At 40.7% G+C, this 1,153,433-nt stretch overlaps 15 protein-coding genes, 1 long non-coding RNA gene and 4 pseudogenes across 26 annotated transcripts; 10 read left to right on the forward strand and 10 right to left on the reverse strand.

Moving 5' to 3' along the window:
- Nucleotides 1–16,584: 16,584 nt before the first annotated feature.
- Nucleotides 16,585–487,106, forward strand: RYR3 (ryanodine receptor 3). Its single transcript, XM_044925248.2, has 104 exons — nt 16,585–16,838; nt 21,763–21,844; nt 111,862–111,981; nt 143,776–143,883; nt 174,319–174,393; nt 176,269–176,347; nt 182,283–182,395; nt 183,522–183,621; nt 186,550–186,643; nt 191,718–191,792; nt 194,524–194,680; nt 206,187–206,360; nt 210,263–210,384; nt 222,459–222,627; nt 223,979–224,114; nt 227,578–227,673; nt 229,026–229,144; nt 238,381–238,514; nt 240,644–240,885; nt 253,154–253,346; nt 266,990–267,206; nt 272,738–272,842; nt 274,510–274,613; nt 276,066–276,149; nt 277,941–278,100; nt 279,435–279,582; nt 280,452–280,657; nt 281,216–281,390; nt 291,556–291,764; nt 293,330–293,505; nt 294,399–294,435; nt 296,212–296,375; nt 299,349–299,514; nt 306,417–306,503; nt 306,917–307,143; nt 309,865–310,660; nt 313,064–313,264; nt 320,756–320,858; nt 321,654–321,791; nt 338,265–338,538; nt 340,720–340,834; nt 342,257–342,386; nt 343,609–343,712; nt 345,517–345,652; nt 356,966–357,146; nt 358,584–358,689; nt 361,317–361,437; nt 366,791–366,960; nt 369,847–370,067; nt 374,303–374,393; nt 376,394–376,534; nt 377,975–378,138; nt 380,380–380,458; nt 384,540–384,629; nt 385,706–385,852; nt 386,037–386,099; nt 387,271–387,346; nt 387,458–387,581; nt 390,005–390,120; nt 390,659–390,726; nt 391,703–391,824; nt 395,148–395,197; nt 395,575–395,635; nt 398,019–398,257; nt 399,623–399,704; nt 410,346–410,476; nt 417,611–417,931; nt 420,196–420,436; nt 428,984–429,071; nt 429,172–429,264; nt 436,543–436,713; nt 437,005–437,064; nt 439,651–439,782; nt 440,262–440,374; nt 443,460–443,556; nt 445,446–445,552; nt 445,948–445,999; nt 446,978–447,034; nt 448,272–448,371; nt 448,520–448,599; nt 450,028–450,104; nt 452,594–452,667; nt 452,923–452,940; nt 453,361–453,441; nt 453,898–453,986; nt 454,937–455,065; nt 458,213–458,317; nt 460,066–460,147; nt 460,806–462,139; nt 464,213–464,271; nt 465,396–465,567; nt 466,800–466,886; nt 468,110–468,310; nt 469,960–470,090; nt 474,402–474,444; nt 474,897–475,024; nt 475,437–475,497; nt 475,780–475,926; nt 479,979–480,113; nt 481,375–481,531; nt 482,587–482,651; nt 483,065–483,165; nt 485,150–485,201; nt 486,155–487,106. Exons 2-104 carry the CDS (start codon nt 21,773–21,775, stop codon nt 486,248–486,250), a joined length of 14,619 nt encoding a protein of 4,872 aa, XP_044781183.2. The 5' UTR covers nt 16,585–16,838; nt 21,763–21,772; the 3' UTR covers nt 486,251–487,106.
- A 126-nt stretch (nt 487,107–487,232) lies between these two features.
- Nucleotides 487,233–680,625, reverse strand: AVEN (apoptosis and caspase activation inhibitor). Of its 2 annotated transcripts, none has more exons than XM_025295977.3 (6): nt 680,195–680,625; nt 641,040–641,217; nt 498,180–498,250; nt 491,688–491,783; nt 488,547–488,907; nt 487,233–487,740 (listed from the first exon to the last, which is right to left on the reverse strand). In XM_025295977.3, exons 1-6 carry the CDS (start codon nt 680,438–680,440, stop codon nt 487,625–487,627), a joined length of 1,068 nt encoding a protein of 355 aa, XP_025151762.1. In that variant the 5' UTR covers nt 680,441–680,625; the 3' UTR covers nt 487,233–487,624. The 2 variants fall into 2 exon arrangements, with proteins under 2 accessions (XP_025151762.1, XP_044781182.1); XM_044925247.2 differs by lacking the exon at nt 680,195–680,625 and adding an exon at nt 655,177–655,291.
- Nucleotides 539,650–633,502, forward strand: LOC112587950 (annotated as a pseudogene).
- CHRM5 (cholinergic receptor muscarinic 5) lies at nt 614,131–700,447 on the forward strand. Of its 2 annotated transcripts, none has more exons than XR_006542925.2 (2): nt 614,131–614,271; nt 622,423–622,548. XR_006542925.2 is itself a non-coding variant. In XM_025295976.3 (2 exons), the coding sequence occupies exon 2, from the start codon at nt 698,849–698,851 to the stop codon at nt 700,445–700,447; it is 1,599 nt and encodes a 532-aa protein (XP_025151761.2). In that variant the 5' UTR covers nt 614,149–614,271; nt 698,772–698,848. The 2 variants fall into 2 exon arrangements, 1 of the variants encoding a protein (XP_025151761.2); XM_025295976.3 differs by lacking the exon at nt 622,423–622,548 and adding an exon at nt 698,772–700,447 and having other exon boundaries at nt 614,149–614,271.
- Nucleotides 700,448–712,874: 12,427 nt separating this feature from the next.
- EMC7 (ER membrane protein complex subunit 7) lies at nt 712,875–728,406 on the reverse strand. The gene is made up of 5 exons (XM_006056011.4): nt 728,110–728,406; nt 724,163–724,282; nt 717,102–717,240; nt 715,488–715,568; nt 712,875–713,340 (listed from the first exon to the last, which is right to left on the reverse strand). The coding sequence occupies exons 1-5, from the start codon at nt 728,340–728,342 to the stop codon at nt 713,188–713,190; spliced, it is 726 nt and encodes a 241-aa protein (XP_006056073.1). The 5' UTR covers nt 728,343–728,406; the 3' UTR covers nt 712,875–713,187.
- Nucleotides 728,407–728,455: 49 nt separating this feature from the next.
- LOC123328122 lies at nt 728,456–737,757 on the forward strand. The gene is made up of 2 exons (XR_006542928.1): nt 728,456–728,596; nt 737,338–737,757. It is a non-coding gene; the product is annotated as an uncharacterized LOC123328122 (long non-coding RNA).
- Nucleotides 737,758–767,465: 29,708 nt separating this feature from the next.
- KATNBL1 (katanin regulatory subunit B1 like 1) lies at nt 767,466–817,401 on the reverse strand. 2 transcript variants are annotated; one of them, XM_044925249.2, is made up of 10 exons: nt 817,237–817,401; nt 782,799–782,929; nt 781,842–781,882; nt 780,178–780,457; nt 773,221–773,354; nt 772,491–772,541; nt 772,308–772,397; nt 771,888–771,977; nt 769,844–769,937; nt 767,466–768,132 (listed from the first exon to the last, which is right to left on the reverse strand). In XM_044925249.2, the coding sequence occupies exons 2-10, from the start codon at nt 782,913–782,915 to the stop codon at nt 768,100–768,102; spliced, it is 930 nt and encodes a 309-aa protein (XP_044781184.1). In that variant the 5' UTR covers nt 782,916–782,929; nt 817,237–817,401; the 3' UTR covers nt 767,466–768,099. The 2 variants fall into 2 exon arrangements, with proteins under 2 accessions (XP_044781184.1, XP_006056074.1); XM_006056012.4 differs by having other exon boundaries at nt 773,221–773,339; nt 817,237–817,399.
- A 14,087-nt stretch (nt 817,402–831,488) lies between these two features.
- EMC4 (ER membrane protein complex subunit 4) lies at nt 831,489–834,948 on the forward strand. Of its 3 annotated transcripts, XM_006056017.3 has the most exons (5): nt 831,492–831,691; nt 832,012–832,126; nt 833,768–833,921; nt 834,243–834,403; nt 834,652–834,948. In XM_006056017.3, the coding sequence occupies exons 1-5, from the start codon at nt 831,606–831,608 to the stop codon at nt 834,685–834,687; spliced, it is 552 nt and encodes a 183-aa protein (XP_006056079.1). In that variant the 5' UTR covers nt 831,492–831,605; the 3' UTR covers nt 834,688–834,948. The 3 variants fall into 3 exon arrangements, with proteins under 3 accessions (XP_025151765.1, XP_006056079.1, XP_025151764.1); XM_025295980.2 differs by lacking the exon at nt 834,243–834,403 and having other exon boundaries at nt 831,489–831,691; XM_025295979.2 differs by lacking the exon at nt 832,012–832,126 and having other exon boundaries at nt 831,559–831,691.
- Nucleotides 834,864–922,853, reverse strand: SLC12A6 (solute carrier family 12 member 6). 4 transcript variants are annotated; one of them, XM_044925250.2, is made up of 26 exons: nt 899,426–899,538; nt 897,627–897,661; nt 872,062–872,106; nt 860,388–860,482; nt 858,788–858,919; nt 857,955–858,101; nt 856,556–856,610; nt 855,945–856,075; nt 855,047–855,288; nt 852,691–852,905; nt 851,759–851,917; nt 851,483–851,581; nt 850,959–851,016; nt 850,261–850,435; nt 849,840–849,958; nt 848,237–848,335; nt 845,640–845,759; nt 844,617–844,721; nt 844,073–844,241; nt 842,352–842,547; nt 841,394–841,563; nt 840,502–840,633; nt 839,787–839,894; nt 839,404–839,588; nt 838,883–839,016; nt 834,864–837,940 (listed from the first exon to the last, which is right to left on the reverse strand). In XM_044925250.2, the coding sequence occupies exons 5-26, from the start codon at nt 858,911–858,913 to the stop codon at nt 837,849–837,851; spliced, it is 3,036 nt and encodes a 1,011-aa protein (XP_044781185.1). In that variant the 5' UTR covers nt 858,914–858,919; nt 860,388–860,482; nt 872,062–872,106; nt 897,627–897,661; nt 899,426–899,538; the 3' UTR covers nt 834,864–837,848. The 4 variants fall into 4 exon arrangements, with proteins under 4 accessions (XP_044781185.1, XP_006056076.1, XP_006056078.2 ...); XM_006056014.4 differs by lacking the exons at nt 897,627–897,661; nt 899,426–899,538 and adding an exon at nt 921,211–922,852; XM_006056016.4 differs by lacking the exon at nt 897,627–897,661 and having other exon boundaries at nt 899,426–900,492.
- Nucleotides 922,854–925,666: 2,813 nt separating this feature from the next.
- NOP10 (NOP10 ribonucleoprotein) lies at nt 925,667–926,778 on the reverse strand. Its single transcript, XM_006056018.4, has 2 exons — nt 926,620–926,778; nt 925,667–926,051 (listed from the first exon to the last, which is right to left on the reverse strand). Exons 1-2 carry the CDS (start codon nt 926,671–926,673, stop codon nt 925,911–925,913), a joined length of 195 nt encoding a protein of 64 aa, XP_006056080.3. The 5' UTR covers nt 926,674–926,778; the 3' UTR covers nt 925,667–925,910.
- Nucleotides 926,779–926,907: 129 nt separating this feature from the next.
- Nucleotides 926,908–938,588, forward strand: NUTM1 (NUT midline carcinoma family member 1). The gene is made up of 7 exons (XM_044925251.2): nt 926,908–928,553; nt 930,164–930,872; nt 933,684–933,812; nt 934,934–935,073; nt 935,549–935,832; nt 936,075–936,191; nt 936,540–938,588. The coding sequence occupies exons 1-7, from the start codon at nt 928,538–928,540 to the stop codon at nt 938,547–938,549; spliced, it is 3,405 nt and encodes a 1,134-aa protein (XP_044781186.1). The 5' UTR covers nt 926,908–928,537; the 3' UTR covers nt 938,550–938,588.
- Nucleotides 938,589–939,301: 713 nt separating this feature from the next.
- On the reverse strand, nt 939,302–947,343 carry LPCAT4 (lysophosphatidylcholine acyltransferase 4). 2 transcript variants are annotated; one of them, XM_044925252.1, is made up of 14 exons: nt 946,623–947,343; nt 945,233–945,375; nt 944,679–944,899; nt 944,295–944,407; nt 944,116–944,176; nt 943,773–943,831; nt 943,542–943,576; nt 942,955–943,009; nt 942,744–942,826; nt 942,345–942,470; nt 941,852–941,984; nt 940,617–940,715; nt 940,160–940,337; nt 939,302–939,949 (listed from the first exon to the last, which is right to left on the reverse strand). In XM_044925252.1, the coding sequence occupies exons 1-14, from the start codon at nt 946,734–946,736 to the stop codon at nt 939,795–939,797; spliced, it is 1,575 nt and encodes a 524-aa protein (XP_044781187.1). In that variant the 5' UTR covers nt 946,737–947,343; the 3' UTR covers nt 939,302–939,794. The 2 variants fall into 2 exon arrangements, with proteins under 2 accessions (XP_044781187.1, XP_044781188.1); XM_044925253.1 differs by lacking the exon at nt 946,623–947,343 and adding an exon at nt 945,597–946,491.
- A 4,954-nt stretch (nt 947,344–952,297) lies between these two features.
- Nucleotides 952,298–952,771, reverse strand: LOC102397508 (annotated as a pseudogene).
- A 17,877-nt stretch (nt 952,772–970,648) lies between these two features.
- On the reverse strand, nt 970,649–970,835 carry LOC102397834 (annotated as a pseudogene).
- A 24,981-nt stretch (nt 970,836–995,816) lies between these two features.
- Nucleotides 995,817–1,002,667, forward strand: LOC102404354 (olfactory receptor 4F3/4F16/4F29-like). Of its 2 annotated transcripts, XM_044925525.1 has the most exons (2): nt 995,817–995,826; nt 1,001,739–1,002,667. In XM_044925525.1, exons 1-2 carry the CDS (start codon nt 995,817–995,819, stop codon nt 1,002,665–1,002,667), a joined length of 939 nt encoding a protein of 312 aa, XP_044781460.1. The 2 variants fall into 2 exon arrangements, with proteins under 2 accessions (XP_044781460.1, XP_006045151.3); XM_006045089.3 differs by lacking the exon at nt 995,817–995,826 and having other exon boundaries at nt 1,001,723–1,002,667.
- Nucleotides 1,002,668–1,029,901: 27,234 nt separating this feature from the next.
- On the forward strand, nt 1,029,902–1,030,899 carry LOC102404033 (olfactory receptor 4F21-like). Its single transcript, XM_044925542.1, has 2 exons — nt 1,029,902–1,030,045; nt 1,030,148–1,030,899. Exons 1-2 carry the CDS (start codon nt 1,029,925–1,029,927, stop codon nt 1,030,897–1,030,899), a joined length of 873 nt encoding a protein of 290 aa, XP_044781477.1. The 5' UTR covers nt 1,029,902–1,029,924.
- A 15,512-nt stretch (nt 1,030,900–1,046,411) lies between these two features.
- Nucleotides 1,046,412–1,070,303, forward strand: LOC102402727 (olfactory receptor 4F15-like). Its single transcript, XM_044925254.1, has 4 exons — nt 1,046,412–1,046,514; nt 1,055,321–1,055,465; nt 1,055,568–1,055,718; nt 1,068,249–1,070,303. The coding sequence occupies exons 3-4, from the start codon at nt 1,055,712–1,055,714 to the stop codon at nt 1,069,214–1,069,216; spliced, it is 975 nt and encodes a 324-aa protein (XP_044781189.1). The 5' UTR covers nt 1,046,412–1,046,514; nt 1,055,321–1,055,465; nt 1,055,568–1,055,711; the 3' UTR covers nt 1,069,217–1,070,303.
- An 8,207-nt stretch (nt 1,070,304–1,078,510) lies between these two features.
- On the reverse strand, nt 1,078,511–1,079,566 carry LOC102403376 (annotated as a pseudogene).
- A 33,368-nt stretch (nt 1,079,567–1,112,934) lies between these two features.
- Nucleotides 1,112,935–1,113,879, reverse strand: LOC102403054 (olfactory receptor 4F3/4F16/4F29-like). The gene has a single exon (XM_006045086.3). The coding sequence runs from the start codon at nt 1,113,874–1,113,876 to the stop codon at nt 1,112,935–1,112,937; it is 942 nt and encodes a 313-aa protein (XP_006045148.3). The 5' UTR covers nt 1,113,877–1,113,879.
- A 35,376-nt stretch (nt 1,113,880–1,149,255) lies between these two features.
- Nucleotides 1,149,256–1,150,197, forward strand: LOC102394689 (olfactory receptor 4F3/4F16/4F29-like). Its single transcript, XM_006062415.2, has one exon. The coding sequence runs from the start codon at nt 1,149,256–1,149,258 to the stop codon at nt 1,150,195–1,150,197; it is 942 nt and encodes a 313-aa protein (XP_006062477.1).
- Nucleotides 1,150,198–1,153,433: the final 3,236 nt, after the last annotated feature.

Genomic DNA, 1,153,433 nt, shown 5'->3' on the forward strand with positions numbered 1-1,153,433 from the left:
TAAAACTTCAGGTTTTTGAGTGAAAATTTTCAATTTAGACTTGCCTATCCAGCAAAATTATCAGGCAAATGTGAGAGTAGAGTACAGATATTTTCAGATATTCCTTGAGAGGGAGAAAGAACAAAAGAGGAAGGTGGAGTTCTGAAAATAATTTCAGCCCAGGAGTATGAAGAAGGAGAGTACCAGGATAACAGCTAGGTTGTACTGACTGGTAGCAATTAGTCTTGATTAGAACAGGAGAAAAGATTGATTTAGGAAGAAGTTATCAGAGTAGGTGTAGGTGACGGAAAGACATTCCCATATAATATATCACTCCCTTTGATTCTCTAGATAATATGAGAAGGTGATACAGATAAACATTATAAGAAGGAAAACAAAAGAACTAGAAACTCAAGGAAAAGTAAAGAACCATCAGTTCAGTTCAGTTGCTCAGTAGTATCCGAATCTTTGCGACCCCATGGACTGCAGCATGCCAGGTTTCCCTGTCCATCACCAACTCCTGGAGCTTGCTTAAACTCATGTCCATCGAGTCAGTGATGCCATCCAAACATCTCATCCTCTGTTGTTCCCTTCTCCTCCTGCCTTCAGTCTTGCCCAGCATTAGAGTCTTTTCCAGTGAATCACTTCTTTGCATCAGGTAGCCAAAGTATTGGAGCTTCAGCTTCAGCATCAGTCCTCCCAATGAATATTCAGGACTGATTTCCTTTAGGATGGACTGGTTTGATCTCCTTGCTGTCCAAGGGACTCTCAAGAGTCTTCTCTAACACCACAGTTCAAAAGCATCAATTCTTTGACACTCAGCTTTCTTTATGGTCCAACTCTCACAGCCATACATGACTACTGGAAAAACCATAGCTTTGACTAGACAGACCTTTGTCTATAAATGTCTCTGCAAAGTAATGTCTCTGCTTTTTAATATGCTGTCTAGGTTGGTCATAGCTTTTCTTCCAAGGAGCAAGCATCTTTTAATTTCATGGCTGCAGTCACCATCTGCAGTGATTTTGGAACCCAAGAAAGTAAAGTCTCTCACTGTTTCCATTGTTTCCCTATCTATTTGCCATGAAGTAATGGGACTGGATGCCATGATCTTCATTTTTTGAATGCTGAGTTTACACCAGCTTAATATAACCATACTGTACCATTTAGCTGTCAGAGTGAACAATATTTATGGAGTCATCATTATATAGATACTGTTTAGCCTAATTCTAAAAGTTGAAATCAATATGGACAAAGTGTGAAAGACAGTCACTGACTACAAAACAGTATGTAAACGATATCATTCTTACACTTTAAAATTAACAAGGAAACACAAACTTTAAACGATACAATAGACCAGTTAGACCTAATTGATATCTATAGGACATTTCATCCCAAAACAATGAATTTCACCTTCTTCTCAAGCGCACATGGAACCTTCTCCAGGCTAGATCACATCCTGGGCCATAAAGCTAGCCTTGGTAAATTCAAAAAAATAGAAATCATTCCAAGCATCTTTTCTGACCACAATGCAGTAAGATTAGATCTCAATTACAGGAGAAAAACTATTAAAAAATCCAACATATGGAGGCTGAACAACACGCTGCTGAATAACCAACAAATCACAGAAGAAATCAAAAAAGAAATCAAAATTTGCATAGAAATGAATGAAAATGAAAACACAACAACCCAAAACCTGTGGGACACTGTAAAAGCAGTCCTAAGGGGAAAGTTCATAGCAATACAGGCACACCTCAAGAAACAAGAAAAAAGTCAAATAAATAACCTAACTCTACATCTAAAGCAATTAGAAAAGGAAGAAATGAAGAACCCTGGGGTTAGTAGAAGGAAAGAAATCTTAAAAATTAGAGCAGAAATAAATGCAAAAGAAACAAAAGAGACCATAGCAAAAATCAACAAAACCAAAAGCTGGTTCTTTGAAAGGATAAATAAAATTGACAAACCATTAGCCAGACTCATCAAGAAACAAAGAGAGAAAAATCAAATCAATAAAATTAGAAATGAAAATGGAGAGATCACAACAGACAACACAGAAATACAAAGGATCATAAGAGACTACTATCAACAATTATATGCCAATAAAATGGACAACGAGGAAGAAATGGACAAATTCTTAGAAAAGTACAACTTTCCAAAACTCGACCAGGAAGAAATAGAAAATCAGTTAAGACCCATCACAAGCACGGAAATTGAAACTGTAATAAAAAATCTTCCAGCAAACAAAAGCCCAGGTCCAGATGGCTTCACAGCTGAATTCTACCAAAAATTTAGAGAAGAGCTAACACCTATCCTGCTCAAACTCTTCCAGAAAATTTCGGAGGATGGTAAACTTCCAAACTCATTCTATGAGGCCACCATCACCCTAATACCAAAACCTGACAAAGATCCCACAAAAAAAGAAAACTACAGGCCAATATCACTGATGAACATAGATGCAAAAATCCTTAACAAAATTCTAGCAAACAGAATCCAACAACACATTAAAAAGATCATACACCATGACCAAGTGGGCTTTATCCCAGGGATGCAAGGATTCTTCAATATCCGCAAATCAATGTAATACACCACATTAACAAATTGAAAAACAAAAACCATATGATTATCTCAATAGATGCAGAGAAAGCCTTTGACAAAATTCAACATCCATTTATGATAAAAACTCTCCAGAAAGCAGGAATAGAAGGAACATACCTCAACATAATCAAAGCTATATATGACAAACCCACAGCAAACATTATCCTCAATGGTGAAAAATTGAAAGCATTTCCTCTAAAGTCAGGAACAAGACAAGGGTGCCCACTTTCACCATTACTATTCAACATAGTTTTGGAAGTTTTGGCCACAGCAATCAGAACAGAAAAAGAAATAAAAGGAATCCAAATTGGAAAAGAAGAAGTAAAGCTCTCACTGTTTGCAGATGACATGATCCTCTACATAGAAAACCCTAAAGACTCCACCAGAAAATTACTAGAACTAATCAATGACTATAGTAAAGTTGCAGGATATAAAATCAATACCCAGAAATCACTTGCATTCCTATACACTAATAATGAGAAAACAGAAAGAGAAATTAAGGAAACAATTCCATTCACCATTGCAACGGAAAGAATAAAATACTTAGGAATATATCTACCTAAAGAAACTAAAGACCTATATATAGAAAACTATAAAACACTGGTGAAAGAAATCAAAGAGGACACTAACAGATGGAGAAATATACCATGTTCATGGATTGGAAGAATCAATATAGTGAAAATGAGTATACTACCCAAAGCAATCTATAGATTCAATGCAATCCCTATCAAGCTACCAACAGCATTCTTCACAGAGCTAGAACAAATAATTTCACAATTTGTATGGAAATACAAAAAACCTCGAATAGCCAAAGCGATCTTGAGAAAGAAGAATGGAACTGGAGGAATCAACCTACCTGACTTCAGGCTCTACTACAAAGCCACAGTTATCAAGACAGTATGGTACTGGCACAAAGACAGAAATATAGATCAATGGAACAAAATAGAAAGCCCAGAGATAAATCCACGCACATATGGACACCTTATCTTTGACAAAGGAGGCAAGAATATACAATGGATTAAAGACAATCTCTTTAACAAGTGGTGCTGGGAACTCTGGTCAACCACTTGTAAAAGAATGAAACTAGAACACTTTCTAACACCATACACAAAAATAAACTCAAAATGGATTAAAGATCTCAACGTAAGACCAGAAACTATAAAACTCCTAGAGGAGAACATAGGCAAAACACTCTCTGACATACATCACAGCAGGATCCTCTATGACCCACCTCCCAGAATATTGGAAATAAAAGCAAAAATAAACAAATGGGACCTAATTAACCTTAAAAGCTTCTGCACATCAAAGGAAACTATTAGCAAGGTGAAAAGACAGCCTTCAGAATGGGAGAAGATAATAGCAAATGAAGCAACTGACAAACAACTAATCTCGAGAATATACAATCAACTCCTACAGCTCAACTCCAGAAAAATAAATGACCCAATCAAAAAATGGGCCAAAGAACTAAATAGACATTTCTCCAAAGAAGACATACAGATGGCTAACAAACACATGAAAAGATGCTCAACATCACTCATTATCAGAGAAATGCAAATCAAAACCACTATGAGGTACCATTTCATGCCAGTCAGAATGGCTGCTATCCAAAAGTCTACAAGTAATAAATGCTGGAGAGGGTGTGGAGAAAAGGGAACCCTCTTGCACTGTTGGTGGGAATGCAAACTAGTACAGCCACTATGGAGAACAGTGTGAAGATTCCTTAAAAAACTGGAAATAGACCTGCCTTATGATCCAGCAATCCCACTGCTGGGCATACACACTGAGGAAACCAGAAGGGAAAGAGACACGTGTACCCCAATGTTCATCGCAGCACTGTTTATAATAGCCAGGACATGGAAGCAACCTAGATGTCCATCAGCAGATGAATGGATAAGCAAGCTGTGGTACATATACACAATGGAGTATTACTCAGCCATTAAAAAGAATACATTTGAATCAGTTCTAATGAGGTGGATGAAACTGGAGCCTATTATACAGAGTGAAGTAAGCCAGAAAGAAAAACACCAATACAGTATACTAACGCATATATATGGAATTTAGAAAGATGATAACAATAACCCTGTGTACAAGACAGCAAAAGATACACTGATGTATAGAACAGTCTTATGGACTCTGTGAGAGAGGGAGAGGGTGGGAACATTTGGGAGAATGACATTGAAACATGTAAAATATCATGTATGAAACGAGTTGCCAGTCCAGGTTCGATGCACGATACTGGATGCTTGGGGCTGGTGCACTGGGACGACCCAGAGGGATGGAATGGGGAGGGAGGAGGGAGGAGGGTTCAGGATGGGGAACACATGTATACCTGTGGCAGATTCATTTTGATATTGGGCAAAACTAATACAGTTATGTAAAGTTTAAAAATAAAATTAAATAAAAAAAAAAAAGAAACACAGAGGAAAAAAAAAGTGTAAATATGAGGAACAGAAGTTCAAAATTGGAAATTGAATGGAGAAATGAAGGGTATTCATAACCCTTCATTCCCAGAGTGGGAAATCAAGAAAATCATTACTTATAGCAGATGGAAGAAGAGATAATTTGTTGTTGCTTATTCACTAAGTTGTATACTACTCTTTCATGACCCCATGGACTGTAGCCCATCAGGCAAGAATACTGGAGTGGGTTACCATTTCCTTTTCTAGGGTACCTTCCCAATCCAGGGGTCAAACCTGCATCTCCTGCATTGCAGGCAGATTCTTTACCACTGAGCCACCAGGGAAGCCAAAAAGATAAATATAGTATCTGGGTTTCCCAGGTGGTGCTAGTGGTAAAGAATTCGCCTGCCAATGCAGGAGACACAAGTGGTGTGGGTTTGATCCCTGGGTTAGGAAGATCCCCTGGAGGAGGAAATGGCAACGCACACCAAGAAAATCTCAAGGACAGAGGGGAATGACAGCAGCTGAGATGTAGTAAGGCTGTTGTGATATTTTATTTTAACTCATTTTTTGACCATTTGATTTTAAACAATATGTATAGGTTACATTGATTAAATGAGAATTTTTAATAACATTAAAAGTAAACCTATAGCAAATAATGGAATGTAATAATAGCACATGACATCTATAGAGAAACACAGAAAATATTTGTTGTACCTTGAACAATCTGAAAGTAGAAATACAATGTAATCATAACTTCATCAAATATATATGCATGAGAGCAGAAATTAAAATGTAATATTCTGATAAAGTAGGTATTGTATGAAATTGTGAATGATTCTTTCTTTGCAAAATTTAATATTTTTATATTACTTTTTCAAGGATGCAGTTTAGTATTTATTATTATTATTATATGCAGCTGTTTTACCTTTCAGAAATATTTACGAAAATGTAATGTGACAGTGAATTACATGAGAAAATAGCATCCTATAAATATGCTGCTTTGGCACTAAGAAAGGTCACTTTGGCTATAAAAGAGTTACAATGAAGAGGACCATTTATAAGGCTATGCTGATCAGTTTCCAATTTCTCTCATTTCAAACATATAAATTATTGCTGAAAACATGGTTTATGTTTGTCATAAATGGATTTTATGTCACTAGATGAGTTGGCTTCATTGCTGGAAATCTATGCTTTTATTCCAAGCAGTGTCTTATTGTTGGGAGACAGGACAAGAGATGGGCTTAGTTTCTAATGTGCTTTGCAAATGAAAGTGATCATCAAGCATAGCTCATTTGTGTTGTCAATTGGAGATTTATAAAATCTGGGGTTGGTATATTCTTTGGGCTGGGCCAAGACTGGCTTCAATACCTGTATACTTGGAGGCATCAGGCACTATGCCTGAGCCACTTAATACTGATGTTTTCCAAACTACTCAGGACTATAGAACTTCCTACTAATTTACTTTTCTTTCTCTATTGATCTTATGATGTTGAAAATAGGGGGAAATGTGTTCTATTGGTTTTCACAAATTCTTATTTACAGGAATGGTAGATGTGCAGAAAAGAGTTAATATAACAGGCCTGAGGCCTTTTTTTTAAGGCTCTGCTTACAAGGCTGGCCCTTGGCTAGCATTTGTGAAAATTTGGCACTTGACTCCTTCCCTTTAGAGATAAGGGCAGTCCACTGTGCCTAGACTGTTCGCACAATGTGATCATGCCAAACACCTGCTCGCTTCTGGGAAGCTAGCGTGGTGGTATGTGGTAGGCAGAGGGTGCCTGTGTGACCGTACCCCAGTACAAACCTTGTGTGCTGACGCTCTGATGGGATCCTTAGACAGAAACATTGTACATCATTGCATTTTTAGTTGCTAGAGAAAGGAGAATACACAAATGTACACTTCCACAGGAAGGAGAGGGCAGAAGGAAGCCTGACATTGATTTTTCTGCCTGTCTTTTTCTATTATGATCCAGCTGTGTGTTTTTACTATGTGGCTGTGACATATCCTAGCTAAGAATACAGTTATATGCTGAGTTCCATGAATCCTAGTAAATTTCCGAAAGAGGAGGTGACTTTTTTGGGACCCATAAAATAGTAAGAAATAGATTAATCATGACCCCTTTCTCTCATTTCTCCAAACCACCCCTTATCACCACCAAGTCAAAGATTTAAGAGTAATTTTCAAACACATTTTCTAACAAAGTACTTGAAGTCCAACCAGTCTGAACCAGTATGTCTCCACTGAGGTTATACTTTCCACTTTACTTTTAAATAACTTCAAGATTTCATGTTTTTAAATGGAGTTGTTGTTGAGCTGCTAAGTGGTATTTGACTCTGACTCTGCGATTCCATGGACTGTAGCCTGCCAGGCTTCTCTCTCCATGGAATTTCAAACAATTGACTGGTTTGATCTCTTTGCAGTCCAAGGGATTCTCAAGAGTATTTTGCAACTCCACAGTTCAAAAGTATCAAGTCTTTGGCGCTCAGCTTTCTTTATGGTCCAACTCTCATATCCATACATGACTACTGGAAAAACCATAGCTTTGACTAGACAGACCTTTTTCAGCAAAGTAATGTCTCTGCTTTTTAATATCCTGTCTAGGTTGGTCATAACTTTTCTTCCAAGGAGTAAGCGTCTTTGAATTTCATGGCTGCAGTCACCATCTGCAGAGATTTTGGAGCCCAAGAAAGTAAAGTCTGCTACTGTTTCCATTGTTTCCCCATCTATTGTGCCATGAAGTGATAGGACCAGAAGCCATGATCTTTGTATTTTGAATGTTGAGTTTTAAGCCAGCTTTTTTACTCTCCTCTTTAACTTTCATTAAGAGGCTCTTTTGTTCCTCTTCACTTTCTGCCATAAGGGTGGTGTCATCTGCATATCTGAGGTTGTTGATATTTCTCCCCATATTCTTGATTCCAGCTTGTGCTTCATCTGGCCTGGCATTTCACATGATGTACTCTGCATATAAGTTAAATAAGCAGGGTGACAATATATAGCCTTGACGTACTCCTTTTGCAATTAGGAGCCAGTCCATTGCTCCATGTCCGGTTCTAACTGTTGCTTCTTGACCTGCATACAGATTTCTCAGGAGGCAGGTCAGGAGGTCTGGTATTCCATCTCTTTGAGAATTTTAAGGGGTTAAAAGAGGGTATAGGTTTTTCTAGGTGCTCCAGCCACATTTGCCTTCACTCTGAAACACTGTCTCCTTAAGCCTCAAGGCTTTTATAAGTGTTGTCTCTCTGCCTGGGGCACTATTCCACCTACTCTATACAATGCTCACTCCATACCCTTACATTAGTCTTTGGCTAAAAGCTGCTTCTTAAGGGAACTCTTATCCCCACATGTAGATAGGTGTTTTGTTTTTTGTTTTTTTTTTTAATACTCTTGGTTGTGTTCTGTACTTTGTCTTCATAGCATCCATCAATTAAACCCTTTTTTGATGTCTTTCTCTTTTGCTAGGGGCTACCTTAGTGGCTCATACGGTAAAAAATCTGCCTGCAATGTGGGAGACCTGGGTTCGATCCCTGGGTTGGGAAGATCCCCTTGAGAAGGGAATGGCTACCTACTCCAGTGTTCTTGCCTGCAGAATTCCATGGACAGATGAGCCTGGTAGGCTACAGTCCTATAAATTTAATGAGAAAAAGATGGTGTCTGTCTTGTTAACTGTTGCAGCCCTAAAACCCAGGACAGTGCCTAGCAAACCCTCAAAAAATTTTATGTTGAATAAAGGCATGAAGAAACTCTGTTTGGTTACAGTAGTAAAGGTTTTGGTCTCATTGCACGTGTCTGTTTCTTAGGTTGGACTGAGCCACAAGGATATCTTAAGATAAGGTTGGAGTACCAGTAGTTTATTTAGAAAGTGATTTCAAGAAGCATTGTTAGGGGAGCTGGGAAGCAAGGCAGGGAAGGGAAGCCAACCCAGGGTGAATAGCAGGTTATCTCTGTGGGCGCAGTGACTCAGTCCTCCTCAGAGCCTCCAAGACTGTGTAGAACATGCCTCAGAGTTATTCTGATGGGTGAGAAATTGGGTATCTAGTCACTAATTCCCTTTTCTATCTTGTCTGAAGGCTGCTTCCAGCCTATTCCATTTGAGGGCCTAGCAGGCTCCTGCAGTGAGGGATGCCTCCTGGGCAAAGAGGAGAAAATGCTTATAATAGCAGGACCTCAGCCTTTAGTGGAATGCTGTTGAGGGGATACCATGGTGGGTCACCAACAGCTTCTGGGACAGTCAGAAATGCAACTGGATGAAACTGAAGCAAAGAGTATCTATAATTGTGTCCTGTGGCAAAATTCAAGGAAAAATAAAAATGTTGCATGTGCTCAGTTGCGTCTGATTCTTTGCTACCCTTTGGACTATAGCCCACCGGGCTCTTCTGTCCATGGAATTCCCCAGGTAGGAATACTGGAATGGGTTGCCATTTCCTTCTCCAAGGGATCTTCCCAACCCAGGGATCAAACCAACGTCTTCTGCACTGGGAGTTGGATTCTTTACCGCTAGTGCCATCTGCAAAGTCCCCAAACTTTGTATATGCAGTTGTTACTGTTGCTCAAGTATATTTGGGAAGTGTGTGGGCCAGTGAATTTGCACAAAAAGCTAGCACATGATGTATGTATAGCTGTAATCACAGGAAAGCTCATATTGGCTTAAAGTTGGAGATGTTGAAAAAGGTTCTTTCAAAGTCCCTGAATGAGGGGTTGAGACCATCTCACCTCTGTCCCATGGAGTCATCCCTACCAAGAGGGATGTGGTCAACAGTGTGTTTTGTAATTGCTCAAACATTTTTAGGAAACAATCCTTCTAGCTAGAATCTAATAACTGACCTGACTTTAACAAGGAACTGAAAGATCCCAGGACTGAGTATTGGACCATAATCATTGCTTGCTTTCAAAACATCAGCAAAAATATCAACTTTCTATGTACCTACTGACTTTCCTCTCAGTGGAGTGGTTTTATTGCTTAGAGTGAGGCTATTGTGAAGACCACAAGAATCATGCTGAGAGCCTATGTAGCATGAGTGAAAATGCAACATTTTCTATGTCATTTCTGGGACTCAGGGGAGAAAGAACCACATATTACAAAATAAGGGGTGGAAAAGGAATCAAAATAGTAAAAGTTGATTATTTGTTGGGAAGGAAGCAATTACTTGTTTTAGATTGAAATTGATCACGAGCCCACTCTAACCCATTATACTTGAGAAGCAAGATGGGAAAAATTCAACAACATGAGGTGATTGTTGGGTTGGACCCCAAATTAGGAACTCTCTGTTCTGTTTTAGGCCTGGCATATTGCCAGTTTGGTGGCTCTCGGAACCTCTGATGGACGCTGGTGCCTAATGATAAGCTTGAATTCCAGTCTTGAATCCTTGCATCACCCCATGGCATCTTCTGTTGGCTTTCCTGACTGATCCCAGGGAAAGAGAACAAGCACCACTGAGCAAGGACCATGTGCCTGACCCAGCAGTAGGTGTTCTGTCGTATAGTATCTCATTTAACGCTTCTAGCAGCCACATAAGCTAGATGTTGCAATCTCCTTTTCAGATGAGGAACCTGAAACACAAAGAAATTAAGCATTTTTTCCCAAGGCCAGACATCTAGTAAGTGGCAGGGCCAGACTCACATGTGTCTGGCTCCAAAGTTTGTGCCACCTGTGTGGCACAGGTGACCTCTCCATTTTCCCATGACCTTGGGAAATCAGTTGAAGTGTTATTACCCTTGTTTCCCCATGTTGGGGAATGTAAGGCCATACATTTAACACTGCTCAGCAGTGTCTCCTTCCCAGAGCAAAATAGCCCTTTATATTAGTGTGGTGGCCACCCTATAATGGGCTGAGATGGTGGGCAAGGAAGTAAGGCATTACAGGATAACAAAGCTCTCACTAGGGTTCAACAGTGTTTCAAATATTTTCTGCGGAACCCAAAAGAGAGTTGGGAGAATCAGAATATCAGAGCATGTGGTAATCTGAATCCAGTGGTCAGAAAGAAAGAATTTATGTTTCATGATCTAACTTTCCACGTGGTTTTGATTGGCCCAGATTTCAGATCTTTTGTTTTTTAGACCTCAGGGCACGGAGGTGGGTGGGTGTGAGACACCTTAGTTTTTTCCATCACTTTGAGTCACAAGTTGTCACTTTGTCTGCTGAACTGATTTTATCTCTTTGGGGTGTTATCCTGTGAAGAGAACTGTAATATCAGTGGAAGAATTCTTTCCTTCATTGCATAAGATTCTTGGCTGAGGCCACAAACTAATTTGATTCTGAAATGATGCTATATAGAAAACCTCATCTTTGAATCTCTGGGGCTTCCTCCAACTGAAATGTGCCGACTCTGTTTTTCACAAGTCATGCTAATTTCCACATAATGTAGCGATGGCTCAGGCAATAACAAGGGGGAGGGAAATTGATTTTGAAAGCCAATTCTGAGAAATGAATGGAGAAAAAATTGGAATTTGAAAGGTAGGGAGAACTGGTATATGGTACACCATGAGTCATGACGAGTTTTAAAAATGCTGATGCCTGGGTCCCAGAGGTTCCGGTTTCATTTGAATGGTATGGAGTGAAGCTTTGGCACTGGGATTTTACAAAGCCAAAATTTGAGAACCACCAGGTTAGAAAGTAATGTGTATTCTTCCCCGAGTTGTGATGTCAAGGTAAGTTTTAGAGAAAAAACAAAATTTACTGAGATGTACCAGAAGGCTTCCCTGGTGGCTTAGTTGGTAAAGAATCTGCCTGCCATGGAGAAGCGAAGGGCTACCCACTCCAGTATTCTTGCCTGGAGAATTCCATGGACAGAGGAGCCTGGCAGCCTACAGTCTACAGGGTCACAAAGAGTCAGACACAACTGAGCAGCTGACACTAGACGAAGAAGGTGGTTGTAAGGTCTGATTGCGAGAAACTAGTCCCTGCCGTCTTCGTGTGCACACATCAAAGTGTCACTTTCCATATTAGTCACAAACCCAGGGGGCTAGCTAGAGCTGGTACCTCAAGCAGCGGACTAATGGGAAAGCATTTCTTTGGAGATGATGTTTTTAGGTTTCATATTTCTTTACCCAGAGCTCCAGGAGCACTGCTGTGTTTGTAATAGTTTGAAATTTAAAAGTGGAAGCCATCCAGGGCCCTTTTATCTCTACCATGGGCTGCATAATGCCCTGCGCAGAAGTAGTTTGGCACCGGGCATTTCTAAATGTCAGACTAGGCTCTCGGATGACTGACAGCAAACCAGAGAGACAGGCAGAACATAAAATTTGAGCTGGTGATAGAATCCGTGCCGGACCCACTGACTGACAGGCTGGCTGCCAGTGACCCAGGCAGGAGCTCTACTGAGACTTTCCTCTGGAGCTGGAGCCCCACATTTGTCATACATCCTAGAAATCATATCTGGCTGCTCTCTGCAGTGACGAACGTGGACTTGCTTCAGTCTGGGGCTCCTGCCTGTTAAGTCTTCTCTGGTTAGCGGAGTGATTTATTTTGGGGACCACTGGCCTCGGAATTGAGTGTTTTGGTCTGCCCTGCCTGTCCCTGGGGACATCTGGCTCACGCGAGTGGGTGTCAGACTCCACCCACCTGTGTTGTCATTCAGGGACACAGACGTTTTGGAGTCATGACTTTTCCTTGGATTCTGAAGAAATGTGGGTGTTTTCTGAAGTGATCTTGTATTCAGTTGTTGGCCTGCTTGGGTAATTCTGAAAAGTTGGATGTATTCTAACCCAAAGTGGCTCACCTCACTGAAAGAGCCCAGCACAGGCTTTGTCGGGACTGCCCTCGTTTAGATTAGAAATTGGAAAATATACTCAGTCTGTGTGGATGGGAGTGGAGCGCCCCCCATCATACCCTTGTGGTTAATGCCGTGGGTGGCACAGCTGACCCCTGCCCCATGGGGACAGTCATGGCTTTCACCTCAGTGGTCTTCTCCTGGCCTCTGCCCACCTGAGAGCCGTATCGCCTGCTCTTTGAAATAATGGGACTTTATCACAAGCTCTCCAACTCCTGTCTCCTCGACTCCACTCTCTAGATCAGAGATCTCATGCCCTTATGATCCCATGGCTAGACAGCTGACGCAGGGGCGTGGCAGGTCAGGGTAAAGGACACTGGGGGTTCTAGGGGCTGTGGCAAACTGGAGAACAGGGGGCCCATCTGCTGAGAACACCTGCTACTGAACTTCAGCCAGTTGTTGCCAAGAAGGGACTCAAGCCCCCAGAGTCTCAAGACAAACGGTAAATACAGAATAGTGTGAAATCTCTTGATTGTATATGTTGACAGCAAGTTAATATTTTAAAGAGAATGAGACAGACAAAAACTTCTATGTGTCATATATGGTCTATGGCTGCCACTTCTGGTCACTCTCAGAAGCAACCTCTTTCAGCAGTAAAAAGAATGAATTGTTCCGTGGTATGATTTACAAACAGTTCATCTGTTCCCTTGTTGATGAAAATTTGGATTGTTCTCAGCTTGGAGATATTATGAATAAAGATGTTATAAAGACTCTTGGTTAAAAAAAAAAAAAAAAGGAAAAGAAGCAAGCTCTTTCTACGCCTCTGGATCTCTCTATCCCTCTACTGCCGCCCCTGCATCTTACTGCCTCTCAAAACTATACATGAGCATGTAGGAGGGGCCAGTCCAATATCAGGGCTTACTGTTACCAATGAGAGAACAGATGACGTGGGTGTGGAGCCCTTTCACCCGTAGAAACCTCATCCCACAGGACGGAAGTCTTGAGCATCTTCCTCCTTCAACACCCTTTATAATCTTTGAAACCCAACCAACTTCTTTATTTCCTTGGTCAAGAAACTAAGCCAGATGTATTTTGTTAATACTGCTAACATAAATCAAAGAATAATGTTTGCAGAAGAATTGGAGCTTGTATATTCCCTGAGAAGGAAACAGAATACATTTGATTTTTGTGATCTGTCAAAAACCTACTATTGCCATGCCCTTCTCCAGGGATCTTCCCAATACAGGGATCAAACCCAGATCTCCTGCATTGCAGTTGGATTCTTTACTGTCTGAGCCACCAGAGAAGCTATCTGATTTAATATTGATAATAATAATATAATTTATTTAAACTCTTTCTCTAGTGTCCCATTCAACTCAGGATTCCTTAAAGAATGATCCTTTATAAATTTAAGGTACCCTTAAATAAAATGTGTGACAAACACACAATGCTTCCAGAAACTATTCAGGAACTTTCTTTGTTTCTAAGTTTTGTTTTATTTTTTCAGAGTGTATAGATCGTGAAATGCCAGTGGTCAAAGCAAAGCTGATAGGTTTTGTTATTAGAAACTGTCAAGGTGGCTGTTCATCCATAGCCTTTGTGAATATCAGGTGTGCTAGACTTTGGTGTAGCAGCAGTAAGAGGAATTTGTGGCTTTGTAATATCTTTACTGCCAAGAACATAAGTAGTAGACTCAGGGAATAGTGTCTGGCAACCTCAGAGTCAGAAAATTGGGGATCTGAGTCAAAATTAGGTCACTGAAGAATTGTGTTGTACTGAAGTGTACTGTGGGGTCTTCCCTGGTGGCTCAGATGGTAAAGAATCTGCCTGCAGTGTGGGAGATCCAGGTTCAATCCCTGGGTCAGAAAGATCCCCTGGAGGAGGACATGGCAGTCTACTCCAGTATTCTTGCCTGGAGTATTCTGTGGACAGAGGAGACTGGCAGGCTACATACAGTCCATGGGGTCACAAAGAGTTGGACACAACTGAGCAACTTTCACTCACTCACTCAAAATGTACTATGCTTGATAGAATGCTGTCCAATGGCAAATGAATCTATACTGGTTTCACTATGTGTAAAACAAGTGTATGGGGTTTCAGGGGGAGAGACTGTCCCATGCTTTCCTTGCCCAGGCAGGGCAGGCTTTGGTTTCCTCCTGAGGGAATGAGGTTGTGTGGGGGCCACCATGAAGTGCAAAGGTGGCAGGGACCTTACATGAGGGGTGATATGTGGTGCAGAACCCCGGGGTAGAGCTGAGCCATGCATCTGGCTCAGAGGATAGTGAGGCCCCAACCTGGAGGGGTTCCCTCACCCTGGAGGATGTGGGGATCTCCAGTGGTCAAGGTACCTGAGTGCCGATGGGCACTATAAGCTGTCACCTGCCCACAGCATGCTAAGAATGGACCTTTCAGATTGTGCTGATATTTCTTGATTTTCTGCCTTGACTGTTAGGTTTCTCCAAATTGTAGCATTAGACATAAATCCAGAATCCTGCACTGGGGTTGGGATTTAGTTGAGTAGTAATTGAGTCCTGAAATCACAGAGACCTCATGGTTAAGAACACAGGCTTAGCACCTATGACACCTGGAGCCAGATCCTGGTATCACGTTTGACAGGGGACCTCCTCTGTCTAAGTCTCTATTTCTTTACCTGTGAAATAGAGTTGTGTTGTGGCGAGACTTTGATGACATAATTTGTATTTGCCTGTTACCAGTTTAAGGACAACATTTATAGTACTTGTTAAGGTCTGCATTGTTACAATATAATAAATCAATTGACCCAGAACCGAGCTCTCTTTCCCTATATTTAAAAAATATAACCTTGAATTGTTCATGGGTCACAGCTCTTTCAGAGAAGGCAATGGCACCCCACTCCAGTACTCTTGCCTGGAAAATCCCATGGATGGAGGAGCCTGGTGGGTTGCAGTCCATGGGGTCGCAAAGAGTCAGACACGACTGAGCGACTTCACTTTCACTTTTCACTTTCCTGCATTGGAGAAGGAAATGGCAACCCACTCCAGTGTTCTTGCCTGGAGAATCCCAGGGACGGGGGAGCCTGGTGGGCTGCCGTCTATGGGGTCGCACAGGGTCAGACACGACTGAAGCAACTTAGCAGCAGAAGCAGCAGCAGCACAGCTCTTTACCTGTACCCTCCCACCCACAGGCAGACAAAAAGTGATATGACAGCTGATACTAACGTAAACCTAAAAGAAAGGTGCATTTTTAGTTACAGCTGTAGCTATAAAGATATCCATATAAATATATATGCATACATATAAAGATATATGTGTGTATATGTGTATACATATGTACAAACAATCAAATCCTAAAGCTATATTTTTAATGAACTTCTAAAATTGAAGTATTTTTGCCTGGGAAATTCTATGGGGTCACAAGGAGTTGGGCATGACTTAGCAACTAAACCACCACCAAACTTGAAGTAGAACAAATAGAGAAGTCCCTATATCATAACAATGCAGCTCAGTGAGTTATTACAAAATCTATATAACCCTAGATCAGGAAATAGAATGGATTATTAGAAGAATCCCCAAAGCTCCTCCCATGTCCCGCCCCTCTCCTTCCCTCTTCCCCCAAGGAACACTGTGACCTGACCGGCTTTGTAACCCTGTGGCTACCTTTTGCTTGTTTTGGAACTTCAGATGGAATTGTGAATGTATTCTTCTCTGTCTGAATAATTCCACTTAAGAGTTACACTTGTGAAACTCAAACATATTAATGTAAAAGACAAAAGAAAGTATGTCCTAATACTAGGTAAATATAAGTTAACTGGGACCATCCTGGTTTATATTGTCTTATAATTATCGATGGCATATTTTTTCACTCTTGAAAGTGTCCTAATTTGGATAACAAATTGGATGACCAGCCCTGCCTACCACCAAGGTAAAGAGTTGAAATCCTTCCTCGCACATACCCTATAGGCTCCCCCTTTGTCACTCGTCTTTCTTTAAAAGCCACTCGCTCAATGATGAAGATAATTGATTGAACCTGTTGCCCGTTGTGTTCACGGGGTGGGAGCGCGCATGCCACCCTGGGCCATTTCCCGGCTTAGAACTTGGTGAAGCTGCAGAGGGCTGAGCTCCATCGTTAACCTGAACTTCCTTTACCGAGACCATCTTCCTTCACGGGAGCTGTGAGAACAAGGTAAGAGAAAGGGGTACTTTCCTGAGGTGTGGAAGGAAGGGGTAAGGTGTCTTGATTCTTTTGGAGTTGGAAAGAAAAAAAGTAGCTCCCCTCGTGAGGTGCCTGAGTTGGTGTCCATTGGGGAGCAGTATTGCTAAAATTATCACTGATTTCTTTCTTGCCCCAATTCACAGTTTAACACTATGAAGCTATAACCTGAATGAAAAACAGCAGCCCATGAACCCACTTTTACAAGGGTTTTGTGTGTGTGTGTGTGTGTGTGTGTATTTTTCTTGCCTTTTATCTCTGAGTGACTGTTTGGATCAGTTATACTCACTTAGAACCAAGGCAATATGGCCAGGTTCATCTTAGAGAAACAACTTGCCAGGCTAGCTGCCTGCCTTTACCACCCATAGTGACCTGGTCACCCTGAAATAGCTTTAGTCACCATAAGAAATATGTTCTGGTTACCAGGACACGTTAAAGGCATTACCAACCCTGGGCCAGATGTGAAGCAAGACTCTCTTTTAAAAAATTATTTACTTGGCTGGGTCACGTAGGTCTTAGTTGTGGCATGATGCGTCATGCAGGTTTGTAGCACAGACTTCCTAGTTGTGGCTCGTGGGCTCAATGGTTGTGGTGCCCGGGCTTAGTTAGTTTCCCAAAAAGGGATCGAATCCCTGTGTCTTGCATTGCAAGGCAAATTATTCACCACTGGTCCATCAGGGAAGTCCCAGAACTACGGCTCTTATTATTCGCGCCCGGTGAAGTGTGTCTCTTGAGTATCTCATTTAGTGTTATCTTCTGCTCAGCTATTATGAGATCTTACAAATTGCATGGCCTTGTTGGGACAACCATCCTGAAGGAGAATAGAGTCAAGAAACCCCAGGATGCTTTCCTTCAGATGACAGAAGTTCTGCCTTATGTTTCTAGAGTGCTTTTAACTTCTCAAAGCTCATTCAAAAAGTTAATATTTTTATCCTTAAAGTAATAGCCCTGATCAGGATAGATATAACTTTCTTGTTGATTTCACAAGCACTCTGTATTGTATGAATTTAAGCCACCTGGTAAAACCCTGTAACATGCCATCCAATTATTACATTCAGCTGTCCCCCTCCCCAGCTGAATACTATGTAGCCATTAAAATGATGCTGTAAAGACAGAAATATAGATCAATGGAACAAAATAGAAAGCCCAGAGATAAATCCGCGTACCTATGGACACCTTATCTTTGATAAAGTAGGCAAAAATATACAATGGAGAAAAGACAATCTTTAACAAGTGGTGCTGGGAAAACTGGTCAACCACTTGTAAAAGAATGAAACTAGAACACTTTCTAACACCATACACAAAAATAAACTCAAAATGGATTAAAGATCTAAATGTAAGACCAGAAACCATAAAACTCCTAGAGGAAAACAGAGGCAAAACACTCTCTGACATAAATCACAGCAGGATCCTCTATGACCCACCTCTCAGAGTAATGGAAATAAAAGCAAAAATAAACATATGGGACCTAATTAAACTTAAAAGCTTTTGCACAACGAAGGAAACTATAAGCAATGTGAAAAGACAGGCTTCAGAATGGGAGAAAATAATAGCAAATGAAGCAACAGACAAACAACTAATCTCAAAAATATACAAGCAGCTCCTCCAGCTCAATTCCAGAAAAATAAACGACCCAATAAAAAATGGGCCAAAGAACTAAACAGACATTTCTCCAAAGGAGACATACAGATGGCTAACAAACACATGAAAAGATGCTCAACATCACTCATTATCAGAGAAAGGCAAATCAAAACCACAATGAGGTACCATCTCACACCGGTCAGAATGGCTGTGATCCAAAAGTCTACAAACAAACAAATGCTGGAGAGGGTGTGGAGAAAAGGGAACCCTCTTACACTGTTGGTGGGAATGCAAACTAGTACAGCCACTATGGAGAACAGTGTGGAGATTCCTTAAAAAACTGGAAAGAGAACTGCCTTATGACCCAGCAATCCCACTTCAGGGCATACACACTGAGGAAACCAGAATTGAAAGAGACACGTGTACCCCAGTGTTCATTGCAGCACTGTTTACAATAGCCAGGACATGGAAGCAACCTAGATGTCCATCAGCAGACGAATGGATAAGAAAGCTGTGGTACATATACACAATGGAGTATTACTCAGCCATTAAGAAGAATGCATTTAAATCAGTTTTAATGAGGTGGATGAAACTGGAGCCTATTGTACAGAGTGAAATAAGTCAGAAAGAAAAACACCAATACAGTATACTAATGCATATATATGGAATTTAGAAAGATGGTAATGATGACCCTAAATGTGAGACAGCAAAAGAGACACAGATGTAAAGAACAGTCTTTTGGACTCTGTGGGAGAAGGCGAGAGTGGGATGATTTGAGAGAATAGCATTGAAACATGTATATTATCATATCTGAAACAGATCGCCAGTCCAGGTTCGATGCATGAGACAGGATGCTCGGGGCTGGTGCACTGGAATGACCCTAAAGGATGGTGTAGGGAGGGAGGTGGGAGTGGGGTTCAGGATGGGGAATACGTGTACACCTGTGGTGGATTCATGTCTATGGCAAAACCAGTACAATATTGTAAAGTAATTAGCCTCCAATTAAATTATTTTTTTTTAAATGGCACTGTAGAAATTCTAGAATTTCTGATATGTAGAATACTTTTTACAGGGACAAATGTTCACGGTATTTTATTGGAAAAATTAGGTGATGAACAGTATGTTCAGTGTGAGGCCATGTGGGAAAATATATTTAAGACTGGACAAATCGTTTTCTGTTTAACATTTTTGAATTAAGGATACATTTTACAATGTATGTGTCCCACTCTTACAGGGTTCTTATTAAAAGAAGGGTAAATTTTATATTTGATAGCATTGGGGATCAATTATGATCTCTCCCCTTCTCTAATCCATATCCATATAAATAATTGAGCAAGGATATCTACCAAGATGTTACCAGTGATTTTCTCTGGGAAAAGACTGTGGGTGACTTAATTTTCCTTTTTCTTTCTTTTGTGTTTTCCAAATCTTCTGAGTGAATATTTATTCATTTCAGCAATGACTTTTGTTGAACTATTGATAATGTTGTGTTAGTTTCATGTATATAGCACATTCAGTTACGCATATTTAATATATATATTCTTTTTAAAATTATTTTCCCTTTTAGTTGATAACAAAATATTGCGTATAGTTCCCTGTGCTATATAGTAGGTAATTGTTGGTTATCTATTTTGTATATAGCAGATATACTCCTAGTTTATCCGTCCCCCAGCCCTTTCCACTTTGCTAACCAGAAGTTTGTTTTTAAAGAGTCTGCAGATGCTTACGGCTCCAAGATCCCTTAATCCAGGGTAGTAGTCCCTAACACGGAGAAGGCAATGGCACCCCACTCCAGTACTCTTGCCTGGAAAATCCCATGGATGGAGGAGCCTGGTAGGCTGCAGTCCATGGGGTTATGAAAAGTCAGACACGACTGAGCGACTTCACTTTCACTTTTCACTTTCATGCATTGGAGAAGGAAATGGCAACCCGCTCCAGTGTTCTTGCTTGGAGAATCTCAGGGACGGTGGAGCCTGATGGGCTGCCGTCTATGGGGTCACACAGAGTCGGACATGACTGAAGCGACTTAGCAGCAGCAGCAGCCCCTAACAGAAAGATGAGATTCTTTCCCCGTTATTATTATGAAGTAGCAGATAGAGAAGCAAAACGTCTACAAATATGTCCTGCAGAAATGATGAAACGTATTTAGAGAGAGGTTGCTTTGGGGGAAAGGGGATAGAAATCAGTGTAAATCTTGTGTTTTAAGAGTGCTTTCTTGGTCATAGATATTTCTGTACAATGTAAGAATATCATATGGGAATGACATTATAAGACACTAATACCTTCAGAGTTATTTTTGTGGTTGATTCATTCACAAATGCCTTCCTCATAGACCAGAGAGAATTTCCAAGAATGGTAAATCTTATATTTGATAGCATTTTGGGATCAATTATGATCTCTCCCCCTCTCTCAAATCTGTATCCATATGAATAATTGAGCAAGAATATCGACCAAGATGTTAACGGTGATTATCTCTGGGGTAGAACTGTGGGTGACTTAATTTTCCATTTTAGTGGTCAGTGAGTTTTCCACATCTGTTTCCATTTTATAGGTGAAGAGGGGCAATGAATAGCACTGCTGAAGTGGTATGATCAGTAAATACCAGTGGACTTTAGATTTTCTGATTTGATTTTCACTCCCCAAATACTGAAGGTGCAGAGGAGGCTTGCATACACCTGTTGCATCTGATATGTGAAAAGGTATTCACCAGGTGCTGGGTATTAACTGTCATACTTGTGCCGATTCCCTATCTACCTTGGATAAATATCTTTTATTCATTGTCTTAACCCAGACCTCTACTTGAGAACCTGATATATGGAAATACAGACAGTTAGGCTAGTGTTGTTTTTGTTAATACTAGGTTGAACTTAACATATTAAGCAGCTTTGCTAGACTTAGGCCACCGGCTCTGGAGATGATCCATTCAGCATAAATCCTGCACAGACTAAGAGCATGTCTCTCAGGACTTGTCCAAAGCATAAGGTGCCCAAGGACTACTACTCAAGGACTCAGAAGACTTGCTGCTGTGGGATATCAAGTTTGTGTTTTTAGACTTGGTGCTATTTGTTGTTATGAAATCCTATGCCCAGTAGGGCCGAGACTAATGAGGCTGACCATGGTGTCAGCTGCAGAGATGTTAATGGCCAGTGAGTTTCCTACAGATGGTCAGTGGGCAGTGCCAGCCCCTTGGGCTCAGCCATGACCCTATTGTGTGTGACTACATCTACCATCACATGAATAGAGACAGGGTTATTTAAATGAGCAATTATTGGCATTTCACTCTGGTACTTTGTGTCTTTTTTATGGGACGGCAAAGACATGAATGAATGGCTGGGACAGCTGATTGGGACATCAAGAATTGTAAAGACTTCGCTTCTGAACCAGGACTCTATAAAGAGGTTTGAAATCCAGTAACTGATGAAAGATCCCATTAGCCAGCTAACTATATTGGTATTTGCTTTTTAACCATGTATGGCAGCAAATTAAACCTGTGAGAATGCTTTTTCTTTTTAAAAAATTCTGAACCAATATCTTTATAAGATACTTGGGTTTGTGAAGATAAGCAAATATAAACTCTAAGATATGTACTTATAGCCATAAATCTAATACTGAAGACTATGCTGAGAAATGCTGAGATTCGTCTTGATTTTTACTGTTAGTGGGTATTAGATGCTTTTAGTAATCAAAGAGGAAATACTTTATATGTCAATGGTGAGTGACTGAACTGGACAATATATGCCTGATATATTTTAAATATAAACATTCTTAGTACATAAATATATATATATATACATACACAAGAAATGAAGATGTCTTTCAATATTAATAGGTTTGATGAAGTCTCTGAATATTCTTCCAGGTCAAATTTCACTATAGAATAATAATTCTGTAAGAAAACTTTTAGTAAACATGTATGATACATTGATATAAATATAATTTTAGAAAACATAAAATGAATCATTTTTCTTTTTTCATTGAAGTAAATAACCATGATATTGTCTCCCATCAGCTTCTTGGCCAATAATTATATTCAAGTATTTCTGTGTATGCTTGATATCCAATGCTGAACTTAAACAGTTAAAAGGAATCTGTTCATAATCAAGTCTATTGTTTTCTCCAGTTTCTTCAAAACATCATCACTCTTAGTTGGATTTGGCTGAGTTCTTTAAATAAATCCTGGATGGTTTCCAAATTAAAGCCAGAAGAGAGATTCTTAGCCAGCCATAGTTTTAGATGAGTTGTAAAAAAATAAATGGCATTGCCAAAAAGCATATGGAATATCTTGTCAACCTAGAGATAAACAGTTGTTTTGCATGGATATTTCTCACTTGTAATAGCAGGCCACATGTTCCTGTTCTGTCAGAAGTGTTTTGCCTCTCCCTTTCAAGGGTGATGTGGTAGTAAAAAAACAGTTAGCTTGCATCTGGGATGGTGCCTTTTATTAGAAGAAATGATGACAGTATATAAAATCAAAATATTGCTTGTGCTGTTGTTTTTTAGCTTATACTGGTGACTATAAATGACAGACATATTGGTGATCTTTAAAGGGAAGAAATTCTTTTATTGAACTTTTATGTGTCTGTTTCAAGGCATCTGGTTCCATCACTTCATGGCAAATAGATGGGGAAACAGTGTCAGACTTTATTTTTTTTGGGCTCCAAAATCACTGCAGATGGTGATTGCAGCCATAAAATTAGAAGACGCTTACTCCTTGGAAGGAAAATTATGACCAACCTAGATAGCATATTCAAAAGCAGAGCCATTACTTTGCCAACAAAGGTCTGTCTAGTCAAGGCTATGGTTTTTCCAGGGGTCATGTATGGATGTGAGAGTTGGACTGTGAAGAAAGCTGAACGCCAAAGAATTGATGCTTTTGAACTGTGGTGTTGGAGAAGACTCTTGAGAGTCCCGTGGACTGCAAGGAGATCCAACCAGTCCATTCTAAAGGAGATCAGTCCTGGGTGTTCTTTGGAAGGAATGATGCTAAAGCTGAAACTCCAATACTTTGGCCACCTCATGCTAGGTGTTGACTCATTGGAAAAGACTCTGATGCTGGGAGGGATTGGGGGCAGGAGGAGAAGGGGACGACAGAGGATGAGATGGCTGGATGGCATCACCGACTCGATGGACATGAGTTTGGGTGAACTCCGGGAGTTGGTGATGGACAGGGAGGCCTGGCATGCTGCAGTTCATGGGGTCGCAAAGAGTCGGACACGACTGAGCAACTGAACTGAACTGACTATGTGTCTGTTTGCTCATTTAATCCTCAAAATGATTCTAAATAGTAAACAATCATCCCTTCTTAACCAATTTAAAAATTGGGCTTCAGAGCTGCTAACTAATTTGGCCAAGGTCACGTAGATGGGGGTGGCTGTGATCTGAATCGAAGTTTATGTGATACCAAAGCTCAAATTTGTTGGGCTAGACCATCCTCATTAGCCTGCTGGTTCATCCACACACAGTGACTCTCATTGAAATGGATAATTCAATCAGCACAATGACTTAGCACAATAAACATAATACAAAATAGGGACCACTTTTAAATGAAGAATATCTGCTTACTACTGTTGTTACCTTCAACTGTCAAATTTGGAAAATACTAAGCTTGAGTCATTGTGAAAAGCATATAAACCAAGCAAATTATTTAAAAACCAAAAAACGTTACTGGTATAGCAAAGTCTTAACGCAAATGGAAAATAGTTGAGTTCATAATACATTCATAATAAAAGTACAAATAGGACTGACACCAGATTTTTGAAAGCTGTAGACTAGTTTTTGTTTTTTTCTTTCTAGACAGTTATAGATTAGTTGCCAAGTCATATCTGACTCTTTTGTGACCCCATGGATCCTACGTAGCCCGCCAGACTCCTCTGTCCACGGGATTTCCCAGGCAAGAATACTGGAGTGAGTTGCCATTTCCTTCTATTCTTTCTAGACAGACTATGTACTTTTAACCTATACACATAATCTTTGCTTAAAGTCCTCCCCCACCCTCCACACCCATTATCAGATATCAAGTGTCCTAGAGGCCATCTCTTGGGGAAACTTGGAAGCAGAATTAAAATAGCATGAGTCAAATGGTCCAAATTTAAGTCCTAGTTGTGGCACTGACTAGTTTGGTGACCTTGGACACATGGAAAACCTTGGTTGTCACATTTGGAAAGTAGAACCCTAGTACTTCCTAGGTTGCTGTGAAAGCTCCAGCGAAATAATGTTTATGGAAATACTGTAAATACATAGAGTTCTCTGAGTCAAGAATGATGATATTTTCTATCAAACATAAAAAGAAAGCTTCAATCTTCTTGGGTGGGTATTTTTAGTGTGAGCTGTGGATTAGTGATCTGAGCGAGCAGCCATGGCTGGTTTTCATTTTCTACAGCCATAGTCCTGGTGCCAGGGACAGGCTGTAAACAACACTCTTGACACATTAGGTTAAGTATGTGAGTTGGAGTTTAACTGGGTAAGATGTGCTCTTTAAACTGTCTTCTGTCCACTCTCTAGGGATATTCCCAGGGACTTTTCACTGAGTTATTTGGCCAAGATTCGAGGCCAAAAGACAAGATTCTGGGACCATGGGAGGTTTATCTTGCCTTCCATAGTGAAAAGAAATATGGTTGAACAAATCTGGAGAACCATGAAATCTCTCTCTGGTGTGCTGACATAGTCTTTTAGCCCATACATATTATGTGTTCAATAAATAGTTTCTCCAGTAGAAAACAGCGGTCAACTCTGGATAGATCCTTCTCTGATACAAGCAGGTAATGCCTGTAGGTAGTAATGATGTGTATTAAAGATATTTCAAGTACAAAAATCCAACTCAAATGAGCTTGCAAAAATGCGAAAGTTATTTGCTAATGTAATTGGATAGTGACGGTGTTGGCTTCAGACCCAGCTGAACTGAGGATTTAGGTGATGTCATCAGGATTCTACTCTGTGTCTCCTGGGCTCTGCTTTATTTTCAAGCAAGTTCTGTCTATGGGGACAAAGAGGCCCACAGTGGCTTCAGGTTCTTAGCATCCTCACCACTGTAGATCCTGGAGAAGAGAGTATGTTCCTTTCTTCTCTGCCATCTCTATTCTAAAAAGGACTTTCAATGGCCATGCTTAGGTCATGTGCCTACACTTGAACTAAGCAGTGTACCTCGAAGGATGTGTTGCTCTGGTCATCAGCCTGAGTTGCCTGCTCATCCCAGTGGCTAGGAAGGGTATTCAGTTGTAGTCAGGGGTTAGGATGGGAAGAGCATTGCGGTGTGTGCTTCAGGGGCATGCGTGGACACAGCAGTGTGCCTGAATGTGCCTTTGTGTGCTCAGTCGTGTCCGACTCTTTGCAACCCCATGGACTGCAGCCTGCCAGGCTTCTCTGTCCATGGAATTTTCCAGGCAGGAATACTGGAATGGGTTGCCGTTTCCTTCTCCAGGGGATCTTCCTGACCTAGGGATTGAACCCATATCTCTTGTGTCTCCTGTATTGGCAGGCTGATTCTTACCACTGCGCCACATGGGAAGCCCAGCAATGTGAATGGATGCCAAAGAAATGCTTTCTTCCCTTACGATCTTCTCTGATTAGAGAGGTGATTAGGGAGGAGGGAGTCTCAAGCAGTAGATAACTGATGACAGATAACTAACGCCCTTTGGCCAGATGGCTGGACCTCTGAGTATTTTAGTGCCCCTCGCAGGAATCCTCCAATGGTTTTCCCCTCACCTACGGCCTCACCCTACCTCCATAAAACATCTATCTGTGATCTGTTCCCATCAATCTCTGACAGTAAAAGGGTTGACCAAATGAGATTTAATTGCCTCTCAAGAACACTTACCCTGGAGCTTTTCATTTTAAGGATAAGCTTTTAAGAGTCAAGGAGTCAAACAGTGGACAGAGGGTCTCTAAATGGGGGTCAGACAGCACTGCCCTTCAAATGCTCAAGTACATGCTATGCAGGCAGGCCCCCAGTCTGCTGTGGGCTGCAGTTTCTGGCCCTGTGTTCTGAAGAATCAGTTTGGACGTGGCTGAAATTTAGCCAGCTGATGAGGACCCTCCTGCTGAAGAGAGGAGAAAGGTGTCAGGCCAGACTATGGATTCCTTCCACAGATGTTTACTGAATTCCTGATACCTGCCAGGTTTGAGTCTGGGTTTTAAGGATATATCAAGGAACAAAAGCAAAGCTCCTGCCCTCATGGAGTGTTCATTCTGGAACAGAGAGAACAACAATAAATAAAAAAGCAAATAAATATGTATGTCAGCAGAGAAGTGAAACGGAGCAGTGGGAGTAGGCTGTGTATGGTGGAGGGGAGGAGCCTCACTGGACAAAGGCCTGATGGCCGAATGACAGTGAGCCTTAGGGGGACCTGTGGAGAGAGTTCCAGGAAGAAGGGACAGCAGGTACCTGTGCCTGAAACAGGCCTTGCTTGACATGACAGAGGAGCAGCAGGTGAGGTAGCTGGAGCCAGAGGGCTGGGGGCTTCAGAGGCCACTGTGAGGACATTGACTTGTGCTGTGAGAGAGATGGGAAGGTTCTGGAGAGGTGACATGCCCCTGTAACCCAGCAAAGACCTGAGAGCTGGGTAACTCATTTTGTGTCATTGGATGGAGTAGGATGGTGTTCATGTAACTTCATACCAGCCAAGTGGAACCCTTGCTCCTTGGCAGTGGGAGAGAGTGAGTAAAGAGAAAATGGTGGTGTCTGCAGAAAACCAGAGTGTATAAAGAAAGGCATTTACTCCTAATAAGGCTTCTGGCTTCCAGATTAACCGTGAGTTGTATAGTTACCATCTGAGTGGTTCCTGCAGCACGTGTATTCTTACCTTCCCTTTTTCCCTCGCTCGAGAGTCAAATCTAGTAGGGTTCTCCTATACACCATTGCTTGGGAGTAAGGGTCCCAGATTTAGAAAAGAAAAAGAGCACCCTACTAAACCTGAATTTCAGATAAACAAGTAACTTTCCTATATGTCCTAAATGCTATATGCCATCTAGTATTTTTATCTGGCAGCCCTCCTGGGCAGAACATCAGTATTTTTAGTCTGAACCTCAACTGCTGCCCTCGTTGAATGGAAAAATGAATCTTTAAGATTTATAGCCATTTACTTAAAGTGATTGATACCTGGAAAATATTCTTCACAAATTTGACAGAAATATACGCTTGTGCATATGTATCTAGATGAGAGTTTAAAAAACCCTTAAATATTTATTTTCCATAATGCAGCAGGGGGTCCACTTTTAAAATGCTAACCTGTGGCCTTTCTGTCTGCAAGTACAGACAGGAGAATTTCCAGTTATTCAGTTGGTTTGGCCAAAATCCTAGGTGACTCCATTCTCCTTAGAAATACAGGACACGGTCCAGGGCCTTCCTCTCTGTGTGCAGCTCTCGCCTCTCTGGTCCTCTGTTCTTAACTAGCTGTCGCAGTCTTTCCAGATTCTCAGCTTCATCTCTTTCACTCAGGCTCCCCCTGGGGGGCCCCTCCCCAGGCCATAGCTTGGAACCCCCAGAGGCAGAAAGCAGGGCCGGCTGTAGGGCTTACCATGCTGCTTTGCCTGATCGCCACTGTCTTCAAAACTGTTGTTTCATATGGATTATCTTGTCCTAGATTTCTTCTTCTTTTTTTTGTTGGCATTTTAAGTGGGAGGGTAAATCTGGTCCTTTTGTCTCATCTTGGCTAGAAGTGGGTATACAAGAGACAGTATCTTAGGAGTTTCTCACTCCTGGAGTTCTAGCTATGCTTGCAAAATAGCTAAGTTAAAACCCACCTCTTAGAGGGAATCAATTTATAGTCTAAAAAGTTACAAGGGAATCAGGCAGTGCTTATTCCCATTGCCTTTTTCCTTTGGACCTGGAATGGAGGAGCATTTCAACCCAAGAGACTCTGAAAAGTACCAGGGTCTGGTGGTCCTAGGATTCAAATCATGTTTATAGCTTGAAGCCGTGCAAAGCAGGGATAAATCCCAGAGAATGTAGAAGTCAAGTTCAAATAGATTCTGTTTCCTTTCTTTCATTGTTCGGTTTTGAACTTGGGAAAATTGTGCATCTTCACTGCATAAACAGGACCTGGGGCTCTGCGTATAGTAGTAAATGAGAGTGAGAGGAACTATGTAACTGGCCCATAAAATGCAGCTGCTTGGGGGAGACATGTCACAGCACCGATAAAGCAGATATTTGGGCCCAAGCTGTTAGCCCATCAGACTCAGGGGCACTGTTGCTCCTTATGTATTTTTAAATAGCTGAACATGACACTTTACTTCTTCAGAGCACTTGACAAGCCCAAGGCTCCCTAAATTGGAATCATCTGAGAAGAACTGAACAGGCAGGTAGCCGCTACAGTGGAAATTAATTATTCACCACATGTCAAGATGTTGGGAATGATTTGTTACAAGTTTAGACAAACTTTTTGTCACTCAAGTTCATCCTCATTATTCAAACACAGGACCAGCCATCCATAATGGATTCAAGAAGAAAAGCTTGTCAGGCGAAGAAAGTTGACTGCTCAGAGGCACTGAGCAGTCTGTGTGCTTCATTGCCTTATTTTCATCTAATTGTCAGAGAGACTTGGAATTGAGTTGTAAACATCTCTTGGAGATGTTGTTCTCCAATGTAAATTGTTTCATCTCCAGAGTGATGGGAAGGGTAGGAGCCTTCAGACAGCATAGCAGTGGGTAGAGAGTCCAACTGGGTACGCTTGCCACATCCATCCCTGGCTTAGAAGCTCACTGCTGGTACCCTGCTTCTTAGGCCCCTCTGCATGGATTTCTCTTGCTCTGACTATTTAAAAGTTGCTTCCCCACTTCTGAAATTGTCTTGCTGAACCCCTGGGAAAAGTTATGAGATATCTAGATTCAGTGTAAACAATAGATCGTTGTCTCTACACAACGCTCAGCCATCACCTTGACATCTTTGAGGTATTAAGTGACACAGGTAAGTGTGCTTCCTGCCTTGAGAAGTATGGGGCAGACATTTGTCATCAAAGCAAACAAATCCTGGCACATGCTATTCAAATGCACATCATAGGAGGAGTTTGTGTGGCCACATATAGACATGAGAAGGAATAAGGTATAAGACTGGGTAGGTAGGATACTTGTGGGGTGATTAGGCAGCATCACCTGTTCCTTGGTCATGTTCTGTTTTTAAAAAACTATTTTTTTAAAATTTACAGATTGAATGAAGCTGCCAAAATCTGAATCACAGAACTTACCACAGCATCAAATTTACCTTGAGTTAATTTCCCTGACTGCTCATATACAATAGATCATGAGGGCTACAGAAGTTTCTCACTTTCTGGGAGGTTTCTGTGCAGGTCTCTGTCCTTTATTAATGGCTATCCTATCATTAATGGCTTCTCATGGACCTCGCTGGTGGCCATCACCTTGGCAGTAAGCCCCAAGACATAGGGAGAAAACTATCAGACCTCTTGCAAATGTCTGGTCTGTCTCTCCTGTCTTGTGGAGGTTTTCAGTAGTCATCAGCTCCATGAAGATGTTTTCGGGCCAAATTAACCTCCAACAAAGAATTTGTCACAGTTGTCCGCCAAGGGGTCTCCTGTTACCGTGAATGTAGTATCAAATGTATGTTTCTTGTGTGTCAGTTACACCTGTTGATGCCACTCACTAGGCTCCTTAGTGAAGAGTTTCTAAGTTATTGAGGATATTTACTTAGGAAAATAGATATAAATACAGCCACTGAAATGAACTAGACATCCCCCTCTTGGACACAGTTTTGGGCTCACAGAGTAGCCAGTAGTTTCTGGCAAAAGAATGCATCTAATGACCCCTTTGGCCCCCAGTTGGGAAGGGCAGCTGGCACTGGTCCCTGACTTGCTGCTGACCTCTTCCATGTGCCAGAGGTATGTTCCCAAGCTGGATCTGGGTTTGGATGCCACTCCACCCCGAGGGGCAAGCTGACAGTGGAAACTCCAACGCTTGTTAAGCCCTTAGGAGAATCAGCAGCTGGTAGTGTGTGCGTTTCCATCAAGTAAGTTGACTGTCACCATTAGGATCACTTTGCAGCCATCCCTACCAACAGACCATGTGTATTGGCAGAGGTCTCCTGCCCTCTGGGGAAAGAAGAGGAAAGCCCTATGGCTTCCCCTCAGGGCCTAGCCTTTGCCACCAAGGCTCAAGAGGACGGGACTCAGGCCTTTTCCTGCCCCACTGGGGATGGACGGGGTTTGGTTGTAGCTCCGAAGCTGAGCAGAGTGGCTAAATTGAGCTCCTGCTCTGCTGGTGCATTTTCAGAACTGTCCTCCGGTTTGTCTGTTTCACACCCTCCCACTTCGGCAGCTTCCTGTTTGCAAACAGATTGGCTTGTTAAATGGAGAAAACCAAGTTTGTATGCATTTGTGTCAGGGGAAGGAGGAGGAAAGCCAGTCTTCCTGGAGGAAGGCGGCTGGGGTTGAGTCTTGATAGGAAAAAATATTCTGTTCAAGAAAATAAGGTTCCATAGGATGGTCTCTTATCTTTTCTGTTGTTTTCTTTTTGAGGATGGGAATGGAGTGCCCATCTCTGAGCCTGAAAGCAAATATACCATCTTGATAGTCATGATTTTTTAATACCAAGGTTTTTTCATGTATAAAATGACTACTTCTGGAGAAGAAAAATGAGGTGTTCTTGCAACCTCTTGAATTCTGGCATTTGTGCTTCTAGAAGGGGCCTGGCTCTGCTTTTTAATAAAGGAAAGTAACTAGTATTTTCAACGAAACATGGTAAAAACACACTTGTATTGTCAAAACACTTTTTTTTTTTTTTTTTTTCTGATTTAGAGGATTCTCAAAAGATTTATGTCTTGGGTAAGAATTCATCCTACTTTAGCAAACTTCTGAAAACATGAACATTAGAGATTCTATAACAAGTGTGATTTCCAGAAGACTTAAAATAACTCTGAATCTTCTTTTAAAAGCAGTCATTACAGTGCAGTATGTTAAGTGCTATGACAGAAAAATGTCCCAGTGCCATAGGGGCCCTGAGGACAGCAAGACAAGGGAGTGATCACTGCCAGCTAGGGAGTGGGGAGCTTCAGAGAGGAGTTGACACTTGAACTAGACTTTAAAGGAAAATTAGAAATAGATGGAGAAAAAAGAACAGACTCTAGCCAGAAAGAAAAGCATAAATGAAGACAGCAGGATATGAAAGGCCTGGACAAAGTGGGTTGTAACAAGAGTTCAATTTGGCCAGAAAAGGAATCATGCAGAGGAAAGTGATGCAGAGAAGGCAATGGCAACCCACTCCAGTGTTCTTGCCTGGAGAATCCTAGGGACGGAGGAGCTGGTGGGCTGCTGTCTATGGGGTAGCACAGAGTCGGACACGACTAGAGCGACTTAGCAGCAGAGGAAAGAGATGCAGGGCTGATAGCTGGGGAAACTGGACTTTAGCCTATAGAAAACATCCTATAGAATAAGCTACCCTGTAAGGGATGTGTAACTGAAAGTTTTTGAATAGGAAATGACTTCAGGTTTGTATTTTAAGACAACTAGGTCTGGAGGTAGTGTAATTGAATAACTAGGAAAGGCAAAGATAGAAGCCCCGCCAAGACCAAGCATAAACTTGTTGTCCAGAGACATGAGGGCCTTGACTTCAGACACTGGGAACAAGAATGAGACAAGGTGACGCATTCATAAGATATTTAGATGGTGTAGAGAACAGGATCTGTAAAGTTGAGTTGCTTCAGGGAGTCAAGGCAGTCTGCTGGCTGGAGGGCAGAAGCCAAAATATAGTTCTGAGTTTTAATGGAATGAATGGAGGTAAAGAACAGGCAGCTGTGAGGACAGATGACTATTTCCAGAAGCTTGAAAGTGTAGGAAAAGCAGAAAGTGATCAGACTTTGGTGGGAGGGCATGGGGGCAGTACACAGCCATCCTGCTCTGTGTTTCAAGATGAGGGAAGTTTAAGCTCTTGGTGGCAGTGAGTCGGGGATAGGACCAAGTAGAAAGAGAACAAGTAGAATTATAAGAGCAAGGGGATAGTCAGTGGGCAAAAGTTTCTGAGGAGACGTGGGCAGGGGCTGGGAATCAAGAACTAAGTAAAGGAGAGAAGTCAAATTTGAAAAAGCCACCATGACGAATTGAGGTTCCTGAAACCCTCAATTCTCTCAGTAACAGTGGCATCGTAGACTTGAAATTCTTCAACTTGCAACAAGCATCTTAGAGGTATCTGTCCTGTTTATGCCTGCTGTTGACCTCTCTAGAAGGGGTGGGGAGTCCTTTTCAAGTCAGGAGGTTGGGACAGGCTATTGGAGGTGGCCTATGCCAGGAAGCAATCAGTCTGATGTTGGACTCTAATCACAAACATTGAGTTTCTGCTCTCTTCACCTTTTTGTTCCCTTTTTAAAAATCTATATGCTTTTCTTTGGACTTCAGTTTGAAAAGACATAAGGAAATAGTGTCTTGTAAAGTGTTCTTTGACACTTAATGGTGATAGTACCTTTGCCTGATAATTTGACCAAATAAAGTACGTTTTGTGTGCTTCATTTTCTTTATCTCAGTAACTTGGGCATTAGGTTTGATTACTGCTAAGAATCCTGTTTGTAGCTCTAAAATTCTGTGGTGGTGGCTCTAAGTTGAATTGGTGCCCATTTATAAGACATGAAACAGAAGGAAAAAGTGATACAGCGTGTGCTCATCAGTGAGGGAGCCAGTGTCGATGGGCCACATATGTCTAAAGTCCCCGTGTCGCCTTTCCAGGCATCTGCGGAGCAAGGACATTCTGCCTGAGTAAGCAGCGTATGCTTCAGCTCAGAATATATGCCAAGCACACTTGAGAACTTTCATATTTTGCAGCTGAAGTACAACACAGCTGGCCTCCTAAATGATGTAAAGTCTTCCTCTCCACCAGCAGAATTAAAACTAAGAGACTGTTATGGTGCCTCTAAGAGAGCAGAGATGCAACCTATAATTATGAATTTATCAGACAATAGGTGACTTCCCGCAAGCAATCCTTAACGTGTTACCCTAATCACACTTTTTCCTTTGGAGAATCCAGCCTTGTTTTCACAAAATTGAGTTGTGTGGAAGGAAAAGAAGATGGAATAGGGGAAATGGATGTGTTGCTCATCCATCAAGGGTACAAAAAGAAAATTGATGGGTTTTCTCCTTAAGGGGAAGGGGGCGACAGAGGATGACTTGGTTAGACGGCATCATCGACTCAATGGACATGAATTTGAGCAAACTCCGGGAAACAGTGGAGGACAGAGGAGCCTGACGCGCTACAGTCCATGGGGGTCACAAAGAGTCAGACTTGACTTAGCAGCAAACAACATCCTTACCTGCCTCTGAGCAAACTGAAAGATAGAGGAATCAGAGTGTCAGGGAGATGGGTGTTCAGTAGGTGGCCTGGGTGTCTCAAGCCTAGGGTCCTCTGTATGTCTCTCCACAGAGCTTAATCCAGGCCTGTGTGTCATGTTACTTGTGTTGGTATTTAAGTTTAGCCACTATTTGGTGAAATTCGTTGCCTTTCTTGCTATGAGAGAACCGGAAGGCTTGTGCCATGTAAGGGAAGGAGAAAGGGAGAAGTGTGCACAGAGGAGACTGCAGAGGAGCATCAGGAGCGGTCACAAAAGGACAAATAGTGTATGATGCCTGCCACTTACGTGAAATGGCCAGGATAGGAAAATCCATAGAGACAGAAGACAGCCAAGTGATTGCCAGGGCTGGGGAGAAGGTTAAATGAGGAGTGACTACCAGTGGGTACAGCATTTCTTTTTGAGGTAATGAAAATGTTTGAACATTAGGTGCTAGTGAAAGCTGTGAATTATATCTTAATAAAACTGTCCTGTATAAAGGCAGCTTCAGTAAACCAAGCACCTTAATTGCGGAAGAGGTAGGGCTAGTGCAGGGTTAGGGGGGCAGAGGAATATTGTAAATTGGTGCCAACTTTCACCTACTTTTCTCCAAATCCTTCAGTAATCAGGCTGAGCCCAGCCAAGTCAGGGAATTGCATGTGCCTAGAAGTTTATGCTTACAATTCAATACATCAAAAACAAGAGACCAACGTGAGAGGGACAGCTCATTTCAAAATCACAAGGCTGAAAAACGTTTTCCTTGGTGTGATAAGCACAAAGCAGCCACAGTGTAAAAGGACTTGGAGGCATCCAAGGCTTTGAATTACCATCATTTTTCACATCACTCCTGACAGTGTTTTCTTTTTTCTTTTTATTTAACCCCAGAATAAACAGAAGCTATTCTTGCAAGAATGGCAATTTAAAAACTTTTGACTTGAGTATGTTTTCCATTATTACTTCTGTGGGCTTACCCTCAGCCTTCCATCTGCTTGGGATCCTGCTGAGTTGCTGTTGCTTTAATTCTCCAGAGATACCCAGGGAGTTAAAATGGACAAGTTAAAATGAAAAGGATGTGAGGAAATCCAACCCAGCCACTAGTCAGAGCAGGCACATGGGCAGCAGATCTGGGAGGGCCAGGTTCACGAATCAGTCTTAGGAATTAGTCAAATTCCAGTTTCTAGCTCTTAGGTTTGTAACGATCAGTTCTTAGTAGAACAGTTTGGGGGGACCAACTTCTCAAATATAAAGGATGTGTACACATGCATTAAAACTGGAAATTCAGAGGCTCAGAGGAGTGACTGACAATCCCAGCTCCACATGTGGGATGCAGTCAGGAAGCCAGAGTTGAAACCTAGGGCTTCCACCCTCTTCTGCTCATCATCTCTTCTTCCTGCAGCATCAGCTGCCATATGGGTCCATCTGAGTGAAGACTTATGAACTGGATGTGCTAAAGGGCATATGTGAACCTTCTCTGGGCTTGGACACTCAAGACTAAGCCAAGCCACATCCTTTTGAATTGAGCCTGTTGAAAGCCTCTATGAGGTTCTGATGAAATGTGGCATGACCTTCAGGTAAACTTCTCAGCTAGGCCTTTGGGACTCAATCACACAGCATCCAGCATGTTTCTTTTGGAATTCCCCCTAAGACCAGCATGACGCCTGACATGGTGTCAGATGGGGGCTCCAGGAGAGAAGACTCAGACACACAGGTCATTTATTTCCAAGTGGTGGTCGGGGGCCCAGGATGCCTTGGAGGGGACACTGGCTCTGGCTTACTGATGATAAAACAAGTCTGGAGAAGCAAGATTTTGATATTCCATTCTAATTCTGTTCTTTAGTGGATCCAACATTCTGGTAAAAATAGGATCTTATTAGCATGATCAGAGTGGCACAGGGGAGGTGGAAATTTAGTGGTGATTCCTATCGAGTCAGGCCAGGGGAACTAAATAGACTCCAGCTGAAAAGTAGTAAAAAGTTTACTTTAAAGTTAAATGTGAATGATATGGAATAAGTTTTCCTAATGAAATAGTGGTGTAAATGTGGGTTGTAGGTAATAAAAATTGAGCAGAGCTGGAATTAGCTAACTGAGAAAAGGGGGAAAATCTAAGGAGTGTAATAGCCAGGTAACCTCTTGAAAGAGAGGAAGAAAGGAGGTGATCAGGGAAAGATCTTTCTTAATATAACCCCCTCCCATTTCAGTCATAAAGAAGTTCTGTAAACCCCAGATGACATCATTCCTACCTAATGTTGGAATTCTCAGTCCTAAAGAACTAAATTTTCATTTTAAATTATGCTCGTATAGGGCTGATTAGACCCTAATCATGCTGACCAAACTCACGGGAGTTTATCAATTAGAACATCAGTTTGTTAATTATTATCTAGAAACCTATCTTTCTGATGACTGGAAAGCCACATATTTATATCAACTGCATCTGCTAGGTAGTGCTTTGGAACAATAGCCCAATTATCTTATGTATGTAGAAGCAGAACAACAACAAAAAAAGGTTGGATTTTAAAGGAGGTTTATTTAGTCACATAAAATGTGGAAGGTCTTCTACTGAGGAACAGACATATTTAGTGGCAAAAATAATAAAGTTACCAGTTTGGTAGTATTGGATGATTATTAACATTTTTATTTTTCACCTTCAGATTTGATTTCTTTGCAGTGCAACTCAGTGCCTCTTTATAGTTGACCGATTATACTTCACTGGGAGCACTTTCAATAAACTGCTTCCCATTTGCCTTCTTAGGGAATTTCTAAGTTTCAAAGTGTGTGGATTTCTTAGTAGTCCCATGAAAGTGAAAGTGAACTCACTCAGTCGTGTCCGACTCTTTGTGACCCCGTGGACTGTAGCCCACCAGGCTTCTCCGTCCATGGGATTCTCCAGGCAAGAATACTGGAGTGGGTTGTCATTCCCTTCTCCAGGGGATCTTCCCAACCCAGGGATCAAACCCAGGGCTCCCCCATTGCAGGCAGAGGCTTTAACCTCTGAGCCACCAGGGAAGCCATAGGTATGGGTGATTCTTTGCAGCTTTTCTAACTTGGAGGTGTTTTACTTCTTACCTTGTATTCATGCTGAAATTTAGTATCCATTGAGGAAGGGCATTGAGGTGCATTGAGGAAGTACCAATGTATTGGTAGAAGTACCAAGTCTGGTAGACTACAGACATACAAATAATCAATTGTTATATTACAATTGCTATTATAGAGTGATCAATAAATAAAGGCAATGGGCCATGGGTAAGGAGGCTCAGAAGTCCAGGCAAGGCTTCATGAAACTGAAATTGGATGATAGATAAGGCGTTTGCTAGATCATAAAGGGATGGGTGCATAGAGAGCCCTTCCTAAGCACATGGAACAAAATGGGCAAACCATGGTATGAGGGAGCCCCATGTTTCATGGGGCATGTCAGTATCCCTGAAGCATAGAATTAGCAAAAATGATGTGACAGATGAGCCTAGACTTGGACAGATAAGTAGGAACCAGATCAGGAAAGGCCTTGCATCTCCTGTAAAATAGTTTCCATTGTAGCCTGTAGGTTGTAGAAAGCCACTGAATTCTTTTGAATAGCATATTTTGAAGGTTCCAGGCTTGTTTGCATATATTATAATTCTTATCCAGCATGGGGGCCAAGTTCTACACGGTTCTTTAAAGGAAGGTTGCATTTATTTTCTCTGGCAATGGTTGAGGCAACTGCACATTAGCTTTTTGTTTTCTTTGAGGAAATTTTTTTACTGTGTTTATATATATATATACACACACACACATATATATGTATACACACACATTCATACATACATACATACATACATACATACACCAGAGAGCTTCCCTGGTGGCTCAGTGGTAAAGAATTTACCTGCCAACTCAGGAGATGTTGATTCCATCCCTTGGTTGGGAAGATCCCCTGGAGAAGGAAATGGCAACTCACTACAGTTTTATTGCCTGGGAAATCCCATAGATGGAGGAGCCTGGCAGGCGGTCACAAAGAGTTGGACATGACTTAGCAACTAAGTAAAAACAACAAAACAAATACATTTAAGTACAATCTAGTGGCATTTAGTATTTTCAAAATATTTGTAATCATCTCTACTGTCTATTTCTAAAACTTTTCCATCACCCAAAATAGAGACTCTAACCAATAAGCAAAAGCTCCCTGTACCCCTCCCTCAGTCCCCTGGTAACCTCTAGTCTTTGAGTATCTGTGAATTTGCCTATTCTAGACAATTGAATTGTTTCTGCCTTTTGGCCAGTGTGAATAATGGTGCAATGAACATTGGCCTACATATATCTATTTCAGTCTCTGCTTTTAGTTCTTTTGGGTATAAACCTCGAATTGGAATTGCTAGGTCATATGATAATCCTATGTTTAACTTTTTAAGAACTGCCGAAATGTTTTCCACAACAGCTGCACCATTTCACATTCCCACTGGCCTTGTAGCAGGGCTCTAATTTCCTTACATCCTTGCCAACATTTATTTTTCCTTTTTGATGTTGTTTTATTTTATTATTATGGCCATCCTAGTGGGTGTGAAGCGCAACCTCATTGTGGGTTCATGCCCACTATGTGGGTTCTGAGATATGCAAAGACATTTTCTAGTAAGTAATATCAAGCTCTGAAGTCATTTTTGTCCCTGAGGCTTCGTGTTTCTGTTTTTTGCCATGAAAAATGTTTGTAGATTTTTATTTCCAAATGAATGGTTGTGGTTGGAGCATTCTTTCAAAAAAAAAAAATTGTTTTATAAAGTAAGACAACTCTATGCTCTGAAATGCCCTCTATTGCATTTGGGATCATTTTGCTAAAACAGCAGCTACTGGCTATAGCAATGTGCTAGCGGTACAAGTCCTACTTCCTTTGCCCTGGTTCAGATGCTCCACAGCTCTGGGATGGACTAGGGCACTGGCCTGCTTTCTGCCCTTCCTGCCTGTGATCTCTTCTAGTTCTAAGAGCATAAGCGTTGGAATCAGCCCCTCATCAGAGATCCTCAGAGCTGTCACTAGCTGTGACACCTTGGGCAAATCACTTAATCTCACTAAGCCCTGTGTCCTTACCTATAGAAAGGGGAAGCAGAAGTGTCTATTTGACTGGTCTGCTGGGAGGACAGTACCTGCAGAGCCCTTGGTATCTGGCTTAGTATGTTGGGCACACTCAATAATTGTTAATTTGGGGCCCATTTTGCAGCCAGCAGACTTACCTTTCTAATAATCTGATTATAGACCTCTTCTATTTGAACTACGTTGGATTTCTACTTTCTCAAAACAAACTGCAAACTATTTGGCAGTGCACACAGGGCCCTTCACGCCCTGGGTGGCTAGCCTTGTGGACTGTCTCACCCTCTTTCCTCAGCCTCGTAAGCCCCCGGCTGGTATAGCCCAGACACATTCGTGTCACCAGAGCTTAGTGTTTGCTCTTCCCTCTGCCTGACTGAGCCTTGCATATGGAATTTATCCTCGATTCTGGAAGTCCGTAAGACGCCCTTCTCTGTGAAGCCCCGTCTGGCTTGCTGAGCTGGGTCTTGGCTCACTTCTCTATATTACAGTGATTGTCTGTTATCACATGAGTGTTTTTGCGTTGAACTCCTCTGTCTTACTCATCTCATTTATTTTACGCATCCAGTAGGGGTTTCATCAAGATGTGAATATGGTAATTAATTACCTCCATAAGTCCTTTATAGAAAGCAGCTCTACACCCTTTTTCTCTAGCTTGACATGGTTTGGGCAGGATTATGGGTAGAATTTCCTTATCTTAAAGCTCACCTGTCTTTCCTAGTAGCCGTATAATCATCAAAACAGACTCCTTAACAGTGAATCTTATTTGCTTCTGTTGATCTTGACCACAGTTTTTTTTGTGTGTGTGTGTTTTTGTATGTGGGTTTTTTTTTTTCTGTACATTATTTTACTCTTTTTTTAAACTTTTAATTTTATATTGGAATAACAACATTGTGATAGTTTCAGGTGGACAGCAAATGTACTCAGCTCTATGTGTACAGGTATCCATTCTCCCCCGAACTTCCCTCCCATCCAGACTGCCATATAACACTGAGCAGAGTTCCTGGTGATACACAGTAGGTCCTTGCTGGTTATCCATTTTAAATACAGCAGTGTGTACATGTTGATCCCAAACTCCATAATTATCTCTCCCCCAATCCTTCTTCCCCACAGCCATAAGTTCATTCTGTAAGTCTTGTGAAGAACCATGTTTTATTTATTCAGCAACTTTATTGAATACCTGGTTTGTGTAAGTCACTAGAAAGCCCTCCTAAGGTAGACAAAGAATTGCATAAGAAGTTTCTGTTAATGAGGCTTCTCAAAATAAATAGTCTTGCTTACCTGTGGCTTTGAAAAATGTAAAATCTAGCAGGAGAACTTGTAGTCTTTATCATTTCCTTCAGAGGCCTTGGGAATTCTGAGTCCTCATGGCATCACTGTATTTCCAAAACAGCTCATCCTTCTTGGTCGGCAGATGGGGCCACTTGTAGTCCTGACTCAGCTCCTGAATTTCTGGTGAAATCTGAAGCTAGAGAGATGAGAGGAATCCTGCTGTTTGCAAAGACGTCAAGAGGAAGCTCACAATAGGTAGCAAGCAATTCAGCAGTAAACACTCAACAAAATAATCCTGTGTCATCTAGAGTCTACAGTGAGTTTTCTTATGGCGGCTATTTAGTCTGAAACTATACTAGGTTGAGACTCACAATTTTGTCAATTTTTGTCCTTTAAAAAATGTTCCTTCATTGTTTATAACCTGACTCCCTCATCTTAACAAAAACTACAAATTTAGTAGCATTCTTTTGAAAAGACATTAATGAAAGGGGGAGGAGGTGAGTCAGGAGAAAAGTGCTAGCAAAAAGCACAGTTTTGAAAACTAGACATAAAACTGAGTTCTAAGCTTCTTGACAGTTAAGGCACAAGAAAGTAAAAGAAAGAAAGAAAGAATAAAATAAATAAAGACCAAGCACTGAATTAACACTTTGAAATATTATGATTTCAAAAACTTTGAAATTGCTTAGCTGAAAGTTTTTCTTAGTTTTTGAGAAAATATGATTATAGGTTTCCTCTCTGGTACTTCACATCTTGAGATGATGTTGGATCCACACTTGGAGTGAGAATGGGCTTTTGTTCCTAAGTTTGAAAGATAGCCAGCTACGGGGACTCACTATTATTCCATGTTTTTCAGCTGGTCATTAAAAATGTCACCCCTAGAAGTGGTACCTTGCCATCCTTTTAGTGGTCAAAGTGTAGTATTTTGGTACTAAAGGCAGTTTAGTAGGTACAAAATAACACAAGAGTTACATAGTTTATTAACTGCATCTAATTGGATTCAGCCATCCAATAACTCTCTCATTGTTTATCATCATCCACATTTAACATGGGTAAAACTGAAAGTCATAAAGGTTGAGTAAGTTAACTGTTGATTTGTGGCAGAACCAGGATGGAAATCAGGTCTGGGGATTCTCTGGCCTCATTTTCTCCATTCCACCACACTCAACAAGTATTTGCTGGGTCCCAGGCAATGGCACCCCACTCCAGTACTCTTGCCTGGAAAACCCCATGGACTGAGGAGCCTGGTAGGGTGCAGTCCATGGGGTCACTAAGAGTCGGACACAACTGAGTGACTTCACTTTTACTTTTCACTTTCATGCATTGGAGGAGGAAATGGCAACCCATTCCAGTGTTCTTGCCTGGAGAATCCCAGGGATAGGGGAGCCTGGTGGGCTGCCATCTATGGAGTCGCACAGAGTTGGACACGACTGAAGCGACGCAGCAGCAGCATAGTTACTAGCTAATTAGTGCTTCTGATGGATGCGAGGTTCACAGCAGAATGTGCATCGAAGCACTGAACTGAGTGTGTATGGATAGGTGAGTCAGTGGGTGTTCATTTTTTTTTTAATTTTATTTTTAAATTTTACATAATTGTATTAGTTTTGCCAAATATCAAAATGAATCCGCCACAGGTATGTTCATTAAAAAGATACAGTGGTATCAAAATTTAATGTTCTACTCTTGAATTTAGCCCCAATTTCATTAAGAGAGCTGGTGTCAGAACATATTTCAGACTAAGGATCAAAAAAAGATTCAAACTGTGATGATTGGTAATTAGTAATAGAGAACTCTGCTCATAACTATAATTTTGTGTGTTTATGAGTGTTCTCTTCAATAAATGTTTATAACTAGTATTCTTTCTTCTTTGAAAAATACATTTTGGGATGATGACTTAAAAAAGATATAAACTTTCATTTTCTGAAACTGGCTATTGTATGGTAGCCCATCTGTGGAAGTTTATTCATGACTGTCTTGGAAATGAATTTTTATGCATCTGTGCAAAGCTTGCCTCACGTTTCCAAGTGGGACCAGTCACCAATCAGTGGCATCACAGTGAAAGCCAGAGATGGAAAGGGAGCAAGTCCAGATCCACTAATATAACATAGGATACTGGAGTCAGACATTAAAGAAGTGTTATGGCTGCATATCCTTTCCCCTATTCCTGTTCAGAAGTCTTTCTCTAGATAGGAGCTCTGATTCAAAGAAAATAGCAAAGGTCAGGTCTTGAGTAACCTAGAAATGTTGGTTCAGGAAATACTGTCTTGATGAATTCTTCTCTTTTCTCTCCTTCCATCCTAAGGCATCTCCGTGACCTCACCTCTTCCCCTTCATCTATCTCAACCATCGTGTATAATAATCTACCATGTATGTCCAGTATGTGTGTATAGTAAGCTCCCTGAAGAAAAGGTTGACATCTTTGTCTTGTTGTAGAAGGCCTCCTCTTGCCTGGAGAATCCCAGGGATGGCAGAGCCTGGCGGGCTGCCATCTATGGGGTTGCACAGAGTTGGACACGACTGAAGCGACTTAGCAGCAGCAGCAGCAGCAGAAGGCCTCCTGATATTCTTCAACAACAAGGAATTCCTAGATAAGCCTCATGTTTGTCATACAGGGAGAATGATGTTACATTTCTTTCTTTCTCCACATCTCTCTCCATCTCTTGTATTACAATGTGCTACTTCTGTGTCAATGACACAGTGATGCTTGACAAATGAGCACTTAGTAATTAATAGCAATGGGCACTATCTCAGGTTTAACAAACTCGGCTCCATGAAGGATATCACTTTCTCTCCCTTTATTTCCTTTATGAAAATTATCTGTATGGGTACAGATATTAAGATCTATACTTTGAAGATTTTAATAATTCTTACCCAAATATTTTGATAAAATCCTCTATATTGTTGAACAAACAACAAAAACACAATACCTCAGTCCCTTGTTTCTAGGTCTTCCCATATCTACTTAAGGGAAAATAAATCTCCCATGTGGAAGTATAACCAACTTGAATCTAATTTTATTAAGGATTTTTTTTTCTCTCCTGTCTTTTAAAAGGAAGATGTGTGACAAAAATTCTCAGATTCATTCCAATTCTAAGATTACTTGATTCCTTAGTCTTTTCTACCATTCATATAGTCAGGGCCAATTCAAACTTTTTTTTCTGCAACTTGATTTTTAAGAGTGAATAGTACAATGAAATTTTATTTTAGAGGAAATATTTTAATGAAAAAAAAGAGTTATTAACATGACTCTCTAGGGTACTACATTTGGCTTTTCACTGAAGTGGTTTTTGAGAGATAATTGGCATATTAGTTTCAGGCATACAACATGATGATTATATGTATGCATATGTTGTGAAATGATTCCACGATTAGTTAACATCTATCACTACACAAAGTTACAAATTTTTCCTCTTGTGATGAGAACTTTTAATATCTACTCCCTTTCAGTTCAGTTCAGTCACTCAGTTGTGTCCAACTCTTTGCAACCCCATGGACTGTAGTACACCAGGCTTCCCTGTCCATCACCAACTCCTGGAGCTTGCTCAAACTCATGACCATTGAGTCGATGATGCCATCCAACCATCTCATCCTCTGTCATCCCCTTCTCCTCCTGCCTTCAATCTCTTCCAGTATCAGGGTCTTTTCAAATGAGTCATCAGGTGGCCAAAGTATTGGAATTTAAGTTTCAGCATCAGTTCTTCCAATGAATATTCAGGACTGATTTCCTTTAGGATGGACTGGTTGGATCTCCTTGCAGTCCAAGGGACTCTCAAGAGTCTTCTGCAACACCACAGTTCAAAATCATCAATTCTTCGGCACTCAGCTTTCTTTACAGTCCAACTCTCACAGTCATACATGACTACTGGAAAAACCATATCTTTGACTAGATGGACCTTTGTTGGCAAAGTGATGTCTCTGCTGATGTCATTAAAAATATGCTGTCACGGTTGGTCATAGTTTTTCTTCCAAGGAGCAAGCGTCTTTGAATTTCATGGCCTCAGTCACCATCTGCAGTGATTTTGGAGCCCAAGAAAAGAAAGTCTATCTCTGTTTCCATTGTTTCCCCATCTATTTGCCATGAAGTTATGGGACCAGATGCCATAATCTTCATTTTTCGAATGTTGAGTTTTAAGCCAGCTTTTTCACTCTCTTCTTTCACTTTCATCAAGAGGCTCTTCAGTTCTTCTTTGCTTTCTGCCATAAGGGTGATGTCTTCTGGGTATCTGAGGTTATTGATATTTCTTCCAGCAATCTTGATTCCAGCTTGTGCTTCATCCAGCCTGGCATTTGCATGATGTACTTTGCATATAAGTTAAATAAGCAGGGTGGCAATATACAGCCTTGATGTACTCCTTTTCCAATTTGGAACCAGTCTGTTGTTCCATGTCCAGTTCTAACTATTGCTTCCTGACCTGCATATAGATTTCTCAGGAGGCAGATAAGGTGGTCTGGTATTCCCATCTCTCTAAGAATTTTTCACAGTTTGTTGTGAGCTACACCGTCAAAGGCTTTGGTATAATCAATAAAGCAGAAATAGATGTTTTTCTGGAATTCTCTTGTTTTCTCTATGGCCTAACGGATGTTGGCAATTTAATCTCTGGTTCCTCTGCCTTTTCTAACTCCTGTGTGAACATCTGGAAGTTCATGGTTCACGTACTGTTTAATCCTGGTTTAGAGAATTTTGAGCATTACTTTGCTAGCATGTGAGATGAGTGCAATTGTGTGGTAGTTTGAACATTCTTTGCAATTGCCCTTCTTTGAGACTGGAATGAAAACGGACCTTTTCCAGTCCTGTGGCCACTGCTGAGTTGTCCAAATTTGCTGGCATATTGAGTGCAGCACTTTCACAGCATCATCTTTTAGGATTTGAAATAGCTCAACTGGAATTCCATCCCCTCCACTAGCTTTGTTCGTAGTGGCCCACTTGACTTCACATTCCAGGATGTCTGGCTCTAGGTGAGTGATCACACCATTGTGGTTATCTTGGTCATGAAGATCTTTTTTGTATAGCTCTTCTGTGTATTCTTGCTACCTCTTAATATCTTCTGCTTCTGCTAGGTCCATACCATTTCTGTCCTTTATTGTGCCCATCTTTGCATTAAATGTTCCCTTGCTATCTCTAATTTTCTTGAAGAGATCTCTAGACTTTCCCATTCTATTGTTTTCCTCTATTTCTTTGCATTGATCACTGAGGAAGGCTTTCTTATCTCTCCTTGCTATTCTTTGGAACTCTGCATTCAAACGATTATATCTTTACTTTTCTCCTTTGCCTTTAGCTTCTCTTCTCTTCTCAACTATTTGTAAGGCTCCTCAGACAGCAATTTTGCCTTTTTGCATTTCTTTTTCTTGGGGGTGGTGTTGCTCCCTGTCTCCTGTACAGTGTCACCAACCTCCGTCCACAGTTCTTCAGGCACTCTATCACTTCTAATCCTTTGAATCTATTTGTCATTTCCTCTGTGTCATCATAAGGGAATCCAATTAGGTCATACCTGAATGGTCTAGTGATTTTCCCTACTTTCTTCAATTTCGGTCTGAATTTGGCAATAAGGAGTTCATGATCTGAGCCACAGTCAGCTCCTGGTCTTGTTTTTGCTGACTGTATAGAGCTTCTTCATTTTTGGCTGCAAAGAATATAATCAATCTGATTTCAGTGTTGACCATCTGGTGATGTCCAGTGTAGAGTCTTCTGTTGTGTTGTTGGATGAGAGTTTGCTATGACCAGTGCATTCTCTTGGCAAAACTCTATTAGCCTTTGCCCTGCTTCATTTTGCATTCCAAGGTCAAATTTGCCTGTTACTCCAGGTATCTCTTGACTCCCTACTTTTGCATTCCAGTCTCCTATGATGAAAAGAACATCTTTTTTAGGTGTTGGTTCTAGAAGGTCTTGTAGGTCTTCATAGAACTATTCAGCTTCAGCTACTTCAGCATTACTGGTTGGGGTATAGACTTGGTTTACTCTGATATTGAATGGTTTGCCTTGAAAACAGAGATCAGTCATTTTTGAGATTGTACCCAAGTACTGCATTTTGGACTCTTCTGTTGACTATGATGGCTACTCCATTTCTTCTAAGGAATTCTTGCCCACAGTAGTAGAAATAATGGTAATCTGAATTAAATTCACCCCTTCCAGCCCATTTTAGTTCAGTGATTCCTAAAATGTCAATGTTCACTCTTACCGTCTCCTGTTTGACCACTTCTAATTTACCTTGATTCATGGACCTAACATTCCAGGTTCCTATGCAGTATTGCTCTTTACAACATTGGACTTTACTTCTATCATCAGTCACATCCACAACTGGGCATTGATTTTGCTTTGGCTCTGTCTCTTCATTCTTTCTGGGGTTATTTCTCTACTCTTTTCCAGTAGCATATTGGGCACCTACTGACTTGGAGAGTTTATATTTCAGTGTCATATCTTTTTGCCTTTTCATACTGTTTATGTGGTTCTCAAGGCAAGAATACTGAATCTACTACCTTAGCAACTTCCAAATATAGAATACAATATTATTAATTGTAGTCACCATGCTTTCATTATATCCCCTTGACTTACTCATTTTATAATTGGAAATTTATACCCATGCCTGTCTTTACACATTCCACCCACCAGCTACTTCTCACCTCTGGCAACCACCGGTCTGTTCTCTAAATCTGAATTTGGCTTATTTTTAGACTCCATATATAAGTGAAATCATACAGGTTTTGTCTTTCTCTGACTCATTTCACTTAACATAATGCCCTCAAGGTCCATCCATGTTGTCACAAATGGCAAGTTTATTCTTTTTTATGGATGAATAATAGTCCATTGTGTGTGTGTCTGTGTGTGTATCACACAATTTCTTTATCCATTCATCCACTGATCAACACTTAGATTGTTTCTTTGTCTTGACTATTATAATACTGCAGTGAATATAGGGGTACAGATATTGTTTCAAATTAATGTTTTCATTTCTTTTGGGTAAATATGCAAAACTGTAATTGATGGATCATATTTTTATTTATAGTTCTAATTTAATTTTTTTGAGGAACCTCCATACTGTTTTCCATGATGGCAGAACCAATTTACATTCCTACCAACAGTACACAAGAGTTCCCTTTTTCCCTCCATCCTTGCACTTCTTATCCTCTTCTTTTTTTTTTTTTTTTAAATAATAACCATTCTGACAAGTGTGGGGTGATATCTCATTGTGAGTTTGATTTGCTTTTCCCTGTGATTTCTGAGGTTGGGCATCTTGTCATGTACTTGTTGGTCATCTCTCTGTGTTCACTGGTAAAATGTCTGTACAGATCCTCTGCCTATTTTTAAATCAAACTGGTTTTTGTTTTTTTGCTATTATATGAGTTCTTTACGTATTTTGGATATTTACTATATGATTTGCAAATGCTTTCTCACATTATGTAGGCTGCCATTTCATTTTGTTGATGGGTTTTTTTGCTGTTTAGAAACTTGAATTTGATGTAGTTCTCACCTGATTATTTTTGCTTTAGTTGCCTTTGCTTTTAGTGTCAAGTCTAAAAACTTGTCAAGACAAGTCAGAGTTTACTTCCTATGTTTTCTTCTAGGAATTTTATAGTTTCTGTTTGTTATTTTAATCCAGTTAGACTACGTTTTTTATGATGTAGCATAGTGATCCAGTTTCCTCCTTTTTTATGGGGTTGTCCATTTTTCTTGACTTCCTAGGTGGCTCAGTGGTAAAGAATCCACCTACCAATGCAGGAAACACAGATCGATCCTTGGGCTAGGAAGATCCACTGGAGAAGGAAATGGCAACCCACTCCAGTATTCTTGTCTGGAAAATCCCATGGACAGAGGAGCCTTGTGGTCTACAGTCCATGGGGTTGCAAAAGAGTCCAACATGACTTAGTAACTAAAGAACAACTGCTTTTCTCAGCACCATTTACTGAAGAGACTGCCCTTTATCATTGTATATTTTTGACTTGTCATAAATTAATTGACAATATATGCTTAGGTTTTTTCTGGGCCCTCTATTCTGTTCCACTGATGTGTCTGTTTTTATGACAATATCATTCTGATTTTGATTACATTTTAATTCTATATTTATGATAGAGTTTGAAATCAGATAGTGTGATTCATCTAGCTTTATTCGTCTTTCTCAAGTTTGCTTTGGTTATTCAGAATCCTTGTGGTTCCATACACATTTCAGGATTGTCTTTAAGCTCTGTGAAAAATACCATTGGAATTTTGGTATTGCACTAAATCTTTAGATAGCTTTGAGTAGTATGGACATTTTAACAATATTAATTTTTTCTAATCCATGACCACAGAATACCTCTCTATTTGTGTCACCCACAATTTCTTTCATCAATGTCTAGTCATCAATGTCCAGGTTTTTTATCTCCTTGGTGAAATCTATGTCTGTGTATTTTTATTATTCTTTGTAATTTGCAAATGCGATTGTTTTATAGTTTCTCTTTCTCATATTTCACTATTAGTATATAGATATACTAAAGATTTTGGTATATTGATTTTGTATCCTACAACTTTCTGAATTTATTAGTTCTAGTAGTTTTTTGGTCATGTCTTTGGATTTTCTATATGGATCATAGCATCTACAAACAAAGCAATTTTACTTCTTCCTTTCTGATTTTATGTCTTTTCTTTTTCTTGCCTCATTCCTCTGTCTAAGACTTCTAATACTATGTTGAATAAAAGTGGTGAGAGTGGGAATTCTTGTCTTGATCCTGAACTTAGAAGAAAAGTTTTTCAGTTTTTCACCATTGAGTGTGATGTTAGCTGTGGGCTTTTCATTTATGGCCTTTGTTATGTTGAAGTGCATTCTCTGTGTTCACTTTATTGACAGGGTTTTTTTTTTTTTTTTAATCATAAATGGATGTTGAATTTTTTCAAATGCTCTTTCTGAATCTATTGAGATAGCCATGATTTTCATCCTTCATTTTGGTTAATGTTGTATATCACATAGATTGAAATGCAGATATTGAACCATCCTTGCACCCTTGGAATAAATCCCACTTGATCGTGGTGTACTGTCAGGGAATGTTTAATAGGAGGATTTTACGTGCTGTTTCTCACAAGTCCTTTGTTTCTTTTTAAGCGGAACAACATGCTGCTCTCAGGAACTGAGGTCATTGTGCGAGACAGGCTTCAGATCAGATCAGATCAGTCACTCAGTCGTGTCTGACTCTTTGTGACCCCATGAATCGCAGCACGCCAGGCCTCCCTGTCCATCACCAACTTCCAGAGTTCACTCAGATTCACATCCATCGAGTCAGTGATGCCATCCAGCCATCTCATCCTCTGCCGTCCCCTTCTCCTCTTGCTCCCAATCCCTCCCAGCATCAGAGTCTTTTCCAATGAGTCAACTCTTCACATGAGGTGGCCAAAGTACTGGAGTTTCACCTTTAGCATTCCTTCCAAAGAAATCCCAGGGCTGACCTCCTTCAGAATGGACTGGTTGGATCTCCATGCAGTCCAAGGGACTCTCAAGAGTCTTCTCCAGCACCACAGTTCAAAGGCATCAATTCTTCAGCGCTCAGCCTTCTTCACAGTCCAACTCTCACATCCATACATGACCACAGGAAAAACCACGGCCTTGACTAGACGAACCTTTGTTGGCAAAGTAATGTCTCTGCTTTTGAATATGCTATCTAGGTTGGTCATAACTTTCCTTCCAAGGAGTAAGCGTCTTTTAATTTCATGGCTGCAGTCACCATCTGCAGTGATTTTGGAGCCCAGAAAAATAAAGTCTGACACTGTTTCCACTGTTTCCCCATCTATTGGCCATGAAGTGATGGGATCAGATGCCATGATCTTCATTTTCTGAATGTTGAGCTTTAAGCCAACTTTTTCACTCTCCACTTTCACTTTCATCAAGAGGCTTTTGAGTTCCTCTTCACTTTCTGCCATAAGGATGGTGTCATCTGCATATCTGAGGTTATTGAGATTTCTCCCAGCAATCTTGATTCCAGCTTGTGTTTCTTCCAGTCCAGCGTTTCTCATGATATACTCAGCATATAAGTTAAATAAACAGGGTGACAATATACAACCTTGACGTACTCCCTTTCCTATTTGGAACCAGTCTGTTGTTCCATGTCCAGTTCTAACTGTTGCTTCCTGACCTGCATAAGAATCTCCTTTAATAAACGTTCTCTTTATGACACAACTGCTTAGTCTTGATCCCCTTTCTTGAGATATGGATTGTCTCCTGACCTTGTGACCATTATTAATCCCTTGTTCCCTTGGTGAAAGTTGCTGTACATTTGGCTTTCTGATTTTTATCATTGTTGAAAGAAACTTCTTGTACCACAGCCTTTATATACTCCCAGAGAAATCATTAAAGCACCTTTGCTCCTTCAGAGCTTGGGTTCCCCGTGTCTTTCTTTCTGTCTGTCTGTCTGTCTCTCTCTCTCTCTCTGGCTCTCTCTTTCACTTTCTTATTATTGACTCTGGACCGCCAGGAGTCTGTACAATCCTTTTTAATGTATTTTTGAATTCAGTTGTTACTTTGCTGAAAATTTTTGCATTGATGCTCATCAGGGATATTGGCCTGTAATTTTATTTTCTTGTAGTATCCTTGTTTAGTTTTTATATCAGAGTGATGCTGGCCTCACAAAATGAGTTTGAAGTGTTCCCTTCTCTTCTATTTTTTGGAAGAGTTTGAGAAGGATTGGTATTAATTCTCTCTGAATGTTTGGTAGACTCCATCAGTGAAGCCATCTAGTACTGGGCTAAAGGTTTTTGTTGTTGTTGTTATTGTTTTATTTTGGCTACATGGGTCTTCACTGTGGGGCACAGGCTTTCTCTAGCTTCAGCACACATGGACTTCTCTTGTGGCGCACGGCTCTGGAGCATGCGTGCTCTATGTCTGTGTCTCTTGTTGTGGTGCACGGCTCTGGAGCATGCGTGCTCTATGGCTGTGTCTTTTGTTGTGGCGCACGGCTCTGGAGCATGCGTGCTCTATAGCTGTGTCTCTTGTGGCGCACGGCTCTGGAGCATGCGTGCTCTATAGCTGTGTCTTTTGTTGTGGCGCACGGCTCTGGAGCATGCGTGCTCTATAGCTGTGGCACGCAGCCTCAGTAGCTGCAGCCTGTGGGCTCAGTAATTGCGGTGTGCAGCCTCCCTAATTTGCATCATGAGAGCTTAGTTGCCCTGTGACATGTGAAATCTGATCTCCCCAACTAGAGATTGAACCCACATCCTCTGCAATGCAAGGTGGATTCTTAACCACTGGACCACCAGGGAAGTCCCTCGATTAACGTTTTACAAATACCTGTCATTTGAGACAGAGTATGATTTGAGTGTCTGGTGACTTCTGTTCCTTTATGCTATTGAAATTCTCTGCCAGTGAAACCTGAGAATTTTAAGAATAGCGCCTACACAGGAACCTCGTTTCCCAGCCATCAAAATGGCCAGTCACTCCAGAATCTTGGGAAAGAAATAATACTTTATGTTTAGGGATGGGATACTGCAGGAATTTATTTCTCCTTTTTTTCAACCCTGATCCTTTGTATTTTCAAATATTCCTTTAGAACAGTTGTTGAAATAGATGATGCAGGAGGCCAATGAAGCTAGTTTTTCAAAGTATCTAAGTGTTTTTAAGAGTCAAACCACCAGGGACCCCAGAAAATTTATAATTTTATTTCCTATCAGTTATTATGGGTTGATGTGGAGATCTGTGAGAAAGCAAGGAAACATTTTTTAGCCCAATTAGTACCCTACAGTAGTGAAGTATAGGAGTCACCAAGGGTTGTCATGTAGCTCAAAGAGATTTAATGTTTTTCTTATAAACTACCTTCCTTGCAACAATAAAAGCAGCTCCTTCTGAGAAAGGTTAAAAAAAATCTGAGGTGATAAATTATAAGTATGTAGTACTGTAGGATTCCTCTCTTTTTCTTCCACTTAGCCTCTGGGAGGCTAAGCTTTTAATGGTGATTATCAGATTTGAGCTAATAATGGGGTTCTAATTTACTGGTTAAAAAGTGCCATTGATGACACTCATGTTTTTATTGTGCTTTTAATAAAGCTCTTTGAAGAGAAGAAATGCTCCTCAGAATTCTGAATACTTCCCTAACACTCCTCTACATCCCTTTTTGAAACACTATTTTGAGGAACTTCTTCCTTTGTACATTTTGCTTAAATAGATTTATTGAGAACCTTTTGAACATGTATAGGAAAATCACAAAAATCCAATGAATAAGAATCTTTTTAAAGTGACTGGGTACCTCTGACAGTTGGCTTTTGGAAAGGCCAAAATATCATTTTAATATTATGTTTATATTATATGACACAAATAAAATTTCTTTGCAGAAGATAGGTTATTATTAGTGTTTCTTTAGGAAATGGAAATCGCAATGGGATATGGGCTTCCCTGGTGGCTCAGTGGTAAAGCATCTGCCTGCAGTGCAGGAGACACGGGAGATGCGAGTTTGATCCCTGGGTCAGGAACATCCCCTGGAGAAGGAAATGGCAACCCACTCCAGTATTCTTGCCTGGAGAATCAATCCCATGGACAGCGCGGCCTGGCAGGCCGCAATCCATAGGGTCCCAAAGAGTCGGACACGACCGAAGCAACTTAACACTGGCACACAGACAGCGATGGGATTAAGACATTTCTTTGGTTTTCTACGATTCCTTCAGCCCGAAGTTCTCCAGAATACATCGGGCCCTCTGGCTGGGTATGCCTGGGATTGATCTAATCCAAAAGGGGCGTTCATTTGACTAAAAGAATGCATGAGATTTCCAGCCAACATCAGAAAAAACTAGGAAAGAGGAAGTGTGTATTGTTTGAGAGAGGTGATTCTGAGTAAGCTCATCAAATATCAGCAGCCTCAGAAACGTTTAAATTGCTTTCTTACTACCCTATTTTATTTTTATCCACCTTCTCTATCCCTGGTCAGAAAATGAACTCAGGGGTCCAAAAAAGAGTGGATCAAAGTGAACTGCCCCAGATAAAAATGGTGACAGTATCAACACGAGCTGAGAATGCAGGGTGCCTGGAACTCTCCCTCATTACTAATGGCACTAGAAATTGGTACCACTACCCTAGAAGGTGAATCGCAAGTTTCTAACTCAGTGTGGCCGCTTCAGTATATCTAGCAGGAGATAAGCATGAGTGTATCTTTTACCAAATGACAGCGTATCTACATACCATGGTAAACTATGAAGCAGTGAAAAGGAATATGCTAGATCTGTTCCAGCTCAGCACGGAGGAATTTCCAATATGCATTGAGTGGTGGGAATAAAAGTTAAGAGATTACACACACACACACACACACACACACACACACACACTTATGCCTGGAGAAACAAGAGCATTGTCTTTTTTTTGTGGGGGTTAGGGGTGAATCGGGGAAATTTACGGGGTTAGAGGAAGTTTTTGCATAATCAGTGATCTGCTGACATATTTTAGAGAGCAAACAACTGGACTGATTGGAGATAAGAATTGTTTCTACTGCTGAGTCAATGGGCTACCCCCATGCTTAGTGCTTTCCCTTGTCTTACTTCTGATTTGGCTACTGGTGGCTCAGACAGTAAAGAATCTGCCTGCAATGCAGGAGACCTAGGTTCAATCCCCTGGTCAGGAAGATACCCTGGAGCAGGGAATGGCTATTTTTTGCCTCCAGTATTTTTTGCCTAGAGAATTCTAGGAACAGAGGAGCCTGGTGGGCTACAGTCCATAGGATTGAAAAGAGTTGGACATGACTGAGTGACTAACACTTTCACTTTCAAAATGTGAATGTAACAGCTGGCTCTCATTTATCCCGAAATTGCCTCACAGATATTAATTATTCAGTTTCACATGAGAGTAAGTTGATGTTCTCTTCATGGCTGAATGAGTTTTTTAGAGAAAGCCAAGATGAATGTTACGGTAGGAGCTTGTGAGGATTATAAAAATCGTTGGTACCAATGCACAAAGTTGACTAGGACAGCAAGAAAAAAGCCATGTCTGCTTTAAGCCAAAAGGAAGAACAGCTTGGTCTCTAGGGAGAAGAGGGGATGTTATTGAACTGCATAGATGTTGTCTTGAAAACAACACACCTACATTTAACCTGCCAGCACTCATCCCGTAGCTCTATCATCTGAGAAAAATCACTGTTTCAAGATTTTTCCTCCACTCTGGGCTGTGAAACATCCTGTCACTTGAAGAGTCCTGCTCCAAAGATTTGGGACAAGACTTCACTTGAGTAAGGTTTTCAAACAACTGTGGAACTAGTCCTGAGATAGAGTCAAATGTTTTACCCATCAACTTTTGACTGTGGGAAGCACTTATATTCCACTAGATGCAAAGCTATTATTGCTAGTTCCACTAATTCCACACTGAATTAGTTTGTGTGGAACTATGAAGTCAGGATAGAAAAATCAATAGACTCCAAGTCTTTGGCCTAATTTAATCTTACAACCTTGGAAATAATGCCCATCATATTGGCTGCATTAAATTAGTTTATTGATTAACCCTTTCACTTGATTTGTCCATTGTCCTAAACTGTATTTGGAGAAGGAAAGGGCAACCCACTCCAGTGTTCTTGCTTGGAGAATTCCACGTACAGAGGAGCCTGTCGGGCTATAGTCCATAATATTGCAAAGAATCGGCCATGACTGAGTGGCTGAACACACTAAACTGTGTTAACCTTTACTTTTATCAGGTTTTGACTCAGGCTAACATTCTGGAGGAAGATGAAATGGGATCTTCCAGTTCATTGCTATCTCCTGTATAGAGATGCATTTTAAGTTGTATATAGTCAGATATGTGTTTTCTGTTAGTGTGTATGAAGCATGAAACTGCCACCTGGGCTTGGACCCAGGCGTCCCCACACTGCTCAGCTTACTATCTCCCACAGGAAATCCATTGTTACAGAAGAGCATCCTGGTGTGACTTCTTTTACAGCATTAATATCAAAGGTTAGGCCCTCAAGCCCTTTATTCCATTATTAGACCCTGAGTGTACCTTTGAATTCATCTAAAGCTATTTTGGACATTCATCATTTCATTTGGTAAGTATGTGCTAAGTGTTCAAAACTTGTTCTGTATGCTGGACATCAAAGATGAAAAACAAGTAAGGACGTATTCTCAAAGAATTTAAAGGGTATTTGGAAAAACTAATGTGTAAATAAATGCAGTGTTCAGTTCAGTTCAGTCGCTCAGTCCTGTCCGAGTCTTTGCGACCCCATGAATCGCAGCACTCCAGGCCTCCCTGTCCATCACCAGCTCCCAGAGTTCACCCAGACTCACGTCCATCGAGTCAGTGATGCCATCCAGCCATCTCATCCTCTGTCATCCCCTTCTCCTCCTGCCCCCAATCCCTCCCAGCATCAGAGTCTTTTCCAATGAGTCAGCTCTTCACAAGAGGTGGCCAAAGTACTGGAGTTTCACCTTTAGCATCATTCTTTCCAAAGAAATCCCAGGGCTGATCTCCTTCAGGATGGACTGGTTGGATCTCCTTGCAGTCCAAGGGACTCTCAAGAGTCTTCTCCAACACCACAGTTCAAAAGCATCAATTCTTCGGTGCTCAGCCTTCTTCACAGTCCAACTCTCACATCCATACATGACCACAGGAAAAACCATAGCCTTGACTAGACGAACCTTTGTTGGCAAAGGAATGTCTCTGCTTTTGAATATGCTATCTAGGTTGGTCATAACTTTCCTTCCAAGGAGTAAGCGTCTTTTAATTTCATGGCTGCAGTCACCATCTGCAATGATTTGGGAGCCCAAAAAAGTAAAGTCTGACACTGTTTCCACTGTTTCCCCATCTATTTCCCATGAAGTGATGGGACCGGATGCCATGATCTTCGTTTTCTGAATGTCGAGCTTTAAGCCAAGTTTTTCACTCTCACTTTCACTTTCATCAAGAGGCTTTTTAGTTCCTCTTCACTTTCTGCCATAAGGGTGTTGTCATCTGCATATCTGAGGTTATTGATATTTCTCCCGGCAATCTTGATTCCAGCTTATGTTTCTTCCAGTCCAGCGTTTCTCATGATGTACTCTGCATAGAAGTTAAATAAGCGGGGTGACAATATACAGCCTTGACGAACTCCTTTTCCTATTTGGAACCAGTCTGTTGTTCCATGTCCAGTTCTAACTGTTACTTCCTGACCTGCATAAAAATTTCTCAAGAGGAGTATGAATAAGAGTAAGAAAACGTAAAACATGAGAAGTAGCCCATTTATTTCTTGATTATGTAGCATCTTTTGGAGTAATGAGTTTCACATAATTCTATATAAAAATTACTTTTAGTGTTTTTAAAATAAAGTGAATATGTGTGAGAAAGCACCTAACTTAGTAGCTAGTACATTTCAGATTTTCAGTATATGTTGACTTCTCCTTCCTTTCTCAAGCTTTGAGATGCCTAGTCTATAAATTGATACATTCCAGTTACATCCCTTTTCAAATCTCATCTTTTAGATTGGCAAACTCTTGTATTTTAGTGTGACTTATAACTTTATCCCCTTGATCATTATACTTAATTTTTTTGAATCTTCTCCAGATCCATTACATTTTTCTTTAAGAATAACAATTTGAACTGCACACAATGTACCAAATACATAAGCACCCTTGTTCTCCAGAATTATAGGATAATATTTTGTACCTTTTCTAATGATAGTTGACATTTTGTTGGCCATTTTTCTGGGCAATAACACACTGGATCAGTGTCATTAAAAATAGTCTGTGATATCATCAAGGCTTCTTTTTTAAGTTGTGCCAGGGAGAAAGCTCTTTAGGCAGCTGGGAAAATATGAGTTAATCTTTTTTAGTAAAAATACTGTGTTCTGCTCACCTGGGATGAATTTTTTTAAATTAATTATTTTCTTTTTAATTTATTCTTTTATTGAAGGAAAATTGCTTTACAGAATTTTGTTGTTTTCTGTCAAACCTCACCCATGGTGAAATTTACTAGTTGTTTGTTTTGTTGGTTGTTTGCCAGTCACAGCTTCACAAGCTTGCTCTGCACATCACCTCTAGTGCCATGGTGGCTATGGTACTTACTGTTTATATTGCTGCAGAAGCTCTGTGTCATCTGCACATTTAAAGATTTCAAAGTCTATTAGCTCCAGGAGGTGTTAGAACTCAGTTGAATCCATTCATTCCTTCCCATATTTCCAGTGTGTCTAAAACTATCTCCTCTCCATTATACAGAACAGCACTGACGAATTTCATGGCGATGTTTTTGAAAATAGAATTTGGTATGGAACCTTGGCAGTTTTATGACATGTTTCATACATATAAAAATACATAGTACCTCTATGTAAGGTACAAAGACTAAAATGAACATACGTACTTATTATTCAGCTTAGCCAACATTATCAATAACTGTATGTGTCTCTAACTGTATTTCTTTCCCTCCTCCCTAGAGGTAACTCCTGGCCAAAATTTTGTATTTGTTATTCTCTTGCTTTTCTTTAAGATTGGCTACATTTCTCTAAGCACTAATAAACAATGTTTGTATTTTTTTTAAATTTTTATATAAATGGTGTCATATTCTTCTGGAACTTGTTACTTAATAATGTGAGCTTCATTTATGTTGACATATATAGTTCTCATCAGTTAATCTTCAATTGTCCTATGGTATTCCGATGCACACATTTATCACAGTGTATTTATTCTGTCAGTGGAGAGTTTAGGATTTTGTGTGTGTGCGCGTGCGCTCTATGCCATGAATATTCTTGTACTTGTGTGAGAACTTCTGCAGGATATAGACCTATAAGGGAAATTGATGAGCTGTGTGCATCTTCATTCATATTGTATCATGTATTCCAGAGTGGTGCTAGATTACATTCCCACCATCATTGTCTGAATCTGCTTTGTTCTGTGTTCTTGCTGTACTGGTTTTTGTTGGACTTGTATATTTTTTGCAGATCTGACAGAGTGAAACGGTGTCACGTGTTTTTAATTCTTATTACTTTTGCAATTGGGCGTCTTTTTCATGTACTTACCAGACATCTGTGTTTTTTCCCTTAATCTCCGCTTGTGACTTTCCTATCTTTATACCGAGTTACTTTCTTTTCTAAATAATTTGTAAGAGTTCTTAGATCTTATAATGTACATTATACAGTAAATTTTAGCTGTTAAGCTGTGGGCTATATGTTTCAAACCTCCCAATTTTGGGCCTATACTTTTATATTGTGTTTTAATAAAACTGTATTTTTAGTTTTAATGCAGTCAGGTGTATTAGATTTGCAAGATATGTGACATTGTTTGTTTCCTGTTATGTGATCTTTATTTATCACAATGCCTAAAGTATTCTTATCTTCTAAAATTTTAAAAGTTTTTCGTTTTACATTGAAATACTTAATCCACTGGAATTGATGTTATATGTGTGGTGAAGTGAGGATCTACTTTTATTTTTCAGGTAGCTAACCAGTTGTCTAGATGTCACTTACTGTAATGATTTATACTTTTACCTCTATCAATATCAAGATTGTGTACATGTCTACATGCAAGTTAATACTCTCTTTGATTATAAGCAATAGAAAATATCACTAAAGTGGCCTGTTAAGCTAATATGAAACTTATGTGTCTCATGCAATAACTACCTGGGGAAAGGCAGTTCAGGCAGACAAAGCAGTTCAAAAGCATCATCAAGAGCTTGAACTTATTTTACATTACAACTCTGCCATCCTTCTCATCAACATTTTCTTCATGGTTACAAGGTAGCTGCTGCACCTCCAGGGATCATATCTATGTTCATGTCTGGAAGAAGAGGGAGAATTGTAAAGGGCAAAGATCCAGTCTTTATGATGCTTTTCCTTGTATTTTTTAGGAAGAGAAATTTTTCCTGAGGAAATCTTATTGTATACAACTGTTAAAAAAAAATGCTAGCCTTAGCTTAACGGAGATTAGGAATTTAAATAGACTGTTTAATTGGGCAGCCTCTGATGCAGAAGAGAGCAAGATGGAGTGAGGCAGAAATAGGTGTTGAGTGAGCTAGCTTAACAGGATCTGCTACAGTGGCCTGTTTCTGAGTTTTCCATTGGTAATACTTACACTTTTCCATTGGTATATGCTTATGTTGAGCGCAACACCACATTATCTTACTATAATTTTAAAAGAGTGTTGTGGTAGGGCATGTTCTCCTTTCTTATTCCCTGTTCTTCTTTCAAGCATCTTAGCTATTCTTTTTTTTTTTTTTTTTAAGAACTTTTTATTTTGGATTGGGGTACAGCCGATTAACAATGTGGTGATAGCTTCAGGTGAACAGCCAAGGGACTCAGCCATACGTATACATGTATCCATTCTCCTCCAAACCCCTCTTTCATCCATGCTGGCACATAACATTGAGCAGAGTTCCATGTGCTATACCGTAGGTCCTTGTTGGTTATAAATATAGCACTGTGTACATGACCTTCCCAAAGTCCCTAACTATCCCATCTTATCTAGTCTTACTTCTTTTATACTCCATGTAATTTTTAGAATTATCAAGTTAAGCACATGTGCACACACACACACACTGGTTATTTTTTGTGTGTGTTTACTGAATTGATATATTAATTTGAAGGTAATTGACATCTTTATATCTTTGTTCTCTTTGATCATGGTCCATTTATTCAGGTCTTCTTTAATCTCTTTCAGTAATGGTTATGAGTTTCTGCTGAAATTGATAGATTTGAAAACATAATGATAACTACAAGAAAGTGTGGAATCAATGACACATTACCTTGTATGTCAGATAAATATACAGGCACATAAAACAGTAATCAGCACTTTACAAGGACTTGTACAAACAAGGATACAAATCAAACACATTAGGATGTTTTTCTATGGGTGCTCTGGAATTGAAGTAGAAATCAAAGTGAATGGGCCAGTGTTGATTTTCCGGGCCAAGAGGTAAAGAGTGTTATCAGCTCAATGTTAAAAAAGTTAAAAAATTGTAAGTCCTATAATCCTTTGTTAATACATTTTTTCCTGGTTTATTTGTTGTTATTTAAATCTTGTTATATTTTTAAATTTTGTTTTGTTGGTTTTCATGCTTTTGGTTTTTTGGATGATGATCTTAGAACCAGCCATTTAAAAAATTTCTTAATATTTCTGTTTGTCTTTGGATTCTTTGGGCTTTCTGTACATGAAAGTATATACATTGCACACAATGAAAGGGTTTTTCTTTTGTGATATTGCATAGTACAGTGCTATATAGGACTAGTAATAGTGGATATACTTGTTTTAATTTTTAAAGGGACTGTTGCCAGTGTTTTAATCACTGAAGATGACTTGGCAAGCTCCCTCCACTTCTTGGTTTGCTGGAGCAGGGAAAAGAGGGTGGGGGTATTGGTTGTTTTTTAAAATTCTTTGTGAATTAATATTCCAGTGCTTTTTCTTTAGTAAGATCATCATGCCATTTTTCTACCTTATTCCATTAATGTGATTGGTGCAACATCAGAAAGTATATTTATGTACTCAATCTTAGTATCCCTGGATTGTGCTCAATTAGATTATGACATATCTTCTACTCTGTTGGATTCAGTTTGCCATTATTTTGTTGTTGTTTTAATTTATACTCATGAATGAAGCAGTCTTTGTCTTTTCTGCTATTCTCCTTAAGTGGTTTTAATTTCATAAAATAGGGAATATTTCCTATGTCTTACCTCTAATGAAGTGTTTTAAGACTAAATTAACTACGGCCATAAAATGGTTGTATGACTGTGGACCAGTTACTCAAATCTCATTAAGTTTCACTCTCCACATGAATAAATGGGGACGATAATAGTACCAGTGCAATGAAATTATTGAGAGGATTCATTGAAATAACCTTATGAAGCTTTTAGCTCATCGACTGACATTGCAGGAAGCAAGTTTACAAAAAAATGATACATAGAGTTGTATTATCCTTCATTAGTCCCTTTTCAACCGTAAACATATGGACGTGCTCTTTTCTTATGGAAAACAGGTTGCCTTTTATGTGCTGTAATTACACAGGCATGGATATTTGAAGCCACTGAACGCACCAGGATTGATTCCTCTGGAGCACAGTTAGAATAACCAAGCATCAGAGGGCAGGTCAATGGGGGCAGAAGTTTGTTCCTTGGCTTAAAACTCACTCCTAATTTGACATCTGCAACTAGCAATGGCTAGTGCAAAACAAATTCCCGCAGTTTCTTGAATTATAACTTGTCTTTTAACAAATTAAGTTCAACCTTATGCAAGCTGTTATGGGAAATACGAAGAGAATTGAGACTGGGATGCAGAGTACCGTCTTGAACCGAAGTCAACAAGGAAGCCCCTAGGTGAATGCTTGAGCCCCATAGCTTCACTGAGGCAGTCTGCTGAGCCTTGATCCCATATGACTTTAAAGACAAAATAGCTCAGTTTTTCAACCGGGGCGATTTTGTCTAGTAGAGGGTGTTTAGTGGTGTCCAGAGATGTTTTTGATTGTTATCCACTGGAGTGTTGGTGGCACTCCTGGCATCAGGTGGGTAGAAGCAGGAGATGCAACTGAACATCATACCATGCACAGGGTAGCCCTGATAACAGAGATCCAAAATAGCAATAATGCTAACTCTAAAACCTATTATGTTTTTAAGGGACTCTGAGTCATAGTATCTCTAGTATCTTTTGGGTTTCTTGTTCAAAATTGTAAAAATTGTAGGCTCCATCCCTAGAAAGATTCCTTTCTTCCTCCTTGTTTTATTTATTTATTTTTAAACTTTTTATTTTGTATTGGAGCATAGCCAATTAACAATGTTGTGATAGTTTCAAATGGACAGCAAAGGGAGTCTGCAATACATATATGTGTATCCATTCTCCCCTCAAGCTCTCCTTCCGTTCAGGCTGCCACATAACGTTGAGCAGAGTTCCTGGTGCTGTACAGTAGGTCTTTTTGATACAGTAATGTGTACATGTCCCTCCCAGCTCCGTAACAGTCCTTTTCCCCGGCAATCATAAGTTCATTTTCTAGGTCTGTGAGTCTGTTTCTGTTCTGTCCATAAGTTCATTTGGATCACTTCTAGTTAGATTCTGCATAGAGGGGACTATCCCTAGAGATGCTGTTTCAACTTGTCAGAACCTTAAAACATGGATCTTTAAATATGCAGATGAATCTGATGTAGGTGATGCAGGAAGTTTACCTTAGGAAGTACTGAAACAGATCCAGTGTGAGCATTTTAATCAATGCATTGACCAAGTACACAGTACAAGAAGTACACAAGTACAAGAAGAGTAGAACAGAAGCAAGAATATTAGTGATTCATCGTCAGGAGCCAGGAGCAGCCAGGCTCTCATTGGCTTGTTCTCAAGGCACTCGCGTTTGTGAGGTGGTGGCTTCTTAGCCCAGTGACAGGCAGAGCACAGCTGAACGATTTCTGTCATTATCGAGCACTTTGTGCTCAGCCAGCCACATCTTCAGGGTCACTTCAGTGGTGAGGATCTGCCATTATTCTAGGCAGGCTACAAACAAGGCTGAGTGCTATGGATTAAATTTATAGTACTCTTCACAGAAATGTATTTATTGCAATCCTGGTTACCATTAGGGACAAGAATATCTAGAGGAAATTGCAAATCAGGCTTTATTCTCTGTTTGCCAGATTGTTCATTCTGGCTTTTGAATCATCTGTTTCTGCAGCAGTGTTAACTAATGTCACTTTGACCAAAAGTCCCTTTGTAGGATTCATCTTTGTATAATAGGTGCTTCTTTAGCTAATACTTACATAGCACTTAAATTTTCCAGGAGTTTTTCTAAGTAGTTGACACTGATGTTTTAATTTTTGAAACAGCCTTGATGAGTAGGTGCTATTATTATTCTCATTTTTAAGATAAGAAAATTGAGGAAGATAAGTGATTTCCCCCATAGTCACACAGAGAGTGCAAAAGGAGACCGAAGTCATTGCTTTGTTCCAGAGCCCATGCTCTCAGCCACTTGACCAAACCAACTCTCTCATTTTCTGTGATTATCGAATTAAATTTACAAAATGCTCATGCCCTAAAAGTTCATTGTTTAAAGATCTCTGCTTTTAAGTGGATGCTCTGCTTTATACATTTGGATCTTTAATTCCATGTTATTTCTCCAGATGTCCTAAATACCTTACTGCTGTTGACTGTGAAATACCTGTTGCAGGTCCTTAAACATGGTCACCGTAACAGATTCCATGCGGAACCTCTTGCTGGAGACTGAATCATTTCCTTGAGAATAGGAGAGAGAAGAGAAAAGGTATTACTTGTACAGAAAGGAAGTGGTTTTCAGGCATATCACTGGAATGAAGTGAAATGAAAGTCACTCAGTCATGTACCACTCTTTGTGACCCCATGGACTGTAACCTGCCAGGCTCCTCTGTCCATGGAATTCTCCAGCCAAGAATACTAGAGTGGGTTGACATTCCCTTCTCCAGGGGATCTTCCCCTACCCAGGAATCGAACCCAGGTCTCCTGCATTGCAGGCAGATTCTTCACCATCTGAGCCACTAGGGAAGCCCCATCACTGGAATATCAATTAGCAAATTACTTCTCAGTTACCACTTGGGGATTATTCATAGGTATTTCCAAATTTCATTTTCTCTACCACTCAGGTGAGCCATAGGCAATTGACTAGAGTGAAACCAGAGAGAAGGCAAAGCTAGAAACTGATGTTAGTGTTAGGAAGTCACTTTTGAGTGAAAAAAAAAATATTTTTTAACTTCTCAACTTGGTATTTGTCCCCAGTATTTAAAAGTTGACTATAATGATAAAGTAATATAATAAATTCCCCTTTTTTCCATCCAAGAGTGGAAATGTAGCCAGAGCATGGTTGTGAAAACAGTATTCAGCCAGGCAGTTGGCATTTACGTCATGAATTAATTATATAATTTCATTCCATTTCATTTTTATATTCTCCCAGAACCAAGTTAGCTGTTGAATACAACTTACCTTTGAGCATTTGTGTTCAATTTTTTTATTTTCTTAATATTAGGTAGTTAAAAAACTTAAATATATTTAATGCCCTCATATTTTGCTCCTAAAATTCTTTTCACAGTTTCAAAGAAGAATTCGATTTAAGGATTTCAGTGTGAAATGGTTTTCTGTGATGCTTCTGGCCAAACTAAATGGGAAAGCAGTTTGCAAAGAAGTGACATTCAAAACTGGCAATGCTGATAACAAAGACAATTAGCACTACAGGTTATAACTACCTGACTGTATCAGCAGATTGCACATGGCTTGGAAATGTCACCTTTTATTTCCTTTCCTCAAGCCAATAAGTTTTAGACAGAAATTTCCATAAAGACAGTACTTCCTTTATCTGGAGGTCACTTATCCAGTATTTGAACATTTAAAATATAATTTGCGATCTAATAAGCAGAGGCCTCCAAACAACCGAAATGAATGTCACAAAGCCAAGACACTAAGTGCGTGTATTCACTCACCCCAAAGGGCCATAACCAAAGGGCATTTCTTCTTAAGTTAGGTAGTTCTAATTGTTTTGCTCATTAGGATTTCCAGACCACTGCACAGTAGAAGATGGGAGAAAGGAAGGAATGACAAACTGCATAGGCAAAAGCACAACATTTCTGGTTGATAGCTAGAAAATGAACCAAACCCTGGAAGTCAAAAACAAGCGAAGAGAAGTGCCCTGGGGCTGTTCAGATGGGCTGCCTAGCACAGTAAGGCCACAGAATCATTGTCTAACTTGATTAAATGAGTGTATTACATTCAGTAGAGGCAGTTTAATAAAGCAAAAGTTTAGAATCCATTTTAAAAGAGATTAATCCATTATTTTGCCCTGAGAAATTAGTGAACAGTCCCTAATAACAGGACAATATCATATCAGAAGTGCCGCTACAGGGAGCCCAGTCTGGCCTCTGCGATGGCCTGGAGGGGTAGAATGGGGAGAGGGGTGGCTTGGGAGGGAGAGGATGTATGTGTCATTGTGGCTGATTCACGTTCTTGTGCCGCGGAAACCAACACAGTGTTGTAAAAATTTAAAAAAAACACTGGGGAAAAAAAAAAAGTGCTGCTAACTTCAGATGGTAGAAACAAGTTGTGATGTTGTCCAGAGTAGTAATTGTCAGGTTGTGGAGCCCCTTTTCGTTTTACATGACACGGGGACCCCAGAGTCTGGAAGTGATGGAGCGGACACACGGTTAACGTGCCCATCTTGCGAGTGCATTTGGGAATTCATGGGCTGTGCCGCAGCCACCTGCACGCAGCGGCGGGTGCTCTTTGTCACATTTTCCCTTTAATTCCCCCTTGTGTTCTGCCTTCGTCGAGCTCCTGCTATCTTTGGTGACTTCAGCCTACGTGTTGACAGTTCATCTGGGGTTTCATGTAAGACAGCCTGAAAATCTGTTCCATCCCCACACAGCACAGTTCCTGGGGGAGGCAGCCTAAGTCTGAAGTCAACTTCTCTCACACCATGCAGGTTACGTTGGGATGATCGTTGCAGGGTGCCTCATGTGCCTGAAATGAATTTGAGGGCTTTATGGTTAGCCGTTTTTTGTTTTTGTTTTTTTTTTTGGTATTAAAAAATTTTTTTTAGTCTGGAAAACCAAGCTGGGACCCACAGTAATACAAGTTGGGTGGTGGTGGGTAGGGGCAGATTTTTTTCTATGTCATGGCCTGTGAAGAGTCCATACTCAAAGCTATGACCAGGAGGCTATCACAGATTTGGTCAAGATAGGTAAGTGACACTAATTATTTAGCTCCATGAACGGAAGCTTGTTAGAGCCTGGTTTTCCTAGCAGCAGCTTCTCTAATTAAGCCGATTTGCATTTTAATTTCCTTTCTGAAGAAGAGAAGGTTTAAAAGTATTTCATATTTTGCTAATTTCAACCACAGAGCAATAAGGAAAAAATGCCTCCCAATGCTGGGTTCAGCATTAGATAGACAGAGTCCTATTTAGAAATCTCCTTTATTTGGTGGCTGTTTATTAGGACTTGCTGCTGCTGCTGCTGCTAAGTCGCTTCAGTCGTGTCCGACTCTGTGCGACCCCATAGACGGCAGCCCACCAGGCTCCCCCGTCCCTGGGATTCTCCAGGCAAGAACACTGGAGTGGGTTGCCATTTCCTTCCCCAGTGCATGAAAGTGAAAGGTGAAAGTGAAGTCGCTCAGTCATGTCTGACTCTTAGCGACCTTCTAATAAGTCCTAATTAGGTGGCTCAGATGGTAAAATAATGTGGGAGACCTGGGTTCGATCCCTAGGTCAGGAAGATCGCCTGGAGAAGGAAATGACAACCCACTCCACTACTCTTGCTTGGTGAATCCCATGGATGGAGGAGCCTGGTGGGCTACAGTCCATGGGGTCGTAAAGAGTTGGACATGACTGAGTGACTTCACTTTCACTTTTCAGCCAGTCATGGGACACAGTGTTAGAGGCCCTCCCTGCCCTCAAGGTGCTTACATTCTGGTGGGCAAGAGACAAAGAGAAAGCATATGAATAAATACAGATTGTGACAGGACCCTGATATATTAACAGTGGTGTGTGAGAGAGGGTAGGGGTTGAGGAGCTCAGCATCGGGTTCCAGACTTAGACCTGAATGGAGTGGTGAAAGGGAAAGTCACTCAGTCATGTCTGACTCTTTGCAACCCCATGGACTATACAGTCCATGGAATTCTCCAGACCAGAATACTGGAGTGGGTAGCCTTTCCCTTCTCCAGGAGATCTTCCCAACCCAGGGATCAAACCCAGGTCTGCTTCATTGCAGGCAGATTCTTTATCAGCTGAGCCGCAAGGAAGCTCAAGAATACTGGAGTGGGTAGCCTATCCCTCCTCCAGGGGATCTCCAGACCCAGGGATTGAACCAGGGTCTCCTGCATTGCAGGCAGATTCTTTACCAACTGAGCTATCAGGGTAGTGAGTGAGCCACCATACACGGAAACTAGCAGAACAGCATGGCAGGCAGAGAGAATGGCAAGGTCAGAAGCCCTGAAAGGGAAAGGGCTTTACACATTCAGGGACTGAAATGAGACTGGAGTGGGTGGGTCCCAGTGACCCAGAGGGACACTGATGACAGTCAAGGTAGAGATGAAGGCAAAGGGGAGGTTTCGCTGGACCTTAGAGGGCACAGTAAGGCATTTGGATTTGTCCTGAGGAAAATTAGATACCACCGAAGGTTTGTAGCCAAGGAGTGCTTTGATTGCTTAAGTTCTATAAAGATTGCGTTTGACTGCTAAGATGGCCAAGGAAAATGAAGCAGGAAGTTTGAGTTCAGCACTGGCCAGAGCAGAGGTGGTTTGAGCTTGGGCTGAAGAGTCAGCCGTGAGGATGCTGTGAAGTGGCAAGATCGAATGTGGTTTGGAAGTGGTGCTGGTGGGAGCTGCCAAGGAACTTGGAGGAAGATAAGGGAGAGGATGGAATTGAAAGTGAAGATTTGAGTTTTGGACAACTGGATGAATGGTGGCATATTTGCAGTATTGAGGATGACACAAGAGGAGATTAAAAGATCGATCTGGGGCATAGTAACACTGAAATGCCTATTAGCCATCTAAGTGAAGAAATACATCTTACTTTTCTTGATTTGAGGTCCCCCTCTGGGGAATGTGGCAGACGCATGGTAGGCCTTACATCTGGTAAATATCATTAAATTGCAGAGAAGCTGCCTCTCAGTTTTTCAGTCTCAGATGTGAATGTCAATTCCCATCTCTCCTTATTTCATTTTGCCACAAGAATAAGTACATACATACGATACAAACATGAAAACCCTTTTGAGACTCGAAGAGATTCAAGGGAAGAATTGATTTTGATTGAAGAGTTTAAAAATCACATTGACAAAGTGATTTTTTTTTTTTTTTGGTGGTTAAAAAATCAACATCAGATCAGTCACTCAGTCGTGTCCGACTCTTTGCGACCCCATGAATCACAGCATGCCAGGCCTCCCTGTGCATCACCAACTCCCGGAGTTCACTCAGACTCACGTCCATCGAGTCGGTGATGCCATCCAGCCATCTCATCCTCTGTCATCCCTTCTCCTCCTGTCCCCAATCCCTCCCGGCATCAGAGTCTTTTCCAATGAGTCAACTCTTCACATGAGGTGGCCAAACTACTGGAGTTTCACCTTTAGCATCATTCCTTCCAAAGAAATCCCAGGGCTGGTCTCCTTCAGAATGGACTGGTTGGATCTCCATGCAGTCCACGGGACTCTCAAGAGTCTTCTCCAACACCACAGTTCAAAAGCATCAATTCTTCGGCACTCAGCCTTCTTCACAGTCCAACTCTCACATCCATACATGACCACAGGAGAAACCATAGCCTTGACTAGACGAACCTTTGTTGGCAAAGTAATGTCTCTGCTTTTGAATATGCTATCTAGGTTGGTCATATCTTTCCTTCCAAGGAGTAAGCGTCTTTTAATTTCATGGCTGCAGTCACCATCTGCAGTGATTTTGGAGCCCAGAAAAATAAAGTCTGACACTGTTTCCACTGTTTCCCCATCTATTTCCCATGAAGTGATGGGACCGGATGCCATGATCTTTGTTTTCTGAATGTTGAGCTTTAAGCCAACTTTTTCACTCTCCACTTTCACTTTCATCAAGAGGCTTTTGAGTTCCTCTTCACTTTGTGCCATAAGGGTGGTGTCATCTGCATATCTGAGGTTATTAATATTTCTCCTGGCAGTCTTGATTCCAGCCTGTGTTTCTTCCAGTCCAGCGTTTCTCATGATGTACTCTGCATATAAGTTAAATAAACAGGGTGACAGTATACAGCCTTGACGTAATTGATCCTTATTTTGTACTGGGATACTGGATTGTACATTTTATAACCAAAGAGGAAGATTGGTGTAAGTTTTTGTACCATCATAAATAACAGTAGAAGTGCTTTAAGTCAGACAGTTAAGACTCTGAAGGTTCTGAGATGCTGAAGCACTTTAGTAGGAGACTTGCTTCCCTTAAGCCTGTACATGAACTCTCAGGAGTGGCTTCAGTGTCTATATTCCTGAGGACAGTGGAGGCAATTTCTTAAGATATTCCCACCCCCACACCCCTGTATTTATTTTTTGCATGATAAAGTTTGAGAATGGGAACTCAAAACATATCTTTTTCCCGTATCTGGAGAAAATGCCTTTTATTACTATTGGTCTAATTTCCCTTTTACTCTTCTCTTGCTCAAAGTAGTGTTCTCATGAGAACCAGGCAAAAGAGATTAAGGTAAAAGGTATAAATTGAAGACATAGGAAAACTGAGCTTTTCCCTCCCAGGTATAGAAACTTTAGAATAAACACCAACATCTCTTAATGTGGGTGGAAATTGTTATAGATATAGACTGAATATACTTGTATTAGTTTGCTAGGTCTGCTTTAACAAAATACCATATACAAAGCTATGGTTTAAAGAAATAAATATATTTGCTCACAATTCTGGAGTTGAAGTTGGAGATCAAGGTGTCAGCAGGGCCAGGTTCTTCTGAGGCCTCTCCCTTTGGCTCATGGATGGCTCTCTCCCTATCCAGTGTCTTCATGGCCTTCCCTCTGTGCCTGTGTCTGAATCTCCTCTCCTGTTCAGGAGACCAGTCATATTGGATTGGGGACCAGCCTAATGACTGAGTTTAACCTTAATCACTCCTTAAAGGTTAAGGATTTATTAAGATGGTCATTAAGCTTATTAGTTGAATTCTGAGGTGCTGGGGTTAGGAGGTCAACATGTGAATTTGGAGGAACACAATTATGCCTGTAACAGTATTTGCATCTTGTAAAGCTCCTCCTCTCCACCCCCCACCCTCATAAAACTCACTCTGGTGTGGAAGCTTCCAGCCTTCTCTTTTATAAAAAGACCAATTGTTAACTGTCGTGGATTCCCATCTCTACTCTGTCTCCTTGCACACCCTCCCCTTTCTCCTGCTCAAGTCCAGTTTTTTGCTGTTGTTCAGTTGCCCAGTCGTGTATGATTCTTTGTGGCCCCATGGACTGTAGCACGCCAGGCTTCCCTGTCCTTCACTGTCTCTTAGAGCTTGCTCAAACTCATGTCCATTGAGTCAGTGATGCCATCCAAACCATCTCATCCTCTGTCGCCCCCTTCTCCTCCTTTTCTCAATCTTTCCCAGCATCAGGGTCTTTTCCAATGAGTCGGCTCTTCCCATCAGGTGGCCAGAGCTTTGGAGCTTTATCATCAGCCCTTCCAATGAATTTTCAGGGTTAATTTCCTTTAGGATTGACTGGTTTGATCTCCTTGCTGTGGAAGGGACTCTTAAGGGTCTTCTCCAGCACCACAGTTTGAAAGCGTCAGTTCTTCAATACTCAATCTTCTTTATGATCCAACACTCCCATCTGTACAAGTGCAGTTAGAATCTAACTGATCCCCATGCCCTCCCTCCAGTTTGTTTCCCACACAATGTTCAGAGTGATCTGATACACAAATCCTGTTACTATCCTGTTTGATTTCCTTCAGTGGTTTCCCATCTTCTAACAGAAAATCTAAACTCCTTAGTATAGCTTCTCATAGTCTATCCCCACTTCCTTTCCTATATTCCTCCCAGAGTTGCCCCTTCAGTGTTGATCATGAACTGCTGATGCTTGTCAAAGGTGCTGGGCTCTGCCCATGCTTCTTCTCTGCCAGGAGCATCCTCCCTTCCCTTACACACGTTGATGAAGGCAAGTTCTGTGATGCCTTCACAGCCTCGATCAGCTGCCTCCTGCTCTTTTCCCAATATCTGCGGTTGATTATAGACTCTTTATGATGCCATATTGTACTTCTCATCCTACACCACAGTTCTTTACTTGCTTCTCTAATTTTGTATAGAGTGAGAGAAACGAGGTCAAGATCTGTGTTCAATGTATTTTAGTGTTTAGCCTGACATTTAAGTGCTTAATCAATAAGAAGGTAAAATATGTGCAAATGTTAGATTTAGCTTGAAGGTGGCATGTCAACCCCCTCTAGTATTCTTTCATGGAGAATCCCATGGACAGAGGAGCCTGGCAGCCTGCAGCCCATAGGATTGCACAGAGTCAGACATGACTGAAGCAATTTAGCATGTACAGGCATAGCTTATATTTCACGTAGTGTGAATGAAGGTGATTTATTGTTCATTGCTTAAGACCTGGTATAAATTACTTTAAATTCTCATGCTCTCATTAACCTCACACAGAGAACCCCCTGACTTCATCCAGCCAGTAGTCATTAAGGTGACTAGATAATAATGATGATAATTGGGTGCAAAGTGACAAGTATCCTTCAGAACAAGTAGAACTGAATATCCTGTTAGTAGTAGGTCAGATGCACTCTCTTTGGCTGAAAGGGCTTCCCTCTCCATCCCATACCCATTCACAAAGTGCTTTCCTCTGAACAGCACTGCACCCGTGGACTCCTTAGGTCAAGGTGATATTGTGCAGTGCTCTTTGGTCACTGCAGGCAATCTACTTGTGCTCCCTGTGGGAAGGATGTGAGAATGGCAGCCTGATTTGGAAATGTGATAAGATATACATCTAAAGCTGCAATGTCCGACATGGTAGCCACTAGCCATATGGCCATTTATTCATATTTAAATTTTAAAAACTAAAATAAAATTTAAAATGTAATTCCTCAATTATGCTAACCATATTTCAAGTATTCAATAGCCACCTGTGGCTAGTGGTTACCATATTGAATAGCACAGATTGTAGAACATTTCCATCGTCACAGAAAGTTCTGTTGTTCAACGTGGCTCTGAACCTTAGATCATAACTTTTTGCTGGCCATTTACTTCAGTATACGACAATGGTAGTCACATCTAGTGTGCACTCATCGTGTGTTAGACTCCATAAAATCTCAAGTTGAGCATGTGGAAGTGGAGGCTCAGTGAATTAAGTAAACTGCCCAAGATCCCTAAATTAGAAAGTAAAGATTGAAGGCAGGAGGAAAAGGGAACAACCAGAGGACAAGATGGTTGGATAGCATCACCAACTCAATGAACACAAGTTTGAGCAAGCTCTGAGAGATGGTGAAGGACAGGGAATCCTGGTGTGCTGTAGTCCATGAGGTTGCAATGAGTTGGACACGACTGAGAGACTGAACAAGTGCTAGAATAATAATAATAATAAATTAGTCTTAAGAATTACTTATTTAATAAGTATAAAATGGTCTTTCACAATAACTTCAACGTGCATTCAGCCACAGTGAAATTAAATAGTTCAAAGCTGATCCTGGAGAGAGAGTCTTATGCTCAGCTGATCTCAGGTTGCCACTACTCACTTCAACTGGGTCCCCAGTGCCTTGAGGCAGCTGAGTCTTCCACTGAGGGGCTCCCAACCATGAGCAGCTCTTCTTGGAGAAGCAGAAGTCTGTCCAGCTGCCAGACTCAAGAGAATGTGAAGGCAATCCCCATCCTGACATATCTTATTTAGAAGGAAAGTTTTGAGCTTTTTGTTTCTCCTCCTTTTCTAAATCCAAATCATGTTTAATTGGGGCTAAGAGTAGGTAGGACTCTGAGAGAGCCTAGTCTACCAAAGAAAAGATGCTCTGGTTGAACAAGAAAAGAACCTTGAAGGTCTTAAGGATGTCAGTTCTTCATTCATTTTTCTATGTGACTTACAGCACTCCCCAATCCCCGATCAGGGGGGATAATTGTAGCCCTCTTAGAGAAATGGACAAATATTTCTAAAGAAGGGAACAAAGAAAATGCCTTGACATTGAGATTTGAAGGTGACTAAACACTAATGAAATAAGGAAATGTACATAAAATACCAATCATAGAACAGCAGTTTTCATAGAGGGTGTCAAAATAATGAGAGGCCTTTAGCTGATGAAGCAAAGGTGAGATTTATCTGAAAATCAATTCTGTTTCAGCATAGTTGGGCTCCTAAAGAAAATCAAAATCAGACTGAGGAAATGGAGGCCGTAAGAAGTGGATTCTGGGCCTCATAGGTGACAGAGGGTGACAGGTGATGGCACTCTTCTCACACTGTCAGATCCTGAGGACAAATGGCTTTGTCTTGGTGGTCCATTCCAATTGATTGAAAGGGACTGCCCAGAGAGTGGGGAGAGAATGTGGTATCCACAGATTCCAAAAAGGAAGCAGAGTACACATGTCAGATACAGAGTAGTTAGTTATCTGCTGCTGTGTAACAAGTTACCCCCAAACTTAGCAGCTTCAAACAGCAAATATTTATGATCTCTGTTACTCTGGATCAAGAATCTGGATGTGGCTTAGCTGGGTCCTCTGTCTCAAGGTGTCTCACAGGTCACAGTCACCTCAAAGTTCTAATAGGGAGGAGATACTTCCAAGGTGACTCACCCTGCTGTCAGTAGCTTCTGATCCTTGCTGGCTTTTGACCAGTGAGGACCACCCCACCCTCACCGTGGGGCTGCGGGCATCCACCAAAGAGAGCAAGAGAGAACACGGAACAGGAAAGCCTCAGTCTCTTTGTAACCTAGCCTTGGAAGTGACATCACACCATTTTGCCACATTCTTTTCATCAGAAGGATGTCCCCTGGTCTAGCCACACTCAAGGGCCATGGAATCCACAGGAGTGGGGGTACCCCGGGAGGCCATCTGAGAGCCTGTCTGAGGCATATTGTGGTGTGGGAGGGCAGGATATTGAGCACGTTACAGAAATACATTTGTGTTCCTGGTAATAAATTTTAAAATGTAACAGTGCCATGTGTAGTCCCATACTGCCTATAAAAATAACACAAATGCCATAATGAAACTCGGAAAAACCCCGACAGTTCCCTAAGGTTTAATCAGATTGCTTTTTGTGATGATATCATGAGCCTAGAAGTTTTGACAAAGTGTGTAGGAGGTCAGTAACTTTGACGCATGGATCTCTTTGCTCCAAAGAACAAGAGCCCATGCTGGCATGAAAGGAAGGTATTCAGCCAGAGGGAAGCATTGAATACAAGGACATTTTGGAAGGGAGGAGACAAAGAGCAGTCAGGGAAATGGGATCAAGTCTAAATGAGGTGGGAGAGTACACCAAAGACAATGGAAACCTGTTTTGAATTTTCACTTAGGGTCGGTCCTATCCTTCCCTATTAGAAAAGATCCAGGTGTTCTTTCTCCTCTCTCGTTCCTTTTTCCCTGCCGCCTTGTGGCTGAAGCACTGAAACCTAGAGAGGAGATAGGGCAGCAGCATGGGGCTAGTTCTGTTGACACCTTCACAGGAACACCCCTTTAATGGAAGAATGATTGAGTATCACTCACCTGTGTGACCTCACCCAACAGGCATGAACAAGAATCTGAGATTCTCCAGTGCCCTTCTATACACACACACACCCCCACACCCACCCACCCACCCACCTACCCTGCCAACTAATTAGCTGTTGAGTCTGTTGGCTACACTTGATTTGGAAAAGCAAGAGCCTGATGGAGAGTTTCTAACACAATAATTGATTCCTCAGGCTGGGAGGAGAGGGGAGGGACTGGGTGCTGCCAAGCCCCAAGTTACGTGCTATAGCTTAGTGCGCTGCAAAGCCACATCTCCTGCCTTCGTCTCGGGCCTCCCCAAGTCAGATGTTTCTGCACCACCATTTACAGAGCCCTGAGTGCTGAGGTGAAACCCTTTGGATCAGAGTGACATTGTCTGTTGCCAGACAGAGCTCTAGCACTCCCTGGTCATTTTTGTTCACTTGTTTAAACACAGTGTCAGCCTATGGACAATATACATAGCCTTTGTTTAGACTACAGAGTCTGCAGGGTCCTTATCTTTGCAGAAGTGTCAGCCCCAGCTCCCTGATCTTCATATCCAGTCAACAGATTTTGGTCATGTCCCATCTGCATGCACCTGTAGGGGGCCAGGACAGAAAAGCCTTCCAGAACACGTGCTCTGGACCACAGGAAAGACAGCAATGTGTCTCTTACCCCGGGTGCTCCTCACCACCCTGCTCTGAGGTGGGAGGCATACTCAGTGGCTTTCAGCTCACATGTTCCAGTACCTATTTCCAGCTTTGCCGTGATCTCTGAAAGAAGCAGAGATGAGATGTGCTTTGGCCCTTCGAGGCTCATTGAGGGGGCTGGAGAAACCCGTTGCTGGCAGAGGCAATGTAAAGATGAGGTGACTTTTCCCCTGAGCCCCCTCCAGCAGACCTGGATTCTTTTTTTCTTAATTCTCCAAACTGTACATTTCATATACATGACTTATTTTGCAACTGGAAGTTTGTATCTCTTAATCTCCCTCGCCTATTTCTCTCCTTCCCCCAACCCCCTGGATTCTCATTTCATCTCTTACACTGTGTGGCTTTGGGTAAATGACATGCACTCGGAACCTTATTACTTTTCTGTGAAATGTGTACAAGGTTATCGTCAGTGTTGATGAAGGACTGTTTACAAAGTGCCCCGCACAGAACCAGTGCATAACAGGTGCTCAGTTAACAGTTGCCGCCTTCTTCTTTTCCCCAGCAGATAGCAAGACTCTCAGTCATTTGTGGATTCAATCCTGTATCCTAATCTTTTTTCTCTCTCTTTTTCACCATTATGCACCTTTCAGGATAGTAGCAGTTCCCATTTACCTGGAAGAGCTCTTGTATATTGTCGTCGTTGTTTAGTCACTAAGTAGTGTCCAAGTCTTTGTGACCCCGTGAACTGTAGCATGCCAGGCTTTGCTGCCCTTCACTATCTTCCAGAGCTGGCTCAAACTCATGTCCATTGAGTCCATGATGCCATCCAACCATCCCATCCTCTGTCACTCCCTTCTCCTCCTGCCCTCAATCTTTCCCAGCATCAGGGTCTTTTCCAATAAGTTGGCTTTTTGCCTCAGGTGGCCAAAGTATTGGATCTTCAGCATCACTCCTTCCAGTGAATATTCAGGGTTGATTCAGGATTGAATTTTTAGAATTGATATAAACTGGATGAAGAAAAGTACCCACTGGCTGTGTAACTGTTAGAAGTTGTCAGGACTGTAAAGAAAGAGGAGCTCAAGTTTAAAAAACCAAACACTGGAAAGGATTGTACCATCATATTAGTGAGGCAAACAAGGAGGTTCCATTAACTCCTGGGTTGTTAATGGCAGTGGCCTCCCAGAATTTAACTGAATGGAAGAGAACCCAGAAGATCAAGAGGCCAGAGATCAAGTCCAGAGAGGAGCTTGGGGATTCCCTAGCAAGGATGGTAGAGCCCCAGGCAAAATGGGAGACTAAAAATAAAGCTGAAGACTAAAAGAATCTTGGTCACTAATATTTGTTGTGATCAGATTGTTGCCCTGCCTGCATGGTTATGTTACTTCTTACAGTTGTCTCTGACTTGGGCATTATTAATTTCATTTTGTAAATAAGGCTCATAGAAGTGAGGACTTATGCAGAGCTATGCAGCCAGTGACTCAACCTGGGAACTTGGAAATTTCGTTTTGGTGCTTCTGCTGTTAAATCCACTGTCATAAACTTAATCAGACTGTCTAGGACACTGTAAATCTGGTTGAAAGACTTAGAAATGCCTCCATACTCTAGCAACCAACTAGAACTAGAGAGTGGAGTCATACTTTGTGGTCCAGAGTATGTTTATTTGTCTCTTTCCCAGAATTATAACTGGTTGCAACGAATGGGAAGGATCCAAGATATATTGTAATGAATATATAAAACCTTGGTCTTGGGGTCTAGAGCAGGTGGTTACTTGCTGTCTGGTCAGTGCTGGTGATACCAAGAGTGTCCATTGCAGAACAGAAGCAGGATGTTTATCGTTTAACTGACAACATCCCAAAGCAGGACTGATACCGCAGGTGAGGGATTTTATGTTGTTTAGGTTTAAAGTAGCATCTCAGTTGTTATAAAATCAACCAGAAAATCAAAATCAGCCTAATTTCTCTTTCTAAAACATGGTTGTAACTCTGAAGATCAGTCTTTTCTATTGTTATAAGGAGACATAGGCCATTAAATGTTGCTTATTCTTAAAGGCTTCTTAAATTAAGTATGGTCGTAATAGTAACAAAGTACCATTATCTATTGAATGCTTGTTATGTGGAAGAACAGTTCCAGGGTTTTATATTCACTAATTTATTCTCAAATGATGCCTGAAGAAATTATTTCACCACCGAAAAATATTGAGAACAGAAAGTGATACACTTTGCCAAAGGCCACAAGGCTAGATTCAGAGATAAGATCCCAACCTAGCCAGTCTGATTTCAGAGCCTGGTGCTCTTCACCACTCTGCTGTAATGGATTTTATATGAAAATTGAAGCAGCAAAATCAATCAATGTGCAAGACAGACTCGAGAAACATCTTAATGCTTTAACCATAATTACATGAAAACCTACAGCAATATGTTACTGCCAGTGGAGGTTTTCTCTCTCTGAATGTGAAACTTGTCAGATAAAATTTCCAGAGCGGCAAGGCCCCCAGCATTCTGGCTCTATCTGTTTCTGTCTCTTCAAAAACTCCAGGGGGGTTTGCTGCTATTGAAACTAGGATTTTCTTCTTAGGGGCTGCAACTGGAATTGTAGCTTGGAGCTTCAGAAAGGAGTCTAGTGAAGCAACAAGTTGTATCTCTAAGCTCTAAATAAACTAAGACCTTTATTAAAACATCCATTTGTCCAGTGAAATGGAAGAAAGTTGAGAAGGCTAAGTACCATCTTAAAGCAAGATTCATGGACAAATAAACCTTAACCACTACTATTTAGAAGGCTTTTCAGCACTTTGTATCCATTTTGCTCTCATCCTGGCTCAGATGCAATGAATTCCACCAGCTTTTTCCAACTCTGTTAGGGGTTACCTTTAACTGTTTGGGAATTTTGAATATATTCCTCCTCTAGAGCCATCTCCCCATAAAAATCTGGCATTACATGTGTAGAAAGCAAGAACATCTGTTTCCATGATTGCCTGGGTGAGAAAGTCCTGTATATCGATTACTTGTCCATGAAAAAGCAGAAATCTAAAGAGGGACATATGACAATTCTGTAGGTTTAATGCAAAAGTTTGTAGCTTTAATGGTACTGTATTGAGTGACAATTTAGCTTCCCTAAGAGTGTACATCTGTATGCAAATGTTGATGATGCCATTATACTGCAAAGTTGTTATATCCATACTTGGAAAATGAGCAGGTGGCATTGCATTATCTTTGTGTTTCTGCAATAGTCAACACACAGATTTCAGTTTGGCTTTTTTTTTTTTTTAATCAAAAGACAATGCAACAAGGATTTTAAAAAATGTAATATTTCTGTACTTGGCTGTGCCAGGTCTTCTTTGTGGCACGTGAACTCTTAGCTGTGGCATGTGGGATCTAATTCCCTGACCAGGGGTCGAACCCAGGCCCCCTGCTTTGGGAGTGCAGAGTCTTAGCCACTGGACCACCAGGAAAATCCCAAGGATGTTTTTAAGGGAAGTATTGGCTTCAGAGGGGCAAACATGAAATTAATGCTCACACACACAAAGCAGCTGAGATGCACAGCACTGAGCAACCCTTGGACTCAGCTGAAGAGGCACAGCACATTAGACGTGGGCTTTCTTTTGCCATGGGTTCTTTCTGAGGCTCCATAGGTAGACATGGACTTGTGTTGAACTAGGAGTTGCTGAGTTCTTGTCAGGCTTGGGGGATGAAACTGCCCTTGAAAATTGGCAGCTGCTCAAAACCTGAACAGGCATAGTGGGAGTTCAAGTAAGGCTGGAGGACATCCCGCTGGTCTGTCCCTTTAGTTCTTTCTAAGGTGGGGGCTCACTTGGCAAAGTCTTGTGATAAGAATGGAGGAGAGAAAACCATGGCTCCTGACATCAATGAGATACCAGTGAAGAGAAGACTTGAAGGCTAAGAAACAAGGAGCAACACAGTTGTTAAGCACTTTTAAACCAGAGTAACCAGACATCTTTCCTGTCTCATTCTGACCTCAGTGGATAACAGATGGTCACCATCTTCCATATATCAATCCTTCCCATACTTGCAGATGGATAATAAATTTCCTTTCTGTTTGGAATTCCCAAGGCTAAATAACTCTAATAAAAACCCGAAGAATTGATCTCACAGAATGCCAAGAGAATTAACTAGTTAACATGCCCTGGCATTGGGTAGACAGAGCAGGCTAGCACATAACAGAGGAGGTTTTTAATTTGTAAAGAGATGACAGTTGAGGCGCCCGCTCCTAAGAATGTTGAAACCAGCCTGCTGCTCCATTGCATGTCACACTGGCCTTTTCTTTCCACTGACTTTCCCATCCAGTGGCCTGGCTGAACAAATAAAAACTAGAAATTAGACAATGAACTCTATTTTATAACAGGCTAAGTTGAAGACCCTGGGCCAACAAGCTCATCATTCATTCATGAGGCATTTCTGGGGCACCTTCTCTGTGCACAGTCTTTTTTTTTTTTTTTTTTTTTGGGACTTGAATCCACTATCTTTTTATTGAAATCACACACCTAGTCTCAGGACTTATTGAAGTTCAGGTTCTTTTTTTTTTTTTTTTTTTTTTTTTTTTTAAATATTAATTTTATTTTATTTATTTATTTATTTTTTTTTAATTTTATTTTATTTTTAAACTTTACATAACTGTATTAGATTTGCCCAATATCAAAATGAATCCGCCACAGGTATACATGTGTTCCCCATCCTGAACCCTCCTCCCTCCTCCCTCCCCATTCCATCCCTCTGGGTCGTCCCAGTGCACCAGCCCCAAGCATCCAGTATCGTGCATCGAACCTGGACTGGCATCTCATTTCATACATGATATTTTACATGTTTCAATGCCATTCTCCCAAATCTTCCCACCCTCTCCCTCTCCCACAGAGTCCATAAGACTGTTCTATACATCAGTGTCTCTTTTGCTGTCTCGTACACAGGGTTATTGTTACCATCTTTCTAAATTCCATATATATGCGTTAGTATACTGTATTGGTGTTTTTCTTTCTGGCTTACTTCACTCTGTATAATAGGCTCCAGTTTCATCCACCTCATTAGAACTGATTCAAATGTATTCTTTTTAATGGCTGAATAATACTCCATTGTGTATATGTACCACAGCTTTCTTATCCATTCATCTGCTGATGGACATCTAGGTTGCTTCCAGGTCCTGGCTATTATAAACAGTGCTGCGATGAACATTGGGGTACTCGTGTCTCTTTCCCTTCTGGTTTTCTCAGTGTGTATGCCCAGCAGTGGGATTGCTGGATCATAAGGCATGTCTATTTCCAGTTTTTTAAGGAATCTCCACACTGTTCTCCATAGTGGCTGTACTAGTTTGCATTCCCACCAACAGTGTAAGAGGGTTCCCTTTTCTCCACACCCTCTCCAGCATTTATTACTTGTAGACTTTTGGATTGCAGCCATTCTGACTGGTGTGAAATGGTACCTCATAGTGGTTTTGATTTGCATTTCTCTGATAATGAGTGATGTTGAGCATCTTTTCATGTGTTTGTTAGCCATCTGTATGTCTTCTTTGGAGAAATGTCTATTTAGTTCTTTGGCCCATTTTTTGATTGGGTCATTTATTTTTCTGGAGTTGAGCTGTAGGAGTTGCTTGTATATTCTCGAGATTAGTTGTTTGTCAGTTGCTTCATTTGCTATTATCTTCTCCCATTCTGAAGGCTGTCTTTTCACCTTGCTAATAGTTTCCTTTGATGTGCAGAAGCTTTTAAGGTTAATTAGGTCCCATTTGTTTATTTTTGCTTTATTTCCAATATTCTGGGAGGTGGGTCATAGAGGATCCTGCTGTGATGTATGTCAGAGAGTGTTTTGCCTATGTTCTCCTCTAGGAGTTTTATAGTTTCTGGTCTTACGTTGAGATCTTTAATCCATTTTGAGTTTATTTTTGTGTATGGTGTTAGAAAGTGTTCTAGTTTCATTCTTTTACAAGTGGTTGACCAGAGTTCCCAGCACCACTTGTTAAAGAGATTGTCTTTAATCCATTGTATATTCTTGCCTCCTTTGTCGAAGATAAGGTGTCCATATGTGCGTGGATTTATCTCTGGGCTTTCTATTTTGTTCCATTGATCTATATTTCTGTCTTTGTGCCAGTACCATACTGTCTTGATAACTGTGGCTTTGTAGTAGAGCCTGAAGTCAGGTAGGTTGATTCCTCCAGTTCCATTCTTCTTTCTCAAGATCGCTTTGGCTATTCGAGGTTTTTTGTTTTTCCATACAAATTGTGAAATTATTTGTTCTAGCTCTGTGAAGAATGCTGTTGGTAGCTTGATAGGGATTGCATTGAATCTATAGATTGCTTTGGGTAGTATACTCATTTTCACTATATTGATTCTTCCAATCCATGAACATGGTATATTTCTCCATCTGTTAGTGTCCTCTTTGATTTCTTTCACCAGTGTTTTATAGTTTTCTATATATAGGTCTTTAGATTCTTTAGGTAGATATATTCCTAAGTATTTTATTCTTTCCGTTGCAATGGTGAATGGAATTGTTTCCTTAATTTCTCTTTCTGTTTTCTCATTAGTAGTGTACAGGAATGCAAGGGATTTCTGTGTGTTGATTTTATATCCTGCAACTTTACTATAGTCATTGATTAGTTCTAGTAATTTTCTGGTGGAGTCTTTAGGGTTTTCTATGTAGAGGATCATGTCATCTGCAAACAGTGAGAGCTTTACTTCTTCTTTTCCAATTTGGATTCCTTTTATTTCTTTTTCTGCTCTGATTGCTGTGGCCAAAACTTCCAAAACTATGTTGAATAGTAATGGTGAAAGTGGGCACCCTTGTCTTGTTCCTGACTTTAGAGGAAATGCTTTCAATTTTTCACCATTGAGGATAATGTTTGCTGTGGGTTTGTCATATATAGCTTTGATTATGTTGAGGTATGTTCCTTCTATTCCTGCTTTCTGGAGAGTTTTGATCATAAATGGATGTTGAATTTTGTCAAAGGCTTTCTCTGCATCTATTGAGATAATCATATGGTTTTTATTTTTCAATTTGTTGATGTGGTGTATTACATTGATTGATTTGCGGATATTGAAGAATCCTTGCATCCCTGGGATAAAGCCCACTTGGTCATGGTGTATGATCTTTTTAATGTGTTGTTGGATTCTGATTGCTAGAATTTTGTTAAGGATTTTTGCATCTATGTTCATCAGTGATATTGGCCTGTAGTTTTCTTTTTTTGTGGGATCTTTGTCAGGTTTTGGTATTAGGGTGATGGTGGCCTCATAGAATGAGTTTGGAAGTTTACCATCCTCTGCAATTTTCTGGAAGAGTTTGAGCAGGATAGGTGTTAGCTCTTCTCTAAATTTTTGGTAGAATTCAGGTGTGAAGCCGTCTGGACCTGGGCTTTTGTTGGCTGGAAGATTTTTGATTACAGTTTCAATTTCCGTGCTTGTGATGGGTCTGTTAAGATTTTCTATTTCTTCCTGATCGAGTTTTGGAAAGTTGTACTTTTCTAAGAATTTGTCCATTTCTTCCTCGTTGTCCATTTTATTGGCATATAATTGTTGATAGTAGTCTCTTATGATCCTTTGTATTTCTGTGTTGTCTGTTGTGATCTCTCCATTTTCATTTCTAATTTTATTGATTTGATTTTTCTCCCTTTGTTTCTTGATGAGTCTGGCTAATGGTTTGTCAATTTTATTTATCCTTTCAAAGAACCAGCTTTTGGTTTTGTTGATTTTTGCTATGGTCTCTTTTGTTTCTTTTGCATTTATTTCTGCTCTAATTTTTAAGATTTCTTTCCTTCTACTAACCCTGGGGTTCTTCATTTCTTCCTTTTCTAGTTGCTTTAGGTGTAGAGTTAGGTTATTTATTTGACTTTTTTCTTGTTTCTTGAGGTGTGCCTGTATTGCTATGAACTTTCCCCTTAGGACTGCTTTTACCGTGTCCCACAGGTTTTGGGTTGTTGTGTTTTCATTTTCATTCGTTTCTATGCAAATTTTGATTTCTTTTTTGATTTCTTCTGTGATTTGTTGGTTATTCAGCAGTGTGTTGTTTAGCCTCCATATGTTGGATTTTTTAATAGTTTTTCTCCTGTAATTGAGATCTAATCTTACTGCATTGTGGTCAGAAAAGATGCTTGGAATGATTTCTATTTTTTTGAATTTACCAAGGCTAGCTTTATGGCCCAGGATGTGATCTATCCTGGAGAAGGTTCCATGTGCACTTGAGAAGAAGGTGAAATTCATTGTTTTGGGATGAAATGTCCTATAGATATCAATTAGGTCTAACTGGTCTATTGTATCATTTAAAGTTTGTGTTTCCTTGTTAATTTTCTGTTTAGTTGATCTATCCATAGGTGTGAGTGGGGTATTAAAGTCTCCCACTATTATTGTGTTATTGTTAATTTCTTCTTTCATACTTGTTAGCATTTGTCTTACATACTGCGGTGCTCCCGTGTTGGGTGCATATATATTTATAATTGTTATATCTTCTTCTTGGATTGATCCTTTGATCATTATGTAGTGACCATCTTTGTCTCTTTTCACAGTCTTTGTTTTAAAGTCTATTTTATCTGATATGAGTATTGCTACTCCTGCTTTCTTTTGGTCCCTATTTGCATGGAAAATCTTTTTCCAGCCCTTCACTTTCAGTCTGTATGTGTCCCCTGTTTTGAGGTGGGTCTCTTGTAGACAACATATGCAGGGGTCTTGTTTTTGTATCCATTCAGCCAGTCTTTGTCTTTTGGTTGGGGCATTCAACCCATTTACGTTTAAGGTAATTACTGATAAGTATGACCCCGTTGCCATTTACTTTATTGTTTTGGGTTCGAATTTATACACAATTTTTGTGTTTCCTGTCTAGAGAATATCCTTTAGTATTTGTTGGAGAGCTGGTTTGGTGGTGCAGAATTCTCTCAGCTTTTGCTTGTCTGAAAAGCTTTTGATTTCTCCTTCATACTTGAATGAGATCCTTGCTGGGTACAATAATCTGGGCTGTAGGTTATTTTCTTTCATCATTTTAAGTATGTCTTGCCATTCCCTCCTGGCTTGAAGAGTTTCTATTGAAAGATCAGCTGTTATCCTTATGGGAATTCCCTTGTGTGTTATTTGTTGTTTTTCCCTTGCTGCTTTTAATATTTGTTCTTTGTGTTTGATCTTTGTTAATTTGATTACTATGTGTCTTGGGGTGTTTCGCCTTGGGTTTATCCTGTTTGGGACTCTCTGGGTTTCTTGGACTTGGGTGATTATTTCCTTCCCCATTTTAGGGAAGTTTTCAACTATTATCTCCTCAAGTATTTTCTCATGGTCTTTCTTTTTGTCTTCTTCTTCTGGGATCCCTATGATTCGAATGTTGTAGCGTTTAATATTGTCCTGGAGGTCTCTGAGATTGTCCTCATTTCTTTTAATTCGTTTTTCTTTTATCCTCTCTGATTCATTTATTTCTACCATTCTATCTTCTAATTCACTAATCCTATCTTCTGCCTCTGTTATTCTACTATTTGTTGCCTCCAGAGTGTTTTTAATTTCACTTATTGCATTATTCATTATATATTGACTCTTTTTTATTTCTTCTAAGTCCTTGTTAAACCTTTCTTGCATCTTCTCAATCCTTGCCTCCAGGCTATTTATCTGTGATTCCATTTTAATTTCAAGATTTTGGATCAATTTCACTATCATTATTCGGAATTCTTTATCAGGTAGATTCCCTATCTCTTCCTCTTTTGTTTGGTTTGGTGGGCATTTATCCTGTTCCTTTATCTGCTGGCTATTCCTCTGTCTCTTCATCTTGTTTAAATTGCTGAGTTTGGGGTGTCCTTTCTGTATTCTGGCAGTTTGTGGAGTTCTCTTTATTGTGGCGTTTCCTCGCTGTGTGTGGGTTTGTACAGGTGGCTTGTCAAGGTTTCCTGGTTAGGGAAGCTTGTGTCGATGTTCTGGTGGATGGAGCTGTATTTCTTCTCTCTGGAGTGTAATGAAATGTCCAGTAATGAGTTATGAGATGTCTATGGTTTTGGGGTGACTTTGGGCAGCCTGTATCTTGAAGCTCAGGGCTGTGTTCCTTTGTTGCTGGAGAATTTGCTTGTTATGTCTTTCCCTGGAACTTGTTGGCCCTTGTGTGGTGCTTGGTTTCAGTGTCGGTATGGAGGCGTTTGATGAGCTCCTGTCAATTAATGTTCCTTGGAGTCAGGAGTTCCCTGGAGTCAGGGTTTGGACTTAAGCCTCCTACTTCCAGTTATCGGTCTTAATTTTACAGTAGTTTCAAAACTTCTCCTTCTATACAGCACCACTGATAAAACATCTGCGTTAAAGATGAAAAGTTTCTCTACTGTGAGGGTCACTCAGAGAGGTTCACAGCGTTACATGGAGAAGAGAAGTGGGAGGAGGGAGTTAGAGGTGACCCAAATGAGATGAGGTGGAATCAATAGTGGAGAGAGTGGGCTATCCAGTAGTCACCTCCTTATGTGCACTCCACAACTGGACCACTCAGAGATGTTCACGGAGTTATACAGGGAAGAGAAGAAGGAGGCAGGAGACAGAGGTGGCCAGAAGGATAAAAGGGGGAAATGAAAAGGAGGGAGACAGATCCAGCCAGTAATCAGTTCCTTAAGTGTTCTCCACCGTCTGGAACACACAGAAATTCACAGAGTTGGGTAGAGTAGAGAGGGGTTAGGGAGGAGATACAGGTGACCTGGTGGAGAAAATGGAGAGTCCAAAGGGAGAGAGAGCAGTCAAGCCAGTAATCTCGTACACTAGTGAAAAATGGGTCCTGAAGATTGGGTTCTTAAAGGTACAAAATTGGTAACAAATACATAAAACAAAAATTAGAAATCTAGAGTAGAGTTTGGAATTTCAAAAATGCGATGTTAATGAAAAGAAGAAGGAAAAGAAAGAGAGAAAAAACGAACAAAGAAAAACAAACAAGGTCGTGAAAGTAATAAAGAAACTACAGGTACAAAATTGATAACTAATACCAAAAAGCAAAAATTAAAAATCTAGAGTAGAGTTTGGAATTTCAAAAATACAATGTTAAAAAAAAAAAAAAAGAAGAAGAAGAAGAAGAAAAATAAAGAGAGAAAACAAACAAACCAACAAAAACAATGTCGCAAAAATTATAAAGAAAATACAGGTACAAAATTGATATCAAATACCAAAAAGCATAAATTAAAAATCTTGAGTAGAGTTTGGAATTGCAGATATATGATGTTATATAAAAGAAGAAGAGAAAGAAACAGAGGAAAAAAAAAGTCACAGAAATTATGAAAAAAACTATAGGTACAAAATTGATAGCATATATCAAAAGGCTAAAATTATAAATCTAGAGTACAGTTTGGAATTTCAAAAATACAATGTTACAGAAAAGAAGAAAAAGAAAAAAGGAAAAAAAAAAAAAAAAACCACGGTCAAAAAATTATAAAATATATATATGAAGTTTGCTGAAGAAGAAAAAAAAAATAGGGTCTTTTTTTTTTTTTTTTTTTTTGCAAAGTAATAGTTATAAAAGTGAAAATTAAAGGACAATAGAGGACTTAAAAATTTTTTTTCTTTTTTAATTAAAAAAAAAAAAGAAAGAAAGATTGATCGTAAAAATAGTAAAAATATATCTAGGTCTTTCTCTGGTTTTGTTGTGAGTATTTTGGGTTCAGTTCATTTTTGGCAGTTCCTTAGTCCGACTTATATTTCTCAAGATCTATAGGCCCCTTCCTATGTAATCCGTAGTAACCACAGGGTTTTAATCAATGGCCTGTAGCTTCCAAGGCGTTTCCCTCTGTTACAGCTTCTTCTGTTTGCTGGTCTCTTCAGTGTCTGGTTCCCGCCCTGACACAAAGGGGATGGTTGAGGACACTATTTTTTTTTTTTTTTTTTTTTAATTTAGGCTCACTTGTTCAGCCGCGCTGTGGGGAGGGAGGGAGGGAGGGATGCTGCAAACAGATAACACTGGCGTGCTCTCGCAGTGCCTCAGCCACACTGGGTCTGCCCCCGCTCACGGCGTGTGTAGCCTCCGTGCCCACACTGCTCGGGCTCTAGGTTGTTCCGCAGGGAACAATCAGAGGCCGGCCCTGGGCTGAGCTCCCAGGTCCAAGCTGCTCAGGTTCAGGCACTCGGGTAGTCCTCAGAGGCGCAGACTCGGTTGGGCCTGCGTTTTGTGCTCTTCCCAGATCCAAGCAGCTCAGGTGATGTGTTTGGCGGGCGCCAATGCTGCGACTTATCGCCTCCCCGCCACTCGGTTATCTGGGTGTAAAACCGGCGCACCTTCTCAGGCAGATGTTGACCGTCCAGACCCCCAAGAAGTTTTAGTTAGCAAAGAAGCCTGCTTACAGTTTTATAGATAGTGTCTCTCTGGGGCTGCGATTGCCCCCTTCCAGCTCTGGCTGCCTGTCACCGGAGGGGGAAGGTCTGCAGCCGGCTATCTCTGCTCAATCCTTTGTTCCGTGCGCGGGCCTGGCGGTGTCTTAGGTTAGGGCTGGCTTTTCGCGTGGTAGATATCCCACAGTCTGGTTTGCTAGCCCAAATTATTTCGCTCAGATAGCGCTCAGGACATTCGGGCGGATTCTTACTCTAAGGGACACAGCCCGCGCCGCGCTTCCCTGCCCAGCCCCCGCTTGCTAATGCCGTGTGCTGGCGTCTGCGCTGCTTCTCCGCTGGGGGAGTTACCGTAGGGCTCACAATCCGCGATTTTTAATTGTTTATTTTTTTTCCCCTCCCTTTTATGTTGCCCTCTGTGCTTCCAAAGCTCGGCACAGATTCGGCAGTGAGAGGGTTTCCTGGTGTTTGGAAACTTCTCTCTTTTTAAGACTCCCTTCCCGGGACGGAACTCCGTCCCTCCCTCTTTTGTCTCTTTTTTTGTCTTTTATATTTTTTCCTACCTCCTTTCGAAGAGTTGGGCTCCTTTTCTGGGTGCCTGATGTCCTCTGCCGGCATTCAGAAGTTGTTTTGTGGAATTTACTCGACGTTTAAATGCTCTTTTGATGAATTTGTGGGGGAGAAAGTGTTCTCCCCGTCCTACTCCTCCGCCATCTTGGCTCCTCCTCCCTGTGCACAGTCTTGTTCTCAGCATACAGATGAATCAGAGAATCAGACATAGTCCACATCTTTAGGGATCTTATAGCCAGCAGAGGGAGGCAGACAAAGCTGCAGTTAGGGTACAAGGTAATAAATATGCAACGAGTACTATGGAAACAGAATGGTGGTCCTTTCCAGATTGGAAGATGTGTCTCCCAAGTCTTAGAAAATGGGCAGTGTCTTGGGGATAGGTGTTCTAGACTGAAAGAACAGTGTGTGCAGAGACTCAAAGGTAAGAGGAGAGCATGGCACTTCAGTAGTAGCTCCAGAGGACTGAAGTTTAGCATTGAGGGAGGGACAGAGGGGGCAAGGATAGGAACTGAAGCTGTGGAGAAGAGGGAGGAGCCAGATGAGGAGGAGTGAAGCTGTAGAGAAGAGGGAGGAACCAGATGAGGAGGAGGAGTCTAAAAGTTATAGGGAAACCACTGGAGAGATGTAACTAATGGAGTGAACTTCTCAGATAGGCTTTCTGGGGATGTTGCTCTGTCAGGAGCACGGAGGGTTAGGGGAGAGCAGTGAAACAGAAGGCCAGGCTTGGTAAGGAAGCTATTGTGATCCTCAGGACCTAAAACAAGGTAGGAGCAGTGGGAATGGAGAAGAGATGAGGAAGAAAGGATATGTGAGAAGGAGAAGCTATGGATGACTTCCAGTTTCCTGCCATGGGCATGTGGATGCATGCATGGTCCCTGCACGCCCATACAGGGAGTGCAGAAGGAGCAAGGTTGGGGGGTGGGGGGGGAAGGAAGGGTAATGAGAGGCTTTGGATGAATTGACTTGTTCATCAGGGACATCCAAATGGAGATGATCATTTTGCTGATTCTAACATAGGGGCCTGGGCACAGATAGGAGAGATTGAGGAGTTGTAAGTGAAGGAGTTGTGAGTTGAAACCAGTGACTTGAATGGAGTCATTTGGTAAATAGCATGAGCAGACAGAAGCCTGAGGAACCCCCACCTCTCTAGGCATGAGTGAGGCTGAATGAGAGGTGAGATGATGGGAATGCACTGGGAGGGTCATGTGGTGCCTTAGAAGCCAAAAGAGAAAACATTTCAAGAAAAATGTAGAGATTTGCAGTGCCCATGGCCTCATCAGTCACTCAGTTCAGTCGCTCAGTTGTGCCGACTCTTTGCGACCCCATGAATCACAGCACGCCAGGCCTCCCTGTCCATCACCAACTCCTGGAGTTCACCCAAACTCATGTGCATCGAGTCGGTGATGCCATCCAGCCATCTCATCCTCTGTCGTCCCCTTCTCCTCCTGCCCCTAATCCCTCCCAGCATCAGGGTCTTTTCCAATGAGTTAACTCTTCTCATGAGGTGGCCAAAGGATTGGAGTTTCAGCCTCAGCATCAGTCCTTCCAATGAATACCCAGGACTGATCTCCTTTAGGATGGACTGGTTGGATCTCCTTGCAGTCCAATGGCCTCATAGGTTAAAAAAAAAAAAAAAAGACAATCAGAAAAGATCCTGCAGATATGACAAACTGGAGCTTACTGGAGACCTGCAGTGAAAGCAGCTGGCCATAGGAGCAGAGAGAATATCACACATCATGAAGTAAATGGATGAAGCTTTGTCACATTGTCACATTTGTCACAAGGGACAGACTCCAGGAATCCTGGTCTTTTGATGCTGACTCTAGACAAAAGTATTAGGCACAACTGTCTACCTTGTTAAAGAGCAGCAAAAATACTTTATTGCCTATTTATTTGCACATAATGCCATGTTAAACAAAGGAAAGGGAGAATTAAGCACAGTTTATGCTTTCATGGAGCTCACATCCTCTAATGCATGAGTATCAAGATGCTAAAATTGGGTAAATCGACCAAAAATAATCTTCTTTTAATGGCTATTTCTGTAGTTGTGTTTCTACTGAATTTCCAATCACAAGATACTTTAAACACTGCCAGGGGAGACAGTTCTGTATTCTATTTGTAAATAACTGTAATCCAATCTTGATAATTTATGGTCGCGTTTAACCCTCACTTTCAGTAAGACCTTCCTCATATCTCATTTTAGTCTTTTCTTCCATATCTTCAGAGCTTTCTTGTCTCATTCTGACCTCAGTGGATAACAGATGGTCACCATCTTCCATATATCAATCCTTCCCATACTTGCAGATGGATAATAAATTTCCTTTCTGTTTGGAATTCCCAAGGCTAAATAACTCTAATAAAACCTTAAGAATTGATCTCACAGAATGCCAAGAGAATTAACTAGTTAACAGGCCCTGGCAGTGGGTAGACAGAGCAGGCTAGCACATAACAGAGGAAGTTTTTAATTTGGAAAGAGAAGTGTGAAAATTAGTATTACATCTTTCAGTGGGTTTTTATCTTCTCTTTTGATACTGCACCTGTGATTTTTCTCCCTCATTTGTGTGAATGAGCTCCCGAGAAATTTAGATTCAATGACTGATGAGATGCTACTCCTTCAAACATACTATGGTTCCACGTAGATGGTTTTTACTCCCTGTATCTTGGTTTGGAGGGATATTTGCACAGAGAACCTGACCTTCCATGTGGGGAAGAGGGAGGTCAAGAGCACTCTCTTAGCATTTTGCTGGTAGAGAGGGATACTTCTTTGGGCTGTTGCTGGTATGGTCTGCTCTCAACCGTTTGAGTCAGTCAAATCATCAGAGCTACAGTTAGTTGTAACCATGACGTAGTAGGTAAATCCTGCAGTACAAGAGATGCAAGAGACACGAGTTCAGTCTTTGGGTGGGGAAGATCCCCTGGAGAAGGAAATGATAGCCCACTCCAGTATTCTTGCTGGGATAATCTCATTGACAGAGGAGCCTGGCAGGCTGTAGTCCATGAGGTTGCAGAGTCGGACACAACTGAGCATGAGATTGTCTTGACTTGTAGGATAAAATAGGGGCCTTTCTGTATCATTGATCTGCTTAATAAAAAAGAAAGCTAATACAATAATTATATATATAATACTTTAAATCACCTATATTTCCATTTTTCTTCAGAAATATACTTAATCCCTTCTAATATCTTTTATTCATTCATTCATTTGTTATTTTTAATTGACATATAGTTGATTTATAATGTCATGTTAATTTCAGATGGACAGCACAGTTATGTATAAATATATATGCACATTCCTCTTCTGATTCTTTTCCCATATAGGTCATTGCAAAATATTGAGTAGCACTCCCTTTGCTATACAGGAAGTCCTTATTGGTTAACTGTTCAATGTGTGGTAGTGTGTATATATTAATTCCAATTTCCTGATTTCCCAACCACCTATACTTCAATTTTTAAAAAGTTAAAAACAAATAAATGAATAAAAGCAATGCATAGTGCTACTTAACTCTAAGTCAACTCAGGGATATACAATCTAAAATTATTAAAGAAAAGGTTCTTATCCCTAGGACCATAGATATTACAGTGACTAGAATTCTGCTTATGTTCAACACATGCATGGCCACCTATAGATGAGCTGTGATTTCAGAAGTTTGTTTGAAATACATTTACTTCTAAGTCACTCAAATTATGCAACATTGTGTGATCCCAAACATAAACATACCCCACCTCTAGGAAAGAAGAGTAACATTGCTTTCTCTATTTCCAGGTAGAAAATACAAGGCAAAGAAACAGATGGATAACTGTTAGCTTTGGGACATCATTTAGCTATTCTGCCTCTCTTCCCAAATCAGCCACTGGGCGACTCTGAACAGTTCCCTCATCCATTTTGAGGCTTGTTTGTCCCTAGCTACAAAACTCTTCAGTTTCTTTAGGGAATGTAAAGAGCATTATTAATTCAGAATGGTTTTACTTACTCTTCTCTCAAGTTATCAGAAATTCATTCCTACTTGTCCAGGAGGGGTTTGGGAGTGTATTGGGAAAAAAAGAGGAAGGATCCGCAGGTTTCATGCATAGATAATTTCAGGTTCATTGAAAACAGTCAATAAATAGTCGCTGGCTGGTTGGCTAGCTTTCTGTTTTAAACTTCTCAGCCCATTGTTACTTTATGATTCACTGGTTTTGGAGGTGTCTGCAAGATGTTAGTTTCTCCTGGTGACTCACTTATAGCTGACAGATCATCTTCCTATCGCCTGTACTTAGGAAAAGGAGTCTCATGAGGCAGTATTATAAATGTCTAGCAAAAAAAGAGAAAAAGGGCGTCAGGCTGTGTTCTAGAGAAACATACCTGATGAGGTATGCTCTTAAGAGTCCCTTGGACTACAAGGAGATCAAACCCGTCAATCCTAAAGGAAATCAGTCCTGAATATTCATTGGAAGGACTGATGCTGAAACGGAAACTCCAGTACTTTGGCCACCCAATGTGAAGAACTGACTCATTGGAAAAGACCCTGATGCTGGGAAATATTGAAGGCAGGAGGAGAAGGGAATGACAGAGGATGAGATGGTTGGATGGCATCATGGACTCGATGGACATGGGTTTGAGCAAACTCTGGGTGTTGGTGATGGACAGGGAGGCCTGGGGTGCTGCAGTCCATGGGGTCACAAAGAGTCGGACATGACTGAGCAACTGAACTGAACCTGATAAGGGGCCTGCATCATGACAAATGACTGGAGGGCCTCAGATCAACTGTGGCCTAGCTTTTGTATCCTTGATTAAAAGGAAATGAGGATACTTGCTTTCCCCCAGAATTTTCCTTTTATTGCATTCAGAGCTCACTCATTTTCCCCTGAGATTCCATATCTGTATCAGGGTACCTGCCAGTCTTCTCTGACTTCCCCAGTTGTCACCTCTGACCTGAGTCTGGAAAGGAGTTCTCCATTCTAACTGTGCGTGGGTTACCTGGTGAGACCACACCCAGCATTGCTCCCCAGAGATTGCCATTATTTGGCTCAGGATGGGGCCCTGGTGTCAGCATATTTTAAAAGTGCTCCAGGTGATTCTCATGTCTCCATGGTTGAGCACCACTGCTTTGCAGCAGAGACAGGTTTGGTTGTTTCCTGTTGACTCATCGAAATGAGAGAAATTGGAGAAAAAATAATATAGAATAAAAATGAGTTACTTCTTTTCATTCTCATCCAGACAGGCTAGGCTTTGAGTCCTGGATACCTGGGACTTCCTTTTGTCCTGAGGACTTTTATTTTCCAGAGTCTCTTCGAGGTGAAAATTGGAGTGGTCCTGATAGGGGATGGGTCCTGAGGCTTGGACAGGGGAGGCAAAGTTGCCAGACCTGGCAAAGCCTTGCTTTTGGAGGCTGGGGGAAAGAGCATGGCAGGGGCTTCATAGGAGCACCTCCAGCCCTGCCCATGTACTACCCAGGAGATGGTAAGATGATGGGACTCAAGATGCTGATCCTGAAGCATCAAGACTTGGGGACCACAGTCTCTAAGAAGGGCAAAGAACTACTGGATTCCTGCCAGCAAATGGACCACACAGGCTTGGAAAATGGGTATCTTGACAGCAATTTGATGGACCAAGGACCAGCTGCTTTGCTCCAAATTTTATGGACTGTATAAATCTCCTGAGATTGTTATATAGCTCTGGGGAAGGGAAAGTTTCCCTGAACATGACTGAGATTGAAATCATTGCAAGTTAAGATCTGGAGCCAGATGTTACTATATTTAGGAAAAAAGGCAATATGGCATTATTTTTCACGTGAGATATGGAGTAAATTCTAGTCTGTATAACAAAAAGAATCAAGCAATCAAATAGCCCTATTTCATATGCTTTTAATTTTATTGGGTTTTCATTAGATTTTGGCTTGGCTAAGATTTCTGAGGACTTTTGCTAATTCTGACATCACTTGCATTTTCTAAGCCTGTTCATAGAATGCAGTACACTCTGAAACTTAAAAAAAAAAAAAAATTCTTAGGTTCAGGCAGGATCTACGGCAGCAGTGTGATAGTGATGTAGTAAACAGAGTGCCTGAAGAACCGTGGACAGAGGCTCATAACGTTGTACAGGAGGCAGCAAACAGAGCCATCCCAAGGAAAAATAAATGCAAGAAGGCAAAGTAGTTGTCTGCATAGGCTCTACAAATAGCCGAGGAAAGAAGAGGAGCAAAAAGCAAGGGAGAAAGGGAAAGGTACACTCAACTAAATGCAAAGTTTCAGAGAATAGCAAGGAGGAGCAAGAAGACCTTCTTCAATGGACAATGTAAAGAAACAGAGGAAAACAGCAGAAGGGGAAAGACTAGAGATCTCAAGAAAATTGGAAATATCAAAGGAACATTTCGTCCAAAGATGGGTACAAACAAGGACAGAAATGGTAAAGACCTAATAGAAATAGAAGAGATCGAGAACAGATGGCAAGCATACACAGAGTAACTGTGCAAAAAACATCTTAATGACCCAGATAATCACAGTGATGTGGTCACTCACCCAGAACCAGACATTCTGAAGTGTGAAATCAAGTGGGTCTTAGGAAACATTGCTGCCAATAAAGCTAGTGGAGGTGATGGAATTCCAGCAGAGCTATTTAAAATCCTAAAAGGTGAGGCTATTAAAGTGTTGCACTCCATAGATCAGTGAATTTGGAAAACTGAGCAGTGGCCACAAGACTGGAAAAGGTCAATCTTCATCCCAGTTCCCAAGAAGGACAGTACTAAAGAATGCTCAAGCTACCAACTGTTGAATTCATCTCCCATACTAGTAAGGTTATGCTCAAAATTATGCATGCTAGGCTTCAGCAGTACATGAACTGCCAGATGTATAAGCTGGGTTTAGAAAAGACAAGGGAACCAGAGATCAAATTGCCAACATTCGCTGGATCATAGAGAAAGCAAGGGAATTCCAGAAAATCATCTACCTCTGTTTCATTGACTACACTAAAACCTTTGACTATGTGGATCATAACAAACTGTGGAAAACTCTTAGAGATGGGAATAGCAGACCACCTTACCTGTCTCCTGAGAAACCTGTATGCAGGTCAAGAAGCAACAGTTAGAACCTTGTGTGGAAAAACTGACTGGCTCAAAATTGAGAAAGGAGTATGACAACACCTTTTATTGTCACCCTATTTAACTTATAAGCAGAGCACATCATGCAAAATGCTGGGCTGCATGAGTTACAAGCTAGAATCAAGATTGCTGGGAGAAATATCAACAACTTCAGATATGCATATGATATCACTTTAATGGCAGAAAGTTAAGAGGAGGTAAAGAGCCTCTTGATGACGGTGAATGAAGAGAGTGAAAAAGCCAGCTTAAATCTCAACATTCAAAAAACTAAGAACCTGGCTTCTGGTCTAATCCGTGGTAGATAGAAGGGGAATAGAAGGAAGAGGTGACAGATATCCTCTTCTTGGGCTCTAAAGTCGCTGAGGATGATGGCTGCAGCCATGAAATTAGAAGACAGCTGCTTCTTGGCAGGAAAGCCATGACAAAACTAGACAGTGAATTAAAAAGTGTATTAAAAAGCAAAGACATCACTTTGCCGACAAAGATCCGTATAGTCAAGGCTATGGTTTTTCCAGTAGTCATGTACAGATGTGAGAGCTGGACCATAAAGAAGGTAGACCACCAAAGAATTGATGCTTTCAAACTGTGGTGCTGGAGAAGACTCTTGAAAGTCCCTTGGACTGCAAGGAGATCAAACCAGTCAATTTTAAAAGAAATCAACCTGAATATTCACTGGAAGGACTGGTGCTTAAGCTCCAGAACTTTGGCCATCTGATGCAAAGAACCAACTCATTGGAAAAGACCCTGATTCTTAGAAAGCTTGAGGGCAGGAGGAGAAGGGGGTGACAGAGGAGCAGATGGTTGGATGGCATAGCCAACTCAATGGACATGAATTTGAGCAAACTCTGGGAGTGAAAGGCAGGGAAGCCTGGCATGCTGCAGTCCATGGGGTCACAAAGAGTCTGACACAACTTGGCTACTGATCAACAGTATGGTAGTGAATGGCAGGGATGGGTTGTAGCCAAAAAGAATGACCCTGGGGCTTGAAGTTCTATTTGCACTTGATTAAGATAAAGAAACATTTGGGTGTTTATATATTATTTAGGAAAGAGGAAACTACTCCTTGAATTAAAATCTTCCAGCTATACCACTACCAGCCCTAGTACGGTGAGAAATTGAACAACAGCATGACAAGATGGGAGCGGTGTCAGTTATGAAATTACTGAACTGCTTTCTTCACCAGGAGGCCTTGGTACAGTAGGAAGGATGTGGGTTTGGAATCACACTGAACAAGATTTAAATCCCTACTCACTAACTCAGATGCATTTTTGTCTTCTCAGGACCTAGTAGTGCATGGCATATAATAGACATTAATGAATACTTCATAAATTAATGAATAATGGATGAACAAAAGCAATAACGTCTGACTCTAGGCCATTACTTACCACTTCTGAGCCTATGCCCAAGTGGCTCTGCCTGTACGATGTGCATACTGATGACTAACGTGATGAGGTTCTTGAAATGTTACAAAATATGAAGTTTTTAAACCTGCACTTGGTGGGTTCTCCTTGTATTTAATTTGCCTACTAGCACATACCTTTCCTCAGTGCTGTGTATTCACTGATTGGTGATAGCAAGTTCCTCACTGAATTGAAAGCATCAAGTATGAGAAATTTTTGCACACAGTAGTCACCTTTTAACCCCAGATTAGACTCTGAGAATGAAACACTGAGTTCTGCTCCAGGAGGATGTGTCCAGGTGAATCCCTGTTAATAGAAACAGGCTTGTCTTGGCTCTCATGAGTCCCCTGCTTTTTCGTGAAGTGTGTCTTATGATCCCGGACAATGTCTGGTTTTGGTGCTCTTGGTCCACAGCTGTTTACTCAGCTCTGACCATTCTGATCCACCCTTTCTCCCCACCTTCATGATTTTCATTTAACAAGCATATATGGCATGTTGGCCATATGGTTATTAATGTGGAATGTGAAAGTGTTAGCTGCTCAGTCATGTCTGACTCCGACCCCATGAACTGTAGCTCACCAGGCTCCTCTGTCTATGAAATTCTCCGGCCAAGAATACTAGAGTGGGTAGCCATGCCCTTCTCCGAGGGGTCTTCCCAACCCAAGGATCGAACCCAGGTTCCCCACATTGCAGGCAGATTCTTTACCATCTGAGCCACCAGGGAATACCATACAAACAAGATGCAGATGAGCAGGATATTATCCTTGCCTGCCGAGCAGAAAAAGATCTGGTAAGGGAGATTTTAACAAGAAATCCAAGAGTTACAATATGGAGGAGTCAGTTCTCTGATAGAAACACATACAGGAGTTCAATCAGGAGAGAGAAAATGTCAGGAAGGAGAGAGAAGTATCTCAACCATTCCTGTGTTCTTCTGTCTTACTCAGATTCCTCTGATTCTGAATTATATCATCTTATATCATTGTCTCTGCAAACCACTGCCACCTAAAGCCTAGTTGAGCTGATCTGTATGACCACATTGTCATCCACTTGGATTGGGGGCCCCAGGAGGGCAGACGCCTCACCTTTGTATATACCACTTCACCCCAGGCCATGAAACAGAATCCGGCGCAGCAGTAGGCACACAAGTAAGACTGAATGTAAGCTGGATGAAATGGATATTATTTTTTTTAAAGAAACTACCCCTGGACAGTTGATAGGGTTTTATGCACCATTAAATGATGAGAACACTTCTTTTGCCTTTAAGTGACCTAATTTCAAAGACTTTCCTTCTCAATGTCAGTCCATAAATTTCATTATAGTCTACTAACTTCATCAAGCATCTTTTTTGAGAGAGGAACAGTGTTCCCTAGCTATTAGATTGTGTATGAAAATTGCTAGATGCTTTGTTCTTGCTTTCAGATGCAACCTCTGTCAGTAAGTTGGTATGCACACAGAGTATATACTACATGTAGGGTATTTTAGTTCAGTGTGCTTTTTCTACAAATCTTAAAGGGGAAAATTTCAGAAAGTTCACCATCTGAGGCGCTACCTTATGCCAGTAGAGAGAAACTCAATGCTTAGTTTACATCTAAGAAACAGAAGCAGATGGTACTGTGGCCTACTCCCCCAAGCATAGGGATTGTTAGAAGATCTGATTTAAAATGGGTGAACTGCCACAGGTGAATTACATAGCCCAGGGAGGTGTTATACTTCAAGTCAGAAACCAAAGATCCCAGAATCAATGGCAAAATTAAAGGAAACTGACTTAAAGACTAGATCTAATGTAAAAATGTAGGTCTCACTGCACAGTTCATCAGGGTCTCCCAGTAGTGTCCTTGGTAGAGTCAGAATTGGATACTCTTTGTCCCTTTCTAGGGTTTCAAGAAGCTCATGGTTTCTCAAGATGAAGGTGGCTTGCAAATGCATCAGCAGTTATAATACAAACATGGGAAATTAAAAAGTGTGCTGTTTAAACTCCCTATTTATTTTTTTAAAGCTTAAAATTTTTTTTATTTTATATTGTAGTATAATTGATTTACAATATTTTGATGGTTTCAGGTGTACAACAAAGTGATTTAGCTACATCTGTACATATATCTCCAGTACTCTTGCCTGGAAAATCCCATGGATGGAGGAGTCTGGTGGGCTGCAGTCCATGGGGTCACTAAGAGTCAGACACGACTGAGCGACTTCACTTTCACTTTTCACTTTTGTGCATTGGAGAAGGCACTGGCAACCCACTCCAGTGTTCTTGCCTGGAGAATTCCAGGGACGGCGGAGCCTGGTGGGCTGCCGTCTATGGGGTCGCACAGAGTCGGACACGACTGAAGCGACTTAGCAGCAGCAGCAGTACATATATCTATTCTTTTTCAGATTCTTTTTCATTATAGGTTATTACAGGATATTGAGTGCTACACAGTAGGTCCTTATTGATTATCTATTTTGCCTAGAAAATCCCATCGACGGAGGAGCCTGGTAGGCTGCAGTCCATGGGGTCGCGAAGAGTCGGACATGACTGAGCGAATTCACTTTCACTTTTCACTTTCATGCATTGGAGAAGCAAATGGCAACCCACTCCAGTGTTCTTGCCTGGAGAATCCCAGGGACGGGGGAGCCTGGTGGGCTGCTGTCTGTGGGGTCACACAGAGTCGGACACAACTGAAGCAAATTAGCAGCAGCAGCAACTCTAATCTTAGTTCTTTGTAGGTTTTTTTTTTTTTTAGCTTTATTATGGAAAATTTTAAACATACAGAAGTAGAGAAAATAGTATAAGAAATCTCATGAACCCATTGCCTATCTTCCAGCTATTTTTAACTCATGGCCAATATTTTTTGTGCCCTTTCCATGTCTCCTTGCCACTTATTATTAGGATATACTCAGGCATTATATCAGAGAAGGAAATGGCAACCCACTCCAGTACTCTTGCCTAGAGAATTCCGTGGACAGAGCAGCCTGGTGGGCTGCTGTACATGGGATCGCCCAGAGTCAGACACGACTGAAGCGACTTAGCATGCATGCATGCATTGGAGAAGGAAATGGCAACCCACTCCAGTATTCTTGCCTGGAGAATCCTAGGGACAGGGGAGCCTGGTGGGCTGCCATCTATGGGGTCGCACAGAGTCGGACACAACTGAAGCAATTTAGCAGCAGCAGCAGCAGCAGCAGTGGGTGTATGTTAATCCCAATCTCCTAATTTATCCCTTCCCCTCTTTCCTCTTTGGTAACTGTAAATTTGTTTTCTAAGTTTGTGAGTCTGTTTCTGTTTTGTAAATAAGTTCATTTGTATCATTTGAGCGGGGGAGGGGGGGATTCCACACATAAGTGGTAGCATATGATATTTATCTTTTTCTCTCTGACTTAAGATAATTTCTAGGTCCATCCATATTGCTGCAAATGGCAAGATTTCATTCTTTTATGGCTAATATTCCATTCTGTGTGTATATACACACACACACAGACACCCACAAATATCTATATGTATGTATGTATACACATGCCATATCTTCTATATCCATTCCTCTGTCGGTGGACATTTAAGTTGCTTCCATGTCTTGGCTATTGTATCAGTGCCATAGTGAACTAGGGGCGAACGTATAGTTTCAAATATGGTTTTCTCTGGACACCTCATGCGAAGAGCTGCCTCATTGGAAAAGACCCTGATGCTGGGAGGGATTGGGGGCAGGAGGAGAAGGGGACAACAGAGGATGAGGTGGCTGGATAGCAACACCGACTCGATGGATGTGAGTCTGAGTGAACTCCGGGAGTTGGTGATGGACAGGGAGGCCTGGCATGCTGTGATGCATGGGGTCGCAAAGAGTCGGACACGACTGAGTGACTGAACTGAACTGAACTCAACTGGATATATGCTCAGGAGTGGGATTGCAGAGTCATATGATAATTCTATTTTTAGTTTTTTAAGGACCCTTCCTACTGTTCTCTATGGTGGCTGCACCAATTTACATACCCATCTTTTTCAAATTAGGTTCAGAGCAATGTTAGATCCACAGACCTACCTTTCCCTGTCATGACTATTATCAACCCTTGCTCCCTCTTATACATCAAACATCATGATTGCTTTAGTAGTCTAGCTTTTTCTGCTCACTGTTTACCCCGGCTGATGTGTCTGAAGAAGAAAGAAACCAAAGGGGTATGTGTATGCTCCTGGGTATGGTCACTCACTTGCTTTGGGGGAGAATATTCAAAATATCAAGTTATGTACAATTTTATTGGGGAAAAAAAAAAAGCAAACCTTCCTGTGGAGCCTGAAATTGCCTGGTACCAACTCGATCTTTATTTTTCTACCCTGTGAGGATCGGAAATTTAAATACATTGAGCATTATTTCTTGGAGAAGATGTTACGGGTCACTGCATTCTTCCATGTCGGCTAGCAGCCTAGTGTACCTGACAGGGAGTGAACTGCGCATGGGAACCCTAGTGCCTGCAGATCTCCCTAATCAACTCAGGGAAGGCTTTCTCCCTTTGCCTTCTTCTCTGCAAGTTCCAAAAGGACCAAGCCATGGGGGAGGCTGCGGCAACTGTATCATCAGACTTCAAATTCAGTCTTCTTGGCAGTGGGAAAAGTTATCAAGAGAAAACAGGACACTCTTTCCAGGTCCCTGCCTGCAGGCTGTGGGTTGCTTCTTTTGTTTGTCAGCCTTTAACATAAACCCTTAATCCCAGACGAGTCTGAGGAATGATTGTACAATTCCTGCAAAGGAATAAACCACTAGTCTTTTTCTCGGGGCTGAGTACCTATCTTGTGGGGTTTCCCAGATGGCTGAATGGTAAAAAGAAGCCACCTGCCAACACAGAAGACTCAGGAGATGCAGGTTTAGTCCCTGGGTTGGGAAGATCCCCTGGAGAAGGAAATGGCAGCCCACTCCAGTATTCCTGCCTGGATAATCCCATGGACAGAGGAGCCTGACAGGCTACAGTCTGTGGGGTCGCAGAGAGTCAGAGAAGACAGAGTGGCTGAGCACATACTCATGTACCTTGTACCAGGCACTGTTGTGCACACACTGGAGATACAGTGGTGCCAAAACACTATCAATGGAGGTTACGTTCTAATGAGGAGGGAATAGATAAGAAACAAACAAGTACATGTTCTTAGGTGGTAAGTGCTAGTGGGGAAGGAAGGCAGATGAAGCAAGATGGAAAGTGCGGAGTGGGAATGGGGGTGTAATTTTATAGAGGGAGGGCCTCTCTGATAAACTGACACTGAGCAGACACCTAAGGGAAGTGAGGAAGGAGCCCTGCGGGGAACTGGAGAGGAGCATCCTTGGCAAAGAAAGAGCCAGGGCAAAGGATGGGAGGGTGGAGCATGCTTCAAAAATCTAAGCTCCTAGAACCAGGCCAGTACAGCTGAGACTAAGCAAGCAAAAGAAGAGAGATCACAGGCAAGTGGGGCTGTTTTTAGGACCACAGTAAGAATCCTGCCATTTTGCTGAGTAAGACAGAAAGCCACTGAAGAGTTTTGAGTAGTGGGGAGATAGGATCTCAGTAAAAACCTTCCTCTAGCTAGTGTGTAGGGAAGAGAGATGAGGGGGAAATAAGTTCAGAGGTGCTTGCAGTAATCATGTCAAGAGGTGATGGTGTGACCAGGTGGTGTGGTGAGGAGGATGCAAGCTGGTCCAGTCACATAGATTTTGAAGATAGATTTGGTAGGATTTGTTGCTGGTGTGGAAGTGAGGTGAGAAAAAAGGGAATTAATTCAAGATTTTTCTTTTGCCTGAGTGCCTGAAGAATGGAGTTGCCATGTCCTGAGATAGACCATCAGGAGGAACATACAAGGGACATGATTATGAGTTGAACCTGTTAAGCAATTGGAGATAAAAGAAGTTTAAGCAGGTTATACAAATTTGAGAGTCATTAAGTATTAATGACTGGAGCTTCCTTGGCAGCTTCAGTGTTAAAGAACCCGCCTGCCAATGCAATACACCAGGGTTTGATCCCTGGGTCAGGAGGATCCCCTGGAGAAGGAAATGGCTACCCACTCTAGTATTTCTTGCCTGGAAAATCCCATGGACAGAGGAGCCTGGCAGGCTACATACAGTCTATGGGCTTGCATAGTGTTTAGACACAACTTAGTGACTAAACAACAACAATATTAATGACTACACGTGATTTTTAAAGCCATGAAACCAAATGATATCACCAGAGAGGAGAGTTCAGGTAAGGAAAAGAACTCTGAAGAATAATGTGGGGGCACAGCTCCCACATTACAGAGGAGAAGATGGGGCGTGGCCAACCAAGGAACCTGAGGAGGAGATGCTCTCAAATAGGCGCAACATGCAAGAGAAAGTCTACCCTATGAGCCAAATGATGACTGTATTTTACAAAGGAAGGAATTATCAACTCTATCAATTTTGTCTCTTGGATCCTGGCATTTCCATTTTATTGCATTGTGCAACAAGCAATGAGTAGTAAGGAACCAGAGATAGTAGCTTAATAATTTTTAAAATGGGATTAAGAATATCTGTAGGTCTCATTGAGCCATTGTAGAAGTGAACAGGATATTACAGAGCCTTATATAACATTCCAACTGTTTCCATGTTGACATTCTAGACTATACAAGGAAGGAAATGCAGAAATATCTTCATGATGCAATTTTTAATATGTAAGTATTTTGTTAATATTACTAGTTTTCAATGTATATGGTTCTTTCATTAAATTCACAAGTATCTGTGCTTTCCTACTCAGTGCCAGACACTGAGGATTCACAGGGAAATGAGAGGTTCCTGCCCCTGAGGAGCTTAGAATCTGAGGAAGCAAATAGTTAAAATGATTGATACCTAGGGCACAGTAGACCGCCAGTACTGTTAATCCTTATGAAACAGTCTGTAGATGGTCCTGTCATCCCAATAACCCACTTATTTTTCATTTAAGAGATGCTTTTGGGTAAAGCCTTGGAATAAGCTCTCTCACCCATGTCTGTATATATATTTAGCAGGTAGCTCTAACTGTATCAGTTCCCAAAATAGTGCCTGCTGTTCAAGAAGAGTGGCGAGGCCACATATTCCTTTTTAAAGCAATAAATGGTTATGGATTGTCCTCTGCAGTCCTGTCTGCACTTAAAGGTAGACCATGCAATCTGCTGGACTGCGCCCTGTCCCACGTGCCCCCGCTCACGAGCTGCTCAGCACCAGTGATGTGCACAGCTAACTATAGGGCTGTCGTCAACTGCCTAATGCTCGACCTTAAATAGGGCTCTCAGCCATTTTGTTTTGTCCCAAAGAGTCCTCTACAAATGACCCAGAGAGAAGAGAGGGAGCCAGGGTGCCCCCGTCCATCAACTCCAAGATGGCAAACACAGACCTTCTCTGGACCTGGTGCTGGGAGTCAGGGTGTAAGAAAGAAGCAGCAGGAATAGAACAGGCAAGCTCCATTCATTTTCAAGTTCAAAGTTCTCTAGCGGGGTATGGGAAGAACGTTGTCAGAGGCAACCTGTGATAATAGGACATCTCAGCCAAGAGAGCCAAAGTCTGTATATTCTTGTTCAGGGACAATCACTCAGCACCACCCAGGCTGGAGCTATGACAGGAATAACCAGCGCTTGTGAACCACATGGCTTGAGGGGATGCTGATATACGATATACCTTGGATTTTAATCATCCCCACCCCCCTGCACTGCTACAAGTTTAGGGATGATGTTCACTCCTTCCATTGTTATAGTCATGGGACACTGAGAAATGTGATTTTATTTGATTTTAAGGTCTCTGGCTGTTCTCTCTGGCATCATGCTCTCTGGTTTGGTTACTTTTTGAAGTTGGATCACCATGTGAGAGGGCCAGGATATATTTATTTTTATCAACACCATCACCATGGGCCTTAGAATCAGGAAGACATATTTCAAATCTATTGCTAAGGTCAGTCTCTTGGAGTCAAGAGCTGTTTTGGCATCATGATCAGGAGGACAGGCTCCTGATTCATGTAATCCCAGGTTCAAGGTTGGAAACTGTTACTTACATGTGGTGTGGTGCTAGGCAAGTTAATTAAGCTCTCTATGCTTCAGCCTCTCTATCTATGAATAGAGAGAATATTAGGGAAGTTGTAAGGACTAAACTGAGGTGCTGGAACATGATGACACATAGTGACTGTTCATTAAATGTTTATTCATTAAAATTAGCTAAATCCTCAGAGCTTTGGTTTCCTCATTCTTAGAATGGTTGTGTTGTTATGAGTGTTACATCATCTAGGAGGGGAGGCTAGATTTCAGCAGAGTGTCTGGTATAGAATGAATGGTTATTATTATCAGCAATAATAATTAAGCGACAGAAACTAAGAAATTTTGAAATGGGCTCCAAAGCCTCATTATGGCTTCTTCCCCATTCCTTCTTTATGTCAATATCTATTCTCTTTTTATAACTTTACTCAGTTCTGACTTATCAGTGAAGCAGTGACCCCTTCTACAAAAACCATTGTTCCATGAGAGTAATCTCTTCTTTTAATCAGATTTTGTATTCCAATCAGCCAATATGATTTTACCAAACACATTACATTCCCAGCTTGGATGGGGAAGCTGTTTTCTGCTCTAACAGAGTTTGTAATTAACTGGGGTTGCAAGGTGGAAACACGGCCACTTAATAAGTTACAATTGGGTGCATGATGTGTTTAAAGCACCATGCTTGTGAGTATCCCAATAGGTGTAAAGGTGAACCAGATGGGGACCCTGCCTTCAAGGGGTAAATGGCCAACTGAGAGAAGTTGGGAAAGAGAATATGGATAGTCTGTCCAGACTGGATACCAGGCTCCACCCCTTGCCACCAGGAGACCTTAGGCAAGTTACTTAACTGCTCTGCACAGGGGCTTCTCATCTGTCACATGGAGATTACAATAGTACCTACATCACAGCATTGACATGAAGTTTAAATGGGTTATTGTCCATAAGACACAGTGCCTGTTACACAGTCAGAGATCAGCAAATGTGAGCCATTTCCAAATATATAACTGGGGATACGGCATATTGTGAATAATCATTATGCAAGAGGACAGTAATAATTGCTATGGAAGTTTGGCAGGAGAGGCATAGTGACCTGGACTTCATAAAGAATATAGTATTTAAGCTGAGCTTGGGAGGCCAGCAAATCTGTGATCACAGGAAAACAGGGCAAATCAAGGCATAGAGGTAGAGATAGCAAAGACGTCTGTAGGGAAGAAGTTGGAACGTGGAGGTCCTTATATATTGGTTTAAGAAATTTATATTTGTTTTGTGGACAGTGTAGAGTCATTGTGGATTTTCAGCAGGAAAATGATGAAGTCAGGGCTGTGCCTCCAGTAAAAGACCAAAGGAAGACTGCTTTGGGTATTGTTATAGCCTTGTTCTGAGCTCTAGAGATCCAGTGTCTGCTTCCTCTGGTCCATATATTGCAGAAGAGGGGAGAGAGAAGACTCAGATAGGAGGTGATGGTGTTTGAGCCTGGGCTGCAGAGGGGTTGGATATGTCATTGACAAATACAGGAATCATAATAAAAAGATGAATACATGGAAAAGGAAGCCTTTTGATACAATGGAACATATTGGTTTGAGGTGTTGAGAAGTCCATGGATCAATAGGTGGAGATTTGGAACTATAGAATGCCATCAGGTTGGAGGTGTGTGTGAGTGTGTGTGCTAAGTTGCTTCAATTGTGTCTGACTCTTTACAACCCTATGGACTGTAGCCCACCAGGCTCCACTGTCCATGGGATTCTGCAGGCAAGGATACTGGATACTGGGTTGCTATGCCCTTGTCCAGGGGATCTTCCCAACCCAGGGATCAAACCCTCATCTCTTATGTCTCCTGCATTGGCAAGCAGGTTCTTTACCACTAGATCTACTGGAGGTACAGATGGCATAATGACTCTCAGAATAAACCTGGAAGCCTGAAGAATGAGTGAGATTTCTAAGGGAAAATGACAAAGGCCCATCCTTGAGTGATCCCTATATTTAGGGGTGGCAGGAGAAAGAGAACATGGGAAGGATCCATTGGAAAGGGAGGAGAACTAGGAGAATATGGAGTTGAATGAAGGAAGGAGGGATTTCAAGAGTTGAACGAAGGAAGGAGGGATTTCAAGGAGGAGCATTCCATGAACTCTGAGCAAGACTTATTTGAGAGATGGGAGGCAATAGGAATGAAGGAAGATAAGACGAGAGGTGGAGGGGAGAACTCAGTGGTGGAGACATTTTCAAAGCCAGGCAGAGACCTTTTGACTTATTTGGTAGAAGAAGGAAAACCTTCTGTGGTCTTATGCAGATTATTTCCTGGGGTCCCAGGAGATTCATAACACCCACCCAAGGACAGAGGTTGGGTCTGAAAGGTCTTACTGTTTCTGATTATTATGCCCTCCAAACTAGTGCTTTCTTCCCTTTAGTTTGCCTCTCTTTCTATTATAGATGGAAGCTATTATTATTTGATATTGACTGAGTTAAGTCTGCTATAAGTCCTATGAAAAAGGAAAAAATTTATGATTGTGTTTCAGTGAAGCAAGGTTCAAACAAGTTGAGAATGTTACCAAAAATAACCCTCATAAATTTATTTATTGTTTGTTTTGATTTTTATTGGAGTATGGTTGCTTTATACTGCTGTGTCAGTTTCTGCAGTACAGCAACATGAATCAGCTGTACTGATTCATATATATTCATGTACACATATATCCCCTCTGAAAGGAATTTCCTTCCCATTTAGGTCACTGCAGAGCATCGAGTAGAGTTCTCTATGCCATATAGTTAGGTTCTCATTAGGTGTCTATTTTGTACATAGTATCAACAGTATGTATATATGTCAATCCTGATCTCCTAATTCATCCCACTCCCCTTTTCCCCCTTGATATCCATATGTTTGTTCCCTATGTCTTGATTTCTACTTTGTAAATCATCTATACCATTTTTCTAGATTCTACTTATATGATTTAGTACACAATATTTTTAAAACTCCCCACACTTCAAAGTTGTGGTGTTTTATCTTTCCAAAAAATCAATCATTTTCTTCGCTCAGGTGGAGAAAATAATGATGATGGCAGTGTGCCCTCTTGGAACTGGCCAATTTGCTGAGGGGGAAAGCAAGAATAGTGCAATGAGAAAGCAAGAGAGAGAGAAGAATGCATCTGTAGAGTAAAAGCCCAGTTTTGGATTTTAGAACTGGATTCATTCTAGGTCATGACAAGGAAGTTTCATTAGAGTGTGTTACCAAAACAGAGGGGCAATCATTAGGTCAAGGTATTCATTTCGAATTTGGAAAACTCAGCAGTGGCCACAGGACTGAAAAAGGTCAGTTTTCATTCCAATCCCAAAGAAAGGCAATGCCAAAGAATGCTCAAACTACTGCATAATTGCACTCATCTCACACGCTAGTACAGTAATGCTCAAAATTCTCCAAGCCAGGCTTCAGCAATATGTGAACTGTGAACTTCCTGATGTTCAAGCTGGTTTTAGAAAAGGCAGAGGAACCAGAGATCAAATTGCCAACATCCACTGGATCATGAGAAAAGCAAGAGAGTTCCAGAAAAACATCTATTTCTGCTTTATTGACTATGCCAAAGCCTTTGACTGTGTGGATCACAATAAACTGGAAAATTCTGAAAGAGATGGGAATACCAGACCACCTGACCTGCCTCTTGAGAAACCTATATGCAGGTCAGGAAGCAACAGTTAGAACTGGACATGGAACAACAGACAGTTTCCAAATAGGAAAAGCAGTATGTCAAGGCTGTATACTGTCACCCTGCTTATTTAACTTACATGCAGAGTACATCATGAGAAACATTGGGCTGGAGGAAGCACAAGCTGGAATTAATATTGCTGGGAAAATATCAATAACCTCAGATATGCAGATGACACCACCCTTATGGCAGAAAATGAAGAAGAACTAAAAAGCCTCCTGATGAAAGTGAAAGAGGAGAGTGAAAAAGTTGGCTTAAAGCTCAACTTTCAGAAAACAAAGATCATGGCATCTGGTCCCATCACTTCATGGCAAATAGAAAGGGAAACAGTGGCAGGCTTTATTTTTTGGGACTCCAAAATCACTGCAGATGGTGACTGCAGCCATGAAATTAAAAGACTCTTACTCCTTGGAAGAAAAGTTATGACCATCCTAGACAGCATATTCGGAGAAGGCAATGGCACCCCACTCCAGTACTCTTGCCTGGAAAATCCCATGGACGGAGGAGCCTGGAAGGCTGCAGTCTATGGGGTCACTGAGGGTCGGACACCACTGAGCGACTTCACTTTCACTTTTCACTTTCATGCATTGGAGAAGGAAATGGCAACCCACTCCAGTGTTCTTGCCTGGAGAATCCCAGGGACGGGGGAGCCTGGTGGGCTGCCGTCTATGGGGTCGCACAGAGTCAGACACGACTGAAGCGACTTAGTAGTAGTAGTAGTAGACAGCATATTAAAAGGCAGAGATATTACTTTGCCAACAAAGGTCTGTCTAGTCAAGGCTATGGTTTTCCCAGTAGTCATGTACGGATGTGAGAGTTGACTATAAAGAAAGCTGAGCATTGAAGAATCGATGCTCTTGAGCTATGGTGTTGGAGAAGACTCTTGAGAGGCCCTTGGACTGCAAGGAGATCCAACCATTCCATGTTAAAGGAGATCAGTCCTGGTTGTTCACTGGAAGGACCAATGTTGAAGCTGAAACTCCAATCCTTTGGCCACCTGATGCAACCTGACTCATTTGAAAAGACCCTGATGCTGGGAAAGATTGAAGGCAGGAGGAGAAGGGGACGACAGAGGGTGAGATGGTTCAATGGCATCACCAACTCAATGGACATGAGTTTGAGTAAACTCCGGGAGTTGGTGATGGATATGGAGGCCTGGGATGCTGCAGTCCATGGGGTTGCAAGGAGTTGGACACGACTGGGCAACTGAACTAAACTGATTCATTTTGAATAGATTGTCCACAAGAACCTTGAAATTACTTGAGATGATGATTAAAGCAGAGTGGAGAAAGGCTGTGGGCTGGCCTGTCAGGTGTCAGCTCCATTATTACAATATTAACATATCACCTCTTACAAAACCTGGTGTACTTCATGATACCCTGGAAGAATTCTTTGCCCTTGGAAGGCACTCAATAAATGTAAGTTGAATTCACACAAAAATGTTTATCAAATTCCCCAATTGTCATTAAGAGTCAGATAAAGGATGGGAGAAGTAACTAGTCTGTTGATAGATTGCCAAAGAAGATGTGGAGATTGGCTATCATGTGTCTCAAAATAGAAGATTTTTGGCACCTGAGTTGAAGAGTAATCATCTGAGTTGGCACTGAGGATTGTGAGGGGAGCTAGAGTTTCTGGAAGAAAAGATAACAAAAGTGGGAGAATTTGCAGCCTTCAGTTAACGGGGCTTCCTCAGAAATAGCGTTATCTGGAAATTCCCAGATTTGCTTTAAAGCAAAGGGATAAAGGAAGAGAGATAGCAAGAGGGGAGAAAGCATACATCAGTATAGGGATGAGTAAACTAAATAGAGTTGGTAATGGCCTAGAAGGGGTTGTGTTCTGTGTTCCACTAGGGAGTGAGAGAATTAATGAAATGAGTTAAATTAACTCATCTCATGATTCCAAATGGTGCAAAGATCTCCGCGTCAAGCACTCTTTGGCTCCAGATGTCTGTCTGTTGAAGGTTTGTGGTGCTAATAGCTGCTGTCTGGAGGGAAGGCAGGTACAGGCTGCCATGCCAGGTGGTGTCTACAGCCAGGTCAGTCCAAGCTGTACAGTTCCAGGCAGCAGGTGGAAAAAAGTGAACGTGTTTGGAGAAGGGTAAGTTGGCCCAGAGCCGCACAGTCACGTGTATCCCCCAGAGTGCTGACTTGGACAGTGCCTGTATGTGAGTGCTCTTCAGGAAGTCGTTACTGAGCCAGGCAATTCCTCTATTTCATGAGTTGATTGGTAGCCTAGGTTATGAGGATGTGAATTACAGCACAGGTCAATTTCAGAAGACAAATAGATCCCTGAGGCAGCTAGTGCAAGATGGTTTGGGCACTTTAGGGTGGGAAGAACATGGGAAAGGTGATTATGGAAAGAGATTCTCTAAGACACATATTATAAAGAAAACTTTGTTGACTTTCCCTTTGTGAGAAATCTGGTCCATAGATCCAGTTCTGTGATTTCCAAATGCCTGTTTCCACTGGTGAATGGTACGTGGGTAGGAGATACTTAAAGTATTTCTCAACGGGGGGTCTTCTTGGCATTTTGGATGGAAAAATTATGTGTTTTGAAGACTGCCTCTTGCAGTACAGACCTTTGAACTGCAACGCCCATTTCGTGGCACCTTTCTGAAGTTTTGACAGCTCAGAATCCTCCCCCATTCCCTGTGCCCCCCAGGGGGATGGTATTGGGCCTGGGATCTGGGGGATACTCTGCCTGGGGAAAAACTTCATTTTTTTCAGAGATCCCCCTGAGCCCACATTTCGAGAGAAGTGATATTCTGGAGTTTTCTTCTGTCTCAACTCAAATGAAGACTGAATTCTGAAGCAGAGGCTTGAATTTATTACTGACTCAATTTAGTGATGAACAGTGACATTTCAGGGCTAGTGAAAGGATGGAGCCTTTTTTATTCCCTCAATGTTCACCTCATATGTCTGTGATTTGTGATGTCTAAAATTTCCCTGTCGCCCCTGGCCAATCCCTGGGCATTGCAGACCTCTTTGTGGGGGTTGGTCCTACTGAATCTCTTCATGTTCCCACCACACATAGGATTTCATTTTTCTATGTGACTAGATCTGTTGTAGGCACAGTGGAGGAAAAAGCATGTCTATTTAGTGTGCCTTTCCAGTACTGTAGGATAGGATTGACACTAAGACAAGGGGATCTGGGACTGAGATGGGAAACAGGAGAGCAAGCGCTGAGAAGAAGCACTTCCACCTGGCGTGCCTCTGGTTCCCCCTTTAATTCAACCATGCCTGGAAGTCTTCTTTGATGTTTGAAACCCGAGGTCAAGTGGCGGTGGAGAGAGAGCATGTGGACTGACAGTTTGGAGGAGCAAGGATGGAGGGATGGGGAAGGAAGAGGTTTGCCGCTCATCATCAGGCAGGGTTGTGCCGGGGGTGATCATGTTCCTGTAAATGGAGGTCAGCCTCATTTCTGGACCATCAAGCAGAGGAATGCCACTCAAACAAGGTGTCTGCAACTGGAGGAGGACTGCTTTTGAGGCTGCCGCCTAGGAGGAAGGTCCTCTCCTTGGCTCTTCTATTTGACCACTCCTCCTTCCAGCCTGGATCCTCAAGGCTTCTCTCAGTCTTCCTTTCCTTTTAATCTTCCTTAGATGCATATCTAAAATGCATCTCCTTTCCCATATAGATTATTACAGAGTATTGAGTAGAGTTCCCTGTGCTATATATGTTTGTATTTATCTGAATCACTTTGCTGTGCACCTGAAACTAACACCACATTCTCAGTCAGCTATAACTCAATATAAAAGATAATTTAAAATTAAAGGCATCTGCTGGTACCCTCCACAGCCTCCTCTGTCATCTCTGGCGAATGCGTTTCACTGCATATATCCCTCTCCTCCAACAAAACATGTCTCTTTCCAGCCTGTCATAGAATGGACCTTCCCTCCACAGATCCTGCCTCCCTCTGATCTCTGCTGCCATCTCAGTTTCCCTCATTGTTTAATTGTTTATTTGGAGAAATTGCTTAGGTTTAGTTTGAGGTTCCCTCAAGGGTTGAAATCCTCTGCTTACCTAGATGGTGTGCAGTTTGTACATTTCAGAAGTGAGGCTCACTCTGTGAACTTAAGTAGTACCTCTCTTCCAAGACCTTGCTACCCCACTCCCCAGAGATGAGTAGAATCCTGACTCAGGGGAGAAGCTCAGGTATGCCATGCGAGGAACAAACTCTCCTTTATCTAATATTCAAAGGCATGTGCCCTTCAGCGGACCTGATGAAGATGCAGCAGGGTGCCCTAGGGGCTTGGCTCTGCATTGGGAGGTAGTCCCTTGGTCCTCACATGGGTCTCTGTTCCCCTGGCAGGAAGATGAAGTGGTCCTCCAGTGCATCGCCAACATTCACAAGGAGCAAAGGAAGTTCTGCCTGGCAGCCGAGGGACTTGGGAATCGCCTGTGCTTCTTGGAACCCACTTCAGAAGCCAAGGTGAGATTGACCGTCTGCTCTGCACCTTCCCTCTTGGCCTCCCAAGCAGTCGTCCGGGGATGGGACTGCTGGGAAGTGATGATGAGGGTGAGGAGGGTGGTGAGGAAGAAATTCGAAAGATATACTTATTTTTGAAATGGGAAGCAGATCCCATAACTCTCCCCAGCTTAGAAAGTTATACAGTGGAAGCCCAGAGGAATGCAAAGAATTAATAGTACCTATCTTTAAGTGTTCAGCAGCACATGGGGGAGACGCCTTGGGGTCACTGTCAGTCTTCAGGGAGAAGATGCTTTTATTACGCCCCAAACACCTTCCTTGTTGTTAATTCCTAGAAATCTGAGTGTGTTTTCTTTACTCCCAGCTATTGTTTTATTGCCTCAGAGATTCGTGGGTCCCTGGGCCTGTGTCTCACAACAAGCTCATCACTTTCAGTTGCGCCTGTGCTGAAGTGGTTGTAACTGCCTGCTGTGACCCAGGGGCAGAGATGAATGTTTGCTCTGGTCCCTGCCTGTGTGGGGGCATGTAGTGTTATCCCTCCTCAGTGAAACTTTGCTTCCTCCATTTTCATTTGCTTTCTACTTTTCACAAACTGTATGTCAGGTGGATCTGTGTGCCCATATTCTCACAGTACTTTGCAGTCCTGGAAAGACCTTTATATCAGTCAGGGTTTTCTAGAGAAACAGAAGAAATAGGATCTCTTCCTTTTTCTGGACAGGTGGATGGATGGGTGGATGGATGGATACAGATTTATTTTAAGGAATTGACTTATGCAGTTTTGAGGTCTGGGAAATCTGAAATCCATAGGTCAGATCAACTAGAAACTCAAGAGTTGAATCTGTCTTAAGGCAGACAATTTTTTCCTCCAAGAAACCACAGGTTTTATTCATAAGGCCTTTGAATGATTGAGGAAAGCCCACCCACATTATCAAGGGTAATAATCCCTTTTAAAGCCAACTGATTGTAGATGTTAATTATATGTACAAAGTATCTTCACATCAAAACCTTGATTGGTGTTTGATTAAATAACTGAATGCTATAGTCTAACCAAGTTGGCACACAATTATCCATCACCACACCCCCATACTCAGTTTTTCCTATAGCATGTTTTAAATCAGAAAATGGTGATATTTTCCAGCAAAGCCACCTGATTAGTATTTCATTTCTCCATGTTAACATATACAGCACAGAGACATATAGTTTGGCTAAATCCTAGCACATCAAGTGTGCCCCATGGTGGCCATGCCTCCCTGAAGCCCCTCTGCTCTTCATCACTTGCCTCTCTCCCATGTAGGGAGGTCCCTGGTCCATGAGCACAGGCATCTGTCAGTAGCATGAAGGACAGAGTCACATTCAAATAAATGGCAGAGCAAAGAGACAAAGAAGATTTTTATCTTTTAGCAGTCTTAGGTTTGATTTCCCTGAGGTCTTTCCTCATTTACTTTTGCTCTTAGCTAGGTATTTTTCTCTTCATTCCCAGCAGTCTGGGATAATAGGAAAATCATTAGATTATAAGTCAAGAAGTTGATTCTCAGCCATTAGCTCATCATGTGACCATGAGCAAGTCACTCAGTTTTGTTTCCAGCTTTTTCATCTTCCAGATAAGATGAAGTCTGGTGTAATGAAAAGAACATTGGTCTGAATTAGAAACCCATGGTACCATTTGCTAGTCATCCATTGAGTAAGGTATAGGACATCGGTTTAGGGCATTGCTCTGGAGCCAGACTCTGAGTCTGAATCCTGTGTTCACCACTCACCAGCTAAGCTAGGGCCTTGAGCAATGTACCTCACCATTCTGAACTTAGTTTTCTTCATCTGCTTAATGGAAATTTAGTAGTAACAACTTAAGAATGTTGTTATTAAGATTTAAATTAGTTAATATTTGTTTAGCAGTCCATGGGGTCGCACAGAGTCGGACACGACTGAAGTGACTTAGCAGCAGCAGCAAACTCTATTTCAGTTCAATTCAGTCGCTCAGTCGTGTCCGACTCTTTGCGACCCCATGAATCACAGCATGCCAGGCCACCCTGTCCATCACCAACTCCCAGAGTTCACTCAAAATCATGTCCATCGTGTGAGTGATGCCATCCAACCATCTCATCCTCTGTCATCCCCTTTTCCTCCTGCCCCCAATCCCTCCCAGCATCAGAGTCTTTTCCAATGAGTCAATTATTTGCATGAGGTGGCCAAAGTATTGGAGTTTCAGCTTTAGCATCAGTCCTTCCAATGAACACCCAGGACTGATTTCTTTTAGAATGGACTTGTTGGATCTCCTTGCAGTCCAAGGGACTCTCAAAAGTTTTCTCCAGCCCCACAGTTCAAAAGCATTAATTCTTTGGCACTCAGCTTTCTTCACAGTCCAAATCTCACATCCATACATGACCACTGGAAAAAACCATAGCCTTGACTAGAAGGACCTTTGTTGGCAAAGTAATGTCTTTGCTTTTCAACATGCTATCTAGGTTGGTCATAACTTTCCTTCCAAGGAGTAAGCAGTCTTTTAATTTCATGGCTGCAATCACCATCTGCAGTGATTTGGGAGCCCCCAAAAATAAAGTCTGACACTGTTTCCACTGTTTGCCATCTATTTCCCATGAAGTGATGGGACCAGATGCCATGATCTTCGTTTTCTGAATGTTGAGCTTTAAGCCAACTTTTTCACTCTCCTTTTTCACTTTCATCAAGAGGCTTTTTAGTTCCTCTTCACTTTCTGCCATAAGGGTGGTGTCATCTGCATATCTGAGGTTATTGATATTTCTCCCGGCAGTCTTGATTCCAGCTTGTGCTTCTTCCAGCCCAGCGTTTTTCATGATGTACTCTGCATATAAGTTAAATAAGCAGGGTGACAATATACAGCCTTGACGTACTCCTTTTCCTATTTGGAACCAGTCTGTTGTTCCATGTCCAGTTCTAACTGTTGTTTCCTGACCTACGTACAGATTTCTCAAGAGGCAGGTCAGGTGGTCTGGTATTCCCGTCTCTTTCAGAATTTTCCAGAGTTTATTGTGATCCACACAGTCAAAGGCTTTGGCATAGTCAACAAAGCAGAAATAGATGTTTTTCTGGAACTCTCTTGCTTTTTCGATGATCCAGCAGATGTTTAACCATTGGCGATTGTGATTTACTAGTACCTAGGCCAGATTACCTAAAACAAATTAAAGAGAACTATATATCATAACCTAAGAATTCTTTGCATCCCTCAGATGTAAAATAATAACCCATACCACTCAGAAGTGCATCAGGGATGAGTAAAACCCTTGCTAACACCCATTTGACTGATTGTTCTTATTTTGGTTTTTCATTTTAAATTTAAAACAAGATAACACAACTGAAGAAGTTTTGTAAGAAATGTGTCATCTATGACTGTATTCCCTGTCCCAACTATTTTCATTTTTGTTTTCACTCTGGCCTTTGTCCACATGTACCCGTATATTTTCAAAGTCACACTCATCATGGATATTCAGACCTTCTGCCTTTTTTCTTTCACATTTCATCCAGTTCCATATTGCTATGTAATCTTAATGGTTAATAAAGAAAAATTCATGTACGTGGTTTTTGTTGGTTTACTCTTGCTTCCTGGATTATTGTCCAGGAGAAGAATTAATGGCAACAGAGTATAAACAACATTAAATTGGTTTTCCAAAAGGATAAACCAGTTGTTAGAGTTGGCACCCATGCTATCATTGCATGAGTGTGTGTCTCTTCTGTATTAGTATGAAGAAAGTGCGCCATGAGGGCTTCTCACAGAAAAACAGGATAAGTTCATGGAAAGGATAGATAGGTCTTCAGTATTCCCTGTCACCACTCCTGGGAGAAGCCTGCTAGATTAACCCATTTTATGTGGCTCCAGGCTTTCCTATAGTCGGCTCCAGCTGTGCACACCCCTCTTCTGTCCTGTTCCCTCCCTTTTCACTAGCTATTTCTCCTAACTCTCTACCATCAGATTTCACAACCAATGGTGCCATTCTTATGCTCTTGGAAACTAATGTTAACTATGCGATGAAATGAGAAGGTGTGTTTTTTCCCGAGCCTGGCAAACTGGTATAAGGTGCAGACCTCAAACGTCACTCTTATCAACTGGCTACAGAGCCAGCTGGTGACCTTGGGCCATCCCAGTCAAGGGTATTTCAACTTAGTCGAGACTCAGAGAGGTAAAATTGAGATGAACTCTAGGGAGAAGAAAGACCTCAGAGAAAGAAGACATGAGATAAGGTACTTAAAAGATATTCTCTGTGTACAAGTCCTGAGAAAAAAAGAGGTCATATTGAAGCAGGGAGCAAGAGGGTAGAAATACAGAAAGCAAAAGTTTTAGAATATCAACACCTGCTATAGACCAGGAACTGCTGAGCACTTGGGAGAGTTCTTGTGACTTTGAGTCTTGTTTGTCATGGCTTTTTCTGAAGGCCCCTGAAATTGCAGATATTAATTCCCAGAAGCACCCTTATTCAGCTTTCTGTTCAAATGAGCACAGTGTGAGGAGTTAAAAGGTATTTTGTTTTGTAGGGAAGATTCAGTGTTTAAACCAGGGAGCAGGCAACATTGAAGGGAAATGTTGCTTCTCTGTTTTTATCAATAGCAGCAAATGCTTATGGATGGTCATTTTGTAAAATTATTTATTTTTAATTGGTGGGTAATTGCTTTACAGAATTATGTTGGTTTCTGCCAAGCATCAACATGAATGAGCTATAGGTATATGTCCCCTCCCTCTTGAACATCCCTCCCACCTCCCTCCCCATTCCACCCCTCTAGGTTGTTACAGAGTCCTGGTTTGAGATCCCTGAGTCATACAGCCGATTCCCAGTGGCAATTTATTTTATATATTGACAGTCATTTTTAAGTGGAAAATGTATTCCCAGGAATCAGAAATTGACTATTTTTCCTTTAGTTCTTAATATTGTGTCTCATCTATGTTGTATCTGCAGTGTCCACCAAGAGGTTGCCTTTGGTTCAACTTAACATCCAGACTCATAAGATGCTGGTAGACCCCAGTCTGCTTAGTAGGACAAGAGCCACAGCTTGCCTGCTGGGAAGTGTCAGGCACTTCTGCAGAAATCCTTGCAGCCTCCAGGGTCTGCCTTCTGAATCCCCACCCCAAATGACAGCTCAGGTTCAAAGAGACAAGGTCCACATCAGGCAAGTGTCGAGTCGCCATGGCTTAAAAGGCTCTGTACCACAGGATCTGATGTATCTTGTAACAACTCCACATGCATAGCTTTTGAAGGACCACCCCTGATACAAGGGTCATCACACTTGGAGAATCACAAATAGAGGGCTTTCTATGAAGTACTGGTGATCTTTCCAATCCAGATGCAGGCTACAAATTAGGGATCATTTTCACCCTAAGCAATATTCTCTAGTAACATAATTAGCATATCAGTTTTATCAGGTTGTCCCAAGAACAAAACTGGACAATTAACTGAAGGTCAAATTCTCAGGCAAAAAGAGGAGAGTTTCATATGCCTTACCCCACAGGAATCTAGGTAGTTATTTACGATTATAAGCCAACACCTTTCCAAATCCTGACTTCTACCTTCCTTAATTGTAGAGCACCAAAAACGAAGAAAAATATGGGAACTTTTTGTTGAAAATCAGTTGCAACAGACCAAGGTTTGTTTGTTTCACCAATTTTAGTAATGAAACTGATGTTGATGAAGTGAAACAGTTTACCCTGGTGCCCTTGAAAAGTCAGTGTCACATCTGAACTCTTTGGGCTCTCTCAGAAAAATGTCCCGCCTTTCTGTCAGGGAGCACCGTGTCTTGCTGACCATGGTTTACTCAAAATGGAAAATCCAGTTCAAATCTAATTTTCAAATTGAACATTTTCCAGGAAAATTTTATTCCTATTGTTTTCACCTCCTCTTTTGAAAACTGAAAAAAAATAGTCTCCTGTGGTTTCTGAAAACTTGTATAGGTGCTGAACACCCAGAATTAAACATCTGTGTTTGTGCAAACATCATTGTCAATGACATAAATTAGAACAGAATTCTTAGCTAAAAAAAAAAAAAAACAACAAAACCTTATTTTCTGTTGCTTTTATTATCTTCAGCTCAGAAAGATTTACTGTTTACTCCTAAAAAACTAAGTCTGTGCAAATTTATGGAAACAGAGGCTCAGCCTGAAGTTGTATACCTTTTTTTGAACTTCTCAATATAATTTTAGTGTGTAGTCTTCTCTATGGGCTTGAGATCTTATAAAAGCCAAACTATGATAAAACTGTAAAAATCCCATGTCTTTTAATATAGAGATTTAAACATTGAAATTCTGATCTTTTTTTTTTTTTAACATTTATCAAGCATTATAGTCTGTGTGTTGTGTACTGCTGTGGGTGCTTACACACTCTCATTTAGTCTTTACAACCCCATGAAGCAAATATTGTTCTCATTGAATAAAAAAAAAAAGATAAAACAATTTAGACAAAGTTAAGTGACTTCCTGAAAATGGTTCATTCCAAACTCAAATCACTGTCTAATTTCTATAATACTCAGGAATAGAGAGTATTATGATTCTTATTTAATGATAAAGAAGCCATATTTCTTCAAGTGGCTAGATTTTTAAGAATACCCAGGGAGATCTCCATACGCCCTCCCACAACCTTGTCGCATCTGTCCTCTGAACGCCTGACACTCCAAAGTTAGAAATATGTATTTGCTTAAATCAAACAGAATCCATTAAAATGCAAATGCTCTCAGTACATGAAGCAATATTGAAATTTTTATAGCTAACTTTTTTTTATAGATATAAAGATTATCATATTTTTTTCTAGAAAGTACGTTTTTAAAAGAGTGATAAGGCAGATGTATTGTGCCTCTGTATTGGGATATAAGGCACAGAAGCACTGTAAATGGGAGGGGTGTGTCAAAACATCCATTGCTCGCCAGTCCAGGTTCGATGTGCAATACTGGATGCTTGGGGCTGGTGCACTGGGATGACCCAGAGGGAGGGTATGGGGAGGGAGGAGGGAGGAGGGTTCAGGATGGGGAGCACGGGTACACCTGTGGCAGATTCATTTCAATGTTTGGCAAACTAATACAATATTGTAAAGTTTAAAAATAAAATTAAATTAAAAAGAAAATAAATGGAACAAAAAAAATTAAATTAAATTAAATTAAAAAAAAAACATCCATTGCATTGATTTATGATGGTTTACCTGTCTTTTCTCCTGCACTCCACCACTCTGTGATCCCCAAAGTTAAAGATGATGTGGGTATACCTTAGAGATATTGCAGGCTTGGATGCAGACCACCACAATAAAGCAAATATCCCAATAAAGTGAGTCACACAATTTTTTTTTTTTGGTTTTCAAGTGCATATAAAAGTTATATTTACATTGTAATGTTGTCTATTAAGTGTACAATAGCATTATGTCCAAAAATGTACATACCTTAATTTAAAAGTACTTTATTGCTAAAAAATGTTAACCATCATTTGAGCCATCAGTCAGCTGTAGTAGTAACATCAAAGATCACAGCTCACTGTTACAAATATAATAATTTTAAAGAAGTTTGAAATATTGTGGGAAGTATCAAAACATGACACAGAAACACAAAGTGAGCGAATGTGGTTCACAAATGGTGCCAAGAGACTTGCTTAACATAGGGTGGCCACAAGCCTTCAATTTGCAAAAAAAGGAGGGTGTAATATCTGCCCAATTTGGAACATACTGAATTCAAATGCCTGGAAAACATTCAAGAGGAAATTTTGATAGGCATCTGGATATATGGAGCAGAGAGGTTGAAATGGAGATAATATTTAAGAGATATTGGCTTAAGGTTAGAGAATTATGCTTGGAGAGAGTGAGTGGAAAAATTATGGATTAAGAAGGGAAGAGAAGAGGGCTTGGAAAGTATAGATATTTAAAGATGAGTAGAAGAAGAGAAACAGAATGAGGAGGAGAATCCTAAGAAATCAGAGGGCAAGTAGGCATTTGCAATGTCATAGAAGCCACAGAAACCAAGAGAAGACTGTCAAGGAGTATGGTCCACGTGGTAGAATATCACTTGGAGGCAAAGTAATGTGAGGTTGGGATGTCCATTAGATGTAGTAACATCGAGGCCAATGGCAGTCTTGGTGAGACCTTACTCAACAGGCTGACAAGCGCAGAACCAATTTAGCAGAGGTGAAGTCTAAGTGGAAAATGAGAAAGACAGCCAGTGCAGAAATCTCTGAAAGAGAGAGTGATGGCTGGAGAGGGTCGGAGGATGGAAAGATTTTTATAATAGAAGAGACTTAAATGTGCTTAAGACTTAAGCATGTTCCCATGCTGATGGAAAGGTACAAGTCGAGAAAGAGAAAAAAAGTGATGCAAAAGAGGGAATGGATGATTTAGTGTGCAAATTGCTGATATAGTGGGGAAAGCTGGTATTAAGAACAGAGGTGAGGAACTGGCCTTCAAACAAAAGAAGAGCTTTTATATCATTGAAGAGGAAGAAGGCAAGGATAGGACTAACCCTATAGGCTTTGTGCAGAAAGTTTTGGAGAGTGAGCCAAAACACTTGGCAGGGGTCCCAAACCCTATGCCATGGACTGGAACCAGGCCACACTGCAGGAGGTGAGTAGCTGGCAAGCAAGGGGAGGTTCATCTGTGTTTACAACTGCTCCCCATTGCTCACATTATCTTATAATCACAATGCACAATGTAATAATAATAAAGTACACAATAAATGTAGTACACTTGAATCATCCTGAAACCATTCCCCCATCCCTGTCCTTGGAATAATTGTCTTCCACGAAACCAGTCCCTGGTACCAAAAAGGTTGGGGACCACTGGCCTAGAGGAGACTAGTGCAATTGCTGAGCAGTGTGAGGGCTCAGCCGGAAGAGCCACTTGAGGTTGGTAACCATAACTTTTCAGTGCTACCAGTTTTCCAAATTGTGTCATCTTGTGCAGCAGCCCACCAGAGGCATGAAGAAAATGGATAGTTTAATTCTGCCAGGGTCAAAGTGTTGCTGGGTAAGTGTGATAAATGTCAAAAGGACAAGAGAGTTTAGGAGACTAGACCATGGTATCTTGGAATTTAAGCTGAATTGGGAAAGAACTGGGAGTGAAAAAGATTAAGGGGTATCAGTAGTGATGAAAGTAATTGAGTGAGCAAGCCAACTGGAAGGTGGCTGCATGGTTAGACAGTGGGGTGTGTCCCTGAGAGGCTTCATAGGAGACCAGTTTGGCTGAAACTAGGGCCCAGGTGTATGACCATGATAGACGGTGGCTGAACTGAAGTGTAGAATATCATTGATGAAGAGGAAGAAAAATAGCTGAGAAACTGTAATATATAATAGATTATTCATATAGTCCATTAGTTGCCTAGGGCTACTGTGACAAATTAGCATAAGTTTAAGTGACTTCAAATAGAAATTTATTCCCTTACAGTTATGGAGGCTAGAAGTCTGAAATCAAGGTGTTAACAGAGCTACTCTCCCTCCGAAGCCTCTGTGGGAGGATCCTTCTTGCCTACTCTGGTTTCTGGTGGTCCCGAGTATTCCTTGCTTATGACAGCATAACCCCAGTCTCGGTCTCCATCTTTATATGGCCCTTCTCTCTGTGTGTCTCTGACTTCACATGGTGTTTTCTCCTTCTTATGAGGACATCAGTCTTGTTGGATAAGGCCTCACCCTAATGACTTCCTCTTTTTTTTTTAAATTTAAATTTATTTATTTTAATTGGAGGCTAATTACTTTACAATATTGTATTGGTTTTGCCATACATCAACATGAATCTGGCATGGGTGTACACGTGTTCCCCATCCTGAACCCCCCTCCCACCTCCCTCCTAGTACCACCCTCTGGGTCATCCCAGTGCACAGGTCCAAGCATCCTGTATCCTGCATCGAACCTGGACTGGCGATTTGTTTCTTATATGATATTATACCTGTTTCAATGCCATTCTCCCAAATCATCCCACCCTCTCCCTCTCCCAGAGTCCAAAACACTGTTCTATATACATCTGTGTCTTTTTTGCTCTCTCACATACAGGGTTATCGTTACCATCTTTCTAAATTCCATATATATGCATTAGTATACTGTATTGGTGTTTTTCTTTCTGGCTTCACTCTGTATAATAGGCTCCAGTTTCATCCACTTCATTAGAACTGATTCAAATGTATTCTTTTTAATGTCTGAGTAATACTTCATTGTGTATATGTACCACAGCTTTCTTATCCATTCATCTGCTGATGGACATCTAGGTTGCTTCCATGTCCTGGCTATTATAAACAGTGCTGCGATGAACACTGGGGTACACGTGTCTCTTTCAATTCTGGTTTCCTCAGTGTGTATGCCCAGCAGTGGGATTGCTGGATCATAAGGCAGTTCTATTTCCAGTTTTTTTAAGGAATCTCCACACTGTTCTCCATAGTGGCTGTACTAGTTTGCATTCCCACCAACAGTGTAAGAGGGTTCCCTTTTCTCCACACCCTCTCCAGCATTTATCGCTTGTAGACTTTTGGATCGCAGCCATTCTGACTGGCATGAAATGGTACCTCATAGTGGTTTTGATTTGCATTTCTCTGATAATGAGTGATGTTGAGAATCTTTTCATGTGTTTGTTAGCCATCTGTATGTCTTCTTTGGAGAAATGTCTGTTTAGTTCTTTGGCCCATTTTTTGATTGGGTCATTTATTTTTCTGGAATTGAGCTGCAGGAGTTGCTTGTATATTTTTGAGATTAGTTGTTTGTCAGTTGCTTCATTTGCTATTATTTTCTCCCTTTCTGAAAGCTGTCTTTTCACCTTGCTTATAGTTTTCTTTGTTGTGCAGAAGCTTTTAATTTTAATTAGGTCCCGTTTGTTGATTTTTGCTGTTATTTCCAACATTCTGGGAGGTGGGTCATAGAGGATCCTGCTGTTGTTTATGTTGGAGAGTGTTTTGCCTATGTTCTCCTCTAGGAGTTTTCTGGTCTTACGTTGAGATCTTTAATCCATTTTGAGTTTATTTTTGTGTATGGTGTTAGAAAGTGTTCTAGTTTCCTTCTTTTACAAGTGGTTGACCAGTTTTCCCAGCACCACTTGTTAAAGAGATTGTCTTTTCTCCATTGTATATTCTTGCCTCCTTTGTCAAAGATAAGGTGTCCATAGGTACGTGGATTTATCTCTGGGCTTTCTATTTTGTTCCATTGATCTATATTTCTGTCTTTGTGCAAGTACCATACTGTCTTGATGACTGTGGCTTTGTAGCAGTGCCTGAAGTCAGGCAGGTTGATTCCTTCAGTTCCATTCTTCTTTCTCAAGATTGCTTTGGCTATTCGAGGTTTTTTGTATTTCCATACAAATTGTGAAATTATTTGTTCTAGTTCTGTGAAAAATACCGTTGGTAGCTTGATAGGGATTGCATTGAATCTATAGATTGCTTTGGGTAGTATACTCATTTTCACTATATTGATTCTTCCAATCCATGAACATGGTATATTTCTCCATCTATTAGTCCCCTCTTTGATTTATTTCACCAGTGTTTTATAGTTTTCTATAGGTCTTTCGGAGAAGGCAATGGCACCCCACTCCAGTACTCTTGCCTGGAAAATCCCATGGACGGAGGAGCCTGGAAGGCTGCAGTCCATGGGGTCGCTGAGGGTCGGACATGACAGAACGACTTCACTTTCACTTTTCACTTTCATGCATTGGAGAAGGAAATGGCAACCCACTCCAGTGTTCTTGCCTGGAGAACCCCAGGGATGGGGGAGCCTGGTGGGCTGCCGTCTGTGGGATCGCACAGAGTCGGACACAACTGAAGTGACTTAGCAGCATATATAGGTCTTTAGTTTCTTTAGGTAGGTATATTCCTAAGTTTTATTCTTTTCATTGCAATGGCAAATGGAATTTTTCCTTAATTTCTATTTTCTCATTATTAGTGTATAGGAATGCAAGGGATTTCTGTGTGTTGATTGTATATCCTGCAACTTTACTATATTCATTGATTAGCTCTAGTAATTTTCTGGTGGAGTCTTTAGGGTTTTCTATGTAGAGGATCATGTCATCTGCAAACAGTGAGAGTTTTACTTCTTCTTTTCCAATTTGGATTCCTTTTATTTCTTTATTTGCTCTGATTGATGTGGCCAAAACTTCCAAAACTATGTTGAATAGTAATGGTGAAAGTGGGCACCCTTGTCTTGTTCCTGACTTTAGGGGAAATGCTTTCAATTTTTCACCATTGAGGATAATGTTTGCTGTGGGTTTGTCATATATAGCTTTTATTATGTTGAGGTATGTTCCTTCTATTCCTGCTTTCTGGAGAGTTTCTATCATAAATAGATGTTGAATCTTGTCAAAGGCTTTCTCTGCATCTATTGAGATAATCATATGGCTTTTATTTTTCAATTTGTTAATGTGGTGTATTTGATTTGCAGATATTGAAGAATCCTTGCATCCCTGGGATAAAGCCCACTTGGTCATGGTGTATGATCTTTTTAATCTTTAATGTGTTGTTGGATTCTGATTGCTAGAATTTTGTTAATGATTTTTGCATCTGTGTTCATCAGTGATATTGGCCTGTAGTTTTCTTTTTTTGTGGCATCTCTGTCAAGTTTTGGTATTAGGGTGATGGTGGCCTCATAGAATGAGTTTGGAAGTTTACCTTCCTCTGCAATTTTCTTAGAAAAGTACAAGTTTCCAAAACTGAACCAGGAAGAAATAGAAAATCTTAACAGACCCATCACAAGCACGGAAATTGAAACTGTAGTCAGAAATCTTCCAGCAAACAAAAGCGCAGGTCCAGACAGCTTCACAGCTGAATTCTACCAAAAATTTAGAGAAGAGCTAACACCTATCATACTCAAACTCTTCCACAAAATGACTTCCTCTTAACTTAGTTACATCTGTAAAGACCCTGTGTCCAAATCAGGTCATATTAATAGTTGCCAGGGGTCAATTGCTGGGGGTCATACATTTGAAGGGAGCACACAGTCCAACAAATACTGATGTGAGTGTTCTAATCACCAGGAATGGGAACAAAAAGGGGCCTGAGATTTCAGTGGAGATGGGGAAGGTGAAAGAAATACACAAATTGCAAAAAGGGAGGGAGCAAGGGGTGATGTCACCAGGCATAGGAAGCTTAAAGGAGGAGTTAACTTGTGGAAGAGCAATGGTCTAGAAACACTCCTGGGAAGGAGGAGGACGCAGACCCTACTTCCTAACCCTGAGTTATCTGAAGAATGAGAGAAAGAACATCTGGAATTGAGAGAACCCCAAGGGAAGATTGTTCACATTGGGCCAGGGACTTATGTTGTTTTGCGTAGGCGGGACAAAGGACTCATTTCCTATTGGTCTATATGTAATTCATCAAGTTGAAGGGCTGGAGTCCAATCCTAGGGATGCTCAGATTCTGCAAATCATGGCCGCATGGGGCAATTCTTCCCATTCAGCAGCTAACCGGTTTCCTGTCCAGAAATTTTCTTTCCATTTCTACATCCATGTTGAGTCTCATGCCCTGCTGTTTTTAACAGTTAAGAGATAAGGGAAACAGATATTCAAACGAATAGCATAAAAGTTAAGAGCAATGCATATCAAGTTTATTAATGCATTTGTCGTTTGCCAGATATCTTCTCTAGTGAAAAAAAAAAGGGAGGGGGGAGTTAACCCTGAGAATTTGTCTCATCTATATTGTTCTCCTTCTTATTTGAGTTAATAATACTGTCTTGATAACATACCTGCTTAAGGCATTACCGTCCCTTCTTTTTATTTAAAGACAGTCTGTACCTTTAGAGGTGGGAATCTTCACAGAGAATTTATTCAGTGTAAAGTGGCACCATAGCTCGGCTGCTCATTTGTCATTCACTTGTTCACAGCAGGCAAATGGCCCCAGGTGAATTATGAGTAGGTATTATTCATACCCGGGCTCCTCTGCAGCTCTTAGTGCTTTGCTCTTCAGACCTAATAGCTGCTATTTTGGTCTCGATTAGCAGTATTTTTTCTTCTTCCACCAACTCCTCAACTTATTAATTAGATTACAAAGACTTGCCTTTTTTCTCCTGTGATTAGAAGAACATCTCTTTTCCAGTTGTTACTTTTACATGGAATTAAAATGATGCATTGCATTTATGTTAGAATTTGTCAAGAACCCCAGGCATGTGACACCCACCATTTTTATTCCTCATGGGTGTTTTAAAACCTGGGGATAAAACCTAAATCATGCTTATGACCTTTTATGTGAGCTTTTGAAATGATGTGCATATTCATAGTTCACAGTTGAAATAATTGTTTACAAAGAACATTGGATAGTGATTCAAGAGATCTAGTTTTGCTCTCATTCCAACATGCTTTAAAATGTTACACAAAATAACCTCTCAAATCTGATTTGCCTGGCCATCAAATGAAAAGAGTCTTGTAAAGGAAATGTTTAAATTGTTTTAGAAGTTAAGATTTTCAGTTTAGTTGACAACTTTATTTCTCCTTTTCAGTAGTTTTCAGTGGTTTCATTGGTTTGTAAATAGTGACCTGAAACAACTACATGAACTGAAATATTTTTGAGTCATTTGGAAACAGTATCTTGTTGGTTCTTAAATCCCTGTTGTTGTTTAGTCACTAATTCATGTTCAACTCTTTGCAACCCCATGAACTGAAGCATGCCAGGCTCCTCTGTCCTCCACTATCTTCCAAACTCATGTCCATTGAGTCTGTGATGCCATCCAATCATCTCATCCTCTGCCACCCCCTTCTCCTCCTCTGCCACCCACTTCTCCTCCTGCCCCCAATCTTTCCCAGTGTCAGGGTCTTTTCCAATGAGTCGGCTTTGCATCAAGTGGCCAAAGTATTGGAGCTTCAGCATCAATCCTTCCAATGAATATTCAGGGTTGATTTCATTTAGGATCAACTGGTTTGATTTCCTTGCAGTCCAAGGAACTCTCAAGAGTATTCTCCAGCACCACAATTCGAAAGCATCTTAAATTCCCGATGTATAGCAAGCAGTTGATTTTAAATAATTGAAAATGCTATGGAGAATGAGTTTTTCTTCATCCAAATTATTTCAGGGGATGATTACAAATTGTTCTTAAGACAGTCATTTCAGGATTTAGCTGCTTTCTCTGTTAGGATGTTTTCCAATCATTTTTCTTTTTTAAAAAAATTATTTTATTTTATTTTTAACTTTACAATATTGTATTGGTTTTGCCATATATCAACATGAATCCGCCACAGGTATACACATGTTCCCCATCCTGAACCCTCCTCCCTCCTTCCTCCCCATACCATCCCTCTGGGTCTTCCCAGTGCACCAGCCCCAAGCATCCAGTATCATGCATCAAACCTGGACTGGCTAACAAACACATGAAAAGATGCTCAACATCACTCATTATCAGAGAAATGCAAATCAAACCACTATGAGGTACCATTTCATGCCAGTCAGAATGGCTGCAATCCAAAAGTCTACAAGCAATAAATGCTGGAGAGGGTGTGGAGAAAAAGGAACCCTCTTACACTGTTGGTGGGAATGCAAACTAGTACAGCCACTATGGAGAACAGTGTGGAGATTCCTTTAAAAACTGGAAATAGAACTGCCTTATGATCCAGCAATCCCACTGCTGGGCATACACACTGAGGAAACCAGAATTGAAAGAGACACATGTACCCCAGTGTTCATCGCAGCACTGATTATAATAGCCAGTCATTTTTCTTCCATTCCACATACACTCAGTTGAACTTTATGCAAGGCCTTTAGATGAGAGCAACTGGTACAAGAAAGTTTTTTGTAAGCCTCTGTCAGATAGCTGTTTTTGAGCTATTGAGTGGTTGACAGAATTTAAAAACCCTTGACCCTAATGATCTATTTCTTATTAGAGCACTTTCATCAAAGACTTTAGCCATAAGCCCCACTTGAGCAGTTCACTATACATCCCAACATATTTCTGCTTCAAAACAGACGAAATTATCTTCTCTTTGGGCTGATTCAGGTACAGTACTGCCTCAGAACACCAAGGGTGGAATAATTGATTGCCACCCCACCTCTTCCATCCCAAGAGCAGTCACCTGAGACTTGAAATTTGAATTATTATCCTGATAAGTTGTAGCATCTAGGTTCAAACAGCTCTTTTGCCTAAAGATGAGAGGTTTTAGAATGTAATGTCAGCTCTGAGACTGAATGAACACAGGAAGGCTTACTGTTATCATTCAGCAAAACATAGTGGTACACGGCTAAAAAGAATTACTTTTTTTGGTGAAGAATATAACCAAGAAAAACGAGGACTTTATGATGTCCATGAGGAAGTTTCCACAACCTACTCTGATCACTTTTCAAGTTGAAAAATGAGCACTGTGGTTTTGCTCACTACCTGGTTTCCCAGATAAATTATGTCATGAATGCTTTGTCTTTAAAGATGGTGATCTTAGCCAGCATCTGCAGGATTTGGCACCAAGCTCACCCAGAAGGCCTGTGGTTCTCAAACTTGAATGAGCACATCCTTATCTTGGGCCGGGCCAGAAATCTGCTTTTATTTTTTTAAACAAACTTCTGCTTGGCTCTTAGGCAGTTGGTCTGCAGACCTCACTTTTGGAAATTGTGGCAGGTCTGAATTTGCAGTCATCAGCCTTATACATCTGTTTCCCTGTTTGATTAAGTAATGACAAAGTAGCTAGATGGCATCACAAAATGAGGCAAAGCTACCACCAACCTTGACTTCATTAGCATCATGTTCACACTTAACTGCAGCCTGCCATGGAAAGTTTCCAATTGCTAAAGTGATGAATGAACTTGCTTCTTTCCCAAATGTGCAAGTTTACTAGAAAGCCAGACATGGCACTCAGCTTCATCTTGTTCATGGAGAACTTTAGGACAGATGGTGCTGGAGGGCAGCTGATTTGAGACATTTATCTTCATGCGGTCTGACAAACATCTTGGGTCACCATGGGCAAGGACTTTACATTTTGAGGTGTGGCATTGGTCTGTTGGTTTCTATCAATGTGTTGATTCTCATGGTACCGAGCTGATACAACCATTGTGTCCTGGAGGTGAGTCCTGATGATGGCTTTTCCTTTCCCCTTCCCTCCCTGATAATCTTCTCCCTCCTCATTGTTGATGGAAAACCTCAGTCACCTGGGTTAGCTACCTAGCAGAGCTAAGGAAGGAAACTCAAGTTAAGGCTCTGTCATATGAACTTGGATGGGTGGACAGGAGCAGTATTCGACATGGTTATTTCCTGGGCACCTTCATCAGATGCTGAGTGATGGGTTGGGTTCAAGTTAGAAGAGACTGAGTCTCCTAATGATTTCCCTGTGATTATCAAATCTGGCACATGAGCTGAGTGAAAGGTATTGGTGACTTCAGCAAGAGGAGGTTTGGAGAGAATGGCATCCAACAGATCTCCATAGTTCAATGATCTTGTGGATGTTTGTTTGTCCTTCATACTTGGAATGCTTCCGGGTAAGGAAGGCACTAGTGAAATAGACACAGACCACTCCACTGTGAGAGTGCTTATTATTAAGTGAGCATTTTTAACTCCTGCAGCTACTTCCCGAGGAGCAGTGCTAAATCTCTCTCCAGTGTACATGTTTTAAAATATCTGTGTTGAGTACTATATTCTCCCTTGCAAATGGGGCCTGTGGTGCTAATCCTTGCAAATATGAACATCTCCTGGTAGTAGTTTAGATCAGATACTATGAGGCAGTTGAAGGAGATGGAATACTGGAGGACTTGTACGTATTGGAGAAAAGTTTTATAAAAATTTAAACTATTAACATTTATAACTATTGTTTATTTCCACAAAGGTTTTTAAAATTGCAACTTTTATGAACACATACCCATATACCCCTACTGAAAAAAAATATTTTTGAATCCAGAAATGACATTTTAGGGATATTTACCAAAATGAAAATTCCACAGAGGGGACAAAAAATAAAAACTGCATTTCCATTAGGAATTTGGATTCAGTTTGAGAGTAGGAAGGAGATGTTGGAAGAAAAATTCAAACCATTTGGAAACCAGGCTGTTGTCCTTGGCCTTTGGTGCCCTGAGCTTTGTGTTCACTTCAGACCCTGAGTCCAAGAGCCTCGTGGAGCTGATGCTGCAGTCAAGCAGGACTCAGTACACAGGAGGTTCTCCCTGTTAATAATTGTGGCGATCATTGCCCCTAAGGGGGACAGCACTGCTGTTGGGTACCCAGTGTCTCTGTTCCATCAGCCTTTAGTTGAGCTTGGCATTTTCTCTGCTCTGTGGGCGCCTCAGAATGCTTCCCCCAATCTTCTCCTTCCTGTTATGCAATGAGAGGCCAAGAGAAACACATTGTCCTCTCCTGCAGCTGCTGGATACCACTTCTGGGTAATGGAGAAAAGCTTCGCCATGGTTTCTAAATTCTCTAACAACCACGTCATTTCACAAAAGGGAGGCAAGAGCAAGTGAAATTGCTAAGGAATATGGGGGCGGTGCCCTGCTGGTCATGTTCCTCCCACCAAAGCTAAAGGAAAACAAGCTCGAGACTAAAACACAAATATTAGGTTGAGACTAGGCTTTCCTGCCAGCCTGCCCCCCTCAGCTTTGATCTCATCACTTGACGTTTCTATCAATCGCGCTTCATTCTTGCTCTACCATCCTGTGCCCTCTGCTGCTCTGCTTGCTGATGCTGACACCCCTAATTTATTCACAGCACATGGAACACACATGCTGGTTTCATCTCCTTGCTGACACGCTGCCTTTCCTCTTTCCTGAGCTCTGCTGTTTTTCCAGCATGTAAGCTCTTTGGAATAATAACTTCAGTTTCTTGTAGTAGATCCCACTGAAAACTAGGAATTTAGGGTCCCATTTCTTACTACAGAGCTTGTTGGATTGCCTGTGCTACTCATTAAGTTAGAGTTTTATTTATGGCCATATTTTTTAGGACCATATAAAGAGTCATTGTTTCCACCCTGTCTATAAACAGTAGGTATTATTTGCTGCTCCTCCGCACAGCTTGTTTTTTCCAGGTGCAAGTGTTCCGCATTTCCACCTTTTGGCACCTTTGTTATTTAACACGTCAGCCATGCCAGGCAGGAAGAACTTGGCTCAATCAAGAACCACATCAACCATCCAGCCTGTCAGTTATGCATTTTCCCAGCAGGCAGCTTTACAAGCCAGCTGCCCAGCATTTTGACTCTCATTCTTTGGCTGCCCCTTCTTCCTCGTTTTAAAGAACACAAGCTTCGCAGCACTGATTTTTGCCAGGCTCTTGGTGGACATTCTTCCTAACTGTGCCAGAAGCAACTGATGCTTGGCAGAATATTGGTGTCCAGGGTACCTCAGTGTTACTTTTGGTTGGGGCCATAAGGCAAGATCATAAAAACAACAATTATGTGTATTTCAAATTATTGGGTTATTCGTTTGAAAGAAATTCTTATATTTTAATGAATTGAGCTCTTTAACAAAAGATCTAGAGTAAAAAATCAGTTACTGTCCAGGGACCTGAATTTACTTGTTTAGTTCAGTTGCTCTGTAGTGTCTTTCAAATTAAGGTTAGAGGCATCCTGCTTCAGAGTCACCTGGGATATTCTTTTAAAGTACCACCTGAAGAGTCTCAGGAATCATAAGTGTCAGCAGTCTTGCCCTGAAGATTCTTGGGCCAACTGTGTTTCTACATTCACAATTCCAGAACAAGCTTATTTGTGCTGCCACTTGTGAGAAATCTCTGGGCATCATCAAAAGGATAGGTGATGTTGCCAGTGTGGCTCATATTTGATTAATAAATATTCTCCCTGTGAGAGGCTAGACTGTAAAAGATCTGTTGATCAGTGTCAATTAAACAGCCAATATCTGGGCATTTGAGGGATGAAGGAAGGAAACAGGGACTGAGTGTTTTTAGTTCTTTATCACTTTCGGCTGGTATTTCCGGGCAGGATGTCTCTCGAAGGATATTTGGCCTGCAATTTGGATTTCCTGCTTCTAAGTGGCAGTGGCTCCTTGCTCGCATAGGAAGTGTTTCAGCAAATGTTCTACTCAAGTAAATTTTTAACTCCCTAGTAGAAGCTTTCTATTTGATTTTTAAATATCAACACCTTTCTGTAACCTGATAATATTCTTCCTTTCTCTTGTGAGTGATCAACCTACTCCATCCCTTTCCTTCTGAATAATCTTTCTTTCTTGAAGTAAACCTCAGGCCAGCATGGCATCAGACGCTGAAGTCACTCTGCTCCGGACCATGATTTTGCCTAGTAAGTCTCCTTGCGCTGGCGGTAGTGATTTTCCACAGCTGTCAGTCCTCCCACGGATGCTCACGGTTCCTTAGAATAAACAGCCACCAGGAGACTGGTGGATGCTGAGAGCATTGCCTTCCTGTGGTTGATTCCTTGGGCATCAGAAGGCACTTTCTTTACTCCATTCCTTTAAAACATAGTAACATCTTTGTCCTCTCCTCCCCAAGAGAATGTTTTCCATCTCTGAGTTTAAATTCTGTGTGCCTTGCTGTTCACATACATGGTTTTTGTTAGCAAAGTCCAGGCAAAAGTTGAACTCAAATGTTGTGAACAGTTTCTGAGTATAATATTTTCAGAAAGACCGTCTATCCTTTTCCATGGCAAAATAAATTTTTTTAAAACGTATACAAGGTTTTATACATTTTAAACTTGTTTCACACTGACTCTTAACACAGGCAAAGTCTCTTCCCTCAATATGTGTAAAATCTGGATGTATACATGATTAAAATCTACATATGTATTGTGTCCTTAGTAGAAACTTGTCTGGTCATGCCCAGAGTTGACTTGCTTTTTGGAAGAGAGCACTTACGTGGTAATAAGTCAGTGTCAGATTTCAGAACTGTATAATGATGGAAATAAGCTTGCCTGCCAGGAGTCTCAACTTGAGAGAGTTCTTGAGCCCAAATAGTCCCACCAACTGCAGTCATAATCTTTGCATTCCCAGTGGCCATTCCAGACCCACCCTTCCTGAGATAGTCAAGAACCTAATATGAAGTCCTTAAATTATTAAAGTACAAGAATTGGGAGGGGACTTCCAGCCCAGTGGTTAAAATTCTGTGCTTCTACTGCGTAGGGCTGATACCTGCTGGGGAAACTAGGATCCCTGCGTGCCACATGGTGTGGCCAAAAAATAAAAATTGGGAGGGGGTAGCCTTGTAGAGTTAGAGTCCCACAACATTGGTGTAGAGATGAGAACCTTCTCTTCAGGAATATTGACACAGTATCAGAAAGAGTTGAGTTTGGAATTCCCGACTTGAATGCTATTCTCAGATGTGGTTATGGGAAAGCCTTTCAGCCTTTCTGACTTACAAACAATCTATAATTTTTTTGTTAAAGAGTTGATGTTAGAGTTAAATGAGATAAAATTTAGTACAATACCTGCTATGATTATATATATATATATAGGTAAATAGATACATTGTAAATGTATATATGAATTCTGTTCTTATTTCTCCACTTGCCCATATTAAGTTTTACCTAATTCTTGTGTATCTCAGTTGAGCCAACTCTAAAATAGTTGTAACTGCTGGTCTTAGTTGCTCAGTCGTGTCTGACTCTTTGAGACCCCATGGAGTGTAGCCCTCCAGGCTCCTCTCTCCATGGGATTCTCCAGGCAAGAATACAGGAGTGGGTTACTGTTTCCTCCTCCAGGGGGTCTGCCTAACCCAGGGATTGAACCCAAAGCCACCAACTATTTTTGTAGAAACACAGAGACTGAGCAACAACCTCAGATTTAAATATTCACTGTTAAAAATAAATAAATAAATATTCACTGTTATAACTTTCCTCATTATATTCTATCAAATATTTTGCAGAAGTGACAAAGGTAAATGTAAAAGACACTTAACTGCATAAATACTTAAACCTGGCTGGGACAAGATATAGGTGCTAGTCTGGTTAATGATTGGCTCTGCCTTTAAAGTATAAATACAATGCAAATAATTATGTATTATCAATGATAGAGAAGCAGTCCACAAATGAGCTCATGTCTGCTGTAGATGGATGAGATCATGTCTATGAAGTGCTTAAAACTCCTGAAATACAAGCTGTATGTCCTGTCTCTAGCCATCCTGATGTTCTCCCATGGAAAGTTGGTCTTATCCAATGACTTCTGTACCCAGTGGGGCCAGATTGACCTGGAACATTTTCTGGAGGAGAGAATAATTTTCTGCCCTCAAGGGCTTGGGAAATCTTCTCATCCACAGTCTTTGAGTAGGACTCCATTAAGCCTCATGGAATGAACCCAGGTTGCCTGCATTGCAAGCAGATTCTTTACTGTCTGAGCCACCAGGGAAGATTCCTTGGAGCAGGGAATGGCTACTCACTCTGGTATTCTTGCCTGGAAAATTCCATGGACAGAGGAGCCTGGCAGGCTACAGTCCATGGAGTCACAATGAGTCGGACATGACTGAACAACTAATACTTTCATTCTTTTCACACTGAGCCTCATAGGGAGATTTTATCAATCCTGTTTGAGGCACTGTGGTGAAATGGAACAAACGAGTCATGTAGAAGCCAGGACACTGGGGACAGAGTCCAGCTCTGCCCGTCACTAGCAGACATGGTGCCCATGGAGATGAGTTGGAGGTGTGGCTGAATTAGGTGAAAAAGCAAAGGGAAGTAAGGACAGAGGTCCTGCAAAGCCTATAACTTAAATATTCAGCTTCAACTAGTGGAATTTTAAACAGAAAGAAAGAATCCACACAAGAAAATGGAAAAAGAACTCTCCCATCTTGTTCATTCATTAAATACAAATTCAGGTTCTGGCTCTGTGCCAGGAACTGCTTGCTCTTGTAACCCCTCTTCAGACCACACTCCAGCCTGGGCTGACCTTTTCCATCACAACATCATTTCTGGGTCCAGCAAAACATAAAACTCAAACTGCTCAATTTAGCATTGAATATCAACTTTTATATTGTTTCATAAAGTCTCATGTATGGTAGATCTGTCTCTCCAAATAGCTTAAAAATTCTTTAAGGTTAGAAACCATGTCTTTCTCTTTTTATTCCCCACAGCAGGTGACACAGTTGTTGTTCAGTCACTAAGTCATGTCCAACTCTTTGCGACCCCATGGACTACAGCACGCCAGGCTCCCCTGTCCTTCACTATCTCCCGGAGTTTGCTCAAACTCATGTCCATTGAGTTGGAGCTGTCATCCAACCATTTCATCCTCTGTTGCCCTCTTCTCCTCTTGCCCTCAATCTTTCCCAGAATCAGGGTCTTTTCCTGTGAGTTGGCTCTTCACATCAGGTGGCCAAAGCATTGGCGCTTCAGTATCAGTCCTTCCAATGAATATTCTGGGTTGATTTCCTTTGGGATTGACAGGTTTGATCTCCTTGCCATCCAAAGGACTCTCAAGAGTTTCTCCAGCACCACAATTTGAAAGCATCACTTCTTTGGTGCTCAGCCTTCTTTATGGTCCAACTCTCACATCCATACATGACTATTGGAAAAACCATAGCTTTGACTAGATGGATCTTTGTCAGCAAAGTGATGTCTCTTGTTTTTAATATGCTGTCTAGGTTGGTCATAGCTTTTCTTCCAAGGAGCAAGCGTCTTTGAATTTCATGGCTGCAGTCATCATCTGCAGTGATTTTGAGATATTTTTTTATTAAGAAAATAAAGTCTGTAACTGTTTCCATTTTTTCCCCATCTATTTGTCATGAAGTGATGGGACCAGATGCCATGATCTTAGATTTTTGAATGTTGAGTTTTAAGCCAGTTTTTCACTCTCCTCTTTCACTTTCATTAAGAGGCTCTTTATTCCTCTTTACTTTTTGCCATTAAGGTGGTGTCATCTGCACATCTGAGGTTGTTATTTCTCCTGGCAATCTTGATTCCAACTTGTGAGTCTTCCAGCCTAGCATTTTGCCTGATGTACTCTGCATATAAGTTAAATAAGCAGAGTGATAGTATACAGCCTTAAGGTACTCCTTTCCCAATTTTGAACCAGTCTGTTATTCCATGTCTGGTTCTAACTGTTGCTTCTTGACCTGCATACAGGTTTCTCAGGAGACAGGTAAGGTGGTCTGGTATTCACGTCTCTGTAAGAATTTCCCACAATTTGTTGTCATCCACACAAAGTCTTTAGCTTAGTCAATGTAACCAAAGTAGTTGTTTATTTTTTAATTCCCTTGCTTTTTTCTGATCCAATGGGCTTTTTCAATTTGATCTTTGGTTCCCTCTGCCTTTTGTAAATCCAGCTTGTACATCTGGAAAGTTCACATACTGTTGAAGCCTAGCTTGAAGGATTTTGAGCATTACCTTGCTAGCTTGGCACAGTACTTCATGCATATTGTTCAGTTCAGTTCAGTTGCTCAGTCATGTCCGACTGTTTGTGACCCCATGAACCGCAGCACGCCAGGCCTCCCTGTCCATCACCAACTCCCAGAGTTTACCCAAACTCATGTCTATTGAATCTGTGATGCCATCCAATCATCTCATCCTCTGTCATCCCCTTCTCCTCCAGCCCTCAATCTTTTCCAGTATCAGGGTCTTTTCAAATGAGTCAGCTCTTCGCATTAGGTGGCCAAAGGATTGGAGTTTCAGCTTTAACATCAGTCCTTCCAATGAACACCCAGGACTGATCTCCTTTAGGATGGACTGGTTGGATCTCCTTGCAGTCCAAGGGACTCTCAAGAGTCTTCTCCAACACCACAGTTCAAAAGCATCAATTCTTCGGTGCTCACCTTTCTTTATAGTCCAACTTTCACATCTATACATGACTACTGGGAAAACCATAGCCTTGACTAGACAGACCTTTGTTGGCAAAGTAATGTCTCTGCCTTTTAATATGCTGCCTAGGTTGGTCATAACTTTCCTTCCAATGAGTAAGCGTCTTTTAATTTCATTGCTACAATTACCATCTGCAGTGATTTTGGAGCCCAGAAGAATAAAGTCAGCCACTGTTTCCACTGTTTCCCCATCTATTTGCCATGAATTGTTGGGACCAGATGCCATGATCTTAGTTTTCTGAATGTTGAGCTTTACGCCAATTTTTTCACTCTCCTCTTTCACTTTCATCAAGAGGCTCTTTTGTTCCTCTTCACTTTCTGCCATAAGGGTGGTGTCATCTGCATATCTGAGCTATTGATATTTCTCCCGGCAATCTTGATTCCAGCTTGTACTTCCTCCAGCCCAGCGTTTCTCATGATGTACTCTGCATATAAGTTAAATAAGCAGGGTGACAGTATATAGCCTTGACGTACTCCTTTTCCTATTTGGAACCAGTCTGTTGTTCCATGTTCAGTTCTAACTGTTGCTTCCTGACCTGAATACAGGTTTCTCAAGAGGCAGGTCAGGTGGTCTGGTATTCCCATCTCTTTCAGAATTTTCCACAGTTTATTGTGATCCACACAGTCAAAGCATATTGTTAGGTTCTCTAAATACTGGCTGACCACCTGATGGGAATGGGAAATGAAACGGAGGATACTTGGGCTGATTTTGGCTGCTGGGCCTCTAGGAATTCTCCTTTTGTGAAGAACAGGTGTCATTCTCTCCAATTCCTTATGTTTTCCCAGATGAGCCTCCCTCTGCTGACACCCTCAGGGCTACCGCTATATCACCTTAGAGCCTTTATTCTCCTATCATCATTCTGTTGCCCAAATGGAGATCCAGGGAAAATTTGTTAAATGTAATTGCTATGTGTGTGGTTCTTCTAACCCTTGGGGTGGCTTATTCTTCCTGAAAAATTTTTTTTTTTTTTGCTCTCTTTTGCCATCCGATAGAAACACTGACCATCTTCCACTCCTCTCCTACATCCAATTTGTCACCAGATCTTCTTTCTCTCAACTTCTGCAGATTTTTCTAATTCACTACTTTATCTCCATGTCTACCACCATTACTTTACTTTATGTCATTGTTATCTTGTAAGCAGTTTATTGCAGCAACCTCCTAACTTGTTTCTCTGCCTTGGTTCTAGCCCCTTCACACTGGAACTGCAGTGACTTTTCAGAGATGCACATTTGATCCTATCACTTCCTTTGATGTCACCTATTGCCCTGAAGATGAAGTTCAAAATCCTTGGCAAGGGACTCATGACTCTCAGTCTAATGCCTGCTTCTTCCCCAACCTCACTTCTCACCTTCTTTCCTTGTTCCTCTCCCCTACTTCAGCCCTGCTCAGCTCCGTGTGCTTCCTCACACACTTCCTTCTCCCTCTGTGGGCCTTTTGAATCATACTTTAAAAGCTGTCCATTTGTTTTCCCCATACACCACGAGACCACACAGCCTTAAAGGGCAGGGATTATCCTTACACAAAATAAGAACTTGAAAAATTATATACATGAACATTTAAGTGAGTTATGGATGTTTGGACTTCACTGCCCTCTGTGGATAACATTTGACATTTATTTAGTACTTACTATGTGCCAGACTCTATATATAAGACTCTGTTTAAGTTCTTTAAACATAAAAACTGAGTTTATTCTGAGGGGTAGGTACCATTAGATCTCTACTTTACAGACGAGGAAACTAAGGCACAAAGAGACAAAGCTACCCACCTAATATCATTCAGCTAATAAGTGGTTGAACATAGATGGGACCTCAGGAAGTCCTGTACTACAACGTTCGCTCTTAACCAATAACCCATTAATGTGCTCACAGAGTGTATCATTGAGTCTTGGCTGTGTGAGGGCCAGATGGATCAACAGTAAATGGGAGCAGACCCATGACAATGAGAGAAGAAAAGTCCCTTGAATCTTAAGCTGGAGACTTGGGGAAGGGGCTCAGCCGGGCGGGTGTGTGCTCAGTGCAATATGTCTGCAACCACAGGCACCATCAGTCACGTGCTCTCAGATAGTCTAGGACACCGAGTCCATTCAAGAAGGTTTGAGTTGAGCTCTTGCTGTTCTGTGTACTTTAAGAAACCAAAAGTAGAATCAGACACATATTTTGCAAGATACCCACAATTTAGTGAAACAGACTGCACCATGTGAAGAACTATGTAAGCCACAGAAGACTTATAGTTAACAGTGTAATGGAGAGAGGACAGCCCCACTTCTGTTAACTAATTCTTGTCTTCATTTCCCTGAAGGCTTGCCTCATACCAACTAGTACCCTTGTGAGCATACAATGTGGGGTTGCTAGGTAGAAAAAATGCTACGTGAAGCCAATAATAGAAATGTTAAATTCCCACCATCTTGGACTTAGTAAGCCTCAGAAAAATACTTGGAGTACCTAGATTAAGGGAACATGGAGGGTCCATAGGCCTTTTCTTTTGTTTTTTCTATGTATTGGGGCTAAATGAATACCTAGTTCCTGGCTTAAACAGAGCCCTGGCATCTCAAGGTTTTCTGTAGGACATTTGGAAGTCATGCTTCTCTAGGCTGAGGACTGGGCTGCAGAGAGTGATGAGGAGCTATTTCAGAACAGATGTCAACAGAGCCTTCTCTCCATGCTGAGAATCATCAAACACATGCCCCACGCCTGCCAGGCAGTGACTGAGGCTCAGCCTCCAGACACGGAGACAATGAGCCGGCCTCCTGGGGGCTCTTCTGCTGCAAACAAATTAGCTCTGATGGACCAGTGGCCTCTGCTCATTCTTGGGAAATGTGGAGGTGGGATCTCTGGCTGGTGTGGAGTTTAATTAAGGATGGCAGCTGGTGGAGCAGGTCAGATGGCTCTGTGCTCTGCACTTCATGTCACGAGTTGTTAGCTGCTTTTTGTTTTTCTCCACATATTCCTGTTGCCTTCTTCCTTCCCTTGCTACTGCCCACATGTCATTCTCCGTGCTCTTGGAGTGGTGTGTGACCTTATCCCTGAGTATGGAGAGTCCAGGCAGGACCACACTGTAGAGGTGGAAAAACTAAACTTTGAGGAAATGATGTAAACCTATGGGAGACACAGTGCCCCCACAGGAGATGCTTCCTCTCCATGCTCACTGTCTCTCTGTAAATGTACCCATTGGTACCAGTAATTAAATCATAACCGTCTTGGGACTTTTACCTATTTTTAAACTTTAAACTTTTTATTTTGTATTGGGGTATATATAGCCAATCCACCTTGGGACTTTTAATATCTGGGGGGGAAAAGAAAAGTTTAACTGGAGGCTGCTAGTGTCTGGTATCAGGTTGGAGGATGGTGGTGCCCAAGGAGAATTCCTATCTTTGTCCAAGTAAGCCAGACCAGGAGGGAAGAGAGCTGAGTCAGAATCACACAATCTTGTATAAGGACAGAATCTCTAGCACTTGGAGCTGTGAAAGTTTGTGTCTTAAAGAGACTGGACTACACGGGGTTCTTGTCAAAGTGAGCATGAATATCGGGGTTATTCAGTTGATTAGCCCAAAATGCACCCCTTAAAGTACATTACACCCCTTTAAGTACAACTACACCTGCTGACGTTCCTGAATAGAAAAAATTCCAAATCACATGCTCTAGTGAAGTGAAGGAGGAAGGAAAAACACTCAAACCCTGGCTTTTTTGGCCTCCTATTCTGGGGACTTGAGATCCAGATAGACCAAGAAGTGGTAGGAGGAAAAACCTCTGTAAAATCTTGTGAGATGGCATCCTCTTTGGGAAGACTGAGTCAGACAATATATGTTTATGGCATACGATCTTTATGGAAATGCTTTATCATGTTATTGTCTGCCACTTGTGATGATGTGATATGTGCTCTAAAAACACTCCCTGAATGCAAAGCCTTGCCCTGCATCACCAGCTGTCTGCTTGCTCAAGTCCCATACAAATGAGTTAATTACCTGCAGCAGGAACAAACCTTGAAAACAAAGCAAGAAGTGTGTGAAATAAAGGCTGTTGTCTCCTGGTGGTACAATTTCTCCTTGGTTATATCATGTTCATAAAGAGAACTGGGCAGTTTCCTGTAATACCAGAATTCTAGGAAGTCTGGGTTTTTAGAATTTCTGACTGCAGAAACCCTGAATAGAAAAGCATTGAAGCAGCAAGTACTCAAAAGGTGAAGTTGCCCATGGGCCAGTAGCCTTTGGGATAGGATCACCGATACTTGGATCAACCTATACTTGGTTGTTGTTTAGTCGCTCAGTTGTTTCTGACTCTTCATGACTTGTGGCCAGTACCCCTCCAGGCTCCTCTGTCTGTGGGATGTTCTGGGCAAGATTACTGGAAGGAGTTGCCATTTCCTTCTCCAGGGGATCTTCCCAATCCAGAGATTGAACCCGATTCTCCACATGTTCTGCAGCGCCTGCAGATTCTTTACTGCTGAGCCACTGGGGAAGCCCACTCTTGGCTTCAGATCAGATCAGATCAGTCGCTCAGTCGTGTCCGACTCTTTGCGACCCCATGAATCGCAGCACGCCAGGCCTCCCTGTCCATCACCAACTCCCGGAGCTCACTCAGACTCACGTCCATCGAGTCAATGATACCATCTAGCCATCTCATCCTCTGTCGTCCCCTTCTCCTCCTGCTCCCAATCCCTCCCAGCATCAAGTCTTTTCCAATGAGTCAACTCTTCGTATGAGATGGCCAAAGTACTGGAGTTTCAGCTTTAGCATCATTCCTTCCAAAGAAATCCCAGGGCTGATCTCCTTCAGAATGGACTGGTTGGATCTCCTCGCAGTCCAAGGGACTCTCAAGACTCTTCTCCAACACCACAGTTCAAAAGCATCAATTCTTTGGCACTCAGCCTTCTTCACAGTCCAACTCTCACATCCATACATGACCACAGGAGAAACCATAGCCTTGACTAGACGAACCTTTGTTGGCAAAGTAATGTCTCTGCTTTTGAATATGCTATCTAGGTTGGTCATAACTTTCCTTCCAAGGAGTAAGCGTCTTTTAATTTCATGGCTGCAATCACCATCTGCAGTGATTTTGGAGCCCAGAAAAATAAAGTCTGACACTGTTTCCACTGTTTCCCCATCTATTTCCCATGAAGTGATGGGACCGGATGCCATGATCTTCGTTTTCTGAATGTTGAGCTTTAAGCCAACTTTTTCACTCTCCACTTTCACTTTCATCAAGAGGCTTTTTATTCCTCTTCACTTTCTGTCATAAAGGTGGTGTCATCTGCATATCTGAGGTTATTGATATTTCTCCCAGCAATCTTGATTCCTGCTTGTGTTTCTTCCAGCCCAGCGTTTCTCATGATGTACTCTGCATGTAAGTTAAATAAACAGGGTGACAATATACAGCCTTGACGTACTCCTTTTCCTATTTGGAACCACTCTGTTGTTCCATGTCCAGTTCTAACTGTTTCTTCCTGACCTGCATACAAATTTCTCAAGAGGCAGATCAGGTGGTCTGGTATTCCCATCTCTTTCAGAATTTTCCACAGTTTATTGTGATCCACACAGTCAAAGGCTTTGGCATAGTCAATAAAGCAGAAATGGATGCTTTTCTGGAACTCTCTTGCTTTTTCCATGATCCAGCAGATGTTGGCAATTTGATCTCTGGTTCCTCTGCCTTTTCTAAAACCAGCTTGAACATCAGGAAGTTCACAGTTCACATATTGCTGAAGCCTGGCTTGGAGAATTTTGAGCATTACTTTACTAGCGTGTGAGATGAGTGTAAATGTGCGGTAGTTTGAGCATTCTTTGACAGTGCCTTTCTTTTGCTTAGGGGATGTTAAAACTTTACTAAAGGGAAAGAGTGAGCAAGTCCAACAAGAGGGATGTCATTTTTTTTTTTTTTTGAGGGCATTGAGGTTGAGGAGGAGGAAGAAGGTAAAAACACTTGGAAAGTGAGGAAAATATAAAGATTTCTCATCTCATAATATTTATTTTATAAATTAAAATGTTGAAAAGCAGAGGGCTTGTCTCTGCTTTAGCAACAGGTTTGCTTTAGCTTTTAAGTTGAAGGTTCATGAAAGCAACATTACCTGTCTCTGAGTGTTAGACATAGCTGTGGGTGACTTCTGGCCCTCATTCCTCATTCCTGGTACTATCATGGTGCCAATATTACAGGGGAAACAAAGGCTTGATGTGAAAGGTGAATGTAAGCGGTATTCCCAAGGGAAATGGTGCTTCGTAGAACCAGGTTGTCAACTCCTAAAGAGTAGTGATTTTTGTTTGCATGTCTTTGTATCTTTCTAAATACAAGCGCTGTGTCTTACAGAAATATAATACTTAAATATTTGCTGACTGAAAATATTCTAATTGTGGAAAAAATCTGCAGTGTTGTCAGCAGCAGGAATAGAGTTAGATGTATGGATCTGAATCCAGCTCATCCAAGTGTAAGCCATCACCTTGGACAGATGACCTGCCTTCTCTGTGTCTTACTTTCCTCTGCTGTAAGCTGAAATACTAATAATATCTATACATGCAATAGTTGTGTGGGTTAAAGGAAATCACTCAAAGCAAAGCACTTAATATCTGGCGTAGAAAAGTACTCAATGAGCATTAGCTGTTACTACAGTCTACAGAGAAGGCTATCTTTGTTTTTGAGAAATGTTTGAGAATGTCATGGTATTACCTGAGCAATGATGTAGAATGATTGCTGTAGGGGCATCAGTTCTTATAGTTCTGGACATTTGTTTGTTCAGAATTAAATGTATGGAGCTCCATTTAAACTGTGGTATCCAGATTTTCTGACCAAGTATATGGATTCCCTATTTTGGTCACTGTTGTTGAAAGCCACAGTGTGGTCTTGTCTGCTTACAAATTATTATGGATAAGATCCCAGTGACTTTCTTCCTTTGGCCCCAGCCAGATGTCAATCAGCCTTCCCGGCTTCAATAAGGCTGTATGTGTAGTGTTCTCCCATGGGTGCCCCCAGCCCTCACTCAAGTTGATCCTGACATCCTGGTCACTGTTCCCTTGAGACTTGGGGATTTTCTTCTCTTCCTACTTTAGAATCCAGCTTGAAACTCATCTTACCATGAACAAGAAAAATCTGCCTTTTGTACTCATCCATCCATCCATCCATCAAATGTTACTTTGATTCATAGGCTCTTTGCCCTTGAGATGTTACTGCATGACGGATCCCCAACCGACATGAGTAGGCATCCTCATTCTGGTTTTATTTCCACAGTATGTTCCTCCAGATCTCTGCGTCTGCAACTTTGTGCTGGAACAGTCCCTCTCTGTCAGAGCCCTGCAGGAAATGCTTGCCAACACAGGTGAAAATGGCGGTGAAGGGGTGAGTACCTGAATTATGTCCTGGGAAGGGAGGGATTGGGACACACCATAGCCCAAGAGTACACACTTCATTTCATTCCTCCAGTTTTGAACTAGAAAACCTTGGTTTTCCAGTTTCCTTGAATCCATCCTCATATTCCTCTTATTCAGCAGCCCTACATCCCTTTGGGTTAACCAGCTTCCACCAGAAAATAGACTAGATCACCTTAATGCTGCCTGAGCGGGACATAGGTCATTGAACCCATAATCCACCAGGATATATGGAGAGGCTGAAAGAGCCTTGGAAAGGGGAGAGGGGGTTATCTGTTAGGCTGATTCTTTTTTCTTGGAAAAGTCTCATCAGAGATTTATGACTATGCCAATGAAGGACAGCCAGGTTACAGCCATTTGGAGAGGATTTCCTATAGAATTCAAAGTCATTGACATGTACCCAGATCTTCATGGTTTCACTCAGGATGAGCAAATACAGAGCTGTATTAAGTTTCTTTTGTCAGTAAAATTGTTTCCAAGTCTTTAACTAAGGGATAATGGCCTCCCGAAGGTCTCCCAGGCAAGACATTGACCAGAGGCTTCAGAATAATTTTTGACCCTTTCCCTAATGACTCACCTAGTTATATTCATTTATCATTTCAAATATTCTAACTCTATGGACTGAATATCTCACATGCAGACACCACTCTCCTATGCCCCTTAGATACTATGTTAGAGGACTATCCTTTATCTTCTGGGTTATTACATCAGACTCACCACTCTGATTCCTTCTGTGCTTACCTCACCTACTATTTTATTTTCCTAAAGCTGACATAATGCTCTTTACAAAATATAGACCTAATCATCACACTTTACCATTTAAAAATTGTCTTTCTGCCCATTACCATGAATGAAATCCCATATTCCTTAACTGGGCATAAAGAACTTCAGGATTTGGTGAGTCCTGCTCACCTTGCCTGTCCTGTTTCTCACCACATCTTCCCAAACACCCAGTGATCCAACCACATTGAATTCTTTTCAGTTCCTCAAACATAACCATTCTCTTTGCCTCAGATCATAAGTGTCAGTTCTTCCCTCCATTTAGAACAGCTTTCTCCTCCTCTCTCTCTCCCCTTATATGATCTTTACTTCTCTTTCAAGGAACAAGTCTAAATATTAGGTCAACAGAGAAGCCTATAAGTTGACCCTGAAAGTCTAGGATGGGTACCCTTGCTTGAGCAATGGCCAGTGAAGAGTTCTTACTACTGTGTACTATAATTACAAGTCTAATTCTTTACACTCTGTAGTGTGTGTAGGTAGGCATATTTACAGGACCTAGCACAGTGTATTATTTGACTTGAATGAACTCATATATAATGAAGTGTCTCATTGGTGGTAGAAGAGACAATATCTGTAGCCCCAAGAGAACCAATATTTACATTTAGGTCATCTTTCAGGTCTTAATGTGATCTTACATAAATCTTTTAATCTCTTGGGATCATAGTGTTCTTATCTATAAAATTAGGAAGTATAATTAATTTGCTAGGGTCCTTAACACCAACATTTGTGATTCTTCACTCTTTTGGCTTAGAATAATAGGCTTTCATCAACCACCTGAAATTAGCTTTGCTTTGTTCCTTAGAGCATAAACACAGGTGAGATTTTGTTCTTTTCAAGTTTATCTCTCCCTGACATTGACCTCAGTACCCCCAACCTTTCGACCTTAGGCACACACCCGCAAACATTTCCAACTCAGTGAAATAAATTACTTTTTAATTGCTCACTTTTCCTCCAAGATAATTAACTCATGATTTATAGACATCTTAGGTGAGGAAGACCTGGTTGATTTGGAATATCACCACTTTCAGTGTCAACCAAGATCAGCTAGACCCTGCCAACATATGGCCCCAGGATAGAAATTGGGAAGATAGAAGCTATGCTAACTGGATAATTATCTCATGGGCATTCTCTTGTCTTGTTTGTTCACAAATTGCATTTCAAAGAACTTCTTTTTCTTTGCCATCTAATTTGTGTAGTTCAGGGAATCCTGCAGGTGTCAAAGTCGACTGAAAAGTTCTGGTTATAATCCATGCTCTTCTTTGTTGCCAGGAACTTAAATAATAGTCTTATCCTGGTTTGTCTTTTGAAAAAGAATAACTAATTCATTTTCCATATAGAATAGAATGCCAGTCTAATAAGATTGAATGCATAGTTTTGGAATATATGTCTAATACATACCTATAATTACCATCCATGTTCTAGCAGAGGTTTACTCCATGTAGTTATATATTTCAAGGACCATCTTTAATTTAAAATATTTAAAGACCAATAGGTTAAGTCTTATTGGAGGATCCAGTCTCTTTGAAAACTCCAGTCTAAGATAAACAATCCATGACATTTTTATGGTTAAATAGTCATTGGATAACAATCACCATATCGAGTCAGACTCTCAAATTTCCCATGTGCTGTATTGCCATTTTGTGCTATTTTACCAAAGAAAAGAGTAAGCTAATAGTTATTTCCCATCCTGATATATTACTTCTATTGTTATTAATAACTGGAGATCTTAGAGCTAGAAAGAAGAGACTTGAAAAGAGAGCTGGGGCACAGATAGGGGAGGGTGCTGTCTTTAAATGATTTAGATTTTATTATTTGTTGGTGGCTCCACTCGTTACCCAAATAGCAGCTTCAGTTGCTAGAACCCTCTTGGAACTCTCTCACAATTCCATCTGGGCTCTCAATCTTCATTATGAGGAATAATATTTTTCATACAACCTCTTGAGTCTGAATGTTTTGCTTTTCTGAAGTGATTGCTGTGTGCACTTATTATTAGTACTTAATTTGATTTGAAATGATAATATTCAGCAGGGGAGAAAAAGAAAAAAAGAAGAAAAATCAAGAAGGAAGTAAGTTAACACAACAGACCATAATGATTCTCTGGGGAGCCGAGGGATGTTTGAGTGGGTTGACACCTCCTCTGCATGCCAGTCCATTCTGTTTGGAAAGAGACATTTACTGCTTTTAAATGGATATTACTTATACTAATGATCATCACTACCACCAGACGGGATGCTTTGAAGAGTGTCATTTTTCCTCCTGGGAATAAATTGGTCTTTGTGTGTCTGTTCACTCCTGCACAGCAGTTGGACTTTTTAAAAATGATATTTGTTTATTCATATCATGAGCATACAGAAGTCTTTCTGCAGGGATTGGTGGTTCTGCAGCAATTCCTTTCAGTAACAAAGAAAACAGAGGTGTCCACCTTGGTTTAACAACAGAGGGTTTATTATTGAAACATCCTTAGCTATAGCCAGTAGCACCTGGGAGTCAGCTTTATGTTGAAAAGGAAACTGAATGATGAGAAGGCCCCGGGGGGCAGAGGATGTCGGTGCCCCTCAGAGCCCACCTTCACTAAGCTCATCCTTGGGTCACTTTACCTCTGGTTAAATCCTGTCTGATGTTATTCTGGGCAATATTACCAAGAGATGGATGCTTGGCACTGTGGCCAATTAAATAGCTGGACTTTGATGTAAAATCCCTGCATACAAATATAATATATTTTTACATTAATGGAACCTACAGTGTATGAGGTCCCCAGCTACCTTCAGCAGGACAGGGAACTAAAAAGGATGTCTCATCTCCCTCTGAGTCCTCAGTCTTCATCATCCTATAACAATGACTGAACACAAAACTAGCAACATGTGCAGTGAGAGAAGCTCCATTTTTGCAGTCAGGTAGATGTGTTTTCAGTCCAGGCTATAGAGGAGCAAGTGACTTCTAGGACAAATTGCTTCCCCTTTCCGTACCTGACTTTCCACACCTTCAAAATGCAACCTCCCTCCTAGGATCAGGTGAGAATTACATAAGTGTTGACAAGTGCCTATGGGTGTGGAAATGAATATTGGTTCCTCTTTTCATCTCTGGTCTGCTTTCTCCTGTCACAGATCCTTCAGGCATACTCAAATGCCTCAAAGGAAGGAGATTCCCATGCTATATGACCATACCGTATAACTACAAATGAATTTTGGCATGAATGAATATAATGCTTCTAAAAATGAAAGACCTTGGTTGACACAGTTACCAGCTGCACTCCTGATAAGGGCTCAGGTTTTCTCTAAAAGTTGACTTAATCACTGGCAGACTTTTACTACTTAAAAAAGGGAGATGCAATATATGTAAAAAGAATGGATGTTATGGTTGTATAAGATCATGCTTGACTTCAGATTCTAAAATCTCTAGAATGCAAATATACAATCAGCCTTTTAAACTTGATTGGGAGATGTGACCTGGAGAGATACTGTTTCTGTAAGAACTTCTCTCACAGATAAACTCACTGTGAAGGGGTCTTTTAATTCCCCGTATTACTTATGAGGGAAATCAACACTGAATATTCATTGGAAGGACTGAGGCTGAAGCTGAAGCTCCAATTCTTTGGCCACATGATGCAAGGAGCTGACTCATTGGAAAAGACCCTGATGCTGGGAAAGACTGAGGGATGGAGGAGAGGGGCCAACAAGGGTGAGATGATTGGATGGCATCCTTGACTGAATGGATGCAAGTTTGAGCAAACTCCAGGAGTTAGTGAAGGATAGGGAAGCTGGTGTGCTGCAGTTCATGGGATCACAAAGAGTCGGATACGATTTAGCAACTGAGCAACACTTAATTATGAGATGGTCCCTTTAACACTAAGAGGAGCTTCAGACTCCTTTCACTTTCCCCTGTCTTTGAGCAGGGAGTACTATACACAGCACAGTTGCTCAAGAAATACACACATGTGGTGGCACATTTGTCATGCTCAGGAATGATGTGTTCATGCTTTCTGAGAAGCTAGAGGTTGCCTCCTGGCATTGTGTGACCTTCTAAACAGCCAAGGAGGCATAATCTTACACATTGCTGTATTCCCGTAGATTTTATTTAAAGTATGTGTCATGCGATACATTGTAGCCAAGTTCAAAGCATTCATCCTTCTTATAAAGTCACAGAAAATCTAGTCACAGAAAGGTGATAGCATCATTAAAAAAAGAATCTGCCCAAGATGCACCTCCCCTGACATGGTTAGGTAATGAACAAATCAAAACAGATGCTGAGGAGGGCAATTAGAAGCCTGTTGTCTAAAGTTTGAATTCTGGCTGTTCCCAGATTTAAGACATCTTGTGGGAACTTCCAGAATGAAGAAGACCAATCAGAGCCTTACCTCTTTATTCCTGGGGCCCTGAGATCCCCCCGTCATCTGTATATTACAGAAGAGAAGGGACAACGCCCATCAACCAGAGGTCTCGTCTCAGTTTTCTGAGGTTTTTGTCTTCCCACTGTAATTGTCAGAAAACAGCCGGAGTGAGAACTTACTTTGGTATGTGTGTGGGGAAGGGAACAAGACTGAGGGAGGAACTATGTACACCATTCTAAATAAACTTCATCCCCATTGCCATTGTTTAAAAGAAAGAAATCATTTGATGAGTCAAATCTAACAGGAGGTGTTAGTTGCACCTTTAAAATAGGACACATCAGATTTTCTTTGGAGAAAAAATACAAAGACACCTCTGCCTGTTTTGGGATGTCAGTCCCAGGACTTGCCCGTATATGCCTTACAGCAGGGGTAGTCAGAATGTGCCAGAATCACCACACTAGGTTTCCAAGTCTGGACTTCCTTTGTTTTTTTTGTTTTGTTTTGGTTTTTTTGTTTTTTTAAATTTTATTTTATTTTTAAACTTTACATAACTGTATTAGTTTTGCCAAATATCAAAATGAATCCGCCACAGGTATACATGTGTTCCCCATCCTGAACCCTCCTCCCTCCTCCCTCCCCATTCCATCCCTCTGGGTCGTCCCAGTGCACCAGCCCCAAGCATCCAGTATCGTGCATCGAACCTGTACTAGGTGGTGAGAAGCCACTGCGTCAAGCTCTGCAAGTGCCTCCTCGGTGCTCCCACTCAGGACCTCCCCTCGCCAGTGGCAGTGCCTGTCAGGTTGCTCGTCCTGGGGATGTTACCCATGCCTGCCTGCTGCCGGACTGGGAAGATCCAGATACCACAGTGTTAAATTCTTGTGTAACTTCATCCTGCTTTTTGTTTTGAAAGGGAGAAAAATAGCATGCTGATTTCAGATGCTTCCACTTCTTTTTTTAACCTATGGCTGGTCATCCACACCCATTATTAAAAAAAAAAAAAAAAAAAACCACTACTTTTGTATTAATAGAATCATCAAACCTGTTTGGTGAAATCGCTCTTATATGCAAAAGCTTGAGTTTATATATCAAAACCTCCTCTTGACAGTCTGCTCCATGTTAGAGTTTGTTCACATTTGCGAATGGCAGCCTGTTTTGGTGACAAAGCTGTGTCAGGTGGTTTAGCCCTAGAACTGCCACCTACTGGAGTTTTGCATGTTAAGTTGCTTCAGTCTTGTCCAACTCTGCGACCTATGGACTGTAACCTGCCAGGCCACTCTCTGCATGCGATTCTCCAGGCAAGAATACTGAAGTGGGTTGTCATGCCCTCCTCCAGGGATCTCCCCTACCCAGGGATCAAACCTGTGTCTCTTATGCCTCTTGCATTGACAGGCAGATGCTTTACCACCAGCACCGCCTGGGAAGCCCTCCAGTGGCAATAGCCCATCACTAATTGTGGAAACATTAACTTGTTTGTATTAGTCGTTATTCTAGAGACCCTGGTTCCCATAATATTAGGTGGATGGATAAATGGCTTTATTCTCTTTCTGCCTTGGTGTGAACAGAGAGAATTTTTCAAATTCCATCCATAACAGCAACCCTAGAGCTCTAAGTGATGACAACATGGTTTTAATTTTTTTGGAGACATGAATAGCCTATAAATCTTCTTATGGAAGAATATGAGAGGTATTTTATAGTTTTGACAGAATTTCTTTCTTCAAGAGGCAGATATCATTTTCAGAAATCATACAATAATGAAACATCTCCAAACTAAGGTTTTTAATGTATTTTTTTCACAGATCAAATTGTCATCAAACTATGCCCGTTCTCTTCTTTCTTTCCCCTCCTTACTGTTCTCTCATTATGCTATTTTATAATTTCATGCTGATATAATGAATTTAAATGTTTCTCTGATAAGCTAATACTAATGAAAATGTGCACAAGTAACTCATATTGTTGAGCTGGCCTTTCAATAACATGATATCATTAAAATTTGCCATCTGGGAGATTTTACTTCATGGTAAGAAAACTCCTCTTTGGTAAAAGAAAAAGTCTAATTGGTTGCTTGCAATATTTCTAAGAAAAAGAAATTCCAAATCTTCTGATGTAGGTACTGACCATTGTCCTTGGGTGGATTTTTTTGCATAAATATAATTACAAAAAAAAACAAAGTGCTACAGACAAATTTAGGCTACAGCGTGTAGTTTGTTTGCCAGTTTCTTGATGACATCAGCATGGTACTGGAAAAGTAAAAACAAACTTTTACATCTAATGCTGCTGCTTAGTCCTAGCTAACATCACAAAATATTCACTAGGTAAGAATTTTATTCCCATTGGGGTTTTTGCTCTTCTAAGTATCAGCAGATTCTTCAGATGACTTGAACGCTTTCAGCAGGACTGGTCCACACTCAAATATACATTGACTGTTTTGTGTTTGATTTGCTAGCTCAGTGGCCTCTTGGAATGGGTATGTTATTCACTCCTTTACTGTATGTGTCTTTGCATGGACAGCTGACTCTAGCTGCCTTTGTAATGAGCTAGGCTTTTCACTTGTGAGTGTTCAAGGCCGTTTCCATCCTCTGTGCCTCTACAATTTAAAAAAGCACCACTGCACCACACACCTCAATCTGGTAGAATTAGAGGTGCCTGCACACTTAGAAATTTGTTGCTAAGAAACCTGTTAAACTGCTGCTCTGAAATTACAAGAATGGCTTGCCTGTGGACTCATTTTTTCCTTTTCCTTCAACATATTGAAGTTCAGTTTAGTCGCTCAGTCGACCCCATGAATTGTAGCATGCCAGGCCTCCCTGTCCATCACCAACTCCCGAAAATTGTTTCTCAAGTCTTTTTCCCTCTGACTATGGTCTAGATGGCCTGTGGCCATACGGTTCAAGTTGGTAAGGTGATAGAAGTGTGCAGTCTTGCCTTACTCCAAGCTTCTCGGTGCTTCAGACTCACCTAGTCTATTATGCAAGTCCAGCTCTGCTCCTCTGGAAAGCTGGAATTCACAATAAAAATGGAAAAAGCTAGTTGGATATTTCCCATTTTTCATGCAGCATCCCCAAAATGAACCAGCAGAAGAATCAAATGTTAATTTCAACAGTTAAGAATAACCATTAAAGTTAACTAGCTTTTTACATTTATTCATATCCTGAGTAGAAGCCTTTTAAAGTGAAGAGGCCACAGAATTAATTTTTAAAGCTCCAGACTCTATCAAATCTACTTCTTTCTGAATATAATGTTTCATCTTTATTGGAATAGCCTTTTCTTCAGTGGATTTTTTTTTTCATTCTGAAGTCAGTACCTCCTGCTTAGAGTAAATATGCCTGTGTCATCCTGGGGTTATTTTGCTAATGTTACATCAGCTTGGCTGATGTTATATAAACCCTGAAATTCCTCTTATTGTTGCTGTGGACATTCAAATGCTCTGGGAGTATAGTCATGTCATAATGACCTAAGTTGTCTTAGAAAGCTTGAGCTTCTTCCCCAGGGCTAGACTAGATGTAGTTTTCAATGGCTGTGTATGTTTGTGAGTGTGTGTGCTCTTAACATTTTAATTGCAAAAAATTAAACATCTTCATTAAAATTTCTTAGAGGAGTGAGGAAGGATTGAAGTACTTAAACTTTCTCTGGAACATACTAAGAGGTAAATAGTTGTATTCTTACATGAGATATTTTGAAGATAAATTTGCTGAACTTAAAAAAAATAACTAGTTGAAGGGTCAGAGATGAATTTCAGCTACATTTTTAGGAATTTGATTTAATCCTAAATTGTGGAATAGTTGAATTAGGGGAAATCTTTCAAGAGACTTGCTTACCTTTTAAAAATGAAGCACATTTGGAAATTCAAGAAATCCTGGGAGAATCGGAACCTTTCAGGTGATTTATTAGACTTCCCTTTGATTGTGAAATTTACTTTAATAACTAGCAGGGTTTAAATTATATTTTTGTAGGGAAAATTGAATGAACTAGAAGAAAAGACCTCTTATTTATTTTCATTTCATGAAAGCTTAATGTAAGCACCTATTTGGAAATTCTAGTAAAGAAAAATTTACTTGGTACCAGAGAAACCCTGATCTCAACTGGTGCTTTAATCTTCACTGGAGAAAAAACCATGTAGCCAGTGTCCCAGTGCTATGATTACTAATATTTGGTTTTCAAATGGAAGGATCTGGAATGACTAAATGGAATCAATGGAAAGAAAGCAAGAATAAGAACAAGGTTTCGGGAGTTTGTGCGATAAAAGTATTCCTGCTCTGTAGAAGAAGAGGAGGAAAGCTAAAGGAAGGATGTATCTTTTAATCTGGCATCTACTGTAGCTGAGACTTAGGCTGGTACTGAGAGGGAGAAGGGAGTGGCTGAGCCTTGTTCCTCAGTCTGGAGATATTGCTCTGGTGGGAGGGAGGAAAGTGCAGGACTAGAAGAGGCTGGGCATTCTGGCCTGGGCATTGCTGCTCTCTGGGCCTTGTTCTGCCCCTTTGCAAAATGGGGCTTCCAAACTACATTATTGACTCCTGAGCATCTTTAGACTCTCTTCCAAGACAAATGTCTATCCATGAGGAAGAATTTGCAAGTCATCAGGGAAATTTGGAAATAAAGACAATGTATGAATTGTTTCCTTAAGCAAAGTTTATAAATGGAAAGGTCTGCCTTTCTTATTTTCTGTGATTGTGGCATTTTTAAAAAATGTTTTACTTTTTATACCATTTTAACTGTTATATTCCATTTACAGCTACAATAGAAAACGTTGGCTATATTCCCCATACTGTACCACACATCCTACACCCAGTGGTTTGTACCTCCCACCCAACTGGGGACCACTAGTTTGTTCTCTGTTTCTGTGAGTCTGCCTCTTTTTTGTTATATTCACCAGTTAGTTGTGTTCTTTAGATTCTATGTATAAGCGATATCATACAGTATTTGTCTTTATCTGACATATTTCATTTAACATAATGATTATGTCCTTCTTAGTATTTTATAACATAATTGTAATAAAGCTAGTGTATTTTCTTTTTGAAAATTGTAGTGATAATAGGTGACAGCTTTCTTTTTCAAAATGCAAAATGTATTGGGCCAAATATAAGGTGGGCAACCACGGATGATCCGTTTTGGTCCTATTGTTGAAATTGCACCAGATCTTGAACTTGTGAACCTCTCAGAACTGTCTTCATGTACAGCTTGTGGACTTTATATTCTAAGTAATTCCAGCCAAACACCAGACATGTGTTTTGACTTATTTCCAAAAACTGTTTTGATGAAATCCAGAGGGTCAATGCCCTCGTTGGTAGTAGGCACTCACATCTTCCTTGGTGGATTACTCTGGGTCTTAGCTCCATGATGGAAGGAAGGGGGCTCTGAGTTCCTGGGCACCAGTTGCCTGTGTTTTTGGTATAAAGAGACAAGTGAAGACAGCACATTATTAAGAATCACCTGCTGCTATTAGTGATATGGAGCTAGAGGCTGGGTTCCCTGCCTGCATTTCTCTGCTGCTCATCTGCTTTTATAAGGTGGAGGGCAGTGGGCAGGAGAACCAGGATGTTGCTCCTGAGAATGAATTCAAAACTGTGTCTGGGTCAATGTGGCCAGCCCTATGCAGGCTTCTGCAAAGAAGAGCCTTTGGGAATTTGCTTGAGGAGGTGTTTCTTCTTCCTGAGCCCCCTGAGTCCTACTCTCTGGGTGGGGCTGGGCAGTGATGAAAACTTATGGCTTGATCACTACCGAAAAATACCTGTTTTCATGTCTCTGGTGAAATATTAGAAAGGTAAGATGAATGCATGACTTTTTTTTCTTTAAACTATGTGTTTATCTTTAAATAGTTGTCCCTTTTCTGAAGCTTATGACTTGGTATCAGAAGTTTTCAAAATTACAGCTGGAGTACAAAAATCTCTAGATTTTATCTTATTAGTGGATACAGGTGAGTGAATTATCATTCTTGAGGCACCTTTAGTTAGTCAAGCAGGTGGAGCTATCCGTGGTGCTGATTCTGCAGGTTAACGCAGCTCGCCTCGTGTTCATTCAGTTCAGGACACAGCTCCAGGGGCGAGAGGACCAGGCATTTTGCCCCAATAATTTGTAGGACTGTTTCTCCATGTTACAACCCCAGCAACTTTACCTTATACCCTACCCTTGTGGGAATATTTCCATGTCAGCTTGCTAAAGGGACTGTTGGGAAACCCTGATCCAATTTTAGGATTTACACAAATTTTGGAAAAAAATAACCTCATGTATTACAGTATCTCAAATTTACCGTTCTTTCTCTCAGCCTTTAACAGGGTCCAGTAACATGTTTCTATACCAATTTCATCCATTTTCAATAATGGGAAAAATGGAGGGTGTATATTTAAAAAGATGCTAGCATTTTCAAACCTCTTCCTCCTCTCAGGGTTGTAAAATTTGTGGTGAATTCAACTCCTTATTCTACTCCTGCATTGTACCCAGGCAGGCCTCAGCCCTAGGTGATGCTAAGGGCCAGGGGGTGGTCTGAGCAGCAGGAGTCACAATTCTCTTACCCAAAGTGATTGGCCTGCATCACCAGAAGAATGAGCAACTGCTGTTTCCAGTTCATTGTTCCCTCTGGGCAGCCGCTTCAGTGTATAGGGCAACAGGGATACACAAATCCATGATTTATTGGCTACACTCATTTCAGTCAGTGTCGATGGGAGAAACAATAGGACTGTGGTACTCCCAGGCTCTCTCAAGGATGCAGTCTCTTACAGACATAGAAAACAAACTTATGGTTACCAGAAAAGGGAGGGGGAGGAAAGAGAAGTTAGGAGTTTTGGATTAACAGATACACACTACTATATATGAAACAGACAAACAACAAGGATCTACTATACAGCACAGGGAACACTACTCAATATTTTGTGTTAATAACTTAAGGGGAAAGAATCTGAAAAAGAATGGATACACACACACACACACACACAAAACCAAATTACTTTGCAACACACCTGAAACCAACCACAACATTGTAAATCAACTATATTTCATTTTTTAAAACATCAATGTTCTAATCATAAAGAAAGAAAACTGAAAAAAAGAATGCACTGCCAAGTTAACCTGTTTATATAAAACTCCAATTCCTTGTCTCAAAACCTCAGTCTTTTCCTAGAGCACAAATCCCTCTTAAAATTTTTACTGTATCTCTCCTACAAATGGAGCTACCCAGGCCATAGTTGCTTCACCTCTAATGCTATTGACTTAGTTGGTAATTTTTTATTAGATTTTATTAGATTGAGCTGTTCCCAGGGCAACCAGGAATAAGCTCACTTGCTGAATCCCAGAGCTAACAGGTCAACTGGCAACTGATTTCTTGTTTCACTTAGTTTTTGTGTGTGTGTGTGCTTGCAGGAATATAAAATGCTCCTGGGTTCTGCCAGTCCTTTTCCCCCATTTTTCTGCCTGTCCATAAGGACTCACTGACTTGTATACTTTTTTCAAAAATGCATTCACTTCATTTTAATCCTGTTAATGAACCTTGAGATTTTTCTTTCTTGTGAATAATAAAAGATCGATCAACATTCACAACATTCCTTCACATTTACACTTGTCTTTCCAAACTTATCCTCCTATATAAAAGGAATCTATTTGTGTCTGTCCTTTTTATTTCATTTATTTATCCACTGTAATACTCTGCTACTAAACTATAGTTTAATAGAAGAAAAAAGCCTCCATTTAGTTTCTTGCATTAAATTATGGTGAAAACTTGCTTAAATCTCTCCTCTAAAAGGCGATGTCCTGATTGTTGTTTACTGTGAAACATCCCAAATGAATTAAGAGATTACCATACTAGACATTCACTCTTCTTTCATCCAGTAAGGGCTACTTTAGCTTATACTCAGGCCTAGCACAAAACATAGGCACAGCCATCCCCAGATGATCTTGTCTTTAGCGTATATACCTATGTGTATTCCTCCAAAACAAAAGACATCCAAATCTGTAAGATCTATTTTAAATATATGATCTAGGACAGGAGTCTCAGGTTGAAGCCAATTTTTTCCTTCAAGTCCCAGGGTCCTCAAGAGCAGGGAAGGCTCAGATTCTACCTCCTACACATGGTCCCCAACCTCCTTGAAGCTGGGACCTCCTGACTCCAAAAGGTCCTGTTTGTGGTTCATGAGGCCTTGTGCACCATTCTTCATAACAGATTTTTTTTTTTGAAAAGTGATCCCTATGGTAGTTCACCAATAAGGGACAACTTGGGTCACCATGTTATTATAATCAGTGCAAGAACCAAACACACGACTCCAATGTTCTCCCACTTTCTAAACAGACTTTCTACTTTCTACTTTTGTTTAATAATCTAGTGAATGAAAAATAACATCGATATAGGGCTATCATAATTTGAGCTTAGAATCCCTGCTGTAAGGCTGGTAGGAGCTCATGTGTGTTATGGCGACACTTTCATATACTGTGTCATTGCATTCCTGCTTTAGTATCATCTTAGACTCACACCTCTCTTCAGGTACCTGACATGTCCCAAGATGCAGCCTTCACGTTCTCTGTGATGCTCAGACCCCGTCTGTGTGGCCCAAGGGGGTGCTCGTGAGCCCTTTTAGCTCCTGCTGAGGTCTTTGACGGCAGCCTTGTTTCCTTGCAGGTGTACGGTAACCCAGGCCCATCTTAAATTTTTTTCTTTTTGGTCACAGACATGAAATTGCATGACTCTTTAAATTCATAGCGAATATTAGAGATTAGATTCTGTGGTGAGAGCTGTGTGTTAGATTGACCCCCCCCATGACTGGTAGGAAGGAAGCATTCGTATGATACCGAAAGGAAATATTACTTATAGCACATGGTGATCAAGACTTCATTTTTATGAAGAACATGAATTTAAAGTTCACAATGATAACTCTAGTGTAATTTCAGCCTTACTTAATTTTTCTGCCTTATTAAAACATGAGCACTTATGAAACTATTTTTGCTCTCTGAGGTGACAGTTTTCCTGTTACACTGAATTGGGCTGTCCTTTCTCCGTTTATTTAAAAAGCACTTAGGGGATCCCTTCAGTATATCCTTTCCCTCCTCTGGTTTCATGGCATGATTTTCTAGTGTATTAAGGAAGATCTTGAAAGTGCATAAACAGGTATATATAGAAGCATATTGATTATTAGACAGTGATAAATTACCAGGAATTTCTTAACTGCTTTCAATCGAGACTCTGTGTTCCTCTGAGTTTCCCTCTCACTGCAGACTCTGCAGATAACATAGTTACTTCTTTAGGTTTCTGAGGCTCTTTCATAGTCAAGCAGTGATCCCTCTCAGTGTAAAGAGGAGAAATCCACTGCAATATTCTTTTTGTTGCTGTTGTTGTTTAATAGGGATACAATTGATATACAACAGTGGTATACACTGGGACAACTTGGCCTACTTGTATTGGAAAACAATTACCATAGTAAGTTTAGTTGATATCCATCACCTCTTATCCACATTATTATAATTTTTTTTTCCTTGTGACAAGAACTTTTAGGATTTACTCTCTCAGCAACTGTCAAACATACCATACAGTAGCATTGCCTATAGTCATTGTGTTATACATTGTATCCCCAATGCTTATTTATCCTAAAACCAGAAGTTTATACCTTTTAACCAACTTCACCCAATTCCACCATTCCCAATCCCTTGTCGTGGTAACCACAAATCTGATACCATTTGCTATGAGTTTGAGTTTTAGCTTCCACATGTAATTGAGATTATACAGTATTTGTCTTATTTTACTTAGCATAATGCCCTCAAGGTCCATCCATGTTGTTGCAAATGGCAGGATTTCCTTCGTTTATGGCTGAGCGGTAGTCCATTCCACCACATTTTCTTTATCTATTCACTTCTGTTGATGGACTTAGGTTGTCTCCATGTCTTGGCAACTGTAAATTGCTGCACTGGACCTGGAGAGTGCGAATATCTCTTTGACATAGTCTTTTCATTTCCTTCAGATAATTACTCAGAAGTGGACTGCTGAATCATATGTTAGTTCTATTTTAAATTTTTTGAATTTAAAATACTATTTTCCATAGGAGCTGCACTTCTTTACATTTCCATCAACTCTGCACAAGGGTTCTCTTTTCTCTGTGTCTTTGCTAGCATTTATTATCTCTCGTCTTTTTGATAATAGCCATTCTAACAGCATAAAGTGATATCATAACATTTCCCTAATGATTAGTGACAATGAGCACCTTTTCATGTACTTGGCCATTTGTATGTCTTTTTTGGGGAAAAAAATGTCACTTCAAGTCCTTTGCCCAGTTTTTAATGAAGTACTTGGAGTTTTGGAGGTTGTTTTTTTTTTTTTTCTTGCTATTGAGTTGTCTAAGTGTTTTATATGTTTTGGAGAGTAACCTCTTATCAGATTCATAATTTCAAATTTTCCTCCATTTCCATTTTGTTGATTATTTGCTTTGTTGTGAAGACATTTTTATGTTTGATATAGTCCCACTTGTTTATTTTTAATTTTGTTGCATTTGCTTTGGGTGTCATATCCAAAAACAAATCAAAAAAAGCATTGCCAAGAATTGTGCCAAGAGGCTTTTCTCTAGGTTTCCTTCCAGGACTTTTGTGGTTTCAGGTCATACATTCAAGTTTTTAATCCATTTTGAGTTAATTTTTGAGTGGTGTAAGATCATTCTTTTACATGTGAATATACAGTTTTCCCAGCACTGTATTGAAGAGGCTATATTTTCTCCATTGAGTATTCTTGGCTCTCTTGTCAAGTATTGGTTGGTCATATATGCAGGAGTTTATTTCTGGGCTCTTAAATCTGTTCCATTAGTCTACATGTCTGTTTTTTTGTCTATACTATACTGTTTTGATAAAAGTTGTAATATAGCTTGACTCCATACAAATTTCAATATTATTTTTTCTATTTCTATGAAAAATGCTATTGGAATCTTGGTTGGGAATGCACTGAGTCCATGGGTGACCTTGGGTAGTATATATATTTTATCATCTAATCCATGAACACAGGACATATTTCCATTTATCTGTGTCTTTTTTACTTTCTTGCATTATTGGTCTTGTATTTTTTCAGTGTAAAATTTTTTTACCCCCTTGGCTAAAAATTTTTCCTAAGGATGTTGTTGTTTGATGTTATCATAAATGGGATCGTTTTATTTCTTTTTCAGCTAGATCATTGTTTGCAGTGTTCTTTTCTGTACCAAATCATCACATCACACTCCCACTGGGAAATGATTGATTGATGTTTCTCCAACCATTGAAGGAGTCAAATATTAGCACAACTGAGATTTAGTTTTGCTTATTTTGGTGTAAGTTGTTTCAAATTGTAAACCATGCTTGACATTTCTGAGCCAGTCACTGTCTTCCTCCTCCTCTTCTCACAGGTTCAGTTCAGTTCAGTTCAGTTCAGTCACTCAGTCGTGTCTGACTCTGCAACCCCACGAACTACAGCATGCCAGGCCTCCCTGTCCATCACCAACTCCCAGTGCCTACCAAAACTTATGTCCATTGAGTTGGTGATGCCATCCAACCATCTCATCCTCTGTTGTCCCCTTCTCCTCCTGCCTTCAATCTTTGGGTGGTCATAACTATCCTTCCAAGGAGTAAGCGTCTTTTAATTTCATGGCTGCAATCACCATCTGCAGCGATTTTGGAGCCCAGACAAATAAAGTCAGCCACTGTTTCCACTGTTTCCTGATCTATTTGCCATGAAGTGATGGGATCGGATGCCATGATCTTCGTTTTCTGAATGTTGAGGTTTAAGCCAACTTTTTCACTCTCCTCTTTCACTTTCATCAAGAGGCTCTTTAGTTCTTCTTCACTTTCTGCCATAAGGGTGGTGTCATCTGCATATATGAGGTTATTGGTATTTCTTCCTGCAACCTTTATTCCAGCCTGTGCTTCTCCCAGCCCAGCGTTTCTCATGATGTACACTGCACATAAGTTAAATAAGCAGGGTGACATACTTGATGTACTCCTTTTCCTATTTGGAACCAGTCTGTTGCTCCATGTCCATTTCTAACTGTTGCTCCTGACCTGCATACAGGTTTCTCAAGAGGTAGGTCATGTGGTCTGGTATTCCTATCTCTTTCAGAATTTTCCAGAGTTAATTGTGATCCACACAGTCAAAGGCTTTGGCATAGTCAAGAAAGCAGAAATAGATGTTTTTCTGGAACTCTCTTGCTTTTTTGATGATCCAGTGGATGTTGGCAATTTGATCTCTGGTTCCTCTGCCTTTTCTAAAACCAGCTTGAACATCAGAAAGTTCATGGTTCACATATTGCTGAAGCCTGGCTTGGAGAATTTTGAGCATTACTTTACTAGCATGTGAGATGAGTGCAATTGTGCGGTAGTTTGAGCATTCTTTGGCATTGCCTTCCTTTGGGATTGGAATGAAAACTGACCTTTTCCAGTCTTGTGGCCACTGCTGAGTTTCCCAAATTTGCTGACATATTGAGTGCAGCACTTTCACAGCATCATCTTTCAGGATTTGAAATAGGTCAACTGGAATTCCTTCACCTCCACTAGCTTTGTTCGTAGTAATGCTTTCTAAGGCCCACTTGACTTCACATTCCAGGATGTCTGGCTCTAGGTGAGTGATCACACCATCGTGATTATCTGGATCATGAAGATTTTTTTCATACACTTCTTCTGTGTATTCTTGCCACCTCTAATATCTTCTGCTTCTGTCAGGTCCATACCATTTCTGTCCTTTATAGAGCCCATCTTTGCATGAAATGTTCCCTTGGTATCTCTTATTTTCTTGAAAAGATCTCTAGTCTTTTCCACTTCTTACAGGTAGAATGTACTAATTTTAATGTGCCCTTCTCATCTTGCCTGGAAAGCTTTGCTGTGGTTTCTTACGGCTCTAGTTGGTTTTACTGTCAGTCCCAATCGGTTATCCTATCAATGTCCATGTGATGAATTTACTCTCTGTACAAAGGGGAGAAAATAGATCAGGTAGTGCTTCCTCTATCCAGGGCCTGGCTTCTATTCAGAGACCAGAAGAAGAGACTTTTTCCCTCAAAAAAAAATTTTTATTGTTCTTTTTGACAGAAGAATTAGTTGGTAGCAAGAACACTTAGACTTAAGCTAGGCTTTTGAAAGCAGCCATGTGAATCACACTGCCCAAGTGTTAGATGATTCAGAACAACTCTAAGAGACATTATAGATGTAGGGAGGAAAGTGGATGTTATCAGTGAGAATGCAGAAGGGCCAGAAACACAGAAACCAGAGTGAGAATAGACAATTGGAAGTGACTGAGTAGGGATGGGGTGACCAAGTAGTGAGAGAAGAAAAGTAAAAGTCCCTCCCCCTCATCTGTTCTGTTTTTTTGCCCTTAACTTCATCTCTTCCCAGGCCTTATAAAATCCAGACTGGTGGGAGAGAGAAGGCCAGATTGCAGGTAACACAGCTCAGGAAGGGTCTAGCTGGTCTTAGATCCATGAAGATGGGTGTAGAGACCTAGAAGTCATGGGCCTGGACTCTTTTTAAACCAAGTCTGAATTGTCTAGAGCCCTCTCCACACAGGTTTTGCAGCAGTTAGCTGTGTCTTTCCACCTGTCACAAACATGGCAGCAGAGCTAAGAGACCGAGAGTTTTAGCTGAACATGAATCCTAGAGCTTTCAGGGACCAGGGGCAGCAGCCATGTTTGTTCTTTGCTTTGGTAGGATTCTGGAGAAATGCTAAAAGAAAAATCAGCTGCTGGTCCAGAATGAGGCTTCTGAGAACAGGGAGGTACTTGCTGACTGTAAGCATCATATAGAGTACTTATATGAAGGGCCCACTGTGGCTGGGAAGGTCTCAGAAGGGTAGTGGCTCTTAAGCCTGGCTATGTCTTAGAATTATCTAGGATTCCTAGGACTCATCAAAGAGCTATCAAATAAGAGTTTTAGGGAAATAGCCCTGCCTTTGGGGTATTTTTTTTTTCCTTGCTTTTTTTTTCATTTTGAAAGCCCTACTAATGATTCTGATGGATATCTGGGATTGAGGTGCAATTCTGTATGATCAACCCATGAGAGGTTCTGAAGACCCATTGCCTCTGAACAGTGTGTGGTCCACAGACACATAGGAAGTACAAGGAGCACCTGTTCTATCCATCCACTGGCTTGAACATACACACAGAACTCTGAGAATCAGCTCCTCTACCTAAGGCCACTTCATATCCTTCAAGGAAAGATCAGGCTTTTGTGTGTTGTTTTTCTTGGAAGTGTAAAGTTGGCCCTAGGCTTATTTTGTGGATGTAGAGAGAACAGGATGGAGAAGGCAATGGCACCCCACTCCAGTACTCTTGCCTGGAAAACCCCATGGATGGAGGAGCCTGGTGGCTGCAGTCCATGCAGTCGCTAAGAGTCGGATATGACTGAGTGACTTCACTTTCACTTTTCACTTTCATGCATTGGAGAAGGAAATGGCAACCCACTCCAGTGTTCTTGCCTGGAGAATCCCAGGGACAGGGGAGCCTGGTGGGCTGCCGTCTGTGGGGTCGCAGAGAGTCGGACATGACTGCAGCGACTTAGCAGCAGCAGCAGCAGCAGAGAGAACAGGATACATTTATCTCTATGCAGCAAGAACATGATTGGGAATAGTGCAAGGGAGTTGGAGGCATAAAGGAAAAAGAAGTGGTGTTGATAAAGAGAGAGAGAGAGAGAACTAGGTTAAAGAGTGCAGGGGAGAAGGAGGACCAAATAACAGAATATACTTAAGTTCATTTTCTTCCTCATAGCCCATATGAATAGAGGTATTTGCACACAGTAGGACTCAATAGTGGTTTTGTAATAAAAACTGACCCCTATTTTGTTAATTCCCAGGGTGAATGGTGATTTTTCTTTCCCCTAGAGACATAGTAGATTAAAGATAGTATTTGATTTTTCATGTCAAGGTAATCTGACCTTTTAGATTTTTGTTGGAAATATTTGTTATTCATTACCTTGGGTGAAAGGAAATGGTTGAGCAGAGTTTTTGGTGCCACTGGTCTATCATTTCATCAGAGGCCTGATGGATGATGAGGATGTGTGGTTCATATAAAAACTAGAGCAGTGAGTGGAAAACAGATCTGGCTGACAGGGGCCTTTCACATAAAGAATGGACTTGGCAATGTCAGGTTCTTACAAATCTGTTAGTGAGCTATAGGAGAAAGGGGGGAAGTTAATTCAGAGAAGAAAATAATTGCTTCACCTCTTTCAAGGTATACTTGTCATCAGCCTAAATGTCATCAATATCCTGACAAATATCTCCTGTCAATTTGCTCCTTTAAAAGATACCATAATAGGAAATAAGTTCAAGCTGCCACCCTGGCTGTCTGGTGTCTACCTTGTAAGAAAAGCACAGATACATCTAGAATGACCCCATGCTCAATTTGGAGGCAATCGCATGGCCACCTTTGTTCCCGCTCAATGAAGAATGCATTTGTAAAATCGCAGCCCAAGTGGGAATCTCCAAAAGTCATTTAAGTATTTCCGCACATGTCATGAGTCGGGAAAGAGAGGAGAGAACACGATTGCATGTGTCCACCAGTCTCAAAGAGCCAGGACCCTTATTTTTAAAGCCTTGAAAGCAGAAGTTTCCTCAGTTGCCTTTACTCATGAGTACAGGGCCCGAATCTGCACCGTCCACGGCTCTTCCTTCTCATGACTTGAAGTGCTCACAGGAAATTTTGAACTCGGGGTCATCACAGAAGCTGCTCTGCGATCCCTAAGTCATCTGAGCCATCTCTCAGATTTTCCTTACCCCTTCAGCCAGATCTGTGCAAAAGAGGCCCTGTAAGCACTTGCCGGAAAGAAAACACCTTCTTGCTGTGCAGGTTCTTGTGAATGATGCTTAAGACCCAGAACTTACACTTCCACACATCAGGTTCTGGCCTTTCATCCTTTTGTCCTGAACTGTTCCCATGTGGCAATGAGATTAATGACTTGAACAAAAATGAGTGTCAAAATCCTCCTCACTGAGGAAGAATAATTCCAGGTGCATCCATGAGGGAAGGTTGGCTGAATTCAGTGAATTGTAAAATATAATTTGGCATTTTTGGTACAAACTATGGTATATTTGGCATTCAGTGCTCAGTCGGGGGATGGATTATTGAGGTTTTGCTTGTGTTTTCTCTATTTAAGAAGTGAAAGAAATTAATGATGCTAACCTGTCTTTGTGCACAGCTTTTGGAGCATCCTTTCCTTGGGCTCTGGGATATGCAGTGGTGGAGAGGAGGCAGCCCTGAGGGGGTGGGAGGTGGGGCTCCCTGGAGTCACAGTTCCCCCACTGACCTTGCAGGGAGAGCACGGCCACAGACAGAGCAAAGGCTGCCATAGGCCCTCTGCAAACCAATTTCAGCCTTTTCTCTTTGGAATCGTGTTGTGCCTGCAGCCTGTGAACCGTGGGCCTGTCTTGTCATTAAGGCAACTGGGGAGATGATCATTGAACTTGGGAAAGAGGGAGATGCTGCACGTCCTCCTCTTTTCTGAACTTCATCAAAATTCTGTTTCATGATTTCAGTTTTTAACAATATCCCTAGAGGCCCATGAAGGATGCCAAGAATGTGGCCTCCCTTCATGTGTTTTTATCTTAAGGGCCTGCACTTTCCTGGTTGAGTTGGCCCAGACTCACTTGGACGGTTTCTTATGGGGAAACCTCATTAGGGGACTCTGTCCTGGTGCTGTTGCTTTCTCAATGGCCAATGTCTCAGAAATCTTTGACTAAGAGTTTTAGATCCAGGTTAATTATCTTTTTACAAGTGGAAAATCAAGCTGCCAAATTAAGAGAATGATACCTTAGACTTTTTAGAATGTCTTTGTATCGTGAAGTAGGGACCCAAAAGCTGGACTTGGCAATTACCTAGCTGAAGAATAGAGTATCGGATCCGGAAAAAGTGGTGAAGAAAAGGGTTTAGTGTCCTGCGTTGGGTTTTTCAGGGTATCACATATAGTGAGGGAATTAGGATGGCTAGGATGTGCTTATAGAATTGCTCTTGGCATATTCCCTGGCTCTGACTCCAAATCACAAGTCCAACTAATCTGACCTTCTGACCTCGGCACTTTCTAAAGTCCAGTATACTACTTTGCTGCTGCTGCTAAGTCACTTCAGTCGTGTCCGACTCTGTGCGACCCCATAGACGGCAGCCCACCAGGCTCCCTAACTGTCATTAAAAATGGAAAGCTGTCTCTGTTACCAGCAGTTTCCAGTCTAAGACCTGTTTGGAAAATGCCCCATTAGTTCCTTTGGTGCCATTTGAGCTGGCAGTTCCCATCTGTCCCACTGATTATGCAGTTCTGTCAACCTCTCCTAGAAAAGTAGGGTGCTTAAGTGGAGTCTTGGGAATTTAGCCAGAGGGGCATGATGGCTTGTAGCAGTTGGGGAAGGTGGTCCTAGAATCTTATGGCTGGTTGAGGCAGTGTTGGAAGCATAGAATAGTATAGAAACCAAGTCTCTAGGAGCAAGGATGGAGAAAGAAATGGCAACCCGCTCCAGCATTCTTGCCTGGGAAATCCAGTGGGCAGAGGCACCTACAGTCCGTGGTGAGCTATAGTCCATGGGGTCGCAGAGTCAGACACAACTTAGCAACTAAAGAGCAAAAGGAACAAGGATGGAATCCAAGGTGAAGGGTCCACTAAGGGCTGTCAGAAGAGCCAGTGTGTTAGAGGTCCAAGCAAGAGTGACTCCCTGGGCAAGAAATGTCCCCTGTGGAGTCTGGGCTAAGCCTGAGGGAACTCAGAGGAGAACAGAGGTGTCTGGGATAAAGCCTGCCTTTCTGGTCTTTCCATCCAACACCAGGGTAGGGCTAGATCATGGAATCGGTGCCTAATTGCTAGCATGCTAAGTATGTTTTGCCAGCCACCTTTCAGGCAGGTAAAGTCATTTACAGAGAATCCTGGCAAATTAATCAGACCTCAAGGAACTGAAGTTTTAAGAAAGAACACTTTTGTAGCCCTCTTTTCCTTAAAAACACATGCAATACAGTGCTGCCCTCCATGCACACACACTCATTACTGAAATGACCTTTTAGTAGCAGTGCTAAAGAAAAATTTGGAAAAGCAAAGTCCAGTGGTTCTGCACCCAGTCAGATGGCTGTTTCATTTTTATAGGTTTCCTTATCATTCTTGCATATATACTAATAGTGGAAGGCATTTTGCACTCTGCCTTTTCCACAGTGGTCTATCAGAACCATCTTCTGTGTTTCTAGGCACCTCTGTAAATTGTCTTCTTTAATGGTTGCAGGATAGAACAGCCTGAAGAAGCCCGGTGTTTTACTCGACAATATTTTTCGTCTGGATATTCAGGTCTTTCCAGGTTTTTTGCTTGTCCCACGATGATGCTTTTTTCACAACAGTTACCCATACTGTTTGGTTTTTTAAAAAAATTACTCCCAGAAGTAGGATTACTACAGCAAAGGTTATTCATTTCTTTATGCCTCTTTTTTTATATTACCAGATTGCTTTGCAAAAGAGTTGTACTTGGTGCCACCTTGTACGGAGTAGCACCAGCTAAATTATAGCTCTGATGGCATTCACACTTTTTCTCCATTTTTGAAAATATAGTTGATAAAACATGATACATCAAAGTTGCTTTAATTGTCTTTCCTTTCATTACTAGGAGGAAGAAAATCTCTGCCATATGTTTTAATTTTATGCCTGATATGAATCATTTATTCATATCCTTTGCCCGTTTCTTTATTTGATGTTTTCCCCCTACATTTCAATGAGATGTTCATCCTTTTGTCAATGTGATAACAAAGAGTTTCTCTAGTGTATTAAATGTTGATACTTCCATTGTTCTGAAGTTTAGTAATCTTGGTAAAATCCTGTCTTTTATTTCCTGTGAGTTTATCTGTTGCTTTAGAGCATGGAGAAGTATTAGGTCTATAAAAGAATGTGGACTGTTTATTACATGCTAGTTGTCATAGAATTTAATTTTAAAATGAATTATTTAACTGTTACCCATCCAGAATCTATCTTTTATATTTCCTGTGGATCTTACTGAACACTTTTCTGTTTTGCTATCCACATATCAAAGGGACATTTACTTAATAATCGTGTCTTCCCCTCATTGTACTAAAAAATCTGCTTTATCATGTGCTGCATTTCAGATTTGTTTATGGGCTATCTGTATTGTATTACATTCTTCTTTTGAACCATTACCAGAATCAATGAATTAATTTTGCTTCTTGACATTTCCTAAAACGTGGTTCCTTTTTAGAATAAAACTTTCTTACTGTTTATGTTTGCAGATTAATTTTATAGTGATTTTGTTGAATTCCAAAATACCCTACCTGAATTTTCATTAAAACTACATTGAATCTGTAAGTTCAGTTTAGGAGACTGAGCATTAGCAAACACTAGTATTCTCATTCTATGGGCACTCCACTGCAGTACTCTTGCCTAGAAAATCTCATGCATGGAGGAGCCTGGTGGGCTGCAGTCCATGGGGTCGCTAAGAGTCGGACACGACTGAGCGACTTCACTTTCACTTTTCACTTTCATGCATTGGAGAAAGAAATGGCAACCCACTCCAGTGTTCTTGCCTGGAGAATCCCAGGGATGGCGGAGCCTGGTGGGCTGCCGCCTATGGGGTTTCACAGAGTCAGACACGACTGACGCGACTTGGCAGCAGCAGCAGCAACAAAGTACACCTTTGCATTTCACCAAATCAAGTTTTATTTTATAGAGCAAAAGTTTGTGGTTTCATTTTGAGTGTTTAACTCAACATTTAGGTAAATTCCTTAAAATTTTAATGTTTTGTACCAATGGTGAATATAAACTTTTGCTGTGTTTTCTAACTGAACATATTAGGTTCCTTTTTCTTCTGCTGCTAGGTGGTTACTAGTTTTTTGGGTTTGGGTTTTTTTTTTGTTTTTTTTTCACTTGTATGGCATCATGGTTACTTAGTTGTCACCTGTGTCAAAGGAAACCTCCTGGGTGATGTAAAAGGCCCCCATGTGTTCAGGAAATGTTGCTCTGTGACCTTCTAGCAAGGCCTCTTTCTTTCTTTGATGGCCTAAAAGAATGGGGGTGGGTAGGGGGAGGAAGGAAGATGGAAGTACATACATCCCTACCCAGAAAGTAATGTCATGCCTTACCAGCCCTCCAGGAAGTATGTCCCAAAGCTTTCACAGCTTATGTTGGATCAAGGAGTCTCTCCAAATCCTGGGAACCCCTAAAGTGGAGTCTGGGGTTCCGGATTATAAAAGAAGGTGGTTTAGAGATCTGATAGTCTTGAAACATGTATGGCTGGAGAGAAACAGAGTTACCCTCCCCTTTATTGCCATATCAGATTTATCTCACTGGGTGACAGTGTCCTCTGGGAACCGCCAAAAGAAATGTCAGTGGCAGAATCACTTTTGCAATTACAGATGAGATGATTGAATTAATGATCTAATGGAACATTTTACCGCAGGACATGGCATCAGGGCACTTTTGCTGGCTTCTCCCCTTACTCCACTCCAGTCCAATGAGATGGTACCACTTCTTCTCATTCTGCCAATGATGACAGCCAAGGTCACTTCCAGCAGAGACAGAACTGCCATCCCAATAAAGTCTCACTAACTTGAGGTCTGGATCCCCCTTATGAACAGACCTAAGAAGTCCTCTGTGTGACACACCATTGCTTTCCTGGGATGTTATCCAGAATTAGTGTCAAATAATGAAAAGAGTTGGTAGAATTTGTAGTTAGACTCAAGTTCAAATCCAAATTCATTGCTCACAAGCTGACCATAAGAGAGTTTCTCTTTTCCCATCTGTGTAAAGGAGGCTAAAGGACCACTTCATCCAGTTATTATTCATTCGTTCAGGAAATATGAATATGAAAATGATATTAAGTGCTTGTTTGTCAGGCACTTATAAGTCATATAGATGTGACAGAGAACATACAAAAGACTCATGGAGCTTATGTCCTCGGGGGAGAGAGGGGAGAGAGATACATATCAAAAATAATATATAAGCTAATAAATGCCTTGAGAAATAATAAAGAAAAAAAATGTTGTCCAGTAAGGGGGATTGTCTTTTAGGAAGGATGAACAGAGAAGGCTTCACTAATGAGATATCTGAGCACAGAGATGGATCAGAATGGGAATGAGCCATGAGAATGTTGAAGGAAGAGCATTTCAGACAGAGGGAAGCGCATGTGCAAAGGCCCTGCAGGAGGCATTTGCGAGTCTGAAGAATAGAGTAAGGGTCACGTGGCTGGAGCAGAGTGGGTGGTGGAGACCCTCCTCCTGGCAGGTGACGAGGTCAGATAGGTGGAGGGGACCACATCACGTGGGGCAGGGATCACAACAGCAGGTCAGGTCTAGCCTATGCTTGTTTATATACAGCCCTCTAGGTAAGAAGAGCTTTTAATTCACGAAAAAGTTGTTTAAAAAAGAAGACTATATATTACATGTGTCCTGCAACGTTCCAGTTACTTACTGTCTCATCTTTTATAGAGAATATTTTGACAGTTCCTGATGCACAGCCTTAGAAGCCACAGTGTGAAAGGAAATCATGAGGGGAGGGTTGAGTAAGAAAGTAATGTGAGGTGATTGACAGTCTTAAAAAGACAGCTGTGTTAGCTCAGACTATAACCAGAGAGGGTGCAGCGGGGAACGCAGTTAAGAGGCCATCGTCATGGCCGGGCTGAGACGGAGCAGTAGGAGGGACCAGACTGAAAGCAGAGGGGTGCTGGGTAGTAGGTGGAGAGGGAATATATTTTGAAGGTGGCACTGAAGGTGCTTTGGATGGACTGTGGCATGTGAGAGAAAGGCAGAAGTAAGGGATGATTCTACGATTTTTCAGCCTATATCCTCTCTTTAGGTTGTCTTGGAAACTGAACGAGAGAGTCATCTTTTCTGTCCTTAGGGTTTGATGCCTCCAGTTCTTTTACCATTTTGCAGTCAGGGTTACCTTTCTAAGGTACAGTTTTTATTGTTCTCCATTCCAAAGTCTCCCCCAGTGTCCCATGAGCTGTTGAACCATCAGATGTGGCTCTCCATAGTCCAACAGCCCCAAGTCATTGCCAGCTATTCCCTTTCTTCCAACCCTAACCAGTGAATTGTCTACCAGTCCACCCATGAACCTCATAGTCTCAACCTCCAACCCTTTGCCTGTATGGGGTCCTTATTTTCTTTGTTTGTTTGTTACATTGTTAGATGTCAAGGATCCTACCAGAATATTATGGCCTACGTTTTTGATAAAGCAGCTCCTTAACACCCTCATCACCTTCCTGGTCTATTCCTATTCCAATGATGTTTGGCTTCCCCTCTTTTAACAGGGATGTTTCTCTGTAACATGGGTTTTTATGCACAAGCCTTGTCTCCTGCCGGAATACAGACAAGAAAATATTGTAATAGAGCACACGGTTAAATCCTCCCCTATATTAAATCCCAGCTTTGCCCTTGGAACCTATATGACTTTGAGCAAGTTACTTTACTTCTCAAAGCCTCGGTTTGCGCTTCTGTAAAAGGGAGGTAATTCCATTGTCACTTTGCAACACTAATCAAGAAGTAAAATGAGATGACTTGCTTACTATATTTCTGTGCCTGCCATATGATCAGAGCTCACTTAATTGACACAGTTGTGTCAGTTCTCCTTCACGAAGCTGAGGAGCTGAGACAGTATCTTTCTATTCTTCCTGGTGCCGTGTTCTCTGATTTTGTACACTGTAGGCAAATGAATATATTATTTAAAAAATTGGGTGAAATGAGTCAGGTTTTAGACTTAACTCTGAGTTCAGTTCCCCTCACCACCACATCGAGCTGTGTGACATCTAGCTAAGGCAAGAGCTTACCTCTGAGTTTCAAATTCTTCACATTCTGAGATTATGAAATCACCCCTACCTTGAAAAGTTAGGAGAAAAAGCTATGATGGTTGTAAAGCAACCAATGTTTGTAAAGTGTGGTTTGTGCCAAGGGTAGTGTTCTCTGGAATGATGATTACCAGAGCTTCTGCAGAAAAAGCTCCTTTGCTGTACTGCCACTGACAGCTGATCATTCCTTAAAGCAGTGGTCCTCAAAAGGTGGCTTCTGGACCAGCGGCATCAGTCAATGCCATTTTCCCCAGAACCCTTTAGAAACGCACGTTCTCAGGCTCACCCCAGGCCTAATAAAGCAGACACTGTGGAATGGAGTCCAGCAGTATGTGTATTAACAAGCTGATATTCTCAGGCACCTAAGACCCACTGCCTTAGCAGAGGGAGGAAGTGGCTTGTGATGTCCCATACAAGCCCAGTGGGGTAGTTAAGTCACTCTGCTTTTCTGTTGGCATCAAAATAGAGGACATGAGGGCCAAGAATGTTGCCAGCATTGCCAGAGAAGGGGAGCACAAGCCCCTTAGTGCTGCTCTGGGGGGTCAGCAACTCCTGATTCTTTACTTAACGAGTCCTTGAATTGGAGGAAAGTGTAACCCATGATAAACAATAGGAAGTATAGTTCAGTTTGAGACACAAGACTAATCTGAGAGCATAAACCCACACCATAAACCATCACAAGCTATCAATTCACTTGCAGTAGTACAACTATATAGGAAGAATACCAGTGAGACTGACGAGATATGAAAACTCTTTTAGTATGACTAATTCTAAAGTAAGCTGTTGACACATTTGTAAATACAGCAACTAAAGTTAGTTCAGATGGTTTCAAGAAATCCTAAAACATTGCAAAGAACATTTAATCTTTTCATAGTATTAAAGTCTAGAGAGCATTTAAATATCTCTACAGCTATGGAAAAAGCACAGCCACATTTATATATAGTTCCTGGCTTCTTTTTAACAAGATACCACATTTATTTTTTTCCTTTTCTTTAGGCTCATGATATGACATGAAAAATCATCTCTTTGACAGGGCGATTCTGTTAATCCAAATTTAATCTGAATAGAGTTGAAATAGAAGTACTCTGCCTTCTTTCCCCCTTATTGTCTGTGGCCCTGAAGGAGGGTCAACACAGGAGAGGAGCAGACCCTGAAACCAGCCTTTGGGCTGCTGCTCTGAAGCGCTGGCTAAAATACCATGCATAGGGGGTGCCCTTGGCTTATGGAAAGAAAACGTTAGAATTTCTCTGTATGATTACTTTTTTTTATTCTACCTTGGCTAGCCAACATTTTTTTTTATTTTTTGTCACTTTAGTTTTTTAACTGAAGGATAATTGCTTCACAGAATTTTGTGATTTTCTTTCAAATGTCAACAAGAATCAGCCATAGGTACACCCATGTCCCCTCCCTCCCAAACCTCCCTTCCATCTCCCTCTCCATGCCACCCTTCTAGATTATCACAGAGCCCCTGTGTAAGTTCCCTGAATCGTACAGCAAATTCCCATTGGCTATCTATTTTATATATGGTATTGTAGGTTTCCATGTTACTCTCTCCGTATTAATTTTTAATCTCAGGCTTTGAACTTTCTTTTTGTGTATATTTGGGGATGGGAACCTACACTCACATATTTTTTCCTAAATGGAGTGTGTGATCAAAAAAGTGTGACTGCCTCTGAGGGTAAGTTCACATGACAGGGAGAGACTTGGGTTAAAGGTTGAAAATGATGGGAAAAAAATTTAGAATCTTCTATAGATTTCAGTTTTCCATGTTACCAGGTCACCTGTCACTGGAATACATAATGGTTTTGTCTCCTATCATGTCAATACTATTCAGATCATGGTTGTGCAAATCAAATAAAAGGAAAAGCAAGAGGCAGACACCATGGCTTTATGTGGGGCTGTCTCTTCTTTTTGAGCCTGTCCCATTGCTAAGATGGCCACTGAGTGGACAACCAGAGTGGTGCTGCCTGGTGGGGCAGAGAGAGGGCACCTAAATGGCCCCTTAAGTAGAGGAGATATCTATTCCCCATCACTGGTTACCCTTTTAAAGACCCGGATATCAGAGCCATCACTCACTGGTGAAACGAGGGTAACTTAGACCCCTTTAAGTGAGCAAGTAGAAGGCCCAGGTGCCTTAAAAAGTCCACAAGGCACAGACTGAGTATATGATATGCCTTGTCCTGCCCAACCCCGTATGCTGCCTTTCTGTCACTGGGCTGTAGTTACATCACATTTGTTTCTCTCTCTCACTGAACGCTTCTGAGAAGTTTCAAAGGAAGGTAAGCAGTACCTATCTCATCCACGTGCTTTTCTGATAGAACAGCTCTGGGTTTCTGCTGATCCCGGGCAGGGGCCATTCTGGAGAAGAGGTTTGGCCCCACTCACCCTCTCCCAAGGATGTTGCATGGCTGCGGTCGACCAGTCGCACCCCCCGCCTGTAGGCTGGCCACTCGCTTCTAGAATGAATTCCTTGGGAGCTTCGCCATGGGTCCTTCCTCTGTAGTGTGTCCTCCAAGAATGCTTTGCCCTCAGAGTGGCCACGCCTGGCCTGCGCTGACACTTCTTGCCCTCTTTCCCCACAGGCAGCACAAGGGGGTGGCCACAGGACCCTGCTGTATGGCCACGCAATTCTCCTGCGGCACTCCTTCAGTGGCATGGTAAGCTCACCTGGATCACTATCACCACTCAAGAAGGAGGCTGAGGAGGAGGGAAAGGGTGGGAAGCCAGCGAGTGTCTCAATCAGGTTAAGAAATCAGCGGGAGTCACTCGGAATGGAAATTATAGTACATTACTGTCTTAGTAACTTACCTCACTTAGCAGTTGTACATCTGTGTTTGCTTAACGTCTGACCACCTTCCTTCCCACTCCATAAGGAAAAGGATTATGTCTTTTTAAAAAAAATTTGTGTAACTAAACCTAACTTGACCAAGTGTGGTGCTCTGATATACTAAATGCTTAGAAAATATTTGTTGAATGCATGATCAGATAAACCTGGAATAACTGATGACTCGCATGTATAAGGATAACCAGCATAGGTGGAAAATCAATCAAACAGGATTTTTGTGAAATTTCTCTTTTACTAGCTAAGGGAAATGGATGCTATCTGGTCCTTCATTCCTGAATTTGAAGGTTTTATGTTAATCCAGAGGCAGGAGGCAGATAAAGAGAAGAGCAGTCACAGAAAGCAGATCAAGCTATAACTATTCAGGGATCTAGAACTAGAATTAACCGAAATGAGATAACTCAGTATAACTTGAATTTTTTTTCAAGTTTTAATAAATGTAATTTTTAAAATTCACATATTCCAGTTCTTTTGCAGGGAGTGTTAAGAGGAATATCATGACCTCAGTCAAGTATAATATGAGGCAATTCTAAGGATATTTACCCCCAGTTCCTACATGTATCATTCTCCCTTACTATCAGTGTAAGGAGCATTTCTTTCTCTAATCCCAGTGGAAAACTGTTACGTTAACTCAGGACTTTATTTTCACACATTTTACACCTGCAGTGAACACTGCAAAATTCATCTCAAAGTTTGAACTGTCAAATTGGCAGGGAGAACAGCAGCTGCTTCTTAAATAATTTATTTATTGCAGCATTTTTTTTTTCCTGGGCACTGGTAAGAAGTTGACCTTTTCAGCCTGAACATTCATCTGTGATAGTCCCTTGTGGCAAAGGACAAACAAAAATGACCAAATGGAAGGTTATCTGAGCAGGAGATGGGGACCATTTGAGAGTAGGGAAATTTTGCACCCTGGCAATCTCTAGAACTGAGAGGTGATCATTTATCTTTAGGAATCTGGTGCTTATCCATAGGGTAAATAAAACCCTAGCATCTCTCTTTTTCTCCCTAAATAGAATAAATAAAAGCTCAAACAGTATACTTCTCTTGGCTTTAAAAACTCAGGCTAGCATTGTGCTCCAAAGAGAAAGGTTTACATTATTCATCGTTAGGTTGGTTGCCCTCTGCTCCCAAGAAATCCCACTCCCAGTTAACATGAACTCTATACTAGCCAGTTCCTTTTAGGAGTAGCTCTGAGAATAAAGCCCGTGTGAGATGTCTATACCATACAATGATTCTGTTTTCCTGTTGCAGAGAACTGTTTTGTTTATATTCCATACTGTTCTACACTCTTGATAAATATTGTCCATGGTAACATAATATTCCATAAAATGAAGTACCAGAGTTTATCAACCTTTCCATTATTGTTGGTCATTTATATTCTATTCATATTCTCAGTTTAAAAGTTTCAGAGTATCTTTGAACTAAAGCATATTTCATATTTCAAACTTTTTCTATTTAAACTTATTTCTCATAGTCCTATGAGTCAAATCACTGGGTCATCAGATAAGAACATCTTTGAGGTTTTAAATACATTATGAAAATATATCCCAGAAGCACTGTAGCCATTAACAATAAAGAAGCCCTTTTCATAGTAGCTCAGTGTTGAAACTGAGAAGCCAGCTAATGGTGAGATGCCAAGATCCGAGAGAAGAGCATGACTTCACTAGCATCTGCTCTTTTTCCACAGTATCTAACATGTTTGACCACATCAAGATCCCAGACGGATAAACTTGCCTTTGATGTAGGTCTACGGGAACATGCCACAGGTAAGTCAACGCACCCTAGATCTGTTGATCAGTGGGGTCTTGGGCTGGGGGGTCTTGAGAAGGAGGCTGGATGCAAATCATTTGGGATCCCAAACCAACCTGGTCAAGAAATAGGTCTGATAGAACTCTGGAGAAGAAGAATAATAAAGAATATTATTGGAATGCAGAATGAAAACATAGGAATGCAAAATGAAGGTGAGCATGAGGCTTTAACCACAGTCTGCCAGAGTCTCAAAGAAAAACAATTTTTAGGGTTAGATACTGAAAATAAGTAGAGAAGTTATTCCTGATAAAAACCAATGGTAATGAATAACCACTTTAAAAAACAAAGCATAATGAAGGTTTACATAATAAAGTATAGTCTAGATTTTTAAAAAAGTAGTCCCATTTTATTCTGCAGTGAATCAATTATTTTTAAAGCAGTGTGTCCCAGATGTTAGTCAATGATATCCACCTTCATAGATTTGCCATTCCTGTGCATCAACTTTATTATTAATTTATATTTTCCCTTAAATTTACTTTCGTATTTAAAATTTTATAGACAAAACTAACATCATTGCTGTAAGTAGAAAACTGGTATTGCATGCTGTAAAAAAAGAATATAATGTAAAGAAAACCGTGTCACTCAATAATTGAAGAATGTTGGCAAATATTAGAAAAGTGTTCGTGGTATACAAGCTCCAAACTGAAAACTTTCTGTTAGAATCAAAAGGTTTGAAAGTAGTAAAGGAAATTTCTCACTATATGACTCAGTGTTGTTTAATCACCCTCCACCACTAGCACCTATACATCATATACTATGCGAAACACTGGCTATTTTTTTTTAGTTCAATTAAAAATGACAGTCAAGTGGTGAATCCTAAAAAAGATGGTAACCAGGATGATGCAGGTTTAAATGAAAAACGGAAGACTAAGATAACTATCAACAAATGTTTCTAGTTAATCAAAGAAGGGGCTGACTTGCTGTAGGTCATTCCAAAGACCAGTGGAACAATGGATAGAAGTAGAAAACAGGCCCGTTTCATTTCAGTGAAGGAAATCACTTTGTAATATCTGCAGTATCCAGCAAAGGAACAGCTGGCCTCAAGATGGAAGATGTTTCCTGTGGCTGGAAATATTCATGAGCAATCTGTCTGCCAAGGGCATTACGTATGTAATTTCTGCTCCATTTAGAGGTTGGGCTTAGGGACCAATCAGGATTCTTGGTTGCACACAGCAGAAACTGACTCCATTAACTCAAGCAGAAAGAGAGTTTACTGGAAGGATGTTACATAGACCTGCTCTGAAGCTGAGCCCCAGGCTTAGAAATTGGACTGGAAGAAAGGCCAGGGAAGAGCAAACAGCCTAGGTCACATGGCAGGAAGAGTCTCATTGGAGACAGTCTTTAATATTATGACATTTTCCCCCAAATAGGAGGGGAGTTCCATTGTTGGAGCCAAAGAAAGACAGTTCAGTTCAGTTCAGTCGCTCAGTCGTGTCCGTGTAATTATTCTAAAACTACAGCAGTTCATAAGGAGATTATCCAAGATTATCTGATTTTACATATGATTTAGGAAAAAAAAATGTAGTTTAACCTGTTTTAAAATTAGCCTCCAATTAAAATAAATAAATTTATAACAAAAAAATAAAAAATCTAGAGATTAACCTAGATTTAATCTGGCAGGAAGGAATCTAGAGTTTACCCTGGATCTGTTATTTCTGGATCATACACAGTCATGTCCAAGAACACCTGACGTAAGCCCCCTACCTCTCCTCCTCTTCCCCTTTTTATACAGAGCAGAAGAGTGGGCCTGCCTCAGCCCACTAGGTTTGGTTTTTTGTTTGTTTGTTTTACTAAAGCCAGATTATATTTGAATATGATTTGAGGTTGCTTTGTTTTCCGCTAAAGCGTGTTATTCTTAAAATATAATTTCCTCTAAGGTGTTGTCAACCTTTGCTGAAAATTACAAAATGAGTGTAGTGACATATTCTGAGTGTAAGGTGACCTCTAAATATAAACCGTCTGTCTGTCTTGGAGCACATAATCAGAAAAGTCATATATGGTCATACTATTTATACCAGTAAAATGACTTTATACTTTTTGAGACTTGGGAAGAAATTTGAGAAATAACCACTTTCTAGTCATGTGTTCAGGAAACCTGTTTTTTGTTTTTAGTTACTAGAGGCTTCAATAAAAATATAGGGAAATAGCAGAGAATATTACTCATTCTACCACTTTTTTTACCCCAAATTCTTAAAATCAAACTTGGTATGAATTCTGCTAACAGATGAGGGAAACACATGCATCAACCCAGGTTCAAGCTGGCTTTTCAGAAGCTGACGTTGGCAGAAAGACAGGGGGTCAGGGTTGACCAGGTGTTCGTGAAAACCTAGAGCCTAAAATAATTTATTTTACCTCCCTCATCCCCAACCCATATCATATTCTCCTTGAAGAGAGTCAGCTTGGTATATGTGGGAGAGGGGAAGAACTTCTGGCAGCTCAGATACAGTTCAGTATGGCCTGGGGTGAATCTTCTCTCTTTAAGAGGAGGGTTGCTCAGGAACTGACAGAATAGCATTGCTTCATTTACCCAGGTCATCCTGGGAATGCACTTATGACTCCGAAGCCACTTCTGAATTGAAAACAAATAGTTGAGTTGAATCTCTAGGAGAAAGTGAGGAGAAGTTTGGAAGCAGTTTCTTGAATATTTCTGGAAGTGTTTCCCCTACACAGTGAAATGATTTGACTGACTTAACAGAACTGATGACCATTTTGCCCTTGGTTTTGCTTCTTACTTTTTTCCCTTTGGAAAGTTTTGTTGTTGTTTTCTAGACATAGATTTAGGATTAGTTTAGAATTGGGGGAAAAAAAACACCGAAAGTACTGTTAGGTATTTTAGGACCCCCACCTGGCCCTCACATACCCTGCTGACTTGGGGATTGGCCCATTCCTGGCCTCCAGACCACTGCCCTGTCCCTAGGAGAGGGCGAGAGAGCAACGGTGCTCTTCTGCTATGCATCTCTTTAGGACCCCTTCATCCTGACCCCCCTCAGTGGTCCAGTGCACATGATGGATACACCTGTCATTTTCCTCTTCGAATGTAGAGACCAGCCTCTTCTGTTACAAAATTTTAAGTCTAATTAAAGTGTAATCAATGTCATCATATGTATTTATTTGGCAAAACTAATACAATTATGTCAAGTTTAAAAATAAAATAAAATTTAAAAAAATAAAAAAAATAAAAAAAAAAAAACAAAGTGAATCAAAGTAATACCTGTACATAAAGAGAGACACAGTGCTCTTCTGTGTACCGAAAGCATCTACCTCTTGCCCCGCCCCTCCCTGCTCTGGACCCCACCTCTCTCAGGCATCCCCGTTCAGCTCCTTTAGTACGCTTCCCACTGTGCATAGTTATATGGTTTGCTGATCTTTAGTTATTCTTTCCAGATTGGGCATGATATATTGATGTCCTAAATGAATAATAAAAACGTACCTCTTGTGGTCCTCTCTTCTCTATTTTCTCCTTCCACCTGCCTAGTATATTTGCACCTATTTTTTATATAACTATCAAGTCAATATTAACTACTTACATTGGCGTAACTGTAACTTTTATTTGCAAATGAGACTCATGATATACTATGGTCAGTTCACTTTATGGTATTACTTTTGTGCTTTCCACTACTTAATAATTGCCTTGTTTGTTGCTTTACTTTCCGTGACCTAGTCATTTATTTCCAAACTGCCCCACAAAACAGTAACTGTCCCTGATTAGATTCAGTCACAATAGCTATTCTGTTGGTTACATCTTCTTAGAAACATACACCATCATGAGGGAAATTCCTGCTTCGTCTCTCCAAGATTCTGTATTTCCCAGATCTCATGTTTTCCTCCCTTATTGGTTGATCTCACCATTTTGGGGGAGCCCGTTTCCAGTAACTTTTACAGAAAATATCCATGGGAGACAAACTGTTGTCTGAAAGTTTCTTAATTTCAGCTTCATAAGTAATTCATAGAAGCATTCTACATGGGAAATATTCTTTTCTCAGCATCCTGAAGGTTTTTTGTTTTCTTCTAGCTTTTGGTCTGGCTGTTGATATGTCTGTCCACATTATGCTTCCTGATCCTTTGTGTGTGACCTGTTTATATTTTCTGAGATATCTGGATCTTCTCTTTGGCCCTGATGTCTACAGTTCCACAGTGCTGTCTTGTCCTGGATCTTTATTGTTCTTTTTTCTTTCTTTCTTTCTTGTTCTTAGTCTCACAGGAGTGGACCCTGGGGGGGGGTGTGTGTGTGTGTGTCCATTCTCCACTGTGCTAGGGACTCTGTGGGCCCCTTCACTATAAAAATGTTTGTCTTTCAGCCTTGGGAAAAGTTAAATATCTCTTAGTTAATGTTCTCCCTTTATGTTCTCTTACTGCTTTCTGAAACTCCTCTAGGTCGGTTTTCTAATTTTCTTTGCAGTCTTGTTTCTAATCTGCTTTTCTTCATTCTTCATTGTGGGAAAAAATTTCAACTTTATCCTATAACCTTCCTGTTTCTTTTTCAGGATCAAAGAGATTTCTTTTTCTTTGAAGGGACCCTTCATGGATACTCTCCTAGCTGCTTCATGAATGTTACTTTTTCTTATGCCTCTGAGATGATTAATTCTAAGATTTGTTTGAAGTTATCTTTAGCTCTCTGTAATCTTCATTTTTCCCCTTTCCTCACTTTTTGGTTTGTTCCTGTTCATGTTAGAGACTTTCCTTACATGTCAGCTTATCCCTGGTCCCAGTTGATGTTTAGATCGAGGCAGTAAAAACCAACAGGAAGCCCCAACTGTGTGAGTGGCTTGCCGTGTCTTAAGTTTCACTTTGGGATAATCTAGCAGGGACCTGGACATTGCACTGGATGTGCCCAAACAGCAGTATGGTTTTTGTTGGGTAGTTTTGCTTCCAAACTAAACAGTAATCTTCATTTGGATCGGGGATGGTTCAGCATCACGGCTGGCATTCTGGAAGCTGAGGAATGGAAGTAGAGGAAAGGGAGCTGAGATTTTACTGACCAGAGCACAGAATTCTAATTACTCTCCATTTTCAGCAATACTCTTTAGTTCCACGTCTGACAGTGGAGTGGTTTGTCATTCCACGGATATCACTTCTATTCTGTAGACTGGAGGAGGAAGAGTCGCCTGGCATGCAGGATAGAGAAAAAGATCAAATGTTCCCTTAAAGCTTTCAGCCACTCCTCCTGTTTTCAACCCCATCTTCTATGGTTGCCTTCATAAGGAACTGTTATCTCCAATTCCACAGAATTTCTGGAGAATATGTAGCAGGAATGGCCTTACTTCTTAAGATCAACTTCTCAATCCATTTTCTTACCCAGACACTGCAGTTGTAGCTTTGTCTTGGCTAAAAGCATCTTTCAACATTCCTTTTCCCAAAATATCAATTTTTCTCCTTTGCTATTTATTTCTCACCTGCTGTATTAGACCTTATAGATTTAGACCTTTTGAAAACTTCTGATTTTTTTTTCTAGTGAAATTACTGATGATTTAGTAGAATTTCATGGGGAAGGGGTGAGGCAAAGATAACGGTCTGTAAGTGGTCAGTAGACCAATGAAGTTATTTCTGAAATATTTGTAGGTGCATATGAAAAAAATATCATTTTTCTGTATGTATTAAAAATACTCAAAGGCCTCTATAGCTTTTGGGCTCCAGTATTCTTCTCCAAACACTGTCTTTCTGTTTGTAAAGAAAATGAAAATGATAAACATACTCAAGAGCAGACGTGGGGGTAACTGGAATGCTTATAGATAAATAGAAATTGAGGTCTGGAGGGTGCGTGCATGTGTGTGTGTGTGTGTGTGTGTGTGTGTATGTTTCAGGGATTCTGAACAGGAGGAAGGAGGATGAGGGGCAGAGTTAGGGACACTGACTTCTGTGATGCAGTCACTAACTCAAGGAGCCTTTGTGCAGGAGAAGCCTGTTGGTGGACCATTCATCCCGCTTCCAAGCAGAGATCTGAGGGAGAAAAGGTTCGAATTGGTGATGACCTCATCCTCGTCAGCGTGTCCTCTGAGAGATACCTTGTAAGTACCTCCTAACACAAGCCTCTTTCATTTCCAGAATTGCTTCTTTTAGGAATGGATGGCCAGGGAAAACAGAACCACATCAGATTGGGTAGGATAAGATTGCCTTTACACAGTATACTTGAGACATGATTAAATTGTCTCTCCTGCCATATTGTCATGGGGCCTGGAATGTAACTTTTTTTTTTTTTTTTTTTTTTTTTTAGATTAAAGCACTGTTCCCAGTTTAAATGCCCCCAGGCACTTCCTAAAAAGCCAACAATTGACACATTAGTTACCTTTAATAGTAGTGTTAGTTGTTCAGTCTTCCAACTCTTTATGACCCCATGGAATGTAGCCTGCCAGGCTCCTCTGTGCACGGAATTTTCCAGGCAAGTATACTGGAGTGGATAGCCACTCCCTTCTCCAGGGGATCTTCTGACCCAGGGATCAAACCTGGATCTCCTGCATTGCAGGCAGATTCTTTACCATCTGAGCCACCAGGGACTCAGTTTATCACTTTGGTTAGCTCTTGTCTAATTAGGAACAAGCCAGAAAGTGTTGGATATAAAAACATAATTGGAGGGAGAAAGAGAATTGGACATGTTTCAGAGTGTGGGATGTCACAGTGGTTGGAAAAGACAGGTGAAATTTTGCCCCTGGTAGTGGTACTTGCATACCATACAAGATGTCAAGCAGCATTGACATCAGGCCCCTAAGGGATGGGGGCAATTCCTTATAGATCAGAGAAATGTCAGAGATAAGTTTTTAAGCTTCTCAGCACCAGCTCTGCCCGCAGATTTTACTTTGTCTAGACCAAAGGCTGGATTAATTTTTCCCATTTGTAAATCCCCTTTTCCTGCCAAGGATAGATATTTTGTAACTTCCTGTTGAATTTGAGATCCAGCTGAGGGGATGAAGTCAGCATGTCTGCCACCTCTGTAGCTGAATACTTCCTCTTCCCTGAATAAAGTGTCCCACTTTGAAGCTGCTTGGAGATGGGGTGGAGCACTCTCCCACAGTCTAGGTAGAAAAAGCCTGATGAGAGTAAGGCTGTTTAATTCAATCCTTGAAATTCTAGGTGAGCTGCTTCTGTCAGGACTGGCCTGGTGATTTAAAGGATGTCTCATTTCTGTTTCTGCTGCAGCATCTCTCAATATCAAATGGTAACATACAAGTGGATGCCTCCTTTATGCAGACACTCTGGAATGTACATCCTACGTGCTCAGGAAGTAGCATCGAAGAAGGTGTGCTTCTTTCTGTGCGTTCAGCTCTCAGCCCGCCTGTTTGTCTTAAGCTATGTATATTGACATATTTTGCGACTTTCCAGTTCTGGCACGGTGTCTCAGTACCCACTTAGTGTGATTTTCGGTTCACCTGAATTCCTTTCTCTCATGTTAATATGGATTATTTCCTGCCCTGATTTCTGATTTCATGAGCACTTCTGACATGATTTTTCAATTCTTGCAATGTACCATTGTTTTGGCACTGTGTGCGTTCAGGACCTTGGAGACAAACCTTTCTTCTCCCACTGACTTTTCAGTTTTATTTATGGTTATAAGTATACAGACCTTAGCAGGTTCAATTTTAGAAGACATTATTTGCCAAGAAGGTGATATTTTTTATATTTCTCCCCAATGCATCTCTCTCTACAGGTGGGAGGAGGACCTATAATAAAAGGATGTTTGGCCATTTGTTTTTACTTATATTTATGGAAGACCATTTAAAAATAACAAATGGCATTTTCTCCATATTTTATTTTTCCCTTAGAAGTAAGATCATCAAAGTTTGTCCAGCATATTCTATTTTTTGGAGCTAGGCAAAGTCAATAACACCTTTCAAATTATATAATAAATACACTGGCCTTATTTTACTCGTGGGTAATATCACTGCTGAGCAGGATAATCAGTTGCCAGTGACCTAAGGGTTATCACATCACATTCTAGGACTTTATAGCAACATCAGAATTTTTTAAAATACTCATATCACAGGTTCTAACCCTATTTTAAATCTTGAGTCTGTGAAACCTCTTTCTATTAGATGATGTTTGAAAATGGAAAATTGAGAGTTGTCAAGGTGATACCCCAGTTTCAGGAGGCATCGCAGCTAACTTGAAAAATGAGGAAGCAGCAAATGTTTAACTCTTTTGGCAACTGAAGGAAGGCTTTTCAAAGGCAGGATGTGTTCAGCTCTCTCACACCAGAATTCACCCACTGCTCTAAATGTTTTGTCAATCATTCCCTTTCTCTCAGGAACCAAGGAATCCCAGGTTAAAATATTCCCTGAGGAAGTTTTGACCGAATCTTCTCTGTGTTAATTTTGTTCATTTCCACTATAGGGATAATATTAATGCCCAGTCCCACAAGAGGGTTTGTGGAGATTAATTAATTGCAAATCATTTCACAACAATGCTTTTAAAAGTTTTGAGTGCCCTCGTGGTAGAGCTTGGGCAGCTGATCACTTGCGTTATCTGACTCTGCAAAATGTTCTCTCAGCATCTGCTGGTGAGAAACCCACTTCAGCCCTTGAGAAAAGGAGTGCTCCTCCTCGTGACCCTTCTCTCCTGATTATTGCCCTGGTATATTTCAATTAAGAAATGTTGTGATGCTCCAGCATTTGGCAGCTTCCTCTGTGCCATAGAATATTGATTGGAGAAGCCTGGGGACTGTAAATGATGGGCTGCAAATGGAGCATGGCTGTGCCGTTGTAAGATGATAGACCATTTAATCAAGAACGTGATCATGGAAGGGGTTAACTTTCTAAATAAGTTGACTGTTAACAGTGCCCCTACAGTATATCATGAATTATTTTAATGCAAAAAAGTATACAATTGTAAATATTTGTACAGTAAAAGAGAGGAAGATGAGAAAATGACTTATAAACATTTGAGGAAAGCTTAAGAAGAACTTGCCTTACCTGGACAGACGGAGAAAATGAACTAGGGAATATCAAGACTATCCCTGTATAAGATGTATTGATAACACCCTTTTCTCCCCTGGCATGACTTTTCCTTCTTACTGTTATAATCCAACACTCAAAATAGTTTCACAGGCCCTGCTGCTGCTGCCGCTGCTAAGTCGCTTCAGTTGTGTCCGACTCTGTGCGACCCCATAGACAGCAGCCCACCAGGCTCCCCCATCCCTGGGGTTCTCCAGGCAAGAACACTGCCATTTACTTCTCCAATCACAGGCCCTAGAGTGATCTAATTATGTGATTTTCTCAAAATCCTGATACAGACATTGAACATATTAAGTCCATATGTCTCCTGAGAACAGATTAGTTGGGAGAAATTTTTATTTCAAAAGGATAACAAATTCCACTTCTTCATGTAAAGTAAAGTTCATACTGGGACCCTTTCCCTGCTACCATGTTTTTTAAATGGATACTTGCCATTTATTTGAAGACTATTTGGCCATCATGTCCTTGAAGTTCATTGTTTCCTATCCATCTCTGAACTCCATGGCTATTGAGATTCCTTTCCTTATTGTAAAAGCTAAGGGCTAGGTGATAGCTGCCTCTCTGCTTGGCCACTCTGGGATTCTGGAATGTCATTCTGCCTTCTCTTGGTGTTGGAATAGCATTCAGGTTTGATCTGTGTTTATTTAACATGTTTGAAAACTAGCTACTCCTAAGAAAGCTCAGAATAAGTTTGCTTCTCCTTTCCCAGTATCATCGTACTTTCTCATAACTGCAATTTGACTTGAAACTTACCACAAAACATACACATCAACATTGTAAGAGCTTATCCAGGAACTTGGTGTTGGGTGTATTTATGTCTTCAACAATTGGAAAACCCTTTTCTTCCTAAGAGTAGCAAGTCAAATTTCCTTTTATTTGTGTGTGTATGTGTATTTTTTAAATGTATTATTTTATTGAGGCATAGCTGATATACATTGTATTAGTTACAGGTGATCTTTTGGCTTTTAATGACATGAATTGACATTGTTTTCACCTTCCCTTTTGATACTGGGCTTGTTCATGTCTGAAACCCTATTTAACTTTCAGTGTTAGAATTGGTTTGACTTTCTTGTCAATTTTCTACCTGAGGCCTGAACTCGTGGAATCTGTCATTTCTCAAATGCTTCTCTCTTTGTGTTTTCTAAAATAACTGACTCAAATATGTTCTCATTATTCAGCTTCCTGTCAGCTCATGGTAGGGTATAATTCTGTTACAGGATACCTACTTGGTGGGCATGTAGTACGTCTTTTCCATGGTCATGATGAGTGTTTGACGATACCATCTACAGACCAGAATGATTCCCAGCACAGGTAAGCCAATAGCGTCCTCCTTCTCTTGTCTCCTGTCTCCAGTGACTCAGACTAAAAATTTTGCATTTGGATATGTCCACCAATGAATTCTGTAAGTGTTGGTTAACTGACAGACTTCTGTCCAGTCGTGAGTTGCAGTTGTAAAACAGGAAAGGCAGTATGCTCAAGTTTGCTCACAGGAATAGCTATATGCACATGCTGCTTCTTAGGCAAGAAATTCCATCATGCTTTTCAATCCCATTGTTTTCTTTGGTTACTCTGGAATCTAAGGAGTTTCTGGTAGCTTTAATTGCAGACCGAAGCCCCCATTTTGGTGATGGAAATCAGGGTAATCATTCTAGTGAGTCTGTGCACTTATATACATTATTCACCAGGTTCTTCAAAGGCAGATCATCTCTGTTACTCCCCCTTTTATGTGCTATGAAGGTGGAGTTCAGTGGTGTCATTCTGCTTATCACCAAATAGGATTGGAGAAACCAAATGTCAGTATCCAGACAGAGCTGGATTTAGCAGAGGACAGTGCTGAAGGGAGTGTGTAGAGGGAGCTGCTGAGGATGGTGCTTTCTCTGGTCCTCTAGTTATCCTCTCGGTGGATGCGTTTCCAGAATTCAAAGTCAGGAGATGGAAGATGTTAATCTAGATCTTAACTTCATGCTGAAGCATCCTTTTGTATTCTGTTTATATACAGAGGAACAGAGTATAAAAACTTGGCCCCTGTAATTGTGAAACCCTTATATATTTTAAAAACTCAAGTATCAGATCCAAGTTAAACTGAACTTGATATAGCAAAGAATCCCCCTGCAATGCCGGAGACCCTAGTTCAATTCCTGGGTCGAGAAAATCCGCCATAGGCAGATAGGCCACCTACTCCAGTATTCTTGGCCTTCCCTTGTGACTCAGCTGGTAAAGAATCCACCTGCAATGTGGGAGACCTGGGTTCAATCCCTGGGTTGGGAAGATCCCCTGAGAAGGGAGAGGCTACCCACTCCTGTGTCCTGGCTTGGAGAATTCCATGGACTGTATAGTCCATAGGGTCACAGAGCCAGACATGACTGAGCAACTTTCACTTTCACTTTTTCACTTGAGACAACAGTGAGTCCGATCTCCCGGTTGTCTAATACATCCTTTGTTTTTGCATGACACCTGTGGGAACCTCATTAACTGCATTTCTTTACTTTGTTAGAAACACAGGTTCACATCATGTTAGAAACCGTCTAACTCAGGCTCCTGCCAAAGGTCACACACTGGGTGATTTCAGTTGGGACCCTGAAAACCAGAGATGCTAACTCTCTAGCCAGGGCTCCTTCCTTATTTCATGTCCTAAATGACACTCAGGAGCACTGTGCTTGAGTGTGTTATTGTACATCTTAGAAACTATCCCTTGGCAATGCTGTGCTGTGCTTAGTTGCTTAGTCATGTCTGACTTTTTGCCAACCCCAGGCTCCTCTGTCCATGTGGATTCTCCAGGCAAGAATACTGGAATGGGTTGCCAGGCCCTCCTCTAGGGGATCTTTCCAACCCAGGGATCGAACCCTGGTCTCCTGCATCGCAGGCGAATACTTTACCATCTGAGCTACCAGGGAAGCCCATCCATCAGCAATGTCTATTGTTCTGAGCTTCTCCCTACTCACTCTATCCTCTGTGTGTCCCTTTGTGGGAACCAGATGTGACCCAGAATGGTGTCTAGGACACATAAAGCACAGACCTCTGGCAAGTGCCTGATCAATTCTCGTCCCATGGCTTACGGTTATCTCTGAGTAGAAAAGAGGCTGAGTTGATATCTGTTGGAATTAAAGATTCCCTATGCTAAATGACGTTATATGATCCTATTCAGGTGTGATTTTCTTTTCCTTATTTTTAAACTGTAAGATTGTGCAGTAGCCCAAGTGCTGTCTCTGTAATATCTTATTCGGTTGCATTAAGGGGAAGGCTTGCAGAACTGAAATTTTGTGAGTAGGTTGTTCAGAGTTGTCTACATCTAAGATGGAACACATTGGAACTCACTAGTTCTTTCCATTCCTATTCTTTTTTTTTTTCATTCCTATTCTTTTTTAAGGAAAGAAATTTGGAAAAAATTAAAATAACCTGTACATGGCCCTTTATCCCACTCCCTCACCTCCACATGCACACATGCGTGCGCGCGCGCGCACACACACACACACACTTACGTGCCATTACATTTAGAATGAAATTAGAAGCAGCCCAGGCAGAAACTGTGCTGCTTGGAGAAGCTTATCATTTTCTGGGCATTCCTGCTGAGTGGTTCAACAAGATCCTGACCCAAAAGAAAGTTTGGACAAGAATTTGAAAGAAGATGCTGGGGAGAGGAATTCCCAGAATGGGCCCCTGAACCAGGCTTGCATGCCATCATTGAGTTAAGAGTAAAAGTAGCTTTCCTTTGAGGATTTCATGTGAGCTAATTTGCAATTTGGAATAAAAGAAATAGATAAAAAATCTAGATAAAAAAGAAATAGATAAAAAAAATAAAAAATTTGTAAGGAAGCATGAAAGGGTTGAGACTGGGTTGTCAGCAGTGGCTCCTTGTACTGGAACTTGGATCTTTGTAGTCACTGGTCTCTCATTCAACACAGGATGCTTTAGCATTATTTGATGTCTTTGTGAGGTGAGTGATAAGCCTCATCATTGTCATGAGTCATCAGATAAACCCCTAGAATGGGCCAGGATGGCCAGGAGTACCAAAATGTGGGAGAGCGCAAAGAAATAGGAAATTTAGAATATTCTAGGAGGTCCCCACAGCCAAGAAATCATGCAAGTGATTCCACTGTAATGGGGCTGGCTTTCCAGAGGAAATCGCTTGTATTCCTTGTAAAACCTGAGAGCAGCCAGACCCGTGAGAGGCTGACCCTCCCAGGGTGCAAAGCCAAAAGGATAATCTAGCATTCTGAGCTCTGATCCTTGGCTCTGCCTCGGGCTTGTCAAGCATCCTGGGGTAAGTCACTTACTGAAGCCAAGGCTGAGCTGTCAGCCACGCTTTCAGAGCGCCTCAGTTCCCCACCCACTCACCTCCTCTCCTGGGGTTATTGTTTTAGAGAATGGGAACAGGTTGTTTCAACCCCTGTAACCTTACAAGATTCACTGGAGCAAGCCGCCTCCTTTTCCTAGATGGGAAGAACTAACCTTCTAGAATTCTTTAGATGTCAGAGGGAGAGAGTCCTCAAATCATGTGACCTAAGGTGACCTGCTCCACCCTCTCTACCTGAGAGACCCTTTTGCTCTCACTGAGGTTGGAGACGCATCCGTGAAAATCTCAACTAATTTTCCTGTAGAGCTAGGTCAGAGCAGCCTCATTACTACTCTGGGCCTGGCACAGAGACACCTGGGATGCTAGAGCTCCCTTTTAAATACTTACTACATATTTCCTGATAGTATGTACATTTGCAAAAAGTTTAGAATGTCTTCTATAATCCTACGAACCAAAGTTAACTATGGTTGATGTAGTGTTTTATTATATTTTTGTGCCATGTAATGTAGCTTTCCATGCATGTTTATAAGTGTCTATAAACAAAATTTGGATAAATCAACAGTGCACAATATTTTGTACATCCATGAACATCTTTGTATATGTTCATTACTTTAAAGAAACCACATTAAATGCTCACAACCATTCTGTGACCTAAATACCCTATTAGGTTCATTTTACAGACAAGGAAGCTGATGCACAGAGATTTGAAAGGACTTGGCAAAGTCACACAGCTAATAGCTTCAAATTCAGGTCTACCTGACACCCAAAATTAATATTTGTAAGCAACTCATAATTATATTACTTCCTGGGAGAAAGAAATAATTACTGCACTTTCCCTCTTCCCTTCTGTTAATTAACTGTTGTCTCAAGACGTAGGTCAAGATTCTCCTGGGGTTTGAGTAATTCAGTAGTGATACATCCAAACCTTCTACAGTAGAGGTATCTTTTTAAATTAGTGAATTAAACAAAGTTAAATGATCAGTCTTGATCTAAAGTCACAGGATTCTCAGAAAGTATCTGGATTCAGTATGCCCGGTAATCAGGGACCACTATTCATGAGACATACCTTTAAATGCGGATAGTTCATTTAATTTCTCATAATCTGATAGAGATAAGTTGGCCCCTATTGTGCAGATTTTTAAAAGATAGACTTTGCTAATCATCAGATAGACATTAGGCAAACCCATTTTTACAAAAAGCCTGACCTGTACTCTTCAAACCTGGCAAAGGCATGAAAAACAAGAAAATACTAAGAAACTCTAACAGACCAAAAGAAACAGGGAAAACATAACAACTAAATGCAACGTGACATCCAGGATATAACTCTGGAACAGGAAACAAAATTAATAGAAAAACTGGAAAAATCGAAATAAAGTCTTGCGTTTAATTAGCAGTGATGAGTCAATGTTGGTTTCTTAGTTCTGACAACTCTACTTCGTATCATAAGATGATAACTATCAAGGAACCTGAGTGAGACTACAGAAGCTTTCTGGACTATCTTTGCAACATTTTTATAAATCTACAGTTATTCCAAAATAAAACTTTTAGTTAAAAACACTTTAAAAGATGATGATTAATGCAGGAAAGGGGAGAACAGTGTAGTAATAAAACCCTGAACACCACAGTAGCTAAGCATAGAGCTTTGTCCCCAGCTTCCTAGAACAATGGAAATGAGTTCACCCTGTACTGCATGTGTTTTACAAGTACAAATACATTTTCTAAAGATGTGAAAGTGCATCAGGGAGCTGAACGTGAAAGAAGCGGAGCATTCAGTACTTAATCTGATGATATGTGTCTGGACTGTTCTGACTCCTGATGTAGAGATGGAGACAGTCCTTTCCCTGTACGCCTGACAGTCCATGAGTGTCCACGACGTGTATGTGGTGAGCATTGCCCTCGCCTTTAGCACCTTTTTTCCCTTTTAAGAGAGAATAGGAAATGGTGTCTTTCTTTGAGGTTTGTTTCTCATTTTGCTTACTATGAGTCCTGAGAAATACAGCGTGTTCTGAGCAGCCTCTGCAGGGAACTGTCCCCTGCCCAGTGCTGATCAACATCACACACGAAGGATCTAATCTCCACCTCTGTTCACAGGAGGATATACTATGAAGCCGGGGGAGCTGGCACGAGAGCTAGATCGCTATGGAGAGTGGAACCCCTTCGGATAAGGTAATGGAGCTTCAGGGTTGCATTCTTTTCAAGATTGGTTTTTTGTTTGTTTGTTTGTTTGTTTTCCCGGACAACCTATTGTCTTAAATGTTACATTTGTTCTACATTAGCTGGCAAATTCTCAGAAGTTACTTGGCAGAGGTAAATTCTGAAATGTCTGTGACTTTTGTTTTTGTTTTTAAAGCACAGCACGCACACACACACACACACACACATGATTTCCAAGACTTCTGCTTTGACTCTGAAGTTAGCAGGCTCTATTGCTTGACCCAAGCCCCCAGCTCCTGCTACCCTTGCAGGGGCTGTTATAAAAGGCAAGCATAGACATGTCCACTGAAAGCCATCAAAGCTCTTCTCCCATGTATTTTCTTAAATAGATTCTCTGGAACCCAGGTGAGTCTTCCTCCTCCCGGTAGCCTTGTTGGCTCCAAAGCCAAGCTAGCTTTAATTGACAGAGTGGTGTCTGTGATGGCATGAGGTAGGGAAGACTAAAATATCCCTGGACGTGCAGCTCTGAAGGAAACCACATGTACCAGAACTTGTCAGAAACAATTGGCTGGAAGGAACAGGACACCAAGACTTTGGAGACAGGTACTTGAGTAAAACCATGGCATCTCTACTACAGAGGAGTTCAGTTAAGCTCTGGACCTTTATTTTGCTGAGCGGGATCACAAGTTAGGCTCAAGCTAAACTGCTCAGGGTAAGAGCAGAGGGTCAGTGTGGCCATTTTTTGTTTTCTTTCTCTGCCTTTCCCTCTAGCTCTCTGTTCCATCTCTGCCTGAACACATGTTCAAAATAAAATCTCTAGTGGGTGGGGGTGTATGTGCCTCCAGGGAGTCCTCAAGATAATCCATTGGTGATCAGGAGAAAATATTAGAATTTCTCTTACACACACATACAGGTACATTCAATTTTTTTTATTGAGGAACTCTAGAAGAGGCTGACTGAAAGAGTATGGTGTCCTAAGGAGTACCCACTTGTTAGCTGGCTTGTGGCATTTATATTCTCTTTCAAGCCTGTTGAAGTTTTTATAGCAACATACTCTGTTTTTTTTAGGATATTAGGGCTTGGTTCTTGTTTAATGAAATTTTTAAAAAATAAAAATAAGTATGTATATATAGTTTCAGTTATGGTTCTTTATTTCCCCAGAGTCTTAAACATGAAGAATTTAAGGTTTCTATTAATGTAATTTGATTCTTTGGTACTCCAAAGAATTAGATCAAGGGGAGAGTCATTTTAAAAATTGATACATGTATTTCTGAAACATTTTGTTCTAACTGAAAAGATAATTAGATACAGATTATTCAGTGAATAATTTCTGCCCTAGCACTTACCATGACTTTTATTGAATGCCAGCCTTTTGATGTAGGACCATATGGTTCTACAACCCATTCAGCATGGACTCTCACTTATCGCAATCATCTTATTCTGCTTTACTTTTTCCCATGGAATTTAATATCTTGTAACATTCCACAATATTTACTTATTTATGTTTGTTTATTATTTGTCTCTCCCTGCTGAGTGTAAACTGCATAAATATTCTTATTTCTCTTAAAGAGAGGATTATTTTCATTATTAAAGTAGGATTGACATACAGTATTATATTAGTTTTATGTGTACAGTATAATGGTTTGACATTTGTTTACATTGCAAAATGATTACTGAAGTAAGTTTAGTTATTATATGTCACCATTACAGAATTGCAATTTTTCTAGCAATAAGAGCTCTTAAGACTTACTTTCTTAGCAACTTTCAAATTGTGATGATAGTCAATAATCTATATATATTACTATTACTATATATAATATATATTATATAATATATATTACTACCATGCTGTACTTTACATACATCCCCATGACTTAGTTATTTTATAACTAGAAGTTTGTACCTCTTGATCCCCTTTAACCATTTCTCCCACCTCCCCAACCTCCCTTCTCTCTGACAACCACCAATCTATTCTGTTTCTGTGAATTTTGTGTTGTTTTGTTTGCTCATTTGTTTTGTTTTTCAGATGCCATATATGAGTGAAATTATATGGCATTTGTCTTACTCTGTCTGATTTATTTTACTTAGATAGTACCCTCAAGATCCATCCATGTTATCACAAATGGAACAATTTCATTCTTTTTTATGACTGAATACTATTCCATTGTGTATGCATATATGCCACATTTTTTTATTGTTGAACACTTAGGTTGCTCCCATATCTTGACTATTATAAATAATGCTGCAATGAACGTAAGGGTGCGTATGTCTTTTCAAATTAGTGGTGGTAGTAAAATACTTGAGTGGAGACCGTGCATTTGGAAATGCCTCACTTTCCCAGAAACAAGTTTCTCTTCAAAAGAGGGCTTCTAATTTTTGTGTGTGATTTTTGGCATCAAGACATTTCAGTGAAATGAAGGAAAAATTGGAAGCTTGGAACTTCCAGTTACATTAAACCATGGACCTGCCCAGAGGGCGATGTTCCTTGTTGGTGATCTTAAATGTTAGAAGAGAGCTCACAAGAGAATGCCATGCTGAGTTGTAGACAGACACTTGATCTTAGCCAGAAGACTGAGAAGTGCTGAGTTGGAGGCAGATACACAGTCCTAGAGCAAGCCAGGAGTCAGGGGATGTACCGTAGAAGGGTACTGAGTCAGAACATATGTAAAAATGCACAGGGTAAATATTGAAAAAGACCTATTTTTTGTGTAAATGCAATTTCTTCTCTCTTTCATCTGTCCAGCTGGAGTGGCAGTAACATCAGATGGGGACAGGCTTTCCGACTCCGGCATCTCACCACAGGCCACTACCTGGCCTTGACAGAAGACCAAGGCCTTATACTGCAAGACCGGGGAAAGTCAGACACCAAGTCCACGGCCTTCTCTTTTCGAGCATCCAAGGTGAGGTGGATTTTGACTTTATTCTCAAAGTGAAAGCTCTGAAACCTCCAGGTAGAACTATGACTGCAAAGAAAATAGGCTGGAACAAAACGGAATTGGAAATTAGACCAATGATAAATACTTTGTTCTTTTATCTTTTAAATTGAATTCATAGAGGAATGTGTACCCTGGATGAAGACTGAAGTCTTAAGAGAGAAAGGCTTGAATGGAAAGTGGAAAGCCCTAAAAAACAAAAAGGATCACAAGAATGGACAGTGTTGCTCTGAGGCTACTGGAAAATGTTATTCTTGCTTAATACGTTCTGAATTGTTTTTACTACTTTTAAGTCTTATTAGGGCTTCCCTGGTGGCTCAGATGGTAAAGCGTCTGCCTGCAATGCGGGAGACCCGGGTTAAATCCCTGGGTCAGGAAGATCCCCTGGAGAAGGAAATGGCAACCCACTCCAGTACTCTTTCCTGGAAAATCCCATGGACAGAGGAGCCTAGCAGGCTACAGTCCATGGAGTTGCAAAGAGTCAGACACGACTGAGCCAACTAACACTTTCACTGAAGTCTTATTGCTTCACTCCCATACAGCAAAGATAACGTGGAGGCATGAGTTTCAATGTTATGTTTATTTAAATCAAAGAAGTAATTTCTCTCAGAGAAGTGCAGAGAAGGCTTAATTCTGGACATGGAATCGTCTTGCAGTTATTCGTATTATACAGAATTACTAGTTCCTTTTCCTTGTCATGTGTTTTCTGCAGATCTCTTAGCTCCACTGTGCCTCACCTGCCTCCACGAAGAGCACATTCTGTAGTAGCTAGGTTAACCTCAAACATGTAGATTTGCCATTTGATGTGTAGAGAGAAAAATATTTTTTTAAACTTCTGTCTTTAACGGTCAGCCAAGTTTTGACTCTGTGTCACTCAGAGTCTGATCTAGCTGGATGGTCAGAATCACATGCTGAGCTAGCTCCTGATGTACAGTTTGGTGTTCTGCCACTTTATGATTGTTCTGGAAAGAGCACCCAAGCATGAGACAGGCTCTGCACAGTGTATCCATAGTTATAGCAGCCCACACTTTCTAAGAGGCTCAGCATCTCCGTCGGGAGCTTCATCTCTAGCTTCACTCTTCTTTGCTCCTTTCCAGACACAGATCTTGATTTGTGTTCTCAACACGATTTCCATAAAGGGTTATTGATGATTCCGTTCATGTAGGACTTGGTGTCAGGCTTACAGCTGAATTTCCATGGGGACATCTCTGTTTCATAATGAATCAGAAGAGGCCAGTGTTTCAGCACCACCTTCATTGAAGCAGGGGGTCAGACTCCTTTTCCCCTCTTTTACAGTCCTAAAGTATTTGAAGCAGTGAATCTCTTTGGCTTAGAGGTTTTTCTCCCCTAGTTACCCTGTATCAGATTTAGGCTTTCCTGCACCCATCATTCAAAGACTAAGAAATGAGAGCTCCCTGGTAGTGCAGTGGTTAAGACTCCAAGCTTCCAGCACAAAGGCAAGGGTTTGATGCCTGATCAGGGGAAAAGATCCCATATGCTGTGTAGTGTGGCCAAAAAAAAAGAAAAGAGAGCTTTCTGCCCTAAATTTCCTTCAAGCATCTCCTTCTCTTTGCTTCTCTCTAATGGCGCGTTAGCTCTTTGACTCCATTCAGGTTCTCAGAACACATCTCCATATGTTACTGTCACTTTTATTTTTTTAAGATTCCCCACACAAGGATTTTAAATTCAATTTTATGACCATGGAGTAAAAGATTTTTACCTCCAGGAAATGAGTTAGGGCATTGCAATTGGCTAAAAGGAGCAGCGAAAGAAAACAACAGGAAAGTTCTAAGAGCAGAGAGGAGTCTTCCCATTCTTCCCTGAGAGACACCTCGGATGTGGGATGTGGAGGGAGGGCAGGCAGGGAAAGCCAGGAAGGGGCGGAAGATAAGAAGTGACTCATCGTGGCCTCTGACCAAGGAAATGCCTTTCTAAGAATGCCAACTTGGCTTGTCCCCTCTTCGAGCATTCCCTCCTGGTCTTCTCAGCCCTGGACAAACCCCAACTTGGAGACCTTTACCACTGCAGAAAGAGGCTTCTCTTGTGACAGCAGAAAAGTGAGATGGCCTTCCAGGCAGCTGGCAGGATCCTGTTCCAAGGGGACTCTTCCCTTCCATTCCTTTCTTGGCTCAGCCTCACGGAGCATGGCTCGGCGCTGTGCTGTGGCCTCTGTGGGAAGCCAGAAAGGCTCAGAGCACCACAGAGAGTCTCCATAACACTCCTTTCACTTGGCACCACTTCCGGCCTATAAGCACAATTTACCCTCAAAAGGCTCGTTGCATATCTCCCCCCGATGCCCACGCACAGGGAGGCCAGCAGCGGATGGCTGAAAGCCGTCGTGGTACCAGGGGCCTGCCCACATGGCAGGGCTGGACAGAAAGCCGCCCGTGAGTCACATTGTCCTGCGCCCTCGGCGGTGCACTTGCATTTCATTGGCGTCACGATGTTAGAGGTTTAAATAACTCTCAGTGCAGTGGTATTCAGCCCAGTTACCTTTATTTTAATTGGAAAGAAACTGAAATTAAAATGTCCTAGTCTCCATGCCTGATCAAGATAAGGCTGCTTCCCCCAGGAGATCCGGGATTCCTTGGGATATTGTGTGGGCAGGGCATTAGGCATCTTAGCCACGAAGCTGCACAGGAAGGAAGAACATGCGGGAGCCCATAGCTCTGTCACCAGCAATCTGAAGAGCTCCTGGGGAAGAACTCTAGAGGTGCCTTGATTTCTCTGGGCCTGCAGATTCCTCCTCAGTAAATGTCTTTTTTTAATTTCTTTTATTTTTGGCTGCAGTGGGCCATCACAGCTATGTGCTGGCTTTCTCTAGTTGCCATGAGCAGAGGGCTACTCTCTAGTTGCCTTGCGGGAGCTTCTCTTGTTGAGGAGCGTGGGCTCGAGGGCTTCAGTAGTCGCAGTGCACTGCTTAGTTGGCCCATGACATGTGAAATCTTCCCGGACCAGGAATCGAACCATGTCCCCTACGTTGGCAGGTGGATTCTTATCTACCAGACCACCAGGGAAGTCCTAGTAAATGTCTTTTTACCATTCTTGGCACAGGGCCTCTGCCTTAAATACACTCTCCACTGTGCTTCCCCTCACTTGGGAATAGTGATGTTCCCCAACAGAGGGATTAGTTGGCTTTGGTTTTCAACAGCCGGAAGGTGTTGCACTGTCTTTCTAGCTCTCGGCTGTACCAGGTGTTAGGTGATGGAGCAGACAGCAGAAAGTTGTCTGAAATAGTGGCCCAGGTTCTGAAAGGTGGCACAGGGGTTGGGGAGACTCACTGGGAAGGCTGAGAGGAAGAGATAGTGTGTTCTTTGTGCCTCTGTGAACGAGATTGAGTGGGGGATTATCTGATTATCTGATCTTCTCTGTATGCTGGAGAATCTGAAAAACAAGAGAAGAGACTCCTGGAAGGAGTGTCGTTTAGGCTCCTACATTTCTAGGAGGACATTGGGGAAGCTGGGCTGTGAGTCATTGGCAGTGATGGGCTTCTTACCCCATGTTTCCTGTCAAGTTGCGTTAACCCATGACAGCTATGACTATAAGATCAGGGGCCTGGGGACAGCTGCAGGTGTGTGTTCACATCCTCAGCAAGATGCCCTTACAAGGAGGATGGCAGGTATCCATGTGAATCTTGTACCCACAGGACAGGACAGGGATATGACTGGAGGGGTCAAGGTCAAGCATGGGCTGCAGTGTTGCTTGGTTCAAATGGAATCAAACTGTGGTCTCTGAGCAAACTGTGTGACTGAGCAGAAAGGGATCTTGGTCAGAGCTCGCATTCCTCTCCTTCACCAGGAGATCCAAATCAAAGTGGAGGTCTGGGAGGTGTTGAGGGCTCTGAATTACAGCCTTGTACCTGTCCCCTCAATCTGGAAGGAGTAGGGTGTCAGATAGAGCATGGCTTCCAAGTCACCTAGATCTGGCCTTGACTCCCATCTACCCTCTGTGGAACCTTGAACACAATTCTTATTCTAGCTGCACCTCATTTGAAGTCTGTCGTGAAAGATGCTCTGAGAGCCGGCCCCTGGGGACTGCCCTGGCAGTCCCGTGGTTCACTTTCCAGTGTAGAGGGTACGGGATCGATCTCTAGTCAGGGAGCTAAGATCTCACATGCCTCCAAGCCAAAAACCCAAAAACATTAAACAGAAACAATATTGTAACAAATTCAGTGAAGACTTTGAAGAACCAACCCCTGCCTACCCTTCCGTAATATCTCTGGCCACCAGCTCATATTTGCCTTGAGCTCTAACATACTAAGTACATACTGTGTTTGAACATGGTATCTTTTCTCACAGCTAAACGTGTAGCTAGAATACCTTTTAACCCTCCATGTACCATAATCAGCAAACTCCTCCTCATTCTTCAGACAAGTGTCAAGTGCCCCTCATGGGAAGAAGGCCTTTCCCCATAGGGCCCTTTTCATGACTCCATTATAGCCATCACTCACTTGACTGGGAGCTCCTAAATGACAAGGAGCACACATCCCTCCACCCACCTTTTCTGCACCTCTGCACCCCACACAGTGTGGAGCGTGTAGTAAGTTTGAATATCACTCACTGAAAGGTTATGTAAGTGTGGTCGTACAGCAAAATCCTTTCCATTTTAACCTCCATCCTCTTCACAGAATTTTATAGTCATTGTGTAATCATCTTCAATCACAACACAACCCCGCAAACATTCAAGGAGAGAGATTCATTAATTGGAACATCAAAGTCAAATTTCTGTGAACTTGATTTCGCATCATTTTCCCATGGTCTTGACATTGCAAGGCCATTCCCCAAGGATCGTCGGGTAATGTGATTTAATATTTACTCTGGCGCAGCAATGCTGTCTATTTAGATGTCACGTCTCCGAGTCGGTTTATAACACTCACTTCCTTTCAGGGAGGGATGAATTAATAATGTTAAAGCAAGCCTTATTATATGAAGCCATTCACTTTTTAGCTATTTTTTTAATGACTCTACCATAAGTCCGGAATGATTGAGATAGAATCTCAAATTTTGCCTCCTTTATTACAGAAAGGCAGAGAGCTATCACTGTTCTCAATTAAAGGAAATTTTTTCTCAGTGTGTAAAAGCAATTCAATTCAGTCAACATTTGTCAAATGTTGCCTGCTATATCCTGAGATCTGTGTTCTTGGCCAAAAATGATGTTTCCTTTAAAAACTGCCCACTGCTCTCTCTGCTGTGTGCAGAAAGCATGCTTGTAGACCGGATCCTCTTCTACTCTTTAACCTCAGCGGTCCTGCCGGAAACAAGAGGGCAGCTGGGTTCACAGCGTATCCCTCTGTGAAATCATGGGCACTGATGTAGTGTTGTTTGTGCATGTCCCCTTGCTTGCTCTGCAGGTTCTCAGTTGGGGAAAGAGAGGGTATGGAGGGAAGGGGAAAGAGCAAAACATGGACCTTGAGATTCAGTCGTCCCCAGACCCCACCACTTCCGGGCAGTTTCAGTTGTTTTTTTTTAAGTATTTATTTTTGGTTGTGCTGGGTCTTCATTGCCGCACATGGTCTTCCCATTGTGGTGGCTTCTCTTCTTGCAGAGTACAGGCTCTAGGCACACGGGCTTCAGTAGTTGCAGCACTTGGGCTCAGTGGTTGCGGTTCCCGGGCTCTAGAGCACAGACTCAGTAGTTGTGGCACACGGGCTTAGTTGGTCCATGGCATGTGGGATCTTCCCAGATCAGGGATCAAACTCATGTTCCCTGCATTGGCAGGTGAATTCTTAACCACTGGACTGCCAGGGAAGTCCCTGCAGTTTCATTTTAAATAAAATCTACAAAGCATTTAAAAAATTTAAACTGACAATTTCCCAAGTCTTAATTGTTTCAAGTAGGCCAGACAGAGAGGTAGTCAAGAAGAGCCTTGAGCTTTGGAGTAGAAGAAACCTGGGTTTGAATCCTGGCTCTGCCTTTGCTGTTTAGCCTTCCTGTCCCTGATTGTAAAAGCAAAACAAACAAACAAAAAACAGGAGTGAAGAAGTGTGTCTTGAAGGACTCTTGTGAGACCAGGAAGATGACCTAAGAGACTGTTTCCTTATCCATGAAATGGCAGGAGTGCTGCTTACCTGAAGGTGATTGTGTAGAGAGGGACTGACGAGAAAGATGGAGGAAAGAGCCCAGCACAGTGACCTGCTCAGGACATGCACCTTCCCTGATGAGATAGACAAGCCCACTCCCCTAGCATGCTGGAAACAGCGGAGGGCTGCCCTTGGCCTCCCACCAGCAGAGGCTCTGCAGCCAGCCTTGGGGCCAGTCAGGCTCCTAGCAGTGTCCTGCAGTGTGCGATTTTTTTAAGGCCATTCTAAGACCTCCCACTTGAAATCAGAAGTTCAAAGGGGGACTGTATTGGTGGGAAAGTGAATCTAAAGGTAATTTCTGAAAGTTAGTCCTGGGAGTTTTAGGAAGCACTGTATTGGTGGCCGACCCCAGCATCCATGAATGAGGCCCATCTTCCCATGTTTCCTTTTTCTCTGAATCTTTTTTGGTTGCTTCCTGTCTGTGGAAAGCTACTTTCTTGTCCTCTGTGGACATAGGCAGCTTAAATATGTCAAGTTCAACAAATTCCTATCTAAGTAATAACCATGAATTAGAACCTGCTGCTGCTAAGTCACTTCAGTCGTGTCTGACTCTGTGCGACCCCACAGACGGCAGCCCACCAGGCTCCTCCATCCCTGAGATTCTCCAGGCAAGAACACTGGAGTGGGTTGCCATTTCCTTCTCCAATGCATGAAGAAAAGTGCATTGTGAAGTCGCTCAGTCATGTCCGACTCTTTGCGACCCCATGGACTGCAGCCTACCAGGCTCCTCCGTCCATGGGATTTTCCAGGCAAGAGTACTGGAGTGGGGTGCCATCACCTTCTCGGGAATTAGGACCTACTCTGTTCCAAATATCATGCTCGATTTCTATTACCATGGCAAAAACTGGTCTGTCTCTGTGTCTTCATTTCTTTTCAACCCATCATTCACCTTGTGGCTGGAACAATTGTTCTAAGATACAACCCTTGTGTTTTCCCCGCTTAAAATTCTTGGTGGATTCCCATTACCTGCAATAGCTTTTCCCAAGAGGTGTTCCAAACAATGATTTATGAAAAAGATTTAAAATGCTTATGTTAAACAGTTAAATAGGTTGTTTTGGTTCCTTTTGTTCTTCTTTGTTTTTTACTGTAAGACTCATAACAATCTAGTTTATACTATCCTAACATTCCCTTTACCTCCTGAAAGAAAATACAGTACTGTCGGAAGTCCTCTTTTCCCACAGAAAGTCTGTAAACAGCGTGAGTTTGGGAAACATGCACCTGTAGGATAAAGTCAGTCGTTGTTCAGGTCTTTTCTGGACTTCGTCACTCTTCCTGCCACACTACTCCTATCTTCCTACAGTGTTGTCCCCTTCCATATTCCTCATCTCTCCTTTTTCCCCTAGCCATGCTCACATCAAGCAGAAATTGGTATAAAGGCATCCTGAAGTCCCCAGGCATGGTGAATTTTTCTCTCTTCCAAATTCCAGTTGCACCTTCAGTATGAACTCTATCGCTTTGTTGTCATTAGTGGTTGGTGTGTGTGACTCCTAAAGCTTATACGTTAGAACCCAGAGTTATTTTTCATAAAATAATAACATATATTTTCAACTTCTTTGTAACAGCATCCTAATACCTAAAACATTAATATAACCAATGCTTAACTGTGCTGATGGTTACCATTCCAAAAATTATGTTCACGTGACCAACAGGCTTTGGATTTACACTTGGTTTTGCATTCCCTTTCATTACTTACAAGCTATAGGGCTTTGAACGAATTGCTCCAACTCTACAAGCCTCAGTTTTATCATCTATAAAGTAGGAGAAATAAAAACAGCAGGTCCAGTGAAAGGTTTAGAGAAAATGTTTTTAAAATGTCATGTATAACACATATCACTGTGTAGGCCCTTGGTAAATTCATGATGGTGTTGTCATTATAAAGTACTTGGCAAAAATGCTTTGCTTAAAGTAGGCATTAAATAACTACTCATTCCAGTTACCTTTCTTGTCCCAGAAATTTTAAATCAATCTGTAGAGCAGTAACTTATCATCTAAACTAAATACATGTTTATGTGACAATTATTATGTGGTCACAACCATTTCCTTATAAACTCTCAGTGGAGACAAGGGATCATGATGATTATTCCTCTTCAAAACTTTGTTAGGGCCAAGTAACTTATTCCTTCTCAGAATCCACTCATCATCTAAGATATGAAAGGTTGGTGCAGATACACAGATAAATTGATGCCCACTGACCAATAAAACAAAAACAAATTATTTGCAGCCTAGTAGAGCTTAGTGTGAAATGTAAAGACCAACAAACCTCAGTCTTGCCCTTGGAGGATTTCCAACCAGGCAGAGGACAGGAAGTCTACCAGCAAAAGATTCCTATCACAGAAGATGGGAAAGAGCCTTGAGAGAGAGTAAGGGAGGTGCCATGAAATCAGAGGACATGCACAGTTGGATCTGGGAAAGGCTGATGGATAAGATGTAAAAATTCAGAGATAAAGTAGAGGCCTTCCAAGCAAGGAGTGTAATGTCAGTAGAACCCTGAGGGAGGGAATACTTGGTATAGCACACAAACATAATCCAGTTTGGTTAAAGCATGTGGCATATAAGAACTTTAGAGGTGAGAAGTGTATTCTGTAGGAATTGGGGAGTTACTGAAGGGAGTGATCAAAAGACCCCTATCATATGGGAAGGTTCCCATAGGAAGATTCCATAGAGGAAGGTTCCAGCCATAGAGTAAATACATCTGGGCCATGTTCAAATGAAGACAGAGGGTAGAACATTAGTTCATGACTTGAGTCAGAAGCTCACACGCCTGGGACCAGCCAAGTCCAGCTTCTCTGTCTCAGGACGCTCTCATTTCTTTAAGCTGTGTCATTGTTGTGTAGTTTTGGGTAGAGTTGGCTTCAGTGTTGGGTTGTTTATATGTTTTGGTTCTCATTTTTGTTGCTCTTGTTTTTCTTTAAATTAGAAGCAGTCCCAAAAATGCTGGCCATAGAACTTTGGGAGTTGATGCTGTTTTGCAAAAGCAAAGACACAGAGAGACAGTCCATTCTATTATCAATAATGATCCATTTATTTTAGAGACTCTAAAAAAACAAATCTTAGTATTTATTTTATTTTGGCAAAGTCATATTTAAATTAATGACAAGTGATAAAACAAGTGAAATTATAGTCACTCATCATTGGGGAATATGTGCTATTTTAACTAAGAGCTCTTGGTAATCATCATAATTATTCATATTTAACAGTTGTAGTGTATAATATGTTTACTTTGCTGCATTGTCTTTGGTTAGGGAATAAGCTAGAGATGAAACCTTTGGCATATTTTAATTACATCTATTGGTTTGAGTGTCTGTACCGCTATGGATATTTTTGAAATGAAAATGAAGTATCCAGTATTTTATAGAATAAATGCATTCTTGACCACTTGCCTGTGGATAAATCCTTAAATATCAAATTCTGTTTTCCCATTGACTATGTTATAAAATCAGAAATATTTTCCTTTGGAAATGTTCTTTTTGAGAAATGTCGTTTTGAACAATCCAACCAGTGCTTCAACATATGCTTAAAATAAGAATGTTCTTGTAGTGTATTAATATTGCTCAAAATGATCCTATAAATGTGTGCAAAATAACTAATTTTGCTTTTTAGAGGGTTTGAAGGAAAGAAATAAGAGCCGAAATGAAAAAATATACATTTGAAAGAAAAATGACTCAGTTGTATACATTTGTTCCTTCAACATATGTTTGTTTAATAATTGATAGGTGCTGGGTTCTCTGCATTGTTGTTCCATCGCTAAGTCGTGTCTGACTCTTTGTGACCCCATGGACTGCAGCTCTGCATTAGGAATCCAAAACTAACAATCATCTGGCCCAAACCCTTCATTCTCATAGCCTGGCAAAAGGAAACATCATATAAACAAGCATATTTACATTATGGTCTGTTAAGTCCCCAATAGAGGGATGAGACTCTGCTGGAGAAATACAGCAGGAGAAACTAACTCTGCCTTCACAAAGAAGGTGACACCTGAGCAGGGTATTGAGGGTGAGTAGGAGTTGGGGCCATGGGACCGGCATGGTCTCTGGAATCAGACTTCCTGGTTTGACTCTTCCTCTTTCACTACTTCTTGAGTGACTGTGGACAAGCTGTTTGTTTCTTTGTTCCTTCATTTGCTCCTCTGTAAAACTGGAATATTTGTAGCTACATCAGAGGCCATTATGAAGAGCTGGCATATGTAACAAACTTAGAGCACTGCCTTGCACATGGAAAGAGCTCAATGCCTATGTTCCTGTTATTCCATCATTAAGAATGAGAGTCAGGTTGCACAAGCAGAGCAAACAGCATACTGCATTTTTATTCCATGAAAATTTTAAAATATGCCCAGCAATTTAACACAAGATGTAGAGAAGAAATGGAAATAGGGCCATTCAGAGGCCCTGATTAATGAGGAGGGGGACAGAGTTACCAGACTACTTCTTGACTCACTTTGACAGGCACCTTAGGTTGTGCCCTAGATTTCTCCATAGGGAGATGTTCGACGAGCATTTATTCTATGAAACAATGGATACTTGATACACAAAGGGAGGATACATACCTGGTACACAGAAATTCCCTCTTCCATACTAGCAATGAGTTTTGTGAAACAGTGGCAATTGAAGAATGAAATCCACTGACTGCAACATACAACTAAGGAGGCCATAACAAACTAGTATCAGGCTTCCCTGGTGGGTCAGTGGCTAAGACTCCGTGCTCCCAATGCAGGATGCCCCAGGTTCAATTCCTAGTCAGGGAACTAGATCCCATATGCCCCAACGAAGATCAAAGGTCCCACCTGTGGAACTAAGACCCAGCACAGCCAAATAAATATTTTTTAAAAAACTAAAAAATATAAAAGAAACTAATACAACAATTACTGCATTAGACTTAAGGCACAGTAGCCCCCTATCTGCTGCAAGAGTCTGTTTCCTCTGCTGATTTCTATAAAAGATATTTATATGATTTTAACAGATATATTTAAAGCCCCAAATGAAGGCTTTTATATAACTATTAAAATTATAGAAGGTACAACTTGCTGAAAATAAGTTATTTGGCTATTAAGGGTGAGTTATTAAGGTATCTAAGTCAGGATGAGGAAAAGTAAAAAAAAAAAAAACATAATGGGGAATTTTATAAAACCAGAACCAAAGAGAGACACTATAGGCTGCCTCCATTTCCCATGCATATAAATAATCACTAAAGTAGCCAAAACATGAAATCCATTGATTTTACAATTACCAGCAGATAAGGGAAGCAAGCCTTTCTAAAATCCTGGCTTGGACAGGCATATCATGATTATCCTGGTAATCGGTTCCTTGGCTTACAAATTCTGCACCAGTGACCTGTTTTATACATTGCATTTCTATTTAATCAGACATGCCTACGTTTGTTTCATTTTCTGTGAAATAGGAAATCAAGGAGAAATTGGATTCCAGTCACAAGCGAGATATAGAAGGCATGGGAGTCCCAGAAATCAAGTATGGAGACTCTGTCTGCTTTGTCCAACATATAGCCAGTGGTCTGTGGGTGACCTACAAAGCACAAGATGCCAAGACATCCCGCCTGGGACCTCTGAAAAGAAAGGTGAGGGGTCAGAAAGGCTGGAAGCAACTAGGCATGAGAAGTGATTGTGGAAATAAGGTGGGCATGATGGATTTTACTTCTTAGCTTCCCAGATGGCTCAGTGGCAAAGAATCAGCCTGCCAATGCAGGTGTGGGTTGGATCCCTAGGTCAGGAAGATCCCCTGGAGAAGGAAATGACAACCCACTCCAGTATTTTTGCCTCTAAAATTCCATGGACAGAAGAGACTGGCAGGCTACAAGTCCAAGGGGTCGCAAAAGAGTTGGACACAGCAACTAAGCAAAAATTCTTACTATTCTGAAGAATTATTTCTGTAACAGAGTGTGTAGCCTAGTGTGGTTACTTTGACTTCATATTCAGTGTGAAAAAGAAAAAGTTAAATAGATGACAAATCTGTGAAGAGGGGATAGAATACGATCCTTGTGCTCTAAAGCCTGTACTAAATGACTTTTGGTAGAATGCTGTTTGGGGATTATCCACATCATTTCTTCTTTCATTTAAGTGGATAATTGAGTTACTATGCAGTATTCATAATATACAGACTAAACAGAATCCCTACAGAGAGATGCAGATTGCATGATAACAAGCACACAGGAACCAACATGCAGAAAGATGAGATACTGTTGAATGATACTGTATCCACAGAGAATGGATCCAGGTCTCAGAGATCTGTTACAGCCTGTGACAGTGGGAAATCCAGCTTGAATACACAGAACATCTTTTTTTTTTTCCAGAAAAGCAACTGCCATAGTAGGGTTTCTTTTGATAGGAATCAGGAAACAGATGCTCAAGTCATGCTTTAAAAAAAAAAAAAAAAAAAAAAAAAAGCCCTTACAAAGCACAGATTTGGATAGGCAAGGAGGCCCATGATAAGGTTCTAGGAAACATTGTACCGTGTAGTTTGTGTAGGTCAGCCTAATATGGAGGCGATGAAAATTTTCCCAGAATGCTGGTTATTGTAAGAAAGGAGGTTGGGGGGAACCCATAAGGTAATAGCTTATTTTTGTGCAAAGTAAAATTTACAAGGAAAGGGGAAAATTATGAAAAGGAGATAGAAAATAGAACACGAGGCCACAGAGACTCACTTGTAGAAAACAGAATATGAGGCCACAAAGACTGCTTGTAGGAGCCCAGAGCTTCCTCTGCCAACAATTGTAAAGGCTGGACTAAACATGGAAACATTGGAAGACTTCAACAGCAAGACACCCAGGACATGAGTGCTGAAGATCCCACTAGAATGAAAGTGCACTAAAGTGAGTTCCTCCTGTATCACCACTTTGCCCTCAGTGTCTGGCTGAGATACTGCACAAGAAATGGGATTGCCTGTTAGTTCTGTGGGTTGGAGAGCCATAATTGTGGTAAGGTCAGCCGAGGTTTCTGAGACTTAAGGGACCATATTCCAGAGTGGAGGAAGCCACAGAAGCATGAACTTGAAATTCCAAATGCGGTTTCTCCTAGTATCTTAAGCAGACCAGGAATAGGGTATAAAGCTAAGATGGCAAACAGAAAATGATATTTCTCTATGTTGGAGAAGAGCAAAGCAGAGATGTGAACAGCATGACAGTGCTAGGGAGACAGAGGCTGGAGTACAAAGTCCCTCGGGCTGGAATGGCCTTAAAAATACAGTGGACTTTCAGTTGAATTCCAAATAAGGGCTGTACCTCAGGAGTAAGGGCAAATGGAAAATAGATGCCAAAACCTGATCATCTACCCTAACAGCCTATCAGGAGAAAATGCAATCCTCTGAAGAATATGAGTTTCCACAATTTTTCACACCTACTAAGATAAAGATGATATTGAAAGAGAGTAGAATTTGTGGATCTGGGCTCTAACTCTGGGTAGGTGGGGACGCACTTGAAGGACCCTGTCAACTAGGGGAGACCCCAGTTTATGATGTTGGTTTATTGTGCCTCTCCCTGCCTTTTTCTTCTGGGACCATAGTCCGTAGGTCCATCTAACTGCTGGAATGTGGATTTGGGAGATGCTTTCAGAAACTCTCTCTAAATGATGCCCTAATGCTAAGCCTTTGTCAGGGCTTCCCAGCTCCATTTCCTGAAGAACAAGTTAAGTTCTCCTCTAAAAATACAAAGGATGTCCAATCTTGTTAATTGTTTTATGAAACAAAATAGGAATTTAGAAAAACCAGTGGGAAATAGACATAGTGAGAAACCTGATGAATAGTAGCTCACCTTTAAGGAAGCACCCTCTTTCCATTACCATCTTGGGCTTCTGCTTTCTGCTGTCAGTTATGGAATTCCTCCAGGAAAGAAAAAAGGACCTTAGGACCTGAGCTGCAGCGATCAATAGAACACATAATAACAACGTTCTAACAGCTGCATTTCCCCCATTTCTCATTACATTCTTGTTTGACTGGCCGGTTTGAATGTGTTATCTGAACAAGCAAAACATAAGGAGGTGGGTCTTTAGGGACCCAAAAGCTGGGACTAAGGCCAGAGTAAACCTAGGGAGATGTATTGCCAAATCTAAGTGCAACATTGATAAGCAGTTGCTGGGAATCTCAAAGTAATGTTTTGAAAGAGTTGGTGAATCCAATAGTAAGGGCATCCTTTGCTAATGCTTAAGCTACGGTATATAGATGAGATGCAGGTCTCTTCAAAAATGAACATAAATTTATGCAAGCCAGCATGCTTCTTCCTGGGTGAATTCATTAAATGAGGGTGCATTTTCAGAAGAATACAAATGAGAGATTTTGACCTGGAAATGAGGAAATAGGTTGTTTATTTGTGCTAAAAATGAGAGATACCAAAAACCCTTATTCTAAAGATATTTTTTGGAGCCACATGTTTTGTTTAATTGACATATAAACTGACTGATTCCCACCCCACTTCCCTAGGACCTACAGATGGTCTCACTTCACTTACTCACATCAAGAGGAAACCATGCCAGGAAGTTGAATCATAATTTGACCCTGACCTGAATCAGGGTCAAACCATCCCAGTTAATAACCACACGTATTTGGCTGGCCCTTTCAAGAGAAAAAAAATCACTGACCTCCACACCAAAAGCTGCTAGTCCCATCTAAAAAAAAAAAAAAAAAATGTATCGTGATGTCATTGGTGAGCAATAAGTATACTTAACTTCCTAACTGATCTGAGATCAGTAATATGCTGTCCCTTATAACAAATATTCATTGAATACCTTTTATATTGTAGGTAACATGCTAAATGACTGACATGTAAATCGTCTAGTCTTCCAAACAAACCACTAAAATAAGTCCACCTGCAGATGGCGAAGTCAGAGCAGAGAGAGGTTAAATAATTTGCTGAAAGTCACACTGCTGAGAAGTGACCTAGAGGGATTAGAAGTCAGGTTGGCTGGTACCTAAGCCCATGCTTTCAAACCCCCTCTCTAGCTCCAAGAGAAGCAAACCACTGTCTCAAGCTGCTTCCCTGGTTCCAGTCAACTAACCCAGTGTGGCCATCCTTCAGGAGAGAAAGCCACACCTCATCCCAGTAGAAAGTTTTAGAGGATTTTACTTTAACTTGTCTTTCTAATTCCTTGGTTTATCTCTGGAGAAAAAGGCTCTGAATGTAGTGATTTTTCTCATTTCCAGAGATAAGTTTTTGTGTTCATTTTAAGAGAAAAATCTGTCATAAAACTTGTTTTCACCCATTCAAATTGGCCATACCAGCCCAAGGAATTTATCATAACTCAAACCATAGTGGCACATAAAATTTCATTTTCATCAAAGCACTGTGTCTCAGAAATGAATCATATATCAGTAATAGGGTGCATGGATAAAATAACTTTGTTAATGTCCCACTTTCAAAATGAACGCAGGGGAACTTGGTCCATTGAAGGAATACAAGGGATGAGGAAAATACTGCAAAAAACATTGACTGTCCAATGTAACCTGGCCCTGGTGTCCTTGGCCCTGGGATAGGTCATACTCCATCAGGAAGGTCACATGGATGATGGGTTAACTCTGCAGAGATGCCAGCGTGAGGAGTCCCAGGCTGCTCGGATCATCCGGAACACGACCGCCTTATTCAGCCAGTTTGTAAGGTACGTGAGCTCCTTCCTTTTCTCTACTTGTTGGTTTCTATTTTGCAGCCATCCGATCCCACCGACCACCCCCTTTTAATACTATGAATTTTCAGGAAATAATTATGTACCAGCAAAGAGTTCTACCAGAAAGAGCTTGGGATTGAAATTTATTTCCCACTAGGTGAGCTCCTACCAGCTACACTCTTGGCCCAACAAATGCCCAAGGCTCTTCAGTTGGTGTCATTAGTTGACATTCAGGTTGGCGCCATAAACAGCCAAGGTCTTCTTATGAAAATTAAGTGGAAAGAAATGGAGCGCTGTAAGTCCCCTTTGTATTAGCACATGAACAGGGGAGGAGAGAGAAAAAAAAATGGATCTACAACCTCTGTGCTATTTAGAAAGGTTTTCTACATCTTTCAAAATTGTTGCTATGGTTTGGACACGAGAAGATTTGCATGGAATGCTTAGGTCACCCACCTACGACGGGGACTTAAATAGGGAAAATAACTTAACTACCTACTTGATCATAATCCTTCCAGTCTCAACAGTGCTGCCAAAATAGAATTCTGGATTGTACTCACCAATTACCACAAAAAAAAAAAAAAAAAACAGATTCTGTTGTAAACAGTGCAGTGTTGCAAGCCATCCTTCTCTCATAGGAAAATCTCTCTAAAGCCTAGAGGATTTCAATTGTATATGTGGATCTGCATGAAATGAGAAAAACCTTTGTTAATGTCCCACTATACCTTTATTTTCCTTCCTGTTGAGTCACTGTGATCCAAGGGATATGTATTAGTTAGGATACAGGCTAAGCTGCTATTGTGGTTCAGAATAAACTTATTTCTTTTTCAAGTAATAGTATAGGGGAGGCAAGTGGTTTAGGGAAAACAGACCATCCTGCTACTGGGACAGTTTCCTTCTGTCTTGCTGCTTTGAAATCTCTATAGGTTCTTAAAGTATGACTAGTCCAGCAGCATCACCTGGGAACTTGTCAAAAATACAAATTCTTGGGGTTTATCCCAGATAGACCTAATCAGACACCTAAGAGTGGTGCCTCGGAAAAATTGAGTTTTGATGGGTCCTCCAGTTGATGCCGATGCATGCTAAAGTTTACAAACTACTGGCCTGGAATAAAGGTACCTGCCCTTGGCCAGGTATTAGATTCATCTGGGAAGCTTTTAACATCCTGATGCCAAGGTAGCATCTTCAATCAATTACATCAGAATCTCTGGAAAGTGAAAGTGAAGTCATTCAGTCGTATCCGACTCTTTGCGACCCCATGGACTGTAGCCTCCCACGCTCCTCCGTCCATGGGATTTTCCAGGCAGGAATACTAGAGTGGGTTGCCATTTCCTTCTCCAGAAGATCTTCCTGACCCAGGGGTTGAACCCAGGTCTCCTGCCTTGTAGGCAAATGCTTTACCGTCTGAGCCTCAGAATCTCTGGGGTGGGGTCCAAACACAAGAGCCCCCTGGATAATTCTAATACTCAGTCACAGTTGAGAACCAACTGTCCTGGTATGTATTCTTCAACCATGTGATTAAAAATAGTGTACTAGCACCATGTCTGAGGTCTGACCTGAAAAGATGAGAAGAGAGAGGAAATAGAGGGCAAGCCATTTCTTTTTTTTTAAATATAACCCAGAAGTAGATCACCTTATCTTATACTCTGTTAGCTAACACTAGTCACATGGCCACACCTAGCTGAAGGAAGGCTGAGAAATATCTCTGGTGGGTTACAACTAGAGGGTCTTGATACTAATTGAAGGAAGAAAAGCAGACGGTAGGGGCATTCTTGCCACAATGTGGGACTGAGGCCTGAAAATCAATTATCTTTGCCTGATTTTGACTCCGCCACTGGTTTCCCATGATTCTTGAGCAAAATATATCCTCCTTTCCATTCTGCGTTACATCCGAACTGCGCCCCTTCTTCACAGAAAGAGTGTAAGATTGAATGGCTTGGTATAGGTAGAAAAAATTAGCTACATGAATTTTTCATGTAGTCTCGACTAGATCACAACCATTACTATAGGGAGTGGATAGTTTTATCTGATTCTCAATTCTCTCAACTTCTGCCCTTATATCTTTCTTAAGTCAAGGCTCCTAATCCACACACTTACAAAAACTAATTCAAAATGGATTAAAGACATTATTGTAAAACTTAAAATTATAAAACCTGGATGAGAAAACATAGGCTCGAATCATCATGACCTTGAGTTCAACAATCTTTTATTGAATATCATACCAAAAACAAAACCTACAGAAGAAAAATTAGGTAAATTGGACTTCATCAAAATCAAAATCTTTTTTACTGTGAAGGGCACCATGGAGAAAGTGAAAAAACAATTCATGAATATTTGCAAATCATAGATCTGATAAGGGAATTGTATCTAGAATAAAGAAATCTCACATCCCAACATTTTAAAAAGACAAATAGACCAACTGAAAAATGGATGAAGGATCTAAACAGACATTTTTCCAAAGATGATATACAAATGGCCATAAGCATATGAAAAGATATTCAATACTATCAGCCATCAGAAAAAATTAAATCAGAACCACAATGAGATAATGCTTCATTCTCACTGGGATGGCTATAATAAAAAAGGCTATCAATTAGAAAGTGGGAGAGGATGTGCAGAAACTGAACCTACACTGCTGGGGGAATGTAAAATGTTGTAGTCACTATGGAATACAGTCTGGGAATTCCTCAAAATTTTAAGCATAGTGTTACCAGATGACTCAGCAATTTCATTCCTCAGTATGTGCCCAAGAGATGTTAAATATTGATCAGTTGCTCAATCATGTCCAGCATCATGCCAGGTTTCCCTGTCCTTTACCATCTCCCAGAGCTTGCTCAAACTCATGTCCATTGAGTTAGTGGTGCCATCCAACGACTTCATCCACTGTCATTCCCTTCTCCTCCTGCCTTTAATCCTTCCCAGCATCAGGGTCTTTTCCAATGAGTCTGTTCTTCTCATCGGGTGGCCAAAGTACTGGAACTTTAGTTTTAGCATTAGTCCTTCCAATGAATATTTAGAACTGATTTCCTTTAGGACTGACTGGTTTGAACTCCTTGCAGTCCAAGGGACTCTCAAGAATCTTCTCCAGCATCACAGTTCAAAAGCATCAGTTCTCCAGTGCTCAGCCTTCTTTATGGTCCAACTCTCACATCCATACATGACTACTGGAAAAACCATAGCTTTGACTAGATGGACCTTTGTCAGCAAAGTAATATCTCTGCATTTTAATATACTGTCTAGGTTTGTCATAGCTTTTCTTCCAAGGAGCACGTGTCTTTTAATTTCATGGCTGCAGTCGCCATCTGCAGTGGTTTTGGAGCCCAAGAAAATAAAGTCTCTTACTGTTTCCATTGTTTCCCCATCTATTTGCCATGAAGTAGTCAGACCAGATGCCATGATCTTCATTTTCTGAATGTTGAGTTTAAGCCAGCTTTTTCACTTTCTTCTTTCACCTTCATCAAGAGGCTCTTTAGTTCCTCTTCATTTTCTGCCATAAGGGTGGTGTCATCTGCATATCTGAGGTTATTGATATTTCTCCCCATGATCTTGATTCCAGCTTGTGATTCATCCAGCCCAACATTTCTCATGATGTACTCTGCATATAAGTTAAATAAGCAGGGGGACAATATACAGTCTTGACATACTCATTTCCCAATTTTGAAACAGTGCATTGTTTCATGTCCAGTTCTAACTGTTGCTTCCTGACCTGCATACAGGTTTCTCAGAAGGCAGGTAAGGTAGTCTGGTATTCCCATCTCCTTAAGAATTTTCCATGGTTTGTTGTGATCCTCACAGTCAAATGAACATAGTCAATGAAGCAGAAGTAGATGATTTTCTGGAATTCTCTTGCTTTTTTGATTATTTTGGATGTTGGCAATTTGATCTCTGGTTCCTCTGCCTTTTCTAAATCCAGCTTGAACATCTGGAACCTCTTGGTTCATGTACTGTTGAAGCCTGGCTTGGAGAATTTTCAGCATTACTTGGCATGTGCGATGAGTGCAATTGTGCAGTAGTTTGAACATTCTTTGACACTGCCTTTCTTTGGGATTGGAGTGAAAACCGACCTTTTCCAGTCCTGTGGCCACTGCTGAGTTTTCCAAATTTGCTGGCATAGTGAGTGCAAGAGTTTAACAGCATCATCTTTTAGGACTTGAAATAACTCAGCTGGAATTCTGTCACCTCCACTAGCTTTGTTCATAGTGATGCTTCCAAGGCCCACTTGACTTCAAACTCCAGGATGTCTGGCTCTAGGTGAGTGATCACACCATCATGGTTATCTTTAAGATCTTTTTTGTTTAGTCCTTCTGTGTATTCTTGCCACCTCTTCTTAATATCTTCTGCTTCTGTTAGGTCCATACCATTTCTTCCCTTTATTATGCCCATCTTTGTATGAAATATTCCCTTGGTATCTCTATCTTTCTTGAAGAGCTCTCTAGTCGTTCTCATTCTATTGTTTTCCTCTATTTCCTAGCATTGATCACTTAGAAAGGCTTTCTTATCTCTCCTTGCTGTCCTTTGGAATTCTGCATTCAGATGTGTATATTTTTCCTTTTCTCCTTTGCCTTTCGCTTCTCTTCTTTTCTCAGCTATTTGTAAGGCTTCCTCAGATAACCAAACAAAAACTTGTACACAAATGTTCAAAGCAGCATTACTCATAAGACAAAAAGTGATAGCAGTGTCTATCAACTGACGAATGAATAAATTAAAGGTGCTATACCCCTATACCAGAATATTATATGTCTGTAAAAAGGTATGAAGTTCTAACATACACTACAACATAAATGAACCTTGTAAACATGCTCAGTGAAAAAAAGCCAGTCGCAAAAGACTACATATTGTATTACTGCATTTATATGAAATATCTGAAATAGACAAATCTGTAGAAACAGAAAGTAGATCTCGGAATGGTGTGATAAGGGGGAGTGACTACTAATGGGTATGGGATTTGAGGGAAAGCTGATGAAAAATTCTAAAATTGACTTAGGCCATGGTTGCACAACTCTGTAAATATGCTAAAAACTATTGTACCCTTTGAATAGATTATGGTATCATACATGAACTATATTTCAACAAAGCTGTTATTTTTAAAAATTCAGTGGGAGTTACATGCCTAATAATGGGAAAATTATTTTTAAACAGCTTTATTGGGTTATAATTTGCATATCATAAAATCCATCCCTTTAAGTGTACAACTCAGTGAATTTTAATAAATGTATGCAGCTCTACAGCCATTGTTACTATTCAGTTTTAGAACATTTTCATCACCCCAAAAGGATTCCTTATGCCTATTGCAGTTTATACTAGTCACCACTCCCAGCACCAGGCAACCAATCATCTGCTGCTCTCACATTTTAATGCATTAAATTGATAAACCATACAATATGTGGTCTGTCAAATCTGGCCTTTACATTTAGCATTACATTTTTGAGGTTCATCCCTATTGCAATATGTAATGGTGTTCTGTTCCTTCTTATTGCTAAAAAGTATTTCTGTGAGTATGTTTTAAATACGTATTACATATATAAATTGTACACACATACATACACAAAAAGGTATGCTGCTGCTGCTGCTAAGTCGCTTCAGTCGTGTCCGACTCTGTGTGACCCCAGAGACGGCAGCCCAGTAGGCTCCCCCGTCCCCGGGATTCTCCAGGCAATAACACTGGAGTGGGTTGCCATTTCCCTCTCCAATGCATGAAAGTGAAAAGTGAAAGTGAAGTCGCTCAGTCATGTCCAACCCTCAGCGACCCCATGGACTGCAGCCTTCCAGGCTCCTCCATCCATGGGATTTTCCAGGCAAGCGTACTGGAGTGGGGTGCCATCGCCGTCTCTGACAAAAACGTATACATGTATGTATATATATATGATTGTGTGTGTGTGTTTGTGTGTATATATATATATGGAGAGAGAGAGATACACAAGTATACTCATCTCACATACTAAAACATGTTTATAGTAAAATAGCACTATCTTGATTAATATACCTTTATAATAAGTATTAAAATCAGATAGAGTGAGTCCTCCTACAATGTTGTACTTTTTTTGATATTATTTTAATCCTTTGCATTCCCATATAAATTTAAGGGTGAATTTATCAATTTTTGTAAGAAAGCCTGCAGGGATTTTGATAGATATTGCAAAGGATCTACACATCAATTTTGGGAAACGTTTATCTTAATAAATCTTTCAGTCCATAAACACAGAATATCTGTCCATTCATTTATTCTTCTTGGATTCCTTTCAACAAGATATTAGAATTTCCAGTATATAAATCTTACACTTTTTTTATGAAACCTATACAGTATTTATTTTTGATGCAACTACAAATGGAGGTGTTTTCTTAATTTCATTCATTTTTTCTTAATTTCATTTCAGATTGTTCACTGCTGGTGTCTATAAATACTGACATGGAGAAACTGAGTTTTTAAAATGTCAGCCATGTATCCTATGAACTAGATGAAATTTTTTATTATAGTGAGGGTATTTTTTGGTGTGGATTCTTTAGAATTTTCTACATACAGGATCGTGTCATCTGTGAATAAAAGGAGTGGTTTTTTCCTTTCCAATAAGAACGAATGCCCTTCATTTCTATTTTATTTTGCATGATTGCCCTGGATAGAACATCTACTACAATATAAAATAAAGTAGAGAGAACAGACATCCTTGTCTTGTTCTTGATCTTAGTGGGAAAACATTTGGTCTTTGACTATTAAATTTGGTACTTACTTGCAGAGTTTTCATAGATGTCTTTTGTCAAGTTGAGGAAGTTCTCTTCTACTTCTAGCTTGATGAGAGCTTTTTATATTGAATGAATGTTAGTTAGATTTTGTCAAATTCTTTCTGTCTATTGAGTTGATGGTGTGGTTTTATCCTTTATTTATATAGTTTATTACATTATCTGCTTGAGAATGTGATTGAAATCAGTATTATTGTTGAATTGTCTATTTCTCCCTCAATTCTGTCAATTTTTACTGCACATATTTTGGTCTCTGTTACTGGGTGCTTTGAAAGTGAAAGTATTAGTCACTCAGTCACATCCGACTCTGCAGTCCCATGGAGTGTAGCCCATCAGGCTCCTCTGTTAGTGAAATTTTCCAGGCAAGAATACTAGCGTGGGTAGCCTTTCCCTTCTCCAGGGGATCTTCTCAATGCAGGGATCAGGCCTAGATTTCTCACACTGCATGCAGATTCTTTACCATCTGAGCCACCAAGGAGTTTATAATAAATATATCTTCCTACCAAACTCATTCTTATAAAATATCGCCCTCTTTTCTTTTTTTTTTAAATTATCCCCAAGTGTTTCTTTTCTTTGAAATTGAAATAGTTGATTTACAATATTATATTAGTTTCAGATGTACACTGTGATGACTCACTATTTCTGCAGATCACATTTCATTATAAGTTATTACAGGATAATGGCTATAACTTCCTGTGCTATGCAATATATCTTTGTTGCTTATGTATTTTATACATAATAGTTTGTATCTGATAATCCCATACCCCTATTTTGTCCCTCCCCATGTCCTTTTCCCTCTTGTTAACTACAAATTTGTTTTCTGTGTCTGTGAGTCTGTTTTATATATACATTGATTTGTATTATTTTTTTAGGTTCCACATATAAGCGATATTATATAGTATTTGTGTTTTCCTGTGTGACTTGTTTCACCCTGAATAATGTTCTCTAGGTCCATCTGTATTGCTGTAAATGGCGGAAGGTTATTCTTTTTTATGGCTGAGTCCCTTTTTATATGAATATTTTTTGTCTCAATTTATTTTGTTGAGCCGCTCCAGCTGTCTCACTTGCTAGTTACAGTTACTGTTTGCGTGGTGTATCTCAGGCCTTTCACTCTCAACTTATTTGCGTCTTTGAATTGGAAATGTGTCTTGTGGATAGCATACTGTGAACCTTTTTTCCCCCAAAATGCCGTCTGACTGTCTCTTCCTTTTACTGGTGTGTGTAATCAATTTATAGATAGTGTAATTATTCAGATGATTGGTTTCATATGTGCCATTTTGCTATTTGATTTTTATATGTCTTTTTGTTCCTCTATTCTCCCTTTACTGCTTTCTTTAGTGTTAAATTGACATTTTCTACTACTATTTTAATTCCTTTGAGGGTTTTTAACTGCTTTTTTAAGTTACATTCTTAGTTGCTCTAGGGAACTTAGTATGTCTTTGATACGAAATAATCTACTTCACATTAATATGAACTTAACAAGTAAATCAACTTTGCTCCAATATTGTTCTCTTTTCTCTCAACTCCTTTATGACAATACTGATATATGTATTATAGCTTCATGTGGTATAAGCCCAGCAATACAGTTTTATAATTATTGTTTTATGCATTTTTAATTAGTTATAAGAACAAAAAAGAGAAACATTGGTACATATTCATATTGTTTTACATTGAACTGCATAGTAACCTTTACTACTGCTCTTTATTTCTCAGGATGGGTTCTAGTTAGTGTCTGGTGTCATTGGCTTTCAGCTTGGAGTACTTATTTCTTGTCAGGCAAGCCTCCTACCCTTTGCTGATAGACCTGTGTGTGGGTTGGATAATATGTCCAAAGGTCAGGCAGTTTTAAGTTCATCCTGAATTTTACTTTCTGCTTGCACAGGGCCTCATCATATTCAGCCAGAGATGAATAATAGCTGGGGCCCCCTCTGGTTCTTCCTGAGTGTGTCTCTCTGGGACCTTGCACATGGCCTGCCTCACCCTGTTAGACCTTCTTTTCCTTGGAGCTAGGGGAGAGGACCAGAGAAGGCCATGGCACCCCACTCCAGTACTCTTACCTGGAAAATCCCATGGATGGAGGAGCCTGGTGGGCTGTGGTCCATGGGGTTGCTAAGAGTCAGACACGACTGAGCAACTTCACTTTCACTTTTCACGTTCATGCATTGGAGAAGGAAATGACAACCCACTCCAGTGTTCTTGCCTGGAGAATCCCGGGGACGGGGGAGCCTAATGGGCTGCCGTCTATGGGGTCGCACAGATTCGGACACGACTGAAGCGACTTAACAGCAGCAGGGGAGAGGATGGGAACTATCTCAGGTTGAAATATAGATTCCCACTGTTCTTACCAAGATTCATTATTAAAAAAAAAAAAAATACTTCTCAATTTCCTGTATACCTTTGGTCAATTTCCAGAATCCTAAAACAGTTTGTTTTTTGATGATTTTGTCCAATTTTGTCACTTTTATTGGGAGAAAGAACTCACTGAGCTCCTCATTTCTGGAAGCCCCACCTTCAATGGAAGAGATTCTTGATTCTCCCTGACACAGGATGTTTTACAAGAAAGGAGGGCTGCTGCTGCTGCTGCTAAGCTGCTTTAGTCGTGTCCGACTCTGTGCGACCCCATAGACGGCAGCCCACCAGGCTCCCCTGTCCCTGGGATTCTCCAGGCAAGAACACTGGAGTGGGTTGCCATTTCCTTCTCCAATGCATGAAAGTGAAAAGTGAAAGTGAAGACGCTCAGTCGTGTCTGACTCCTAGAGATCCCATGGACTGCAGCCCACCAGGCTCCTCCATCCATGACATTTTCCAGGCAAGAGTACTGGAGTGGGGTGCCATTGCCTTCTCTGGAAAGGAGGGCTAATGAATAGCAAACCAGTACAGCAGAGGTGAGGGCTACAAAGGCCACAGTGCTTACATTTTGCAAGAGCTGGAAAGTGAAGGATGACAGCATAATTTGGAAATAGATTCTCCTCTCCCATCCCTTTTGAGAAACCAACAGTGCATGTGATGTACAAATGGAAACCAGAGAGATTGACCTTCTGCAAGAACAAGTTAAAGTTAAAGGAATAAAGAATGAAGAAGAAAGAACAATGAAGGAGATAATGTTTAAGTTTCCTGTACTGTCTCATCATCCCCTGTGTGGTTGTTGGGAAATGTCCCGTAGGACAAATGAACAGTGTCATGGACCAAGGAGTCTCAGATGTCCTGCTGGAGAGAGAAGATGCTATCCAGCTGTCCTCTGAGTTTAGCTTTTGGAGGGGAATGATATATAAATAATTATGGTAACTGTATGGTAAATACTCAGAATCACCTGAGCTTTTACTTAAGAAAAGAAGTCCTTGTCAAAGATCTGAGAACATAATGGGACAGTGGCTGTAGGGGCTGGAGGAAGGCTGAGCTGAGATGGGGGCCAGTTGTAATTAGTTCTGAACTGCGGCATCCTCTTGTCCCTGCCTGTCTAGATCCATCTGGGTCTCCTCCCCCAAGGTTCTAGAGTAGACTGCAAGCATCATGAAGCCATTCAGAGGATGGGTCCTCAATGCCAAGCATGTATTATGTGTTCTCCTTTGAAGGAAGGAGGCATTTTCCCTGGAGGACTGTCAGGTTGATGTTTCTTCAAGAGGCAAAATGAAGTGATCCAGCACTGAGAACCCACAAGAAAAAAAAAATTAGCCCCAGAAGGATCCTGGCAAACATAGAGTCTACCTTCCTATGTTTCAGTTGTGAAATTGAAGCACAGGAGTCTTAGCGGCACTCCAAGGACCTCACAGTTAAGTGGCAGTGACTGTAACCTGGGCTTTCCCACCCTCTGTATACTGATGTGCTGCCCCATCAAGCCACAGAAATGCCTACAGACCTCTTCTCTCATCCTCATGTCTCATCACATGAGGACATACTCTTCACTTGACTGGCCTGAGTGTCTCTGGTATATGGAAAATATTAAATTTTTAAAAAGAGAGAGAGGGGGAGGAAAAAAAACCGCTGCAACTAGATCAGAAATATTGAGGAAAACGTATTCATTCTTACTGAACGTGGAACTGGGGGGTCATTTCTGATTGAGTTCTCTTTCCCAAACCTTCACCTCATATCCATGTGGGATTCTCTTCCTCACTGTCTCTGAATCCAATAATATCCCAGAGAATGTTTAATAATCACTTCTTAAGCACCTGCAATGGGCAGAGAAGTACCCTGCTGAGAAGTACCTCCTGCCTGCAATTCACTCTTCTCTCATTGTGTGCACTTGGCATTTTTATACACAAGTGTAATTATTGTCATCTCATAACATGAATATTTTCAGGACTTGTTTATAAGCTTTGTCTGAGGCCTAGCTCACAATCTTTCTTTAGCTTGTGTCCAGACAGATATGTAAGCACATCTTCAGTAAATGTAAAGGACGGCTCATTAGAAATTGACCACAGAGGAAAACCCCTGATGTTATTTACTCACAAAATAAGTTCCCATTCCACTAGGGTCTCGACAGTGGGGTCTCAGATTCAGTTTCATGGACTGCATCCACTCCCCCTTCCTCTTCTTAGCCTTGGCCTCTGAAAAGCTCACCAGAGTACCTCTCAAGGAGACGGGAAAACAAAGGGTCATTTTGTCGTCTGTGGAGGTTTGTGGCCTCTCTGTGTTGGAAGGACTCAGTTATAAGATTCGTTTGGAAAATTATGACAGAGGGAGTCAGACCCACATACGTATAGGATGGGAGGAACACAACAGAGGGAGATGGTGGGGGTGTTGAAGCAGAGAAGAAGAATGTTGAGAGATGGGACACTGGTGGGGGGTGGAAAAACAGAGACAGGCCACACAGAGGAAGTTGAAAGGAGAGACAGAGCAGGGAAGACATCAACACATCAACAAATAGGGCACCTGCAAACATACAAACATTAAGAGGAAAACACCCACAGAGATATCACAAAGACACATGGGGGGAGACAGAAGACAAAGATGTAGATGGAGGAAGAGACCAGTGATGAAACCCCTTCCAGCTGATGCTTAACCTGTCTCAGGAATGTGTGGTAGTCTAAAAGAACTATGGGTTAATAATTATCTATAAAAGTACTTCTACCTAAAAAGGAAGACCTGGCAGACAGCCAGGGATCCTTTCCATTGATTTATAAAATGGTTTGAAAATTGAATCAGAGATTCCTTCCCATTACGCTGTTTGTCAGCAAACTTCAATTTGAGGTTATCTGTACAGCGACTGTCCCAGGTGCCCAATAGCCATGCCAGTCCCTGTGCCCGGTTCAGGGCAGGGAGGAGCTAGGACATAGTGGATGCTCGTCAGGGTCCTGCTAGAGACCCGCTGCCTAAGCCATGTCCATCTGTGGTTTCAGTGGAAACAGTCGCACAGCTGCCCCGGTCACCCTGCCAATAGAAGAGGTCCTGCAGACCTTACATGACCTGATTGCCTACTTCCAGCCCCCGGAGGAGGGGATGCAGCATGAAGGCAAGCAGAACAAGCTCCGCTCACTCAAAAACAGACAGAATCTTTTCAAGGAAGAGGTAAGTCCAAAACATTAAAAAGTGAGACATTCTTTGTGTCCAGAGCTAAAAGTACCCTGATGCCTGCAATTTAGAGTCTCCATGCAGTCTCTGTCTCCATGCATGCATGTGTTCAAGAAAGAGAGAAGAGCAAAGAGAGAAAGTTGGAAAGAAAAAGATTCACTGGAAGTTACCCTTTCCTGTCAGCACCTGGATCACATTAGCAGCAAACACTGTCATGCTTGTATTTTGGTACATTCAAACCAGATTAATTTAAAGCTTCAGTGTCACCTATGTATCCAAAATTCGTCTTTCATAAAATCTCAACTATGAGAGTATGGCATTAGCTGTGATTCCCAAATTTTGGAAGGTATGAGAATTATCTTAGAACTTTGTTGGAAAAATATGAATTCCCAGGTTCCACCACATCAGAAATGCCTGGGGAGCTGGTTTAAGAGATACAGATGCTACTATGTCTCAAGGTGAACTTGAGCATCTGAGTCATGAGGGATGGGCGTAGATATGAGGAAAATACTAACTTGGGCCTCAAGGAGTCCTGGCCCTAGTTCTGGCTTCATCCCTGGCTGTGTGTGATCTTAGATCACATGGCTTTTCTGAGCTTGGACATGATGATTTGGCATTAATTTTAAGGCCATGGTCATATTCCTGCGGCCTTGCATTCCTGTGGACAGGGCTTGTCCTTTGGGCATTTCTAAAGTTGGCAGTGTGGGAAGTAGACCTGTCCCTACTGAGCCTTCTGATGTGAGCAGACTTTGGCTGGGGGAACTTTCTGTGTGCCTTTATAGGCTGCTGAAACTACACTTAACATTTCCCTCCTGCTCTTTAAGAACAGCTGGGCACAGATGTTTTTACTGGGTGGCATAGTACTGTAAATTAGATGGAAAGGTCGTTTTAGAAAATCCTCTTTTAGCCTTATTGTCTCTAAATTCTCTTTTTGGAGCAGATGGGGAGATGCACAAGTTTGCATCTTAAAGAAAAATAGATCCTATATCCAAGGGCTGTTTCTAGGTGAGTCAGAATCATTTCACACCAGACAGAGCAGGCTTCTGTGAGACTCATTCGTGTTCCCTCTTCCTCACTACGTCCTTGGTTTAAGTTAAACACGTGGGGGCAAGCCTGTCAGAGGAGACTGCTGACTCACTTCCAAAATGGATGCTATTTAGGTCTCTGAGGCATAGAAATGCATATTTTGTTTTGGGGAGGAAAAAACAAAACCCAAATTGGCACCGTGAAGGTCTGTTTGCACATTAGCATCACCAGCTTTGAAAGGTGAATGATATGGGAGAGGAAAGAACAAAAGGGATCCTGAGATCTTACGTATTTTTACTTTTTTCCCAACTCGCCTTCACAGGGAATGTTAGCCCTTGTGTTAAACTGCATTGATCGCTTAAATATCTACAATAGCATAGCACACTTTGCAGGGATCGCCAGGGAGGAGAGTGGGATGGCCTGGAAAGAAATTCTGAACCTTCTCTACAAATTGCTCGGTAAGTACATGCCCAGAGCTCTCTCCCTGGGCAGGTGGCTGTGGAGGTCTATAGGCATTTTTGTTGCAGGAAGGGGGAGCCCAAAAGGGGACTCTTATCTAACATTCAGAAATGAGTGGTCTAGATATATGTGCTAACAAAACAAGAGAATTGTTGGGAAGGGGCACCTGGACAGAGAGAGGAGAGTTAGGGAACCCGGGAGGACTGCTCTGTCATGTGGCTCACAGTCTAGGGTCTTATGGTAATGGGATTAGTTTCCAGGTTGTCTCTGGCCAATCACTCTTACTCTGGTCCTCCCTGTGGTGCATGCATTGCTCAGCCAAGATGGATTCCAGCAAGGAGGATTCTGGGAGGTCAGTAGGATATGTGATGTCTCCTTTTGACCTTTCCAAAATTCTTCCTGTTGGTGGTGCTTTGTTAGTTCTATGTTCCTTACCAGGATCTCCTATCGTAAAATAACTCATGCAACTGATTACTGTGTTGCCTGGCCAGGGTGGGTGGTTTCAGCCAATGTTTCCCTTAACATTTTCATGGAACAAACTGCTATTGTCATCCAGCCTCGTTCCTTGGAAGATTGTGTTAACCACTTGATTCTAACCCAGTGGATTATCAAATCAACCCTGAATGTTCATTGGAAGGACATGCTGAAGCTGATGCTCCAATACTTTGGCCACCTGATGCGAAGAGCCAATTCACTGGAAAGACCCTGATGCTGGAAAAGATGGAGCACAAGAAGAGTAGGGGGAGACAGAGGATGAGATGGTTGGATGGCATCACTGACTCAATGGACATGAGTTTGAGCAAGCTCCGGGAGATAGTGAAGGACAGGGAAGCCTGGTGTGCTGCAGTTGATGGGGTTACAGAGAGTCAGACATGAGTTGGCGACTGAACAACAACTAACCCAGCCATTCATTGTGTTAACTGGTAACTTATTTTACTTTCCAAAATGACAGCAACTGGAAGCAAATGGTGATTGGTTTTATCAAACTACCTGTGAAGCACTTGGCAGTTTCTTACACTCCCTGAACCTCATCATTAAAATGAGAGAACAAGGCAAAAATATGTTTAAGATACCCTCCAGTTCCAGACTTCTGACACCTGCAGTCAGAGGATGTCTACTCTCTTCAAAAGTGTACCCTTTCACTGTCCACTTGTTGGGCAGTCATGATTCCTGCTGTTTTGGCCTGTTTTTATTTCATTTTGGTGGAAAGAAAAAGGAAATCGAGTAGAGATGTTCCAGCATCCAATCTTTCTTCTCACAACTCTGAATGCATGGTGACCTTCCAGTGCCTGCTGTAAGAATGCCACATGGGCCCAGGCTGCCAGCCTGTGGGAAGAAGACAGTGCAAGATAGTATTGGCCTCTGCAAGAAGGTGGCCACCGATAATGATTTGGCCATGGTAACAGGGCAGCATTTTAGGGCTTTTCTCTGATGTAAATGTTCCATTGAGAGGAAGTCCATGGAAAGTTGAGCAGGTCAGAGGGGAGCCTGGAGAAATCAGGTCAGATTCATTCAAGTTGTCAAGGGTCAAGCTGATTAGATTGTGACTCTACTGAGTGACCTCATAAAGTTTCTTCCAACTCGTAACATTTTATGATATGGCTTAAACTCAGTAGTAATTATTATAACAATAGTAGCTAACATTTTTTGATGCCAGGCAGTAGGATATCTCTTTTTGACCCTCAGAGCAACACTATGAGGTGTAGGTACTCTGACCATTTTATTGAAGAATCTGATGCTCAGAGATGTTCATAACTCATCCAGGGTCATACATGTTATAAGAGTGATGGAACTATGGCTTGAGTCCAGACAGCCTGACTGCAGAGCCTCAAGGTCAACCCCTTGTTGTTGTTCATTCACTAAGTCATGTCTGACTCTTTGCAACCCCATAGGTTACCACATGCCAGGCTTCCCTGTCTCTCACTATCTCCCAGAGTTTGCTCAAACTCATACCCATTGAATCAATGATGCCATCCAGCCATCGCATCCTCTGTCACCCCCTTCTCCTCCTGCCCTCTTTCTTTCCCAGCATCAGGGTCTTTTCCAGTGAGTCTGTTCTTCACATCAGGTGGCCAAAGTATAGGAGCTTCAGCTTCAGCATCAGTCTTTCCAATGAATATTCAGGGTTGATTTCCTTTGGGATTGACTGGTTTGATCTTGTTATGGCTGACCTGAGAAGCAGGATAGGAGATCAGACTGAATTCTGCCCTTTAATGACTGTGGAGGTAGGAAGCAGAGGTCCTGAGGAAGAATTTCCTTATCCAAATACCTTACAAATGTCTGTGAATACCACAGTCTTTGAAAACCAGCAGCATGACGAGAAAGCCTCAGGGCCAGTCAGTTTACATGGACTTATTCCAGAGTCCCATCCATAGTACTGGCCTATGGAGGGAAGGCTACTTGGTCTTATAGTGAAAATCTAGTGACAGCATATTCTCTGTCTACCTTTTCAGTATCATCTACCAGTGGCCCTCAAAGATGAACAGGCCTCAGAATTAGCTGGAGGGCTGGTTAGAACACAGATACTGGGCCCATTCCTGGAGTTTCTGGTTCAGTAGACATAGGACAAGGCCACGAATGTGTGTTTTTTAACACGTTCTCAGGTGATACTGACATTCCTATCCGGGGATCACACTTTGAGAACCACTGATGCATTTTAGATATTTTAGAGTTTCATGTTTTGTTATTACTTGCCTATTAGTTTAACCAACCCTTTCAGTTGTACTCATTTGGATGCCTTATTTTAGCAGTAAAGAATAGCAAGTATTTAGCTAGATTTATGGAGAAGGCAATGGCAACCCACTCCAGTACTCTTGCCTGGAAAATCCCATGGGTGGAGGAGCCTGGCAGGCTGCAGTCCATGGGGTTACGAAGAGTCGGACACGACTGAGCGACTTCACTTTCACTTTTCACTTTCATGCGTTGGAGAAGGAAATGGCAACCCTCTCCAGTGTTCTTGCCGGAAGAATCCCAGGGACGGGGGAGCCTGGTGGGCTGCCGTCTATGGGGTTGCACAGAGTCGGACAGAACTAAGTGACAGCAGCAGCAGCAGCGGCTAGATTTAAGAAAACTTTAGAGGAAATTGAGTTCTGAAGCCAGCAACCAAGCAGATATTGTTTTCTTGCTTATCACTGTCTAAAATAAATTTTTTTTTAATCTGTGTATATTTTATCTCTCTCCCCCATTTCACAAAGGCAGGGAATCTGTTGTTGTGTTCCCACTGACTTTTCCCAGCAAGTAGACAGATGCCTCATACACAGTGGAATCTCTGGAAGTATTTGAATGAATGGTAGATTTTTTTTGCTCTTTGAAATGTAGAGACAGGAATGTATCAAAAGGCTTGGGAGGGGAAGGGGACTATTTCATTCTTTCTAATTGCTAAGCAGATGGAGTATTCAACAGCATCCCATTCCCATCACTGTGCCCTTTAACCTACATGATCAAACATGTTCTCATTCACAGCTGCTCTTATTCGTGGAAACAGAAACAACTGTGCTCAATTCTCCAATAACCTTGATTGGCTGATCAGCAAATTGGACAGACTAGAATCTTCCTCAGGTAGGATTTGACAGGAAACACAACGGGAGAAGGTGGGGTTTTTTTTGTTTGTTTCTGTTTAAAAGAGAGAGAGAGTTTAATCTCTGAACAATTCTGCCCCACCCCACCCCACCCCCAACACACACACACTGGATTGCAAGCAATCCTCAGTAATTACTTCAACAAAAGAAACACAACCCTAAATCTTCCTGGCACTTGTGGCAGGTCCTTGAATCATTCCCCATCCAGTCTGAACGTGGTCCTCTCAACTATTTAGAAGCAGGACTGAAAGATGACCAAGAACTTAGAGGAAATGATGCGCCTTGTGCCCCTGAGTCACCCTCAACACCATATCTAGAGCCCTTCTTGATGACTCACAGAGAACTTGAGCCAAGAAAAGTGGTCATCGTTACTAAGTGACCATGCCAAGAGGCTCTGCAGTTTGCTTCCTCAGAGATGAGAGAACGTGACAGGTGTGGGTCCCCCTCTGGGAAGCTGAAAGGTTTCAGTGCTCTTTTCATCATTTAGAGATGACAGAAGCTTGAACAGACAAGCCAAGGGAAAGCTCCTCTAAGGATCGTCCGCCTCCACATATATCTTCTTCCTAAGCCTCTGTTTCCTTCAGTACCTCCTTTCAGGGCCAGACCACATTTTAGGGTAATTTATGAAAACCTTGGGGAAAAAAGAGAATCAAGAGGACTCTTCTCAACAAAACCTATAAAGATATTAGCCAACAAATTTCTGTGCATTTCCACCCCAGTGTTACATGCAGGTGCCAGGCTGCAGGGTCACCTGATCATTTTTCTTACACCTTCACTTAATACAGAAAACCATCCACTGTGCCCAGAAAAGGGGACAAAGCCCAGTAATCTTTATTTAGTGAGCTTACAGATTACTCATATACCATACCAGTGCATCTAAAAATATTCTGGAGTAATTCCTAGAAAAATTCTTTTTCAAGGAACGTTCAAAGCATTTTCTAAACTATTTGAATGACCTTTAGAATTTTTAGTAAACTAGGTATCCCTTTTTCTGTTTTTAAATAAAGTATTGCTTGGTTTTATTGGGTTAAAAATTCTGTTCTAAAGCTGCTTCTCTATATTTTGACCCAGAAGGATCATGTCTTCGTCCAGGAAGAGGGAGGAGGGGTTAGTAATAAATAAACTCACCTCTAAATTACAGAGTGTTGCCCCAGGGGCTCCTGAAGTCTATCCGAGATGGCCGCATCTTTCTTCTGGCTGGAAATATTTAATAGATCCAAAGAATGATGGTATTCTGTCCCCTTAGGAGGATCATTTCTCTCTCAGGTTTCTAGTTATAATTAGCTCTGCCGGTTATTTAATGTCCAAATGATTTTTGTGGCATACATGCAGGTATCTTGGAAGTTTTGCACTGCATCCTCATTGAAAGCCCAGAAGCCTTAAACCTGATAGCAGAGGGCCACATCAAGTCCATCATCTCCCTGTTGGATAAGCACGGACGGAATCACAAGGTAGGTGTGGAAGGAATTCAGAACAGGGATTGACTTTACCTGCCTTTTCCTTCCCTGCTGCTTAGTAACCCTTGTGTGTTATGGAGAGAGTACTGACTACTCTCTTTCTTGGCTTTGATTTTTTTTGAAACAAATTAAAAAAAAAAAAACCTCTGGAAACTGAGGTCCTGAAAGAGAGAGAGTAATGACTACTCTCTTTCTTGGCTTTGATTTAAAAAAAAAAAAAAAAAAATCTCTGGAAACTGAAGTCCTGAAAGACCTTTCCTTCTTAGGAGCACACTCTGAGCCAGTCACACAGGCCCTTGGGTGGTCCCCTCAGTTTCCACCAGCTTCCCAAGCCTGGCTCATCATTACTCCCTTAACTCCCAGCTGGTTTGTGAGGCATTCAGCTCTATACAGGGTCGGCTGCAGGAACTGATCCCACCCTCAAGTCTAGGAGCTTAGAAATGAAACAGCTAGTGCCAACTTTATAAAGAAGCTACACAGAAATCAGATTTAGGATAATGTAGAAAGTCTTGGCAACATGGCATGTTCTTAAATGAAATCAGAGTTGCCATGAGTCAAAGCAGTGGAAAAAAAAAAATGGGGTTTTCATGAACAAGCCAGAGGGGACAAGCAGTAGGGCTCTCCCCTGAGAGAAAACAGTTGCATGACCTTGAGCCCCCACCATTTCAGCTGTAAATTGAAGACAACACCACCTCACTTACGAAGGCAGAATTCTGGGTCAAGTTTTTTTTTTTTTTTTAAGTTCTCTTAAAGTTCTAATTTCTCTATGTGTATGGAATTATATTTCCAAGACACCATGATCTCTGGGGATTAGTGTTAGCTGCTCAGTTGTGTCCAACTCTTTCTGACCCTATGGACTGTACCCCTCCAGGCTCCTCTGTCCATGGAATTTTCCAGGTGAGAATACTGGAGTGGGTTGCCATTCCCATCTCCAGGGGATCTTCCCAACCCAGGGATCGAACCTGGGTCTCCCACATTGCAGGCAGATTCTTAACCATCTGAGCTACCATGGAAGCATGATCTTGGGAAAGTCTATTAAAATATGTCTTATCCTGATCCATTGATATCTGCCCCATACATGGAAGGCGATATCTTACCGACTCATTAGTGAGCAGGCAGGTACTACAAGGCTGAACAAGAGCATTTCAAGATCAGGTGGCATATTTGGATGTGAGGGACAGCAGCTGGGCTCAGGCAGAGTGGAGAGAACCCAGCTTGGTCACTGGCCCTCTCTGCTCAACCTCAGCTGGGGGCACTGCACATCAGAGACACGTCTTGGAGTGGGGGGTCCAGGAGAACAAGCCTCTGCAGCACTGCTCAGATGCTATGTATCATCCTTAGGAAACAAACAAGCCATGGGCCTTAGCATCTATGAAATTGCTTGGTGAAAAACAGAAAGAAATATGTGGGGTTGGTAATTGCTTTCCCAAATGTGGTAAATCAAAAGCAGGCATGAGGCTCCTGCTTCAGCCCAGCTGCGCTATGTCCGAACATGCCCCTTCCCATCTGCGAAGTGTAATAAGAGTAATTGATAAGCACCAGAGTAACCCGTGGCCTGAGTCGGGAGGCATGGGCACATGTCAAGAGGAGCTCTTAGAAAGCAAAGCTGCTCTCCTTTCATTGCTCCTGGGGCTGCTTTGTGATCACACTGCAGAACACACTTAGTAGATGACGAACTTTGTGATGGCTTCTTTCAGCCAAAAGCCACAAGCCCTTACTGGATTGTCGCTCAGTAATGGCAGCTGATTACTGTTCTGACCACGGTATGAGTATTCCACGGTTGAGAATATTGAAACCTTTTGTTGTTGTTGTTGTTGTTCAGTCGCTTAGTTGTATCTGACTCTTTGTGACCCCATGGGCTGCAGCACGCCAGGCTTCCCTGTCCTTCACTATCTCCTGGGGTATGCTCAAACTCACGTCCATTGAGTCGATGATGCTATCCAACCATCATATCCTCTGTCACCTCTTCTTCTCCTGACTTCAATCTTTCCCAGCATCAGGGTCTTTTCCAATGAATTGACTCTTCGCATCAGGTGGCTAAAGTGTTGGAGCTTCAGCTTCAACACCAGACCTTCCACTGAATATTCAGAGTTGATTTCCTTTAGGACTGACTAGTTTGATCTCCTTGCTGTCCAAGGAACTCTCAATGCCTAGGGACTGAGGGCTAGGGAGCTTTATTACTCTGCTAGGAATCCATGCCTGGCTTGATATGTTACCTGAGTGTAGTAGCATAGTACTCTTATATCTTCCAGACTGAGAAGTTCTGGGCAATGATGTCAAAGCTGAGGCAATGTGATCGTGGTACAAAAAGAATCTTCTAGAATGTCCCATTTTTTTGTTTTCTGGTGGATTTTTTGGATGGGGGCTGGCTTGTCATGAATTCAGTTCCCCCATTAGAGTTATTCATGTACATGACTTTTATTTTCAAGGGAAACCTAGTCTCAGATCATTACCGGGGATATTTGTGGTAGCTTGGCAAAGAATGTGCTGGGTGCAGACTAGACTTCCATTGCAGCATTGTATCTTAACTTGGAAAATGCCAAAGCAATGTTTTCCTATCCAGGCTGCTCTGTTTTCCATAGTCCCAGGTGTCCAGACACCTCTGACCTATTCACTTAGGTTTCTGTGAAGAGAGTGATTAAAAATACATAGAATTTTAGAGCCCAGAGCACCTCACAACGCCTCCCAGGGCACCTCACAACACCTCCAAAAACAGTGATGGTGATGATAATGATAGTGTACATTTATTTTGCGTCTGACAAATACCAGGTGCTGTGCTCAGTGTTCACATGCATTTTCTTTCTTCCTTGTTATTATTCCATGAAGTATGATTTCCACTTGAGGCGAAAACAAGGCCAGTGTATATGACACCTTAAAATATTAACTAAGGTTGCCAGACAAACCAGGACCATAATTTAGGTCTCCAACACTAAGTTCAATATTCTTTCCAGTGTTTCTCAAGCTGTAATCTGGCATGTTCTATGAGACTGTGTTTAATTTTGTGTTCCAGTTTTTTTTTTTTATTATTATATAAATATAAAACTCTTCACAGTAAAAAAAAATTCACAATCAGAAACCATTTTCGTATAGTAAGTTAGTGTTTCTCAGACGGGAATTTGAGAGTTCCTGTGGGTCCATGAAGGTGGTCTTCAGGACCATGACATTTTTTGTTAAAGGTTTATAGATATGGTGGGTTTGAGAAACCCCTTACTGTACCGCGCCTCCTCCATTCATATAAACATATGCTTCCGTTCTGAGCTGCCTCGGGGCTCACCATTCCAGCAGCTATACTGTGATGGCTGTGGCATCCTTTGTTTACTGATATGGCAGGAAATATTTTAGTTCTCAGCTCTATACTGGCTGTGAAAAGTGTTGCCAGTCATCTAAAGCATGATCAAATTTAGGTCAAAAAGTTAGAGAGAAAGCACAATCTTTGGAGTAAAAAGGACAGAAGTGGGGTGTGCTGCCCCAGTTTCTGAATGGACTCTACCCCCATGACTTCACAAGTGACGAGGCTTACTCATCCTCAGCATCTCCTCACTTTCTACTTTTCCAGATCCCATCAAAATTCTCTTTGCCTTCAGAACAGTTCAGATGCCACCCTCTCCATGAATCTTACTCTGAATCCCAGCTGGATGTGATCTCCTCGCCTCCCCTGTACACCATGCACTTTGTCCCATGGTGTTTCCACTCTGCCTTTCCTTGCAGATATATTACGTGTATATTTCTCTCAGAGACTAAGGACCTTGTGATCCCCATAGTGCCCAGCTCACATGTTACACACAGCAGGCATCTAATACATGTTTTTGAGGGTGTGATTAAAAAAAAAGAGGAATGGATGAGTAGACCCACCATCTCCTCCTGTCTCATCTTGAATGGATGGAAGCTCACAAATGCACCCAAGTCTCATCTCATCCAACAGATGGCTGTTGGTAGTAAGAGACACACTTACTATGTTGGTGGCACCAATTTTATAGAGTAAAAAGGACAACTGTTGAATATTCTAACAGCAACCCTCTAATTTTTCCATGAAGTAAGTATCTAATAATAAAAATAATGTATGCCCTTTTCCCTTGTCCCTGCAACCTAACGTAGTTCACACCTGCTCAATGTTATCACAGATGAATATTTTTTTTATTCTTTGTTTCACAAGGATTTGGAGCCACCTGTGAGAAAAAAAAAAAATATATATATATATAGTAAAATAGTCATATCATTGGTCCTGAGAAAGTATAAATCAGAACTGAGATGTTAGCCCTAACAGGTAGGTGGGGTGGGCACGGCACAGAAGAGTACCAAGGTAAGGAAACCATTAACTCCCACAGACTTGCTGTAATAGCTCCACAAAATCACCTCTGAGTTCCCAGGCAGTCAAGGCAAGATAGAAGTGCTCCCAACCACTCAGTTCACACCACAGGGAGAACAGAATCTGTTCTGCAGAGAGAAAGCACTCGTTTATCCAATAGAGAACATGACATAAAATTCACCACATTAAGTACCTTTTGTATTTTAAAAAATAAAGCTATTTGAATAGAAAGCTGAGGACAAAATGCAAGAGCCAAATGCTATTTCCATGGATATGCAATGCCTCTTTCTTACCTTTAAATCAGAATTCCCACATGAGCCTGTGTTTGGGGTGGTGACTAATGGAGATTAAATGTGCAAGGAAAGATCTTGGATGAAATGTGGTGTCAGTGGTGAAAATGGTTTTACAATTAAGCAGCAAATGAATTTCACAGAGTGGGCCAGGGAAATTCTCAAGTTGGACCAGTGTATAGATTCAGTACAGTTCAGTTCAGTTGCTCAGTCGTGTCTGACTCTGCAACCCCATGAATCACAGCACTCCAGGCCTCCCTGTCCATCACCAACTCCCGGAGTTCATTCAAACTCACATCCATCGAGTCAGTGATGCCATCCAGCCATCTCATCCTCTGTCGTCCCCTTCTCCTCCTGCCCCAAACCCTCCCAGAATCAGGGTCTTTTCCAATGGGTCAAATCTTCACATGAGGTGGCCAAAGTATTGGAGTTTCAGCTTTAGCATCAGTCTTTCCAATGAACACCCAGGACTGGTCTCCTTTAGGATTGACTGGTTGGATCTCCTTGCAGTCCAAGGGACTCTCAAGAGTCTTCTCCAACACCGCAGCTCAAAAGCCTCAATTCTTTGGTGCTCAGCTTTCTTCACAGTCCAACTCTCACATCCACACATGACCAGTGGAAAAAACATATCCTTGACTAGATGGACCTTTGTTGGTAAAGTAATATCTCTGCTTTTTAACATACTGTCTAGGTTGGTCATAATTTTCCTTCCAAGGAGTAAGCGTCTTTTAATTTCATGGCTGCAGTCACCATCTGCAGTGATTTTGGAGCCTCAAAAAATAAAGTCTGACACTCTTTCCACTGTTTCCCCATCTATTTCCCATGAAGTGATAGAACCAGATGCCATGATCTTAGTTTTCTGAGTGTTGAGCTTTAAGTCAACTTTTTCATTCTCCTTTTTCACTTTTATCAAGAGGCTTTTTAGTTCCTCTTCACTTTCTGCCATAAGGGTGGTATCATCTGCATATCTGAGGTTATTGATATTTCTCCCGGCAATCTTGATTCCAGCTTGTGCTTCTTCCAGCCCAGCGTTTCTCATGATGTACTCTGCATATAAGTTAAATAAGCAGGGTGACAATACACAGCCTTGACGTACTCCTTTTCCTATTTGGAACCAGTGTGTTGTTCCATGTTCAGTTCTAACTGTTGCTTCCTGACCTGCATACAGGTTTCTCAAGAGGCAGGTCAGGTGGCCTAGTATTCCCATCTCTTTCAGAATTTTCCACAGTTTATTGTGATCCACACAGTCAAAGGCTTTGGCATAGTCAATAAAGCAGAAATAGATGTTTTTCTGGAACTGTCTTCCTTTTTTGATCATCCAGCGGATGTTGGCAATTTGATCTCTGGTTCCTCTGCCTTTTCTAAAACCAGCTTAAACACCTGGAAGTTCACGGTTCACATATTGCTGAAGCCTGACTTGGAGAATTTTGAGCATTACTTTACTAGCATGTGAGATGAGTGCAATTGTGCCGTAGTTTGAGCATTCTTTGGCATTGCCTTTCTTTGGGATTGGAATGAAAACTGACCTTTTCCAGTCCTGTGGCCACTGCTGAGTTTTCCAAATTTGCTGGCATATTGAGTGCAGCACTTTCATAGCATCATCTGTCAGGATTTGAAATACCTCAACTGGAATTCCATCACCTCCACTAACTTTGTTCATAGTGATGCTTTCTAAGGCCCACTTGACTTCACATTCTAGGATGTCTGGCTCTAGGTGAATGATCACACCATTGTGATTATCTGGGTCGTGAAGCTCTTTTTTGTATAGTTCTTCTGTGTATTCTTGCCACCTCTTCTTAATATCTTCTGCTTCTGTTAGATTAGAGAAGCCTAATTCCAAGACAGATAACCCCAGATTCTCACGGTGAAGTCCCTGTCTGAGGCCGGCCAGTGGGAGGGCTCCATGCTGTGTGGTCATTCAGAGACACACTTTTCTTCCATCTAGCAGCCTCAGTGTCCCCTAGGACAGGACTTCACAGATTTTATGTGCTTGTGAATCTCTTGAGAATTGTGTCAAACTGAAGGCTCTAATCTGATAGGTTTCTGGGGGTAAGTCTGAGCATCTGTATTTCTGGCAAGTTCCTACGTGATTCCAGTGCTGCGGGATCTCACTTGGAGCAAGGAGACCCTTGGGATTTGTAATCCTTCCTTGGATCTCCACATCCCGCCAAAGGGAGAGTAGAGGGGCCAGCCCTGAAAGCAGTGCATATCACATCCACCCACTTTCCGCTGGCCGGAACTCAGTCACATGACTCCATAACACTGCGAGTGTGTCTGGGAAGTGTAGGCTCTGTGCATAGGATGAGAAGGAGGCAGAGTCTGGTGACCACTGGGAAGTACCCACCACAGCCAACAAGCACCCCAGAGGTCACTGAGATGCTTCCTCTCCATCAGGAAGTACAGATGACCCCTAAGGACTGTGTTTGCATTTCCCCAGGGTGGACTGACCCATCTACATGCCCTTCACTTTTCAAGAAAAATTTATTGGGATATAGTTGATTTACAATGTTGTGTTAGTTTCAGGTGTACAGCTAAAGTGATTCAGTTATACATGTATTAGTTCTTTTTCAAATTCTTTTCACACATAGCTTGTTACAGAATATTGAGTAGAGTTCCCTGTGCTATACAGTAGGTCCATGTTGGTTGTCTGTTTTATATACAATACTGTACCTGTGTTAATCCCCAGCTTCAAATTTATCCCCCCATACAACGTTTCCCCTTTGGTAACGATGTTTGTTTTTGAAATCTGAGTCTATTTCTCGTTTGTAAATAAGTTCATTTATATCATTTTTAAAATTAGGTTCCACGTATGAGTGATATCATATGATATTTGTCTTTCTCTGTCTGACTTCACTCAGTATGACAGTCTCTAAGTCCATTGCAAATGGCAATGTTTTGTTCTTTTTATGGCTCAATAGTATTCCATTGTGTGTGTGTGTGTGTGTGTGTATGCATGCCACATCTTCTTTATCCGTTCATCTGTGGATGGACACCTAGGTTGCTTCCACATCCTGGCTGTTGTAAACAGCGCTGCAGTGAATGTTGGGGTGCATGACCCCAAGAAACGCCTGGTAAAATAAAGCCTGAACACTGTCAGCACATTCTTGATGGCATCGTTTATTTGTAGGTGATGTACTGTCCCATTAGGCTGTGTGCTTTTCAGAGCCTTTTTTCTCCTCACTGATCCTATTGTATGTGGATTAAGCTCTACTTTCCTTCCGGCTGTGACAGCAAGGCTCCTACAGCCGTCACTTCAAGGCAAAACAGATGAAAACGTGCGCTAGGCTGGATGATAAGTATTTAATTTCCTGGCCATCTATAGGCTCTTTTCTTAGAGGGACAAATTATCCTCTGGATTTCCAGTGCCACGGTCATATGTTTCATGGAGTGGTAATGGTGAGAGTCCTCCATAAAACCGCCTTTGCAGTTCTTTTCTGCCTGTCCCGTTAATGTGCTCTGTATTTATTTGGAATGAAGTTGACATTCAGTGAGCCAGGTAGAAAACTGATTTGTGAGAATTATGGATACAAATCCCATCAACAACGTGAAGCTATCCAACCCCACTAAGCATGGAGTCTTCGGTGGCCACTTAGTAAGACTGAACTGGAGCTGCCGCCTCCTTGTCAGCGTAGCCTGCCACAGTCCTGGCTGTTATTCATCCACTGCCGTTTGCACACTCCTCCCCATGGGGGAGACAGGGAGGAGCAGTGCTTGGCCCAGCATGTTTGCTCTGCCACGTTAGGAACATGAAATACGGATGAAGGAGGATTCAGCACAAGGAGACTGGGCGGGCAGGCCAGTGCATGGGAGAGGTGGCCAGGGGCTGTTTTCACCTCCCTGGCAGCTGGCATATGAGGTGGTTTAGGCACAGGATCTGGTAGATTCAGGGTCTGCCTGGTTTGCTCACTCATGGTTTACTCTCACTCTTTGGGGGGAAAAAAGCAGGTGGAAACGTTTCTGAATAGGGATTTCTAGGAAGATAGGGATATCTTAGTGAGCTTTCATGGTATCATAGGAGAAGACCAGCACTCAGAATCTGCCCTGTCGTCCCCTCTACCCCACCCATGTGAAGATCCCAAGCCTGCCACAAGCAAGGGACCTTAGCCAGATGGGAATCTGAGTGTCCTTCAGGAAGCCCTGTGTGAGTGCCTGCTGACCTTGTGCAGAGGGCCCCCAAGGCCAGGCAGGAGCACGTGCTTCAGCCTGAGGTCCATGGGGGCCCTTCCAGCACCTACCCTGAGAGGAAGTTGTTGCCTCACCTCACCCTAGTCCTGGACCTGGCTGGAAAAGAAACCTAGATAGGCTATCTTCAGAGCTCAGACTCTTACTCACTTTAACAGAACAGTGACCACAGGTGGTGTGCCTAGTTTGGAGGGATGGGTCACAAGACTAGGGCAGAGTAGCTAGAAAGGAACCCAACCTCATTTCCCCAAGGGGCAGCAGGCACCTGGGCATCACTCACTCATGTCTGGTGAGGCAGGTGTGGCTTTCTTGACTCTGAACAGGTGCTCATACCTGTCACCTGGCCCTCACCTTTGTGAGGCGGGCTTCCTTCCTGTGCTGTGGCCATCAGGTCCTGCCCACTATGCACCCCCCTCGGGTCCTAAGGTCGGCTGGGGTGTGTCCTGCTGCAGGTTCTGGATGTGCTGTGTTCCCTCTGTCTCTGCGATGGGGTCGCAGTGAGAGCCAACCAGAATCTCATCTGTGACAACTTGCTGCCCCGGAGAAACCTGCTCCTGCAGACGCGGCTGATTAATGACGTAACAAGGTAAGGCCACCACCGTCATTGCGAATGCCCATCTTGTCCCCAGAAAGGAAAGGAAGGGTGCTGATCTCAACTCCAAAGCCACCTACCCATCATCTCCATTCTGATGTGACCACATAAGATAAGACCAGCAAATATGCACATCTTTTAGGGCCTTGTACTCCAACCCCTTCAGCTGAATTTCTCAAACTTCTCCCCATGGAGTAAATATACCACCTGAGGACTAAAGAATTTGGCCTACGGGAGTGATCTACCATGTTTTATTTTAAACATGAATGCATATCTTATGCGTTCTTCATAACATATTTTATTTTGATATACCAACATTTTTTTTTAATCTTTTGATAGCGTGGATGTCCCATGTTGAGACCATGGTTTCTTTTATCCTCTGGCACTTGGCCATTTACCCCCAGGGCCATCTGTGAAGGCCAGAATGGGCTCATGAAGAACCCTGGGAGTCATGAATTCACTGGACCTGGACTAGGGAGCAACTTCAGCAGCTCTCCACCTGGGCTCCCTCCCTACTCTGCAACGTGAGAAAATAACGTCCCCTCCAAAGTGCAGAGCAGGTTCGGGTCTGTGGACATCACACAGGCTTTCTTCTGGGTATCAGTCTTGTTCTTCCCTTGCCCACCCAAAATGGACACAGTCTTATCCCAGGACAGTGGACCTCTAAGAGAAGGATTCCAAGAAGAACAACTCCAAGTGGTTTGTCCCAAGCTTTTAACCATTTTTTTCTGGATACATTAGAATTTCTGTTTCTTAACAAGGTTGCCTAATACTGATGTATCTGCCCCCCATCTTTTTTGTCATAGAGGTTGAATTTTTTTCAGCTTTATTGAGGTATAATTGACAAACAAAAGTGTGAGATATGTAAAGTTTACAATGTGATAATTCAACACATATAAACATTATGAAAGGATTCTCTCTCCCCATGAAGTTAATTAACACTTCCATCACTTCACACATTTACCATTTTTAAATGAGAACATGTGAGTCCTACTCACTTAGTGAATTTCAGTTTTATAATACAGTGTTATCAACTGTGCGTGCATGCATGCTCAGTCATTCACTTCAGTCATGTCCCCATGCGACCCCATGGACTTTAGCCCACCAGTCTCCTCTGTCCATGAGGATTTTCCAGGCAAGAATACTGGAGTAGGTTGCTGTGCCCTCTTCCAGGGGATCTTCCCAACCCAGGGGTTGAACCTGCATCTCCTGCATTGCAGGAGGATTTTTTTACCCACTAAGCCACGATGGGAAGCCCATTATCAACAAAGTCACCATGTTATATCCTCAGGCTTTACTTGTTTGATAAGTGAAAGTTTGTGCCCTTTTATCAACTTCTTGCTATCCTCCTGCCCCTTCTCTCCAGAACTGCTTTTCATTTCTCTCCTTCTAGGAGTCAGACTATTTTTTTTAGATTCCATGTGTAAGTGATACCATGCAGTATTTGTCTGGATTATTTCTAATAGTGACTTCTTAATGCTTTTAAGAGGCCATTATTATTAATAATGCCTATGGGGAAAAGCTTAAATCAATTTACCAGAAGATGGAACCTGAGTAAGTCATTTCTTACACTTAAAGAAAGAGGAGTTTGCAATCATACAACTATACATGATGTTTTCAGCATCTTTACCTATGGTTGGCACTCAGTAAATGTGTGTTGCCTTGAATATTGGAAGATATATCTTTTATATTTTATAACAGAATTAATGTTGTCCTGACATCTCCCACTAAGAACTTGATCAAGTGTTGGAGGCTTGAAGATTATTCTGCTTTAGAACAAGACAAAAATCATGAAATTGCCCTTGCTCTCAGTTTAATTGGGCTTTCCTGGTGGCTCAGACCATAAAGAATCCACCTGCAATGCAGGAGACCCTGGATTGTGAATATGCCCTGGAGAAGAGAATGGCAACCCACTCCAATATTCTTGCCTGGAGAATCCCATGGACAGAGGATCCTGGTGGGCTTTGAGGATCCCATAGGGTCGCAAAGAGTCAGACATGACTGAGCGACTGTCACTTTCACTTTTTGGTTTAATTGGGCCCATGCCTCCTATGGTCTGGTTCAGTTTGCTTTCCTATTTCTTAAGAGTCTGTAGGTGCCACCTGTCTCATGTTTAATTTCAGTATTCGGCCAAACATCTTCCTGGGAGTTGCTGAAGGCTCAGCACAGTACAAGAAGTGGTACTTCGAGCTTATCATCGACCAGGTGGACCCCTTCCTCACAGCAGAGCCCACGCATCTGCGGGTGGGCTGGGCCTCTTCCTCTGGCTACGCTCCTTACCCTGGAGGTGGAGAAGGATGGGGAGGCAATGGTGTTGGTGATGACCTATACTCCTACGGCTTTGATGGACTTCACCTTTGGTCAGGTGAGCACCTTGCCGGGGCTTCGGCCCCTGATTGTTCAAATGGAAATGGTTACTTCTTGTTGAAATGATACAGACTCAAGTCTCAACTAAGTAGATGGTTAAGTAGGAAGAGCATCACATCTGAAATGAGACTGCCCTGCTTTTTTGTATATATGATTTTATGTGTTTGTTGGCTGTGCTGGGTCTATTGTATATATGATTTTATGTGTTTGTTGGCTGTGTAGGGTTGCTGCATGGGGTTTTCTCCAGTTGTGTGACAAGTGGGGGCTACTCTTTAGTTGTGGTGCACATGCTTCTCATTGTGGTGGCTTGTCTTCTGCAGATCACAGGCTGTAGGGTGCATGGGATTCAGTAGCTTAGTTGTGGCACTAAGGCTCAGTAGCTGCAGTTCCCAGGCTCTAGAGCACAGCCTCAGTAGTTGTGGCAGCTACTGAGTTGAGTAGTGGCAACTACTCAGTAGTTGAGGCTAAGTTGCTCCAAGGCCTATGGGGTCTTCCCGGACCAGTGATCGTACCCACGTCTCCTGCACTGACAGGTGGATTCTTTACCACTGAGCCACCAGAGAAGCCTGAGACTGTCCTCTCTTAAACCACGAGTCTGTACTTCAGTTACATCATCTAGTACAGATCCCTTAACTTTTCTCAAGCTCAGTGTCTGCTTCTTTACAATCCTAATTGCATGGATTTGTTAAGGTTACATGGGCCAACAGGAAAGGAGAAAAAGACTGAGCATTTATTGACTTTGCAGTAAGATGCATATCTTTTGTACTTTTTTCCTCTCATTTTATCCTTACAATGACCCCCTACAGTGGATAATATTGATCTCATACTACAGACATGGAAACCGAACACAAAGATGTTTAGTTAACTTATTCGCAGTCACGCAGAGAAGGCTCCATATCTGACTACAAGTCTGTCATCTGGTGGTTGTAACATGCCGCTTTGTCATACACCTTATAAGGTGTCTGGATCTGTACCTGACACACGGTAGTTGCTAATCTCTTAAAAGATTTCAAAGCTTCCTTTTTAGATATACACTTACGCTTTCCCCAGAAATGTCCGTGGTGGTTGCCTGTGGAGTGAGTTGGCTTCTGAATGGGTGGAAATGTAAGACTAACCCTCATACTTTTACCCACAGCAGAGGCTCTACCCCTCCCCTCTCCTAACTACAGCTTGTCTTATCTGTATCTTTTGCAAAACTAGAACTGGAGATATTGTGTCCCTTATAGAAATTCCTTAGGTAAGCATTGTGCTGTGTGCCTCTTGCATAAGGAACCAGGACATACAATCCTCCTCAAATCCAGTACCAGGGGAAAGTTTGTATGTACAAGGTAGACCTATGTATTTTCATTTGTAACCGAGAACTACAAAATCCATCACATTTTCCTCCTCCTCTTAGCTTTCAGCTAAAACCAATAGCTCAGGTCCTAATGACATGTTTCTTACAGTTGATCTTTACTTTCAACTGATCAATATTTTTTAATATTTGTGCTATTTTATATTCAGTATAAACATTTTTTTTACCTCTTAGGAATGATGCAAATATGTTTGTTTATATATGTATCTGGGATCATTTATAAGAAGAAATTGCCTGATTCTGTGTTTTGTGTATCCCAGGGGACAGTGTGTTGCAGACAAAAGTGGGTACAAAATGGCAGGATGATAGAGTAAAGTGAATGTCTTGTTCTCTTATCCTCATGGTTTAACTTTCCCTGGTTCCATTTCATGAGGGGTGAAGGTGGGTCTTCTCTGGATTCACAGAGCCCCACTGTAGAGGCATTGTTTCTGTGGTCATACAGTTGTAGTAACCTTTAGCTTAGGTTATCATCAGATGGCATAAGGATCTCAGAAAGGTATCTCTGGGGAAGTGATTTGAAAACAAAGAATCACTATTCTCATATACTTCCAGCTCCTGAGTTTAATAAAATTGAACCTGTAGGGGGACGAGTGGGGCTGATGAGAGAAAAGCATTGCCCACTGCCTGCTGGTTGCTGCTCAGTTCCTGCCCTCTCTTCACCATGACCCAAGCATTTCTCTGGATCCCAGGTGCATGCGCTCAGTCGTGTCCAACTCTTTGCAGTCACATGGGCTGTAGCCCATCAGGCTCCTCTGTCCATGGACTTCTTCAGGCAAAAATACTGGAGTGGGTTGCCATTTCCTACTCCAGGGGATCTTCCCAACCCAGGGGTCTAATTTGCATCTCTTGCACCTCCTGCATTGGCAGATGGATTCACTACCCCTGCACCACCTGGGAAGCCCTCCCTGGATCCCAGGCTGGACTTATGGAGAACTCTGGATTGACTGAGGCAATATGAAGTCTACCAAGACCCTTAGATGGAGCAGATTGGCCCCTAGTTTCAAAGAAAAACCAACCATTCTCAAAAAAAAAACACATTTATTCCATATTTTCCAGATTTCACAGCACTCCATGGGGCACTTGACATATCCCTTTATAAAAGTTTGCAAAATAAATGCAACAGTGAGTCAGGAGGCAGAGAACCCACTCATTGCACGTCCAGAAAGTGCTGCTCTCAGTGCATTTCAGGACCTGGACATCCATCCTATTGTAGGATCAATCCATCCTACTGTGTGTCATTCCAGGAATGTACAATGTTCCCTTTTTTCTTCTTATCCACTCAAGACCAGAAAGCCAGGTGAATATTACCCACCTAGTAATATAACTTCACCTAGGAGTATTTTGGGGGTCTTCATCACTCAATCTTCAGCATCTGGTGAGATGTCAAGAAACCAGCATCCACAAAATTGGCATCTTTTATGCTCACTAAAATGCAAAGCTTCCTTGGGTCTGGGCATCATTCTGAATTCTCCAACTTGCGCCCAGGTAACATTTATCTTGCAGAAGGCAAAACAGGTAAATATGTCAGCGTGTGCACCAGTGGAAGAAATAAGGTTTCTGTTAATGACTCCCACCAGGACAGCAGTGAATTTTGGACTGTCTGATGAAAAGGTCTAATAGTTGATGGAGAAATGAAATGGAAGTGATGCTCCAACTTACTACAGGAGAGAATACAGGGTGGCTAGGGAGAGAGGGTGGATACTGGTCTGACCGTTTTTCTTCCTTTCTTGAGATGTAAATGCCCGGGTCCACTGCCTGTGTTTCTTATTGGAGTATAGTTGATTTACAGTGTCAAGTTCGTTTCAAGGGCACAGTGAAGTGAATCAGTTATACATATATTCACTTGGGTTTTTTTAGAGTCTTTTTCCATATAAACTATTACAGAGTACTGAGTAGAGTTCTCTGTGCTACACAGCGTATTCTTATTAGTTATCTATTTTGTATATAGTAATGTATACATATCAATCCCAATCTCCCAATTTATCTCTCCGCCCCCCAATCCCCTGGTAACCATAAGTTTGTTTCCTATATCTGTGCCTCCACTTCTGCTTTGTAAACAAGTTCATTGGTACCCTTTTTTTTAGATTCCACTTATAAGTGACATCATGTATTTGTCTTTCTCTGTCTGACTTACTTCGCTCAGTGTGACAATCTCTAGGAACGGGAAAATGTTTGCAAGTGAAGCAACCAACAAGGGATTAATCTCCAAAATATACAAACAGCTTATTCAGCTCAATATCAAAAGAATGAATAATCCAATCGAAAGATGAGTGGAATATCTAAATTGACATTTCTCCAAAGAAGACAAACAAATGGCCAAAGGCAAATGAAAAGATATTCAACATCACAGTTATTAGGGAAAAGCAAGTCAAAACTGCAATGAGGTATCACCTCACACCAGTCAGAGTAGCCATCCTCAAAAAACCCACAAACAAATACTGAAAAGGGTGTGAAGAAAGGGAACCCTCTTATACTATTGATGGGAATGTAAATTGGTGCTGTCACTAGGGAGAACAGTATGGAGGTTCCTTAAAAAAACTAAAATTAGAACTACCATATGACCCAGTGATCCCACTACTGGGCATATTCCCAGAGAAAACCATAATTCAAAAAGGTACATGCACCCCACTGTTCATAGTAACATATTTTACAATATCCAGGGCATAGAAGCAACTTAAATATCCATTGCCAGATAAATGAATAAAGAAGATGTAGTACATATATACAATGGAATATTACTTGGCCATAAAAAGAACAAAATAATGCTATTTGCTGCAGCATGGATGGTCTATTACCTTTAAACTTATCTATATGCATAAATTCATTGGAGAAGGAAATGGCAGCCCACTCCAGTGTTCTTGCCTGGAGAATCCCAGGGACGGGGGAGCCTGGTGGGCTGCCATCTATGGGGTTGCACAGAGTCGGACATGACTGAAGTGACTTAGCATAGCATAGCATAGCATATGCATAAATTAAGCCACAGCCTTGAGCTGGACTTTACTACTTATTAAAGCACAAAGGATGTTGCTGAAGTTGGAAAGGATGGCAGAGCCCTTAATACTTTCGTCAATAGAGAAATTTAAGAAGCAGCAGCATGACTTTGGAGTTATGCCTGGGTTTGAATCCCAGATCTTCACTTACTTAGTTTTTTTGACACCAGGCAAATTACTTGACCTCCCAGATACTTGGTTTCCTCAGATAAAATGAAGATGATATAAGACTTTTAGGAAATGTAAATGAGATGAAGGATGTGAAGTTCTTGACACACACTAAATGCAAAATAAATATATCTTCCCTACTTTCATTGTCTATGAAGTCAACTATCATAGAGACCAAGTGCAGAGTTCTGGGTACCTCCCTTGAGATCATGAGATTAGCTCCATCCTGAGAGGAAACAGAGCCCAGGTTCCATGCTGAATGGGGAAGAAGGTTTCAAAGTGACATCCTGGGAAATATGAATGAGTTTTTCCTCTGTGTAGGAGGAGGGCAGCCTTCATAGGTCTTCACCAAAGCCTATGAAGTTTCTTTCAATCATCAGCTGTACAAATATCCCCCATCTGAACTCTGCCCAGCCCTCCCTACAGGCTCCTGAGTCAGCCCAGCCACTGTGAATATCCTTGCAAAGGAATGGCTCCTTTCTTGTCCTGGCATCACTTTCCCTCTCCTGATACAGCCTTTACATATGTAGCCTTTCAGAACTGCAGGTGGGGGTGAATTTGGCTCAGAGTAGCCTATATAGGAGGGCTTTCTAGGTGGTGCAGTGGTAAAGAATTTGTCTGCCAATGCAGGAGATGCAAGAGATGGGGATTCAACCCCTGGGTTAGGAAGATCCCTTGGAGTAGGAAATGGCAACCCAATCCAGTATTCTTGCCTGGGAAATTCCATGGACAGAGGGGCCTGGCGGGCTACAGTCCATGGGGGTCACAAAAAGTTGGACATGACTGAGCATGCACACACACACACACACACACACACACACACACACACAAAGCCATATAGTACATCACTGGTTAGGGAGCCATTTCATAGGAGGAAATCACACCCCCTCTTCCCTTGTTGTAAATTTTCTCCTTGAAAATTTTGAATAAGCAAAGGAATTCACCTTCTCAAGAGATAAAGTGATACAGAAAGTAAATGAATGGAATAAAATTCTTTGCTGATTCCTTAGCACTTCTGACTCATCAGGACAATTTGATGAGAGGGCTCCTGCCTCCCTACTAGGACGAGCTCCAGGGTATTGGTTCATCTATCAAAACACAGCCCACTGTGACTTGGACTTTTCCAACCACAGTGCTATATGTAGAGGATTCAAGAAGTAGCTGTAGGACACCACAGTTTTGATGTATCTGGATCTTCTCTGTTTCCAAATGCCTGAGTATTTGTGTTTACGTTGTAACACCAAACTCTGCGGTGCCTGGGGCAATGGAAATGCTGAGCGTCAGTGTTTCCAATTGTCTACATGACTCATCAGAAGCAATAAAAGTGTGCAGTAACACATCCTTAGGTTCATTTGAAGATGTGTGGCATGTGATTAAGTGGCTTTTTCCTTCATCTTAAAAATGCTAGGCTTGGAATGGCCTTTCCAAGCCCTCTGGGACCTTCCAACGGTCCTGAGCCTGTAAGTCAGGGGTTTTCTTCAGACTTACAGAAGCCACAAGGCTTCCCAGACTGTCCCAATAGGTGGTCTCTAGGATTATTCAGAGTTCCTAATATCTAGCAAAGCAGTTAAAGCGATTTAGAAAAACTCTCCATGTCATATTTGCTTCTCCTTTCTACAGCATCACATGCCTGTTGTGCCAAAAGCATCCAGTACATTTTAAATGTATTTGAAAGTGCCTGTTTAGAGCATGGTCTTTCAATAGAGATTTACTGATTTTTCAGTAACTCGATTTTCAAGTCACTTTCCTGGACTCAGTCCTCAATGCTATGATTCTCTGTACTGTTGTTTTTACCTAATATTATAAAGGACATAACATCCCAACAATATGCTAGTAAGCTTATCTCCTATTAACCTAGTAATGGAAGTGTCTGGAGTTACACGAGCAATAGAAATAGCATTTATTGTAAGTTGCACTGTGTCAGGCTCTTCCAGTTACTCTTATGGAATAATTCATTCAAAACTCACAGTAAACCCAGGACATTATTATTTTCATTAGATAGATGAGGAACCTGAGTCCACAAAGGTAAGTGGCTTGCCCAAGCTCACACAGTAAGTGGCAGAACCAGGACTCAAGCGCAGGGAGCCTGGTTCTAGAAACACCCTTTAACTGCTACATGCAACTGCCTCTCGAGAGGTACACAGGACATAAGTCATTGTCTTGTCAAAATCATGGGAATAATAATTTGCTGTGCTTAGTCACTCAGTCATGTCTGATTCTTTGCAACCCCATGGACTGTAACCCATCAAGCTCCACTGTCCGTGGGATTATCCCGGCAAGGTTACTGGAGTGAGTTGCCATTTCTTTCTCTAGGGAATAATAACCATACCTTAAAAACCTCTTGACAGTGTCACTGGGAGCATTACTGTCCCCATTTTGTGGACATAGAAGCTGACTTTTTAATGAAATCACAGCAGGTAAAGACTGGGTATTTGAACTCAGCCCTTTCTGTGGCTCTGAGACCGCTCTCGCCCCTACCCAACCCCCATGCCACCTCATTACAGGCAGTTGGAAAAACAAGCATATTGTTTAAATGTGGATGTAGAACCCTTCAGAATCATCTGGAGTCATGAAAACCCTCCTCAGGTAGAGATTGCTTCTTCCAGATGGGAACGGTTTTATGAAACAGAATGTACAAAAGCAGTCTCACAATTCCAATTTTCTAGTTTCAAATCTTTACTCACGTTTTAGAGCTGATGTACTTTATCAAATGACCTTTTACAACATGAATGTTACATGAAATGGACTCTCTTATTCAAATAGATTTCTCATTACATTGCCCTAAGCACTTGCTAAGCACATGCTTTATATCCAGTGATTAACCACAGTCTCCCTTCAGTTTCTGGATAATATTGATCCCAACTCTATAGTCTCTATATGTTTTAAATATAGGCTCAGACTATGATTTCAGCTTGCCCACAGATGCTCTTAACAACTGTTCCAATGGCAACTTCTCCTAGGCTCGCAGCCTCTTAAAATAAGGGAGATAAAAGACAATGTCCTTCAGCACAAGGACACAGTTGCTCATCCTGGTGGTGGTTTTCAACCGAGGGAGCACACTGGACAGATACTCATCACAGCCCCGGTGCTGTGGTGTAAATAAAGCTTGGAAGCTTGGTTTCTGATGGCATCAAAGCACTGCTGTGTGAAGAACATCCACCATGAAGGCTACTCTTCATCTTTTACTGGCTGAGTCTCAGACTGGCACAGAAGCCAGAAGTAAATTCTGAGAGGGTGGGATGAGGGCACCAGAGTCATAATTCAACACGGTCAGTTTTGTCCCAGTTAATGTGGATCTCAGAAAGGTGAGATCTGTTAGTATCTTTGTTTTCTCAGCTGTATCAGGCCTTAGTTGTGGCACATGGGATCTTTTCATTGCAGCACACGGGCTCTCTCTAGTGTGGCATGCGGGCTTAGTTGCTTCTCAGCAAGTGGGATCTTAGTTCGCTGACCAAGGATTGAACCCACGTCCCCTGCACTGAAAGGCAGATTCTTAACCCCTGGGCCACCAGGGAAGTCCCTTCATTTGTATCTTTATCCAGTAAGGATATGGATACTTTTGAAGTTAGTTGTCTAACTCAGCATTTCAATTAATTCCTGGTTTTCACAAATCCATAGAAATCTCTTGGGATTTATTCAAATGACTGCAGTGATATTTTCCAGAAGTTAAACTAATTGAAAAAGAAATAGTTAAAGCAGGAAAGATTGGTTTTTAATGGAAAAACAATAGCTCTTAAGAATGAGAAAATTATGGCAAGGTTTGCTGAGGCCTCTTGAGAAACCTGTATGCAGGTCAGGAAGCAACAGTTAGAACTGGACATGGAATAACAGACTGGTTCCAAATAGGAAAGGGAGTACGTCACGGCTGTATATTGTCACCCTGCTTATTTAACTTATATGCAGAGTACATCATGAGAAACGCTGGGCTGGAAGAAGCACAAGCTGGAATCAAGATTGCTGGGAGAAATATCAATAACCTCCGATATGCAGATGACACCACCCTTATGGCAGAAAGTGAAGAGGAACTCAAAAGCCTCTTGATGAAAGTGAAAGAGGAGAGTGAAAAAGTTGGCTTAAAGCTCAACATTCAGAAAATGAAGATCATGGCATCTGGTCCCATCACTTCATGGGAAGTAGATGAGGAAACAGTGGGAACAGTGTCAGACTTCATCTTTATGGGCTCCAAAATCACTGCAGATGGTGACTGCAGCCATGAAATTAAAAGATGCTTACTCCTTGGAAGGAAAGTTATGACCAACCTAGATAGCATATTCAAAAGCAGAGACATTACCTTGCAAACAAAGGTCCGTTTAGTCAAGGCTATGGTTTTTCCACTGGTCATGTATGGATGTGAGAGTTGGACTGTGAAGAAAGCTGAACACTGAAGAATTGATGCTTTGAACTGTGGTGTTGGAGAAGACTCTTGAGAGTCCCTTGGACTGCAAGGAGATCCAGCCAGTCCATTCTGAAGGAGATCAGCCCTGGGTGTTCTTTGGAAGGAATGATGCTAAAGCTGAAACTCCAGTCCTTTGGCCACCTCATGTGAAGAGTTGACTCATTGGAAAAGACTCTGATGCTGGGAGGGATTGGGGGCAGGAGGAGAAGGGGATGACAGAGGATGAGATGGCTGGATGGCATCACTGACTCGATGGACGTGAGTCTGAGTGAACTCTGGGAGTTGGTGATGGACAAGGAGGCCTGGCGTGCTGCGATTCATGGGGTCGCAAAGGGTCAGACACGACTGAGTGACTGAACTGAACTGAATACCATAGGTTCCTTTCATAACAGAGTTAATATGATAAGGAAGGAAAGATTCTGGGACCCTGGGGTATCTTCACTCCTTAACAGGAGCTGAGAGGTCTCAGTCTTGTCAAATGGAGACAGGAAAAGTATCAAACCTACATACTCATCAAGTTTGCTAAGATTTTTTTGTTTTAAATAGTGTTGATTGTAGGTCCTACAGGCTTCCCAGGTGGCCCGAGTGGTAAAAAGCCTGCCTGCCAATGCGGGAGACATAAGAGACGCAATTTGATCCCTGAGTCAGGAAGATCCCCTGGAGGACGGCACAGATCCCACCCCAGTATTCTTGCCCAGAGAATTCCATGGACAGAGGAGACCTGGTGGGCTACAGTCCGTAGGGTCACAAATAGTCAGACACAACTCAAGTAACTTAGCATACATGTAAGTCCTACAGTGAGGAAATTATTCTTCATTCTCAGTGATGCAACAAGGTGTAAAGTTACAAAAACAGAGAAAGTGAAAGTGGAGAGTGAAAAAGTTGGCCTAAAGCTCAACATTCAGAAACGAAGATCATGGCATCTGGTCCCATCACTTCATGGGAAGTAGATGAGGAAACAGTGGGAACAGTGTCAGACTTCATCTTTATGGCTCTAAAATCACTGCAGATGGTGACTGCAGCCATGAAATTAAAAGATGCTTACTTCTTAAAAGGAAAGTTATGACCAACCTAGATAGCATATTCAAAAGCAGAGATATTACTTTGCAAACAAAGGTCCATCTAGTCAAGACTATGGTTTTTCCTGTGGTCATGTATGGATATGAGAGTTGGACTGTGAAGAAGGCTGAGTGCCAAAAAATTGATGCTTTTGAACTGTGGTGTTGGAGAAGACTCTTGAGAGTCCCTTGGACTGCAAGGAGATCCAACCAGTCCATTCTGAAGGAGATCAGCCCTGGGTGTTCTTGGAAGGACTGATGCTAAAGCTGAAACTCCAGTACTTTGGCCACCTCATGCGAAGAGTTGACTCATTGGAAAAGACTCTGATGCTGGGAGGGATTGGGGGCAGGAGGAGAAGGGGATGACAGAGGATGAGATGGCTGGATGGCATCACTGACTCGATGGACGTGAGTCTGAGTGAACTCTGGGAGTTGGTGATGGTCAGGGAGGCCTGGCGTGCTGCGATTCATGGGGTCGCAAAGAGTTGGACAGGACTAAGCGACTGAACTGAACTGAGGCCATCCCAGCCTAATGTGCCAGTGTGCACTGAATGTTTCAGATGCTGTTGTGCTGTTACTGTGCTGGTGGTCCAGGTTCTTTATTCCCCGACCACCGTCGTCAAGCCCAGCCTCTCCTAACTCGAGCCATTCTGCAGATATGTCATACACTCATATACTCCTTTTGCACAAGCTGTTCCTTCTGTCTGGAATGCTCATTTCTTTCTCATTTATCTAGTGAACCTTTCTTCATTTTGAACTTGTTGCACACTCCCAGGCTGACTTAGCATCTTCTGCCTCTAAAGACATCTCATTATGTACACCTTCACTCAAACTGTTACACTGAACTGTAGTTCTTTATTTGAACTACGAATTTCTTCGGGACTGGAACTGGTCCTCTGTCTTTGATCCCCAGCCCCAAGTACAATATCTGCCTCATTACTGTTTGTGGAAGGGTGGGAGGGAATATAGTATGGTTTTGTCAATTACCCAAAATAACCAGAAGTGAGTACCTAATTTTTCATTAAGGAGAATGTAGTAGTTTCACTCTTTTAAAATCCACTGCTTGGTTTGGAATCTATTACTAGAATAGCAATAACCACTGAAAACATTAAAGAGTTCTAAACAGAGATTAGAAATATTACATAGCATAGATGTATGTACAAGATTTATGAACAACTCATATACTCATCATGAAGGGATTTTTAAATTACCTTTTAACAGTGTGTTATTGTCATTAAACTCTATTTTCTGATGAATATTCCATTATAAAATCAAATATTTGCAATGTGATAAATGGAAAAAACAAGTTACAAAGCCTATAATATCCCAGTTTGTAAATTAATATATATATGAAAAAGTTAAAATTTTTTATTTTACATTTTTCCCTTATTTATATTTTTCTATATATACGGTTAACATTTATAATGAATGTGTACTGCTTCCATGATCAAGAAACACGATATACACTTCTAAGAGCTTTGCTCGAAACCCTGTTCAAGGGTTTTTGACGAAACCTTTTGCCCCTTCATTGCCCCCAACTGAACTGAAAAGTTGGTAGGGGGATGGGCAGAGTGGTTCCGATAATTTACTTCTAAACCTTCCAGAATTCGATGGTATAACATAGAAAACGTAAGAGATGATTTTCCTACTACTTCACGTTAGGTCAGGAAATGGTAAATCATCTTACAAAAGATAAGCAACAATAAAAGAAATCAGCAGTACAGCAAATGACTGACAATGGGTTTCCCTGCCTCAGTAAAGTCATAAAATTCTTTAGAACTAGCAAGTAAACTGTTCATGACTAGATAGTCTTGCCCTACTCACTTGGACAGCTCCTTCATCCAGTGCTGAAGCAGCCATGTCTTTTAGAGGACAGGGAAGAGAGGAAGGTCTTTAAGTATCTATGAATACACACACACACACACACACACACACACACACGCTTGCTCGCTCGCTCACGCTCGCTCGCTCTCTCTCTCTCTCTCTCTCAGCCATCCCTAGCAATGCAGTTTGCCTGTTACCTTAGACACCATGCCAGAATCTGAGCACACATTGAATGGGTTGAATTCTCATTTGTTCTCATTCCTGGCAGCCTGAGCGTTTCCTCTGGGACTCATCTCATCATGGCTGTCCATTCGTAGAGCTTAGGAAACCACTTCTCATTGCTCACCTCACACAGGAAAGGCAAAGTCGCATTTAAATGCAGTGTATCCAGACCTCTGTCCCTCCTCCCCGCCAGGGTGGCCTGTGAATGTTTCCCCAGAGTCCCACATGCCTTCCTCCTGTTCTTTGCTCACCAGGTCGCATACCCAGAGCCGTGGCCTCCATCAACCAGCACCTCCTAAAGTCAGACGACGTGGTAAGCTGTTGCCTGGACCTGGGGGCACCCAGCATCTCTTTCCGCATCAACGGGCAGCCTGTGCAGGGGATGTTTGAGAACTTCAACACAGATGGGCTCTTCTTCCCTGTGGTGAGCTTTTCAGCAGGTGTCAAGTAAGTTATGGCTGTGATTTTATGGAGAGTAGTTGTTTCCCCACCTCCCCATCGTTCTTATGAGCTGGCGAGCATGGTAATCTTCAGGGTTTCAGCACCATGAGCCAAACTCCCCCAAGAAAGCAATGGAGAAAGGGGAGGAGCAATTTAGAGTCACGTGTATATACTTTTTGGACACATACCTCCTGCCTGGATTTATATATAATGTCCTCTGATAAATAGTAAGATGAATAAGATAAATCTTACATAGAAAATGACCTTCATAATTATAGCAAGTATTTTATGCTCTTTATAAAAAAATTTAAAAGATACCATTATAAATAAGACAATAAATACCACCCATAATCCCAGTGTTTACTTATAATCTCTATTACTATTTTGGTGTATTTTCATCAAGATTTTTATATTATAGATACATGTATTTTTAAATTAACATCATACTAAGTAGGAAGTTTTATGTCTTGATTATTTTTCATTCAATAATAAGTAGTAAGTATTTTCCTGAGTTATTAAGTATCTTCCTCAAAATGATTTTTATGGCCAATAATACCCTTTTATTTGGCCATCCATAATATAACCATTACTTTGTGTTAGACTTTCATGCTGATTTCATTTTTATTGTCACAAATGAAATTATTATCAACATCCTTGAGGATAACTCATTGTCTGCATTTCTGTTTAGTTCCTCCCAGAACCAGATTAAAAGGTATAATATTTTTAAAGTCTAACCTCATAGTTGCTTGGCTGAAGAGACTTTCAGGAAGATTGTATGAATATTCAGAATTCATGATCAACAATTCTAAAAATCTAAAAAGCTCTGAAAAGCATCCATTTGTTCTTTAACTAATTTCACTGCAAAATCTGACCTGAACTCATTTTATGGCAAAAACCATCATCAACAGAAATCAGACTGTTTTCAATTTTTCATGTATTCTATTTCTTGTGAATATTTACGTTTAACTGCAAAAATATCAGTGTGTTTAATTATGGAGTACAGCCGCTCCCCTAGCTGGAGGTTCGGTTTAATATATACTACATCTCATCTTTGTCCTTTTTTATTTATTATTATCATTTGAATTGGCTGCTCCAGGTCTTATTTGTGGTACATGGGATCTTCGATCTTCCCTGCAGTATGCAGAATCTTCTTGGCTGCAGCATGCGGGATCTTTAGCTTTGGTAGGAGAACTTTTAGCTGTGGCATGTGAGATCTAGTTCCCTGACCAAGGGTGGAACCTGGCCCTGGCATTGGGATCAGAGAGTATTAGCCACTGGACCGCCTGGGAAGTCCCTGTCTTTTTTTAAAATCTAAAGTCCCAAGTCTGAAGAACAGCTGCAAAAATTTCAGAAAAAGGATTTGTGCCTGTGGTATCATTTAAAGTAACCCAACTGATTGGCTTCTCGTTAACTTTTACTGATATTGGTTATTTTTAATCTTTGCCAATTTGAAGAAATTGTATCTTAAAGTTTTAGCTTCCTATTTCTTTGATTACTGATGTGGTTAAACATCTTTTATGCTTACTACTCTTACATACTATTTCAGCCCAGTATTTTTTTAAATTTTGTCTTCCCTGCCTTTCTGGTATTAATTTTATGAGCAATTTTTATATATTAAGGTTATTAAACTATTATTGCTTTCATATATTTTCCTAGTTTGTGATTTATCTTTTTAACACTGTTTTTTTTTCCTATTTTTTTTCCCTTTTACAAAAGTAATGCAAGTCCAAAGAACATAAATACCAAGAACCCATAATTGTACCATCCAGAGATAATCATATTACTTTTTATTTATACATCTCAATAAATTTACATTACATTGGGCTTGTACTATGCCTACTGTTGTCCTTCATACTTTAACAACGCCAACCATCATGTTCATTGTTCTGTCCCTTTCCTTGTACCAGTTGGATGCTGTATTATTTTAGTCTGAGAATACACTTTAACATTTTTAAGGCAAGACTTCATTATAACGCTCTTGTTGCAAAATTTTCTTATCCATTCTTGATCCCTGCTTGCTAAAGAGCTCATAATTGAGTGGGAAACTAGAGTAAATACATTTAAAATCATGTTGATTTCCATTTAAAAAGGGTCATGAAAAGAGGAGAGTTGTGGAGAAGGCAATGGTACCCCACTCCAGTACTCTTGCCTGGAAAATCCCATGGACGGAGGAGCCTGGTAGGCTGCAGTCCATGCGGTCGCGAAGAGTCGGACACGACTGAGCGACTTCACTTTCACTTCTCACTTTCATGCGTTGGAGGAGGAAATGGCAACCCACTCCAGTGTTCTTGCCTGGAGAATCCCAGGGATGGGGCAGCCTGGTGAGCTGCCATCTATGGGGTTGCACAGAGTCGGACACGACTGAAGTGACTTAGCAGCAGCAGCAGCAGTGGAGAGCATACATTTAGAGCTGGGACCACAAAAAAATCCATCTGAGAACTTCTAGTACCCTAGTGATGGGACTTCCAGAGTGATACCACTGTGACAGATCTTAGTACCTCCCGAAGGTTGATAAACCAAGGCATATGCAAGTATTCCCCCCCCAAAAATGGATATAACTTTCTGTTTCAGTTAAATAAACTATTTAGGAGTAAAGAGTTATCCTTTGGATATAATATTTAGCCTTTGGAATTTGCCACCGATATGCAAACATATATCATATATAGGGCTTCCCAGGTGGCACTACTGGTAAAGAACCTGCCTGCCAATGCAGGAGATTTAAGAGATGCAAGTTCAATCCTTGGGTCATGAAGATTCCCTGAAAGAGGACATGGCAACCCACTCCAGTATTCTTGCCTGGGGAATCCCATGGACAGAGGAGCCTGGCAGGCTGCAGTCCATAGGGTTGCAAAAAGTTGGAAATGATCGAAGCAACTTAGCACACATGCACGCATGCATAGTAGGCAGTACAGTTGTACCTTGTTTTATTGCCCTTCACTTTATTGCAGTTTTTACAATTTGTAGGTTTGTGGCAACCCTGCATGAAGCAAGTCTATTTTACCAACAGCATTATTTTTTAATTAATGTATGTACATTGTTTTTCAAGACAGAATGCTATAGTGCATAACAGACTGTTGCTGCTGCTGCTAAGTCACTTCAGTCGTGTCCGACTCTGTGTGACCCCATAGACGGCAGGCCACCAGGCTCCCCCATCCCTGGGATTCTCCAGGCAAGAACACTGGAGTGGGTTGCCATTTCTTTCTCCAATGCATGAAAGTGAAAAGTGAAAGTGAAGTCACTTAGTCGTGTCCGACCCTCAGCGACCCCGTAGACTGCAGCCTACCAGGCTCCTCTGTCCATGGGATTTTCCAGGCAGGAGTACTGGAGTGGGGTGCCATTGCCTTCTCCAATAACAGACTGCAATATAGTGTAAATGTAACTTTTATATGTACTTGGAAGCCAAAGTATTTGTGTGACTCACTTTATTGTGATACTTGATTTTGTGATGTCTAGAACCAAACTCATAATATCTCCAAGGTATGCCTGTAATGTATGTTTGCAACACACGTAACAGCACACGTGTGCGTACACATGTACAGGCATATTTATAAACATAGCCATGTAGATGTATATAATATATTGAAATTAAGCATTTTCATTGTTTGAGGTTCTTGTAACAAAAGAAGAACAAGTATAGTAAAACCTTGCTCTAGTTGCTAAAGCATGTCCTACTCTTTTGCTACCCCATGGACTGTAGCCCATGAGACTACTCTGTCCATAGAATTTTCCAAGTAAGAATACTGGAGTGGGTAGTCATTTCATTCTCCAGGGGATCTTCCTGATCCAGGGATCAAACCCATATCTCCTGCTTAGCAGGTGGTTCTTTGGTCCTGAGCCACCTGGTCAGTGACTAGGGTTGTAAATCTGCCCATCACAGGTTCAAGCCAGAGACACTAACATCAGCATTAAAAACTATATTCTAAAGAGTTAAGAGTCACAATATTGTAAAGTAATTAGCCTCCAATTAAAATAAATAAATTTAAATTAAAAAAACAAAAAGAGTTCTTTACCTGTGTTTCTCTGTGCTGAGAATATTTCCTTGAGAATGCCACCCCAGTTCTTCCTTTTGAAGTGTGACAGAATGTATCGTTTCTATTGCAATCCATAAGGAGCATGTAGAAAACATTATTGAAAGACACAGCCACTATAAACACAAAGATTGATTGGGCAAGATTCTCTGGCAATCAGGGAAAACCAGTACAAGCCCCACTGTACACCTTTCCCACTCCATTCCCCGGGAATGGAGAGAATGTGCTGAAATCTAAATCCAACATAACAGCATTTGGATCATCCACCTGTTGGCTCAGTGTCCTCTCTGGAGAAGCAAGGTCACTGATCAGTCAGTTCTCAGGACCATGTTTGCCTGAGTAGTTAATGGCCTTGGTCACCCAGCATCAGTGCCATCCCTGTTTTGTTTGACCACATCCAACTCTCTGGGTTTTGCAAATTTTCAAAGAAAGCCCACCTACTTCCCAAGAATCTCATGTGAGAAAAGTGCTTAGCTTGTAGTCACATCTCTGGAGAAGATATCTTTTCCAATCTGCTGGCTAATGGATTTTTCTGTGCATTCTGTGTTTAGCTAACAATACATCTGATCCCACATGTTGCATGATTTTTAGTTATTAACCCATCCATCCAGTATCCCTCAGAGCAATGAGGCAGGATTTTTGAGTATGTACATTTTTGTTGTTTGCGATCTTTTTTTTTTTTTTAATCTTCTCTTGGTAAAGTTCCTGGCGGCTCAGATGGTAAAGCATCTGCCTACAATGCGGGAGACCTGAGTTCAATCCCTGGGTTGGAAACATCTCCTGGAGAAGGAAATGGCAACCCACTCCAGTATTCTTGCCTGGAAAATCCCATGGACAGATAAACCTGGTAGGTTACAGTCCATGGGGTGGTAAAGAGTTGGACACAACTTCACTTTCACTTTCACTTTCTCTTGGTAAAGATCATGGCTAGCAGGGAAAGAGATAGGGGGCTGAAAGGTATGCATATGGAGAAGATGTTTCTAGTATCTTGTGACTAGGTCAGTGGGTCATGCATCCTTCTCAGTGCACAGGAGAAAGAGAAGCAAAGTTCCAAGATAAGAATGATGAGACATCTAACCCATTTAGAAGGCATAATTAATTGCTGAGAAATTTGAGAGAGGGGAGTCCAGATACATGGACTTTAAAAGTTAACACCTTCAACATAAGAACTTCTTGCTTACAGAAATTGAAGGAGCGTAAACTGAAGAGTGAAACTCAGGAACTTGATGTCTCTTAAGTCTCCTTGCTATCAGGAAAAATATTCCCTGTGACATATTCCTATCTTTGGTTCTCAGAATACGATATGGTCTGAGCAGAGGTGGAATCACAGTGGGTTGCATACGTGGGAAATACAGTTTACTGAAATACATCCAGTCTGTCACATGATGTCTTTACTCACGGTCAGTACTAGTCCTCTGTTGAAGTAACCAATTTATTTTCACTTTTGAGCTAGTGGGATCAACATACCAGTACTTACTCTTTCACATCAACTGGTAAAATATCATTTGGTACTGAAATCCAGCCCTTCCCCTCTATATTACTTTGGTTCAGTTCTGCAAAAAGCTAGAAAAAGAAAGCAAGATATTAATTCCAAGTTAAAGTATCTTATTGAAAATAAATGTGTTTAATAACAAAATTGAAAAGAAATTAGTGTTTTCACCCAATATAGTAGAATACTTGCATAGTTTTATAATGTCGTTCTCAGCAAGATGCAAAGTTATTCCTATATAGACAGAGATTTTTCTTCCATCATACAAGAACTCAGAATTGTTTCTCATATTTAACTTCTCTCATTTCCTCCTCTTTATTGGTCTTTACTGAGGTCGTAGTCTTGAATTTGTGATCCCACAATTATTTTTATAATTACAAACTATGTTGTTAACAGTACCTGATCAGGATGTCCCTGCCAGAGGCATCAGAGAGCAAAAATCTTTTTCAATTAGATTTACCCACAGTGAAGTCAAAAGCAGTATGAGTAATTACTAACAAAATCCACAAATCAATATGTGCTCTCTTTTCTAACCATTATCAATATGCCTCCTTAGTGTCTTTCCCACACTAGTTTGTTTGTGGAGGGTATTATGAGTGTAAATGACCCTCAATGTAACAACCCTGTTTGTTCTAGGACAGAATTTGGGATGAAGCATGTGTACCTTGGAGCCCACCCAAAAGGTTGAATTACTTAGATATCAGAAAGCTCTTATTAAAAGGTAATCTCACCCTGCCAAATGGCATGATGGTGTGTGCCACACAGAGAACATTGCACTAAAGCCACAGTATATAGTGAAACTTGGGTGCTTAGTTTTGCAAAAAATTGATGAGTTAAGTTGCTATAGTAGAGTATATTTTATAGCTATGGTAAATTCCCCTTGCGTGTGTGCTGAGTCACTTGAGTCATGTCCAACTCTTCGTGACCCTATGGACCATAGCCCACCAGGCTCCTCTATCCTTGGGATTCTCCAGGCAAGAATACTGGAGTGGGTTGTCATGCCCTTCTCCAGGGGATCTTCCTGACCCAGGGATTGAACCCAAGTCTCTTAGTCTCCTGCATTGGCAGGTGAGTTCTTTACCACTGGCGCCACCTGAGAATCCCAAATTCCCCATCGATTAATCTTCATATGTAAGTCTTTTACCAGCCTTTCTAATTTATAAAAACAACACTCTCCAAAGATGGTTGGTATTTGCGGTTGCTGTTTGTTTTCTGCACCAGGCTTGGCTAAAATTCAGGTAACCAACAGCTTAGCTATTTCCAGCTTGCTGTGGTCAATGCTGTGGAAATTATTGCTGAGATAAATATACTTCTGCGGAGAACATGATGAGCACTGGCTGAATTGCCCTGGGCTTTCATCAAACACTGGCCAGAAAGAAATATGAATGTAGGAATATACATAACTCAAATTGTTCTCCTGTCTTAGCAATGTGCACTAAAGATGCAATTATGAATCATGACTTATGAGTTGAATTCAGGTCAACAAAAGCTTGCCATTTCTTTCTGCTGCTAACCACAGCCTGTATCCTTTTCTTCTTTGGAACACTGTCCCAACTCCTGGGAGGGATTCAATAAGAATAATGAGACATCTAGTAAGACTAAAATGATTTCACACTTTGCTAGTACAGGATGAATAAGGAAACTTAGTCATCTTTTTTGAGTATGGCAAAGGTTTGTCTTGATTTTTACTCTATTTTTTATTCATGGGTCAGTCTTTCAAACTTTGGGATTTATGATAGGTTTTCTCATCTCTTCTGCAAATTGGTAAGTAAAAATGCACAAATCTTAAAAGATGAAATTGCAAATGCTAGTGGGGATTTTTTCAATGCCGTTTTCTCTGTTTATAAAATTAGCTTAGTAAATAAAAAATTCCTCTATGCATCCTCAAACTTCACTACTCCCAGGTGACTCTTACTGAATCTATTGCTCATCTTTAAAGTAGAGAAATCTAAGGAACCTTCCCTTATCATAATCACTTTAGGAAGAAAAAAAAACCTGGGAGAGCTGATGGTGTGTCTGAGTTATAGGAAGAAACTTAGAAGATGATACAAGTGCTTTAGTGGAAGAGATTAAATTGATTAATGAAATTGATTTTTAAAATCTATTAATATAGAGAAAAATCAGAGGATTAAGAACTAATTTTAATGACCTCTTAAATAATCTTTTTATTTTCAATTTAATATTTTTTTGTGATACTGAGAGATTCAGTGGAACCCAAGAAGCAGGGAAGAATACACCAAGAGAAGAGAGGTTTATATTCTAATTGAAAATTTCTCATTGATGAATGAGGCCAAAGGATTTAAAATATTAACAGTAAGTGCCAGATAACAGATTTATTAGAAAAAGTAGACTAGATAGGTGTGACTGTTGTCTCTCTCTCCATGCCTTTAAATCCTTTCTCTGGACTCCTGGATAAGTTCTTGGGCAGGTTCTGTAGCCCTTATTACTCCTTTTAAGACCAGGAACCATCTTGCCAATACTTAAAAATTCCATCTTTTGAAAAGTATAAAAACTCTAGATTTGTATCCAGTTATCATTTGAGCCCTCCCCTACTCCCCCTGCAGTTTGAAGTCAGGCTCCTCCTCAGCCACCAGCTCCTGTCTCAGGCCCCTCCAGGGCCTAGAGTCCACCCCAGACTCAAGATGATGGAAGGGTGAGCACATTCCATGGAGTTGGTTCAGCTGCCTTGTGACATGAAGCCTTTTTGTAGCTGCTACATAATTGCTGCATCTTTCTCTTCTGAGGCTCTTTGGTAGGTCTCTTGGAGAGCCCCAGGCTGGGAGCATCCAACTTCAAATCTCTTGACTTGGCTTCCCCACCTGTGCTGGCCACTCCCTTCTGGCTGACCCCAAGCCTCCTCCATTCCCCTTCCCCCTCCAGGTTTGTGGGCCTCCTGCCTCCCCCAAGCCCTGGGTTTCTGATCTCTGCTTAGTCATTTGCCTTTCCAGGCAGGATTCCTTTCTGATGGCTAGCAGCTGGCTCATCTGTCCCTCTGCTCTGCGCCATCACTAGGCAAACATGTCCCTTGCTACATTCCAGGGACACTCACAAGCCTCTGAGTAGTTCCTTAAAGCCCTCATTTGACTCCACATGGGAAAGGACTCCCATCCCCTTCTTCCTGACAACTTTCTCCAAATGAATTCTTTACCTTTCTTATCAGTGTGGAGGTAAGGGGTGGGCTAAAGCTGCACTGATTTCACAGTTTTTTCATGGATCCTCATCGTTGGTCCAGCACCTCATTTCAGGATGAGAAAACATTGGCATCCTCTGAATTATTTACATCTGGGACCTCTGCTAAACCAGAGACAAAGGGGGATCCCATTTTATTTTTTTATTTTTTTTTAATTTTTTTAATTTTATTTTATTTTTAAACTTTACATAATTGTATTAGTTTTGCCAAATATCAAAATGAATCCGCCACAGGTATACATGTGTTCCCCATCCTGAACCCTCCTCCCTCCTCCCTCCCCATACCATCCCTCTGGGTCGTCCCAGTGCACCAGCCCCAAGCATCCAGTATCATGCATCGAACCTGGACTGGCAACTTGTTTCATACATGATATTTTACATGTTTCAATGCCATTCTCCCAAATCTTCCCACCCTCTCCCTCTCCCACAGAGTCCATAAGACTGTTCTATACATCAGTGTCTCTTTTGCCTATTATACAGAGTGAAGTAAGCCAGAAAGAAAAACACCAATACAGTATACTAAAGCATATATATGGAATTTAGAAAGATGGTAACAATAACCTTTGTACAGGATCCCATTTTAATATCCTCACATCATTAAATTGGGCTTCAGGTTTTTTCTTCCTTGCTTTTCATTGTTCCCTTTACACCTATATTTTATCCCTAATTATTCCCTTTGACCTGGTTGCTGTGGGTCTCCGGGAGACGGTTTATGAGGACCACCAGCCTTCGCGGTAGTTTGTTGGAGCCCTTCCCGCAGACTCTGGGCAGCGAGGGGAGGAGCCACAGATGGCGGTGTGCCCGCACCGGCTCCTGTCCAGTCCTGCCTGCTGGGGAGCAGGGCTCCCATCTGACAGGGCTTGGGAAGCCACCCAGAACCCTTCTTTCCTCCCACCGAAGCACAGCATAATGACACTGGAAGATGAATGCTTCAGTAAGCAGTAAACATGTTAATTTTTATTTTACTATCTTTGTGGCCATTCAAGGTGATAAGATTAAAATTTACAACCAAATTATCATTCTCCTTTTAATAACTGAATATAAAAGCAGCATTGTTCTCCCTAAGTGCTACATGGATTTCTACCTTTATTGATTTGTTCTCTATCCAGAGGACAAGAGCAGATTTTAAAGCACAAGAGAAATGTTAAAACTATATGTAACTGGCAATAGGGCTTATGAATAATTAAGTCCATCTAGACGTCCTGGTAAGAGATCATTTAGTTGGTCTTAGAATCCATACCGGAGAAGGCAATGGCACCCCACTCCAGTACTCTTGCCTGGAAAATCCCATGGACGGAGGAGCCTGGTAGGCTGCAGTCCATGGGGTCTCTAAGAGTCAGACATGACTGAACGACTTCACTTTCACTTTTCACTTTCCACTTTCATGCATTGGAGAAGGAAATGGCAACCCACTCCAGTGTTCTTGCCTGGAGAATCCCAGGGACAGCAGAGCCTGGTGGGCTGCCGTCTCTGGGGTCGCACAGAGTCGGACACAACTGAAGCGACTTAGCAGCAGCAGCAGCAGAATCCATACACTAGTGAGTAACAAGAAATACACCAGTTGTACAAGCTCCTCTTGGGCGTTCAGCTCTTCACCAAAAGAATGCTCAGAAGGGAAAAGCAGAAAACTTCCCACACAAATGCTTTGCTCAGAATGATTTAGTTTTGTCCCATAGTTCCAGCATGTTCCAGCATGTCCATAACGCAGTCTGTTCTATGGCAACTGAATTTTGGAAAGTTGACAAATATTAAGGCCTAATTATTATTTCCTGAAGGTTTACTAAATTAGTAACATTGCAAGCTAATGACTCAATTTTGTTCTAATATCATTGTTCATATTCTTAATACACATAGATTGTGTCCTGTTATGTAACAGTTAATGTAGAAGCACTCACAGGGAATAATTGTGGTTCTAATTCTCTATTATTGTTGTTTAGTACTTTAAAATGGGAAAGTGGGAGGCTTCATATGATTTCTGTAATTAATTTTAAAACAGAATTTTATAAAATGCTATTTGGATAAAGAATTTGTTTATGTTGGGAAGGGGGGAAGAAACTTAATGTCTTTTACTTGGAAAGCCTTTTCTTTTCCAGTTTTACCATTAGCTGCTCATAATCACAGTTATTCAGCCAACACTGAGACTCTGCTGCAAGGCTTCCCCCCACTAGAATATTCCAGTTAAAGGAAGTGAGACCTAGTGGAGAGTATTGCTCTGAGAGCTTTGCTAGATCATAACGTTCCCACATATCCCTCCACACACACAGGCCCACTCCATCACTAAATCCTAACTAGCCAAATTCCAAAACAGAATTGGAATCTAACCACTGCTTTCCAGCTTGGTCTTCATCATCTTGTTTCAACCCACCCTCATCTCTCAATGGGACTAGATTGATGTCAGGTGCCTCCTAACTGGCCCCAGACCTGTCTACATGAAACGGTGAAAAGAAGCCTGTGTTTCTTCTCCTTAAATCCCTCAGAAGCTCCTCACCTGAAAGAAACAGACCCTGCCTCATTTACCCCTGCCACCTTGTCTCTTACCCCTCGGGCTCCCCATGTTCTCACTCACACCGCCCTCCACCCACATCTTCCCTACCTCAGGGCCTTTGCACATGTTGTTCCTTTCACCCAGAATGCCCTTCCTCCAGATTCTGAACTCATTGGCTTCTCCTTTTCCTTTAGGGTTAACAGAAATATCTCCCCCTCAGAGAAGCCTTTCTAGACCCCAGTCTAGCACCCTCCTCCTTCCCTGAGTTGTTTCAGTCTCCCTCTGAGGGAGGGAATCCTTCAGATTCCCTCATCAAATGTCTCCCCATCAGTTGTTATGACTGTTTGCCTCCTTGGATGTCTGCTCTGTGACACGAGGGACAGGGTATTCTCTATTTATTGCTGGATCCACAGTGTGGAGAACAGTGCAGTTCATGTGGGCTCAGTAAATATCATAGTTGGTTATGCTGAGGTGAAGTGGGAGGGAGTGAATACGTGTAGCTGCTATGTATGTGGATGGGTTTTTCCTGCGTAAGATTATTGGTGACCCTGCAGGACTGTGTATCTTGTCATGTCCTAATTACTTGAGGTTAGTGTCATATTTTCTCATCAGTTTAATATGGTTTACAGATGATTTGCAAAAGCTATATTTCTAGTCTCAAACCTAAAAGGCTATGAAGTGTCATGTTTAAATACTTCACTTTCACTCTCTTCTTGCAGAGGAACTTTGTGCTCTAACCCTAACCTAACAATATATATGAGGCTGATAGTCAGCCAGAATGCAAAATTAAAATATTTTAAAGATTTCAGCTTATTGGTAAGCAGTGCCAGCCGTGACTGTGGCCCCAAAAGGATTCTTCTTTCTTCCTTGGGAGGTCCCTGTAGGCACTGCTGGAGTGGGCCAGGGCATTAGGCCTGGGTGCCAACAAGGCAATGGTGCCCCCTAGAAGGCTCTGGAACCCTAGGGAGCAAACACTGGAGGCCCGTTTGGCCCCGCATGGCTGTAACCACCTGCTGATACTTTCTCACAGTCTCCCTCATATGGCTACTTTGGGAACTGCAGCCTCTTCAGTGTCTCTTTTCTATTAACATCTCCTGCCATGTGTACCATTTCTGTTTAATATTCTCTTGTTACTTGATCTTTTTGCACCTTAAACTAGGAATTTCCTATTTTCCCCAAATATTTATAGCATGTTTTCTTTCATTGTTGTGTGAGTAATCCCTCTCAAGTAAAAAGACTTGAAGTTCTCATGCTGTTGTTTCAATGTGATCTTTCCAGAATCTGGCATTATCACTGTTACTCTTTTCAAACCATAGTAATAATATCTATATTAATGATATCTATAGTAATGATTCTCCAACTAGGGTAAGGATGAACTTGATTTTTTAAAATCGAGTGATTTTAAATATGTGATAATTTTTTTTTCTTTTTGACTTACTTCACTCTGACAGATTCTAGGTCCATCCACATCTCTACAAACAACACAGTTTCATTCCTTTTTATGGCTGAGTAATATTCCATTGTATATAAGTGCCACATCTTCTTTATCCATTTATCTGGCAATAGGCCTTTAGGTTGCTTCTATGTCTTGGCTATTGTAAATAGAGCTGCAATGAACATGGAGTGTATGTCTTTTTGAATTATGGTTTACTGAAGTGATTTAGCAGCAGCAAGGTATATATGCCCAGGAGTGGGATTTCTGGGTCATATGATACTTCTATTTTTACTTTTTTAAGTGCCTCCATACTCTTCTCCATAGTGACTGTATCAATTTACATTCCCACCAACAGTGTGGGAGGGTTCCCTTTTCTCCACATCCTCTCCAGCGTTTATTGTTTGTAGACTTTTTTGATGATGGCTATTTTGATGAGTGTGAGGTGGTACCTCATGGTAGTTTTGATTTGTATTTCTCCAATAACTGGCGGTGATGAGCATCTTTTCCTGTGCCTCTTGGCCATCTACATGTCTTCTTTGGAGAACTGTCCATTTAGATCTTCCACCCATGTTTTGACTGGGTTGTTTTCAGTGCTCTGTGATGACCTGGGTGGGTGGGATAGGAGTGGGTGGGAGGGAGGCCCAAGAGAAAGGGGATATATGTATACATGTAGCGGATTCACTTCACTGTGCAGCAGAAACTAGCACACCATTGTAAAGCAATTATACTCTAATTAAGCAAAAGGAAAAAATCTAGTAGTTTTAATGTATCTTCATTTTTAAGAACTTAGCTGACGTGGTCAATTGAGAATTGTGGGCAGTATGAACTGATACTTGGCTTTATCTCCAATTTAGGGTGTTCACTATGATGTGTACTTTAGGGTGTTCACTGTGATGAATCTGACATCATTCACTTCTCAAAAAAATAATTTGGATGGGGGGAGCTGATCTTTAACTTTCACTTATTTAGGCTGGCATATTATTTTTTTAACCTCTCTCTTCCTGGTCTCTCCAAATAACACAGAGTCCGTTTCCTGCTGGGTGGACGTCATGGAGAATTTAAGTTCCTGCCTCCCTCTGGCTATGCCCCTTGCTATGAAGCCTTACTTCCAAAAGAAAAGATGAGATTGGAGCCTGTCAAAGAGTATAAACGTGATGCTGAAGGAATTCGAGATCTGTTGGGTACCACCCAGTTCCTCTCCCAAGCATCTTTCATCCCATGCCCTATAGATACCAGTCAGGTAGGTTCAGGCTGCCAACAGGAGGCATCCCATGGAGATAATGTAATAGGGTTAAATCCTCCTTGCTTCTTCACCATTGAACTATTCTTACCATACATTTTGTAGCATTGTCATGATATGTGAACGACCATTATTCTTTACATTTCCACCGTATACGACAATTGAAGTCTAAGGATTTTGCAATCCATAAACAAGTTGAGCACTTGCTACACACCAGGCATTGTACCAGGCTCTGTGAGACAAAGGCAGAAATGTCTCAAGATTCTCTGGGAATTCGCAACCAAGTTGAAGAGATAAGCAAAAAAAAAGCACAAGTGTAATTTTTTTTTTTAAGTCTGACTTTCAGGCTGTGATTGACTAAGGAGCACTTAATTTAAACAGATTATCTTATTTAACCAGTAAAACCCAAATGCAGTAGTCATGTTTGCTAATAGTTTTCCCAATTTTGTTCCTTATCAAAACATCATGGCACTTAAGTTTGACTTTTCAATAATAAGTCGGTTTTTTAAAAGACTGTCTTTAGTCGAAAGTCAAATAGTGCCTTTCATACATAGCTTAAATATTTTATTGCTACTTTTCTCTGTAGTCTCCTTGTATAGCACTGACTTGGTATACTTTTTCTAAAAAAAAAAAAATTCTCTATGAGCTCCCCTCCTCAAACATAAATGGGATTTCTGTAAATAATGGAAACACTAATAATCATACTAGAGCCAGGGAGGTGACACAAAAGGGAAGCAGGTCAAGGGTGCAGGCCCTCCTGAAGCAGGTAGCGATTTCTTAGCCCTGGCTTATAATTGCCAAGTAAAAGTGTCAAGCCAAAGTTAGAGTCTTCCAACTGGTCAGGAGATATTAGAAATCTGGATTTTTATATGAACATTCGCACTTCTTATGAACTATCAACTAATAAATGAAAATGGTAATAATTGTTTATTGTTGTTACTATCGTAGTAGTCAGTTAGAGAAAATAAGGGAGAGAAAAGAGAACTTGAGTCCCCAGGTTGTGACCTCTGTGGGAGAGGAGCAAAGTGCCAGGAAAACCTAGAGAAACTTTCCCTGAAGGTCCTGGGGAAGACACTGAGACACTGAGCTAACAACAGAAGGATAAATATTGGGGGAGTTTGTATTAAAACCTTTAGCTTCTCTTCTTTTCACAGCTATTTGTAAGGCCTCCTCAGACAACCATTTCACCTTTTTGTATTTCTTTTTTCTGGGGCTGGTCTTGATCGCTGCCTCCTGTACAGTGCCACGAACCTCCATCCATAGTTCTTCAGGCACTCTGTCTATCAAATCTAATCTCTTGAATCTATTCTCACTTCCCGTGTATAATCATAAGGGATTTGATGTAGGTCATACCTGAATGGTCTAGTGGTTTTCCCTACTTTCTTCAATTTAAGTCTGAATTTGCCAATAAGGCATTCATGATCTGAGCCACAATCAGCTTCTGGTCTTGTTTTTGATGACTGTATAGAGTTTCTCCATTTTGGGCTGCAAAGAATATAATCACTCTGATTTTGGTATTGACCATCTGGTGATATCCATGTGTAGAGTCTTCTCTTGTGTTGTTGGAAGAGGGTGTTTGCTATGACGAGTGAGTTCTCTTGGCAAAACTCTATTAACCTTACAAATAGCTGTGAAAAGAAGAGAAGTGAAAGGCAAAGGAGAAAAGGAAAGATATACTCATTTGAATGCAGAGTTCCAAAGAATAGCAAAGAAAGATAAGAAAGCCTTCCTCAGTAATCAGTGCAGAGAAATAGAGGAAAACAATAGAATGGGAAAGACTAGAGATCTCTTCAAGACAATTATAGATACCAAGGGAATATTTCATGCAAAGATGGGCACAATAAAGGACAGAAATGGTATGGACCTAACAGAAGCAGAAGATATTAAGAAGAGATGGCAAGAATACACAGAAGAACTATACAAAAAAGATCTTCATGACCTAGATAGTCACGATGGTATGATCACTCACCTAGAGCCAGACATCCTGGAATGTGAAGTCAAGTGGGCCTTAGGAAGCATCACTATGAACAAAGCTAGTGGAGGTGATGAAATTCCAATTGAGCTATTTCAAATCTTAAAAGATGATGCTGTGAAAGTGCTGCACTCAATATGCCAACAAATGTGGAAAACTCAGGAGTGGCCACAGGACTGGAAAAGGTCAGTTTTCATTCCAATCCCAAAGAAAGGCAATGCCAAAGAATGCTCAAACTACCACACAATTGCACTCATCTCACACGCTAGTAAAGTAATGCTCAAAATTCTCCAAGCCAGGCTTCAAAAATACGTCAACCATGAACTTCCAAATGTTCAGGCTGGATTTAGAAAAGGCAGAGGAACCAGAGATCAAATTGCTAACATCTGCTGGATCCCCGAAAAAGCAAGAGAGCTCCAGAAAAACATCTACTTCTGCTTTATTGATACACCAAAGCCTTTGACTGTGTAGATCACAACAAACTGTGGAAAATTCTTCAAGAGATGGGAATACCAGACCACCTGACCTGCCTCTTGAGAAATCTGTATGCAGGTCAAGAAGCAACAGTTAGAACTGGACATGGAAAAACAGACTGGTTCAAAATCAGGAAAGGAGTACATCAAGACTGTATATTGTCCCCCTGCTTATTTAACTTACATGCAGAGTACATCATGAGAAATGCTGGACTAGATGAAGAACAAGCTGGAATCAAGATTGCCAGGAGAAATATCAATAACCTCAGATATGCAGATGATACCACCCTTATGGCAGAAAGTGAAGAATAACTAAAAAGCCTCTTGATGAAAGTGAAAGAGGAGAGTGGAAAAGTTGGGTTAAAACTCAACATTCAGAAAACGAAGATCATGGCATCTGGTCCCATCACTTCATGGCAAATAGATGGGGAAACAGTGACAGACTTTATTTTTGGGGCTCCAAAATCACTGCAGATGGTGACTGCAGCCATGAAATTAAAAGTCGCTTGCTTCTTGGAAGAAAAGTTATGACCAACCTAGACAGCATATTAAAAAGAAGAGACATTACTTTGCCAACCTATGTCCATCTAGTCAAAGCTATGGTTTTTCCAGTAGTCATGTATGGATGTGAGAGTTGATCTATTAAGAAAGCTGAGTGCTGAAGAATTGATGCTTTTGAACTGTGGTGTTGGAGAAGACTCTTGAGAGTCCGTAGGACTGCAAAAAGATCCAACCAGTCCATCCTAAAGGAGACCAGTCCTGAGTATTCATTGGAAGGACTGATGTTGAAGCTGAAACTCCAGTCCTTTGGCCACCTGTTGTGAAGAGCTGACTTATTTGAAAAGACCCTGATGCTGGCAAAGATTGAAGGTGGGAGGAGAAGGGGACAACAGAGGACAAGATAGTTGGATGGCATCACCAACTCAACGGACATGCGTTTGGGTAAACTCCGGGAGTCGGTGATGGACAGGGAAGCCTGGCGTGCTGCAGTCCATGGGATTGCAAAGAGTCAGACATGACTGAGTGACTAAACTGAACTGAAGTTGTATTAAAACCAGAGCTGGGTAGCAGTTAAAGAGGTATAAACAGATCTTACTTAGCTGCTGCTGCTGCTGCTAAGTCACGTCAGTCATGTCCGACTCTGTGCGACCCCGTAGACGGCAGCCCACCAGGCTCCCCCATCCCTGGGATTCTCCAGTTTTAGCAAGAATCTTGCTAAAATCCAGCCACTGGAGTGGGTTGCCATTTCCTTCTCCAAGGCATGAAAGTGAAAAGTGAAAGCGAAGTTGCTCAGTCGTGTCCGACTCCTAGTTACCCCATGGACTGCAGCACACCAGGCTCCTCCTTCTATGGGATTTTCCAGGCAAGAGTACTGGAGTGGGGTGCCATTGCCTTCTCCCAATCTTACTTAGAACCTCTTGCAATAGAGGAAATGGAACTCCATTATAGAGCTGGGGTCAGTTCTGAATACAACACAGACAAGTGGAGATTTACAGCCAAGGAACAAGGTGGGGGTGGGGGTGGGGGTGGGCATGTCAGTGATGCAAAAGTAGTTAGTAGAACATTGGGGTTGGGATGGATTCTTACTAAACTGACCTAACAATTCTCTCACTGAAGGCAGGTCTGAGTGATCTGATATCACCTGGGGAAGGATTGGGGATGAATAAATTTGTTCAGATGTGGTGGGTGATCAGATATCAAGGGTGTGGGTCAGTAAATTGAATTAGCAAGATTCTTGCTAAAACTGGAATCCTGAAGACAAGGCCCAGGATTGAGCCTAGAGAAAAATAGCTCAGAAGCACTCATCTAGAGATTGGGCCAAGGAGAGAGTCTTTGTCATTTGTCATATGGCATGGAGGCAGGGAGAGTATACATATTATGTGTATTACAGGGAGTACTAATAAGAGTAAAGGTTGTATATTTAAGGACACAGAACTGTGAGACAGTGTGACCTTTTGGGGAGAATTTCAGGAGATTTGGAAAGGATGTGTTTTGGGAGGACTGTGATGAGAGGGCTGAAGAATAGCACTATATTCTTGATTAATACATCTAGTCTGTGTCTTAGGAGAGTCAAGGCATACTTGGGGATGCTCAAGAGGAGAGTGTTTTGATGTAGTTGTATTATTGTCAGCTCATCACTCTGTTCACAGTGTGAAAAATGTATTGGTGGGAGTTGGCAAGACCAGTTGTGAATGGTCTTGTAATGGTCCAGGTAGAAAATATCAAGGTTGAGTGATGTGAAGGAGGGGAACCTTCAAAAATATGTTTAGGAAATAAGCATGTTGGATTTTGTGACTGATTAGTTGTGGTTGGTGGGGGGATGAAAGTGGGAGTATAATGCCAAGACAAAAGACACTAAGATGACTTTCAGGTTTAAGGCAATTGTGGACACATTCGTTCAACAAAAAAAGAGAAGCTAAAAATAAGAAACAAGTTTTAAAGGGAAAATAATGAATTCCACTTTGAGCAACATACTGAATTCACTTTGGTGGAAAAATCCTGCAGGCAGTTGGAATAGTGTATCTGAACTGCAAGAGAGACCATGAATGGAGGCTGGATGGTCAGGCGTGACCACCTGCGGATGGATGAGATCTCTCAAGAAGAGAGCATAGGGAGAGATGGAAAGGGAGAGATGGTCCAGAGGAAGCCAAGAGAGGAAGGAGTCTATAGAAACAGCCCCTCTTGACTGACATGTTGTTCAGTTGCTAAGTTGTGTCCAACTCTGTGACCCCATGAACTGCAGCACACCAGGCTTCCCTGACCTTCACCATCTCCCAGTCTCTGCTTGAACTCATGTCCACTGAGTCGGGAATGCCATCCAACCATCTCATCCTCTGTCACCACCTTCTTCTCTTTCCCTCATCTTTCCCAGGTATTTTCCAATGAGTTGACGCTTCACATCAAGTGGCCAAAGTACTGGAACTTCAGCTTCAGCATCAGTCCTTGCAATGAATATTCAGGGTTGATTTCCTTTAGTGACATGTAGTGAATTCAACTGGGGTATCTGATCTGCCTAGACTTAATGATGAGATCTTAATAAAATTGATTCTCGTAGTTCTGACTTCTCATTTGTTGTTTCCTTTTAGGTTGTTTTACCACCTCATCTAGAGAAAATACGAGACAGGCTGGCTGAAAACATCCACGAGCTTTGGGGAATGAATAAAATAGAGCTTGGCTGGACTTTTGGCAAGGTATGTGTTTGAGTGACCTGGCTAGAGTGGAGGGTTGGGTAGCCTTTTACCTGGAAGACTTCTTCAAAGACTCAAATGATAAAAAACAAAAACCTCACAAGCCCAAACCTACTTCTTACTGAGTCCCATCCAGCTCTCACTGTGTCCAGCAGCCTTGCTCAGAAGTTTGTTGAACTGTGGTTAGGTGTGCCAGGGAGACAGGCTCTGCACAGGCTGACCGTGCAGTTGGCCTCCTCCTTACTCCCAAATGCTAGGTGTTTTATTCAGGGAATATCGAGTGTGGTCATCCCTCATCTCCTCCTTGAGCGCCCTCACATCTTATTTCTCTTCAGAAAAAGCTGTCCTCTCTGCATGGCTGGTGAAAAGAGGCTGATTCATTGTTGTGAATCAGAATTTGTTTATTGTGGTTTTCAGATGTATCACTAAGATTCACGGACACTCGGAGGAGGTTAAGAAATCTCTTTCACTAGAGAACCTTGTTCAAAGAGGATGTAAATGGACTTTCTTCTGTGATTTGTGTAAGGTCATGTCCAAAGGCAGAAGGATCCATGATTCTAAAGCTTCCTATGACCCTGACACTCTCAAATTATGTACCATCCAGCTTAGTTACTGAAAGGGTCCCTGCACCCCAGCAGTTATATATTGATACAGCTCATAATATTCTCTTTATATGTGACCCCCTCTCTGCTAAATGCTCTTGTAATCACAGTTGCAATTCAACACTTACTTCTTTGATTATTGTATTACTGCCCATAAGACTATATCCTATCCCAGCTCACCATTGAAATCCTAAGGTCTAGCCTACAGCCCACCACCTAGTCGACATTCAGCAAGTGTTTGTGAAATAAACGAACGAATGAATGAGTGAGTTACTGTCTGGATCTGCACTGTTCAATACAATAGCTGTGGGCCACATGTGGCTCCTAAGCACTTAAAATGTGACTAGCCTGAGTTGACGTGCTGTAAATAGAAAGTACATGGTGGCTTTTTAAGACTTTCTATGAAAAGCCAATATAAAATGGCTTGAAATAATTTCTTAATTATTTGTTAAAATGGTAACGTTTTGAGTGTATTAGGTTAAGTAAAATACATTATTAGAATTTGTTTCACCTGGTTTTGGCTTTGGCTTTCGGGGTTTTTTTTTGTTTGGTTTGGTTTGGGGTTTTTTTGTTTTGGTTTGGTTTGGGGTGGGGGCGGGTCCTGTTGTTGTTTTGCTTTTCTCATGTGGTTACTAGGAAATTAGAAATTGCAAATGTAGTTCCCATCGGTGGCTGATTCTGTGTTTCCATCAGACAGTGCCGGTCCAGAGTCTGTAGTCCTTTATGTTCTGAAGAATGCTACCCTGCAGTGGCACCAGGGTTCTGCACATCTGGGACAGGCAGGAGCATGGTTGCCATGAATAAAAGTGCTTCTCTGGGAAAGTATGTTCTGAATGCAAACACTTGACTAGAAGCAGTGCACAGGACGCAAGCCGCCAGCAGCCCGGGGACCGCATGTGTCACTTACTAGAGAGAAGACCGTCTATTTGTCTATCAGCAAATAGCTGTCGTTGTCCTGCCCGACATGAATTGCCTGGGCCATGTTTCAAAGTGCGTCCTTTTCTGTTTCCCCAGGCAGTGCTGGTGGTGAAAACTTAAAATTATATTCTTTCTTATGTTGTCACCTAGATACGGGATGACAATAAAAGACAACACCCCTGCCTTGTTGAGTTTTCAAAGCTGCCTGAAACTGAGAAGAATTATAACCTACAAATGTCAACTGAAACCTTAAAGTGAGTGTTTAATTGAATCTGGATTAAACAGTGAGCAGATGATTTAATGCCTTATAACTAAACTACAAACCTGTTGTCTCTTGCCTCGAAAACATGATGCAGTCTGACAAATTAGCAGGAATGGGGATTATTCATGCCACAAAAGGGTTTAGCATAGTGAATAATACATCCACTGTTGTTATTTAGCATATATAGTTCTTTAGAGACCATTTGCTACTTGCCAGGGACAAGGAAAATGTAGGCAAAAAAGAGAAAAAGAGAAACTTGCAAAAGACTGATTGCTTCTTTTGTTGTTTAGTTGCTAAGTCATGGACCATAGCCTGCCACGCTCCTCTGTCCATGGGATTTCCCAGACAAGAATACTGGAGTGGGCTGCCTTTCCTTCTCCAGGGGAGTTGCCTCTTTTAGTTCATGTATCATTAAGAAAAGAAGATAAGATATACAGTAGATTCTAGGTCATATTGAAATTGGACAACTTAACCTAAGTCTCTGTTCTCTCATCTACAAAGTGAGGATATAATAGTTCTTATCTTTTCATAATTGTTGTAAGGGTTAAATGAGATGCTGAACATTAAAAAATAAGGATACAGCATTTCTAAAAAATCAATGGGAAAACATAGTTTAATTAACTAACATCCAACCTAAAAATAACTTTTAGCTTCTCTATGATCTCACCCACAGTTTCAACATTGATTCAGATCTCCATTATTTTTTTTAGCCCGAGTCTATATCTCCCTTCTTCAATCCCTTTGTACTTGTTACCTGTGAGCTCTGCCTAGCATTTCTCTGTTCGCTCCTTGTCAGTACAGAACTTTTTAACTTCAGGTTTGCTGGCATAGTGATGCCTTGTCTCACAGGAACCCATGTGAAATGTCTTCCATCACAGCGACCCTCCTCAAGGGTGAGGCTTTGGTACCTCGTGGTGTCCAGCACAGCTCAAGGCACTGTGTGCAGGGAGCACCCAGGAAATGCTTGCTGACTTCTGGGTTTGCTATTAGGGTCCCATCCGTCTTCTGGAATCAGAGAATCAGGATACAATCCTAATGCAGAGTCATAAACTAGAAAAGGTCTCCCAGAATGAACAAACTTTTTGTTGCATTCTTATGCTATACATTCAGGAGTTGGCAAACTACGATCCACAAGCTTATCTAACCAGCCACCTATTTTGGTTAAAAAAAAAATGTTTACTGTAACACAGGCAGGCTCTTCATATTGTCTTGCATATCGTCTATGACTATTTCCCCTCTGCAGTGGCAGAGGTGAGTAACTGTAACAGAGACCTAAGGACCACAAAGCCTACAACATTTCCTATCTCACCTCTAAGAAAAGTTTGGCAACCTGTGGTCTAATGAGTGACTGTAGTCTGTTTTTATCACTTCTGATGGAGGTGGGGGCTCTCACTGAACTCTGCCTTGCCGTTGACCTTTGTTTTCTCTGTCCACTACATCACAGAACTCTCCTGGCCCTGGGGTGCCACATTGCTCATGTTAACCCAGCTGCTGAGGACGATCTCAAGAAGGTCAAATTACCCAAAAAGTAGGTGATCTTTTAATGGTTGGCAACTTAAATGCTTCGGTCTTAATGTTTAAACTGGGAGGACAGGAGGTCCACGCACAGAGGCAGGGAACCGCCCCAGATACTTCCAGCACCAGGTCAGGCAGTTCCTCCAGGTGCCTAGACTGCACTCAAACCCCAAGCAGAAACCAGCTGAAGTACAGGCTTTCCAGGCTTCCTCTCTTTTTATTCCTTCTGCCTGGATCCACACTACTATCTACTATTGTTAGTTTTGAGCCAGAAGATGCGGCACTCAGAAGGATAAGCTGTCATGGTCTATAAGAATAGCAATTGGCAAGACAACTTGAATATGGTCGGTAGCCACAGCAAAGATTCACTCCTCTGGCATTGGGCCAGACTTGTAAATCTTGCAGAAATGGGTGTCTCTGCCAAGATTTAATTTGGCCCCTAAATCTGCACGTATCCTTCTCTCCCTCTCATCCGTACATTCACTCGTCATGTGTTCTCACAGTCTCAGATATGGGCTTGCTGGCACATCCCCTGGCTCGCTTGCTCACTCACACATGTGCCAGCCTTGGGGGCACATGCATTCACACCCAGTTGTCGTCATGACTTAAGAGCCAAGGCATTGCCAGCTCTAATCGAATGCTTATCTTCCCCTTCCTCCCTGTGAAACCCCAGGCTGCCAAGCTCCACTCTCAGAGGCAGCTCCTGGGGCCAGGAGCCACACGTGTGAGAGGCAGCAGCTGGAGGGGTGGCTGGGCTCAGGGCTCAGTGATCAGCACATGGTGGCCTTGCCCAAGGTCAGGCATCCCTAGAAGGTGGGTGAGGGACAGCATCATGCCTACAGTACACCTCGCATCTCCTACTGCTCTGAGGTTCTTGGGTAGAGTAACACTGGTCTGCAAGTCGTCAGGTTTAGGTTCTGGCCCTGATCTGAGCAGTCAGTGGCCTTGGGGTTGTGAGTGCCTTTGGACTCACGTTCCCACATGACTATGGTCAGTTGCTCTCCTGTGAGTCACTCCACATGGACCCCTGCTTCTCTCCGTTTACACAGTGCATCTCCCTGGGCTCCTGCTGAACTTTTCCCATCCTCACATTATCTAGCAAATTACAGACAACTGTGGCTGTGATTCCTGGACTGGACAGCAAACCATGAAGGTCATTTCACAAACTCTCTAATGCTATGATTTTTTTTTTTAATTCTCAAAGTGAAGGTTTAGTTTTCTAAAACTGAGCAATCATATTCTGCTGCTGTATAAGAAATCATTTGGCTTAAGGTTGCGTCCTTGCCCCGTGTATCATAACCTTTGTGTTTGTGAAGTGAGGCAAAGGAGCTTTGGTGATGCTGAATTATACTGAGTGTGCCCATGGTTTGCACCCTGAGAAATAAGGATGGGTTCAGGATGATGAATTAGGGGCCGCATCTGAAGACTTGAAATCAAACTGAGCTATCCATTCTGCCAAGGGGAGAACCTGTGCTTGCATGCTCAGTTGCTCAGTCATGTCCAATTCTTTGTGATCCCATGGACTGTAGCCCACCAAGTTCCTCTGTCCACAGGATTCTCCAGGTAAGAATACTGGAGTGGGTTGCCATTTCCTCCTTCAGAGGATCTTCCTGACCCAAGGACTGAACCCTTGTCTCCTGCATTGCAGGTGGATTCTTTGCCACTGAGCCATCTGGAAAACACATAGAACCTGTGACTATAGCCTTATCTTTCTAGTATTCCGACCCTGTGCTATTGGTCAAAAATCCGAAATGGGGGAGATTTACAGTTCTGTTCAAAATATATATTTTGCATTTACTTGTAGCTACATGATGTCCAATGGCTATAAGCCAGCCCCTTTGGATTTGTCTGATGTGAAGCTGTTACCGCCTCAAGAAGTTTTAGTGGATAAGCTTGCAGAAAATGCACACAATGTCTGGGCAAAAGACAGAATAAAACAAGGATGGACCTATGGCATTCAACAGGTGAGAGGTGCTGGGTCAGGCCTGATGGAGAAGCCAGGAGATGTGATCATCTATCAAAAAGGCATTTTGCTTTGGTGGGTATTAGATTGGAAGATGGAGGTTGCCTTTGCAGTCTGTGGCTCATCCCTCAGAACATTCATTATTAATAGAATCATGGGGCTGAATGGAATTCACGATGGTCATGTTGACATTAACTCCAGCAGTGCATAGGCTTACATTTCATTTGTTAGTCCGTTACACTTGTGATCAGGTTGCCTTGTGTATATGGCCTCTGGCTGCATCTTCTCTTATTCCCTGTCTTGCTGCTTGTCCCATGGCAAGCTGAGCTTTCACTCACTCTCCAAGGCCAATGTAAGGTTCACATGAATCAACATCACAGCTCAGCAGTATTTTTGGAGTGGTCCCAAGTATGTACCACTGAAGGGGAAACCAGCCCAGGAGAGGGGCAAACCAGCCCAGGAGAGGGGCAGACCAGCCCAACGATATGCCTGTGTCCCCTTACTTCAGTCCACGGGGCCAGAATTCCCAGGCAGAGTTCTTGGCTCATCCAAAGGCAGCATGAGAGCCCAGCAAGAAGTTAGGTGGTGTTCAGAACCATGATTCAGCGCTAACCCACCTGCTGCACCTCTCACTCTGAAATAACCCCCTCATCTCAGGAAGGCTCAGGATCAGGGAAGTTCACAGATAGCTGTGTGCACACGTGCTCATTCATTCCTGAGCCTCTCAACCTGCGCATGTCTGGAACCAAGAAGATGACAACTAGGAAACGTGGCAGGGAAGGGAGTGGGGAATTCAAAGCAGCATGTCCGATTATGACGACTTATCACTGCCATTGTCATGGTCGTCGTCTTAGTCCCCACTAAGGACCGGAGAAGGACTCATCCAAATATGTGCTATTACAGGGCAACAGCCCCACCGTGGCTCTGCCATCTCTTCAAATGTTTCTCTGTGAAGGATCTGTTGTGAGGAGGCCATAGCAGTTTAAATCATGCATGATCTTTCATCGGGGAATAGTTACGCAAACCCCCATCTGCCTCGCCTTGGGACTGGAGGAGTCTAACTAATTTCATGACACTTCATTTTATTCAAGGGCTGGCATTATTAAAATGTGATTTTTACTGCTGGCTTTGAATGTTAGTACAAATTTTCCATTTGTACTCATTTAATCCTGAAGTGGCAAATATGTTCATTGGTGAATATCAAGGCACTGGGAGAAGAGCTGGCAGATTCACATGAGGAAACCAGGACTGTTGCTGGGGATATGTGAGTGGGACGAGCTCTTGGTAAAGATGAAATGCATTTTCTCAGATTCTCTTTTCTCTGGCTTCACGTAGGATTTAAAGAACAAAAGAAATCCACGTTTGGTGCCATATTCATTGCTGGATGAGCGTACCAAGAAGTCAAACAGGGACAGCCTTCGTGAAGCTGTCCGGACGTTTGTTGGTTATGGCTATAACATTGAGCCATCAGACCAAGAGCTAGGTAATGAGTGCAGATGGTTCATTCTGGCTCCAGTTTGCGAAACACTTCTTCTGGAGGAATACTGATGTTCAATAGGTCTAACTTGCACTGTTAGAAATACTGTTGGTGCTAAAGAACATTAAAAACAATGGTGAATTTTAGGAAGTACGGGGGGTGGATGGGGAACCATGTTGATCATAGAGTTGTGTTCCATTGACCAGATAGTTCTGTAATGAACACATCTATGACCCAGCCCCACAAGGAATAAGTTATCCTCCAGCATAGCTGAGCTTTTCAGGATAGTTGGTCCCAAAACCAAGTTAACCATTATTTCTCTTATTTTCCAAACATGAATATCATCTCACTTTGGGGCAGGTAATGTCATCTCTCAACTGAAATCTATCACTGATTAAAATCACCACCTTATGAGTATTTAACATGTCACTGCCACCTCATACCCCAGGGGATACCATAGGCACGTGGGACAGTAAAAAGTGGTTTAAGGGGATTGGAGTAAGACAGACCTCAGTTCAGGTCTTGGCTCTCCTCGGTTTATTGGCTCTATGACCTTGAACAAGTGAACCCCTCTGAGCCTGTTTCTTCATTGGTAAAATGAAGACAATAACACAGATTTCATAGGATTATTGGGAGGAAACACTGAGATTTCGTTTCTACTGCAGAGCACTCACACAGGTGAATGGTAGTTTGTGTTTTTATGACATGATGATGATGGCGATGATTCTTTTATGAACATTATGTTATATTGACTAGCAGGAGATCTGCCATCAGCCTTTGTTGTTGAACATCCTTCGAGGAGTCCTCCCTAAATATTAAAAGCCTGTGTTCTCTCTCCTTCTCTGGCAATCTCTCCTCCCTTTCCTTCTTGATAGCTGACCCAGCTGTGGAGAAAGTCAGCATAGACAAGATCCGCTTTTTCCGGGTAGAGCGCTCTTATGCCGTGAGATCTGGAAAGTGGTATTTCGAGTTCGAGGTGGTGACCGGAGGCGACATGCGTGTTGGCTGGGCACGGCCAGGCTGCCGACCCGACATTGAGCTGGGGGCGGATGACCAAGCCTTTGTGTTTGAAGGCAGCAGGGTGAGTCTGGCTGGTGCTCGCCACTCCTCAGTCCAGGTTTTTCTGCTCCAAACATTTCTCCAGAAGTGAGAAGTTCTGAGTATCTGGACCTCTGGCTTCAAAAGGGAGGAGCCACCAGATGGACTAATTTAGACTACAGCACACTCATCACCTAGTGTTTGTCCCTTTGTTCTAGGGCAAAGGGGAGGGTTTGTACACTCTAGTCCTTTCTGTAATCGCCTCCATATTGCCTTGCCCCTGAACCCACAGAACACTGTGCAGCCAAGCATGCGGGGCAATCTTACCACTTTGTCTTCAGGGGGGTCCAGCTCATTTACATAGCTGACTATGTATTGGGAGACTTGGCCACCTTTTCTGATGAGCCTTGTGTACCTTGGTTGCCCACATCTGTAGATAGACCACTTCTCCCTGAGCACTGTCCTTGGTAGAAAGGAAAGTATCGTTTGGAAACCAGGCACCACTGCCCATTAGGAGAAACTACTCATGGGGTCACTTCTCCAGCAGCACAGGGGCCTCTAGGACCTCCATTTCTCTAATCCCTGGGCTCTTGTCTTCTAGGGCCAGCGTTGGCATCAAGGGAGTGGGTATTTTGGACGGACCTGGCAGCCAGGAGATGTGGTTGGATGTATGATTAACCTGGATGATGCTTCAATGATCTTCACGCTGAATGGGGAGCTGCTGATCACCAACAAAGGCTCTGAACTTGCCTTCGCTGACTACGAGATTGACAATGGTAAATCCACCAACCTCCCCACCCCTTTCCATGTCCACAAGGTGAAGGGAACTCCAGGGAATGGGATGAGATCTTCTGCCTCCTCACTCATGGCACACTGACCTTTGCAGATCTAAAGCCCTGGGGTAAAGACAGCTCTTATACTATCATTTTTGAAGAATCAAAACAAATAATAGAGATAGTTGATATATGCAGCATAAATGTAAGTCTGAACTTCCAGAGAGATTGACCAAGGAAAGTGTTAGTTGCTCAGTCATGTCCATCTCTTTGCAACCCCATGGACTGTAGCCCACCAGGCTCCTCTGTCCATGGGGTTCTCTGGGCAGGAATATTGGAGTGGGTTGCCATTTCCTTCTCCAGGGGATATTCCTGACCCAGGGATTGAACCCCGGTTTCCTGCATTGCAGAAACTCTTTACCATCTGGGCCAGATATAAGCATAGAATGACCAAGGCGCTCCCTCTAATTCCCTGCTTGTGCCTTGGCATGGTAATGTTCCCCAGGTTTCTCAGGATCACAAAGGAAGCGCTAACTGCCTGTATGCTGATGTCCCTGGCAGGAGAGAAAAGTCAATGAATTAGAATTATCCTCTTATTCTGATTTGAATTGTCATTGTGAATGTTGGTATAATTGAACTTAATGTTTTGATGAGAATCACTGAAACATGGAAGTTGACTTAGCTGTTCCTTGAATGAAATAGAATTTCAGAATAGAAACTCAAACATGCTGTGAAACCCAAGCACAGTTGCACTTGTTAATGGCCGGAAATAGACTACAGTCAGGTTGGTGCTTCCAGCTACACAAAGGGGCAATAGGTGCTTCTTATTTCTTGTCTACAGAACTCCCTTATGTACACAAGGCTGCTGGCACCAGGACTAGGAACACTGGAGTGTGAGTCAGCTGGCTTGCTCCTAACAAGCTGTGGGCTCCCAGCAAGGCTTGGTTTCACTCCTCTGGGCTTTGCCTCCTTCATCTGTACCAGAAAACAGGATGATAGACCATATAAATGCCAACATCCTCCTCAGATGTAATATTCTGTGGCAGTGACTTAATACCCGCTGTGATCACACCTCTGGTCTTGGTTCCGTGCCACTCTCTGCTCCTGCAGTACAAAGGAGGAGGAGGCAGGGAGGCTGAGAGGGGAAGAGGCTGCTCCAGAGCAGAAGACCTGGGTTCTAAATGGCAGAAGACATCTCGGGTTGACTTTATTTAACCTCTTTGTGCCTCTTTTCCCCATCTGTAAATGATTAGGGTTCTGGATAGCTCTAAATTTCTGGCGCTTTACAAAAAGAGACAGTCTCCTCTTCCTGCATCAAATGTTAAAAAAGATAAAATTGCAGAGGCAAGAGCAGCAGAAATAAATGAGCATATAATTGAGGCTTCCCAGGTGGTGATAGTGGTAAAGAACCCACTTGTGAGTGCAGGAGACATAAGAGACACAGGTTCAATTCCTGGGTTGGGAAGATCCCCTGGAGTAGGACATGGCAACCCATTCCTGTATTCTTGCCTGGAGAACTCCATGGAGAGAAGAGCCTGGCTGGCTATGGACCATAGGGTTGCAAAGAGTCGGACACAATGGAAGCGACTTAGTGTGCATGCATATTTTTAATACATATAAAATATTCTTTATTTACAATGTGTTTTGGCTTTATAAATCATTTTCATACTTTGTACAGACACCTATTATCTGCAACATGCATATCAACTGGACCTTAAAAGAGCTTTAAAGATTTTTCTAAGAGCCATATATTTGGGATAATAGAAAAGCTGCAAGTCAGTGTATTTTCTTAGAAAGACAGGATGACTGAAGCAATATGGGGTCGTGCTTTAATGCCTTCTGAAAAGGTTTAAAATATGAGTTTTAAAGAATATATTTTTGGAAACAACTGGGAAAGAAGTTGCTAGCAGAAAGAATGGCCCACGTACTGGTTCTGAGGCAAAGAGGGAGGAAACATTGATGACATGAGGGGGTTGGGGACGAGCCATCCTCTGTCACTGCTCTTTGGAAACAGATATTCACTAAGTACCCGGCACAAGCAGTGCTCTCTTCATGTTGTTGTTGAGTCACTAAGTCGTGTCCAACTCTTTGGGGCCTCATGGACTGCAGCACGCCAGACTCCTCTCTCCTCCACTATCTCCCAGAGTTTGCTTAAACTCACGCCCATTGAATCGGTGATACCATCCAACCATCTCATCCTCTCCTGCCTCAATCTTCCCCAGCATCAGGGTCTTTTCCACTGAGTCAGCTCTTTACATCAGGTGGCTAAAGTATTGGAGCTCCAGCTTCAGCATCAGTCCTTCCAGTGAATAGCCAGGGTTTATTTCTTTTAGGATCAACTGCTTTGATCTCCTTGCAGTCCAAGGGACTCTCAAGAGTCTTCTCCAGCCCTACAATTTGAAAACATCAATTCTTCAGCACTCACTCTTCTTTATGGTCCAACTCACACATCCGTACATGACTACTGGAAAAACCATAGCTTTGACTATTTGGATCTTTTTAGAATCATCAAAGTGATGTCTCTGCTTTTTAATATGCTGTCTAGGTTTGTCATAGCTTCCTTTTAAAAAGCAAGTGTCTTTTAATTTCATGGTTGCAGTCACCGTTTGCAGTGATTTTGGAGTCCAAGAAAATAAAATCTTTCACTGCTTCCACTTTTTCCTCTTCTATTTGCCAGAAGTGATGGGACCAGATGCCATGATTTTAATTTTTTTAATGTTGAGCTAGTTTTTTTCACTCTCCTCTTTCACCGTCATTAAGAGGCTCTTTAGTTCCTCTTCACTTTCTGCCATTAGACTGGTATCATCTTCATGTATGAGGCTATCTTCAATGAGGCTGGAGAAAAACAAAGAACTAGGTAATTTAGGCTCATCCCCAAGGAAAGGAGCTTCCTGGAGTAGGCAGAGTCCAAAGTCCAGTGACCCTGTGGACTCGGGGAGCTTAGTTATCTATAAGACTTTGGCTCAACATAAGGAAGAGAAAAAGATCTCGTCAGTTTTCAGAGTTGTAAGAACTCCATGAGGTCTAAAGCCTTGATAATCAAAAGTGTGAGCTGCTTGTTATAAATGCAGGGTCTCAGACCCCACGCTAGTCCTACTGATTCAGAAACTGCATTCAGACAAGATACCCCAACAGCTCCCATGCACTTTGAAGTATGAGAAGCAGTGGTCTAAAGTATACACAAATGTAAATAGTAGCAAAATGAAGGAGTTAATTTTCTAGTTCAAAAAATAAATTAAATGAAAATACAGAAAGCTAACTACCAATACAAAGCAATAGGTCAGAAATGGCAGTTGACCAATACAGGATGAAAATTCTAGAAGACTGGAATTGGAACTGAAAGTTAAATGAAAACTGTGAGCTGTCTCAGCAACTACAGATGAGCTTTTTACCTCTAAGAAGGGTCTTCTTCTCGGGGGAGGGGGTTGTAAGTAGAGTAATAGAGAGGAATCAGGAAACTGCAGAAAAGAGTGATGATAGCATTTGGATGATTGTGTATGGAATTTATAGAAGACAAAGCTGGAAAGAATGAGAAGTTACAGATTATAGCCTTGAATACCAAGACTTGGTCTTTTTATTCAGGAAACTGTATTGTCTAATCTGGGCCCACTCTTCTTGGACTCCACTCTCTGTGACATGGGGGGCTGTCCTAGGGTTTGAGCAGAAGAATACTATAAAGAAAGGGGATGCTGTAGGAGAACTCTGCTTTTAGAGATCGTCTGTGCTGTAATGAAAGAGATGCCTCATCGACCCTTTGTATAGAGAGACATGATTTGACCTTCAGAATAACAAAGTCTATTATTAGGACTCTGTTTTATAAGAGAATTGTACTGTATTATGTGCACACATTGTACTGTAGCATTGCACTGCACTTTAATAACATGGAGACAAGATAATTGGGAGGCCTTTCCAGTTCTGTGATGGCTCAGGAGTCAGAGGAAGGGCAATTGAAAGGGAGTCTGCATGCAATTATTTGACGACAATAACCCAGAGGCTTAGAATAACCATAGAGCAGCTCTTTAACCATAGAGCAGCTCTGCATAAAGTGGAAAGAGCCAGCAATTCTTGCCTTGAGCTGTTAGGAAAACCATCTGTTGAATATAAAACATTGTGTGCATTACAGCCCCTCAGAAAGCAAAATCCCATTTGTGTGTGTGTTCTGGCCACCAATATCCCAGCCTTGATTCAGGCTGTTTACCCTGCTGGGGTAAGTATTTTTAGTCCTTTGGGGGAAGGAATGGGAGCAGGCACTATGATTCGTGGCTGATTTTTTTTCTTTGGGTGATTTATAAGCTGTCATCCCCATCCTCGTCTGCATCATAGGTGACATACTCTTATCAGCTTCGTTTTCCTAATCATTGTTCTCTACTGTGTTCCCTGGACTGCACCCTCACAGCTCTCAATGTTGTCACTGAAAGGCATCTGGAAGCTCAGAAGCTCTCACAGAGAAACCTTTGCTGTTAGTCTTCCCTTTGATCCCATTTAAAGGAAAGGAAGATAAAATTCTGAACATCATTCTGGACCTCAGAACATGAGGTCTGAAAGAGTTTAATTTAGAGCTGGTTTGCCTTGCTGCTGCTGCCAGACACCCCTGGGTACACCCTGCTTTGCTACAGCTTCAGTGTCTGCAGGGACAGCCTCCCAAGCTCTTCCTCTATCGGCGTGTCAGTGCTTAACAGATGCCCTGGCTCTGGCTCTACCAGCAGCCCTTCCACAGGCAGCAGATGAAACTTCCTTGCAGGCAGAGTCGCTGTCGTCTGTGCACAAACACGCTGGCACCCAGAGCCCCCCGTCATTCTCTCCCCAAGTGGGTGCTGTGCTTCAGGGAACAGCTGTGGCAGGGGAGCGCAGCCTCCTGTTCCCTGCGTTTTCTACAGAGCTTGTGACGATCTCGGTGCTGTCCCTGAACTCCCTCTTTGTGAGGCTTAGGAAATTAAAATTAATGGATAAAACATGAACTGCTGGATGGAGACTCTGAGAAACACCCCAGGAATGGTCTGGGCAGCCATCTCACCACTTCTCCCAATGATCTCAGTTTTTCCGCTACTGGGAAGTGATTGGCTCTCAGTAAATTACTTCAGTTTGACATGGATTTTAAAAAGGATCCATGGTTGGTGTGGTCTAGAGAACTGGTTTCTTTCCAAGCTCCTGAATTATAAAAAGATGACCTCCTGGGGGTCCCTCTTCCTAATCACACAACCCTATGAGGCCTTGTGATACAAAGTTTATCAGAACCTGGGGTCCTCTGCAGCATTTAAATGAATATGTTCTTGACATTCCTTTCCTCAAACAGGGATTCTATGTACATCTAGGTTCCAAATAATGCCATTTGCAAATTTCCTCCTCAGACCTCTTCAATGACGTCAGCATAATTGCATCTACTAGTTTGCATGTTGGGATGGAGTATTGTTTTTCACCTTTATTTTTCCATCTTGTTACATCTCCTGTCTCATTTGAGCTGGGGGTTATAGTTGAATTGTGTACAAAGTGTGGATCCTTGTGTGTAGGTGACATTGTTCACGGTGATGCCACGTGGCCTTCCCAAGTGGCTCTGTCCATCCAGGTAAGACCAAACCAACTCCAGGGAGCCATGTGGCCACTTGTGACAGGCAGCCCTTCTCCTCCTGGGGGCCTGGAGTGCTTTGTGGTCGAAGGTCTCCCGCTGCCTGACCTAGAGGCAAACTAGTCAACTAGATGACACGTAGGAAAATCATCCGAAAACTGAAGGAAGAGTTCATCACAAAGCCAGTCACCGGAAGTGAGAGTTAGAAAGCAGGCATCTGGGCCTCAGTCCCCACTGCTCACTCTGGACCGCTCCTCTGGCAGTCTTGTTCACATGCTGGCCCTGCATTCACTCCAGGAGACAGTCCTTTGAGCAAGTTACTCAACTTGGTAGGCCTCAGTTTCCTCACTGTAAGACAGTCACAGTAATATATCCATAGAGTGCCCAGGGCCTGACACCTAGAGGTACTTGATAAATATTAGCTGGTGTGGTTTATCATCGTTGTCCCTCCCTCCTCTGTCTGTCAAGCAGAGTTCCTGAGTTGCATGAAGTTGTAATGTCTCAAGTAAGGAAGTTGTGGAGGAGTGATCCTTAGCTGGAGCCTCTCTACCAGGTGGAGGGAGCTGATCCAGTTTTAAAGTATTCCTCCTCAGGAGAAAATGCTGGTGCCTTTGAGGATGTCGCTTTGTCTCACTCCTTTCTGGGGTTTTGCTCTTTTGATGCAAGCCTGGGATTTAGGCTCTTGTCTGCCACTGTACAGAGTTGCCCCACTGTGCCCACTTAGCCCCCAAGAGGTCCCTGACACTCCCTCCCGTTGCTTTGACATACCTGACTTTTGCTGCTGCTGAGGAGCCTGTTTTCAGGCAATGTTCAGCTGGCCCCTGTAGAGATGGCTTCTGCCCCAGAGGGCCAGTGCTCTGCTCTGTAATGAGGGCAGCCCTCCGCCCCCAGGACATGACTGCTGTTTAAATCTGGGGTATTCATCCCCTGTAACCTTCCCCCCTTCTCTTGCCCACTGACTGGCAGCTGGTCTGTGACTCAGAGGGACAGCAAAGTACTGTCCCTTCTGCTGATGTCTTAGGAACAATGAGGAGCCCAAGTTCCTTAGAAAAAGGGCTTTGTGCAAATATGACCTTTTTTCCTTTCTGTGTGCATCTTACATTTTCAGAGTGTCTATAATTAGGAAGTCACTGATGTGACCTGAAGTTATTCAGAAGTCCTCATGTTTTGAATCTGCTGCTTACTTATCCTATCATTCATGTTAATGGAGAAGAAAGGGAAAGAGTGGCTTTCTTTTTTTAATTGATTTTATTGAAGTACACTTGATTTACAATATTGTGTTAATTTCTTTTGCACAGCAAAGTGGTTCAGTTTTATATCTATACACACACACACACACATATATACATACTATATGTGTATGTATATATATATATGTATTTTTAAATTCTTTCCCATTATCATTCATAACAGGATATCAAATATAGTTCCCTGTGTTATACAGTAGGACCTTGTTGTCTATCCATTCTGTATATAATAGTCTGCATTTGCTAACCCCAAGCTTCAAACATCCCTCCTCAACCCACATCTCCCTTGGCAACCACGTCTGTTCTGTATGTCTATGAATCTGTTTCTGTTTCATAGATAAGTTCATTTATGTCATATTTTAGATTCCATTTATAAGTGATATCCTATGGTATTTGTCTTTCTCTGACTTACTTCACTCAGTATGATAATCTCTGGGTCCATCCATGTTGCTGCAAATGGCAGTATTTCGTCCTTTTTATAGCTGAGTAGTATTCCATTGTATATATGTACTGCGTCTTCTTTATCCATTCGTCAATGGACATTTAGGTTGCTTCTAAGTCTTGGCTATTGTCAAGAGTGCTGCTTTGAGTATAGGGGCACAAAAATCTTTCTAAATTATAATTTTGTCCAGATATATGCCTGGGATTGGGATTGCTGGATCATATGGAACTCTACTTTTAGTTTTTTGAGAAACCTCCATACTGTTCTCCATAATAGCTGCACCAACTTACATTCCCCACCAACAGTGTCAGAGAGTTCCTTTTTCTCCACTTCCAAGAGACTTTCTTAAGATGTCATGTCTCTGCTCACATCAGGGATGGAATGCTTCAAAATCAGGACTTCCAGATAAAGCTACTCGAGTGGTACTTGTCCAGGTTGGAAAGAAAAGTACTGTCTTGCAAGTGGGGATGTCTTAGCACACACCATTCACTCTCCCACTTTCCACTTGTCATCCTCATTTCTCTAAGCCCCTGGCAACTGGGATGATTTCTTTTCCTTCCTTCACATCTCACAGCATAAAGCAGAGCCCTCTGTCCCAGTAGGCTCCCCAAAATTGTGCCAACAAGTAGTCCTTATTCCATATTAGAGTCATATCTTCAAAGCTTCCTTACTTATAAAAATCTCTGTCTATAGAAGGGGGTAGTTTCATCTCTTATAGTCTCAGAGGCTATGAAACATAGTGTCAGAAGCAAAACAATACTCAGGAAGGTCCATGAATCTGATCGACCAGACCTTCCATCTTCCCGAGGGATGGGGCCACCACCAGCGGTCCTGGGTGGAGGCTCTTTGTACAGACATCACCTGCATTGCTAGGATTTCATTGTAGCTCTCTTACTTAGAAATAGTATTAAACAGTATCACATAGTATCTTAAATAAATTCAGTTTCTGAAAACAACCAACTCAGCTTGGGAGGGATTTGTCTTTCACTTATATGACTTATTTACATAGAAACTTTGTGATTTAGGTAATAGTATATACACACTGACTTTAGGAAGAGTGAATTTTGGCCTGGATCTCTATGAGTGACTTACTGTTGAACATAAATTCTCCCAAAATTGACCTTTAAATGTCCCTCACATAAACACTCCTTCCTTAGGAGTGACACGATTTTCTTTATGGGGGTGCTCCAAGCCCTGGTTTAGCCTCCAGCCTCTGAGCCCTTCGTCCTTTTCCAAGCAGTCTGCAGCCTCAGCTGCCCTCCAGCTGCCTGCCTCATGTCTTCCCAGGTCTGGGATAATTAGTGCTTTCCCAACTCCGCTGATTTGTTGGTCCACAATTATGATTCATAAATAGCCCACAAACAAGAACACCAAGCGATCTGAACTTCTGCTTTGGGTCTGTTCTGCATGGCAATGCTTTCTTTATTATGATGAGGACACAGAAAAGAGCTTGGAGAGACAGTAACTGTAGGAGCGAACAGTTTTCTACAGCTCCTGCTTGAAAATCTCACTTTCCTACTTAGGAGGGAACTGTATCAGTAGACTTGGAGGATGGGGTTTGTAAGATATATTTTGTAAACAAGCAGTCATAGTATAGCATCCAGAACTTCTTAGCATACTCTCAAATGACAAGAGCCACTGTACCTCTCATTTCACTGGAGAATATGCGGGGACCTAGAGAAATTTGGCAATTTACATCAAGTCATTCTTTGGGCTTCTTGCATTGTTTTATTTGGGGCAAAATCTAAAATCACACAGGGTTTAAGATATGGAAGCACTCTAAGTGTCTATAAACAGATGAATGGTTAAAAGATGATGTGTCTGTATATGTATATACATATGTGTGTATATACCTATATCCACACACGTACACACACACACACGAATATTAGCCATAAAAAAAAGAATGAAATTCTGCTATTTGCAGCACCATGGGTGGATCCAGAGAGTATTATGTTTAATGAAATAAGTCTGACAAAGGCAAATGCTGTATGTTATCACTTATATGTGAAATTAAAAAATAAAACAACTGAATATATATAACAAAGCAGAAAGAGACTCAGTGATACAGAGAACAAACTCGTGATAAACAGTGGGGAGAAGGTAGAGGGAAGGAGCAAGACAGGGGTATGAGATTAAGAGACACAAACTACTGTGTATCAAAGAGATAAACAACAAGAATATACTGTACAGCACAGGGAAATATAGCCATTGTTTTGTAATAACTTCAAATGGAATACAATCTATTTAAATATTGATTCACTATGTTGTATACCTGAAACTAATATAATATTGTAAATCAACTATAACTCAATTTAAAAGAAAGTATATCTCCAGACATAAATAACATAAAATTACCCAGGGCCTAATTGGTGCCTGTGATAAAGAACTTGCCTGCCAATGCAGGAGACATAAGAGATGCGGATTCAATCCCTGGGTTGGGAAGATCCCCTGCAGGAGGGCATGGCAACCCACTCCAGTATTCTTGCTTGGAGAATCCCATGGGCAGAGGAGCCTGGTGGGCTACAGTCCATGGGGTCACAAAGAGTCGGGCATGACTGAAGTGACTTAGCACACAAGTAATATCAGTTTTAACTAAGACATAAATAAAGAATTTCACTTTTTCTCTTACTGGTTTTACTTTTCCAGATGACTTTTATTTACATCTTGGCTGGATGATTATTTTTTCTGCCAGTCATTTTGAACCAGACTCGCTTGTCTTTCCCATATACCAAGGGCAGCTGTCAGCTCCACATGGTCTCCTGTTGTTGAGTATATGGGCCAGGAAGAAAGAAAAGGATGCTGTCCTATCTTTTCTACTGGGACTCAAAGCTGTGAGGGAAGCAAGGGTTCTGCTTCCTCCCAGCCTCCCGGGACAGTCCTGCAGGCTGACTGAGCTCTCTCACCACTCTGCAGGCTTTGTGCCCATCTGCTCTCTGGGGCTGTCTCAGATCGGCCGCATGAATCTCGGGATGGACGCCAGCACCTTCAAGTTTTATACCATGTGCGGCCTCCAAGAGGGCTTTGAGCCTTTTGCTGTCAACATGAATCGCGACGTGGCCATGTGGTTCAGCAAACGCCTCCCAACATTTGTCAACGTGCCCAAGGATCATCCGCAGATAGAGGTATGCTACACGTACACATCGTGGGGGACGCTGACAGGGCAGGGGGACCCAGGCACTGAGCTCCCACTAATGCTCCTGTCACAGCTGGTGCTTGCCCAAGTGCACGCCCTGGCTGTCCCCAGTCACCTCCTTGCCAGACTCCAGAGCTGTCATTACAGACACCTTAGTTGTGGCAGCTGAGTGGCATCTTACAAGGGATAACCAACCACCTTGCAGATCCGTATCCCCAAATCTTTGGGCCACTACATATTCTCCAGATGTTGCTATAGTAGTATTAGAGCAAAATAGTATCTAGAGTCCTTAAATGTCATTTTCCTAAAATAGTTCAATACCTGCACTTAAGATGATATGTCCCGGACATTGTTCTCCTCTGCTCAGGACTTAATGTCTTTTAGGCTGTGTTTAATTCCTGCAGAACCATCTCCAGCTTTTTAGGTGGAGGTGCAATAGTTGATTATGATGCTTGTACCTTGTGTGGGAAGCAGAGACGCAGAGAAGCCAAAGATTGTAAGGATCCTGATTTGGGTTCTGGTTCTACATCTCCTTGCCCTGCGTCGCCCACACACACCACGATTTTTTCATGGTGTCAGGGTGAGATGGGAGCTGATGGGATGTCAGACAGATCAACTCCACTGAAGCGTTAGATTCAAGGGCTCACTTCCACCAGAGTGTAAGTCTCCTTCACTCACCTCCCAATCTGAATTCAGCAAGCATCAGCTCTTCATCTCCCCTTTCCCCCAAACCCTTAAATAGTAGACTTGAATTTCTCCAATTTCTACCTGATAGTTACTTTAGAAAGCTGGCTCATAAACTTTTTTGGAAGTCATGAGCCCCTTTGACAAACTGAAAATATGCAGACCCCACAAACCTAGGTAAGCATGCTTATGGACCGCAGGGTGGAAACTGGCTCTAGAATGCAGGGAGAAGTGCTCAGATCATAAAAAAATCATCATTGTAAGTCCGCTCACTTTCTCTGCTCCCCATCCCACCCCCGCACATACACTTCAAACATCCAGTTGTGATCTTTCCTCCTCTACTGCACTCCTCCAAGTGCTCATGCCCTGGAGCTGGGAATTTCCTCCTTTGTCAGGAGCCTCTGTTTGACTCAGGCTGCAGGTAAAGGCAGGAAGTCCACCAGGTGGGAGACAGGGTCCTCTGAGGAAACTCTAATGTCACTTCTGGAGTCTTGCGCTTTCTGGCACCTTCTCCCTTAGATATTCTTATGCCTAATGACATGGGAAACCTGTGGAAAGTTTCTTCTTTAGCCACTCCCCACCTTCCTAAAAGGTCAGCATCAGCAAGCACACTGCAACACCCCTGCTGCCTGGCGCCCCTGACCTCGCAGAAAACCCAGCAGTCATGTTTTCAAATCCCTAATCTCCCCAGCCAGAAGTGGGTCTATGATATTTTATTGGGCAGGATCCACATTACGATAAGTGTAACGGTTGGGTTACCACTCATGACAACCTTTGCCTTTCGCAGAAAGCCTTACCTAGGTAGTCAGTGAGGGAAGAGAGGGTGGGCGGGAGTCAGGCTGTGTCAGGTGAGGATGGTGGCATTTCCAGGTCGTGAGGATCGACGGCACCATGGATGCCCCTCCGTGCCTCAAGGTGACCCACAAGACATTCGGCACCCAGAACAGCAGTGCCACCATGATCTACTGCCGCCTGAGCGTGCCCGTCGAGTGCCACTCCTCCTTCAGTCACAGCCCCTGTATGGACAGTGATGCTTTCCAGAAAAGGTGAGGGAGAGGGGGCTCCAGCTCTCAGAGGTGCTCAGCGTGTCTGCTGCAAAACTGACTTTGTCTACTTCTCACTGCACCATGGCACAGCTGGAGCCCGGTCTGTAGGGTTCCCTCTGCTTTCAGTCAGGAAGGAAATAAGGATGTGTGCTCATACGTGTGTGTGCCCATGTGTGTGTGTGTATGCGCACAGTGTATAATTAGGGGGCCAATCAAGCTTAATCACGTCACATCCAGTGGACACGTTTCTGCGCTTCTCAAGTTCTCTGAGTCCCTAGCCTCCTTGCAACCTGTAATTCCTATGTTTTGGAGTAGAAAAGAATGTAAGTGCATGAGAGGATGCAATTGTTGTTGCCATTGTGTGAAATTAGAAGCTTCTGTAGGCAAATTCTACCTTCTTTGCATAACTATGGCCAGTGTCCAACCCAGTAGCTGTGTGATTCATGAGTAATGTGACTTCCTTCTGCCTGATAAGAAATATATTCCTTGCTATCTTTCTTCCCTTTCATGTCTATTTTTAATCGCTGATATAAGGCTGGTGCAGGTTTCCTCAAGAGTTTTACTGTCTACCAAGCTTTAAAGAAACAAAGCTGTTTGAGAGAACAGGATAATGTATCCCAGGGTATCCCTGCCTATATTATTAACATCTCCCCAGCCTCCCCCTTGCCCTACCTTACATCTGGGCTGAGAGACAAGAGTTAGAAGGCATAGTCCTGCCTGCTGGTAGCAGGTTGCTGATGAAAAGTTCCAAGATCAGTTGGGATCACTCATATGTGGGAAACATCCAGCTTCCTAAACTTGTCTTCGTCATTAAAGGTAGATCAATTGCCTGTCAGACTTGTTGGCTTCTTTATAGAGCTGAAGAACTAAAACATGGATTATCTTCCCCACAGGAAACAGATGCAAGAAATACTCTCTCACACAACAACAGTAAGTAAATGTGCTCAATTATGGTTTTAATTATTTGATTCTTTGCCATGCCTGGTAATATGCCCCTTACAGCAAAGATCTGTCTAGAGATCCTCTTTAATTGCCAATTACTCTGCCTTTTAATATCCATCTTAATGCTTCCAGAACATATCTATGGCATCTCTCAAGTGGGGGAAAGAAAAACAGTTATTCAGTGCAAAACAGAACTCTACCTAGAGCATCTAATTGGGCATCATTGTGTATTTGGTGCCTATTTGCCACCAGGGACCCAGCACTGCCTTTCTGATTGAAAGGAACACCAGTTGAGGGGGAAAGGGGGGCTGTTAATTTAATCCTTTTGTTTGCTCTTTTATGTAAACTTCTGTGAATCAACTCTCCCATCTCTCTGAGCAGCGCCAGGAATGATGTTGAAAGCAGTCAAATGAAAAAAAAGGAGCAGGGAGCCAGCCCAGAAGATGCAGGCTGCTTTTGATTCTTTTCTATAAACAGTGGTCAGAAAGCAATGCTTCCTAATTTCTTTCTTCCTTTTGAGCTTTCCTGGTAGTTTAGTGGTAAAGAATCTGCCTCCCAATGCAGGAAATGCAGATCTGATCCCTGGGTCAGGAAGATCCCCTGGAGAAGGAAAAGGCTACTCACTCCCATATTCTTGCCTAGGAAATCCCATGGACAGAGGAGCCTGGTGGGCTACAGGACATGGGGTTGCAAAGAACCAGACACGACTTAGCAACTAAACAACAACAACGCATCTTTCTTTAGCACCTGACCAAAAAAAAACAAAACCAACTCTTTGTAAGAAATGCATGTCACCCCTTCGATAAAGTTACCCTGCAACCCGGTAATCATAGGTTAATTGTCTGGCATAAGATTCTTAACTTGGCGTGTCACACACCTGCTGTGTGCAGAGCACTGCACGGAGCACACCGTGTCACCTTCCCCCTTAATTTCCACTGCAGCCCTGGGAGATGAACAATCTCTTGCACTCCAAGGCACAGAAGACAAATGACTTGTCTAAGGTCACACGATTAATAGCTGCCAGCCCCAGGATTCCAGCACAGGTTGTGTCTGGCTGACTCTTTTCTCTTCCAATCAAAAAATTGGCGATAACAACAAATACGAGGACTTCATTTAGAATAAATGTGTTCAGTTTTATAAAGAAAATGATGACGCAGTCACTTAACTCAGTGCTTCAGTTGCTATTACAATGTAGTGATAAACTTCACAAATTGTTAGTGCCTACCTAAGAATGGCTGTAGTTTTCAGCCCTGCCTGTCACTGAGCCTAATGGCCATATGAAGCACCTTTGGCCACAATGTGGGCTTTTTCTTTTGTAGCCTCCTCCTTAAGACTTAAAAAAATATATCCCTGGACTTCCCTGCAGAAGTGGCAAGTGGCCTTGTTCTCTGAACCTTGACTGTTCTCTCCGAAGGTAGGCAGTGCCCAGCTCCCCGCAGCAGCCCGAGGAGCCAGAAGAGAGTGAGGGTTCTATGTTGACCGTTGAGTGGCTGCCCCTGATCTCTGCAGCAGCAGCATCTTCTGGGCAGAGGGTGACAGATTAGGTGCCTGATTGTCTAGGTGCTAAAGCACAACAGAAAGCGGGAAAACAAGGAAGCCAAGTTCTCGCGTCAGCCCTGCCCCTAGGCCAGAGAGCAGGGCACACCTCCAGTACCGAGTGTGCTTTCTAAGAAAAGGGGACAAGTGGGCTGCTGTGTAATGTCTACCTCTCGAGCCCATTGCCCCCAGCTGGGGACACTCACTCCATCTGTGGTCTCTCCTCAGCAGTGCTACTATGCGATCCGCATCTTTGCCGGACAGGACCCCTCCTGCGTGTGGGTCGGATGGGTGACTCCGGATTATCACTTGTACAGTGAAAAGTTTGACCTGAATAAAAACTGTACTGTGACTGTTACTCTGGGGGATGAAAGAGGCCGAGTCCACGAAAGGTAAGAGCACTTCCAAGGGGCAGGTTTGGCCATCAGGTTCCTCCCTCCCTCATCCAGCAGTCTTTTTCCTCTCTCTGTTCACAACTCAAAGAAAGAAACATCCCAACTTCTATTATAAAGAGGGGGAAAAAGCACAGGCTTAAAATCCTTGAGTGAATGAGCTTGGGGTGGGGCGGTGGAGAGGGTATTATGGTAGGAGAAGTTATTATCAGCCAGAATAAAGGGCAGTTTCATTATGTATATAAAACATGACCCAGGAATGGGAAATACAGATGGACAATTGAGAGGTCTAAGCTCCCTCTAAGTCTTTTCTCTGTGATTTCTGGACAAGTCCCAATTTCTGCAACATTAGAAAAAGGCAGAGAAAAATCCTCAGGTGCTTAAGGGAAATCAGTTCCAAAGAAATAAAAAGATGTACCACATCACACACAGCAGCTGATCAACTCAGAACTCCCCATCCTAAAAGTTGGTAATGGCTGAAAGAATAAAAACCATCAAAGAGACATGATGAATTCAGGAATAATTACCGCTGAGTAGAAATTAGGGATCTTAAAGAAAAACATGCCTTAGGTACACGCATATCCTCCCACCAGTCCACTAGAACTGCCATCAGAAAAAAGATCTTTGGCCACCATTGCCCCAGAGATGAACCAGCAGACTTTATTTCCACCTCAGTGAGATTTCCTAGAGTCCTTGCCCATACAGACTTATATAGAAATGTAAGAAGTTGGTCCTCATGCTGACCTTTATCCCTAAAAAGTCAGGATGTTTTGCAATTAATACTCTTTAGATGCTACTTGCTCATCAAAGACTAGGGGCTGAGGTCAGGCAGGATTGCTGTGTCCTGGGAGACCATTGTGGTGGGTAGTTAAGAGGACAGAGGAAGCAAAGAGGACAATGGAAGCAAATTGCCCCCATTTTAAACTGGGTTCCAGTGCTTTCTAGAGGTGTGACTTTGGGCCTGTTACTTAACCACCCTGGGTCTGAACCTCCTCATCTATAAAAGAATAATAGTTCTAATCTAACAGAGTGTTATGAGGATTGAGATAAAACATAGATAAGTGCCTGCAACAGTGCCTTGACCCAAGTACTCAATAAACATTGCTCTTATTACCATTACTGAGTGTCCATCATGTTATGAGACCCAGAGGAGATGCTGTAACCAAATGCAACATCTGGTTTGGTTACAAAGAAAAGTATGTGAAAGCCCTTGTCCAGTCCAGACTTCACTCTTCAGCCAAAAGAACAAAAAGCCAGACGGTCTCCTCCCAGCTGGGTCTCTTGCTCCAGTTTTCTGGCTGTGCCACACCAGACTGATAATTTTATTTATCTGAGCCTCAGACCACATTCACTGAGAAAAGTATGTGGCACATTGGCACCTAGAATAAGATGCAGGAAATAGTAGGTGCCCAATAACTTCACTTCACTTCAATAACTCTTGGTTCTTTGTCTTGTATAATAAGAAATAAACACGGGATCGATTTTCAGATGCTTTCGGGCATTTCAAACTTGAGCCCTTTAAAATAGGACCAAAGTGTAGCACTTCACACTCCCATGACTTTCATACATTATTAACTGGATTCTGTAGTCATCCATGTACTTAGTACTCTGATCACTGAAAAGTAGTAGTAACACAGCTGCAGTTTAACCTTAATGAAAATCTATCAATGGCTATAACTCACTGGAAAGGAGCCATTTGCACCGGCTCTGCCTGAGGGCATTTACACTGCGAAACCAGCCCCACTGGTGCCCTAGAGAAGAGGCAGGCAGAGGAGGTGAAGGCATGCTTACCAAGGGGATTTCTAGTTGTTGCGGAAAGGGACAGACTTCAAGAATCAGAAAGAACCTGGAAGAATTCTAATCAAACTCTTGGCTTTCCAAGGCAAAATCAGATCAACCTTAGGAAGTTTAAAGGGCTGATGTAGTGTCCCATATAGAGTCACTTTCTCCTTTGTGCGTGCTTAGTCCCTCAGGTGTGTCCCACTCTTTGCAACCCCATGGACTATAGCCCGCCAGACTCCTCTGTCCATGGAGAGAATACCAGAATGGGTTGCTATGCCCTCCTCCAGGGAATCTTCCCAACCCAGGGATTGAACCCAGGTCTCCTGCATTGCAGGCAGATTCTTTACCATCTGAGCCACCAGGGAAGTCCTTTAGCCTGAGACAAGTCATTTGATGCAACTTTAAGTTCTCAGGTCCCTCAGATGGACACACCAGGGCTGGGCTTGCCCTCAGCCCTCATAAGCGGCTATGGGAACTCATCTACTGCTTCTCGAGAGCCCATCCAGTGGTTGAAATCTTACCATTCAGAAATTGGGCTTTGGGGGTTCAAAATCTTTTGGTTATTATAGTTGGCATTTTCATCAAAATGCCTATGATGGAGTTTTCTTTGTGGGAGTGGTAGCCAGCTAGCTGAAAAAGGTACCCAAGTGCATAGGTGTGGAAGGGTGAGGGTGCGGAAGGCAGGACTCCAAACAGCTGGGAGGGCAGGTAGTACAGGTCAAGAGGCGAGAGGACATCAGAGATTAACTTTATCTACTTTGCAAGTCTTCCGTGGCCCAGGCCTGCCGTCCTAAGGAACGTGGGCCTGCATCTCAAGTGTCCAGTGGCCTTTTGCCCTGGCACTGGGCTAGGACTCAGGACACAGACCTTTTTGTTCCCACTCTTATACCAAACCTCTCTCTAAGTCCACATGCACCTTTAGTTCTCCCCTCTAATATTGTGGTCCCTGATATCTGTTTCAGAAATGCAAACTGACAGTGAGCCAGGAAACAGATTACCTGAATACTCTGTTCTTTGAAGTAGATAGATTGCCACATTCCTAAACTCAGTGAATTCACTTAAGAAAAACAATTATTGGGGGCTGATTGGAAAGCTTCCCTGGAGGCTTTGGGGGCATTTCAGTCCTGAGTCTTGACTGCAAACTGCCCCAGTCCAGGTTATTCTTTGTCTTTTGCTCTCTTTGGCTCCTAGCGTGAAACGCAGCAATTGCTACATGGTCTGGGGTGGGGACATCGTGGCTACATCCCAAAGAGCGAGTCGCAGCAACGTGGACCTGGAGATCGGCTGCCTCGTGGATCTGGCGATGGGCATGTTGTCCTTTTCAGCCAACGGGAGGGAACTTGGCACCTGCTACCAGGTAGGAGTAGCATCGGGGACCATGACAGTGGCATCCCAGGCCTGGGTGCTCAGGGCTCTGCTTCTCAGTCTTCTGTGTGGCTGGCATCTTCACCATAACACATGGAGTTGATGTACCTACATGGTCCAAAGCCATCTAGGAAGACAAACAAGAACAAAGTGACTTCATTTTGTTCAGAGAGGGAAAGATCTTATTTATTGGTTGATTAGAAATGCTGGTCATCTTTCTAGCAGATAAGAAGGCTTTTCTGTGGCATTGGGCTCTGAAAGGCTGTTCATTAATTCCATCAGTATTTCCTGTGCAACTTTCACATTACCTACACTGTGTAAGATGCAAAGTCTAAAAGGTCAGCAGAGATACTCCTCACTTTAAGAAACTTCTGTGCTCAAAATATAGACCTATAAAAACTGATTAATTTGCCAGGGAGTATTCCCTTTGCGAAAAAGGTTATTCTCATTCACTATGGCTTCTTTGCAGGGTCCTTAAAAAACGGCATTTATGTAAATAATGTATCTCCCTCTTTCACTGACTATAAACGGACAGAACTCCTTGGGGAAACTATCACCTATATACATGTAGGTTTACCTGTCATTAACCACAAGAAAACTAATCTGCTTTAAGTCGGATTTTTCACCTTTGATGGCCAAGTAAGCTTGGGAAAAGCCACAAATTATATCTTCCTTTGAAAGTTTTGCAGTAAGTGTTAGTACAGGAAAACTTTAAAAAATGGTTCAGAAAGAAACCTAGCCAACCATTTCTTATTTAATCAAGAAAAGCTTTTTTAAAAAAATTTAACAATTAGTAATATTCTATCAGCCCAGAGTTCTACAGAGCATACTATGAGAAAGGCTAAGTTAAGGAATTAAATATCTGTATTAAACCTTCTTGACACTTCAAAGGTAGAATGGAAAGCTTCCTGTATGTATGGATAGAGTGTTATCCAAGTTCAGAGAAGGAGTCTGCTTCCATGGAAAGTAGTCAAGAAAAATTTATTACAGAGAAATCTTGATTATGAAACAGAATACTTCCAGGTAGAGAGAGAGAGGTATGTACTTGGTTGAAAGAAGGGCACAAAAGCATAATGGAGATGAAGGCGTAAGCGATGTTTATGTTTGAGGAATGATGGACAGACTAGAATGGGTAATGGTTGGTGGTAACAAATTTGGAAAGGTAGGGAGGAATTAGGAAGCAATGAGGAACTCCAAAAGTGTTCTCAGGACAGTGGCAAACAGTGTTGAGGGGAGCTCAGCCAACTGCTGCTGCTGATGCTGCTAAGTCACTTCAGTCATGTCCAACTCTGCGACCCCATAGACAGCAGCCCACCAGGCTCCTCCGTCCCTTGGATTCTCCAGGCAAGAATACTGGAGTGGGTTGCCATTTCCTTCTCCAATACATGCATGCATGCTAAGTCACTTCAGTCGTGTCCGACTCTATGCCACCCTATGGACAACAGCCCACCAGGCTCCTCTGTCCACAGGATTCTCTAAGCAAGAATACTGGAATGGGCTGCCATGTCCTTCTCCAGCTCAGCCAAATACAGGAGATAAAAAGCTCTGCTGTAAATGGCCCCTGTGTCAATGGCTAAAGCCCCAGATTCCAGAATCAGCCCCAGGTTACAGCCTGCAGGCTGAAAAGCCCCTTGGCAGCCATTTGTCTGGCTTGTGGTTGGAGAGCAGGGGTCTGTAGCTGCCCCAAATCTGAAATGTTAAGTGACTGAAAACACAGGCAGAGCCCTTTCTGAGGGCCAGGGACAGCCTGCCAGTGTGGCGGTCTTCCACAGGACCTCCTGAGTGGGTAGCCCCCTGCACACTACGCTGGAGCTCTTACTCCTCCTGGAAAGAGTGGAATCATCACCACTACCCAGCAGCTGGGACCCCACCAGCTGCTCCCAGAAAGCGGCCTTTGCAAATTCAGACTTTGAAGCAGAAAATAACATACTATTCTTCCAGTACTTTCTCATGATTCCACCTTCCCCTCCCCTCTTAAGTCCCCTGAGAGGAGGCTTATATACATTACTACCATCCTTCAGAATCCATTAGCTTTTTTCCATTAACTTTTGAAATGAGTTTGACTAAAGGGTCCTCCCTGAGCTGCTGAGAGTGCCAAGGCATCTAATCACATTTAAGGTCCCTAAATAAATAAATAAAACCCAACCCAGGGCATTTGCAGCAGCAATGACTTGCCTGCTTCAGGAAAGAGCCTATGATGATAAGAAGATGTTACAGCAAAGAGCAGATCCTGTGCCATTTGTGTCCTGTCTTCCGCCGCAGTTCCTGGATGATGTGAAGTTGGTCAGTTTTCTGAGCTGCCTATTGGTATCTGCATCCCAGGGTGGATGGTGTGACTCCATGTGTGTAAATCCTCATGACTCTGCTCAGGGCTTCCAACCAGCTCCCACCCTGGGGTGGGAATGGGGAGGAGGTCAGGGCTCTGAGCAGGAACCCTCCGGAAACTCCCACCCACCCAGCCCCCTTCTCATTCCCGGCGAGACAGTTAACGTGTCCAGCCATGTGTCTGGTCTCCCAGCCCTGGGATAATTGTTATTCTGCCGTTGTAGCCATTTTCATTTTTCAATTATCTTGAGCAGAGCAGGGTAGCAATATTTATACACTGGCTTTCCATTCAGAAAGGACCAGTAACCAAAATAATAAGAGAAGGATTCTCTCCAAGGTTTCCAGACCTCCCCATTAAATACTGCTACACAATCTGAAAAGCTTTTTCTGTCTCACTTAATGTAATCATGGGAGAAATGAGAGATAAAATGTATGTTCAAGAGATTGTCCTCAGTTACTGCCATCCCAGCCGTACAGCTCTGCGAGCAGAGGCCAGCTGTAAGATTCAGATTTACGAGAGGGGTTACCTTTCAATTCAGGCTGTTTCCTACGCCCTGACCTTCACACATGATTAGAGATAGAATGTCCATCATTGCAAAGACAAAGCAGATCAGCCAGCGATAAAAAGTGCCTTAAACACAAAGGGAAGAAAGTCCATGGCACTTCGTGGCAGCCTCAAACCTGGACTCGCTGCTTATTCCGTCAGGCTGCAGTACCCACTTCCAGAATATAAGCTCCTTGAGGGCAGGGCTGCCTCCCCTCGCGGGTTCACTCCCATATCCTAGAACATGAGACTGGTACCTGGCGCCCAGGGAGTGCTTGCTAAGGATTTGTTGTCAAACCGACCAACTTGGCTGGGAAGCCACTAGATTTTAGTTGCTGCCTAACACATTACCACAGAATTAGCAGCTTCAAGCAGCATCCGTTTATCATTTCATGGTTTTGTAGATTTGACTGGGTTCTCTGCCCAGGTCCACACAAGGCCAAAATCAAGGTGTCAGCTGGACTGAGCTGGCTCTGTCCTGAGGCTCTGGGCAGCCTCCCTTGCAAGCTCCTTCATGTTGTCAGCAGGATGCAGTTGTGGTTCTGGGCAGAGGTTCCGAGGTCCCCACTTCCTTGGTGGCTGACCCCTCTCTGCTCCCAGAGGTGCCCACATTCCCTCTCACGTGGTCCCTTCCACCCTTAAAGCCAACAGGGCACACCTGGTTCTTCTCATGCTTTGACTCTGATTTCCCTTCTGCCCCCAGCAAGAGAAAACACTTGTTTTTAAGAATTTGTGCAATTGGATTAGGCCCACAAGGATACTGTCTCTATCTTAAGGTCAGCTTGTTGGTAGCCTTGCTGACAGAATCAGTTTTGCCCCGTGACATCCAGGATCACAGGACTAACCGAAGGGTCAGGAGGGCCATCTAGGATATTCCACTTACCGCACCATCAGTTGCAGTTTCTTTCCTTATGGACACCCATCAGGTGCTCACACTTGTGTGTTCTTGTTATTTTAGTGATTGAAGAAAAGTTTCCATTGTTCGTTGTGGTGGGAATGTACTCTGAGGGTAGAAATAAACCAATCCCAGAGCATCCTACATGCTTTCAAGGACCTCCTCTCTGCGGGGAAGTTTGAGGAGGACCCTGCCATTTGACTGGGTAGCTTATGACATTTGCAGGGATCATTCCTGAGGGACCTAAAAACGTGCCACCTTCTTTAGCCTGTCACTCCCCGTGATGGTACAATTTAGTTCAGCATCAGAAATCTCTGAGTGAGTGCATTTCTCTCTCTTCCACCTGGCTGATTCAGGCAAAGTTTTCTCACCCACCAGACCTCTGCTTGCTTCAAGCTGCAATGACTTGAGAGGCACACATTGTTCTAGAATGTTACCTGTGAGAGTATTTGAGAAATCTGGGGCCAGCCTAAAGATGACTCTTGCTTTGTGACCAAAGTCACACAGCAGCAAATCAGAATTTCCCATTTGTGTCTCTCATCCATAAATCCAGATCCTGGCACAAAGCAGGTATGTGATAGGCACTAAATAACTGTCGAATGTCCTCAGCAAAGCTTATTTTAGACATAGCCTAGGAAGTTCTCGGAGAAGGCAATGGCACCCCACTCCAGTACTCTTGCCTGGAAAATCCCATGGACGGAGGAGCCTACAGTCCATGGGGTCACTGAGGGTCGGACACGACTGAGCGACTTCACTTTCACTTTTCACTTTCATGCATTGGAGAAGGAAATGGCAACCCACTCCAGTGTTCTTGCCTGGAGAATCCCAGGGATGGGGGAGCCTGGTGGGCTGCCGTCTATGGGGTCACACAGAGTCGGACACGACTGAAGTGATTTAGCAGCAGCAGCAGCAGGCAGTTCTAGCAGCTCCGTCCCTACCTATTAGTTTTACTAGCATCATCCTTTCATAATTATCCAGAGGTACCTGAAGCATCAGGTATAAAGCAACTGTCTTATCTGAAATGTGAGCCCACTGCAGTGTGCTTGAATGCCATATGCTGGGAACAAGCCTGGTGTTTAACCAGTCTGGCCTCTTCATCATAAGCCAACAGCTCTGAACCAGACAATCCTTTAAGTCACTTCTAGTCTTAAAAATGTGTTTATAAATATTATGTCTAAATGCATTGAGGAAGTTTATTATTTACAGGAAGCCTGTAACAAATATCCTGGCAGAAAGGAAAATCGCTATATTCATTTTCTATTGCCTCATAACAAATTACCACACACTCAGTGACTTAAAGGGCCTCCCAGGTGACTCAGATGGTAAAGAATCTGCCTGCAATACAGGAGACCCAGGTTCAATCCCTGGGTCAGGAACATCCCCCTGGAGAAAGGAATGGCAACCCTCTCTAATATTCTTGTCTGAAGAATTCCATGGACAGAGGAGCCTAGCGTGCTACAGTCCATGGGGTCGCAAAGAGTCAGACACAACTGAGCAACTAAAACTTTCACTTTACTTTCAGTGACTCAGAAGCATTCATTCATTGTCCCATGGTGTCCATGGGTCAGGAGTCAGGACACGATTTATCTGGCTCAGCATCTCCCAAGGCTGCAGTCAAGTTGTCAGCCAGGCTGCATTCTTTTCTGGAGCTTGGGGTCCTTTTCTAAGTTCATGTGGTTGTTGGCAGAAATTCAGTTGCTTGCATTTGTAAAACTCAGGCTCCATTTCTTGCTGGCTGAAGCCAGGAGCTTACCCCTTTCAGCCCCATGAAACCCCCTAGAACTCCTTGCCACATGGCCTTCTCAAAACATGGCAGTTTACTTCTCTGAGGCTATCTGGAGCAACTTCTTCTCCAGTCTGCTGAAATGGAATCTTCTATATAATACAACCAATCAAGGGAATGGCAGGCCTTTAGCTTTTGCCATATCCTGTTTGCTGGAAACAAGACACAGATTCTAGAAGAGGCGATTGTACAAGGGAGTAACTCACTAGGGGACACTTTTCAGGTATGTCCAAAGCACCCAGAAGCCCGTAATTTGATGGGTCAGGAGAGTTGTAAGCATGTCCTAATGTCTGAATTTGCTTGGGCTCCCGTCTGTGGGGTTGCACAGAGTCAGACACGACTGAAGCGACTTAGCAGCAGCAGCAGCAAAGGACTTTCGTTGGTGGGATTAAAGTCGCATTTCTTCTTCTGTGGTCCTCCAAGTCTGATCAAAAGCTCCACATCGAAGTAAATAAGTGATAAATGAAGCCCCTGATGGTCATAAACATATCACATGCCTCATTTAAGCAGCAGCTAAAAGGCAGTTGGTGAATCTCACACTATTTAATGTAAGAAGTAAAATCATAGAGTGAAGAAGGGGTGGAGAGAAGTCTACAGGAACCAAGTGAGGAGGAGAGGTTTTGAGGGAGGAGACAGGCTCTGGGGGCAGCTTCTTCATGGAAGTACCATGTGATCCTTGCCTGCAAAGTTAGCTCTCGAGTGGGGGGACTTCTCCCTTCAGGGACATCGGGCCATCTCTGGAGACATTTTGGGTTGTCATGACCGTGGTGGGGTGGAGAGTACTACTGACACGTTAGTACATAGAGGCCAGGGATGCTGGTAACTACTCTACAATGCCCAGGACAGCCCTCACACAGAGACTTACCCAGCCCAAACCATCAGTAGGACCGAGGTTGGGACATTCTGCTATAATTCCACCAGGCTTGCCTGACCAGTGCCACGTGCCTTCAGAAAGAATACTGAAGTCACCTCACTGCCCTCACTCGTCACCTCCCATGACCAGAGCACGCACTGCCTCTGGTGGGCAGATGGTAGCTCCCGCCTGTGACTGCCCTCCTGCATGCTGGAGAAAGCTGCTGGCTTCTCAGTTACCTGAGAGGGAAAATGAAAGGATGTGAGACCGTTCAGCCCTGAGTGGAGAGAGGAGTACTGAAGTTAGGAACAGTGACAGTAGCTACCAGTAGGCCCCGGGTCTCTGGGAATTTCTGGACAGTTCCCAGTGAGCAGCCAGTCACCTGTCCTCTTCCCCCTCAAGTTAGAATGAGGGCGTTGATTGAAACACTCATGACTTAGCCCCCTAGGATTTTATAATTCTGGGCAAACCTCTGGATTTGTTTTGGTTTCCAGGTGGAGCCCAATACCAAAGTGTTTCCAGCCGTCTTCCTGCTGCCCACAAGCACCTCTCTGTTTCAATTTGAACTTGGGAAGCTGAAGGTATTTATCTGTCCCTTGTCTAATGGCTATACATAAGATGCACAGGCCATTATGGGGAGAAGCTCAGGCATGAGGAAACCAGGAAATCTGTGACCTCCTGCTTCTCAAATGCCCCCCCTCCACCTCTACACGTCCATGTGAAATTCATGCAGCAGAACATAGGTTCCCATTTTCCCCTTCTCCCACTTCTTTTGGGTTCCAAAAGGATTAATGGATGCTCATATAACCCATTATGTCAGGTCTTTATTAGTGCTGGAAAAGCCCTCATTGGTCCCTGGATGCACTTGTCTCTCTTTAATGCACAGCTCACTTTAAGGTATGACTCACTGTTGCTTATTGTGGGCCGACTGGACTGTGCAGTCACTGAGCATCTCTGAATTGCATGTGTCTGATGCCTTTCTGCCTTGCCCCAGAATGCCATGCCCCTGTCGGCAGCCATATTTAAGAGTGAAGAGAAGAACCCTGTCCCGCAATGCCCACCACGGCTGGATGTCCAAACCATCCAGCCTGTGCTCTGGAGCCGCATGCCCAGCAGCTTCCTGAAGGTGGAGACAGAGAGGGTGAGCGAGCGCCATGGCTGGGTGGTGCAGTGCCTGGAGCCCCTGCAGATGATGGCACTCCACATCCCGGAAGAGAACAGGTAGTAGAGGGGCCCATGGCGGAAGGGGAGGGGCCAGGAGATGGGGAGGTGGAGGCAGGACCCAGCAAGCCCGGGAGGGAAGGGGGAACATCCTCACTTGGCCAAGGTCCAGGGTGGTTGCTGATTGCCCCGAAGCATGGGTTTCTCTTTTCTTTCCCTTCCCCACTTTAACTATTCACTCAGAAACAGGAGCAGGATGTTCACGATGATGTGCCAGCCGTGGGGCTTTCACTGTAGCTCTGAGTTCTGCACTCAGGGACATTTCCGTGCCTTAAATTAAAAAAGGCATGGTCCAGAAATCTGTTATGATGGCAATACTGGAAAGAATGAGGCAAGCCTAGATTGCTCGGAGAACCAAGAATCAGGCTCCTGGCCCCCCTCCTCATTAACAGATTCTCCTGTTTTATGGCCTGGGTTCAGTTCCAGTGCTGCCACTTGCTGTTTGCGGCTCTTGAGTGATCTACTGATACACCCCAGGCTTCAGTCTCCTCATCAATACAGTGAGATCAATGCTCAGTCAATGGATTGCTGGGAGGGAAGAAAGAAAGTTGTGTAGGTAAAATCGAGTTCAGTTTCAGTTCAGTTCAGTCACTCAGTTGTGTCCAACTCTGCGACCCCATGGACTGCAGCACACCAGGCCTCCCTATCCATCACCAATTCCCAGGGCTTACTCAAACTCATGTCCATTGAGTCCATGATGCCATCCAACCATCTCATCCTCTGTCATTCCCTTCTCCTCCCCTCTTCAATCTTTCCCAGCATCAAGGTCTTTTCAAATGAGTTAGCTCTTCGTACCAGGTGGCTAAAGTATTGGAGTTTCAGCTTCAGCATCAGTCCTTCCAATGAATATTCAGGACTGATTTCCTTTAGGATGGACTGGTTGGATCTCCTTGCAGTCCAAGGGACTCTCACAAGTATTCCCCAACACCACAGTTCAAAAGCATCAATTTTTCAGTGCTCAGCTTTCTTTATAGTCCAACTCTCACATCCATACATGACTACTGGAAGAACCATAGTCTTGACTAGATGGACCTTTGTTGGCCAAGTAATGTCTCTGCTTTTTAATGCTGTCTAGGTTGGTCATAACTTTCCTTCCAAGGAGTAAGCATCTTTTAATTTCATGGCTGCAGTCACCATCTGCAGTGTTTTTGGAGCCCAAAAAAAAAATCTGCCACTGTTTCCACTGTTTCCCCATCTTTTTGCCATGAAGTGGTGGGACCAGATGCCATGATCTTAATATTCTGAATGTGGAGCTTTAAGCCAACTTTTTCACTCTCCTCTTTCACTTTCATCAAGAGGCTCTTTAGTTCTTCTTCACTTTCTGCCGTAAGGGTGGTGTCATCTGCATATCTGAGGTTATTGATATTTCTCCTGGCACTCTTGATTCCAGCCTGTGCTTCATCTAAGCCCAGCGTTTCTCATTATGTACTCTGCATGTAAGTTAAATAAGCAGGGTGACAATATACAGCCTTGACATACTCCTTTCCCTATTTCGAACCAGTCTGTTGTTCCATGTCTAGTTCTGTTGCTTCCTGACCTGCATACAGATTTCTTAAGAGGCAGGTCAGGTGGTCTGATATTCCCATCTCTTTCAGAATTTTCCACAGTTTATTGTGATCCACACAGTCAAAGGCTTTGGCATAGTCAATAAAGCAGAAATAGATGTTTTTCTGGAACTCTCTTGCTTTTTCCATAATCCAGTGGATGTTGGCAATTTGATCTCTGGTTCCTCTGCCTTTTCTAAAACCAGCTTGAACATCTGGAAGTTCATGGTTCACGTATTGTTGAAGCCTGGCTTGAAGAATTTTGAGCATTACTTTACTAGCGTGTTAGATAAGTGAGTTCAATTTATGGACATAGAATTAAGTAAGTTTTATTTTGTAAATGTTATTACCCCTTGATCACTTGGACGGGAAAAAAAATGGAGGGCAGAGCTACATTGACATCCATGTAGCTCCCACTTAGGTATTCCACTGGGTCATGGACAGCAGCAGCAGCACAGGTACTTGTAAGGAAGGAGCAGAAAGGAGTCCTGCCAAGTAAGCTAATTGCAAAGGGTCCTCAGATTCTCAGTGAGAAGACAAAATGGAAAAATCTAAGCAGAGATCAGAGCCTGTGCCCTGGACCCCCACACCTATACACACCTAAAGATTGCTACAGTCAGGATGGAGAAAGTGAATTGACACCAACTCACCTCAGGTTGGAAAGTGTTTCCTCTCTGGACAAGAGTGCAGGCATGTGTTTGTTTTCAGGAAAGGGAAAGCTGATGGTAAATTAGAGATCATGTAGATGAGGCAGATAGTAGATTGATGGAGAGCTTTAACTACATCTTCTTCAAGGGCAGAGAATGTCCTTGAGCCTACAAATAAGAAGACAGAGTCACCTGGCATGGACCTGATGAATGTTTTCAGTATTGAGGTTTGGACATTTCCCTAATGATGAGGACTTGGATATTTGGTAAGCTAGTGTCTTCTTTTAGTCTTTCAGACTTTTGAGACCCTTATAGTTAGAAATAGTGGATTATCAGGAGCTGGGATATGGACCAGAGCTGCAAGAGGAGTAATAACCTGTAAGCCCTCTATCTGCTCTGCCTTCCTTGGGCTGCATGAAATCTGGGGATTCCCAGAGTGAGCACTCTGCTGAATCCTGGTACATGGATTCACATGGAGGAAATTCACATTTCCTCCACATGGAGCAGTTGATTGCTTGTCTCTTCCACAGGTGTGTGGATATCCTGGAGCTCTGTGAGCAGGAGGACCTCATGCGGTTCCATTACCATACACTGAGACTCTACAGCGCCTTGTGCGCCCTGGGAAACAGCCGCGTGGCCTACGCCCTGTGCAGCCATGTGGACCTCTCCCAACTCTTCTATGCCATTGACAACAAGTACCTCCCTGGCCTCCTACGCTCAGGCTTCTATGACCTGCTCATCAGCATCCACCTGGCCAGCGCTAAAGAGAGGAAGCTGATGATGAAGAATGAGTACATCATCCCCATCACCTGCACCACCAGGAAAATCCGCCTGTACCCGGATGAGTCCAAGAGGCACGGGCTCCCTGGAGTGGGCCCGAGAACGTGCCTCAAGCCAGGGTTCAGGTTCTCCACCCCCTGCTTCATCACCACCAACGAGGAGCACCAGAAGCAGAGCCCCGAGATTCCCTTGGAACTTCTCAAGACGAAGGCGCTGGGCATGCTGACGGAGGCAGTGCAGTGCAGCGGCGCTCACATCCGGGACCCTGTCGGGGGGTCCGTGGAGTTCCAGTTTGTGCCTGTGCTGAAGCTCATCGGAACCCTGCTGATCATGGGGGTGTTTGATGATGATGACGTTCGGCAGATCCTCCTCCTCATCGACCCCTCTGTGTTTGGGGAGCACAGTGGGGAGACGGAGGAGGGAGCAGAGAAGGAGGAGGGGATGCAGGTGGAGGAGAAGGCTGTGGAGGCTGGGGAAAAGGCCAGCAGGGAGGCTCCCATCAAAGGCTTGTTGCAGACCCGATTACCGGAGTCCGTCAAGCTGCAGGTAACCCGGGGCAGCGAGCATCCTGCCCTTGGAAAGAACTAGGGAGGGAGACAGGGCAGCCTGGTGATGCGTCTGGACTGTGGACACGGGCCTGAATGTGGAGTGGAGCAGAGATGCTGAGGGAGAGCACCCCCTGGTCCTGCTTGTTTCTGAGCTGGAACCTACTCTCTAGTGAAAGTGAAAGTGTTAGTTGCTCAGTCATGTCCAACTCTATGCGACCCTATGAACTGTAGCCCACCAGGCTCCTTTCTCCATGGGATTTCCCAGGCAAGAATAGTGGAGTGGGTTGCCATTCCCTTCCCCAGGGGTTCTTTCTGACCCAGGGATTAAACCCAGGTCTTCTGCATTGCATGCAGATTCTTTACTGTCTGAGCTACCAAGTCTCCCTAAACCAAAATGAGAATACCAGCCCTCATCAATAAGGTACCTGTTTTAGAATTGGTTTTTTTGGTACCAGTGATAGATTTTCTCTGATCTTATCTCCTATTCCTTGGGACTAAAGGGCTTATTGGTGAGATCTTGTCTAGAGACAGAGAGGAACCTTTGACTGTGCAATTGACCAAAGGAACTGGCTTATAGGATGACCACACTCATCACCTACTCTCATACATTGCCATACCCTGATCACCAGGCTGATGTGGGCCTGTTATACTGGCATTCAAAGAAAATGCCATCTGAGCTAAGAGTCCTACTCACTTAGAGTTGCCCCCTTGGCATCACCTGAGGAACCTCAGTATTTCTTAAGACATAGTCTTACTAGACATGAGCTAGCATCGTGATGTACTGGGGATGATGGTGACTTTGTCTTTTCAGCATTGAGAAAAGAGAAATGAAAAGAAATAGAGGAGAAATTAACATAGTGCTGTAAATCAATTGTACTTCAATAACATTTTTTAATGAATAAAAAAAAAAGAAAAAAGAATAATAGAGGAGAGGAGTTTGTCTTAGTGGAGTGAGCCTAGTCCAGGAATCTCTGGATTTTAATTCCTGCTCCTTGGCCACTTACTAGCTGAATAAATTTGCCAAGTTAGTAGCCCATCAGTCTTAGCTTTATGATTTGTAAAATGTGGATGATGATATAATAAAACAATGTTAAAATGTGTTTTTATAAAATATAATTTGAAATATATTTAGTATAAAATATAAAAAGTAATCTGCAATTAAGTTCTCTTATCCAGTGTGATGGTGTTCATTTCATCAAAGCCTTAAATATAGAGCAGAAGCATAACAAATTTCATGTATGTACCTTAAACATTTTATTAAAACATATAAATGTGCTATTCTGATGGAGGGCCAAGACCTTTTCTTTAATGTGAGTCCCTGACTGGCACATAGAGTTCTCTCCTCCATGGATGTTACCTGTCATGTACCATCTATGATTGCCAGTCTGGGGTCTTTAAGGTACCCTGAGATCTAGAGGTAATCATAAGCAAGCTGAGTGCAAAATGCTTCTGGATTTTCATGATTTTCCCAATTTTTTATACTTGTCTAACACTCAATCTTAGCATTTTGTTTTTTTAAAAAAACTTGCCTTTCTCAGATGCTCCCTAGTCACTCAGCTTCATTTTCCTATTGTATTGACCCACATGACTTTAAATGGTAATTATAATCACAAGTAGAATGGGTGTAAGAGATGGGTCCCAGTTTACCTGGTGGGAGCAGAGGCTGTCCTGCTGGGTGAACAGCACCCCACCACCAGGGGCCTTGTCTATGCCCAGACACGCTAGAGGGTGCTCCTTAGTCATGTGTGTGGTGTTAAGTGGAGATGAGTGAACAGAACTTCTGCTTTAGTAAAAATATGCAAAAAACACATAAAGTATGGCAAGTGCCTGGCACAGTGTCTGGCAAATAGCTGGTGCTCAGTAAGCTACAGCTGTTGTTTTTTTATTAGTATAAATTCTAATATGATAAAATTAGCTATAACAATCCCAATAAATTGATCAAACAGTGCCGATAAGCAAAAGCAATGAAAGATTCAGAGAGAAACCAAAGACTCACTTACCCATCATCTAGAACCAGAAGACGTCAGGGAAGAGACTCAGTCCTCAGATGTGCGATTTGGTGATGGTCTCTGTACTGAGCTTTGAGCCCTGGGAGAACACCCTCCTACATGCTGTTCTCTGTCTCCACAGGTAGATGTGCTCTATGTCTAATGAGCCCACTTCCCTGTTGTAGTTCTGGTCTCAGCAGTGAAGAACTGGGCTCTAGGTTCAAATACTATTCCAGAGTCATCCAGTAATAGCCAACTTGGACTCCAGTAATAGCTCTGTGGTTACTGTGTGACACTGGGCAAGTTCCTCAAATTGTCTAAGCCTCAGTGTTACCGTCTGTAGATTGGGAATGATAATTGCATCACCAGGGAACATGAAGCGTTATTATATTCTCACGTGTGTACACTTACAGATGTGTGAGCTGCTCAGCTACCTCTGTGACTGTGAGCTGCAGCACCGGGTGGAGGCCATTGTGGCCTTTGGTGACATCTATGTCTCCAAGCTCCAGGAAAATCAGAAGTTCCGCTACAACGAGCTCATGCAGGCCCTGAACATGTCTGCGGCCCTGACCGCCCGGAAGACCAGGGAGTTCCGCTCGCCCCCACAGGAACAGGTGAGAACCTTCCAGCCTGTTCCTAGGGAAGAACGGCACCCTCTGGAGCAGGGTACACACAGCCTTTATGTGAAAGGGCAGCCATGAGAGCTAAGGGAGATGGAAAGACCCCAGCCAGCACCAGCAGACAGGCTAGTCCTGGGCTGAGCTGATAAGCATCTGCCAGGCATCTTGGGTGGGAAGATAACCTTCTGAAACCGCATGGGGAGGGGGCCAGGCTTTCTCCCATCCTGCCATCCCACATGCCAGGGCCTCTGTCAGTAAGGCAAAGGCCAGGTCACATCACATCACTAGACCAGCATCCTGCTTCACCCTTTAGAAGAATTTTTGTCTAGTCCATCCAAAAGCCACTCCTCTCCATCAGAGAGCAACAGAATATGGTCAGCATTTCCTGATTCATGAGGGCAGGTGCACATTCTTTCTTATCTGAGGGCCCAAACCTCTCACCCAGTTATGGAGACCCCTCTGGAATCCACCCCCCAACTCCAGCTCCAGGAAGCCTGGAGAGCAGAAGTTGGGTGAGGAAGTCCCTCCTGTGATGTTCTGTCTCCATTCTCTGTGGTCCCCGCCTTGGCCTCACTCAGATGGAAAGACTGCTTGGAAAAGAATGAAAATCCTGAGAAACTTGCAGATAACAGAGGGACATCTTGTAAAATAATAGTTTCCAGTCGTTCCTGCTGCCCAGCTGTTCACATATATCCTGTAAGCCATTCAGCAAGGCTCCCTTAGCATTCAAGGGAGAAGATAGATCTTTCAGGGAAGAAATTCATTTTCTGTCTCCAAAACCAAATCTTTGGATCTTATACATATTTGATAAGCAGCCTATCCATAAATTGTTGTCAGTGTGATTACCACCACTTTATATTAATGACTCCACCACAACTTGGTCCAATTACTTTCCTAAAACCTGTTTAAAGCCTGTTTTATAGGCTACAGATATTTATACTGGCCTAAAAAGGAACTGCCTCTCTGGGTTTTTTAAGATTCCTTTGAATGATACTGGCCTTGATAAAGAGCAGATCCACCTGCTTCACAACCCTTTGCTAGACGCAAAATGAGAGGCCCTGTGGATGGATGGGAGCAGATAGTTTGTGCTGTGCTAAGGAAAACGGAGTGAGTGCAGTGAGCAAAGTGCAGTGAATTATTCTTGAAGGCTTTACAAATGTTGTCAGGCTGCTTTTAGACTGGCAACAGGTGTGAACATTCCCTATTTCGGCTGGGCAGATGCTGACTCACATTTGTGAAAAATGGGATGGCAGATAATGTGGTGATTAAAACACTGGCGTTGGCTTCAGAGCCTGGCTGCCATTCCGGCTCTGCCATCACTCACGGTATACTTATTACTTCTCTCTGTCTCAATGTCTTCAGGCTGCAAAATGCAGATAATGTTTGTGAAAATCCCACGAGATAATTCACTTAGTTTGCTTGGCAGGAACTCAGCCACACAGTAAACATTCTATAAGTAGGAAGGGCTCTCATCAGTTTTCGTGTCAGAGGTATTTGCCTTTGCCTCATATGCCATGTTAGCTCAGTTGGTAAAGAATCTGCCTGCAATGCAGGAGGCCCAGGTTCAATCCCTGGGTGGGGAAGATCCCCTGGAGAAGGAAATGACAACCCACTCCAGTATTCTTGCCTGAAAAATCCCATGGATAGAGGAGCCTGGCAGGCTACAGTCCATGGGGTTGCAAAGACTCAGACACGACCTAGCAACTAAACCATGTTCTATGACCTTCTGTCAGTGAGTCAGTGACTAGAGTTTACTCATGTTTTCTGGCATGTCCTCAGCTCAACCAGGACTGCATTGTCCATCTGACATTATCTTTATCGACACAGCTCATGATCCTGGCTCCTGGAAGAACCCTTTCACTCTTGCTGCATTCTGCCTCCTTACCTTCTCTTCTGCCATCCTCTGAGCTCACCATCACTTCCTCCTTTAACCTTGTAGGCAGTCCTCTGAACAATCATTTCAGACCCCTTTCAGAAGTCTCAAGAACTTCTTTCCTTATGTGTTAGACCAATGATTCGTGAGCAGACATCAGAATCCCTGGAAGACTTAATAAAACACAGATTGCTGGTCCCACCTCTAGGGTTTCTAATTCAGTAGGTCTTGGGTAAGTCCTGAGAATTTGTATGTTTAGTAAGTTTTCAGGTGATGCTGAGGTGTCCAGAAATGAAATAAAAGAAGGGACACTCTTACCAAACTCAGTAGTCTCCTTTGCCGCCCCTCCCAGAGTATTCATTTCGAGAAGAATCTGCCAATAGAACTTTCTAAATAATCAAGAATTTAATAAAGGATTTGGAGGATTTCAGTCAATTTCAGGGCATAGGAATGCAAGATCACTTGGAAAATAAGATACATAGGAATTAGAATTTTAAAACAGTGATATGATTACCTCACTCTTCTGTAACTTTTGAGAATAAAAAAGAGGTTTTCAGCCCTATATTCATTCACTGTTTAAAAAGATGAAATAGAAACATACATGGGGGATGTAACTAAGTATAAAGGTAGTAAAGCTAGGATTAGTCCAGTGATTGTTGGCAAGTTATTCAAGCATAGTCAGTAAGCCTTTCACTTTGAAAAGGACTTCATTTAGAGGGTATGACCTGTAGCAGAAAATTCAGCTCACTCCCATTTTTAGTTATGCCCTGAGGGCTCCCACTTGCTTCCTAAATGTTCTACCAAAAGGAAAATCTTTCAGTAAAGAAATTAACTTTTTGATTCTTGGAACCGGATCTTCAGATCTTACTTTAATGAACAACTCATTGATATATGTTGCTGATACAGTTAGCATAATTCAACCAATTTTACCATCATGAAACAACTACAAAAATAACATTTCCAACCTGTTTCATGCATATTATACAAACAATACTTTCAAAAAAGTATTTGCAGTAGAAGCTTTGAATAAGGATCTTCCTAACAATATTAAATAAGGTTCATAGTTTAATAAAAGATATTATAACTGTTTTCACCTAGAAATCCCAAACAAAAGGAGAAAATACCCCTTTGCCTGGTGTTGGGTTACCCTATATGATAGAGTAAAATGGACAAGATTGCCTCTGGTTATTTTTATTTACTTACTTATGGCTACGGTGGTCCTTTGTTGCTGTGCGTGGGCTTTCTCTCTAGCTGTGGCGAGCAGGGGCTACTCTCTCGTTGTGGTACGCAGACTTCTCATTGCAGTGGCTTCTCGTGTGGAATACAGACTCTCAGCACGTGGGCATCAGTAGATGCGGGTTCAGTTGCATCTCACGGGCTTAGTTGCTTCGCAGCATGTGGAATCTTCCCAGCCAGGAACTGAACCTGTGTCTTCTGTATTGGCAGGTGGATTCTTAACCTCTGGACCACCAGGGAAGTCCTACCTCTAGTTATTACTTCAGTGCCTTTACTAACCAGGGTCATGGGTCTGTGGAAGAATTTAGACATCAAGGAATCTGAGTGTTAGCTTTTTTTTTTTTACCAAATTTTCATTAATTTCTAATAGCCGTTCTTTCAATTATTGAAGTAGGCAGCAAAGCAAATACTTGACTTTGTCACCCACAGAGATTGTATATTTTTTCATATGGTATCACAGTGGTTCTAATACTTGGTAATATCATTTACATTCATCACTGCTTCAAGGTCGCAGTGGGTATGAGGGCTGCCCCAAGATCTTTTGTCTAATGAATTAATAAATAAGTATATATGTTGCTGCTGCTGCTGCTAAGTCACTTCAGTCATGTCCTACTCTGTGCGACCCCATAGACAGCAGCCCACCAGGCTTCCCCATCCCTGGGATTCTCCAGGCAAGAACACTGGAGTGGGTTGCCATTTCCTTCTCCAATGCATGAAAGTGAACAGTGAAAGTGAAGTTGCTCAGCTGTGTCTGACTCTTCATGACCCCATGGACTGCAGCCTACCAGGCTCCTCTGTCTATGGGATTTTCCAGGCAAGAGTACTGGAGTGGGGTGCCATTGCCTTCTCCAAGTATATATGTTACTATATCACAAATATGTTTTTTATGATCTTGATAATTAGATTTCATTGTAACTGTTTCTCTTTGTAATCCCTTATATTTTATTTTAGGTATTTAAAATATTAATTTGAGAAAAACATCCATGAGTTTCACCACACTGCCCAAGTAGGACATGCATGCTCACTAACCCAATTGTGTCTGACTTTTGCAACCCCACAAACTATAGCCTGCCAGGCTCCTCTGTCCATGAAATTTTCCATGCAAGAATACTGGAGTGGGTTGCCATTTTCTATTACAAGGGATCTTCCCAACACAGGAATAGAACCTGTGTCTCTTGCATCTCTTGAATTGGCAGGCAGATTCTTTTCCAATGAATCACTGGGGAAGTCAGGGTAATCCATGGCACAGAAACAGTGAAGCATCTCTGACATAAATTGTAAAGGAAAGGATGATAGGCTGGCTTCAAAACATAAAACTGACATGTCAAGAAAAATTCTATAAAGAAAATTAAAAGCTCACTAAAAACTAGGAAATGTATTTGGAATTGCAACCCCATGGACTGTAGCCTACCAGACTCCTCCATCCATGGGATTTTCCAGGCAAGAGTACTAGAGTGGATTGCCGTTTCCTTCTCCAGGAATATATATTACCAAGAGAAAATAGTCTATAGAGATGTGCAAAACACTTGCCAATTAATTTTTAAAAGATAATCACACAACAGAAAAATGGAGGAAGAAAGTGGATGGGAAATTTATAAATGATGAGATAAAAATAGTCCTTCTGTGAGAAAAAACAGTTCAACCTTACCAATTAAATGCAAATTAAAGCAACAGGGATATGACATTTTTTACTCATTAGATTGGAAAATATTTGAAAATATGTTAACTCTCATTACTGTAATGGCGTTGGCAAAGTAATACACACTCTTGTATAAAGTTGGTAATAATGCAAACTGTTGTGAGCTTTCTGGAGAGCAATCTGGCAATTCATATCAAAAGCCATTAAAATGTACAAACCTTTTGATCCAGGCATTTTGCTTCTATGAGTTTATCCTAAGAAAAAGAACAGAGATGTGAACAAAAATTCCATAAAAGGAAATTCAAACTGACTTTATTTACAGGGATAAAAAATGAAAGCAACTGAGATATTTCAGAGCGGATCATTAATTTTACATACATTTTATATAAATCGCTGTTCATCCTTGTGATGAAATGCAGTGCACCTGTAAGAGATCGAGTTAAGAACATTTTAAAATTCTTAAGATAAATGCCTTATGATCCAGCAATCCCACTGCTGGGCATACACACTGAAAAAACCAGAAGGGAAAGAGACACGAGTACCCCAATGTTCATCGCAGCACTGTTTATAATAGCCAGGACATGGAAGCAACCTAGATGTCCATCAGCAGATGAATGGATAAGAAAGCTGTGGTACATATACACAATGGAGTATTATTCAGCCATTAAAAAGAATACATTTGAATCAGTTCTAATGAGGTGGATGAAACTGGAGCCTATTATACAGAGTGAAGTAAGCCAGAAAGAAAAACACCAATACAGTATACTAACGCATATATATGGAATTTAGAAAGATGGTAACAATAACCCTGTGTACGAGACAGCAAAAGAGACACTGATGTATAGAACAGTCTTATGGACTCTGTGGGAGAGGGAGAGGGTGGGAAGATTTGGGAGAATGGCATTGAAACATGTAAAATATCATGTATGAAATCAGTTGCCAGTCCAGGTTCGATGCACGATACTGGATGCTTGGGGCTGGTGCACTGGGACGACCCAGAGGGATGGAATGGGGAGGGAGGAGGGAGGAGGGTTCAGGATTGGGGAACACATGTAAACCTGTGGCGGATTCATTTTGATATATGGCAAATCTAATACACTTATGTAAAGTTTAAAAATAAAATAAAATTAAAAAAAAAAAAAAAAATTAAGTTGAAAAATTGAGTTTCAAAAAAGTCGAGTTGGATTGTAATCTCAATCTGCCTATATAAAGATATTAACTAAAATATTAATGGCAGCTATCTCAGTGGGGAGATGTCAGTAAATTTTCTTCTTTAGCCAATCAAGTTCTGTATTACCTTTATAATCAGAAAAAAGGAAAAGCTACTTTTATTTTTTTAGCAACTCAGTTTATGGCTTTATTTCACTAGTGTATTATTTACGTCTTTGTATTCTCATGACCCATCTCTCCAAAGATCATTTAAAATGCATGCCCTGAATGCATGACTTTCTTCTCAGAATCATGCATTCCTTCTTAAAGGCAGGAATTAGAGCCATAGTCACCAAAATAGTTATTCCAAAGAAGGAGGGTAGAGACAGTATTTTGGTGATGTAAAGCAATATTGCTAGAATATTTTCTTTTCCTTTTTTTGCATTTGTAGTTGGGTCCCCTCCCAGTTGTTGAGGTTTGGTTAACACAGAACATTGTAGAGCTTAAGGTGTACAACCATAATCACTTGATATCTGTCTATATTGTGGAAGGACCATCACAGTGATTTTAGTTAACATCTGTCACCTCACATAGTTATGAATTATTTTTCTTATGATGAAAACTTTTAAGATCTAGTCTCCCAGAGGGGGAAGGAGAGAGCAGGACAAATTGAGAAAGTTGCACTGAAAGTCACACTAGTACATGTAAACTAGGTAAGGATGAGGTGGTCAGATGGCATCACCGATGCAATGGACATGAGTGTGAGCAAACTCCACGAGATAGTAAAGGACAGGGAAGCCTGGCGTGCTGCAGTCCATGGGGTCACAAAGAGTCAGACACGACCGAGCAACTGAACAAGGAAGCAGTGTGAGAGAAAAACCTTGTGCTGAATATATTTTGTACTTATTTTTTATTTATGTGTATGTTGCCTAATATGGCAAAACCAATACAATATTGTAAAGTAATTAACCTCCAACTAAAATAAATAAATTTATATTAAAAAAATAAAATAGATTTAAAAAATTAAAAAATTAATAAGAATTAATAGGAAAAAATAAAATAGATAGCTAGTGGGAAGCTGCTGTGTAACACAGGGAGCTCAGCTCAGTGCCCTGTGATGACCAAGAGGGGTGGGATGGGGGGTGGGGGTGAGGTGGGAAGAAGGCTCAGGAGAGGGGGGACATATGTGTACTTATGGCTGATTCTTCTTGTTGTGCAGCAGAAACCAACACAACATTGTAAAATAATTATACTCCAATTATAAATTTAGAAAAGATCTATCTTAGCAGTTTTCATGCACAGTGTTGTTACATTACTACCCCAGACTTACTCATCTCATAACTTGAAGTTTGTGCACTTTTAAAAAATATTTTTAGTTTTTTTTATTGAAATATGGTTGATTTATAATGTTTCAGGTGTACAGCAAAGTGATTCAGTTATAAAAAGCTATTTTTAAATGTTGGCTGTCTTTACACACACACAAAATCGAGTTAAAAGTTTGCAAAGAATGTTAGGTATCTAAGGTTGGATCTGAGTTCTTTAGACAGACATTGAGAACCAACTAGCCAATCTTTTTTGCCCTTCCAAGATCAACATGCTTCTTAACTTTCAACTGGGGGAGAACTGCCCATGCCCAGAAGAGATCCGGGAAGAGCTGTACGACTTCCATGAGGACCTTCTCCTTCACTGCGGTGAGCTTCCAGATAAAAGCTTTATCCAAGACAAGGCTGTTCATGGTTCCTTGGTTAGAAGTTCATGGGAGGTTGTAAAGTTAGTTTCTGTTTAAAATTATAGTGCTAATTGTCCAAGAAATAATTCTTTCCAAACTGTTTGGGTCAGAGAAGATATAGGACATAATCCTGGGATAATACATGACTGAAACTCCTTCTGTCTACAAGAAATGTTGCTGAGATCTAAGAGGGGATTGGGTCTCTGAAGAAGGAAGAAAAGAAAAGATCTTTATATAAACCTCACCCAATTTATCTCAAGTTAGATATCTGGGACACTCTTCCCAAATGAACCAAGATTCTGATCACCTTTGCTTTTTAGCTTCTGCAATGATAGGAGTATGACCATGTCTGCCCTTAAGGACTCTAAACCAGCCATTTCTACTTTGATATGTATCTGTTGGTTTTAAGTGCCCATCAACAATTGCACTGCTTTTGAAAACTATGTGGATAACAGATGACTTTTTCATTTGAAGTAACAGATTGTTAACTGTTTCTTTCTAGATACTCTGGAGCCCATTTGGAGTATGGGTTAGAAAAACTTAAGTCTTGGGGTTGAAATTACTTTATGTTTTTGCATACAAGAAATTATCATTTAAAAAGCTTGCCAAAAGACATGTAGATAAATATTTATAGGAGGCTGCCTATAGTATATTTAGAAAGTTCCAAAGGATGGAAAGCAGTGTTTCTATGTTCTTTCAATTATCTGGTGGCTTTGTGTACTGTTTGAGGTCGTCCCTCTTTCTGTGGCTTGCTTAGGGGTTCCCCTGGAAGAAGAGGAAGAGGAGGAAGAGGATTCCTCCTGGACTGGAAAATTCTGTGCCTTGGTGCAGAGAATCAAAGGCGCTCCCAAGCCAGAGAAGGAGCAACCAACAGAGGAAGGAGAGAGATGCCCTAGTAAGTTCCCGTGCCTTTCCATCATGGTGCTCCCAACCCAGGGCTCTTCTAAGGCATAATTAAAGTAAAGTGAAAGTGTTAGTTGCTCAGTCGTGTCCACCTCTTTGTGGCCCCATGGACTGTAGCCTGCCATGGATTCTCCAGGCAAGAATACTGGAGTGGCTTGCCATTCCCTTCTTCAGGGGATCTTCCTGACCCAGGGATCAAACTCAGGTCTCCTGAATTGCAGGGAGATTCTATACCATCTGAGCCACCAGGGAAGCCCCTAATTAAGGTAATGAACTTCCTAAACATATATTGTGGGGTGGAGAAGGGCTGCTTAGCTTCCAGGAAGCATCTGGGCATTCTGTTATAATTGATGCTCTTAATGCTCTATATCTGGGGCTCTGCTTTCCTTCTGACTTAAGGAGCTTACTTTCAGAGTCTTCTGAAAGGGATAGATTGCTTGGTAGGTCTGCTCTTGTCTGTCTACTTTTAAATGCCTGATACCTGTACACAGATTTCTGTTTTTCTTTCTTTTATGTTTTCATAGTCTTCCTCTTGTAACCCTCATTGTTCTTGTCATTTTTGTTTGTGGTTCCTTTGCATTGAAAATCGCCCCATACTGTCTGAGCTACCAGGGAAGCCCCTTAGCAATCAAAGGGAATAGGTTGTGGAGTTTGGAGCAGGGGAGTTTGTTTTCATTTGGGGGCTATGATTTTCCTAATACAACACCCTAGAGGACTTGGACCTTCTATCTTTCAACTTTCCTGAACCTTGTTCAAATCATTTTTCTAATCCTTATAGTACAGATAATTCCTACCATTGAACTATTCCCATTTTGAAACAAGATCATTGTTTGTAGTGCAAGACAGTTTACTGTCCATAAACTATCTATACTTCAAGAAGAAGATTGTCTGCATATTATAATCAGTCTTCTCTGTACTATGAAATTATGCAAAGATTTTACTTGTCTAAAGAAGAAGGAATTTTCCAGGTTTAATATAGTTGTCTTATTCCCTGTTCCTATCCATCTTAGAACATGCTTTCAAACTATAGACTAGAGCAATAGACTGTCAAGATATGATCAGTTTTTCTGAAAACACTGCTTTGGGGTTCATACATCTTACTGCCCTTTCTATTGACCTTCCATCTTTGTCATACTATCTCTGAAAGGAAAGAATCGTCCCCATTTATCAGCAGAAGTGTTGAAGCCTCAAAAGAGTGTCTGGGGTGCTTGGCAGCAGTTGCACTGGCAACCCTTGATCGGTCCTATTTCTCACCATGGAGGGGGGAGGTCTTTGGTGAAAACATGCCAGCATGATTCAAAGGTTCAGAAAAGTGAGTTTAGAGTTCCTTTGTGGTTACTGCCAAAGCAGAACTAAAAATAGACTGAACTGACCCACATTACCTGCGGAGAGTCTGTTTTTAAAACAGATGCTTCTTTCTAAGACAATATGTCACGACCAGGGGTCCTCCAAGGCGACCACTTCATGTTAGGTAAATAGAGTCAGTTAGATGAGCCCACCTGGTTCTAAAGTCTCCCTGACTCTAAGAATGGTTTTCAAGCTCCAAGGACTACAGTGGTTAGCATTTGCTACCCCGGGGTTCAGGCAGAAAGATTATGTTGTATCTGTTCTGGCAGGACATGCAGAACAACCTGAAAGGCCACTCCAGCAGTGGGTGTATCTGAGGTGCTCAGGCAGTGTTTCTAAGCCTCCTTAGATTCTCTCCAATCAGCTTCTCCCTGAGACATACACACACAGATACGTCCTCCAGGAAGTCTTTTTTTTCCACCTCATCTTCCATCTCCCTACCCCTGCCACATTATCACAAAATTTCTAACAGGGCATGTCATCCAGGGCATGACACCAATTTCTAACATTGCCATGTGTCTTACAAGGCAATGTCAGGAAAGTCATGCCACCTTAGGCAAAGTATTTTTTACTGGGACTTAGTACAGAGACCACATCTTACTCGTTTCTACATTCGCCTCATCAGCACACATCTTTTTGACCTCTAATACGTGTTAATCATTTGAGACTCACAAAGATGAAGAAAATGTGGCCCTAACAGACAAAGGAGGAAATGGGTGTGGACAGTCAAACTCCATATAGCATGAGGTCAGGTGTGCTATAGTACAGATAAAAGTACAGATAAGGGACAGCAGGTGGCCAAAGGAGGGGAGTGAAAACTCCATAAAGGTTATAAATTGGTAGATGTAAGAGGGAAAAGTATTTTTGATGAAAGGAGCTACTTCAATAAAGCCCAGAGGCAAAAAAAAAAAAAATCATATTCCAAGAATGGCAGTGAATTGAGATTGGCTGAATTGTAAAAGGAATAGAATGAGGAAGTGTAGGAAAGGCGGGGTGTCTTAGAGCAGCGTGTCCTGAAAACTCCAGTGGTTCACAGTCTCAGAGTGTGACATGTGGCTGTTACCGTGCATTTTATACTTCTTGGCCTTACAGCTGCCAGGAGGGAGGGGCTGGCACGTGGTGTACCCACTGTGTCCTGAGTGTTGTCCTGGCACTTCTTTGAGTATTACCTCATTTAACTCTCCCAACAAAAATATGCAGTCAACAATGTTATTCCTATTTTACAATTGAAGAAACGGATGTAAAGACAGGTTAAATAACTTGCCAGGGTCACACGGAGAGTAGCATAAAAATTCAAATCTTTGTTTATCCCACAGCAAACAACCAGATATAGTGGCAGCCAGGTCCCCGTTTTGTATGCTAGGCAGCTAAGCCTGAGAGAAGTGAAGTAATGTGGACAAGGTTCTGGCAACAAGTGAAAAAGAGGCCAAGATGAGAATCACGCTCCATATCCAGGGCCCCTGATCTTTGAGAACTGTGCAGGGATGCTGTGGAGGGGGCGGGGGTGGGAGAGGGTAGGGGAGGATGGAGAAGCTCAGAGATCAAGGATGCTTGACTAGGAGCTTGCCTCAGCATCAGTTTATTCTGCACACTGAATACACATAGACACTAAAATAAAAGCAATTTGATTACCTTCCCAACAAGGTAAAGACAGAGACCCCAGGTCCCTGAGTCTTTTGCTGTCCCATCTGTGTCCCGTCTTCGTTCCAGGGCTTTCAGGGGCTTCCCTCCCTAGCACATCAGCAAACATCACCTGTTCTCTCTGTGCTCTCTTCCCCGTTGTCATCATCGGTCATTTAATCGCCTGAATGTTTTCGAGAAAGTGATTATGAGGCTGGTTGACTGATTTCAAAAACAACAGGCTAATTATCTCCATATGATGGATGAGACCCCAGGAGGCTGCGGAGATGGGCTGGCAGAAGTGCAGTCTCACGGATGCTTTGTGAGGCTGCCTCTGATAGGAAGGGGTGTCCGGCCAGCTGGGGAAATGGTCCTGGGGGTGACGCACTTGCTTCACAAGTGGGGAGGCTCTAGCCAAGGTAGCAAACCACTGAGAGAGGGAAACAGATTTAGCAGAAATACTCAGCCACCAGGAGACTGTCCACGCACAACCAGCCCTGAGAGCCAAGGTCAAGGGCAGCCAGACCAGGGGGACTGGGAGTTTTGTGGGGTCCAGTTGTGCAGAGACAGGAGAGGCTCATCTCTTGTACAGCCCTAACTCCTATGCTGCCTCAGCCTATAGACCATCTATAGACAGGAACCATGATTTGTTTATTAAATTGTAGTGTTTCTTTGCTTAAATAAAAAGTAAAGCGAGGATTAGTCTAACAACAGCCATCAGTGTTGGGGAAACTTAATTCCTACCACATCTGTCTTTTCTGTTCTTACCTGATGATCTGGAGAGTTAAGTGATGATTCAGGTACCGCATTTAGCACAGAGTCAGACTCACAAGAAGTTCTTAGCAAATATTGGCTACTACTGTTTTGATGAGAAATAGAGTGTTCTAGCAAGCTGCCTAAACTTTTACCCTTATTTCCCAGACAGGGAAGCCAAAAGAGAAGGAAACAAGTATGCATGTCTACAAATTAAATATAGAGCTGAGATGAAGGAGAGCGGGGTGCTTTCTTAGATGTTCAGCTGCTTGCCATGGAGCCCAGGGAGGCGGGGCAGCAGGGGAGTTGGCACATGATGTGCCTCTCGGGGTCTGACAGCCAGTGCCTGTTCACTGGGCCCTGATGACACAACATAAACAGAGCGGTTCTTTCTTGTCAGTGGGGAACAATGTCCAGTTGTCTTTGCAGGCTTTGCCTTTCAGGTTTTCAGAGCCTTGCAGCCTTGCTCTCAGGGATCTCTATAGAATCCTTGTTCTACTGAAATGAGGTGAAAGCAGTACCAAGTGCACAGCCCAAGCCAGAGAGGCACCAGGAAAGCTCAGAGAAATTGTTTCATTACTAAGTTGCGTCTGACTCTTTTGCAACCCCATGGACTGTAGCCCGCCATGGACTGTAGGCTCCACTGTCCATGGGATTTCCCAGGCAGGAATACTGGGCTGGGTTGCCATTTCCTTCTCCAGGGGATCTTCCTGACCCAGGGATCAAACCTGCATCTCCTACAATGGCAGGCAGATTCTTTACTGATGAGCCACCTGGGAAGCTCCAGAGATATTAGCATGATGAATTTTCCAAATATCCTTGAAATGTATGGATTTAACTTTCTCCCTAACCTTTTCTGCTAAGAAGTCGTAGGTATTTGGCCACTTTATAACACAGAGCAGACTTTCAGCCCAGAGGAAGCTCTGGAGCATGGAGCACAGAGGGCATGACACTCTCCCTAGTAAATCTTCCCAACTAAATCTAGCGGGTGTTATTGTGCCATCTGACCCCTGACACAAGAAGGGCTCTTTCTCCACCAGCAATCAGGACAGTCATCAGAAAGGCCATCAAGTTGCCACAGCTCATCTTCTCGATGTAAGTGATTAGCGATGTGCAGTGATGCTTTGATAATGGCCACTTCTTCTCCAGGGTCAGTAACCACTGGCATTTAAAGATTTTATTTCCTCAGTCTCAGATTTTACTATTAGCAAGTGCAAGCTGGGTAACATGGTGATAAGGCTGGTTAGCATTAAAATTCAGTGGTAAAATTCTTAGTGCTTATCAGTTTAACCCAATGAAGACATAGGTGTTCATTTCACCATTTTAATAAATAAGGACAACCCTTTCAAGAACTCAGTGGGTCGGATAGACACAGAATTGTAGAATATTAAGCCACAAGTGACTTGACTTCATACAAGTGAACAGAGCCACAGAGAGATTAAGCATCTTGACCAAGGTCTCACAGGCGAAGCAGGAACCAAGTACCCAGCACTCTTGTCACTAGATGACACACTCATTCATTTTCTTCAACATGAATTTTATATTGTTCACTTCATTTTATTGGTGAAGAATCTGAGCCTCTTGGGAAAGTGACTAATCTGCCCAGCTCAGAGTCAGTTAGAAAAAGAGCTAAAGCTTTATAATCTTCAGGATTTATTTCTGAATCCATTTTGGAGTTTATGAAGAGCGCTTCTAAGCAGTATAATATAAATTTAAAGCATTAATAAAGATAACTATTTTTCTGAATTTTACAAAGCTATTGAGAGTAAGCAGTGCTAAGATGGTAACATAGATGGGTTTAGACTCCAGCAGGCAAGGTTTGATTCCCAGCTCTGTCACTTACTGCTTATGATATTAAGCCAATTTCTGAAACTTTTCTGTTTTAGTTTTCTTGTCTGTAAAAAGAGAATAATAATAGTTCCAGTCTCACAGGGTAGGAGAAGGGAATATAAGAATTCAGTAAAGCAGTGCTCAGTTTAGTGTTCTGGTACTTAGAAGTTGGTGTACCTTTCAGCTCCTGACGTGAATTTAAAAGGTATAGTTCATACATAAGAACTTCACTTCCATGTTTATCATTTCGGGTGCTTTCAGTAAAAAAAAGAACAGAAAACCCAATTCAGATGGAGTAGCTGATAAAGGAATTTATGACTGGTGTATCTGGAGGTGATGGCCGCAGTCCCTTTGTTGAATTAATTCCTTGGCTCTCCTCACCTCCACAGCCAACATGGTGACTGCATTTCTGGGCCTCATCCATGAACAACAGTGTTCAAGGGAATGGTGAGAAGGTTTCTTCTACTCTGGTATTCAAGGCAAGAATCCTGCGATCACTTTTGACTGGAGAACTTGATCAGGGGTCAACTGTTGACCCAATGGGTGTGACCTAGAAAATAACGTGCTGCTGACTTCGTCGCCAGAGCCACCTTTGGAGGAGGGTTGGGTCCTTTCACAGAGGAACATGGCCATGAGGTACAGAGGCAGGTATCTGTACAAAAGCAGGGTTCTGTTAAGAAGGAAGAAGGGTCAAATAGATGCTGACTCGGTGGTCAGGAATATTCAATATGCCATGACGGTCATCACCTCCAGCATCTTTCATTTATTCCGTGGGTAGTGTTGAGATGTATGCAGTTCTGCGCTTGATGTTCAGAAAGGGAGTAGAGGCCAAAACGCTGTGTTATAGGAACTAGACAATGTGCTGTCTATAACATGTATGCGTTATCTAATGGGCCATCGCGGTTCTGTGGTGAGTACTTTCTGCGTTTACTGTCATTCGCGTTTGACACAAGCCCTGGGCCAGATCCAGACAGTCTTGGCTTGTGTCACCCACGCTGTCATTTATCTACTCCAGTTGCCTCAGCAAAAACTTCAAAAACTAGCTCGCTCTCAGGTCTGATGTCTATAGCGCTTGCTCACTGAAATGCTCCTGTCTGATTCGAATCTTCAGAAAAGGAGTCAAGTATCCTCAACCCAGGACTTTCTATCCATGAGACTATGTCAGTTTCCTGCCCTGCTGTAACAAATCACCACAAATTTGGCGGCTTAAGGGCTTTCCTTGTGGCTCAGCTGGTAAAGAATTCGCCTGCAATACAGGAGACCTGGGTTCAATCCCTGGGTTGGGAAGATCCCCTGGAGAAGGGAAAGGCTACCCACTCCAGTATTCTGGCCTGGAGAATTCCATGGACTGTATAGTCCATGGGGTTGCTAAGAGTCGGACACGACTGAGTGACTTTCAGTTTCACTTTTGGTAGCTTAAAGCAGCACAAATTCATTACCACCCAGCTCTAGAGGTCGTAAGTTTAAAATGAATTAGTAGCATTACAGTTCTTCTGGGGAGAATCCATTTATTGCCTTTCCCAACTTTGAAAGGCTGCCTGTATTTTTAACTAGTGGCCCTCCAGCAGAGGTGCCAGTCCAACCTCTGCTTCTGTCATCACAGGTCCTTCTCTGACTCTTAACCTTCCTGCCTCCCTCTTATAAAGACCCTTGTGATTACATTGAGCCCACTCAGATAACCCAGGATAGTCTTCCCATCTCAAGATCCTTAATGTAGTCACATCTACAAAGCATCTTTGACATGTCAGGCAACATGGTCACAGGTTCTGAGAATTCAGAGTTGAACATCTTGGCGGTGGGGTGGAGGGGCCTTATTCAGCGTACCTCAGGGAGGAAGAAAGCAGAGGTTGAAATACACTTGTTCTTCCTACTTGAAATTGATCTACCACCTGTTATGCCTCCAGAGCATTTACGGCATACCACAAGCTGACTTTTAATCACCCAGAATTTAAAAATAAGTCTACGTAATTAAGAGGCGCATAATTATTTTTCTTTCCCCATTGTAAGTGTGAGCATTATAAATTGCTTTCTAAGTTTAAGTACAGTGCAGTTTTGTTCGCTCCTTCTCCACAATGTAATCAGAATACTTTTTCTTCCAAACTGACCCAGATTTAGGAGCACACTCAAAGAAATGTCACAGCAGCCTAGGCTTGGGAATCTGTAAGATGTTGGGATTTGCTTTGCCAGTGACCAACATCTGCTCTTTGATATTAAGCATGCACCTCATTGCTTGATGGCCAGTTGGACTGTGGTCTAAATTTAGGGATGAAAAGATTCTTTCCAGACCTCTGAAGCCTAAAAATTTAAACCTGTACCTTGAGAATAAATGACCTTTCTCTTATTGTAGTTGGTACTGCAAAGCTGGTAATTTGACCATTTAGGAAAGAGTTATACCAAGAATGATGGGTGACTCCCTAGAGAATTTTCTTGCAAGTTTCACAGAATAATGGACTTGAGATTCTGAGGTTCAATAGCTAGTTATAAAGTGACAAGTGGAAGGAAATAAGAAACCTACAAATAAATACTGGGCTCCAAAACTAATATATTAAACCTAGGTCTAATTTGAAGACACTCTAATCCTTTCTTCTTATATGGAGTATCTATCTGACCAGTCAAGAAATCGAGTAGTGAAGTCGCTGTTTCTCTTTTAGACTATCTTTCAGTCATCAAGTCTCCCTAAATAATACAGTGCCTTAGAAATATTTCCACTCTGAGTTAACCTGAGCAATCATTTAAAATGTGGCTTCTAGATCATATACTTGATATAATTGCCTGAATGTGACTATCCCTAATTACACTAATTACAACAGTGGAGTGTGAGTCCGAAAGTTAATAATTTCATAAACGAAGCCATTTATAATCATCAAGGAAACCACGCGTATACATCTAGCTTCCCAAAGGCATTCTGTTTCATAGGAGCTGATTTTATTTCCCATCAGAAAAACAAGAGCTTGGTTCCATATCTTTCTTTCTTTTTCCTTTTTGAAAAAAAGCACTATAGCTTTTTTAAAATCCCATGAGCTGAACCATTCAGTGCACTTGACAAGGCCTTCTTGGAACAGGTAAATCGGTGGATAAAAATCCTACACTTGCAACCAAGACTGTGGAAGCAACTTCATCACATGGGCGGGGGGGGGAGTCTAAGTAGAGCAGCTGGACGTCTGCGTACATGTGGGAGACAGAAAGAGGGGCCAATCATGAAGGCAAATGGCAGATTGACCTCTTCGCCTCACTTTTATGTTTTGCCTAGAGCCTCATCCCCTTCAGGAGGTGTGTTTCTTTTCTCTCTCTCTCTCTCTTTTTTTTTTTTTTTGTAGTTTAAACAATTTTATCTTCAATTGATTAACCATGTTATGTTAGTTTCAACTGTACAGAAAAAATAATTCAGTCATACATACACAAGTATCTATTCTTTTCAGACTCTTATCCCATGTAAGTTTTTACAGAATATTGAGCAGAGTTCCCTGAGCTATACAGTAGGTGTTTGTTTATCTATTTTAAATATAGCAGTGTATATACTTGTCAATCCCAAACAGGCTATCCCTTCTCCAACCCTTCCCCTCCGGTAACCCTAAGCTCATTCTCTAAGTACAGAAACAGACTCCCAGACTTAGAGATGTTTTTCTTGTGAACACCAAAGTGTTCTCAGTCATGAAAGGGCAGCGTTTCCAAAGATGAACTTAGAAAAACAGCAGAAATGAAATCAGTATTTAGTTGTATCTGTCTCTGCGTAAGAAAGAGATTTAAGTATTCTTGAGAATCATCTCCATTGGCTTTTCTGAAAATCCTTCGAAAATTGTCAGCACTTTGCATTGATACCAGAACAACAACAAACAATAAGTATTTACTACATGAACTACTTGTGTAAATTATCTTTTGAAAGGAAATGGCATTGCAAACCATCGGAATGTGTTTTCTCTCAGATCATTTCATATCTTCCTTGGAAGATAAATTCATGATAGAATTTTTTCCTCCTTGCTTCTTTAGTCTCCATGCAGTATGGACCTACAGCTTCCCCTGTGGCTCAGTGGTAAAGAATCCACCTGCCAAGCAGGAAAGGCAGGTTCAATCCCTGGGTCAGGAAGATCCCCTGGAGAAAGGAATGGCTCCCTATTCCAGTATTCTTGCCTGGGAAATCCCATGGATAGAAGAGCCTGGCGAGCTACAGACCCTGGGGTCACAAAAGTCAGACAGGACTTAGTGACTAAACAGCATCAGCAATATGGACTTATTCTAGAAATATAAAGAACTTCAGATAAAGGACTCATCATTAAGGGGAAAAGTAAGAGAGGAAGATCTGATCATTTCTCTTCTCTGATTTCTTTTGGGCATGTGTATTATAATGGAAGTTGTACCTTCTTATAAATGGTCTCATTTCTAAATGTCCTGGGCAAATACAGTTTTACCCATTATTTTACACTTTATTTACATATTTAGTTTTCTCAGCTAGGCTGCTGTGGGTAGTAACTGTGTCTTGAAATAGTTTCATATAGAGTACTTTATTCAGTATTGGGCATGTAACAGAAAATGTCATTCAATTGATAAGCTAACTTAGGGGTGACATAACTGGAGGTAATTCACCTACTAAGATGAGGACAGAAATGGATGAGTGAGGTGTGTCCTGAGGCGTGGTTACACATGGCCTCCAGAGCAAACCCTTCTAGAGCAGAGCACCCTGGTTTCAGGTGTTACTGAGAATAAAGTCTTTGCTGAAGGGTCACCAAATGTCAGGGGCAGAAAATTAGTGCTTCCCTCTACAGCCTGCAGCCCTCCTTTTCTCTGTGCCTCACTGTACTGGCTGCAAAGCAGGCTGCAGAAGGCCTGGCTGCCTCAGTGTCAAAGATACCTGGCTCCCTCCTTGCTCCCAAGGTGACTCATCTTCAACCCAAAGGAAAGAGGGAAGCTTAGGGCCCTTCAGGCTGGTGGGAACCCTTTGGTAATGAATGAATAATGGCCAGGATTCAATTTTCAAAATAATGATTCTTTAATCTTCACTTTATTTCTCACGTGAGCTGTCTTACTCTCTTTATGCTCATTTAATTTACCTCTCATCCAGAAACAGAGAAAGCTTCCTAAGGCACAGTTTTCAAGGTTCTGGTCTCAACCACTTGATTAGAATCACAATCTAACGGAACAGGGTTTATCTTAGCCAAAGGGAATGATTTGCCTTCCAGTAACAGCCATCCCCTAAGGTAGACCCTTTTATAGAGACAGTGATCCTCTAAATTTCAGCCTTGAGGCCCCTTTATGCTCTTAAAACTTCCCAAGGATCCCAATATGCCTTAGTTTATGAGGGTTGTATCTATTATATTACACAAGTGAAACTAAAATAGAATTTAAAACTGAGATTTTTTTAAATATTTGTTAATTCATTGAAAAATAAAAAACCCACTTATGCTTAATGAAATAAGTCAGAGAAAGACAAACACAGTGTATTTATCACCTATGTGTGGAATCTAAAAAATAAACAAATGAATATAGCAAAACTGAAACAAACTCACCGATTTAGAGAACAAAGTAGTGATTAGCATTGGGCACAGTGGGGAGAGAAAAGAGGGGAGGGGCAAGATTGGACAGGGGAGGAAGAGATACAAACTATTATGAATGAAATAAACTGGTGGATTCATGTTGATGTATGGCAAATCCAATACAATATTGTAAAGTAATTAGCCTCCAATTAAAATAAATAAATTTATATTTAAAAAAAAGAAATAAACTGTGGTGATATCATGTACAGCACAGAAATATAGCCACTATATTATAACTTTAAATCAAATATAATCTATAAAAATATCAAATAAGTCTATTGGACACCTGAAAATACTATAATATTATAAATTAACTGTACTTAAATACATAATAATAGAGTAAACCCATTACATGTTACATAAATAATTTCTATGAAAAACAACTAAATGTTTAATAATTCAAAAAAGGATTCGTGATATTTTGCATTTTTATAAATCTCTTATGTCTGACTTAGAAGATAGCTGAATTTTTTTTTTATTCTTATGTCTGGTTAAAGAATTGGCCTCAAACAGATATATAGCTGGAAAGAGAAGGAGTACTATTGGTAGCCTTTTCAGATAATTGTGGATATTCTTTTGATACTATGTTAAGTCTCAGCAAGTAATAGTTCCTCAAAAGTTATTTGCTATGTGAAATTTGAAATAATAGTAAAGACTTTTCTTTATTGGGTTATATAACAATCCATTGGTCTATCTCATTTGTTAATGGATTCTTTTATCCATGATGTTTTTTGTAACATTACACATTGATCATTGGGAAATGACTGGTTCACTGAGTTATACAGGGCTTTCAAATGTCGACACAGTTTATTATAAACTGTTTCTTAAATTACATTCATTAATATCAACAACTTAATCAAAAAAGTCTTTAAATGTTGGGAAGCTGTCAAACTCACAGTGGCAGGAAAACATTTTTCCAAAATTCTAGTTTTCTCTTGAAAGCTTGAATTTTAAACTTGGCAACAAGTCCTAAGAGTTGTTTTCCTTGAAGTGACAGGCTTGTTTCATTTTTAAGAAAATATCTGTCAGTTACTCAAGTGTGATTAACCATAGTTTGTCTGTTGTTCTCTTAATTAAGGTGGCATTCCAAGAAAGAAGCAGCTGGTTTAGCTAGCAACAATCATGACAATCACACAGGTGTTTTTCCTCAGGAAAACCACTGGTCTTTGTACAACAGAAGTGCTTTAGAAATATGTATACTCAGGAATCTGTTGTTCAGTTCAGTCACTCAGTCATGTCCAACTTTTTGCCACCCCATGGACTGCAGCACCCCATGGACTCCCTGTCCATCACCAAGTCCCGGAGTTTACTCAAACTCATGTCCATTGAGTTGGTGATGCCATCCAACCATCTCATCCTCTGTTGTCCCCTTCTCCTCCTGCCTTCAATCTTTCCCAGCATCAGGGTCTTTTCCAGTGAGTCCGTTCTTCACATCAGGTGGCCAAGGTATTAGAGTTTCAACTTCAGCATCAGTTATTCATTGTTAATAAAATTAATAATCTTTCTATGCCACTCAGAGCATTCTAATGCAAGCAGTACTGGTCGTTGGTCTGGTAATGCAGCAGGAAAGCATAGAGTTTGGTGCCGCTGTCTTGAGTTTGTGCTAAGGACCCAGCTGTTGTTTTTGTTTGTTTTTGCCCCACTAGTTTTACCCACTATTTTTTGCACCATTAATGCAGCTGATCACACAATGAAAAAGGCAAATAGCATCTTAGAATTATTATGAAAGTACAACAGGCCTTGCAAACTGCCTGAAGGGTCTTGGAGACCCCAGGGGTCTGTGAACCAAACTTTTATAGTTACTGGCACAGATAGCATAAGAGTTACCTTTTTATTAAGCCCATGGTTTGTGCCAGAGATGGTTATGTGCATTAATTATTTTAATCCCCAGATATGCAGTTACATGAAGAACCTATCACATTCTAGAAAATGTGTTCTTTTTAACCTCTCTACCCTGGTTCATTTATGCTGCTCCGTTGCTAGTTCGTGGGAACTAATTAAAGTCTGAGCAATTTTCAACAGCATTGCTTCCAGGGGTATAAAGCTCCATTTTCCCAGTCCCAGAGGTGTTTAGACCTTTAAAAATTCATAATTCAGCCTAGGTTTGCTTGGTGGGTGCTAGGTCTCCAGCATATGTCAGGCCGCAAAGTACACCGTGCTTCTCAGGGCTCTTAAGAATGTTTCTCCCCCGTCCCCAGTTTGTTTTCTTCTCATAGTTATACTTTCTCTCACTTTCCAAACCTTGGTCTCACAATCTGAAACCTTATCCAACAAGAATGGTCTTAAATGCTGTGCCTTCTGCTGAGTTACATCTGCCTATCGATACACAATGATGAGGTGCTTTTTCTGTCAGGAGCTTGAGGGCCACAATTTTTTAACTGAACATTAACTTGGTCACACATAGATAATTGTTTATCCCATTGCCTCACATATACGTTAAAGGCTGACCTGGACAAAGAACCCATGGGGCACTTCCTGTTCTGCCCTTTCAGGCTAAAGAGCTGTTTGCCAGAAATGGACTCAGGGCCACAATTTTTTAACTGAACATTAACTTGGTCACACATAGATAATTGTTTATCCCATTGCCTCACATATACGTTAAAGGCTGACCTGGACAAAGAACCCATGGGGCACTTCCTGTTCTGCCCTTTCAGGCTAAAGAGCTGTTTGCCAGAAATGGACTCACAGACATAGGGGACAGACTTGTGGTTATCTATGAGGAGGGGTTGGGGGAGAAGGATTGGGAGTTTGGGATTAGCAGATCCAAAGCTATTACATACACATTGGATAACAAGGTCCCCTGTATAGCACAGGAAACTGTATTCAATATTCTGTGATAAACCACAATGGAAATGAAAATTTTTTAAAAGACTGTGTATATATAATATATATACACACACATATACATAACTGAATCACTTTGCTATACAGCAGAAATTAACACAATATTGTAAATCAACTATACAAAAATAAAATCTTGCCCTTTCCAAAAAAAAAAAAAATAGCTATTTCCTTTCCCATTTGCCCTCTCATGAGGTGTTGCGCTGAAATGAACCATTCTCTAGGCTATAAATGTTGATTTGGATTGATAAGTCAGTGTGTGGCTAAGAGCTCACCCGAATCTTGAACCAATCTGAAAGACAGGTTAAGGGAATATTTACATGGTTTCATTGTGACTCTGTAGAACTCCCTGTTGAAAAGAGGATGGTCCTTGAGCTGATTAATACTTCTGGTTGCTTTTCATGTGTGGCAGGGACTGTGGTCATGTGTATTATCTCTGCAATGAATTTGGTTTTAAGTATTGAGAACTGTAATTCTTTCAGTCCAAAGTCAGGCTTAAGAGGAAACTGTACATACAGGACCGGGTAAGCTTATGTTGCATACAAGAACATCTATGGTTTTCTCCTGCTTTTATTCATTAGTGTGACTATTAAGTAGGAGAAACAGAAACTTTTACATTTGACTGCAGAGGAAACAAGTTCCTGAGAGGAGACCAGGCTTAGATGGTAAATAACTTTTCTCCCCCAGAAAGTTCAGGTATTATCTAACCTAACAAATGTTAGTCAGCAATCCCTGCCTAGTGAGTTCTCTTAGGAACATCTTTTAACTGTGCTTCTCTCTGCCTTGGGTATCCTTTTTTTTTTTTTTTTTTTTTAAAGTTTTTTAGCTTATGTCTCCTGTCTAAACCTAAAATATCCCCAGGGTTGATAGACACAGAAGTAAATTGAATTAATCCTTTACATCTAGATCTCTTCTGGAGCTTTGGTAACAAAGTTCAGTTTTCATATCCTTATGATGAGCTGTTATCGTATGTAGAGAAGACACCTGCCATATTTAGTGTCACAGAGGTAGAAAACAATATAAGATGGGGCACAGGCTACTGAAAGCATCTGAGTTTATTCCCAGTGCTTTCAGTGAAGGACTGCTCAACCCTCATCAGCCCCTGAGCTCTGCCTTTATCACTGGTCTGAATTAAGGGCCTTGGTGCCATCCATACCTTGCAGGAATGTGCGAGGCAGAGCTGGACTTGGAAGCAGTTATAAGAGCAGCGTGTCTCACCTGTGTTACAGCATCTTCTGGAAATGTGCATGACATGGAGGGGGGTGAGAAGTGCCTCCCAGACGTTCTGGCAGGATCCCCTATCACACTGTCCTCCTGCTCAGATTTGCATCTCCCTTTTGGTCATCTTCCCACACCAGTGCCCATCAGCACTTTGCGGGGGCCATTCAGCTCAACCTGTGAAGGTCGCAGTGCTGGTTTGCTTCCCACTTGAGCCATCTTTCCTTTACTTGTGCAGCCAGTGGTGTTTCTGTGCAACCAGCATGAGCCCTGATATATTCTGAATTCACTCATACTGGATTCTCCCTTGATGCTTGTGAAGCATCTGACACAGTGTCAGCGGACTCCTGCCAAAGATCCAGGACAACACAGTCAGTTCAGCGGGTGATGGTCAGATGTCTGGTTGCAAAGTCTTTGGACCTAATAGAAGGTTCTCAGTCTACTTCTCTCCATCCCCTAGTGTATTTTTATGTTTGTGTCATCTCAAATATAGTTTAGAGTTCTTGAATCAGTGGTATGGCTTACTCAGTTCATGGTGGATAGTATCTTTAGAATACTTGGAGGATAGTATTTATGGTAGCAGAGAAGGCAATGGCACCCCACTCCAGTACTCTTGCCTGGAAAATCCCATGGGTCGAGGAGCCTGGTGGGCTGCCGTCCATGGGGTCACTAAGAGTCGGACACGACTGAGCGACTTCACTTTCACTTTTCACTTTCATGCATTGGAGAAGGAAATGGCAACCCACTCCAGTGTTCTTGCCTGGAGAATCCCAGGGACAGGGGAGCCTGGTGGGCTGCCGTCTATGGTAGAGAAATCCTAGCACTTAATAGTGCTTTACTCCTAAGAGGCAGTGCCCAACGTCTTCTTATGTTTTCGTCCATCCAGAATCACTCCCCACTCTATCCTGTGACACTTATACACAACCGCATCTTGGTGTGTATTGCATTGTATTACAAAATAAGGATAAAATGTAGCTTTTAAGTCAAAATGAAAATGTGAAGAACCAAGTTGTGAGCACCCTGATGGCAAGAAGGCATCTTATTTTGTCTTCTATGTCCAGCATCATTCAAGCATCACTGAATGCCATTTAATCCAAATAGAACATTTAGCTTTCTCAGTTCAAATTGAAGATATTCATTTATTATAATATGGCTCATGCACCTACCTTTCAGTATGCATTCTACTCTGTGTGCCATAATCCACCTTTAAGAATTTTTTTAACCCTACCCAGCTGATGTTGTACGTTACGACTGAGTGAAGTGACAGAGTGCACAGTGCTCCTGAGCCTCGACAGCCACAGTACTGGTGCTTCCCCTTGTCCTTCCAGCAACCCTGAAGGAGCTCATCTCACAGACCATGATCCGCTGGGCCCAGGAGGACCAGATCCAGGATGCAGAGCTGGTCCGGATGATGTTCAACCTTCTGCGGCGGCAGTACGACAGCATCGGGGAGCTGCTGCAGGCGCTGCGCAAGACCTATACCATCAGCCAGACCTCCGTGAGCGACACCATCAGCCTGCTAGCTGCCCTGGGCCAAATTCGCTGCCTGCTCAGCGTCAGGATGGGCAAGGAGGAGGAGCTACTCATGATCAACGGGCTGGGGTGGGTCATTCCCATCAAGGGCAAGCTTGCAGAGGAGGCAGTTCTGAAATCAAGTCACATAAAAACCTCTGGGTTCCCCATCCTGATTTCACTCGTTTTCAGATTATATGCTCATTAAATCAGTCCCCTTCAATAACCTCAAAGACCAGACAGTGGGCTACTTGGGGTGAAGGGCCGTGGCCAGAAGGAAGAGGAAGGAATCTTGGAAAAAAGCAGATATTTAGTTTGAATCTGATGAAAATAGTCCCAGGGAAGCAATGAAAAAATTCAAAGGAGGGGACAGTGTGTTCAACCCAACAAGAGAGAGACTTTGAGCACCTAAGGTTTTGACTGGAAATCTTCTGCGACTTCCCTTTGAATAATTACAGCCCTTTTCCTCCCTTTTCTTGGGAGTAGAGTCATTGTCATCAATTCTTCAAAATGTGTTTCCTCGTGACAGTAGCTTATAGATCTTCCTTAGAAGCCACATCACTAGAAAGATTGAATTTTATTATTTGCTTGTTTTTGTTTTCATAATTTAAATTTTTTAAGTTTTAAACAATTTTAAAGGTTGCTTCCCTTTTACAGTTATTACAGAATATTGGTTATATTCGCTGTGTTGTACAATATATGCGTGAGCCTATCTTACACCCAACAGTTTGCACCTCCCACTCCCCTACCCCTGTATTGCCCCAGCCTCTCCTCCCCACTGATAACCCCTAGTTTGCTGTCTGTATCTGTGAGTCTACTTCTGTTTTGTTATATTCACTAGTTTCTTATATTTTTTAGATTTCACTTATAAGTGATATCATACAGTGTTTGTCTTTATCTGTCTTATTTCACTTAGCAAAATGCCCTCCAAGTCCATTCATGTTGCTGCAAATGGCAAAATTTTCATTCTTTTTTATGGCTGAGTAGTATTCCATTGTATATGTATACCACAAGAAAGAATGCACTTTAGATATCAAAAAGATTTCCTTTAATTAGGTAACATAGTTCTATATTGCAGATGAGAAACATAAAGCCCCCCCAAAAAAATTCACTGACTAACCCACAGTTTTACCTGAATAAAATCGAGCACTAGAACCATAGTCTCCCTGCTGCTGGAACCGTCATCCTACCACCCTCAAACCAGCAAAGTAAAGGAGCGTCACTGAGACCAAGAACAGGGATGCTGGCAGTTGAGGCAGGATGAGGGGATGCATGCATTCCTTAAATTCATTTCCAAAGAGGACTCTTACAACAGAGGTGAAGAGACTTTTATGGAAAGAGGAAGCAGCTGCAGAATTAGCCTTTCTCCCAGCCCTTGTGGTAGACATAGCTCCACTAAAACCTCGTGGTGTCTCCTTTTAACAGCTGCAGCCCTCTGGAGAAAGGGATATGCGCTGAGAGTAACCACGTGCAAGGAATTACACAGCCAGGCCGCAGGCTGCCTCTGTATTTTGATTTGCCTGCAGCTTTATTATGTGAATTTATGTTGAATGACTTAAAAACGTAATTCTTTTTATGTTTCATTTTGATCATTTTATTGAGTGTTACTGTCCCAAAATATTGTTGGCACCTAATACACAATTGCCTTAAGAAGAGGGTACAACCCTGCCCTACCATTTGGATAACTAAAGTACATAGAGACATAGATATAAGGACAGGAGAACAAAAAACAGAAGACCCTTAATACACAGAGGAAGAGAATTCAGTGGTTTGGGCTATCTCAAAACTATCACAAGCAAAAAAAAAAAAAAAAAAAAAAAAAACAACAACTGAGGGGCAGCTACTTAATGTCATCAGAAGGAAATATTTAAAAGAAAAAAAGTAGAAATAAATGATCATAAGATATTCCTATCAGCTAAAAATGGCCCTCTACATATATTCCACCAACCTAGTACCTTCTGACCATCTTTCCAGCAGATGGCATGTACATTAGAAGTGAAAATTTTAGTCCCTCGATCATGTCCGACTCTTTGTGACCCTATGGACTGTAGCCTTCCAGACTCCTCAGCTCCTCTGTACATGGAATTTTCCAGCCAAAAATACTGGAGGGGGTAGCCATTCCCTTCTCTAGAGGATCTTCCCAACTCAGGGATCAAACTCATATATTAGTTCACCCCGAATGTGTGTGCATGTGCATTTGTGTATTCTCAACCCTGCATTGCTGTAGCATTGAAATAAGCAAGTGCTGACTTCTCTCTCCGATTACCCTAGAGACATAATGAACAACAAGGTGTTTTACCAGCACCCCAACCTCATGAGAGTCCTCGGCATGCATGAGACTGTCATGGAGGTGATGGTGAACGTGCTGGGTGCAGAAAAGTCACAGGTAATGCTCCAAGGAGAATTTGTCTCGAATTTGACCCCTGCACATGGCTGGTGCCCACTACCTAGTGATTCTTCCCGGGGAGGGCATGGGGAGGAGCAAGGAGATGGGACCCAGCCAGTGTTAACAGTTCTCACTCATTTCACTGGGCTGCTTAGTCTCCTTCCCATCCTCTTCTGCAGTCCTGCTCCTTCCAAGATGGAATTCCTCCGGGTTCCACTTAGGAGCCTGGTGTGTTTGGTGCTGTGTCAGAAGGCAGTTCTAAAGGAGAACAGGATTTTAATAACAATCCTGGCACTGTTGTCACTGGAGGGTACATGTTTTCTGTCTGAGCCAAGCTCCTGACGATGTCGATTTCCTAGCCAGCACCGCCATAAGGGGCTGGGGAGCTCCTGCTGCCAAGGGACAGGGAGTGCCAATAGGGCCCACCTGGGCAGGTAGTGCACCTTGTCCAGGTCCTTCTCAGAGTCAGAGAGGTTCTAAGGCAACAGAGAGGGGATGTTTGCCACCAATATTGACAGGTGAGCGTTGTGAAGGAAGAACACAGGAGCCCCATTCGCCTTGCTCCTCATTTGCTTCCTTCTGATCTCTCAGGAAAGTGGACTCTCCCCAGAAGACCTCTGAACAAACATCTGTGTGCCTCAGCAAGCAGACAGACTAACTTTTAGAATCCTACTTCCTAGAGCACGTTCCATGATTCTAAAAGTGGAAATCAAGGGCTTTCTTGGATCCTGAGCCAAGGTTAACACTGACACCATTTATTGAGCATGATTGATCAAACAGAAGATGCGGCCAGACCCTGGAGATGCTAATTACTTTGTTAAGCAGAGAAGCCAACCACTTTTGATGGTAATAGAAGTTGGCACTTTGGTGCTAAATTGTAAGAATCATGTTATGAATGCTCTAGGAGCACATAGGAGAGTGGTGATCAAGGACAGAAGTAATTGGGGGAGGCTCATGTTCTGAAAGGGTGGTGCTGTTGAGGCTTCTACAGCAGTAGAGGCCAATCTTTACCCAGAAGACTCAGGTTTGATACAGTGCTAGGTCTTATTTTCTGTGATCACCCATCTCCTTTTCTGTCCCCTCCCTTCCTACTCAGAAACAGTGGTCTGATGTAGGGTTGAACAATTTCACATAACATCTGAGGATGACTAGAATTCTGGCTTGACATCTATTTTTTTTTGAAAGAAAGATACTTCAGGAGTTATAATTAGCTCTCGATATTTTTAGAAGCCTCTTCTTAGGTGTCTATTCTCTGTCCCTCCTATGAAAAAGTCTTGGAAACAACCGGAAGCAAGGAGAAAAAATTTTTTCCCAACTGTTCACAGCTTGCAAGGCTCCCATCTAAGACTCTTTGAAGTCAGCCTTTTCAGAAAGGCTTCATGATAGATTCTTCCCCGTGAATCTTTCTACTTCTCCCTACAGATTGCCTTTCCAAAGATGGTTGCTAGCTGTTGCCGCTTCCTGTGCTATTTCTGTCGAATCAGCCGACAAAATCAGAAGGCCATGTTTGAGCATCTAAGTTACCTGTTGGAGAACAGCAGTGTCGGCCTAGGTAGGTCATGTTATAACTTCTGCAGTTGGCTCAGGGGTTACCCTTCCCCTGCTGGCCACTTAGGCAGTAAAACGAAAGAAGTCACATGTGTGCTATCGTATTTTTAAATAGAAGAAGGAATCCTGCCTGGTCTCAAAACATGTGAGATAATAATAATATGTTTCTGCTCTCCAACCTAAGGAGAGAAGTCGCTGCCAACCAGCCGTGGTGACGGTAATGATGACGGATTTGTTTTGGCTTAGGCACACAGTTTATAGTCACACAGTTTTGCCTCCTCTCTCTGGGCACCCGGGGTTCATGAAATGCTACCTGAGATTATGGATGCAGTCTGGAGATCCAGCACCTCCCAGCCCATTCAGCGGACCAGGGAGCAGTGCTAATAAGACCAAGGTCATGGATCCAATCCCTTATTGGCAGGCTGGCTGCAGGCTATATGCCTGTCCCATCAGCTAACCAGCCAGGGCTTTCATAGCTGCAAGGCAGACAGGCCAGGAGCAACTATGGACAAACAGTGTAAATCCAACACCACCGCTAGAAAACCAGTGCACGCACTTGCCTTACTCACTCTTCTGTATGTAAACTAAATGAATTTGTGGAAGACGCAAATACATTATATGCACGTGAAATCTGAAATCTCAGGTTTCCTGTTTATCAGATGCAACCTCATGGGGTTGCAAAAAGGGTTGGACACGACTTAGGGACTAAGCAACAACAAGCTTAGACTACCCAACCTTTTTATAAAATGCCACCTAAAGTTTTTCTATTTTAGCCTAAGAACCAAACAAAGGGAAATGAAAGACAATGTTCGTGACCTGATATAATTCTAAGAGTTGAGGTTATTTTTAAATTCTAGGTATTGACCCCAGCAATGACCAAGTTATGTGAGCTTGGTTATCAAGTGACATCTGAGACTTTTGAATGGTCACCAAACGAGGGCCCAAGAACTTCCATGTTAGAAAAGCATTTGAAAATACACGGTCCCAGTTGCTCCTATGAACTGATTTTCTAACTTAAGCTATATTCACGGTCAATAATGAGTGTGGGGAGGAAGGATAGAAAACAAAGCTGCTCTTGAATTGAGCGGGCAGCCCCCCTTTGAGGACAGCGATGTGTCCAGGTTTTGCGTTTGCTGACCTCTCCTGGCCATTACTGTGCACTGCAACCTCAGCTCAGCGCCGGGTGGCCTCTTTCTCCCTCTCTCTCCCCTTCTCTCCTTCCTCAGCTTCCCCCTCCATGAGAGGATCCACCCCGCTGGATGTGGCCGCTTCCTCCGTGATGGACAACAATGAGTTAGCGCTGGGCTTAGAGGAGCCAGACCTCGAGAAGGTAATTGGCCTTGGGGAGGTGCTATGCTTGCTGTCCCCTGCTTATAGCGCAGCCAAGCCAAGGAAAAGCAGACCAAAGGCTGAACCTCCATCAGAACCTCTTCAGTGTGTAAGGAAAGCATGGCGGGATGTGAGTCCTGGGAGCCATGTGATAATTAGGACCAGAGCATCTCCTGTGGACAGGACTTGCCAGCTCCACAGACATCTTCACCTTCCTATCCTGTCTTCACTGTTTCCTTGACTGCACAGCTGACGAGACGGACAATGCACTTTCTCAGCTTGAAGGGGAACCATCTAGTCAGGAGGAGGGGGACAAGGAAAGGGCTGTTCACTGTGTGGTGGGTTTGGGAGCAGCTAGGAGCGGGCATCTGACCCCAACAAGGGGATCGGGAAGGGCTCTCAGCAAAGAGGTGACCCCGAGGGTGGGCAGAAGCTACTCAGTCATGTTGAAGACAGACATGTGCCAGGAATGTTTGAATTTCAGAGAAGAGAGCATGGTGTGCTTGAACTTGAGAAAGCTGGCTGTGACCAGAGCCCTGAAGCTTGTGGGGAGTGCTGAGAAGGGAGGAGAAACAGAAATGAATGGGCCCTATGCTGCCATTGCTGCAAACCGCAGAGGTCCATACATCTGTGGAATCACTGTGTGCCAGGCCCCACTCAGAACTAAGTCACGTGATCCTCAGGACAAGCCTTTTTATCATTGCCCCAGTTATAGGAGAGGAAACTGAGGCATAGAGAGATGAGGTAACATCCTCAGAGTCATCGGGTTCGAGTGTCAGAGCCAGGGTCGAAAGCTCTGGGCTCTAGAGGCCGTTCTGTTACCTGTGATGTTGTGGGACCTCACTGTAGAGCCTCGAGCCACAGAAACCGCTGGAGGGCTTCAAGCAGCGGAGAAATACGACACAGGTTTTTATGTTCTGGAACACGTCCTGGTTTTAGTAAGAAGAAGTGATTGGACCAGAAGCAAGACAGACCCCACCCCACCCCACACACACATGAACTCAGGAGCTGTGCACCCAGCAGCGAGTTACGTGATTGCTGTTCTGTGAATGCCCTGGGCATTCCTGGCCTCTGCCTCTGAGGGGACAGAGTTTAGTCAGACTTGGCTATTCATCCATTTAAATGGCAATAAATAGCTCAGCTTTCATTTAGGTGATATGATGCTAACTGACACCTGTATTTAAAGTTAGGTAATGATTCTCACACGATAAGACAGTGCCCCAGGGTGCTGTGCTCAGCAGCCCACCCTCAGCCACATTCACCTGTTCACATGATAACTGCTTATCCGGGACCCTGAGTCTCCCTTGGAAGGGAGACCAGGAGGCAGGGAGAGGAGAGAGAGGGTACCCGGGGAAGTCTGTAGAGGAGAAGGAGGGCCCACCCAGTCAACCAGTGACTGAACATTTTGGTTTTGAAATCCCATGGTCAAATGAACAGGGCCAGCCTGCATCCACCATTGTCTCCCCTGTGGCACCTTAGTTAGGCCTACGTTTAAATGCCATGTCCCTCTTGCCAGAACTTTTAAATGGTATGTCCCTCTTGCCAGAACCGGGAAATCATAGCATATGGCTTATATCTACATAGCAGTGATCATCAGTCTTGTCAATTGCTTGGAAACAAAAATGAGTAGAAGGTTCCAATTTCAAATCTGCTCAATTATTTACTTGGAAAGTAGTGGGCTGTCTCCAGCTTCTAGAGAAATGAAAGCCCTTCAGTTCCCAGAATTGTGCATGCCTTACCAGCTATATAAAAAACTTACATTAAAAAAAAACCTAGGCACTTAACTTTTGTTTTGTTCTTGGCAGGTGGTGACCTACTTGGCAGGCTGTGGCCTACAGAGCTGCCCCATGCTTCTAGCCAAAGGATACCCTGATGTCGGCTGGAACCCCATTGAAGGAGAGCGCTACCTGTCCTTCCTGAGGTTTGCCGTCTTCGTGAACAGTGAGTCTCAGTTTCCCATGCCTCTCAGACCTAGGATGGCACAATCACAGAGCGTACTAGGAAAAGGAAATTCTTTGCACTGCTTCCTATCCATAAACACGGTAGATTGTATAGGTAGGTGGCAGCTGATAGAAAAACCTCTGGGACAATCAGGCTAGACAAGGATCAAGAGTGGAATCCAGTGGAGAGAGTCCTGAATGCTAGGACCAGAGCCTACAAGGAGCTCACTACATCGGCCTGGGCTTGTCACCTCTTCGTATCTCTTCTTCTAAAAGAGGGCGCTTGTTAATATCCTTGTTTCCCAGAATTAAATGCAAGTGTGTATCTAGATTCTTAGAGTTTTGAATGGATGGATGAATGGTTGGATGGATGAGCGGATGATTGAATGGATGGATGAATGAATAAAAACATGGAAGAGCTGATAGCTGTTAAAGGTAACTAAACTCCAAGTAGGGAAAAAAAAAAAATAAAGAATTGCAAAAGAAACCCTAAATATTCTTCTTCTTAATGCAAACCACATCTCATTTCTACTGAATTCCAAGTTGACACAAATTTTGCATTTCCACTAGTTTAATATGCTGAATTGATCACTGAGGAAGGCTTTCTTATCTCTCCTTGCTATTCTTTGAAACTCTGCATTCAGATGCTTATATCTTTCCTTTTCTCCTTTGCTTTTCGCTTCTCTTCTCTTCACAGATATTTGTAAGGCCTCCCCAGACAGCCATTTTGCTTTTTTGCATTTCTTTTCCATGGGGATGGTCTTGATCCCTGTCTCCTATACAACGACACGAACCTCTGTCCATAGTTCATCAGGCATTCAGAGTGAAAAAGTTGGCTTAAAGCTCAACATTCAGAAAACAAAGATCATGGCATCTGTTCCCATCACTTCATGGGAAATAGATGGGCAAACAGTGGAAACAGTGTCAGACTTTATTTTTCTGGGCTCCAAAATCACTGCAGATGGTGATTGCAGCCATGAAATTGAAAGACGCTTACTCCTTGGAAGTTATGACCAACCTCGATAGCATGTTCAAAAGCCAGAGACATTACTTTGCCAACAAAGGTCTGTCTAGTCAAGGCTATGGTTTTTCCAGTGGTCATGTATGGATGTGAGATTTGGACTATAATGAAAGCTGAGCACCAAAGAATTGATGCTTTTGAACTGTGGTGTTGGAGAAGACTCTTGAGAGTCCCTTGGACTGCAAGGAGATCCAACCAGTCCATTCTGAAGGAGATCAGCCCTGGGATTTCTTTGGAAGGAATGATGCTGAAGCTGAAACTCCAGTCCTTTGGCCACCTCATGCGAAGAGTTGACTCATTGGAAAAGACTCTGATGCTGGGAGGGATTGGGGGCAGGAGGAGAAGGGGAATGACAGAGGATGAGATGGCTGGATGGCATCACCGACTCGATGGACATGAGTTTGGGTGAACTCTGGGAGTTGGTGATGGACAGGGAGGCCTGGCGTGCTGTAATTCATGGGGTCGCAAAGAGTCAGACACGACTGAGCGACTGAACTGAACTGAACTGAATATGCTGAATATTGCATAAAATGAGTAGTTTCTTAAAACTGTTGTACCTTGTCTCCAAAATTGTGTTATGATATTAATACTAGCTTACTTGTATTTACATTATAGTTACAGTCTCTCCCTTTTCCCATTTTGGAGTTTCTGGCTAACAAACCTAGCTGCGCTAGTTGAATGATTGCAGAGACGGATTTCAGCTAATAAGCAGTCATGCCGATTGTCCTGTGAGAATTCACCTAAAAATGTATTGGTATCACGCGGTCATTGTCTTGCCATGTGCTCTTCTTGTCTCCTTCTCCCCAACCTCCTGCTTATTTTCCTACATCATAATGCACTCTGTTCTTAATATTTGAATGGTTTCCAGTGTCCCGGTTTTTTTCCTTTCTTGACTTGGTCACAGACCTTGAGATGTTTGTCTTTTGTCCCCCTAGGGCTTGTCCAGCCAAGTTTTCAGGGATTTGTGTTTTCTGCTTCCCTCTGCATGTTCCATACCTACTATCTGTTCATCATCAGCATTGCTAAACTCTCATTTTCTTCCTCTGCGGCCAGTTTCAGAGTATCCTCTGATAGCCTGTCTTACTTCTAGTCCAGATGATTGCATATCCCGAATTAATGCAGAGTTATTGTGGTAATAAGGGGGATTTTGTGTCGATTTTAAAGATTCATCAGTTCAGTTCAGTTTAGTTCAGTCCCTCAGTCACGTCCGACTCTTTGCAACCCCATGCATTGCAGCACACCAGGCCTCCCTGTCCATCACCAACTCCTGGAGTTCACTCAGACTCACGTCCATCGAGTCAGTGATGCCATCCAGCCATCTCATCCTCTGTCGTCCCCTTCTCCTCCTGCCCCCAATCCCTCCCAGCATCAGAGTCTTTTCCAATGAGTCAACTCTTTGCATGAGGTGGCCAAAGGACTGGAGTTTCAGCTTCAGCATCATTCCTTCCAAAGAAATCCCAGGGCTGATCTCCTTCAGAATGGACTGGTTGGATCTCCTTGCAGTCCAAGGGACTCTCAAGAGTCTTCTCCAACACCACAGTTCAAAAGCATCAATTCTTTGGTGCTCAGTTTTCTTCACAGTCCAACTCTCACATCCATACATGACCACTGGAAAAACCATAGCCTTGACTAGACGGACCTTTGTTGACAAAGTAATGTCTCTGCTTTTGAATATGCTATCTAGGTTGGTCATAACTTTCCTTCCAAGGAGTAAACGTCTTTTAATTTCATGGCTGCAGTCACCATCTGCAGTGATTTTGGAGCCCCAAAAAATAAAGTCTGACACTGTTTCCACTGTTTGCCCATCTATTTCCCATGAAGTGATGGGAGAAGATGCCATGATCTTCATTTTCTGAATGTTGAGCTTTAAGCCAACTTTTTCACTCTCCTCTTTCACTTTCATCAAGAGGCTTTTGAGTTCCTCTTCACTTTCTGCCATAAGGGTGGTGTCATCTGCATATCTGAGGTTATTGATATTTCTCCCGGCAATCTTGATTCCAGCCTGTGTTTCTTCCAGTCCAGTGTTTCTCATGATGTACTCTGCATGTAAGTTAAATAAGCAGGCTGACAATATACAGCCTTGATGTACTCCTTTTCCTATTTGGAACCAGTTTGTTGTTCCATGTCCAGTTCTAACAGTTGCTTCCTGACCTGCATACAGATTTCTCAAGAGGCAGGTCAGATGATCTGGTATTCCCTTCTCTTTCAGAATTTCCCACAGTTTATTGTGATCCACACAGTCAAAGGCTTTGGCACAGTCAATAAAACAGAAATAGATGTTTTTCTGGAACTGTCTTCCTTTTTTGATCATCCATCGGATGTTGGCAATTTCATCTCTGGTTCTTCTGCCTTTTCTAAAACCAGCTTGAACATCAGGAAGTTCACGGTTCATGTATTGCTGAAGCCTGGCTTGGAGAATTTTGAGGATTACGTTACTAGCATGTGCAATTGTGTGGGGCCACCAAATTCTATAAATAGACTGTATGATACATACCAGATCCAGGAAAGACCCATTTATTCATCTTGGCCAACTTCACAGGAAGATCAAGGGTTTTATGAGTCAGTTAGTGGGACTGTCTACTTGGGTTATGAAGGTTGAGGAATCCACTGGCTGTTTTCTTACCTGGATGGCCGAATTCCAACACTTGCTTTTGCTTACGTGGCACAACCATATTCAACTAAACTCTGAATCAATATGTTCAGTCCACCCTCTTTGCTTTCAGATTGTTTTATGCCTTTTTAATATACTCTACAGTACAATTTCATAATGCAGTAAACTCCTGCAAATCTATTAGACCATCAGTAGGAAGCTATGTGCACTTTAACCTTTATTGTGTCTCTTATCAGGTGAAGGTCACATTTGGTTTTGGCAAAGATTATTGGCTTCTGCTTTGAAAGAATTGACAGTCTACTAAGGGAAACAGACATGGACAGAGGTCACTATGATAAGGAGTGGAGTAAGGTAGGGACAGAGTACTAGTGGGTTTCATGAGGGGACACTCACATCCTGTTGAGATCAGAAAAGGCCTCTTGGGGAGGTAATATTAGTGATGAGCTTTGAAGGGTCAGATTTCCAGATGCTAAGATACAGGAGAGGAGCCAGTTGAGCAGTGGCCTGAGGGCTAAAGCTCATGTGCTCAGGAAACACAGTGATCAGCTGGTCTTGGAGGATAGATGCACGGATGACAGTGCTAAGAGACAAGGTGTAAAAGGTAGGCAGGCAGTTCTGATGGGGAGAATTGAAATGCCAAGCTGAAGAGTCTAGTCTTGATTCAGTGTGCAGAGAACTGGGAAACCTTTTCATCAGAAGAAAGACTGGCAACCACTGGGAACTTCTGTGCCCAGATTAGGATAATGAGTTTCTGAATTGTAATGGCAGTGATGGGAATGGGCTAGAGGAGATCCATGTGAAATAAATAATAGAGACAGAATTTATAGGACTCGCTGGTGGTGAGGATTATAATGGCTGGGTCCTGGGTATGTTGACATAAGGAAAAAAACAGGTCACTTTAGAGCTTAGAGATCTAAGGGAGAAAAGAAGTAAGGGTGGTCAGAAGGACAAAGTGGTTGGAGATGAAGGGTCATGGGCTTGTGTGTCTTGGGGAATAATTTTGCAGTGTGTGACCCCTCAGATGGAGATGCCCCAAATTGAGGCTATAGAATAGAGATCAGTCAGGCAACAGATTGGGACCAATTGGGCTTGCAGGTCACCCACAGTTGAAATGGTAAGAACAGACTGTCCAGGGGAGAACATAGAAGAGAGCAGGATTCATATGTGCAAACTGGTTCATTTCTATAACAACCCAGTGAGTTAGATATAGTTATTGTCATCATTTTATGGATAAACACCTTGATGCTTAGAGCCATTAATAAGTACCTTTGCCAGAATCACACAGCTAGTAGATGTTTGTGAGGATTTGAACCAGAACAGTTTGGCTCCAGAGGCCAAACTTTACTCAAACCATTATATAGCATTGCCTTGTAAACACTGTCTCCCTAATGAACAAGGAGAAACAGCATTTTCTCCTTTGAGTTGATCAAAAATTGTGGAATTGTTTAATTTCTGTTTGGTGCTAGTGTTTGTTTAAAAAAAAAAAAATTTAAAGCCAGATCAAAAGCCCTTGCTATATCAAAATAATAGAATTAGAAATTTCTTTTCTAACATTATTTTAGTAGTTTCTCTTAATGTTGGTGTTAAATCTTCTTAAACAAGATTTGTTTTTAAGAGAACTTCTTAAGGCACATAATTTTCTCCTCTTTATTTTTATTAGCTTGCTGGAAAACCTTGGGTTGTGTTTAACTCTGGGAGGATTAAAGTTGAGAGGTTTCTATTAACCCGGCAATTACAAACTTTATAGCCTGTCTAGACACAGATGTGTCTGGGTGTGTGATTAATCCCTTTCTAAGGTAGATACCAAGTAGGAAAAGATTCCTTACAGAGCCACAAGAGGAAGGGGAATTCCCTGGCAGCCCAGTGGTTGGGACTTAGTGCCTTCATTGCTGAGGGTCCAGGCGCAGTCCTTGGTCAGGAAACTAAGATCCCACAGACCATGTGGCACAGTCCAAAACAAAGAAGAAAAAGAAGGGGAAAGGAAATCTGTGCCTCCGTAGAGTCCTTGGAGCATTTTAGTGTGTCTTCCTCAGGCTGCAAACTTATCTGAAGAACACAGCGTGTCCAGCTTCACTGAATCTGTTTCCCTAGGCAGCTTGACCATAACTCGGACGTCCATCATGTGACATGTGAAGAGGGCATGAGGGGCTGTGAGAAGTGACAGGAGACATGCACGAGAAGCTCTACCCTGAAGTCACTGAAAGTCAAAGCAGCAAACAGAGCAAACCTAAGTAAAATGATCAAAATCATTATATACATACTAAAAAACTCAACTGCACCCACCTCCATAGTGACACACGTGGCTGTTGGCAGGCCAAAAATGATGGTGCTTATTGGAATCTTGGAATATAGGAATGCCTGGGGAAGAAGGCAGATGTTGAACAACATCCTGAGGAAAGAAACGGATCTAGTTTAACAGAGTAGTCAGGGGAGAGCATACTGAGAGGTGTTGAGCTGGGAGCCAGAAGCCTTTTAGGGTATGACATTTATATCTCAATAATGCTGAAAAAAGGTCTTTTAGGATCAAGAATACAAATTTAGCATGTTAGCTTTGAAGGGCATAGTAGGTACAGATGCTTAAAAGAATCAGCTGGTTCTGTATTCATGTCTTTAGAGTCATAAAAAATGTAATAACCACTCTTCATTGTGATTGGTATTGATGACTGGGGATGGTTAAGATTAAAATGTCTAAGATTTTGTTCTTTTTTTTTTTTATTGTATTAGTTTTGCCATTGTCAAATTTATAATCCTAGGAAACGGACAGCCTCAGTTCTTGCAAACAACAGCTGATAATTGCGTTGGTAATGCAGTGATGGATAATCACCCTCAGCATTCCATTTGATCCTTTCAAGCCTCTAAAAGATACTAACAAGAGGCTTGAGCATACAGGGTTAGATAATTCAGACATGGACCGTGTTCTCATTAAATACACAGTCTAGTATGAAAAATACAGATACCAAAACATTCATTAATTACACTTGTGTACAATGCTTTAAGAAAGAAGATGCAGTGTTTTGGAGGATTAGATCCTCTGGAACTTTCAAGTTTAAGCCGATCCTCAAGGGCAAAATGGAATTGCATAGGTCAAGATTTTATGTCAAAGGAATGGAAAGGAAGAGAGCATTCCAAGCAAAAGAACTTAAAACAGGGATTGTGGTTAGAATACAGACAGTAAGAAAAGCAATGGGCAATCATGACATTCTTATTAATCATTCCTGTGATGAGAATGACTGCTTAGGATTAAAATGGGGAGAATCATTCCGTTTCCATCTAACTTCTCAGGAACATTGAAAATAAGGTGGTAAAACGAAGAAAGTGTTGAGAGACTTTGAAGAGAAGCTCTGTGAACATGCACAGTTATTAAGCTTATTATTCATTTGGAACTCCAGCAAAAACACTGTTGTAAGCCCTTGGGCAAAACTAGTTTACCTCAGATCTCTCTCTCCCTTGAAAAATGCCTTTAAGATCAGTATTCCCCTTCCCCCTGGGGATTTGCTTGGCAGCCCAGCTTACTGAGCTACAGGTAATTAGAAGAGACTGTTCTCTTCTCTTCTAATCAGACCAACCTTTCTACCTTGTGAAACCTTCAGAAATCCTTTTCCTTGGTTCCCTCTCCAATTAGCATCAATGGTTGCACTTCAGTTCCTTCCTCTTGCAGGGTACTCTCTGCATCCCCCACAGATGACCAATATCCAGTGATCAAGCTATAGCTTCCTGGATCCATTGTACCAGCCAACCTAATTAGCTTAGATCTGGCATCTGGTCCCATCACTTCATGGCAAATCGATGAGGAAATAATGGAAACAGTGAGAGACTTTATTTTGGGGTTAGGGTTAGGGAAGCTCCAAAATCAGGGTTTGGGGAGCTCCAAAATCAGTGCAGATGGTGACTGAAGCCATGAAATTAAAATATGCTTGCTCCTTGGAAGAAAAGCTATGACCAACCTAGACAGTATATTAAGAAGCAGAGATATTACTTTGTCAACAAAAGTCCATCTAGTTTTTCCAGTAGTCATTTATAGATATAAGAGTTGATTTATAAAGAAAGCTGAGCGTTGAAGAATTGATGCTTTTTAAGTGTGGTGTTGGAGAAGACTCTTGAGAGTCCCTTGGACTGCAAGGAGATCCAACCAGTCCATCCTAAAGGAAATCAGTCCTGAATATTCATTGGAAGGACTGATGCTGAAGCTGAAGCTCCAATACTTTGGCCACCTGATGCAAAGAACTGACTTATCAGAAAAGACCCTGATGCTGGGAAAGATTGAAGGTGGGAGGAGAAGTGCACGACAGAGGATGAGATGGTTGGATGGCATCACTGACTTGACGGGCATGAGTATGAGCAAGCTCCAGGAGTTGGTGGCGGACAGGGAAGCCTGGCGTGCTGCAGTCCATGGGGTCGCAAAGAGTCGGACACAACTGAGCAACTGAACTGAAGATATAAGATTCAGATAAAATAAGGCTACCTTGGCAAATGAATTTCAATAGCAAACTCAATACAGAACTCACAGTCTTAATTCTTCAAATCCTTTTGGACATTGTGGTCCACGTTCCATCAAGCTTCATGACACTGATCACTTTGGAAAGAACAAAGTTAATTTTAGCATACTGGTTAAGACAAGGGTTGACCCATAAGTGTTTCCATTCTGAGAACTGAAAGAATCTGAGCACAGTGTTTAAATAAGCTTGACTAATAGGGTTGAATTTTTTCCTCCATTTTTGACACTTAAAATGTCAAAGTTTTAGCTTCATTATTCTTGTAATAGGAAATGACAACTGGGAGTGTAGATATATGTGCTACCTGATAGGTGTTGAAGGCCAACAATATTTTATTTTTTTTTTTAATTTTATTTTATTTTTAAACTTAACATAACTGTATTAGATTTGCCAAATATCAAAATGAATCCGCCACAGGTACATCTATAACTAAAAATACTTGCTTTCAAGTATTTTTCTTGAGTATACTGATTCTCCTGGTGCTTTTCTTTAAGTATCCCTCTGTGAATAATCTCTATCGTGTATAAATGCTAGGTTGACCTCATGGTAAAACATGTCCTCAGAACTAGCATCACTTCTTTATCTGAACTCCTCTGTAAACAGTACAATGTCAACCTCCCCTTGGGTTCCTTTCCTTCCTGATTCTTTCCACCATATCATTATTGTGACTATTTTACCCTTTCAGCATCTCCTGAGAATTTTCTTCACGTGGATTCTGGTTTAGTTAAAAACAAATTCTGTTTTGATACTATATTAGATGAAACTTGAAGAAAAACTTCTTTACAAAAAAATTTAGTCTCTTCTTGAAGGATTGAGCTATAAAATAGTGAATGCATGCTGTTGGGCTGTATAAATTCAGTTTAATGAAACTCTATTCTGAATCTAATTACACGGTTCTAAAACTTATGTTGGTGTATACTTAACAATCTTAAATTTTACCTGTAGTATAGAAGGTCAAGTGATAAGAAAGGATGTCAGCAGGCCACGCTTAGACCAGGAATACTGGTAGACTGTCCAGGACTGTGAGACACAGCAGTGTGTTCACATGTGAGTTTGAGTGGGCACAAGTTAATTTCAAGTATTTGGAAGCAAGCTCAGCCCTTCTAATGCTGTGGACATGATGGAAGAAATCTCTGCACATGAGTAAGACTAATGGACTCACCCTAAAACTAGAAGAGGCACAAGTATCTCAACAGGACAAATGAGACTTGGTGAGCTGGTGCAGTATGCCTGCTCACACAGGGATTTGCTAAAAATCTGGAGGAGAAGCCACGCTTTATACGTTTCCATTCTAGTGCGCCGTTATAAGTTGATTCATAAAAATGTTCATAGCACAGAACTTAAACTCTTGTGATAGTTTTAAAATACAGCTATAAATTCTTCCTTGTACCTCCCTCCAAAAGACGGAGCCTAGTTCTTCTGCCTTTGAGTGCGAGCTGGATTCAGTGAACCACTTCTCATGAATAGGATATAGCAGAAGAGACAGCATGTGACAAGGTTGTAAAAGGTATCTCGGCTTCTCCCTGACGCTCTCTCTTGGATCCTTTGTTCTGTGGGAAGCCAGCTGGCATGTCATGAGAACACTCAAGCAGCCCTATGAAGAGGTCTCATGGTGAGGAGCTGAAGCCTCCTGCTCACAGCCATGTGAGTAAACATGGAAGCTGATATTCCACGTCCAGTCAAGCCTTCAGAAGACGGCAGCCCTGGCTGACATTTTTACTGCAGCCTCATGGGAGATCCCGAGCCAGGGCCGCCTCGCTTAGTCACTCCCAAATTCCTGAACTACAAAAACTATGAGATAATAGTTAGTCTTAGCCTGTTAAGATTGAAGATAATTTTTAATGCAAGGATAAATAATTAATACAACAGGGCATCAAGATGAAATCTCTATTATAGAATTGAATCCTCCAATAATATCTAGTAATTTTATAAAAATATTTTTCTTCAGGTTTCATCCAGTACACAGTGTCAAAAAGCCTTGTCTTTGAGGTTTGGCCCAGGGGTGAATTCTCAGACGCAAGTTAAGGTTTTGTGTGAGACACTGAGACAGAAAGTATGTCTCATGAAATTGTTTGAACAAGCTGTAAAACTACTTTGGACTGTAAAACTGACTCTGAGAAGCATTGGCGATCCCTGTCCACATGTGGCGGTTCACTGCTTAATCACTTCCTTGGGAAGTGATACCCTGTCTTGGTTATCTACGGTTTCTTCCAAAGAGAAATACCAGCAAACAGTCATCCAGGCTTTAGCTCCCCACAGAGCAATTCTAAGAATAACCAAGACAACTTTACCAAGTAGATTCTTACCCAGATAAATGATTTCAGAAATGCCCTGAGGTCCATCCCCGAGAGTTTCCCTGGTGGCCCAGACAGTTAAGAATCTGTCTGCAATGCAGGAGACTCGGGTTGGATCCCTGGGTTGGGGAGATCCCCTGGAGAAGGAAATGACAACCCACTCCAGTATTCGTGCCTGGAGGATTCCATGATACAGAGGAACCTGGCGAGCTACAGGCCATGGGGTCACAAAGAATCAGACACGACTGAGCAACTAACACTGTCATCCCCAAGAGAGACATACCCCAGAGAGAACAGCTGAGGCATGTCACCTCTCCAGATGCTAACTGAAACATACCAGCTTGAGTTACCTTATTACCTCATCTCAAGGAAGCAAGGCAATACCTAGTAAGCACCCCAAGGGAGTTAATAAAGACATAAAGGTCCTCTATTCTCTAAGTCACTTGTGAATTAATCAGTAATCCATGGTAGATGCAGTAGTCTATTTCTTGCCCTCTGAGGACCTAAATATACTGAAATAATGTGAACGGCATAAAATCCTGAACTGAGAAGCAAGACTCTGTTCTAATACTGGTTAATTGTACTACTTCAGATAAATAGATTCTGACCTAATTTATCAAAGCTTTCTCTGCATCAGTATTACCTACTAATCTTAAGAGTATGTGACAAGCTAAATCAAAACTGTCCTTCCAGCCTTATCAATTAGAAATCAATTCTGGGCAACTTCATCAGCAGTCCAGTGGTTAGGACTCCACGCTTTCACTGCAGGGAACACAGGTTCAATTCTTGGTCGGGAAGCTAAGGTCCTGTAAGTCACATGGCATGGCCAAAAAAATGAAATCAGTTCTGAGGTTGTCCCCTCCAGTGAGATGGTAAAAATGCCTCTTTCCCTTAGGTGAAAGTGTGGAAGAAAATGCTAGTGTCGTGGTCAAGCTGCTCATCAGACGCCCCGAGTGCTTCGGCCCCGCGCTGCGGGGTGAAGGAGGAAACGGTCTGTTGGCGGCCATGCAAGGCGCCATTAAGATCTCTGAGAACCCAGCCCTCGACCTCCCCTCGCAGGGCTACAAGAGGGAAGTGTAAGTGAATAGAATTGCCTTCTGGCCTCCGTATGGTTGGCGAGCTCCCCAATATTCTCAGTACACGGGTGATAAGGCAAGTGTCAATAACCTCTCCTTGGTAGAAGAAGCACAGGCTCCTTACAGCTGTTGCTCAAACAGCTTAGATCACTTTGTGAGCTTGTTATCTTGATTCTCCCAGTAAGCCTCATGATCAGTCTTATCTTCCCTGCCTTCCCTTTCCCCTGCTCCAGTCAGGTCAGTTGGCAAATCCAGAAGTCACAAGCTCAACCCCCACCACACCCCACCCCCATGCCTCCCTGTGGCATCCCCACCAGAGGAAACTGTATCTAGGCTAAGAGGCCTGGACCAACGGGCTCCAGTCACTGTCTAACTCGAGCCCGTCCCCTTCAGTGTTTTGAATCCAACTGTTTCACCTCATACCTCTCATACTTTTAAAAAGGAGGAGCAACCTCCACTTCCTCTTCTGAAAGTGTCTGATATTATTCCTGAGGTAAAAAGAAAGCTGCAGAATGTGAAGAAATCACAGCTCTACTAATCTTGGAATTTAACAGTTAAAGATATAGTTAGTACATTATCGGCCTTGTGACCTTCCTTTCACTATGTCTTGTGACCATTTCCCTTTTATCACGGCCTCTAGATTAGACCCCAGAATCTAGAAAAGGGATATAACTCAGCCTAGCTTGGGATATAACTCCAGCCAGGGGCTCTTTTTTCTTTTTTTTTTTTTTCTGGTCGTCATTTCTGGTAGGTGATCTGGTAGAGTTAGAACCCAAAACATAAGCTGTCCCAACTTCCTCATGTAACCTGAGAAAAACTGAGGCCCAGAGTCATATAGCTTCTTAGCATCAGAGCCAGGGCCTGAACTTGGCCTTCCTGACTCCTGTCCAACGTGCTTTCCATGTCTGCCTAGCAGGAAAATGATGGAACGGTTGGTAGATGTTTTGGACTTCCCTGATGGCTCAGACAGTAAAGCGTCTGCCTACAATATGGGAGACCCGGTTTCAATCCCTGGGTGGGGAAGATCCCCTGGAGAAGGAAATGGCAACCCACTCCAATATTTTTGCCTGGAAAATCCCATGGACAGAGGAGCCTGGTAGGCTACAGTCCATGGGGTCGCAAAGAGTCAGGACACGACTGAGCGATTTCACTTTCACTTTTCACTTTCTTTCACTTTGAGGGTCACAGTGCTGCTCCATGAGTGAGTGTAGTCTGCATGATCCACGCATGTCAGTTAAGTTCATGGGAATATATTTGGGTCATCTTAGCTTGCTGAGTTAAACCACCTCATTGACATCTGGGGGGAGAGAAAGAGTCCAGTGGAAAGGATGCATGATGCCCAGGGTGAGCAGAGAAAGTATTTCCATATCGTGTCTCGAGCATGGTGCCACCTGCATGACTTCCTTACAGCTCCTTGTGTGGCTTCTGTCTCAGCAGCACAGAGGACGATGAAGATGAAGAGATCGTGCACATGGGCAACGCAATCATGTCATTTTATTCAGCTCTTATAGACCTGCTGGGCCGCTGTGCTCCTGAGATGCACGTAAGTGATGAGTGCCCAGAGAGCAGCTTTGAGGGACTTGAATCAGGAACATGGTAGATGTCATGAAGGTCATTTCTTCTTCTGTCCCTGGCATGTGTGAACATGCCTTTCTCTCTATTCCTTCTAGCCAAAATCAAAAGTAGTTTCTGCCTCTGGTACCTGATTCTACAGCTTTCTGAGGAATGACTCCTGGGAAAATCTCTGTGTTGTATGATTTCTCTGTGACCCTAGTAGGGCATATCTGCTACATATTCTTGTTTCAGAAGCCTCCAAAAATTACATTTCCTTGCACCTCAGCCTGGTCACAGTGTGACCAACTTGATTTCATGGTTGTCTCTGTCAGGACACTCCACATGGAAAATCTTTTCTTGATGACCATGGTGTTAGGCATCAGGAAGATAGTCACGATTCATGTTTGATTATTTCCCAGCAGTAAGCTTTGCAGATATACTGGAAAAGATGATTCTATTTTTATGAGATGTCTTCTCAAACATTCAGTTGCAAACTGAATTTGTGTGTTCAAAGTTGTGTTTTCACCTTCCCTTTTTCATCTCTGCTGGGGGTGGAGACACATACTGGCCTTATTTCTCATCAAGTCTCACATTATTAAGTGAGAGAGGAAATAATTGCTGCTTGTAGGAAAACAGAAAAGATAGTTCCTTATATTTTAAAAGTACTTGGTAACTGTTTAATAGAACTTTGTTCATTCAGGGCTCAGGTGCTCTCTCCACAGTGTTCACTGCATTTGGATTATGCCAGTGTCTCCTAAAAGTACTTGCAATGCAGACTAGGGTGATATAAATACTGGTTTCTGGTATTGATGAGGTTATATATTTGGTCACAGCCAAGATAACAGTAGGTATGTTGTATTTAATGCTAATGACAAGATAGCATTGATTTAAGTAGTGGCTTTCAAATTCTTTTGACCAAAAAAATTATTATAACCATAGTAAGAAATTTGGGGTGGGCTAACAAGATCACTTGGGTTTTTCTGTAACAATTTGTTCCAAACAAACTTGTTGAGCAAATTAATATCATTTACATTGTAACCTAGTATACATATGTCCAGAAACAAAACTTATCCTTGCTATGGATACTGCATTCTAATAGTTTCTACTCTATTCTAATATATTTCATGCTTTTTAATGCTGGTGACAATCCACTAACTGATTTTACGACCCACTCGTTGGTCAAGACTACAATTTGAAAGATACTGCATTAAAACATAAACTCTTATCTTTCTTCCTGTATGTCATGTATTATCTACTTAACAATGTAGCCTGTTTGGAAATCCATCTACAAGCGTTTAGGGGAACTGTTCCAGTATGGAAGAATCTAGGGTAAAAGTACTGTGTGCTTTTGTGACCCCATAAACTGTAGCCCACCAGGCTCCTCTGTCCATAAGATTTTCTAGGCAAGAATACTGGAGTGGGTTGCCATTTCCTTCTCCAAAAACGTACTGTAGAGAAAAGAAAATCTAAATCTTCAAAGGGGAGGCTGATCAGAATTCTTAACTTGTAATAGTTTCTAGTTCCTACTGTGGAACTAGCACCTTACCCACATGGGCCCATCTTTCCATTTCTGTGCTGTTAAATAAAGGAAAATGAAAGGGAGCTAGGGAAATTCTCAGGTGTCCTTCTGTCTTAGGGTGGGGGTCAGTTCCCTTGATCACCTGTCATCTCTTCACAAAGCAGGTTACACAGTTTGCCTAGTCCCAGGAAGACTGGCCACCTGGGATAGCTAAACCCTCAGAGCCCCACCTGGGAGAGAGCTTCTTCCTTGCTTACTGCCCCTCAGATTCAACCTCATAAACACATACACATACTTCTCCCATGGCCCTTCCTGTGTGAATAAGGGGAAGGGATGATGCAGTCATCACTCACAGCTGCCCCTGTGCTCACAGCTAGGGTCACACATAGGTGTCCCCCTGTCTCTGATTCTGCAAGCATTGTGTCCCAGCATGTCACCCAGCTACCTCCTAGGTCGGCTCAGTCCTGAGCTCATGACACTTCCATTGCCAGCTAAGAGCCTGTGCCCAGAAGTGTGCCTGCTGCCCCCACATCCAGGAGGATATGGCTGTGTACATGCCCACCGTGGCCGTAAGAATCAGGTTATCCATTCCCATATAACTCTCTTGAGATGTTGAAGTTCTCTCTGACATCATCTATATCCCTCTTGTTGCCCTATTCTCAGCATTAATCAAACGTTTTTAGGAAAGCAAAACACCTAAGTCATGCCTACATTTAGCAGAATTCCAGGGTCTGGAATCATGGCCACATTGTCCCCACACTTGTCACAGCTACCTAGAGCTCCCAGGACTGCAGTCACACTGAGGCTCAACAGGCTGCCGTCACTGCTGAGACTACACGACTGTTGCTATCACAGCAGAGGAATCCACTTGCCCTGCTTGGCCAGTTATTCCCTCAGTAGCACCTCTTCTAGAAAATCAAGAGAAAGTGCTTCTTTTTTCCTGTGGCCACCCATGTCTAGAACAATTAGGAAGACACAGAAGTGTACCCATCCCATCCCCCAGCAAGGAGAATGATTTTACTGCTCAAGGTTTGAAGGTGGGGTGGAGTGGGCGTATGGGAACCTCATTTATCTTACTCTCCAACCCTACCTTGCAGCTTATCCAGACAGGGAAGGGAGAAGCCATCCGGATCAGGTCCATCCTGCGCTCCCTGGTTCCCACTGAGGACTTGGTTGGAATCATCAGCATCCCCTTGAAACTGCCTTCCCTGAACAAAGGTAAGGGAATGGCTGAAGACTGAGTCCTGCCAGCCTCGCCAGGGCCACCCGCTCTCAGCAGGACCCTGTGTGCAGTGCAGGGGTCCTCCCTGCCTCCTACTGCAGGGCAGGCTTCACAGGGACAGGATCTTGCTCTTTTTCTGGTGGTGAGGAGCTCTCTCCTCCCGGCTCCAGCTGCCTGCTTTTCTCCTCTGCTCCTTTGGGTTGAGACTTCCCTACTCCGTGTCCTGTAAATATGGCTAGCCCAGACCTCACTGTCTTCTGAACTCCAGTCGTCTGGAGGGAGGCTGGTGGACTGGGACCAACGAGAGCTCTCTCCAAACCTCCCATCTCCTTTGCCTCTGTTTCCCCAAACTGTGCAGCCAGCTGGGGCAATGGGAGGATAGGGTCTGACCCAGGCTCCTTTGGCCACAGTGCTCTGCGCCTCACGGCTGTGGACCATGAAGGGTCTTCTCCCACTGCCTCTCCTGACATTGGGCATCAGTCTGTGTTAACCTTACAAAACTTATACTATCCCCAAAACACAGAGGCTCTCCATGTCACTCCACCTACTATCCAGTTAGTTTCCTCCTGGCTGGTGGAAAAGGTGGAAAGATAGCATGCCACTGCTGCAGTGTTTCGCAAGCTGGTGTTCCGCGAGACATTTTGGTAAAGGATGCTAATTGCTGTACATGTTAACAAGGGGTTTGGAGTCAAATAAGTTTGGGAAATCTTGGGATATACCACATTTTTCTGTCTTTACTGAGATATAATGGACATATAATGTTGTATAAGTTTAAGGTATACAGTGTGATGATTTGATATGTTTATCAAAATAAAGTAAGTAAATGCATGCTTCACCTTGCATAGTTATCATTTGTTGTTGTTATGGTGAGAACATTTAAGTTCTACTCTCATAGTAACTCTCAAGTATACAATACAATATTGTTAACTATGGTCACCATGCTATACATTAGATTCCCCCAAACTTACTCATCTTATAACTGAAAGTTTGTACCCTTTGGCCAATACCTTCCATTTCCCTCCCTTCCCCCAACATGTAGTAACCATCAATCTACTCTCACTTTCTATGAGTTCAATATATAAGGGAGCTCCCACAATACTTGTCTTCCTCTAACTTATTTCACTTAGCATTATATCCTCAAGGTGCATCCATGTTGCTACACACGGCAGGATTTCCTTCTTTTATAGCTAAATAGTGTTACTCTCTGTGTGTCTGTGTGTGTCCTTATGTATGTATAGACCACATTGTCTCTATCCATCTATCTGTGGACACTTAGATTGTTTTTTTCTATGTGTTGGCTATTGTGAGTAATGCCGCAATCAACCTAAGGATGCAGACACCTCTTGAAGATACTGATTTTGTTTCCTTTGGCTATATATCCAGAAGTGGGATTGCTGGATCATTTGGTTGTTCTGTTTGTGATTTTGAGGAAACTCGGCACTTTTTCCATAGTGGCTGCACAATGTGTATTCCCACCAACAGCAAGGGTTCCCTTTTCTCCTTATCCTTGCCAACACTTTTTATCGCTTGTTTTTTTTTTTTTTTAATAATCATTGTGATGGGTGTGAGGTGATATGTCCTTGTGGTTTTGATTTGCATTTCCCTGATGGTGAGTCATGTTAAGCATCTCTTCATGTATTTCTTGGCCATTTGTATGTCTTCAGAAAATATCTGTTTGGGTCCTTTGCCCATTTTAAATCAGATCATTTGTTTTTGCTGTTGAGTTTTTTAGTTCCTTATATATTTTGGATATTAACTCCTTATTAGATATATGATTTGCAAATATTTTATTGCATTCTGTAAGTTGCCTTCTCATATTGTTGATGGTTTCTTTTGCTATGCAAAAACTCATTAGCTTAATTTGTCCCACTTGTTGATTTTTACTTTTGGTGCCATATATCCAGAAAAATCATTGCCAAGACCCTACCAAGGAGCTTACCCACTGTGTTTCCTTCTAGGAATTTCAAGTTTTTAACTATTTCTAGTCAACTTTTGTGATAAACTTTTGTGTAAGATAGGAACCCAAATTCTCTTCATCTCTGATTTTAGACAATTTTATTATAATGTGTCTTTGAGAAGATGGTTTGGGATTGAAATTTGAGGGTGACTTATTCACTTTATAAACTTGGATGTCCAAATATCTTCTCAGGTTTGGGAAATTCTCAGTCATTATGTCTTTAAAATAAGCTTTCTGCTTCTTTCTTCCTCTTTTCTCCTGGACTCCAGTGATAGGTAAATTGTTTCTCTTAATGGTGTCCCTTAAACCCTGTAGACCTTCTTCATTCTTTTTTTCTGTTTGCTGAATAATTTCAGATGATTTGTCTCTGAGTTCACTGATTCTTCTGCTTGGTCCAAAAGATGCTCTTTATTGAATTTTTCCATTTAGTCATTATATTCTTCAGCCCTAATATTTCTTTTCTGTTCTTTTTTTTTATGTTTTGTTCTATCACTTTGTTGAACTTATATTTTTGTTCTTGCATTCTCTATATCATTAATTTGTTTATCTGGATTCTCTTGTAGCTCTCTAAGCATCTTTAGAATAACTATTTAAAATCTTTGTCAGGCAATTCATGCATCGCTGTTTGTTTGGTTTCAGTTACTAGGTATTTACTGTATTCTTTTCGTGGAACGTATTTCTCTTGTTCTTCATGAGCCCTGTAGCCTTGCATAGGTATTGTGCATTTGAGGAAACAGTCACCTCTTCCAGATTCTATGGACTGACTTTGGTAAAGAAAGACCTTCGCCTTCAGGTGGGGCTCTTCTGGTATAGGAATGTAAGGCAACTTCAGGTCCAGACACACAGTGTCTTGTTGACTTGGGCCCCTGGGGTCAACAATATTGACAACTGCATGGTCCTTGGCCAGTGCTGCCTGGGGTCCTCCGTGACCGACGGGGCTGTCAGGTCCCTAGGCAGTGCTTCGGTCTAGCAGCTAGGGACCAGGGCAGGCAGTGGTGGGGGTGGCCAGGGCCAGTGGCACACACACTTGCAGGGACCAGCTGCAGATTCACAGGTAGTGGCAAGGGTGGGGCCAGCAGCAAAGACCAGAGCCAGCTGTGGGTACACTGGCACATGGGGAGACCCTGCTGGGTCTCACCTGGTGCATGTACAGCAGTGAAGGCCCAGAATCGGAGCTGGGCAGGCAGTGTGCGGGTGCACAGCTGGGGCGGTAACCCTGCAGCTGAAGGAGTCTAGATGGTGTCTCATGCTTGCACAATCACAGAGGCCGGGGCTGGCTGCTGGTGCAGATTTGGGGTTCTGGCTGTTGCTGGGGAGCAATGGGGAGAGAGTCAGGTGAGGGCACCTGTGAACACACAAACCCATGGGACAGAATCCTGTGAAATCTGGGTTTTGTGGTGGCTGTGCTGCTTTTGGTTTCTTCAGTGGCGAAAGCTGCTGGGTCCTCCGCAAGCAGGTCACTGGGAAACACCGGATCTCCTGCTGTGTGGCTGATACTGGTCACCCCTGCCCTTCTTTCCTGTTCCTAGGTGTCTCTAGGCATCTCAGCTTTGCCAGTCTCTGGGTGGAGTGAAACCAAAGCTGGCCCTTCATGCAGTGCCCCAGAAGGCTCTGGAAACCAATCACACACCCTACTCTCACTAACTGGCAAAAGAAACTCTTTCTAGTTGAGTTTCCTTCTTGGCACTGAGCAGAGCCAGCCTGAAGAATGCGGGCAACATGAAGCCACCCTTTCCTCCCTTTTTGTGCACTTACTCTCAGATGTTTTATTCCACTATATTCATTGCAAGGACTGATGCTGAAGCTGAAACTCCAATACATTGGCCACCTGATGCAAAGAGCCAGTTCACTGGAAAAGACCCTGATGATGTGAAAGATTGAGGGCAGGAGGAGACGTGGGCAACAGAGGACGAGATGGTTGGATGGCATCACCAACTCAATGGCATGAGTTTGAGGAAACTCCTGGGGATAGTGAAGGACAGGGAAGCCCGGTGTGCCTCAGTCCATGGAGTCACAAAGAGTCGGACACGACTGAGTGACTGAACAGCAAGTGTTGCAGCAGTTTATTTGGTGGGGCCCTCCCTAAGCCCTCCAAAGCCGTCCCAAAGCTGGTGTTGCCCATGGATAGCTGATCTTTGGGGGAGATCAAGCTTGTGGTCTCCTACTCCCCCCATCTTGGTGACGTCACTCTTGAACGCATCACATTTTATAACTTCATGAAGCCTCTGAGAAACCATGTGGTAAAGAAGATAAATGTTGAACTCAGTGTTTCCCAAACTTTTTGAACACAGAACGCTCATTAGTATCCCGTAAAAGTACTGTCTTTTAGACAGTATACCGGATATTTGAGATACTAATTCAGCCTCCCCTCTTCATAAACAGCTCCCACTAGTGCTCAGGGAAGGAGACGCAGGCAGCGTCCTGTCTGGAAGGAGTCCTCTCCTTGCTCTCCCAGAGTCCTGCATAGATGCCTGGGCTGAATTAGGTTTGGGACTGGATAGCACCAAATGTTTGCAACTCTCAGGGTGCCCTATGAAGTACAGAATTTATATAAGATGTGACTTTAGCTTGATCATTCTGGAGCTCTCTTTTCTAGTTTTTGGTCTTAACTAAACTGTGGGAGGAAGACTTTTTCTTTTTTATCCCCTTTAGAGATCCTTTTTGTTCTCCACGTCAAGAAATTTTTTTTTTTTTTTTTTGCTTCATGGCATTTTCCTCACTTTATCTTTGACCCTTTTTATTAAAATAAGGTTACAATTCTTGGATGATTTCCTGATCTAAATTTCACCTAAACCAGATAATACTCACTAAATACGGAAAGAGTATGTCCTCAGTGTTGTGCTATTTAGGTTGCAATGCTTATAAGCATGACATACTTTTCAATTTAATCTGCCTTACATTTTTCTCCCTCCCTTTTTTATGCCATCATTGAACAAAGCAGTAAATCAAGCCCCGACTCCTGGCATTTGCTCACCAACCTCAAGCTCCCAATGCGATATCGCTGAGCATAGAGTTGGACAGAGAATTCACATAGCACCCTGCTGTACTGAATTTCCAACATACAAATACAATAGATGTAAATAAAATCAAATGTATATTATAGGACAGTAATTGGGAAGTGATAAGCTTTGAATATTTGTCATGTTTTAAAATATACTTAATTACAAAGTATAATTTTAATAATGGACATATCTAATATCGGGCTCACTAAACTCCTGAAATTTTAGCTATCAACTCTTCCAAGCCAGTATAAACTGACTCTAGCACATTTTATTATTTCAAAAATTCCTATTTCTTGTCAGGAGAACAAGCCATAGACAGACAAGCTCCATGTTCCATTTGAGACTGTGGAGACAGAAAAGAGAATATGACATTCTCTGTGTTTCTTTCAGATGGGTCGGTCAGTGAGCCAGATATGGCAGCCAACTTCTGCCCTGACCACAAGGCGCCCATGGTACTGTTCTTGGACCGTGTGTATGGCATCAAGGATCAAACTTTTCTGCTCCACTTGCTGGAAGTTGGATTTTTACCTGACTTAAGAGCCTCTGCCTCTCTAGATACAGTAAGTGGTTAAAATGAGAAAATTATTATTGGAATTAGAAGTGAAGTTTCTATCCACTCCCTGATCACATATTAGTAGCTTGCTTTAAAGGGTGAGAAAATAGAGAAACAAGAAACGGAGGATCTGAATTTCCTGGTCCAGAGACTTAAATGTAGGTGAACTGGACCTGAGATATTCAATCGAGCTCCGTCCAGCGCAGTGTCCTTTCCTCGGCACTGTGGTGGTGGTGGCAGGGAGTGGTGCTATCCTGTGTATTGCAGGGTGCTTAGCATCATTCCTGCCCTCTGCTGGTACTACACACCAGTAGCACACCCCCCAAAGCAATTCACCAGGTGTACCCTGGGAGACACTCACCCTCACATGAGAACCATGGCTCTATCACTTAAGAAGAAGGATGGCTGGTAAGCATGATAGGCTGGAAATACTCTTCCTACTCTGACTCCTTACATTATATGCACTGACCATCAGGAAGGATAGTGTGAAGATCAGGGCATGACAAGGTCAATATAACAGGCCAAGTACAAATCCAAATTTGGCAGTCAAGTGTGAGGTAGGGTGATCCATCATCGACAGACATCAAAACAGGAGGCCCAGGAGTTAGAAAACAAGAATGCCAGGTGCTCCAGGTCAGGACGAAGCAGAGAGATAGAACACTAGAAGTTCTGGGTTTAAGGAGGAAAGACCAATGAGATCAGCTTAAGTTTTAAAACAAATATTGACCAGCTTAGGGTTGTTTTTAAATTGTATTATTATTTATTTATTTATCTAGCTGCGTTGGGTCTTTGTTGCCGCATGGGGGTGACTCTCTAGTTGTGGCACCCGGGCTTCTTGTTGCCGTGACTTCTCTTGTTGCCGAGCACAGGCTCTAGGTGCACGTGGGCTCAGCAGCTGTGGCTTGAGGGCGTTGGAGCACAGGCTCAGCAGCTGTGGCACATGGTCTCAGCTGCTCCGCTGCATGTGAGATCTTCTGTACCAGGGATCGAGCCAGTGTCCTCTGCATTGCAAGGTGGATTCTTAACCACTGGACCCTCAGGGTTGTTTTTAAAGAGCCAGTGGCATATCTTCTTGATCAGTTGTAAAGTTTCTCAAAGGCACCACCTGGTGTCCAAAAGCAGTAGAAGTCTGAGCTCCGGTGAGGGGTGATCAGCTAGCCAGTACCTTAACTGGGGTGAAGAACGAGTTACTCAGAAATGGATGGAGTCACCCAGAAGTGGAAAGCAGTATAAGCCCCAATCTGAATGGGCATTCCATCCCTATCTGCGGCATGGAGGTAAGAAATGGTATATCCATGAAGGCATTAGGGGCATATGGCTGTTTTGTAAAATTAAAACAGGTAAAAGCTTCCACTGCCTTTTTTTTTTTAATCTTTCTTATAAGTTCTTTGATTTAAAAAATAAAAAAAGATTAACCTGTGGGACATTTCCAGGTTTCCTGATCAAAGTGTTCACCTTGTTTATAAATCAGATAAGCAGCAAATAATCTTCCAGAATTTGGTGTTCAAATCATAGGCTTATCTACACACTAACTCCACAAAAGAAGCTTTGTATTCAGTTTCTCAGCACATGCATTTTCATGCATTCTCTTTTGAAAACTTTTAAGCCACTGGCATCAAAGCTCTTCTTCATTTTAATAACTCTGACTTTTAAAGAGATAAATGTGGAAGATTAGCTATTTCTTTCCATATGATTACTGCAGCTCCTAGAAGGCAAACTTTTGATAATTAATAGAAACACCCAGAAATATGTACCATTCAAAGAAAACAGTTTAGCAAATCATGTTATAGGAAATGTGTTATAGATATAATGGCTGTGATCATCACAGGAAATAAGGATATTTCATCTCTGTGGGCCGCAAGGTTTCTTTAGAAGTTCTTCCCTTAAACAAACAAAAAATGACAGTTAACCATTCTTTGGCTATATTTAGTGTCACTAAGTGGGCCTTCCTTAAATCCAGCCTGTCTAAATGAGCAAGAGAGAACGCTGTGAGTGATGATTACAGCTGAGTTTTAGAGAAGGCCATAGGTTTCTATTCCATGTACACGTTTTCCCGTGAAGAAGTGGGTTCCCTTTAGCGATGTCTTACCCTCATGCCAATGATCAGATTTCAGATTGCTCACAGTGCTCGTAAACTAGGTGATGGGGTCAGAGCTCCACTTTCTCCCTGTGAAACTGTCACAAAATCAGTGTTTGAGTGCTTGCTGAGCCCGTGGTGGTGGTAGTTTAGTTGCTAAGTCATGTCCAACTCTTGCAACCCCATGGACTGTAGCCCGCCAGGCTCCTCTGTCCATGGGATTCTCCAGACAAGAAAACTGAAGTGGATTGCCATTCCTTTCTCCAGGGGATATTCCCTACCCAGGAATCGAACCCACATCTGCATTGCAGGCAGATTCTTTACCGCTGAGTCACCAAGGAGCCTGTAACCATTTGGTAATCTCGAAATCACAAGAGACAGCTTGTGAGTCTCCATAATGTGAGAAAAGAGATGGAGAACCAGAATAATATTATAAGTAATAATACAGCAACTTGGAAATTGGACTTTGCAGACAACAAGGGTGTTGGGTTAGACTGGTCATCAGCTCATTTTAACAAGGGTTTGGGATTCTTCTTGAAGGAAACAGGTGTTTGTGGGCCATTTGGAATGAGTTAGCACGAGTCAGCCTTTGCTTTTCTTTTGTTTATTATTTCTTTTAACCTGATTCTTTTTTCCCTTTAAGATGCAAAAGAGAAACAGGTCTCTTTAGACAGAGTAGGCAGTTGTTCAGTCTGTCACTGTGAAACACACATATGAGTACACCTCCCTACCCTGCTGGTGGTGAGCTCAGCACAGGGGAAGCCTGGCCCTGTCCTTCCCAGGAGACTGACCAGCATCTCAATCCCCTTTTCGTAGGTTTCCCTAAGCACCACCGAGGCTGCACTGGCACTGAACAGGTACATATGTTCTGCTGTGCTCCCGCTCCTCACAAGATGCGCCCCTCTCTTTGCCGGGACAGAGCACTACACTTCTTTGATTGACTCTACACTGCAGACAATATACAGGCTTTCCAAGGGGCGATCCCTCACCAAAGCTCAGAGGGACACCATAGAGGAGTGTTTGCTGGCCATTTGCAAGTAAGTGCACACTCCCATGTGTTTCACTTCTGTGTATGTATCTGTGTCAGCTGCATTTAATTGTGTAAGCCTAGACCTGGCAAATCTAGTCTGAGGATACGCTCAAACTCTAAGATTGTGCTGGGTCCCCTACCTGCAACAGGCTCTTTGTTTTTAATGTTCTGTTGAAATATAGTTGATTTACATTGCTGTGTTAAGTTTCAGCTGTAGAGAAAAGTGATTCAGTTATATATATATATTCTTCTTTAGATTTTTTCCACTGTAGATTATTAAAAGATATCTTTCCCTGTGTCATACAGTAGGTCCTTGTTTATATATATATATATATATATATATATATATATATTACACAAACACACACACACACACATGGGCTTCCCAGGAGGCGCAGTTGTAAAGAATCTATCTACCATCTCCTATGTAGGAGATATGGATTCGATTCATGGGTGGAGAAGATCCCCTGGAGGAGGAAATGAAAACCCACTCCAGTATTCTTGCCTGGAAAACTCCATGGACAGAGGAGCCTGGAGGGCCACAGTCCATGGGGTCACAAAGAGTCGGACATGACTGATTGAGTATGCACATGTGCATGCATGGGTACACACACACACACTATGTAATAAACTCCTAATTTATCTGCAGGCTCCACAGGCTCTTTCTGATGAAGCTCGTCTCTTGCTCTGGGGCAGTGATGGGACTGACATCTCAGGCTCTAGCCCTGAGGATCGGTAGGCCAGGAGATGAGACTGTCTCTCAGGCCTGAAGTATTCAGATTAAGAAGTGGTAAATTAGGCGGTTAGGATTACACAGTACTATATGTAAAATATATAGCTAACAAAGACCTACTGTATAGCATACAGAACTCTACTCAATATTCTGTAATAATAGATGTAATACATGGGGAAAGAAGCTGAAAAAGAATGTGTGTGTGTGTATATATAACTGATTCACTTTGCTGTAGACCTGAAACTAACACAACATCGTAAATCAATATAGCACTAGCAGCAATGTTAGTCACTTAGTTGTGTGCAATTCTTTGCAACCCCATGGACTGTAGCCTGCCAGGCTCCTCTGTTAATGGAATTCTCCAGGCAAGAATACTGGAGTGGATAGCCATTCCCTTCTCCAGGGGATCTTCCCAACCCAGGGATCAAACCCAGGCCTCCTTCATTGCAAGCAGATTCTTTACCTTCTGAGCCACCAGGGAAGCCTAAAATCAACTATACTCCAATATAAATTAAAAAAAAAAAAAAAAAAGAACTAATGCTTTAGTTCCTAAACTAGAGCTAGAAGCAGGTTTTCCCTTCTGGGTAAGTAGACCTTCACACAAAGGCCAGACTATAAAAGCATGAGTCAAAGCAGCCCACCTCTAGGCCACATAAGACCTGAAACAAAGAAAAGACAGGATCTCCAGTCCCCGTGGGGAATCAAGGCAGGAGTGCTCACTGCCACAGATGGGCAACCAGGGACAGAGTGTCAAGCCACCCTGAGACCCAGAATTGTCAGAAAACTACATCAGATCTCGTGGGGTCAAAGGAAGAAGGGCTCTTCCAAATGGCAAGCCTCAGCCACACAGTCCAGGACCAGGCTCTGCTGTTTAAGCCAGTGGTTTTCCAGCTCAGCTATGCATTAGAATCACCTGGATGTCCAGGCCACATCTCAGTCCCTAAAAGTGAAATCTTTAGGGATGGGAGCCAGGCCCCTAGCTTGGGAAGCTCGTCAGACAACTCCATGATGCAGCCAAGACTGCGAGTCACTGCTGTGGGTTGTCCTGGAGTCGAGCCCAGCAGTTTTCCCTTTAGTGGCCAGCTGGGTCTGGCCCTGATTCTTGTTGAGTGGGTTGTTTCCTAGTCACGCTAGAGATGACTGTGCAGTGGTGGGACTGGGGCTGCCTAGAAAAAAGCAACTGGTCAGTCCGTTTAGGACATCAAATTAAAAGGCCATCTCACATTTATGTTTCAAATGTAACGTGGTCCTTCTATTTTAAATGCTTTATTGAAATTAACCTTTACATGCCATCTCGTACGGGGAGGGAGGAGGGAGGAGGGTTCAGGATGGGGAACACGTGTATACCTGTGACGGATTCATGTTGATATATGGCAAAACCAATACAATATTGTAAAGTTAAAAAATAAAATAAAATTTTAAAAAAAGTTAAAATGATATAAAGAATCAAAAAAATAAATAAATAAATGCCATCTATCATCTAAGGCCTATAGACCTCAACTATTGAGTTGCCTGAAAAGTTTGTTCGGGTTTTCCTGCTAGACATTACAGAAAAACTCAAACATTTTGGCCAACCCAATACTTTTATGGGTTAAGCTATGTCATGCACAGTGCTATTTGCCTAGGATGTGGAGTGCAGGGTGTGGGCCATCCACCCAGGCCCCATAAAAGGGGTTTCTCTCTGAGATCCTCTACCAAAATCAGGCTCTTATACTCTGATAGCACTTCATTCATTCCAGTATCATTAGAACTGGCAGAAAAGTAAGCTTATTTGAATGCTGTTGGTCCTGGAAGGGAAACCAAGCTTGGTAAACACACTACAGGCCTCTAGGAATGAATAGGGTGACTAAGGTTTCCATGCCACCACTTCAAAGGAGGAGCAGGAGCCCCTTGACTAGTGGATATGGTTGGGCATCTACTTTTCTCCTGAGTAGTGGCCAAGGGAATAAACAGTGAGTCTGCACAGAAACCCTTCCTGTCAGCATTGGTTCTACAATTGACTGGTGGCTATCCATCACAGCTGTAGGTCTTGTTCGACCTTTTCCTAGGTCTGAACTCACCAGGTATCTTGGGAACCAAACCAAAAGTCCTATCTCCCCTCATAAGCTGCTTCCTAGTTTTTTTTTTTTCCTTTTTTTTTAAGTAATGCCAAGACTGATGTTAGCATATATGTCTTTAAAGAATCAGACTAGATGTTGGGAAAATTAGAATTTTGTATCAAACCAAAATTAGAGCTCACAGCCCTATTCCTATGTTCCTAGGAGCTTCTCCACTCCTCTTCTTGGCCATCTGAGCTCTAGAAACAGCAGACAAACTGATACTTAACTAGCTTTATTATTTATTAAGTCAGTAGTTAATTGAGTTTGAGATTTATTTTACTCCTTGATTTTATTTGTTAGTCTAAGGTGATACTGCTAATTAGGTAAACAGTGTAAAAAAAACAATGTTATATGTTTATGATTATTACATTTAGAGACAAGCTTTTACTTGCTATACATCATGATTGACATTTTCACTCCAGGGATTTTTATCGCAAGGCCAGTTCTAGCAAAATTTGTGAAACAGACGAGCTTTGTTGTCCATCTCCAGTCACATCTAGCCTCCTTGTTCTAGATGCCTCTGAGGCTCTTTGTGGCATTTTAACATTCAAGATCAGAGTTATTAACTTTGCCTCCTTGTCTCTAAGGCATCTCTGGAAAGGGGCCTGTGAGCTGAACTTATGTGCCAAATTGTGTCTAAGTGTGTATTTATCTGGGAAGAATCCACAGGTTCCACAGGGTTTTAAAAGGTTTGGCAATCTAAAAATAATGGCTAAGTCAACCTGGTTTATCGCTTTTCTCTCAGAATTTACTTGTACCAATACCAAGGCCATGAATGCTTTGATAATTTGATATACTGTTCTCTAATTATTCAATTTGCTTTTTAAAGAAGTTTTGTGTGTGTGTTTTTGTTTTTGTTTTTGTTTTTTTTTGAGGACAAACCCTTAATCCCAAAACATGATTTCAATAATGAGAATTTCAGGTTCAGCAACTCAGAGCACCCTTCAAATCACCAGTAGGTGTCCTCAGATTCCACCTGTACAGCTGGTCACCTCTTGCTTCTTCCTTGGCAGAGTTCAGGAGCATGGTCAGTCTGTAGAGAGTTCTAAAACCACCTGGACTTTCTTTCTGTTGTATTTCTGTTATATATATTTCTTTGCCCATAGTCAGTGGCTGTATTTTGATTGAGTGTCATAGACCCTAGAACTTCCTGTCACATGGTGATTAGAATTTAACCTTAAGGGTCTCAAGCCATGAGCCCCACTCTCTCTTTCTGCATTTAAACTACACTTGATTTTTAAAGTCTTTTACCATCGACTGTGCTTTTATCCATGATCTTGTGATTTAGGAGCTAAGTATTTGAAGCTTAGTTCTAATATACGGTTATCGCTGCTGAGTATTTCTTTCATTCTCTTTCCCTTTTTTTTTTTTTTCATTATATCCTTTTGTTTTTCTTATTCTGTATTGCAGTCACTTGAGGCCTTCCATGTTACAGCAACTCCTGCGACGTCTAGTTTTTGATGTGCCCCAACTCAATGAATACTGCAAAATGCCTCTTAAGGTAAACCTCTCTGTTACAGAAATAGTCTATGGCACAGGAAACATGCCTTGTAAAACATTATCTTCACAACGGGGTGAGCAAAATACATCTGAAATGGGTTTTACCCCTTTGAATTGATAGCAAACTAAATACAACCTCCAAAATCAAGCCCTTTCTTTTTTATGATTTATTTATTTCTAATTGGAGGATAATTGCTTTACAAGATTGTGTTGGTTTCTGCCATACATCAATTACATGAATTAGTCACAGGTATACATATGTCCCCTCACTCTTAAACCTCCCACCCCACCCCCACTCCTCCAAGTTGCCCTCGAGCACTGTGGAGGGCTGTGGAATCTCTGACAACATACAAGCTGTTGTCAACATACAACATACAAGCTTCTCGAGTGTAGAGGTTGGAAAGAATAATTCTGCTGGATTCATTAACTGCTCCAATTTGCCTTAATCGATTTCCACCAATTACTTGTTATTTAGCAGAGGTTAGTGAGGGGACCTGAGAAGGCAATGGCAACCCACTCCAGTGTTCTTGCCTGGAGAATCTCAGGGATGGAGGAGCCTGGAAGGCTGCCGTCTATGGGGTCTCACAGGGTCAGACACGACTGAAGTGACTTAGCAGCAGTGAGGGGACTTAGATCTTTGTACTTTCCTGCCTTAATTAGGTTTTCAGAAGGTTTTTAATCTCAGAAAGCTTTGAAGTCCTGTGATTCTTCATTTAGGTATAGAAAGTAAAATGTCCCTTTTCTTTTCCATACTATGTTACGCTTTTTTTTCCTTTTATAACAGATCTTTAAATTTTTTTCACTTCTTTTCTCATATTAGTAAAAAGTAAGGCCGCAGAGCCCTGTTTTCATCATCTGGTTTCTAATTTTCTCACAAATTACCAACATTTTATTGCTGGTATGGCGAGCATTCCGGCCTGGGCGAGAAGACACCAGAATCAGTCACCCACAAGGGCAGTGTTTTTCGTCTTTTACCTCTGAGGCACCTGCTCTGGTTGTATATTCAAAAGGGTCAGCAGTTTCCAGCCACACCTGGAAATTCTGCCTAGTGATTTCAACAGAACTTTCCTTCTTTTCAGAAATAATCTAAGCAAAGATTTCAGGAAGTGTTTTACTGGGATAAACAGAATTCCAAGAGGCCCTTAGTCCATCCTCTTGTTCCATGCCAGGTAGAAGACAGCTTGTATGTTGTCAGAGATTCCACAGCCCTCCACAGACTTATTCTTCGGTCTAACCCTAAAACTCTTGGTTTTCTTCTCAAAAAGTCCTTTAGATAAAAAACACAGTTTTTACAGTCAGCTTGGCATTGCTTCCTTGGAATGCCTGTGCCATCAGCTGAATTCTGGCTCCCAAAGAGACATCATCACTAGCACTCAGCAAGCTCACTTTTACCCCTTAGATCAGCGGGATTTTTCCTGGAGGATGTGGATTGCCGCCTGCTGGGATGGGACCTTTGGCAGTGTACGTGTGCCCTCTACTGGCCACATGGGGAACTGCTGTAACATGGCTAGACCATCAAAAGGCTCAAGGGAACAGCAGGGAAGCCAGGGGCAGGAATCAATGTGGAGAAATCTGTGGACCCACAGCCTGCTCCCTGCCCACCCCTCCTCATATCAGCATTACCAGATTTACAAGCAAAGATCTCAGAAGAAATTTTCCTCAGGCCTTACTGGCTGGAACACAAACACTTCCAGAGGGTAGCATCTTCCCATTTGGAGTAGGAACAGTCCCTCTCCCATTTTATAGCAGCCTCTGGGGGTGATTGAGGAGGCATGAGAGTTAATGGGGCAGATTCCATTTGGGCTGAAGCTCGTGAGGCACAAGAGCAGACCATTCCCAGTGGTGTCCAGGGGCTTCTCTGTAGACAGCCTAACTATTTGCATTGTTGGTTTTCACTCTCCTGGTGGGTCTGTGCTGTTTTATTCTTCCCTGTGTGCTGTCGATGCCTGCGGATCTTCTCTGCCCCACCCTGCTGGTGCACACTTGTTCTCAACCTGCCAGCTTCTGACGAATCACTACGAACAGTGCTGGAAGTACTATTGTCTGCCTTCCGGCTGGGGGAGCTACGGTCTGGCCGTGGAGGAAGAGCTACATCTGACAGAGAAGCTCTTCTGGGGGATTTTTGACTCCCTCTCCCATAAGGTAATGGCAGTGCTCCTGGAACAAAGAGGGGGATAAGGGTGGCCGGACCTCGGTGATACAAGCTGATTCCCAGTCACCCTCTGCCATGTGCCCGAAACTCTGCCAAGCACTTTGCAAGTGGATCACATGCATTATCCCAGCTACCCTGACCCTCATTTGACAGGTGGGAGATCTGTTGGTAACTTGCCAGACTCACAAAGTTAACACGTGGAGAGCTACTTTCAGAGTAAATTAATGACTTACTTCATCCCCTTCCTTCTCTCCCTGCCCACCCCCACCCCCCACCCCTGCCAATGTTATATGGCCCTTGTTAGCCTGCCTTCACCAAGTTCAAGCCTAGAGAAGTCCTAGCATCTGCCCTGAGGTGGGGATGTGGGATTCCCAGGAGACCTTTCAGGGGAGGAGCTGTCCAGCCCCTGGGGAGGAGAAGCTTAGGAGAGGACTAAGGGCCTCTGCATCCCCAGCCTTCCTGTGCGGTCTGATTGGAACACAGCCCCGATCTCACACGTGCTCCCCTTCGCTTAACATATATTTAGATTTGTGATGTGACCAGCTTTAAACGAAGTCAGTAACATTCAGGATGGTATGGCCGTAGATAGGTCACCAGCTTTAAAGTTTTTCAGGTTTTCATACAGAAGTCGAAAGCAGGTATACAGCTGCAGTCTGGTGTTGGTTGTGTGTATGTGCTCAGTCATGCCCGACTCTTTGAAACCCCATGAACTATACCCACCAGGTTCCCCAGTCCATGAAATTTTCTCCAGGCAAGAATACTGGAGTGAGTTGCCATTCCCTTCTCTGGGGGATCTTCCCAATCCAGGGACCAAACCCCCATTTCTTGCATCTGCTGCATGGCAGGTGGATTCTTTACCACTGCGCCACCCACACTTAAATGATCTTCACGCCTGTCTTCCTTTGGTCTAGTACAAGCAGATCAAAGGTTGTCCCTCACCCCACGTGTTTTAGCTGAGATTCCTTCCTGGTGTGATTTAGGAGAGAATGGTGAAACCGAGCAATCTGCCGACACTATCAGCCTGTGACTGGCATTGGCTACTGGGGGGCCCAGCCAAGCTGCTGTCTCCTCTCCAGGCACAGGCTGGGTCAGTGTCTATAACCATCTATGGCCAACAAGTTTGTAGACTTTTCTGGCCTAGTAAGAACCACTTTAACCTTTAGATATTCCTGCAAGTAGCTAATTATGAGATACTGATTTAAACAGCAAATGGTGACTTAAAGGCTTTACAGATTGTCGCTTTTCTGTGACAAGGATACCTCAGTTTCCACCAGAATGCATTATAGGTCTTACATGTTCCCCATTTTGGTTAACCTGGGAAAATGCATGTGTGGTTTTTGTTTTTTTTTCCCCAGCCAATCGGTGAGTGGTTCTGCCGGTGGCTGTGGTTCTGGGGTCTGTGCTAACGTGGTCTTTGTCTTTTCTCACAGAGGTATGACCCAGATCTTTTCCGGATGGCCCTGCCCTGTCTCAGTGCAATAGCGGGGGCCCTGCCACCAGATTATTTAGATACCAGAATCTCAGCCACATTGGAGAAACAGGTCTCAGTGGACGCAGATGGCAACTTTGACCCCAAACCCATCAACACCGTGAAGTGAGTCTAGAGTCATCTCTAAGCTGGTCCTTGATTTTACCCCATGGCCAGTGTTTCTCTTTCAAAAGAAAGCCAGAAATTTAAACTTCCTTCCCTTCTCTCCCTTCCCTTCCAACGCTGTTCGTCATGTCCCTTGACACTACAAGTCACATCAGGTGCTGGATTTTTACCTCAACTCCTGAAGGTTTAATCCATCCATATCTGATTATATGTTATATTATTCTATTCTGCACTTCTCTTTGGAGGGTGGAGTGGTTTATTTATTATAAAAAATGGATGTTCTCCACATATGTCTCCCGAGGCATTTGTAAGTATTCTGACAAATGATGCAATTAATTTATTAATTAGTTTTTTGACAAAATCTTTGCTGTTTGTGAATTAGGCCTGTACAGTACTAATAGCATCATACATCAAAGCCCCTCCTTAAATAACACTCAGCTGAGCTCCCACAAGACTTCAGGATGTGAGGGCAGAACAGCACGGGGAGGGGGGGGGGGGTCCTTATTTGAGAGAATGGACCTGCTCTTTACCAATGGATGCTGGATCTTTGGAATGACTCTACAATAACTCCTTTTAATTCCTCCCACTGATTCTCCAGCATGCCTCACTGGTGGTGATTAGGCCATGGACAAAGTATTAGACAAGATCTACTCGATTTTGCCTTTGGCAGTTCTGCCCCAATTATGATTATGGGTCATGGGGCATACAGGCTTCATCTCCAGCTGCATTTTCAGTGAAAAGCTCCAGACCTACTGTGGTATGAGCAGGGAGAAGCAGGCATCCTGTTATGGACCCCTTGGACTTCTGTTTTACGGCAGTAGTTCTCAGATGAGAGCCATAGTCTGAGCCCTTCTCTGGAGCTGTCAGCTTTGATAACATATACAGTTCATCTTTGGGGAAATTAAATACACATTCCATCAGCAGAATCTTGAGCTGAGTGAATGGTGGGAAATAGAATTGAACCTGCTGTAAGAGAGAGGTAAGGGATGTGGTATACCTTCAGGCTGGCCAAAGGGAAGGCAGATATTGATTTTGGAGAACTCGGCCCCATGAAAACATCAGTGGGCCAAAGGATGCCGAAAGGTGTGACAACATGGACACTTTTATAAACATTATAAGACAGTGTGAAACTCTAGCAATTGTGTGCCAATGATGACTTGTTCCACGCTAATTTGAGAACTCTGATTTCTTCAGATAGATTTCTGACATCAGAGGTTCTTTGAGTAAAATGAATAATGAAGACTAACTCTGACCAAAACTTAAACAGAAAAGGACCTTATTGTAAAAAGATACGGGGTCATTATTAAAATCTAGGCAAAGGCTGACTAAGCAGGCCTCAGCAAGGACAGGAACTAAAGCAGAGTGACCACATGGACATTCTCCAGGTGTCCCCACTGGATGCGTCACCGTGAAGAGTTGCTGTCCTGGTCTCACTCAACTCAAGATTCAAATTACAAGTTCTCTGGTAGTCTAGGACTTTCTGCACTTTCACTGCTGTGGCCTGGGTTTAGCACCTGGTCAGGGAACTGAGATCCTACAAGCTGCCCAGCAAGCACAGCCCTCCCCACCAAAAAGATTCAAATTCCAGAGAGAATGAGTCCAGTTGGCCTCATCGGAGCCAATCCTCAATGACGGTTCACATAAGCCTACACATGATGCAGGAAGACTTGCTCCTTAAAGGGAAGCAAAGGTGTATTAGCAACAGAAGGGGTAAAAGCTGTGGGGATTTCTAACGGAAATGACAGATGTCCACTGGACTGTCGTGATTCTAGCATTTAAGCATGAATCACTAGACCTCAAAAGGTAGACAGGCACTACTTTGGATCACTAGGTACTCTAGCTACCCACTCCTACCATCCCCCGATTGGAGTTGTGAGATGGCAGGGCAGTGTCTTTGATGAATGCATTCTCACAATCTGGCCAGGAAAGGTCTGGCCCAGGAGCCGAAGTGGTTCTTAGGGGCCGAGGGAAGCCGGGGCAGCTGGAGGGAGGCTGCCTGAGAAGCAGAGGCTGCTGCAGAGCCGCCCTCTGATTAGCCGTGGGTGTGTCTGTGACCTGGTCCTGAATATGCCACACCTGGAGCTCAGGAAGGTCACTGAGTCTGGTGTTCAGCTTCAAATCTGGAGTCAGCTGGTTGATCACATCCAACTTCTGTTGGTTGATTGTTAGTTCTATCTTTTTGGCACATCTGGCTGAAGTGCTTGGGGAGGTAGTAATTTTATTTTTCCCCTCCTTTCACAGTTTCTCCTTGCCTGAAAAATTGGAATACATCGTCACCAAGTATGCTGAGCACTCCCATGATAAATGGGCCTGTGACAAGGTAGGGATTATCATCCAGCCGACAGTTGTCACGGGGGGTAAAAATAACCAGCCCAAGAACATTAAAGTGTTCAGTCCAGGAAATCTGCCTGACGCGTCTAAGTGACAGACTTGCCATGCCAAGAGCATTCATTATTTTTGAGTGGCCATTTCCCAGGGATGGTGGAGGTCGGAGAAATACGTGGTGGCAGCTGCTGGTGCAGCTTTTCTTGTCTCTCAAGAAAATGATTGATTCTGGGAGGGCTGCTGTCTCTCTTCCCATTGCATTTCCTGGAGTTGGTGCTCAAGCACATGCTTATGTATGTTTGACATAAATGCTTAATGTGGGGCCAGAAGCTTTTATTCAATTTTATTTTTTTAATGTACCATTAGGAAAGGGAAAATTGAATGGAAAGTTTTACTCTCACGTTTTGCCAGCAAGCTGAATTTTGGTCTAGGGAAGACACCCGTCTTCCCGTGACAGGCAGTGCTGGAACTTCCAGACTCTCCCTTATTAATAAGCCCGTCCATCTGGTGTTTAAAATTCTTCACCACATGAGGTCAGGCTGCTTAATAAGTTTAATTGCTCTGTCAGCCCTTTAATGCTGGCAGGCAAAAGGAGAGGAATATGCCAAAGCCATCCCGGAGTCCTGTAGGCAGCCCGTTAAGCACCGGGGCCATTGCTCAGCTGCAGTTTACAGCCCGAAACGGTGGACCCACCTCCGCAGCACGGCCGCAGAAACCACCTCCCTGGTTGCACGCTGGATGAGATACAGCTTGAAGCCCTGGCTCAGCCTCTGTCATGAGCTGGGCTCAGCTCTGATTCTTTCCTGAGCTACTGTTTGGGGCTCATGACAACAACGATCATTGTATCTGTAGAATGGGCTCATGATTCTAGAACAGAGGTTGGCATGCTTTTTCTATGAAGGGCCAGATAATAACCATTTTAGGATTTGTGGGCCAGACAGTCTCCATTGCCACTACTCATCTCTGTTGTGGTGGTGCAAAAGCAGCCATAGACAACATGTAAATGAAGGAGTGTGCCTATGTAATATAGTAAAAACTGTATTTCTAAAACAGGGACTCAGCTGGATTTGGCCCAAGGGCTGTCTGTAGCTTGCTGACTGTCGCACTAGAGCATCTGTGTTTTCTCAGCACTCCTTCATGCCCATCTGGGCAGCTTTGACTTAGGGACAGGGACACCTCCATGAATCATCCAGTGCATCCCTAGGTCACATGCATTCTACCTTTTTAGTCACTCCTGAATTTGTATAGTTCTCTCTGTCCAAGCCATGGTTTTAGACCAGGTTGCACTCATCTTTTGCCCAGACAATGTGATGACCTTTCAACTAGTCTGTCCATGTGTATTTTCTCCAGTCTGCTCTTCATGCGACTGACAAGCAATGGTTGCAATATGCAGGTTTGGTCAGATTCCCCCAAACGGATCATGTTCTCCAGGCCAGTCCCTTTTCCTTGTTAAAACCCCTTAATAGCTTCTATTTTAATGTAAAAGTGAAAATCCTTTTTGTGGTCTGAGAGACCCTACCACCATCTCTAGCCTCATATCTCTCCCCTCATCCTCTACCTTCCAACCACATGCCTTTTATTTAGACTCATTCCTTCCCTCCCTTCCCCACCCCATCTCTCTCTCTCTCTCTCTCTCTCTCTCTCTCTCTCACACACACACACGCACACACACATACTCTCTCGCTCTCGCTGTCTCTGTCTCTGTCTCTTTCTCTTTCTTTCACTCTCACTCTACATAAGCCTGGATCCACCCTGTCTGAGCCAGGTACCCATCTGTATTCATGTGAAAACACCATTCATCAATTCCTTCTTCAAAATCTGTCCAAGTGTGAATTCTAGGATGCCTCTTTCCCAGATTTCTCAAATATAGGCCCTCTTAGCACCTTGCTGTTTTCCTTCCCAGTATTTTTAGAGCAGTCTGATATGATTCTATTCATAACAGTTATCCATTTATATACACCAGTTATGAGCTATGCATTTACTAGTGTGGTATTTGATGAATCTCTCTTTTCCACTATCCTGGAAGCTTCACATTTGCTCACTGTTGCCAGGGGGGCATTGATAATCTGACAAGGAGAAGAGTATTTCCCCTGCCGTCAACGACCCCCATCTGTGGGTCCTTGAACTAAATGAACCAGCCATGGTACAGGTTGTGCTGTGCTGTAATGGGCACTGGGTGAGAGCATGTGGAGGAGACCCCAGCCCAGTAGCAGGGGGTCCAGGAATGCTTCCTCGAGCTGATGACATGTACAGTATGTGATAGAAAACACTGTTCAGACACAGGGGAGCAAGCATGTGAACAGGTACAGAGTGAAGGCTGTGGAAGCAATGGACGCAGGCCCTGAGAGGCAAGAGTGTGTGGTGGCTTTCAAGGAAGTTTGTTTCAACATGATGGGGTCACAAGAGTAGGGCAGGGGCAGAAAGGCAGGACACGAACCTAAAGGGGCCAACAAGCTCTTTGCTGCAGCCATAGAGGCCAGAAAGAGCTTGGATTTTTACCGTGATGGCAGTTGTGAATCAGAAAATTTTAAAGCAGCAGAGTGCCCTGATCAGAGTATTTCATAAAAATCACCTGACAGTGGTATTGAAACTGGAATCCATTAGAGATGGCAAGACTGGAGGCAGGGAGACCACATAGGACCAGCTGCAGTAATCCAGGTGACAGCTGATGGTTGTTTAGCTGCTAAGTCATGTCTGACTTTTCGAGATTCCGTGGACTCGAGCCCACCAGGCTCCTCTGTCCATGGGATTTCCCAGGCAAGAATACTAGAGTGGGTTGCCATTTCCTTCTCCAGGGGATCTTCTCAGTCCAGTCATCACAGCCACAACTCCTGCATGGCAGGCGGATTCTTTACCACTGAGCCACCTGAGAATGCCCAAAGATGGCTCCTTATTGTTGAGTTGCTAAGTCATGTCTGACTCTTTGTGACCCCATGGACTGTAGCCCACCAGGCTCCTCTGTTCATGGGGTTTCCCAGGCAAGAATACTGGAGTGGGTTGCCATTTCCTCCTCCAGGGGAGAGAGGTGGCAGCCTGGGCCAATGCACTGGCAGGAAAGTGAGGGCAAGGCAGACGATAGGTCTGGGAGGTTGAACACATGTGAACAGGTACAGAGTGAAGGGGATGTTGAGGAAGGCTCAAGGATGTTGAGGAAGGTTTCTGGCTTGGAAAGTGAGTATAAGCTGATGCTGTTCATGGAGATACAGGAAACCCAAGAACAAGAGCCATTTAGAGAAATGCAATGCTGGGTTCTCTTTCTGACCTGTTGAGAGGTACCTGCAGACATCCAAGCAGAGCTCAGATAGGTGTGGAAGTTATGGATCTGGACTGCAGATACTGATTTGGTATTCATTTACTTATGGACCGGGGCCTAGATTACATACCCCTGGGAATAGTGTGCCCTGAGAAGGGACACAAGCTTGAAAAACTCCACATTAACAAGTGGGAAGAAGCAGAGACTGAGAAAGAGCAGCCAGAAGTCTCTGGGGGATGAGGTTCTGAAAAACAGACTCTGACTTATCTCTGTACCCACAGTGCCTGGGACAGAGTCTACAACCTACTGTCCTAGACACTCAACCAATGTTTGTTGAATGACTTTTGAAATTCGTCAACTTCTGTGATTCTAGGAAACATGTTTTGCTACAGTTTTGCTCTGGGCTTGGCGGGCAAAGGGAGCAAACCAAATCAGTTCCCTCCATGCCATGGCCAGTAGTCCATTTATCACAAGCTCAGCCTTCACACCTGTCCTTGCCTGTGATTGTAACACATTGACCTGAAAAGCATTGTTTTCGGGTCTTTTAAAGCATCCTTTCTGTCTGTAGAGGGCCTGAAACACAAGCAAGTAAGTGGAGGGGACAGCCACTAAAACAGGAAGAAATAAAGGAGCAGGGTTCACAACTCAGGGGGCAGAGAGCCTGACAGCCTTAAAAGATCAATTAGATATTTTGGGGGGAAATTTCCAAGCTCTGTCACATTCCATTATTCTATTTGTTCAGTGAAAATAGAAGCTGGGCTGTGGGTCACATAGCAGGGCTCTCAGGATGCCAAGGATATTTGAACTGAGAACATTTCTACAGAGTCAGAATGGATGGAAATACGGAATTTCGCTGGATGAAAATGTGAAGACCCATCCATTGATCCGGCCTTTCAAGACATTAACCGAGAAGGTAAGGACCACTGAGTGGCCATGCTGGTTTCCCTTCCCGGGGAATTATATCCCAGCAGAGGAGCTGAGGGCACATTCACGGTCCAGCTCCTTAGAGACTTTTCAGGACTGGAGAAGCTCCTCAGGAGCTGGCCTATGACCCACGGCCCCAGGACCAGCTTCAAAGAGCCTGTTGGAGAAAGAAACACTGGTCCGCACTCAGAAGCTGGACCAAAATACATTTTGTGGTTCACTTGGCAACTGAAATAGGAAGGGCTTTTGTTAGATTATTGGGGGGATTATTTTGTTAAATTTTGGGGGGGGGGGGGGGAGACATGAATTCAGATGGAAAGGACTTCCAATCAGGAAGGATGAAAGGAACAGAGAAGAGAATCCCCAGGGAAATATGAACAGGTCTCATAGTTTGGTTTGCTTTGTTAATTATGAGATTTGGTTCAGCTTAACTCTGAATTCCTATCTTGCCATCAGTAAGAGTTCTCTGTAGGCTTTAGATTTACCATCACAGGTAAAGGATGATATGTATATCTTTATATGCATATTCACTGGCTATAAAATTGTGTAGGACTCAAAACAGAATAGCAAATCTAAGGAAATCTATTTCCCAAGCTCAGAGGAGAGCTTTGTGCAGACGCATTTTGACGTGCGCCATCTTGAACACCTACCAGACAACAGAAGTCACTCTTGAGAGAAAGGGGCGGGGCCCAAGCAGGTGACGCTTGCGCAGTAAGCGCTGCCTGGAGGAGGCCGAGGTGGCAGTGCTGGAGGGAGTGGGGTGGGGAGAGGGGAAGGGAAGAGTTCATTGTCCTCTTCTTGCTTCTCTTTAACCACAAACTGTGGGTAATGTCTGGCACATTCCCCTTAAAAGCCGGAGACTGTAGCGTCTTTTACTTAAAAACCTCCAAAAGGCTGAGGACGTGTTTCAGATGGGATGCTGCAGAGAGTATTTTGACCCGGTGAGAGGAAGCTTGAGCCAGTTAGCCCTCTCCGCTGTGGGCTCCAACGTCTTTTCCAGGAGACAGGCCAGCCGGAGTGCTGGAGCCTGCCCTACACAGCTCTTCTGCTCCAATGTTCTTCCAGGAGAAGGAAATTTATCGCTGGCCTGCCAGAGAGTCCCTGAAAACCATGCTGGCTGTGGGCTGGACTGTAGAGAGGGCCAAAGAGGGAGAAGCTCTGGTTCAACAGCGGGAAAATGAGAAGCTTCGAAGCGTGTCCCAGGCCAGCCAGGTATGACCATCACGCCCAAAGGCCAGTGCTCGGCCAGTAGAACCCGTGGAGAACCTGGGAATGCCCTCCCCAGGTAGCAGCGATGAGGCTCACCATCCATGAGCCCTGGGAATCTTTTGGGACATACCTTTGGCCACTGACGTTGGGGATGCTGATAAGAATGATTCTGCCTTTACTTCCCTAGGGCAACAGCTACAGCCCTGCCCCTCTGGATCTCTCCAATGTCGTGCTCTCCAGAGAGCTCCAGGTCAGTCTTGATGCCTTCAGAGCCAGCGTAACTTACTTTCTAAAACCCCTCAAGTACAGGGAATGTCAAACTCCAAAGAGTTACAGAAAAAAACAGAAAGGAGAGAATGCCTGAAATATCACCACTGAAATATCAAAATTAGGAAGGGCTACACGGAGCAGAGGCCACTCATCCAAGACAGTCTCAGCAGAATTGACCAATGGTCAGAGGAGGTGAGGCTTTGCACTTCTTCTTGGGACATCGAAACAGGTCATAACTCACTAAGAGGAAGAACAAACAGCAAATTCCTGTATCAAAACCCAAAACAGAACTGATAAGAGCCAGGAGAAATAACTAGTAACAAAACTAATAACAACTAGGAGAAAACCTATGAGCCACCCCTGGGTGGGGGTGCTGGCCTGGTCACAGTAGGTTTCCCCAGCCTTGAGGACAACTGTGTATTCCGTGGTGGATTCACGCAAGTTGCCCGTGGTGGTGCAGATGAGTCATCGTTGCAGGGTTTCAGGACATAAAGCCAAGAGGATGAGATTAAAAGCCCTAAGTGGCCTCCTCCCACTCCTCCCTTGTGCACACATCGGTGACTTTGATGGAGGCAGCTACTCCTCAGAGCGTCCATCAGACCAATGCTTTGTACCTTAGAGAAAGTTCCTTTCCAAAGTACACCCTTCATTCCAGGTCACTAACTTATGAGCCTTATAAAGATGAGTTCTATTTGAGAAGTCTCATTTTTGCCGCAGTTTTCTCCAACATGGGGCCATTTTTTAGTTTGCTAAGCTAAAAGCTTTTGGGGATTCTAGATTTTTGCTTGACTTCCCACTTACAGCTCACTTTCTCAGGTCAGGAGTAAGACACTCAACTCCTGTGACAAATGAAGTACCACCAGCATGCACTTTGCAATGGAAATGTGTTCTCTCAGAAAGGCATCAAAGTGCCAAGATAATAAGTTACCAGGGAAGGCCCGAATTAGAAATTGTTTTCTGTGTGTATGGGAAGATAGAAAACTAATGAGGTGCATAAGCGCAGACTAATTAATGACAGGAGACACTCAGCAATGTGCAGTTTGCATTTGGTGGTGCTTTGTTTCCAAGGCTGCCTGAAATAGCCTGGCAGATATGAACCCATTTTTCTTGCTTGCTTTCTCTCTGACCGTCGTCTCCCTGGTGGGACCCAGGGGATGGTGGAGGTGGTAGCTGAGAACTATCACAATATCTGGGCCAAGAAGAAGAAGCTGGAGCTGGAGAGCAAAGGTGAGCTAGGTCCACAGTGTCCCCCACAGAAGGTGAGCTGGGGGGCAGGTGTGTTTTCCCAAAAGTGCAAAGAGCCAAATATTTTGTCATCTCTCACTTTACTGACCCCAGGTGGTGGCAGTCACCCTCTTTTGGTACCCTATGATACCTTGACTGCCAAGGAAAAGTTCAGAGACCGAGAGAAGGCCCAGGACCTGTTTAAATTCCTCCAAGTGAATGGCATTGTGGTTTCCAGGTAAGCCATCTTCCAGGTGATGTTAGTGGGACAGGGACAGGCTGGTGTGGTCTCTCCTGCTCTAGATCTTTAATCACCTGCCTAGGACAGCAGTTGGGTCTTTTGAAGTAGGTAAGTGTTTTGAAGCATGAAGTCCTCTCTTCTGTCATAAATAAGACTGGTCGATGTCAATTTCTAAAAAAAATCAAAGATGCATGCAAAGAATCTAGCAAAGAATCATAACAAATTATACATACATACCTTAAACATTTAATTTTAACTTAAAACATACAAATATGCATTCATTCACAAATCTTGTACTGTAAGCCCCAGACCTTATTTTACTTTGTTGTTTTATTGATTGGAATTATAAAGCACATCCATAATGCATCCTCAAACATCTGAAACTTGGGCTTCCCTAAAGAGCGGTGAGGATTAAGACACATACAAAACACTGTAAGCGCAGCATTCTAGGGTGTTTTTTGTTTTTTTACAATTTCCTCTCTATGTTTTACAGTTTTCTTACATCTAGTTCAAAAACTCTGTATGTGGAAACTTACAATTGCAGGTCTTTGTAAAACATGCAACCTAATTCTCACAGAATCACCAGTTCTCTTCACACTTGTATTTTAATGTTTTCTATGGTATTTAATAAAATGCCATAATAACAGTAGAGACCATGACTGACATCAACAACCCTGGAAAAAAGACTCAGTTCCTGGAGAGACTGAATGAACCGTGATTTCTGAAGACTTTATCTCCAGCTTATGTTGATCAGAACCATCTAGATGAAGGTTTTAGATGAGGATGGTCTGGGCTGCTTAAGTCTTAAAGTTAGAATCTGTTTTCCTGCTGGTCAGGTATCAGCAGTGGGCTTTGCTTGCCAAGTCCTTTGTAGAATGAAAAACAAGCAAGTGTCCCATCCTGATAAGCCATTTCTTCTGAAAGAAATGTCTGCTGAGCCAGCTGCTGTTTCTTCTTTTGGTTTCCTACAGAATTTTTGCCACTGAATGGCAGAAACCCCAATAAAATTCTATACAAATATTTCTATTGTAGATCATATGAAAGAATAACAAAACTTATTTGCCGTATTGTTGAGTGAGAAAGGTCAGGCAACGGGGGATACCCCCTGGGGAAGCCTTTGAGAAAAACTCCCATCATCATTTTAATCCTGTTCTTAATGCTGCGATGCATGCAGACTGTGGTTTGCCAATAAATAACTCGCTCACAGAAATGAAAAATTCCTCTTTATGATAAGAAGGAAATCTAGGAAACAGGGAGGAAAAGGAAAAAGATCACTGAGTTCAGCAGACATATCCCTTAGTGGCTTACCCTGTGCCAGAACCTATGATGGGCACTTGACTATACCAATGAGGAGGCAACATCCTGTCACCAAGGAGAACCCCTTGGTTCCTGCTGCCCCTACCTCAAATCTGCCCCATCCTCAGCTTCCCCATCACTTGATGACAGCCCTTTCTTCCGAGTGCTCAAACCAGAAACCTTGTCTCTTCTCTTTTTCCTTCAACTCGCCTCCACTTCTTTAGGAAATCCTGGTGGTTCTCCCTATAAGATACCCAGAATCTAGCCACTTCTCACCTTCATGCTCTCACTATCATTGCTGAAAGGGCTTCCTTCCCATGCTCCCTATTTCAACCTTTGGCCTCAACAGAGTACTCCTGTTAGAATATAGATCATATCATGTCATTCCTCTATTCAAAACTTTCAATAGCTTCCCATCTCAAAGCAAAAGCAAACTGCTAAGGACAACCCATGGCATCCTAATGATTGAGCCCATTGTCCACCCCATGCCCCTCTGAACTACTCACTTTCATTCCATCTACACTGGCTTCACTCAGCATGCTTGCTCCCACCTCAGGACCTTTGCACCCTTGCTCCCAATGCCTTGAAAGCTCTCTCCCCTGATGTCTCTATGTCTTCACCTTCCCATGTCATCCTTCCAATAAGCCCAGCACTGATTTAACACAACAGTCTGCTCACCCACCCCTTCAGGCACTCTTGGACCCTTTCATCCTTTAACTTTAGTTTTTCTTTTATTCACAAAGCTTATTAACCTCTAACACTCCATACACTTTATGTTTTGTTTTATGTAGTGTTCATGCCTGTTCATAGCTGACATGTAAGTTCGGTGAACACAGGGGATTCTTGTTTGCATCTCTGCTTTAGTTCCATCTCAGCATTTATTGAATGAATGATGCAGATCTTTCTGAAAAGTCTTTTCAGAAATTATTGTAGCTCAGATGTTGCATGCTCATGGAGGCAAGTTCCAAATTCAAGGGGAAATGAGTCAGATGGTGAGTCAGATCCCTAAGCCAGAAAAACCATTAACATTTGGAAAACAGAGTTGACGCAGGGAAAATTGCTGGTGCACTGAAGTCACAAAGCTGTCTCTGTTGCCCCCTGGGGTTTACCTGTTTCCAACCTAGAGGTATGAAGGATATGGAGCTGGATGCCTCCTCCATGGAAAAGAGGTTTGCCTATAAGTTTTTGAAGAAGGTTCTGAAATATGTTGATTCGGCTCAAGAGTTTATTGCCCATTTGGGTAAGTATCATTGTGAAATATCACAAAAATGTGTGCTTCTCCTAATATCAAAAAGAATTCGATATTCATTTTTCAAGGAATGATGTTTTCATGCCATAATTGTTCATGAAGCTTTTAGGCATATGGTTTGGGGAAGGACACAATGACTGAGATATTCCCCCCCACACACCCCACTTTAAAAAAAATCAGCTGTGTCTTTGGTTTTCCTTCTGGATTTGATTGAATCATTTGTCATTTTTAATATAACTCATCCTATTCTAAGTGTTCCATCTTTTTGCTTCATGGCTCTGAGATTATGACTCAAGCTCTCGGAAGCTGCCTTCTCATCACTAAGATGGTGAAATGGGTGGTGATACTCTAGAGAATTGACACAAAAAATAACCAGCTCTCACAATTGCCAAGTACTTTGTAAAATATTAGATATTTTGTAAAAATCAAATGGCCTTTTCATGATGAAAAGCTTCTCTGTCTCTAAAATCCTGTGACTGTTTTTGTTTTCTTTGCTCTGGCCAACTTTGTGTCACTTTTGTCTTCGTAGAAGCCATTGTCAGCAGTGGGAAAAATGAAAAGTCTCCCCATGACCAGGAGATCAAATTCTTTGCCAAAGTAAGTGACCCTGTGCATTTAACTAGATTACTTTTTCCTTGGCAGCCACACAAATCAGGGTACAAGTTAACGCAGATTCAACAAAGATACTCAAAACTCCAGTAATGGCTTTGATCATACAGAACTGTTTGTTGTGGAACAGTCCTGAGGCAGGTTGGTGGTCTGAGGAGGTGGGCAGCCTGCTTTGCTCCATGCCATCACCCAGGGACTCAGGTTCTTCCTCTCATGATGTTCTTCCATCTCCTAGAATGTAATCCCTGACAGTTTGGTCCAAACAGACACAACTGTACCATATCTGTTAGAAAGAGGGAAAGGAGAGGGGAAGGAAAGCTTCTGTTTTATTAAAGTTCTATCCCAGTGTCTAGAACAGAATCATTTTAGCCTCAGCTAGCTGCAAGGGAGGCAGGTAATGCATTTTCTAGCTGGGTGACCCCATTCCCAGCTAAATTACAGGGGTTTGTACAGCTAAGAGAAAGAAGGGGAGAGTGCACATGGAGGCCAGTGAGCTCTCTCAGCCACATAACCCTAGGCAAAGGACTAAATACAAGTGAGGACTTGAGGTAGCCATGCTCTGAGAAGCAGAGCCAGGATGCTCCAGGCTAGTGGTGCTAGCCCATTCCTCAAGTATACTGTTGAATGCCATGCCCAAGAAGCCACATCTGAGCGCAGGCTAAGTACAGGACACCCCTGAAAGTGTTGACTCAGGGCCCCATGTGCACTTCTTTGGGTGCTTAGTATCTTGCTCTATCCCTTTACATGTACCCAAGGCCTCTGGTTACAGGACTAGGAAAAGAAAATGTGTTGGAAACTGAGATCTGCAGGATAGTGTTTCCTGGAAATTCCAGGACCAGTGTTCAGAGGCTTTTTGCTCACTGAGAGGGAACTTTTTCAAAGGAACCAGAGGAAGGACTTTTGCCAGCTTCCTAGAAGTTTATCTCTAGTGGATCTTTCAGTTCATTTCTGGTGGATCTTTCAGGTTCTCCTCCCACTGGTTGACCAGTACTTCACCAATCATCGCCTGTACTTCCTGTCCTCCCCTCTGAAGCCCCTTAGCAGCAGCGGGTATGCCTCCCATAAGGAGAAAGAAATGGTGGCCAGGTGAGTCTACAGAAGAGAAGGTCATGGTGCTGATGTGATTTCCATGAAACCCCAGATTCCTGGAACTTAAATGGTGAATCTTTTGGAGAAATGAGCTGTGGCCTGACAATTGGCAGCTCAGAGGTTTTTGTTATCATCTTTTTTCTGAAAATGACTTTATTTACACTTACCAGTGTATTATTTTGGCAACCAAGAGAAGTGTACTGTTTGTGGGTATCAGTAGGATTAGGGGGTAGATTTATATACTCAGGTCAATTTCCATCCTGAAATATATTTAGAAAAAGGTGAAGGTAATTCTGAAGCTTGGGAAAAGCAAACACACAACATTAAGAAGAAACAGATTAACACTGCTTTCAACCGCATTCTTATCAGGTTTTTAAAGATTAAATTGCTTTTAAAGAATCAGATTTTACAAGTCTTGGTATGGATGACCTGAGATTTGAAATCTATGCTGGCATAGTTCAATTTAAATTTCTAACAGGAAACAAATTTTAATCAAAAGTGTCAGCTTGCCTTCTCATTCCACTAGGTGAGACATGGGGATGTCTCAGCAGAACTGAGAACAAAGTGGGGTGCTTCATGATCAGGCTATGAGGTGGATCCCACCATGCCTCAGGTTCTCTCTGTATTTGACTTATGAGTGACAAAAGCATGGGTTAGATTTCTAAAGGGCAGAGAGTTGAGGACCGCAATCAGAGTAGTCTATTCACCCTCTCCCTAGCATCCATTGGTGGTGAAGAGTGTACTTTATATTTTATAAGGACCTAGCCTTTGACAATCTTGGGAGGATTGTCTCAGCAGTGAGCTTAATTTTTCATATGCACAAATAATTGCCCACCTGCGGAAGTATCATTGTGAAACACCACAGTGCTTTAATTTCTAAGAACCACCTGGGGATTATGATCTCCATTTTGCAGAAGAGGAAACTGAGGTTTGAGCAGGTTCCTTCCAGTGCCTAAAGTGACCCCAGATAATGAGAGCAAGAATGAAAGCCCACCCCTCTTTATCCAGACCGAGGGGCATTTTCTCTATACTGAAATTACTTCATTTACTGATATTTGTTAAACAGGGAGAAGCCCATGCTGTCAAAATGAGATGTACTTATAACCAGTTACTGACCTAACATTTCCTAGATATTTCCACGATGCACTAGTGTATTTTGTAAGAAGGAAAATGAGGTGCCAAGTGAGATATTCAGATAAGCCAACAGAGGGCAGGTGTGTCTGTTCTCTTCATCTATTTTTCTTAGATTATTAATTCATGGAAATGTAACATTTGTTCAGCCAGGAACCATTTGTCATGGCTGGAATACAACCTGGAGCTGATCAGCCTTGCAAATAGCTCTCAGATCCGTCAGCATGCCTGCCGCCCTCCCACAGCCGTGGTCATCTCAGCCCTGAACACGCTCCCACTTACAGGCCCCTCTGGTCCGCAGCCTTCATCCACGCCCCGCCTCTCCTGCATCTGCTGCCATGTGTCACTGCTTTCCAGAGTCTCTCCCCGGGGACCTCTTTATCACCTTCTAACTCTGAGAGGAGACTGAGGTGCCGCGGGATGCTGGACCTCATAACTCTGGCAAAGAACAGTGCTTCTACTTAAATGGTGGGCCCCAAAGGTGACCCAAAAAAAAGGGCCTTGGCAAATTTCAGGCCCTGGCCTTGGCGTGCCTGAGAGCACTTCTGACAGCAAGGGGAGCCACATTTTTATCAGAATCAAAAACCCAAGGATCTGCTTTAGCTCTGAAAAATGTTGTTTGTACAGAGTGGGTCCACTTGGAAGCATTTTGCCAGAAATAACTGAGTTTATTAGCCCCTAATTCTGCAGACTAAGAGGGTCATGTGATGAGTCTCTGCCTACAGACGAGAAAGCTAAAGCACAGAGGAGTGAGCTGGCTTCATCATGACAGCCAGCTAGTTCTGGCAGATGCACAGGATTCATATTCCTCCAGGATCCGCGCCAACTCCATGAGTTTTCATCACATACATAACTCAAAAAAAAAAAAAAAAAAAAAACACCCTGGGAAGAGAGAAAAGGCCCCATTTCACACTTGCTGGCTGCCAAGTTTCTGTTAACTTATTCTGAGCTCTCCTAAGCTCGAGGCCAGGGTTTCCAACTTATTTCCACTGCAAAAACAAATGACTAACCAGGAGAGACTTTGGCTCTCATTTCCAGTAGACACCCCAGAAAGGCTCAGGGCATTCACTGAAAACCGTTTAGAAGTGAATAAGTTTTCATCCCCACCAACACGTAGATGGATTTCTTCTTCATTTGGCCTTCCCACAAAGACTTCTGCCCTGTGTTAGAGTATGAGTTCTAAGACCATGGGAAGGACTTCACCTGGATCTCATCTGAGAATCCCACAGTCTGTGCTAAGCGATTTTATTCTACATTCCCTCTTCCTGTTCCTCCAGGAAGGACTGCTCCCTGAAAGGGTTGCTAAGTTCTTGTCTAGCTGTGCCAGTGTCAAATAATGTCAGCATTCTCAGCAATCTCCTCCAGGAACACAGGTCAAATGATGGCCATAGTGCCCTAGAGGGGGGGCCATCAGGAGAGTGTTCAGAAGCACCTATGGGCTCTTTGCTGACTGCACAGGGCACTCTATTAGGCACTGTGAAAAGTAAGAGTAAGACACAACTGGACTCCAGCAGGTTCCATAGTAGAAAATATGGGTAAAAGCACGGAATAGGGTCAAAAAAACACAAAAGGATGACAGGTGGGATTTCCTAGCTTCAAAGACATGGATCAGACAGCAGTTAAGCCTGTAGGCTAATGGAGATGACAGAGAGAAGCCATTCCTTGAAATGTTTCTGGTGCAAAACAGTATTGCCCATACCTGAATCTTTATTCCAATCCCACCATCTTGCCCACCTCCCAACTAAGGCCTCACACCCCTCACCCAGTGAAGACAATAAAAATGGCTTGCAATCCATTGCAACAATGGAAAAATCCTTCCAGAACCCTTTTTTACCCAAATGTGGGTGTTATCTAAATGAATGTTTTTAGTACTCTATAACAAGAGATGGTTTACAACAGCTGGCTCATTGCAAAATATTGTAGCTGTAGCAGAAGGATTGTTTTCTGTAACATTGTAGATGCCTGCAAGGTATCTTTCATGATTCTCCAATGAGAAAGGGGGAACCGCATGTTCTCCTAGTGTGGTCCAGAGGACCCTTTGAGGGGAACGCAGTCTGTCTTCCTGGGGGGTGGGGGGGGGGGCCATTCTGTGCACTTTGTTTTGCCTTATGGGCGGCTGAGGGATAAGGTTTAAGTGGGTCTGCCTTGAATCTCTGTCCCTTTCCCACTTGCATTTTTTTCTGCTTTAGCCTGTTCTGCAAACTCGCTGCTCTGGTTCGACACAGGATTTCCCTCTTCGGTAAGAGAAGTATTGCTAAAGGTTGCACGTCCTGTGATTACCCTCAACTCATGTCCCACAGACAACCTGAGCCTTAGGACTAAGGTGTCACCTAAATTTGCCATAGAAAATTGGACTGAAGCATGATAAATGACCTCTGTACCCCTCAAACAGCTTAGATTTTCCATGCCAATGAATGTTTTAAGCTTTGCCTCTAACATCCATCACAAAGCCATGTGTCAGGCTGGAGATAAATGCCTTGGCCCCAAACAGAGCCCTGGCACTTTGCGTGTTGGTGGTTAATTATGCTGGGCTGTGGTTTGTGCTTATTGAGAAGATTGGGTTTAAATGACAGGCTGAATGGCTTGGGGAGTCACAGGTGATATTTTTTATTTTAGGGAGCGATTCTACGACAATGGTGAGCTGTCTTCACATCTTAGCTCAGACACTTGACACAAGGTAAGTGTGCCCGGCATTTTCCAGTATTTTCTCAGGACTCCCCCTCTGACTCTTTCTCTTCACTTATTATTGTACGGAAGAAGAGACGTGCCACCCCTCTGCAGGAGCCAGGGAGAGAAGGGAGGACAGGGAAAAGATGGAAATCACCCTGATGTCAGCACACTTTTTCTCAGCTCATGATGGAGAGCCACTGTCGTGACAGATACTGAATGCTGAAAGCGGAGCATTTGATCAATTCTTGTCTTCTCTGACTGAGAAGTTCATCTTTCAGAAGATAAAACAGACAACGTGGCAAAGTACCACTTTGTACCTAATTCTCCACAAAAAAAGTTAAAGCTATCTGATGGGTGGTGAGGCTGTAAGGATCCTGGGAGAGGGACTCACAGCACTCTGAGTTCAAAATGGCCAAGGAAGGGACGTGATTACCAAAAGATCAAAGACAAAGATAGATTCCAGCCTGAAGGTGGCTTGAGGGTCTGTAGGAAAGATGGCTGAACAAGAAAGGAAGTCTTCCTTCCTTTCACGCATTGGATTGACCAAAAAGTTTGAGTTTTTTAAATAAGATGTTATGGATAACATCTATGTATATAACATCAGATATATGTGTGTGTGTGTGTACATATATTATGGTAGTATCAAGTATTTGATGAGGCAAAGAACTGAAGGGAGCTTTTATAAGCAGACTTGTTAAGCAGGGCTGTTCACAAAGTCGGGAGAACACGCTTCCCAAAACCCAAGGCAGAAGAGAGGCAACAGCCTAAAAGAGTGGCCAGATGATAAAAACCTCTATAAACTAAAAATGGTTAAAAAAAAAAAAAAAAAGTTAAGGGCAATTAAAGGGGATTTTCAGGTTTCTGAGAGAAATATGTTGTGGAGGTACTAAACCCCTTAAAACTCTTGTACACATTCAGTTGTGTCCAACTCTTTGTGACCCCATGGACTGTAGCCTGCCAGGCTTCTCTGTCCGTGGGATTTCTCAAGCAAGAATAATAGAGCGGGTTGCCAATTCTTACTTCAGGGGGATCTTCCCAACCGAATCTACATCTCTTGCATCTCTGGCACTGGCAGATGGGTTCTTTACCAGTGTACCACCTCGGAGGCCCATAAGTACTAACAGCACAAAATTTGCAGGATCAGACCAAAGCATTCCCAGGGTGCAGTTGGGATGAGGAATCTTTATTCCCAAAATTTTCAAAATGCCTTAAGAGCGGGTTTTCTTCCTTCAAAACTAAACAGAACACAAGTCAGTGTGTTTCATAGTCATTCCTGAGAAAATCTGAGGAAGATGGTTTATAAATACTTACAGGATAGGAACAAGCCTCACTGACTTTATTTCCTTGTTTTTATGTTTCTGATTGGCTGGATAATAATCATGAAAATGCTGTAGATAAAAAGCATCTGGCCTTGTAGCAAGCCTGTCATAATCTTGTGAATAAGATGTAGAAATATGGAAAATAAAAGATAACTGATAGGCTTTGTTCCAGTGCTGAGTTTTATAAGATAGTTTTGAGGGAAAGCCCCAGATACCCATAGCTAATCTCTATTCCCACATGGTTTCTTCAGTGGTCTGAGTAAGCTGTTTTAAAAGGGGGTGACCCTTCTTCCCTCCCCTTCTCCAAGCCGGAACATCCCTGCAAAGTGATAGAAACATAAGCTTCAGTTGATTTAATTCTTTGTCCTCTTTTTCTAAGAGGTCCTGCATCACAGGAGAGCTAGTATTTCTAACTAGTCCTTATAAAAGTTGCTGAGCCCATGGGGAGCTGAAGAAAAGTTCTCTCTCTGTCCTTTTAATTAGATATTTGCAGAAGAATGTAGCCAGCTGCAATATTATATAGATAGCAGGTGACCAATATCAGTTTCTCTCTAGGTCGTCCTGTCCATTCTCTAAGAATTGAGCAGTGTGTCAATGTAAAGTGTAGACAGCAACCCAGAGCAGTACTACCAGTATATGTGTGCGTACTCAGTCATTTCCAACTCTTTGTGACCCTGCGGACTGTAGCCCGCCAGGCTCCTATGTCCATAGGATTTTCAAGGCAAGAAGACTAGAGTGGTTACCATTTCCTCCTCCTGAGGATCTTCCCAACGCAGGGATTGACCCTGCATCTCTTGCATCTCCTGCATTGGCAGGTGGATTCTTTACCACCGTGCCACGTGGGAGTCCCAAGAGTTGAGCAGTCATGCCCTCAAATCAAGCCTGCCTTCCAGTTGCTGGCCCATTCTTCAGGATTCTGTGATCCCAGCTTCTTTTTAGATGCTAATAATTACTGCAGTGACAGGGGTGTCAAATGTCTGCCCGGGTTGCACTGAAAGTCCCCAGACTCAAGAAGGGAGTTGGCCAAAGGTTCGGGTTATGCTTCTGGTTTTGAACATTGTTTGCTTACAGGACGGTCATGAAGTCAGGCTCAGAGCTGGTGAAAGCCGGGTTACGGGCGTTCTTTGAAAATGCAGCAGAAGACTTAGAGAAGACTTTGGAAAACCTGAAGCTCGGCAAGTTTACCCATTCCAGAACACAGATCAAAGGCGTCTCTCAAAATATTAACTACACCACGGTGGCTCTGCTCCCCATCTTGACATCCATCTTTGAGCATGTGGCTCAGCATCAGTTCGGGGTGGACTTACTCTGTGAGTTGACCTGCCATCTGTCGTGGATTCATGTGTACCCAGCTGCAGATCCTTAGGAAGTGTGTGGTTTATTCCCTTAGGCTGACCTTCAGGGCAGAGTAGAGACAACCATTCCACACTTTTTCCTTCTTATTTAAAAAAAAAAGGAGTAGACTCTTGGAGGGGAAGAGATCCCCAAATATCAGTTTATAAATATTTCACCTTTTCCCACTGTACCCAGGACCAGAGTCTTCCACCCACTGGTTTCACTCTCAGCCATTGTGTTCTCTCTTAATTTGAAAAGGTTATCTGTGAAATCTGTCAAGAGATACAGGTTTGCTCCCAGACACCAATTTTCCTATTAAGAAGCTTTAATTTATTCACTGTATATCAGGAGCAAAGGAAAGCTGCTAACATCCCAGTATCTGAGCCGCCAGAAGAAAGACCATAGTTGGTTGGTTTTACTTTGCGTTTAGTACCATGTTCAGCCTTCTTATTCTGCCACCAAGCTTCAATTTCACACTGTAAATGGTGGCACATGATTGAATTAGTTTAACCAATGGCCAATAGCTAAGGCTGTGTCTTCCATAGCCCTCAGTAGTGAAAATCAGTTGTTTCCATGGGCTTTGGGGGAGAAGTAGGGGAACATCCAAACTCATTATTCTGTGTCATGGAAACAACACACTTTCTTGTTGAAAAATAAGAAATTAAACTAGTTCTTTGTGTTAAATTAGTTCCAGCCTTATTGTGAGTTCCATACATTAATAGAGGCACGTAGCCTGCCCATTAAATTCTGAGTACCTAAGTGAATGATGCCCTTCCCTTGAGAAACATGGCAAAATCATAATACAATTGAATTACCTTTTGTAAAACATCTATCAGAGAAGCTGGGACAGGTGGACATGAGGTATTTTGCTCTGTCTTGTAAGAAGTAGGGACATTGTACACGTCTCCCTGGAAAAGGAACAAAAAGCTCACTCAAGCTTCAGATTCCTTTCATTCTTCCTTTCAAAAAAAGGAAATAGTGCTCTGGATAAAATTTGACTGCAGTGTCTCCCTCTTTTGGAGGGGAAAAAAATACCACATAGAAGGACTCACTGGTCAAATGATTCCTTTCCCTGAGAAGCTATGTGATCTGTATCCGGGGTTCCACAAAGGACCTGGGGTGGCACAATGGTGGGTGTTTTCCTTTTGGTGTTTTCTCTTCCAGCTCAGCAACTGGCATTTGAAAAGAGAGGGGCTCTATTTGTTAAAAAGAAAAAAAGTGAGATCTTTGGCTCTTGGGTGAAGCCAGCGTGTTTTCTGTTTGCAGACCCTTGCTGTGTGCAGGAGGTGGACCTCTGGGGTTGATGCACGAGAATGACAGTTCTTGTTTGTTCTTTCCAGTGGGTGATGTGCAGCTTTCATGCTACCATATACTGTGCAGCCTCTACTCCCTCGGGACAGGAAAGAACATCTATGTTGAAAGGTAATGAGTGAACAAAAGAGGCTAACACGTTCGGGCTGAATGTGTTACTGAAGTCTTTAAACACTTAACAGTAGCATCTTTCCAATCCAGCAGAAGCAAAATGCTCACTGAAATGGCTTAGTGATTTTGAGCCTCGCTTATGAAATGTTTATGGCAGTATTTAGAAGTGTTAATGAGGCTTCTAAGATGTATGACTTCCATAGAGATCGCTGGAGAATGTATGTGGCTGGAGGAGCAATATAGCCAAACTAAATCATGTGCTGTTGGCCAAAAAATGTTGAAGAAACATCTCTTTCTTTATAATCACAGCTTTCAGAGAGCTTCCAGAGTTCCTGTGGTTAAAGCTTGCTGAGAAGCTCAAGGGAAGTGAGGCGGTTGCTTTAGTGTTTAATGAGTTTCTATGTGATACGGCCCTGGACCTTTACCATTCTTGGCTGTCAGATTAACTATAATTTTTAAAAAGTCCACACTTCGGGAACAGAAATGCTATTCAGTGGTCTTGAATCTGAACAGGCTGACTTTCCAAGGTGTTTGAGTTCCCACTCTGCTCTCTAATCTGCCTGGAGCAATGGAGGCCTTCGGTCACCCCTTGCTTTTCAGAATCAAATGTCATGTGTTGTGTGATTCTGTTTAAATCCATGGAGAAGATCAGAAGGATAAACACAGTGTTAGCCAAACTCTAGATGTAGACTTATCCTTGGAAGATTTTTTTTTTTTCCTTTTTTGCCTTTTCAAATAAGGAAACTGGAAAGAATTTGATCTGTGCTTAAAATTGCTTAATCTAAACATCCTGTTGATATCCACGATCTCTAGACCTCCTCAATTTATGATCCTTTATCAAACAAACCAACAATAAATCCCTGTTTCATATCTAAACTTACATAAATTCTAATTGCAGTTTCTCAGTAAAGCAAAAAAAAAGACTTTGGCTCCTTCAAGAACTCAGGATCTGATGACTTGAAATCATGTGCTAATAACCAAAGCATGTTGAAGAAATGTCTATGTCTTCATAATTACAACTGTTAAGTAGCTTCTAGAGTTCAAGAAATTAATTGAAGAACTAACAGCTAATTTATTTTGATTATGAGTTTAATTCCTTAGAGTTACATAGCTTTCCTTATTGTTTTACATGAAATATAGATAAATAGTCTTGTCCTTTAATAGGAACTGGGCAGACAAAAGTTATAAACATATTTTATACCAAATCAACAAGAGAATTAAAATTTTTAATATTTAATACAGAATTTCACTTAGGGAAGGTGTCTTTACTTTCATTAAGCATTTGTGAATATTTTCTCAACATCTTTTCTTATTCTCTTGGTTTATATGCTGACTTACTTTGGTAGTGTCCAACTCTTTGCTACCCCGTGGACTGTAACCTACCAGGCTCCTCTCTCCCTAGGATTCTCCAGGCAAGAGTACTGGAGTGGATTGCCATGCCCTCCTCCAGGGGATCTTCCCAACGCAGGGACTGAACTTGTGTCTCTTATGTCTCGTGCATTGGCAGGCAGGTTCTTTGCCACTAATGCCACCTGGGAAGATCCTTGTATGTATGTACATGCGTCTATATGTATAGGTGTTTTTTTGGTACAATTTTTTGAAAGCTTATGCATTACTCTCTCTTGTTTAAAAAAAAAAAAAAGTCAAAGAAAGGTCAACTCTGAAATGTCAGACCAGAAAAGAGACCATGCTTCATATGACTTTTAATACTTTATTCATACACTCATAGCGCTGGGAATATCGGTGCCTGTGTTTTATATTCCACGCAGGTAGAAAGCCAGGCTTGAAGAAGCACCTCGGTCAAGTCTGCGCCTGTTGTCTGTCTGTTAGTTAATGAAGCAACTAGGATATAAAGATTTAAAGTCCTCAAGTTGTGTTGCTGCCACCATTAGTGACTTTTATTTATTTTCTATTGTACTCTGAAAGTAAGACATACTTATTTTTTTTAAAAATCAAACAGCACAGACCTATTTAAAGTTAAAAGTCTGCTGCTTTCTTCACCCCAGATCACCCCACCTAGTAACAGTTTGTGTATACCATTCTAGATGTTTTCTCCATGAGTACATTTTTACACATGTTAGGATCATAATATTGCTTTATAACTTTGTCTTGTTGGATGAAGCTAAAAACTGAATTTCTTTAACATACAACTCATATATTTTTAATTTATCATTAATTAAAATAATGTCTACTTTTAAAAAGATTACCAAGTTTAGTACATTTGCATTTCTGGCACTTCCTATCCTTTCTACCTTTCATTTTTTGCTGTGTAATTCCTTATAACACATACATTTTACCCTGGAATATTTTAGGACTAATATTCCTTGAGTTGTTTACCTTGGTTTATATTTAAATGACTCAGTGTGTAGCCAATCCTTCTAAATTGTGATTTGCCCATCCTAAAACTTTTATTTTGATTTACCGCTTGGGTGGCCAGATTCATCTTATGTTGTTGTTTCTGTAAGAGTGCTTACTCTTGAGTGTTGGCATATTTTGTAATAGCATCTGCTGACTTTACATGTGAACAGTTTCCATGGTATAAAATCCTTGGGTCATAATTTTCCTCCCTCAGAAGTGTACAGACTTCGCTCCTCTGTGGTCTGACAGCGTGCATTCCCGGGACCCGGTGGTTTGTTCCCTGCACGCTTGACTTTGCTGCTGCTCACTGGGCTCCTTCTTTGGCCCTGAAGCTCTTTCACTTCCCTGCACCATGTCCCAGGGCTGTCCTTTCCATATCAACCCCTGCACTTCTCAGAACTTAATACACCCCCTCAGGTTCCAGAATTGGGTCTTACTTTATTTAATGAATCTTCAATTTTATTATATTGTTGCTAAGGTTTTTGATCCTAGCTGTTGTTCAAGGAGGGAAATTATTTGTATCTATTGACTTTTTCCTTAACTTTCCTCTCTCATTTTCTCTGTAGTAACTTTTAGCTAACTGTTCTTTTCTGAAACTTCTTTGATTTGGTATGTATTTTTCAGTGTGACGTTAACACACATTTTCTAATTTCAGCATAGGTCTAAATTTCTCCTCAATTTTCCCCCAGCTCTTGTGGGTTTTAGAGGGGAGAAAATATAGTGAAGCCTACCATTACCATTTCTCTGCCATGTTTTACTGAAGTTTCTTGGCTAGCATATGTCTTATAGGGTTGCAAAGGAACCACTCAATATTTGGTTTCCAACTATAGTATGAATGCATTGTAAATAGAAAAGATTCCAGACACCTCCATGATAGGGTTGACTGTGAGGAGGAAAAAAGTCATTGAAACAGATTAGAGACCTTTTGGGGGGAATATTTTCTAATTGAGGCTAGACTGAGACAGTCACTGACAGGTAAATTTTCAGGTACAAAATTTCAGAGTAGGATAAAGGCTCTTACATGTGTATTTAAATGTGGAGAATGCTTAACATTCTTTAACCTGAATATACTTTGATTGATTTTATTACTATTTATTCATTTGGTTGCATTGGGTCTTCATTGCTGCATGCAGGCTTTCTCTAGTTGCAGTGAGTGGGGGGCTACTCTCTAGTTGCCGTATGTGGGCTTCTCATTGAAGTGGCTTCTCTTGTTGAGCAAGGGCTCTAGAGTGCAGGCTCAATAGTTGTGGCACATGGGCTTAGTTGCCCAAGGCATGTGGTATCTTAGTTCCTGGACCAGGGATCAAACCTGTGTCTCCTGCTTTGGCAGGTGGATTCATAACCACTGGACCACCAGGCAAGTCCCTACTTTGATTAATTGATAGAGCATTTGATGGGGATAGATCAAGAAGACTAAGTTTGGTACTTGACTACATTAAGCATTGAATCTCCATTTTATTTCAAATTAAAACTTTGTTTTTGCCTTCACACTTTAGAGATATTTATATCTGCCTTCCTGCTCTGCCCGCTTTGACTAGTTCTTTCCTGATCAAACATTGCTCTCCCCAAACTGCTGAGATCACTGGTATTGCTGTCTAGAACCTTGCCGTGCCTCCACTTTCTGCCCCTCTGCTACCTGTTACTTACTCTCTTTTGCATCCTCTGGAATTTACACAAAGGAACTTTCAAAATTGCAAAGCACCAGATACGTGCAGGCATAATTATTATTAGAATGACTTTGTCTCGGCCTATATCCCTGATGATACACTGTTGAGAAGCAGGTCCCAATTCGTGGGGAAAAAGTTGAGAGACTGACTTAGGAATTAACAAAACCTGAAATACAAATTGAACTGAAAGAGAATGAGGAGAGGGAGGGATAAATTAGGAATTTGGAATTAAAAGATACACAGTACTATGTATAACATAGGTAAACAAGGACCTACTGTATAGCACAGGGAACTATTAATATATTCAGTATCTTGTAATAACTTATAATGGAAAAGAATCTGGAAAAAAATACACACACACACACACACAAGATCACTTTGCATTGTAAATCAACTGTGAAAGTGAAAGTCGCTCAGTCGTGTCCAGCTGTTTGTGACCCCATGGACTGTAGCCTGCCAGGCTCCTCTGTCCATGGAATTCTCCAGGCCAGAATGCTGAAGTGGGTAGCCATTCCCTTCTACAGGGAATCTTCCCAGCCCAGGGATCAAACCCAGGTCTCCCGCATTGCAGCCGGATTCTTTATCATCTGAGCCATACTTCAATTTAATGGGGAAAAAAAAATTGAAGTCTCTTCAGCCTGTCAGCATTGACCAAGTACTGTTATATGAAAAATACTGTTCTTAACAGTAATAACTGAGGGGGCGTGCAGGGAGAGTGCATTTCTCTTTCCAGTGGTAAACTCTTACAGTATACCCTTTGGTTGCTATGGAGCTGTTTCTGTAGCCCTTGCTCTGCTTGGTCCACACCCACAATGCCCCCTGGGAGGTGCTAATAACCGCCAGTATTTTAGCAGCAAGTTTTGTCTAGCTCAGTTGGTCTTGGACCTGGAGGCGAAGGTCATCCCTCTGGTATTTCACAGCCAGGAAGGAGCATCAACTGGCAGACTTGTGGGCTTTTACAGAAAGAACTTTTCTCAGTGAGGCCAGAACTGTTGTTTCTCCCTCCAGCTTATTAGCATCGTTGTGTGCTCCAGACTAGAAAATGGCTGTGGTGAGCTGGCAGAGACTCAGTTTTTCAGCAAATAAATATCATGCTTGTCCCTCTCCCTCAAGTCAGGGAGTCAGCATAACACCAGAGAACTGTCCATTGCCCCCAGGGATTGCCTTTCATCAGACTAACTGTAGAAATCCACTTTTGGGAGATCATAACTTTAATTTTGGCGAGTCAAAGAGAAGAGAAGTAGTATGAATCAGTTAAAGCAAAGAGTCCCTTGGACTGCAAGGAGAGCAAACCAGTTAATCCTAAAGGAAATCACTCCTGAATGTTCACTGGAAGGACTGATGCTGAAGCCGAAGTTCCAATACTTTGGCCACCTAATGTGAAGAACTGACTCATTGAAAAAGACCCTGATGCTGCGAAAGATTGAAGGCAGGAGGAGAAGGGATGACAGAGGATGAGATGGTTGGATGGCATCACTGACTCAATGGACATGACTTTGAGCAAGCCCCAGGAGTTGGTGATGGACAGGGAAGTCTGGCATGCTGCAGTGCATGGGGTTGCAAAGAGTTGGACATGACTGAGCAACTGAACTGAATAGGTCGATTTAGTACCAAGACAGCCCAAGACCAGCTGTATCCTAGATTCCTCTCCCTGCCCCAACTAAAAATTTGCTCTCAGATTTGATATCACCCCTTGTCACATGAAGACATGTGGCTCTTCATGTTCAATGTGCAGAGGCCCTCACTCCAGTCATCTGTCCTAAGGGTTGGCCTTTCCACCACCACCATGAGCTTAGAAAGAAGCAAAGGAGTGGGAGAATGCCGGGGTCCAGCCCCAGCAGGATCCAGGGGTACCCTCAGGATGACGGCTTAGGCAATAAGGATAGCAAAGAGAAAACAGGGCTTGATCTTCCTTGATTTACACAGAAAGCCAATAAAGCTCCTGTGTTCCAAGGAGTCATCTTGAAAGAAGAACAAAGAGAGAAAAGGAGGGAAAAGGAAAAAAAGAATGACACGGGGAGACCAAGCTTTGGTGAGCGAGGCCCATAACTTTATTTTCAAAAGGAACTTTTATACCTTGACTTGTACATAGAGGGAAATGAAAGATGCAGAGTCATACAGAGTCAGCCCAAACATTACATCTGTTTTGTCTTTATCGAAACCAGGACTTTTTCTGCATACCTTTCCCATAAACAATGTTGTGTACATTATCTTCTGGCCTTGGAGGCCTGTGGACATTTTATGACCGTTTTTTGATAAAGGCTGCTCAACCAGAAAACTTATTTTCCCTTGAAGTGTTTTTTCTTTATATTTCTCCCAGCCTCAGAAAGTACTAAACAGAGTTACATTCTCACAGAGCAAAGGTGTAGTGGGTCACAACAAAGAAAGAACCAATTAGCTCAAAGGTCTGATGTGGTTAATGCCAAGGCTGCTACTTGTTTTTCTTACATTCCACCTATGTTAACCAATGCACTCCCAGGTGCCCAATGGATAAGGGATATGGGAACTTGGCAGCAAGCACTGGCCCAATAATGAAGCCCTTTACGAGTACTATCTATTTTAATAATTTTTCATCCCTTAAAGGACTCTATGCTCATTAGGACTTTTAGAATGTTTTGGCTTCCCGTGCCTTTCAAGGTCGGGGAGTTGTGAACAATCATGTGTGTTAATTGCAAGAGTATGGATAAACCTGTCAGGCAAGCTAGAATGCCAACAGAGGGGTTTGAATTGAAACACTCCTATCATGCCCATTAACTAAAGCCCTAAGTTGATTTTTTCCAGAGAAAGGTGGCTGGGGATAGCCCCCTGTTAATGTCAAAAGAGTTGGTAAAAGGCACAAAGTAGTAAGACAGACAGATTTTGGTTTTGGGGTAGATGCTCAAGCAGATTCAGGGTGGTCCCTTGAGTTCTGATCAGCCTTGCTTGTCAGATCTCTTCCACGTGACCTTGTCATGGGTGGGATCTCCCGTGGTGGCTCCCAGCAGGAGAAGAAGTGTTGAGGAGGAGAGAAGGGGAACAAGACTGGCCACGGCCTGTTCAGAAGTGAAGCAGCTTTGCAGAGCCCCCTGGAGAGACCCTTGGGCTCTGCAGTCTCCCCAGCCCCGCCCCCTGTGATCTTTTAATTACTTTGAAAGACAACTGATACATGTGATTTTATCCCTTCTTTTCTATCTTCTTCTTGAGCTCAGCTTTTAGGGGATTAGCTGACAACTTCCTCCACCACTGATGTGCCATGGACTCAGTCGTGTCTGACTGTGATGCTGCCAGGCTTCCCTGTCCATGGGACTTCCCAGGCAAGAATATAGGAATGGGTTGCAATTTCCTACTCCAGATGATCCCAACTCAGGGATCGAACCTACGTCTCCTGCCTTGCAGGTGGTTTACCTGCTGGGCCAGCAGGGAACCCCTTCTACCACTGATGCAGCTCCCAAATAAACCTTCCAGAGCAGACCTGGATGGGATGATTTAACAGTCAGATCTTTCACAGAAGGACAAGGCTGTGCTGTTAGCTAACAAGTGCTTATCTGGCTGAGGGCATTCTTGCTTCCTGGAGGCTGATTTGAAAATGATTTGGAAGCTCAAATACTTCAGGCCAAATAAGTTGTCAGCTAATCCCCTAAAAGCTGAGCTCAAGAAGAAGATAGAAAAGAAGGGATAAAATCACATGTATTAGTGGTCTTTTAAAGTAATTAAAAGATCACATTTGTCTTAGGTTTGATAACTTGGCTAAGGAGTGTATGGAAGTTCCAAGGGGTACACAGCTTTCTATCAAGACTCACCCACCCTCTCCCTCCTCCCTCTCTCTGGTCCAGCAGACTCCTCTGGCATCTCAAGCAGAACAGTTCTGTGGACCCCCAGGCTAGCCCCCAACACATTCTGACTCTACCCTAGATAGTCTTGTCAAGGCATTTTTTTTTTTCAGGACCAGTTAAGACCACATTTCTAACCCAACTCAAATGTGTATCCTTTCTCTCTGCATAATGAAGTTGCAAGTTGATTCTAATCTTTATAATGAGACCATAAAGACATGCTATTTTGTCACACTTCAGCCTGCCAGGCTCCTCTGTCCATGGAATTCTATAGGGAAGAATACTGGAGTGGGTAGCCATTCTCTTCTTCAGGGGATCTTCCCAACCCAGGGATCGAACCCAGGTCTCCTGCATTGCAGGTGGATTCTTTACTACCTGGCTTACTTCTCAGACAACAATGGCTCCCCTAGCTACCTCCCTGCCCTGTCCCCTAGTAAATGCTTGTTATCCTATTCAGAGACTCTATAGCTTTGACAGTCTGGTGTCTTGGTACTACTGGAGTTATTGGCTGTTGTCATAGTGAAGGACAATTAATGGGATGCTGCGTATGGGTTTCTTTTTCCTTTTCATAGCACTTTTATTTAACTTTTTATTTTATATTGGAGTATAGCAGATTAACAATGTTGTGATGGTTTCAGGTAGATAGCAAAGGGACTCAGATATATATATATATCTGAGTTATATATATATATACATATATATACACACACATATATATACGTATATATACACACACATATATATATACATATATATGTGTGTGTATATATATATATATAACTCAGATATATATATATATATCTGAGTCCCTTTGCTATCTACCTGAAACCATCACAACATTGTTAATCTGCTATACTCCAATATAAAATAAAAAGTTATGTGTGTATATATATATATGTATATATATGTGTACATATATATGTGTGTGTGTGTGTATATGTATGTATATCGGAGAAGGCAGTAGCACCCCCACTCCAGTACTCTTGCCTGGAAAATCCCATGGACAGAGGAGCCTGGAAGGCTGCAGTCCATGGGGTCGCTGAGGGTTGGACACAACTGATCAACTTCACTTTCACTTTTCACTTTCATGCATTGGAGAAGGAAATGGCAACCCACTCCAGTGTTCTTGCCTGGAGAATCCCAGGGACGGAGAGCCTGGTGGGCTGCCGTCTATGGGGTCACACAGAGTCGGACACGACTGAAGTGACTTAGCAGCAGCAGCAGCAGCATATATATAGTATTGCTTCTCCCCCAAACTCCCCTCCCATCCAGGCTGCCACATAACAACCTGGTATGCCTCAGTGAGCAGAGTTCCCTGTGCTGTACAGTAGGTCCTTGTTGATTATCCATTTTAAATATGGCAGAGTGTACATGTTGTTGGGCATGGGTTTTGGTGGGAACTGAAGGTAACTGTGAGAACTGAATGCCTTCCTGTCTCTGCAGAACTGCAATAGTGGGGTACACGTTTGCTCTTGGCTCCAAGCATGCCCCCTCTAGCTGACAGTTTTCTCCACAATGGCTCTGTAATATCCCCCAATGTGCAGCCTGACATCCTCTGCCCCCAGGGCTTCTCCTGGTGGGCTTCATGCACAGTATCCACATTCATACTGATGAGTTTAAGCTCATCAGTCACAGAGGAAGGCAAACAAGATGGACTTGAACCCTGTAATCCCTTTCATCTCTTAATTATTTACCTAATGTGTGCCTTTTCTCCTAGTTACCTTTGTATCACGGTCTAAAAAAGGACTCACATTATTGCTTTATTTGAAGAAATTTTCCTTGTATTTGGAAACTGGCATCACGTATGTAACTCACAAGGCAGGTGTGTGTAGTCTGTCTGTGATAGAATGCCAGAGGGTGGCAGGGAAAAGATACTGATGGAAAACAGATGGCTCTGGTCTCCCATTCATCAGGAAGCAACAGATGTCAGCCCCCTAATGGGGCCCTTTGAGCCAGCGCTACGACTGTATATCATCTCAGTAGCAGAAAGAACCTGCTGGATTAGATAATACAAATCCAGAGCTAAGCCCAGGTCTGAGAGGGGAAGCACTCTTTCAGTACTAGCTCTGCTTTGACCAGCTGGCGGCTTGTAGTCCATCACTTACTCTTGCAGCCTTGGTTATCCTGCAGGTAAGCATAAGTCCTCTTAGCCGGAGAACTAAAAATCTGAACTAGGAATCCCAAGCATTTTGATTTTGATTGATTGCGTCTTTCTCAGAAAGACTTAAAAACGAAAGTTTAGTGCATGGTGGACACTCAAGTGTTTGTGGAAGAAAGAGAAGTAATAGGTGTTAGAGCTCTTTTGTCTACATCAAGCAATTTGTTTTGGACATGTCAGTTATCTTGCAAGGCAGAACTTTAATTTGGTGTCTTATTGGTGTTTTGGGCCCATTGTCTACGGTTCCAATTGGTCGACACAAGCTCTACTCATAACAGGGAATAGACAAAGAAATTCCATGAAAGATTTTAAAACATTTTAAGAACTGGGAGGATCCGATTCAATTTGGATGCCAGCCAAACTTGCTCTCAGAGATGCTGGGAGAGAACAAAGCTACATAGTATATATCACCTTAGTTATTTAAGAACTAGGTAGCAGGGAATGAGACCATTGTAAACCATTGGTTAGTGTCCAGAAACAGGGAGGGAGGGGAAGAACATGCAGTCCAGCTGAGCTCAAGGCCCAGGATGTCCAGTGGAGCCAGCTGTGGGGAAGTGGCCTGAGACATCCTGGAAAGAGGCGTGGTCCACCAGTGCATGGGGCCAGCACGGAGGTGGAATCACTTCTAAATGGACTTCTTTGTTTCCAGGCAGCGTCCTGCCCTTGGAGAATGCCTGGCCTCACTGGCAGCCGCCATACCAGTGGCATTCCTGGAGCCCACCCTTAACCGCTACAACCCGCTCTCCGTCTTCAACACCAAAACCCCCAGGGAGAGGTCTAGTAAGTACCATCCGTCAGAGGTCATCACTGATGTGCTTAGAGGAAAGCAGTGGGAGAGAAAGCCAGAAAGGCAAGGCCAGCAGCCCCCAGCCCTGTCAGTCACGTGGTCTGCGAGGGGCCAGGAGGTCAGAACTGGCGCCCTGTGACAGGTCTCCGTCTTGCTGGAAAAGTGGACACAAGCAAGTTCTTTGTTATCTTTAGACTTTGGTCTCCTCTTCTGTGAAAAGAGGAGACAGTGCAGTTGGTTTCAACATCCCTTGCATCCTAAAAGCTCAGGTTCTCCTGTCTGCCTGGATCTCTGTTCTCTTCCTGCACCTGGGGATGTGACTGTTCTTCTCTGTTCCTCTCCAGAGAGTGGGAGCAAGGGGGGTAGCACAGAGCTGCACTGATAACCTTGGTATACTCTTCAAGTCCACAGCGAGGCTGTGCTTCCAAGGATGATGACCATGCATTCTTCATCTTCATGAAGGATGGATAGAAAAACACAAGAAGGAATTGAAATTCCACACAACAGAGAATTTGACAGGAGTGTTGACATACTGAGTTCTAGAACAGTGCTAGGCTGTGGTCCAGATCTGGCCTGCTGCTGATTTTTATAAATGGTGTTTTATTGGAACATGGTCTATCCATTCATTTACATGTTGTCTGTGGCTGCTTTAGCACTGTGTTGTTGTTGTATAGTTTGATCACTAAGTCGTGTCCAACGCGTTTGTGACTCCATGGACTGTAGCCCACCAGCCTCCTCTGTCCATGGGGTTTCCCAGGCAAGAATACTGGAGTGGGTTGCCATTTCCTTCTGCAGGGGGATCTTCCCCACCTAGGGGTTCAGCCCACCTCTCCTGCATTGGCAGAGCACTCTTCACCACTGAGCCACCAGGGCAGCCCTTAGCACTGTGTAGGGAAGGAAAAATAACTTTCCCTTTACCCTTCATTGTTCTTGCCTGAGACCTCCCCTCTGAAAAAGATAGATTGATGGGAGGGAAAAAAAAAACTTAATTATGGACATATGTGTACATAAGGGAGCCCCCAAAAGATGTGAGACTCAAAAGCCAGCCCAACATTTGAGACTTATATACCATCCTGAGGAAAAGGTTAGGGGTCTAGGGCTTCGGACGGGGTAGGCATCCATGGAAAAGTGAGAAGGGGAAGGGCTTGGTAAGCAGTGTGCCTCACCAGGCTCGTGAATCTCTCAGATGAAAAAGTGATCTTTGGTAAGAGCTCTCTTCTGGTACAAGCTCCCGTAACTAAGGTAAACTTTGTTTACAAAGGTAGATTTCCCTTACAAAAGGGTAACTCTGTTTTCAGACATTCTCCTGGATCTTCAGTTTCCTAAAAATAATCAGCTCAAAGTAATCCCTCTGCCAAAGGGGCATATTTGGGGGTGGTCCATTCTGTTTCCCTTCAACTGCAGTGACAGAGTTGAGTACTGGCAGCAAAGACTGTTGGCCCTGCAATGGCTAAAATGTTGACTGTCTGGCCCCTTTATAGGAAAAGTTTTCCCACCCCCCTCTTCCAGAATAACCTGGAACTGGAATCCAAGGCAGGTGGTAAACCTGCTTCTGGGGGATGGAAGAGAAGAGTCCCCATGTATGGATAAGTGTGATCCTGCTGAAGGACCATGGAGTAGATCAGAGGCCCTTCCAACAGGAACCCTGAATGAAACTCGGCCTCCAACTGGAAAGAACTACCTTGACTTGATGTAACATGAAGCAAAAGCTACCACACAATGGGTTAGATTAATGTTAAGAAAAGCAGACACCCCCCCAAAAAAATCATAGCAAACCATTTCAAACCAGAATATATCCTGTTCAGAACCAGTATTTTCTTAAAATATTGGCACACAGTACCAGCAGATGACTAGACTGTTTCTCAGTTCCATTTGGTTCAAGCCCCCTTTTCAAACTGTTGTGGGTCCTAAGAGTCCTAAGAGAAGAAGGGTTCTTGCTACATTTTTCTCTGTCACTCTTCTTTCCATCTAAGAATCCAGAGTGCTAAGCTTTGGCAGCTTTGTTCCCACTTCAGATAAAAGCAGCACCTGGTCCCTAGTAAACATGACCAGGACATTTGAGACAAAATTGCTTTTAAAACTTCTCTTCTTGAGCTAAAATACTGCAGAGACCAGTGTTCTCAGAGCTCATCGAGAGAGAGAGATTGCCAAGATGCCTCCATGTTCCAAAGTCTCACATGGCATCTCTCAGTTAATTCCCCAATCCCCTCAGCCTCATCTCACCCTTTCTCCCCTTTCATAGACTAGGAAATTTATAGTCCCAATCTTGTTTTTCTCTGCTGTCTTATGATTCCACATGAGTTATGTCTTGCAGCTAAAGTAAGAGTTAAACGACAGAGCAGGCTTTGGTAATGATGAGGAAGGGCTCTGGCATCTGTAGACAGAAGCCAGCTAAAATATTGCTCCCCAGCCTCATGACAGTGCTGGATACTGATGTATTTATTTAGCTCCAGCTGTGATTCAAGAAAAAGAGTCTCTCTGTGTCACCAGTGTGTAGAGCTTGCACCTTGGGAAAGAGAGAGATCTACTTTGCTCTTGAACTTATAGAGGTAGTTGTTGTTCAGTCGCTCAGTCGTGTCCGACTCTTTGTGACCCATGGACTGCGGCATGCCAGCCTTCTCTGTCCTTCACCATTTCCCGGAGCTTGCTCAAACTCATGTCCATCTAGTCAGTGATGCCATCCAACCATCTCATCCTCTGTCGTCCCCTTCTTCTCCCGCCTTCAATCTTTCTCAGCATCAGGGTCTTTTCTAATGAGTCAGCTCTTCGCATCAGGTGGCCAAAGTATTGGAGCTTCAGCTTCAACATCAGTCCTTTTAATGAATATTCAGGGTTGATTTCCTTTAGGATTGACTGGTTGGATCTCCTTGCAGTCTAAGGGACTCTCAAGAGTCTTCTCCAACACCACAGTTCAAAAGCATCAATTCTTCGGCACTCAGCTTTCTTTATGGTCCAACGCTCACATTCATACATGACTACTGGAAAAACCATAGCTTTGACTAGATAGACCTTTGTTGGCAAAGTAATATCTCTGGTTTTTAATATGCTGCCTAGGTTGGTCATAGCTTTTCTTCCAAGGAGTAAGAGTCTTTTAATTTCATGGCTGTGGTCACCCTCTGCAGTGATTTTGGAGTCCAAGAAAATAAAGTCTGTCTCTGTTTCCATTGTTTCCCCATTGCCATGAACCAATGGGACATAGACGTAGAGTAGCAGGCAAATTTGAAATTGACCCAGATGGAGGAAACCCTAGACTGGCTTTGGAGGGAAGGAAATGACTGTGTCCCATTGTTCTCAAGGGCTATTAGAAATACGTTTCTTCTTATCTTATATACCTTTACATTGATTTAGTAAGATATATTCATAAATTAAAAATAAGTATCTGTCGTTGCATACTCCATAAGGAAGAAGGGACAAGGTTATGATTAGTGATGACACTGTTGTTCATCCATCAGTCACACACTGTGGACTCGGCCCAAGTCCTCTGAGCCCGTATTTTTCATCTTTCAGTTAACAAAGAGTGAATTCTGACGATGTGTACGGCTCTTGAAAAGCAGAATGTACATAAATATGTATTCTGGGATAGCCATGTTTGCCTGGAGCCAGACAATGACTGATAGCTTGATGGACTCTGAAAAGGTAGATTTCATTTACTACACACAGTAGGTGGCCTGAGGGACTGAAGAAGGAGGGAAAGGAATGTGACAGATGGTGTGAGTCTTTGGTTGAGAAATACAATATGAACTGATTTATCAAGCCTTCAGTCAATTGGGCATCTCAATTAATGGAGTTTCCCTGGTAGCTCAGATGGTAAAGAATCTACCCACAAGGCAGGATACCCAGGTTCAATCCCTAGAGAAGGGAATGGCTGCTCACTGCAGTATTCTTTCCTGGAGAATCCCATGGACATAGGAGCCTGGTGGGCTGTAGTCCATTTTGCCAGCAGAGTTACTCTTATTAGGGCCTCTTCTATCCTGTAACATCCTGGAGCATTTTTTAACTCATCCAAAATTGTTAAGATATGTCTAGAAAAGGTTTATCTAGCTGTGTGCTAGATAAAATCTTTGGTTACATGTGGCAGTGGTCTATTAGTCAGAATCTTGTTGTTGACACCATTCGTGAGTAGAATTAGATCTGTGTGCATGTATACTCAGTCCCTAAGGTGTCCAACTCTTTGTGACCCCATGGACTATAACCCACCAGGCTCCTCTGTCTATGGGATTTCCAGGCAAGAATACCAGAGTGGGTTGCCATTTCCTTCTCCAGGGGATCTTCCCAACCCAGGGATCAAATCTGCGTCTCCTGCAGTGGCAGGTGGATTCTTTACCACTAAGCCACCAGGAAAGGCCAGTCAGGATAATAGATTAACCAAAACATCCTACTCACCAGCCAAGTTTACTTTTCAAATCCTTACTGGAAAAAAATCAACCAGAGAGGAAGGAGGTCCAGTTTCCACATAGGTTTCCATGAACAGAAGTGGTGCTCTCTAGAGCTGCCTGGTGAAAAAAATACAGCTGTGGACTTGAACTCAGTCTTTCCCAATGGTTCTCTCTTGATAGCATGTATGAGGATCACTCAAAAGGCTTGTTGAAGAACGCCAAGTCCTACCCCTGGAGTTTCTAATTCAGTAAGTCGAGATTCCAGGTCCTAACAAGTTTCCAGGTGATGCTGCCATTGCTGGCAGGACAGTCTCACTTTGAGAGCCATTGATGTGGAAGATGAAAGGACAGTGTGTTCTAATGGTTCCCCCTTACAGTCTTGAGTCTGATTCTAACAGGACCCAACTGAGCTGTTTTTCAGGTAGATAACTCAGCAGCATTCATTCTGCCGGTTTATTATGTGGCATTTGAAGTACAAAACACCACCGGAATCACAAATGTTTCTTCCCCTCGAGGACCAATTACATATAAATAACTTTTAAAGGTCATTATAATGACTCCAATGAAGCAACCTCAAGCAACTCTGTGTTAGGTAGGAGGAAAAAAAAAGTGTCTATGATGATGGATTATCTGTGTGACATTTAAACACACACATGCTCCTAGCCTTCTCATGTATAATTTTATAGCCAACAGTTGTAAACTTCAGTTGCATCTGTGGCCATTGGCACTGCTCTGTGTGCAGAGCCCGAAGGTAGAATGTTTGACTTCACTATTTGTACCTATTTATCTGACACCGTACGTGTCAAATGATTTTGTTTGTGAGAGTCTCCCCAGACCCCCACATTGATGTCACCCCTGATTCTTATTGCTCTGCAGCAAGATACAGGCCAGACTTGTTCTCTGCAAATGACCAGCGTTGGCAATGGATTGTGTCTGACCTGTATAATTCCCTTCGCTGTAAATCACAGAAGTTCGATGTTCTTTGGCTTTCATGCTGCTAGTCCTTTTGAATTGTCTGGATTTAAAGGACATTGCTTTACTCCTAACTTTCAAGAAAGAGTGATCAGCCTTCTACTTACCAAAGGCCATACCAATAGCAAGAGAAAAACATAATTAGGGCAAGTGTTAGGACACCCCCAGCAGGGCCTCCTCCATAGCAGGGAGGCTCTTCCGAATCCATTGATTTGCAGCTGCACACCATGCTGTAGAACCGATTGTATCAGCTACAGATTCATTGACTCCTGGATGAAGGTACCACAAATGCCTTTCCTCCCCACCCCAGCCCAGGAACCAAGATGCCTGTACTCTCTTTTCATCTCTTAGTCTATCTTCACAGGATTATTCTGTATCTTTGCTCCAGGCAGTACAGTCATGAAGGAAACCAAGACAGACTCTTCAATTGACTGATATTCCTAAAAGCCAAAGCCTTTGCTGTGGCCTTTTCTTCATTAACCCTTCCATTCCTATGGACTTAAAATCTAGAAAAGAGATTTCACACCAGCAGTAACTCCATGGCACAGGGCCTAAAGGTAGAACCCAACTCACTAAATGTCACATTTTATTTGAAGTTTCCTGCTTTTTCCTTTGAAATTCCTGAGGACTTTGTGCTTTACTTTTAATATCAAAAATAATTTCCTCAAATCTAGCGGATCTAATGTGCTCCACTAGTGGATCTAAACGGCACCACATTTTCCTGTTGCTTCTCTGACTCCCTAGGTTCCGTGGTGCCTGATGCTTTGGCCCCACTCTAAGAAGTTTAGCTTGTGGGTGGAGTCTGCACATGAGCTGCCAACCAGGATGCTCTGCAGAGCTTCCAATTCTTGTTTCTTTCTCAACTGGGCCATGGCTTGCCACACAGAGCCCTTATTTGCATCTCACCCATCAGCAACCCCAGGTTGCTTCTGGTCTCTCCTCCTGTCTTGGAGGAAAAGAGTGTCCTTTGCCTTAAGAAGAACAGGACAGATATCCCCTTGGCTTTTTCCATTTACCATTCTTGTACCTGACAACATTTCATGTTGAACTCTGTAGTCATCTCATCCTGTCTGTCCTTGTTCAGTGAAGTGACCTCAGTCATTCACTGTGAGGAAAAGACAGGGCTAACTCACTATTCCTTGCCTATAAGCCTTCAAAAACAAAAAGGTCTAAGTGATGGACGAGAGCTCTTGGCAAAGGTTACTTCAGATCATCAATCTTCTTTTGTAAATGCAGAAATCAGTGGATGTGCAATGTTTCCCACCCTCCGCCCCACACAGGTTTCAACTGGATGGAAAGCGTTGTCTCTGGTCCAGCTAAAAGAATATTTGATGCAAGAGATCTTTCTTTTTCCTTTTCAAAACAGTACAGACATGATCTAGGTGACTGAACCACAAATTGGCAGCTCAATATCTATGGGTTGCTTTTCTGCTTTGGGTCCTGCCTTTCCTGCAGTGCATGCACTGAGGCCAGGAGAGAGAAGCCAAGAGACTGACTTTTTCACAGAGAAGTCTTATGAAATGTCCCTGAGCTGTGTCTCTGTTATGTTCCTTTAAGATTCAGTTTAAGTGTTTTGACCTGAATAGAACATCTAGAAGATAACCCAGCCTCTGGAAGCTGCAGCCTTTACAATAGCTCCTACGTATCCAGTGCTTACTTGTTTAAGGTTCTGGGGTGGGAAATTATGTCTCAAGATCAAAGGAGGGGTGGACAGAAAGAGAAGGTTGCACTCTGTTTTGAATCACTGTCCCTTTATTATTCCTGTACCCTCTCGGTCAGTTCTGGGGATGCCAGACACAGTGGAGGACATGTGCCCCGACATCCCCCAGCTGGAAGGCCTGATGAAGGAAATCAACGACCTGGCTGAGTCAGGGGCCCGGTACACAGAGATGCCCCATGTCATTGAGGTCATTTTGCCCATGCTCTGCAACTACCTGTCCTACTGGTGGGAGCGGGGGCCCGAGCACCTGCCCCCCAGTGCAGGGCCCTGGTGCACCAAGGTCACGTCTGAACACCTCAGTGTCATCCTGGGCAACATTCTGAAAATCATCAACAACAACCTGGGCATCGACGAGGCCTCTTGGATGAAGCGCATTGCAGGTACCACGCATGTCTTTCAGCCCTGGCATCGAGATGCCTAGACTCTTTTTCTTCTCTTAGTCTATCATTACGCTATCCCCGCTCCCCACCTTAGATATTTAACAGTAAAAAGAACTGACTTATTCCCCTATAGGGCTTCCTGGAGCAAATGCTCCTGCCTGACTCCCCAACTAATCCAGCCCCTCAAATCTCCAGGAAGCCCTTCTTAATAAACTCTGCAAGATTCTGATGATCATTGCTCATTGGCTTTTGGTACTTAAGAATCCCATTTGCTCTTACAGTAATAATTGTTCATATTTTCTGGGTAAGTGACCCTGTGTGTTTTCCACATGTACGAAACTCACTCCCACCTGGGCTGTACTGTAAGTTTCTAGCATTTGTGTTTCACTTTATGCTTTGTAAAACACTCTCTGATTTAGGCTCATAGTAGCATCACTTTGATTTTGGGTTTGTTTTGTATTCCTCTAGAACTCCTTGCATGCAGTAGGCTCTTAGTGAGTGTTACTTGCTGATTTTCTGTTCTCAAAAAAGGAGAGGCTTGGAAAATTAATAACCACACTTTCCACAGTCAAGAAACCATGAAGATTTTAGGGTCCTCTGTCACAGTAAAGTCAGAGGAGACAGAAGCTAAAGTCATTGCCTTTGATAGACCTGCAGTTTAGATACACAGTTCCACCATAGCTATTTCACCCCTACACTTTCCTGGACCATGAAACACAGCCATTGGGTCAGTAGGAGCTATTAGCTTCCTGGACAAATAAGTAGATACCCCTCCACAAGACCAAGGAAGAAAACTTCCTACCCTCTTTCTGTCTCTGAAATGAACTGAGATTCAAATTATATTAATAAATACTTTGGTTACTGATGGCTCCTGGATAGTATAAGACCCCTGGGAACATGTGAATAGGTAAATTGGTGTTCCTTTCTTACCTTTTAGCCCAAGAATATTGTTAACCCTAAATAATTTGTTGAGGGCTCTACATGTGTAAATCTGGATTAAGGGAAGGAAGGAAATCAAAGAATGAACTCCCTTAGATTCCCCAGGGGTACGAAGGAACGAAGTCACAACACACTGATGAGAACTGAACTTGGCCTGTAATTTCACAAGGGTGTCCAGATCTCATTCAGTCAGGTCACTTCGCTCCTGGTGTGTAAACAAAGTCAGTTTTCGAGCAACCTCAAATCCCCCATATCTGGAAGAACCTCTCTGATTCCAGGTCCAAAGCAGAGGTGCACCCAGGTTGAGGACCCGGGTATGAAATGTGAGCCATCATAGTGCGAAGTTTCGACTTCTGATTAACACATTGCAACAGAGAACTGCCTTCACCTTCTCTTTCTAAAAAAGTCTTTTTTATGAAAGCAAAAAATAAGGCACAGTGAGATTTAAAAATGCTGGAATATAGGCTGTTTCCAACTGAAAAGCCCTACATTAAAGAACTTTGAAATACACAAAATACATATTGTACTTTGTGAATGGTTCATGACTCTTGAGAATTTTTTTTCACATATCTAAATAATTACTCTGATTCTGACCTTTATTATGAATTAGACCAATAGGATATTGCATTTGAAAAGTCAGTGAGACATGTAGGTTTTATCTTTCTCTTTAAGAGGGCCAGAATCATAGTCCCAAGTCCTACTGACGGCTTGTTTCTGCTCATTGACTTTTAGTGGCCACCCTAGCCTGCCTCTTCATTATAGATGGTAGTAGTTTGTCTGCTTTTCTCAGGGCCTAGAGGAGCCCCAAGATAATAGGCTGGCAGTTCTCAAGTCTTGGGGGCTGAGAACTATGGTTGGGTTTGTGTATTTTTAAGAGATTTCTCTATAAAATAACCAGAAAGCATAGTGTTAAGTGTATACTCTTGACTCAACACAGTGCTGTTTATATAAATAAAAGACTTCCTTCAAGGAGTTTATAACATAGCTAGTGAGCCAAAGTCACTCTTCTAAAATGAAACAAGACGGTCTGTTATGAAGAGCTCAGAGATATAGCAAAGGCCATGCCTGAAGAGTCAGGGTGGCTCTTCTCATAACTTGAAGAAGCAAAACAGGAATAGGGACCTTCTCCTGTAGCTCCATCCGTGCCTACTCCCACCCCAGCAACTGTGACTTCATGAGACAGACATGCCAAGAGGAAGATGAAGGAAGGGTGCCAGTCTGAGTCAAGGGCTTTCCATAGCCTCACCTTTGAGTGTCCCTCCTTTCCTTTTCTCGACTGTCATAACCTCTGGAATGAGGGGGAGGCCCTTTGTTTGCAAACACAGTGTACGCCCAACCGATCATCAGCAAAGCCAGGCCAGACCTGCTGAGAAGCCACTTCATCCCGACCCTGGAGAAGCTGAAGAAGAAGGCCATCAAGACCGTGCAGGAGGAGGAGCAGCTGAGAGCTGACAGCAAGGGCGACACGCAGGAGGCCGAGCTGCTCATCCTGGACGAGTTTGCTGTCCTCTGCAGAGACCTCTATGCCTTCTACCCCATGCTCATCCGCTACGTGGACAACAACAGGTACAGAGGCGCCTGGGCAGGGCCGGCCCCCGATGGAGGGGTGGTACTGGGTTTTGTTACAGGCGAGAGAGGGAGGTCACGGCTGCCACCACCAGTGCCCCCACCCACCCCCTGCCTCCATCCCTGCTGTGGGACCTCTGCGCAGCACTTTCCTTGCCCAGTGGTTCTGTATGATCAGTGGCATGGCCACTGAAGAAGGGTGGCAGCAACCCCTTCCGCCCCTCTGCTCTTCTGTCACACACTCAATTCAAGAGATATTACTGACTGTGTGCCAGGCACTGTTCGAGAGAACAGGCAAGAACTCTACAGAAAAAAAGATGTTGGCTCAGGGAGCTTTCACTCTGGCAAGAGAGTGGGGTGAGCAAACGATAAACAAAGCGCTTAGACATTTACAATATACTTCCCTATGTACCTACATATTTACCTATACACTGTACTTACCTGAGTAAACTATACAAGCAAAGTAAATGGAATCAGGAGTGCCGGGTGGCAGTTTTAAAAGAATGTTACTGAGAAGGTGACATCTGAACACAGACCTGCAGGAGGTGAGGTCAGAAACCATGTGGATCTGGGGAAGAGGTCTGTTCCTGGGAAGAAGGAATATCCGGTGCAAGCCCTGAGGGAGGGACGGGTGAGGATGTTCAGGGAGTCACAGGGAGGCCAGAGAGAGAGGAGTTGAGGGGTGGGGAGAGCAGCAGGAGACGTCAGAGAGGCCAGTTTCTCTCCACGGGGCCGAGAGTACAGGGCTTTTCCTCTGAGTGAGATGAGAGGTTGGCACAGCGTTGAAGCTAAGCTGTGATGTGATCTGACTCAGTCTTCAAGCACAGTGGTGATGGATCAGGGCAAATAAAGGAGGTGAGGAGGCTGGCTGGGAGGCTCACAGTGGCCCAGTCAAGGGCTGAGGGTGATTTGGAGTTGACAGAGCAAACCAACCCTAACCCTAACCCTAATCCTGGTGCCCTAACCCTAATCCTGGGCCCTAACCCTAGTCCTGGTGCCAGGCCTGGGGCAGAGAGGGATGGGGCCACTGCTTAGTGGGACTGGGGTCTCCTTTCAGAGTCCTGAAAATGTTCTGCAATTAGATAGTCATAGTGGTGGTCCAATATTGTGAATGTACTGAATGTTGCTAATGAGTAATTTCACATGTATGTTACTATAATTTAAAAGAAAAAAAAAAAAAAAAAAAAAAGAGTTGGTGGTGGCTGGGGCCCAGTTGGTAGCAATGAAGGTTGACAGAATATGTCAGATTCTGGACCCAGCATCTTAAAGGTAGAGCCTTTGGGACATGCAGACTGGAAATAAGAGGAAAGAGATGAGTCAAAGATGATTCTGAGCAAATGGAAGGAGGGAGTTCCCAACAATTAATTTGGAGGGGATTGTGGGTATGGAAGATTTTTTAGGGGAAGATGAAGAGATCCCTTTCAGACATGTTAATTTGAGTTGCTGCTTCAATATAAAAATGAAAATGTCAAGTGGGCAGTTATGTGAGTCCAGAGTTCATAAGAGAGGTCTGGTGGGGACCTAAGAATTTGAGAGTCGCCTACATATTGGTATGTGGTCTTTGAGAGCCATGAGACTGAATGAGATAAATAAAGGCTTGAGAGGGACAGAGAAGCGTCCCAAGGACTGAGCCCTTGTACACGGGTCGGGTGGGAGAGAAGGAACCACGAGTGAGACTGAGAGGAAGCCACCAGTGAGACAGGAGGAAACCAACAGCGTGTTGTGTCCTAGGTACCAATTTCACAAAGGATTTCCAGGAGGAAAGAATAATGAATAAATGATTGGTGACCTTGATAAGAGCAGTATCAATAAAGTGATGGAGTTGAAGGCCTCTTTGGAGTAGGTTGGAAGAGAATAGAAAAGGACTTGGAGATAGCACTACAGACAACTTGTTCAGGGAGGGTTTTTTTTGTTTTTTTTTTTGTTTTTTTGGCTGCTCTGGGTCTTCTTTGCAGCATGCTGGCTTTCTCTAGTTGCACTGCTTGGGCTTTATTTGTTGGGACACAAGGCCATCTTATTGCAGTGCGTGGGCTTCTCTAGTTGTGGTATGTGGGCTTAGTTGCCCCACAGCATATGGGATCTCAGTTCCCCGACCAGGAATCAAACCCATGTAGCCTGCATTGGAAGGCAGATTCTTAACCACTGGAACATTATGGAAGTCCCACAGGGAGTTTCACTATAAAGGGGAAGAGAGAAATGGGCTGCTAGCTAGATGCAGAATAGGTTCAAAAGGAGAGTTTTTAAGATGGGAGATTTTCAACCTGTTTCTTTATGAATGGGAATGAGCCACTGGAGAGAAGAGAAATTGCTGATGTAAGAGGGAGAGAGAATTTCTAAAGCAATGCATTCAAACAGGCAGAGGATCATCTACAGTGATGGGCAGGAGGGCAAGATGCATGGGTGCTGCTGCTAGCAGACAGACAGACACACACACACGCATGCATGCACACACACGCACGCATGCACACACGCCCATATGTATTATGGCTGGCAGTCTGTAGGAGTCCTTTTCTGGTTGCTTCCATCCTCAGTGAAGTAGGAAGCAAGAACATCAACTGAGAGGGAGGGTGGGGAGAATATACTTGGAGGGTTGAGGAGGAAGCAGACGATCTAGGGCAATGTCTTTGGCAATTAGGGGGAGTGGATGGACCAGGGGAGTGCAGTATGGTTGCAAGGCAGCATCAGTAGCCCCACTTGAGATCCGTGGTCATGGATTTAAAGTGGGACCATCAGCAAGTTGTGTTTTTCTCCAGCCAACTTGGCTGCCACATACAGGCTGAAACTAGGTAGAGAGTTGGATTTAACCAGGGTTGGGGTTTTACAAAATGAGTATGATGAAGAAAAATGGGCTAGGGCATGAAGGTGTATATAATAGGCTAATTATAAACATTGATCATGGAATTTAAGCTGAATAAGGATAGTTAGATCATCACTGACTCAAGGGACGTGATTTTGAGCAAACTCTGGGAAATAGTAGAGAACAGAGGAGCCTGGTGTGCTGCAGTCCATAGGGTCGCAAAGACTTCTCCACTGAACAACAACAAGGAGGAAATGAAAGCATAGGAACCTTATGTCTACGAGCAGGCCAAGGAACAAAGAACAGCTGGTCCCAGTGGAAGGCAAAGACCAAATAGATATTTTATTAAACCACACCTTCCCAGAGCTTCGAGCCCTCAAATGGAAGTTTGGAGTGGTTTAATTTTAAAATACCCCATCGTAGATACAGAAAGGACTTAGAGACATTTGGGGGAACACTGCTAATTTTTGAGTGGTATGCCATTCTGTCATGGGCAGGGAATAGGTCTGGATATGCCTATTTTAACATTTATTTCATAAGGTAAATTATACTTCCTATTTAAAATATCTACTTAAGATTACTTACGTTTAGCTTTGCAGAATAAACATATGCACACTATATATAAGTATATGTGTGTATATAGTTCCTTAACTATCTATGGGCAATTTTACTCACTTTTTCAAAAGAAATCCTGCTCTCAGGGTCATCATTTTAGTCATTTCTGATAACATAATTATGTTAGCAGGTTAGCAAAGAAATTTGTCAGTCTGAGGTGAAAGCAAGAATGAGAGTACAGTAAGACTGCTCCTGAAATAGCTCTCTCATTGCATCTGCCACTATTGACAATCAAGACTCAAGATAGAGTGTGTTCCACTTACGTAGTATTTGAAAGTTGCTAAAAATGACAATGTCAGAGAGTCTTTGAGATCATCATTAATTCATTCATCCCCACTTTTCAACCCGTTCTTCCCTGAGCACCAGGGAGCATTAAGGCTATCTGAGCCTCACTTATAAATACTTCCTTCCTATGTGTGTGCCTTTGCCTTCCTCGAGTCCTTTATTCACCCTAAAGAATTGGCTGGCTTGGACGTACAGGACTGTGGAGTTGGCAGGAATATGAGAGGTCGGCTCATCTAACTGGACAAATAAACACCCCCTTCCTTTTTCCTAGCGTTGCCTTTCCCTCCTCTCATTATCCACCACGGTTATGGACAACAGACAAAGCTGGACCCATGTGTGCCTTTCCCTTCTAGTGTCAGACATTTCAAGTCATTTTTTTCAACTCCTTCTCATTCATTTTTTTCCTCTGATTTTATTGAGACATGATTGACACAAAGCCCTCTGTAAGGTATACAACAGAATGATTTAACTTACATACATCAAGAAAGGCTTACCACAGTAAGCGGAGGGAACATCCATCATCTCACACAGGTACAAAATAAAAGACAAAAAAGTCTTTATTCCTTGTAATGAGAAAACTTTGGATTTACTCTCAACAACTTTCATGTAACATACAGTGTTGATCAGATGAGTCATGTTTAACCTTACATCCCTAGGACTTATTTATAACTGGATGTTTATACTTTGATCTGCCTTCATCCAATTCCCCCAACTTTGAACCATTTTGAGTTCAGATCTGTAACTCCTATCAGCTCTGCTTTTGCTCTTTAGAACCACAAAACTACTCCAGTCTCTCCCTAAGCAGCTCTTTAAATATTGAAGAGAGCCATCTTGCCCTGTCTTCCCCTGTTTTCTCTTGTTGTATTAAATCTTTGTACTTCCTTCAGCCTTGTCACAGCAGTGTGTCAGGTCTCCTTGACATCTGAATAGAAGCTTTGGCGGGTCAGTGATCAGCCTGAAAATGACCCAAAAGGAGTGAGAGTTCCAGGCATGCTGTGGTCATAGCCTGGTAACTCAGGGCTCCATCTCCTCAGGCTGGGAGGTTATAAATCAACATAGGTTCAACAAACCTCTCTACACAAATCAGCTTTTCAGCTTCGTTTCTGGAAATCAGAGACCTTGAACAGAGACGAACAGCTTTTGTGCGATTTGGAGTGAAAACTCATCTCTCAAACTGTTGAAGGGAATCCAGGTAAATCCTGTGCGGTGACTGCCTCAGGCTGAATCCTCTACAAAAGGCTCAGGAACAAGGCAGAGATAAGCTCTTACCGCTTAGTCAAACAACCTAACCGTGAATACAGGAGCAAGGCTTTACTTTCTTTCAAAAGCCTGATAACTGGCTTTACTTTCTTCAAAAACCTGATGACTTGTCATTTTGAAAATAGCAGTCTAACTCTTCTCACTCTTGCCTTTCTCCAAGATTTTATTCTCCTGCTTTTTGTTTCTGTTTTACCTCTAAATCCAACCTTCTTCCGCACCTACAGCCTTGCATTTCCCAGCTGCCTTTTGGCAGCACAGAGAGCAGATGATAAAAGAAACCCACATATCAGTTAAGTACCTCCAAAAGGATGAATTGTCTGAATGTTGAGAGAGATCTTGAATTCTGTGGAAGGCTGGGAGCAGCAGGGACAGAGTCTGGTTACTTCATTTGTGGGTAGGAAAAGATTCGGACAAAATGGAGAGGCAAGGTTGGAATCTTCTGCCCTCCTGCAAATATTGTCTTAGTCTGGTTTGAGAGGAGCAGAGAATTTATGTGCCTGGGAGAAAGCATTTAATGGTGGGTTCATGTGACCCACCATTGTGAACCCGAAGAAGGACCCTCACTAAAAACAAAGAGTAAAAAATCTGTCTCTTGCAAGAAGGATGTTCAAAACAAAATTCACTGAGCTGAAAGCCAAGATATCCAAAGCTGCTGCTTTCTCCTGTGAGCAGATGTTCACCTGATATTTTGTTTTCAGCGTTCCTGCAGGTCACATTCCCTGTGGCTGGACTTTTCTTCGGCAGGGTAGGATGTGTGCCCTTGTCTCTTCCCACTAGAGGCATAGGGCAAGCCTTTAAAGCTCATTTAAGCCAGAACTCGGCAGAAGGAACAGCTGGTACTTCTGATAAAACTTGACACTTGACTCTGAAAAGGCGCTCCTGAAAAATCAATATGAAAGAAACCAAAAAGCATTACCAATCTCAAGCCTCAAGTTTGGATTGCATTTGGCCCCTAGTGATGGATACCTTATAGAGTAGCTTAAAGTAGAAGTTAAATCTCACACATAAAAGAAGTGCAGAGATATCCAACCCATGGCCAGTGTTGTTGCTCCTCACCCCTCTCTCTTCCTGTCCTTAACATTGACTTCCATCTTCAAAGTTACTTTATGATGCAACATGCCAATTAGAGTTTAAGCTGTCATATTTTCATCCCAGAGAGGAAGTAGAAAGGCAGGAGGGCACCTTCAGCTATCTGATGCTTTTTAGACAGCTTTTCCAGGAGGCTCATCCAACAACTTCCTCTTCCAGCTCATCAGAGTGTAGTTCCACAGGTGTCCCTCAGAGGAGGCTGGGTAATGTGATCTTAGCAGCACGCAGTGCCACCCAGGGTACAATGGGGTTTTCTTCCTAAGGAAGAGGAGGAGAATAAATGTGGCAGATCACCTGTAGTATCTACCTATAAAACAGAGGCTAGTTGAAGGACAAAACAAGAAAGATTAAACAGAAACATCCATGAAGCTAGAACTCAAGCAGTAAGGAACTAAGGAGATGAGAGAGGCGTCCACAGGTGGTCTTGACCTTTCGAGTCTTTACTTTCTTCCTTAGCCTAGTAATGGGCAGAATGGGCAGAAGGTACAGGCAGTTCAGGACAACTCAGGCTGATATCCCAGGTATAAGGAACTGGCTTTTGATAGCTATTCCCCTGCAGGCACCAAGGGACATGGAGTTTTTTAAACCATTCATGAGAGCCACAGTTTTCTTTAAGAAAGATGATACACAATTTAACTCCTAGTGCATTACTTTACACAGATATTTGAAAGTGGCAAATCATCCACCCCTTTCAAAATATAATTTAATTCAAATGTGCAAGATGATTAGAGGCAAGACAACTTTTCAGTTCAGTTCAGTTGCTCAGTCGTGTCCAATTCTTTGCGACCCCATTAACTGCAGTACGCCAGGCCTTCCTGTCCATCACCAACTCCCGGAGTTCAATCTAACTCATGTCCATCGAGTCAGTGATGCCATCCAGCCATCTCATCTTCTGTCGTCCCCTTCTCCTCCTGCCCCCAATCCCTCCCAGCATCAGAGTCTCTTCCAATGAGTCAACTCTTCACATGAGGTGGCCAAAGTATTGGAGTTTCAGCCTCAGCATCATTCCTTCCAAAGAACACCCAGGACTGATCTCCTTTAGAATGGACTAGTTGGATCTCCTTGCAGTCCAAGGGACTCTCAAGAGTCTTCTCCAACACCACAGTTCAAAAGCCTCAATTCTTTGGTGCTCAGCTTTCTTCACAGTCCAACTCTCACATCCATACATGACCACTGGAAAAACCATAGCCTTGACTAGACGGACCTTTGTTGGCAAAGTAATGTCTCTGCTTTTGAATATGCTATCTAGGTTGGCCATAACTTTCCTTCCAAGGAGTAAGCGTCTTTTAATTTCCTGGCTGCAGTCACCATCTGCAGTGATTTTGGAGCCCCAAAAAATAAAGTCTGACACCGTTTCCACTGTTTCCCTGTCTATTTGCCATGAAGTGATGGGACCAGATGCCATGATCTTTGTTTTCTGAATGTTGAGCTTTAAGCCAACTTTTTCACGCTCCTCTTTCACTTTCATCAAGAGGCTTTTTAGTTCCTCTTCACTTTCTGCCATAAGGGTGGTGTCATCTGCATATCTGAGGTTATTGATGTTTACCCCGACAATCTTGATTCCAGCTTGTGCTTCTTCCAGCCCAGTGTTGCTTATGAGGTACTCTGCATATAAGTTAAATAAGCAGGGTGACAATATACAGCCTTGGCATACTCCTTTTCCTATTTGGAACCAGTCTGTTGTTCCATGTCCAGTTCTAACTGTTGCTTCCTGACCTGCATATAGGTTTCTCAACAGGCAGGTCAGGTGGTCTGGTATTCCCATCTCTTTCAGAATTTTCAACAGTTTATTGTGATCCACACAGTCAAAGAAAGTGACTAAATTCTGTTGTAGCTTAGCCTTCTTGCCACCACTGCAAAATTTCTTAACTTAGGCTAGTATTTTAGATAGGGAATTTCCAAACCATTTCAGAGAGCAAAGGAGTATTGGTCTCTGCATGTACACTTCAAATATCAGTGAAAAACATTCTTACAGATTTCATTCATAAAAGTGGCTTTGAAAGGAAAATAGGCGAGGCCTGAACTGTTTATAGAGTACTCACAATTTCAGACAGTTGACAGTAACAGATGTCCACAATAAGATTATATGTCACAGTGACCAAGACTTTCCTGATCTTGCTAACCTTATGGATTAAAGGAGGCTAGTCACAAAACTTAGAGTGTAACTCTAATCATCTCTTCAGTTCAAAGGACAAAAAAACCCCTACTTTTGACTATTTTGAAATGTTGATTTCTAATGTCTGTTTGCTAAGATAATCCTGGCATCTTTTAGTAAAATGGAAATGAGTATTGTAGGTCCTTCAAACAACCTACAACAATTGCATGTCTGTATCTAAGCATGTGAGGAGTATACTGATATTTAGCCTGTCTGAAGAATGCTTTTGGTGGGGATGCAGTTTTATCTGGATAAATGTGTGCATCTGGTGTTGGTATAATTTTTAGAGTGACTGTCTCAATCACTGATGCATTCCACATGCGTACTCATTTGTCTTTCGCCTCAGATCTAACTGGCTCAAAAGCCCTGATGCAGACTCTGACCAGCTCTTCCGCATGGTGGCAGAGATCTTCATCCTGTGGTGTAAATCTCACGTAAGCACACACGGGGGCCCTGGACTTGGAGTCAGTGGTGAAAGGTACACACCTCGGAAGACTTTCTTGTAATGTTTGTTTTTCTGTTCCCCCCACTCAGAACTTCAAGAGGGAAGAGCAAAATTTTGTGATTCAGAACGAAATTAATAATTTGGCATTTTTAACTGGAGACAGCAAAAGCAAGATGTCAAAAGTAAGTCCATAGAAATCAATTCCGAAGGCTCTCCAGCCTTGAACCAAGCTACATGTCCTGGGTGTGTGAAAGGATAAGCTCCTACTGCGTTCAGGTCAAACCACACAAAACCAACAGTCTCCACTGTTGTTTCTTTGAGAGTGAGCGAGAAGAAACTGCTCTCAAATAAGCATGGGCATCACATTTGATGAACAAGTAGCTGCTTTGTGTGTCAAAAAGTTTGTTTCGAGACTTGCCTAAGGCACTTGAGAGGTCTGCAAAACCAAAGCTGTGCTTACCTGTTTTAAAGTAGAAGTACTTCCTGTGTGGAAAAGCTACAAAAATACACGTGCCTAGAGCCACCTTTTAATTAGCTGTAAGGACATTACTTTGAAGATGTTGTTGGCACATATTCTTACAATGCACTGATTTTCCTCCTATCTGGAACATCTAATAACTACTTTATTTCAGCTGTGCTGACCTCTTAATGCCTTCTATTTATTTTCCATACAAGTTGCACTCAGAAACCCAAACATTTATCCATCCCATTATAGGAAATGTTTGAAAGAGGGCATTCCAAACATCTGTCTGAAAACAAAGTCACCTACAGGGCGGGGTACAGCAAAAATAGAGCAGGGGGAGCTGGCCCCCCTGCTCCTCCTGAGTCAGTTCTGTACAATGAGGCTTCGCCATTTTATGGGGGAGAATTCTCAGACACACTCCTTCAGGGGTATACACAAAAGCAAGGCTTACTTAAATGTGCTGTTTCATTCCCAGCTGTTCTGGCTTACCTGGACTCTCTTCCCCTGAGAAGTGTCCCTTGACGAGGGTTGACTGTATTGTCAACTGGATGTGACATGTGACACCTGAGATGTCCATCTCTCATGGCTGGGACAGTGCTGCCTTTGAAAACCAGGAAGGTGGAGGTTGCATGGGGACCTCTCAGAAGCGAGAGTCAGTTCTGGAAAGATGACAGTCATGGGTTGATAGTGAAGCCCTTGGTACATCTTTCCAAATAACCATTTGTGATAGAAGATCTTTGTATGCACAGTTGCACACCAGGGACTGGTATGACACCAAAAGTGAAAACTTCAGCACCCAAAACTTCATGAAGCGTGTCTAGCTCTGGTCAGCTGCAGTCTGAACTTTCTGTCCCTTCCATCTTTAAGCTATATTGACATTAACACTTCTTCCAGCATCCAAAAATTTATTCTCAGAGTTTCAAATCTGATGTGTGCTGGTTAGTAAGTTTGATAAATAAAATTGTGCACTTACAATGCAGAGAGATTAGGTATATATATATTCACAGTCAAGAGGATTCTTTGCTGCAAAGGGATCTTACTTAAGATGTATCCTTTTGTGCTTTAGATAATTTTTATTTGATTTTCCAGAGTTTATTTTGCATTCAACTTCTGGCAAACAGCTACTTGTGTGAGGTACAGGAGAAAGGATATTTTCAGACTCCTGATCTCTGGACATCTGTCCTTCAGTTCCTCTGAAGACTTTTCTTACAGTCATTGCAAGCTCTCCTTTGACCCTGCTCACCTACAGAAAGTCACTGATGCTCAGATTCCTTGCTTCCTTCAACCTGGGGGTAGATCTTTTGGCCTTTGGTGGATCCAGGTAGCATCCATTGTTATTGTCAGCGGATGACAACAAAGCAAAGGAAATGACTCTGATACAGGGATTTCGATCCCAGATGAGCAGAAATGGCAAAGATACCTTAACCCTCTGGTGATGCGTAGATACTTAGGGTCCTTGGGTTTACGCCTGGAAAGAGATGAGGTGACAAAGAATGATGTTCTAAAACTAACCTACTAACAAACTAACCTGAAATTGTTCATTCACATCATTGAATGAGGAAAAGAGTACATTAGCCTTGTCAGAAGATAGTAAGAATCAGAACTCAGGTGGAAAGAAGAAAGAAAAGCAGGGTCTTTGGGTGCATCTTCCCTGCTGGTAAGGTTAGTCCACAGGAGCAAAGGCTTTTGTTTGGTTTCCATTGACACTGTATGCCAGTTTTTTTTCTGAGTGATGTTGGAAAGGGTAAAAGTTAGTGTAATGGATGGAAGGACACTCCCTAGATGTTAAATAACATTTTCTGTACTCCTCAGGGTAATAAATATTCATATTGTTCCAGTTGCCTTAGCTGAGACACAAAGTGTAGTAGTAAACGGAACTAGATCCCAAAGGAAACAAAAGTCCCACGCTTGGCTTTATGATGAGTATAACGATGGCCTTGCAACATTCACTTAACTTCTCTGGATCCCAGTTTACTAGTTTGTAGAATGGGCTTGAGCTTACTGCCTGACTTCTCCCAACTCTACTAGTATGCCCTGTTAAAAAGTAAAATTTAAATGCATCTCTTGAATTGAATAATATGACATAAATGCAGCACATTATTTCAGATAGGGAGATACCATGCCTCCAAAAAACAGTAACCCATAGCTGTGTCTGGTACTTTTTGGATGTAAAAGTACTGATTGAGAGGATGGGGAGGGAGTGTTCTCTTTAGCATCAGCTGAATCCCCACTGCCACCCTGAATTAGATGCTCTCTCTTCTACCTGATCTGAATAGTCACCTGTGCTTGCTTTCGTCTCCTCTCTTAATTGAATTCTGGTGTTGTATAAATGATCTCAGCCTCAGTGCTTATGGCTGAGAGATGTGTGCCGGAAAGCTGCATGCCCACACACACCACACATGCATGCCATTGCAGACAAAAAGGAAGTGGAAAAAATATACAGTGGGCCACACTGTTCACACTTGATTAATGGAAGGTCAGTTCAAAGATATGTCCTTTTTCCAGCAGCAAAAGCACATTTTGAGGAGAGCTCATGGTATATTTTGTTTATATAACACCGGTTTGCGGATATGTCAAGCTGTACATAACTGAGCTGAGCATGTGTTTTTTTGTTTTGTTTTTAAACTTGTTTTGTTTTCTGGAAAAATGGCAACAGCTTCTTTGGAGGGGAATGGTAAGTTAGAACACGTTTAGCCCAAGAAATGTCAGTTCCTTGACCAAGATTGTAAACAAAAGAGTTGTGATGCAGGAAATGTTAGGGTGCCTCATTGTTTAAAGCCACTCCACCCTGTGAGTGTGATTTCAGTGTATTGAGAAAGGACAGGGACATGCTGAAAAGACACCTTTATGCTCCTCAAAGGTATGCAGAATGACATGTGTGAGCCTGCTTCTTCCTCCTCAGTGACTCCTCAGTTGGCCACTCACCTGTCTCTCTTATTCCCCCCTCCACCTTTTCTCATTTGTATTCCCTTTGTTCTTGCACTTGTACAGTTCAAGTGCTGTTTGTCCCTCTGCCCGCCTTCCCTCTCCCACTTCCTATTCTCCCTTTCTTTTTCTCCAGCCTTTCCCCCTGCTACCCACCCCTCACCCTCCACCCCCAACCCCCACCCCGCCTCCCTCCTCACTTCCTCTCTCTATCCTCCCTGCCCCCTCCATTCACTCTTCTATCCTTCTCTCTTCTCTTACTACCCTCCCTCCTTTGTTCTCTCTCTCTCTCTCTCTCTCTCACACACACACACACACACACACTTTCTCATTCTCAGACTGGCTTCTGGAAATTCATCTTTCTCTCTACTATCCAATGTAGACTTGACTGGTCTCTACCTCCCTTACCCTCTCCCTGGGAATAAGCACTTCAGATCGCACACCTCTGCCCTAGTTCTACAGCCTCCCTCCACTCCTCCAACTGCCTCCCTTAAGAGTCTCTGTTTTTTCCTTAATTTCACACATAAATTGGCTATTTGATCATAAACTATTAGTGGTTAAGTGTGCCAAAATGAAGTGATTTTTAATGTATAGGAATTTCTAGATTTGTTTGTAAAATGAAAAGTTTCAGCTAACATTTAAAAATAGATTAAAATATACAGAGAGAGCATGCACAAGAGAGAGAGCATTTCAAGCATTAGGGAAATGCACTGAGTTAACTAATCTTAGCAATATGTGAGGAAAAGAATAAAATTAGAACTTATAGCATGTAGGAGGAGCCTTTGACCTAAGGTATATTTGAAGGTCACAGCACAAGAAGGGAGATGCCCCATCCTTTGGGTCATGAGATGATCCTGAACCACCTTGGATATTCCTAGAGTATGGTTTTTAGCAAACCTTTATTTAGGGGAAGCACATACATAGCCCCTTAGCTCAGTTCTCCTCACTCTTTTTGTAACCACAGATCTTCTGGTGGTGATAATGTAGTGGGTGGAAGAAAGAAAGAAAATCAGGGTCTTTGGTTATGTTACAGATTGTTTGCAGCCCACCCAGGTGACAGGACGGAGGGGGGAGGAGAGAAGGCGTGAAATCTAAAGTCACTTGGGTGGCCAGATCTGAAGACCATCTGGGTCTGCATACTCTGGAATGTGTGCAGAGTGTCACACACTCTGGAATGCTGGTCTCTGAGATGATGTACTGCATGGTCTGGGTGTAAGTCCTTTCAATCCAATTAACCTCCATCCTAACTTCCCGCCCCCTCTTCATGCCATGGTCAACTGGCTTCCAGAGTGGTTGGTTTTCTGTCATGTTGGCTAAGGAATGGGGGTGGAAGAGCTGTGACTAACATGCTTATGCTTTGGACCCCTGCTTTCACTGACTGACTTCTCCTTGTTTCTTTTCTCTTATCTTTCCACACAGGCCATGCAAGTAAAGGTACAGGTCAAATGCATGACGTGTCTTTTCTGTCCTAGTATTAGAGGGGCCAGACTCTGGCCACCTTCTGCACTGTGATCACCATGGGGGTGGTCCAGAATGGATTTTCCCACTTGGAGGTCCCCCAGGCCTGCTCCAGGGAAGACAACTGCCTGTCAAAGAGTGAATGTAGGCCTACCCACCCTTGGAAAGGGGAAGCCGGGGAAGCCAGCCAAGCCTCGCCCTATCCGAGGTCTCCTTGCCATCTCTGCTCCCTTCCCAGCTGCCCACTCTGCAGACAGCACACTAACAGAGATAGGGACGCTGACCAGGGCACTGAGAGCCCAGGAGACTCCCTCCTCTTACCTACCGTTAGTGGTCCCAGCCTTTCCCCACTATACATGTCTGGCTCTTGTGCAGGACTCCAAAGAGTCAGAGAGTTTTCCAAAGACTAAAGTCAAGGATTTGAAATCAGCAAGGATTTGAAATAGCCGTGTTTGCATAAAATGTGCACCCAGTGGAATAAACCCTGGGACAATTTTCTAGTATCTTATCCAGGTTATTGCTTGGAAGTATTTCTTTTTCTCTCCATTAACATATGTCTGCTGCCACTGTCCCAAGACCTTTGCACCAATTCTGTAGCAGAGACACGGAGATGTGCAGGAACCAGGTCACATGCAGCTCTTAGTAAAGAAAAATGGAGCCATGGCCAGGCAGATGTCAGTCTGGATGTTGGCCCGGACTCATAACTGCTGTGTGTCCTTAGAAAAACATCACTTAACTTCCCTGAGCATCATGTTCCCCTTTATATAACTGACTTCTTGTTATCTTAGCATTGTTGGGAAGATTACAAATGCTTTATCTAAGTACCAGGCACGTTGGAGCCACATCATATATGCAGCATTTATAGTTAGAACAACATGAGATTGGCCAAAGAAAATAGCAAACAAGAAATTAAACTGTGTATCACATCCACAATTTTGCATATTTATTGTATATGCATGTTACTATTTACCTCTTATATAATGTCCATGTAACTATACCTTATTTTATATATATATATAAATAACTGGGTTCTATCCTTTATGGATAATTTGAGGTATTTTCAAGGGTAATTTAGACTTAAGAGTTTTGCCTTAGGCACAACCTGTAGAATTTTATACCTGATACTACAACATCTAAGGAATCCAGCAGGTTCTCAGTAAAGGTAGGAATTTCTGTAGGAATCAGCTTTCCAGCTGTGTGTCTAGAATACAAGACACTCTGTATCCTGCCTCAACCCCACCCTCCTCCACTGCCCCCTCCCACTGCTGTCTGGGTCTGACCTGTTGTTCTGGAACACCAGACACAAGTAGAGTTGTCTGGCAGCATTTGGTCAGACTGGGTTTTGCCTGCCAGGGATTTCACTGTGGTTTCTGCGGTGTAGCCACTTGAAAGCTTAGCCACCACAAGCTGGGTAAAAGAAGTCACCTCCGTTTTGAGAATATCCATTCATAATACTCCTCCATCACACTTTGAATGTAAACAGATCGGCGCTAAGGTGGTGTGATTCTGACCCTACTTGGTCTTCTCTCAGAAAACCAATCCTCCATAAAGCAAATTCTATTCCAGCTGGGGGTCCCAGGTCTTACATGCCATTTTCAGAGGAGGGGTTTGGCCTCTCAGCAGCTCCCAGAGCGCGGAGTGTGTGTGTCATTGGAAGCCACTGTGCATCACAAGGAGGCTGCAAACACTCACGGGCACCTCATAAAGCAAAAGCTTTAATAAGCCCCAATTCTCCCCCATCATGGACCCTGACTTCAGTCTCTGCCTCTGGCCTCCCAGCCCTTCCTTACTTCCAGCAGGAGCCCACTCAGCTGGGGCAGAGTCCAGCAAGTGAGGTACCACGTGGGCAGGGCAGAGCCTTGTTTTCTTGGGCCCACCCATATCCACCTTCTGTTGTGGGTGCAGAGGGTCCACAGTTTGTTGCCTGGGGCTGCCACACACCAGTGCCACAACCCACTGCAACTCTTCTTGCAAACCTCCCACTTCACTGGATAAACCCCCTGAGAAAGGGTCCAGAAAGTGTAACCAAAGGAGGGTGGACTCTCCCAGACTTGGGGCGGTTCCTCTTCACCCGTCTGCACTGTTTCTCCTAACTTTGCCCCAGCCAGATCCCAAAGCAGCCCTACCAACCTGGGCGGTCCCGTTTTCCTGCGGACCTTAGGATGCCTGTGCCCCAAAATGCTCGCTCCAGCCCTGGGCAGGAGCTAGTATTCTAGGGCAGATGCTCTCTCACCTGTTTACTGCTGCCCACCATCAGGATTCTTAGTTCTTTTCTGCAGTCATTTTGTCAGTTAGCAAATCACTCTTTTTGTAAGAACACCACTTGTTCATTCCATCCAGATGCAAGCGAGCAGAGACCGTGGGTGTCGGTGCTATGTGTCTGGTCATGTGGTTCCGTGAGCATGCACACAAGGAGAAGGCTTAGCATCAGGGCTGGCCTTGAATGGCCCCTTGGTTGGCTTTGTGTATATCACAATCCTTTACTGGCCTCTGAAATGTAGAAAGGCCCGACCTATACAAGGAAGGACCTATACAGGAGGCAGGCTGCCTCCAAGGTGAGGCAATACCTTTCAGAGTCATTGAGCCCTCTCTTTGTTTGAACTTCATCTCCTAGTCTGGAGGACAGGACCAGGAGCGGAAGAAGACAAAGCGAAGGGGAGACTTTTATTCCATCCAGACCTCCCTCATCGTGGCTGCGCTCAAGAAAATGCTGCCCATTGGTCTGAATATGTGCACCCCAGGCGATCAGGAGCTGATCTCCCTCGCAAAATCACGGTACAGCTATGTAAGTCACCCATCTGCTTTGGTGGAGCATTTAATACAGGTGGTGGTGATCTGTGCTCAGCTCTCTGTCCCTGGGGATCAATGAACAGAAGCCAAGCTGCACAGAAGCAACACGCCATCATCTTTACAGCTGACTTGGGAGTCAGCACATGCTCTTTCGGATAAGTCTCTGTCTGTTCTCTCCTTTTGTCTTGTAGTAAAGATCCCAGCAAAACTCTTAGTACATCCCTGCACCCCACTTTATATTTCCATAGTAACCTATAGGAATAAAATTTCACATCTCTTTCCACAGAAGGACACAGATGAAGAGGTGAAGGAACATCTGCGGAATAACTTGCACTTGCAGGAAAAGGTGATGTAGCAGGAAGACAATGGGAACTCACACAGGCTTCTTTCTGGCTGCAGGGTGCCCTGCACCCACTTAGTTTACTCATATTTTTCTTAACATGTCCTAAAAACAGTCTCAGAATACTTGTGCTTAATTGGTAGAACTCTCTGCCTGTAATTTTTCATTTTTTGGTCCTTGATTTTTGTTTTTTTCTTTGCCAGTTGCAAGGAGGTCCAGTAAAACATGTCTCCCCACCTCCCACTGCGTGACATCAAACCATGGCAGGGGGGTTAGATTAGGTCTCAGAATTTACTGACTGTGAGGTGTGTTAGAATGTGATAGAAACCTGGGGGAAGTTATAGCACTTTCAGCTTTAGAGATTTGTGAACAAAGTAACTTTATGTCTTGAGTTTGTATAACCCCCACCCCAAAATCAAAATCAAGACCAATTTTGATTTTAAGGCTATTTAAAATTTTTCCAGGTCTGCAAATCTGAACAGCTTTCCCCCCAAATATGTTATGCCCTAAGATAGAAGACTAAAATGATACAAATAGCTTCTCCTTTCTACCCCAACTATATAGGAATGGTGGGTAAAGTATACTATAAAAAAGGCAGTAAAAAGAAATTCTAAGTGCCAGAAAAAAGAAGGCATTCTAAATCTTAGTAATGAAGAGAAGATGATGAAGTGAGAAAAACTCATAGAGCTTTCCTGACCAGATACATATCATAGGGGATGAAGGTTTTAGTAATCTGGAAGAGGAGTGTAGACCAAATTTCCCATGCTTAGCATAAATTTAGAGCAAATCTGGATGACACCAAACTATGGAAAATTCTTAAAGAGATGAGAATACCAGACCAGCTTACCTGTCTCCTGAGAAACCTGTATGCACGTCAAGAAGCAACACTTACAACCTTACATAGAACAACTGATTGGTTCAGAGTTGGGAAAGAGTACGTAAAGGCTCTGTGTTTTCACCCTGCTTGTTTAACTTATATGCAGAGTACATCATGTGCAATGCCAGGCTGGAGAAGTGACAAGCTGGAATCAAGACTGCCAGGAGAAATACCAACAACCTCAGGTATGCAAATGATACCTCTCTAGTGGCAGAAAGTGAAGAGGAATAAAAGAGCCTCTTGATGAAGGTGAAAGAAGAGAGTGGAAAAGCTGGTTTAAAACTCACCGTTCAAAAAACTGAGGTCATGACATCCAGTCCCATCACTTCATGGCAAATAGAAGGGGAAGAAGTGAAAGTGGTGACAGATTTTAATTTCTTGGGCTCCAAAATTACTGCAGATGGTGACTGCAGCGACGAAATTAAAAGGAAGGAAGGCAAGCTATGACAATCTAGACAGCATATTAAAAAACAAAGACATCACTTTGCCAATGAAGATCGGTATAGTCAAAGCTACAGTTTTTCCACTAGTCGTTTTCAGATGTGAGAGTTGGACCATAAAGAAGCCTGAGCACCAAAGAATCGATGCTTTCAAATTGTGGTGCTGAAGAAGACTCTTGAGAGTCCCTTGGACTACAAGGAGATCAAACCAGTCAATCCTAAAGGAAATCAACTGTGAATATTTAATGGAAGAATTGATGCTGAAGCTGAAGCTCCAATACCTTGGCCAAATGATGCCAAGAGCTGATTGATTGGGAAAGACCCTGATGGTCAGAAAGATTGAGGCCAAGAGAAGGGAGCAACAGAGGCTAAGATGTTTGGAAAACATCCCCGACTCAATGGACATGAGTTCAAGCAGACTCCCAGAGATAGTGAAGGACAAGGAAGCCTGGAGTGCTGCAGCCCATGGGATCCCAAACAGTCTGACATGACTTAGCGACTGAACAACAACAACAGAGCAAGGAACTTCTGCAAAATAAGCCTTGATGCAGGGACACCCATGAATTGCCATAAAAACAGCGGTGAAACCACTTAGACTCTACCTGCTAGAATATGGGCCAGTCAACAAAACTCCTGAATACAAGTTCCTATTTTTAAAAAACACACAGTGTGAAAAGAAATCCATGACCTTTAGACAGAAAATCAACAAAAGGAAGAATTCAAGCCTAAGGAACTACAGAAAGGAATTTTTTTAAGTATTACAGAAATATTTAAAGAGATAAAGGCAGCCATATAAGCTATAAATCAAGACTTGGACATTATTTTGTAAAGAAAGGAGAGGTGATGTAGAATTGAAAAAGACCTCACAGTGATTTACAAAGTTAAAAATAATCATTGAAATTAAAAATCCCATCTGTATACGGTATGGAGATTCCTTAAAAAACTAGGAATAAAAACTCCGTATATAGGTTAAAAAATGTAGTAGATACAGCTGAAAAGAGAACTTATGAATTGGGCGGTTGATTTAAGGAAATCATAATGCAGCACAGAAAGAAAGGGATGGAAAATATGACAGAAGGGTTGAGACATATAGACTATAATGAGAAGTTCCTATGAAGCATCTACCCTGTTCCAGAAAAATATGATAGAGAAAATGAGAGAGGAATTCATAGAAAAGACTCTTGAATGCTATGGAACCCTTCTAGGAGACAAAGGCCTTTTCTATATAAGAGGTATAAGAGATTGCTCATCTCATGTATGTGCTTCAATCTGCAGTCTGATGATCCAGCTGTAAAGTGGCAACTGAACCTATACAAAGATGTTTTAAAGAGTGAAGAACCTTCCAACCCAGAAAAGACAGTGGAGCGTGTGCAGAGAATTTCAGCAGCTGTCTTCCACCTAGAGCAGGTAAGTAGCATCTACCCTAAGGCTTGAGGAAGCAAGACCGCCTTGCAGAATACAAAATTTATCTTGACACTCAGCTTTTAGTTTCGGACACCCTGTAAGCACCCTTGTAAGAAACCAAGAAGTAAGGATCATCCTGGGTCATCCCAAAGTGTCATCTTGGTGCCTTGTGGTAGCAAGACTCCTTAATGCTTAACCCTTCCAGTGTTTTACACATTTTTGCCATTAGTTCAAATAACCTATCTAAGTTCCTTGCTCATTTGTAAAGCTACTATTAAGCAGTAAGCAACCAAAAGCCTTTGGGAGAAGAAAGAAAACCTAAGACTTTTACAAAGTGAATCATTTAGTGCTGAGTACCTTTGACCACAGTTGAGAAATCATATTTCTTCCAGGGTTGAGAAGTGTGGGCTGTAGGTGACTATTGGTATTTTCTGCCCCCGAGATCAGCTTAGTGTATACCTAGCCATGTGATTTCTACTTAGGTGGAACAGCCTTTGAGGTCCAAGAAGGCGGTCTGGCACAAACTGCTATCAAAGCAGCGGAAACGGGCAGTGGTGGCCTGTTTCAGGATGGCCCCTCTCTACAACTTGCCCAGGCAAGTATTCTATCTTTTTCTCCTGGCATGTGAGTCAGAGATAAGAATTAAGGTATCTTCCTATAGCTATGCTCTCTTCTGGCTCTGACACTCACGATCCCAGGGGTAGAGATTGGAGTCCTTCACCTGCGGAGCCATTGCAGTCTGCAGTATAGTATACTGGCCTACAAAGGTAAGTATAAAAACTGAAAGCAGATGAGATTTCCTAGTGCCCCCAAGCCTGCCTCACTTCACCTTTTTGCACTGTAAAGCCAGCCGTGTAAGCATATGGAAGCTCTCTAGTTTTACCTAGGTAAGATTCTTTGTGCAGCTGTAAAGGCATACTAGAAAAAGGAAACTTTTCTAAAAGACTTTACCCCAAATTCCATCCATTGATCAAGCAATATTTCCATGTTCAAGCTCTTGATTGACACCAAAATTATGTTTCCTCAGCAAGTACAGAAATGTAACCCGAGAATCCTTCAGCCTAATGTACTTGGCCTTCAAGATGAAACTAGGGAACTGTTTAGAGATGCCCCAAGAGGCCAGTCATGAACATAAGGCATTACCTGGATGTTTAGTCTGTACTCTGAAGTCAAAAATATGTGAAGGCTTTTCTGGAACGTGTGTGGACATGTGCTGTGCCAGTAAAGGGCAGAGTATCGGTATAGACTGGGCCATTGTTGACCACTGAGGCCAACTCAGTGTCTCTGGTGGTGTGGCGGCATTCCCATCCTCAGACTAATTGCACAGTCAGTAAGTCTGGGCCTATGATCAATAAACAAAGCTGGTAGTTGAAGAGCTACTGCTTGATCAACTTCCAGTCAATCGGAATATCCTCACCTGGTCAGGAAGAAGAAACTGATGTGGCCAAGTAAATTCTGCATCGCATGTAAATACATGTGTTTCTTTGGAATCTCAGATGAAAGACTATTCTATGTTTGACATTTTGCTTTCATCAAATTGTGTATGTTGGCTGTCATTTGCCCAGAGTGTCCCATATCCCTGTCCTGAGCCAGCTGGCCAACTGAGCTCTCTGAATTAAGGTCTTTGAAGATGGTGCAGAATCATGGCTTCTGAGACACACACCTGCTCCTACAGGTCTCTTGAGAAAATAGACTAGTGTCTCTGGAAAGGTTGAGGCATCACAAATCAAATAGAATTCATTAATTTAAGAAAACTGAAAAATTAAGTCAGGCAGTCATGGGCATGAAGGTTGCTGAAGTCTTGGCAGACAAATGAAATTTATAGCCCAGTAAAAGAAGCAAAACTGCCTAGGATTTTTGTCTGTTTTCTAAAAGTGGTAAAACATCAGAAGGCATTTGCTTCCCCTTCTGGTAGAGAGCCACACCCGATGTGCTTTACCATGACCTCCAGAGGGCTCAGCTTTAAGCTCGTATCTCCGAGGCCAGCTCGACAGCAATTACATCTCTCAAAAACAAGCATTTTTTTTCTAAATCCACTGAAAATGATAGTACCATCCTTTAGTATTTTGGTTGCTCCTTCAAGAACTCTGCCACTGAATGGATAATAGTAAGTCCAAGAATCCACTGTCTCCTTGATGAAACATGGCCACCCCGACTCCTAACCCAGCTGTTTTTAAAACAAAAACAAAAACACTTCATTTTGCATTGGAGTATTGCTGATTAACAGTATTATAGTTTCAGGTGGACAGCAAAGGGATTCAGCCATTCATATACATATATCCATTCTCCTCCAAACTCCCCTCCCGTCCAGGATGCCACAAAACAATGAGCAGAGTTCCCTGTACTTTGCAGTGGTTCTTGTTAGTTATCCATTTTTAATGTCGCAGTGTCTAACACAGCTGTTTTAGAGAGGCTGCCCTGGAGTTCTGCCTAGAAGTTATACATAGGAGAATTATATCCCTGGGAGGATTATACATAGATTTCATAACAACAACAATAAAAATGAACAATAGGCTAGTGGTCAGTACCATGCCTTTTCTCCATCTTATGAGAATCTAAACTGCATGGAGTCTTCCAAACTAAAGGGCTAAAGGGATTTATTTGTATCATGTGGAAACTTTCTCTGCTGTGCGTTTTTAAAAGAAAACCTGTATGCTTTTCCCCAGACACAAAATTAACAATTTCTTCCTGAGCACCTTTCAACGGGTTTGGCTGGAAAAGGTTAATGAAAAAACTCAGTATGACAGGCTTATACTCATTTTAATGGTAATGTAACCTGTGGAGAGACCCGCTCATTCTCTGCACACTTCTCCTTTCTTGACCATGATTTAACATGACCATGAAAACACAAATTTGTACAATTTTTTTAAAAAAAAAAACACCTCTGATTGGTCAGATTTTGAAGAAAGATGGTAAGGGCTATATTCTACCAGAAATTATGACCAAGGCTTGATGAGTCTGGTCTTGACCTTCCTTTTCTCTTTGGTCCTCCTCACATTTTGGTAACCACTTACTTGCTCTTCAGTGGTTAATATTCCCAGAAGTCCGTCATGTCCTGTAAAGAGGGAGTGGCTTGTGCCAGTTTATTCAGTGTTCTCAGATGCCAGGGCCAGCACTGGAACCCGTGAAGCATGCAGAAGTTTTGCTGATGAGTACAACACGCCCAAGCTTCATTTCCTGAGTACAGACTGCAGCCCTTGCAGCTGCGGTTCCTCAGAGGCCCTGGAAAGAAGGACACTCTGCTGCTTTGAGTATATCTGAAACTACACAGCTCACCATCAGCATAATTTAGATTGGATTACCTGGACAGTTGATCAGTCAAAAGGAATCACCAAATTGCCATATTCACAGATAACTCAAGGTTGTTCCTCGACCTAATGAATTCTCATTAGAGGGGAGACATGATAAAGACCCAGTGAGACCAGAGCAGGGTTAATGTGACCTCCAGGTCTTGAACTAACCATTGTTAGTTCATTCAGAAGGCTGTCTAAATATTCAGGATCTGCCATGTTAGCAGGTTCTGGTTTCTTTGAAATACATGCTTACAGTGTGCTCCTGGCTACCCTGACCAATCAGAAGATAAGAATTGTACAAAACTGCTTACTAACCGTTAACCGCCCAGACTAAAACAAGGTGTCCCGTGGACCCCTCTTGACCTCATTCTCACCCCTTCCGCTCAGGCACCGCTCTATTAACCTCTTCCTCCATGGCTATCAGAGATTTTGGATAGAAACAGAGGAGTATTCCTTTGAAGAGAAACTAGTACAGGATTTGGCTGTAAGTACTGACTCAACTGGGAGCAGATATGGGTACGAATGAGTTTGATTTTTGTATTCATGTGTGTGCATTATAACTTTGAAAGATTCACAAAGAATCGGGTGTATAAATTCTCAGAGGAAGCCCCGCTAATAATAGTCCTAAGAGCCAGAGGATGAATTTCACTTGGAGCTGCTGGTCCTGTGATCATTCTCCTCCTTATTATTAACAACTAATATTTCTTGGGATGCACAGCCGTGCCTTGGAAAGCTCATGCCAAGTTAAGTTTTGAGCATTCTTGGTTGCAGGAGGCCAGCCCGCCTTAGCCAAGGCCCTGCATTTCTGGTGGGTAGCTCCCCTTTGGGGAAGGCACATCTAAACGCCCTTCCTGCATCTCACATTTCTGTGTTTGGCCTTTCTGAAGATTTGCCATGCCCCATCTCTCACAGGCTTCATGTGCTTAAACTACTTGAAACAACACGCAAGGGGTAAAGCTTACTGCAGCAGTATCACTGAGCTTCATCCTGGTTCAGAAAGAAAATACACCGTCCTCTCCTTTGGCCAAGCCCTAGTTCTATTCCTCTTTCTCCTTATTTCTCCCATTCATCTTTTTATTATTATCATTTATTTTATTCATTTATTATCATTTATTTTATTCATCATTTTATTATTATCTCCCATTCTCATCTCTACTCTCTCCATTAGTCTTACCCTGTGTATCTCACGTTTATACTTTCCATGTGACTTTTTCTGTATTTCCTCATCTCCCTGGTGACTCAGATGGTAAAGCATCTGTCTGCAATGCGGGAGACCCGGGTTCGATCCCTGGGTCAGGAAGATACCCTGGAGAAGGAAATGACAACCCACTCCAGTACTCTTGTCTGGAAAATCCCATGGATGGAGGAGCCTGGAGGGCTACAGTCCATGGGGTCACCGAGTCAGACACGACTGAGCGACTTCACTTTCGCTTTTCTTTACATCTCCCTCAGTTTCTTTTCCTCTTCCTGTCTTTTGTCCTTTAATCCTTTCTCGCTCATTCTCTTTCCATTTCTCTTTATGCCCATCAATCTTTTCATACGTTCCTATGAGCGAGAAAGACATTTGCTTGATTTCCCCAGTTTCTTGATTAGTGTAAAGTTGACAATGAGCATCATTTCAACCTTCCCCTTCTTCTGAACCATTCACACAACCTATGTAGTTCTCACCAATTTACTGAGTATGGTCCACCCTGCTGGTTCTACCACTGCTGGGAAATCAACTTATTCGTCTGGCATCAGCTGCTATTTCTGTAAAAGGAGACAGAGAAAAGACTTTCTCAGAGGAGGAACTGCAGGGCTCACAGCTCCAGGATAGCATGTCTCAGGGACAGCAAGATTTTCAGGATAAAGGTTGAGTTCAGGAAAGAGAAGCATTTCGCTGGGTTCAGTCTAGGATAGTAGTAGACGCCCAGATGGCCCCAGTGCTTTGTAGCTCTTGCCCCACCCCCATTCCCAGCCCAGCTCTCCAAGAGAAATATCAGGTGTTGGTGGAGAGATACAGCCTCTTCGGTACTCTCCAGGGCTTCCCTCCTGAATGCGGGCGCCCAGAGCTTGCATGAGAGTTCTGCTGACTGGAGTCTGGAGCGCCTCCCCTGCAGTCAAGCTTTTGCTTTTCCTTCCATTTTGTTTTAACCCAAAATTGCAATGTTTATTTAATTGGCTGAAAAATATATTTTGATATATATATATATATTTCATTCCCAGACCTTGCATCCTTAGGGCTTCTGTCCTGAAATAAACATGTGACGTCGTGGTTCTATTTGTGCTTTGAGTTGATGCGCTCTGTGCCTGGTGCTTCACCTTTGTTCGCGTGCGGTGGTATGCCACGTGCTGAAATTCATGCCTGAAACCTATCTGCCTCGGTTTGTGTAGAAATCTCCCAAGGTGGAAGAGGAGGAGGAGGAAGAGGTGGAAAAGCAGCCAGACCCGCTTCATCAGATCATCCTCCACTTTAGCCGCAATGCTCTCACAGAGAGGAGGTCAGCACCCTGGAGCGCCCTGCTCACATCCCAGGCACGGCTGGGTCCTCCCCAAGTGGCAGAGTGCACAGAGCGGGTGCCAGATTTGAACAGCCCTCCTTGCTGTCTTATTCTTGGCCATCAAGAAACCTCTAGGGGAAAATACAGAAACCGTAGCCCTTTCATCATAATGCCTGACACTGAGTCTGAAGATGAAGCAGCCTGAAACTGGAACTTTATCCCTGAATTCCGTGTCAAGCCAATAATGATTCAGATTTTCAGAGTAGTTTCTAAGAACTGGGGTGAGGGAGGAGGGCTTCTAATTAATTCAGTGGTATATTAGGATTTATATGCCGCCCAGTCTTTTCTACTGTGTCCAAAGTCGGTCTGCTAAATATTTCCTCCATTCTTTCCAGCAAACTGGAAGACGACCCTTTGTACACCTCCTATGCCAGCATGATGGCCAAGGTACACTTGGTTTACTTCCTGTCATTGCAGTCTTCCTGCTTCCCTTTGACCTCTTCAGGCACATGGAACCTGTCACATTGAGCAGCTAGCCTGGGACTTGGGTCATGGCGTGGGCTCCAGGCTTTGCACAATTCACGTGCTCTGCAGGCAACATTAGTAAACTATTCTACCATCATCCTATGAAAACAATGCTTTACAGAAACAGTGGGGTCTGGTGCCTGGGTTCACATGACGCTTCTCAGCCAGCTTCACAGGGTTGACATCTAGATCATCCTCGAATTTTCACTTGATGCTCAGAACACGTCCAAAGTTCAACCATGTCCCTAGGTGATGGAAATCCAGTACATTTGAAAACAGGCTTAGAAACTAGAGGAAGTAACTAGTGTTCTAGAAGAGATGAAGTGACCAGAGATGATGTTTCTAGGTCACATGGGGTCAGTGGCCTCTGGAATGCCGAGTGATTGAGCAAAACTACTGCTCCTCCGGTGGGAGCGCTTCCTGTCGGGCAGAGATGGGGGTGTGTGGGGGGGTACGGGAGCACCCATTTTTCTGGCAGGTGCTCCGTGGGGTCACTTTGGGATTCACATCCTGGCTTTCCCTAATCTTATGGCCAAGCCTCTGACTCATGTTGAGAATGGGCCGGTTCTTTGCACTCCTATCTCTTGATTTACACCAGAACTTTACAGAACTCTTAAGTAGGAGAGTTCGGGTCTGTGGTTAAACCAGGGACATCTCCTTTGACTCGGTGTTCCCATTTCTCTTTTCTGAACTCCTTGGTAACCACAAAGGTGGTATTTAGAGTAGAATGTTGCCTGCTGGGATCCGAATGTTCTCAGTTTTACAGAGTGCCGAGGTCCTGAGGCGCCTGTGAGTTACAGCCCGTCCCCTGCCCTCACACAGTAGAGCAGAGTCCTGATTACTAGTCCCACCTTTAACCTTACTGTTTGCCTCTTCCTCTCCCGGCTGCGTGGAATCCAGAGTTGTCAGAGTGGGGAAGACGAAGACGAGGAGGAAGACAAGGAGAAAACATTTGAAGTGAGTTCTCACTAAGCTTGAAGCCAGCCAGGAGGGCCTTCAGGGATGGATGCTGGCATCAGCCATGCAGCTCGCCCACCATGTGTGTCAGGCAGCAAGTACGCCGGTCGGCCTGGATGAGCACACGGGCTGTGGTTGCGTCTGTTGGCCTAATGAAAGGTAGCAGGCAGCCAGTAAGCAGATGGTCCTTCAAGTTTGCTCTTGTAGGAAATGTCCTACATCAACCCAAGTATGGTAGCAACAGGGGCCATGGAAGGGCACATTCAAACATTCAAAAGTGAAAACTCACAGCAGGGGATACACTGGATGGTTTTTGCACTATTATTCTATAAATGTACTTAATGGCGATCTTGATTTGGGGCAGTGTGGGACCCTGAGTCTCTCAAAATAAAACTCCATTAGTTTACTTGTACTATTTTATAGACGAAATATTCAAGAGCAGAAGTAAATGAATACAGGGATTTCTCTGGTGGTCCAGTGGCTAAGACTCTGCACTCCCAATGCAGGGGGTCTGGGTTCAGTCCCTGGTCATAGAGCTAGATCCTATATGGTGCAACTAAGACCCAGGGCAGCCAAATAAATACATATATTTTTTAAAGTAAATGGATACAGTTCTGGAAATTTTTGGCTTCTAGCATCTAACATTTGTTAAGTGTGGTCTGAGCTTTCTGGATAAGTAGGCGTATGCTGTGCTCAGATGAATTCCAGCTGAGCCCTCAGCAAGTTTTCCTTTATAACATTGAAAACAAACCATTTTAGTCTGAGGTCACTATTTTTTTTTTTTTTTTTTTTTTGCCTATGCTGGTTCTTCACTGGGGCATGCAGGTTTCTCTAGTTGTGGTACATGGGCTTAGTTGCCCCATGACATGTGGGATCTTCGTTCCCAACCAGGGATTGAACCTGTGTCCCCTGTTTTGGAAGGTGGATTCTTAAACACTGGATCACCAGGGAAGTCCCTGAAGTCTCTTTCTATAATCATAGTGTCACTGGAGAATGGACTGTGTTTTGTACTTATCAGTACAGAAAGTAGAAATTTCAGCATCAAAATGTGAGTAAATTATAGATGGACAGTTTTGGAAAAGTGGGTCGCATCTAAAAATAAACTTCCAAGATCTGTTTTGTTCAAAATTACATGTGTTGCCTTCCTGGGTGAGTAGAGTCTCTCTCTCAACTCATCTGACTACAGTGAATTCTCTGGGGGTAAACAAATCCCCTCCCGCCCTGCTATTTTTTCCAGGAGAAAGAAATGGAAAAGCAGAAAACCCTCTATCAGCAAGCCCGGCTGCATGAGCGTGGAGCCGCCGAGATGGTCCTTCAGATGATCAGTGCCAGCAAAGGTGATTTCAGAGACTTGTGCGTGGGTCCCTTAACTAACACTGACGTGTCACCCTGTGACATGAAGTCATTATTAAGGAATCTGGATAAAGCCCAGTAGATGTGATTTACCGTTTCCTTGGTGATTCCACCGAATCTTTACTTCGACAGGTGAGATGAGCCCCATGGTGGTGGAGACTCTGAAGTTGGGGATCGCCATTCTGAATGGGGGCAATGCCGGTGTGCAGCAGGTAATGGGGGCTCACAGGAGGTGGTGCAGACTTCCTGGGGTGTTTCCAGTTAACAGCTGTCACACTTTGGGGAAGAGAGGTTGACTCTGCTGCATGGATGGCCACCGAGAATCACCTTTGCTGGAGTTCTGTCCTCAGTGGCCAATTACGTTGAGTGGCTGAGAACAGATAAAACCAGGACTGGGAGTTTGCAGACAAACATGTGCTTACTAAAGAGGGGTTATCTAGGGTTCAAAAAGAAAAACATTACGTTTGTTTTATCATTAGGTGATTTTCTGCAAATTTTACTCTAGAGGAAATTTTCTCAGCCTTTGGTTTTTATTTCAACACTTTCATTTATTAGTTGCCTTACTGTGAGCAAGAAGCTTGATCAGTTAAGTGACATTCATAACCCCACACACTTGTTTGTTCAGTCATTCATATTAACAGCTGCTTAGTGATCACTGACTATGTACTAGGACCAGGCTCTCTTCTATGGGTAGAGGATGTAGCAGTGGATCATGAAAATAAAACTCCCTGCCATCATGCATTAAAAGAGAGAACACACAGAGATATACAGTGGAGTGCCTGGCACATGGAATTCATTGAACCATCTGACCTGGAACTGGCTACAGATGATAGACATGCAGTAGTGTCTCCTGAGCACTCCAGGCTCTAGCTAAAAATAAAAGCATCTGTGTGCACAGGAACATGAAATTTCAGACTGTTGGCATTCCCAGGGCCTTTGAGAATTTCCAAATCCATAACTACCACTATTGCATATAATTTTTCCCAGGCTTTAATTCGTCGCAAACCAAATTTCTCATTAAGAACTACAATTTCAAAGGCACCCCTCACTTTCTGTTCTCTTCCTTCACCACCCCATCAGTTGACTTTCTCACAGAGCCCTTTAAAAAAGCTAAGAAGATTCTTACTATGCCAGACCAAGTTCCTAGCTTGCCAGTAACAGAACAGAGGAAACAGTCTCTTTGTGAGAGATACTGTGCTCTCAACTAGCCTCATTACTAGCTAAGCTCCTTCCTCCAATGCATTAAACATTGCATGAGCTGTTCAGATTTTACCTCAGTAACCATAAACATTACTAGAGCCTAGTCCTAGAACCTGTTCCAAAGAGAAGAGGCTTCAAACAGTAGATCTTTGAAGTCAAAGATCTATCGTACCATCAACACCAGTGGACCTTTATAAAATAAAACATCTGCCCTAAGAGATTCTGGTCTTTAAGTAGAGAGTGGGGCTCAGGCACATGAAAGGCTTAAGTCCACAGGTGGAATATTTTCATGCATACCCAGGGTTACAAAACCACCTCCTGAAGCGCACTTGGTGTGCCTGAATGATTGGGAACTGCCATCTGCCCATCGCAATAAGGAGGGTTGATATTTGTGCCAGAGTTTTCATTGTTTTTCCTTTTCAAATGTGTCTCCCTTACAGAAAATGCTAGATTACCTAAAGGAGAAAAAGGATGCTGGGTTCTTTCAAAGTCTTTCTGGTCTTATGCAGTCTTGCAGGTAAATATGGGAAAATCACCCATAGCAGTTTTTAAAAATTATTTACTGTTCAAGGAAAGGGACATGGGATGGGAGAGTACCACATAAATAAACTGGCTTATCGTGGAATTACTGAGAAAAGAATACCTACTTCAGAAGAGGATGGGTATTATTTCTCCAACCTTCAGGATTACCTTCAAATAGCATTCAGAAGGGAAAATGTAACACACACACACACACACACACACACACAGAGGGGAACATGTAACAGACACACACACACACACACACACACACACACAGAGCTTACCTGTCTACATCTGTTTAGTGTTTGAATTGCCCTTACCTCCTTTTTTGTTATGTTGTTTTCTTTGGAGCTGAGTGTGAGTTTCTCTTATTAAACATGTGTACTCCTAAGTCAAACTAGCAGAGAGTGGAAAAGAGGAATACTCAGTGTGACTCAGGGCTCTGTGTTCATGAGATCGATTAGGTACTTTGTTCATCTCTATCCGTAACAATTCTTTGAAGAGATATTTAGTGGGTACATATTTTGACAGACGTACATCCTGATGTGGGAACATTTTGACATTGTCTGAAAAACGAAGCATTAAACTTTCCATTTATATTACCCAGTTGTGTAAGCCTCCCCTCTGACAGATGAACAATAGGTAACCAAAAGTCATAAGGTTACCATACTCGCTTGTTTCAGAAACAAGCCAGCAGTCCTTCTAAGAAAAGTGTCAGCTTATTCAAGATTCATATATATATTGAATCATCTGCAACTCATTCCAAAAGAAGTCAAAGTTATAATTACCTAGCTCATTTGCCTCCAAATAATAATTCTTAAAATTGGAACATTGGTCCAGTTGAAAATTTGGGGGATGGACTTTTTACTTGGTGAACTTCATAATATTGCTAGTCATATTGGATTGGGTAAATATTGTACCCCGGGGTTGTAGGGAACATATCTGAGCTTCAGTACAATCCCTTGTGTTCAGCTCCGTTTTTCCCTCACCAACAGCCAATTCGTTTATTTCAGGAAAAGAAAATGTAATATTGCCAGACCCGACTCACTGAGGATAAAATAGTACATGTGGACTCAAAGATGGCAAAAATCAAGGCAGTTCAGTCCCATATTGTTCATGAAATTCTCAGTTAAATTTCTGAGTTCCCTTAGTAGTCTGTAGCACTTAATATTGCTAAGCTAATTTATAATGATGTCTTAGAGGGATAGGTGACATACTCTTAGAGGCCAACTGAGTCCTACTAGAAGTTTTAAGATATTTTAATGGCTTTTTGCTGATTATAAAAATAATACATATTTGTAAAATAGTGAGCCATTCAAGAAATTAAAATTTGAAATGGGTATTTTGGGATGGAATAAAGGTCAGAAATGTCTGCTACACAGATTGTCTCCTGAATCAGCAATGATGCTTCAAAGCAGCTATGTCCAAATGTCCTGTGTCCATATTCTCCTCCCAAAATTGAAGGATGGTGTTGTATTATTTTTTACAGACCCTTTTTACAGCAGGATCTGGGAAAAACCAACATAAGGGCAATAGGAATTTTCACTTTCTCTGTAAAATTTATCTAAATTCCAGAACATATGTGACTGCCTAAAAGGGGGAGAGGGGTGCTGGATTTTTCCCTAGAGTCTTTTCAAGCCAACAGTCATTTTCTTTGCCCTGTGGTTAAAGAAAGAGAGGAGTTTACAGAATCTTACTGGACTCTGCCATAGGCTTCCCTAAGGTCTGTATTCTTGTGAAACTTTGTGGTCTTAAGTTCTAGGAAATCATTCATACTGTGGAAAGAGATAGACTCTATTAGAGAAACAGAGTGAGCCTCAGTTGGAAATCATACGGTCCTTATCCTCATGACCACAGCTTTGTGGTTGACCTAGGGGTTCCTGGCTAAGCAGGATTTGGTGGTGGTTGTGACTGGGAAGGTTATGGAAGGTGAGGACCCCATGGCCTCTCAAAAGCATTATCTTGGCTATTATTGGCTCCCGAAGCATAGAGTAAAGGAGGTGGCCCTTCAGAATCTGAAACTGTTGCTCTCTCCATGGATATTTATCCTAAGCACTAAAAGCCACAATTCCTTGTGTTTCTCAGGAAAAAAAAAAAAAAAAGTAGATGAATGTGGGAAGAACATGAATTAGTGCAGGTTAAAGTAATCTTTCCCTTAAGAAATCTTAGATACAGGTTATTCCTTCTTTACTTGGAAAGCCTTTCTAAATCTTAAACCATAAGAAAGGACTCCAACTGGACAAACAATGACAGTCACTCTAAGTGTGTCTGACCCCTGTCCTTGCATGTGTCAAGAGCTGTGAGCTCCAGGCACTGCTTGTCACAAACCCGGAGAACCGTTAGACTCAACTGCACTGTAATGTGCAATGTAATTTATGGTAATACAAGCACAGGATATTCTTAGTTGATGGCTACATTGACGTTAAAAACCCATTTTCCCAGTGTGCATAGCCCTGAACCTTGTTTTCTTTCATCTGTTACAAGTGTCCTTGATTTGAATGCATTTGAGAGGCAGAATAAAGCTGAAGGCCTGGGGATGGTTACTGAGGAAGGAACACGTAAGTAACTGACGAAGGTGAAGGCTGCTCTCTTTCCGATTAAAATCCTGGTTAACTATTTATGGTTAGAGTTCCTGCTCACTGCTACTTAACCTCCAAGGACTTGCTCCATTTTAGCAAGATGTTTCCATCCGTAGTTTTGATAAAACACATCCAGGCTGATGTGTTCACAGAACCAGTCTTAGCTAAAGACACTCTATCTTGACATTTGTGGTTTTCTTACTCTGTGTTCTTCTGTTTTTCTCTTTTCACCAGTCATTGTTCGTGAGCGTGGTAAGTTTGAATCTCTGGCCTGAGTTCCTGCCCTGTGTGTGAGTCCTAAGGGATCTTATTTAATTGGCCCAGCACAGACACATTTTCGGCTTGGTGGTTGCATGTTGAGTTTAAGTCAGCAGTCTGTTGTTTAATTAAAGAAGTGTCTTCCATCTTCTAAAGCATGGGTTATGGACTGTGAACCGTTACTGCCAGCAGCCTAGTTGTTTTCCTTCCAAATGCATCCTGGGGCTGACAATCCTAGCTTTGTTGGGCATTGCCTCAGTTCCAATTTAAATTGGCTTTGTCACCATTCATCCAAAGTTCCCTTTCCACACAGCTCTGACACAGTTCCTTTAGCATTTTTGCAGTCATGTGTATCCAAAGGTATTCTGTGTTGAAAAAGCAAACAAATGCTTGCCCATATTCTGTGTTTTCAAGGTGAAAAAGTACTTCAGAATGACGAGTTTACACGAGATCTCTTTAGATTCCTGCAGTTACTTTGTGAAGGACACAACAGTGGTAAGTGGAACACATTGATTCGTCAAGGGGAAAACAACATTCAGGTGCAAAATTATGATTCATTCCGTGTTGCCACCCTTAACACAACCAATTGCTAATTCAAGGACGACAGTTAATCCATTCCTCAATTAAAAAACGCTATGTAACATGAGCTTTAAACTTCACGGCTAGTGTTATTTAGTGCCATCCAGGCTAAGTTGCTTCCAGAACCTTCAGATGTTGAAGTTAAATGCCCGCCCCTTGCTGTCAAGTTCCTCAGAGCTCACGATGTCCAGTTTCTGGTGTCACTGGGATGGGTGGGCTCAGGGTGGTGCTCTGACCACCTGCCAGGACCCAAACAGGGTGCCCTCGTCAGCCTTTCCACATAGTGTGTCTCTTCGGAGCTTAGCTGAGAGGGTAAGACTTGCTCCTCAGGCATGACAGAGATGAGCCCTGACCCAGCCCTGGTGTGCTCAGATTTCCAGAACTTCCTGAGGACTCAGATGGGCAACACCACCACTGTGAACGTCATCATCAGTACCGTGGACTACCTTCTGCGTCTGCAGGTGAGTGGGTGCTGGACGGTGGCACGCCTCGTGTACACTTCTAGAAGCTAAAGACAGTTACAGAAGGCCAGGGACGACTGAGGATACGGTCCAGCCTGAGTGCAGAAGATGCTGTAAGCCATGTGCACACACTCATGGGAAATCAAATACCTAAATGTGAGTTTGAAGACTGACATGATAAGAAGGAGCGGTTAAATACGAAATCTATTATAACCTGCTGGTTACTTTATTTTAGCTGGTGTAAACTTAGCCACAGTGCTCCAGAGCTATAAAACAGCCTGTGAGTGAAAACAGACCTTCACGAGGAAAAAGAGATACAAAAAGTGATGGGAAATGAGTTTACAAGTTTTTAGTGTTCAGACATCACTTGGTTTAATTGTTTGAAGGAAAATCCAAATAATTTCAAGAAGATCTACACAAACATAAAAAAGGATTCTCTTTTCTCTTTGCTAATTTCTCAGCCTGGTTCTGCCACTTGCCAGTTCATGACCTGGAGCAGTCTATGGAGCCTCCTTGTGTTGCATTCTCCTCATCTATAAAACGAGGAGTGTACTGTCTCATTGGGTGGTAGTAAAGATGAAGAGGTTTAATACATGTAATGTGCTCAGAGCAGTGCCTAGGACTGACAGTGCCAGCTAGTATGTTGCTGAGTATTTGGGCGATCATATTTATCTTTAATGTAACATTTTGCATTGTGAATAAATTGTCCTATAACATGGTCACCCAGCTCCGGCTGAACACTGTCCTCTCTTTCACCTGTTCTTTCCTGCGGAGGGGAGGTATCTGTACTTGGGATCAGATGTCTCTGTGCTTTTTCATCGAGTCCCAGGCTCCTCTCATAACAAAGTGGTCACGGAAATGTAGGATGCTCTTGTTCTCTCCCTGAACACGAGATTAAGCTTCACTTACTGATATGTGAGACATACTAAACTCTCCTTGTTTGTTCTTAGGAATCAATCAGTGATTTCTACTGGTATTACTCAGGGAAGGACATCATTGATGAATCTGGACAGCACAATTTTTCCAAAGCCCTGGCGGTCACCAAGCAGATCTTCAATTCTCTTACAGAATACATCCAGGTATGTGCTACGAAATGTTTGCTTGCAATTGAAGGGAACATTTTTAACATTCCCATGTTCTGTATTCCCTGCACATGTGGACTGTGGATCCAGCTCTAGCACTGACAGTATTTCTTATCTATAAACAGGAACCAATAGTACCTACACTCTATGAAAAGCTGTAGTTTATGGACCCCACTATGACTTGTATATAGCATTGTCACACTTGATTTGCATTGATCTAGTTAACATTTTGGAGAAGGCAATGGCACCCCACTCCAGTACACTTGCCTGGAAAATCCCATGGACGGAGGAGCCTGGTAGGCTGCAGTCCATGGGGTCGCAAAGAGTCGGACACGACTGAGTGACTTCACTTTCACTTTTCACCTTCATGCATTGGAGAAGGAAATGGCAACCCACTCCAGTGTTCTTGCCTGGAGAATCCCAGGGACGGGGGAGCCTGGTGGGCTGCCGTCTATGGGGTCGCACAGAGTCGGACACGACTGAAGTGACTTAGCAGCAGTAGCAGTTAACATTTTGCTTTCCCTCCTAGACTGAAATTTTTTTGCAGACAGAACATTTCTTAGGTGTTTTAAAATTCTTCATTTCTGGCATGTGTGGCACATCATAGGTATTCAGTTAAGCATGGAAAGTGAAGCGGAGAAATAATTGATAGTATGGAGGAATAAAGGGACAAATGATCTTATCTTGAGCCTTGATGATAAAAACAGAATTCATGAGAGCCTACTCATTTGTCAGAAATCAGCTCTATGGAAAAGGAACTTCAGAAGCACATAAACTAAGTACAATGAAAGGCAAATCAACAAGTGAATTTCAGGGTGAATGTCTACACCTTACAGCATTTTCTATTACATCTTACAGCATTATGTATTCATTGCCTGCAGTGGTCTCATGAAAGGTACTCTCTCTCTACTGAGGACGTCCTCAGGCAGAATTTACTGTAAAATCAGTAATTATATCATGGTCCTCTCTGATGGAATCTAAGATTTTTTTTAAGATCTATATGATGAGCCAACTGGCACACTCAGATCATATCTGCTTACTGAAATAAACACAAGACTAAGACCTGAAAAGAAGGAGGAGTTCTGGAAGAGATTGATCGGTCTTTACTCAAGGATTGTAAAAACATAGGGAGATATAGCTAGGAACATGTGACCAATCTGAAGTTTCACAGCATGTGAACTACTTGTGAAGATCATTGAGCAGATTGACAAGCATCTGATTTGCTCTCTGCAGAACCTATCCTAAGCTCCAGAAAATTCCATGGAGCACTTAGCCCAAAAGTAAAAGAGATTCACCCTTATTTGGGGTGAATCTGAGATTCTTTAGCAATCCGTTTTATTTCAAAAAAGAATCCAGAGGCGTATTGGGATCACATACCACATGTACATGAACAGTGAATTTTAAACATGCTTACTTGATTTTCAGGCAAAATTTCTCCTGCTCACCTCTTCCCTGGGAATTCAGCCAAGCCTTTTCTAGAACTTGATACTAGAACACTAGTATCAGTGTTCCTTTTGAATATTGATTGCATGATTTGGAGAGTGATTAAAGGGTAGAAAAATACAGGAAAAAGCATAAGGAACATAGGCAGAATGTGACAGAAGACTCAACATATAAAAAATACATAAAATAGTCTCATTGAAGAGGTAGAGAGTAAGATGCTGGCCTAAGAAACTTTGGAAATGAGAATAGTCTGAAAGACCAAAGGCAAGAAGAACTTTACATAAGCAGTTTAGTTGATGAAGTTTTTCCCATGTGGGTATGTGTTAATAATTCTGAAACTGTACATACAGTGGGTTGGCCAAAAAGTTCGTTTGGATTTTTCCATATAATTGTATAGAAAGCCCTGAATGAACTTTTTGGCCAACCCAATATAATGGAAATGAGCCAGGTTTCTCACTGATGAGCAAGCAGAGGAGACTAGAAGATCCCTCTGGGAATGAAGGGGAGTTAGAGATACCCATATGCTAAACTCATGTTCATCTTAACATAGATATAAATGGTTACATATGGAAATATTTATGGATATGTGTACATATCTATTTCTGCTGCTCTGTCAGCCAGGAGGACCTAAAAAAATGATACCCCAGTAGCAGCAAATATAACTAAAGCCCAGTTCTTGGTTCCTAATACCACTCTCCATTGGAAAGAAATAAGGCTCCTTAGAGAAATGGCTGAATCTAGAACTAGAGCAAGAAACATACAAGATGAGCCTGGAAAATCCTATAGTGCAAGAAAATGCTAAAAAATAATGGTGGAGGTATGTCAAAGGGATACAGGAGCCAACTGAAAGAGATCCCAATGGCCAAAATTAGAAAACTTAGAGCTACAAAATAATGTAAATAAAGTAATATTGAATTATAACCCATAGCATAAAATGAATATGTGAAGCCCATACTGATGTAAATAAATGCTAAATAAATAAGAACAGACAACTCTCCATTCAGAAGAATTCCAAATGATTTATTTTTAAAAAGAAAAGAAACAGTGGTTCAATAATGATCTTCAAAAGTAGGGAAGGTTATTAACAGAAAATGCAGAGTGGTCATCAAGTCATCCCTGTTTGGCTTTCAGAAAAGATAGAAATGATATACCTGACATATAGGTTAATGATACGAAAATCCTAAAAGTAGTTTAACATTCATAATTCAGATTTTTTTTTTTACTTGAGTAGATAGCCATGTGGCCATCACATTTAATGAGTAGCTTTGCCTGCAGACAATGGAAACACATGGGCCTCGTTTTCAAATTGTGCTCCTTGGAACCCTGGAGCTCCTCAGAACCCCTCCTAGGCCAAGGCTGGGGGCTGGAGTTGGCAGGAGTACCCTTCAGCCCTTTTTCAACCAGAGCATTTACTTTTAAAATAATGTTCTTTAACATAAGAACAAACGCTAAAGAAAATCTCTGAAAATCACCACACTGTGAAATTCCTAGTGACTTTTCCTAGAAATAGGCTCTTAGGATGGGTTGGGGGGTGGGATGCACACAGTAGAGTTGGGGGAGAAATAATAAGTAACCTGGGAAAATATTGAGCTACAAGATATGTGACATTTGGAAAGAGCTGATGTCAGATGCCCTTACTAAGGCAAATTTCAGAGCAGCTTGTGATGCTTCAGTGAGACAAGAATGTCCTCCTCTCCCCAGGGCCCCTGCATTGGGAACCAGCAGAGCCTGGCTCACAGCAGGCTGTGGGACGCGGTGGTCGGCTTCCTCCATGTGTTTGCTAACATGCAGATGAAACTCTCCCAGGTACTGTGGCCTGTTCCCCGTTCCCCATGTGTCATTGATGTGAAATGCTTAGTCGGTCCCCACCCCCTGGTCTTCCCACTGTGGATGTGGCTGCTTGACCACATGCCTGGAAAAGCCAAGCAGATCAGATCTCATTTGTAAAACGAGGGCCTCAATGGGAAATGGGAATGAACACCTCCTGGGGGGTTCCAGACAGGCTTTTGCATGAACACAGCTTCCTCCTTTGTGTTCCTCCCACCTACCCTTTCCATCATTGCCTCAACAGTTGCTTTTTATGGTGCTGATCCCCTTTGCTTCCTTGTCACTGTTTCACAGTTTATGAACATGATCCACCACCTTGTCTGATCTGTCCAATGTCTGCATGTCTCTAATTCACATCTCCCTTCTCTCTCAACCTTTGCTGCCCCTCTTCCCCATCTCTGCCTTTCCTTCTCACTCCCCATCTCTCTGGCAAGATGAATTGGAATCACTCAGAGCATTGATTACGAACAAATACATGTAGTGTCTGTAGTAGTTGATCACCTCTCTCCATGGCAACACATGCGGGAGAGCTTTAGGATATGTTTCAGGCTGATTAGAGTCACATCGGCAGCATTCATGTAAATAATGTGTATCTAAAATTGTCAAGGCTGTCACATCTGCCTCTCCTTTTGGAATGTGCTATTTACCCCTTTCGTTTTTCCCCTTTTGACTCTGGCCTTATGGGAAGATAGAGTTCTTGGGAGGGCTGCCGGTTTGGCAGTCATACATCCACTGCTGTGTCAACCCCGCAGGGCAGTTGTGGTGCAGAGTCCCTAGAGACAAAATCCTGATCCTGCCACCTCCTCTTGGCTGTCTTCCAGGAAGTCACTTCCCCTTTCTGGTTTTTACTTTCATCATCTAGAAAATATTGGGAGTTAGAATAGATGATGACCTCAGAGGGCTCTTCTAGCTCTAAAGGTCTACACTTCTGTGATGTTTTGTGGATATCTGTGACACCCTCCAAAGGTGGGAGAAAAGCCTTCTGAAATCTGAAGGGCTAGCTAAAGAACTGTGTCCTGGTGAGAGAGCATCTGTAAAAGAAGTGTGGCCCAGAATCCATATTTTTAATCTCACCCTCACATTCCCCACCTCAGACCTTCCAAGGGTTGTTTCCCTTCTGTGACACAGGTATCAAACCCAGAGCCCACTTGGCAATGCCCTTGTCTCCCATGCTGAAATGAAAACCAAACAGACTGGTATCAAAACCATCCGGAGGAATAGCCTCAATAATACAACATTTTAAGGGACGAGTGGTACCCAGATCACCACCGATTAGAATTAGGAGAACCTAAATTAAGAAAAAAAAAAGGAGAACCCATTTGGTGATTGGAACCTTGATAATTTAATTGGATTGCAATAGTATTCCCCAAAAGCTCACTGGTAATTCTTCAGCATGAAAAATGGCAACCTAAGCTACTAGAGATACCTAACGGGTCTTTGGTGGATTGGGTTGTTCAATAGTTTTGGACAATTGGTGTATCTGACATGTTGTGCTAATAAAAGGAAAATTGTAAAGGAACTCTTCTGGATGAGCCCTGTTACAGCGAGCCTCCTGATGCTACAAAGAGAGGATGCTAAGATGTCCGCTTCCACCATGAGAAGGGAGCTCATTCTGGAGATGGACACAGCCTTCACCTGACCTTCCCAGAGCAGGCTCTCCTTGCTCGCTGCCCTGTATTTTGCTGAGGGATCAGATAGCTCAGGGGTATCTCCTGTTTCTGTTCTAGGATTCCAGTCAGATCGAGCTGCTGAAGGAACTCTTGGATCTCCTTCAGGACATGGTGGTGATGCTTCTGTCCCTCCTGGAAGGTTGGGCTGTTTGGTATAACTAGGCATTCACACGACTGTCATTGGTCCGAGCACTAACCGTACTAATCATGCAGAGTATCCTTCTGGCAGGTCATTGATGCCAGATGACATTGGTTAGAAAACCAAATTTTCAGAAACAAACAAAAGAAAATGAGTGAGGGGCACATGGCCTGAAGGACAAAGCCTGAAACCAACTCATTTTGTATCAATAGGAAGCCAGAATGAACTGGGGAAAACCTCCAAGCTTTGCTCTTCCCTATCCTCTCCTCTCCCCATTGCTTTTCAATACATCTGGCTGCCAGTGTGTATGCCAGCCATCTAGTTGGGCACCCTCCTAGGTCTAAGGGGATTAGAGGGGCACCACTTATCCCTATGTGTCCCTGATAATCTGATAACAAAGCCACTGTCCAGGCCCCAGGCCAGGTAAAAGGCACTGGCGTGGCCACCTCCTCCTTCCCTGTGTTTCTTTCCCCCTTGGCTCCTAGTGGTGTAGTCTTTATGGCTTGCTGCTCCCTCCTACCCATTTCCAGATCATCATGGTCAGAAAAAGAGCTGACCAATTTGGGATAGAAGTCTTCTAAAAATATCTGCCTAACCAGTTCCATGATGACTTGGGTTTATTTATGTATCTGTGTGTCTTTTTGAACCTGCCTCACAGGGAATGTGGTAAATGGAACCATTGGCAAGCAGATGGTTGACACACTGGTAGAGTCATCTACCAATGTAGAAATGATCTTGAAATTCTTTGACATGTTCTTGAAACTTAAAGACTTAACCAGCTCAGACACCTTCAAAGAATATGACCCCGATGGGAAAGGAATCATTTCCAAAAAGGAATTCCAAAAGGCCATGGAAGGGCAAAAGCAGTACACACAGTCGGAGATAGACTTTCTCCTTTCGTGCGCAGAAGCTGATGAAAATGACATGTTTAATTACATCGATTTTGTTGACCGGTTCCATGAGCCAGCCAAGGACATAGGGTTTAATGTGGCAGTGTTATTGACAAACCTCTCTGAGCACATGCCAAACGATTCTCGCCTTAAGTGTCTGTTGGACCCAGCAGAAAGTGTACTCAATTACTTCGAACCATACCTGGGACGCATTGAGATCATGGGTGGGGCCAAGAAAATTGAGCGTGTTTATTTTGAGATCAGCGAGTCCAGTCGAACTCAGTGGGAGAAGCCCCAGGTGAAGGAGTCTAAGCGACAGTTCATCTTTGACGTTGTCAATGAAGGCGGGGAGCAAGAGAAGATGGAGCTGTTCGTGAACTTCTGTGAGGACACCATCTTTGAGATGCAGTTAGCATCGCAGATCTCAGAATCTGACTCAGCCGACAGGCCAGACGAGGAGGAGGAAGAAGATGGAAATTCTTCTTATGTGTTAGAAGTGGAGGGTGAGGAGGAGGAGGAAGAGAAGTCTTTTGAGTGCGCCTCTGCATTTGCCATGGCTTGTGCCTCAGTGAAGAGAAACGTGGCCAACTTTCTGAAGAGGGCCACCCTGAAGAACCTCAGGAAGCAGTACAGGAAGGTGAAGAAGATGACCTTCAAGGACCTGGTGAAGGTGTTCTTCTCTTTCTTCTGGACGTTGTTCGTGGGGCTCTTCCACTTGCTCTTCACTATAGTGGGAGGAATCATTCAGGTCCTCTGGAGCACAGTGTTCGGAGGGGGACTCATAGAAGGGGCAAAGAACATAAGAGTCACCAAGATCCTGGGTGACATGCCTGACCCAACCCAGTTTGGTATCCACGACGATGCTCTGGAAGCTGAGAGGGCAGAAGTGCCTGAGCCAGGCATCGCCACGGAACTCGTGCACTTCGTAAAGGGGGAGAAGGGAGATGCAGACATCATGTCAAATCTCTTTGGACTCCACCCAAAGAAAGAAGGTGGCTTAAAGCATGGGCCCGAAGTGGGTTTGGGTGACCTCTCTGAGATTATTGGCAAAGACGAACCCCCTACCTTAGAGAGTACTGTCCGGAAGAAAAGGAAAGCGCAGGTAAGCACATGACTTGTTTCTATCACCTTTCTTTATCCCCAGAAAAAGACTAGCCACTCTACCTTGCAGTCAATACTGATACCAGTTCTCTAGAAGCAGACACTGTATTAGACACCAGCTCTTCCATGATGACCCTAATCTGATAATTCCAGCTTTGTCGTGTCTGAAGAGATGAGACTTAGATGGTTGTCTCAATGTCTAGTTGCTGAATGGTCTTCCAGTTTACATTGTAAGAGTTCAAACAGGGAGATCCATGACCTGCCACTTGCTTCCACACCTTTTCTTAGGTTAGTTTCAAGGCACACAGGTTCATTCAGTAACTGAAAGAGTAGAAAACCAGGTATACCATAAAAGGAGACCTTTCTGATAAGGTCATGTGTCTGCTGTGTCCTGGAAGATCCAGGTATTAGCATACAGTTTAGCACAGTGCCCGGTAGTTTTGTCATGCTGGGGACATTTTCATCCTTGTGCTGCCCCCACTATCCAATTTGGAGAGTCAGTGGACTAGATTGAGTGAATAAGATAGCAAGAATTCAGAGCCCTTTGGCCATCAAAAGTTCTGGATGTTGCAGCATCCAACTCACAGCATCATCCTAGCAGTAGAGTATGGAGTGAAGTGTGAAGAGATCAGAGCCCAAAGACAACCTTTATTCATGAATTACATTACTGTTTACCAAATAGTTGATGTACACTTATCACTCTTTTAGGCTCTGGGAATACAATGGTGAAGGAGAAATGCATTGTTCCTGTAATTTAGTGAAAAAGGTTGACATTGGACAAGTCAGTACAAGTATGGAGAATATGAGGAAGGAGGATCATCAGTGCTATGGAAATGTGTAGAAGAGGTGTGGAGAGTCAAGAAAGGACGCTTCAGAATCCTAAACATTCTGACAGTATTACTTGATTTACTCTCTTTTGCTCTCGGGTGTAACCCAGGGACTAGAGCAGAGTTTGAATCATAACAGGGACTCATTCGAGGCCTGCTATATGCCAGGCTGTATTCCTGGGATATGGGAACACACTGGTTAATAAGAGAGACAACATTTTTGCTTTCATGGAGCTTAACTTCTAGTGGAAGAAGACATCAAATAAATAATTATCATTTGGAGCACATGATGAAATGAATGAACAAGATTGTGTGTTACAGAGTGATTATGGGCCCTACTATAAATAGGATGCTCAAGGCGCATCTGAAAATGTGTCCTCTGAACCAAGTCCTGAAGAATGGCAGGCACATCAAAAATCAGGACAGTCATATTCCAGGCAGAGGATATGGCTTGTGCTACGGTTCTGGTACAGGGAAGCATGTCTCAGGAAAGAAAAGGAGGTCTAGATGTTTGTGTTGGAAATGAGTCAGATGGTCCAAGATGAAGATGGAGAGAAAGGCCATAGTCATAATGGCTTTAAAGGCCTTAGTGTGGAACTTGAGAGCTTCCCTGACGGCTCAGCAGTAAGGAATCTGCCTGCAATGCAGGAGCCATGGGTTCGATCCCTGGGTCGGGAAGATCCCCCGGAGGAAGACATGGCAACCCGCTCCAGTATTCTTGCCTGGAGAATCCTATGGACACAGGAGCCTGGTGGGCTACAGTCCATAGGGTCACAGAGTCGAACATGACTGAAACAGCTTAGCACATGAAGGAGCTTGAATTTTATTTGCAGTGCCATGGTCATCCATCAGAGAGGGTAGGGTAGTGGAAGAGGATTGAAGACGGGGCAGGGATGCTGTCTGATGGAAGCGGGTTCTGGATTAGACCTACCATGACTTGTGTTCCATCTCTCCCTGACCCCGTGGAGCAGTGGGACCACTGCCACAGGGCTCAGGCAATGTCCTAGCACAAATTTTCTCTTTAGATTGAATAATAGCAGGGAGATTTTCAAGCCTGAAATCTTTGATCTCTCCAGAGCCATGTAATGTATAGCAGGACACTTATGTTCTGTGATCCTGAGAACTGCCAAAGCATAAAGAGAGAGAGCCGTTGGGATTTCTGACCATGCACAGTGGCTAGTGATATGGTTCATCATCATGAACGTATTTATTTGAGGAAAGTTTAACTGATTGTTATTTTTGTCTAGGCAGCAGAAATGAAAGCAGCTCATGAAGCAGAAGGAAAAATAGAGTCTGAGAAGGCAGAGTAAGTTCTTGGTAGCTATTCTTATTGCTATGATTGATAGTTCTCAATATTATCTACTATTCTGTGGCTATGGTAAATAGAAAGCTTGAGTTCTGTTAACAAAGGGAACAGATATTGTGCAAGCTTTGGATACATTTCTTTTTTCCTTTTGTATGACTGAGTAATATTCCATTGTGTGTGTGTGTGTGTGTGTGTGTGTGTGTGTGTGTGTGTGTTCATTCCTCTACTTATCACTTCAGTTGCTTCCATATCTTGGCTATTGTAAATAGTGCTGCAATGAACATTGGGATGCATGTATCTTTTAGAATTATTGTTTTTGTTTTCTTTGGATATATACCCAGGAGTGGGATCGCTGGATCATCTGGTGGCTCTCTTTTTAGTGTTTTGAGGAACCTCCATACTGTTTTCCATAGTGGCTGCACCAATTTACATTCCCACCAACAATGCACAGGGGTTCCCTTTTCTCCACATCCTCAGCAGCATTTATTTCTGTTCTTTTTGATGATAGCCATTCTGACAGGTGTGAGACGATAGCTCATTGTGGTTTTGATTTGTATTTCCCTGATGATTAATGATGTTGATCATCTTTTCATGGGTGGATACATTTCTTTTTACCCCAGCTAGACAATAAACACATTGTAATAATTGTGTTCACTTCACAGTCCAAATAGTAGATCAGGGTTTCACCATCTGACCAAGCAAATGATCAAACTCTCACACTTAGCAACTTCATATAATGTTGATGATGGTGCTATCTATTGATAGTGATTACTGAATAACTGCTACACACCAGGCCTTTTGCTAAGTTCTTTTATGTGATACTTCATTTAATTCCTAACACAGACTTGAAATAGGTACTATTGGCAATTCTCATGAAAGCTTAGAAAATAAAGGACAACATTTCTGAAGGGGAAAAATTCGATAAGGCAAATTTCAGAAAGCTACTAAATTGTATATGTACACCTGTGACCATGACTCATCAAAGCAGGAAATCAAGACCTGAGATTCCCGGGCTCAGGGAATGATATGTCTCCCTCCCCTCAGCCCAGATTTCTCTTTAGTCTCCCTGTCAAGGTCAGGCCTCCCTCTGCCCTCTGTGCTGAGGGGCTTTCTCATTCCTGCAGCATGGAAGATGGGGAGAAAGAGGACACAGCCAAAGAAGAAGAGCAGGCCGAGGCCCTGTGGGCGGACGTGACCAAAAGGAAGAAGCGACGGTGTGGCCAGAAGGTTGAGAAGCCTGAAGCCTTCATGGCCAATTTCTTTAAAGGGCTGGAAATCTATCAGACCAAGTTGCTGGTAAGCACTCTGGCGCTGGTCCCACTCGGGTGCAGGCGTTGGCACGGGCAGACCTCAGAGAGGTGGCCACTGACTGTCATTGTTTCACCATTCAATTAGTTGTGCTTCCTCATCTTTCTCATCCCTCTTCCTTGCTGTTGATTACCTGCTTGTCCCTTCTGTGTTGGAGGGAAGCGAAAGCGAAAGTGTTAGCCACTCAGTCATGTCTGACTCTTTGTGACCCCATGGACTGTAGCCCGCCAGGCTCCTCTGTCTATGGAATTCAGCAAGAATACTAGATTGGGTAGCCTTTCCCTCCTCCAGGGCATCTTCCCAACCCAGGGATCAAACCCAGGTCTCCTGCATTGCAGGCAGATTCGTTACCGTCTGAGCCACCAGTTAGAGGGAAAGGAAAAGGGGAAATGCAAGCGCTCCAGCTCCTCTGCCCTGCACTTTCTCCAGGAGGGAGAGCGTTATGTGTGCCCTTGGGGACTTGACCCATGCCAGTCAGAAACTTCAGAAGTAGTGAGATCATTCGGATACAGAAAGAACATTCCTGTCATGTGGTAGGTTGTCATACTAGTTCTCAAAAGCTCTGTTACTCCACAGGTCCTCAGCCCAGCTTGTAGTATCCTTTCTCTGGCGAATTGCCCACTGAGGCCAGTTGTTAAAGGCCGGGACCACAGCCTCCCAGCACCACTGGTGGGAGCCTTTTCCATGGAGAGTGAGCACTCCGCAAGCAGCTACCATTCCTGTCCTCAAGCGCTGGTGTTTCCACTGGGCACAGGAATGGGGAGAGGCAGGGGAGCTCGGGCTGTGACTTTCAAAGGACAAGGACTCTCGGCCATAGTCTGGCTCCAGTTGGGGTGGGAGCTGCAGGGTTCTTCTGTGGGCCTAGATCACTCATAATTTCCAAATTGACTACTTCCTTTGTGGAGTATACACACACACACACAGACACCCTTCATAGCAGCATTTGAGACCTGTGCTAAGGGTATGTTTAGGCATTTGGTTTTCTGAGCTTTAAACTAAGCAGGGTTCCATTGAGCATCATTTTAAGCAGTTTTTAAAAAATCATCATTTTTGATCCCCCACCAAATAAGTCGTAAGGAGGCCAGGATTGTCCTGGATAAGTGGTTACGGAAGAGCAGGACTAGCCTTGTGTAGACCTCCTCTGAGACCCTCTGTGTGAGAGAGGGAAGCTGCCTCCCCTGCCAGCACTCTCCTACTTCTGCTTGTCCTTTTCTTTTCAGCACTACCTGGCCAGGAATTTCTACAACCTGAGGTTCCTTGCTCTGTTTGTAGCCTTCGCTATCAACTTCATCCTGCTCTTTTACAAGGTGATACTTCATTTGGGGGCTATTTGCTGAATAGATTATATACTATTTTTTTTTTTAAGTAAAAGGAGTTATGCTCTTAATTTAAGCAAAAATTCTAGTATCTAAGGAAATTTCTAAGACACTAGCTTCTAAAAAAGGATACTGTCTTTAGCAACGGGGGGAATGGAGAGACAGGTTGCAAGGGAAGCCAGTTAGGGCACCGTTTCAGTCATTCAGGATTGTTCTAGTTGTTACTTAATTCTTAAGATATTTGTTGGATGTCTGCAATGTGCTACACCCTATACTAGGAGCTATAAGGTATTTCAAACTGAATAATAAATACAGTTATTTCTGTGAGGGATAAAAGTAACAGTCAGCCATGATGGCTGACCCATATGTTAGAACTATTACGAAGAAAGAATGAATAGAAGTTGGTTTCTGGATGTGGAGGAGAGGGACTCATTAAGATAAATGGAGATTTTAAACATTGGTAAGTGAGTCTTGTCACTGTAGGTGCATAATAAATGTTAGTAGAATGAATTAATGAATGTCATAGGTCCTGGATTCTTGACATAGTCTTTAACTGGCTGTTGTCACTTGCCTCTCCCCCTTCCTATTTAAAAACCACAGATCTAATTTGTATAAAACATGCTCTTACCCACATCAGTCTTGCATTTGACAAATAAATGGCTTGCTCTTGCCCATGGTAGAAAAATGGAACTGTGTCGAAGGGCATGGTGAAGCCTGGCTTTAAACACATTGAGACTGAAGTGATTCAGACAGGCAGGCAGGTGCAGAGAGCCAGCGGGCAGCGGGACCCGCAGGGTGGCAGCTTCAAAGGCGCTGATCTGGGAGTCCCTGCGTGAGGATGGCTGTGACGTTAACAGCCCCTAAGAAAGAACAGAAATATTTTGTGTGTGTTATGTGTGCACTTGTGCACACGTGTTTGTCTTAAGTCTCCTCCCAGGCCATAGCATTTCAAAGATTACCTCCTGCAGCAAAGGGATTGTAGAATATGTAGTAAGACATTCCTAACTTTTAAATTTGGGGCTTATTTTCAAGAGCGAGGATTTGTCTCTTAAAAATATTGTAGGAATAAAATACTTAAAAACCTTATTCACTCCTCAGGTAATATAGACTCACTACTATTTGTACAGCAAATGGCAGCAATATAAAATATATGGGGAGAGCCTAGTGGCAGAGGTCTTTCTGGTGTTTCTAAGAGGGTGTGTATCTTGGACCAGGTCACCGAAGAACCTTTAGAAGAAGAGACAGAGGATGTTGCAAACCTGTGGAATTCCTTTAATGACGAGGAAGAGGAAGAGGCGGTGGTGTTCTTTGTCCTGCAGGAGAGCACTGGGTACATGGCGCCAGCCCTGCGGGCGCTGGCCGTCATCCACACCGTCATCTCTTTGGTCTGCGTGGTGGGCTACTACTGCCTAAAGGTAGGGCTGCCAGGCACTCGGGGGCTGGTCAGAGCCCCTGGGGACACGTGTGTCAGTTTCTGGTGTACAACAAAGTCATGCATTCATGTGTGTGTGTGTGTGTGTATAATTCATTCATATGTTCAATCATATATATGAATATATTCATATTCATTCATTCATATATATGTATATATACACACATACACAGGCACACATACATACACACGTTTTTTCATATTCTTTTCCATTATGGTTTATCACAGGGTACTGAATGTAGTTCTTGGCTTTCTCTGCTTCTCCTCCCACATCATCTGTGAAGCAGCAGCAGTCACTGATTTGGCACTGTGCAGTGCTCACGATCAGCCTTTGCCACCTTCCTATCCTGAGTCTTTTATTTCCTCAGTGTTGTTTCCTTGTTTTAATAAAAGGGTAAGCAGCAGCTGTATTTAATATCCTGTGATAAAGCATAATAGAAAAGAATATGAAAAAGAATGTGTGTATGTATATATATGTATATGTATATATACATATATATATCTGAATCACTTTGCTATATATCAGAAATTAACATTGTAAATCAACTATACTTCAATAAAATAAATTTTAAAAATAAAGGAGAGGAAAAGGGTAAGTAAGCAGTAACTCTTTACAAATCATTATCAAAAATTTGCCTTTTTGTCTTGGAAATAAAGGAGCAGTGTGAAGGGTAGAGATATCATGAGATTTGAGAAAGCATTATTGGGAGAAACAGTTTGGAGACCAAGGTCTCAGGGACGTTGCCAAGTAACTAGTAGCTTCCCAGCTGATGAGAAGCCCTGGCTCTATCTGAATTAAGCTTTTGTGGCTTGTGGAGCTCTGACTATCCTGCCTTCTTATATCCTGAGATTCCAGTGGTATCCTCTGACCTTACTAACTGAAGTTTGTGTGTCTGCTGATGGTTGGGACAAGTGGGTTGTTTTCCCAGTATTTCCTGTGTGTGTACCTCCTTTGCGGTAGGTCTTTGTAAATATGTCACCATTTCTAGGCTAGAAGCAAAGTCATAATTTTAAGAGAATGGGAAGCAATGGTAGAGAACAAGTAAGTGTGCCGGGCAGGAGGTCTTCTCAGAAGGTACATCAGGAAGAAAACTTCAGTAGCAAAAGACTGTATACAGAGCCCAGTGGATCCTCTCATTCTAACTATTAAACCATATTTCATTAACCAAGTTTCAAAGACATGAGAATATGACCCTAGCCGTTGAAGGAAGTTGGAACTTTTACCATATTATTCCAGCTGTTCAATATAGTTGATTGAACTAGAATAGTTTATTGTCCTTTCTAAATCTTGGTCAACCTCCAGCCTGACAGTTTTAGGAGACCTAACTCATTCAGCCCTGTGATTCATCTACATGTGGCCTTCTCAGCAGCACAAGCCAGAAAGTCCAGTTTGTAGTACTGTCAGCTGTTTGAAGGCTGGCCCAAATCAGATCAGCTCTGGAGAGGGAGGTATATGAGCCAAAGGAGTGAGAGGTGCTTTATTTAGCCTTGGACCCACAACTAGGCACCCTAAGAATCCCACTGCAAAGAGATTGCTGCCCTGACACTGGAAGGCCCATTTGTGAGATATGCATGGGAGAGGATGCCGTCATTAGAAAGCCTGCTCTGAGTACAGTGTCTTCCTGCTCCTAGGTCCCTTTGGTCGTGTTCAAAAGAGAAAAAGAAATCGCCAGGAAGCTGGAGTTTGATGGCCTGTATATCACTGAACAGCCTTCTGAAGATGACATCAAGGGGCAGTGGGATCGCTTGGTAATCAACACGCCGTAAGTTTTGCCCCCACCCCAAAAAGGAAAAAGGAGTTTCTACCATAAATAAAATAATACCTTTTCAGCAGCCCTGGAGACTGATTAATATAAGCCTTCCTTTGATTTCTGGGACTTGTTTTCTCCCCTGCCTTTTCACAAAGTAGCATCTTGTTCCTCCAACAGTTGTATGTATGCTATGCATTTAATGGCAGACAGAGGATATTATCAGAAAGTGCTTAGCATATTTAATTAAGACCAGACAGTCCAGCACAATATTACTTAATCTAGTTCTCCATGTTTGAGTCATAGTGTTTCCTTGGCCCAGGAGTTTGGAGATGAAGCTGATCAGCTTCTTCAGAGTCCCTAAATGGCACAGCAGTTCTGTGACAGCAGTCTCAGAAGTCTTCTCCTAAAACAGATAGCCTAGTGGATACCAGAACTCCTCCCAATAGAATTTAATAAGCATCTCCATGGGCAGCTGAAATAGGATCGTCTGGGTGATGATGTTAAGACCTGTGGTGTTAAGCCTGCCTTCTTGGTAGGCATGTGTATAATTGCTAATGTGGTAGGAAAAGGCATTGATTCTGGAGGCAGAGAGGTAGAGTACTGAGTCAGCTCTGTCACGTAGGTTCTGTGACCTAGGGCAAGGGAATCAAGTTCCATAAACCTCAGTTTCCTCTTTGTTAAACAGACTGATGAGAATACTATCTCCTACAGTCCTGGGATGTCACGTGGCTGTGAGTTTCCTTTCACTGTTAAACAAAAAAATGGCCATCACCAATAAGTCAGACAGAGAAAGATAAATACTGTATGATATCACTTATATGTGGGAATCTAAAAAATACAACAAACTAGTGAATATAACAAAAAAGAAGCAGACTCACTGATAGAAGGACCAAGTAGTGATTTCCAATGGGGAGAGGGGAGGGGGGAGGGGTAATTTAGGGGTAAGAAAGTAAGAAGTAAAAATGTTTAGGTGTGAAATAAGCTATAAGAACATATTGTACAACGCAGGAAATATAGTCAAATGATTAAGATTGTAAAGTTATACATATTTTAACCACAGTACAAATTTAGAAAAGAAACGACCCTCACCATTAGCAAAGGTGATGCTCTAATGCCAGTGTATTCACAATAGGGAAAACAAGAGCTGTAAGATAATGCGCTGAAAGAGGAAAGCAGCAGCGCTGACTATATAAACAAAGGGAACTTTTGAAACACGGCTGCACCAATAAAATATGCACATCTAGAAGCAGCAGCCCTGACTCTTGGGGGAAGAAAATGCTGCTTATCCCAAGTTAGTTAAGCAAATTGAGAGATGCAGCTTTGCAAAGGCACCACTGAGCTTTGTAAAATAGCCCCTAGTAAGGGAAGGCTCAACCATTACAGGAAAAAAGGTGAGAGCCTGCCAATAAAAGCATGTTTCTGCCTGCAGGTCACTGCCAATCTCCCCACTTAAAACTAAGGGACACTACTAAGACTAATTTCTGAGCCCTCGTTATTATAGTACAAAAATTTTGAGTATTAATTACAGAAAGCTTACCAAAGACAGATCATGTATCAGTTAACGCTTGTGTCTGTGGCACAGGATGATATGGCCTTAGAGTCCCAGTAAAAAGACAGTGCAGTTTCTAGAAATTTATCCTCGAGAGATAATGAGACACGCACACTAAACTGTTTTGACAAGGATGGTTACTAACATTTATTTGGAGTGGCTGAAATACCCGTGAATAGGGAAATGCATGTATAAGGAGAACAGCTGTTTTAAAACATTTCAATCAATGAACCTTTTTCTTCACAATAATGGTATCATTGTAAATGTAGTACTTTGTAACCTGCTTTTTTAAAGTTAACTGTTATGTCATAGAGAGCTTTCATATTTTTATGTTGTTAAATACATATAGAAGAAGCTATAGAATGCGTGTCTATTTTAAAGTATAGTAATAAAATGAACTACAAATCTTTAAAATTGGAACATCAGTGAAAACTTTGAAGTTTTAGATATTCTCCTCTCTGTCCTCCCCAGGCCCCAGCGAACCACTCTCCTGATTTTACTGATACTTTGTTTTGCTTTAGTGTATAGTGTTACCACTTAGGTATGTGTCCCTAAACATGTGGTTTCAGATTAACTAGTTTTGAACTTTATATAAATGGAATCAAACTGTACAAGTTGTACTGTCACTTGAATCGTTTGTTCAGCACCCCATTCAAGAACTCAACTAGGTTGATGTGTGTGGCTGTAACTGATCATTTTCAAAACTGTGGCACTTTCCATTCGGTGAGTATATTATTGTATATTTAGCTGTTTTCCTGACAGTGGATACTTCAGCTGTTTTCAACTAGTGGCTGTTACAAACAGTGCTCTAAAGAATATTTTTATACCTGGTGCCCAAGTAAAAGAGTTTCTCTAGACTAGAGGCCAGGAGACGAATTTGCTGAATAGTAGGATCTGCAGATATTTATCCTGATTTACATTAAGCCAGCGCCCTGTGAGAGTTCCTGCTTCTCTGTCTCCTTGTCAGCACTTGTTGTCCTCAGATAACTTTGCTAATCTGGTAGGTGTATAATAGCATCTTCTTGTGCATTTTCCTAATTTCTAAGAGATTGAGCCTCTTATGTTACTTTTCTTGACCATTGGTATATAGATGTATCACTTATTTATGCATTTCCCTTCTGAAGGTTCTTTGCCTACCCCTCACTTAAAGGAATATTGCCAAGTGGAATTGTGCTTTCTACCTTGTAGGAGTTTACATGCCTAGTCAGGGGACAAGAATATTCAGATCAAAGTAAGATCACATCTGTGAAAGGGGCTTGACCAAAGCCTTCCGTCACTGGCCCTTCCACATCACTTGTGGAATCCTCCACTTATGCCAAAATGCGGCCAAGGCTCAGTTGTGTGTTACAGACAATTTGTATAAGATTTAAGAGAAAGGAGGTATCAGTGTGGATAGAGGAAGGGTGGCTTATTTTTGTTTTATTTATTTTAGGTTCTAAATATAGGACATGAAAAATACCAAGTAGCAGAAAAATGGACAAAGAAGAAAATCAAAATAACTATTTCCATCTTCCGTAGATAAAATCTATTAGCAGTTTACTTTGTAAGCCCAGCATTTGTTTTTTGCTTTTAAGAATCATTTGGACATTTAAGAGTGAGACTGTTTCAAATATACAAAAAAAATTTTTTTTAAGATTGCCACCCTGTTGTGGGAGAGGTGGCATTTGCTCAGGGTTGTTCTTCTGAAGGGTCCGTGGACAGAGGGTGGCCCCCCTTCCTCATCACCAACTTGGGTGGCCTCTCTAGAATAGGGGACTGTTGTGTTCCAGAGCTAACAAGAATGACTTAAATGAAGGAAGACATAAGTAAGAATGTTTGCATCAAGGGCAGAGGTTCCTTGGCTGCAAACTAGACTCAAATGGAACCTCTCTGGTAGGATTTAATCTTTCTAGATAGGAGCAAAATATTTTAAATGGTTTCTGCCAACACACCTGAAAGTAACAGTTCTTTCTTGACTCGAACAATAAGAAGCTATTTGCAGTGGAGCTGGTACAAGCTGCCTAGCAGAAGAAAGAAGTTCCCTCATGGGCTTAAGGTTTGGATGGTGTAGGGACCATCTCTGAAGGAGAGAGGGATCTGATGCCTGGAGAAGGGGGAAGCTGTACCCCACAGGAATTATGCTGGAATGGAGAAGAGAGGAGAACACGCCATTAGGAAAACCCCTATGTAATTAGCTAGTGGGGATTTCCAGACTGGAAATTTCAGAGTTAGGGACTTTGTCCACGCTTCCCACCACCGTGACTGCAGCACCTACCCCAATTACTGCTGTAAAGTAGGCACTTGAAGTGCAAGTAAAAGTCACTCAGTCGTGTCCGACCCTTTGCGGCCCCATGGTCTATACAGTTCATGGAATTCGCTGGGCTAGAATACTGGAGTGGAGAGCCCTTCCCTTCTCCAGGGGGTCTTTCCAACCCAGGAATCGAATCCAGTTGTCCCGCATTGCAGGTGGATTCTTTCCCAACTGAGCCACAAGGGAAGCCCAAAGAGGGCACTTGATGAAGCTTTATTGCATGTGTTTCCTGGCTCTTAACCATAATTTCGAAGTAGAAAATGCAAAGTAGCTTTTCAGGTGTTTCAGATGAGAACTCACCACAAAGTGAGATCAGAAATCTGGTAGACCTGTGGTGACTCTGAACTTCAATCAAGTCCTGAATTCTTCAATGAACAGGACAAAACCCAAAAAGATCATAGGTCCAGACACTCGAAAACTGCCAAGTTTCTTGATGTGCTTGCCTTGATGTTAAGAAAATCTCCTTTTTCATTTTCTTTTTCAGATCTTTCCCTAATAACTACTGGGACAAGTTTGTAAAGAGAAAGGTATGTCTTGTCAGGGTAGCAGGGGAATTCCATGGCCTCCAAAGAAATGTAAATTTCTTCAAGATCTCCATTAACAAACATGGATAAATTTAATGCTGCTTTTATGATGGTATCACAGGAGAGTAAGTCAACAGAAAGGGTTTTATATGAACTTATGTCATTTGGGGGCTTAGTTCCTATACTCATGCTTTAAACAGCTTAACACAATCACTTTTCTATGTACTAGGTTTCTTCCTCCCTTCCAAAATGATAGCCAGAAAAGCAGCTTTCACTTAATTGTCTTTATTGCTTCTGTTTTCTGTGGGGGTTACTCATTTTCCTTTTGCATTTTGATTCATATCAACCCCTTGGAAGAGCCCAGAGTGTGACACAGCTCTGGAGACATCGGGGCTGGAGAAAACACTGATGGTGGTGTGTGACCTGAGCGCACCCTGTCCTCTTCTCTGCTTCAGGTGATCAACAAATATGGAGATCTCTACGGAGCAGAACGCATTGCTGAACTCCTGGGTTTGGACAAAAATGCCCTTGACTTTAGCCCAGTGGAAGAGACCAAAGCAGAGGCGGCCTCCCTGGTGTCATGGTACAGAGCTTAGGAGTTAAATCTGAGTCTGGCTGCCTAGACCCTTTGTCTTTCCAGTTGTCCTCCCTGTGCTGGAGGCAAAACTCATAATCAGGTCTTTGTTGTCTCGGGCTCTGGTTTAGCCTGTTTCTTCTAGGTTCTAATATATTGGGGCAGCAGGGGGATACTGCTTTAAAAAAATGTGAAGACAGCCTTCATGCCTGATAGAGCTGAAGGAGAAAGACATTAAAATTTCAGGATGTGTGATTCAGCCACTCTCATTCTCATGGTAACACATACAACTTCATAAAGCTCAGAGCTATATTTATAGATTTATTAAACCCCAAGAGAGGGAAAAAAAAAACTTTTTTTCCCTTATTAAACACTTAAATCTTGACATTTATAAGCTTTGAAATGACTTGTTCCCCTTTAGGCTAAGTTCCATCGACATGAAGTACCATGTCTGGAAGCTGGGAGTTGTTTTTACTGACAATGTAAGTATGGCATCTGGGAAAGTGAAATCCTGTGCCCCCAAGTCTAGGGATGTCATTAGATGCCACAAAGAAACAAGCTATGGAGGCAGCCCAGGAAGGTTCAGGGAGTTCTCGTGGAAGACAGACAGCCTTAGGGTGTGGGGGGACACTTCTCTCTCATGCAATAGTATAAGGCAGGGGGGGGGATCACTTGGCAATTCTTGGGTCAGTTCACAGCCCAAGATGAGAAAAAGTGGGTTTCATGAATGCCTGAAAAGCTGCTCAATTTCTTCCACTCCCCAGTCCTTTCTCTACCTCGCCTGGTACACGACCATGTCAGTCCTGGGCCACTACAACAACTTTTTCTTCGCTGCTCATCTTCTGGATATCGCGATGGGCTTCAAGACTCTGAGGACTATTCTGTCCTCTGTCACTCACAATGGCAAACAGGTATGGGGTTTATACTGGTGCAGAATGGGAGGGACCAAGATACGGATAGGAAAAATCATCACCAATAACAGGTAGTACACTAGTGTATGACAGGAAGATATGTGTTGTAGTGTATAACGCGCCTTTCGTGGTCAAACGCTTGAATGAATAGGGATTGGTTTTGCAAAATCGCAGCCAATTAAAAGGAAGAAGACTTTGATTCAGAGACCTTTAACATTTAGATCAATGTATGTACTTAGAAAAGTCACTAGGTACTTCTGATGGAAGTATGGAAGTGAAGTCGCTCAGTCATGTCTGACTCTTTGTGACCACATGACTGTAGCCTACTTCCAATTAAGAACCAGTGACAGGTATCTATGAAAGTGAAAGTGTTAGTTGCTCAGTTGTGTCCGACTCGGCAACTCCATGGACTGTAGCCCGACAGGCTCCTCTGTCCATAGAATTCTCCAGGCAAGAATACTGGAGTGAGCTGCCATTGTTTTGATCTTCCTGACCCAGGGATCAAACCCGGGTCTCTGGCATTGCAGGCAGATTCTTTACTGTCTGAGCACCAGGGAAGCACCATAGATATTTATCTACACGCATATATACAGCTATAGGCAGACATACATAGCTATATATACATGTATGTGTGTATGTCTATATATATCTGTATAGTCATTGCTCTATATCCAGTCTCATCAGTATCCAGTCTGTCTACTACAGAACTGTCAGGGTCAATCCCTTCATTAAAATTCACAAATGGCTCCTCCTGTCAACAAACTCCGTAGCATTTTACTCCTCATTAAGTGCAAATCCACGACTGAGACATATTCCCTCACATCTCTAAATCTTTCTAGGAGAAAGGAGAAAAGAAGGTGAAGTTAATTACAGCCATTATAGGAAATAGTATGACAAGTCCTCAAAAAATTAAGTATAGAACTGCCATATTATCCAGCAGTTCCACTTCTGGGTATATATTTCTGTCTCAAGGAAATGAAATCAGTATCTTGAAGAGATATCTATATTCCCATGCTCATAGCAGCATTATTCCCAACAGCAAAGATATGAAAACAACCTATATCCATCCCGGATAAACAAAATTTGTTCTGGACATAGAGCAGAATATCAGTCAGCTGTAAAAAAGAAGCTTTGTCATTTGCAGCAACATAGATGAACCTATAGGGCATTATGCTTAGTGAAATAAGCCAGACACAGGAAGACAAATACAATATGGTGTCATTTTATGTGAAATAATAAACAAGTCAAACTTCTAGAACCAGAGAGTAGGGCAGTAGTTACCAGGGGTGTTGGGGGAAATGGCAGTATTGGTCAAAAAGTACAAACTTTTACTTATTAAATAAATTATCTATTTAGTTATTAAATAAATAAATTGGGGGTCTAAAGTAAAGTATGGTGATTACAGTTAAAGCTACTGAATTGTATACTTGAAATCTGCTTAGAAAGTAGCTCTTCAGTGTTTTCAACACACACATACAGGAAATTTGTGAGATGATGGACGTCTTCATTAACTTGAGCACGGTGATCATTTTATAATGTATGCATATATTGTCATCACATTGCACACCTTAAAAAAATGAAAATTCCAACCAGAAAAAAAAGTTAAATTAACTTTTAAGTGTTCTAAAATGAAAGGGTGCTAGATCATCAGATATGATGATGGTTTATTTCTTCTAGGCTTCTGGTAGCTGCAACAGTTTCTTGGTTGTTTCTTGGTTGACACTAAAAAGAATGGAGGGAAGGTAGAGACAGACATTTGCGGCCACAAAAGCTAAAAGTTTGGGGAGGTGATAACAGAACCGGTGATACAGATGTTTGCTTAGAGCGGTAAATTCTTCCTTATAGGATCTGGAGAGAAATAGCATTGTGTATTATTTTTCCATGTGTGTCTTGGGAAGTTTTATCCTATAAAAGTGGCCTCTCCCAAAATGTGATTTATGGAATGTCAGTTCTCCAATATGTGTTTTTTGTTTTGTTTTGTTTTGTTTTTTTATGAAGAGAATTATTTTCTTCCCCTTTACTCAGATATTGAAAGCTTACATTTTGTTGATTTGGCTTAGTGGCATTATACAGCAAAAGTACACCTTAAATGAAAAGTATAAACAATCATTTTTTTTATATGGGCTTGCTGACTAAACTCTGACAAGATGGTTTTTAAAAAATGTGCCTAGCTTGTACCATGTGCCAAGTGTTGCAACAGGCTCACAACCAAAGTAGATGTTATACTCACTTAAGAGAATTGAGACTCAAGAGAGGCTAAGTATTTCACCCAAGAGCATTTTAGCACTTCTGTCTGTGAAGTCTGCTATTTAAGATATGTTACTAAATCCATTGTTCAAGAAGTCACTGAATACGTCAGTTCTGGTACTTATTCTTGCCCGCTTCCTTCTGTGTAGCAACTTAAGGGCAAAGATTTTATCTTGTTGATCTTCACCAAATGCAGCCCAACACCTATTCCCTGGCGTAGGCCAGATGAGCAGGTCTTCTGTAGTCCTCATTTATGGTGCTTCCTAAAAGCCAGGAAACAAACAGGCCCTATGACTCCAGCAAAGGTCCAAGGTAGGTTTCTTCATTATGAAAGATGTCACTCTGAAGTTACTGTAAGAATTTTTATGGTTGAGCAAAGCTGTGACAGTTACCCAGTTCATGGTTCGTTATGAAATACTGTGATGTGGGGATAGATACTCACCAGCCCAAGGAATCTGTAGTTTCCATTTTTTACAAATGTTATTGAAGTATAGCTGATTTATAGTGTCATGTTAATTTCTTCTGTACAGCAGTGTGACTCAGTTATTCTTTTTATTGAAGTATAGTTGATTTACAAATGTGTTAATTTCATGCAGTTTCTTTAGAAGCAGCATTAGAACTTAGTTACCAATGGGGGTAGGGAAGGATAAATTAGAAGTTTGGAATTAACAGATACACACAACTACATATAAAATATAAACAAGGACTCACTTTATAGCACAGGGAACTATACTCACTATTTTGTAATAACCTATAGGGAGAATATGAAAAAGGATATGTATGGGGGTATGTGTATAACTGAATCATTGTGCTGTACACCCGAAACTAACCAACATTGTCAACTACAAATAAATAAAAAGCAGCTACATCATGAAGCTTCAGGTCATTGCTCTCTCTGTAAAAAACCAAAGGCTCTTCTCATCCTTCCGTCCCACGTGGTTTACACGTGCCCCTGTGCAGCACCCCAGGCGTTAGTCTGCCCAGGCCGTTGTTGCAATATACAGCAAGTCCCCTACATACGGTGTGCCCTGTGTGCCAGCTGTTGTCCACTGTACTTTTCAAGGTGCTGTAAAATTGAAAATGTCTTATTTTTTGTGTTTGTTATGTATTATTTATGTGAAAAGTATTCTAAACCTGTTACAGTACAGTACTATATAGCCAGTTGTGTTAGTTGGCTATCTAGGCGAACTTCGTTGGACTTATAAATACCCTCATGGAATAGAACTCATTCGTACCTAGGGGGCTTACTGTACTCAAGACTGGAAGCTTAGACAACAGACATCAATTTCCTCTCGGTTCTGGAGGCTGGAAGTCCAAGATCAGGATGTGGGGGCTTGGTTTCCCTGAGGCCCCTCTCCGTGGCCTGCAGCTTTTTCACTTTATTATGCTTCAGTGCATACCTGGTATCTCTCTTGAGTCCTAACCTTCTCTTCTTGTTAAAAAAAACCGAGTCAGATTAGAGCAGTGCTCACCCTAAGAGCCTCATTTTAACTTAATCACCCCTTTAAAGGCCCTAAATCATCTCTTTAAAGGCCCTGTCTCCAAATGCAGTCACATTCAGAGGTGCTGAGGATTAGGGCTTCAACATATGAATCTCAGGGACCCAATTTAGTGCGTGAGAGCTCATCATTACTCTTCTCCCGACAAGCCTGTTTTTCTTCTCTGGTCTCATCTCTCAGCATCTGGAGCGTCACAGCCTCTGTTCCCGTCCCCTCATCATTCCACTTTCCTGGTTTCTTGGAGTCTCCCACCAGCCTTTTAAAGTGAAGACCCACTTCCTCTTCCCTCTCTCTCTTTGCTCCCAGTTGGTCCTGACCGTTGGTCTCCTGGCTGTGGTGGTTTATCTCTATACTGTGGTGGCATTCAACTTCTTCCGCAAGTTCTACAACAAAAGTGAAGACGATGACGAGCCCGACATGAAGTGTGATGACATGATGACGGTGAGTTCCCTGCAGGGTCACCCAGCCTGGCAGGGGGAGAAGGGCTGTGGGCAGAGTGGCAGCGTGGAGACAGAGCATGACAGAGATGAGAACAGAATACCGATGTCTGGTCCAAAAGCGAGGCGGGCCCTGGAAAGACAGAAGTGCTGGAATATGCCACTTGTCTGGGTCCAGGTGGAAGGAGAAGCACACAGGTAGGTGGGTCATCTATCCACATTTGTGTGTGGTGAAGATGTGAGTTAACCTATGTCTGTATCTCACGGAAGTCAAGTTTGGATTCTTTGCCTTTGAGAGCTGGGAGCAAAGAATCCCATGAACCTGGTGCTCAGTGTATTTCAGCAAGCCAGTGGGCCTTCTTTCAGAACACATGTCATCTGAAAAATGTCACAGCAGTGGGATCAGGTCAGGGCAGCAGGGTCCTTTCAGGGCAGCCTCTGCGGGGCTAGAAGGGCCTAGCTGCAGCAGCATCTCTAGACATTTATAGGGACCAGATTTCAGGAAAAGAATGTGTGTATTAGAGACCAGTGACAGTACACTGCTCCTCTGCCCCCACTGTGATCATTTCTCCAGAAAACAGAGGCACTTTTTGGCTAAAAACCCTCCATATACCTTCTCAGGGCAAGCACCCATGACACTGCAACACTACAGTTGCTGAAGCCCCAGTGTGGCCCGCCCAGGCTCTGTGCTGCCCCTGGTTTTTTATTTACCAGCCCGAAGATTGCCTCCCACACTTGCATCCTGAACCCATCACAGCCAGTCAGGAGGAGGGACAGGAGGCAGCCTGGTCTATGAGCCCTACCTGGTGCATGCATGCAGCTTGGGAGGAGATGCTCTGGGGAGCCCTGTGCTCCTAGGTGTGTGGAGAACGCAGGAGGAGAGCAACCTTTTCCTGGAGGCTAGGACTTTAAAATTAAATGAGATAAAATTCATATCTGCCCTATGCCATCCTCCTCAAAGCCTAAAGTCCTTTTATACATGCCTAGAGTGAATTCTCACGTGTGTGTCCAGTAGTTCAAAACTGTTTTTTAGAAAAGGAGCAAAAAATATCTTTTAAAGGCTACATGGAACAGCAATCTTTCCATCTTTATAGACACCAGAGGGTGCAAGCCCAGAGTTGGTGGTATGAATATTATTGTGAAGCGTACCCTTCTCCTGCCTCAGGGCTGTCATATTTTTAATTACATGAATGATCAGACCATCTCCATAACAACAAATGAAACTCTGCAGCTTTTACTCAAATTGCCATGATTTTCTTCTCTAGTGTTACCTGTTCCACATGTACGTGGGAGTGAGAGCTGGAGGTGGCATTGGTGATGAAATTGAAGACCCTGCTGGGGACCCGTATGAAATGTATCGCATCGTTTTTGACATTACCTTCTTCTTTTTCGTCATTGTCATCCTGCTAGCCATCATCCAAGGTATGCTTACCAGTTATGTTGTATGCACGGGGCTCAGTCTAGTTCTCTTTACCTTTCTGCATCTGTCACTTAATTGTTTTATGTAAAGAGGTTTGTGCATTCACTTGTTAATTCAAACAAGACATTTCTAGACATCTACTATATAGAAGGCCAAAGATATATCCAGGCAGCGATACCAGAAACTTGAACATCCTTGCAGAGGACCACCCTCCTTCACTGCCAAATCTGAACTGATCATTTCCATCTTATTCTGCTTCCTAAATATCTCCTGTGGTTAGTATGGGCCCTCATGATTTCTGTCCTGATCATTTACCTCCCAGGCAGTAGGGTGGGGAAGGAGCAGAAAGAGGAGCTGTGAGTGTGTGACATGTTTTTTCCTTCTTGGCAGGGAGAGGTACTGGTATGTTAGTAGCTTGTCAGGAATTAGAGAACGATAGTGATAGATTTAGTTTAAGTCATGACAAGTCGAGAGACCTATGAGCCATAGAGGTATTGAGGACCAACAAGCAGTTAACTCTAATAGGTCTTTTAGGAGACAAATCAGGAATGGTATGAGGTAAAAATATTACATAAAGACATAAAATAAGTATTAATGAATGCAAAAATAAAAGAAATGGGATCCATTAGTGGTGGTGGTTGAAGATGTGGGTGTAGAGATTTCCCAAAAACAAAAGCAAAAAAGCTGAGGAGGAACCCCGATTGATACACATCAGTGCCTAAGGGGCTAGAAGAGGAAGAGCCAATAAGGAAGACAGAAAAGGAACAGCCCAGCAAACAGCAAGACAAGGGAGGAAGGATGAGAAGAAAGAGTCAAGGAGGAGTGAGTAGTTAGCATCATATATTGCAGAGAGGTAGAGTAAGAGGAACCATGAAAAATGATTAACCAGGATGCAGCATCTGAAAACACAAGTGGGTTTTGTTATTTTTCTGATTTTGGTTTAATTGTATCATTCAGCTTCATAATTCCCCTTTTTATTTTTTAAACAAAGTGGCCTCTACTCTGAACTACTAGACAGGTTATGCAAAGCATTCTGTTTTCATATTTAAAATTCCAGGTCTTATTATTGATGCTTTTGGGGAGCTGAGAGACCAGCAGGAACAAGTACGAGAGGATATGGAGGTACCTACTGTTCTACTAATCCCAACTCCATATTTGTATCTAACAGCAAATGGATTGTTTAAACAATAGGTTCTGCTATTCCTCAGCCCTAGGCAAAACTACTACCCAACTTTGTTTTCCATGCCTGTCCTTTTATCTGTGCCCATCCACCAGCTCTGGGCATTTCTTCTGCTCCACCCTCTCTGCCCTACCCTCCTCCCACCTGCCACCTCTGTCATGCCCCAGGCTTGGGAGAGAGCAGGTACCCTCCGCTAGCCAGAAGCTAGGTACGTGACACTGTGGAGTAGGTGACTAATAGCCTGAAGCACAAAAGGGAAATATTTTTCAGCATCTCTCAATTCAGAGATCATCACCCTTTTTCCAACTGCCTGTAATGTCACGCCTACTCACGCCTTTTCTGTTATTTTTCTCAGACTAAATGTTTCATCTGTGGGATTGGCAATGACTACTTTGACACGACGCCTCATGGTTTTGAAACACACACCCTGCAAGAGCACAACTTAGCCAACTACCTGTGAGTATCCTTGGTCAGCAGAGGTGACAGGGTTGGGGGGAAGAGCAGTGAGTTAAATGCAGTTTACGTCTTACAGTTCACGCTCTGCTAATGTCTTTTCCTCCTTGGTCTCTGGAAAGTAGGAGCAATCAGGAAAGAACTTGCAAGAGTCCCCATGAGCCGTATCTTTGCCATATACCCTGCCTCTCCTGTTTTCCTAGATGTGTGCAGACTGTTTCTCCACCTGGAATTAGATCCTATCCCTTCCCAAGGTCCTGTTAGCTCCAGCAGGTTGTCTCTTGGGGATTTTTCCTAGCACCTTATAATATTTTTTAATCCTAAACAAAGAAAAAAGGCTATGGCCCCACTCTTCCTTCTCTTCCAGAAAAAATGGAAAAGTGTGCCTGTTCACAGTCTCCAATTTCTCTCTCTCCCCCACTCTCCTTAGAACTCACTCACTCTCCCCTGCAGTTGGCCGTCCTCCCCACCAATTCCTATTTGCTCTTGTCAAGGCGGCCCCTGACGTGCACGATGCTGGATTCCAGGGTTAATTTCTAGGCTGGGTTTCTTTACGATGTGTGTGTGTTCACATTGCTGTATCCCAGCACCCGAGGCCTGGCACCCAGTAGGTAAATAATAAATATCTCATTCGGGCAGAAGGTATTCAGTCTGTTGTGTGCCACAAACTGCCTAGGAAACTTACAGAATTTGTAGGGAATATACATCCCCTGACAATTCAGATTCTGTAAGTGATCATCATTTTCAAGAAAAGAAACTCCTGGGCTCTGCTAACTGGCCTGGCCCTTCCCCTCTGTGTCTACCCTTTATTGTTTAGAAAACCCTAATCTTTCTTTAGGATAGAATGGGCCTCGCCACTGAGGGAGGTTATTGTCAAAGAGAAGTAATGATACCTTTCTGCTAAAATGAGTTTAAGACAGAAACACAGGTTTAAAAAAAAAAAATCACTTGGGCATACCTTTCCTCAAACCATGAGTGTTCACTGTTGTCTGCATCTTCATGGAGGTGATCAGGATGGATGTACTTCTAGAAAAGGTGAGCCTGTGGCTCATCTCAGGCCCGTGGAGAGAGAACAGTTGGGACTCCTGAAGGTACTTCCCATGGCACTCTGTACATAATAGTGTATTTTCTCTGTGCCCCACCGCTAGCAAGCTTGAGGGGAGAGAACCAGTCTTACTCATGTTTAAAACTTTGCCCCGCCCCTGAAAATTGTGCTTTGTGAATTAAATGTGCTAGGAAAGCAATAATGTCCTATATGACAAGATACTGGTCACGTTTCCTTTCTTAATCTGATAAAAGGATGGAAAGTAGTTATTGCTTCACTGTGGGCCACAATCTGAGTCTATAAACCTAAGAATATCCTGGGAGAACTCAAAATCTGGGGCTCACGCTCTCCTCACCCTCCCAAGGATGCTATTTATGCTTTCTCTTCCTTTCACCAGCCTCACGGTCATTTTCCTGAAGGGCACAGGCCGATTTCCTCGGATGCTGTCTCTGAGATTGCATAATGTGAGCGAAGAGGCCAGCCCCAGCCTCCCATGATTCTGTGTTCCAGACATACTCAAACCTTAGACACAAGCCTCCTGGTTAGAGCAAGTGAAACTACACTGGCCAACTAAAAATTATATGGTTAGAGTTTTGGCTACCATTTTATTGTTCATATTAGGATTTTTTAAAAAAACAGTGAAATGGTAGCTACAAATGCTTCCTCAGAAGTGATCTTAGCTCAAGGTTTGGTGATAGTAAAAAGGACCTCTTTTCACAGAAAGGCTCATTTTGAGATTTATGTATATTATTATTAGAAAATAATGGTGTATGTTGTCACGCCACAGTTCCCCAATTCCGAAAGGTACAGTGGTCAACACGATGCTAAACAACATGCTTGATCCTCTCTCCAGTTCACTTGAGTAAGTGAACTTTAGTTTTCTAACCAAAGTATCTAATACTGTCTTTCCCTCGGTCGTTCAAGCTTTTTTCCTCGTTCCAGGTTCTTCCTCATGTATTTGATTAACAAAGATGAGACAGAGCACACGGGACAGGTGAGAAATATCCAACAGAATCACACCCCTGTGTTAGGGTTTCCCCTTCCTAAAAGTCAAAACTCAGTAGAGAAATGACCCCATCCGTCTCTTCTGTGCATTTCCCCACTGCTTCCTGCATGGTTATACCATCTCTTTGTGAATTTCAAAGACAAATTTTAAGGCAACTCCCATCTGTTTCAAAAGGCCCCCTGGTTATCCTTCCCAGCACACACTGGGGTTTGCTAAGCCCTTAGGGTTGCTGCTTCTGAGTCGAATAACTGGAGGTGGGGAGAATGTTAACAGAGAAAAAGACAATGTGAAGCGGAGTGGGCAGTGCAGCAAAGAGCAGGCGCCTCAGAGTAAAACGGTGGGAGAGACAGCACGAGGAAGACAACGACCTCCTATGTGGGTGACTCAGGGATGCGAAGGGGTGGGTGTGACAGAGTGTGCATCAGAGGGATTCTGTGGCTAAGTATGAACAAGAAACATAAAGGCAGAGAATGGGAGGAAAAGGTAGGTTACCGAGTATTCAAACATTACTGGCGTTGTAGGAAAACGTCATGGCTCAGATACTTAAAGGCAACTGGCACCCATATCTAGCCTCGGCTCTCCCGGCCCCGGCCTCAGTGGGCACTCAGCGTGCGCTCATCATACATTCTGCCTCCTCCCAGTTACAAATGATGTGGAATCAACTCAGTGCTAAATCTTTAAGTATTTTTAGTGGCAATCATTGAGTTGGTTTCACTGGGGGTTTTTTGTTTGGGATGGTGGGGGGGAGGTGGTGGTCAGGAGGGAGAAATGACTTCTTGCTCCCAAAATAGCCTGGGGGTGGGGGGTTGGCTGGGAATAGAGCAAGAAAGAATGTGCCAGTTGGGCCTCATACTTATCCACATCAGTATTCCCAAAGGGAGACACAGAGACGGAAAATAAATTGGGTTTCAGCTTACTGTGGTTGGTTCTCACTATTTCAGGAATCTTATGTCTGGAAGATGTACCAAGAAAGGTGCTGGGATTTCTTCCCAGCTGGTGACTGCTTCCGGAAGCAATATGAAGATCAGCTTGGATAAACGGGAAATGAAAGAAGCCTCCACCATAATAAAATCCTTCTCTTACAATTCTGCAACACACTGGAAAAGTGACATTTCCTAAAGGCCTCCCGTACAAGGAAGAGTTCATTACACATTTGTGATATTTTGGAATTGACTTGGCTTTTTGTACCTAATGGACTTACTTACACTGTGGGAGATGACCTGTCAAAATGTTAAAAGGATGGCACAGCATCAAGGAAGCTCTAGTGGACAGTCTTCATGTATGCTGGGATGACACCACGGAGGGAAGGGCTGGAGATGTAGGGTTTTAGATGCATAATACCTGGAATTTTAAACACTTGAATGCCATGTGACAGTAGCCCACTAGTGATTCATGGTCTGAGCTACAAAAAAAAAAAATCATTTTAACTGCAGTCTAATTTTTCCCATGGTACTTGCTAGTGAATGTATCCAGAATCAGCTTGAAAAGCTTTAAGCAGTTAAAGAAATAGAAAAAAAAAAACAAACAAGAAACCACCACTTTGTCGACACTGAAATATCGATTAAGTGCCTTAAAAACCTCTTTAGATATAGCTATGCAAGTTTTTTATGTTTATGTTCAAGATGGACAGTTCCATTAATCAGTTGTGTTGATCTTCTCTTACTTTATGAAACTGCACTTGAAAAGTTATTCATTTTTTTTTTTCAGTAACAGCTTACCAATTGCTGTTATTAGAAGTACTGTACTGAAAATTCAAAAAAAAAAAATCTCAACCTTAAGCCAAATTGAGCAACGCTTTATGGTCCCTTGTAAGTAGTGGAGCTGCTCTATTTAGGTGAATCTCCTTAAGTAACATGAAGTGCCCACTGCAATAAAGTCATACACACCACTCCACGGCTTGGCCTCTTGTAATGAACCGCCTTCTGGATGATTCCCAACCACCCTGTGACTGCAGGGAAAGGGACATGGGAGTAACAAATAGCACACAGCTCCCCACACAAGAAAGAAAGAAAAAGAAAATCTACAGACCAGTGTTTATTTTGGCCAAATGCATGCCTGGTTGCTTAGCTCTCTTCTCCTCATCAGCAGCACCTGCTATGCTGTAAACACACAGAGGAAGAAATTGGAAACAAGGGCCGAAACATCTCTTGCCCTTAAGACATCTATTCAGTTACTAAAGCCAGAGAACAAATGTAGCGAGCCTCTTAAATGTCCACTTCAGGTGTTGTTGAACATGGAGGAAGGCATCTACTGTGCTAAGCGTGATGGCCACATGGGCTTGGGGCCCTGCTTGTAAACCAGCTGTTGTAGGACAGCCTTGGGCCTGCACACCCTTACAAGGCAACCAAAATTGACTTCAGGCAGTTTTCATTTTCTTTTCCCTCTCTCTTTTTCCCTTTCTTTCCTTGTCATTAGGAAATCATGCTGTCCAACCAGTCTTCAAGCTCTTCCTCGGTAACATTTCTGGATATACTTGGTTGCCCCGAGGTCACGTTCTTTTCCTCCAACACAGATGGGTTTGCAGGTCCTAAGAAAATAAACGCAACGTTAACAACTTCACGTTAGTCTCAGAATTGAGGGTTAATGCTTCCCTGGGGTTTGATCCATGCTAGAAATCAACCAAGTTGTTACTTTGCTCCCGGTAAGAGAAAACATTCTGTCATTGTGCCTACTCCCTAAGAAGATCCAACAATACCTAAACACATTCATAAATGGGGTAGATTTGCTCTTCTATTGATTTGAATGGTGAATCTCACAGTTCATGAGGTTTTTTTTTTTTCTTTTTAAAGACCAATAGCTCTGTTTCCTTTTTACTAAGCAGCGATCCTGACAAGCCATCAGAGGGTCCTAAGGGCAGTGTATGGATGGGGCAGTCACTAGGCCTCTCCCTGTCAGATGGGCCACCGTCTCACAGAACGGGCATGTGAGGAACTCTCCTCCTTTTTAAACAAAAGCGGAATAGCAAGCGAGAAGCACACCGACTTGGTCCATAGGCCTGTTCAGACAGTCGATTAAAAGGTCTGCGGCTGCACAGCTGAGGCCACAAGGCTGTAAATGCCTTTTATAGCATGAGTTCAATTTGTAGCCCCAGGTTTAAGATTGCAATCAGGCAGGTAGCAGCTTTGGAAGGCCAGTATTATCGAGTGAGAACAATGTCAGAAAGGTCAGCTCAGGGGGAAGCGGAGATGTGAGCACAGAAATAGATGTCAGTGAACGAGGCCAGATCGATGGCAGACACCGATGAAGATGTGTGGGGATGTGACGGAGGTGAAGCTATGCTCAGAAAAACACCAGAATCAAGAAGATGGGTGGGGAATAAAATAAAAACCATACCTGCTGCTTCTTGGACCACCTCCCCACTTTTCTCGGATTCCAGGTCCTGAGCTGTCTGGTCTGATAAGATGTTGCCTCCCTCTTTCACAGGCGCGTCTAAATTAAGCAGCAGATCTAGCTCTTCTTCCAAATGATCTGCTGCCAACTGCAGCAGGGAAGTGGGGTTCTGAGAACCCTTGGAAGAACCCGATCCTGGGCCGTCTTTACCCGGGTACACGGGGAAGCCAGCGGTGGTGGATTTCATCTCAGAGAGGGACCCCTTTCCTCCAGGCCCCAAGGGCCCCTTTAGCTGCATCCCTAGTCCCTTGCCATCGTTATTTCTCTTTGGTTTCACCTGAGGGAGCTCTAAAGGAAGAGCAGTCTGAAAGAGAAGCACAATATCTGAGTTAAAACTGTGAGTCCTGCCCTATTTGCTTAAGCAAGAACTAAAGCAGAGGAAGCCATCAGACTTTGTGGAGTAGGAAATTCAGTTCAGACAGGCAGGTCACGAAGTGTCTCCATCCAGGTTTGCCCCAGCACCCCTTCTAATTAATAGGGGTAAATATGGGACACCTCCCCACCACGTCCACCTCAGCCTTGTGCTAACCAGATTAGAGCCGAAATCAAAAGGCCCGTGCGTTCCCATCACTGGCCTGAGATCAGACAGAACCACAGGTCTATGTGAATACACTCTTACGCCTGTGACGAGGCAGACGTCTGTAAAAGGCATGGAGGAGTAATAAGTAAATCAGATCTGTTCATCGTACTAAAATGCACAAATACAGAGGTGAAGGGACACATTCACTAAGAAGAAAAATAATGTTACTAGCGGTCATTCGTGAGAAAAATTGCCAGACACTAAAGAAAACATTCTATCTGATTACATTTGTAAAAACTCCCCAAACAGGCAAAACTAACTCTTGTCAGAATCGTGGTTTTAGGAAAGTACTGCCTTGGGTCAGGGCTGGGTGCGGTGGGGGTGGTTCTGGGCGGGGGCAATATTCTGTTTCTTGATCTAGATGGTGATTCCATGGTTATAAAGATTTACATGTGCACTTTTCTACATGTTGTAATTTAATAGAGTTAGACCCTCCCCCCAGGTGACTGTAATGTAGAAGAAGACTGAGAACCACAGTTCTGGAGGGAAGACTGGGGTGACCAGCCTGGCAGCCGTCGGGTAGGTTCAAAAGGAGGTTCAGCTGCTCTTGGAGCCACTGTCCCCTTACTTGTACATTTAAGCATCCTGAGCAGATCCAGTTTGCTAATAACTCCTCAGGGCTTTTGAGACAGTACAGCCTCCCACGTGAACTTGAACACTCACCCAGCACTGTCAGTATGCAGGCTGAAGCTGGGCTGTGGGCCCCGGTTCTAATCTTGTGATCACTCAGATGGTCTGGACTGGCTGTCCAGCATGGTTTTTGTCTGTTCACTCCCCAGGTGAGTAAGGTACAGACACAGTTGAGAATAACTGTTCTGCATAACGGGGGAGGGATGGTATTTTAATTTCAAAGTTCCTGTAATTACTTTATATCTTTCCTCTTCAGGGGTGCCATCCTTCACTTTGGATTTCTCATAACACTTCACCCCGTTTCTCTCCTCAGTCCTGGGGTCCCCATCACCTTCACCCCAATGAGGTCCTGTTAACCATTCCTCATTGTATGGGACCAAACCAAGTATGTCCAAACTCTAACCACCTCTGGACACCCAGAGGGAAAGTGACACTTGGCCTGTCAGTAAGACAAGCCCACACGTTCCTAAAGAAGCCCCAGGGTGATTCCCCATCAGAGGCAAATGCCAGCCTTTCGACTTCTCAGCCCTGAACTGTCCCCCCAGCCCTGAATTCTACTTGCCCTAAATTTGAGGCAAGTTAAGTGCCATAGAAACAGCAATTGGATGGGTAACCAGTTTATGGTGATGTTTAAGCTTGGCATCATGTTCATCTGTAGAACAAAACTGATCATTTTAGTTGCTTGCATTCTATTTAGTACTGCCCAGGGTTTCACTTAAAAAAAAAAAAAAAATCCAGTCAAATCTGAAAGAAATTTCAAAGTTCCTTCTGGTTTAACTGTTGGACCCTTCCTCTCTTATCCCCTTCAGTGGCTCTTACCTACCTTACACTGGTTGTAACCCCCAAATTTACATTTCTAGCCCTTAATTCTGAATTATAAATTTCTACATTCAAATTACTATTATGTTCACTTTGAAATCTCAGAACAAACTCATACTCTGTCCAAGCCTCACTGATACTAGCCACCACTGGGTCGCACAAGCTGGAACACCCAGAAGAATTCTCTGCTTGCTCCTGCTCCATCACCAGCATTTCACCAAGTCCTATTAATTTTACTTTTGTAGTTCAGTTCTTGGTCAAGTCCAGTTCCCCACCATTGCTGGTCCAGGCTACAGTATTACTCACCTGAACCATGCAACAGCCACTTAATTTGCCTCTCCTCATCTATTCTACTCTTGCATGGGTGTGCATATGCAGACTTCCCCATACACACACTCACCCCAATCCCACGTCTTCTCTCCATTCTGTGGCCAGAATGTTCTTTGTTATTGTTGTCATTATTCCTAGCACTGCTATTACAGATCTGATTGGGTTACCCTTCTTTAAATCTCAACTCAAATGTTCCTGTACTTTGGCTCTCAGTTTGTAACTTCTTCAGAAAAGTCATTCCTACACCCTACCAAAGTAGATCAGGTTCATTATTACAAACTCCCATAGCACATGGTGCTTATCCTTCACAGGACTTAGTGCAGTTTGATAACTGGATTAATGCCCATCTTTCCCAACAGATTAAGCTCCATGAGGGCAAGAACCATGTCTGTCTATCCACCACTGTAACCTGAGTGCCTAACACAGAGCCTGGCACATAAACATTTTGGGTACAACACAAGCCAGACTCTGTACTTTGACATTTCATTCGATTCCATTACATTTTATCCTTTAAAATGTTCCAAATATATCAATAAAACAGGATAAAAACTTTGAAAAGTATTTCATTCTCCCTCAAAACTTTACAAAATTCTATCTGATACAAAACCCTCAGCCTGTTGAAAGGAAAAGCTGATTCCAAGACATCCTGCAGGGAGATATTTTTCAGTTTGCTTCTTCTCCTGCCCTAATTTACACCAGCCTCAACATGTCATCAGGGTTCTTACCTGAACCAATTCAGCAGCAACATTGAGCCGGAGTGAGAGAGGCAATTCTTGAAGGGCTCGAACCAATGACTCACAGTCCACATAAAATGCTGAATTCTATAGAAAACAGAGAAATTGATCAATCAAGATGATTACATATGACCTTTCAGAAATAAAAGGGCACAAGACGATAGTAGTAACTGTAAATAAATCATCCATTACTTTTAGCTGGGAGTAATACAATCATAAATCACACCTGATATGGTTCTAATTTCTATCATCTCTGCATGAAGATAAGCAAAACCAAAACCACCTTCTTAAGCCACAGCTCAGGCGGTCAGAGTAGCAGCAGGGTAGCAATCACTCGAATCAAGACTGTATGGTATGGGAATTCCCCAGGGGTCCAATAGTTAGGACTCTGTGCTTCCACTGGGCGGGGGACGGCATGGGTTCGATCCCTGGTCAGGGAACTAAGATCCTACAGGCTGCGCTGCGTGGCCAAAGGGGAAAAAAAAAAAAAAAAGACTGCATGGTAATCTGGAAACTGTAGACGTTCTTGGAATTACAGAGAAAATTCAAAGCATTTAATGAAACAACTGGACACCTCCTCCATATTCAGATGGCTGGACTTTGGGAGAGCAGTGGAGAGCTATCTCGACAGTGACTTGGGGCTGACAGGCATAGCCAAAGGAGTCCATGTGCATACACTTCTCTTCCAACCAGAAATCAGGGGATGGAAACTTACCCTCCAGCTGGCAGCTCTATGTGTGAGGACAACACTAAAACTCCCTGGGACTCCATTCCCATTCACAGGCGCAAAGTCCCTTCCAGGCAATGCCTTCACAGATTGACTGTATTTGAGAAGGCATTCCAGATTATCTCATGACCCCTAACAGCTGCTTCTAGGTACCCTGGCCATCCAAGTGGAGGGAAAAACTAAAAGGTGGGTGAAATCACCACATTAGAGTCAGATACCACCAACCACCTCATCCACCAAGGACTGTCACAGGTCTAGGTAGAACTGTGCCTTCTGCTGTGATCACAGACTTCAAGTCAAAGAAGAAAACCCAGGGGTCATGGAGTCTCAAATCCACTATAAGGATGTCTTGGGTAGATGCGTTCATGATGACTGGAGGTAGGGAGTCATTCCTGGTGTTCTCAAGTAGAGCCCCAGCACTAAATCCAGACCCACTCAAACTCCTGAGCCTCACAACAGAAGTACACAGCAATCGAAAAATGCAATATGGCTTTTCAGCTGCCCTTTTGAAACTTTCTGAAGATGGCTAGCTCTTAGGGGAGCAATGCCGGCAGCAGCAGATGTGGCCCCTTGCCCTGGAAAAAAACAAAAAAACTTACATCTAAAAATAGAGAGAGTATTTAGGGAACAGGATGGAGGAAAACAAAGCTCTGGCAGGAGAGCAGGAAATTCAGTACACACATGCCCTGCCTCGGTCCTGCACTCAGCACACCCAGGGCTTCATGAGGGCCAGCACGGCCAGCCTTTGTTTTGAAGTTTGAAGAAAATCTCTCAGACCACTAGAAAAATGTGATCCTGAATGTGTAACACACGAGTAAATCGCCTCATTACAAAACGGAAATCTCACCCTTCCTACTGCATAGACCCCCTGCTCCCTCCCCCATGCCTGCCAACCACTCAGAGCTGCCAACCACTCTCAGGTCTCCAGAGAAGGGCCACTGAGACGTGCTGCGGTCCAGCTACAAGTGCTCAAACTTCCTCCCCACTTTCACATCAAGTGCAACACACTATGAGGTATACTGTTAACAAGGAAGTCTGTGAGATGTGAGGAACGGCCAGGCTGTGCTTGTCTGTTGAGTCCTGAATGATGGACCTTTGGCTGCTCTGACCCCTATGTCTTTAATTCCCACCCGCCATCCAAGGCCCAGGTGACAAGGTGCCGTCACCATAAGGCCCTCACGACACTTCAGCCCAGCACAGTGGTTTCTCCTGGTCTCCCTGTAGAAGTCCCAGAGCCTGGAACCTGCCCTCATCATACACCACTGTATAAGAAGACTTTCCCTTTTTTGGTCATGTTTGCCCCCTAAAGAGCTAAAGCTGAATGCCTTCAACATAAAGGGAGCTGTAGTGAATTCCTTGTAATAGTAAAGTGTGAATTTGAAAACAGGTTTGACTGGAATAACCACCATGAGTTAGCTTTTTTTTGCTCCATGTTGTAAAGTAATTGGTGGGTTAACTGTGCCTGGAGTGCCCGGCTTCCACACCTACCTGGCCAACTCTATACCCACTCACAGTTGGAGCGTGTGTGACGCCTGGCCACCTGGTGCCTCCTCTTCTGCAGACCTGGACGCTGGGAGGGCACAGCGAGCCTTGACTATTAGAACAAGGTCCCTCCGCCCCACTTCTCTGCCATCAGTGTGCACAGAACTCGGTCTGGATGGTGAGAATCTATTCCTGAAGGTTCCTTCCTGTCTAGGAACTCGATCAGACTCCTAGTCTCAGTGTCTGTGTAAAGGTATACCATCTGGTGAGGAAAGAACCTGCTAAAACTCCATTTACAGCCTCTAATCAGACCATTATACCTTCCCTCAGTAGCTACAGAACTCATTGTCCACATGTGGGGACTCAAGGCCACTTTACAGCGGAAGTGCCCAAATCAAGCAATACTTAGGAGTAAGCTGGGGTGCCTTCCACGTACAGAGTCCCATCCAGAACTGCACTCTTGGGGGGAAGTGAGGGAGGGCATATACGCCGTTAGGAGCCACGTGTTCAGGAACCACCACCTGTCACCCAGTGCTTGCTGGTGCTTGAGGAAGCTCTATGGAATAAACAAGTCACTAGTCAACAGAACTGAAAAGTAAAATGAAAAAAAAAAGCCTCAGATGATTTTTTAAAAATAATGGGCCTATTTTTTCACCCTACAAAGTTCTCCTCCCACCTAACATTCCCTCCTCCCATGTTCCCACACTGTCCAAAGAACAGGTCTGAAAATGTCAGGGATCGAAGGGACCAACTCCCCTGAAGAAGTGGGGCCAACATGGCTGAAGCAGGGACCCTGACTGCCAGGCCGCATCCCCTTCACCCTGCACGTGAGCCACAGACTTATGAAGGCCAGTCACAGCCACGGTGCTGGGCGCTCTCACCAGGGGCTTCACCAGGACCCTCTGTCAGCTCTACTTCCTCATGTCACCAGCTGCACTGGGGACAGGGAAGTACATGAGGAATAGACAGACAGAGACAGGTAGGTAGACAGACAGACAGACAGATATCAGATAGACAGGTAAGTAGGTAGACAGATATCGGGTAGACAGACAGACAGGTAGGTAGGTAGACGGACAGATAGGTAGAAGACAGATATATAGACAGATTCTCCTCTTCTTTTTCTCTCTCAAGTAAGCAAAAATAAAGAGAACCCAATGAGGAGTGAAGTGGGACACATAGCAGTTCTGATGGCAAAGTGATGAATTCAGTTTGGGACGTGTCCTACTAATACTTCAACTCAACACACTCATGGTCAAGACTGCCTTCTTCTGCTCCATCAGCTGTCACTGCTCACCTCGTCATCGTGCTCAGAGCCTCAGAGTCCCTGCAAATCTTTCTTGTCCTTATGTCTCCTGTCTGGCCTGTGACATATTCTCCTTCGTCCTCCGTGCAGTCTCATCCAGCAGGGAACTGTCTTCCCTGCCATGGCCCCACGCTGTCAGCCCACATCCCCTCCCATTACCCAGCACAATATCCTCCCACTGCTTTTCCTCCTCCAACCTCTGACCTCTTCAGTCCCTCCTTCCCAAAACTGTGGAGGTCCAATCTAGCCATTTCCATTTTCTTGCTAAACAATACTCTTGTGAACAAGTAACAGTAGGAATAAAGGCTAATTTTGAGTGTTTCCCATGTGTCAGGAACTGCACAGAAGAACTTTTATTTATAACCCAATCTAATCCTCATGACAACTCTGAGTTATACTTAATGATTAGCTCCATTTTACAGATAAGAACTAGGATTTACACTCAGGATTGTGTCTCTGAAGGCTATGCTCTTACCCACACGCTAAACTGCCCCCAGATGAAAATGAAAACCAAACTGCTGGTACTAAGTGGCCTAGACCTACCCTGGAAGCCTCCTCTTCTGAGAATACCACAGTCCAGCTATGCTCCCAACTCTGACCACAGCCTGGTCTTTCAGATCTCATCATTCTCCTGTTGTTCCCCAGAGAGGACCCACCAGAACCATACTCATCCACCAAGGCCCATTCAAATGGTCTTCATCCCATGCTCCTACTCTTAATCACTACCAGTCCAAAGCAGATTTCTCCCACCAAGGCAATGGCACTCCACTCCAGTACTCTTGCCTGGAAAATCCCATGGATGGAGGAGCCTGGAAGGCTGCAGTCCATGGGGTCGCTAAGAGTCGGACATGACTGAGCGACTTCACTTTCACTTTTCACTTTCATGCATTGGAGAAGGAAATGGCAACCCACTTCAGTGTTCTTGCCTGGAGGATCCCAGGGATGGGGGAGCCTGGTGGGCTGCTGTCTATAGGGTCACACAGAGTCGGACACAACTGAAGCAACTTAGCAGCAGCAGCAGCATTATACCAATTATCTTATGTTGCATTCTTTTTCATTTATCATCTAAATATTTACTGATCATCTACCACATGTCATCTACCACTATGTTATAAGGCAAGGGGCCTAGGGTGGTGAACAAGCATGAGCTTTGTCTCATTCATCTTTGAAAAAGGGGCATCTAATAAAACATATAATAAATAACAAGTGCTCAGTGTTTTGATGAATGAAGAACCTTAGAATCATCTGAAAATCTTAAGATAACTAAAATGTTCTCTTTTAGCCAACATGGTTCAAAGGAGTTGAAATGAGAACCATTTGGCTTTCACTAAATTCTTCCGTTAATCTGTTTTTAACTTGTCCTACAACTCTAAACCATACTCAGTTCAGTTCAGTTCAGTTGCTCCATTGTGTCTGACTCTTTGCAATCCCATGAATCACAGCACGCCAGGCCTCCCTGTCCATCATCAACTCCCAGAGTTCACCCAAACCCATGTCCATCGAGTCCATGATGCCATCCAACCATCTCATCCTCTGTTGTCCCCTTCTCCTCCTGCCCTCAATCTTTCCCAGCATCAGGGTCTTTTCAAATGAGTCAGCTCTTCGCATCAGGTGGCCAAAGTATTGGAGTTTCAGCTTCAACATCAGTCCTTCCAATGAACACCCAGGACTGATCTCCTTTAGGATGGACTGGTTGGATCTCCTTGCAGTCCAAGGGACTCTCAAGGGTCTTCTCCAACACCACAGTTCAAAAGCATCAATTCTTCAGCGCTCAGCTTTCTTTATAGCCCAACTCTTGCATCCATACATGATCACTGGAAAAACCATAGCCTTGACTAGATGGACCTTTGTTGACAAAGTAATGTCTCTGCTCAGGTACATCCCAAACAGACTCAAGAAAAACAAATATTTCTAATTTCCAACTTTTTTCTATGTTGTAATACATACTCTTTGTAAAGTGACAGGCAGTTATTTTACAAGTCACTTCCCTCGCTTCTGTCTTTCTGAAAAGTCAATGTCCATCCCAAACAACTGAACATAACACCAGTCCACCTGGGAGTGCAAGCCACCTACTGTGTGTGTGCTGAGCTGACAGCAGAATGGGGAGGAAGGGACCACACCTTACCCAGCAGGTCTGCGGCTCAGTCTCTTGTCTGAAACTGTGGGCGGACTGTCTGATCACTGTATCAGACAGTATGCTCTAGCCCTGGGGTTGGGCAGCATATGCCAAACCAGCACTCATTCATTCTTTGTGCATTTTTACAGGGTGAGAATACCTGTCATCTCTCATATGAAAAGAATCAGTGAAATTCTGCTTGGAGAATCATCAAAACTCCTTAGGGAAGAAAATAAGGCAGGAATACAAAGAAAATAAAGAGTGTGGGGTTTATGGATTCATTGAAAGACTATGATACTTGTTGTTATTTTATAGTTTTCTGCTCCTAATTATAGATAAAAGAGTTATTTAAAACTACGAAGTTAAGGATTCTCTTCAGTTCAGTTGCTCAGTCGTGTCCGACTCTTTGCGATCCCATGAATTGCAGCACACCAAGCCTCCCTGTCCATAATACCAAAAACAGTGTGGGAGAAAAAAACTGAATTCTCAACTAATTCTAAGAGGAATTTTCACAGAAAGGGAAAAAGTGGAAGGCCATACAGCAAGGTAATCCACTCAAAATCATAACCATAATCTTCGGCCCTGCAACCCAGTCTGTATGAACTATAGTCACAGATGAACTGTATGAGGAGTTCACACAGTGGCCTGGTATGAAGGTCAACTCCAGCTCCAAGAACTTGTAAAATTTAAGCTCCCTGAAAACTTTCTGAGCAATTTAGGTAACTGAGACTGAACTGTACACGAAGTACTAGACTCTCCTCTATGTGAAGACTCCGTCTAAACAACAGTGCGGAAGGTGCTGGTCTTTATCCTTGAGAAGAGCCAACCCCCATTCGACACAAAGCTTCGCCTTACCTGCTTGGGGCATGAAGCTTCACCATCCCACTCTTTCTCCTCGGCAAACCGGAACTGTGAGAAGGAGTCCCCTGGGAACAGAAAAAAGCACACAACTTTATATCAAAGCCAAAGGCGAACACTCAGTCCTCTAAATTTCCCTTTGGAAGGAAAAGTGCTGTTTCTGAAGAGCTGACCATCCCAAACTTGGTGATACCATTTGATAGAAGGTCCCGGTCCACATCTTTCCACAGCAACCTGTGTGTAGGGGGCACTTGAAAATATTGTTGACAGTTGTATTCATTGTTTTATTCAACTCTCAATAAGCCACCATCCTATACACTTGAGAAACAGCTAAACAGTCCAGGCCTGCAGACATGGCCATCTACCCATTTTAAGCATATTTTCATCTCTCTATAATGTATGCAAGGAAACTGATATGTATAATTTTGGGTGTAGGCAAGTAGAAAAGGAAGGAGAAAACCAGAACTGAAGGAAAGCAATTCTCCATTGACCCATAATATGACGACTTAAAATATCTCTTTGAAGTGAGGTTACCAACCTCAACCATCACTCCAAAAATCACCTGGTAAGAATGTCAGATGCAAAATAAAACCCAAAGGATGTGCCTTAGATTAGTCAATGTGAATCATGACGCATGGCTGGCATGAGCATGAGCTCCCGGAATAAAGGAAAATGAATCAAGATAAACAAGCTTGACAGATGATTCTGCACAAGGAGCCTGACACAAGGCTTATTTTGTAAATGTGTACTTACCTGATTATTGCGTTAGGGATAGCCAATTTATAAGCAAAGAATTATTTCTCTACCTAGCTTTCAGGATCCTCCAAAATGTGGTCCTACCTCATTAATGAACATTTACTTCCTATTTCTTCAGACTTTCTGCTCCAGAGTCAGCTTCTTTTCACATTTTGAACATACTTCATTTTCTATCCTATCCTCATTTTTCTTTTAATCCTTCTTCCTTGTCTGAAGACCCACACACTTCTACCCATTCATATCCTATTTATATTTCAAGATTCAGGTACAGGCCCACTTCCTCCTCCTATGATATCTCTCAGGTTATTTAGCCATAGAATCCATTCTTTACTTCTAACTTAAAAGAGGGGAAAAAGAAGGGAAGAATTCCAAATTAAAGAGACAAAGATAAAACTTCCAGCATCTAACACTTGACAAGATCAAGTTCAAGGTAAAACAGACCAAGAACATCAGTCTTTATCATGAGGAAGGGTAAAATCACAATCATTAGTCACTAGCAAATCAATGTGATCTCCCAAAAGTATGATATAAAGGATCTGAATTAATAAGGTCTTGTCTGTGTATGTGGATATTTAAGTGCATGTGTACATATATGTATTGTGATTATATGTGGATACTTCATAAATATTTGTGCAATATCAGTATTTTAAAAGGATTATAGAAAGATTACCAAAAAAAAAACCTTTAAAAATACCCTATAATGTAGCAGTCATACAAACCATATTTGCCGGTGATAAACATTTGTAGCACATATAGGCAAAGAGCCTATCTCTCACATACAAAGAACTTCTGCAAATTAACCAGAACAAAACCACCTAGCAGGAAAACAGGAAAGGGGGTGAGAATAAGAAATGCAAGTGGCTAATATGTATATATGAAATGAATCATGAATAAATAAAAAATCAATCTGCTAGATTTTTTTAAACTTGGTCAAACAGCTGACTATTTTATGAAATAGTGTTACTTTTGATATTTGTGAACTTCTATATTAAAAATGATCCTATGACTGCATGGATCCTATACTATGTAATCAGTAATAGATATCATCAGTCATCAGTTCAGTCACTCAGTCCTGCCTGACTCTTTGCAACCCCATGGACTGCAGCACACCAGGCTTCCCTGTCCATCACCAAGTCCTGGAGCTTGCTCAAACTCATGTCCATCAAGTCGGTGATGCCAGCCAACCATCTCATCCACTGTCATCCTAGATAACAGTAATGCAAACGAGGCATGCTCTATGTATTTTTAATATCTAAATATTCAACTTCAAATACAGGTAAGTTTCCAACAGTGGCAAATAGCTTGTTTGAAATCAATGCTCCTACAGAAAACAACTAGGAACATTCCCCCACCACCATCCCAAAAAATCTACCTGAAGACATTAGACAGTTACCAAGGCAGTGAGGATGTGAGGGACAAAGTTCCCAGATTGAAGAAAAGCACAAAAAGGTGAGTCTAACATTTAGAACTGCTTTTCCCTTTGAGTTTAGTTTCCAAAGTGATACAGAGAGACTGAAAAATTAAGCATCAAGTAATAACCAGGAGATTGTAAAACTACCGAGAACTTCCACTAGTTTTATGGCACTGGGTGGACAAAAATGGGAGTTCAGGGCCCATGGGTGAAGAAGAGTCCTGGAAAATCAAAACTTTTAGATGAAACCCTTAAGAACTACATCTTAGAAGTAGGGATGAAGGAGAAGAGGCCAGCCTCACAAAGTCTGGCAAAGGAGTGAATCAACTCAATCTCTGATTCTGACTAAAAGAAGCAAAAGTAAATCCTTTTTGGAGAAAAATGACATTATCAATAGCCTAGAATTACCTCTACTATATATTATATACAGTATTCAAAATTCATTAAAAACCATCAGGTATATCAGGAGATGACACCAAGATAACAGAAAGCTAGAGAGAGGATTAAACCAACCAACCAACAAAATCCAATCAAAAAATGGGCAGAAGACCTAAATAGACATTTCTCCAAAGAAGACATATAAAGACAGACAAAAAGCACATGAAAAGATGCTCAACCATGCTAATTATTTAGTTTGGTTCAGTTGCTCAGTGGTGTCCGACTCTGAGACCCCATGGACTACAGTATGCCAGGCTTCCCTGTCTATCACCAACTCCTGGAGCTTGCTCAAAATAATGTCCATTTCATCGATGATGCCATCCAACAATCTCATCCTCTGTTGTCCCCTTCTCCTCCTGCCTTCAATCTTTTCCAGCATCAGAGTCTTTTCCAATGAGTCAGTTCTTTGCATCACATGGCCAAAGTATTAGAGGTTCAGCTTCAGCATCAGTCTTTCCAATGAGTATTCTGGACTGATTTCCTTTAAGATTGACTGGTTTGATCTCCTTGCAGTCCAAGGGACTCTCAAGAGTCTTCCCCAACACCACAGTTCAAAAGTTTCAATTCTTCGGGGTACAACTTTCTTTATAGTCCAACTCTCACATCCATACATGACTATTGGAAAAACCATAGCTTTGACTAGATGGACAAAGCAATGCCTCTGCTTTTTAACATGCTGTCTAGGTCTGTCATAGCTTTTCTTCCAAGGAGCAAGTGTCATTTAATTTCATGGCTGCAGTCACTATCTGCAGTGATTTTGGAGCCCAAGAAAATAAAGTCTGTGACTGTTTCCATTGTGTCCCCATCTATTTGCCATGAAGTGATGGGACCAGAGGCCATGATCTTCATTTTTTGAATGTTGAGTTTTAAGCCAGCTTTTTTCACTCTCTTTCACGTTCATCAAGAGGATCTTTAGTTCTTCACTTTCTGCCATAAGGGTGGTATCATCTGCATATCTGAGGTCACTGATATTTTTCCTGGCAATCTTGATTCCAGCTTGGGCTTCATCCAACCTGGAATTTCACGTGATGTATGCTGCATAGAAGTTAAATAAGCAGGGTGACAATATACAGCCTTGACATACTCCTTTCCCAATTTGGAACCAGTCTGTTGTTCCATGTCTGGTTCTAACTGTTGCTTCTTGACCTACATACAGATTTCTCAGGATGCAGGTAAAGTGGTCTGGTATTCCCATCTCTTGAAGAATTTTCCAGAGTCTGTTGTGATCCACACAGTCAAAGGCTTTGGCATAGTCAATAAAACAGAAGTAGATGTTTTTCTGGAACTCTCTTGCTTTTTCTATAATCCAAAGAATGTTGGCAATTTGATCTCTGGTTCCTCTGCTTTTTCTAAATTCAGCTTGAACAGTTCTCGGTTCATGTACTGTTGAAGCCTGGCTTGGAGAATTTTGAGCTTAAAAATTTTAAGAGCCATTAAAAAAAAAATCCAGTTATCAGACACTAATCTTGTGATTTTTGCAATGTAAAAATTTCAAAAATAGGAAAAACTATAAAAAATCACAATGACCTTCATAAAGTCATTTTTTTTTCTGTTCCATTATGGTTTATTACAGGATAGTGAATATATTAATAGTTCCCTGTGCTATAGAGTAGGATCTTGTTGTTGTCTATTTTGTATATAATAGTTTGCAACTGCCAATCCCAAACTATTAATTTATCCCTTCCCAAACCTCTTTCCCCTCTCGTAACTGTAAGTTTGATTTCTATGTCTGTGATTCTGCTTCTGTTTTGTAACAGAAGTTCATTTGTATCATGTTTTAGATTCCACATACAAGTGATACCGTATTGTAATTGTCTTTCTGTCTAAGAAGTCATTCTTGATTGATACCAAATACTCACATAAAAAATATAAAGAAAAGAAAGTGAGAAAAATAAGATATTTAAGCCCTTTTTGTTTACAGTAATCAAACTTCAAAACAACACAATTTTAAAATCCTAATGAAGCACATAGAGGCTAATCTTAAAAAAAAAGCTGGTTAAATGACTACTAAAGAATGTCTTACATGGAACCTAAAAGACCCCAAATTACTAAAGCAATCCCGATGGAAGTAAAGCAGGAGGCACAGTGCTCTTAGACTTCAGACAATACAGTAATACAAAGTTACAGTAATCAAAACAGTATGGTATTGGTATTATACAAAAACAGACATATGGATCAATGGAACAAAACAGAGTGCCAAGAAATAAACCCACATACCTACAGTCAATTAATCTTCAACAAAGAATGCCAACCTCTCTAATTCTCTCACTAAAGATGAAAGTGTGTCCATATTTGTCAAAATTACAACTCCTAGAATCAAGAGTACTTCTAGAAAACATGTTACCAAAACTCTTCTTATGTCGAGACGTACAAAACAATGGTGATATTAGTAAATGTGTTACTCCTATATCTTGTACATCAGACATTTGGATTTCTTTCAATAAAAAAGCATGATGTATTCACAATGCCTTCAATTCTGCTCCTGCTTTACTCTCTGGTTGAGAGAGTTCCTGTCTCTCACACTAACAATATGAATCAGAATGAAGCAGTACAGAATGGAACCCAGTGAAGAACAGGGAAAGCCAACTGTTGTTGACATGGAATAAACATGGTGAAATGTGTCTTAGGAGTCATAAGCATTCAAAGTTTTAGACACTCACCAGCTGAGTGTTCAGAAAGTAATTAAAGCAGAGCATAATGAACAGAACCAGAAGCATAAAATGAGTATAGCACTTTCTTCCTTCTCTTTCTTCAAAGACTAATTTTATGATGTATAAAAAGTTGTGGAACTGCCTTGCTGTTTACTTACACCATATTCTCAAACAAGATGGAGACAAGCTAGTGTTTATTACATAAGGTGCTTGAATAACAGCAACAAAATTCCATAATACTCTACTTTGAAGCTAGTGTTTATTATATAGGCTGCTTGAACAACAGTAACAAAATCCCATAATATTCTACTTTGCAGATAACAATAGCAAAATAGAAGGCCTGCTAAATCCAATGATTATTTATTATGAAGTAATTTATTCACTAGAATCTGCTGAAAATGGGGGAAGGGGGAAAAGAGGGATTTAAGCAAAACTGATGCACCCTGAGAGTTCACATTTTTCCTGTGTTATACAAGTCCCATTCTATTGCAACAAAGCTGAAGTTGGTGTAATGCAATAAAAGCTAAGATACAGGTGATACGGAAACAATTCTGTGTCTCTTGAGGTTCAACAACATCGCTCTACTGCCACATTTCTGGAGCCAAAATTAATGACGGATTTTTTTTTCTAATCAATCAATTGCAAAAAGCAGCAAAAAAAAAAATGTTAGAAAGTTAGGTATATGTGATCTTAGGTATCCGAAAGAATATTTCAAGCAGTGCACAATGCACATGAAAAGATATTCAACATCACTAATTATTAGAGAAATGCAAATCAAAACCACAATGAGATATCACCTCATACCAGTCAGAATGGCCATCATGAAAAAGTCCACAGCCTTTCAGCCTGTGGACACTGTCAAGTAAGCATCACTGAAGTCTCTCCCTGCTCCACGGTCATCATGTCTAAGTCAGGGTCTCTCAAAGAGCCTGAACAGCTATGGAAGCTTTTCCTTCGTGGACTGGGCTTTGAAACAACTGATGAGAGTCTGAGGAGCCATTTTGAGCAATGGGGAACGCTCACAGACTGTATGGTATTGAGGGATCCAAACACCACGTGTTCCAGAGGCTTCGAGTTTGTCACATGTGCCAATATGGAGGAGGTGGATGTGGCCAAGAAGGCAAGGCCACACAAGGTGGACAGAAGAGTTCTGGAACCGAAGAGGGCCGTCTCAAGAGAAGATACTCAGAGACCTGCTGCTCACTTAACTGTGAAAAAGACTTTTGTTGGTGGCATTAAAGAAGACACTAAAGAACATAATGCAAGAGATTGTTTTGAATAATATGGGAAAATTGAAGTGATTGAAATCATGACTAAGTGGCAAAAAGAGAGGCTTTACTTTTGTGACCTTTGATGCCCATGATTCCGTAGACAAGACTGTCATTCAGAAATACCACACTGTGAATGGCTACAACTGTGAAGCAAGGAAAACCCTATCCAGGTAAGAGATGGCTAGTGCTTCATCCAGCCAAAGAGGTCTAAGTGGTTTGCAGACTTTGGTGGTGGTTGTGAAGGTGGTCTTGGTGGGAATGACAACTTTGGTCGTGGAGGAAACTTCAGTGGTCGAGGTGGCTTCGGTGGCAGGTGTGGCGGTGGTGGATATGGTGGCAGTGGGGATGGCTACAACTGATCTGGTACTGATGGAAGCGATTCTGGAGGTGGCAGAAGCTACAGTGACTTTGGCAATTATAATCAATCTTCAAATTTTGGACATAAAAGGAGAAAACTGTAAGCAGAAGTTCTGGCCCTTATAGTGGTGGAGGCCAATACTTTGCCAAACCAACGAAACCAAGGTGGCTACGGTGGTTCCAGCAGCAGCAGCTATGGCAGCAGCAGAAGGCTTTAGTTACTGCCAGGAAACAAAGCTTAGCGGGAGAGGAGAGGGAGAGAAGTGACAGGGAAGCTACCGATTTGTGAACTCAGCCAAGCACAGTGGTGGCAGGGCCTCGCTGCTAAAGAAGACATGGTTTAGACAATACTCATGTGTATGGGCAAAAAACTTGAGGACTGTACTTGAGATTAATTGCATAACAGGTTATTTTAGTTTCTGTTCTATGGAAAGTGTAAAGCATTCCAACAAAGAGTTTTAATGTAGATTTTCTTTTTGTGCCAATGCTGTTGATTGTTATATATAACAGTCTGATCACAATGCTGAATTAATATGTCTTAAAAAATTATAAATATTAAATTCTGGAAAAGGGGTGGAGAAAAGGGAACCTTCCTACACTGTTGGTGGGAATGTAAGTTGGTATAGCCACTTTGGAAAACAGTATGGAGGTTCCTTAAAAAACTAAAATTACCTCCTAGAGTAATCCATGGACTGCAGCCCACCAGGCTCTTCCATCCATGGGATTTCCCAGGCAAGAGTACTGGAGTGGGGTGCCATTGTCTTCTCCAATGGAAATAAAAACAAAAGTAAACAAGTGGGACCTGATTAAACTTAAAAGCTTTTGCACAGCAAAGGATACTATAAGCAAGGTGAAAAGACAACCCTCAGAATGGGAGAAAATAATAGCAAATGAAAGAAGTAACAAAGGATTAATTTCCAAAATATATAAGCAGCTCATACAATTCAATACCAGAAAAACAAACAACACAATCAGAAAAAAGACCTAAATAGACATTTCTCCAAAGAACATACAGATGGCTAACAAACACTTGAACAGATGCTCAACATTGCTCATTATTAGAGAAATGTGAATCAAAACTACAACAAGATATCACCTCAAATGACCATCATCAAAATGTCTACAAAAAATGCTGGAGAGGGTGTGGAGAAAAGGGAACACTCTTGCACTGTTGATGGGAATGTAAATTGATACAGCCACTATGGAAAACGGTATGGAGGTTCCTTAAAAAACTAGGAACAAAACCACCATATGACACAGCAATCCCACTCCTAGGCATATAACATGAGGAAACCAAAATTGAAAAAGACACATTGTTCACTGCAGCACTATTAACAATAGCTAGAACATGGAAGTCACCTAGATGTCCATCAACAGATGAATGGATAAAGAAGTTGTGGTACATATACACAATGGAATATTACCCAGCCATAAAAAGGAATGCCTTTGAGTCAGTTCTAATGAGGTGGATAAACCTAGAACCCATTACACAGAGTGAAGTCAGTCAGAAAGAGAAAGATAAATATCATATTCTAATGCACATATATGGAATCTAGAAAAATGGTACTTGAGAATTTACTTGCAGAGAGAAACAGACATAGAGAATAGACTTGTGGCCATGGGGAGATGGGGGAGAGGGTGAGATATATGGAAAGAGTAACATGTAAACTTACATTGTTATATGTAAAATAGATAGCCAACAGGAATTTGCTATATGGCTTAGAGACTCAAACAGGGGCTCTGTATCAACCTGGAGGGATGGGATGGGGAGGGAGATGGGAGGGAGGTTCAAAAGGGAGGGGATATATGTATACCTATGGCTGATTCAGAGGTTTGACAGAAAACAACAAAATTCTGTAAAGCAATTATCCTTCAATAAAAAAATAAATTAAAAAAAAAAAAAACTAAAAGTAGATCTACCATATGATCCAGCAATCCCACTCCAGGAAATATATCTGGAGAAAACTCTAATTCAAAAAGATACATAAACCTCAACGCTCACAGCAGCACTGTTTTCAACAGCCAAGACCTGGAAGCAACCTAAATGTCCATTGACAGATGAATGGATTGAGAAGACATGGTGTATGCATGTATTATATATTACTGAGCCATAAAAAGAATGAAATAATGCCATTTGCAGCCACATGGATGGACCTAGAGATTATCATACTAAGTGAAGTATACTAAGTGAAGAGAAAGACAAATACCATATCATATCACTTACATGTGGGCTCTTTAAAAAGATAATACAAATAAACTTATTTACAGAAACAGACTCAGACAGAGAACAGACTTGTAGTTATCAAAGAGGAAAGGGCTGGGGGAGCATACATTAGGAGCTTGGGGTCAGCAGATACAAACTACTATATGCAAAATAAACAACAAATTCCTACTCTATAGCACTGAGAACCATATTCAACATTGTGTAATAAGTCATAAGGGAAAAGAATATGGGGGAAAGGGCAGTGCACAATGCTTTAATTTGGAGGATTCCATCAATGAAACTCATGATCAAACAAATCTCCACATCTAGCAGTTAATGAGGAGATAAATCTTCATCTAGTCTATTATCTAGTTTTTATCCAGTTACTCTTAGAAAGTACAATTGTGCAAAGTACCATTACCCTCAACGGTATTCTATTCTGGTAGAACTAACCAAATAATATTGTGCTCCTACCTCAGCCAAGCTAACATCTGTTGAGCATCACAAATGTGTAGGATGTGGTACAGTGACTATAGGAACAATCTAACAGCAGACAGTGGTGAGAAATAAGAATGCCTCTCTATGGTCAAAATTAAATCTGGCCACTAAAAACCTTCATAATCAAGTTTTAGTTTTATTTGAAATTTCAGATTTTTTTCAGGTATTTCAGTACATCCATTCTATAACAGTGATATCTAGCTTTAGCTGCAGCTGAATATGATTCAACACTTGACATTTTGGCCAGAATACATATTTAATGTGTATACAATAGTCAATTAGTGACATTTTATATGGTAATTTTTAAAAAATACAGTAGTTTATACAATATATGTACATCATGGTGACTACAGGTAATACTGTATTGCATAACTGAAACCTGCTAAGAGAGTAGATCTAAAAGTTCTCATCACAAGAAAAATAAAACTGTAACTATGTACGGTGATGGATGTTAACTAGACTTATTGTGGTGATCACTTTGCAGTATATACAAATACTGAGTCATGATATTATACGGTTGAAACTAATGTTACATATTATACTTCAATTAAAAAAATAATACAGCTTTGTATGTACTGCCATGGAAAGATGCCCATCATATCAATTGTTTCATGAAAAAAATCAAGTTTTAGTACAGTATGAATAATACACACACATATATGTACATGCTATATATGCACATACATATGTGTACATATCACAAAAATACTAATACATGCATAGAAATAAGTCAAGATGATTCTATTTTAAGAATGATTCTCTCTCAGAGGGCAGGGTTGAAGGAGACTTATCCTTTCTGTATAATACATATTCCAGTTGAATTTTCCTTTGTAAACAATAAGCATGTGTTACTTTTGGAACTGAGCCAAACAAAAGAAGGAAAGCTAGAAAAAAGCTGAAACTTCTTAAGGGCAAAGACCTTCTCAGAATGCATTTAAGACAAAACATCCATAGACTTTAAGAGCTGCAATACTAGGTGTCATTCATTCTAATGCTCACTTTCTAGAACAATAAAGAAACTTAGGCTCAATGGCCTGACTAGCCAGTTAATGACTGGACACTAAGACCTTGACTCTTAACATTCATTATTATACCTATAATTAATAACAAAGCTCTTTCCATTATTTCTACTAGTCTTCTCAGTCATCTGAGTTCCCTAGGAAAAAAACATACTCAATAAATATTTCATTTACTGAGTAGTGACATTTGATACACTACTATTGATATGTTAACAATATTTGAAGATAGGAAAATCCAAACTCAAAAACAGAATTCCTCGCTTTAGGAAACATTTCAGGGGTTCCTGTAAATAAGTACTTTAAAAAATAAGAGTATTTTTATAGACCTCTAAGTATTCTAAGAGCAGTAGCATCAGAGAAATAAAGGTGATACACCAACCATCACTGTATGGTTGTATACCCAGTATACTCACTCTGCCTGACTTCCCAAACTAGTCTAACACAAATTTTAGGATCAGTGACAAAGTGGACACCAAACTTGCTAGACTTCTACAATACCAACATGCTATCAAAAAATGTACCCTTTAGTCATAGATAAGACAGCTTTGAATGTTAGGTTTTACCCTTGCAGCTATATCAGCATAAAAGAGCTTTCACTCAAGTAAAATAACATAACCAGTAAAAGTTCAGGCACAATCTTTATCTGGGCAAAGAAACCTACAAGACTTTCAGTTTCAAAAATACAGGTCAGATGTATATAAAGAGCAAATGTGGAAGATGGACAATGTACCCAATGGAGTGGCAATTCCCATAACAGACATCTATCCTAGGTATTTGGATATTTTCCTTATCAAACTGGCCCAGACCCTTGTTGTATGTCTATTTGGAAACCAACTGTAGAAAGCAAGAGGAATGTAGCACTACTTCTGGATGAGTATTTCATTTTAGGGCTTCCCTATTGGCTCAGACGGTAGAGAATCTGCCTGCAATGCTAGAGACCTGGGTTCAATCACCAGGTTGGGAAGATCCCCTGGAGGAGGGCATGGCAATTCACTCCAGTATTCTTTTTTTTTTTTTTTAATTTTATTTTTAAACTTTACATAATTGTATTAGTTTTGCCAAATATCAAAATGAATCCACCACAGGTATACATGTGTTCTCCATCCTGAACCCTCCTCCCTCCTCCCTCCCCATTCCATCCCTCTGGGTCATCCCAGTGCACCAGCCCCAAGCATCCAGTATCGTGCATCGAACCTGGACTGGCAACTCGTTTCATACATGATATTTTACATGTTTCAATGCCATTCTCCCAAATCTTCCCACCCTCTCCCTCTCTCACAGAGTCCATAAGACTGTTCTATACAACAGTGTCTCTTTTGCTGTCTCGTACACAGGGTTATTGTTACCATCTTTCTAAATTCCATATATATGCGTTAGTATACTGTATTGGTGTTTTTCTTTCTGGCTTACTTCATTCTGTATAATAGGCTCCAGTTTCATCCACCTCATTAGAACTGATTCAAATGTATTCTTTTTAATGGCTGAGTAATACTCCATTGTGTATATGTACCACCGCTTTCTTATCCATTCATCTGCTGATGGACATCTAGGTTGCTTCCATGTCCTGGCTATTATAAACAGTGCTGCGATGAACATTGGGGTACACGTGTCTCTTTCCCTTCTGGTTTCCTCAGTGTGTATGCCCAGCAGTGGGATTGCTGGATCATAAGGCAGTTCTATTTCCAGTTTTTTAAGGAATCTCCACACTGTTCTCCATAGTGGCTGTATATTCTTGCCTGGAGAATCCCCGTGAACAGAGGAGCCTGGAGGGCTGCAGTCCAAGGTGTTGCAAAGAGCTGGACACAACTGAGCACCTAGGCATGCACACACTTCATGTTAAGCTCCATTTTCCTGGCTCTTCTTTATTGTGATCACCTTCCTTACATCCTCCACAGCCCTCAGAATATTCCCTCAATCAGGACACCATGTCTATGGGAAATCACAAACAACTTTATAGGCTGACATCTTCATAGAAAGACACTATGTCCCAATGGTCAACATCATGGCTGCTATAGAAAATGGAACATACCCTTATACTCTCTGAATTTCTCTAGCTCATCTATGAGACATAACATATTTGGAAAGGCAAGGTAGATCCCAAATCCACACAGATCAATCCAGAGATGATCCACAGTTCAGTCTATAAGGATGTAAAAAAGTCCTTGCCACCCCCAATTTCTAGCTCCCACTGATGAGTCTTTCTATTAATAGATTCACAGGTCAAGCACTTCGGTATTTATCCTGAAACAAAGCAACAGCTAACACTTTGGTCTTTGTGAGAAAGACTATAAAAGCCACAACAGTGATGAATTTTAGAAGTTAGGTTGTTGCAAAAGAACGAGAAAGTTAGAAAACTCTCTCCTCTAGTTCAACAGTGACCTATAATTAGCTTTCTCACCAGGTATGGGGCCCCAAAGGCCCTTGAGCATCAAATATCCACATTGAGCGCTACATAATAGGATGTGCCTATCTTCCCAATGCCCCTAAAAAGGTGCTTCCCCATCTACATGGATACATTGAAGGAAACGTCAAATATACTCAGGTACCACAGAAGGGTTCTAGGCTTTATGAGCAAAGGATGATGCTGACATTCTGGAACTTAGAATCTAGCTTGTTTTCCCCAAAACAGTTGGCAAATATTCCATATTAACCCTGTTCCACAGTAGACAATTTAGTAAAATTTCTCACATCAACTGTTTTCAGAAACCAGGCCAACACCAAACTCTGGTAGATGAGAGTAGAACTCAAAGATGAGAGTAAATGTTCAGACAAGGCTGAATACATCAAATAATATGAAGACTATTCCTCAGATGGACAATGAAGTCGTAAGATCCTAGAACTGATCTGTAGTAAAAAGCGTGTCAGTGAGGATGATGTCTGGCTGCATGTACTGAAACCCAAAAAATTGTGGCTTTAATAAGATAAAGCCCCCAGTGTTGCTACAAAGAGAGGGGCTTGGAAAGACCACGAAGATCAGATGCAATTGCTCCTAATCCCTTGAGTCCCTTGAGGTCTTGCCCTGCCAGTGCCTTCCTGGAGGCCAGACCAGTATCCTACTGCCTTCTATACTGGGACTTTTGTGTCCCAGCTGAGCTGTTATGGGATGAACTTCCTAACATCTTCAGTTGACCAACCTAAAAGTGCTGGAGACTTGACGTCCCATAGGGTCATCCCTGACCATCCACCGGCTCCCAGCTCCCACCAAATACTTTCTTCCAAACAGAGTGTAGGGAGACAGCAGCTTCAGACAGCCTTTCTGAAGATACCAAGAAGAGAGGGAGCTGACTTGTTATAAACCTATGGTAATTCAGAATGCACAGCTGCATTTATTTTGCTCCTCCCCTGCCTCTGCAGATGGCATTAGTGGTAAAGAGACTGCTTGCCAATGAAGGAGATGCCTAAGACAAGGGTTCAACCATTTCTGGATGAGTACTTCATTTTAGGGTTTCCCTGGTGGCTCAGATGGTAAAGAATCTGCCCGCAATGCGAGAGACCTGGGTTCAATCCCCAGGTTGGGAAGATTCCCCTGGAGGAGGGCATGGCAACCCACTCCAGTATTCTTGCCTGGAGAATCCCACGGACAGAGAAGCTTGGTGGGCTACTATCCATGGGGCTGCAGAGTTGGGCACAACTAAAGCAACTTAGCAAGCAGAGCAACATGCAGCAAACAAGAAAAAAGGTTCTATTTCTGTCAACTAAATGAAGTTGAAATTTAGGTGGTCAAAAGCTGGGATGATGGCCCAGGCTCCCTCCAGCTCATTGCTCTGCTATTCCTACAGAAGCACTTCTTGCCACGATCCCAGATGATGACCAGAATGCCTGCTGCTGCTGCCAGAGCTGACACCAGATCCTCACTCAAAACCTGTCAGTTTGGTTCAGTCGCTCAGTTATGTCCGACTCTTTGTGACCCCATGGACTGAAGCATGCCAGGCTTCCCTGTCCATCACCAACTTCCAGAGCTTGATCAAACTCATGTCCATTGAGTCAGTGATGCCATCCAACCATCTCATCCTCTGTAGTCCCCTTCTCCTCCCACCTTCGGTTTCCTGGCATCAGAGTCTTTTTAGGTGGCCAAAGTATAGGAGTTTCAGCTTCAGCATCAGTCCTTCCAATAAGTATTCAGGACTGATTTCCTTTAAGATGGACTGTTTGGATCTCCTTGCAGTCCAAGGGACTCTCAAGAGTCTTCTCCAACACCACAGTTCAAAAGCATCAATTATTCAGCGCTCAGCTTTCTTTATAGTCCAACTCTCACATTCATACATGACTACTGGAAAAACCACAGCTTTGACTAGATGGACCTTTGTTGGCAAAGTAATGTCTCTGCTTTTTCATACGCTGTCTAGGTTGATCATAGCTTTTCTTCCAAGGAGCAAGTGTCTTTGAATTTCGTGGCTGCAGTCACCATCTGCAGTGATTTTGAAGCCCCCAAAAATAAAGTCTGTCACCCTTTCCATTATTTCCCCATCTATTTGCCATGAAGTGATGGGACCAGATGCCAGAACTTATACAGGACTGGGGAAACAGACTCTTGGAGGGCACAAACAAAACCTTGTGCACACAGTTTCATTGAGTTAGACAAGGCTGTGGTCCATGTGACCAGTTTGATGAGTTTTCTATGATTGTGGTTTTCATTCTGTCTGCCTTCTGATGGATATGGATAAGTGGCTTATGGAAACTTCCTCATGGGAAGAGACTGACTGAGGGGGAATGTGAAAAGAAAAGTGAAGGTGAAGTCACTCAGTTGTGTCTGACTCTTTGCGACCCCATGGACTGGAGTCTACCAGAATCCTCCATCCATGGGATTTTCCAGGCAAGAATACTCGAGTGGGTTGCCATTTCCTTCTTCAGGAGATCTTCCCACCCCAGGGATTGAACCCTGGTCTCCCACATTGCAGGCAGACGCTTTACCGTCTGAGCCACCAGGGAAGTCAACTGAGGGGAAACTGGGTCTTATTCTGATGGGCAGGGCCATGCTCAGTAAATCTTTAATCCAATTTTCTGTTCCCTCCCTGTTGTTTGACCTGAAGCCAAACTATGGTGGAGGTAATGAAGATAATGGTAACCTTCTTCAAAAGGTCCTGTGCACGTACTGCCCCACTCAATGCCCCTGACGCTGCAGCAGGCCACCACCGACCCACACCCCTGCTGGAGACTCTTGGACACTCATGGGCAAGTCTGGGTCTATCTCTTGTGGAGTCACTGCTCCTTTCACCATGTAGGGCCACCCAAGATGGACAGGTCATGGTGGTGAGTTCTGACAAAACATGGTCCACTGAAGAAGAGAATGGCAAACCACTTCAGTATTCTTGCCTTGAGAACCCCAAGAACAGTATGAAAGGCAAAACCTGTCAACCCCCACCTTTAACAGGCATTAACGTAAATGTTTAAGTCACAGGGTCCAGAGATATGAAAGAAAGCTACAAGGAAAACAAAAACCAGACAGAACCAGCTGGAACCATGATGGCAATGAATCTGACCTCCAAAAGACTCCGAGTCTCATTATATGCAGATTTTACTACATTAGCATATTAAATAACATACCTACCACAGCCAGGACTGTAAATCAAGGACAAAAATGGATAAAAAGGGAGAGGCATCCCACTTCCCCTAAAGCCCTGCCCCTTCCCTTTGAAAGTGAAAGTGAAGTCACTCAGTCGTGCCGGACTCTTTGCGACCCCATGGACAGTAGCCTGCACCAAGCTCCTCCGTCCATGGGATTTTCCAGGCAAGAGTACTGGAGTGGGTTGCCATTTCCTTCTCCAGGGAATCTTCCTGACCCAGGGATAGAACCCAGGTCTCCCGCATTGTACACAGACGCTTTACTTCCCCATCATTAGCCACCCCCCTCCCCTCTTTGTCTTTAACTCTTTAAATCAAGTGCCTCTCATCACCTGGCCAAGAATTTCATCTGTGAATGAAGCTGCTGCTTCTCTGTTCTTTGGCCACTGAACAAAGCTTGTGCTGCAATAATCTCAACCTTTGGTTTTGTTATTTGGCTACAGAAACCCAAACAGAAAAAGAACCTTTTACCACCAAGGCAGAGGAACGGCCTCGGCCAGGTTGGGGTCTGAGCAGAGTCCACACACTTAGTTCAGTAACACTATCCCAGCAAAATTCTACACAGCAAGATGGACGAGGAGTTAGGGAAAAAGAGGCAAAAGACATGCAGCAGCTATCTGTTAGGTTTTCCCAGAAGCTACCACAGAACATTTCCACTCTCTCTTTCGGCTAGAACTGTATCTATCCCTTTATCAAGCCACAAGGAAGGCTGGATAATTAATTTCTTCCCCACTGGCTATGTGTTCAGATAACAATCAGGGGTTTGAGTTAAAAAGGAAAAATGCAAAAAAAAAAAAAAAAAAGGAAGAATGCATATGAGGTAGGGAAGAAACTGCAATCTGTGACAAACTATGAGAGGGTCCTACTCAAGAGGTCATTAATAAGAGTCAGCTGCCAGTTAGTGATCGTGTGCACCAAAGTATGAGTTGCCTCCAATGATTTCAGAGAAATTCATGTAATTTTCAAACTTCTCAAACTACAGTTAACATTAATTTTAGACAAAATGTGCCTTTCAACTTTTTTTCCCAATTCTGTTATGAAGAAAGTGAAAAGTGAAAGTATCAGTCGCTCAGTCATGTCTGACTCTTTGCGATCCCGTGGACTATAGCCTGTCAGGCTCCTCTGTCCATGGAATTCTCCAGGCAAAAATACTGGAGTGGGTAGCCATTCCCTTCTCCAGGTTATGTTAAACAACTATGACTTTAAGAGGAAAAATTCATTCATTAAATTTATTGATTTTTTTCGTTCTTTCATACATTTTTCAGCACAACTGTGTCAAACACAACTGGATGCAAACAGTATAGAGAAGACTTACTCCCTGGTTTACTTGCTCTCAAATCCTGAGCTGAACAAGACAAGAGGAAACTACAGAAAAATCAACAAACAAAAGAAAAGGAAATTTAAATTGCTTTTCCAAAGCTTTAGTACGGTTTGTACTCTCCCTTTGTTTTAAACATACATTCACATAAAATAACTCACTCGTGGTGCTTATTTCCTCAAAAAAGATTTGGTCCACCTAAATCTTTGCTTAGGCTTTTTTATTTATCTGACACCCAAAATGTTGACTCTGTTGGTTATCACAGCTAATGAAACCATCATACATATAATCTAAGGTTCCAGGTCTAATCACTCAAGGAGTAGACTGCCCCCTAATCTCACTAGCAATCTTGCAATGACATACAATTCACTTCCAGAGGAAGTAGAGGAGAAAGAAAAGCCAGATCAATGCCAAATCATCATCATCTAGAAAGCAGCCTGTATTTGTAGGATACCACTCAGATTCAAGCACATGCCCGCACCCACTTCAGTGCAGGACAGAAAAAAAGCACAGTCCCACAAGGACAATGACACTCTCCTTTCCAAAGGTCACTGCAAAACTCCCAGCAACCTGGTCCCACAGTGGAGTCAAACCTTCCCTGAATTTCCTGGCCAATCATCCATTCCTCTCTACTATTGAATTTTCTTTTACTATATTGAGTACTTTTTTTGAAAGTCAATCTATCCCTATTACCACTTACACCTCTCAAACATAGCATTTTCTACCTTAATCTGCCCAAGTTTTCCTCTTGCAATTAAAAGCTATGTTAAATAATTAAAATCCCCAAACACTGTAATCCCGTGATGAAGCAGACACTGGATGATGCCCTCAGAGAAAACTGAGCATTTGTGAAAGAAAATGTCTGAACCGCTTTCTATCAGGAATATGAGATGACTTTCAATTTGTGGTTTACTAGCTAAATGTAGGCCAGACTCTTATATATTAAAGGATAAAGAAGTCTTATCTATTAGCTTTGATTGGTTTCACCATTTTCTTCCTATATATCAGCTCAATTCATCTTTCTGAAACTAATTCACATCTTCATAGTATAAAATCCAAATTCACATCCATATCTTTAGCTACTGACTGGTCTTTTCTCTCCTTCTAGCTTCTACTTTCATTTAAGATTCTGTAAAGTCTTAAATCATATAAGAATTCACTGCTCACCAGCACAATACTCTTCATAAAATCTCCAACTGGCCAGCTCTAGTAAGCACGAACAATGCCAAGCTGAAGACAGAAGACCATTAGTCAATATGCTGTTTTCTTTTTTTAATTGGAGGATAACTGCTTTATGGGCTTCCCTTGTGGCTCAGCTGGTAAAGAATCCGCCTGCAATGCGGGAGACCTGGGTTCGATCCCTGGGTTGGGAAGATCCCCTGGAGAAAGGAAAGGCTTCCCACTCCAGTATTCTGGCCTGGAGAATTCCATGAACTATATAGTCCATGGGGTCGAAAATTGTCGGACACGACTTAGCAACTTTCACTAATCCACTCACTCACTGCTTTATAATATTGTGTTAGTTTCTGCTGTACAACATGAATCAGTTATATATATATATTTTCACATATATCCCCTCCCCATGCACACACACACATAAACACAAGCACATGCACACCTGCCCCCTACTCGACCCCCACCCCCACACTCTAGGTCAGCGAGCACTGGGCTGAGCTCCCCATGCCACACAGCAGTTTCCCACTATCTATCTCACACATGGCAGTGTAGACATGTCAATGCTACTCTCTTAATTTGTACCAACTTCTCCTGCCCCTCCTCCCCAGTGCCCACAGTCCATTCTCTACTTCTGTGCCTCTATTCCTGCCTTCCAAATAGGTCCATCTATACCATTTTTCTATATTCCATATATATGTGCTAATATATTTGTTTTTCTCTTTATGACAGACCCTAGGTTCATCCACATCACTACAAATGACCCAATTTCACTCCTTTTAGGGCTGAGTAATATTCCATTGTATACATGTACCTCCCCATTCCTCTGTCAATGGACATTTAGGTTGCTTCCTCAATATACTTTTTTTTGAGGTCAACTCATGCAGGCAATGTAGAACCTGTGCAAGTTAGTTCTGATTAACTTCATGTCTCAGATCCTTGCTTTTCTTTTAAAAATTCTCTTATTTCTAGCTCTTGGGTACCAGGAATGAGTTCAGTAAGGCAACATCTCCCCAGAGACCCATGGGCAGAGGCCTCAAGACAGAATTTTGGCCACTGGAGCAGCAGAAGGCAGGCCAGTGTGGCTCAAGCATGGTGAGGGGTAGAGAGGCAAGGCAAGGCTGAAGACAGGCTGGGTCATATTCTTTATGTGACTCAACACTGTCCAACCAGGTATTAGGTTCCAGCGTTTAACACTATATTCCAATAATAACCAGGCTTAGTGAAATCCAGCTCATCCTAGTTCTTACCTGTTAAACACATTTTACATGAGTATCCACCCTAATTCTCATACTATTTCTCAAGGACAATTACGCTTACCATTTACAGATTAATAAGACAACACAAAAGAGTAAAAACAATTTTTTAAATAAAATAGCAGGGTCTGTCAAATTGTCACCTTCAAAACAAAGAAGGTGGAAGATAGAAAAGTTCTCTTTGCATAGAATAATAATTGTCCTCATTAACGTTACCATGGCTACACGTCATCTCCCCCAGCCATGTCTGAGAAGCAGAAATGTAACTATGATGCTAAGGAATTTGGCAAGCTATCCTAACTAGTAATTAGCTCGGGGAAAAATCTGGTGGGACCTCTACGAAGTCTGGGCACAGAAAAATCTCCATGCTTAAGAACATGGCAGTTTCCTATTTAATATCCAGAGTCACTAATCTGGAAGGCAGACCTTCACGTTGTCAGTAACAGGAGGGAGAGGAAATGTGAGAGAATGAAACTGGGGAGTACACACCTCATAACCTGATACATCCCTACTGCCTGTTCCAGACTGGCAGAGAGGCAGCGGTTAGCCTTCCGGTTCTCTCTTCCTCTTACTCACAGATTCCAGCCCCGGTGTTGCCTGGCGTGGGCTTCTGAACCCTGTCTCCCAGACTTCAGCTATTTAAGACCAGTTGTTTTGCTCAGCACCTTTCCTGATGCAACTCTTAAATATGAATCTCAGCCTATGTTTTGATGACATTTAACTTCTAGCCTCTGCCAGTCCATCATTTTACTGTGGAATCCATTTCATGGCTGTTTTGTTCTTCACATAGATGGCCTCTACATATTTTGACGATAGCTGGCAAGTGTTCAACTTTTAAGTGCAGAACTATGAAGCCAGAAAAGCAAATGGCATACTTGGAAGCCTTAGTATTTCTTTTCACTGAACAAATTTTGATGGGTACTTTTGGGGTCCTGGCATTATTTATGTGTTGCTTGTCGTCTAGTCAAGGCTGTGGTTTTTCCTGTGGTCATGTATGGATGTGAGAGTTGGACTGTGAAGAAGGCTGAGCGCCGAAGAATTGATGCCTTTGAACTGTGGTGTTGGAGAAGACTCTTGAGAGTCCCTTGGACTGCAAGGAGATCCAACCAGTCCATTCTGAAGGAGATCAGCCCTGGGTGTTCTTTGGAAGGAATGATGCTAAAGCTGAAACTCCAGTACTTTGGCCACCTCATGCGAAGAGTTGACTCATTGGAAAAGACTCTGATGCTGCGGGGGATCGAGGGCAGGAGGAGAAGGGGACGACAGAGGATGAGATGGCTGGATGGCATCATTGACTCGATGGATGTGAGTCTGAGTGAACTCCAGGAGTTGGTGATGGACAGGGAGGCCTGGCGTGCTGCAATTCACGGGGTCGCAAAGAGTCGGACACGACTGAGCGACTGAACTGAACTGTATTGGAAAGTCACAAACTACCTGGTATTGCGTGGATCTGTTTAAGAAGGTCAGTAGTGTCAATGTTGATTCTCATTATTTACGGCTGCCTTAGAGTATACTTGGCTTGCTTTTATCTAAAGTTTCCATTCCACGCCTAAAAGACAGAGTGCTGAGTTTTAAGAAAATCTGATATACAAAAAGTCAAAGTTATAAGAAAGTAACTTGGTAAGCTGGACTATTATTTATTGACTTTTACCAAAGGATTTACCAAATATATTTACCAAAGGATTCATGAATGGATTCAGAGATACTAAGATTCCTTGACATATTTAAAATGTGACTGAATTTCCAAAAGCTTTACTTAAAACTTTTCAGAATATGTTTATTGTTCAATGGTAGGAACATCGGTGGATTATCTATAAAGAAACATCTGTTGTTTGGATGCTAACTCTAAAGTGGTCCTGATTTGATGATCATGTTTGTGTTTTATTATATACTCAGAATACATACTTTGATTTTCATGGCTACTGTCAAAAGTAGCAATGTCTTTTCAAGGCTTCAAAGCTCAAAATGGAACCTGCATAAATGAACTATTAGTCTCTCTAAATCATTAATATGTCTCTCAGATTTTAAAAGTAGGGGAAGCGTAGTAAATGTTGGGTTTGTGTTTTTGCTTTTTTAAAGCAAGAACTATCTTATAAATCTTTTTAACACAAAACTATATAAGAAACTTTAGACAAGGTGCCAGTGGAATAAATCTGTTTACTAAATTCCATTTGACAAGTTTTAGGAATTACTTTTGACATAATTAACCAACTTTGCCCCATTTCATGTTTGCTGTATTTCCAGGAGATGCCACTGGGCAGAATTCAGCAAGTTAAAGGCCTATATGCTTTCAGCACTTGTATCTGCAAACATAGTCCCACCTGGGGCTTTCCGGGGGTATTAACCAAACAGCATGCTTTTTAAAAAAAACTTTTATATATGCCTCTAAAGTATAAGGTCTCTTTTTTAATAACATAGGAATAATATCATATGTAAAACAGCAGTAGTTAAAGAATAATATTATCAAACACGTAGATATATTTAAGTACACCCATAAAATGTTTTGGGTTTCTCTTAGGAGGAGGAGAGGTGGAAGAATTTTTTTTATAGTTAATGCATTCAAACCATAATCCAAATAAATTCCCCACAAGGCATTCAGTTGATTTGTCTCTTAAATCTTTTTAGTATTCATAGCTTTTTTGTTGAGGAAAACTGAGCATCTGACCTCTTGGTCTTTTCACCTCCTATACTTTGCCGGTTGGTACTCTCATATTATTGTCTAATCTATTCTTTTATTCCTTGTATCTCCTATAAACTGGTAGCTAGAACTAGAAGCTTGATCAGACTGAAATTCAATTTTTTGGAAGGATGCTTTTAAATCAGAGAAAATTAATTGAAATGTATAAGGACAGAATCCAATTTCAGATAAAGGCATAATGTTGGGCTTTTGGAGTTATCTGGACTGAAGGTAAGTATCCCTATGTTTGCCAGAAATTTTTAGGAAAGGAGCATATCCTAAAATTGCTCATCAGTAATATCATTAGTAGTGAAATTAAGATAAGCTTCCATTAGGAGGGGAAAGTTTTATAAAAACTGAAGTGACTGATAATAATGCACAACTATATGGCCATGAATAATAACATCACATAAAATCTAGGTGTCATTGACAGTGAACTTTTATTCAGATGAGAGCAGATTAGATCATGAGCAGCCAGGGAAATGACTGTAGACAGTCCCCAACTTATGATGGTTCAACTTAGATGACTTTTTTACTTTCTGATGATGCTAAAGCAATGTAAATTAAGTAGGGACCATACTTTGAATTTTTATCTTTTCCACTAGGCTAGCAATATGCTGCTAGGAGAAGGCAATGGCAACCCACTCCAGTACTCTTGCCTGGAAAATCCCATGGATGGAGGAGCCTGGTGGGCTGCAGTCCATGGGGTCGCTAAGAGTCAGACATGACTGAGCGACTTCACTTTCACTTTTCACTTTCATGCATTGGAGAAGGAAATGGCAACCCACTCCAGTGTTCTTGCCTGGAGGATCCCAGGGATGGGGGAGCCTGGTGGGCTGCCGTCTATGGGGTCGCACAGAGTCGGACACAACTGAAGTGACTTAGCAGCAGCAGTGATATGCTGATACTCTTTGGTGATGCTGGGCAGTGGCAATGAGCCACAGCTCCCAATCTACCACATAATCATGTGAGTAAATGACAAAAACACTTACATCCATTCTGTACCCACACAATCATTCTGCTTTCCACTTCCAGTACAGTATTCAATAAATTACATCAGACATTCAACACTTTATTTACAAAACAGGCTTTGTGTTAGATGACTTTGCCCAACCGTGGGCTAATGTTAAGTGTTCTGAGCATGTTTAAGGTAGATGAGGCTAAGGTATGATGATCAATAGGTTAGTGTATTCAGTGCATTTTCCACTTAATAATACTTTAAGCTTATGTAACCTCATTGTAAGTCAAGGAAGGCCTGTATTTGTGACCAGTTTTGAACTCATCTTGTTTTCCAAAGAGAAGAGGTAGCAAAAGGAGAAAAGACAAGTGCCAGCTTCCATGCCATTCTCCCACCCTGGTTATTTAGACATGGAATACAAAGAGAAACAGATGCATGCCCAGGGCAAATTCAGAAGAATACTGTCCAAGGAAATTTCAAAAACTGGTGCAAAATTAAACTGAGATTTCTAAAGGTTCTTTGGTCCATGCTCCAGGCTGGCTGCTTTGTGGGCTCACAGAATGGCATGACTTGCTCCTGCAGAAAGGGTGTGTGCACCCACCACATATGGGCCCCGTATTCCAATACACACACCACCTTAGGGTTCACAAGTCTGATCCTTTCATCTCCTTGCCTAAACATGATGTATGGACTGCCTTCTTTTCTCACACTAATCCAGGGATTCTGACACTGAAGGAGAACCTAAACCTCTCCCTACTCCACGTAGCTGTTTCCAATAAACTGTACTAAGCATCCTTTATGTGCTCTCAAATTTTAGTGAATGATACCTATTAAGTGCATGTATTTACAACTGTCATTGTGAAGCTATAATCCCACTAAAAGTCTTTATGTCAGAATTGAAATTTAATTGCAAGGTGGTATTTTGCTACAAATAAAATTTCAATTTCTATCACTTCCCCCCCCTTCAGGAGAAGATGTTAAGGTTTTCTCTTTTATGGTGGAGAATAAGGGAAAAACTTATTTGAAACATCAATGTTTCTAAATCCAATATATATTTTACACTATTTAAATGTAATAAATTCTGGCATTGCTTTCCTTTGGCTGCTTTTTTAGAGAGGTCCATCTTCCTGCCAGATAAGAAGTAGATTTTTTTTAATACTGTGACATTTAAAAGCCAATAATTCCATTTATAGATGTAAAGCCCTTCAAGTAAATTCCTGTCTCTAGACAAAGACTGGATTATGTATTTTACCTATGTTTTGTTATTTTAACTAAAATTTCTCTGAGAACTTGGTTAATTAACATGGTTAATTTTTGCTTTTCTTGGGTTGGTTGCTGGGCCTGTGATCCCCAAATGGCATTAAGACCACAGGAGGCTGGCTTCACAGTGGTGCACTTAAGTAATGAATACTCATAAACTACATCAAAATATACACTAGCCATCAACGTGAAGAAAAAAATAGCCATGCCACAGATCCCAAAATAAAATGGCAGAGAGCAGCATTATACAGAAGGCCATCAACATAAAAGGAGGACTCTCCTATGAAGACTTTCCAACGTCCTCAAAGCAGGTCTGCTCATCAAGGACTATGAAGCACAACGTGTGTAGCAGACAAGGCCACATGTTCTTGTACAAGCAAGATCCAAGATGATGTGTTTGCTCTGACGCTAAGAACCAGCACTAAGAACACATCCTCAACTGCTCCTGCTACCCAGAACCTGGGCAAGAATCCACAGAGGAACCGTCAGCCTGAGAGAGGTCTTTCATCAACGCTGCCAGCACCAGGTAACTGATAACATGGAAGAGTCTTATCTGACTCCAGAGTGTCAGATCCAAAGATCACGTAACACCAACACTGCTGACAAGGGATATGGTAACTGGATGTTGTGAATACAACAGGAAATTCACTAAGCATACATTTGAAAGTTTAAGATCAATTTTTTTAAAAATTTCATAATGTTTTAAAGAAATAAAGGTTTACCTGACAGATTCAGTGACACCATACTATATCATGAAGAAGTCAATGATACTTTTAAAGGTAAAGGACTGGGTGCTAAGGGGAAAAATGAAATCAACCTTAAGGATACCAAGTCAAATTCTTGTAATTTTCAAGGAAGAGGAAAAAGATAGAAAGATATCAAAGAATTAAAGTGAGCAAAATTGGGGGTGTTAATTTAGAGAAAATTATTTTGGTAAATCAAAGTATAAGTAACACATATATGCCTTTCTGGTTGTTAAGTAATTAGTCTCTGCAGTCAGACTGTCTTGAGTTTGAACCCTGGCCCCACTATTTAGTGGCTGCATGTCTTTAAGGGAGTTGCTGATCCTTTCTGTGCCTCTGCTGCTGCTGCTGCTAAGTCGCTTCAGTCGTGTCTGACTCTGTGCGACCCCATAGACGGCAGTCCACCAGGCTCCCCCGTCCCTGGGATTCTCCAGGAAAGAACACTGGAGTGGGTTGCCATTTCCTTCTCCAATGCATGAAAGTGAAAAGTGAAAGTGAAGTCACTCAGTCGTGTCCAACTCTTAGCGGCCCCGTGGACTGCAGCCCACCAGGCTCCTCCGTCCATGGGATTTTCCAGGCAAGAGTACTGGAGTGGGGTGCCATTGCCTTCGCCTCTACTTCCTGTCAAATGAGGATAATCATAGTCCCCAGTTTAGCAGGATTAGGAGGATTAAATGACCTATGCACAGTCACCACTGGCAGACAACAAATGCTTCATAATTTTGGTTCATGTCAACATAATCACTGAGCAGTAAGCAGATATTATGATGCTGCTCCATCCTGAGATATTTGTGCCTCCTTAAAGGCAAGCACTACCAGGGCTCTCCCAAAAATGTCACTCAAGCTAAATTTCCTGTACCAATTTTGGAAAGATAAACAACAAAGAGAGAAATCTTTTGCCATGGGACCATAGGAGTTAAATAAAATTGAAAGAGTAATAGCCAGTATGGGGATTGTTTGAAAGCTCACATTTGCTTTCTACTGTAATGAATTTCTTGAATGAGAGTGAATAAAAAAGTAAAGGTTAGAAATTCCACCTGAATAAGTAATTGCCTTCAAAGACCAACCATCTACTTCCAGATATCAAATGTTGAGCCTAAATTATGAGACCTGTAGAAAGAACTGGCATTGTTCCAAGGCATTCAAAGTACTTTTCAGTACACTGATTTAAAAAAAAAAAAAAACGGTAAATTATTCATGTATCACAATAAAAAGAAAAATATAAATACAAAATATTAAAATTCTTTTTTTATTTACCTAGAAATAGCTCTACATCAAATTTCAGTATATAATTTATCATCATGCCAGGAAATTATTCTGGAATAAGAGGGAAAGATAATCTCAAAATTCACCCACCAATTATGATTCCAATGATGAAATCAGCCTCATATTCACCTTGCTCATCTGCATAACTCAGTTACAGTAATATAACCAAATTTGCTCACAATTATACACACACATACATTTTAATGGTACTTAACCATTTAACTCGGATGACCATTATATCTACTACTGTGGGCAGGAATCTCTTAGAAGAAATGGAGTAGCCATCATAATCAACAAAAGAGACTGAAATGCAGTACTTGGATGCAATCTCAAAAACAGAATGATCTCTGCTCGTTTCCGAGGCAAACCATTCAATATCACAGTAATCCAAGATTATGCCCTGACCAGTAACTCTGAAGAAACTGAAGTTGAACACTTCTATGAAGACCTACAAGACCTTTTAGAACTAAAATCCAAAAATGATGTGCATTTCATTATAGGGGACTGGAATGCAAAAGTAGAAAGTCAAGAAACACCTGGAGTAACAGGCAAATTTGGCCTTGGAGTACAGAATGAAGCAGGGCAAAGGCTAATAGAGTTTGGCCAAGAGAACACATTGGTCATAGCAAACACTCTCTTCCAACAACACAAGAGAAGATTCTCCATATGGACATCACCAGATGGCCAACACTGAAAACAGACTGATTATATTCTTTGCAGCCAAAGACAGAGAAGCTCTATACAGTCAGCAAAAACAAGACCAGGAGCTGACTGTGGCTCAGATCATGAACTCCTTATTGCCAAATTCAGACTTAAATTGAAGAAAGTAGGGAAAACCACTAGACCATTCAGGTATGACCTAAATCAAATTCCTTATGATTATATAGTGGAAGTGAGAAATAGATTTAAGGGACTAGATCTGATAGACAAGAGTGCCTGATGAACTATGGATGGAGGTTCATGATGTTGTACAGGAGACAGGATCAAGACCATCCCCAAGAAAAAGAAATGCAAAAAAGCAAAATGGTTGTATGAGGAGGCCTTACAAATAGCTGTGAAAAGAAGAGAAGCAAAAGGCAAAGGAGAAAAGGAAAGATATATCCATTTGAATGCAGAGTTCCAAAGAATAGCAAGGAGACATAAGAAAGCCTTCCCCAGTGATCAGTGCAAAGAAATAGAGGAAAACAATACAATGGGAAAGACTAGAGATCTCTTCAAGAAAATTAGAGCTACCAAGGGAACATTTCATGCAAAGATGGGCTCGATAAAGGACAGAAATGGTATGGGACCTAACAGAAGCAGAAGATATCAAGAAGAGGTGGCAAGAATACACAGAAGAACTATACAAAAAAGATCTTCATGACCAAGATAATCATGATGGTGAGATCACTCACCTGGAGCCAGATATCCTGGAATGTGAAGTCAAGTGGGCCTCAGGCAGCATCACTACGAACAAAGCTAGTGGAGGTGATGGAATTCCAGTTGAGCTATTTCAAATCCTGGAAGATGATGATGTGAAAGTGCCGCACTCAATATGCCAGCAAATTTGGAAAACTCACCAGTGGCCACGGGACTGGAAAAGGTCAGTTTTCATTCCAGTCCCAAAGAAAGGAAATGACAAAGAATGCTCAAACTACCGCACAATTGCCCTCATCTCACACGCTAGTAAAGTAATGCTCAAAATTCTCCAAGCCAGGCTTCAGCAATACGTGAACTGTGAACTTCCAGATGTTCAAGCTGGTTTCAGAAAAGGCAGAGGAACCAGAGATCAAATTGCCAACATCTGCTGGATCATGGGAAAAGCAAGAGAGTTCCAGAAAAACATCTATTTCTGCTTTATTGACTATGCCAAAGCCTTTGACTGTGTGGATCACAATAAACTGTGGAAAGTTCTGAAAGAGATGGGAATACCAGACCACCTGACTTGCCTCTTAAGAAACCTATATGCAGGTCAGGAAGCAACAGTAAGAACTGGACATGGAACAACAGACTGGTTCCAAATAGGAAAAGGAGTACTTCAAAGCTGTATCCTGTCACGGTGCTTATTTAACTTATATTCAGAGTATATCATGAGAAACGCTGGGCTGGAGGAGGCACAAGCTGGAATCAAGATTGCTGGGAGAAATATGATTAACCTCAGATATGCAGATGACACCACCCTTATGGCAGAAAGTGAAGAAGAACTAAAGAGCCTCTTGATGAAAGTGAAAGTGGAGAGTGAAAAAGTTGGCTTAAAGCTCAACATTCAGAAAACTAAAATCATGGCATCTGGTCCCATCACTTCATGGCAAATAGATGGGGAAACAGTGGAAACAGTGGCTGACTTTATTTTTTTTAGCTCCAAAATCACTGCAGATGGTGATTGCAGCCATGAAACTAAAAGACGCTTACTCCTTGGAAGGAAAGTTATGACCAACCTAGATAGCATATTCAAAAGCAGAGACGTTACTTTGCCAACAAAGGTCCGTCTAGTCAAGGCTATGGTTTTTCCAGTAGTCATGTATGGATATGAGAGTTGGACTATAAAGAAAGCTGAGCGCTGAATAATTGATGCTTTTGAACTGTGGTGTTGGAGAATACTCTTGAGAGTCCCTTAGACTGCAAGGAGATCCAACCAGTCCATTCTGAAGGAGGTCAGTCCTGGGTGTTTTGGAAGGACTGATGCTAAAGCTGAAACTCCAATACTTTGGCCACCTCATGCGAAGAGTTGACTTATTGGAAAAGACTCTGATGCTGGGAGGGATTGGGGCCAGGAGGAGAAGGGGACGACAGAGGATGAGATGGCTGGATGGCATCACTGACTCGATGGACATGAGCTCCGGGAGTTGGTGATGGACAGGGAGGCCTGGCGTGCTGCAATTCATGGGGTTGCAAAGAGTCAGACACGACTGAGCGACTGAACTGAACTGAGGCTGTGTTAAGAGTCAAAAGTATAACACTACATAGGACATTGCCCCCTTGAATTCATGGTTATTTAAATAAGCAATCACCATATTTTGTGAAAGACACAATATCCTATAGTAGTATTGGGAGGTGGGGAAATGGGGGATAATTAATTCACGTTGGGGCAGTGTTAGGACTCCTAGAATAGATGATGCCTGATCTGAAAGATGGCAAAGTTTTGTCAAAATCAGAGAATGAAAAAATTAAGATATTGTGGGTTTCCACAGGCAGTTTGGTGTTACTGGAGCATACAATTTGAGGAAGGAGTAATGAAAGATAAAAAGGTATAAATGGAAAAATAACATTACTAAATAAAATCTTACAATTGTAAAAATGTCAGTTACTCTCCAGTATTTATACTCAATGCAATTCCAATAAAAAATCCCAACTTTGAGTAGAGGGAGAATTTGTCAACTCTTCTGTTTCATTTGCGACAGTAAAATGTTAAGGACAGTCAAGACTTCTCTGAAATTTTTTAAATAAAAAGAAAGAATAAGCCCTACCTATCAAATCTAAATAGCAGACTGTAAAGTTATAGTCATTAGACAGTACAGTCCTGGCAGAGGAATAGGAAAATAAAATGCACACTTCAGAAAGAAACACAGACATACAACTTTGTATGTGATCAAGATGGCATTTCAAATCAGTGGGGAAAGAACATAATAGCCAATGAGTGGTACAATTTCCTTATCCACATATAAAAGGCCAATATCATTAATATACTGAGAGCACTAACACACCAATTCAGAAAACACACTGAAAAAAATACAACACTCAGAAAAGAACCGAAGACAAAAGAATAGACGAATTAAACACAGGAAAAGATGCTCAAGCTTACTAGTTGCCAAAAAATTCAAATTTAAAAATCATAAGAGAACACTCCAGTTTTTGAGCATGAGACACAAAAATTTTAAGAACTGATAAATCCAGGATTAGTTAAGAATGTGGAGAGATGGGGCATTGTATATTGCTAGTAGAAATATACCTTGGAACAAGTTTTTTGAAAAGTAACTCGGCAGTACCTTAAAACTGACCAAAGAAAATCTACTTTTAGAATTCAGTGTATATATGCAAGCATTGCTTATAAAAATGAGAAACTTGAAGCATCCTCAATATTCATTAATAGGAGAATGGTTAAATAACTAATGGCATATTCCTAACATAGAATACCAATCAAGTCATTAAAGAGAATGAGATAGGTCTGTATAATTAACACAGAACTGGACGTTTGCAGGGCACAGATGCATCAAAAGAGCAAGCTAAGGAACACCATTATATCAGGGGTCCCTGAGACCACTGTCAGGTTCAATGAAGGACTCATAGGACTCAACATACAGTTGTACCCATAGCTTTATTATACCAAAAGAACACAAAGCAAAATCAGTCAAGGGAAAAGGGGCATGGATGAAGTCCAGAGGCACAAGCTCCGACAGTGTTCTCCCAGTGGAATTACCTGGATCTAATTCCTCCAGCTACGAAATATGACAATACATGTAAAATATTGTCCACCAGGGAAATTCATTAGGAACTTGATGCCCAGGGAACCTACTGGCAGCTGATCACAAAGGCACTCACTGCCTAGGCCTGTTCCAATATTCCAGATATCCAGAGGATAGCGGGTGTCTATCATAAACTATATTGTTTGTACAAAAAACTTAGCTACGGTAAGCCACTCTGATCAGTTCTGGAAAAGGTGAGAATCCTCCCAAATTCCAAGTTCCCAGAAATCAGCCAATGGTCAACCTGGCAGGCAGGCCCTCCTAAAGGTAAGCGATCCCGGGCCTACTTTATTAACACTGTACAACCATGAAGCGTAAAAGCAAACCACATGTTGGGAAAAAGATGCATTTAGAGTTGGGACAACCAGGTTCTAGTTCCATCTTCACTAACTCCATTGTCTCATCTGTAAACTTCATTCTTTCTTATATATTGGTTCAAAGTTTATTGAGCACCTATTTTACACTGCCCTAGATGGGGGTGGGGGGGTGATACAGAGGTGAATCAAACAAAGGCCTTGCTGTCTTGGAGCTGACATTCTATCTACACATGTAGTCTGTCCAGCAGCTGTCAGTGCTGTGCAGAAAAACAAGCAGGGTATGAAAAGCTGGGACCAGGGAGGGAGGGTGGAGCTAAGTCATTAGGGAGAGGCCAGGAAAGGCCTCTCTGATGGTTGGCACTCTGCTGCCTCCTCAAGGGAGCAAGGATGGGAGTGTGCAGATTTCTGGAGGAAGAGCATTCCAAGAGGAAGGGAAACCGGCAGAGCCTCAGGAGGATGCTTCACACATGTGAGGAGCAGCTGAGCCCAGAGCAACTAAAGCTATGGGTCATTGCCTTTCGTCACAGGATTGTGAGAGGACCCGAAACAATGTGTAAATGTACTTTATAAACCAAATTGGCAGTTTTATTCAATAGCTTTAGCCTTGGGGGATTTAAGGTATCATTTATAGGAAATACAATGGGAATTCTGCTTTTTGCCTATTTTGGTACTCAGGTTAAGATGTACTCTTACAGATATTTATAAGAGATTATTCTTTTAATTTACAAGTACAAGAAAATTTACCATTCAGAAAATATTTAATTATCATATTTTACATTTTGAACATTTGCCATTTAGAAAAAGTAAAAACATCAAGAATCTATTCTATTAATAAAGCTATTAAAATGAGCCTCTTTACCTACTGCACTACAAAAACTTCGAATGACAGATATATTACATTCAACAATGTCAATACCCCATTATCCTATAGTGAGAGGCTTCTGTGGTGATTTAGACAGTAAAGTATCCACCTGCAATGTGGGAGAGCCAGGTTCAATCCCTGGGTCGGGAAGAGCCCCTGGAGAAGGGAATGGTTACCTACTCCAGTATTCAGCCCAGAGAATTCCATGGACAGAAGAGCCTAGCAGGCTATACAGTGTATGGGGTCGCAAAAAGTTAGACATGACTGAGCAACTTTTTTTTTATCCTGTAATGATGACCCTTTAATCTAAATCAGTGTAATGAACCATTTCCAACCAATACTAAAATAACTTCTTTTAGTATCCAGCAGACTTCTGGTTTTTCTGCCCTCTCCACTGTTGGCTTATGAAGTCTGCTTTGTTGCTTATTTTTCCACACACTATGAGGTCAGCTGAACACTCAAGAAAATTATTAGGCTCATTAAGAAGTTCATGTTGTGGGGCTCCCTTGGTGGCTCAGTTCTAAAGAATCCTTCTGCCAATGCAGGAGACATGGGTTTGATCCCTGGTTCAGGAAGATCCCACATGCTCTGCAACAAATAAGCCCACGCCGTAACTACTGAGCCTATACGCTAGAGCCTGGAGCCACAACTGCTGAGTGCACATGCCGCCACTATTGAAGCTCGAGTGCCCTACAGCCTATGCTCCATAACAAGAGAAGCCACCGCCATGAGAAGCTGCTGCTGCTGCTGCTGCTGAGTCGCTTCCGTCGTGTTCGACTCTGTGCGACCCCATAGACGGCAGCCCGCCAGGCTCCTCCGTCCATGGGATTTTCCAGGCAAGAGTACTGGAGTGGGGTGCCATTGCCTTCTCCGGCCATGAGAAGCTAGCGTGCTGCAACTGGAGAGCAGCCTCCACTCTCGGCAACCAGAGAAAAGCCCACGCAGCAACAAAGACCCAATGAAGCCAAAAATAAATGAATATGATTAAAAAAAAAAAAAAGAAGTTCACATTGACCCCTGGATTCGCCCTCTCACATGCCAATATAAGTCATAACTGTCTGTTTTTCTGCCTCACCCTATTCGAACCAATGCAAATGAAATACATTTCTGTGTGGAAAGAACCATCAGTATCCAGCTTGTATTCTCATCCGATTACATTTTCTTTACTTCTATTTTTATTTTTGAAAAACACTAAGTGAACTGTTAGTCGCTTAGTCGTGTCTGTTTGTGACCCTGTGGGCTGCAGCCCACCAAGCTCTCTGTCCATGGAATTCTTCAGGCAATAATACTGGAGTGGGCTGCTATTCCCTTCTCCTGGGGATCTTCCTGACTCAGGGATCAAATCTGGGTCCCCTACATTGCAGGTAGATTCTTTACCATCTGAGCCACCAGGGAAGCCCTGAAGTATTATTCTATAGAGCTATGATTTAATGGTGAAATAATATGCAGAGTAATTTGAATCTTTAAAGTTTTTATTTTGCCTCCCTGTCAAAAAAATAAAGCAAATCATGTTAAGAACTGTGATTTTCTGTGGGTCGAGTCTTTCCAGACTTATAAAGCAGCTATGGTTCCTTTCCCTTACCTACATGGAGAGAAAGTCTGGTGTACAATTTGACCATAGGAGTGGGTTGAGAAGTGGTAATCACAAAGCCTGGTTGTGAAAATTACATGCAAACAAATGTACTTCCCAACATTGGAGTAGGGGCACAGCAAGGTAGCTGCAAGCTACCTTTAGTGTTGCAATGTTCTGCAAAACTAAACTTCACCCCAAACCAATCTACCATAAGGTATTAACCCAAGTTCCCTTCCTCGTGAATCACACTGACCTCACTGGTAGCGTCAACGCATCACTGATAGTGCCTCAGTTTTTATTCCTTGATAATGAGAATTTTTTTTCCTGTTCCTTGAGAGGAAAGGGGTGAGGCAAATGATCTGATCTTTGTGGGGGATCCACCTCATTTTGCTCCATGCAAAGCCAAGGTCATTTCTGCATCTTACACACACCTTCTCTAAAGCAATCATCTCAAGTACAGTCACGGTCAGGGCTTATTGTTTTCATTATCACGTGCTCCTGCGACTAGTGCAGTTTCTGGCACAACAGTAGGCAGTTAGTAAATGCGTATTTACTATATGAATAATGCATAAATCTGTGCATGCAAGAGTGAATAAGCAAATGAGTAACATACAAATCAAAGAACAAGTCAGCAAATGATACAAGTAATCTATGTGACATAAGAAGGTAAAGGATAGAGAAATGAGAAAAATAGTAAACATTTTATTTTCATAAAACTTGCCAGAATTTAAGGCACAAACATAAAATGCAGAATTATATTGGCAGTCAGAACCTTCTGTTAAATCAAGGACCTCAACTGAGAACAAGTGGGAAGGAGGAAAAGCTACAGAGATTTTCAATTGGAAATTCTCTTATACTGCCCTCTCAAAATGAAAAATATCGTAACACCACCGTCCAAGGTAACTGAATGGTACAAATTTATGAATATGATCATTGCAGGAAAAAGTCCTACAGCCCAACTAATTTTTGACAAGGACAGTGAGAAAACACAAAGGAAAAGGACAGTCTCATTAATAAACGGTGCTGGGAAAACTGGACAGCCACATGCAAAAAAGTGAAACTGGACCCCTGTCTTACACCAGTCAAAAAATTACCTAGAAAATATATTAAAGACTGTAATTTAAGACCAGCAGCCAGAAAATTCCTTGAAGAAAACTTAGGAGAAAAGGTCCTTGACTTTGGTCTTGGCAAAGATTTCTTGGGTAAGACATCAAAAGCACAGGCAATGAAAGCCAGTGGGACTACATCAAACTAAAGAGCTTCTTCATACAAAGGAAGTCATCCACAAAATGAAAAGGCAGCCTACGGAACGGGAGAAGATATCTGCAAACCGTGATCTGTTAAGGGATATATATATATATAATAAAAAAGCAAATAACCCATTTGAAAATGGGCGAAAGACCTGAACTGACATTTTCCTAAAGACAACATACAAATGGCCAACGGTACATGAAAAAGTGTTCAAATCACTAATTATCAGGGAAATGCAAATCAAAATCACAATGGGATCACCTTGCACCTAGTAGGATGGCTATTATCAAAAAGACAAGAGGTAACCAATGTTGGTGAGGATTTGGAGAAAAGGAAACTCTTGTACTCGTTGGTGGGAATGTAAATTAGTGCAGCCCCCTACAGAAAACAATACAGTGGTTCCTCAAAAAGTTTCACATAGAACTATGATATGATCCAGCAAACCCATTCTGGGGTATTGGTACAGCCAAAGGAAATGAAATCAGAATCTCAAAGAGATACATGCACATCATATTCACTGCAGCTTTATTCACAATAGCCAAGATACAGAAACAACCTAAACATCTTCAAACAGATGAATAAATAAAGAAAATGTGGTGTTTGGAATACTGAAATATTAATCCATTAAAAAAAAAAAGGAAATCCTGCCATTGGCAACAACATAGATGAACCTAGAGGTCAGTATGCTAAGTGAAATAAACCAGACAGACAAATACAAATACTACATGTGGAACCTAAAATGGAAAACTTATAGAAGCAGAGCAGAATGGTAGTTGCCAGGGGCTGGGGGAAATGGAAATGGGGAGCTATAAATCAAAGGATACAAATTCTCAAATTAAAGAATAAGTTCTAAGGATCTAATGTGCAGCATGGTAACCATAGTCAACAGTACTGTATTGCATACTTGATAGCTGTTGAGAGTAGTCTTAAGCGTTCTCACCATTAGGGGGGGAAAAAACAGCAAACTATGCGAGGTGATAGATATGTTAATCATCTTGATGTCATTTCACAATGCTTATGCACAGCAAAATCAATACATTTCACACTTTAAATATATACAATTATATTCACAAGAAAGCTGTGGAGGAAAATCATTAAAATAAAAAGGAAAAACACTAAAATATTAGAAAACACAGCTTTAAAATATTCCACTTGCAAACTAATCCCGTATGCCACAACTATTGAGCCTGTGCCCTAGAGCCCAAGAGCCACAAGGACTGAAACCTGTGCCTGCCTAGAGTCCTTACTCAACAAGAGAAGCCACCACAATGGGAAGCCCACACAGCACAACTAGAGAGGGGCCCCCATTCGCAGCAAACTAGAAAAAGCTCGCGTGCCGCAGTGAAGACCCAGCACAGCCAAAAATAAACAAACACAATTTTTTAAAAATAAAATGGCATTGAAACATGTGTAATATCATGTATGAAACGAGTTGCCAGTCCAGGTTCAATGCACGATACTGGATGCTTGGGGCTGGTGCACTGGGACGACCCAGAGGGATGGTGTGGGGAGGGAGGAGGGAGGAGGGTTCAGGATGGGGAGCGTATGTATACCTGTGGCGGATTCGTTTTGATGTTTGGCAAAACTAATACAGTGTTTCAGGTTTAAAAATAAAATAATAAAAAAAAAAATATTCCACTTGTACAAGGACCTACTGTGCAATATCTTGTTATATCTTGTTATATCAATATCTTGTTATATTGATATATTGACTTGATATATATACAATATCAATATCTTGTTATAACCTATAATGGAAAATAATCTGAAGAATAATATATATGTATGTATGTAGGAATGTATAACTGAATCACTTTGCTTACACAGGAAACATACAGTTCCTGTGAATCAACTATAGTTCAACAAATAAAATATTCTACTTGTTATTAATAAGCAAGTTTTAGAAACCTTAATATACAGGAGAAGATTCATGCAAATACCAGTCCTACTTGTATGATTAAGCACTATTTTCTGGAAGATTTTCTACTTCTAAACTATTTTTGCAATACATAATGAGCTAATATAAATTCTTTAGAAACTTCCTTTTGTCCTTTTTGCACTTTATTTTTCCTGAATAAAAACTGTGGTCACCACTACTAGGAAAATGAAAATGGTCTGAGATGTCTCCGAGCTGATGGGAGGAACTGCAGCAGTGGGCAGGCACCCCTTAGGTTATATGCTCAGCAGCATCTCTGGGCAGCTACTTCTGATTTCCATCAAATGTAAAATAAATGGTAGCAGCAGTTGGGAGAAAGCATGGTGACAGGGTTTCATCAATGATACCAAGTTCCTTCTTAAGGTTTCTCCCACAGAAAAGAGTGAAAAGGAGGAACAATCACAATGCCAAGAATTTTAAATAGCTCTTCACCAGCTCCTAAGAATAGAGAACTGGGAAGAAGCTGTTGGATCCTATCACATTTCCAGAAGGATCCTGCTCTGTTAGAGAACACTGGTTACAGAACACTGAGGCACTCACAGACCTTTCTCGGAATCTCAGTTTCCAGGGCAGGAGCACAAAATGGGTGGCTTAACAGAAATGTATTCTTTCAGAGAGGCTATATAGCCACACTCTCTCTGAAGGCTCTAGAGGAAGATGCTTGCCTGCCTCTTCCTAGCTTCTGAAGTTACTGGCAGTCCTTGGCATTCCTTGGCTTGTAGCTGCACCACTCCAACATCTGCATCTGTGGTCACTGCCCTCCTTTCTTGGGTCTCCCTTCTCCGTGTCCAAATTCCCCTCTTCTTTTAAGCTCATTAGATTAGGGCTGAACCTAAAGCGATATGACCTTATCTTAACTCAACTATATTTGCAAAGACCTTATTCCCAAATAAGGTCCTATTCACCAGTACTGGGTGTGTGTGTGGGGGCGGGGGGAAGCTGTCAGGACTTGAACATATCTTCCGAGGGGACACAATTCAATTCTTAACACTCACAAGTAGTTATGAAACAAGGCAGAATACGACAAATAATACAATAAGAAATATAAAGTACTTTCATTCAGAAGCTCTAGTGGAGTTAAGAGAGGGCTTTACAGTATATGAAATATAGTATTTGAGACAGTCTTGGAACAGAAGAGTATGATTTGTGTCAGCAGATATGCAGCAGAAAGGTGGGACATTGTAAGTTAAGGGAAGAAATGCTATGTTTTAAACCAGAGGCAAGAAAGGGTGGATAAGCAGAGAGGAAGCCAGTTTGGTGAAGCATTAGCTCTAAGTGTGACACACATTGAAAAGGTATGTGGGAACCAGGTAGCAAGTGGTCAAATATCTAAAAGAGGAGCCTGGGGACTTCCCTGGTGCTCCAGTGTTTAAGAATCTGCCTTCCAATACAAGGCATGCAGGTGCGATCCCTGGTTGGGGAACCAAGATCCCACACACCACGGAGCAACTGAGCCTGTGCTCCACAACAAGCAAACCCTGACAGCCTCAACGAAGAGTCAATGAAGCCTAAATAAATAAATACACAAATAAAATGGGGAGTCTTACTACATTCAGGAGATGCCTGGGGGCCACCAAAGGACTAAAAAATGGTAGAAAGAGCCCTCTTTTATCATCTCTGCCTGGTTATCACATGGAAGAAGTTCAAGTAACATTGACAGGAGACTTTCCCAAGTAATTCACTGGACTGTTCATATCATGCTCAGGTAGTATGTGTTAGTCACTCAGTCATGTCCAGCTCTTTGCAACCCCACGGCCTCTAGCCCACCAGGCTCCTCTAGCCCACTAGGCTCCCTCTGTCCATGGAATTTTCCAGGCAGTAGTACTCGAGTGGGTTGCCATCTCCTCCTCCAGGGGATCTTCCAACCCAAGAATCAAACCCACGTCTCCTGCATTGGTAGGCACATTCTTTACCATCCAGTAGTTATTGGACTGTTCATATCACACAGGTAGCGCTTACTGATCCCAGGCTAAGAATTATCCCTACTTATTCGGCTATCATCTAATAGAATTAGAAACAGCTGTAGGGCCCCAAACATTGTGACTACGTGTAGTCTATTTCACTCATCTGCTGAAATGTTTCAAGTTTCCTCTTGAAAATACAACATTCATTCAAAAGTGTTTACACTATTTGCTTCAGTAAAAGCCTTCTCTAGTATTAACTTGCAAGCTAGCAAACAAAATTTAGTAAGGTTTTTAACTCACAGGAGAACAATTTTTGTAGGTAATTCCTCTCTCCAAAGGAGTATTTCTGGAGTGTAAACCAACTCATTCTTTTGAGTTACAAAGCTGAGGATCCTCAAACCATAACTATGTTATTTTTTACAAACAAGGAGAAAGTCACGTGCAAACAAGTACACAGAGTAGAGGATCTAGTTGACAATAATTCTGCTGAAATTCACAGGGGGAATGCCAAGGTCACAACTATTGCATGTACTCTTGTCTAGCATCCTATATCTGTATTTAAGAACCTTCTCCCCGCCAACCCCCATTTCTTCTAAGCCCTCTTCCAGGATTATGTAATTGCAATTGCTCTATAGAAAAGAGTCCTTGAAACCCTCTGGATTTAGAAGGTCACCTCTCCCACAAAGCTACATTGTGTAGCTTTCAAATGTTTTCAATTCTCTGAGATCAGAGCAACTCTAGTACAGCAAAGTAGATGGAGAAACATTTTTATTTATTTTAAATACAAAAAATCTGATTATATAGCTGAATAAGTTACTGAAAATATCATTTCATTTTGGTGTCCTATTTCTCTTCCACCACAACATAATTTTCTTAAGGACTAAAATGACATTCAGCTACAAGTGATAGAGATCTTTTATAAAGTAAAAGAATGATAAAAATATAAACTTTTAAATAAAAAAGTTTAAATCAAAATTCTTTTTCTAACTCCTAATCGATCAACTTCATAAATGGCAGCATCAGTCAATTGCATTACCAGTGACTAGCTTACTGTCTCTCCCTCAGTAGGAACTGGAAGACGTCTTTCTCCCTTTCTCACACAGATGGCCCAGGCTGGGGCTAGGGAGAAGGAAGTGGTGAGCCAAAAGAGGCCGAGTATGTCCCTCTCACTGGATTTCAAAAGCAAATACAAATCATGTAAGGATAAGCCACTGATTCACATTTTTTGTGCCTTTCCTATAATGGAAATCATGTAGGGATAAGCCATTGATTCATATTTTTCATGACTTTTCTGCCCTCAATTAACTGAGAGCCTTGTTTTCTAAATTTTCCCACTTGACTTCATTTTCAACAACAGCTTTGAGATACAATTCATATACAATTCACCTATTTAATAAGCGCATTTCATTTTTTTTAAGAATATTCACGCAGTTGTGCAACCATCATGATAATCAATTTTGGGACATTTCATCATTGCAAAAGGAAACCTGTACCCATAAGTGGTCACATCCATTTCGTCCCTATACCCCAAACCCTAGACAACTACTACATTTTCTCTCAATGCATCTGTCTAATCTGGAGATTCCATATAAAAGGTTCGATGCACGATACTGGATGCTTGGGGCTGGTGCACTGGGATGACCCAGAGGGATGGTATGGGGAAGGAGGAGGGAGGAGGGTTCAGGATGGGGAACACATGTATACCTGTGGCGGATTCATTTTGATATTTGGCAAAACTAATACAATTATGTAAAGTTTAAAAATAAAAAAAAAAAAAAAGGAATCAATACGTGGTCTCTTGTGACTGGCTGCTGTCACTCAGCACAATGTTTCCAAGGCTCATCCAAATTGTAATACATATCAGTGCTTCACTTCTTTTTAATGCCAAATATTCCCCTGCGTGAACATAACATTTTATTTATTCAGTGAACAGTTAATACTGCTTTGTTTTCTCTGGACCCAGATTGTGCTTGCTTTTACATTTCAAGTAAAATAATTTCTGCCTTAATCCTATGTCCTTATCTTTAGCTGTCTCTCCTATCGTTTGATGATATTTGCCCCCAACAACCTCCCAGAATTGCTAAAGCACTGCCACCTATTCGAAGTTACCAGATCTGAATCCCCTTCCTTATAAACTGTCTTCTTCCTACAATCAAAGCAGAAAATGCCAGCTATTCCATTTTTACTTCTCCAAAACATAGGCACGTAAACAAGGCCACATTGATCACAAATATTCATCCCAATAGTTGAATCAAAAGCTAATGACAAGGAGAAGGGACCATTATTCAGAATCCATTATTAGCGTTGGGTGGTCACAACTATAAGCAGGCCCCAGAAGGACAGAGCAGTGCCTGGTGTGGGCAACATGGTGTCGGTGGTGCAAGTCGCAGAGCCCCGCAGCGTGGTGGCAGCAGCTCCTTCAGTTCTGCAGGGTAATTTAAGGCCCGATCCCAGCCCTCTAGCCCTGGGCCTGGTTATCAGCCCCTTCCAGAGAGTCTGGGAGCTGCCAGTGCATTTCTAATAAACTCCTTTTCTGCTTTAAATTAGCCTAAGTCAGTTACTATTACTTACAACTAAGACCCGGATTGATATAGTATCTTGATCTACTTAATTTTGCATATTTTGGGCATTATACAATCTCACTAACTATAAACTTCCTATCAGTTCAGTTCAGTCGCTCAGTCGTGTCCAACTCTTTGCGACCCCATGAATCACAGCACGCCAGGCCTCCCTGTCCATCACCAACTCCCGGAGTTCACCCAGACTCAAGTCCATCGAGTCAGTGATGCCATCCAGCCATCTCATCCTCTGTCGTCCCCTTCTCCTCCTGCCCCCAGTCCCTCCCAGCATCAGAGTCTTTTCCAATGAGTCAACTCTTCGCATGAGGTGGCCAAAGTACTGGAGTTTCAGCTTTAGCATCATTCCTTCCAAAGAAATCCCAGGGCTGATCCTTCGGAATGGATCTCCTTGCAGTCCAATAAACTTCCTATAGATAACTATAAACTATAACAACACAGATATCGTTTATAAATATAAACCACAGGCAAGATCCTATGTAAGGAGATAGATTCAGGGTGAATATATATAATATTAACTCTTTGCAGTGAATAGATGCTCATTTGTTCTAAAAGAATGACTGTCAAGGAAAAACTCAGCTGTTTTCCTTTCTATGTAGGGAAAAACCCCATTCTCTTTTGCATCTCGCTTTACCTTTAGAAAAAACACTTTACTGCTAGTCACCAAATATGTGGAGGTTTTTCCCCACAACAAGTAATTCTCTGCATCACCAGCTGGGTGTCCTACCATTCAACATAATTCTGACACTGTGTACCCAGAGACAGCATCAGATCCCACAGGTAAGGGCTCAGCCCACCAGACTGTCCCCTCAGCCGCACACATACACACACACATACACAGACACCAGTCCAGCTGCAAGCCCAGGTTGTCACCTGTGCTTCCAAGCAACCCACTATAGACTGGAAATTCTGATGACCTCCCCCCGCCCTACTCCACTGGATTCAATTAATTTGCTAGTACAGTTCCCAGAATTCAGGGAAACATAACTTTCATTTACCAGCTTATTATAAAAGGATATGATACAGGATACAGATCAAAGCAGATGGAAGAGATGGTATGGAGAAAGGCTTGGAGTTTCCAGGCTCTCTCTGGGAGCACCATACTCCCAGCACCTCCAAGTGTTCACCAACCTGGAAGCTCCCTGAATCCCGTTTTGGTGGAGCTTAGGGAGGCTTTATTACATAGGCACAGTTGATTAAATCACTGGGCATTGGCAACAGACCCGACCATCCCTACCTCTTCCCTCCCCAAAGGTCAGGAGGTGGGGACTGAAAGTTCCAACCCTCTAACCACAGGGTTGGTACTCCTAGCAACCAGCCACCATCTTTAGGTGGGGTCCGAAAGTCATCTCATTGATATAAACAAAAGAAAACCTTTGGCTCTCAGTTGCTTAGGAAATTCCAGGAGTTTTAGGAGCTCTGTGCCAGGAACAGGGAGGAAAATCAAATATATGTATTTTTAATTACAAATCACATAGTATATAAAAAATAATATGAACTTTAATGTCAGAGAGAACTACTTTTCATTGCTTATTTGCTGTGACATCTTGAAGTTATTTACATCTCTGGGTCTTAGTTTTCTCACTGGAAAAAAATGAGGATGATCACACTCATCCTGTAGGGCTATTTCCAGGAGAGGTCTTGAGCATCCCTTGGACTACAAGGAGATCCAATCAGTCCATTCTGAAGGAGATCAGCCCTGGGATTTCTTTGGAAGGAATGATGCTAAAGCTGAAACTCCATTACTTTGGCCACCTCATGCGAAGAGTTGACTCATTGGAAAAGACTCTGATGCTGGGAGGGATTGGGGGCAGGAGGAGAAGGGGACGACAGAGGATGAGATGGCTGATGGCATCACTGACTCGATGGACCTGAGTCTGAGTGAACTCTGGGAGTTGGTGATGGACAGGGAGGCCTGGCGTGCTGCGATTCATGGGGTCGCAAAGAGTCAGACACGACTGAGCGACTGAACTGAACTGAACTGAATATAGCTAACACACCTACTCTAGGATCTGACATGTATCCATGCTAAATAAACTTTCACAGTTCTACCGTCATGATCTGCCCATCCTGCCAATGTCAAATCCAAACTCATCTCCAGTTCTTTCTTTCCAGCTAGAGGAAAGTAAAACTCACCCCTGGACCCAATCTAACCAAAGCAGCGACCCCAGTGAAACAACATCCTTTTTGTTTAGGACACTAGTAAGCACACTGTCCGCCCCACATTTCTAATTTCTAGATTCTCTGAGTATCTCCTATACATGAATCACTGTCCTTATGTCCACAAAGGCATGTTTATATTAAGTTGTTAAATTTGACTTTTGTAACGTAGCTGTCCTAACAAAAAGAAAATGATTAAGGCCGAGTTCAAAGCCACTCAGTTATCTAAGAGTAGGTGCTTGCTTCCTTCAAGTTCTTGATCGGACCTGCAGTCAAGGGCACGTGTGTCTGTCCTCCTGCTTTGTCAGGTGGGCGGGGTGGGCAACGGGCAGGGAAGACAAACACTGAGGAGGAAATGGAACATTCAGCCACAGAAAGGAGAAGCCTTCCACGCCGATGCATTCCAGAGAGTATCAGAGACACCCGAGGTTTTCACAATCCTCTGATGTTCAACTGCTTCACTTTACAGACATAAAATATGAGGTCCACACTGGTTAACTGACTTTCCAAACTCAAGCAACCGTTAATGACAGAGCTAAGGACCAAGTTCTTGCGGATAGTTCACAGCTTTCCCCACCAAACCATGCATGATGAGAAAAATGATGAGGGCCTTGGAGTGTCTTCCCCATAAGCATCTGGACCACAGAGTCGTGTATTACAGCATTCCAGGAATCAGCAGGATGTACCCCTGCTCGCCCAACGCCAATTCCCTGCTGACACCTACGAGGCACCAGGTTAGCTGGTCTCTCCTTACAACTGAGCCTTCAGATGATGGAACTGGAGGCCATCTGCCTCTCTCCCCATTCAGACACTGCAAGTCTCAAGGGTAGACACCTAAGGTCATGATCATGACAGGCTCTGGGGATGTTAAGGGGTATCTCATAGGAAAGCTTGGGGATTATGGTTTTTAAATGGTACATTGGTTCTTAAGGGACAAGGCCAATCCTCTGCCCCTTTTTATGCTAAGTCGGTCCATCTGGAACGAAGGAAATGCAGCTGTGCTTTAGGCTAGCATGCTGTGAGCATCCTCATCATTTATCCCACCCTGTAAGCACAGGTTTTGTATTGCCCTGTGGTTTCCACTCCCCTCACAGTGCCATATTGACAAGGGTATACAAGTCTAAATTCAGCTGTTTGTAAGAATCGGAGAGCAGAGGTTGTTCCCCTCAGGTCCTGATAATCCTTGAAAGTAATGAGGCACTTGCTGTACTCCCCTAAACCTCTCAATTCCCAACATTAAAAGATTTTTTAAAAGGTGAAAGTGCTAGAAGAAAACATGGGTAAAACTTATTTTTATAACCTCGGGGGTGAAGATGACCTTTGTAAACATGATACAAAATGCCTATGACTCCACAGCATGCAAAGCATCTGTATAGCCAAAAGCCATGAAGTCAAAAGACAAATGACAAAGGAAGAGCAACGTCTGCAACTCAACAGATAAAAAGACTGCTCACCTTCTACAATGTAAACCTTATAAATCAACGTTTTAGAAACATTAGTGGTAAAATAGATACAACACAAAATACACCATTTTGATCATCTTTAACTGCACAGTGGTATTAAGTACATTCACACTGTTATACAACCATCACATCATCCGTCTCCAGAACTTTTTTCTCCTCCCACACTGAAATTCTGTACCCATTAAACAATAAGCCCCACTCCCACCTTCCCCAGCCCCTGGCAACCCCCATTCTACTTTCTGTCTCTATGAATTTGACTACTCAAAGGACCTCATACAAGCATGAGGTCCTTTTTAGTGACTTATTTCATTCAGTATGTTTTCGGGGTTCATTTATGTTGTAGTATGTGTCAAAATTTCCTTCCTTTTAAAGGCTGAATAACATTTCATTCTATGTATAAACCACATGGTTTTTGGTTTTTTTAAGAATTTTATTATTTTTATTTATTTGGCTATGGTGGGTCTTCATTGAGGCAAGCCATATCTTTGTTGCCATGTGTGGGCTCTTAGCCATGGCATGTGGGATCTAGTTTCCTGAACAGAGATTGAACCTGAGCCCCCTAAAGTTCGGAGAGTGGACTCTTAGTCACTGGACCACCAGGGAAGTCCCTACACCATGTTTTATCCATTCATTCAAGGGTCATTTACTCGGTTTCCATATACCGGCTATTGTATACAAGTCAATGTTTTTAAAAGACAAAGAATCCAGTTAATGGACAAAACTCAGGAGGTTAAGGGCCCAGCTCCTGCAGAGGGCTATTGCTGGGGAAGAAAAACCAGCTGAGACAGGAGCAGTCCTGTACGTTTGGAGTGACAAAGCTGGAGATCTGAAACGTGACTCGTGTCCCTCACACAATGCTTGCTGAGTTCTGAAGACGCTGCAGGGACTAATGTGCTTTCATATATTTTTACTATCCTCTCCAACAGCCTGCCACCACTCTGAGTTGCCTCCTGGGCTGTCCCTCAAATGACCTCCCCAAGCAGTACTTATTTTTTTGGTGCTTGAGGCAGTTAGTTATCTGGTTACAAACCTGCCTAAGTTCTGAGTGGCCAGCTCCTACACCTGTTTTTCCCTTAAGCCTTATTATTTTAGTGTGTGATTTTGCAAAATTCCAGGTTCCTCAAGAAGGCATACAGTAGAAACAGCTTCACTTCCCTACCCAGGAACAAAGGAGACATTTCATACCTTCTACTTTAGAGAGAGGGAGAAAGCTAGGCAACAGGCAGGCAATTCAGAGAAAAATACAAAAGTAAAATACTCAGGGGGCACGGGAAGGGAAGTAAGAGCTCTCACGTAAATAAACTATTTGCCCATTTGTTATTATAAGATGATTTTACACTAAATTAATACACTAACAGTAACATGAATGAATAATGATATGTTACTAGTTCAGGGTTTGAACCAGAAAGCAAGAATCTTTTCTTCCCATTAACAGTAACACTTGCTGGAAGACACAAAATCGTCATCTACAAAGGTGGGAGCTTCTTAATTGCAGGTGCTGTCAGCCACTGTTCCTTGGAATTAGCAATTTAGCTTCAGAAGTGAAAGAATTTTGGCTAGATACTAAAAAGTGTCAGTTATAGTCTTACCCCTGTCAAGTTACCAGTTAAAAATCATCTAAGTATTTTTTTAATGTTTAAAATCAATACACTTTTAGAACGACCAAATTACTATAATCTAAAAGGTATATAAAATTATAAACACAACTTTACATTTAGGACTCCTTTTTTTAAGCATTAAAAGCCTATGCTTAGTAAGCAAGGTGTGCATGTATGCTCAGTTACTTCAGTCGTGTCCAACTCTTTATGACCCCATGGACTACAGCCCACCAGGCTCCTCTGTCCATGGGATTATCCCTGCAAGAATACTGGAGTGGGTGGCCACTTCCTACTCCCGGGGATCTTCCCGACCCAGGGATCAAACCTGCATCTTCTGTGGCTCTTGCACTGGCAGGTAGATTCTTTACCACTTGAGCCACTTGGGAAGCCCTAGTAAGCAAGGTACTGCCTGTTAAAATGAGTCTCTTTCAGGGGTCCCCTTGCCTCTATGGGAGGCACACCTTCCTTCTTATTCTCTGAGATCTGTTAATGGGGAGCTCCAGAGTTAAGAACAGAGGAAGTGGGAAGTTGTGAGTTGTCTGGGAACTTTGTTGGAAGACTACTGAGTTGTCTATTTAGAAATCAGCCCCAGGAAAGATCAGAAGAGAAACAAAAAAATAATACAAAGCAAACCCATTTACCACATATCCAATATCTGCAAAGTTTGGGCCTGGTGCTCTAAGAATCAGGAGAAAAGCGGATGGACGTTAGTTATCGGGGCCTGAAGATCATGCTCCCAGTACTGGTGCCTATTTACCTGTCCCATGGCTAAAGTGACGCCAGCAGAGGCTTCCTTTCTCACAGACACTAGAATTTCTGCTCCAGGATTTTAGAAAGTGACTGATTGCCTCACCTCATAAATGCCCAACTCACCAAAAGGAGCCTTACTCATCTGCCAGAAGGAGATCTGTATCAGGGACACAGTGGTGAGGCTGGAATAAAAGGAGCATTCTACAGTGCACTGAGGCATTTACTGCTACAGGGACAGACCTGAAAAGAAATCAGAGCTGTCCAAAGTCCAGCCAAGAGGAGGCAGCTCTGACGAAGACGGAGGGGACACACGAGTTCCACCACTGCCAACTACTCACCGTTTCAACTCTCTGTTTGCCTACTTCTGGGCAGATATCAAGATCGTGAACATCCACTATTAAAGTGCCTTGAGCTCTTTGGAAGGAAAGCAACCTTACACGAATGAATCATGACTCAGCACTGAATTAGGGGAGAGAAGCTAAAGCAGTAAGAACAATTTCACAAACTAAACTGCACTACTGAATCCAATTCATTAAAACCCTTCTACCAATACTTACAGATATTAAATCAATGTTCCTTATTCCTCTGGGGACCAGCTCCAGCACTCCCACTTTTCTTTAGCATTCTCAGCATCAAAACCCGGTCTGTGCCCACACTATGTTAGGGGTCAAGCAAAACACATGGGTAAAGCTTGCTCCACAGAGCAGATGTCACCATGAAGGCAGCAGATAAAAACCAGCGCTGGACACCCTGTGAGAAACAAGAGGACCACAGGCACGACACGCTCAGCAAAATCAACAGTGTCACATGCTGTCACTCTCATCTGTGACACTGTAATCTGTGTTTCCCTTATTTTGATGAGATACATTTAAACGACCAAATATTTTACATAGCCTTTCACAGGGCACTGCACATCTTTCATTCAAAATGACTCAGAAATAATGCAATGCCTGGAAAAAGAGGCATTTTATCCAGTATGCCAAGACCAAATGGGAATAACTCTGTTAAAAGCATATGTGACACTTGAAATCTAAGGCACTCCTGGGGCCAGGGTCTTAAAATAAGAAGCTCTGCATCATAAACTGAGACAGTTAAAGAGCTAAACACAATGGTTAATATCACAGAGCTTGCAAAGCTAAAGCATATATTATTTAAACATTGAGAAGCCATTGTGTATTTGTCTAATAGGCAATATGAGAAGATTAAACTCTAACTTTTTCTAAATTACACAGAAAAGTGGGATGGCAATTAAGAATCATCTTAGCAAACTTCCCAATCCTTAGAGGCTGACAACTAGCTGGTGACTTACATAGTTTCCTTGAATATTCTCAGTTATATATTGAGAGAGAGAGAGAGATGAAACCCAAGTCGGTTTACTCTTTTTAGAGTGGATCTTCCAATAACTAGAGTTGAAGAAAGTAAAGGGAAGGAACTCTAGGCTTCAAGAAGGATCTGTGATGCCTGTACGTTCCCTGTGTGGTGTAAGTTACCCGTGGGTCTTTGGAAGCTGAAACTGTACAAGGGAAAGGAAATGAGAGAGATGTGTGCCTGAAATGCAGTTCCACAACTCATCAGCTCTGTGACCTCAGTAAGGTTAACTAACCTCTTAACCTTCTCATCTGTAAAATAAGAGTTAAGCCTATCTACTTCATAGAATGAGTCCAGTAGAAGCAAAAGAACATAGAATGTCTTTCAGAAGAGCACAATCATTAGTGCTCACTACATGCTCTCCCTGTTCACCACTCACCAAAGGAACAGACCACAGCTGGAAGGCATCCTATGCAATTTGGTAGTTTTTACTTACTATTTTAAAATGATCAGTTATGGGACAGTAGTTATTAAAATTTGGTTTATGAAAAAAAATTTTAAATACAAGAAATGGAAAACATTCATAGCAAAAGTTATTTAAATATAGGCATCTGAATGAGAGGCCTCACAAAATTATTATTTATAATTATATATAATAATTATATATATTATTTATAAAATATAAAATATGTTATTTATTATTCATAATTAAATGTTAGGGACGATTCTTGGTAAAAGGGCAAAACTACAATATGACACATTACAAGTATGGATTTCCCCCAACACGTAACCTAATTCCTCTCAAAGAGGGCACCTTAGCTGCCGTTCTGCCCATGTGGAATGCTTAGCTGTTCTAATCTTAGCTCTTTCATGTTCTCTTTGAAGGAAGAAGCTTGTCTTTCCCTGCTAATTGGCCAAATCCATCATCACACTCAGACTGATGACACACGTGTACTATGCTGATGGACTGATGTCCTGACGGCACAGGGAAAAACCTGAGTGCTAGGGGTCAGTGACTAGACTCCATATTTGGCAAGATCCTTCTAAAATTCATTAGTAAAAATAAAATACTCATTTATAGTCTGAACATATTATTTAGATATTGTTGCATAAAAGCTATAAAAGGGAAAAAATAATATAAAGGGGCTTTAACTTAAACATAGCAGCCATGTCTACTTTAAAACAAAGGTAAAAGTGAAGTCGCTCAGTCTTGTCCAACTCTTTGCGACCCCATGGACTGTAGCCTACCAGGCTTCTCTGTCCATGGGATTTTCCAGGCAAGAGTACTGGAGTGGGTTGCCATTTCCTTCTCCAGGGCATCTTCCCAACCCAGGGATCAAATCCAGGTCTCCCACACTGCAGGCAGATGCTTTAACTCTGAGCCTTTTAAACAAAGGATGAAACCAAATGTTCAACTTTTGAACTGACTGGTTTTAAAGAGAGTAGAAATATACATATAGATGCCAAATAACACTGATTACTAAACAGTCAGCATTACAATTGTTCAATTAATGAAGAAGGTAATAGAGACAATCAAAACAACATTAATTTGGGACTGTACAGCACATTATAGAACATAAGGGGCTCTGAGCAGATTTGCATTCCTAATTATGTTTTGCTTAATCTAATATTAAAATTGCCTTGCAGTATTTCCTCAGCCTCGTGGTGGGATGACTAGCAATACTTTAAGTGGCAAGTGCAGTGAGCCTGGGAGGAGATCTAACACAGTAAGTCTCTCATACACAAATCAGCCGAAGTCATTAAAGTTTACATGTTTATACTCAGCCCACTGAGTCATAATAAAATGACCAATAATATAATTAGTCTTGGCATCTTGAGTGCTTTTCCCATAAAATCAGAAACAGGGCAAGAATGCCCTCTCCCATCACTTTGAGGACACAAAAGGAGACGTGAGTGCGTGAAAAGCTGCCCCCTGCTCTTGCTAAGGACATCTCAGCATCATCAAAGGGTACCAGAATGGAAAATGGGGCCCACAGACAATGTAAATAGGTGAGGAGACATAAAAGACCATTCTTCCTCTCTCAATTTTGAAAAGACAACTGATGCTTAAAGCAAAAGTAACAACATTTTAAGGAGGAGTTCATTACTGTATGTGGAAGTATACAATAGCACCAACAGTGAGGAGGAGGTGAACGGGGTTAAATTTACACTTGAGGACTCTGAAGAGTAAAATGTCAGTTCTTCTTACGTTAATGTATCAATTTCAGGAAACTCCCCAAGATGGCAATGAACTCTTTTACAGTAGGTTTTTTTTTTTTTTTACAGTAGTTTTATAGCTGTTCTTTATTTAAAAAAATGTTTGAATGTGAAAATAAAGATACAAGCACAGCTAGGAGGACATCAAGAAGAAAGAGTCATGAAAAAATATTAAAACACATTAAAAAGCCTCTCTGGGGGCTTCCCTGGTGGCAAAAGTGGATAAGAATCCACCTGCCAGCGCAGAGAACATGGGTTCGATCCCTAGTCCAGGAGGATTCCACAAGCCACGGGGCAACTAAGTCAGTTTGCCACAATTACTGAGCCCGCGCCCTAGAGCCCAAAACTGCAACTACTGAAGCCCGTGTGCCGAGGGCCCAGGCTCCACAATAATGAGAAGCCCAAGCACTGCGACAAAAAGTAGCCCCTGCTTGCTGCAAGTAGAGAGAGCCCAAGCAAAGTAACAAAGACCCAGCACAGCCAAAAATAAAGAAAAATTTAAAAGAAAAAGCCTCTTTCATTAAAAGGGTATGTAGTACACAAATACACAGAGATGCCCCTGGAAAGTCCAAAATAAACCCATCTCTGCCATAGGAGGGAGATGTATCTCAAACAACTGAGGCAGACAGCTGTTTAAACAAACAGGACTGGTACAAATGGATAGTTATTAGAAAAAAGATAAAATGAGACCCATTCCTCAAACCGTACAGGAGAATAAACTCTAAATGCACCAGAAACCTAAATGTAAAATATGAACCTCAACAACTACTAGAAGAGACTATAGGTGGATTCCTCTTTAACGGGAGTATAGAGAAAGGCTTTTTAGAGAGGATTTAAAATCCAGATGCAAGGAAAAAAAGACTGATACTTTGTCTACATAAAAACTTTTACATAAGCAAAATTGAAAGACAAAGTGGGGGGAAAATATTTGCAACATACTACAGAGATAAAGGGTTAATACTGAGCCCAGCACAGCACAGCTGTGACAAACCTAGACAGTGTATTAAAAAGCACAGACATTATTTTGCCAACAAAGGTCCGTAGAGTCAAAGCTACAGTTCTTCCAGTAGTCAAGCATGGATGTGAGAGTTGGACCATAAGGAAGGCTGAGCACCGAAGAATTGATGCTTTTGAATTGTGGTATTGGAGAAGACTTGAGAGTTCTTTGGACTCCAAGGAAATCAACCCTGAATATTTATTGGTAGGACTGATGCTGAAGCTCCAATACTTTGGCCACCTGATGTGAAGAGCCAACTCATTGGAAAAGACCTTGATGCTGGGAAAGACAGAAGGCAGGAGGAGAAGGGGATGCTAGAGTATGAGATGGTTAGGTGGCATCACTGACTCAATGGACATGAGTTTGAGTAAGCTCTGGGAAATGGTGAAGGACAGGGAAGCCTGGCATGCAAATCCACCTAAGTCCATGGGATTGCAAAGAGTCGGACAAGACTGATCAACTGAACATCATCATCCTCCTCTAATATAAAAGGGTTAGTATCTTTTAATTTTTCAAATTTTATTGAAATATAGTTGACTTAAAACAAAGAGGTTTTTAAAACAGAGGAAGAACATGAATACAAATCCTACAGAAAAACAGGAAAAGACAATTCACAAGAAGATATAAAATGTCCCTCAAAATATGAAAAGATATTCAACTTGACCCATGATGAGAGAAGTGCAAATTTGAACAATCGTAAGATTCTATTTTCCAGCCACCATATTTGCAAAGTACTTCATTGGTAAAATTATGGGGAGACAGACACTTGCTCATTGCTGGTGAGAATGCAAAATAGAGGAGAACTGCATTATAATATAGCTGTATATGCGTTTTCCCTTTGATCCTGTAATCCCACTTCAAGGAGGGTACCCTGAAGATAATCCTCAACAGTGTGAGGGTATATGTGCACATGGTTGTTCACTGCAGGACCATTTATAACTGAAACAGATTTAAAACCACCTGAATGTTCAAGAACAGGAGAACAGCTGAGTGAACTCTTTTCGATACACACAACAGAGTACTAAGTAGCTAGTTAAAAAAGCAAAGATCTCTATGAACTGACATGAAGTAATTTCCAGGAAATACAGTTGAATGCAAAATAAGCCAAGTGCAAAAAGAGTACATATAACTTGCTACTTAAAAAAATCTTTATTGAGATATAACTCACACCGCCATACAACTCACTTATTTAAAATGCATAATTCAACGGCTTTTAGTACCTTTCGAGTTGCGCAGCCACTATTACGATTTCAGAACACTCTCATCATCCCAGGAAGAAATTCTGTACCCATTAGCAGTCACTTCTCATTCACCCCCAGAGTCTACTCTAGCCCTAGGCAAACACGTATTTACTACTTTCAGCCTCTTAGATGTGCCTATTCTGAACATAGTGTGTGAGAAGGAAGGGGAAATGAAGAAGGCCTAATATTCCCATCCTTATGAAATGAAACATGAGAAAGATAAGCAAGAAATTATCCACAAGGGGTGGGAGAAGCAGGGTAGGAGAGATACTGAAGGCAGTGAGGCTTCTTTGGATATACCTCGTACACCACAGTCTTAACCTTTGGAAGCTTTAGCAATGTTATAGATACAACTGAATTGGTATGGGTGGGCAGAAGAGGAAACATCTAAAACAGAGAAAAAAAAAACTTTGTATTATATTTCAAATAAATATCATAACCACACTGAAGGAGCAGGGAAGACTGACTCAAGATATTCATTTTAAAATAAAAAAGAAATTTATAAACACCATATTTGACTGTACGTTCTTAATTATGGGGGGGAACAGCAAGTAAATACCCATCTCCTTCTGGTGGCTTTGATTTTTGTAGTGGAAAAGGAGAGAAGAGGTTTGGAAATTAGTATACCAGACGAAATATAGGACTAAGCAAATAAAAAAAAGGGTTAATACTGCTGAGTGCCAGAGTTTTCACTGTGAAAGAAGGAACATACAAATATGAAGGAAAAGGCAAGAAGGAGCTTTGGGGATAGGCTGGAACTGGAAGTTCTAGTATGAATTTATGACCATGAAAGATAAAAGGTATCTGTAGAGATATACACGTGCATATGTGTGTACTGCTGTATGTTTATATACACACATTCATGTATGCCCTACCTCTAACCACCTAGGCAGGGCACCCCGGGAGCAAGGCACACACCTAGCACCATATCTTGGTCTTTGAAACCATCAGCACTGAAAGGAACTAGAGCCCCTGAGACAAACAGCCACTTCCAGGATGGGGACAGGGCAGGTTCAAGATGAGTTTGGAATATCCTGAATGATGGAAAGGAAGTACTTCCCAAAATTAGGAGGCATATCATAAGCATACAGCAGCTAGCTAAAAGGGGCTTCCAAATGACCAAATTCAAGATAATTTGAAGTGTGCTGCAGCCATGAAATTAAAAGACGCTTACTCCTTGGAAGGAAAGTTATGACCAGCCTAGAGAGCATATTCAAAAGCAGAGACATTACTTTGCCAACAAAAGTCCGTCTAGTCAAGGCTATGGTTTTTCCTGTGGTCATGTATGGATGTGAGAGTTGGACTGTGAAAAAGGCTGAGCGCCGAAGAATTGATGCTTTTGAACTGTGGTGTTGGAGAAGACTCTTGAGAGTCCCTTGGACTGCAAGGAGATCCAACCAGTCCATTCTGAAGGAGATCAGCCCTGGGATTTCTTTGGAAGGAATGATGCTAAAGCTGAAACGCCAGTTCTTTGGCCACCTCATGCAAAGAGTTGACTCACTGGAAAGACTCTGATGCTGGGAGGGATTGGGGGCAGGAGGAGAAGGGGACGACAGAGGATGAGATGGCTGGATGGCATCACTGAGTCGATGGACGTGAGTCTCAGAGAACTCTGGGAGTTGGTGATGGACAGGGAGGCCTGGCGTGCTGCGATTCATGGGGTCACAAAGAGTCGGACATGACTGAGCGACGGATCTCTGATCTCTCTCTGATATATAAAAAAACAGATTTCAAACGTTTAGTACTCTCCTACCAAAATATATATGTGTATAATACCTCAGTTATTTTTACATTGGTTAAATGCTGAAATGATAACATTTTGGATATAGCTAATTAAAATATATTATTAACATTAATTGCAGTTTTCTTTCTATTTTTTATAATTTGGCTACTAAAAACCTTAAAATTGCAAATGGCTCCTATTATTGAACAGTATTGTTATCCATTAAGAGATTAAAATGGAGAAGGCAATGGCGACCCACTCCAGTACTCTTGCCTGGAAAATCCCATGGACGGAGGAGCCTGGTAGGCTGCAGTCCGTGGGGTCGTGAAGAGTCGGACATGACTGAGAGACTTCACTTCCACTTTTCAATTTCATGCACTGGAGAAGGAAATGGCAACCCACTCCAGTGTTCTTGCCTGGAGAATCCCAGGGACGGCGGAGCCTGATGGGCTGCCGTCTATGGGGTCGCACAGAGTCGGATACGACTGAAGTGACTTAGCAGCAGCAAGAGATTAAAAAAGAAGATTAATTTTTTTTAAATGAGCTAAACTATAATGTCTGGTTTATAGACACTATATGTCTGGGGCTTCCCAAGTGGCACTAGTGGTAAAGAACCTGCCTACCAATGCCAGAGACTTAAGAGACAAAGGTTCAATCCCTGGGTGAGGAAAATCCACAACAGGAGGACATGGCAACCCACTCCAGCATTCTTGCTTGGAGAATCCCATGGACAGAGGAGCCTGGTGGGCTACTGTCCATTGGGTCCCAAAGAGTTGGACACAACTGAAGTGACTTCACACACAATGTCTAGAGCTACATTTGGGTAAAAAAAAGAAAAAACTTTTTTTTTTTAATTTTATTTTAAAACTTTACAAAATTGTATTAGTTTTGCCAAATATCAAAATGAATCTGCCACAGGTATACATGTGTTCCCCATCCTGAACCCTCCTCCCTCCCCATACCATCCCTCTGGGTCGTCCCAGTGCACCAGCCCCAAGCATCCAGTATCGTGCATCGAACCTGGACTGGCAACTCGTTTCATACATGATATTTTACATGTTTCAATGCCATTCTCCCAAATCTTCCCACCCTCTCCCTCTCCCACAGAGTCCATAAGACTGTTCTATACATCAGTGTCTCTTTTGCTGTCTCGTACACAGGGTTATTGTTACCATCTTTCTAAATTCCATATATATGCGTTAGTATACTGTATTGGTGTTTTTCTTTCTGGCTTACTTCACTCTGTATAATAGGCTCCAGTTTCATCCATCTCATTAAAACTGATTCAAATGTATTCTTTTTAATGGCTGAGTAATACTCCATTGTGTATATGTACCACTGCTTTCTTATCCATTCATCTGCTGATGGACATCTAGGTTGCTTCCATGTCCTGGCTATTATAAACAGTGCTGCGATGAACATTGGGGTACACGTGTCTCTTTCCCTTCTGGTTTCCTCAGTGTGTATGTCCAGCAGTGGGACTGCCGGATCGTAAGGCAGTTCTATTTCCAGTTTTTTAAGGAATCTCCACACTGTTCTCCATAGTGGCTGTACTAGTTTGCATTCCCACCAACAGTGTAAGAGGGTTCCCTTTTCTCCACATCCTCTCCAGCATTTATTACTTGTAGACTTTTGGATTGCAGCCATTCTGACTGGTGTGAAATGGTACCTCATAGTAGTTCTGATTTGCATTTCTCTGATAATGAGTGATGTTGAGCATCTTTTCATGTGTTTGTTAGCCATCTGGATGTCTTCTTTGGAGAAATGTCTATTTAGTTCTTTGGCCCTTTTTTTGATTGGGTCATTTATTTTCTGGAGTTGAGCTGTAGGAGTTGCTTGCATATTTTTGAGATTAGTTGTTTGTCAGTTGCTTCATTTGCTATTATTTTCTCCATTCTGAAGGCTGTCTTTTCACCTTGCTAATAGTTTCCTTTGATGTGCAGAAGCTTTTAAGGTTAATTAGGTCCCATTTGTTTATTTTTGTTTTTATTTCCAATATTCTGGGAGGTGGGTCATAGAGGATCCTGCTGTGATGTATGTCAGAGAGTGTTCTGCCTATGTTCTCCTCTAGGAGTTTTATAGTTTCTGGTCTTACGTTGAGATCTTTAATCCATTTTGAGTTTATTTTTGTGTATGGTGTTAGAAAGTGTTCTAGTTTCATTCTTTTACAAGTGGTTGACCAGATTCCCAGCACCACTTGTTAAAGAGATTGTCTTTAATCCATTGTATATTCTTGCCTCCTTTGTCAAAGATAAGGTGTCCATATGTGCGTGGATTTATCTCTGGGCTTTCTATTTTGTTCCATTGATCTATATTCCTGTCTTTGTGCCAGTACCATACTGTCTTGATAACTGTGGCTTTGTAGTAGAGCCTGAAGTCAGGCAGCTTGATTCCTCCAGTTCCATTCTTCTTTCTCAAGATTGCTTTGGCTATTCGAGGTTTTTTGTATTTCCATACAAATTGTGAAATTATTTGTTCTAGCTCTGTGTAGAATACTGTTGGTAGCTTGATAGGGATTGCATTGAATCTATAAATTGCTTTGGGTAGTATACTCATTTCACTATATTGATTCTTCCAATCCACGAACATGGTATATTTCTCCATCTATTAGTGTCCTCTTTGATTTCTTTCACCAGTGTTTTATAGTTTTCTATATATAGGTCTTTAGTTTCTTTAGGTAGATATATTCCTAAGTATTTTATTCTTTCCGTTGCAATGGTGAATGGAATTGTTTCCTTAATTTCTCTTTCTGTTTTCTCATTATTAGTGTATAGGAATAGAAAAAACTTTTTGAAAACACAGGAAGTTATTACTACAAATCGGTACAGTGGTTACAAACAGAGAAGGACTAGGCTATGATGAGGCTGGTGTGCAAGGAGGAACCGTGGGGTATGAAGTTTTATTTCTTGACCTAGTTGGTGATCACAAGGGTATCTGCCTTGTGCTTAAGCTATAAATTTATTCTGTGCAGTTTTCTGTACCTGTTTTATTCTAGAATTAAATTATGCAACAAAAAAACAAAATAAGATATTTCACTTTAAACTTTCTTATGTAAAAGCAGATTCATATACGTATCTAAGAAAAGCAACGCAGAAACAATTGGCAGACCTGGAAAAGAGTAATCACCTTTTAAAATTTTCTTGAGGCTTCTTTAAAATGACCATAAAGTTTAAGCTCATTTAGCCCCTCCTCAGTACTTTCAAAATCAAATCAATGTTTTAAATCCAGCAACCTTCTTCTAAATCTTGTTCGTTAGACAACACATGTTGAACACTGCTATAATCTGTGTTGCAGAAAGACAGAGCATTTTATAAAATTTAATGAAGCATGTTATGGCTTCCCAGTTTTTTTAATTAAAGCATTTTTTAAATAATTAAGTTTCTTATAAATTATATCATTTCAAATGACTAAACAATTCTTCAACAGGGAGAAAATTAAACTTTCTTTAAACAGAGGTTAATGCTGTTGACTTCTCAAATATGAATAGCATATGCCTCTGCTTTTGTCTGTGTTTTTAAGAAAAAGATCCATATTAGTATCCTGCTGACAAATTTTCTAAGAAAGAAGAAAATAAATTCCAGACACTACTTCAAACTTCAATAAAGTCTGAAAACATTGGATAATGGTCATACTATACAGCAAAGGCAAATACAGTAAGGTAATTCTAACCTTAGAAAGATTAAGTATTTCTCAAAAAGTAAGTGTGTAACTTTCATCCATTTCAGAATCATCAAAAGAGCTTGTTTAAAATAGAAATGCTCAGGTCCTCTCCAAAAGTGACTAAATCAGAATTTACAGGGTAGAATCAACATATATAAGATTATCCCCAAATCTCAGTGGAATATTAATTCCCCTTAGACAGAAAACAAGAAGGGTATGGGAATGGACCATATGAAGGCTGAGCCCTACTCGGCTAACACCTCAGCAATCTGCGGCTCAGAATAAGACCACATAAGGAAAAGATGGGCAAGCAAAAGGCATTTTCTATGTGTGGGATGCTCCTTCCAGATACGTGAGACTCAATATATACATATTCTTCAACTGATCATTTTATGGAGCACATTTAATCTCATTCCCTCAAGCATTACAAAGTACCATTAAGAACAATATCAAGCTACCTATAAGCAGCTTTCCACCTAACAGCAGGATTGAATTTATAAGGAATGTAGGTTAAATATCACTTCCGCAGAATACATATAAACTTCCGTCACCTATTCTTGCATTACAGACTACTGTCTCTTTGGCATCTTCTCAGTATATGCGCTCTTTAGGAGCTCTTACTAATCTCTTATTTATTCCTCATCCATCCCCTTCCCCGGAGCTAAGTGACTACGTGCGTTTACTCTCATCAGTTCAGTTCAGTCGCTCAGTAGTGTCCAACTCTTTGCGACCCCATGAATTGCAGCATGCCAGGCCTCCCTGTCCATCACCAAATCCCGGAGTTTACTCAAACTCATGTCCATGGAGTCGGTGTTACTCTCATCAGCACCCCTTATTCCCTTCTATGCTGGTCCAGCAAAACCCTAACCTTGGATTCAAGACACATCTGCTTCTCTAGGCAACAGGGCACTAGCGATTAACTATGGCATGAGGATTTGTCCTAATTATTGTGATAAAATATACATAAAATTTACCACATTAATCATTTTTAAGTGTACAGCTCAGCAGTGTTAATTATGTTAATACTGTTGCACAACCAATCTTCAGAACTTTCTCATTTTGTGAAACTGAAACTCTATACTCATTAAACAACTCCCCATTTCTCCCCTCATCCAAGCCCCGGAACCATTTCTACTTACCACCTCTATGGGTTTGAATACTCATCTAAGTGGGATCACACAATATGTGTCTCTTTGTGACTGGTTTACTTCACTTGGTACTATTATTTTCTTGTCAATACTCTATAGTATTCCTTTTTATAGCAGTCTCATTCCTAATTTTGACTGCTCTCTTAGTCCCAGTATTCTCTTTCATCTTTCTCCTACTACTTTTAAAAGGACAGGCCTTTATTTCTGATTATAAAAGTAATCCATGTTCAAAGCAAAATACTTGCAAAAAAAACAAAAAAGACATTGTTTCCTGAATTCCTAGTACCTAAAAAGAATCACTATTAACATTAATGATATTATAGTATTAATAAGGTCCTTAGAGTCATTATTTTCTGTGTCTTGTTTCTGTACACATATGGATGCAGAAAAAAATTTTTAACAAACTGGTATTATAACATACACACTGGATTTTTCTTTCCTGTTGCCCTGTTGTGTTCTTCTCATGTTCTAGGTCCACTCCTGCAAAGACCATTAACCAGGTGATCTTTCTGCCTTTAGTCTTGTACTTTTAAACCACATGCCATATATTTCACCAGAGAATCTTATTAATTTGCAAATTTCATTGTTACTCTTCTCTTAAACCCCTGAGGAACTAGTATGTAGAAGACAAAGTCTAAGACCTTTAGGACTCCCAAGAGGGCACTGTTACCTGCTCCCTGCCTGCCTCATCAGTCTGACCTCTAACCACTCCCTACTGCCTCCTTACCATTCAGTAACAGGCACACACATCCTTCCACTCTGCAATATACTGAGATGGATCTCTCCATGCCCTGGCTTTTGTTTTTCTTTCTCTCTGGAATGCCTGTCCCTCTTTCTCCTTTATCCAGCTCACTCCTATGTATTTTAAAAGCAATCATCGTCAACCTTCATTGTCCCTTTCCAGAAGGGTTCCCTTTGCCCACTCCCGCCTGCATTAGCGCCCTCTCCTGCTCACTGCAACAGCCAGGACTTCCCTCTTCTACTAGACATACCACATTGTGCCCTATTGACTCTGTGTATGTCTGTCTCACCACTGGACTGTGAGCTTGAGGGCTAGGGCCACATCATCTTTGGATTTCTAGCACAGTGGCAAGTACATAAAAGACTCAAAAAAATGCTTGATGATTAATTTTCTCAATACACTTCCTCATTTTTTCAATAGCTAAATTTTTATCTGCCCCTGATAATTTTCAATGCTTTTCTACAAAGTCTAGCTTTAACCACTTATTGTGACCAAATTCCTTCCACTGAATTTCAGCTTTAAAAAAAGTGACACTCTCTACAATTAAGATTCTCATTCCTTTAGGCTGCCAAGAGAGAGAGGCAAAGTAATGAGGTCCAACCTCCCTAGAGATTAATTTCAAATCAAGAAATATTTACAGGACACCTGTTCTGTACCAGGCTATACTTACTTCTGGGGAAACAGTGTGTTTATAAGGAGACATTGACACACGCCGTTAGAGAGCTCAGACTGCAGGAGAGTACAGCCATTTGTTTTTTTAATAACATTTTACTAATTATAAAAGTAAAAACAAGGTCTTTACAACTTCAATAAAGTATACTGAAATTATACATAAAACTAAAATTACCTGTTATTCCACCATAGTTAGACAACCCATCATTGCATTTTCATCTGGTCATGCTCTGTGTTTATAATTTTATATAAATTGTACATATTCTAAGTATACCATTTAAAGTCAATATTAAATCACAAATGTGTCCAAAGTTACATATATCCTTCTGTAGCCCAAACTTAATGGCTGTATGATGCTCCCTTTTATAGTTATCACACAATTTAACCATTCCAACATTTGGAAATTTAGATGGGTTTTCACTTTTCATCATAAATGATGATTCAATTAACTTTATTATGCATAAATCTTTATCTGATGCTCTATTTCTTATGATAGGATCAGAATAGTAAAGTTTTTAAAAGGAAGAACTTTTTATATCTAGAAATGTATTAATACTTTAACTAAAGGATCTATCAATTACATTGCCAATAATATGAGAGTGCCTCTCACACTATACCTTCATCAACAGTGAATATTATCATCTCATTTATACTGATTTGATATGAAATATTTTACTTTTAACCATTTTAATCTGTATTACATTGATAAGTATATCAAAATAACATCTAATCTCACTAGTTAATAACCCCCTCTGTCCTTAACAGCCATAGTTTTAAAATCTGCCTCTTAATCTCACTGAGTTGATTGATTTGATAGACCGAACCTTCTCTTACCCTCCTTACCATGTTCTGTACTTACACAGTCATTATTACTGAATACCTAAAAGCTTAGAGAATAATACCCACATTTTATAAGCTTTGAGACAGCCCCCCCTCCTTACCAATTCTTGTCTTAGTGAACATGGCTTCCATTTCCACATGTCTATTTCCTTCTTCTATTTATCACTTTCTATACCAAGTCTTTTTCCAAATTTTTTTTTAAAGGGCATCTTACTTTGTACATATACTTCTTTTCAAGTTGCTAGTTATATAGCAAGAAATGGGCTAATGTCCGCACTCTCCTTGTGGCTACCTCATTAAGCCTTTGGGGATCTCACAGTTTATTGAAGGGAAAACTTGGCCAGTCAGGAAAGATCTCCATTATAGAAAACCTGGCTTAGGAAATCAGTGTGCTCGGAGAATGTTTCTTGTGTTTAGGTAGCATGAATTCCTCAGGCATCAGAATTCATCTCAAATACAGTCAAAATCTCTTGAAGGCATAACCAGCTTCCCTGAGTAACTTAACCTCTTAACCAGCAATGAATTCCTGACTTATTTTAGGACATTTAAAAGAAAAACTGTTGGCTCTTACATATCTCAACAACGACAGAAACTAAGTGGCAGAAGTTCTCCTGCGTGCCAGACCCTGTTCTACACTCTTCACACATCACTCACTCAACTTTCACAGCCACCACATGCAACAAGTACTATTACTGCCCCATTTACAGATGGGGAAACTCAGGAATATACAACCCACAAAAAGGTCAGAAATGAGCAATCCTGGTGGCCCAGGGATTTGTACTGTCTAGTCAGCTTTCATTCCAATCCCAAAGAGAGGCAATGCCAAAGAATGCTCAAACTACTGCACAATTGCACTCATTTCACACGCTAGTAAAGTAATGCTCAAAATTCTCCAGCCAGGCTTCAGCAATACGTGAACTGTGAACTTCCAGATGTTCAAACTGGTTTCAGAAAAGGCAGAAGAACCAGAGATCAAATTGCCAACATCCACTGGATCATGGGAAAAGCAAGAGAGTTCCAGAAAAACATCTATTTCTGCTTTATTGACTATGCCAAAGCCTTTGACTGTGTGGATCACAATAAACTGTGGAAAATTATGAAAGAGATAGGAATACCAGACCACCTGACCTGCCTCTTGAGAAACCTGTATGCAGGTCAGGAAGCAACAGTTAGAACTGGACATGGAACAACAGACTGGTTCCAAATAGGAAAAGGAGTGCGTCAAGGCTGTATATTGTCACCCTGCTTATTTAATTTATATGCAGAGTACATCACAAGAAACGCTGGGCTGGAAGAAGCACAAGCTGGAATCAAGATTGCCAGGAAAAATATCAATAACCTCGGATATGCAGATGACACCACCCTTATGGCAGAAAGTGAGGAGGAACTAAAAAGCCTCTTGATGAAAATGAAAGTGGAGAGTGAAAAAGTTGGCTTAAAGCTCAACATTCAGAAAACGAAGATCATGGCATCTGGTCCCATCACTTCATGGAAAATAGATGGGGAGACAGTGGAAACAGTGTCAGACTTTATTTTCTTGGGCTCCCAAATCACTGCAGATGGTGACTGCAGCCATGAAATTAAAAGACGCTTACTCCTTAGAAGGAAAGTTATGACCAACCTAGATAGCATATTCAAAAGCAGAGACATTACTTTGCCAACAAAGGTCCGTCTAGTCAAGGCTATGGTTTTTCCAGTGGTCATGTATGGATGTGAGAGTTGGACTGTGAAGAAAGCTGAGTGCTGAAGAATTGATGCTTTTGAACTGTGGTGTTGGAGAAGACTCTTGAGAGTCCCTTGGACTGCAAGGAGATCCAACCAGTCCATTCTAAAGAAGATCAGTCCTGGGTGTTCTTTGGAAAGAATGATGCTAAAGCTGAAACTCCAATACTTTGGCCACCTCATGTGAAGATTTGACTCATTGGAAAAGACTCGGATGCTGGGAGGGATTGGGGGCAGGAGGAGAAGGGGACGACAGAGGATGAGATGGCTGGATGGCATCACCGACTCGATGGACATGAGTTTGGGTGAACTCTGGGAGTTGGTGATGGACAGGGAGGCCTGGCGTGCTGCGATTCATGGGGTCACAAAGAGTCGGACACGACTGAGCAACTGAACTGAACTGAGAGTCCTCTACCCTTACCCACCCTGAGCCTCTGCAGTGCTAGCCTCTTGCACAATTGACATGTCTGGTTTTTAAAGATAAACACAAAACATAGGAATACAAAGAAAACAAGTATGTCATCAACCTGAAAAATATGGCCTTGACCATATTTTATTATATTATTATTATTCAAGTACTCTGAACACCTGGACCAACTCCCAATAAAGAATAACCTCTGCCATACAGTACCCATGTACCTAATGCACACACAACAGTGTCCATCCTTCAGGAGCCCACAAAATAATTAGGGAGAAAAACAGTCATGTTCCAGGTGACTTATGCAAACAATGACTGAGCATTATATTTCAGAAAAGAGCCTCCTGTAAACTGGCTGGCAGAACAGGTGAGATTTCATCCAGAATTGAGAGAGGACTGGAGCTCAGGCTTGAGTGAGAAGAGAGAGTGAGAGGGGGCATCCATGGCAGAAGGAACTTTCCAAAAGTCACAGGCATAATGGAGCCACGTGGGAGGGACACGTGGTTCTCTCTTGTTGGAAAGGAGGATTTTTTAGGAAAATGGAAACCAAGAGAGTTGGAAAGGTAAGCTGGGACCAGACTGCATTGCCTTGATATGGTGGAAGAAGATACTTCAAACCACACCCCACAGAGTGGCGGCAGAAATGGTGAGAAAGCAACAACCCAGTAAGGACTGAGAGTCAGAAAGATTCATCTGGATACTTGACTTCCTATTCTGAAAATATAAGAATCACACTCAAAATTTAAGCATATCCACAAATTTCCATAAATGTTAAGAAAAAAGAACAAAAGAAAAACTCAGGGCACATGCTATAATTGACATGGCTTTACTGTCCTGCCTCCATCTCCCACAGCACACATGTTTGTATGTGAGCAGGGGTGGCAAGGAGGGAGGGGGACATGACTAGGGAGAGAGATGGGGAAGTGGTTAGTAGCAAGCCTTCAATTCATTTTCTCCCTTTTTGGGGTTAGACAGACTGGGGTATGGAAATGCTCTAGAAGAGAAAGAGGGCAATTAACCTGGTCAAGTCTTCTTGTGAACAACTAGTGTTAGAGCTCTTGACAAAAAAAAAAAAAAAATCAACTTACGTTTATTAGCAGGAGAGTCTTTATCTATGGAATCCTTTTAGCAAGATGTACCTGATTCATCTGGGCTTCCCCAGTGGCTCAGAAGGTAAAGAATCTGTCTGCAATGCAGGAGACCTGGGTTCAATCTCTGGATCAGGAAGATCCCCTGGAGAAGGAAATGGCTACCCACTCCAATATTCTTGCCTGGAAAATCCCATGGACAGAGGAGCCTGGCAGGTGCAGTCTGTAGGGTCACAAAGAGTCAGACACAGCAGAGCAACTAACTTTCACTTTTTTTTCCCCCCACCTAATCTGTCTAGCATGGATCACTTATCATTAACAAATCTGGAATCTCTGGATTTATGAAGGATAATCCCTTGGAAAATATGTCATATAAGTTTTGTCACCATCAGAGCACAAAATGGAAATGCCTCCCAATGGAAATGCTGTCCTAACACATCACAGGCATTGCTTAGGGATGTGGTAACTGTAAGGCCAACCAGAGGATCCTTTTGCAGCCAGAGAGGACCTGGGGAGTAGACAGGGCACTCCTGGTCCTCATAATGCTTTGTGGAGCCTCAGGACCATCTGTGTCCTTTAAACATTGTTAGTAAAGACTAATGGGAGGTACGATCTGATTCTTGTGAGTCTGATTTGACAATCAAATATTTAGTGTTATCTTAGAGACCTTCTCTTCTAAACAGATATTTCATGAAATACTGTTTTCTGCTTTACTTTTGATACATAAATGTTCCTCCCTACCCTCTTTTTTTTTGGGGGGGGGGGTGGTCCTGTGACCATATCCTAAAGACATTCACAGTTCCCTGTACAAAGCTCAAAGTTTTGTTAGGAATAAACAAGTGAATGAATGAATATTAAATTTATATCTGCTTTACAGGTATTGTAATTAGTATCATGTGTACATTTAATAAATATTAATTTAAAAGAAATCTTATGCTTTCTGAGTTAACTTAAGAACACATATTTTACAGATACAAGTTTTATATAATAATTAGCAAGCTTTCACAAGATTAAAGCAAACTACATTAAAAAAGGATACACTGAAAAGACGGGTATATAATCTTGGTCATTACCATGCTTTTGTTCCACTTCAATGAAATATCTTCATTAGGCAGAAAAAAGAATTAGTAATGTAAGATTTAGTCAAACATTGTTTTACCCACTAAAGGAATGAGTATTAATACTTGGGATCTCATGCTCTCTCTGAAATATGTATTCACTTCCAAAATGTTGATGGTAATTATATGTAACCTTACAATAGTAGTCAAGCAGATGCATTAATGAGGAGTAATCAGTTACTTCACCTAGGCATACTAATTGATTTATTCTGTGACTACTAAATTGTAAGAGCCTGCAATATCACAGATGTGGAGTGAAGATTAGAAAACTTTTTTTGGCAAAGGGATAAACACTATTCCAGGCTTTATGGGTTACACAGTCTCTGCCACAACTACTACCTCACTATGATAGTGCAAAATCACTCATAAGCAATAAGCAAATAAATGAGTGACTGTGTTCCAATAAAACTTTATTTACAAAAGTCCGCAATGGACCAGATTTGGCCCTCCGATTGCAATTTGTGCACCTGTGATGCAGAGCATCTTCATCTCCACCAACCACGTACTGAATGCAGAGGACAGGGATATAGCCTGGCCCCTGTCCTCCAAAAAGTAACGAAACTGGCCAATAACAAAAGCAGCACATACTGAGCATAAAAAACTTGAAATTTTAGGATTTCACAAGCAAATAAGAAAACAGCTGAGTGAATTCTATGTGGAAAAGTTTAAAAGTGATCATGAAAGTGTGACACAAATTCTGAGAGGAATGCAGGGCAGGTCAAAGTGTTCAGGTGAGATGGGCAGCTCTACATAAAGTAGGAGGCAAGGTCACTTTCAAACCCCAAGAGACCTGTATGTGACTCCTAGGTCAACAATGAGAGGCTGTCAGATTTAACACAACTCTCAAGAGTAGCACTGTCCAGAAGACCTTTCTGAAATGATGGAAGCATTTTATATCTGCTCTGCCCAGGAACCAGTCAGCAGAATCTGGTGGATTTCCTGAGAATCTTTCATTACATTAAATCATACCTCATATTATGCTTTTTATAGTACATCATTTTAAGGTTTACTGTGACTGCTGGAATTCCAGTTGAGCTATTTCAAATCCTAAAAGAGGATGATGTGAAAGTTCTGCACTCAATATGCCAGCAAATTTAGAAAATCAGCAGTGGTCATAGGACTGGAAAAGGGGTTTTTATTCCAATCCCAAAGAAAGGCAATGACGAAGAATGTTCAAACTACCACACAATTATACTCATCTCACATGCTAGCAAAGTAATGCTCAAAATTCTCCACGCCAGGCTTCAATGGTACATGAACCGAGAATATCCAGATTCTCAAGCTGGATTTAGAAAAGGCAGAGGAACCAGAGATTAAATTGCCAACATCTGCTGGATCATAGAAAAAACAAGAGAGTTCCAGAAAAGCATCTATTTCTGCTTTATTGACCATGCCAAAGCCTTTGACTGTGTGGATCACAACAAACTGTGGAAAATTCTTCAAGAGATGGGAATACCAGACCACCTGACCTGCCTCCTCAGAAATCTGTATGCAGGTCAGGAAGCAACAGTTAGAACAAGACATGGAACAACAAGACTGGCTCCAAATTGGGAAAGGAGTACATCAAGGCTGTATATTGTCACCCTGCTTATTTAACTTATATGCAGAGTACATCATGAGAAATGCCAGGCTGGATGAAGCACAAGCCGGAATCAAGATTGCTGGAAGAAATATCAATAACCTCAGATATGTAGGTGACACCACCCTTATGGTAGAAAGCAAAGAAGAACTGAAGAGCCTCTTGATGAAAGTGAAAGAAGAGAGTGAAAAAGTTGGCTTAAAGCTCAACATTCAGAAAACTAAGATCATGGCATCTGGTACCATCACTTCACTGCAAATAGATGGGGAAACATTGGAAACTGTGGATGACTTTATTTTGGGGGGCTCTAAAATCACTGCAGATGGTGACTGCAGCCACGAAATTAAAAGACACTTGCTCTTTGGAAGAAAAGCCATGACCAACCTGGACAGCATGTTAAAAAGCAGAGACATTACTTTGCCAACAAAGGTCTGTCTAGTCAAAGCTATGGTTTTTCCAATAGTCATGTATGGATATGGGAGTTGGACTATAAAGAAAGCTGAGCATCGAAAAATTGATGCTGTTGAACTGTGGTGTTGGAGAAGACTTGAGAGTCCCTCGGGCTGCGAGGAGATCAAACCAGTCAATCCTCAAAGAAATCAACCCTGAATACTCATTGGAAGGACTAATTCTGAAGCTGAAACTCCAATACTTTGGCCACCTGATGCAAAGAACTGACCCACTGGAAAGGACCTGATGCTGGCAAAGACTGAAGGCAGAAGAAGAAGGGGACGACAGAGGATGAGATGGTTGGATGGCATCACCGACTCAATGGACATGAGTTTGAATGAGCAAGCTCTGGGAGTTGGTGATGGGCAGGGAAGCCTGGCGTGCTGCAGTCCACAGCGTCACAAAGAGTCGGACACGACTGAGTGACTGAACTGAACTGATGACTGTGTTCTACTACTTTAACGGATATGCTCTAGGAATTTCTTCAAAGCATTCTGAAGCAGTGTAAGGATTCAGAACACACTCCTGCTTCTCTTTGTAGAGTATTCCACTGTTTTCATGGATCCAGAATTACTGGCATTATTTGAAGAAGGAGAATGGATCCATCTATATGTATGGTTGAGTCCCTTTGCTGTGCACTGGAAACCATCACAACATTGTTAATCAGCTATACTCCAATAAAAATTAAGTCTTTTTAAAAAAGAATGAAGCTATTTTATATGTACTAATATTGGACAATTCTGATATATAATGTTAGAAGAGTAAAGAATATGGTATATATTTTTAAGAAAGGAAGTCCTCTCTGTTCGGTAACACACTGGTACTACTATTAAAACACATTGCATGAAACCCCATGATCAACCACTGCAACAAAGACCAGAGCAAACTGTTCACCGAGTGCTGTCAATTCAAAGATGAGTCTGCATGAGAAAACTTGAAAGCTCTGTAATCTTAACGCTCATGTCATGAAAGAAACCTAAGAGAAGTGTTCCCAAATGTGACTGAAGCAGGGCCAGCAGGGTGAAAGCAGATCAACCAAGGCAAGCAAGGCATAGGGCTGGCAGCAAAGGTGGCCATGAAAAAATTCGAAAAAGTGGTGGGGAATGACTCAGCCAGCAAGCACTGAAGAATGCATTTTCAGGACTAACAGTACAGGTGTTTGAAGCTGAGTACGGGCAACAGTAAGACAGGCAGAGTGCTCTCCAAGAAGTAGCTGATTGGTGGGGAGAGAAAACTTGCTCTCGGTGGACCTTCAGAATCCTGGACGCGGAGAATGGGATGCTTGACCCAGAATAAGCAATTATGCCCAGCACATAAAGTGTATTGTTCTATCAGTCTTAGTACCTGAGTCTTACTTGCTCTCTGCTGCATTCTGCCTCCCACACTTTTCTTTATTCCCTCCCGGGTCTGTATGTTGACTGTCAGTAATGCTGGTCTTAGTCACCCAGGAAATGTAAAGTTACACGTCCAGCGTCCTGATTTCCTATTTTGAGTGATGATTTCAAGCAAGCTGCCCACACCACATAGCTCTAAGTACTCTTTCAACAGAAAGGATTGAGATCAACCTCTGGGTCAAGGGAAAAAGGAAAAACACTAGCGCGGGTGCTGGTGCTAGCCTTGTGGGCAACCAAAGAGGAGGAGGCTAGTTTTCAAGGCTGCTGAATTGACAAATGCTTCAAGGATCATTGGATTTTTAATTGTTTAAACCAACCATGAAGCCAAAGCAAGAATTCTCTACCACCATTGCAAAATACGAATTTGTTCCAGCAAGCAATTTAAATTTGCACACAAAATGGGGAAGGGGAGCCATTACCATGACTAATCACTCTTTACTACCCTTTTCAAAGATAGATCAAAACAGCCTTTAACAAATGTCAATTTAATTTTACTGCTGAAGATTAGCAGCAGGTGATAAATGGGAAACAGTGTCCCTAAATACACAGTGAAGCAGATCAGTCTAGTCTTCACATATCTCAGAAGCGAAATTTATTCAGAACAAATAGGAACATAAGGCATTAAACTACTAACAAACCAAATAAAAAAGTATATGATAACAGACTGATGAATAAAGTATGCTCGGTTAAAACTGGCACAACTGCTGCTAAAAAAGAAAAAAAAAAAAAAAAAAGAATCCATCCAGTCCTTTCTTCATAAATGCTGCTGCAAATCAAGCATCTGCTTGAGACACACCAAAGGAGTCCTATAAAGGCACCAGCATCTTGATGAGCAGACTAAGGAACTGCCCCAGTATGACACGGTCAGTCCCCAGGACAACAGGAAAAAATTTAAAACGTCTTCCATCATATTACAAATAACCTTCTGCTATCTTTCTTTGTCCCTCTGTCTGTGGTTTCCTAACCATTTAGGAGTAAACAGAACCGTGGTCCAAAGTTGAGCAGATTTTATTAGGGGGATAAAATCTGATTCAGGATAGCATCTTGACACCTAGTAACTTCAGACAAGGAAGTAAACCATGATACAAGAACTATTTTGAGGCTATCTGTGACAAAGAACCACTGGAGTAATCCTTAGTGACAGTTTATTAGCCAAATACTAATTTCAAGTCCAGTTTAAGCCAAGAAAAAGTATGGTCCTAGACATAAAGAGACTTTCCACAAAAGAATGCTAGCAAGAATAAAACGCATAAATTATAGTCCACAACCCTTTAAGCAAAATATTCCCTCTTTCTTTCACATGAAATGGCCTATAAATACTTTTTTTGCTAAATATAAAATGCTGTGGAAATAGTCACTTAGGCCCAAAATTGAAATTATCACTCTGAATACAAAGCAATCTGTAATAATTTAAGAAATACTAAAGGCAGATTGCATGGTAATCACAATAACCATGATGTCATGAATTTTAAACTTCCCCTTTTCTTCCCTGGACAGATCATATACTTTACTTGCATATACCAACCATTCCTTAGAAAATTAGAAGTTACAAAGAGGTGCTTTTCTTTCAGAATGACTACAATGAAAAGTATGGTGTAAGCAATGAATAAGTTATCTATAGCCTGAATTGTAAACCATTATCCCTCTTCACTTAAAGAAAGGAGGCTAAATTTCAGCTTTCAAAAACTGAAATTTAAATATTTCATTCGATTTATAGGATCTTTGTATGGATTTATTTTGAAGTTATTTCAGTCAGCATATAACCATCAAATTAAGAGACATTTTTAAACCTATTTGCCAAAAACAAACTATGCTGAATATTTTCATTAAAATTAGGATAAACAGTATGACAGCAAAATCAAGTATTTAAATTTAAATATTTCATCTCTTTTTCTTAAGAGATTGGTCATTAGAATCAAGGAGTAAGCAGAACACATTATCTAACTGCTTAGAGTGATTCCTTTCTCATATCTAGAAGTATAGCTAATTTACAACAGACAAAGCTCATCATAGTCAAAATAATCCCTTTAACAGAAGTGAGGGCTCAGAGAAAGAATAAAATATGAAGTTCACACTCAAATAAGCCTGATTCTGAGATGACATTGATCTCCAGGGAAATAAATTACAATGAGAAGTAGTATCTAGCATCCTATGAAGTCAGTTTGAACAGACTCCTAGTCTGTGAGTATATCTTTCCAGGTCAGCATGCAGGCCAGTAAGGCCATTAATGGTACAAACAAGTTACATCTGACTGGCAAGAATGAGCTAAAATCTAAAGAATAAAAACATATTCTAAAAACCTTTGGTCTTCTTTGTAATACATACTACATTAATATATACTCAATTTGGCAAGTTCGTAACCACTATTTCTAAACCAACAAAACAATTTGGAGTCTCAATTTCCAACCAGTGGACACACATGTTTAAAAGTCACATGGTAAACTTCTCAGTTACATTCGCACACACAGAAGAGAGTTTCAAAACCACAGTGTGTTATGTATACTACAAAGTACATTGGTAAACTGTCTCCTTAAGTCAATACTGTTTTTAAACTCCAAGTCTTGGCATATTAGTGTTTTGTTAAACCAACACAGTAGGCATCTTCAAATTAAATAAATAGAACATATCAAAGACATTGCATGTGGTACATACAAGATTTCACGAGTCTTATTTCTGACGGGTGAGGGGAAGGGATGGCAATATAAGCTGCATGTCTTACAGTTTGAAAGCCAATGGCTCAAGCACTGCCTCTAAAAACCAGAACACGAATAACCAGTGCCTGACATGAAGGGAACCCTGAGAGAATCCTGCTCCTTCCCAGAGCCTGCAGCCCCAGAACCACAAAGGTTATTCTAAGCAGGTCACAATCACTGTGCTGTCGGAGGAGTCGGACGTATTCCCAAGACGGCTCTTGTCCACACACTGCTGGAGTAGAACGGTCTTTCAAAAGCAGAAACAAGGCTGTGAAGCTCTGAGAGAACATGGTCAGCTAAGTGATCAGTCCAGCTCCATGCAGAGAAACCCTAGGCCAGGACAGGCAACTATATAATGGCCAGTAACAGAAGCTTTCGTATTTCAGTAATCATTACAGGATGAGAAGCTACAAGAGAGGAAGCTGGGTTATCATCACCATGATACAAAAAAAATCCTGTCCGTATCTTTATCAAATGACTGTGAACCTGACAAGTCTAAAATACAGACTAAAAAATGTTTTCACCTGTAAGGTTCAATCTGTTAAAATGACCATTGTTTTCCCATAGACTCACCCTAGTTCCCATTTACCTTTACAATACTTATGAGATGGACTTTCCTGATGTTTCCAGCAGCTAGGTCTTAGTGCTTCCAATGCAGGGGACGTAGGTTCAAACCCTGCTCAGGGAACTAGATCCCACATGCCACAACTAAGTCCTCCCCCTGCCGCCCATCCACCACAGCCAAAATAATTAAAAAAAAAAAAAAATACTGATGATATGTGGCCTATGATTCAATCACTTTCTAACATCACTAGTCACATTATTAACAGTAGCTGGGATGAAGGTCTCAGTGAGAAGCTATTTTTTCTTTTTTTTTAAAGCTAAAAGTGAAAAATCAAAAGGAAGTTCAGGACAACTAAATTGCAGAGTCAAGACATTACATCTTTCAAAATTAAGGCATCTAAGAAAGGGAAAATCTTTGTTCTAAAGGAATCAAATGACTCTGCCTTCAAAATAAGCTCAAAGACCCAAAGATACTATGAGAGATTATTTCTCTCGAAAAAAACTAATCATAAAGTAAACTAAATAAAATAGTAATAAATTGTGCAAATCTGTTAAATGTGTGCTGCCAACATGCTTTTTATGGCTACACAAAACTTTAAATAGGTACCCTCTCAGTGTCAGAAAAAGTTCTAAAAACATTTGAAGGAGAACGTAGTGAAGTCTCATTCAAAATGTTATTTGAATTAAAAAAAAGAAAATCACCAAGTCAGTAGTGAGTTCTGCTTGCAATGAAGATTTGGATCACAAGATATGAACACAGTTTACCCAGCTTAGATTCTATTTATCAAACAAGTCTAAAATTAAAAATTAGCATCAGCAAAAAGAGGTACCCGTAATGGTAAAAAACTGGTTTAAGAAAAGGAATTTTCACTGCTAAAGAAATCCCTCTATGTCCATTTCTGAGCTCAATTATTTAGCAAAAGTACCTAATAAAATTAAGATAACATGATCAAACAGATCTTTGGGAGCTAGATTACAAGCAGTTTTTCTAGGAACCCAAAGAAAAGAATTGGTAGTGGTGGGGGCGGGGGGACAAAAATCAAACAGTGTCACCTATACCCAGTTTGGGTTTATTTTGTTTTTTATATTGATCTATCTCAAAATAATCTTGGAAGGCTATTCTTAGCAATATAAATGCCAGCTGGCTCCCTTCACAGCAACCTCTCTGTTTAACTCTCTCTGCAGAATATTAGCATCCTGACTAAAGAAGATAACCAACTGGTGAACAATGAATGTATTCAACTCCTTGCATCTTGAAATCAATATGCTACAGACACAACCTGAATATAATGTATTTACCTAGTGTCCTGGTTACAAGGCCTCTCAAAAAGGAAGTAACTTAATGAAAACAACACAGGTTCTATTATCAGAAAGATGTGGTTTCAAACACCATTTCTACCACCTTCTGATTGTGTAACTCAGGAAGTTATCCACCCAAATCCTAAACCTCAGCTTTCTCAACTGTAAAGAGTAAATAAGAATATGTACTTCATATGGCTGAGTGAAAATCAAATGAAATCATGTATGTAAAGCAAATAGTGTACTGCCTGGCAAAGTATAGGTCTCAAATACTCTTTACTTTGAAAATAATCATGCCCATCTCAAATCCCAGAAATAATTTAATTTTCAGGTTGTTCATCTATAAAATAGGAAACTGAAACAGATGTCTCTAAGGCTCTCTTCAGAAGTGGTGTGATTCAAAGTGCTATGGTTCCATGGTAATAACGGGCAGATATGGTGCATGTATTCTGATGGCTGTATTTTCTTTTGTTTTAAATCACAAATGCACAAACTGAAAACTTAGAGACATTTCATATAAAATTGCTTTGTCATAGTTGCCATGAAAACAATGTTTCAAGGCATGGAAAGTCAGGCATAGCAGTCCTTTCTCTAGGAATCTATCACATAAGTATAATCTTCTGTGATAAATCTATCACTAGAGTAAGTGAAGATGTGTGTACATGAGTGTTCATAGTCTCTTAGTCAAAAACCGGGAAGAACTTTAATAGAGAAATGTTTGAATTACAATGTATTCGTAGAAGGAAGTTCTAAGTAGCATTTTTTTAAAGTCTTATATTGTTGCATTAGAAAAGTTGCCAGATATATATAGCATGATATTAAAAAATGTATAACTAGGAACTACTATTTAGTACATGGAACTCTGCTCAATGTTATGTGGCAGCCTGGATGGGAGGGAGGTTTGGCGGAGAATGGATACAGGTATATGCATGGCTGAGTCCCTTCCCTGTTCACCTGAAACTATCACAACATTGTTAATTGGCTCTACCCCAATACAAAATAAAAAGTTCAAAAAAAGATATATATAGCATGTTCCCTATTGGCAATTTTTTTACAGTTGTGTATGTGTATATATGCAAATGATCATAAATATTTATAATATATATATAAATAATTAGTCTACTTCATTTCTGCATGCGGACAAAAAAGGAACAATATATACGAATCTGTGGTCACCAAGCAGGAAGCAGAGATGGATGGAAGCAGGATACCTTGACTTCATAAAATATGAACAGAATGAAGTGTTTAGAGAGGTTATGACTAATGTTTACTTCCTTTAATGTGTTTCAGTATTTTTCAAATTTTCTATAATGTACCATGAATGTTTGATTGTTTAGAGATTCTTTATTATTTTACTTTTTTAAAAAAGTTATTCTTATTGAGTCAAGATATGGTCACACATTAAGTTCTGTAGGACTTCCCTGGTGGCTTAGATGATAAAGCGTCTGTCTACAATGTGGGAGACCTGGGTTCGATCCCTGGGTCGGGAAGATCCCCTGGAGAAGGAAATGGCAATCCACTCCAGTACTACTGCCTGGAAAATCCCATGGACAGAGGAGCCTGGTAGGCTACTGTCCATGGGGTCGCAAAGAGTCGGACACGACTGAGCGACTTCACGACTTCGCTAAGTTCTGTAATACCACTGGCAAGAAATGCGTCTAAGAGTAATCATTTAATTTCCTGAAGACACAATCATAAAATGAACCACTTTCAAAAATTTTTTAAATCAAAAACAATATTCGGAATAGGAGGGAACTTCCTTAAACTGATAAAAGTTATACAAAATCTTCAACATACATACATAATGCTGAAACTTTAGAATCATTTCTAATCAAGTAAAAAACAAAACAAGGATGCCCTACATCACTGCATCCGTTCAACCTGTGCAAAAACTAGTGTGATAAGAAAAAGAAATCAGTGGTATAAGAAGTGGAAAGGAAGAAACAAAACTGGTTTTGTACTCAGACAACCTGGCCAGCTACATGAAAAATGCAAAAGTATCTGCAGACAACCTGCAAGAATTAATGAGAGTTTACTAAGGTTACTGAATCAAATGTGTTCCACTGATAACTAGAAAATATAATTGATAAAAAGTCCTATGCATCATTACAACCAAATTATCAGAATAAATGCATTAAAATATATCAGACTCCTGTGGGGAAAAAGTTACAGTATCTTATTCAAAAATAGAAAAGAGCTAAATAAATGCAGTCTGTGCCATGATCATGAATGAGGAATCTCAATATCAGTTCAGCCCAAATCTTCTATAAATTCAAAGCAAATCCAAACATAATTCTTAAGTTTGGGGTTTTAAAAAATGTTTTGTTTTATATTGGAGTACAGTTGATTAATAATATTGTGATCGTTTCAGGTGGACAGCAAAGGAACTCAGTCATACATAAATGAGGATCCATTCTCCAAGTTTGGGGCTATTTTTCAGTTTGTGTGTGAAAACTAACTAAATTTCACATAGAAGGGCCAAGAATGGCCTAGAAAAGTTAAAAGCATAACAAAGTGGAACCTTGCCTTCTCAGATATTGAGACTTATTATATAACTATAATAATTATGACAGTGTGGGAATGTTACAGGGAAGAGCCAGTTTTGACTCCATGTTGGATCTGGTTTCTTTCTCTTTAACCTTTGCTTTGCATTGTCTTTGTTCACTAAAAGGATACTGTCCATACAAAATGGCCTACCTAGGGGAACCCTGCCCCTCTGCCTGAATTTTAAACCAAAATATCTTTGTTCAGGACCCTGTCCACCTGTGGATAAGCTACAGGAAGGAAAAAATTAACACCTTCTCTCCCTGAGACTGGCTATTCCAGGAGACATAAATAAGACTAATAGGCTTTTTACTGGAGAAGGAAACGGCAACCCACTCCAGTGTTCTTGCCTGGAGAATCCCAGGGACAGAGGAGCCTGATGGGCTGCCGTCTCTGGGGTCACACAGAATCGGACACGACTAAAGTGACGCAGAAGCAGCAGGCTTTTTACTTTACTTCCTCACTTCCCCACTTACAGCCTGGCATCCAGACCCCATAAGTGGTTATTTTGAAACATCAGTCTGCCATCTTCTCGGTTTGCCTTCTTTCTGAATACAGTTGTATTCCTTGTCTCAGCACCTCATCTGCAGACTTATTGCCACACAATGGCAACCCACTCCAGTACTCTTGCCTGGAAAGTCCCATGGACAGAGGAGCCTGGTAGGCTGCAGTCCATGGGGTTGCAAAGAGTCAGACACAACTGAGTGACTTCACTTTAACTTTTCACTTTCATGCACTGGAGAAGGAAATGGCAACCCACTCCAGTGTTCTTGCCTGGAGAATCCCAGGGACGGTGGAGCCTGGTGGGCTGCTGTCTATGGGGTCGCACAGAGTTGGACACGACTGAAGCGACTTAGCAGCAGCAGCAGAGCAAAGTGAGCTTGGACCCATAGGAGTGATACAATTGAACAGGAGTGATACAATTAAAGATAAAACAGTGATTAAAAATTAAGACTTCAAAAATGGACCTCTATGTCATTATAAATCAGTGGGGAAAGAAAGGCTGATGCAATGAATGATGCCAGGACAACTAATGAGCTGTATAGGAAAAAAATAAAACAAAATTCTGCTAAGGATTGAACAGTGTCTCTCTAAAATTCCCCCAATGTGATGATATTAGATACAGCCTTTGGATGGCAATCAGATTTACAAGATCATGGGAATGAGGTCCCCTTGATAGGATTAGTGCATTCCCTTTTAAGAAAAAAGAACAAGAGCTTGTATACTTTCTACCCAACCCCACCACTACTGTGTGAAGACACATAAAAGGTGACTGTCTGCAACCCAAGGAAAGAGCAGCTGTGCCAGGATCTTGACCTTGTACTTCAAGTCTCCAGAATTGTGAGAAAATTAATTTCTGTTGTTTAAGCCACCCAGTCTATGGTATTTTAAGGCAGACCGAGATGATTAATATAAGTGTTTACTTCACACAAAAAAGCTATGACAAACCTAGACAGCATATTAAAAAGCAGAGATATCTCTTTGCCAACAGAGATCCATATAGTCAAAGCTATGGTTTTTCCAGTAGTCACGTATGGAGCTGAGAGTTGGACCATAAAGAAGGCTGAGTGCAGAAGAATTGATGCTTTTGAACTGTGGTGCTGGCAAAGACTCTTGAGAGCCCCCTGGACTGCAAGGAGATAAAACCAGTCAATCCTCAAGGAAATCAACCCTGAATATTCATTGGAAGGACTGATGCTGAAGCTCCAATACTCTGACCACCTGGTGCGAAGAATTGACTCATTGGAAAAGACTCTGAGGCTGGGAAAGATTGAAGGCAGGAGGAGAAGGGGACGACAGAGAATGAGATAGTTGGATGCCATCACTGACTCAATCAACATGAGTTTGAGCAAACTCTGGGAGACAGTGAAGAGCAGGGAAGCCTGGTGTGCTGTAGTCCATGGGGTCACAAAGAGTCAGACACGACTTAAATGACTAAACAACAACTTCACACACACACACACAATCACATAAGAAATAAAGTACTAACTTTGAAAATTAATGAATTAAAAAGAAAGAAAAGAAAGCAAATATATAAGATAGATTAGGGGAGAAAAGAAAGATTTCTTGAAGTAATAGACCTGAAACAATAAAGCGAAATGCTGATAATTTAGTTACTATAAAATATAAATGTTACATTCAGCAAAGGATGCCATAAACCAAAGTGAAAACCAAGCCACTCTCTTTGCATCATGTGAGAACACAATGAGAAGTCAACAGCCTAGAAGAAGGCTCTCACCAGAACCAACCACACCAGCACCTTGACCTTGGACTCCCCAGCATCCACAACTGTGAGAAACTTCTGTTGTTAAAAGCCACCAAGTTCATGGTGGTGCTTTGTTATAGCAACCCAATCAGACTAAGACAGGTGAAGACAAACTCATTAATTTTTCTCTTTTATAATCTGTTTAATATGAGTCCCATCTGAAAAACACTCGCCTAACTCACAATCTCAAAGTTTTTCTGATTGTTTTTTTAATTTGTAGTTTTTAAATTTTTTAAATTGTAGTTCTTATTTTTCTAGTTTATGATAGATTTTGCTTTATTAAATTGTACAAGGTTTAAAAAAAAAAGGTTTCAGCAGGCCATTTCTTGGGAGAAAATATTTAACTCATACAGCTAATCAAAAATTAACATCTAGTTCTAGAGTATACAAAGAACTCCTACAAATCTAAACTACTTGCTGGACGTTTACATGGAACCTCTTAGCAGCACCTTATTAATCAAATTGAGAATGCACTGACTATATAATCAGAGTGAATGATACAGTTACTTTTTCAATGAACTCTAAATGTCTTACTGAAAGCATCAAGTGTCCTGCCAAACCCCCGGGGTCAGATATGCCTGTTTCCTTTCATGGCACCATCACTGCCCAGGCCACGAAAGCCTTGAAACCTCCCAGCAGTCTTTTACTCTTCCCTCTGAAGTTACCACTAAATCTCCAATGCAGTCACCAGAATTTAGTTAAATTTTAATAATCAGTTATAATTCATGAATTGCCAATGTGTAAAATGGCACCATTTTAGGAGATATGATGAGAGGCTAGAAATCAGTATCAATCTTTTTTTTATGGAGTAATATGTACAACTGAATAAAAGATGCAAAAGATAAAGCCCTCTACAGAGGTAAGCTCTAAAGGGACAGGGAGGGAGAGGAGGGAGAGCTCACAGCACACTAAGAACTTGAGAATGCGCTGGAAAGGATTTTAAACTAGGGAATCAGGAGACCCAAATTCTAGTCTAAAGCCTACCATAAATTAGCTGTGAATAAAGCAAGTGACATAAAAACCCTTAGTCCTCAGCTTTCTCATTCTTAAAAACAGGGTGAAAAAATTGTTAAAAGTTCTAAAAGCTCTAAAATTCTATGATTCTAAACTCTTCTCCATGGATGGGGAAAACGTGGCACAGTGAGCTAAAAATACAATTTGGACTGACGGGTAATGTAAATTATTATACCATCTCAGTTTCCTTTAAACAATCGTGGAAAACTATTAATAAAAGAGATAGTAAATATCTTATGCAAAATTCAAAAGAGTGTAAAATCAAATAAAATAACACCAAACATTTCAAGAAAACAAGATTCCTTTTCTTTTTCCTCTCAAACACTTTCACTTCATGCCTGTGTTCTGAAGTACAAATAAGAACAATGTTCAGATCAGATCAGATCAATCGCTCAGTCATGTCCAACTCTTTGCGACCCCATGAATCGCAGCACGCCACGCCTCCCTGTCCATCACCAACTCCTGGAGTTCACTCAGACTCACCTCCATCGAGTCAGTGATGCCATCCAGCCATCTCATCCTCTGTCGTCCCCTTCTCCTCTTGCCCCCAATCCCTCCCAGCAACAGAGTCTTTTCCAATGAGTCAACTCTTGGCATGAGGTGGCCAAAGTACTGGAGTTTCAGCTTTAGCATCAGTCCTTCCAAAGAAATCCCAGGGCTGATCTCCTTCAGAATGGACTGGTTGGATCTCCTTGCAGTCCAAGGGACTCTCAAGAGTCTTCTCCAACACCACAGTTCAAAAGCATCAATTCTTTGGCGCTCAGCCTTCTTCACAGTCCAACTCTCACATCCATACATGACCACAGGAAAAACCATAGCCTTGACTAGACGAACCTTTGTTGGCAAAGATATGTCTCTGCTTTTGAATATGCTATCTGGGTTGGTCATAACTTTCCTTCCTCGTCCAAGGTAAGGAGCAATGGCTGTGCTTTGCTGGAGCAGCCATGAAGAGATACCCCACGCCCAAGGTAAGAGAAACCCAAGTAAGACGGTAGGTGTTGCAAGAGGGCATCAGAGGGCAAACACACTGAAACCATACTCACAGGAAACTAGTCAATCTAATCACACTAGGACCACAGCCTTGTCTAACTCAATGAAACTAAGCCATGCCCATGGGGCAACCCAAGATGGGCAGGTCATGGTGGAGAGATCTGACAGAATTTGGTCCGCTGGAGAAGGGAATGGCAAACCACTTCAGTATTCTTGCCTTGAGAACCCCATGAACAGTATGAAAGGGCAAAATGATAGGATACTGAAAGAGGAACTCCCCAGGTCAGTAGGTGCCCAATATGCTACTGGAGATCAGTGGAGAAATAACTCCAGAAAGAATGAAGGGATGGAGCCAAAGCAAAAACAATACCCAGTTGTGGGTGTGACTGGTGATAGAAGCAAGGTCCGATGCTGTAAAGAACAATGTTAGGGGCTACCGATTGGCAGGATCTCTCCTCTCCATTGCTTTCAGTCCCCAAAGCAGATTTCAGTCATACCTATGAGACTGGACAGCAGAATGCCAATGTAGAATCTAGCTGAAGTGTCTATGTGATCTGTGAAATTCTTATCTGTTAAGCTGACCATCAGGGATGCAATTTTATTTGGACCACACACCCATCTTGTAACCTACAACAAAACTCTGGCTCTAGTCACGCCTAGTCCATCTTTCTACTGTTTGTCCTACTGCATATTAGTCTGGCAGGATGCCGTACGAAAAAAAAAAAAAAAAAAGCTCTGTTTCAGAAACGCTGCACACTATACCTCATTCTTGAGCAATTAAAAATGAACATGCAAATATTAAAGGCTCTAAGAAGTCCCAAAGATGTATATTGATCTGATTTATACTTTTTAACATTTTAGGGATCACTGAACTAAAATGGACTGGAATGAGTGAATTTAACTCAGATGACCATTATATCTACTACTGTGGGCAAGAATCCCTTAGAAGAAATGGAGTAGCCATCATAGTCAAAAAAAAAAAGAGTCCAATATGCAGTACCTGGGTGCAATCTCAAAAATGACAGAATGATCTCTGCTCGTTTTCAAGGCAAACCATTCAATATCACAGTAATCCAAGTCTAGGCCCCGACCAGTAATGCTGAAGAAGCTGAAGTTGAACAGACTATGAAGACGTACAAGACCTTCTAGAACTAACCTGCAAAAAGATGTCTTTTTCATCGTAGGTGACTGAAATGCAAAAGTGGGAAGTCAAGAGACACCTAGAGTAACAGGCAAATTTGGCCTTGAAGTACAAAATGAAGGAGGGCAAAAGGTAACAGAGTTTTGCCAAGAAAACAAACTGGTCATAGCAAAAACCCTTTTCCAACAACACAAGAGACAACTCTATACATGGACATCACCAGATGGTCAATACAGAAATGAGATTGATTATATTCTTTGCAGCCAAAGATGGAGAAGCTCTATATAGTAAGCAAAAACAAGAGTGGGAGTGGACCGTGGCTCAGATCATGAACTCCTTATTGCCAAATTCAAACCTAAATTGAAGAAAGGGAAAACCACTAGACCATTCAGGTATGACCTAAATCAAACTCCTTAAATTATACAGTGAAAGTGACAGATTCAAGGGATTAGATCTGATAGACAAGAGTGCCATGGACAGAGGTTCGTAACATTGTGCAAGAGGCGGTGATGAAAACCTTCTGCAAGACAAAGAAATGCAAAAAGGAAAATGGTTGTCTGAGGAGGCCTTACAAATAGCTGAGAAAAAAAAAAACAATTCATCCATCTGAATGCAGAGTTCCAAAAAATAGCAAGGAGAGATAAGAAAGTCGTCCTAAGTGAACAATGCAAAGAAATATAGGGAAAAAAAGAATGGGAAAGACCAGAGATCTCTTAAAGAAAATTAGAGATACCAAAGGAACATTTCATGCAAAGATGGGCACAATAAAGGACAGAAACAGTTATGGACCTAACAGAAGCAGAAGATATTAAGAAAAGGTGGCAAGGATACAAAGAAGAACTATACAAAAAAATCTTAATGACCCAGATAACCATGACTGTGTGATCACTCACTTAGAGCCAGACATCCTGGAGTCCAAAGTCAAGTGCTCCTTAGGAAGCATCACTGTGAACAAAGCTAGTGGAGGTGACAGAATTCCAGTTGAGCCATTCAAACTCTAAAAGATGATGCCATTAAAGTACTGCACTCAATATGCCAGCAAATTGGGAAAACTCAGCAGTGGCCACAGGACTGGAAAAGGTCAGTTTTCATTACAGCCCCAAAAAAGGGCAATGACAAAGATGTTCAAACTACCGCACAATTGCACTCATTTTACATGCTAGCAAAATAATGCTCAAAATTCTCCAAGCTAGGCTTCAATAGTACATGAACCCTGAACTTCCAAATGTTCAAGCTGGATTTTATTTTATTTTATTTTTTTTTAAGGCTGAGGAACCAGAGATCAAATTGCCAACATCCACTGGATCATCAAAAAAGCAACAGAGTTGCAGAAAAACATCCGCTTCTGCTTCACTGACCATGCTAAACTAAAGCCTTTGACTGTGCGGATCATAACACACTGTGGAAAATTCTTTAACTGATGGGAATATCAGACCACATTACCTGCCTCCTGAGAAACCTGTATGCAAGTCAAGAAGCAACAGTTAGAACCAGACATGGAACAATGGACTGGTTCCAAATTGGGAAAGGAGTATGTCAAGGCTGTATATTGTCACCCTGCTTATTTAGTTATATGCAGAGTACATCATGCGAAATGCCGGGCTGGATGTAACACAAGCTGGAATCAAGATTGCCGGGAGAAGTATCAATAACCTTAGATATGCAGATGACACCACCCTTATGGCAAAAGGGAAGAAGAACTAAAGAGCCTTTTGATGAAAATGAAAGAGGAAAAACTGGCTTAAAACTCAACATTCAAAAAATGAAGATCATGGCATCTGGTCCCATCACTCCATGGCAAATAGATGGGAAACAACGAAAACAGTCACAGACTTTATCTTCTTGGGTCCAAAATCACTCCAGATGGTGACTGTAAGCCATGAAATTAAAAGACACTTGCTCCTTGGAAGAAAAGCTATGAGAAACCTAGACAGCGTATGAAAAAGCAGAGCCATTACTTTGCCAGCAAGGGTCCATCTAATCAAAGCTATGGTTTTTCCAGAAGTCAGGTATGAATGTGAGAGTTGGACCATAAAGAAGGTTGAGCGCTGAAGAATTGATGCTTTTGCACTGTGGTGTTGGAGAAGACTCTTGAGAATCCCTTGGACCGCAAGGAGATAAAACCAGTCCATCCTGAAGGAAATCAGACCTGAATATTCATTGGAAGACTGATGCTAAACTTGAAGCTCCAATACTTTGGCCACCTGATGCAAAGAAATGACTCATTGGAAAAGACCCTGATGTTGGAAAAGATTGAAGGCAAGAGAAGAAGGGAACGACAGAGGACAAGATGGTTGGATGGCATCACCGACTTGATGGACATGAGTTTGAGCAAGCTCCGAGAGATGGTGAAGGATCGGGAAGCCTGTGTGTTAAAGTCCATGGAGTCGTCAAAAGTCACATAAACTGAGCAACTGAACAACAACATACTATTTAATCTAAGGTTCCTCAACCCCAGGAACCACAAAAGTCTTTCTGCACAGAATATCTATTAACACCTTATAAAATCAGTGCTCCAGGGAAGCCACTTTAGAAACTGCTTGCTTAAACATAATTTGCTCAAAATGTGATGATATTTAATTCACACATTGCTAAACAGAAACTGATTCATTTTCTGCAGCTAGTATTTTACATCAAAGAGTCATTTACTCATTTCTTGATATGAAATTAATTCTTCAACATCTAGTTGTTTAAGGTTGAGTAAACAGTAAGGCTGTCCCCTGACACAGGCACCTGAAACCTACCAACCAAAGAATATAGCCAAGTGTGACAGGAATCATCACCAGCTGATCCAAGTACTCAAATTACTATTACCCCACCAGAGTGTAACATATCCACTCTAGTCTGGTAGCTTTAGTATTAGTTTTGGTAACTGCACAGTTCAGTTCAGTCGCTCAGTCATGTCCGACTCTTTGCGACCCCATGAATCGCAGCACGCCAGGCCTCCCTGTCCATCACCAATTCCCAGAGCTCACCCAGACTCACATCCATCGAGTGGGTGATGCCATCCAGCCATCTCATCCTCTGTCGTCCCCTTCTCCTCCTGCCCCCAATCCCTCCCAGCATCAGAGTCTTTTCCAATGAGTCAACACTTCTCATGAGGTGGCCAAAGTACTGGAGTTTCAGCTTCAGCATTATTCCCTCCAAAGAAATCCCAGGGCTGATCTCCTTCAGAATGGACTGGTTGGATCTCCTTGCAGTCCAAGGGACTCTCAAGAGTCTTCTCTAATACCACAGTTCAAAAGCAGCAATTCTTCGGTGCTCAGCCTTCTTCACAGTCCAACTCTCACATCCATACATGACCACTGGAAAAACCACAGCCTTGACTAGATGGACCTTTGTTGGCAAAATAATGTCTCTGCTTTTGAATATGCTATCTAGGTTGGTCATAACTTTCCTTCCAAGGAGAAAGCATCTTTTAATTTCATGGCTGCAGTCACCATCTGCAGTGATTTTGGAGCCCAGAAAAATAAAGTCTGACACTGTTTCCACTGTTTCCCCATCTATTTTCCATGAAGTGATGGGACCGGATGCCATGATCTTCATTTTCTGTTGTTGAGCTTTAAGCCAACTTTTTCACTCTCCACTTTCACTGCACAGTTGACACTTAAAAAATGAAATAGAGCTTTGAAGCAAAAGGTAATTAAAATACAGCCAAAGAAAGTCACCAGCAGAGGAAGGGTGACTTAAAACCTGAAAATGGACAGATCTTAGGATACATTGATATACCACACCAAAGAAGAAAAATTTATATGTGAATAAAAAAACATAAGACTTATGGAATGACAATCTTACAGTCACACATTGAAAACATAAGTCATCACTTGAATTAAGATTGACTTAGATCCACACAAGATGGGACAATACTTGCAAAAAGTAGAACACTTTGTTAGCTGCCTATACACTTCAGTTTTTCACCATTTTCTCTCTTGACAGTAACTGCTCTTTCTCCCTTCAAGCCATGGCAAAGAAAAAGAAAACAAAGGCAAAGCCTACCCTAAATCACAATCATCAAAAACACTTGGTCCTAAGGGATTAGCTAACAAAATGCTGTTCATCAAGTAGTTGTTTAAATCCACTCTATACAAATTTAGTGACACAAATCATCATGGCATTTGAAGACCTTGTCAGATCCTGAAAAAAATAAAAATGTTCAACCTGTCCTCATTAAATAAATTCACAGTTACTACATCCAATTACAACTACGGCTAAATACAGAGAAGAAAAAGCACTGAGTATTAGTTGCCAATGTCAACTTCTACGATTGAGTCATCGTGTCACCGTTTTCTTTAGAGGAATGCATATTCTTCCTGCTGTCAATTCACATTTACCATCCTCCTTCCAGCTCCTTTTCAAAAATAATCACTTCCAGGGAATCTTGTGTTGCTGACATAATTAGACTTCACTTCCCTACTAAATGCCTGTGGTCCTAAGTGTTAAAAGATGAAGTTGTTCTTTGTGACATGCTGCTTTGAGAAGATGTTTTTCTATCTTCACATACATGCATGGATTCTTCTCAACTAGATTTATCCTGAGGATTTCTTTTGCAGTTCAGGGCTTCTGAAATTTTTTTTTTTTTTGTTTTTTACCAAAGTGCTCCTTTTGTTAAAGGATCTACTACAGAATCAAAATTTATTTGAAGGCTTCTGTTTTACCTTTCAAAGTTATTCAAAATGTAAGAGTCAATACCATAGTACATTTGTTTTAACATAAAAATAAAAACATGTTAATGTTGGTGAGGATGTGAAGAGAGTGGAACACTTTTACACTACTGGGAGTTTGTAAAATGTGACTGCTATGGAAAACAGCTATAGAGGTTCCTTCAAAAAATTTACAATAGATGATCTACCACATGATCCAGAAATTCCACCTCTGGAATATATGTATCTATACACACACATATACATACTGGAATATATACAACCAAAGGATTGAAACGAGTCTAAAGGACGTAATTGCACACCTACATTCACAGCAGCACTATTCATAGTAGCCAAGCAGACGCAACCCACATGCCCACTGACAGGTAAGGTAATATATGAAATATGATATATACGTACATTTTACATGTATATTATATGTAAAGTAATATACATATTATTACTTATAATGTACTTATAATATATTAAGGCAGAACATTATTCAGCCTTAAGAAAGCTGCCTTACTGAGTGACTTAGCACACACACACAGTTTGCTTCTACTAATCCCCAATTCTTCCCTCCCCAGACCCTCCCCTCTTGGCAACCACAAATTTGTCCCCTGTCTGTGAGTCTGTTTCAAGGGTAAGCTCGTCTGTGTCGTATTTTAGATTCTACAAGGATAAATTCTTTTTCCTATTCTTACAGTATTTCTACTGTATCAACTATGCAGCCCTGAATGTGGCTCATAGAACAAAATCTGCTTCTCTCACATTTCCTGCTCAATTCACCAGATATCAAGCAAGCAATAAGCATGTGGTAAGTCAAAGAGAATATGAAGATTAATTAGGCCATGATCCCTGCCCCGGGGCAGATAGGAGAAACCAACTGTACCTAGCTCAATACTGGTAACCTATTATCTGTGCAATGAATGGACCAGGTCTACAGTTCTCAATTATCTCCTAAATTGTAGGAGGAAAGTGGGATTTCTCTGGACTGATGTTTCTCTGGGCAAAGTTCCCCTATAATAAGCACAAAGAACAATACCCACATGTGAGACAGAAGTCAATATAAATTTTAAAACATTCAACAAACCAAAAGCTCTTTTGTTAACAGAAAAACTTGAAGTATAAATGACAGAAATGACCTTCCACTAAAGCGGATATATAAAGAATCCTTAAGGCATTTAATAGCCTACCGCAGCAGGGATGGACTCTCCATAGCAACAAGACACTGCTCAACAGAATAGAAATACACAACTGGATAAAACACAGAATTTATGGCAGCAACAGCAATAAAGAAATGTATTAGCACAAATTCCCACATTTTATCCATCAGACCAGTTGAATTCAGTTCTGGGCAGCGTCTCATAATGACAGCACCTGGAGCTGTCCCCTAACAGTAATAACCCATGTTATTCTCATGTGGGTCTCTTTGTGTATGGCAGTATCAACTTTGTCATAAATCCTAGTATTTCCATTCTGGGTACAACCACAAGAGACAGTCTCTAAAACCAAGCTTACCTTCCTTAATAATGGTATATGGCAGACTGTATTACCACAGAAACGGCGCTTAACCTCCAAGGGAATCTGATAACATGGGCATTATGGGAAAAGTGGCTTTGCTCCATCCTCAGGGTCTCATCTTAGGCCTTCATCATTTCTGGATTATTATAAAAGCCTCCTACCTGCTCTCCCCTCCTCCAGTCTTGCACGCCTCAAACCCATCCCAGTTTATACTCGAGTCAATCTTTCTAAATCCAAAACTTATCACAGCACTCCCCTGCTTAAGATCCTCCATGGTTCACAAAGCCTTTAGGGCCTCTGACATGGCATAGGAGACTCTTAATGATTTAGTCCCTGTGTGACACATTAAAAAAAAAACAACACTTTATTTTCAAATAATTTCACACTTTTTGAGATACTGTAAGAATAGTAAAAAGAATTTATCCTTGTAGAATCTAAAATATGACACAGATGAGCTTATCTTTGAAACAAACAGACTCACAGAGAACAAACTTGTGGTTGCCAAGAGAGCAGGGGTCTGGGGAGGGAAGAATTGGGAGTTTGGGATTAGTAGATGCAAACTATGTGTATGCTAAGTCGCTCAGTCTTGTCCAACCCTGTGAGACCCTATGGACTGTAGCCCACCAGGCTCCTCTGTCCACAGGATTCTCAAGGCAAGAACACTGAAGTGGGTACTGCAGTGGTTATGCCATGGCCTCCTCCAGGGGATTTTCCCGATCCAGGGATTGAACCTTCATTTCTTATGTCTCCTGCATTAGCAGGCAGGTTCTTTACCACTAGCGCCACCTGGGAAGCCCAGATGCAAACTACTACATATAAAATAGATCAAAAACAAGATCCTATTGTATTGCTTAGGAAACTATATTCAATATCCTGTGATAAACTATCATGGAAAAGAACATCAAAAAGAATGTATAGGCAACTGAATCACTTCGCTATACAATAGAAATGAGCACATTTCTACTGTATCACCTATACTGATTCTTTCATCCAAATTCACCACTCACGAACCCCAGGAAACAAGCTCAGTGAGAGCAGAACTGTGCATTTTATTCACAGCGTCTGGCACAGAGTTGATATTCAATAAACTCATGGAAGAAATTAATCTGTAAGTGGATTGACGGAGGAGCTGATGAAGGGCAACTTCTGGTTAAAGAGTGGACCGAACACAAAGTTACCTCCACTCTTTCCTGAATATTCACTTAAATAACTGTTAATCCTAAAGACAAAGAGATGGCAGCAGCCAAATGTGGGAAGGCGACTGACCTGGCAGCCCAGTCATGTGTGCCTCAGAAGAGCAGCTCAGAAGAAAGGCTTAGGAATGGAGGCACAAGTGTCTGTGACACTCGGGCAGAAGAAGGGCTGCAAAGGGAAAGGCGGGCTGAAAAAATCTGGGAGCGACTAGTCTCCCCAGAGCTCCTGCCCAATATGACACAAACATGTAACCAACTCTCCCTTCAAGGTCAGCAGGAAAACTTCTCTAGAGAAATGTGTTCAGTTGATGGATAGTGAGCAACTACTCTGTGCCAGGCTCAGTCCTGGATGCCCAGAAATCTCCATGGCAACACAGCCAAGGCCTGTCCCCATGGAGCTTCTGCCTTGTGGGGGAGGCACAAGCCAGTGGACTGTGATAACTGCTCTGGAGCAAGTGGCAGTGGGGCAGGGAGGGTGCCGTGCTTCTCGCTGGAGAGCAGGAAGCTGAAAGGAGAAGTGAGCCGTGCAGACACCCAAGGGAAGAGCACCTCAGACAGACACAGTGGGCTGGATGCACAGACCTCAACAGGGAAGCACGCTCAGTGAGCGAACAACGTGGAACCTGACGTGGTGGGGGCGGTGATGGGGGAAGTGAAGGTGAAGGGGACAAAGGGGGCCTTAGATGGCGTGAGGGGTCAGATCACAGAAGGATCCACTGATTTCCCCAGCTGGCTGCATTCTGGAATCACCTGGAGAACTTAAAAAAGTGTGAGTCCCACCCTAGAGTTTCTGATTTGAATTTTTGATAGGTAGAGAGTGTGGCTGGTTATCAGTAGTTTCAAAATCTCCAAGAGGAGTTTCAATGTGAAGATGAGGTTAGGACCATGGAGTCAGAGGAGTTCTGGGCTCAAGGACACCAGGCATAGCTGTGGGAAGAAGTGGGGGGCTCCACTGAAAACAGGGAGATTAAGAAAAAGGTGACAAACCCCTAGCCGCTCCCACCCCCTTTCCCACCTAACTCCAAGAAACTACTGACGGAAAATCCTGGCAGCCAGACTCTTACGCATCCATTGGAGACTGATTTGGCAGCAGTGAATGCCCAGCACGAGGCAGGGAGAGCCAAACAGGGCACACCTGGTGCTTTAATTTCTTGAAAGCCAAGAGGCACACACACCCCAACTAACAGAACAGGAGAAACGAACAACTGCCATACCGCTGAGGAAAAATGATGAGGAAAACAGAAATATCTGTAATATAGATGTACCGGAGGACTGTGTAATTAAGTAAGTAATTTAACCATGAAGTATGACTGCTTAGACACCCTTGAACACAATCATTTGGAACAAAACTGAGAGCCAGACTCTGTAATAGATGGAAACACTGCAATAGTTTTTACTAGGTAGAAAATACATGAACAATTCCAACAGTTTTAAAGCCTTTTCTTTTTCCAGAATGATATAAAATCTCTTAAAACTATATGTATAACATACTCAAGAATATATACAATTAGATATAAACATGAGACCAGATGGTATTTCTAAAAATATCTAATACATTTATGAGAATATCAAATATCTCTTAATTGCCTGTATCAGCTGTCTCACTGTACAGAAGCAAGCATCATTAAACTAATTTATCTTGTATACTTTAAAAGTAAAATTTAAATACCTAAATGTCTAAAGATCAATATTTTAAAGATGCCAATGAGGCAGAAGGCATAAAGTAACAATATTTTAAAGTAATACTTCTACTATCTTTTAATAAATATCTAAAAATGTAAAAAAAAAAAAAAAAACCCTCTCTGTACTCATGGATATTATGGCAGGAGTTTGAGATCTTAAGAATACATCTAAAATAAAGTATAATTTTGGAGGGTTGTTTAAGCATGACGATTCAACTCATTTCCACAAACATTTATTTATTGATGTCCTACTATAAGCCAAGTATTCCATCAGGTGCCGACACCTCAAAGACGAAAAGTATTGCCTCTGTCTTCAAGGAACTTAAAAGTCATGAGGAAGAGAGACACCCAAACACTTCAAGTTGTCATGACAGGTCATTACCAGGGTTGTGAGAATGCGGGTCCAGGGGACAGAGCCAACACAGAAAAAGGAAGGAAGGCCTGACCGCGCTGGGCTATCAGGGAAAATCCCAAGAAGGAAACAAGCATGAGTGAGAGTCTTTGAAGAAAAGGGAAAAGTTGGTTAAGGGAATAATCAGACGAAACACCTGGTTAAAAGGTAGAGAGTCTGGTATGTTCCGGAAACTGTAAGCAGTTGCTGCTGTTAAAAGAATCGTGAACTGGAGAGAGGAGGTAGGGCCTCGGCCGAGGCCAGATCTAGAGAAGTCTCGTGTGGTGCTCCTGTCTGCATTCCCAGAACCAAAACCTGCATGAAGGCCTCCTTGAGGAAAGAGGCAAACTGTTCAAGGAGCAGCTTGCTTCACAGTATTCCTGAAACAAAACAGTTAACACTTCGACCATGCTGATGTAATACAATACTTAGGTTGTCAATGTAACACATTATTCCCTGAACAAAAATTAAAGACTAAACAAGCCTTCAAATCCCTTCATTCATTTCCCTTTCCTTCCTTGTAGAATTTCATCTCATTATTCTGGAGCCCACGCTCTTCCATTCTCATCAAACCTGTCTCCTTGAAGGCAACAGACATTTTACCCAAATGATTCCAAATACATAAGAAGCAAATTTCCTTCCCAATCTATGTCAACAGACACAAATTCTCAAATTGAAGTTCTGCATTCACGCCCTTCAGCACATTTTCTCTACAACCTCAGTAATTCTATAACCTCTACGTCCATTTTCTAATTCACATTCTTTCTGAATTCACTTAGTTCACACTAAACATAACACTAGATCCTTGTCAGGAATTATGCTACTGATTTTATGTCTACTGTATTTCCAGTTTATGTGAGTGTAGCCTTGCTCTTTGGGGTTCCAGGAGAATAAAGAGTGGAGATAAACAAAAAATGACCTATGGCATCATTGATACAATATATCCTCTCCTGCTGCTGCTACTGCTGCTAAGTCGCTTCAGCTGTGTCTGACTCTGTGCGACCTCATAGACGGCAGCCCACCAGGCTCCCCCATCCCTGGGATTCTCCAGGCAAGAACACTGGAGTGGGTTGCCATTTCCTTCACCAATGCATGAAAGTAAAAAGCGAAAGTGAAGTCGCTCAGTCGTGTCCAACTCTTAACGACCCCATGGACTGCAGCCTACCAGGCTCCTCCGTCCATGGGATTTGCCAAGCAAGAGTACTGGAGTGGGGTGCCATTGCCTTCTCTAACATCCTCTCCTACATCCTCGCAAACTTTGATCTACTGATTATTACTCCCTTTTCTTTCATTTCAATGTCATCCTTTATGGGCTGCTTCTTCACAACCCACGTACAAGCTTAAGTTTCCTATACTTGAAAACGTTTGAAATATTCTGCAATCCACGCACGTCCTTTCCTTGGATTGTCCATCCCTCGACCTCTGCCTCTTCTCCAACAAACTTCTTAATGTGAGCTAAACCTACTCTCCATTTTCTTCTCATTCATCCTTCAGATCCCAACACACTGGCTTCTGTACTCACTGCCCCACTGAATTGCCCTCACCACGGCGACTCTCAAGCCACAACTATTTATTATAAATCCTCATCCTGCTTTACTGTTATATGGCATTTAATATCATTTCTCCTTGAAACCTTTGCCTTTTTCATTTCCATCCGAAACTCTTTCCTATCTTTACCCCTCTCTCAAGTCCAAATTCCTCTTCTGTACATCCCTCAAATATTGATGCTCCAGAAGGCAATGGCACCCCACTCCAGTACTCTTGCCTGGAAAATCCCATGGACGGAGGAGCCTGGTAGGCTGAAGTCCATGCGGTCGTTGAGAGTCGGACACAACTGAGTGGCTTCACTTTCACTTTCCACTTTCATGCATTGGAGAAGGAAATGGCAACCCACTCCAGTGTTCTTGCCTGGAGAATCCCAGGGATGGGGGAGCCTGGTGGGCTGCCATCTATGAGGTCGCACAGGGTCAGACACAACTGAAGCGACACAGCAGCAGCAGCAGCAGCAGGAGTACCTCTCAGTAAAGCTTTCCAAGGAGAATAATCACTTCTTCTTTTGTGCTCATACCCTTTCTGTGTACCAGATGCTGGTCACATATTTGCATACTTATCCACTCCGCCAGTCTGAAAGCTCCTCCAAGGCAGGAACCAAGTCTTGTTCCTGTTTGTGCCCCTACCAACCTCCCCAGGGCCCTAGCACAGTACCCAAACACACGGTGTTGTTCAACAGATGTTTCTGGAATGAAGAACAAATCAGTAATCAAGTTAACAAGACTATTTGTATTTTTAAAATATATGTGCATGTAATACTGAGATAATTCAGCTTATAGTTCCTACAAATAATCCTTCTTACAGTTCCCACAAATGAAATTTATTTTAAATATTTAACCAAATAATATAGTTACAGTGTCTATAGTTTATCATTTTAATTACCTCTACAGCATCCAGTTCATCTGTCCTCAAAGGCCATAAAAAGTTACAAGGTACCTTCAGCCAAATAAGCCAGCACGGCCTCAAAAGCCAAATTCACGTTATGCCAAATGGCTAGTATCTCTAGCATCCATAATAAGGGATGAAGAGGGAGGAGGGGGAGCAGGGACAATGTTGGGCCATGAAGGTGGCAAGAAAAAGCCCCTAAAGCAACCAAGAAGCATACTGAGACGGATAAGGAGGATAAGGCATTCAGGCAGAAAAAGAACTAGAAGCAAAAGAAACTGAAGGAGCTAAAAGCGAAGGCAAGGAATTCCCTGGTGGTCCAGCGTTTAGGACTTGGTGCTTTCACTGCCGAGGGCCCAAGTTCAATCCTGGTTGGGAAAATAAGATCCCACAAGCCAGAAGGAGAGGCCAAAAACAAAATAATATAAAATAAAAGCAAAAGCCAGGGGAAAAGGCCCCCTGGCCACAGGTGGAATTAAGAAATCTGGCAAAAAGTACACTGCTCCTTGTGCCTGAGGCAATGATGATTCTTAATTCCATTCCTGTTTAAATTTAATTCCATTTAAACATCTGGATTCCCTGCCATAACATCTGTTGCCACATATAGTTAGAATGAAGTACTGTCTTGGAACCTACTGTACACTTAAGAATAAATTTTTGTTAAAAAAAAGAAACTAGGGAAAATTTTATTATTTAGCTACTCCCAACTATGAGGGAAAAGGTACTTACCAACCCAATTAGGGTCACCCTAAAACAAGCCAAGCAAACCAATAAGCAGAAAAAGATGGAGGTGGGGGCTACTTCCAAAGTTCAAGGACCACATCCACTATTGAAGTATCACATATACAGTGAATATAAAATAAAGAAGAAATTATTTAGGAAAGACCATGGCAGCAGAGGAGGAAAGTCTGATAGCTAGACTTCAAAGTTAAACTGTATCTTAACTAAGAAGGATGTTTCTATTCTTTAGGGAAATCACTCTTATCTCCATCGATAAGGCCAGATAAGACCAATGCCAAACACTAATTTCCTAAATACCTACCACACACAATTCACTCTTCTCCATTCATGTAAGTACAGCTCTAGAGCGCAAAAATCCATTCCATTTCAATAGCAAGGTCTCCAGATCACCAAGGGTTTATGTGACTATAATAACAGAAGACATGTTTTAGGACCAAATTCTCCTTATCTGGCTTAGTTTTTAGCAATGAGTCTATGCCGAGGTGGGTACATATTCAACAGATAACAGCAGCTCCCAAATGAAGGTGGAGGGAGTGGGGATGAGTAATATTATCTTCAATTAGAAAAATCCCAGTTCTGTTTTCCACATCAAAGAGGAAAGAAAAATTCGCTCTAATTTTCAAGGGTGCAGATGGAGGGACTTGGAAGAGGCAAAGCACCGAGCAGACAGCAAAACACCTTGCAACCTATTTCCTGAACTATTAGAAGACGACTCCTAAATGTACCCGACTTGTCTGTGTAGATGTTTGCCCGTAAGTGGTAGCACCTGTAGTATTTGTTGGTTAGAGGCAAGTATGAAACTAAATCTCATTTACTGCAATTTCAGTATTTCTCCTTTTTCTGAGTCAGACATCAGCACGCTCAATGGCAAAAATTACAATGAATCTCCGAAAAGAGATGAAATGGCATAAATAATGAAATAGAGTTACTTTTTTAAAATGGCTCCCAAACAGCATAAATAGAAAAATAGAGTAAATATGCATTTGATTTTTGTATAACAACTCAAATTTACCTAATTTTCTGAGACAGCTGAACTGGGTATGGGATGAAACTGAGGAAAATATAGACAAAATGTCAATCAATAACTACATTTGAGTGTCTAACATAGCACTATAAGAAGACAGCCACATACACACAAGAATGCCAAGTCTGACCTGACCTTTGTCCATAGAATCTAAAAAGGGAAATAAACAAAACATTTCAAGGAGTACCCCAGTATTAGTAAATAAGATTTTTTCATTTACTTTTAGTGTCACAAACTCAATTCTTCTTAATTGAGATGAATAACACCTGAGTTATCAATGTCACCATTTCTCAATCGTTAGTTTCTACCTAGACAAGTCTCTGAAAGGACCACTGACAAGTATCAGATGCTTATCTTCCTACAACTTTGCACTGAAAAGGGTACAAAACATCTTGCTTAGTGACTACCTATTCAAGAATTCAATACAAAATGATACGCTTACCTTTCAGATACCATAGAGGATACATGGCTGCCTTTTTGTTTCCTAACAGCACCTACAGCCTTGCCCATCAGAAAATCCTATAGGATCTGTGCTCATCGGCATTCAAAGTACCCTCTTAACGTTTATCTTTTCGCTAAAGCTTTTGCCTTAGTGACTCAAAGAAACTATTGAAATATATTTGGGAAAAGGATTAAGTTTTTTAAAAAATCTAGACAGCGACCAGAATGTGAGTAAGAAGGAAAATGTAAATTAAGCTAATGTTCTGGGTTGAGCAGATAATGACAGTCTTTGATAGGAATGCAAGCAGACAAAAATCTCATTAAATATTTGGTGCCCTATTTGCCCCTAATACTTATAAAATCTGAAGGCATAATCCACAATGTATAATATTTAAACCATGGAGACTGCAGAGAATGATAACATCCTAGACCAAAAGGCATCTCAAGTAGCCATCTGATCTCACCTGCTGCCTTCAACACTAAACTAGTCATGACAAGTGACAACAACCTCATTTTAAAGAGGATCATGAATTTTGGAATTCTGAGAATAAAATGAACAATGAAGCAGAAGTAATAAACGGAGGATAAGAAAAATGAGGGGAGGGGAGGGAATGGAAATTAAAAATAAAAGTGTGTGTGCACATGCTCAGTTGCGTCTAACTCTGCAACCCTATGAATTGCAGCCCTGCATGCTTCTCTGTCCATGGGATTCTCCAGGTCAGAATACAAGAGTGGGTTGCCATTTCCTACTCCAGGGGATATTCCTGACCCAGGAATCGAACCTGAGTCTCCTGCATTGGCAGTCAGATTCTTTACCACTGAACCACCAAGGAAGCCTAGATTATTATATACCTAATAGTTTGTATCTCTTACTCTCCCCTACCACTACATTGCCTCTCACCGCTTCCCTCTCCCCTTGGTAGTTCAGTTCAGTTCATTTCAGTTGCTCAGTCATGTCCGACTCTTTGTGATCCTATGAATCGCAGCACGCCAGGCCTCCCTGTCCATCACCAACTCCTGGAGTCCACCCAAACCCATGTCCATTGAGTCAGTGATGCCACCCAATCATCTCATCTTCTGTCGTCTCCTTCTCCTCCTGCCTTCAATCTTTCCCAGAATCAGGATCTTTTCAAATGAGTCAGCTCTTTGCATCAGGTGGCCAAAGTATTGGAGCTGCAGCTTCAACATCAGTCCTTCCAATGAACATTCAGGACTGATTTCCTTTAGGATGGACTGGTTGGATCTCCTTACAGTCCAAGGGACTCTCAAGAGTCTTCTCCAACACCACAGTTCAAAAACATCAATTCTTCGGTGCTCAGCTTTCTTTATAGCACCGTGTAGGTCCCAAAACTCTTTTTTTTTTTTTTTTTGGTCTGTGCTGGGTCTTAACTTCTGCATGTGGCATCTTCATCTGTGGCATGTGTGATCTAGTTCCCCAACCAGGGATCAAAATCGGGCCCCATGCATTGGGAGTGTGGAGTCTTAACCACTGGACTACCAGTGAAGTCCCTCAGAACTCTATCTTAATGCTTTCCTTAAATAAAAACATGTTGGGTATAACGCACCCTTCTGCGGTTACCCTGATCAGTATTATAAAGTGACCCTTTTAAGACTATGATACCTCAGGGCTGTTTGCCTCCACCATAATGAACACTGAGTTTTGGCTTCTGATGTCTGCTGCTGCTGCTGCTGCTAAGTCGCTTCAGTCATGTCCGACTCTGTGCGACCCCACAGACGGCAGCCCACCAGGCTCCCCCGTCCCTGGGATTCTCCAGGCAAGAACACTGGAGTGGGTTGCCATTTCCTTCTCCAGTGCATGAAAGTGAAAAGTGAAAGTGAAGTTGCTCAGTCGCATCCGACTCTTAGCGACCCCATGGACCGCAGCCCACCAGGCTCCTCCGTCCCTGGGATTGTCCAGGCAAGAGTACTGGAGTGGGGTGCCATTGCCTTCTCCTAGTTTCCCCATCTTCTCCCCAACATGAGTCTGTTGCTGTCACTCTTTGCTATTGTCTATGTGCTTGGCCCCATTTATCCCGTTCTTTTCAATTTATTGACCCTACTCTTTTCAGCCTCTGTGTGTCTGCTCCTGCTGTTTCCTCAACCCCAAAGCCCTTCTCCAGCTGCACCCTTGTCAACATGGTGTCTCAAACTGACATCTGTCAGTCTGAAAGCTGAAAAATATGGATTTCAGTTCAATTTTAATTTGCATTTCTCTTGTCATGAGTGGGTTGAAAATCTTTTCACATATTTAAGAGCCATTTGCATTTCATTTTCTGTGAATAGTCTGCTCATAGCCTTTGCCGATTTTTAATAAGGTTGTTAAAACTCATCACATACATGTTGGAAATCAGTTCTCTGTAATGAATTATAATCCTCTCCACCAACCCCCACCACCATGCATATAATCATATGTCTTTTGGCTTTGGTTATGGTTTTTGGCATGCAGAAATTCTAAATTTTTATATGAGTAAATTTAACAGTCTTTTATGTTTTCTGGATTTTATGTGTCATTTAGAAAGACTTTCCCCATTCTTGGGCTTCCCTTGTGGCTCAGCTGGTAAAGAATCCACCTGTGGTGCGGGAGACCTGGGTTCGACCCCTGGGTTGGGAAGATCCCCTGGAGAGGGGAAAGGCTACCCACTCCAGTATTCTGGCCTGTATAGTCCATGGGGTTGCAAAGAGGTGGACACAACTGAGCCACTTTTACTTTCCCCACTCTAACATTAGAAAAGAATTTGTCCGTGATTTGTTCTAATACTTTCATGTGATTTTTGCTTTACATTTAAAATTTTGACACACATTGACTTTTTCCCATTATACAGTCTGAGGTTTGAATCCCACTTTTTCCCCAGATGGTAACTCCACTTGGACCATCATCACTGACTGACAAAGCCATCTTTTTCCCAGTAATAAGAAATGTTTGAAGTTTGGGGTGTTTGATTACGTCATGATTCTTTGGTGTTTAGAATATCCAGAATAATGACATTGAGGTAAACTATAATTAAGAGCAACTTAGACTTTAAAGCATGGCCTTATATCTTTTTAAAGTACAAGAATTTATTTTACCTGTGAGATCCTTGGGGCAGGTATGTAGGACCCACGCACCTTTCTGTGACTAGCATACAGTAACTGTTTAATAAAGGTCCTTTGAATGAATAGTGATCTATACGACCAAGCACAGATTTAAATTCTCTCAGGATCTGGAGAGAGTTGCATCATTGTTGATTAACTATGTATATGCCCCAAAGGATGATTTTGCCAAATTTCCCCTATCCACTCTAGCCTTTTCTTTGACAAAAGCCCTTCAATCTAGTCAAAATCTAGTAACCTCACTAGAGTTCATTAACAGTCAATCACAGTTCAACTAGTTATACTACAACCACTATGGAAAATGATTTGACAGTTTCTTAGAAAATTGAGTGTATATCTACCCTATGACTCAGCATTTCTACTCCTAGGTATTTACCCAAGAATGATGAAAATGCGTGACCACAAAGAGACTTGTACGTAAATGTTCATAGAAATTTTATCCATGATAGCCCAATACTGGGACTAAAACAAATGTGTCTAAACAGAATCAATAAACCAACTGTGCTATATTCAGACGATAGGACACCACTCAGCAGTAAATAGGAATAAACCACATGCAACAACACAGGTGATTCTCTCAAATCTTCACACGTATGAAAAACAGCCAGACACAAAAGAGTATATTCTGTGTACCTCCATTTGCATGCCATCCAAAAAAAAAGGTCAACTAATCATGATGATAGAAAACAAGCCATGATTCCCTGAGGAAAGAGGAGGAAAGATCGCTCTGGATGGATGGTTACACTTTCTATCAGTGATTTTCAAAGTGCTGGCCCTGGACCAATGGCACGGGGAGACTGTCAGGGATGTAAGGTCTTAAGTCCCTGCCCCAGACACACTGAATCTGAAACTGAGGGTGGGTTGAGTGGGAGCGATCTATGCTTTAACAAGCCAACCAGGTCTTTATGATGTTCCCTGAAGTGGAGAGCCACTCTTCTGTATCTTGTGAGTAAGGGTTGTGTGCACACAGGTGCATACAACTATCAAAACGCAAGTAAATGTTCACTTAATCCCAGCATTTTACAAGCAAATGATACCTCAATTTTTAGAATTTGGATATAATTCCTTAAAAACTATCTTTAACCCAAATCTAACTCCACCTCCTGTTTTCTACAGCTTGACATCTGGCAAAATAATCCACCTGGAAGTTTGAATGAGAAATCGTCCTCTTCTACTGCTTCCGCTCCTTTGCTCCATGCAGTCAATCACCGCATCTGGTATGTGTACCTCTGAAATGCCTCCCCGCCTCCATTTCTAGTCTCCCTCATCCAACATCCCAACTCAGCAGACCTCCTCATTGTTTTACCTGGCCTAACCAAACAGCCTATCTCTCTCATTGTCTGATTCAGTCTCTAAATCACCAGGACTATTTCTCTGTGTCAGCTTAGCACTTTCTTACTTTCTTCAAGACTTTTTCTTATTTTTTTAAAGACCATGGCTCCAATCTATCTCAAGCACAAAGTCTACACCAAAAACTTTTAGTAAACTTTAGTAAACTATGCAGTACTTTAGTAAAAATGCTGTACTTAGATGCAGTGTCAAAAAGACAGAATGATCTTTGCTCATTTCCAAGGCAAACCATTCAATATCACGGTAATCCAAGTCTATGCCTCGACCAGTTAATGCTGAAGAAGGTGAAGTTGAACATTTCTATGAAGACCTACAAGACCTTCTAGAACTAACACCCCAAAAAAGATGCCCTTTCATTATAGGGGACTGGAATGCAAAAGTAGCAAGTCAAGAAACACCTGGACTAACAGGCAAATTTGGCCTTGAAGTACAGGATGAAGCAGGGCAAAGCTAGCTAATAGAGTTCTTCCAAGAGAATTTACTGGTCATAGCAAACATCCTCTTCCAACAACACAAGAGAAGACTCTACACATGGACATCACCAGATGGCCAACACTGAAATCAGACTGATTATATTTGCTGTATAGTCAGCAAAAACAAGACCAGGAGCTGACTGTGGCTCAGACCATGAACTCCTTATCACCAAATTCAGACTGAAATTGAATAAAGTGGAGAAAACCACTAGACTATTCAGGTATGACCTAAATCAAATCCCTTGTGACTATACAGTGGAAGTGAGAAATAGATTTAAGGGACTAGATCTGACAGACAGAGTGCCTGATGAACTATGGATGGAGGTTCGTGATACTGTACAGGAGGCAGAAATCAAGATCATCCCCAAAAAAAAGAAATTCCAAAAGCAAAATGGCTGTCTGAGGAAGCCTTACAAATAGCTGTGAAAAGAAGAGAAGCGAAAAGCAAAGGAGAAAAGGAAAGATATAAGCATTGGAATGCAGAGCTCCAAAGAATAGCAAGGAGAGATAAGAAAGCCTTCCTCCATGATCAATGCAAAGAAATAGAGGAAAACAATAGAATGGAAAAGACAAGAGATCTCTTCAAGAAAATTAGAGATACCAAGGGAACATTTCATGCAAAGATGGGCTCGATAAATGACAGAAATGGTATAGACCTAACAGAAGCAGAAGATATTAAGAACAGGTGGCAAGAATACACAGAAGAACTGTATAAAAAAGATCTTCACAACCCAGATAATCACAATGGTGTGATCACTCACCTAAAGCCAGACATCCTGGAATGTGAAGTCAAGTGGGCCTTAGAAAGCATCACTACAAACAAAGCTAGTGGAGGTGATGGAATTCCAGATGAACTATTTCAAATCCTGAAAGATGATGCTGTGAAAGTGCCGCACTCAATATGCCAGCAAATTTGGACAACTCGGCAGTGGCCATGGGACTGGAAAAGGTCAGTTTTCATTCCAATCCCAAAGAAAGGCAATGACAAAAAATGCTCAAACTACCACACAATTACACTCATCTCACACGCTAGTAAAGTAATGCTCAAAATTCTCCAAGCCAGGCTTCAGCAATACATGAACCGTGAACTTCCTGATGTTCAAGCTGGTTTTAGAAAAGGCAGAGGAACCAGAGATCAAATTGTCAACATCCGCTGGATCATTGAAAAAGCAAGAAAGTTCCAGAAAAATATCTATTTCTGCTTTATTGACTATGCCAAAGCCTTTGACTGTGCGGATCACAATAAACTGTGGAAAATTCTGAAAGAGATGGGAATACCAGACCACATGACCTGCTTCTTGAGAAACCTGTATGCAGGTCAGAAAGCAACAGTCAGGACTGGACATGGAACAACAGACTGGTTCCAAATAGGAAAAGGAGTACATCAAGGCTGTATATTGTCATTTAACTTATATGCAGAGTACATCATGAGAAACACTGGACTGGAAGAAACACAAGCTGGAATCAAGATTGCAGGGAGAAATATCAATTACCCCAGATATGCAGATGACACCACCCTTATGGCAGAAAGTGAAGAACTAAAGAGCCTCTTGATAAAAGTGAAAGAGGAGAGTGAAAAAGTTGGCTTAAAGCTCAACATTCAGAAAACGAAGATCATGACATCTGGTCCCATCACTTCATGGCAAATAGATGGGGAAACAGTGGAAACAGTGTCAGACTTTATTTTTCTGGGCTCCAAAATCACTGCAGATGGTGACTGCAGCCATGAAATTGAAAGACACTTACTCTTTGGAAGGAAAGTTATGACCAACCTAGATAGCATATTCAAAAGCAGAGACATTACTTTGCCAACAAAGGTTCATCTAGTCAAGACTATGGTTTTTCCTGTGGTCATGTATGGATATAAGAGTTGGACTGTGAAGAAGGCTGAGCGCCGAAGAATTGATGCTTTTGAACTGTGGTGTTGGAGAAGACTCTTGAGAGTCCCTTGGACTGCAAGGAGATCCAACCAGTCCATTCTGAAGGAGATCAGCCCTGGGATTTCTTTGGAAGGAATGATGCTAAAGCTGAAACTCCAGTACTTTGGCCACCTCATGCCAAGAGTTGACTCGTTGGAAAAGACTCTGATGCTGGGAGGGATTGGGGGCAAGAGAAGAAGGCGACGACAGAGGATGAGATGGCTGGATGGCATCACTGACTCGATGGACGTGAGTCTCAGTGAACTCCGGGAGTTGGTGATGGACAGGGAAGCCTGGCGTGCTGCGATTCATGGGGTCACAAAGAGTCGGACACGACTGAGCAACTGATCTGATCTGATCTGAAAGGCACATCAATGTGAGATTTAATCAAAGATCAAGGAGATCCCTCTGTGCCGGGAGCCAGCGTGAGGAGCTCCGCCCGTGGCAAAGGTCTTGAGGAAGGAGGCTCGGCATACGCAAAGGGGGGATCGAGCCTCAGGAGTCCCCCTGGAAATTCTCGAGCATCTACCCCCAAAACCAGAGTCTGCCTACTTTCTGCTTTGTGCTCTCACCTACACCTCTGACTTTACAAGGGGCTGTCCCCCACTACCTCTCTCTGAAAAAAGAGTTAACTTACAGCTCCAGCTAATAATTCCTGGGTGTGACAGTGTTTCAACCTACAAACTCCTTTGGAAGTCCTCTAGCCTGCCTGAATAGGTTTTCCGGCCACATGTGATTGCTCAGAGCCTCCCAACTGTGAGAGGCATGAGATGTTCTAAACTGTCTAAATACAGATTCCTTTGAGCAGTTAAAAGATTGATTAGAAATTGTATTGGTGAAGGGTTTTTCACTTGTAGGGCCAATGTTTGCTGCTAAGTCTCCATATCCCTTACCTACTGTGTCCCTGGCAGTGTATTGATTGATATAATTGGTGTATAGAAATGTAAGTAGTAGCTTTAATGTTTGTAACCTTGGATCCTTGAGTTAATTCTTTTTCTTGTTATAGCCCACCACACCTTTGCCCTGTAGGAATGCAACTTTATCTAATGCTTTTGGAGGGTGGCGCCTGACTAATCACCTTTAGAGAAAAATAAGTTTTCTGAAGAAAGGGTCATAAAATGTTAACAGGCCTCCGGGCCAGAAGATGATGCAAATCACCTAAACTTTTGCATATGATAAGTTTGCAGGAAGAAAGCCTGGCTTACCGCATGACTCTACCCCTTCCCCCATTATCCTCTATGCATAACTTAAGGTATAAAAACTACTTTGAAAAATAAAGTGTAGGCCTTGTTCACCAAAGCTTGGTCTCCCCATGTCGTTCTTTCTTTCACCTTCTGGCTGAATTATTCAGCCTCTTTTCTCCACTGAATTTTCTCACTGAGCTACCCTTATTCTATTACTCTTTTTATCCTTAATTAACGTTTAATTAAGCTATTGTTTCCAGATCCTCGCCGACGCCGTCCCTGCTTCGAATTCCCTGGATCCACCGGGGCTGGACCCCGACACCTCTGCAACTCCAATACCATCACTGCTGTGGTGTATTAACTACTAAATCCTTGTTGAATTATTTGCCCTCAGGCATGTCATTTAACACTTCAGAGCTTCAATTCCCTTATTATGAAATAAGAGAACTTGATCAGATATGGAGGATTTTTTTGAGCAATACAACCTTCACAAACAAAAGCAGAATCCTAGAGACACTGAATATGTGGACTTTCTCAGCATGAGGGGAAGAGAATGACTTCTGGGTACTCAAGTAGATGGGAACATAAAACTGATGGATGGGATTTTATGTCACATCAGTGAATATGACGTTGAATTTTAAAATCCTGAAAACTGCAGCTTATATGGATCTGCTGACACAACCTCAACCACACCAGCAAATGCACTCCCATAATCAGGTTGTTATGGCAACAAGAATACTTGGGTTAAAAAGAGGAAGAGAATATGTGTGCGTGCGTCTCAGATTGTTGCCACTCTTATTATTTGAAATGTTTTTGCACATAATCTCAATCTAATTCTCCGCTTAGTATACAACAAGCCTCTTGTTCATGTTTCAGGATAAACAAGGAAAATAAAATGAGCTTCATAAAACTGATTCTTCTGGAGGGGTTCAAAGACCACTGAGCCAATACCTATCCCCAGCACACCTCCTCTCCAAAACCTCCCTGATCTCTCCAGCTAAAACTGTCTCCTCTTGCGTGCGAGCCCCATTTTACTGACTATTCCACAGCCACTTTAGTAACTATCACACTACGGACAACACTGTTTGTCTCGATGCTTGTCCTCCCCCGCCCCCCTCTGTGTCAGCTGCCTGGAAACAGTTTATCCTCAGTGACCTTTACCTATCCAGCCTAGATTGCTTCAGATATTTTAGGTGCTAAACTGTTCAAAGACTAAAATATCAATCCTATCAAATGATAAACATGAAATCTCTACAGAAGATGTTTGTACTTTATCCAACATATTTCTCATAAAACATTTCACTTCTGTTATTACTCATGAGAATTTGTTTTACAAGAGAAAACTGACAAGCAAAAGGTATGTCTCATAGAAAGAACTATAGGCTGGGATTCCGATTCTTAAGGTTCTACTGCTCTACCAAGTCTACTTTCAACCAGCTGCAACATCTGCATCTTTGGGTAAATGCCAACCTCTCAGATGCTCAGCATTTTTATCTAGAAAATGAGGTGTCTGGATCATCTGAGGACAGCCCTTTCTGCCAATGAGCCAGAGTGACCAAGAAACCAAAAAACAGAGAAATCTGGACATGTCAAAACTCATTCATAGAAGATTTTTTAAAAATTATTCTCAACCAAGTAAGGGTAAGGATGGAAATATGCAGGGGCATATTACCTCCTACAGTGGCTTTTTTCAAACCACACCCTGTACAGAAAGCCTGATATGTCAATTTCTTTCTTACCTCCCTGGAATACCTGCAAGGAGAGAAGTTATGATGAGTGTGTATTACACGTAAATAGTGCAGACAAGAAAAATCAAAAGTGAGGTTAGAAGTCATCATTTAAGACAGAGAAAAAGGCCTATTTACAAAGATTACATGTAAGAGTATGTTGACTCACACATAAAAAGTATTTAAGAAGGTAAAACACCGATCCACAGCCCAGACTGTTCAACATTTCTCTTCTGATCTTCCTCTTCCCAAACCTGCTCCCCAGGGAGCTTCCCTGGTTTCAGCAAATGGCATCCCCATCCAGCTACTCAAAACAGAATATTGAGCATTCACAACTCCATCACTTCACTCTCCATCACTCAATTCATCAGCAAGTTCTATCTTTCATATTCCAAAATATTTCTTTAATCTGTCCACTTCTTTTCTTTTCCACTGTTATTACCTGAGTCTGAGGAACTGTGATGGACTGAATGTGTGTCCCCAGATCCATATGTTGAATTCCTAATCCTCAAAATGACGACACTAGGGTGTGGGGCCTTTGGGGAGTAATAAGGTTCAGATGCGGTCACAAGAGTAGCACTCCCAGGAAGGGATTAGTGCTCTTATTAGAAGAGACAACAGAGCTTCCTCTCTTGGCTATATGAGGATACAGCAAGAAGGAACCCATATGCAAGGTGGAAAGAGGCCCTCACCAGAACCTGTCCATGCTGGCATCCTAAATTTGGACTTTCCTGTCTCTGAAACAGTGAGAAACAAATGTCTGTTGATTAAGACACTAGTCCATGCATAGAGAAAATCTAAATATCCACTGAATGGATCTGAATGGATAAAGAACATGTGGTAACTATATACAAAAGGGTATTATACTCAGCCATAAAAAAAAAAAAAAAAAGAATGAAATAATGCCATTTGCAGCAACACGGGTGGACTTAGAGATCATCATACTAAGTGAAGTAAGTCAGAGAGAGAGAGACAAATATCATACGATATCACTTATATATGATATAAATGAGCCTACCTATGGAACAGAAACAGACTCACAGACACAGAAAACAAACTTGTGGTTGCCAAGCAGGAGAGAGGGTGAGGAAGGGATGGGTTGGGAATTTGGGATTAGCTGATGCAAACCATCACATAGAGAATAGATAGACAACACTATATTCAATACCCTGTGTTAAACCACAATGAAAAAGAATCCTTAAAAAGAATGTGTGTGTATAAACATATATAAAACTGAATCACTTTGTTATATAGCAGGAACCAACACAACATTGTACATCAACTATATTTCAGTAACACATACTTGTGAGCTACAGAAGATGTATTAAACTTCGATTAAGTATTTCTAATAAATAAGACACCAATCTATGGTATTTTGTTACAGCAGCCCACGCCAAGATAGCAAGCAACATATTTTGCCTAGATCATCACAATCATCTCCTTACTAGTCTACCGATCTCTTAATTTCTTACCATGCCACATGGGACTCAGAGAGCTTTAAAAACACAGCAAATCATGGAATGCCCCCTCTTAAAACCTTTCTGTAACTCTCCCCTTATCTTCAGGCATATCATCACATAGTTGTTATCAATATTACTTTCACCTATTCATGCCCACACTAAAATGGATCTACCATTTCTCACTCATAGAGCTCCACTCTAGAATTTATCTCTAATAGCTTTATATACTACTACCTAATCTCGAGGCTTTTCTCTTATTCTCTGTGTTTCCAATAATCTATTAAAATGTTAAATGAAACCTATCTCAGCTCCTAGAAAATTCCCAAAGCTTCTCCATTCCAAGAATTGATGTCTATCTCTATACAGGTCTCTCACCAGCTCAGACAATTGGGCTATCCACTTAAACATCTCAAAAATTATATATTTAGCTATTTACTAAGGTTTTAAAAATAGATTTTAAGGTATACACTTTGTCAAATCTTTTAAAATCTAAAATATAACCCCCTGTTTCTACTCATCCATTTAGTTATTTATTTCTAAAATCAAGCTACCTTTTTCTTCAATTGTTCATCTAAGTATTCAAGGATTCCACACTTTTAAAAATAGATCTACTATCCAGAAAGTTACTAATCTATTATTTTCAGAATTCCCTCTGGAACCTCTGATACAGATAAAAAACTAACAAATAGCCAGGTTTTTTATACCACCACTGTTTATGTAGAAATTTTTAGTGCTTTCCAAATTTCACCCTTAATTTCTTTTAAAACTCACAATTGCCATTTACTTCAAAATATTTATCCACATAAAAACTCCTATGAAATAGAGTTATCATTAAGCTGATAATGACTGCATCAAAATTTTGGCCTTCCTACTCTGGAATGGATAGCACTGAAAATAAAAACTCCAGTTAAATAGATCATTTGAAAGAACACTATAACTTACTGTGTAAAATAGGTGATTAAACTATCTCTGAAGTTCTTCCAATACAAAAATTAAATTAAGCCCCATAATCACAATAAGTGCTGGTGTTTATTGAGCATTTCCAATCTATGTGGCAGGTGCTATGCTGGGTACTCTTCATGGATCACTCAGAATAAGACTGTAAGCATGAAACTAGGAAATCACCCCTAACATATAAGAAATGCAAATGGGACACAGATCCTTCCTTAAAAACATGTCTGTAGTATAAAGCAAAACGGAAATGGAAGACCCTGAACTGTGGGGATTACCTTGTTCCCCAAAATTGGGGAAGCTGACTCCTATCTGAAGTGATTCCCTAAAGACTAGATGCCTAGAGCCACTGAGACAAACAAAAATAAAATAAAATAACAGAGACTATCCAAATAATCTTGTTTGCCCCAGAGAATGGGTTCCCTGCCAGACTGATAAAGCTGCACTTCGGGGCTTTCACTATCAGAGAAAGTAAAAGTGATTTCACAATAGATGAAGAGCTACAGAGTTTAAGAATATTCATAGAGCTTTGATAAACCTGGAAATCTGAAGGGCCCTAGTAACTGGGATCTAAAAATATATGGATTTCCCTGGTGACTCAGTGATAAATAATCTGCCTGCCAATACAGGAGACGTGGGTTCAATCCCTGGTTTGGGAAGATCCCCTGGAGAAGAAAATGGCAACCCACTCCAGTATTCTTACCTGGGAAATCCCATGGACAGAAGAGTGTGGCAGGCTGCAGTCCATGGGGTGGCAAAAGAGTCAGACCAACTTAGCAACTAAACAACAATAAAAAGGATATCATGTGGCCATGCCTAACATTAGTTTTGTGATCATGCGCTCACTTTAGTGTCCCACTAGGCTGCAGGGTTCTTAAGGGCAGAGGCCTTACCTTTTTTTGTTTGTTTGTTTTAATCTACCCCTGAAAATAGCCTAGTCTGAGACCTGGAACATTAAAAGCACTTAATATTTAATGAGAAATACTAGTAAATGACATCCCCAGGAATGTATCTACCCCATTCACTGGGGTGAGCCTGGTAAAACCAGCCTTCTGAAGTGTGGTCTGGAGACCTCTAGTGGCTGTCTGCAGGTCCCCTGCAGAACCTCTAGTTCTGAGACCTCTAGTGGTCGTCTGCAGAACTCAAAATCTGAAGGACAGATGGGATGGAAAAGATCAAATGCCAGCACACAGGTTAAATCCAAGATAAGAGAAACAAATGAGTGCTATGGTAATAAACTAAAGAAGTTTAAAAGTAAAACAAAAAACTAATCCAAATAAGATAAAATTTCGATTAGTTTTATCTGAATGTGATACATATGAAGGACTGTTTTCTATCAATTTTATTGTAAAGGATAAGTCCATAGCACCACACTGTTTAAAATTTTTTAATTAAAATGTAACTGACTGGTATTCTGAAACATACTACTATTTGAGAGCCTATAAAAGAATAAAATGAGCAATTTTAGAAAGAAAAAAAACCACCCCTTTTAAAATGCTAAGCATGGAAGCTAGAAAGGAAACATTCCTTCTATATTAAATCCGCTGTGCTTCTCTCAACGACAGTCCAGCTCTTAGGGTCATCTGCTGGATCATCTGGGATCTCAGAGAAACTGCAGACCTCATTTTGATAGTGTTGATCATGCCACTCTCAGAATTATACTAGGAGTCTCACATATAAAGAAAAAGGCTCTACTATCTTTTTCCTAATGTTAGGTAGTTAGAACAGGAAAAAGGAGTCCAAAATGGTGGTGGCTAAAAGACAAAGAAAGGAAAAGCCCACGTAAACGGAACAAAAGAAAATCTGAGGACCAGAGAACCTCAGGTGAAACAAACAGCCCTCCTGGCTAGCCCAATTGACATAAGGCAGGCTCAGGGGGAGGAGAAAAAAACACATAAAAAGGAGAGACAAAATGGGACACTGCTCTTCCTTTGGATCAGCCCTCCCTCATACCTTGAGGATGTATTTTCCTCTGCTTGCCAAATAAAATGGAGCTGTTAACACTGGTCCACGGTTCCATATCTTTGCTTCGGCGAGACAGAACCAAGGAAATTACACACTCCCCCGACACTGAGTAAGGCATCTTACTCGGTTCATACCGCAGTTCAACATATTACTAAGCTAAGTCACTTCAGTCGTGTCCGACTCTGTGCGACCCCATAGACGGCAGCCCACCAGGCTCCCCCGTCCCTGGGATTCTCCAGGCAAAAAACCCCACTAGAGTGGGTTGCCATTTCCGTCTCCAATGCATGGAAGTGAAAAGTGAAAGTGAAGTCGCTCAGTCGTGTCTGACCCTCAGAGACCCCATGGACTGCAGCCTACCAGGCTCCTCCGTCTATGGGATTTTCCAGGCAGGAGTACTGGAGTGGGATGCCATTGCCTTCTCCCAACATATTACTAGCTGTGTCAAATTGAGCAAGTTACTTAACTTCTCTGTATCTCAGTTTCATCCTTTGTACAACAGGATTGATAACAGCCTGCTCCAAAGCTACAAAAAGTAGATGTATTATACACACAGAGAATATAGAGTTGTATCGTGTAACTAGGAAGGAATCAAACATTTGTTAATTTTTACAATTAATGGGTGAAAGTGATACAGAATGACCCAAGTAGGCCAACAAAAATTTGATGTCTTTAATAAGAGCAACTGGAAAAAAAAAAAAAAAAAAGGATATTTATTTTAGAAAGAACTTGTGGGATTCCAGAACACTCTTAAAATGCAACTTTTTTCTTTATTAACTGAAAATAATCACATTCAACTGAGATTAAAGATAAGTAGTTGCCACAGAAGAAGTTCTGAAACACAAATCCGAAACATGTCTAAGGACTGGAGAACATAAAGAAGGGATTATCTTTTACTTTTTCTTTATAAAAGCAGTTATAATTTTGCAAAGACTCAAAAACAGCTGTTAAGCATACTTCTTGGTATGGACCAAACATTCTTGCAAGAAAGAACTTTGTGGGGAAAAATCATTTATTGTATTATACATGAAACTCTTTTATAAATCCATAAAGACCAGGAAACATCTGAAGTTCTTTACTCAGTTTTATAGTAGAAATGGGTGAGTTTAGATTAACTTAGAGAATAAAGGGAGTTGCAAAATGGGAGATGGGAGTTGAAATGTCTGAACAAAGGAAAACTGAGCTTTATCGTGTGCATCAAAGAGAACATAAAAGTCCTTGAGACTTTCCCTCCACTTCCTGTGAGGGTGGGGAGAATAAGCCATACACCCAACCAACTGCTCAACCCATGAGATCTTTGAACAATAGTATTCACAGAGACAAAGCCTTTCTTCCAAGCAGGAAGTCCATCCTACAAAAAAGCAGTTTTTTTGGCTCATCTTTTTCTATTCAGTTTATGTACATAAAATGGTCCTAGTCATTAACTACTTACCAAACTTTCACATATGTAGATAATAAACACATATACTCCTTGCCCAGCAAGATTTAAGGGACAAGGCATAATTTCAGAATATGAAGAAATGCTACACAAAGTGACCAAACAGTCATGTGACAGGAGATAGAGCCAGGGTGCACCACCGTGGACATCTTGGGAGAGCAGGACTCTACAGCCCTCCAGAGATATGGGAGCATGGTCCTTACACCGGCTCTGAATCCGGGTATAATTTCCATCCGTGCCGTTTTAATGGCTCCCCATATTTCACCTTCCCATTCTCATTTATCCAGCCAACCAGGAAGATGGAAAGGGAGAGAAAGAATCTGGATGAAAATGAAGAAAAAAATCTCAACAGCAAAGAACACAGCACACAAGTTATTTGACAACCTCATATTATTGCACTCCTAGAAAAGTTAAATAGGCAGCCAAATGCTCTGGTTTTTCAGAAAGGAACTGGGAGTTAAATCTAATTGGAAAATAAAAATTCATAGGAAAAAAATGTATTACTGGGAAATAATTTTACAATTGGCAAAATTATATTATCTTATGGATATTATATAATTATACAGTATTATAGTCATTTGTCCACAGGTACACAATGACATCTCTCTTTTTAGATCATCACAGAACTTTAAGACACATTTAATTGCTCAATTGAAAGTGGCTCAATAATCAATGGCTTTAAATTGGAGTGTTTATTAAAGCAATGTTCTATTGTGTTTGACAAAGTAAACCAGCAAGATGGTCTTTCTCTGCAATAAAGCAAAAGTAACTGGAATGCGCTTGACTGAATATGCCTAGCCCTGAAGGTAGGCTCCATAGTTTGGGCAGAATCCTAAACTACATACTCCAGAACAAGTCAAAACCAAAACTTACAGAAAGCAATGAACCTAACCAATGGCCAATCATTACCATACAAAATTATATCCCTTTTTTAGTATCATGCATAATGTTAGATAGAAAAATATTCAAGAAACATGTTCTCTTCTACGGATATTCATATTATGAATGTGTCTAGGACACAAAACTAAATTTTATCTCCTTCTCATATGTGATCATCTAAGACAGTGTTTAAAATTCTAATGCTTAACAACTAAATATACTGTGTAGGCTATACCTAGAGCCTAATTAAAAAAAGAATCTATGGAAAGAGACAGTTTCTGAGACATGAGAAGTTTTAAACAGGCTGCATATTGTTGTTCAGTCGGTAAGTCGTGTCTGACTCTTTGCAACCCCATGGACTACAGCACACCAGGCTTCCCTGTCCTTCACTACCTTCCTGAGTTTGCTCAAACTCATGTCCGTTGAGTCGGTGATGGCATCCAACCATCTCATACTCTGTCATCCCCTTTTCCTCCCTCCTTCAATCTTTCCCAGCATCAGGGTCTTTCCCAGTGAGTCAGCTCTTTGCATCAGGTGGCCAAAGTATTGGAGCTTCAGCTTCAGCATCAGTCCTTCCAGTGAATATTCAGGGTTGATTTCATTTAAGATTGACAGGTTTGATCTCCTTGCAGTCCAAAGGACTCTCAAGAATCTTCCCCAGCACCACAGTTGGAAAGTATCAATTCTTTGGCACTGGATATTATATGACCCCAAACAATTATTAACAAGTACTCCTTTGTTAATTATTGTTAATTATTATTAAGCATGATAATGGCACAGTGGTCCTGTGAGAAAGCGTTCACGCTTTAAAAATATACCTACTGTTTACGGAAAGTCCCAAAGTGGAAAATTTCCATAAACTGTATCTTTTGCCTTTTCTGAAGACAAAACTGGGGGACACAACCTTACGTTACCAGCATGGACTTGGGTTAGATATAAGAAAGAATTTCCTGACAAACGAATGAGAGATATTGGATCATAAAATGAGTGACCAAGAAAGAACAGATTTGAAATAAACTAGTTGGCAGGGGTCATGCATATATAACTTATATATACTAAAGTACACAGGGGTGAAATGAGATTTACTTTAAAATATCTCAGCTAAGGAAAAGAAAAAAGCTAAATAAAGCTAAAGTGGCAAAAATCCTAAAAAAATTTTTTTTTTTACCTGAACTATAATTGCTTTAAATATTGTGTTATTTTCTGCCGTACGACAACGTGAATCGGCTACATGTATACATATCTCCCCTCTCTCTCTTAGCCTCCCACTCCGGCACTCCCCATCCCACCCTCTAGGTCATCACAGAGCACCGAGCTGAGCTCCCTGTGCTTTACAGCAGCTTCCCACTAGCTATTTATTTTACACACATGAGTGTATATATGTCAATGCTACTCGCTCAGTTTATCTTACCATCTCCTCCCCCGCACTGTGCTAATGTGGCAAAAAAAATCTTCATAATTATTAAATCTGAGTAGTAGGTTTATGGACATTCATAGATTATTTTTCATCATTTAGTATAAGTTTGAAATTTTCATAATACTTTTTAAAAATATTTGAAAACATCCTATTGCCCAGAAAGTCTCCTAAAGGGACTCTATGAACAAGAAAGAAAAAAAAAAAATTCTTGTGATATGTTAAAAGTGAAGTAAAAATTATGAAATTGACATTTTAGATCTATTAATTTATACAACTACTCAAAATTCCATCTAACTTAAGAACATCGTAAAAGGAAAACTCTGCTAAATTTTTATGTCAAGCGATGCTTTATTCCAAAGCAACAAAATGCATGTGCCTAAAACACATCTAAAAACATAAAAATATATATTTCAAAAAGCAGCTTTTTCTCTGCTTTCCCTCGGATTTATGTCTGAATACAGCTGACAATTTTTTTTTACACATCTTTCACAAAAAACAGCCTTTTTACTGCTATAATTTTTTTAAACTCACAATATACTTTTCTATCTCAAAGACTCTTTAAAAATTATTTTCCTTCTTTAGGGAAAGCTATATCATGTGTAAATAGCTCAGCAAAATCCCAGCAAATAATGCAGAGGTAAAACACAAATTACTTTCTTCCAGCCAAAAGGACTAACAGAGAAAAATGAACATTTTCAAAAGCATTTTGGAGACTTATTCCAGCTACCTCTGTGCTCAGCTCTCTTTTTCCTCCCCAAATACGTCACTTAACTGTCTGTCAAAACAACTCTTGCCCACTCTACCTGATCACATTCCAAAGCTGCAGCTTTTCCTGATGCACTTCTCAATGACAAGCTGCTCAAACAGAGAGCACCTATTTAACCGAATGTGATCCTCTGCTCCTTCCTTCTTTCCTTTCAGGGCACACTGCTGTCCATCAGGAGAAGTAATTAATGGGTTTATTATGTATGAAAGCGTCAGCCCATCAGTTTGTTGTCTGGTTTGAATAGCTCATATCAGCTCTTCATTCATGCCAAGCGTGCTCACTGTCCGGAGATTATGACAAAGCCGTACCTCCTTTTGGATTTTTTCCTCACTACTCACAGAACAGTGGACCAGAACTGCGTGTTACAGAAACATGAGAGGAACAGAAGAAATCCCTCCATCCTCTGCAGAAAGGAAGCTCATGGACTGAAAAGTTGATAAAGGGAAAAACATGGAAAGCAAGAGAATGCAAGACAACAACATCCATGTTTCTGATCCAGACAATTTTTTTTAAGGCAAATTGATTCGGAAGCAAGTGTAATTCTGAAATATGAACAGAACTTTTGCAGAAGGTAAAATGTGTATAGAAAGACTCAGGATTTTCCAATTGATGAGACAGTCAATGAATTTTTAATAAGTTCTGGACACTCACGTTGTCTGTGGTCAGACCAAAGGCTGTTATCAGAGAAAGGCAAAATTTACCCTTCTGGTTCTAGCATCCTATCCAGAAGGAATCTTCATCTACTGCATGCCATCCTAACTAATGCTAGAGGATTACCAGGAACACAGATACAGAGACCGACAGGAAAGAAAACGCGGTGGTAAAAGGAAACACAAAAGGAGGTAGAGAAGGCATTTCAGGTACCGAAGCTTACTATTTTCAGCCAGAGTTCAAATGACTGAGCTTCAAGCACACCACTGCCAGGTAAGATTTAATTTTATAACATTACTCTGTGTCTCAGCCACTGAAAGCAAACCTGCTGCTGAGTGAGCCAGTAGCTTTGACTTCCACGCGAGCCTCTCTTAAGCTCTGTGCACATTTAAGCCTTGTAAGGTAAACGCTTGTTTTTACTTATGCTGCGTAAACTAATCATCCATAACTAGCTAAGAAAATACTCCAAAATTCCATTCATTTTTTTCCAATAAATTTGTCCCATCTTTGTCTTCATTTTTAAAAGCCCAATTTTGGTATATTTAATAGCTTGAAAAAAAATGCCTGAAGAAAGCCCTACACGGGGCATAAGAGACATTCCAAATTGCTATTTACCAAACATACTTAAATGTCACTTGTAGAACAAAGAAAACATAGTGTGTTTTTAAAGTCATTTCTAGTGAAGCAAAAGAACAAAGCTCAATGACTGATTTTTATCATTAGCCAAAAAAAAAAAAAAACCACACACACACACACACACATCTGTGATGTCATTCTCATTCACACTCAAGAAAAACAATCTCTAGTAAACTAAGATATAGCACTTTAGTAGAATATCCTAAGGTTCTGGACATATTATCATTACATTTATAAATGAAGACTTTTTTTGATTTAACTACAGAGCAAAAAAAATGTCTGATGTCTTAATACCTCAAAAGCTTTAACTCAGATCAAATGGTCCAAACTGTACAATGCAAAGAACTACCAAAACCAAAGAATTTTAAAGGGTACAGTGCCTTTTAGAAATTTCCTAGAAATCACTCCACAATGAGACTTTAAGACTGTCTTATGTTTTAAAAAAGAAAAGGGTTTGTCAGAATTTGAATTCCTTAGATTTTTAGCAAAAGTTCAACCATATTAGTTAACTTCAATAGGAAAAGTTCAAAGTTTAATCCTTTCATAAAGAAGCCCTATAAGGGACTTCCCTGGGGGTCCAGTGGCTGAGACTCTGAGCTCCCAGTGCAGGGGGCCCAGGTTCGATCCCTGGTCAGAGCTAGATCCCACATGCTACAACTAATACCCAGAGCAGCCAAATAAATACAAATTAAAAAAAAAAAGAAGCCCTATAAATAATATGCTTCTATTATCTTAGAAGACAGAAGAGAAACAACAAAAGCCACTAAAGAGATCTTCTGATATATAAGGAAATTTATCTAAAGTAATTATTCAGTACTTGCCTAGTACAGTCAAACGTGAAATTATTCCACGTCACTGAATTCTTTCCTTATTTCAAATTTTAGTTAATAGAGTCAATTACATGACCCCATCACTCTTTTCAAGACAGTCTATAAATAACCTTAAATATCCTAAGTCTTTTGCATTGGTATTCATTACAGAAATCCACCCATCATTTTCCAGTAATGGAAAGCAGCAATTCAGATATAAGCATAATAGTGTAGTGTACCAATTCACTGCTGAGAAGAATGTTTACTTAAAAATTTCAAAATGCTTACTTATTTTAGTATATCAACCCTAACTGACACAGAATTAAAGTATTGTTTTCTAACTCCACTGAGATGCACCTGAACCCTTAAGAATTCTTTTCTTTTTCCTCATTATGATATATTTTGTAAACTGACATGCTTTGAAAATATGCATATATTTTTAAGTTAAAAAATAATATTGTAATCCAATTAAAGAATTGCTTAAGTAACTTAGAGAAAAACAGGAGAGTAACAATATTAGGCTCAAACAATTTGCTTTCAATAAATAGAACTGAAGAGAGTATAAAATTCCATTCCTTAAGTCTTCTGGATTTTATGTACTCACTACGGTACAAAGAAACCCCTGTCTCACCAGTCTGGGGACTCTGTTTCTGTGGTTTATCTTCTAAAGAAGATGGATAGACAAACCCACCTTCCCTTTACCCTGGTTAGCATCAGTCCCAATAAATCCTCATTTTTCTTTCCCATCTAAATTGATGTTTCTCTAAAACTCATTCTGAATAATGATTATTGAGATTTAAATAACAGCTTTCAAAAACCTCATTTCAAAAAACAATTTATTTCAAATTATTTCAATATATAGTTTCTTCTTCATTTTATGTGAAAAGGTAAAGAATAAAATCATTAGCTAATTTTTAACACATCATTTATCAAATGATTCAAGTGAAAATTGCTTCAACTTTAGCATCCCATGGTACAAATAGATAAGAGATTTTATGCTAGAAGATTTGGTTTGACACCTAAAGATTTCATTTGTTTATGGCACTTTTTGTGTTGTGTGTTGATAGATTTAGTAATGGAGATTTTTGAACGTGCTTGGGAAGTATTCAATGACTGTTTCTGTAATTTAGGATGCTTTTATGCACATATGCTATAAAAGTATTATATTATAAAAGTAATATTATTGTGTATTAATGGATTCTTTCATAGAAATAGAGCAAATATTTTGGCTACCATATCCTTGCACTGATATTTATCACCGCTTTTTTAGCTTCTGCTCTTTTTAAATCACCCAAAAGCTACACTTTTTATTTAAACCATGAAAGTATATAAGTAAGTGTATAGGTCAAAATAAAGTACATCCATTTAGTGTCTTTGCTGACTTTTTTTAGATATGTTATCTTTGTCTGAAATACAAGCCGCATGATTTTACACAGAAAATTAGAAATATTCCTGTAAGTCATTTTGGAGTGTTAATATTTAATGCAAAGGGCCTGGTACTACATAATATTTTTAATTCAATAAATATTTACTGATATCTATATTATTATAACTCCCCAATTTTCCTTAGAATTTGTGAAAGAATTTCCCTCATTCCAGTATCATGGAAAAGTTTTTCAAGCTTAATTCAACAGGGTATTCCAACTAGCTGGTATCTTTCTTCCTTGTCATGGTTAATTTTTCTTCATGAAATGACCAAATTTGAATAAGGCTGATGGTTCATCATGGAGATTCATCTCCTCTCCGGCTTCTTCCTGCTGAGAGAATCACCTTTGGTTTGTGGCATCACAATCTGAGCTGGGGAAGTGGCTTTGATAGCAAACCAATGATTATATCCTTTCAGTGTAAACGAGCTGCAAGAGATGTGAGCACTATCATTTCAAGCCCTGTCACAGAGGCTCAACAGAGACGCGGGGCAGGAGCCGAGCCAGGCAGAGAGGCCTGCCCTGCATGTGTCACTTCTACAGCGTCAACCATTAAAGACAAAAGTACCATGTCACAGTTTATTTGATTAATAATTCAAAGAAGGAACAAACATCATGTTAATAAAAATTCATAGATGATGATAAAAGGGGAGGAGGAAGTACCAGCGAACAACCAGGCAATAAAGAGGGACTGGGAGAGTGAGGGATGGACAGCCAATCCAACCCAGGTTCAAATATATATGGACACTGCTCAGGAAATGGCAAAAATTATCAATACACTCGAAATGGGAAAGAATCTCTCTCAATGAGAAATAGCCCCTAAATATAGGTTATAAAATGATCTGGTGACATAATTAATTAGTGTTAGACACATACACAGTACTGGGACACAGAGGTGAGAGAAGGAAGCTGGCAAAATCCTTTTAAGAAAACATGAATTCATAAAACAGGGAAACAAAGCTACTGTGTTCTATAAAAGTCTTCAACAAAAATTTGCAAAAAACTTATAAAAGTAATTTGGGAGTTAGAGTTCAACAAAGGAGACAAAATGAGTGCCCCTCTTACATACATGTAAACATTACACAGACCATCTCACCTCTTTGTATATTTTATGCAGTTTTAGCTGCAAAGGAGAGAGCAGAACTGCCAGTCCTTCCAGTGAACACATGTGCAGTTTATCCTTTGATTAGTTGCAGTAGCCGTAATTCAAAACATCACTTATGTCTTACTTAGCCTCCTAAACTGAGAGTCGACGTAAAGATTATGTGCAAAAAAAAACAACTACATGAATTCCTAGAGGCCAACCTGAAGACACATCTATAGTTACTTGGTTTGCTTAAAATGACGCTGTGTCAGAGAATTCCTAAAGCAATCTTCCAGTCCCATGCACTGTTAATTACCACCACTATGTTATTCAACAGTTGTTTGAAGATCCTGTCATCCTCCACTTTTCATATGGTACTGAAGGTATTAGTGAAATAGCTTGATAATCCAGTTTAAATATTACCACTTTTATAGACTCACAGTGTGATGCCACGCTGTTGTCATCGTCAGAACACATGGGCTTCCTATTTGCTGAGTATCATTATAGGAATGTAGCACTGAATAACATGCTCTTTGAGTAGCAAAAGTCAAAGCCAGCTTCCAATTCAGTTATCTTTATATACATACAGATATACGTAGCAGTTCAGTTCAGTCGCTCAGTCGTGTCCAACTCTTTGCGACCCCATGGACTGCACACGCCAGGCTTCCCCCAGAGCTTGCTCAAACTCATGTCCATCGAGTCAGTGATGCCATCCAACCATCTCATCCTCTGTCGTCCCCTTCTCCTCCCACCTTCAATCTCTCCCAGCATCAGGGTCTTTTCCAATGAGTGAGTTCTTCGCATAAGGTGGCCAAAGTATTGGAGTTTCAGCTTCAGCATCAGTCCTTCCAATGAATATTCAGGGCTGATTTCCTTTATGATTGACTGGTTTGATTTCCTTGCAGTGTCTAGCCAACAATCACACGTGTCATACCATATTATGGTCCAGGACTTCATCAACAGTCCAAAGGGCCCAAGAACTGACCTTACTATTAAAAGGTGATTACAGAGGAGCTGGGATAAGCATTTTGCAAAAGAAATTAAAGCAGTACTACCATCAGCTTGCTACTCAAAGATCAGAATGGGGAAGTGGCCTACCTACAAATGTTACGTTTATTCTGTGCTCTGTGTGAGGAATCCTCTATACAGGTATCTAGGTCTTCTGAGTTTGAGAGCCACTGTCATCTATCTGTTAAATCTATGCCAATAATGGTGATCTCATTCAAAGCAGGGACAAAGGCTGAAATCTATGTTGCATCTGATCCCCTCTGATAGAAATTAAGATAAGAAGAGTGTGGAAGCAGGCCAGCATCACTCAGAATTCACCAGCATATGTGTTGGGATGGAATCAGCCATAGTCTCTAGAGATGGGCAGGATAACCAGGCAGACGCATCCATTCGTCCTCAAGGAAATCTGTGGTTCGATGTTAGTATGCACAGCTTGAGGTTTTTAACTTTATCCCATCATTTTTTAGTAGGGTTGCATTCTTTCAAGCAAGATCTCAGATATGAAAGTGGATTTTCCCTTGCTGGGATGAGATAGAAAGCCTGGAGCTCTGTTAGCTAGCAAGTCCCCTTTGTCCCCCATTTCTCCTTGCTCTCCCCTCCCCACACTTCTCGGAAAGGCTCCTGAGGCGTATTTGCTGTATTTGTTCTGCCATCTAGAGGATCCACAAAAGCATTCCTCCTTATTTTAATACACATAGCTGAACCCATATAGAGATTGCCGAATGCCGAACACTGTTATCTAAAATTCCTGGAATGAGTTACATCAAGCCCTAGCCTTCGCTAGCCCAAACAGGCACGTGTTGCAAAACAGTGCTGGCTAGACATGCGGACTGCTGCTCAATTATTCTGTTGTCTCAACAGTGATCAAGCAACCAACAACAAGGAGTCAAATTACAAGTTGATAAACAAGGACTCAACATCTGTAATTGGGGCTAGGATATCCCAGAAGTAACGAAAGTGCACAAAATCTCAGAAAATTGTATCATTTGCAATCAAGAAGTAAGGCATGGAAATCAAAGAGTGATAATTTGTCACAAAAGGAGTTTAGCAATGAGTTGTTGGAAATCCAAGAAGCTTTCTTTATAATATTCTCTCATTTATAACGTTGTGCCAGACATTTCCGTTGCCTTCAGTTGACTCCAGGTTTGTGGGTTCTGTAATTTACTTTGAGAGTGAGATAGGGCTTAAGTATTCAAACTGCAAACAATACATAAGCAAGTGTTTTATCTAGCGGGACAAAGTGGATAAGAGCAGCCTCTTTTTTTCCAAGAGGAAATATCATTTTCCATCCCTCCATCCCTCCGCATTTCAACTATGGTGGCACACTGGTTATGTATAATTTACTCATTTCCACTCACTGACGATTTCCAGCACTATTTCCTGTTTACTACGGAATTCTCATAACTATTATTCCAAAATCTCAAATGATTCCTATTTGAAGCTAATCTTCTACACGAGCAATGTCTTCTTCCTCCCTAAAATGTTTTAAAATACTTTGAAATCTTTTCTTGATATTCCATTTTTAATATTTTACTTTGAATTACTTCAAACAGATGGCCAGCACCCATGTGCTTACCACCCAGCTTTAACAAGTATGAATTATTGACATCTTTGCATCATATTTTATGTTCCCTTCATAAATAGGTCTGTGAACAAAAACTCCAGCCGGCAATACAACTGCTTTCTCTAAGATAAGCATATTAGGAGCTAGTTATAATTCTACATCTTTATTTAGGTTTTTAAGTATGACAAGGATACTTAACTAGTTATTACAGAACTATCTTCATTACAACATTTTGAATAACTGTAAACATCAAGACAGAGACAAAGATTTTTTCTTAATTTATTGTACCCTTCCTATCTCAGACGACCAGATGAACTTCTGAAATAAATGTCCTAGACAACAGAATCATAGGCAGTTTCTTTTACCTCCCCACTGTGTCAGCTTCCTGTGGTGCAGTAATATCCTGGGTAGAAGTAAAATAATCAATATTACAGGGTCCCTGGGAAGGAAACCGACTCTCAACAGTGATTTCTTATGTAGAAAAGAGATGACCTCAACTTGTGGTCACAAAGGCATAAACTAGGTATGGTAAGGTTAATACTGTGTTTTTTTAAAAATGCATTTTTGGCTCAAGTTGGTACTAAAGAGATAGGAAGATTGAAAATATACATCTCCTCGCTTGAACAAAAATCAAGACACTCCCCCTTTTAGAAAGAAAATAAAACAAAAACCACAATAACCACATTTAAAGGGAATATAAAGGCTAGACTTCTTACAGGGAGACAAAGAAGCCTGCCTTCAGGATAACAATTGGGAGCGAGCTCCAATACTCTCACCTCTTAAAAAATACTGTTTCTCAAGAGGAAAGGTAGAGGGTGGGATAAATTAGGAGTTTGAGATTAACATATGCACACTACTATATATTAAATATTAGAAGCAACAGGACCTACTGTAGAGCTCAGGGAACTCTACTCAGTATTTTGTAATAATCTCTATGTGAAAAGAATCTGAAAAAGAACAGATATACATCTAACAGAATCACTTTGCTGTACACGTGGAACTAACACAACACTGGGAATCACTGCTCAAATATAAAATAAAGATTAAATATTAAAAAAAATACTGCTTCTCATACACTATTATTATAGAAAGATCCGATGTAATGTATCAACAAATGCTGGAGATGAGACAGTTTCAGACAAACCCTCCTTTCCTCACCACCTCCTGCCCCTACTCTCTCCTGCCTTTATCCACTAGCACGTCAAATACTGTACATCACAGCAAGTTCCAACTTTATACATTCACTTCATCTCTCATTAGGAGGCTCTAACAGCATACTTAAGAGTCAGGCTGTTGTATCCCAGCTGAGTGACTTCACCCAGCACAACGCATGTGTTCTCTCTCCTCAAGGACACTTTGAAAGAAAGGATGGTCCACGCACATTTTCCTTGATGCCCCTATAGCTCTGTGAGATTTTGAACCTTGAAACTCTCTATGAATGGAGAATCACAGGTGCTCTATTAAACTCTAAGTTTCCAATAATAAAATCTTCAGATAAGTTGAGTCCTCTCTGTTAAAGCAGCCAGGCTTCAATCAGAAAGACTCTGAAAATTCACTGCTCCTGTTTAAAACTACAAATGAACTAGTCCAAAAAATGGGGGATCAGAGTAGATGATGAGAGAAGAAAATCTTCTCTCTGGGTAGAGATCCGATATAGATAGATTGGTCCTTCTGATCAAAGTGGCTCTTATGTATTACTACCATTTCCTGAAAAACCTCAGAACACATTGTAGTATTAGAATATGGTAAATCTATTGCAGACAGAGGAATTTTTTTTTAAAGGGAAAGAAATACATTTTTTTTAAATGGGGAAAAAAGTGAAAATTAAACTGCACAAATCGGTCCTTAAAGGATCTGAGAAAAACAGAAATCAGTCTCAGTTTTTTTCCTTTCCTACAGTTCCTCCACCCAAGAAACACGAGAAGGATATAAACCACCAACATGGAAACCAGGTAGTAGTAATATTCGCCTTCACACTGAAGTCCCAGGTCTAATGAAAGCAGACATGGAAAACTGACACAGGAGAAAGATGTGTGCTCGTATCAGGCAGGAGTAGAGAGAAGGGGTAGCAGAACAAGACAGCCCCAAATCAGACAACAGACGGGACTTTTTTGGCTTATGTGGTATCCCAAGTTTCTTTTTCATCCCATATGAATGTTTGGGAAAGTTTATATACTTGAAAATATTGTGTAATGGTAGTTCTTAAATCTCTATTCTCTGGTTTTCAAAACAACTCACTTTTTCACTATGATTTTGAGTGTTAAAAAAAAAAAAGAGAGCATAAGAATAATAGGGGCAAAGGCTCATGATATTCTGGTTGAATTCGTACTATTTTTTTTAATGACCCCCTAGTAAACTAGTATGGCTCATAGCAACCAGACACAGTAGAGACGAGGCACAAGAAAATCAAACAGGTAGAGATGAAGATACATTGCTTTAAAGTCACATCAGGAACAGCAAATTCTCTAGGAATTATACTGTATAGCTGACAGACATGCATACTCCTACACAACTGGATTTAATAATATCTTTTTGTTAGCAGCTTACCTTTCAAGTACCAGTGCACAGAGAATGTCTTAACTTGACAAGACCTCACCCAGCAGCCTGCTCTAAAATGATTTCACTTTACCTGTTGTTTTTCTTATGTTAGAGTGTCCTAGCATGGTGCCTCACATGAACGCTCCAAATGGACTGCCTCTCAAGCAACGCTCCCTCTCATTTCTCCAACTGTGGCCCAATGGTCATATATGATATGAGCACAAAATATGAATACAAAATATGCAAGGATGGGCTTCCTGGGAGAGGTACCTCAAGAGCAGGCAAAGCATAAACGAGTACCTAAAAACCTTGGCCAAGTACTTAAATGGGAAAGAAAAGAAAGAGTCACAGAGAAAAAAAGAGGCAGAGGTGTAAAGGTAAAATGTGTGCCTCAGAGTGTCCTATTTCTCATTAGCTATATAAGAAAAAAGCCCCAGAATCACTTCCTGCTCTCAGCAGAGGTATAGACAAGTCCATGAGCTGTTCTCAAATTCCATTTACATCATATGCAAATTAAAACATTAAGAATATGATGAAAACTACTAATGTGCCATATCATTCTTACTTCAAAATGTAAGGGAAAAGACTGTTGTTTAGTCACTAAGTCATAACTAACTTTTTTGTGACCCCTGTACTGTAGCCCTCCAGGCTCCTCTGTCCATGAAATTTCCTAGGCAAGAATACTGGAGTGTGTTGTCATTTCCTTCTCCAGGGGATTTTCCCAAGCCAGGGATAGAACCCTCATCTCCTACATTGCAGGCGGATTCTTTACCACTGAGTCACCAGGGAAGACCAAGGGAAAAGATACAGCTCTCATTAAGATAACTCGTCTACCCTAAAAATGACATCATGACAGCTTCCAATCAAAACTCAAAAAAGACAAACCTGGGATTCAGAAATGCTTTGCAAATAAGTACGCTCTCACTTAAAAACAGGGATCACCAAGTTGCAAAAATGTTCAATGGTCTACTGAGGTTACAGTAGACCAGTTTATGTATGAATATTACAATCAACTTTTTCTATGACTCCTCTAAGCTCTGGCAACAATCCCTTTGGATTTTCTCTCAAAATTATGGTAAGATGTCTAAATAAGAAATCCAAAAGGATAATGTGAAAAATATTAGCAATAATGATGCCTTGTCAATTTTCCTAATGAATCAAATGAATTTCATTTACACATACACAGCACATGGGTTAACATAATTATCTTCTTGCTTGAGTTGATAATTATCAGCAGTCAAGAAACTCATTTCCATATCAAAGCTCCAGACTACCTCTGTCATAATAAGTCAGATAGTTGAAATAAATCCCTATTTAGTTTTCCATATTTTTCAGTATAAATGAAACAAATAGCAGGTAATAAGAGCAATGTTTCCATTCTCATGACCAGATAAAAAGGCACCAAGCTATCCAACAAAGCTAACTTTTTAAAAGTAGCTAAAAGTTTTGTTTTGCCTTTTCTTTTTTTTTATTACGGTGTGGGGCAGGGGCACAGAATATAACTATTCCCAGATCATGAAATGACTCGATTTCTATCAGATCAGATCAGTCGCTCAGTCGTGTCCGACTCTTTGCGACCCCATGAATCGCAGCACGCCAGGCCTCCCTGTCCATCACCAACTCCTGGAGTTCACCCAGACTCACGTCCATCGAGTCAGTGATGCCATCCAGCCATCTCATCCTCTGTCGTCCCCTTCTCCTCCCGCCCCCAATCCCTCCCAGCATCAGAGTCTTTTCCAATGAGTCAACTCTTCACATGAGGTGGCCAAAGTACTGGAGTTTCAGCTTTAGCATCACTCCTTCCAAAGAAATCCCAGGGCTGATCTCCTTCAGAATGGACTGGTTGGATCTCCTTGCAGTCCAAGGGACTCTCAAGAGTCTTCTGCAACACCACAGTTCAAAAGCATCAATTCTTCAGTGCTCAGCCTTCTTCACAGTCCAACTCTCACATCCATACATGACCACAGGAAAAACCATAGCCTTGACTAGACTTGACTTTGTTGGCAAAGTAATGTCTCTGCTTTTGTATATGCTGTCTAGGTTGGCCATAACTTTCCTTCCAAGGAGTAAGCGTCATTTAATTTCATGGCTGCAGTCACCATCTGCAGTGATTTTGGAGCCCCCAAAAATAAAGTCTGACACTGTTTCCACTGTTTCCCCATCTATTTTCCATGAAGTGATGGGACCGGATGCCATGATCTTCGTTTTCTGAATGTTGAGCTTTAAGCCAACTTTTTCACTCTCCACCTTCACTTTCATCAAGAGGCTTTTTAGTTCCTCTTCACTTTCTGCCATAAGGGTGGTGTCATCTGCATATCTGAGGTTATTGATATTTCTCCTGGCAACCTTGATTCCAGTTTGTGTTTCTTCCAGTCCAGCGTTTCTCATGATGTACTCTGCATATAAGTTAAATAAACAGGGTGACAATATACAGCCTTGAAGTACTCCTTTTCCTATTTGGAACCAGTCTGTTGTTCCATGTCCAGTTCTAACTGTTGATTTCTATACAATATACTAAAAAGGGCCTGAACGCAGAGTCAGAAGGTAGGAGTTCAATAAAGAACAGTGATGGGTTTTGGAATCAAGCTGACAGGTAATTACATTGCAGTTCCATCATGTAATAGTTATGTGACATTAGGCAAATTAACTTCTTGAGTTTAATTTGTCACATCTGTAAAATGGTCTAATACCAACCCTGCAGGGTTATCTTGAAGTTAAATAGAATATTGTATACAAAGTACCAAATACCTAGCCAGGTGCTCTACAAATAATTATTTTAACACATTTGTTTATGTGTATACCTTATCTAGGGCTTCCAGGATTGTGCCAGTGGCAAAGAACCTGCTGCCAATGCAGCAGACATAAGAGACACAGGTTTGATCCCTGGGTGGGAAGATTCCCTGGAGGAAGGCATGGCAACTCACTCCAATATTCTTGCCTGGAGAATCCCATGGACAGAGGAGCCTAGCAGGCTACAGTCCATGAAGTCACAAAGAGTCAGACACGACTGAAGCAACTTAGCGCACACACACACACCGCATCTACCTCCTTGACCTCAAATTAAGGCAGTTATTGTTACTCAACATAAGTTAGTATGAAATAGCCCCAATACATTTCACAGCAATGTTGCCTTTTCCATTGCAAATTCCTGGTACCCCCTCTTACCCAATCCCTACTCTGATGACACCAAGAATGAGAAATGCTGTGCTCTGCAAAGAAAAAAATAAATGAAAGTATTTCTGACAATAGCTCATCACTAAAATTATTCTGGAGCAAAGCAGTAACCTGCTTAAAAGACCAAATTTCAGTCTAATGGTCAGATTCAATATGATGGACTGCTGTTAAATCATCACTGCCAAATTGTATTCATATTTTTCTTAAGATCTTACAAATTTTTTTAAATGCTGTAAGTCCTTTCCCATATCTAGCACTGTATCAAATACTACTATTCCAATTTTCTCTTACTCAAATATCTAAGCAAGAATGCACTCAGATTATGGGACTGCTGAGAATAGCAGTAACAAATAAATGGTTATATCATACATCAAAATGTCATGATTTTTTCCCCTTATCAAAATCTACCTGATCAACCTTAACCACAGTATCTCTCTGGATCAGCCCGTGTCTGAAGAGCACCCCAGGGGCAACAAAGTCTACCCTAGAATTACCCCCACTTCCATGGAAGATCAGCCACATAGGTGGTATATACTGGCTCAATGAAACATGCCTCTTTCTCATCTGTCAACTTCTGCTAGGGTAGCTTTCGAAAGATGACACCTCCAAATTGCATGGGACACCATACCTGTCTCTTGAATAAGAAGTTCAACATTAAACGAAGTTTTCTTTAAACTGTAGCTGATTTACAATGTTGTGTTACTTTTAGGTGTGCATCACAGTGATTCAGTTATACTTACATATCTATCCTTTAAATGAAGTTTCTGACCAATGGATTTTAGGCATGTATACATGTCCTTTGGAATGAAGCTGTTCATACACACACACATATACACATACACATATATAAACACATATATTACATATACACACATATGGCTTTCCCAGGTGGCTCAGTGGTAAAGAATCTGCCTGCCTTACATCTATATATATTTATATATATACACACATACATATGTACCTTACTTGGGAGCCAACACATCCTTAGAGATAAATAAGCATTTTGTAACTGATTAATGAAGAAATTAAAATCAATTGTTGATGTTTTAACCTTGTTTAACAGATGTACCCTCATTCACCCCACTAAGTGAATATAAATACTTCCATTCTTCAAAGAAATTGACAGAAAGATCAATGACATGAGAATGGTACCATTTACATAACAGATAGCTCTGCAATAAAGCATAAATAAATTGAAAAAGTCAACTATTCAGTATTACAGCATTCCTGCTTATCCCAGGCAACTCTCAGCCTCATTCTGAGAAAACTGGTTCCCCTGAGGCTTTAAAGAGAAAAAGAACATTTGCACAGCCTCAAAATATTTCCCCCAAGATGTTATTTACTTCATTATTTTAACATATGCCCACAAGCTGATACTCCTCCTGAGTAGGTAAAGCTTAATTCCCATTCCCTAGGGAGTGAGTAGGACTCAATGATCAGAGTAGGAAGTAATTTGACAGTGGAGAAACCTGACAAGTATCATCTTCATCAAGGGATCAGAGTCAACACTCTCAGTAGTACTACAACGAATCATATGTGCCAACAAGAAAGGCACATCACCTCTGTGGTATCCCCCCCAAAACCCATAACCTCAGTCTAATCATGAGTCAACATCAGAAAAACCCAAATTAAACATGCTACAAAATCCCTAACCATTATTCTTCAAAAGTATCAAGTCCAGAAAAGACTGAAAGACTGTCACAAACTACAGGAGACTAAGGAGATAAATAAATGCAATGTGGTATCCTGCATTAGAACAAAGAAAAAACATCAGTGGGGAGAAAACAGGGGAATTCAAATGAAGTCTGTTGTATGCCAATGTGATTTTCTTAATTTTGATAAAGGTACTATATTTAAGATGTAATTTAACATTAGAGAAAGCTAAGTGAAGGATATTATTGCAACTCTTCTGAAAAATCTAAGTAGTATTAAAAACTTAAAATATTAATAATTGGGCGTTAAGTGAAGATGGCAGGCTTCCCTGCAGCTCAAATGGTAAAGAATCTGCCTGCAATGCAGGAGACCTGGGTTCAATTCCTGGGTTGAGAAGATCCCCTGGAAAAGGGAATAGAAACTCACTCCAGTATTCTTGCCTGGAGAATCCCATGATCAGAGGAGCCCAGCGGGCTACAGTCCAAGGGATTGCAGCGAGTAGGACACAACTGAGCAACTAAGGGAGGACAGGATCTAAGTTTGGAGTGATGCTCCCACAAGCCAAGGAACATCTGGAACCATCAGAAACTGGAAGAGACATGGAACTATTTTTTCCTAGAGTGTTCAGAGGGAATATAGTCCTGCTGATAAGCTGATTTTGGACTTCTAGCCTCCATAATTATGAAAGAATAAATTTCTATTGTTTAAGCCAAATAAATGGGTCTTTATATCATTTAGTATTAAATAAATCCACATGTAAGATATTCTGCAACTTTACCACCTTCCTCACTTGTTGGAATAGATTTATGCTAGGCTACAAAGTAAGTCACTTTTCATTGAAGACTATCTTCCCAGGGCTACAGTTCTTAAAGAAGACAAAATGTAGTACCAAATGTATGGACCACTGACGCAGTAAATCACACCCTGTGATTCTCAAGGGAAACGCTGAAACCACAAAAACTATCTACTTCACTAGTAAATAATAGATGAATAGATGAAGAAAAAAAGTTCTCAAACTTTGTGATTTTAAGAGACTAGCAGTATCATTATTAAAAATGAAATATTTCCCTCCATGTACAAATACACAAGATGCAGTATTTAAGAGATGATAAATAATGACCAAGGGACTATAAGTCCCTTTCACAAGTACCAATGAAATATGTAAGATACAGGTTTTATTTCCAAAAGTAATTCTCAGCACAGATTATGAAAAGCAGTAAGTAGACATCCTCACTGTTTGTGGAATGCACATCACACTCAGCAAGTGAATGAAGCAGTACATATTGATATTTCATCAGCATCAGTTCCATTCTTCGGTAACTGAAAATGCTAAGACCAATGTAACAAATCACGTGAAAGCACTCCTCCCATTCTCTTTAAGTATGACAATACACTAAGAATATACAATGCAGTATCCTGTATGTGTTCTAATCTTTTGATTTATGTCACCACCTTTCAACTGGAAAAGGTACGTTTGAAGTTTTTTCCCAGCAAATTCATTTATGATATTGACTTTAAAAAAACAACAAAAGAATCGATAGCACTAGGCAGTCCTTGGATCTGTCTCTTGCCTCAGCAGTGTTGGGTGGGACAGACCCAAGATTTGTCCCCATTCTCCAGCCTCTGATCCTCCTCCAATCCCCTCTTCAGCTGCAGCCCCCAAGACCATCTCCACGCCACCCCTTGCTTCCAACAACAGTTAATACCAGGTTTTGTGGTTGGCTCCTTGTCCGCAGTCAACCATGAGCTCCCAGATCCACCAGAATTATTTCGAAAAGGTCAAAGCTGCAATCACCCACCTGGTCAACCTGCATCTGTGGGCTTCCTGTACATCTCTCTCTCTCTGGGCTTCCATTCCAACTGCAAAAGTGTGGCGGCCAGAGGTACTGGGAAAACGCAATGGTGCCATACATCTCTAGAAGATTCGAAATTAGGGCTGTGGCTGAGTCTTCTTCTGGGACATGCAGAAGCTGCCTCAAGATGAGTGGGGTCACAGCCTTGGTGCCAAGGAAGAGATCTTGAGCCCAGAGGAAACCCTGAATCAGGTCCTGCTGTGAATCTGCAAGCCCTGGGTTCTGCCCACAGAGATGCCCACCTGACTTCCTGGAGAAATGTTTCCTGGCTCACAAGGTGAAGTTCATCAAGAAGGACAACCACCTGACAAACTCCTCAGGCCAGCCTGAGGCAGGGCTGGGTGAGACCTCTTTGAAATGCTCACCCTTAAACATGACTAGAAGCCTCCAGGGGCAGCACCTTCTGAAGACTTGCTGTGGCTCCCTGGCCTCCGGACTTCAGCCGGAGTCTCTGCCTTTAACTTCTTAACCAGCCACAAACCCTCTCCCAAGCTGCAGTCCAGGTGTAAACAATAAAGCTTCCTTTTGCAGAAACAAACATGCAAGAGAATGTGTATCTTAATGATATATATGTAGATTTTAATGGATAGTATTAAATAGGAAAGATACCAACTCTGAAGCCAGGCATAAGTTTAATCCTTATTCAGTTACATGTGAATGTTGTACATATTTAACACTGTTTTTTAAGACTTCATTTTAACACATCTAGAGATAATGAAATCTATCCTATAGTAACAGTTCCAAATCAATGATACTGAAAAAAGCCTTTGTATCACGGCTTATACAGAGCCTTCACCTGGTAGGTACCCAGGAAATGGTAGTACTTATTGCCATCAGCTTGTTAGCTTAAGGTCATTTGCTGTCACAGGGTCACTAACGGCCACAGGGATCCATTTACACATACATCTCTTGCTTATTTATTTTAAGCCTAACTCTTCTGAGAATGCTAGATGTGTTAACTTAATGCACTTGGGTAAAATGCTACAGAACCTTTGCAAAATTTAAAGAAGCCAGGAGAACAAAATTATAGGGTTAAAAAAAATTTCTTGGGAGTTCCCTGATGGTCTAGTGGTTAGGATTCAGCACTTTCACTGCCATGGCCCAGGTTCAATCTGTGGTTGGAGAATTGATATCCTGGCAAGCCCTGTGGTCAGCCAAAAAAATTTTTTAAAATAAAAAGTACAATAATATTCCTTGATAAATCACCTTGCCTCTCCCTGTGCAACAGGAAAGACCATTGTTGAATCCATCCCAGTCAAATGAAACCATACCCATATTGAAATGTTTCCCATTAAAACAATTCTACAACTCTCCCTTACATGCCTAGTTAACATTTCATATACAAAATACACATAAGTTTCCATCTCCCTGACATTTTAGTTGAGCACATTTGGCTTTTTTCCACTGTCTTTAGGGGCTGGAACACATATGACATAATTATTAAATCACTTCTCAGACTTCTTAGCATCATAAACCTTTCATCAGAAATCCAGTTTTTCCCATTTTTAATCATCTTTCAAGTTCCCTGTGTCCTCTCTGTAGTTGTAGAGACTGAAAGAGGTCGACAAATCCCTTAAGAGAGAAAACAAACTAATGGTCACTGTGTTTTACATTCTAATTATATGTGTCATATTGTGCTGTTATTTTAATGATGCTCCTATGTTAATGGCCCGACTTCAAACACGAAACTAGCTTTTCTCAACCATCACACTTGTACGATATATTCTACTCCAACAGTTTGCTTGTCTTTGCCTATAAAATAATTCTTAGCTTTTTATACCACTTTATAGTCTAAAATTCTACATGATCCCTGCAACCAATCTGGATTAAAGCAAGGCAGGTATTATTTGTAATTCACAGTTTAATAAAAATAAAAGAGGAACTTCCCAGAGTTTCACTCCCTCCAGAGTATGTAGTTAATAAGTAACAACCAGAACCAAGACAGTTCAGCTGACATTCATCAATCCAATGGACTTCTATTCTACAACCAAAACACACATGACACTTCAGGTACACTTATTGAAACAGAGAACTTTGTTATCACAATCCTGTGGTTATATCTGCCCTTCTCTTAGCTTTAAATTCATGTTCCATGCTTTTTATATTAGAAGAGGTTCTACTCTGACCTTCATTAAAGGCTTATACCAAAATAATTCTTTTCAAATCTTTCTAGAGCAAGTAAAGAAACTTATCAACTTCCACTTAATTATGACATTGATCATGGGCATTTATTTGCTCTGTTTTCCAAAAGCCTCCTTTATACGACGGTAATTTTTTAAAGGGAAGTATCAGTCCCCAAGAATAAAGAGACTGACAGGGGAGACAGGAGAGTCAAAAGGAACATGCCAGATGCTGTTAGAATATAACACGAGACTTGATGATGCAGACAGTTAGACATTTATCAACCAGAAGAGTATCTGGAATACAAGTAAAATCCAAAAAGATTCAATAATGTGCTCTCATTAAGATTTCTAGTAAGAATAATTTATCTAACAGTGTAGGTAAACATTCAGTTCATAAAATGAACTTGAGACACTGTGGTCTCTGCTAGTGGACCCTGCAGCTAAGCTCTGAAGGACTAGGCTCAGGAAGACAGCCAAAAGAGCCGAAAACAGTGCTGGGAAAGAAATGGCTGCTCTGGGACCAAAACCCGCCAACAAACCAAGTGTTATTTGAATGACTTTAATTTGCCATGAGATAGATTTTTTAAGGAACAGATCAAACTGGATGAAAGCTGGGTACCTCTGGAGATAATAAAATTCAACAGGTTAAAATGCCTACAAACTTATAATAGAAATATTAAGAAAGTCAAAGTCAGAACTCATGAAAATGAAGATAAACCTAAAATCAGAAGCTCTCCATGTAAAACTCCTTCTGATGAGTATAAAATGTCTGATGTCTGTTAACTATAAAAAATCATGTAAAAACAGATCCATTTATATAAAAGAATTCTCAACTGGCACGACCTATGGTGACAAAAGAAATATTAGTAGATAAAGGTCAAGCACAAAGTATTCAAATGAGAGACACATCTACAAAGCATTTAAGAATTTATATTATAGTGTCTGATTTTGCTAAAAAGTTTAGAGACCTCTGATCAAAAGTATAAAGACAGATCATCTAATGCTTTTCAAGGAAGATTAATTTGCAAAAAAAAATAAAGAAGAGAAAGAAGGCAAAATAAATCATAAGCTAAATTAAGGCCTAAACAAGAGGAAAAAAGACAGTGTTGTAAACGCTGAAATGAAATCTCTACAATAAAAGATGGGATGTTTTCTGAAATTTTATGGATGACTTAGATGATCTGACCCAGAGAAGATCAAGACTTCCTCTTCTCGAATTGTAAAGAAATAACGTGGATAGACTTGATCAAAGGTGAAAAAGAGAGAGATAATTCTATTTCATGAGAAAGCAATAGAAATAATAGATGTGGCTGAAGAAGCCAATAATGGTAACTCCAATTAGAGAACAAAAGAGAGAGATGAGGAGTACGAGCAGATGTACAAAACACAGCCCTGAAAAAATCACGGTGGATCAACCAGAATCCCTCAACAAATGGAATCAAAAGGTCACAGACTTAAAGGAAAAGGAATTAAAGCAGCATAGGCTGCATCTGTCGAAAGAAAAGTAGTCTCAAAGCAAGGAAATGAAAACTGATAGTGATGGTGTACATGATAAAAATAAGGCAGCTGGACCAGTAAAAACAGACAAAGAGCCTCCATCAAAACAACAGAAAATACAACGGTGCAGGAGACCAGTAGGGTAGCAAACACATTTCTAGGTATTCAGCTGCTTCTATCTTTGGAGGTTTGAAAAAAAAAAAAAAAAAGAAAATCAAATTAGACCCAATTCAGTGTCCAGCTAAGAGAAAGGAAAAGACCTTTTTGCTTCTATGGTTTAACGTTTTTGTTTCTGTTGTTCAAATAAAGACTGTTTTAATGTATAGTTCTGCTTGTGTTACTTCAAATGATTCAAATAGCAAAGAGTTTTTCCACTAAGTTGCCTTTGTAATATGAGAATATATTAGCAAAAACTAATAAAAGACATACCAAATAAAATGAGAGAAAAACAAAAGAACTGAATCAAGGAGGTCAAATACAACTCAATCATCCTGCTGCTTCACGGAAAAAAATGTTCCAAGTTTAATTAAAAAATATAGGTGCCAGAATGACAGCCTTTTCCTTTTTGGTCTAACTGCTGGCAAGAGGATATAGAGGCAAAGAAATCAAATATCATTATAATTAAAACCTCCCCCCCAAAATGAACTTTCATAAAATTATGAGGAAGATAAGATAGTAGCTTTTTATGAAGGTCTAAATTGGTTTTATTCAATGACCCATGAATCAGGCAGCATCCCATCCATAGGATAGACAGGCTTTTCCTGTAATAGCTTCAAATAAAAACATGCCTAGACAGCTGTGCTGACTAAACTGTAGTCTAATCATTTCATTTTTATTTGTTCCACTTAAACAGCTTATAGACTTGCACATAAAAGATTGGTTTTCTCATGTTTATCTTCAATATTGCCCCAGTGCATCCTGTTCACACTGTAAACAGTTTTCTAACTGTTATCAGAGGCATCTTAAATGGGGGAAAAAAAAAGCATATGGCATGATTTTAATAACTCACCATTTGGGGGGGGGAAAAAGGAGAAGGCAGAAAAATTACTTAAAGATCTCAGTTTTCATGCGTCAACATGAGAGCATGGTACCCTTTTTAAAACTTTTAAAATATAACTTAGAATTGCAAGGATATTGTTCAAAAAGAAGAGCTAAAAGCATGATTAGTTATAAGCTGAAGGCTTACAGAAAGAGTACTAAAAAGATATCTGAAGGCTCCCAATCCTATCAGAAAGAGTAGGACTTCAAGCAAGCTAGTCCCCTTCCCATATCGTCCCTTTGTAAAAATGGGATGCCAGAGCCCCTGGCCAGAAACTCAAAGCAGAAAGCACCTGCACGTCGAAGACACAAGTTGAAGGTGCAAAAACAGGCTGCCTCTCTCAAAAGGCTTCTTTTGGTCTGTGGTAGTATCTGAAATTCTACCATAAGAAATCCACTTTTAGATTTTTTCCCTTATATGCTGCTGCTGCTGCTAAGTTGCTTCAGTCATGTCCGACTCTGTGCGACCCCACAGACGGCAGCCCATCAGGCTCCCCCGTCCCTGGGATTCTCCAGGCAAGAACACTGGAGTGGGTTGCCATTTCCTTATATAGAGAGATACATAAGCAATACATATACACAATTTAAAGAATTATTAAACAAACATAAGTAACTACTATCCAGATCAAGAAACAGAATACAGCCATCAGGAGAGCCATCTCCCTCATCCCCACTCCCCACACCCACTACACACCCCTCCCCAGCTATTACCCCTTATCTCTCCACTGGAGGTGACCACAGTCCTGATTTTTATAATAATCATTTCCTTGATTTTCATTTTACCATTTAAACATGCATCCCTAAATAACACTATTTACTTCTTTTTCCTCGTGTTTGAACTTTATATGAATAGAATCCCACTGAGGTATTGTATACTTCAGTTATATATACTTGCACCCATACAACAGAAGGTGAATGGGAGGAAACATACCCTTTCTCACCTTAAACTCACGACCATCAACCTCCAGTGGGCCTCCATTAGCTCTCAGCAACCATACCACATTTTCCTATTTCATTCAAGTTCCTACTGCCTGGTCTACTATTTGCTTCTTTTTCTAGTATTTTTTATTATTATTGAAATGTAGTTGATTTACAGTACTGTTATTTCAGGTATACAGCAAAGTGATTCAGTTATATTTTTCAGATTATTTTTCATTACTGAATAAGATATTGAATCTAGTTCCCTGTGCTATACAGTGGGATCCTATTGTTTTTCTATTTTATATAAAGTAGTGTGTATTGGTAATTCCATGCTCCTAATTTATCCTCCCCTCCTTTCTCTCTTTGGCAACCATGATGTTTCTTTTCCTATAGATAACTCTCTCTTAACTTCTACCCTCTCCTCACATTTCCAGTATCTCCTCTCTGACTCTCACTTACAGCTTTCTTATTTCACTAAGAAAACAGAAAGAACCAGAAGAGAGTTTCCTCAAACCCCCATCGCATCTATCCAACTACCTAAATATTATGTGTGTGTGCACGCGCGCGTGTGTGTGTGTGGAGTCGCTTCAGTCATGTCTGAAGTTCTGTGACCCTATGGACTGTAGCCAAGCAGGCTCCTCTCTCCATGGGATTCTCCAGATGAGAATACTGAAATGGGTTGCCATGCCCTTCTTCAGGGGATCTTCCCAACCCCAGGATGAAACATCTCTTATGTCTCCTGCATGAGCAGGTGGGTTCTTTACCACTAGCGCCACCTGGGAAGTCCCTCCAATCACAGTTGAAACACTGCCCAAGCCCCTAGCAGTGAGCAATCAACTCCATCTCTACAAATGATTCCATCATCTCATGTAGACCAAAGAACACAGATCCTCAATCCTCATCTCTTCTCAGATTATTTTTTACCTCTTTTCTGGATGTTTTTATCAACCAGTAAACATTGAAATACTTCTCCCATGTTTAAAAAAATACGTTTTGATCCACTTCCCCCATCAGCCCATAACTCTCCTTCACTTTAGAACAAAACTCAATATTAATAGTTGTTTATACTTTCTCTGACATGTCTCTCCCTCCATATTCTTATTAAATGCAAGAAGAGTTTATCCCACCACTCCAATAAAACTGCTTTAGCTAAGATCACTAGTAAATTCAGCTGTCAATTCTTGCTTGTCATCAGCTGCATTTGACACTGACCCTTCTTTTTTCCTGGAAACATGTTCATTCTCCTTTGCTGGTTTTTTCTCATCCGTAACCACTAGACACTGTGGTACCCAGTACTCAGTACCTTTCTAGCCAGTAATTCCCTTGGACATCTCACACGTTCTTGTGACTTTCAACACCATCTATAGGCTGGCTTCACCCACATGTGAATCTCCTATCCAAACCTGGGTCCTGAACTCCAGACACCTTCATCTAACACCCCACTTGACATTTCCAGCATTTCCTGTCGGGCGCTGTGCTCCAGTCCAGATTCAGTCTCCACTGGTCTTCTCCCTGTTCTGCCCAGAGGTTGGTCTATACAGATCACAGCTACAGGTTTTCCTTGCCTTCTGACTTTCAGTAGGTTAAGCTTATGGGAAGCCGTGGCAGGACAATGGAGGAAAAAACAGTCTAAGACCGGAGTACTTACCGCCCCGTCCTTCTGGTGGAGTCACCTTTGCTGGCTACATCTTTTGACCAAGGTGACTCATCCTCTCAAGGTAAACATCTCACATGATGCTCCCCTTCAGCGTTCTAGTAACAGGGATGTTAACATCTCTGCCTTTACCCGCCCTCCCAACACCGTACTGCCTTTGTTTCCTCTCCGTCCTACCCACACCTTTGTAAGTGACTGCTTTGTTAAAACTGCTTTATAATTATACTGAGTGTACCATCTATTTCCTACAGGATTCTGACTAATACAGATGTCTAACTGGCATCTCACTTTTAACACATGTAAACTGAGCACCTCCTACAGTTTTATCCATCTCAGTTAATGTTAACCCCCTTCTTCTAGCTGTTCAGGCCAGAATCTTGGCATCATCTTTATGCATCTTTTCATCTCATACCCACATTTGCAAGTCCAATCTCATACCCTACATTTGTGCTTGCTCTGCACGTGAAGTCACTTCAGTCATGCCCGGCTCTTTGCAATCCTATGGACTGTAGCCTGCCAGGCTCCTCTGTCCATGGGATTCTCCAGGCAAGAATCCTGCGAGGGCTGCCATGCTCTCCTCCAGGGGATCTTCCTGACCCAGGAATTGAATCCATGTCTCTTACGTCTCCTGCACTGGCAGGCGAGTTCTTTATCACTAGTGCCACCTGGGAAGCATTCCTTCCAAAAGATCCAAAACTCCACCATGTTTCACCACCTCCACAGCTCCCACCCCTGGCCCCCGCCACCATCAATGCCTGTCTGCATGACAGTCGGCCTTCCATATCTGCAGGTTCCTCATCCACAGATGGAAATCTGCAGATGCTGAGTCCACAGAAATAGAGAGTTGACTGTGCTGCATACCACCTACTACACCACAGAAACAGACAGTTGACTGTTACGTAAGGAGCTTGAGCATCTGCAGATGTTGGTATCTGCTAAAGGTCCTGGAACCAATCTCCTATGGGTGCTGAGGAACAGCTTTATTGCAGTACCCTCTCTGGTCTACCTGCTCCTTCCCTCACCTGTCTTCAGGCTTTTCCAACTCAGCAGATAGACTGACCTGTTAAAACAAGAGTGAGCTGTATCATTCTTCTCTTCAAAACCCTCCACTGGCTACACATTTCACTCAGAATAAAAGCCAACATCTTTATAACGGTCTATAAGTTTCCATGGGATCTGGTCACGTGACACCTCTCTGACTTCACTGCCTACCTGCTTACTTTGTTCCAGCCACGCTGCCTCTCTGTTATTTCCTTTACTCCTATCTCAGAGCCTTTGAACTTGCTCCTCTCTCTGCCTGGAACACTCTTCCCACACACATCCTCAATGCCTGCCCCCTCACCTTCCTCAGGTCTTTATTCAAACGTCATCTTATCGGTATGACTTTCTCTGGCCACCTTTATAAAATGGTAACAGCCCCTCCTCACTTCATTTCTATCCTAATTGTAGCCATTTAATATCTTATACAGTTTCCTTTTCTTTATTGTGCGTCTCCACCCTCTAGAATGTTAACTCCACGAGGCAGGTGTTTGTGTCTGTTCTGTTTCACTTCTGTATGCTCATCCTCTGAAATGGTACCTGGAAATGGTGGGTGCTCCAATAATTGTTGAAGAAATCTCAACTAGATACCACTCAATCAATTGGCCAAAAGAGAAAGAAAAAAGGTTTAACAGTTCTACATATTGGCGAAAACTAGGAAGTTCAGCTTGTCTCCTCTTTGGAGAGCAATGTGTCAGTATCTAGGAAAGTTCATGATGTGAACGTCTATGATATTTTTTCTGAGTTATAAATGTATTTATACAAACTAGGACAGTATACTAAAAGTCACAATCATTCTAAGGAATATGGTCAGCCTGTCTATAGGACATTCTTAATGTTTTATGATTACAGAATGAACTCCACTTATCAAAAGTAAACCAACATAGCCCTACCCCCACCACAGAGGAAGAAAGCATGGCAGCTCTTCTCAGGCTTATGCTGCAGTGAAAAGAAAATGACAGATCGGCAGCAGAGTGGGGAAGAAATGTAAGCACATATCAAGATGGGATGGCTGTGATTTCCCAAGAAACTAATTACAGATAAACAAGCCACTCAGGAAATCAGTAAGCAGAGACAGGCTATAAGAAAAATACATATGAGACCCAAACCATGCCAAGCTTTAAGTTATAAATAAAACACTAAAGTCACCAAAATCATAAGCCAATGCACATAAGAGTTGGGTTAGACTAGAATTCTGAATTGCCTTCAAACATTTATACAGTATAATTTATTGCCAGATAGTGTCCTAGTACCTGACTACACAAGTGATTCAGTCAAATCCACTGGTAGGGAGTCCACATGTTAACTTTATTGCAGTACTTCAATTTTCCCCCTAAATCTTTTAGCAAAGCAGCTGATTAAGAACTGAAACTGACCAGCTCACATTTCACCTGTCTCCTATTGGAAGAAAAGAGCTTATAAATCCATTAACTGGCCAAAATGCAGACAAGAAGAAGGAAACACCCATCTGAGTGGCGAAAAACCCATCATTGAACAGTCAGCAAGTTGGACGCCACCAACCACACAAAGGGGTGATGCTATTGGCATAAACATAATGACCCCAGGCTGAATCTGTTCTCCTGCTGCTGCTAGGTTACTTCAGTCGTGTCCAACTCTGTGTGACCCCATAGACGGCAGCCCACCAGGCTCCCCCGTCCCTGGGATTCTCCAGGCAAGAACACTGGAGTGGGTTGCCATTTCCTTCTTCAATGCATGAAAGTGAAAAGTGAAAGTGAAGTCGCTCAGTCGTGTCCGACTCTTAGCGACCCCATGGACTGCAGCCTACCAGGCTCTTCCGTCCACGGGATTTTCCAGGCAAGAGTACTGGAGTGGGGTGCCATCGCCTTCTCCATCTGTTCTCCTATTCATATCTAATTCTCTCTCCCCTTACCTTTTCCTTTCCTACTCAAAGGGTTTCTTCTATTAAGTTAGAAGAGAATTCACTTTATGATTCTTAGTTTGGTACAGGCATTTAAAAATACAGGTAGATGAGAAAAAAAAGTGTACAACTTAACTGCAACATAAAAGCTGGGAAGAAGAGGGAATTCAAAACCAACTATCTGAAAATACTACTGTCATTTTATTTCTCTGCTTCTCACGGCTTCATCCTTTACTTTTTTTAATCTGGAAATTTTTTGAGGCAATTATAAATTCACATAGTTATAAGAAATAATACAGCAAGATCTCCTATACAGTTGGCCCCAATGGTAACATTTTTCAAAACTATATAGTTGAATATGCCACTCAGGAATTGACATTTGACATAGAATCCAATCTTATTCAGACTTCCCCTGTCTTATTTGTGCTCACTTGTATGTATTATGAGTGTGTGTGTAAGTTTGTGTGTTCACCACCACAATCAAGATATTGATCAATATGAGCACTAACTCCTGAAAAGCACAAGTCTATCCGTCATTCGTCACTTCAGTTCTTAGGCCATAGCCTGGTAGCAAATGGCCTTCTATACAACCAGCTTTGCTCCATTTCCTGTCACCACTCTCCAGCTTCACACTGCTGTGCATCACTCCAGGGAGTCAATCTTAAACAGATGGTCATAGAAGTAGTTTTTCACCTTACTGATAAAGAAGGCTATTCAAAAACAAAAAGTGTGGTGTTTGGGTGCACATGGCTTCAGTGGGCCTACCCACTAGTATGTATATTCCTGGCTATAAAAGAAGGAAGAATGAACATATATTCTAGAAACATAATAAAGCTTTGTATAAACTTAAGTACCTATTCCTCTGAAATCAGCCTATCCAGTTTAGCGGGGCACAGTTTAGCATTTCAATCCTATAAAGCCTTTTACCCATTTCAACCAGAACTTAAGTCATACTACACCAGTATGTGGAAACCCAAGGCTTCCACTGAAAGAAATATCCCTTTTTCCTTGCAAACCATTAGATACTGTCCTTTACCTGGATTTAAAATCCAAACAATGAATGCTAGTTATTAAAATGCTATTTAAAAAGGAATATAAATGTCCATGCAACTTTCATAGCACTAAGTAGTATGAACTGGGATTCATACCTGCAGAGCTGAGAAGAACACTGAAATCTGTCCCCCTCTGTGATTCTCCACTTTCATTATCAACTTCTTTTTCAGTATCTTGATATCGATCCCAGTTAGAGACTATCTTCCTTTTAGAATAATTTCCCTGTTCTTCATTCTCTTCTCCATAGGTTTCTGCATCACTGTCATCTTCAATCTGCAATCATTAGAGACAAATCGATAAGCTGGCAGTAGAAATTTTGACCTTAGTCGCCTTAGCAATAAAATGTTTAAAAACAAAACAAAAACACAGTACATAGGTATCATGATAAAGAGTACATTATATAAGCCAAGCTCTCTGAAAACGTTATATAGTATTTCAAGAGAACCCCATTATATCATACATTGTGCTTTCTGGCCAAACTTTTCATTTCGCTGTCAAAAGGAAATCTGATAAGTTCCTACCTAAAATTTGTGTGACTGAATCTCTAAAGTCTACCCGAATGTATCCTATTTCAAGAGTTATTTCTCACTGAAATAATCAAGGCTGTAAGAGTCACAGGCAAAAGACTTAAAGGCGAAAATCACTTCTTCCAACTTACAGATTTTACAAACACACCCCATAAGTATATTTTATAAGCTTTAAATGGGAGCCCTGCTCAGATGCATTTCAGACGACAGTTTCCAGTCTTGGGCATTAAAATATTGACAGAGCATGCAGAAAAATGCAGAATGTGACAAATTACAAAAGATACAGGTCTAGTTTCTTCAACAAATAAATTACAAGGGGAAAACGGTGGGAGAAGGGGGAAAAAAACCTATTGATTAAAAGAGCTTAATGGACACATAACCACTGTACTGTGGGAACTTATTTGTACTCTGATCCAAATAATATAACTAGTGGGAATTCTCTGGCAGACCAGTGGTTAAGAATTGATGCTTTCACTGCCATGGTCTAAGTTCAATCCCTGGTCAGGGAACCAAGATTTCACAGGGTGCATGACATGACCAAATATACATATCAAACAATTTAACTAGAAAAAAAAAAATCATTTCTAATACCATTGAAGAAATGTGAACAATAACAAGGTATTTTCTTATATTAAGGAAATATTTTATCTGCTTATTGTTTGGTATGATACAATTATTTGTTAAATATTTTTATCTTTTAGAAATAAATATTGAACTATTTATTGATGTAAAGATATGATGTAGGATTTGCTTCAAAATCATAGGTGGAGAGGACTGGTAGATAGAGATGAAATAAACTGAGCATAATTGATGATTCCTGAAGCTGGATGATAAGTATTTGGAAATTCATTATATAATTCTATCTACTTTAGTACATGTTTGAAATTTTCCATAATAAGAATTAAACTAAAAAATCATGCATATAGAATCTAAAGATACAATTCAAATGAGTAGGCCGAAGATTATAAAATCTTTATGAAATACTATGAAACTTGTAAAACACATTAAAATAATCCATTTGTACAAGATGAGTTAGACTTTACACTTTTATTGACATGGGAACAGGACATGTATACTGCAGAAAATTAGGAGGGAGAGACAAGCCAAAAAATAAAAACCCCAGGTTCCCATCACCTAGGCACACCACTATGAACACTTTGCTGTACATTCTTTCAGATCTTTTACAATGTTTATATTTATATATACTTTTGGTAACCAGACTTTTTCATCAATATTCTCCACCTCTGCTCTTCAGTAAATTTCATTTTCTACAGCATCCAGACTATTTCCAAATTTCCCTAACTGATCCCCAAAATTTCCTTTAGAGTTGGTTTTTCCAAGACAGTATTCAAGACCATGCATTATATCTCACTGCTTGTCCATTAAGTCTCTTTGAATCTACCACAACCTCTATTTTTATGACATTTATTTACTGAAGAAGGCAAAAGGACCCACATTCTGTCTGGTTATTTCCTTGTGGAGTTAGTATATTAATGTATAGGAAATAGTGGATAAAAAACATTTTTAATCTAAATGCTCAATAGACCTGAGTTAAATACTTTTGGCTAAAATACATCACAGATGGTGAATAACATATGATAAATGGCTGAGCCATGAGTAAAGTGGGAAAGCAGAAAGTGTTAGTTGCTCAGTCATGTCCAGTGCTTTGTGACCCTAGGGACTGTAGCTCACCCGACTTCCCTGTCCATGGAATTCTCCAAGCAAGAATACTGGAATGGGTAGCCATTCCCTTCCCCAGGGGATCTTCCTGACCCAGAGAAGACCTGGCCCAGGTCTGCATTACAGGCAGATTCTTTAGCATCTGAGCCACCAGGGAAGCCCCAACATAAGTAAAGCTAAGACTAACCAATGAGTTTGTATCATGAAGCCTGATCTACCCACCATAGTGAGGTTTTTCCCTGTTACATCAAGCAAATTATCTGTGTGGTGTTATTTTGGTCCCCTACAAATTTCAGGTTTCCCATCAACCATTCATATATCAAGTTTAAAACTAGTCAATAATCCTTGCCTGAATCAAATTTTATAAGCTTTCATGAAGCAATGGAGTAAGCGACCTTTCAAGATCACTTTCAGCCCTCATATGTCATCATAAACCTCCTGGACAGCACAAAAAGATGGCAAGCCATGTTATAATCTAGAGATCTTGAAGGCTGCCTGAAACCTAATGTGAAACCTAACGTGAAACCTGTCTGAAACATTCCTGAAAGCTTCTCAGAACCAAAAGATGCTGGCAAATTAAAGATAAATGACTGAACGAGATCTGCTATATAAATAACAAATGCCAGGAACATGTCAAAGAAAATACCTTGCAACTGATGAGAATCTGGTAGGTTGACTACAGCTGAAAGTATCTGCAGGGTTTAATTTGGGAAAATTCAATATTCTTTTGTTGACCCACTGGGTAAGAAGAGTTCAGAGAGGCTTCTCCAGTTAGTAGAAAACTTTGAACACAGATATAGCCCTTAGCAAAAATGTAAACCTGAGCAAAATAATTAGCTCGATGTGAAAGGATTATGATCTGAAAACCCAAGGAACTATTAACCAGAAATAAGCACTGAAATGGGAGACTGGAGATCTAGATAGAATTAATGATCCTGCCATCACCATCATTTAATATTTACAAAGTGTTTATAATAGCTTGGGCCTTGCTGCTGAATGACTCACTAATCCCCAACTCAGAAGAATCACTGAACAAGAATCTCATTATCTCCACCTAAATGTGGAGACAAGAGTCATCATTAGCCTCCATCACAAGAGGGTAGTAAGAGGTAATAAAGTTTGGAAGACATCTGATGTAACTTAGAGAAAGGTATATCTTAAAACTCCTAGAGATTTTATGTTTACTTCATTTTGCAAAAATCTGGGACAGGATAAAATTTGCAAAATCCCATGATGGGAGAAAGGACAGAATAAATAAGAAAATACTGATGAAAGCAATGTGAAAACTAAATAGGAAGGCATCATTATATAAACATTATTATGAAATGCCTGGTGTATACTGTGTACTATAAGACATTGATGAAAGAAATCAACAATACAAAATGAATGGAAAAGTAGTTCATGCTTATAGATCTGAAGAATAGTTAAAATGTCCATACTATCCAAAGCAATCTACAGCTTCAATGCAATTTCTATTAAAATTACAATGGCATTTTTCACAGAAATAAAACAATCCTAAAATTTGCTTTACCGTCTGAGCTACCAGGGAAGTCCTGAGGAAACACAAAAGACCCCAAAGAGCCAAAGCAAACTTGAAAAAAAGAGCAAAGAAGGAGGCATCACAATTCCTGGTGTCAAACTATATTTCAAAGCTATACCAATCAAAACAGTATAGTATTGGCATAAAAACAGACACAGTTCAATGGAACAGAATGAAGAGCCCGGAAATAATCCCACACACATATGGTCAATTAATTTATGGCAAAGAAGCTAAGAATATACAATGGAGAGGGAAAAAAAAGTCTCTTCTTTAAATGGTGATGGGAACACTGGCGAGCTACATTCAAAAGAATGAAACTGGGCCCCTATCTTACACCATATACAAAAATTAACTCAAAATGGATCAAAAACTTGAATGTAAGCTCTGAAACCATAAAACTCCTAGGAGAAATAATAGGTGGTAAATTGCTTGACATCAGTCTTGTAAGCAAGTTTTTGGACTTGACAACAAAAACAAAAATAAATAAGTAGGATTACATCAACCTACAAAGCTTCTGCACAGCAAGGGAAACCACCAACAAAGTGAAAGGCAACCTACAGAGCGGGAGAAATATTTGCAAATCATATATCTAAATCAGCTTCTCCTTTAATAACCGACTTTAAAAGCAGTTATAAAATAATAAGTGCATAATTATATTTCTGTATGTTATAAACCCAACAATAAGGCTCTTGCAATAAAAGCTATAAATATATGCTTACTCCTCTTTCTTCTCTCATAGTCTTTAAAAGACATAAAATTATATAAGGTAATAATTATAACAAAATATGATTAGCTTTGTGACATATAGAGGTAATATACATAAAACAACAGAACAACAAAAAGGGGAAAAGAGGAATAGAGCTCTATTAATGTCTCTATATCTCACTGGAATTAACTTAGTTGATGAAAATTCTAAGTTAAAATATAAATGGTAAGCCCTAGAGCAACCACTAAGGAAACAACTTCTTTAAAAAGTGGAGGGAAAATTAAAAGAATTAAACTGTTGCACTAAAAATATTCACTTGGTGCAAAAGAAAGCAGTAAAAGCGGAATAAAGGAAAGATATACATGAGACCTGTAGAAGAAAAAAAGTAAAATGGCAGATATAAATACCCAACTGTGTCAATAATAATATTAAATATAAATAGATTAAAGAAGGAAAAAGGGAAAAACAGGCAGAATAGATTCTTTTAAAATCCAACTATATGCTGTCTACAGGAAATATGTTAGATTCAAAGATTAAAATATCATTAAAATGAAGTAAAAGAATGGGAAAAGATACTCTATGCAAATAGTATGCAAAAGAAAACTGGGGTGGCTATACAAATTTCAGACAAAATAGACTTCAAGGAAAAACTGTTACAAGAGACAAAGAACATTGTTCAATGATAAAAGGGTCAATCCATCAGAAAGATAACATTTAAACATACGCTGCTAACAAGAGAACCTCACAGCATAGGAAGCAAAAACTGACAGAATTACGGGGGAAAATATTAATAGTTCAACAATAATATCTGGAGACTTCAACACCCCATTTTCAGTAATGGCTAGAGCTAAACACAAGGTACCAATATACACAGCAGAACCAATAAGATTTACTCACTGAAGATGAGGTCCTATTTTTCTTATAACAATAATTTACATTAACTTACAACAACTTAAATTTAATTGGCCAGCCTATGAACACTATGTTTGATTGACATTATTTTTAAAACATCCTCTTACTTTCTTTTTTCCAAAAAAGCAACAGTCGATATTTAATGCTTATCTTTATCATGAAGAGCTTGCAGATAAGCCAGTATAATTTGGGACACTACTAATACATACCTATACAACATATCCTCTTTAAAGCCTTTTATACTTGGGAACCTAGTTTCTGAAGGTCTCTGTTCTACTTTCTTCTGGAGTAAATGAGTATAGAAAAGGCTTTCCTGATTTGAACCTAATAAGGAAGTTGAAAATAATCAATCACACATTTTTCAACAACCTTGTTTGTTCCTCACAAAATGTAATTATACCACAGGAGGGACGGAGTGAGATAAAATATATATATATAAAAGAACCATATTTAAGGAAACTCCCCTACAGAAAGTCACTGAAAACTAATTTCAGTAATTAAGCTAAAAAGTCAAATACAGCCAACCAAAATGCTACAGTGTAACTGGAAAATTATATTAATTCATCGTACTGTAAAATTTTTAAATGTTATAAAACTCTAAAACTTATCATTAGTTAATAGTCTAGTTGACAACTTTTATATCTGTAACTCTATTAAGGTCATTTTTATCTTACATAATCATTGGGTCATAACCAGAAACTGATCATAGTTCAGAGTTCAAGAACAGCTTTTAGTATTAGAAAAGTGTGCTTCAAACTTAGAGAATGAACTTATTGCTACCCGAGGGGAAGAGTGATGGGAGGGATAGTTAAGGAGTTTGGGATTGACATGTACACACTAACATATTTAAAATGCACAGCCAACAAGGCGGAGAAGGCAATGGCACCCCACTCCAGTACTCTTGCCTGGAAAATCCCATGGACAGAGGAGCCTGGTGGGCTGCAGTCCATGGGGTCGCTAAGAGTCAGACACGACTGAGCGACTTCACTTTCACTTTCCACTTTCCTGCATTGGAAAAGGAAATGGCAACCCATTCCAGTGTTCTTGCCTGGAGAATCCCAGGGACGGGGGAGCCTGGTGGGCTGCCGTCTATGGGGTCGCACGGCGCTGGACACGACTGAAGCGACTTAGCAGCAGCAGTAGCAGCAACCAACAGGGACCAAGTGTATAGCACAGGGAACTCTGCTCAATATTAGATAACAACCTAAATGGAAAAAGACTTTGAAAAAGAATAGATAATGCTGTACACCTGAAGTAACACAACACTGTTAGTCAACTATATTCCAGTATAAAATAAAAAGTTTAAAAAAGTGCTAGCAAAAATAATTTTTATATCATTTCAAGAAGCTAAATTTTAATAGATGACTGAATAAAAAATATACTATGTATATAGTATACAGGTATACCAAGAAGGATATTTCCATTTGTCATTGTGTATTAAATAAAATACATATTGGAGCATGATCATATTTGAAAAAGTTAGTAAGTGTAATATATGGCATATATACATAAATTATTTATTGAGCCCAGAACAATGTACATAGCATTAGAGCTCCAAATTACTGTGGCTATTAAGAACTAGGAAAAAAAGTGATCCAGACTATTGAAATTCGACGGTTTTTCCAGCACAAAAACTGTATAAAACCTCTTTTCTTGTCCCTCCTTATGATCGGTGTATGCGAAGAAGAGGCCTCTGAGAACAGAGAAAATGGTAACCCCACCTTCAAAGCAGCTGTTCAATGACACTTCTCCACAGGGCTCCTCTTTTACCCTGCTGCTGTTGCTGCTAAGTCGCTTCAGTCGTGTCCGACTCTGTGCGACCCCATAGATGGCAGCCCACCAGGCTCGTCGTCCCTGGGATTCTCCAGGCAAGGAGACTGGAGTGGGTTGCCATTGCCTTCTCCACCCCTTTCACTCTAGTCCTTATATTTTTCTCCAGTCCTTCTATCTGTCTCACCTGTGTAATTGTTTCCAAAATTGCCTAAAAATAGGAGGCAGAGAAAGCGAATTACCATTTGCTGGCAGCCCACCTAAGAGCTTGAGAGTTTATTGCTTTCATGACTCAAGGGCAGTCTGGGAAATTAGGCTGCAGTAACTTTCACTAGGCCAACTGGTGATTTTAAACTATCTTTTGTGTAAGTCCTTTTATGGAAGTCCTTATGGAAAGGAGGATGGGGGTGGCAATAGAATGAATCAGTTTCATTTTATCTGCTTTACAACTTGAGCTCCATTTAAGAATTCAGGCTAAAAAAAGGTTTCAAAGTTACCAAATTAATCCACCTTGTAAGTCCCAACTCTCAGGTAAAATTCCACAAATTCGATTAACATCAATGGTTTTTTCCAGTAAAGGCACTAAACGTAATTATAACCAAGACAATTTGCTTCTTGCTATGGTTACAATCTCAATCACACAGTAACTAGAAATCCAACTAAAAGGCCTTCAAGTAAAAACTTTGCTTTATCAAAACATTTGACTAAGAGGTTCTCTGAACACAAAAATAATCAACCTTCATATGTAGAGTGCATGTAGACTGAGCATCCCTGGGTAAGTTCAGTGTACAAAACATACCCTCCTCCACCACAGCCACTGACAGCTTACTCTGCCTAAGAAAGCAAGCGGCACTTCAGGCACACCAGCCTCTGTTCAGTCTTCCCAGGGATTACACTGCATGGGTTTAACTGGAAACAGCCAGGTTTTCCTTTTTTTAATTAATCTGTCTTTACTGAAGTATAGTTGATGTACAAATTACAGAGTTTAAAGTACACTGCATAGTGATTCACAATTTTGAAAGGTTAATATTTCATTTATGGGGCTTCCCTCATAGCTCAGTTGGTAAAGAATGTTTGCAACGCAGGAGACCTGGGTTCATTTCTTGGGTCAGGAAGATCCCCTGGAGAAGGAACTGGCAACCCACTCCAGTATTCTTTCCTAGAGAATCCCCATGGACAGAGGAGCCTGGCAGGCTACAGTCCATGGGGTCGCAAGAGTTAGCAACTAAAATCACCACCACCATTTCATTTATAGTTATTGTAAAATATTGGCTATATTCCCTTTGCTGTGTAAGATATCCTTGTTCATAGCTCATTTTATACCTTTTAAACCCCTGCCCCTATCTTGCCCCTCCCCGCTTCTTCCCTCTCTCTACTAGTAACCTCTAGTTTGTTCTCTACAGGCCAGATTCTTTCTGACTGTCTCAGTAAAATTTTCACCTCACTTCTCTATCAACACAAGGTTGGTTTCCTTAGTTACTGAGGTCTTAAGGTCATCATCTTCCACTTTCCAGAAAAATCACAGGCCACTAAATAGCTGTTGTTTATCTGGCCAATTTTAAGACACTCTCCAAACTTTCAAATCACCAGAGAGAACTTAATTAGTAAAGAATTATCAATCTAGAAAGAACCTGGGTAGCCCTGGCCCACCTTCTGCCCCCAGGCAAGATCATGTAGATGTCACACTGGGCCCATCTACCCGGGTCTGCGTGTTCTCTTACCTAAATTAACCATATTTCCTCCTTCATAACAACAAAGTTCTAATTCCTTAATCATTATCATTGATTATTCTACATTTCTAAAATTCTCCATGACTGTACAGAAGAGATGTAGTCAGCAAGAAACTGATGATTCAAGAAGCATCTGATGTATGAAACCACCTTTCCTACAATGACACCACCTTGTATCTATCAAAACTCATTCATGAAATTATCTTTAATTTCAAAGAAGCCCTGGAAGACAGAAAAGACCTTACTTACACATAATCAATTACATGTATACAGATGAAATACAGTTGAAACAGGTCATATCCACTCCCAAAACTTACCAACCACACAAAGTTCACAAAAATGTATCCATGGTAACCTGTTCATGTTAATCATTGGAAATAGCAAGATTCACGAATGGGGAAATGACTTGATAGTAATAAGTCACTTATAGTTAAAAGCAATAAAAATGACCAGAGACTGGGGGGAGAAGACACATATAATCAGCGACATGAAGAAAAACATGCAATTTAACAGGGAAGTTGATTAACATTTGCAAAAATTGTTGGAACTGAAATAAATGATGATGTCAATGAACGACAGACTGATAAAATGTGAAAAAAACTACAAACAGGTGTGATTTAAATCTTATGCTGTCTGTCCTTGTTAATTAAAGAATGAATGCCACCATCTGGTAGAGTACACTTCTCACACTGCCTCACAACTCAAATAGACTACAATTTTCACTGCACTTTCCATAGTGACTTTCAAAGTTACAGCTGTGAGGCTAGAAATCTGTGTGCCTTCATACAAGTTCCATATGTCACCTCATTCAGATCCCTTGACTGAATTACAATCTTACTTTCCTTGTGGCCAAAACCTATAAGCTTAACTAGGTCAAATTTCCTGAGATAAAAGAACACTTTTTAGCTGTTCTCTCTTTAAAGACAAGGGCTTAACTCAGGCCCTACTCAGCAAGAGCTGTTTAATTTGCCATTTCACGTGAAAGAACAAATGGACCTAAGAGAATTCTCTTAAGTCCCTATCATATATAATGCGGGGCAGCCCCTACACACCCTGACCGAGTGAGGAGGAATGAATCACCTGAAAAGTCGTCCTTGGTGCATATGTCTTATCTGACACCTAGATGAGCGGATGTATGCTTCCATCGCTTGCTTCCCACCATCTGAAGCTCCTCTTTTGAATTTGTCCTCCTACTCAGTTCTTCCCTGATGAACAGAATCTGGACACAATGCATAATATTTCTCTTTTGTGGGCATGCTGATTTTTCTTTTAACATTACAATCTTTTATCTTCAAGAGCACTTACACATGACAACGTTAACCTGAAAAGGACGCAGGCCCGGTCAGTCGGCTCCCTGAGCGTCCACAGAATTCGGACGACAACTTCTACATCATATTTAGAGATTTCAATGGCAAATATTCTGTGGATGGCACTGAAGACAAGTGCCTGCGTTAACCATGAGCCCTGCATTCGCCACACAATGCATAACATTTGCAGGACGCTCAAGCTCCCATGCTCTTCTTTTCAGGCTGAACTGCCTTTTCTGTTCCTCTGCCATCAACATAACGACATCATGAGTCAGATCAGATCAGATCAGATGCTCAGTCGTGTCCGACTCTTTGCGACCCCATGAATCGCAGCATGCCAGGCCTCCCTGTCCATCACCAACTCCCGGAGTTCACTGAGACTCACGTCCATCGAGTCAGTGAGTACATATCAGTAAAAATCCTTTCCTTCCCACCCACAGTGCTTTAACCAAAATTGAGAAATGAGACAAAGAAAATGCACTTTCCGGAGGCAGAGAAATTCGCTAGATGATTTCCCCTGTGAAAGGACAGCATGCTACAATCTGCATTTCTCTTCTGTTCTCTTCAAGTGTGACCTTTAGGAAGCTCTCCCAACATTAGGCAGGAAAAAACTTTAATTAAAAGAAAGGGCAGCAAAGACATGTAAGGAAGGGAGAGAGCTTTTTACCTGGCATTAGAGAAAGGTGGATTTTCTCAAAGCTCTCAATCCACAAGGACAAGATGCAAACCCCAGGACCAGGATTATGGAATGCACACAAGCCGCGCGCCTTGAAGCTGGGCCGCGGCACAGTGAGCCTGAATAACCGTGTGTGGTAAAATTCTCTTGGAGCTAGCAGTACTGACATTACTTGTGCCTCCTCTTTGTAAGTGTGAGACTCTCTCCGCCTCATAGAAATGCAAAGCTACGCTGAACTCCACCTTGTCTTGATCCCCACCAGCAGTGTGGGTCTTCCTTTTGTGGAGGAAGCACAAATTAAACTCACAGTATTGCTCTCCTCTAACAGGGCGACCTGTGAGTGGAAAATCTTCATTGAAACTCTCAAGAGGCATAAATATGAAAAGCCTCTTAGAACATGAGCTGTAACCTTGGCAGAAGGAAACTGCTGTCTCTTCCCGTAATATGCTAGGCAGAAAAAGGCCCATCTGCCCCCAAAGAGTAGCCCCACTGGTATGTCTAAAGAGGCAACGCTGACAAAAGCAACTTGAAATTCAAAGCCCTCCCCTGAGAGTAACACACTGTCGACATCACAGTCTAGATGAGAAGAGAAGAGAATGTCGGGAGCGTGATGTATCATTAAGACAGTTCTGAATGGGCACTCAGGGAAAGCCCTAGAGAACAGAAGGGACAGAAAGAAGGCCCTGGGTCTGTCCCAAAGAAAATGTCGGTTACCAGCAAGATAAAGCTTGCTTCTTTCTGCACACCACCCTCAAGACCAGCCTTCAGGCGTTATTCACAGCAATTCAGTGCACTAAAGGTTAAAAAGGAAAAGGGAAATGCCTCTTATTATTTCTAATGGTCCTGAAGTCACTCAAAAAACAGTAAGATCCAGAGTGGTAGATTTTGTTAGCTGAGGCACACAATTCACTTGGAAAGACATCTCAGGGTTACCAGTGTGCAGAATAGACAAGCTCTTCTCTCACCACTGGAGAGAGCTGATGACTTCCTCAATGCCAAAGTATGTCATGCGAAAAATAATAACCCTCTTGGTCTGGAATACTTATCTTTTTAGGATCTGATAAAACTCTAATTAGATGGTCTCCAATAATTACTCCCTTTTATCAATTTCCATATAGTAAAATACAAAGTTTAGATAAATGGAGTCCAGATAACTACCAGCACCAAGATACAGGGCAGTCCCACTGCCCCAAAGTTTTCCAGCACACCACCCTCGAAGCTCTCTCTCTCTCAACCTAGTACATTTGCAGTGGATTCACGTGCTGTTCTGAGTAAAAGTGGTTCATCACTTTTCACCACGAACTTCTAGTCCTTCGTATAGTTCGTGTATTCATTCACCAGGTAAAGAAATCTTTGGTTGTTTCTGGCTTTTGGCAATTACGAATAAACAATCACCATACACATTCAAGCATAAGAGTCTCCATTTCTTCGGGGTAAATACAGACCTAAGAATGGGATTGCTAGGTCATATGAAAAGTTTAACCTGATAAGAAACTGCTGGGATTTGGTATTGTCAGGTTTTTTGAAGCCATTCTAACAGACATAGGGTTTCCCTGCCAATGCAGGAGATGCGGTTTCAATCCCTGGGTTAGGAAGATGCCCTGGAGAAAAAAGTGGCAACCCACTCTGATCTTCTTATCTGGGAAATCCCATGGACAGAGAAGCCTAGAGGGCTACAGTCCATGGGGTCATTAACAAAAGACTCGGACACCACTTAGTGACTAAACAACAGATATAAGGTGGTTTCTCTTTGTGGTTTTTACTTTGGATTTCCCTAATAACAAATGCCGTTGACCACCTTGTGCTATTTGTCATCAATCTATTTTCCTGGGTATACCATCTGTTAAGTCTTTTCCCCATTTTTAATGAATTATTTACTTTCGCATTGAGTGTTGAGAGCTCTGTTTTCTGGATACAATCCCTTGGTTGGATATGTGATTTGAAAATATTTTCTACCAAGTCTGTGGCTTTTTTTTTTAATAGAATTTATTCTTTATTAATAAAGCTTTATTAATAGCAATTTTAGGGTCACAGCAAAACCGCATGAAAGGGAACAGCAATTTCCCATATAGCCCTGTGTAGCTTATCTTTCTATTTTCTCAACAGCATCCTTCCCAAAGCAGAGGTTTTTAATTTTCAGGAAGTCCAACTTAGCTATTTCTTTTCTTTTGCATGTCATCCTTTTGGTACTCTATCTAAGAAATGTTTGCCTAACCCAAGGCCACAAACATTTCCTCCTATGGTTTCTTCTAAAAGAAGAATGGCTGTCTCTGCATTCATGTCAAGATACTTTAATTCATGGAGGGAGCAGGGTTATAATGATTGCTTTAAAGTCTGGCTCAGAATGCCATGATCTGAGTCATCTATGGGGCTGGCATTTGTGAATTGTCTTTTGCCTCAAGAATTAGTCACATTTTCCTGGTATACTGTAAAACTTTGGCTGCAGAATAACATTCTGAATATGAAGTTGTTTAGACTCTGGGTCCCGTTAAAAATACTCTGGAGAACGTTATGGTTTTGTTTGTTCCATTTTATTAGGCAACCAATCTGGTTAGCTTCAGACAATAAGTTCTGTCTCATCCTCCGTGGGCGATAGTTCAGTGTCTTCTCAGTTCTCGAGGTTTTTGCTCCTCTGCTGCCTCCATCTGCCTGCCCCACATGCACTTCTGAGTGAGCCTGTCTTTGGCCGTTTCATGCTCCAAGAGGATCCCCCTCCAGCTCTCTCCTCCCTAGGACTGTCCCAACCCTCTGGCCCAAAGGTCGGGTTTCTCTTAAGAGTTCTAGCTGCCCACACTGCCCCTCAAAGAGCAAAACAAAGAAGGATAAAAAAGAAAACGGACATTTTCTCATGCTCTGCAGGAACCCTGTTTCCTGGTTCCTCTGGCCAGAAAGACAGACTTATATTTCAGCTGCCAGCACCACCAGCCAGCCTGGCTCTCCAAAGGATCTGCTGCCCACTCACCCATGATTCAAAGGAAGGAGGGGACCTCCCCCCATCCTCTCCAGCTTGCATTTTCCTGGTCTTCTGGTTAAAAAGATGGAACTCCCCTTGGTTTTTAGCTACCAGGGACACAGCTCTCTTGACAGCCTGCCTTAGATTCAAGACTGGAGAGAAAGAAAACACTGAGAAACTCTCACCCCTGGTCCCGTATACAGGTTGCTTACCCAGGTTTTCACCCCCAGTACCACCTGTCAGCTCTTCTTTGCTTTTCCAAGTCTTCAAGTAACCTGTCCACAGTGTTGAGCTGCACACATCGTCACCAGCTCTCCCTTGGTGCGTCTTCCCGGTAGTTCTGCTGCCGCTTGCGGAGGCAGCAGCTCTCTCGACCTCTTCAACTATGAAATATGCCACACACCTGAGCTGAGGGCCGGCCTGTTTCTCACCTTCCACTTGATCCAGGGGAAAGAGAACCCCATCACTGAGTCTCATAAAGCCATGGCATCCATGCACATTTCTCACTCTCCTCTTGGGTGTCATAGTCTATCTTATACCCTCAAAAACACAGGGAATAAAACCAAAACTTCCTGACCTCTGGAACACTGTCCTATCCTACTCCTCACTCTGGAGGCCTTGCCTCTTACGCTCCCCGCCAATCACATGGGGTGTAAGAGGCCGGTGGGTGGGGAACTGTTCATTGTAAACAGCTGCTCGTCAGGTATGCTGCTAGAGACTAAGAAAGACTAATCCACACAAGTTCCAGCTGTTAAGGGCCCCAAAAGAAAGAAAGCCGATGTTGGAAATTCTGATAGATGCTTCTTTCTTGGGCGCAGGCATTTAAACTCCTTCTGGCTCTTTTCACCGATGGCAAAATAGAGGACTGTATGCAGAGAGGAGCCCAGAGAGCGGATGAGGTTTCAGCTACACTCAGCCTCCCTTTAGTGCTTTTAGTTTTAGCAGGAAAGCCAGAAAAATACTAAGAGAAAATAAACATGAATGTTTCCAGAATATTCTAATGCCATACTTAAATACAAACTCCATTATTCGGTCACATAAGTATCCACTGAGAGTCTACCTATGCCAGGTACCATTTGATGTGCATGAAACATTCCCTGCCCTCTTGAAGCTGACGTTCTTCTGTAGGAGTCAAACAACCAACACATAAACAGATATATAATGTTTGTATAACTACATGCATAAAACACAGTGCTTTCAAGTAGTGACAAATAAGACCCTACAAAGATAAAGCAGGGTAATGCTTTAGAGAATGATGAAAGCACTATTTTATATAGAATCATCAGTGAACCATCTTTAGCGACATTCAAGCAGAGAACCAGATAAGTGAGGGAGTAAGTCATGCAGGGACCTGGGGGTGAAGAGGCAGAACGGTCAGGCCCTCAGGAGAGAACAATCTTGCCACATTCGAAAACCAGAAGTGAAGCCAGTATCCTGGCTACAGAGTGAAGGAGCAAGCTCTGAGAGGTTCACAGGAGTCAGAGCATGAAGAGCCTTACAAAGCAGGGTGAGGAATCCAGATTTTATTCTAAATGTGATGGGAAGGGAGACCCAGAGACATGAAAAACGCAAGGTTTAATCTGATCATCTCTCATTCTCAGTCCTAACCAAAAAAATTACTTTCAAACTCAGAGCTAAACCTAATATTCAAATCCACTTTACAGTCAGCCTTCACAGATTAAGAAGCCAACACAAAGTCAAATCACAGAGTTTAAGAATAAAGCATAATTAATCAACCCCCCAAACACAAGTTATTTTTCATAAATAATGTTCTCAAATGTCAAATTATTCCTTTTCTACTAGAAAACAGAATTGACAGCATGATTTTTTGTTAATTATAATGAATCAATATTGGTTCATTAATTGTAACAAATGTTCCATACTAATGTGAGATGTTAATAATGGGAAAAAACAGCATGGGATATTTAGGGACTGTCTATACTAGTCTCTTAATTTCTCTAAATTTAAAACTGTTCTAAAAAGTCTATAAAGTCTATTTTGAGAAATATATTTATATAAAATCTCCCTGCAGGATACTTGCTCTGAGACCACATACCAACAAAAGCAATCACCTTATCCTACTGATATGAGTTATTCCGTTGGTACAACAATGAGACTGAAAATCAGCCTCTAATCAACTAGGTAATTCAAGTTGTAGATCTTCCACTTTTTCCTCAACAAGCACTATCCATACTCTACCTACCTCTTAAGTATATGAACATGTTTAGAAAAAGTTAGGCATGCTTACTTCTTTAAATAAGTTCACAATAACAACAGCAAATAATTACTATTATGGAGAAATGGAGCTGGTAATAAGAATAAAGCAAACTCAAGACATTTTTAAGTTGAGCAAAAGTGAGAACATTACATCCCAGAGCCTAAAATACTCCAGAAATCTGAAACAGTGGCCCAGTTGTAGGCTAAGTACAGGTGTGACAAACCTTATTTAGCTCAAACACTTGGGTGGGGGAGGGTACGTGAACATTTTAGAGGGAAAAAAGCTAACGTGTTTATTATTGACCATAGAATAGACAAGATTTTTGTTTTTCAAAAGAGGACACAGGTTTAGGCAATTGAGAAATACATACCACGATCCTTCCAAGAAAACACAGGCTGAAAGGTAAGAACTAACAATTTTCCAAGCAAAATTTTCTTATGCTTTATTAAATACATCACTTTCTGCCTGTGATAGGCAGAATAATGGCTCCCCAAAGATGTTCAAGCCCTAAGCCCCTGAATCTAGGCATATGTTTGGGTACACTGCAAAAGGGCCATAGGATTGCAGATAGGAATTAAGGTTGCTAATTAGCTGACCCTGAAATAGAGAGATTGCTCTGGAATATACAGATGGGCCCAATGTAATCACAAGAATTCATTAAGAGTAAAAGAGGGAGGCAGAAAAGAAAGGGAAAGAGATGTGACCACAGAAGTTAGAAAGATGCTATGTTGCTGACTTCGAAGACAGAGGAAGAAGCCAAGAGCCAAGGAACGTAAGCAGCTTCTAGAAGCAGGAAACATTCTCCCTGGAGCCTCCAAAAAGGAACACAGCCCTGTAGACACCTGATTTTAGCTCAGTGAAACCCATAGTGGGACTCCAGAGCCACAAGATAGTCATCTATATTGTCTTAGACCAAGTTTTTGGTAATTTGTTACAGCAACAATGAAAACGAATATGCTACCTCTAAAAAGAACTCTCCTGAGTTAAATAGTAAAGACTTTTTTAACCCAGTATCAGATGGCATCTTTACCATAGGCCAATTAAAGGGGGGGAAAGGTGTCATTTGCATATGAAGTAAACAATCACAAATAAGAGAATCTAAAGATCAGTAACTAAAAGAACTGATATATGTAAGCTACAACAAAAACTAGACTGGACTATTCATTTCAGAAACAGTCAAGTGGTCTTAGTTTGCATTAAAATTCCCATCCGTTTCTTAATGTTTCATCTGAAGTCTTCACACTAACCAATATAAAACTATTTATGGTTAGAAAACCATCTGTATTAGTCATACAGACTGCCAAAACAAAATACCACAGACTGTGTGGCTTAAACAACAGAAAATTATTTCTCATGGTTCTGGAGGCTGGGAACTGCAAGATCAAGGCGGCAGCAGACCTTGTGAGGTCCTCAGGTCGGTGAGGACCTACCTGGCTGGTTAGATGCCTGCCTTCTCGCTATATCCTCACAAGTCAAGGAGAAAGGGCTCTGGTCTCTCTTCCTTTCCTGACAAGAGCACCAGCTCAATCAGATTAGGGCCTTGCCCTTACAACTTATCACCTCCTCGTAAGCCCTGTCTCCAAATGCCATCACCTGGGGGTTAAGGCCTCAAAGTGTCAGTTTTGGGGGAACAGAAACATTCAATTCATAACATCATCAGTAATCATTATTTAAGTCAAGAAGCAAAAAAGGAACATATTTTGCCCAAAAAATATTCATTAGGGAAAACTATTAAGTCACGTAAATTAAGAAACTAAAAACTGGGAATATAAAGAGCTTCCAAATAGTATATTAATAATCAACTTATATATTTATTAACATACTTATATATGTGTAGATATAGAGAGGGGCACAGGCCAACTGTATGTGTTTATACAATATATACAGTCAGTTCCTACACTAAAAAAAGAAAGATGCCTCTTTAATTTGTTCTTTTAAAATAAATCTGTTTTTAAGGATATACCAGCTTTGGAAGTGGGAAATACAGATGGCTAAGGCACCAAAAGCCACTGTATACATAAACTGCAAATATAAACTCAATTTCTACAATCCAGAAAATGAAGGAAGTAAACACAAGTGTATCAGAAGAGGCACATAACTCAAAAGAAACGTACTTCCAAAGTTTGCTGTTTATTCTAAAAAATTTATTCTGTAAGCTCTACCTTGACTCTAAGCCACTAATGCCAACAATCAATGAAACTATACTGAAATTTCACAAATATGATAATACATACCAGATCTGGAGTTCATACTGCAAGTCAGTTTCAGTCAAATTTTTCATCTAGAAAACCTACATTAAGGATAAATAAAGCACCATACTAAACTCACACATTTGCTCACCATCCTTGCCTTCTGAATTACCCTTAGCCATGAGATATGCACCAAAGCTCACACATACAAGAGATAAGAAACTCCAACATCAAAAGATTTTCTCCTACAACTTGTTTCTCTGATTCTCACTCTTTTTTCCTCTATGGTTACGACTGTACTAGTCTAACAAAACACGGGGAGAAGAAACACGAAATGATGAGTGTGTATCATTTCTCAGATTCTCAATCTGGTTTGAAATAATATCAACAATCTAAGAAACAGTCAAAACCGAGGAGTGAAGAATTATAATTACAATCAAGATTTTGTTGCTGCTGTTCTGATCCACTCAGGTAAGGTTTGAACACACTCAGGCTTGCATGCATTCCGAGGTTGTTCAATCCATCACTAAACTATGAAAATGAATGTTACTCCCATTTGGAAAAAAGTTGGACTGCCTACCCCACCTGCTGTTCAAGGCTAAAATTGCTTTGGCTTCTGGTTTCATGTCAGCTTTGAGCAGACACACATTCAGTGCAGCAGATGATGCCTGGGGGTGGCCTGAAACTTTATTTTCATTGCTGTTTTGGAGCCGGACAAGGGCCTTGGAGTTCATACATCTAGTTCAACCTGCATTTGACAGACGGCTCAACTGTACTTTATTTGATTAGGCCAAAAAGCACTTTCACATTCCCTTTTATCTCTATTATTCACTTCTTATTTGAAAAAAAAAAAAAATCCTTTAACTTTTGTAATGAGAAATGAAGCATCACCATTTCAGTCATTTTTAAGCAGTCTGCTCTACAGAGCACATCTCAATCTAACATGATTTTTAAGCTACAGGATGATTTCATTGATTATAAACTATACTGATGATATTCTAAAATTGAGTGGTCTCATATAATTTTCACACCTAAATGTTTTATAAGTGAGAGAGAATGAGAATAGGTTAATATTCGTTTGCTATCAGATCAGATTAGATCAGTCGCTCAGTCGTGTCTGACTCTTTGCGACCCCATGAATCACAGCACGCCAGGCCTCCCTGTCCACCACCAACTCCCGGAGTTCAGTGAGACTCATGTCCATCGAGTCAGTGATGCCATCCAGCCATCTCATCCTCTGTCGTCCCCTTCTCCTCTTGCCCCCAATCCCTCCCAGCATCAAAGTCTTTTCCAATGAGTCAACTCTTCGCATCAGGTGGCCAAAGTACTGGAGTTTCAGCTTTAGCATCACTCCTTCCAAAGAAATCCCAGGGCTGATCTCCTTAAGAATGGTCTGGCTGGATCTCCTTGCAGTCCAAGGGACTCTCAAGAGTCTTCTCCAACACCACAGTTCAAAAGCAGCAATTCTTCGGCACTCAGCCTTCTTCACAGTCCAACTCTCACATCCATACATGACCACTGGAAAAACCATAGCCTTGACTAGATGGACCTTTGTTGGCAAAGTAATGTCTCTGCTTTTGAATATGCTATCTAGGTTGGTCATAACTTTCCTTCTAAGGAGTAAGTGTCTTTTAATTTCATGGCTGCAGTCACCATCTGCAGTGATTTTGGAGCCCAGAAAAATAAAGTCTGACACTGTTTCCACTGTTTCCCCATCTATTTCCCATGAAGTGATGGGACCGGATGCCATGATCTTCGTTTTCTGAATGTTGAGCTTTAAGCCAACTTTTTCACTCTCCTCTTTTACTTTCATCAAGAGGCTTTTTAGTTCCTCTATAGACATCCCAATTTTAGAAAGAAAAGAAATTGAGAAGGGAAGGGAAGTGGGATGTAAAAGTTTCCCAGTTTTTTTAATATCTTTTGATATCTTTTTAATATCACATAGCACAGGAGGCCACTAAAGGAACTGGAATCTGGGGGATGGAAGCAAGGCTTTTATCAGTCTGGGAAGTACAATGTGGTAAAACCGCACCCCAAGACCAAGGATACTGGGCAGAAACCTCCATTTCTGTTTCATCTGGTGAAAATCTTAAATTCCCAACCTCATAGTTTACTACCCTCTCTTCTGCTATCTCTAAGAGCAATAAGATACATACAGAATAAACTACAAAAGCTTAAGTTAATAAAGTTCTAAGGGATACACTAAAATTCAATGTAGCCTATTTGCTATAATAGAAAAGTAAGATATATATGCTTGATAGGAAAGCATGAAAAATACATAACTCTTCTAAGAGGGAAAAACAATTCACTATTCATTATTTTAACCATTCATAAGCAACAGCAAAAAAAAAATTCTTATCCTAGAAGTTACAAACCTCAAGTTCAAGTATTCATCCCACCACCAATTACGTGGCTGTATTACTTAAATGGCCTGAAGTATACCCAACTACTAATTTCTTCATCTATAAAATCACATTTAATACTGCCTGCCTCCAAAATATGGAGGTTCTGATCATCATTTAAATTTAAGAATGCCTTTGAGAACCTACTTTGAAAAAGCAGTTCTAGTTAACTTGATGTTTGATTTGTTTCTTTACTCATATGAGTGATGTCTGTTCGTGGCAACAAAATAAAAATTCAAATACTACAGAAAGATATGCCTCTTGAGAAACTGTATGCAGGTCAGGAAGCAACAGTTAAAACCAGACATGGAACAACAGACTGGTTCCAAATAGGAAAAGGAGTACATCAAGGCTGTATATTGTCACCCTGCTTACTTACATGCAGAGTACATCATGAGAAACGCTGGACTGGAAGAAGCACAAGCTGGAATCAAGATTGCCGGGAGAAATATCAATAACCTCAGATATGCAGATGACACCACCCTTACGGCAGAAAGTGAAGAAGAACTAAAGAGGCTCTTCATGAAAGTGAAAGAGGAGAGTGAAAAAGTTGGCTTAAAGCTCAATATACAGAAAACTAAGATCATGGCATCTGGTCCCATCACTTCATGGCAAATAGATGGGGAAACAGTGGCTGACTTGATTTTGGGGGGCTCCCAAATCACTACAGATGGTAATTGCAGCCATGAAATTAAAAGACACTTACTCCTTGGAAGGAAAGTTATGACCAACCTAGATAGTATATTAAAAAGCAGAGAGATTACTTTGTCAACAAAGGTCCGTCTAGTCAAGGCTATGGTTTTTCCAGTAGTCATGTATGGATGTGAGAGTTTGATGGTGAAGAAAGCTGAGCACCAAAGAATTGCTGCTTTTGAACTGTGGTGTTGGAGAAGACTCTTGAGAGTCCCTTGGACTGCAAGGAGATCCAACCAGTCTATCCTAAAAGACATCAGTCCTGCGTGTTCATTGAAAGGACTGATGTTGAAGCTGAAACTCCAATACTTTGGCCCCCTGATGTCAAGATTTGACTCATTGGAAAAGACCCTGATGCTGGGAAAGATTGAGGGCAGAAGGAGAAGGGGACGACAGAGGATGAGATGGTTGGATGGCATCACTGACTCAATGGACATGGATTTGGGTAGACTCCTGCAGTTGGTGATGGACAGGGAGGCCTGGCATGCTGTGGTTCATGGGGTTGCAAAGAGTTAGACACGACTGAGCCACTGAACTGAACAGAAAAATATAAAGGAAAATCCTCCTTTTCTACTAGTCCTATTCCCAAAAGGTAACCACTACATGTTTCCTGTATAGCCTCCCATTCTATGCCTATGTATGAATATCCTCTTTTTACACAAATGTAGTAATACTATACTTACTTTTCTGAAGTAACCTTTTCTCTTAATATTAGACATTTCCTGTATCTATCCTATTATTTAACAGCTGCAAATAATCTCTGCATGGACATAACATAACCAGTCCTTCTGCACAGAGATTTAGGAACTTGTTTCTAGATTGTCCTTATTTTAAACCATGTTGCAAACAACAGTCATCTATTTACATAAGCTAACTATTCAGATATATACGTAAGAGAAATTGCTAAATATGGAATTGCTGAACCAAGGCTATATAATCAGGTAGCTTTAAAAAATAACTTCTCTAATATTTAATAACTGACCAAAAAAAATGGCAAAGGTAAAAGTGACAGGACTTCAAAGTGTAAACAAAATTAAGATCCAAGTTTAAATAATGCATGCAACAAATGAGTTTAAAACATAAATTAATTTAAAAAAAATTTTTTTAAACATGAATAGAGAACAAAATAGTGAAAACAGGTGCTATATAAGACTCCTGGATACTATAATTCCTATTTTATTCTCATAGTGTAAAAACTCTGTTGTTTGCTCAAACTGGAAAGTTTAAATATTTAGAACAAAGAAAATATAAAATCCAATGCGATTTAAAGCTGTTGTATAGATCTGGCCCTTGGGAGAGCAGTAATTTTTTAGTTACTAAGCTTTCAACTATCAAAAGAAGGGTACTTCAAATAGAGTAACAAAGGCAAATGAAACATAATTCTGCTGATCTCAACTCCCCAAATGGCACTGTCTAAAAACACAGTACCTCTCTCAGTTCAGTCGCTCAGTCATGTCCAACTCTTTGCGACCCCATGGACTGCAGCACATCAGGCCTCCCTGTCCATCACCAACTCCTGGAGTTTACTGAAAGTCATGTCCATTGAGTCGGTGATGCCATCCAACCACCTCATCCTCTGTGATCCCCTTCTCGTCCCACTTTCAACCTTTCCCAGCATCAGGGTCTTTTCCAATGAGTCAAATCTTGACATCAGGGGGCCAAAGTATTGGAGTTTCAGCTTCAGCATCAGTCCTTCCAATGACTATTCAGGACTGATCTCCTTTAGGACAGACTGGTTGGATCTCCTTGCAGTCCAATCTCAAGAGTCTTCTCCAACACCACAGTTCTAAAGTATCAATTCTTTGGTGCTCAACTTTCTTTATAATCCAAGTCTCACATCCATACCTAACTACTGGAAAAACCATAGCTTTAACTAGATGGACTTTGTTGGCAAAGTAATGTCTGTTTTTTAATATGCTGTCTAGGCAGGTCATAACTTTTCTTCCAAGAAGCAAGCATCATTTAATTTCATGGCTACAGTCACCATCTGCAGTGATTTGGGAGCTCAAAAAAATAAAATAAAATAAAATAAAGTCTGTTACTGTTTCCACTGTTTCCCCATCTATCTGTTAAGGAAGTGATGGGACCAGAGGCCATAATCTTAGTTTTCTGAATGTTGAGCTTTAAGCCAACTTTTCACTATCCTCTTTCACTTTCATCAAGAGGCTCTTTAGTTCTTCTTCACTTTCTGCCATAAGGGTGGTGTCATCTGCGTATCTGAGGTTATTGATATTTCTCCTGGCAATCTTGATTCCAGCTTGTGCTTCATCCAGCCCAGCATTTCTCATGATGTACTCTGCATATAACTTAAACATGCAAGGTGACAATATACAGCATTGACGTACTCCTTCCCTAATTTGGAACCAGTCTGTTATTCCATGTCCAGTTCTAACTGTTTTTGCCTAATCTGCATACAGATTTCTCAGGAGGCAGGTCAGGTGGCCTGGCATTCCCATCTCTTGAAGAATTTTCCACAGTTTGTTGTGATCCACACAGTCAAAGGCTTTGGTGTAGTCAATAAAGCAGAAGTAGATGTTTTTATGGAACTCTCTTGCTTTTTTGATGATCCTTTGATCTTTGGTTCCTCTGCATTTTTTACATCCAGCATGAAAATCTGGAAGTTCATAGTTCACGTACTGTTGAAGCCTGGATTGGAGAATTTTGAGCATTACTTTACTAGCGTGTGAGATGAGTACAATTGTGCAGTAGTTTGAGAATTCTTTGCATTGCCTTTCTTTGGGATTGGAATGAAAACCTTTTCCAGTCCTGTGGCCACTGCTGAGTTTTCCACATTTGCTGGCATACTGAGTGCAGCACTTTTATGGCATCATATTTTAGGATTTGAAATAGCTCAACTGGAATTCCATCACCTCCACTAGCTTTGCTCATAGTGATGCTTCCTTAGGACTTGACTTCACATTCCAGAATGTCTGGCTCTAGGTGAGTGATAACACCATCATGATTATCTGGGTCATGAAGATCTTTTTTATATAGTTCTTCTGTGTATTCTTGCCACCTCTCCTTAATATGTTCTGCTTCTGTTAGGTCCATACAATTTCTGTCCTTTATTGTGCCCATCTTTGGATGAAATGTTCCCTAGGTATCTCTCATTTTCTTGAAGAGATCTCTAGTCTTTCCCATTCTATAGTTTTCCTCTCTTTCTTTGCACTGATCACTGAGGAAGGCTTTCTTATCTCTCCTTGCTATTCTTTAAAACTCTGCATTCAAATGGGTGTATCTCTCCTTTTCATCTTTGCCTTTCACTTCTCTTCTTTTCTCAGCTATTTGTAAGGCCTCCTCAGACAACCATTTTGGCTTTTTGCATTTCTTTTTCTTGGGGATGGTCTTGATCCCTGCCTCCTGCACAATGTCACGAACCTCCATCCATAGTTCTTCAGGCACTCTATCTATCAGATCTAGTCCCTTGAAACTATTTGTCACTTCCACTGTATAATTGTACGGAATTTTATTTAGGTCATACCTGAATTGTCTAGTGGCTTTCCCTACTTTCTTCAATTTAAGTCTGAATTTGGCAATAAGGAGCTCATGATCTGAGCCACAGTCAGCTCCCGGTCTTGTTTTTGCTGACTGTATAGAGCTTCTCCATCTTTGGCTGCACAGAATGTAGTCAGTCCGACTTCAGTATTGACCATCTGGTGATGTCCATGTATAGAGTATTCTCTTGTGTTGTTGGAAAGGGTGTTTGCTATGACCAGTGTGTTCTCTTTGCAAAACTGTTATCCTTTGACCTGCTTTGTTTTGTACTCCAAGACCAAATTTGCCTGTTACTCCAGGTATCTCTTGACTTCCTACTTTTGCATTCCAGTCCCCTATAATGAAAAGGACATCTTTTTGGGTGTTAGTTCTAGATCTTGTAAGTCTTCATAGACCGCTCATCTTCAGCTTCTTCAGCATTACTGGTGGGGTATAGACTTGGGTTACTGTGATATTGAATGGTTTGCCTTGGAAATGAACATAGATCATTCTGTCATTTTTGAGATTGCATCCAAATACTGCATTTCGGACTCTCTTGTTGACTATGATGGCTACTCCATTTCTTCTAAGGGATTCCTGCCTGCAGTAGTAGATATAACAGTCATCTGAGTTAAATTCACCCATTCCCGTCCATTTTAGTTCGCTGATTCCTAAAATGTCTACGTTCACTCTTGCCATCTCCTGTTTGACTACTTCCAATTTGCCTTGATTCATGGACCTAACATTCCACGTTCCTATGCAATATTGCTCTTCACAGCATCAGACTTTACTTCCATCACCAGTCACACCCACAACTGGGTGTTGTTTTTACTACCTCTCTGGCTTGCCCCTTTTACCTTATAAATCCTCTACTTGCCCAAACATCACAATGCCATATCATGTACCAGCCTTCAAGTAGCTTACAATTAATGACAGTAATACGCAATAACTGACTATAATAAAATGAAGATGAACACTAAGTGCTCTATTTACAAAGTAAAACTGCTGATGAAAACGAGAAGCTTCGTGAAAAAAAAAAAAGGTGACTTTCAATGAACTGAGTGTGTGAAGATGAATAAGATTTTGAAAAAGTGTGAAAAAGATAATCTATTAGTCAAAGTTTGGGTTGCAAACTGTAGAAATCAATTATGGCTAACTCAGGCAGAAAAGAGGAGAAGGCAATGGCACCCCACTGCAGTACTCTTGCCTGGAAAATCCCATGGATGGAGGAGCCTGGTGGGCTGCAGTCCATGGGGTTGCTAAGAGTCGGACACGACTGAGCGACTTCACTTTCACTTTTCACTTTCATGCATTGGAGAAGGAAATGGCAACCGGCTCCAGTGTTCTTGCCTGGAGAATCCCAGGGACGGGGGAGCCTGGTGGGCTGCAGTCCATGGGTTCGCACAGAGTTGGACATGACTGAAGCGACTTAGCAGTAGCAGCAGGCAGAAAAGAAGTTTACTAAAAGAATTTCAAGTAACTTGTAAAATGAGAAGTGTAGAGGTTGAAAAAAAAATAAAAAATAAAAAACAGCAGGAAACAGGCAACTGAGAACCCAGCCACTTAACAGAAATCGACTAGTGAGGACGCCACAGGAAATGCCACAGTGAACTGTCCTACATCCGTATGTCATTCCTTTGAGATTCAAAGCCTAATGAAGTACATTATTAGGTCGGCTGGAAAAATCTCAATAAGATTAGATTACATCCTTGTACAATACTGTTTAATTCTTGATTTTGATGATTGTGCTAATGTTATATATGGGATTGCCTTGCTTTTAGAAAATACAGCTGCAGTGTTTAGGGGTAAAGGGACATCATGTCTACCATTTACTCTTAAAGATCCAAGAAATCTTTGAGAAAAAAACAAAACAGTGTGTGTATATGTAGAAAGAGAGAAATAAGAAAAAAGACAGGAACATAATCTGTTCAAGCTAAAGTGATCCTCTTTCCACAGGAAGCCCTCTGTATGATGCATGACACTATTCAGTCCTTCCGCCCAAAGACAATCCCTATGATTTGTAAATGCATATCCTCTTGCCCACCTGATTCATCTTATTTTCTAATCAAAGTTCATTTGTAGAATCCTCTTTCCAAAATGGCATGTATTTATACTTCTAATAACACACAACTATAAAAAAAAACTGAATGAAGGGAACGATAAAGTTCCACAAACTCTATTTTCCCCACTCCACATAGATTAACAGCTTGATATGCATTCATACTCTTTTAGGATACTTTAAATGCATGTCTATATCTTACAATTGTCCAGTAAATACCTATTATCTTTTTTTCCTTAAAAGTCTTATCATGACATCTTTCCAGTTTCATTTAACATCAAAATGTTAAACAGTGGTTATATCTGGGTGGTGATATTATCGTGCTTTGTCCTGTCCTACTCTTTGCAACCCCATGGACTATAGCCTGCCAGGCTCCTCTGTCAAACGGGATTTTCCAGGCGAGAATACTGGAGTGGGTTGCCATTTCCTTCTCCAGGGGATCTTACCTAACCAGAAATTGAACCAGGGTCTCCTGCATTGCAGGAGGATTCTTTACCAGTTGAGCTACCAGGGAAGCCCCATGGTAGTTTTTTTGTTTTTTTTTTTTTCTTGGTATTTTTCTGTTATTTAAAAGAATAGGTAGAACTTTTGGTCTTAGGAGATACATTTTTCTCTGATACGAAAGAGAAGGAAAGGTAACAGATTGATTTTGATAACATGGGGAGGCATGTTGAAAGAGGTCAAATCTGAGATGAGTTTAGAATTGAAAAAATCACATAATGGAAACCATGATGTAGTGTGCATCAGTCACACATAAGTGAGTGTCATCCAGGATGTACTAAAAAATACAAACTAAATTAGGAGCCAAAATCTTCAGAAGAATCATGAAAATAGCATCATAAAATGATAAAATATATTTGACTAAATAATTAAAAATCATTAGCTTTTGCCTACTTAACATATTCTAACATATGTGATCAATCCCAAGTTGACAGCTTCAAAAAAAAAAAAGTCTCTCATATTAAACACTAAAAAGTCTCCCAGGACATTTTTAGTCTTAAAAAGATCATGGCATCTGGTCTCAATACTTCATGGCAAATAGATGGGGGAAAAGTGGATGCAGGGGCAGATTTTATTTTCTTGGGCTCCAAAATCACTGCAGATAGTGACTGCAGCCATGAAATTAAAAGATGCTTGCTCTCTGGGAGAAAAGCTATGACAAACCTAGACAATGTATTAAAAAGCAGTAACATCACTTTGCTGACAAAAGGTCTGTATAGTCAAAGCTATGGTTTTTCCAGTAGTCACATACGGATGTGAGAGTTGGACCATAAGGAAGGCTGAGCGCCGATGAATTGATGCTTTTGAACTGTGATGTTGGAGAAGACTCTTCAGAGTCTTGGACAGCAAGGAGATCCAACCAGTCAATCCTAAAGGAAATCAATCCTGAATATTCACTGGAAGGTCTGATGCTGAAGCTGAAGCTCCAGTACCCCTGGCCACCTGATGTGAAGAGCCGACTCACTGGAAAAGACCCTGATGCTGGGAAAGATTGAGGGCAGGAAGAGAAGGGAGTGACAGAGGATGAGATGGTGGGATGGCATCACCGACTCAATGGACGTGAGTTTGAGCAAGCTTCAGGAGATGGTGAAGGACAGGGAAGCCTGGCATGCTGCAGTTCATGGAGTTGCAAAGAGTCAGACACAACTGAGGGACTGAACAACAACATTGTAAGTTCATGTATATGACTGAGTGTGTAGCTTTGCATTTGACCTGCATACTCTGAGAAGACTGCACGGGTGAGGACAGCAGAATGAATGTAGATAAAAGAACCACCTTTGATTGTGCTAATCTAATTTCAGTCTTGACAATTTTGCAAGGTAGACACTCTTACTCACTCTATATAGTAAGGGGACTGAGCTTTAGAAAGTTTATGCAACTTTCCTGAGGTTTTACAACTAATAAGTGGGGGTTGGAAGGTAGGATTCTAAGCATCTGCTAAACTGCAAAACACATTGATCACCATGAGACATAACCCCTGAAAGAAAAATGAAAAAACAAAAACACAGGTGGGAGAAAAAGGAAAGAAAGGAAGAGAGACAGGGAAAAACAAGATACTTAGGTTTTGAGAAGTTATACCTTAGCTATTCATTTGTCTATAAAGTCCTGCTATCTACCACCTAAAAACAGTAATTCCTATTTGTCCATAATTCAACTCTAATACTTAAGCTTTCAGGGACTCCATCCTACATGGGATCACCGTGGTGCCCCTGCCAGCATGGACAGCCTGACATCAACAGACATTTCCCATCTCCTCCCTGACCCCTAGGAAGCCACTCCAAAAACAGATGAGATAACAAACCTGAAGCCCCCCATCTGCCAACGCCATCTAGAAACCCTCCATTTTAAGTCTACTTCCAAATTGTAAAAATGAAAAACCGCCTTATCTCCTTAATTTCCCCCTCCAATGTACATAAAATAACCTCTCTTAAAATAACATTTTCTAGTCATGTCTTAATTCAATGATTCTCTTGGCTGTGAAGAAAAGAAAAATACCTTTTAAAACTTATCAGGGAAACAGCAAGGACTTATTGTACAGCACTGGAATTCTACTCAATATTCTGTAACAATCTATATGGGAAAAGAATCTGGAAAAGAGTAGATTTATGTGTATGTATAACTGATTCACTTTGCTGTACACCCGAAACTAACACAACATTGTAAATCAAATATACTCCAATAAAAATTAAAAATAAACTTAATAAAAACCAGTCCATAAAATCATAGACTGCCAACATAAAAAAGCAGCAGGAAACCAAAACACAGCCTGGGAGTGGGGTGAAGGGCAGTAAGGAAAAAAAGGAAGCCAAGCTTTGTCTCTCTAAAAACACGCATTTTTTAATCAAGCTTTGCTCCCAGAGAACTCATAAGTTTTTCAGAAGGACTTGAAGTTTGTGTATCTATAACAAGAATTAAACCTTTTTCAGTAGCATAAAATAAGATTAGGCTTTTATTAGCCCAAAAATTAAACAAAGACATGTTTTATAAACCTTGTAGTAAAAAAAAAAAGAGAGAGAGAGAGACTGAAATATTCTAGTCCTCAACATCGCAAATCCAGCTACTGGGATGTGAACTTTAGATTCACTAAATCCACGTTTTAAATGAAATTCACAGTTTCTTAGACTTTGAGAGTGAAGGCTAGTTAAGTATTTTAGATTTTTCCAAATTGCTGATGTTAATGGTCCTTTCAAGCCAGAGACTATAGACAGCTAGATTTGGTGACTATCTCAGAATATACATCCACTGACAATCTCCCAGTGTAACTTTCCACAGCTAAATAGAGAAATGGAAGAATCACAGCACTGATATATCCAAGAGTATACATAAATTTTTGATGAAAGTTCTGCCATCCCAAAGCTTTGCCTATATTAATATTAAAATGTGGTTCCTATCCCTCAATATGGAAAAGGCAATGGCACCCCACTCCGTACTCTTGCCTGGAGAATCCCATGGATGGAGGAGTCTGGTGGGCTGCAGTCCATGGGGTCGCGAAGAGTCAGACACGACTGAGCGACTTCCGTTTCACTTTTCACTTGCATGCATTGGAGAAGGAAATGGCAACCCACTCCAGTGTTCTTGCCTGGAGAATCCCAGGGATGGGGGAGCCTGGTGGGCTGCCATCTATGGGGTCACACAGAGTCGGGCACGACTGAAGTGACTTAGCAGCATCCCTCAATATAATTTTGACTTGGTACTAAAGATCAGACATATTTGTATCTGTCCTTAATAGCAAGAAGATGAAGGCAAGATTAAATAGGTATAACAGGGAATTCATTCTATCAATCTCCTATGTTCTAATTTTAATTCTATTTGCACATACCAGTGATGTGACATGGATGGTACAAACAGCATCCTTGGGAGTACTGTTCTTTACAGAAATTGTCTTAATTAATATAAGGTTGACAAACATTAGGTCAGTCCAATTCTAAAAACAGCATTCTTGCAATACCAGGATAAAACTTCACATATCAATTTGTATTTCTCAACATCCTTTGACACAATCCACTCGAAAGTGAGAGACTGATTTCCCTTGCAGCTCAGCTGGTAAAGAATCCGCCTGCAATGCAGGAGACCTGGGTTCAATCCCTGGGTTGGGAAGATCCCCTGGAGAAGGGAAAGGCTACCCACCCCGGTATTCTGGCCTGGAGAATTCCATGGACTGTATAGTCCATAGGGTCGCAAAGAGTCAGACACAACTGAGTGACTTTAAAAAAATAAATAAATATATATATATTTTTAATTTTTTAAACTGAGAGACTGTCTATAACAATTCCCAAAGCAATGCTCCATGACACCTGTTTGGAATATATTCAGACCGAAGTTGTTGATTATTTCCATCCAAGAGGAAAAAAGGAAAAGTATTAAAGAACTTATTCTTGGTACCTCAACGTACACACACAAATGGCTCTAACAAAAGAGAAAGATATTTTAAAGAGAATGAATGTAGTGCCCTAATAAGTTAATCGGTGCATGCATGCTCAGTCACTCAGTCGTGTCCGACTCTGCAACCCCATGGGCTGTAGCCCATCAGGCCTCTGTCCATGGGATTTTTCAGGCAAGAATACTGGAATAAGTTGCCATTTCGTCCTCCAGGGGATGTTCCTGACCCAGGGATCCAACCTGTGTCTCCTTCATTGCTTCTATAAAATAGAAATAATTGTGTCAATATGGTCTTTATTTCTCCCGTTGGTAATCCAAAGTGCAGCAGAAAATAGTGACATCTGAATAGAAAACACCTTCACAGCCATTTAAGTTAATTTCTTAAAAACAGTAAGTCAGGCATGCTGTGGTGTGGTTATGACCCAACAACTTACACAGCCTCTCTAGAGGCTACTTACCCAGGATTGTGAAAAGTAATCACTTCTTTTTCTAAAGAAAACAGGAAGAAGCAGAAATGGTTTACTACCTAATTCCCCAGGAAACAGCCTGGTAGTCTGGAATTACGAGCTTGCCATTTTCCATCCTAGCAGTAGTTTAAAACAAAGACAGTAACATTACTAAGATTGACAAAAGCTGGAAAATTGAAAACATTATCCTGCACATGTCAAGAAACCAAAAAAAAAAAAAAAACCTACCAAAGAAAAACAAAAACACACCCCAACCCTCTTGGTGAATAATTGCATTAAACTATACTGTGCTCAGTTGTGTCCAACTCTTTATGGACCCATGGACTATAGATTGACAGGCTCCTCTGCCTATGGGATTTTCCAGTCAAGAAAACTGGAGTGGATTGCCATGCCCTCCTCCAGGAGACCTTCCCGATCTCCTACGTTGGCAGGCGGGTTCTTTACCACTAGCGCCACCGGGGAAGCCCCACTGAGCAGGTTGTGGGAAGGGAGGGTTAGTATTGTGATTTTTTTTTTCCAACTTTGAACAGTGAACAAGGCAAGCCCCGGTTGTCTAATACAAATCAGAATGTCAAGAACTGAGGCAAGATGATAAGGGAGCTCAAACAAGGAGCACTGAGCCAAGCGAGAGCTGCGGTTCAGGATATTCAGGAAGAGCATGCCTAAGGAGGAGATCCTGAACAGGGCCTCGACAGTCCTGCAATTAGCAGTCTTCACATATTGCTTTTCTCTGTTTCCAGGCATTACCTTTTTCACAGGGCTCCACACAGGCTCCAGATAGAAAGAAGAGCTCGTTAAGTAATGTGATCTTAGTCCCCAGGCCTCAGATGGAGCAAGCAGAGGCCTGGGGGTTCATAAACAGTTTTTCAATGGGTTTTTGAGCACGCATGTTTTTAAAAGAATCAAGTTCCAGATATTCAAGGTCCATACTCTTTCCTAAGAGCAGTCTATCTTGGAAATACAGGACATGGGGACTTCCCTCACACTCCAGTGGTTCAGACTTCACCTTCTAATGCAGGGGGTGCGAGTTCCATCCCTGGCTCAGAAGCTAAGAGCCCACATGCCTCATAGCCCCAAAAAACCAAAACAGAAAACAGAAACAATAGTATAACAAATTCATTAAGGACTTTTAAAATGGTCCACATCAAAAACATTTTTTAAAAGATAGAAAGAAAGAAATACAGGACACTTAGCCCTTGAGGGCAAGGAAACTTCTCGGCCATTCTCAGTCTGTGCTGTGTTCCCTGAACCCCAAGAAAAGGTAATCTGAAATATAGGTGTAGATGTTGAAAAAGTGTAACTCTAAAGACCATTCCCAAATAAGTAGTTTCCAATTCCTCGTTTTCAACAAAATTGAAGTGGGACCTAATCTAGTTGTCAGCTGACAGAGTATTCAAATGTTTTACAATAATGATTCTGGCATATAACCAGAAAGGCATTCAAAGAACTGAGTGAGACATATGATGAAACCCCAACCATTCCCATCTACCAATGTATGAGCACTATGTTCCTCAGTACCTATATCTTTAAAAACAAAACTTTGGAAGAGAATTGATGGTGAATCTTGTCTCATTCAGGCAATAAGTAATATTCATTCACGGACACCCAACTAAACTCACTAAGGAAAATGTGATGCATTCACAAAATCTTACATTTAACAATTGCTAATTAAAATATACTGCTATAAATCAATGTGATTTTAATTTAGTCTAAAAGAAAAAACTTATACCCAAACCTTAAAGTTACAAAACAGTTTTAAAATTTATTTTTAATTGCAGGATAATTGCTTTACAATATTGTGTTGGTTTCTGCCATACATCAACACGCATCAGTCAAAGGTATACATATGTCCCCTCCCCCTTGAACCCCCCTCCCTCCTCCCTCCCCATCCCACCCCTCTAGGTTGTCACTCTGGCTTGAGCTCCCTGAGTCACACGGCAAATTCCCGCTGGCTATCTGTTTTACACATGCTGATGTATGCTTTTCCATGCCCCTCTCTCCATTCATCCCACGCTCTCCTTCCCACCGTGTCCACAAGTCTCAAGTTTACATTGTTTTAAATCACAGTTTTTTATAAGGAAGCAGAAAGGGTCATCACTAAAAAATTTTCAAGTTCAAAAATATATTATGCTGGGCCCAATTCTATGGGAGATGTGAAATTAAAACACAAGTTAGAAAGAATAAGGAATAATATCAATCTTCTTACTGCTAAAGAGTTTATTAATGTGGTTCTTAAATAGATGGTGGTATACAAACTTCCAGTTATAAGATAAATAAGTACTAGGGACTTAAGGTACAACACAATAAAAACAATTAACACTGATATATGTTATACGTAAAAGTTAAGAGAGTAAATCATCATAAGGAAATTTTTTCTTTTTTTTGAATTTTGCATCTATATAAGATGACAGATATTCACTAAACTTATCATGATAATCATTTCATGATGTATGTACCCAAATAATGCTGCACATCTTAACTCATAAACAGTTATATATCAATTATACCTCAAACTGGAAGAAAAAATACGAAAAAAAGAAAAGAAAAAGGTGGAATAACAGATACATAATGACAGTGAGTATTAAATGACTACAGTCTTTTCAGTATATATTTATGTTGGAAATTTTATATTCTGAAACAATCAGAACCATTGATTTAAAAGTTCATGACAAAGTACAACCTCTTACATAATTTATCAAAATATTTTTAAGCAGGCTATAAGCAGGAAGTTTCGAGGATCAGTTGCCTGTGTTGATAATGAAAACATGTAAATGAAACAATGGCCAGCGAGAAAAGCAGACCTCCATCAAGTACATTAGCAAGGAAGGATAAGGATGCCAAAATAGTTACAGGGTTGGAGCGGCAGTTCGCAGCAGCAGGGGAGAGGGCCAATTCCGTGATTACCAAAAGCTAATCTCAAAGCAATCTTCTTTTGGGACACTTAAGCACGTTCAGTTTCTAACCTAATTTATTCCAAGCTTTCTGAAAATAGGAGCAATGCAGTCTAGAGGCTGTCATTTGAGTTTGAGCTTTAATAGGCTCTGAGTCTCTGAGAGCTGGATGACATGATGCAAGTGACTCCCTTCAGCCAGAACGAAAGAGCAAGTGCCTTTGACTGCCAGTAACTTTGATTTGCCATTGTTTCTTCTTACCAGTTCACACTAAGCTTGAACACCAAAGTCAGAGAATTCCATTTTACTAAGTAAAATAGTAGCACTAAAAACGTCGGAAGCATCTAGTATTAATGACTGACTACTCATGCAAAGGATTTACATCTCTGTTTGCAAAGGAAAAATGTTTCATCCAAAAAAATAGCCTCCAAGTCTACTCTCCTTAATGCAATCATAAACAACTGTCTTATCTTTTACTGGACAGAAATTTGTATGCAGGTCAGGAAGCAACAGTTAGAACTGGACATGGAACAACAGACTGGTTCCAAATAGGAAAAGGAGTACGTCAAGGCTGTATATTGTCACCCTGCTTATTTAACTTATAGGCAGAGTACATCATGAGAAACGCTGGGCTGGAAGAAGCACAAGCTGGAATCAGGATTGCCGGGAGAAATATCAATAACCTCAGATATGCAGATGACACCATCCTTATGGCAGAAAGTGAAGAGGAACTCAAAAGCCTCTTGATGAAAGTGAAAGTGGAGAGTGAAAAAGTTGGCTTAAAGCTCAACATTCAGAAAACAAAGATCATGGCATCCGGTCCCATCACTTCATGGGAAATAGATGGGGAAACAGTGGAAACAGTGTCAGACTTTCTTTTTTGGGGCTCCAAAATCATTGCAGATGGTGACTGCAGCCATGAAATTAAAAGACACTTACTCCTTGGAAGGAAAGTTATGACCAACCTAGATAGCATTTTCAAAAGCAGAGACATTACTTTGCCAACAAAGGTTCGCTAAGTCAAGGCTATAGTTTTTCCTGTGGTCATGTATGGATGTGAGAGTTGGACTGTGAAGAAGGCTGAGCGCCGAAGAATTGATGCTTTTGAACTGTGGTGTTGGAGAAGACTCTTGGGAGTCCCTTGGACTGCAAGGAGATCCAACCAGTCCATTCTGAAGGAGATCAGCCCTGGGATTTCTTTGGAAGGACTGATATAAGCTGAAACTCCAGTACTTTGGCCACCTCATGCGAAGAGTTGACTCATTGGAAAAGACTCTGATGCTGGGAGGGATCGGGGGCGGGAGGAGAAGGGGACGACAGAGGATGAGATGGCTGGATGGCATCACTGACTCGATGGACATGAGTCTGAGTGAATTCTGGGAGTTGGTGATGGAAAGGGAGGCCTGGCGTGCTGCGATTCATGGGGTCGCAAAGAGTCACACATGACTGAGCGACTGAACTGAACTGAATCAATCTAAAAATGGGTAAAAGCGACTGACATAAACATGGAGCAAGAAAACAAAGATTTGACAGCCACAATAATTGAAAATGGTATGTGTCACCTTAAAACCTTATATCAAATATCAGGAAAACAGGTACGTGAAAAGGATCCACACATCCCCTCTTCGAATCTCAAAGTCGCTCCAGAGCTAAAATGCCTGGGCAGAGTTCAGGCTCTGCGATCTGGTAGTTGAGTCATACTGGGTAAATTACCTAACGTCTCGTAACTGTGCCTCAGTTTTCTGATCTCATACTAAGTGCTCAATAAATGTGAGTTACCATTAATATTACAGGGAAGAAAAAAATTTCCAATGACTGCCAACAGGCCTTGACTTACTCTCTGTTAATAGTTCATCAAAAAGATTAAACTAAGAAAACGCTAGTACTTGGGAATTTTTAAGTTAATGATTGCATTGAGTACAATATTACACTTCTAGCAGATATTCAATGAAAATAAGTAGCCTTACGACATGCTTACTCAAACTCCATAGACTTGGGGTTCACATCTATAGAGGGAATGATTTAAGAGCAAATGCCTAGGAGGTTCAACATAACCAAGTTACTGTGGAGTATTACATATCAAGAAGTTGTTTTGTTCTCGTTTTCATTTATAAGTCATGTATCCGTAGTAGTCGAAAGCAGAAAGCAAAGGGAACAGACAGTATTATACTCTGGAGTTAGGTACCTGGTCCTTACAAAACTAAAACTCTGTTGTAAATTTTTTCTTTCTAATCATTTCAATGAGTCTCCATTTGGGGTACAAACGCACCGTAGGATATGAGAACAAGAAGTCAAAGGCAGCTTAACCAACTTTGTCCCATTTAGTCTTTAGGCATCAAGAATGGTATTCTTAGCAAGCCTAAATAGGAACAGCACTTCAGAACCTGAGAAGCAGGAGTGATTTAGAGGCCACCAACCTAAACCAAAATGAAGGAATAATCTTTCCAACCTCTCTTCGTCCAGCTTTACCTGAAAATATGATGGTGATAGCAAGAGTGTCTGCAGCTACTCCCCAGGTACCGTGCCAAGCATCTACGCTCACTGACACACTGAATCCTTAAACTGTAAAGTGAGAAAATACTACAAGAAAATAAGAGATGGAATTTTCCAGACCATTCTAAAAATTGATAAAAACCTGAAGTCTTAATACAATAGTTACTACATTAGTGCTAATTTTAAATTATTCATCTCTAGATAATCTATCATTTTACTCAATTTAGTTCAATGAAGACCAAATACCAGAGACCACAACTACAATTACTGTTAAAACATGATCCCTGCAACCAAGGAGTGTCTGCTTTGTTCTCAATAAAGCAGTAATTGATTCACAAACATGAGAAATAAAACACAGTCAAGGGCTGTGTGTGCTTCGTCGCTCAGTCGTGTCCGACTCTGCAACCCCATGGACTGTAACCCACCAGGCTCCTCTGTCCATGGGGATTCTTCAGGCAAGAAGACTGGAGAGGGTTGCTATACCCTCCTCCAGGGGATCTTCCCAACCCAGGGATCAAACCCACACCTCCCGCATTGTAGGTGGATTCTCAAATGAGCCATCAGGGAAGCCCTGGGCAAGGGCAACTGGGTGTAAATCCCAGCTCTGCCACTACTGGCTACAAGAGCTTAAGCCAGACAGTTAATCTATAAAAACAAGATTTTATACATAGAAAATTTATATTGTTTTGTTGTTCTAGTTGCTAAGTTGTGTCCAACTCTTTGCCACCCCATGGACAGTAGGCTGCCAGGCTCCTCTGTCCATGGGATTTTCCAGGCAAGGATACTAGAGTGGGTTGCCATAAAGTGTGTATATGCATATAATAAATTTGTTATAAAGTTGAGATGGTTGGATGGACATGAGTTTGAGCCAGCTCCGGGAGTTGGTGATGGACAGGGAAGCCTGGCATGTTGCAGTACATGGGGTCGCAAACAGTTCGACAGGACTGAGGGACTGAAGTGAATTTCAAGTTGTTTAAACTTCAAGTTGCTATAAAAAAGTTGTAATAAAGTTTAATATACATTATGTTATAAAGACAAAATGTGATATATACAGTGTGCACTGGACTGGTCAGGTTCATTTCCTGGTGAGTTAAGAGTTTCTTCATACCTCTCAAATTTTACTCATCATCTACCTTAATCAAGGTTGAATATGCCAAACCTAATTTTAAGCTTTTTCATTTTCTTCCAATTCTCTTTCTGTACACAACTCCTTTCTTTAGGGACATTCTATTATGCCCTTAAGATATTATAAATACTTCAGTAATAGGAAATTCTAACCAAAAATAAATTTTCACTCTATGCACATGGGAATTCAAAATATAAAGACGGTTTTGTACTACAAATGTTAAAATAACAGCAGAATAGTTCATAAAGACAGTGATTTAACTCCTTTAGCTAAGATAGCAATACAGTAAAAGTCTGTCCCCAAATCATTCCCTGCTTCAAGCTGTAAGATATTTCCAAGTATGAATGTGTGAATACGCCCGATTATACTATTAAAATTGAGACCTGACTGCTGAAACATTTACAGATTGCAAGTTCAGACAGATGAAGACCATGACCTCTGATTCCTATACATATATAATAACAGAGAACTACGTTATTTAAAAAAAAAACGAACTATGCATCTGATTCTGGCCCCAAATAGTATAGAGTCCAGCCCGTCGGGGTCATTCTTTCATTCAATAAACATTTATTATGAGACTACGGTGTGACACGCATTGCACAGGCAGTGAACAAACAGCCCAAATCTCTTCTTTCTTACTAACATAAACATTTCTCTGCAAGGTCAGGCACCAGAAACCACGCCCTGGCTGCCCTGCCCATCACACTGACACCGTACCCGAACCCAACGCGCCCCCTAGACTTGCGGACCCACAGGCTCGACCGCCGGGTTCTTTAATAACTGGGCCAAGAGCCCTTAGGTAAGCTGAAGAAGCCCTCCGCCCCGAACCTCCGGGTGCCCAGCGGAGAGGCCGGCAACAAGGGGCTCACCCCAGCCGCGCCACGTGCACAGCCCGGCGCGCGCCCCCGCCGCCCTCCCGGCGCAGGCGCCGTCACCGCCCAACTGGCGCGCGCCCCGGACGCCGCTCCCGGTTCTTGATTCGCGGAGGGGTCCCTCATCAGCCCCGGTCCCACGCGGCTGCGACCCCCACTAGACCCCGCCCGCCGTTGCCTCTTACCGGTTCGCTGGTCCTGGCGCCCCAGCCTCCCGGCTCCCGACGGCCGCCTCGCGGGGCGCCTCCTCCTCGGCCACCGCGGCCGCCCCGGAACCCCCGGCCGCGGCCTCGGCGGCCGCCTCCATCTCCACCGCCACCTCTCGCTACGGCGGTCCCGGCGCCCGCCCGCTCACGGTCGCGATCGCCGCCCGGCCGGCCGCGACCGGGTCGGCGTCCCCGGCCGCCCCGAGCTCCTCGCTCCGCCTGCATCTGGCTGTCGCCGGCGATGCTGAGCGCGCGGGAGTTGGCCGCCCGCAGAGACGCCCTTGCCCCACCGGAAACGGGCCTCACGGAGGAGCCGCGAGCGCCGGGCCTAGGTGTCAGCGAGCGCGGGGTGCGGGGCTGGGGATGGAAGCCGACCGCGGTCGCGGCGGGGGCGGGGCTGCCCTGAGGCTTGGCAGGTGGGGCCGGAGCCGGGGCTCCGGGAGGGCCGAGGGTTAGTAGGAAAGGCCTGACCAGTGGGAGCTGCAGGTCAGGAACAGGGGTGTTTCTGGGGGAGTGGCCGTGGTAAGTAAAAGAATGGGTTATAAAATAAACAGCTAATGTAATATGAATTCATTTTTTTATTAAAAGAATAAAGAAATATTGATATGGTGTATTTGCATAGGGTCTTTAAAAGTATATATCAAAATATCAGTGTTATACCCCCCCTCCCAAAGTCCAAGCTTCTACTTCTCACCTTAGGACACGCTAATAAATTGAGAGATGAGTTGTTGGGGCAAGGAATAGCCACTTGGTGGGAAAGCAGCAAACCGAGAAGATGATGGACCCCCACCGTCCAAAGAACTGTCTCGCCTGAGCTAGCGTTTTAGGCACCCCACTCCAGTACTCTTGCCTGGAAAATCCCATGGGCGGCGGAGCCTGGGAGGCTGCAGTCCATGGGGTCGCTAAGAGTCGGACACGGCTGAGCGACTTCACTTTCACTTTTCACTTTCATGCATTGGAGAAGGAAATGGCAACCCACTCCAGTACTCTTGCCTGGAGAATCCCAGGGATGGGGGAGCCTGGTTGGCTTCCATCTACGGGATCGCACAGAGTCGGTCACGACTGAAGCGACTTAGCAGCAGCAGCAGCATACTAAAAGGGGAGGGAGTAAACTCAAACATTTACTGATTCCAGTCGGCCTTAGGAGGGGACTGCACAGGCGGGCCTGGTCAGGATGTTTCTTGTAAGCTACACAAAGGCGTTTAATGCTCTTTACCTGGGAGGCAGGTAATGAGATGGGCTACTATATACAATTGAAGCTTATAGGCAACAGCCCTTTAGTGATTAACTTGTAATAGAATAAAAATGTTCTTCCGTATTACATTAGTGGTTAGCTGTGCTGAGCCTTTCAGTGAGTTAATTTTTTTTTCCTTTTTTTTCTGTTTAGTCTCCTGACTTTCACAAACGAATATGTGTAATTATTAAAGTTATACTGAACTCTGAGTTCAGAAAGAGGTATGAAGAAGGTAAGGGAAGACCTTAGGTGAGAGGCAGAGGCTGCAACAAGCCACTGGGAGTGGAGAGACAGGACCTCAAAAGAATTTTTGTAGAAGTGACTCCTTTAGCTCACGCTTACTGAGTGCATGAGCGTTCAATTCTCTTATCAGCCCTATGTGGTAGGTACTACTGTCATCCTATTTTACAGATAAGGAAATATCCCTAGAGAAAGTAAACCACTTGTCTGATATGACACGACTATGGTAGTGGCGGAACGAACAACCTAACTCAGGCAAGCTCAGTCTGTTCATGTGTGTGTGTCAATGTCACTTATCTAGTAGAAAGTTTTGGGGACTCACCCATGTTTTGTGATTTAATATTTTGTTCCTTCTTCTTGCTAAGCGGTAGTCCATTTTATGGATCCACTCTTAACTAAGGAGGAAAAGGGCATTTGGTTATATGGATACATGGGAGCCATTTTTAACTTTCTATTACCGAAACCACATAAAAATAATACAGAGAAGGGTTTACAGCATCCCTCAAACAATCGGTGTGGCAAAACATGTTTTCTTCCCAATCCTTTCTTACCCTTTTTCACATTCATATACAGTTAACACTACTCATTGCTTCTAATTATCTACTCTGTGTTAGGCACAATGCTTGAAGTTTTTGTTTTTTTTTTTAAAGAAAAAAGCCACAGTCCTTGTTCTCCAGTGGCTCACTTCCCATAAGGAAGATAATAACTCTGTAGAGGGAGGACTGCACCATTGCACTGAGTACAGTGAGATGTTCAAGGTGACGGCCGGAAGGAAGAAAAGTTACACTGCCTAAATAAATGAGTTTTCCAGGGCTACCTGAGAAACAGACCCAGGACCCAAGGCCTGATGGTTGAGCAGGAGTTTGCCTTGTTGATAAATGGAAATAGAGAACTACTGAAGGGTTATAAACTGGAGAGAAATACAATCTTAAAGTAATACAGAGCATAGTTCTAAGTATTGATACTTCCCATATAGCACTTCCTATAAACCTCGCAGCAGCCTTATGAGGCACTACAGCATGCATGCTATGTCGCTTTAGCTGGGTCTGACTCTTTGCGACCCTGTGGACTGTAGCCCACCAGGCTCCTCTGTCCATGGGATTCTCCAGGCAAGAATACTGGAGTGGGTTGTCATGCCCTCTTCCAGGGATCTTCCCAACCCAGGGATTGAACCCACATCTCTTATGTCTCCTGCATAGGCAGGTGGGTTCTTTACCACCACCTGGCAAGCCCCATTAGGTACTACTAGTGTTATCCATGTTTAACAGATGAGGGATCTAACACAGAGATGTGAATTAACTTCCAAGATCACAGAGCTAATGGATTGATTCCACAGCTAGTAATGGAATGATTGGAACCCAGAGCCGTCTGACTTCAGACTGTATGCTGTTAACTAACCACTATGGCTCAAACGGTAAAAAATCTGTCTGCAATGCTGGAGACCCAGAGTTCAATCCCTGGGTTGGAAAGATCCCCTGAAGAAGGAAATGGCAACCCACTCCAGTATTCTTGCCTGGACAGTTCCATGGACAGAGGAGCCTGGTGGGCTACTGTCCATGGGATCACAAAGAGTCAGACATGACTGAGCTACTAACTTTCACTTTTATACTCAGAAAACCATTCCATACAGGACAATCAGAATTCTAGGCAGCCCTTAGGAAACAACTGGAAGAGTCCAAGTGATAGATAATTAGGGCCTAAATTAAGTTGAAAGCTAAGAAAGAAAATAACCAGACAGATAGATGGGAGAACTGATAGGCTTCTTGTCCATTTCTAAGTGGGAGGTCAGGGTAAGAAGTTAGGGGTGATACCTAGGTTTCCTGTTTGAGTGACCAGGGAGTTCATGATGCCATTAGTCAACAGAGGAAATACAGGGTTATGAGAGGAGATGTGTCAGGATAATATTTTTTAAACATTATACTCTGCATTTTTCTTTGTTACTTCTTTGTCTTAATAATAACATTTTTGTCAATAGACACTATTACTTCTCACCCAATACATCAATTTTTCTTTCTTTTCCCTCTCTACTCTTCTCTGGTCTTTCCCCATTATCCCCACCCTATCCTATTTTTCTCTCTTTTTTTAACCTTGTCTTTATTTGTGAAATTAAGACTGTCAGCAGCACTCAGAATAAAGTTATTCATTCTTACGCTAAACTCTCAAATTCACACTCGCACCCCTAGACAAACACCAAACAGGCAGATGGGAATAGTAGCAAGAATTTTATGCTTTTCTTTGCACCCCATAAAGGAACTAACAGAAGAATCCACTGGACAACCTGGGCCCTCATCCTCTGTGTGGCCAGGAGCTATAATGGTTTGGTACATTATCTCTTCCTAATTCTACAGAAAGTTGGCTGCTTGAAACCAGTTACAGTGGGAATTTTTTTTAAATTATTTATTTATTTTTGGCTGTGCTGGGTTTTTGTTTGCTGTGTAGGCTTTTCTCTAGTTGCTACGAGCGGGGGCTCCTCTCTAGTTATGCTACACAGGCTTCTCACTGTGGTGGATTCTCTTGTGGAGCTCGGGCTGTAGAGTTCAAGCTCAAGTAGTTGTGGTTCATGGGCGTACTTACTCCAGGGCATGTGGGGTCTCCCAGGACCAGGGGAACCCATGTCTCCTGCATTGGCAGGCGGGTTCTTTACCAGCGGGTCACTAGGGAAGCCCTGCGGTGGGAATTTTTATACCACAGAAACTGGCAAAATTAGGACTTTTGGAAGTGGGAGTGGAAATAGATAGTTAAATATTTATCAGCATGCCACAGGCTCAGGCTCTCCCCAAGATGAAGAGCCACATAATTAATCTCACACCAGACAGCACAAATCGGGGCTTCTCAAGTTTGGCACATTTAGGGCTGGATAATTTTGTGTGTGGTGGTGGCTTGTCCTGTGCATTGTAGAATTTCTAACAGCATCCCCAGCCTCTACCCACTAGGTGCTACCCACTGGCAACCCTCCCTCCCCCAACTTATGGCAACCAAAACTGTCTCCAGACATTTGTCCCATGGGACAAAATCACCCTGGTTGAGAACCGCTAGCACAAATTGATTTAACTATATGACTGTCCTTCTAGACACCTCCAAAATTATTAGGTTGAAAAGATCAGTGGGTTTTACATTAAGCCAACCTCGTTAGGACATGGAGAGACTTTATTTGTGGATAATTAAGAGCTAACATTTATTTTGTCCCTGGCAAAACTCCAAACACTTTACACAGGCTATATTTAATCTTCATTAATATTTCTATGAATAATAGAAATACTACTTTTCCTACTTTACAGATAAGAAAACTGAGTCACAAAGGAGTTCAATCATTTGCTCAAGCTAATGAGTGACAAAATTGAGATTCATACCTGATCAGTCTGGTTTCAGAATCCGTGTTCTTCAGTCTATACTTCAGATGCCATCAGAAGTGCAGAAACTACATTACTTTGCCCTCCCCATCTATCAGTTCAAGGGTCTTTTCAATTAAACCAAGAGTGTTTAGGATATGGAGAATTCAGGGGTTTCCTGCTCATACCTAATTAGAAGACACCACTAGTAGAAATTCTTTTAACCAGGATGTTGAGTGTATTCTCATCTGATTATGATCCCATCGAAAAAGTGTCTGTCACTTACTACATTGCATAAAAAAAAAAAATAGAGATCTTTTAGTTTTATAAATAACAAAGGGAAGAAGGGGAGGATTTTCTGCTATTGCTTTGACTTGATAGTCCTGATTTTAAATATATGCCACTGCATGAATAAAAAATTCAGTTTTCCCTTAGGTAGTATTCATGAGATACAAAAGCAAAGTCCTAAATCACATAGGTGAATCCTTAAGAAAATAAACCACTCTTTGGCATATTTTTACATATATATGACCTATGATGTCAATTCCTTAAGGTAAGAGTTCTCAAAATGAGGGCAAGCAGCATAGTGTCACCTGGGAACTTATTAGAAATGCAAATTTTGGACTTCCCTGGTGATCCAATGGTTAAGAATCTACCTGCCAATGCAGGGAACATGGGATCGATCCCTGCTCCAGGAAGATTCCACATGCCAAGGGGCAACTAAGCCCACACACCACAACTGAGCCTGTGCTCTAAAGCCTGAGAGCTGCAACTACTGAAGCCCCCGCACCCAGAGCCTGTGCTCCACGACAAAGGAAGCCACTGCGATGAGAAGCCAGTGCTCCACAACTAGAAAGTAGCCCCGCTCACCACGGCCAGAGAAAGCCCACACTGAGCAGTGAAGATCTAGCACAGCCAAAAAATGAAAAAGAAAAGAGAAATGCAAATTCTCAGGCATTACCCCAGAATCAGAAATGTGGGGATGTGGCCCAGCCATCAAGGCTTTAACAAACCCCTCATCAGGTGACTGTGATGAATGCCCAAGTTTGAAAACCACTGTCTCAAGGTAGTATTGGGCATTTAAATATCACAAGAAAGCCTCCTAATTCCTAGTCCAAGACCATGGATTTCATAAGCGCTCATTGTCTAATGAAAGCAGATATTATGATAGGATTTTTTAAAGGCCCTGTCCCCTTGCAAATATTAATATAACTTTTCTGGGGGAAAAAAAGCAGTTCCTGATTCTTCTCTCTGCAGGCAGGCAGATTTTCTACAGTTTAGTTGACTTCTGATGCATAGTCCATGAACAATGCAAACTGGAAAACACTGATAAGGTCTCTCAAAAAGATGTCCTTTTATTTACTTTGTGTTTTGAACAGCAGCATCCACTACTGAGGGGTGCCCTCAGGCTGCAGGGGAAGGGAGTCTGGCAGGAGCCAGCCTTTCAGGCCAGGATCCAGCCTATAACCCAGTGAAGATTGAAGGCAAGCGAACTGTCTGTCAGCTCACAATGTTGCTTTGGCTTTGAGCTGGAATCGGGGGTAAAGAACTCCCCAAAATCAACAGAACCGACTCTCAACACACAGAATTCATAACCTGATCCCTTCTCCTCTCTCCCTCCATCCTCATTCCCAGCTGCTGTTCTTGCTTTCTAGATCACAGAAATAGAAGCAATCAGAAAAGACTTTCCACCACTGCCATCACCACAAATCCTAGGCTACCTATCTGTGCTTGTACACGTGTACCCTACCTCCTCTGCTGTTCTCCAAATGGGCCTCAGCTCCAGTGCAAGGCCAATGCCTCTACTATTGTACTGGCTCCTCTCCCTGCTCACCTACTGGAGGACATCTCTCCAGCAACATCGGATAGCTGCTAACTGATAAAACAGTTACTCACAGTAGGCTGCAAAAATGCTATATTTCCACCATTCTTAAAAAAACAACAACAACAAAAAAAACTCTTGTCCCTGCATTCTAGTCCAGCTTCTGCCACAGTTCTCTACTCCTTTCGAAAGCAAAGCTCCTCAGAAGAGTCATCTACAGCTCTTATTTCTTCTCCCATTCAGCCTCTAATTCACTACACAAGGCTCTCATGCCCATCACTTTACCAACGTGATTTATGATCTCCATGTAACTAGATCCAGTAGGTCTCAGTCTTCATCTTTCTTTTTTTTTAATTTATTTTTTTTATTGAAGGATAATTGTTGTACAGAATTTTCTTCTTTTCTGTCAAATCTCAAGATGAATCAGCGATAGATATACATATAGCCCTTCCCTTTTGAAAATCTTTCTTGATTTATCAGTTTCATTTGATGCAGTTGATCACTCCCACTCCTTGAAATATTCTCTTGTTGCTTCCAGAACACACCAGGCTGGGGAATTCAAAGATGCATATATAAGGAACATCTCCAAGCCTGTTAGGAAGACTTGGACAGTACAGTCAAGAGCGTCTGAACTTCCAGTTCAGTTCAGTTCAGTCGCTCAGTCGTGTCCGACTCTTTGCGACCCCATGAATTGCAGCACGCCAGGCCTCCCTGTCCATCACCAACTCCCAGAGTTCACCCAGACTCACGTCCATCGAGTCGGTGATGCCATCCAGCCATCTCATCCTCTGTCGTCCCCTTCTCCTCCTGCCCCCAATCCCTCCCATCATCGGAGTCTTTTCCAATGAGTCAACTCTTGGCATGAGGTGGCCAAAGTACTGGAGTTTCAGCTTTAGCATCACTCCTTCCAAAGAAATCCCAGGGCTGATCTCCTTCAGAATGGACTGGTTGGATCTCCTTGCAGTCCAAGGGACTCTCAAGAGTCTTCTCCAACACCACAGTTCAAAAGCAGCAATTCTTCGGCGTTCAGCCTTCTTCACAGTCCAACTCTCACATCCATACATGACCACTGGAGAAACCATAGCCTTGACTAGACGGACCTTTGTTGGCAAAGTACTGTCTCTGCTTTTGAATATGCTATCTAGGTTGGACATAACTTTCCTTTCAAGGAGTAAGCGTCTTTTAATTTCATGGCTGCAGTCACCATCTGCAGTGATTTTGGAGCCCCAAAAAATAAAATCTGACACTGTTTCTCCATCTATTTCCCATGAAGTGATGGGACCGGATGCCATGATCTTCATTTTCTGAATATTGAGCTTTAAGCCAACTTTTTCACTCTCCACTTTCACGTTCATCAAGAGGCTTTGTAGTTCCTCTTCACTTTCTGCCATAAGGGTGGTGTCATCTGCATATCTGAGGTTATTGATATTTCTCCCGGCAATCCTGATTCCAGCTTGTGCTTCTTCCAGCCCAGCGTTTCTCATGATGTACTCTGCATATAAGTTAAATAAGCAGGGTGACAATATACAGCCTTGACGTACTCCTTTTCCTATTTGGAACCAGTCTGTTGTTCCATGTCCAGTTCTAACTGTTGCTTCCTGACCTGCATATAGATTTCTCAAGAGGCAGGTCAGGTGTTCTGGTATTCCCATTTCTTTCAGAATTTTCCACAATTTATTGTGATCTACACAGTCAAAGGCTTTGGCATAGTCAATAAAGCAGAAATAGATATTTTTCTGGAACTTTCTTGCTTTTTCAATGATCCAGCGGATGTTGGCAATTTGATCTCTGGTTCCTCTGCCTTTTCTAAAACCAGCTTGAACATCTGGAAGTTCATGGTTCACATTTTGCTGAAGCCTGGCTTGGAGAATTTTGAGCATTACTGTACTAGCCTGTGAGATGAGTGCAATTGTGCGGGAGTTTGAGCATTCTTTGGCATTGCCTTTCTTTGGGATTGGAATGAAAACTGACCTTTTCCAGTCCTGTGGCCACTGCTGAGTTTTCCACATTTGCTGGCACATTGAGTGCAGCACTTTCACAGCATCATCTTTGAGGATTTGAAATAGCTCAACTGGAATTCCATCACCTCCACTAGCTTTGTTCATAGTGATGCTTTCTAAGGCCCACTTGACTTCACATTCCAGGATGTTTGGCTCTAGGTCAGTGATCATACCATCGTGATTATCTGGGTCGTGAAGATCTTTTTTGTACAGTTCTGTGTATTCTTGCCACCTCTTCTTGATATCTTATGCTTCTGTTAGGTCCATACCATTTCTGTCCTTTATCGAGCCCATCTTTGCATGAAATGTTCCCTTGGTATCTCTAATTTTCTTGAAGAGATCTCTAGTCTTTCCCATTCTGTTGTTTTCCTCTATTTCTTTGCATTGATCACTGAGGAAGGCTTTCCTATCTCTTCTTGCTATTCTTTGGAACTCTGCATTCAGATGCTTGTATCTTTCCTTTTCTCCTTTGCTTTTCGCTTCTCTTCTTTTCACAGCTATTTGTAAGGCCTCCCCAGACAGCTATTTTGCTTTTTTGCATTTCTTTTCCATGGGGATGGTCTTGATCCCTGTCTCCTGTACAATGTCACGAACCTCATTCCATAGTTCATCAGGCACTCTATCTATCAGATCTAGGCCCTTAAATCTATTTCTCACTTCCACTGTATAATCATAAGGGATTTGATTTAGGTCATACCTGAATGGTCTAGTGGTTTTCCCTACTTTCTTCAATTTCAGTCTGAATTTGGTAATAAGGAGTTCATGATCTGAGCCACAGTCAGCTCCTGGTCCTGTTTTTGCTGACTGTATAGAGCTTCTCCATCTTTGGCTGCAAAGAATATAATCAATCTGATTTCGGTGTTGACCATCTGGTGATGTCCATGTGTAGAGTCTTCTCTTGTGCTGTTGGAAGAGGGTGTTTGCTATGACCAGTGCATTTTCTTGGCAAAACTCTATTAGTCTCTGCCCTGCTTCATTCCATATTCCAAGGCCAAATTTGCCTGTTACTCCAGGTGTTTCTTGACTTCCTACTTTTGCATTCCAGTCCCCTATAATGAAAAGGACATCTTTTTTGGCTGTTACTTCTAAAAGGTCTCATAGGTCTTCATAGAACCGTTCAACTTCAGCTTCTTCAGCGTTACTGGTTGGGGCATAGACTTGGATTACTGTGATATTGAATGGTTTGCCTTGGAAACGAACAGATATCATTCTGTTGTTTTTGAGATTGCATCCAAGTACTACATTTCGGACTCTTTTGTTGACCATGATGGCTACTCCATTTCTTCTGAGGGATTCCTGCCTGCAGTAGTAGATATAATGGTCATCTGAGTCAAATTCACCCATTCCAGTCCATTTTAGTTCGCTGATTCCTAGAATGTCAACATTCACTCTTGCCATCTTTTGTTTGACCACTTCCAATTTGCCTTGATTCAGGGACCTGACATTCCAGGTTCCTATGCAATATTGCTCTTTACAGCATCGGACCTTGTTTCTATCACCAGTCACATCCACAGCTGGGTATAGTGGCAGTACTGCCCAGACTTGCCCATGTCCTGGCACACATAAAAAGATAACACCTGCCCAGTACTGTGGGATGAGACAAGACTGATCTCAACAGAAGGCAACCCACCTAGGCAACTCCAAGCCCTGAGGGTCACAGCACATGCATTGAAAGACTCCAGTTTATGTCTTCATGTAAAGCAATCCCACCTCTGTTTTCCAGATACAATGAAAATACAATCATTTGAAGACCTCGGTAATGGACTTTTCCGTCGCATAACTATAAAGGTTCGACAATTCTTATGTTCTCTTTTTCTTAGAATTGTAAAAGTTTAACTCCTTCAGTTCAAGAACTATTGTAGAGCTCTTATATACCCCATGGCTTGTAGCCCAGTGGTAAACACAGAACATGTTTTTAAAAACATATCAGATTAAAATTCTGGTTCAGATATTATTGCTTCAGCAACACTAAGACTTTTTTTTTTTTTTTTAATGAAAACAGGTTTATTTAGAGAGATACACATTCCACAGGCAGAATGCGGTCTGTCTCAGAAGGCAAGAGTGGCCGACAAGCCCTTTCTTAATCACCATACACTTTTGGACAGCATTCTATTCTATCAAGAGTTAGATAGAACTTACCTGACAGAAGAAACCAAAACGACAAGGCCAGAACCTCCCTTAGTCACGCATGCTGTCATTGGAAATTGGAAGTTCTTTCTGATATCTAACTTGATGGCAGAGATCACGTATTTATACTTACTTTCTATGATTTATCTTTGAAAAGGAGGGAGGGGGAAGCAGCATATGAATACGCTATACAACAACATGAGCTGGTGATGGTGGTGTCCTGACATCACTGGACTGTAGATGCTACTGAAGTTTTCCACTGTGGTTGTTATAGAAATAGTGAGGAGTGGTTCAGGCGTAAAGCTTCTCAGAGAAGAGGTACTTCAGAAAAGCAAAGCCCCAGAAGTCATCAAGCACTCCACAAGGAGAGAAATTCATTTGGTACAGTGTTACCTTTTTTGGTTTTATGCTGTCTTACTTCATTTGTTGACAACAAAGAAGCAAGAAGCAGTCTACCAAGGTCAGGAACAAGAACACTTTTATTTCTCCGAGATTCTTGTTTTCTGTTCAGTAGTGGAAAATAAACCAGGGAGGATTATCTGCTCTCGGTTGATTCAGGCACCCTAGAAATAAACATACTCTCAACAATATGGTGAAAAATGGTAACTTTTAAACTTTGAATAAATAAGAAGGCTTCCACAGTGGCTCAGAGGTAAAGAATCCACCTGCAATGCAAGAGACTCAGGTTCAATCCCTGAGTCAGGATGGTCCCCAGGAGGAAGAAATGGTAATCCACTCCAGTACTCTTGACAGAAAAATCCCACAGACAGAGGAGCCTGGTGGGCTACAGTCCACGGGGTCACAAAGAGTAGGACATGACCCAGAGACTGAGCACACACGCACTCAACCAAATAAGAACTCAGAAGAAATCTCACCCCCACTATAAACACTTACACACACACACACACACACACAAATTTAAGATTCACCCCTCCATAAATATAATTTTTCAGTCAAAAACCTTTCAATGATTCAAAAGCTTATTGTAGAACACTATGATGCCTTAAAGTTGGTTTTCACCCTCAACTAACATCCAGCTATTGTAACAGAAAGAAATCAATCTTTCAGTCATGGAACCTACTTCATGTCCCAAATGACTTTGTGAAAAGATCTGTACATTCCCAGCAGCTTAGGAATTTGGGGGGGGCGGCTGGGGGGAATCATTCTCCCAAAAGTGAAGCAGTGGGAAAAAATGAAAGAATAGAGGGAACTAAAGGTGGAGAGGAAATATGTGTTAATTTCAAACAGGAGCAGTAAAAATAACTTGGAAGGCAGAGAGGGGATCTGAATTGTTACAGGACATTTCAGCTGGAAAATTCCAATTTCAGCAGCATATTGTAAGCTATGGTTCCCCTTTTCTAGGAAGTTCAGAAATTACCCTCAGCCTTGCTATGTACAGTTCCTAGATCAGCAGCATTAAGAGGTTTCTAGAAATGTGGAATTGCAAGCTCCACCCTTCTTCAATTTAACAAGACCCCCCTCCCCAGGTAATTCATGAGCATTTTGAGAAGCACTGATTCTGTTCTGGTCCTGGGGACCTTTCAGATTGAATGTGCTCACCTTGAATGGCACGGATCTAGAGAGGGCACTGGCTTTCCACCCTGGCTGCACGTGAGACTCATCTGAGTAATTTCACAGCAACATGGACCCATGTCTCTTCACATATTTAGATTTTGAGTTAACAGGTCTGGGGTGGGACCCCAGACATTAGTATTTTTAAAAAGCTCCTAGATTATCCTAGTACATGGCTTAGGGTAAGATCCACTTACCTAGACTAACTCTTCATTTTGTAATAATTAAAACCCCAAACTGCCACTAGAAAAGGACCTGGTGGTAGCCCTACATTATCTGATTTGGGAGTCCTCAAAACAACCTGTAAGGTGGATACAGCAGATATTGTTGTACTCTTTAACAAATATTATTATGTCTGTTTAATAGAAAAGAGCTGCTTTCACTATATTATAGAGCAGTTAAATAACTATTTCCCTGACTGAAAACAGAGGAAAGTCAAGGTCGAAAATTAACACAACATCCAGTGTTTTCCATTGTGAGTCTATAAGAAAAGCCTGAACTCACTTTAAAGAATAAATCACCAGTGCCAACCTCTTCATTTTATATGTGAGGAAACAGGCCCAGAGATTTGTCTCAAATCACAAGATTTTAGCTGAAATGAGAACTCAGATCTCCACCCTCCTAGTTCAGTATGTTTCCCACTACACTGCATTTCCCAAGTGTGATCCATCTTGTGGGATTACACAAGATACTAACTGCTGTTCCACTGAAAAATGTTAGATATGCTAAGTCACCTCTGGGTTAAAACAAATTCAGGAGAGTCTTGACCTCAGGACCTCTCAGCCTTCACTGGGCTCCTGTGTCTTCTGAGTCTCTGAGAGCTTTTAGATGGCACTTCCACAACTTACCAGACTATGGAAATACTTTTTTCAATCAAGAATCTTAAGGTGGTCTTATTCCAATGAGCAGACTTTGAGGAGGACTGTAGGCTACTTCGGAGAAGGCAACGGCAACCCACTCCAGTACTCTTGCCTGGGAAATCCCATGGATGGAGGAGCCTGGTAGGTTACAGTCCATGGGGTCGCGAAGAGTTGGACATGACTGAGAGACTTCACTTTCACTTTTCACTTTCATGCACTGGAGAAGAAAATGGCAACCCATTCCAGTATTCTTCCCTGGAGAATCCCAGGGACGGGAGCCTGGTGGGCTGCCATCTATGGGGTCACACAGAGTTGGACACGACTGACATGACTCAGCAGCAGCAGCAGCAGTAGGCTACTTGGCTTGAGTGGTTGGAAACAATTTGTTCTGCCCCCAGAGGTAGGGCACCAACTCTAGTAACTGAAGGGGAGAATATCATCAATACCATGAAGCATCTGAAACGGCTGGCTCAAGGCTGCAAAAATATGGCCTTATCATTTTATTCCACCTTATCCCTTAATGGACCATGCCTCAGACCCATACCCACAGCAGGAAGAGTCATTTTTGACGTCCTTCTTGCCAGATTTACAAATGAGCATTTTTCTATGTCAGTCTCTATGCAAAGCACTTAACCCGGATTATTTTGTTTAATCTTTAAAACAATCCTATGAGGTAAGGACTCTTAGTGTTGCTGTTTAATTGCTAAACTGTGTATTACTCTTTTGTGACCTCATGGATTACAGCCCCACCAGATTCCCATGTCCATGGGATTTCCCAGGCAAGAATAATGAAATTGGTTGCCATTTCCTTCTTCAGAGGATCTTCCCCACCCAGGGATCAAAACCATGTTTCCTGCATTGGTAAGAAGATTTTTTACCATTAAGCCACCTGGGAAGCCCTAAGGGTCACTATTTTTTTCCATTTATCAAAGTGCTTACTCCATTTATCTGTGGGGTGGGAGGTGGGGCGAGGGGGCAGGGAACCTTTTGAGGAATTTTTAAGAACCAAGGAGCTAACAAGTGTGAAATGTGCAGTGCAGGCCAGTAGGCTGGAAATCCAGCAGGAGTTAATGCTGTAGAATTGACTCTGAAGGCAATCTGGAAGCAGAATTCTTTCTTCTCAGCCTTTTCCCTTAAAGATTTCAACTGACTGGAATCATCCAGTCATCAGTTATGGAGGACAATCTGCTTTACTTGAAATCTACTGATTCAGCATGAAAACACAAAAGACCCTGAATAGTCAAAGCAATCCTGAGAAAGAAAAATGAAGCTGGAGGAATCAGGCTCCCTGACTTCACACTATACTACAAAGCTACAGAAATCAAGACAGTATGGTACTGGCACAAAAATGGAGATACAGATCAATGGAACAGCATAGAAAGCCCAGAGATAAACCCATGCAGCTATGGTCACCTAATCTATGACGAAGGAGGCAAGTAACACATATAACAAAGAAAAGACTGTCTCTTTAATAACTGGTACTGGGAAAACTGGACAGCTACATGTAAAAGAATTAAATTAGAACACTCTCTAAGACCATACACAAAAATAAACACAAAATGGATAAATGGATTAAAAACCTAAATATAAGATCAGACACTATAAAACTCTTAGAGGAATACACAGAACACTCTTTGACATAAATCACAGCAAGATCTTTTATGATCCACCTCCTAGAGTAATGAAAATAAAAACAAAAAATAAATGGGAACTGATTAAACTTAAAAGCTTTTGCACAGCAAAGGAAACCATAAATAAAACAAAGAAGACAACCCTCAGAATGGGAGAAAAGCTGTCAAAATACATGCTGTTAGCATTGATTACCCTGGCAAGATAACATTAGAAGAAACTTTTGCTTTCTAAGTTATACATTTTTACATTGCTTGAACTTTTACAAGGAACGTATTACTTTATAATCAGAAAAAAAAGATAATTTAAAACAATTTGTGACATTGCAAACAGCCCCAAAATGGAAGAGGGGGGATCATCATCTTTAGCCACTGAGGCAACTTTTGAAACTTTTAGATGAAAACTAGGTAAAAATGGGGAGTTTGTGCATTAAATCAGGGAGAAGTGGTGTAATACAGCCTTGGTTAACAACAGTGAATAATGTTTAATAACTGAATTTATAAACTCAATAATGTTTAATAATTGGACTTATAAAGTAGATACAACTTGTCTTTTTCCCAAGTGCATGAAAAAATAGGTACCTTACCACCAGAGCTTAAAAAAACAGAGGGTCTTCCCTCAAAAAAGTAAGGCCATAGTCTAACGTAACTTAACATCACCCGTTTTCCCCTCTTTACTGCCTTCTAAAAATTCAATTCCTTTTTGTTCCCATTCTGATTGCCCTTGTCATCTTACTGTTTTTTTTTAATTGCCTATTGGAACCACAAGGGGGCCTCAGGTACAAGAAAGGCTCTCAGGCATTGGTAATTATAAAAAGCAAAGGGAGGAGATACCTATAAAAAGTGTCATCAACGGCTTCACAGCTGAATTCTACCAAAAATTTAGAGAAGAGCTAACACCTATCCTGCTCAAACTCTTCCAGAAAATTGCAGAGGAAGGTAAACTTCCAAACTCATTCTATGAGGCCACCATCACTCTAATACCAAAACCTGACAAAGATCCCACAAAAAAAGAAAACTACAGGCCAATATCACTGATGAACATAGATGCAAAAATCCTTAACAAAATTCTAGCAATCAGAATCCAACAACACATTAAAAAGATCATACACCATGACCAAGTGGGCTTTATCCCAGGGATGCAAGGATTCTTCAATATCTGCAAATCAATCAATGTAATACACCACATTAACAAATTGAAAAATAAAAACCATATGATTATCTCAATAGATGCAGAGAAAGCCTTTGACAAAATTCAACATCCATTTATGATAAAAACTCTCCAGAAAGCAGGAATAGAAGGAACATACCTCAACATAATCAAAGCTATATATGACAAACCCACAGCAAACATTATCCTCAATGGTGAAAAATTGAAAGCATTTCCTCTAAAGTCAGGAACAAGACAAGGGTGCCCACTTTCACCATTACTATTCAACATAGTTTTGGAAGTTTTGGCCACAGCAATCAGAGCAGAAAAAGAAATAAAAGGAATCCAAATTGGAAAAGAAGAAGTAAAGCTCTCACTGTTTGCAGATGACATGATCCTCTACATAGAAAACCCTAAAGACTCCACCAGAAAATTACTAGAACTAATCAATGACTATAGTAAAGTTGCAGGATATAAAATCAACACCCAGAAATCCCTTGCATTCCTATACACTAATAATGAGAAAACAGAAAGAGAAATTAAGGAAACAATTCCATTCACCATTGCAACGGAAAGAATAAAATACTTAGGAATATATCTACCTAAAGAAACTAAAGACCTATATATAGAAAACTATAAAACACTGGTGAAAGAAATCAAAGAGGACACTAACAGATGGAGAAATATACCATGTTCATGGATCGGAAGAATCAATATAGTGAAAATGAGTATACTACCCAAAGCAATCTACAGATTCAATGCAATCCCTATCAAGCTACCAACAGCATTCTTCACAGAGCTAGAACAAATAATTTCACAATTTGTATGGAAAAACAAAAAACCTCGAATAGCCAAAGCAATCTTGAGAAAGAAGAATGGAACTGGAGGAATCAACCTACCTGACTTCAGGCTCTACTACAAAGCCACAGTTATCAAGACAGTATGGTACTGGCACAAAGACAGAAATATAGATCAATGGAACAAAATAGAAAGCCCAGAGATAAATCCACGCACCTATGGACACCTTATCTTTGACAAAGGAGGCAAGAATATACAATGGATTAAAGACAATCTCTTTAACAAGTGGTGCTGGGAACTCTGGTCAACCACTTGTAAAAGAATGAAACTAGAACACTTTCTAACACCATACACAAAAATAAACTCAAAATGGATTAAAGATCTCAACGTAAGACCAGAAACTATAAAACTCCTAGAGGAGAACATAGGCAAAACACTCTCTGACATACATCACAGCAGGATCCTCTATGACCCACCTCCCAGAATATTGGAAATAAAAGCAAAAATAAACAAATGGGACCTAATTAACCTTAAAAGCTCCTGCACATCAAAGGAAACTATTAGTAAGGTGAAAAGACAGCCTTCAGAATGGGAGAAGATAATAGCAAATGAAGCAACTGACAAACAACTAATCTCGAGAATATACAAGCAACTCCTACAGCTCAACTCCAGAAAAATAAATGACCCAATCAAAAAATGGGCCAAAGAACTAAATAGACATTTCTCCAAAGAAGACATACAGATGGCTAACAAACACATGAAAAGATGCTCAACATCACTCATTATCAGAGAAATGCAAATCGAAACCACTATGAGGTACCATTTCACACCAGTCAGAATGGCTGCGATCCAAAAGTCTACAAGCAATAAATGCTGGAGAGGGTGTGGAGAAAAGGGAACCCTCTTACACTGTTGGTGGGAATGCAAACTAGTACAGCCACTATGGAGAACAGTGTGGAGATTCCTTAAAAAACTGGAAATAGACCTGCCTTATGATCCAGCAATCCCACTGCTGGGCATACACACTGAGGAAACCAGAAGGGAAAGAGACACGAGTACCCCAATGTTCATCGCAACACTGTTTATAATAGCCAGGACATGGAAGCAACCTAGATGCCCATCAGCAGATGAATGGATAAGAAAGCTGTGGTACATATACACAATGGAGTATTACTCAGCCATTAAAAAGAATACATTTGAATCAGTTCTAATGAGGTGGATGAAACTGGAGCCTATTATACAGAGTGAAGTAAGCCAGAAAGAAAAACACCAATACAGTATACTAACACATATATATGGAATTTAGAAAGATGGTAAGAATAACCCTGTGTACGAGACAGCAAAAGAGACACTGATGTATGGAACAGTCTTATGGACTCTGTGGTAGAGGGAGAGGGTGGGAAGATTTGGGAGAATGGCATTGAAACATGTAAAATATCATGTATGAAATGAGTTGCCAGTCCAGGTTCGATGCACGATACTGGATGCTTGGGGCTGGTGCACTGGGACGACCCAGAGGGATGGAATGGGGAGGGAGGAGGGAGGAGGGTTCAGGATGGGGAACACATGTATACCTGTGGCGGATTCATTTTGATATTTGGCAAAACTAATACAGTTATGTAAAGTTTAAAAATAAAATAAAATTTAAAAAAAGAAAAAAAAAATTTTAGAGATTTCAGCATCTTGCTCTCAATAGGTGTGGGACCACATTTAATGTCCTGTTGGAAATTATAAACAATGAGTGGAAAAGAAATTCATGCTGGTGAGTGGAACTAATGAATTTCCCTCTCTTCCAGATGCTGACCAGAAGAGGCGAGATAGAAAAGAGAACTGTCTAGAACCTAAGACTTCGGATGTAGCCTCTTGCGCCAGGATGGAAGGGGAACCTTACCACAATGCCTCTACTGTCAACGGCACCCCCGTGAGCCGCCAGCCTTTGGAACGCCACGGGCTGTGGGAGGTCATCACCATTGCAGCTGTCACGGCCGTGGTGAGTCTGATCACCATCGTGGGCAATGTCTTCGTCATGATCTCCTTCAAGGTCAACAGCCAGCTGAAGACAGTTAACAACTATTATCTGCTCAGCTTAGCCTGTGCAGATCTCATCATTGGGATCTTCTCCATGAACCTGTACACTACGTACATCCTCATGGGACGGTGGGCTCTCGGGAGTCTGGCTTGTGACCTTTGGCTTGCGCTGGACTATGTGGCCAGCAATGCTTCTGTCATGAACCTTCTGGTGATTAGTTTTGACCGTTACTTTTCGATCACAAGACCCCTCACGTACCGGGCCAAGCGTACCCCAAAGAGGGCTGGCATCATGATTGGCTTGGCCTGGCTGATCTCCTTCATTCTCTGGGCCCCCGCGATCCTCTGCTGGCAGTACTTGGTTGGGGAGCGGACAGTACCTCCAGATGAGTGCCAGATCCAGTTCCTCTCTGAGCCCACCATCACTTTCGGCACTGCCATTGCCGCCTTCTACATCCCTGTTTCTGTCATGACGATCCTCTATTGCCGCATCTACCGGGAAACGGAGAAGCGAACCAAGGACCTGGCTGACCTCCAGGGCTCAGACTCCGTAGCTGAAGCTGAGAAGAGAAAGTCAGCCCACCAGGCTCTGCTCAGGTCCTGCTTCAGCTGCCCCCGGCCCACCCTGGCCCAGAGGGAAAGGAACCAGGCCTCCTGGTCATCCTCCCGCAGGAGCACCTCCATCACTGGGAAGCCATCCCAAGCCACCGGCCCGAGCACTGAGTGGGCCAAAGCCGAGCAGCTAACCACCTGCAGCAGCTACCCCTCCTCAGAAGACGAGGACAAGCCCACCACTGATCCTGTCTTTCAAGTGGTTTACAAGAGTCAGGCCAAGGAAAGCCCAAGGGAAGAGTTAAGTGCTGAAGAGACCAAGCAGACTTATGTGAATGCTCAAACTGAAAAAAATGACTATGACACCCCAAAATACTTCCTGTCTCCAGCTGCTGCTCATGGGCCCAAGAGTCAGAAGTGGGTGGCCTATAAGTTCCGACTGGTGGTAAAAGCTGAGGGGACCCATGACACCAACAACGGATGCCGCAAGGTAAAAATCATGCCATGTTCCTTCCCAGTGTCCAAGGACCCCTCAACAAAAGGCCTCGATCCCAACCTCAGCCATCAGATGACCAAACGAAAGAGGATGGTTCTCGTCAAGGAGAGGAAAGCCGCCCAGACCCTGAGTGCGATTCTCCTGGCTTTCATCATCACCTGGACTCCTTACAACATCATGGTCCTGGTTTCTACCTTCTGCGACAAGTGTGTCCCAGTCACCCTGTGGCACCTGGGCTACTGGTTATGCTATGTCAATAGCACTGTCAACCCCATTTGCTATGCCCTCTGCAACAGAACCTTCAGGAAGACCTTTAAGATGCTGCTGTTCTGCCGATGGAAAAAGAAAAAAGTGGAAGAGAAGTTGTACTGGCAGGGGAACAGTAAGCTCCCCTGAAAAGTAACAACTCCCCTCAAAGAATAACCACGATCGAGGTCCGCTGAGGATGGGCAAGCTGATTCTGGTTTACTTTCCAAAAAGACATCTGTCCTTTTGAGTCCCTGAGAACTTTGTAAAGGAGCAAGGTCTACTGTCAGAAGGAAGGAGTCACAGCTGCCGCACTCGCTGCCATACTGAATGACCCTTGTCTATGACCAGGACAAGAGTGTCTCATGCCACTGGAGCTTGCCACTGAGGTAGACAGACAAACTCATGCCCCTTCCAGGAGGAGGCACCCTGGGCCCCAGTGACCCACGGCCGAGGGAGCTCCTGTCTAACCTTCTGCCGGGACAGCGAGAATGGAAACCTAGTCACAGAGTTCGTGCAGGACGTTTGTGTCTATGCAGTTGTCTCATCTCAGCGGAAACCGGGAGGATGAAGCCAGTGTCACCTGTTGACAAGAGCGCTATTCAGCTGGTTTCTAGGACTCTATTCCTTTTTAAACTGATCCGTATTTATTATGCTGCTATTATGTGTTCTGTACCGTGGTGTGTCTTCCTGTTCCTACATCTGAGCGAAGCTCTTGCTCCTCCCTTTCACAACTGATGCCACTTCCTGGTACCCACTGAGGCCAGGCTGGTCCCCACAGAATCACCCTTCCCCTCAGAGTCTCGGGTCTGGAAGGACACTGGAACCCCATCACACCCAGTCCTACAGAGCGGCCTCTATTCTGCTAATAAAGATCACCAGGTCTCCACAGTCAATTATTTTGCTTTTACCAATGGGAAGTTTTTCCTTTTACACAAACAAATACTATGTATTCTAGTTTGTGCCCTTTTGAACCCATTTACTGAGGCTCCTCCTTAGGAAGATTCATTGTATGAAAGCCCTTTACCGGGTAAAGACCTTCTCCAGTCTATTTAATCACGGTTCTCAAATGGTTTTCAGAAACCTTACATTCTCATTTCTTCACAAGGCAAACCTGAAGCAAAATGCGCAAAACAAATTTGGTTTCGCTCCATGCTTTTGAACTTCTTCCAGTCCTTTTGGGCAGGCCCTCATCCAGACCCCCAATTCACACCCAGGCACAAGCAGGTCACTGTGATGCTTCCAGTCAGAAGTGCTATTTAGAGAGACAGTGGGGGAAAGGCTGTTTAAAAAAAAGAAAATAGATCTTTCAAATCATGGCTCAAAAATGACTGACTTATTCATTCATCTCCAGATTTCCCAATACAAGAAGCCCAGAAAAATACAATTGGGGTCCAGTAAAGCTGGCTATGGTCATTAAAAATGACCATGTTTTCTTTACAAGCAAAAAGGTAGGCCACAATAATATATAAAAATAAAGTTATCAACTTAGGGAATTCCCTGACGGTCTAATGGTTAGGGCTCCACACTTGCACCGCAGGGTGCACAGGTTCGACCCCTGGTCAGGGAACTAACATTCCGCATGCCATGCAATGTGACCCAAAAGGAAAAAAAATTGATCAACACACAAATAAGTATCAGGATTATCAAAAGAAAATTTTTAATTGAAATCTGTATATAAATAAACCAAATCTAAGAGTTTCCGTTGATAATTCTGAAAATTAACTAACATGCAAAAAATTAAAACAATACAATAGGGCATAAAATTAATGGTCCACAAAGAAAGCAGCAATATAGCACACAGCAAGGACTTTAAAGTTGAAGCACTTCTGTCAGACGGAAGCACATACGTAACCTGTCGACTATAGCTGCAGTCATATGTAAAAATCACTGGACTTCTTTTCACCTAATGTGGGCCAGTTCTTTTTCAGCCTCCTTTGCTAAGGGGATGTAAAAATAGCAGGCTTCGTCATCCTGGGAATTTGGTAAGTGGATATAGAAGAGCTTCAAGGGAGTCCCAAGAAGGCTTCACGGAAGTGGAAACCCAGGCCTCTCCAGCCCTGTAGGAACTTAATGCTGAGATGGAACATCTTAGAAGCAGTGTAGCTGCTGAGTCTTTATGAAGGGCACGTTGATGCCTGCCAAGAATTTGATAGAGAATATTAATGAACTGGCTCAGTTCTCCAAGACAGAGGCTCCCAGGTCTATAGGATGCTAACAGGGTGTGCAAACCTGTTCCACCAGCTCTAGATAAACAGTTGATTCTTTTAGTTTAAGGCTTTGACTCCGGACAAAAGTGAAAATCCCTCCAAGAGGTTAGTGCTCTGAGCTCATTCACTGTTCACGGTAGAGAGATTAAGCTAATTCCAACAAAAGGATGCAGAATGGAGTGGGAGGGCTGCTGGGAGTACATCTTTCTCACTCCACAATTGCCTACAACTTAAGACTTTTGGTTCGTCTTTTGGGAAATTAATTGAGGCCTAGGTCTCCTTCATCATAGGTTTGGAAGGCAGCCAGTTATGCAGACTACCTTTGTCCCTTAACAAAAACAGAAAGGATGCCTTAAACTACTAGGGAAAGCTAGACTTCTTTAGAATAGGGCCTCTGGTGGGGTCCTCAGAATGAACAGCTCCAACTGTAAACTACAGGGACCTGACTGGTGGATGGGTGGGGTGTGGGCCAGCTTTGAATTTTAGGCCTTCTTATGTCCCATCTCCAAAGCTCTGTCTGTGGTAACTTATGTGCAGCCTTGATTAGTTGCCTATTGGATGCTGCCATGTTGCTAATATTGTGGTTTGTTTCTCCTTGGTGTGAATTTGATGGCTTGTCAAGGAATCTATTTTCAGTACAGTTTTTGGTTAAAGCATTGTGTTAATAATCCTGGCTTCTGCTTTGTTGCTTTGGTGAATGTCCTTTGAGGGTGTTGCTGATGTTTGGCTCTGTCATTGTGAAATCTGTACCTAATCTCCAGCTAGGAAAATACAATTATCTCCTGTAAATACTGGAATTACAGCAAAGGATGTGGGAACTGGGCTGCTTTCCTGTATTGTACTAGCATTATTCTGGATATTAAAGAATGTAACCACACAGTAGTCTAAGGCAAAGTGTTAAATAAGAAAATGGTCTCAGTGAGCTTGCTAGATCCACCTATGTTAAAAATTACACACACACTCACGTGGCCTGGCCTTTTAGAGCAGAGGGATTGATACATAATGTAGACACATGTCCCCCTTGTCACCTTTGTGATTTCCCCCTTTCCTCTCATTTACCAATAACCAAATTAAGATGAAATAATGCTGACAAAATTCCTATGACTAAAATGCTTCCATTTCCCTCCAGGACAAGGGGAGATGAGGCAGGCCAGAATTCTGGAGTAGCCTTCCCCTTCTCCAGGGGATCTTCCCAACCTAGGAATAGAACCCAGGTCTCCTGCATTGCAGATGAATTCTTTACCAGCTGAGCCACAAGGGAAGCCCTTATGGCAATCTATTTGTTCAAAAGGTCCTCTTCCTACTTTATGTGTTCCTTGAACGAGCCTCACATCACCAGATGCCCTTCGGCTCCTGCTAAGAGCAGTTCTCCAAAGAGTTCAATTCCCAGACTTCAGCAATGATTTTCTAGACAGTCATCCTGCATGAATGCATCTCAGTGGTATTCCAGTAAAGGAATGGGTACTCATCTCTAACAAAGAGCTGCTCATACTCAACCCATTTATCCCCAGTATCACTCACTGGGGAGCTGGTTTTTTTTTTTTTTTTTTTTTAGCAATCCCATATATATCCAAAAACAGGTTTGTAGTCCAGCTATTTTCAGTGAAAATTCATGACGCTACTGACCATGGTGTACCAACTACAGGCCAGTCCCCCTATTGTAGTTTACAGTAGACTATAGTGGGAAACACTATGGCTGGAAGACGGGTTTGACCTGGGGTTTGGAGGACTACTCTTCTCCCTGAAAAACTAGATAGCCATGACTGGGAAACCTTTTTGTTGGAGCCTTTGTACCCAGAAGTAGAGCCTATCCTGGAGAGTCAGAAAAAAAAAACTATACTAGGTTTTGTTTTATAGTCATTTTTATGATATACTGATTAATAAAATAGCATATAATTGCTTAGAAAATTTGGGAAATAAATAAGCAAATAACAAAAAATTACCAGTAATTCTACTACCCAGAGATAACCTCTGCTAAATATCTAAGAGCAGAAACTTCACTCCCAGCCAGTCCCCAAAGAGGATAAAGAGGAGAAACTGTTTCATGCCAGAGATCTCTGCTGGATCACATCATTTAAATACATGAGGTTGGGCCAGATGTGGGCAGAAAGCAAGTGAGGAGGGAAGGCAAGACTTGTTTTTCTTCCATTATTATCTCAAAAGTGTTGGGGTCCTTGAGGCTTTTGGGCAGTGATTTTCATATCCCGCAGTTTGTGTGCTCAGTCATTTCCGTTGCGCCTGACTCTGCAACCCCATGGACTTTAGCCCACCAGGCTCCTCTGTCCGTGGGATTCTACAGGCAAGGATCCTGGAATGGGTTGCCATGCCCTCCTTCAGGGGATCTGCCCAACCCAGGGATCAAATCCATGTCTTCTGCGTCTCCTGCATTGAAGGCATATTCTTTACCCACTGGTTATCAACAGTCAGCCACACTGGGTGACCATGGAACACCATACACAGGGTTTTCCCTTAACTTTTGTCTTGAGAGGAGTGAGCTATCTTTGAGAAGGTAAGGTAAATTCAAGCCTGCAAGGCCTCCAGATCCTCCCACTTCTTCAGGTCCTCCCCTCTCTCCTCCTCCGCAAGTGCTCCAGTCACACAGCTCTTTCAGTTCCTTCAGGGGCCGACCTCCCTCCCACCTCAGTTCACACTGAGAAGCTCCTCTCTCTCATCCCTTCTTCTCAGGCTCAGCCTTGTTAATTCCTATATAGTCTTTTCATACAGGTCACTTTCTCAAAGTGGTCCTGCATTGGCCCTCTACCCTCTCATCTCGTGTTATGAGCTTTTATAGCACCCAGGACTTTTCCATGGAGCACCTATCAAGGTCTTCATTACACACATGTATGTGCGTGGTTATTCATGTCCATTTCTCCTGCTAAACTCTAGCTCTAAAGCCAGAGTTCATGCTATTTTGCTCAATGGTGAGTCCCCTCACTTAGCAGACTTTGGCACATCGAGGGAGCAGATAGCTGCAAGGTTAGGCTCCAGGGTTTTGTGGGTTTTTTCCAGCATAGCTAGTACCTGTGTGGTTCCGAGAAGTAGCAGCTTAATTCACGAGTCTCTGATCTCTTTGATGATTTGAGTTGGGAATCCCTAAAAATGATGATGCTTTATGTTGCAGCCACCACAGAACTGTTTTAGTGGATTTAGAGTCTTCCCAACCCTCCTTGAGGATAGGCTTGTTGTATCACTAGTACTTTACCATCCAGGGAAGTTGGAGAAGTAAAAAGGTGGTCCAAGAAAATGAAATTCTATAATGGTGTAAGCACAGGCGTGAAAAGGAACCAAAAAAAAGAAAAAGGCTCTTATCCAAGCCCTAGGGGCATCTGGAAGACTTTTGTCAAGGGTGATTTCCACACTATCCTAAAGAAAATATAAGAAGTAGACAAGAGAAAGGGGTAGGGCTGAGGTAGAGAGTTGAGAGGAAGAAATAAAAAGGCCCAGAGGTGAGCACACATGTAGAACTTAAAGTGGGGAAATGAGGAAAATTCAAGATTCATGCAGGAAGAAAGTGACAAGAAATGAGTCTGTATGGACCATGGTCAGAGGGTTTATCTTGAAGTCTATGGAGCGTCTACAAAGAATTTTTTATTAGGGACTGACACCATCACGTTTACCTTTAGGTTTACAGTGTCTGAGGAAAGATCTTTAGATTTACAGTGTCTGAAGCTCTAGGCACCAGAAATTAGGACTGCTACTGCTAAGTCGCTTCAGTTGTGTCCGACTCTGTGTGACCCCAGAGACGGCAGTCCACCAGGCTCCGCCGCCCCTGGGATTCTCCAGGCAAGAACACTGGAGTGGGTTGCCATTTCCTTCTCCAGTACGTGAAAGTGAAGTCGCTCAGTCATGTCTGACTCATAGCAACCCCATGGACTGTAGCCTACCAGACTCCTCCGTCCATGGGATTTAGGACTAGAACTGCTTTCTCCTGGAAGTCAGTTTCTCTTGACTACACCACCCTCTTCTCTCGGTGTTTGGAAGGAGAGAAGCAAGTGCCCAGATCATGCCAGCAGAGGGAGGCAGAGGGCGCGCAAGTGAATAGATGTAAGGCTGTGTATTGATGGTGTGCATGTGAATCTTTAGTCTTTTCAGTTTAGCTTGTAAGAGAAGCACTGTAGGAAATGGTTCACAGGATTCGCTCTAGGTTACCAGCTCGTGAGTCTGGGAAAATTTTAACCTTTGTTTCCCTCATCTGAAAATTAAAGTGAACGTGAAGACGCTAAGTCGTGTCCCACTCTTTGCGAGCCCATGGACTATAGCCCACCAGGCTCCTCCGTCCATGGAATTTTCCAGGCAAGAGTACTGGAGTGGATTGCCATTAAGAATATTAATAATTACAGGCTTTCACTGAACACATATGAATAGGGTTAGTATAAATATTAAGTGGGATAATACAAATAGTGTTCTAAACAGTTTTACTTATTAAGTAGATATTTCCTTCATTTTACAGATGAAATCTGTAGTCCATTTTACATTTGATGAAATTGAGGCTTGGAAAGGTTTCTTTTCTAAGATCATATAACTAGTAACTGATGAAACAAGGACATGTGTTCACCCAATTTCTCCCTTAACTCAGACAGTTCCTTGTGACCCATTCATTCAAGATTGTATGGAGGCAACACAGCCCGATTTTTCACTGACTGAGGGAAAAGGAGAAGGCTTTCAGTAGATTAGAGATAATTTTAGTCAGCTCTGGAAAAGTACATAAATTAGGACACGTGGGTTCAAATAATAGATACCTATTGGAACTGCTGCTAAGTCGCTTCAGTTGTGTCCGACTCCGTGCGACCCCATGGACGGCAGCCCACCAGGCTCCCCCGTCCCTGGGATTCTCCAGGCAAGAACACTAGAGTGGGTTGCTATTTCCTTCTCCAACTAACTTAAGTAAAACACATAAACACTATACTAGACAGGAGACCCTGGTTCTATTCCTGGGTTGGGAAGATCTGCTGGAGAAAGGGATAGGCTACCCACTCCAGTATTCTGGCCTGGAGAATTCCAAGGACAGAGGAGTCTGGCAGGCTACAATACATAGGGTCGCAAAAGTCAGACACAACTGAGCGACTTTCACTTTCAGACAACATAGCAGAGCTCCAGGGAATATAAGGGAAAGAACACAGTGGCCCCAGGAAAGGATTTGAACAAAGGCACAGTTCTCAGAATTCATCTTCCACTTCAACTTAGAACCTGTTTTCTGTAGTGTGTGTGATAAAGAGCCATGAACATCTTGCAAATTTATATGTTGCAAACTACTTCTTTGATCCCTCAGTTTTCATTTCAAATTCCCAAGAGACAGCCTTTGGCCTATGGCCTAACATGGATGGCAGGCCCACAAAAGCAGAGCCACACAGCACAAACAGAGCTTCTGGCATGACACTTCTTTGGATTGCACTCTTTCCCAGGGGACAACCAGTTACAGGCATAAGCTGGATGACAAGTCAACAGATGTACATTAAAGGAAGGAAAGCTCCTATAGTCAGAGTCTAGATCCTCTGCTCTTCCCCCCTGTCCAATTTTGTTGATATTCCTCCATAAAGTATCAATTCTACCATTCCTCACATTCTGAGAATAAAATAATTTACTTTGGGAGATAGGAAGAAGTTTAAGAGACCAGTGCTGTGCTATGCTGAGTCATGTCCGACTTGTTGCAACCCCATGGACTGAAGCCCACCATGCTCTTCTGTCCATGGGAATTCTCCAGGTAAGAATAGTGGAGTGTGTTGCCATGCCCTTGTCCAGGGGATCTTCCCAACCCAAGGATTGAACCCAGGTCTTCCACACTGCTGGTGGATTCTTTACCATCTGAGCCACCAGGGAAACCCAAGAATACTGGAGTGGGTAATCTATCCCTTCTCCAGGGGAACAATTCCCCAGGAACTGAACCAGGGTCTTTTGCACTGCAGGCAGATTCTTTAATAGCTGAGCTACCAGGGCAGCCCAAGAGACCAGTAGGTGTATATATAAACCCTCCTAAGAGGTGACTTTTGCCCAGTTTTTTAAGACTGCCAAGAGAAGTAAATCTGGTCACTGGCATGTCACCATTTTGTTTACCATGCCAAGAAACTCTTCTTCACAAGAAACTAATTCCTTTTGCTGTATTTAAGTCCATTTTGTTTTTCAGACTTTACCGAGGGGTACACAGTTCATCAGAATTTGCTTTAGAAAGATTATTAAGCATTTGAAAAATCCCCTTAGCATTCTTTACCAAACTAAAAAATGATAGCCACTTTAATTCTTCTTAAAGTACACCTAGTTATTATAGTCAGGGGTCAGTAGAATCATTTGTATAGAAAAGTATGAATATTAATCCCTGGCAGCTTTTCTCTAGACCTGCTCGATGTATCTTACTATAGAGGCTAACACTGGACACAGTACTCTTCAAAATCAGATAAATGATAAGTAAGGGGTTAGGGTGCAGATAGTCGGGGAAGGGATTCAAGAGGCTTTCACTGAATCCCTGCAAGAGCAACAGAATCTCCACAGACTTGAAACGCTGTCCAGCAGCTATTTGCTCCCCCAATCTCTGGAGTTACCATGGTCTTTCTCCCAGTTGGGCATCTGTCATGCTCTTTGTGAGCCAGATTCCTTAGACCATTGATTCTGCTTACCTGTAGCTCAGGATCAACATACCACCTTCTCTGATCCAGTACCACCCAACTGACTGGCTCACGTCCCACCCTCAGTCCAACCAGCTGTGGGTGAGAAGACAGGTCCATCCAGGCCTATAGAGAGACAAGTGCAAAATGAACTTTTTCTCTTTCCTATGTATGATGCACATGATTTCATAACAGTGATTGCAAGGAAGCTTTCCTTATACATCTTCTCATGGTCCCTTATGAATCACCTCATAACACTTTAAGAATGAGTCCATTTCTTAATCTTCATGCCAAATTTTCATGATCATTTAATTTTAAAGATTTTATAACTTTACTAGTTATTTCAAATATATTTTAAAATATCCAAATATATATAGTAGGAGCTCACTGAGTGGAGTTACTTTATATATATATACACATACATATAGGTATATATACATACATGGAAAATTTTTATTTCAGCATTACCTAAGGAGATAAAGATGTGAATCTTCAATCATTACTAGTTTATAAATTTTAGTGCAAGTAAATGCTTGTCAAAGTTTTCTGTTGGAAGTGCTGTGCACAGCCAGTTTTTTGGCTCTGCCCATTCCTCTTGTTTACCACCTAACATTATTAATTTACTCCTCCATCTTCCCAGGGTTGCCCAGGCTAGCCCAATCCTACCTGCCTGTAGGCATTGTGAAAGGTTTCAGTTCCCTATGCTCCCATGATAAAGCTGTTACTGTGGGAAAGGAGACAAGCTAATACTGGGTGCTACTTGGGGGAGGGAGAATTTTCCCCTAAAATAGCTATTTTAGTATTTCATCTTTCTTTTTCAGGAATATTAAAACAATGTTCATAATTTATAGGCAACATATGAATTTCACAAAATCTACCCTTCTCAAGTTCTCTAAATAATTATAAGTACTTATACCAATTGGATATTCTCATAAACCTTACAAATTAAAACAATAATTGACTTGGATAACAATAATCACACCTAAAATGCTGAAAGGAGAGCACAACTAAGTCCTGCCTTGACGTGCTCTTTGAACAGCACTAAAAGACTGGGTCACCAGTTTCTATTGTGTTCTCTGAAGTTAGTGCTTAATAGAATTTTATTGGGTTAAAATACAAAATGCATATACAAGCCATCCTAAAAGATGACTTTTTGCCCAATTTTTAAACAGTTGATCATAACCATGCAAAAATGTGACTATGTGACCTGGAAGGCAATTTTTAAAAATGAAAACAGTTGTTTTAGTTTTTTCTTTAAGCTATTTAATAAAAATATTTTCAATAGATCTTTTTTTAGTTGAAGACACACACACAAAAAAACCCCCAAACTTTCTGAAAGTTTGAGTAACTACTTAAATGAAAAAGGTCTCCTTTATCATTATTGACCTCTTCGGGACCTTGAAATCCTTCCAGTTACTGAAAAGTACACTGAATGGTTGCTTCTTCTCTCCTGTCAGAGGAAACATAAGAACAAAATGATTACATACTTTACTACTTTGGGCATGTTAGGTAAAATACCTAATTTTTTCAAAATGTTAACCAGACTCGAGATGAGTCCTGAGGTTTTGACTCCTAAAAAACTGAAAATCTGGGAGCTATTGATACATCCCAGGTACTCAGAACTTCCTGACAAGAATGGGCAACTAAGATCTGTTTTGCACAAAGCTGCTACTCAGGTTTAATTTAGCAGAAGTGAAAAATTTTTAACCACACAGGTTATATTTAAAAGGAGATAAATGTAAACTGAATCTAAGAAATACTTTTAAAAAAGAGAAACATACTGTGTCTCCATGTGGGGAATAGCAAAAAGAACCCAGGGAAGTAAAAAGAGAAAAAGTTGGCACAAATCATACAGTTCTTAAGGGTAAGAAATAATAAGAACTGGGTTAAAATTATATTGGAATTTTGGGTCTGAAAAGGAATTTACAGGTCTAATCCAAATCTCTCAGTTTTACAGATGAGGAAACTTGAGGCCCATTTTTTCATTCAACAAACATTTATTATGTGTCTGCATGCTCAATGTTGGAAACACAACAATGAACAGGACAAGAGATGGTTCAAAGTGAGAATCTGACTTGCCCAAAGCCACAAAGCAAGTGAGCAACTCAACAGGGGCTCTTTGCACTCAACTCCATATTGTCTAATATACCATCATTTCTGCACCTGTAAGCACACTAAGTGTTTGATGAAGGGTCTGTGCAAAGATAAAATTTTCATATACAACCAATGCAATAACATTCTGTAATATAAGGGGTATATATATTTATATTATGTTCAGATTGTATTAAAATCTATATAAAATAATCACATATACTTTTTAAATTAGCATGGAAGTGCTTTCTAATTTCTAGCTTATCACATATTCCATGTGCAAATTCTGACAACCCAAATTTTCAAACTTTTGAACATAATTTCTGGCCAAACAACTATGACTCTTACTATATTCTGGCTCTTTTGAACTGCAACTTTAATTCAACTCATGCTCTGATATTTTAGCTATTTCAATAAATAATTATTTTAAAAGACCTAGTTCTGCCATTAACCAGTTTATTCACCTTATTCATTCATAGCTTAACTAGAGTGGTAACTTTAGTGTACGTAATGTAATCAGAGATACAGTTTTTAAAATGTCCTGAATCAGAACTTTTTTTTTTTTTTTTTTTGGCCAAGTCACAGGGCATGCAGGATTTAGAGCCCCAACCAGGGATTGAACCTCTGCCCCCTGTAGTGGAAGTAGAGAGTCCTAACCCCTGGACAGCCAGGAGATTCATTTTTTTTTAAATTGTTTTTAACTTATTTTTTAAAAAGAAAACTCAAATACCTCATTTCAAAGTGAACAATGGCCAACAAAGACCCAGCACAGCCAAAATAAATAAATGAATAAATTAAAAAAAATTTTTTTAATGAACAATGGTACCTATTATAAGAAGGAAAATAAGAGTTTAGAACCAATCCTTTTTTTTTTTAAACTTAATAATCCTAAGAAAGCAACAGGGGGGTTCTTTAACAGAAGACAGGAGCCCTACTAGAAGCAATACTGTGGCATCAGAGTTCTTTAAATTAAAACAATCCAAAAGAAAAGTTGCCATAACTTATCGAAATAAAAAGGTTTTGAGACACTCCTAACTGCAAAGTAGTAATTTATATTCCAATACCTCTGAGAATCAATAATGGGGAAGATGAGAGGATTTGTAAGGACCTCTGCTGTACTACCACCATGACAACATGGAGCTGTGAGATTGATTTTCCATCCTCAGACTCTATAAGTCTCTCCTACTCCTGCGCTTCTTTCCCCTGGCCACTTACTCTCTGTCATTATTTGTGTTTCCTCCATACATAATAAGCTCTATTGAAGACAGGCACTGGGTATTATCCATCTCTGTATCTTACTTTGAATCACAGTATAAAGCTGATGTTCAATAATTATAAAATGAAACCACAGATGGTAACCAGAATTTAAAGACTGATAACATCCACTCTAATTCATACATCCACACTCTGAAACCAGCTGTAATAATAAAAATTAAAACTATATCAGGAACATGTGATTCTACTTCAAATATCAGGGAATGTTAAAACTACAGGGCAGGACTAAGAATTTTAAACAGTCTAGTTACACAGAAACCCATGGTGCATGCTGTTCTAAAAACACTAAGCACTCTTTTTAAACAGGAAAGGTTAAGTTCAAGCCTCATATAATGAAAGACAGAAGAAAACCGTAAGGACTAAAGGAAACATTAAAGTGAAAAAAAATGACAAAATAACTTTATCTCTGGATTAAGACTTATTTTAATATACATAATGTATCGTACTTCATATAATTTATTAATGTCATTTTCTATAGGACACTGTAATTAATTCAGTGACATCAATGTTGACCTCATACAGACAAAGGATGAAAGCTGGGTTTCCTTGTGTACCAAATACAAAACCTGTGCTGAAGAGTTATCACACACGACAGCTGTAAGAGATCAACTTTCAGGATGACTCAGTTTACAGTAGTTGCTTCACACGGCTTTCCCTCGGGACATGGATGTCACCAGTGTTACTGCGTTTGTGCAAATGCCATCTCTGGCCTGCCTGACTACCTCCTTTTGCCAGCCCCACTTTTGCCTGTTTTACTGCTGCCACTGCTAGATTTGCCAGATGATTTTGAAGAGAAGAGTCTTGTCATGAACTCAGAAACATCAGGCAGTTCGTGGTTGGAATTCAGCATATTCATTGACTGCTCCATCTCCTGTAGGAAGGCAAAGCACATTGATATGAAAGTCACAGGGATCCTTCAAGTCATCCAGCAACTAACACTTCCATTAAGGAAGAGGAGGAGAGAAACGAAAAAGGTACCGGTTCTGAGCAATGACGTAATGTCACACCCAACAGCATTTCGAAACCATGTTTCATGCTCCCCTTGTATCACTCAGCATTCTGACCTCAGTAAATGCTCAAAAGTGTTGCCTGGGGTTTGATTCCATTTATGTTTTTGTAAAGGGGATTTTCTCTGATAAAGGACATAATGTGATTATATTCCTGCCACCTATTTTGTTTTCTGATTAAAATACTTTATTTTAACAAGTATTTTTAAACTCATGCTTCTTCTAGATCCATTTATCTAGAATATCAATCTTTATATATCAAGCTATCAGAAAAGTTTGAAGATAACTATAGTATTTCCAAGACTTGATTCCTAAGGGCCTTAGTAAATCTATGAACACTGTATGACTTGAGTCACCTCAGTTACAGCATCTAAAGCAAGCAACACAAATGTTAAAATGTTACTGTCACTGGAAGGACCTAAGGAAATAGTACTTTTATTCTGAGGTTTCTGTCCTACCCCTTACTGGGCCAACAATCTCTAAAGTACTGTTCCACTTTTGACAATATTAATGTCTGCCTCATTTGAATTTCATGTGACATTACAAAAGTGAATTCATAATTGTATTGGTTCAGACATGAAAAAAATAGGAAATACCCTATTATCTATCATTTAAAATTGAGTTTTCAATTCAATTATTAGTTAGGGCTTTCTCCCCAAAGGTAGAATTTATATATGAGTTTTCAAGGAGAAAATGCTTTAAATAAGCCCAGGAAAAGAAAAATTATAAATATAAATCACATATATTAACATCCCCTAGTAATCAAGAATTAAATGTATATAGTAACAGGTTTTGAATCTCTGCAAAAATACATCAACTCTATTTTTGAATCTGTTCAATTCTGAAGCTCTTAAATGAACAACTTTTTACACTGCATACTATGTGAAAAGCATTTTGCAACAAATGAATTTTTAACCCAGTATGACTTCTAATGCTTCCTTCTGTTGATACCACAGAGAGTTAACTGCCTTAACAGATACAAGGATACAGGAGGTACACTTTCCGACCAACACTGAGGCAAAGACGCCAAAACTTAGCAATAAAACATTTTGAAACATCATAAAGTGTTCTTCTTTCATGAAATTTTTTTTTGCCATTCCAGCATGAGATATATGCCTTTACAGAACTTAATCACCTAGGACCTCAGCAGACATTTTTATTTATGGATAGCTTATTTTTCCATTTAAAACACATGCACAATCCTCTGATGGAAAGAAGAGTGCTTTATAAATCCATTCTATTTCCTATATTTAACTGGGCTTGTTGACAACAGAGATGACATATAACCCATCTTTGTATCCCCTGTATCTAGAACCTAAAAATTGATAATAAATATTTATTCAGTAATCAATAGGTGTAAATACATCAGTATATTAAATACAACAGAAAAACCTGGAATTCGGGAGATGTATGTTGATGGTTTGGGTTGAAGAATAGATAACTTTTTCTTTTTCAGTTCTGAAGATTTTATACAGAAGCCAATATTTAAAAGAGATGAGATGGTGGGACTAAATTTGAAGCATCTTACTTGGCAACTCCTATCCCCCTCACCAAACAGTATGATCTTGTGGTAGAGTTTGAAAACCACTATTCTATTTTTCTCCTGTGGTTTATCCAAATGTCTTTTGTGTGTCTGAACATAAACTAAAGGCATATACTCTGAAGAACTTTATAAAATAAAGGTAGATTATAAGAAGCTACCATTTAGTGAAATATTTAGATTAGGTATACCAGAATCATTATGCATTTCAACTATTCAACAAGTGAGGCACAAAGAGGCAAGTACTAAACAGAATGTCTTAACTATATGAAGAGATCCAGGCTTTTATCAGACAGATCCAACTGAATTTATCTGGTCCAATGGAAACAACTAAATACCAGAAACATATAATACTGTATCAACACAACCTATAGATGAATTTGGCTTGGGAATTAGGATAAAGCTGGACAAATGCAAGCCATTCAGCCACAATGGATGACCAGGCATCAGAACATGGTTCAGTCATCTTACCCGCCTCATGTCAGGATCACTTGTGTTGACCACTTTGGGCAGAAGCACAAATATCAATAATGGAAGAACCATCATCATAACCTATGAAAGAAAAAACATTCAGAAAATGTTTTCCCTACTTAACTGTAGTACAAAATCTGAACTTAACAAACAATGATGGAATTAAATACTGTAAAATAGAATAAAACTAGCAGTCACCACTTGAATTTTATTGAATGAGCCCTGCTGACAGCAAGGTGCACTGTTGTAATATTAGAGCTTTATCTATAAGTTTGTGTGGACTTTATACAGACACCTCGCTTCACATCTGTGCTACCTATTATTTTGCAGAGTTCAGAGTTTTATTTAACACAAACAGTTTGCAAACAGAACTATTTGTTCACTTTCATCAATCTGCAGTCTGCCACTCAGATTGGTGATCGTGATGACCAGCTGAGCTTTTTCCAGACGACTTGCGGTTTTTGGAGAAAACAAAATATCCCCCTTCTAACGTACAATATACTACTGCTGCTGCTAAGTCGCTTCAGTCGTGTCCGACTCTGTGCAATCCCATAGACAGCAGCCCACCAGGCTCCGCCGTCCCTGGGATTCTCCAGGCAAGAACACTGGAGTGGGCTGCCATTGCCTTCTCCGACAATATACTACTAGGCAACTACTATAGCAGACAAGTTTTAAAAAATGACCTAGGATCTTCTCACACTGCATACGATCCCATGGAAATTTCAGAAATGAGAACATGGAAGATATTTCTCAATTAGCCTTGGAGTCTCACTACTGATTTCGTCCATCCATTCTACCCTCCTGCTTCCTCAGGCCTAACTGCAGATTCCAGGTACTAATTTATTCCTCTCAAAGGATGTACAGCCTGAAACATCCCTATTTGTGATCTAAATAGCTATCATCAAGAAATATGATTAACACTTAGATAATTCTAAGGTAATAATTCAAGTTTCAAAAAACAGCAAAGAAAAAAAAAGTTAACTTTTTTCTGAAGAATTATGCTATTAGAATTTTATATTAGTGGATACCATAATATCATTTCATGAAAATACCAAGTACTTAGATGACCACAGAATAACTTTTCTGTTCATTCCATATTCAAAAGAAAGAGAGAGGAAAAAAAAGTACATGTCCCATCAAGAGGGCAATTTATTAAGTGATGGCACATTCATCAATGGTCTAATATGCAGGTAGTATGAAGGAGAGCTAACTCCATACATGTGTGACTTACCATACATGAGACTTATCACATGACTTATTACATGTGTGACTTATCACATGACTGTGTGTGTGTTTAGTTGCTCAGTTGGATCTGACTCTCTGCAACCCCGTGGAGACTTACCACATACTCATTCTGTGTGAATTTTAAACATAACTATTTATCTAATTTCTGCTGCACATTTCTATGTCAAATCTACCATGCCATTCTTGATACTATTTTTTTCATTATGTAGTTCCAAAGCTATTATTTCCTTGAAATTCATAAACTAGTCACAATAATCCTTTCATCCAACAATCTGACCCCAGCTTTCCTATCACAGGGTTAGGATTTTTCAATTGCCTATAAGCAAATTAGAGATTAGTAAAGGTACTTTAGTATAGCCTGATACATACCATTGGGTTCATCAGAAAGTCTGTCCAGCCCCAAGACTCCCTTTTAATAAAGTAAGAAGGTGGGCCTGAAGATTTCATTTGGAGAGGATAGGGCAGTCTGACCACTTCTGATGTTTTGATGTAATTCACGTATCTTGCTCTGATAAAGCAACATGAAAAAAGCATCAGTAATCCTATTACAAGCATTACTAGTTAAAAGAACTGCTTATAATATATTGGCAATGCCTTAATTACCTTTAGCTTTTTCCAGAATGCTTTGGCATTTTAATTTTTGATCTTGAAAATCTGATCAAAGTAGCTTCATCTATATGTCTAAAATACTTAGCAAAATGTAGAGAAGAAACTAGATTTGGAATCACGAGACCTAGTTTCTAGTTACAGATCTGTTAATACCTAGGCTTGCAAGTCTTAAGTTCTTAATGTTTCTGGTTATACCAGAAGTTCTTCTGGAATTCCTCCAGCTCTAAAGCGCTTTGATTTTATTTAATAACAAACTTATTTTGCTATAAATATATAAAAATGTAGAATTTTTTGGTTGTCTGAGATATGCATTATGGGGTATACCTAACTGCAAAGGGCATTTTGCAAGAAAAACATGATTCAGGAAAGTCCTGCAACAGTGTCATAGGTGTTAACATTACATTTTTACCAGACATGCTATGAATTTTAATCACCCATGTCCACACATATTTCAGTGTACTTTTAAAAAATTGTTTCCCCCACTTCCTCTTATCATTTCCTTTTGGAGCTTCTATTAGACAAGTGTTAGACCATTTCATTCTTTTATGGGGGGGCGGACAGAGGGGGCAGGGAAGCCTGTGCTGGGTCTTCATTGCTGAGCAGGCCTCTCATTACAGTGGCTTCTCTTGTTGCGGAGCACCGGCTCTAGGGCTGGAGGGCTTCATTAATTGCGGGTCCTGGGCTCTAGAGCACAGGCTCAATACTTGTGGTGCAAGAGCTTAGTCGCTCCATGGCATGTGGGATTTTCTTGGATGAGGGATCAAACCCATGTCTCCTGCATTGGCAGGCGGATTCTTTACCACGGAGCCATCAGGGTGGCCCTTTTTCATTCTTGACTCCACATCTTGTTAAACTCTCACAGAGTCTTTTCCTTCATCTGTATTGATTTCTGGCTAATTTTTCTGATCTGTCCTCCAACTTATCAAACTTCTGTTCAGTTGCTCAGCACATCCATTGAGTTTTATATTCCAAAGCAAAATTTCAAATTTTTTTTTCATATGGTCTATTTGGTATTATCTATGGTCTATTTTGGTATTATGGCAATAAGTATTTTTGTTTAAAGCATTTTAAATATACTTTAAACCATTTTATATAGTCTATATCCAATAGTTATACTATCTAGGGTTCTCAGGGCTTCCCTGGTGGCTCAGTGTGAAGATTCTACCTGCCAACACAGGAGACATGAGTACCATCCCTGATCTGGGAAGATCGCACATGCCATATAGCAACTAAGCCCGAGTGCCACAACCACTGAACTTGTGCTCTAGACCCCAGGAGGTACAATTAATGAAGCCCTGGAGCCCTAGAGCTGGCGCTCCACAACAGGAGAATCCACGCAGTGAGAAGCCCTCACGCCACAACTAGAGAGTAGCCCGTCTGCTGCAACTAGAGAAAAGCCTGCAGAACAACAAAGCCACGGCACAGCCAAAAATAAACAAATAAAATTAGAGTTATTACAGGTCTGATTCATCTGCTGACTCCATGGACATTGTTTTCTTGGGTATTTTTTATAAGTAGACTTTACTTATGTGTGGGTGTGGACAGAGAGTATCTGCCTCCAGAGAGGTTATGCACTTGTCTCTGCCAGGAGTCCAGGATCATGACCAGGGACCATCTTATTAATTTTTCAGAATGGAATTTTTTGGATCATGCAGGAAGTAATAAGTACATACCCTAAATTTCAATGAGGGTATGACTATCAATTTTCAGGAGAGATTTTTCCCTCCAAAAGCCAGGCCAGGTTGGGAATCTGATCTCTTGGATTTCAGGCCAAGGGTCGAGGAGGGAACAAGTCTCTAGTCTGACTGACTCCTAGCATGCCCAAAGCCTGCCTTCCATCTACACACTGCTAATAAAATCTAAGCCTTTTGGTGAGAGAATAATAAATCCCCCAGGTGGGAAAGCAGTTTATTCTCTGGGGCGTTCCCTTACTTTTGGGGGAGTTGTACATTTAAAAGGAAATTTTTATCATGTTTTATCCAGCATTTCTAAAATTTTTCATTTGGCCAAAATGTCAGAAATGGAAGTCCCATTTATTTGAAACTAATTTATCATGCACACTTACAAAACACTGGTCAAGACTATTAGTATCTTATATAAGTCCTTCTTTGTTCTCTACTGTCACCCACCCCACAATGATTAAACTGATAAGGGCCTTTTTTTTTAAAAGTTATGCTTCAAGTATCCAATCAACAGGAATAAATCTGCAAATATGAATCCCACTGCTGCAACCAGTCCTTAAAAGTTAAAGCAGGCAGTACTCTTTATCCAAGGTGAAAAGGCGAATAAAACTTTGTATTTTAGGAAAATATTTCTAACTGCTTAGACTACTTTATTCAAAAAAGGAAAAGATACACCCAACTGAATGCAGAGTTTCAGAGAATAGCAAGGCGAGATAAGAAAGTCTTCTTAAGAGAACAATGCAAGGAAATAGAGAAAAACAATACAATGGGAAAGACTCTCCAAGAAAACTGGAGATACCTAAGGGAACGTTTCACGCAAAGATGGGCACAATAAAGGACAGAAACGGCAAGGACCTAACAGAAGCAGAAGATATTAAGAAGAGGTGGCAAAAATACACAAAACTATACAAAAAAGGTCTTACATGACCCAGATAACCATCACGCACCTAGAGCCAGGCACCCTGGAGTGCAAAGTCAAGTGGGCCTTAGGAAGCATCCCTACAAACAAAGCTAGTGGAGGTGATAGAATTCCAGTTGAGCTATTTCAAATCCTAAAAAATGATGCTGTGAAAGTGCTGCACTCAATATGCCAGCAAATTTGGAAAACTCAGTGGTGGCCACAGGACGGGAAAAGGTCAGTTTTCATTCCAATCCCAAAGAAAGGCAATGCCAAAGAATGCTCAAACTACCATACAACTGCACTCATTTCACACGCTGCTGCTGCTGCTAAGTCGCTTCAGTCGTGTCCGACTCTGTGCGACCCCATAGATGGCAGCCCACCTGGCTCCCCCGTCCCTGGGATTCTCCAGGCAAGAACACTGGAGTGGGTTGCCATTTCCTTCTCCAATGCATGAAAGTGAAAAGTGAAAGTGAAGTCGCTCAGCCGTGTCCGACTCTTCGAGACCCCATGGACTGCAGCCCACCAGGCTCCTCCATCCATGGGATTTTCCAGGCAAGAGTACTGGAGTGGGGTGCCATCACCTTCTCCGTTTCACACGCTAGTAAGGCTCAAAACCTTCAAGCTAGGCTTCAATAGCACCTGAACTGAGAACTTCCAGGTGTACAAGCTGGATTTAGAAAAGGCAGAGGAACCACAGATCAAATTGCCAACATCCATTCGATCATAGAAAAAGCAAGAGAGTTCCAGAAAAACATCTACTTCTGCATCACTGACTACACAAAAGCCTGTGTCGATCACAACAAATTGTGGAAACTTCTCAAACAGATGGGATACCACATCACCTTACCTGCCTCCTGAGAAAACTGTATGCAGGTCAAGAAGCAACAGTTAGAACTGGACATGGAACAACGGACTGGTTCAAAATTGGGAAAAGAACACGTCAAGGCTGCATGTCACCCTACTTATTGAATTTATATGCAGAGAATATCATGCAAAATGAGGGGCTGGATGAAGCACAAGCAGGAATCAAGACTGCCCAGAGAAATATCAACAACCTCAGATATGCAGATGATACCACTCTAATGGAGCCTCTTGATAAAGGTGAAAGAGGAGAGTGAAAAAGCTGGCTTAAAACTCAACATTCAAAAAACTAAGATCATGGCATCCAGTCCCATCACTTAATGGCAAACAGTTGGAGAAAAAATGGAAACAGTGGCAGATTTTATTTTCTTGGGCTCCAAAATCACTGAGGATGGTGACTGTAGCCACAAAATGGAAAGATGCTTGCTCCTTGGAAAAAAAGCTATGACAAATCTACACAGCGTACTAAAAAGCAGAGACATCATTTTGTCGACAAAGGTCTATATAGTCAAAGCTATGGTTTTTGCAGTAGTCATAAATGGATGCGTGAGCTGGACCATAAGGAAGGCTGAGCTCCTAAGAATTGATGCTTTCGAACTGTGGTGCTAGAGAAGACTCCTTGGACAGCAAGGAGATCAAATCAGTCAACCCTAAAGGAAATCAACCCTGAATATTCATTGGAAGGATGGTGCTGAAGCTGAAGCTCCAATACTTAGGCCATCTGATGTGAAAAGCTGACTCACTAGGAAAGACCCTGATGCTGGGAAAAACTGAAGGCAAGAGTTGGGAGCAACAGAGGATGAGATGGTTGGATGGCATCATTGACTCAATGGACATCAATTTGAGCAAACTCCAGGAGATAGTGAAGGACAGGGAAATGTGGCATGCCACATTCCATGGGGTCGCAAAGAGTCAGACATGACTTAGCAACTGAACGACAGCTTTATTCAAAATTCAAAGTAAAAAGAATAAATAAAAATAAATTAGTTTTTAATCAACAAATATCCTGTTTTAACAACTCTCATTCCCTCCAGTATTCAGTTTTTTGTTTGTTTGGTCTGGCCACTTGGCTTGTAGTTTAATTCTCCAATGAGGGTTGAACCCAGGCTCACTGCAATGAAAGTGCAGAGTCCCCACTACTGAACCCCAGGGAATTCGCAGTATTTTCAGTATTTTTTAAAGACTCTCAAACTTATATAAAGTGCATATGGTAAATCTACTAGCCCCCCTCCATGTCCACACTTGCAATCCTAAAATATATAAAAAGTCATGATAACGTTCTTTACAGTTTAGATATTAACATACTAGTTTTATATATAAATACATATTTTTAAAATTTTATGCCTCTAAAAAGACATGAGAAAGTCAATAGCTAATAAGGTTCAATTACTTTGCAACAATCCATTTATTACCCCCAAAATATTTATAAATATATTTGCAGGATATTAGTCAAGTTTTATCCTTGGTCTGAGTAGCCAATAGCAAGTAATATTAGAATCTGGACAAAGTATTCTAAGACAACAATTTAACTTCAAAAATATATGAGAAAGTAATTTGTTTCTAAAGAATTATTTTTCATAGCATCACGTTTCATAGCATAGCATACCAACAGCATAGCATTATTGGTTTCATAATAAAACTAAGAATTTAAATTACACAGAATAACTGTGTTCAACACATGCTAAAAGAGGAAAAAGAAAACTCTACCCATCCATTATCGGAGCTGACATCAATGAACTAATATACAGCTGATATAAAGGATGTATGATATAAAGCTCAACATATGACTATTTTAATTACAGCATATTTACATATTATACTTTAAAAATGTTCAATAATCAAAAAAAAGTAAAGGAAGAAGGAACGTATTTTAGGAGTAAACGTTAACTCAAATATAAATATTATGGTACAAACTAAACACCTCTCTTACATCAACTCAATCTAAGGTCTCCACAAATCAACCTAAATATGCTAGGCATGTGAGGAAAAGGTCAGTAGTAAAATACAGTTCCTCTACTACTACTGCTACTACTACTACTAAGTCGCTTCAGTCGTGTCCAACTCTGTGCGACCTCACAGACGGAAGCCCACCAGGCTCTACCGTCCCTGGGATTCTCCAGACAAGAACACTGGAGTGGGTTGCCATTTCCTTCTCCAATGCATGAAGCGAAAAGTGAAAGTGAAGTCACTCAGTCATGTCCAACTCTTCGCGACCCCATGGACTGGAGCCTACCAGGCTGCTCTGTCCATGGGATTTTCCAGACAAGAGTACTGGAGTGGGGTGCCATTGCCTTCTCCGACAGTTCCTCTAACCCCCAAATTATTTTTGCCTTTGCGTGACCTCTTAATTACTGCATGCATGCTTAATTGCTCAGTTTGTCCAACTCTTTGCAATCCTGTGGACTGCAAACCATTAGGCTCCTCTGTCCATGGGATTTTCCAGGGTAAGAATACTGGATTGAGTCACCATTTCCTCTCCAGGGGATCTTCCCAACCTGGGATTGAACCCGAGACTCCTGAGTCTCCTGCATCGGCAGGCAGATTCTTTACCACTGAGCTACCTGCAAAGATTTATTACAGCAACACGAAGTAATTTTGTGATAGCTCAAACAAAGAAGAGATATTACCATTTTAAATTGTTTGGTACTTGTCAATTACAGCTCAATAAAGCAAACAAGCAAGCAAGAAAATGGCTTCCTATATCTCCTGGTCAGATTACACGAAAGAGAGCACTATTGGCATGAGACTAATAACAAATAATCAACTGGGCTTATAACAGCAGAAGGCTAAATCTGAACACTGTGTACATCTACACAACTGATTCCGAGTTGAAAGGGGTCTGTGGTATTCCAGAATTAGAGCCTGAATTAGTCCAAAATTTTCACTCAACTTCAAAGCATGTGTTCATCTACTTGGAAATTCTAAAACTTTTTCCTGTCTTCCAGCTTCTAATACTGTACTTTTTCTCATTATGATCCTCATTTTGAAATAAACTCCATGAAATTATCAAAATATCCCATTGAAAAACAAATGATAAATATTTTCAACTTAGAAAAGTTAAATTATTTCCAACTTTAATAATCGCATTTCAATTAAAACTTTCACAGTGCTTTTGCTCCTATAGTAAGTAATCTTACCTCTTCTCTATATATATCAGGAGTTTTAAAATAAATATTAAGGCAGAGCAGGAGAAAGTTCAACTGTACAATATTATCAATGCTCAAATTAGAACAATATAAGGATGCTTTAAATGTTTTAAGGAATACCTGCAGTTTAAATAAGAAACCTTTCAACCTTAACTATAAACTCTGAAAGGAATATATAATGAGGTATTCAGGAGCCTAGCCTTCGGTAAAAATTAAATCAGCTGTCCTTACCTCATTTTGCCTTTTGAAGTGATATCCACTCGGACAGGATCAAACCTGTAAGCTGGAGAAATAACTTCCACTACATAAGATCCAGAAGGTATATCATGAACCACAAAACTCCCATCCGTCCTGGAAAAATGAAATTATCATTATTTAGTCATTTATGATCAACAGTTTATTCCCTTGTTTTAAATCATCAGTTAACTCCCAAACCAATACCCCCCAAAATGACAAAGTATTTAGCAAAACAAAACAAACCCAAACTGGTGAGAGTTGTTCCACATTTCAGCTTCCATGATTACACTGCATGGGTAATGAAAATGCCCCCATTCCACAGAGAACCCTGACACAGAAAGCACTTCTGCAGGATAGAGATGAGAGGTGACAGCGGTACAGGTCCAACTCTAAAGTCATGTCTTCATTCAAGGGAATGAATACGTTATTCCTACAATATTGGGGCTCCAATTTTGCCAAACCCCTCCAACAATTTAATTAAAAATGGCTTTTTTCCCCTAGTTTTAATTTGTATTTTGTTTTCATTTTTACAAAAAAAAAAAAAAAAGGTAATTAAATACTGCTTGTTCCACTTGTTTCAAATAGTTCCCATCTATTTTGGTTACTTCTTTTTGGCTATGTATAAGTTTACAATGTTTATGTGAGTTAAAACCATCCACTTTGCCTTACTGATTTCTTCTAAACCTTCTAGACTAAGAAAACTACCCCATCCAGAACTAGTCATTTCAGATTCACAGACCAAAATTAATTTGTTTTGCTAATGAGAAACTGCCATTCTGATGGGAAAAAAGTTTATGATTTAGGAGAACAAAGATTCTAAAAGGACTGACTTTATCAAAGAATTGGCAGTCTCATAATAATGTTAAAATAATGTTCCTTAAGTCATTAGGCTCTTTCACAGTTAAAGGAATGATTCTGTTACATCCACATGTTTACTAAAAAGTAAGAGGAAAAAGTTCCATACTATTTCAAAGTACACACTAAACTGAAACAGAGTTGAAATATAAACATCAAGTTAACTTATTTCTGGGCTGGATGTCTTCTATTTTCCCTCAGATCATTCTCCACCCTTCTCCTCTCCCAACAGCAGGAAAGGAAGAAAATGAGCTTAGTATACCTTCCTCCCAGCTCTTTCCATGCAAGGCCCCCTAACTGGCTTTGGCAAGGGATCTAGCTCCTCTCTAGGCTGTTGTTTGCTCTTTTCTAGATTCCAGTAACCTTTATTTCCTAGCCTCCATTCAGGCTTAGAGATGACAATAGCTTTAAAGTTGTAAACTTTGGAGTACTGCTTAATCTGATTGTTTCCTTACACCATGACTACCCTGGTTAATCCTTTCATTAAACTTTCCTTGAATTATTCTAATTATTCAGTTTCTTGATGGGACCCTAACTAAATGAATTTCAAAATTTTTTTCTAGGTCCAGAAAAAAAGAGAATTCAATTAATTCCTGTGCAACATAAATAATAGCAGAACTAATGGCATAAACAAAAAGCAAATATATTTTTCATCCTAGGGTAAACAGTTTACTTTAAAAGATAACATACACATTTTACAATGAAAACTTAAAACCTGGTTTTTAAAATCTACTCTGCAATAAAACCTGGTTTTTAAAATGTACTCTGCAATACACAGACCTTGCTGGACTCTCATTTGAAAGAACAAGCACATTAAAAGTATTTCTGAAGTAAGTGGGGAAACATAAAAATGGACTGGGTACTAAATGACATTATTATTATTTAGTGAAACAAATAACGGTACTGTGGGTTTTTTTAAGCCCTTATCTTTCAGAGATACATAACAGTGTTTTTACAAGTGAAATTATATTATGTTTAAGATCACATTAAAATATTCCAGAAAGAAAGTACAGAGGGGCAGATAGCAGATATGAAATCAAACAGTAAACTGTGATGTGTTCCTAAGTTATTCTGTTTATTTTAGCATATGTCTGAAGTTTTCCATAATAAACAGTTCAAAAAAGTTACAGTATATAATCTTACATAAAGCATAGCACATAATTTCAAAAAGCTGAAAACTATCTGCTGCTGCTGCTGCTAAGTCGCTTCAGTAATGTCCAACTCTGTGCGACCCCATAGATGGCAGCCCACCAGGCTCCCCTGTCCCTGGGATTCTCCAGGCAAGAACACTGGAGTGGGTTGCCATTTCCTTCTCCAGTGCATGAAAGTGAAAAGTCAAAGTGAAGTCGCTCAGTCGTGTCCTACCCTCAGCGACCCCATGAAGTGCAGCCTTCCAGGCTCCTCCGTCCATGGGATTTTCCAGGCAAGAGTACTGGAGTGGGGTGCCATTGCCTTCTCTGGAAAACTATCTAAATGCCCCCAAACAGAGGACAAGATAAATTAAGTTCACATACACAGTGATGAGAGCAAGAAGTGGCATGGGTAGTCTTCAGTTGAAACTCCCCTAATTTTCATTTAGTAAAGTCTCAAGTCACCTCCAACAAGCATAAACACAGTCAAAATTGCATGCTAGTTATGTATAACAGGTACAAGACAAATTACCTATACCTCTTCCAAAATTGTTATCACAATAAGCCCCTCATATTAATTCTCAACTTTTCTACATATAAATGAAAGAACACGAAATGGCATCAGAAGCTGCTCACAAAATATTAAATGAAGAAAAGCAAGTTACAAAGCACTGTATATTGTATATTAGTATTAAAAATGTCATATAATTCCAAAAAGATACAATAAAATGTTAAGGCTTGCTATCTCTATTCTATTTATATTTTCTTCAATAAACAAAGCAGAAATTATTTTCAATAAAAATAATGCTTATTTTAAAAACTGTATATGGCAGAAGAGAGATCAAATGGTTAATCATGGCTAATTTTCTAAAGCTTAATGAGATTTTTATTATTAAAAGATCATTTATTAGGGTAAAACTTCAAGAATGGCCTAATGCCAGATTTTTAATGATAAACAGCACTTTAAAAATGATAGTAAGCTTCTCTTCATTATTTATTAATCTGAGTTTGAAATTCTCATTCAAAGGCACCCAGAGACTCTGAATATTTACAAAACAGATTTAGAATTAAATTGTCTTGTTTTCAGATACCACTTGTTAGTATACAAACGCATCAGAGGAACACTTGACCAAATATTTTCAGTTCAAAGTTTCACTTTCCAAGCAGCAATTGAAAGATTTAAAACATCATATTACACTTATGCCTAGTCATCTGAAAAGCAAGCTGACAGAACTACAGTGCTAATAAATTCACCACGTCTTTTAAATATAGGCTCAAATTCTATTTCTACTCACTGCCAGACAGGACAGATGAGCATAAACACCGTAGAGTCTTACATAAATGACAACAGTGATGCTGCAAATCCCTCGATAACTTCAAGTGTAAAAAAGAACAACAATCCCACTTCCAGGCAAAAAAGGTGTTTTGATTAGGGACTTCAGGGCCCATTAATTTTAGAAGTAGCAACATTAGCCTCCAGTCTGTGTCATCACTAGAAGTCCTGTGGGCTTTGAGAATTCCCACTTGCTTAGCATCATTCTACACAACATGAAGCTACCAAAAGACTGAAATGAAGTGCAAAAAGAGGCCAAATTCCAGGGAAACCAGATGAGATGCAAAGGAAAGAATTCATCAAAAGACAAATAAAGGGTCCACCTGTCCCCAGGGCCCAGAAGTGGCCGTTCCCATCCAGGGCTAAAAGGGAGCTGAAGATAACTGACGCCACTGCTCTGGCCCTGGGACGAGCACCTGCCATCCTCATTTCTGTGGTACAGGATCGGGAAGGGGAAAACGTCAGACTGCCTGACAAGGTACCCCCGACACAGACCGCTAACGGTGCTCGCCCTTTCACTCTCGGACAGCGACGTCGTCAGATTTTGACACCTAGCGCCCTCAGGGGGAATTCCCTTCCAGCTTCCACCCCAATTGCTTTCGCGCTGCCCTCAGGATGCTCACTTCAGAAAGCCGACGTGCTCTTCTCCGTCTACCAGCACTCGGGCCGCCGAGATCCAGTCCTGGGGTTTCACTCCAGGAACAACCGCACGCCCCTCAATCTTGAAGCGATCTCCAATGCCGACCCCACTCCCTCCTGACCCGTCGGAGGTAGACCCAGACACCTCCGAGCTCTGGACATCCCTTGATAGTAGCAGCAGGAGGACGGAAAAGAAGGCCCATAGAGTGGCCGCCATGACAGCAGCTCTCGGCGGTCAGGCCGGTAGCCCCGGAAACCCTCCCCGTCTGTCGCAGTCGCTGCAGCGGCGCGCTGATGTCGTCATCTCCGAGCGCCGGGTTCGGGCGCCCACTGTGGGCTCAAACCGCAGCGCAGGAGTCTCGGCCAATCCACTAGCGAGATGTGAATGTTGCGGAACTTCCGCGCGCTAGAGAATGGAGGGCTCTGTGTGGTGCGCACTAAAGGCAGCTGCCCACGAATCGAAAGTGAAGTGTGAGTTGCTGTGGGCCCCACTGAGAGGAACGAGGTTCTTAAGTGTATGTTGCCTGTTAAGTCGCTTCAGTCGTGTCCGACTCTGCGACCCTTTGGACTGTAGCCCGCCAAGCTCCTCTGTCCATGGAATTCTCCAGGAAAGAGTGGGAGTGGGTTGCCATGCCCTCCTTCAGGGGATATTCCCAACCCAGGGATCGACCCTCATCTCTTATAACCCCTGCATTGGCAAGTGGGTTCTTTTTTTTTTTTTTTTTAATCACTAGCGCCACCTGAAAAGGGGGAAAAAAAAAAAATTAAGACTGAGAGGGATGAGGATCTTAAATAGTGTCTGCAAATGAGGCTCTGATTTAGATAGAAATAAGTCCAGAACAGAGCGTTTAAAAAGCCTTTAGAGATTCCGCAAGACGTGCAAGATGAAAAGGCTCTCGTTTGTATGTTTCTGTTCAGTTCAGTCGCTCAGGCGTGTCCGACTCTTTGCGAGCCCATGAATCGCAGCACGCCAGGCCTCCCTGTCCATCACCAACTCCGGAGTTCACTCAGACTCACGTCCATCGAGTCAGTGATGCCATCCAGCCATCTCATCCTCTGTCGTCCCCTTCTCCTCCTGCCCCCAATCTCTCCCAGCATCAGAGTCTTTTCCAATGAGTCAACTCTTCGCATCAGGTGGCCAAAGTACTGGAGTTTCAGCTTCAGCATCATTCCTTCCAAAGAACACCCAGGGCTGATGTCCTTCAGAATGGACTGGTTGGATCTCCTTGCAGTCCAAGGGACTCTCAGGAGTCTTCTCCAACACCACAGTTCAAAAGTATCAATTCTTCAGTGCTCAGCCTTCTTTACAATCCAACTCTCACATCCATACAGGACCACTGGAAAAACTATAGACTTGACTAGACGGACCTTTGTTGGCAAAGTAATATCTCTGCTTTTCAATATGCTGTCTAGGTTGGTCATAACTTTTCTTCCAAGGAGTAAGCATCTTTTGATTTCATGGCTGCAATCACCATTTGCAGTGATTTTGGAGCCCCCCAAAATAAAGTCTGACACTGTTTCCCCATCTATTTCCCATGAAGTGATGGGACCAGATGCCATCATCTTACTTTTCTGAATGTTGAGCTTTAAGCCAAAATTTTCACTCTCCTCTTTCACTTTCATCAAGAGGCTTTTTAGTTCCTCTTCACTTTCTGCCATAAGGGTGGTGTCATCTGCATATCTGAGATTATTGATATTTCTCCTGGCAATCTTGATTCCAGCTTGTGCTTCTTCCAGCCCAGCGTTTCTCATGATGTACTCTGCATATAAGTTAAATATGCAGGGTGACAATATACAGCCTTGACGTTCTCCTTTTCTTATTTGGAATCAGTCTGTTGTTCCATGTCCAGTTCTAACTGTTGCTTCCTGACCTGCATACAGATTTCTCAAGAGGCAGGTCAGGTGGCAAGAATACACAGAACTGTACAAAAAAGATCTTTACAACCCAGATAATCACGATGGTGTGATCACTCACCTAGAGCCAGACATCCTGGAATGTGAAGTCAAGTGGGCCTTAGAAAGCATCACTACGAACAAAGCTAGAGGAGGTGATGGAATTCCAGTTGAGCTATTTCAAATCCTGAAAGATGATGCTGTGAAAGTGCTGCACTCAATATGCCAGCAAATTTGGAAAACTCAGCAGTGGCCACAGGACTGGAAAAGGTCAGTTTTCATTCCAATCCCAAAGAAAGGCAATGCCAAAGAATGCTCAAACTACCACAAAATTACACTCATCTCACACGCTAGTAAAGTTTGTATGTTTAAAGGAGATTAAAAATCTCTGCACAGAAAAACATCTGGAAAAATACGTACTGTTAACTAAGGGTTACATCTGGTGAAAAGGGAAAGAGTTTAAGGGAATTTATCTGCATTTATTTATCCACATTACACCATTCGTCCAGTTTTGAATGCTTTACCGTGATAGCAAATGAGTTGGGGGAACAGACTGCAGCACTCCAGGCTTTCCTGTCCATCAACTCCTAGAGCTATTCAAACTCATGTCCAGTTGGTGATGCCATCCAACCATCTCATCCTCTGTTGTCCCCTTCTCCTCCTGCCTTCAATCTTTCCCAGAATCAGGGTCTTTTTAAATGAGTCAGCCCCTCCCATCAGGTGGCCAAGTATTGGAGTTTCAGCTTCAGCATCAGTCCTTCCAATGAATACTCAGGACTGATTTCCTTTAGGATGGACTGGTTGGATCTCCTTCCAGTCCAAGGGACTCTCAAGCGTCTTCTCCAACACTGCAGTTCAAAAGCATCAATCCTTAGGGGCTCAGCTTTCTTTATAGTCCAACTCTCACATCCGTATATGACTACTGGGAAAACCACAGCTTTGACCAGACAGACCTTTGTTGGCAAAGTAATGTCTCTGCTTTTTAATATTCTGTCTTGGTTGGTCATAGCTTTTCTTCCAAGGAGCAAGAATCTTTTAATTTCAAGACTGCAGTCACTATCTGCAGTGATTTTTGGAGCCCCCCAAAATTAAAAGTCTCTCACTGTTTCAATTGTTTCCCCATCTATTTGCCATGAAGTGATGGAGCCAATGCCATGATCTTAGTTTTCTGAATGTTGAGTTTTAAGCCAGCTTTTTCATTCTCCTCTTTTACTTTCATCAAGAGGCTCTTTAGTTCTTTTCCCTCTCTGCTATAAGGGTGGTGTCATCTGCGTATCTTAGGGTATTGATGTTTCTCCTTGCAATGTTGATTCCAGCTTGTGTTTCATCCAGCCAGCAGTTCTCATGATGTACTCTGTATGTAAGTTAAATAAGCAGGGTGACAATATACAGCCTTGAGGTACTCTTTTCCCAATTTGGAACTAGTCTGTTCCATGTCCAGTTCTGTTGCTTCTTGACCTACATACGGATTTCTGAGGAGGCTGATTAGGTGGTCTGGTATTCCCATATCTTTAAGAATTTTCCACAGTTTATTGTGATCCACACAGTCAAAGGCTTTGGTGTAATTCATAAAGCAGAAATAGATGCTTTTCTGGAACTCTTGTGCTTTTACGATGTTCCAACATATGTTGGCAATTTGATCTCTGGTTCCTCTGCCTTCTCTAAATCCAGCTTGAACATCTGGAAGTTCATGGTTCAGATACTGTTGAAGTCTGGCTTGGAGAATTTTGAGCATTACTTTGCTAGCGTGTGAGATGAGTGCAATTGTGGGGTAGTTTGGCATTGCCTTTCTTTGGTACTGGAATGAAAACAGAGCTTTTCCAGTCCTGTGGCCACTGCTGAGTTTTCCAAATTTGCTGGCATATTGAGTGCAGCACTTTTACAACATCATCTTTTAGGATTTGAAATAGCTAACCGGAATTCTATCACCTCCACTAGATTTGTTCGTAGTGATGCTTCCTAAGGCCCACTTGACTTCACATTCCAGGATGTCTGGCTCTAGGTGAGTGATAACACCATTGTGATTATCTGGGTCATGAAGATCTTTTTTATATAGTTCTTATGTGTATTCTTGCCACCTTTTCTTAATATCTTCTCTTTCTGTTGCTGTTGCTGCTAAGTCACTTCAGTCGTGTCTGACTCTGTGTGACCCCATAGATAGCAGCCCACCAGGCTCTGCCGTCCCTGGGATTCTCCAGGCAAGAACACTGGAGTGGGTTGCCATTTCCTTCTCCATTGCGTGAAAGTGAAAAGTGAAAGTGAAGTCGCTCGGTCGTGTTCTGTTAGGTCCATACATTTTCTGTCCTTTATTGTGCCCATCTTTGCATATAATGTTTCCTTGGTATCTCTAATTTTCTTGAATAGATCTCTTGTCTTTCCCTTTCCATTGTTTTTCTCTATTTCTTTGCATTGACCACTGTGGAAGGCTTTCTTATCTCTCCTTGCTAGTCTTTGGAATTCTGCATTCAGATGCTTATATCTTTCCTTTTCTCCTTTGCCTTTCGCTCCTCTTCTTTTCTCAGCTATTTGTAAGGCCTCCTCAGACAGCCGTTTTGCTTTTTTGCATTTCTTTTTCTTGGGGATGGTCTTGATCACTGCCTCCTGTACAATGTCATGAACCTTCGTCCATGGTTGTTCAGGCACTCTGTGTATCAGATCTGATTCCTTAAATCTATTTCTCACTTCCACTGTATAATCATAAGGGATTTGATTTAGGTCATATATGAATGGTCTAGTGGCTTTCCCTACTTTCCTCAATTTAGGTCTGAATTTGGCAATAAGGAGTTCATGATCTGAGCTACAGTCAACTCCTGGTCTTGTTTTTGCTGACTGTATAGAGCTTCTCCATCTTTGGCTGTAAAGAATATAATCAATCTGATTTTGGTATTGACCATCTGGTGATGTCCACGTGTAGAGTCTTCTCTTGCGTTGTTGGAAAAGGGTGTTTGCTATGACCAGTGCATTCTATTGGTAAAACTCGGTTAGCTTTTGACCTGCTTCATTTTGTACTCCAAGACCAATTTTGCCTGTTACTCCAGGTATCTCTTGACTTTGTACTTTTGCATTCCATTCCCCTATAATGAAAAGAACATCTTTTTGGATGTTAGTTCTAGAAGGTTTTGTAGTTCTTCATAGAACTGTTCAACTTCAGCTTCTTCAGCATTACTGGTCAGGATATATACTCAGATTACTGTGATATTGAATGGTTTGCCTTGGAAACGAACAGAGATCATTCTGTCATTTTTGAAATTGCATCCAAGTACTGCATTTTGGACTCTTTTGTTGACCATGATGGCTACTCCATTTCTTCTAAGGGATTCCTGCCCACAGTAGTAGATATAATGGTCATCTGAGTTAAATTCACCCATTCCAGTCCATCTTAGTTTGCTGATTCCTAAAATGTCTATGTTTATTCTTGCTGTCTCCTGTTTGACCACTTCCAATTTGCCTTGATTCATGGACCTAACATTCCAGGCCCCTATGTAATATCGCTCTTTATAGCATCGGACTTTACTTCTATCACCAGTCACATCCACAACTGGGTGTTGTTTTTGCTTTGGCTCTGTCTCGTCATTCTTTCTGGAGTTATGTCTCCACTGATCTCCAGTAGCATACTGGGGACCTACCGACCTGGGGAGTTCATCTTTCAGTGTCCTATCTTTTTGCCTTTTCATGCTGTTCATGGGGTTCTCAAGGCAAGAATACTGAAGTGGTTTGCCATTCCCTTCTCCAGTGGACCACATTTTGTCAGACCTCTCCACCATGACCTGTCCATCTTGGGTGGCCCTACATGGCATGGCTCATAGTTTCATTGAGTTAGACAAGGCTGTGGTCCATGTGATCAGATTGGTTAGTTTCTGTGATTATGGTTTTCATTCTGTTTGCCCTCTAGTGGATAAGAGGCTTTGGAAGCTTCATGATGGGAGAGACTAACTTAGGGGAAACTGGGTCTTGTTCTAATGGGCAGGGCCATGTTCAGTAAATCTTTAATCCAATTTTCTGTTGATGGGCAGGGTTGTGTTCCCACCCTGTTGTTTAACCTGAGACCAAACTATGGTGAAGTTAATGATATTGGCGACCTCCTTCAAGAGGTCCCATGCATGCACTGCTGCACTCAGTGCCCCCAACCCTGCAGCAGGCCACTGCTGATCCACATCTCTGCCGGAGACTCCTGGACACTCATGGGCAAGTTGGGGTCAGTCTCTTGTGGGGTCTCTACTCCTTTCTCCTGGGTCCTCGTGTGCACAAGCTTTTGTTTGTGCCCTCAAGAGTCTGTTTCCCCAGTCCTGTGTAAGTTCTGGTGGCTGTATGGTGGGGTTTAATGGCAATGCCATTTAACCTCCAAGAGGGCTTATGCCATACCCAAGTCTACTGCACCCAGAGCCCCTGGTCCTGCAACAGTCCACTGCTGACCCATACTTCCACAGGAGATACTCAAACACAGTTCTTGCTCAGTCTCTGTGGGGTCTCTGGGTCCGGGTGCACACAAGGTTTGTTTGAGTCCTCCGAGCATCTCTGGTGGGCGCAAGGGTTTCTGTTGGCCTTAGACGTAGCCACCCTTAGAGTTGGCCTCCCAGAGAAGAGCAGCAAGAACTGAAAAAAAAAAACAAGAGATACAAGAGCCAAGGGGTTCAGAGCTCCTTCAGGGAGTAGTGATGCCACCTCCGGGGTCCACCCCATACTCTATTCTGAATGTCAGCAACTGCAGCTTAGGAGTACTTTCCCTGAGTCTTCTGAAGACAACCATTTCTTCACATTTAAACTTTTGAAGGAGCAGAGATGTTTTAAAAAGATCATGTGCTCCAACCCTCCCCACAAACACCAACCAGCAAAACTATGCTAAATTATAAAGTTAAATTTCACTTTTCTCAAATGGTACAAAAAATTTACAAATATGCAGAAATAAAAATAGCTTAATCCCAAATTTTCCCCATTTTCTTTCACACATTTTTGACCCTGCCTTGCTGATGCCTTAGGCACATGTTCAGTTTTATTACTTTGTAATCAGTATTCACCTTAATACTCCAGGTAGAAGCTGGAAAGTTTACTTTTTATGTGGGGCAACGGGTGGCAGAGGACCAGTGGCACAGTGTAACTGAACTCTCTGTATCCTCATTTCTGCCTTTCTCTTTCTGTCCCTACCTTATTGTCACTCTAATACCAAACTATCCAATGATTTGACCCTTCAAATGCCTGGTTTATACCTCTCCAGAGGCATTAGAAGAATTGATTTCCAACTGTCCTACGGGAGAAGACTCTTGAGAGTCCCTTGGACTGCAAGGAGATCAAACTAGTCAATCCTAAAGGAATTCAACCCTGAATATTCATTGGAAGGACTAATACTGAAGCTCCAATACTTGCCCTGATGCGAAGAGCCAACTCATTGGAAAAGACCCTGATGCTGGGAAAGATTGAGAGCAGGAGGAGAGGGTGACAGAAGATGAGATGGTTGAATGACATGGCTGCCTCAGTGGACATGAGTTTGAGCAAACTCTGGGAGATAGGAAAGGACAGGGAAGCATGGCCTGTTGCAGTCCACAGGGTTGCAGAAAGTCGGACAGCCTTAAGAGACTGAAGAACACACAAAAGGCAGTAGATGGAGGAGAGAAGCCTAAGTAATGCTTTCTGATGGTGTGAAATTGTTATCTCTGATGTTTTTCAGGTAAACCACAGGAATTGCATAGATATTCAACTCCAAATTATACAAGCCATTCCATAATATAACATAGAAAATAAACTATAATTATAATGATATATTTTAGAAAGATTTTGTACTAGACTTGCTCTGTTTGCCCATTCAGATCCACTTTCTACCCTTCACTCCACTTTGTGCCTGGAAGGATTGCAAAAACTGGATTCCTTTTCCCTCTGAGTCCTTCTAGTTGGATTCAGCCAATAGGAAGTATGAGTAGCACATCCTTTTCAGTTTTCTTCAATGTCCATACTTCCAAGAGAGTTTAACAAAGTGATAATTTACAATCACCACTTCACATCTTCCATCTGTTTTCTCAAAGATCCTGACCCATGTGAATTTCAAGCAGACCTACTTTATTATGGAAAATGATGTAAAAGTGAGAGGTGATCAGTTTATCCTTCAGGATTTTTGCTTTCTCTCCTTATTTCGCTGCCTGGTTCTTGGCTTCTTCAAATCATGGCCACAAGGGGGTGAGCAAGGATAGGAACAAAGGCAGAACTCTAAAACCAAACAAGGGATATTTATAAATATTGGATTATACCACAGAGGTCAACTCTGGGTTTTATAGGTAATATTTATTTTCTTTTTCAAAGAGTTATGTTTCTGGTTTTTAAAAATATTTTATAATTACAAGTATAAATTATTAAAATATAAGGCTATCTTTGAAAAGAAACTAAAATTGCTAAATAATATATAAATGATAGGATTTGTTTTGAACTCTTAAGATTTGAATCAGCCAAAAGGCAGTTGCCACCCTTATCCAGAGTTTTCATGATCACTTAATGCGGACTCAGGCGATAGTTCTACTCTCTTCTCCCGTCTCAGGATTCTGTTTGTCAGCATCTCAGTGTCATGGTGCTTTTCAAACTATTCTTCACACTTCTGCTGTCATAGTAGGTTATAAGGTGTGACTACAAAGTAATGAGGATCATGCTTTTAGCTTCTCTGCTTATATTTAAGTCAATGGGTTTATTTTTAAAAATAGGAGTATACTAGCTGAATGCTTGGGAAACTTTAGCTGTGCTAATCCCCAAATACCCTGCTACTTACTTTAAGTGATTTCTGCCCTCTGAGTTTTCAAACCTCATTTACTTCTAGTAGGTTAGCTAATCTTTTTCACTCAAGTAACCTGGAGCCAATTCCCTTAATATTTAAAAATGCCTATCATCCACTAGGACCCGAGGTTTGACTTTCTAAAGTTCCCTCTGGAAGTCTTCTGAAATGGGCTCAGAGTTCAAGAGGCATCAAATTTGTCTTAATTCCTACAGAAATAAATCACAATGGAGATTTCGCTTTTTTGTTTTACCCTAAATTCTCATCTCTTCCACCACATTCTGTGGAAATGTAAGTATAAGAAAGTAAGAACTTGTGAAGATATGCTGAACAGCTTATAAGTATGAGGAGAAAGCAATCATCTTTGACATTAAGAGGCAAAAATTTAAACATCCCTTGTTCTAGCAAAAGTGCTCTAAATTTGCTAAAATATACATATTGTTAATGTATTTGAACAGTAATGAAAAAGCCGACGTGTTGGAATAAAGAAGTTATGTAACACTTAACTGCCTTCTGTGCTTTTGGGCTCTTCTGGCCTGGTGGACCCACTTTGCACTAACTTGTGTTGCAGGGTAGGAATGTTCGACGCACCACAGGAACCGAAGCTAAAGGACTGACTCCAAGACCAGTCACAGGACCTGAGAAGTAGCTGTAGTTGAACTCTAGGCTCACACAAGGCCTTTGTAAGCCCTCCTTGTGCTTTCTTTCTATTGTCTGTCTCATATGCCAACCCTTAGAAAACATCTGCCCTCTATTTACATCTGCGCACAAGAAGTCTGAAAGCTGGATATTTTTCATGCCTTGATCTGAGTATTACTGCTCTTCAATAATTGTGATAAAATACAAATGGCATAAAAGTTACCATCTTAATCATTAAGTATACAGTTCAGTAGTGTTAAGTATATTATTTACATTGTTGTACAACCAATCTCCAGAACTTCTGGAACCTGCAAAACTGAAACTCTGTACCATTAAACAACTCTCCATTAACCCTGTGGGCTTCCCTGGTGACTCAGACAGTAAAGAATCCGCCTGCAATGCAGGAGACCTGGGTTTGATCCCTGGGTTGGGAAGATCGTCTGGAGGAGGACACAGCAACCCACTCCAGTATTCTTGCCTAGAGAATCCCCATGGACAGAGGAGCCTGGAAGGTTGCAGTCCATGGGGTCGCAGAGTCAGACATGACTAAGCGACTAAGCATGCATTAACCCTGCTCCAAGTCCCTGGGAACCACCATTCTATCTTCAGTTTCTGTAACTTGAATACTCTAGATAACACATGTAAGTGAAATAATACAGTATGTGTCTTTTGCAACTGGCTTATTTTACTTAGTATAATATCGTCAACATTCATCCTTTTTGTTGTTGTTTAGTCACTGAGTCGTGTCCATCTGTGCAACACCATGGACTACAGTACACCAAGCTTCCCTGTCCTTCACCATCTCCCAGAGTTTGCTCAAACTCATGTCCATTGAGTTGGTGATGCCATCCAACCATCTCATCCTCTGTTGCTTTCTCTTCCTGCCCTCAGTCTTTCCCAGCATTGGGGTCTTTTCCAATGAGTTGGCTCAATATGTCATAATTTTCTACCTTTATAAGGCTGAATAATATTTCACTGTATTTTTACTACATTTCTTTTTAATCCATCTGTCCATGGACTTTTGGGTTGCTTCCACCTTTTAACTATTGTGAATAATGGCAGTATGAATGCAGATGTACAAATATCTATTCAAGTCCCTGCTTTCACTTTTTCTGAGTATATACCCAGAAGTGGGATTGTTGAATTATATGGTAATTCTGTTTAATTTTTTGAGCAAGCACCATATTCTTTTCCCCAGCAGCTGCATCATTTTACATTCCCACTAGCAATGCACAAAAGTTCCAGTTTCTCTGTATCCTTCACAACACTTATTTTCTGTTTTGTTGTTGTTGTTTTAAAAAGCCATCCTAATGAATGAAAAGTGGTTCTCACTGTGGTTTTGATTTGACCAGTGCTATGATCTAAATATATCACCTCAAAATTCGTATGTTGAAATCCTAACTTCCAAAGATGATGGTATTAGGAGGTGGGGCCTTTGGGAGGTGACTAGGCCATGAGGATAGAGTCACCATAAATGAGATTAGTGTACTTGTAACAGACACCCCCACAGAGATCTCAGGCCTTCCCACCATGTAGGGACTCAATGAAAAGATGACCATCTATCAACCAGGAAGTGGGACTGCACCAGAGTAAGACGGTGTTGGTGCCTTGACTTGGGACTAACCAGTCTCCAAAACAGTTAGAAATAAATTTCTGTTGTTTATAAGCTACCTAGTCTGTGCAAGTTTGTTATAGCAGCCCAAAGAGACTAAGACAGCTAGTGATGTTGAGTATCTTTTCAAGTGCTTATTAACTATGGGCATATCTTCTTTGGAGAAATGTCTCTTCAAATCCCATGCCTATTTGTCAAGAGACTTGTTTTTCTGTCGCTGAGTTATAGGAGTTATATATCTGGATATCAACTCTACCAGATATAGGATTTATAAATACTTTCTCCCATTCCATGAGTTCCCTTTTCATTCTGTTGATAGTATCCTTTGATGTATAAAAGTTTCTAATTTTGATATAGTCCAATTTATTTTTACTTTTGTTTGGTATTATATCCAAGAAACCGCTGCCTAATCCAATGTCATGAAGCTTTTCCCCTGTGTTTTCTTCTAAGAGCTTTATAGTTTTCTTATTGTCTTTTTGACCATCTTTCCACATTTGTTGGAAGATTTCTCTGCTTCCTGTAAGATCTGAACTACTCATTTCTCGATGAGTACAGTTGTTGGTTAAAGATTTTTTTTAAAAAAGCAAACAGTATTACTTTTGGAGAAGTCTCTCCTACTAGAATGAAGAACATTTCCTAGGTAGAGATTCTTCTAAAACTGGCAGTGCTCTTGATTTTCCCATGCATACATATCACCTGAGGATTTGTTAAAATGCACATTCTGATTAGCAAGGCTGACTAGGGCCTCGAGTTCAGAATCTCTACCACATTCCTTTCTGTTGCTAGCCCTATGTCAGGAAGAGCTGTGGTCACTGAAATATGGCCCTCTGTTTATGGGTGGACTATGAGGATCCTCCAACTCAGATGGTGAAACACACATTCTTTCTTTAGTTCTTACCACATGACAAACAGCTCCATAGAGTTTCATATAGCATTAATTGCTATTATGAGTTATTAAGAGCCATTAAAATGTGGTATCCATGAGCAACATTAGCAGAGTATTAGAGCTTAAAATAAAAGCTTTACATGATTTCACAGAGAGCCCTACGCACTCCTGCCTTTGTAGACCTCTTCCTCCATTAAAAAAATTAAAAAAATTTTGTAATTCTATTCTATGACTGCACTGATATAAAGACAAAAGGCAGATTAATTATTGTATATCCATTACTGTTTTATTTTCTCCTTATTTTAAAAGAAATCAAGACATTTGTGGGCTCCTGAAAGCATCCTGCATCCTAGGCACTGTGTCTACTGTGCCTAATACATGAATTGGCCTTGGTATATGAAGATTCCCAATTAGAATTCCACAGGAAGACTGGCAGCTGCACAGGGCTTGGCAGGTTGTTGACCTCCCACAATTAATGAGCAGAGGCAGATAGTTAGAATTCCTACAATTTTCAGATGGACTGCTGTCTGAAACAATACGTCAGCAGTGCTGTGAGTTGGTCATAGTTTTCCACTGCTGCTCTTCCTACTTTTTGCTTGTAAAATGAGTGTGCTTTATCTGTTAGTTTGTGTGGTATTTACCCAAGAAAGTTTGATATAAATCAATATATTTTTGCCTATTGACTTTCCAAAAATCAGACTGTAAGCTATATATTATAATAGTTCAAATGTCGCTTAGTCTGTTTTTGCTAAACAGGTAGTTTGCCATGGTGTACTTTTCAGTTATCAGAGCATCCTCATAAGTTCATATTCTTCTCTTAGAAAATACATACAAGTGAAAAAATGATTTTTCTTGTACTTTGTTTTATATCTGAAGAATCAACTTGAATGTTGAAAATGTCATCGGTGATGGTAGGAAGCTAGATAGAATCACAGGCTAAAGGAGTGGGGGCAAAATACCTTGAATAGGTTAAAAGTGACAGAAAGATCACAATAATTTCAGGAAAGACGATCCATGATAGAAGGACAAAAGTCTGGATGCAGCAGAGGAGACAGAGGAGAATGCTGGCCCCAGAGAAAGGATACTGGAGAAGGGACTGTCTCTTGGACATAGTTAACTTTTACCGTAAACTGTAACTGAACTGCAGATTTTCTATGCTAGTAAATGCTAATATAGAATGTTGTTTCCACGTGTGAGTAAAGCTTCTTTCATCCTGGCCAGTCTATCTGAATGGTCACAGTAGTAACTAACACTTGTCTTGCTTATCTTCTAAAATTTGAACCTCAAATCCCAGAGTACCTACAGCAAGAAAGTCCTAGGAAAATGTCTTTTCCCAACACTGGTTTAACTTACTAGCTTCTGCCTGTATCTGACTCTCATTGAATCCAGGCCACAAAAAGTTAACACTGGTGGCAACTGCACCCCTGGTTATGACACATTTGCTGTTTTTCTCTTGGGCTCCAGAACAAGTTCTAGTCTGTGGGAAAGGATGGTGAGAAGGAAATGTATATCTAAAAGAAGAAATGTTAGAACTAGAAGTTCTTGGGCAGTGAGGACATGAATGTCCTTTTTTCTTTTGAGCTGCAAAGGAACAAATGAATCACAGGAACTTGATGTACAGTATATTTCTCATTTAGAAGAGACCTGTCAACAACCACCAGGGTTTTAGAGGATCTGAACAAAGCACAGAGAAAGTAAACATGTTAAACTTTAAATCCGGCTACTACGTCTAATATATCATACTAGTGACCTTAAAAGGAATAAAAGGAATTTAGAATGCTTTAACAACATGCAATATCACATTCCTTTTCCTGTCATACGGGCTCTATATTTAAATATAGAGTATTTAAGACTACAAACCACTATAGTACAAACTACTATATATAAAACACATAACCAACACGGACCTACTGTTTAGCACAGGGAACTATACTCAATATTTTGTAATAACCTATAAGGGAAAAGAATCTCAAAAAGTATATCTCTCTCTCTCTCTCTCTCTCTCTCTCTCTCTCTCTCTGAACTACTTTGCTGTACACCTAAAAGTAACACATTGTAAATCAACTATGCAGTAATACATACATACATAAATGAAAACATGCCCAATGAAGAATTACTAAAATTTATTTTTAAAATATGAATCAATGAATTTAGTCCTATAATTCTAAGAAAATAGTCTGACAAGATGATGACATGGCCATGGCACAAACAGTCTCAGAGAGGCATTCTGTGAACTTTTAGAAACTAACAATCAGGGAGTTACTTTCTTGACCAAAGGATTTGGCTGATTTGATCTGAGTAAGAAGTTCTGATAAGGGGGCCAGAACTAGGACCCATGTATGGAAGCTCTAGAGAAATGGATTTCACCTCATTATAGGGAAGAACTTTCTAAGTCAGACAGAAGAGACTACTCCCAGGAAAAGCCAGCTTTCTAGCAGAAATAGGCCACTTGGTGGAGATGCTGTAACAAAGAATTCAAGCAACATATGGTTTGTCCATGAAGACTTTAATCTTGGGATTTTGTGATTCTTTATTTGGAGTCTGAACAGTTGTTGTTTTAAACTGCTTGAGATTTTATTAATAGTGGTTATAGGAAATATCTTTCACATGCCAAGTGAAAAAGATACAACACATACAAAAGAGTACTAGTTATTATCACAAATAAACAATCAGGAAAAAGAAGAATGAGATGACAATCAGTTTCACTGTGATAGGTCATAATGCAGACATTGCTCATTAACAATTATTAACTTAATTTAGACAGGATAATGGTTTGGAATTTATGAATTATCATTTACTCATTCCCAAACTACTGTGAAGCCCTAAGTAAGTCTATAAACTTGAGAATTATCATTCCTAAAGAAGCTTCCCATTGTTCACAGACCCCAGTAATTTTCTAACTTCTATGTATGTCAGAATCACTTGAGCAGCTTATTAAAGATCAGATGGCTAGTCCCCACCCACGGAGATTCTGACTCAGTAGGTCTGGGGTGGGGCCCTGGGTATTTTCATGTTTACAAGCTCCCTGGGTGATTCTTATGGCACCCCAAATTTGGGAACTGCTTACCTATCTCAGGAAAGAGCATTTGCATTAAATAAGTAGTCTAGTAAAGCTCTTAGAAAACAAAGTATAATATAATGCTAAGCTTTGTTGTTTTAAGCAGAAGACATCCTGTGCAGCTATTGTTAGCAAATTTCCAAAAGCAGAAATTAGTATGTTCATACATCAGGATGCGTCCGTCCCTTGTGGTTCAGAATCCCTTGTGGGATTTCCTTGTGATAAAGAATCCGCCTGTAAAGCGGGAGACCTGGGTTCGATCCCTGGGTTGGGAAGATCCCCTGGAGAAGGGAAAGGCTACCCACTTCAGTATTCTTGCCTGGAGAATTCCATGGACTGTATAGTCCATGGGATCGCAAAGAATCAGACACGACTGAGTGACTTTGACTCATTCACTCACTCATCAGGATACTAATTTCTCTCCAGTTCCAACTCAACACTCGAAGCATTGTAAGGGTTAAAAATACACACACAGGCTTTGAAGTCAAACCAGGGACTAAATATTGGCTGTCAATCATGAACAGTGAGATTTTGGCTGGGTACTTCACTTTGCTGAGTCTCAATTTCTTCATGTGGAAAAAACAGGAATTAGAGTACTTGTCTCACAGGGTTGTTATGAGGATTAAATGAGATAATGGAAATAAGGTTTTTATCACAGCTACAGGCATGTGGAGAGTACTGAATAAACAGAAGTACTGTTATTATGGTGACCAATCCTAGATGATTTCAGTGTGATCTTGCTGTGATTAATGCAGGATAAGAAACAGAATCAATTTAATGAGCTTCCTGTGACCATGTGTTTGTTTCAGGGGAGGGTGAAACATACATGTGTTTTCATTATACACACTACAATCAAATGTTTTATCTATTTTAAAGTAATTTTATCTTGTCTCTTCCATTTTGCATTTGTTTATATCACTTAGAAATAAACTCCCCTATAGTCACATAAGGAGATTATTTTAAAAAAGAAATTAATAGCCTAAAATGGCCACCTGTGTGATATCCTAGGCCACACAGCAGACACAAGCTGTGGAAATCCAAGATCTTAAAGACTAATTTTTATATCCCAAACAAAATTCTCCTCAAAACCAGAATGTTTTTTAAAAATTGATGTATAGTTGACTTATGTTTCAGGTGTACAACACAGTGATTCAATTTTTATAGATTCAGAATGCTTTTCTAAACAAAAAATAAATTAATCTTACAGCAATGAGCTTACTTCCTAATTCCAGACAAAAAAGTGATAACAGAAATCAGCAAACAGTATTAAACACTGTTCTTTCAGCTGGAGTACTCTGACCCATTACATTAAAATGAGAATGAACGATTTTCAGATAAAGAATCTTCAGCAACTAGATTTCCAAAAAAGCGGTTCAATTCCCCTATCCCAGACTTACCCAACTCTGATTTTCAAAGGCCCCTAATCTTTTTCATTCCCAGACACTTTATGATTTTTGGATGGGTAAGAGCGGTTAAAAAAGGCCCCAGAGCTGACAGAGGTTGATAGTGCTGACATCAGAATTACTGAGCTCCCTGATGCCATCTCTGTGTGGGAACTGGTCAGAGGAGCAACTGATAGGGTGTGACCAACATTCGTGCCTGATCTTCTAGGAGAAATATGGATGAGCTGTTGGAGGTTCCCCTGTTTTATTGTCATTATCAGCAGACATCAATGAAATTGTAAAAGGTACTCTGCTGGCTACCTTATCAAGCAAGCACCTTCCATTAATTCTGCAACAAAATATAGTGTCTTACGATCCATGTGTTAGGCAGCAAATCCCAATGGCAGTAACAGGAGGGTTTGCAGATGTGCTCGCTGACAGCATGGCAAGGTCCTGTTACAGGAATTCTATTACTGACTGAATTGTCCCCACAGAAAAACAGGTGCGAGTTGGCGGTACAGCCAAGAATGGATGACTGATAAGTACAGACACGTGGGACTTACCCCAATGTTCTGGTTTAGTAAAAATACCCAGGAGCCATTTGTTTACTCATTTATTCAACAGATTTGTGTTGAATGCTTCTTATTTAGGCTGCATGGAGCTGGTTGCTGGAGGCACAATGGTGTGATAAACAGACTGATCCTACCTAAGAGCTACTGACAAAAAAAAAAAAAAAAATGCAGTATTGCCGATTTATGTATCATGGTAGCAGCAGCGCAGGGTACCCTCAGAGCAGACAGAGTAACACCTCACATGAACAAAAACTGGGGGAATTCCCTGGTGGTCCAGTGGTTAGGACTCCGTGCTTTCACTGCTGAGGACCCAGGTTCAATCGCTGGTGGGGGAACTAAGATCCCCTAAGCCACGAGGTGTGACAAAAACAAACAAACAAACAAACAAAAAAACCCAGAAAAGTGGAAGTGAAGAAACTAAGAATCAAAGGTTCAAGGAAGGGTTATTTTTGGAGGAGGCAAAGAAGGTAGTTGGAGGCAAAATGCAGAGAATGGGGAAGGAATGTTCTTGGCTGAGGCAATAGTAAGTTTGAAAGCTTGGAACTGAAATTTCAAAGTGTGTCAGATGAACTGGGTAAAGAAAGCACAACCCCTCTGTGCAGGTATGATGTCAAGATGAGATGAGGCTGGAGAAGAAAGCAAAGCCAAGAAAATGACAGGTCTAGCAAGCCAAGGTATTTTATCCTGAGGCAACACACAACTGCTGACATGTTTCAAGTCTTGATCTTCTTCCATGCTGGAAAGATCTCTGTAGCTATTTGCTACAAAGGACAAGGGAGAAGATTTAGTAATTCCCTTCATCTCCTCCCTCAAAGACAACCTGTCAAATAGGTTCATAAAGTTTTATCTTTCAAATTTATTACAACCATATGAAGGTGCCAGGAAGGCCCAATGAGGTCATTAGCAGCACTGGGTGGAAGAGCTTCCATTTGAGCAGATTCTGAGCCAGACTGAAGAGGGTTAGGCATCTTTGCACTGTAGGTGTTGATACTTTCACCCCTTAACTTTATCAAGCCTGTCTAATCCTAACTAACTGTAAAATATGGAGAACACAGACAGCAGTTTGGTTGACATCAGTAGTAAATAAAAACTATTTCAATTAGAAAATAAAGAATTTCTGTCCACAGTAAGTGTATAAAGGTTTTGTCGAAACAAATTTGGCATTTGATATATACTGCTTGAAATTTGAGTGCAGAGACCATGTTTTCTAGATTCCTTCAAACTAATCAGCCTATGTCCAAATATACCTACCAAAAAGAAAAATATAAACAAAAGCAACACACACAACCACACCCCTCCCTCCACAGGCTTTCTGCAACTTACATTTTAGTTTCTTTTTCCATGAACCTCCTTAGAGAGCAGACAGAGCCTTGCATATAGCAGGTACGTAGAACAGGGTCTTTTAAAAATGAAGATACGGTTTTAAAACGCTACTTTTAAGTGTATAACAATCTGTTGGCCAGAACACACTTGGTGATTCAATTCAGATTTCCCACCCTCCCAAACAGAGAGGTAAAGTAGTAGGAACTTCTGAAGAGATCGACCCAAAGGATCTTCAACATGGACCAGAGGCTCACCAAAGGGATCCTAATTGTGCTGACTTCACTTTCCACTGCAAAAACTTGACATTTGAAATATACTATTTGAAACTGTAATCAAGCACAAACCTATGAGGCCTTCCCAGGAAAAATGCCTCCATCTCCTCTGCCTGCCTCTTGTTTCTAAGAAAATTTTAGCCTCCTAGGCCTTCCCCGTTCCAAAGAGCACATTTAATCAGACAAGTGAGAAAATCTAGAAACAAAGGAAAACAGTCAAACATGGCAAAATAAAAATATTTTAACCACTAAACAAAGTCAAGGATCTTTGGTTCCTCCTCAAGGGCTAAAGATAATATTCTGAGTCACATTGTTGTTGTTCAGCCACTAAGTTGTGTCTGACTCTTTGAAACCCCATAGACTACAGCAGGCTTCCCTGTCCTTCACCATCTCCCAAAGTTTGCTCAAATTCATATTCATTGAGTCAGTAATGCTATCTAACCATCTCATCTCTGCTGCCCTCTTCTCCTTTTGCCTTCAAACTTTCCCAGCATTGGGATCTTTTCTAATGAGTTGGCTCTTCCCATCAGGTGACCAAAGTATTGGAGCTTCAGCATCGGTCCTTCCAATGAATATTCAGGATTGATTTCCTTTAGGATTAACTCGTTTGATCCCCTTGCTGTTCAAGGGACTCTCAACAGTCTTCTCCAGCACCATAATTTGAAAGAATCAGTACTTCATTGCTCAGCCTTCTTTATGGTCCTTCTCACATCCACACATGACTACTGGAAAAACCAGAGCTTTGACTACATGGACCTTTGTTGGTAAAGTAATGTCTCTGCTTTTTAATATGCTATCTAGATTTGTCATGGCTTTCCTGCCAGAGAGTAGGCATCTTTTAATTTCAAGGCTGCAGTCACCGTCCACAATGATTTTGGAACCTAAGGAAATAAAATCTATCACTGCTTCCATTTTCTCCCTACCTGTTTGCCATAAAGTGATGGGACTAGATGCCATGATCTTTGTGTTTTGAATGCTGAGTTTTAAACCACCCTTTTCACTCTCCTCTTTCACCCTCATCAAGAGGCTCTTTTGTTCCTCTTCACTTTCTGCCATTAGGGTGGTATCATCTGCATATCTGAGGTTATTTATATTTCTCCCAGAAATCTTGATTCTGCCTGTGATTCATCCAGCCTGGCATTTCACATAATAAGCAGAGTGATGATATACAGCCTTGACGTACTCCTTTCCCAATTTTGAAAGCCATCTGTTCCACGTAAGGTTCTAATTGTTGCTTCTTGACCTGTATATGAAACTTGTTAGACAGGTAAGGTGGCCTGGTATTCTTATCTCTTTAAGAATTTTCCAGTTTGTTGTGATCCACATAGTCAAAGACTTTAACATGGTCAATGAAACAGATGTTTCTTCATCTGCTTCATGCTTTCAGAGAAAGCATGAAATTCCCTTGCTTTCTCTACGATCCAATGAATTTTGGCAATTTGATCCCTGGTTCCTCCTGTCTTTTCTAAATCCAGCTTGTCCATCTGGACATTCTCGGTTCATGTACTGCTGAAGCCTAGCTTGAAGGATTTTGAGCATGACCTGACTAGCATCCAAAATGAGCACAACAACTGTACAAGTAGTTTGAGCATTCTTTGGCATTGTCCTTCTTTGGGATTGAAATGAAAACTGACCTTTTCCAGTCCTGTGGCTACTGCTGAGTTTTCCAAATTCACTGACATATTGGATGCAGCACTTTCACAGCATCATATTTTAGGATTTGAAATAGCTCAGCTGGAATTCTATCCCCTCCACTAGCTTTATTTGTAGTAATGCTTCCTAAGGCTCACTTGACTTCACACTCTAAGATGTCTGGCTCTAGGTGAGGGACCAGACCATCTTGGTTATCCAGGTGATTAAGACTTTTTTTTGTATAGTTCTTCTGTGTATTCTTGCCACTTATTAATCTTTTCTGCTTCTGTAGGTCCTTACCTTTTCAGTCCTTTATTGTGAGTCATATCCCTTAGCTATTGTGCATATACTAAAACCCCCACCAGGTGGGAAAAGTTAACTGCATGCTGACCACAAACATATAGATCCCAGACCCGTTGGAACAGAAGGTTGATACTGTTTGCCTCACCACCAACCAATCAGAAGAATGTTCACAAGTTGGTCACACATCATATAACCCTCTCCCTCACCTTGTCTTTAAAAACCTTTCCCTTAAAGCTATCAGAAGTTTGAGGCTTTTGAGCACAAGCTGCCCACATGCCTTGCTTGGCTTAGCTTGCAATAAAATGCTGCACTTCCCTTCACCACAATCTAGTGTCATTAGACTGGCTTTACTGCCGGGGTGTGAGCAGATCCAAGTTTAATTCAGTGACAAAATGATTAACTGCTAACCTTGAAGAGTAAATGACAGATTCCTGGGCTTTTCAGGGTGCTCTGTGATACGCCCAACTTAAGCCACCATCCTTTACTTTTCTGAAAGAACAGGTCACATGGAAGGCCTAAGACACAGGTTGGCACAGAGCTGCCTTACTGCCCGTGTTCTAGTCTTAATTTTCATTCTGTCATCTTAGGGAGAGCCAATATATTTCTTATGTTAAAATCTTAAACAAATGGGGAAAAAAAGCACAAAATGATTGCAAGTTTCTTTTACAGAGGCTTCTCATGTCATTCTATCTCATTTTTTCTTTGTACTGGCTCTTACAATCAAATTAAGAAATCGTAATTTGTGGTATTTTCTAATTTTCATGATATAAATATTCCCACCACGACCAAGGACAACTATAATGTCATGCCACTGAAGGGAGAGTTGGGATATGCACAGCTGACTTCTCCAGAAGTTAGTGCAAGCTGGTTGCAGCATACCAGAGGATATGATCATAGTTGAGTCACACCAACAAGTCAGTTGAGTCATTCCCACTTAGGATCCAGTCATTGCAGAACAGATATGATCTGTTCCTGTGTGCCCTGCCCAAATTCCTGACTCCCAAAATTGTGAGGATAAGAAGATAATTGTTTATTTTTAAGCCACTAAATTAAAAAACAGCTTTATTTGAAACCTAATTTGCATACCACATAATTCACCCATTTTAAGGGTACAATTGAGTGGCTTTTAGTATATTCATAGAGCTGGGTGTCCATCACCATAATCAATTTTAGAAAATTTTCATTACCACCCCCTCAACCCTACCCTCTTTAGCTGTCACTTCCCAATCCTTCTTAAACCCTTTCCCTAGGCAACCAATAGTCTATTTTCTGCCTCTACATATTTGCCTATTCTGGACATTTCATATGTCCAGATCATACAATGTGACTTTTTGTGACTGGACTAATTTATTCAGCATGCTGTTTTTAAGGTTCATCAGTGTTGCAGCAGATATGAATATATCATTCTTTTTATTATCAAATAATATTTCATTGTATGAATATACCACATTTTATTTATTATTAGTTGGTAGGCATTTGGATTGTTAATCCTTTATATTAGTCCATCCAGGCTGCAACTCACAAATTAGGACTCTTGTTTTCATTTTGTGACCTTACTATATGGTGTCCTAGTTACAAACAGAATGAATGACAAAAGGACTTTCCATACTACTCCTTAAAGATTTCCTGCTTTGTGGCTATATCTGAATAATGAATACATTTACATACACAAGGACAATGACACAAATTATCTAAATTAAATTGTGGCAAAAACAAAGTAGATATAACAGCTACACAACTGTTCCTTTTCTCTGCCTTAAGGCACAGGTTTACTAGAGTTATTTTAGCATCAATTTTCTTACATAGTTTTGCTTATATTTATTAGGGTGTTGGTCGATTAGACCTGATCTTGCCAATTTTGATGCAAAGGAGGTTTTGCTATCTACTACAACCTCCATAGTTATGGAAAAATATAAGCAGGAACATCTTTGATTTCTTGCTATCCTTAGCAAAATAAATTTTAAGTGAAAATTTTCCTGTACCACCGATAACTGCAAAGGCATGACACCACGGGAATGATTCTGTGTGCTGCTGCAGCAGCAGACACATAGTTAAAAGGATACATAACAGGTATGGACACAGAGATATATTTTACATCTTATAGAAAAATGACTGCTATTAAGAACTGAAACTTAGCAGAAACTGATCAAAACATCTGTACTTAATATGTATCATAAAAATATTAGATACATGTGCTGGGAGAATAAAACATTATTTGAAGAATCAAAAAATTCACATATATCAGGGATGATAGTAATACCTAATTAAATGCCATATTCAAATGTTAAATTTTGTTTAGACTGCCCCACCTCCACTCTTCTTTCCCACCTCCTTTCTCTTACTATTTTAGGAGAGAATAGTTCAGTGGTTCAAAGTCTAGTTGTCTGCTTTGCCAGTTTGGGGCAAGTTAGTTAAATTCTCTGTACTTCTATTTCCTGATAAGGACAATTATAGAACCTACTATGTGGTGGCTTGAGGACAAAATGAGTTAATACACATAAAGTGCTCAGATCACTGCTTGGCACACAGCATTCAGTAAGTGTTAGATACTATCATCATCTCCAGAAACTTTTTCTTCTGAGGGCCTTCAGTGGTAACAAAGACTTCCAGAAACAGTGAAATATTTGTGTCCTTTAGTACTGTCACTTTTTGATCTGCAGTAAGACATAGATAAGCACAGTATCAACAAGAAGCCAAATGATTAGAAAGATGCTTACTAAAGTAAAGCTGCAAGCACCAATAACTCTTGGGAGAGAAATGACAGGGAAAGAGTATTACTTGATTCTCATAACCCTCTGACTTGGGCAAACTGTCTTGGGTAAATAGACATAAAATGTTGGAAGAGCTCATGAGTAGAAATCAAGAGTTGCAAGTAGGAGTCAAAAATGTGCTTATGGGACACAATTACAGCTTTGCTGTTGCTTCACAGAAACAATGTTTAAGTTCCCTAAAAGTGCTGAAGGGATCACAAATTGAATCAAGTGACTCAGCAAATCCTGTTAGAAGGCAATGTATTCAATGAGTACTCTTCCAACTAAAGTGTAATATTTATAAATATAGAAATTTAAAACTTATAATCAACCAGCTGTTATGTATTTATTGAGATCTTTAATATCTTAAATATACAAACAAAAAAGAGGTGGGGGGTGGGGTGGGGGGAAGACCAGGCTACAGTAAAGGAGCTAAGCTTATTAAGGATTAAGGATTTAGTTCTACTTCTGGCACAGCCTTCAGAAACATAAAAAGGTCTCAGCTGATGTAAAACATTGTCTAAATCTGCCTTCCCAAGCCAAATTTGACATCACTTTATCAAGATACTCTTTCTCTGTGAAAGCAGAATTTATTATCATGAAACCAGAGTTAACTATTATTTTAGGTACTGAGCTAAAGTCAAACCCATTTCTCCTAATTCACATATGTAAAACCTACTTCACTTCATAATCTGAGTCTATTTTTAAATGTTTAAATCTCAGGGTCCCCTGGTCCTAATCCAATGCTCTTTCCCCTCTGTCACACTACTTCTGACTCTGCACATGCTAAGCAACAGCTATCTTTTCAATCTTTAAAAGGAAAAACTCAAAACTCCCTCTAAGAATGAAACGTTCAGCAATTTCATTTGAAATAGTTGAGGGAATGTATTTATTTCAGGCAAACCACACCCATACAGAGGGAGTGCTTTTGGCATATGGCTTTATCTTGTACATTAGGAATGCAGTCTGCAGTCACTGAATAACCACTGTACGATGCCAATTTCACAAGGCAATGGTACTTTAGCTAAAATGGTTGTATTAGTGAGGTGAGTGGTAGGTATACTTAAAGGCTATGATTTTACCTAATTTATATATCATTTTTAATAAAAGACAATGGCATCACAGACCCAAAGGAGAGCTGCAGTTTTGCTTTTACATACATTCATAATTAAAATATAACTTTCCCCTGAAAAGTCAAAAGTACCCATTTAGAAAGAATGCTACTGCAACAATTCGGGAAAGAACAAGTGACAAACAGATACTCAGAATTTGACAAGCAAGCCATCACTCAGATGATACAGGACACAAGCACTGAGGGCATGGGCAACCTAGCAGATCTTCAGTCTAAATATGAACAAGGGTGCACATGCCCTGCAAAAACATCAACGTAACATAAAGGAAGGTGAAGAGAAGCTTTATTTTTAGCAAAAATTTTAAGTATATCAGCTTCTTAAGGGATCATTTCCATCAGTATCCAAAGGTATTAATGGCTAAATGAGACAATTATTAACTATAGGCACTATGTTTAGAGTAGACTTCTAGAACTTATAGATCTTACATAACTGAAACTTTATACTCATCGAACAGTTATTCTCCATTTCCCTCTCCCCTCATCCCCTGGCAATCATTTTCTACTTCTCTAAGTTTTTTTTTTTTTTTTTTAATGTCTCATATAAATGGCAACATGTAGTATTTGTCTGGAAATGAGTTATCTCACTTATCATGTCTTCATGTCCAACCATGTTGTTGCAAAAGGTAAAATTTTATTCTTTTTTAAGGCTGAGGAATATTCCATTGTGTGTATACAACAAATTCATTTGCCTGTCAGTGCACATTTGAGTTGTTTCCTTATCTTGGCTATTGTGAATAATGCTGTACTGTGCACTTAATATTTTGATAAGAGGATATTTCTTGCCACACATTCACACACAAAAAATTTCCTTTCACACAAGCAAAGTTTTGGAGGTGATGGATGTTTATTACTTTGTGACAAAATAAACATCAAATTGTGTGTATTAAATGTGCAATTTTTGTACACCCCAATAAACCTGTAAAAAAATTAAAATAAGCTTAAAGATGATCTGAAAACGATGTAATCAAGAGTTACAGGAAGGGGAATTCCTTGGTGGCCCAGTGGTTAGGACTCCATGCTTCCACTGCTTTTACAGTCTTTGCTTTAGAAGACAGATCCTTAAAAACGTTGCTGAGATTTATGTCAGAGTGCTCTGCCTGTTTTCCTACAGAAATTTTATACTATCTGGTTTTACATTGCTGTGATTTATGTGAAAGGGTGTTCTGCCAATCTTTCTTGAAGGAGTTTTATAGTATCCACTTTGATTTTATTTTTGTATATGGTGTTAGAGAATGTTCTAATATCAGCTTTCTACCTGTACCTGTCCAGTTTTCTCAGCACCAATTATTAAGAGACTGTCTTCTCTCCGTTGCACATCCTTGCCTCTTTTTTCAGATTAGGTGGCCACAGGTATGTTGGTTTATCTCTGGACTCTCTGTCCTGTTCTACTGATACATATTTCTGGTTTTGTGTCAGTATCATACTGTTTTGATTACTGTAGCTATGTAGAGCAGTCTAAGGACAGACAGCCTGATTCCTCCACTCCTTTTTTCCTTCTCAAGATTGTTCTGGCTATTTGGGGTCTTTTGTGTTTCCATAAAAATTTTTAAATTATTTTTTCTAGTTCTGTAAAAAAAAAAATGCCATTGGTATTTTGATAGAGATTCACTCAATCTATAGGTTGCCTTGGAAATTATGGTCATTTTAATAATTTAAGAACATGGTACATCTTTCCATTTATTTGCATTGCCTTCAATTCTTTCACCAGTATTTTATAGTTTCCTGAGTACAGGTCTTTTGCCTCCTTGGTAGATTTATTCCTAGATATTTTATCCTTTTCAAAGAGATGGTAAATGGGTTTCCTTAATTTCTCTGATATTTCATTGTTAGTGTATAGAAATGAAACAGATTTCTATATATACCCTCCAAGTTTACTGAATTCACTGATGAGCTCTAATAGTTTTCTGGGTGGCATACTCAGGATTTTTCTTCTGATTGCTGTGGCTAGGACTTCAAAAACTAAGCTGAATATAAGTGATGAGGGTCAATATCCTTGGCTTGTTCCTATCTTAGAGGAAATGCTTTCCGCTTTTTCATCACTGAGTATGATGTTAGCTGTGGGTTTGTCAGATATGGCCTTTATACCATGTTGAGTATTGGAGAAGGCGATGGCACCCCACTCCAGTACTTTTGCCTGGAAAATCCCATGGATGGAGGAGCCTGGTAGGCTGCAGTCCATGGGGTCACCAAGAGTTGGACATGACTGAGTGACTTTGCTTTCACTTTTCACTTTCATGAGTTGGAGAAGGAAATGGCAACCCACTCCAGTGTTCTTGCCTGGAGAATCCCAGGGACGGGGGAGCCTGGTGGCTGCCGTCTATGCGGTCGCACAGAGTCAGACACGACTGAAGCAACTTAGCATTAGCATAGCATGTTGAGTATGTTACCACCATGCCTACTTTCTGGACAGTTTTTATCATAAAAGAACATTAAATTTTATCAAAAGCCTTTTCTGCATCTATTAAGATGACCATCAGTTCAGTTCATCAATACCTGCTCAGTTGTGTCTGACTCTCTGCGACCCCATGAATTGCAGCACGCCAGGCCTCCCTGTCCATCACCAACTCCTGGAGTTCACTCAGACTCACATCCATCGAGTTAGTGATGCCATCCAGCCATCTCATCCTCTGTCGTCCCCTTCTCCTCCTGCCCCCAATCCCTCCCAGCATCAGAGTCTTTTCCAATGAGTCAACTCTTCACATGAGGTAGCCAAAGTACTGGAGTTTCAGCTTTAGCATCAGTCCTTCCAAAAAAATCCCAGGGCTGATCTCCTTCAGAATGGACTGCTTGGATCTCCTTGCAGTCCAAGTGACTCTCAAGAGTTTTCTCCAACACCACAGCTCAAAAGCATCAATTCTTTGGCACTCAGCTTTCTTCACAGTCCAACTCTCACATCCATACATGACCACAGGAAAAACCATAGCCTTGACTAGACGGGCCTTTGTTGGCAAAGTAATGTCTCTGCTTTTCAACATGCTATCTAGGTTGTTCATAACTTTTCTTCCAAGGAGTAAGCATCTTTTAATTTCATGGCTGCAGTCACCATCTGCAGTGATTTTGGAGCCCAGAAAAATAAAGTCTGACACTCTTTCCACTGTTTCTCCATCTATTTCCCATGAAGTGATGGGACCAGATGCCATGATCTTCGTTTTCTGAATGTTGAGCTTTAAGCCAACTTTTTCACTCTTCACTTTCATCCATATGATTTTTATTTTTTGTTACTGTATGTGATACAATCAATGTATCATACTGACTGATTTACAGATACTGACAAGCCCTTGCATCCCTGGAATAAATTCTTTTCCCACTTGATCATGGTGTATGATCCTTTCAATGTGTTGTTGCAGTCAGTTTGACAGTATTTTGTTGAGGATTTTTGCATCTATGTTCATCAGTGGTATTGCTTGTAATTTTCGTTTTTGTGATATTTTTGTCAGTTGGTATCAGGGTGAAGCTGGCCTCACAGAATGAGTTCAGAAGTATTTCTTCCTCTGCAATTTTTTGGGATAGTTTCAAAAGGATAGGTGCTAACTCTCCTTTCTAAATGTTTGGTAGAATTCACTTGTGATGCCATCTGATCCTGGAATTTTGTTTGATAGAAGTTTAAAATTACTGATTCAATTTCATTTATTGTGATTATCTTCTGTTTCTTCTTGGTTCAGTATTGGGATATTGTGCCTTTCTAAAAATTTGTCCATTTCTTGAGATGGCCTATTTGTATATAGTTGCTTATAGTAGTTTTTTATACTTTGTATTTCTGCGGTGTTGGTTGTAACTTCTCCTTTCTCACTTAAGATTTTGTTCATTTGGGCCCTCTCCTTTTTATTTCTTGATGAATCTGGCAAAGAACTAGTTTTTAGTTTCATTGATCTTTTCTATTTTCAGTTTCTTTCATTTATTTCAGTTCTGATCTTTATGATTTCTCTGCTTCTACTAACTTTGGGTTGTTTGTTCTTATTTATCTAGCTGGTTTAGATGTTAAGGTGAGGTGGTTTATTTGAGATTTTTCTTATTTCCTGAGGTAAGCTCATGCTGCTATAAATTTCCATCTTAGAAACGTTTTTGCTGCATCCCATAGCTTTCAAACTGTCATGTTTTCCTTTTCATTTGTCTTTAGGTATTTTTTGACTTCCTATTCGATTTCTTCAGTGATCCATTTGGTTCTTTAGTAGCATATTTAGCTACCACATATTTGCGTGTGTGCTTTTTGCAGTTTTCCCCTTGTAGTCAATTTCTGGTTTCATAGCACTGTGGTCAGAAAAGATGCATGATATGATTTCATGTCATATTTTGTTAAATTTACTGAGGCTTGTTTTGTGGCCTAGCATGTAATCTATCCTAGAGAATGTTCCATGTGAACTTGAAAAGAATGTGTATCCTGCTGCATTTGGATAGAATGCTCTGTATATGTCAATTATAACACTAAAGATAGCCATCAAATCACAAGCTGCTGCTGCTGCTAAGTCGTTTCAGTTGTGTCCTAGTCTGTGCAACCCTATAGATGGCAGCCCACCAGGCTCCTCCATCCCTGAGATTCTCCAGGCAAGAATACTGGAGTGGGTTGCCATTTCCTTCTCCAATGCATGCATGCATGCTAAGTCACTTCAGTCGTGTCTGACTCTGTGCAACCCCATGGACAGCAGCCGACCAGGCTCCTCTGTCCACAGGATTCTCCAGTCCAGAATACTGGAGTGGGTTGCATTTCCTTCTCCATCAAATCATAAGAGAAGAGAACAAAAGAAGGGGAAAAAATACCTACAAAGATAAATCCAAAACAAAAATTAACAAAATGGCAATAAGAACACATATATTGATAACTGCCTTAAATGTAAATGGACTAAATACTCCAACTAAAAGACATAAAGAGGCTGAATGTATACAAAAACAAGACTCATGGGGAGGGAGGAGGGAGGAGGGTTCAGGATGAGGAACATAGGTATACCTGTGGCGGATTCATTTCGATATTTGGCAAAACTAATACAATATTGTAAATTTAAAAATAAAATAAAATTAAAAAAAAAAAAAAACAAGACTCATACATATGTTGTCTACAAGAGACTCATTTCAGATCTAAAGACACACAGAGTGAAAGTGAGGGGCTGAAAAAAGGCATTCTATGAAAATAGAAATTAAAAGAAAGCCAGAGTAGCAATACTTAGACAAAACTGACTTTAAAATAATGATTGTTAGAACTCCCCTTGTGGTCCAGTGGTAAAGAATCTGCGTGCCAATGCAGGAGGCATGGGTTCAATACCTGGTCTGGGAAGATTCCACAGGCCGTGGGGCAACTAAGCCTATGAGCCACAACTACTGAGCCCGTGTATCCTAGAGCCTCTGCTCTGCAACAACAGAAACCGCTGCAAGGAGAAGCCCACAAACTGCAACTAAAGCCCATGCACAGCAACAAAGACCCGGCACAACCAAAAATACACAAATAAAATAAAAACTTCTTAAAAGGAAAGTTACAAGAGACAAAGGGCACTATGTAATCATCAAGGGATCAATCCAATCCAAGAAGACATAACAATTGCAAAGTCTTACCCAATAGTATGGTTTTAGACCATGGTACATTTATTATTTTAACACAACTCTTTGAAGACAGGTACTATACCTAACCTTTCTGTTTTAACATCAACATGCATATAACAAGTAACCTGCTGATCACAGACTGCCTAACTACCTCAACCAGCCAGTATCTTATTACTACCGGATATCTGACAGCTTAATGCCTCTGATTTAGCATCTGGAAACAATGACAGATAGTATACAGAGAAATTTAGACGCAGCCTCAATCACACCTGTTAGTATTCACTGGGACACGAATCCACCTTTTTAATTTTCCAATAAAGTTTCAGGAAACTGGGGACTCCCCTGGCAGTCCAGTGGTTGAGACTCTGTGTTTTCACTGCAGGGGGCACAGGTTTGATCTTCAGCTGGGGAACTAGGATATTGCATGTTGTGCATTGTGGGCAAAAAAGAAAAATAAGTTTTAGGAAACTTACGTGAAATATGATTTATAGGGAGCTATATAATCAGCATGACTAACAGGAAAAAAGAAATTTCTGTTAGTTTTACTTGAGGAGAAAAAAAATTCCACAGATTGAAGTTTAATTTTGAAGCTCTGTTCTTTATAAAAATTTAAATACTTGTTAACTTTTAATTGCTCAGTGTTTCAAATAGGTTTCTTTGGTATTTGTAAATGTTTAGCTTATAGTGGTTGTACATATATTTCTAAACTATCAGTGTTACAATTTACTTACATCAGCACTAGTAAATATTACTAGTATGCATTTGAGGAAGCTTTTCTTTCCATATATTCAGCTGTTGCTTTTTACTTAAAATAAGAGATGGAAAAGATTGATCAAGAGATAAAAGTAGCAGACATGAAACTCATACCACATGTGATTTGACAAATGGGGGTGAGCCAGCTGCTACAAGCAGCTCATGGAAGCTGTGTATATTTTATAAATATCTTAATTAAAGTATATGATTTCAAAGATACAATGCAGTTCCTCAAATATCATACTAGTCAACAGCTGAATTAACATTTTAAGAAGTACTAAGCTGTGTCATTTAAACACAAATCTTATAACTGAGTCCTCCCATATCAATTTATATTTGCAAAGAATTATTAGGTCCCAGTATCCTAATAAAAATGGAAAAACAAAGTCACACTATTTTCATTTAGTTCATATTACAAAAGTGTATCATTTGTTCAAGAAAATCTTAAAATGGTTTAGTACTTCTCTAAAACATTAGCAACTACATCAAACACATGTCAATTATTTTAATAACCATAGTTTTCACTATTTAATTCCAAATTTACATCAATATTTAGGTAATAAAATTTACAAAAAATTACTTTAAATAATTTGACCAATATAATTTCTAGTTCTGAAAAAGTTTAAAGCAAACTTTTGCTATATCATATTTTGAAGATTTATAGAATGAAGTCATTACACATATTAATCTAACTACATTCTGATTGAGCAGAAATTATTAAATTAGACTAAGGCAACAATAACATGGCCCTGAATCAATACTATCAGACATTCTTAAAAACCTAACAGGTTAAGATGTTTCAATTGCTATCCAGTCACCTTTAAAAACTAATTTTTTAAAACGCTCATAAATAACAAAGTCATGTAGTATTTGAATGTGTAAAACTTAATTAGAAGGGTACTAAATAATTTTCTATTGATCTGTTTTGCTGTTAATTGGCTTTGAAAGTGCAAATCAAAGCAAGCAAAACTATACTAGGTTAAATCACCAAAAACTTTAAAATATGGAGAAAAAATTTTATTGCTTTTCTTTAAAACACTTAATGGTTGTGAAAGCAAGCCAATATAAATTATGATCTCAGAATTGATGAAGACTAAGGAATTTTACCTAGTTAGTAGTATTCAGTTCAGTCGCTCAGTCGTGTCCGACTCTTTGCGACCCCATGAATTGCAGCATGCCAGGACTCCCTGTCCATCACCAACTCCTGGAATTCACCCAAATGCATGTCCATTGAGTAGGTGATGCCATTCAGCCATCTCATCCTCTGTCATCCCCTTTTCCTCCTGCCCCCAATCCCTCCCAGCATCAGTCTTTTCCAATGAGTCAACTCTTCACATGAGGTGGCCAAAGTATTGGAGTTTCAGCTTTAGCATCAGTCCTTCCAATGCCCACCCAAGACTCATCTCCTTCAGAATGGACTGGTTGGATCTCCTTGCAGTCCAAGGGACTCTCAAGAGTATTCTCCAACACCACAGTTCAAAAGCATCAATTCTTCGGCACTCAGTTTTCTTCACAGTCCAACTCTCACATCCATACATGACCACAGGAAAAACCAAAGCCTTGACTAGACGGACCTTTGTTGGCAAAGTACAGAAGAATGTTCATTCAATAAAATCATTTGTGTCTATTTGTAAGAAAATCCCACTCCCTTTATTCTCCATATAGTAATTTTATGACCGACTATAGCATAATAGGTTGATCTTAGGCACAGGATAATATACACATTATATATGTATTTGAGCATGTGTTCATCAGTATGTATAATTACTAGCTTTACTTACCTTTGTTTCTATTCACCATTAAGTAATGTTTTTCTCCATTTCCAGCATTACGTGACTTTCCTCCACGATAATGCAATGATTACTTTTTAAATAAGAATATAGAATCTGGGGTTTCCCTAGCGGCTCAGTGGTAAAGAAACCGCCTGTCTGCAGGAGACACAGGTTCGATCCCTGATTCAGGAAAATCCCACGTGCTGCAGAACAACTAAGCCCATGAGCCACAATTACTGAGCCTGTGCTCCAGAGTCCAGGAGCTGCAACTACTGAGCCCACATGCTGCAACTACTGAGAGCCCAGGCTCTGCAACAAGACAGGCCACTGCAACGAGGAGCCTGTGCACTGCAACTAGAGAGCAGCCCCTGCCAGCTGCAACTAGGAGAAAGCCTATGCAGCACCAAAAAGCCAGCACAGCCAAAAACTACAATAAAATAGATCATATATATATAAAAATATAGAATCTGAAGAGCAATTATTCAGTTAGAAGCAACTTATTAGATGGACTATGTAGAAGATGTTTTAAGAGTCAGGTTATTCGGAATTGATTTGGATGGGGCTGAATCTTTAAAATCTTGGTTCTATACAGACTTAACATTATAGTATTGATCAATGTTATGTCAATTTCATAAATAACAGCTGAACTATTATTTATTCTGAAAATTAAGAATTGATGGTTAAAGGAAATATGCTATAGCAGAAGTTGAAATTTTGTTTCGGAAAACAATCATTTAAATTAACTTATGTTTCTTTTCAAACTACAGAAGTTATACTCCTTTTCCTTATAAGTCTTCTTCCTAAAATAAAATTTTTTATCAAGTATGTAATGATTAGGAATGGTCAAAGAAAACAGAATCCTGTATTAAGAATGCTTCAAAAGTAATTCTCAAACATTCTTTTCCAATTTCCTCAAAGAAATTAATAGTAACTATTTTTAATGTACACCTTTAATACACATGAAAGTTTTTCAGTTATCTTCAAGCTTTCCCAGCATATAGAAAGTAGGAAACAATACACCAAGTACCAGTATGTAGATTATGAATCCATTTGCATTAAAAATATGCATACATATAGAAAAAAATACAGTGTCCTCATCCTCCCTCGGTGGATGAGACTATGGGTGTTTAATTTTCTTATTTTTCTTATTCCATTTTCAAAAATAAGGATGCTGCTGCTGCTGCTAAGTCGCTTCAGTAGTGTCCGACTCTGTGCGACCCATAGACAGCAGCCCACCAGGCTCCCCCGTCCCTGGGATTCTCCAGGCAAGAACACTGGAGTGGGTTGCCATTTCCTTCTCCAATGCATGAAAGTGAAAAGTGAAAGTGAAGTCACTCAGTCGTATCTGACTCTCAGTGACCCCATGGACTGCAGCACACCAGGCTCCTCCGTCCATGGGACTCTCCAGGTAAAAGAGTACTGGAGTGGGGTGCCATTGCCTTCTCTGAAATAAGGATGAACAACTCTTAATTTAAAAAAGGAATTCATTTAAAAAACAAAACAAAACACTATCTCGCATGACTCTCAATTGTTTTAAGATAAAAGCAGAGGAGAAACACAAAACTTCAATATCAAGAAAATTTATGTATTTTACACATTACATGAAAATACCTTAATTTTGAACTTCATAGATGGTCCTCACTTGCACAGATCTTGTGCGGAATGTAGAAACCATACAATAGAAAAACAAATGTACATCTTATGAGAATCAGGCATTTTAGCTAAGGATTTTATTTCCTTGCAGCATGAACATTTACAAACCAATTTCATAAAACAAAAAAGTGATAGAAGAAAACTGGATACTGTGATTGCAGAACTACTCATTTTTAGTTGCAATGCTATCTCAAAATAGCTCTGGATTACTACTTTCTCACCCAGTGTATGCCCAAATATGCTACACCCTTGCATTTTTATTCCTAAGAATTAAATGTCTATTACTGGTAAGGCTGGGTAAATGCTAAGTCCTGAGAATGTGACAGAGAGCACAGACCCTGGTCTCATACAGCTATTAATCTATCTGGGATGACAGATAATAAGCAATTGCAAAGCACTACATGCTCTTAAAAACAGAGTTGAGATGAAAATGTGGACAGAGCCTCTAACAGCAGAAGAGGCTTCAGAGAATGCTTCCCAGATGTACTGTGTTTACACTGAGGCCTGAAGGCTAAGAAAGTGATAAATGGGTGAACTTCAGGAGAAGAGTGTTCTGATAAACATTTGCACAGAAATAGTAATGTTTTCCAGAAACTGAAACAAGTTCTTTCTAGCTGGAGCATTGGGAGGGGCAGAGAGGAGGTGGTACTATTGAGAGAATCCAGTCCGGAGGCTGCTGGAATAATGTAGAGTAAAAGTGAAAGTCGCTCAGTCGTGTCTCTTTGTGACCCCATGGACTATACAATCCATGGAATCCTCCAGGCTAGAATACTGTAGTGGGTAGCCTTTCCCTTCTCCTGGGGATCTTTCCAACCCACGGATCAAACCCAGGTCTCCCGCATTGCAGGCGGTAATGGCAGAAGTGAAGAGATGTAGCAAGATTAGAGAAATTTAGGGGGTTGCACCAACATGATTTGATGAGTGATTTGGAGATGACTCATGAGTTTGTGGCTTGATAACTACTGATATGAGGAATATTCAATGAGAATGGAAATCCAGGACCCTTGGTGGTAGTGGTGGGGCGGGGACTGGATGACAGTTTGGTGGAAGGGAGTGGAGGGAGGTGGGAGAATGAGGTCAATTATGGATAATATTTTATTTAGGATGTCTAAATGATATCCCGATGAATGTTTCTGGTAGGCAACTGGATATACATAATGGATGAGCTAAGATTTGGGTTTAGAGCAAGATATTGATTTGAGAATGATAAACATACAGTTCAACGTTTTCTCAACCTTTTAAAAAATCCGTGCCTATTTGATCAGTCAGAAAATAACCTCCCTCCCACCCCCAAATGAGAACAGTTAATGTTGACAGTAAGGATGCCATGTAGATTGAGAAAAGAGTTTAACACAGAACCATGAAAATACCAATGTCTAAGAGAGAGGCAGGGAGGTCTCCAAAAGAAGAAACTGAGAAGTGAACTGATTTCTTCCTTCACTATTTCTTGTCCTCTAAGGGAAAAAGAATCTGAATGGCTAAGGGGAAAAAATAAGCATCTTCAAAAACCTCTTGTAAGCTTTAGAATCTGCCTAAAAAGAAAGATGTTAACTTGCATTTCTCTTGCTGTTGTTGAGGCTAGGCTACTGTTGTACAGAGAGGAAATAGTGAATGCACTGCAGGGCAAGTGGGAGCTGAGGTGGGTCCTCTTTCACCTCTTCAAATAACTTACACAAAGGTCTAATGAAGTTTTTTGCAATTTTTCTTTTTTCTCTTCCCCCTTTACTTTCTTTCTCAAATGAAAGTAGAAAAGTAAATGGACACAAACTCTGCTTCTGATTTTTGGAAAGTGAAGACTAATTCCCATCCAGGCCCCAAGTTGCAAGTTTGCTTGCTAAGTGCAATACAATAATTCTAGAAGCAAGTAACTCTAGAAATTTGGTGTATTTCATGACTCCCACAACAACTTTCTTACCCTAGAAAATATCTGGATCAACTCTTCTTAGCTTCTGTGTAAATCCATAGTGTCACAATGGTCTTGACCAGGTCTAGGATATTGAAAAAATGAAATCCTGGTTTAAATCTGAATGAAAATACAGAATACTGTACAGCACAGAACTTGAACAGTAGTTCAAGCATGTTTGGCGGCTGACTGCTTATCTAGACTCAGAGTATCTCCCAACAGAAAACTTATAGTTCAGAGACTAGTAACTTCATATCAAAGAATATACAATAAGCATTGCTATAGAAAATACTGGCAGCTGTGGCGCTGCCCTTTCACAGAACTACTGATACTTAGTAACAATGTCTTTTCATGTTTTATGAGTAGAGTCTATAAAAGAAAATACTGTGCTATCCACAGTTTCATCTGTACTTGTACTTAATTTTTAGTAAACTTTGATTTTAGCATTTACTATCAAGTCAATGATCTGAGAGAAAATTATGATGACTACCATAATTTTAAATATTATAGTAAGTAGAGTTTTGGAAAATGCACTCAGTATACTGAATATATGATATGCAGTATTTATTCTTATTGTTATCCTTGGTGCTATTACTGAATCAATCAAGCCATATTACACATCAGAACCATAGAGTGTTTAAGGATGAACTTTTTATTCTATATGCCTGTTACAGAATTTAAAAAGGAGGGGGAATAGTGTGTCACAAAGTTCTATGACAATTTCCATAGCGAGAAGAATTAAGAATTAAGGGCGAAAGAATAACACAGAAGTCAATACCTACCAAAATGTCCAGCAATACTATTTTCATCTGAAATAATTTAGAAAATAAAAGTCTGTGTTGAAAGATAAGTAGTGCATCCAAATAGATCACTCCAGTAAAGTCAACTGTTTGTGATTCTATTTTTTTTTCTTTAAATCAAAAAAGCCAACTGACGTTACCATTTTGTTCTTAAATAGGAAGAAAAAAATAACTGGGAATGACTACCAAAATGTTAACTAAAATTTTGTTTTATCAAACTCCTTAAGTAACTAAATAAACATTTAAATATAATTTCTATTATCAGCATTTAACAGCTAATAATCATTACTCAAATTAGATTCCATTGATATTAATTATATCAACAACTTGTCAAATATAGAAATGGTCTAAGTTTGAGAAAATTATTTCAAAGTCCAAATATATAGCTTTGAAGCCACACAACCATTTTTAAGGTTAGGACAAGACATATACCAAGTATGTTTAGGGGCATTAGGATTTAATTCCTCAGGGGCCCTTAAAATTCAGTGCTGATATTAATGATTCAAAGTGGGTACAGATATTTATTTCCAAATTCTTGTACCTCAAGATTCATGTAAATAATGTATGCCAATTACCTTTGAAATAACTGCCAAAGGATGTTTTTAAAACCATTGCATAATGCTTGCTTCCTAACTTCTTGTCTCTGAACACTCATTATAACATCATTTACTTTATCTCTAGGAGAAGCAAATTACTTGATTATAACCTTCTACCATCTTAAAAAAACTGAGTAAGGTAGAAGAGATAGAAAGGCATAGAGACCTTGGGTAGTCTTCAGTTATATTGCTTAGCAGCACAGCAACAAGAGAGTGATGACAGACAGCAATTGTTTTAATCTAGGTCAATACAACAGCCAAAATACTTTGTAAACACTTTCTTTGGCTCTTTCTGGAGATCAACACTGTTCTGATTAAACAGCATGAGAAGGACTCGATAGCAAAGTAAGGGTTCAACAATATGTACTTATCTTTTATCCAAGAGTCTTAAAATCACCTAATACTAATCATAACCCAGTAACTGAGAGAGGTAGGTACTAAGGTAAACTGCAAAGGCCAAGAACAGAAATTGGGAGTGTGGGCCACTGAATGATATTTATAAGCTAAAGACTGCTGCCTTATATAGCTCTGAATATGTAAAAATGAAGTATTATCTACTATCTTTTAAGAAACTCAAACTCAGCAAAACAGGGAAATACTTTTTCTTACTATGTTTCATTTGTATTTGTACCAACATGTTAACAAGATAATACCTTTTCTTACTGTTTGATTTGTTATTTGTACCTAATTTTTACTGAAAGTTTGATTAATTCAAGTTTGGTTTTCAGAAGACACTGTTTAGCCATTGATCGTAAACAGAGAAAACTAGTGACATAGAATTTTAGACATTACATTATTTTAAATATTAGATTAAAAGTCTATAGTTTCCCAAGTGCCAATTATTTGAATTATCTTTCCATTGAAGGGTTTGTGTTATGCTGTACACACCATCTTCCTTGTGACCTCGAGTTGAATTTGTGAGATGGATGCTTAAGGTGCAATCTGTAGCCATGAATAGTTCTGTGTATGTGTGTAAAATTAACACTTAAAAGGACTGAAATCCATCTTTAGCCTCATTAGCACCATGTACCAACTGTATTAACTGGTTGAAACTGTTAGATAAGAGAGTGAAAACTAAAGGAACGGGAACAAAGAAAGGTTATATTTCATCATCTTAAGGTTTCACAGAGATGATGTAGGTTTACAATTCAAATTTCCACCCCCTGAAAAATGACTTCTTAAATAACTCAACTCTCAAAACTCAGAAATGCAGTAACCTGAAATTATTCTAATCTAAAACCTTTAGAGAATAATCAGTTACTACAACTGATGTTCACTGTGAAGAATACATAGCTATATAAAATATAGCTACACAAAAAAGAACTCAGTGAAAAAACATTTAAAGCAAGAAGATGCGTGTTTCAGATTCACATTAGTAGTGGCTAATTGGGTAAATGCTAAAGATTTACATTCAAGTGTTTAAAAGGATTACTGCACAGAAATTCAATTACTAAAAGTCTTTGTTCAGATGCCTCTCAGGCTGATTAAAGATGAGACGATATGCGAACCGAACCACCAACAGTGGTATTTAAACCCCAATTACTTTCAAGGTAATGTATGCAGTTCTTAAGACATTCCAGAAGTGGGTTCTTTGATACTAAAAATGGTATTAAAATAAAAGAGAGACCTCATACAGTCTGCTGGTATTTCATACCAACCTTTGGAGGAGGTAGTAAAGTGTTGGAATTTAAAATACAAGGTCAGCACTAAGTGTAAACATTTCTAAAGCATTGTATGTAATTCTTTAAACATATGTAGTGAAAAAAAGTATAATTCATATAAAATCAGAACTTAAAAAAGCAAAAAATAGAAATATTTAGTCAATTTACTCAAATGAAGAAAACTTAAATGATACAGAACTGAAAATATCAGAAATCTATATACAATAAAAAGTGAATATAAATTAGTCAATTCCATAGACATTTCCAGTTAAGCATTCATACAAATACAGATTCGCCTTTTTCTTATATATAGGAGTAACACATACATACATACATGACATGATTCTGGCAAAAAAAAAAAAAAAAAAAAAGAAAAATCAGAGATACTAAAAATATTCTCAAGTTTTAAGAATGGTGTAGAATAAGTTTTAACAACATTCTACATGAATGGAAACCCCTGATTTAATTCCATGATTTTATCATGCCAGAAGCATGTTTACTTTTAATTTTCTTAAACAGATATTGGTATCATACACATTGGCTTATTAATAATTAAGGCATTTTGCATACACAGTATCTCAGTGCGAACAAAAAACTTTTAGTACTGATTATTTGCTATAATGGTTTAAACTTTCAAAGTCTTTTCAACATAAGAAAATAGTAGCTGCACACATTTAAGTGTTTTCTTATAAAACACAATCTTAAAAAAAAGTAATGATGATTGGTCTCTGTGATTCCTAGTAATAAGTCCTGTCTTATTTTTCACATAGTATAAATTATTCTTATGCAGGATTGCATTAAGACCCAGTAGTTCTTAAACAATGTTACCAAATAACCATATAAATCCCAAACGCAGCAAAGGTGAACAATCTTCGTAGTGCACTTTCACCTCATTGGAGCTGAAGCTGCTCCTTTTGGATCTTTTTCCACTTCAATGTGAAGTAGATCGGTAGCATTTCATCAGTGGTTTCAACATACGTTTCTCTTTCAAGGAAAAAATGGTTTTGATTTCTTCCATAGTTCACAGTTCTCAGATGAGATATTTCTGGGGAAATCATATCGTCCAAGGATGTTTTGAATAGCCAAATGCTGTAGACGAAGTCTTTCAATGCAACTGTAATAAATAAGCATCTACATCCTTAGAGAATAAAACAGAAGCATTTCATTAGCCAGTACTGTAAATACACATATACATACCCCATTTTCTTCTCCTTTTTTGTCACTTGTTTTGCCTTCGTGACCCTTTGAGTGCAAAAGATCTGCCCTACTCAACATTTTATCTGCATTTTGGTAGCACACAGCATGTGCTCAGGAAGTCTTTGCAAAGTGCTTAGGCAATGTTCTAGTTTCTGTTATCAAACAACTCTGCCTTTATAACTAAGCAAGATCATTACATCATTCACAGCAGTTCCTTCAGTGCTATATAAACGCCAGGCCAGCTTGATGATGGCCATTCTGATTTCTACCCTCAAAAAATTACAGTGAGGGTTTAATGTTGTTAGGGAGGCTTTACCATAGCTTAAGGAACTTCACAGAACGTTTAATCACTCAATATTGTTTGTAATAACAGAAATAGTACCTTGCAAATTTCTAAAGAAATAATCTTTCAGTTCTACTACTAAGAATACAAGGTACTTTCAGAATAACGTGATATATCATGTATTCTATTTTCTATCAACTTTTACTTCATTTTCCCTCCTTTTAACCAAAGAACAACAAATAAAATAATAATTTAAAAACTTTAGGAAATTGATTCTGTTCATTAAATTTTCATCATTAAGAATTCTACAGAGTAAAATTATACACATTGGTAGAACATAATTGCTTGATACAAGATTATCCTTCCTTTCATGAAGGTAGTTCAAGGAAAATTTTATAAGTCCGTCCAAGACATAAATTCTTTTTTTAAGAATATATATAAACCAGAGGAAGTTTTTATATTTCTGGCTTAATGCCCATTTATATGATAGCAGTATGCCCAATAAAAGGGTGGAAATATTTTTTAACAATGATTTACTTTGCAATTATATTTTAACTACCAATGTTTTCTGGAGTTTAAATATTAAAATACAAAATAGTAATATACTTTTTCCTTTAAGATCAAGTAAATCAATAAAGAATGATGTCAAATTCATACTGTGATTTGAACAACTTAACTTTCCCCTAAAAGTATGGCATTAGCAAAAGCCAAGTTAAAAATACTCCCAAACTATTTGACTACGTTCCTCACCCCTTGCTTCCTGAATATCACTGCCATTTCAGACGCCTTCCTAACCTGGGTTCTTAACTTTTTTCCAAATATTTTTCTGTAATTGGAGCAAGGTCATTAAATACCTACTAGCATATATTTATGGCTGTATATGAAACACATTCAATGACTAATTCTTGTGTTCCTTGCCAAAGTCATATTCATATCCAGAGCACCTTAAGTGTTTATAAATATGAAACTGACTTTAGATCTTATTAGAGTAGTATTTTGGAGAAGGCAATGGCACCCCACTCCAGTACTCCTGCCTGGAAAATCCCATGGATGGAGGAGCCTGGTGGGCTGCAGTCCATGGGGTCACTAAGAGTCAGACACGACTGAGCGACTTCACTTTCACTTTTCACTCTCATGCATTGGAGAAGGAAATGGCAACCCACTCCAGTGTTCTTGCCTGGAGAATCCCAGGGGCAGGAGAGCCTGGTGGGCTGATGTCTATGGGGTCACAGAGTCGGACACGACTGAAGTGACTTAGAAGCAGCAGCAGCAGAGTAGTATTTAACTGGACATTCAAATGAGTTCATTTATGATTGCATAATACTATTACATTATTCCAAATTTTTAGTTAAGCTTAAATATAGATTACCTTGGCTATATTACCAGTATATCCTGGAACCAAAGTAAGATGGTTTTCCTGTTCCCACAACCCACTTAATTGCTGTTTTAAAATCTGAATATTTCTAGGAGAAAAAAAGAAAAAAAAAAAAACAAATATAATAAGTTATAGACTTTGGTAGCTAATACACTTAATGAAAACAGCTTTAAAATTTTCAAGTCTTCTTCAGGATAAAATTATACCATTTGAAGTCAAGCAACTCTTTAAACTAGTACATGTCAATCATGGAAATTAAAGGTTACTCAGGTGTTAAAGCAAGTAAGAAAACAATGAGGTATTTGGGACATTTGGACATCCAGTTCTTGGGTATGAAGTGGGGAAATCCTGAGAGCCTAGAAAGCAAATTATGGACTGATAGGAAACTGTTGGGATATATATATATTTTGTAGTTTCATGATAATCTGGCTCCTTTGGTAGAACACCCACATACTTTCACATCAAGGCAATACTCAAACTATGATTATAATTCAGTTTTTAGAACTGTAATCATCCACACTGGATTCTTATGTTAATGTCCTTTGGCTATCTGGTCCAGAGAGCCATGGGACGCCCCCAGGATGACTCCATTCCTGGGTCTCAATTTTACTCCACCAAAGGTCATCTCTTTTTCTCTCACTCCTTTATAATGGATATAAAGGTTTTGTTTCTCTCACTCCTTTATAATGGATTTAAGTCTGTGCTTTTGCCTCCCAAAATATATATAACGGATTTAAGTCTGTGCTTTTGCCTTCCAAAAGGGTATGGTTCTGCCAGAACAATAGACACAGGGGGTTACTGGGCTCTGGAATTCAACTTTCACATGTAACATTCCAAATATGAATAGTATCCCAATTAATTATTTCTCTGAAAATGAAGAGAATAAGTATTATATACTGACAGTCTGCTTCACTGACTATGCTAAAGCCTTTGATTGTATGGATTACAACAAACTGCGGACAATTCTTTAAGAGATGAGAATACCAGACCACCTTACTTCCCTTCTTAGAAAGCTGTATGCAGGTCAAGAAGCAGCATTTTGAACCAGACATGGAAAAACAAGACTGGTTCAAAACTGGAAAAGGAGTATGTCAAGGCTGTATACTGTCACCCTGCTTATTTAACTTCTATGCAGAGCACATCATGCAAAATGCCAGGCTGCATGAATCACAGGTTTCTGGAATTAAGATTGCCAGAAGATACACAGATGATACCATTCTAATGGCAGAAAGCAAAGAGAAACTAAAAAGCCTCTTGATGAAAGTCAAAGAGGAGAGTGAAAAAGCTGGCTTAAAATTCAACATTCAAAAAACTAAGATCATGGCATCTGGTCCCAATACTTCATGGCAAATAGATGGAGAAAAAGTGCAAATAGTGGTAGAGTTTATTTTCTTGGGCTCCAGAATCATTGAGGATTGTGACTGCAGCCCAAGAAATTAAAAGATACTCACTCCTTGGAAGACAAGCAATGACAAACCTAGACAGTATATTAAAAAACAGAGACATCACTTTGCTAACAAAGGTCCATACGGTCAAAGCTATGGTTTTTCCAATAGTTGTGTACGGGGTGAGAGGTGTACCATAAAGAAGGCTGAGCGCCAAAGAATTGATGCTTTCGAACTGTGGTGCTGGAAAAGACTCTTGAGAGTCCCTTGGAGAGCAAGGAGATCAAACCAGTCAATCCCAAAGGAAATCAACCCTGAATATTCACTGGAAGGACTGATGCTGAAGCTGAAGCTCTAATACTCTGGCCACCTGATGTGAAGGACCAACTCACTGGAAAAGACCCTGATGCTGGGAAAGACTGAAGGCAGGAGAAGGGGGTGACAGAGGATGAGATGGTTGGATGGCATCACTGACATGTGTCTGAGCAAACTCTGGGATACAGTGAAGACCAGGGAAGCCTGGAGTGCTACAGTCCATGGGGCTGCAAAGAGTTGTACACAACTTAGCAAATGAAAAACTGATAATCATAAAATAAAATGTCCTGAGAAAAAAGTCTTTAGTAACATGAGTTTATCTTTAAAGGTATACTCACCCATCATTCACAATTTCTGTTTTGGATGATAGTTCTGACCACCACCTTTTTATGACTGCTTGAAGCCAGTTTAAACCAACTATTATATATCTGAAATGACATTTTGTTACAAAATTCAAGTGTTTTCATCCAAGAAGCCTTTAGAAAAGATACTCTACCGACCTCAAAAAATACATACACACCGATTAAAAAACACACAGATATACCTTTAAAAATTAAATTTTCACTACTTTCACCAAATTGTATTTTATGTAACATGTTTATAGATAGTTTTCTAATTGTTCTTTATAGTCAGTCTATATTCTTAAAACAGAAACCATGTATGTCTCAGGGAGCTCAATCTACCATTATGTACTTGTAAGGCACAAAATCAAGGATGTTGAAAGAGAAAAATGAGTTGAGATTCAGATTAGCACTTACTCTTCAAATCTGCTTTTAAGTAGTGACTTTACTAGAGGCAACAAATCTACACAGCAGCCAAGTGAGATATACTGTTTTTCCTCCTGTAAACTAAAATAAATAAATACTAAGTTATAAAATATGAACAGGTTGTACTCTGTTCTTCTTTAAACTTCCTTTTTTTCTAAAAAATAGTCTTCTTACCTATTGGTGAGCACAGGAAGGCAATCCACCACAACTCCAAGGTCCTCTATCCTGTGGGAACAAAACTGCTTAGACAGCTGATTTCTTTATTTCCTTTCATATTATAACCATCACACTGCTTTTAAGAAATTTAATCCTCAACAAATGATCTGAGTGTCTATGATGAGTCAAGTGTTAGGGATACAGCAGTTATCAGAGAGACAGGGCTTGTATTTCAATGCATGTGTAAGTATGGGAGGAGGGGTGGAGAGGGCAGCAACACACAATAAACAAATGAAGTACATAAAGCATGCTGACTGTGAGAAGTACTGTGGGGAAAAATAAAATGGAAAAGAGGGACAGAGAGTGAAAAAATATACATATTTAAATAAGGTGGTCAAGGAAGGCCTCACCAAGGTAACATTTGTGAAAACTAATACAGTGAGAAGGTAATAGTTAAAATTTTTACTGAAAGGAAATTTTTTAAAAGGTTGGTTTTTGCATAATGGTATCTCTTAGTTTTATAGATAAGAATCTTAGTCAGAGAAGGTAAAATGTATGTTCAATATGATAAAACAAATGGTTTTCTGTATTTTGGTTACTTAGACTGTAGATAAATATAATTTAAAACATATTGTCACTATGAAGCTAAACATAGGAAGTTTAATTTTAACCAATATAACATAAAAAAGAAGAGATAATACACTGGAAATTACTTTTACTGAACAAAACCATTAAGGGTCACACTTACCTTACTAAATATGCTACAAGTTCACTAATACTTCTCTTTCTCCAGAAAGTTAAAGCTACATTCAATCTCAAATTCCTGCTGAACAAAACCTGTGCCATTGTTTCATGGTCCTGAGAAACCTGAAAGGCAGTAATCTAATTTGTTAAAAAGCACATTGAGGTATGACATAAAATCATCTTTTTCAATTAAATCATTCTGGTAAATGTATTTTAAAATTAAGCAAAGGTGATTCCTTTTACTAGCCCACAAAAATAAATATTGCAGCGAACATAGTAAACATATGATTTGAAACAATTTAGGACCTGTATCAATACTCTTTTTTATTTGTTACTATTTCCTTTTAAATCTTAATAATTCAAAGAATAAATTATTTTTCCTCACCTACAAACCTAGGATTTAATTTATAATGTGAATTAAAGGAAAAGGTAACCATACAGGCTAGTCATTATCAACTAAATAGGATGAAGAGGGAACCACAAAAATTCAGTTTTATGACAAGATTTAAATTCATTCATTTTTTTCTATATAATTAAGGTAACACATTCCTGGATCATCGAAAAAGCAAGAGAGTTCTAGAAAAACATCTATTTCTGCTTTATTGACTATGCCAAAGCCTTTGACTGTGTGGATCAGAATAAACTGTGGAAAATTCTGAAAGAGATGGGAATACCAGGCTACCTGACCTGCCTCTTCAGAAACTTATATGCAGGTCAGGAAGCAACAGTTAGAACTGGACATGGAACAACAGACTGGTTCCAAATAAGAAAAGGACTACGTCAAGGCTGTATATTGTCATCCTGCTTATTTAACTTATATGCAGAGTACATCATGAGAAACGCTGGGCTGGAAGAAGCACAAGACGGAATCAAGATTCCCGGGAGAAATATCGATAACCTCAGATATGCAGATGACACCACCCTTATGGCAGAAGTGAAGAGGAACTAAAAAGCCTCTTGATGAAAGTGGAAGAGGAGAGTGAAAAAGTTGGCTTAAAACTCAACATTCAGAAAACTAAGATCATGGCATCCGGTCCCATCACTTCATGGGAAATAGATGGGGAAACAGTATCAAAACTATTTTTTGGGGCTCCAAAATCACTGCAGATGGTGACTGCAGCCATGAAATTAAAACTCTTACTCCTTGGAAGGAAAGTTATGACCAACCTAGATAGCATATTCAAAAGCAGAGACATTACTTTGCCAACAAAGGTCTGTCTAGTCAAGGCTATGGTTTTTCCAGTGGTCATGTATGAATGTGAGAGTTGGACTGTGAAGAAAGCTGAGTGCTGAAGAACTGATGCTTTTGAACTGTGGTGTTGGAGAAGACTCTTGAGAGTCCCTTGGACTGCAAGGAGATCCAACCAGTCCATCCTAAAGGAGACCAGTCCCGGGTGTTCACTGGAAGGACTGATGCTGAGGCTGAAACTCCAATACTTTGGCCACCTCATGCCAAGAGTTGACTCATTGGAAAAGACCCTGATGCTGGAAGGGGCTGGGGGCAGGAAGAGAAGGGGACGACAGAGGATGAGATGGCTGGATGGCATCACTGACTCGATGGACGTGAGTTTGCATGAACTCCGGGAGTTGGTGATGGACAGGGAGGCCTGGCGTGCTGCGATTCATGGGGTCGCAAAGAGTCGGACATGACTGAGCGACTGAACTGAACTAAACTGAACACATTCCTATTGCAAAAAGTTCAAGTAGCACAAAACTTTATAAAATAAGTATTTTCTACTTATCCACAAAAATATTTATTTAACTCCTGAGAAGTAATCACTGTTAACATACTGGTAAGTATCTTTCAAACCACTTTCTAGACAAAGACAAATTAGGCAGGTAAAAAATTAAAATATTCTAATATCTATATTTTTGAAAACTTTGTTTTTTCACTTAAATAATATGTAAGATTTTTCAAAATCAAAACATAGATCACTAGAGAAGGAAATGGCAACCCACTTCACTATTCTTGCCTGGAAAATTGCATGGACAGAGGAGCCTAGTGGGCTACAGTCCAAGGGGTTGCAAATGAATCAGACATGACTTACTAAACATCATCATCAAAATATATTACAAAACCATAGCAATTGAAACAGTGTGACACTGACAAGAAGACAGACAAATAATAGCATGTTAAAGAAACTTCAGATACAGACAAATGTATATACAACAAACAATTTATGACAAATATCACATAAATATAATTAAAAAAAATTTTTAATAGATCAGATAAATTGAATATCCATTTGGAAAACAATGAATGTTGACACTACTTCCTAACATAAAAAAACAAACTTCAGATGTAGTATGTATCACAATGTGAAATAAAAACACTTTTTGAAGGAAAAAAACAACATATAAATCAGTCTCATTTTTAAGAAACAATTACATATTGGCCAGTCTTTATGAACCACAATTTTCGACTGATTCTGGTATTTCCCTACTAAAACTGTGCATCAATGAACACCTTATGTGTGTAAATATGTACACTTGTATAAAAGCTTCCAGAGGATTAATTTTAGAGCTGGAATAGCTAGATCCAATTTTTTTCAATAACAGATTAAGATACAATTCATATAACATAAATTTACCCATTTAAAATGCACAATTCAGTAATTTTTAGTACATTCAGAGTTGTGCAAACACCACCATAATGAATTTTAGAACCTTCTCGTCACTTGCAAAAGAAACCCTGAACTCCATTCTCCCCTCTCCAGCTATTCACAGCTATTAAGTCTATTTTCTGTCTCTATGCAAGTCGCTCAGTCATGTCTGACTCCTTGCAACCCCATGGACTATACAGTCCATGGAATTCTCTAGGCCAGAATACTGGAATGGGCAGCCTTTCCCTTCTCCAGGGGATCTTCCTAACCCAGGGATTGAACCCAGGTCTCCCACATTCCAGGTGGATTCTTTACCAGCTGAGCCAGCAGGGAAGCCCAAGAATAGTGGAGTGGGTAGCCTAACCCTTCTCCAGCAGATCTTCCCAACCCAGGAATCAACCCGGGGTCTCCTGCATTGCAAGCAGATTCTTTACCAACTAAGCTGTACCTAATTTGGATGATTCACATAAACTGATTCATATAATATATGACCTTCTTTAATGTGTGGCTTCTTTCATACAGATGTTTTCAAGATTTATATAGAGTGTAGCATATGTTGGGATTTTACTCCTTTTTAATGATCAAATAATATTCTATTATATGGCCTGTGAGATTATTTATCCATAGTCAGGTGATGAATAATTGGATGGTTTCCACTTGGGGCTATTAAAAAGTGTTATGAGTATCTGATAAATATCTGTGTGGACTTTTCAATTCTCTTGGGTATATACCTAGGAGTGCAACTGTTGGATGAAAAGGTTGTGTATATTTGAACTTTGACAAAATAATATAGCATCACTTTTAAATTTAGGTTTTCAGAGAAGGCACTAGCCAATCAGGAAAAAAAGTCTGAAACAACAAAAGAACAATTAATATACCTATCAGTTAAGCACAGGCTTAATGAAGGTTTGTGGAGAGTAGTCAAAATGGGAGCTAAGTAAAAGGGGGGCCTTTAAATATGCCACACTAAAAAAAAATGTGGCACTAATACAAATGTACAACTGAAGCTTTTATTTTTTAAAGGCATTTTCACTGAGAATGTTTACTGCCTCAATTGAGGATCCAATGCAGGTACCAATCTAGGCCATATTTCTGGATCATATAGTTATACATGTTCTTTTTCTTCAGGGTATGTAGTTTCTTTGATTTTCTAATCTGTGTTGGTTTCATCACTTCTATAACTACATGAAAGAAGGGGCAGTGTCTGTTTTTCACCCACCAATCTGTTTCTCAGAGCCTCAAAATACACTGCACAGCAGGGAGCCATCAAATAAATATTTGTGAATAAATTAGTATGACAGTGATCCTCAATTTTAACACTAAGGTTTAGGTACCACCTATTTCTCCAGGGCTCATGAAAATTCACTGCTAAGTCAAATTCTCCTTGCTCGCTCTTTTCTCACAGATACTATAGACACTAACTTCACCTCTCCTAACATTACTAACTTTCTATTACTCCAGGATCTTATTTGTACAAGAACATTTTCACTGACAAATGGAATCCTTTTTTGTTATCATTTTATTATGGTTTAGTAACATTTTTTTACTGTTCTTTCACATTATTTACTTGTAATTATTATCCTACATATGATGCTCATTTTTATTCATCTACATACTTATGATGATTTTAATATAAAGTTTTTTTGCTTGTATGCCACAAAAAATGTTTTTCGAGAGAAACAATACTAAGTTTACCAAATCATAGTTTAAGAAATTAAGGTACATTCATGCATTATAATGTTATGTATCCATTAATTGGGCTTCCTTGGTGGCTCAGTCAGTAATATCTTTGTATGGTGACAGATGATAACTAGACTTATTGTGGTAATCATTTCAACATATACAGCAATATCAAACCACTACATTATATATCAGGAACTAACAGAGTGTTGTATGTCTATTATATATAAAAACAAATGCATAAACTAATAAATTCCCATTTCTGAAAGAGATGGGAATACCAGACTACCTGACCTGTCTCTTGAGAAATCTGTACGCAGGTCAGGAAGCAACAGTTAGAACTGGACACGGAACAACAGACTGGTTCCAAATAGGAAAAAGGAGTATGTCAAGGCTGTATACTGTCACCCTGCTTATTTAACTTATATGCAGAGTACATCATGAGAAATGCTGGGCTGGATGAAGCACAAGCTGGAATCAAGACAGCCGGGAGAAATATCAATAACCTCAGATATGCAGATGATACCACCCTTATGGCAAAAAGTGAAGAACTAAAGAGCCTCTTGATGAAAGTGAAAGTGGAGAGTGAAAAAGTTGGCTTAAAGCTCAATATTCAGAAAACTAAGATCATGTCATCCGGTTCCATTACTTCAAGACAAATAGATGGGGAAACAGTGGAAACAATGTCAGACTTTATTTTTTGGGGCTCCAAAATCACTGCAGATGGTGACAGTGGCCATGAAATTAAAAGACGCTTACTCCTTGGAAGGAAAGTTATGACCAACCTAGACAGCATATTAAAAGGCAGAGACATTACTTTGTCAACAAAGGTCCACCTAGTCAAGGTTATGGTTTTTCCAGTAGTCATGTGCCGAAGAATTGATGCTTTTGAACTGTGGTGTTGGAGAAGACTCTCGAGAGTCCCTAGACTGCAAGGAGATCCAACCAGTCCATCCTAAAGGAGACCAGTCCTGGGTGTTCACTGGAAGGACTGATGCTGAGGCTGAAACTCCAATACTTTGGCCACCTCATGCCAAGAGTTGACTCATTGGAAAAGACCCTGATGCTGGAAGGGACTGGGGGCAGGAGGAGAAGGGGACAACAGAGGATGAGATGGCTGGATAGCATCACCGACTCAATGGACATGAGTTTGCGTGAACTCCGGGAGTTGGTGATGGACAGAGAGGCCTGGGGTCTCCCTGGGGTCCTTTTCTCTCCTTTGCGGTCCATGGGGTCACAAAGAGTTGGACACGACTGAGAAACTGAACTGAACTCATAAACAAATAAACTCACAGAAAAAGATCAGATTTCTGAGAAGGGAGGAGGGTTCAGGATGGGGAACACATGTATACCTGTGGCGGATTCATTTTGGTATTTGGCAAAACTAATACAATTATGTAAAGTTTAAAAATAAAAAAAAATAATAAAATAAAATAAAATAAAACAATATTGTAAAGTTTAAAAATAAAAAAAAAAAAAAAAAAAAAAAGATCAGATTTCTGATTACCAGAGGCATGCATGAGTGGTTGAGGGGGAACTGCATGAAGACAGTCAAAGGTACAAACTTCTAGCTGCAAGTACTAGCAATGTAATGTATAATTTGGTAACTACAATGAACACTACTGTGTGTTATATATAAAAGCTGTTAAGAGAGCAAATCCCAAGAGATCTCATCACAAGGAAAAAAATTCTTTTTCCATTTCTAAAATTTTCTATCTATACATGATAAATGTTTGCTAAACTTAATGTAGTGATCATTTCATGACATATTTATCTCAAATAATTAAGTGTATACCATATGCTGTATGTCAATTATATCTCAGCAAAACTGGAATGGAAAACTGTACAAATGTTATCTAATTACATGGAAAAACATTAAAATTTATTAAACATAAAAACCAAGTTATCAAACAATATGTATAATATGAAAAGATACATCAAAAATTTAACACTGCTATCTACAGATGTTGAGTTTATGGATAATTGTTTCCTTTAGGTTTATTTTCTACAACATATACAATAAATGTAATAATTATTTTAAACTTATGTGTTTATAAATTTTTCATCACATCATTCTTTCAAATGATCATTTTTTAAAATTTGTTTTCCTGAGTTATAATTTACACACCATAAAACTCACACATTGAAAGTAAGTAATTCAAAGATTTTAAATAAATGCATGTATGGAGTTGTGCAACTGTCACCACAGCCCAGTTCCAGAATGTTTCTATTACCCAGAACAAGTCCCAGAAGCCTGTTCAAACAACTAACTTTGCCTGAGCCAGAAGAGCAGCAAAACTAAGCAGGTTTTGCCTAAACAAAGTTTCCAATGGCAATTTTGACAGCCCTGCAAAATATGCCTGGATAACTGGCTCCGTGGTCCACTTTTTATGCAAGATTTCTGATCTCTTCCCTTTCTTTAAATCTCTACTGGCTAACTTGCCATTCTGGAAATTTATAGCCGCTTGTCAATCATTTCATTCCATCTCAGATATCCCTAACTTAGAAAAACAGAATAAACAACAGATTCAAATTTGGTTAATCTAGAAAACTGTTGCAGGGAGTTAAAATCTCTCAAATAGTCTGAATTCAATAAACAGTGAATTATTTTACTAGTAGACTATAGGAAGGAAAAAGTCAATAATTAAAAAAAAAAGTTGTTTATATAAATGACTTACCTCAGAAAAAAAGCCACTATATTTTGATGATGGGCTTTCTGTCTGTGAAGAACCAGAATCACTGGTGTTAATCAAATATGTTCGGCTATCATGCCGTAATTTTTCAGGGAGGTGGCCTGCACAAGCCAGTTCATTTTCTTTATTTGCCATGACACAGCCCCCACTTTTAGGGGACTGCTTTTTTCTGTAACAAGGATTTTGAATAGGATGATGAACTTTCTTTCTTCTATAGATCACCTTACGTAGTTTATCTGGGCTTTTCACAGCTTGTCCAACTGTTCTGTAAAAAGAATTGATTTTCTTAAATGATAAAGAATCATATGAAAAGCTTTAAAAGTTTTTAAGAGACAGACTTAGTAGGCCACATTCTGTGATCACTATCTACTAAAATTAGAAGCAGAATAATTTTTAAAAATCTTAAGTCTTAGATTGAAGAGAAAAATAAAAGGGAAATTACAAACTATCTGGAAAGCAATTAAAAGGATGATACTTTGTACCAAAAGAAAAGGAAGCATCATAATAACTAGATGCTTTTAAAATGTAATGTTACAAGGCATTCACAAAGTATGACAATTAAAACAATTTCTTTTCACCTAATCTTTTTCTAACAAGGTGACACAGTAATTATGCAAGTTTGAATCATGCAAGTCTGAACATATACTTTAATATAAAAGAGAACACTTATTTTGATTAAACCGAAATATATTTAATTTGTTTGAATAAGATAAAACAATAGAGAGCACATCTCATGGTTTAGTAGAGTGGCTCTCAAATGTTTTGGCCTCAGGATGCTTTGCACTCAAATTACTGAGGTCTCAAAAAAATTTTTTGTGAGCAATATCTACTGATATTTGATGAATCAGAATTAAAACATAAAATTTGTTAATTAAAAAAAGATAAGCTCATTACATATTATATAGAATATTTTAAAAAATCCTTTATTTTCTAAAACAAAAAATACAGTGAGAAGAATGGCACTGTTTTGGATTTGTGTAAGATCTCTAATATCTGGTTTAACAGAAAACAGCTGGATCCTCATATCTGTTTCTGCATTCAATATCTTGTATTATGTAGCCTTTGGAAAACTCTACTGTACACCTGGAACAGACTGAAAATGAAGGTTAATAATGTCTTAGTATTTTTCCCTGGAGGAGGAAATGGCAACCCACTCCAGTACTCTTGCCTGGAGAATCCCATGGACAGAGGAGCCTGGCAAGCGATACTCCATAGGGTCACAAAGAGTCATAGGGACATGACTGAAGCGACTTAACACATGCATTGTTATGAAGATAGTTTTGATGTCATAAACTCCTTGAAAGGGCTTTAGGGACCTCCAGGGTCCCAGATCATACTTTGAGAACCAGTGGTTTAATGGAAAGTGCCTTTGGAGTTCAGCAGACCTGAAAGTAAATGTCATTTTTACCACCTTCTGGGTGTATAACCCTAAAGAAAGCCAAAATCTTTTTTTTTTTTTTTTTAACTCATCACTTGTTTAGGGTAATGGTACCCATCTATCTTATACTGATATGTTTAGCGCAGTGTTTGGCACAAAGGAGTTGCTTGACAATAAATTATCATACTAAAACACAGTATTTTTTTCTATTTTCACTCTTATCCAGCTTTCAGTATTTGCTGTTTCCCACGAATTTCAAAGAAGTTCTTACCTAGTTATGTAAGTAGCCAACTGTTTTGGAGATTTCTTAACCTGAAAAACACAAGTAGAGAGTTGCAGCATATTTAAGTTATTTAACCAAGCTATATAAACTTTGTGATTGATGTCAACAAGTCTGAAATTCAAGTTAAACTTTTCAAATAAAGTTATTTACTGTACTGATGCTGTACTTTCAATTATTAGTTACAACAACACTGTATGTATTTTTGACAATGCAACATATCTGTTTGACTAGTTTCCATGCTACTAGTCATACATTAGATATGCAGGGTGCTAAATAAATGGGTTGAGTTTTAATATGGTTTTAAGAAATTATATCATTGCTAACGAGCCTTGCAATGGTGAACAAAAAGCACTTCTGTGATTCCTATAAAATTAAAATATTTAAATTGTATCATATCGAAACAATATAGTGGCCAAAAAGTTTTTAGATTTTGGAATATAAACAGATTTCAATTTTTTATTAATTCTACCTAATTTTGGCAGACTAAGCAAAACTATCACCCTCCCATTTACTCAGAACTACCCATAGACTTAACTGTTTAAACTGTATCAAACTGAATGACTGTGTTTCCCTGAAATTCCTATGTTCAAACCCTAAATCACCCCCTCCCCAGAGTGATGGTATTAAGAGGGAGGGCTTTCAGGAGGTGATTAGCTCATGAGGGTAAAACCCCATGAACAGGATTTGTGTCCTTATAAAAGAGAGTAGAGAATTTGCTCTCTCTCCTTCCACCATGTGAGGAGGTAGATGACAGCTATCTATGAATCAGCAAGTAGACACTTATTGGATACCAACTCTGCTATGGCCATGATCTTGGACTTCTCAGGCCCTAAAACAGTGAGAAATAAATTTCTGTTGTTTATGAGCCATCCAGTCTCTGGTATAATGCTGTGGCTATCTAAACAGACTGAGATACTGTCTTAATTCTAGAAACCATGGACTTACCTCCTTCATGTTCTTATTAGTGAAATTAGAGATCCTTTTTCTAGGAAGATCAATGGAATGATCCTCAGTATTATTACAAAAGTTGCGTTTTTTAACATTGTGGGTTTCAGATGCCATAATCTCTTAAATACCTAGACAAAAAATAAAAATAATAAACAGAAAATACAAAAAGCAAAAGAGCCTAATCTTTTCCTTAGCACACATAAAAATAGAACAGCTCTATGCTGCATAAAAGAGGCTTACAAGTACAGCAGAGGACATAAAGGCATACCTCAATTTATTGCACTTCACAGATTTTTTTTTTAAACAAATTCAAAGTCTGTGGGAACCTTGCATCAAGGAAGTCCATTGGCACCATTTGTCCAGCATTTTGTTAACTTCGTGTCTGTGTCATATTTTGGTAATTCTCACAATATTTCATACCTCTCCATATTTGTTACAACGTTCTGTGATTAGAGCTCTTTGATGCTACTACTATAATTGTTTTTGAGCAACACAATGTGTCCATATAAGGTGATAAACTTAACTGATAAATGTGTGTGCTCTGACCGCTCCACTGACCAGCAAGTCCCATCTCTCTCCCTATTCCCTAAGGCACAACAATATTGAAATTGGTTAATGAACAACCCTACCATGGCCTCTAAGTGTTCAAGTGAAAGGAAGAGTCACAAGTCTCTCCCCTTAAATCAAAAGCTAGAAATGATAAACCATAGTAAGGAGGGCATGTCAAAAAGTAAGAAGACTAAAAGCCAGGCCATGTGCACCAGTCAATTAAGCTGTGAATACAAAAGAAAAGTTCTTGAAGGAAATAAAAAGTGTCATTGCAGTGAACACATGAATGGTAAAGTGAAACAGCCTCATTGCTGATATGAAAACGTTTTAGTGACCTGGATAGAAGTTCAAACTAGCCACAATATTCCTTTAGGCCAAAACGTATTCCAGAGCAGGGTCCTAACTCTTTTTAATTCTTTAAATGCTGAGAGGTAAAACATCCAGAAGAAAAGTTTGAAGCTAGCAGAGGTTAATTCATGGTCGCAAAGAGTTGGACACGACTGGGCGACTGAACTGAACTGAACTGAAGGGAAAAAGTCATCTCTCTGACACAGAAGTGCAAGTCGAAGCAGTAAGTGCTGTTGCAGAACTACAGCAGGTTATCCAGAAGGATCTAGCTAATTAATGAAGGTGGCTATACTAAATGATAGAGTTTTCTATGGAGATGAAACAGCCTTCTGTTGCAAGAAGATGCCAACTAGGACTTTCATAGCTAGGAGAGAAGTCAAACCTTATCTTCAAAATTTCAAAGGACGGTTTGGCTGTCTTGTTAGGGGCTAACGTGTTTGATGACTTTAAGCTGAAGACAATGCTCATTTACCATTCCCCAAATCCTAGGGCCCTTAAGAACTATGCTAAATCAACTCCACCTGTGCTCTCTAAGTGGAACAAAAAAGCCTGGATGAAAGCACATCTGTGTACAACATGGTTTACTGAAGTTTATAAGCCCACTGTTGAGACTGACTGCTCAGGTTAAAAAAAAAAAAAAAAAGACTTCTTTCAAAATATTACTGCTCATCCACAATGCACCTGGTCACCCAAGAGCTCTGATGGAGATATACGATGAGATTCATGTTGTCTTCATGCCTAACACAACAACCATTCTGCAATCGTCTACGGATCATGAAGCAATTTTGACTTTTAAGTATAATTACTTAAAAAAATATATTTTGGAAGGCTACACAGCAGAGTAAACTGAAAACCTTCTAGAACAGATTCACCATTCTAGACACCATTACAAAACATTCTTGATTCATGGGAAGTCAAAATATCAACAATAACAGGATTTTGGAGGAGTTGATTCCAACCCTAATGGACAATTTTGAGGGGTTCAAGACTTCAGTAGAGGAAGTAACTACAGATGCGGTGGAAACAGCAAAAGGACTGGAATTAGAAGTGGAGCTGGAAGATGTGACTGGACTGCTACAATTTCACAATAAAACTAACAGATGAGGGGCTGCTTTTTCTGGATGAGCAAAGAAAGCAGGTCCTTGAGATGGAATCAACTCTTGGTGAAGATGCTGTGGAAACTGTTGAAATGACACAAAATAATTCAGAATATTGCACAAACTTAGTTGATAAAGAAGTGGCAGGATTTGAGAGGACTGACACCAATTTTGAAAGAAGTTCAGCTGTGGGTAAAGTGCTATGAAACAGCACTGCATGCCAGAGAAACTGTGAAGGGAAGTGTGAATCAGTGTGGCAAATTTCACTGCTGTCTTATTTAGGAAATCGTCACAGCCACTCCAACCTTCAGGATCCACCTCCCTGATCAGTTAGTAGCCATCAACGTTGAGACAAGAACTTCCACCAGCTAAGAGATTATGACTTGTCGAAGGCTCCAATGATGGTTAGCATTTTTTTAGCACTAAAGTATTTTTATTTTATTTTTTTGACCAAATTGCACAACTTGCAAAATCTTATGTTCCCCATCTGGGTATGGAACCCACGCCCGATGCAGTGGAAGCACAAAGTCCTAATCACTAGACCACCAGGGAATTACCAGCAATAAAGAATTTTCAAGTTAAGGCATGTACATTTTTTTGACATAATGTTATGGTACACTTAATGGACTACATGTAGTATAGTGTAAACATAACTTTCATGTACATTAGAAAAACAAAAAATTTGTGTGACTTGCTATATTAAGGTGGTCTGAAACCAAATCTGCAGTATCTCTGAGATATGAATGTAGTTCTAAGTTAAACATTTTTTAAAGCCTTAAACACAGAGGGAAGCACGAGGCAGGGCATTCCAGAAAATTAAAATTCTGTTCTCTTTCTTAAATTGCAAACAGTTACAATAATATGGCATGTACTTTTGACAACATGTCAATCTTCCCATTTTCCTTATCACAAGCCATGTATTAAAGTTTATGAAATCAGGTCTAATAGTAGTGGTATCTTGACATTCAAACACATTCAAGCCTAAATTTCTGGAATCAAATCACTGGGTCATATACAACCATAAGCAGTCAGGGGACCCAAAATTGGATTATATATATTTGACTTGTTTTATACCTAATTTTTAAATTTTTCTTTCATTCATGTAACTAGCTCTCCAGAGTTTTCTTCCACTTTTGAAAAAAATAACCCACACCTTGTTACTCCTCCAATTATATTCAAGGGTGGAAAAAAGATGCTGTGACTTCATTTATGTAGGGGCTTTCCAGTTGGTGCTAGTGGTGAAGAATCCATCTGCCAATGCAGGAAACACAAGAGATGCACGTTTCATCCCTGGGTTGGGAAGATCCCCTGACATCCAAAATGGCAACCCACTCCAGAATTCATGGATGGAAAATTCCATGGATGGAGGAGCCTGGTGGGCTAGGACATGAGGCTGCAAAGAGTTGGACACAACTGAGTTGTTTTTATTTCCATTTATGTAATAGAGGAAATTAGTAATTTTCCCATTTGCACTCAAGTTTCACACAGCAAATTTATTTCAGGTCATGGCCTGAAAACCAAGTTTCTCCCTCATCTTTTCTTTATACATTTACTGAGTATTCACTATATGCCAGGCCAGATGGAGGTCTTGTTCTACAGAATCATTTAGGAAGCTTTTTGAAAGTATATATTTCTGGGCCTAATTTCATGAAAACTACTATTTATTTAATGGCCACACTGCATAGCTGGTGGGATCTTAGATCCCCAACCAGGAATAGAACTTGGGCCTTCAGCAGTGAAGTCATGGAGTCGTTAACCATTGGGCAAACACGGAGTTCCCCTGGACCCTAATTTCAGCCTATAACTCAGCAGGTATCAGGAAAAAAGCCCAAAACAAGTATACATTTAGGAAGCCCCACAGGTATTTCCAATGCACATTCTTAGTTAAAAAAAATTGACTTAGCTGAACTGAATTTTCCAAAAATATGTACAAACACATGAAATTCTGCCATCAATTTCAAGGTATTCTAAAATTTATTGCTGCTAATTCATGGACAGCCCATCCACTTGTGCCCTCAAGTTCAGGAACCTCTAGTATAAGACTTTTATTAAAGCAAATAAATGACTGCAGTAATACAATAAGCACATTGACAGAGGGGCACCCATGCAAGTCAGCAAAGCTCCAGTGAGGAGAGTCTTCTAGGGCAAACAGCACACTGAGAAAACAGCATGTGCAAAACTGAAAGGCATGAGCAACATGAATTGTTTGGCAATCTCTTAAGTAGATGCATGTGACTAGAGCTTAGGCTGGGGGTGAGCTGCAGTGGAGAGATAAGTGAGGCTGGAGAGACAGGCAGAAACACGACGGTAAAGGATCTTGGCCACAGGGTTGTTTTCTTTTTTTGTAAGGGGACTGAACACATGCAATTACATTTACCTTTCCCTGAAATCCTATTACAATGACAGTAAGGAAGATTTTAAAGGCATAACCACCAAAAGGACAAAGAACAGAAGATGAGGTGATGGCAACAACATTTTGGAAACGCAAAGCTTTAGGGATAAGAAACAGCAGATCTGAGAAAGCCAAACCCTAAAGCATCAGTGAGGAAAGATGAAAAGCAGAATCCTCCAAAGGTTTAGAAACTGGCAATACTGAGGGCCTTAAGAAGAGGGATAAAGGTGCACTTAGAAACAACCATTTAAGACACAGAGTCCTAGATCTCCTTCCCCATTCCAGTAAAAGTCTGGAGCTTTACCATGTGGAAAATCTAAAACAGTCTTTGCAATAGGAAACATCAGGCACAAATGAGAGTGAGAGGAACATATTCTAAACAGGGGGATCAAGTGAAAGTTTACTTATTAAATGTTAAGACCGCTACCTTTCTACCACTTGCCTCACAGAGGCTTGCAGCCAGGCTTAAATACTCCAGAGAAGAGTATAGAAGATGTTTCTCTGGGAACTCTAGTTAGTCCCAGAGGAAAACACACGCAAACACTCCTAAAAATACTGACATCAGTGATGGTCAAAGTCCCCAAAGAACTGTTTTATGTTTTGATTATGGTGGTAATTAGGGTAAATTTCTCCTGTATGTAAAATACCTCAATAAACCCAACTTTCAAAAAAATCCTCACGAGATAAGAATAAACTGCATCTATGAAGCACAAATGAGACAAAAACAAACTGACAAAGACTCTTGGAAATTAAAAATAGGATGTAGTGATTAAGCTGGCAGAAAACTCAACTGAAGCTGGAAACGAAGTTGAGGGTATCTCCTAGAACTTAGGGTAAAAAGACTAAAATATACACATATATACAAAAAACCCAGATTAGCTTATAGGCAGCAACATCCAAATAAACAGATTTTCAGAAAGAACACAGAAAAAACCCAAAGAGGAAATCAAAGAAATAACTGAAAACTGTTCACGGTTGAAGAACATGAATTCTCAAATTGCAGGCACACACTAACGGTCAGTACTGCAGATGGAAACAGACCTGCAAGGCACATCACTGTCACATTTCAGAGCACCAGGAAAGCCAGACAACAACGAACAAATCAGCACCCCCTACCAAACCCAAAGCAAGTCACGCACAAATGGTAAAGACAGAACAATACCTTCAAAATTCTTAGGAAGCTTAAATTTTTATATCCTGACTAAACATCACCTGAGTGCAAATGCAGAAAAAAAAAAAATCTTCAGAAACTCCCAAGTTCCAAAAACGAATTCTTCCTGTACCAATCTGAGAAGTCATAGGAAAAAATTAGAAATACAAGAAATGGAGAGCCAGCAAGGGAAAGTGACAAGAACCATTCTCACGATGGTTATGAAGAAAGATCGCACGATGAAGGCTGTGCACCAGAAGCACACAGCAACTGGATCCGGTTAGCAGACTGAAGGGAGAAGTCCTCACATAAATGAACCTGATTTATTATACCTGGGGCTATTAGAGAAGAGACGGAGAGAACCGAGGGAGAGTCCCAAGGCAGCAGCGCATGTATCAAGCACTAAAAGAAAAGAACTGTCAACCCAGAATTTCCTGTGTGGGAGAAATATCCTTCAGGGGTGAAGGAGAAACCAAGACATTATCAAATAAAAGGAAATTAAAGAAGGACTCTTAGAACAACAGGGAGATAAAACAAAAATGATACGTTAAATTATGTTTGAGGGTTGAAACAAAAATTATAACACTATTTGATGTGGTTCAAAATACATGTAGTGGAATGTTTTAAGACAATTATGTTGTAGGGAAAGACAGAGAGACATAAAGGGAGGTAAAGTTTCTGCATTTCACTCAAGCAGACTATGATAAAATACAGATGTGTAATGTAATACCTAGAACTATTTGCTAGAAGCTACTGCTACTGCTATATCAAGAAATACACTAAAAATAATATAGATAAATCAAGATGTAATGTTTAAAATGTGTTCAAATAATTCATAGAAAGGCAAGAAAAGAGAAACAGAAGATATTTGAAATGGGAAATATAATTAGTACTTTTCAATTCAAGATCTCAAATTGTTTACCAGTCTTCCTTAATCAGGTAGAATATTCTGGTCACCAACGTTAGACAAATTGTCTTCCCTCTGCACTCGGGAATAAGTTTCTTTCAGCTAAACTACAGATAAAAACACGGAGCCAGAGGATGGGATCAGGTTTAAAGTCAGTCAGGTTTAAACACTGAAGTGATAAGCTGGAGTAATAAATATACGGATAACTAAGGGGAAAGGGGAAGAGTGGGATGAACTGGGAGACTGGGATTGGCATACATACACTACTGATACTCTGTATAAATTAGATTAACTAATGAGAACCTACTGTGTAGCACAGGGAACTCAATTCAATGTTCAGTGGTGACCTGAATGGGAAGGAAACCCAAAAGACAGGGAATATATGTATGTGTGTACATATATATATAGTTGATCCACTTTGTTGGACAGAGAAAACCAACACAACACTGTAAAGCAACGATACTCCAATAAAAATTAAATTAAAAAAACAAACACACAAAAAGCCACAATGAGATATTGCATCACAACCACCTGTATGGCTGTAACAAAAATGACAACCAATAGCAAATGTTGAGAGGGATATGGAGAAACCTGCATTTCCACACATTACTGTGGGAGTGTAAAATGGTAGTCTGCAGTTTCCTAAAATGTTAAATATAGATTTACCGTGTTGTTGTTGTAGTTTAGTCGTTAAGTTGTGTCTGACTCTTTGTGACCCATGGACTGTAGCCCTCCAGGCTCCTCTATCCATGGAATTTCCTAGGCAAGAATACTGGAATGGGTTGCCATTTCCTCCTCCAATGCATCTCCCTAACCCAGGGATCAAACCTATGTCTCCTGCGTCTTCTGCACTACAAGTGGATTCTTTCCCACTGAGCCACCAGGGAAGCGCTAGATTTACTGTATGACCCAGCAATTTCACATCTACATATTTACTTGTGAGAAATCAAAGTTCTTCATTGTTTGTTCTTCAGTTGCCCAGTCGTGTCTGACTCTTTGCGACCTCATGGACCCCTTCAACATGCCAGGCCTCCCTGCCCCTCATCATCTCCTGAAGTTTGCCCAAGTTCATGTCCATTACATCGATGATACCATCCAGCCATCTCATCCTCTGATGCCCTCTTCTCCTTCTGCCCTCAATCTTTCCCAGCATCAAGGACTTTTCCATGAGTCAGCTGTTCGCATCAGATGACCAAAATACTGGAGTTTCAGCTTCAGCATCAGCCCTTCCAATGAGTATTCAGGGTTGATTTCTCTTAAGATTGACTGGTTTGACCCCCTTGCTGTCTGAGGGACTCTCAAGTCTTCTCCAGCACCATAGTTCAGAAGCATCAATTCTTCAGCCCTCCAGCTTCTTTACGGTGCATCTCTCACAATCATACGTGGCCACTGGGAACACCATATCCTTGACTATACAAACCTTTGTCAGCCGGGTAATGTTTCTGCTTTTCAACACTCTAAGTGTGTCTTAGCTTGTCTTCCAATTTCATGGCAGCAGTCACCATCTGCAGTGATCTTAGAGCCCAAGAAGAGGAAAGCTGCCACTACTTCCACCTTTTCCCCTCTATTTGTCATGAAGTAATGGGGCCGGATGCAATGATCTTAGTTTTTTTAATACTTAGTTTTAAGCCGTCTCTTTCACTCTCCTTCACCCTCATCAAGAGGCTCTTTAGTTCCTCTTTGCTTTCTGTCCTCTGGCCATGGGAATTCCTAGGCAAGACAACTGGAGTGCGTTGCCATTTCCTCCTCCAAGGGATCTTCCTGACCCAGGATCAAACCTGTATCTCCTGCATCTCCTGCATTGTAGGCTGATTCTTTACCACTGAGCCACCAGCGAAGCCCTAGATTTACTGTATAACCCAGAAATTTCAGTCCTACATACATACATACTCATGAGAAATGAAAGTTTATGTCCACACAAAAATGTGTGTGCAAATGATCATAACAACATTATTCAGAACATCCAAAAAGTGGAAATGACCCAAATGTTTATCAACTGGTGGATCGAGAAACAAAAAGTACTATGTCTGGAACATTACTCAGTAATAAAAAAGAAATGAAATACTAATACATGTCACAATATGTATGAACCCTGGGCTAAGTGAAAGAAGGCAAACACAAAAGACTATATATTACATGATTCCATTTATATGAAATGTCCATAAAAGTAAAATCTATAGAGACAGAAAGCAGATTAGTGGTTGCCTAGGGCTGGATTGGGAGTGGGAATAAATACAAATGGGCACAGGGCTCTTTGGTGGGCAATGGAGATATTCTAAAATTAGATTTGGGTTGGTAACTACATAATTCTATGTGTACTTATAAATAGTGAACTGTACATTTAAAATAGGTAAATTTTACAGTATATAAATTATACAAAAGTTTTAAAAAAGAAAACAAATTATCAACATTGTAATAATAAAATCTCATTACAAAGAATCTTTATACTATACATTCCATTTTGCTTTGTGTCATATGCATTTATTTGGTAGTAAATGATCAAGACCATCTCCAAGAAAAAGAAATGCAAAAAGGCAAAATGGTTGTCTGAGGAGGCCTTATAAATAGCTGAGAAAAGAAGAGAAGTAAAAGGCAAAGGAGAAAAGGAAAGATATAATCATTTGAATGCAGAGTTCCAAAGAATAGCAAGGAGAGAGAAAGCCTTCCTCAGTGATCAATGCAAAGAAACAGACGAAAAAGAATGGGAATGCCTAGAGAACTCTGCAAGAAAATCAGAGATACCAAAGGAACATTTTATGCAAAGATAGGCACAATGAAGGACAGAAATGGTATGGGCCTAACAGAAGCAGAAGATATTAAGAAGAGGTGGCAAGAATACACCGTACAAAAAAGATCTTCATGACCCAGATAACCACGATGGTGGAATCACTCACCTAGAGCCAGAAATCCTGGAGTCTGAACTCAAGTGGGGCTTAAGTTCAGTTCAGTTCAGTCGCTCAGTTGTGTCTGACTCTTTGCGACCCCATGAATCGCAGCACGCCAGGCCTCCCTGTCCATCACCAACTCCCGGAGTTCACTCAGACTCACGTCCATCGAGTCAGTGATGCCATCCAGCTATCTCATCCTCTGTCGTGCCCTTCTCCTTCTGCCCCCAATCCCTCCCAGCATCAGAGTCTTTTCCAATGAGTCAACTCTTCGCATGAGGTGGCAAAAGTACTGGAGTTTCAGCTTTAGCATCATTCCTTCCAAAGAACACCCAGCGCTGATCTCCTTCAGAATGGACTGGTTGGATCTCCTTGCAGTCCAAGGGACTCTCAAGAGTCTTCTCCAACACCACAGTTCAAAAGCATCAATTCTTCAGTGCTCAGCCTTCTTCACAGTCCAACTCTCACATCCATACATGACTACAGGAAAAACCATAGCCTTGACTAGACAGACCTTTGTTGGCAAAGTAATGTCTCTGCTTTTGAATATGCTATCTGGTTGGTCATAAAGCATCAATACAAACAAAGCTAGTGGATGTGATGGAATTCCAGTTGAGCTATTTCAAATCCTAAAAGATTATGCTGTGAAAGTACTGCACTCAATATGCCAGCAAATGTGGAAAACTCAGCAGTGGCCACAGGACTGGAAAAGGTCAGTTTTCATTCCAATCCCAAAGAAAGGCAATGCCAAAAAACGTTCAAACTACTGCACAATCGCACTCATCTCACATGTTAGCAAAGTAAAGTTCAAAATTCTCCAAGCCAGGCTTCAACAGTATGTGAACCATGAACATCTAGATTTTCAAGCTGGATTTAGAAAATGCAGAGGAACCAGAGATCAAATTGACAACATCTCTTGGATCATCAAAAAAGCAAGAGAGTTCCAGAAAAACATCTACTTCTGCTTTATTGACTATGCCAAAGCTTTTGACTATGTGGATCACAACACACTGTGGAAAATTCTTAAAGAGATAGGAATACCAGAACACCTGATCTGCCTCCTGAGAAAACTGTATGCAGATCAAGAAGCAACAGTTAGAACTGGACATGGAACAACAGACTGGTTCAAATTGGAAAAGGAGTATGTCAAGGTTGTATATTGTCACCCTATTTATTTAACTTCTATGCAGAGTACATTATGTGAAATGCCAGGCTGGATGAAGTGCAAGCTGGAATCAAGATTGCCAGGAGAAGTATCAATAACTTCATATACGCAAATGACACCCCCCTTATGGCAGAAAGTGAAGAACTAAAGAGACTCTTAATGAAAGTGAATAAGAAGAGTAAAAAAGTTGACTTAAAACTCAACATTCAGAAAGCTAAATCATGGCATCTGGTCCCATCACTTCATGGCAAATAGGTGGGGACACAATGGAAACAGTGAGAGACTTTATTTTGAGAGGCTCCAAAATCACTGCGGACGGTGACTGCAGCCATGAAATCTGACACTTGCTCCTTGAAAGAAAAGCTATAACGAACCTAGACAGCATATTAAAAAAGAGAGACATTACTTTGCCAAAAGAGGTCCGTCTAGTCAAAGGTATAATTTTTCCAGTAGTCATGTATGGATGTGAGAGTTGGACTATAAAGAAAGTTGAGCCCTGAAGATTTGATGCTTTTGAACTGTGGTGTTGGAGAAGACTCTTGAGAGTCCCTTGGACTGCAAGGAGATCCAACCAGTCCATCCTAAAGGAAATCAGTCCTGAACATTCATTGAAGGACTGATACTGAAGCTGAAACTCCAATACTTTGGCCACCTGATGTGAAGAACTGACTCATTAGAAAATACCCTGATGCTGGGAAAGATTGAAGGCAGGAGGAGAAAGGGATGGCAGAGGATGAGATGGTTGGATGGCATCACCGACTTGACAGATGTGAGTTTGAGCAAGCTTCAGGAGTTGGTGATGGACAGGGAAGCCTGGCATGCAGCAGTCCATGGGGCTGCAAAGAGTTAAGACAGGACTGAGCAACTGAACTGAACTTTCCTGGGCTATCACACAGGATTATACTTTTCCCCAAGAGCATTTAACAGTGTTATTCAAATAGCTAAAAGCACTTACTGAGGTTTCTAGGTGTTTCCTAAACTCCATTTGATAATACAGGCAAAGAGAATAATCTGAAGTAGGACTAAGAGTAGTCGAAAGCAGTGGTAAGAAACTGGAAAGGACACTCTTTTAATGAAAAAAGAATAAAAGGAAACAGGCCTTAAGAGAATAAAAGCAAAGAGATAACTAATCTGAATTTGGATATAGGGGAGCATGTTTTCTTAAATCAAGACAATAAAGTGATTGCTTATGGGTATTTTCTTGAGAAGGTAGAAAAATGAGTGGCATTGTAGAAGAAGCTGAAGGGATGAATTCCTTTTCTGTTATATAATACTTATCTCCTACCATAAAGATGAAAAGGGCTCTATTAGGATAATCTTAAAAAGGCTATCAAATCAAAAGACTAAATAATTTTAAATATTACTTAGATACTTCTCATCTACTCACAACAATGAGAAAAGCTCATCATACATAAATGAAACATGTCTGGACTTTTGTCTCCAGTAAGTTACAGCTCAAGATCAAATGAACTTAAGCTTTATTTTTACATCAGTATGCTATAGCATATCTATTATTTGCACTGTGTTTAACTCTGCAACTTAACTAGGCAATTTCATTCCTCATCTTGAAAACTCTGCATAGGTGTACATAGAATTATAATAATAATTATTCCTGGTATCAGTGATTCTCCTCCAATCACCACCATAGAATCACTCGCATCACAAAGAGCGTGAACTGTATTCCCTCAGAGTCTTGAGGCTTAAAACTCACCACGATTATATAGTGCTGCTGCTGCTGCTAAGTCGCTTCAGTCGTATCCGACTCTGTGCGACCCCAGAGACGGCAGCCCACCAGGCTCCCCTGTCCCGGGGATTCTCCAGGCAAGAACACTGGAGTGGGTTGCCATTTCCGTCTCCAATGCATGAAAGTGAAAAGTGACAGTGAAGTCGCTCAGTCGTGTCCGACTCTTCGAGACCTCCTGGACTGCAGCCTGCCAGGCTCCTCCGTCCATAGGATTTTCCAGGCAAGAGTACTGGAGTGGGGTGCCATTGCCTATTGTATAGTAGTTAGATATAAAGAGGCTTTCAAATCTAAAGCTTCAGCCTAATATTTTTTTTCCACCTAGAGAGATCAAGTAACTTGCCCAAAGGCACTTAGCTAGCTAGTGGCAGAACGTAGGGCACAGAACCTATGCTATTCTACCACATCTTTGATTTCACTAACTGAATCCAATTCATTTCCAACTACAAGAGAGTCACCATTTTCAATTCTGAATAGTCAAATAAGATGAGAGTGCCAATTTTTCTGAGGAGATGACAAGAGAGGGACAAATGAACATAAACTATAATGGAGCCTTCCCTTCCCTTATCCTATAAGGGCAACCTTTTTTCTCTCTTCCAGGGCCCATTAGGGAGTTTAAAGGGCTTAAAGACAAATCAGAGGTTTCCCCAAGAGACAGATGCCACACACAAAATGAAAAGGAAAATGAACATGGACTTTTTCCCTCAAGAATTTCAGTGCAGGAGAGAGGCACAGAAGGTAAATTGAGATTTTATGGGGCAGTCTTTAGGGCCTGGAGATGCTGATTCTTTCCCCCTAAATTCAGTTATCAGACTCTAAATAAATGCTTTGGTATCTTAAGTCAAATAATGGAATTTGGATCAGGTTAAAAAACAAGGTGATAAAAAAGGAATTGAGAACGCCAAAAGTGACTGAAATGGGATCAGTTACTTACTACTGAATATTAAAAACACTATTTTCAAATAATGTCTTGTGAAGTGGAAGAATAATAAAAAAATAACAGTATTATAAAAGGCAGGACAGAAAATTAAAAGCACAATATAATTCTGGCTTTTCAAAAGATATATGTATATAATCAATACATTCAAAAGAGCTCTATCAAACATTAACAGAAGTTATTTATGCTGGTAGAATTACAGGTAAGTTTTTTCCCTACATTTACACACTTCTCTATTTTCTACTATGAATCTGAAATATTTTCAGTTTGAATAATATTCTAACTTAATGAGGTTATAAAAAGAAGTCTTATAAAAAAGCAGCTAAATTATATAAAGTACCTTATAGTAAAAAAGTGAGAAAGGTATAAGTGTCAACACAAAGAGGTAACATTTCATAGGAATTTAACTTTTCCAAAATTAGGGCAAGTCCATCCAACTTTCTTAGTTCTGGCCTTCTCACTTCACTTAGGACTTAGCTCCCACACACACTTTTTTATCTTCAGTGTCTCCCTTTGAACTGATTCTTCTCTTCTGCTTTCAAACTTGCTCAGGTTTCCCCTATCAACTGCTATACTCTTTCTCTACCTCTCATTCCTGCCAAATTTCTACAACGAGTGCTTTTTAGTTTCCATTTTCTCTTTAACCCTTTAGAGCCTTGTTTTTTATTCTGCCCTCTTATCAGAAAAAAAACAAAAACAACTGTATCTTCAAGGTTACTTGAAGCTATAAGGGAGCCTTTTGGACCACCGATGATGCCCACTGAGGTCAGCCAAGCCAACTCCACAGACTTTGCTCGTTCTTCATCACCACCATCAGCTTTTTCATCACTTCATCCTCAGGCCCTCAATCTTCCTGTTCACAGGACACAGCACTACCTTGATTCTCCTTGTTCCCTTATTCCTTTCTGACAACTTTTCCTTTATCAACTCTCTTCTCTCTACACTAAAATTGGAAAAATATGCTTTCATAGCTTCAGTTTTTTTCATAGGTCCAGGCTCTCCTCTAACTTCTATGTATTTGACTTCCTGATCTACCATTGCTAGGTCCAAGTCAACACACCTAGAACAAACCTCTTTGATCTCTTCCAATGGTGGGCCAAATGGCTTCCCTCCTAGCTACCAAATATTAAATTACTAGCATCAAATTTCTCTCAGACTGGAAACCTAGGAGTTATTTTGACTCCTTGCTCCTTCCTTTGAATCAATCACTAAGTCGTTTTTTTTTTTTTTTTTTTTCCTTTTTTTTGGTCACTCCTTAGTATGCAGGACCTCAGTTTCCAGAGCAGGGACTGAAGCCAAGCCCCTTACAGTAGAAGCATGCAGTCCTAACCCTGGACTGTCAGGGAGGTCCCAATCACGATGTCTTCTTGAATCTTTCTTCAAAGTATTTCATGGATCCATTTGGACCTTTCATTTTCCACTGTCAGAACACTAGCCCAATCACTTCAAACCTACTTACTGTATGGATTATTTGATTTTCTTGCCTTCAGTCTCTCCAGTCCCTACAAATCAGTCTTTGCAAGCTATGATGTTGATAGTAAAATCCCTAAATCTCTAAAAATTTCCTACTGTTTACTACAGAATTTCCCAAATTATGTTTAGAGTATCCACATAGATTTTACGGAATATTTTACTCTGTTTACATAAGTTTAGATTTGTTAGATGTTAAATTACTGCTTGGAAATTAGTTAAATACATTAACAAGGCTCTGAGGGACCCTGAAATTTTTATTTAACTGATTCCCAAACTCAGCCACCATCCTACTTCTTAAAAAAATTTAAAATTTTGACCAATACATATAAAATTTGAAAGATGCTGATGTTCCAAGGAAGAGTTTGCAGAATTGATTTACTACATCAAGACTAAATTATTTATCTAAATATTGAAGGCCTCCATAATCATAATAATAGTATTATATATAACCATCCTAATGATACTATTAGAGATTAATAATTTTTTTAATTTAAGGAAAGCTGAGCAAAATATTCCTTACTATATTTTTTTACATGGGGGAAAGGGAGGTTTTCTGTTGAGGGAGGGAGGTTTCATCGCAACAGTGTTAATGAAATAATGGTAATATAATTAAAAATAATAGCACCCTTTATCAAAAGCTTACCACATGCTAGCCATAGGCACTGTAGTTACATCATATTACACCCTTTCTACAGTCTAGAAAACTGAAGGACAGAAAGATTATACAATCTGTCAAACAGCAAAAAAGCAGTAAGAGTTAGGACCAGAGCTCAGGAGTTCTGTCGCCACTGCCTCCCTCTTAACCAATACACTGAACTGTGTCTCAACTAGTAAGAGTTATTAAGGGTACATGTAGAGACAGATAATGCACATTTTAATCACTTTCAATCTTGTGATCTACAGATCAGAATTTATTCTGTTCTCAATCAGTTTTCTCAAACACAAAATAAGACTGTTGCAAAGTTCAAAATAAGATTACATGCAAGTTACTACTGCTATTATCACTCATATTTATGTTAAGTGTAAATATATACGACTGGTATTTTGGAAGGCAAATCTGACAAAACTGTAGAGCAATGAACTATGACCATATCTTGTCACTCAGTTTACAACAACCATACAATTTATCATGCAAACCAGGACACATTTGAGAATAAAAGAAAATACGACTAAAAATTATTCTGGGTCAAGAAGCAGAAACCATCCCAAGCAAATTAGGATGTATGGTCACCCTCACCTTGGCCCAGTTAAAACGTTTAGTTTTCTAGATTTATTTTCTGTATCAACTACTCAGTAATAAAAAAGGAAAAAATTATTGAAAAACATGATGTATGAGTAAGTTTCAAATGCATTATGCTAAATGAGAGAGACATTCAAAAGGCTATATACTATACTTCATTTTTGACCTTCTAGAAAAAGCAAAATTACAGGGAAACAAAAATATCAATTTTTTGCCAAAGTCTGGAAGAAGGGAGATGTTACTACAAAGGGATAAGAGGGTACTTCTCGTGGTGAGGGACATGCTCTACACCTGACTGTGGTAGTATTTATACATCGGTGCATATGTCAAAGACCACATAAATAATATCTCAATAACCTGACTTGAAAAAACTGGGGTGCAGAGAACATGTCATTATGAGCTTTTCACTAGGCTCCTTGGATACTCAGAACTCACTTGATGGAACTGAGAAATAAGGCTCAATGGGCTCACATCCATTCTTTATTCGCCAAGAAACTGAGGTCCACACTTCAGGCCTAGAGGTTCCAGAAACATTCTTCAAAGCATCTGGAATATATATCTGTTTGACAGGTGATTACTGAGGCCTGCCCTTCTGGCTTTCTCTATATTCTACTCATCCATGTGGGCTGTATCCAGCCCTGAGGACACAAGATGCCCTCGATGCCTTCCCAGTGCTATGATGCAAGGTGACTGCCCTCACTTGGAGGCCAAAGGAAGTTAAAATCTTAACCTGCAAAGACCTCCAGGCACCTTCTGCCGCACTCAGCTGTCTAGAAATCTTTCTGCTCACTATGCAGTAGGAATTACAACTTACCATCTGGGTGAAAATTTAAAGACTCATTCAACCTTAAAGGTAAGTGTAGCAGTAGGAATTACAACTCACCATCTGGGTGAAAATTTAAAGACTCATTCAACCTTAAAGGTAAGTGTAGCTAAAAGATTAGGTCAAACAGACCCATGTTCACCTTCCCAGCTTTCCCACTTATCCAGCTACTTGGAAATGTCTGAGCCTCTTTTTACCCTTCTATCAAAGTGAAAATGTTTGTGTATTTACCTGCTTGACTCCAAAATTAGAAAACCTGCAGACATAGGAGGATCTAAATATATAAAGCAAATATTAATAGACATAAAGGGAGAAACTGAGAATGTGGTAGGGGACTTCAACACCCTCATTTACATCAATGTACAAGATCATCCAGACAAACTCAACAGAGCAACAGGGAGCATATTAGTATCATCATGATCAAAGTATACTAGTTTTTTAAGGTTAATTTTTAAAATAATTAAAGACAAGTAAGCTATGTATTCAATTCAACATGCATTTACTGAGAACCTACTATGTGTCAAGATTGATGTGTTGCCTGGACTTCCCTGGCAGTCCAGTGGTTAAGACTCCATGCTTCCATTGCAGGGGAAGAGGGTCTGATCCTGAGTTGGAGAACTAAGATCCCACATACTGTGTAGCCAAAAAAAAAAAAAAAAAGTATACACCTTATTTCTCAAGAAGTTCATAGCCTGGTGGGAAAGAAAGTCAATAAATATAAAACAATTAAGAGCTATAAAATAAAAATAGCACAGACTGCTTAAAAGGAAAAAAAAAAAAGCAGTAGCAGCACATCTAAGGTGAGGGGCAGTGAAATACACAGAAATATGTCTCAGGTTACACTAGATCTAAGTCCTAAAGAAAAGCAAGAAATTGTGAAAATGAAATGAAGGAAAGCCCCTAATTAATGAACCACTGTAAAAACAAAATAAACTTATGAACTCAAAAATCAGTATCGAGAGCTTTCCTTATTTCTGTATTGTCAGTTCTCCTTCAAAAATGGTTATTCAATTTGAACATGAATAGAAAGCAAAAAATAGATTCAGAAGCTGATGGAAAACTTCACAATGGATAAATCAGGTTGACAATATCCAAATCACTAATCAACTTTATCATTACAAAGGAGGCAACCAAACATTATATGCCTCCTGATATCCCAATGACGTGATACGTACAACAAGAAATACTACAAAACACTACTATTAAGTATTCGCGTCAAAAAAACCTAACCATATTTAACCTGAGTGCAAGCCTCAATTATCTGTTACCAACTACCAGTTTAGAGGAAATACAGAGAGGAACCCGCTAAGCACTATAAGGATGGAATTATAAAATATCCAGAATACAGAATTTTTTAGGGCACAAAACTCAGTTTCCTCAACAAATACTTTGCAAGGAAAAAAAGAGGAGGAATCTTCATATTAAGAGAGGCTGTATCAACCAAATACATCTGTCCTACTTTTACAAAACTGTTAAGATGTGTAAGAATCGGGGAAATTTGAATATCAACTGGATATGTGATGTTAAGGATAATTATTTATAACTCTAAAGTATAAGTACATGGCTCAGATGGCAAAGAACCGCCTGCAATGCGGGAGACCCAGGTTTGATCCCTTAGAGAAGGGCATGGCAACCCACTCCAGTATTCTTGCCTGGAGAATTCCACGGACAGAGGAGCCTGGCCGGCTACAGTCCATGGGGTCAGAAAGAGTCGGACACGACTGAGCAACTACACTTTCACTTTCAAACTTCACACATTTAAAGTGTATGTATGGGATTTCCCTGGTGGTTCAGTGGTAAATAATTTGTCTGCCAATATTGGGGACACGGGCTTGTGTCCAAGAAGATCCCACATGCCATGGGGCAACTAAGCCCGTGTGCCACAACTACTGAGCCCACACGCTCTAGAGCCCATGCTCTGCAACGAGAAGCCACCGCAACACGATGCCTGGGCACCACAACCAGAGGGAACCCACACACGGCTAAGACCCAGTGAGGTCAAAAAACTTTAAATAAAAAGTTATAAAAAAATAAAAGTGTACATACATATACCACCATTAAACCATTATCAATAGTGACTCTTTCACCTTCAAAAATTTCCTCTGTTCCTTTTTAATCTCTCCCCAACCACTTGATCTGCTTTCTGTCACTATAAGCTATTTTACATTTTCTAGAATTTATGTAAACAGACTCATAGAGTATATACTCTCTTTTTTGGAAGGGGATAGTTTCTTTCATTCAACATAATTATTTTGAGAATAATCCATGCTATATATACATAGTCTATTCTTTTTTATTGCAGAGCAGTATGGCTATCCACAATTTGTTTATCCATTTATCTGCTAATAGCTATTTGGATTGTTTCCAGTTTTGGCTATTACTAATAAAATTGCTATGAATAGTCATGTACAAGTCTTAGGATGAACAGATACTTTCATTTCTCTTGGGAAAAGACCTAAGGAATGGAAAAGCTATTATGGAAGGTGTTGTTTAACTTTATAACAAAATCACCAATGTTTTTTACACTATTTTACATTCCCAACAGTATATGAGAATAAGACATTATTAATTATTTCTAGTTGAATCATACTGTGGTTACATCTTTTTTTAAATGAGTCTTTCAGAGATATATACATCATACCATGAAAAGAGATGATGTATAGGATTTGCAAAGAGAAAGAAAATCAGTGAAACAAGAAATGTTAGTAACTGCTGAACCTGGGTAACTGAGACGTTCATACCACCATCCTCTCTATTTTTCTATGTGATTAAACTTTTATGTTATAAGAACTAGTGACTCAATAAGCAAAGCCTGTATGTGGGCTATATATATTGCAATGTTCTCAAAGACACAGTTAAAATGGTATGTCCTTGTTCTTTGGGCTAGAGGTGGTATTCCTTTAGTGACTATAGATGCAGTCAGCTTTGTCTCAGCAGTAATACTGTCCTTCAATTAAAAATAAATAAATAAATGAAAATAACACTGTGAAAGTCGGGTGGGGTGGGAGGAGACAGAAACAAAAACAACTGTCCCTCCCTCCCTCCCTCCCTCCACAATCCTCGATTTGGCAGCAAATGAAGTCTGCTGTATAACAAGAAAAAAAAAAATCAGAAATAAACACTGATAAAAATTCTCTCTCACTTTACAATATTCTATGAAACACTGAATGCTTCTACAGAGGTGAACTGCACGGGGAGGGGGCAGCCAGCTGATAAAGTTTTACTTTATATTCCCTTTATACTAAATTTTGCATTTCATGCAAATGTTACTTAGTTTAAAACAAATTAAAATTAAAAATTTTATTTTAATACTAATAATTCAACCACCAAATAATATTCTGGTGTTTTTTTTTCTTATGCAGTTAGCTTTGTATGTTGCATTTTGTCATTAATATATATATTTTACTATATATTAAAAATTCTTCTTGGAAATGATTTAAATTAATATATATTTTATCACATGGATACTGTTTGTTTTTATTTTTGCTATTACAGAAAATACTTGATGAACATCTGTATACGTAAGTATTTGTACACATCTGATTATTTCCTTTGGATAAGCATATTACTGGGCTCAAAAATATGGTTTTAGAGCTCTTGAAATATATAGTAAGAATCCTTTCATATAATGTGACAGGGAGTGGTGGCTGATCATTTAAAATCATTTAAAAAATCATTTTGAGAATTCATGAAAAAAAAAACTGACAGATGTATACACATACCTTAGACATTTAAATTTAGAATCTAAAAATAATGCATACTCATCATCTATGACTTCTACTTTGGATTTCTTTAAAGTGGCTCAAGAACTCATTGATACAAAGCCTCACCAGTGCAAAATCCTAAACTGTTACAGTTTTACTTTACTTATCTTTAGTTTTCTAACCCACACTGAATTTGACAGAAAGTTGTTGAATCACTTGCCTTCATCCAGTCTATTCAAAGTACCCTCATTAGTTTTCACAGAAACAATGTTTTTAAACTCCTATTTTAAATTTTCACATTTTCTAAGTTGGGTGACTAGGTAAGTGCAGCCAATGTGGCCGAGACGGACAGCTGCCCCCCAGATCCAGACTCTGGCCAACAGAGGTAGAGAAAGAACCTTCTCAGCACTCCCAGTAAGAGAAGACTCTGTATTATCAATTTTTCCCTTTCAAAATTTGACAGATAATAAACAATGTTTTAGTTTGCGTTTGAAATATTTAATAGGTTATATTTTTCTTATGTGATAAAACTGAAAGGACCTGGCAGTATGTGGTGATCGAGAAACAAGTCCTGGAGTTAGACGTCCTGGGTTGGAGTCCTGCTTTAACCATTTACTAGTTATGTGATATTAGGCAAGTTACTTAACCTCCTATTTTCAGAGTAGAGTTATGAGGATTAAAGAAAATAATCCACTTAACCACAATGCCTAGCACATGGTTAATCACTCAGTAAATGGTAGCTCTCACTGAGTTATACAAAAATATCACTAAGAAAGCTGCCTCTGTTGTGAGAAACAAGACTCATGGTGTCAGCAAATATTAATACTAGCTCCTAAATTGGTTAAATGTTTCTGTCTATGTGGACATGAGCACAGGAAAACAAAAGACACTGAAAGGGTAACAAATTCTTCCTGAAGAGTGGTATTACAGTGAATTCTTTTTTTCTTGTTTATGTCTCTACAATATTAAGACTGAATCATTTTCTTTGGTTTATTCTTCTGTATCAGTTTTTCGCAGTTAAAAAAAATTACATTTTAAATAAAAGAATTGTTTCTTTTTAAACATAGGAGAACAATACATTAAATAGGAAATATGTTTCTTAAGCTTTGAAACACACAAATTCTAAAGTTATGTAAAACAACACAAAATAACTGTAAAATTTATGACTTAAATCACTTTAGGTAGAAGAAAAATCTCAGTATTACCTACAACTACATCATAGTAACTAGCAATTTCCTGCTTCATTCCTGCTTATAATCTTAAACTTCCCAAACTTTCCTACTGTAAAATTCTCACCATCATCATCATATTTACAGAGGGAGAAACACAAGCAAGCAATTATAATAGATTATGTTAAGCATAGTGATATCATGTATCTAAGAGGGGGGTGGGGTGGGGATGCTCTTTGAGTTAAAAATATGAAATAGAATAGAATGGCTTAGAGCAAAGGTACTTAAAGAATCATTCTATGGAGAGTAACAATAGATTCAAGGCCAGTAGAACTCATCCAGCTCAACACTCCACTCAATGAGTGTTTTACTAAATTTTAATCAACATTTAAGACACATTTTCATAACTATTTCAACAAGAGTGTTCAACATAAAGGGTGTGCTAAACAGACCATGTGACCCAGTGTAGAGCAGGCACAACTTATCACAAGTAGGAACTAAAAGCACATGCATTTTAATGTCAAGCCAGATTAAAAAAAAGATTACATGATTCCCTAAAGGTGACCTTCATTTCTCAGTATATCTGGGTGGGGGTGGTTTAGAAAAGGCAGCGAGCATTTACACTACTCAAAGTGACAAAGTGGTATGTCAAGTGTGCTTTTTATAAACTACATGAGACACTATGACACTGGCAGGGAAATGATACATTCTGTTGATTTGTTTGAAGCCTTGTAATCCCTTCAGGAGGAGAAGGGGACGACAGAGGATGAGATGGCTGGATGGCATCATCGACTCAATGGACGTGAGTCTGAGTGAACTCCGGGAGTTGGTGATGGACAGGGAGGCCTGGCGTGCTGCAATTCATGGGGTCGCAAAGAGTCGGACACGACTGAGCGACTGATCTGATCTGATCTGAATCTGACTGAAGGTTAACATTTTGAAATATGTGTCAATGAGACGGGGTATAAACTGGAGCAGGGGAGACAGGAGGTGAACAATGATGGGGGAAGAAAAGAGAAGCACAGAAACAAGCAGAGCTGGTGCTTATTCATGCACTGTCCAGGGAAAGGGTGCCCCATCAAGTGGTCCAGATTTTCCTGTATATTTTTAGGTTTATTCCTATTGAGGAAATGGATTTATCAAGTACCAGAGCCTGATATTATTAAATGTTGAAATCATAAGACTTAGGTACTCTCATTCTGACGCCATGTCCTTAACAACTCAGAACCCCTAGTATCTGGAGTAAACCCCAGGGGCTTTTTTATTTGCTGAGTGATTCATCATTCTTCTCTTAATTTAGTTTCCCAGGGAAAGCTGGTGTGAGAGATGTCAAATTCAGGAAAGTGGGGCAAGCATGAAAATACAGATTTCTGGCAATTCAGTGGGTTCAACATGATGATACATGATTTCAATCAATTAGACCAAACAGAATTCCAACTCTCTTTTGACTAACTTACCCTGAAATAAAAATTACAAAATTGATACTCAGTGGGAATTACCAATGCTACCACCAACTCCTCAGTTTTAATAATTAAGCCCCCTCAGTATACATTAAGGAACTAAGATTAACAATGGGAAAAAACAAAGTTAGCTAAATTCTGATAAGTAGGTGTTTTGTTTATCGTCATCTTTATTAACAGTTTTGGACTCACAGTTTTTTCAGTGACTTTATGCCTTTTACTGGGAAGTTGGCAGGGGCTGGTGGAGGTGGGAGAAATAAGGTACAGAACAGTATTTTATTACCTAGGTAAAAGATGAAGTGTACATGAGTGATTGCTTACATATTCATGGAGTATCTCTGGAAGGACACACAAGAAACTAGGGACAAAAGTCATTTCAAGAGAGAGTACATGTGGGGGGGGTGAGGTGAAAGGGAGACTTCCGCAGACTTTTTAAATTTTGTTATCAAAAGCAAATATGGTGTTTTATTTTCAGTCATTAAAAAATTGAAATATAGTTAATTTACAATGTTGTGTCACTTTCAGGTGTATAGCAAAGTGATTCAGTTTTATATATATATGATTTATGTATATAATATATATATTCTTTTTCAGATGCTTTTCCATTATATTAAGTTATTACAAGATATTGAATACAGCTGCCTGTGCCAGACAGTAGGTCCTTGTTGTTTATCTGTTTTATATATAGCAGTGTGTATATGTTAATCCCAAGCTCCAATTACGTCCTAACTAAATTAAACTGTATTATATATTACTCTTCTTATGGCTATATAAATATCCTAATCTTTGGGAAGACTTAAAAAGAGTTTCTTAAACCATGCAGGTAATTATCTTAGCGTGTTTTGATGAATATCCCTTACTCTCTCTGTTAGAATATTCCATTATTTTTCTAGAAAAATTCACAGAGAGGAAAAACACTCTAATCCTTCCCAGTTGTCTTCTTAAACTCTGAAATGTAGCTATATATACACATGTATAAAATGTCATCCTTAAGGTTAAGGTCCTTTTTGACCCCTTGTTTAGCTACTAAAGATATTTCTGATGTTTTCAAGATAGACTCTATGTATGTGAAAGAATATGCCAATAAGACACACAACTCTCAAAAAAGACAAACTAATACAAATTAATTTTAACACCTTATCTTCGTGATTTGGACTAGGGTTACCAGTCTATGAAGTCTGGTGGACTTCCCTGGTGGCTCAGATGGTAAAGCATCTGCCTACGATGCGGGAGCCCCAGGTTTGATCCCTGGGTTAGGAAGATCCTCTGGAGAAGGAAATGGCAACCCACTCCAGTACTCTTGCCTGGAAAATCCCATGGACAGAGGAGCATTGTAGGCTACAGTCCACGGGGTCGCAAAGAGTCGGACACAGGGTCACAAAGAGTCGGACACAGGGTCGCAAAGAGTCGGACATAGGGTCGCAAAGAGTCGGACACAACTGAGTCACTTCACTTTCACTTTTCACTTTACCAGTCTATAACACGTTTCTAATTTTGAAATCAATAGTGAGAAGTATATGCTAACATCCTATATATTAGGGTAGACTGCCCTTTGAAAATTAAATGAAATCAACAGAAGATGATGTTAGCATCCTTTTATAGCAATGGTTTTTAATGCTTCATACACTGGAATGCTTATATGCAGAGTACATCATGAGAAACGCTGGGCTGGAAGAAGCACAAGCTGGAAGCAAGATTTCAGGGAGAAATATCAATAACCTCAGATATGCAGATGACACCACCCTTATGGCAGAAAGTGAAGAGGAACTAAAAAAGCCTCTTGATGGAAATGAAAGAGGAGAGTAAAAAAGTTGGCTTAAAGCTCAACATTCAGAAAACGAAGATCATGGCATCTGGTCCCATCACTTCATGGAAAATAGATGGGGAAACAGTGGAAACCGTGTCAGACTTTATTTTTCTGGGCTCCAAAATCACTGCCGATGGTGACTGCAGCCATGAAATTAAAAGACGCTTACTCCTTGGAAGAAAAGTTATGACCAACCTAGACAGCATATTCAAAAGCAGAGACATTACTTTGCCAACAAAGGTTCATCTAGTCAAGGCTATGGTTTTTCCTGTGGTCATGTATGGATGTGAGAGTTGGACTGTGAAGAAAGCTGAGCGCCGAAGAATTGATGCTTCTCAACTGTGGTGTTGGAGAAGACTCCTGAGAGTCCCTTGGACTGCAAGGAGATCCAAGCAGTCCATTCTGAAGGAGACCAGCCCTGAGATTTCTTTGGAAGGAATGATGCTAAAGCTGAAACTCCAGTACTTTGGCCACCTCATGCGAAGAGTTGACTCATTGGAAAAGGCTCTGATGCTGGGAGGGGTTGGGGGCAGGAGGAGAAGGGGACGACAGAGGATGAGATGGCTGGATGGCATCACCGACTCAATGGACGTGAGTCTGAGTGAACTCCGGGAGTTGGTGATGGACAGGGAGGCCTGGCGTGCTGCGATCCGTGGGGTCGCAAAGAGTCAGACACAACTAAGCAACTGAACTGAACTGAACACTGGAATGCTTGAGAGGATTACAGTATCCAACTGTCAGTTACAAAGGTTTGTTACTACCATTATCTCCTGGGCTGAAAGCAGAAGAACATATACTGAAGGTTGAACACTCCCTTAGGCAACACTCCCTTCTCCAGAAGAGGAATCACATACTGCTTTCAGTTCAGTTCAGTTTAGTAGCTCAGTCGTGTCCGACTCTTTGCGACCCCACGAATCGCAGCACGCCAGGCCTCCCTGTCCATCACCAACTCCCGGAGTTCACTCAGACTCACGTCCATTGAGTCGGTGATGCCATCCAGCCATCTCATCCTCTGTCGTCCCCTTCTCCTCCTGCCCCCAACCCCTCCCACAATCAGAGCCTTTTCCAATGAGTCAACTCTTCGCATGAGGTGGCCAAAGTACTGGAGTTTCAGCTTCAGCATCAGTCCTTCCAAAGAACACCCAGGGCTGATCTCCTTCAGAATGGATTGGTTGGATCTCCTTGTAGTCCAAGGGACTCTCAAGAGTCTTCTCCAACACCACAGTTCAGAAGCATCAATTCTTCAGCACTCAGCTTTTTCACAGTCCAACTCTCACATCCATATATGACCAATGGAAAAACCATAGCCTTGACTAGATGGACCTTTGTTGGCAAAGTAATGTCTCTTCTTTAAGGCGATATAATGACTTCCAGGTCCCAGAGTTAAGTGTAACTAAATTTAACACATAAGCCTCATTTCAAAAAAATAAGTAAAAAATCACTTGTCTCAATGTTTCCCCTAAACTCTGGACTCATATCTTTAACGCTTTAAAAGTCAGTTCCACGTGGATGTCTAACAGTCATCATTCTTGAACTTAACATACTGAAAATAGAACCCTTAATGTCCACCCTCTCAAATCTGCTGCTCCTAACTACCTATAACTCAGTAAATGTAACAATCATCTTCTCAGTTGCTCAAGCCCAAAACAAAGGATCCATCCTTGATTGCTCTTTTCCTAAGTGCCCTGCTTCCAGTCTACTGCCTCTGACTTTATAACACACTCCAAAACTGTCCATGTCTCTCCATTTTCATCATCCTACATCTAACTACCATTGTCTCTCTCTTGGACTATGGTATCAGCTTGTTCCTAAATGCTCTAGTCACACTGGTCTGTCCTTAAACATGAAAAGTTCATTTTCATTTTGCGGCACTCCTTCTGGTTCAACTATCCACCACTGCCACTAATACACTCTCAGGGCTGCTGCTTCCCAGCTCAAACATCACCCACTCCAGAAGATTCCCCTGACCACCCAATCAAGGAAAACCCCACTCTCACCTCCAGTCAGTCTCTATAGCAGTACCACATTTCCCCTCTCCATAGCACTTATTACTATCTGAAACTGACTTGGTTATTAGGTTATTGTCCATGTCCTCCCACTAGACTGTGAGCTCCATGAGACCAGAAACCATGTTCACTGTATCAGGAATAGTGCCTGATATATAGTGGGTACCTAATAAACAGCTGATAGATGTAGGAACATAACTAAAGAAAGTTCCCCAACTGTGGTAAACACTAAAACTGTGTTATGATATTCCAGTTCTTCTTTCAGATACATGATAGGTTTATACCTGCCCATCACCCTGAAGTTAGGCATGGTAAGATAACCTGCTCAGTACTCCTGAGCAAGGATAACACAGAGTCGAGATCCCAGACAACCGTTCGCATGTAACACGAATTGAGAAGAAAGAATTCTTTGTTATTTTAAACCACTGAGAGTTGGTGGTTATTTATTACCGCAAAATAACAAAGCCCAGGCTTCCCCCGTGGCTCAATGGTAAAGAATCTGCCGATGAAGGAGACTTGAGTTCAATCCCTGATCTAGGAAGATCCCACATGCCACGGGGCAACTAAGTCCATGAGCCACAACTACTGAGCCTGGGTTCTAGAGGCTAGGAGCCACAACCACTGAGCCCATGTGCCCTCAAGCCCGTGCTCCACAACAAGAAAAAGCACCACAATGAGAAGTCCATGCATCACAACTCAGAGTAGTCCTGCTTGCTGCAACTACAGAAAGCCCTGCTCAGCAACGAAGACCCAGCATAGCCAATAAATAAATAAATTATATCTATATATATATATATTAAAGCTAGCCCATCCATACTGAGAAACCAACCAAGCAATGTTGTAGGCACAGAAGAAGACTCTTGAGAGTCCCTTGGACTGCAAGGAGATCCAACCAGTCCATCCTACAGGAGATCAGTCCTGGGTGTTCACTGAAGGACTGATGTTGAAGCTGAAACTCCGGTACTTTGGCCACCTGATGCGAAAAGCTGACTCAACTGAAAAGACCCTGATGCTGGGAAAGATTGGGGGCAGGAGGAGAAGGGGACGACAGAGGATGAGATGGTTGGACAGCATCACTGACTCAATGGACATGAGTCTGGGTAAACTCTGGAAGTTGGTGATGGACAGGGAGGCCTGGTGTGCTGTGGTTCACGGGGTCGCAAGGAGTCGGAGATGACTGAGTGACTGAACTGAACTGAACTCACTAACTACTCAACTAATACTACTAACTATACATACTACACAGGTACTTAATTTTTTTCTGATTAGCCCTTAGTTTCCAAATATGTCTGCCAACAAGGAGAGAAAAAACTGTTTATGTAGAGTTTAAAGGATTCTTGTTCCTTGATGTTATTTTTCAGTAAATTAATAAGTCAGCCAAACAATGAATGCCACCTAATAAAGGCTTCTTGAGAAAGTCTGTCAGCCTCTCCTTATCTGAAAACATACTTTCTAGGTAAGAATAATTTTTTTGTTTCATTATTATCTACATCAACTAGTCAATAATGAAATAATTAAGAGTCCAAGAAATTCTCTGGCAGTCCAGTGGTTAGGACTCTGGGCTGTCACTGCTGAGGGCCTGTGTTCCATCCATGGGTAGGGGACAAAGATCTGGCAAGCGGTGGGGTGGAGGAAGGGGAGCAGTTAAGAGTCCAGGTCACTACAGAGAAAAGACTTGGACAGATTAAAAAGCTATGTTGGCTAAAATGCAGAATCACGGAATGCTGGGTCCAGGATTCTGGAGTTTGTAGACAAAAAAGACTTACTGCAAAGTTTTACATAGGAACCATATGATTAGAAATACTCCTGAAGATTATTTTATATGGTAGCTGTAGAATTAGAACAACCAGAATGGAAAAGCCAAGAGTGCTGGTCTCATCCACGCTATACCATGAGTCCTCCATAGATGAAAGGCCAAATTTTAATCAACATATATGATTCTGTTTTGCAATAACACTAACCATACTGTTAATAATGTTATTAAGTGGTACAGGGAATAGGCAAAGCACAGATTTTTGCAAGTAAAAGGAACACTGAAAAGTCAAGCTGGCACCCATGTAAGGCCTGGTGATGGACACAACTGCACTTCGTGAGCACGAGGAGCAGTCAGGACAGTGATGACTAATAGTTGTGAAAGGCAGTCAAGTGAACAGTGGATGCTTTACAACAACTAGGAGCTATGTTTATATTGTAGGAATGACTGGGTTGTAATCAGGTAGATTTGCATTCTGAGTTCTTTCAAAGCTTGTCTTTCCTCCAAAACAACTCATTCCTTCACTCATTCAACAAATATTAGGTACATAAAAAAGGGAAGCGACAGTGTCGGTGGCTCAGTCATGTCTGACTCTTTGCAACCCCATGGACTATAGCTCACCAGGCTCTCCGGTCCATGGAATTCTGCAGGCAAGAATACTGGAGTGAGTAGCCATTCCCTTCTCCAGGGGATCTTCCCAACCCAGGGATCCAACGTGGGTCTCCTGCATTGCAGGCAGATTCTATACCGGCTGAGTCATCTACTAATTACCATTCTAGCCACTGGAAACAAAAGTGAACAAAACAAAGATCCCTGCCTTCCTGGAGCTTGCATTCGAGGAGCACTGAAAATTCCATTCTAAAATTCCACTCCCAATTTTATTATATGGGAGTAGCTTTTACAAATGCCTTTGGAAGAAATCACTTATGATCTATGAGTAACTCACGCTAAGATGTGAAAGACAAATAGTCTTCTGGTGGTAACTTCAAAAGCAAATGCTTCACAGATTCACAGACTCTTAAGAGCTGGAAAGGACCTTGGAGATAATTTCAATTTACAGATAAGATTAAGGGATTTGCCCAAGAACGCTCAACCACTAACAGAAGAGCCAGGCTTAGAACTGTGACTTTGTGTTACAGCATTTCCTATATAACACCAAGCTGCCTGTTTTAAGATTATACTAAAGAGAAGAAATACCAGAATGGGCATTCATGATTCATACATAGGTGGGAGGTTCCTGAGTGACTTGTCCAAAGGCAAAAAGAATTTTAGGCAGTGCGTAACACTGAAGGGGAGAGAGGTGATTATAGCAAAGACAAACTGGGGGGAGCTTTCAGAAGTTTCTTCCCATCTCTACCCTCATCATGTCCCAAGAACAAAGAATATACAAAACTTCTCCAAAGTCAATGGATTTGAACTCTAAAGAGTCAATAGTAAAAAAAAGCCAAATTACATCCTATCCAATTTGAAAAGCATATATTCCCAGTAAAAGTACCATCTGTATTAGCTTTAAGGGTTTTTTTTTTAATTTACTTTTTTATGTTTTCCACAAACTACCAGATTAACTGGTATAGATCAACAAATATAATGATTGATAAAATAGCAATGTAATATTGACCGATGTGATGTACTGAGGCATCTCACCAGTGGACAAGACTTTCTAAAGATAATTCCTCCTCCTCTGGGAGAATTACATTCGCCTCTTGCTTATAAATTTTGGCAATCTATATATTTAAAAAAGCCCTAACTAGTCATTTAATCTTTCAAAGGAAAGATTCATGATCAACAAACTTAAGCCTTACTTAGTATTCTAAAAAGAAAACGTACTTTTGAAATGACAAAGGAAATGGCAACCCACTCCAGTAGTCTTGCCTGGAGAATTCCAGGGACAGAGGAGCCTGGTGGGCTGCCGTCTATGGGGTTACAGAGTCAGACATGACTGAAGCAACTTAGCAGCAGCAGCAGAAGGGGAAAAACTTGCTAAGAAAGAACTGAAAAATAAGCTTAGTACAAAAAAAGAAAAGTTAAAAAAAAAAAGAGGAAGATTACTAATTATAGGAGTTATAGGAAAAATGAAAGCTGATAAGCATCAAGGATCCTCATTAAAATCTCATTATGTGTCTCTGTAAATAGCAGTTTATATACCTAAGATGCAAAGTATTATGAGAAGCCCAGTTTTTACATTTTTTTTAATGTGAACAATTTTTTGAAGTCTTTATTTAATTTCTTACAACACTGCCTCTGCTTCAAGGGGTTTTTTGTTTTTGTTGTTGTTTAGCTGCAAGGCATGTGGGATCTTAACTCCCCAACCAAGGCTCAAACCTGCACCCCTGCATTAGAAGGTGACGTCTTAACCACTGGACTGCCACGGAGTCCCAAGAAGCTTGGTTTATTTTAGTAGCTGCACCATTATTTTAGCTTCCCAAACTTAAAATCTTGGAGATATCATAAACTTTTATTGTTTCCTATAGTTAATCAGTCATCATGATCTAATATGTCGTCCTTCAAAATGTCCACAAGGGCTTCTCTTGTGGCTCAGCTGGTAAAGAATCCTCCTGCAATGCAGGAGACCTAAATTCAATCCCCAGGTTGGGAAGATCCCCTGGAGAAGGGAAAGGCTATCCACTCCAGTATTCTGGACTGGAGAGTTCCATGGACTATACTCCATGGGGTTGCGAAGAGTTGGACATGACTGAGCGACTTTCACTCAAAATGCTCTTTTGCATACAAAGCAAATATTTCCAACTTCAAAACAACACACATACACACACACACACACAAAAGCCTGACCATTAAAAAAGAACATTTTTCAAAGAATGAGAAATATTCATGATCTGCTGAGTCAAAAAAAAAAATCCCCACAAGAAGAAAAGTGCATAATCCTAGATTTATAAAGGAAAACAGCAATCACCATTTAAAAAAATTGGAAAAGAACCACTACAAGAAAATGTTAACAGTTGGCCTTTCTGCTTGGGGGATTTTCTAAGTGGCTTTCCCTCTTTTCACACTTGATTTGCATCTCCTAAATTTCCTACCATGAACATACATTATTTTCAAACTTAGGAAAAATATTATTTAAATCATAGTCTCATTTCACCACCTACCTGTGCTTTCTTAAGGCCTGCTCAGTCGTTTTCTGACTCTTTGCAACCCCATGAATGTAGCCCACCAGGCTCCTCCGTCCATGGGATTTGCCAGGCAAGAATACTGGAGTGGGCTGCTATTTCTCCATCCTCACTGCTCCTATCCTAACTCCTTACAGCCTCTCCTTCCCCCAAGACTCTAACAACAGTTGTTTTCATGAGGTACCTGAAGCAGCTTCTCCCTAACTTTAATATTGCTTGTACTCCTGCTCTGAAAATTCATCATTCATACTTTAAAGCACACGGAAGCAGAAGCTAGCCATGTAAACAAAGCTTTAAAGAGGGTTTCTCAACCTCATCAGCACTGACATTTGGGGGAACTAGTTTTCATGTCCTGCTGCAGGATGTTCAGCAGCATTCCTGGCCTCTATCCACTAGATGCCAGTAGCTCCCCACCCCCCAAGTTGCGACACTGCCAAATGTCCCCGACGGGCAAAACTGCCAGTAGCTGAGAATCACCATTTAAAAGTTTGTAAACTTCTAGTATCATCTCTCTCTCTCCTTTATATTTATGTCAGACCTAAACTTCTGTGACGTATGGGTCTTATATAACACTCCTGGCACTCTTCTGCCATAATCTTCTCCTCAGTAGGAACTTTCCAAAGAGACCAGACTTACTATTCCCTAGAAAAATAATTTTCACTCCCAATTCCAAATCTTTGAATACACTGCTTCCTCACTAAAATTCCCCAATCACATTATTCAAGGTCCTACATCCAATCTTCAGTTTGGGTTCTCTGCAGAAGCCTTACTGATCTCAGTCCAGTTCACCACATACCCACTGCATTCATGAAGAAAATCTCATGTATCTTTTTTTTTTTTGGTGGTGGTGGTGATTGTTAATTTTATATTCCAAACTAGACTAACTTCCCTCAGGTTTTGCTGCCCTGGCACATTTCTTTTGTATAACTAATTGGGCCTAACAGTGCTTGGTAACTGATGAATGAATTTTTAAATTCTCAGCTGTAAATAAGTGTAAACGGTTATTTCTTCTGAAATGATTTTGCTTTTGAATCCTATTTCTTGTCATGGGGGCTTCCCTGGTGGCTCAGAAGGTAAAGCATCTGCCTGCAATGCGGGAGACCCGGGTTTGATCCCTGGGTCGGCAAGATCCCCTGGGGAAGGAAATGGCAACCCACTCCAGTACTCTTGTCTGGAAAATTCCATGGATGGAGGAGCATGGTAGGCTACAGTCCATGGGGTCGGACATGAGTGAGCGACTTCACTTTCTTGTCATGGAGTTATTATTTAAGCTAATTCAGTAAGTTTTCAGAAACAAACATTAATGTACAATGGTATATTTTAAGGAACACATAGGTTTCAAACTCTACACTTATAGGAAATGATACAAACGAATTAAAACTATAAACTACAACACAAACTTAAACTTTATACGTTCTATTTATCTTAAAATAGCCAATGGATTTTTTGCTTAATGCACAAAAATTAAGCATGCCCACGGGAGAACTTGATTTAATAGCATGTGCATGTACACCAACGCACCTCACAGGTCTATTAGCTCGCCAGTTGAGAGAAGTAAATGAAATGAAACTGCTTTGTAAACTAGGAAGAACCACATGTAAAGGAGGCAGCAGAGGAATATAGCTAAAAGAGCAGAGCCGGTTTGCTTGGGTCCCAATCATATTAGCTGTGTAATCTTGAACAAGTCACTTTTAACTTCTCTGTGCCTCAGTTCCCTCCTTGTCAAAATGAGGATAATAAGTCTGCCCAAAGCAAAGTTCTCAAAACAGTGCTTGGCATACAGAAAGCACAAAATAACTATTAACCAGTGTTATTATTATAACGCTAATTATTGGCCAAGTTAAAGCCTCAACGTATAAACTTCTGATTCTAGTCTGAAGTTGTTTTTAAAAAAAAATACACAACGAAATAAACTATAGAAACTGAAGCTATTAGGTAGACTAGTTTCTCATAATTTTTGCCAAGTGCTAAACTGGTGATTGTTACAGACCTAATTTGTTACAATCCTTTTTTTTTTTTTTTTTTAAGATCTCAAAGAAACTGACATAGACACCTCTGTTTTCAAGGAATTTTACGAGCCACAAGAAAACAAATCAACTCTTTGTTTTCTCCATACTTAAGCCAATTTAAGAGCGTGGTAAAAGCCTAGGTACAGTTACAGAACAACTTTTCAGAAAATACAATGAGGTTTTTAAAGTTGCAATCAGCAATTCTTATGCAGTTATGTCAAGTTTTTGTCCTGCTGAACAAAAGGTTATGTGTCAGGGAAGCAAGGACCCGGCAGAAAATAAGGAAATGCCACTGCCCGGCCTAGGCGGCTCTTGGGAAAACCTGTCCTCAAACACAGTGCCTCAGACGCCGGCGTCCTTCCCCCTCCGCGGGATGCACACGTCGGCTCCACCCAAAGATAAATAAGTGACAGCAGGTTCCGTCCACGCCTCTCCCGGCCCAGACCTCTCGCGCCCACCCGGGCGGCCTCCAGCACCTGCCGCCCCGACCCTCCTCGCCCTAGTGGCGTAGGGGGCTCCACCGGACACAGCCGCCTCCCCGCCCCGACCCCCGACCCCGACCCAGGCAGCGTCACGCGGGCCAGGCCGAGGAGAGGCCGCCGCGGGGCCTGCAGGTGGGCCCAGGGCGCGGTCAGGCCCGGCCCCGGCAGGGCAGCCGCTGGCGCGAGGCAGACGCAGACCCGCTCGTCACTTACCGGCGCCTCATGGTACCGCGGCGCCTCCGCCCAGCCCAGGCGCTGACCGACTGCGCCCGGCAGCCCAGACTACCCCTCGGCTCCCCGGCCGAGATCCAGGAACGGCCATTCAAACGCCGCCGCGCGCGCGGCCCGCCGGGATAGCTCCCCCTAGGGCTTCTTGGAGGCTCCGCCCAATGCTGGCTCCGCCTCTTTCAGGTGGCTCAGGGTTGGAGGGAGGGGGAAGACAACGTGTGGCCACAGTGCTCCCTGGCGGCCACAGGTACGCAGTATGTAGTCGTGCTATGTATGATGTGGCAAGTAATACTGCTCTAGGAACTGTTGCAGAAGTCAAAGAATGACCCCGCGCTAGTGACAGTCTAGTGGATGAAACCGTGCTTTAAGTGTTGGACCAGAAGGAGCAAACAATCTGCTATAAAACTGTGGTGCAGGGAGAGATTTATTCACTCACGCTCATTTAAGTGCTCCAAGGCAAAATTTTTGAAAGGGCAGTCTAGAACTCTGCGACCTTTGGGAAATCATATAAACGCCCTTAAGCTTTGGTTTCCCCATCTATGAAATGGGGTTATTAATGGTATCTGCCTCATAGTTCTGAGGATTACATGAGTTAACACATATAAAATTCTTAGAGGACTGTATCTGGCACATAGTAGTATCAGTCACTCAGTTGTGTTTGACTCTTTGTGACCCCATGATCTGTAGCCTGCCAGGCTCCTTTGTTGACGTTTGGCAGCCATGTGGCTGCCAAACAAATACAAATGGCAACTCCTGCTCCATTCTCCAGGCAAGAATGCTGGAGTGGGTAGCCATTCACTTCTCCAGGAGATCTTCCTGACCCAGGGATAGAACCCAGGTCACTTGCGTTGGAGGAGGATTCTTTACTGTCTGAGCCACCAGGTAAGTCCAGCACATAGTAAGCACTATATAATTGTTAGCTCTTATTTTTTACTTCCTAATACTTGCTAGACTCTTTTCTGGACTCTTAAGAACACAACAAATATGCATGATGTAGACCCTGTCCCCAGGAAGCAGGCTCAGTTTCTTTAGGGTGGGGAACACCGAGATGAGGTTAGGGTTGGGTCTGTCCCTGAGGTGATTTTTAATTATCGAGGGTAATTCTCTTCATCGTAGTGGAGACAGAGTCAGTCTTCAAAAGTAAGCTACTGATCAAAGTTAACCAAATTGTGATGGGAGCAAGTTTATCTTTGGTGGGCCTCTCATCCCTTGCAGAACCCACCCAAGTAGTGCATTTCACGAAACAGTTGTTCACTGTAAGATTCCACATCCCCCACCCCAAAAAGACTTCACATCACTGCTTTTTGCACTCCATTAAGAGCTCCCCAAGGCTGCCTAAGGAACAGGTTGCCTAATTTGGGTTCAACAATATTTCTGAAGGCCCACCATTGTGCCAGGATGCAATCTACCGGCAGATAACTTGGAGGAGCTCACAGTGGCTTGGATAAATAGGGAAGGAGATCATTCCAATACACAGTGGTGAATGCAATGATAAAAGGTTTATCCTAGATGCTCTGGAAGTTCAGAGCAATGTGAGGCCTGGTCGAAAAATTAATCAGAGCTAAAATATAATTTTGTGATAATAACAATGTATTTTTTCTATCTAGTAATAAGGTCCTTACTAAATGCCAAAAAAAAGTAATGGTAAAAGTTTCAGGCACTACTTTAGGTTGATGGGAGAAATATTGTTAGGGTATGTTTTACATAAGCAGTCTTGGAGAGCTTCTCAGATCGTACCAAGCACAAGCAGGCACATGCCTCTGCATGGGGCACTGCCTGTTAACGAGGGCTGAGAGAGTCCAGCAGGTTGAGTGAGGGAGGGAGCAGAAGCTCTGGGTTCTAGGGCTGTGAAGCATAGAACATTCCCTGAGTAGGACTTACACTAAGTGGGTGTGCCATTTTAAAGAAAATAAACTCATACATGGGTGAAGTCACTTTCTCTCAAGCTATTTCTTCATCGCCATTACCACAAACAGGAATTTCTTGACCCACTACACAAAGGCAGTATGCTGGGCCCTCCCCAGGAGAGGGTGAAAAGAGTGTAAGGCATAGTTCTTACCCTCAAGGAAGGCTGGGTGATGAAGTAAAACAACTAACGGAGTCCTGGGACTCAGGGAATCTGCGGTGTTGACACAGAAGGATTTCAGCTCAAACAAGGCCTCAGGTTGTCCAAAGGCCAGAAGAGAACCTTGATATTCTCATTTCTAAAACGTCTTAGGGCAAGAGTTTCAGGTAGGTTTGTCTCCAGACTCGGGTTCCAGGGTTTAGAGACATCTGGCCCACATGGCTGCCAAACCTCAACATAGCTTAAGGTGAAAAGAAATAAATTTGCCTTCCTATTGCTTTTTTGGAAATATATACCATTTTAGTGACGAAAATGCAGGTCAGTTTTCTTCACTGATACTTTTCAGTCAATAAAGTTGCATTTTCCACCCCCTTGGAACTCAATCAAGACGTTTTAATGGATTTAAAAAAAGTGCATTCCACACATATTTTTATTATCCCTGCACCACCAGACCTTATGCATAGAAATGTAGTTCTCAGAGAGCCCTTGGCAGTCTCAGAGAGTGCACTCCTCTAGCCATTCCCTCAGGCCTTCCTTCTGACTGCCTTAAATATTCCTTCCATTTGAGTGATCAGGCAGCCCAGTTAGCCTCTCTGCCCTACATCTCCCTCTTACAGGGATATGGACATCTTTCAGGAACGGTGTGTAGAACTCTGGCTCTAAACACCCATGTAAGAAAAGAACTCTCATGCCATGCCGTAAGAGTGCTTCTGAGTGGAGAGTCAGGGGAGAGATTATGTAGGAAGGTTGGAGTCGAGAGGATTTTAATAATGGGAGAAATACAAAACAAATTCCAGGACTGCTCTCTGTCCCGATTTGAGTCCGGTGGAAAGAGCTCTAGCTAGTGGCAGGAGCAGAGACTGTCACCTGACGGGTTGTGGAGATCTTGAATGATCAAGCGAAGGTGTTTGGGAAGGAAAAACATTATTAGAAACCAGTAAAAGTCTATTACTTATGGACAAGCACTGTTTCTATTTGAACATACATTTTTTTCAGATGTTTTACTATGCACTTATAACTATATTTAAGAACAGAAATTAGATCATATCCTACTTAACACTTGTAAGCTGCTTTTTTATGATATCATATTTTGTAGATCAATCCATACAAAATCAATTGAAGTGCCAATTTGTATAAATGCACATAATAATAAAAATGGCAGTTGAACCTTAAAAAGGCATAGGCATTGAGCAGGGAAGTGACAGCGTTACATCAATACTTTGGAAGGATTAGTCTATCATCAGGATGCAAGGTGGCTAGTGAGAGGAGGAAGGGAGGACGGAACTTTAGGTATGAAGCGAGCTCGTTCAGGTCAGAGGTTCAGGGAACCTGAGCATTTACTACGGTGATGCCATTCTCACCCCTCCAGAATGAAGCTGGGCCTGGTAGAAGACCAAGCGTGAAGAGATGTAAAACACAGCAATAGCTCATCCTTTCCATGGCTAACTACATCCACTGCTCAGCCTCAGAGCCCCTGGAAAATTCCAGGCAGCTGGCTTTGGCAAAGTGAGAAGTCCGTCCCTTTTATTCTGCTCCTCCCTTCCCCACCTTCCTGTGCAGACTGTGAAAGGAAAGAATGGCAGTAGGGAAAGTTTCAGATAAGGCAGTGCCACTGGAAACGAGCAAGTGCACTCCTAGTTTGCAAGATTCACAGTCCTTTCAAATACCACCACGGTACACATGCCCTTCTAGGTGGCAGAAGCAGCAATTTCCTGGATTTTGTTTGAGGGGTGGAGGGTGGGGACAGCTGAATGGGAGTGGATCCTCCTGTTAAAGCAGTTTGTTTTGGATGCAGCTGTTCCCCTTTGACAGCTGGAAAGCAGATGATGATATTTGTTATAGATTTTTCAAATCCGAAGCCCAAGAGACCATTTCCCTCCTCCCCCATAGATTTCCTGCATTTAGGTACACTGTCACCAAGTGAAAGAAGGTAGGGCAGCCTGTTAGAGTGGAAGGAATGCTAGCTTTGGAGCAAGGTTCATCTCTCGCAGAAGCCTAGATCACCGCCTTTGGGCCCTTCCACGCCACTTTTACCTCAATTGCACAATGGGGAGAACAGTAACTCTTCTCTCGGGATGCTGGGGAATAGGGAAACCTATGTAAAACACTCCAATAGTACACACCACAGTGACTCTCTCTGACATTACCTTTTCAGTGATTTTTCTAAGAGAAGAATACAATTTGGTTGACTGCTCCCTTGGAAAGCCAGACTTGGAATTAGACCAGCTCCAGGTGGGGGACTAGTGCTGGGGAGACAGACTCACTGCGGTGCTGACAGCCTGGTAATCAGTACAGAGTATCTCAAAGCGGTGACCATTCGCAAAACAAGTCCAGTCATGCAGTTGCTTAGAGGGTTCTTCACAAACGCATAGTGGAGAGGGGTTCAAAGGCAAGGTACAGGCAAAAAGGAAAGGAAATGGCAGGACAAGGAGCATCAGGAGCAGGATAACAACTTTGGGAAGAGTACTTGAAAGAGCAAACAGCCTCAAGAGGTCCACAAAGGTCTACAGCCTCAAGAGACTGGAGCTGCAGGAAGACCACGAAAACTGAAGTCTGTTTCTTAGAGCTGGACCAAGGCCAAACCACTTTGGCAGTAACAAAATTGAGTCTGAACAGAAACTGGCTATGCAATATTAAATACGTTCTTTGTAACACCTGTTCTGCAAGATGTCACTAGATTGAAAATAAAAAGAGGGAAGAAGAAAAAAAGTTTCCTTGGCCACAGCAGTTTGGTAACTGTTGGATAAAACAAATATTTCTTTACTGTAGTATACCACTTCTCAAAGTCTTTAAAATACTAACATTAACTGTGACTCTAAAAGAAAGACAGGGAATTCTCTGGTGGTCCAATGGTTAGGACTCCACACTTTCACTGCCAATGGCCCAGGTTCAACTCCTGTTAGGGGAACTAACATCCTGCAAGCCTTGAGGAGTGATATATAGATATACATATAGACAGACAGATAGATAGATACAGGTATGCGAGCATACTCGGTCACTTCAGTCATGTCTGACTCTCTGTGACCCTGTGGACTGTAGCCCACCAGGTTCCTCTGTCCATGGGATTCTCCAGGCAAGAATCCTGGAGTGGGTTGCCATGCCCTCCTCCAGGGGATCTTCCTGTCCCAGGGATCAAACCCATGTCTCTCATGTCTCCTGCATTGCAGGCAGATTCTTTATCTACTGAGCTACCTGTGCAGCCCAAAGTTACCTCAACTCTGAATCCTTCAGAGGGGAGAACACAAATATTCTACAGCGTTATTCTCATCTACAAAGGGTAGCAGGACTAGTCCCAGTCCTGGGAAATGGAGTGTGGCTCCAGTTGCAGGCTGGTTGGAGAGGATTGTGGAAATGGGGCAGGGAGAAAGTGCAGTGTGGTAGCGCCGCATGATCTCAGCCAAGGCTGGATAAAAGCAACAGAACCTGAACATCTATCAGAGGTATCAGAGAATTAAACACAAAACCCTGAAAGATTTAGTCATATTTTTTCCTTTGCCTGTCCTTTGCCTTTTATAAAAATAAAAATATGGCCCTTTATGGAATAGCATGTTATAAAATATATGTTAAATAAGTCAAAATATAAATCAAAAAAGTCTGAGAGAGTCTAAATCAAACTGCCCATGAAAATTGCTACCACTTTTTTGCATGGCAGGATTTATTACCTTGTTTACTTATTTGTATTCTCCATTTTGTACAATAAATGTCTTTAAAAAAAAATAATTGTTTAAAAGTAACTTTACTGGGACTTCCCTGATGGTCCAGTGGTTAAGAATCTGTCTTGCAAGGCAGGGAATGTAGGTTCGATCCCTGGTCAGGGCACTATGATCCCACGTGCCACAAAGCAACTAAGTCTACACGCTGCACCTACCGAGCCTGCGCCACAACTAGAGTCCATGTGACGCAATGAGAGATCCTGCCTGATGCAATGAAGATCCTCTGTGCTGCGACTCAGACCCAACACAGCCAGATACACAATAAATACATGTTTTTTAAATACAGAAATTAAAAAAAAAACACTTTGCTAATTTATAGCAATTAGGAAATTTAAACTGCAAAATTTTTAAAGTTTAGGATTTGATTTGGCAGCTTTGGGGAATATTATTTTAGTATTTGTGATTATTTCTCACTTGAGCTAACCCTGGTTAGCTTAATTCATTTGAATGGAACCCCTTTCAGAAGGAAACTTGTATTAGTTTCTAGGACCACAGTAACAAAGTACCAGAAACCTGAGTGGCTCAAAACAGAAATACAATCTCTCACAATTCCAGAGGCTGGAAAACCAAAATCAAGGTGTTGGCAGGGCCATGATCTTTCTGCAGGCTCTACACAACAATCTTTCTTCCTTGCTTCTTCCTAGCTTCTGATGGCTGGGGCAATCATTGACTTGTAGCTTCATTACTCCAGTCTCCCTCCATTGTCACATGGACTTCCACCCTGTGCATATATCTGTGTTCCCTCTCTTCTTATAAGGACATCAGTTATTGGATTTAGAACCCACCCTGATCCAGTATGACCTCATCTTAACTAATTACATCTGCCAAGTTCCTATTTCCAATTAAGATCACATTCTGAGATTCCAGGTGGATGTGAATTTGGAGGGGACACTATATGCTGCTGCTGCTGCTGCTAAGTTGCTTCAGTAGTGTCCGACTCTGCTCGACCCCAGAGATGGCAGCCCACCAGGCTTCTCCGTCCCTGGGATTCTCCAGGCAAGAACACTGGAGTGGATTGCCATTTCCTTCTCCAATGCATGAAAGTGAAAAGTGAAAGTGAAGTCACTCAGTCATGTCCGACTCTTAGCAACCCCATGGACTGCAGCCCACCAGGCCCCTCCGTTCATGGGATTTTCCAGGCAAGAGTACTGGAGTGGGGTGCCATTGACTTCTCCGGGACACTATATAATTCACTACAAAACTACAGATAATTTAGTTCACAAACTCTTGAAAATACAAATTAGCACATCTTGGAGGGCCTATTTGAATCTATTAATATTGTAACTGTAACCTCTGTGGCAGGTGACCTTAATTGTATGAATCTCCTACAGAACTATGTTGACAAAGTACCCAGGGATATTTTCATAGCAACCTTTTTTTTTTTTTTTTTTTCCATAACAGTGACAAATGGGAACAACCTAAATGCTCATTAATTAGGGACTGGTTAAATTATCATACATTTATGCCATGTATACGCTCTAGCCTTTAAAAAGAACGAGGTAGACTTGAGTGACAGACATGAAAGATACTCAATATGGATTAGAAGGAAATGGCAACCCACTCCAGTGTTCTTGCCTGGAGAACCCCGTGGACAGAGGAGCCTGATGGGCTGCTGTCCATGGGGTTGCACAGAGTCGGACATGACTGAAGCGACTTAGCGTGCATGCATGCATTGGAGAAGGAAATGGCAACCCACTCCAGTATTCTTGCCTGGAGAATCCCAGGGACGGAGGAGCCTGGTGGGCTGCGGTCTATGGGGCCACACAGAGTCGGACACTACTGAAGCGACTTAGCAGCAGCAGCAGCAATATGGATTAAGTGAAAAAAAAGTCAGTAGACAGTGTATGTTTTCATTTATGTAATAAACTCCTACAAATTGAACAATCCTACATTTATTTTATGTTTTAAGGGATAACTTTATCTTTCAAAAGCACTTCAATAAGCACCAAAAGGTACTTATTATTCTCCTTCAATTCTTCTGAATCCCACTTCACCCTTTTATTAGTCTGCCTGGGCTACTATAACAAAATACCACAGAATGTATGGCTTTGACAACAGAAATTTATTTTCTCACAGTTCTGGCGGCTGGGAAGTCCAAGATCAAGATGCTGGCTGATTCAGTTCCTGGTGAGCACTCCCCTCCTGGCTTGTAGAAAGCCACCTTCTCACTGCGTCCTCACATGGCAGACTGAGAGAGCAAGCTCTCTGGTGTGTCTTCTTCAGTTCAGTTCAGTTCAGTCGCTCAGTCCTGTCTGACTCTTTGCGACCCCATGAATCGCAGCACGCCAGGCCTCCCTGTCCATCACCAACTCCCAGAGTTCACCCAAACTCACGTCTATCGAGTCAGTGATGCCATCCAGCCATCTCATCCTCTGTCGTCCCCTTCTCCTCCTGCTCCCAATCCCTCCCAGCATCAGAGTCTTTTCCAATGAGTCAACTCTTTGCATGAGGTGGCCAAAGTACTGGAGTTTCAGCTTTAGCATCAGTCCTTCCAATGAACACCCAGGACTGATCTCCTTTAGGATGGATTGGTTGGATCTCCTTGCAGTCCAAGGGACTCTCAAGAGTCTTCTCCAACACCACAGTTCAAAGCATCAATTCTTTGATGCTCAGCTTTCTTCACGGTCCAACTCTCACATCCATACATGACTACTGGAAAAACCATAGCCTTGACTAGACGGACCTTTGTTGGCAAAGGAATGTCTCTGCTTTTGAATATGCTATCTAGGTTGGTCATAACTTTCCTTCCCAGACACTAATCCCAATGTGACAGCCTTACCTTCATGACCTCATCTAACCCTGATTGCCTGTCCCCACAAAAGCCCCAGGTGGCGCTAGAGGTAAAGAACCTGCCTGCCAACACACAGAGACATAAGGGTTCGATCCCTGGGTCCGGAAGATCCCCTGGAAGAGGGCACAGCAACCCACTCCAGTATTCTCGCCTGGAGAATCCTGTGGACAGAGGACAGTGGTGGCCTACAGTCTGTAGGGTAGCAAAGAGTCAGACATAACTGAAGTGACTTAGCACACACGCACACAAAAGCCCCACTTCAAATAAATACATTAGGAGTTAGGGCTTTGACATATGAATTTTGGGAGGACACAAACACTCAGTCCATAACAATTCTCCTTATAAAAAACTCAGGCTATAAAACAATGCTTTACAATGGAACCAACTGAAGCTTTCTAAAAAGTAGCACATAAGAAAAAATGCCCCCAAAGGACCTAGATTGGTCATTCAGATCCTGGATGTAGACTCCAGTATTCTTAGATTCCAGTATTCTGTGTAGTGGGATGTAGCTTACCCCACTCCCAAGATACCTGAAATTGATCACCAGATGAATTCAGAGTAACCAAGCTTGAAGAAACATGTTACACCATCAGAGATGTATTGTTATGACTCACACAATGGTTGTCATTCTTATTCTTTAATGGATCTGTGGGAATGGCAATCCTCCCAGCTTCCTAAGCAAGTGCTAGAGGGAAGTGCTATAATGGGAACCTGTTAAAATGTGAATTTCACAACCGTCCTCTTGAATGAGAAAGGTAGTTGATAATGAAGAATGGTATTACTAGCCAGCCTCTTCTCCCAGCACCCTATTATTTCATGTCACTGCTGACAGGGGCATTTCATGACACTAAATGGCCGTGAACCAGAAACAGAAAAAATTGTAATCTGCATAGAAATGATGCAGAAACCCAATCTGAACTAACAAGGTAGGATCTTAACCCCCAAAATATATATTTTTTTTTCTAAAAAAAAAAAAATATATATATATTTTCTGATCAAGGGGTTTGAAAATGCAAACAGACAAAATGGAGCAAAAAATTTTCATCCTGTTAAAACCCTATTACTGCCATGGAAACAATTGTACCATGAATGGTATAATAGTAAGGTGCTCCTTTTCAGAAGACAGTAATGGTAGTAGAGTTAAATAACAAATAACTAGAGATTGCAATAGAAGCCCATTTTACTGAAGCTGCTAAAAAGCTTAGGAGCTTTTTTTAAAACACTGGGGGAACTGGTTGAACCAGTGAGGCTAGCCGAATAGAATTATAATAGAGACAGACACTGTAAAATGGCATAGACCAAAAACTTCAGAGGTAGCTGTAAAACTTTTTCCTTTAGAGGGATGCATTCTCACAAATCTGGTTGTATGAACAGAAAATTTCTTTGTTCGTTTCAATCCAAATGCAGATGCTCTGAAGAAAATGGCATGAAGTATTAGAAGCAGTCAGCTGCTTAGACCCTTAAAGGGCTTCCCTTGTGGCTCAGCTGGTAAAGAATCCACCTGCAATGTGGGAGACCTGGGTTCGATCCCTGAGTTGGGAAGATCCCCTGGAGAAGGGAAAGGTTACCCACTCCTATATACTGGCCTGGAGATGGACTGTATAGTCCATGGGGTCGCAAAGAGTCAGACACGACTCAGCTACTTTCACTTCACTAGACCTTTCAGGAGGTGTTTGGGGATGAGAGGGGAAGACACAAACACAAATGCCAAAACTGGACAGTGGCACAAACTGTAAAAGCAAATGAGGCAACTCATGTGACCTGTGGAATCATGGTTTGCCTTCTCATAGTTTCTTTAATTAAAATAACATTTACTCAAAGCCACAAAGTAAGGGAAGTTTAATATTTATTTTTATAATTTCAGTATTCCTATTATTTTCTAATTCAAGTTTCTCCCAGTGGGGAGGAATACAAGGAGGCTCTCAAAAACTAATGATTGCTTAAACTACTCTGTGTAAATTCAAACCTTGTCATTTTAGAGCAATGAAACACTCTTAGGTCAGTGGTTCTGAATCCTTGTTGCAAAGTACAATCACCAGGAGAGCCACACAAAAAACACTGATGCATTTGATCCCTGCTAAGCAGATGAAGTAAAATCTCTAGGTGTGTCCAAGGCATCAGTATTTTTTAAGGGCTCTCAAGGTGAATTTCCGAATCATTCTGCTTTTAGGTTTAAAATCATGTCATGTTATCAGTTCAGTCGCTCAGTCGTGTCCAACTCTTTGCAACCCCATGAATTGCAGCACTCCAGGCCTCCCTGTCCATCACCAACTCCCGGAGTTCACTCAGACTCACATCCATCGAGTCAGTGATCCTATCCAGCCATCTCATCCTCTGTTGTCCCCTTCTCCTCCTGTCCCCAATCCCTCCCAGCATCAGAGTCTTTTCCAAGGAGTCAACTCTTCGCATGAGGTGGCCAAAGTACTGGAGTTTCAGCTTCAGCATCATTCCTTCCAAAGAACACCCAGGCTGATCTCCTTCAGAATGGACTGGTTGGATCTCCTTGCAGTCCAAGGGACTCTCAAGAGTCTTTTCCAACACCACAGTTCAAAAGCATCAATTCTTCATCGCTCAGCTTTCTTCACAGTCCAACTCTCACATCCATACATGACCACTGGAAAAACCATAGCCTTGACTAGATGGAACTTTGTTGGCAAAGTAATGTCTCTGCTTTATAATATGCTGTCTAGGTTGGTCATAACTTTCCTTCCAAGGAGTAAGCGTCTTTTAATTTCATGGCTGCAGTCACCATCTGCAGTGATTTTGGAACCCAAAAAAATAAAGTCTGACACTGTTTCCACTGTTTCCCCATCTATTTCTCATGAAGTGATGGGACCAGATGCCATGATCTTTGTTTTCTGAAGTTGAGCTTTAAACTCAACTTTAAGTTTCTTAAAGTTGAGCTTTAAGCCAACTTTTTCACTCTCCACTTTCACTTTCATCAAGAGGCTTTTTAGTGCCTCTTCACTTTCTGCCATTAGGGTGGTGTCATCTGCATATCTGAGGTTATTGATATTTCTCCCGGCAATCTTGATTCCAGCTTGTGCTTCTTCCAGCCCAGCGTTTCTCATGATGTACTCTGCATATAAGTTAAATAAGCAGGGTGACATAATTAATAACATTTATTTTTTTCTAAATCCAAAAGTGGTAGCTGCATAATGCAGAGTATTAGGGAAAGTATGGAAAGTACAATTTTAAAAAATGATCTGAAATCCCACTGTTCCTTTATATGTTTTCAATGTCTGTTTTCTTTGAATATGCCATATATGAAATAATAATATGCAAAAAACTAAAAGTTACCGTTAGAAGTAATCTAGTATAAGTCAATCACTTACTTTATACATGAAGAAATGAAGGCCAACAGACTTCCTTTCTCTCTTAGGAGTTCATTTGGAGTCAGGATTAGAATATAGGTTTCCCTTTACTTTTCTTGCAAAACACATTTTTGCACAAAAACTTCGATCCACACAAGTTTCATTCCAATCTGAAACTCTGTTTACATAAAGAATCTATTATTTATCATGATATTCTAACAATTTTTAAGAATATCAGTCAGATCGTTAAGAGTGACTTCGCCTTTCTCTTGAATTCGAGCACATAGGTAGCCCCCTGTGTTCTACAGAACACTGATTCCATTGGAAACTAACACATGTTATGAAAAAAAAGAGAGAGATTTCTCATTCAGGCAGATTGGAAAACAAAATGAAAGGAGTTTCTTTACTGCATCACTTCTTGTGGTTTTAGTGTTATACTAATAGCACTGAGAATCTCTGGGATGTATGTGCAGAATACAATATCTCGAATTTATTTGACCTTGGAACCTTTCCTCAGTTCAATCTCAATAGCTTCATGTTCTTTGGAACACATTTCAGCAAATAACACTGTGAGATTCCTAGAATAAAGGAATAAATAAATCTGTAGTACCTTATTAGGGGCTTCCCAAGTGGTTCAGTGGTAAATAATCCACCTTCCAGGGCAGCAGATGCAGGTTTGATTCCTGGATCAAGAAAATCCCCTGGAGGAGGAAATGGCAACCCACTCCAGTATTCTTGACTGGAAAAATCCCATGGACAGAGGAGCCTGGCGGGCTACAGTCCATGAGGTCGCAAAGAGTTGAATAAGACTTAGCCACTAAGCATGAACATGAGCACTCTACCAAGCAGAGGAGTACTTTAAAAGGGAAGGAGTATATGACTTGAAGGACAATGGCAGCAATATTGGTTATAAAAGGGGAAAAAAAACAGTAAACAACTTAAATACCCGGTAATAGGTTTAATTATGATATGCTGCTGCTGCTGCTAAGTCGCTTCAGTCGTGTCCGACTCTGTGCGACCCCATGGACTGCAGCCTACCAGTGTCCTCCGTTCATGGGATTTTCCAGGCAAGAGTACTGGAGTGGGGTGCCATTGCTTTCTCCGTAATTATGATATAGGCATATAAATAAATATAAAACCCAATCACTAGGAAGGATGTTGGAGATTAGTGATGTTAAAAAAACACAGTACTTCCCTGCTGGTCCAGTGGTTAGGAGTCAGACTGCTAGTTGGGGTTCGGGGGGGGGCACAGATTCCATCCCTTATTAGGGAAGATCTCACATGCCAAGGAGCAACTAGGCCCCTGCACAACTACTGAGCCCATTCCCATCAGCTACTGAAGACGGTGGGCCCTAGAGTTCCTCCTGCACAAGAGAAGCCACTGCCGTGAGAAGCCAGAGCACCATCCCTGTTCCTCATACAGAAAGCCCACATGCAGCAACAATGACCCAGCACAGGCAAAAATAAAATTTAAAATAAAATAAAAAACATGGAATGCATTTGTGGCAAGCACTCCGTTTAAACTCATAACAAGCCTTGAAAGCAGGTACGCATGAAAAGGTTTGAAAACAAAGAATCAGACTTGCCCCAAAGTCACACAGTTAAGTAGGGAAGCCAGGACTCAAAGGGAAACTGAATATCGAGCCCAAGAGTCTTAAAACGCCCACAGGCCTCCCAGGTTTTGTGCAGGGCAGGGATGGCTCCTGGAATACGGTGGACATTCAACACTCAGAAGCCACTAAATAACTCACTCAAAGTCACACAATGCGTGGTTTCACCACGCATATAAACAGAGTTTATATGGATACAAACAGAGATTTGAACTTGTGTTCCCAAGAAGGCGTAAAAGTTGCAGAAGCCCTTGCCTTCAATGCTTCCCTGGTAGCTCAGCTAGTAAAGTATCTGCCTGCAATGCAAGAGACCCCGGTTCGATTCCTGGGTTGGGAAGATCTGCTGGAGAACGGCTAGGCTACCCACTCCACTATTCTTGGGCTTCCCTGGTTGCTCAGCTGGTAAAGAATCCGCCTACAATGCGGGAAACCTGAGTTCCATCCCTGGGTTGGGAAGATTCCCTGGAGAAAGTAAAGGCTACCCAGTCCAGTATTCTGGCCTGGAGAATTCAATGGGTCGCAAAGGGTCGGACACGACTGAGCGACTTTCACTTCACTTTCTTGGCTTCAACCTCTAACGCAGAGTCAGTATAGACTTTCCTCTGTCCCATAAACCGCACCTCAGAGGTCAAGGAACACCCAAAAGGTCTCTTCAGCGAGAAGAGAGCTCAACAGTCCCTTTAGCACCAAGCTCACGCACCAATTGGCCACGGTACAATTTCCGGGGCGGAAGTGACGTATATAGTTGCGCGCCGGAAATGGACTTACAGAGTGAACCCAAGAAGTCGCCGAGGTCTTTGGGCTTGGGATCCGGCTACGCTTTGGTCCAGAGCTTTGCCGCATTGGTAGGCGGCTGTCGCCATGACTGCGCAAGGGAGCCTGGTGGCTAACCGAGGCCGGCGCTTCAAGTGGGCGATTGAGCTGAGCGGACCTGGAGGAGGCAGCAGGTGAAGTGCTGGGCAAAGCTCGATATCAGAGCTTTCACTGTAGAACTACCCCAGAGGAATAGGACCTGAGCCCTCACGTACAACTCGCTAAAAAGACGACTCCTGGGGAGCTGATGGCTTCTCTGCCGTGGAGATTTCTGTGTCCAAAGGATGCTTATTTCATCCTTCCCCGTAGGCCAGGATCTGACGAAACCACGGGAGGACTTGGTCTAATATAGGTAGATGCATCTGAGGATCTTTATTCCTATGATGAGAACAGGAAATGTGGGATATGAAGTGTGGGAGGCTACAGCCTTAGTTTTTTTTGGTTTGGTCTGTAGGGGTCGAAGTGACCGGGGCGGTGGCCAGGGAGACTCGCTGTACCCAGTTGGTTACTTGGACAAGCAAGTGCCTGATACCAGCGTTCAAGAGACAGACCGGATCCTAGTGGAGAAGGTACAGAGGTATAGATGTAACCATAGTCCGTGGGCCAGTTCTGAGCTACACACCTACCTCTTCTTCCAGGCAGCACATGGATATCTTACTGAAGATGGCCCTTATCCCGAATATTTGGTAGCTAAACTGCTTAAGTGTTACATTAGTTGACCGTATCAGCTCCAAAAGTGCTAATTGGAAAAATAAAAGACGGTTGAACATAAGGTATAATAAAGTAGGTTGAAAATTATCTATTGGGGCAGTGCATTCCAGTTGAAGTCCTTTTTCTACTCTGGTACCCTTATACCACTCATCCAATCTGTCAGAGTAGTCTGTTGGTTCAAATAGATTGAAAACTTATTTCTTATTGCTTTAATCGATCATCCTGGTCGAAGTCACTCCATCTCCTACCACGTTCCCTTTTGTTCACTCCTGTCCCCAGAATGACCTCCTTGCTGCTTCTTAAATATGCCAGGCAACCTATTTCAGGCTTTTTGTACTTGTTCTTCCCTTTTCCCCCGGATTCCTTTATGATTTGCTGTCTCATCTCCTTTATGTTTCTCAGATGTTACTTTTGTAGTGAAGTCTACCCTCATGCCACTCCCTGTTTTCTTATATTTCTCCATATCATTCATATATTTTCTTTTTTTTTTTTCATTGTTGTAAGCTCTATGAGAGCAAGATGTTTGTCTCCCAAGTGCCTGCAACAGTGCCTGACACTTTTTTTCCTCTCAGCCTTAATACTGCTTTTCAAAAAACCCCTTTGGCTTTCTTGATGTAGAGCAAATTTCATTGGTTTCTGCTCTCATTTTGATTTCCTTCCTTTCCATTTCCTGGGGCCTCTAATTTATTATTGTTCTGATTTCTTGAAATAGATGCTTAGATACTACTTTTGGTCTTCTAATACATATTTAAAGGTGTAAGTTTCTCAAAGCTCTGGGTCTTACAGTTTTGATATATGGTATTTTTATCAGTTAATATTTCTTTTTCCACTGACATTTCTACTTTGATTAGTGGATCATTTAGAGCACATTTGTTGACTCTAAGACATAGGAAAAAATTTCTAGTTATCTTTTTGTTACTGATTTCTAGCTCAATTACATTATAACCAAATAATATGCTTTGTATGATTTTAGAGTTATTGACATGTTCTCCATGGCTCAGTTGTCAGTTTTTGTAGATGTCCCATCTGTGTTTGAAAAGAATGTAAATTCTGTATGTTAGGTGCAGTGTTGTATGTCAGTTGGGTTAATAATGTCATTCACATCTTACGTATCTTGATTTGTCTGTTCTATTAGTAAATGTGGTGTGCTGATCTACCATTATGTGGATTTTATCTAGTTCTTCAGTTGTAGATGGGACAATGATAGGTGCAGAAGTATAAGAACGAAAGTAGGGAAGTCTCTTCTTTACCTAAAGTCATGGGGGGAAAATGGTATCTGGAAAACCCATAGGGAAAAACATAAAATAGTGAAGAAGCCTTATTTTAGTAGACGAGCAAGGTTCCTGTGGCAAAGTGAGAGAATGGCAGAGGTGGTGGAATTGAGGAGTTAGCTGAGAAGCACAGAACTGGGAATTGTGTTCATTTGACTTTAACATCAGTGATATGATAAATGTGGAACTAAGGATAGTAATCAGTGGTTAAAACTGTGTTTGTTTTAGCGCTGCTGGGACATTGCCTTGGGTCCCCTGAAACAGATTCCTATGAACCTCTTCATCATGTACATGGCAGGCAATACTATCTCCATCTTCCCTACTATGATGGTGTGTATGATGGCTTGGCGACCCATTCAGGCACTTATGGCCATTTCAGCCAGTAAGTATTTTTTTTTGCCAGTAAGTATTCTTGAAATAATCATCCACCCTAACTAAGCTTTAAGAATCACAGGCAAACTCTTTGGCAAAACCCACTGTAAATCTTTGGCACAGCTTGCTCTTGGCTAGTTGCAGTGCAGGGTGGTGATGGCAGTGGTGGTGGCATGAGGGGAAAATGGTGCTTGTGGGCTTTTGTTCACCTTGAATGGTTCTGTTGCTATCTTAGTATGGGGCTGTTTGTATTATTTATATTAATATATGGCCTGATTCATACTGAAGAAAAAGTTGTTTTGGTTTCTGACACTTTCTGTTACCCCAACAGCTTTCAAGATGCTAGAAAGTTCAAGCCAGAAGTTTCTTCAGGGTTTGGTGTATCTCATTGGGAACCTTATGGGTTTGGCATTGGCTGTTTATAAGTGCCAGTCAATGGGACTGTTGCCTACACATGCATCAGATTGGTTAGCCTTCATTGAACCCCCTGAGGTAAGGCAAAAGGAAAGTTAAATTTGGAGCAGCTCTAATGTACAGTAAATAGCTGACCCATTTGATGGTGGGGGATCACCGTTGGTATTAGAGCTCATTTCTTAAATAAGATCCATTAGGAATTTGAGAGTTGTTATTCTTAAAAGATAAAGTAAAATAGAGCTTGTGATTAAAGTAGTAAGTACTCAATTTAGGAAGTTATTTCAACACTCATTCACCATTAACCTATTTACTTTTTCGTTTCTCAGAGGATGGAGTTCAGTGGAGGAGGACTGCTTTTGTGAACTTAAGAAAGAAGCACCTGGTACCTATATATCTGGATTCTTTATGCCCAGTGGCTCCTTCTCAGCTTATTGACCCTTAACATTATCTCCTGCTGAAAAGAACCAAAAGCTCTTTTCTCCATGGTGAAAGACAATGTATGTATCACTACAAACACACAAAAACTATACCACAACTCTTGACTGAAAATAAGGTAGAAAACTTTATTTATGTTTCCAATATAGAGCAAAACAACAAATAAAACCATGACTATGTAAACAAAAGAATGGTTGTTGTTAAATCAAGAACCACAGCAGCATCTCCTTTTAATAAATTAAATGGTTGAGAACAATACTAAAAAAAAAGTTGCACAAGTTTTTCTTAAATCTATTCTTAATATTTCACTTCTATTTAACACAAGCTGGGACATAAAAATTCTGTTGGAGATACTTGTGGAAGATGTGAATTCAGATCATACATGATGAAAAGAAAAATAAACCAGACCAAAAAAGCGCATAAAATGCTTACAGTGTAATAACTACTTTAATATCCACAAAAATGGATTTTTAACACGTTTGGGGGAGTAAGGATTGGCAGGATTGCTGGGGCAACAGGAATCGGAGGCAACGGAAGATATAAAGTGGTGATCTTCCCCCCCCGAGAGGAACTGGGAACCTGTCAAACAGACGCTGCGATTCAAACTTCAGTTTTAAGATAGCTATGCAACACAGAGGGCCAGCAATTAGAAAATGAATATTGTCATAACCTGCCCTGGTAAAGTCACAGCTAAGACTTAAAAGCTGGATCTCATTCAAAAAGCAGGAAGATGTCTTTCCTTTTTCTTCCTGCTTAAAACACATAGCCCCCTCCCCTAAGATGCATTCTCTTGTCAAGTTTTCAGTATTGCTTTATTTGCAGTGATTAAGAGACAAGACGCTTTGCAGACAACATAAGTGACATGTAGACATGAAATGCTCTAGACAGAGATGAGTTTAAATCTGGCCCAAGAACCGCTTCCCCATGTAACAGTGATTGTTTTAGGGGCGCACTAGGGGCTATATTAGCAGCCACTAATTCCATTATCCCTTTAAAGGATTCTTACAGAGCTCCAGCCACAAAAGGCTCTTCTAAAAACTAACCTTATTTTCTGCCCACGTTTTTTCTATACGGAAAAAAATACATATACATGTATCACTTTGGCCAGAGGGTGTGTGTAAATATAAAGGAATTCCTGGGCAAGCTGACTTTAGAGCATGGGTCATTAAGAGCTTGGGTCCTCGGGGACTTGTTCTGCTACTGCTGGACTCAACTTAGCAATGGAGTGTTGCAATGGAAGTTGTAAACAATGCTTCTACCCTCTGCAGGAAGCAGCAGGAAAAAAAAAAAAAAAAAACTTACAATATGCTACCTGACTAAGCTTGGAGATTTAAAGAAGAGGAAAGGGAATAAATTAAAATGACTCAAATTTCTTAAGTCATATTGAAGGGTTTTTCTCCTCTGTCCATAAGGGTAAGAATAGTCTGCAGACTATGGAGCAAAGCAGCTTGCTCCATATCCTACTGGTAATCAAAGACTGGCACTATTTATCATTCATAAAATGAATTTCAAAAGCAGCCATGAATACAGGCAAGATAGTTTCTTGAAATACCCTATCTATCCTGTAAAATAAATGAAGACTTCACATAAAATTACCACTCAGCCACACAGGGTAGCTTCCTTATGCTTGAAAGTCAGATGTTTTGTGATCATTAAGTTAGCAAATTAGTGAAGTTTGCACAAGTATTTTCTTGACACATTTTGAGTTTTCTGAAAACAAATAGCAAAAGACTTAACTTGGATAATTTTTTAGTTCAGATCCAAGTTTCTGCAGTCAGAATAAGGAATTGAAAAAAAAAAAAAAAAAAAAGCTCATACTTTGAGCACTGAGGCGCATGCCTCAAGTCTTCACTATGGCTTTAGGAGTAAGTCCACAGGTTTCTTAAAGAAGTTTCTTGAATCAGGCCATTGCCAGTTACACCACTTGAGTGAAGCAGGTAAGAAGAATAGCAGCAGCTCAGTAACTTTGGCACTATGGAAGGAGTATGGCTCTACACTTCAAATTCCACTGCTGGATTCCCCCTTTGAAGGACAGTCCAAAGGTTTAGGGAAGGATTTTTGCCAGTCTTCCTAGCGTTTGTTATTATGATTTTTGATCTGTGCCTATAATCCAGAGGACATAATCCAGAGGACATAAAAGGGAGAAGGAAAGGATCTGTTGGTTAATATGCATTATCATCTCTATATCCTGGATAATAGCTTATGTATTTTGCCCGTATCACATAGGTAACTACAGACTGTATTTATCCAGATCTTGATAGATACCTTTTGGAGTTCCCTTAGTTTGTCCATTTGAAAAGAACCTGAAAGAATTTTTACCCAGCCTTCTAAAGAACAATTTCCATGGTAACAGTGCCTGTATTACAATCCTAACCACAGAATGGGTTTTGAAAAACAGCCGAAATATATAATATAGTATGTGTACCTAAACATATTTCGGGGGAATCTTGTTTCGGAGGAAGTAGAGGCTGCAGTTTCATGTTTCAGTTTTTACATATTAGTACCCTAATATAAAATTAAGAGTCCCAGAGAGCAGTGGATGCACTGACGAAAATTTTCATCTTGGCCTGCCACAGACACCTACACAAAGATGTAAGATCCCCATGTACTTGGCCATGAATTCCTTAGTATGATGAGGCTGTCCTTCTCTGGCTGTTACCCCTATGGTGTCATCATTGAATCATGACTTCTAAGACTCATCTTTAATGTTAGATGTGTACTTGTGTATTTGCCTTTTGACTTCAGTTGACTTTCTAGCATCTCTTTTACCAATTTATTTTATTGGTTTAGTTTGTTCATCCTAAATTGCCTTCATCTGGAACAGGCATGGCTTGCAGGCCTCGAGCACTGTTCTGATGTTGAGGGAAGATCTACTTCTTTAAGGACAGCAGGTCATATGGTAGCGAAGAACAGATCGGTGTGTACTTTCTTGCACAAGGACTTGAGGCTCAGCTCATTAAGAGTTCAGTGTGATGTATACAGAATACAGGTCTCTTGTTGATGGGAGTGGTAATGAAGAGCTGGCACTTCCATGGAGGATAGAATCCTTTTCAGAAGGTGAGGCCAAGCAGAGCCATTCAGGAGTAGATTATGAATAAATGGTGATCACTTCACTGCCACCACCTCGGACAAGAAGGACTCGCTCTAGTCCTTCAGTGAGTACTTCTAGGAACTCCATGTCTTCAGAAATTGTCAAGGAGACAACTAAGTAGGAAAAGAGCATTCTTAACCTGGCATCATGATAATCTGAGTTTATCTCACTACAAAGCTGAAAAATCAACAGGCTTAATTATTATATAGTCAGAACTGGATAAGTCTGAACTCTGGATTCAATTCAGTTCTGTGAAGTAATCTGGGGATCTAGTCTCTTGGCATAAATAATATTAATGCAAAACTTTCCCACTGGTTAGATTTTTCTGTTATTTTAAAATGGGGGAAACCCACAAGTAATGTGTTACCGGTACACAGTAAATAAGCCAAAAAGTAGAAAAAGCCACAACAGGGTAGATTGTAAGATTCCAAGAAAGAATCCAAGTAATTTCCAAGTGCAGCTCCTAGAGTTACATTTTTTCCCTGCCACTTCTTTTTTCTGTTTCACTGAAATACAGATGATTTACTCTTTGTTTTCTTTTAACCTCTTTTCCTTAATGGTGCTTGTAGAAATGGACCAGTCTTTGCTATTTCAGTGCTGAAGGGGCCCATAAAAACAGTCCTGGAATTAGAGTATGAGGACAAACCCTTGTCTTTTCCCCTCAGTTAGAGGAAGTTCCCCTTTAACTACCTCCAAGAGAGACTTTGTGAAGTGGGAAGAGCCTGGAAAGGGGAAAGGATATGGTGTTCCATCTCTAGGATGATCAGAAATGGTTCTATATACTGAACACTAAAAGTCATTGTGCAGATATACCACCTAAAATATCTGGTTAGGGTTTTGAGAGAATATTACATCCAACTCCCCCAAAGAAGCATAGTATCACTACTTAGTAAGGATCCTCGCCTGAGACTTTTAACAGTCTTCCCTTCTCAAGAGGGGAAGTCATAGACAGTGACCTTTATAGTTACTCAGTGTCTCATCTAAAACACATTTTAGATTTTCCCTACCAGCAATTCTCTCAGAAAGGATACAGTTTTCGTCACCCTCAGGGTTTCGGGGTGGCCCTGGCATATTCAACAAAACCAGCTTTGCTTCATGGGACTTGTTAACTATAACCTCATTGAGCTTCACTGCTGTATGCATCCGCCTCACATTGGACTGGTCCCTGGAAGGGGAGGGCGAGGGGTTAGAAACAGAAGTGGGTTATGGCAAAGAGAAGACTAAGGCATGTCGTCAACTCTCAAAAACTTGAGATATTAGAGGTTTTTTGCTGAGAGTATGAGTAATATAATGAACAAATGACTGCCTTAAAATATTGATATCATGGGTTTTCTCATTCTGTGTTTGCTTGTTTTATACCAGGAACACAGTATGGGCAGAAGAAAGATGGTTTGTGTACAATATTAATTGGTGGCTGGTATGCATAGGCAAACAACAGAAAGATGGCTGGATCTGGGTGAAATGAAGACTAGATTCCATCCTGTGTACCCAGGCAAAGTCGCATCTGTGGCACTAACGGGGATACTACGTTAGGTTTGAGTTGGAAACTTACGGACGCATGTTAAGCAGGTCCTGGAACCCTTCCATTGACTTGGCCTTTTGTCCCCGAGATGCCATGTACTTGTCTTTCGTCCACGTCATGTGCACCTTCTCCTGATAAGTCTCTGTCTCGTCATCCTCGTCAGAGCCAATGCTGGTCAGTCGTAGCATTGAGTTCCGATCTTTCACCAGCTGTGCCTGGGGGAGGCCCAACACAACTATGATACTATACCCATTTTCTCTCATGCATCATCTTTCATTATTTTAAAATGTGGCTACTGTAGTGTAACTAATAAAGCAAGTAAGGAAGAATCTGTCATGCTGTGAGAAGAATACCATCACCCCTTTCAGTGAAAGACCTGCCAGGCCAGGATGAGGCTGACGCGGCAGCCTCACCTCTCGGTCTCGCTCCGTCTTGGACAGGCGCATGTGCCGCAGCATCTGTGACCTCTGCTCCATCATCAGGGTGCGCTCGTAAGTGTACGCAGATATGTCACTGTCGTGCTGCCATACAGACCACACAGATAAGCACAGTAAGCTTCAAGGAATGAGCAATAAGCACAAAGGAACAAGAAACACATACTTTCACTTCCACTCACTAAATTAAACAAGAGCAACTATCACAGTATCAACCTAGGTTTCGGTTTTTGTTCAGTCATTGAGCTACATAAAACAATGCTGTGGCCTGTAGATCATATCCAGAGTTCTGAGTCTTTCCCACAAGCTAACCATTACATATGTGTTTCCTTGAAACACAAAACACAAAATCCTGTTATTTTAATACTGCCAGGTTATTAAAAAAAAAACAAAACCTATGTGTGATTTTAGCTTTAATATATGAATAGAAACTTAATGAAACTGTATTAAGACAAGAATCTGGCAGAAATAGAAGGACTATAATAAACAAGAAAGCAAAACTAAAAACCACCACCAAATACACACCACATATGCGCTATACTTATCTAGATCAATATACTAGAGTCTTGTTGGAACTAAGGGATTAATCCACATTTGCAGCTGAAGAAATTCCCGGACTAGAAGAGATTCTAGAATGACAGGGTGGGACATGGGGGAAGGGTAGCTTCTCTGATCTCAAACTCAGCTTTCTCACCATCTCTACCACTTCCACCTCTGCCTCAATGCGAAGGTGATACAAGAAGGTGGCCAGGTCCTTCTTCATCTGAATACTGTTGTCTTCTAGCTGGGCTACTGTGAAGATCCGTATGCTGCATTTTCGCCACACCTGAGAAAGTACCATATATACATGGGAAATTAAATGCAAGGAAGCAGAAAAAGAGTTACTCAAATGGCATTTTTGCCTAGAACAACCTTGAAGAGTATCAAGGTATTTGTTCCTAGCTTCTTACTTGCTATATTATTGTACCTGGGCAAAAGTTTGAACACATGAAATACAGTTTAAGAGAGTTCTTATTTAATAACAAGAAAAAAACTGGCAAAATGGAAAAGACAGCATGTGATACATTAATAGGGTGCTTTAGTCAGACAGCATACTAATGACACCCTGCAGACTATACTATTTATTTTTTCTCTGTGGCAAAAAAAAGTTCATTGAGGAAGGAACAGAAAGAACAGAAAAAAACACCTCAAGGGAGAGGTGGGCCAAGTCGACAGACACTGGCTATATTTACTATTTTAAATCTCAGTCTTACCAAAGGATGAGCAAGACACACATACCCCTTAGGTTTCCAGCACTTTGCTCTTTTTTTTTTTCACAGGACATGTTCACTTGTTAATGTTTTTTTCACAAGGGCTCATATGTAGCTTAATAAACTTGCTGAATTTCCCTTGGAGATGGTTAGATATCAACTACAAAGAAAACTATTTTCCATAAGGTTGAATCTGGGATCATGGAAGGCCAAGAATAATCTCCAAAATTTCTAAGCCCCAACATTATAGAATTAAAGAAAAAAACTGTCTAGTGAACCAACCAGGACAGAAGTTGAGGGAGAGAGACTTTTTTTTTTAAAAAGGTGTCAAAATACCTTATGCTGTTTCAGTAGGAATGGTAATAGCATGAGCATCCCCCCATCATGTACAATCCACCACACATCAATGTTGCCCTCAGAAAACTGCTCCACATTGCTGGGAAAGAAGGAGATGTTTTTGGCCACCAGCAGGGCCAGATGGGCAGCAGTTGTCACTCGAACTGTGCCTAGAGAAAAAATAGAGACTTGGGATAAGCAGAGATGGATCCTCAGGCTTGCCTTGCTTCCTACCATGTCCGCAAAGAAAGGGTAATGCCCTTTTACAGTCCTTTGTTTACATAGTAGGTTATACCAAATCAAGTAACAAAATTTATTAATAAAAATCTGAATAGCTAACAGAATTAGACTGAGACCTATGATTTACATCACTAGGTGTATTCTGATTACTGTATTTCTACATGTGAATTTGGGAGATTTTGATGCTGAAGAACACTTCCTGCAACTCCCGTTAGAATGCCAATGTGGGAGATCACACCTGGAAATATGACAATTTCAGAGATAATTCCTAACATAAGACTTGGCAAGATAAACAACTGATGAACATTATGTGAGGCTGGAGGAGGTGAGTAGAATCAGTTATTACTACTAACAGTTATTTGCACTCTGTCTGCTTAGTCACTCAGTCATGTCTGACTCTTTTTGATCTCACAGACAGTAGCCCACCAGGATCCTCTGTTCATGGAATTTTCCAGGCAAGAATACTGGAGTAAGTTGCCACTTTTTTCCTCCAGGGGATCTTCCCAACCCAACGATCGAACCTGAGTCTCTTGCATCTCCTGCATTGGCAGGTGGATTCTCTACCACTGTGCCTCCAGGGAAGCCCAACAGTTATTTAGGTGTCCTTAGAAGGCTACATTTCAGCAATGACAGAATTTCTACTGTACAAGGCTGGAGAATGGGGTCAGAGTATATCCTTTATTTGGGCCCTCAAGATAGTACAAGAAGTGGTTTGTACCAATAAAAGTCTTCCAAGCTCGAGCATCTTCACTCTGGCGCCAGCCATTTGGCCATCCCATCACCACTGTGTTGTGCTTCATGCCCCCAAGGCCACACGACTGGATGAGGTGGGAAATGCCCTCCCTCAGTTTGGCGGCCACAACCAGTTGGGAGAATCCTTTCACCTTCTCTGCCTCCATTAAATGCTTTATGGTCTGAAAGAGAACCAGAACCTCAAAATTGGATTACTTTATCCTGGGTCTTTTAACTTCTTACTTCTTCTCCATATTATATTCCCCTCCTCTTTACAAACTCTGTATAAGATCGTATCTTGTACAGAACAATTTAAAAAGTTTAATTTATCCCAATGAAATTTTATTATCCTTTGCCTTTTCACTTTCTGGGTGCTTACTACATACACAGATAGTTGTCTACATGTAGATCCTCTACATTTCCCTCCCTTCTGCTTTTCTTTCTAACATACCAAACAAATTGAGAACAGGGATCTTTACAAAGTGAATATTCAGTATTCCTTAATGGCCCAGGGTTAGTGTGAACATAATCTTCCTTCCTCAGTGTCAGTCTTGCTCTGACTCATATTACTAGAAATTCAATATGATGATTCAGTTTCATCATATTGATTCAAATTCAATCAATATGATTCAGATTCAGTTTCACTTCAGAATTGTCTCAGGTATGTTTTATTTTCTTGTTTCTCCTATTTCCACATTCTTTTTGATATTTTAATGGTGATTATTAATGACACTTGTATTTCTTTTACTTCACTCTCTTGGTGGAATGGTGAAGGGAATAATGGTATGGAAAATGGATATGATTTTCCCAAAGGCACAGATTAAGTCAGCGTGTATCTAGATTAATCAGTGTCTCTTTATTTCCAATACTGTGCTTTTAATTTATTTTTATGATCATTCTGGACTAATGTTTCTTCAGCACTTCTAGTTTTAGTGTTTCAAAGCTAAACATTTCATTTCATTTGAAAATGAAACCCAGTAAATTAAAAAAAATTTTTTATTACATTTACTTGTTTGTTTACACTGTGCTGGTAAATTTTCACTGCGGCACTCAGACTTCTCTAGTTGTGGCATGTGGGTCTAGTTCAATGACCAGAGATTGAAACCTGGCCCTCTGCACTGGAAGCATGGGATCTAAGCTACTTGACCACCAGGGAAGTCCTTCAGTAAAAATTTTAAAATGCAACTGAAACTTCCCCAGGGTAGTTCTATCTATTTCTTATAATAAATATTAGAATGGAAACTACTTACTTCTTCAGAAAGAACTTTAATTCCCATAAGCTAGTCAGACTTAGCAAAAGAATCCTGGTTCTGCTACCATGTATTAAGATTAGTAAAGAGGAAGAAAATGTGCTCATTGCTCCTTGGTGTCACAACCAGATTGACAGGAATTATCACCATGGTTCAAGGGATGATTTATTTATGTGATTTCTCTCAGGGGCGAGTCAATGTCTGGAGTCTATTTGGAAATAGTGCTTAGCCTTGATAATTTTATAGTTTAGAAAGTTTTTGAATGGGAAGAATAAATTATTATCTTCTGGTTCACCTTATTATTTGGAGAATATGACCATACAAGTCAGCACAAGAAGGACACCTCCTAGGTTGCTCAGGAAAGGGATCAACTTAGAAATCTGAGGTCTTATGATTCAGCTGAACGAAACCATAAGCTAAATTAAATTCTACTAGGTCATTAAGCCTTGACTGTTACCTGCTCAGCAGCTAACGCTTCACCATAGTTCTCCAGGAAGTTCCCGACGATGACAGAGCCCACAATTGTGAGACCCTTTCCTGCCTTAAGCTGTGAAGCAAAGGTGAGGAGACGAGGATGCTTGACGTGTAGGTCTTCATCTAGTTTCAGCAATACAAGCAACTGAGGCCTGCAGAGAGGTTGGCAGGGGGATGGTAGGATGAGAAAACACTTTGGATCTGAGGAAAGAATGACAATCCTACCCTTTAATTTAGGAGATCTGAATAAAACATATAATTTGACAGAAGTAAGAGATTAGAGAAAATGATGAGGCTATATAGTCATCCTGAATTTTCCCAGTATTATTTCAAGTTGATCAGTCGTGAAGGAAGAATTAAAAGGGTAGAAGTCTAAATCATATATAACTAAAAGGTCACAGAGATCAAGGATTTAGAATCAGTCAAAACAGGTTCATTACACGAATTCCTTGGGTCACACGATTTCCTTATGCTGTAATCAATGAAGTACACAATTCTGTGTGCCAATTCTGTTAATTTTTTTTTACCTCCAGTTTTTAGTGTGTGGTGGTCCTTCCTCCAGCCTAAGCAGAGCAAATCGGGCTGCACTGAGGGACAGCCCGCGGATACCATCACCCCATTCTTTCTCAGCTCTGAGAGAAAGGGGCAGAAACAGCAGAGACAGATTTAAAATCTAGCAAGTACAATTTCAAAAACTAAAGTTTACTTTATTTAAAAGTAACATACACACAAAGTAGATTAAAACTTGTATTAGCTATTTATATGATGCTCACTACTAACACAATGAACCCACTGTATGCAGATCAACACTATCCTCCATCAACACACTGAACTGTACAACAGTTCAGAATAAAGGCTGAGAGGGTCACTCACTTGTCCTGCGATGTAACTGCTGAAAAGCAAGAATGCTAAATAGCAATTTGGATTAGGAAATTACTACAGATCCAAAGTTCAAATTATTTCAAAAATAATGCACAGAAAGCAAAACTCAACATCATCTAAATCAGAGTGTTATTTATTCCTAATTTGGGCAAGCTGTTAATGAAGTTGTTACAAAGTTATTCAGGACTGATTTATTTTTCATCTCAGACACAATTCCTTGCCTGAAGAGATAAGCAAGAATATTTATATTTATTTAATACTAATCATTATTGGAAAAGACTCTGATGCTGGGAGGGACTGGGGGCAGGAGAAGGGGATGACAGAGGATGAGATGGCTGGATGGCATCATCAACTCGATGGACATGAATTTGGGTGAACTCCAGGAGTTGGTGATGGACACGGAGGCCTGGCATGCTGCGATTCATGGGGTTGCAAAGAGTCGGACACGACTGAGTGACTGAACTGAACGGAATCATTATTATTTCAGTACCTCCTTTTATTTTTTCATTGATCCATATTTTCTCAATAGTTCCTCCTTATGATCAAAATTTAGGTACAGATGAATGAAGTTATCTGGATCCCTAATGTGATTTCACTGGTATGGCTCTAACCAAACTAGCCAGTTTCCATAGTTTTAGCATCAATGAAGACTGTATCGAGAGACTCACCCTTGGTACTCGATGTATTTGTAGATCATACCAGCTATTACCATAGCTACGATGGCATAATACCAGGAAGAAATGAACATCAGAGCCAGACAGATACTCATTCCCATGAAAGAGAGTGCCCTAGAAAATTAAAGACAAAAACAAATAAAAAATGTTTTTTCTAAGCAGCTGTAAGAGAAGCCTGTGATAGAGGTGCTTCTTAAACTGGTGAAAAATTATTTCTTAAAACTCCAATATGTTGTAGACAGAAACTCTGTAAAATGCAGTAAAATTGAATTACTAGAAAAAAAATGTTATGTTTGGAGGCCGTGCCAATGTCAAATTGGTATAAAAGTTTCTAAACATTTTTTCCCGTGTGTGTGGTTGGGGGCGAGGGGAGCACCGTGCCATGAGGCATGCAGGACCTTAGTTTCCCCAACCAGGGGCTGACCCCATCCTCCTGCAGTGGGAACACATAGTCTTAACCACTGGACCGCCAAGGAAGTCCTTTTTTCTTAGTTTTTATAGTTATCTTATCATGGATTGGCAACAATCAATAGATCTGCACTGAGCCCCAAAGCATCCTTGAAAAGAAAGTGGAAGTGTTAGTTGCTCAGTCGTGTCCAACTCTGCAACCCCAAGGTCTGGAGCCCACCAGACTCCTCCTTCAGGGAAGAATACTGGAGTGGGTTGCCATTCCCTTCTCCAGGAGATCTTCCCAACCTAGGGATTGAAACCATGTCTCCCACATTGCAGGCAGACTCTTTACTGTTCGAGCCATAGGGAAGCTCCTTAGTGCTGATGTTTCCCATTGCTGGAATAATACATAAATGAACCAGGATGCTACAAAAGCCATCTGCAGTTATGAGGACAATGAATACCTACATGGCAAAGCAGGGATGGGACATGTAGTCAGAATTATTAACAACTCTATGATCTTTAGAAAAAAAGCATTTCATGGGAATATTTCTAAAAACTTCATGAAAATTTATTAGCATACCTGCAGAACCCACTGAAAAAAAATCTGCCATTAGTTTCCTTACTTTACATAGGGAACTTGGAAGAAAATAATGAAATTCTTGTTTTGATTAAATAAATTAGACAACTACATTTACTGAAGTTGTACTGTGTAAAGAATGAACTAAGTTGTATGATAAATTTCAAAGAACAAACAGAGCAGTTGTTAATCTTGAGAAGATTAGATCCAATGAATGAAAATATAGAGTGTAAAGAGAAAGAGGAAAAAAACCAAAAGCAACTGGTAACACAAAAAAACGTTCATAATGAACTTTTAACTAACATTAAATCTAGAAAGAGGATTAATGGTATTAAGATCAGCTGATGATCTAAAATTGTGCCAGATAAAGGTCACATCACTACCCACCCCTGGTAAGTGAAGCTAGAAAGGGATCAAGGAAAAAGTCAGCAAAGAGGAATGTACAAACAAGTATATAATAGGACATATTAAAGAACTTCTAGCTCTGAAAGAAAAGAAATGGGATGGTAGCTAAAAATGTGATAGTTCCTTTAAGGACTGAGATGTGAACACAACAGCAACAGCAGTAGCAACATTTCATTAAGAGCTTTACTACGTACCAGGCACTGTGCTAAGCACTTTAGATTATCTCAAAACAATCCTATGAGATAGATAATACGATTAGTCCCATTTTATTAATGAATAAAACGAAACTTTATGTGGGTATGTGCTTTGATGAAAGCTACAAAGCTAGGAAATAGTAGAGCTAAACTTGAACTTAGGCCATCTGATGCCATAGGCTCATACTCCTTAAAAAAAAAAAATACTTACTTGAATGTGTTCTTCTCTTTTTTAAAAAAATAATTTTATTTATTTATCTATTTATTTTTGGTTGTGCTGGGTCTTCATTGATGCACAGGGCTTTTTATCTGTTGTGCAGAGGCTTCTCATTGTGGTAGTTTCTCTTGTTGTGGATCACAGGCTCTGGGGCGCTCAGGCTTTACTAGTTGCTGGACGTGGGCTCTAGAGCACAGGCTCAAAAGTTGTGGTGCATGGGCCTTGTGGCTCCGCGGCACATGGGATGTTCCCACACCAGGGATCGAACCCATGTTCCTCTGCACTGGCAGATGGATTCTTTACCACTGAGCCACCAGAGACACAGCTCATACTCTTTAACTAAATAAAATTGTCATAAGGAAGAGAGTCTGAGAATGAACACTGGGGAAAACTGATGAAGATAAGAGGATAAATGGAAAGGAATGAAGCTCAGGGCTCAGCTAAGATGTAAACAGGCAATCCGATAAGCAAAAGGTAGGTTGTTTTAAACTGAGGAACACAGCAGCCTGGAAATATTTATTTCATAGTTTTGACCTTTATTCTCAATTGAGTATTATAAGCTATTATAAAACCATGTATTAAACTTATTTAACTAATCCAACAAAGAAGAAATGAGAGCCTGAACTATGTACTAAAAAAACACAGTAGGATGGTAGAAATTCATGTGAACACAGGAAGCTAAAAGAGACAGTATGAAACAGATGGCCAAGGAAAAAACTGGATTGAGAGTTCAGAATCTCCTAGTTTTCAAGTTCAATGATGAGTTCTCTCCAAATATGGGGAAGAAGAAAAAAAGCAGACTTACCAGTGGTAGTAGCGGAACCGGGGTCTCCAGTTGGGTGTTCGAAGCAATGTTTGCAAGGCACATGCCAAATTCACAAAGAGGTAACACATGAGAAAAAACCTGGCAGAATAAAAAAAGTATGAGGAATGATTATTATTGTAAAATAATTCTTCAAGGATTATTTTAAATAACTAGAGAGCTTCGCTGTATTTAAGCCTTTGTTCTAGCCTACTAGCCTTTGATTAAGAATAGAGTGTAGAAAAACTTCACTTCCCCACAGACTTGCTCAACCTTCTAAGTTCTCACTCAGTGAAAGACACTACCACTTTTTATCCAGTTACTCTTGGGATAATACTCAGTTTCCTCTTCACTACTCAACCTTAGTTCTAAATTCAGTTATCAAGTCCCATGGATTCCCTCTATTTACAAAACTCTAAACTTCCCTCTCCTTTCCACCTCTACTTCTATCAGCATAGTTCAGGCTCTCATTTGTTCTTTGTTGGATTAGTTAAATATGCTTCCAACTGGCACTGGAAACTTCCAACTTCCAGCTCAATTTTGGACTTCCCTGGTGGCTCAGACGGTAAAGCATCTGCCTACAATGCCAGAGACCCGGGTTCGATCCGTGGGTCGGGAAGATCCCCTGGAGAAGAAAATGGCAACCCACTCCAGTTCTCTTGCCTGGAAAATCCCATGGACGGAGGAGCTTGGTAGGCTACAGTCCATGGGGTCACAAAGAGTCGGACACGACTGAGCGACTTCACTTCACTTAACCTATCTTTTATACAGAATTAATCATTATGAAATATAAATATGACCATTTTGTCCTCAAAGGATTATCACTTTCAGGAAAAGTTCCAGGTCCTCTGTGATCCACTTCTGCTTACTTCCCTGCTCTGCACTTACCCTACCCGCACCTTCCACTCTCAAAGTCAGACTTTCACTTCTCTGAATGCACTGCACTATTTCATCTCTTGATTCCTTCACACACATTCCCTGCCTGGAATCTCTTTCACCCCTTCACTCACCCCTTCACTTCATGATATAAGCATCACTTCCTCCAGAAAACCTTTCCTGATTCTCAGTACAGAGGTGGACCACTGTAGATCTCATAGAGCATGCAGTGTTCACCCTGATCACAGTATTCATCACACTAGACAAGCATCACTGGTTTCTTTATCTACCATCAGTTCTCTAAGGTTGTGTCTTAGTCATCTTATGCTTATGCTCAGCATACTGAAAATAACCTAGAGGGCCAGAAAATAAGCTAAGCTTTAATGAAAGTTTTCCCCCTCAAATTATCATAGTATCTGTTTTTTGCAGAAAACTATAGGAAAAAACAAACTTGGGAGAAAATTCACAATCATAACTGCTAACATTTAGCACTCCTTGCATATTTTACTCTGTTTATTATGTTTTTAAAAACATAGATGAGACCACACTGCACTTTTTTTTTTCCTAGTCACACTGCGTAGCTTGTAGGATTTCAGTTCCCTGACCGGGGATTGGACCCGTGCCCTTGGCAGTGAAAGCATGGAGTCCTAACCACTGGACCGCCAGGGAATTCCCATGAACCTAGACATCACATATGCAACAACAAATGAAGAGAATAACTGGCTCTTACATGGAAAGAATTGGAGCCACGAGATCCAGGGAGGCAATAAGGATCCCCAGTTCTGCAATGGCAGCAGTCAGAAGTAAAGCCCAGGTAGGTTCCCCATTGGCTTTGCTGTGACCAAAAACCTGTGCATAGAAGTGAAGTATCAGACAGATGAGTGTAGGAAAGGTTTGAGCCAATGCTCCCTTATTCCTCTATGCTATAGTTTCAGAGATCTTTAAGATAACAGCATTACAACTGTGGTAGCTTTTAAATGCCTTTATTCCACTCACATATAAACTCATACTAGAGATTTAGAGGGCTATACAGAGTCTTGTGCTAAAACCCATCTTCATATTATATGGTCCAATAATTTCTAAGCCTATGAAGATCAGTTTCTCCTAAAACCTAAGAAAAAAGGAAGAGGGCATAGAATAGGGTCACTCACCCTCAGAAAGGGTATGATGTTATCCTTGGCTATAGCCTGTAGCAGCCTCGGTGCTCCTGTGAGACTCTGAAGTCCAGCCCCACATGTGGAGAAGAAGGAGCCAATAACAATCACCCACGGGGATGGCCAAGATAAGGTTCCTACCACCAGATTACCTTTCACAGCATCTCCAAACCTGGGGGAGAAATCAGAGTGGGGATGTTAACCTGGAAATAACTTTAGATGAAAATGCTAGATCGACATTCACTCAATTTTTTCTATTTATAATTTTTTATGCTCACAGATGAGAAAGGAAAAATACTAGTAGCCTGTATGAAGGAAATGAAGAAAGTAAGTTTCCAGCTTTTATTCAGAATGCCAATCAGACACCCTTATGTCTCATAGAGAAAACAGAAACTTAAAAATTTTTTTAATTTTTATTATTTGTCCTCTTTTACTTTTAGTCTTAGTTTTCCAACAGCTCTTATTGTACAGGAAAATCCTCAGTATTCAGACTGCTTTATTGAAGAATACTTGCTGCATCATATACAACAACATACTGGCCTCTCTTTTGGGGACCTATATATATGTACTCTCTATTGTTATTTTTGATACACATCTCAGGTGGGTTTTGAGTTTATAACTGTCTTGGTGCTGTATGGGATGATCAGACATAATGGAAGATAGTTAGGTGGCTGTAAAAGAAATCAATTACTCACTTGTCTCTGAGGACAACACCTTCAATACATGCACCAAAAAGGACAACGTTGCTTAAATCTAAGACACTGAGAGTCAAGGAAACTGCCATTCACCCTCTAAGATGAACATAAACACTCAGGATATTTCTACCAGTAAATGAGTGGCTAATTCACTAATCTCATAAATTCTTTCTTGAGTTTTAGAGATGAAGTAGGTAGATTATCTGGGTTTCCCTTGTGGCTTAGCTGGTAAAGAATCCACCTGCAATGCGGGAGACCTGGGTTCGATCCCTGGGTTGGGAAGATCCCCTGGAGAAGGGAAAGGCTACCCACTCCAGTATTCTGGCCTGGAGAGTTCCATGGACTAAGTCCATGAGGTCACAAAGAGTCAGACACGATGGAGCAACTTTCACAGGTAGATTATCTGGTGTGAAGTGAGGGGGTAGAAAGCAAGTATCTTTATTACCAAGATAAAAATACTGATCACCCTTGTTCTATGGCTGTTCCTATAACTAAAACTCAAACTGGATCCAGCAAAAGGATACAGACAAAGGAGGTGGTCAGGATGGCAAGGATAGTGCCAATGGGAATGGACTTTTGAGCATCTTTCAGATCCCCAGATCTGTTTGATCCTGCCATGATGCCTTTAAAAAAGGAAAAAAGAACAAGTTAACTTCTTTAGTTCCTAGACATTGATATTTGAACTGCTATCAAAGACTAGAGGAAAATCTAGGAATCCCCAGAATATAGCTTTGTCTCCTAAGAAAAATCCTTTCCCGGGTCTCATCACCTATAATACAGACAACAGCCCATGTGCTTACCTGTGACAGAGGGAAAGAAGATGCCCACCAGAAGAGTGAAAGAGGTGGTGATGTCCACAAGGACATACTCATGGTTTAAGCTGCCTAAGACTTCAGAAGATTTGGCTGAGGGCTTCTCAATGATCTCTCCCTTTGGTAGATAATTACTCCAAAGATTCTCTGCAGTGGGAACAAGGGGTATATAAGCAGTAGCAGTATGGAAAGGACACAACTGGATAATTTTCTAGCCAACAGTATTCTAAATCAGATCTGTCATTTATACGGTTTTTAAGGGTATGTTTGCTTCTACAGAGCACAGATATATGCACATACATATCATATAGTAAAGTACACAAAAATAAAAACCTAATGCCCTTTCCCATCTGGTTCAGATGTAGTTTGACAAATACTTTGGTATGTACAAATACAGTTACGTTTACCAATGCAAATTAGCAAAAGTTAAGCAGACTAAGCTGAACACCCTTACAAAGTTTATTTTTTTTTTTAAATTAGGTATCAATGTTAACACCTTAGTGTAAACTTGCTTACATGCAAAGTAATTTGTGGACCAGACAGTTAAGACAGAAATCACTTAAGGAAAGAATTTCAAAAATTTAGATCAATCAGGAAAAACACATGTGGGTTTGATGACATTAAAGTAATTCTAGCTGTGGCTGTTGGAAAAAATGACAACTTTACAATGTGTTAACACAAAGAATACTTTATTATCTTAAGTTTAAAAGTCATTTCTTCAGCTTTGCTTTCAAGAGCAGTAAATTTTAGCAGACAACGCTACAAAGATGTCCTGAAAAAGGATAAATTCATTAACAGAAAAGCAGAAAGATGTTAAATTGAGTTGTATGCTGAATTTAAGAAGGGAAGTGGTACTGTGGCAGTGAGTGTTGATGGATAATAGAAGAGTACGAAACGTGTCCCCAAACCTCCTAACTCACCTGCAATGACACCGCTAGCCAATCCAGGGATGCCCTGGATCGAAGTGACATTATTGTGAACAAAGTACTCATCGCAAGTGGCGTTGAAAAACTGACTTGAGTTACAGAAGAAGCCCCACAGCTTTGACGGCACTGTCATGTTGTTAACTTCCTTGGTCTTTGAGCAAACATCAATATGTCTTGATGAAAGGGTGCGGTTGCCCAGCATGCAGACCCTAAGTGAAAAAGAACAGGAAGAAAACTGAAGCCGAGGAAAAACTATTTTAAAAAAGAAAATAGTTTAGAAATAGGTTAGTATATATATGTTTGCAAAGGAAAAAAAAAATCTCATCTCGAAGAGTTTTTACTGTCATGGGTGGGAAAAGAACTAGTATTGACTAGCTCTGCAAATGGTATCTTACATTTTCTGCCAACCTAACCCTTACAGTGATCTCACAAAATATGTACTACAGTATTTCTCTGTTGTGGAGGAACTGAAATTTAGGGAGAAAAAGTAGTCTGCCTGACCTCACACAGGTGGTGGGTAGTAGTAACAGAATCCAAATACAGGAACTGTCTGAAGATGCTGTGCTGAATCATCTTATAGAATTTCTAGGTTATTAACCAATTGTTGGGTCTAAAATCGGAGAAGGCAATGGCAACCCACTCCAGTACTCTTGCCTGGAGAATCCCAGGGACAGGGGAGCCTGGTGAGCTGCTGTCTAAGGAGTCGCACAGAGTCGGACATGACTGAAGTGACTTGGCAGCAGCAGGGTCTAAAATAAATCTTAAGAGTCTTTTTGTTCTTCTTACACATACATACACACACACACACACACAAATCCACCTCTTTCATTTTGGCCTAAGAAAAAGCCTTATGCGCATAAAAACCCCTTTGAAAATATACAGAAAAAGGTCAAATCTTCTGGATACTGTTTCAGGGAAGACAGCTTGGCTTTAATTAGGCCGTCCCTCTATGGCCTAATAGAAAACTGTTTTTGAACTTAAGCCTAGACCTAGTGGAGTGAGGATATTTAAGGATAATACAAATATAGACTGTTCATTTTTTTCTTTAAACCAAAGATATAAATACAAATAAAAGAATAATACACCCACAGTTAAAATAACTCTCAGGAAGAAAAAAGCAACTTTTGAAATCTGCAAAATGATAGCATATATATGTGATGAATCATGTGCCTGTCACTCAGCTTCAACAACTCCCAACATTTCCCAGTCTTGTTTTATGCATTCCTCTAGGTTTTTAGACTTGTTTTGCTGAAATATTTTAAAGAAAATACCACACATGAATTTTGCCCACCAAAAAAGAGGAGACACATCCAAGGAAAACTTGAGGAAAATGGAATTTCCCAAGTTAAGATATAGCCAGAATGTAGCCTTTAGTACTTCTATGACTCAAGTGGATCTCCAGTTCCTTTACATTTCCTGGATGAGCAGACTGAAAATTTATCATGGACTCTTATTACTTACAGCACTTTGCACAGGAGAAGAAATACTGGACTGGGATTCAGCAAATCACAAGGTTTGTGTTCTTGCTCTGCCAATCATTAACTTTGGGGCAAGTCATTTAATTTCTCTGGACCTGATTTTTCATCTTGAAAAATCTATTTTTCAGTAATTAGGTTAAATCAACCTAAGACTGATGAGTGTGATCCCTGGGTTACTTGGATGATTTTTCAAAGACAGTCACTATAACAAGGTTACAAGCAATACTCAGTGCTGGCTAGTTCCTATGCCTCTAGTCAAACGGAAAACAGGTGAGCCTTTGAGTCACATATTTGTACAAACCCATTTCTACTTCAAAAGGTATACATTAAGGCACCTGTACTACTTATGTATGTCATATAATTTATATAGAAACAGATACATATGCAAATGATGTGACATTTATTTGCCTTTATTTTGTGACTAGAGAATTCATTATTGTACTAAATTGTACTATTGTACTAAAAACAAAAAATGCAATTGTAAATACTTAGGTAGGAATTAAGGTTTTCTTTACTCTCTTGATTTTTCATTAATAAAAGGAATCTAACATTTAAATACTTTATCAAGGTTGCTGGCAGTAACTATGCTGTTTGAAAGCCCTTCATGAATAGTTCAAATATACATAATCATTATCAGAAGGTTTTGAAAAACCTACTGTCTATATCCAAATGATGGCACAGCTGCCAGTTCTATGCTTGGGACATAAGGAAGACGACACACACAGTTTCCTCGGAGGCTTCCTGCACAGATCTAACTGGGCTTATCCAAGGGGGAAATCTCAGTGAAACTGTGAAATTCTGCCTTGAAATGATCACATCACCAGATGCTGTTAATGGCTACCTAATAATGATGCCTAGTCAGAGACACGTACGGGAAGTGTGGAGGTGCGAAAGAAGACTTGATGGCTCCAGCGTAGATGGCCAAGATGGACACAATGACACAGGCCAGAAAGAGTGAGGCAAACTTGTTCACATAGCGTACGCCGATGAATACCACCAATACCATGAGGACCAAGAAGGCTGTCCCATAGACACGCATGTTATTTAGCATGGCTGCTGACTCCTTGAGTGCATCGTCACTATGAAAGATGGCGGCTCGAGGGACGATATATACCTGTTAAGCAAAAAAAAGGAGAAAATGAGGTCATTCAAAGTAATCAAAGGGTTGTTGTTGTTTGCATTTGCTTTCACAAACGAAAGCAAAACTGAGACACAAAGTGACTGGAGACATAGCCTCATTCATGTTTCAATCTAAAATGCCCACAAAAATAGAGTGTCATTGATTAGCCTACATGCTATTCTGAATACTTACACTTCCAAGTGGAAAAACAAGGGATATGTTAATAGCTTATCCAAAGTGTTATACAAGGTAACTGTAAAGATTATCTTGAGTCCTACTTCTGCTATTGTTACTTTAAATAGTAAAAAATATATCCTAGTGAATAAATAAATAAACATTTTATGTCATTGGGATAAAAACATCAAAAGAGATAAACTTTATTTTACTTTTTCCCCATTAGCACATCTTGCTTCTGAGACTTTACCTTTTTGGGTGAGGTGGCAGGGTGCTGGTGATGGGGTGGAGGGGAGGGAGTAGGCAGCCAAACGATACCTTCAACCTCTCTGACTCATACTCCCAGTAGGCAGTCAATAACAGGTCAGCAGTCAATCACTATAGATGATTTCTCAAAAGCTTTGCTATCAAACAGCAAAATAAGTCCAAGTCTGTATCTTTTCCATACTGTAGACCACAATTAAGCCATTACTCACCAGAAATATTTCAATGGCACCAAGGATATACATAGCTGCTGCAAATGTGGTACCAAGATAGAAGCAGAGGCCAACAGCTCCACCAAACTCCGGGCCCAGTGCTCGGGAAATCATGAAGTATGAGCCTCCAGCTAAAAGGTAAAACAGAAGGTGAACAAGATAAAGAAAGCATGCTAGTAACAGGAATGTAAACAAGTTCTAAAAAAGGATAAATGCTTCAGGTTTTTAAAAACCCTGAATGTGATAAAAAGTAGATTTCCCAGTAGGAAGTAAAAGATGAAACCTTCATACCACACATCTAATATCCCACATAAAGCAGCACAATTTTGTCAGTATTGCTAAGAAAAATATCAGACGATATTTACCAGAGGCATCAGATAGCTGAATAAAATATAAATTCCAACTAAAAGAAGCTAAAAATGCAGTAGAAATGAGATATTCTAGCTTAAAGAATAAAGGTTTTTTTAAAAGATGGTTTCTCAAGTCAAACAGTAGTGCCTGTGGCCAACAGACTAAATAAATAACATTCCTTGGAAGTCTGCACCTCTATCTTTATAGCATAAACATACAGTAATCAGTGACAATCCATGAACCCAATCTCAGCTACTGACCTGGCACCACTCCATTAGTGGCAATGGCACTCATGGAGATAGCAGTCAACATCGTCTATAAAGAGAAAAGAGAAGGCTGTTACTATTCAAAGACAACATTTCCACACTACTTTCCATCTGCAGGTCTCAGAGCACCTGTCGAATATTCAACTCTACATACTTACATGGGGGGAGTTCCCTCATACTCAATGGTATGGAAATGAGATGACGAGCTTCATCACGGCACTAGTCACACTACTGGTATCTGGAGTATTCCATTAAAATGCTCCTTCATGGTAATCAGTGGGTTAGGTGCTATTAAGAACCACTGATCCTACCCTGATCTTCTAGCTAAAAACTTGGAAAACAGATTGGAAACTGACTAAACACTGGCTACAATAACAAGAATATTCAGTAACGAGAACCACTGGAGACTTCTGAGTTCACAAGAACTGTATTTAAAAAAAAATTACCTGATAGTGGCAGAGTACAGAGTGGACTGCAGATGGGGAGCAGATGGAGGCAGAATGATTTGTTAGCAGGCTAATACAGTGGTTCAGTGAGAGGTTAAGGACTGCAGTGGGAGAAGTAGGAATATAAAGAAGGGGTTGGACAAGAGATTTCAGAGGCACACCTCATTGGCCTTGATAACCTGATGAGATATGACCAGCAATCAAGGAGTCAAATACGGCCCTCAAGTTTCAAGACTAAGAAACTGAAAAAAAAATTGAGTTATGAATGATATGGACTATGTCCGCTTACCCTGCTCTGCATGGTACTCAGTTGAGCAAAATGTACAGGGAGTGTGTGATGGTGACAGTAATAAGTCAGCAGACAGCTTAATAATAAAAAAATGTTTATAATAATCTATCAATTTACAACAAAATTGACAGATGTAGCTGGGATACACAGATAAGAGGAATTCAAATTAAAAGAAGACCAGAATGTTCTCAGCATAATGGAAAGAAGACCTGGAAATAACACCCCAATTTCTGGAGAAGGGGTAAGGGATGACAGTTCAAAATAAATACTTCTTACCCCCAAACAACAATCAGCTGTTTACTGGTCCTGCAGTGGAGTAACACATCACATTTTCTAACACATTTTCTGTCACAACACTAGCATTATCAAATTCAAATGGTTTGTCTTCTGAAGTGTTTGAAGTCAGGGGCTGTATCTTCTACTTCCAAGGGAAGCCTTTCCTTGTAATTTTGAGTATAATATATTGCAGATATAAGCAGTGAGTAACTGACTAAACTGAAAATCCTTTAGATTTTAATACCAAAATAATCTCTCCTGTTGAGATTATGAGTATTTTCCCAGTATGTATTCTTTCTTTTATTCCTTAAGAGGTTAAAGCATGATACTCTTGAGCTCTTGCATGTTCCAGGTGATTTCCAGCGGTCAGCTTGGGACTTACACAGCAGCAGCAGATAAGGACAATTGCAAAGGCCTGCAGAACTCCAGCTGTGCCCACCACCCATGTGAGGCGCAGAAACAGGATCACTCCAAAAATATTTTGTAGACATGGGAGGTAGACACCCATGAAGGTACCCATTTGGGGAGTCTGGAAAGAAAGATGTTGACAAAAGAAAAAAGCATGTAGTCATCTAGAAGAGCTGATTCATCCCTTTACTTTTATATAAAAACTTGTGCCCTAACTATAATTTTAATTGCAAAACAGAGATAAGTTTAAGCAGTATCTTTAAATAGGCACATACAAAATCTCCATCTAACAAATGTCTATCACCATACTTATTATTCCTAGAGATACATATTTTAACTTTACAGAGATCTCCACATGTTTTTACATAGGAATCCCATCACAAGGTGGGTCTTCAACAATTTAAAAGTTTCTGTTCTTCAAGGGCATTAGTTTTTTCTTTAAAAAAAAAAAAAAAAAAGGGATAATGACTTGATGGAATTTCTTCAGAACTTGGTGTAAATTTTTCATAGTAGTTGGTAAATGGAGTTGATAAAAAGATCTGAGTGTTGCCTTACTCCTGAACAGCCAGAAAGCTAACTTGTAATTTTGTTCCATATTTTTATGGGTGTGGACACTTTTCTTTTGAAGTGCTAGTCCCTTTCCCTGGAATGCTCATCTCCCAGCTACACATTACAGAACTCACCCCTCACATGGCTGGCATATACAAAGTGCTCAATAGCTCTTGAGCAAAGAGTGATACCCAGGACATTTTTTCCTCTCTTCTACATGGGGCTCTTTTAACTTGCCTTACTATTCTAAGGCCTCACCTTGGTGGGCTTCTTTTTCCCTTCAGTGATGTTCTCTGCCTCTTCATGTTCCTTTGCTCCTTGTGTCAGATTAGTATAATTGGCCAAGCGGCTAAGGAGAGAAGACACCTTTGGTCTGGTGTCCATTTCTTCCTATAAAGCCAGAAATAAGGAAGAAATACATGATGAAGAACACTGGGAATAAACATCAAAACGATTCATCTACCAGAAAACTGCAAGGTAATCACAGGCAAATATTTTTTAAAAATCTATCAGAGATTTTATTCTCCCCTCATATTATAAGATATAATCAGAGCTACATGAATTCTTAGGAAATTCTTAAATGAAAGGCTTTATGATTGTAATAGCTGACAGAAAACAAAAAACCACACTGGCTCCTTATAGATAGTTGTAACCTCAGAAAAGGGTTCCCAGATGGCGCTAGTGGTAAAGAATCCACCTGCCAATGCAGGAGATGCAAGAGATGCTCATTCAATCCCTGGGTCGGGAAGATCCCCTGAAGGAGGAAATGGCAACCCACTCCAGTATCCTTGCTTTGAAAATCCCATGGACAGAGGAGCCTGGCAGGCTACAGTCCATGAGGTCGCAAAGAGTCGAACACGACTGAGCACACATGCGATTGCAAACCTCATAAAGAACATCGATGACATAATTTTTAATCACAGTACTGCTAGCAATTTGCTAACAATATTACTAATAGTCAACTCATATTTATAGTTATTATTTACAGCACCAAGCGTGGACATGTCAATGAAAAACTTCTGTGACTGAACCAAATATTCACCTCAGACCTTTTCTTGAAGGAAACTAAGAGAAAATATTATTTAAAAAAACAGGAACACTGAGAAAAGTGGCATTCGAATCACTGTCCAAAGTAAGACAAAGCAGTGCTGGACTAAACCAGGCTCCTTTCAACAATCAGGCCACAGATTCCATCAAAGTCCATGCCGTCTTAGTCAGATGAGACATTCAGGTCCTTTTAATCCAACAGCCTGCTTCCTACCCTGCTTTTTGGTTAGTGCTGTGCTAAGTCGCTTTAGTCATGTACAACTCTTTGTGACCCCATGGACTGTAGCCTGCCAGTCTCTTCTGTCCATGGGATTCTTCAGGCAACAATACTGGAGTGGGTTGCCATGCCCTCCTCCAGGGGATCTTCCCAACCCAGGGACAGAACTTACATCTCTGGCAGCTCCTGCACTGCAGGCAGATTCTTTACTGCTGAGCCATTAGAGAAACTCTTTTGGTTACTAGTTCTAAGGTAAATTCATCCCAAACACAGAATTGAAAAATTTTATAGATTATTACAACATAAACATTTACATCCTAGTTAAATTAGACAGCAAGATTCTCCATATGCCTGTCATGTCAACATTCCTCTTTATTTCACAGAAATTTGATTCAATGGTTATTTCTTAACTAGCAATAATTAGATTATATAGATTAAATCAACTGCAATGACAAACTATAATAATGAGTATTATATTTTAACAGTTATTAAGTTATCCAACCTGTACAATTTTAAAACTAGATGGGGTGGAAGACAACAATCTTGAAATTTCTGTTCCTGAAGTCTCTGCCCTAGTTTTCTCCCAAATATTACCTCAAAGAGTGCCAAATTCTTATCAAAATATTCATCTCCTTCTTCATAATTGGAATTGTTAAGATAAGCATTTCGCGCTTTCTTATGTCCATCATCTGGGAAAAAAAAGTATACCATGTTAGTTTCTCATTGATACTGAAGAGGCATCAACACCAAAGAACTGCATGTTGCCTCTGTAATAATGAAACTCACTTTCATATTCAGATTTTCATCTCAAGAGTGGTAGCATTGCCTGGAGAATGTGACCTCCTCTTGAAAAGGAGCAAAAGCAAATCTCTAAGAAGTAAACATGGGTCATTCCTTTTCTTAACAATATGAAGACTGGAAACACTATTCTTTTAAGACTCTAGCCTAGAGAGAGCCTACTTTTAATGTCATCCAAAGCCAGAATGAAAAATAAAGTCATTGAGTACCTGCTCAGTGTACAACACTGTGCTGGACAAGGCTACTTTACACACGGTTCCTGCTGATAATGGCCATAAAAGCCCTTGGCCTTCAGGGCTGTCTGACCTTTTCTAAATAACACCATTTTTGTACAAACATTTGCCACATATCTTTTTATGTGAATACAGGCATCCCACAAGAATTTGGTGAATCCACTCCGAGGAAAAACGAGGGCGAGACTGGGTTCCCTAAAACAGTAGAGATTCTGTTGTTTGAGTGCTTTCTTAACTCTGGTTCTTTATCATGTAAAAGTTACACAGCTATACAGGTCTGGCAGAAGAGAAAATTTTAATACCTGTGTAAATGTCATTAAGAACTAAGATTTTAGAGACTTCCCTGGCAACACAGTAGTTAATAAGACTCCATACTTTCATTGCAGGGGGCACAGGGTTCAGCTCCTAGTTGGGGAACTAAGATCCCACATATAGCATGGTGAGGCCCCCCCAAAAAATAAAATAAATAAAGCCCCCCCGCCCCCAAACTCTAAGATTTTAAATATTGAGGAACTAGAGATCAATATAAAAATTAAAGATTTTAATCTAAAGTCCTAAAACCTTATATATGTAAGATGAGCTTGGGAAACAGAAAGCTATCAAAATAACTGAGTCATGTCAAAGGACAGAAGAGTCAATCTGAAGGTGTTCCCACTGGCTAAAAATGGGATAATATGAACACTAAAAATACATAATGCAATGAATTCAAATGCAACTACTTGAAATATCCAAATGGTACATTAAAAAAAAAAAAAAAACTAGTCCCCTTCACCGAGTTGCTATGAAAAAATATCAAAGTCTGAAAAATAATAAATGTAAAGAATTAAGCAATTAGCCCTAATCCCACCTTTCCTGTACCAACTATATTTCAAAGTAACCAAAGAGAGAAAATTTCTTCATCATAGAAACATTCTAGCTAATTAACACAGATGGAATGCTATAATTAAAAAAACAACACCAATTTCCAACTCCTAATGAAATAACGGTTATGAGCAGTCATCATCAATGGTTGCTAAAAGCATTAGGTGAAAGTCTGAGACATAACCCACTGATCAAACTTAGCATCACTAAAAGTGGAACAACACAATCTTCTAATGTAATGCAATAAAAGAAACACTGTACAATTTATGATGCATTCTTAACCAAAGAATGAATGGAAGCTGAATATAAGCAAACCTCTAAATCTAACTATCAGTTCACAGAAAACAAAGGAAGAGCATGTTAAACATCACCACAAAGATGCAGTCATCAAACTCAGAATGTGGGGCTTCCCTAGTGAATCAAGTGGTAAAGAATCCACCTGCCAATGATCCCTGCTCCAGGAGGGTCCCACATGCCACAGAACATGTGGACCACTGAACCCCTGTGCTACAACTACTGAAGTCCGTGTGCCCTAGAGTCCATGTTCTATAGCAAGAGAAGCCACCACAGTGAGAAGCCCATGCACCACAATGAAGAGTAGCCCCACGACTAGAGAAAAAGCCCACACAGCAAGAAGACCCACACAGCCAAAAGTAAGTAAATAAAATTATTTTTTTTAATTCAGCATGTGGACAATTCCATATGACAAATAATCTGCTTTTGTTAACAAATAAATGGCATAAACTAAAACAGGTGAACTCATAAATTAAGAGACTTAAGATGACATACCAAATCAGTCGCAAGGTGCAAAACCTGTTAGAATCCTGACTCAAACCAAATGTCAGGAAACAATCAGAGGGATATGAATATGGATTGGTTATTTTCTTTAGAAAGGGCAAAAATATTCTGGGGAAAAAATTTGGTGGGGGCTGAAAAATTTGCAACCAGAAGCTGGGTGATGGGTTCATGTTGTTTCATCATGCTATTCTACTTAACTCTTCTGTACCTCTGGAAATTCCCATAATAAAAAGAAATGCAATTATTATCCTCTCTCCAACACTTCCAGAAAATTTTAGAGAATGACACAGCTAAAAATTATCGCTTTTGAGTAATTCATTTATTCAATTAATTCAATAAGTAAATACTTACTAAGTTCTTATATGTTGGGCACTACAACAGTAGACAAGGCAGTTAAAGACTATTTTCACTGTGCATATACTAAAGTCACAAAAGACAGAAAATAGCTTTTAAAAAAGTGATAGGTTCAATGAAGAAAATGAAACATGTACTGGGATAGATAATGACAGGATGGGAAGGCAGACAAGTTTTGATAAGATCATTAGAGTGATGATAAAGCAGGTCCTCCGGAATTATATACTAATTTATAGTATTTGCCAAGTATTCACATAGGCTAATTTTAAAATACTAATGTGACTTCACTGAATTTGGTTTCAGGAAGAGAAGATACACTTGGCTTTCATGAGCTGGTATGTGCTAACTGGCTGTAGCATACTCTTGGCACAGGATGGACGGGAAAAACCTGCATTTCAGGTAGAGGGGATAGCAGTTCTAAAAGACCCTTAAGCAAAAATAAATATATAAAAGATCCTAAAGCAGATATAATCTTAATGGACTCATAAACAGAATACATAACATGGCCAAAATAGAGTTAGGATAGAGTGGCTAGAAAGACAGGAAGAAATCAGATCATGTAGTTCTTTGGCAAATGGATAGCTCTTCTAAGTCCACTTATTGAGAAGTCCCCTCCTTTTTGCCACTGACCTATTCTTGATAAAAACAGTACGACGGGGGTTGGGGCTGGGAAAGAGTGATGTGAGAGTGTGTTAACGTTATTTTCTTCATTTGGGGGATGGGAGTAGACAGAGTATTTTTAAGTAAGGGATTGAAATTTACAAGTTAAAATATAAAGATTGACACATTGGATTAAACAACAAAATCCAGGCATATATATCATGTCTCTTGTTTACAAGAGTCATAATAAAGACACACAGAGGATAAAAGTAAAGGAAAGAGATATATCAGGAAAAACCTAACCAAAATAAAGCTGGTACAGTTTTATTGTTAGCAGATACATTTTTCTTTAAGAGAAAAACTTTATTAGAAATGAGAGGGTAACCACACAAGGCCTAATTCACCAAGGAAGTATATAAATTTTAAACATACATCTATTGTTTATAGTTATTTCTTTCTGTGTAACAAATGACTCTCAAATTTAGAGGCTTAAACAACACATACTTACCATCTCAGCTAGTGGGCGCTAGATATATGGACATGGCTTAGCTGGGCACTCTACTCCATGGTCTCCTGTCAGAACCGTGGTCTCATTGGAAGGCCTGGGGAAGATTCTCTTTCAGCCTTACTTACATAGTTGGCAGGATTCAGTTTTGTTTTTCAGGCTGTTGGCCAAGGGGCTTTCTCAACTTCCTTGCCATGCAGGACTTTTCACAGGGCAGCTTACAGCATGGCAACTGGATTCCCTCAAAGCACACCATCAAAGAGCCAGAGATGGGGTGCAAGGCAGATGTCACAGTCGTTTTGTAATCTCATTTTGCAAGTGACATCACTTTTGTTATATTCTAATAATTAGAAGTTTTGGAGTCATAAAGTCCAGCCCTCACTCAAAGGAGAGAGGATTACACAAGCGCATGAATACCAGCAAGAAAGGATCAACAGAGCCGATCTAAAAGGTTACCTAGGGAGTTCCCTAGTGGTCTAGTGGTCAGGATTTGATGCTTTCACTGGTGTGAACTGGGTTCAATCCCTGGTCAGGGAACTGAGATCTTGCAAGCCAAAGTGCAGCTTAAGAAAAAAAAGGCCATATCCACCCAGCCATCCATCCATGCCTCAAAATATTTGAGGCAAAAATGAACAGAACTATATCAAGAAATTAATAAATCTACCATCACACAGGGAGATTTTTAACATACTTTTCCTCAATAATTGTTAAGTGAAGCAGACAGAATAGCAAAGGTAAAGAAATCCAAATAACACAATGAATAACCCTGACCTTAATGGAGACAGAGTTCTGCATGCAAAATAAGAGATTATACATTTTAATCAAACATACATGGAAAATTTATATATGGAAACTTATCATGTACTAGATCTTAAAGATTGTACAAATATCAAACTTATATCAAATATAAGCCATGATCTTGGTATATAACAAGAAGTTAGAATTTAATTATAAACAGACAAATTTAAAAACCATGCAAATTTAAGAATTAAAAACCACACATTTTCCAACAATTCAAGGATCAAAGATTAATCTACTTAAAAACTGAGTAACAACAAAAACACCACCTATTGAAACTTGTTTGATGACGCAAAAGCATAACCTCAAAGTAAAGCTATTGCTTTAAAGTTTTATATAAGGAAAGTAAAAAGAATAAAAATTATATGAGCTAAATACCTATTTTAAGAAGCCAGAAAGGAAAGAGAATAAATCCTAAGACAAGAGAAGGAAAAGATAATGATAACTATACCAGTTGTCTTTTGGTTAAATGTCCTTTTCTGTTTTTCAACTTTTTGTTTTTCCTGGGTTCTTATGCTGTAGGTAGATATCCTGTAAAGAGCATGTACCTGTGTTTTTAAAAATCTGACAATCTGTCTTTTTAATTGTCAAGTTAGGTCCATCAACTTTAGCAACTGATATATTCAGACTGAACTGTACCATCTTTTTATCTCTCTTTTGTTTTCTTTCTCTATGATTCATTCTCATTTTCTCTCTGGATTTTTTTGGTTTACTTTCCCTTATTCCATTTTTTCTCTCTCCTCGCTTGGAGTTTTCACACTCTATTTCTATTCTTTTAGTCAGTTCCAACTCTCACTTCCTGACTTACATATTACTGTCCAACATTTCTAGGAGTTTTTTTTTTTCACTACATAAATAAGACACTAAAATTACTTCATATTGACAACACTGACTTGGGTGAAGGTCTACATTTACCATTTCATTTGTTCAATATTCTTTGTTGCATTTCAGAATACCAGTCTTCGGGGATCATTTTCCTTTTACCTGGGGTATATTCTTTAGAATTCCTTTAGAGAAGGGTTTCTCAAACTCGGCACTGTGAAATTTCAGACAATATAATTATTTGTTGTAGGATATTGTCCAGCACATTTTATGATGTTTAAGAGCATCCTTGGCCTCTAGTCACTAGATGCCAGTGGCATCTCCAATAGTGACAATCAAAAATATCTCCAAACATTTCCAAATATCCTTTGGGGACAGAATTGTCCCTAGCTGAAAACAAATAGTTTAGAGCAAGTTTTGTGGTAAAAAATGTTGTTTTTACTTATCTACAATTATATTTTGCCCTTAACCCCAAGTGTCTTGCTAAGCACAATTCTAGGATAATAAAATTTTTCCAAACACTTAAAGACATCATTTGTTATCTGAGAAGTTTATCATCCTGTTGTTATTCTGATGATCTGTTTCTTCTCTCTGCTGCTTTCAAGATCTTTTCTTAGATGTCCTGCAGCTTTATTAAGATATGTCTACATGTGGTTTTCTTTTTGTTCACAACTACCTTTTGCCTGTTTCTAATCTGTTTAACCCCTTCATTTTTAAAAATATCAACAACTGTTTACCTTCTCTTTAAACAGTTTCATGTTCCTAGCTGCATCCTCTATTAAATAATTTAGACATTTAATAGTGTTATATTCCAGACTCAACACCATTTCATTCCTTTTGAAAGTTACAGCAGGAGGAAAGGAGTCCCGGCCTTAGCATACTACTTCCCTGTTATTCAGTAGCCCTTTAATATTGTTGCTATAAAAATCTGACTTCAGAACTCCCCTGCCCCCACCCTGCTGCTCACTGGTCTAAGCCATCTCCTAACAGTTCTGGCTTCCTGGGCTGCAGCCCTGGCACCTCTGTTTGAGGCCTCTCTGGTTTCAAGTTTCAGGTGCAACTACCCTAACTTTCAGACACTCTGGTTCTCGAAGTTTCTGACTCAACTTCTACTTGCTTACTTAATTTTGTTTTGGGTGGTTGGAGGGAAGAATGTCTCCAGAGACTTTGCCTGCATTTATGAGATCAATGATGCCTTCCAAATTGTCTTACCCAGGGTCTACTTGTGGTGGTGGGAGGGTCCAGTAGAGCTCCTGGTCAATTATGAAATGTCAGGGCTTTCTGGGCAAGGAGCAAAGCTCTCATCAGAAGTGGTTAACTGAAAGGCGTGGTTCAACCAGGTATGAAATCAAAAGTGGTTATACTGAAGGGCGTGGATCAATTCTTGGTCTGAATATCTTGGAAATCACGCTGCTTTCTGATGTACAAACTTCAGAAATCTGGGTCACTACTATGACTCCAGGAAATCCCAAGTGGAATGGAAATTCTAGTTTCTGAATAGCAAATAACCTTTATTCTGCAAGAACTAAAAAAACAAACTCATATCCATCCTAGGACTTCTTTAGAATTATGCAGAATCCTAAGATGCCTTTGGAGGATACCTAGTGAGACTGGCCTCAGTAATGCTTTGAAGTAGACAGCCCATTAGATCACTATTATGTTTCTTTATTCTCATTTTACCAACTATATAATGCTGATATTACTGAAAAACTTACTGGTGTTTCATTGAACATTCAAATGAAAACTGATAGGAGTGCCACTGGCTCTACTGAAAATACCAGATTTCCATTTGTTATGGCATACTTTTTTGTAGGCAGAAAGAGTATGCCAAATTCTTGCTCTTTATAAGCATTTTATTGTTGTGGTGCTATTATTTCTATAATATTGCTATTTTTTGTTCAATTACCACTTACACTTCAACTTAGATGTAAGATAAACCTCAGATTTCTCCCTTAGACTCCTGAGCTTGTCTAATGGCCTTTGTTGGTCTGAGCAAAGCAGAACAAGAGCAGTAAGTATACTTAATATCCCTTGGCACAGTTTTGGGTCTGAACTATGTGACCAAGTGAACACAAAAGGTTGTCTCAAATGTTATGTTTTTGATTTTTAGTTTGATGTATGTGTGTCCGCTCATTTGTGTACAACTCTTTGTGACTCCATGGACTGTACCCCACCAGGCTCCTCTGCCCATGGAATTTTCCAGACACGAATACTGGAGTGGGTGGCCTTTTCCTACTCCAAGAAGAAAGTCTGAATCAACAGTCAAATAAGAGGCACATGTTATGACTGGTTGCTTATCTCTTAAGTCTACTGGCTTTCTCTCTTTTCCTTTGCAGTTCACTTATTGAAGAACCTATGTCATGTGTTCAGTAAAGTTTCTGATGATCTGGATTTTGATAAGCATCCATGTGATGTTTAACATGTTGCTCTGTTTTCTTCTATTTCCTATATATTGATAATTGGGTCTAAAGGCTTAACCACATTCAGTATTTTTATGGGGGAGGGAGGAAAATACTCTCATAGGGATATTTTGATCATCCATCTGGAGGTATGGGTCATCTATAGTTGCTTTCTTTTTCAGATAATAGCAAATGTTGATGACCAATGCCTAGATTCATTAATTCATGAGATGCTACAAAAATGGTGATATTCTGTTATTTTTCCTTAATTTATTAGCTGAAATATTTTTATAAACAGACATTCCCTGTAATTTACTATTTGGCTACCCATTGGTATAGTTAAAAGCAAGATAAATACTTTACTTTTTTCTTTTAGACCAATTCTCAGAATAATGAATTGTTTCACTAGACTACTCCAGTGGTGACCAGTTTTTTATGAGCTCATGAATTTAAATACTGAGTATGTTTCCAATAAAATCTTTTTCCTGCAATCTATTAAGATGATGTTATGTTCTTCCTTCAATATGTTTAATATATTAAATTATATAAATTGATTTTTAATGATAAACCAACCATGTATCTTTACCAGAAAGTACTTTTTTGTAATTTTTTTTTTTTTTAGTGATTTTAAAAAATACAGGTAAAAAAATAAAAAATACAGGTGACCCCTGAATAATGCTGGGGGTTACTCCAAGTATAACTATAGTTGACTCTTCGTACCTGAGGTTCCTCCTCCACATTTGCAGATTCAACCAGCCACAACCTATGCAGTGCTGTAGTATTTACTATTGAAAAATATCCAAGTTTAAGAGGACCAGTGCAGTTCAAACCCAAATTGTAAGTGTCAAGTGTATACTGCCTGATTCAGACTGCTAATATTTCATTTAGGATATTTGTTTCTGTGTTCATAAGTAAAATTGGTCTATACTGTTCTCACATTGTCATTGTTAAGTTTTGGTATCAAGGTTATGCTAGTCTCAAACTGGGCAGGGAAGTGTCTACTTGCTTTTCTGTTCCTTGAGAGAAAGTGTAGAAGAGAAATTATTTTGCCTTGAATGTTGGATAAAAACTGTAAATACGCCAGGGCCCACTGTTCATTTGCTTGCTTGCTTTCTAAAATGTTTTAAATGGAAAATGACGCACACATAAAAATTCATGAATTTTAAGCACACAGCTTAATTCTTTATCACAACTGCAGTTTCACCCTTCTGTACATCTCCTCAGCCTGACCCTGTGTTTTGCAAGAGATCTGATGAGTCAGTGGAAACAGTAGATACATTAAAATAACTTTACCCTGTTGAAAGGAAAGCATTTAGAAGATTTGAAAGATCCTATTATAAACTCCATTCAGCAGGCAAGGCAACTGAAGCAGTTTTTCACCTACTGGGCCAAATTATCCTAAGTGAGATTTTTTATAGAATCTGGCAAGATTTTAATTCAAGCTACCAATGCCTTTTCTGAGGAATCATAAGATGATTAGAAGATATAACAATAAATTGTCTTTCACTCTTTTGCAACTCCAAAACTAAAAAAAATAAACCAGTAAGGGGAATACCCTGAAGGTCCAGTGGTTAGAACTCTGCTTTTTCACTGCTGAAGTTGCGGGTTCAACTCCTCGGGATTTCACAAGCCGCCGGCACGGCCAATAAATAAATAAAAATAAACCAATGCAGATTTTGAGGTTGTAGCTAAACATACTTAGAACAGGAGACAGAGGATGACTGTTATCAATAGCATGAGAAAAAAGGAGAATATAATCTAACCTAGTGAACCTAGGAGAGAGAACCCAGGGTAGAAGGATGAACTTAACCTAAACTGGATAAATTCCCAGGTTTATTTAAAAGTGAATGCAACTGTAGGTTGCCAAATGAGATTAATGTCTGCAGCAGCCTCTTTACAAATCCTAGGAGTTTTAGATAATACTGAGGGAACTCTTTATGATTTCTATTTCTTTTCACCTATAATTAATTTATCTACTTTCTTTTACTACAAAGTGCTTACTTGGAAACAAAACCCAGCTCAGTAGCACTGGAATGGCACCAACTCCCCTGATTGTTCATTGCATTAGCCAAGCCCTCCTCTACCTCCATTATACACATGTGTTCCTGCTCAGATGATGAACCACTCTTCAAATGTCTCTACCTGTCAGGCAGGTATCAGAGACAGAGCAATTTAACAGTTTAGGGGGAACTGTACTCTTTATGATCTACCAAAATCTTCTATGAAATCTTAATCATTCCTGGTTCAAATGTGAAATTTCTATACTAAGAAGACTAATTTTGAACAGTTTAATAAAAGTATAAAAAAGAGAATAGTGACAGCCCTAATACCACAAGGCTACATATTTAAAAGTACTTTTTATACTTTATTTATTTAAAGTATACATTTAAAAGTACTTAATTCACTCATAATTAAAGAGGTACAAATAAAAACTAGAGGTGCCATTTCACCTACTAAAGAAAAAATGTTAATATTGATAACACCTACATTTGATGATAGGGAGCTTAGTATGTGTCCATACTCTTTATTGATGGGTTTAAGTTGATGTATCTTCTTGAAAATATATATACCTTTTGACCCACTGTTATCCCACCAGGGATCAAACCCATGCACCCCGCATTAGAAGCAGAGAGTCCTAACCATTGGACTGCCAGGGAAGTATCAATTACACATTTTTATATTAAATAGTATGACTATCTTTTTTCCTTTTTCTATCATGGAGTTACACTGTACGGACCGTTCTGTGATTTCCTGTTTTTCACTTAATATTTTATCTTGGATAGCTTAGTACATAAAGATCTGCCTCTTCTCTCTGTTTGTAGTAGAAAAGTATTTTATGTGTATACTATAATTTTATTTATGAGTATTTATTTCCAGGTGTTTACTGCTGTGTTGCAACGAACATCTTGTACATATATACTTGTACTCTCACTGCCAGTATATTTAAGTATACAAAGAGATGAGTATACATCTGTATAGATACATCTACACAGATCTATATAGTATATCTGTACAATGTAACTCCACTGAAAGAAAAAGGAAAAGATACAGTCATAGGAAAAGAAGGGGACAACAGAGGACAAGATGGTTGGATGGCATCACGGACTCCATGGACATGAGTTTGAGCAGGTTCTGGGAGATGGCGAAGGATAGGGAAGCCTGGCATGCTACAGTCCCTGGGGTCGCCAAGAGTCAGACACAACTGAACAACAACAAAAGTATTTAATATATCGTTTAACTGAGACTTCCCTGGCAGTCCAGAGGTTAGGACTCCCTGCTTCTAATGCAGGGGGCCCAGGTTTGATCCCTGGTCAGGGAACTAAGACTCCGTACACCATGAGGCCAAAATAAATAAGTGATAAATTAAAAAGCAAAAGAAAATATGTAATTAAAAACTTCTGTAAGAATTCACAATAAAGTATCTATAGCAAGTTTACCTTGTGGGAGCAGAGGTGAGGTAGGATACTTTACAGGCCCTCTGTATTTTATATATATATATATATATATATATATATATATATATATATTTACTTTTGATATTATTTGAATTCCTTTCATTCCAGAGTATGTTTTTATATTTGAAAAATTCATCAGTTTTGAGATGTAATTTCTTATCAAATTACAAGTTTACTGCAATTTAAGTAAGTGATACCTAAAAGAAATCAATTCATCTCCATAACTTATTTCACAGACAAGGAATTTGAACATCAATTTCTTTGGCTTGCTGAATGAAGGCTGTACTGTTCATGAAGTACTTTTGAGAATTAAAATGAAGGTGATCACAAGACATTACAGAATATTGTATTTTCTTTTCAAAATTATCTTGGAAAAAAGAAGCTCTAACTCTTATAGACCTTTTTTAAAACCACAGACCATGTAAAATTACTTTTTAATGGAACTAAATTGAGTCTTAACAATCAACTACAGAATAGATTGCTAAAACTTACCAAGTTGGGAATAGAACAGCAGGAAAAGAAGCTGAGGAGTGAAAAGTGGAAAAGGGGTACAGAAAATAGAATTAGAGAAGGGAATAATCTCTCTTAGTATAAGCAGGAAAAGGATGACTTTAGAGAGAATGAGTCCCCACAGAAATACTGTACCTAACAGCTGGCTGTGTTCCCCTGTGATGGAGTTCTGACTCGGGTCTGAAAAACAAACAATTGAAAAGAAAAGAAAAATGAATGAACAAAACAAATAATTTCTTAAAAATCAGCAACAAAAGTCAACCAAGGAAATAAGCAAAAAAAAAAAAAATGCTCAAGAAACATTAATGAAAGGATAATAAAAATGACTATTATAAAAAATAATCCCACAGCTTCCTCAAAAAGTTAAACAGATATGCCATGTGACTCATGGTACATACACAAACAAACTGCAAACAGGGACTCAGATACTTGTAGAACAATGTTTACAGCAGCGTTATCCACAACAGCCAAGGGTAGAAATAATGCAAGTTACCTCCAAACATGAATGGGTAAACAAAATGTGGTGCAGATGGTCCTTGACTTATAATGGCTTGACTTAAAGATTTTTTTATTTTATGATGGTGCAAAAAGCAATATGCATTCAGTAGAAACCATATTTCAAATTTTGATCTTTTCCAGGCTAGTGATATGCAGTACAATATTCTCTTGTGATGCTGGGCAGGGGAGCATGCAGCAACTCCCAGTTAGACATATAATCAACAGGATAAACAACCATAACAATAATTCTGTACCCAGACAATCTGTTCTCTACTTTTAGTATTCAGTAAATTACATGAGATATTCAACACACTGTTATAAAATAGGCTTTGTGTTAGATGATTTTGCCCAATAGAAGTGTTCTGAACTTAAGACAGGCTAGGCTAAATTATAATGTTTGGTAGGTAGGTATAGCAAATGCACTCTGAGTTACAATATTTTTAATTTAGGAAGGGTTTATTGGGATGTAACCCTACTGTATGTCAAATAAGATACACACACACACACACACACACACACACACTGGGATATTATTCAGCCATGAAAAGGAATCAAGTTCTGATACACGTGCATATACCCTGAAAACATTACACTAAGGGGGAAAAGCCAGAAGCAGAAGAACAAATATTGCATGATTCCATTTATATGAAATATCTAGAAAGGGCAAATTGGCAAATTTACAAAGATAGAAAATAGGTTAGAGGTTAGCAGGGGCTGGGGACTGGAGGTGGAGTTGGGAGTAGGATGTTATTATTTAATAAGTCATTAAAGAATTTCAATCTAAAATAGAACTGGAGCATATAAAATGGCAAGACTCATCCATGTGCCCTCAGGAAGACAAAACTTAAAGACTAAGAGGCTGATTTCCCCAAAATGCCTGACTTACAGAAACAAAATTTTCTCAGATGAGATGATGGGGGGTTGATCAGAGGCCTCATTTCAACCCTGGTAGTTTTGCCAGAGGCATGAACAAGAGATGACCCAAACTGGGTTACTCTCACAAAGTGGGCTGAACAGAGCGTTGTTTGTGTGACTAGACTAATTCTGTCTGCTCAGGAAGTTTTCAAGGCTGGTCTCTGTGTGTTTTTGATTTTAACTGACTCAAACTGAACTCTCCCCTCTTTACATTCCCTGCCCATAAATATAACCTTTCCTAAACTTTGACCAGATTCATCTATAGCTTACTACAGTTTGCTTGTCCCAAATTGGAACTCCTCTGCTGTTACTGAATAAACTCATCTTTTCTAGCTTGCCTCAGTTTACCTCTTCATTAGGTCAGAGTACAGTTTCTTTTCTTTTTGACAACACAGCACAGCATGTGGAACTTCCTTGACTGGGCGACCAGGGATCAAACCTGTGTCCCCTGCAGTGGAAGCGTGGAGTCTTAACCACTGGACCACCAGGGAAGTCCCAGAGTTTCTTTTTAAAACAAATTTTTTGGCCATGCAGTGCAGCTTGTGGGATCTTATTAGTTCCCCGACCAGGGATCAAACCCAGGTCCACCCACAGCAGTTGAAAGCATGGAGTTCTAAACACTGGACCGTCAGAGAATTCCGAGAAGACACAGTTTCTGTTTGGGGTGGTGAGAAATTTTGGAAACACTGGTAATGGTTGCACAACACTGTGAATGTATTTAATGTCACTGCACTAAAAAATGGTTAAAATGGTACCGTGGCAAATTTTGTGTTGTATATATTTTTCTATAATAAAAAGTAAATTAAAAAATAATCACACAAATTTAGCCAATCAATATTAGTTCCATAAAGTAGAAGAATGATTCAGGACCTATGACATGAATTACACTGTCTCTTTAATGATCAAAGAATATGTAGCCATAGCAGCTGCAAGTCAAGACATAAGTAAAGCATTCATTACTACCAGCAGATATGTTCTGATCTGACTTTAAGATAAAATGACTAAACTGGCTTTTATAAATATCTCTTTCTTCAGTATTTTGTGATATAATTAGTGACAATAAACCAAGTTCTTAGTCCAAGAGATACTGACAATGCCAATTAACAACTTGTTTATTTAAAGGCTTGTAAAGCGTTAAAAGCTCAATAAGGAAAAGACTCTGAACTCCACTTTCCTCAAAGAGTAAATCTCTTAAGATATAGAGAATTACATCTGGATTTCTTGAATGTGTTTGGGAAATGTATAATTATGGCTGATTTGTGTTTTTGTATGGCAGAAACCAACATACATTGTAAAAATTAAAAAACAAAAAATAATATTAAAAAAATAATTTTAGACCAGGGTCTATGAACAATGAGGAAAAAATTACATCTTCATTTTCACTAACCTCTAATTGAAGTCAAGTATTTTTCCCAAATATGATGTAGGCAACAAACTACATTAAAAAAAAATTACCTGTGATTTTTGTCAACAATAACTGATATTTTCATATCACATTACAGTTGTATATACCTCATATCTTTTAGGTTCTACACTACTTTGAAATTATGGTAGTTATTAGAGTGCCTGCTAGGTTTAAACAGGTTTAAGACTGCCAAAGAGGTCCAAGATACAAAAAATACTAAGATTTACTATTTCAAACAAAATTCAAATAACATTTTCCATGGTGTTTCTAAATATCAATGTATACATAATTAAATCTAACACTAAGCAGCCCGGACAGACAGAACCAATCAGAAACTATACAAATTCTGATTTCTGATGTATACAGTATATATTAGAGTATATTCTACATAATATAATCAACAAAGACATAAGATAGAAATCTGATTCCTAGAACTAAAGTTTTAAATGCTATGTGAGCATTTACTGATATATTTTGAGAAGACTTTCTTCCACAATTTTGTTTTAAGAGAAATTTCAAATTTTTAAAAGATATTTTCCCCAACATGCCAGAAAAGGATTTCTCAGTTTTTAATTTATTTGTTTTTAATTTAAACCAGTTTTATTTCCTATGTAAATAAAGAATATGGGTTGTTTCTGTACATAAGACAAAAGTAGGACTAACAGTTCTGTAGCATATTAACATATCATACAAGCTCTCTCTCTCACACACACACAGGATGAGAGGGTAACAGGTAGGCAGGCCAGAGGTGTGTACACACACACACACACACACACACACAGGATGAGAGGGTAACAGGTAGGCAGGCCAGAGGTCCCCAGGTGGCAGGAGGAAATAAACTGCAAGTGGCGGACTTATTTTTTTCTTCTCTACACAAATTTAAAAGAAGTTTCTTTTAATTCTGTGCTGTAGACACCTGGTTCTGCATGAACTTTTCTCAAACCTTGAGCTAACCAATGCATTTTTCTTATGGAAATGTTTTTCTTAAGCTATGTTAATGAAACTATGTATTTGCTTTGGGATCTGCCTTTCTTCAAAATGGTTCTGCCTCAGTTCAGTTCAGTTGCTCAGTTGTGTCCGACTCTTTGCAACCCCCTGGACAGCATGCCAGGCCTCCCTGTCCATCACCAACTCCCAGAGCTTGCTCAAACCCATGTCCATTGAGTTGGTGATGCCATCCAACTATCTCATCCTCTGTTGTCCCTTTCTCCTCCTGCCTTCAATCTTTCCCAGCATCAGGGTCTTTTCCAATGAGTCAGCTCTTCACATCAGGTGACTCAAGTACTGGGAGTTTCAGCTTCAACATCAGTCCTTCCAATGAACACCCAGGACTGGTTTGATCTCCCTGCAGTCCAACAGACTCTCACGAGTCTTCTCCAATACCACAGTTCAATAGCATCAATTCTTCGGTGCTCAGCTTCCTTTATAGTCCAACTCTCACATCCATACATGACTACTGGAAAAACTATAGCTTTGACTAGATGGACCTTTGCTGGCAAAGTTATATCTTTGCTTTTTAATATGCTGTCTCTAGGTTGATCATAACTTTTCTTCCAAGGAGCAAGCGTCTTTTAATTTCATGGCTGCAGTCACCATCTACAGTGATTTTGGAGCTCCCCAAAATAAAGTCTCTCATTGTTTCCACTGTTTTCCCATCTATTTGCCATGAAGGGATGGGACCGGATACCATGATCTTAGTTTTCTGAATGTTCGCCTAAGACTAACTTTTTTCTTTTCTCTGACCTTGGGCTGATAACAGCTCAACAAACAAGTATTCATGCCAATTGTTTTATGGCTGGGAATGACACACCTTGTGCCGTTCTATCTCAAAAATGCACGCTGTTGGTGAGAAAGTAAAAGTTAGTCGCACAGTCGTGTCCAACCCTTTGCGACCCCATGGACTGTGGCCCACCAGGCTCCTCTGTCCAAGGAATTCTCCAGGCAAGAACACTGGAGTGGGTTGCCATTTCCTTCTCCAGGGGATTTTCCCAACCCAGGAATCAAACCCGGGTCTCCTGCATTGCAGGCAGATTCTTTACCAACTGAGCCACTAGGGAAGCCCATTGTGGGAGAGGGGCCTGGTGAAACTCCCTTAGCCATGAGGTGTCTCTCTCATCTGATTAGCAGCTTTCTAACAGAAATAAAACGCCTTGCTAAAAATTAGCAAGGGGCATTCTTCTTGCCTTCTTCTGGGGTCTATGTCAGAAGCTTTCCCTATGTCTTTTATACTTGAATAAAATTCTGTTACACAAAAAGCTCCAAGTGGTCAAGCCTGGTCTCTGGCTCCAGATCGAAAGCCTCTCCTCTGGAGGTCACAAATCCCATTGTAGTACACAGCTCATGGCAACCACCTTTCACTATCATTACAGGAAAACAGGTATATAAGTAACATGAAAGGAAGAGTAGAGAAAGAATCATATGATTTCAGAACCAGAAGAGCCTTGATCATCATCTAGATATACTCCAGTGATTCTAAAGGAAAAGTTGTAGAAAAGTTATTAGCATCATCTATTTTCTTCCTAAAACTATACCAACAATCCTTCTGAAGATTCTGATTCCCACATATTGTCACTAATAGGAATGCATTTATCCATCAGGTGTGCTGGGACAGAACAAAGCTGAGAACCTTGGATTTTAACATATATAACTGACAAGATGAATGCTTGGGTTAATGAATGACCAAAGACACACCACACTATGACAAAAAAGAAAGGTTGGAGATACAGTCATGACGTTTCAAGAACCTATACTCATGTTTCTTAATACTCTGTAATTCTAATTTCCTTGTTCTAAAATAAAGTACAATAGCCTAAAACAAGTTATCTGGAATTGCCAGGGCATGTATCTGTGAAAAAAAAAAAATCTCAGATAACTCAGACAGAATAGGTATATAAATGACTTTTTCTTTAAAAGAACTACCACTTTCTTTACTGTATATTTTCTTGGCTTCTGAGATGTGCACACATGATTACATGCATTTTCTAGTTAAGCCAAGACTTTTCCCTTGAACATTCTCCTATACAGTCAGTCCTCTACTTCTGAGGGATGGGGGTGGGAGCGGGGTGGAACCTACTGATTTGGAGGGCCAACTACACTACACCATTTTATATAAGGGATCTGAGCATCTGTGCATTCTGGTATTCCAAGGGTAGTGGGGAGGGTCCTGGAACCAATCCCACCTGGATTCTAATGGATGACTATATTTAAGATGAGTAAAAATAAGTCTACTGTGTAGTTCTTTACAAGATTTTTCATTTATTATAATTAAAGGAACATAGGGCAATCTTTTTTTTTTTTTTTTTTTTTAAGTCGCTCAGTCATGTCTGACTCTTAGCGACCCCGTGGACTGCAGCCCACCAGGCTCCTCCGTCCGTGGGATTTTTCCAGGCAAGAGTACTGGAGTGGGGTGCCATTTCCTTCTCCAATGCATGAAAGTGAAAAGTGAAAGTGAAGTCGCTCAGTCATGTCCGACTCTTAGCGACCCCATAGACTGCAGCCCACCAGGCTCCTCCGTCCATGCGATTTTCCAGGCAAGAGTACTGGAGTGGGGTGCCATTGCCTTCTCCGGGGCAATCTTTACTTAATACTTATTTGGTAATATGAAGACTAACTCCCAAGGACCTGCAAATAAATGCTTAATATATGTAAAAGCTGAAACAAGGGCAAATCTAGGAGTAAACAAGTTCATGAACCCCTAGAATGAAACTAGCTATGCCTGTAAAAAAAAAAATCACAATTGGTAAATGGGTTTATTAAGTTGAAGGGTGTTTCTGGGCATGCAATCCAAATTGTGTTCAACAGCGCTCTGAGATATGTCTGGGCACCTTTGTATTGTTCTGTATCTGAACTCTCCCATTCAACATTTTTTCTGCCTGTGTCACTAATGAGGGCACACCCAACCCAGGTTTGCCTAATCCTGGGAGTCGTCCTATATATGACTCCAAATGCTATCTGTTTTAACCAAATTACTTCCTGTAATGAGAACAATCTGCCAATAATGTAACTGTTTTAACCCTTTGATAGCCTTCCTAAATTAAGCTATTTCTAAGTCATAATACAACCAGATTATATACAAAAGCCCGTGAAACTCTACAGATAAAAGGGCAGTTCAAATACAAAATAGAAACATGTACCTTTTCAAAATGGGTAAATGGCATCAGAAAAGTGAACTGAAACTATTTCTTTGGAACTATAATGATATAGTAGTTTTATAAAACGGATACTTGCTCAATATACTTGGTTTATCCTAGGCACATGGTAAAGAACAGAGATTTTATTTCTTGCCATGTGCCTCAGAGAATACAGAGAAAAAAAATGGCTGTGGGCGGTATTCACATGCAAAACTGCCTCTCTATGAAGTTTTTCTGAAAAGCCTTACTATCTCCCTTAGTTTGCCCATAGCAATAGTCTTTTTCTGAATTTCCTTTGATAATCATTTCATCTACCATTCTTGGCAGAGAATTTGAAGCAAATGAAAGCTAAAAGAATCAGTAATTTCATTAAAATAACACAATCAATAATAGAAACTATTGCCTAAACATGTAGAAAAAGAAGTAGGCATGACCAAGGGCAAGCAGAAATTATTTAAAGATACCAAATACCTGAAATCACCAGTCTTAACACATTTCTAATTTTTTCAATTTCAACTTTAAAAAAAACAAAGCAGCAACATCATCATAAGCCATTTGGACTCAAAATTAGGTAAAGATGATTAAAGATGAAATAAAAAACAATTACTCTAACATTCACGTTTATTAGATTATGCCTCTATTTTGAGTAAGTTCTAATTTTGGTGGGAAACAGGAGGGAAAACAAGTTGATATAAAGTAAAATCTGAAAAAGCTATCTTCTTTACATAGATCTTGAACTGACTTCAGTGAAACTAGACAGACCTAAAAAAATTCACATGTGATTAATTGAATACAAATAAATAGATGGGTGAAAAAAATCAAGCAATTTTAGGCAAAGTAATTAAGTAATAAGATGGAAATGTAAAGCAGTGCCTACAAAAAGTTACTAAATCATTAGTTATTTACACTTGGTGTATACCCCATAAAGGAAAATCAAGAGACCCTTTTTGATTTTTTTTAATGTAATAGAAATATAACTTTTAAAAGATATTTAGAAGTATCTGCCAAAAAAGACAGTATCTATTGAAACAGAGTAGGACCCTGTAGGGGCTCCTGGGCATGGGGGTCTTTCAGTTCAGCCTCCATGACCTTCCCTGAGTTCCAAAGAGCAGGTTCAAACAGTTGCCAGTCTGGAAGGGAAAGGATGCAGTCAAGAGAGAACAGCCAGGAAACAACAAAGCAGCCTTGGGGCAGGGTGTAAGAGGAGCCACACAAAGGCCTTAGAAGGGGTGTAACCTTGGCACGTTTGCCAAACAATGAGGCTAAAATACAGAGAGGAGGAAAGTGGTTTTTAAAGAAAGAAAGGTCAGAAAATTAGGTAGCAGATACGTCTTGCAGTACTGCAGACTATGGTAAAGAGTATGATAAGAAAATGATATGAAATAGCTGGAAAGGTTTTAAATATCTCATGATAGGTTTGATTAACTTTTTAGAAGATGGAGGCTGCTGGTTGAAGAGAGGACTGTAGCAGGAGCAAGGGTAGAAATGGGAGAACCAACTAGGAGTCTACTGTAGAAATCTTAGAAAGGTATGATTAGGACTGTAGTGAAGATGGTAAAAGTTGAGAGTCTGATGATATCTTCTGGAATGAGGGCTCATGAGTCAGTCTTCAAAGGTAATGTTCCTGTGACTTTAAGTTTTGTAGCCCTTTTCATTTTTCTATTCAATAAATATTTCTTGGGTACCTTCTACATGTGAGCCGTCCCAGATAGCTCAGTTGGTAAAGAATCCGCATGCAATGCAGGAGACCCTGGTTCGATTCCTGGGTTGGGAAGATCCGCTGGAGAAGGGATAGGCTACCCACTCCAGTATTCTTGGGCTTCCCTTGCGGCTCAGCTGGTGAAGAATCTGCCTCCAATGTGGGAGACGTGAGTTCAATCCCTGGGTTGGGAAGACTCCCTGGAGAAGGAAAAGGCTATTCTGGCCTGGAGAATTCCATGGACTTACAGTCCATGGGGTTGCAAAGAGTCAGACACGACTAAATGACTCACTACATATGAAACACTGCTAACTACTAGAAATGTTACAATAAAATCCCTGCCATCAAAGAGCTTACATGTTAGCGGAGAAGAGAAAAACAAACAAGCTAAGTGTCAAGAGTAATAAGAAAACAAAAAAGAAAAGCAGAGTAAGAATAGAGAGGATTAGTGGGTGGATGGTTTGTGTGCTAATTTATAATTTAGACACTGAATCTAAAGAACGTCTGTCAGATAATGTGACATTTGACCAGAAAGTTATCTGCTAGAAGAACACTGCAGGCAAAGGGAACAGTTAGTGCAAAGACCCTGAAGCAGGTACCTGTTGGCTTGTTCAATAAACAGCAAGGAAGCTAAGTTACACAACAGAACAGCAAGATAAAAGTGGTAAGATGTGGGATAAGAGATGGATGTGTGTCAGGGGCAGGGGCACAGATTATGTGGAGCCTTGTTGGGACACAGTAGGGACTTTTACTTTGAGTGAGCAAGAAATCCATTGGAAGGTTTTGATTTGTATTTTAATATGACCACTCTAGCTGGAGAAGAGATTGCAGGAGGCAAGTTGAGGAAGGAGAAAATTGTTAGAAGGCTTTTACAATAGTCCCAGAAAAGATAAACGGTAGTGTGGATCAACTCAGTGGTAGTGGAGGTGCTGAGAAGTAATCAGATGCTGGGTGTGTATCGATGGAAGGATTCACAAGATTAGCATGCTGATGACTGCACATGGGACAGGGGGAAAGAAAGGAGTCAAAGTTTTTTCCATCAATTATGTGAACAGAGATGCCATTTACTGAGTTGTGGAAGACTGAGAGAAGAGCAATGATGGTGAAGTTTTAAAGACACCTAAAACTGTTAGATACTGTGAGGAATAAAAGAATGAGTATATTTCTAACATTAGGAAGCTCATAATTTTGTTGAAGAGTCAAATTCAACATAAAAAACTAAAAAAAGAATCCCTCTGCCATTCTGGGCATGAGACGATATAGTGAAAGCCATGTGGTTACGGAATCTAACACAGAGTCAGGGATGAAAGGGTAGAGACATTAGGAAGAGATAAAGATTGCCTATGGAAGACAGTAAATATGGTTTAATTTTTACTACCTGAAAACGTTTAGGAACTATACTATTTAACTTGTTATTTTTATATTTTGATTACTTCTGTAAGAACACAAGCATTCAGGGACTTGCCTGGGGGTCCAGTGGTTAAGAATCGCCCTTGTGATGTAGGAGATGCAGGTTCAGTGCCTGGCTGGGGGACTAAGATCCCACATGCCGTGGAGCAACTAGGTACCCCAACAAAGATCCCACGGCTGCAGCTAAGACCCGACACAGCCAAATAAATAAATATTAAAGAAAAAAAGAATGAGCACTCGTAAATATTTATCATAATTTTATACTAAAGGTTTATTAAATTCATTTGTTCTAAACATCTTGGCAGCTTTCATATCTGTGGTTCCAGGTTATCAGGATGTCACTCCATCTTCTCGCTATACCCTTACCATTAATCCTGTTACCCAGGAGTTGAAGCATTTTATCAAACAGAATTTTCTTACGCCTGTGCTAGAATGTCTGTAACATCTCTTCAGAACTCTATGGTCTCTTTTTTAACACGCTCAGAGCCTCTGCTTGGCAACGGTATCTAGCAAAATTAAAATCATTTATATTACATCTATTTTTAGTTTATATTTTATTTATACAGTGGCAAGCATGCTGAGATTTCATTTAGTGACAAAGTTTTCCATATAAAGGAAACAGAAAACCAGTGGCTCAATGTAAGAAAAAATATTAAATAATCCAAAAATGATATATAAAAATGGAAAGGTTATAAAGGTAGTCTCCAAGCAATTCAATTTAGGGAAATTTTTCCTACTATCATCATAGCAAGCCTACACAGAAAACCGGCAAGAAAGACTTACTTCTGTGTTCCAAAAGAAACTCAGAAAACTAAAATGAATTGCCTAAGGGGCTATAGCTGATAATCTGTGGTACTGCCTTTAGTGCTGCAAGGCTCCAAAGGAGAAGAGCAACATGGATTGAGTGCAGTAGGAATTTTAAGTAAAACTTTTAAAAATCTTAAAAATCATGTTGAACTCAAAATCAAAGAAGAGGAATAAACATGTTTGGAAGGGTTGATCCCTTAGGAAAAGTCATAAGACATCTAAAGGAGATGAAAAACAATTGAAATTGTCTGTGTGGAAATCTAAAAATAAAAGCAGTATTTTAGGTAAGAAAACAAGAGTGCAATATGCAAATGAAATGAATATCAGATTTATCAGAGGCCAAGAAGATATAATTATTAACAGGCCACTGTAGTTTATCCATGTGCTAACAAGCATCTCTAGCATGGTCTCTAGATGGTTGTTTTTAGTTCAACCTATACTCTGAATACCTACTCTGTGTTAGGTGCTGTGCTTGGCACTAAGACACCAGTAGTAACACTTTCTTCTCAATAATCTGGAGAGAAAACATGCGAACGATTATGAAAACAATAAAAATAATTCTTATAGTATAGGTACAAATACTGTGGGAATCAAAAAGGAAGGAAAACAAAATAAAATGGTGATCAGGGATGGTCAATGGGATAACTGAGCTAAATTTTGAAGGATGGGTAGTTCATTAAAAAGCAGAATGGGTGAGAGAAAATGGACAAGGGGAGACATTCTAGTCAAAGAGGTTGACGAGGACATGGCTAATGGAGAAGTTCTGAAGATAACGTGGGAAATATACACCTAATAACATACCTGTATACAATATTAGGTATATACTATATCTAATCTATGGGCTTCCCAGGTGGCTCAGAGGTTAAAGCATCTGCCTGCAATGCGGGAGACCTGGGTTCGATTCCTGGGTCTGGAAGATTCCCTGGAGAAGGAACCAGCAACCCACTCCAGTATTTTTGCCTGGAGAATCCCTTGGACGGAGGAGCCTGGTGGGCTACAGTCCATGTGGTCGCAAAGAGTTGGACACAACTGAGCGACTTCACTTTCACTTTCACATCTAATCTATAATGGTATATAATGTTATTTTAGTCTATAATTGCTGTTGTTCAGTCGTTAAGTCATATACAACTCTCTGTGACCACACGGACTGTACCAGGCTCCTCCATCTTCCACTATCTCCTGGAGTTTGCTCAAATTCATGTCCGCTCAGTTAGTGATGCTATTCAACCATCTCATCCTCTGCTGTCCCCTTCTCCTTTTACCTTCTATCTTTCCCAGCATGAAGGCCTTTTCCAATGAGTCTGCTCTTTACATCAGGTGGTCAAAGTATTAGAGCTTCAGCTTCAGCATCAATCCTTCCAATGAATATTCACGGTTGATTTCCTTTAGGATTGACTGGTTTGAGCTCCTTGCTGTCCAAGGGACTGTCAAGCATCTTCTCTAGCACTACAGTTTGAAATCATCAATTCTTTGGCACTCAGCCTTCTTTATGGTTCAACTCTCACAACTGTACATGACTACTGGAAAAATCACAGCTTTGACTAGATGGACCTTTGTCAGCAAAGTGACGTCTTTGCTTTTTAATATGCTCTCTAGGTTTGTCATAGGTTTCCTTCCAAGGAGCAAGGATCCTTGAATTTCATGGCTGCAGTCACTGTCCATAGGGATTTTGGAGCCCAAGAAAATAAAATCTGTCACTGTCATACATATATGCATTGTACCTAACATAAAATATATACTCATTTGACAGGAAAGGAGATTTTTAAAATTGATTTAAAAAGTGGGTAAGATACGAAGCAGAACCAGTCAGAAGATGTGTTTCCAACTTTTGATTCTTCCCCTTTCTCATTCATCAAATCCAGTCATTTGTGGCTTCCGTACCAATCTCTTCTTTCCATCACACTGCCATCTAGTAGAGTCTCATTATTCATAGACTAATTAAAATAGTTTAATTAGTCTCCCTGCCATCAATTTTCCCATCTTCAAACAATCCTTCATTTTCCTTCTTATTAATTTTGCATTTATCAGCTTCTTTATTGCTTAAAAAAGACTTTCAAAGACCTCCAAGTGAAAATGCTAGGAGTGCCCAATCATTTTGTGAAGAGAAAATGGATTGTTCTCACTTCTTGTTTATATTTTGACATCATGTGGGCTGCTGATTCAAGTCTTTCCAAGAAAAGGAAAGGGCTGCCTTTTGCAGGCTGTGTCTCTACTCCTACTGTGAATTTTCTGGTTGGGCATGGTAGTGGTAATGATGGTGGTAGCAGAGGTTAATGGCTTAAGCAGCCATAAACAGATTCCAGTTTACATGTCTGAATCCCTTGGCTTATAGGGTGAACTCCAAAAACCTAATCCTGGCTTTCAAGTTCCTTTATAATCTAGCACTAGTCTGCTGCTGCTGCTACTGCTGCTAAATTGCTTTAGTCATGTCTGACTCTGTGCGACCCCAGAGACGACAGCCCACCAGGCTCCCCCATCCCTGGGATTCTCCAGGCACAACATCCACTGGATCATCAAAAAAACAAGAGAGTTCCAGAAAAACATCTACTTTTGCTTTATTGACTATGCCAAAGCCTTTGACTGTGTGGATCACAACAAACTGTGGAAAATTCTTAGAGACTGGAATACCAGACCACCTGATCTGCCTCCTGACAAATCTGTATGCAGGTTAAAAGAAGCAAGAGTTAGAACTGGACATGGAACAACAGACTGGTTCCAAATCAGGAAAGGAATACATCAAGGCTGTATACTGTCACCCTGCTTATATAACTTATATGCAGAGTACATCATGCGAAATGCTGGGCTGGATGAAACACAAACTGGAATCAAGATTGCTGGGAGAAATATCAATAACCTCAGATACACAGATGACACCACTCTTATGGCAGAAAGCAAAGAAGAACTAAAGAGCCTCTTGATGAAAGTGAAAGAGGAGAGTGAGAAAGTTGGGTTAAAATTCAACATTCAGAAAACGAAGATCATGGCATCTGGTCCCACCACTTCATGGCAAACAGATGGGGAAACAATGGAAACAGTGACAGACTTTATTTTTTGGGGCTCCAAAATCACTGTAGATGGTGATTGCAGCCATGAAATTCAAAGACGCTTGCTCCTTGGAAGAAAAGCTATGACAAACATAGCATATTAAAAAGCAGAGACATTACTTTACCAACAAAAGTCCATCTAGTCAAGGTTATGGTTTTTCCAGTAGTCATATATGGATGTGAGAGTTGGACTATGAAGAAAGCTGAGCGCCGAAGAATTGATGCTTTTGAACTGTGGTGTTGGAGAAGACTCTTGAGAGTCCCTCGGACTGCAAGGAGATCCAACCAGTCCATCCTAAAGGAAATCCATCCTGAATATTCATTGGAAGGACTGATGATGAAGCTGAAACTCCAATACTTTGACCACCTGATGTGAAGAACCAAGTCACTGGAAAAGACCCTGATGGTGGGAAAGATTGAAGGCGGGAGGAGAAGGGGACGACAGAGGATGAGATGGTTGCATGGCATCTCCAACATGATAGACATGAGTTTGAGCAGGCTCCAGGAGTTGGTGACAGATAGGGAAGCCTGGCATGCTGCAGTCCATGGGGTCGCAAAGAGTCGGATACAACTGAGCAACTGAACTGAACTGATCTGTATTTCATTTGTTGTCAGTGCCAGATAATACTTCATTATACGAATATACCACATTTATCTATTCATCAGTCGACATCTGGGTTGTTTCTATAATTGGGGCTATCATGCATAGTGCTGCAATGAACATTCCTCTACAATTTTCCGTGTGAACATATATTCTTATTTTAAGTATATACCTAGAAGTGGAATTGCTGGATCATATGGTAACTCTATATTTAACTTCTTGAAGAACTGCCAAAGTGTTTTACAAAGTGTCTGCACCATTTTATGTTCCCACCGAAAATATATGGGGGTTTCAGTCTTTCCACATTCTTGTCAACGCTTGTTATGGTCCATCTTTTTTATCAGAACCATCCCAGCGGATGTGAAGCGGCCCCTTGTTGTGGTTCTGATGTGCATTTCCCTGATGATTAAAGTGCTTAAATGTGCTTATTTAGCACTTTCTCCTTTCCTCATCTCCATCTGGAAACCTCTTAGCTCTTGCCTCCCATAATTTTGAGGTTTTGCTTAGACTTATTTAGTACTTTTACATCATATATATTATTGAATTGTTCCCTGAAGTATGTTCCTTTTGATTAGAGTCCTTATTCAGCATAACATTTCCAGACAGTCTACCATCATTTTCCACTTTTTCTATCCCTTTCATTTTGTGATCTGTGCTCTGGCTCATTTATTTGGTTAAAAACCTTTCTTAAATATTCTCTAGTTATGTGGGTAATACACTCTCTAAAGTTACATTTATGCTGTAGCTCCTCCTTGTAGAGTGGATGATATTTTCACTGGAAATGGGATTTGGGATTACAGTCTTTTTCTGTTGGTAATCTGTGGATACTTTTTCACTGTCTCCTAATTCCCACTGGTGTGAACTGGAATTCTGATGTGAATCTCAGACTATTCTGAATATCATACTGTAATCTGGATGCCTCCAAAATGAATCCCTGGAGTTCAAAACTTTACCTGGATAAGCCTAGGTGTGTTTTTTACAACACTGATCTTCCCTGGAATGTCAATCTGCACAATGAACTTTAGCTCAGGAATTTTAAAAAAACATCTTTAATTACTACTTCTCTTCCATTTATTCCTTTTTCTGTAACTTGTATTAGCCACATTAGGTGTCCTCTTCCCAGTCTCTTTCCTATCCTATCTATCCTCAATCTATCCTCCAAGTTTCTTATTGTTTTTTTCAATCTATATTTTTAACTCTGGGCTTTGAATCTTCCAGGCCAATAAATGATCATACTCATTCAATTCTTTATTCAGTAATTAGGTACTGAGTGTTTACTATGTACAAGACTGTTCTATACACGGGCACTGACAGCAATCAGTGTACACAAGAGAAAAAAGTCCTGCTTTTACGTATTTACATTCTAGTGGACTTTTTTTTTAAGTGTATGTGCATGGATTGCAAGTCAGGTGGTACCAAGCATTTAGCAGGGAAATCGTATCTTTTGCTCCCTGTGTCTCTTTTGTACTTCATTTGAACTTCCTTCAGTGCGCCTACTGTTCATTATTTACATATTCAAGTTCCTGTCTTCTCTGCATTTCTACTTAGTTGGTCTGTTGCGCTGTTTACTCTAGGTGGTTTTTTCTCTTTCTGGTTTCCGGCCTTCCCCAGATGGGCTCTTTTTCTATGTTGCTTCAGAGGGGCTTAGGTTTCATTGTTGGAGCATCATAAGTGGTAGTAGTCTCAAGAGAACAGAAAGGCAAAGCAGCCTCTACACCAGTAGACGGGCAGGGCAGCAGGCCAGCCACCAGCCCTGTTGAGGCCCAGAAGAAAGGCTGCCGACTCTCAGGTCTCCTTACATCTCCCAGACTCAGACAGGGAGGTAACAGTCCCCTTGCTCTTTGCCATTCTTCCCATTAGGGAAGTCCATGGATCTCTACCAAGCCAAGCTCTTTTTCTGGATCTGCCATTCGTATCCTCACTCTGAGGATCTTGTCCAGCCCTTGAGGAGCAAGTCCTGGGTCAGCTCTCCCTGAAAGAGCTCCCACAGAACTGAGGCCTCACTTGCCTCTAAGTGTTCATCAGATCCAGGGGTCATTTGGCTCAGGAGTGGCAGACACAAGTTGAAATTAGTAACAGAGGGATAGGGAGATTTCACCTTCCCAAAACCCTCTCTGAAAAGTAAGTCCTAGTTTTAGACTAATCCTAAAAACATTCAAATCTTGGCAAAGAAGTCAACGCTTTAAAAAGCCTCTGTGAGGTCCAAACATCTGTGGGTTGTATCATGTTCAACTGCTGCCCTAAATGTTAAGTTCTGTGAAATAAGGTAGATCATAATGTTAGTTGGATTTTAAAGGATATTGACTAGATGGATGAATCTCAAATTATGTTTTATAAAAGCAGTCAGAGAAAAGAGAGTACATACTATATGATTCTATTCATATAAAATTATAGGAAATACAAACTAATGTACTGTAGTGACAGAAAGCAGATTGCCTAGGGACCAGGGAATTAGGTAAGTGGGTTATAAAAGGGTAGAAGAAAGCTTTTGGAGGTGATGGAAATGTTCATTATCTTAACCATGATAACTGTTATAGGAGTGTCATGTTAAAGCTCAAACTGTATACCTTAAATATATGCAGTTTATTTTATTCCAATTATACCTCAATAAAACTTCAAAAGAAGCACTGACTGGGAAAATATTTGTCATACTAAGGGTTGATGTCCCTAGATATAAATAACGTCTAAAAATAAAAAAGACCAATAGGTAAGGGAAATGAACAGAAAGTTACTAAACTTTTTTGAGTTTGAAATTTTCCATAAGAAAAAAATACATAGCATTTTGAAAACATAATAAAACACTGTCCCTCATCCTCATAAAATACACAATACAGTAGAAGAGATAAAATATAATTAAAAAAATCAAAGCACATGCAAAGCATATTTGAGAGGTGATGGATACTGAATGATGGAATAATCAATGCTGGGGTAGAGGATTAGGCAAGTCCCTGGGAGGAAATGAGCATGAGCCTATTTTTGAGGTGATGTGAGTTTGTGCAATTTTTTAATGGCAGAGGGGCAGTAGAAAGGGCTTCCCTGGTGGCTCAGTGGTAAAGGATCTGCCTGCCAATGCAGGAGATGCGGCTTCAACCCCTGGGTCAGGAAGACCCTCTGGAGAAGGAAATGTCAACCCTCTCCAGTATCCCTGCCTGGGAAATCCCATAGACAGAGGAGCCTGGAAGGCCATAGGGTCACAAAAGAGTCAGACATGACTGAAGCAACTTAGCACACACGCACTCCCTTGTTGTTTAAAACTAGGGGATTTTTCCTACTGGAGAGGGTTGCCATTTCCTTCTCTAGGGGATCTTCCCGACCCAGAGATTGAACCTGCATTTCTTATGTCTTCTGCCTTGACAGGTGGGTTCAGAAAGAAGAAAAGAATTCAAATGAAGAAAAATATATGGACAAAGGCAATGTGGCGGTGGAAGGATGAAGACAGCTTTTGAAAAGGACCAGTACAGGTTCACCATTTTTAATACAACTACGGAAATCTCTAGTCACAAAAAGCTTATAGGAAGCAGAGTAAAGAACACACAGGAAAGGAAATGAGATACAATTCAGTGTATGAGGATTCAAAATGGATCAATATCAATTATGCTATTTATGAACTATATCAATCTTGGTCATGTCTATGCTCTATCTATGTTAGTATTTTTCTTTAAACAGACTTGTGTTTTTAGCTTTATTCTAAGTAATAAGATCCTTGAAATGGAATATTACAATTATTTCTAATACACTAAAATAAATGCATCTTTCATACCTTTAGCAGATACTTCTTCTTAAAGTTATATAAAAGTGTAATTCTTTCACTTACTCCATATGCCCATTTTCCCCCTTTAGTTTTTAAGGCTCCTATTCCCATGTCACTGATAGAGTGCATTTCCCTCAAAAGTTAAGGAGTAGAAGACTATTGGAAGACCATTAGATTGAGCCAAATTCCTAGCCTGCCCATATCTCTCAATTTTTAGCATCATCTGAAAGAATATCCTACATTTGGAAATACTCTATGCCAAATAAAAAAGCAATCCAACACACAAAAAGTTAGAAGCTACAAGTAACTTTCAATTAATTTTGAGAAATCCACAAAGACAAAAAGAAACAGAATCTAAGAAGAATTAGTAACTACTGAAAAAATAGACCAGACAACTTTAGAAAACATAATATGTTTTAACATGTGTTTAAAGCAGAGAGACTGTGGTGTGATGAAAAGAAAAACGGCTTTAAAGTCACAGAGACCTTACTTTGAATTTCACATCTACCACTTAAATGAACTATTTAATTTCTTGGCACTTCATTTTCCTCATCTCTAAAATGGTGATAACTGTTCCCTGCCCTGGTGATTGTGAGGATTAAATAAGCCAATATCCATAAAGAGCCTGGCATATATTAGGTGCTGTACAAAAGTAAATCAATTCTACTCTGGTATATTTCCTGTGGGGCAAAAGTAGCAGAGCACACAGAGGGCTGGTACATTAAGCAAGGAAAATCTGGGGAGCAAGATTCTAAAAAAAAAAAAAAAAAATCAGTGATAAATTGTGAATCACTATACTGTATGCCTGTAACATATAATATTGTACATCAACTATACTTCAACCCAAAAACCCTCAATATACAAAAAAATGGTCATAACAGTAGTGAAATGGGGAATCAAAGTGTTGGTCACTTTCACTGAGTATAACATGAATATGACCAAGAAGGGTTAATGATTTAAACAAAGTTTTAAGATGTACAGAGCTAAAAGCAGTCAGTCTCAAATTTGTTCTCTTGTATTAAGGTCTTAAGAGTATGTAAAAAAACATGGTGAAAAGAACGATATTTCAGGGAGATGTTAGTCTTTCTGACAATGAATATTGGTGGGGGGCAGGGAGGCAGAAAAACATGCCTCATGAAGCTGAGTTTAAAAATAAACTTTTGACACTGAGATTTTAAAACATGCAGGTCTGAATGTGTTAGTTGGGGTTGATATAAAATCCCATGTGAATAGTTAAAAAGCTTTTAAATATTTACTACAGAAAAGATTTTATCAGTACAAAGAAGCTCTTTAGTTGTCTATTTTAATGTTAGTCAGTAAAAAGACAGTTGTATAACTTATATGCAGAGTACATCATGAGAAACGCTGGACTGGAAGAAACACAAGCTGGAATCAAGATTGCCGGGAGAAATATCAATAACCTCAGATATGCAGATGACACCACCCTTATGGCAGAAAGTGAAGAGGAACTCAAAAGCCTCTTGATGAAAGTGAAAGTGGAGAGTGAAAAAGTTGGCTTAAAGCTCAATATTCAGAAAACGAAGATCATGGCATCTGGTCCCATCACTTCATGAGAAATAGATGGGGAAACAGTGGAAACAGTGGCAGACTTTATTTTCCTGGGCTCCAAAATCACTACAGATGGTGACTGCAGCCATGAAATTAAAAGACGCTTACTCCTTGGAAGGAAAGTTATGGCCAACCTAGATAGCATATTCAAAAGCAGAGACATTACTTTGCCAACAAAGGTCCATCTAGTCAAGGCTATGGTTTTTCCAGTGGTCATGTATGGATGTGAGAGTTGGACTGTGAAGAAGGCTGAGTGCCGAAGAATTGATGCTTTTGAACTGTGGTGTTGGAGAAGACTCTTGAGAGTCCCTTGGACTGCAAGGAGATCTAACCAGTCCATTTTGAAGGAGATCAGCCCTGGGATTTCTTTGGAAGGAATGATGCTAAAGCTGAAACTCCAGTATTTTGGCCACCTCATGCGAAGAGTTGACTCACTGGAAAAGACTCTGATGCTGGGAGGGATTGGGGGCGGGAGGAGAAGGGGACGACAGAGGATGAGATAGCTGGATGGCATCACTGACTCGATGGATGTGAGTCTGAGTGAACTCTGAGAGTTGGTGATGGACAGGGAGGCCTGGCCTGCTGCAATTCATGGGGTCGCAAAGAGTCGGACACGACTGAGCGACTGATCTGATCTGATCACCTACCTTAGAACATAAGCAGAACTAATGTTTAGGTTACAATCTAACATTTTGAGGGTTCTTAATAAAATTTAAACTCCACTTAACTCATGCAATTTGGGTTACTAAGAGTTAATGTTTGAACATGCTCTCCAATAACAATATAAGCTTTTCTTCCTTGGAGAAGGAAATGGCAGCAACCGACTTCAATATTCTTGCCTGGAGAATCTCATGGACAGAGGAGCCTGGAGGCCTACAGTCCATAGGGTTGCATAAAATCAGACACGAATGAAGCAACTTAGCTTGCACGCACATCCTTAATACTTATCTCTTGCGGGACCAATCCATCTTACAGTTCCTTTCCTTCCTCTTTTCCTCTCTGCCTTCTTCCCCTCTTTCCTTTTGTTTCTTCCTCTCTCCTTTCTTAAAAAAAAAAAAAAAAAAGGATTTCCATCTTTCCTGTTATGGGTTCATTTCTGAAAATCTCCTTAGAAATCTTACAATTTGCTATTGTATCAACTGAACACAACTTCAGACGTTGAAATCTTCCCAATCCATAGACACTGTAAGATCTGATGAGGGAATTCCCTGGCGGTCTAGTGGTTAAATTTGCACTTTCACTGTGGAGGCCCAGGTTTAATCCCTGGTCTGGGAACCAAGAACCCACAAGCAGGTTAAATCCCTGGTCTGGGAACCAAGAACCCACAAGCCTCACGATGTGGCAGGAGAAAAAAAAAAAAAGAAATCTGATGAGCGAGGGAGAAGATCTGAAACAAATATTTCATGGAAATACTTTAACTTGCAAAGCAATTATCCTTCAATAAATGAATAAATGCAACATTTATACCTGATTCAGTAAGTGCAATAAACAGTAAAACTGTTTTACTGTTCCTATAAAAAAAAGTGACAGATTTCATAATGTTTACATCAAACTCTGTGACCCATACACATTTCAGATATTAAACAACTTTCTCTTGTTTTTCAAAAGCTAGGACTTGGCACCATGGTGAGATGGGAAGCACATAAAATTTATCAGTTTTGAACACAGGCTCTGTTACTACTCAGCAGGTAACTTTGGGCAAGTTGCTCACGGTCAAGCAGCTCAGTTTCGCTGCCTTTATCAAGGCAGTAGCACCCACCGGCCCAGAGCGCGGAGGGGCTGAAGCTGGTCAACGCCTCACCACGCAGCCCCGCCCCTTTCCCACACATCCAACGTGCGCGCTACTTCACATGTCTGTTTCCCACCTGCTTGCTCTACATCTTCCTCATTCCTTCTAACTGTTTCTATTGCTTGTAATCTCATCAAGACCTCCCTTCAAAACACTGTGCCAACTGCTATATTCAAAATGGATAACCAACACAGACCTCCTATATAGCACAGGGAACTCTGCTAAATAGTTATGTGGCAGCCTGGATGGGAGGGAAGTTTCAGGGAAAATGGATACATATATATGTATAACTGAGTCCCTTTGCTGCTCACCTGAAATTATCATAATATTGTTAATCAGCTATACTCCAATACAAAGTAAAAAGTTTAGGAAAAAAAAAAGATTGTTAAAATAGGATCAGTATGTCCTGTCTTCTGAGATACCTGTCCAAGGGTCCCCTCCAGGCAATATTATAGTCTTCTCCAGAATTTGCTATCCAAAGTGGTTTATTTTTGCTCTTATTAAGCCACTAATCACAATATAGTAAGTAATCAGTAGCTCTTATTTTTGAGTGCTGTGTCACACGTGTTAAGTGCTTTATGTTCATTTTCCCATTAATTCACAACCACCCTGTGAAGTAAACAGCACTGTTATTCCCCTTATCAATGAGTAAAGTAAGCTTAAGTTAAGTCACTTTCCCAAAGTCACTCAAGCAATAATTAATAGAAATTATCATTACTCCTAATTAGTAATAATTAGTAGGACTGGGATTCAAAGCCAGGTAACTGGGTCCAGAGCCATTCTGCTGCCTTTGGTGGAGAACTTATACTTCCTTCACCTTTGTAGCCTTAGGAAAAAAGCACAACATCTGGCATGAACATGTGCTTAAGTGAATTAAAAAAAAAAAAAAAAAGGCAAAAAACAAGTCTGTACACTGAATTGTCTATTGTGTGCAATTCACCTGGACGTGGAGGTACAATATTATTCAAGATCTTTACCCTCAAGGAACCTATAGGCAGGGTATTTGGGAGAGAGACAAGTGAACAGGTGATTACAATCCAGAGTGTGATACATGCTATTTCTGTGGACAAGCCTCAGAGAAAACATAAAGAGGGCACCTACGGTGGACCAGAGAGAAGGAATCAAGAAAGATGTTAGGTAAGTCTGAGTTTCTGCCTTTCCCTTCGAAACCAAATTAAGTAGGGTTTTACTAGACTGGCATTCTAGTAGTTGGCATGGCAGAGATGAATGTACTACTGTTTTTTAATTAAAGTACCATTGACTTACAAATTGTACGTTCAGTTTGTAACACTGTACAGGAGGTGGTGACCAAAACCATCCCCAAGAAATGCAAAAAGACAAAAGAGTTGTCTGAGGAGGCCTTACAGATAGCTGAGAAAAGAGAAGCAAAAGGCAAAGGAGGAAAGGAAAGATATATCCATCTGAATGCAGAGTTCCAAAGAAGAGCAAGGAGAGATAAGAAAGCCTTCCTAAGCGATCAATGCAAAGAAAGAGGAAAAAAACAGAATGGGAAAGACTAGAGATTTCTTCAAGAAAAATTAGAGATACCGAGGGAACATTTCATGCAAAGATGGGCTCAATAAAGGACAGAAACGGTATAGACCTAACAAAAGCAGAAGAAATTAAGAAGAGGTGGCAAGAATACATAGAAGTATCATACAAAAAAGATCTTCATGACCCAGATAACCACGATGGTGTGATTATTCACCTAGAGCCGCACATTAGGGAGTGTGAAGTCAAGTGGGCCTTAGGAAGCATTACTACGAACAAAGCTAGAGGAAGTCATGGAATTCCAGCTGAGCTATTTCAAATTCTAAAAGATGATGCTGTAAAAGTGCTGTACCCAATATGCCAGCAAATTTGGAAAATTCCTCAATGGCAACAGGACTGGAAGAGGTCAGTTTTCATTCTAATCCCAAAGAAAGGCAAGGCCAAAGAATGTTCAAACTACCGCACAATTGTACTCATCTCACACACTAGCAAAATAATGCTCAAAATTCTCCAAGCCAGTCTTCAACAGTACATGAACTGTGAACTTCCAGACGTTCAAGGTGGATTTAGAAAAGACAGAGGAACCAGAGATCAAATTGCCAACATTTGTTGGGTCACAGAAAAAGCAAGAGAGTTCCAGAGAAACACCTACCTTTGCTTTACTGACTACTCCAAAGGCTTTGTCTGTGTGGACCACAACAAACTGTGGAAAATTCTTTAAGAGATGGAAATACCAGACCACCTGATCTGCCTCCTGACAAATCAGTATGCAGGTCAAGAAGCAACAGTTAGAACTGGACATGGAACAGCAGACTGGTTCCAAATCGGGAAAGGAATATGTCAAGGCTGTATATTGTCACCCTGCTTATTTAACTTATATGCAGAGCACGTCATGCGCAATGCTGGGCTGGATGAAACACAAGCTGGAATTTCCAGGAGAAACATCGATAACCTCAGATAGGCAGATGACAGCACCCTAATGGTAGAAAGTGAAGAAGAACTAAAGAGCCTCTTGATCAAAGTGAGAGAGGAGAGTGAAAAAGCTGGCTTAAAATTCAACATTCAAAAAACAAAGATCATGGCATCTGGTCCCACCACTTCATGGCAAATAGATGGGGAAACAATGTAAACAGTGACAGACTTTATTTTCTTGGGCTCCTAAATCACTGCAGATGGTGACTGCAGCCATGAAATTAAAAGATGCTTACTCCTTGGAAGAAAAGCTATGACCAACCTAGACAGTATATTAAAAAGCAGAGACACTACTTTGCCAACAAAGGTCTGTCTAGTCAAAGCTATGGTTTTTCCAGTGGTCATGTATGGATGTGACAGCTGGACTATAAAGAAGGCTGAGCGCCGAAGAATTGATGCTTTTGAACTGTGGTGTTGGAGAAGACTCTTGAGAATCCCTTGGACTGCAAGGAGATCAAACCAGTCAATCCTGAAGGAAATCAATCCTGAATATTCATTGGAAGGACTGATGCTGAAGCTGAAACTCCAATACTTTCGCCACCTGATGTGAAGAACTGACTCATTGGAAAAGGCCCTGATTCTGGGAAAGATTGAGGGCAAGAGGAGAAGAAGGGGACAGAGGATAAGATGGTTGGATGGCATCATCGACTCAATGCACATGAGCTTGGGCAAACTCTGGGAGATAGTGAAGGACAGGGAAGCCTGGCATTTTGCAGTCCATGGGGTCACAAAGAGTCAGACACAACTGAGTGACTGAACTGAACAGACTTACAATATTACATTAGTTTCAGGTATACTGTACAATAGTTATTTGATATTTTTATACATTACAAAAGGATCACCACAATGTACTTTTTAAAATTAGTTTAGCGTTCCCTGGTGGTCCAATGGTTAAGAACTTGCCTTGCAATGCAGGGGACACCAGTTCAATCTCTGGTTGTGAGGATCCCCCATGTTGCAAAACAACTAGTACCATGTGCCAGAACTACTGAGCTTGCACGCCTGCAGCCTGTGATTCACAAGAGAAGCCACCGCAATGAGAAGCCCGTGCAATGCAACAAAGAGTAGCCTCAGCTCATCACAACTGGAGAAAGCCCAAGTGCAGCAACAGAGACCCACCACAGTTCAAAAATAAAATAAACATTTTTCAAAAATTAGGTTATGTTTACAATTACCTATTCTATCTCAAATTATCTGTCTAGTTCAAATACATCTCATGTTCTAAAAAACACATTTTAAAGAATGATCTTTCCAAATATGTTCAGTTTATATGATGGTACATCATATTTTTCTCTCCTCACAGACAAATAAGGAAAAAAAAACTCCATAAAAAAAGTGACTAGTTACCTAACTGGCTAGCATGAGAAGTGCTTGCAATAAAATCACAATCAATTTAGGATTTTAACTCAGAAGAACAAGGGGCTATAACTTATCATATATCAAGCAACTGCTCTGCAACCACTATCTTCCTCAACGCTTTTCACCTAAGCAAAAAAAAAAAAAAAAAAAAAACTTTGAGGTTTTCCCCATATGTTTCCTTCCTTTTTTCCCTCTAATTTAATCCTAAAATAAAAATAAATGCAATTTAGAAAATGTATTTCCATCAGTTGTTCACTTACCAAACAACAGTTCATTCAAGTGGATACCTTCTGGACTGTCATGGAAAATGCCAAAATAAAAAGCCTTATTAAATTCAATTTAGATTATATCTGTCACTTCTTCCTTGTCCAAAGCAATTACTACAGAAGAAAATAAATTAAGCCTAGCAATATTATTTATTACAAATGTTGGTTGCTATAAAAATGTTTCACCAGTTTTCTAGGTGGTTACTAATAGATTAAATCGTTTCTACCCTGTTCTAATCCTAATAAAGTGGATTTCCTCCAACATTATGGAACCAATAAAGACGAAATAATAGAGTAAAATAAGTAAATATAATAAAATAGTAAAACCAAATATAATAAAATTGAGCAGGAGTGAAGAATGCACCGCTTTGCATTTTGTGGGATTATGAGACGACAGCAAAAACAAAAGCTTAAAAAGGATTAAAATCTAAGGGCAGCAAGCACAAACAACAAAGGAAGCGCAGCTTCAAATACACACAGTCCCAAAAGAGAGCCTAAATTCTTTGACCGAGAGTTTCGGAGAATCAGGTTTAAGTACAATGTAGGTTGACCTTACTTTCTTTTTTTTAAATTGAAGTATAGTTGATTTATAATGTTGTGTTATATTTTCAGCTATACAACACGATTCAGTTTATATATTTTTATATGTACTCTTTTCCCTTATAGGCTATTACAAAATACTGAGTAAGTTCTCTTTGCTACACAGTAACTCCCTGTTGAGTTTAAATAACCTTAATTTCAACTTATCACCCTATTTGTTTAGCAAAATGAAAAATACCCTGGTGGAAAAAAAAAATAACCTGGAGGAAAAAGAGTTTCCATAAAATCTTCTTTCTTATCTTCCCCTAGTAAATTCTCTCACTAAAATGAAAAGATAAACAAACGGAGCTTTATTTTGATAAGCCTTATCTTTAAGTTAGAGATTCTTAAAAATTCATGAATGCTTGGTAGGACAGGAGAGAGTCAATAGCAGTTACAGCAATGAATTATGATGTGTTACTTGCTAAAAGAAAATTAGAATCACAGAGTCAAATGGAATTTTAAGAGACTTTTATTCCTTTTGCCTTTATTCACAGACTAGAGAAATTTTTGAAAATTTATGAAAGTTACAGACTTAAAATATAAATGGCTTCAAACTATGGCTGTATTTAATACCATAATATTAACTCAGATTTTAACAGCATGTTAAAAATTCAAAGCCACAATTCCCCCAGCAAGTGTAATTAATTGTTACCATTTAGAGAAAATAATAGGAATAATCACATTCATCAAATTTATTAAACCTGAAGCTATGCTAGTCACAATTGACCTACTGTACTTTTATTCTTTCATTCAAGAATGCTTAGACGATTTACTATTGAATTACTCTTTAACTGGTAAAAAACTGAGGCAAAATACTGAAGAACTGGAGAAGTACAAGTGCAAAGTCCACTGTACAAAACTGCTGAACCATGCTCCCTGTTGATGTACTTTTTAAACTGAGTGAAAGATGAATTCTAAATTCCACATAAATTGCCTCTAACTGTGCCTTTCTTTTTGCTTGAAAACGCTTTTCATACACGGATACCGGTTCAGTTTCACCTGTAGGTAATGAACACAGAACTCATTGTGGGGAAAAACAAACCAGAATGTGAAAAAAGTCATCAGGTATACAAAGGAGTGAAACAGCTGACTGAAAAGCACTTGAACCACAATACTTTTTCTCCATTCTTAACAAGGCATTTTGAATATTTTAGGTACTATTTCTTTCACGAGACCTCCAGTTCTCCAAAGCTCCCCAGTTGAGTACTCACCTGGTTCATCTGAATGCTGAATCGGGGCTTTTATTTCTGCTAAGCTGGGCTCCCCTTCCTGGGAGACGGGAGCTGCTGCCCCCTCCTCCGTATCCTCTACTTTAGTCACTGTGAAGTGTGGCATTGCTCTAGTTAGGAACGTGTGCTCTCCCTGTGTTTGCTTCCTTCCAGTCTACGTTCGCTGCCTATCACTTCCTTGCTGTGCCCCTTTCTGACTCTGATCACTGCCCACGGGAGACCCAGGCAGGGAATCGGGAAGTACTTTCAGTTCACGTGACCTACGGCCCTAAGGGAGGGGAACCTGGAAAACACGCCTTCCAAGGTGGTGTTTACCATTCACTTAAAAGGATTAAGCATTCCACCTCTTGCTTATTTGTTATTAAACTGTGAGAATCACAAGAATGGTTTAGGCTGCTTTCCCAGAGATGCAAGGGCTGGAGAGCGGGAAGAATGCTTGAAACTCTGTCCATTGTGTATGCACCCTCTTGTTTAAGTTATTTGCACATCAAGATCTCAACCTGTGCCCTCACATCTCACAGGACAAAGACTAGGGAACAATTCATTAAAGACTGGTACTACATCAATTTAGAAAATCAACTATTTGTAAGTTTCTGTTGTTGCTTTATTTCAAAGCATATTGAAAACAGTTATGCAAGTCAATGTTTTTTCTTATCTTTCAGATGAGAACATTTATTCAACAAATATTTAACGAATACCTATGTATTTTATATAAGGCATAGTTCGAGATGTTGTAGGGTATACAACGACACCCGAGAAGAGACATTAACTTCCCTGAAAGTCCAAATTTGTTTAAAAGAGCTAAATATTTTTAACGAGAAGAGTTAAGCATTTTTCGTTTTGTACAGAGTGTAAACATTGTGTTTTAAAGAAAAAACAATCCAAGAAAATCTCTGACCTCCATCAGAAGTGTATAGTTCCTTCAGCACACACTTAAAATAACATACTTCTGATATATTTTCTCAGATAATTGCGTTCTCAGTTGATGACTTTAACAGAGTATGAGGCCCTATCTGAGCATTCTAACACAGGAGTTCAGTAACTTGAGCGAAAGTGAAGTCGCTCAGTCATGTCCGACTCTTTGCGACCCCGTGGACTGTAGCCCACCAGGCTCCTCCATCCATGGGATTCTTCAGGCAAGAATACTGGAGTGGGTTGCATTTCCTTCTCCAGGGGATCTTCCCGACCCAGGGATTAAACCCAGGTCTCCCGCATTGCAGGCAGAGGCTTTAACCTCTGAGCCTTGGGCTCTGTGGTAATTTCCATATTAATGATGTAATAGGAGGATTTCATTGTTAGTAACACCTGACAAGCAAGACTGCACTAACTTTAAAAGAGAATAATGATGGTTTATAATCCTCATTTATTCCAATATACACCACTTCCAAAAGAGAACAAAGCCAATAGCTGTTAAAGACCTACTTGAACACTGAGCTGCACTAGAAACTTTTCATTAGGATCTCATTTAATCCATCACAAAAACAGAAACATTAGGCTAAGAACTTGCCCAAAGTCACACAGCTTGTAAATGGTGAAGCCCAAATTAAAAGATCTCCAATACCTTTGATGGTAGTCAGCGTAGAGGTTTCACAGAAAAGAAATTCATATACACTTACTTAAATTTTATTTCATGGGTTCCTGTATAACATTGGTTTGTAATCTCAGGCTACAAATTGGAATCAGCTGGGGAGATGTTAAAACGACTGATGCCTGAGTCCCATCCCAGATATTCTGATATAACTGCTCTGGAGTAGAACCTGGGAAACAGGACTTTGAAAAGTTCCCCCCAAACGGTTCTAACAGGCAGCCAAGGCTGAGAATTACTAAAAGAAAAAAAAAAGAAGGCTTTGTAGCTACTGAGATTTTTTTCTCTGAGAGAAATGAAGTAAGTCAGGTGTGGTAGTGCCCTTGGTGATTTTTCCATATTAAAGACTTGGGTAGCTACTCATCTAATTTACTCAAAGGAACTTAAAACAACTGCCAGACTGTCAAAGATTTCCATATTATATTCTAGGTTTCAAATTTATTAATACTTTAGTGTCACTAGATATTTCCAATGGGATCTTACTTTTTCATATTTATTTTATAAAAAGAGTTGAATTGTACCTAATTTTTTATAGTCAATGGAAAGAAACAATTACTTGTGTTCATAAATCTATGTGTAGCTTGTACATATAACCCTATGTACAAATGTTATCCTGTCACCTCTCCCCTCTAAAAAATCCCCCAAACTAAACAAGTAGGAAGGTAACAAATATCTGTCAATCTACAATAGGTGTAATTTATTTAGCAATTTCATGCTCTGGTAACCATAATGGTCAGCAAGTTTAAAACAGTTCTCTCCTAGATTGGACTGTAGGTAGTGTGGGATTATAAAAAATTCAAGGCAAAGTTAAAGTAATACAGAAAAGGGGGGGGGGGAGTGGCAAAGAAGAGATGTGTAAGTTCTGTATAGGAACAGTGGTTAGATAGAGAAGGTGGGATATAAGAAACAGCTATTTAAAGACCAACAAACTAAAACAATGAGGTATACCATTCCATAGCCAGCGTGACAGATAAAACTGGGAAGATGGATAACACCACATTTGGTGGGGCTGTGGAACGGAAGGAACTTTCACACATTGTTAATGAAGCACAAACTGGTTCACCACTCTGGAAAAGGGTCTGGTACTTATCCCTATAATCCAACAATTGCACTCCTTAGTATGTACCACCCTGAATTTACCCTGTGAATGAAAATATATTCCCACAGGAGGACTTGTATAAGAATGTTCATAGCAGTTATTAACAATAGCCCGAAACTGGAAACCCAGCCCCAAACAGGAAGCCCACAGAAGAATGAGTAAATAAACTCTGATACATTCATACAAGGGATTACTACTCAGCTATAAAAAGGAATGAACCAGTGATACCTACAACAATATGGATGAATCTCAGAAACCTGATGCTAAGTTACAGAAGCCTTAAACAAAAGAATATGTAATATATGAAACAACCAACAGGACAATGCTGGCAGAAGTAATATGGTGGGTAAAAAACAGGACAGTGGCTGCCTCTGGAGGAATGAAGTGGGGATTAACTGGGATGGAGCAAGAGAGAACTTCCCAGAGTGTTGGTAAGATTCTACATCTTGACATGGAGTTTAAGAGTTCCACACGTGTATGCATTTGTCAAAATTCAGTCAATCTTCACTTAAAAGTTGTGTATTTTACTGTATGAAAAGTTTAACCTGAAAGAAAAAAAAGCTGCAAACAGATAATGAATTCTATTTAATAGTATGTATCCTGAGGTATTGGGGGAAAATGAACTGATATCCACAATTTAGCTTAAAATGCATATAAATGGATAGACAAGTTGTGACAGGAAAAGTATAATAAAATGTTAATGATAGATTCTGGGTGGTACGCATATGAGTGTTAACTATAAGTCTTTCAATTTTCTGTATGTTTGAAATTTTTTATAACAAAATGTTGAAAAAATACAATAAACTGACACCATTATGCAAATGAATAGGCAAGTCAAAGACTGGGAGAAAACATTCATAAAACATATGCCTGACAAAGGACTTGTGGTCTGAATATATAAAAATCCCCAAGAAAAGTGAAAGTGTTAGTCACTCAGTCATGACCGACTCTTTGCGACCCCATGGACTGTAGCCCACCAGGCTCCTCTGTACACGGAATTCTTCAGGCAAGAATATTGGAGTGGGTTGCCATGCCCTTCTCTAGGGGATCTTCCCAACCCACTCAACAGTAACAAGACAACTCAACAGAAAATGAGCAAAAGATTCAAACAGACAATTCACAAAAGAAGCTCTATACAAGGATAATAATAACCAATTGAAAAAAAACACTCAACATCACTGGCCATCAGGGAAATGCAAATTAAAATCACAACTAAAACTGTTGGCAAGTGCCGGGAGCCGGCGAGAGACATTCCACTCGTGACAAAGGTCATGAGGAAGGGGGCTCGGCATACGCAAAGGCGGGATCGAGCCTCGGGAGTGCCCCCGGATATTCTCGAGCATCTACCCCCCAAAAAACCAGAGTCTGCCTACTTTATTGCTTTGTGCTCTCACCTCTGACTTTACTGGGGGCTGTCCCCCACCACCATCTCACTCTCTCTGTCAAAAAGTTAACTTACAGCTCCAATTAATAAAGTTCCTGGGCAATTAGGAGTGTTTAAATCCAAACCCCTCAGATGGCTCTCTAACTCGCCTGACAAGTTTACCCGGACACCTACAGCTATGCATACGATTGTTTACAGTCTCCCAGCCTCCAGAGGCACGGGAAGCTTAAGATATTCAAATAGCTTAGAGCCTCTCAGAGAATTAGAAACTGTCAGAATAAAACTAGTAAAAGATTTCATTGATGAGCCAATGTTTGTTGCCAAGTTTTCACATCCCTTGAATTGTATCCTTGAATGTGCATTAATTAATATAGTTGGTATGTAGAAAAAATAAGTAGTGGCCTTGGTGTTAGTAACTTTAGACCCTTAAGGTAGTAAATTCTTTCCTTTGTAAACCCATTACACATCCACCCTATAGGAACGTAATCTTATCTTCGGAGGATGGCGCCAAACCTTAAAATAATTACTCTTAGAGAAAATAAGTCTTTGTTGATAAGTCCTTGTCAAGAGTCATAAAATGTTAATAGGCCTCTGGCCAGAAGATGATGTAAATCACCTAAACCATTTGTATACGATAAATCTGCAGGAAAGAAACCCTGGTTTTTGATAAGCATCAAAGACTGCTGACTTTGCATCCCCTATTGTCCTCTATGTGTAACTTAGGGTATAAAAGCCCCTGTTGAAAATAAAGCTATGGGCCTTGCTCACCAACGCTTGGTCTCCCCATGTCATTCTTCCCTTTAACTTCTAGCTGAGTGTCCATCTGGAGCGTGGATGTCCTCTGCGACCATTTATTTGCCTGGGCTTCTAAGACCCACTCGAGAAGGTGTCTAAGGTGGGGCACCTTCCGCTATTCGAGAGGGCGCCTGCGGCCTCCGTGGTCAGAGCTAACCTGGTGTCACGGGTTATATTGATTTTCCGCGTAAACCAAGCCACTCAGCTTCTTTTCTCCACTGAATTTTCCTACTGAGCTATCCTCATTCTATTCCTCTTTATTATATCTAATTAACATTTGAATAGGCCGCCTAGCCGTCTCTCCTTCGAAGACCCTGGATCAGCCGGGGCTGGACCCCGGCAGGCAAGGATGTAGAGCAAATGTTAATGGAAATGTTGACCACTCTGGAAGAAAGTCTGGCACTTCTAAAATAAATTTAAACACACACCCACTTTATGACCCAGCAATTCCTCTTCTAGGTATTTACCAAAGAGAAATAAAAGCTAAAATCACAAAAAAATATGAACAAGTATACACTAACAACTTTATTCATAACAGTTCAAACAGGAAACAGCCTAGTAGGTATCCATCACAGAATACACAACCTATAGTATATTCATACAATAGACTGCTGCTGCTGCTAAGTCGCTTCAGTAGTGTCCGACTCTGTGCGATCCCATAGACGGCAGACCACAAGGTTTCCCCGTCCCTGGGATTCTCCAGGCAAGAACACTGGAGTGGGTTGCCATTTCCTTCTCCAATGCATGAAAGTGAAAAGTGAAAGCGAAGTCACTCAGTCGTGTCCGACTCCTAGAGACCCCATGGACTGCAGCCCACCAGGCTCCTCCGTCCATGGGATTTTCTAGGCAAAAGTACTGGAGTAGGGTGCCATTGCCTTCTCCGTACAATAGACTATTACCCAACAATAACCAGGAATGAATTACTGATACATTCAACAACATGAATGAATCTCAAAAACATTATAAATTATACATTACACATTAATTATACACATACTGAAGTGTTTAAGTGTGAAGCACACTGATGTCTGCACCTTACCTTTGAAATGCTTCAAAAATAGATGGATCATTGGAAGGGATGAACATATGATAAAACAAATATAGCAAAATGCTAAGTGTAGCCTCCAGAGGACATGGTTATGCGTATTTATAATATAATCTTTCAACTTTTGTGTATGTGTGAAATTTCTCATAAAAAATTGTTGGAAAAAAAATAAAATGAACTAAACGAAGTTCACTGAAATCTAAAAAACTTTGGAACAAATCACTTATGGGTCAAATTTCATTTCACATAAAATTTAGGGAGTTGCATAAATGCTTTTCCTGAACTTTGATTCTAGAGTGTTGAACACTGTTTGAAATGAGAGTCACCATGCAGGTCTGAAATATTTACATTTTTACATTAAAAAAAAAATCCAGGGGAGAACAGATCTGTGGTTGCCAGGGAGAAGAGTGGGTGAGGGAGGCATGGATTGGGAGTCTGGAATTAGCAGATGCAAACTACTCTATAGAGAATGGATAAACAACAAGGTCCTACTGTGTAGCACAGGGAACTATATTCAATATTCTGTAATGAACCATAATGGAAAAGAATATGCTACATAGCAGAAATTAACGCAACACTGTAAATCAGCTATACATCAAAACATTTTTTAAAAAATCTATGGTTAAAAAAAAAATCTATGGTATTTTCAAGCAATAAGATATAAGGCCAAGCTAGGGCAAAAAGGGCATTTTATTCTTTAGGCTAAATATTATACATGTTATATTTATTAGTTACTTTCACTAAAACACTTTACTTGTGACTGTATTATGTCTTTTTTTTTTTTTTTTAAGAATCATGACCATTCTTTAAAAGAATGGGTCTATTTTGGGTAATATTTGAAAGTACAATTTACCACTCTACACTATTCTATTATTAATTTTTAATCACGGTTAACAATTCATGATAACCAGCATTTTATTTTATTCAACCCATTTATTTAAAAAAAAAAAAGACAAGTTAGCTTCAGTGAAGACACTGGAACAAGTGGAAGTCAATAGGAAATTACTTTCAACATAAGGATTCTTTCAGTTTGTAATATTTGGTTAAATCCCATCATTAAACACTCAATTTTAGGGGCTTCCCTGGTGGTCTAGTGGTTACGAGTCTACATGCCAGCGCAGGGTACATGGTTCAGTCCCTGGTCCAGGATGATCCCACACGCCAGCGGAGCAACTAAGCCTGTGCGCCACACCGAGCCAGCCAGGGCTGCAAAGCCCGTGCTCCCCAACGAGAGAGGCCACTGCAATGAGAAGCACGTGCACCGCAATGAAGAGCAGTCACCTCTCACTGCAACTGGAGAAAGCCCCCGTGCAGCAACAAATATCCAGCACAGCCAAAAACAAATAAATCTTAAAAAAAAAAAAACCACTCAACTTTAGAGCAAATCATGTATGTATTTCCACTTAGTTTGAAGAAATTGAGAACTGTACTGTACAAAACCTATGCAAATTATCTAGAACCACACACTCTCATTGCAAATTATCTTTGGTAAAGGACTATTTTTCTTTAAATTGCCATTCATTATGGACAAAAAAAAAAAGCCCTATAAAAACATAAAATAAAAATTACTAGAAAATGAAATATATAAAACATGAATTCCAATTTTTATTGTTAGATTCAATAGACATAAACTTACTCTAACAAATTGCTAAGCAAGTTCTAAAAACTTAATTTCTGAAATTATCTCCTCATAGAGGTAAGGAGATTAATAAATAGCTCATGGTCCAGCACCATCTGCATACCTCACTCTGAATGGCTCTGTTAGAGAATGTTCTAAACATTTTATTAGAAGTCAATGGGCAGTTCACTACTTAAATTTGAAAAGTATACAGAATCTCATTATACATAAATTTCCTATTTAACATACTCAGCAAAACCTTTTTCTCCTTCAAATACTGGGGCAATAAATATTAAAGTATAAAAATGATCACAAATTCTAAATTTTGCCTTGCTATGTAGACAACTATAAAAAGAATTAAATGAGTCAGTTACTTTGGTGAGGACCAACTATCATGGATAGTAAGGCATTAAGACTTCTAAATCTCAAAATTACATAAAATTGTCTATGAATGGATATTTATAAAATAATATTTATAATGTATTTTGGGACTGATGACTGAAAGACAGTAAATACAAAAAAGACATTATTTTCTGATGGATTCCTGATACTATAGGGTAAGGATAACAAAGAGTTCTCCAAATCAAAACATCAGAAGAATCTCATGCTTTACAGAGGCTGAAGGACTCATGCATTTATTCAATATGCCATATGCCAGGAAAGAGGAATGCAATGGAGAAGAAGACACTGTGTCTGCCCTCAAGGAGCTTGCAGACTTATTATCCTATTAACTACATAATAACAAGCAATATAAAACCAGGAGTGTAACTTATAGAATCAATCTTGAGAGCACAACAGTACCACCTTGCCCAGTTTCTTCTGTAGGAACCTTAAGCTGTGAGTCTTCACTAGAGGAAAGAATAACAGTTGATGGCTAGTACTAGTTTGAGAGCTATGCCATTCATTTTGGCTACTGATCCAAATACTAAATACTAAATACTAAAGAAGGCATTATCAAAAGCCTTTGAGTACTTAGAGCCCTCAGCTTCTACTGTTATCTTTTTCAGAGTATTGCAATTCCCTATATAAGGTTGCTCATCCCAATGTCAATTGTAACCTACAAATGAGAGGCCCCCAAAAATCAACCTAAGTATGAAAACATGAACTACTCAGTAACTCAGATTTTCATTCCTGAGGTATGATACTTCATTCTTTCATTTTGAAATATGATCTATGGGCTTCTAGTCAATGCTACCAGTAGTACATAGACAATACAACAGATATTAAACATTATCAAAACTTAGGACATATTTCTAAAATATAAAGGAAAATGAAAACATAATTTGAAACAAAATTTCCTTGTTAATTTTTATGTCAGAGAACAAGTATTTTTTATAAGTTATTGCTTTCTTTCTCCCCAGCAACAAAACTCCATTTTAAAATAGATTTACTGAGGATGACAGGCACAGACTTGTTAAGATTCAGTGGTCCAGTGGGAACCCATGAGTGCTGGAGGTTAATGCATAATGACAGATGATGCTTTGAGTGGATTTTTTCCTCTTGTACAAACAAGTCTCTAATATAAACACTTAATGTTTAAAAATAAAATAGATCTATTGAGACAAGGGTCAAAACATGAATATTAACTAACTTTAGATGGCTTCCTTGGTGGCTCAGACAGTAAAGAATCTGCCTGCAATGCCGGAGATCTGGATTTGATCCCTGGGTTGTGAAGATCACCTGGAGAAGTGAATGACAACCCAGTCCAGTTTTCTTGCCTAGAGAATTCCACGGACAAGAGGAGCCTGGTGGCCTACAGTCCATGGGGTTGCAAAGAGCTGGACATAACTGAGCGACTAACACTTTCTTCACTTTCTTTTTTTTAGATGGACTAATGTAACTAAATCAGTACATCTTCATGTTAATTAAGCACTATTATAATGCCCTGGGGCCTCCCTTGTGGCTCAGCTGGTAAAGAATCCGCCTGCAATGCCCGAGACGCAGGTTCGATCCCTGGGTTGGGAAGATCCCCTGGAGAAGGGAAAGGCTACCCACTCCAGTGTTCTGGCCTGGAGAATTTCGTGGACTGTATAGTCCATGGGGTCGCAAAGAGTTGGACACAACTGAGCAACTTTCACTTTCATAATGTCCTAGGTACTTGAGATCATTTGTGTAAAAGAGTGAAAAATGCATTTTTAGGCCAGATTTCTTGTTAGGAACATAGAACCTTAGGTTATTCTGGAAACATATCATTTTACGATATTTTTTTTAAAAAAATTTCCTTTCATGCCCACAATGTGAGGCAAAATATTGCAAAAATATACACAGAACATAAAACTTGCATTTCCTCATACCTCTTCTACTCTTATTACACATTTGCAGCTTAATAAATATTGCAGCAGAGCCAACCACTGTTGTTGACCAGGCTTTCCTGTCCTTCACCACCTCCCAAAGTTTGCCCAAACTCAGGTGCATTGAGTCGATGATGCCATCCAACCATCTTATCCTCTGTTCTCCTCTTCTCCTGCCCTCAATCCTTCCCAGCATCAGGGCCTTTTCCAGTGAGTCAGTTCTTCACATCAGGTGGCCAAAGTATTGGAACTTCAGCTTCAGCATCAGTCCTTCCAATGAATATTCAGGACTGGTTTCCTTTAGGATGGACTTGTTTGATCTCCTTGCAGTCCAAGGGGCTCTCAGGAGTCTTCTCCAACACCACGGTTCAAAAGCATCAATTCTTGGGTGCTCAGCCTTCTTTATGATCCAACTCTCACATCCATACATGACTACTGGAAAAACCATAACTTTGACTAGATGGACCTTTGTTGGCAAAGTAATGTCTCCACTTTTTAATGTGCTGTCTATGTTTGTAATAGCTTTTCTTCCAAGGAGCAAGTGCCTTTTAATTTCATGGCTGCAGTCACCATCTGCAGTGATTTTGGAGCCCAAGAAAATAAAGTCTGTCACTGTTTCCATTGTGTCCTATCTATCTGCCATGAAGTGATGGGATCAGATGCCATGATCTTAAGTTTTTTGAATGCTGAATTCTAAGCCAGCTTTTTTACTCTCCTCTTTCATCTTCATCAAGAGGCTCTTTATTTGCTCTAAAGAGGAAGTTTCTGCCGTTAGGGTGGTGTCATCTGCCTATCTGAGGTTATTGATATTTCTCTCGGCAATCTTGATTCCAGCTTGAGCTTCATCCAGCTCAGCATTTCGCATGATGTACTCTGCCTATAAGTTAAACAAACAGGGTGACAATATACAGCCTTGATATACTCCTTTCCCAATTTGGAACCAGTCCATTGTTCCACGTCCAGTTCTAACTGTTGCTCCTTGACCTGCATACAGATTTCTCAGGAGGCAGGTAAGGTGGTCTGGTATTTCCATCTCTCTTAAGAATTTTCCAGTTTGTCGTGATCACACAGTCAAAGGCTTTACTGTAGTCAATGAAGCAGAAGTAAATGTTTTTCTGGAATTTCCTTGCTTTTCCTATGATCCAACAGGTGTTGGGAATTTGATCTCTTTAGAAAGCCTTTTCTAAATCTAGCTTCAACATCTGAAAGTTCTAGGTCCATATATTGTTAAAACCTAGCTTGAAGGATTTTGAGCACAGCCTTGCTAGCATGTGAAATGAGTGCAGTTGTGTGGCAGTTTGAACATTCTTTAGCATTGCCTTTCTTTGGGACTGGAATGAAAACTAATCTTTTCAGTCCTGTGGCCACTGCTGACTGTTCCAAATTTGCTGGCATATTGAGTGCAGCACTTTAACAGCATCACCTTTTAGAATTTGAAATAGCTCAGCTGGAATTCCACCATCTCCACTAGCTTTGTTCGTAGTGATGCCTCCTCAGGCCAACTGACTTCACACTCCAAGATATCTGGCTCTAGGTGAGTGATCACACCATCATGGTGTGACCTTGGGTCATAAAGATCTTTTCTGTATAGTTCTTCTGTGTATTCTTGCCACCTCTTCTTTTAGGTCCATACCATTTCTGTCCTTTATTGTGTCCATCTTTGCATAAGATGTTCCCTTGGTATCTCTACTTTTCTTGAAGAGGTCTCTAGTCTTTCCCACTCTGTTGTTTCCTCTATTTCTTTGCATTGTCCACTTAAGAAGGCTTTCTTCTCTCTCTTTGCTATTCTTTGGACCTCTGCATTCATGTGGGTGTATCTTTCCTTTTCTCCTTTGCCTTTCACTTCTCCTCTTTGCTCAGCTATTTGTAAGGCCTCCTCAGAAAATCAGTTTGCCTTGTTGCATTAGCAGAGTGTAATGACAAGAATACTGGTGTTAGGATTTCTCTGATGGTCCAGTGGTTAGGATTCCACCTGCCAATGCAGGGGACAGGAGTTCAATTCCTGTTCCAGGAAGATTCCACGTGCCACAGGGCAACTAGGCCTACAAACCCCAACTACTTAGCCTGAGTGCCCAAGGGCCTGTGCTCTGCAATAAGAGAAGCCACCACCTTGAGAAAAACCCAGGCACTGCAACTAGAGAGTACCCCTTGCTCAGCCACAACTAGAGAAAGTCGGCACACAGCAAGACCCAGCACAGCCAAGAAAAGATAATAGTTGTGGTGTTAGAATCACACACACTGGGTTCAAATCACTATTCTTCAATTTATTTCTTGTAAGACCTTGGACAGGTTACTTAACCCTGTCAGCTTCAGCTTTTTCCTGGAGAAGAAATCTATCTTAACTCAGAAGTAAATGACATTATTTTTTAAATGAAATAAAACTGATGATTTTTCAACAGAGAATTAACCTCATTTAAGAAGAAACCTGTTTTCTATTTTCTATTAATTCCTAAAGCCTTGTTTGGAAATTAGCACACTGCTAAACTAGAAAAAAATAAAATAAAAAGCAGAATTTTTTACAACCATCTTGATGTAAATTAGCCACTGTGAATTATTTCTGAATATAAAAAGATGCTTAAATATTAAAAGCAAATGCTCTCAAAATAAAGATAAATTTCAGATGGATTTAATTATCACAGCTTCTCAAAGTGAAACTGTACATGTGTATACACGAGTTTTAAACTTAATACTGTTTGCTTTTTAAAAATTAACAATATGAAAAATGAATACTCTTATCCACAAAGTAAAAAGCTTTTGATAAAATAGAGGACATTTAGGTGCCACTTTGCCAAATATTAAAGCTATCTACAAAAAGGTTCCACCTGTGAACAGATGAATGCTATCAACTGAATATCTTGCATGGATTTCTCAAGGCTATATAAAATATAATAAGGCTTAGCTATGGAGCAACAAAAATACAAAGCAGAAGACTGAAACCCAGCTCTCAGTTAAAATAACAGGAAATTTTAAAAAGGAAAAAACCATGGGATTTCCCTGGTGGTCCAGTGGTTAAGGCTTCTTGCTCCCAATGCAAGGGGCATGAGGTCAATCCCTGGTCAAGGAACTAAGATCCCACATGCACCCAGCGTGGCCAAACTACTCTCCCTGCCAGGAAAAAAAAACAAAAAAACACCCAAAACAAAAACTAAAGTTAGGATTAAGACCTAAGTATATCTACCATTTCCTAACAACTTAATACTGCTTTGTTTACATTTTTCTATCCTGTCCAAATACAAAAACATAAATTTTAAGAAGAAGAAAAAAGCTTTAGCCCTTGCATTTTTTCAGTTAAGATACCCAGAGGTAACTTTAAATTTTCAAGTTTCGCATAGCCTTTCAGATTGACTTATTTACAATATTGGTTTGATTCTGATATCTTGGTAACTGTTAAATTCTACCTGTGATTTAAGTAGATTAAAACTTTTCAAAAGTAAGATGCACTTGAGAATCAGAAATGTTAAAAATTTGACAAATGAACACTTTAGAACTGAGCAAATACAGTAATAACATTTCCTATTAATCAATTATTGAACTTCTGCAGTTAAAGCAAGGTGCTGTGTGTGTGTTTGTATGTGCGTGTTGTATGCTCTACAGTTTTGTGCTCATAACTTTATACATCATTGCAGGGATTCTACAAAGTACACCAAAGCACTAATAACAAGGTTTTAATGGGGAATATCTTCTTGGTTTTCCACTTCTAAAATTTCATTAAAATAATACACTGTTTTACACAATCACAAAATAAAGTGCTTTCATAATTCCTATAATACAGCTCTCCAAATTTTCATATCTACTGCTAAGAAACACATCACTAAGAACTTAAATACATATAATGTGCATTACTCTGAGTCAACAGGCCCACCAGCTGAAGCTATGTAGCTTACATCAGGCCAAAAGGGCAAGGAGGGGGAGACTGAAATCCAATTTTCCCTTTTCCAGTGAAGCTTGTAAAGGCAGCCATTTTAGGTTTGGCTAGTCCAAAAGCATTTATTACACAGAGGAAGAAAAAAAAAAGGCAGCTTTGATCCAAGTTTACAGCAGAATATCATCCTTCTAGGTCAGCACAAATTGCCTTAAAACATTCCTCTTATTTTAACAGCTTTAACACGGAAAAGCATGACTATATAAGATTCTTAGGTTCCCAGGCCCTCTTCCTTCTCTTCCATTCCCAGTACAGGTAATAGCAAAGCAAAGTTTATGAGAATCCCTCAGAAATGCAAATCAAAACTGCAATGAGGTATCACCTCACAAGGGTCAGAATGGGCCTCATCAAAAAGTCTACAAACAATAAATGCTGGAGAGGGTGTGGAGTAAAGGGAACGCTCTTGCACTGTTGGTGGGAATGTAAACTGACACAGCCACTATGGAAGACAGTATGGAGGTTCCTTAAAAACTAGGAATAAAACCACCATATGACCCAGCAATCCCACTCCTAGGCGTATATCCTGAGGAAACCAAAACTGAAAGAGACACATGTGTCCCACTGTTCATTGCAGCACTATTCACAATAGCTAGAACATGGAAGCAACCTAGATGTCCACTGACAGATGAATGGATAAAGAAGTTTTGGTACATATTCACAATGGAATATTACTCAGCCATAAAAAGGAATACATATGAGTCAGTTCTGATGAGGTGGATGAACCTAGAACCTATTATACAGAGTGAAGTGAGTCAGAAAGAGAAAGATAAATATCATATTCTAACGCATATATACAGAATCTAGAAAAATGGTACTGAAGAATTTATTTACAGGGCAACAATGGAGAAACAGGCATAGAGAATAGACTTATGAACATGGAGAGAGGGGAGGAGAAGGTGAGATGTATGGAAAGAATAATATGGAAACTTAATATTACTATATGTAAAATAGATAGCCAACAGGAATTTGCTGTATGGCTCAGGAAACTCAAACAGGGGTTCGGTATCAATTTAGAGGGGTGGAATGGGGCGGGAGATGGGAGGGAGGTTCAAAAAGAGGATATATGTATATCTATGGCTGATTCATGTTGAGGTTTGACAGAAAGCAACAAAATTCTGTAAAGCAATTATCCTTCATAAAAAAATAAATTAAAAAGAAAAAATAAAAATAAACAGGCCCCTGACAGGAAAAGAAAAAGGCCTCTGATGCAAAGAATTAGTGAGGAGATAGGAGAGACTACCCAGGATAAAAGACAAGAAGTTGAAGTCATCACTCTTCCAGTCACTAATATTTAATCAAATATCTAGAGTATTCTGGACAGACTATAAAAGAAAGTCCTTTCTATTAAGTCTATTTCTGGATTTCAGTCCAACTTCGTAAAAGTTTGTATTACAGATATTTTCAAATATACACAAAATCAGAGAAAACAGTAAGATGAATCCTCATGTACCTTTTACTCCAATTCAACAAATCATAAATGTTTGCCAGTCTTGTCTATCTCTCAAATTTTATTTTTTTGGTATGGCGGAGGGAGGAGTACACTTCATTTCACCTGTTAATATGTCAATATGTATCTCTATAGATACGGGCTTTACATTACCACAGTGTCATAAATATAACTAAGGAAATTCACAATAATTCCTTAATGTTGCTTAATATTAAGTGCATGGTCATGTTTCCCTGATTTTCTCAAGTCTTTTTACAATTGTTTGTTAACATCGAAATCCAAAAAAAGCCCACACATGTATTTGGTTGATATTCCTTTTATCTGAAACAGCCTTTCCCCCTTTCCATCAACTCCTCTTTCACCCCATTCACTTATTTGTTGAAAATTCTAATTATTCAATAAAATTTGCCACACTCCGGATTTAGCTGATTGCTACTTGCGGTATAAAATATTGATAATACATTATACAATTTAATCACTAACAGTGCAGTATTGAGGAGACTTGGTCTGTAACCAAAATGTTTCACGCAAGTAATAATTTGTCTTTTAAAAAAATGGGGGGTGCAAATTGAGCTTGGAGAAAAAAAAACCTACCAGAGGATGCTATTAGGAAAACTAAGAACGTACCAAATCCACATGTTTTTACAAAACTATCCCTTTTACTACCTTATACACTGTTAGTTACAGCTCTTTATTAGCATGTCAAAGTAAAATGGACAGTATTCAATAATCATATAATATGAAAGGTATATTTAAAAGAAAGTAAACAGTCACCTGTAATTGTCAATACAGTGTAATTCACTTAGTTTTGTTTGGCGCAAAAAACTAGACTTTTTTTTCAAAAGCATAAAAACAGTGCTTGGTGCTCTGAAACGTGTTTTTATGAGAAAAAAAAGATAGCTTTCCAATTTTATTCTGATTCTTAGTCAAACATTATTTAACCCCAGCTCGAGAGACTGATATGACTACTAATAACACAGAATTGGTGAATCAGCAGAGTGGGCTTAATGTCCCTGTGTAATGTAATGGTGCCAAGCGCAGATAAATATCTGTTAAGGCCTATCAGCATTTAAGGAAAAGACTGCCAGGCCTTATCCACTTGGTGAATGTCTACTTACCCTTCGAAGCCCACCTATAGTAGGAAAATTCTTCACATGTATATTACATTAATCCCTCTTTCCTTTTGAGCTATGGTCCCCAACTCTGGCTGAAGAGCTTTTAAATACGATGGACAAAGAATGTTGCCTGCTGTATCAGTGAACAATGGCTGCTGAGGCCATCAAGACATCAGCCATTGCAGTCACCCTCAGTGGTGCACCTTGAGGGGATTCAAAACGGAGAAAAACAGGATACTGGCCCTAGACAGCTAAGGTGCATCTCAAAGGAATGACTTCAATAAGCCCAGAGTTTTGCATCTTCTCATACATAGAAAAGCACTAAATTTGTTAACTTGAGACGTCTAGTTTTCCTTAACAAGCAGTAATCTTTCAATGTTTCAACTATTTGTTTTTTTGGCAAAAACTCCTATATATCCTGGCTCCTCCATATCCTCCTCCTTTACAACAGTCCCTCAGGGCTTATTGAGAGGCTATCTTAGGGTTGAAGTCCTCAGTAAGTCTGCCAAATAAAATACAATTCTCCACTTTTAGGTTGTGCATTTTTTTTTAATTGACAACATTATGCTCTGAAGATACAAAGACAATTTGATGTCCCTGTCCTTAAGAACTTTACAGCCTAACTGAAATAGGTACTATAGAAGTAGTCTGTGTAAGAGATGTAGGGACTTAAAGATCTGATCTATCTGGATTTGAGATTGAATGAGACAAGGTGGCAGAGAGAGGTGACCCCATGAAGGAGGGGCTTATCTAAATTACTCTTGCCTCTCTAGCAGCTGCTGCTGCTAAGTCGCTTCAGTCGTGTCTGACTCTGTGCGACCCCATAGACGGCAGCCCATCAGGCTCCCCTGTCCCTGGGATTCTCCAGGTAAGAAAACTGGAGTGGGTTGCCATTTCCTTCTCCAATGCATGAAAGTGAAAAGTGAAAGTGAAGTCACTCAGCCGTGTCCGACTCTTAGCGACCCCATGGACTGCAGCCCACCAGGCTCCTCCATCCATGGGATTCTCCAGGCAAGAGTACTGGAGTGGGGTGCCATTGCCTTCTCCCTCTAGCAGCTAACAACCATCAATAAAAATTTGGTGACAGCCAGCCTCAAAGTACACTTAGAGCTTCTTGACTCAAGTGGCTTTTATTTTTACTCCACCTCAGAAACCCACTCCCAAGGCTGTACACTAGGATCACGTTAACACTGGAACTGCTCCACCTCTGAATACATTAAGCCCAACTTTCAAACATCTGATCAGTCTTTAACCCTTCTGCATCTTTCACTACCATTTTACCTGTCAAGTCCTCCAGTCTCTCAGGGTCTCAGTTCATCATTTTCCTATACTGTATTTTTCTACTGTATTATTCTGAAATTTACTTTATTTTTCTTTTTTGATGTACACTTCTCTTCCTACATTTATCATACAGCATTTTAATTTATACAAAATTTTGTTTGTTTTCTCTATTACATCATAACTTTTCTTAGAACAGTAATGGGATTCTTTTCCTCAGTCCGGCATCCTTCACACCCAGAACAGGTCTAGCCCATAATAATTGCTCAGTAAACATTGGTGCAAGCATTCTTGTCATTTTCACCACTATTTATTTCTATGAGCTCTCCAAAGGCGGAACCTATATTTTACCTGAGTATTTAGTAAAATGGGGTTTGACCTATAATTTCTACTGGAGTGCCTCATATATATCAGAGCCCCCAGGAGCATTTGTTGAATTGGAAAAGGTTGAAATGTTATTAGAGCCTGTACAAGACATAGAAAGATATGTTCTCTGCTCTATCTTGGCATTATTGTTTTAGCAATCATTTAAGTTAACCAAATAGTTATGAGACCAACATAAAAAATGTTCATTGTGGCAGAGGCAAACGGAAAGCCATGGACAGAGAGGTAAGGACACCTGCACTTCACTCTCGGCTCTGCCACTCAGAATCTACAAATAACCATCTCTGTAACCCTTGGTTTCCTCATTATTAAAATGGGGTTTGATGAGAATTTGATTCTTGAGCATCTGAAAGTTCCCTAACTAATATGCTATGGCTACTAAATTTTTTTTAAATTAAAAGTGATACACTCGCAGATTTCCCTAGTGGTACAGCGGATAAGAATCTGCCTGCTAATGCAGGGGACATGGGTTTGATCCTTGGTCCAAGAAGATTCCACATGCCGTGGGCAACTTGTGCTCTGCAACAAGAGAACCCACCGCAGCGAGAAGTCCATACACCACAATGAAGAGGAGTCCCCACTCACGGCACAGAAAGCCCTCAGAGCAGAATGAAGAACCAGCACAACCCAAAAGAAAAAATGATTTTTTGAAAGGTAGAATTTCTTATATAAAGAATAAAAGTGATACACTTTCAATATAAAACATTGTATATGCTTTACTGAATTGTTTAAAGGGAAATTCCTTCTCTCCACTCTGTTTTCATAACTCTCTGGAGATGTCCACTCTCAAAAGTTCCTTCTGTACATTTAAAGCATTCTTCATGCACAAGCAAGTATAGTGCTAAGATTGTTGATTTTATTTACCAGCTTGACAGTCCAGAAATTCTAATGGGACAGTGACAAAATGAAAGAGAACTATAAATACTTTGATAGCAGAAAGATAATTACTATTCAAGAGGTCGATAGTAGAAAAAAATTAAAATACAGATAGAAATATTTAAAACTTTGTGTGTCACCCCTCCTTGGTTGTGTAATGTAATGTTAATAAAGGTATAGGACAAGATAATAAACTGAAGGTGGGAAGATATGTGGGAGGCAAGGGAATTGTGGACAAAAGAGAGACTCATACCAATGTTGCAATCACTAAACTGTGATTACAACTCTAAGTGGTAAAACAAGAAACGATTCTGAAATATCTTATAAGCGTATGGATAGAGTCAAGGAAGTAGTTGTTTTCCTTTATTAAATCCAGCCCAGACAAATGTAGATTAACACATGTCCTTGATTTTCTTGACAACAGCATTCTTTGAAGTTTGAAAGTGAAAGTGAAAGTCACTCAGTCGACTCTTTGCAACCCATGGACTGTACAGTCCATGGAAATCTCCAAGGCAGAATACTAGAGTGGGTAGCTCCAGGGGATCTTCCCAATCCTGGGATCAAACCCAGGTCTCCCGCATTGCAGGCAGATTCCTTACCAGCTGAGCCACCTCTAAGTCTAATAATGGCATCTGCATATTACAAGACCAAAGGTAGAAGAAGTATATTTCTAACCAGTTCCCTCCGTGGGAAATATATCACAGGATGATTGCCATCATAAGAATTTTTTTAAAAGATAGTAAGAAAAAAAATAGGTCACTGGGAAAGTAGGAAACTCATTTCCCAAGAATACTCTAGAAAAAAGTGTGATCTAATGGCCGGACTGTTAATTTCCCTTTCATCTGGTACCAGAAACTAAACATTAAGGAATACGTTAGATAGAGGATCAAGCTTTAACTTCAATACCCACCTAAACAAGATAGATTTCACCTAGACAAGATATATTTCACCTAGACAAGTCCACAGTTTCACCCTTATGGTTTTACCCTTACGGTGTGAAGTGATACCACTGTAGACCTTAAAGAACAGCTTATAGATAAGAAGAGCAGCCCAGACAAGGATCCTATCTCTGCAAGGTTAATACATTACTGATATGTCTACTTTTAGAAACAACAAAAATACAATTCTATAATACATAACTTGCAAATCTATCAACACTTAACTATAAATTGTGTATGTGTGCTCAGTCATGTCCAACTCTTTTGCAATCCCATGACCTGAAGCCTGTCAGGCTCCTCTGTCCAAAGGATTTCCCAGGCAAGAATACTAGAGTAGGTTGCCATTTCCTACTCCAGAGGATCTTCCGGGCCCAGGAATAGAACCTGTGTTACCTAATAACAATTACAGGCTTTCCAAGTGGCTCAGTGATAAAGAAGCCGCCTGCCAAATAGTAGACTTGAGTTTGATCCCTGGGTCGGGCAGATCCCCTGGAGAAGGAAAAGAAAAGCCACTCCAGTATTCTTGCCTGGGAAATCCCAGGGATAGAGGAGCCTAGTGGGCTACAGGCCGTGGGGTCACAAAAAGAGTCAGATAGGACTTCGCGACTAAAGAACAACAAATGACAATTACAACATTAAAAAAATTAACAGTTACAGTCTTTACCTGGCATTTTTACAACCTAAACACAGTATAAAGGGTAAAAACTAAAACTATAATTTAGAATGTGGAAGAAGAGAAAATGATCAATTATTTTAATTCCGTAATGTAATTTTAATACCATGGTACATAACATAAACTCAGTCATGAAGGTGAAAATTGTTAAGTCCAGGAATTGACCTGTAAGGTCTTCATTAAAAAAAAAAATTAGTCAAGGACTATAAACTAGCAAATCTACCTTGTCTCCTTACATTAAAACACACTAAACAGAAATAAGGAACTAAAATCATTTTGGTTTCCTGCGCCCTGTAGGTTAGAAGGAACAATATTTCCTGACACCGGAAAATAGCAAGTCAGTGGCTGAAGATGGTTTTCAAATGTGGGTAGAATATCATTTTAAGAGCTTTTAAAATTCTTAACAGAATTTTCATTACCAGGCAGAGCTATGTTAGAACACAGCATAAAATAAATATATAAAGCAGTACAGTATTTCTCAAATTTTCTACTTTAGTCCAAAAAATGTTATGACCTGTTTTATTTCATCACCTCTTTCTCACTAAACGCAATGGAAACCTCCAAGCCTGTTGACACAAATTGCTTTAGGAAGCTAAAGGTCTGCAGTGGTCAATACAAGTCAAAAGTGGCTCATGTGCTATTTCTGACTACAAAGGCTTAATACTCAGTACATGCCATCTAAAGTTCAAAATGAAAAAAAAAAAAAAATATGTATGTGGAATCAGGCCCTAAAAGCGTCTTTAGAATTCTCCACTGGACAGGGCAGCCCACTCAGATCTACCCACCCTCATCCTTACTGAGCTTAGCTACTGGAACAACTGCCTCTGTAAAACTATAAATTTTTAAAAGGAATTTTGTGATACAATATCTGAAGTCTCTTTAGGAAAGCCAATAACTAAGATATGATCAATAACTACTCCACATAACTGACCTTAAAAGCAAACTATCATAGTTAAGACCCCCCAAAGCCAACTCTCCATTAAATTTTACCATTTAGGATTCTCCTTCCTGAAAAATGATTAAATTCTTTGATACTCATCCTTAACCAAAAGGTCCATTTCAAGTCTGAGACAAAAAACGAGGAAGTCAAAGCACAACCACTTTCCTTCTTGCCATATACCTTCAAACACACCAAGTTACTTACTGCAGAGATTTGCTATGCAAACCATTATCCCAAAGGGTTCCTAAACATCTCAAAAAGAGGTTCCTTGGTTCCTAATGATTATTCTATAATGGAAACGTGATCTCTCGGTATATTTTCATCCTGGACAAACAGGTCAGTAATGGAAGTATTTTGGTATCTATGTTTCTACTCACCCTCAGTAACATCCTGGGGGTTAGATGTCCGGTCACTGGCTGGATCCAGTGCAACCGTTGCCAGGGAAGTGGTGGCTCCAGACATCTCACTCATAGGCTCACTACGGCTGGTTTCGGGCACACTTTCCCGGGAGCTAAATCTTACTCGGGAACTGGATCGAGAGCTGAGGTCCGGACTGGTGTCTGACAAACCTGGAATGTCATCGATCTTTGTTGGTGTCACCATGAACCGAACTGAAGCCATCTTGGTGGTGGTTTCTGGAGGATGCATTTTTATTTTTCTCTTTCTTTATAAGGACAAGGAAAAAAGAAAACCCCTTCTTCCTTTGCAGGCTACTTCTGATTGCAAAAATAGAAAAGATAACTAAAAACACGAAAAACAACCTTCAGTTACCTTGATTTACACCACACGAAAAGCCACTACATATAAGAATCCTTCTACTCAAGAATTCAAGCTGTCCTAAAAAGTGCACTACCAACAGTTGAAAAATATTAAAAAAAAAAAAAAAGACAAAACGATGCCAATCTCGTGTAACTTCGTTTCTTCAGAATGAAGAGATACCTAGTTATCTCCTCTGGTCCAGGGATGTGGGCTCAGGGCCATGGTCAGAAAAGCAGGTGACAAAGCCTTTCTCGCCTCGACCCTAAGGTTTCGGCCGAGGTAGTTAGTCCTTTTTTTTATCTGTAAATGTCCCACGGTTAGTTGAGCAAAGTGCGCACAAGCCCACCGTTATCAGACGAATACAGCATAGATCAGATTGCGAAACGGTGAATACCCGGCCACCTGTTGTGTATCAGGTGAATACCCCACAGGTCTGGCTGGGAGGAGGTGTGTGTAGAGCCACCCGACGTTTCTGAGGCCGATAATCCACTTGGGTCTGGTGGGAGAGGTGCGCACGCATAACGGGAAAAATAATCGCACACTCCGGCTGGAGGAGAATGAGAGAACGGTGAGCAGAGGCTGCAGGGGCAGAGCGGATTTCTGCCTTCAAGAGGCCTGCGGGGGTGGCTCGCCCGCTCTTCTGGCAGAAAGGTCCCTAGGATCTGGGAGGAGGCGGCTAGTTGATCGAGACTCCGCGGACTGCAGCTCAGGGTCGAGGCAGGTCGCTGCTAGTCAGTCCATCGAGCCCCCGACTGGCTCACTCGGTTTCTCTCGCGCGTGACAGGACGAGCCACCCCTTTGCCGAAGAAGCTCTCTTCCCTACCAGAGCCCCGGCGCAAGGTCAGCCCTCGCTGTTCTTCCTTCGGGTTCTAAATGAAGAGGAGGTGGCCTCAGTTCAGGCTGGCCCTGGCTGAGCTGGAGAGAGCAGCGAGGATGTGAGTAGGAGGAGGTCGCAGGTGCGGGATCTCGGCGCCAGCTGATGCGGGTGCGCGCGCAGCTGTTGTTTATGAGCCGGTAACTGTTTCAGAGCCACGGCGCGCGCAGGACGGCTGGAGCTGCCAGGGAGGGCGCCCCCTCCCTGGCCAGACGCCAGAGATGCAGTTACGTGACCTCGCCGCCCCCGGCCCCGGGCCCGGCGGGCTGAGCCCGCGCCGCCGCAGCCCCGCCCTTTCCTCCCCGCTCGTTCCTCATTCGAGGTTAACGGTCCGAAGAGAAGCCTAGGGGAGCGGTCGGAGGGCGGCACCGTCCCCACGAGCGCCTGAAAGCCCCGCCCAGTCTCTGCAGCCCGCGAGGTGGCCTAGAGGGCTACGCGCATGCGCTCGCTCAGGTCGCGGCACGAGTTAGGCCCCAGTGTTGGAGGCCCGGAGCAAGACGGGAATTGTAGTTGGGTGTGGGGGCCTCAGCTACGTGCATTTGGAAAAACAAATGCTTTTCCTTCTAGGTCCTGCTGTCTTGCACCAACTCTAGAGGTGGAAGGATTTCAGGGAGCAGTGGGTACCCCATACTCTCAGAACCGCAAAAACCATCTCTACTGAATAAGAGCATCCTGAAAATACCATTCATAATTTCTTTAAAAATCACAAACCCCACACCACCATATACCTCCAAAATATATGGTATATATTGCATATGACCCTCATTGGAGTTTTTATGTAGTGGTATATCCCAAAGCATTGTATACTCAAATTTATACATACTTTGTGCTGCATTTTGTATTTGCTGTCTTTTGGAAAAAATGCTGGTTTTTACAGGTATACACCTATCAAATATTCACATTTTACACCTTACATATATACAATTTTGTGTTTTACCTCAGTTAGACTGAAAGCTCTGTTAAAAAAACCATCTTTTAGACATGAAGATGACATTGAGATACTTTCTCTTGACTCCAGTGTTTTCTCTACTACTGCCACCATATTTTCTCTAGCATGTTTATTTAATGCATGAATAGAGGTGTTCAATAAATTTGACTCATCAATGTTTTGTTTGCAAGTTATTTCCTAGAGCTGTGATCAAAACATTTTTAATTTTTCCTAACTTTATTTATTGACATATAGTTGATTTACAATGTGCAATCTTTGCTGTACAGCAAAGTGACTCAGTCATACACATAGATATTTTTAAAAATATTTCTTTCCATTATGGTTTATCACAGGATACTGAATATAGTTCCCTGTACTATATGTAGGGCCTTGTTTATCAAAAGTCATTTAAAGTCAACAACCTGAGGCCTGACTTTGCCTGGTCCTTGCTCAGCACAAGTAGAAATGTTTAACATCATCCTTAATAATAGATGAGAACAGTATTGAAGACCTGAGCCAGGAAATCTCCTTTTATCACATGACACAAAGTCCACAGTCTGGTTTAAAAGATACAGGTAACAAAATGTAAACTAGATTCCTATTTAAAATGTAAATCTCCTCAAAGCTTGATTCTTTATAAAGCCTGCAATACTGATTCAGGCTTACAGTTTTCTTGCAGAAGCCAAGAAATTTAGCTCCCTGATCAGTTTTCTTTTCAGGCAGGCCTGCTGTTCAGTCTTACAGACATTCCCCTTATTAAAAAAAAAAAAAAAATCCTAGATTTCTACAACATTGAATTTTGTCTCATACCACAGTGTATTTTCATTCACTTTATACTAAAGAGTCTCCCATTTCTGAGAACATCTCAGATACCTAGGAGATCTAAGAAAAAAATCTTCGGTATACATACACCAATTTTAATTTTCCTTAGTCTACCCAGTAGGTAGTATCGAAAATGCTAATCATTTTTTGGCGGGTCAGGGAAGCTTTTAAAGACAGAATCATAGTCTGCATTTAAAAAAAAAAAAAGATAGGATTTGCTTGTTTTTTTAGCCACCCCACGCAGCAGCTTGCCACCCCAGGGGCAGCGGAAGCTGGGAGTCCTAACCACCAAGAATTCCCCTGAAGTTAAACACTTCCTTAGCAGAACCTTTTCTCTAGTCATTTGCAGAATTTCTAGCCTTTCTTCAAACATTAACCTCTAATAGGACAGGACAACTTTTTACAATCTCTTTAATGCTAAGAGCCTTAAGTGATGAGGCTAAGAAACCAAAAATTGCTTGACAGAAAATAAGTATCCCATTTCACCATTCTCGTAAGTAATAGAACCAGAAATCATGTCTTTTATTAACTACGTATTATTAACTACGTATAACCCAAGTCTTTAGATTTTTTTTTTTCTCTCAACAGTCAACTATTCTGAACTTTTCTGCTAGGACAGTCAGACATCAGCGTCAGTGAGAAATATATTTACCCCTTTCCAGGGCCAATCTTGATAAATCAAATTTGGGCTGATACGTGTTACAGTGGCACTAGGCAAACATTCAATTCAACGTCAAAAGAAGTTCAGGAAGTACCGAATTAATACGGAGAGGAAGAAGCAATTTCTTGAATGCCTGTATGTATTTTGCCTCATCATCCCTATGCTATGAAGAAATTGGATTACAAATTTATGGTTGCCCCATGATAGAAGCTCATGGCCTAAGGAATCTTCCAGGATTAAAAGAAAACCCTCCAAGACATTTCCAGAGGGGCAGTAAAAATGCATAAAAGCATTCTTATTCACAATGGTTGGATGAATTAAGATCCATCACTGAACTCTATCAACTTTAGAGGTGGAAGAGTACTTAGAAATGATGAGAAAAACAGAACTAAACAGGTTGACTTTCTCACAGTTATAGAGGGGTGAATACTCGTTTTCTGGCTTCCAATTCAACATCTTCCTCCTCCCATATAGCTGCTATTATTTTTCAAGCAACTCTTCCATTTTGAGTGAAATTTCATTTCAAGGGACAAAAAATTACTTAACTGACAACATGGGTATTTCTTACTGAACGCTGACAGTTGCACAAGTCTTTCTCAAGCTCTCTTCCGCTACCCCAGCACCCTGCTAGGACTCACAGCACTGCACGACTGCTGCAGCGGTCACCCAAGTTTCTCTTCCAAGGGGTCTTGTTGTATCCCTGGGGTACTCTTCCCTCTCGTCTCCCTCGTTTTTTTTTTTTTTTTTTTTAAACCACTCCTTTCTTCCCACAACATACAAAATAACAGCTCTTTGAAATCATTTTAATAACCTGGCAGTGATTCAAGGTACGAAAAGATTCAAATATCTCCCCTTGGACAGGGATGCTACCATGACTGCTTCACAACAAGCATAATCAAAGGCAAAGATGAGACCGGATTCGAGGAGCAAGTGTCGGAGCAAACTTCCAGGCTCACAGACTGAAGAGCCTGGCTGCAGAAAGTCTCTTGGGGGCTGGCAGGCAGCAGAAGACACATGAAATATTAAGACATCCTCAGAGGACGGGGCGCGGCTGCTGGGTCATGAGCACCTTGAAGCGTTTCTTGATGGTGATTCGGTGTCGAGAGTATTTGTCGTCTGGGGAGAATCGAGCAGGGTGAGCCGAGCACGTCTGTTGTCCCAAAGGATCAAGCTTCTGCTCGAGGAGGAAAGAAAGAACATAATCTCAGCACTGGAATGGTGGGAAAAACCCAATCCCTGGCCTCAAAAGGGAGATGGAGGCTGGGATGGGGAGTTCAGTTCAGTCGCTCAGTCGTGTCCGACTTTTTGCGACCCCATGAACCGCAGCACGCCAGGCCTCCCTGTCCATCACCAACTGCCGGAGTCTACCCAAACCCATGTCCATGGAGTCGGTGATGCCATCCAACTATCTCATCCTGTCTTCCCCTTCTCCTCCTGCCCTCAATCTTTCCCAGCATCAGGGTCTTTTCAAATGGCCCAGCTCTTTGCATCAGGTGGCCAACGCATTGGAATTTCAGCTTCAACATCAGGGGCCACGCAAAAACGGTAAACATGAAAACAGGAGACGCGACGGTAAGATCTAGAAGCCACGCATTTCTGCTTCCATTAATACCACGCGCGGCTTCTGGAGTTTCTAGTCCCGCCCCCGCCCAAGCAGCTAGGCAACTCACAGGCTTCTCTCGACCGCTCCTTCCAATGACATGCATCGCTAAGCTCACATCCAGCCCGTTTACCCTTCTCACCTTCAGCGTGTAGACCCGCTCTCCTTGCTCGTTGAGGTAATACTGGAGAAACATGATCACACTAAAGCAGAACGTTCCAATTCTGTCCGGAGCTGCCTCTAACTGAGAGCCTCACGTGTTGGTCAATTTCCTTCCTGTACAGCCGGAAGTCTCGCTCTGAAAGCACGCCGGGAAATGTAGTCCAGTTTATCTAGACTTTTCTCCAGCCGGACGGAAGGAGGCGCACTAGCGCAGAACTTGACCAGTTGCAACTCAGTTGCAATCTTGCAGGAGTTGTAAGACACGTGCAGTATGCCCACTGTGGGCCTGGTACTGCTAGGGAGAGAGGGGGGTAGGGATGGATATAGATTAAACATAACTGAATATTGTCCTGTTTTTATCTCAAGATGCACACCCATTGCAGAGGCAATGAGTTTCTAGTACCTGCAGAACTAAAGGCTCCAGGATCCAGAGCCTCCTTTACCTTAGGAAAGAAAGAAGATTTTCTTCCTTCCCCTATTTTACATCCGGTTCTCTCGCCCAGTTTCAAACATTGGCGGTAAAAATGCACGATGGGTGTTCCATATTCTGGACAGCGAAAAGAGCGTGAAGTTATTGTACGAAACCGGTGAAGCATATTTTAGTGGTCGACCCAAGATTCAAACTCAGGTCTCTACCACAAATTCAACTCTCTGTAGTGGTGAGTAGCTAATAATAGCGTAATAAGATGCGCCTCTTAGAGGTATGGCGAATTTTTAAAAGAACGTACAAATTCTTTTTATAGGATTTTGATTTAAAGAAATGAAAATTGGAACCCAGATATCATTAACCGAGGTGATCATTGCGGTATGATTTATAATGGCGAAAAACGTTGGAAGATATATTAGCTTTATTACCAGAAAAACCTTAAAGTTTTTTTTTTTTTTTTAAGTATAGTTTGTGTTTGCTTGTAGTTGTATAAAATATCTCAGTGAGGATCCAGAATAAATCTGGTTTCCTCTGGCATAAAGAGCTCAACTTGGTTCCAGAAGGAGTGGAGGGGGACTTGCTGTATAGTCCATTTTAAATAGTTTGACTTTTGAACGGTCCTGATGTACTACCCATTTTAAAAATTAAAGGTCCTGATGTACTACCCATTTTAAAAATTAAAATTATTTAACAAAATTTAAAACCACAAAAATAATTTAACAATCAAACAAAAAAGACGTTTGGGTCTTGGAATTTTACTCTGAGTGGCGGTTTTTGATTAAGTGGGAAGCGTTTCAGCCCGGGGTAAGGCTGAGCCGTCTGTGGACTGCAGAGGTGATGTGAATAGTCTATTTGGGAACTGCAAAACAGCTTTCTAAGGAAATGATATGCATACAGCAAATCAGCACCCTTGATACTGTGAGACAACCCTCATTTGAAACATTCTGTTCGCTTGATCCTTAAATATTCAGACTATGTGCTCTGATTTTGGTTTAGAAAATACAGCAAACATTGAATTGTCAAGAGTTTGCCACAGTCTGCTGTTAATAGGAAGTCAGGTACAAAACTGGGTAGAATTGAAAGGCACAAAACTAAATATATTGGTGAAGAAGTGTATAGGGAACCAAGATGTAAAACTATGTGGTTGGGAACCTGAGAAATAATTTGCAGGTTGTCCTGAAGAGATACACAATTGTGTCGCCATACTCTGGTTTGGAGGGAGTTCCTGGTTACTGCCTACATACCAGAGTCCTTTGTGGAATATCTCCCTAACCTCACCCCATTTCCCCCTCCCCTCCCCCCACTGTAGAATGCCTTGAGTTCTAGATTCTAGTTCTGTTTTGATCTGATCGTTGCCCTCCCTTCCTTGGATCCCTGTGTTTCTACTGGAGGTTACTCTCTGGGTCCTGGACCTGCCCGTCTCATTCTGGAGGCTTCCAGACAGCCACAGTTAGTGCCCAAACCTGAGACGATGTCTTCAGATGGAGGTGAGTCTGCTGGTAGGGGAGGGTCCCCTGCTACCAGCTCCCTTCCTTAGCAATTCAAAACTTGACACTTTACTTGGGGAAGAGCTCTCAGGGCTGACCTAGAGGAATGTGAGAACACCAGACACCACGAGAGGCATCACACTGGGGGAGGAGATGGTGCTGTTAATACTAGGGGTTGGGGAAGGAAGGGGGCTCCTGGGTGGCAGATCAGAGCACCTCTGAGGAAAGTGCTGAGTAGAGAGAAGGGATGGTAGTTAGCAACTTGCTTCTCTGGAAGAGGGATACCTTCAACATGTGTTTGTGTGGCAGGGGCAGGGATGTGTGCGGTACAGGGGACACAGGGGGGTTCCAGGGGAAGGCCCAAGTTCTGGTGTCTTCTTTAGGCAGTTGGAGGCTGCTCTAGAATTTTGCCCTGAGAGAACTGATCTGGGGCCGCTCTCAATCTTACTGGGTGTAGGGAGTGGAAGCCTTGTCTGGAAAACTGTTCAGTCGGGCCATCTGTTGCCAAGTCCGTTGAGAATTGTCCTTCCAGAAGCTAGATGAGGAGGTGCAGTAAGTGCCTCTGCTCGGAGCCTCCTGGCTCCTTCCAGCCCCAGCGAGGGCTTCTCTTTTAGTGCAGGGAACAGTTTTCCTTGCTTTCCCAGGGTCAGGGGAGGTGGGTCACTCCAGCAGAGGTGAGGACTGGGGCTTCCCTGAGACGCTCTGACTGCCTTTTGCGGAACTCAGGCCTCAGACCCATTTCACCGTGTTCCGTTCTTCAGGGAGTATTCCTGGTCCTCTGCTCTGGGCCTGAGGTTAAGAGTCTGCTCGTATTCCCCGTCTCCTTCAATGGTCAGGAAGCAGCAGAAGCTGAACGTTGTTAATTTGCCACCAGAATAATCTAAGAGGGGGAGGAGAGCAACCTGAAATTAGGCAGATGATCTATTATTATTGCAAGTCCTAGGAGACACATGTCCTGATTAAGTACACGTTTTAACATATTTATCGTTGGTCTCTTTGACTAGAGTCCACATAGCCCCTGAGCTGTGTCTCAGACTTCATGGTCAGTGCCTTTCAAAAGTGGACCCTAAATTTCTGACATTAGGAGTTTCAAGCAGAAGGATCACAGATAACATTTGAGTATGTCCAGCATCTACTTAAAGCTCTGGAAACCTCCCTTCCCACACCGCCCTCCCTTTACCCATTTCCTGGCTCTTATCTGGTCATTCCTGGCTGTTAAGTAACAAAATTTCTGGGAACAAAACCTCTAACCCACACATCCCCTCCTGGGAAGAGTGCTTCTGTGAGTGGTGGCAGGGATCACAGAGAAGCTGGGAGCAGGGTCCAGGTGACTTGAACATGTTTGGAATGTACCTGTATGCTGGGTGGCATGTGTTATGGAGTATGAGCTCGTAGGTCCAAGGTCACTGCAGCTTCCCTAGTGCAGTCATTCTCAACAGGGAGTAAGGGGCATCAGAAACACTTGGGGGACATTTGCAAATATACGCGTTCCTACTCACTCACTTGCTGAGAATCCGTGCTCTGCTTCTTCAGGGACTAGAGTTGAACTCAGATGACCTAGCTCTTGCTCTCTTTTTCTGCTACTCTATCCCCTCTTTTTGTCTCTACAGCATCTCCATTGCCAGGATCGGACAGGACTGTGAATCCTGGCACCGCCCTGTCTCCTTTCACTGCACTCACCTTCCCCCAACCTGCTCCTGGCCCACCAGACCCACCACCATGGGAGCCGCCTTCGCAGCCCCCTGTGCCTTCAGCATTCTCTCCAGGCAACCCTCTGGTGCTCTCTGCTTTCCCCAGCCCGTTGTTGGTGACCGGGGATGGGGGCCCTGGCCCCAGTGGAGCCGGAGCTGGCAAAGTCATTGTCAAAGTCAACACAGAAGCCGGGTCAGCTGAACCCTCTCAGACTCAGAACTTTATCTTAACTCAGACAGCCCTCAGTTGGATTGCCTCTGGCGCTCCCTGCGGGGGTCCTGAGACTCCTGCCCCCGGGCTCCTGACAGCCTCTAATGTGAAGACCCTTCTGCCCACTAAGGCTGTTGGGCTGAACCAGGAGGGTGACCCATGCCTTCCTGCTCAGGCTCCACCACCAGCTGCCCAACTGGCCCCCATCGTGCCCCCAGAAAAGGCTTGGCCAGGACCACAAGGGACAACCGGGGAAGGAGGTCCTACGGCCACCCGACCCAAGCCCTCACTGGGTGACCTCTTCTATACCTCCAAGGGTGTTTATGAGAACTTCCGGCGCTGGCAGCGCTACAAACCCTTGGCACGAAGGCACGTATCCCAGAGTCCTGATGCTGAGGCCCTTTCCTGCTTTCTTATGTAAGTGGGGAGACCGAAGATTCATTATCCTAGAGGCTTTTAAATGAGGAGGGTTTGGGGATGGACAAAGTGGTTAGGCTATTTAGGGATACTTGAGGGCAGGTCTTGAGGGTGAGGAAGATGCTATGAGAATTAAAATAACAATGCAACAAACCTCTTTACCCATGTGCCAGAGGATAATAAGCCTCAGGTGTCTTCTTTCAAGTGCTCTTCATAATCCTACATATTCAGGCAGGCATTTTTCTGGTCATCCTCATTTATGGATGAGAAGGCTAATGCTCAGAGCGGTAATCGGAACCCAGGTCTCTAATAAGGAGTACCAGGGCCCTCTTGTGTTATTTTACTACCTTTTTTAAGATAGTATTATTTATTTGGGCCCGTGCTGGGTCCTCGTTGCTGCGAGAGCTCTTCTCTAGCTGTGGTGAGCGGGGGCCACTCTCCAGTTGTGGTGGTTAGGCCTCTCACTGCTGTGGCTTTTCCTGTTGCAGAGCACGGGCTCTAGAGTGAGCCAGCCTCATTATCTGCGGCTCCTGGACTCTTGAGCACAGCTCAATAGTTGTGGCAATCAGGGCTTAGTTGACTCAAGGCATGTGGGATCTTCCCAGATCAGGGATTGAACCGTGTCTCCTGCATTGGCAGGCAGATTCTTTACCACTGAGCTACCAGCGAAGCCCTTAATTATCTTTTGACATGGAGTTGAACTGTCCAAACTGACTCGGATAAGGAGCGCTGGGAGGGGAGGATGGTGTGGTGCCAGGCCAAGGAGCTCATATGCCATGCTATCTACTGTCCTGTTTTATTTTGTTTCAGGGTTTTGGGCCATGCCTAGCAGCTTGTGGGAATCTTAGATCCCCATCTAGGGATTGAACCAGGGCCCACAGCAATGAAAGGGCCAAGTCCTAGCCACTGGACTACCAGGGAATTCCACATACAGCTCCCTGTTTTATTAGGAGAAGTCGAAATAGAAGTCAAGTCAAGGGAAGTGGCCGAGCTCACTTGGGTTCCCCTGGTGGCTCAGATGGCAAAGAATCCACCTCCAATGCAGGAGACCTGGGTTCGATCCGTGGGTTGGGAAGATCCCTGCAGGAGGAAATGGCAACCCAGTATTCTGGGTTGGATTCTTGCCTGGAGAATTCCATGGACAAAGGAGCCTGGCAGGCTGCAGTCCGTGGGGGGTCCGTCTCTCACATACGACTGAGAGACTAATACTTGGTCTAGAGCTCACTTAGTGGCCAAGGGCTGGGCCCCACCACTTACTAGGTGTGTCATCCTGGGTCCTGGCACTAGTTTCTTTGCTCTCAGCTTTCTCATCTAGAAAGGGGATGGTTACTTACTCAGAGAGTTGCTGAGATGAAATGAGTTACTGTATGTGAAATGCTTAGCAGAGCGCCTAGCACAGAGAATGCCTCATCAAATGGCAGCTGCTCTTGTTGTTGTTATTGTTATTATAAAAAGGCAATCTAGAAGAGAAAAAGAACTCACAAAAGGCCAGAATGTCTGTGCGGAGTGGATGCTTGGCCTGGGAGCTCAGGGTCACGGGCTATTAATGTTTATAAAGCAAAGTCATTAACCATCTGGGGAATTTTCTCTTCTTCCCACTAAGAACTCTGCCTTCCTCAACTGCACTCTCAACATTTTGTGTAAACCATCATATAACAATATGCCACCTCCCGTACTTAACCTTTGGGCTTCTTAGGTGGCTCTAATGGTAAAGAACCTACCTGCTAATGCAGGAGATATAAGAGACGAGGGTTCAATCTCTGGGTTGGGAAGATCCTCTGGAGAAGGGAATGGCAATCCACTCCAGTATTATTGCCTGGAGAATCCCATGGACAGGGGAGCATGGTAGGCTACAGTCTGTGGGGTTACAAAGAGTTGGACATGACTGAAATGATTTAATACACACATCTCTTATTGGACTTGAAAAAAAATGAACATCATGTTCCTCCAGTGGCTGAAGCCCTAAGGGAATCTCCCTTTCCTTCCTGACTCTGGAGTGAATTATTCAAAAGGCTCCCTCCATGTCCTTGGTGTAGATCACTCTCTGCTTTCTCCAGACAGCTCTGGGTGTCTTAGAGTCTGGGAATCTGAATTTCTCACTCCTGGCCTATTTCTGTTCCTTACATTCAGGGGCTCTGGGCAGGGTCTCCAGACCAGACCCTCTGCCACAGTCACCCGGGAGGCTGGTAAAATGCTCAGTCCGGTGATTCTGGGGGCACTGGGATCCATGTTTATAACAAGCTTCCCCCGGTGATTCTAGGCACAATAATGATTGAGCATTCACAAGAAGTCAGAAAGGCAAAAATAAATCACAAAGAGCTCAAAGAGTATTGATATTTGATTGTGATGGGGTATCCTGGAGGCAAAAAAAAACGCTTAAAAAGCAACAAGTAAAAACACCTCACAGCCTTTGAATTAGATTCATTTGGGTTAGTGAGTGCCTTTTTTTTTTTGGAAATGTAAGAGCCTTTGGGCAGGGTTCAGCTTACTTTACAATGAATAACCTGAGTGCTTTCTTCCTTGTGTTTGGTTGAAGATAGTACTGTGAGAATTCAAGGTAGTTGATTTTAAAAGATGGAGAGAACTGTTTGATTTTCTGTGAGGATTGTAAATTTCAGTGGGAAGAAAGACCAGTGTGGTAAACGGCTGGCTGGAGGTGGGGGATCTGGAGTCTAATCTGCAGTGGGATGTGACAGGGACCTGGAGATGCCTGATCTGATGAGGGGCAGGGGGTGTACACTGAGGTGGGGGTCAGGGCAGGTGGGTGGCAGGTACACTTGTAGACTGTGACTGACCCAATGGGGGTTTTAGCCCAGTGCTTCGTTCCCTGGCCCGGCTGAAGCCCACGATGACCCTGGAGGAGGGACTGCCCAGGGCTGTGCAGGAGTGGGAGCGTACTAGCAACTTCGACCGGATGATCTTTTACGAGATGGCAGAAAAGTGAGTCCCAGCAAACCTCATGCTCCCTGGGGGCGGGGGTGGGGGTGGTGGTGGTGCTACCCTGAGGGCAGGTAAGAGAGGCTTGGGTCTGGGCTGTGGCTGGTTGCTCTAAGGGATGCTGGAGGAAAGGTATACACTAGCAGAGGGCCTCCTGGATCCTCGCTGCTACTCCCACCATCTTGGCTCTTGGGACTTTTCTGTCCTGTCTCCTCTTGGAAGCTTTCCCTTCTCCAGATCTTGAGTTATGTAGGGGCTTTGATATTGAAGCCCTTAGGATGGGATTGGATCCCCAATTGGTGTAAAAATCCTATACTGAAGGGAACCTAATGATGAAGAGGTTTAAGACGTACTACGCAGGTTCTTTCTACCTCACCGACCAGGTAGCACCTTGGGGTCACCACTCCTGTGGAAACTGGCACAGGAATCGTTTAGCCCATTGCCTCAGGGAAGGGCTTTTTCTTAAGGAGGTTTGTCCGGGGAAAATCCTGGATGTCCGGGGAAAATCCTGGATGTCCAGGGTGGTCTTCTGGCTCATATCCCCCATTCCTCCATGATAATCTCCTTGGTTAAAAAAGTAACTCAGGAAAACAAACCCTATCCTCCACGCTTGGCTATCACTTTCTCCCAGGAATCTTCTGGACCCAGACTTCCTAGATTGACCCTTCTGGGATCCTAGTCCAAGCCTCAGGCCTCCTGGGTCTCACTGCCTCCTAGTGGGAACTTCCTTGAATTGCAACTCTGTCTCTGCTTCAGGAATATGCAGCCATACTTTATGGTTGTAGGCATGGGCAGATGAGGCCTTGAGGAGGGGATCTTGCCAGGTGTGGCACAGGCCTGACTGAACTCAACAAGGCTTTATTAATCTGTGTACCCTCGATGTTGAGTGGGATGGGTATGAAAAAGCCATGATTCTGTCCTGTAAAGCTTACAAGCTCTAGATTCTTAAGATTAGTTTCTTAATAAGCTTTCTAAGTGACAGCTGCAGGGAGAGGGGCTATGTGGTGACCTTGTGAGGGTTTTCCAGAACTGTTATTTATTCAGCCGTCTGTGAGCAGATCCCCTGGGTTTTTAATGAATCATGGTCTTCTCAGCACTGCCTGGGCCTTCTGCACCCCCTGCAGGTTCATGGAGTTTGAAGCCGAGGAGGAGATGCAGATTCAGAACACACAACTGATGAGTGGGCCCCAGAGCCTGCCTCCTGCAGCCCCTCTCAAACTTGATCCTCCGGGACCACCTGTCCCTGAGGTTTGCCCGCAGCCAGGTAAGGCCATTCAGTGCCAACAGGAGCCTGTGGCCAGGATCTCAGAGGGAGTCACACAGAAACCAGTCACTTCCATCCAGGGAGTGGCATGTGATGTTCCAAACAGGACAGGCATAAGTTCCCTTTGTCCCAGACTAGATGTTGATCTTAGCCAAGTAAACCAACAGCTCTCTCACTGAGACTGTAATTGAAGCACATGATGCCTCATCTGCCTAACAAATGAGGGCTGGACCAGGGGGCTTTGTGGAATTTCAGGGATTCTGAGAATCCTCCTCCAGATTCTCAGTCCCTCCAGGTCCTAAGTATTCTCCCCTAGCTGGTACTGTTGTCAGGTCGGCCAGATCCAGTCTGGAACCATCTCAGTGTACCCAGGTCACTGCCCTTACAAGTGGGGAGTGGGCATGGGAGAGGGTGGAAGGCAGGAGTTGAGGTCTCAGCACTGCTTTCCATTTCTGCTTCCCGCCTCGCCCATCAGTGTACATTCCCAAGAAGGCGGCCTCCAAAGCACGGGCTCCGCGCCGGCGGCAGCGCAAAACCCAGAGGCCTCCAGCCCCTGAGGCCCCCAAGGAGATCCCGTCAGAGGCGGTGAAAGAGTACGCCGACATCATGGAAGGGCTGGTGGGGAGCCACTCGGCCACTGAGGAGTCAGATGGGAGACAGGAAGAGCAAGAACAGCAGCCGGAGGAAGGGATATATCCAGATGCTGGTTTTCTGAGCTATATCGATGAGCTGTGTTCTCAGGAGGTCTTTGTCTCCAAGGTGGGCTAGCCCAAGGGGTGTGGTTTCTAGCAGACCCTGGGGTGGGAACTCCAGGGAAGATCTATGGTTTTGCCCGAGGACTTTGGGAACTAGACTCTCTTCGGTGCTGAGGAAAGTGTGTATGTAGCTGGTGGTTTCCAACCACCCAGGTAGAGGGTGGTGAGTCGGGAGGTGCGTGACTGCCTCTTGGTTCATGTTACCTCCTCTCAATGACTCCCACCACTTTCACTTCTGTTCCCCAGGTGGAAGCTATCATTCACCCTCAGTTTTTGGCAGATATGCTGTCCCCAGAACAACAGAGAGATCCCTTGGCCTTAATTGAGGAGCTGGAACAAGAAGAAGCACTCAGTCTTGCCCAGGTAAACCTGGGAGGTAGAGAATATCAGAATGAAAAACTTATGTGGCCTCTTCTAACCTTACATTGTCTTGGATGATGCGGCTTCTGGAGAGGGACAGCTTTAGCATCCAGCTTTGGGTGTAGAACAACAGACGAGGGACCATGGAAAAGGGGAGTTTAGGGCTCAAAGCATTGCAGGAATAAGACCCAATAAGGTGGAGAAAAAGAGCGGTGGTACCTGGCTTTGATACCATCACTTAGGCCACTTGCTTGTATCCCCTGACCTGCCTAAATACCATCTACCCCCACCCGGCCTGCTACCCCTTCTCACAACCACGTATAGAACAGCATTTGTCCATTCTCCTTCCAGCTGGTCCAGAAGCGACTCCTGGCCTTGGAAGAGGAGGAGGATGCCGAGGCACCTCCAAGTTGCAGTGGAGCCCAGTCAGATTCAAGTCCTTCTATTTCTGATGAGGATGAAGATGGGGGTGGGCAGCTTCGGCCCTCACCTGGGCCTCGGGGGGCTAGGGGCTCCCTCCGCCTTGGAAAGGCTTCTTCTCTCAGAGAGCGGGCAAGAGAAGTGTCTGGTGGGCAGGAGCGGGCCCTACGTGGCCTGAGGGTTATGGGCAGGGATGGAAACACCCTGCCAACCCCCAGTGACTGGGGCCTGCAGCTAGAACTTGCAGCTCCACAGGGTACTCAAGGGCCCCCGAGTATAGAGAGAAGAGGGTCTGGGGAAGTTACAAACCAGATATCCCCACCGCAGGATGACCTCCTGGGAGGTGCTGGGTCCCCTGGGCGCTCCCTGGGCACTGACAGGACTTCCGAGACTCTGTCCTTTCGCTGGCAGGAAGGCCCCCAGCTAGAGCTTGTTCCCAGTTTGGATGTTGGACTTGCAGGGCTGGCTCCTCTGCAAGGACAGGGGTTAGAAAAGCAGACCCTGGGGCTGCCCCCAGGACAAGAGGTAGAGGGTCTTGGAGTGGCTCCTCAGAGCATGGAGCCATCGGTATTGTCCCAGAAAGGCTCTTCAGAGGCCACGTGGGGAGATGACAGTGGTCTCCCCACAGTTCAGAGTTATGATCAGAACCCTTCACCTAGACCAGCTGGGAATAGGGACGAGGCCGGGGCTTCTCTCAGCCCGAGGCTGTGGCTCAGCAGTGAGATGGATGCTGCTGACTTGGAGTTGCCCTTACAGATCGAGGAGGTCGTAGAGAACCTCCATGAGGGGGAATGTGTAGCTGAGCCTCAGGGGGGCGGCCAGGCATTGGGCTCTAGAAGCAGAATTTCCCTGGGCCCTAGAGAAGCCCTGGCACCCGGGGACGTGGGAAGCAGTGCTGTTCCCTGTGGAGACACGGATGGCACAGTTGCCGTAGAAGAGAGAAACTATTGTGGCCTGGCAGAACCTCAGACGGCCAATAGCCCGGCCTCGAGGCCTAGAAAGGACGCGGCACAGAGCCCTGGGACTCTTCAGGATCCTCATGATCTGTGGCCTGAAGATTGCCCCCCTTTGCTAGAAAGCAGAATCGGGGCCTCTACACTGGGGGCTTCTAAAGAAACACTCCTGCCTGCAAGTCAAGGCAGTATCCTTATCCTGGGGACCCAGGACACCTTTCCCGAGGCCAGCCCAGAGGCAGGGAGCAGTGGCAATTCCATTTCTCCTCTGTTGGAAACCACGTATGTCGACATACTAGACATCAGGGATGCCTGTGGCCTCCAGCTGGAGGTCAGCGAGGATATTTGCCCCCTAAGTTTTAATTCTTATGACCCCCAAGGAGAAGGCAGGAAGAATACTGATTTATCTGAGCCTAAAGATCTTGCTCCCTTACCAGGGGATCAAGAATCTTCTGGCCATGGGAACCCCAAATCAATACCTCCTCACCAGGGCCTTAGAAGCACTTCTCCCAGCTGGGGAACCAGGGATGCCTTAGTTGCGAGAGAAGCCTCTCCTGTTATTGAAGCATGCAGTTCAGCAGATGGGGTCAAAGCCGAGGAGGAAGGGGAGGAGGAAGACAAGGAGCTCTCCAACTTTGCCTACCTCTTAGCCTCTAAACTTAGCCTCTCGCCGAGGGGGCTTCCCCTCAGTTCTTGCCCTGCTTCAGGCTTGCTCGCCTCAGGGCGTCCTCAGGGGACCCAGAGAGCATCGCACTCCCTTAGTCCTAAGCCAGCAGGCCTCAGCCAGCCTCCTGCTGCCGAGTCTGTGAAGCGAGCCCCAGTTGGAGCACCAGTCCCTGTTGAAGAGAGGCCTTTACGGGGAGATGAACCTGGGGTGCCTGGGGAGAAACCAGTGGCTCTGGGAGTGATTCGCACCTCACAGCCTCGTAAAAGAAAGCGTGATGGTTTCTCCAAGAGCAGGAGGAAGAAACGCCGTCGCAGCCAGTAGGGGGCAGCCGGGCCATCCTGTCCCACCTGCCAATCCCTGTGGGTGGGGGCCCCCGGAGTAGACTCTCCCTGGCAGCCTGTGAACACTTGCTCTCAGCCGTATGTTGTTTTATTGTTCTGTGCTTGGGGCAGAAGGGTGTCATGTTGGCTAGGTTGGAGGTGGTCCCCTGGGTGAGAGGTTGGGGGAAGTACCTTTGGAAGTTGTAGGAGAAAAAAAATAAAGATTTTGTTGTTGGACAATGCTCTCCATGTGCCCTCACTTCTTTGCTGCTAGATGGGGTGAGATGCTGCAAAGGAGAAAGGAGGTGGGGGCGGCCTCAGATTTGATGGATCCAGATGGCATTCCAGCCTCTGAACCTGGTGCCAAGGGTCCTGTGATTACTTTATTCCTCCCTCATCAGAAGCCTGGACCTGGTGTTGGGAGAGCTTCTCTGGACATCCTGCCATGATCTGTCTCCCTTAGAAGTCCCTAGATGGAAAACTGCTTCTTTTTAACCTATCAGATTTTGGGGATAGAGCTCTATTTCCTTAACCTATTTCCAAAATGGTGCCTAGACATACCACCTTCTATAGGAGGGGGCTATTCTTGTTCCTTGAAAAGAAGCTGGACAGAAGGGACTTGTATGTCCCCAATTCACTGTATGGCAGAAACTCTGGAGTGGCAGGTCTGAGCTGCAGTAGAACGGCTGGGTCCTGACACAGCTCTCTGCCCCGACCATGGGGGCATCAACCTTAGTATGATTATTAAATATAAAGTGGTGGTCAGCTATTCTTTAATGAGGACAGAACAAGAGGGAACAGGCTGAAAAGAGGTTCAGGAGGAGGCCTGTTACAGGCTGTGACAACAAGAGGGAAGATACCAGATCCACATGATCCATTCATCTGCAAGTGAGGACTAATCGGCTCTGGCCAAGAGATCTGGCCTTGGGAACCCTTGGGGGTCTTCCCAGGGCAGCCAGCAACCACTCCTTCCTTTCCTCCCCAGCTAATGATACCATCAATGTGACTGAGCTTCGTTTTCTTTTTTTAAATAGATATAGATATATATTTATATATAAAATAGTTTCTTACAAAATAAAACCAAATAAACGAAAAATGAAAACCAACTTAAAAAAAAAAAATCAACGACAATAATGAAAAGTCAAGCAGGACAGAGGTGGGCTTGAGGCCCAGGGGGTGGCCCCTGAGTCTGTGCTGCCCTGAGTCTGTGAGCGGGTGCGAGCTGGCGGGGCGGGGGTCGAGGTGCTCAGTCGCCCTTCTGCTTGGGGGCTTGCACAGTCCCGTTGGCCAGAGCGGTGGTGCTGCCTGGGGAGGAGGCAGGTGGTGTCTGGGAGGGGCGCAGGTAGGTGCTGAAGAGCTTCCCGTGGAGTGGGTGGTGGAGGGAAAAGTCCTGGAACTCACCTGGAGGGGAAAGGAAAGACCTGAGGAGGAGAGGAAGAGGTCCCTGTCTCTACTCGCTGCCTCAAAGCCAAAGTACTGTCCCCTACCTCCCTGGCTGTATTCTCCCGGCCTCGCCCTGAGGATGTCCTGATCCCCCCCCCAAAGGCGGCCACCAGCCCTGTGCTGCTGACGCCCCAACTGCCCGCACGGGGCCTGCAGGGGATGACTCACAGAGGGAGAGGCCCTGGCGGGCCCCTGCCTGGCACAGCTCAGCATGCAGAGTCCTGGCAGCGGGGCGCGGCGAGCCAAGCAGCAGGTGCAGGATGGTGCTGAAGCCGTCTTTGTACAGCAGGCGGCCGGGCCCCTTGGCCTGCTCCTCGGCCTGCTCCTCTGGCTCCTCAGCAAAGAGCTGGGAGGAAAAGGGAGGCAGGTCAAGCTCTTTCCTTGGGACATCACCCTGCATGTGTCTGACAGGCTCCTCCTTTTTTTGGAATTATAATGGTCACAGCTGCATCCTTCTACCTGTTCCCAGTGAGGCCTCAGCAGAGATGCTGGGGCTCTGCGGTTCAGACAGTTTGGCACTGGGGTGGACACCAAGCACCTACTAGCCAGAAGCTCCTGGGAACAGCTCACCGTGGGTGGGTTGAGCACAGGCACTTCGGGGCCGACCCCCACAACTTCCTGATACCTCAAAGGCCAGGCGAGTCAGCTCCTCCAGGCTCCTGCCCCCACTCAGAGCTGCCAATGCAAGGGCCACGTCTCGGAAGTCCACCAAACCATCGGCATCCTGGGGGGTGGGAGAGAAACCAGGCAATGTAGGGACCAACCCCGTACCCGCCCTCCTGCTCCAGACCTCGGCTTCCCACTCTTCTCAGCAGGCATGGGGATGACCCCTGTCCTGGGTCTGCTTCCCTCAGAACTGTGGGCCCTAAACTCTCCAGGATCCCTAACAGTTCTCTTGGGGAACGGGTGTGCTCATACTATACCTCTTCAAGTCACCTGGTGACAAAACTCTCCAGGTGGATGAATGATGGAATCCCTCAGGTATGTTTAAGTTACCATCATTTCTGATATACAATCAGGGCATTTCTGACCCCAAGCTGGAAAAACTGGTTCTCTTCTGACTCGGCCTATGTGGGAGAACTGGTCCAGCAAACTAATAAAAGGGGGCCACTGGCAAAATGTCTTACCAAGGGAAAAAAAAAAAAAACCTGAGGATGCCTGCTGTGCTATGTCTATGGGGGACCAGGGCACCTGGGTTTTGGCTCTGCTCAGCTACAGGCTATGATGGGAAGCTCCTTTCAGGGACAGTCTGCCCCAGTCTAAGGAATCAGCACATGTGGGTCACTCCATCACTTCAGAGGATGTTGAGAAGTATGGTCTGCATCTTAGATCAAAAAGAACTCCTTAGGACCACTGGGGGTTGTTCATAAACATTACGAATCATCTGAGGTTATTATAATTCAACAGGACAACCGGGCTAAGTCCCAGGAAATATATGGCTCATCAAGATTCTTGAGAAAGTTCAGGAATCCTCCAGAGAAGCCCTGAGACATTGAAAAATAATCTGCCCATGTATTACATACACTTTTGGGTCTTAAACCCTCAACTGTCTAACCTGTCCAGTGTGGTCTCCTCCATATGACACCTTCCCCACCCAGCGCTCACAAGGTCATGTGATCCCCATCTCCAGCATGCCTCAGAAATTTATGGATCTCACTGACCATTATTTCTCCATCATTTTTTCCCACAATGACTAAAACACTGCTCCTCAGTGTATAAAAAAAACAAATCTCCCAGGGGACCTCAGAAGATGTCTGTCTACCAACAGCTATTAGAGCATCCAGCCTACACTCCAGACTGGCCATCCACACAGCCCCTGGGATACTGTACTTAAAATCTTGAGCATCCCAGTCCCTTTACCTGCTGGAAGTAGCTAAAGGCACCAGCCACCGTCTGGGAGTCAGAGAGCTGTAGCTGCTTGGCAAACTCTTCCTGACTGATCCTTCGACTCCGGCCTGGCTCTGTCCCAGCGTCTACACAGTCAGGGGACAGCCTACAAGGGAATTGTCATCGAAGGACTGAAGGTGCAGCACTGACTCAGTTTTCTTTTGGAAACACCACCCACCAGCACTTTGGCCCCAGCCCCAAGAATCCTCCCAGCACAGGTACGTCTGGTATTTTTCTAAGAGGTACTCTGACTCATAGTCCCTGGAAAGCCATTCCTACCTTTGTCATTGGGGTTATTACGTATCTTTTTTTCCTCCTTCCTTTTAGTCCATTATCTTTCAAAAACTTCTTCTCATTGTCCTACTTTTTTTTTTTTCTTTCTTAGGACTTTTCTTCCTCCTACCCATTCTCCCTTTTCTCTTCTCCTTTTCCTCTTACCCATAACCTCATCTCCAAGGTCACTTACCCAGCCTTCCGAAGCACTCTGCCCAGTTCCCAGAGCTGTGGCTCCAAGGCCACCTTCAGCCGGCCCACCACAATCACAGGCAAGCTCTCTACAAACTCGCACTCGGTGGCTGGAATGCCCAGGGCCCTACAGGATGAAGAGGGATGGAACGCAAGGGGATTGAGTTAGAAGACACATCTGAGGGTTCATTACTGATTCTGGCCTGCTGACCAGGGAGAGGCGATCAGGCCCCTTTCACTCTCCCATCCCTCACACATCAGCAATCAATAGCCCTTCCTCCTGACCAACAGCCTCCCCCACTACAGTTCTGCCTCAAAGCCTCACTCAGCTCTCCTCCCCTTCCTGTGGTTCCTCTGCCCTGTGTATCTGCTTTTAGGAAACACCCCGTGGGACACTCACTGTGCCATAACCCTCTGGACATTGTTGGCATAGAGGGTGGGGTCCCTGCTCTCCTCCGGGCTGGGGCGGTATACAGGTAGGAACTGAAACACACAGACACAGGCTTCTCATCAGAACTTCCAAGTTAGGGGTGACCACTCCCACCCTCTTTCCCTAAAGATCCCCAGCTCAGCCAATGGCTGCTCTCCTACCCCACCCCTGGGAGTCATACCTCCACATCCACGATGCTGCAGGGCTGAGAGGCTGTGAGCCAGAGGACTTTGAGTCTAAGAGAAAAGAGACTTCAGATGCTCACCAATCTCTAACTACGGGCACCCCCAGCCCAAGGATGGGAGTGGCATAGTTCTGCCCACTGATATAAAAAATCAGCTAGTAGCTGTAGAGTCAGCTGGATGAGTATGTAGCTGGGAGATGGAAGGGCCAGAAAGGTGGTAGGTGGGATAAGGGAGTGCTGTAGGGCCCTGCCAGAGAAAGAAATACAGGTGAGGGGTTTGAGGACCCATGAGAAGGAGCAAGCCTGGTGCTGTGGATAACTGAGGAAGAAAAGGTTGCAAAGTGGGTCAAAAGGCACCATAAGCACAGCAGGAATGATTAGCAGGGAGAGCTGAGGGCACTTTCTGATAACATCTCAGGAGATCAGGACAAAACAAAGGGATGTGGGCATCCCCTTCTCTAGAGTTCTCTCAGTTCCAGGGATGAACAAGGGCGATTCACCTTGTCTGGAGGGTAGAAGACGGGGGCCATGAATTCTGGTGGTCCCTACTCCCCACTCTCACCCCCAGGAATACCACTACTCACACTCCAGGGCCCCTCCAAGCCCAGCTGGTAGTGTCCTGTGGGAGAAGCAGAGGTGAGAGGAGAAAGGCATTACTTTTCTTCCCTGAACTGACTAATCCTCTCTGAGCAGAGGCCTGCGCCCGGATCAAGCCCCACCTCCACACACATATTTCGTTGTGGCACCACTAGCAGTTTTCACGGACTCCCATTCAGGGTGGACTTGTGCCCTCCCTCCCCCAGACGACGACTTACCAGACTGTTGGGGTAGCGGATGAGGACAGGCTGCACGGGCACCCCCGCGATGAAGGCTCCTAAATCCCATTTCCACCCCCACCCCCAAGGCAGAGGTTAGTGCATGGAGGCAGCTGGAGGGCATGGAGTACAGGGGTCTGGATCAGCTCCACAAGGAAATCTGGCCGGGCTCCATTTCATTTATAATTTCCTCTGCCTCCTGGAGACTTTCCAGTGTCAGCTAGGAGGTTCTCTATCTCCCTCCCTCCCCCACCCCGCCACTTTTCTTGGGTTATTCCAGAGTCCCGCTCCATATATGGGGCTCCTTTCCTACAGCCCTCCCATCTACTGCTGCTTTATTCACCTGGTTTGAATTTCAGCAAAGCCTTCTTGTTGGAACAGGTGCCCTCAGGAAAGAATAGTACCTGGGCGGCGGGGAGGAATCAAGGGACCAGAATGAGGTGGGTGGAAGGGGAGAAGAGGCAAGAGAAGCCTCTTTAGGAGCACATAAAATAGGAGGAAGTCCTCCGACCTTGGACCCACCTGAGGCCACTTGCCTCCGGAGGTAGCTCGCCTCCGGACCTCTTCCACCACTCTGCGCCGAGAGGCGGGGTCATGCCTGGACACCAGGATGGCTTGGTTGAAGCGAAGAAGGGCTGGGATAAAGACAGAATACAAGGGGTCACCTGGTTCTTCCCGAGGGGCACTAACACCAGAGCTCCCTGCTCCCTTCTAAGCACAGAGCTCAGAATCTAAAAGGCTGCTTCACAAATAGTATTAATTTGCATTTCATTTGCCAGTATCAGTCGATATGGCTTCTAACTTCTCCCTTCTCCACCTGGGACCAGTTCTCTCCAGAGTCTCTGACTCCTGTCTTTTTTTTCCCAGAGTAGCCATCTCTCCCCTTCACTCCTCTTAATTTCTCACCTCCAATGACGGGAACAGAAAGGTTCTCAGCTCGAGACACAACCTTGGGCAGGTCACAGGGCAGCAGAACAATGGGGTCAAAGAAAGTAGAGTGAGGGGCGGCAACCAGGACAGGCGCTTGAAGGCGAGAGGCCCGCTGGCCCCGAACTCGAATCCGGAGGAAACCCAGCAGGAAAAAGAGCAGGCGGCTGAGGCCCAGCACCCCATGATGGCACACAGTCCTGCAGGGCAAAGCTGGGCATCAGTGGAGGCAGCTATCATGACCTTCACTCATCCCCAAGCTCAGACACCCAGGAAAGCAGGTGCCCTTCTTTTGCCCTCTGTTACCTGGCCAAGAGGCTAGTCTCTGGTTAGTCCGGGACATATCCAGGTGCATCGTTTAGAGTTAAGGTCCTGGGTACCAGGGCTTGAGCTTGGCTGATTCATCTCACCTACCCAGGCTGGGTAGGAGAATTTCAGAACCCTCCCTCATCCTCTTCTCAAAGAGGGAGCAGAATGGATAGCAGGGAAGAGAAAGGAGAAACTGGGTCTCTGGGGGCTGATCCCCCACTTACTTCCTCCATCCGGTAATTGGCTCCTGAAGCTGCTCCTCAGTAAGACCAGCTACTTGCAGCCAGGCAAAGGGCCAGAGGAGAAAGAGGACGATAAAGGCCAGAAGCACTCGGATGGGGGCCAGCAGTGCCCCCAGGAGGCAGAACTGCAGAGGGTGGGAGAGAAGGCCATTTCAGGGCTGTGAGATGCTCCTTACAGGCTTCCCTCCCCAACAAGGATGGACCCAGGAGCAGAGGGCCATCACCCCACCCCTGTGGATCAGAAGACAAGTAGTGTGGGAACAGGAGATGGGATTGGAGCCCAAGGTGGGATGAAGATACCAATAAGGGAAAGAGGATAAAAGATTAATAGGATCAGTGGCCTCACTTTCATGTCTTTCAGTTGGTCCCCACCACACCTACAAAATTAAAAGGCTGTTAAGAGGATTCATGGATAACCAGTGTGAAAGCGCCCAGCACTGTGTCTGGTGTAGAGTAGGCTAGAGATAGTTCCTCCTCCCCCCCCCCACCCTCTTCCATAAATAGATTCCACGTCCAGCAGAAACCAGGTGCATAGTCCTTTTCATTGTGGGCCTGGAAGGTAGAAGCCAGAAAACAGAGAGGTCCACTTTTCAGACCCAGGCCAGTCTCTAGTTCTGCCCAGCAGCACGCCCCCAGTTCTAGGAACTGGGGGGAGAAAAAGAGTTCGGTCTTAGTCCACACGGCAGGGGTTGCCAGGGTGACTTCAGGGGCTGCCCTGGGGAACGTGCAGGTAAACAAACCGAGTTCCAGGAGCCGACCTCAGGGGAGATGAAGGCAAAAGAAACCTTGGACACTCCCTTCTCGCACCATTCCGCAGCTCCCCCAGGCCCTTGCGGCCCTCCACTTCCTGTAGCCAACCCCCTTCTTTACTTCCCTCCCCGCCCCCACCATGAGGTGCTGCAATGCGCGTTGAGGAGAGGGTACTGCAAAGTGGGGTTGCTGAAAGGGCACAGGGGGTGCAGGCTCCGGGCCCAGCAAGCTCTTCCATGTCAGAGCCTCGGAGAAGCACTCAGCACGCCTCTGCCCCCACCCCCGCTCTTCGTAGCCTCCAACTCCATTCTAGCCCATCTGCATCCGCAGGATGTAATCCGCAGTCTCCAGGGTTCTCCATCTCCTTGGGTCCCCTGCAGTCCTCCAGGCTCACCTAGTCAATTCTCACACACCTTCAGCTTGCCTATCGCCCAAGCCCGCGTCTTCCTCAGGACTCCTTGACCACCCCCGCCGCCCCCACCACGTGCGCACCCCGGACTCCCCGCCCGGCTAGCCTCTCACCAACCTCCTTCCTGGATCTCCATCCCCATCTGCGTCAAGGCTCTAAAAGGCCTTTTTCTATCCGCGCGAGTCCTCCGGGCGCCCCCCGCCCACACCTTACCTTAACCCTCTGGAGGCGGGAGAGATGTAACTCGTGCACGAAAGGGTTGGGGGGCGCTGGGGGTCCGGGGGTAGGGTCGAGGGGGGCCCAGTCCCCCGGACTTCCCTGGCTCATAGCGGCGGGAGAAGGTGGGAGGGCGGGCGCCCCGGCCCGGCCCCGGGCCCCTCTTTGCAGAGCAGCGGCTGCGCCTGTAGCGGCGGTGGCGCTCTGGCCGCGGCCCCGCCTGGTGCGGGGCGCCGAGGGGCGGGGAGCAGGCGGCGCGGCCTGGCCCGCGTTGTCAGGGAGCCGGCCGAGGGGCGGGGCTTTCAGCGCCCGGGTGCTCCTGCTCCTCTGCGACCGCAGCCGCGTCCGCAGCCCCTCGGGCCATTGTTACGAGGCTGCGGGTCACGGGAGCGCGATGTCCGTCTGGCCCTTCGGGAGTTCCTCTGGGAAGACTCGGCCTCCGCCTCCCCGCAGGCCTCCGGCTCGGAGCGGGTTTAGGGCCGCGGGGAGCGAGCGAAGCGGAGAACGCCCTACGACCCCGCCTGGGCGTGGAGGTCACCCTGCAAGCGCAGATAGGGTGGGGCCCTCCGGCGGATGTGCATGGAAGGGTGGGCGCTCAGTGTGCGGAGGCCCGCAGCTCCCGGGCGACGCGGGCCCGAGCTGTCCCGGCGGGCTCCCGGGCCCCATCCATCTCTTGGAGGCAGACCACCTCTCCTTCCTGGTCGTGTCGACGCCATCGCGCGTGAACTTGAGCGCTTGCGCCCTCTGGCGACCGCCTTATGTCTCACAGCTCGGCGTCCGCGTACTACCTGGGTTGGGCAGGGCTGCCTGACGGTTTTAAGGACTCCTTGAGCCATGCAGACTAGGGTCACAAACTTACAAGAGCCCAACTAGACCTGGCTAGTGACGGGCAGTGAGAACCTGGAAAGCTGGGATATGTGTCTCTTTTTCCTGTCTTTCTATTTCTCTCTTTTCCTCTTTCCACTGCTTGAGAGAACAAAGGAATACATACCCTTCATTCCCAAACTCAAACTATCCTGGAAAACTCATAAACCGTTGGCGTCAGGTTGGGGTGAGATCAGGGAATTGGGTAGACTTTGAGATCCACACCCAGTGACAATCAGAAAGATAATTCTTGTGACAAAAAGGAAATAAAAGCCTCATTGCTTTTGGAAAGAATTTGCCTTCAGTTCACCCTGCTTTAGGGCTCTCCTGCATCTTCGTCAGTCACCATATCTTGAGGGTAATGGAAACAATGGCAGGTCAATGGGCTACTGGGTCATTGAGTAATATTAATCTTTTACTGGAAGGGAGACCAGGCAAAAGTCAGGAGTCACTTCTAGCTAGACCCCTTCCCTCCCTTCTTGCCCCATAATCTACCCACTTACATTCCTGCCTCTGTCCTTGTGTCAACTACAAATTGCCAACGGTATTTGCCTCCTGCCTTTGTCGATATTAAATCTTGTGCTGCTGTAGCAGCTGACCTTCAGCACACCCTGAATGGAGTTAAGAGTGGAAAGTTAGGCAGTGTGTGCTCCAGGGAAACTGGTGGAGCAGGTTTTTAGGTAGGTAGATACTTTCAGGAACTTATTTTATGATCCTAATCCTTGCATCTTCTCATATCTAGAAACGCACTAAATCCTTCATAGTGACATCAGCTCCTAGCAGAAAATCTTTTGTAAGTTAGGTGCTTTATTGCATTGAATTCCCCTTTCACCAGAATCACATATAATGACCTCCTCCCTCTGCCTCTTTGGAGCAGTTTCTCAGAGCTATCTGAGGTGCTGTATCCTGGGCTACGGTCCTGATTTTTCCTCAAATAAAACTTAACTCTCAATTCTCATGTTGTGCATGTTTTTGAGTCGCCACTTAGGATTCATGTTGTGCATGTTTTTGAGTTGCCACTTAGGAGAGCAGCCAGCATTCTCAGAGAAATATCCTCAGTTCAGTTCAGTCGCTCAGTCGTGTCCGACTCTGACCCCATGAATTGCAGCACGCCAGGCCTCCCTGTCCATCACCAACTCCCGGAGTTCACTTAAACTCATGTCCATCGAGTCAGTGATGCCATCCAGCCATCTCATCCTCTGTCGTCCCCTTCTCCTCCTGCCCCCAATCCCTCCCAGCATCAGAGTCTTTTCCAATGAGTCAACTCTTCACATGAGGTGGCCAAAGTACTGGAGTTTCAGCTTTAGCATCATTCCTTCCAAAGAACACCCAGGACTGATCTCCTTTAGGATGGACTGGTTGGATCTCCTTGCAGTCCAAGGGACTCTCAAGAGTCTTCTCCAACACCACAGTTAAAAAGCATCAGTTCTTCGGCGCTCAGCTTTCTTCACAGTCCAACTCTCACATCCATACATGACCACTGGAAAAACCATAGCCTTGACCAGATGGACCTTTGTTTTAGGCGATATTTATTTTTTACAGATTTTTAGAGACGATTTCATATCTCTTTAATTTTAACAATTTACTTTTTCACCTTTTTTGAGATATTAATGCCATGTATGTAAGTTTAAAGTGTACAATGTGATTATTAGATACAGATATACATTTTACCTATTATTTAAGGGAAACCAGGTTCTGTATGTTTTGGCTTTTCCAAAATAGTTTCAATATTTTTATAATTTCATTTTTTTAAATTAAGGCAATTCATTAAAAGCATAATTGCACATAAGTTGCTTTTTATGCTTCTAATATTTTCAATTTAGTTCAGTTGCTCAGTTGTGTCTGACTCTTTGTGACCTCATGGACTGCAGCACACCAGGCTTCCCTGTCCTTCACCATCTTCTGGAGCTTGCACAAACTCAGGTCCATCGAGTCAGTGATGCCATCCAACCATCTCATTCTCTGTCGTCCCCTTTTTCTCCTGTGCTGCTGTAGCAGCTGAACTTCAGCACACTCTGAATGGAGTTAAGGGTGGAAAGTGAGGCAGTGTGTGCTCCAGGGAAACTGGTGGAACAGGTTTTTAGGTAGGTAGATACTTCAGTTAAGAGGATGGCTTAATCTTTCCCAGCATCAGGGTCTTCTTCTTTTTTTTTTTTAGTTTATTTTTTTTAAATTTTATTTTATTTTTAAACTTTACATAATTGTATTAGTTTTGCCAAATATCAAAATGAATCCGCCACAGGTATACATGTGTTCCCCACCCTGAACCATCCTCCCTCCTCCCTCCCCATACCATCCCTTGGGGTCGTCCCAGTGCACTAGCCCCAAGCATCCAGTATCATGCATCAAACCTGGAATGGCAACTCGTTTCATACATGATATTTTACATGTTTCAATGCCATTCTCCCAAATCTTCCCACCCTCTCCCTCTCCCACAGAGTCCATAAGACTGTTCTATACATCAGTGTCTCTTTTGCTGTCTCGTACACAGGGTTATTGTTACCATCTTTCTAAATTCCATATATATGCGTTAGTATACTATATTGGTGTTTTTCTTTCTGGCTTACTTCACTCTGTATAATAGGCTCCAGTTTCATCCACCTCATTAGAACTGATTCAAATGTATTCTTTTTAATGGCTGAGTAATACTCCCTTGTGTATATGTACCATAGCTTTCTTATCCATTCATCTGCTGATGCACATCTAGGTTGCTTCCATGTCCTGGCTATTATAAACAGTGCTGCGATGAACATTGGGGTACACGTGTCTCTTTCCCTTCTGGTTTCCTCAGTGTGTATGCCCAGCAGTGGGATTGCTGGATCATAAGGCAGTTCTAGTTCCAGTTTTTTAAGGAATCTCCACACTGTTCTCCATAGTGGCTGTACTAGTTTGCATTCCCACCAACAGTGTGAGAGGGTTCCCTTTTCTCCACACCCTCTCCGGCATTTATTACTTGTAGACTTTTGGATCGCAGCCATTCTGACTGGTGTGAAATGGTACCTCATAGTGGTTTTGATTTGCATTTCTCTGATAATGAGTGATGTTGAGCATCTTTTCATGTGTTTGTTAGCCATCTGTATGTCTTCTTTGGAGAAATGTCTATTTAGTTCTTTGGCCCATTTTTTGATTGGGTCATTTATTTTTCTGGAGTTGAGCTATAGGAGTTGCTTGTATATTTTTGAGATTAGTTGTTTGTCAGTTGCTTCATTTGCTATTATTTTCTCCCATTCTGAAGGCTGTCTTTTCACCTTGCTAATAGTTTCCTTTGATGTGCAGAAGCTTTTAAGATTAATCAGGTCCCATTTGTTTATTTTTGCTTTTATTTCCAATATTCTGGGAGGTGGGTCACAGGGGATCCTGCTGTGATGTATGTCGGAGAGTGTTTTGCCTATGTTCTCCTCTAGGAGTTTTATAGTTTCTGGTCTTACGTTGAGATCTTGAATCCATTTTGAGTTTATTTTTGTGTATGGTGTTAGAAAGTGTTCTAGTTTCATTCTTTTACAAGTGGATGACCAGATTTCCCAGCACCACTTGTTAAAGAGATTGTCTTTAATCCATTGTATATTCTTGCCTCCTTTGTCAAAGATAAGGTGTCCATATGTGCGTGGATTTATCTCTGGGCTTTCTATTTTGTTCCACTGATCTATATTTCTGTCTTTGTGCCAGTACCATACTGTCTTGATGACTGTGGCTTTGTAGTAGAACCTGAAGTCAGGCAGGTTGATTCCTCCAGTTCCATTCTTCTTTCTCAAGATCGCTTTGGCTATTCGAGGTTTTTTGTATTTCCATACAAATTGTGAAATTATTTGTTCTAGCTCTGTGAAGAATACTGTTGGTAGCTTGATAGGGATTGCATTGAATCTATAGATTGCTTTGGATAGTATACTCATTTTCACTATATTCATTCTTCCAATCCATGAACATGGTATATTTCTCCATCTATTAGTGTCCTCTTTGATTTCTTTCACCAGTGTTTTATAGTTTTCTATATATAGGTCTTTAGTTTCTTTAGGTAGATATATTCCTAAGTATTTTATTCTTTCCGTTGCAATGGTGAATGGAATTGTTTCCTTAATTTCTCTTTCTGTTTTCTCATTATTAGTGTATAGGAATGCAAGGGATTTCTGGGTGTTGATTTTATATCCTGCAACTTTACTATAGTCATTGATTAGTTCTAGTAATTTTCTGGTGGAGTCTTTAGGGTTTTCTATGTAGAGGATCATGTCATCTGCAAATAGTGAGAGTTTTACTTCTTCTTTTCCAATTTGGATTCCTTTGATTTCTTTTTCTGCTCTGATTGCTGTGGCCAAAACTTCCAAAACTATGTTGAATAGTAATGGTGAAAGTAGGCACCCTTGTCTTGTTCCTGACTTCAGAGGAAATGCTTTCAATTTTTCACCATTGAGGATAATGTTTGCTGTGGGTTTGTCATATATGGCTTTTATTATGTTGAGGTATGTTCCTTCTATTCCTGCTTTCTGGAGAGTTTTGATCATAAATGGTTGTTGAATTTTGTCAAAGGCTTTCTCTGCATCTGTTGAGATAATCATAGTCTTTTCTAATGAGTCAGTTCTTCGCATCAGGTGGCCAAAGTATTGTAGCTTCAGCTTCAACATCAGTCCTTCCAATGAATATTCAGGACTGATCTCCTTTAGGGTGGACTGGTTGGATCTCCTTGCAGTCCAAGGGACTTTCCAGAATCTTCTCCAACATCACAGTTCAAAAGCATCAATTCTTGGGCGCTTAGCCTTCTTTTTTTTTTTTATAGTGAAAACTTTTATAGTTGGAATTAGCCAGCTGGACTAAGTTTAGATGATCCTAATTTTGTTGGCAACATCCAAAGCATCATAGTCAGGAGCCAGTCAAACATATGCCTTTTCTCCCTCAGGCCTGATCAGAGTATTGACCTTAGCCACGTCAATGTCATAGAGCTTCTCCACAGCCTGTTTAATTTGGTGCTTTTTGGCCTTGACATCCACAATGAATACCAGTGTGTTGTTGTCTTCTATTTTCTTCATGGCTGACTCGGTGGTGAGGGGGAATTTGATGATGGCATGATAGTCAAGTTTGTTTCTCCTAGAGGCACTCTTCTGAGGATATTTGGGCTGCCTCCTGAGCCTCAGTGTTTTGGGTCACCGGAAGGTGGGTGACGTCTGGATCTTCTTTTTCTTGTGACTGTGGACACCTTTCAACACTGCCTTCTTGGCCTTCAAAGCCTTTGCTTTGGCTTCAGCTTTAGGAGGGGCAGGGGTTTCCTTCTTCGCCTTCGGCTCCATCTTCATGAAAAGGGTTTCCACTTAGCCTTCTTAATGGTCCAACTCTCACATCCATACATGACTACTGGAAAAATCATAGCTTTGACTATATGGATCTTTGTTGGCAAAGAAATGTCTCTGTTTTTTAATATGCTGTCTAGGTTTGTCATAGCTTTTCTTCCAAGGAGTAAGCGTCTTTTAATTTCATGGCTGCAGTCACCATCTGCAGTGATTTTGGAGCCCAAGAAAATAACGTCTGTCACTGTTTCCCCATCTATTTGCCATGAAGTGATGGGACCGAATGCCATGATCTTCACTTTTTGAATGTTGAGTTTTAAGCCAATTTTTTCACTCTCCTCTTTCACCTTCATTAAAAGTTTCTTTAGTTCCTCTTTGCTTTCTGCCATAAGGGTGATGTCATCTGCATATCTGAGCTTATTGATATTTCTCTTGGCAATCTTGATTCCAGCTTGTGCTTCATCCAACCTGGCATTTTGCATGATGTACTCTGTGAAACTCTAAAAGTTTTACCCTTCTGTAACTCTAGAACTTAAGTAAGCAAGGTGACAATATACAGGCTTGATGTGTTCCTTTCCCAATTTGGAACCAGTCCGTTGTTTCATGTCTGGTTTTAACTGTTGCTTCTTGTCCTGCATACAGATTTCTTAGGAGGCAGGTAAGGTGGTCTGATATTTCCATCTCTTAAAGAATTTTCCACAGTTTGTTGTGATCCACACAAAGACTTTAGTGTAGTCAATGAAGCAAAAGTAGATATTTTTCTGGAATTCTCTTGCTTTTTTTATGACCCAGTAGATGTTGGCAATTTCTCGTTCCTTTGTCTTTTCTAAACCCAGCTTGAATATCTGGAAGTTCTTGGCTCATGTACCATTGAAGCCTAGCTTGGAAAATTTTAGCATTACTTTGCTAGTGTGTGAGATGAGTACAATTGTGCGGTAATTTGAGCATTCTCTGGCATTGCCTTTCTTTGGGATTGGAGTGAAAACTGACCATTTCCAATCCTCTGACTGCTGCTGAGTTTTCCAAATTTGCTGGCATATTGAGTGCAGCACTTTAACAGTATCATCTTTTAGGATTTGAAATAACTCAGCTGGAATTCCATCAGCTCCACTAGCTTTGTTCGTAATGCTGCTTCCTAAGGACCACTTGACTTTGCACTCCAGGATGCCTGGCTCTAGATGAGTGATCACATTATCGTCGTTATCTGGGTTATTACGATCTCTTTTGTATAGTTCTGTGTATTCTTGCCACCTCTTCTCAGTATCTTGTGCTTCTTTCAGGTCCATGCCGTTTCTGTCCTTTATTGTGCCCATCTTTGCATGAAATGTTCCCTTGGTGAGGATCAAAGTCTAGTTGAAGTTGACTTGTCTGGTATCTCGGATCCATTTGAGTCTAATCAGTTTCCGTTGTGTCCTTGGGCTATGTCATTCTTTCAAAGAGTGTGCCTTGCCTCCTTCCCTCCTGTTTCAGCTTGACTGGGGAAGGATCTGCATCTAACCCGCTTCAGTTGGTGGCAGAATTAATTTTCTTGAGGCTGTAGAATTCATGGCATCTTGATTCCTATAGCCAATGCAAGAGAGAGAGAATCTCTGACCTCCGGGCTCTCTTTTAGGTTAGCCCACCCAGGACAATACTGCCATTGGTTAACTCAAAATCAACTAATTAGGGATTGTGGTCCTTAACTACATCTGCAAAATCCATTCGCTTTTTCGTTATGATGTAACACAATCACGTGAATGATAGCGCATCACTTTTGCCATATTCTGCTGTTAGAATCAAGTCGGGACATGCACAGTGAGGAGGAAGGGATCATAAGTAAAAACACATAGAGTGTGTTTACTATAGACACTAAGTGATTTGGGGTTCATTATGGAACATATTGTCCAGTATGTTTCACTGTTGTGGAGAAATATACTTATTTTTCCTGTAAAAGTAAAATTTTTCTCTCATTCAGAATTTATTGTTCAACCATCTCACACTCACTATTATTGTTCTGTCACTAAGTCATGTAGAGCTCTCTGCGACCCCATGGACCGCAGCATGCCAGGCTTCCCTGTCCTTCACTAGATCACACTCACAATTACATGAGCTGTACTGAAATCCAGATGTAAACAAAAGCTCTTAGAGCATAACAAAAGCAACATTAAGTAGAGTGAGTTCTATAACTATTTCAAGAGCGAATTCCCTAAAGAAGGTCATTTGAGTTAGATCTTGATATATAAGTAGTGGTTTGTAAAGAAGTTGGGAAAGAACAGGTCAGACAGAAAAGGAGCACTTCCTCTGGGACAGGAGAAAGTTAATGAGGGTTTGAACACATCCATGTGGTCAGACTGCTGGGAGATTGGGGATGAAGATGGAGACTGAAAGATATTGTGCAAAACTGTTAAAGCAGTCTAACTGATTTGTGTTTGTTCCTACCTCTAGTAAAGAGTAGTTCAGTTCAGTTCAGTCACTCAGTCGTGTCCGACTCTTTGCGACCCCATGAATCGCAGCACGCCAGGCCTCCCTGTCCATCACCATCTCCTGGAGTTCACTCAGACTCACGTCCATCGAGTCGGTGATGCCATCCAGCCATCTCATCTTCTGTCATCCCCTTCTCCTCCTGCCCCCAATCTCTCCCAGCATCAGAGTGTTTTCCAATGAGTCAACTCTTCGCATGAGGTGGCCAAAGTACTGGAGTTTAAGCTATACTCAAATAAGGACACAGCAACTTTCAGTGGAAGTTCTATCAGTTCAGTTCAGTTGCTCAGTTGTGTCTGACTTTTTGCAACCCCGTGAACTGCAGCATGCCAGACTTCGGAAGTTCTATAGACATCTACATAGTAATACATATAATCACACATTTTGTGTGACTGGAACCTCACTGTAAATGGACCTGATCTCAGACTTCCAGCCTCCAGAGCTGTGAGAAGATACCGTTCTGTTTCTTAAGCTACCCTTGTTATTTTGTTATGGTGCCTGAACTAAGACACTCTTACCATATTGTTTATCACAGATCTACTATTTAAACATGAGGCTACTACCACAGGGGCTGGAGATAAGAAGGGTGCTTGAAGTAATCTGAGATGATTCTGAACCTTTGCAAACTTACTTTCTAAACTAATGAGAGTTGGTAATTGTGTAACTGGGAGTTTTTTTGAGTTAGATTCCATGCAGAATGTGGTGTTCATCAAAGGATAAATAATAAAAATGTCCAACTTGTAGTTTAAATAAATATTTTTAAAACTCAAAAGTAACCTTAGGAATTGTTTAAAACTTGGACCCGTAGGGTATTTTTTTTGGAGGAGTATTTTATCTTTGACATTGTTCAGAATTGCTGGTGCATAGTGATAGTAAACTACTGAGTAATTTTTGGCTGGTTTTATTATTGTTTTTAAATTTTCTACAGACAATGCATACTCTTGTTGCCTACATGTGGGGCTGACCCTGTCTAGCAACCTGCTCTTGGTTCCCTACTGACTCCATGATCTCTTAGGTGCTTGTTTCACAGGTTAAGAACCACTGGTCTAGCTTGGGAGACTTGCAATATCTGGGGTTGACCTGATTTAAACATATTCATTGTGAGGCATCAGCCAAATCCAGGTGGGACTGTCTAGTAGACCTTTAAAAATGTGGATCTGGGGCTCAAAGATGGAGATAAAGATTTTGGAGTAGTGTGCACATCTGGTAGAGAAATCAAGATTAGGAGTGTGCGATCAGGTGTATTTCTATTTGCTTCAGTTCAGTTCCGTCACTCAGTCGTGTCCAACTCTTTGCGACCCCATGAATCACAGCATGCCAAGCCTCCCTGTCCATCACCAACTCCCGGAGTTTACTCAGACTCATGTCCATCGAGTCAGTGATGCCTTAAATCACTTAAGTCTATTTGCTTCAGAGGTGCCTTAAATCAAGAAAGAATTCTGATCATTATCTTTTCTGTTTTCAATCTAGTAAAATAAATATTTATTAAGCTACACCTATGGGATGGTGCCGTGGTAAAGAATTTGCTTGCCAGTGCAGGAGACGCAAGAGACTGGTTTGATCCATGGGTCAGGAAGATCCCCTGGAGTAGGAAGTGGCAACCCACTCCAGTATGCTTGCCTGGAAAATTCCATGGACTGAAGAGCCTGGATGGCTACAATCCATGGGGTCGCAAAGAGTCGAACATGACTGAGCCACTGATCACACACATACATCTATTAGACACCATGTTATCTATCTATCTATCTATCTATACGTGGGTGTGTTGAACACAGTCTCTATTGTGATTGTGGAACTTGAATTCCAGCTTCCCAGTTCTGTCTTATTCTTCAGTCAGGCTTTATATGAAACCATTTTACACAATCTCAATAAGCAAGAAGTTTATTTAATACCAAGGCAGATTCTTTTTTTAAGGTAGCTAACAGGTGGGACTTCTCCTTGATAGGGACAGCAGAGTTCTTATGTCTTCATTTTAGGTTCACACAGAAAGTCCTTGGCGTGATTAGAGACTGGAAAAAAAAAATCACAGTTAAACTTTAACATATTCAAGAATATTCAAGACAGGTTTAAGATGAGAAAAAAAGTTTCAAAAGGGGAGCTTACTGCTTAAGGGCACATGTGAGCAAGGGGAAAGAGGTGATTCCATCTCTGTGGTCCTGAGTGTACCATAGTGCTGAGTGTACTTATGTTTATTAAATGTTTTCTGGTGTTTGAGAGTCTCAAATTTTTAATAAATCAATAATTGATGCAGATCTCAGACATATCCTATTTCTCCATGAGTCACTTAAATCCAGGGACCTGGAATAATGGCCATCAATCACTATACCTGAGTGACTACGTTGAGATCTGCATTCACAGTGAGCTTTAGAGAATACTAGGCCACTACATTGGAGAAGGAAATGGGAACCCACTCCAGTGTTCTTGCCTGGAGAATCCCAGGGACGGCGGAGCCTGGTGGGCTGCTGTCTATGGGGTTGCACAGAGTCAGACACGACTGAAGCGACTTAGCAGCAGCAGCAGCAGCAGGCCACTACATGGGGACTTCCCTGGTGACTCAGATGGTAGTGTCTGCCTGCAATGCAGGAGACCTGGGTTCGATCCCTGGGCCAGGAAGATCCCCTGGAGAAGGAAATGGCAACCCACTCCAGTATTCTTGCCTGGAGAATTCCATGGACAGAGGAGCCTGGTGGGCTACAGTCCCTGGGATCGCAGTCGGACATCACTGAGCAACTTCACTTCACGCCACTACGTAGAAGAATATCTTTGGCATTTAAGCAGATACCATTGCTATCTGAGCAACCAGCCTTGGTGTTATATTTGCATTAATCCTTCCTGAAAATAATGGTATAAATCTGAGTTGCTGGAGTGAGACTGGGTCAGAATAAAGTAAACAGTCTTAAATTTGGCATCACCAATAGTTACTGCTGTCCAGTCACTCCTTTGCTTGAGGCACATACCCCCACTCTTCCTCACGTCCCCCCGTCTAGTGTTAGCTGCTCCTGCAGCCACTCCCTTTTGTTAATACCATCCTAAGCTTGCCAGTTTTCTGGTGATAACCAAAAAGTTCTGTTTCCTGCCTTCATTTTCACTTAGAAATACCATTTAAATTTTGATGAAATATTTAAGAACTAGCAATGATTAATGGGAGAGAATTAGGTTAGGTACTATGTGAGGCAGTAGTGGAATGTGTGAAGAGGCAAAGCAAAGCATGCATTCAATATTATCATATCCATTAGGCCTAGCACAGTGTCTGAGGGAAAGTATTTCGTAATTATTACTGTTGGCTAAACGCATAGTAGTATTTATTGCTTTTTCATGCCAGAGTTTGAAAAATTATCTTGTGGCTTACAATCAGAAGACATAAAATAGAATATAAATGATCAAAGAATTAGAGGCGTAGGAATCAAGATGGCAGAATAGGAGGACATGGAACTCACCTCCCCCCACAAACACATAAAAAATCCATCTGTATGGGGAACAGTTCTCACTGAAAACTAACTGGGGACTAGCAGAAAGCTTGCTTGCTTCCATAGCAGAGTGGGGTCCAGTGGTTAGGACTGTCTGTTTTCACTGCTGAGGTCTGGGTTCAATCTTTGGTCCGGAAACTAAGACCCACAAGCCACACAATGCAGCCAAAACAAAAATAAACAAAATCAACAAAGCAGGGTGGAAAAGGCAGATCGAAAACCATGTGGCTGGCCGACTGGTTTCAATGAACACTCTGGCACATCCTGCAACCCGAACCAAGTGAATGCTCCAGCACCATTTGCCTTGCGTTGCAGCTCCACACTGGAGTGAGGGTTGCCATTACGGAGGAAAAACCCTGGCCATGAGGTGCCGTGGTGGCTCAAATCCTAAGCAGAGTCTGAACAGGGAGGGCCAGCCATTGTTGGTAACTGCACGGTAGCCCATCAGAAGCAGACCATGTCCCTGATGGTGCTAGACCACGTCTCTGATGGTGCTAGACCACCACCACCATGCCCCACTCTCAATGAATACCCACACTGGCTCCTCTTATTCCAACACTGCTCCCCTCTGAGGCCGAGGGTGCTGTTGTTGGGAGGAAGCAGAACATACACTTAAAGAGAACAGAGCCAACTGGGACCAGACCCTCAGGGTTTCAGCTCCAGAAACTTGGGACCTGACCCCGCCCCGATAGGGTAGTGATAGCCACTAAGCAGAGGGGCAGAGCCACTTCCCACCTGGCTCAGACCCTAGCCCTTCCATCGCCAGCCCCACCTTCTACCAAGGTGATTAGCTGCCAGCATACCCTGAGGAAAGATGTGGCCTCAAATCCAGCTCTCTCACCAAAGCCACTGGGCACAAACAGGCTGTATAGAGAAGCTCCTGTATAAGGACCCCCTTCAAGACTAACAGTTCACTGTTTCACCTAATTTCATAGAGTCAGAGAAAGACCAAAAAAAAAAAAAACAATGAGAATAGGGAGGGCAGGGGAATGAATGATGGAGTTCAGAGGATTTTTCAGGCAATGAAACTGTGCAATACTAAGATGGTAGATACATGTTATTATAAAAAGATTTTAAAAAGGTACATGCTAAAAAAAAAGAGAGAGAAAACAAGAATTTTTTTTTAATTGAAAGAGCAAGAGAAAAGCCCTGAAAAAATAAACTAATGAAACAAATAAATGATTTACTAAGTAAAGAATTCAAAGCATTAGTGATAAGAATTCTAACTGAATTGGAGAAAAGAATAAATAAGCACAGCAAGAATTTTAATAAGGATCGAGAAAATGTAAAAAAGAACCAGTGAGAGCTGAATATGAAAACTGAACTGAATTGAAACACACTAGAAGGAATAAATAGGAGACTAGGTGATACTGAACACATAAGTGATTTGGAGGATAGAACAGTGGAAACCAGAATAGCAGAAAGAAACACACACACCAAAAACAACAACAACAACAACAAAAAAACCGGAAAGAGTTTAAAGGATCCTTGGAAACACATCAAGCATATCAATATCTGTATGGGACCCAGAAGGAGAAAAGAGAGACAGAATGGGGTCGAAACTTTATTCAATGACATTAGGACTGGAAACTTTCCAAGCCTAAGGAAGCAAAGAGATATGCAGGTACAGGAAGCACATTAGTAGTAGTAGTAGTTAGTAGTAGTAGTAGCAGTAGTACTTCTTAAGCCGCTAAGTCGTGGCTGACTCTTTCTGACCCGATGGACTGCAGCCTACCAGGCTCCTCCTCCCTCCATGGGATTTTCTAGGCAAGAGTACTGGAGCGGGTCACCATTTCCTTCTCCAGGGGATCTTCCCTGGGAATCGAACCCGGGTCTCCTGAATTGCAGGCAGATTCGTTACCAACTGAGCTATAAGGGAAGCGCTATAGGAAGCAAGGCTGCTGCTGCTGCTGCTAAGTCACTGCAGCCGTGTCGGACTCTGTGTGACCCCATAGACGGCAGCCCTGGGATCCCGCCCCTGGGATTCTCCAGGCAAGAACACTGGAGTGGGTTGCCATTTCCTTCTCCAATGCATGAAAGTGAAAAGTGAAAGTGAAGTCGCTTAGTCATGGCCGACTGTTTGCGACCCCATGGACTGCAGCCCACCAGGCTCCTCCTATCGGCTGCCTTCTCCGATAGGAAGCACAGAGGGTCGCAAACAAAATGAACACAAACAGATGCATACCAAGACACATCATAATCAAAATGGCAAAAGTTAAAGACAGAGAATCCTAAAGGCAGCAAGAGAAAAACCAAAGAGTCATACATAAGGGGATCCCAAAAGAAAACTCAAATTCCAACGCTTAATCACACACACACACACACAAAAGGAATCCCATCAGACTAAGCAGAAACTTTGCAGACCAAGAGGGTCACCTCATATACCTGTCAGAATGGCCATCATCAAAAAATCTACAAATAGTTTAAAAATAAAATAAAAAAAAAATCTACAAATAAATTCTGGAGTGGGTGTAGAGAAAAGGGAACCCTAGTACACTGTTGGTGGGATTGTAAAACGGTACAGCCACACGGAAAACAATCTGGAGCTTCCTCAAAAAACGAACAGTAGAACTACCACGCTGCTGCTGCTGCTAAGTCACTTCAGTCGTGTTGCACTCTGTGGGACCCCATAGACGGCAGCCCACCAGGCTCCCCCTTCCCTGGGATTATCCAGGCAAGAACACTGGAGTGCGTTGCCATTGCCGTCTCCGAGAACTACCATATGATCGAGCAATTCCACTGCTGGGTATACATCTGAAGACAATGAAAACTCAAATCTTTTTGCTTTCATTTTTAAAACTAATTTATTTTTAATTGAAGCATAGTTGATTTACAATGTTTATTAGTTTCTGACTTACAGCAAAGTGATTCAGTTACATATGTTCTTCATTCTCTACTGAGGGACATTTTAGCTACTTCCAGGTTTTGGTTTTATAAATAAAGTTATTATGAACATTCACATACATGTTTTTGTGTTGACATAAATTTTCACTTCTCTGGGGGTAGATGCCTAGGAGTGTGATTGCTGGTGGGGTTGTATGTTTAGCTTTATAAGAAGCTGCCTAACTGTGGCTGTCCATTTTACATTTGCACAAGCAATGTACAAGAGATCCAGTTGTTCCACATAACCTCATTAGCATTTGGTCTTGTTGCTATATTTTATTTTAGCTCTTCTAGTAGATGTGTGGTCATATCTTATTTTGGTCTAAATTTGCATTTCTCTAATGACCAGTGATGGTGAACATCTTTTCTGTTGTTTGTTTTTAATCTTTCATCAAAAACTTCTTTCTTCTGAACCATGATAACTGATTGAGACCACATGTTCATTTTTAAGCTTGGTCCTAATGAAAATCCCTCCTCTCTTTACTCTCCATGGGAGGTGGTTATTTTTCATAAAAGTCTTTGCACCCCCCTTGGCTCCAGCGCTGCCTGGGGTGAACACTAATAAGGCTATTGACGACAAATTATTTTCTGAATAGAAGCCCTGTGTTTGGAGACATTGCCTCCAGGTGACAAACATGGTTACAGTGAAGGCATTAGTTGGTACGTGTTTGGAATACATTATCTCTAGATGTTTTTGATTCTAACTAGATGTCATTTTTTGTTGTTTCGTTCAGTCGCCAAGTCGTGTCCAACTCTTCGAGACCCCATGGACTGTGGCATGCCAGGTTTCTCTGTCCCCCGTCATCTCCTGGGGTATGCCCAAGTTCATGTCCAGAGGTTATTTTATACTGTAGGGCACAGATCGGCTTCAGTAAGAAGCTCCGTGATAATACTTGGGAGTTAATCTTTAGAATGAGACCAGTATGCATTTAATTCCTGGTTTTGCCATTTCCGAACTTGGTGACTTTGGGCAAGTTATTTAAACTCTCTAAGCATTAGTTTTCTCATACAGAAGATGCGGATAATAATGGCAATTACCTCATAGGATTTTTCTGAAGATTATCTGTTTTAGTCATCTATGGTTGTGTTACATATCATCCCAAAGCTTAGTCCAACAAGAATTATTTATTTTTCATGATTCTGTGGGTTGGCTGGTGCTATAGACTGAATGTTTGTGTTCCCTCAAAAATTCATGTGTTGCAGCCCCAGCCTTCAGTGTGCCAGTATTAGGCAGTGGGGAATTTGGGAGGTGATTAGGTTATAAGGGTAGAGCGCTTATGAATGGGATTAGCACCCTTAGAAAAGAGACCCTGGTGAGCTCTCTTGCCCCTTCCACTACGTGAGGACACAATGAGAAGAATGCTGAATATGATCCAGGTTCAGGCTCTTACTAGACACCAAATCTTGATCTTGGGCTTACCAGTCCCCAAAACTGTTGTGTCTTTTTAGACATTATTTCTATGACACATTTTTCTTTTTTAAAAGGTCTAGGCCAAGCATTTTGTAAAATTCTCAGGTTCTTGATTTGTTTATTTCTTCATGATGCCACATCATTTGTTTTTCTCTCCCCTGTATTTCCTGTACACTTCATTGGGAGGTTTAGAGGCTTGGTTATATTCATTTTAACAGTTTCGACAAGAATATATCATAGTTAATGTTGTGTATTTGATATTGTGTCACCTAAGGAAACAGTAATGTCAGGTTGTTCCAGTGTTAGTGAGAGTTAAGATGGTGAATACCAGATCACATATTTTCATCTTTATAATCAGTAACCAATCAGTTGTTTTAGACCAGTTAGTTATTGCTGCATAACAAACCATTTCAAAATTTAGTGGCTTAAAACAAGCGATTATTTAGCTCATGACTTCTGGGGATTCGAAATTTGAGTTTGGAAAGTAGTTCTCCTGGTTTCAGTTGGACTTCTTCATTTATCTGTGGTCAGCTGTGGTTTGGCTAGGTGGCCCAGCTCCTGGGTGTTGATGCTCTGTTGCCAGTGGCACCTTAAGTCTCTCAGTAGGCTAGCCTGGATTATTCTCATGACATTGGTAGGGATCCAACAAAGCAAGTGGAAATATGTGAGGACTAGGCTAGGAACTGACATACTGTCACTTCCTCCACATTCTATAGATCAAAACAAATCACAAGTCCAGCTGAGATGCATGAAAGTGAAAATGTTAGTCATTCAGTTGTGAGCGACTCTTTGCAACCCCATGGACTGTATATAGCCCACCAGGCTCCTCTGTCCATGGAATTCTCCAAGCAAGAATACTGGAGTGGGTAGCCCTTCCCTTCTCCAGGGGATGTTCCCGACTCAGGGATGGAACCCGCGTCTCCAGCATTTCAGGCAGATTCTTTACTGTCTAAGCCATCAGGACTCAGTTGAGATGCATAGGATAGGGAAAATAGATTCCATCTCTTTATAGGAGACCATCAAAGTCACATTGCAAGAGGTTTGGTTAACAGAAGAACTGGGACCATTTTTTAACATCCACTGATGATTCCCACCTGAATCAGTTATCACATTGTGACAAAAGAGTGATTTCTTAATAATTTCTTCTATATTTTCTCTCTAGCATTCATCTTTAAAAAGTCTTCCTTTATTTTCCTTTTCTCTCACTTTTGAGCTTTATTGTACATAACATTTAAATCATTATGTAAAAAACATATATTCATAAAAATCCAAGAAATACAGAAACACCTAAAGTAGGAAGTGAAAACCTTCTGTAGTCCTACTTTCTAGAGGAACCCATTGCTACAATTTTGTACACATTTTTTCATATGTGTATATATAAGTTTGTATATGTATGAGAAACAATGGAGAAGGCAATGGCAACCCACTCTAGTACTTTTACCTGGAAAATCCCATGGATGGAGGAGCCTGGTAGGCTGCAGTCCATGGGGTCGCTAGGAGTTGGACACAACTGAGTGACTTCGCTTTCACTTTTCACTTTCATGCATTGGAGAAGAAAATGGCAACCCACTCCAGTGTTCTTGCCTGGAGAATCCCAGGGATGGGGGAGCCTAGTGGGCTGCCATCTCTGGGGTTGCACAGAGTCAGACACGACCGAAGCGACTTAGCAGCAGCAGCAGCAACATGAGAAACAAAAATGAGATCTTTACACAAAACTCAAGATTTCAGATATTTTTGAAATATCAAAATAAGCGTATTAAATTAATCAAACTACTAATTAAAAACAACAAAGTGGCAAAACACTTTCCTCAAAACTTTTTTTCTTCCTACATTCTTTGTTTTTCTTGGAAAGGTGGATTGTAAATACAGTATTGTAAATCAACCAATCACCATTTCTACATCCAATTAGCCACTTAAGTCCTATTTAAATCCTGTTACTGTCCTTGGATTACATCTTCAACTTGGCCCCCTAGCTACTCCTCAATTTGCTGACTCCTGTCATCCCTAACTTCACCTCCTGCTGCTTGATCTTTCTGCCTCAGTCATGTCAGATTTCTTTCAGTTCCTTGAACTCACCACACTCTTAATGCCTCCTAGACTTTGAACATGTGGTTCCACCTCCTGAAACACCCCCTGCTTACCTTCCCTCCAGCCCAGCCATGCCTGACTACATCATTTTTAGTTTAGATACTACTTCTTCAGGGAGACCTTCTTTCACTCACAAACTGATTTATATTTTCCTGTTTTGTTTCCTACCGTACTTGAAATTAATGTTTTCATTCATGGTCAGATTATAAGTGTCAAAGGGTACAGTAACTGTGTCTCTACTGTCCACCGTGGTATCCTCAGGGCTGGCATGGCATTTGGCACATCATAGGTGCTGAGTAGGCTTCAGTGGTAAAGAATCCGCTTGCAATGCAGGAGTCATAGGAAACGCAGGTTCAACCCCTGGGTCCAGAAGATCTCCTGGAGGAGGTCATGGCAACCCACTCCAGTATTCTTGCCTGAAGAGTCCCAAGGACGGAGAAGCCTGGTGGGCTACTGTCCACAGGGTTACAAAGAGTTGGATATGATCAAAGCAACTTCACATGCATGCAGGTACTGAAAATATGTTTATTTAATGAAAGAAAATAGAATGGTATTCTGAAATATTGGGAACTGATACTGAGTAGGGCCTTATGGAGTTCCTGGACACAAAAGCCTTTTTTCTGTGTCCCCCATTTCTCTGATTATAGGAAACCGCCTACATTCAGCCTCCATGATCTTTGCTGAGTTCAACTGGCAGATTCAAACAGTTGTTAATTAGAGAAGAGAGAGAATGCAAGATCAGGGAGAAACAAACAGTTAAGAGGAGTAATAGTGCAGCCTTGGGGCAAGGTCATGGTTCTCTATCAAGGTATGCACACAACGTCTTTGAGCTGTTTTGTAAATACAAAACCTCCACCACTTGGGAGGAGTTAATGGTTAACTACAGTATGTTGTCCACAAGCATGGAGACCTCAGATTGGTTGGAACCAGAAGGTTGATGATGCTGACTCCTCCTTAACTTCACCACCAATCAATCAGAGGAATGTCTATGAACTGATCACACCCTCTTTGAACCATTACTATAAAATTTCTAATTACCCTCTTCAAATGGGGACACAGTTGTGAGAACTTTGGGCCACTGTGGTCCCCTTGCCTGGCAAGCAATAAAGCTACTCTTTTGTACTTTTCCCAAAACTCTGTCTCTGAGATTTAATTTGATTTTGGGGTGCAGAGGCTGGATTTTGCTTCATAATCAGTGTCACAATCCTGTTTCCAATCATTTCCCTCCTCCCTAACCTTTCAGTTTCTGCACCTGTCAGTGTTCTGCCTAGATCTTCTTGGATCCTTGATAAAACTGCCTGCTTTTTATTAGCCAACACCTGCAGCTCTCTTAGGAGTACTATCCTTGGGTGATTAGAATTGCTTTTTTTGAGGTATAACTGATAAAAAATCCTACATACTTAGGATATACAACATGGTAATTTTTAATTTTAATTTAAACAACAATTCAGGTATACATAGAAATTATTCTTTGTTTGTTGTTGTTCACAATTAAACAACATGATTTTGATAGGGACAGAGTGGGATAATCAAATAGTTAGCTCAGAAATCCCATTAGAGGATTATAGAAAAGACAGGGAATTTTAGGGGGCCTTGGGGAACCACAGTAAGTTAATAATCACTTAAGAAAGCAAGTTTGTTAAACCACAAAACCAAGCAGACTTGCTTAGCAACAAACCATGCAGCATAAGCATGAGACAGGCCCCCAAACAATAAAACAATGGAAGCATGAGACCCCCATCCCACCCAATGGGCTCAGTAAGTTAATGACCCCTAGGACATGCTCTCTGCTCACATAAAAAAATAATTTATGGAAAGATGACATTTCAGAGTAAAGACCTTCATTGTACTGAGATTTGAAATAAGTTTTCCATAGGCCATGACAGTCCTGGCTTAATAATGTAGGAATAAGAAAACTCCCCTGCCCTACCTGGAGGAGGAGCTGATGACAGAAGTATGATATCTACTCAAGAAAGAGGAAGAAGATGGTCTTTCCCCCCTCTCTACTCTTCCTTTGATTATTAAAATGTAACCCACTGTGTACGCAGGAGAGTGCAATGCTCACCTCCCTATCTGTAAGCCTCATAAGCATCCTATTCTAATAAATTCCTATTCTAATAAATCACTTCTTATCTATTACTTTGCAATTCACTGAATTCTTTCTGTGCTGAGACATAAGGGACTGAAGCTCCCTGAAGCTCCCCTGAAATGCTACCTGGTAGTTTCAATTTGATATGTATATATATTGTGCAATGATTACCACAATCAAGTTAATTAACATCCATAGCCTCACAAAGTTAGTCTTTTTTTTTTTTTTTTTTGTGGAGAGTTAAGATCTACTTAAGATCTACTTTCTTAGGAAACATCGAGTACAAGGTACAGTGTTATTAACTATGGTCACCAAGATGTATGTTAGATCTCTGGAATGCAATCATTTTATAAGTTAAAATCTGTACCCTTTGACCAAAATCTCCCCACCTCCCCCAGCTCCCAGTTTCTGGCAACCACTGTTCTATTCTCTGATTCTGTGAATTCAATTTTTTAGATTCCACATGTGAGACCATCAAGTATTTGCCTTTCTGTGTCTGGCTTATTTCGCTTAGTATAACTTCTGGGTATATAGCCAAAGGAAATGAAATCATTATTAAAGCTGCCTTGCTTAGGGAAAGGCAAAAGGAATTGACCAGGAGTTTACATTCCTCCTACACCAACTCACTCAGTCCTCAACTGCTGCAGAAGTATGAAAACCCCACTCCTTTGACTCCTAGTTGGGATAAACTCTAAACTCTGAGCAAGAATCTACATTCCAGAGGTCTCCTGCAGAATCTGGCTGAAGTCCAGACTTTGCATGGCATCTCACCCTCTTCTGTCTTTCTTCCTTCTCTTTCCTGTTTCCCCAGCTCCCTTACCAGTTTCTCTTGGAAAGGTTTTATTCCTACCTTTCTTTCTTTTCAAGCAATCAGGAAATATTGCTCCCATGAGCCACTTCTAAATTTAATTTTTTTTTTTTAACATGTGATTGATCCTAAATTTAATTGAGATAAATAAAAAGTATACACTACAGAAAACTCAAGACATTTACAATTTATGCTGTATGCTTTTTGTCTTTCCTTTATCATTCAGGCTAACAATGCAGACCATCATTTTATTTTATTTTTAATAAAGCTATAATTGGCACGTAGCATTGTTTTAGTTTTAGATGTTCAACATAATGATTTTTTAAAATTGAGGCATAATTGACATATAACATTATATTAGTTTGAGGTGTGCAACATGATTTGATGTTTGTATAGATGTGAAATTATCATTACAGTAAGTCTAGTTAACATCCTTCACCTCAGTTCAGTTCAGTCACTCAGTCGTGTCTGACTCTTTGTGACCCCATGGACTGCAGCATGCCAGGCTTCCCTATCCATCACCAACTCCTGGAGCTTACTCAAACTCACGTCCTTTGAGTCGGTGATGCCATCCAACCGTCTCATCCTCTGTCATTCCCTTTTCCTCCTGCTTTCAATCTTTCCCAGCATCAGGGTGTTTTCCAATGAGTCAGTTCTTTGCATCAGATGGCCGAAGTATTGGAGTTTCAGCTTTAGCATCAGTCCTTCCAATGAACACCCAGGACTGATTTCCTTTACAATGGACTGGTTTGATCTGCTTGCAGTCCAAGGGACTGTCAAGAGTCTTCTCCAACACCACAGTTCAAAAGCATCAATTCTTCGGTGCTCAGCTTTCTTCACAGTCCAACTCTCACTTCCATACATGACCACTGGAAAAACCATAGCTTTGACTAGATGGACCTTTGTTGGCAAAGTAATGTCTCTGCTTTTTAATATGCTGTCTATATTGGTCATAACTTTTTTTCCAAAGAGCAAGTGTCTTTGAATTTCATGGCTGCAGTCACCATCTGCAGTGATTTTGGAGTCCAAAAAAATAAAGTCTGTCACTGTTTCCATTGTTTCCCCATCTATTTCCCATGAAGTGATGGGACCAGATGTCATGATCTTCATTTTCTGAATGTTGAGCTTTAAGCCAACTTTTTCACTCTCCTCTTTCACTTTCATCAAGAGGCTCTTTAGTTCTTCTTCACTTTCTGCCATAAGGGTGGTATCATCTGCATACCTGAAGTTATAGATATTTCTCTGGGCAACCTTAATTCCAGCCTGTGCTTCATCCAGCCCAGCCTTTCTCATGATGTACTCTGCATGTAAGTTAAATAAGCAGGGTGACAATATACAGCCTTGACATACTCCTTTCCCGATTTGGAACCAGTCTGTTGTTCCATGTCCAATTCTAACTGTTGCTTCTTGACTTGCATGCAGGTTTCCCAGGAGGCAGGTAAGGTGGTCTGGTATTCCCATCTCTTGAAGAATTTTCCACAGTTGTGATTCACACAGTCAAAGGCTTTGGCATAGTCAATAAAGCAAAAGTAGGTGTTTTCTGGAACTCTCTTGTTTTTTTGATAATCCAATGGATGTTGGCAATTCCTTCACCTCATATAGTTATGATTTTGTGTGTGTGTGATAAAACTTTTTTTTCTATTTTTTTGGTTACTATTGGCATGTGAGATCTTAATTCCCCAACCAGGGTTTGAAACTGAACCCCCTGCAATGGAAGTGTGGAGTTATTAAGAAATCTCTGGGCTGCCAGGAAAGTCCCTGATTAAAGTTTTAAGATCTACTCTCAGCAACTTGCAAATACTAAAGATGATTAATTAATTGTTAACTCTAGCCACCATGTTGTACTTTATATCCCCAGGACCTATTTATCTTATAACTGGAAATTTGTGCATTTTGACCACCCTTATCAATTTTCCAACCCTCCTACCCCCTGCCTCTGGAGACCACCAATCTATTCTCTATATTTATAAATTTTGTTTTTTTTTAGATTCCATATACAAGTGAAAATATACAGCATTTTTTTTTCTCATTCTGACAAATCACTTTGCATAATGCCCTCAGGGTCCATCCATGTTGTTGCAAATGGCAAGGTTTCCTTCCTCTTAAATGATTTCATAACATTCGATTGTACACATACATATCACATTTTCTTAATTAAAAAATTGTTTTAAAAATTTATTTGGTTGCACCAGGTCTTACTTGGGGCACATGGGATCTTTGCTGTGGCATGCAACATCTTCAGTTGTGGCATGCAGGATCTAGTTCCCTGAGCAGGGATTGAACTCCAGCCTTCAACACTGGAGCACGGAGTCAGCCCCTGGACCATCATAGAAGGCCCTATATCACATTTTTTAAATCCATGCACCTGTTGATGAATACTTAGGTTGTTTCTATATCTTAGATATTGCAAACAATGCTGCAATGAATATGGAGTACAGATATCTTTTCAAGATAAGTGATTTCATTTCCTTCAGATAACTATCCAAAAGTGGAACTGCTGAATCATATGATAGTTTAACTTACAAAAATAAATGTTTTTTTTGAAGTCAACAACTTTACTGGAAATCACATGTCTCATAGAAAAAGGAAATGTAGCACCAGGTCAGGTTGTGTGAAAAAAATATGTATATAAATTTGTCATGGTTGCTCTATTGACAACTGAGGCAGGCTCTGCTGGGTATCAGGTGCAGCAGTTGCACTTGTCTGAGGCCCCTTTGCAGATGCAGCTCTGGGCACACTCGGCACAGCCCACGGGGCAGTAGGAACAGCAGCTCTTCTTGCAGGAGGGGCATCTGCAGACCTTGCAGGTGCAGGAGCCAGCATAGCTGCAGGAGCCGCCAGTGGGGGCAGCAGCAGTTGGGGTCCATTTGGAAGAAAGGCGAGGTCTGAGGTCCAAAGCAAGTGTAGAAGCACATCCCCTGGTCCAGTGGGAGGTGTACTTTAAAATTTTTGAGGAAATGCCACATTGAGTTTTTTTTTTATAGTGGTGTGTACCAATTTACATTTCCATCAACAGTGCACAGGGTTCTCTTTTATCCATACTCTCATCAACACTGGAATACATTTTCTTAATAAATCAGCTGAATATGAAGTTTTGTCTCAGTCTGCTGCTTCTGACTCAGGGCACTTGACCTTCCTTTGACTTCTTCCTTCCTTCCTTCTTTCATCCAGGTCTCTCTTCAGGTACCATCCCCTCTTTGAGGCTTTCCTGAACCCTAATATAAAATAGCATCCCTCTGCTCTTTTCATCCTAATCTTGTTGCCTTCCATCTCAGTAACTTGCTCCATTTCTCTTTCATAGCACTAAGGACTCTCTGAATTACATACTTATCTTTGTGTTTTGACTATTTCCCTGGTGGCTACTTCATGAGGGCAGGAACTTTGTCTTTTTTGTTACTGTTGCTCTGGAACACAGCCCCTAGTGGCACTCAATAAAAGTCACTTAAATGAATTATTACTCTTTACTAGAGCAGGGAAATGTAATAGTAGAAATTTGGGATCAAAAGAACAAGATAAAAATTCTACTGTTAAAATTTATATTTTCCTGAAAATTTTATATAATCTTTAGAACTTTGCATATTTCTTGGTTTTCTCTTTTTTCATTTTGCAACTATTTTTCAGAAATAAATATTTTAATTGGTGTTGTATGGCCTCCTCATAGGAACTTCAAGTTCTTCCTGAGACCTCAACACCATTTTGGATGATACAAATGAAAATAATTTGCAATGAGAAAAAGAATGGAATGATAGCTGTAGTCCTTGTTTTCTGCAAGCAAGCTCTATAATCTTGGCCATCATACCCTTTTTGTGAAATGACTGGGTTGGGCTGGATCAACTGTTCTCAAACTTTTGTGTGCCAGGTAGATGAAAATTTCCTGACCCAACCTAAGAATTTTTAATTCAGGAGGTCTGGGGTGGCCCTCAGCAATCTTCTATAAACATATTGAAAAATAGAATATTGCCTGCCATATCAGTAACAAAGGATGTCCCAGTCATCAGTGATTGTAGCCACCAGCTGCGGTGAGCTAGTGAGCCCTGAAGGTACTCAGGAAGGAGAAAAAGAACAGATTGCAGCCACTCCCCATGGCAAGCCCTGAGGAAGCTCGAGATATGAAAACACAGGCCCCTTGCCCCAGATAGCTGAGGTGCACTTCAAAGGAACGATTTCAGTATCTAGTCTCTTGTATCTTCCCATGCATAGAAAAGCACCAAATTCCTTAACTTGACATATTTGGTTGTCTTTCAGTTCAGTTCAGTTCAGTTCAGTCTCTCAGTCGTGTCCAACTCTTTGCGACCCCATGAATCGCAGCACACCAGGCCTCCCTGTCCATCACCAACTCCCGGAGTTCACCCAGACTCACGTCCATCGAGTCAGTGATGCCATCCAGCCATCTCATCTTCTGTCGTCCCCTTCTCCTCCTGCCCCCAATCCCTCCCAGCATCAGAGTCTTTTCCAATGAGTCAACTCTTTGCATGAGGTGGCCAAAGTACTGGAGTTTCAGCTTCAGCATCATTCTCTCCAAAGAAATCTCAGGGCTGATCTCCTTCAGAATGGACTGGCTGGATCTCCTTGCAGTCCAAGGGACTCTCAAGAATCTTCTCCAACACCACAGTTCAAAAGCATCAATTCTTTGGTGCTCAGCTTTCTTCACAGTCCAACTCTCACATCCATACATGACCACAGGAAAAACCATAGCCTTGACTAGACAGACCTTTGTTGCCAAAGTAATGTCTCTGCTTTTGAATATGCTATCTAGGTTGGTCATAACTTTCCTTCCAAGGAGTAAGCATCTTTTAATTCCATGGCTGCAATCACCATCTGCAGTGATTTTGGAGCCCCCAAAAATAAAGTCTGTCACTGTTTCCACTGTTTTCCCATCTATTTCCCATGAAGTGATGGGACCAGGTGCCATGATCTTAGTTTTCTGAATATTGAGCTTTAAGCCAACTTTTTCACTCTCCACTTTCACCTTCATCAAGAGGCTTTTTAGTTCCTCTTCACTTTCTGCCATAAGGGTGGTGTCATCTGCATATCTGAGGTTATTGATATTTCTCCCGGCAATCTTGATTCCAGCTTGTGTTTCTTCCAGTCCAGCGTTAATTAACAATAATCTTTTGACGTTCAGACTTCTGCCCTTTGTGGCAAAACTCCTGTATATCCTGGCTTTCCCTCACCTCTTCGGAATAATTCTCTCAGGGTTATTTGAGATGCTGCCTCCTGGGCTCGAAGTCCTAAAAATTCCTGTCAAGCATAACATAACTTTCAACTTCAAGGTTGTGAATAATTGTTTAGTGTACAATACCAAAACTAGGTGACTTAGAAAGTGTCTGTAAACCACACTTTTAGAAAAAACTAGGTAAGATATTCATTTATTGTGTCCATCATTCCACAAATATTTATTGAGCATCTACTATGTGCTCTGCTATGTGTTCTAGAGCCTGTGGATATAGCCATGAACAAAATAAACCGATCTATAGTCATCTGGAGCTTCATTCAAAAGTCCGTGCATGAGTGTGTGTGTGTCTGTAGACCCTAACTTTGCTCACTCCCTCCTTGATCCCTGCTCCCAGGGCCATGAGGGCTTGCTGGGTGGGGGCAGCCCCCAAAGAGGGGGAGCAAGTCTGTAAATCTAAATGTCCTGGGCCAACTGGGAGGAAGGGGAGACAGCTGGATGGTGTTCAAAGAGGAACAGTAGTGGAAACGCTCAACATGGAAAATGCCTGGGAGGAGAATGAAGGAGGGGACCAGGCCTCTGTGCAGAGTAGAAAGGAATCATGTCATTTGGGAGCCGGGTCAGGCCAGAAGCCTGAAGCAATTCAAGCCGGGGCAGGACTAGGTGACTTGTCCCTGGTTTTGACAGGCCATATCCAGCAGGCATAGTGATCACAATAAAGTGGGAGAGGATGTGGACAAGTACATAGGGCAGATGAAGGAAATCAGGAGAAAGATTAGGGAGCAGCAATGGTACAGTTTTCAACTTCTGACCCTGACAGTCATCATGACTTCTGCTTTATACCTAAGAGTGCTAACTTTCCCCCTGAGGTTATAATGAGGCTTCTGCTCTACAATTTTGTAGCTCTGTGATCAACCAGAACACCTGACCTGCCTCTTGAGAAATCTGTATGCAGGTCAGGAAACAACAGTTAGAACTGGACATGGAACAGACTGGCTCCGAATAGGAAAAGGAGTGTGTATATTGTCACTGTGCTTATTTAACTTATATGTAGAGTACATCATGAGAAACGCTGGGCTGATGAAGCACAAGCTGGAATCAAGATTGCTGGGGGAAATACCAATAACCTCAGATATGCAGATGACGCATCTTATGGCAGAAAGCGAAGAAGAACTAAAGAGCCTCTTGATGAAGGTGAAAGTGGAGAGTGAAAAAGTTGGCTTAAAGCTCAACATTCAGAAAACAAAGATCATGGCATCCGGTCCCAGCACTTCATGGCAAATAGATGGGGAAACAGTGGAAATAGTGAGAGACTTTGTTTTTTTTTTTGTGCTCCAAAATCACTACAGATGATGACTGCAGCCATGAAAATATTTTTATTTATTTATTTTTATCTTAATTGGAGGCTAATTACTTTACAATATTGTGGTGGTTTTTGCCATACATTCACATGAATCAGCCATGGGTGTACATGTGTTCCCCATCCAGATCCTCCCTCCCACCTTCCTCCCCATCCCATCTCTCAGGGTAATCCCAGTGCACCAGCCCTGAGCACCCTGCCTCATGCATTGAACCTGGACTAGCAATCTATTTCACATAAGATAATATATAAGTTTCAATGCTATTCTTTCAAATCATCCCAGCCTCACCTTCTCTCACAGAGTCCAACAGTCTGTTTACATCTGTGTCTCTTTTGCTGTCTAGCATATAGGGTCATCGTTACCATATTTCTAAATTCCATATATATGCATTATTATACTGTATTGGTGCTTTTCTTTCTGGCTTACTTTGCTCTGTATAATAGGCTCCAGTTTCATCTACCTCATTAGAACTGATTCAAATGTATTCTTTTTAATAGCTGAGTAATGTTCCATTGTGTTTATGTACCACACCTTTCTTATCTATTCATCTGCCGATGGATATTTAGGTGGCTTCCATGTCCTGGCTATTGTAAACAGTTCTGCAATGAACACTGGGGTACACGTGTCTCTTTCAATTCTGGTTTCCTCAGTGTGTATGCCCAGCAGTGGGATTGCTGGGTCGTATGGCAGTTCTATTCCAGCTTTTTAAAGAATCTCCACACTGTTCTCTATAGTGGCTGTACTAGTTTGCATTCCCACCAACAGTGTAAGAGGGTTCCTTTTTCTCCTCACCCTCTCCAGCATTTATTGTTTGTAAACTTTTGGATAGCAGACATTCTGACCTGCGTGAGGTGGTACCTCATTGTGGTTTTGATTTGCATTTCTCTAATAATAAGTGATGTTGAGCATCTTTTCATGTGTTTGTTAGCCATCTGTATATCTTCTTTGGAGAAATATCTGTTTAGTTCTTTGGCCCATTTTTTGATTGGGTCGCTTATTTTTCTGGAATTGAACTGCAGGTGCTGCTTGTATATTTTTGAGATTAACCCTTTGTCAGTTGCTTCATTTGCTATTATTTTTCTCCCATTCTGAAGGCTGTCTTTTCACCTTGCTTATAGTTTCCTTTGTTGTGCAAAAGCTTTTAAATTTAATTAGGTTCCATTTGTTTATTTTTGCTTTTATTTCCATTACTCTGGTTGGTGGGTCGTAGAGGATCCTGCTGTGATTTATGTCAGAGAGTGTTTTTCCTATGTTTTCCTCTAGGAGTTTTATGGTTTCTGGTCTTACGTTTAGATCTTTAATCCATTTTGAGTTTATTTTTGTGTACGGTGTTAGAAAGTGTTCTAGTTTCATTCTTTTACAAGTGGTTGACCAGTTTTCCCAGCACCACTAGTTAAAGAGATTGTTTTTTCTCCATTGTACATTCTTGCCTCCTTTGTCAAAGATAAGGTGTCCATAGGTGTGTGGATTTATCTCTGGCCTTTCTATTTTGTTCCATCTATCTATGTTTCTGTCTTTGTGCCAGTACCATACTGTCTTGATGACTGTTGCTATGTAGTATAGCCCGAAGTCAGGCAGGTTGTTCCTCCAGTTCCATTCTTCTTCCTCAGGATTGCTTTGGCTATTCGAGGTTTTTTTAATTCCGTACAAATTGTGAAATTATTTGTTCTGATTCTCTGAAAAATACCGTTGGTAGCTTGATAGGGATTGCATTGAATCTATAGATTGCTTTGGGTAGTATACTCATTTTCACTATATTGATTCTTCGGATCCATGAACATGATATATTTTTCCATCTATTTGTGTCATCTTTGATTTCTTTCATCAGTGTTTTATAGTTTTCTATATATAGGTCTTCTGTTTCTTTTTTTTTTTTTTTTAATTTTTAAAATTTTATTTTATTTTTAAACTTTACAAATTGTATTAGTTTTGCCAAATATCAAAATGAATCCGCCACAGGTATACATGTGTTCCCCACCCTGAACCCTCCTCCCTCCTCCCTCCCCATACCATCCCTTGGGGTCATCCCAGTGCACTAGCCCCAAGCATCCAGTATTGTGCATCAAACCTGGACTGGCAACTCGTTTCATACATGATATTATACATGTTTCAATACCATTCTCCCAAATCTTCCCACCCTCTCCCTCTCCCACAGAGTCCATAAGACTGTTCTATACATCAGTGTCTCTTTTGCTGTCTCGTACACAGGGTTATTGTTACCATCTTTCTAAATTCCATATATATGCGTTAGTATACTGTATTGGTGTTTTTCTTTCTGGCTTACTTCACTCTGTATAATAGGCTCCAGTTTCATCCACCTCATTAGAACTGATTCAAATGTTTTCTTTTTAATGGCTGAGTAATACTCCATTGTGTATATGTACCACTGCTTTCTTATCCATTCATCTGCTGATGGACATCTAGGTTGCTTCCATGTCCTGGCTATTATAAACAGTGCTGCGATGAACATTGGGGTACATGTGTCTCTTTCCCTTCTGGTTTCCTCAGTGTGTATGCCCAGCAGTGGGATTGCTGGATCATAAGGCAGTTCTATTTCCAGTTTTTAAAGGAATCTCCACACTGTTCTCCATAGTGGCTGTACTAGTTTGCATTCCCACCAACAGTGTAAGAGGGTTCCCTTTTCTCCACACCCTCTCCAGCATTTATTACTTGTAGACTTTTGGATTGCAGCCATTCTGACTGGTGTGAAATGGTACCTCATAGTGGTTTTGATTTGCATTTCTCTGATAATGAGTGATGTTGAGCATCTTTTCATGTGTTTGTTAGCCATCTGGATGTCTTCTTTGGAGAAATGTCTATTTAGTTCTTTGGCCCATTTTTTGATTGGGTCATTTATTTTTCTGGAGTTGAGCTGTAGGAGTTGCTTGTATATTTTTGAGATTAGTTGTTTGTCAGTTGCTTCATTTGCTATTATTTTCTCTCATTCTGAAGGCTGTCTTTTCACCTTGCTAATAGTTTCCTTTGATGTGCAGAAGCTTTTAAGATTAATTAGGTCCCATTTGTTTATTTTTGCTTTTATTTCCAATATTCTGGGAGGTGGGTCATAGGGGATCCTGCTGTGATGTATGTCAGAGAGTGTTTTGCCTATGTTCTCCTCTAGGAGTTGTATAGTTTCTGGTCTTACGTTTAGATCTTTAATCCATTTTGAGTTTATTTTTGTGTATGGTGTTAGAAAGTGTTCTAGTTTCATTCTTTTACAAGTGGTTGACCAGATTTCCCAGCACCACTTGTTAAAGAGATTGTCTTTAATCCATTGTATATTCTTGCCTCCTTTGTCAAAGATAAGGTGTCCATACGTGCGTGGATTTATCTCTGGGCTTTCTATTTTGTTCCATTGATCTCTATTTCTGTCTTTGTGCCAGTACCATACTGTCTTGATAACTGTGGCTTTGTAGTAGAGCCTGAAGTCAGGCAGGTTGATTCCTCCAGTTCCATTCTTCTTTCTCAAGATCGCTTTGGCTATTCGAGGTTTTTTGTATTTCCATACAAATTGTGAAATTATTTTTAACTAGAGGAAACATAGTTGATGAAGAGCACCCGTCCAGTTTGCAGGGAGAAACTTGCTTGTCCCACTGTGGCTCTGAGAGCCACTCCACCCACCGTGGGTCTGAGGAATGGATCTCTTCTGTTTCTTTAGGTAGCTTTATTCCTAAGTATTTTATTTTTTCGTTGCAATGGTGAATGGAATTGTTTCCTTAATTTCTCTTTCTATCTTCTCATTGTTAGTATATAGGAATGCAAGGGATTTTTGTGTGTTAATTTTATATGCTGCAACTTTACTGTATTCATTAATTAGCTCTAGTAATTTTCTGGTGGAGTCTTTAGGGTTTTCTATGTAGAGGATCATGTCATCTGCACACAGGGAGAGTTTTACTTCTTCTTTTCCAATAAGGATTCCTTTTATTTCTTTTTCTGCTCTGATTGCTGTGGCCAAAACTTCCAAAACTATGTTGAATAGTAATGGTGAGAGTGGGCATCCTTGTCTTGTTCCTGACTTTAGGGGAAATGCTTTCTATTTTTCACCATTGAGGATGTTTGCTGTGGGTTTATCATATATGGCTTTTATTTTGTTGAGGTATGTTCCCTTTATGCCTGCTTTCTGGCAGGTTTTTATCATAAATGGATGTTGAATTTTGTTAAAGGCTTTCTCTGCATCTCTTGAAATAATCATATGGTTTTTATCTTTTAATTTGTTAATGTGGTGTATCACATTGATTGATCTGCGAATATTGAAGAATCCTTGCATCCCTGGGATAAAGCCCACTTGGTCGTGATGTATGATCTTTTTAATATGTTGTTGGATTCTGTTTGCTAGAATTTTGTTAAGGATTTTTGCATCTATGTTTATCAGTGATACTGGCCTATAGTTTTCTTTTTTTGTGGCATCTTTGTTTGGTTTTGGTATTAGGATTATGATGGCCTCATAGAATGAGTTTGGAAGTTTATCTTCCTCTGCAATTTTCTGGAAGAGTTTGAGTAGGATAGATGTTAGCTCTTTTCTAAATTTTTGGTAGAATTAAGCTGTGAAGCCATCTGGTCCTGGGCTTTTGTGTATTGGAAGATTTCTGATTACAGTTTCGAGTTCTGTGCTAGTTAAGATTTTCTATTTCTTCCTCGTTCAGTTTTGGAAAGTTGTACTTTTCTAAGAATTTGTCCATTTCTTCCAAGTTGTCCATTTTATTGGCATATAGTTGCTGATTTAGTCTCTTATGATCCTTTGTATTTCTGTGTTGTGTGTTGTGATTTCTCCATTTTCATTTCTAATTTTGTTGATTTGATTCTTCTCTCTTTGTTTCTTGATGAGTCTGGCTAATGGTTTGTCTGTTTTATTTATCTTCTTGAAGAACCAGCTTTTAGCTTTGTGATTTTTGCTATGGTCTCTTTTGTTTCTTTTGCTTTTATTTCTGCCCTAATTTTTGTGATTTCTTTCCTTCTACTAGCCCTGGGGTTCTTCATTTCTCTTTTCTAGTTGCTTTAGGTGTAGAGTTAGGTTATTGATTTCTCTCCTGTTTCTTGAGGTAGGGTTGTATTGCTATGAACCTTCCCCTTAGCACTGCTTTTACTGAATCTCATAGTTTTTGGGTTGCTGTGTTTTCATTCTCATTCATTTCTATGCATATTTTGATTTCTTCTGTGATTTGTTGGTTATTCAGAAGTGTGTTGTTTAGCTTCTATATATTTGTATTTTTCATAGTTTTTTTTTCCTGTAGTTGACATCTAATCTTACTGCATTGTGATCAGAAAAGATGATTGAGATGATTTTGATTTTTTTGAATTTACCAAGGCTAGATTTATGGCCCAGGATGTGATCTATCCTGGAGATGGTTCCGTGTGCACTTGAGAAAAAGGTGAAATTCATTGTTTTAGGGTGAAATGTCCTATAGATATCAATTAGGTCTAACTGGTCCATTGTATCATTAAAATTTGTGTTTCCTTGCTAATTTTCTGTTTAGTTGATCTATCCATAGGTGTGAGTGGGGTATTAAAGTCTCGCACTATTATTGTGTTACTGTTAATTTCCCCTTTCATATTTGTTAGTATTTGCCTTACATATTGCAGTGCTCCTATGTTGGGTGCATATATATTTATAATTGTTATATCTTATTCTTGGATTGATCCTTTGATCATTATGTAGTGTCCTTCTTTGTCTCTTTTCATGGCCTTTATATCAAAGTCTATTTTATCTGATATGAGTATTGCTACTCCTGCTTTATTTTGGTCTCCATTTGAGTGAAATATCTTTTTCCATCCCTTCACTTTCAGTCTGTATGTCTCCCTAGGTTTGAGGTGGGTCTCTTGTAGACAGCATATATAGGGGTCTTGTTTTTGTATCCATTCAGCCAGTCTTTGTCTTTTGGTTGGGGCATTCAACCCATTTACATTTAAGGTAATTATTGATAAGTATGATCCCACTGCCATATACTTTGTTGTTTTGGGTTTGAGTTTATAAACCTTTTCTGTGTTTCCTGTCTAGAGAAGATCCTTTAGCATTTGTTGGAGAGCTGGTTTGGTGGTAATGAATTCTCTGAGCTTTTGCTTGTCTGTAAAGCTTTTGATTTCTTCTTCATATTTGAATGAGATTTTGCTGGGTACAGTAATCTGGGTTGTAGGTTTTTCTCTTTCATCACTTTCTGTATGCTGGAAGTTTGTGGTTCCTTTTTATTGTGGAGGTTCCTCCCTGTGGGTGGGGTTGGACTAGTGACTTGTCAAGGTTTCCTGGTTAGGAAAGCTTGCGTTGGTGTTCTGGTAGGTGGAGCTGGATCTTTTCTCTCTGGAGTGCAATGAAGTGTCCAGTAGTGAGTTTTGAGGTGTCTCTGGGTTTGGTGAGACTTTTGGCCACCTGTATTTTTGTGCTCAGGGTTATGTTCCCACTTTGTTGGAGAATTAGCTTGGTATGTTTTGCTCTGAAATTTGTTGGCTCTTGGGTGGAGCTTGGTTTCAGTGTGGGTATGGAGGCTTTTGGATGAGCTTTTGTCGATTAATGGTCCCTGGAGTCAGGAAATTTCTGGTGATCTCAAGTTTTGGTTTTAGGCCTTCTGCCTCTGGCTTTCAGTCTTATTTTTGTAGTAGCCTCAAGACTTCTCCATCCATACAGCATGGATGACAAAACATCTAGGTTAATGGTGAAAAGATTCTCACAGTGAGGGACACCCAGAGAGGTTCACAGAGTTACATGAAGAAGAGAAGAGGGAGGAGGGAGATAGAACTGACCAGGAGGAGAAGAGGGGGAATCAAAAGGGGCGAGAGCAATCTAGCCAGTAATCAATTCCCTATTTGTGTACACAGTCTGGAACACTCAGAGAGGTTCACAGAGTTCCATAGAGAAGATAAAAGGGAGGAAGGAGATAGAGGTGACCAGGAGAAGAGGAGGGGGAGTCAAAAGGAGAGAGACCAATCTAGCCTGTGATCAGTTCCCTAAGTTTTCTCCACAGCCTGGAACACCCAAAGACACAAAGACACAAAAACACAGAGTTAAGTAGAGAAGAGAAAGGGGAGGGAGGAGATAGAGGTGACCTGGGGGAGAAAAATGAGAATCAAAAGGGGAGAGAGCAATCAAGCCAGTAATCACACTCCTAAGTAAAAATGGGTACTGAAGATTGAATTCTTAAAGGTACAAAATTGATAACAAATACCAAAAAGCAAAAATTAAAAATCTAGAGTAGAGGTTAGACATTCAAAAATACAATATTAACAAAACAAAACAAAATCACAAAAGTTATATAACAAATATGAAATTTCCTTTAAAAATAGGGTCTTTTTTTCAAGGTAATAGGTTTTAAAAATGAAAATTAAAGGATTAATAAAGAACATAAAAATTAAAAAATTAAAAAGAAATTAAAAAATGATAATTGTAAAATATATCTAGGAATTTCTCTGGAGCTGTTGAGGACAGTGTGTGGTTAGTTAAGTTTCAGATAGTTCCTTGTTCCACCTTTTACTTCTTCTCAGGGTCTATAGTTCCCTTCCAATGTAGTCAGTGTTAACTACAGGGTTTTAATCTGTTGCACCTGTCACTTCCAGAGCTGTTCCCTCTTCTTTGTTTATTTTGGCTTCCTCTGTTTGCAAGTCTCTTCAGTATCTAACTTCCACCCTGACACAAGGGGGCAAAGGTAGTCATTTATTTAGGCTCACTTGTTCAATTGTGCTGAGGGGAGGGAGGAACACTGCATACAATTATCACTTGCATATGTGGGGAGTGCTCACAGTGTCTGGGTCACACTGGGTTTGCCCCCACTCACGGAGGTTGTGTTTCCTGGTCTACACTGCTTAGGCTTCAGGTTGCTCTGCTGGGGACTGTCTGAGGCGGCCCTGGGTTGTGTGCACTTCTCAGATCTATGCTGCTCAGGTTCAGGTTCTCGGGTACTCCACAAAGGCACAGACTCAGTTGGGCCTGCGTTTTGTGCTTCCCAGGCCCAAGCAGCTCAGGCGACCAAGTGCTTGGCGAGCGCACACTCCCCAGGTGAGGTGCATCTTATCACCTTCTTGGTCCCAGCCGCTTGGTTTCCTGGGTGTGCAGCTGCATCTCAGGTGTGCCGTGTGTCTCTTCTGGGGAGCTGATCTCTGGCTGCGACCCTCCTGATGGATGTCAACCGTCCAGGATCCTCAGAAGACTTGGTTAGTGACTGAGAGCCTGCTTGCCGTTTGGTAGGGGATGCTGTCTCTGGGGCAGAGTTTGCCCCTTTCCTTCCAGCTCTGGCTGGAGCCCACCTGCCTCTCCGCCCTCATTCGCTCAGTCCTTTGTTCTGTGGTTGGGCCAGGCAGTGCCTTAGGTTAGAGCCTTTCACGGGTAAATTCTCTCTCTTTCCTCTTTTTTTTTTTTTTTTTTTTTCTCCCCCCTCTCTGGCTATCCCAAGGTTTGTTAGCTCCCTCAGATTGCCTCAGGGCATTCAGAACCAGTCCTTACCCTAAAAGTGCAGCCCCTGCCTCACTGTTCAGCCCCTGCTTGCTGGTGGAGGAGGTGAGCATCTGGGCTACTTTTCCTTTAGGAGTTGTAGTCGGACCTGTAATCTGTGGGTTTAATTTGTCCATTTTTTCCTCCCAGTTATGTTGCCCTCTGAGATTCCAAAACTCCCCACAGACCCGCCGGTGAGAGGTTCTCCTGGTGTTTGGAAACTTCTCTTTCAAGACTCCTTCTCTGGGACAGTTCTCTGTCCCTAACTCTTTTGTCTCTCTTTTTGTTTTTTATATTTTGTCCTACCTCCTTTCGAAGACAATGGGCTGCCTTTCTGGGTGCCTGGTGTCCTCTGCCAGCATTCAGAAGTTGTTTTGTGTTATTTGCTCAGCGTTCAGACGATCTTTTCGTGAATTTCTGGGGGTAAAAGTGGTCTCCCTGTCCTCTTCCTCCACGATCTTAGGGCCGCCTCCAGCCATGAAATTAAAAGACGCTTACTCCTTGGAAGAAAAGTTATGACCAACCTAGATAGCATATTAAAAAGCAGAGACATTACTTTGTCAACAAAGGTCTGCCTAGTCAAGGCTAGGATTTTTCCCATAGTCATGTATGGATGTGAATGAAGAAAGCTGAGTGCTGAAGAATTGATGCTTTTGAACTGTGGTGTTGGAGAAGACTATTGAGAGTCCCTTGGACTGCAAGGAGATCCAACCAGTTAATCCTAAAGGAAATCAGTCCTGAATGTTCATTGGAAGGACTGATGCTGAAGCTGAAACTCCAATATTTTGGCCACCTGAAGGCAGGAGGAGAAGGGGACGACAGAGGATGAGATGGTTGGATGGCATCACCGACTCAATGGACATGAGTTTGAGTAAGCTCTGGGAGTTGGTGATGGACTGGGAGGCTTGGCATGCTGCAGTACATGGGGTCACAAAGAGTTTGACACAACTGAGCAGCTGAACTGAACTGATCTTTTTCTGTAAACTTTTTGGTGTTTCTACTTACTAGTTTCTAACTGATTATTGTTTTGTCTCAGTGTTAAACTTTCTGTCCATCAGTTACAGGAAAAAATATTCTTTTCAAAGTATGAAATTAGTGTTCAGTTCAGTTCAGTTGCTCAGTTGTGTCTGACTCTTCACGACCCCATGGACTGCAGCACGCCAGGCCTCCCTGTCCATCACCAACTCCCAGAGTTTATTCAAACTCATCTATACTGAGTTGGTGATGCCATCGAACCATCTCATCCCTTGTCGTCCCCTTCTCCTCCAGCCTTCAGTCTTTCCCAGCATCAGGGTCTTTTCAAATGACTCAGCTCTTTGCATCAGGTGGCCAAAGTATTGGAGTTTCAGCTTCAACATCAGTCCTTCCAACGAACACTCAGGACTGATCTCCTTTAGGATGGACTGGTTCCATCTCCTTGCAGTCCAAGGACTCTCAAGAGTCTTCCCCAACACCACAGTTCAAAAGCATCAATTCTTTGGTGCTCAGCCTTTTTTATAGTCCAACTCTCACATCCATACATGACTATTGGAAAAACAATAGCCTTGACTAGACGGACCTTTGTTGGCAAAGTAATGTCTCTGCTTTTTAATATGCTGTTTAGGCTGGTCATAACTTTCCTTCCAAGGAGTAAGCATCTTTTAATTTCATGGCTACAGTCACCATCTGCAGTGATTTTGGAGCCCCCCAAAAAACTAAGTCTGCCACTGTTTCCACTCTTTCCCCATCTATTTGCCATGATGTGATGGGACCAGATGCCATAATCTTTGTTTTCTGAATGTTGAGCTTTAAGCCAACTTTTTTACTCTCCTCTTTCACTTTCATCAAGAGGCTCTTTAGTTCTTCTTTGCTTTCTGCCATAAGGGTGGTGTCATCTGCATATCTGAGGTTACTGATATTTCTCCCAGCAATATCAGTTCCAGCTGTGCTTCATCCAGGTCAGCGTTTCTCTTTATATACTCTGCATATAAGTTAAATAAGCACAATAACAATATACAGCCTTGACGTACTCCTTTCCTGATTTGGAACCAGTCTGTTGTTCCATGTCCAGTTCTAACTATTGCTTCCTGACCTGCATACAGATTTCTCAAGAGGCAGGTCAGGTGGTCTGGTATTCCCATCTCTTGAAGAATTTCCCATAGTTTATTGTGATCCACAGAGTCAAAGACTTTGGCAAAGTCAATAAAGCAAAAACAGATGTTTTTCTGGAACTCTCTTGCTTTTTCCATGATCCAGTGGATGTTGGGAATTTGATCTCTGGTTCCTCTACTTTTTCTAAAATCAGCTTGAATATCTGAAAGTTCATGGTTCACATATTGCTGACGCCTGGCTTGGAGAATTTTGAGCATTACTTTACTAGCATGTGAGATGAGTGCAATTGTGTGGTAGTTTGAGCATTCCTTGGCATTGTCTTGAAATTAGTGAAGCAGTTTAATAAGCAAAACAAACAAACAAAACCTCTGTGTGTGTTTGTGTGTGCGTGTGCAAGTGTATAACAAGAGACACAAACAAAACAACCCTTAAAAAATGCCTAGTGTCAGATGAAGCTAAGTGCTAAAGAGAATTTTGAAGTAAGGGTGAGGCTAGAGGGCTGATGGTGACTGGGCTGTAACCACCAAGACTCACTGAGGTGGTGATGTTTGAGGACATGGAGTGAAAGATGAAACTGTCTGGGAGAACGGCATTCCAAAGAGAGAAAGGGCTCTGAGGAGGGGCCTGACTGGTATGCTGGAGGATGGGCAAGGAGTGGAGTGATGGGAGATATTGTGGGGGCATCCTGAGAGGCCAGATCACACAGCACCTTGTAGGTCTTCTTATAGTCTTAGGTTTTACTCTGAGCAGAATCCGAGACTAATGGAGGGAAAGAGACATGGCTTATTCTCCTCTTTAAAAGATGCATTCCCCAGGACTTCCCTGGTGGTCCAGTGGTTATGACTTTGCCTTCCAATGCAGGAGGTACAAATTTGATCTCTGGTCAGGGAGCTAAGATCTCATGTGCCTTGTGGCCCAAATGCAAAACATAAAACAGATACACAGTTGTAACAAATTCAATAAAGACTTTAAAAATGATCCACACACACACACACACAAATCTTAAAAAAATTTTTCTCTCCTCAAGGATGGAAATAGGCATCTGCTAAGTGCTTTTTATGAATAAGGTAATTTAATTATCACAACAAAAAGCTTGAGCATTCTATTATTACTAGTTTTCTGTGTTGGTAAAAAAAAAAAATCCATTTTATTTGGTTCTCTGTCTTTCCTGCTTTTCCTGTTTATGTAGCTTACTCATTCTTAACAATTTACAATTTCCTGACCATTTTTTTTTTTTTTTGGGCAGGGGTGTGGTAGAATAGGAGGGAGGAAGGCCAGTCCTTCTTGCTTCCTGACATTTCCTTCCTCATGGATGGATATATGTTTACCCAGCACTGTGGCGGTGGGAATGTTGTATCATATTGGGTATGTAGACAGAAAAGCTGGACATTCCCTCAGTCAGTATTCATTCCTCTAAGTTCCTATAGGCACTAAGATTTTAAGGAACAGGCTACCACTTGGGAAGGTCTGCGGTGGTTTAGCACTGTTTGAACTCTTAGCAGTGGATCTAATTTGGGGTTCAGTATTCAGAACATGTAGCTCTCATACTTCTGTACGTGGGCTGACACCAGCTTATCAATAACAAAAGTGAAGCCTGGTCTTCAACCACTTTATTTCTTATCTCAATCTTTATTGATCACAAGGTAGAAAAGAGCCCTAATTCTTGGGTCATCTCAAGTCCTAGCAGTACTCTTTTGAGCTCTTCTCTTAGTTCTTAGAACAGTTTTAATGAGGTCTTATTTCAAGATAAAAAACTTTGCTGGCTGGTCATTCACAAAAATTACAGTAGGTGGCAGACACACTCTATCAAAATCAATATCTGCAACAGTTCTACTAAGGAACTAGTCAATTTTTGCAATGTCTCATTGCAAAAGGCTGTATATTGTCACACTGCTTATTTAACTTACATGCAGAGCACATCATGAGAAATGCTGGGCTGGATGAAGCACAAGCTGGAATCAAGATTGCCAGGAGAAATATCAATAACCTCACATATGCAGATGACACCACCCTTATGGCAGAAAGTGAAGAACCAAAGAGCCTCTTGATGAAAGTGAAAAAGGAGAGTGAAAAAGTTGGCTTAAAGCTCAACATTCAGAAAACTAAGATCGTGGCATCTGGTCCCATGGCATCTGATCTGGTCCCATCACTTCATGGGAAATAGATGGGGAAACAATGGAAACAGTGACAGATTTTTTTTTTGGGGGGCTCCAAAATCACTGCAGATGGTGATTGCAGCCATGAAATTAAAAGACGCTTGCTCCTTAGAAGAAAAGTTATGACCAACCTAGACAGCATATTCAAAAGCAGAGACATTACTTTGCCAACAGAGGTCCGTCTAGTCAAAGCTATGGTTTTTCCGGTAGTCATGTCTGATTTGAGAGCTGGACTATAAATAAAGCTGAGTGCCAAAGAATTGATGCTTCTGAACTGTGGTGTTGGAGAAGATTCTTAAGAGTCCCTTGGACTGCAAGGAGATCCAACCATTCCATCTTAAAGGAAATCAGTCCTGAATATTCATTGGAAGGACTGATGTTGAAGCTGATCCAATATTTTGGCCACCTGATGTGAAGAGCTGACTCATTTGAAAAGACCCTGATGCTGGGAAAGATTGAATGTAGAAGGAGAAGGGGACAACAAAGGATGGCATGGTTGGATGGCATCACCGACTCAATGGACATGAGTTTGAGTAAACTCCGGGAGTTGGTGATGGACAGGGAGGCCTGGTGTGCTGAAGTCCATGGGGTTGCAAAGAGTTGGACACTACTGAGCAACTAAACTGAACTCTTTGTTCAGGCTGTTAGAACAAAACCATAGACTGGGTGGCTTCTGAACAATAGAAATTCACTTCTTGCAGTTCCGGGGGCTGGAAGTCAAGTCCACGGTGCCAGCACTGCTGAGTTCAGGTGAGGACCCTCTTCTGGGTTGCAGATACCTGGCTTCTCATTGTATCCTTCTATGGTGGAAAGGCAACAAGAGAGTTCTCTGGTCTCTTCTTATAAGGGCACTAGACTCATTTATTAGAGATCCACCATCATGACCTAATCAACGCCAAAGGCTTCATATCCAAATAACATCACATAGGGATTTCAACATATGAAATCTGCATTTAAGGATTTAAGGGTATGTCTTAAGAGTAAACTTACCCTGTGCAGCTTCGGAGAGCAGATCCGATGCCAGGGGGCAGGTACTTATATCTCTTCACAGGAAGAGTTTTCTAACATTAGAGCAAACACAGAATGGAGCAGTTGGTGAAATAGTGAGCACCCGTGCCTGAAGAAAGAGTCTATCTCTTTTGATTGCTTTGTGAAATAACATAATTATCATCATCAACAACCTCCTGCTGTTTGCCTAGCACTAATGTTCACTCTGGGTTTACATCTGGGCGCTGCTATTTGGAGCAGCACCACTAGGTGGGGCTGGTGGACAGACATGGCACCTAGGCGTCACCAGATAATCTAACAGGGCAAACTGCTTAACTTCTCTGTGACTTAGGTTCCTCATAGATAAAGGAGGACAGTTATGGAATTTATCTCATGAAGTTATTGTGAGGATTTCATAAGCTGATCTTCAGTTCAGTTCAGTCCAGTCGCTCAGTCGTGTCCGACTCTTTGCGACCCCGTGAATCACAGCACGCCAGGCCTCCCTGTCCGTTACCAACTCTCGGAGTTCACCCAAACTCATGTGCATCGAGTTGGTGATGCCATCCAGCCATCTCATCCTCTGTCGTCCCCTTCTCCTCCTGCCCACAATCCCTCCCAGGATCAGAGTCTTTTCCAATGAGTCAACTCTTCACATCAGGTGGCCAAAGTATTGGAGTTTCAGCCTCAGTCAGCATCAGTCCTTCCAATGAACATGCAGGACTGCTCTACTTTAGGATGGACTGGTTGGATCTCCTTGCAGGGAGACTCTCAAGAGTCTTCTCCAACACCACAGTTCAAAAGCATCAATTCTTCGGCGCTCAGCTTTCTTCACAGTCCAACTCACATCCATATATGACCACTGGAAAAACCATAGCCTTGACTAGATGGACCTTTGTTGACAAAGTAATATCTCTGCTTTTTAATATGCTATCTGGGTTGGTCATAACTTTCCTTCCAAGGAGTAAGCATCTTTTAGTTTCGTGACTGCAATCACCATCTGCAGTGATTTTGGAGCCCCCCAAAATAAGTCTGTCACTGTTTCCACTTTTCCCCATCTATTTACCATGAAGTGATGGGACCAGATGCCATGATCTTAGTTTTCTGAATGTTGAGCTTTAAGCCAACTTTTTCACTCTCCTCTTTCACTTTCATCAAGAGGCTTTTTAGTTCCTCTTCACTTTCTGCCATAAGGGTGGTGTCATCTGCATATCTGAGGTTATTGATATTTCTCCCAGCAATCTTGATTCCAGCTTATGCTTCTTCCAGCCCAGCATTTCTCATGATGTACGCTGCATTTAAGTTAAATAGGCAGGGTGACAATATACAGCCTTGACATACTCCTTTTCCTATTTGGAACCAGTCTGTTGTTCCATGTCCAGTTCTAACTGTTGCTCCCTGACCTGCATACAGGTTTCTCAAGAGTCAGGTCAGGTGGTCTGGTATTCCCATCTCTTTCAGAATTTTCCACAGTTTATTGTGATCCACACAGTAAAAGGCTTTGGCATAGTCAATAAAGCTGATCTCAGTGGACTCTAAAAGTATTTGGAAAATGAGCTATTACTTTTCAATTTGTAATTGTCGCTGTTATGGACTGCAGGTTTCTATCCCCCCTTCCAGATTTCTCTGGTGGCTCAGAGGGTAAAAGCGTCTGCTTACAATGTGGGAGACCAGGGTTCGATCCCTGGGTCAGGAAGATCCCCCTGGAGAAGGAAATGGCAAGCCACTCCAGTATTCTTGCCTGGAAAATCCCATGGATGGATGGAGAAGCCTGGTAGGCTACAGTCCATGGGGTCGCAAAGAGTCGGACAGGACTGAGTGACTTCACTTTCACTTTCCCTGATTCATCTGTTGAGTCCCTCCCCCTCCATGTGATCACCAATGTGATGGTATTAGGAGGTGGGACCTTCGGGACGGTGGTTAAGTCCTGAAGGTGAAACCTTCATGAATGGGAGTGACAACCTTATAAAGAGACTCTAGAGAGCACTCCTGCTCTTCCCCCATGTGAGGACACAGAAAGAAGAAGGACATTTGTCAACCAGAAAGTAGGTTCTCACCAGACACTGAATCTGCTGGTGTACTGATGCTGGAATTCTAGACTCCAGATCTGTGAGAAATGTTTGTTGCTTAAGTCATCTAATCTATGATAATAAAAGTAAAATAAAAATAAATAAAAAATAGATCTCTTTCATGTTTCAATAAACTTTTATTTATGGAAAATGATACTTGAATTACATATCATAATAGATTTTTTTTCATGTTCCAATAAAGTTTTTCTTATGGACAATGATACTTGAATTTCATATCATTTCACATGGCATGCAATATTGGTCTTTGATTTTTTTTTCCCCTTTAAACTTAAAAATGCAGAAAGGGTGTATATATATATATATATATATCAGGTAGCAGGTTGGCTTTGGTCCACGTGCCATAGTTTGCCAACCTCTGCTCCAAAATAATACTTTAAAAATCCAGTCACTTCAAAATTTCAAGTCATTACTTCCCAGAGATTTGAAGTGATTATTCATATATTCATCAGTAACTTCTTTTATATCAGCTGGTTTCCACTTTGTCTGAACTAAGACAGTCACTATAGCACTTGTAAAATAAAAAGTGTGTTTTCATATTTCCAAGACATTACTTTTTTTGTAATTTAAGGATGAATCCTGCTAGTTTTATCCCAGCTAGCATTTTTTTGAATGTCCATAGAAGATGGAGTTGACTAAAAGTATCTTTTATTTTTTGAAATAGTCAAAAGCTATTCAGAGCCAAGTCTTTTAAATAAGAAAAGCTATTCCATTGGGTTTTTAATGTGTGGTAGGATAATTTTTGGAAGTATTCACTTGCATTGTGCCATGTATTTATTTCTGATCTTCCAATCCAAGTGCATAGCCAGGGCCTTTTAGGAATTCCTTGCTTCAGATATTTATTGTAGGCTATAAATACAAATTTTGATGTCAATAAATCTTATCTGATTTTGATAGAGTATAACCTCCATTGAGTTTAAGTCCTGCAGGGGTAAGAAAGAGAAGAATAAATGAACAGAGGAGAGAAAAGGAAAAGATACCAGGAAACTTGGAAAAGGATAAGAGTCACTGGGATTTGTGCTTATTAGAGTCCCAGGCACTGGGACTCGTAGCTTTGCTTCTGACTCCACTGCTCAAAATGCGCACAGTAGAGGTGAGATGCTGAGCCAGAAGGGACCACAATCTGTTGGTACAAAGGGCTTCTAAAGCAGTCTAGGTAGATGACAGAGAAACTCTCTCATGCTTCAGCACTGAAGGAACACAGGATCTTGGCACAGCTTGGGAACTGGGAATCCAAATAGTGGATGGAATGGCATTTCTCCAGCAGCCTGGCAGAATGGGGCTCAAAGTCAGATTTCAGATGACTGAAAGAAAATAAGGCAACACAATATTTCTTTTATTTTTAAATTTTATTTTATTTTTAAACTTTACAGATTGTATTAGTTTTGCCAAATATCAAAATGAATCCGCCACAGGTATACATGTGTTCCCCACCCTGAACCATCCTCCTTCCTCCCTCCCCATACCATCCCCCTGGGTCGTCCCAGTGCACCAGCCCCAAGCATCTAGCATCGTGCATCGAACCTGGACTGGCAACTCGTTTCATACATGATATTATACATGTTTCAATGCCATTCTCCCAAATCTTCCCACCCTCTCCCTCTCCCACAGAGTCCATAAGACTGTTCTATACATCAGTGTCTCTTTTGCTGTCTCGTACACAGGGTTATTGTTACCATCTTTCTAAATTCCATATATATGCGTTAGTATACTGTATTGGTGTTTTTCTTTCTGGCTTACTTCACTCTGTATAATAGGCTCCAGTTTCATCCACCTCATTAGAACTGATTCAAATGTATTCTTTTTAATGGCTGAGTAATACTCCATTGTGTATATGTACCACCGCTTTCTTAGCCATTCATCTGCTGATGGACATCTAGGTTGCTTCCATGTCCTGGCTATTATAAACAGTGCTGCGATGAACAGTGGGGTACATGTGTCTCTTTCCCTTCTGGTTTCCTCAGTGTGTATGCCCAGCAGTGGGATTGCTGGATCATAAGGCAGTTCTAGTTCCAGATTTTTAAGGAATCGCCACACTGTTCTCCATAGTGGCTGTACTAGTTTGCATTCCCACCAACAGTGTGAGAGGGTTCCCTTTTCTCCACATCCTCTCCAGCATTTATTACTTGTAGACTTTTGGATTGCAGCCATTCTGACTGGTGTGAAATGGTACCTCATAGTGGTTTTGATTTGCATTTCTCTGATAATGAGTGATGTTGAGCATCTTTTCATGTGTTTGTTAGCCATCTGGATGTCTTCTTTGGAGAAATGTCTATTTAGTTCTTTGGCCCATTTTTTGATTGGGTCATTTATTTTTCTGGAGTTGAGCTGTAGGAGTTGCTTGTATATTTTTGAGATTAGTTGTTTGTCAGTTGCTTCATTTGCTCTTATTTTCTCTCATTCTGAAGGCTGTCTTTTCACCTTGCTAATAGTTTCCTTTGATGTGCAGAAGCTTTTAAGTTTAATTAGGTCCCATTTGTTTGTTTTTGCTTTTATTTCCAATATTCTGGGAGGTGGGTCATAGAGGATCCTGCTGTGGTGTCACAATATTTCTTGTATCCCTGAATTTATGGACCAAGAGTCATACCTGCTACAAATATTTTTTGGCTAAATATAAATGTATGTCTCTAAAATAACCATATTTACTTTTCCAGCTCTGATATTTTAATTAAAAAAATTTTTTTTTGGCTGTGCAATGTGGCATGTGGGATCTTAGTTTTCTGACCAGGGACTGAACTCACACTCCCTGCATTAGAAGTGCACAGTCTTAACTACTGGACTGCCCTGGAAGTCCCTATTTACCCTAGGGACTTCCTAGAGTAGATTACCTTCCCATTTAGGTCACCATAGAGCATTGAATAGAGTTCTCTGGGCTATACAAAAGGTTCTACTCAGTTACCTGTTCTGTACATAGTATCAATAGTGTATATATGTCAATTCCAATCTCCCAATTCATCCCACCCCCTCCTTGGTATCCATACATTTGTTCTCTGTCTGTGTCACTATTTCTGCTGTCTAATTTTGTAAATAAGATCATCTATACTAATTTTTCTTGACTTCCTACTTGGGGTAACAGGCAAATTTGGCCTTGGAATATGGAATGAAGCAGGGCAAAGGCTAATAGAGTTTTGCCAAGAGAATGCACTGGTCATAGCAAACAGCCTCTTCCAACACAAGAGAAGACTCTACACATGGACATCACCAGATGGTCAACACTGAAATCAGACTGATTATATTCTTTGCAGCCAAAGATGGAGAAGCTCTATACAGTCAGCAAAAACAAGACCGGGAACTTACTGTGGCTCAGATCATGAACTCCTTATTGCCAAATTCAGACTTAAATTGAAGAAAGTAGGGAAAACCACTCGGAGAAGGCAATGGCACCCCACTCCAGTACTCTTGCCTGGAAAATCCCATGGATGGAGGAGCCTGGTAGGCTGCAGTCCATGGGGTCGCTAAGAGTCGGACACAACTGAGCGACTTCACTTTTACTTTTCACTTTGCTGCATTGGAGAAGGAAATGGCAACCCACTCCAGTGTTCTTGCCTGGAGAATCCCAGGACAGGGGAGCCTGGTGGGCTGCCGTCTATGGGGTCTCACAGAGTCGGAACCGACTGAAGTGACTTAGCAGTAGCAGCAGGGAAAACCACTAGACCATTCAGGTATGACCTAAATCAAATTCCTTATGATCATACAGTGGAAGTGAGAAATAGATTTAAGGGCCTAGATCTGATAGATAGACTGCCTGATGAACTATGGATGGAGGTTCGTGACATTGTACAGGAGACAGGGATCAAGACCATCCCCATGGAAAAGAAATGCAAAAAAGCAAAATGGCTGTCTGGGGAGGCCTTACAAATAGCTGTGAAAAGAAGAGAAGCGAAAAGCAAAGGAGAAAGTGAAAGATATAAGCATCTGAATGCAGAGTTCCAAAGAATAGCAAGGAGAGATAAGAAAGCCTTCCTCGGTGATCAATGCAAAGAAATAGAGGAAAACAACAGAATGGGAAAGACTAGAGATCTCTTCAAGAAAATTAGAGATACCAAGGGAACACTTCATGCAAAGAAGCAGAAGATATTAAGAAGAGGTGGCAAGAATACATAGAAGAACTGTACAAAAAAGATCTTCACGACCAAGATAATCACGATGGTGTGATCACTCACCTAGAGCCAGACATCCTGGAATGTGAAGTCAAGTAGGCCTTAGAAAGCATCACTATGAACAAAGCTAGTGGAGGTGATGGAATTCCAGTTGAGCTATTTCAAATCCTGAAAGATGATGCTGTGAAAGTGCTGCACTCAATATGCCAGCAAATTTGGAAAACTCAGCAGTGGCCACAGGACTGGAAAAAGTCAGTTTTCATTCCAATCCCAAAGAAAGGCAATGCCAAAGAATGTTCAAACTACCACACAATTGCACTCATCTCATACGCTAGTAAAGTAATGCTCCAAGCCAGGCTTCAGCAATACGTGAACCGTGAACTTCCAGATGTTCAAGCTGGGTTTAGAAAAGGCAGAGGAACCAGAGATCAAATTGCCAACATCTGCTGGATCATGGAAAAAGCAAAAGAGTTCCAGAAAAACATCTATTTCTGCTTTATTGACTATGCCAAAGCCTTTGACTGTGTGGATCACAATAAACTGTGGAAAATTCTGAAAGAGATGGGAATACCAGACCGCCTGACCTGCCTCTTGAGACACCTATATGCAGGTCAGGAAGCAACAGTTAGAACTGGACATGGAACAACAGACTGGTTCCAAAGTATATTCCAAAGTATAGGAAAAGGAGTATGTCAAGGCTGTATATTGTCACCCTGCTTATTTAACTTATATGCAGAGCACATCATGAGAAATGCTGGGCTGGAAGAAGCACAAGCTGGAATCAAGATTCCAGGAGAAATATCAACAATCTCAGATATGCAGATGACATCACCCTTATGGCAGAAAGTGAAGAGGAACTAAAAAGCCTCTTGATAAAAGGGAAAGAGGAGAGTGAAAAAGTTGGCTTAAAGCTCAACATTCAGAAAACGAAGATCATGGCATCTGGTCCCATCACTTCATGGGAAATAGATGGGGAAACAGTGGAAACAGTGTCAGACTTTATTTTGGGGGGCTCCAAAATCACTGCAGATGGTGACTGCAGCCATGAAATTAAAAGACGCTTACTCCTTGGAAGGAAAGTTATGACCAACCCAGATAGCATATTGAAAAGCAGAGACATTACTTTGTCAACAAAGGTCCATCTAGTCAAGGCTATGGTTTTTCCAGAGGTCATGTATGGATGTGAGAGTTGAACTGTGAAGAAAGCTGAGTGCCGATGAATTGATGCTTTTGAACTGTGGTGTTGGAGAAGACTCTTGAGAGGCCCTTGGACTGCAGGGAGATCCAACCAGTCCATTGTAAAGGAAATCAGTCCTGGGTGTTCTTTGGAAGGAATGATGCTAAAGCTGAAACTCCAATATACTTTGGCCACCTCATGCAAAGAGTTGACTCAATGGAAAAGACTCTGATGCTGGGAGGGATTGGGGGCAGGAGGAGAAGGGGATGACAGAGGATGAGATGGCTGAATGGCATCACCAACTTGATGGACATGAGTTTTAGTGAACTCCGGGAGTTGGTGATGGACAGGGAGGCCTGGCGTGCTGTGATTCATGGGATTGCAAAGAGTCGGACACGACTGAGCGACTGAACTGAACTGATACTAATTTTTCAGATTCCACATATATGCATTCATATACGATATTTGTTTTCTCTTCCAGGCTTCACTCTGTATGACAGTCTCTAGGTCCATCCACGTGTTTACAAATGCCCCAGTTTCATTCATTAAAAAAAAAAAATTGGTGGCTCATGTTATTTACATTATTATATTTACATAGCATAAACCTTAATATGCTAATACATTCTATTTTAAAATATTGGTATTATGCACTTTACTGTTTTTTTAAATGAATGTTTATTAAATGTTCAGTTTAAAAAATTTTCCTTTGATTTGAAATACAGAAGTTAGCCAAAATAACATCTCTTCCCACCCCAAAATAGACATATATATTTTAATTTGTAGTATAATTGCTTTACAATGTGTTAGTTTCTGCTGTACAACAGCATGAATCGGTATAAGTATACATATTTCCCCTCCCTCTTGAGCCTCCCTCCCACCACACCCCGATCTCACCCTCATAGTCATCACAGAGCACTGAACCGAGCTCCCTGTGCTACACCACGGCTTCCCGCCACCTATCGATTTTGCACATGGCAGTGTATGTATGTCAGTGATGCGCGACTCGCAGTTTGTTGCACCCTCTCCTTCCCCTCATTGTGTCTGCAAGTTTGTTCTCTATTCCTGCTCTGCAAATAGGATCATCAGTACCATAGATTTTTCTAGATTCTACATATATGTGTTGACATATGATCCCTGTTTTTTTCTTGCTGACTTACTTCACCCTGTATGACAGACTCTAGGTTCACCCACATCACTACAAATGACCCAATTTCACCCCTTTTTGTGGCTGATTAATATTCCATTGTATATATGTACCACTTCTTTTTTATCCATACCTCTGCTGATGGACATTCAGAAATATTTGCATTTCTCTAATAATAAGTGACATCGAGCATCTTTTCATGTATTTGTTGGCCATCTGTATAGTTTCTTTCCAGAAATGTCTATTTAGGTCTTCCACCCATTTATTGACTGGTTTTTTTGGTGTGTGTGTGTGGATATTTAGCTGCATAAGGTGTTTGTATATTTTCAAAAATAGTATCTTGTTTTTCTTCATTTGCAAATATTTTCTTCAATTCTGAGGGTTATCTCTTTGTTTTGTTTATGGTTTCCTTTGCTGTACAAAAGTTTTTATGTTTAATAGGCCCCATTTGTTTTTATTTTTATTACTCTAGGAAGTGGATTGAAAAAGATCTTGCTCTGATCTATGTCAAAGAGTATTCTTCTGTCTACATTTTCCTTTAAAAGTTTTATATTATCTAGCATTTAGATCTTTAATCCACTTTGCATTTATTTTTAAAATTTTATTATTTAAAACATTTTTGTTTATTTATTTGATTGTCTCAGGTCCTAGTTGTGATGCACAGACTCTCTAGTTGAGTCTTGTGGGCTTAGTTGCCCAAAGCATTTGGGATCTTAGTTCCCTGATCAGACACCAAACCCTTGTCCCCTGTACTGCACCGACCAGAGATCAAAGCCTTGTCCCCTGTACTGCAAGGCATATTCTCATCCACTGGACAACCAGGGAAGTCTCTATGAGTTGATTTTTGTGTAGGGTGTTAGGGAGTGTTCTAATTTCATTCTTTTACATGTAGTTGTCCAGTTTTCCCAGCACCACTTATTATAGAGATTGTTTTTTCTCTTGTATATTCTTGCCTCCTTTGTCATAGATTAGGTGGCTATAGATGCATGGGTTAATCTCTGGGCTTTTTATCCTGCTCCATTGGTTTGTATTTCTGCTTTTGGGCCAGTATCATACTGTTTGGATTACTGTAGCTTTGTCTGAGAGAAGCTTTGTCCCAGAGAAGGCAATGGCAACCCACTCCAGTACTTTTGCCTTGAAAATCCCATGGACGGAGGAGCCTGGTAGGCTGCAGTCTTTGGGGTCGTGAAGAGTCGGACAGGATTGAGTGACTTCACTTTCACTTTTCACTTTCATGCATTGGAGAAGGAAATAGCAACCCACTCCAGTGTTCTTGCCTGGAGAATCCCAGGGACGGGGGAGCCTGGCGGGCTGCCATCTATGGGATCGCACAGAGTCGGACACTACAGAAGCGACTTAGCAGCAGCTTTGTCTGAAGTCAGGGGGCCAGATTTCTCTAGTTCCATTCTTATTTCTCAAGATTTCTTTCACTATTTGGGTCTTTTGTGTTTCCATAAAAAATATAGTTTTTTGTTCTAATTCTGTGAAAAATACCCTTGATAATTTGATAGGGATGTGCTGGATCTAGAGATTGTTTTGGGTACTGCAATTATTTTTTCACAATGTTGATTTTTCCAATCCAAGAACATGGTATATTTCTACATCTGTTTGTGTCATCTTTGATTTCTTTTAACATCTTATAGTTTTCTGAGTACAAGTCTTTTGCTTCCTTGGAAGTGTGAAAGTGTTAGTCACTCAGTCGTGTCTGACCCTTTGCGACCCCATGAACTGTAGCCCGTCAGGCTCCTCTGCCCATGAAATTCTCCAGGCAAGAATACTGGAGTGGGTTGCCATCTCCTTCTCCAGGGGATCTTCCCTACCCATGGATCAAATCTTGGTCTCTTGCAATTCAGGTGGATTCTTTACCATCTGAGACACCAGAGAAGCCCTCAGCTAGATTTATTACAAGGTATTTCATTATTTTAGATGCAATGATAAATGGGATTGTTTCCTTAATCTCTCTTCCAGATTTTTCATTGTTTGTGTATAGAAATGTAAGAGATTTCTGTGTTCTAGTTTTGTATCTTGTAACTTTACCAAATTCATTGATGAGCTCCAGTAGTTTTCTGTGTTTTTCTTTTTTAAACTTCCCCAAATGCATGTATCTGGGAAATAAATTGTGTGTGTTTGTGACTGTCTTATAATAATATATGCATATGTGAGAATAATAAAAATGATTTTCACTAAAAACTACTTAAAAGATATTTTCATAATTTTTGGTGGGACTGGGGGGAAACTGCATGTAGCATGTGGGATGGGATCTTAGTTCCCTGACCAGGGATTGAACCCATGCCCTCTCCAGTGAAAGCACTTAACCACTAGAATCTGCCAGAGATGGCCCAATATTTTCATAAATTTTAGGACTTTACTCTTACCTCAAGTCCTGGGTTAGGAAAATAATCTGATAAAACCTGTATATTCATGAGGGATCTCTTCCCCTAGGTGACTCATTAACTGCCTCCTCCTATGTTGCTCTGGGAAAGTCAATCTTATTCTCTGAGACCATTCTCCACACAGATTAAAGTCATATTGGCCTTCCGTGTTCTATTTGGTACCACTTTTTACTAACCTCTGTGTTATTAATTAGCTACCTCTTCTCTACTTTGGGGAAATTTCAATAGCTCCATATGCCAGATGTGATTTTTCTGAAGATGCAGCTATTTTAGGTCTGCTAGAGATCAGGTGGGTGAGAAGAATCGGCAGAACAAATTCATTCAGATTGCTATGCTCTGTCAACTAAGATATCTCCTGATAACTAAATCATCACTAGAGATTTCAAACTGTGATTTAGTTGTGGTGTGGAAAAAAACATCCAGAAGAGAAAGAGTTGGAAACAGTAGTTGAGTCAGTGGTGCCAGGCTTGAAAAAATACTTGGTCTTTAAATGGGGACAAAGAAGGTGCCTGGACAAAAATGATATATTTTTTCTTAAACTTGAAATGAGAAGAAAAATTCATTGTTCTTAGGTTGGTTAATCCTTCAACTCTTGATCAGTGTCTAATGTAACATCAAATAGCATTGATTCATTGAGTTCCTCCACTCTACTCAAGTTCAAGGATAAGAACCGTGATGTGAGAGAGTCAGGCATGATTTGGAGGCACACAGGATACATACAGGATGCTTATGTTTAGCTCTTGATTCCGATTAGTTTGGTGATAAACATACATTCCAGAGTTGATAGCAGCATTGGCCCTGGTTTCCCAAGACGTCTTCTACATAGACCAAGCAAATAAAAGTATGCAATTAGGCTGTAGTTGCCAAAGAAGCAGGGATTGTATGCTTTTTCCTTCTACAGTGACCATTTAATCAGTTATTATACTAAATGACTGATGAGAAAAATTTTAAAGTGACTGCTGAGATTGAATATTCTAATTTTTTGAGTCGAACCCCAGTCTTTCTGAAATATTAGAGAAACTTGATATCTGGGTTATCTGTACATCCATTTTTTTCATTCAACAAAAACCACTTCTTAAGCTTCGCTTATGGTTCCAGCATTGTCTGGGGAGCTGGGAGTACAGAGAAAAAGATACCATTTCACTCTCCCATGAGCTCACAGCCTGGCACTGGGAGGAAAACTCAGAAATAGCAAGCTATATTGCATCACTGTCCACTTGGAGCAGGAATAGGTGAGTGGTGGAAGGTAAGGAAGGGTGGAATATTTTTTAGGAAAATATCGCTTTAGGAAAGAAGTAGAAGAATGGGGAAAACTTTAGTTCCAAATTGAGGATCTGCTATCTCCATCCATGAGGCTTTCTGTCAAATATTTTCTGAGAAGAAAAAATTCAGACCCAGTCTTAGTGATATTAGTTTTTCCATCTAAAATCTTTCACTGGGCATGTGGCTAGGGCTCTTAGGAACTTTCAAGATGTAAGCTAATTTTAAATTCCTTTTCTGTGTGTTTCCATTTAAGCCTGTGAGTCTCTAGTCTCAGAATTTGAGGGAAGTTTCTATAGCATTCTTTTTTCTTTCCTCTTTCTATTCTACATGATTCTTTCATCATTCTGTTTTTCTCTTATTTCTTACTCCTTTGCTTAATTTTCTTGTTTCCTTTATTTATCATTAAGGCTTTTTTTTCTTCCTATCCCTCACCATCTTTCAATTTCTTCTCTTTGTATGTTTCCTTTATCTTCATATTCTAAATGATCTTACATTAAACAATTAAATTGAAATTTCAAAGGAATTAATTAAAATTAATTCAACAAACACATACTGATTTTCTAGAACTGACTGTTCTGCCCTCTGAAACTGTCCAAGGAACTATCACGACGGAGATGAAAATACAGAAAGCTCCACCTTTTAGTGCTTGAAAACAGAGGAAATAGGTCATGCACATGTAACTGCACCACAGGGCGAAAGGTGCTATGATAAATACAAAGTGCTATGGGAAATGAGGGGAAGAAGATTTCTTTTCTAGCTAGGAGAATTGGGGAGGTTTCATGAACGGCATTTAAACTGGGCTGTGAAAAATGAACATTTCAAGACACATGAGGCAGGTTTTCATTTGAGTAGTATTCCATTGTGTGTATGTGTATACACAGTGTTTTGACCATCATAAACAACACTTCTATGAGCATTGTGATGCATGTATCTTTTTGAATTAGTTTTCTATGGGTGTACACCCAGGAGTGAGATTGCTGGATCATATGACAACTCTATGTTTAGTTTTCTAAGGAACCTCCACAAAGCTTGCCATAGTGGCGGCACAAACAGTGTAGGAGAGTTCCCTTTTCTCCACATTCCCTCCAGCGTTTCTTATTTGTGCAGTCTTTAGTTCTTGATTGTGGGTTCCAATGCATTTTTGCTCTTCCTCATTTTGTATCCATCTTCCTTTCCTCACTGCCTGTCCTGTGGACTTCAAACTACAGCATTAGATGCAAGGACAATAGACTGGTAGAGACTGCTGAATCCGCTTCTGCAGGATCAGTAAGATCAAGTCACTGTCACAGATCTCTTGGTATATTATCCCCTGGTGGTTCTGCTTCTCCATTGGAACCCTGAGTAATATGGCCAGTAATCCAAATTTCTTATTTTTCCTATTTTTTCAGGCAAATTTGGAGCCCAAAGTGACTGAGACCATGGGGGGAGGAAATCATTCGGTGGTGTCTGAGATTGTGTTGGTGGGACTCACCAGTTCTTTGGAGATGCAACTTGTTCTCTTTCTAATTTTCTCTGTGTTCTATGTAACAAGTATTTTAGGAAACCTCCTCATTGTCCTCACAGTGACCTCTGACTCCCATTTACACTCCCCTATGTACTTCCTGCTAGCCAACCTCTCTTTTATTGACATGTGGGTTTCCTCCATTACAGCTCCCAAGATGATATCTGATCTTTTCAAAGAGAGAAAAGTAATCTCTTTCCAAGGATGCATTGCTCAGATGTTCTTCGTTCATGTTATTGGAGGAACCGAGATGGTTCTGCTCATTGCCATGGCCTTTGACCGTTATGTCGCTATATGTAGGCCTCTCCATTACCTGATCATCATGAACTTCAGAACTTGTATTTCACTCTTGGTTGCTGCCTGGACCATTGGGATCATCCACTCACTCATCCAGATTCTATTTGTTGTAAACCTACCATTCTGTGGCCCTAATAAAGTGGACAGCTTTTACTGTGATCTTCCTCGATTTATTAGGCTTGCCTGCACAGACACTTACAGACTGGAGCTTGTGGTTACTGCCAATAGTGGTTTAATCTCCCTGGGAACATTTTTCATTCTGATTACCTCCTATATCTTCATCTTGGCCACTGTTTGGCAACATTCCTCAGGTGACTTGTCCAAGGCCCTCTCTACACTATCAGCTCACATTGCGGTGGTGGTCTTATTTTTTGGCCCATGTATTTTTGTGTATTCATGGCCATTTCCCACAGTACCAGTGGATAAATTCCTTGCTATTTTTGATGTAGTTATTACTCCATTTCTGAATCCTGCCATCTACAGTTTGAGGAACAAAGAGATGAAGGTGGCAATGAGGAGGATATTCAGTCAGATGTTGAGTTTCAGGAAGCTGTTTTAAGTGATTTTTGATATCAAAAAAGATGAACAGCCCTACTATTCCCTGCCTATGCCACAGACGTGAATCAGTGAAACATAGTACCATGGATGCTTTACTTACTAGTTTAATTACCAATGTCCAGAATTAGGTCTGTCTAGTCAAGGCTATGGTTTTTCCTGTGGTCATGTATGGATGTGAGAGTTGGACTGTGAAGAAGGCTGAGCACTGAAGAATTGATGCTTTTGAACTGTGGTGTTGGAGAAGACTCTTGAGAGTCCCTTGGACTGCAAGGAGATCCAACCAGTCCATTCTGAAGGAGATCAGCCCTGGGATTTCTTTGGAAGGAATGATGCTAAAGCTGAAACTCCAGTACTTTGGCCACCTCATGCGAAGAGTTGACTCATTGGAAAAGACTCTGATGCTGGGAGGGATTGGGGGAAGGAGGAGAAGGGGACGACAGAGGATGAGATGGCTGGATGGCATCACTGACTCGATGGACATGAGTCTGAGTGAACTCTGGGAGTTGGTGACGGACAGGGAGGCCTGGCGTGCTGTGATTCATGGGGTCACAAAGAGTCAGACACGACTGAGTGACTGAACTGAACTGAACTGAGAATATTCTTAATGTGATTTCTGCCCATAACCAAGAAAGATATGGTATTCTTTCTTGTGCAATGTGACAGAATAAAATATATTAACACAGGACTATTTCCACATTTTCTTGTGTCTTCTTCATAAAAATGAATTTGGACTGGTCTCTTTTATTTCTTTCCCCCCTCTGGATTCTGAGGAGGATCCTCACTTGTCAGATTGAGTTTTGGGGTTTGTGATACAGAATCTGAAGAACAGTGCTTTGGAAATATGACAAAATTTGAAATTATTCAGGATACTTTTTTTTTTTTGAAGTTCAGTAGTGAGGCGTGTGTGTAGTAATTAAACTAGTAAGTAGAGCATCCATGGTGTTGTGTTTCAGCTGTAACGTGTGAAAAAACAGATGAAAGGTAAAAACGGGATTTTAAAGAGCTATTTTTGGCTATCTCTTCCCTTCGATATAATATTGCCCTTCAATAAAATAAAAGAGTTAAAGTTATTTTGAATTATTTTTGAGTTTTATTTATTTATTTATTTTTAAATTTTATTTTATTTTTAAACCTCAAACACTGTATTAGTTTTGCCAAACATCAAAACGAATCCGCCACAGGTATACATGTGCTCCCCATCTTGAACCCTCCTCCCTCCCCACACCATCCCTCTGGGTCATCCCAATGCACCAGCCCCAAGCATCCAGTATCGTGCATCGAACCTGGACTGGCAACTCATTTCATACATGATATTACACATGTTTCAATCCCATTCTCCCAAATCTATCAGCCTAAAATCGGATCACTGGGGTATGGCTTCATAAGCATTTCAGCTAATGCACACAGTAAGTATGAATTAAGCCTTGTAACTACGACAGTTTTTTGCAAAATCTTTGTTCCTGTATCGTCTGGGGATTTGAACAATGGAAACCAGGTAATGGGCAAAGACAATGACCCAGTAAGTGCTAATCCTTGCTTTAATTATATTGAAGTCACCTATAATTCCTCAGAGTTGTTGTGCTCAGTTGTATAAGTGGTGTCCAACTCTTTGCAACCCCGTGGACTTAAGCTTTCCAGGCACCTCTGTCCATGGGATTTTCCAGGCAAGAGTATTGGGGTGGGTTGCCACTTCTTTCTCCAGGGGATCTTCCTGACCCAGGGATCAAACCCAATTGGCAGGCAGATTCTTTATTACTGAGCCACCAGAGGAGGCCTCCTCAGAGTTGGGTAACTCTTCTTTTCAGTGACATGGTTACAAGTGCAGACTCCTGAGCCAGACGGTTTGAATTCAAAACTTAGCTTTGCTTTTTCAATAATGCATGAATTGTTTAACCTCTTTATCCCTAAATGCTGTTGTCTGTAAAATGAATCATCTGGAATTTCTATTTGACTGTTATTGATATACAAAAATAGCAGTTCCTTATGGCTAAAGGTACTTTCATACCTTTCATACTTATCATAAGGTGGTAAGGATTAACTGAATTAATACTTGCAAAGTGCTTAAAGCAATTCTTGGTCTATAGTGTTATATACGTACCTGTTCAATAAAATAAAATAAAATAAAATATTAAAACCACTTCTCAGTTTTGACAAACTTCTTCCATATTACTGCAGATTATTTCTTTCCTAACTCTGTTTTCATCAGTCATTGATCAAGAAATTGTTCTTTTTCTAAAAGGAGTATTTTAAATTATTGAATTCCTTGGATAAGGAGACCTCAAAATGCCACAATTCAATTTTCATTCTATACTTTTTCTCTTGTATTCAAATTGCATTCTTTTTTAAATTTATTTTTTAAAAAACTGAAGTATAGTGGCGCTAGTGGTAAAGAATCTGCCTGCTAATGCAGGAGACGTGAGAGACACAGCCTTGACCCCTGGGTCATGAAAATCCCCTGGAGTAGGAAATGGCACTCCAGTATTGTTGCCTGGAAAATTCCATGGGCAGAGGGGCCTGGTGAGCTAGAAGTACATGGGGCCACAAAGAGTCATCCACGACAGAGCACACTGTGCCTATAGTGTAATTATAGTGTGTTAATTACTGCTGTACAGCAAAGTGATTCAGTTATACATGCATATACATTCTTTTTCACATTCTTTTCCATTATAGTTTTTACAGGTATTGAATATAGTTCCCTGTGCTATACAGTAAGACCTTGTTGTTTATCCATTCTATGCATACCAGTTTACATCTACTAACCCCAAACTCCCATTCTTGCCCTCTCCCACGCGCCTCCCCCTTGGCAACCCCCAGTCTATTCTCCATGTCCCTGATTTTGTTTCTGTTTCATAGACAGGTTCATTTTAGACTTCACATATAAGTGATATCATATGGCATTTCTCTTTGTCTTTCTGATTTACTTCACTTAGTGTGATAATTTCTAGTTGCATACATGTTGCTGCAAATGGCAGTACTTTGCTATTTTTTTTATGACTGAGTTTATTCCATTGTATACATGTACCACATTTTTTTAATCCAGGCCTCTGTCTATGGACATTTAGGTTGTTTACTTGTCTTGGCTATTGTGAATCAGTCAGTTCAGTCATTCAGTTGTGTCTGACTCTTTGTGACCTCATGGACTGCAGCATGCCAGGCTTCCCTGTCCATCAGCAACTCCCGGAGCTTGCTCAAACTCATGTCCATATCGTGCTGTTATGAACATAGAAGTGCACGCACCTTTTTGAATTATAGTTTTGTCTGCATATATGCCCAGGAGTGGGATTGCTAGATCATAAGATAATTCTATTTTCAGTTTTCTAAGAAAACTCTGTACTATTTTCCATAGTGGCTGCACCAACTTACATTCCCACCAACTGTGTAGGAGGGTTCCCTTTTCTCCATACTCTGTCTTGCATTTGTTACTGTAGACTTTTTAATGATGGCCATTCTGAGCAATGTGAGGTAGTACCTTATTGTAGTTTTGACTTGCATTTCTCTAATAATTAGTGATGTTGGGATCTTTTCATGTGCCTATTGGACATTTGTGTTTATTCTTTGGAGAAATATCTCTCTAGGTCTTCTGCTCATTTTTTTGTTTGGGTTGTTCACTTTTTTCTTGTTGTCTAATTGTATGAGCTGTTTGTATATTTTAGAAATTAAGCCCTTGTTGGTTGCATTGTTTGCAATTATTTCCTCCCTTTCTGTAGTTTGTCTTTTCATTTATTTAAGATTTCCTTTGTTGTGCAGGGGCTTGTAAATTTGACTAGGCACCTTTGTTTCAGTTCAGTTCAGTTCAATTGCTCAGTTGTGTCCGACTCTTTGCAACCCCATGGACTGTAGCGTGCCAGGCTTCCCTGTCTATCACCCACTCCCGAAGCTTGCTCAAACTCATGTCCATTGAGTCAGTGATGCCATCCAACCATCTCATTCTCTGTCGTCCCCTTCTCCTCCTGCCTTAGATCTTTCCCAGCATCAGGGTCTTTTGCCAATAAGTCAGTTCTTTGCATCAGATGGCCAGAGTATTGAAGCTTCAGCTTCAACATTAGTCCTTCCAATGATCATTCAGGACTGATTTCCTTTAGGATGGACTGGTTTGATCTCCTTGCATTCCAAAGGACTCTAAGAGTCTTCTCCAACACCATAGTTCAAAAGCATCAGTTCTTCAGGGCTCAACTTTCTTTATAGTCCAACTCTCACATCCATACATGACTACTGGAGAAACCATAGCTTTGACTAGATGGGTCTTTGTTGGCAAAGTATGTCTCTGCTTTTTAATATGCTGTCTAGGTTGGTCATAGCTTTTCTTCCACTCTTTTAATTTCATGGCTGCAGTCACCATCTGCAGTGATTTTGGAGCCCCCCAAAATTAAGTCTGTCACTGTTTTCCCAACTATTTGCTTATTGGGCATTTGTGGATATTCTTTGGAGAAATGTCTCTTTAGGTCTTCTATTCATTTTTTTGAGTTGCTCATTTTTTTCTTGTTGTCTAGTGATGGGATCGGATGCCACGATCTTAGTTTTCTGAATGCTGAATTTTAAGCCAACTTTTCACTCTCTTCTTTGTTTATTTTCATGTTTATTTCTATTGCCTTGGGAGACTGACCTAAGAAAACATTGGTATGATATATGTCAGAAAATATTTTGCCTATGTTCTCTTCTAGGAGTTTTATGGTATCATGTCTTATGTTTAAGTTTTTAAGCCATCAATTGCATTCTTATATGCTCTTCAATAGTTTTATGAAGCTTGTCTTGGTTATCTATGGTTCTTTATAAGATTTAAAATTCTAAAAAATTTTAAAATTGAAGTATAGTTGATGTACAACATATGCTACAATATTATATGTTATATAATATAATGAGACAATTTAAAAAAATTTACTTATTTTTAATTGAAGGATATAATTCACAAATTTTTAAAAAGATTTTTTGATGTGGACCATTTTTAAAGCTTTTGTTGAATTTGTTGCAATATTGTTTCTGATTTATGGTGTTTGTTTTTTTTTTTTCCCACAAGGCATGTGGGATCTTAGCTCTGTGACCAGGGATCAAACTTGCACCCCCTGCATTGGAAGGTGAAATCTTAACCCCTGGACCACCAGGGTGGTCCTGATTCACAATTTTTAAAGGTTATGTTTCATTTATAGTTATTATAAAATATTGGCTATATTCCCTGTATTGTACAATATATCCTTGCAGCTTATTTTATACACAATAGTTTGTAACTCTTAATCACCTTTTCCTATACAGCTCCTTCCCCTTTCCTCTTTTTACTGGTAACCACTAGTTTGTTCTCTATATTTGTGAGTCTGCTTTTTTTTTTTTGTCATATGCATTAGTTTGTTATAATTTTTGCATTCCACATATGAGTGATATAATTCAGTATTTGTCTTTCTCTGTATGACATTTCACTTAGCATAATGCCCTATAAGTCCATCCATGTTGTTGCAAATGGCATTATTTCATTCATTTTCATGGTGAAGTTATATTTCACTGTGTATATATATATATATAATGTATATATATACAACATCCTCTTTATTATCTATGGTGCCTTTTTAAAACTTAATTTATTTTTTATTGAAAGATAATTGCTTTACAGAATTTTGCTGTTTTCTGTCACACCTCAACATAAATCAGCCATCATATCAGATCAGGTCAGATCAGATCAGTCGCTCAGTCGTGTCCGACTCTTTATGACCCCATGAATCACAGCACTCCAGGCCTCCCTGTCCATCACCAACTCCCGGAGTTCACCCAGACTCACGTCCATCGAGTCAGTGATGCCATCCAGCCATCTCATCCTCTGTCGTCCCCTTCTCCTCTTGCCCCCAATCGCTCCCAGCATCAGAGTCTTTTCCAATGAGTCAACTCTTTGCATGAGGTGGCCAAAGTTTCAGCTTTAGCATCATTCCTTCCAAAGAAATCCCAGGGCTGATCTCCTTCAGAATGGACTGGGTGGATTTCCTTGCAGTCCAAGGGACTCTAAAGAGTCTTCTCCAACACCACAGTTCAAAAGCATCAATTCTTCAGTGCTCAGCCTTCTTCACAGTCCAACTCTCACATCCATACATGACCACAGGAAAAACCATAGCCTTGACTAGATGAACCTTTGTTGGCAAAGTAATGTCTCTGATTTTGAATATGTTACCTAAGTTGGTCATAACTTTCCTTCCAAGGAGTAAGCGTCTTTTAATTTCATGGCTGCAGTCACCATCTGCAGTGATTTTGGAGCCCAGAAAAATACAGTCTGACACTGTTTCCACTGTTTCCCCATCTATTTCCCATGAAGTGATGGGACCGGATGCCATGATCTTCGTTTTCTGAATGTTGAGCTTTAAGCCAACTTTTTCACTCTCCACTTTCACTTTCATCAAGAGGCTTTTTAGTTCCTCTTCATTTTCTGCCATAAGGGTCGTGTCATCTGCATATCTGAGGTTATTGATATTTCTCCCAGCAATCTTGATTCCAGCTTGTGTTTCTTCCAGTCCAGTGTTTCTCGTGATGTACTCTGCATATAAGTTAAATAAGCAGGGTGACAATATACAGCCTTGACGAACTCCTTTTCCTATTTGGAACCAGCCCTAGGTATACATATATTCCCTCCCTTTTGAAACTCCCTCCCATCTCCCTCCCCATCCCACCCCTCTAGGTTGATACAGAGCCCCTTTTTGAGTTTCTTGAGCCAGACAGCAAATTCCTATTGACTGACTATTTTACATATGGTATGTAAGGTTCCATGTTACTCTTTCCATACATCTCACCTTCTCCTCCCCTCTCCCCATGTCCATAAATCTATTCTCTATGTCTGTTTCTCCATTGTTGCCCTGTAAATAAATTCTTCAGTACCATTTTTCTAGATTCCGTATATATATGTTAGAATTTGGTATTTATCTTTCTCTTTCTGACTCACTTCACTCTGTATAATAGGTTCCAGGTTCATCCACCTTATTAAAACTGACTCAAATGCATTACTTTATATGGTTGAGTAATATCCCATTGTGTATATGTACCACTACTTCTTTATCCATTCATCTATTGATGGACATCTAGGTTGCTTCCATGTTCTGGCTATTGTAAATAGTGCTGCAATGAACAATGGGACACATGTGTCTCTTTCAATTTTGTTTTCTTCAGGGTATATGCCTAGGAGTGGGATTGCTGGGTCATATGGTGATTTTATTCCTAGTTTTTTAAGGAATCTGCATACTGTCTTCCATAATGGCTGTATCAATTTACATTCCCATCAACAGTGCAAGATCATTCCCTTTTCTCCACACCCTCTCCAGCATTTATTGTTTGTAGACTTTTTGATAAGGGCCCTTCTGACCCATGTGAGGTGATATCTCATTGTGGTTTTGATTTGCATTTCTCTAATAATGAGCGATGCTGAGCATCTTTTCATGTGTTTGCTAGCCATCTGTATGTCTTCTTTGGAGAGATGTCTGTTTAGGTCTTTTCCCCACATTTTGATTGGGTTTTTTGTTTTTCTGGCATTGAGTTGTATGAGCTGCTTGTATATTTTGGAAATAAATCCTTTGTCAGTTGTTTCATTTGCCATTATTTTCTCCCATTCTGAGGGCTGTCCTTTCACCTTGCTTATAGTTTCCTTGGCTGTGCAAAAGCTTTTAAGTTTAATCAGGTCCCACTTGTTTACTTTTGTTTTTCTTTCCATTACTCTAGGAGGTGGGTCATAGAGGATCTTGCTTTGATTTATATCATCTAGTGTTCTGCCTATGTTTTCCTCTAATAGTTTTATAGTTTCTGGCCTTATATTTAGGTCTTTAATCCATTTTGAATTTATCCTTGTGTATGGTGTTAGGAAGTGTTCTAATTTCATTCTTTGACATGTAGCTGTCCAGTTTTCCCAGCACCACTTATTGAAGAGGCTGTCTTTGCCCCATTGTGTATTCTTGCCTCCTTTGTCAAAAATAAGGTACCATAGGTGCATGGGTTTATTTCTGGGTTTTCTATCTTGTTCCATGGGTCTATACTTCAGTTTTTGTGCCAGTACCATAATGTCTTGATGACTGTAACTTTGTAGTATAATCTGAAGTCAGGAAGGTTTATTCCTCCAGCTCCATTCTTCTTTTTTAAGAGTTCTTTGGCTATTCGGGGTCTTTTGTGTTTCCATATGAATTGTGAAATTTTTTGTTCTAGTTTGGTGAAAAATGCCATTGGTAATTTCATAGGGATTGCATTGAATCTGTAGATTGCATTTGGTAGTATAGACATTATCACAATATTGGTTCTTCCTACCCAGGAACATGTAATATCTCTCCATTTATATAATCTTTGATGTCTTTCATTAGTGTCTTATAAGTTTCTGTGTACAAAATTCTTTTGTCTCCTTCAGTTCAGTTCAGTTCAGTCGCTCAGTTGTGTCCAACTCTTTGCGACCCCATGAATCGCAGCACGCAAGGCCTCCCTGTCCATCACCAACTCCCGGAGTTCACTCAGACTCACGTCAATCGAGTCAGTGATGCCATCTAGACATCTCATCCTCTGTTGTCCCCTTCTCCTTCCCCAAACCCCTCCCAGCATCAGAGTCTTTTCCAATGAGTCAACTCTTCACATGAGGTGGCCAAAGTACTGGAGTTTCAGCTTTAGCATCATTCCTTCCAAAGAAGCTTATTCCTAGATATTTAATTCTTTTTGTTTCAGTGGTTAATGGAACTGATTCCTTAATTTCTTTTTCTGATTTTTCATTGTTACAGTATAGAAATGCAAGTGATTTCTGTGTATTGATTTTGTATCTTGCAACTTTGCTAAATTCACTGATTAGCTCTAGTAATTTCCTGATACTATCTTTAGGGTTTTCTATGTACAGTATCATGTCATCTGCACACAGGGAGAGCTTTACTTCTTTTCCAATCTGGATTCCTTTTATTTCTTTTTCTTCTCTGATTGCTGTAGCTAGGACTTCCAGAACTATGTTGAGTAATAGTAGTGAAAGTGGACACCCTTGTCTTGTTCCTGATCTTACGGGGAATCTTTCAGTTTTTCACCACTGAGAATAATGTTTGCTGTAGGCTTATCATATATGGCCTTTACTATGTTGAGGTAGGTTCCTTCTATGCCCTCTATGGTGCTTTTTAATGTGCTAGAAGAAATTAAACATATTTGGTTATGAGGAAAATTACATAAATAGAAATTTAATTAATCAAAAAAGATACTGAATGCTCACTATATTCTTTTTTAAACAAACTTCATTTTGTATTGGGGTGTAGCTGATTAACAATGTTGTAATAGTTTCAGGTGAGCAGCCAAGGGACTCAGCCACACATATACATGAATCCATTCTATATTCTAAATCCTGTGCCAGGATCTGTAGAAAACTGTTAGAAGCATACACATCAACTGTCGGAAAGGACAGTGGATCTCTGATGCAAAAATCACTGTGAGCAAGTAAGGGGTGTGGTATTTGGCAAAACTAATACAATTATGTAAAGTTTAAAAAAAAAAAAAGGTTGAGGGGATCCATGAATTTGTGAATATTTTGGAAAGGAGTTAGAGGCCATTACAATTGTTCTTCTGAGGTAAGTGCATGCCTTGGAAGGAGAGAAGTTCCAGGAAAGCTCTGGAGGCTAAGAGTAGATCAATGCCACAGCATGTCAGGGCATGGATATCTACTCTACCTCATTGCCTAACCAGGGTCCATGAAGACTGAAAAGATTTGACTCTGTCAGCTTCGCTGAGCCTTTTTCACTCTTCTTAGCCATTTTGGACTTTCTCTTACTTGAATACACCAGGCTTGTGGTCTGAGACCCATACGCTGGCCCTTTCCTCCACTTGCCTGGAGTTTCACCTAGGTAAACGTAGGGTTGGTTCCTGCTCATCATTCAGATATCAGCTTGAGTGTCAATGCCAGGAAGAGACATCCTATCTAAGGAAGTTCCCTCTTGCCTTTCTAAGACTCTACTTATTCTTTACCATATGCTTTTTAAAATGTCTTCATATTTTTGAAATCTATTTGAAATATTGCTTTGTTAATTATTTTTGCTTCATTCCATAGGAAAAAAGTTTCATAAAGTGGAAAGTAAAATTTTTTTGTTCTTTGTACCTAGAGGGATGCCTGACTTACAGTAGGAAGTCGATAATATTTGCCTGACCTACAGTAGGAAATCAATAATTGTTTGTGCATAGAGCAGTGGTAAATAAAAGCTGAGAGGGAGAAAGAAACAACTCTTCCTTTCTGAATCACAAGGAATGGAAAAGGATGGGAAAACCTAGTAGATTTAGCACAACCATTAAAATAAACTTTTTCAGAGACACATGTACCCCAGTGTTCATTACAACACTATTTACAATAGCCTGGACAAGGAAGTAACCTAGATGTCCATCGACAGATGAATGGATTAAAAAGCTGTGGTGCATACATATGATGGAATATTACTCAGCCATAAAATGGAATGAATTTGAGTCAGTTCTAGTGAGGTGGGTGAAACTAGAGCCTGTTATACAGAGGGAAATAAGTCAGAAAGAAAGAAATATCGTATATTAATGCATATACATGGAATCTAGAAAAATGGTACTGATGAACCTATTTTCAGGGCAGGAATAGAGATGCAGGCATAGAGAACAGACTTGTGGACACAGTGGGGGAAGAAGAGGGTGGAAAGAATTGAGAGAGTAGCACTGAGATACATACTATGCATAAAATATATGGCTGATGGGAAGCAGCTGCATAATACAAGGAGTTCAACCTGGTATTCTGTGACAACCTAGAGGGGTGGGATGGGGTGGTGGGTTGGGGTGAGATTCAAGAGGAAGGTGACATATGACATATGTACCCTTATGGTTGATTTACATTGTTGCATGGCTGAAACCAACACAACATTTTAAAGCAATTATCCTCCAATTAAAAAAAATACTGCTAAGTCAAAAATTAGGAAAAAAAAAAGGAAGCTTACCTATAGAGAAACACAAAGAAAAGAAAAAAAAAATCACCAAAAGTAATCCCATTCAAATATAATGGTAAAAATTTTGTTATGTTTCTTTCAAGATATTTGTTTATACACTTAAAAATTATACAGCGTAATATCACACTGTTCCACAATTCACTTAACAATATGGTATGATGTAAATCTTTTCATGTTGATGTATTCTAGTATGTGGCTAGAATTGATGGTTATTTGGTAATATAGTGAATAGAGAAGAGCTATATTGCTTTGTTGTTGTTTAGTTGCTAAGTCATGTCTGACTCTTTGTGGTCCCATGGACTGTACCCCGCCAGGCTCCTCTGTTCATGGGATTTCACAGGCAAGAACACAGGAGTGTGTTGCCATTTCCTTCTGCAGGGGATATTCCTGATCCAGGGATTGAACCTGGGAGTCCTGCATTGCAGACAGATTCTTTACCGTCTGAGCCACCTATATTACTTTAATAAATACTTTATTGTTAACATTTGTTTCCAATTTTTGAAAGTGAAAGTGAAAGTTGCTCAGTCGTGTCTGACTCTTTGCGACCCCATGGACCATAGCCTGTCAGGCTCCTCTGTCCATGGAATCCTCCAGGCTAGAATACTGGAGTGCGTAGCCATTCCCTTCTCCAGGGGATCTTTTCAACCCAGGGATTGAATCAGTTACCAACAATACCTCTATGAAAGATCTTGATGTACTTCCTTGTGTGTATCAGTTAAGTTCAGTCGCTCAGTTGTGTCTGACTCTTTGCGACCTCATGAATTGCAGCACACCAGGCCTCCCTGCCCATCACCAACTCCCAGAGTTCACTCAGACTCACATCCATCGAGTCAGTTATGCCATCCAGCCATCTCATCCTCTGTCGTCCCCTTCTCCTCCTGCCCCCAATCTCTCCCAGCATCAGAGTCTTTTCCAATGAGTCAACTCTTCGCATGAGGTGGCCAAAGTACTGGAGTTTCAGCTTCAGCATCATTCCCTCCAAAGAAATCCCAGGGCTGATCTCCTTCAGAATGGACTGGTTGGATCTCCTTGCAGTCCAAGGGACTCTCAAGAGTCTTCTCCAACACCACAGTTTATTTATTTATTTATTTATTTTTACATGATATTATACATGTTTAATGCCATTCTCCCAAATCTCCCCACCCTCTCCCTCTCCCGCAGAGTCCGTAAGACTGATTACAGTTTAAAAGCATCAATTCTTTGGCACTCAGCCTTCTTCACAGTCCAACTCTCACATCCATACATGACCACAGGAAAAACCATAGCTTTGACCAGACGGACCTTTGTTGGCAAAGTAATGTGTCTGCTTTTCAATATACTATCTAGGTTGGTCATAACTTTCCTTCCAAGGAGTAAGTGTCTTTTAATTTCATGGCTGCAGTCACCATCTGCAGTGATTTTAGAGCCCCCCAAAATAAAGTCTGACACTGTTTCCACTGTTTCCCCATCTATTTCCCATGAAGTGATGGGACCAGATGCCATGATCTTCTTTTTCTGAGTGTTGAGCTTTAAGCCGACTTTTTCACTCTCCTCTTTCACTTTCATCAGGAGGCTTTTTAGCTCCTCTTCACTTTCTGCCATAAGGGTAGTGTCATCTGCATATCTGAGGTTATTAATATTTCTCCTGGCAATCTTGATTCCAGCTTGTGTTTCTTCCAGTCCAGCATTTCTCATGATGTACTAAAAAAATATATATATGGCTTTGATTACTTCCTCATGACAACTTAACAGAAATGAAATTGTTGCTAAAATATATTCATAGGGTTTCATTACATATTGTAAAATTGCCCTCTAAAATGGTTGTGTCAATTTAAAATTCCTCATCAGCAGTGAATTAGAGGACTAGTTGTTCCCACCTTTGGAAAAGGTGGATCTATAATTTGAATCTTTACAAACTGAAAAATTGAAAAATGTTATATGCTGATATAATTAAAAATTTCTTACTTTTGTTATCAAATATTACATATTTACAAAAATATAGCACATATTTAGTTAGAAAGCATGATACCTGCTAACCCATCCATCATTGCACCTATTCTCCTAACTTCTATCTGCTTCCCATTCAGATGTAATCAATATTCAGGATTTTTTTGTTTATGTTTCCTCAAAGCTGCTCCTCTTACAACTATGCAAGAAGTTGTCCAAGAACTCAATGCTGATCATTCTACGGTTGTTTGGCATTTGAAGTAAATTGGAAAGGTGAAAAAGCTTGATAAGTGGATGCCTCATGAGCTAACCGCAAATCAAAAACAAAAAATCATCATTTTAAAGTGTCATCTTCTGTTATTCTATGTAACAACAATAAACCATTTCTTGATCTGATTGTGATGTGGGATGAAAAGTGAATTTTATATGACAATCAGTGAGGACTAGCTCAGTGGCTAGACTGAGAAGAAGCTCCAAAGCTAAATTTGCACCAAAAAAGGGTCATGGTCATGGTTTGGTGGTCTGCTGCCTGTCTGATACACCACAGCTTTCTGAATCCCCATGAAAACATCACATCTGAGAAGTATGCTCAGCAAATCCATGAGATGCACTGATAACTTCAATGCCTACAACCAGCATTGGTCAACAGAAAGGGCCAATTTCTTCTCCATGACAATGCCTGATTGCATTTCATACAAGCAACTGTTCAAAAGTTGAATGAATTGAGCTATGAAGTTTTGCATTATCTGTCATATTATGCTGACTTCTCACCAGCCAACTGCCACTTCTTCAAGCATCTTGACAACTTTGTGCAGGGAAAATGCTTCCACAACCAGCAGGATGATGCACAAAATGCTTTCCAAGAGTTCAAAGAATTCTGAGGCATGGATTTTTTTTTTTTTTTGCTACAGGAATAAACAATACAGAAATAAACTTATTTCTCATTGGCAAAAATGTATTGATTGTAATGGTTCCTATTCTGATGAATAAAGATGTGTTTGAGCCTAGCTGTGATGATTTAAAATCCAGTGTCTGAAACTAATATCACTTTTGCACCAACCCAGTAGAATAAATGAATTCAGTAAAGTTGCGGATACAAAATTAATATACATAAATTGGCTGCATTTATATACAATAATCCAAAGAAATCAAGAAAACAATCTTATTGACAGTTGCATCAGAAATAGTAAAATACCTAGGAATAAATTTAACCAAGGAGGTGAAAGACCTGAGAACTAGAAGGATTTTCCAGGCAAGAGTACTGGAGTGGGGTGCCATCGCCTTCTCTGAAAGAAACTGAAGATGACCCAAATAAGTGAAAAGAAATTTTGTGTTCATGGATTGGGAGAATTAATATTGTTAAAATGTACATACTACCCAAGGAAGTCTACAGATTCATTGCAATCTTAATTGAAATATCCATGGTATTTTTAACAGAACTAGAATAAACAATTCTTAAATTTGTATGGAACCATAAAAGAACTTGAATATTCAATGTAATCTTGAGAAACATATACAGAGCTAAAGGTATCATACTGCATGGCCTCAAACTATACTACAAAGCTATAGTAATCAAAACAGCATGATAATGGTGCAAAACAGAAACATAGACCAATGAAACAGAATAGAGAGCCTGGAAACAAACCCATGCATATACAGTCAAAGCAACTAAACAATAACAGCAAATGGCAAAAGGAGACAAGAATATACAATGGGGAAAAGACAGTGCTGGGAAAGCTGGACCACTACCTGTAAAAAAAAAAAGTGAAAGTAGATCATTTTCTCACACTATATATTAAAAAATGAAAAATGGATTAAAGACTTAAAGGTAAGCCCTGAAACCATAAAATTAGGAGAAAACATGAGCTATGTGGTCTTCATATGCAGTTTCCCTTTAAACTCAGTGTTAGCAATATTTTTTTTGATTTGTCTCCTTAGATGATGGAATTCCAGCTGAGCTATTTCGAATCCTAAAAGATCATGTGGTTAAAGTGCTGCACTCAATATGCCAGCAAATATGGAAAACTCAGCAGTGGCCACAGAACTAGAAAAGGTCAGTTTTCATTCCAATCCCAAAGAAAGGCAATGCCAAAGAATGTTCAAACTACTACACAATTGCACTCATTTCACACTCTAGCAAAGTAATGCTCAAAATTCTCCAAGCCAGGCTTCAATAGTACGTGAACCAAGAACTTCCAGATGTTCAAGTTGGATTTAGAAAAGGCAGAGGAACCAGAGACCAAATTGCCAACATGCATTGGATCATAGAAAAAAACAAGAGAATTCCAGAAAAACATCTACTTCTGCTTCATTGATATGCTAAAGCCTTTGACTGTGTGAATCCAACAAACTGGAAAGTTCTTAAAGAGATGGAAATACCAGACCACCTGACCTGCCTCCTGAGAAATCTGTATGCAGGTCAAGAAGCAACAGTTAGAACCAGACATGGAATAATCGACTGGTTCCAAATTGGGAAAGGAGTATATCAAAGCTGTATATTATCACCCTGCTTACTTAACTTATATTCAGAGTACATCATGCGAAATGTTGGGATGGATGATGCACAAGCTGGAGTCAAGATTGCTGGCAGAACTATCAACAACTTCAGATATGCAGATGACACCACCCTTATGGCAGAAAGCGAAGAGGAACTAAAGAGCCTCTTGATAAAAGTGAAAGAGAAGAGTGAAAAAGCTGGCTTAAAACTTAACATTCAAAAAACAAAGATTATGGCATCTGGTCCCATCACTTCATGACAAATAGATGAGGAAACAATGGAAACAATGACAGACTTTATTTTCCTGGGCTCCAAAATCACTGCAGATGGTGACTGCAGCCATAAATTAAAAGATGTTTGCTCCTTGGAAGAAAAGCCATGACAAACCTAGGCAGCATATTAAAAAGCAGAGACATTACTTTGGCCACAAAGTCCCATATAGTCAAAGCTATGGTTTTTCTAGTAGTTATGTATGAATATGAGAATTGGACCATTAAGAAGGCTGAACACCCAAGAATTGATTCTTTTGAACTCTGGTGTTGGAGAAGACTCTTGACAGCAAGGAGATCCAACCAGTCCATCCTAAAGGAAATCAGTCCTGAATATTCATTGGAAGGGCTCATGCTGAAGCTAAAGCTCCAATACTTTGGCCATCTGATGTGAACAGCCAACTCATTTGAAAAGACCCTGATTCTGGGAAAGATCCAAGGCAGGAGGAGAAGGGGATGACAGAGGACGTGATGGTTGAATCGCATCTCCACTCAGTGGATGTGAGTTTAAGCAAGCTCAGGGAGGTGGTGAAGGTCAGGGAAGCCTGACGTGTTGCAGTCCGTGGGGTTGTAAAGAGTTGGACCTGACTGAGCAACTGAACAAATAATAAACCTTTTTATAGGTCAAAGAAGGCTGTCTATTTGTAAAAGGTGTATCTATTTTCAGAACATTCTGGTAACAATTCCTTTTAAATTGAAGTAATTAACATTAATATTTTATAACTCAACAACACTCTGATGAAACATGTTTGTAGTCCAGAGCCCTGGATTTTGAGTCTTGTGGGACTGAAAGGGATTTAGTGAGCCAAAATTGCTGATATAAGAGATAGCCTTATGGTCTGTGGTTTCTCATTTGCTGTTACCTCCTTTTCTTATGGAAGAGTGTCTTTTTGCTATGAAACCTCTAGTAAGTACTAGAGTAGAAAAATACTCTATTTCCTGCTGATTCTTGAGCATTGTAAGGTGCTGGGTTTCTTGGTTATATCTACTGTACTGATTCATGTTAAAGCAAAAATATTTCTGTACATCAATTTAAGACACCATTAAATTTGATACCAAGAAGCTACTTTCTTTTCTCTGTTCTTATTTCCCGGGTGAAAATCAGGATGGACTCTGAGGCATAATTCACAGGAATATCCAATGAATGAAGGGCTGGTTATTCCCAAGACTCATACAAATGCTTGGCCACCGTATGATAATTAGATTTTTTTTTAACTTGAGGAAAGCAATATTAAGCTCTTTGTTTCAGAAAGGTTTGTAGTCTCAATCAGAGTGAAACTGCCCTTTCCTGAACCTAGAAAAATGTTTCTATTTCAAGCACTATCATGCAAAACATATGTAAAACAAATGTTTTACTGTTTAGCAGATCCAAAATCAATCCACCCTATCCTTGGGTCTCTCTGCAGTGATTGCTCAGTAATTTCCTCTCCCTTTAACTTAATCTACAGTTTTATTGTTATTTGATGTATTTGTTCCATATGTATTCTGGGCAATGCATGGAAAGGAGTAGCAAGATGTATAACACTATGACTTTTGCTAAGGGTGCTGGGTAGATGATGCTGAACTGCATGGTGAATGAAGAGTGGAATTTTGACTGGAAAAGAGGGAGGAGGAAAAGCATGATTATTTTTATCTTTTCTATGCCTTATTCCTTTCTATTCCCCTATGCTCTATGTCCTTTTAGTTTTTCATGGTAGATAAATTCCTGTGATGTTTTCCGTTTCTGTGTTTTATAAACTCTCACTTTCTGTCATTTGGGTCTCAGAATCCATCAAACTAACTCTTATTTTTTTCTTTTAGAAATTATAGCTCATATAATTGCAAGTTTTATATCTTCTCACACAATTTGGAAGGAATTGATCTACCCTCTGAGGAAAATAGACTCAGCTTAACTCAGGTAAGAGAGATTTCTGGTTCTTACTGCTCTTCTTTGCAAATAAGGTTAATAATATTTTCATCACTGGATATGAGTCATTTCTAGGGCTCTGATAAGATTCACTTGTGTTATTTTTTGATGCAACACAGATGAAACAGACAGTGGAATGCAGTAAAATACATTTCTCATGTGAAAAGCTCATTATAGGGAACTAAGATCAGGTATAGGCAGCATAGCATAATTTGGGTGTCAAGTTGTTGATATGTCTCTTTCTGATGTGCAAGGAGGGTGGGTTAAAAGTGGGAGAACTGTATGGGTTTCCCTGAAAGTCCAGGGGTTAAGACTCTGTACTTCCACCGCATGGGCCTTCAGCTGTCCGATTCCTGGCTGGGGAACTAAGATCACACATACTGCTCAGTCAAGAAAATAAAAAGGTGGGAGAGTTATAGCAACCTGAAATACTCCAGAAGCACGGCACAGGTTGTTGTTTAGTTGCTAAGTCATGTCCAACTCTTTTGCGATCGCATGGACTGCGGCCCACTAGGTAAATCTGTCCATGCGATTTCTCAGGCAAGAACACTGAAGTGGGTGGCCATTTCCTTTTCTAGGGGATCTTCATGACCCAGGGATAGAACCCACATCACCTGGTTGACAGATGGATTCTTTACCACTGAGCCAGCAGGGAAGTTCATGGCACAATTAGGGACATATATAACTAAAAGGGCTTCCCTTGTGGCTCAGCTGGTAAAGAATCTGCCTGCAATGCAGGAGACCTGGGTTTGACCCCTGGGTTGGGAAGATACCCTGGAGAAGGAAAAGGCTGCCCACTCCAGTAATCTGGCCTGGAGAATTCCATGGACTGTATAGCCCATGGGGTCACAAAGAGTTGGGCACAACTGAGTGACTTTCACATAACTGAAATAAAAATCTTGTGACAGTTGTTAGATTTGTGTTTTATATAAACCTAGGTGACTGCATTGATTTCCTCTAGCCCTTCCTGTAGAAGTGGCTCAACATGTAAATGGCTTAATTGAAAAGGGTCTGGAAAGGATGCTTTGGAGGCCAGGAACTTGGAAGAGAATAGATCTTGGTGAGGATGTCATAGTGGAGGTCTTGGACAGCCAGGGACTGAGAGAAGTAGATAATGAGCAGGAGCAGAAGGCAGTATGACAAGAGATGGTAGAGGAGCTGGAGATGAGGTTGCAGACGCCAAAGACCCTCTGCCTGTCAAGTTCCTTGCAGTAAAAGCTACTTCCTCATACCCTCGAAGTTACTTTGTCTTTAGGTTGTCAGTGACTTATAGAATAGTGTAGCAAAAAGCCCTGGACGCTGGAGTCAACTTGCTTTTTAAATTACTATTTTTTCTTTAGAGAGAAAAACACATTCAAAATAGAAAATTTATCATCCATAGCCTCTTCATAGAAAGCAACTGTTAAAATTTTGACATTTTCTTCCAGTACTTTTTAATCCATTGCATCTTTAAAACAATTGAAAGAACTGGATTTGTATTGGACACCTAGCTATGCAAAATTAGGTAATTAATTCAATCTCTTTGAGTCCTTATTTTTTATCTGCAAAATATGGATCATATTCCCTTTTCCTATGCTCTATTCTGCTACTGTGAAACAAAAGAGATGAAAGACTTTTTAGAGGCTGTAAACTTTTAGAAAAAGGAAATTAATGTTATAAACTTTGATTTTGTAGGAATTTATTAATAAAACAGGGTTAAAAAGTAACAGCATTTTGGTAGGAAACAACTTGAAGAAATTGTCTTATTTGAAATTATATGGGAGAGTAGGTGCATTCTTGATTCAGATGAGTTTATAACTCATATGGCTAACTGTGAGGAATAATGATATTCCTACATACTGTATTTTATTTTCAGAGGGTATAGCACAGCTATAATGTATAAATTAAATAATATATTATATATGTATGTAATATTAATATTTTCTAAAGCCAGTATGAGATCAGAATAAATAGAAGTATGTCATGCAAATTTCAGGAAATAATTGTATTATATATATGATTAGATAGACTCTTTTCAATATCTTACAACCAAGATTCATTAACACATTAAGGAAGTAGAAATATGTGTAGACAGTAAAGAAGACAAGAAATCTAGTAACATGTTTAAAAGAGTTGAGAAAGGAGATGTCATTAGTAATAAAAAGTTTTTATCCTGCATGTAAGATTAAGGAGAGGTATAATACTGAAAAACTGTCATTTAGTCACTGACCAAAGATTTAGTTGATGACTTCTTTGGCATTTTTCACAGGTATAGTAAAGTGAAAGTTGCTTATTCATGTCCGACTCTTTGTGACCCCATGGACTACACAGTCTATGGAATTCTCCAGGCTAGAATACTGGAGTGGATAGCCAGTCCCTTCTCCAGGGGATCTTCCCAACCCAGGGATCTAACCCAGGTCTCCCACATTGCAGGTGGATTCTTTACCAGCTGGGCCACAAGGGAAGCCCAGGAATACTGGAGTGGGTAGCCTATTGCTTAATTCAACCGGGGTCTCCTGCATTGCAGGTGGATTCTTTACCAACTGAGCTATCAGGGAAGCCTTCACATGTATAAAATTTCATTATCTGGTGAATCATAATAATTTCTATCTCTCCTAAGTAGTAAGCAGAAGTAAACAGTTGTAAATAATCATCCGAAGTAAATTATGTCTGAGGGTTTGGAGTGGAGTGAGAAAGCCATTCATTAAGTCCTCAAAAGGATGCCCAAAATAGGTTTTAGAATTTACACAGTTGCACATATTGAAAGTTGCGCATTGTGTATGTAGCCTTGATCCTCCCTTTGGCCTCTAGGTTACAATGATTTAGGTCCTCCTATATGTTAATGATTCTAGTTATAATCTTTTCAGTTATGCCCACATAAGAATGCTTAGAGAAGTGGGGTAATTAAATAAGATGGTATTGCTAAGCTATCTGGAAGTGAGTCAGAATAAATCTATACTAGCATCAGAGACTAATATCTAAGCCTTTGGATCACTTACTTTTCATTTATGAATATTTTGCATGTTACATGAACAGAAATATCTGTGGATCATGGAGAAGGAAACGGCAACCCATTCCAGTATTCTTGCCTGGAGAATCCTGTGGATGGAGGAGTCTGGAGGGCTGCCATTCATACGGTCGCACAGAGTCAGACACGACTGCAGTGACTTAGCATGCATGCATTGGAGAAGGAAATGGCAACCCACTCCAGTGTTCTTGCCTGGAGAATCCCAGGGACAGAGGAGCCTGGTGGGCTGCCATCTATGGGGTCACACAGAGTTGGACACGACTAAAGTGACTTAGCAGCAGCAGCAGCATGAATTAGGAATAACCTTTGATGAAAAGAGATAGTTAAAGTGTTAATCACTCAGTCATATCTGACCCTTTGTGACTCCATGGACTAAAGCCTGCCAGACTCCTCTGTCCATGGGATTTCCCAGGCAAGAATATTAGAGTGGATTGCCATGCCCATATCTGGGGGCTCTTCCTGACTCAGGAATCGAACCTGCATCTCCTGTTTTGGAGGCAGATTCTTTATCATCTGAGCCACCAGGGAAGCCCATTTCTCTTCAAATATAGACCACACAGAAATATAGCCTAATTCTTCCCCCATGGAGTAAGAATTCAAGCCTTCTGTAATGTCCATAATGCCCCTCCTTCACTACCGTCAGTTGTCTGTCCTTTAAATAGTCTTCTTTGGTCTAATCTTTTTAATTTTTTAAAAAAATTGAGTACAATTGAAATATAACAGTGTATTAGTTTCAGGTGCACAGCATAACATGAACATAAGCCTGTAAGGATTTAAGTCCTTTCCTATGTTAATGACTAGTTAGAATTCTTATTTGAGGAGTTATAATCTTCAGGTCCAGTCTGTAGAATAGGTGTTACCAACAGAGAGAGAGATGACAAAGTCTTTGCACATCCCATTAGCCGCAATATTTTTTAGAAAGTAGGAAACAGTGAACAGTATAAGATGATGCACAGAGATCAGAAGGATAAAGATTTAGCTATTTTGAGGTATTTGGTAATCTTCATATGATCAGTTTAAAGAAGGTAGAGACAGCTGTTAGACTCCAAAGAGTTGAGGAGGAGGTCATTGATGGGCAATAGAGCAGAGAGTATTAAAGGGGTATAAATATTTCTTTAAAAAATATTTATTAGAAGATAATTACTTTACAATATTGTGCTGGTTTCTGCCATGTATCAACATGCATCAGCCAAAGGTGTGTGTATGTCCCCTTCCTCTTGAACCTCCCTCCCGCCTCCCATCCTATCCCCACCCCGCTCTAGGTTGTCAAAGAGTACTGGATTTGAGCTCTCTGCATCATACAGCAAATTTTCACTGGCTAGCTGTTTTACATATGGTGAGGTATATGTTTCAATGCTACTCTCTCAATTCGTCCCACGCTCTCTTCCCCTTGCTGTGTCCACAAGTTTGTTCTCTGTCTGTGTCTCCATTGCCACTCTGCAGGCAGGTTTGTCATTACCATCTTTCTAGATTCCATATATATGAATTAATATACAATATTTGTCTTTCTCTGACTTACTTCACTCTATAATAAGCTCTAGGTTCATCTACCTCATTAGAACTGAGTCAAATGTATTCCTTTTTATAGCTGAGTAATAAGGAATTTGTACTTTTAAAGGCAGTAAGACCCACTGGACATTTTTTGGTGGTAGTAGTTATACAATCAAAGTGCTACCTAGGTACTGGGCTTCCCAGGTGTCTCAGATGATAAAGAATCTGCCTGCAATGTGGGAGACCTGGGTTCAACCCCTGGGTTGGGAAGATCCCCTGGAGGAGGGTATGGCAATCCACTCTAGTCTTCTTGCCTGGAGAATTCCCATGGACAGAGGATTGGGGTCGCAGAGTCAGACATGACTGAACAATTAAGCACAGCACCTAGGTGGAACAATCTGATGGCCAGAATATAGGTTAGATGGGGAGAGATAAGTTGTTTGGTATTGCAGGATTTCAGTAATGATGAGGAAAGGCATCAAGATTTGAGAAGAGTAGGATGGATAAGATGCCTGAAGTATTTTAATAGATCCAGAAGAAAAGCTGCACTGGGGAATAGAGAGATTATTAGTTGCGTAGTAATCATGTGAAATTTCACCAATATATAAGCATCTAGGGGATAGTGTTTAGTGAGCTATGGGAAATACAGCTATAAAGTTTAGGATAGAATTAGGGGATGAATAGATTCAACTTGCATTTACATGCTGGGGAAATACTAGACCTTTGCATATATATTGTTTTTCACACAGTGGTCAGGCTTTTGGGGAAGGTATTAATATAATTAGAATACATGAAAGCCCATTAGGTGAAGAGAAAAACAAGATCTTAAATAATGTTATTATTTATACAGTGAATAAGTGTTGAAAAACCAGGGAAAGACAAAAGGAGGGGTTTGAGAAATAGGACTACCAGGAGAGTTTAGTGCCACTAAAGATATTTATAATAACATCATTATGATGAACAGTTATTCAGTTCTTGGTATGAGTCAAATACGGGTCTAAGTTAGTTTCCTTTAGATATTTTTGAGGCCAGACTATTTTCACTCCAATTTAACAGTGAATAAACTTAAACACAGTAAGATTAAATCATTTTTCCAAGGTCAGGGTAAATGGTAGGGCAGGTAGTTGAGTTTAAACATAGCAATCTGGTTTGTGATTTTTCACTTTTAACCAAGATTTTACATCTTTCTCTCCAGAACATTAAATATTTGAAGGAAAATGAATAAACTAATTTAAATAAACTACATAATACTCTAACTTGTACATTTGGAAAGATGAACAGGTTTGGATTTTATTTTGAATTCTATTTTTTTTAAATTTTATTATTATTATTATTTTACTTTACAATATTGTATTGGTTTTGCCATACATCAGCATGCATCCGCCACAGGTGTACACGTGTTCCCCATCCTGAACCCCCCTCCCACCTCCCTCCCCATACCATCCTTCTGGGTCATCCCAGTGCACCAGCCCCAAGCTTCCTGTGTCCTGCATCGAACCTGGACTGACGATTCATTTCTTATATGATATTATACATGTTTTAAGGCCATTCTCCCAAATCATCCCCCCCTCTCCCTCTCCCACAGAGTCCAAAAGACTGTTCTATACATTTGAGTCTTTTTTGCTCTCTGCTATTTTCTAGAGAAAATCTCATTTATTTTTAAGGTCAGCATTCATTTTGGCAGAAGATGTTTGATCTGAGGTTAATTCTGACTTTGGAGCCCTAAAAAAATCAAATTCTCAGGTTGAAAAAAGTAATAAGTGAGTTAGTTGCTCAGTCGTGTCCAACTCTGCGACCCTGTGGACTGTAGCCCACATGCTCTTCTGTCCATGGAATTCTCCAAGCAAGCATACTGGAGTGGGTTGCCATTTCCTTTTCAAGGGGATCTTCCCAACCCAGGGATTGAGCCCAGGTCTCCTGCATTGCAGGCAGATTTTTTACCGTTTGAGACACACGTAATCTTTTCTTTAATCATCTCATTACAAAACAACAAATAAAAATATTGTTATTGAGAGTTACAGTTACTTCAAACATCAGCACCGTGTTATTTATTTCACAGATTTTTAAGCACTTTTCTATTGTCAAGTAGTTATTCCAAGAACACTTAACAAGGAGTTTAATACTGTGTATTAGGCGGTATTTACATCCTTGGAGAGATCAGAGGGTGAAAAATATCAGATTGACTGGATATATTGAATGACTCTTGAAAATGAATGGGATAGATGATTTCTGAAAGTTCAGTTCAAATATTATAATCTACATGTATAAAGCATATATTAAGTATATGTGATATTAGGGTGTGTTGAATACAGGGCTGTTGTAAGAATCATATGCTAATTTCAATAAAAAATTAATAACAGCATGTAGAATGATTCATGAGTAACATAGCAAGAACTTTGGGAACAGACCAATTCAGATAAATTTAAGCAGAGGATGATTATTCTTGAAATTCAAATTTGAGGCTGGAAGGTTAATGGAATGCATATTTTAATGTACATAAGATAAAGATAGTGAGATGGAAATCATGACAGTAAGCAAAACAGGGAGAATAGATTCAGGAGGCATAATATGTAAAACAAATAGAAGTTTTAGAGGATAAAAAGGGACTGATTTAATTTAAATGAGAGGATGAATGAGAAGAGGGGTGTGAAAAGTGTTTCAAAGAACTCAGCTTAACTGGTGGTGGGGAAAAGTAGAAGGAAATAAAATATATTAATAGGAAAATAATTGGCATCTTATTTTAAAATAAGAATGCAGAAATGTAACTCTGGAAGAGACAATAAACATGCAAAGAATAGACAAATATATAGGACTTTCATGTTAATAAGGCAGTGATAAAACAAATACTATCTTTACCAAACCAACACAAATTAAATGTGGAAAAGTTCTCTTTTCGCTGATGACATTATTGTAAGTCAAGAAAATCCAAGACATTACTATAAAAAATTACTACACAGAATGCGGTAAGGTATCTGCATGTTAGGACAGAATGAACTTTTGTTCATTCTTGCAAGACGAATCTAGACATGGAAATGAGAAAAGAGATTCTGTTCATAATGCTAAGAAAAAAAGCTAAAAAATACATAGGAACAATTTTTACAAAGAAGGTATAGAATATGTGTAATAAAAGACACAATCTTATTAAATGACATGAAACAAAATTTGAACAGATGAATAGATGCACTATATTCTTATTTATTTATTTGGCTGTGTTAGGTCTTAGTTGCAGCATGGGAACTCTTAGTAGCAGCACATGTGATCTATTTCTCTGACCATGAATCCAACCTTGTACCCTTGCATGAAAACTCGAAGTCTCAGCACCTGAACCACCAGGAAGTCCCAAACATGATATTCTTAAATGGGAAGATATCATCATAACAATGCTACTTCATTCCAAATTAATATATAAATTTCATGCAGTTAAAATCAAGGCCAGTGGAATTTTCTAGGGGGATTGGATAAAATGATCTTAAAGTTTATATGGAATAATACATACACAAGAATAGCCAAGAAAGCATGAAAAATAATAGCAGGAAAGGAGGGACTTGCTTTATCATGAGACAAAGCATAAAGCCACTATTATGAAATACTCTGACATTTCTACAGATGTAGATAAATATATCAGTGGAAATAGAAGAAAGAATTTGGAAGCAGATCCCAAATATCTGAAAATTTACCAAAATGAAAATGGTAATTAAATTCAGTGGGGAAAGAATGGGCTATTTAACACATGGTGCCATTACTTGCGGAGATGGCAATGGCACCCCGCTCCAATACTTTTGCCTGGAAAATCCCATGGATGGAGGAGCCTGGTGGGCTGCAGTCCATGGGGTCGCTAAGAGTCAGACACGGCTGAGCAACTTCACTTTCACTTTTCACTTTCATGCACTGGAGAAGGAAATGGCAACCCACTCCAGTGTTCTTGCCTGGAGAATCCCAGGGACAGGGGAGCCTGGTGGGCTGCCGTCTATGGGGCCGCACAGAGTCAGACACGACTGAAGCGACTTAGCAGCAGCAGCAGCAGCAGCCATTACATGGTGCCATTACAATTCTACTATACCTGGAAGAAATTAAAAGTGGATTGATATTTTAAAACATACAAATATAATAGAGCACAGTTCTAAACAGAAAACAAAATACGATAAAATATTGAAAGAAAATCTAAGGGTATGTATGATCCAGGAACAAAGGAGATGGTAACTGAGACTAAATTCAGTAGCTATAAGGCAAATAAGAGCAGTATTTAATCATATAACATTTAAATCATATAACTTGGGTATAGCCAAAGAAATCATAAACAAAATAACAGACAATTGATTTAAAAATATAATAAATGACAAAAACTTAACATCTACAATATAAAAAGAGCTCTTACAAATGACAAGAAAAAGCACAATAAGAAATAGGAAAATACACGGGAAGGTAATTCACAGAAGAGCAAATCCAAACTGCAAGAAAATATGTTCAAATTTTTTGATTGTCAGACAATGAAAATTAGAGTAACAATGAACTATAACTTTTCACTCACTACACTGGCAACAATTTAAAAAGTGTCAACATTTATTCTTGTGGAAATATATGCCTATTATAGCCTTTTGGAAACGCAATCAAGCAAAACTACCCAAATTAAAAATATATGTACTTTGACCCAGTAATCTCATTTTAAGCATTGATGCCATGAAAGAAAAAATTAATACAAACCGATGTGTGTGTAAAGATATTTGTAGCATTGTTTGTAGGGCTCCCCAAACTAGAAACTAGGTAAATGCTTATTAACAGGGAAATTAATAAATAAATTATGGTCTATCCACACGGTGAATCAGGCAGCTATTACAAAGAATAAATTAGAGCACCTCTCCAGACAGCTTTCTGTACCTTTTTGTACATGTTTTCATTCTGTGCCGTATTTCAGGAGAGAAATTTGTAAGTACAAATCTCTCTATTTCCTGAGTAACTTCTCTTTAAATCCAAAGGTGCTTTTGTCTATATTTTCCTTTCTTGTTTAGACACTAAAGCCCAAACTAAATTTGAGGTACATGATTAAATGATACCAAAGATTTATGCAGGGGACATTTCTGATTCTGGCTCTTTGTTCTACTTGAACTGTGTAAACTCTAAGTAACTCTGAAATGGCAAGATGATCTTTAGTTTTTGAAATTTTTGCAAGGACTTTCTTTCCAACTTACTGATTATGTCTGTCTCCCTCTTATGTTCCTTAGTTAACCTCAGGGTCAACCTTGTGCATGAAGTTGATGGATGGAGGAAATCGTTCAGTGGTGTCTGAATTTTTGCTGCAGGGACTCACCAGTTCTTGGGAGATCCAGATTCTTCTTTTTCTCTTGTTCACAGTATTTTATATAGCGAGTATGTTGGGAAACCTTCTCATTGTGCTCACAATTCTCTCAGACCACCATTTACATTCCCCCATGTACTTTTTGTTAGCAAATCTCTCCTTCATTGACACAGGTGTTTCCAGCATTGCAACCCCAAAGATGATTTCTGACCTTTTCAGAAGACACAAAGTCATCTCCTTGAGAGGCTGCATCACCCAGATGTTCTTTATTCACACTGTTGGGGGTGCAGAGATGGTGCTGCTCACAGTCATGGCCTATGACCGGTACGTTGCCATCTGTAAGCCGCTCCACTACCCGACCATCATGAGCCTAAGAATGTGCACTTCTCTTCTGGCTGTTGCTTGGACCATTGGACTCATCCACTCTGTGGCCCAGCTAGCTTTTGTTGTCAACTTACCCTTTTGTGGCCCCAATGAAATGGATAGCTTTTACTGTGATTTTCCTCGGTTCATCAAGCTTGCATGTACAGACACGTATAGATTGGAGTTTCTGGTCACTGCCAACAGTGGTTTCATCTCCATGGGCACCTTCTTTACCCTGCTTGTGTCTTACATCTTCATCCTGGTCATGGTTCGAAAACACTCTTCAGGTGGTTCATCCAAGGCCCTTTCTACCCTCTCAGCTCACATCACTGTGGTAGTTTTTTTCTTTGGCCCTTGCATTATTGTCTATGTGTGGCCATTCCCTACCTTACCCATAGATAAATTTTTAGCCATTTTTGATGCTCTTATTACTCCTTTTATGAATCCTATTATCTACACACTTAGAAATAAGGAGATGAAGATGGCAATGAGGAGACTGTTTGGTAAGGTTTTAAGTTTTAAGAAGAGTTTTTTCATGCACAATTCAAGAAATTCAGATTGAGCTTGACTATTCTTGGAAATTAAAAGACTATTCTTTTAATTACACTTTTCATATATATTTTCAATGTATTTAATGATGTTGTTTGGGCTTCCCTGGTGGCTCAGTGGTAAAGAAGTTGGCTGTAAGCAGGAGATATGGGTATGATCCCTGGGCTGGGAAGATGTTTCATAAATCTTTCAGTGTATTTAAGATTTTCAGTATCCACTGTGAAATCTCTCCTCAGGGATTCTGTTCTGAGCTGGTCAGTTTTTCATAGGGACACTTACTTTAATGAATCTGAAAATATTAGGGAGTAGTAAATTCAGCAGGCTTCTCCAGTAGCTCAGCAGTAAAGAATCTGCCTGCAATGAAGGAGATGCAGGTTCAATCCCTGAGTTGGGAATATCCGCTAGGAGGAGGGCATGGCAACCCACGGACAGAGGTGCCTGGTGGGCTACAATCCATAGGGTTGCAAAGAGTCGGACACGACTAAAGTGACTGAACACACATGCACAGTAAATTCAGCAGTGGAATATAACGTCCTTATTAGTTTTTATTATAGATGTTGGTAAAAGCTCATGTCTCATATAATGGGCACGTTTTCTATTAAAACAAAATGTTGGATACTCTTCTCTTAGGTAGCAATTCTCAAAGATGTGGCTCTTCTGGTATACATATGTACCGCTTTTCGAGCCCTTTGTGTTTCTCAGTGTCTATATACCCAGAAGAAAAAACAAAACAAAAAAAGAAAGCTGCCTATGTAGCTTTGAGAATTTGAGGCTTCTCAGATCTGAATTTTGCCATCCACACTCAGATTTAATTAATAATAAGGTTTTTTAATTTAGTTAGGATTGGAATATTAAATTTCAGATAACTCATAGAGTGACAACTCAGGAGGCATTAATATTATTAATTAATCAAATGTTTTGAGACCTGGTCATGTAAATTTCTACTCCTCAGTGTTTATGATTTTTCCTAAACAAGAGTCACTATTTTTATATGACAATGATAACTATGTGAGACTAAATGATTATAAATGGATTGAATATTTTGTAGATAAGAAGCAATACTGAATTAAAAAGGAAAAGATATCCATATTATAAGAATGAGGCTAATAACTAAATAAAACAAAGTATAGAAATTACAAAAGAAAATTTATTACAAAACTGTATAAATGAAGAAATAAAATCTATTATTAAATTGTATAATGAAGAAACGTATTAAACTTTTCATGTGTTAAAATGTTGCATGTAATTATTAAAAAATAAATATACCATTCAGAAATAGTATAAGTAAGTATTCAAAGAGTATCTCACTGTTCTTTTTTTTTTAAAGGAAAGCTTGTTTTTATTATTTAACTGGAGTATAGTTGATTTACAATATTATGTTAGTTTCAGATGTATAGCATAGTGATTTTTTCTGATTATATTCCATTATAAGTTATTATAAGATTGAGTATAATTCCCTGTGCTATACAGTAAATCCTCATTGCTTATTTATTCTTGTATAGTATTTTTTGTATCTCTTAATCCCATAATTCTAATTTATTCCTCCTCTCCTCCTTGGTAACCATAAATTTGTTTTCTATGTCTGTGAGTCTATTCCTGCTTTGTATACAGATTCACTTGTATTATTTTTAGACCATATATGAGTGATATCATGTTGTATTTGTCTCTCTCTGACATTTCACTAAGCATATTCTTTAAGTCCATTTATGTGCTGCAAATGTAATATTTCATTCTTTTTTGTGGTTGAGTTGTATGTCATTGTATATATATATATATATATATATCCTTCCTCTTTGTTTTTCTATGGTGCTTTTTAATGTTCTGGAAGAAATCATCAAGAAGACTAGATTATGCAAAAAATTACATAAATAGAAATTCAATTAATCAGAAAATATACTGAATATTTTCTCTATCTAAATCCTGTGTCAGGAGCTGTAGAAAACTGTGTTGGAAGTATACAACTTAATTTTAGGAAGGGACAAAGGATTTCTGAGGCAAAAATCATTGCAAGTAAGTAAGGAGTGTGGTAGGGTGGGCAGACTGAACGAAAAGGTTTGAGTAGAGGGGATTCATGAACTTGTGAACATTATGGAATGGAGTTAGAAGTCATGCTGATTCATCTTCTGAGGGAAGTGCATGCCTTGGGAAGGAGAGAAGCTCCTGGAGAGCTCTGAAGGCTAAGGGTAGACTGATGCCACAGCATGACAGAGGATGGATACCTACTCTACCTTGTTGCCTAACCAGGGTCCACGAAGCCTGAAAAGATTTGACCCTGCCAACTTCATTGAGCCTTTTCCTTCTTCTTAGCCATTTTGGACTTTGTTGCTTGAGTATACCAAGCTCATGGTCTGAAACCTGTACACTGGCCCTTCACTTCACTTGTGGAGAGTTTTGCCTATGTAAATGTAGGGCTGGTTCCTTCTCATCATTCAGATATCAGCTTGAAGGCCAACACCAGAAAAACACTTCTTATCTAAGGAAGTTCTCTTTTGCCTTACTACTCTAGTTATTCTCTACCATATGCTCTGTTTAATATCTTCATGACTTTTTTTTAAAAATCTATTTGAGAGATTGCTTTGTTAGTTTTTTTTCTCCCATTGGAAAGAAAGGTCCATAAATCCGGAAGTAAGAATTTTTGTTATTTGTACCTAGCGTGCATGCATGCTAAGTCGCTTCAGTCATGTCCAACTCTGTGTGACCCTGTGAACTTTAGCCCACCAGGGTCTCCTGTCCATGGAATTCTCCAGGCAAGAATACTGGAGTGGGTTGTCCTGCCCTCCTCCATGGGATCTTTCCAACCCAGGGATCAAACCCATGTCTTTTAAGTGTCATGCATTGGCAGGAGGGTTGTTTACCACTAGCGCCAACTGGGAAGCCCTTTGTACCTAGAGGGATACCCATTTTATAGCACGAAGTCAGTAATATTTGCCTGACTTAGAGTAGGAAGTCAACAATTATTTGTGCAAAGAGCAATGGTAAATAAAAGCTGAGAAGGAGAAAAAACCAACTCTTTCCTTCTGAATCATAAGGAATGGAAAAGAATGGGAAAATCCGGCAGATTTACCACAAACATTTTGTGTTAACTTTTTCAGGATAACAAACTAGTGGAGTCTAAAGTACATTTATAGCTTAAATATAGAGAAGCACAAAGAAGAAAAGGAAAAAAGTCACCAAAAATAATCCCACTCAAACATAACAGTTAAAATTTTGTTATGTTTCTTTTGAGATATTTGTTTATGCATTTGGGCTTCCCACATGGTGCTAGTGGTAAAGAATCCACCTGCCAATGCAGCAGTCATGGGTTTGATCCTTGGGTCAGGAAGATCCCCTGGAGGAGGGCATGGCAGCCCACTCCAGTATTATTGAGTGGAGAATCCCACAGAGGAGCCTGACTGGCTACAGTCCATAGGGTCACAAAGAGTCTGACATGACTGAAGTGACTTAGCACGCATTTACAAATTATACAAAATAATATCACACTATTCCACAACTCATTTAACAATACAATATGTAAATCTTTTCATGTCAATGTATATACTTCTAGCTTGTAGTTCTTAGTCCCTATGTGGTAATTGAATGGGCAGAGTTATTTTGCTTTAGTCAAAACTTTATTGCTGACATTTATTTCCAATTATCAGTTACCAACAGTACTACTATGAAAGACTTTGATATATTTTATTCTATATATATAGCTTTGATTCCTTCCTCATGAAAACTTAATAGAAATGAAATCACTATGCTAAAATATATTTTTAAGTTTTCATTATATATTGCAAAATTGACCTCTAAAATGCTTGGGTCAATTTAAAATTCCTTCACCAGCAGTGAATTAGAAGACTAGTTGCTCCCACCTTTGCAAAAGATGGATGTATAATTAAGTTGAATCTTTATAAACCTAAAAACAAAATTGTTATTTACTGATCCAATTAAAATTTTCTTAATTTTTGTTATAAAATATTACATATTTATAAAACATGTAGCACATATTTAAGTTAGAAAGTACAATACCTGTGATCCCACCTATCATAGCACCTATCCCACCTATATCATTGCATCTATCCTCCTAACTTCTATTCCTTTACTCTGCTTCCCACGCAGATGTAATCAATATTCTGGGTGTTTTGGTTTATGCTTCTTTTGCCTTTTTGAAAAATAATTTTAATAAATAAGTATATATTTACAAACATTATGAAGTTTAATTTGGCTCATTTGTAAAGTTTATATGTATACTTAAAATATGCATAATGTATTAGAACTTACTCAAGAAAAACTATGAATATATATTTTTAAGGAATTTCTCTTTTTCATCTTTACAGTTTTACAATTTATTTGCATACTCAATGTTGAAAAGCTGAAAGCTTTTCCTCTAAGATCAGGAACCAGATGAGGATGCCTGCTTTGGTACTTTTATTCAACATAGTGTTAGAAGTCTTAGCCACAGTGATCAGACAAGAAAAAGAAAAGGCATTCAAATTAAAAGGTAAGAAATAAAAATGTCACTATTTGCAGATGATATGATACTAAATGTAGAAAAACCTAAAGACTCCACCAAAAAAGTATTAGAACTAATAAATGAATTCAGTAAAGTTGTAGGATACAAACACAATATACAGAAATTTGTTGTATTTTTATACACTAATCCAAAGAAATCAAGAAAGCAATTCTATTTACAATTGCATAAAAAAGAATAAAATACCTATGAATAAATTTAACCAAGGAGGTGAAAGACCTATAATCTGAAAACTAGAAGGTATTCATGAAAGAAACTGAAGATGACCCAAATAAGTGAAAAGAAATTATGTGTTCATGGATTGAAAGAATTAATATCATTAAAATGTTCATACCACCCAAGGAAATCTATAGATTCAGGGCACTCTCAATCTAAATATCCATGGCATTTTTCACAGAACTAGAATAAATAATCATTAAATTTTTATGATAGCTGTTCAGTCATGTCTGCCTCTGTGATCCCATGGACTGTAGCCTGCCAGGCTCCTCTGTCCATGGAATTCTCCAGGCAAGAATACTGGAATGGGTACCTATTGCCTTCTCCAAGGGATCTTCCTGACACAGAGATCGAACCCAGGTCTCCTTCATTTCAGGCAGATTCTTTACCATCTGAGCCACCAGGGAAGCCCTAAATTTGTATGGAACCATGAAATATCCTGAACAGCCAAAATAATTTTGAGAAATACACACAAAGCTAGAGGTATTGGAGGACTTCCCTGGTAGTCTAGTGGTAAAAAGTCCACCTGCCAATGCAAGGGACACAGGTTCCATCCCTGGTCTAGGGTTAGGATTAGAGTCCAGGAAGATTCCGTATTTCATGGGGGCAACTAAGCCCATGGGTCACAACTACGGAGCCTGCACGCTGCACTTACTAAAGCCAGTGTGCCTACAGCCCATACTCCACAACAGGAAAAGCCATCACAATGAGAAGTCCACGCACTGCAACTAGAGAGCAGTTCCTGCTCGCTGCAACTGAAGAAAGCCCATGCACGGCAATGAGGACCCAGCATAGCCAAAATAATTATAATGATAATAATAATAAAATAGAGGTATTCATACTCTCTGACCTCAAACTATACTACAATGCTACAGCTTCCCAGGTGGCTTAGTGGTAATGCATCTGCCTGCCAATGTAGGAGCCGCAGGAGACGTGAGTTCAATCCCTGGGTTGGGAAGATCCTCTGGAGGAGGGCGTGGCAGCCCACTCCAGTATCCTTACCTGGAGAATCTCATGGACAGAGGCACTTGGCGGGCTACAGTCCATGGGGTCACAAAGAGCTGGATAAGACTGAGCATGTACACACAGCCATAGTAATCAAAACAGCATGATACTGGCACAAAAACAGACACATAGATCAGTGGAACAGAATAGAAAGCCCAAACATGCAAATGCAGTCAACTAGCCTATGGCCAAAGGAGAAAAGAATATACAGTGGGAAATAGACAATGTTGGGAAAACGGGACAGCTACATGTAAAGAAATGAAACTATATCATTTTGTCACACCCAATATAAAAATAAACTCAAAATGAATTAAAAACTTAAAGATCAGCCCCGAAAACATGAAACACCTAGGAGAAAACATGACCCATGCTGTCTTCATATTTAGTTGCTCTTTAATTCAGTCTTAGTAATAATTTTTTGGATCCGTCTCCTCAAGCAAGGGCAACAAAAACAAAAGTAAACAATGGGATTACATCAAACTAAAAAAGAAAAAAAACCAAAAAGCTTTTGCACAAGGAAGGAAACCACCAATAAAATAGAAAAGCAAAAGCAATCTACTAAGTGGACAAGATGTTTGGAAATTATATCTGATAAAAGGTTAATATCCAAACTATATAAATAACTCACACAACTCAATACCAAAAAGATGGAAAAAATGAGCAGAGGACCTGAATAGGCATTTTTTTCCCCCCAAAAAAGACATACAGATGGCCAATAGACACATGGAAAAGTGCTCAATATCACATCAGGAGAATGCAAATCAAAACCATAACTATGTAGAACTTCATACCAGTTAGAATGGCTATCAGAAAAGACACAAGAAATAACAAGTATTGGTGAGGTTGTGGAGAAAAGGGAATCCTAGTACACCGTTGGTGGGAATGTAAATTGGTGCAGCCGCTATGGAAAACAGTATGGAAGTTCTCCAAAAATTAAAAATAAAAATAACACATGATTCAGCAATTCCACTCTTGGGTGTTTGTTGGAAGAAAATGAAATCACTCATCTTGAAAAGATATATGTACATCAATGTTTACTGCAGCATTATTTACAATATGGGAAGTATGGAAATAACCTGTGCCTATCCACAGGTGAATGTGTAAGGAAGATGTGGTATATATAACTTAGCCTTAAACTTTGCAACAACATGGATAAACCTGCAGAGTATTATGCTATGTGAAATAAGTCACAGAAAGACAAATACTTTATGTTTTCACTTATACATGGACTCTAAGAAACAAAACAAGCAAATATTACAAAACAGAAATGGACTCACAGATACAGAGAACAAACTTGGTTACCAGAAGGGAAGGGAATGAAGGCTTGGGTGAAACACATGAAGAGGATTAAGAGGTGCAAACTTCCAGTTATAAAACAAATAAGTCACAGGAGTGTAAGGTACAGCACAAGGAATAGAGTCAAGAATATGACTTTGTGTGGTATATAATCTATAAACATATTGAATAACTATGGTGTATACCTGAATCTATTATAAAATGTTAACAATTAAAAAAGCCATCTAATTAAAAATAAAGAAATGAAGATTTTGAAGTAAAAAATTTAATGGTACAAAGAATTATATAGTAGTTTTATTATTTTTTAAATATTATTTTTATATAATATAGATGTACACCTTTCTGAGTCTCTTTGTTTCCATCTCTACCTCTATTGTGTAGATATATATATCAGATATTTACATATATATCTGATATATATATATAAATAATAAGGCTGATATGTGCCAGCTTTATTGAAGTATAGTTGATATGTGAAAAACTGAACATACTTAATATCCTTGGATATATGTAAACATCCATGATACAATCACCACAATCAAACAGCCATGTTGCATAGCAGATCTCTAGAACTTATTCATCAAACATAACTGAAAAGTATTAAAACTAGAAAAAATTTCTTCTATAAACTTATAACTTGATAGCATTTGTCATATAAATGGAATCATGCAGTATCTGTCCTTCTGTGAATGGCTATTTCACTTAGTACCATGTCTTCCAGTTTAATTCTTATTGTTGGAAAAGGCAGGATTTCTTTTCAAGGCTGAATAATATTCCACTGAACGGAAATATTACACTTTCTTTTTCCATTCACCTGTCAGTGGACATGTGGATTGTTTGCATACCTTGGCTATTGTTAATAATGCTGTAAGAAACACGGGACAACAGGTATCTCTTTGAGATGCTGACATAGTAGCATACTGTTTTCCATAATGGGTGTACCAATTTATCTTACCACCAATGTCCAAGAGTTCCAGTTTCTCCACATCCTCACCAACACTTATTATCATTTTGATAATGGCCACCCTTCAATTCATTTAAGTCACTCAGTCGTGTCCGACTCTTTGCGACCCCACAGACTGCAGCACGCCAGGCCTCCCTGTCAATCACCAACTCCTGGAGTTTATTCAACCTCATGTTCACTGAATCGGTGATGCCATCCAACCATCTCATCCTCTGTCGTCTCCTTCACCTCCCACCTTCAGTCTGGCCCAGCATTAGGGTCTTTTCAGATGAGTCAGTTCTTCTCATCAGGTGGTCAAATGATTGGAGTTTCAGCTTCAGCATTAGTCCTTCCAATGAATATTCAGGACTGATTTCCTTTAGGATGGACTGGTTGAATCTCCCTGCAGTCCAAGGGACTCTCAAGAGTCTTCTCCAGCACCACAGTTCAAAAGCATCAATTCTTCAGCACTCAGCTTTCTTTATTGTCCAACTCTCACGTCCACACATGCCTACTGGAAAAACCATAGTCTTGACTATGGACCATTGTCGGCAAAGGAATGTCTCTGCTTTTCAATATACTGTCTAGGTTTCTCATAGCTTTTCCTCCAAGGAGCAAACGTCTTTTAATTTAATGGCTGCAGTCACCATCTGCAGTGATTTTGGAGCCCCCCCCAAAAAAGTCTGTCACTGTTTCCACTGTTTCCCCATCTATTTGTCATGAGGTGATGGGACCAGATGCCAAGATCTTAGTTTTCTGAATGTTGAGCTTTAAGCCAACTTTTTCACTCTCCTTTTTCACTTTCATCAAGAGGCTCTTTAGCTCTTCTTCGCTTTCTGCCATAAGGGTGGTGTCATCTCCATATCTAAGGTTATTGATATTTCTCCCGGCAATCTTGATTCCAGCTTGTGCTTCTTCCAGCCCAGCGTTTCTCATGATGCACTCTGCATATAAGTTAAATAAGAAGTGTGACAATATACAGCCTTGATGTATTCCTTTTCCTTTTTGGAACCAGTCTGTTGTTCCATGTCCAGTTCTAACTGTTGCTTCCTGACCTGCATACAGATTTCCCAAGAGGTGGGTAAGGTGGTCTGGTATTTCCATCTCTTTAAGAACTTTCCACAGTTTGTTGTAATCCACAGAGTCAAAGGCTTTGGCATAGTCAATAAAACAGAAATAGATGTTTTTCTGGAACTCTTTTGCTTTTTCAATGATCCAACAGATGTTGACAATTTGATCTCTGGTTCCTCTGCCTTTCCTAAATCCAGTTTGAACACCTGGAAGTTCATGGTTCATGTACCACTGAAGCCTGTCTTGGAGAATTTTGAGCATTACTTCGCTAGCATTTGAGATGAGTGCAATTGTGTGGTAGTTTCAACATTCTTTGGCATTGCCTTTCTTTGGGACTGGAATTAAAACTGACCTTTTCCAGTCCTGTGGCCACTGCTGAGTTTTCCAAATTTGCTGGCATATTGAGTGCAGCACTTTCACACCATCATCTGTCAGGATTTGAAATAGCTCAACTGGAATTCCATCACCTCCACTAGCTTTGTTCATAGTGATGCTTCCTAAGGCCCCTTGACTTTGCATTCCAGGATGTCTGGCTCTAGGTGAGTGATCACACCATCATGATTATTTGGGTCGTGAAGATCTTTTTTGTATAGTTCTTCTGTGTATTCTTGCCACCTCTTCTTAATATCTCCTGCTTCTATTAGGTCCACACCCTTTCAGTCCTTTATCGAGCCCATCTTTGCATGGAATGTTCCCTTGGTATCTCTAATTTTCTTGAAGAGATCTCTACTCTTTCCCATTCTGTTGTTTTCCTCTATTTCTTTGTATTGATCACTGAGGAAGGCTTTCTTATCTCTTCTTGCTATTCTTTGGAACTCTGCATTCAGATGGGTTTATCTTTCCTTTTCTCCTTTGCCTTTCACTTCTCTTCTTTTCATAGCTATTTGTAAGGCTCCCTTAGACAACCATTTTGCCTTTTTGTGTTTCTTTTTCTTGGGGATGGTCTTGATCCTTACCTCCTGTACAATGTCATGAACCTCCGTCCATAGTTCTTCAGGCATGCTGTCTATGCTAAAGTGCATGAAATGATATCTCATTGTAGTTTTGCCTGCATTCCTTTGATAACTAATAATGTTGAGCATCTCTTCACACACTTTTTAGCCATTTGTATGATCTTCAGAAATAAGAACAAAGTTGGAGACATCACACTCCTGACCTCAAATTATATTACAAATCTTCAGTAATGAAAACAGTATAGTACTGGCATAAAGACAAACATAGAGACAAATGGAACAAAATAGAGAGCCCAGAAAGTAACCCATGTGTATATGGTCAACTGATCTTTGACAAGAGTGTCAAGAATGCACTATGGGGAAAGCATAGTCTCTTTAACAAATGAAAAACTTAATATCCACATGGCAAAAAAATGGAAGGGAAAGATACTGGATCTCTAACTTACACCACACACAAAATTCAAACCAATGGATAGACTTAAATGTAAACCTAAATTATTAAACTTCTAGGAGAAAACTTAGGGGAAACACTTGGTTTTGGGAATGATTTCTTGGATGTAACACCAAAAACACAGAAACAAAAGAAAAAATAAACATAAAACTAAAAGGTTTCTACACAGCAAAGGAAGCAATCAACAGAGTGAAAAGGCAGCTTATAAAATGGGAGAAAATATTTGCAAACTATGTATCTGATAAGAGGTTAATTTCCAAAATACATAAGAAATTCAAACATGCAATAGTAAAAAACCAAATAATCCAATTAAAAAATTGGCAAAGGATTAAACAGACATTTTTATAAAGAAGACATGCAAATACATAATTTTGTTCTGCTCCCTGCAGTTAAGAAGAGGATTGTCTAGATATTAGTCTTTCCAAAGAACTAACTTCTGGCTTTGTTGGTCTTCTCTATTTTATATTTATTTTCAGAATTTTTAATTTTTGCTCTTATCTATTTTACTTTCTCTTAATGTATTTTATTTGTTTTCTAAATTCCTATGTTAGAAACTTAGATATTTAATGTTTTTGCTTTATTATTTTCTCATGTATGCATTTCTATTGAATTAGAGGTAGGATTTTACATCCTACAAGTTCAGTTTTAAGTATCTAAAAATTTATAAAAATTTTTCATTGAAATAAATTATTTAGAAGTTTTAAAATTTGATAATGTATTAGAATTAGAAAATCATTCTTTTATAAACTTATAAGTTGATATAACTTGTTGGTAGATTCAGGCCTACTTGACATTAATTCTATGAAATATGTTAAACTTACTTATATTCTCTTACTTGGTCAATTTTTGTAACTGCTCCATATGTGTTTGAAAAAAAAATCTGTGTTCTTTAATTGCTGAGTAAAAAGTCCTATATACTTCAAATAGATCATGCGTTTTAAAAAAAATTGAAGTATAGTTGACTTAAACAAAACTATTCCATGTTAGTTTCAGGTGTATAGCCAAGTGATTCAGCACACATATATATGCATATTCCAGAAAAACATTTACTTCTGCTTCATTGACTATATTAAAGCCTTTGACTGTGTGGAACACAACAAACTGGAAAATTCTTAAAGAGATGGGAATACCAGACCACCTTACCTGCCTCCTGTGAAACCTGTATGCAGGTCAAGAAGCAACAGTTAGAACTGAATGGAAAAACAGACTTGTTCCAAATTGGTAAAGGAGTAAGTCAAGACTGTATGTTGTCACCCTGGTTATTTAACTTATATGCAGAGTACATCATGTGAAATTCTGGATTAGATGAAGCACAAGCTGTAAAGATTGCCGGAAGAAATACCAATAACTTCAGATATGCAGGTGACACCATCCTTACGGCAGGAAGTGAAGAGGAACTAAAGAGACTCTTGAGGAAGGTGAAAGAGAAGAGTGAAACGTTGGCTTAAATTAACTCAACATTCAAAAAATGAAGATCATGGCATCTGGTCCCATCACTTCATGGCAAATAGATGGGGAAACAATGTAAACAGTGACAGACTTTATTTTTGGGGGGCTCCAAAATCACTGCAGATGATGACTGCATCCATGAAATTAAAAGACACTTCCTCCTTGGAAGAAAAGTTATGACCAACCTAGACAGCATATTAAAAAGCGGAGACATTCCTTTGCTGACAAAGGTCTGTCTTGTCAAAGCTATAATTTTTCCAATAGTCATGTATGGATGTGAGAGTTGGACTATGAAGAAGGCTAAGCACCAAAGAACTTATGCTTTTGAACTGTGGTGTTGAAGAGGACTCTTGAGAATCCCTTGAACTGCAAGGAGATCCAACCAGTCAATCCTAAAGGAAATCAGTCCTGAATATTCATTGGAAAGACTGATGCTGAAACTGAAGCTCCAATCCTTTGGCCACCTGATGCGAAGAAGTGACTCATTTGAAAAGACCCTGATGCTGGGAAAGATTGAAGGCAGGAGGAGAAGGGGCTGACAGAGGATGAAATGGTTGGATGGCATCACTGACTCTATACACATAAGTTTGAGTAAGTTCCAGGAGTTGGTGTTGGACAGGTGCTGCAGTCTATGGGGTTGCAAAGAGTTGGACATGACTGAGTGACTGAACAACAACATATATCTATATTTAACAAAATTCTATTACACTATAGTTTATTATAAGATATTGAATCTATTTCTCTGAGCTATACTATAAATACTTGTTGCATATCTATTTCAATGTGGTAGTGTGTACCTGCTAATTCCCTACTCCTACTTTATCACTCCCCTTTCCTCTTTGCTAAGTAAGTTTGTTTTCTATGTATGAATCTTTTTTGGAAATAAATTCATTTTTACTATTTTTCTAAATTCCACATGTAAGTGATATCATATAATATTTGTCTTTCTCCATGTGACTTATTTCACTTTACCATAATAATCCCTCATGCTCATGCTCAGTTGTTTCCATCATGTCTGACTCTGCGACCCTATGGACAGTAGTCTATCAGGCTCTTCTGTCCATGGGATTTTCCAGGCAAGAACACTGGAGTGGGCTGCCATGCCCTCCTCCAGGGGATCTCCTGACCCAGGGATTGAACTCGAGTTCCCTGCACTTCCTGCATTGCGGGTGGATTCTTTACAGCTGAGACACTGGGGAAGCCCATAATAATCTCTAGGTCCATCCAAGTTGCTGAAAATGGCATTATTTCATTCTTTCTCTATGGCTGAGTAATATTCTGTTATATATATATATCTCACCTTTTCTTTATATACATATATATATATACACACAAATTACCTTTTCTTTATCCATTCATTTGTTGATGGACACAGCATGATTGTTCAAATCCATAGCATTGCTATTTTTTTTTGTTGATTTGATTTGTAGTTGGTGTGTAAGATATGTATTGATGTTTTCTACTGTGTTTGAAAGAATGTTGTGTTTAATCAATTTTTGCTTTATTTATTTTGAAACTATGATATTAGTTTTATACAACTTTAGAATATTCTTGGTGAATTGAAGCTTTTATTATGCAGTAGCACTTTCTGCTCCTAATAATGCCTTTGAACATATATTGTCTGATATAGATATAACCGTGCTAGTAGGTTTTTTTTTATATTTAATTATTTCCCATTAAATTTCTCTATCTGCATGTTTTTAGGTATGTGTCTTATAAATATCACATAGAGGCATTTTAAAGATCTGTTTTGATATTCTCTACAAATACACAAAGCTGACAATATCTTTAGTTCACTGAATTCTTATAACAGCTGGTCATAGTAACGGTTATGTTTATGAGGCATGAACCATTTGGATATATTGATTATTTATAAAAATTATTTTAAGGTACATCAGAAAAAACTAGTCGAGCATATTTTTAAAATGAATATTTATTAAATATTGACTATATGTTTTGCATTGCATACCGCTGCTTGCCAGCATTTACTGATCAGGCGATGGGTATGGTGGAAGTATGGCAGTAATCAATTATAATTCTTTCTGAGAGTTAATATGAAGCAATAGTACCTGAGGGCTTCCCAGGTGGTGCTAGTGGTAAAGAACCCACCTGCCAGTGCAGGTAGATTTAAGAGATGCGGATTTGATCCCTGGATTGGGAAGATCCCCTGGAGGAGGGCATGGCAACCCACTCCAGTATTCCTGCCTGGAGAATCCTATGGACAAAGGATTATAGTCCATGGGGTCGCAAAGAGTCGGACATGACTGAAGAGATTTAGCATACACAATATTACCTGAAGAAGGATGGTGGGAATTGAAGCAAAGGAAAATATTATAGAATAATAAGATAAAACTATATAAGAACCTCTTTTAGAAGATGTGGTCAAGGAAGCCTACCTATTTGGAAAGGGTGTATCTATTTTCAAAACTTTCTGCATAACAATTCCTCTTATACTTTAGTAATTAACAGTTTAGAACTTGACAACACTCTCATGGAAAAATGTCTGTAGTCTAGGATCCTAGATTTTTAGTCTCATGGGACTGAAAGGCATGTAGAGAGCCAAAACTGATGAAGTAAAGTTATGTTCTGTGATTTCTCATTTGCAGTTACTTCCTAGTTTTCATTGAAGAGTGTTTTTGCCATAAAACATCTAGATAGTAGAGTAATACTCTTTCCATTTCCTGCTGAATCTCAGGCATTCTAAAGTGTTGGGTTTCTTTATACTTATTGTATTGTCTTCTTTTAAAGCAAAAATATTTCTGCACATCTATCTAAGCCATCATTAAATTGGGTACTAAGAATCTACTTTTTTTCTCTGTTCTTTTGTTCTTTTTATTCCTCAGGTGAAAATCAGGATGGACTCTGAGGCATAATTCCCAGGAAAATCCAATCAATGAAGGGCTGGCTATTCCCAAGATTCCCACCAACACTTGGCCACCACATGCTAATTAGAATTATTTTTTTACTTGAGAAAAACAATATTAAGCTCTTTGTTTCAGAAAGGTTTACAATCTCAGTCAGAGTGAAACTGTCCTTTCCTGAATCTAGAAAAATGCTACTATTTCAAGCACTATCATGCAAAGTATATGTAAAGCAGTTGTTTTACTATTTAGCAAGTCCAAAATGAATCTGACTTATCTTTGAGTCTCTCTCCAGTGATTTCTCTGTAATCCCCCCTACTTCTTTTAACTTAATCTATGGTTTTATTGTTATTTGATGTATTTGTTACATATGTATTCTGGGCAATGCATGAAAAGGAGCATCAAGATGAATAAAAGTATGACTCTTGTTTAGGGTTTTGGGGAAGACTTTGGGGCAAGGCATGGAAAGGAGTTTCAAAATGAATAACTCTTTGACTTTTGCTAAGGGCTTGGGGGAGATGACACTAAACTGGATGATGAATGAAGGGTGGGATTTTGACTAGAAGAGGGTGTTCTTGGGAGGAGGAAAAGCGTGATTTTTCATCTTTTCTATGTTTTATTCCTTTTTATTCCCCAATTCTGTATTTCCTTTTAGTTTTTCATGGTAGATAAATTCCTAAGTGATGTTTTCAGTTTCTGTGTTTTATAAAGTCTCAATTTCTGTTATTTGGTACCCAGAATCCATCACATTAACTCTTACTTTTCTCTCTTAGAAATTATGGCTAATATATAATGGAAGTTTCTATCATCTCATACAATTTGGAGGGACTTGATCTACCATTTGAGGAAAATAGGTTCTTTGGTCTAACTCAGGTAAGAGAGAGTTCTGGTTCTTTGCAAATAGGATTAGTAACATTTTCATCACCAGATATGAGTAATTTCCAGAGTTCAAAGAAAATTCATTTGTGTTGTTCTTGATGTCTTAAACTAAAAATCTCATGTGAAAACCTCACCACAGGAAACTAAGGTTAGGTATAGACAATATAGCATAAGTTGGGTGTCAAGTTAATGTCTCTTTCTGCTGTGCAAGCAGGGCAAGTTACAAGTGGGAGAGTTGTGGGACTTCTCCTATGGTCCTTCTCCTATGGATTTCTCTTATGGTCCAGTCACTTGTGCTTCCACTGCAAGCGACTTGGGTTTGATCCCTGGTCAAGGAGCTAAGATCCCACATGCTGTGTAGTCCCCTGCCCCCCAAAAGTGGTAGAATTGTAGCGGCTTGGAATACCCAGGAAGCATGTCACAATTAGGGATGTGCCTAACTGAAATAAAAATTTTACGAGAGTAGAGTTGAGTTTTATATAAAACTAGGTGACTACATTGATTTCCTCTAGCCTTTCACGTAGAAATGACTCAACATGTGAACGGTTTAATTGAAAAAGCTCTGGAAGGGATGCTTTGGAGGCCAGGAACTTGGGAGAGACTAGATCTTGGTGAGGTTGTCATAGTGGAGGTCTTGGACAGCCAGGGACTGTCTGAGAGAAGTAGATAATGAGCAGGAGCAGAAGGCAGTATGACAAGAGATGGTAGAGGAGCTGGAGATGAGGTGGCAGACACCAAAGACCCTCTGCCTGTCAAGTCTTTGCAGGCAGCCCATTTGCCTGTCAAGTACCTTGGAAGTAAAAGCTACTTCCTCACACCCTCAAAGTTACTTTGTCTTTAGGTTGTCAGTGACTTATGGAATAGTAGAGTGAAAAACCCTGGGCTCTGGAGTCAACTTTGTTTTTTAAATTAGTAATTTTTCTTTAAAGAGAAAAACATGTGCAAAATAGAAAATTTATCACCCATAGTCCCCTCCTAGAAAACAACTATGAAAATTTTGACATTTCTTCAAGTACTTTTTAATCCACTTGCATTTTTAAAACAATGGCAAGAATTGGGTTTGAATTGGACACTTAGCTGTGCAAAATTAGGCAATTTAATCTCTTTCAGTCCTTACAAAACATGGATCATATTCCTCCTTTCTATGCTCTATCCTGCTATTGTGCAACAAAGGATATGAAAGATTTTTTTAGAGGTTGAAAACTTTTAGAAAGAGGAAATTAATGTCATAAATTTTGGTATTTGCCTCCTGTAGGAAATTATTAATGAAACATGATTAAAAAACAACATTTATAGTAGGTTACAACTTAAAGAAATTATCCCAGTTGAAATTATGTGATAGTAGGAACATTCTTAATTCAGAAGAGTTTATAACTTATATGGTTAACCATGAGGAATAATGATATTCTTATAATTGTATTTTATTTTTAGAGTGTATAGCACAGCTATAAAATATAATATACACTATATTAATGTTTTCTAAAGTCAATATGAGGTCAGAATAAATAGAAATGTCATGCAAGTTTCAGGAAATAATTGTATTATATTTATGATTAGATACAATCTTATTAACATTTTAAACCAAGATTCATTAGCATGTTAAGGAAATAGAAATGATGTGTAGATAGTTAAGAAGACCAGACAACTATTAACTTGTTGAAAAGAGTTAAGAAAGGAGATGTCATTAGTAATAAAAAGTGTTTATTCTGGATATCATATGACTAAGGAGAGTCATAAGATTAAGAAGAAGTTAAAGAAATTATGTAGTCAAGTCACTGACCAAAGATTTAGTTGATGACTCCTTTAGCATTTTTCACATAGATCATTAGCTTGTCAGTCATAATAATTTCTATTTCTCCTGAGAAGTCAGCAGAAGTGAACAATATTAATCATCCTAAGTAAATTATGTCTGAGGGTTTGGAGAGGATTGAGAAAGCCATTCATGAAGCCCTCAAAAGGATGCCCCAAACAGGTTTTAGAATTTACACATTTGCATATAATTACAGTTCTGTTATGCATTGTGTATGTAGCCTTGATCTTCCCTTTGGCCTCTAGGTTACAATGATTCAAGTCCTCCCTGACGTTAATAACTCTAGTTATAATTTTTTCAGGTATGCCCACATAAGAATGCATAGGGAATGGGGAAATTAGATAAGATGGCATTGCTAAACTAATACCTGGAAGCGGATCAGAATAAAGTTATACTAGCATCAGAGACTCTAATATCTAAGCCTTTGGATCACTTACCTTTCATTTATGAATATTTTTGTATGTCCCATGAACAGAAATGTCTCTGGCTTATTTTATGGGAATAACCTTTGATGCTTTTCTTCAAATATAGGCCAGTTAGACAAAAAAATTAGTTTATTTCTCCCCTCATGGAGTAAGAATTCAAACCTCCAATAATGTCTGTACTACTCCTTCTTCATTACCTTCAGTTGTTTGTTCTTCCTCCAAATATTCCTACTTTGTCTATATTTTTAACTTAAAAAAACTGAAGTACAATTGAAATATGATTTATATTAGTTTCAGGTTCACAACACAATGGAACCTAAATCTGTAAGGATTAATTCCTTCCCTATGTTAATGACTCTAGTTAGAATTCTCATTTGAGAAGCTATAGCCTTCAGGTCCAGCCTGTAGAATAGACATTATCAATAGGGAGAGAGATGACAAAGTCTTTGCACAATTCACTAGTGACAATATTTTTCAGAAAGTAGGAAATGGTGAACAGGATAAGATGATGCATAGATATCAGAAGATTCAGCTATTCTGAGATATTTGGTGATCTTCATGAGACCAGTTTAAAGAAGGTGGTGGGGACAGCTGTCAGACTGCAAAGAGTTAAGGAGAAGGTAATTGATGGGCTTCCCTGGTGGCTCAGATGGTAAAGAGTCTGCCTGCAATGCTGGAGACCTGGGTTCAATCCTTAGGTCAGGAAGATCCCCTGGAGAAGGAAATTGCAACCCACTCCAGTATTCTTGCCTGGAAAATTCCATGGATGGAGGCTCCTGGCGGGCTACAGTGCATGGGGTCACAAAGATTCAGACATGACTGAGCAACTAACTTTACTTTATAATGAGGAATATTAAAGAGGAATAAATATTTCTTGAAAGTAAGAGCAGAGAGGAGATCATCCTGGAAAGATGGCATGGAGCCAAATTATAGGAGCACAGTCTATGTTAGGAGTTTGTATTTCTACAGGCAATGAGAATCACTGGACACTTTCTGGTGGTAGTAGTTATATCATCAAAGTGCTGCTTAGGAAGAGTAAGCTGATGGCCATATGCAAGTTAGATGTGCAGACACTGGCTGTCCTGTATTGTAGAATTTCAGTAATAATTAGTGAAAGGCAATGAAGATTTGAGAAGAGCAGGGTGGATGAGATGCCTGCAATATTGTAATAGATCTGGAGGAAAAACTGCATTGGGAAGTAGAGAGATGATTATTAATTATTAATTTATTAACAAAATTAACAAAATTATTATTTTTTTTGTCAGTTCAGTTCAGTCACTCAGTCGTGTCTGACTCTTTGCGACCCCATGAATTGCAGCACGCCAGGCCTCCCTGTCCACCACCAACTCTCGGAGTTCACCCAAACTCATGTCCATCAAGTCGGTGATGCCATCCAGCCATCTCATCCTCTGTCGTCCCCTTCTTCTCCTGCCCCCAATCCTTCCCAGCCAGAGATCATTCTGTCGTTTTTGAGATTGCATCCAACTACTGCATTTCAGACTCTTTTGTTGACCATGATGGCTACTCCATTTCTTCTAAGGGAATCCTGCCCACAGTAGTAGATATAAAGGTCATCGGAGTTAAATTCACCCATTCCAGTCCATTTTAGTTCGCTGATTCCTAGAATGTCGACGTTCACTCTTGCCATCTCCTGTTTGACTACTTCCAATTTGCCTTGATTCATGGACCTAACATTCCATGTTCCTATGCAATATTGCTCTTTACAGCATTGGACCTTGCTTCTATCACCAGTCACACCCACAACTGGGTATTGTTTTTGCTTTGGCTCCATCCCTTCATTCTTTCTGGAGTTATTTCTCCACTGATCTCCAGTAGCATATTGGGCATCTACCAACCTGGGGAGTTCCTCTCTCAGTATCCTATCATTTTGCCTTTTCATACTGTTCATGGGGTTCTCAAGGCAAGAATACTGAAGTGGTTTGAGATTCCCTTCTCCAATGGACCACATTTTGTCAGAACTCTCCACCATGACCTGACCATCTTGGGTGGCCCCACATGGCATGGCTTAGTTTCATTGAGTTAGACAAGGCTGTGTAGTCATGTGAAATTTCACTAATATATAAACGTGTAGGTGATAGTGTTTGGTGGGCTATGGAAAATATGACTATGAAGTTTAGAATAGAATTAGGAGAAGAATGACTAACTCCTAGGATTCAACTAGCATTTACATGCTGGGGAAATCCTTAACCTTTCCATATATATTGTCTTTCACACAATGGTCAGGCTTTTGGGGAAGGTATAATTAGAATATATGAAAGCCCATTAGGTGAAGAGAGAAACAACAAAATCTTAAAAAATGTTATGTATTTATATAGCAAATAAGTGATGAAAAACCAGAGAAAGACAAAAGAAGGATTTTGAGAAATAGGCCTACCAGGAGAGTTTAGTGCCACTAAGGATATTTATAATAATATCATATGGCTAACAATTATTGGGTTCTTGGTATGAATCAAATACTGTTCTAAATTCTTCTCCTATAGCAATTTTTGAGGCCAGACTATTTTCATTCCAATTTAATGATGAATAAATGTAGATATAATAAGATTAAATCATTTGTCCAAGGTCAGTGTAAGTGGTACAGCAGGTGGTCAAGTTTAAACCCAGCAATCTTGTGTGTGATTTTTCATTTTTAACAAATATTTTACATCTCTCTCTCCAGAACATTAAAAATAAGAAGGAAAATGAATAACTGAATAAACTACATAATACTCAAATTTGTATATTTGGAAAGATTAACAGGGTTGGATTATCTTTTAAATTCTAGTTCATTGCTATTTTCTACAGAAAATTTCACTTATCTTTAAAATCAATTTTCATTGTGGAAGAAAATGTTTGAGATGAGATTAATTCTAAGTTTGGAGTCCTAAAAAGTCAAACTCTCAAAGCAATAAATCACAAAGCAATAAATAAGAATATAGCTATTGAGAGTTATAGTTTATTTCAAATTTCAATACCATCTTATTTATCTATTTCATAGATTTTTAAGCACTTTTCTATTGTCAAGTTATTATTCCAAAAACACTTATCAAGGACGTTACCTGTGCATTAGGTGAAATTTACATCTCTGATTGACTGGAAGACACTGAATCTTGGAAATGAAAGGTATAGATGATTTCTGAAGGTTCAATTCAAATATTATAATCTATGTGTATAAAGCCCATATTAAATACATGTGATGTTAAGCTGTGTTGAGTATAGAGCTTCTGGAAGAATCAGATGTTAATTTCAATAAAAAATAATAACATCAGGTAAAAGGATTCATAAGTAATATAAATAAGACCCTTTGGAGTTGACCAATTCAGATGGACTTAGAGGGTGATTATTCTTGAAATCCAGATTTGAGGCTGGAAGTTTAAAGGAATGGATATCTTAAAAAAAAAATGTTTATATATTTATTTATTTTTGGCTGTGCTGGGTTTTCTTTGCCGCATGGACTGTCGTCTACTCGTCAGCGACTGGGAGCTACTCTCCAGTTGCGGTGCACGAACTTCTCATTGCTGTGCCTTCTCTCGTTGCCGAACACAGCTCTAGGGCATGTGGGCTTCCAGGCTCTAGAGCACAGGCTCAGTAGTTGTGGCTCACAGGCTTAGTTGCCCCTGGCAAAGTGGAATCTTCCTGGATCAGGTATCTAACCTGTGTCTCCTGCACTGGCAGGCTGATTCTTTACCACTGAGCCACCAAGAAAGCCCAGGAGTGGATATTTTAAAGTGCATAAGATAAAGTTAATGAAATGGAAATGATGATGGGAAATGAAACAGGGAGGATGGATTTAGGAGGCATAATATGTAAAACAAATAGAAGTTCCAGAGGATAAAAAGGAACTGATATAATTTAAATGGGGAGAGGAATGAGAAGATGGGTGTGAAAAGTATTTAAAAGGTCTCAGCTTGTTTGGTGTTGGGAAGAAGTGGAAGAAATTAAAATATACTAATAGGAAAAGAAATTAATTTTTTAAAATTAATTTATTTAAAAAATTAATAGGAAAATAAATTTCCTAGTAGTGGAAAATTAACTAATTAAAAATAATTGGCATATTGTTTTAAAACAAGAGTACAGAAATGTATTGCTGGAAGAGACAATACACATGAAAACAATAGACAAGTATATAGGGCTTCTATATTAATAAGAGTGATAAAATGAATATACTATCTTAACCAAATCAACACAAATTAAATATGAAAAAGTTCTCTATTTGCTGAAGATATTACTGTAAAACAAGAAAATCCAAGACACTGCAGTAAAACACTATTACACAGAATGTGGTAAGGTAGCTACATAGAATGAAATTTTCTTCATTTAGCAAGAGGAAGCTAGAAATGGAAATGAGAAAAAATATTCTGTTCATAATGCCAAGAAAAAAGTTAAAAAATACGGGAATAAGTCTTACAAAGAAGGTATAGAATATGTATGAAGAAAAAGACAAAATCTTATTAAAGGACATGAAACAAGGTTTGAACAGATGGGTAGATGCATAATGTTTTTAAATGGGAAGATACCGTCATAATAACAATGCTCCTTCATTCCAAGTTAATATATAAATTTAAGGCAGTTAAAATCAAGAAGTGCAATGGAATTTTTTTGAGGGGTTGGATAAAATGATCTTAAAGTTTATATAGATAATGTATATACTGAAGAATAACTGTACTTCCCTGGAAGTCCAGTGGTTAAGAATCTGCCTGCCAGTGCAGGAGACACAAATTCGATCCCTGGCTCTGGAAGACCCCATATGTCACAGGGCAACTAAGCCCCTGCGCCACCACTACTGAGCCCGAGATCCCAAACTCTTAAGCCCGTGTGCTGCTACTACGGGGCCTGCGTGCCTAGAGCTGGTTCCACAACAAAAGAAGCCGCCACAGTGAGAAGCCCAAGCACTGCATCTAGAGGAGGCTTGGGCGCAGCAACGGAAACCCAGCACAGCCAAAAATAATTAGTTAATTAAAAAAAAGAATAGCCAACTAAGCATGAAAAATAATTACAGCAAAGGAGGGACTTGCTTTATCAAGTGACGTAAGATAAAGCCACGGTTTTGAAATACTCTGATATTTCTACAGATGTAGGTAAATATATCAGTGGAAACAACAAATAATTTAGAAACAGATTCCAAATTATCTGAAAATTGAGCAAAATGCAAAAACCGTAATTAAATTCATTGGGGAAAGAATAGGCCACTTTACACATAGTGCCATTACAATTCTATTATACCTGGAAGAAATTAAAAGTGGACTTATATTTTAAAGCATATATAGAAGTAATAGAGCAGAGTACTAAATGGAAAACAAAAAACAATGAAATGTTGAAAGAAAATCTAAGGGTGTAGTTGTATGATCCAGGAGTGAGGGAGATCTTAACAAGACTAAATTCAGTAGCTATAAGTTAAGTAACAGCTGTATTTAATCATATAACAACTAAAAACTTGGGAATAGCCAAAGAAATTATAAACAAAATAATAGATAATTGATTTAAAAATATAATAAATGAAAAAAACTTAACATCTACAAATATAAAAAGAGCTCTTACAAACGACAAGAAAAAGACAGCACAATAAGAAATAGGAAAATACATGGAAAAGTAATTCACAAAAGACCAAATCTAAATTGCAAGAAAACATGTTCAAATTTATTGGTTGTCAGGGAATGAAAATTAGAGTAACAAAGAGCTATCACTTTATACCCAGTATACTGGCAACAATTTAAAAAGTGTTAACATTTATTTTAGTGGAAATATGTCTTATTACAGCCTTTTGGGAAGGCAATCAGGCAAATGTACACAAATTAAAAATATAAGTACTTTGTGTCAGTAATCACATCCTGAGAACTCATACCATGAAAGGAAAACAGTACAAAAGGATGATACATAAAGATACAGAGGATGCAAAGACATCAAGGATGCAAACAAAGATATTTGCAGCATTCTTTGTTGGGCCTCCAAACTGCAAACTGGGTAAATGCTTATTAATAGGGAAATTAGTAAATAAATTGTGGTCTATCCACACTGAATCAGGCAGCATTATAAAGAATAAATTAGAGCACCTCTCCAGACAATTTTCTGTACCTTTCTGTACATGTTTTCATTCTGTGGCATATTTCAGTAGAGAAACTTGAAAGTACAAATCTAGATTTTCTGAGTCAACTTTCTTTATCTAAAAATTATTATTATTTTGGCTGCACCATGCAGCTTGCAGGATCTTCGTTTCCTGACTAATGATTGAACCCATACTCTCTGCAGTAGAAGCACAATGTCTTAACCACTGGACCACCAGAGAAGTCCCATGATTCACTTCTTTTTAAATTCTTAGGTGCCTTTGTCTACATATCCCCTTCTTGATTAGACACTAAAGCCCAAACTAAATTTGAGGTACATGATTAAATGATACCAAAGATTTATGCAGGGGACATTTCTGATTCTGGCTCTTTGTTCTACTTGTACTGTGTAAACTCTTAAGTAACTCTGTACAATGGCAAGATGATCTTTAGTTTTTGAAATTTTTGCAAGGACTTTCTTTCCAACTTACTAACTATGTCTGTCTCCCTCTTATACTCTTCAGTTAACCTCAGGGTTAGCCTTGTGCATGAAGTTGATGGATGGAGGAAATCGCTCAGTGGTGTCTGAATTTTTGCTGCAGGGACTCACCAGTTCTTGGGAGATCCAGATTCTTCTTTTTCTCTTGTTCACAGTATTTTATATAGCGAGTATGTTGGGAAACCTTCTCATTGTGCTCACAATTCTCTCAGACCACCATTTACATTCCCCCATGTACTTTTTGTTGGCAAATCTCTCCTTCATTGACACAGGTGTTTCCAGCATTGCAACCCCAAAGATGATTTCTGACCTTTTCAGAAGACACAAAGTCATCTCCTTGAGAGGCTGCATCACCCAGATGTTCTTTATTCACACTGTTGGGGGTGCAGAGATGGTGCTGCTCACAGTCATGGCCTATGACCGGTACGTTGCTATCTGTAAGCCGCTCCACTACCTGACCATCATGAGCCTAAGAATGTGCACTTCTCTTCTGGCTGTTGCTTGGACCATTGGACTCATCCACTCTGTGGCCCAGCTGGCTTTTGTTGTCAACTTACCCTTTTGTGGCCCCAATGAAATGGATAGCTTTTACTGTGATTTTCCTCGGTTCATCAAGCTTGCATGTACAGACACGTATAGATTGGAGTTTCTGGTCACTGCCAACAGTGGTTTCATCTCCATGGGCACCTTCTTTACCCTGCTTGTGTCTTACATCTTCATCCTGGTCACGGTTCGCAAACATTCTTCAGGTGGTTCATCCAAGGCCCTTTCTACCCTCTCAGCTCACATCACTGTGGTAGTTTTTTTCTTTGGCCCTTGCATTATTGTCTATGTGTGGCCATTCCCGACCTTACCCATAGATAAATTTTTAGCCATCTTTGATGTTCTAATTACTCCTTTTATGAATCCTATTATCTATACATTTAGAAACAAGGAGATGAAGATGGCAATGAGGAGACTGTTTGGTAAGGTTTTAAGTTTCAGGAAGAGTTCTCATGCACAATCCAAGAAATTTAGATTGATCTTGACTATTCTTGGAAATTAACCTCTTTAATTACCCTTTTCATATATATTTTCAGTGTACTTAATGATTTTCAATATTCACTGTGAAATTTCTCCTCAAGAATTCTGTTCATAGCTGGTCATTTTTTCCATAAGGACCCTTGGTCTAAGGAAACTGAAAATACTAGGCAGGAGTGAATTCAGCACTGGAATATAATGTTATTAAAAACTTACAGATGTTGGTAAAGGCTGAAATCTCACATACTGGGCATGTTTCCTGTTAAAACAAAATGTTGGATACTCTTCTCTCTGATAGAAATTCTCAAAGATGTATCTCTTCTAATATACAGATGTACCAATATTCAAGCCCTTTGTGTTTCTCAGTATCTATACACCTGAAGGAAAAAAAATGAAACAAAGACTATTGTCTAGGTAGCTTCGAGATTTTTGGGCTTCTATTGTCTGAATTTAGCCATCCACACTCAAGATTTAATTAATTACAAGGTTTTTAAATTTAGTTAGGATTGGAAGGTGATATTTGGCTAACTCAAAGAGTGACAACTCAGAAGATATTAATTTTTTTTGATATTAATATTTTTAATTAATCAAATGTTTTGAGACCAGGTATTGTAAATTCCTATATGCCTCAGTGTGTATACCTGTTTCCTGTTATTTCCTAAACTTAGTCACTATTTTTATATGGCAAAGATAATTATGTGAAACTAAATGATTTTAAATGGGTTGAATATTTTGTAGATAAAAGAGATAATACTGAATGAAAATGCAAAAGATTTATATATTATGAGAACCAGGGTAATAACTAAATAAAACAAAGTATCAGTTCAGTTCAATTCAGTCACTCAGTCATGTTCAACTTTTTGTGACCCCATGGACCACAGCACACCAGGCTTCCCTGTCCATCACCAACTCCTGGAGTTTACTCAAACTCATGTCCATCAAGTCTGTGATGCCATCCAACTATCTCATTCTCTGTTGTCCCCTTCTCCTCCCACCTTCAATCTTTCCCAGCATCAGGTTCTTTTCAAATGAGTCAGTTCTTTGCATCAGGTGGCCAAAGTATTGGAGTTTCAGCTTCAGCATCAGTCCTCCCAATGAATATTCAGGACTGATTTCCTTTAGGTTTGACTGGTTGGATCTCCTTGCACTCCAAGGGATTCTCAAGAGTCTTCTCCAACACCACAGTTCAAAAGCATCAATTCTTTGGCGCTCAGCTTTCTTTATAGTTTTTATTATTTATTTATTTAATTGGAGTGTAGCCGATTTATGATGTTGTATTAGTTTAAGGTGTATAGCATAGTCATTTTTTTCAGGTTATATTGCATTATAAATCATTATAAGACATTGGGTATAATTCCCTGTGCTATACAGTAAATCCTTATTGCTTATCTCTTTTGTGTATAGTAGTTTTTGTATCTCATAATCCCATAATCTTAATTTGGTCTTCCCCTCCCCCTTGGTAACCATAAATTTGTTTTCTACATCTATGAGTCTGTTTCTGTTTACAGATTCATTTGTATTATTTTTATATCACATGTAAGTGATATCATGTGGTATTTATCTTTCTCTGACATTTCAAAAGCATATATTCTCTGAGTCTATCCATGTTGCCCAAATGGCAAGATTTCATTCTTTTTTATGGCTGAGTAATATTCCACAGCATATAAATATATCACATTTTCCTAAGTCAATCATCTGTTCTTGGGCACTTTGGGCTGCTTTCATGATTGCCTTTTGTAAATCAAGGTGCTATGAACATTGGGATACAAGTATCTTTTTAAAAAAAAACAGTTTCATATATAATTATTTTTTAAGTAGATTGATTAAAATTTTAGTTGGAGTTCCAATAACAAACTCTCAAAAATTAATAGAATGAATATAGAGAGAAGTAGAAGGATATAGTAGACCTGAATAGCATCATGAACCAATTCAACAGAATTAAGATTTATACAATTTTCACACAACAGTAGGATACAAATTCTATTTAAGTTCCCATAGACTATAAACTAGGAGACTCTGAAACATATACAGGGACATAAAACAAGGTGCAAAAATTTCATAGTCTAAAGGTATTGAAATCATACAAAGTCTGTTCTCTTATCACTGTGGAATTATGTGAGAAATATCAAAAGATATTTGTAAATAACCCATATATTTTCAAGTGCAATGTGACTTAGCCATTGAAAGCCTCAGTAAAGTTAGAAGACTGAAAAAACACAGTGTTTTCAGAGAGGAAAGCATTTAAATGAGAAATTATTATCAAAGATGCTTTAACAAATCTCATGTATTTGGAAATTAAATGTCCTCTTTAAATGATGCATGTATTTAAGAAAGCCATAACAAGGAAAATCAGAAAATATTTGTAATAGAATAAAAATGAAAAGAGAATTTACCAGAATTTGTTGCAAGCACCTGAAGCTGCACAATGCAATTAAGTACAATGTGGAGTCTTGAATAAAGTATGAAAACAAATATTGAACACTAGCATAACATTTTGTTAAATTTAAATAAAATCTATACTTTAGTTAACAATTTTGCTTCCCTTGTAGTTCAGCTGGTAAAGAATCTGCCTGCAATGTGGGAGACCTGGATTCGATCCCTGGGTTGGGAAGATCTCCTGGAGAAGGGAAAGGCTACCCACTCCAGTATTCTGGCCTGGAGAATTCCATGGACTATACAGTCCATGGGGTTGCAGAGCCGGACACGTCTGAAAGACTTTCACTTTACTTCACTTCACTTCATGCTGTTGCTGCTAAGTCGCTTCAGTCGTGTCTGACTCTGTGCGACCCCATAGATGGCAGCCCACCAGGCTCCGCCGTCCCTGGGACTCTCCAGGCAAGAACACTGGAGTGGGTTGCCATTTCCTTCTCCATCACTTCATGGGATGCATGTATCTTTTTAAATTAAGAGTTTTCATTTTTTCTGGGTATGTACTCAGGAGTGGAATTGCTGGATCATCCAGTAGTTCCATTTTTAGTTTTTTAAGGAACCTACAGACTCTTCTTGTGGCTATAGCAATTTACATTCCCACCAATAGTGTAGAAGCTTTCCCTTTTCTCCACACCCTCTCTAGCATTTATTGTTTGTAGATATTTTGATGTGAGCCACTCTGACTGGTCTGAGATGATACCTCATGGTAGTTTTGATTTGCAATTTTCTAATAATCACTGACATAGAGTATATTTTCATATGCTTTTTAGCCACCTGCATGTCTTCCTTGGAGAAAAGTCTATTTAGATCTTCTGCCCATTATTTGATTGGGTTGTTTGCTTTTTGATACTGAGCTGCATGAGTTGTTTGTGTATTTCAGAGGTTAATCCTTTGCTGCTTCTTTTGCAAATATTTTCTCCCATTCTGAAGGTTGTCTTCTTTTGATTGGTTGTCTTTGTTTCCTTTGCTGTATAAAAGCTTTTTAGTTTAATTAGGTCCTGTTTGTTTATTTTTGCTTTTATTTTCATTACTCAAGGAGATGGATCAAAAAACATTTTGCTGTGGTTTATGTCAAAGAGTGTTCTGCCTATGTTTTCCTCTAAGAGTTTTATACTATTTGTCCTTATACTTAGGTCTTTAATCCATTTTTAGTTTATTTTTGTGTAGAGTGTTATAATTTCATTTATTTACATGTAGCTGTCCAGTTTTCCCAGCACCACTTATTGAAGAGACTGTTTTTTCTCCATTCTGTATTCTCGTTTTTGTTGTCATAGATTAGAAGACCATATGTGCATGGGTTTATCTCTAGGTTTTCTGTTCTATCCCACTGATCTATATTTCTGTTTCTATGCCAGTACTATAATGTTTTGATGACTATAACTTTATAATATAATCTGAAGTCAGGGAACCTGATTCCTTCAGCTCTATTTTTCTTTCTCAAAATTGCTTCAGCCCTAAATGGTTTTTTGTGTTTCCATACAAATTGTACAATTTTTTGTTCTAATTCTGTGAACAATATCATTAGTAATTTGATAGAGATTGTATCGAATCTGTACATTGCTTTGGATAGTATAGTCATTTTCACAATATTGATTCTTCCAATCCAAGAACATGGTATATTTCTCCCTCTGTTTGTGCCATCTTTGATTTCTTTTATCGGTATCTTACAGTTTTCTGAGTGTAGGTTTTTGCCTCCTTGGGTGGGCTTATTCCCAAGTATTTTATTCTTTTTGATATTTCCTTGATTTCTTTTTCTGATCTTTTGTTTTCAGTGCATAGGAATGGAAAGGATTTCTGTGTATTAATTTTGTGTCCTATAACTTTACCAAATTCATTGATGAGTTTTAGCAGTTTTCTGGTAGTATCTTCAGGATTTTCTATGTATAGTATCATGTCATTTGCAAACCGTGACAGTTTTACTTCTTTTCCAGTTTGGATTCCTTTTATTTCCTTTTCTTCTGTGATTGCTGGGCTAGGACTTTCAAAACTAAGTTGAATAATAATGGCAAGAGTGACATCTTTTTCTTGTTTCTTGTCTTAGAAGAAATGGTTTCAGTTTTTCACCATTGAGAATGATGTTTGCTGTGGGTTTGTTATATGTGGCCTTTATTATGTTGAAGTGGTCCCCTCTATGCCTACTTTCTGGAGAGTGTTTTTAAATCATAAATGGATGTTGAATATTGTCAAAAGCTTTTTCTGCTTCTCTTGAGATAATCATGCATTTATATTTTCAATGTGTTGTTGTGGTGTATCACTCTGATTGATTTGTGGATCAACCAGGAAGAAATAGAAAAGATGAACAGACCAATCACAAGTATGGAAATTGAAACTGTGGTTAAAAATCTTCCAACAATCAAAAGTCCAGGACCAGACTGCTTCACAGGCAAATTCTATCAAAAATTTAGAGAAGAGTTAACACGTCTGCTTCTGAAAGTCTTCCAAAACATTGCTGAGGAAGGGACACTCCTAAGCTCATGTTATGAGGCCACCATTACCCTGATACCAAAGCCAGACAAAGGTAACACAAAGAAAGAAAATTACTGGCCACAGGCCACCTGATCTGCCTCTTGAGAAATTTGTATGCAGGTCAGGAAGCAACAGTTAGAACTGGACATGGAACAACAGACTGGTTCCAAATAGGAAAAGGAGTACATCGAGGCTGTATATTGTTACCCTGTTTATTTAACTTATATGCAGAGTACATCATGAGAAATGCTGGACTGGAAGAAACACAAGCTGGAATCAAGATTGCCAGGAGGAATATCAATAACCTCAGATATGCAGATGACACCACCCTTATGGCAGAAAGTGAAGAGGAACTAAAAAGCCTCTTGATGAAAGTGAAAGAAGAGAGTGAAAAAGTTGGCTTAAAGCTCAACATTCAGAAAACGAAGATCATGGCATCCGGTCCCATCACTTCATGGGAAATAGATGGGGAAACAGTGGCTGACTAATTTTCTGGGCTCCAAAATCACTGCAGATGGTGACTGCAGCCATGAAATTAAAAGATGCTTACTCCTTGGAAGGAAAGTTATGACCAACCTAGATAGCATATTCAAAAGCAGAGACATTACCTTGCCAACAAAGGTCCATCTAGTCAAGGCTATTGTTTTTCCTGTGGTCATGTATGGATGTGAGAGTTGGACTGTGAAGAAGGCTGAGCGCCGAAGAATTGATGCTTTTGAACTGTGGTGTTGGAGAAGACTCTTGAGAGTCCCTTGGACTGCAAGGAGATCCACCCAGTCCATACTGAAGGAGATCAGCCCTGGGATTTCTTTGGAAGGAATGATGCTAAAGCTGAAACTCTAGTACTTTGGCCACCTCATGCGAAGAGTTGACTCATTGGAAAAGACTCTGCTGCTGGGAGGGATTGGGGGCAGGAGGAGAAGGGGATGACAGAGGATGAGATGGCTGGATGGCATCACTGACTCGATGGATGTGAGTCTCAGTGAACTCCGGGAGTTGGTGATGGACAGGGAGGCCTGGCGTGCTGCGATTCATGGGGTCACAAAGAGTCGGATACGACTGAGCGACTGATCTAATCTGATCTGATCACTGATGAACATAGATGCAACAACTATGTCATATCATTTTGAACTTTTAAATCTCTGTGTCCTTTGTGTGAGTGTGTGTAAAGATAAATCCTGTAAATTAAAAAAAATTCATGGTGAAATATTTGGTCCCAATTTTCATCTGCTCTGTGGAAATATTTTTTCTGTACTCTTTTTCCTGCCATTTGTTTCCATGTTTATTGTGTTCTTTCTAATCGTGTAGATTTTGTGTTTGCTGTTTTTATCTTTAAGGTTCTGAATTTAAATCAAAACTTTTTTCTTTTTCAAATTTCTTCACATTTATTTAGCATTTTACAGTTTAGAAAGCATAGTTGCTTGTGGTAATCTTACACTCTTTCCTATTACAAAATTATATTTTGCTCCAGTATCTTATTTTATGTATCCTTTTACCCCCTCTCTCTCTCCTAATCCCTCCTTTCTCTTTTCTCTTTCTTAGGCATTTCTTTGGGATAAAAATTTAGTATGAGAGTTCCAAATGAGTCATTTTTCTTGTTTCCCTAGCTTGGGGTTTACTCTTCATTTTGGGTCCATCATTGTTTGTGGTTGAAAGTTCTGTCTCTGAGCCTGGGGTGGAGATAGGTAAAGAGAAGACAGAATGATGCTCCATACACAAAGGAATATTGCCCTGGCCCCTACAGACTGACCCTCTCTCCAAGCTCTTTCCCTCATGTTCCTAGCCTCCACGGGCATATAGTGTTTCTGTCTCCTCCCCTCCTCTCTCCTTTCCTCTTCTCCCCTCTGCTTCCCTCCCTTCTCCTCCCTCCCTCCTCTCTTCCTTTGTTTTTCTCTCCCTTCTTCCTTTCTTATCCACTTCCTTTATTTTTCTTTCTCTGTTTCCTCTCTTTCTTTCTTTTGTGATGAGTACTTTAAAAATCTATTCTTATAGCTGCTGGCTCTTTAAAAAATGTGGTATATCTTTTCCTGCACCAACTCTTTGTAGCAACTTCATGTCAATGAATGAATGAAGTTGTGTTCTAGCTTAGCAGAATTTTTTTTTTATCAGCTAATTTCTTTCTTTGTAAACTTTTTCCCCCTTTACTTCTGTGAGCCATCAGAGTTGGTCAGGCCACTATAGGGCTGTACATATTGCAAAAAGGTTTTCTTTCCGCTCTACTCTTCACACTAAACAGATATACTATTACTTACAATTTATATTTACTACTGTGATAATTAGTAAAAAAAATTGTCAAGATTGAATTTCATTTATCTGCTGAGTTTTCTATGTTTGCTAAGCCATATATTCAATAATTGGTCTTACATTTTATTCCTTTCCTCTCCCCATGAATCAATGAGAATATATAATTGTTCATAACATAGGAAGCTTAGGAACTGGAAGATACTGTAGAAATTATTTTCTATAATCTCATTTTACAGATGAGGAAATATTACTATAGAGATATGAAGTGAAACATCTGAAGTTACAGAGTGAGTTACTGACCAAACATGAATAGAATTTAAGTTTTCTGATTCACAATCTACAATGAAGTCCAACATAGTAGTTATTTCTGAGTTAAAAGTATTCTTTTTGATGTGAAATTATAGGCCATATAATTGAATTAATAGTTAAACAGTGTTCCATGTAGATTATAAATATGCCAGTTTTTGAATGTAAAACAGAATAATAGCCTTATAGATAATTCACACAAACACACACACTAGGGATTTCTATGAAGTTCCCTATTTTCTGGTAAGTTTCTTGGGTGAAGTTGGTTTGATATGAATATAACAAAAGTATATTTATGTGTTTCTTGGAGATTCTTTAACCTTACTCAGGAAATACATATTTCAAACTAAGTAAACAAAGTGGTGTTTAAAATGTTTTCTGATCTCTTTTTCTTCCTGTTTGTGGCTAATCCATGACTTCCTCTGTTGGTGTGGCAGCATTCTGGGTGACAATTCCCTTGGATAAATGAAATCATATTGGCAATCCTAAGTCTCTGCAGTATCATTTGGTCAGTACTCTCCTGTGTGCCAATTAGTCAGATCTTTCCCAAGAACAGCATTTTTACAGCTATTTGCATATGAAGCAATGCTAGTTTTAACCAATAAAAGTTGAATATGGTTAACTCTTTGGTAACAGTCACACGTCAGGTCTTTATATGAGTAAGTTAGTGACAAATTCAGAAATAACTTGAGGATATTGGTGTACAATGTTGAAGTCCCTAAAGACCAAGACTCAATAGATGTTTCTGGTGACAGGGTCATTTTGTAAAGAAATCAGTTAATTGTTACCTTGTACAATAGAAGCAGCTTCAGCTGAGCTTAATGAGTAAGAATTAACACAAATGAGAAAGAGCACATACAGTCAGAAACTGATTTTATTATTAATTTCCCCCCCTATTTATCCATTGTTCTCTAAGATTGAGATCCAAGAAAAAGAATTACAAAAGGCAGGAGACAGTTTTGTAAGTGGGAACAGAATTTGAATTAGTGTAGTGTTGGGCTTTATTTTATTCCTTGATGTGGAGACCGAGCACTTTTGCTTCCTCTGTCAATGATACAGCACTAGGAGCAGAGCCTCTTCTATGGGAAGCTAAAGGCCTTCAAGTGGTTAAAGCAACGGCAGTCTGGGAACCCAACTAGGAGCTCTGAGATGCAGGTATTACACAGATTTGCCCTTACTTCAATAGCCAGGAAGAATCATGGCTGTGTTATGTTAAATAATCAGAAAGTCATGAGAAAAGTCTTCTCTATATACTGGTTAAGAGGCAGATCGGGGAATCAATATCAGTTCTACCACTTACTGTTCTAATCTATGGCTTTCCCTCTCATGGTCTCGATTTCCTCCACTGTGAAAAGGAGCTGATAATTTTTATGGTTTTTGTAAGTATCAAACAAGATAGTGTCGGTAAAGGTGTTATCGTAGTGTCTTGCCCATGGTGGTCACTGTTTTTGTTTTACTTTGGCTTGTTCTCATTGTTTTCATTGATAGCTTATCAAACACTGCTTCAGACTGGGAGCTCTTCCCTCATTATGTTTCAACAACTCTTTCAGAGTCAGATATGAAGCTGTATATCCAAATAACTTATATCCATATCTTAAACTGCATCATAGGTCTTGATTTCTTTCTGAAGACAGCCCTGTTCACTCTGGCTCATGTGTATCTTTTCTGCTTCACAAATTCTATGCTCATACTACTTATTTGACATTCTCTATGTAAGAATTTTTTATTGTTTATATTTTAGTATGTGCTAAAATGTAAATGGCTTAATGGCAGTGAATATTTTAATACTTCAGGAAGTCCATAGAGTCCTGGAACAATGCATTGGGCTTAGTAGATATCTAGAAAATGTTTGCTGATTGATTACAGAGTGTTATGATAAAGGGAAAAATGAATGACATAGAAAATTTACAATAATGTGCTAATCAATGTAAGTGGAACAAAAACAATTAGAGAAGAGGGAGACTAATACAGGGATAGGGTTTTTATGGGATACGGGACTTATAATCAACTGCAGATGAGGGAAAAGGTAGTGAATATGGTAGCACTCCACTGCAGGGAATACCATCATTACAGTGAGGTTCATTACCTACTGGGCTGGCATTGTGTTATAAAGTCATAGAAATATAAGACTTGAAAGGACTACTTAGCATCACCTACTCAGTCCCCTTTATTTTCCAGATGATGAAACTGAGTTCAAGAAGTGAGTTGAGTGTGGAAGGGATGAGAGAAAGAACTTATTCTAACTTCCCATGAACTTAGGGCTTGTGCTTGATCACAACTTTCCCAATTACAAGTGCAGTGTTCTTTTCAATCTTTCCAACATTCCATGAACCATGAAAAGTGAACGTGGCATGGACAATGATTTCCTAATTTAACAGAATTTTGTTTGCTACATTGCATTGGCTCATCCATGTTTAGAGTCTGCAGCACAGATTTCTTTTCTGGCTTGTCCTAACTCTGTCATATGCTCTCACAGCTCAAGCTTTCCTTGAGCTGAGCTACGGAAGCTGGATACATTTTTAAGGTTTCTACATTATCTTCTCTCTTTATGGGGAAAAGATGACTATGATTTGATAAAACCACAATATGTTTAGCTTGAAACATAAGAGAGTATCAATGAAACTGATAGCATTTCATATCGGAGGTCAGTCAGTCCAGTTCAGTTGCTCAGTCGTGTCTGACTCTTTGCGACCCCATGAATCGCAGCACGCCAGGCCTCCCTGTCCATCACCAACTCCCGGAGTTCACTCAAATTCACGTCCATTGAGTCAGTGATGACATCCAGCCATCTCATCCTGTCGTCCCCTTCTCCTCCTGCCCCCGATCACTCCCAGCATCAGAGTCTTTTCCAATGAGTCAATCTTCCCATCAGGTGGCCAAAGTACTGGAGTTTCAGCTTTAGCATCATTCCTTCCAAAGAAATCCCAGGGCTGATCTCCTTCAGAATGGACTGGTTGGATCTCCTTGCAGTCCAAGGGACTCTCAAGAGTCTTCTCCAACACCACAGTTCAAAAGCATCAATTCTTCGGCGCTCAGCCTTCTTCACAGTCCAACTCGCACATCCATACATTACCACTGGAAAAACCATAGCCTTGACTAGATGGACCTCTGCTTTTCAATATGCTATCTAGGTTGGTCATAACTTTCCTTCCAAGGAGTAAGCATCTTTTAATTTCATGGCTGCACTCACCATCTGCAGTGACTTTGGAGCCTAGAAAAATAAAGTCTGACACTGTTTCCACTGTTTCCCCATCTATTTCCCATGAAGTGATGGGACCAGATGCCATCATCTTACTTTTCTGAATGTTGAGCTTTAAGCCAACTTTTTCACTCTCTTCTTTCACTTTTATCAAGAGGCTTTTTAGTCCCTCTTCACTTTCTGCCATAAGGGTGGTGTCATCTGCGTATCTGAGGTTATTGATATTTCTCCCGGCAATCTTGATTCCAGCTTATGCTTCTTCCAGTCCAGAGTTTCTCATGATGTACTCTGCATATAAGTTAAATAAGCAAGGTGACAATATACAGCCTCGATGTACTCCTTTTCCTATTTGGAACCAGTCTGTTGTTCCATGTCCAGTTCTAACTGTTGCTTTCTGACCTGCATACTGATTTCTCAAGAGGCAGGTAAGGTAGTCTGGTATTTCCATCTCTTTCAGAATTTTCCACAGTTTATTGTGATCCACACAGTCAAAGGCTTTGGCATAGTCAATAAATCAGAAATAGATGTTTTTCTGGAACTCTCTTCCTTTTTCCATGATCCAGCGAATGTTGGCAATTTTATCTCTGGTTCCTCTGCCTTTTCTAAAACCAGCTTGAACATCTGGAAGTTCACAGTTCACATATTGCTGAAGTCTGACTTGGAGAATTTTGAGCATTACTTTACTAGTGTGTGAGATGAGTGCAATTGTGCAGTAGTTTGAGCATTCTTTGGCATTGCCTTTCTTTGAGACTGGAATGAAAACTGACCTTTAGTCCTGTGGCCACTGCTGAGTTTTCCAAATTTGCTGGCATACTGAGTGCAGCACTTTTGGAGGTAGTCAGAGGGTAAAGAAAATGAAGGTCATCAGAATTGTCTGAAGTTTGGGGAAATCCATGCATGGGAGTAACAAACAGTGAGAAAAATCAATAAGTTCATTTCTATTTCCACTTTCCTCCCTCATGGTATTCCAGGGCACTCCTATCTGCTTCGCACAACCCTTTTGATTCAGCAGAATATTTATTTCTTTTATCAAAACTTAGAGAATTCTAGAGAGACTGGGGAGTCAGAAGCAGTGCTTTTTGGCAAATAGTTACTGCATATCTTCTGAAATGGCATTTTTTAAAAAAACTATTTTTAATTGAAGGATAATTGCTTTACAATATTCAGTTCATTTCAGTTCAGTCATAAGGTTATATTATATGTGTTTTGGCTGTGTGAATTATGGCAGTATTTTTATGTGGTCAGTAACTCTTCACAAGGTTGATTTCATTTTTATTCTCTTTTTTAGGTAAAATTGAGTCATCTCTGTTTGCAGAGGAAATGGGTGCAGCCAACCACTCCATGGTGTCTGAGTTTGTGTTCCTGGGGCTCTCCAGTTCCTGGGAGATCCAGCTTCTTCTTTTCCTTTTTTTCTCTGTGTTCTACATGGCAAGCCTGATGGGAAACCTCCTCATTGTGTTCTCTGTGAGTGCTGACGCTAGCTTGCACTCCCCCATGTATTTCCTGCTAGCCAACCTCTCCTTTCTCGATGTGGGGGTTTGCTCTATTGCTGCTCCTAAAATGATTTATGACCTTTTCAGAAAACACAAAGCCATCTCTTTTGGGGGTTGTCTAACTCAGATCTTCTTTATTCATGCCATTGGGGGCACAGAAATGGTGCTGCTCATTGCCATGGCCTTTGACAGATATGTAGCCATATGCAAGCCTCTCCACTATCTGACCATCATGAACCCACGAATGTGCATTTTGATTTTGGCTGCTGCCTGGGTCCTTGGCCTCATTCACTCAGTGGCCCAGTTGGCTTTTGTTGTAGACTTGCCCTTCTGTGGTCCTAATGTATTGGACAGCTTTTATTGTGATCTCCCCCAACTCATTAAACTTGCTTGCACAGAGACCTATAGACTAGAGTTCATGGTCACTGCCAACAGTGGACTCATCTCCGTGGGTTCCTTCTTCATATTGATTATTTCCTACATCTTCATTCTGGTCACTGTTTGGAAACACTCCTCAGGTAGTGTGTCCAAGGCCCTCTCCACCTTGTCAGCTCACGTCACTGTGGTGGTCTTATTCTTTGGGCCATTAATCTTCTTCTACACCTGGCCCTTCCCTTCATCACACTTGGACAAGTTCCTTGCTATCTTTGATGCAGTGCTCACTCCTTTTCTGAATCCAGTCATCTACACATTCAGGAACAAGGAGATGAAAGCAGCAATGAAGAAACTCTGCCATCAGCTTGTGAGTTACAGCAAGTCCTAAATACTCTAAAGATAAAAGATATTTAGCTCTACCCTTAATGACAACAGAAAAAATGTCATGTCAGGCCTCTATTAATTTTATGTACTAGGTTACATTGAGGGATATTCATGTTGCCATACACTTAATAAGGATAAAGAGAGCTTACATTGTAGTTTTCTATGTTTCCAGCTTTTGCTGGATGTTTTATATGAATTATTTTATTTACTATTCATGATAACTCTGGGTGGTGAGTATTTCATCTTGTCTTTTTAATAATTAAGAAATTCTTAGCTCATCCTTTGTATAATTACTATGTTAAATACTTCAAATGAAAGCTGATTATCATCTTAATCCACCATATCCAATTGTCTTATCTCTCAAAAGGTGCCAAACAGAGAAGGTGTTCAATAATTCAGTGTTGGAAATTAGAATATTATTCCTTTTCGCTGTTATTCTTTCCCTGTTTGGAATTGGTTAATGTTCATTTCTCAAACTACCTACCAAACTGCCGTAATATGCGATTGGTTTTTTTCCTATAGATAACTGTTTTTCCTATAGATAACTGTTTTTTCCAATAGATAACCTAGATAACTGTTGACTTTATAATAGGCTTGTTGAATATTATAACTGAACTTTGAAAGATCATGTGTTCTAACCCCTTTATTTTATCAATGGTAATACTCAGGCAGAGATATGTGAAGTGAGAAATCTAGGATAACAATCAGATCTCAGCTCTCCATCCCTGCCCCAATTTACTGGGGGAAAATTGACAAATATAATTGTATATGTTTAAAGTGTACAATGTGATGATTTGATATACATATACATTGTGGAGTGATTGCCAATATCAAGATAATTAATACATCTATCACCTGACACAGTTAATTCCTTTCTTCTCACTTTAGATTAAAAAATTGGAAAAAAAATCCAGGCCAACATTTTAGTTTGTATTCTAACTAACAGAGTATTCACTGGCTTTCTATCTCTGACCCCAGTGATAGCGGAACTGACACTGTAAGCTCATTACTCTTTTCATTGGTATCAATTTCACATGATTATTTGCTGTTTTGAAGTTCTTTTCCTGCAGCTCAAAAAGAAGTTTCTTCAACAGGGTCCTGGGTATTTTATAACTGGATGATAATGTTATCACTCACACATGGCTTTTATTTATGTCACTTATTAGAAACATACTATACCAATACAGTATACTAACGCATATATATGGAATTTAGAAAGATGGTAACAATAACCCTGTGTACGAGACAGCAAAAGAGACACTGATGTATAGAACAGTCTTATGGACTCTGAGAGAGAGGGAGAGGGTGGGAAGATTTGGGAGAATGGCATTGAAACATGTAAAATATCATGTATGAAACGAGTTGCCAGTCCAGGTTCGATGCACGATACTGGATGCTTGGGGCTGGTGCACTGGGACGACCCAGAGGGATGGTGTGGGGAGGGAGGAGGGAGGAGGGTTCAGGATGGGGAACACATGTATACCTGTGGCGGATTCATTTTGATATTTGGCAAAACTAATACAATTATGTAAAGTTTAAAAAATAAAATCAAATCAAATATGCTTCATAAAAAAAAAGAAACATACTATAAAATAGTATTATTCTATGTTGATTTTTTTCCTTTAATCAATACTTTAAAGGGTATTCACCATAACTTTTCTTATTGTTACCAAGATTGCACAGTTATTTTAAATGAGCTTCAAGAATTTCATATATGAATATTACAGCATTCCTTGATCTGTTTTTATTAGTGGATCATGGTTTTCATAACTAAACAGCCATGGCAATTTCAAGCTTTTGAGACCCAAAGATAATATAGGCCAGAGACAAAAATCTTTCTAATCTATATAAATAAACTAAGCTATTGATATACAAAGTAATGATTATGATAAAATCATTCTAATGGCTACTTATTTTAAAGATTCTTAAAAAATGTAGGTTAGCAATTTTGGGTAGAATTTTTTAATGAATTCCTTTTCTTAAACTACTGATAGGTGTCAGACATCTTTTAGGAAGTTGTTTTACTCTTTTACATTCATTTTTCTTCTTATTTTGTTTTTTACTTTAAAATCATTAATTCACAAGACTTTAAGCAGCCTGTCTACTGATGGGTGGGTCTGTATTAATTAACACTCTGACATAAATCACAAAATATCCTTTTGACCTACATCTTAGAATGATGAAAATAAAAACAAAAGCAAACAAATGAGACCTAATTAAAACTTAAGAGCTTTTACACAGCAAAGGAAACCCTAAGTAAAACAAAAAGACAACTTTTATAATGGTAGAAAATATTTGCAAATGAAGCAACTGACAAAGGATTAATCTCCAAAATATACAAGCAGCTCAAAAAAAACAAAAACAAAAACCAAAACCCATCTGATCAAAAATAGGCAGAAGGCCTAAACAGACATTTCTCCAAAGAAGACATACAGAAAGTCAACAAACAAGAAAAGATACTTGATATCTCTCATAATTGGAGAAATGCATGTCAAAACCATAATGAGATATCACCTCAGACCAGTCAGAATGGCCATTATTAAAAAAATCTACAAACAGTAAGTGCTGGTGAGGGTGTGGAGAAAAGGGAATCTTCATGCACTGTTGGTGGGAATATAAATTGATACAACCACTATGGAGAACAGTATAAGTGAAGTTGCTCAGTCGTGTCCAACTCTTTGCGACCCCATGGACAGTAGCCTACCAGGCTCCAGGTCCATGGGATTTTCCAGGCAAGAATACCGGATTGGGCTGCCATTTCCTTCTCCAGGGGATCTTCCCAACCCAGGGATCGAACAGGGGCCTCCTGAATTGCAGACAGACGCTTTACCGTCTGAGATGGAGGGTCCTTATAAAACTAAAAATAGAATTACTATACGACCTAGCAATCCTACTATTGGGCATATACCCTGAGAAAACCATAATTCAAAAAAGACACATGTACCTCCAGTGTTCACTGCAGCAATATTAACAGTAGCTAGGACATGGAAGCAACCTAAATGTCCATCAATAGATGAATGGATAAAGAAGATGTGGTATACATATACAATGGAATATTACTCATTCACAAAAAAGAGTGAAATAATGCCATTTGCAGCATATGGATGAACCTAGAAATTACATTAAGTGAAATAAACCACAGAAAGAGAAATATCATATGATATCACTTATATGTGGAATCTAAAATAATGATACAAATGAACTTATTTACAAGACAGAAACAGACTCACAGACATAGAAAACAAACTTAGAGTTACCAAAGAGGGTAGCAGGGGGTGGGGAGGAGAGATAAATTAGGAGTTTGGGATTAACAAAGACATACTACTATATACAAAATAGATAACAAAAACTTACTATATAGCACAGGGAACTATACTTAACATCTTATAAAAAGAATATATATATATAAAACTGAATCACTTTGCTGTATACTTGACACTAACACATTAAATTAACTATATGTAACTCTATTAACTATATTTCAATAAAAATACATATTTATGAACAGTGATTAGGTACCAGTTGGAAAGGAAAAGAACTACAGAGTAAAACTATTAAGGTGCAATTCAATAGCTCTGTGGAGTTGGTGTACAAAAAGTACTTTAATGTTGTAGAATATGATAAGTAAAATTAAAAAAGAAACAAGAATTTGAGAGGGACATTTTGAACATAAATATAATAGTTAATATCTTTAACATATAAGTGGGACTGATAAATTAATACAAAAAAATAATATTCCACCTATGAGGAAGCAGGGAGAATACTACAATAAATAAGAGAGTGAAAAAGCTGGCTTAAAACTCAACATTCAAAAAACAAAGATCATGGTATCTGGTCCCATCACTTCATGGCAAATAGAAGGGTAAAAGTGGAAACAGTGACAGAATTTATTTTCCTCTACAAAATCTCTGTGGATGGTGACTGCTGCCATGAAATTAAAAGATGTATGCTACTTGGAAGAAAAACTATGACAAACCTAGATAGCGTATCAAAAAGCAGAGACATCACTTTGATGACAAAGGTCCATATAGTCAGATCTGTGGTTTTGCCAGTAGTCATGTATAGATATAAGAGTTGGACCATAAAGAAGGCTGAATACCCAAGAATTGGTGTTTTTGAATTGTGGTGCTGGAGAAGACTCTTGAGTCCCTTGGACAGCAAGGAGATCAAACCAGTCAACCCTAAAGGAAATCAACCCTGAGTATTCATTGGAAGGACTGATGCTTAGGCCAAAGCTCCAATATTTTGGCCACTTAATATGAAGAGCAGACTCACTGGAAAAGAACAAAATAGAAAGCCCAGAGATAAATCCACACACATATGGACACCTTATCTTTGACAAAGGAGGCAAGAATATACAATGGATTAAAGACAATCTCTTTAACAAGTGGTGCTGGGAAATCTGGTCAACCACTTGTAAAAGAATGAAACTAGAACACTTTCTAACACCATATACAAAAATAAACTCAAAATGGATTAAAGATCTAAACGTAAGACCAGAAACTATAAAACTCCTAGAGGAGAACATAGGCAAAACACTCTCTGACATACATCACAGCAGGATCCCCTATGACCCACCTCCCAGAATATTGGAAATAAAAGCAAAAATAAACAAATGGGACCTAATTAAACTTAAAAGCTTCTGTACAACAAAGGAAACTATTAGCAAGGTGAAAAGACAGCCTTCAGAATGGGAGAAAATAATAGCAAATGAAACAACTGACAAACAACTAATCTCAAAAATATACAAGCAACTCCTACAGCTCAACTCCAGAAAAATAAATGACCCAATCAAAAAATGGGCCAAAGAACTAAATAGACATTTCTCCAAAGAAGACATACAGATGGCTAACAAACACATGAAAAGATGCTGAACATCACTCATTATCAGAGAAATGCAAATCAAAACCACTATGAGATACCATGTCACGCCAGTCAGACTGGCTGCGATCCAAAAGTCTACAAGCAATAAATGCTGGAGAGGATGTGGAGAAAAGGGAACTCTCTTACACTGTTGGTGGGAATGCAAACTAGTACAGCCACTATGGAGAACAGTGTGGAGATTCCTTAAAAAACTGGAACTAGAACTGCCTTATGATCCAGCAATCCCACTGCTGGGCATACACACCGAGGAAACCAGAAGGGAAAGAGACACGTGTACCCCACTGTTCATCGCAACACTGTTTATAATAGCCAGGACATGGAAGCAACCTAGATGTCCATCAGCAGATGAATGGATAAGAAAGCAGTGGTACATATACACAATGGAGTATTACTCAGCCATTAAAAAGAATACATTTGAATCAGTTCTAATGAGGTGGATGAAACTTGAGCCTATTATACAGAGTGAAGTAAGCCAGAAAGAAAAACACCAATACAGTGTACTAACACATATATATGGAATTTAGAAAGATGGTAACAATAACCCTGTGTATGAGACAGCAAAAGAGACATTGATGTATAGAACAGTCTTATGGACTATGTGGGAGAGGGAGAGGGTGGGAAGATTTTGGAGAATGGCATTGAAACATGTAAAATATCATGTATGAAACGAGTTGCCAGTCCAGGTTCGATGCACGATACTGGATGCCTGGGGCTGGTGCACTGGGATGACCCAGAGGGATGGTATGGGGAGGGGGGAGGGAGGAGGGTTCAGGATGGGGAACACATGTATACCTGTGGTGGATTCATTTTGATATTTGGCAAAACTAATACAATATCGTAAAGTTTAAAAATAAAATAAAAAAATTAAAAAAAAAAGAAAAAAAACATTAGAAAGAGATATACCAAGATACTACTATTAATTATCTCCATATGGTGATTTTTAATTTTTAATCTCTAATTTCCAAATAAATCTTACATGATAAACATATATTCTTTTTTATAAGAAGAAAAAATAATATTTTCTGAAAGAAAGAAAACAATGAAGGATTTCACATGGGAATTAACTGAATAGACAGGGTTCTTAGAATCAGAGCTGTAATTGTCAATATCCCTTTTTAAAAAATAAAAACATTTTTGACTCTGTGGGTCTTCATTGCAATGCATACGGTTTCTCTACTTGCAGTGAGTGGGAACTACTCTCTAATTGTGGTGCACAGGCTTCTCATTGGGGTGGCTTCACTTGTTGAGGGACATGGGCTCTAGAGGATGTGGGCTTCAGCCATTGTGGCCCACAAGCTTAGTTACTCTGTGGCATGTGGGATCTTATCAGACCAGGGATCAATCCCTGCATTGGCAGGTGGATTCTTAACCACTGGACCACCAGGAACGTCCCTGTCAATATCCTTTTTAGATGACAGAACCACAAATTAAACAAATATAGGGGAGGGGACAGATATATTGGACATTCATTGGCTCAGCTAGTGACCAAGATGAATGCAGGCTGAGAATGAAGCTAAATGCCTTCCTTAGGCACAAGAAACCAAGAATTTGAATACTGGTAAACTCCTGTCTTTAAATCTTATGCCTTCTTCTCTCAGGTATCTTTAAAAAAGTATCCCAGATTCAATTTCTGACAGCAGGAAATATGATTGACAGCAGTTTATGCACAACATACTCCAAAAGGTACTGGGGCTTGCTTTCTCTCTATTCTCATCTAACATCTCAAGGAAAAGCTCAGATTTGGCCCATCATGGTCAGAGACCCATACTTGCACCATTCAACTGTGAATTGGAGATATGTCATTATGACTTAGGTCAGAAAGCTCAACCTTTGACCAGACAGTAGTGGTCAGAGAGGTGGGATCTACATGTCATCTTCTAATCATATCACATGGTTACTCCAAGAGAAAGATACATTTACCAAAAGAAGAAGGTTGCTGATCTGGGCAAACAGCAGAGTAGACATCCACTAAAAGACATGAAAGTGAAAGAGGAGAGTGAAAAAGTTGGCTTAAAGCTCAACATTCAGAAAATGAAGATCATGGCATCTGGTCCCATCACTTCATGGGTAATAGATGGGTAAACAGTGGAAACAGTGTCAGACTTTATTTTTTGGGGCTCCAAAATCACTGCAGATGGTGATTGCAGCTGTGAAATAAAAAGATGCTTACTCCTTGGAAGGAAAGTTATGACCAATCTAGATAGCATATTCAAAAGTAGAGACATTACTTTGCCAATAAAGGTTCGTCTAGTCAATGCTATGGTTTTTACAGTGGTCATGTATGGATGTGAGAGTTGGACTGTGAAGAAGGCTGAACACCGAAGAATTGATGCTTTTGAACTGTGGTGTTGGAGAAGACTCTTGAGAGTCCCTTGGACTGCAGGGAGATCCAACCAGTCCATCCTAAAGGAGATCAGTCCTGGGTGTTCTTTGGAAGGACTGATGCTGAAGCTGAAACTCCAATACTTTGGCCACCTGATGCGAAGATTTGACTCATTGGAAAAGACTCTGATGCTGGGAGGGATTGGGGGCAAGAGGAGAAGGGGACGACATAGGATGAGATGGCTGGATGGCATCACTGACTCGATGGACATGAGTTTGAGTGAACTCTGGGAGTTGGTGATGGACAAGGAGGCCTGGCGTGCTGCAATTCATGGGGTCGCAAAGAGTCGGACATGACTGAGTGACTGAACTGAACTGAACTGAAAAGACATACTTTCTTTAGAATAAAAAATAATGATATTAACAAAGTTTTACATTAGATGATACAGAAACTATTCATTATGTAGGTGGGGAATCTATCTTGTCATAGATACACACCTGACACAAGGCCTAAAGAGACAGGATTGGCAGAAGCAGGCATTTTTGTATACAACACACATAAACAGTGAGGAATATGGAAGTCCTTGCTGGATCTACTGAACGTTATTTAATCAGTGGAAGAGAAAACTTAGTGAAACTTCCATTTCTAAAATACCAATTCAAAACATTATAGGGAGACTGAAATTAGTGCTGGCTAGTAAACTGATAATAGGTATTGGTTTCCCAAGGGTCTAAAAATGGACTAAAAAATGAATAAATGATATAAAGGCAATGGATATAAAAAGAAAAGGCAAACAAATTATCAAGTAGGATAAGTTATGAATTAAATAAGGATTGGGCTTCCCAGGTGGCGCAGTGGTAAGGAATCTGCCTGCCAGTGCAGGAGATGTAAGAGATGTGGCTTCAATCTCTGGGATAGAAAGATACCCTGGAGTAGGAAATGGTAACCCACTATCGTATTTTTGCCTGGAAAATTCCATGGACAGAGGAGCCTGGTGTTCATGGGTTGGAAAGGGTCGGATACAACTGAGTGAGCAAATACATACAAATCAGGACCACATGTAAGATCAAAGAAGTACTGATAAGTTGGTTAAGATGTATTGAGTAAGTATAAGAATGTATAAAAATCAGAGTTATTTCCAATACCTTTTTTAAAAAAATTAGTTTTTGTTCTTTGTGAAAATGTGTATGAATAGAAAATTCTACATCTGTTGATGGAAATTCTTCATTTCTATAGAAGAAAATATAGTCATATATAAAACACTTCCCAAACTAAAATTTAGCTTGCAACGAATGACTCAAGTCATTCAAATGCAACAGAATACTCATGCCAACAGAAAGGAAAGGAAGAGCCTGGCTAATTACATGTGGAAAGAATACTGCATCTGTAAATATATAGAGGCGAAACAGCCTGAAACAGTGTATGAACAAGAGTCAAAAATAAGTCTTGTGATGACTAGCCAGCATCCAGAAAAAAAGCCTGGTGTAAGGATTTTATTTTTCCAAATGTGATGATAGGCATATTGTAGCATGGAGATATAGGCATTAAGTATCAAAATAATCAGTCAACAGTTCTTACTCTGATTGCCTGTTTATTAATGTTCCTATCATCATTCGACTACCCCCAAATTTTCCTACAGTGTAAAAATGAGTTACACCTAAGTGGAAATTCAGGCCACTTGACTGATTTTTTTTTTTTGTGTGTGTGGCAAACTAATAAATGGGCATCTAGAGGTATACAGTTTCATCTATTATCGATTTACTTAGTGTCAATCAGCATTCCCTTATGTAACCCACTCTGATACTGAAGAGACTCAATTTTGAAGTCTAAACCATAGTAAATTCATCAAGGTAATGTCTCCTCAGAGACAAGCATTTGGCCTTCTCCAGGAGACACTATTTACCATACCACATGCTTCCTCCAACCAGAGGCAGCAACACAATTTCTCAGTTAACATTTTTAAAAGAATAATGCCATTTTAATCTGAGACACTTAAATGTAAATAAAAAACTTGGAAACATCTGATATTAAAATGATAGAAATTAAATTTTACTTCAAGTCAGTAAAGATACTTCATAATACTTTTGGCATTTAAGAAATTCTTCTATAAATAATAAAGTGACTGCATAGTTTCCTCATTGCCATTTTCATTTCTTTGTTCCTGAATGTATAGATGATTGAATTGAAAAAAGGAGTGAGAACTGCATCAAAAACAGCAAGGAATTTGTCTAGGTGTGATGTGGGGTGAGGCCAGATGTAAACAAAGATGCAAGGACCGAAGAACAAAATCACCACCATGACATGAGTTGACAAAGAGGGCCTTAGATGAGCTACCTGAAGAGTGTTTCCGAACAGTGATGAGGATAAAAATGTAGGAGACAATCAATATGAAGAATGATCCTAGGGATATAAATCCACTGTTGGCTGTGACCATGAACTCCAGCCTGTAGGTATCTGTGCAGGCAAGTTTGATAAATCGAGGAAAATCACAGTAAAAGCTGTCTATTGTATTAGGGCCACAGAATGGCAATTTTGCAACAAAAACCAGTTGAACGATAGAGTGAATCAAGCCAATTATCCATGCAGCAACCATGAGCAAAATACACTTTTTTTGACTCATAATAGTGAAATAGTGGAGAGGCTTACATATGGCAATATATCTGTCAAAGGCCATGGCAATAAGAAGCACCATCTCCACACCACCAATGATATGGATGAAGAAGATTTGTGCGATGCAGCCTCCAAAGGAGATGACTTTATGTTTTCTGAAAAGGTCATAAATCATCTTTGGAGAGATGACAGAAGAAACTCCCAGGTCAATGAAGGAGAGGTTGGCCAATAGAAAGTACATGGGCGAGTGTAAATGAGGGTTCATTGTAACAGTGAGCAAAATGAGGGAGTTTCCCAACATGCTTGCCATATAAAAAACAGAAGAGAACACAAAGAGGAGAAGTTGGATCTCCCAGGAGTTGGTGAGTCCCAGGAATACAAACTCTGACACCACAGAGTGATTCATTCTGTCAGTTGATTTACCAGCTGTAATGTTTCCAGATAAAGCAAAAGGAAACTAACATAAGAATATTAATAATTATCCATATTATAATGATTAATTATTCAAGGATAGTCAAACTGTAAAGACTTTAGATCTTTTCATTTTCCTCTCAGGACCATATTTTCATTAAATAAGTATTTTACCTGTGGCCACCTAAAGCAGTTGAGTCACTTCCACATGCAATATCCCTTTTACCACAGCCCCCAGGACTACTCATCTACAAATAAGAGATGTAGACTACTTATCTACAAATAACAAACATGGTAACATAGTAGATGTACATGGCAAAGATTGAGAGGGAAAGGGAAGGTGGTATAATGCACAACAAAGAGAAAAAGAAAGGAGGGGGAGATGGATTTGCCAGAACACACTGGTTCTATTTTTATTATTCATAAAACAGTTCTTCAGCCTTTCAAGTTGTGTCATTTCTTAACCTCACTTCATCTTAGGCACATAATATGTGTCCTGAATCATTTTATATTACTATCTACAATCATATTTGCAATTCACACAAAGCCCATGGAGTGGAGGTGAATGTGAGAGAACCAGGCATGGGGCATAGGGCTGACTCTAGAGTATGCTAGGTCCAAGGAAAGGGTAGAATGGGTATTCATAGCACAGGGTATCTGCATGGGCACTTAGAAAAATAGGTGAAATACAAAGTAGTGTGGTTAGCAGCCAGGACATGGCCAAGATGTGCAAGGTGGGATTGGTGTGTGGGGGGGAGGTTTTGATAAGGGAAGTCAAGGAACTTAAGGAAGTCAATTTGATTTACTGCTCCAGACTCTTCTCAATTTCTGAGGTTCATGATATAGCTTGGTTATAGCTATTGGAATCCTACTTTTAGAATTTGCTGGGGATGAAGAATGCACACTCATGGCACAGTTGTCCTAGAATAACTAATCCTCTCCTGTCCCTCCCCCTCCCATAGCCCCTTTTATAGTTATTATCTCTTTGCTTCAAACCTCCTATGTCTGTGATCTGGTGCTACGGCCAACTCTTTTCTGACAATAATGTGGGGTACTACATAACCTCTCTGGCTTTCCTGGTGGCTCAGACAGTAAAGAATCTGCCTGCAATGTGGGAGACCTGGGTTCAACCCCTGGGTTGGGAAGATCCCCTGGAGAAGAACATGGCAACCCACTCCGGTATTCTTGCCTGAGAATCCCCATGGACAGAGGAGCCTGGTGGGCTACAGTCCCTGGTGTTGCAAAGAGTCAGAGTGAGCAACTAAGCACAGCACATAACCTCTCCAGGTTTTACCCATTTTTGCAGGGAATACACTATTACCACATGGAACATATATTCTTCTTGACTGTGCATCTCTGTGTCAAGCCCTCCTGTCCCCATAATATGTACACATGCAGCTAAAATCTGGATTGAGTTGAAAAGGGGGGAGGCAGGAGCATAAATTGTAAAGGACTTATAAAATAAAGGTGCATGAATGCACAAAAAGTCTCAGACCTGGAACTGAAGGGGCAATGGAAATCCAACAACAGAAAAAATGGATCTCAATGTTTTGCTTTTAATGTGGGCATTTATATATACACACACCTCAGTATTCATAATTAGTGAAACTGGTCATAAAACTATTATCCCAAAGCATCAGTACTGATTTTTTAGCCCAAAGTATTGGTGTTGGAGAAGACTCTTCAGAGTCCCTTGGACTGCAAGGAGGTCCAACCAGTCCATCCTAAAGGAGATCAGTCCTGGGTGTTCATTGGAAGGACTGATGCTGAAGCTGACTCCAATATTTTGGCCACCTCATGCAAAGAGTTGATTCATTGGAAAAGACCCTGATGCTGGGAGGGATTGGGGGCAGGAGGAGAAGGGGACAACAGAGGATGAGATGGCTGGATGGCATCACCGACTTGATGCATATGAGTCTGGGTGAACTCCAGGAGTTGGTGATGGACAGGGAGGCCTGGCGTGCTGCGATTCATGGGGTTGCAAAGAGTCGGATACAACTAAGTGACTGAACTGAACTGAATTGAATCGTTTACAATATCTCAGTACCACAGTAATCCAAGTCTATGCGCTGACCAGTAATGCTGAAGAAGCTGAAGTTGAATGGTTCTATGAAGACCCACAAGACTTTCTAAAACTAACACCAAAAAAGATGTCCTTTTCATCATAGGTGACTGGAATGCAGAAGTAGGAAATAAAGAGACACTTGGAGTAACAGGCAAGTTTGGCCTTGGAGTACAAAACGAAGCAAGGCAAAGGCTAACAGAGTTTTGCCAAGAGATTGTACTGGTCATAGCAAACACCCTCTTCCAACAACACAAGAGATGACTCTACACGTGGACATCACCAGATGGTCAAATCGAAATCAGATTGATTATATTCTTTGTAGGCAAAGATGGAAAAGCTCTATACAGTCAACACAAACAAGACTGGGAGCTGACTGTGGCTCAGATCATGAACTCCTTATTGAAAAATTCAGACTTAAGTTGAAGAAAGTAAGGAAAACCACTAAACCATTCAGGTATGACCTAAATAAAATCCCTTATGATTATACAGTGGAAGTGACAAGTAGATTCAAGGCATTAGATCTGATAGACAAAGTGCCTGAAGAACTATGGACGGAGGTTCATGACACTGTACAGGAGGTGGTGATCAATGCCATCCCCAAGAAGAAGAAATGTAAAAAGACAAAATGGTTGTCTGAGGAGGCCTTAAAAATAGCTGAGAATAGAAGAGAAGCTAAAGGCAAAGGAGAAAAGGAAAGATGTATCCATATGAATACAGAGTTTCAAAGAATAGCAAGGAAAGACAAGAAAGCCTTCCTAAGTGAACAATGCACAGGTATAGAGGAAAACAACAGAATGGGAAAGCCTAGATATCCATTCAAGAAAATAAGAGATATCAAGTGAATATTTCATGCAAAGATGGGCACAGTAAAGGACAGAAATGGTATGGACCTAAGAGAAGCAGAGAAGATTAAGAAGAGGTGGCAAGAATGCACAGAAGAACTATACAAAAAAAGATCTTAATGACCCGGATGACCACGATGGTGTGATCACTCACCTAGAGCCAGACATCTTGGCGTGCAAAGCCAAGTGGGCCTTAGGTAGAAGCATCACTACAGCCAAAGCTAGTGGAGGTGATGGAATTCCAGTTGAGCTATTTCAAATAAATGATGATGCTGTGAAAGTGCTGCACTCAATAGGCCAGCAAATTTGGAAAACTCAGCAGTGGTCACAGGACTGGAAAAGGTCAATTTTCATTCCAATCCCAAAGAAAGGTAATGCCAAATAATGTTCAAACTAGTGCATGACTGTACTCATCTCACATGCTAGGAAAGCAATGCTCACAATTCTCCAAGCTAGGGTTCAACAGTACATGAACTGTGAACTTCCAGCTGTTCAAGCTGTATAGAGAAAAGGCAGAGGAACCAGAGATCAAATTGCCAACATCCACTGGATCATAGAAAACCAAGAGAATTTCAGAAAAACATCTGCTTCATTGACTACGCCAAAGCCTTTGACTGTGTGGATCACAATAAACTGTGGAAAATTCTGAAAGAGATGGGAATACCAGACCACCTTACCTGCTTCCTGAGAAACCTGTATGCAGGTCAAGAAGCAACAGTTAGAACTGCACATGGAACAACAGACTGGTTCCAAATTGGAAAAGGAGTACATCGAGGCTGTATATTGTCACCCTACTTATTTAACTTATATGCAGAGTACATCATGTGAAATGCTGGGCTGGATGAAGCACAAGCTGGAATCAAGAGTGCCAGGAGAAGCATCAATAATCTCAGATATGCAGATGACATCACCCTTATGGCAGAAAGTGAAGAGGAACTAAAGAGCTTCTTGATGAAAGTGAAAGAGGAGAGTGAGAAAGCTGGCTTAAAACTCAGCATTGAAAAAACGAAGATCATGGCATCTGGTCCCATCATTTCCTGGCAAATAGATGGGAAACAATGGAAATAATGACAGATTTTATTTTCTTGGGCTCCCAGATCACTGGAGATGGTGACAGCAGCCATGAAATTAAAAGAAGCTTGCTCCTTGGAAGAAAAGGTATGACCAACCTAGACAGCATATTAAAAAGCAGAGACATTACCGACAAAGCTCTGGAAAATCCAAAGATCTGGCAAAACCCTAGTTAAAGCTTGGTTTTTCCATTAGTCATGTATGGATGTGAGAGTTGGACTGTAAAGAAAGTTGAGCACTGAAGAATTCATGCTTTTGAAGTGTGGTGTTGGAGAAGACTCTTGAGAGTCCCTTCGACTGCAAGGAGATCCAGCCAGTCAATCCTAAAGGAAATCAGTCCTGAATATTCATTGGAAGGACTGATGCTGAAGCTCCAATACTTTGGCCACCTGATGTGAAGAACTGACTCACTGGAAAAGACCCCAATGCTGGGAAAGATTGAAGGCAGAAGGAGAAGGGGACAACAGAGGTGAGATGTTTGGATGGCATCACTGACTTGATGGACATGGGTTTGAGCAAATCTGGGAGTTAGTGATGTTAGTGAAGGACAGGGAGGTCTGGTGTGCTGCAGTCATGGGGTTCCAAAGAGTCAGACATGACTGAGCTACTGAACTGAATTGAATAGTTCCCCACATAAAAAATAAACCGCAGTATATGGCATCATAGTAGAAGCTTCTAGGTGTTTGTTGGTAGCCTGGAAGGACACAGAAGAGTCCACTGGGAAATTCAGAAAGAGCTTTACAAAAGAGAAAGGACTTGGGAGTTTTGAAGAATCAGTAGGAGTTTAATAAGCTGGGAGGAGAGGGGAATGTATTCTGAGAAAAGATAATAACATTCCTTATTTAGAGCAAATCCTTGGCTATTTATCTTAGTTTTTCAGTGGTTTTAATTTTTAATGTGTAGAGTCTGTCTCCCCAAATATATTGTAAGTTTGAGGAGGATAAAGATAATTTCTTCTGACTCTTTTATTTTTTAAAATAACAAATGTAATAAGCAGCAAATATTTCTTGATTATTTAGTCAATAACACTTTTCTGAAGTAAAGCCATTTTTTTTCAGGTCCATAATGTTCCATATTTCCTATTTTTCTAGTCCAATATCTTTACTCATTAACTCCAGCAGGTATAAAGGAAGTTTCCAAAATTAAAACTGAGAATTAACACATTTCCCAACCACTCCCAAGAGAATGCCTGATATTCTTGCTAAAAATTTCCAACTGTCTAGTAGGGAAGCTTAATCTCAGGCTTATAGTGGTTCATGGCTAAACTTCTGAAGTTTCAGAAATCAGTAAGAAGCATGTAAACAGAAAAGAGAGAGGCAGGAGGTGGGGGGGAAAGAGAGGAATTGAAAGAGAAGCAATAGTTCTAACAGCAGCCAGTACAGCAGGGAACATATACAGTGTCTATCTAGGTTTTATGATACAATTAGTAGTCATCCTCCATGCTATTCTTAAAGTCATAGAATAAAATAAAGATAAATTAAATCCATATTTTAAAGTTTCTGAAATAGTTAATGCTGGGATTTTAGAGCTAGAAAAGCATACAGTATCTGTGTGGCACATATTTACTAAGTCCTTTCACATATTTGAGGCTTTTGATTACCTTTTGGGTGGCTGTTTCCATAATAGAATTATTTTCATTTGTAGACAAGGGAGCTCAAGTTCAGAGAAGTTAGAAGTAGTCCCAAAACATAGATTTACTGAGTTTGAAACCAAAAATAAAGTCATCTGATTTCAAGTCTATTGCTCTTTGAGTATATTATGCAAATATGTCTGTTCAGGATCTAAAACAGTTATTTTATTATGAATTTTAAACAAGAATTAAAAAATGTATACCTGAAACTTACACAATGCTGTATGTCAATCATATCTCCATTAAGCTGGAAAAGAAGAATTCAGTTTAACTCAGAATATTCCATCCTACACATGTAAACATTTAACACATACATACTTAACTCCCAAGATTTCACAACTACTAGTGGCAGAGACGAGAGTTAAATTCACACATTATTGTTATAACCTAAGGGGAATGGAGAAAGGTGATTGCTGATTTGACTGGGAAAATAGCAAACTACACTAAGGTTTTGGTCCCAGTAAAAGATTCATCAAAGTCAGGGGGAAATTTATTAATAAAAAACCATAATAACTGACAGGTCAGAAAGATCTCAGCTAGAGACAAAAATGTGGAAGTTATCTAAAATATGAAATCAAGAGAAAAAGGATTTGTTTGAAAGATAACATATAAAGAGATAAAAGAAAATTAATGGAAAAATACACATGGCCCCAAATGAACATATACTTTGTATCTATCATGATCCTTATTATAATACTATCACCACTATTTTTATATAGTATCTGCCTTTATTATTTATTTTATTTTTGTACTGTGTGGCATATATAGGATCTTAGTTCCTCAACTAGGGATCAAGAATCTAAGCCACAGGACCACCAGGGAAGTCCCAGTATCTGCCTTTAAAAAACCCTGTTTCTGTGCCCAACAACAAAAATCAAGGGAGAAAGGAGTGTCAAAGAGCTAAGTAATGGTTGTCATGTTCCCATGTTACAAAGAGATCAAAAAGACTAAGCAAGCATGGATTTAGGGCTGAGATTTCTTTGGTGCCATAAAAGAGATCAGATGAAATCAAACAGGAAAGAGAGAATTTAGATTGTAGGGAGGTAACAAATGGTGACAAAGTAGAGAAAGCAAAATCAGAAATGATGAATAGTTTTGATAATATAGGACAAAAGGTTTTCTTGGAAATGTGGAAAATCAGGCAATATGCTATGTGCACAAAATTTGTAGAAGGCAGAAATCTATAAACAGTTAAAAATAAATAAATGTCCAAGCAGCTGTGACAATCTTGTTGAAGATGGGAATCATGAACTTGGACAAAAAATATTACAAAATATTTTTGTAACACCATTCAGAAACACTCAGGAACTCAATACTTAGCATTTTTGAGTAGCACATTTGTTGAGCATAATACTCAGAATGGAGTATCAAAGGAGACAGAGATCTTTGGGAGCTAGAGGTCAGGTTGAAATTATCTGACCAAAGTACATTCTGGACAATACAGCAAGTGATGCCAAAGATGACTCGATATATGGAGAAAACAGAATCAGAGAATTTAAAAGCAGGGGCAGCAATTGTAAGCTTATGGTAACTTCTCTTTCTCTCCTATCTTGATTCTCAAGTCTAAATTCTCATTAAAAATTAACCACACTATAGTCATGTCTAACTCTGCGATTCCATGGACTGTAGCCTGCCAGGTTCCTCTGTCCATGGAATTCTCCAGGCAAGAATACTGGAGTGGGCAGCCATTTGGAGTATAACCTTTAAAAATTGTGAATCACTTTATTGTACACCTGTAACATATAATATTACTGTACATCAACTATACTTTAATTAAAAAATAAACTGATCTTACAGGAAATGCTTTCAGCATTTCACACTGTGTGTGATGTGAGCTGTATGTTGTCATATATGGCCTTTATTATCTTGAGGTGGATTCCCTCTATGCCCACTTTCTGGAGAGTTTTTAATCATAAATAGGTGTTTAATTTTGTCAAAAGTTTTTTGTGCCAGCATTTCCTGTAAGATCAGGAAAAAGACAAGGATGTTCACTCTCACCACTTTTACTCAATATAGTTTTGGAAGTCCTAGCCACAGCAGAGAAATAAAAGGAATCCTAACTGGAAGAGAGGAAGTAAAACTGTTACAGTTTCAGATGACATGATACTGTACTCTTGTGTAGTATCTTAAAGATGCTACCAAATAACTACTAGAGCTCATCAATGAATTTGGTGGAGTTACAGGATACAAAATTAATATACAGAAATCTCTTGCATTTATATACACTAACATGAAATGTTAGAAAGAGAAATTAAGGAAACAATCCAATTTATCACTGCATCAGACAGAATAAAATGCCTAGGAATAAATCTACTCAGGGAGTTAAAAGACCTGTACTCTGAAAACAATAAGACATTGATTAAAGAGATAGAAGATAACACAAACAAATGGAAAGATATACTATATTATTGGATTGGAAAAATCAGTATTGTCAAAATGACTACACTCCCCAAGGCAGTCCATAGATTCAGTGCAATTCCTATCAAATCACCAATGAGATTTTTCGCTGTACTACAAAAAAAATTTTTTTAAATTTGCATGGAAACACGAGAGACCCTGAATAGCCAAAGCAATATTGAGAAAGAAAATTAGAACTGAAGAAGTTAGAGTCCCTGACTTCAGATTATACTAAAAAGCTGCAGTGATTAATATACTATGGTACTGACATAAAAAAAAGACACAGAGATTTGGAATGGGATAGAAAGTTCAGAAATAAGCCCATGCTCTTAGAGTCAATTAATCTACAATGGAGGAGGCAAGAATATACCATGGAGAAAAGAAGTCTCTTCAATAAATGGTGCTTGGAAAACTGGACAGCTACCTGTGAAAAAATGAAATTAGAACATTCTTCATACCATACACAAAAATAAACTCAAAATGGATTAAAGACCTAAATGTAAGAACAGGTACTATAAAACTCCTAGAGGAAAACATACAACACTCTTTGACATAAATCACAGCAGTATCTTTTTGGATCCATCTCTTAAGAATAATAGAAATAAAAACAGAAGTAAACAAGTGGGACCTATTTAAACTTAAAAGCTTTTTCTCAGCAGAGCAAATCATAAACAGAACAAAAAGACAACCTACAGAAAGGGAGAAATATTTGCAAGTGATGTGACTGACAAGGGATTAATCTCCAAAATATGCCAACAGCTCATATGGCTCAATAGCAAAAAAAAAAAAAAACAATAAAAAATTAACCAGAAGATCTAAGGAAACATTTCTCCAAAGAAGACATACAAATGACCAAAAGGCATATGAAAAGATGGTCAACATTGCTAATTATTAGAGAAATGCAAATCAAAACTGCAATGAGATATCACCTCACACCAGTCAGAATGCCCATCATTGAAAAATCTGCAAATAGAGGCCAGAGAGGATATGGAGGAAAGGGAACCCTCCTACATTGTTGGTGGAAATGTCACTTGACACAGCCACTGGAGAACAGTATGAAGGTTCCTCAAAAAGCTAAAAATAGAGATGTATCCCCCCCAGTGTTCATTGCAGCACCGTTTACAACAGTTAAGACATGGAAACAACTTAAATGTCTATCAACAGGTGAATGGATAAAGAAGATATAGATAGTGGAATTGAGGAAGGAAACAGCAACCCACTCCAGCACTCTTGCCTGGAGAATTCCATGGACAGAGGAGCCTGGGAGGCTGCAGTCCATGGGGTTGCAAAGAGTTGGACATGACTCAGCGATTAACACACTTATACAGTGGAATGTTACTCTGCCATAAAAAAGGAATGAAATAATGCCATTTGCAGCAACATGGATAGACCTTGAGATTATCATGCTAAGTGAAATAAGCCAGACAGAGAAAGACAAATATGATATTGCTTATTGTGAAATCTTAAAAAAATATACAAATGAATTTATTTACAAAACAAAACCTAATTCACAGACATAGAAAACACTTATGGTTACCCAATGAGGGGGAAGGAAGGTTAAATTAGGAATTTGGGATTAAAATATACACAAAATTACATATAAATTTGATAATCAACAAAGACCTATTATATATCCCAGGGAACTATATTGAATATCTTGTAATAATCTATAATGGAAGAGATTGTAAAAAAGAATATATACATATATATGTCTATATATGTATAACTGAAGCACTGCACTGTATACCTGAAACCAAAGCATTGTAAATCAGCTGTATTTCAATTAAAAAAAACCCAAACCAAAAAAAAAAAACTAATAAAAAATTTAACAACACTACAATGTGATGATTATAGTTAACATTCCTACATGATATCTAGGAAAGCTGTTAAGGGAATAGATTCTAAGAGTTCTCATCAAAAAAAATTTTTTTTCTCTTTTCCTTTTATTGTATCTACATGAAATGATGGATGCTAAATAAAACCTATTGTGATAATCATTTCACAATATACATAAATCAAACTACCATGCTGCACATCTTAAACTTATATAGTGGTATATGTCAATTATTTCTCAATAAAACTAAGAAAAAGAAAACAACCTCATTTTCATTCCCATGTCTTTCTCTATACAATTTCACTGGCTCTTCCTTCCTGTACAATTTCTGCTCCTGCTTATTCTGTTACAGCCTTCCTCTCTGGACACCTGGGAACCTGAGAAGGAGATTCTTCTTGTGGTGGACTACAGTCCACCAACCCCTCTATCCCACCTACCTAGTCTATCAAAAGTTCTCAGATGGCGTCATGGTCAGGGAGTTGGAGAAGTTCCACAGACTAAAATTTCTCTTGTGCATGAGCATTACCCACATCCTTCCACCCATCCACCCCAGGATAAGAAGAGACGCTATTTTAAGATATGTGACTAATTAGCTTTAGGAGAAGGTGGTGACCAAGTGATGCATTAGAGTTCTGGGATACCCAGACTGAGGTCATCAAGCCAAGAGAATTGTCCCATAGGATTGTGAGGGAGGGGTAATGGGGTGCATAATTTTCTTAAATGGAAAATATTTATCATTTTGGTTTTATACATTTTTAATCTTCATTTTATTATATGACTCAGGTCCCCTGAGTCCTTAATGAAAGGGATATGTTATTTTCTAATTTTTATTTTTTTTTTGTTTTAAATTTAATTTTATTTTATTTTTAAACTTTACATAATTGTATTACCTGTGGTGGATTCATTTTGATATTTGGCAAAACTAATACAATTATTTTCTAATTTTTAAATGGAAAAAAAGTCCAACAGTTTCCTGAAAAACAGAACTTAGATCTCTTGACACATTTAGTAAACTAAATCTTTCTGTGTGTTCGAAGATCCAACAATACTTAGTAGTAGCAAGCATGAGTAAATACTAAAGACTAATGGAAAAGGATGAGAATGCCTGGAATAGAAACAGAGTAGAAAAGAGACAAGGTGGAAGCAGAGATGGTGATGGAGAGATGTGTGCATATACCCTTTATTTCTTGGAGAAACAATAGGAAACCAACCAAAAGAATTGAGAACAGCATTTAAAAAAAAAATAGAATAATTAACCCACACATCTCAATGGAAGAGATCCTGCCTGCCACAACTAAGACCTAACAGACATAAAATTTAAAAAAAAGAAAAGAAAAAAAGGTCATAAAATGTTAACAGGCCTCTTGGCCAAAAGATGATGTAAATCACCTGAGAACTTTGTATATTGGAAGAAATGCAGAAAAAAAGTGTGGTTTCAATAAGGGTCAGGACTGCTGACCCCACGTGACTTTGTATTTTCCATTTATCTCTATGTATAACTCAAAGTATAAAAGTGGACCTGAAAAATAAAGAGACAGATCAGTTCCTGGAAAAAAAAAAAAAAAAAAGACCTAACAGCCAAAAATATTCAAAAATTAACAGTCATCAAATGACAAATGAACCAAGCAAAAGAAGAAGAAAGGAAAAAAAAAATAACTGCAAACACAACCTCAAAACAACAAAATGGCAACAGTATATATCTAGCAATAATAATTATTATTTTTTAAAATTATTTTATTATTATTTTTTTTTACTTTACAATATTGTATTGGTTTTGCCATACATCAACATGCATCCACCACGGGTGTACACTGTTCCCCATCCTGAACCCCCCTCCCACCCCTCATACTATCCCTCTGGGTCATCCCAGTGCACCAGCCCCAAGCTTCCTGTATCCTGCATCGAACCTGGACTGGTGATTCGTTTCTTATATGATATTATACATGTTTTAATGCCATTCTCCCAAATCATCCTCTGCCTCCATCTCCCACAGAGTCCAAAGACTTCTATACTTCTGTGTCTCTTTTGCTGTCTCACATACAGGGTTGTCGTTACCATCTTTCTAAATTCCATATATATGCGTTAGTATACTGTATTGGTGTTTTTCTTTCTGGCTTACTTCACTCTGTATAATAGGCTCCAGTTTCATCCACCTCATTAGAACTGATTCAAATGTATTCTTTTTAATGGCTGAGTAATACTCCATTGTGTATATGTACCACTGCTTTCTTATCCATTCATCTGCTGATGGCCATCTAGGTTGCTTCCATGTCCTGGCTATTATAAACAGTGCTGCGATGAACAGTGGGGTACACGTGTCTCTTTCCCTTCTGGTTTCCTAGGTGTGTATGCCCAGCAGTGGGATTGCTGGGTCATATGGCAGTTCTATTTCCAGTTTTTTAAGGAATCTCCACACTGTTCTCCATTGTGGCTGTACTAGTTTGCATTCCCACCAACAGTGTAAGAGAGTTCCCTTTTCTCCACACCCTCTCCAGTATTTATTGCTTGTAGACTTTTGGATTGCAGCCATTCTGACTGGCATGAAATGGTACCTTATAGTGGTTTTGATTTGCATTTCTCTGACAATGAGTGATGTTGAGCATCTTTTCATGTGTTTGTTAGCCATCTGTATGTCTTCTTTGGAGAAATGTCTGTTTAGTTCTTTGGCCCATTTTTTGATTGGGTCGTTTATTTTTCTGGAATTGAGTTGCAGGAGTTGCTTGTATATTTTTGAAATTAGTTGTTTGTCAGTTGCTTCATTTGCTATTATTTTCTCCCATTCTGAAGGCTGTCTTTTCACCTTGCTTATAGTTTCTTTTGTTGTGCAGAAGCTTTTACTTTTATTTTTATATTTTTAAATTTTATTTTATTTTTAAATTTTACATAACTGTATTAGTTTTGCCAAATATCAAAATGAATCCGCCACAGGTATACATGTGTTCCCCATCCTGAACCCTCCTCCCTCCTCCCTCCCCATTCCATCCCTCTGGGTTGTCCCAGTGCACCAGCCCCAAGCGTCCAGGTTCGATTAGATCCCATTTGTTTATTTTTGCTTTTATTTCCAATATTCTGGGAGGTGGGTCATAGAGGATCCTGCTGTGATGTATGTCGGAGAGTGTTTTGCAATAATTATTTTAAATGTAAATTGACCTTGCTCAGCCATAAAAAAGAACACATTTGAATTAGTCCTAATGAGGTGGATGAACTTAGAGCTTATTGTACAGAGTGAAGTAGGTCAGAAAGAGAAAGACAAATATTGCATATTAACACATGTGTATGGAATCTAGAAAGATGGTACTGATGAACCAATTTGCAGGACAGCAATTGAGACATAGACAGACTTGTGGACACAGCGTGGGAAGGAGAGGGTGGAAAGAATTGAGAGAGTAGCATGGAAACATATACATTACCATATGTAAAACAGATAGCCAATGGGAATTGCTATGCGACACAGAGAGCTCAACCTAGTGCTTTGTGACAAGGTAGAGGGGTGGGATGGGGTGGGAGATGGGAGGGAGGTTCAAGAGGGAGGGCACATAGTATACCTGTGACTGATTCATGTTGATGTATGGCAGAAACCAGCACAGTATTGTAAAGCAATTATCCTCTAATGAAAAGTTTTGAAAATGTAAATGGACCAAATGCTCCAATCAAAAGACGTAGAGTAGCTGAATGGATAAAATACAGAACCTATCTACAGGAGGCATACTACAGATCAAAGACATACATGCATCCGCTGCGGATGCATGTTGATGTATGGCAAAACCAATACAATATTGTAAAGTAAAAAATAAAAAAAATAAAAATAAAGTTACTATATGATCTAGCCGTTCTACTCAGGTATAAATCCAAATAAAATGAAAGCAGGATGTTGAAGAGAGGAAAAAAAAAAAAAAGACATACATGGACTGAAAGTAAAATGATGGAAAAAGGTATTTTATGCAAATACAGATGACAAGAAAGCTGGGTACAATATCTATATTAGAAAAAAAAAAGATTAAACAATGATTGTAAAAAGAGAGACAAAGAAAGGACATTATGTGATAATCAAGGGATCAGTCAAACAAGAACATATAACGATGGTAAATATGTAGACACGCAACACAGGAGCACTTTATTACATAAAGCAAGTACTAACAGATATCAAGGAAGAAATTGACAGTAACAAAATAATAGTAGAGAACTTTAAGATCTAATGATATATATGGACAGATCACAGAGACAAAGAATCAATAAGGAACACTGGCCTTAAATGACACATCATATCAAGTGGATGTATATGTTTGTCTGTCTTGCTCTCTCTAAAACATTCTGTTGAAAAGCAGCAGAATAAACATTCCTTTTAAGTGCACAGAACATTCTCCAGAATATGTTAGGCCACAAAACTAGTCTCAATATATTTAAATAAAACTGAAATCATATCAAGCATCTTTTCTGACCACAACGTTATGAGGCTAGAAATTAACAACAAGAATAAAAAAGTGCATAAAACACAAACATATGGAGGAAATATAATATACTACCAAACAGCCAATGGAACAGTGAAGAGATCAAAGAAAAATATCCTAAAATATTGGAGACACAAAAGAAAACACAATGTTCCAAATTCTATGGGACACAGCAAAAGCAATTCTAAGAGGGAAGTTTATAGCAATATAAATTTACCTTGAGGAACAAGAAAAATCTCATACTTGGAGAAAGGCAATGAAATTTTCAAGACAAAAATTATGATTATTAGAATTCTTTTAGAGGGCAATTTTGAAGGGCAAATAAATAAACACCGGTGATTATTATTTACATAGGCTAGCAAAATGTCTTTGTCAAGGTTCAAAATAAAAAATCTGTGAAAAAGATCATAGTTTAAAAGCCTATTTCTGTATTTGATAATTTTAGTAGTTTCTTTCATTATTATAATATGTGTTATAAAAATATTAAAATTATAAAAAAATAATAAAGACCACCTATGTCTTAATATCACTATTATATCTTATATCACTATTAACACGTTAGCTTATATACACACACTATTTTGAAAATAGATTAAGCTTTAAATCTTCATTTGTTATTGCCTTTTTCCCTCATGAATATATCTTGAGCAACTTTTCATGTTATTAAATATTCATTACTTGATAGTTGAACTGTATATATGCTGGGGTCCAGCCTCAGCAGGATCCAGGGGTACCCTTAGGATGACGGCATTGGCAATAAGGAAAGTAAAAAGGGAAGAGAAAGAGGCTTGATCTTCTTTGGTTTACACAGAAAGCCAATAAAGCTCCTGTGTTCCAAGGAGTCATCCTGAAAGAAGAACAGAGAGAGAAAAGGAAAAAAAAAAAAAAAAAAAAAAAAAAAAAGAATGACACGGGGAGACCAAGCTTCGGTGAGTGAGGCCCATAACTTTATTTTCAAAAGGAACTTTTATACCTTGACTTGTACATAGAGGGAAATGAAAGATGCAAAGTCATACAGAGTCAGCCCAAACATTACATCTGTTTTGTCTTTATCAAAACCAGGATTTTTTCTGCATACCTTTCCCATAAACAATGTTGTGTACAATATCTTCTAGCCTTGGAGGCCTGTGGACATTTTATGACCCTTTTTTGATAAAAGCTGATCAGCCAGAAAACTTATTTTCCCTTGAAGTGTTTTTTCTTTATATTTCTAATCTATGTCAGCCTCAGAAAGTGCTAAACAGAGTTACATTCTCACAGAGCAAAGGTGCAGTGGGTCACAACAAAGAAAGAACCAATTAGCTCAAAGGTCTGATGTGGTTAATTCCAAGGCTACTACTTGTTTTTCTTACATTCCAACTATGTTAACCAATGCACTCCCAGGTGCACAATGGATAAGGGATATGGGCACTTGGCAGCAAGCATTGGCCCAATAATGAAGCCCTTTATCAGTACTATCTATTCTAATAATTTTTCATCCCTTAAAGGACTCTATGCTCATTAGGACTTTTAGAATGTTTTGGCTTCCTGTGCCTTTCAAGGTTGGGGAGCTGTGAACAATCATGTGTGTTAATTGCAAGAGTATGGATAAACCTGTCAGGCAAGCTAGAATGCCAACAGAGGGGTTAAAATAGAAATATTCCTTTCATGCCCAGGAGACTTATTAACTAAAGCCCTAAGTTGACTTTTTCCAGAGAAAGGTGGTCAGGGATAGCCCCCTGCTAATGTCAGAAGAGTTGGTGAAAGGCACAAAATAGTAAGACAGATTCTGGTTTGGGGGTAGATGCTCGAGCAGATTCAGGGGGTCCCTTGAGTTCTGATCCGCCTTGCTCGTCAGATCTCTTCCAAATGACCTTTGTCATGGTTGGGATCTCCCGTGGTGGCTCCCGGCATCTGTATATACCAGAATTCCATTGTTATAATTTATTTAATTTAGAGTTGTTTTACCATCAACAAGGAACTGATATAAATATAGGGGAAAATAATGTAGGCAAATTGGCCCTAAATGAAGAAAAGTAAGCTAGGATTCTCAGGGATCAATATTAAACCTATTAAATAATAAAAAAAATCGTAATGATTAGAAAATCCAGTCTCAGGAAGTACACTACCTGACTTTAAACTCACATCTACTATTTATCAACATTAGATGTTATTTAACCTCTCTGTGCCTTCTTGTCCTAATTTATAAAATGGGGATATTAAAAGTATCTACCTCAGAGATTACTGTGAGGATTAAATAAGTCAATATAGTTAAAGCTAAGAGCAGTGCCTGACACATAGTATGTGCTCTGTAAATATTTCCCAATATTATTTTTCCAATAAACTGAAAAATAAAGTATTAAGTATTATATAAAAATAAAGTATTAAATATTTAATTTTGCAGGGGACAAAAAGGAATGTTAAGTATAACAGTTCAGTTCAGTCGCTCACTCATGAGCGACCCCACGAATTGCAACATGCCAGGCCTCCCTGTCCATTACCAACTCCCAGAGTGTATCCAAATTCATGTTCATTGAGCTGGTGATGTCATCCAACCACCTCATCCTCTGTCGTCCCCTTCTCCTCCTGCCCTCAATCTTTCCCAGCATCAGGGTCTTTTCAAACGAGTCAGCTCTTTGCATCAGGTGGCCAAAGTATTAGAGTTTCAGCTTCAACATCAGTCCTTCCAATGAACACCCAGGACTGATCTCCTTTAGGATGGACTGCTTGGATCTCCTTGCAGTCCAAGGGACTCTCAACAGTCTTCTCCAACACCACAGTTCAAAAGCATAAATTCTTAGGCACTCAGCCTTCTTCACAGTCCAACTCTCACATCCACACATGACCACTGGAAAAACCTGAGCCTTGACTAGGTGAACCTTTGTTGACAAAGTAATGTCTCTGCTTTTTAATATGCTGTCTAGGTTGGTCATAACTTTTCTTCCAAGGAGTAAGCATCTTCTAATTTCATGGCTGCAGTCACCATCTGCAGTGATTTTGGAGCCCCCCCCCCCAAAAAAAAGTCAGCCACTGTTTCCACTGTTTCCCCATCTATTTCCCATGAAGTGATGGGACCGGATGCCATGATCTTCGTTTTCTGAATGTTGAGCTTTAAGCCAACTTTTTCACTCTCCTCTTTCACTTTCATCAAGAGGCTTTTTAGTTCCTCTTCACTTTCTGTTGTAAGGGTGGTGTCATCTGCATATCTGAGGTTATTGATATTTCTCCCAGCAATATTGATTCCAGCCTGTGCTTCATCCAGCCCAGTGTTTCTCATGATGTACTCTGCATATAAGTTAAATAAGCAGGGTGACAATATACAGCCTTGATGTACTCCTTTTCCTATTTGGAACCAGTCTGTTGTTCCATGTCCAGTTCTAACTGTTGCTTCCTGACCTGCATACAGATTTCTCAAGAGGCAGGTAAGATGGTCTGGTATTCCAATCTCTTCAGAATTTTCCACAGTCTATTGTGATCCACACAGTCAAAGGCTTTGGCATAGTCAATAAAGCAGAAATGGATGTTTTTTCTGGAACTCTCTTGCTTTTTCGATGATCCAGTGGATGTTGGCAATTTGATCTCTGGTTCCTCTGCCTTTTCTAAAACCAGCTTGAACATCTGGAAGTTCACAGTTCATATATTGCTGAAGCCTGGCTTGGAAAATTTTGAGCATTGCTTTACTAGTGGGTGATATGAGTACAGTTGTGCGGTAGTTTAGGCATTCTTTGGCATTGCCTTTCTTTGGGATTGGAATGAAAACTGACCTTTTCCAGTCCTGTGGCCACTGCTGCGTTTTCCAAATTTTCTGACATATTGAGTGCAGCACTTTCACAGCATCATCTTTTAGGATTTGAAATGACTCAACTGGAGTTCCATCATCTCCACTAGCTTTGTTTGTAGTGATGCTTCCTAAGACCCACTTGACTTCACATTCCTAGATGTCTGGCTCTAGGTGAGTGATCACACCATTGTGATTATCTGGATCATGAAGATCTTTTTTGTACAGTTCTTCTGTGTATTCTTGCCACCTCTTCTTAATATCTTCTGCTTCGGTTAGGTCCATACAATTTTTGTTCTTTATTGAGCCCAGCTTTGCATGAAATGTTCCCTTGGTATCTCTAATTTTCTTGAAGAGATCTCTAGTCTTTCCAATTCTATTGTTTTCCTCTGTTTCTTTGCATTGATCACTGAGGAAGGCTTTCTTATCTCTCCTTGCTATTTTTTGGAACTCTGCATTCAAATACGTATATCTTTCCTTTTCACTTGTGTTCTTTTCACAGTTATTTGTAAGTCCTCCTCAGAGAGCCAGTTTGTTTTTTGCATTTCTTTTTCTTGGGGATCGTCTTGATCCCTGTCTCCAGTACAATGTCATGAAGTATATACCACAGTCCTATAAAAAGACAAGATAATGGAGATATATTCACAAGATGTGTGTGAGAGAGAGAGAGAGAGAAAGAAAAGTAAATACAAAGTAGAAGGTAAGTTTAATGTACATTACAAGATAAAGTAAATTTTAAGCTGATAGACTCCAAGCAAATACTTATAATCCCGGAAATGAATTCAGGTTAATTTTTAAATTGATAAAGTCATTTCAGATACCATCTCACTTAGTCATAGCCATAAACATGTGAATCCCATTGTAGTCTTTGAAGAAAAAAATTCAAGAGGTTAAGTGGCTTTGAATGATAATACAGCAAATGTGTTGGTGCTGCTGGGATCAAAAATCTATGAATTTTAACTGTAAATTTTGTGTGATACTATATGGTCTTTCATTTTAGACTCTTCTTCTAAGATAATGATTGATAGTTGGGGGAATAGCCAAATCTATATGATGGGCACCCCAAAACTGGCCTGCCTTCTGTTTTTGTAAATAACATTTTATCAGAACTCAGCAATGCTTATTCATTTATATGTTGTCTATGGATCAAATTGCCAACATCTAATGGATCATAGAAAAAGCAAGAGATTTCCAGAAAAGCATCTACTTCTGCTTCATTGATTATGCTAAAGCCTTTGACTGTGTGCATCACAACAAACTGTGGAAAATTCTTAAAGAGATGGGAATACCAGACCACCTTACCTGCCTCCTGAGAAATCTGTATGCAGGTCAAGAAGCAACAGTTAGAAGTGGACACAAACAACAGACTGGTTCTAAAATTGGGAAAGGAATATATCAAGGCTGTATATTGTCACCCTGTTTATTTAACTTATATGCAGAGTACATCATGTGAAATGCTGGGCTGGATGAAGCCGAAGCTGGGATCAAGAGTGCCGAGAGAAATATCAATAACCTCAGGTATGCAGATGACACCACCCTTATGGCAGAAAGCGAAGAGGAACTGAAGAACCTCTTGATGAAAGTGAAGTGGAGAGTGAAAAAGCTGGCTTGAAACTCAACATTCAAAAAACGAAGATCGTGGCATCTGGTCCCATGACTTCCTGGCAAATAGATGGGGAAACCATGGAAATAGTAACAGATTTTATTTTCTTGGGCTCCCAAATCACTGGAGATGGTGACTGCAGCCATGAAATTAAAAGAAGCTTGCTCCTTGGAAGAAAAGCTATGACCAAACTAGACAGCATATTAAAAAGCAGAGACAAACAAAAACTCAGTACAAATCTCACTCTATACGAAGCTTACTCAAACCACTGCACCATTAGGAGGGCAGAAACCAAAAGGAAGAAAGAATTCAACCTTGAAGCCTGGGAAAAGGAGACCTCAAACACAATAAGCTAAAAAAGCATAATGAAAAGGCAGAGAAATACTACACAAATGAAGGAACAAACTAGAAACACAGAAGTCCAAGTAAATGAAGAGGAAATAGGCAAACTACCTGAAAAAGAATTCAGAATAATGATAGTAAAGAGGTTCAAAATCCTTGAAAACAAAATGGAGAAAATGCAAGAATCAATTAACAAAGACCTAGAATTAAAGAATAAACATACAGAGACAAAAAATGCAATTACTGAAATTAAAAATACTCTGGAAGGAATCAATAGCAGAATATCTGAAGCAGAAGAACAAATCCATGAGCTAGAAGATAAAATAGTGGAAATAACTTCTGAAGAGCAGAATAAAATAAAAAGAATGAAAAGAACTGAGGATAGTCTCAGAGACCTCTGGGACAATATCAAACACACCAACATTTGAATTACACAGGTCCCAGAAGAAGAAGAGAAAAATAAAGGGTATGAGAAAATTTTTGAAGAGACTATAGCTGAAAATTTCCCCAACATGGAAAAGGAAATGATTTCAAGTCCAACAGGCACAAAGAGTCCCATATAGGATAAACCCAAGGAGAAACATGCCAAGACACATACTAATGAAACTAACAAAGACTAAACACAAAGAAAGACTATTAATAGCATCAAGGGAGAAGCAACAAGTACCACACAAGGGAAATCCCATATACTTAACAGCTGATCTTCCAGCAGAAACTCTGCAGGCTAGAGGGGAATGGCAGAATATATTTAAAGTACTGAAAGGGAAAAAATATACAGCCAAGATTACAGTACCTGGCAAGGATCTCATTCAAAATTGATGGAGAAATAAAAAGTTTTTCAGACAAGCAAAAGTTAAGAGAATTCAGTACCACCAAACCAACTTTACAACAAATGTTAAAGGGACTTATATAGTCAAGAAATACAAGAGAAGAAAAAAGATCTATAAAATCAACCCCAAACAATTAAGAAAATGGCAATAGGAACATATATATCAATAATTACTTTAAATGTAAATGGATTAAGTGCTCCAACCAAAAGACACAGACTGGCTGAATGGATACAAAAACAAGACTCATATATATGCTGTCTACAAGAAACCCACTTTAGACCAAAAGACACTTATAGACTGAAAGTGAGAGGATGGACAAACATACTCCATGCAAATGGAAAGCAAAAGAAAGCTGCAGTAGTAATCCTCATATCAGACAAAATAGATCTTAAAATAAAGAATTTACAAGAGATAAGGAAGGACACTACATAATGATCAAGGGCTCAATCCAAGAGGAAGACATAACAATTGTAAATATCTATGCACCCAACATAGGAGCGCCTCAATACATTAGACCAACACTAACAGATATAAAATGAGAAACTGACAGTAACACAATAATAGTAGGAGACTTTAATACCCCACTACACCAATGGACAGATCATCAAAACAGAAAATTAATAAGGAAACATACATCTTAAATGATACATTAGATGAGATGGATCTCATTGATATCTTCAGGACATTCCATCTAAATGCATCTAAATACCTTCTCAAGTGCACAAGGAACATTCTTCAAGATAGACCATATCTTGGGCCACAAATCAAACTCCAGTAAATTTAAGAAAATTGAAATTGTATCAAGTATCTTCTCCTACCACAATACTATGAGACTAGATATCAATTACAAGAAAAAAAAAACTGTAAGAAAAAAACACATGGAGATTAAACAACACGTTTCTAAATAACCAACAGGCTACTGAAGAAATCAAAAGGGAAATAAAATTTCTAGAAACAAATGACAAAGAAAACATGACAACTCAAAACCTATGGGATGCAGCAAAAGTAGTTCTAAGAGGGAAGTTTAGAGCAATACAATCCTACTTCAAGAAACAAGAAAAACATCAAATAGACAACCTAACTTTATACCTAAAACAACTGGAAAAAGAACAAAAAAAAAACACCCCAAAATTAGTAGAAGGAAAGAAATCATAAAGATCCAAGCAGAAATAAATGAAAAAGAAATGAAAGAAACAATAGTAAAGATTAATAAAACTAAAAGCTGGTTCTTTGAGAAGATAAACAAAATTGACAAACCTTTAGCCAGACTCATCAAGAAAAAAAGAGAGAAGAATCAAATCAACAAAATTAGAAACCAAAAAGGAGAGGTTACAACAGACAATGCAGAAATACAAAGGATTATAAGAGACTATTATGAACAACTATATGGCAATAAAATGGATAACCTGGAAGAAATGGAAAAGTTTATTAGAAACTTTTCTTAGAAAAGTTTAATCTTCCAAGACTGAACCAGGAAGAAATAGAAATTATGAACAACCTAATTACAAGCACTGAAACTGAAGCTGTGATCAAAAATCTCCCCCAAAACAAAAGCCCAGGACCAGATGGCTTCTCAGGAGAATTCTATCAAACATTTAGAGAAGAGCTAATACCTATGCTTCTAAACTCTTTCAAAAAATTGCAGAGGAAGGAACACTTCCAAACTCATTCTACGAAGCCACCATCACACTGATACCAAAACCAGACAAAGACAACACAAGAAAAGAAAACTATGGGCCAATAGCACTGATGAATATAGATGCAAAAATTTTAGCAAACAGAATTCAGCAACACATCAAAATGCTCATACACCAAGATCAAGTTAGGTTTATTCCAGGAATGCAAAGATTCTTCAATATATGCAAATCAATCAATGTGATACACCATGTTAACAAATTGAAAGATAAAAACCATATGATAATCTCAATAGATGCAGAAAAATACTTTGACAAAATTCAGGACCCATTTATGATTAAAACTTCAAAAAATGGGCATAGAAGGAACCTACCTCAACATAGTAGAGGCCATATATGATAAGCCTATGTAAAACATTATTCTCAATGGTGAAAAACTGAAAGTGTTCCCCCTAAGATCAGGAACAAGACAACAGTGTCCACTTTTGCCACTATTATTCAGCATAGTTCTGGCAGTCCTAGCTACAGCAATCAGAGAAGAAAAAGAAATAAAAGGAATCCAGATCGGAAAAGAAGTAGTAAAGCACTGATTGCAGTTGACATGATACTGTACATAGAAAACCCTAAAGATAGTATCAGAAAATTACTAGAACTAATCAGTGAATTTAGCAAAGTTGTAGGATACAAAATCAATACAAATAAATCATTTACATTTCTATATACTAACAATGAAAAATCAGGAAGAGAAATTAAGGAATCAACCCCATTCACCATTGCAACAAAAAGAATTAAATATCTAGGAATAAACTTAGCTAAGGAAACAAAATAACTTACACAGAAAATTATAAGGCACTAATGACATCGAAGATGAGATAAACAGATGGAGAGATATTCCATGTTCCTGGGTAGGAAGAATCAATATTGTGAAAATGACTATACTACCAAATGCAATCTACAGATTCAATGTGATCCCTATCAAATTACCAATGGCATTTTTCACAGAACTAGAACAAAAAATTTCCCAATTCATATGGAAACACAAAAGACCCCGAATAGCCAAAGCACTCTTGAGAAACAAAAATGAAGCTGGAGGAATCAACCTTCCTGACTTCAGATTATACTACAAAGTTATAGTCATCAAGACAGTATGGTACTGGCACAAAAACAGAAATATAGACCCATGGAACAAGAGAGAAAGCCCAGAAATAAACCCATGCACCTATGGGTACCTTATTTTTGACAAAAGAGGCAAGAACATACAATGGGGCAAAGACAGCTTCTTCAATAAATGATGCTGGGAAAACTGGACAGCTACATGTAAAAGAATGAAATTAGAACACTTGCTAACACTATATACAAAGATAAACTCAAAATGTATTAAAGACCTAAATGTAAGACCAGAGACTATAAAACTCTCAGAGGAAAACATAGGCAGAACCCTCGATGACATAGATCAAAGCAAAATCCTTTATGACCCACCTCCTAGAGTAATGGAAAGAAAAACAAAAGTAAACAAGTGGGACCTGATTAAACTTAAAAGCTTTTGCACAGCCAAGGAAACTATAAGCAAGGTGAAAAGACAACCCTCAGAATGGGAGAAAATAATAGCAAATGAAACAACCGACAAAGGATTTATTTCCAAAATATACAAGCAGCTCATACAACTCAATGCCAGGAAAACAAACAACCCAATCAAAAGGTGAGAAAAATACCTAAACAGACATCTCTCCAAAGAAGACATCAGATCAGATCAGATCAGATCAGTCGCTCAGTCGTGTCCGACTCCCTGCGACCCCATGAATCGCAGCACGCCAGGCCTCCCTGTCCATCACCAACTCCCGGAGTTCACTGAGACTCACGTCCATCGAGTCAGTGATGCCATCCAGCCATCATACAGATGGCTAACAAACACATGAAAAGATGCTCAACATTGCTCATTATTAGAGAAATGCAAATCAAAACTACAATGAGATATCACCTCACACCAGTCAGCAGGGCCATCAGCAAAGAGTCTACAAATAATAAATGCTGGAGAGAGGGTGTGCAGAAAAGGAAACACTCTTGCAATGTTGGTGGGAATGTAAATTGATATAGCCACTATGGAAGATGGCATGGAGACTCCTTAAAAAACTAGTAATAAACCACTATATAACCCAGTATCCCACTCTTAGGCATATACCCTGCGGAAGCCAGGGTTGAAAAAGACACATGTATCCCATTGTTCATGGCAGCACTATTTACAGTAGCTAGAACATGGAGGCAACCTAGATGTCCATTGACAGATGAATGGATAAAGAAGTTGTGGTACATATACACAATGGAATATTACTCAGCCATACAAAGAACACATTTGAGTAAGTTCTGATGAGGTGGATGAATCTAGAACCTATTATACAGAGTGAAGTAAGTCAGAAAGAGAAAGATAAATGTCATATTCTAACACATATATATGGAATCTAGAAAAATGGTACTGAAGAATTTATTTACAGGGCAGCAATGGAGAAATAGACATAGAGGATTGACTTATGGACATGGGGAGAGGAGAAGAGAGGGTGAGATGCGTGGAAACAGTAACATGGAAACTTACATTACCATAAGTAAAATAGATAGTCAATGGAATTTGCTGTATGGTTTATGAAACTCAAACAGGGGCTCTGTATCAATCTAGAGTGGTGGGATGGAACAGGAGACGGGAGGGACGTTCAAAAGGGAGGGGATATATGTATACTTATGGCTGATTCATGTTGAGGTTTTACAAAAAACAACAAAATTCTGTAAAGAAATTATCCTTCAATTAAAAAAATTTTTTTTTAAAATAAAAGAAAAGGACCAGGAATCAGAAAATAAAAGCACTTGAGTAGAAAAAAAGAAAAATCAGAGGCATTACTTTGCTGACAAAGGTCCATCCAGTCAAAGCTGTGGTTTTCCATAGATGTGAGAATTGGACGATAAAGAAAGCTGAGTGCCAAACAACTGATGCTTTTGAACTGTGGTGCTGGAGATGACTCTTGAGAGTCCCTTGGACTGAAAGGAGATCCAACCAGTCAACTCTAAAGGAAATCAGTCGTGAATATTCATTACAAAAACTAATGCTGAAGCTGAAACTCCAATACTTTGGTTATCTGATGTGAAGAACTGACTCAGTAGAAAAGACCCCAATGGTGGGAAAGACTGAAGGCAGGAGGAGAAGGGGACAACAGAGGATGAGATGGTTGGATGGCATCACTGACTCAATGGACATGAGTTTGAGCAGACTCTGGGAGTTGGTGATGGACAGGGAAGCCTGGTGTGCTGCAGCCCATGGGGTTGCACTGCATGGGGTCAGACACGGCTGAGAGACTGAACTGAACTGATCGGATGGATATTTGATTGTTACAACAGCAGAACTGACTAGTTGCAACAGAGATCTTATAATCCACAAATCCAAAACTATTTATAATCTGGCCCTTTGTAGAAAAAGTTTTCCAACACCTCTACTTGGCTAAACATAAAGTCAAGAGCATCCTTCAACATATGGAACAAAGCATGAAAACAATATTTGTGAATTAGAATGTGTAAGTAACCACAGATCTGACAGCTAATTGCTGCTATTTACCCATTGCCGAAAAACTGAAATTCCAAAGCAGAACAAGCGAAAAGGTAAATGTGGGATAGAAACAGATAAAGAAGCATGATGTTAACAAATGCTTATATTTGCCTGATTATACAGGGCAGAATAGCTTGAAAACTGTTGTATACTCATCGTGAGAAAACACTTATATCATTATACAAAATGTCTGATTTGTGCTCTTATTTGGGAACAGAAAAGTAAGGGCTGATATAATCTTTGATTTATATAACTTTAATATTTGATATAAAAGTTCCTCTTTCTTTTCAGAGAAGTGTGTCAGTGAGAACAAAATAGACCCACCATCTGGGTGGGAAGGTCCGTTCACGAACACTCAGTGACGTATAATAATGATGGGAAGAAATTTTCACATGTTGAGGTGTAGGAAATCATTCTGGCTTGTGCATGATTTAAGTGGAACTTTAGGCAAACCAAAACAGCCTGTTTGAAGCCTGTGAAACATGCATGGTACATTTGCTTGAACCATTAAAGAGAAGAATGCATTTGAAAATCAGAACGGAGTAACTATGGATCAGGCATTCAAAATGCACATGGGTGATCATTGGGGATATAGTTTCAGGCACTTTCCTGTAATACTAACAACTTGAATTTTGTGAATTGTATCAAACTCAAGGATATCAGCAGCTATTTTCCATACAAGATCTTCTAGCAGCTACCAACTGCAGCCTCATAGTCTCAAGTTGTTTCCTTGTAACTCGGCAACCATTTTGGACCCCAATCAACCCTTGCTTAGCAAGCATCTTACTTCTTGCCAGTTACAACCCTAATTTATGACAAAAATTTAATTTATTTTGCACTTTTTAAAAGCCTTTATAAGCCTCCCCTATTTGTAATTCATGGAACACAACTCAAGTGTTTTTTGAATTGGTTTTTTGGAAAATGTTTTTGAATTCAAGTGTATCTCCTGGGCTATAATCTTCATTTAGGACAATTAAACTAGATTCTATTCCTGTCACAGACTGTTCACTGATTATTTTTGTCCTCAGTATTACGATGGTCCCTGTTTTGGTTCAAGATGGCGGCTTAGCGGGTTTTGGACTCCCCTCCTTCCGTGGACATGTTCTGTCTACAGCTACAGGTGGAACAACTTCCTCTGAAAACAGCCTAAAAAATGGCTGAGGAACTCCTATGTGTCAGGCCAAGGGGAGAAGAGCCACCAGACAGCAGGTAGGAGAGGCTGGGGCACAATCTGGCCATAAATCCCCTCCCCTACCACCGGCACAGCGACGCACACTGTCAGGAGGGAACTCAAAACCCAGAACTTATGTCTAAGGAGCAAAGGGTTTGAACCTCACACCAGGCACCACTAGATTTTAAGCCCTGCAGCACCTGAATGGCACACTTCCAGCATGTCTAGTTTTGCAAACCACAGAGCCATTTCCACAGAACACCTGAGAATCGACCCTTAAAGAGCACCAGCATGAACTCACCTGCCCAGGTCTCAGCTCAGAAGCAGCAGATCCAGGGCCACCCAGAAGGTGCAATAGAAGCTCATTCGCGTTGTGCTTGTCCTGAAGGGTGGCCTGAGGGTCAGGCTGCTGGTCTGACAGGGGTGTGCAGGCCTGTGGGGCGTCCTCCTGGAGCAAGACTGGCGGCGTCATCTTCATCTCTGGCTGCGCTCCAGAAGCCGCGATTTCCCCAGGAGCTTTCACCTGATGCTGCTGTCTCTGCGGCTGCTGCCCAAGGGTCACCACTAGATCACCTGGGTCTAAGGGCCGAGGGCCTTGTGTCCCTGGGTTTCGCAGGACCTGTAACAACTGGAGAGACAGTTCTTGACTGGCTGGCTACCACCTTCAGGGAACTGGACAGACAGAGGATTGACAAACCCTAGTCTTTCTGTGATGATCTTGTCCTGGAGTTTCAGCCTTAGGGGAAGCTTCAGGTTTGGTTCCTGGGGGCGGCTGTGATGGACTTGCCTTCCGGAAACCTAGGCGAATGCAGGGTGTCTTTCTGGAGGTTATACACTCATCTGGAACGCCCGTTTTTGCAACTGACACCTCTAGATTGCTTGGCCCTTCAGGCCTGTATCCATTTGCATACTTCACTCTCCTGGTCTTCAGACTTAACATCATTACAGGATTACTCTGGCTGCTGCACCGTAAAAACACTTCAGAGTTTCAAGGATGGAATTAGGAAGATGATTAGAAGCTATTACAGTAAGCCAGACAAAAGATGATGGTGACTTAGATCAAGCTTATAAACATAGAGGTAGTGAGAGCTGCTTATAGTCTGGATATACTGACACGATGCATAGTGAAGTGTCCAGCACTGCTAATAACCCTGTCTATTTGGAGATTGTGAAGTAGTGAAATTTTTATATAAAAGTAAACAAAAGACTCAATCTCCAAAATTATGAAAATTGGTGATAGAGTAAATATACATTTAGTCACCAAATTTAATAAGGACTCTTGAATAAAGAGGCACTGAAAACTTCAAGGAGGGAATCTGAGGGAGGAAAAGACATAATCCTTAAAGCTACAAATTACCCAGTAGTAATTTGTTTGACATATGATATATATCATAAGGCATATACTGGCCACTTATACTACAATAAATGGCAAATAGTGTAAGGAAATCATGCTTTTTTGGAGTTATATGCATTTATTCTGCCAAGACATCTAGAGCTATAGTAGAAACGTGTACTTAACTGAAGACCCCAGAGGTGAACAGTGTAATATTACAGTCAAGTATCTGTTGTACTTCTGTTTAAGAAATGTAAAGTTACTGCTCCCTAGCCTCTCTTTATAGGTATATAGCCAGGGTGAATTAAACAGTCAGAAATATGTAGCTCTGAAAGTACAGTTATATTTTGTATAATTGTCAACACTATTCCCAAGCAACTCTGCTGCCACTGAAATCTATAAATTATCAGAAACTTCACCAAAAAGAAATTGCAAATGATTCCCAGTTCCACCCATGATCAACAGATAAAGAATTCCTATACATACTCAGAGTTTCATAGGACTGAGTGAGAAGGTGAAAGCACTTAAAACAGTATTTGGATGATTCCATGGATGTTCGAATTAAAGACACATGAAGAACCATGACATTTCATAAATACTCTCCAAAAGCTGAAAGAAGATATCTAAAATATAAGAGAAAGCACACTGGAGTGTCAACAAATTAGATAATATAATCAAAGGAAACATAACAATAAGGGATCTGTACATTGGATACACAAGCAAATTAGTGCAAATGTCATGCAGTAATAAAGACCCGCATAGCCAAAAATAAATCAATAATATCATTAAAGTTTCAGTGACTTTTAAACATTTGCTCTCTCTTTGAAATCAATTTGTTTCACAGATTTACATAGATTTGGTCTTCTAGAAGAGATTTTCATGCATTTGAAGGTTGTAGTTGAAGAAAATAGGATGAGTGTCCTACTAATAAACCCATAGAAATAAACCAGTAACTATATAAAGTGAATTTCTGGTCCAGCCCATATGATACATCAGTGAATATTCAAATAATCAAAGACATACTTTTGAGAATTCAACATCTCCCTAGTTTGTCTATGCCCATGCTTTATCAATTTGACTTCTCTGCTTCCAAAGGAACTTTCTAGTTCTTTATTTTCAGCTTAGGTCCACTTGTCTGTTACTCTGTGAAAGTAAGATACAGATGTTGTCAAGGACTGTTCTATATGTATCCTTACTGTCCTTGAAGTAAGCAACAAAATTAACTTGTCCCTTCCTTTCTACTTTCCTCTTAAGATCAATTTTCATATCCCTGGTTTCCTAAATATGTTATTTTTCTCTCAACCTTATCTACATCTATTTGACAAACCGATGACCAAAATTAGGGAGAAAGAAACAAGTGAATTCCCAACATGCATAGAACATAGCAAAAGGATTAATTTCCCTTTAATACCATTAGAGCAGTTTTTCTACAATCACAGTTGAAAACAACGATAGATTAGTAATGAGACATGCAGATAGGGCCAGGTTTGTTTTCAGGAAGAGAATTTACCAGTCTGTCCTTCTCCAAATTCTGTGTGCACCATTTGGTTTTAGTCCCAAGAAATACCATAGAGAACCACTTTCTAGAGGATTTATTCCTTTTTTTAACTTCCCTGTAAATACAGAAATTGAACAACGTAAGTGGTCTTAACTTCTAACTTCTGTGGGTTATTAATTTCCATTTTACTCCTATAAGAAAGATTAATGAGATAAAAAGTAACTAAACTCTGTTCTAATTTATCACTTGAACCCCCAAGTGCCTTGCCTCTGCTAAAGACACTGTGTTGTGCTGACCCTGACTTTCTATTATGGCTTTGATTTTACTCTGGAAGCCCAAGACATGTCCATGACCAGATAAAAGTCAAAGTCAGTTATTTGCCTTTGTCCACAATCTATAGCCCCTTATTTATTCTCTAATACGATTTGTTCCTTCTTTCCTACATTATAGACTATTTAACCACAACCAAAAAATTATTTGATATCTGCAAATGAAGATTCTGTCACTAAGACTATTTTTCTGAAACTAAATTTAATAGATCAAGTTCAATTTTTTCTTCTTGTTATCTGAACTGGATATTTTTAGAGCATCCTCTCTGGGAATTTTATCTGTCAATTCTTACTCACTCACTGGTGGTTTAAAAGGAGGTAGAAATGAGTGGAGTGTGAAGACATTTAATCAAAATCATCTGGATTTCACCATAAATTTCAATCAATCTAAACATCCACAATGCTGAATAAGCAAGAGAAAATACTCCAACCTCCTTCACATTAAAAAATGGCATCAGAAAGAATAACAGGTTCATATTGGGTGGTCAAAGTACTAGGGGCCTAAAGGGTGGGGAAGAGTCAGCAAGGGAGATGGTGATGCATTGACAGTATTTCTAACAGAAGAAACAGCACACAAGTCCTAGATTCAGGAAAGAGCTGTGTCTCTTCTACTCTTCAAAACCTGCTCAAAATTCTCCAGTTCCACAGTCCTACCAGGATTGATTCCCAGCAATGTATTGATTATTCCATGTCTTTCTGGCAACTTTAGGATCTTCATTCAAAAGAACTTAGCAAGAAAGTGTGCATAAAAATAAAATCAATAAAAGATTTACCTAAAAAAGGAATGATTCCTTTGAAAATGCTCTTTTCAAAAGGGAATCTTCCAGTACATATGAAACAATGTTCAGCATAAATGTTGATATGAATTAATGATGATATTTATTAAAATACAGGAAACAATCTTCATAATTCACTTTGAAATGTATTAAAGATGTATTGATAAATGGCTAGATGCATGGCAAAACATCTGTTTACCTGTTTTATTGAGATGCGATTGACATATAACATTGTATATGTTTTTAATGTATATACATATCACATCTGTCTAAGGTATACACCATGGCAAATAGATGGGGAAACAATGGAAACAGTGTCAGACTTTATTTTCTTGGGCTCCAGAATCACTGCAGATGGTGACTGCAGCCATGAAATTAAAAGACATTTGCTCCTTGGAAGAAAAGCTATGACCAACCCAGACAGCATATTAAAAAGCAGAGACATTACTTTGCCATCAAAGATCCATCTAGTCAAAGCTATGGTTTTTCCAGTAGTCATGTATGGATGTGAGAGTTGAACTGTAAAGAAAGCTGAGCGCCAAAGAATTTATTTTGAACTGTGGTGTTGGAGAAGATGCTTGAGAGTCCCTTGGACTCCAAGGAGATCCAACCAGTCCATCCTAAAGGAAATCAGTCCTGAATATTCATTGAAGCTGACCTCCAATCCTTTGGCCACGTGATGCGAAGAACTGACTCACTGGAAAAGCCCCTGATGCTGGGAAAGATTGCAGGCAGGAGGAGAAGGGGACAACAGGGCATGAGATAGTTGGATTGTATCACAGACTCAATAGACATGAGACTGAGCAAGCTTCAGGAGTTGGTGATGGACAGGAAAGCCTGGTATGCTGCATGGGGTCGCAAAGAGTTGGACACAACTGAGCAACTGAACTGAACTGAACTGATACAACATCATTTGACATATGTATATATTGCAAAATGGTTATCACATAAATTTAATTAAATCCATCACTTTCCCCATAAGCAATAGTTCCCAACTAAAATAATATTTTGTCCCTTAAATTACTGTCTGGCTTTGTTTTTTTTCTTTCCTAAAAAGAGTTCTATTTTTGAAATAAATTTAGTTATTTTGGTCATTAAATGGGTGATTGAAACTGTATTAGAAGTATTACAGCCAAAAAAAAAATTAGCAGCGCAAGGTAATAAGATATATATTTGTTTTTGTCAGTGGGAAAAAAGAATAAATTTGTCCTATGATAAAATGTATACTTATTCCAAAATCAGAAAGAGGACAGATTTGTCTGAAAAGACAAAACAGAATGGAGCTCAAAAGTTGTAAAAAGTTCAAGAAATAAATTCTTTTTGCCTTGATTTTTAAAATATATATATGAATATGAATAAATTCATATGTCAGTTCAGTTCAGTTGCTGAGTTGTGTTCGAGTCTTTGATGCATTGACAGTATTTCTAACAGAAGAAACAGCACACAAGTCCTAGATTCAGGAAAGAGCTGTGTCTCTTCTACTCTTCAAAACCTGCTCAAAATTCTCCAGTTCCACAGTCCTACCAGGATTGATTCCCAGCAATGTATTGATTATTCCATGTCTTTCTGGCACCTGTAGGATCTTCATGGACTGCAGCACCCCAGGCCTCCCCTGTCCATCACCAATTCCCAGAGTTTTTTCAAACTCATGTCCATTGAGTTAGTGATGCCATCCAACCATCTCATCCTCTGTCATCCCCTCCTCCTCCTGCCTTCAATCTTTCCCAGCATCAGGGTCTTGTCAAATGAGTCAGCTCTTCACATCAGGTGGCCAAAGGATTGGAATTCAGCTTCAGCGTCAGTCCTTCCAAAGAATATTCAGGACTGAAATCCTTTAGGATGGACTGGTTGGATTTCCTTTCAGCCCAAGGGATTCTGGGAAAAACTTCTCCCTGTTCTGAAGGCCTTAAAGAAACCTTCCCTGGTAGGTATTTCTAAGAATTACTTCATATTATTATTCCTTAGGAATTTAGACTCAAGATTATTATAATCTTTGGCTTACAAATACCTTATCTGTAACTATCAAAAGTGAGTTTTTCTCCCTCCTAATCAAAAGAAGTTGATGACAGAGGATGAGATATGGCTGGATGGCATCACTGACTTGATGGGCATGAGATTGAGTGAACTCCAGGAGTTGGTGGTGGACAGGGAGGCCTGGCATGCTGTGATTCATGGGGTCACAAAGAGTCGGACATGACTGAGTGACTGAACTGAACTGAATCAAAAGACAAAGTGAATTCAATATAAGTATATAATCAAGTCAAGGTAGGACAAACAAGAGCTTTTCTCTGAGTTTGACCATCAGCAATGAGCATCAGTAATCACTAAGGGCTCTTATAATACATTCATCACTCAAGAAATCTCTTGTTATTTACTAGCTGTTTGCATACTCTTCTCATTGCCATCTTCATTTCTTGATTTCTGAATGTGTAAATAACAGGATTCAGGAAAGGAGTAAGAACTGCATCAAAGAATGCCAGAAACTTATCCAGATGTGTGGAGGGAAATGGCCATACATAGAAAAATATCAAAGGACCAAAGAACAAGACTACTACAGTGATGTGAGCTGAAAGTGTGGACAGAGCCTTGGATGAACCACCTGAAGAGTGTTTCTGAACAGTGAGAATGATGACAATATAGGAAATGATCAGAATGAAGAAGGAGCCAACAGAGATGAATCCACTGTTGGCTGTGACCATGAATTCTAGCTGGTATGTGTCTATGCAGGCAAGTTTGATGAACCGAGGAAGGTCACAGTAAAAGCTGTCCAACACATTAGGGCCACAGAAGGGTAAGTTTACAACAAAAGCCAGTTGAACCATGGAGTGCATAAGGCCAATCATCCAGGCAGCCACTAAAAAGAAAACACACATTCTTGGGCTCATGATAGTCAGATAGTGGAGAGGCTTACATATGGCAATGTATCTGTCAAAAGCCATGGCAATGAGCAGCACCATCTCCACACCACCGATGATATGGATGAAGAAGACTTGAGCAATGCAGCCACCAAAGGAGATGACTTTATGTTTTCTGAAAAGATCATAAATCATCTTGGGGGAACTGACAGAAGAAACTCCCATGTCAATGAAGGAGAGGTTGGCCAATAGAAAGTACATGGGAGAGTGTAAGTGAGGGTCACAAGTCACAGTGAGGATAATGAGGGAATTTCCCATTATGCTTGCCATGAAAAATATGGAGGAGAACACAAAGAGAAGAAGCTGTATTGCCCAGGAGTTGGTGATTCCCAGGAACACAAACTCTGACACCACAGAGTGATTTGCTCCATACATTTGCTTTGTACCCTTTGCTACCTGAAGGAAGTTAATAGATGAAAATTTAAAATATAATAATTATTTTAATAAATTAGAAGAGAGGTTAAAGTTATGAATGGCTGTTTCTACTTTAGCATTAAAATGACCTCCCAGCCTTTGCAATGTGATCACACACAAAAATTGGTGGCTCTCATGTGCTGTTGTTTTTCTACCATCAAGTTTTCTCTGCATTTAACATCCTCTACTTCCATTCAGGGTGGATGCCATGATATTATGCATGAGGTACAAAATGGTTAGCAAGAGTAACAGGAATTCAAGCCCAAACCTTTTGATTTTGAGTTTAAAACCAATATGATCTGGCTCTAGTCACATAGAACTGATCAGTATTGTGATCCCTTCCAAGCCTATGAACTTTCCTCTGGCCACACCTGTGGGAATATATTCATCTTCAGTATTAAATGTTTACCATATCTACAATGTTTTGCTTTATTATTACTAGCATTTATTTTATTATAGTTTTATTATAGTGGGTTGATTGCTATTCTAAATCACCAAGTAGACTCTAAGATTTTTGAAGGCAGAGATTTGACTCATTCCTATTTGGACTCCCTGAAGCAAATAAAAAGCAATCCACACAGAGAAGTGTAGATCCATGAACTGTCTGTTATCGGTTTGTATATTAGGTACAGAGTTTGTGAGTGAGTACTTAAAAACTTTTCTAGCAGTTTGATGTACAGTGATCCCAAGTTGCTGATTTTGTTTTTCACAAAAGTAATAGCCCATGAAAGACTAGAAATTAAAGGAAAAATCTTATCCTAAAACACAGATACTTTGAGAAACACTGCTTTAGGTTACTTAGCACATGATCTGAAAATCTCAAAACTATGAAATGCATAATGCAGTGGAAATGATTGTATACAAATCTGCATATAAGGACTAATCATATTATCCTGTAATTATTTACTCTTATTTAAGGCCTCCCAGGTGGTTCTAAAGAACCCTCCTGCCAATGCAGGAGACGTAAAGAGATGTGGGTTCGATCCCTGGGTCAGAAGATCCCCTAGAGGAAGGCATGGCAACCCACTCCAGTGTTCTTGCCTGGAGAATCCCTTGGAGAGAGGAGCCTGGCAGGCTACAGTCCATGGAGTCACAAAGAGTCAGACATGACTGAAGTGACTTAGCACGCAGGCATGCATGTCTTAGCAAGAGGAATGTGAGTGTTGGATTTAGGTTACTAGATTTATACTAATATCCAATCACTGACAACTTGATGTTAGACAAGTTGCTTAAACTCTTTGAGCCTCAGTTTATCTATGAAATTGTAAATGGTAAAATAACTGATACATCTTAATCATATGGCTATATTAAGTATTCAGTACACATCATGTTTCCTTCTCTATATTTCACTTCCCCATCAGTCTAATTCTCTATTTCAGTTGCCCTTACAGCTCTCAGCATGTGAGAAATAATAAATAAATAAGAAAATAAAATACTGTTGAGCAGCAGGGAGTATCAGACTTTCATATCAGAAAATATATTTCAGTAAAGAACTGTGATAAATACAATATTCACATTTTCTCAGTGGTAGATTTAAACTATCTTGTATACACTTAATTGATTTGCTCTCAAAGTGCAAGAAAGTGAAAGTGTTAGTTGCTCAGTGGTGTCTGACTCTTTGTGACCCCATGAACTATAGCCCATCAGGATCCTCTGTCTATGGGATTTCCCAGACAAGAATACTGGAGCGGGTTGCTATTTCCTTCTCCAGGGGATCTTCCTGACCCAGGGATCAAAATCCAGGTCTCTTTCATTGCAGGCAGATTCTTTACCATCCACAAGTATAGTTTGTCATTTGTTCAATTTCTCCTTACCAACGAGGCTGCAAGCTCCGTAGAGTTAAGGATCACATCTGTCTTCTTCAATCCAACATAGCAAAAATTTAGATCACAAATAAATATGTGCTGAAAGAGTGAATAAAATGTATTTGCTTACATTAGAGACTGACCATGTGAAGGAAAAAGGAAAGGTCAAGAGTGTGTGGAATTCAAAAAATTGAAAAATTTTAAAGGAAACCAAAAGTAGGAATAGGACTAAAAGGAATCTTCAGTATAGTCAGAAGTACTGAAATCAATGAGGTCAGCTTTGGGACCTACAGATAAAATCAATATCCATAATTTAGAAATTTTGAAGTCATTATAAATTAAGAAATACATATCCAAATATGTTAAATAACCTGACCCAAACCATAAATTTACTTAGAGTTTATATTAAAACCCCAATCAACTGACTCCAAGATCTTGTCTGTGTCCAATTCCCTATTTTCTTTTCATTGCTCATGACTATCTGAATAAAAACATGTGATAGGGTAATAGTAGAAACTGTGGGGGAAAATACGCCCCTCTCATGGCTGATGACTGCCATTTACTAACATACTGGTAGCTGCTACCTTGGTGATCATGATTATTCATCCCTGACAATGAACTGTTATCTAATTTATGTACCTCAGTGTCTTGGAAAACGTGGCAGTTTGCTGAAACATTTGTTCCTACTGTATTTGTTCAAGCAAATACTTTATTTGGAACAGAAGTCTTTTTGGATGGACTGAGAATATAAAATTCCAGTTTCATCAGTTCTACTCAATCTTTCTTTCTTCGTAGGTTTGTAAAACCCCTGAACGGGGTCCAAGATGAGCTGACTACTTAAAAGACTCCATAAAGTTGCCTGTATCCCAGTTCTACCTCCTTCATGAAATCACTCTTGATTCCTCCAGTTCAGTTCAGTTCGGTCGCTCAGTCGTGTCTGATTCTTTGCGACCCCATGAATCGCAGCAGGCCAGGCCTCCCTGTCCATCACCAACTCCCGGAGTTCACCCAGACTCACGTCCATCGAGTCACTGATGCCATCCAGCCATCGCATCCTCTGCCGTCCCCTTCTCCTCCTGCCCCAAACCCCTCCAAGCATCAGAATCTTTTCCAATGAGTCAACTCTTCGCATGAGGTGGCCAAAGTACTGGAGTTTCAGCTTCAACATCAGTCCTTCCAAAGAAATCCCAGGGCTGATCTCCTTCAGAATGGACTGGTTGGATCTCCTTGCAGTCCAAGGGACTCTCAACCTGAGTAGTTTTCTGATTCCAGTCTTTCATTTAACCTCTCTGAATGGAGTATAAGACAGTTTTACCTTTCATATTTCTTTATAAGCTTGGAAGAGTGCTAGAGAACGTAACAGGTCGTCAGTAAAAAGCTTGAGTGCCCGATTCAAGTCAAAGTACATTGAGGTCAATCACCAACCTCAGTGTGGATGCAGGGAATCTAGATTCCTTCTAGGACTTACTAAAAATAGGCTGTGTGTATGACTACATCATTCAAATCTGTCTCTATTTTAGCTTTTACAAAATCTTACAGCAGTTATTCCTATTACTGTTAAAAGCTTCATAGGATAATGAAATGAATATAGGCTTCAGTATCTGAAAAACCACATTTCACATTCTCTCACTTAATTACCTGCTGAATATGGTAACATCGGGGAAGGCAATGGCAACCCACTCCAGTGTTCTTGCCTGGAGAATCCCAGGGACGGGGAAGCCTGGTGGGCTGCCGTCTATGGGGTCGCACAGAGTCGGACACGACTGAAGCGACTTAGCAGCAGCAGCAGCAGCAGCATGGTAACATACCTTTTACCTCTGGGCCCTTTTCACATTTGTAAAACGGAGAAAATGAGTATTTTACTGAACTGAGAGTAAGAGATAATATTTGTCACCCAATCCAGTTAATTCTTCCTCTTTAATGTTCCTGCTGCTGCTGCTGCTAAGTCGCTTCAGTCGTGTCTGACTCTGTGCGACCCCATAGACGGCAGCCCACCAGGCTCCCCCGCCCCTGGGATTCTCCAGGCAAGAACACTGGAGTGGGTTGCCATTTCCTTCTCCAATGCATGAAAGTGAAAAGTGAAAGCTAAGTCGCTCAGTCGTGTCTGACTCTTAGCGACCCCATGGACTGCAGCCCACCAGGCTCCTCTGCCCATGGGACTTTCCAGGCAAGAGTACTGGAGTGGGGTGCCGGAAGTCAAATACAAGTAACTTACTATGTATTAATACAATGTAATAAATTATTTAGAAGGAAACAGAATGAACTAGATTTTTTGTCATGAAAAAAATCTCAAAAATATATGTTGACTGAGAAACATCAAATTATAAAAGAATGTATATAAAGTAACAATATTTATAAATGTCAAAAACATTTGGTGATTTAAATAATATTAAATATAAATATTTAAATAAGTAGCAAAAAATATTTAAGTTTTCACAAAGACTGTCCAAACACTTCAGATTTGTTATTCAATTTGGGGAAGGAAAGATAGGAATCTGATAGGTGAATGGTTTCAATTTTATTTGTAATGGATTTATTACCAAAAAGTCTGATAAACATGACAAATGTTCATTATTAAATATTGACGTTAAATATACAGTACCATTCATACAGTTTTGAGTACCTTTTAAATGGATAAACTATGTCACAGTTATTTTCTAACTGAAAGCATCTGCCATATATCTGCTCCTTTCCCTTCTCAATGCCCCTACTTTCATCAGTTCATACTACACCTACTGAGAGAGTTTATTAGGACCCTTTCCTTCAAGTGTTTTTGCTATTTCAACAAAAATCCAGCAATTCCCAAAACATAACCAGTCATAGTTTAATAGTTTAATATGTCCTTTTTTGTTTGTTTCCAGATGACTTTCAAAGTCACACTAGAGCATTCTAACCTTTTGGAATCTTGTTTTTATAATCTCATTTTCTATTTCTTTTTCTTACTTCCTTTCTTGCACCTCACCATCTGACATCACCTGTTTATTATCTGACGGTGCTACAGACTACATGCCTTTAAATATACTGGTTCTTCTTCCCCAGTGCCCCTTTCACCATTCCACCATCTCTACCCACTGCTCTTCTCTCTGGAAGAGAAGGATAATTCATACCTCAACATAAACACATGCTATAATGTTTAGACTTCCTTTCCTACCATCTCTTCACAGTCTGAGCAGATTTATACCTTCCTTGTCCATGTTCCTATTCACTTTATTCATGCCCGAAAGCATCATTTACCATGTTACATTATAGGTAGTTATATACGTAAGTGGATTGAGGGGAGAAGTTGCGTTTATCCTTTTTTGTAAACTCAAGTTCTAACAGATGCTTAGAATAAAAAAGGAAGAAGATACTAGAAACATTGCCCCATCAAATATAAGCTAAAAGTTTCAATAATATAGAAATTAATACCTAAATATAATGAAGGAAACATGGGAAAATCAGATTGCAACTAATATAGTAACAGATATAGTAAATTATGTATTTGAGATATAATAATTCAACAAATAGGGGAACCAACAGGTGATTGAAAAACAGAAAAGTATGGATGATTATGTAAGAAGATGAATAAAAAGACTTCAGAGGAGCTCTGAAGACGCAAAAAAACCCTCAACCCCACCCCCCCCGAAAACCTATCCCAGAAAATAGAGATTATAAAAGTGAAGAAGAATTAAAGAAAAAGAAATAAACTACGTCAAAAATGAAGAGAAACTAAGAAAAGTATGTGCAAAATGATAAAGAAGAGAAAGAAGTTTCACTTATTTAAGTAAGAGGTTGTTTATGGATTCTTATTTTCATTACATTCTGGATACACTCTTCAGAAACTCTATAATCATAAACAACTTTGAGTATGCTCTAAAGCACTGTGTCTTGAAAGATTTTTTCCATAAGCTTTTATCAGTTATACACTCCTAGATGTGAATTTATTTGCTTTTTTGCTCTCCAACATCCTTCAGCTACCTGAGAATGAAGAATTTGAAAAAATGAGCTCAAAGGGGAGGAGATACAATATGAAACCTAATAGAATAATACTGATTGCTCTTAGTTACACTGAAGCGAGTACTGGAAAAAGAAAGTTAGAGATGTCAAAAATAAATTTTCCCTAGATATGCTAACAAGAAAACCAAATATTAGAAAATATAGAAACCCACAGTCTGATATGTGAAATTCACATATCAAAGTTTTAAATCCGCTTGAGGCATAGTCAGGATTCTATTTATGCCCCAAGAGGTAGTCATAGATAGGATTCTAGATGGAGATACCAGGGTATGATGTTTATTTACCTGGAAGTCATTGAATATCTATAATCAAACTCCTGGTTGATTAGGTTCTGAAACCACTATTGCTTATTAATTAGTTCTGCTCAGAAAAGAGGTTTTAAAATTGTTTTTCTCAGACACATTAATTATAATTATCTAATTAAATATACATGTTATAAAATAAAAGTTCCAGATGTTTTCCTTTTATTGTGATTAATCCTTTTTCTTCACCTATACAGAATTGATTATCTTCCTAAAACAGATTCCTAAACATATTATCTTCTATAGATAAAGGAAATATTGGTATTTGGGATTCTAAATAATAGAATTATCAAACTGAAAGGGACCTACATACATCTCATAGTTTTGAAACTCTAAACCATCATTTATATGCATTTTTCTTCAATCTCAAAATATTGAGAGGCTAGAACCTGCCTCAGCTAAACTGGACTGCATCTTGTCCTTCAAATTGTCATAAAATCCTTCTTCATATGTAAATAAAAGTTTGCTTACCCTATTTTAAGACCTCCCCTTTTTTACTTTTTATGCTGCTGCTAAGTCGCTTCAGTTGTGTCCGACTCTGTGTGACCCCACGGACTGCAGCCCACCAGGCCTCTCTGTCCATGGGATTCAATATAAATAATTTTCAGTGTCTGTTTTATTAACTTTTTATGTACATAAACTCAACAACCTAAGTCACCCTTTAGGTTTCTGTTTTCAAGACTCAGAAACCAAACCCCTTTTATATTTCCTTTAAGAAGGAAACATACCTTTCATTTCTGGAAAAAAAAAAAAAAACAACAAAAAAACACATTTGTCAACTTTATCTAAACCCCTCTGCATTCTACTTATTGGTTACAGGTAAAGTTAATAAAAAACACTGTAAAATTGTACAGCCTATAAGAACACAGGAGAATCGATTGATTTCCTGGTAGTTTTCATTTTTTTGGTAAGTTTTGCACATCATATTTTAAGTTAAAATTTACACTGGAAACAATTTACTCAGATTTGGGTTTTCAGGTGTGTCTTCTTTTCAAACATCTATAAGACTTCCTTCTTGAAAATTTTACAAGTATCTAGTAAATTTCCTTCCATTACCACTGAGAATCAGTTTATACTTTATCTCTTTTTAGAAACTAATGAGATTATAAGAACCCATGTTTTCTCAGATTTATGTGTCACCAATTTTTCTTACATGTTTATCAAGTTGCAGAAGATGAGGCTCTTTCATATAATCATCACTGGCAACAGAATGCTGACTCCCAAAATTATAAAGCCATTTGACTTTTCCTAACACCTTTCACGTTACTCTAACACTGTGTGAATCTAGTTAAACTAAAGGTCTATTTACCTTTTCCAAATGCCAATAAACTTTTCACAGTTATTCTCCACTACTAGTTAGTTTGTTACTCCAGATGTTACCTTGCTTTAGGATAACACTCATTCAGTCATCTCCATAGCAGTTTCAACAATAGAATCATGTCTGACACTAGAGTCACTCTGCTTATCGTTAAATTTATCCATATTCTTCTATTTCACCTGTATAAGAAAAAAACATTTTCATGAAGCCTTAGATTTTCCTGTGTTTTCTAACAAAAAGTGCCATAAATCTTGCCATTGTGGAAATAAAGGTAATTAATAGCTCTAGATGACAGTGATCATGGAGAAGGCAATGGCACCCCACTCCAGTACTCTTGCCTGGAAAATCCCATGGACGGAGGAACCTGGTGGGCTACAGTTCTTGGGGTCGCTAGGAGTTGGACACGACTGAGTGACTTCACTTTCACTTTTCACTTTCAGGCATTGGAGAAGGAAGTGGCAACCCACTCCAGTGTTCTTGCCTGGAGAATCCCAGGGACGGCGGAGCCTGGTGGGCTGCCCTCTCTGGGATCACGCAGAGTTGGACACGACTGAAGCGACTTAGCAGCAGCAGCAGCAGCAGCAGAGGACCGTGATCAAGTGATTACCTAGATAGGAGTTTAGAAGGACTTCATGAATCAAGGGACTTTACCTCTAGGGACCTATTTGGTTTGACCAGAACAAAGGTCCAAAAGACTCATAATACTCATAATAAGATACTAGACAAGAAGAAACCTGTATTTGCGAACGTAGAAGGATAGCTCACATTGTACTCATGATTTGTTACCTTGATGTATAACTTTTAAATATTTCAGTACATGGTTAATGGACTTCCATTTTCACACTTGATCTTGTCTCCACAATTGTCAGAAGAAAGAAGTTTTCTATTGGCTGGTTTGGTGACGTGAAGAGCCTCAAACTGTCAGAGGCCAGTTGTAGCTGTGTTCCCTTTGGAAGATTCTTTCCTGGGGGCACCAGGACCTCTGAATCTATTAAACCAAAGTTCCCAAGAATAGAAAGCATAAATATTCATAGTAAATTGTTTGGTTCTATTGTTAAAGAGGCTTTTTCTCCCTTGGGTAGACACATTCTGGCTAAAGGACAGATGGTAATATATGTGATATATATATTACCATATGAATATATGGGAGAAGGCAATGGCACCCCATTCCAGTACTCTTGCTTGGAAAATCCCATGGACAGAGGAGCCTGGTAGGCTGCAGTCCATGGGGTTGCTAAGAGTCGGACACGACTGAGCGACTTCACTTTCACTTTTCACTTTCATGCATTGGAGGAGGAAATGGCAACCCACTCCAGTGTTCTTGCCTGGAGAATCCCAGGGACGGCGGGGCCTGGTGGGCTGCCGTCTATGGGGTCGCACAGAGTCAGATACGACTGAAGCGACTTAGCAGCAGCAGTAGCAGCATGGTATATATATGGTGGCCATTGGCTTTAAGATATATACTGCATCAGATAGACAGCTTTCTAAACTTGCAAGGTGTTCATTCTCCAGCTGATATAAAATTGAGCATTCACCAGGCCATTCCATCACTCTATGAGTGATTTTTTTTCCTGGAATATGAAACATAGTAAGCGTAGTAAATTCTACAGGTGTGAGACTGCTGTCACACTTCATTTTCTATAAAAATGTGTCCATATCCAAAATTGCACGGGACACCATAGGAATAGTTAAGGTAGAAAAAATACTGTATAAATCCATAAAGGGTAGTGTGATAACAGAAGCACCATGGTTGGGAAAATAAGTACCCAGAAAAAAATTATATCATTATGAAGACAAGTCTTAAATCCTTCCAGAAAATATAGACACTGAGTCTACTGAGAGTTTAGTGATCTGTGGCACCATGGAGTGTACTGAGGCTTTACTTTTGCATTGGCAACTCGGGCAGTTGGCCATAATGATAGCCAGGTTACCTATTGTGAGGGGAAATTAATGTTGTTAAGTCCATGCAAATACTTCAGTTAGATCAGATCAGACCAGATCAGTCGCTCAGTCGTGCCCGACTCTTTGTGACCCCATGAATCGCAGCACGCCAAGCCTCCCTGTCCATCACCAACTCCCGGAGTTCACTCAGACTCATGTCCATTGAGTCAGTGATGCCATCCAGCCATCTCATCCTCTGGCGTCCCCTTCTCTTGCCCCCAATCCCTCCCAGCATCAGAGTCTTTTCCAATGAGTCAACTCTTCTCCTGAGGTGGCCAAAGTACTGGAGTTTCGGCTTCAGCATCATTCCTTCCAAAGAAATCCCAGGGCTGATCTCCTTCAGAATGGACTGGTTGGATCTCCTTGCAGTCCAAGGGACTCTCAAGAGTCTTCTCCAACACCACAGTTCAAAAGCATCAATTCTTTGGCGCTCAGCCTTCTTCACAGTCCAACTCTCACATCCATACATGACCACAGGAAAAACCATAGCCTTGACTAGATGAACCTTTGTTGGCAAAGTTATGTCTCTGCTTTTGAACATGCTATCTACGTTGGTCATAACTTTCCTTTCAAGGAGTAAGCGTCTTTTAATTTCATGGCTGCAGTCACCATCTGCAGTGATTTTGGAGCCCAGAAAAATAGTCTGACACTGTTTCCACTGTTTCCCCATCTATTTGCCATGAGGTGATGGGACCGGATGCCATGATCTTTGTTTTCTGAATGTTGAGCTTTAAGCCAACTTTTTCACTCTCCACTTTCACTTTCATGAAGAGGCTTTTTAGTTCCTCTTCACTTTCTGCTATAAGGGTGGTGTCATCTGCATATCTGAGGTTATTGATATTTCTCCTGGCAATCTTGATTCCAGCTTGTGTTTCTTCCAGTCCAGCGTTTCTCGTGATGTACTCTGCATATAAGTTAAATAAGCAGGGTGACAATATACAGCCTTGATGAACTCCTTTTCCTATTTGGAACCAGTCTGTTGTTCCATGTCCAGTTCTAACTGTTGCTTCCTGACCTGCATACAGATTTCTCAAGAGGCGGATCAGGTGGTCTGGTATTCCTGTGTCTTTCAGAATTTTCCACAGTTTATTGTGATCCACACAGTCAAAAGCTTTGGCATAGTCAATAAAGCAGAAATAGATGCTTTTCTGGAACTCTCTTGCTTTTTCGATGATCCAGGGGTTGTTGTCAATTTGGTCTCTGGTTCCTCTGCCTTTTCTAAAACCAGCTTGAACTTCAGTTAGATAGCAACATAATAATAGTAGGGGAATTAAATGCTCCAATCACATCAATGGATGTTTTGATATCTTGGTAAATCTAGTTCTACTTTTGACCTGTAGGTGAGGTTGTAAAACTGAATCTAAGAGCTTTGTGTGTAGCCATGTTTCTCTATTTAAGACATGCTTTACTCCCACTGTGTGAATGTGAAGTATTTTCGTACATCAATGAGATATTGACAACTTTTATACAGTTTTTAAAAGTAAAAAGGCTCTATAAGAATTGGTTTATAGAGAGTACTAAGTGCTGATGTAATCTAATGAGACTCATGTTCCAAAAAGTCTTTTAACTGACTTCTACTGTTTTAAATGTGCTAGCTTTTTCAGAAAAAAAGTTCTCATAGAAATTATTAGCTCAAAGCTTTTTACATAATTCAAATTCATATAATCAAGACAAATTCTTGAATAATTCAGACTTATTTAATACTTTTTTTAAAGTAAAAATTGATGTTTTCCTTGATCTTACCAGTAGAGAGCAAACATAAGCATTTAAAATTCGAAAAAGGATAAAATTATGTGTTCAATCAATTTGAGTTATACTTCTAAGACTATAATGTGTCCACTTAAACTTAACATTTAATGTCCTTAGGAATTTTAAGACCTTACCTTACTTTCAAATACAGTAATTAGTGGATAGTCTTTGAACAATTTGAAAATAATTTTGAATATCAAAACATTGGTCATTGTGTGTGCACATATGTATGTATGTTTGGGTATGTGACTTATTTATTTATAGAGCATCTATTTTTTTTTTATCAAGTTAGCAAATGTGTTCATTTTTGCTACTTTAAGAATAACATTTACTGCCTGTAAAAAGTGTGAGTAGAATGTGTGTGGCTGTTGAGGATTATATATTAAATATAAACTTTTCTGATTTACTAAAATGACTCAGTATGATAGACTGCTCTCAATTATTCACCTTCAGCAACTCTCAGTGGAATAGAAACTAGTTATGTTGGTTAATATGGGTGATTGTGACTATACTAGAATTTAACATGACCCCAAAATACTACTGACTAAGCAAGTAATAGAATGAGGACTTGCTTACCAAGGGGTTAAAGAAAGGACATTATTCTTAAAATATTACTCTTTAAAAAATCATTGAAGTATAGTTGATTTACAATGTTTCAGGTATACGGCAAAGTGGTTCAGTTCTATCTATCTATCATCTATCTATCTATTCTTTTTCAGATTCTTTTCCACTGTAGGCTATTACAGGATATCGAATATAGTTCCAGTTCTACTCTGCAGGTTCTTGTTGGTTATCTATTTTATTTAAGGTAGTGTGTATCTGTTAGTCCCAAATTTCTAATTTATCTCCTAACCCCCAGTTCCATACTTCTTTCTCAAGACTGTTTTGGCTATTCAGGGTCATTTTTGTTTCTATACAAATTTAAAATGTTTTGTTCCAATTCTGTGAAAAATGTCATTTGTAACTTGATAAGATTACATTGACTCTGTAGATTGCCTTGGGTAGTATGGTCATTTTAACACTGCCAATTCCTCCAGTGTAAGAGCACTGTATATATTTCCATCTGTTTGTGTCATCTTTGATTTCTTTCATCAATGTCTTATAGTTTCTGGAGTACAGGTCTTTTGTCTTCTTGGGTAGGTTTATCCTAGGTATTTTATTCCCTTTGATGTGATAGTAAATGGAATTGTTTCCTTAATTTTGCTTTCTGGTAGTTCAGTTTTAGTGCATAGAAATGCAACAGATTTCTGTACATTAATTTTGTATCTTGAAACTTTACCAAATTCATTGATGAGCTCTCGTAGTTTTCTGGTGATATCTTTGGGATTTTCTATGTATGGTATCATGTCATCTGCAAACAATGACTATTTTACTTCTTCTTTTCTGATTTTTATTCTTTTCATCTCTTTTTCTTCGATTGTTGTGGCTAGGACTTCCAAAACTATGTTGCCTAACAGTGGCAAGAGTGGGCATCTTTACTTGCTCTTGTTCTTAGGAAGAATGCTTTCAGTTTTCCACTGTTGACTATGATGTTAACTGTGGATTTGTCAATATAAGGCCTTTATTATATTGAGGCACGCTTCTGGAGAGGTTTTTTTTTTTTTTTTTAAATCTTAAATGTTGACTTTGATCAAAATCTTTTCCTGAATCTATTGAGATGATTGTATGGTTTTTATTCATTAATTTGTTAATGTGGTATATCACACTGATTTTCAAATATTGAACCATCCTTCCATCCCTCAGATAAATTTCACCTGGTTATGGCATGTGATACTTATAATGTACTATTGGATTGGGTTTGCTAGTATTTTGTTGAGGACTTTTTGCATGTACGCTCAACAGTGACATTGGCTTTAATTTTCTTTTTTTTGTGTGTGTGTGTATTATTTTTGTCTGTTTTTGGTGTCAGGGTGACCTTGGCCTCATTGAATGGATTTGTGAGCATTCCTTCCGTAGCAATATTTTGAAGTATTTTGGAAAGAGTAAGTGTTAACTCTTTGCTAAATGTTTGGTAGAATTCACCTGTGAACCCATTTGGTCCTGAACTTTTGTTTGTTGGGATTTTTTAAAATACTGATTAAAAAAAAATTCAAAAAAAAAATACTGATTCAGTTTCATATTTTCTCTTCCTGATCCAGCCTTGGGAGATTGTACCACTCTAAGAATTTGTCTATTTCTTCTAGGTTGTCCATTTTATTGGCAAATAGTAATCTCTTATGATCCTTCATATTTTGGTGGTGTTAGTTATAACTTCTTGTTCATTTCTGATTTTACTGATTTTGGCCCTTTCGTTTTTTTTTTTTTCCTTGATAAGTCTGGCTAAAAGTTTATCACTTGTTTATCATTTCAAAGAATGAACTTTTAGTTTCATTGATCTTTCTAGTAGTTTTTTTTTTTAGTTTCTATTTCATTTATTTCTGATCTTTATGATTTCTATCTTTCTACTAACTTGGGTTTTGTTTGTTCCTCTAATATTAAACTTATTTTTTGAGGTAGGCCTGTATGGCCATGAAATTTCCTTTGAGAACTACTTTTGCTCATCAACATTTGATGATAGCCACTCTGACAGGTGTTGTTAGGTGATATCTCATTGTGGTTTTAACTTTAATTTCTCTGGCAATTAAAGATGTTGAGCATCTTTTCATGTGCTCTTTGGCCATCTGTATGTCTTCTTTGCAAAAATGTCTGTTCAGGTTTTATACCCATTTTTAAATCAGATTGTTTGTTTTTAATTGATGTCTTGTATGAGCTATTTTATATATATATATATATATATATATATATATATATATAGTATTAACCTCTTATTGGTCATATCATTTGCAAATATTTTCTCCCCTACAGTAGGTTGTCTTCTTGTTTTATTGATGGTTTCCTTTTTTTTTTCAAGCTTTTAAGATTAATTAGGTCCCATTTGTTTATTTTTGCTTTAATTTCCTTTTCCTTAGGGGTCAGATTCAAGACAGTATTGCTATGACTTATGGCCAATAGTGTTGCACACTTTTTCCCCAGCACTTTAAATATATCCCTCCACTCCTGGTCCTGTAAAGCTTCTGCTGAGCTTATATTCTTATGGGGCTTCCTTTGTTTGTGATTAGTTGTTCCTCTCTTGCTCCCTTTAAGATTCTCTTTATTTTTAATTTTGTCGTTTTAATTATAATATGTCATGATGTGGTTCTCTTTGGGTTTATCTTGTTTGGGACCCTCGGTGCTTCCCATATCTTGATGTCTATTTCTTTTCCCAGAGTAGGAAAGTTTTTGTTCATTATCTTTTCAGAGAAATTCTCTGTCTCCTCTCCTCCTTCTCAGATCCCTATAATACGAACATTACACTCTTGATGTTGTCCCAGAGTTCCTTTAAACTCTTATTAAAAAATTGTTCTGATTGGGTGCCTTTCACTCTTCCATCTTACAGATTGCTTATCTGTTCTGTACTATCTAGTGTCCTGTTGATTCCCTCTCATTACTTTTTGTTTCAGTTATTGAATTCTTCAATTGTGATTAGTTTTCTTATGAAAACTAACAATGACATTCTAATGATGACATCTAACTAATGATGAGAATGATGACATTCTCACTGAGTTCTTCCTTTGTTTTTTTGAGATTGATAAACATGCTTATAACTCTTTTTAAAAAACTCTTTTTTTCAGATGAATTACTTACCTCCATTTCATTAGGGGTTTTTATATTCTTTCATTTCATTCTTTTGTTTGGAACATATCCTCCTGGTCTTCTCATTTGGTTTCACCAATGATTCTTGCTTCTGTGATTGGTGAAATAGCTACCTCTCCCTGGTGGCTGAGATAGTAAAGAATTTGCCTGCAGTGCAGGAGACATGGGTTTGATTCCTGGGTTGGGAAGACCCCCTGGAGAAGGAAAGGCAACCCACTCTGGTATTCTTGCCTGGAGAATTCCATGGGCAGAGAGGCCTGGTGGGCTATAATATATGGGGTTGCAAAAAGTCAGACACGACCGAGTGACTAACACTAACAATAAGCCTGGTCTTGAAAGAGTAACCTTTTGTAGGAGCATACTTTGAGTTGACAGTGTGTGTCTTGTGGCTTTGGCCATTAGGCTGGAGTGTGAGCCTTATACTGGGAATAGTATCTGGGGAGTGCTATGCCTAAAGCCATTTTGAAAGGAAGACTGGGGATTGAAAAAGTGCAGATGAGGGAGATCCCCAAGGCTCACTAGCAACTTTGATATCCAAGAGGATTCCAGAAGGTCCTTGCTCATTTGACAAATGATCTAAAGTTATTAAATGAATTTTCCCCCATATAGTCCAGGTGCCCATTAAACTATTTTTTCACTGTGTCTAACAGTCAGTTTGTATTCTGCCGTTTAGCTACATCTCTCCCTGCCACAATTTGCCATGATTATTGTAGGATTCCCATGGGTACCATGTTCCATCATTCCTACCTGTTTTTATGTAGACTACTTCTGTGCAATAGCTGTTCAATCAGCTGTTTGACCTTCAGCAATACTTGCTCCATATGTAGGTACAGATTCAGTGTGCTTATAGGAGGAGATGAGTTCAGGGTCTTTCTAAGCTGTCATTTTGCGCTTCCACCAGTCAGGGAATACTGTGGTTGTACAGTTCCTTGGAAGGAAAGATGACCTATGGTACAGATCTTACTAATCTGTGGACAGGGCTAATTGCTGATTTGTTTGTTTAAGACCTAAAAAAGAACAAGAGTACAAGTTTCTTGAGATGCAATCTAGGCTGAATTATGTGGATGGACTTTTCAGAGAGCGCAGAGAGAATGCCCATGTAAAAGTCCATTAGAGATTATTCATTATACAGGAACAAGGTAACTTGCCTCTGTGATGTAAATCAGCCTCTTTTTCTTAGGATAGTACTGCTTCACTGATACCTTCTACTGTTCATTCTTAATGGATTCTAAAGTGTGGCCATAGAGGGGAGGAGCTAAGATGGCAGAGGAGTAGGACGGGGAGAACACTTTCTCCCCCACAAATTCATCGAAAGAGCATTTAAACGTCGAGTAAATTCCACAAAACAACTTCTGAATGCCGGCAGAGGACATCAGGCACCCAGAAAAGCAACCCAGCTCTTCAAAAGGAGGTAGGAAAAAATATAAAAGACAAAAAAAGAGACAAAAGAGGGAGGGATGGAGTTCCGTCCCGGGAAGGGAGTCTTAAAAAGAGAGAAGTTTCCAAACACCAGGAAACCTTCTCACTGTAGAATCTGTGCCGAGCTTTGGAAGCACAGAGGGCAACATAACAGGGAGAAAAAATAAATAAACAATGAAAACTCGCAGATTGTGAGCCCTACGGTAACTCCCCCAGCGGAGAAGCAGCACAGACACCTGCACACGCCATTAGCAAGAGGGGGCTGGGCAGGGAGGCGCGGCGCGGGCTGCATCGCTTAGAATAAGAATCTGGCCTGAATACTCGGAGCGCTATCTGAGCGAAATAATTTGGGCTAGCAAACCAGACTGTGGGATATCTACCACGCGAAAAGCCAGCCCTAACCTAAGACACCGCCAGGCCCGCGCACAGAACAAAGGACTGAACAGAGATAGCCGGCTGCAGACCTTCCCCCTCCGGTGATAGGCAGCCAGAGCCGGAAGGGGGCAATCGCAGCCCCAGAGAGACATTATCTATAAAACTGTAAGCAGGCTTCTTTGCTAACTAAAACTTCTTGGGGGTCTGGACGGTCAACATCTGCCTGATAAGGTGCGCTGGTTTTACACCCAGATAACCGAGTGGCGGGGAGGCGATAAGTCGCAGCATTGGCGCTCGCCAAACACCTCATCACCTGAGCTGTTCGGACCTGGGAAGAGCACAAAACGTAGGCCCAACTGAGTCTGCGCCTCTGAGGACTACCCGAGTGCCTGAACCTGAGCGGCTTGGACCTGGGAGGTGCATGCAGCCCAGGGCCGGCCTCGGATTGTTCCAGGTGGAACAACCTAGAGCCCAAGCAGTGTGGGCAGGGAGGCTACATGCACCGTGAGCGGCGGCAGACCCAGTATGGCTGAGGCACTGAGAGCGCACACCAGTATTATTTGTTTGCAGCATCCCTCCCTCCCTCCCCACAGCGCGACTGAACAAGTAAGCCTAAAAAAAAAAAAAAAACAAGTGTCCTCCACCATCCCCTTTGTGTCAGGGTGGAAACCAGACACTGAAGAGACCAGCAAACAGAAGAAGCTATAACAGAGGGAACCGCCTTGGAAGCTACAGGCAATAGATTAAAACCCTGTGGTTACTACGGACTACATAGGAAGGGGCCTATAGATCTTGAGAAATATAAGTCGGACCAAGGAACTAGCCAAAAATGAACTGAACCCACAATACTCACAACAAAACCAGAGAAAGTCCTAGATATATTTTTACTATTTTTACGATCATTCTTTCTTTTTTTTAAAAATAAAAAAAAAATTTAAGTCCTCTACTGTTCCTTTAATTTTCACTTTTATAACCTATTACTTTGCAAAAAAAAGACCCTATTTTTTTCTTCTTCAGCAAACTTCATATATATATATATATAAAATAATTTTTTGACCTTGTTTTTTTTTTCCTTCTTTTCTTTAACATTGTATTTTTGAAATTCCAAACTCTACTCTAGATTTTTAATTTTAGCTTTTGGTATATGTTATCAATTTTGTACCTATAGTTTTTTTTTTATAATTTCTGTGACTTTTTTTTTCTCTGTTTCTCTCTCTTCTTCTTTTATATAACATTGTATATCTGAAATTCCAAACTCTACTCTAGATTTTTAATTTATGCTTTTTGGTATTTGATATCAATTTTGTACCTATATTTTCTTTATAATTTTTGTGACATTGTTTGTTTTTGTTTGTTTGTTTTCTCTCTTTATTTTTCTTCTTCCTTTTTTTAACATTATATTTTTGAAATTCCAAACTCTACTCTAGATTTTTAATTTTTGCTTTTTGGTATTAGTTATCAATTTTGTACCTGTATTTTTCTTTATAATTTTCGCGACCTTGTTTGTTTTTCTTTGTTCGTTTTTTCTCTCTTTCTTTTCCTTCTTCTTTTCTTTAACATCGTATTTTTGAAATTCCAAACTCTACTCTAGATTTTTAATTTTTGCTTTTATGTATTTGTTACCAATTTTGTACCTTTAAGAACCCAATCTTCAGGACCCATTTTTCACTAGGGAGCGAGATTACTGGCTTGACTGCTCTCTCTCCCTTTGGACTCTCCTTTTTCTCCACCAGGTCGCCTGTGTCTCCTCCCTAACCCCTCTCTACTCTACCCAACTCAGTGAGTCTCTGTGTGTTCCAGACGGTGGAGAACACTTAGGGAACTGATTACTGGCTGGATCTGTCTCCCTCCTTTTCATTCCCCCCTTTTATCCTTCTGGCCACCTCTGTCTCCTTCCTCCTTCTTCTCTTCTCTGTATAACTCCGTGAACATCTCTGAGCGGTCCAGTTGTGGAGTGCACATAAGGAAGTGACTACTGGCTAGCCCACTCTCTCCACTATTGATTCCACCTCATCTCATTTGGGTCACCTCTAACTCCCTCCTCCCTCTTCTCTTCTCCATGTAACGCTGTGAACCTCTCTGAGTGACCCTCACAGTAGAGAAACTTTTCATCTTTAACGTAGATGTTTTATCAATGGTGCTGTATAGAAGAAGAAGTTTTGAAACTACTATAAAAATAAGACCGATAACTGGAAGCAGGAGGCTTAAGTCCAAACCCTGACTCCAGGGAACTCCTGACTCCAAGGAACATTAATTGACAAGAGCTCATCAAACGCCTCCATACTGACACTGAAACCAAGCACCACACAAGGGCCAACAAGTTCCAGGGCAAGACATACCAAGCAAATTCTCCAGCAGCAAAGGAACACAGCCCTGAGCTTCAAGATACAGGCTGCCCAAAGTCATCCCAAAACCATAGACATCTCATAACTCATTACTGGACATTTCATTGCACTCCAGAGAAAAGAAATACAGCTCCACCCACCAGAACACCGACACAATCTTCCCTAACCAGGAAACCTTGACAAGCCACCTGTACAAACCCACACACAGTGAGGAAATGCCACAATAAAGAGAACTCCACAAACTGCCAGAATACAGAAAGGACACCCCAAACTCAGCAATTTAAACAAGATGAAGAGACAGAGGAATACCCAGCAGATAAAGGAACAGGATAAATGCCCACCAAACCAAACAAAAGAGGAAGAGATAGGGAATCTACCTGATAAAGAATTCCGAATAATGATAGTGAAATTGATCCAAAATCTTGAAATTAAAATGGAATCACAGATAAATAGCCTGGAGACAAGGATTGAGAAGATGCAAGAAAGGTTTAACAAGGACCTAGAAGAAATAAAAAGGAGTCAATATATAATGAATAATGCAATAAATGAAATTAAAAACACTCTGGAGGCAACAAATAGTAGAATAACAGAGGCAGAAGATAGGATTAGTGAAGTAGAAGATAGAATGGTAGAAATAAATGAATCAGAGAGGATAAAAGAAAAACGAATTAAAAGAAATGAGGACAATCTCAGAGACCTCCAGGACAATATTAAACGCTACAACATTCGAATCATAGGGGTCCCAGAAGAAGAAGACAAAAAGAAAGACCATGAGAAAATACTTGAGGAGATAATAGTTGAAAACTTCCCTAAAATGGGGAAGGAAATAATCACTCAAGTCCAAGAAACCCAGAGAGTTCCAAACAGGATAAACCCAAGGCGAAACACCCCAAGACACATATTAATCAAATTAACAAAGATCAAACACAAAGAACAAATATTAAAAGCAGCAAGGGAAAAACAACAAATAACACACAAGGGAATTCCCATAAGGATAACAGCTGATCTTTCAATAGAAACTCTTCAGGCCAGGAGGGAATGGCAAGACATACTTAAAATGATGAAAGAAAATAACCTACAGCCCAGATTATTGTACCCAGCAAGGATCTCATTCAAATATGAAGGAGAAATAAAAAGCTTTTCAGACAAGCAAAAGCTAAGAGAATTCTGCACCACCAAACCAGCTCTCCAACAAATACTAAAGGATATTCTCTAGACAGGAAACACAAAAACGGTGTGTAAATTTGAACCCAAAACAATAAAGTAAATGGCAACGGGATCATACCTACCAGTAATTACCTTAAACGTAAATGGGTTGAATGCCCCAACCAAAAGACAAAGACTGGCTGAATGGATACAAAAACAAGACCCCTACATATGTTGTCTACAAGAGACCCACCTCAAAACAGGGGACACATACAGACTGAAAGTGAAGGGCTGGAAAAAGATTTTCCATGCAAATAGGGACCAAAAGAAAGCAGGAGTAGCAATACTCATATCAGATAAAATAGACTTTAAAACAAAGGCTGTGAAAAGAGACAAAGAAGGTCACTACATAATGATCAGAGGATCAATCCAAGAATAAGATATAACAATTATAAATATATATGCACCCAACACGGGAGCACCGCAGTATGTAAGACAAATGCTAACAAGTATGAAAGGAGAAATTAACAATAACACAATAATAGTGGGAGACTTTAACACCCCACTCACACCTATGGATAGATCAACTAAACAGAAAATTAACAAGGAAACACAAACTTTAAATGATACAATAGACCAGTTAGACCTAATTGATATCTATAGGACATTTCATCCCAAAACAATGAATTTCACCTTCTTCTCAAGCGCACATGGAACCTTCTCCAGGATAGATCACATCCTGGGCCATAAAGCTAGCCTTGGTAAATTCAAAAAAATAGAAATCATTCAAAGCATCTTTTCTGACCACAATGCAGTAAGATTAGATCTCAATTACAGGAGAAAAACTATTAAAAATTCCAACATATGGAGGCTGAACAACATGCTGCTGAATAACCAACAAATCACAGAAGAAATCAAAATTTGCATAGAAACAAATGAAAATGAAAACACAACAACCCAAAACCTGTGGGACACGGTAAAAGCAGTCCTAAGGGGAAAGTTCATAGCAATACAGGCACACCTCAAGAAACAAGAAAAAAGTCAAATAAATAACCTAACTCTACACCTAAAGCAACTAGAAAAGGAAGAAATGAAGAACCCCAGGGTTAGTAGAAGGAAAGAAATCTTAAAAATTAGAGCAGAAATAAATGCAAAAGAAACAAAAGAGACCATAGCAAAAATCAACAAAACCAAAAGCTGGTTCTTTGAAAGGATAAATAAAATTGACAAACCATTAGCCAGACTCATCAAGAAACAAAGGGAGAAAAATCAAATCAATAAAATTAGAAACAAAAATGGAGAGATCACAACAGACAACACAGAAATACAAAGGATCATAAGAGACTACTATCAACAATTATATGTCAATAAAATGGACAACGTGGAAGAAATGGACAAATTCTTAGAAAAGTACAACTTTCCAAAACTGGACCAGGAAGAAATAGAAAATCTTAACAGACCCATCACAAGCACGGAAATTGAAACTGTAATCAAAAATCTTCCAGCAAACGAAAGCCCAGGTCCAGACGGCTTCACAGCTGAATTCTACCAAATATTTAGAGAAGAGCTAACACCTATCCTGCTCAAACTCTTCCAGAAAATTGCAGAGGAAGGTAAACTTCCAAACTCATTCTATGAGGCCACCATCACCCTAATACCAAAACCTGACAAAGATCCCACAAAAAAAGAAAACTACAGGCCAATATCACTGATGAACATAGATGCAAAAATCCTTAACAAAATTCTAGCAATCAGAATCCAACAACACATTAAAAAGATCATACACCATGACCAAGTGGGCTTTATCCCAGGGATGAAAGGATTCTTCAATATCCACAAATCAATCAATGTAATACACCACATTAACAAATTGAAAAATAAAAACCATATGATTATCTCGATAGATGCAGAGAAAGCCTTTGACAAAATTCAACATCCATTTATGATATAAACTCTCCAGAAAGCAGGAATAGAAGGAACATACCTCAACATAATAAAAGCTATTTATGACAAACCCACAGCAAACATTATCCTCAATGGTGAGAAATTGAAAGCATTTCCTCTAAAGTCAGGAACAAGACAAGGGTGCCCACTTTCACCATTACTATCCAACATAGTTTTGGAAGTTTTGGCCACAGCAATCAGAGCAGAAAAAGAAATAAAAGGAATCCAAATTGGAAAAGAAGAAGTAAAACTCTCACTGTTTGCAGATGACATGATCCTCTACATAGAAAACCCTAAAGACTCCACCAGAAAATTACTAGAACTAATCAATGACTATAGTAAAGTTGCAGGATATAAAATCAACACACAGAAATCCCTTGCATTCCTATACACTAATAATGAGAAAACAGAAAGAGAAATTAAGGAAACAATTCCATTCACCATTGCAACGGAAAGAATAAAATACTTAGGAATATATCTACCTAAAGAAACTAAAGACCTATATATAGAAAACTATAAAACATTGGTGAAAGAAATCAAAGAGGACACTAATAGATGGAGAAATATACCATGTTCATGGATTGGAAGAAGAAATATAGTGAAAATGAGTATACTACCCAAAGCAATCTATAGATTCAATGCAATCCAATCCCTATCAAGCTACCAACAGTATTCTTCACAGAGCTAGAACAAATAATTTCACAATTTGTATGGAAAAACAAAAAACCTCAAATACCCAAAGCGATCTTGAGAAAGAAGAATGGAACTGGAGGAATCAACCTACCTGACTTCAGGCTGTACTACAAAGCCACAGTTATCAAGACAGTATGGTACTGGCACAAAGACAGAAATATAGATCAATGGAACAAAATAGAAAGCCCAGAGATAAATCCACGCACATATGGACACCTTATCTTTGACAAAGGAGGCAAGAATATACAATGGATTAAAGACAATCTCTTTAACAAGTGGTGCTGGGAAATCTGGTCAACCACTTGTAAAAGAATGAAACTAGAACACTTTCTAACACCATACCACAAAAATAAACTCAAAATGGATTAAAGATCTAAACGTAAGACCAGAAACTATAAAACTCCTAGAGGAGAACATAGGCAAAACACTCTCTGACATACATCACAGCAGGATCCTCTATGACCCACCTCCCAGAATATTGGAAATAAAAGCAAAAATAAACAAATGAGACCTAATTAACCTTAAAAGCTTTGCACATCAAAGGAAACTATTAGCAAGGTGAAAAGACAGCCTTCAGAATGGGAGAAAATAATAGCAAATGAAGCAACTGACAAACAACTAATCTCAAAAATATACAAGCAACTCCTACAGCTCAACTCCAGAAAAATAAATGACCCAATCAAAAAATGGGCCAAAGAACTAAATAGACATTTCTCCAAAGAAGACATCCAGATGGCTAACAAACACATGAAAAGATGCTCAACATCACTCATTATCAGAGAAATGCAAATCAAAACCACTATGAGGTACCATTTCACGCCAGTCAGAATGGCTGCGATCCAAAAGTCTACAAGCAATAAATGCTGGAGAGGGTATGGAGAAAAGGGAACCCTCTTACACTGTTGGTGGGAATGCAAACTAGTACAGCCACAATGGAGAACAGTGTGGAGATTCCTTAAAAAACTGGAACTAGAACTGCCTTATGATCCAGCAATCCCACTGCTGGGCATACACACTGAGGAAACCAGAAGGGAAAGAGACACGTGTACCCCAATGTTCATCGCAGCACTGTTTATAATAGCCAGGACATGGAAGCAACCTAGATGTCCATCAGCAGATGAATGGATAAGAAAACGGTGGTACATATACACAATGGAGTATTACTCAGCCATTAAAAAGAATACATTTGAATCAGTTCTAATGAGGTGGATGAAACTGGAGCCTATTATACAGAGTGAAGTAAGCCTGAAAGAAAAACACCAATACAGTATACTAACGCATATATATGGAATTTAGAAAGATGGTAACAATAACCCTGTGTACGAGACAGCAAAAGAGACACTGATGTATAGAACAGTCTTATGGACTCTGTGGGAGAGGGAGAGGGTGGGAAGATTTTGGAGAATGGCATTGAAACATGTAAAATATCATGTATGAAACGAGTTGCCAGTCCAGGTTCGATGCACGATACTGGATGCTTGGGGCTGGTGCACTGGGACGACCCAGAGGGATGGTATGGGGAGGGAGGAGGGAGGAGGGTTCAGGATAGGGAACACATGTATACCTGTGGCGGATTCAGTTTGATATTTGGCAAAACTAATACAATTATGTAAAGTTTAAAAAAAAATAAAGTATGGCCATAGAAACATAGTTGAAGTCTCTACATAGACACAACAACATGAGTTTCCCCTTACTACGGGTGATCTGGCTACCATCATGACTGACCGTGCAAGTTTGTAATGCACAAATAAAGCGTGAGCACAATGGATGGTGCCACACCTCACTATGCTCTCAGTATATTCACCATCCACCTGTTCTGGAAGGATTAGGGACTTGTCTTCATAGGGATATAAATTTGCCCTGGGTACTGATTTTTCTTCCCCAACCATAGTGCTTCTGCTAGTACTACCATTATGGACTAACAGAACATTTTTGGCCTTATCTATTCCTATGCAACTTGGGCTCTAGAGATGTTTTTATAAAAAGTGAAGTGTCACAACAGGCTTATGCCCCTAGAATTCACTAGACTTACTCACACTCAATAACCAAGAAACATCTCATGGATATAGTGGAGGAACGGCATGATGGATGGTCAGATTTTTTGTCAACTGGGAGGTGAACAACTTAAAAGTTTACAAGGCTGCCTATTTGATGCAGAAAATAACTTAAACCAGTGGCTGCTATATTGTCCTCTGCCTGATAGGTAGTGTGTTTTACCCAGGAGTAAAAAGTCACTTTAACAATAGGACTGAACTATTTATTATGGGAATTTATGTTTTTTATTGGAGAAGGAAATGGCAACCCACTCTAGTATTCTTGCCTGGGAAATCCCATGGACAGAGGAGCCTGGTGGACTAAGTCCATGGGGTTGCAAAGAGTCAGACACAACTGAGCAACTGAAGATGAAGATGCTTTTTATTATTGTGAACTTTGATTTAGTAGGTTCAGAGGTCCTAGTGCCCCAGGGAAGAATATTCTAAAGGGAACATAGCTAAGACTGGCCTCTGACAACTTTGAGCTCTTCATATCGCTGAATCAGTAAATGGAAAAGGGCTTGCCTCTGACAGTTGTGGGAACTAGGGAAACACTGAAAATGAAAGCTCATAAGCTATTTATTGTAACATTTGAAGATTACAAATCAAAGAAACAAAATCTTGAGTGCAGTGTGTTCTATCCTTCAGCATTGATAAACGTAAATATGTTGTTTCCTCTTTGTCTCTAGTGTCTTTTTTTGGCTGCACTGCATGGCTTGTGGGATCTTAGTTCCCTGACCAGGGATTGAACCTGTGGCCACAGCAATGAAAATGCCAACATGACTGAGTGACTGAACTGAACTGAACTGAACTGAATGCCAATTCCTTGGACCACCAGGGAATTTCCTCTAGTGTCTTATTATGAGTCTTTAGGACCTTTGTTCTGGTCCAACCAAATAGGTCCCTTAAGGGTAAAGTCCCTTGATCCATGAACTCCTTCTAAATTCTGATCTTTGCAGTATCACTTGGTTATTGACCCCCAGAGCTGTTAATAACCTTCGTTTACCACATGTGGCAAGATTTTATGGAATTTTTTGTTAACACAAGAAAATCTAAGACTTTATGAGGACTCTCTTTTCTTTGTACAGGTAATATAGAAGACTGAGCATAAATTTAACATTAAGGCAAGTAGCTATAATGTTATACACGATACTGTTTTGGAACTGCTATGGAAATGAGCCACATCCTTAGGTTCATAAGTGGTATCATAAAGCAGGATAGCTAGTGTCTGGGGGTAACAAATGGACCATTCAGTTCAGTTGAGTCCCTCCATTGTGTCCGACTCTCTGTGACCCCATGAACTGCAGCATGCCAGGCTTTCCTGTCCATCACCAACCCCCGGAGCTGGCTCAAACTCTTATCTATCAAGTTGGTGATGCCATCCAACCATCTCATCCTCAGTCATCCCCCCCTCCTTCTGCCTTCAATCTTTCCCAGCTGCTGCTGTTGCTGCTAAGTCGCTTCAGTCATGTCCGACTCTTAGCAACCCCATGGACTGCAGCCTACCAGGCTCCTCCATCCATGGGATTTTCTAGGCAAGAGTACTGGAGTGGGGTGCCATTGCCTTCTCCGAGTCTTTCCCAGCATCAGGGTCTTTCCCATTGAGTCAATTCTTTGCATTAGGTGGCCAAAGTATTGGAGCTTCAGCTTAAGCATCAGTCCTAATTGACCATTAGTGAAGCATAATTGTGAGAAGGGTTGGCATATTGAATAAGGTAAACTAACCTTAAATTTAACTAGAATCACACAGTGCTAGAGTACAGTGAAAGACATTAGGAAAAGTGAAATGACTTTATAATGTTGGGGGTCAGGATTCTGTTGTTAGTGATAATTACATGAATGATTCTCAACCTCTGCAATTTGATAAACAGGTAAGGAAAACTGGTGACACATGAAACTAAGAAACCAAGGGTTCTTATTATCTCCATTCATTTTTCAAAAGAGATAAAGTATAAACTGATTCTCTTCTGTGAAAAGAGAAGCAAATTCATTTAGTACGTATAAAATTTTCAAGCTGTAAAAGAGTATAACTGATACATGAATATAAGAGAAACCCAAAGCCCCAAAGCTGAATACATTATTTCCAACTATGTCACTTTAAGTTATGGTGTGGAAAATATACAAGTGATATGAAAACTACCAAGAGAGCAAATTGGTTCTCCTGCTCTCATATGTGCTTTAATATTTTATAATTTTTTAATGTTGTCTCTAAACTATAGATAGAAAGCAGAAAATTTTAGAGAAATCTGACAAAAGTGATTTTTTGGGGGGAAGTTAAAGATAGGGGGTAAAGTGATCCTAAGAGGAAATATAAAACGGATTGAGTTTTTGAGTCTTAGAAATATAAGTGGTGATATAGTTTTCTGGATTTATGTATGGATAAAGTTAATTCAAAAGGACACAAAAATTATTTATATTGCATGTAGTCATAAAAAGTAAAAGAAGTGGTCTTAAATTAGGGAAGGTTGATTTTTATTTGGATGTGGAGAAGAATTTATGGCAGTTTGAAAGATAAATTGCTGAACATTTTAGCTGATGCCATTTACATTTACAATGTCTCAATATTTTTAGATTGAGAAGGAAGTTTATAGAGATGACAGTTTAGATTTTCAAAACCAAGATATGTCTATAGGCCTCATTCAGATTAATAATTCTATTGCCTGGAACCCCAGCTACCAATATTTTTCTCATCTATAAAGTTAAATGTCTGGGAATCTGTTTCTGGAATATTGATCAGTTCTATATGGGCCAAGACAATGAATTAATTACCATAAAAGGCAAAGAGCTAGACCTCTTCTTTCATATCATGAACACTTAATTAACCAAAACAAATGGGTATAATTAAGTGTTGAGAAAAATAGCCTAACAGCTTATTCTTTTGCACGAAACCAACTTGTAAGAGAATGTGGTTTCAGAATCAATCAGGAGATTGATTGTAGGTATTTGATGACTTCTAGGTGAATAGACATCATATCCTGGTGTCTCCATCTAGAATCCCTGAGCTCAAGGCTGGGTTGGGAAGATTCCCCTGGAGAAGGGAAAGGCCACCCACTCCAGCATTCTGGCCTGGAGAATTCCAGGGGAATCTTCCCAACCCAGCGGTCAAACCCAGGTCTCCCACATTGCAGGCAGATTCTTTACCAGCTGAGCCATGAGGGAAGCCTGTACAACTGATATAGATTATGGAAAAAGTCTTCCAAGAGACTGAGTGGTTAAAAGATACCTGAAGACATAGTATTATTTATAAGTTGTTTGTGATTGTAAAATTTCTAAAGAGTGGATCCAGAAAGTAATGAAAATCACATCCCATAAACTACCTCTTACTTAATTTAAAGTAGACCTTGTTTTTCTTCTCTTTTTCATTATACACATACTTTCCTTAGCTCCTCTTCCTTATTAGTTTTCATTTTGACACAGTTTACTTGTTTTTCCTTAATTATTTTTCATTTTTATAATATCTATTTTCTGGGCTTTTTTTTTTTTTTGGTCTGTTTAGAACTCTTCTCAGTCTTTTTTTTTTTTTAATCCATCTTCTTAGTTATATCATCATCCATATTTTCTTGTTTTTCAATCACCCAGTTAGATCCTTTTATATCTTTGTTGAATTGTTAAATTATAAATATATAATTTGCTGAATCTATTATTATATGAATTGCAATCTGATTTTCCCATGTTGAAGGTTACCTTTGTTATATTTAGATCATAATTTCTACCTCACTGAAACCTTTAGCCTGTATTTGATGGAGGCAATATTTTTAGTGTCTTCCACCTTCCTTTCTATTCTAAGCATGTGTTAGCAGTTGAGATTACAAAAAAGGATAAGCACAATTTCTCCCCTCAATCCACTTATGTTTATAACTATTAATATAATGTATTAATAACAAGGTAAGTGATACATTGGGGCATGGATAAAGTGCTATGAATAGGAACAAAAAAAGCATGAATCTGCTTAGACTGTGAAGAGGAAATGGAATTAGGATAGTATGTGGCCTTGTCAGATAACAAACAGGTGATGTTGGATCATGAGGTTCAAGAAAGGATGTAGGAAAAGTGACATATGAAATAGGGTTGAAAAGTACCAGATTCAAGCAGGCTTTGATTGATCTGTTAGGAGTTTGGGGTTCATCTGGAAGCAAAAAAGGACTCATTAAACCATTAACACTATGATTTAGTCTGTTTTGAAAGTTGCTGGATTTCTGTTGGAATTGCAAAAACAGTTGAAGGAGAGGATCCCGATGAGGTTTCACAGTACTTCTAGTGAGAACTGATGAAAGGTAGGGGCAGTGGGAAGAAAAAGGAACAGATTTATGTCAGATGCATTCAATTAAGAAGGAAATTGTGACATATTTCACCCATTTAATAAGTGCTAAAAACTGTATGTTTGGCATTATTCAATGCAGAATTAACAAGGTACATTTATTATTTCACTATCAGACTTTTTGGTAGTGAATTATTACAAATAAAATTGAATTCACTCATCCTGTAAAATTCCTATTTTTCCCTCTCCAGAGAAAATCATTATTCTGAAGTTGTTGGATAGGCTTTTTGTTCAAACTTTTATACTAATATAAATATATATACATACATAAAAATATTTCTTGTATATATTTAATATTTTAATAATTACTGAGTGTTTTTGAAGTCACAAAATTATATAACCTTGAATGTATTATTTTATAATTTGATGTTTTTAATACTTTTGAGATAAAAAATGATAACAATTATAAATCTGATTAATTCAGTTTTCTTTCCAAATAAATCATTCCTTGTATTAATTTATAATAATTTACTTATATGTGACTTCATTGTGGACCTCATTATTTCCATTACCAGGGGCATTAAAGAGAAGGACTTAACTGGATTTGATGACAAATATTCTCTCACAGTGTTTTTGTTGTTGTTGTTAGTCACTCAGTTGTGTTCGACTCTTTGTGACCCCATGGACTGTAGCCTGGCAGGTTCCTCTGTCCATGGGATTCTCCAGGCAAGAATACTGGAGTGGGTTGCCATTTCCTTCTCCAGGCTCTCACAGTATAACATCTCTTAAACATTAGTTTTCTACATTCCACAGATGGGAAAAGTTTTCAGAGATAAAATGTATATTACCCAAGATCATCAAGTTACTAGGTAACAATACAAAATATACATTTTTTTCAGATACTGAAGCCTATACTTATTTTATTATCCCATGCAGCTTCTTAAAAAATAATAAAAAATAATTGCTATGATGTATTCTAGGAACTAAATAGAGACAAATTCAAAGAATGATGCAACTATGCACAGAGGCTATCTTTAATATTGTGTCAGATGGAGTCTAGAGTCCATGAATAACATGATATTGATGAGCAACCTTAATACACTTTGACTTGAATTGGGAGCTCAAGGTTTTTACTGAAGACCTGTTATGTCCTCTATCACTCTTTAGGGCACTGTGGAGTTTATAAAGAAGTATGATGGGTAGAATTGTCTTATAATCCAGTTAGAGATTACAGTGAAACACTTGAAATCAGAAAATGACTCAGGTTGAAGGAATCAAGAATGATTTCATGAAGAAGGTACAACTTGAATACAGGCAAGGGATCCTCAGGAAATCATGAATAAAGGAAAAAAATAAAGCAGAAAATTGGGGAGGAGACTTGGGTTTTAGTAGATTTGGGTTTTAGTATAAGCTCTAACACTAAGTAGACTTGGTCAAGTTATTTAACATATTTGGGTATTTATTTCCTGCTCTATTATAACAAGTGATTTTCCTAAATAGAGATTGAATTTAACAATAGATCCCAAAGTTGACCTCACTGATTTCAATCTCTTTGACTAGATTGAAGATTTCTTTTTAGTCTTGTTCCTACCTTTATTTCCCACCAGGCAAAATTTTCACTTTCCTGAATTCCCCAGACCCTTGATCTTTCCTTCTTTACTCACATGATCAGTGTCTAACACAAGCAAATGAATTTGATCTTTTAAAAAACTTGACGACCCAGAGGGATGGAATGGGGAGGGAGGAGGGAGGAGGGTTCAGGATGGGGAACACATGTATACCTGTGGTGGATTCATTTTGATATTTGGCAAAACTAATACAGTTATGTAAAGTTTAAAAATAAAATAAAATTAAAAAAAAAAAACTTGGGGGTAGGGCTACCAACATCCTGGACAGTGGAAAATATATGTATAATTTTTGTTTCCCCTTGAACTTAAGTACTAATAGCCTATTATTCATTGGAAGGCTTACCAAAAATATAAACAATGGATGAACACATACTATATTCTTACAATAAAGTAAGCTGTAAGAAAGAAAATATTTTTAAGAAAATCATAAGGAAAAGAAAGTCTGTCTACAGTGCTATAACTTTGTGTCATTTGTTTATAAGAAAAATCATCTGTCAGCGACTACATCTGCATGTCTTCAGATCAGATCAGATCAGTCGCTCAGTTGTGTCCGACTCTTTGCGACCCCATGAATCGCAGCACGCCAGGCCTCCCTGTCCATCACTAACTCCCGGAGTTCACTCAGACTCACGTCCATTGAGTCAGTGATGCCATCCAGCCATCTCATCCTCTGTCATACCCTTCTCCTCTTGCCCCCAATCCCTCCCAGCATCAGAGTCTTTTCCAATGAGTCAACTCTTTGCATGAGGTGGCCAAAGTACTGGAGTTTCAGCTTTAGCATCATTCCTTCCAAAGAAATCCCAGGGCTGATCTCCTTCAGAATGGACTGGCTGGATCTCCTTGCAGTCCAAGGGACTCTCAAGAGTCTTTTCCAACACCACAGCTCAAAAGCATCAATTCTTCAGTGCTCAGCCTTCTTCACAGTCCAACTCTCACATCCATACATGACCACAGGAAAAACCATAGCCTTGACTAGACAAACCTTTGTTGGCAAAGTAATGTCTCTGCTTTTGAATATGCTATCTATGTTGGTCATAACTTTCCTTCCAAGGAGTAAGTGTCTTTTAATTTCATGGCTGCAGTCACCATCTTCAGTGATTTTGGAGCCCCCCAAAATAAAGTCTGACACTGTTTCCACTGTCTCCCCATCTATTTCCCATGAAGTGGTGGGACCGGATGCCATGATCTTCATTTTCTGAATGTTGAGCTTTAAGCCAACTTTTTGACTCTCCACTTTCACTTTCATCAAGAGGCTTTTGAGTTCCTCTTCACTTTCTGCCATAAGGGTGGTGTCATCTGCATATCTGAGGTTATTGATATTTCTCCTGGCAATCTTGATTCCAGCTTGTGTTTCTTCCAGTCCAGCGTTTCTCATGATGTACTCTGCATATAAGTTAAATAAACAGGGTGACAATATACAGCCTTGATGTACTCCTTTTCCTATTTGGAACTAGTCTGTTGTTCCATGTCCGGTTCTAACTGTTGCTTCCTGACCTGCATACAAATTTCTCAAATGGCAGATCAGGTGGTTTGGTATTCCATCTCTTTCAGAATTTCCCACAGTTTATTGTGATCCACACAGTCCAAGGCTTTGGCATAGTCAATAAAGCAGAAATAGATGTTTTTCTGGAACTCTCTTGCTTTTTCCATGATCCAGCGGATATTGGCAATTTGATCTCTGGTTCCTCTGCCTTTTCTAAAACCAGCTTGAACATCAGGAAGTTCACTGGTCACATATTGCTGAAGCCTGGCTTGGAGAATTTTAAGCATTACTTTACTAGCATGTGAGATGAGTGCAATTGTGCGGTAGTTTGAGCATTCTTTGGCATTGCCTTTCTTTGGGATTGGAATGAAAACTGACCTTTTCCAGTCCTGTGGCCACTGTTGAGTTTTCCAAATATGCTGGCATATTGAGTGCAGCACTTTCAAAGCATCATCTTTCAGGATTTGGAATAGCTCAACTGGAATTCCATCACCTCCACTAGCTTTGTTTGTAGTGATGCTTTCTAAGGCCCACTTGACTTCACATTCCAGGATGTCTGGCTCTAGGTGAGTGGTCACACCATCGTGATTATCTGGGTCGTGTAGATCTTTTTTGTACAGTTCTTCTGTGTATTCTTTTTTTTTTTAATTTTATTTTATTTTTAAACTTTACAAAATTGTATTAGTTATGCCAAATATCATTGCCATCTCTTCTTAATATCTTCTGCTTCTGTTAGGTCCATACCATTTCTGTCCTTTATCGAGCCCATCTTTGCATGAAATGTTCCTTTGGTATCTCTGATTTTCTTGAAGAGATCCCTAGTCTTTCCCATTCTGTTGTTTTCCTCTATTTCTTTGCATTGATCGTTGAAGAAGGCTTTCTTATCTCTTCTTGCTATTCTTTGGAACTCTGCATTCAGATGTTTATATCTTTCCTTTTCTCCTTTGCTTTTTGCTTCTCTTCTTTCCACAGCTATTTGTAAGGCCTCCCCAGACAGCCATTTTGCTTTTTTGCATTTCTTTTCCATGGGGATGGTCTTGATCCCTGTCTCCTGTACAATGTCATGAACCTCCATCCATAGCTCATCAGGCACTCTATCTATCAGATCTAGGCCCTTAAATCTATTTCTCACTTCCACTGTATAATCATAAGGGATTTGATTTAGGTCATACCTGAATGGTCTAGTGGTTTTTCCTACTTTCTTCAATTTAAGTCTGAATTTGGCATACCATATATTGTGAATTTTATATATATTACTAATTCTAGACATCAAAAATGAAAAGATAATGGGAAAAGAAATTCATATTTAATTACAGTCATAACAATTTATGTACTGTTAACAAAGAAGCAGCAATATAATTGCTTTATGGTAGCTTTGGGTAGCTGATGCAATTTCTTCATGGCAGCCCTGACTATATAATAGTTAATAAATCATTATAAAATTTTAATGGCATATAGTATTGCAGTCATATTCATAACAGTGTTGGAAACATTGCTGTATTTTTAAAAAGCCCACTTACCAGTGACTATAGGCAGTTTGCAGTTTCTCCAGTTGAGAGAGATAGAGAGGCATACTGTATGGTAAAGTAATTTTTTGGAAGCACTTATAAAAGAGTAATAAAACTAACAAATGATTAATTTTATATTAAATATTACTCACATAATATCTATATAAAGATAAGCTATCCACTTCAAGACAAGCCATGCTATTAATACATGTTCTACATGTAAATTTTTGCATCTTCATATATCTATTGCAAAAATCACATCTATGGAGACTTTAACTGTTCAAAAACAGGTTGTATGAGTGTCAACTGTATATATTATTTACCCTTTCAACAAAAATTTTTTGTGATTTTAATTTTTGATACATTGGGTTGAGGAAGAAGTTTTGGTACTTAACTTTATGGGGCTTGCAGTCCAGATGGAATGGAGAAATTGAGTAAATAACAAATTAGGAAAGGAGAAATTGTATAGATAATAAATTCCATTTGTGACCCAAAAGACTGTAATGCACCAGGCTCCTCTGTCCATGGGATTTGCCAGGCAAGAACAGTGGAGTGGGTGCCATTTCCATCTCCAGGGAATCTTACCAACCCAGGGATCAAACCTGCTTCTCCTGCTTGGCAGATGGATTCTTTACCATTATGGCTTCAAAAAGCCTGTGGCTCAGTGGTAAGGAACCCACATGCAATGCAGAAGCTGCAGAAGATGGGAGTTCAATCCCTGGTTTGGAAAGATCCCATGGAGGAGAGCATGACTACCCATTCCAGTATTCTTGCCTGTAGAATGCCATGGACAGAGGAGCCCAGCAGCTACAGTCCATAGAGTCACAAAGAGTTGGACATGACTGAAGTGACTTCACACCAGGGAAGACCTTTCATCACGTTATGAATTTCATAATTTTAAGCTTTTCAAATCATGTATAAGTACTTTAAAGCAGTTTTTCCTCAAATTACTTGTGCCAAAGGATAGGTTTATTTTGATAAACTATAAAAACAGAAACTTTAGTGCCACTGTGATGTCAAGCTGCTAGAGAAGTTTCTAAATATTCAGTCACAGACTCTCAACCAAATATGGCACAAACTGGTAACAGACACTTCATAGACTTGCACCTCTCTGTGTGGGCCACTTTTTCATTGCTTCAAGCAGTTCAGATATTAATGGTCATAATCTCTGCCTTCAAGAAGTTTACAGTCCCCTTGGTGAGTTAGAACTGTACTTAGTTCAATATAACACACAGGGTAGTAAAATAAATGGCTAGTAATAATAAAACAAGAATTTGTAGATGTGGTAAGCATCTGAGTAATATTGAAGATGAAATGTTCCCACAGGAAGGGCCAGAGGAAGGTAACTTCCTGAAAGATTGAAATAGTGATTAGTTCTGTATGACTGAGGTAGGTCATATTAATTTAAAATCCAAAGTCAAAAGGTTTGGGGTTGAATTCCTGTTACTCTTGTTGACCATCATGTATTTCAGGAGTAATATCAGAACACTCACCCAGAAAGGAAAAAGAAGATATTAAATGGAAAGCCAACTTGGGGGTGGAGAATAGCTCCACATGACAGCAACTAATTTTTCTGTGTGATCATGCTGCAAAGGCTGTGAGGTAATTTTCATGCAAAAGTAGAAATAGGCTTGCATGACTTTGGTTTATCTTCTAGTTTATTAACATAATCATCGTAATTTACATTTTTCTGTTGTCCTTTAGGTAGCAAAACCTACAAAGCCAATGTATGGAGCAAATCAGTCTATGGTGTCAGAGTTTGTGTTCCTGGGACTCACCAATTCCTGGGAGATTCAACTTCTCCTCTTTGTGTTCTCCTCTAGTTTTTACATTGCAAGCACAATGGGAAACTTGCTCATTCTGCTCACTGTTATCTCTGACCCTCACTTACACTCCTCCATGTACTTTCTGTTGGCCAACCTCTCCTTCATTGACCTGGGATTTTCTACCATCTTTTCTCCCAAGATGATTTATGACCTTTTCAGAAAGCATAAAGTCATCTCTTTTAATGGCTGCATCACTCAGATCTTCTTCATCCACATCATTGGTGGTGTGGAGGTGGTGCTTCTCATAGCCATGGCTTTTGACAGATATGTTGCCATATGTAAGCCTCTCCACTATCTGACCATCATGAGTCCAAGGATGTGTGTTTTCTTTATAGTGGCTGCCTGGATTATTGGCCTTATCCACTCCATGGTTCAACTAGCTTGCGTGGTAAACTTATCCTTCTGTGGCCCAAATGTGTTGGACAGCTTTTACTGTGACCTTCCTCAGTTGATCAAACTTGCCTGCACAGACACATACCAACTAGAGTTCATGGTCACAGCCAACAGTGGATTAATTTCTGTTGGCTCCTTCTTCATTCTGATCATTTCCTATATTATCATCATTCTCACTGTTCAGAAACAGTCTTCGGCAGGTTCATCCAAGGCTCTGTCCACACTTTCAGCTCACATCACTGTAGTAGTCTTGTTCTTTGGTCCTTTGATGTTTTTTTATATATGGCCATTTTCCTCCACACATCTGGGGAAGTTTCTGGCTATATTTGATGCAGTTCTCACTCCTTTCTTGAATCCTGTTATTTACACATTCAGGAATCATGAAATGAGAGTTGCAATGAGGAGAGTATGCAAACAACTAGTGAATTACAGGAGATCTCTAAAGTGATGAGGGATTTCTTCACTGTATTGTGAAGAGCTCTTGTTGATTAATAATGTTCAGTGTTGATGGTCACACTCAGAAAGAATCTTCTGTTTGTCCTTGATTTGATTACACAAAGATATTGAGTCCATTTTGTCTTTCACTTAGGAAGCAGAGACATTCACCTTTGAAAAGAGACTTACATATAGAGTATTTAAAATCAAAGTATACAGAAACCTTGAACCTAAATTCTTAAGGAATAATGTATATAAGAAGTAATTTTTAGAAATACCTTGGAGGGAAGATTTCTTTAAGGCCTTCAGAACAGGGAGAAATATCTCCTAATCTACCCTAATTTGGGATAACTTCTATTTACCTGGAATATATCTGCAAACACCCTATTTCCAAGTATGACCATATTCATAGATATTGGGGTTTAAAATTTCAACATGTCTATTTGGTGGACCCAAATCAAGCCACAACAGTAGTATAAGTAGTATAGATATCTGAAAACAGAAACAATTGTAGGATAACTACCTGTTAATGAGTGCAAATATATTAATTTTGAAAATACATAATAGAACAAACATTCAGTTCAGTTCAGTTCAGTTGCTCAGTCATTTCGGACTCTTTGCAACCCCATGAATTGCAGCACGCCAGGCCTCCCTGTCCATCACCAACTCCCGGAGTTCACTCAGACTCGCATCCATCGAGTCAGTGATGCCATCCAGCCATCTCATCCTCCGTTGTCCCCTTCTCCTCCTGCCCCCAATCCCTCCCAGCATCAGACTCTTTTCCAATGAGTCAACTCTTTGTATGAGGTGGCCAAAGTACTGGAGTTTCAGCTTCAGCATCATTCCTTCCAAAGAAATCCCAGGGCTGATCTCCTTCAGAATGGACCGGTTGGATCTCCTTGCAGTCCAAGGGACTCTCAAGAGTCTTCTCCAACACCACAGTTTAAAAGCATCAATTCTTCGGCACTCAGCTTTCTACACAGTCCAACTCTCACATCCATACATGACCACTGGAAAAACCATAGCCTTGACTAGATGGACCTTTGTTGGCAAAGTAATGTCTCTGCTTTTGAATATGCTATCTATGTTGGTCATAACTTTTCTTCCAAGGAGCAAGTGTCTTTTAATTTCATGGCTGCAGTCAACATCTGCAGTGATTTTGGAGCCCCCCCCAAATAAAGTCTGACACTGTTTCCACTGTTTCCCCATCTATTTCCCATGAAGTGATGGGACCAGATGCCATCATCTTACTTTTCTGAATGTTGAGCTTTAAGCCAACTTTTTGACTCTCCACTTTCACTTTCATCAAGAGGCTTTTTAGTTCCTCTACACTTTCTGCCATAAGGGTGGTGTCATCTGCATATCTGAGGTTATTGATATTTCTCCCGGCAATCTTGATTCCAGCTTGTGCTTCTTCCAGCCCAGCATTTCTCATGATGTACTCTGCATATAAGTTAAATAAGCAGGGTGACAATATACAGCCTTGATGTACTCCTTTTCCTATTTGGAACAAACATTAACTTTTCATAAGTAATTAGCTATACCTTTAATGGAGTATGTAAAGTCAGCATAAGGTGCAAAAAATTACTTTTGTAAGCTAAAGAATCTCTAAGTAGGAAAATTACACATAAAAATAACATTTAGTTCTTTTAGTCAGGAGCAGAACAAATACATCAATATAAATTTGTCATGTCATTCTAACAGGGAAATCCAAATTCTAGGAAGGAAAGTTATGACCAACCTAGATAGCATATTCAAGAGCAGAGACATTACTTTGCCAGCAAAGGTCCGTCTAGTCAAGGCTATGGTTTTTCCAGTGGTCATGTATGGATGTGAGAGTTGGACTGTGAAGAAAGCTGAGTGCCGAAGAATTGATGCTTTTGAACTGTGGTGTGGAGGAGACTCTTGAGAGTCCCTTGGACTGCAAGGAGATCCAACTGGTCCATTCTAAAGGGAGGTGGGGGGGAGTTCAGGATTGGGAACACGTGGCGAATTCATGTTGATGTATGGCAAAACCAATACAATATTGTAAAGTAATTAGCCTCTAATTAAAATAAATAAATTTAAAAAATAAAAAAAAATAAAGGAGATCAGTCCTGGGTGTTCTTTGGAAGGACTGATACTAAAGCTGAAACTCCAATACTTTGGCCACCTGATGTGAAGAGTTGACTCATTGGAAAAGAGTCTGATGCGGGGAGGGATTGGGGGCAGGAGGAGAAGGGGACAACGTAGTATGAGATGGCTGGATGGCATCACTGACTCGATGGACATGAGTTTGAGTGAACTCTGGGAGTTGATGATGGACAGGGAAGCCTGGCGTGCTGTGATTCATGGGGTCGCAAAGAGTCGGACACGACTGAGCGACTGAACTGAGTCTTCATTCAATACAGTATTTGGCGGTAAAATATTCCTAAGTTAAAAAAAATAAACCTATCAAAACTGAACTATGCAAACTTTGCCAAAATATTAATATGTTTCATTTTTTTCTTTTCAGTATCATTATTTAAATATTATATAGTCTAATTTATATTTATATTCATATGTATGTATATATGACCAAGGCGAACAATTTACTTCTTGAAACTTCATTCCACATTGTATTTTTTCTTTTAAGAATATTTAAAAAGAACAGACATTTTATTGTAGGATAAATTTGTCCTTTTATTTTCCTTGATGAACAAAACCAGATCCTATTATGTTGCATTGCTACTCATATTTTGAAGGACTATTCTAATACAGTTTTATCACCCATTTTATGACTTTAGCTAAAGTAATTAACATTTATTTTACCGACAGGACTGTTAAAAAAAAAAGAATGACAATAGTTTAAGTGGCAAAAACTGATATTTTTTAATTAAAAAGAACTTAAAAAATTAAAGTATAGTTGTTTTACAATGTTATGTTAGTTTCAGGTATACAGCAAAGTGACTTCAGTGTGTGTGTGTGTGTATGTGTATGTATGTATGTATATGCATTCTTTTTCAGGTTCTTTTCCATTACAAGTTATTACAAGATATTGAATACAGTTCCCTGTGCTATACAGTAAGTAGGTCCTTGTTGTTTATCTATTTTATATATATACGAGTATGTATATGCATATGTGCATGCTCAGTCATGTCTGACTCTTTGTGACCCCATGGACTGCAGCCTGCCAGGCACCACATGTATATGTTAATCTCAAACTCCTAATTTCTCCCTCCCCAACTCTTTCCCCTTTGATAGCCATGTTTGCTTTCTATGTCTGTGAGA

Source organism: Bubalus bubalis, chromosome 11, assembly GCF_019923935.1.
Source record: "Bubalus bubalis isolate 160015118507 breed Murrah chromosome 11, NDDB_SH_1, whole genome shotgun sequence".
NCBI lineage: Eukaryota > Metazoa > Chordata > Mammalia > Artiodactyla > Bovidae > Bubalus > Bubalus bubalis.

Bases quoted from the DNA above. Each gene is read 5' to 3' on its own strand.
- RYR3 (XM_044925248.2), top strand. From the start codon at position 21,773: ATGGCTGGGACAGCTGATTGGGACATCAAGAATTGTAAAGACTTCGCT. The intron at 480,114-481,374 runs GTGAGTTCCCTG...TTTCTTCTCTAG, and splicing joins AGTGTGATGACATGATGACG to TGTTACCTGTTCCACATGTA. The intron at 482,652-483,064 runs GTACCTACTGTT...TATTTTTCTCAG, and splicing joins AAGTACGAGAGGATATGGAG to ACTAAATGTTTCATCTGTGG.
- AVEN (XM_025295977.3), bottom strand. From the start codon at position 680,440: ATGCAGGCGGAGCGAGGAGCTCGGGGCGGCCGGGGACGCCGACCCGGT. The intron at 641,218-680,194 runs GTAAGAGGCAAC...TAATGATTGCAG, and splicing joins GCGCCAGGACCAGCGAACCG to ATTGAAGATGACAGTGATGC. The intron at 487,741-488,546 runs GTATGGTTTTTA...TTATTTTCTTAG, and splicing joins GGTGGTCCAAGAAGCAGCAG to GACCTGCAAACCCATCTGTG.
- CHRM5 (XM_025295976.3), top strand. From the start codon at position 698,849: ATGGAAGGGGAACCTTACCACAATGCCTCTACTGTCAACGGCACCCCC.
- EMC7 (XM_006056011.4), bottom strand. From the start codon at position 728,342: ATGGCGGCCACTCTATGGGCCTTCTTTTCCGTCCTCCTGCTGCTACTA. The intron at 717,241-724,162 runs GTAAGGACAGCT...TTGCTTTATCAG, and splicing joins ACTTCAAAAGGCAAAATGAG to AGCAAGATACGTGAATTACA. The intron at 715,569-717,101 runs GTATGTATCAGG...TTTCTTTCATAG, and splicing joins ACTTTCTGATGAACCCAATG to GTTATGATGATGGTTCTTCC.
- KATNBL1 (XM_044925249.2), bottom strand. From the start codon at position 782,915: ATGGCATCTGAAACCCACAATGTTAAAAAACGCAACTTTTGTAATAAT. The intron at 780,458-781,841 runs GTAAGAACTTCT...TTCTTTTTACAG, and splicing joins TTGGCTACTTACATAACTAG to AACAGTTGGACAAGCTGTGA. The intron at 771,978-772,307 runs GTAAGTGCTAAT...ATGTCATTTCAG, and splicing joins CTTAAAAGCAGATTTGAAGA to ATATATAATAGTTGGTTTAA.
- EMC4 (XM_006056017.3), top strand. From the start codon at position 831,606: ATGACTGCGCAAGGGAGCCTGGTGGCTAACCGAGGCCGGCGCTTCAAG. The intron at 831,692-832,011 runs GTGAAGTGCTGG...TTTGGTCTGTAG, and splicing joins GGACCTGGAGGAGGCAGCAG to GGGTCGAAGTGACCGGGGCG. The intron at 834,404-834,651 runs GTAAGGCAAAAG...TTCGTTTCTCAG, and splicing joins CCTTCATTGAACCCCCTGAG to AGGATGGAGTTCAGTGGAGG.
- SLC12A6 (XM_006056014.4), bottom strand. From the start codon at position 921,481: ATGCATCCTCCAGAAACCACCACCAAGATGGCTTCAGTTCGGTTCATG. The intron at 852,906-855,046 runs GTACGTGTCTCT...TTTTTCACTTAG, and splicing joins TTCGCACCTCCACACTTCCC to GGTCTGCATGCTGGGCAACC. The intron at 851,582-851,758 runs GTAAGCACATGG...CCTTTTTTAAAG, and splicing joins CTTCTTTCCCTCTGTCACAG to GCATCATGGCAGGATCAAAC.
- NOP10 (XM_006056018.4), bottom strand. From the start codon at position 926,673: ATGTTTCTCCAGTATTACCTCAACGAGCAAGGAGAGCGGGTCTACACG. The intron at 926,052-926,619 runs GTGAGAAGGGTA...CTCCTCGAGCAG, and splicing joins AGCGGGTCTACACGCTGAAG to AAGCTTGATCCTTTGGGACA.
- NUTM1 (XM_044925251.2), top strand. The intron at 935,833-936,074 runs GTGGGCTAGCCC...TCTGTTCCCCAG, and splicing joins AGGAGGTCTTTGTCTCCAAG to GTGGAAGCTATCATTCACCC. The intron at 936,192-936,539 runs GTAAACCTGGGA...TTCTCCTTCCAG, and splicing joins AAGCACTCAGTCTTGCCCAG to CTGGTCCAGAAGCGACTCCT.
- LPCAT4 (XM_044925252.1), bottom strand. From the start codon at position 946,736: ATGAGCCAGGGAAGTCCGGGGGACTGGGCCCCCCTCGACCCTACCCCC. The intron at 944,177-944,294 runs GTGGGTCCAAGG...CCCGCCGCCCAG, and splicing joins CCGGAGGCAAGTGGCCTCAG to GTACTATTCTTTCCTGAGGG. The intron at 939,950-940,159 runs GTGAGTCATCCC...TTTCCCCTCCAG, and splicing joins CCGCCAGGGCCTCTCCCTCT to GTGAGTTCCAGGACTTTTCC.
- LOC102404033 (XM_044925542.1), top strand. From the start codon at position 1,029,925: ATGAAGTTGATGGATGGAGGAAATCGTTCAGTGGTGTCTGAATTTTTG. The intron at 1,030,046-1,030,147 runs GTATGTTGGGAA...TCATTGACACAG, and splicing joins CACAGTATTTTATATAGCGA to GTGTTTCCAGCATTGCAACC.
- LOC102403054 (XM_006045086.3), bottom strand. From the start codon at position 1,113,876: ATGTATGGAGCAAATCACTCTGTGGTGTCAGAGTTTGTGTTCCTGGGA.
- LOC102394689 (XM_006062415.2), top strand. From the start codon at position 1,149,256: ATGTATGGAGCAAATCAGTCTATGGTGTCAGAGTTTGTGTTCCTGGGA.